Source organism: Dasypus novemcinctus, chromosome 21, assembly GCF_030445035.2.
Source record: "Dasypus novemcinctus isolate mDasNov1 chromosome 21, mDasNov1.1.hap2, whole genome shotgun sequence".
NCBI classification, from domain to species: Eukaryota; Metazoa; Chordata; class Mammalia; order Cingulata; family Dasypodidae; genus Dasypus; species Dasypus novemcinctus.
Window position 1 is genome coordinate 71,442,554 of NC_080693.1, and position 1,153,433 is coordinate 72,595,986.

At 41.9% G+C, this 1,153,433-nt stretch overlaps 5 protein-coding genes, 1 non-coding gene and 2 pseudogenes across 14 annotated transcripts; 3 read left to right on the forward strand and 5 right to left on the reverse strand.

The window, feature by feature from the left end:
- The first annotated feature begins 55,542 nt into the window (after positions 1-55,542).
- APOH (apolipoprotein H) lies at positions 55,543-66,915 on the forward strand. The gene is made up of 8 exons (XM_058284586.2): positions 55,543-55,648; positions 56,429-56,605; positions 57,768-57,864; positions 59,384-59,460; positions 61,197-61,385; positions 63,859-64,038; positions 65,238-65,435; positions 66,760-66,915. Exons 1-8 carry the CDS (start codon positions 55,585-55,587, stop codon positions 66,813-66,815), a joined length of 1,038 nt encoding a protein of 345 aa, XP_058140569.1. The 5' UTR covers positions 55,543-55,584; the 3' UTR covers positions 66,816-66,915.
- Positions 66,916-86,619: 19,704 nt separating this feature from the next.
- CEP112 (centrosomal protein 112) lies at positions 86,620-661,626 on the forward strand. Of its 4 annotated transcripts, none has more exons than XM_058284590.1 (27): positions 86,620-86,832; positions 101,119-101,232; positions 103,843-104,033; positions 106,100-106,275; positions 131,615-131,708; positions 133,496-133,573; positions 161,793-161,840; positions 162,094-162,171; positions 204,323-204,409; positions 207,104-207,203; positions 216,052-216,170; positions 218,903-219,046; positions 251,729-251,883; positions 252,693-252,822; positions 253,686-253,778; positions 254,499-254,558; positions 265,145-265,224; positions 337,494-337,629; positions 365,141-365,248; positions 403,833-404,015; positions 465,347-465,577; positions 544,135-544,197; positions 550,723-550,872; positions 602,747-602,836; positions 657,281-657,382; positions 660,303-660,367; positions 661,181-661,626. In XM_058284590.1, the coding sequence occupies exons 2-27, from the start codon at positions 101,127-101,129 to the stop codon at positions 661,182-661,184; spliced, it is 2,871 nt and encodes a 956-aa protein (XP_058140573.1). In that variant the 5' UTR covers positions 86,620-86,832; positions 101,119-101,126; the 3' UTR covers positions 661,185-661,626. The 4 variants fall into 4 exon arrangements, with proteins under 4 accessions (XP_058140573.1, XP_071066858.1, XP_058140570.1 ...); XM_071210757.1 differs by having other exon boundaries at positions 86,671-86,832; positions 265,160-265,224; positions 661,181-661,344; XM_058284587.2 differs by having other exon boundaries at positions 86,722-86,819.
- On the reverse strand, positions 262,536-263,502 carry LOC101412045 (etoposide-induced protein 2.4 homolog pseudogene; annotated as a pseudogene).
- On the reverse strand, positions 277,915-278,021 carry LOC111764395 (U6 spliceosomal RNA). The gene has a single exon (XR_002797016.2). It is a non-coding gene; the product is annotated as a U6 spliceosomal RNA (small nuclear RNA).
- A 63,365-nt stretch (positions 661,627-724,991) lies between the features above and the next one.
- Positions 724,992-754,689, forward strand: AXIN2 (axin 2). 4 transcript variants are annotated; one of them, XM_058284592.1, is made up of 11 exons: positions 724,992-725,125; positions 727,642-728,567; positions 736,843-736,983; positions 743,679-743,781; positions 745,926-746,066; positions 746,604-747,103; positions 747,348-747,542; positions 747,861-748,094; positions 748,597-748,692; positions 749,781-749,948; positions 753,243-754,689. In XM_058284592.1, exons 2-11 carry the CDS (start codon positions 727,753-727,755, stop codon positions 753,367-753,369), a joined length of 2,520 nt encoding a protein of 839 aa, XP_058140575.1. In that variant the 5' UTR covers positions 724,992-725,125; positions 727,642-727,752; the 3' UTR covers positions 753,370-754,689. The 4 variants fall into 4 exon arrangements, with proteins under 4 accessions (XP_058140575.1, XP_004459524.1, XP_004459523.1 ...); XM_004459467.5 differs by lacking the exon at positions 724,992-725,125 and adding an exon at positions 726,248-726,503; XM_004459466.5 differs by lacking the exon at positions 724,992-725,125 and adding an exon at positions 726,713-726,853.
- Positions 754,690-781,290: 26,601 nt separating this feature from the next.
- LOC101427859 (UBX domain-containing protein 2A pseudogene) lies at positions 781,291-812,237 on the reverse strand (annotated as a pseudogene).
- A 188,847-nt stretch (positions 812,238-1,001,084) lies between these two features.
- On the reverse strand, positions 1,001,085-1,001,944 carry LOC101413498 (small ribosomal subunit protein uS2-like). The gene has a single exon (XM_058283249.1). It carries the CDS (start codon positions 1,001,892-1,001,894, stop codon positions 1,001,085-1,001,087), a length of 810 nt encoding a protein of 269 aa, XP_058139232.1. The 5' UTR covers positions 1,001,895-1,001,944.
- A 70,628-nt stretch (positions 1,001,945-1,072,572) lies between these two features.
- On the reverse strand, positions 1,072,573-1,143,170 carry RGS9 (regulator of G protein signaling 9). Of its 3 annotated transcripts, XM_023589066.3 has the most exons (20): positions 1,142,976-1,143,064; positions 1,140,450-1,140,474; positions 1,132,148-1,132,244; positions 1,128,134-1,128,184; positions 1,126,542-1,126,648; positions 1,126,325-1,126,376; positions 1,125,998-1,126,056; positions 1,124,235-1,124,311; positions 1,119,264-1,119,345; positions 1,111,718-1,111,789; positions 1,104,025-1,104,054; positions 1,102,711-1,102,772; positions 1,100,769-1,100,882; positions 1,098,236-1,098,351; positions 1,094,713-1,094,800; positions 1,092,835-1,092,973; positions 1,088,657-1,088,742; positions 1,086,340-1,086,457; positions 1,074,519-1,074,976; positions 1,072,573-1,073,001 (listed from the first exon to the last, which is right to left on the reverse strand). In XM_023589066.3, the coding sequence occupies exons 3-20, from the start codon at positions 1,132,221-1,132,223 to the stop codon at positions 1,072,848-1,072,850; spliced, it is 1,941 nt and encodes a 646-aa protein (XP_023444834.1). In that variant the 5' UTR covers positions 1,132,224-1,132,244; positions 1,140,450-1,140,474; positions 1,142,976-1,143,064; the 3' UTR covers positions 1,072,573-1,072,847. The 3 variants fall into 3 exon arrangements, with proteins under 3 accessions (XP_023444834.1, XP_004459526.1, XP_004459527.1); XM_004459469.5 differs by lacking the exon at positions 1,140,450-1,140,474 and having other exon boundaries at positions 1,142,976-1,143,170; XM_004459470.5 differs by lacking the exon at positions 1,140,450-1,140,474 and having other exon boundaries at positions 1,111,727-1,111,789; positions 1,142,976-1,143,119.
- Positions 1,143,171-1,153,433: the final 10,263 nt, after the last annotated feature.

A 1,153,433-nucleotide genomic window follows, 5' to 3' on the forward strand; every position in this document is an offset into this window, starting at 1 on the left:
ATCCTTAGGCACAAAAAAACTCTTGTTGACATTATTTGTGGGTAATTGTCATAGACCACATCATGTAGAGATTTTTCCTGCCCTTTATCATAAATTAAAAAAAAAAAAAATTGGCCTACCAAATAGTTCAATTCCCCTAGAAAAATTTTCAGTGGAGTTTCAAGAGAGCACACACCGTGAATGACAGAAAGCATTCTTTTTGATCAGAGCAGTACTCAGATGGAAATTACGGTATCCAGTAAGGTTTGCTGAGGCATAGATGGATAATGGTATTATTCTCTTGCCTGTGCAGACCAATGAAATATATTTTTAAAATATATAAACATTGTCTCTACTAAATACCTTTCATTGAAACTAGGTTACATAATTCTCTATAGCTGACCCAAACTGACTTAACAACATATACAAATTTAACAAGAGAGAAACAATTTAAAAAAACTTAATATTTATTGAACACTTAACTATGTCCCAGGAATCATTTTCAGCACTTTATAGGCTTGAACTCATTTAATCCTCACATCATATGTGGTGGATGCTAATATCATCCCAATTTAAACTATGAAGAAACTGAGACACAAGGAGTTTCCATAACATCTCCAAGACCACACAACCTGCAGTAACCAGCAAAGGTGAGATTTGAACCCTGGCAGCCTGACGCACAGTGCAACATGCTAAACCCTTCCACTAACCAGGTCGTCATTCATACCCAGCACCATTTTTCCTGTAGAACCTTGGTTGGCTTGACAAGAAGAATTCTCCCAATTTGATCCTCTCAGGGGTAGAGTAGGATTATCTTTTTCAGTTGAGGAGATCTTTTGGTGAGGAAATAAAGCAACGGCTGACAAATGTAAATATTGAAAGAGTCGGACAGAAGCCAAGTCTTCCATCTAGTGGTGCGAGTGTGACTCGTGGTAATTGAAGGACAAGCTTCCGTCTGTAGCTGGAAGTAGGAACCAAAAAGCCAAACAAATAATTCAGTGTATCTGCCTGAGTCACATCTGTTTGCTGGGATGTCTTTCTTTAACACACTGTATAATTTACCTCAGAGGACTTGGGCTAGGCAAAAATAATATAAATGAACACAAGCTCCACGACTTGGTAATTTGTTATTCCACAACTATGTACATTTTAACTTGGGATCCCTCTAAACAGCAAGGGATTGTTTGTGAACAATTCCTTCTGTTCAAGTTGACTACTGGAGACATTTATAAGCTTTTGTGATTGTGAAATACCTGTGTTCAGTCCTATCCCATGTTCTTTGTTATGCACCCAGGAGGATTTTTCTTTTAATTTCAATAATTTAATTTATAGATAAAAAGCGATAAAAAATAAATAAAAGTGATATTTCAGATACTGCCAAAGTTTGAACGGTACCAAGTGGCAAGTTTGCTTTATTTATGATTTTTATTGTTTTTTTTTTCCTACACAGTTCTTTTTCTTAATTTTTTTTATTAGAGTGGTTGCAGGTTTATAGACACATCATGCAAGAAGTACAAAGCGCCCATATCCCCCCACCCCGCAGTTTTCCTATTATCAACATTTTGCGTTAGTGCGATAACTTTGCTACAATTCATGAAACAATATTATTATAATTACATGTGTTTGAACAGTTCTAGGGGTTTATGAGTGTGTGTGCCTACACAGTTTCTTAAACACAGACTAACAAATTTACTCACACTGATAAATCTGTCTTAAACACAACAGAATCTCCAGTCTGTAAATGAGATTATAGAAAAACTTAAGCCAGACACACATTTTTATGCCTTGGATGAAATCTTGCTAGTGACTTGATAAATGAAGTCTATTCTTATTTCTTCCTGGGGGGGTAGGTTTCTGACCACCAAGACAAAAATACCTCTGCACACAGCTTCTGCTGGTCTTTGCAGAGATTAAAGGTAACCAGGCAGGCTTTGGGATGACCAACAGTTTATGTACCTTCTTCCCAAACCAGTAGTAGCAGCAGAACCTTCCCTTTGCTCTCAGGTGCTTCTACCTTTCTGTGCTCTAGCTTCTTTCTCTTTGCTCCCCAGCATTCCAAGCTTCTTTCCAAAACATTCCAGAAATTACCTTTTTCTATTTAGTCTCGGCATCCACAACCTTTGTGAAATCCTGTCTTTGTACCTCCCCACCATTCCAGGCAGAAGTGTGTGCTTGCCTTTTAAAGAAAAATATATATGCTGCACAACACAGTGTCTCGATGCAAGTTTTTAAAAAGTGAAAGACAAAAGGGTTCACATCAGCTCACCTGGCCATCATGACCATGCCTATGCCCACTGCAATGGGTTGCACCCAATGTTCAGAATTACAAGATTCAGAGCTATCATAGCTTAGGGTATCTTTTCTCTAATCACACTGAAGAATTTCTTTTTTTGTTTATTCAGCCTCAGAAGGGGTCAATAAAGGCTGGTTGGTCGAAGAGCTTGTATTGGACTTGGTTGATTAAAGGGCCTTTTAACAGAAAAATAACCAAGAAGCCATCAATTTTGGCATTCCTTATCACGTAAAACACCTGAGATATGTCCCCCACTCCCCCCAAAAAAACCCTCATATCTAATGATCAGAAATTTAACATGGACTGGAGAGAAAGACTGGGACTAGCTCTTGGAGCAGCCCCAACTGGGGCTTCCAGATGTTTTATTACTCTGATAATCCTAGTGCAGGCCAAAACCTCCTTTTATTTTATTTTTTTTACAAAAAATGCTTAGAACAATGATAATAGAAAATGTCCATGTATATTAAAAACTCAATTTGTTATGGAAGTTGCTACTCTTGTCTCCGATTCCGTAAGCGGAGGCCTGCAGTCGCTGGTGCTGCTCATCATCCTGCTTGCCAAGAGCTTGAGTGCCCCTGGGGTGGGGCTGGCTGAGGAGCCCAAGTCTTGCTTGCTCATTTAGGTTCACAGAAAACCTAGACTGACAGCAAAAGACTGGGGTTCCTCACACTCTTTCCCAGGAGGGTTTCTCTTAGCAGATCAGTGGCACTCGATGGAAAGACGAATCCCGAATCTGTAAAAAGTATGTCAGGAATTCCATGTCTGTTACGAGAACTTGTTCTCAGGTAAATACATTTTTGCGGCTTTCTGATAGTACTTCCCGGAACTTCAGGGAAATAATGGAAAGAATATGGGTTTTGGAGTCAAGTAGATCTATATGTGATTCTTGGCAGCTCTCCTTATTAGCTGTGTGACTTCAATAGATTATTTCACCTCTCTGAGCCTCAACTTCCTCTTCTGTAAAATGGAGATAATTATGTACAGTCCCCTGCAAAAAGGCTGCAGGGGGAATTGAGTGAGATGTATGTGAGGCCCCTGCTTAGTAATCTGGCACATAGTAGGTACTCAATAAATGTAAGTTCCCTCCCTAAGACATATATATTAGCAATGGAAGGGAGAAAGGATCATTATGAAAGAAGAAAAAGAGGAGAAAAAAGGAATGAGCAAGGACCTCAGCAAAAGTAGGTGTAAGAACTTGATAAAAGCGTTTTGTCTTGGAGAAAACCCTCGGTGCTCAGAGTGCAGATGTACATGTTCCAGGGCTGTTTCGCTGCTTCTCCTTCCCACCGTTCAGACTCTGGCCATTTCGTTCCTCATTAGCACCTTCCCTAGGAAGAGTAAGAGAGAGCAGCGCAGGTCAGTCAGTTTTGCTGTTAACACTCTCGTCAAGATGGAGCTGGGAGAAGAAAAGTCATCAAAATAAAGGTGAGGAATAATGTGCACATTTCCCTTCTCTCCCTCTGCCTCCCCTTCATATCTCTTTACTCAAACATCTCTACTTCCTCATCCACTCATTGCTTAATCCTTATCAATTGTCCTCTACCACACCCCATCCTAAGCCACACGTCTACTGAATTTGCCTTTTCAAAGGTCGTTAGTGACTTCTTGGTTGTCAAATCCTGCGACCTTTACTAGTCTGTGCGATAGTGACATGGCTGACCTTCAAACTCCTGGTTCTTCCTGTTGCTAGTTACTCCTGTAGCTTCTGAGAATGCTAGTTGCCTCCCCAGCCTCCATTTGTCACTACTTCCTTACTATTCTATTCTGGAGGTCATGTGCCCAGCTAAAATCTATATTCCCAGACCCCTTTGTGGCTAGATGTGGCCTGTGAGACGTGAGCAGGGTCCTGAACGTGGAGGGCAGCCTAGGAGATGGATCATCAGCCAAGCCTCTTGTGGCTTGACCCTGGCTGGAGCCTTCTTTCCCTCTCAGCAGGCCTTTGGAGACTTGAGGGCATTAGGGTCAAATTTCCCCAGGACTTAGAAAAATACAGACCAAATGAAATTCTCCCTTTTCCCCAACATAGGCATGAAACAAGAGTACCGGAGTGGGGGAGTCCCTGAGATGGGAAATGGAAAATCCATTTTGAAAAAAGAGGGTTTCTGTGTGAAGCATGGGAATGACTCTTGTTTGTCCTTACCAGTGGGGCCGCGTGACCTATCCAGAGATTGTAGAGCTGCAGGTGGCGGTGGGGGAGCTTGAAGTGGAGGGACCCAGCACTGAGTATCACAGGAGCCAGCCTGGAAGTTGGGGGTGCGGGTAGGGTGGGGACAGGTTCTCTTAGCTAAGGCAGGATGGAAATGCCAAGTTCCTGCTTGTGTCCCAAGAGACTGAGAAGGGCCTGTGGGGCAGGGGGCAGCAAGGGAATGACTGTGCGGCATGCGGAAGAGCCAAGTAGCAAAGGCTCAGTAAGGTGTGTAATTGTCACTGGGGAATGCTCACAGAATGTGGGACCTTGGGTTTGCTGAGTCACGGTGGTACAATGCATAACCCTGCTGCCTTCCCTTCCTTAGTGACGCATCTCCCTGATACCACTGTGTTCGCTGAACTGGCTAGTCTGGAAGTTTGTGCCAGCTTAGTCAGCCACCTGCTGGGAAGACTGTCTGACACATCTGGGTGGGAAGTCGATAGACGAGGAGTACCTTTAAAAGGTACTGTAGGGAAGTCTAGACGTCAGGCAAATCCCTGTGACTTTGGGAAAATGATATAACTCCTCTGACCCTCAGTTTCCCCTAGAGTAAACTGGAAATAGAAAAGCATACATACCTCCCTGTTTTGTTGTAAGGAGTAAATGAGGTTATGTATTTAAAGCAGTGGTTCTCAAATTTCAGCCACCTGGAGGGCTTGGTGAAATACAGATTGCAGGGCCCAACCCCCAGAGTTTGTTTCAATAGCTTTGGGCGGGGCCTGTGAATCTGCATTTTGAACAGGTTCGTGGGAGATGCTGCTACTGCTAATCCTGGGACCACACTTTGAGAACCACTGCATCCAGGTGCTTTCTGAGGCCGATACATGATTTTAGTGAATTACTTCCTTCTTCCTGTTCATGCAATCAGTAGATGTCTCTGACACACATTTAGACTTTCAAATGGTTTTTATGCAGATACTATTAATGATTGCTCCATACTTCAAATTTCAACCTGGTTTGCAAAAAAGGAGCAGTGTCTTTGTTTATAGAGATAATAGTAACAAAGTTAATATTTGTGTAATACTTTCACAGGTATAATTTCATTTGATCTTCACCAAAACTTTTTTTGTGGACGAGGACACTGAGGTTCAGAGAAGTGACTTGGCCAAACTCACACGGGTGGAAAGGCTTAGAACCTCAGCTGCAACTCAGGCCATCTGACCCTTAAACTGGTGTTCTCCCCATCTTCGTTGTTGTTGTTGGTTTGTTGGTTTGCTGGTTTGCAGTACTGGTTAATCCTTCATGATTTATTAGCTGTACAGCAGTAAATCTCTTCCCCAGCATCCAACCCCATTACACATTTTATTACAGGTCTCCTGTTGGCATCCTAAAACAATGAAAAATACAAGTACAGCTAAGTACGAAATGCATCAACCTAGAGTCTGATAGCTAACTGATGGTTCTCTTAAAAGCAATACATGGAAGTAAAAAGGGTTTGAAATCAGCAAGACTAAGGCTCTCTAAAAAACACGTTTTAAACATGTGGCAGTTCATGTGCAAGGATCATTTTTAGCTGGTTTTGCTTCACATTATTATGTATTTTATTTATTTACTTTTTGTTATTGGCATCTAATAAGAAAGGGTTGTTCTGTTTTCATATAGCTCAAGGGCCATCAATGTGTGTGTGTGTGATTCTCGGTCAAGTCCATGAATTGAGTGACTTTATCACACCCAGCCACCAGGGGCAGCCACAAGTCACAGGTAGGGATATTTTTCCCGTGTTCCTCCTTGAGTCTCAATTTAAAACCAAAGAATAAGCAGAAGTAGCTCATTACACAAAGAATGCTGCCGCATCTTGGACTTCCCTCCTCCACCGGGATGAACTCTGCCCTGAGGGGGACTGAACTGGAGATGATGTGTCAAGGATGAAAGTGTTTAGAACCGTGTTCAATTGATAAGATTGCTGAAAAGCAAAATGTAAATTAAGTTTTATCCAGGGAGAAAGAGCTGACCAGAAATGGGGAGTTCCCAGGAATGAAAACGCACTATCTGGCTTCATTTGCAGTAGGATCTGGAGCCAAAAAGGAACTTTCACTTCCATGCAATTACCCACTTACCAGTCTGCTGGAAGTGGTGCTGTGGGGAGGGCAGGCTGAGGGGAAGAGGACTGCCTTTGGAACCAGGCCAGTGGCTGCCATCCAGTCTCCACACTTCCTGGACAGCCCAGGCAAATTTCCAAACCTCTCTGATGGCACCTACCTCTTGGGGCTGCTGTGAGGATTGGTTAGCCCATGCATTAGAGTCCCTGTTAGCATAGAAGGCACCTAACATCTAGTCCTCCTCCATCTGCTGCAGTCACTGTGTAATGGGCTTTGGCCCTTTGTGGTTGTTATTTCATTATTATTGTTACTGTACCTTACATCAGAACACCCCTTTTATTTGGGGATGAGTCCCGGCAGCAGCCGGCCTTGTCTCCCTTTGTGGGAAGTGAAGGGGCCACATGTTCCCTCTCTTTGGCAACTGGAGAACAGGTTCATGACTTCGTGTGACCAGGCACAGGCTCTCCTGTCTTCTTTTGTGCTTTCTGAAAGCAGAGCCAGTGACAAGGACTTGGGCACAGGCAGTTTCCTTTGGAGGTGATCCCAGGAAACAAGTCTGCAGGAGTGGGAAAAACGAGATGAAGAAGGGACTGCCTAGAGCTTGGGCACCTGGGGCCCCATCCCATCTGCGGAAGAGGATAGGACACTCTCAGCTGTCCCTTGACCATAGAAGCATGGGGCCCTGCTCAGAACAGCCCCTGGAGCCAGGTGGCTGGCTCACCTCTTCTGGGCTGCGGCTGGAGGGCTGAGCCAGCGCCTGTAGGTTCAGGCAGATCGGTGAGCGCTTTAGGTGGGAGAGCCAGTGTCTGCCCCAGCTGCAGCCACGAGGGCTGGGCCACGGGTGGAGTGGTGAAGAGCACCCAGAACGTTTGTTCCTCTTCCCCCTGGGATGCTGGATCTCAAAAGAGGGCCATAAAGATGTAGGGAGTCATGCCATGGCCCGCGTCTGGGCTTCCTGCTGCCTCCTCTCTCCGGGTTCTGCCTTTTCCAAGTCAGGTTCTCCAGTCTTCCCAAACCATCTATGAGCTCCCTGGTGGCCTTCCAGTAGCTTTCCCCTGTGCTCATGTTTATCAGAGTGACCTTCTGTTACTTGCAGCCCAGAACCCTGACTCATACACATCTGGAATAGAACCAGCCAAGCAGAAGTTTCAGACTGTTTTCTCCTGTGCCCATTTATTAACACAAAACCTAGGGCCAAACTTAATATGTGATGTGACTGGGTGGTTTTTTTAGGCAAGACCAGGCCTTTCTTATCAGCAAAATTAAACTGGTCCAAAAGATGATTTGGGACAAATAAATATGATCTGAGAAATGGTGGGGGTGAGATGGAAGAGTGCGTCCCCTCCATTTGCCATCTAGATAGTGCAATCACTACCGCCCAGGGAGGTCTCAGCTATCCCCTGTGGGCAAATCTCTTTTCTCCCAGTATGCTGAGAGGGTAATAAAGAGGGGAGGGAGCCATTTGAACCCCCCCGCCCCCCAACCCTGGGCTTTACAACAGAACTAGGGCTAATTACTAAGGGAACAAACAGGTCTTCCACTAGGGTTCTCCATTCCCCACTCGCTCCCATTCCAGGAAGGAAAGGCCAGCATGATGTGACCAAAGACTTGTTGCAGGGGGGCCTGTGGATGTAACCAGATGGGAGCAGCCAGAAGGGAGTGTGGGAGGCAGGAACTGCCCAGAGAGGAAGTGACCTCTTCCTCCAAGAGGGTGCTGGAGAGCCCCCTTGCATGCAGCACCTTCAGGTCCATGAAGAGGAGCTGGGGAAGGTGGAGGTGGGGGAACCCTGTAGTCTGTAATTGTGTAGTCAAATCAGGTGTACAATTATTTTTATTGCAGAAACAATTTCAGAAAGCAGATGATGTACAGCAGAGCTCTGTTTCATGCTTTATATCTAATGGAGTGCACTCTGCACTTGACAATGGTTTTAAAGCCGTGGGCTCTCTCCTACACTCTCCTGTTGTCATCTTTCTGGTTGCTCAGGACCACTTCGCGTTATCCAACCTTCAACCAACTGCCACTCCCGGGTTAGGGCTGCCCTCTCTTTCTCAGCTCCTTGATTGCCTTCTGGGACCTTAGCACCATCTCCCAGACCTCAGATCAAAACTCCTCCTTTACAGCTACTTCAATGACTTGGGCAATCAACACCAGCGAGAATCCCCCAGCCCACAGTCCTCAAACCTGGTAGCACATCAAATCCCTTGGGGAAATATTTTTTAAAATTATTTTTATTCTGGTAATTGATATGCAACATTAAATTTCCCATTTTAACCACTTTCAGATCCACAATTCAGTGGTATTAATCACATTCACAGTGTTGTTCTACCAACACCGCTGTTTATTACCAAAACATTTCCATGACCCCAAAAGGAAACTCTGTACCCATTAAGCATTAATTTTCTTTTCCCTGTACCTGCCCCCTGGCCCCTGATGATATGTAATCTACTTTCCATGTCTGTGAGCTTGCATATTCTAGTTATTTCACATAAGTGAGATTATACACTATTTGTAATTTTGTGTCTGGCTTCTTTTTCTTTTTTTAGAGAAGTTGTACGATTACAGAAAAAACATGCAGAAAATACAGTGTTCCTGTATACCACCTATTATTAACACCTTGTAGTAGTGTGACATCATTTTTACAATGGATAAAAGAATATTTTTATAATTGTACTCATAACTATAGCCCCATGGCTTACATTAGGGTTCGTTGTTTGTGTTGTACAATCCTATGGTTATTTAAAAAAATTTTATGCTAGCAACTGATATACCAACTAAAAGTTTACCTTCTACCCACATTCAAATATATCATTCAGTGCTGTCAATTACAGTCACAGTCGTGTGCTACTATCACCACCATCCATTACCAAAACTTTTCCTCCACCCCAAACAGAAACCCTGTACAAGTTAAGCCTTGCCTCCCCATTTCCTACCCCATATACCAGCCCCTAGTAACCTATATAGTCTCTGACCATATGAATCCCCTTGTTCAAATTGTTTCATATTATTGCTATCACACAGTATTTGTCCTTTTGTGTCTGGCATATTTCACTCAACAAGATGTATCAGAACTTCATTCCTTCTAATGGCAGAATAATGTTCCATTATACATATATTGCATTTTGTTTATCCATTCATTCATTGATGGATGCTTGGGTTGTTTCCACCTTTTAGTTATTGTGAATAATAGTGCTCTGAACATTAAATGATATGGAAAAAGCCCTGGAAACCCCCCAGAGCCAAAAAAAAATCTGCTCCCCACTTACTTTTTGAACTCCCTCTTGATAACTTTTGAAATTTGAAATCCCCTCTAAGGTAGCTGACCTATATAATCAATCAAGTCCCAGGTTTACTACATTTGACCCAAAACAAAATAAAGCTCACCTGTCATAAACCCACCCCTCAAAGGACAGATCCTTGTCCAATCAGGAGGAGTCAGGCTAAATTCTAATTTTTTTTTTTTTTAAGATACCAGGGGCCAGGGGTTGAACCCAGGACCTCGTATGTAGGAAACCATAGCTCAACCACTGAGCCACATTGGTTCCCCTGAGTTGGTTTTCTCATTTGTTTTGCTTGTTGTTTGTTTTTTTTAGGAGGTACAAGGAACTGAACCCCAGACTTCCCATGTGGGAAGCAGGTACTCAATGGTGCTCAACTGCTTGAGCCACATCCACTCCCTCTAACCTCCTTTTTATGTCTATAAACATCGTTTGCCACCCCTAGAACCCAGAAGATATTTCCATTCTTGCAAGTCATCTGGCTACCTTTGCTGCAGCAAAACTTTGGTGTCCTGAATAAAAGGTAGTAGTCTGTAAACTCCACTCCAGTTTGGCTTTCCACACCCTTGGGGGGACTTAAAAAATACGTCCAGATCCTGAACTGATGCCCAACTGAATCGGAGGCTCCAGGGGTGGGGCCAGGGGTCTATGTGTGTAATAATCTCCCGAGGCAGTTCTGAAGCACAGCCAGGTTTCAAACCACTGTCTTGACTAGAGCTGCTCAAACGGTGAGCTTCCTAACGACAGAGAAGTGCAGCTGGCAGGAGCCTGGGTTCACAGTTCAACCACCCATTAAAAGCTGAAATGCCTATGAAGTCCAGTGTTTTGTCTTAAAACTCATTTGTATTCTGATTTCCTACAGTGTCAGTTCTGCCCTCTTTGGCTAACTGCTCGATTTGACTTGATCACAGTGCTAATACCACCAGCTATTACAACTGCACCCAAATTTCCCATCACTCATCACATAAAAGCACTTCTACTCCCTAAATTTGCCTGGAAAGATAAATATGATGCTGGCTGCTTTATTTAACTAAAGCATTCTGACCCTCACAACAACTTGCACAGTAGATATTATTCCCGTTTTATAAATGAGGAAACTGTAACACAGAGAAATGACACAGTAAAAATGGCACAGCTGAAATTGGAGTACAGTTCTAAGAGATTTCAAAACCCATGCTCTTTCCACTTACCATTTAGCTTCCAAATACTGGAAAAGCCAGGAGGTGGAAGAGAGAGTAGATTAATATTGTTAGGTCATGGAGCATAGAAATGAGATAATCAATGGAAGTTTCAAAGATACAAATTTTGTCTTCAGAAATGGGAAAAATCTTATCATTGGAGCCAACCCCAAATAAAATGGGACCATCTCACTAGACAATGAGTTGCCTGCCCCTGGAGGTAACCAAACACAGCTTTATAGCCAATTGCCAAGGAAGCCGATTTCTCTTAGTCCCCAGTAATTTCAGTTGGGTGAGGGGAGAGCTAGACTAGAAATAACTGTTTTCATTTGTTAGTTCTGAGATTAGGCCAGAATCACCTGGAAAGCTTTATAAAACAAAACAAAACAAAACCTGAATTCCTGAGCCCCACTGCAGAGACTGATTCATTGACTCTGGAGAGGACTCAAGGGATGTGTTTTGGAAAGTTCACTGGACTAGTGATATCTAACCCCCTACCTCCACTCCATCATGAAATCTCTTGAATTCTAGGGCTGGGTGATTCTTAGCCAGTAAATTTAAGTTCCAATTCACTTACTAAAGGGACAAGGTCTGTAATGAATGAGCTCTAAAGACTGTTAAAAATCTCTGAATCACAGAGGTCAGGGGTAAGAGGTTGTGTTTTGCTAATAAAAATTCAAGCACTGAAGAGAAATATTAGAATGGTGAGCACTCAAGTCCATTAGCATCAGGAAACACTGCCAGGCTCCTGAAGAGATAATAAAAGTCGTTTTCATGCCTGGGGAAGTGACCAAGGCAGGCTCTGCATCCCTTCTACTGCCAGCCTCGCCCTCTGGCTGAACATCTGCTCCCACCCCGACACCCATCTCCATCACTCCCTGGTCCCCACCTGTCCCCAGCACTCAGCACCAGGGCATGAATGTGGACTGGGAGTAGGAGGGGAGGGAGGCAGGCACAGGGCAGGCTAGCTCCTCTCCAGATTTAGTAAGCATATGAATTTCCAAATCACCAGGGATCTTGTTAAAATGCAGATTGTCATGAGGGGTAAGAGGCTGGAGCGCCTGCTTTTCGATCAAGTTCCCAGGAGATGGTGTGATGGTTAAGCTATTGTGTCAACTCGGTCAGGTGATTGTGCCCAGTTGTTTGGTCAAGCAAGCAGTGGGCTAACTGTAATACAGGGCATTTATGGACTTTAGTCACCATTGACTTTACTGCAGTGGTAAATCATAGCTAGCTGATTACAATTACATCAATCAGGGAGATTGCTGTCAGCAATGAGTGACGCTTAACCCAATCAGTTGAACGCCTTAAAAGGGGAAGTGATTCCAGCATTGAGAATTTCCCAGCTCTTCTTTGGATAGCCAACACCTCCCAGAACTCATCAAGAACCTTCACTGGACTTTCATTGCAGCCCCTGGTTGCAGCCTGCCTGCGGAACCTGGACTGGTGCATCCCCACAGCTGCATGAGAGACTCTTACAGAATCCCATACTATTGACAGATATCTCTTGTTGATTCTGTTTCCCTAGAGAACCCTGGCTAATACAGATGGCAATCCTTACCCCTGCTGATGTCGCTGCTGCAGGGACCACATTTTGTATAGCAAGGGTGAGGTGGTTCAGAGGGCAGATTCTGGATTTAGAATGCCTGAGTCTGAATCCCAGCTTTACCTCATACTAGTATAACCTTGGGCAAGATACTTAACCTCTGTACAGGGAAGTATTAAGTGTGCAAGGAGCATGATACATACAACCTACTCTCAAATGTTTAGAAAATAGATGGATGGATGGGTGGATGGATAACAGATAGATAATAGATAGGTAGGTGGATAGACAGAATGATATGGCAAATGCAGCAAAATGTTAAAAGTTGGTAGATCTGATTATCTGGGTGGGGTGTAATTTGGAGTTCTCTGAATGGATTTTGTATTATTTTTGCAAATCTCTTGTTTGCAATTATTTCAAAATAAAGCATTCATTTACCAAAAAAAGATATTTAGCCTGAATTTCTGTATCGGATAAAGGGGGAAATAATACTACCACTATCATCAAATTGTGAGGATTACATAAAATACCATATGGAAAGAGTTTAGCCCTTTAAGCCAATGCTCATAAACAGATTGGAAAAGAAGAGTTCTGGTGGAAGAAGAGCTGAGAGGTAAGGCAGAGTGACTTCTGAAACCCTAGCCAAGCTGGGCTCTGTGCACAGCTGTCTCTCCTGCTAGCATCTTCCCCACGTTAGCATCACCCCACGTTAGCACAACCCCCGAGGTATGCAACCACTTATGAGAGCTCATGGAGCACGCTGCTGCTTTATGATCTGCACTTTCTCTGGCGCTTGCTCACATGGTGCTGGTGTGCCAGATTTCGTTTAGGTTCTTGACTATGTTGCAGAAATGAATTTCAAGAGCATGCCCGGTGAGTTAGGCCAGTAATTTATTCAAGCAGGGAGGGATGAGAAATGGAAGAAAGGAAGGGACTGAAAAGGGATAAAGAGGGCTAGTTTACAAACTACGTTTCCCCATTATAGGTTATAAATGCCCAGGTTTTACTTGTGTGGCCACATGGTAGAGGAAAAACGGCAAGAGCAGGGCACAGAGGACAGGAACGGGGGTCCACAGGCGAGAGAGCACACACTCAGGCTTCGCGTCTGCTTTTTTTTTTTTTTTAACTTTTATTTGCATTTATTGTATGCTGAAGTTATTCCCGAGCCATAAGTTTTTGTTTCTTCAGTTTCTTCTGGGATATCTTTTTCTTCTGTGCCCCCTCCTCTTCTGGTTTAGGAACAATTTGTTCTTTTGCAGTAAGAATCATGTCAGTGTGGCAGGGGGAGCTCACGTACGGGTTAATCTGCCCTTGAGCTCTGTAAGCGCGCCATGCATCGTGGGGGCTTTGGTTACCTGGATGTGCTCAATGACCAGAGACTCTACAGCTAAACCCTGAAGCTCAGCATTCCTCTCTGCATTTTTAAGCACGTGCAACAAAAATCTAGCACTCTTTTTGGGCCACCGACCCTGTGTCCAGCCCCACTGTTTGGCCTGGGCACACCTACCAACACCACCATTGCAACGACGGAACGGCACACATTGCTTCTGTAAAGTGACATCTTTCAGATACTGAGTGGCTTTTCAAATATGCATACCCTTGATGGCCTGGGCAGTTTCTCGGGAGTTCTTAAAGTGAACACGAAGATTTGAACCTCTTGATTTGCGTGATATTGTGGGGTTTTCTGGGTCAAGGGAAGAGCGAACCATTTTCAGAGATCACCTCAGGCGACTTACGGGAAGAGGACTGCGTCTGCTTTTTGCACTGTTCATTATTCCACCCCTTTGCTAACGGCCTAGGAGGAGTCCCAGCTGTTTGCTGTTTTGATTGATTACCCCACCCATCAATTCCCAGTGAGGATCCAATAATAAAAGTCCTCCCGGGAATATCCGGGGCTTCTCCTGGCTTCCAGAGGAACCTTGGGGCGGGTCTTCCAGCAGCCATCTTGGGGGCTATTGATGTCCACGTGGATTTCTTGCCAGGTTCCAGATCCATCCACTGATTCCCTATCTTACGAGCCAGCTTCACTGGCATAAAGGCTGAAGCCCATGTGGCTGATGGGAACACTTAAGGCTTGTTTCCTGTGAACTTAGTGCCAGTGCGTCTGCTCAGTGTCTGTGCCTTGCCGTGCTTTAGATCGGCCACGGCTATCCCTAAATTGCTATCCTGCTGCTTCAGTCCAAGTACAGAGAAGCCAGTAATGAGTCCAACCTGACGAGGGCTTGGGGAAGGAACATTCTTTTCTTTCCCCTGGTGAGACGTCATTGACTACCTAGAGGGAGCTCTAAATTGTTGTCATCTTGCCAGCAGCCCTGGCTTACCACTGGCTGGATACTTGCAGCCTGTGCAGAAGGATGCTCGGGGTGCAGAATTCTCCTGCAGGCGCACTGGCCTGCTCTTTTAGCCGATTCTCTGAATTGTCTGAACACCTCTTAGTCTTACTTTTTCTGGACATTCAAGACTCTGATATGTGATCTCTTGGCTCATCTTTTATTTGTAGCATCAAAGCCTGGTATAACTCAGTGAGCAAAAGAATCCGTGTTAGGAATGTTGTGAAAAAGAAAATCTTTTCTGGTAATGACCAGTCTCAAGGTAGCAACAGTGGCTTAGAAGATGGTTTCAGGTCTCTCCTAGAGCAGTCTCCCGGGCTGTTTTTATTGTATCAGAAGGGTGAGTCATGAGTCTGCTCCTCCAGGATTCTTACCTGTTGCGTCAGGAGCCTTATTGACTTAAGCAGAGCTTCAGGCCTTTTCTATGTAATTGGATCTGGGGCAGGACCATAGTCTCTCTGTTCTCTACCTTTGAGCTGAGGAGGGTGAGTTCTAGAGCTGTATGCAGTGTGGGTCCTTTCACATTAAAAATGGGACAAGAGGAAAGGCAGATTCACAGGGTCAAGGCCAATCTGCGTTGAGGGAATGCAATCCACTGCATGCAAGAATTATGCTTGTATCTGTACCTTTATACAAAATAGTCCCAGATCATAAACTTTTTTATTTATTTATTTATTTATATTTATTTCTCTCCCCTTCCCCGCCGCCCCCCCCCCATTGTCTGCTCTCTGTGTCCATTCGCTGTGTGTTCTGTGTCCACACGTATTCTTGTCAGTGGCACCAGGAATCTGTGTCTCTTTTTGTTGCATCATCTTGCTGTGTCAGCTCTCCATATGTGTGACACCACTCCTGGGCAGGCTGCACTTTTTTTTTTTTGCGCTGGGCGGCTCTCCTTACGGGGGTGCACTTCTTGCGCATGGGGCTCCCTTATGTGGGGGACACCCCTGCATGGCACAGTACTCCTTGTGCGCATCAGCACTGTGCAAGGGCCAGCTCATCACATGGGTCAGGAGGCCCTGGGTTTGAACCTTGGACCTCCCATGTGGTAGGCGGACACCCTATCCTTTGGGCCAAATCCACTTCCCAGATCATAAACTTTTAATGTAACTACACTTTATGCTTTTTCTAATGGTGATATGATTTTTGATAATTGTTATTCACTTTTAAATACTTTTCCTATGTGCTCCCAGACTGCTACCCGCCATATGTTACTTTTGGCACCCTTTAATATGTTTCTAGCAACATCCACCTTAGGTTTGGTTTCCTCAGCATAAAATCAAGATAATAACACCTAACTTACAGGGCTGGTTCCCTCTCCCATGCATCACCATGTGTGGAAGGAAAACGTTCTGGACAGTGGTTATCAGACTAGAGGATGCATTTAAATACAGATTGCTGGGACCCACCCCTGAATTCCTGAATCAGTAGGCATAGATTAGAGTCTGAGAATTTGCATTTTGAATAAATTCCCAGGTGATGCTGCTGCTTCTGGCCTAGGAACCCCACGTGGAGAACGACTGTTCTAGGAGATAGTCTTGGGCCTAACTCCCTGCCTGGGCACTCAGTACTTGTGCTGATTTGCCAGTCCTTTAATTTCGCTGAGCCTTAATTTTCTCACCTAAAGCATGAACATCAGAGCTTCTGCCTCAAAAAGTGCTACTACATGTTTATGTTAATGAGGTGGCAATTGAAAAAGGTCTGGCATTTCATAGGTCTTCCTCCATCATTTTTCCCTCTTTGAGGCAGAGTGCTTCCTGATCAGCTTAAAGACCCTTTAGTCACGCAAGGAACTGCAGCAACATGATTTTGTCCCTCTTACTAATTATTATGTACTTATTTTTTTTCTTTTTCTTTTTTAACTATCTTTTTTAAAAGTTAATAGATCACACAAAATGTTACATTAAAAAACATAAGAGGGAAGTGGATTTGGCTCACCTGATAAAGCATCCGCCTACCACATGGGAGGTCCAAGGTTCAAACCCAGGGCTTCCTGACCCGTGTGATGAGCAGGCTCACGCGCAGTGCCGATGCATGCAAGGAGTGCCATGCCACACAGGGGTGTCCCCTGCCTAGGGGAGCCCCACGCATAAGTTGCGTACCCCATAAGGAGAGCTGCCCCGCGCAAAAAAAGGACAGCCTGCCCAGAAATGGTGCCACACACACGGAGAGCTGACACAGCAAGATGATACAACAAAAAAGAGACACAGTTTTCCAGTGCCACTGACAAGAATACAAGCAGACACAAGAACACACAGCAAATGGACACAGAGAGCAGATAATTGGTGGGGGTGGGGGAACAGGAGAGAAATAAATAAAATAAATAAATAAATCTTTTAGAAAACAAAAAACAAAAACATACGAGGTTCCCATATACCACACTCTCCACCCTCCACCCCATCATTTTTTAATTGTATTTTTTTGAAGATACATAGATCACAAAAAATGTTGCATTAAAATATATAAGAGGTTCCCATATACCCCTACCCCACTCCTCCCACATCAACAACCTCTTTCATCATTGTGGCACATTCATTGCATTTGGGGAATACATTTTGGAGCACTGCTGCATCACATGGGTAATAGTTTACATTGTGGTTTACACTCTCCCCCAGTACATTCAGTGAGTTATGGCAGGGTATATAATGTCCAGCATCTGTCCCTGCAATATCATTTGGGAAAAATCCAAGTCCCAAAAATGCCTCCACATCACATTTTTTCTTCCTCTCCCCACCCTCAGCAACTACCATGGCCACTTTCTCCACATCAGTGCTACAGTTTCTTCCATTACAAGTCACAATAGTTCTATAGTAGAATATTAGTAAGTCCACTCTAATCCATATATATATATATATTTAAGATTTATTTTTTATTTATTTTTCTCCCCTCCCCCCCCAGTTGTCTATTCTCTGTGTCCATTCACTGTGTGTTCTTCTGTGACCACTTCTATCCTTATCAGCGGTACCAGGAATCTGTGTTTCTTTTTGTTGCATCGTCTTGTTGTGTCAGCTCTCCATGTGTGTGGCGCCGTTCTTGAGCAGGCTGCACTTTCTTTTGCACTGAGCGGCTCTTCTTCCAGGGCGCACTCCTTGCGCATGGGGCTCCCCTACACGGGGGACACCCCTGCGTGGCATGGCACTCCTTGTGTGCATCAGCACTGCACATGGGCCAGCTCCACACGATTCAAAGAAGCCTGGGGTTTGAACCTCAGACCTCCCATGTGGTCGGCAGACACCCTATCCATTGGGCCAAGTCTGCTTCCCTCTAATCCATATTTTATTCCTCCATCCTGTTGATCCTGGGATGGTGATGTTCACTCCACCTCTATATCAAGAGGAGGCTTAAATCCCACATGGATGATGGATGCAATTCTCCTGCTTATAGTTGTAGGCACTCTCGGTTCCCTGGTGTGGTAGTCAACCATCTTCACCTCCTTGTTAGCTGACCTGGGTAAGTCAAATGAACCAGAGAGTAGGAGTTGCCATTCTGCTGAGGCTCAGGGCCTAGCTGGCACATGGACAGCCCAGGGATTCAAATCTCCTGAGTATACACCAACCCTGGTGCCAACCACAGGTTCAGTAAAAGTGACAGAAAAGGCATGTGTAGAAAGGTCACATCTGAGTCCAATTCCATCATACTCAGAAACACAAACTCAGCATGTAAATGCATTACCTTCCTCCCAGCATGGGACATGACTCCTGGGGATGAGCCTCCCTGGTGCTGAAGGATTACTACCAATCACTAACTGGGGATGCAACTAGAAAGAGACCTTGAATAAAAGGGTCAACTCAGACCAACAGAATATCTCAGCCTACATGGAGGATCATGTGTTAAAAACTGCTTTTTGACCTTGAATAAAAGGGGGAAAAGGCAAAGACAAATGAGTTTATATGGCTAAGAGTCTTCAAAAAAGAGTCAGGAGGTCATTAAAGGGGTCATGCTTATGCCCACTTCAGCTGGATCCCAGAGACAGCCAAAGTAGATACAACCCCAGGTACTAGTGCTCCTGAAGGCTACAGAGACACAGAGGTTCTATGGTCATGGCAGATGGCTCTGGAGTTCAGTGCCATATCAGTGGGCCCTAATTATTATGTACTTATAGTCTTAGAGACTCTCTATATTTATATTTATAGAGTCTGCCATTGCAGGAAGAGCAATGATAGACTCTGCAAGGGTTGGTAAATATTGATTCTGTATAGGTAGCTCAGGAGACCAATTTCATTAACTTCCCACCTGTTTACCTTCTGGGGAAAGGATGGCTTCATTAGAAAATATTCTCCCCTGCAGACTAGAAAAGGTTTTACAGGTGAGCACAGACAGGTCAACAGATACCTTCTCCATTGGGTATATGTGGGATGTGGGATATGGGTGTGGGGGCAGCCATTTAAAATCAAATTGAAATGTATCCTTGTACATTGTAAAGCAGGTGCAACTCTAATTGGATTTATTCTATTCAAATGACACACTTTCTAGGAATAAATAATGCTTTTCTGCTGTGAAATTGGTTTGCTGGTATTCTGCCAAATAGAAGCGTTATCATAGTAAACACATCAGCTTTAATTATTCATTTCTATACACTCGAAGAAATATTCTTCTGTGACATACATATGTTCATATATTTCCTTGTTGCACAAACATGAACTAAATAAACCACTTTCACACATAAATGCAGCTCCAAGAGTTATTATCGCTAACTTGTGTGCTCTATACCATTTACACATTTTCCATTCAGCTGGAGAAAAGGTAGTGTTTGGGTAATGGGGAAGAATTACAGAGTGAAAGATGAGAATCTTGTTAGGGTTCTTCCAAGGAAAGGGAAAAAACTCTATCTATAGGGACTCATTAATGTACAACTGGTTAAGCAACTTCATCTACTGAACCAAATATGAGGCTTTTCATATTTGAAATGAGGCTTTTCATTTCTTTTTGGCTCCTCCGCAGTCACCCGTGCCACATGCATTAGGCTCTAGTTGCACCATCTGGTGTTCATTGAAGGAAACGTCCACTGAGACGTGAGTTAAATAGCCAGTGTTTTTCTTATACGTTATTGGTGGGTCTGAAATTGTTGCAATCTCAGTGGAAGGCAATTTAAAAATATCTTCCAAATTCTTATCAAAGGCAGTTTAAGACTATCTGACAAAATGAAAAAAAACGCACATCTCCTTAGTCTAGCAATTCCACACCTATAAATTCACCCTTATGAATCTACTTATACACATGCACCAAAAAAAAATGTGTATAAGGTTATTCCTAGAAGCACTGTTTATAGTAGCAGAAGACTGGGAACAAACTAAGTGTCCATCAATATGGATGGTACTGGTAAAATAAATTATGGTACACCCATGCAATGGTATACCATACAGATTTTTACAACTAAGGCAAATTCTTCTCCACAGAAATGGAATTCTCACCAACAGGTATTGCTAAGTGAAATAAAAAAGATCTAGAACCATGTGTATAATATATTGACACTGGTGTAAAAATGTTCATATATGCAGAGACTATTTCTGGAAGGCTCCCTAGAATGGGGTGCCATTGATTGACTTTGAGGAGGAGAGCCACAGTGGTCAGAGATGAGAAGGAAATTTACCACTTACTGTTTACATTTTGTACTGTGGGAATCCTTTTTAACATGGGTAACCTAATAAATATTTTTAAAATACAAGTGTCTGCTGTAGTTCTAGACTGCAATGACTCTACAACAGTCTTTTTTTTTTTTTGTCTTTGTCTTTTTCTTTTTTTAGGAGGTACCAGGGGCCTCGTACATGGGAAGCAGGCACCACTAAGCTATATTGGCTCCCCTCTAAAATAGTCTTTTAACAGTCACTATGAAGGAACAAACATCTCAACCTCTTTGGAAATTCCCTGAATACAGCTTTCTACTATGGGAAACTTCACACGGACAATGGAGAAGAAAGATGTGTAGATGAATCTCTCCTTTTTCACCTCCTTTTCTTTTTTCTTATTGCTACCAACTAGGAGAGAGAATGGAGATAGGTCAGAGAGACACAGGGCTGAACCAGAGAGGCTGGATTGAACTGAAAGAGAACATTCTAACCTGAATGAAAACTTTGCAGAACTCTGAAGTCCTTCCACAGCAGTTTGGTCAGGCTTGGGGGATTTATGTTCTAGATTTGGGCGATTCGTGTTCTAGGATGGGTTACATTACAATGGAAGTAAGGCAGGTCACATACGAAGGCAAAACAGCCCAAGAGTGTAGCCACTGAAGGTGATTTCTCTCCTTTCCCCGTTTTTCACTGTCATAGGACAGAAAAACACCCCAGCAAGCAAGCCAGTGCCAAGCTTATACTGATAGCATGTGACCAAAATTGAAAATTTGTGTATTTCAAGATGAATTTTTCCCCTCCCATTCCATTGCTTTGATCTGCTTTTGGTCATGGTATTTTGTTCAAATAACATTAGATGAGCGCATAAGACTTTTATTTTTATCAAAAAGCTTGAGTGTGAAATAACTTATGAAACACTCGTTAGTGGCAACCTTGGTCTTGATCTTTTAACTCAACTGTAGCCCACAGCTGCAGCTGGGGTCTCAAGACAAGTGGCAAGGAGGAAAAATTGGCCTTGGCCACTCTCTTTTCTGTAATGTTCTGGTGTCTGCCCTCTCTCTCCTTTGGCCGGTCCATTTGCCCATTCTACACTCTGGCTGTTTTGTTCTGGGTACCACCTAGGCTTACCTACTCCCCTCTTTCAAGTGCTCCTCCATTTCAACCAGAATACTTATTTCTTGAAAGAGGTTTTTTCTGCTGTATATAAAATCTGACCAAGTTAACTTTTGTTACAGTATGAAAGAGGCTTCACTTTCCCAGGAAGCATTTGCATTTTCCAAAGATAAGCTTATTAGCAGAAGGAAATCTCCTGGTGGTGGCTGTCACCAGGAAGAGGGCTTTGAGCAAGCCCTGTTATCTTACTCCTTGGCTTCTCCGATTGGTCACTTGACAGATATTTATGGAGCATTTACTGGTTGTCAGGCACTGTTCTAGGTATTGGGGATACAACAAGGAAAGACAGATTCTGAACCCTGGGGATCTGCACTCCAGGTGAGAAGGCTGGCAGTAAATACATAAACAAAGTAATAAAGATTATTTCAGGTGCTGGTAAGTGTGATGGAGGAGCTGAAACAAGGTGATGTGGTACCAAGTAAATGGGGTCATGATGTTGTTTTTGCCAGGGTTGTGGCAGGTGCCTCTGAACCCCAAGTGGTAAGAGAGAGGCCACACAGATAGCTGGGGGAAGAGCTTTCTGAGCAGAGGGACCAAGTGCAAAGACACTGGCATATTTCAGGGAAAGAAGCAAGACTGTGGATTAAAAACCCATCTGTATACTCCCAGATTCATCTCCTCAGCCTATACCTCTCAAACTCCAGATTCTTATTTCCAACCTAGCTCTAACAGGTATCCCAAATCAAGCTGATACAACACAAATTTTGGTTCCATGCACCACCCCAAAGTCTACCCCTTCCTGAATTTTCTGTCACTATTTCTTCAATTGCTAAAGTCTAAAAGTTGGGACATACTGACTTTCCTTGTATCCTTTAGTATCTCACATCAGCAAATCACAATGACTCATTCTTCCAAATGAATATAAATCTGCTCACTTCTCAATAGTTAGGTACAAAGTAAGTGCTGTAACAAAAATACGGTTCTAGCTAAGATGCAGAACTAAAAATACAGCAGTTCAAGTATGATAGCTATTTATTTCTTTTGCACGTAATTGTCCAGCGGAAGAAGACTCTCTGTTGTGAGATCATCCAGGAAGCCAGATTCCTTCTATCTAGTAGCTTTCTTCTATCTAGCTTCTCCATCATTCCTTAAGATAGTGTCCTTTTCCATATGGTTGAAACAGATTCACCACTACTCCTCCTGCATTCCAGCCCACTTCTAGGGAGAGAAAAAGAGAAGTATGTATATGGGGTTGGGGCAGGGGAGAGGGGGACTTCATTTCTACTCCCATCCCATTGGTTAGAACTTAGACACATGGCCATACCTAGCTGCAAAGGAGGCTAGTAAGTATAGCATGTAACTGGGCAGCCATGGGTCCCAATAAAACTGGGGGTGTTCTTAGGCTAAAATGAGTAAGGTAGAAATGCCAGAAGTCTCTGGCAGCACCTTCATGGTGGTCATAGAGATGAGTCACCCTGATCCCCTTCAGAGAAGGACTTGCTACCCAGGAGCCAGCACAAAGCATTCCGGAAGTCAGCCCCTCTAGGCTCTGCTGCAGCTGTTCAGAGCATGCCCTTCCCAGAGTAGCCTGCCTCCCACGACTGCCCCATGAGGGAACAAACAGGGTCCCCCAGCCATTTCAGAACACCCTGACGAGGACTACTCTCTCTGGAGCTCCCCGCCAGGTTGCCTAAGATTTTGTTGGGCCTGCACTGCAGTTCAACATCTTCCTCGATCCAGTCCAGCTTCCTCACCATTCTCATCACAAGTGCTGGTTCCTAAGGAGCCTCTGGCACCCTGTGGTTTGGAGCTATGTACCCAGAAAAACATGTCCTCAATCTTAAGCCATTCCTGTGAGTGTGAACCCATTATAAATGGGAAATTCGATGAGGCGTGGCCCAGCCACAGTAAAAGGATGGTCTTAATCCTCTTACTGGATCTTTTAGAGAGGGCAGCAGAGGAGAAAGCACAGGGAGAAGCAAGAAGCCAGGAAACCTGCCTAGTGCATTGTTGTGTGACAGACGGGCCAAGGACCAAGGAGCACCCACAGCCAGCCTCAGAACAGCAGTCTTCAGGGAGAACACTGTCTTGCTGACACCTTGAGTTTGGCCTTCTAGCCTCAAAACCCAGAGCCAATACATTTCCATTGTTTAAACCAACCCATTCGATGGTATTTGTTTTAGCAGCTTGGCAACAAAAAAACTCTGTCTCAGCAACTGCTTCTGAGAACCCCACCACTAGGGGTGCTACCTTGTCCACCTACAGAATATTCCCCACACAGCAGCTGGGATGGGCCTTTTAAAACACCGTCAGATTCTGTCACTCCTTTTCTCTAAACCTTTGGTGATTTCCCACATCCCTCAGTAAAATTCACATCCTGGCCATGGCGGACAAAGTCCCACACCACCTGCTTCCCCTACCTGGCCGTTCCCACTCTAACCTCATCTGGGGCCTTGCTCACTCCTCACTCACTCCCCTTCCGCCACCCTGGCCTCTTCCTTGGACACACCCACCACTCTGCACACCTGGGCTTTGCCCTGGGTGCTTCCTCAGCCTGAGCAATCCATCCCAGGGATCCCCAGGATTAGCTCTTTTTCTTCCAGCAGATGTCCCCTCTTACGCACCTTCTCAGAGAGGTCTGCCCCGATTGCCTGTTTAAACAGCACCCTCCTTCCATCACTCACCATTCTTTCTACGCTGCTTGTTTTTCCTCATAATACCACTGTATACTTCCTGTATCTGTTTATTTATTTATTTATTTAGTTTGTCTTTCTTCCCCCACAAGAATGTCAACTTCTTCAGGGCAGAGTTTGTATCTGCTTTGTTCACAGGTGTCCTGGTCCAGCTGTCCTGGCTTGGTTGTAGATTGAATGAATAGATGGATGAAAGAGCAGGAAAGCAGAGGGATGTTTAATGCAGTTCAGCAGCGGCCAGATCATGGACGGTTCTGTAGACCATGGAGGAGTTCATATATTTCATTCTGATTTTAATGGGGCATCATAGAGTGTCTAAGCAGAGAGTAGCCTGATCTAATTTATTCATTTCCATGATCACTTTGGCTGCTTTAGAGGATAGAGGGTAGGGGAGCAGAAAGACAAGCAGAAAGTCCTGGGGATAAGATGCAACTGGATTTAAGACATATTATGGGGAAGTGGACTTGGCCCAGTGATAGGGCATCCATCTGCCACATGGGAGGTCTGTGGTTCAAACCCCGGGCCTCCTTGACACGTGTGGAGCTGGCCCATGTGCAGTGCTGATGCTCGCAAGGAGCACCGTGCCATGCAGGGGTGTCCCCCGCGTAGGGAAGCCCCACGTGCAAGGACTGTGCCCCATAAGGAGAGCTGCCCAGCACAAAAGCAAGTGCAACCTGCCCAAGAATGGTACCGCACACAAGGAAAGTTGACGCAGCAAAGATGATGCAATGAAAGGAAACACAAATTCCTGTGCCACTGACAACAACAGAAGCGGACAAAAAGAAGGACACGCAGCAAATGGACAAAGAGAACAGACAACTGGGGCGGGGAGGGGGGTGGGAAGGAGAGAGAAATAAAAATAAAAAGACATATTATGGTGGTCGAGCTACTGATGGATTGGATTGGATGTGAGGACAGAAAGAACTCAGTGATGATCTGCAGTGTTTGGTCTGAGCTACTGGGATGGTTGGCAGAGATCTGGGGCGGGATGGAAAATGGGGAAAAAGTAATTCTGCTTTGGTCATGTTAACTATGTGATGCCAAATGAAAATGTCAATTAAGCAATTGGATCCATGAGAAAGAGCTAAAAAATGTGAGAGTCCTGGCACGGAAGTTTCCAACTTTGGCTGACGCACAGGCTCCAAACCCAGATATTCTGATTTAATTGTCTTGGGTGGAACCTGGGATGTTATTTTTTAAAGAGTCTTCAAAGTGATTCTAATGTGCAGCCAGGCTTCAAAAACACTACACAAGCATAGAGAAGGCATTTAAAAGGGCCATGGATGGAACTGTAGACAGACAAAAAGGGAGGGGAGTAAAGACAGACCAAGGGCTTCCCAGCACACAGAGATCAGAGAACGAGACTGTTTGCCACTTCTTGAAGAAAACTATTTCAGTGCTGGAAATCTTTAATTATTAAACATTTATTTGATACATCAGCTCCTTTTTCCCCATAGCTGGTACCCATTAGTCCAAGTTCTGCACTCAAGAGCAACTCGAAACAAATTTAAAACTTCTTCCACATGATGGTTCTTGAAATATTTGGAGGTAGCTCTCTTTCAGTCTTCTCGTCTCTGGGATCAACATTCATGATTCTGTTGATTTTATCCTATTATTTGACTCTACTCTTCATTGTCTTTCAGAGAGGTGTGGCTTTTCAAAGTGCTCCTTAGGAAGTACCAACTTTGTTCTGACCCAGCACAGAGTACAAAGAAATAACTGTCCAATATTGGGGCTGTGCATGTCTATGAATGCAAGCTGTCTGAGTTTGCTAAAAGCCACTGGAGCAAAATATCAGAAATAGGTTGGCTTTTATAATGGGAATTTAGTAGGTTAAAAGCTTTACAGTTCTGGGGCTGTGAAAATGTCCAAATCAGAGCATCATCATAGATACTGTCACCCTGAAGGTCAGGTGGATCCTGGACTCCTGCCACGTAGCAAGACACGATGCTGGTTCTGCCAGTCTAGGTCTGCCTCCTCCTCCAGGCTTGCTTCTTCCCTGAGCTCAGCTGTGGGGGGTCAGACATGTGACTCCACTCTGCCCTCTCCTCTAGGCATTGTCTCGTCCAGCCTCTTGGGATTTCTCCGTCTCTGCCGTTTTTTCTCTGTGTGTCTCTGCTTTCAGTCCTCTGTTTATAAAGAACTCCAGCAAAAAGATCAAGACCCACCCTGGGTCATGCCTCACTGGAGCAATCCAATCAAAGGCCCCCAATAAATCCAGTCCACTCATTGGAATGGATCAGGTCCAAGAACGTGATCTTCCCTGGGGTTCACAGAAAGCTTCAAACTGTCACAGCAGCCTAATTAATGACACTTCAGCCATGTGGCTACTGGGTCAGGATAAACTTGTGGTCAATGGAAACATCTGGAACTTCTGCAAGCTGGAACTGCTTCATCCTCTACTTTCAAGCAATCTACATGCTGAGATTTACATTGATCTCGTGAAACTTATCCTGTGGTTTCTGGCTGATATTTTGAACTTTTTGAGAGCAACTCTGTACACATTCTCTCAGCCGTGCAACATCTGAAAATCTGTAGAATTATCTTCGTAGTTTTCACCTAAGTTGTTGAAAATATTGAATAGAATAGGACTGGGGACAGAGTTCTATCATTTCCTGCTTGAATGTTTTTCTAAATCATCAGGTTTTCAACTAATGGACTGAGTAGAAAGAGGGGCAGGGCAAATAGATGAAGGGGGCATGCAATGCTGAAGAAAATTAATAAGAGAACATGTAGAAACAAGGAGAAAGTTGTGAATATCCTTGACAGGTTAAATTACAAGTTGGATTAATTTTGATTTAGGGGGCAAGGACAGTCATTTATAAACGTCCTTGATGGATGTGTGTTTGTTCATATGTCTAGATATTTTAGTGCTTCTTAAATCCATGAGTTTCTTGAGGGGGTCAGTATAAATCAACATTGTTTAATGTCTATGCTCACATCCCCAGATTTAAAACAAAAGCCAGTAGATCATAATCCTTGGAGACTGCACAGTTTTCCTGTGCCCTCTTAAAATTAGTGAACTATTTTCTAAACCGTCCTTTGCTTTCATATAGTCTGAACCTTTTAGTGCTAATAAAAACCCAAGAGTTTTATTGTTTCATATTATAGGTACTGAGCAGAACTTTTCATATTCAGTTTGTATAAGCAGCTTTCAATTCAATTATTAGTACTATATTCTAGTCTGCGTTTCAGCAGTTTACTTCCAAGGAGTATCAAGGGATAATACATCAAATGCTTTGCTAAAATGGAGATACACATTATAACTAAAGTATTTATCTTTATCTTCCGACCTACTAATTGTGTCAAAATAAGGAATCAGATTTAGTTTGTTGTAATATGTTCAAAGAAAACCCATTTTCTTGGTCATTTCACATTCATCTAAATGCTCATAAACCATTTGCTTAACAATTCATACAATTGGGCTGTGGATTTATGTCAAATGTACTGATGTTTGGCAGTCAGAATCTGTTGTTTTTCCTTTTGTGTCTTCAGGTATCTTTCCTGTTTATCATTAAAAAAGACCTTTTTTCCCTCCAATGTAAAGTAATAAAAATACATCAAATAAAATTTGGGAAGGAAAATATAAAAATCTCCTCAACTTAAGAACAGAACTCTTAATAATTTGGTACATTTTTTTTCTTACAGCATTTAAATATATATATATATATATATATATAATTATAACAGTATAATAATCAGGTTGAACATACATGTTTTAAAAATAAATTTTTATGTTAAATTGTGTTCCTTACCATTCTATATTGTAAAGATTGCTGACAGTGATATTGAGGTCACAATTCAAGTTCTTACAACTTAGGATACATTTTCATTGGCTTATAGTCCTAAATGCATTTAGAACAGCTGGTTTCTCATATTATTTTCCAACTGGGCTCCAATTCCCTTTTCATGATGTTCCTTTTACCTTTTTCAGCATAGGTATAATTTCCTTTGCTAGTAAGCCAGAAGAAAAGTGAAAATTAAATAATTGGGTTCTCTTCTTGTCATCTGTTATATTATTACTATCTTTAGAAACTTTATACATTGTACAGTAGGAACATAAATTGGGATAATCATTCTGGAGGGCAACTAAGCAATAGGTATCAAAATCCTTTAATACATTTTTACCTTTTTCCATGTAATTCCACATCTAGGACTCTATCCCAAGGAACTAATTTATTCAAAGATTTTGTAAAAGTATGTTAACGTTAGTGTTTTTCATAATGGTGAAAGATAGCCACTAAATGTCCAAAAGTAGGGAAAACGTTAAAATACAGATATCCACATGATGGAACCTTAGGTAGTCACCAAAGAAACATGTTTTTAAAGAATAAATAGGGGAAACGGACTTTGGCCCAGTGGTTAGGGCGTCCGTCTACCATATGGGAGGTCCGCGGTTCAAGCCCCGGGCCTCCTTGACCTGTGTGGAGCTGGCCCATGCGCAGTGCTGATGCATGCAAGGAGTGCCGTGCCATGCAAGGGTGTCCCCCGGGTGGGGGAGCCCCACACGCAAGGAGTGCGCCCGTGAGGAAAGCCGCCCAGCGTGAAAAAGAAAGAGCAGCCTGCCCGGGAATGGCGCCGCCCACACTTTCCGTGCCGCTGACGACAACAGAAGCGGACAAAGAAACAAGACGCAGCAAATAGACACCAAGAACAGACAACCAGGGGAGGGGGGGAAATTAAATAAATAAATCTTTAAAAAAAAAAAAAAAAGAATAAATAATGATCTGGGAAAGTGCTTATGAAATGAAAATAAAACACAAAGTTGTATACTGAATTTATTTCCAGTTCTTATTTTGTGAATAAAAATGATGAAAATAAATAACTCTAGGTGGTGATATTATAAGATTTCAATTTATTTTATATTTCTTTTCCAGATTGATTAAAATGATATTGTTTGTATAATGAGAAAAAGAAACATATAATACTCTGTGTATGAATCATTGTACTCATGAAGTGAAACATCTCTTCTTCCTCTTTGCTGTCTTTGCATTTTTTGGAGTCTGCATATCATTCTGGACTTAGTTTACTCAGTGTCTTAGTTTCCCAGCTGCTAAAAGAGATGTCATACCATGGGTTAGCTTAAACAATGAGAATTTATTGGCTCACAGTTTTCAGGCCAGAAGTCCAAAACTGAGGTGCCAGCAAAGCTATGCTTTCTCCCTGAAGTCTGAGGCATTCTGGGGTTGGCTGCTGGTGGTCCTTGGGTTCTTGGTTTTTCCATCACATGGCAATGCACATGGCAGCATCTTCTCTTTTCTCTTCTGGGTTCCCTTGACTTCCAGCTTCCACTCCTCCCTATGGCTTTCTCTCTGTGTGGCTGAACCTCATTCTGTTTATAAAGGACTCCAGTACTCTAGATAAAAAGCCCAGCCTGATTCGGTTGGCCACATCTTAACTAAAAATAACATCTTCAAAAGGTCCTCTTTACAGTGGGCTCATACCACAGGAATGAGAATAAGATTAAGAAGATTGTCTGGGGTACATAATTCAACCTACCACCGTCAGCTTAGTTCCTGATACTATGTTGACTTTGCCCATGGTGCATTTTGAATTTATTCAATGCAATATTACCCTTCTTCTGTCCCTTATTTACATGGTCTTTTTATATCTGAGCTCATCGGAGATTTCTTGGGAACTGATATTAATTTCTCTGGCTGCCTCCTCATTTTCTTCTACTGTCAGCATTTTATTCTCAGGTCCTCCATCTTTTAAGTCTCATTTCCTTTCAGAATCTCTAGTGATGAGATTGTACCTATCCTTCCTTTGGATTTCTTTTTTTTTTTTAAGATTAATTTAATTTTATTTATTTCTCTCCCCTTCCCTCTGTTCTCCCCCTCCCCCCACCTCCGTTGTCTGCTCTCTTGTATCCATTCGCTGTGTGTTCTGTGTCTGCTTGCATTCTCGGCAACACTGGGAATCTGTGTCTCTTTTTTGTTGTGTCATCTTGCTGTGTCAGCTCTCCGTGTGTGCAGCGCCACTCCTGGGTGGGCTGTGCTTTTCATGTAGGGTGTCTCTCCTTGCCGGGCGCACTCCATGCACGTGGGGCTCCCTTACACAGGGGACGCCCCTGTGTGGCACGCCACAACTTGCATGTGGCAGCACTGTGCATGGGCCAGCTCACAACATGGGCAGGAGGCCCTGGATTTGAACCCTGGACCTCCTATGTGGTAGGCAGACACTCTATCAGTTGAGCCACATCTGCTTCCCCCTTTGGATTTCTTAACACCCATTTTTCTAAACCGTTCATGGCATCTGTGAGAAAGATCCCAGGGTCTTGTTTGTGTACCAAGTACCATGGCCTCTGTTACGAAGTATGTCCTTCCCACAAGACATGTTCAAGTGCTAACCCCCAGTTCCAGAAATATGGCCTTTTGGGAAACAAGGTCTTTGAAGATATGACTAGTTATGATGAGACCAACTGGATTAGGATAGGTGCTCATCCAATATGACTGACATCCATCGAAGGAGAGGAAATTTAGACACAGAGACAGGGGAATGCCATGTGAAGATGGCAGCAGAGATGGAAGTGCTGTAGCCAGGATGGCTGGCAAACAGCAGAAGCTAGAGCGGCAGGGAAGGATGCTCCCTTTCAGGTTTCAGAGGGAATACGGCCCCACGGACATCTTGATTTTGGACTTCCAGCCTCCAGAACTGAGACAAGAAATTTCTGTTGAAGCCACCAAGTTTGTGGCATTTTGTTAAAGTGGCCCTAGAAAACTGACAGCCTTTTGGACCCAAACTTGCCTAACTTGGGACTTCATGTGAAGCAGGTAACGAAAGAGGGTTGGGACCAACACTAGGACTGGACAGAGGGCTGAGGAAATTAAGTCATCGAGAGGTTGACTCTGGAGTAATGGGCTGGGATTTCTAGTGATGACTGGATGTTAGTTGGGCGACTTCTGACACCAACTGCTTATACTACAGCAACTCAATTCAATTCTGACTTTAACTACCCGGAGTTATGTTAGGCTCCATAGGTTAAGGGCAATCACTTCAGGCACCAGTGGCAAGTTTGAGGCCTAGGCCACCCACACTTCTGACCATCTGGTTACAAATCTGAGGGTTCTGACCCCCCACTCCCAGGTTCAGTAATTCACTAGAATGACTCTCAGTGCTCACTGAAAGCTCTGTATTTATGATTATAGCTTTATTATAGTAAAAGGATACAGATAATAAGCTAAAAGAAGAAACACATAGGGTGAGGTTTGGAAGTGTCTCAAATGCAAGTTTCTGTGTCCTCTGCACGTGGAGTCAGAGCATGTCACCCTCCTGGCATGGAGATGTGTCTTCCCAATCTTGGTAGTTCTCTCAAGCTTTGAGTGTCTCAAATTTGTATAGGGTCTCATTACATAGGCAAGCCTGATGGAATCAATGCACACATGGTTGAACTCAATCTCCAGCCCCTCCTCTCCCACAGGTTGGGAGGTGGGTTGATATGGGCCAGTGTGGGCTGACATGAGCTGATGTGACTCGGCTCAGAGCCCCAACCCCCTAATCACCTGGTTGGTCAGTCTCCCACCCTAGGGCTGTAGGTGTGACCAGCCCCACTCTGTAACTATCGGGTGTGGTTCTGGGCCCACCATGAAGAACAAAAGACTCTCCTCTCATGGGAAATTTCAAAGATTCAGAGCTTCTCCAGGAACTGGGAACAAAGACCAGTCAAGTTTTTCATTATCCTGCAATAATGTAATGAACCTACTAAGTCCCAGGGAAACATGCATAGTGTTTTCTACAAAAAGATTAATTTCTGGGGTGGGGGAATCCTATGATGGTGCTACCCATGGGGAGGAAGGCCAGATCAGCAGTACTGTCACAGAATGCTCATCTCACAGGCGTGACCTACATGCCCCCTTCTGTGTTTGTGGATTTCCATGCAGGCATATCTTATCTGCCGCCGCTCCCCACTCCCCAAAGGTAGGAATAGTTTTCTGTCTTATTTATTGACAATATAAAAAAGGCAGCAATTAACTAATTAATTAATCTGAAAATGTAAAAAAAAAGGAAAGTAAAATACCCATATTCTACCCAATAACTACTGCTAACACTTTGCAGTAGACTATGAAAATGCACAATGCATTTTGTTCATTTGTGTCTTGCCAATTCACAGAATTTCATCTTAGATTATGTGATTTTGTGTAAAAATTTCCAGTACTTTGGTGTAAGATATCTGAAAATTTGGATTAATGATAAGAAAGAATGCTAAAGAGAACCTTACTTCATCAAGAACTCGCTATAAGAGTTCTTATGAACTAAAAACTCTGCATGCATTCTAATTTAATCCTGACAATGCCCTGTGAAGACTTAATTAATTAACTAAATTTTAATCCACATAAGTGTATATATTTAAAAAAATGTATTGAGGTCTATCATTCATACATGATATACACAAACAATAAATGTATAAAAGTTGTGAACTTACAAAACAAACATACATAACAACATATGGGGTCCTATACATCACCTCGCCAACAACACTTTGCATTGTTGTGAAACATTTGTTACAAATTATGAAAGAATATTATCAAAATATTACTGCTAATTATAGTCCATTTCTTACATCTGGTGTATTTTTCCCTGAACCCACCCTCTTATTATTTTTTAATATATTTTTATTACAGAAGTTGTGAACTTACAAAACAGTCATGCACATGTGTAGAATTCCCATGCAACACCCCTTTACCAACACACCACACCATGGTGGAATGTTTGGTACAGATTATGAGATAATATCATCATACTGTTATCACCAACCATGGTCCATAGTGTACATTTGGCACACTTTTTCCATACCTCCCCCCTCCATTATCAACACAGTACTTCTCTAGCTTTCTTTCAATTGACATTTACTTCTCTAGACTATCCTTTTCAGCCACAATCCCATTTATAAAACAGCTGCTATGGACATATGTATTACCATCAACTCTATCCATTTCCACACTTTTACAGTCATGTTAATTAAAACTTCTACATCATCAATAGAAGTTCTAAACATCAACAGTCCTTTGTAGCCCTCCTCTTATTTCCTAATAACCTATACTCTAGGTGTTTGTTCTTAGTATTTAGTTCATATTGTGAGCATGAAATATTTGTCCTTTTCTGTCTGGTTTACTTCACTTAGAATAACATCTTCAAGATTCATCCATGTTATCATATATGTCTCAATTTCATTTCTTCTTACTACAGTATAGTGTTCTATCATATGTATATACCACATTTTGTTTATCCCTTCATTGGTTGATGGACAGTTGGGTTGTTTCCATCTTTTGGTACTTGTGAATAATGCCGATATGAATATCGGTGTGCAGATGTCTGGTCATGTCACAGAGTTCCTCTGGATATATTCCTAGTAGGGGAATTGCTGAATTATATGGCAGCTCTATATTTAGCTTCCTGAGGAACTACCAAACTGTCTTCCACAGAGGTTGCACCATTTTACAATCCTACCAAAAGTGAAGGATTGTTCCTATTTCTCCACATTGTCTCCAGCGCTTATTGTTTCCAGTTTTTTAAAAAATGGCCATTCTATGCAGTGTGAGATGATATCTCATTGTCATTTTGATTTGTATTTCCCTAATAGCTAGTGATGTGGAGTATTTTTTCATGTGCTTTTTGTCCATTTGTATTTCCTCTTTGGAGAAATGTCTATTTAAATCTTTGGCTCATTTTTTAATTGAATCACTTGCTCTTTTATTGTTCAGTTGTATGATCTTTTTATATAGAATGGAAAGCAAATCCTTAACAGATATGTGGTTTCCAAATATTTTCTCCCATCGGGTATGTTGCTTTTTACCTTCTTGAGAAAGTCCTTTGAATAACAAAAGTGTTTAAGTTTGAGGATTTCCCATTTATCCATGTTTTCTTTCGTTGCTCATGATTTTGGTGTAAGGTTTAAGAATCTGCCACTTACCACCAGGTCTTAAAGATGTTTTCCTACATTTTATTCTAGTAGCTTTATGGCTCTTGCTTTTAGGTTTAGGTCTTTGATCCATTTTGAGTTAATTTCTGTGTAAGGTATGAGATAGTTGTCCTCTTTCTTTCTTTTGGATATGGATATGGATTCAGTTCTCCCAACACCATTTGTTGAATAAAGTATTCTGCCCCAGCTGGGTGGATTTGACAGTCTTGTGAAAAATCACTTGACCATAGATGTGAGGGTCTGTTTTTGAACCATGAATTCAATTCCTTGGTCTATGTGTCTATCTTTATGCCAGTACCATGCTGTTTTTCCATTGTAGCTAGGTGATATGATTTAAAGTTTCGGAAATGAGAGTCCTCCAATTTTGCTTTTCCTTTTTAAGTTGATTCTGGCTATTTGGGGCCCCTTACCCTTCCATATAAACCTGATAATTGTGTTTTCTATTTGTTTAAAAAATCCTGGTGGAATTTTTATTGGGATTGCATTGAATTTTTATACCAATTTGGGTAAATTGACATGTTAGTGATATTTAGTTTTCCAATCCATGAATATGGAATGTTCTTCCAATTATTTCATTTTTTAAAATTTTCTTTTATCAGTGAGTTGTAGCTTTCTGAATACAGGTGCTTTACATCCTTGATTAAGTTTATTCCCAAATATTTGATTCCTTTAGTCACCATTGCAAGTGGAAATTTCTCCCTGACTTCCTCCTCAGATTGTGCATTGCTAGTGTGTAGAAATACCACTGCTTTTTGCATATTAATCTTGTGTCCTGACACTACTGAAATCATTTATTAGCTCTAGCAGCTTTTTTATAGATTTTTCGGGACTTTCTAGGTATAGGATCATATCAACTATGAATAACATAAGCTTTACTTCTTCCTTTCCAATTTGGATGCCTTTTATTTATTTATTTATTTTTCTTGCTTGGTTGCTCTAGTCAGAACCTCTAGCACCTATATTGAACAACAGTGGTAACAGTGGGCATCCTTATCTTGTTCCTTATCTCAATGGAAAAGTTTTCAATCTTTCACCATTGAGTACAATATTAGCTGTGGATTTTTCATATATTGCCTTTATCATTTGAGAAAGTTTACTTCAATTCCTATTGTTTGTAGTATTTTTATCAAGAAAGGATACTGTATTTTGTCAAATGCCTTTTCTGTATCAATTGATAGGATTGTGTGATTTTTCTTCTTTGATTTATTAATGTGGTATATTATGCTGATGGATTTTCTTGTGCTGTATGCCTAGTATAAAACCCACTTGATCGTGATGAATTATTCTTTTTTTTAAAGATTGATTTATTTTTCCCCCTTCCCCCTCCCCTGCCCTGCTATTTTTTGCTGTCTGTGTCCATTCACTGTGTGATCTTCTGTATTTATCTCTCTTATTGGTCTTCTCTTCTCATTTTTTCTGCTCTAGGACTCACCAGAATTCAATCCTGGGGAACTCTGATGTGGAGAGAGGTTTCCTGTTAGTTGCACCACCTCAGTTCCTGGTTACTGCTGTGCTTCGCATTGACTCTCCCCTTTGTCTCTCTTTTTCTTGTGTCATCATTTTGCTGCATGACTTACTTGCATGGGTACTGGCTCATTGTGCGGCACTTGGCTCATGGCATGGGCACTGGCTTGGTGCGTGGGCCCTGGCTCTCTATGCAGACACTGGTTCAGTACACAGGCACTGGCTCACCACATAGGCACTGGCTCACTGTGCAGGCATGCTTTCTCTTTTTTTTCACCAAGAGTCCTCCCATATGGTAGGTGGAAGGCCTATCACTTGAGCCACATCTGTTTCCCAATGAATAATTCTTTTAATGTGTTGTTGAATTTGCTTAGCAAGCATTTTGTTGAGGATTTTTGCATCCATATTCATTAGAGAAATGAGTCTGTAATTTTCTTTCTTTTTTTTCCATAATATCTTTACCTGGCTTTGGCATTAGGGTAATATTGGCTGCATAGAATGAATTAGGTAGAATTCATTCTTGTTCAGTTTTTTGGAAGAGCTTGAGTAAGATAGGTGTTAAATCTTTGAATTGGTAGAACTCACCCGTGAAACTATCTGGTTCTGGTTTTTCATTTTGGGGAATTGTTTGATGACTATTTCAATCTCTTTACATGTGTGACAGATTTGTTGAGGTCTTCTATTTCTTCTAGGGTTGGTGTAGATTGTTTGTACATTCCTAGGAATTTTTCCATTTTATCTACTTTGTTTAGTTTTTTAGTATACGGTTTTCATAGTATCATTTTATGAGCTCTTTTATTTCTGTAGGGTCAGTGGTAATGTCCTAATTTCATTTTTTATTTCATTTATTTGCAACTTCTCTCCTTTTTTTTTTTGTCAATCTAGCTAAGTGCTTGTCGATTTTGTTAATCTTCTTAAAAAGCCAATGTTTGGTTTTGTCAATTCTCTCAATTTTAAAAAAATTCTCAATTTCATTTATTTCTGCTCTGATCTTTGTTATTTCATTCCTTCTATTTGCTTTGGTATTAGTTTGCTATTCTTTTTCTAGTTCCTCCAGCTGTGTAGTTAGGTCATTGGTTTTAGCACTTTCTTCTTTTTTAATGTAAACATTGAGGGTTCTAAATTTCCCTCTCAGCACTGCCTTTGCTGCATCCCATAGGTCCTGATATGCTGTGTTCTCATTTTCATTCACCTCGAGATATTTATTGATTTCTCTTGAAATTTCTTCTTTGATCCACTTATTTAAGAGTGTGTTGTTTAATCACCACATATTTGTGAATATTCCTTTTATCTGCCTCTTGTTGATTTCCAACTTTATTCTATTATGATCAGAGAAAGTGGTTTGTATAATTTCAATCTTGATGAATTTATTGAGATCTTCTTTGTAACCCAACATATGGTCTATACTAGAGAATGATCCATGATCACTTGAAAAGAATGTATAACCTGCTGTTTGGGGGTGCAATGTTCTCTATATATCTATTAGGTCTAGACCAGTTATCATATCATTTAAGCTCTCTGTATCTTTATTGATCCTGTGCCCAGATGTTCTAACCAATGCTGATAGTGGTGTATTGAAGTCTCCAACTATTATTGTAGAAATATCTATTTCTCCCTTCAGTTTTGCCAGTGTTTGCCTCATGCATCTTGGGGCATCTGGTTAGGTGCACATATATTTATGAATGTTATTTCTTTCTGGTGAATTGCCCTTTTTATTATATATTAAAGCTTATTAATATATAATGTCCTTCCTTCCTTGTCTCTAATCACAGTTTTGCTTTTAAATTATATTTAATCCAATAAAGTATAGCTACTCCAGTTTGTTTGTTTGTTTGTTTGTTTGTTTTGTTACTGCAGTCACGGGGTATCTTTTTCTAATCTTCCACTTTCAATCTATTGTATCCTTGGGTCTAAGGTGAATCTCTTGTAGACAGCATTCAAGGGCTCATATTTTCTTTTTTTTTTTTTTTTAAAGATTTATTTATTTATTTAATTTCCCCCCCTCCCCTGGTTGTCTGTTCTTGGTGTCTATTTGCTGCGTCTTGTTTCTTTGTCCGCTTCTGTTGTCGTCAGCGGCACGGGAAGTGTGGGCGGCGCCATTCCTGGGCAGGCTGCTCTTTCTTTTTCACGCTGGGCGGCTTTCCTCACGGGCGCACTCCTTGCGCGTGGGGCTTCCCCACGCGGGGGACACCCTTGCGTGGCACGGCACTCCTTGCGCGCATCAGCGCTGCGCATGGCCAGCTCCACACGGGTCAAGGAGGCCCGGGGTTTGAACCGCGGACCTCCCATATGGTAGACGGACGCCCTAACCACTGGGCCAAAGTCCGTTTCCCATCATATTTTCTTATCCATTCAGCCAGTCTGTGTCTTTTGATTGGGGAGCTTAATCCATTAATGTTCAAGTTCTGTTATTGTAAAGGCAGTTTTTATTTCACTCATTTTGACCTTTGGGTTTTATCTGTCATTTTTTATTTTCATCACACTTTTGACACTTTTAGTTTTGTTTACTGATACAATCTTAATTTTTAGACTCCTTTCCAAGCCTCTTTCTCCTTTCTTTTCTTTTCAGTCTGTAGCACTCCCTTTATTATTTCCTGTAAAGCTGGCCTCTTTGTCATAAACTCACTCAGTGTCTGTTTATCTGTGGATATTCTAAACTCACCCTCATTTTTGAAAGACAATCTTCCTGGATGTAAGATTCTTGGCTGGCATTTTTTCTCTTGCAGTACCTTAAATATATCATTCCAATGTCTTCATGCCTCCATGATGAGAAATTGGTGTTTAATCTTATCGGGTATCCCTTATATGTTATGCATTGCTTTTCTCTTGCTGCTCTTAGAATTCTCTCTTTGTCTTTGGCATTTGACATTCTGATTAGTATGTGTCTCAGAGTTAGTCTACTCAGATTTATTTGAATGGAAGTATGTTGTGCTTCTTAGATATAGAAATATGTGTCCTTCAATAGGGTTGGGAAATTTTCTACCATTATTTCTTCAAATATTCCTTCTGCCCCTTTTCATTTCTCTTCTTCTTCTGGGTCTCCCATAACAAGTATACTTGCATATCTAACTTAGACATTTAGTTCCCTGAGATCCTGTTCAATTTTTTCCTTTCTTTTCTTCATCTGTTTTTTTTTTTTTTTGTATGTTTACTTTCAGAGGTTGTGTCGTCAAGCTCACTGATCCTTTCCTCTGCCTCCTCAAATCTACTGTTATAGGCCTCCAGTGTATTTTTAATTTCATTTATTGTGATTTTCATTCCCAGAAGTTCTGCTATTTTTCTATGTATTCTTTCAAATTCTTCTTTGTGCTCACCCAATTCTCCTTAATATCTTTAATCTTTTGATTCATCTTATTGAATTTCTTAAGGAGATTTGTTTGAACATTTATGATTAGTTGTCTCAAGTCCATGATGTCATCTGGAGGCTTATCTTGTTCCATAAACTGGGTCATATTTTCCTGTTTCTTGGTATGGATTGTAATTTTTTGTTGGTGTTTTGGCATCTGGTTTACTAGATGTAGTTATTCTGGGTGCAGTTTCTCTCTTTAGTTTAGGACTTTCTTGCCTTTTCTCTCTTGCTGGTTGTGTAGTAGGAGTTGAGGATGTAGTTGGTGCTGTAAGCTGTGAAAACTGAAGCTGCCTGTGTTGCCACAGGAATTGATGAAGCTTCTTCCATCTCTGTCCTCTGCCAGGGGTAGGGACAGAGCCACAGCTGTGTGTAATAATCCAAGTTGTGCAGGCCAAGACCATCTGTAGTGACTCAGAGAGACTGATGAAGCTTCATGCCCCTTCCTCCCCTGCCTGGGGTGGTGATGGAGCTGCGGGTGTGGGCAGCAATCTATACCATGTGGATCCAAATGACCACAGTTGTCCAGGTAGACTGACATAGCACTGACTCCCCTCCTCCTTGCCAGGTGTGGGGATGGACCATCTGGAATGCCTAACAATCTAATCCATGTGAGCTGAATGCACCTGCTGTTTCCCTGAAAGGATGAGGGAGTACTGTCCCTTCTGTTCTTTAGGGGGTAGGAATGAAACCACCAATGTCCAACAGTCAGTCCATATAGGCTGAAAATGCCTGCTGTTGCCTGGAGAGGCTGAGGAAACACCACGCCTCTCCTATACTATTGGATGGTGGTGATGGATCCTCAGGTGCCCAACAGTTCAGTCCTTGTAGGCCAAGAGTACCTGTCATTGCCTGGAGAGGTTGAGGAAACACCAGTCCCCTCTCATCCTGTTAGGGGGTGGGGGTGGATTCACAAGTACCCAACAGTCCAGTCTGTACTGGCCATAAGTACTTGTTGTTGCCTGGAAATTCTGGGGAAACACAGCTCCCCTTAAATCCTTCTTTGGGTGGGGATGGAGCTATACAAGTCTGACTATTTGGTCTGTGTGGGCCGAAAGCACCTGCAGCTACCCAGAAAGACTGGGGTTCACAATCCCTCTCTTGTCCTTTTGGAGGTGATGGTGGAGCCGCAGGCACCCAAGAGTTGATTTTGTGCAGGCCAAAAGTGCCTGCAGTAGCCCTGAGAGGCTGAGGAAACACCAGTCTCCTCTAATCCCAAGGGGGGTGGGCAGAGGTTGAGATGGAATCAAAGGCACTCAACAAACCAGTTTGAATGGGCCAAAAGTGCCTGCAGTTGCCTGGAGAGGCTGCAGAAACACAGATCCTCTTTTATCCTATTGGGGAGCAGGGATGGAGCCCCAGGTGTCTGACTTTTCAATATGTGCTAGCTGAAAACTCCTGCAGTTACCCAGAAAGGCTGGTGCAGGTCCCTCCAGCTTCCTCCCTGCTGGAGATGGGACTGGAGTTTAGATTAGAGCTGCCATCCAATTTGGGTGAAAGAAGCCAGTCCCTACCAGCACTGTGATTTTCAGTCAGCCCTGCTTCCCCTCGTGCTGCGGGCAGAGTCAAAATGGCAGCTACCACCCTCTTTCTGACTTGGACAGTTTCAAACTTAAGCTGTTCTTAGGATTATACTTTGGTCAGCTGAATTTAGTAATCAGTAGGTGAAGTCGGTACCCAACCATCTCTTCCTCCCCTGTTTTTGGGAAATGGAGCTTCCAACTCCAGCCATGGAATAGCTCCCAAGGTGGCTTGCACTTCAGGCAGTGGCCTCCATGGCATGGAGTGCTCTACTCATGAATCTTCTCTGCAGATGAGCAGTCTCCTTCTTTCATACTTTCAAGGATATTGCAGGATATTCTTCTGGTCTCCTGGGGTCCCCAAACAGTTGCTTTAGATAGCTCTAAGCTGATTTAGGATGAACTGAATCGTGGAGCTCCTTACTCTGACACCATCTTGCCCTCTCTCAGCTTTATTTATTTTATATTTTATTTTTTGAATGCCATCATATTTAGACTTAAGGAATTAACAGGTGGAGGAGGGGTAACTAAGGCAGGCCCAGGGCTTTTTGACTCCTGGGGTCAGGCCAAGCTACAACAAACACAGAGGTAAATAAAGTAGGGAGCGATTAGTAAATTTTGCCTAGAAATTTGAGGGTGGGGAAGCGATAATCCTTGGGGATTAGGAATGGAGAGCAACAGGATCAAAGTTGTGTCTGAGGAGGGCCAGGGAGGGCCCAGTAGGGCAGCCCTCTAGCCCTGGGACTCAGTTGGAATGGAAGGGAAACAAGACCCCTCCCTCAGCAATGAGGAAAAGGCATTTGGCTCAGTCTCCTCCTGCCCCTCTTACTGTGTACCCAGAAGAGATGGGGCCCTCATTCCTTTACCGGTTGGGCCTCGGGAATAAGCTTTAGCGGAACCTGTAAGTGCTGATCATGATGGCACAGGAGGGGGCAGCCTTGATCCTCAGGAGAAAGCCAGCAGCAGGAGGGGGAGGCTGGGTCAGGGGTCAGGTCCCAGGGCCCTAACCCCGGTCAGGGTACCCACACAGGCACAAACACATATGAAAAATCCCCTACTACCAGACCTAGCCGAGATCCTGCTTAGGAGCAGGCAGGAGACCTCGGCATGTGGAGCCCGCACTCCTGCAGCCCCCACCGCTTCCAGCGTAGCCTGGTATTGAGTCTTCATGGCATGAACGGGCAGAGTTGGAATGGCTGCTACCGTTCTGAAAATGTTGCTGGCCACAAAACTGATGCTCACGATGATTCTTTGTCCCCGGTCCACTCAGGCAGCACTTCACCAGCTTGCAGTTGAACCTTGTGGCAAACTCTGTGAGTACCAGCCGCCCTGAGCCACCGTGGCCCAGACACAGGTGCCCAGCTCGCATGCTGAACTCACACGTGCTGAGCCTGCAGCCCTGTCCACTCCGGTGCCCAAGCGGGCCAGCGCGCAGCCACCATGGGTGTGTAGAGGCCAGAGGTCACTCTGGCCACCCAGGACGGCCTTGGGTTGGTTGCAGGCAGCGAAGTCCATGGTGGTGGCTGGCACGGTCATCATTAGGGTGGCTGGGAGGCCGCCACAGGGTCCTAGTGCCCTGGTGCCTCACAATCTTCACTAAGGCATCCATAGTGCTAGGGAAGCGGGTGGGGTCTGAGACCAGCTGGCACAGTGGGCCCCTTTTGGGCATAGGAACAGGGGCTCCAGGACATTACAGAACAGGAAGCACTTCCCTGTGGCACAGGAGAGGCTCCAGATCTGGGTGGAGGCATCAATTCACGGGCTACCACAGGGCGCGGAGACTGCAGTGCTCCTTCACCACATCGAGGGGTGGCATGAAGTGACCCCAGCTCCTGAGGCTGCAGAGTCCCAGTCAGTCATCTCGTAGTTTCCATCCAGGCTCAAGGCACGACACCCGGGACCAGGCAGGCCCACAGCAGCTCTGCTGCCGGTGTGGTGACCGCAGGTGATCGAATTAGGTTTTATTTTCACTCCAATTTTACAATTAAAAACTTGGCCATAGACTGCTAGGTACTTGCCCAGGATGAAACAGTAGGAAACAGAGCGAGGACTCAGACTCAGTGCACCTTGACTCCAAAAACTCTGGGCAGTGCCGACATAGGACTCACAGGGGCCGGGACTCATCTCTGTATAGGAAATACTCTGTCTTTCTCCAAGGTTTAGTAGGGTCATTATGTCACCCAGCTAACATCCAGTGCCCCAGACACCACTTAACCAGGGCACCAACCTTCCTCTGTGGTATTGGGCCTGCCCTCCTTCCCAGACGAAGTCATCCTATGAAGGGCCAGATGTGTCGCTCTCCTTTTCTATTTGGTTCACATCCTCCTCCATAGATGTGGTATCTGGGCACTTTTTGTCACATCTAGTTAAAAACCTAAACAGAAATCTGCCAAGCAAAATTCCTTCCAATTTCTGAGTAACGTCCTTAGCCCTTTCTAGGACTCCATTCTTGTGACGACTTCAGTCATAGTTGGTTTCATTGCTCATTTCATATAAATGTCTCCCACTCTTGGTTTGGAGAGTGGGAATGGAGGGTGAGTTCCAATCTCTTTCTTTTCCCATCTTCTACACTGCTGTCAATATGCTTTCCAAAATAGGCACCTGACCTTGCTCCTCACCTTCGCTGCCTTCAGGAAAGTTCAAAGTCCTCAACACGACATGCAAGAGCAATTGCCACCTATCCCCTTTCCAGACTCTTATACCACCATCCTTTACCTGAAATATTCTGTTCCAACAGTGTTGGCCTGTTTACAGCTCTTGGGATACATTGTGCTGTTTTAGACCTCCTCACTTTTGCTACTACCTGGAATATCCTCATCCTTTCCCCATTTCTCACTCCCTCAGAATTGTTCAGTGTTCTTTAAGATAAAATCCAGATGCTTTGAAGGAGAATCAGTACCTTGTACTTTCTTCTATTATTTTATCTGTAGCATTATATCTCAGTTTAGTAAACTGTGGTCTCTTTAAAGGCAACAGTCAAGTCTATTTTTTTTTAAGATTTATTTTATTTATTTCTCTCCCCTTCTCCCCCATTGTCTGCTCTCTGTGTCCATTCGCTGTGTGTTCTTCTGCATCTGCTTGCATTATCCGGCAGCACTGGCAAACTGTGTCTCCTTTTTGTTGCGTCATCTTGCTGTGTCAGGTCTCTGTGTGTCCGGAGCCATTCCTTGGCGGGCTGCGCTTTTTTCACGTGGGGCGGCTCTCCTTGGTGGGACGTACTCCTTGTGCATGGGGCACCCCATGCAGGGGCACCCCTGTGTGGCATGGCATTCCTTGCATGTGGCAGCGCTGCGCGTGGGCCAGCTCACCACATGGATCAGGAGGCCCTGGGGATCAAACCCTGGACCCTACATATGGTAGACGGACACTCTATCTGTTGAGCCACATCCACTTCCCTGGTCAAGTCTAATTTATCTCTGATTTTCTAATATCAACCACAAAACACAATTCAGAAGGGGATTAGCATATGTTTGTAAAAGAATGAATGAATGAACAGAAACTAGGTTATATTTCATAAGAGATCGGGAGTTGTGGGATAAAGAAAGCATAGAAAGTCGTCTCCCTTTGGCAAGAGAAAAAAGGGTATCAGTTGAACTCGACCTAGGTAAACATGGACCTGCTGGATCAGTGGGTGTTAACCCTCATAATTACCAGGGCACTTTTAATAATGATTAACATCAAGGCCCTACCCTCAGAAATTCTGTCTCAATAGACTAGATACTCCATATTGATATTTTTACATTTTTTTGGGAGGCACCTGGGATTGAAACTGGGACCTCATACATGCATGGCACTCAACCATTGAGCTACACTCACTTCATCCAAATGCTGATATTTTTAGTAAACACTTTGGGATATTCTGATGTGCAGCCAAGGTTAAGAATCTTCCCTCTAGGTAAAGACAGAAATTATAGTATACAAAGTTACCAGCTTTTTCAAGGTAAACATAATTTATATGTAGGGGACCCTAATATTCATAGAAAGATGTCTCAGTACCTTCTTTGGCTGACTACATATTTCTGGACAAATTTAATCATGCTGTTAAGCCTTGTGACATGTTTTCTGAACCCCTCTGCAAATATGTACGTAGTTCCTGATGGATTTTGCTATTTATAGGAACAAAGGCAGTTGCGTCTTTCCACTGGGATATAGTGGATATTGGCCAGGATCACAACCCAGAAAGATAATATTAAATCAGTTTTCTTTTCTTTTCTTTTTTAAACATCTAAACTGTTGCTAAATGTTTAACGTTGTGGTCAAAGTCTATGCTTGTGAAGTAAATAAGAGAGTTTTTGAACATGTGATGAAATGTTGTTCCAGGATACAAAACCCTGGACTTTGAGTTAAGGTCTCTATAACTTAATTTCCAAATTACGGTAGGAAAGGATTTAAAGCGATTAAGAATTTCATGCACAAGGTTTGGTGTTTCTTTTGAAAAAAATATGGTCATGTATTCTTGAAACTAAGGGTCTGTGTATTCCTGTTCATGATTAATAAAACATAACCTACTAAAATGAAACATTAATTCCAACAGTTAGCTAATCTTTAGTGGTGAGTATAGAACCTAACAATACAAGTAGAAAACAACCACTTGATTTGCCAAAATTCCTTGGATTTTGTCTTAATGGTTTTTCCACTTGCTTTGCCAAATTAAGCCTCACTAGTAAGTTTAAATATGTCTTTAGAACATCATTTAACATTGATATCTGCCAGCTCCTCTGGTTATTATCATAGATCAGTTGTTGAAGTATAAGTTGAACGATATGGAGAGGAAAATAGGTCAGAGGACAGATCAGCCACATAGTGCTAACATTAAACAGAGCAATGAATCACCAACTGGATGATGAAAATAGTTGAAGTTACAATTGCATCTCATCTCACCAAAAGGCTTTTCAGTAGACCCATTTGTGTTTTTGAAAGAGTTCTTGGAACATCTTGTGGTTCTCAGACATGTTCAAGTGGTAAAGCCCTCAGGGCTAGTAAGAATTATAAATTTACTGATTGTACAGATTCACATCCATTATATAAACAAGGAGAAATTTTACTAGCAAAAAAATGGTAACCACAAGCATGTGTGACTCTCCCAAAAAAGCTGTCAAATTGATTTTGATTGAGTCGTTTCTTCATTTCTCTGTTACTATAATTTTACATCATTTTCCAAAATTCCATAGCAGCAAATAAGAGCTAGGTGTTAATGATTCAGGGGGAAAAAAATTGGGGAGACAAACTTAAAATCGAGAAAATTCTATCCACTACACTAATTTTCAGGAGGTGACTAAAATAAAAGTTGGGCCCTCATATGGTAGCTTAAGAACAGTATCTCATTAAAAATCCTCTCCAAGAAATCGCAAAGATGGTGTTTTTTAAGTTATATTTTGAAACAATTTCAAATAAACAAAAAAGTTACAAAAATAGAACAGAAAACTCCCATCTATCCTTTATCAAGCAAGACTCATTCAAATTTCACCAAACATCCCCTCAGGCTCTTACAGCAAAAAGGAATCAGCCGGGATGACCTTGGGTACCCACTTGTCACGCCGCCCTCAAGTCTCTCGGTCCTTCTTTTTCATTCAAGGCCTTCCCCTTTTGGAAGATTATTACATGCAGTCATTTTGCACCATGTCCCTTACAAAGGCATCATTGGTGTGTACCATGCTTCCTCACGGCATGACCCAGGTGATTACATTTGGGGGCAGGAATATGGCAGAAGATACTGGGTTCTTCTCATTGCATCTTATTGGGGTGTATGGTAACTGGCAATGTTAACATTTTTTTGGTTTTATTGTTATTGTTTTTAAAACTTTTTATTGTGATAACATACATACAAATAAAATTTCCCATTTAACCTCTTTCAACTATGCAATTCAGTGATATTAAATGCATTTACAATGTTTTGCTGCCATCACCACCATCGATTACCAAAACTTTCTCATCAACTCAGACAGAAATTCTGTATCCATTAAGCAATAGCTCCCCACTCCCCACTCCCCACCTCCACCCCGGGTAACCTGTAATCTACTTTCTGTCTCTATGAACTTGCATAGTTTAATTATTTCATCTAAGCGAGATCACATACTATTTCTCCTTTTGAGTGTGGCTTATTTCACTTAACACAATGTCTTCAAGGTCCATCCATGTCCCATGTTTCAGAACTTCATTCCTTTTTATAGCTCAATAATATTCCACTGTACATATATACCATATTTTGTTTATCTGTTCATCTGCTGATGGACACCTGGGTTGCTTCCACCTTTTTGCTATTGTGAATAATATTGCTATTAATATTGGTGTACTAATACCTGTTAAAGTCTCTGCTTGCAATTCTTTTGGGCATACACCTAGAAGTGGTATAGCCAGGTCATATGGTTTTTGAGGCACTGCCAAATTTGGTGGTATTAATTTTGATTGCTTGATTAAGGTGGTGTCTTCCAGGTTCCTCCACTACGAATTATTCTTTATTTCTCTTTCTAACAATTAAGTCTTTTATCTGGAGAACTTTATATAAAATAAATTTTTATTGAAGTATATCATTCATACATGAACATACATAAACAATAAGTGTATAGTAAAAGTTGTGAACTTACAAAACAGACACACATATCATCATACAAGGCTCCCATGCATCACTCCACCACCAACACCTTGCATTGCTGAGAAACATTTGTTACAAACTGTGAAAGAGCATCATCAAAATACTACTACTGGGAAGTGGCTGTGGCTCAATCGATTGGGCTCCTGTCTACCATATGGGGGGTCCTGGGTTCACATCCCAGGGCCTCCTTGTGAAGGCAAACTGGCCTGCACCTGTGGAGAGCTGATAGCCTGTACCCATGGAGAGCTGACAGCCCACGCCAGTGGGATCTGATGGCCCTGCACCTGCAGAGAGCTGGTGCAGCAAGATGCTGCAACAAAGGGAGACAAGCAAACACAGAAGAACACACAGCAAATGGACACAGAGAGCAGACAGCAAGCAAGTAGCAAAGGGGGGGGGGTGGCGTTAAATAAAATAAAAATAAAAAATGTATATATGTATTACTTCTAACTATAGTCCATATCTTATATTTGATGTATTTTTCCCCCAACCCATCCAATTATTGACACCCTATATTAGTATTATGTATTTGTTAATGTTCAGGAGAAAACATGTTCATATTTGTCCTGTTAACCACAATCCATCATCCACTACTGAATTCCCTGTAATATATAATCATATGCTTTGTCCAATTCATTCAAAGTGTATACTCAGTAGTTCTCATTTTCATCACAGAGTTGCGCTGTCATCACCTCAGTCAATTTTAGAATGTTTTCATTACTCCAAAAGGAAAAATCTCATACCGCTTTGTAGCAGTTTGATGTAGTTATGAATTCCAAAAATAGATATTGGATTATGTTTGTACTCTATTCTGTACCTGGGCATGATTAAGTTATGGTTAGGGCTTTGATTGGGCCATGTCATTAGGGGGACTCACAGAAAAAAGACATGGCAAAGGACAGAGTTGGGGGTTTTTGTTGTTGAAGTTTTGATGTTGGAGTTTGATGCTGAACCTTTAAGCTGGAGCCTCGGGAAGTAAGCTCACAGAGGAAACAGAAGTAAGCCCCAGGAAGAGAGGAACCCTGAACCCTGAACCCAGAAAGAAGCAAGAACCTGGAAGAGAGGAACCAAGGAAGCCTGAACCTTCGCAGACATTGGCAAACCTCTTGCTCCAATGTGTGAAAATAGACTTTGGTGAGGGAAGTAACTTATGCTTTATGGCCTGGTATCTGTAAGCTCCTACCCCAAATAAATACCCTTTATAAAAACCAACCGATTTCTGGTATTTTGCATCAGCACTCCTTTGTCTGACTAATATAGAATTGGTACCGAAGAGTGGGGAAGTAGTTTTGCAATTACCGAAATGCTGGAACAGTTTTATAAATGGGTAAGGAGTATTTTTTGGAGGGTTGTGAGATGCTTGGAAGAAAAGACCTACAGTACTTTGAAGAGACTGTTGATAGCAATATGAATGCTAAAGAGACTTTTTATGATGCCTTAGAAGTAAATGATGAAACTATTATTGGAAACTGGAGGAAAAATGATCTGTGTTTTAAAGTTGCAGAGAATTTAGCAAGATTAACTCCTGGTGTTTTATGGAAGACAGAATTTGAAAATGGCAAGCCTGGGCATATAGCTGAAAAAATTTCCAAAGTAAACCCAGAGAATGAGGTTTAGCTTCTGCTTGCAGCTTATAGCAAAATGTAGAGAGATACACTGAGGACTGAACTGTTAGGCATAAAGAAAACACAAACTAATTCTGGAAATTCCAAGCCTCTGGAAATCAATAACCCAGGTGAAAGTGTCCCATTGGAGAACTTGACTAAACTTGGAACTTGGAAATCAAGATTGAAGATGCAGTTATCTAGGAAAATCTTGTGAAAAGTCTTACTGTCTGATGACTTGGATCCTTGCTTCTTGCATGCTAAACCAACAAGGTTTTTTGAGAGAGCTATATGAACAAAACCACTGTCAGCTGGGACTAAAAGGGACAGGGAAAGGAGAGATTGAAGGAAAAAAGCTTTAAAAGGAAAACCATGGAAGCTGAGGTCTGGAATTAAGACATCACCTTGGGCCAAGAGAGGAACCCCACCCATGTGTACAGAGAGGGTGAGTTTGCCCCAGCAGTTGAAGAGGGTGGATGTTCCCACCCAATGTTCTGGGAGAGTTTTGCCACCTCAGGGTACAGAGAGGGTGAAGCACATTCCCCATGAATTATGGCAGTTAAGGTCAGCACTCCACAGGTCTGAGAGGGGTGGACCTGTCCCCCATGGACCTGTCCCCCATGGAAGGCCAGGTGGTCAACTTGTTGCTGTGAGAGGGTTGAACCTGTATGTCAAAAGTTAGGAGGAATGTTGTCTTCACGTCACTGTACTAGGGGGGTTAAGACTCTAACCCAGAGATTGGTTAAGGTGTGGCAACCACCCCAACACTCTTGGAAGGTGAGGTCTGGAGGTTGGTTGACACCCACATGATTGGTGAGGGTGGAACCAAGAAAATGGCCATTGGGCAAGCACGTGGAGAAGAAACCATCATCTTAAGAATGACTCTCAGACTGAAATCGAATGGAGGATACCCTGCATGTTTACTGAACTGTAGAGGACCCATGACTCATGTTTCCCTCCCAATTTCCCCTTATTGTAATGAAAAGGTTTATCCTTTGTCTGTCCATTTGTGTATTGGAAACAGATAAATTGTTTTGTAAGTTTCAGAAGTCTAGAGCAGACAGGACTTTGCCCCAAGACAAACTATTTCTTTAAATTGATTGTGATATAATTTAGTACTTGCATTGTTACTGATTTAAGCTTTTTTCAAATGTTGTCATGTCTTTTCAGAACCCAGAGGGTGGAGTGTAGCAGTTTGATATAGTTATGAATTCCAAAAATAGATATTGGATTATATTTGTAATCTACTCTGTACCTGGGCATGACTAAGTTATGATTAGGGCTTTGATTGGGCCAGGTCATTAGGGCATTGAGTCCCCACTGACCCAGGGGGTGGGGACTCACAGATAAAATACATGGCAAAGGACAGAGTTGGGGTTTTTTTTTTTTTTTTTTTAAATTTTTTTATTTTTTATTGACTTTGTAATAATATTACATTAAAAATATATATGTGAGGTCCCATTCAACCCCACCCCCCCACCCCCTCTCTCCCCCCCCCCAACAACACTCGTTCCCATCATCATGACACATCCATTGGATTTGGTAAGTACATCTTTGGGCACCTCTGCACCTCATATACATTGGTTCACATCATGGCCCATACTCTCCTCTATTCCATCATGTAGGCCCTGTGAGGATTTACAATGTCCGGTGATTACCTCTGAAGCACCATCCAGGGCAGCTCCATGTCCCGAAGACGCCTCCACCTCTCATCTCTTCCTGCCTTTCCCCATACCCTTTGTCCATTATGTCCACTTTTCCCAATCCAATGCCACCTCTTCTATGTGGACACTGGATTGGTTGTGTCCATTGCACCTTTATGTCAAGAGGAGGCTCAGATTCCACCTGGATGCTGGATGCAATCCTCCCATTTTCAGTTGTAATCACTCTAGGCTCCATGGTGTGGTGGTTGTCCTTCTTCACCTCCATCTTAGCTGAGTGTGGTAAGTCCAATAAATCAGATTGTAGGTGCTGGAGTCTGTTGAGGCTCAGGATCTGGCTATCACATTGTCAGTCCAGAGATTCAAATCCCCTAAATATATCTTAAACCCCAACATTAACTGCACCTCCAGCACATTAGCATGAAAGTCTTATGAAGGGAGATCCCATCTGAGTCCAGATTCATCACACATAAACACCATTTCCAAAGAGGGGCCATCTGCCCTGGTAGTTAACCCCATCGGCCATGACCATAACTCCCATGGGTCTCTTTAGCCCTCAAAGGAACCAATATCTGGGGGTTGTATCTGCTTTATCTGTCTCTCTGACTCTGCTCAGTTGTGCATGAGGGCAAACCTTCTGCCAGCCTCCAGACTCTTTTTTAGAAACTCGTAGCCATATAAACTCATTTCTCCTTTCCATTTCCCCCTTACTTTAGGTCAAACAGCATTTTAAAGTCATGGTATTTTATGTAGACATGGATATTCTGCTGATCCGCATTGAACCTTCCGTATAAGGTCATTTTCCAGTTGCATCATCAGTTGGTAGTTGATAGTGGTCCCTCGTTGCCAGGGAGGCTCATCCCCGGGTGTCATGTCCCACGCTGGGGGGAAGGCATTGCATTTACATGCTGAGTTTGGCTTCGAGACTGGCCACATTTGAGTAACATGAAGGCTGACAGAAGGAAATTCCCAGGCACAAAGTTGCTCTAGGCCTTGTTATTATTTTGGGTTTATCAGCTCACAAGCATAGTCATTAGTATCAGGGGCTCACTGTTGAACCCTCACTCCCTCCCGGTCCCCACCACTGTACCTGGGAGACTGTCGCTGCTCCCCTAGGGACCATGACAGAGCACCACTGGCCAGGAACCCAGTACCCCCCCTACTGTGGTTTTTAATTGTTGCCACTATGAGTATATCCAAACATTACCATGCACCCTGGACATATGTTCTGTACAGCTCCCTGTCAGTCATATATCACCTGTCATTGGTATCCCATACCAGTATCCCTCCATTGCCATTGTTGAAACACTCTGTGATGAGTTGGGGGTTTTTGATGTTAGAGTTTTGATGTTGGAGTTTGATGCTGAAGCCTTAATCTGGAGCCCCGGGAAGTAAGCTCACAGAGGAAAAAGAAGTAAGCCCCAAGAAGAGAGGAACCCTGAACCCAGAGAGAAGCAAGACCATGAAAGAGAGGAACCGAGGAAGCCTGAACCTTTGCAGACATTGGCAAACCTCTTGTTCCAATGAAGTAACTTATGCTTTATGGCCTGGTATCTGTAAGCTCCTATCCCAAATAAATAGCCTTTATGTAAACCAACCAATTTCTGGTATTTTACATCAGCACCCCTTTGGCTGACTAATACACCCTTGATATCCCCCTATTGTTGTCCCTTAGATTGAAAAAAAAAACCTTCCTGCCATTGCTGCAAAATATTACAATATTACTGCTAACTATCACCCATAAATGAACATTAGTTGTAATTTTCCTGTTATCATCATATCCTTAGTACTCTGTAAAGGAAGAGCCTTCTTATATTTATACTACAATCACAATCTTCACCCACCATGGAAATTGCTGTGTTATACATTCCCTATTTATTCTCTAGTTTCCTTTCAATTGCCATTTACTTACCTGAAGATACTTTTAAAACTATGTGACTATCTCATTTCTCATCCTAACTTGCAACCATAATTTTAGCATCATTTGATATTGTTTTCTAGGATTAAATATTACTAAAATATTGTCAAACTCTGATTTTCTTACTCCAGTATTTCTTCTATATTTATTAGGTGGCATTCTATTGGAAGGAAGAAATGTCTCATTTCTCCACGTATTTATCAATCTGTTTATTGCTATCAGTGTGGACTCATTGATTTCTGTTTTATTCAATGAATTAAAGCCTGTGTTGTGGCTTGAATTGTGTCCCCCCAAAATGATATATTCAAGTCCTAACCCCTGGTCCCATGAAAGTGACCCTATTTGGAAACAGGATCTTTGAAGATGTATTAGTTAAATTGAGGCCAAACTGGTTGGGGGTGGGCCCTAATCCAATAAAACTGGTGTCCTTATAAGAAGAAGAAATTGGACACAACCAGAGATACAGAGGGGAGAACCCCATGTGAGAACAGAGGCAGAGAACGTCAGGACTGCTGGCAAGCCACCATCAAAAACAAGGAGAGAGGCATGGACTAGAATCTTCCCTACAGACTTTGAAGGAAGCATGCCCTTAGTGACACCTTCACTTTAGACTTCAGGACTCCAGAACTGTGAAATAATCAATTTCTTTTGTTTTAAGCCACCTGTTTATGCTGTATTTTGTAAGAGCAACCCTGAAAAACAAAGACAACCTGTTACTATCAGGACTTATTTTGATACTGAACTTGTCCACATTTGACCAATGAGAGCCTCTTCAAATGGCTTCTGGGTCCTTTTGACATCTCTCTATCCTTCTATAAGCACTTCCTTTACAACACGAAGTTCCAGGCTCATCTTGGACTTTCCCGCCCCAGTCCTGGAATCAGACAATTTTCTAAGGAGCTCTGTTTTCTTTCAGTGGAGAAGAGTATTTAGAAGCCAATATTTAGGCACTAGATGTGCTCATTGCTACTGGGTATGTCACTGTTCCCAGGCTATCCTAGGGGATGGAAGGAATTATATGTATGTACATGTATACATACACACACACACTCTCATAGCTGTATTTATTTCTCTATCAATCTACCTATTTGCAAAATTTGTACTATCTCCAGTTCCAACCCAACACCTCGGGATTCATTTGAGCCTTCCCCTTTTTTATACTGCTGTCTCATGTCTGCATCAGAGAGAAACATGAATCCCATTATCCCCAATACATTTACTTGTTTGGGCAATCCCTTGTATGTAGCCAATTTTGTGACACCGAGGGGCTGCTGTCCTCACACAGATCTCCATGACTTTCTCACTAATACCTGCACCATGACTTCTGGACTGAAATAGAAGGGAGGGAGGGAGGGAGGGAGGGAGGAAAGACATGATACATTTCTTCATTGTTTTAAATCGAGATATAATTAGCTAACATACAATAAAATGCACTGATCTTATTTGTAAACTGATCAAATTTGATGGGTTTTAATAATTGTATGCACCCAAATAACCACTACCTAAAATAATGTATAGAATATTTACATCCTTCCAGAAAGTTCCCTGATGTGAGGAAGTACATTCATTCACAAACATCATTTTAAAAATCCCTCTCCCTTCACTGATCCTCTCAATATCTATCAGTTTGTAACTGCTGACAAGTACATTCTCAGTTCCTCTCTTCCCAGATTTCCTTTATCTTATGCCCAGCCTGTTTGGTTTCTTGTTCTTTCTCCATCAATCTCAGATACTCATTATATAGAACAACTTGGTCCCTCTGATTTTATTAGTTTTCTTTGTTCTCCACCCATGGAAGTGATTCTCCACAATGAATAGGAGCCTAGACGTGAAGCAGGGAACAAGAATTCTTCCACCTAGAAGGGGTGATTGTGGGTATAAAGATTGTGATTCAATCATAAAAAACAGAAGAACCACCATTGTTTTATTTTAGTGGAATTACAGTCTGCTTACTGTGGAACACAATATTCACCAGGAGCCTTATTTAAGAACTCCTGCCTGATGCCAAATTTCTCTAACTATTGTGTTTCAAGGAAGGTTCGAACAAGCGGTGTATAAGAACTAAGGAGTCATGGATGATCCCTTCTGAACCATTCCTAGCAACATCATCAGTGTTGGCCTGTTTTCTCCTCCTACTCAACCTCTTTTTCTCCTTTGAGGCCTAACTTGTAATTTCATATTATTTTCCAATCCCTGACACAGACCTAGAGATCTGTCTAGACGTTTCTAAGAAATATTAAGAATGGATGAACAGGACTGTGTTGATTTCACATGAGAGAAGACTGAAGATTCAAGGATCATTCTATGGTCATAACTGGACCTTCCAGGCAGGAGGATCTTGTCACTAACTTCAGGTGAAAGGAGAATTGGGAGGGAGTTGTCATTTTATGTGGGAAGATGATGAGCTCAATTTTGGGGACATTAAAGTTTTAGGTGTTGTATTAGTCAGGGTTCTCTAGGGAAACAGAACCTACAGGAGATATCTGTAAATATTATGAGCTATTATAAAATTGTCTCACACGACTGTGGGGATGCACAAGTTCAAATTCTGTAGGGTAGGCTGTAAGCCAGGGACACCGATGAAGGTTTTTGGTGAATTCCCCAGGAGATGACAAGCTAAAATTAGAGATGGAAATTCTTCTGGCTGCTGAAATCTCACTTCTCCTTTAAAGGTCTTCAACTGGATGAGATGTTTCTCATTGTTGAATGCAGTCTCCTTGACTGATTATAGATGTAAACAGTCATAGATGCAATCACCTTACTGATGATTTAAGTGCATAAAATGTCTCCACAGTAACAATTAGGCCAGTACTTGCTTGGCAAAACAACTGGGCACCATTACCTGGTCGAATTGACACATGAAAGTGACCATCACAGATGCCTAAGTGAAGATGTTCTTTAGAATCATGGATCTGAAAACTGGAACATCAATTCAGAGGTTCAGAGACTGAGACACAGATTAAGTGACTGTTATGCCAAGGCTGTGGGTGAATCAGGGGCTCCTCCCCATTGGAGTACCATCCACTACATACCCAACACATAAAAGGACAGATCTAGGCTAGAGACCGGGCAATCTGGAAATCATCACGATTCTGTCAGAGGTAGGAATATTCTGTGCCATGGACTTAAATATCATGGAGACAGAGAAAACCAACTAGCAACAATTTCACAATAGACCCATAGAAATGGAAAGTAAATGATTAAAGAATGTAAGTCTTGGATTCCCTTTCAAATCGTGGTACATTATCTTCTATTTACAGAGATCAAAGTAAACAAAAATGGTTAATGTTTAAGTGTTCTTGTATTTATATTTCTTTTTCGTTGAGGAAAGTCACTTTGTTAGTGCCAGTGAGAATCATCCACAATGATTTCTCTGGGGCTCATCTTGTTCTCAAGTTTTCTTTGCCATGTTGCTATTGCAGGACGAAGTAAGTACTTTTGCTTTTGGAAAAATAATTTATATCCAACTCCCTACTACATATCAGGGATTATCTTAATTTGCCAGAGCTGTTGGCTTAAACAACAGAAATTTATTGTTTCACAATTCCTGAGGCTAAAAGTTTGAAATATCAAGGTATTGGCAGGGCCATGCTTCCTCTGAAATCTGTAGGGTCCTCGGGGTGGCTTGCCGGCCATCCATAACTCAGTTTCTGTCTCCATCATATAGTTGTCTCTTTCTCTGTCTTACAAATTGTGTCCAGATTTCCTCTGCTTATAGTGATGCAAGTAATATTGGATTATATGTCCACCCTAATCCAGTTGGGCCTCATTTTAGTTAATAATATCTTCAAAGATCCTATTTACAATTATGTTCACATTCATGGGATCAAGGGTAGGACTCAAACGTGTCCTTCTGGGGGACACAATTCAATTCATAACAGTGATCAATAGTGATCACTTTAAATTCCCTTTGGGATGGAATCCTGGGAGACTGGATTGATGCTTAGTCTCTCATCTTGCCACGTGTAGAGCTCCTGCACATTCTTAGCCAATGTAAGGCTCACTGTTTTCACCTGTAAATGTAGATAATAGTACCTACTTCAAAGGATTGTTGAGGGGATTCCATGATATGTTGTATATAAAGTATTTAGTATAGAACTTGGCATACTTACTAGTTGCATTAACTATTGATTTTTCATTTGTGTGCTAACTAAGCTTTTAAAATGCAAATATAAATTTCTTAACTACTGCTTTGTCCTCTATTTCAGCCTGTCCCAAGCCAGAGGAGCAACCATTTGCCACAGTTGTTCCATTGAAATCATTCTATGACCCAGGAGAGGAGATTGTGTTCTCTTGCAAGCCCGGCTATGTGTCCCGAGGAGGGATGAGACGGTTTATCTGCCCTCTCAGCGGGACATGGCCCCTCAATACTCTGAAATGTTTGCGTAAGTCTTCTTTTGAGTTCTCTTCCCTCGTATTTTGGGGATAACTTACCTTGTCATGCTAAGGGTAAGGTTGCAGAATGCTAAGAAACAGAGGATCTTGGGGTTCTCCTTGGGAGAAGGGAGTAAAGATAATAACCAGTATTTGGAGAAGAGGAGAAGATTATAGCGTGGAACTAGGGGAGGGTTAAAAACAGAGTCCTGGCTACTGTATGATAAAAGGAGAGGGAAACACTATAGAAATGAAAAGAGGAGATAACGTGCAATTTAAGCTGATGCGAAAGAAACACTTGGAAACATAATACTTGGGGAATTGTTATATCTTTGGGTTTTGCCTCAAAACAGAAGCAGATTTAATAATTACTGAAATGAATAGGAAAGTCATCTAAATTATAAGGATAGATGGATAGATAGAAAGATATTGCTTTATTGCAGAGGGTTGTTTTTATTCATTCCCCAGACCATGGTTCTTTGATATGTTGCTAGCATTATTTATTAGTTAAGTATTGAGCAATCAAAAAGATCAAATTTCTGGCAATTATATTTAGTAGTTAAGCAGTAAATGAATTGATGAACTTATCTGAGCTCTGGTTATTTTGGTTACATAGACATGAACTTTGTCAAAATTATACATGTTCATGCAAGTGAAATTGATATGCCTCTGATGTTAAAAAGTTAGATATAATATTTAATGAAAAACCAATATAACATCATTAAGGAAAATTTTTCTTTAAATTAGCTATAATTCTGGAACACTAATGATTTCATTTGTTCAAGTTATTTTTCTATGTGTATACTTTTACCTCATTGCATAGGGTATGTACTATTTTGTATTTTTCTATTTTAATATAGCATTTCATAAAAATGGACTCTGTATAGTCTTCATAATTCATATTTTATTGGCTGCATAATAGTTCAACTGTTGATATGCTATGATTAATTAAAACAATCCTCTGATTTTAACATTTAGATTGTCCCATTTTTCATTAGAGGTAACAGTGTAATAGACATCATAGTACATATATCATTCGATTCATTCTTAATTATTTTCTTAGAATAGTTACTAGTAGAGTTATTGGATCAAAGAGAGGAAATGAGTTTATATATTTCCATTTTAATGGAAAATTCTATAAATAGAAATTTACTCTCTGTCTTTAAATCACAGCCAGGGTATGCCCTTTTGCTGGAATCTTGGAAAATGGAGCTGTACGCTATACAACTTTTGAATATCCCAACATGATCAGCTTTACTTGTAACCCTGGGTAAGGACTTCAGGACGATGGAGTAGCTAACATATACAGCACATCTGTGCTCTTAAGCTAAACATCAAGGCTGGCCTTTAGGTTGGATATAAATCAAATTTAGATATGCTTTTAATATAAACCACAGGTGTTGCGAGTGGGGACAAGGTGAGGAGGATAACAACTAATGACTATAAGTTACAGCTACAACTAAGTGTTCTGTTCCTGATTACATACCTACCTGAGGAGGTACACTGAAATGACTAAAACTGGATGATAATTTCTTATAATCTTTGGGCCATATCTTGGCATAAGAGTTGTAATACTTTAGCAATAAGGCTTCGGCTTTAATTACAAGACCAACTGACTGACCTAGTAGTCTCTAGAAGAGAATTCTGTTGGGAGGGTTGGGAGTGCAATGACAGAGACATGGGGGTCTTAGTCCTCACCAAATGCAATATGGCATCCCCAGGACAAAAGCACTTACAGCTGCTCATACAGCCCATCTGTCCTGTGAGCAAAGACACCACTGTGACATTGTCAAGAGCACATTGGCTGCACATTAGGACACGTTTTTACTGAGGATCTTCATTTAGAATTGGAGATTAAGAAATACTATATGAGGGGGCGGCAGACTTGGCCCAGTGATAAGGGCGTCCGTCTACCACATGGAAGGTCCATGGTTCAAACCCCGGGCTTTCTTGACCTGTGTAGAGCTGGCCCATGTGCAGTGCTGATGTACGCAAGGAGTGCCATGCCACACAGGGGTGTCACCCGCGTAGGGGAGCCCCACGCGCAAGGAGTGTGCCCCGTAAGGAGAACTGCCCAGAGTGAAAGAAAGTGCAGCCTGCCCAGGAATGGCGCCTCACACATGGAGAGCTGACACAACAAGATGACGCAACAAAAAGAAACACAGATTCCCGTGCCGTTCACAACAACAGAAGCAGACAAAGAAGACGACGCAGCAAATAGACACAGAGAACAGACAACTGGGTTGGGGGGAAGGGGAGAGAAATAAATAAATCTTTAAAAAAAAAAAATACTATATGAAAGAGAAAGACAGTTTATTCATATGAAAGAGCAGTTTCCTGGTGGGTCTGATTTGGCTTCAATGGCAGAATGTTACATTTTCAATGGAAATACACTGAGTTGTCTTTATACGCTCTCATTAGCAGGCTTCTCAGAAAATGAATAGTTGAGATGACTCAGTTTAATTTACTTTGGGGATCCTGAAAAAGAAATGGTGCTTTGATTTCTGAGATCATGTAAGAAGCAGTTAACTTGGCCTGCTGGATGGAGGTGAGGGATTTGAGGGTTTGGCTTCTCCCACCCACCTGCTATAAAACCCGCCCATTCTTTAGTGATTTACCTTCTGTGTTGGACTGGGAGACTCAATTAGCCCCACAAGGAGCCTCAGGAAGACAGCATTCTGAGCTGGGGAAGAAGTCAGTGGTGTTAACATGAAACGATGCTCGGTGGGGAAGACATCCGAAATGCCATCAATAGAGTAAGCATGATGTGCTGAATTTTCCTTTTGCAGGTTTTATCTGAATGGAACTAATTCTGTTAAATGCACCCAGGAAGGGAAATGGAGTCAGAAGCTTCCTGTCTGTGCTCGTGAGTCTGTGGGCCCCAATTATGGAGGAGGGTGAGCAACTTGTCCCATTTAACCTAGGACTTCCTGGTTTTAGTACCAAAAGGCCTAGGAAACTCCTCCGACCCAGCCAATGAGACTGGTGACCCTCTGAGGGCTGTTCTTTGTACCTCATGTCCACCTCTTATGTATCTTGTCAACTCCAACAACTCCCACAGTGTTTGGGCGGGGGCTTGGAAATATATGGTATTAGTCGTTCAGGATTGGGCACAATCTGACATGAGTAACTTCTGGAAAAAGTCGGATGACATACCTTCGTGCCCTGGAAATTGGTTCACATTCATTTATTCAATAAACATGTATTGAGTGTGTACTATGTGCCAGATCCTGTTCTCAGCACTAAGGCTACAAGACCAAAGGACACGTGAGTTGGCCCTCAGGGAGCAAGTCAAGTGATGAAGGAGACAAGGAAATCAATCTTCACAGTAGCCTGGAACCCATCAAAGCATTTCTCATCCTAGAAGCTCATTGGAATTCCTCTAGAAGGCATTGACAGTTTATTCAATAATGCTCAGCCAAGCATCTTAGAGTCAAGTCCGGACTTAGCTTAGAATAGTGAGGAACATTCTTAGGTTCCCTAATTTATGATTTATACAAGTCCACACTTGGACGAGGATGCCCAGGACCTGCAATAATTGTTATGGTTTTTTATATTTCAGCCAAGTCCATCCTAGTAAAAGCAAGTGGAAAATAAAGCAATTTCAAATGAATACTGGTTTAAGAAAAATTGCATTACCAAAAAAAAAAGTTTGAAGGATAAACTAAGTAGAGTTTTTCACTCAGCAGTAGGAACTACCATGATTCCTATAAATAGATTCCCTTTTAAGCTGATTTATATCAAATATGTAAAACCATTTTTTATTTTAAGTTACAAGCAGAAAGGCTACTTTAGCTTTAGTCATCTAAATGAGAATGTCTCAGACTTTAATGAATCACCTGGGGAGCTTGCTAAACTACAGCCTGATTCAGCAGGTCTGTGGTGGGCTCTGCACATCCGCATTTCTAACAAGCCCGCGTTGCTAATCCATGGACCACATGTGGGGTAGCAAGGCTCTAGATAATTCAAGCTAAATTACATTTTGGTCTGCATTATCTTCCATTGTTAGCATAATGTTCTCTGAACTTGTTGAACTTCATTTTGGTGAGGTCAGGATGATAACCCACTACCACGTTTCCATGTCTCTGAACCTAATGCTAATGTAAGCTCCATTTATACAGAGCCCCAATTCAGGAGATATTCAACAGGAATAAATAAACCTGAACTAGCAGTGAAATTCAGAGGTCACAAATAACTTTGCACTAAGTTGCTCTCCCAGTAATTATTGCAGGATGGTACTTGAGCAATGTCCTTCTGACTTCTAGAAATGTGCTTCCGACGTCTAGAAACATTTTCCAAGGTAGCATTTGGACCAAAGGCTTTGTGGGAACCTAACCACTGCATTATTGTAAAAAGCAAATGAGCAATGACAAGATTTACATTTACTCCATTTTTGTGGTTTTTTGACTGGTTCAGATATTTGATTTTTAGATCATATTTACTTATTTGGCACCCGTAATTGGCAGTTTTTCCCCTGGCATTAAATCCAAATTTGCATTTTCTCAAGTTTAACTTTGGTCGTTTTTTTCTTTCTTTCTGGAAAGAGTATGTTTGTAAGGCCCGATTATTTTTTATAGAAATGATAATTCTTTCTTTCTCCAGCTGTAACCTGCACCCCACCACCTGTACCAAAGTTTGGAAGACTTAAAGTTTACAAGCCATCATCTGGGAACAACTCCATCTATGGGGACACAGCAGGCTTTGAATGTTGGCCAAACCATGCGATGTTTGGAAATGACACAATTACCTGCACAGTACATGGAAATTGGACCGAACTACCAGAATGCAGGGGTGAGTGCAATAAAAAGACAAAATCATTAATTTAATCCAGACTCCCATTTTTTTAATATCATTGAAAATTCTACTATAATGAACTATTTCAAGTTACCTCATTCAACCACTATTCTTTGAGCATCCCCATGTTTCAGGCAGTGTTTTCTAGGCACTGAGGATACCAGATGAACGAGACCTGGTTTCTGACCTCAGGAGAATTATGTAGAATTCAATTAACTTCTGGAACCACCTAGGAAAGCTTTGAAACCCTTTTTAAACTGGGCCTTAGAAGAGTGGAGAATGGGGGAAGGGCATGCTGGAGGAGGGCAGAGCAAGTTTAAAGTCAGGGAGGGAGGAAAGGACAGGATGTCTGTCCATGGACAACTGAATGCTTCAATGAGGCTGGTGAAGAGAAGCCTGGTTTTAATGGGGAGTGAAAAACTAGGTTGCAGCTAGATCGTGATAAGTCTTTACGATCTTTACCTAAATTTAAGAACTATAGAAATGTTGGATTTTTTTGAAAGATCATGAAAATTCTCCCTCTTTTGAGGTGAACTGTCATTACTGTCTTTGGTTGATGTCAGCTGCATAACACACAGACAAATTATAGAATTTACTTTTTGCACAGGCCTTATACTAAGGATCATCAGCTTCTGTTTTGGTATATACTAAAGACCTCTATTGAGTGATTCAAAACATAAGTGATTTCCAGCATGTGGGGACTTCCAAAAATAACAGTAGCTAGCATATTTTTGGGCACTCAGCTATGGGTCAGGCACCAATCTAGTGTTACATATGTGTTAGCTCATTTGTTTCTCCCAAGTTCTAAGAAGTAGGTTCTATATTTTAATTTTTTTAAGCATTCACATAGCTGCATCAACTGTTAACATGTTGTGACACCTGCTTTCTCTCTCTCCCCACTGAGAGATACTTTTTTTCCCCTGAGCCATCTGAAAATAAGTGTAGACCTTATAATGCTTAACCCATATATACTTCAGCAAAAATCTCCTAAGAACAAGGGCATTCTTTTATATTATCACAGTATCTGAGACTGTTAACAAATTTTCGATTATTAACAATAATAATTTAAGCAATTATAAGAATACAAACAATTAACAATAATATCATATAACATATATATTATGTGAAAACTTTCCTAATTGGCCCAGAAATATCCTTTATTCATGTGTTTTATTTTATATATGATCTAATCAAGAACCACGCATTGTACTTAGTTGTCATATCCCTTTAGTGTCCTTTCATCAAGAATGATCCCCTGCCTCTTTTGTTCTCTTTCATTGACATTTTTTAAGAGTACAGGCCAGTGGTCTTATAGAATGTTCCACAATCTGAATTTGGTTGGTTAGATTCAAGTTAAATATTTTTGTTAAGAATACTATATAGGTGCTATTGTGTCCATCATATTCCACCACATCAAGAGGCACTTAGTATCTAGTAAGTCTCATCAGTGGTAACACCAAGTTTGATTTCTTGGTCAACTGGTGTGTGCCAGAGCTCCCCTTGGAAAAACCATCTCTTTCTCTTTGGAAATAGTAAGGAACTTGTAGCAGATTGTAGGTGCCACTTTGAGACTGTATCTGTTCTGTTCTCTAGAAATTTTCTAGCAATCTGTTCTCTAACAATTGTTTTTAGTATCCATTATTGAACATTAATGGTATCAATTATGATATTGGTGGTTGCAAAATGGTAACTTTCCAGTTCTATCATTTCCTCTACATTTATTAGTTAGCAGTCTTCTGTGAAGAAGAGTTTTCTTTCTACTCACTTTTTTTTTAATATTATTATGGCCTCATGGACTCTTTATTCAATGAGCCAAAACCAAGCCAAGCAGTTTGAATATGAAGTTTGCTTTCATAATCACCACATTTAAAGTGTCCAAGGGTCCTGTTTGTGACTTCAGCTTTAATTTCCTATACTGGAGTAAATAGGGATATGGGTTTAGGATTCTACTATTAGAGGACCTTAAGGAAGACAGAGATCAGCACCATTTTTCTCATATGTTTCATGTCAACTTCTTGCATATTCTGAAAATAATGATAAGATTTAGGTTTAATATTTTAAAACCAAATGATGGTGTGCTTTTGTGTATGGGGGTAGTCTTTGTATTTCAGTTTCATGATTTGTCCACTAAAAAAGGCAGGCTATTTTTTTTTCTCCTTTCCAATATATCATCTTCAACTGCTTGGATGTGAAATTTGCAGTAAATAATACCTTGTGTTTATATGAAAGCCCAAAGAACTTGGCAGAGTACCATTGCTTTCAAAGTTTTGTTTGTTTTTTAATGCTCAGTGGTCCATGAGTATAATAAAAGGGGAATAAGATTAAGCACCAATGTCCCTAGAAATTATATGACAATACTAGGAACACCTAATGATTCAATGGTGTAAAGGAGCCTAGAATGTAACTATTCCATAATCACTGGAAACACTGTATATTTATTACTAACCCATCTTATTAAATAAACTTTTAGAAGTAAAGTGTCCGTTCCCATCAAGACCAGAAAATGGATTTGTGAACTATCCTGCAAAACGAATACTTTATTACAAGGATAAAGCCACATATGGTTGCCATGATACATATGTACTAGATGGCCCAGAAGAAGTAGAATGTAGCAAACTGGGAAACTGGTCTGCACAGCCAAGTTGTAAAGGTATGGAAATATGGGTGAGATCTTACATCGTCTGAGTTTCTGCAATAGATCAGCTTTACCTGCCATTTGCATGTTCCAATAATTTCCAATTGTTGTGAAGACTTTCTTCACCACTATCAGCATGTGAGAGGCTGAGATTTTGTGCATGAGGGAAACCTCATGATTAGGACTCTTACTTGAGATTAAATTGCATTAAATAAACAGATTCTTTGTAAGTCTTGATAATACGATGGAAGCTCACGTGGACCTTCCATAACTGTTTTCAAAGTACTTGCCTATGAGGGTCTATTTTGCTTGGCTCTCATCAAAACCAACCACACATGTAAGATAGTTTCAAGAAAAGGAGGTTTATTGTAAAAAAGGCAGCAGGCAAGGAAATGAAGTGCAACTGGTCCTCCTGGGGATTTAAACTGAAATTCAGAACCTATTGCTGCTCTGTCCATATCTCAATGGCCTCATGACTGCTCATGTTGCTGTAGGCTGGGCACTTTAAGTAGAAAGGGGAAATTGGGTACAATAAAATGACAAATGACTAGGGTCTTAGGCTGGGGTACCTAGAAGAAGAATCTAAGATGGGGATTCAAGTGTAGTTGGCTTATTAAGTGAGTATCTCAAAAGAAAGAGAGAGCAGTAAATGAGAGTGGGTAGCACTGGTTCTCAAAAGTTAGTATGCATCAGAATTACCTGGAAGGATTGTTTAAACACAGATTACTGTTCTCCAACTTCAGAGTTTCTGATTCAGTAGGTCTGGGATAGGACCTGAGAGTTTGCATTTCTCACTAGTTCTTCAGGTGATGATGATACTGCTAATGCAGGGACAATGTTTTGAGCAAGAACATTGTTTCAGCTAGAATCTAGTAGCTTCAGCATGACCCTGCAAGGAGCTCTGGAGCATGAATTGTACTCACATGCGTGATGATCTGACCAAGAGGCAAGGGGTCCTGCTTGCTTCTGCTCTGACCTTGCATGGCTTCCGTAGGGGAATAAAAGACCATCTTAAGTAGCAGCATATGTTTCCATTGATAAAGAGCTGTTATTAGCAATAATATTGACATTACTCACTATGTACATTTTTGGAATCTTCCTCTCTTGACCAGTTAGCATCAGGTATACTCATCTGCCTGGTTCAAATGCTATATTCTCTTTAAGAAAGAGTCACTGAACTCTGAAGTCTTGGCTACAAATATTCTTTCTTTCAGCATCTTGTAAATTATCTGTTAAGAAAGCCACTGTGCTGTACAAAGGAGAGAGAGTAAAACTTCAAGAACAATTTAAGAATGGGATGCTGCATGGTGAAAAAGTTTCTTTCTTCTGCAAAAATAAGGAAAAAAAGTGCAGCTATACAGAGGAAACCCAGTGTATAGATGGCACCATTGAAATTCCCCCATGCTTCAAGGGTAAGTCTAAGTTTGCAACTTCTAACCAGGACTTCTACTTGACCCTCATTATAATCAGCTCTTTTGTTATATAATGACTATAAAAGGCTATTTGGCCACCTTTTAAAAAAGGTGGGGTGGGGGAGAACAGGAAAAAACAATCAGGTGAAGCAGTGAGTTGCATAGAGTATGCATAAACATCTTCCTTTCCAATTCTTTCCCTTAAAACCCAGCACTGTGGTCTAGTCAATGAATGTGGAGGCGAATTATACCCTCTTATGTAATTCCAAATTAAGCTTGAATAATATTTGAGATTCTCACCTTTTGTCACCAAATTATGAAGAACTCACCTCAAATTACAAAGCAGTGTGACTGGTAATTGGTCTCTAGATCTAACAGCTTGTTCTTTCAGCAATCCATGGAGTTTAGACAAGTATGCATTGGAGCAAAGCATTTGTTAGAGCAAAATATTTTAAGGAAAGATGATATGTTTGTGTGAGCTAAAGGAAACGTCTAATGGCCAGTAGTTAGAGCTACTGACCTTTTAAGGTTTCAGGTTGGGATAGATATCTTTGTTGCGAGGAAGGAATAACCAGTCAGAGGCTGAAGCTGCTGTTGGCTCTGGGTTTAGAAATGCTCCAGGAACACTGACAACTCCATATCCTCAGGTGGGGAGAGGACAGAGCTGGGAACAGATGGAAATAACAGAGGGGTCTGAGGAGTGGACAGCCAGAGGGAGTGGAGGGAATGATGATCACTTGATAATACCTGCCTTACAGGGTTGATTACTGGAAATAATATGCATGACATGGAGTAAATGCTCAACAAATGACAGTTATTAGAACTAGTATAATTACGAATAACTAGAAAGACATTGAATACATTATTATTGTTCAACAATAGCAGGATCCTGCTGAGATGTTTGTTAAACACTAAACCTGATAAAGTGCAATAAACCTAGTAGAAATCAGTAGAAAAAATAATAAGAGGATAATGAAAAAAATCAGAGCCCTGTTGATGTATTTCTTTGGCTATCCCTTGTACTCTTCAGACAGATACAGCACTGTCAATGCATTGGAAAGTAAATAAAGGGTTGATACAGGTTTTTTTCCCTCTTAATCTTGACTGCCAGAATTATATAGAACTTATTATTTTCTCTCTTGGAAATATGTGCCTTAACATTTGCCTGATGTTTTCTTATGTCACTTAAACCCCACATTAAATGGTTTCATTCATATAATTTGGTCTACACATTCATAAAATGTATTTAATTTGGCTTAGTTATTTAACAAATTTCAGAAATTGTTGGTCTTAAAGTGTTTATCTTTTTTTCTCCCCCTTACAGAACACAGTTCTTTGGCTTTCTGGAAAACAGATGCATCCGATGTAAAGCCGTGCTGAAGTGGTTTTCAAATTCAAAATTAAATATCATACTTGCATCTGTTTGTCTAAAGAAACTAATGGAAGTGGAAAAAATAAATTTGCTGAATTAATGACTTCAGCCATTACAGTGTTACTTCTCATGGTAGTTTACGTCTAATTATGTTACCTGGTTAAGAAATCCAAATATTTGGAACACTATTATTTCATGACTGTGAGATGGAAAGTGTAAGCAATTATCTGGAACCCAGTTCTACTCCTAAGTGTTTTCACCTAAAACACCAACAGTGCAGTGTCTTTCACAGGATGACCCGCAGACCCCACATGGGTATCATCTGGGTGCTTATTACAGAGGCAAAATGCTGCATGTATGACAAAATCCCAGGATAATTCTTGTTCATCCCACATTTGAGTATCATGGCCGTAAAGGAATGAACACAAGCTTTCAGGACAGTAGAACTGGACTTGACTCTTTGATACTTAGTTTACATAGTGACTAAAACATCCTTCCTTACCCACTAAGATGCCATGACCCATCACTGACACAACTCCTGTGCATATATCTAACTCCTTTGCCCTTTTCTCTTTTTCTAACATATGCTGACCAAACCCAAACCTGGTTGCGTCTTTCTTTCTTGTGGGTGCATCGGAGCGGCTGAATGTTGTTGGAAAACAAAAACAAACAAAAACTCACAATCAGGTCGATAGGTCTCACTTTAGAGTCTTAGTCACTACCTCTCAGTGAACTGAGCAACCCTCCTGCATTTTTGTAGTTTACTTACTCTGCTGCTCTAAAACGTGAGTTTCACACCTTGTCCTCTCTTCTTCAGCCTTCTCATACCGTCTCCCTCTCCTCACTCTCACCTGATGCTCCATGTTTCACTGAGGAAAGAGAAATACCCGGTGTTCATCCTTCCACTACCACATCCATTATCCTACCATTACCTGGGTACTCTGCCCACCCTCTTGTACAGTGAGTGAATGCTAGACAGCCATCTAAAGACAAACCCTCTCCATATGCACTGGTTCTCATCTTCTCTCTCCTAATTAAGGATTTTGTTTCTGCAATTAAAGGATGTTCATTTTTAATTTTTATCCTTTCTTTTGAAGCATACAATTATACTGCATGACCACCCATTTTAAAAACCTGCCCATTTCCTCACATCTTTTCTCCACACCTCCCCATCTCTTTATTCCCTGTTTTCCCAAGAATCTGTAAAAGAGGTTGTTTATCTTGTCATTTAGGAAGTATACACTACTCATCTTGCTCTTAAGAATCTTTCTCCCTATACTTATTTCCTCACCAATCTTCTTCATCAAGACCTGCCCTGCTTCCTCGTTGTGGGGCCAGATCTCTTCCCCAAGAGGCTTCTTTGCGCCTCCTCCCCCTTCTACAGGAACCAGGCTCCCCCTCCCATGCTATCACTCAAAAACTCCAGATTCCCATTACTTACTCTTAGAAAACAGTTTAGCTTTTGCTACCTCAGCCCATTCCTTCAAGACCTGGTGTGTGTGATACACATACAATGTGTGTGTTGGATGTGGGACCTGAGAGTGTGGAGCTTCCCCATTCTAAACCAAAAAACCCTGTTTAGGTATATTGCTAGACAAAAGAGTCATCCACTCTGGAAATCTCCGTAGCACAAAGCATTGAATCATTGTTTTCTTTCTCCCTCCCCCCCCCCCCCCCCCCCCCCCGACACACATACCTAACTGCTCTGGGAATCGTAAGAGAGCAGTGAAAAAATTTTAGCATCTTCCTCTGCTCCAGACATGATCAATGTGAAATTTTCTGGAAAAGTGGGGACTATATGTGACTCTCATTCCCCCTTCACTGCAAATTCATCATAATTAAATTTATTATTTTTGAATTTGAACATATTAGACACCTTTTTTTTAAAAAAAGATTTATTTTAATTATTTCTCTACCCTTCCCCCTCATTGTCTGCTCTCTGAGTCCATTCACTGTGTGTTCTGCGTCTGCTTGCATTATCCGGAGGCACTGGGAAACTGTATCTCTCTTTTTTTTTTAAGATTTATTTATTTATTCTTCCCTTCCCGTTGTGTGTTCTCTGTGTCTATTTGCTGCGTCTTCTTTCTTTGTCCACTTCTGTTGTTGTCAGTGGCACAAGAATCTGTGTTTCTTTTTGTTGCGTCATCTTGTTGTGTCAGCTCTCTGTGTGTGCGGCGCCATTCCTGGGTAGGCTACACTTTCTTTCGTGCTGGGCGGCTCTCCTTATGGGGTGCACTCCTTGCGCATGGGGCTCCCCTATGCGGGGGACACCCCTGCGTGGCAGGGCACTCCTTGCGCGCATTAGCACCATGGGTGGGCCAACTCCACACGGGTCAAGGAGGCTCGGGGTTTGAACCGCAGGGACCTCCCATGTGGTAGACAGATGCCCTAACCACTGGGCCAAGTCCCCTTCCCTGTGTCTATTTTTTGTTACGTCATCTTACTGCATCAGCTCTCCCTGTATGCAGCGCCACTCCTGGGTGGGCTGTGCTTTTTTCACATCGGTCAGCTCTCTTTGTGGGGTGCACTCCTTGTGTGTGGGGCACAGCATTCCTTGCGTGGGGCAGCACTGCGCATGGACCAGCTTACTGCATAGGTCAGGAGGCCCTAGGGATGGAACCCTGGACCCTCTATATGGTAGACAGACACTCTTATCAGTTGATCCATGTCCGCTTCCCTAGACAACTTTTTAAGTTGCTCATTATGTCTTAGCTCACTTGGAATAAGATCGACAGGGCTGTCAGAAAGCAGAACTCTTTGGCATGTTGAGTAGACAGTTATTCCGGGCTCTCTACTATAGACTGAGCTCCAAGCTTGTTTCTCAGTGTCTAAGGGCTTCTCCGTGAAAACTCTCAAGGATGGCTGGCTATTCTCTTCTTTCACAATAACCACCCCTACTTGATCAACTAAACCATATTAATCTGGAATTTTTGAAGTCCTGTAACCCAGCTGTAGGAATATACTGGATGAGTGATTACTTATTTATATATTTATTATTTAAGATCTATCACTGGAGTAAAACCCATACAGCTTTGGTACTGACCAACCAGAATATATGGCAGCCCAGGGGCTGGGGAGGGGGCACAGAAATGGATAGGAGATGTTACAGGGTGGGGTGGGGGGAGCCAGAAGCCCTTGATACATCTGGCATTAGCCTTTTGTTGCTAGACTTTGGGAATGTTGGTGAGGGGTCCTAGGGGAGGAGGCTGGTGGCTGGTGGTTGGGGTCAGAGGACTTAGGCAATAGCTGTCTACCAACTGGTGGAGAAGCTTTTCAATATTTTTAAAACCCATAGCGGGAAACGGACTTTGGCCCAGTGGTTAGGGCGTCCGTCTACCATATGGGAGGTCTGCGGTTCAAACCCCGGGCCTCCTTGACCTGTGTGGAGCTGGCCCATGCGCAGTGCTGATGCGCGCAAGGAGTGCCGTGCCACGCAAGGGTGTCCCCCGCGTGGGGGAGCCCCCACGCGCAAGGAGTGCGCCCGTGAGGAAAGCCGCCCAGCATGAAAAGAAAGTGCAGCCTGCCCAGGAATGGCACCGCCCACACTTCCCGTGCCGCTGACGACAACAGAAGCGGACAAAGAAACAAAAAAGCAGACAAAGAAACAAGACGCAACAAATAGACACCAAGAACAGACAACCAGGGGAGGGGGGGAAATTAAAAAAAATAAATAAATCTTTAAAAACAAAACAAAACAAAACAAAAACCCATAGCATCTCATTGGCATGCCCTTCCATGCCTGCATTCAGGAAGGATTTGAGACAGCTTAACAATGTTGAAAGGACATATATGATGTAAAAATAAAACACACGTACAAAACAAAAAACACAACCCCAAAAGATACTGTATTTTTATAAAAACCAAATTAGAAAATCTGAGCAAGAGAAAGAAAGATGTACCCAGCACCTAGAATAAATTAATTCTTTTTTTGTTTGTTTGTTTTTATTTTCTTTTTAAAAAATTTTTTGTCTTTATTTGATTTTTTAATGTTACATTCAAAAAATATGAGGTCCCCATATACCCCCTACCCCCCAAGTTAATTATTTTAATTGGGCTCTGTTTAGCTGTGAGCTTTTATGCATTGAATGAATGGTTTTAAATTTATGAAAGGGGCAAATATGGGAGTCCCACTGTGCCTCATAATGAATTCTGGATTTTAGGTGAATCTTTATTAAATAAGAAGAGGTATTGGGCAACCTACTGAACATGTTACTTTTGCTTCTGCAAAAGAAACAGAAAGATTCCATAAATGAAGGTTCATGATATCAACATTAAGTTTATAATTTAATCAGTGCATTTCATCAGGGAATCCTTTCCATGACACATTTTCGGCTTTGAGTGATTGATCAAATATTTAATAAAAGATTGAGTTAGATAATTTCAGAAGAAAATAGGAATCTAAGCATTAAATATATATACATAAACAGTAAAACTGAGTGAAATAAGTCACTTAGTAATCAATGGAAATGTGTGCTTCTTTGACACTCCTTGCAGAAATCATACTGTGAGTGACAAAGTGTCCAAGCATTGGCTTTGTTGGCAGATCCTAAAATCTACTGTTGAGTACGATTGGGCTTTGAACTTGATTAGTTTATATTCTTATACCCAAGTGTTTTTCTTTGTTTTTTAGGAGGCACCGGGGATTGAACCTTGGACCTCGGACGTGGGAAGCAGGTGCTCAATCAGCCGAGCTACACCCCTCCCCGCATCCAGGCTTTTTTGGAGGTATTGATGTACTGCTTTTTCAGCTGTTTCCCCCCCCCCCTTTCCTCAGGCTTGATGGATCTAAGATGTAGAACGGTCAGTGTGTTATTTATCTGTTGCCGTGTGACATGATTCCCAAAATACAGCCACTTAAAACGGCACACATTTGTGACCACACAGTTTCTGTGGTCAGCCGTCTGGAGGTGACTTGGGCTGGGCACCTCCTGCTCCAGACCCGTCGTGAGTTTGCAGTCGGGTGCTGGCGAGGGCAGGGTCATCTAAGGCTTGACGAGGGGAGCAAGCGCGTCTAAGCTCGCTCGGGTGCTGGCTCTCGGACTGGCCGCCTCGCTCCCTGCTGGCTCTTTACCAGGGGCTCCCCTCAGTTCTTTGCCATTGGGGGGATATATCCTTCAGGCCTAGAGGGAAAACCTGGGTGGCACAGCCTAGTATTCACGACAGAAAACCCTCTGCATTGCTCGGATCTACTTCTTCATGTGTGCTCTAAGAACAGCTCCTCCAGGACTCTGGTGGGCCTCTTTTCCTGAGTGAAACTGAGCCGAACAAGGCTAGGGATGACCTAAAACCCACGCCGTGGCAGCTGCTCTTGGGACTGTGCCTGACAGCCACCTTCCCCCTCACTGCTCTCCATTCCGTATTCCGCCTCCCGTGGCCGGCACCTCTGCTCACCTCGGTGGCTCTGTGTGTGCATGCATGTATCTTGGTATGGTTTTAACCTGCGTTTCTCTTACTATGAGTGAGATGGAACAGACTTTAATATATTGAAGCACTGCTTCTATATCTTTTGTTGTCTGTAAATTGACTGTTCGTCTCTTTTGCCCATATTAAAATTGGAATTTTGGTCTTATTTCCCTCAGTTTTTAAAGAGTTCTTTATATTTTCTTACATATTAGGGCTATTGAGCCTTTTCTTGTAATATGTTCTCTCCCAATTTCTTAGTTGTATTTTGACTCTTTAATGGATATTTTTGTCATGAAACAGTATTTTGTTATTTTTAGGCTACCAAATTGATCAATATTTTCTTTCCTTGCCTTTGGATTTTACATCTCAGAAAGTCTGTCTTAAAATTCAGTTAAAGAGGAAAAGAGGAATTTACTTGTGTTTTTTCTAACATTTATATGATTTTATTTTATTTAATATTTAGATCTTTGATCTCATTGGTGTTTATACTTGAGATTGGTGAGACATGTGAATTTAATTTTATCTTTTTCCAAATGACTATTTAGTAGATACAGCATCATTTATTAAAATATTGATCCTTTCTTCTGGATTTTTAATATTGGTTTCTATTTTAATTCTATTGCAGTCAGAGAACATACTTTGTAGGGTTTCAGAAATTTAGATTTTATTAAGACTTGTTTTATTATCTTTCTTAGCAAATGTTCAATATGCTGTGGGAAAAAATGTATTTCTGCCATTGCTGGGCAAAATATTTTGTAAATGTCAGTTATGTCAACTTGGTTAATAGTACTTTTCAAATCTTTCATATGTTGACTGATTTTACATCTATTCAATCATTTACTGAGAAAAGAATGTTTTGATCTTCAGCTATAATTATAAATTATTCCATTTCTGTTTTCAATTCTGCCAGGTCTTGCTTCATCTATTTTGAAGCTGTTAATTTGCCCATACACATTTGAAATGGTTATGTGGAAGTTTGCTTTCTAACTGTTGGGCAGGGGTGGTTGGAAGATTGTTTTTTTACTATTTTTTATTATTTATTTTATTTCTTTCTTTCCCCTCCCTCCCCCACCCCCGTTGTCTGTTCTCTGTGTCTATTTGCTGTGTCTTTTTTGTCTGCTTCTGTTGTTGTCAACAGCACAGGACTCTGTGTTTCTTTTTGTTGCGTCATCTTGTGTCAGTTCTCCGTGTGTGCGGCACCATTCCTGGGCAGGCTGCACTTTCTTTCACGCTGGGTGGCTCTCCTTACAGGGGCACACTCCTTGCGCGTGGGGCTCCCCTACGCTGGGGACACCCCTGAGTGGCAGGGCACTCCTTGCGTGCATCAGCACTGTGCATGGGCCAGCTCCACATGGGTCAAGGAGGCCCAGGGTTTGAACTGCAGACCTCCCATGTGGTAGACGGGTGCCCTAACCACTGGGCCAAGTCCGTCATAAGATTGTTTCTTGCATGGAATAAAATATCCATTATCATGTAGCTTACATCAGCTGGTCAGTGCTTTCTGTGGTGCCACAGATCGAGTTGCTACCCTCTCTATACACTGAGTGTTGTTGGCATCCTGGGAAAAGCATGATATGCAGAGCTGGAAAGTCCTGTGTTAGATCCTGACTCCATTCTCATAAATTTCTAATCACATCTCCTCATTTATAAAATGACAAAATGGAACCTTTGTTTCTGGGTTTCCTGGGGAAATTAAGACAAAATACTTATCAAAATGTCCAAAATAGAAAGGCACTCAATAAATGGGAGGCATTGTGCTCTTTTATTAGTATTTAGTATTTATTGAGAATTGACTTTATGCCAAACATGTGGTAAGCACTTTACATGGATTATTCATTAAATCTGACAATCACCACATGAAGTAGAGACTGATATGAAGTAGAGGCTGATATGACATCTCTTCTATAATTATAGACCTCTCTTCTCCAGTTTCAGAAGCTTCAAGTCCTTCTACCTTTGCTTATATGAGACTGTTGACCAGCCTCTTTCATTGTTATAATGGTGTGGAACTCATATTATAAATTATCTAGACTTTCAATGAGTACTCACAGGATATAACAGCCCTACAGTCATTGACATTGGGTAAGGACCATAAAAAGTTCAGTTCTCAGCAGGAAGGGGAGGTAGATGGAAGAGTCCACTCTTGGAAAGTCTTTAAGCATAATGCACCAGGCCTCATTTTTAATGAAAAAGATCTATGATCAGTCTTTGGGAATCTATCATACTTCAATTTATCTATTACTCGTTGGATTCATTCCTAATCAGGATTGCTACCAGAACGTCTTAAAAGTGGTGTAGCAGTCAATCTCTAAGATAGTCCTCAATGATTCTTGCCTTCAGGAGTTCACACCCTTGGATAGCCTCCTCCCACAATGAAAAGGGCTGCCCTGTGAAATCACAGGATACTGCCTAAATGATGGAGAGTACTTCCAAGGCTAAGCAATGAAAGATACTACATCTTTTGTTCTCTCTTGGATCACTAGCTCTGGAGGAAGCCAGCTTGAATGTCATGAAAACATTCAAGCAGCCCTATGGAGTGGTCCATCTGTTGAGGAATGAAAGCTTCCTACCAATAGCTAGAACCAATTTGCCAGCCAGGTGAGTGAGCCACCTTGGAAAGTAGATTCTTTAGACCCAATCAAGCCTTTAGATGAGAGCAGCTCTGGCAACATCTTCAGTGCCATCTCATGAGAGACCTTGAGTCAGAATCACCAAGCTAATGTATATCCAAATTCTTGATACACAGAATTTGTGTGAGATAATAAGTTTTGGGGTAATTAGTTAACAGCAATAGCTAAGTAATATAAATAGGTCCTTTCCAACTGCTTTTTTAATTATAAGAACTAACAGGAAGTTGGCAGGGATAGGAATTATATTCTCTTACTTCTTTTTTTTTTTAATGGGTTAGTTTTGGAGGAACAGTTTTTTAAAATGTAGAAAAGCACCATGCATAAGTTATCTCACATCCAGATCCCTACCACTCAAAGCTAACAGTTGCTAAAATTTAGGATGCATCACTCTAAACATACATAAGGAATAAAATAAAAGAGCTTTTTATGATTTTTGTTTGGTTTTATTCCCACATACAATAAATAGTTATGTCATTGGTAGCATTAGGTATTCAGAATGCCAAAGACTCACAAACTCAGGACTCATATTCAGAGCTACACTACCTCCTCCTGTCCCCCTAGCCTGTTCCACAAAGAAGCTCCTAGAAATAATCATGTCTGCTGGGCATGGCTTTTTGCATTGTTTTGTTCACTGGAAGGCATTTCAAGCTGCTGAATAATAGGCTTGGACCCCTGAAAAAAAATCAGAGTAGATTTTAGAGCTTAGGCCATAACACTGATTCCCCTAATTTAATGATATTTTCACAGAATGAAAAAAAAAAACAGCTATTTTTGCAATTTGAAGAGGCACTTTGGATTAGAGGAGCCCATTTTCTAATTTCAGCCCCTCTATTAAATTATTATGTCATCCATTTGGTCCCACAAGTAGATTCCCCTTTCAAAATGTTTTCTTCGTAAATGTTTAGATCACTAGGTTGCCTGCCATCAGAGTTTAGCACCACCCCCTAGCCACAGTGTGCAGTGAGCTCCCTACAGGCTGATGGTTCAGGAAGTACTACTCCCCATAGACAGCCCAGTGAAAAAACATCAAGCTACAGTGACAGATAGCTGGCTTTACCCTTGAATTTAGCACAGTTGAACTCAGTTTCCCATTTTATGTAGTAGTACTTAACTAGCAACTACAGCCCCCAAGAACCCTGTGAACTGCATATGGTCAATGAAGGACAAACAGGTTTAGAGCATAGATAATGATTTTCCTCATTTCTAAAACATTGACAAATCTTTCAATACATAGGGTCTCTTTCCTGAGTCCCTAAACTCATTAATGAGTATTGGTACATGACATTTCCCAACTACTATTCACCTTAATCCCCAATCCTTAAATCTGTCTAACAGCTCACTAAATCCCTAAATAAAATATTTTAAAAACAAATTAAAGAAAGAAAAAGAAAGAAAATAGTTTAGGGACTGTGCATGGGTGTGTGAATATATCTGTGTGTGTGCGTGTGAGATGTGTGTGGTTGGTGCGTATGTATGTGAGCATGTTTGTTCATGTGTGAGTATTTTAGTATATGTGTGGTGTTCGTGCTTGTGTATGTGAGTGTATGTGGGAGAGTGTGTGTGGTCCTTGTGCATGTCTGTGAGTGTCTGGATGGTGTGTGTGTTTGTGTGTGTTTCCATGTAGCATAACTAGTTGTTTGTGTGCTAATGCTGCCTCCTAGTGGTATCTATTGCTTTTCAGAGTCCTCACAAAACTGGGACTGGGAAGAGTTGGTATCGAAGTCACTGCCTGTGTCAAGCACTGTGTTAGTTTCTCCGTGTGTCTCACCTCCTTTAATTCAATCTTTCTGATCGTCTCATAGGGAAGATAAAGAAATTGGAGCTCAGGCAGTTCATGTGACTTTAGTTACCCAGGTCACAGCACTAATAAATGACAGTGCCAGCTCTTTAAATTTCAGAACAAAGTCGTTTCAGCCATTCTTACATGGGTAGCTGATCTATGCATTTTCACAGTGGCTTCCTGGAGATAACTGAACTCTGAAGTTGGAATTTTACAACAAAGGACAAGTGCTGAAACAGGCTGGTGGGAGACATTTTTGAACAGGTGAGATTATAAGGTGATCTAGTAGGTGGTTGGTAGCTTGTATGGACCCTGGCTAGGGCGAGATGTATATTATTGAAAGGAAGGAGTGAAGAATAGCCAGTTTATTTGTTAGCCTCCAGCATGGCTTGCCCAAAGGCAGGATAGGATAAGTGCAGAGCAGGCATGGAATGCTGAAGGATGCTTAGTTCTGGCACAAGAAAGGATCCAGAACCACTGTGTTAAAGGCAGTGAGGGGCTCCTTTTTAATTGTGAAGGAAAGAAAATATGCCTCATAATCCTCAGATTCCACTCTCTCCATATTGCATCTATTTGTGGTATAATTTATACAGACTTTGTGGTCTGTAAATAGAAAGTTCTGAGTCATTTCCTATCCAATTTAAGGAATTTGCTGGCTAGAGGATTACTCTGATATTTATCTTTAATGTGTTTACATAATGATAATTATTGGAATTTATAAAATGCTTTCCATCTAGATTGCTAAGAGTCTTTCATGTATTTCATTCTAATGGCACAGAGTTTCTTAATAATACAAAATGCTGAATCACTAGCTGAAACTTGGTTATTATCACCTTATGCATAAGTAATGTGTTCAGAGTCATTGCTAGTTTTGAAACAATAAATTAGAAATCTGGAAAATATGTGTATTATATCAGATCCCAGAAAAATGGGCAAAGAATAAAAGTAGTTTGAAGAATAATAAAAAGAAAGGACTAATACAGATATTTAAATATCTATATTTCTAATAGTAGAAAATGCAAATTAAAAGGAGATGCTGTTTTAATACATACAATGAGCACAAAGAAACACAATTGTTAATGAGACAGTTACTCTCATCACTGTTGACTGAGATTGCAAATTTACAAACACTTCTAGAAAGGGATTTGGCAGTACTATACTAGCAAAGCCTTAATGCCTTTTTTATACCCAGAGCACTCTCTTTTATGGAGATTGCTGAAACTTAAACTGAGATATATGTATCCAAAGATATTTACTGTAGTATTATTTATAAGAGCAAGACATTGCTTACTTACGTTTCCAACCACAAGAGAATTATTAAGAAAATTATGTTATATCCAAATGATGGAATAGTAAGTAGATGTTAAAAGTTGTTCTCCTCACTGTTTCTGTCTCCCCCAAACTTCCTTCCCTTTTTTTTTTGACACTGATCCATTTATTTTTCTTACACATAAAGGAAGCCCGGGCTTAGGTAATCAAGGCCAGGGATGAGGGTTCCACAAAGCCATTAGGGACTCATACTTCTCTGGCTCATTTCTCCTCCATTCTCAAGGCCAAGATGGCTGTGAGAGCTTCAGCCAGGCAACAGGATGGAGGAAGGCTTGCTCCTTGTTGAGACTTCCTAGCAGTTCTGCACCACAATTTCACTTATAGCTTATTGGTCGGGATTTAGTCACAGTGCTACACCTGGCTAGGAGGCTAGCCAAGGTAGTCTTTTAGCTGGGTGGTCACATGCTTTGGTCCCTTCTTCTTATAAGGACAGCAATCATACTGCATTAGAGGCTTGCCCTACTCCAGTAGGAACTCATCTTAATTTAACCAATTACAATTGCAGCTACTCTATTTCCAAATACGGGCACAATCTGACGTACTGGGGGGCAGAGGGGTAAAGACTTCAATGTATCTTTTGGGAGGACACAATTCATCCCATAAAAGTGGTTATGCCTGGATGATAGGATTACACAGAATTTTATTTTAAACTTTTCAGTGTTTTTCAATTTCCCTATAATAAAGTAAAATTTATAATCTGAAAAGAAAACACATGTCCTGGAAGTAAGTAGTTGTTTCTCTTTACAGTTAATTTGTACTTTTAAAAACTTTTAAAATTATCTTTTTTTTAAAAGATACATAGATCTCACAAAATGCTACATTAAAAAATATAAGAGGGGAAACGGATGTAGCTCAGGCAGTTGGGCTCCCGTTTACCACATAGGAGGTCCAGGATTCGATGCCAGGGCCTCCTGATGAAGGCAAGCTGGCCCGCTCAGTGAGCTGGCCCATGTGGAGTGCCGGCCCACGTGGGAGTGCTGTCCTGTGGCTTGAATGCCGCCTGGCGCAGGAGTGACGCCCTACACACGAGTGCTGGCCGACACAGAGAGCTGGCACAGCAAGATGATGCAACAAGAGACGCAGAGGAGAGATGGTGGGAGACATAGCGGAAAAGGGAGCTGAGGTGGTGCAAGAGAATGATCACCTCTCTCCCACTCCAGAAGGTTCTGGGATTGGTTGCTAGAGTCACCTAATGTGAATACAAACAGACACAGAAGAACACACAGCAAATGGACACAGAGAGCAGACGATAGGATGGGGGGAGAGAAATAAATAAATAAATCTTTTTTAAAAAATCAAGCACTTAGGTTTAAAATATATATATATATATATATATATATATGATGTGCCCATATACCCCACTCCCCACACCCCCCACTCTTCCCACATCAACATCATGTTAAATTTTGTTTTTTTTAAGATTTATTTATTTATTTAATTCCCCCCCTCCCCTGGTTGTCTGTTCTCTGTGTCTATTTGCTGCGTCTTGTTTCTTTGTCCGCTTCTGTTGTCAGCGGCACAGGAAGTGTGGGCGGTGCCATTCCTGGGCAGGCTGCACTTTCTTCTGCACCGGGTGGCTCTCCTTACAGGGCGCACTCCTTGTGCGTGGGGCTCCCCTACGCGGGGACACCCATGCGTGGCAGGGCACTCCTTGCGCGCATCAGCACTACAGGTGGGCCAGCTGCACTCGGGTCAAGGAGGCCCGGGGTTTGAACCGCGGACCTCCCATGTGGTAGACGGACGCCCTAACCACTGGGCCAAGTCCGTTTTCCCCATCATGTTAATTTTTGATGAGTGGAAATAATTGCCTGATAATCCACCAAAAGTGATCCAAAGGTCACTTAAATTCGTTCTTGTATCTTATATTTACATTAAAAAATGTTTTTATTATTCACAATCCTTCAAATTACCAGATAAATTCACATTGAAGTTTTTGAAACTTTGACTTCAAAGGGTTTTAGAGAAGAGAAATACGGTGATTTTCATAATTTGGTGTCTAAGATAATGTTTTCCACAATAGAGTAATTTTTGTAGATATTTGCTGATATTTAAAAAGTAAAGTTGACAGGACCTAAACTTTCCTTAATTTCCTTGTCTAGAGAATCATTATTCATATCCAATTCATATTCTTGTAATTTTTTTTCCCTTCTGTGTGTGTGTACGCCTATGTACACATTTTTATGGTAGGTTTCTAAAATGGGATAAATATAAATTATTTTGTAACTCACTTCATGCATTTATTAGTATATTTATTAGGTATTGATCTTCAGGGAAGTTAAGGCATCAAAAGAATGCCTTTAGGACATATAAAAATGATATATATATATTGAAAATTAAGTTACTGTATCAGTTAAGACTTTTTTCAGTCCCTTTTTTTTCTTTATTGGAGAAATTATATGTTTACAGAACAATCATATATAAAATACAGGATTCCCATATACTACCCTATTTTTAACACCTTGCATTGCTGTGGAACATTACTTACAATTGATGATAGCACATTTTTATAATTGTACTATAGTCCATAGTTTAACTTAGGGTTTACTATTTGAGCAATGTAGGTCCATAGATTAAAAACATTTAAAAAATTCTCTTATCTATGTTTTTTTTTTAAGATTTTATTTTTTATTTATTTCTCTCCCCTTCTCCGCCCCCCACCACCATTGTCTGCTCTCTGTGTCCATTTGCTGTGTGTTCTTCTGTGTCCGCTTGCATTCTTGTCAGTGGCACCAGGAATCTGTGTCTCTTTTTGTTGCGTCATCTTGCTGCGTCAGCTCTCTGTGTGTGTGGTGCCACTCTTGGGCAGGCTGCGCTTTATTTACATGGGGTGGCTCTCCTTGCAGGGTGCACTCCTTGTACGTGAGGCTCCCCTACACGGGGGACACCCCTGCGTGGCACAGCACTCCTTGTGCGCATCAGCACTGCACGTGGTACAGCTCACCTCATGGGTCAGGAGGCCCTGGGTTTGAGCCCTGGACGTCCCACATGGTAGGTGGATGCTCTATCAGTTGATCTAAATCTGCTTCCCAACATTTCTCCTTTTAATCACATTCAGATATATATTTAAGTGCTGTTAATTATGTTCTCAATGTTGGACTACTATCATCATCATCCATCACCAAAGCATTTCCACCATTCCAAATAGTAACTCTGTACATTTTAAGCCTTAACTTCCAATTCCCTAATTCCTCTGTAGCCTATATTCTAGATTCTGACCCTATGAAATTGCTTATTCTAGCTGTTTCAAATCAGTGAGATCATACAATATGTGTCCTTTTGAGTCTCGCTTATTTCACTCAACAGGATGTCTTTGAGGTACATTCATGTTGTCACATATATGAGGATTTCATTCCTTTTTACAGCTGAATAATATTCCATTGTATGGATATACCACATTTTATTTATCCATTCATCAGTTGATGGACACTTGAGATGCTTCCATCTTTTGGCAATTGTGAATAATGCCACTATGAATACCTATGTACAAATATCTATTTGAGATCCTGCTTTCAATTCTTTTAGGTGTTTACTTAGTAGAGGGATTGTCAGGTCATATGGTATTTCTATACTTAGCTTTCTGAGGAACCACCAAACTGTCTTCCACAGTGACTGTACCATTTTACATTGTCACCAGCAATGAATGAGTCGTTCCCAAATCTCTGCATTCTCTCCAACACTTGAAATGTTCTTTTTTTTTTTTAATAGCAGCCATTCTAATAGGTGTGAAATGGTAATTTTTTTTTTTTTTAATCTTCCCCCTTGCGGCTTTTTGTGTGCTGTCTGCTCTCTGTGTCCATTCCCTACACATTCTTCTGTGTCTGTATTTTATTTAATTCCTCCCTGCCCCCCTTGTGGCTTGCTTGCTGTCTGTTGTGTCCATTTGCTGCAGGCTCTTCTGTGTTTTCGCTTGCTCCCTTCTTTTCGTTGTGTCACCTTGCTGAGTCAGCTTCTCCATGGTGTCTCCTGGCTGGGCAGTGCTCTGCAGCATGTGGACAAACTTGCCTTCACAAGGAGACCCTGGACGTGAAACAAGGGCCTCCCAATATGGTAGACAGGAGCTCATCTGATTGAGCCACAGTCGCTTCCCTCAATGTGGTTTTGATTCCTTGATGGTTAATGATTTTGAACATTTTTACATGTGCTTTCTGCCCATTTGTATATCATCTTTGAAGAGATGTCTATTCAAGTCTTTTGCACATTTTAAAAAATTGGGTTGTGTTTTCATTTTAAGTCAAATGATTTCTTTATATATTCAGGATATTAAACCCTTATTGGATACATGGTTTGCAAATATTTTCTCCCATTGTGTAGGTCATTGTTCTACCTTCATGATAAAGTCCTATGAGGCACAAAAGTTTTAAATTTTGATGAGGTCCCATTTATCTATTTTAAATTTTGTTGTCAGCCCCATTTTAGCAGGCACTTCCAGGAGTAGGTGGTGCCATCCTGATATTTAGTTTTTCTGGAATCTTGTGTTGTAAACTGAACTGCTTCTTGACTTTGGTTTCAATTTTCTTCAGTCTTATCTCTATGCCCACTACTAGCAGATCATGGAGTGAAGTGTCATCATCTAATCCTTATGTATTAACATCTGCTCCAGATGCTATAAGTATTTTAGCAACATCATAATATCCAACAATGCAAGCCTCATGGAGTGGTATCCAACCTGCAAAATCTTTTGCATTCATTTTTGCCCCTAAACTTATTCATTCTTTGATTTGTTTCACATCTCCTCAAATAGCTGCCAGTTTCACTGTGTTCATTTATTAACTTTATGTTTTTGTTGGGATGAGGAAGTAGGAGTTGGGGGATTTCGTATGGTATTTGGACTGTTGTCTCAAAGCTGTCATCTGCATGAAGTGCTACCTGCTTTCGCTTGGAAAGAATGTTAACTGGTGTGGATTTCTTATTTCCAGTTTCCTTTTTTGTTTTCTTCTTTTCTGGACCTTCTTTCTCTGTCTAGGCATCTACTTCTTGGGAAAGCCCTGGTTCTTTAGAAAGAGTTGAAATTTAAAGATCCAAGTTTGAGGGAAGTAGATTTAGCTCAACTGATAGAGTGTCTGCCTACCATATAGGAGGTCCAGGGTTCAAACCAGGGGCCTCCTGACCTGTGGTGAGCTGGCCCACGTGCAGTGCTGATGTGCGCAAAGAGTGCTTTGCCATGTAGGGGCACCCCTCCATGTAGGGGAGCCCCACGTGCAAGGAGTTAGGAAGTATGTTTCAATTCCACAAACTTTTATTCTTTTTATTAAAGATAAGGTCCAGTATATATTTTCATACTGACTTTGTAATTGCAGCCTAGTGTTTTCTTTCTCTCTCTATTTCCATAACATTATTCATGTACCATTTAAGCCAGGTTGCATAATCTGATTCCAAATATGGTTATTTGTTGTTTATCTTATTACCTCTTAGTATACTGAAACTTTTGGAGGGCAAAGACCCACCATTGTGGTCTTCACCACTCCTAAATGAAGCTGGTACCATCGAGGAAACTCCTCAGTTCCCTTCTCTTAGAAAGGAACCGCACAACTCCTGTTCCCTAAGCCAAGGGTGAGCTAATGAAGTCAAGTGTATACAAGGGATGCCCAAACCTGACTCTACCAGATTGAACTAGTGTCCTCACCTGATTCAAATTAGACCAATCAGATTTAGTGTCCTCCAAGAAGCTGGATTCAGAAAAGCTAAGTTTTCCTGGCCTCTTGGGCTGAAACTTTGTAAACTAGGAAATAATTGGGTGGCCAGACTTCTCCCTGTGAGCAGACAGAAACATAGAGGGCCAATATGTAGTTATCATTTGACTGAACAAACATTTATGGATCATCTCTACATGCTAGGTAATATGCAGGGGGCTGGGTAAACCATAGTGAACCTAACATATATGGTGCTTGCATTAAGGAGCCTACAGACATTTAAAAATGATCACACTGGGAAGCGGACTTGGCCCAATGGATAGGGCGTCTGCCTACCACATGGGAGGTCCGTGGTTCAAACCCCATGACCCGCGTGGAGCTGGCCCACGCGCAGTGCTGATGTGCGCAAGGAGTGCCCTGCCACGCAGGCATGTCCCCCGCATAGGGGAGCCCCATACGCAAGGAGTGCACCCCGTAAGGAGAGCCACCCAGCGCGAAAGAAAGTGCAGCCTGCCCAAGAATGGCACCGCACACATGGAGAGCTGACACAACAAGATGACGTAACAAAAAGAAACACAGATTCCTGGTGCCTCCGATAAGGATAGAAGCAGTCACAGAAGAACACACAGCGAATGGACAGAGAGAACAGACAACTGGGGGGGTGGTAGAAGGGGAGAAAAATAAATAAAAATCTTAAAAAAAAGAGATCACACTAGTAAATATTTAATTCTAAACTTGATTCAATGCAATAAAAAAAAAGAACAGAGGACTTTGAAACAGAATAATGGGTGGACATGATTAGGATCAGGGTAAATCAGTGAAGGCCTCAGAGGATGTGACATTTCAGCTGGGGTGAAAAGCAGGGTGTGAGAGTGTTCCTGCCAAAAGAAACATTCCCTTAAGATACCTGCACACATCAGATGTTTAATATGCATATATCGAGTTGAAAAAATTGTTATCCTTTATAAAAGAATCAGAAACAGAACTCATCTGGCTTTACCCTTGGGGTTCCTGAACTGACTGTGATTCAAGCCATTTCTTCCCAAATATTTCTGGAGGTCCCCAGAGTGGATCCAAGGGTGCACTGCATCCTACTAAACTACCATATGATGTGTTTCATTGTTTTCTCTCTCAATTAGTGTGGCTGTGAGGACATTCTTCTTCCTCTCAGTTCTTGCTTGGGATGCTTGATGAAGCATCCCTGCTGCTGCTACTTTTCAGTAGTGTCTGCCCTGAGGTTGCTGGAGCCCAGTGCTGAGTTTATAATATCTGTACCCCCAGAATTGCTGCTTATAACTTTTATCTTCAATACTTAAATGGATATAAATTGCATATGTGTGTATATGTTTGTATATATGTATATTTCTTAAATGAAGCAAGGTGGCAAGCTGCAAGTTCTTGAAAGTGAGAAGGAAGATTTCTTCATCATACTTTCTCCTAATTAGATGAAATAGAAAGGATATGTGTAAATTGCAGCAAGGGGCAAGGCCAGGGAAATTTTTATATTTTTATTTATCAGTAGTCTTAAGAAAGTTTTTACTTTATTTTTTCTGCAGCATGTATTTCCTCTGAGATGAACTTGACCTTGTTACATTTTCCCTTTCATTTTTCTCATCTTCCATTGCTTTTTTTTCTTGTTCATTTTGACAACATTTGCCAATTGATTTCATATTCCTCCAGCAATGTGGTTGGTTATGTATGTTGTACTTCTTCATTGACTGGTCAGATTCTTGCAATTACTTACAAGGGTTTGGCTTTCCTTGTTCTCAGTACAAATGATCCAAATTGAAGATGTTCAAATATGTATCTGAAAACTAAACATTCTTAAAAGCATTCCGAACCTTTTCTTTTCCTTAGTCTTCTTGATTTATCTCTGAGACAATGAAGAACTTTTGGTGAGTTTACTTCCGGTGGGATGGATCTGAAAAAGTACCTTGAAAAGAATGATTTACCTCTGGAAGCTTGAAAGTAACTGGATACAAACTCTTTTCTTTGTGGAAAACTGAAAAGATGCTTCAAGCTGTCCTTGTATTAGATTTAGCATCACAGCGAGTGTACTGCAAAGATACTGAGGAAGGAATCCTGTTGTGAAATTAGATGAAAAAAACAGTGGTAAACTTATTTTCATTTAGGTGAGGGTTTTTATTATTTAAATTTTGCTTTTGACTTGTACTTTTAAAAATATTGTTCAGAGCTTTTCCTGAAGTGTAATAGAAGCTCAAAGGATACCAAATAGCAATACAGACATAGAGACTGCCCTGAGGTGGATGAAACTGACTGGATAAAAACAATTCCTGGGAGCAGCAAAAACCCATTTTCCTCTCGAGGTTGCTATTTTCCACAGAACTGGTAAACACAAAGTCTTTTTATTTCAGGAGCCTTGGGAATTTTGGGTCAGCTTTTTCAGACCTTGAAAAGTTTCACATGAAATGAAAGGGGTGTGGATGTGGCTCATGCAGTTGAGCGCCTGCTTCACATGGGAGGTCTCTAATTCAGTTCCGTTCCCGATGTCTCCCAAAAACCAAAAATAACAGCCCCCCCCAAAACAACAGGAAAACATAATAAAAAATCAACCAACTCAGGGGAGCACATGTGGCGGATCAATCCGCGGCCCCAGCACCTCAAAAACAAACAAAAAGTTTTATTAACTTTTTGGTATTGCTCATTTCCCCCTTAATTCAACCTCACTCATCCTTGGGTTCTCACTTCTTTAGGCTCCTTCATCTCCCAATGTCTATCCAAATAATTGGCACAATCATCTGTGAACATCCACTAGCAACCCCATTTTCTTAGTCCTGTACTTGCTCTTTCCTCAGAGCCGCTAAAGTGTTCACAAGCTTCTCTCCGCACCGGGTGCCGGAGCAGCCGCGTCCAGATCACTTGCGGGCGTCTTATCCAGGAAGTCCCGGCGTTCCTCGCGCCCAGGAGCCGTCCGGCAGGAACCCGGGACCGGAGGCCCCACGGCTGGCCTGACGGTCGCCATGGTAACGGCGCCGGGCGCGCTTCTCGGCCCGGAGGGCGGGGAAATGCGAGAGTGGAAGTCCTTGCCTCCCGCCTGCTGGGCGGTGGTAGCCTCGCCCGGGCTGTCGCCATGGCAACCGGCCGCGGCTGGGGGGGGGCGGGGAAAGGCGAGAGAGGAAGTCCCCGCCCCCGGCCTGCTGGGTGGTGGCGGCTGTGGTGGCCCGCAAGGATTTGAAACCGTTCGGCGGCGGCGGTAGCGGGCGAGCGGAGAGCTTGCTAGTAGGGACGCCAGGTTCTTGTTTTTCATAATTTCCCTCCCCAACTCCTACTCCCAGGTTCTCGAGTGGAATTTTGCGCGGGGTGGCGGTCGCCCCGCCCGTGCGGGCCCGTTGGGGGGAGGGGCCTCGCCCCGCAGGCCCCGGGTGGGTTCTACAGGCCTGTGGGGCACGCGCGGATTTGGCGGGCCTCCTCGCCATCCAGAGCCCCCGCTCGAGCTCGGCGCAGGCTGCGGGGTTCAGTTTGCACGGTGAAATTCAATCTGGGGACAGATGGGAAAAGCTCTCAATAAAGTTTGATAAGCTGATGGAACTGGTCAACGGGAAATCTGACCAAAGGGGCTGCCGCTCGCGAGAAGAAATCTGTGTCCTGGACCAGGTAGGAAGGCGGACCCGGGGCAGCCGGCCTCGCCGGCCGCCCGGCAAAGGAATTAACTTCTAAGAACCATGCAGCTTGAGATTTCAAGTTCTTCCGAGGTCCGAATCAATCCTCTGGATTTAGGGGAGAAACAGTACGCTGCTTCCTTTGTAGAAACTGACAATGGTAACAACAGTCCGCTTTGGGAAGGGCCCCAGGCCGTTATCACGGCACGTTGGACGCTCCGGATGTTTCTGAGTTTTAGTTTTAAGGGTTGAAGAGAACAACATGAGCTGAACAGCTTTTATTCCGATCACTGTGCAGCTGTTATTATTATTTGTCCTTAATGTTTAAGGATGGTTACAAATCATGGAAAAGGCCAGTAAGGAGACAGCGGTCAGGCTGTGGCACCATGCAGGATAATCTGCACGGTGTTCAGGCCAGCTGTCACTTTCTCTTGGGCCCCAGCTCACTTTCTTAACCCCGTTGAGACTCAGTTTCCTGCTCTGTGAAGTGGCTCTCAAAGTCGTGGCCAGCTTATGAGGTGATGTTGAGGACTTACTGGGATTCGTTTTGTAAAGCGTCCGGCATGGCGCCTCGTGCAGTCCGGGAGGGCTCAGTCTTTGCTCTGTTAACTGCCGACACTCCAGATGTGTAAGCAAGCTGAAACAGGCACCTGCAAAACTTTTTGATTTTCTAAAGGGCCTATTGTATGTTTACTTTAATGACCCACAATGTATTTAAAGTATGGTTTGATTATTAATTGATTTTACACAATTTGGAGGGATACGTTTATTGTGTTTAGCTAAGGGGTGGTATGTGTGAAGTGTATTCTTGTTCAGCAGTAGTGGCTGCTTTTTTTAAAAAAATACCTTTTAACGTTTGTGATTTGCTTATACCTTGCTGACTCCTATGGCAGCTAACCCTTAAGAAGGTCTTAGCCTATTTTATAATTAGCCACAAAGAAGTTAAAAAAAAAGATGATGCCAGTGAGTTTAATAAAAGACATGATCCAAATCTGCATTATAGATATAAGCGAAAATCACTCAGTTTACTTCTTTTTTACTTTTGAAGTAATTTGTATAACTAGCACACCTTAAGAATTTTAAGCTTAAGCCAGGAATATAGCTTTGCTTATTTTTCAATTCTGATAATTTAAATCTGCAACTCTAATAAATGGTAGTCGAACTTTCTGATTAGCTGGAACTAAATAAATTTAATTTGTAAGATATAATTTGTGTAGCAAGAATTCCTTGAAGATTTGAAATGTTAATTTTTTTCTTGATTTTGACATTGGTTTTATTGGAGAATAAGTTTGGGATAAAGAGAAGCAGAGTTTTAGCTTTTACCAAGTATCACTTTGACTCTTCATCTTGTGTTTTGAAAAAAATGTTGTAGCAGTTTGATATAGTTACGTATTCCAAAAATAGACATTGGATCAAGTCTGTAAACTGGTCTGTACCTGGGTGTGATTAAATTACGATTAGGGCTTTGGTTGGGCCACGGTTACTAGGGCGTTGAGTCCCTGCTGCTTTGTGGGGGGGACTCACAGATAAAAGGCATGGCAAAGGACAGAGTTGGAGGGTTTTAATGTTGGAGTTTGATGCTGAAGTCTTAAACTGGAGCCCTGGGAAGTAAGGAACCCTGAGCCTGGAGAGAAGCAAGACCTGGGAAGAGAGGAAGCCAGGAAGCCTGAACCTGGACTGACATTGGCAGCCATCTTGCTCCAACATGTGGAAATAGACTTTGGTGAGGGACGTAACCTAGGCTTTATGGCCTGGTAACTGTAAGCTCCTACCCCAAATAAATACCCAAAAGGCTTTGTATTTTGCATCAGCACCCCTTTGGCTGACTAATACAAATGTATATTCCATTATTGCATGTCATCATAGCAATTCAAATTGACTCTCTACTTTTCAGAACACTTCTATATTAGTTGGAGATATTACTGACTTATCTATAAAATGGCCAAGTGGTCAGCTATAATGGATCTGAGAGCTAGGGATTTCAGAATTTTAATCTGAGCATTGTCTTAATTTCATGATTTTGAGTGAGTTATTTAGCTGTTGAGTTTTAGTTTCCTTGAACATTAAACATTAACATCTTCTGCCCGTGTCAAAAGGATTTATTGAGAATTAGTGATTATAAGGAATCTTTTTGCTTTAGCCCTAGCTGTGGGTGCTCTCAGGTAGGATTTGTTGTTTATACCAGGGTGTACACTTCTAGGCCGGAGATGTGCTTAAAATTCTGGGTTTATGAGTTTCCATTTGTTTGTCCATTTGAATAGTTGCTTTTCAACTCTGTAATCTAATATTCAGCAGTGGTATCACATAGCCTTTGTTGACCAAGTGTGTAGCTGATGGAATACACATTGTAGAAATGTAAAACAAAACAAAACCAACTGATCAAACCAAACAAAAAAAAAATCCATACCAACCAGCCCACCAATCAACCAGAAGACACATTTAAATAAAATTTATTTTGACCACTGTTTGAAAATATGTTTCTTGTTATATAGAAGGTTGAATGACTGGCTTTTGTAAATAGGATTAGGGGGAAACGGACTTTGGCCCAGTGGTTAGGGCGTCCGTCTACCATATGGGAGGTCCGCGGTTCAAACCCTGGGCCTCCTTGACCCGTGTGGAGCTGGCCATGCGCAGTGCTGATGCGCGCAAGGAGTGCCGTGCCACGCAAGGGTGTCCCCCGCGTGGGGGAGCCCCACGCGCAAGGAGTGCGCCCATAAGGAGAGCCGCCCAGCGTGAAAAGAAAGTGCAGCCTGCCCAGGAATGGCACCGCCCACACTTCCCGTACCGCTGACCACAACAGAAGCGGACAAAGAAACAAGATGCAGCAAACAGACACCAAGAACAGACAACCAGGGGAGGGGGGAAATTAAATAAATAAATAAATCTTAAAAAAAAAAAAAAAAAAAGTAAATAGGGTTAGGGGCATATAGTATTCCTAATCTGGAAGATCCGTTTGGTACTCAGAACAGAAGCATTTAAAAAAATACTGTTGATTGTGTAGACATGGGACACGGATCCATTAATTTAGCACTTATTTAGCAGTTTTTCAACTTCTAATGTGGTAATTACATTAAGTAATATTCTGGGCAGCTCAGCTTTTCAACTTCTAATGTGGTAGTTACATTAAGTAGTATTCTGGGCACCTACTAAGATGGGTAAATCAAGGACCTTACCTTCCAGGAGTGTTTCACATGTAGTGGAAGAGACAGGCATATAAATAAATAATACAGCATGTTAAGTACTGCTATTCATATGTGAGCAGTGGGCACTGAGAATGGAGCATCAATGAGTTTAGGGTAAGCAGGGCCAGTTTTACTCAGGAGGTAACATTTGAGCTGTATTTACCTGGTGCCAAGTAGAGGTAGCAGCCTGTGCAAAAGTGTGCAGAGATATATAAGGGCATGGAATGTCTGAAGAACAGTGCGGGGAAGCAGATTTGGCTCACTGGATAGGGCATCCGTCTACCACATGGGAGGTTTGCGGTTCAAACCCCGGGCCTTCTTGACCCGTGTGGACCTGGCCCATGCGTGGTGCTGACGCGCACAAGAAGTGCCGTGCCACGCAAGGGTGTCCCCCGCGTAGGGGAGCCCCACGCGCAAGGAGTGCACCCCGTAAGGAGAGCTGCCTAGCGTGAAAGAAATTGCAGCCTGCCCAGGAATGGCGCCGCACACACGGAGAGCTTACACAACAAGATGATGCAACAAAAAGAAACACAGATTCCTGGTGCCGCTGAAGGATAGAAGCAGTCACAGAAGAACACACAGTGAATAGACACAGAAAGCAGACAATGGGGGGCGGGGAAGGGAGAGAAATAAAAAATAAATCTTTAATAAAAAATGGTGTGAAGGTCATTGTGGCAAGAAAAGTGTTCGTTGGCTGGTTGGTATTGTCAGGCAGGGATATATGTGTGTGGGGGGTTGTGGTGAGAGATGGGTACAGAATGAGGCATGTGTATGCCTCACTTTTGATTTGGATAGTATCCTTTTGTAGTAAGTAGCCAAGAGAGATTTTTAAACTGAGAGTGATATACTTACATTTGAAATTAGGAAACTCACCAGTACCAGAGGGGAAAATGGATTGATGGAGCGATCATTGGCAGTAGGGAGACAAGTTATGAGACTTAACAGTAGACTAAGTGGGTGGTGAAAAGGGCTGTATCTGAGATAGTGGCAGTGAGAATAGAGAAGTAGGCAGATTTTGAGATATTCAGAATATTTGTTGACAAATTGTATATTTTTCCCCAGGGGAAGGGGTGCTAGTTATCAATGTGAATGGCTGATAACGTTTGAATTTCTAGCTTGGGAAATGAAGTAGATGGTGATGCTGTCAAGCAGAGTATAACATGGAGTAGTATAACATGGGGGAGAAAATGCTAAAGACTTTTCTTTCAGGACATAAGATTTTAAGTAATAAGCAGGACTTTAGTGAATAGGTCCAGGAAGCTGTTGTACATATGAATCTGGAGTTGCAAAGAGAGGCTGAAGAAGGAAATAAGTAAGTGTCAATGGCATAAGAATAATAGTTTAAGTGATGGTACTGAATCTGATCACCCAGGGATGGTGTGGAAAGTCAGAATCTAAGGAAACTAAGGAGGGAGCAGTGGGGAATCCGAATATAATATTGGGCAGGGGAGGAAAAACCATTGAGGGTCTCTGAGAGGACTGATCTAAGAGGGAGTCAGGGATCCAGGAACCACTGGAACTGCTGAAGTCAAGGCAGAAGAGTGTTTAGGAGTAGGGAGTTGTCAGAAGTGGAAGATTCTGTGGAGCTGTCAAACAGGATGCCACCTGAAAAGATCCCTTTGGATTTGGCAATTGATAAACTTTGGAAGACACATTTTGATAGTCTGATAGAGATGGAAGCCATAGTGAACACCAGTAGAGGTTTGAATGGGAGGTGATGAAGTGAAGCACGTCAGAGTGGACTGGTGAATGGAAGGCTTGAGGAAGGCTGACTAGGCATCTGCTTGGAGGGATAGGGGAAGAAGTCAGTGGTGGTGGAAAGTTTGGAAATAGCAAAGAGGTAATTGATGAATGATGAGCAGAGGTATTGGCATTAGAGAGAAGAATTAAGGTAAGACTGTTCTGTAAGAGGTAAGGTAAGTTGAGAGGTAGAAGGAAAAGCAATTTGGGATGTTACCACCTGAATTAATTTTTCTGTGAAACCAGAGATAAGAGTTTCTTACATTGAGAGTGAGGGGAGGCTGGAGTGGTTAAGGGGATTTTAGATAGCTGGTAAAAGTTTTCAGTGCTGATTGGTGGAATAGGAAATGGTAAAAGACTCCTAAAGGTTCGGGTAAGATTGGAAGCTCTCTAACTTGAAGCACACCCTTCATTAGGGGACAAAGAAGGGTGTCAAGGGATTGATAGTCTTGCTCAGTATAGGGAAAAGGTCTAGTGGAAGAAGAAGTAAAGAGAAGGGTTTAAGAGGGCTATGAGGATGAGAACAGATAGAGTTTCTTTGGAAGATGACAGTGTTGAGAATGGGGAGTACAAGGCAGAGTCAGTTGTTCAGAGCCTTTTCAGAGGGGACATTTTGGGTCGAAGTGGAAGAGCAGTAGTTTGGAATGGAAGTAGAATATGGATCTTAGTAAGTCTTTTCCTTCCAAGGATCCCTGGACAAGGTTGGGTGGAGAGAGTGAAAGTCTACAGGGAAGGAGTATGCATGAGAGAGGTTGAAAGACCTTGCTCCTCCACCCAGAAGGTGAGGAAAGTGATACCTGCCAGTGAATCAGAGTTTCCTCCTAGGGACACAGTAGAGAGAACTTTCTATGAAGAGATTGTTGGTAACAGAGTGGAGTTTCAAAAGATACTCTGATAAATATTAGAAACTTTGTTAACAGGGTAGGGCAGTATGTCCAGCAAGTCCAGCAAATCAGCTTACAAAGCAAAACAGCTTTTCCCTGAAGACATAATTTGTAAATGCAACAAATGTCAAATTGGACACTATAGAAAGTGTAAAGTAGTTTCTATCCCTGCCAAGACATTTCACAGCTTAAAGGAACATGTAAAATGTGGCTTTTTTGTCTATGTCTAGGTTTTGGATTTTGTAGATTCATCTCCTTTATGTTTAGTGCTTTTTCTTGCTAATTGGAAAGAAATAGGAGGACTGCTATCTCCAGTTTTTTGAGGGTGATTCCATTTTTAAAATTTGCATGTACTTAAATTCACTTTTTTGGTATATGGTTATGTGAGATTTTACACATGCATAGATTCTTTTTTTTTTTAAAGGTTTATTTTTTTATTTCTCTCAACTCCCACCTCCCTCTCCCCCCAGTTGTCTGCTCTCTGTGTCCATGTGCTGTATGTTCTTCTGTGACCAATTCTATCCTTATCAGTGGCACCGGGAATCTGTGTTTCTTTTTGTTGCGTCATCTTGTTGTGTCAGCTCTCTGCGTGTGTGGTGCCATTCTTGGGCAGGCTGCACTTTCTTTTGCACTGGGCGGCTCTCCTTACAGGGCGCACTCTTTGCGCTTGGGGCTCCCCTTTGGGGGACATCCCTGTGTGGCACAGCACTCGTTGTGTGCATCAGCACTGGACCAGCTCCACACGGGTCAAGGAAGCCCAGGGTTTGAACCGTGGACCTCCCATGTAGTAGGTGAATGCCCTATCCATTGGGCCAAGTCCACTTCCCATGCATAGATTCTTGTAACCTCCCTCACAGGCAGATACAGAACAATGTGAACACCAAATGATTTCCCTCTTCCCATACCTCCTGCCAACCCTGATTTGTTCTCTGTGCCTGTATGTTTTGCATTTTCTAGAATGCCATGTATGTGGAATCATACAGCATATAGCCTTTTAAAAAAAACTTATTGAAGTATATCACTCATACATAAACATACATAAACAATAAGTGTATAATAATAGTTGTGAACTTACAAAACAATCATATAACATCATATGGGACTCTTGTAACTCACCCTACCACCAATAACTTGCATTGTTGTTAAACCTTTTTAACTAATGATTAAAGAGCATAGTCAAATATTACTACTAGGGAAGTGGACTTGGCCCAGTGGTTAGGGCATCTGTCTACCACATGGGAGGTCTGCGGTTCAAGCCCTGGGCCTCCTTGACCCGTGTGGAGCTGGCCCATGCGCAGTGCTGATGTGTACAAAGAGTGCCCTGCCACGCAGGGGTGTCCCTGTGTAGGGGAGCCCCACACACAAGGAGTGCGCCCCATAAGGAGAGCTGCCCAGCACGAAAAAAAGTGCAGCCTGCCTAAGAATGGGGCCGCCCACACTGAGAGCTGACACAACAAGATGATGCAACAAAAAGAAACTTAGATTTCTGTGCCGCTGACGACAACAAGCATACAAAGAAGAAGACGCAGCAAATAGACACAGAGAATAGACAACCTGGTCGGGTGGGGGGGGAGGGGAGATAAATAAATAAATAAATAAATCTTAAAAAAAAATTACTATTAAACAAAGTATTTTTCCCCCAACCAATCCTATTATTATTATCTTTATATCATTTATATATGAACATACATAAACAAGTGTATAGTAAAAGTTGTGAACTTACAAAGCAAATATGCATAACATCATACTGGGGTCCCATATATCAACCCTCCACCAACCCACCAACACCTTGCATTGTCATGAGATGTTTGCTAAAAATTATGAAAGAATATTGTCAAAATCTTACTACTAATCATAGCCCTTATCTTACGTTTGGTGTTTTTCCCCCAACCCACCCTATTATTATTTTTTCAATATGTGTTTTATGACAGAAGTTGTAAACTTATAAAATAAATCATGCACATGTGCAGAATTCCCAAACAACACCCCTCCATCAACACACCACACTGTGGTGTGTCATTTGCTACAGATAAAATAATATCATCTGATTATTGCCATGTCCATAGTGTACATTTGGCTCACATTTTCCATACTACTTCAGTATCAACACAGTACATCTTTCACATAGATGCAAGAATATTATATTATTACTACTAACCACAGTCTGTAGGTCACTCAAGCTGTATTTTTCCCATGCTTCTCTACATTCCCAACACCCTGCAGTAGTGATATACATTTGTTCTAGCTAACAAAGGACACTCTTGCATCTGTACTATCAACCACAATTCTCACCCACCTCTTGGTTCACTGTGCTGTCCGGTTCTTAGATTATTCTCTAGCATTGTCAATTGGCATTTACATACCTAGACTACCATTTTCAGTTACATCCCCATTATTAACTAGCTGTTACTCACTGTGTGTTACCATCTACTCTATACATTTCCACGCTTTTACAGTAAAGCTAATTAAAACTTCTACGTACATTAAACATCAGTAGTCCACTCAGTCCTTCTCTTATCTCCTTTAAGACTCCACTACTTACCACCAGGTCTTGAAGATGTTTCCAATAATTTCTTCTAGAAATTTTATGGTTCTTGCTTTTATTTTTAGTTTTTTTGATCTAGTTTGAGTTAGTTTTTAGATAAGGTGTGAGATAGGGATCCTCTTTCCTTCTTTCAGCTATGGATGTCCAATTCTTTCAGCACCATTAGTTGAATGGATTGTTCTGCCTGAGCTGTGTGAGTTTGACAGGGTAGTCAAAAATCACTTGACCATACCTGTGAGGGTCTGTTTCTGAACCATAAATTTGGTTCCATTGGTCTATTGTATCTGTCTTTAGGCCAGTACCATGCTGTTTCCACCACTATAGGTAGGTATTATGATTTAAAGTCTGGAGATGAAGGTTCACTTTTCCTTTTTATGATGTTTCTGGCTATTCAGGACTCCTTACCCTTCCAAATAAATTTAATGATCGTGTTTTCAATTTTTTCTTTAATGCTGGTGAATTTTTATCGGGATTGCATTAAATCTGTATTTCAATTTGAGCAGAATTGACATCTTAATTATATTTAGTCTTCCAATCCATGAGCATGGAATGTTCTTCCAGTTATTTAGGGCTTTTTCGATTTGTTTTAACATTAAGTTGCAGTTTTCTGAATACAAGTGCTTTACATCATTGGCTAAGTTTATTCCTGACTATTTGAGTTTTATCTGTCATATTTTATTTTCACCACTCTTTTGACACTTTTAGTTACTTTTATTGTTATAATCTTTATTTCTAGACTCTCTTCCAGGCCCCTCTCTCCTGTCTTTTCTTTTCGAGTTCTAGCACACCCTTCAGTATTTCCTGAAAATCTGTTCTCTTGCTTAGAAATTCCCTCAGTTTCTGTTTATCTGTGAATATTCTAATCTCACCTGCATTTTAAAAAAAATTTATTTATTCTCCCTCTTGTGGCTTGTTCCATTTTTTGCTGTCTCTTCTCTGTGTCCATTCGCTGTGTATTTTTTCTGTATCTGCTTGTCTCCCTTTGCTGCATCATCTTGCTATGCCAGCTGTCTGCGGTACACAGGCTGTCAGCTCTCTGAGGCACACGGGGCAGCTAGCCTGCACAAGGAGGCCCTGGGACACGAACCCAAGGCCTCTCATATGGTAGACGGGAGTCACAGCTGCTTCCTCACCTTTATTTTTGAAAAACAGTCTTGCTCGATGTAAGATTCTTGACTGAAAGCTTTTTTGTTATAATATCTTAAATATATCAGACCACTATCTTCTTACCTCCATGGTTTCTGGTGAGAAATCAGCACTTAATCTTATTGGATATCCCTTTTGTGTTATGCATTGCTTTTCTCTTGCTGCTCTCAGAATTCTCTCTTTGTCTTTGGCATTTGACATTCTTATGAGTATGTGTCTTGGAGTTGGTCTATTTGGATTTTTTCAGATGGGAGTACGTTGTGCTTCTTGGACAGGGATAGCTATGTCACTCAAGAGGGTTGGGAAATTTTCTACCATTATTTCTTCAAATATTCCTTCTGCCCTTTTTCCCTTCTCTTCTCCTTCTGGGATACCCATGACACATATGTTTGCATGCCTTTTGCTGTCATTTAGGTCCCTGAGACCTTGTTCAATTTTTTTCCATTCTTTTTTTCATCTGTTCTTTTGTATGTTCACTTTGAGAGGCCATTTCTTCAAGCTCACCAATCCTTTCTTCTGCTTCCTCAAATCTCCTATTAATAGGATTCCAATGTTTTTAAAATTTCATTTATTGCACCTTTCATTCCCATAAGATCTGCTATTTTTCTATGTATGCTTTCAAATTCTTCTTTGTGCTGGTCCAATGTCTTTTTAATATCCTTAATCTCTTTAGCCATCTCGTTGAATTTATTAAGGAGATTTGTTTGAACATCTGTGATTAGTTGTCTCAACTCCTTTGTGTCATCTGGAGGCTTATCTTGTTCCTTTAACTAGGCCATAGCTTCCCGTTTCTTGGTGTGGATTGTAATTTTTTGTTGGTGTCTTCGCATCTGGTTTACCAAAGTATTTTTTCTGGGTGCAGTTTTTCTCTTTAGTTTAGGGCTCCCTATCCTTTCTCCCTTGCTGGTTGTGCAGTACGAGCCAAGCATGTAGTTGGTGCTGTAAGCTGTGGAGGCTCAAGCTGTCCTCATTGTGCCAGGGACTAATGAAGCTTCTCCCAATGTTCTCCTTTGCCAGGGGTAGGGACAGAGTCACAGCTTTGTGGAATAATCCACTTGTAGGCCTAGACTGTAGTTGCCCAGACAGACTGATGAAGCTTCACATCCCTTTCTCCCCTGCCTGGGGCAGGGATGGAGCTGCAGGTGTGGGCAGCAATCTGTGCAGTGCAGGTCCAAGATGACTGCAGTTGCCCTGGTAGACTTCTGATTTTCAATCTATGCCAGCTAAAGTTCCCTGCAGTTACCTTATAGGCTAGTGCAGGACTCCTCAGCCTCCTCCCTGCCAGAGGCAGGGCTGAAGCCTAGGCTAGGGCTGCAGGCTGATCTGTGTGAAAGAAACTGTCAGCCGAGCTTCCCCTCAGGCTGGGGGCACAGTCAGAATGGCGGCTACTGGCCTCTTTCTGACTTGGGCTGGTTCACATCCCCCCTGTTCCCAGGGTTATCTCTTAGCCAGCCAAGTCTACCAATCAGTGGCTGAAATTGGCAGCCAACCATCTCCTCCTCCCCTGTTTCTGGGAAATGGAGCTTCCAATTCCAGCCATAGACTTGCTCCTGCGGCGGCTTGTGCCGCGAGAGTAGGATAATCACCGGCCTCTGCAGATTGGCCCGTAATTTCTCAGACAGGCTGGCAAGGTCCCCACAGCTTTCTCCCTGCTGGAGGTGGCACTGGGGCCTAGGCTAGACTTGCAATATGATCTGGTTTGGAAGAAGCCAGTCTCCACCAGCACTGGGATTTCCGGTCCACCCCGCTTCCCCTCATGCGAGGCGCGGAGTTAAAATGGAGGCTCCCGGCCTCTTTTCTGACTTGGACAGGCTCAAACTTTAGCTGTTCTCAGGATTATACTGTAGCCCACTGAATTTACTCATTAGTAGCTGAAATTGGTGCCCAACTGTCTCTTCCTCCCCCGTTTTTGGGAAGTGGAGCTTTCAAGTCCAGCCGCGGAACAGCTCCTGAGGCGGCTTGTGCCTCCAGTGGTGGGTGGACACCGGCCTCCGGGGCGTGGAGCCTCTACTTACGAGTCTTCTTGGCAGATAGGCAGCCTCCTTCTTCCATTCCTTCAGGGATGTTGCAGGATGCTCTTCTGGTCCTCTGGAGCCCCCAAACAGGTGCTTCAGGTGGCTCCAGAGAGCTCTGGGAGTTTGCTAATTGCCCTGTAGCAGGAGCTCACTCTAGGAGCTCCTTACTCTGCCTCCATCTTGCTGGTTGTCTGCATGTAGCCTTTTTTTTTTTTTTTAAAGATTTATTTTTATTTATTTAATTTCCCTCCTCTCCCCCCGGTTGTCTGTTTTCTGTGTCTTTTTGCTGCGTCTTGTTTCTTTGTCCGCTTCTGTTGTCGTCAGCGGCAGGGGAAGTGTGGGCGGCGCCATTCCTCGGCAGGCTGCTCCCTCCTTCGCGATGGGCGCCTCTCCTTATGGGTGCACTCCTTGCGCGTGGGGCTCCCCTACGCGGGGGACACCCCTGTGTGGCACGGCACTCCTTGCGCGCATAGCACTGCGCATGGGCCAGCTCCACACGGGTCAAGGAAGCCCGGGGCTTGAACCGCAGACCTCCCATGTGGTAGCCTTTTGAGATTGGCTTCTTTCCTTTTCCGTAATTCACTTGAATCTATCCTTGCAGTGTGTGTTATCATTAAATAGTCCATTGCTTTCTATTGCTGAGTTCTGGTATATTCTGTGGCTATACCATAATTTGCTTATCCATTTCCCAGTTGCGGAATAGTTAGATTCTTCCCAGGGTTTGGTGATTAAAAAAAACCAAAAAGCTATGATAGACTTCACAGAGAAGTTTTTGTGTGATTGTAGCTTTTCATTTCATTTGGGTAAATGTATGTTTTTGCCAGGTCAAATGGCAAGTGTATGTTTAGCTTTGTAAGAAACTGCCAAACTGTTTTACAGAGTGGCTGCATCCTTTTGCATTCCTACTTGGTATTGTTTGCATTTTTTATTTTAGCTGTCCTAAGAGGTGTTTATTGGTACATTGTGCTTTTAATTTACAATTCTCTAATATCTAATGATGTTGAACATTTTTTCCTGTGCTTATTTGATTTCTATATATGTTCTTTGGTGAAGGGACTTACTCTTCTGCTGATTTTTAAAAAAATTGGTTGTTTTCTTATGTTTGACCTTTGAGAGTTCTTTATGTATTCTTTTTTTTGGTAAAGATTTATTTTTTATTTATTTCTCTCTCCTTCCCTTCCTCCCCATTGTCTGCTTTCTGTGTCCATTTGCTGTGTGTTCTTCTGTGTCCACTTGTATTCTTGTCAGCAGCAGCAGGAATCTGTCTCTTTTTGTTGCATCATCTTGCTGTGTCAGCTCTCTGTGTGTGTGGCACCACTGCTGGGCAGGCTGCACTTTTTTTTGCAGGGGGCGGCTCTATTTGGGGGGTGCACTCCTTGCACATGGGGCTCCCCTACGTGGGGGACACCCTTGCATGGCATGGCACTCCTTGTGCACATCAGCATTGCGTGTGGGCCAGCTTACCACATGGGTCAGGAGGCCCTGGGTTTGAACCCTGGGCCTCCCATTTGGTAGACGGAAGCTCTATCCATTGAGCCAAATCTGCTTGCCTCTTTATGCGTTCTTGATACAAGCCCTTTATGAGATACATTATTTGAAAACCTTTTCTCCTAGTCTGTGGCTTATCTTTTCATTCTAATAAGAGTGTTTTTTGTAGAGCTGAAGATTTTTATTTCAATGAAGTCCAATAGGCCAATATTTTCTTTTATCAATAGTGCTGCTAATGTCATATTTAAAAAATCTTTGCCTAACCCAAAGGCTGTGAAGATTTTCCCCTATGTTTTCTTCTAAGAGTTTTATATTTTTACATTTTACATTTAGATCTATGATTCATTTTGAGTTAATTTTTGTGTATATAGTTTAAGGCTTAGGTTGAGTTGTTTTTTTGTTTTTTGTTTTGTTTTTGCATATGGATAGCCATTGTTAAAAACTATTCTTTTTCCATGAATTGCACTTTTCTCGAAAATTAGTAGTACTGATTGTTTTGGTCAATTTCTAGACTCTCTGTTCTATTCCATTGGTTTATTTGTCTATATTTTCACCAATACTACACTGTCTTGACTACTTTAGTTTTATAGTACATCTTAAAATTGGGTAATATGAGTCCTCCACCTTTGTTCTTCTTTTTCAAAATTGTTTTGGCTATTGTAGTTCCTTTACCTTCCCATATAAATTTTAGAATCAGCTTGTCTATATCTACTAAGAATATTGCTGGGATTTTGATTGAAATTGCATTAATTCTATAGATCAGTTTGGGGGAGAATCAATATCTTAACTCTAATGAGCCTACTAATTCATGGATATGGTATGTTTCTCTATTTTAGGCCTTCTTTTATTTCTTTCAATAGTGTTTTGTAGTTTTCAGCATATGGATCCTTAATATTTTAATTTAAATCTTTTTTTGCAGCCTGGATTATGGAAATGGAAAGTGAAGAAGAAAAATGGGAGAAACTGGATGCAGAATTTGATCATTTTGTGGTAGATATGAAGCCCTTTGTTCTAAAATTACCCCATAGATCAGGTAAGATTAGTTAAAGAATTAGATTCTAAAGATTATTATTTTTCCTTTATTCAGTTTATTTAAACCAGCAAACAATCAAAATGGAAGGAAAGGGAAATTGCTTTAGTAACAATTTTCATCTTAAATCTGATGGAGGATTGTTTACTTTGAACTGTTCAAGGGTAAATAGAATATAATGACAATGCCCTTCTAAGCTGCAGAAAGATCTTACTGTGATACCACTTCTCATATGGCATGAGCTTATGGCATGGACCTCTATTCTTGGCTTACTTTCTTCCTGAATCCTTTTTTTTCCTCCTTTGTGGAAGTGCTGCTGCTTCTTTCAGGAGCATGTTGTCCTCCTACTCGCTGACTTTTTTTTTTTTAATCAAATTAGAAAATTATCTATTGGGCCCTTACCCTGTATAAAATCAAGTGTACCTGAGTTTTATTGCTGTCTCATCTCTAATTCTTGACTTTTAAGTCTCTTATCTCTAATTTTGGAATCAGAGTCTTTGTTTCCAGTTAAAGAATTTTGAGATAATTTAAGGCAACAAAGAGCAGTTGGAGAGAATTTGGGTGGCCAGGAAGATTCTCCAAATTATACTCAGCATAAGGCTAGCTGCAAAGGTAAAACTGGTTTGGGAGCTTTTGAGTGGGCGTTTTGGAGTAGGGCAGAGAAACTATGGCTTGTACCCCTTCCAAAGGCCCATTTTCCCTGAGGTGTTGAGCAGACACTATATTCAAAGGGAGGAACAGACTCAATATTGGACATTTATTCCAGGGAGTTGTGCTGGGAAAAGGAATGTAGTGTATGAATTATGTGTTCTTTGCTCACCCACTTTTTCCAGGGCCTGCAGTCATTCGTACTCCAGGGTGATCTGGCCTGATCTTCTCTTAAAGCCCCTAACCCTATCTACTTCACTTACCTTGTCAGACCTTGACCTCTTCTTTTTGCCTCTGCTCCTCTTCAAAATGAGTATTTCCTGCCTTATGACTTATTTAAGATTATTTGAATTTGTATTTAATGATATTTTTATACTATGTCTTCTGATGATATTCATTACCTTTTATATGCCTTTTGTTGTAGATCTGCTGATTTGGAAAAATTTGTATTAAAATCATCAATTATAAATGTATTTTAAATCAAACTATCCTCCTATTTCATCTTCCTTTAATTTATATTAATCAAACTATTTAAATCAAACTATCCTCATATTTCATCTTTCTTTAAAATGGAATTGGATTATTATCTATGTATGACATATGGTCATTATTGGTTAGTCCGTAACTTTCTTTTATTTATTTACTTCATAATGATCACTTGGGAATTCACAATCCAATCAGGACATAGAACATTCATAATATCTTATATCTTGTAGATAAATTCTGCTTTTGATAATGTGTTTTCCTCATAATTTTAAGTTGAGAGGTATATTCATCTCATTAACCAAGTTGTTTTACTAAATTCTGGGCTTTAGAATGTTGTGTACATTTCAGTTTGCTGCAGGTCGTGGAAAATACATAGGCTGAAAAACTGTTTATCAGTTTCACTTTTGTATTTTGCACAAAATCTGCTTAATATTTTATGAAGGTTGCTTTGTAATTCTATACTTTCCAAAGCTGAAAATATAAAAGTTCTTTAGGGGGATAACTTTCATACTTGTAGGGGTATTTGTAAAGGGATAAATCTGGCTCCAGTAATTTTTGTAGGTAAAACATTAAGTGAATGTGACCTTGGTAAACTAAGAGATTAAAGCAGATTTATGATTTGGGTTAGATACAGAATCCCCAAATTGAGCTAGACTGTTAAAAGATTAATGTCAAAAGACCTTAAATAATTTTGTATCATGCCAAGGTAATATAATCAATAGATCATTTTATGTGCACTAAATAGTGCTATATTTTTAAGGTAAATTTTTAAATGAATAATTGTTTTATGAAATTAAATATAAGTAGCAGTCAGTTATTTTTAGAAATGTTAAAATCCTTAAAAAATCAGTTACAAATTCCTGGAAATTATTGGCTTTAATAAATAAAACATTTGCGATTTCATTTTAGCGTAAACTTAAAATGCTTAAATAAATTAGTGATTGCATTTTATCTCTCTCTAGGTTTTATAGTTAGAATTATTGAAAGACTTTTCAATATAGCAAAAATTATTTTCGAGTTGAAAAATAAAATTTTTGGCAAGACTTTATTTCAGAAATTTGCTTGATAGTAATCTAGAGATTTTATATTGTGAACATATTTCTTTGCATTTGTCTTACCTTATCGCCAGGTAACTAATAAAGTTAAATTTAAGGCCAGGGACCAGGAAAATATGGCCCATAGGTTAAACCCAGCTCCCTGCCTTTTTTGCAAATAAAGTTTTATTGGAACACAGCCAATACCATTTGTTTACATTTTGATGATGACTGCTTTTGTTCTATAACAGCAGTTGAGTAGTTGCAATAGAGATCATATGTTGTGTAAAGCCTAAAATATTTACCATCTGGCCCTTTACAGAAAAAATTTGCTGACCCATGTTCTAGGCAAAAGCAGATACTGTTAGTATACTTTGTTATTAAGTTTTTTTTGTTTTTAGTTTCCTGAAAAATCAAGTCTCTAGTAATTCTTATACATTTATAGAACGGCAGAGGTGTGCACTTTGGATTAGAAAACTGTGTGAGCCTTCAGGAACAGGTACTGGAATAATGGGCAGGAAGAATCGGAACCTGTATGCAAAACTGTTGCTGCATATGCTTAAGCGAGGAGTGCTCGAAGGCCCTTTTACACATCGACCTGAACCAGGGACGTTAAAGACTCTTCCTTCATACATGGTAGGTGTCATTGACAAATATGTATTGATTTCATTTCTGTAAAAGTTAGTGTCTATTATCCCTTTTGGGAGTAGATTGATTTATTAAAGTTGATTTCAATTTTTTCTACCTTGAACAGAAAACAGGTGTTGGCTTCTAAGGGGACTATCCTTACTGATTTAGTCATCCCATAGTGTTCAAAAATATTTCTGAAAAACTAAAAGCGAATTCTTTTTTCATATTTGAACCTTAATTTCCCACTAACTTTTACTGGATTATAATAGTATTTTATATATATAGGTCAGTAAGTTTTAGTTTATAAAACTTTCATATACATGATTTCAGATTTCATGGGAAGTTGTATTAGCTGATCTCTAAATTTCCTTTCTACTCTAATAAAATGACACCTGTAAATTGGGGTTTAGAAGTTATACTTCATTTAAATTCATTATCAAAATCCACCTTCTTACAAAGGCAGTTATCATAATCATCGCGTGGTTATGTAATACATGCTTGGTTGGTGAATTGTTATTGCCCTGGTTCTTAGAACCATGAACTGTGCTTTGGTTTGTCTGATATTTCAGTACCTATGAAACTTGACTGGAGTACTAGGTACTAGTAGCTGCTGTTATGTTCTTTATGAACTGCAAAATTCCTGTGTCATTTATTTTAAGTTTTGTCTGTATTTTATCAGTTTACTTAAAAGTGAAATTCAGCCTGTTGGCGTGCTGTACAGAATGCCAAAGTTTTAATGCTGGTATCAATTATATGTTAAAGTAGAGCCATACATTTTGCTTTCAGTTAGATTAAGTGGCCTTTAGTATTTGGGATAGTAGTTATTTGACTTGATATGTGATTAGAAATTGCAATGATGGTCTCATTTAAAAAGAAACTGCTCTGTAAATCTGATTTGGGAAGGAGGGTCGTGCGTAACTCCTCTCTAGAGAAGGGTTTTCTTCAGAAATATATCATGAAGCCCAGCTCATTTAAAGAGAATAAACAGACTAATGTCATTCTTCTTGACGAATAAACAGTAGAAGTTTTCTGAAACACATTCAGACATTAAGATATGAATATATTGAATCATATTTTTCCATTCACACCCAATTTCATTGAATCATCAGGAAGGGCTTTATTTTACAGATAATAATAAGGTTTAGAGCCCTGTGTTGGGTTTCCCAGCTAGTGAATGGCATGGTCAGAACTATAATAAATCTTTGGTCTGTCATTCTTTTTTTTTTTTTAAGATTTATTTAGTTCTCTCCCCTTCCCCCCCCCCCACCCTGGTTGTCTGTTCTCTGTGTCTATTTGCTGCGTCTTCTTCTTGGTCCGCTTCTTTTGTTGTCAGCGGCATGGGAATCTGTGTTTCTTTTGTTGTGTCATCTTGTTGTGTCAGCTCTCAGTGTGTGCGGCACCATTCCTGAGCAGGTTGCACTTTCTTTCGCTCTGGGCGGCTCTCCTTACAGGGCGCACTCCTTGCGCATGGGGCTCCCCTACGCGGGGGACACCCCTGCCGTGTCCTTGCGTGCATCAGCACTGCACATGCGCCACACGGGTCAAGGAGGTCTGGGGTTTGAACCGCGGACCTCCCATGTGGTAGACAGACGCCCTAACCACTGGACCAAGTCTGCTGCCTGGTCTGTCATTCTTAACTGTTGTTCCCACCTTATTCAAGGGAATCTTAATTTTAATTTCTGATTTGTATTGATTGTGGTTTATCTGCCACTGATTTTGTATGTGTGTGTGCAGAGAAGTTAATGATAATAGAAGGAAACAGGGAAGCACATGATTTTTAAAAATCTTTCTGTTTAGTCTTTATTTAGTTTGCATAATTATTATCAGGTTTATTTGTTCTGTGACTCACTATCAAATTTTCTTTTAGAGTATGGCACAACTAAAATATGAATGATCAATTTATGTATATTAATGTTTCATAATATGTTATGTGTTGAATGATACATTTTTATATATTTAAATTTAAGTTGATCATTTGAAAGACTTATCAAACTTAAAACTTTGATGGAAATTTTAATTTTTTCTTATATACATTTTGAAAGAACAATTTTTCTAATTTTTTAAAAAAACAGTCCATCTATTTTGATGAACCAAATTCAGCACAAACAAAAGGATCAAACCCGGAGGGATTACCAGCTTGGGTGATGGGTGAACTGGTGACAAGTGAACACAAATTAAATGAATCATGGAAACTTTCTTCTGGAGAAGCTAGCACTTTGATGCAGTCACCAACGGATGATATTCACAGGTATGCTATGGAAATGGGATTTTGATTGTTTTACCATTTATCCTGTCCCTGGAACTGGGTCATGGATTCCATTTTCCTTTTTTCTTATGGTGAGTTAGGGTTCACTTTATACTTTTGTTAAAGTTGAGGGCCGTGAATGGACTTCAGGCAGGTAAAATAACAGTTGTACTTTTCCACCTACAATATATTTAAGATTGTTTTACCTTTTAAGCCACTTTTATGAGTATCTCTTAACCCCATATATATATTCCATTGCTTGGAAAGTAATGCATGAGTATTTTAAACAACACTGTTGTTTAAAATGACAAGCATTAATTAAGAACACTACCAGTGATTTCAGCAAAACAACATTCTGCATATCCATCTTGAAGCTTAGGCTTGAATTTCTCTTTCATTTTTCCCCTCATTGAACAATAGTTCTTTCCATTTAATAAAATAATGGAAGTAAAATTATACCCCATTAAACTTTGCTTTTTTACTATAGTACCAAGCCTAAATAGGATTTTAAGTTCAAAATAGTAAACTTATAAGTTTTGAAATATACAAAAAAAGCATTATTATGTAGTATAATTTTTGGCTTTTAGGAGGAATAAATTTAAATTTGGACCTTTACCAAATTTTGGTTTTCACCTTTGGCATTGTTTCCTGAAATGTTAAGTGTATGTCGAGTGACACGTACCATTCTTCATGTTTCATTCCTCAGTATTCTCTTGGAAATTTTACATTTAGGAATTATTTATATTTTATATAAATTTATTTTATTTAACAATGTAATCTTTCTTGTCCACTATAATTTTTGGGGCTTATTCCTTAATCAGATATGGTAACATTACTAATAATTTGAATTGTCTCCATTTTGATGGTGTTTGGTTATGTGTTTTTCAGACCTGACATATTATAGTGGAAAAGAACAGATGAGCACAAAGCAAGAGTTCCAGTCCTTATGAATTTTATTATTAGAAAGGGGAAACAAATTTAAATGGAGAGGCAAAAAAGGAAGCGGTGCTATGATCAAGGGCACACTCATAAAAATACAAAGAAGTGAATAGAGGGATCCAAAGGAGATGGTATTAAATACTTATTTTGTATTCATAGGAGAATTAAATTTAGAAGAGGTATAATTGTTAGCCTTATGACTTTTTTTAGCCTTAGATGTAGGTAAATGGAGGTAAAGAGATTGTGCAAAGAAAAATATAATTCTTTGGCTGCAAAATCCAGAACATTTGTTGAGTTTCTAAAATACTTGCCAAAACATTTGTTGAGTATCCAGGTAAATGCTGGGTGTAATGAATATGGAAGTTACAGTATAAAGGTGAACCACAGTACTTTGCCTGTATCTTGGAGCTTACATCAGAGGTATAAATTGGTGGTTTCCTGGAATAAGGGAATTGTGGGTAGATTTGTTTTGTTTCACTTACACAGTGTCTTTAAAGATTTTTGGATGAGTTATCAAAATTAACAATTGGAGAATTTCAAACATAAACCCAATTTTCTGGCTTTTCCTAAAAAATGAAAGATCTGGCAATCTTTCTAGAAGACAGCCATCAAGTTGGAGCTAAGTGATTCTTGGTTTCCCTCTTAGTGTAGTATAGTACCTTTACTACTTCCTGAGCTTTATTTTAAAAAAAAAAAGATTTAAGAAATCTAAGTATTTTTTTCCCATTTCTTATATTCTGTGAAAAAAGGGGGGGGGGGGGAGAGACAAAGAGGGATCATTTAATTCAAGAAGGGGAGAAAGACTGTCTTTGTAGAAGCGAAGAATATTATATCCTGCCAGTGTAATCACTCATCTGTTACCTCTTTCAGTCCTATGGGCATGTAATTCATAACCATTGTTATAGATGAATGGAGGAGAGAGAGAAGTACATGGGTAATTTCAGTACAGTGGTTATGTGTAGTTAGGGAACTATTTGCAAAGATTGAGGTAGGTGTGGGAGGGAGTAGGAAGGGTTCAGGATAGGAAATAGACTTGAGTTCTCCAGGAAGTCCAGGTGATTGGGCTTTGTCCTTCCTTGTAAAATGGGATAAAGTTTAAGAAACTTCAGTGAGAGTATATTCTTTAAATATTAGTTTCTTTTCTGGAAAATGAAACTATAGTAAAATCCCACAATTGTAACAAATAACTTATATCTCTTTGCCATGATTGAGTGACATTTTTAATGCAAAATAATTACTTGAGTATGGGCATCAGTTATCAATTATATAATAAGTAATTAAGGGGAAAAACAGGCAGTCCTGCGGCCCAGCTCTGTCTACTCATTCTTCAGATCTTAACTGAAAGGTCCCATCTTCAAAGAAACCTTACTTGACATACCAGTCCAGTTTAGGTGACCCTGTTATACACTTGTATACTACCCTGTTTTTCTTTGTTGCACTCATCACATGTGTAAAGCTTCACTATCTGTCCTTTGTGCCGGACTGTAACTTTTGTGAGGGCAGGGACTGTGATTTCCTCGTCAGCACTATATTTCTAGTGCCTTCCACTGGAGCTCCCTAAGTATTTATATTTAGGGAGTATGTTTTTGAATGAATGAAAAGATTGTTAGGTGCTGTTGTATATTCAGTATCATCTGTGCAAAAACCTTTGAGACAGGTGCATTGTAGATTTTAAAAAAACTTTTAGGAAAAGTTGAAGGAAGTATGAATTTTGGAAAACATTAAGGGACACTTGGATATAGGCTATAGAGATGTCTTTCACATACTGTAAGGAATATAAAGACAGTGAAGGCACTGGAAAAGGCATATCTTTCTGGTCAAGTGTGTCAGAGTATCACTAAAGCTAAAGGCCATTTAGGGCTGCAAAACTAAACTTTGCAGGCACTCTTTTTTATATGTTTTTCTTAATTTAATTTTATTTGATTTAGTAAACAATTTTAATTAAAAATTTAATCCACATGCACATTAATTAACAAATAATTATAATTTTGCCTAATATGAAGGCATTTAAAAAAATAAAACTAACATTTCTCTTAGCTAAAGCCAACAAAGTTGATTTAAGCCCAAATATCTAATATGTGATATTGGGTTCAGATAGGAGTGTGATTCAATGGTTCATTTTTTGTATTTCTTCTCTAAAGCTGCTGCTTTACTCTGAGTGGTCATACCGTGCTAATGAAAAGTTAGTGTCTGCTAACATTGACCTAAAACGTCTAATCAATTCTTCAAGAAATTGTTTTAAAAAGTTTATGAGGCTTATAATATTCGACACATGTATGTTTTTATAGTGAATAATTTATTGTTACTTAGAACCTAAGTTTAATGCTGCTTCATAAATTTTACAACCACTCCAACTTGTCCTTTCAAAAACCTCTTTAATCTTAAAAGATTTTCCCCCTTAGTGTTTCTTTTTTGATCACTTTATAAAATCCTGCTTTACTTAGACCTTTTTGTATGTGAAGTATTTCTAATGGCATTTTAGATTATGCTGTTTGTATCTTAGCCTTTTTATATCATTAAAGATGCAGAGTCCTTTTGAAGCCTGTTTGTTAGGACTCCCTATTCAGTAGAGATGGCACCTTTTCTTTACCTTTATCCTTTATTCTTCCTGTAGGATGTGCTATGCAGCCTGTTTCCAAACACATGTTAGAAGGATTATGAGGTTATATTCTATCTGGCTTATTATCATGATTTCTTTTTTCCACCTAATATATGTTATACACTGGTAAAATTTAGCATTTTACCCCAAATAGCTTCAACATGTAGCTTGTCCTGTCTGGGTTCTATTCTTAGCTTTTCTTCTTCCTATTTCTTGGCTTAAGGCCAAATTATTAGCTGTTTTTGTTTCTTAGTTTCTAAAACAGATACCATACCATGGATTGGCTTAAATAATGGGAATTTATTGACCCACAGTTTTGAGGCTAGAAGTCCCAAATTAAGGCATCAGCAAAGTGATACATTCTCTCCCAACTGACATTCTAGGGTTGGCTGCCAGAGATCCTTAGTCCCTGGCTTTTCCGTTACATGGCAGTGTCTTCTCCTTTCTCTCCTTGTTCAGTTGATTTCTAACTTTTGACTGCTCCCCATGGCTTTGTCTCTTTCTCTCTGTCTGAATTTCATTCTCTTTATAAAGGACTTAATCTAGTAATTAATAATAATTTAATTTACTTAATCTAGGTTAATGCCCAACCTGATTCATTTGGGCCACACCTTAACTGAAGTGACATCTTGAAGAGATCCTAGTTATAATGGGGCCACACCCCCCATTCTGGGGCCACACCAGAATGTGGACCAAGACCAAGAGCATGTCCAAACTGGGGTATCCAATTCAATCTACAATATTAGCCATATTTTATATTAGAAAAACCATTGGGGAGGAGTGTGGGGGAGTGGGGAGTGGGGTATATGGGAACCTCTTATATTTTTTAATGCAACATTTTGTGTGATCTATATATCTTTTAAAAAAAAGACAATAAAAAATTTCATTAAAAAAATGAATGCATAGAAGCACCAAGACCTTTTCCTGATTAAAACAACAACGACAACAACAACAAAAACCCCACTGTTCTAAGTTGCTTTGCCATTTTGTTAGAGATCTTTCATTGTATTTTTTATGTTAAATATCTGGCTGTTTTCATGGTAATAAAATATTTTAGTTATGTTTGGGTTTGTATAGTTTTAAAAAATGCTACTAAGGAGACCATTTAGATTTAGATTTCATCCCTGAATAGTTTAACTTCATTTAATTCTACAATCATGGGCTATATCCATGTATATTACCTTTCTGTCATCCTTCAGATGCTTACCTTTGAGATCTGATAAAGACCTTAATTGTCTTCGTGGTAGATAGACTTTAAGGTGACCCCCATAATTCCCCATCTGGTGTTGACACCTTGTATAATCTCTTTTCCTGGAGTGTGGGCAGGTTCTGTGACTTGCTTCTAACCAAAAGATTATGGCAATGGTAATGGGTGATTACCTTACATTATATAAGACATATCTTGCTAGCAGACTCACTCTAGAGTCTTGCTTCCTTTCCCTTGCCGGCTTTGAAGAAGCAAGCTGTCATGAGTCTTATGACCATTTTGAATGCTACTGACACCTGTTCAGGTGGGGAAGTGGATCGGATCCTTTTCTACTTGATGAAAAAATTACACATGAGCTTATACTGTATGTACAGTTCTCAGACTTGTTCTCTTTTCACTTAACTATTCTTAAACCTTGTGTTTTATAGTCTGTGTAATCTTTTTAATTGCAAATAATATTTCATACTGTGGAAGTCTTTGTAGTCTCTGCTGCTTCCAATTCTTTATCGTAAAAAATGCCTTAGTTAACATTTTAGTACTTATATCATTATGTGCTTGCATATTATCATTACATACCTGCATATTACAAATTTCTAGAAGAGGAATTGATTTTTCAAAAACTGGACATATTAACAAATGTAATGGACAAATAATTGGTGGGATTATTTGTTGGTTCAACATATTGGGCAATGGTAAAAAGCTCTGTATGTGCCAGTATGGAAAAATCTCTGAAATATATAAAGTTAAAAGAAATACATAACAGTGTAGTAAACTTTCATTTGTGTGTGTATATGTGTGGTTTAAAGACAATATGTGGATTCCTATGTGTTCATGTGCATGGAATATTTCTGGGTGTCACAAAAGAGACTTTAGGTGGTTACCTTTAGAGAGTGGTACTGGTTTGGAGTAGGGTTAAAAACATTTTTTGTCCATGTGTCTGTTATTTTTTAATAATCATAAATTTATTTTTATAGATATTCTCAGAATGCCCTCCAAAATGCCATCCTGAAAAATATTCAGGGATGTATACTGTTAGCACAGTGATACAAATTAATAAATTTAACTATACAACAAGAATATACAAATTTAAATGTAACAATGAAAATTTCTCAATACCTCCTCTAAATATTTGTGGATTCTACTCATTTTAATTATTTGTTGAAAAAACAGAAGCCAAGTGAAGCTTGTCCTATTACTTATAGTTCTATTCTAGAAACGTTTTATAAGTTATCTGATTTAATCCTCTTTACAATCCTGCAAGGTCATCATTGCCCAGTTGTCAGTTGTATTTATAGTTGAGGCAACAGCTTCAGGAAGGTCAGGGCACTTGCCCAGTGATAGATCCAGTATTGCAATCCAGATCTTTATTTTTCCAGGCCCTATGATCTTTCTAGTTATACCATTTATGCCATAAGTATCTTGTGCAGTAAATGGGGAAACTTCATTTTTATCCCTTTTTTCCCCCCTTGTGTTGCATCAGCAACCCAGGATTGCTATGTCTTTGTTCTCAGTGATTTCCAGGGGCAGGGGCGGAGCTGAAACGAAACAGTTTGCTTGTGTTTAAATCCATCTTCTGACACTTGGCAAGCATGTGTCCTCAGGCAACTTAATTCCTCTAAGCCTCGGTTCCTTGTTTATGTGGCGGTGGTAGTAGTACTGGCCTCTGAATTGGGAGGAGGAAGTGAAATAATGCAGAGAAGTCTTTGACACAGGGCCTGCTCAGTGTTGGCTGCTGCTACTCCTCATCATTGTTAAAATATTTCATCCAGGTGCTTGCTTGTTAGATTGTTGAACCGCTCTTGCTTTTCTAATGATGTAACCCTCCCACAGGGTATTATCTTAAAATCCATTGGTTATTAATTATTTTTGGTTACTAAAGGTATTATTTGTGTTCCTGAGAAAAAGAAATGAATGTCTATGCATAAATTTTCTGATTGTAAGTATGAATCCTACACAATCTCAGAATAGATAGAGTGGTAATAGTAGTTTGAAAGAGGCTATTTAGTTAACTCAGCAAGTACCTTTTTCTATAATAGAAGGAACACAGAGTGGTTAGCCCCGTATTTTCATTTTGTCACCCTCTGTATTTGAAGCCACCCAGGTAAAAGACTGCAGTTTGTCATTTCTGTGTCTCGTTTTTTTTTCCTGGTTTATATCAAAGACAGTGCAGAGGTAATTGGTTGTATTCTTATCTTACAATTCCATGAAAAATGTTTTAAAGGTTCTTTTTAATGGGCTTGTAATTATTTTTATGACATTTCAATGAAACACAAGGCTGTCTAATAGCATATAATCAAATTGCAGTTAGATTCTGGGATAGGGAACAATGAAAATGAATGATTTTAATAGCATTTATTATTTTTATGTGAAACTTTGGTTATAAGTTAGGAATTAGGAGATGGGATGGTGAAGAGGAGTAATGCTGGATCAAACCCGATGTTTAAACACTGCTTTGCAGTGAAAGAAACACGTTACTTCTGTTTATTTTAAAGGGATTTATTGATGAAAAAGAGGGCAGTAGTTTAGACATCTTTAGATACCTTTTTTATAAAGAGTCACCATTCACATTGCTTAACAATTCTGAGAATGTGCAAACAGAATTATTAATTGTATAATATTTTTACTGTATCAGATTTAGGCTAACTTTATATATATTGGAGTTGTATCTTTTAATTTACCTTGGGTCCTATTAAGTAATAAATGTGTTCATGCCTATAAGAAAGGATTGGAGAATAACTATCCTATTTTAAATCATTATAGAGGACTATAGTTTCTGCGTCTTTGCTTTAATAAGATTTTCCATGGGTTATTTGGTACTGTATTTTAGTTTAGAATGAAGAGTATAATTATAGTCTTCCTCTTATGGAAAATATGACTTTCTTTACAATGATCCTCTTTATGATGTGGTTTTCTATGAATGCATTATGGCAAAAAGCTGGGACTCTTATATGGCCTTTTAAAATGCTTCCAAATATAGCTACTATTTCATTTGTTTGTGCAGTTTAATAAAATGGCCAGCAGAGGGTGATCAAGTATAATGAAAATGTACTTATGGTTGTGTATGTTGATCTATGTGAAAACATGTTCCACATTAAAAATATTGATTTTATTTTTTTAGTCTGTATACTCCCAAAAATCTATAGCTAGAAGCTCATTAGTAATGTCTTTATTCTTTGTTAGGCTCCACTTTTTTTGTAGTAAATGACACTAGCACTTTTAAATAGCACCTGCCCATGAAATTACTGGATGGATTTGTGGAGGGGGCAATCAATACCATTCTTTCCTAGGTATTCTTTATGTCTTTTGGCATAGATATGAATAAGATTACACATAGTAAAAGTCCTTAAATATTATTCATACACAAAAAAACCACATTCATTTTATTTAAGAATAGCCCTGCTGTTGGGTGCAGAGCAGCCCTGCCCAATAGAACTTTCTTGTGATGTAAATGTTCTATAGCTGTGTTGTCTAATACAGTAGCCATGAGTCATGTATGACTGTTGAGCACTTGCAGTTAGGCTATTGACTGAATGCCTGAGTTTTAAGTTTTAGTGAATATAAATAGCCATATGGGGCTAGTATTGGACAATGCAGTTCTAGACCACAGATCTTCTAGCTGGGCCATTGGAAAATCTGCCCTACTAGATGGTGATCTGCTGACCTGTTCTCTTTCTAGGTCAGAAAGGCAACTAGGGGTTGGACATTGGTACGTATAGACTGGCATGGCCACAAGGAACATGTTTCTTCTGTGTTCTGTCCCCTCTTAAGCTATGATCACCTATGGTCAGTGTCCGATTGCTCTTCTCTCGGTCATTCTCAGATTTCAGGAGAGCAGATGAGTTCTCCTCAACAAAAAAGAAACCGTTAAGCATTTTTGTCACTTAGCTTGGCAGAACAATGAGTGTGGAATAAATTTGAGTAATTTGATAATTTTCATATCATGGACAACTGTTAGATAGATGCTTAACCTTGAGCTCTAGAAATAAGGCTACTACATAAATGAAGAATGAAACCTGTTTCTTAAGGTGCTCAATAAAATATAATCTCACACACTCATAAAGCCACTTAGCTACTCATTAATTCCTAATAGTTAGTATGCTAATTAAATATCATTCGTAGGTATTTACCAAGGCAAGGCCAAGTGGCAACAATTTTTAAGTAAGACAGAATAGCTTTGAAAATAATAATGACCCTGCATTTCTTTTTAGGCTCCCCCCTGCCCCCTCTGCCCCGGGAAATTGGAGTTTTGACAGATTTAGTCACAATTTTTTCTTTTTCTTTTCCTTTGTCTTTTTAATGAGTGAGGCTTTGTAATAGCATTTTTAAAAATTTATTTCTCTCCCCTTCCCCCTTCTCCCCCAGTTGTCTGCTCTCTGTGTCCATTTGCTGTGTGTTCTTCTGTGACTGCTTCTATCCTAATCAGCAGCCCTGGGTATCTGTGCTTCTTTTTGTTGTGTCATCTTGTTGTGTCAGCTCTCCGTGTGTGTGGCGCCATTCCTGGGCAGGCTGCACTTTCTTTCGTGCTGGGCGGCTCTCCTTACGGGGTGCACTCCTTGCGCATGGGGCTCCCCTATGTGGGGGAAACCCCTGTGTGGCATGCCACTCCTTGTGTGCATCAGCACTGCACATGGGCCAGCTCCACACGGGTCAAGGAGGCCTAGGGTTTGAACCGTGGACTTCCCATGTGGTAGGCGGATGCCCTATGCATTGGACCAAGTCCGCTTCCCTGTAATAGCATTTTAAAAAATTTCACAAGCAAGTTTCTTTTTCTCAGATCGTAGTATTGAAGTTTGCTTGTCTTTTTAATAAACAAGAAAAAATGACAGTAAACTTAAAAGTGTATTGTAAAAATACTCTTAGTGTTTTAGTATTAAATTAGAGATATGTATTTATGAACATTGTTGGTTTAAAATGTGACTTTGAAAGAAGGTTTTTATTTTTAATTTTAAAAACCAAGTGTATTATTTTAAAGGCAATGGGAAAGAATAAGAAGTCTTAAAGTGTTTATAGATCTCTGATCATTTTTCAGTTTTGCTAAGCTTCTCATTTTTTTCATCTAATTTTGCTTTTCTTTTTGTACCTAATAAAATTCCCTTTGAAAAATCAAAATAAATTTTGTGAGTCATAGGAAGTTTTCATTTTTCTTATTTTTACCGTTTGATATTTATATTTGCTACATTATTAATTGTTGCTATTTATTTTTGTGTTTAATTAACATTGACAATACCCAAAGAAGAGTATTCTTCACATGGTAGAAAACAATATGTGCTGCTCAGATGAATGCAAAGCTATGAAATCTAAATTCGTTCTCATTTTGATTTTTAATTATAGTGCAGTAGTTGTATTACTTTTAAAATGTATTACAACTGTAAAATATTGCTTATATGAAAATTCACAGGTATAGTTTAAAGAACAATTATAACACTCACATTCCTATACTTCCCACCCAGCCAAAAAATAGTATATCACAAAACTCCAGGATACCTCTTGAGTGCCTTTACCTCTCCTGAGAGGAAGCCACTATCCTAAATTTTGTGTTAATCCTTTCTTTACTTCTTTTTTCCTCTCTAATTTCATATAAGTGTAATCACACTATATATATTCTTTTGAGACTTGTGTCTCTCACCGAACATATTTTTCAGATTCATCCATTATAAGGAATGTAGCTTCATTTCATTTGCTGTTATGTGGTAAACTTAAAAAAAAAAAAATTCATGGAAGGACATTCCTGTATTTGTACTATTAACCACAGTCATCATCCACAACAGGATTCACTGTGTTATACAGTCCCCATGATTTATCCTCTAGCTTTCCTTCTAGTAACACACATGACCCAAAACTTCCCCTTTGAACCACATTCACATATGTAATTCAGCGCCATTAATTATGCTCACCGTAATGAGCTGTCATCCCCTCTGTCCATTTTCAAACATTTGCAATCAACCTAATTAGAAATTCTGCACAAACTAAGCATCAACTCCCCAATTTCTCACCCCATTTTATCTCTTGATAATCTGTATTCTAGATATTAACTTCATGAGCTTGCTCGTAATAATTAATATTAGTAAGCTCATACAATATTTGTTCTTTTTTGTCCGGTTTATTTCACTCAATTTTTTTTTTTTTTATATTAGAAATTGAGACTTTTTTTTTAATTGACTTTGTAATAATATTACATTAAAAATATATATGTGAGGTCCCATTCAACCCCACCCCCCCACCCCCCCTCTCCCCCCCCAACAACACTCGTTCCCATCATCATGACACATCCATTGGATTTGGTAAGTACATCTTTGGGCACCTCTGCACCTCATAGACAATGGTCCACATCATGGCCCATACTCTCCTCCATTCCATCCAGTGGGCCCTGTGAGGATCCACGATGTCCGGTGATCACCCCCGAGGCGCCATCCAGGGCAGCTCCACGTCCCAAATACGCCCCCACCTCTCATCTCTTCCTGCCCTTCCCCATACCCATCGTCCACCATGTCCACTTTTCCCAATCCAATGCCACCTCTTCTATGTGGACATTGGATTGGTTGTATTTCACTCAATTTAATGTCGTCATGGTTCATCCATGTTGCTGCATGCATTAGGACTTCATTTCTTCTTTTAGCTGAATAATATTCCGTTGTATGTATATACCACATTTTGCTTATCCATTCATCTTCCATCTTTTGGCAATTGTGACTAATGCTGCTATGAACATTGGTGTGCAAATGTCTGTTCATGTTCCTGCTTTCAGTTCTTCTGAGTATATACCTAGTAGTGGGATTGCTGGACCATCTGGCAATTCTGTAATTAGCTTCCTGAGGAATCACCAAACTGTCTTCCACAGTGGCTCTACCATTTTACATTCAGCAGTGAATAAATGTTCCTATTTTTCCACGTCCTCCCCAACTAGTTGTTTTCTGTTTGTTTTTTTATAAATCAGTGGCCATACTAGTAGGTGTGAAATGATATTTCATCGTGGGTTTGATTTGTATTTCCATAATAGCTAGTGATGTTTGAACATCTTTTCATGTGCTTTTTGGCCATTTGTATTTCCTCTTTGGAAAAATGTCTATTCAGGTATTTTGCACATATTTTAATTGGGTTTTCTTTTTTTTTTTAGGAGGTACTGGGGATTGAGTCCTGGATCTTGTACATGGGAGGCAGGTGCTCAACCACTGAGCTACATCCATGCCCCTGTTTGTCTTTTTATTGCTAAGTTGTATGATATCTTTATATATTTTGCATATTAAACCCTTACCAGATACTTGATTTCCAAATATTTTCTCCCTTGCGTAGGCTGTCTTTTCACCTTGACAAAGTCCTTTGAAGCACAAAAGCATTCAATTTTGATGAGGTCTTATTTATCTATTTTTCTTTCATTGCTTGTGCTTTGGGTATAAAGTCTAACAAACTACTACCTACCACAAGATCTTTGAAGATGCTTCCCTATATTTTCTTCTGTGAGTTTTATGGTCCTGGCTCTTTTATTTAGGCCTTTGATCTATTTTGAGTTAATTTTTGTATAAGGTGTGAAATGAGGTTCTTTTTCATTCTTTTGAATATAGATATCAAGTTCTCCCCACACCGTTTGTTGAAGAGCATATTCTGTCCCAGTTGAGTGAGCTTGGCAGCCTTGTCAAAAATCAATTGACCGTAGATGTGAGGGTCTACTCTCAAGTCGATTCCATTGGTCAATATATCTATCTTTATGTCAGTATCATGCTGTTTTGACCTCTGTAGCTTTGTAATATGCTTTATGTACTTTTTATTTGTTTTATTTTTAAAAGGAACTACTGGGAATTGAACCCAGGGCCTTATATGTAGGAAACAGGCGCCCAGTCACTTGAGCTACACCCACTCCCTGTAAAATGCTTTAAAGTTAGGAAGTGTGAGTTCCCTACCTTCATTCTTCTTTTTCAAGATGTTTTTTGGCTATTTGGGGCCCCTTACCCTTCTTTATAAGTTTGAGTGATTGGCTTTTACATTTCTGCAAAGTAGGTTGTGATTGGGATTATATTAAATTTATAAATCAATTTGGGTAGAATTCACAAATTAATGATATTTAGTCTTCCAGTGCATGAACTCTGAATGTTCATCCATTTATTTAGGTCTTCTTTGATTTCTTTAAGCAATGTTCTGCAGTTTTCTGTTTAAAGGTCTTTTACATCCTTGACTAAATTTATTCCTAGATGTTTGATTCTTTTAGTTGCTAATGTAAGTGGAAATTTTTTCCTTGATTTCCTCCTTAGATTGCTTATTCCTAGTATATAGAAATATTTCTGATTTTTTCGTGTTGCCCTTGTACCCCGCCAAGTTCAGCAAAGGCTGAACTCGTTTTGCCTAGTAGCTTTGTTGTAGATTTTTTGGAGACTTTCTATATCTAGGATCATGCCATCTGCAAATAGTGAAGGTTTTACATCTTCCTTTCCCATTTTGTTGCCTTTTATTTCTTTTTCTTGCCTAACTGCTCTACATAGAACTTCTAGTACAATACTGAATAACAGTGGTTTAACAGTGACATCCTCATCTTGTTCCAGATCTTAGAGGGAAGCTGTTAGTCTTTCATCACTGAGTACGATGTTAGCTGTGGGTATTTCATATATGGATCTGAGCTACTGCCTCTGAGCAACTCTCCAGGCTGCATTGGACCAAATGAGGGAGAGGGAGTGGAATAGTGAGTTTGGGGTGGAAATTTCCTACCTTGTATTTTTCTCTTTCTTTGATTCAGGATTTGTGGAGTCCTCCTCCAGTCTCTACTGTCCTCCAGCGTTCTAAGCAAGTGACAGTTGTCTTTTTACTCACTGAGTCTCTGGGCATGTTTTTTAGTGGATGACTTTCATCACCATGTTGATGATGTCACTCTCAACACTGATTTTTTAAAAAGATAAATGAAACTAATAAATTATGGTTAGACTGATGAAGCAAAAAGAGAGAAGTCATAAATTAGCCATCTCAAGAATGAGAGAGGAAGCTTTGCCACAGATCCTACAGAAATTAAGGAGATAAAATATATTATAAATACTTCATAACAGTGACAACATTGATAAAAGGGACAAATTCCTTGAAAAATACAAAATACCAATACTGACTCAAGGAAAAACTAGAAATAACTGTAGCCCAAATCTAATGAATAAATTCAGTTTATAATTCCCATAAAGAAATGTTGGGGAAGCGGATGTGGCTCAAGTGATAAGGCCTCCATCTACCATAGGAGGACCTGGGTTCAATCCCTGCGACCTCCTGGTAAAAAAGAGGAAGAGAAAGCATGCCTATGTGGCAAGCCAGTGCCCATGTGGCGAGCCAAGTGCCTGCGTGGTGAACCAAGTGCCCATGCACTGAGCCTAGTGCCCATGTGGTGAGCCCAGTGCTCATGTGAGTGCCTGTGTGGCAAGCTGAGTGCCCACGTGAGTGCCTGCAAGGTGAGCCAGTACCTGCGTGTTGAGCTGAGGGCCTGTGTGAGTGCCCATGTGGTGAGCCAGTGCCTGCATGGTGAGCCAGTGCCTGTGTGGCAAGCCGAGTGCCTGCTCAGCAAGCCGAGTGCCCGAACAGTGAGCCAGCGCCCACACAAGTGAGTCTGACAGCAAGATGATGATGCAACAAAAGAGAGATGAAGGGGAGAGTCAAGGTGAAGCACAGCAGAGACCAGGAACTGAGGTGGTGCAATTGACAGGGAACCTCTTTCCGTATCAGAGGTCCCCAGGATTGAATCCTGGTGAATCCTGGAGGAGAAAGATGAGAAGAGAAGACAAAAAGAGAAATAGATACAGAAGATCACATAGCGAATGGACACAGCAAAAAAACAAAACAAAAAAACCCAAGCAGGGTGGGGAAGGGGGAGGGGAAGGGAGAAAAAAAGAAATGTTGACACCTAGATGACTGTACTAGTGAATTCTATCACACTTTTGTGAAAGGAATTATATCAATTCTAGCAGAATTTTCTTTCAGGAACTCATTTTGTTACATCTTCATTGCTCTTTTTCCAAAAGCAAAGATATTACAAGAATAGGAAACTATAAACCAGTAATCCCTTAATAACATAGATTGAAAATTTTTAATTAGCAAATTGTTTACAGCAATATATAAAAAATATAGTATCTCATGAGTCAGTGGGTTCAGTGGTATATGAGGTTTCTTAACATTTGCAAATCAACATATTCCACCATAGAAATAAGTTTAAGATGGAAGAAACGTGATCTTCTCAGTAGATGCAGAAAAAGCATTTGATAAAATAATAACCAACTGTGATAAATTTCTCAATAAATTAGAAATAGAAGGGAACTTCCTCAGATTGATCAATGTTATACATGAAAAACCATAGCAATTATAAAAAAGGAAAGAAAGTTAGGGAACTTACCTTCCTTGATTTTTAGATTTAATAAAGAGCTGCAGTAATGAAGGTAACAGTTGTTGTAAAAGGTTAGACAGATAGATCGATAGAATATCCTAGAAATAGATCCACACATATTAGTATGGTCAATTGATTTTCCACAAAGATGGCAAGGGAATTAGGCAATTAAGTCATGTTGGAACAACTGGATATCCACTTGGGGAAAAATGATATGGATTAAAGATCTAAATGCAAATACTAAAACTATAGAAATTCTAGAAGAAAACAGAAAGTTATTGGTACCTTAGAGTAGGCAGGTCATAATATAATAGGACAAAAACACAATAAATGAAAATATAACTTAGACTTTATTAAAAAATTAAAACTTTTTTTGTTTGAAAGACACCATTAGGAAAATTACATGGCAAATGTGGTAGTTTGAAGCTTTAATCCTGCCCACCCCAATTATGTTCATAAAGTTCATCCATTCCTGTGGGTATAAACCTTTTATAGTTGGGACCTTTTTATTAGGTTACTTCAGTAGGGTGTAACCCAGGGTGGATCCTGATCCTCTTACTGGAGTCTTTTGTAAACAGGACTAATATGTAAAGAGACGAAGAAAAAAGCTGCTGGAGCTGAGAGAAGCCCACAGAAGCACAGAAAGGCACAGGAACAGAGAGAAAGCCAGAGGAAGCCAGAAGCTGAAAGCAACAAAACTCAGAAGAGAAGGGAAAGACTAGCAGACACTACAATTTGCCTTGCCATATGAGAGACAAATTCAAGATCTCCAGCATCTGGTCTTTGGGAAGAAAGCATTGCCTGATGATGCCTTGATTTGGACATTTTTCTCAGCCTTGAAACTAAGCTTACAACTTAGTAAATCCCCATTATAAAAGTATTGCATTTTGGCAGCCTTATAGACTAAAACAGCAAGGCACAGAATTAGATAATATATTTATAGTACATGTATCTGACAAAGTATTTGATCTAGAATATGTAAATAACTGTTACAACTCAAGAAAAGGAAAACAATTAAACAATGTCAAAAGATTTTACAGACTTTTCACAAAAGAAAATATGTAAATGACCAGTAAGCACCCATGAAAATATGCTCAACATCATTTGTCATCAGGGAAACAAATTATTACCCATAGTGTGATACCACTACACACCCATTAGAATGGCTAAAATTATAAAGACTGACAAAACCAAGTACTGTGATAGTGTGATGAGACTGGAAGTCTTATACACTGCTTATGGGAATATAAAATGGCACAACCACTTTGGAAAACAGTGTGGCAATTTCTTATAAAACTTATAAGAAATTCTGTTTCTAGGTATTTATCCAAGAGATGAAAACATATGTCTATGCGAACGCTTGAAGTTGAATGTACAAAACAGCCTTATTTCATAATAGCCAAAATGTGGAAACAATTTGTGTTTATCATTTAGAATAGATAAATTATGGCTTATCCATATAATGAATATTACTAAGCAATAGAAAGAAATGAACTTTTGACATATGAAACAACATGAATGAATCTCTAAAACATTTTCAGTGAGAAGCCAGACATAAAAGACTACATACTGTTTGAGTCCATGTGTAAGAGATTTCGTAAAATGCAGGTTTCCTGGCATTAGAGGAGGGTATAGAACAACTCCAAAGGGGCTCAAAAGAACTTTTGTGTGTGATAGAAATGTGTATTTTAATAGTGGCTGTTACACAAGTGTATACATTTGTCAAAACTCAGAAAACTCTGCATTTTCAATGAGTGCATTTTTATTGTACATAAGTTAACTCAGTAAAGATCTAACTGTGGCTGAGACTTCCGTGGTATGCCTTCTTTCAATCTGAAGACTGTTAATCAAAGAGATTAGGTCATCTTCTCCCATATATTCACTTGCAGAGCAAGTAAACAGTGGTGAAAGAGTGACTGGAGAACTATGATAAATATTGTCCCTCAAAAAGCAGGGGGAAAAAAGATGGCTAGCAATATATATTCTATAGTAAATCTGAAATCCAGCCAAATATATATTGCCGGTTTCTTGGTTAGGACTTAGTGCTGTTTCTTAAAGGTGGTTTTTAATGGTTCTTTGCTTCACCTTCTGAGGGCTTGGCTTTTTCCTCTGACTTATCTTTGTTTCCTATGTGCAATGACTTGTGTTTTTAGCTGAGTAGTTTTCTCAGCCTGTTTCCTGTTTGTAGGAATCTGGGGACCCAAATGCATCTTTTCATTTTAAATCAAGGCACTATAATTCCTTTAAAAACTTTGTGGGCTTCCAGTGTATCAAATTATGATCCATTCCATTAGATAAAGTGTACATTCTCAAATTGATTTGAGATAAATTTTGGTCTGAAATTCAAGGTGCCATGGTACAGCAACCTTATGATTCTTAGATGCCTTCTTTTCTACAGAGAGATTCTAAGAAGTACACCATTGAGATTTTTAGAAGCCTTTTTGTTTTGCTTAGAGGGTCTTTGAGGCACTGCCCCAAATCATTCTGAGGTTTTAACAAATTGTCTTTCAGTTGCAACCTTGACTTTTTTTTTTTTTTAAGTAAACTTTGTTTCAACTTCAAAACTAAAATAACAGACAAAACACAGCTTAACAAATTATGGAAGCATTATTTTAAAAATTTCTGCCAAGGCACATTTGTCCCATTTAATCCTAAAAACAAACTCAGTTGTTTCACCAACGTTCAGAAAGATATATGAATGAATACAGATTGGTTAAATGACATGGCCAAGATCTCCTTGTTAATGAAGAAGAAGGAAAAAAAAGTTCTTGAGCATATTGATATCTCTTAAAACTAACCCCTCCCCTTTTTTTACTATTAGCATTGATGTTGTACCCTCTTTGCCTTTACTATCATTGAACTTTTGACCCTGAGTTCATGTCCGTGTTTTATCTAGAAAAACTTCTAATTTGATCTTAGCCTTGGGATTATTTCTTTTTTTGAGTCTTTTGCTGACTCAAGAAGCTGAGAATGAAAAATGGTTTAGTTTTTAACCATATAAGTCCTGGGTAGGAAATATTCTCTCTAGATTTTTATTTAAAAATTGAATCTTTCCTTATTTAGTTCCTTTCTCTCTATTTTTATCTTTTCATACATAGCTGAAATAGACCTTTTGGCACTTTCAGCATTTTACCTGGAAATCTCTTCAACAAAATCAACAAATTCATCAAGTATAGTTTCTTTTTTTTTTTTCCATGTTACCACAGGTAACAATGTTGCCAAACTTTGTCTCTGCAAAATTTGGGTTGCATTATTTTCAGCTTCCAGTAACATTTTCCTACCCTACCTTCCATCCTTTACAGTATCCTTGAGGGTCTGCCAGCTTCTGTTGCCTGTTCTTAAAGCTGATGCTAGATGCTACGTGTTTTAGGTTTTTGTTATGCAGCATCCAATTTCTAGGAACCAGTTGATGTTTTGTTTATTTTTTTTAACAAACCATCTTAGTGACTAAAATGACAGTGATTTTATTATTTTCGTTATCTCTTGTCTCATCTGAGCAGCTCTTCTGAGCCATGTCATTTTGTTTGGGCCTGCACTCATTTGAAAACAACTGTTCTGGAACATTGAAGATAGCTCACTCATGTGACTGGCACTTTGGTGACAGGGATGGCTGGCAGGCTGGGCTCTCTCTCTCCATGTGGCCTTTCCACTCCATGTGATCTCTCCAGCAGGGAAGCTGGACTTCTTATATAATTGTTCGACACTGGTGGAAGAGAAAGCTGTCAAGTCATCTTAAGGCTTTGGCCCAGATTTTGCAGAGTGTCATTTCTGCTGTATTCTATTGGTTAAAGCATCATAGGCCCTTTCCAGATTCAGTGTGGAAGGGGACTGTGTAAGCATTGGAGCCCATCTTTGGAGACTAGTTACTACATGCTCCTAGTGGATAATGAAGACGTTATGAATTGGTTACCAAGCCAGCATAAACTTGATTCAGGCCGTGGTTTTGAGGCTGTATCTGTGGCCTTTGCTTTTTCTAGGCATGCAGCTTATAAGCCATAACTTTCAGAAGTGTTTACCAGTACTGTTTCTCAACTTCCTTTCAAGATCAGGGTAACTCCAACCCATCCTGTGGTTTCTAGTGGTGAGATTAAGTTTGTTCGCCTCCTTAAGGTAGGGAACTTTTATTATCTCTTCTCAAAAGTCACCCTTCCTGCTGTCTCTAGTTGTTTCTGGAACTAGAGACTGACCCACTTTCAGTTTCCATCCTTTCACTGCATTGCATTTTTGTTCTGGCCAAAAGTGGTGTCATAAGGTCATTCTTTGAGGTTCTTTGCTGGTACAATCTTGATTGTCATTGTCACTGTTATTTCTTTAATTATTGTTTCCCCAGTTTCTGGTTTATTCCCTTCGTCTGGAGTTCATATTATCTCTGTTAGAGATTTTGAGTCTATCTTCATTATATCTTGCATTTCCATTTAATATAGTCATCCTTTACTTTTTTCCTTTGTGCTTTTGGAAAATTTCTCAAGCTGGTTTTCTAATTCACTGATGTGGTTTTCTGTTACATTTAATCTGCTATTGTTTTCTTCCCTTGTGGTTTAAAAATTTGGCCATCATATTTTTCATTTCTAAGCAGATTTTTGTGATTGCAGATTTTTATTCCTTTTTGCATATGAAATGTCCATTTGAACCACATTTAGAATACAAATTGGGTATGTATTTTAAAGGTCTCTTTTTTTTTTTGCATTGTGTTTCTTTTGTAGGAGGATATGTGATTGTTTTCCTTCAGGTTTTTAATCTTACTTTTTGTCTCATTGCTTATCTCTGTTCATCCTAAAGGGGTAAGTCTATTTCTCTAGTATGTGGAATCAAGGTAGATATGTAAGAATGTTTCTGGATTTCTGTTGAAACATTTTAGTGTTAGGAAAAAGTAAAACTCCTTAAGAGAAGGAAAGAGGCATGTCAGGAAACTTTACTCATGTATTGAAACTTTTCTCTGTTAGTTTTGGCACCCTGAAATTAATTGAGCCACAGTCCCCCTTTTCTAATTGGCTCAGGTGCTGTAATCATGATTTCACTGTGGTTGTAACTCCTTGTACCAACTGTGGGCTGTCTTTATGAGCACCGCAGCTTGCTGTTCTGTATGGCAGCCAGCACATGCTACCCTTTATAAAGAGGTTTATAGGATTGAGCTTTGCCTCCCATTCTCTGTCTCATTGTTCACCTTGACCTCCAGCCCTTCACCTAGAAAACCTAGGTGTTTGTACCTTCTAGGTGTTCCAGTTAATTATTTTCCCAGCTGGAGATGGTCTCATGGCAAGAAATGAAATTTGTGTGCCTAAGGTCCTACGTTTCTTGTGCCACCCAGATTTTAGTAAAGATACTGACCTTCTTCTTTAGTTGGCTCGACTACCTTCACAAGGAGCTGGCTTCAGCAATGCCTCTGCTTTACTTGGCCTGGATTGGATGGAACATGGTTGAGGGGCAACATAGTGAGTTTAGTTTTGGACATGTTGAATTGGAGGTAGGGCTGTTCAATTTGTATTTATAATGGGTTTGGAGGCCAAGAGAATAATTTGGGCTGGAGATGTAGATTTGGCAATCAAAGCTTCTCATTTTTATTTTTATTTGAAAATCTAGTGGTATGTTAGATCATCCAGGGGAAGCATGTACAATGAAAATAAATAAGGACAGAAGCAGAGCCCTGGAGTTACACTCTGTGGGATGGGCAGAAAAAAGCTAGTGAAGGTTACTGTGAAGGAGACTTCTGAAGGACAGGATGAGCCCTAGCGAAGATGATGTGGGACCAAGAAATGCGACATCTATAAAACACTGTGCCTAATATTTTAGGAAGATTATGTAGGTAAGTCCAGATTACAGCTCATTTGCTTGAGCAACTAGGAGTTGTTGATGACCTTCCTTACAGTAGTTTCACGATGAGTGGAAGTTAGACTGTAGTTGACTGAAATATAGATGGCAGGATAGGACGTGAACCTAAAACTTTTTTTGAAAATTTATTATGAAGGGAAAGAAGTTGATTGGTTACAGAGGAACTGCTACAAGTGTATTAAAAGGGTATGTTGTTTTATGTATGCCCTTTGTGTAATAGTTAAATGTTTCAGGCATCTTTTTTTAAATTAGTGTTTTCTATGAGAAGAATTGCTTTTAATATTTAAGCATTTTTCAATATTCAGGTATAGCTCTTTTTATGATTATTTAATCTATTCTTAAAGAAGCGTGGGCCCCTGCTTAGTGTGATATCAGGTTGCCTTCTTCCAAGTACCGAGTTTTAATGTTTATATCAGCTCAAGCATATTGGCTGATGAAATTATTTGCAAAATATTACTTTGCCTATTTTTTGTACTTGCTTTTTACTATTTGGAAATCTGGGGTGCTGAGTAGGAGTATAAAAAAATCAATATCTTTTAAAATGTAAAATAGCAATTTCAGGCATTCTAAATTATTTAGTAACTAGCCTAGAATGTTATACCATCAGTGTTACTGCCAAAAAACATATTCGTTTTAATCTTTCTTTTTGAAATAATGTTCTGTCTTTGGGAATACTTAGTATGACCCATAATTTGTGAGGGAAACCCTGATGTGGTTTGTGGTTGAAAATTAATGACTTTAATTCATTATATAGTGGTTAGTTTTCATTTTTTGTATCTTGAAGTCAGAATGGCAGCTTTTCAGAGAAGAGGTATTTATAATCATTGAACTTTCACTGAAGTAGCTTGAATAAAAATATATACGAGAAACTCCAGGCTAAAGCAGGATGTTTGAGAATGGTATTTTTTAAAAAAAACTGCAAACAACAACATGTATTTATTGCAAGTTTGTTACATGGCAATAGTTTCATACTCTATATCTCTTTATTCTCACAATAGCCCTAGGCGGCAGTATTATTATTTGCATTTTATAGATGAAGAAACTGAGCCTGTGAGGGGAAGTATCTCATTCAAGGTCACAGAGCTTGACTTGAGACTTCAGTGCCAGGCCCCTCAAGGCTGTATTGGTTCTTACACTGGGGCTGGCATATCCCCTGGGTACATGTCTCCACAGGTGCATGATGAATCTTGGAGTATAAATTTTACCAAGGTTATTATTCTTTTTTTCTTTTAATTTTTTTTTTTAATTAGAGAAGAATTAGGTTTTCAGAAAAATCGTGTAAAAAAATACAGCATTCCCACATACCCTCTATTGTTGACACTTTGCATTAGTGTGATACCCTTGATACATTTGGTGAAAGAATATTAAAATTGTGCTATTAACTATAGGTCATAGTTTACATTAGGTGTATTTCCCCCAAATACTACTCTATTATTAACACCTTGTATTTGTGGGCACATTTGTTAAAATTCTTGAAAGAACATTTTTATAATTGGACTGTTAATTATAGTCCTTTGTTTATAATAGGCTTCACTGTGTTTTACAGCCCTATGTTTGATCTTTTAATTTTTATTCTAGTAACATGTATACAACTGAAACTGTACATTGCTGAAAGAAATCAAAGAAGACCTAAATAAATGGAAGCACATTCTGTGTTCATCATTAGAAGACTAAAGATTGTGAAGGTATCAATTCTACCCACATTGATTTACAAATTCAATGAAATTCCAATCAAAATTCCAACAGCCTAATTTGCAGAAATGGAAAAGCCAATTATCAAATTTATTTGGAAGGTTGTTGGGCCTTGAATAGCCAAAAACATCTTACAAAAGAAGAACAAGTTTGGAGGACTCACACTTCCCGACTTTAGAGTATATTACAACATGGCCAACAGACAATGTGGGTGTGAGATCTACCCGGAAACCTCCTGAGGAGAAGACTGTCACTAAAGAACAAAACTGGAAAGACCCCTTGAGACCCTGGCCACAAGGTCTCATTTGGAACTCTTTCCAGGGTCAAAGGGAAGATAACTCCAGAACAACAGGCCTCCCCATTGGGCCCCTGAGAACTAACTGGTGGAACAACCAATCAGAACAACAAACAGCTGAGACCCCTCCCCAGCATTAGGAAAGGGGAGGAGTAAAGATCTTAGAAAGGCCTAACCTGGGGCCTCACCCTGTAGCACAACCCACGAACCATGCCTTGGATTGTGTACTTCTTTTCTTTTCTTGTTTCTTAGTAAACTATTTACTCTCTTGCCAAATAAATAAATAAAGTATGTTACGAAGCTGCAGTGGTCCAAACAGCAGGGTACTAGCCTAATGATAGCTATATTGACCAATGGAATCAAACTGAGAGTTCAGAAATAGACCCTCACATCTCTTGCCAATTGATTTTTGGATAAGGCTGCCAAGTCCATTGTGGTTTTGATTTTCATTTCCCTTATAGCTAGTGATGTTGAGCATATTTTTATATGATTTTTGGTCATTTGTGTTTCCTCTTTGGTGAAATGTCTAGTCAAGTCTTTTGCCTACTTTTTCATTCAGTTCTTTGTCTTGTTGAGTTGTAGGGTTTTTAAAATGTATTCTGGATATTGAACCCTAATCAGATATGTGGTTCCCAAGTATTTTCTCCCATGGAGTAGGTTTTCTCATCCTTTGATGCACAAAAGTTTTAAAATTTGATGTGGTCTCATTTATCTATTTTTTCTTTTGTTGCTTGTGCTTTGGGTGTAAAGTCTAAGAAACCCATTGCCTAACACAAGACCTTGAAAATGCTTCCCTACATTTTCTTCTAGAAGAAGGTGCATTTTGCGTTAATTTTTTTATATGGTGTGAGATAGGGGTCCTTCTTCATTCTTTGGTATGTGGATATCCAGTTCTCCCAGGAACATCTGTTGAAGAGACTATTCTTTCCCAATTGAGTTGAGTTGGCAGCCTTGTTCAAAAACCAATTGACCATAGATATAAGGGTCTATTTCTGAACTCTTGATTTGATTCCATTGGTCAGTATGTCTATCCTTGTGCCAATACTGTGATGTTGGATCACTGAAGCTTTGTAATATGCTTTAAAGTCAGGTAGTGTGAGTCTTTCAAGTTTGTTCTTTCGTAAGATATTTTTAACTATTCAAGGCCCCTTACGCTTCCAAATAAATTTGATAATTGGCTTTTCCATTTCTGCAAGTTAGGCTGTTAGAATTTTGGTTGGGATTGCATTGAATCTGTAAATCAGTTTGGGTAGAATTGATGTCTTCACAATTTTCAGTCTTTCAATTCATGAGCATGGAATGTTCTTCGATTATTTAGGTCTTCTTTGATTTCTTTAAGCAACATTTTGTAGTTTTTTGTGGACAGTACTTTACATCATGGCTATTATTATTCCTGATTGTAGTGGTAGTGGGTAAGTTATGTTATTTAAGCATCATATACATATTAAACATTGTATTAAAACATCATCTTCATATTGGAATAAACATATGGAGTAGAGCACAGAATTTGCATGAATCTTTTGAGTTAAAATGAGATGCTCATGAAATTTTGCATTGATGGTAAATGTTTATATCTAGAGCCTTAGGGATATGAGCACTGAAAAATATGCATTCTTTTTTAAAATTTTATTGTGGTAACATATATACAACACATAATGTCCCGTTTTAACCACTTCCATGTGTATCATTCAATAGCAATTACATTCACATTATTGTGCTACCATCACTTTAGTTCATTACCAAACTTTTTCATCACCCCAAACAGAAACTCTGTACTTATGAAGCAATAATTGAGAATGGTATTTTTACACTACATTTTGTATTGGAGAAGAGTGGAGTTTTTTTTTCACTGTTGCTGTTCAAATCCACTTGTAAGCTTAAACTAGTTTCATATGCTATACTTATCACATTTTACCTAAACTAGTATGGTGTTCTTTTTAATTGAGGATGTTAACATAGCTTTGATTTCTGACATAGTTTCTAATTAGTTCACACTTTAAATTACATATAAGTTTTGTTCTTTTTTTATATTTTAAGATTTCATCTTGATGTGGAATGTGAGTCCAACAAAACTGGCTTTTTAGAAATAATTATCGTCCCTAAGAATATATGCTTCATTTTCTCTCTTTTTACACTTATGAAAGGGGCAAAGAAGGAGAAGAGATTTAAATACATTGCCCCACTTAAAAATGTCTTTTGTTTGTGAGCAAATATGTGGCATTGAGGTGATATTTCTTATAGTTTCATCCAAGTGAAAGAAAATGTGAGAAATACAAATGGTTATCATTTAATTTCTTTTTTCTTGGCTAGTGATACATTGCTGTTAATATAAGCAATTCAGTCAATTCATTTACAAAAGAAAAACTTGGTAATCCTGGATTTGTATAACCTTGTGTCCCCTGAATCCCCCAAATTCTGATTGTTAATATTTTGGTTTGTTAGTAGGGAACAATACCCTGGGCAGCTCCGAATGAGATCACATTCTATGAGTCCTACCTACAGAGAAGATGGACAAAATATTACCCCAAAGATTTGTGTAAGATCAGATTTTATTTTTGCTTGTTTTTTTTGTTCATTGTTTTAAAATAATTCCTCAAAGTTTAGTTTCTTTGCCAAGGTTCTGAGGATTGCTTATGGACAGTGAATAAAAGTGGAAGATTTTGGTTACCATCCTGATGTCAAGGAAAGTGGTGTGCTTGGTATATTCCCCAGGAATCCTTCTGCGCTTTCAAATGATTCTGAGGCATCATGCTAATCAGGCTATTGTTTCTTTGCGCATTGAAGAATAACTTTGAAAAGCTTTGTTTTTTAGTTGCTTTCCTTTTCCCTTTTACTCGAAGTATAAAATGATTAGCTAAAATGATCGTAAAACTTGAGAAGCAGTCAAATTAACTTGTAGTGAAGAAGGTAATGCTCCTTTCTGATGAAGGTGAACTATTTATAGCTTGAACTGTGCCTCTGCTTAACATAGGTTTGATTTGAACAAGGTGCGATTGTGCATTCCCTGTAGCTTTGTAGAAAGAAGAACTTTGCTTGCTCACTTCAGCCTTTATTGCCTGACTGACACGTCTTGGGTTACTTAGAGCTTTTAGCTACGAGAGAGAAAGTGTGATGCATAAATGGTTTAGCGCATATTGCTCTAAGTGTTACTTATTTCGCTTTCTCCAGTGGTTGTTTGGTACTTAAAAAAAAATTAGTAAAAGGGCAGTATGTTTTCAGCAGTTGTGAGTTTACTGTCAATCATTATATTTACTCAAAATAAAACCAAGGTAGGTACATTTTATTACTTAAGAAGTTCTTGTTTACAAAGAAAAACATACAAAAGGCAGAGGAACACCAGAAGAAGCAATGATGAATCTTAGCATCATATGTAAGTAATGAAATTCAACATTTTATTAAATAGAAATTTGGAAACTCAGTAAATTATGCATAACATTTTAGTGCATTTTTCATCACTTCAGATAATTTAAAGGCCTCAAGTTTCTTTACTAACAATGAAGTTTTCTAAAAGGATGAAATAAATATATCAACAAATTTGATTTCAAAATAGATTTTTGGGGCTGTAGCATAATCATTATTGTTTGACAGATTTACCTTTCTAAACCTTTAGAGCTTTTTGAAGACCGTCTCTTTCTGGGTATAGATCCTTGGCTGTCCTCAGCTAATTAGTTTTAACTTTGTCTTATAAATGTTTAATATAATAAATTATATGAGATACAAAGCATGATTTTTTTTTGGTTTTTAAGAAGTAAAGAAATCAACGTAATTGTATTTTTATGATGTGAATCCAAAGCTTATTTCTCTTCATATTTGGTGTATGAATGAGAATTTAAGAGCAAAGAGCTTCTTGGACTTCAACAGAAAAATTCCCTGTTAAATAATTTTACTGAGAGTAAATAACATATCTTTTCAAGTATTCCTTCCCCCGCTCCCCTCTTTAAAGCTACCATGGTATACCACAATTAAAATTTTTTTGTAAAAGAACTTAAAGAGCTGAGTTTGGATTAATTTTTAAAATATTCTTTTGATTTTTTTTTAAATAGTTGCTGTGTGAATATATTGCGAAGGTATCTCATAGCCCTACACAGCTATAATAAACAGAATTGCCACCTCTAACTCAGTTGTAATATAATCCTTTCCTCTGAGGGCAATATAGCATTACCAAAAAAAAGCTCACAAAACTCAGATTGTGCCGAATGACATGCGCTTTGTCCTAATTTCTTTTTTTCTTCCTTTCCTTCTTTTCTCTTTTCTTCCATTTCTCCATTCCTTCTTCCTCCTTCCCTCCCCTTTCCTTCTCTTTCTCTTACTTTTGTATTTCAGGAAGTTCATTCGAAAAAAACTGCTCTTTCTTTGGATGACAGTGACATTGAAGTGCGCCTTAATAGTTGGAATCTTGGGGTAAAAAATTATTTGTTTTATTTTATATATATGTTAATGTGGTAGAATCATACTGTATTTGGATAATATCTGAACTAATTTAATCCTATTCTGTGACTATTATTTGACATTAGACAATTAGTACTGTGTTAGCACTGAGAAGGTCTTTGGGTAACAGAAGGAAGAATCACATTACAAAGAAGCACAAAGTAGTCCCTGCCCTTGATGAGCTAACTTTCTTGGTGAAATAAGAAATATATTCATAAAATAGTTAAAAAGAGATTTAAGACAATTTATGATGAAATACCAAAATGTGTACAGAAAGTAGGGAATTTAGGGGCAGGGAGGAAAGGGTAGGTTCAGGGAAACAAGGCCATTTGGGTTAAAGAAAACCTCCCAGAGATTTCATGGATAAGCAGGAGGATTATGTACAAAGGCTGAGGGGCATGGAGGTATTGGGTAGGTGGAAAGGGGGGTAGGTAGGAGTTCAAGGCAGGAGTAGACCTGGAGAAAGGTGTGGTGGGGTAAGAGAACTGTCAGGACTGGTTCTTTGGGATTTATGTAGGGGATTAGTGGGCAGTGTTGTCAGGCTGGGCTGTACTATAGCTTGGAATGCTAGATGGAGGAATTCAGCTTTTATATTTTAGGCAATAGTGAGTCCTGAAGGTTTTTTTCTTTCTTGCCCATATTCCATTTTTCATATATGCAGCTTAAATGCTTTGATGAAAAGTGGTTTAAACCAATGTCATTGTTCTTTAGTACAGAAATAATTTGTAATTTTCGAGTTTGAGAAATAAAAAAAGCAGAGAAGGGAAATATTTCAAAATCTTAGCACTTAGAGTGCTAACATTTTATTATATATCTTGCTGCATGTGCTTGTAAAATTGAACACAGTTTAAACCAAATTTGGATCATAGTATTGATATTGTTTTATGATGTGCTATTTTAAACTTGGTATAAGTCAACTAAAGTTCAATAAACATTTTACTGGTAACATTAACTGTTCTTTTGGATGACTATCCCATAATGTTTTTTAAGTATTCTGCAATTTTTAGGTTCTTAAGTTGTTCTCATTTTGTTGCTAATACAAGTGATACTGCAGTAACATTCCTTACAAGAATCTTTTTATATATATTTAGTTGGTTTCTTAGGGAACATTACAGCTTTGGTACATTGCCCTCTGAAAGGTTTGTACCAATTAATTCTTCAACCAGCAGTACATAAGATTGTCCTTTTCCGACTTCTTCACTGACATTAGGGATTTTTGTTTTTGAAAACCCAAAACCTTCCTACTAATAATGGTCTTTAATGAAAGCAGTGCTTTAGGAAAATTGACTTGGTGACATTTTGAAGGTTATATTAGATGAGGGTAGAAATGGAGGAAGGGAATCAATTAGAAGGTGTTTGTAGTAGATCCCATGTTAGTGATTTCTGTGAAGATGGAAAGGATAGAAGGGACAAACATTTCAAAGAGAGTTTTAAAATGCTGAGTGACTGATTGTAGGGCTTAAAAGAAGAGCACCTAAAGGTTTGGTCTGGAAAAGGGGAATGTTGGCTCACTGGTAGTTAATTGGCTGTCAGATAGGGGAACCCATATTAGAGGTTTAAAAGTTTTATTTTAGACCGGCTGAGTTTGAAGGGATGGTTAGATTTATAGGGGAGTTCGAGGCTAGGAGCTTCACGAAACTCTAGGGCTGGAGGCATTATTTCAGAGTCACACTTCAGAGGTGGTAGTTGTAGCTGAAGGCTGGAACACTTCTCGTCTTCTGAGAGTACAGAGAGCGAGGAGGGCTGATGAAGAGAGGCTGGCGACAGCCATACTTCTTCGAAGTTGGGAAAGTGGCTAGGACATGAAAGCAATGTTTGGCTCTTGTTCATGTTGGTAGAATGCTAATGAAAGAAGAGAGAAATAATATCAGTAACAAGAGGAGAAGAGTAAGTCAAAGGGAAAACATTTTCAAGTTTGAAGGCCTAAGAGAAGTTGCAAGTGGAGGGAAGTCCTGAGTTAGTGATGCGGGAGAAGAGCACAGGTGATCCCTCAGAAAGACAAATTCCTTTTGCCAGAGAGTACTATCAAAGTAAAAATAAAATTCTGGAGCTATCCTTTTAAATTTGCCTTTGCCCTTAGCCATTTGAAACTTCTGATGTTCATTTCCTAGCACAGAGAGTGCATCTTAGAATTACTTAACTGTTAGAAGATTAAACCCTTCATTCATGTGATACAGTTAAAACAAAACATCTAAAATATTTTGAGGTAATGCCATCACACTAGGCCTCCCTGGGGTTTGGTTTCACATTTTTATTGTTCAGAGAGTATACAACCAGTGTAAAATGTAGAAGTCTTTGATTTGTATATATTTATAATATATATGCAGTTATCAGACTGAACTATATCTCTTGATTACAGTAGAATAAATGTCCAGTATATGAGAAAGCTTAGTTTTTTGTTTTGATTTTAGTTTTGCGTGAGGGTGAATCATTGGCCTTCTTTTTTCCTCTGGTTGATTGGTTAATAGTGAGAGTTAGTTATTTGTCTTCTATACTAAGTGTTCGTTTTTTATAGTGCTAGCATCATTATTAGCACCTTCATTCTGACTGATGCTTTAGATGTTCTAGAATTTGAATTTTCTAGTTGTTTTTTTAAATGCATTTTTTTTCCCAAATATGTCCTTCCCACTCCCATAGAATGTTAGTATTTATTCTAGGAATACATAATTCAAGCAGAGACGTATTTATAAAACCCAGCAATTAAATTTCCCTCCTGTATTATTTTTTTTCTTAATCTTTATATTTCTCAAACTATATTTTTCAAACTAGTTTTGAGGGATCTTTCTTGCTTTGTTAATATATTTTGTATATAGATATATATTTTTTTCATTCCTAACTCCCTAGACCACAGACATGACTTTCTGGACTGTAGTGCTGTTGGTTGCTAGCTATTTTTAACCTAATTTCAGTGATTACATGCTTGGAGGGTTTGATATAGTCTGCCTTTATTCATTGATTCATGTATCATAGTGAAAACATTTATGTGCATCCATTTGAGCAAATCTTTAAAAATTGTATTTTATTTGTTTCTCTTTTCTATCTTTTACTTAACACAGGATTATTCATGTCTTCATTTATTTTTTAAATTGCTACAATTTTAAGACTGTAGGAAAAAGTCATAAGTATGTTTATCTTGCTGTCTAAAATGTGCTTGTGAATTTCCTTTCAGAAATAGAATATATAACATTAATATTCAACAAAAATCACAGTCATGACATGCATTAAGCAGGTATTTGTATGCTTTTCCCCTTTTTATAGATATACAAAGAGATGGGAAAAAATAAGTTTGCTGACACAATTGAAAGCATCCATTGCATGAAGTTTTTGCGTTGTAGCATTAAAAATGATGTTCAGTGCTGACTGATGGCTTAATAGAAAAATGACCATATATAGAAAGACCAATTTTCACTTAAAAAAATTGTTATTGTTATGATGTAATTGAATTGATACTATTAAATATTTATTTTAAGATCTTAATTTTGTTGTCTCTTTTCTTTCCCTTTCATCCTTTTCTCTTTTCTTTTCTCTTGTCTTTCTCTTCTCTTTTCTTCTTGTTCTTTATGAGTCCCTATTGTAATTTCACTGTAAGTACTGGCAAGGAAGATGTGTGTTGCATTCATTAGTGCTTTGAGATGAGATTAGTTGGGATAATTCTCATTAAATCATTTGAGCTGTTTTATACAGTGTATTTTAGGCAATTTCGTGCTCTGGGTAGGAGAGAAACCTATTTTCATACTGTGTGGTGATCTTAGAAACAGAACTGAACATTTTGATATTCTTAATCTTAACTTTTTGGCTATACTTTTCCTAAAATGATTAAATGTGTCAGATTCTGTGGATTAGGCAAATTTTCCTAAGGGAAAAAGAGCTATAGTTGTGGCTTATGTAAAGAATTAACATTTCGAGAAGAAAAAAATTCTTGCTCTCTCTTCCGTAGTAAATTTCTGGAAATATATACTCAAAATGTGAACATAATTTGTGTAAGGTAGAATATGAAATCTTCTTTAATGTTTTCTAATTTTTAAAATACTGTTTATTCATATAAAAAATCAACAAAGCCATAAAACATTGATAGCATTTTCCCAAAGTTTGCATTTGGGGACTGAACTATGATTTAAACTACTGCCCTAGTCCCAGATGATACTCTGAATGGTGCATGTGAGGGGCAGACCCAAGAGACATAGTAAGGGCTTTGAACATGGAACTGACTTTGGATCTGTTTTCGTAGAAGTAAAGACAGAACATGTGTTCTGAACCAAACTGAATTTATTACCTGGGAAAACAAACAAACATCAACATTTTACAGTCTCACAATGTAATATATTCTCCAATCTTGAGGAAATTAAATGAGTTCAATAGAACAGAACTTATTAGGAAAACCCACAAATTTTTAGAAATTAAACAAATGTACTTCTAAATAATCCATGGGTGAAAGAGGAAGAAAAATTTGTAAAAATTTTTAAATGAATGAAAATGAAAATGCAACATAGCAAAATTTGTGGGGTACAGGTAAAGCAGGACTTAGAAATTTACAGCATTAAATACCTGTGGTAGAAATGAAGAAGGGGAGTTCCATTTCTAGGATGGCATCATTGGGAATGCTTACAGATTTACTCTCTGGTGAAACAAGCATAACTGGTGAAAACTATAAAACCACAATCACTTAAAGTCTCTGTAAATTGTACTAAGGATTACTGCAAATAAAGAAACATTCATTCCAGAAGATCTACTGAAAACTCAGTAAGAGCAGCAAAAGTCTATGGCATTTGAGGCTTGACTCCTACCTCCATCCTCTCCAGGTCAGCTTCCAGCCCAGTTCCATTATAGATGGGTGTGGCCAAGAAAATGAGGTTCTGTTTCCCCTCTGCTTCCAGGCAAAGGATGGAGAATTTTACTGGGAGAGCCATGCTGCCAGCATTTATCCCCTCTAAGACTGAGTTGAAGAGGCTGAATTCCTGGTGAGTGCAGCTGAGAGGTTGGAGATTCCCTCCAAGCAGCTCCCACTCACTCATAAGGGGAAATACTGAGGCCTTGATTTCCCTCATCCCAGCTTGCTCATATGGCTGAAACTAATAGCAGGAGAGGCAAACCATGAAGACAAGAGGGTACTGTCCTTGCACAATATTCAGAGTAGTGGCTTAAGGATTTTCACAGGGAGAGAAGCAGTCCTTAAGAAAAGAGCTATCAGAAACTCTTTCCAGAGAAACAAAATATGGGGAAGCCCATATTTTGAAAACAATGGAGATTTTGGAGGTAAGTAAATAGAAAAAGAGCCTGGCCCCTCCTCTTAATTAGGCATAATAAGCCAAATCATAGCCCAGCGAGTTCACCAGAGGGAGTTAGGGGAAGAGACAGTTAAGAGCCCTTGAGGGTTAGAACAGTCCTTAAAGACTGGTCTCAGAAAACTACCCTACCTGAATTTAATTGAGTTAGTCTGTGGAGCAATTTATGCCCAAAGGCGTTGTTAAAACAATAGAGCCATCAGTCTGCAATTAGTGGAGCCTGACATCTGTGTGTGATACCAAATTTGACCAACAGTTTAATAGATCAGGTAAAGGAACAATCAAAGGGAGCCCTGCTAAAAGCACTGTCATCCCAGGGGCATTGCCATTGTGTGTATGCCCAAGGCTACTCCCTCTGGGGAGTGGCACCAAGGACTTCACAGTGTGGGGTAAGCTGACTTCACTAAGTTAGTATGACCAACCACTAGAGAAATAAACCAGCAAACAACAGCAAAAATTAGCTCTAGGCAGGGGTTGAGGGTGGGATCAGTATCCATAATTGCTACAGCATATCTCCAAAAATGTCTAGTTTTCAGCAAAAAAAATTATAACGCATGTGATGAAACATGAAAATATGACCCATACCGAAGAAGAAAAAAAAATCAGGCAAGAGAAACTGTCTATTAGAGGGCCTAGATGTCAGATTCCACAAAAACTTCAAAGCAGCCATCATAAACATGCTAAAAAAAGCTAAGGGAAACAAAACTTAAAGAAGTAAATGAAGCTATGATGACAATGTCTTATCAAAGAGTATTAAAACAGAAATGGTTAAAAGAACCAAATGGTCATTGTGGAGTTGATAAGTACAATAACTGTAGTGAAAATTTTACTAGAGGTGTTCAATAGCTTATTTGAACAGAAGAAAGAATCCGTTAATTTGAAGACAGATTGATAGAGGTTACGCATTTTGAAGAACAGAGATAAAAAGAATGAAGAGAACTGAACATGCCTCAGAGAAATTTGGGACATGACAACATTAAGCACATCATTATATGTATAATGGGAGTATCAGAAAGAGAGGAGAGATAAAGGAGTAGAAAAATATTTGAAGAAATATTTCACAGCAAACTTTCAAAATTTGAAGAAAACCATGGATCTCTACATCTAAGAAGTTCAATGATTTCCCATTTAGGATAAACACAAAGGGACCCACACTTAGACACATTATAGTAAAAATTCTGAAAGACAAAGAAAATCTTGAAAGTGGCAAGAGAGAAAAGAATAAATCTCCTTAATCATTAATCTAAGACCCATCTAAAGAAACTAGCCAGAGAACAGCAAGTTAAGCCCAAAGCACCAGAGGAAGGAAATTATAAAGATAAGAATAGCAATCAGTGAAACTGAAAACAGAAAAGTAGTAAAGAAAATCAATGAAAGCAAAAGCTCTATCTTTGAAATGGTGTTGATGAATAAAACTGGTCAACTTTTAGTCATATTGACTAAAAATAAAAGGGAGAACAAATCACAAATGAAAGGTGGACTATCACAAATGAAAGGTGGAATATCACTACAGACTCTACAGGTATTCAAAGTCTTATAAGGGATTACCGCAAACAACTCTGTGGTTAAATATTTGACAATTTAGATGAAAGGGACAAATTCCTTGGAAGATGCCAACAATCAAAACTTAGTCAAGAAGTAATATATAACTGGAATGGCTCTTTATCAGGTAAAGAAATTGAAATTGTAGTTAAAAACTTTCTAACAAAGAAAACTCAAGGCCTGGATGGTTTCACTGACAAATTCGGTGAAACCTTTAAAAAAAAAGTAGTACCAGTTCTTCACAATATCTTCCAGAAGATAGAAGAGGAAATTCATTTTATGAGGCCTCTTACCTTGAGACCAAAACTAGAGATGAGGAAATATTTTCAGATCATCTGTCTAACAAAAGACTTTTATTCATAATATGTAAAGAATCTCAAAACTCAGTCATAAGAAAACAACCCTATAAAATGATGAGCAGAATATACCATAATGAGATATTACTACGCATCTACTAGAATGGCACAAACAAAAATCTGACAGTGGCAACTTCTAGTGAAGATGAAGAGCAACTGGAACTTTTGTCTCTTGCTGGTGGGAATGCAAAATGTACAGGCATTTTGGAAAACAGCTTGGTAGTTTTTTAAAAAGTTAAACATATATTTAATCTATGACCCAAATATCTCACCCCTCAGTATCTGTCTAGGGGAAATGAAGGCCTATATTCACACAAAAACATGTTTTTTGGGTAATTGCCCCAAACTGCAAACAGCCAAATACTCCTCATCTGGAGAATGGATAAACAAAGTATGGTACATCCATACAATGGAATACTTGCCTGTAATGAAAAGTATTGAGCTATCAATTCACTTAATAAAATGGATGAATTTCACATGCATCATGCTAAGTGAAGGAAGTCAGACCAAAAAAGAAAATAGCCACGTGCTGTTTGATTGCATTTACATGATATTTTGGAAATGATAAAACTATAAGGATGAAGAGCAGATCAGTAGTTTCTAAGTGGTTAGGGTTAAGGTTAGGGTAGAATTGGATGAGAAGGGTGTAAGGAGCACCAGGGAATATTTTTTTATGTTCGATGGAACTGTTCTCTATTTTGATTGTATTTTGGTCGTCACAGCATTATGCATTTATCAAAGCTCACAAAACTATATATTAAAAAGGGTGAATTTTAATTTAAGGAATTTAACAAATGATTGTATTCTACTGCTACACATGAGGAGTCAGCCATGAAGCAATATATTATCCTCTTGTGTAAATGGTTTTATTTACCATTGTAAGGGAAAAGGAAGGAAGCAGTTTTTTTCCTGACCTGCAGGAGGAATATATTTTTCATTTATAACTGTAGCTTAAGATGAGTGAACTATCTAGAAGCTTAGCAGAGCAACTTTATTTTCTATATGTAGTTTGTCCTGCCTTAAATTTATTATTCACCTTAAATTACTTTTTTGAAAAAGCTGAAAAAATGCTTTTGAAAAAGCTGAAAAAGCTGAAAAAAAGGGGAAATTGCTCTTGTTGATGTTTGATTTTTGAAATGATAGTCTGGCAGTTTCTAAAAGTGAGAGGGAGAAAAGGACTTGGCCCAGTGGTTAGGGCGTCCATCTACAACATGGGAGGTCCACGGTTCAAACCCCGGGCCTCCTTGACCCATGTGGAGCTGGCCCATGTGCAGTGCTGATGCGTGCAAGGAGTGCCGTGCCACGCAGGGCTGTTCCCCGCGTAGGGGAGCCCCACACGCAAGGAGTACGCTCCATAAGGAGAGCCGCCCAGGGTGAAAGAAAGTGCAGCCTGCCTAAGAATGGCACCACCCACATGGAGAGCTGACACAACAAGATGATGCAACAAAAAGAGACCCAGATTCCCATGCTGCTGACAACAGAAGTGGACAAAGAAACAAGACGCAGCAAATAGACACAGAGAACAGACAACTGGGGTGGGGGGGAGGGGAGAGAAATAAATAGATAAATAAATCTTTTAAAAAAATGAAAGTGAAAGGATGCATTGTTAGAGAAGAGAGACCAAGACAAAGAATGGAATATGAATATATATTTTTTTCACACACGCATGGGATATTTATAGCTGATCTAATTAGGGCATATAGAAATTCTCACTAAATGCCTCCCTTTTAATAAAACTAGAAATTAACATAAAAAGAATAGTTCTCCCTCTGTGTTTTTAACTGAAATTAAAAACAAAATATAAAAACACTTTTTCTGAATAGCTGTGTGTATGAAAGGTAATTAAAATGGAGTGTGGACTGTTTAGCAATGGACATTGGTAAACTTTGATTAAAAATTCTGTGTTGTGGCCAAAGTAATGCTGAAGAGAATACCTATAGTCTTAAAAAAGATTTTAATGAAATAAACCAGACCAGGTCAAAGCAAATGAATGAAACAAACAAAAATACATCTCCATCCCCCCCAAACCAGTAAAGTGGATCAATGAAATAGAAGCCGGATTTTTTCAAACAGTAAAATAGAGAACTCTTTTGCCTTCATTGTGATCTAGAAACCAGAGGCAGGACAAAAACAATGTTAAGAGTTGAAAAGAGATCATGATAACAGATGTGGAGATTAAACAGTTATAGACAAATACTATATTTGGTGTCCTATTAAAGGACCAAATATAAGGAACATTACAATTGTAAGGAACATTATAATTTTCAAGGAATTGTTGGTAACTACTTTTTAATCATTCACCCTTCCTTTGTCTTCTTGCAGCTGGGTGAAAATTTTTTTAGTGCTCTGTTCTCTTTGTGAGGAATGTGGAAAACCTGGCTATTCTACTAACTCTGGCCTTCTCATTAAGGCCCGTTGAAAGCTTTTTTTAATCAGTCATCCAGGGGTAGCTTTCATGCTGGTATAGCAGAAACTTAAGTCTAGATGAGATTCATTGTCCTAGGAGAGCCCAGCCCACATTGCCAACCTACAGAATTATGAGCTAAATAACCTGGTTGTAGTTTTAAGCCATGAAGTTTTTGGGATGGTTTGTTATGTAGCAAAAGCTAACTGATACATTAGATACTGCCAAACTGTTTTCCAAAGTGGTTGTGCCAATTTGCATTTTCACCGGCAGTGTGCGCCAGTTCCATCCCTTTACATCCTCTCCAACATTTGATATTGTCAGTTAATTAAAAAAAAAAGATTTATTTATTTATTTCTCTCCCCTTCCCCCCCCCCCCACCCCGGTTGTCTGTTCTCTGTGTCTATTTGCTGTGTCGTCTTTGTCCTCTTCTGTTGTTGTCAGCAGCATGGGAATCTGTGTTCCTTTTTGTTGCATCATCTTGTTGTGTCAGCTCTCCGTGTGTGCGGCACCATTCCTGAGCAGGCTGCACTTCCTTTCGCACTGGGCGGCTCTCCTTATGGGGCGCACATCTTGCACATGGGGCTCCCCTACATGGGGGACACCCCTGCATGGCACGGCACTCCTTGCGCACATCAGCACTGTGCATGGGCCAGCTCCATACGGGTCAAGGAGGTCCGGGGTTTGAACCGCGGACCTCCCATGTGGTAGACGGATGCCCTAACCACTGGGCCAAGTCCACTTCCCAGTTAATTTTTTTAATTAAAAAAATTTTAGCTAGTCTTGAGAGTGGATAGTGGTATTTCAGTGTATGTGTTTTTTTTTCATTGTGACTTTTTTTAATGATCTTTTTTTAAATTAATAGATCACACAAAATGTTACATTAAAAAACATAAGAGGTTCCCATATACCCCACTTCCCACCCCCACCCCCATTATTTTTTAATTGTATTTTTTTGAAGATACATAGATCACAAAAAATGTTACATTAAAAAGGTATAGAGGTTCCCATGTATTTTTTTTATGAAGTAAGCAGAGATTTTATTTCCAGGCTCTTCAGAGATTATTACAGACACATCATGTATCCTTTAAAAAGTGTCCTAACTTAATATGAAGGCACATCATCAGACTGTAACATTAAGAATTCTTTGAGGCTATAATATTTTCACATTACTTTGTTCTTAACCACTTAAATGATCTGTAGGACACATTTTAAACATTTATTAATGACATTAAATAAGGTAGTATTTTTTTAAAGCACAAATATAAAAGAGAGGAACTTAAGACAAAAATCATATCTGCTTCATACACAGGATGGAGCAACCTTGTATATAGTACAATCTTAATCTTCCCCCCAAAAGCTTGCTAGAAATAGCTCCATGTTTAATGTTTGGTATTCCAAGTATAGAAACACTGGTAATTCACTTATGAAAGAGAGATATTTTGGTTTATTTGGTGGTAGGAGTTTTGTTTGAGTATAAAGCACTTTGTCAAAAGAACCAGGCCATTATTATTTAAAAGATTTACTCTTTCACCCAGTTTTCTTATTTGAGTAGAAATGCATCAATTCTGTAGAATTTTGGCTGTGAGACCATGCCACAGGAAAGGTCTCAAATATCTAAAAGTTTATTGACTAGAGAAAAGTGCTTTTTTGAAACTTGGAGGCAGCCCTTCATCACTTTGTTCTTGAAGGCATTCCTTAATGAACTTCTTCCCTACAATCTTCAGAGTCAAGCTCAGGATCTGGGCTCCCAGAGGGGGTTGCTTGGGTTGGGAACACCAACCAGCAGGGCCTCCTTCCAGGCCTTCTGCACGCAGTGCTAATGGAGCTCTGCAGCCATTCGAGAGACCTTGACCCTCTACTCCCTGGCCTCCAGCTTGAGCTGCTCCCCAGGTACTGAAGGCCTTTCACACTGGCCCCGAAGACAAGGCGGCTGCTGCGCTGGACTCCCGGCGTGCTGCAGTGTATGGTTTTAATATATTTTCCTGATGACTAATAAAGTTGAATGCCTTTGCATATGGTTTATTGGCAGTTTGGATAGCCTGTAAGAGTGAAGTGCCTCTTTAAGGCTTTTCTGATTTTTCCATTGGGTTGTTTGCCTTTTTCTTATGAATATGCAAGAGCTTTTGATCTGGGTATAAGTCCTTTTGGAATATAGTATCATAAATATTTTCTTCCATTTTATTGCTTTTCTTCATTCTCTTTTCAGTGTCTTTTGAGGAACAAAAGGTTTTTTATTTTTTATTTTAATGCAGTTCATTTTATCATTTTTCCCCTTTATGCTATTTTGAGTCTTGTTTTTAAGAAAGCATTGACTTAAGTATATGTCCTGAAGACGTTCTCCTGTGTTTTCTTCTAGAAGCTATATTATTTTACCTTTCCCAATTAGATCTATAGATCATCTGGAGGTGATTTTTGTGTATGTTGTGAAGTAGGGAGTTAAGGTGTACTTTTTGTTTCTTGTATATTCCTGGTTGACACTGCCGTTTATTGAAAAGACCATTCTTTTCCCTCTGCACCACAGTGTTATTTTCTCATAAATCAGGCAAAAGTACATGTCTGTTTCTATTCTGTTCCTTTGGCTTGTTTTTCCTGTACCAGTGGACTGTGTTTTATATCTGTATTTTATTTATATTCATTAAATGTTTGTTGAAAGGTTGTGGATAAATTAATGAATGAGACTCTATTTGCAGTATTATTTTTGTGGAAAAACTTTTTCCAGGTTCCAATATATTGACTTGAAAACATTCTCTTAGAGAATAATCAATTTGATGTTGAGGATTGAATTTATTTTATGGTACGGAGAGAGATTTGGCAGTTCTCCTGACTGATGCTGCGAAAACATTTATTTTAATTGTGTTGTTGGTAATATATTGCTTGATGATGTCTGTATTAGTCAGGGCTCTCTAGGGAAAGTGAACTGACAGGAGATATCTGTAAATAGTATGGGATTTTATAAAATTGTCTCATGTGACTGTGGGGAAGCATGAGCCCAAATTCCATAGCGCAGGCTGCAAGCCAGGGACTCTGATGGAGGTCCTCCATGAGTTCTCCAGGAGAGGATGTTTGCAGTAGAGATGGCAATTCTCTCCCTGAATACTGAAATTGCTTTTTTTAAGGCCTTCAACTGATTGAATGAGACTGTTTCTGAAGGAATCCTAAGGTGATTTTAGATGTAATCAGCCATAGATGCAATCAACCCACTGATGATTAAAGTGCATGAAATGTCCTTGCAGTACAATTAGTCCAGTGATTGCTTGACCAAACAGCTGGGCACCATTACCTGGCCAAGTTGACACATCAACCCAACCATTACAATGTCCTTTCCTTTAAGATGGCTAAAATATCAGATAAAATGCCTTTTTATTTTTCTGGAAACATAGCACTTTGTTATTTGATCATTATTAGTCTTTAAGGGGTATTTGCTTATGTTAGTTTGACCAAATCCTGAATAATTTGAAAAAATGAATAAGCAAACAATTTTTTACAACTAAATAAGTAAACCTGCTAAAGAAAATATCAAAAGTCAGTTTTCATCAGTGTGCATTTGCATTCAGATACCTATATTCATGTCTACTTTATATTATTATATGTTTTATTATTGTGAGTCTGTTGCTTTTTTTTTTTTTTAAAGATTTATTTCTCTCCCCTCCACCCCCCGCCCTGGTTGTCTGTTCTCTGAGTCCATTTGCTGCGTGTACTTGTCTGCTTCTGTTGTTGTCAGTGGCATGGGAATCTGTGTCTCTTTTTTTTTTTTACGTCATCTTGCTGCACCACCTCTCCATGTGTGTGGTGCCATTCCTGGGCAGGCTGCGCTTTCTTTTGTGCTGGGTGGCTCTCCTTATGGGGCGCACTCCTTGCGTGTGGGGCTCCCCTACGTGGGGGCACTCCTGCATGGCAGGGCACTCCTTGCCCGCATCAGCACTGTGCGTGGGCCAGCTCCACACGGGTCAAGGAGGCCCAGGGTTTGATCCGCAGACCTCCCATGTGGTAGACGGACGCCCTAACCACTGGGCCAAGTCCGCTTCCCTCTGTTGCTTCTTAAACAGATGTTCAGTTGGGTGATTTATTTGTGTTATTTGAACTTAATTATTTTTGGTTTTACTTCATATATAATACTTTATTAGCCTTTCATGCTTTGTATAAGTCCTTTTTCATCCTCCATTTTGGACATTCTTTATTGTGGTATTCTTTCTTGCGGTATTATGAGAGAACAAGGAGTTTTCTAAAAGAACATGAAAAAAGTAAATGTCAAGACTGCTTACAGATTGCTTCAAATCCATGTCACTTGTGGATTACAAAGTAGGAACATTTTACTTCAAAGCACATCTGGCTGCTGTAACAAAATCAGAAGAAAGATTGTTTATTTCCCTCAGACAGACTCAGGAACATGCTTTACTCTGAATAAGTCGCATTATATATTAAAAGTGGTTATTATACAAACTCAATGTGCCATAAATGAATAACCATGGAAGATTGATAGTTGTTTACAGTGTTCATTGCTGCTTTCAAAAATTAGAATAGATTTGTTTCAGAAATTTTTGGTTAACTTGAAAAAGGAAATTTATAATAATAGAATGAGTTGTTAATTTTACTTAATGAATTTTAAAGGTGAAAAGGATGAAATAGCAGTTATTTCTGTATAGTTATTTTGGAATGCTACATTGTAAGTAGGTAAAACAATATTTTACACCCTATTTATAAATGTAGAGCTGGGTAAAAATATTTTTCAGGTTTAAATTTTTAACATAATTAGAATTTGATCATCTTTAAGAATCTTATTTCCTCATCCTTTATTTTTTTTCCCTTATAATTAATTCTGCTTCATGAGTTAGAATTTTATATATTTGCAGATTTGCATGTCTTTTAAGAATTTACTATTTATGTTGTTTTCCCTCATCCAAAAGTAGAGAATATTTACTTACTTTTTATATAAATACCTTTAGACAATATATGTTTGAATGCACCTTGCTGTCTACAGGATTACTTTTCAAAGATATGTGTATAAGCAGTACTCTGTTATTTACTAAAGAATATCCCTCTTTCTCTGGTAAGATATTTAAGTGGATTTTATTTTTATATTTGCTTAGTAAACGTTTTCTAAAGCAGATGTACCAATTTATACTCCCACCAGCAACATCTTGCATCTTGAAGTCTTGAATTGCCAGATTTTTAATGTATGCTAATCTGATGGCTATAAAATGTCCTCTCTATGTGTTATTACTTTTTATTTTTCATATTTCCAAAGAGATGAGCATATTTTCATGTGTTTATTAACCATTTATATTTCCTCATTAGTGAAGTGTGCAAGTTTTCCCCCATCTTTTCTAATGAATCATTAATCTTTTTCTCTTTGATTTTTTTAACAAATTAAATTTACTGACACATATTAATAGAGCATTAAATCCATCCAAAATATACAATCATTAGTATTTAGTATAATCACATAATTGTACATTCATCACCCCAATCACTACTAGAGAACTTTTCTTATTCCAATAATAAACAAATAACCAAAAAAAAAAACAAAACAAACCCCACCTTGTCACTTCTCAGTCTCTCTGTGCTTCCCCTGGTATACATAGCTGCTATTCTGTTTACATCTCTCTAGTTTATTTGTTTTTACATTTTGCATACTTATGTATTTATTATCACCCATACTCGTATTTCACATGAGGTTTCACTATGCTGTGCAGTTCTGTGTTACATTCTTTAGCTTTCCCTCTAGCAGTATATATGTCCTTAGACTCTCTCTTTCAACCACTGTCATACCCATATAATAGCTAGTTACAAACTCTATGATGTACTTTCACCATTTCTATTCATTTCCAAAGATTTACAATCTTTTTATCAATTCTGCACAAATTAAACCTCAGCTTTCCATTCTCTACCCTCATTCTATTTTCTTGTGACCTATATTCTGTTAACTCCATGAGTTTACACAATGTATTTAGTTCATAATAGTGCAGTCATACAGTATTTGTCCTGTTTCTGGCTTGCTTCACTCATAATGTCCTCCAGGTTCATCCATGTTGTCATATGTGTCACAACTTTATTTCTTCTTATAGCTGCATAATATTCTGTCATGTGTATATGCCACAATTTGTTTATTCACTCATCAGTTGATGGACACTTGGCTTGTTTCCATCTTTTGGCAATCATGAATAACTCCACTGTGAACATTGGCGTGCAGATGTCTGTTCGTGTCACTGCTCTCAGTTCTTTTGGGTATATACCTAGTACTAATGTTGCCAGGACATGTGGCAAGTCTATATTCAACTTCCTTAGGAACTGCCAAACAGTGCTCCAAATAGTTCTCCACAGTAGTTGTACCTTTCTACATTCCCACCAACAGTGAGTAAGCATTCCTGTCTCTCTACATCCTCTGCAATGCTTGTAGTTTTCTGACTTTAATAGTTGCCATTCTAATAGGTGTGAAGTGGTATCTCATTGTAGTTTTGATTTGCATTTCCCTAATCACTAGTTTTCAAGTGTTTTTTCACCATTTGTTTTTCTTCCTTGGACAAATGTCTCTTCATGTCTTTTGCCCATTTATTTTTTTATTTTTATTTTTTTTAGGAGGTGCCAGGGATTGAACCTGGGACCTCGTACATATGTAGCAGGCACTCAACCACTGAATTACACCTGCTTTGCTAATTTTTTAATTGGGTAGTGAGTCTTTTTATTGCTGAGTTGTAGTATCTCTTTATATATCATGGATATTAAATGCTTATCAGATATGTGATTTTCAAATATTGTCACCCATTGAGTTGGCTGCTTTTTCACCCTTTTGACAAAGTCCTTTGAGATGCAGAAGTATCTAATTTTGAGAAGGTCCCATTTATCTGTTTTTTTTTTTTTCTTTTTTTCTTTTTCTTTTTTAGGAAGTACTGGGATTGAACCTAGGACCTCATACATGGGAAACAGGCACTCAACCACTTGAGCTACATCCACTCCCCTTCTGTTTTTTCTTTTGTTGCTTGTACTTTGCATGTAAGGTTTAAGAAACTACCTCCTACCACAAGATCTTGAAGATATTTTCCTACATTTTCTTCTAAGAGTTTCATGGTTGTCGCTTTTATATTTAGGTCCTTGAACCATTTTGAGCTAATTTTGGTATGAGGTGTGAAATAGGGGTCTTCTTTATTTCTTTTGGATATGGCTATCCAGTTCTTCCAGTACCATTTGTTGAATAGACTGTTCTGGACAGCTGGGAAGGCTTGACAGCTTGTTTAAAATCACTTGAATGTAGATGTGAGGGTCTATTTCTGATTATTGATTTGGTTCCATTGGTCAATCTATCTTTATTCCATTACCATGCTGTTTTTAGCACTGTAGCTAAGTAATATGCTTTCAAATAGGAAGTGAGAGTCCTCCAACTTTGTTTTAGTTTATTAAAAATTTTTGGCTATTTGGGACCTTTCACTCTTTCAAATAAGTTTGATAATTGACTTTTCCATTTCTGCAGAAAAGACTATTGGGGTTTTCATTGGGATTGCATTGAATCTGTAAATCAGTTTGGATAGAATTAAACATTTTAGCGATAGTGTACCGGTCCATGACATTGGAATGTCCTTCTTTTATTTAAGTCTTCTTCAGATTTCTTTTAGCAATGTTTTATAGCTGAGTATAGGTTCTTTATGTCCTTGTTTAAGTTCCTAAATAGTTGGTTCTTTTAGTTGCTATTATAAATGGAATTTTTCTCCCTGATTTTCTCCTCAGATTGCTCATGAGTAGTGTATAGAAATGCTATTGATTTTTGCATATTAATCTTGTATCCCAACACTTTGCTGAACTTGTCTGTTAGTTCTAGTAGCTTTTTTGTGAATTTTCCAGTATTTTCTAGATATCATATCATCAGCAAATAGTGAAAGTTTTACTTCTTCCTTTACTATTTGGGTACCTTTTATTTCTTTATCTAGCCTAATTGCTCTGGCTAGAATTTCTAGCACAATATTGAATAACAGTGGTGACAGTGGACATCCTTGTCTTGTTCCTGATCTCAGTGGGAAAGTTTTCAGTCTTTCACAGTTGAGTACAATGCTAGCTGTAGGTTTTTCATTTATGCACTTTACCATATTGAGAAAACTTCCTTCTATTCCTATCTTTTGGAGTGTTTTTATCAAGGTATTTTGTCAAATGCCTTTTCTGCACCACTTGAAGAGGGTCTTGTGATTTTTCTTCTTCAATATTTTTTTCTTTAAGATTTATTTATTTATTTATTTTTCTCCCCTTCCCCCGACCCTGGTTGTCTGATCTCTGTGTCTATTTGCTGTGTCTTCTTTGTCTGCTTCTGTTGTTGTCAGCGGCATGGGAATCTGTGTTTCTTTCTGTTGTGTGTGTATCATCTTGTTGTGTCAGCTCTCCGTGTGGGCAGCACCATTCTTAGGCAGGCTGCACTTTCTTTCGCGCTGGGCGGCTCTCCTTACAGGGTACACTTCTTGTGCGTGGGGCTCCCCTACGCGGGGGACACCCCTGCGTGGCACAGTACTCCTTGCGCGCATCAGCACTGTGCATGGGCCAGCGGCACACGGGTCAGGGAGGCCTGGGGTTTGAACCGCGGACCTCCCATGTGGTAGATGGATGCCCTAACCACTGGGCCAAGTCCGCTTCTCTTCTTCAATATTTTAATGTGGCTTATTACTCTAATCGATTTTCTTATGTTGAACCACACTTGCATACTTTGGATAAAACCCACTTGATCATGGTATATAATTCTTTTAATGTGCTCTTTTCATTCAGTTTGCAAGTATTTTGTTGAGGATTTTTGCATCTATATTCATTGGACATATTTGATCGTAATTTTCTTTTTTTGCAGTATCTTTATCTGGTTTTGGTATTTGGGTGATATTGACTTCATGGAATGAGATTGATAGTGTTCTTTCCTCTTCAAATTTTTGGAAGAGCTTAAGTAAGATTGCTATTAGATCATCTTTGAATGATTGGTAGAATTCATCTATGAAGCCATCTGGTTTGGGCTTTTCATCTTTGGGAGATTTTTGATGACTCTTTCAATCTCTTCACTTTTTTTTTTTTATTATTATTTCTCTCCCATTTCCCCACCCCCCCACCCCCCAGTTGTCTGCTCTCTGTGTCCTTTCGCTGTATGTTCTTCTGTGACCACTTCTATCCTTATCAGTGGCACCGGGAATCTGTGTTTCTTTTTGTTGTGTCATCTTGCTGTGTCAGCTCTCCATGCGTGTGGTGCCATTCTTGGGCAGGCTGCACTTTCTTTCGTGCTGGGCAGCTCTCCTTATGGGGTGCACTCCTTGTGCGTGGGGCTCCCCTACGTGGGGGACACCCCTGTATGGCAGGGCACTCCTTGCGCGCATCAGCACTGCACATGGGCCAGCTGCACATGGGTCAAGGAGGCCCGGGGTTTGAACTGCGGATCTCCCATGTGTAGGCGGATGCCGTATCCATTGGGCCTAGTCCGTTTCCCCTCTTCACTTTTGATTGGTTTGTTGAGGTCTTCTATTTCTTCTAGGGTCAGTGTATGTTCTTGGTGTGTTTCTAGGCATTTGTCCATCTCATCTACGTTGTCTAGTTTTTTGGTGTATACTTGTTCATAGTATTCTCTTATGATCTTATTTCTCTGGGGTCAGTGATAATGTCCCGCCTCTCATTTCTGATTTTATTTATTTTCATCTTCTCTTTTTTTGTCAGTCTAGCTAAGGGTTTGTTGGTTTTGTTGATATTCTCAGAAGGAGAACTAACTTTTGGTTTTGTTGATTTTCCTTTCTTCCTTTCTTCCTCCCTTCCCCCTTTCCTTCCCTCCCTCCTTCTTTCCTTCCTTCCTTCCATCCATCTTGATTTCATTTATTTCTGCTCTGATCTTTATTATTTCTTTCCTTCAATATGGTTTGCAGTTAGTTTGCTGTTCTTTTTCTAGTTTCTCCAGGTGTGCAGTTACATCTTCAATTTTGGCTCTTTCTTCTTTTTTATTGTAAAACATTGAGGGCTATAAATTTCCCGCTCAGCACTGCCTTTGTGGTGCCCCATAAGTTGTTGATATGTTGTATTTTCATTTTCTTTGTCTCTAGATATTTACTGAATTCTCTTGCAGTTTCTTTTTTGACCCACTAATTATTTAAGAGTGTATTGTTTAATTGCCATATATTTATGAATTTTCCATTTTTTATCCATTATCGATTTCCAACTTTATTCCTTTATAATCAGAGAAAGTGTTTTGCATAATTTTAATCTTTTAAATTTATTGAGACCTGTCTTGTGACCCAACATACAGTCTATCCTGGTGAAGGATCCATGAGTGCTTGAAAAGAATGTATTTCCTGCTGTCTGGGAGTGTAATGCTCTATAAATGTCTGTTAGGTCCAGTTCATTTGTTGTTTAATTCACAGTCTCTGTTTCTTTGTCCTCTGTCCGTATGTTCTCTCCAAAACTGAGAGTGGTATACTGAAGTCTCCAACTATTATTGTAGAGACATCTAATTCTCCCTTCAGTTTTGCCTGTGCATGCCTCATTTATATTAAGGCATCCAGATTAAGTGCATAAATGTTTAGTATAGCTTTTTCTTCTTGGTGATTTACCTTATTCATCCCTTATAACAGTTTTACATTTAAAATATATATTGTCTGATATTAGTATTACTACTCCAGCTCTTTTTTGGTTACTGTTTGCATGGAATATCTTTTTCCAACCTTTCACTTTCAACCTGGTTGTATCTGAGGTAAGTCTCTTGTGGACAGCTAATAGATGGCTCATATTTTTGTATCCAGTCTATCAGTCTTTGTCTTTCGATTGTGAGTTCAAGCCATTAACATTGATTGTTTTTTGTTTTTTTTTTTAAAGATTTATTTATTTATTTATTTAATTCCCCCCCCCCCCCCCCGGTTGTCTGTTCTCTGTGTCTATTTGCTGCGTCTTGTTTTTTTGTCCGCTTCTGTTGTCGTCAGCAGCACGGGGAGTGTGGGCGGTGCCATTCCTGGGCAGGCTGCACTTTCTTTCACCCTGGGCGGCTCTCCTTACGGAGTGCACTCCTTGCGCATGGGGCTCCCCTACGCGGGGGACACCCCTGTGTGGCGCGGCACTCCTTGTGCGCATCAGCACTGTGCATGGGCCAACTCCACATGGGTCAAGGAGGCCCGGGGTTTGAACCGCGGACCTCCCATGTGGTAGATGGACGCCCTAACCACTGGGCCAAGTCCGTTTCCCAACATTGATTGTTATTACTGTAAAGGCTTTAATTACTTTGTCTGTTTTGTCTTCTGGCTTTTCATTGTCATATCTTTCTATTGTCTGTCTTTTTACCCTTTAATTTACCTTCCCTAATAATCTTCATTTCTACACTTTTCTACAAATCTTTTGCCCTTGTTTTTTCCTTTCAGGCTGCAGCACCCCTTTTAGTATCTCTTGTAATTCTGGTCTTTGGTAACCCACTTTCTCACTTTTTGTTTATCCGTGAAGACTTTAAACTCACTCTAATTTTTGAAGGATAGTTTTGCCAGATATAGAATTCTTGGCTGGCAGTTTTTCACTTTCAGTACCTTAAATGCATCATACCACTTTCTTCTCTCCTCCATGGTTTCTGATAAGAGGTTGTCACTTAATTTTATTGAGGCTCCCTGTATGTGATGCTTTGCTTTTCTCTTGCTGCTTTCAGAAACCTCTCTTTATCTTTGATATTTGTCATTCTGAATAGTAGGTGTCTCAGAGTATGACTATTTGGATTTATTCTGTTTGGGGTGCATTGTCCTCCTTGGATAGTCATATTTATGTTTTTCTTATGTGTTGGATGTTTTTTGTCATTGTTTCCTCAAATATTTTTTCTGCCCCTTACCCATTCTCTTCTCCTTCTGGGACACCAATAATGCAAGTGTTTGTACGTTTTGTGCTGCCATTCAATTCCCTGAGACCCTGTTCATTTATTTCTCCTATTCTTTTCTCTTCCCTTCTCTTCTCCAGGTCAGATGTTCTGTCCTCATAATCACTAATTCTGTCTTTGAACAATTCAGATCTGCTCTTATGTGTTTCTAATGTAATTTTCATCTCATCCATTGTGTCTTTCATTCTCATGAGCTGTTACTTTTCTTTGTAAACTTTCAACTTGTTGTTTATGCTCATTTAGTGTCTTCTTCATATCTTTTATATCTTTAGTTATATTTTCCTTCAATTCTTTGAATTGATGTAGGAGATTTGTGTAATTATCATTGATTAGTTGTCTTAATCCTGTATCTTGTCACGATATTTGGTTTGTTTCTTTGGTTGGGCCATCTCTTCCTGTTTCCTAATATGGCTTGTAATTTTTCGCTGATGTCTAGGCTTCTGAATATGTTGGTGAATTTACTCAGATCATCAATTTCTCTCTCTTGCATATTATTTTTTTTTCAAAGCTCTTTTTCATTTTTGTTCTCCAATGACCCCTCCCTCTTCCCTTGTAATATCTGACAGGAAGAGTGATGTCTGTTTTCCTCTTAGCTGCAGTGAGCCAGGGTGGGTTGGGGCCCTTCTCAGCTCCCATGGGGGTTTAATAGCTCATGTTTGTTGTTTCGGGTTCTTTGTCTCTCTGTCCCTTGCCCTCCTGGAGGTTGCACAGTACTGTCCTTATCTACTGACCCCCAAAGCAGTTCCCTTGGACAACTTTTGGCCCTTTCTACATTGTTTTTGTGAGAGGCTTGAGCCCTGCCTCTCTACTCTGACATCATCTTTCAGGAACTCCCTCTCTTGATTTTTCAATTTTCTTTCTCTCCTCTCCTTCTGGTACTCCCACTGTGTGTAAATTGCTATACTTAATGGTATGGCTTTTCTCTGAGACTCTGTTCTCTTTGTTCTTTTTTCTCTCTATTTTTCAGATTGCATGATCTCTGATCTGTCTTCAAGTTTGCTAATTCTTTCTTCTGCTAGTTCAAATCTACAGTTGAGCCCCTCTGGGTGATTTAAGATACATAAGTTTATAAAAAATATATATATATTCATTTATTGTACTTTTCACTCCAGAATTCATATTTGGCTCTTTTTAAAATTTCTCTCTTTATTAATATTCTCTATTTGATGCAACATTGTCATCATACCTTCCTTTTTTTCTTTAATCAACCTTTCCTTTAGTTCTGTAAACACATGTATGATGGCTACTTTGAACTCTTTTCCTGTTAAATCAGAATCTGGTTGCTCTCATAGGCAGTTTCTGTTGCCTATTCTTTTTTGCTGGTGTATAGGTCATACTTCCTCTTCATTTGCATCTCTTGTAATTTTTAATTGGAGTGTGGACATTTAGATAATATATTATAGAAATTCTGGGTACTGGTCCTCCCGTCCTGGGCTTGCTATTTTATTTATTTTTAGTGAATGGCCAGATTATTTTATTGAAGTCTTGTCCTCCCTGTTCTCTATCCCCCTATTTCTCCGCCCCTCCCCCACCCCAATACAGTGTTAAGCCCCTCATGATGCTCCTTAGAGAGGTACAGCTTGGATATGCCTACACTTACTCTGGGATGACAGTGGTACTAGGTAGGGCTCTTTTTCACTTTCCCTGACCATACCCAGCTGTTAAATTCCACTAACTACTCTCTGATTTCTCTATTTATAACAATGTCTTGGGGCACAAATTCCTCTACAACCAAGTCTAATCAAATTGTGTTTCCTTATAGTACATAGTTTCTGAGGTCAGTGTTTATTATTTTTCTGACCCAAGGAGAGCTCCTCTCAGCTTATTTCCCAAGTCCTCTCCTGCCACCTAACTGCCTTTCAGTCTAGGCTATATTTTCATTAACTCCGGGAATCTTCTCTTACTTCCCTTCACCACAACTTCCACTATTGTTGAGAGGGTTCTTAGGTTTAAACTTTAACCTCTGTTGCAGATGAAATCAGTTCCTTAGGGAAGAGATTAGGAGCTATCAGTTTTATGGTCTGCTTTGTACCAGGGTTGTGAAAGTGCTGTTGGAGAAAAGTAGCCCTGGGATCCTCTTGGCTTGCCTCTCCTGGCATGGAGCCACCACCTCTTGAGCCAGGAGAAGGACTGTTGGAGTGCTAGTAGTCTCAGCATTTGATATCCAAGGTAGAGCCAATGCCCCAGTAATTGGGATTGGACAGATTAAGGGGGCCCCCACCTCTTCATTCTACTTGCCCAGGACATAGTCTCAGCAGCAGACTGTGCAGTTGGGGCAGGATTAGAAATGCTGAAGTCCTTTTCCTCCTGAGAAGAAAGCCTTTCACTGGGATGTGAAAGGACACCTATGTATATGGCTACAGCAGTTTGTAGTGGAGTTTCCCCATTGCTTCAGTGGGTTGTCTTGGTTCAAATACCACAGACTTGCTTTCTTAATGATTTTCATAGAAACTATTTGGGCCTGGTGCCAACTGTTCTGGAAGGTTAGTAATTGTTGATTCAATTTATTTAGTAGATAAGAGCCTATTCAGATGACTTATTTTCTTGTGTGAATTTTGGAAGATCCTTTCTTTCAAGAATTAATTCACTTTCATCTAAGTTACCTTATTTGTGGCTATAGAGTTGTTCATAATATTCCTTTATTATCCTTTTCATGTCCTTGTGGTCAGTTGTGATGATCCTTTTTTTCATTTCTGATATTAGTATTTTGTGTCTTTTTTTTCTTTCTTGGTTAGCCTGGCTAGAGGTTTATATATTTTATTGATCTTTTCAAAGAATCAGCTTTAGTTTCATTGATTTTTCTCTATTGTTTTCTTGTTTCCAATTTCACTGATTTCTGTTCTAATTTTTATATCTTCTGCTTATTTTGCATATAATTTGCTCTTATTTTTATATTTTCTAAGATAGAGGTGTTGATTATTGATATATAAGACAATTACCAATTTGGTTCATAGAAGATCATTAAAGAAAACCATTTTTTCAATTTTTATTACAAAACTATTCAAGTAGAAAAAGAATGGCACAGTAATAACCTCTGTACCCACCACCTTTTGTACATTTTGGAAGTTTTTAAAATCTGAACCATTTGAAAGTAACTTAAGATGTTTTAATACTTAGGAAATACTTTACCTCTGCTGGTCCTTCAGTTGAACTTTCCTTGATGATTTCTTAGCTAAGAGAAAATGTTCATCTATTAGTGGATTCCACTGGATGGACCTTGTAATACCATTTTTTTTTCTGAGTTCTTGCATTTGAAATGATGCTTCATGGCCTTGATTCTTTAAGGGACCTAGATTGGATGTAAAATACTTGGTTCACATTTTCTTTCCCTAAGTTTCTTGAATATATTGTTCCCCTGCTGTTGTGCTTTGTACGTTGTATATTATAGTTAAAAAGGGTGATTCTACCTGACTTTTTTGTTCACTTGTAAGTATCTTGTTCTTTTTGAATGGAAGTCCTCAAAATTTATTTTCTAATCACTGGCCTGATAGCTACCGTGAGAGTATTTTATAGATGGACTTAAATCATTAGTGAACTGACTGTATCTATGGGTGATTACATCTACAGTCAACAAAGGAGATTACTTTCAATGATGAGAAGACTTATGGAAGTCTTTAAGGGGAGAACTAAGGATTTCAGCAGCCAGAAACAAGAATTTCTATCTCTACTTCAGCCAGCCAACCTCTCCTAGGGAATTCATTAAAATCTTCATTAGAGTTGCCATTTTATGGCCTGCCCCCACAGAATTCATATTTTTCAATCCCCGTGGTTGCATGAGCCAATTCCTATAATAAATCTCATAATATTTACACTCACACAAACACACAAATACACATTCTTTCAGTTCTGTTTCTCTGGAGAACTCTGACTAATACACTGTAATTAATCATTTCCCCCACCAAAGACATGTTCATGTCTCAACTTCTCATCCTGTGAGTATGAACCTATTTGTAAATAGGATGTTTAAATATGTTATTACTTGACAAACTGAATGAGAGTGGCCTTAATCCAGTATGGTGGAAGTCCTTTTAAGCAATGGAAATTGGACACAAAAGGAAGAAATCACAGGGAGCAGCCAGAAGCTGGAAGTCAGTGGAATCTAGAAGAGAAAAGAGAAGATATCACCATGTGCATTGCCATGTGCTAGGACGGTCAGGCACCCCAAAGATTGTTGGCCAGCCAGAAGTTTGGGAGGAAGCAAGACTGCTAGCGTCTAAAACTGTGAGCCAATAAATTCCTGTTCTTTAGCAGACCTATTGTATGACTTTTGTTTTAGCAGCTGGGAAGACTTAAAACACTCTGTATTACTGGTTCCTCTATTTCAGGACATTTTGAAACAAGGGTTTTCATTTGCTGACAGATTTTGATTTTGATTTTCTACTTTTTTTATACAGTGATTTTTATAATGGATATTGGATTCTCTTTTCTGTTCATGATTATTTGTTTGATTTTTTAAAATAACCAAAAGCTGATGATTATATGGGAGGTGGTAGTTTCGGTAACTTACTTGCTTTCGCAGTTCAAGAAGCCCCTCTTCTGCTACACTGAATTTCTGTTTCCTTTAATAAATGGTACCCTTTGTTGTCATTTTTGTCTGTCATATTCTGATTCTTCTATTATATTTTGTTTCTGTAGGGCCTTTTTCTCTTTGGCCACTTTTTCTTCCCCTTCATCATGGTCAGCCTCCCTCCCAAGTTGCTCCTTTCTACCTCAGTAGTGATTCCTTCCTAAAACTGTCTTTTCTGTCAAAATTTCCAAGCCCTTTCTTTAGACTCCTCTCTGTCCCTCACTCTGATCCAATAGATGGTTTGTGCTTCCATTTAAGTGGCCTGCTCTCCATCTGCAAGCTCAGTATTTGATAGTTATTTATGTTCTACAACCATTAGGACCCTGGGGTACTACCTTTTGCCACCCTATCCCATGCTATGACCTTGGTTTGGCTCAGAAGCTAACTCTTCTGGTTTAGAATCCATATGTGGCGACTTACATGTTAATTGAGGTTTTAAATATTCTCCTTCTTCAAGTTAGGATGTAGGCATGGATGGGCATTATTTTATTTGCCATTTTTGTTGATTTATTTTGGTTTTTTGCAAGATGGGGAGAGAAATTTAATCCAGGCAGTTGCCATTATCTTATGGGAACCAGCGTATGGATGAAAGAAAATATTTTGTAGGTTTGTTAAAAAATAGTTATTCTTCAGATGTGTCTGTTGTTATAAGAAGGTCTTTTAAAAAAAATCAGTAGGTTTTATTTTTTATTTCATTGCTCCTACATTCTAATTGATTGTTTATGCATCTTTGTCTTTATTGTCAGATTGAATGTGGATTGTGCGTAATCCATGATTATTAACCATAATAGTCGGGGGGCTTTTTGAAAACACAAGTGGAATTTTGTAAGAGTGAAGCTAGTAATATATATTTGAAAGTGTTTTTCAGTTTGTCCTAATGGTGTATTCCAGGGTAATGGTTAGTATTATATTTATATTCTTGTACACTGTGAGATTATCCATGTAGCAATTTGTATGTTTATGGTGGTGCTGGGATTTGTTTATCCTGGATTTTTAAGATCAGTGTTACTTACCTGCTTTAAGAAATTAAACTTCCAAGATAATGACTTTCAATTATTGCTTCATTTGTAAATGAAATAGTTGGTATAGCAATCAGTGCTGTGGATTTATCATATAGTATATTAATTCAACAAATATTTCATTGAAAGGTGACAATCTGTTCTTGTGCTAGAGAGCAGGGATACAATATTGAGAAGACAGCACCCTTGCATTCATTGTTCTCAAAGGCAGATGTGGAGACATAATAGTAAACAGTTCAAATACTGTTTAAGGGCAATGAGAGAGTGGAGAACAGTATACTTGTGGAACTGATAGGAGGGTGGGATCAAGTATAGTTCCTCCCTCTTCTATTCATCCACCCACCCACCCATCCATCTATCCATAAATCTTTATTGAGCACTGCTACATACCAGGCTCTGTGGTGAATGCTGAGGATAGAGCAGTAAACAAGGCAGTCATGGTTTCTGTTTTCAGAGGCTGTAGTCTAGTGGAGAAGAGGGATGTTAGCTTATAAAAGGGACATCCACAGTGCTCCTGGATGGATGTCCCGTAGTGGGAACTCAACTAAATTTCCCAGGGGAGATCATTCCTGGACTGAGTCTTGAATAAGTTAACCACATAAAGAAGTTGGCAGAATGATTTCACAGGTTTCAAAGACTCAGATATGAGAGAATGCAGTGCTTTAAGGGTAAGACAAGTTGTTTAATATCATTTGAATTTAGGGTATGATGGGAGGTAGGAAGGCTGAAAAAGTGGGAGATACTCTGAAGGGGTTTTGCATACTAGTTGCTATTATGTAGATAACTTTAAGGTTTCATCCCTCAAATATGCCTGGGAGTATAGTGATGAAATTGAGACTTGAAGGGGCAGAGGGGTGGACAGAGTAATGCACAGGGGCAGAGAAGCCTCTATTCTGGTGATAGAAGTCATTCAGGATTCTGGGAGTATAAAACATGAGGTAAGGAGAAATGGATGATAAGGTTGTACATCTAGGCAGTGGTAAGATCATAAAGGTGCATTTATGCTTTCAAACATGTTTATGATTCATGTTTTGTCAGGGACACTGAAAAAGAACTAGATAATACCCTTTCTAAAAGCCAAACTAAATATCAAGACATATAGAAAATGTTTTTATGTGCCAAGTAATTATTAAAACTTCAAAATTAATAAGACCTTATTTTATTTTTAAATTTTCAGATAGAAAATCCCCGGTACCTGAGACAGAAGCCTCTCCCGATTTCTCTGGTAGGTGAAAATTCCATTGGACCTTAGAAAAAGTCAGTTATTTTTCAATAAAGTAACCAGTGGCTTATTTAAGGAAACAGTATAGTTCCACATTATGAGGCATGATGTTTTCTTAATCTTAGTCTCTTGGAACTGATTGAATTGCTTTTTTTCTCAGTGTTTTTATTATTCTGGTATTGACTTCATGCATTTAGAAGTTTACTTTTGGGCTGGGGATAAAACATTATTTAATAACTTTTACTCATTCTGACAGATGACTCCCAAATTTGGCCTAAGAAAATCCAGCAGTCTTCATGATGATCATTTACTGTCTCGAATGCATGAGAAAGAGGTAGGACTGAGATATTTCTGATGTTTGAAATTATGAGCAGAATTTTAATGTTTTTGCATGCTAAGAGTTTTCAGTTCCTAGTTAAAATAATGATGCAGGGGAGGCAGAATTTGTCTTTCTCATTTTTAATTCCTGTTTCCCATTTTGTGGGCCCCAGCTCCTCTTCTGATAGACAGGGATCCTGACCCATGGCTCCTGACCCATAGTTCCTGATACCAGGGCTGAGGGGAAGTGGCCATTTTTTAGAGGCAGTATTCTGGCATCATTGAATCCCACCACCTTTCCTTTATCTCAACTTATTTGTAATGTATTTTTTTAGAGTCACTATTCTTACTACTCAGATTTTCACTAGTCTTACTTTTTATATTAATCTGCTAAATTAAACAATATGGTAACTGATAAATGATATAATATACTGCCCCTCTTTGTCATTTTAAAGTGGAATTATTAAAGAGGCACTGTTGCTTATTGGTTAAGAGCTTAGGCCATGGGGTCAGATCAACCTAGGTTTAAATCCAGATTTTTCTACTTATTAGCTGTGTTGAATATGGGCAGAGATTTAACCTCTCTGAATCTCAGTGTCCTCATTTAAATTGTTCTGGAAGATTGCAAAATTATTTTTAATTTTCCTTATGACACCTTTGAAAACCTTTGGTCATATGCGTGGTATGATGGAAGCCTATTAGATTAGGAATCTGAAAAACTGTGTTTTTAATTGAGCTTTACCATTCTATAGTGATGACCCAGGAAAGTCAAGAATATTAGTTTTTGTTTTTAGAGGGACTAATTCAATCTTACAGGATTGTTACAAAATCAAATATTAATAATGAACACTGTATGAAACTTGCAAATTGTAATGACCATTTAAATGTGCAAAATGTGCAAAATGTTATTGTTGGATTTAGATTAATGTTTAATTTAATAAACTTATTTAAATAATTTTATCTTTGATTTTTCTCTTATTTTAATGAGGAGGGGGTCTAAGAATTTCTGAATTCAAAATGGTTTTTCAGCATGTTAAGGTTTTCTTACTACCCTATTTCTAAAATATCACAAAAAGACCTTGATTTTTTTTTCCCTTTGATTTCCAAGCAGCATCGTGAACAACACCAGCACTTTTTTTGTTGTTGCTGTTGCTGGTAATGGAGGAAGGGCTATTTTTTTAATTTATATTTCAATCTGATAGAATTGTTGCTGCTGATCTCAGTAACATTCCACCCAGAATTTTCTTTCTTACTTACTGCAGTCCTGGTATTTAAAAAACTATTGAAATAAAAATGAAATATATTGAAAAATTCTTGTTTTGGGGTAATGCATCTTCTACTTAGGCACACTTTCTTTTGATCTCGTGATTGTGATTTCTTTCCTTTTTAAAAATTTTCTTTAGTTGTTTTTATAAGTCTTTTCAAGTCATCCCCAAGTGCTTTTCCTTAAAAATTTTTTTTTTACTAGTTCCTACTGCTCAGACCACTTACCATAAAATAATTAAAAGAATTGAAAGGAAACATTGGCTTTTGAACTTTTTTCTTTTTTCTTCATGTATTAATTCAGATCCTTACTTCTTTTGATGACAACTTGGGTCAGGAGTAAACATAGCAGCACTATCCACATATGTGGAAAGAAAAAATATTTAAAGCTATTATGTATTGCATATGATATTCATTTTAAAATAGGTGTGGCTTTATTTTTTTCAACACCCTTAGGTTTTTTTTCCTTTTTGGCATACTCTAAAAACATTTGTTCCATTCTTAAGAAGTTTGCATATAAACATCAACTTACTTCATGTCTTAAAATGTATCTAGTGAACATTTGGGCAGAAATAACTTTGTGCAATTACATCGTCTTTCCTGACTTTTTTTTTGTTGTTGTAGTTGAAGTTTTTTGATCATATTTTTTCTCTGCCGTAAGATATTTAGAAATATATACTGAGTTGCCCTAATGTGAGAACTGTCTTAGTTTCTTCTTCCTTCTAAAGTAGCATTTCTGGTTATAAAATAATCTATTTATATTTTTATTGAAGAAGTTTTAGAAAATATAGATATGTGTAAAAAGGAAAGAGAATCACTTTTAAAAATAACCATTGTATAGCTTTCAGTCCTTTCTCTATGTATCATATAAACACATGGTTTCTCTTGGAAAATTGAGATGATATTATATATATTTCTTTGTATATCTTGAGTATTTTCCATGCTATTAAGTATCATTCCTGAGCATCTAATTTTAATGGTTGTATTGCATTTCATATTATGGAAGTGTCCTCTGTTAATTTAACTGACCCCTATTATGGGATATCAAGATTATTCACAGTTTCCATTAAGATAAGTAATTATGGAAAGTATATCTTTATCTGCATCTCCAAATATTTCATTGGGGTAAAGAATTATATCTTTTAATGATAAGATTGAAACAATGGACTTTTATATGCTTAGTATTATAAACATTTTCTTGAATAAAAATGAATTCTCGGATGTGGAAGCCTTTTGAAAATTGTATATTATTATAGGACACAAGTAAGGAGTTTTTTATTTGCAAAAATGAGAATGAAAATAAAAAATCAAAGGTAATCAAGAGTCATTTGAAAGCAGAGCAAAGTACCAGTTAGATTGCTTTTGTAAACATAAAACTACTAATTATGTTTTTAATTAAAACAAGAATTTTTCTTTAAAATATTTTCAGTTCCAGAACAAATGACTTTTGAAATAAAAAATAGCAGTCATATTACTTTGTTACTTTTCTCTCTTTTCTATAGATTCTTTTCTAGCTGGCTTTTCTTCCTAAATTTAAATGCTTACTTATGAAAGGCAGAGCTATCCTTTAAAAGGATAATCTTATGTCTACTTGCTTAAGTCAGTTTTCTTAAACTTTTTTTGTGGTCATGGGGATGAATGTTTTCCTGTCTTGAAGTTCAGTAGAGCCTTGCATGTCCACATAAAAGAACCCTGATGTGTCTTAGGCACGTTCTCCTCCAAAAATGCTTTTGTTGTTGCTGGGTGGTGGTTTTAAAACAATAAATAGCATTGTTTCAGTGAGTCTACTTTATTTTTAAGTGGAATATTAAATAGTGAATTGGATATTTAATCTTCATCCTCTTAACCTCTACTCTTTATTCTTCAGAAGTAATCATTGCTAAATATTTAGGATCTATCCTCAAAACTTTCCAGGAATATTTCTTTTTTGTATATATCATAGATCATACTGTATATACTGTTTTGCATCCTGCTGATCTTTCCCTATGGGCAATATAGCTTCATTCTTTTTAATGGTTTCATCATATTTGATTTTACTGATGTACCACATTGTAGATAAAGCTTCCTAAATATTATAAATAACCTATGTTAGTTGATATTGGTTATTTAAACTCTTTTACTGTAACAAATGTTTCAACAGCATCACTGTGAATATCTATGTATAATTTATGTTTATTTCTTATAGAATACATTCTCAGAAATGGAATTGTTCAGTTATTACAGACTTGTACATTTAAATTTTGATTGACATCATCAAATTTCCCTTAAAATAAGGTTATGTCTGCTTAGGACTGCACGCTTGCTAGAGAATGGGGAATGATGGGTATGGGATTTCTTTTGGGGATGATTTAAAAATTAGATCATGTTGATAGCTGCACAACTAGTATTTAAAAACCTTTGAATTGTATACATCAAATGGGTGAATGTTATGTTATACAAATTTTATCTAACTGAAACTGTTAAAATAAAAAAGAAAGGTTATCCCTATTTACACTTGCCCCAATGGTATATGGAAATGTCTGCTGTCCCACTCTGTCATCAACACTAGATTATAGACTTTTTTGATTTTTATCTGTGAGATGAGAAATAGGAACTTGTTGTTATATTTACATTTCTTTCTTATAAGTCAGAACAATCATATTTTTGGTTTGTTTATTGTTTTCTTTTTTTTCAGCTTTCTTGTCCTTTTCCATATCTTCACTGAAATGTTTGTCTGCATAGTGATTTCTAAGGGCAATTTATGTGTTAAATAATTCAGGTCTCCGTCATATATCATTATTTATCATTTATACATGTATTTTTGTTAACTTTTATTTTGAAATATTTTCAAACTTGCAGGAAAGCTATAAAATAATACAATCCCCATACAGAGAACTTCAAAATGTATCTATCTTCAGATACCCAGATCCACCAATTTTAACAAGTTTGCCCTCCCTCCTCTCTTTCTCCCTTCCTTCCTCCCTCCCTCCCTTCCATCCTTCCTTCTTTCCCTTCTTCCCTCCTTTTTACCTTCCTTCCTTCCCTCCCTCCCTTCCTTTATGCATTGATCTTTCACTATCAACATATCAGTCATTCGTTTATCCATCTTAGGCAGTTTTCTGAAGACTTGAGTGTAGGTTGTACACATCATGCGTAACACTTAAAACTGCCACATACATTTCCCAAGAATAAGGATATCCACTTATGTAATTACCTTAAGTTCCTTTATCAAGTTCAAGAAATTTAATATTGGCATAAAGCTTACAGTCTATATTCCAATTTTTCATATACCCCAATAATGTCCTTTTGAGCCTCTCCTTGCTTTTTAGATCCCATCCAAGATCAAGTATTGCACTTAATTATTATTGTCACTTTAGTTGATCTTTCCTTAATTTTTTAAATTGTAGGACATATATACAACATAAACGTTCCCATCTCAACCACTCCCAAGCATATCTTTCAGTGGAATTAGTTACACTAACAATGTTGTGGTACCCTTAACACCTTCCATAACTGGAGCTTTCCCATCTTGCTTGATATGGAATCCTTTCTTGGTGATTTTTCTTTAAATATGTCTTCCCACTGTCATTTGGTCTCCACGGTTTCTGGTGAGGAATTGGCATTTAACTTATTGAGGCTCCCTTGTGATATGTTGCTTTTCTCTTGCAGCTTGCAGAATTCTGTCTTTATCTTTGGCATTTGACAGTTTAATTATAATATGGCCCAATGTGGTCTTGTTTGGGTTTATCCTGTTTGGAGTTCATTGAGCATCTTGGCTGTATATATTCATGTCTTCTGTAAATTTGGGACTTTACAGCCATTATTTACTTGAGTATTCCTTGTGGCCTTTTCTATCTTTATTTTCCTTCTGGTCCTCCCACAGTGTATATATTGGTACTTTTGATGGTATTCATGGGTTCCTCAGGCTCTCTTCATTTTCCTTCATTCTTCTTTCTGCCTCTCAGAGTGAATGATTTCAATTGTCTTATCTTCAAGTTCACTGATTCCTTCTTCTTCCATCTCCATTCCACTGTTGAACTCCTCTAGGGAGTTTAAAATTTCTATTACTGTGGTCTTCTGCTCTATTTGGTTCCTTTTTGTAATTTCCATTATCCTATTGGTAGTCCATTTGTGCTTATCTGTCATTCTCTGATTTCCTTTAGTTCTTTGTTCATGCTTTCCTGTAGCTCTATTAGCATATTAGGATCATTTTTTTAACCTCAGTGGTGGTTTCTAATGCTTTAATATTTTCCTTTTCCTGAGACATCACTTCCTGTTTCTTTGTGTGTTTTGGAATCTTTTGTTGAAACCTTGACATTTTGATAATTTAATATGTTATTGCTGGAATTTAGACTCTGAGGTGTCTGTTCCTTAAGTTTTTTTTTTTCTGCCCAGATATTTTTATGACAGGGCTTTCCTTGATGCCAGGAATTAGCGGGGGGGGGGGGGGGGGGGGGGGGAAGGAGGGGATATCACCCCAGTTTCTTTTTAATCATCCCCCCATGGCTTTTTGTGTGCCGTCTGCTCTCTGTGTCCATTTGCTGTGAGTTCTTCTGTGCCTGTATTTACTTATTTTTTATTTCCCCTCCCCCCTTGCGGCTTGCTTGCTGTCTGCTCTCTGTGTCTTTTTGCTGCACGCTCTTCTGTGCTTCTGCTTGTCTCCCTTTTTTTGTTGTTGTTGTGTCACCTTGCTGAGTTGGCTCTCTGCAGTGCTTGTGGGCTGGCAGCTCTCCGCGGTGTGCGAGTGAGCCTACCTTCACAAGGAGGCCCTGAGATGCGAACCCAGGGCCTCCCATATGGTAGATGGGAGCCCAACTGATTAGCCACAGCTGCTTCCCTCACCTCAGTTTTTGCAGATTAATTTCTCCAAGTGTTCTCCTTCAGAGCTTGCCCAGTGAGAGAACAGCTTGAGGCCTAAGTGTCAGGGGGCCTTTCTGCACCTGCCCCTTGTCTTGGACATGTGCTTCTGGCCCTAGGGATTCCCTCCGTTTACACAGATACAAAGATCCTTATGGTCCTGGGCATTGCACGCTCTGGCTTATAGCCAGCAATCTTTTGCTCCAGGCAGCACAACTTGACTGCTTTACCACAGTGTTCTGGAGCTTTCTGAGAACCACCTTCTTCACATAGGGCAAGTTCTGGGATGGAAGTTCCTCAGGTCCCCACCAGACAGATCAGGCCAGACATATGTGCTCCTAGTATATGCCCAGGGTTTCCCCTGCTTCCTCCACACTGGAACCAGGGATCCACATGGGGAGCACAGGCTGGCTCAGTGGCAAGATGGTAATGGGTGGGTAAGGGGCCAACCAGGGCACCAGGAGATCCTACTGCTTTTTTTTTGAGGTACCAGGTCTGGGGATTGAACCTGGGACCTTGTATGTGGGAAGCCGGTGCTCACCCTCTGAGCTACATCGTCTCCCCTGAGGTTTTTGTTTGTTTGTTTGTTGTTTGTTTTGTTTTTAGGAGTTACTGGGGATCGAACCCAGGACCTCATATGTGAGAAGCAGGTGTTCAACCACTTGAGCCATATCTGCTCCCTCCTACTGCTATTAAGTAGCCTCTTTCTGGTTTCAGCCCTCGCCCTTTTACTTTGGTCTTTTAACTGTTTTCTGGGGCTTTGAGAAAGATATTTCAGCCAGTTCTTGCTAATTATTCAAAGCTTCTGTGTGGGGATGGACCTATGAAGCTTCTTACTCCACCATCTTGATCAGCGTGGGTCTTATGTACTTTCTAATGCATACAAGTTTTATGTTAAAGAATTGAATCTCACAATATTTTCTCTATGGCTTTTTGATTTTATATCATGTTTAGAAAAGCCTCTTTTACTCCAAGATTATGCAAAAATTCACCCATGATTTAGTTTTTCTTTTTAAATCTTTTATATTTAAATTTCACATCCATTTCAAGGATTTTTACTATAAGTAGTGATGGTAGTCTAGGTTAGTCAATTTTTTTTTTAAGATTTATTTATTTATTTCTCTCCCCACCCCCCCAACCCAGTTGATTGTTCTCTGTGTCTATTTTGCTGCATGTTTTTTGTCCGCTTCTGTTGTTGTCAGCAGAATCTGTCTCTTTTTGTTGCATCATCTTGTTGTGTCAACTCTCCGTGTGTGCGGCACCATTCCTGGGCAGGCTGCACTTTCTTTCGCGCTGGGCGGCTCTCCTTACAGGGTGCACTCCTTGTGCGTGGGGCTCCCCTACGTGGGGTACACCCCTGCGTGGCACGGCACTCCTTGCACGCATCAGCACTGCGCATGGGCCAGCTCCACGTGGGTCAAGGAGGCCCGGGGTTTGAACCGTGGACCTCCCATGTGGTAGATGGATGCCCTAACCACTGGGCCAAGTCTGCCGCCGTCAATTCTTAATTAATGATATAAAATCAAAGTTTTTAGAGATTGTAATGCTTATGTTAAAGAATGTAAGAAGTGTGGAGTGAATGGGTAATAGGAAATTTTGTACAGATTACAGAGTTCCTGTCTTTCATGAATCATTTAACTAAAGTATTTAATTCTGTTGAATATTTGGAGAGTACTAAAATATTTAATTAGCTGTTATAAATCAAACTTCATAAAGTACAACTTCTATTTAAAATTTTCAATTGTGTGAAAAATATCTTTGAAGTGAAATGTGTAATATTTACAATCTTATTTTATTAAAGTTAAAGAATTATAGTCGTTTTCCTTTGGTCACTAAAAATACACTTATAAAATATTTTAAGATGTTCTTTAGAATTTTCAGTTTATTTTGGGTGTAATAGGAGAACACGTGTTCAGTGACAGTGATACTTTATGTTAACGTTAGCCTATTATTCACAAATATCCTTGGATTTGTTTGCCTTGTAATTGCTAACACATTTCCTCTGATATCAACATCACAGAATTGTGTGGCACTCAGCATCATCAAGCAGTAATTTTTTGTACTCTTAAAAAGTTTCTGACATGGATTAAGACATTTAGAAAACTGTTGTCACTGAGAGTGAAAGAAGAGAAAACACAAGGAGAGATCAATTTTCAGAGAACAGATGGTAGAAATTGCTCTTTTTGTGAAATAGAAAATTTCCTTTGAACTACACCTCTACCCACACTGAGTTTTCCCACCCTTTGCCTAAAAAGGTATGCTGCTTTTTTTTTTTTTTTACATGAAATGCCAATTAGGCTATTTTTATTTCTGTTCATATGCTGGTTAGATGTAAAATTTAAATAAATTCAAGATAAAGGAATTAATAATCACCGATAAATGGAAGAATGGACATTTAAAAATGTTTCTTATTATGAAATGTAGCATGTAGCTAACACACAACCTCACAAAATTGAACAAATAAGTATACAAAGGGATACTATTATAAATACCACTCAGGCAAGAATTAGATCATTGCCAGTATCTCAGAAGCCTGCTCTCTGATTCATCCATTGTAATCTCTTTTATCTTTCCTATAAGAAACTATGATCCTAATTTTTAAAAAAATTCATTTTGAAATAAGTTACACCTTACAGGACAGTTGCAAAATAATACAAACCCCATACAGAAAACATCAACATATCTCCACTCCCCAGATACCCAGATCTACTCCTTTAAAAATTTAGCCAAGTTTGCTATTTCTTTTCCTCCTTCCTTTACTCTGTCCTTCCCACCCTTCCTTCCTACCCTTGAGAGCAGGCTGCACACATCATACTCTTTGAACAAATAATATTGTATATTCATTTCCTACAAACTAGGATATTCACTTATGTAATCACCTTAGGTGCAGTTATCAAATTTAAGAAATTTAACATTGATATAAAGCTTACATTCTGTATTTTAATTTTTTCTTATGTCTCAATTATGTCTTTTTGTGCCTTTTCTCCTCCATTCTTTGATCACATCTGGTATTATGTATTCCATTTAATTGTTATTATCTCTTTAGTTTTTCTTTCTGTCTTTTTAAATTCCCAACTCTTCTCCAGCATAACGTTCAGTGAAATTAATCAGATTCCCTGTGTTGCTGTGTTGCAGTATCCTAACCACCAAATGGAACTTTCCCTTCACCCCAAACAGAAACCTTACACTCATTTTCTGTTAACTCCCCATTGCCCTTTCCCCCAGCCCCTGGCAACCTATACCCTGCTTCCTGTTTCTATGAGTTTGTATATCTCTGATATTTTCTTTGTGGTTACCATGGGGCTTAAATTGAACATCCTTAATCTATAACAATCCCATTTGGTTTTATACCTACTTAACCTCAAAAGCATACATAAAGTACATTCTTGTAACCTGCTGTCCCTCCATCTTTATGTATTTCTTGTTACAGATTGCTTATTTATACATTTTAAGTCCAAACCACTAATTTGTCATTACATTTTATGCATTTGCCTTTATTATCTATAGGAAGTAAAAAAATGTAATTAAAAATAAAAATCCAGTAGGACTGGCAATTATTTTTACCCATGTCTTTATCTTTATTGAAGATCTTTATTTCTCTATGTGTCTTTGATCTGTTTTCTATTGTCCTTTCCCCTTTGACCTGCAGAACTCTCTTAATTTCACTTAATCTTACTGAAACTCCCTTGTGTGTGATTGATTCTTTCTTGAGGCTTCCAGAATTCTCTCTTTATCTTTGGCATTTGACATTTTGACTATAACATGGTATGGTGTGGATCTATTTGTGTTTATCCTATTTGGAGTTTGTTGAGCACCTTGGCATCTTATTTGTATCTTGTAAATCTGGGATGTTTTCAGCCAGTTGTCTTTGAATCTCCTCTTTGCCCTCTTCTCTCTTTCTTCTTTTGCGACTCCCTCAATGTGTATATTGGTACGCTTGATGGTGTACCACAGGTCCCTCAGGCTCTCTTCACTTTTCTTCACTTTCTTTTTTCTGCTCCTCAGTGAATATTTTAATGGTCTTATCTTCAAGTTCATTGATTCTTTCTTCTGCCTTCTCCAGTCTGCTGCTGAACCCCTCTCAGGAATTTTAAATTTCTGTTACTGTGGTCTTCAGCTCTGTTTGGTTCCTTTTCATAATTTCCATTATCCTATTGATTACTCTGTGATATTTTATCATTCTCTGATTTAAGTTCTTTGTCCATGTTTTCCTGTAGGTCTTTGAAGATATTTAGGAATTTTTTTTTACAGTCTTTTTCTAGAATGTCCTAGTTCTAAATCTCCTCATTGATGGTTTCTAATGCTTTAATTTCCCCTTTTCCTGGGCTATCGCTTCCTGTTTCTTTGTATGTTTTGGAATCTTTTGTTGAACTAACGTTTTGATAATTTGATATGTTATTGCTAGAATTTAGACTCTGAAGTGTCTGTTCTTTAAGTTCATATTAGCTAGTGTTGTGACAGAGCTTTCCTTTATTTTACAGAGCTAACAAAAAAAAAAAAAGAAGATTAAAAAAGAAAACAGCTTTTACTCTTTTTTCATATATATATATGTTTTTTTCTCTGTGAGTGCTCTCCTGTAGAGTGTAACCATATGAGTTTAGAGCATATTTTCAGGCCAAAGCATAGAAGCCTCCCTGATCCTTTTGGTACACAAAACAGCATTTGTTTTGTTTTGGGCATATACATGTAACCTGGAAATTCCCCTATTTATATGTGTATGAATCTGCCCTGTTTCTTAATAAGCAGTTTCCTCACATCCCTGGGCATTGTGCTATATGTCCATAATGCCCTATAGTCCTTCAGCCAGGGATCTCTTTATTGCTTGGAATCCACTGAATATAACTTGACTGCTGTCTCAAGTGTTCTATAGTAGAGGTTGGTGAGCCACCTTCTATACACAGGGCAAGTTCTGGAATGGTTAAGTCCATCAGGCTACTACCAGAAAAATTTGGTCAGACATACATTTTCCCAGTATGTGCACAAAGGTTACTTTGTTCTTTCCAGAAATGAGACACTGGGATTTGTGGCCAGTTCCCCATTGAGCTGGTAAAGGGATCAGGGAAGGGGCCAGCCAGGATGCCAGGTGATGTTATCAATTTTAAGTAGCCTTTTCCTTGATTTGGTGCTTACTCTATTAAGGTAGCTCTTTATTTCTTTTCTGGAATTTTAAGAGGTTTCTGCCAGCTCATGCTGGTTGTTCAAAGTTTCTCTGGGTGATGGAGCCTTGGAGCCTGAAGTTTCTTTTATCCTGATTTTTGTGATGAACATTCCCCCTGCCCCACCTTTTTTTTTTAGGAATTATTGAACCCAGCACCTCATACATGGGAAGCAGGTGCTCAGCCACTGAGCTACATTACTACATTTACATTTACCAACCAGTGAGAGTTGGTTTTTTCAGTTGCTTGTTTTGTTTTTTTTTAGGAGGTACTAGGGATTGAATCCATGACCTCATATATGAGAAGCAGGTGCTGAACGACTTGAGCTACATCCTCTCCCCCCATTTTTAAAAATTGATATATCACCAATTCCTGCATTATTAAAAATAAAATACTTGTATATTATAATTTGGACTTCATATAAATAGAAATAATGTACATATTCTTCTGGGTCTTGCTTCTTTGACTCAATAGTATGTTGTTGACAATTATTCATGTTGTGGCATATAGCTATATTGGTTCATTTGCTTTCTTATAAATGAATCTGTCACAATATCTTCCCATTCTGTGGATGAATCTATTCTAATTTTTGGCTTTTAGGAACAGAAATCTTATGACCAATCTTGAACATGTATCCTGATTCATATTTGGAAGTGTTGGTTTAGTGTGATGGGTCTGTAGGTGTGGTCTCTAAATCTGAGTCGCTGAGACTCTTTTGTGAAGTCTGTGTTGTCAAAATTATTTTCATGATAATATTTAAATATTATTTCCAGTTTTTACTTTGTTGACATTTGTACTAATGGTGCAGAAGCAATGCTGGGACAAACTATTTGTTAGCACTAATCAAGTCATTGGCACCAAATTGTACTGGTAGTGATTATATTCTTCATTCCCACACATTTGCAGGAAAAAAGTACCAGTTCTTAGAATGCCCTTGATGGCGTTAAGTAGTAAGAAAGTATTAATTTTGTTAAATCTTGTACACTTAATACACTTCTTTTTGATATATGAGTGATTAAATAGAAATATACATAAAGAACTGCTGCTTATCAAAGTATAGTGACTGCCTACATGAAAACAATCATGTGTTTCTTTGAGCTAAGAGCTGTAATAGCTGCTATTTTTGTGGGACGTTGTTTTTATTTGACAGAATGACTTACTGACAAACTATGGTTATTTGTCTAGGATATTTGTCAGCACTTTCTCAAATAGGAAAAGAAAATGAGCCTGTTACTTCAAGTGAAACGACTGACAGTATTTGTTGCTAATGAAAAGTTTAAACTTGTAATGAAAGCTAGAATTTTGGAAAACTTGTACCAGTCTTTGTGAGCTTAACACCTTTCCATACTAAGATTTTTCTGATGAGATTGGTTGGTGGTGACATAAAGAAATGTAAAATTTTGATATAATGCAATGAAATTTTCAATATTTGGAATCTGTATATCTCATCGAACTTACGTTTTCCAAATGAGTAATAAATGTTATAAAATCACATAATTATAAAACATCCATTCAAGTGCAAGATAGACCAATAGATTTTTTTCATTAAAAAAATTTTTATTGAACTATATCACTCACATATAAACATACATGAACAATAAGTATATAGTAATAGTTGTGAACTTATAAAACAAACATACGTAGCATCATACAGGACTGTTATAACTCACCCTACCACCAATACATTGCATTGTTATTAAACATTTTAATGATTAAAGAGCATTGTCAAAATATTTCTACTAACCAAAGTATCTTCCCCCAACCCACCCTATTATTATTATTATCTTTATATCATTTATATATGAACATACATAAATAACTAAGTGTATAGTAAAAATTGTGGACTTATAAAGCAAACATGCATAACATCATACAGGAATCCCATACATCAACCTTCCACCAACATCTTGCATTGTCATGAGACATTTGTTATAGATTATGAAAGAATATTGTCAAGATCTTACTACTTATTATAGTTCTTATCTTACATTTGGTGTATTTTTCTCCCTATTATTATTTTTTAAATATATTTTTTATGGCAGAAATTGTAAACTAATGAAACAGTCCTGCACATGTGCAGAATTTCCATCCATTTATCAACACACCACACTGTGGTGGAACATTTGTGTTACAGATAAAACAGTATCTTCTGATCCTTACCATGTCCATCGTGTACATTTGGCACACATTCTCCTTACTGCCCCATTATCAATGCAGATATTTGGCATAGATGCAAATATTATATTATTACTGCTAACCACAGTCCATAGGTCACTCCAGTTGTATTTTTCCCATGCTTCTCCACATTCCCACTGCCCTGCAGTAGTGATGTACATTTGCTCTGACTCACAAAGAACACTCTTGCATCTGTACCATCAACCACAATTCTCATCCACGTCTTGGTTTACTGTGCTATTCAGTTCCTAGATTATTCTCTAGCATTCTATCAATCAGCATTTACATCCCTAGACTACCATTTTCAGCCACATCCTCATTTATAAACTAGCTGTTACTCACTGTGTTACCATCCACTCTATACATTTCCACTCTTCATTAAAGCTAAATAAAATTTCTATATACATTAAACATCAGTAGTCCATCTCAGTCCTCCTCTAATCTCCTTTAAGAATCCACTACTTACCACCAGGTCTTCAAGATATTTTCCTACAATTTCTTCTAGATGCTTTATGGTTCTTGCTTTTATATTTAGGTTTTTGATCCATTTTGAGTTAATTTTTGGATAAGGTGTGAAATAGGGGTCCTCTTTCCTTCTTTTGGCTATGGAACTCCAGTTCTTTCAACACCATTTATTGAATGGACTATTCTGCCCAAGCTGTGTGGGTTTGAAAGGCTAGTCAAAAATCACTTGACTATACATGTGAGGGTCTGTTTCTGAACCATCAATTTGTTTCTATTGGTCTATGTATCTATCCTTATACCAGTACTATGCTGTTTTACCACTATAGCTAGATAATATAATTTAAAGTCTGGAGATGAGAGTTTGCTTTTCCTTTTTATGATGTTTCTGGCTATTCAGAAAATATGATAATCATGTTTTCAATGAAAAAAAACTGCTGGTGGAATTTTTGTTGGAATTGCATTGAATCTGTATATTAATCTGAGTTGAACTGATGTCTTTCTTATATTTAATCTTCCAGTTCATGAGCATGGAATGTTTTTCCATTTATGTAGGCCTGTTTTGCTTTCTTTTAACATGAGTTGCAGTTTTCTGAATACAAGAGCTTTACATTATTGGTTAATTTTATTCCTATTCGAGTTTTATCTGCCATATTTTATTTTCCCCATTATTGGCACTTTTGGTTACTTTTATTGATATAATCTTAATTTCTAGACTCTCTTCCAGGCCTCTCTCTCCTGTCTTTTCTTTTCAGGCTCTAGCACACCCTTTAGCATTTCCTGAAAATCTGGTCTCTTGGTTAGAAATTCTCACAGTTTCTGTTTATCTGTGAATATTCTAATCTTGCCCTCATTTTTGAAAGAGAATCTTGCTGGATATAAGATTCTTGGCTGGAAGTTTTTCTCTTGTAATATTTTAATGTATCATACCACTGTCTTCTTGACTCCGTGGTTTCTGGTGAGAAATCAGCACTTAATCTTATTGGTTAGCCAATAAGATTATATGTTATGCATTACTTTTCTCTTGCTGTTCTCAGAATTCTCTTTTTGTCTTTGGCATTTGACATTCTGATAAGTATGTGTCTTGGAGTTGGTCTATTCAGATTTTTTTGGATGGGAGTACATTGTGCTTCTTGGACAATGCATATCTATTTCCTTCAATAGGGTTGGGAAATTTTCTACATTATTTCTTCAAATATTCCTTCTGCCCTTTTTCCCTTTTCTACTCCTTCTGGGACACCTATGACATGTATGTTTACACATCTTTTGCTGTCTTTAAGTTCCCTGGGACCTTGTTCAATTTTTTCCATTCTTTTCTTCATCTGTTCTTTTGTGTGTTCACTTTCAGAGGCCATTTCTTCAAGCTCACCGATTCTTTCTTCTGCCTCCTCAAACTGCTATTATATGATTCCAATTTTTAAAAAAAATTCGTTTATTGTGCCTTTCATTCCCATAAGATCTGCTATTTTTATATGTATGCTTTCAAATTCTTTGTGCTCATCCAGTGTCTTCTTAGTATCCATAATCTCTTTAGACATCTCATTGAATTTATTAAGGAGATTTGTTTGAACATCTGTGATTAGTTTCCTCAACTCCTTTATGTTATCTGGAGGCTAATCTTGTTCCTTTAACTGGGCCATAGCTTCCTGTTTCTTGGTGTACATTGTAATTTTTTTGTTGGTGTCTTTGCATCTGGATTGCTAGAGTATTTATTCTGGGTGCAGTTTCTCTGGTTAGTTTCAGGCTTCCTGCCCTTTCTCCCTTGCTGGTTGTCCAGTAGGAGCCAAAGATGTAGTTGGTGCTATAAGCTGTGGAGGTTCAAGCTACCCTCATTGTCGCAGGGACTGATGAAGCTTCTTCCAACTTTCTCCTTTGTCAAGGGTAGGACAGAGTAACAGCTGTGTGGAATAATCCAAGTTGTGCAGGCCTAGACTATAGTTGTCTAGAGAGACTAATGAAGCTTCATGCCCCATTCTCCCCTGCCTGGGGAAGGGATAGAGCTCTAGGTGTGGGCAGCAATCTATGCAGTGCGGGTCCAAGATGACCGCAGTTGTCTTGGTAGACTTCCAATTGTTCAGTTTGTGCCAGTCAGAGGTACCTGCAGTTACCTGGATAGGCTGGTGCAGAGCCCACCAGCCTCCTCCCTGCCAGAGGTGGGGCTGAAGCCTAGGCTAGGGCTGCAGGCCGATCTGGGTGAAAGAAACCAGTTCCTACCATCACTGTGATTTCAGTCCTAGCTTCCCCTCAGGCTGGGGCAGAGTCAAAATGGTGGCTGCTGGCCTCTTTCCAACTTGGACAGATTTACACCCTAGCTGTTCCCAGGATTATTCCTTAGCTTGCCGAGTCTACTGATCAGTAGCCAAAATCATTGGCTAACAGTCTCCTCCTCCCCTCTTTTTGGGAAATGGAGCTTCCAATTCCAGCCACAGAATAGCTCCTGGGGCAGCTTATGCTGCCAAAGTAGGACAATCACAGGCCTCCATGGCTTGGCTGGTAATTTCCTGGAGAGACTGGCTCAGGTCTCCCAGCTTCCTTCCTTCCAGAGGTGGGTCTGGGGCTTAGGCTAGAACTGCAATCTGATCTGGATGGAAAGAAGCCAGTCCCCACCAGCACTGTGATTTTCATCCCGCCCTACTTCCCCTCATACCAGGTGCAGAGTTAAGATGACGGCTCCCGGCCTCTTTCTTACTTGGACAAGCTCAAACTCCAGCTGTTCTCAGGATTATACTTTAGCTTGCTGAAATTACTCCTCAGTAGCTGACGTTGGTGCCCAACTGTCTCTTCCTCCCCCATTTTTTGGGAAGTGGAGCTTTCAATATCTGCTGCAGAATAGCTTCCTAGGTACCTTATGCCTCCAGTGGAGTATGGGCACTGGCCTCCGGGGCGTCAGGTGCTCTACTTATGAGTCTTCTCTGCAGGTGGGCAGTCTCCTCCTTCCATTCCTTCAGGGATGTGGCAGGATGCTCTTCTGTCCTCCTGAAGCCTCCAAACAGGTGCTTCAGCTAGCTCCCTAGAGCTCTGGATGTTTGCGAACTGCCCTGTAGCAGGAGCTGACTCTAGGAGCTCCTTACTCTGCCACCATCTTGCTGGTTCAACCTAGACCAACAGACTATAATTTGACAGTGTACAAAAGTTTTAGATTCCATTTTGCATCTTACTTAAAAAAGCAACAACTAACATTTGTAAGTATTGGTGTACTAAAGAACAATATCCTCATTTATCCAAAAATGCTACCAACTATTCCTTCCAACTGTACATTTATGTGAGGTTACTTTTAAGGAAGAACTAATTTCAATATTAGGCAAATTATTGGAGAATGTGGAGGAGAAAGGAATACTTATTAACTCATTTTATGAGGCAGGCAGAACCTAGACACTGAAACCCAGAAGGACAGTATAAGAAAAAAAAAACAACTAAGTACCTGTAAAACTAAAAAATTAATACCAAATTTGCACTATGAATTCACTGAGAAAAAAAACTGAATTATTTAATAAACAATGTTAGCACACTTGTCATTTTTCTGGAAGAAAGTACAGTTGGGTCCTTATCCTGTAATATCACAAGCAAAAATAAATCCTGCCTGGGTTAAAAACATAAAAAAGCCAAATCAATAAATCTCTGTGGCAATATGATATTATTCCTGTATTCCAAAAAGAAATAGAGATTATGTTTGTAAACTGGTCTGTTCCTCTGGGCCTGATAACCCTTTGATTGTATAAGATTCAGTTGAGACATCTGATTAAATTATATTAAGATTAAGGCTTTTCTTCAACCATTAGTTGAATTAGCTATTAGAGTGCGACTCAGTGTTGAGTGCCTTCCCCCTTGGTGGGCTGATAAAACAGACTTTCACTCAGAAGAACACAGAGGAATAGAGACAGCTCATTAGACAAGGCAGAGGCTCAGGGAAGAGAGATGAGCATGATAGTCTGGAGGATCCTTAAGAGGAAGAAGGAAGGCTGAACCCTCACAGACATTGCCTGCCATCTTGTGTCAACACATGGCAACAGACTTTGGGTGAGAAAGTACCTCTTATGGTACCTTGAGTTGGTACCAAGCCAGGGGTACCAACTCAAGGTACTTTAAGGCCTTGTGACTATAAGCTTCTACCCCTAATAAATACCTTTTATAAAAGCCAACAGAGTTCTGGTACTTTGCATCAGCACCCTTTTTGACTGACTTATATACTCTCCAAACAACAAAAATCTTGCAAAAAATATTTAGGAATTGGTTGATCTTTCTAACCACTCCAAATCCAGAAACTATAAATGAAATGATATAAATATTTGGTGAAAGTGAAATTAAAAGACTTTGTATGGCAAACATACCATAAACAAGGTCCATAGAAAAATAATAGATTCAGCAAAAAATTCAGGACAAACTGAATGTTTAGTGTGAACTGTATACCACGAAATCTTACTGATTGTCAGGAAGCTGGATCGAGATCATGAAAGGGCATTTCACACACAAAAAACAAATTTATGTGGTCCCAAATGTCTCAAATTCAGGTAAGAACTAGTAGTTTTCAGGGATATGCAAATTAGTGTAGCAATGAGATGTCTATTCTTCTGATGGCAATGTCCATTAATAGAGGGCAAAATGTATTAAGAAAAATTTATCTGCCCATTGATTCATTAGCTTGTCTTCTGGGAATCCATTCTGTAGAATACAAGCTTTATTTTGTAAGAGGTATGTGTGAGAATTTTTTTTGTGGCAATGTTTGTAGTAGAAAAAACACTGCAAACAAAGTGAATGTGCATTATGGGATTGGCTGAACAAACTTATTAAGGAATATTAGGCAGGAATTTTAAAAGCTGAATAAAAGCTATAGCAGACGACTTTAGAAGGATTTCCATGAGGTATTGTTGAGAGAAAATGGCAAGATGGAGAATTTTTTTTTTCTTTTATTGTGAAACATATTAGTCAAAAATCCTGTGTTCCTAAGGATATAGCAACTTAAAAAAGAGACTTGAGTTAGCTCTCACTGAAATCTGGAGTATATAGGGAGTGCTTTGCTCTGAGATGTCATTGGGGACCCAGGCTGGTATGGAGGCTCTGCCATCCTCAGCATATGGCTTCAGTGTCTGGGTCTGGGGTGGCAGTTGCTGCATTTATCTGAGTCTTCAGGGTAGATTGTTCAGCAGTACCTTATCTTTTAGTACCATCCTTTAAAAAGAGCTTGGAGAGAGAGCCACTTTATTTTTAAGGATCTCAAGTCAAAGTTGCCTGCATCATTTGTTGCCCCATAATTCCTCTTGGGCCATAACCTAGTCACTTAAATATAGCCTGTGCATGAATTAAAAATTATCTAATTCTGTATCCAAGTGTACCTAGTTTCTAGAAAGCCAATTAAGTAATATAGGCTATAGGCTTTAAATATTCAGAAAGGATGTAGACTGAATGTGTATTCAAAGTTACATCCAGAGGGAATGTGGGCGATATGTTAATTCAAGCTTACCTTGGAGGGTAGGCAATATGTTAATTCTAGCTTACCTAGAATGTGGGTGATATGTTTTTTAAAGCTTACCTGTAATGTGGGGGATATGTTAATTCAAAATCTATCTGGTACTCAAACAAACACTTAAAACACTAAGAAATTAGCAAAGAAAAGTCCTTTTTTCTTAAAAGCATCATTTGATTCCCCGCTCCTATATCCTCTGTATAAAAGGAACCCAGAAATCCTTTTCAGGGCTCCGTTTTTTTGGACAGGAGTCCGCTGGGCCTGGCCGGTCGTAATAAATCTTCCTTCTCTGAATATTCCTGAGTCCTAGCCTTCAATATACGATCACTGAATCCTTTCTGCTTCCACAAAAACTTGGCCACATGTAGCTACATGTGATGCAGCCACATGCCCTGCATGCACTTGGTGGTGGTAGCAGGGACCCAAAGGAAAAAGTAGAGAAGAGGTATTTGGAGACAAAAGCAGTTTTTGCCACAAGACTGCTTCTGACTCACTTAAAATAAATGTATTTTGTAACTCAGCAAATAAATCTATTCAAGTTGATGTTGCTGCTTATACTTGGAAATAACTGGGCAGTACAGATGGTTTACATCAGTAATATTTTAGACCTTTCAGGCCTTCCAATTTAATTGCTACTTAGGCACAATAAATAAAGACACTCAAAAAAAAATTATATGGCAGTAATATTATGCTGGCTACATTTTATACTTAGTTGAAAGCTTATATACCTTGTAAAGCTATTTTCTACATCAAAATAAATCTTGTTCTTTTTTTTGTACATTTTCTTCCATTTGACCAGATCAAGATAGTCTATCAGTATTTAAACTTTTTATATAACATTTAAGGGAATTCCTCTCTATTTTAAAATGTGTGGATGGTACCTATCTAAATAACTTTTATGTATTTTTTTCCTTACAAAGCCATTAATGATTATTGTGTTTTTTTGGTTTGGTGTTCTGCAAAGTTCAGTATCAAACGTGCAACACAATTTGCATATATAAAACTACTAATGGTAAAAGGTAGCATTTTGAATACAAAATCTGCTCTTCTATAGAAGTGAATGTTGAATAGCTGAGTAAATAGATAGGTATGTTCCTTTAAAAAAAATCCAAATATCTTAATTCAAAGTTTGTAAATACTCAGTTGAATAAAAGGAACAAATGACATTGGTAATTGTTCTAAAATTTAAACTACTTATATAGTTAAGTAGGATATTTTTACACCAAGGGAAATACTTTCATACTAAATAAATGAGCATATTAATCAGCTTTATTCATTTGGTAGTAATGCCCAACCTCAAAGTACTTCTTCGACATAAATACTTTAGAAAAAATGGGGCCCACTTACGTTGTAAATGTATTGTCTTAACATCTTTTTTTTTTAAAGATTTATTTCATTTATTTCTCTCCGCTTCCCCCCACCCCTGCCAGTTGTCTGCTCTCTGTGTGCATTTGCTGTGTGTTCCCCCACATCCGCTTCTTTTCTTGTCATCGGCACTGAGAAACTGCATCTCTTTTTTGTTGCATCATCCTACTGCATCAGTTCTCCGTGTGTGTGGCATCACTCCTGAGTAGGCCGCACTTTTTTCGTGCTGGGGGCTCTCCTTATGGGGCACAGTCCTTGCACATGGGGCTCCCCTATGCAGGGGACACCCCTGCATGGCGCGGCACTCCTTGCTTGTATCAGCACTGTGTGTGGGCCAGCTCACCACACAGGTCAGGAGGCCCTGGGTTTGAACCCTGGACCTCCCATGTGGTAGGTGGATGTTCTGTCAGGTGAGCCAAATCCGCTTCCCTGTCTTAACCTCTTTGTAAACAATTATAGGAATTTCACGAATTCTCTTACTAGCTTGTTAGAATGCCTCTAGAAAGAAGAACCATACACTTTTAATCACTTTGCTTTAGCAACAAGTTATCCATAGAATGACTTGGACTACACTCTTATTCTTGTGCAGCTAGTCTCAATCTCTTGATGATTCTCTGTTTCTTCTAGATGATTCTCTGCTTTTGTTACTCTAGCCCTGGGATGGTGCAAATGTTGTCTGAGGGGATCTTCTGGTCAGATTGCCCGGGGACTTGGTTGTATGAAGTAAAGCTTTCCACTTTCCACTTACCAATTTATTCCCACCATAAAATATTTTTGATGGGATTCAGTGGTCTAAAAGGGGTATTTTCAGTTGCAAACTAAACCTCTTTACCATTAGAGGATCAACAGATGAGAACAAGGCAAACATTGGCTGATTTTAGTAATGGAATAAGTGAGCACTCACTTGTCTTATGCACAGCTTCTTTGTTTCATTTTTTCAGTTGAAAGTTTTATTCACACACCATATAGTCCATCCAAAGTGTCTGTTCAGTGGCTTTCAGTAATATTACTGAGTTGTACAATCATCACCACAATCAATTTTAGAACATTTTCATTGCTTCAAACATAAGAAACAAAACAAAAAGAAAAACCCCTTCCCTTTATGTGCCCCTCTTATTGACACTTATCATTGGTATAGTATCTTTGTTACAACTGAATAAAAAATATTACAGTATTACTGTTAGCCATAGTCAATAATTTGCATTAGTTGTACTTTTCCCCATACCACCCTATTATTAACACCTTATAATAGTGACATACATTTGTTACAGTTCATGAAAGAACATTCTTATATTTGTACTCTTAACCTCAGACCTCATCCGTAACACAGTACACTTTGTTATACAGTCCCATGTTTTATCCTCAAACTTTCCTTCTAGTGACATCCATCCATAACGAGTACGCACAATTCAGCACTGTTAATTACCCTCACAATGTGCTCCCATCATCTCTATCCATTTTCAAACCTTTACTATCAGCCTTATTGTAAATTCTCTAGGCAGTGTTTTAAGATTGGCTTCCCTGCTCATACTCCTTAGTGGCTCCACTGCCTTAGCCTGACATTGAAGACTTTATAATTTAGGTTAATTATTTACTTGTTTAATTTTAAAACTTAATTTTTAATATAGATATACACATATATGTATAACAAAGGAGATATAAGGAATACAAATGTGACTGCAATGGTAAGTTACTTGATTCAACAAACACTCATGAGAGAGTCCCTAAAAGTTACATTTGGTTTCAGGAGAGAGTATAGTGTAAACCAATTTTATGGTAATATAGAATAAGAAGTGTTGTGAGGTATATTGAGGAAAGAAAAATTGCTTTTGCCTGAGGAGCTTGAGGAAAATGTCATGGAGAACTAGGCAGTTAAGCCAGGATTTAGATCACATGTGGAATTTTAATGGCAGAGAAGATAAAGGAGTAGAGTGCTTGTTTAACTGGAGCTTATAGACCACTTGGCCAGGGTATAGGGAGAAGAAAAGGAAGAGACTGTGATAAAAACCAGAAGTGTATGTTACTGCCAAGCCAAGGCAGAGGCTTGACCAGGAGAATTATAAATGACTGCTTTCAGAAATTAAGTTGTCAGTAGTGTCTCAGATGGATAGGTGGGGTGGAAGTTTGGGTGTTCTGTAGAGGCTGTTCTAATAGACCAGGTATTGGTAGTAGGGAGAGGTATGAGAGTCCGGTATTATGTTACATATGCTTGTTTTATAAGTTCACAATGATTACTATACACTTATTGTTTATGTATGTTTATATATGAGTGATACACTTCAATAAATTAAATAAAGAATAAACTTGCAAAAAAAAAAAATGAAACCCTACCAGAATGGCAATAGTGGGACTAGGAAGGAAGCATTGCTTGTTGGGTAGGTAAATGGGTAGAGCTTAGTGACTGATTAGATGTTGAAGGTGAAGGGAAAGAATTAGTGCATAGTACAGGTATGCCTCTTTTTCTTGTATTCACTTTATTACTGCATTTTTTTTACAAAGTGAAGATTTGAGGCAACTTTGTATCAAGCAAGTAGACTGTTGCCATTTTCCAACAGCATGTGCTCACTTCATGTCTGTCACATTTTAGTAATTCTTATGATACTTCAATGTTTTTGATTTTATTATGTTATGGTGCTCTTTGATCAGTGATCTTTGATGTTACTATTGTCATTGTTTTGTGGTGCCATAAAACTGCCCCATATAAGTCAGCAGACTTTATTGATAAATGTTGTATGTGTTCTGACTGCTCCACCACTGGCCACTCCCTTGAATCTCTTCCTCTCCTTAGGCCTCCCTATTTCCTAAGACATAACAATATTGAAATGAGGCCAATTGATAACCTCTTAAGTATTCAAATGAAAGGAAATCTAAAGCTAGAAATGATTAAGTTTAGTGAAGATGTGTTAAAAGCTATGATAGACCAGAAGCTAGGCCTTGTGCCAAACAGCTGAATTCTGAATACAAAGGAAACTCTTGAAGGAAATTAAAAGTGCTACTCCTGTGAACATACAAATGATAAAGTGAAACAACCTTATTGCTGGTATGAAAAGGTTGTAGTAGTCTGGATAGAAAATCAAACTGGCCACAACATTCCCTAAAATCAGAACAAGACCCTAACTCTCTTCAGTTCTGTGAACTTCTGTGAAGGCTGAGAGAGGTGAGGAAACTGCAGAAGAAAAGTGTAAAGCTAAAAGAGTTTGGTTCATGAGGTTTAAGGAAAGAAGCTGTCTCTATAACATGAAAGTGCAAGATGGGGGAATTGTGGGAACACGGCATTGGATTAGGCAGACAAGTCTCATCTCACAAAAACGGTGGGGAAAGAGCCAAAAGCTGCCTGAGAGATCTGCTTTGAGGGTCAGCAGGAGAGGACAGTGCTTCACAACTCTCGGAGAGATGAAAAATCTGAAACAATAAACTGTGAGTTGCTAAACCTCCCGGCTACCAGCAGGAAGCACTCCCTTCCCCCACCTCTGAGATATTAAGTGAGGGTAAAACCCCGGCTCATTGAAGCAGACAGAAAGGGGAGCAGATGTCTTCCGCCCTGTCAACTGTTACAAGGAACAGGTTGGGGACATAAGGGGAATTATCTTTAGTGAATTTGACCAGTGGAGCCAGTTTTGAATCTTGGCTCCTGCCAGACCAAAACAGAGGAAAATGGAGAGATACACCTCCGTGGAAAGGTATGTCAATGAGTGCTGTCTGCTGGCCAGTCTGGAAATTGCATGGGCATAAAATGCTTTTTGAGCTCTCTACCCAATCCCTGGAGGAAATCTGTGCCCCATTAGTGAAACTGTGGCACAATTTTGATAACTTAAGCTGGGCTTGGCATAAGTTGAACCAAATATCAAAGAAGACATGTGAAAAAATAATAATAGGCAAGAGAAGAAATTGGCCATCAGAGTAAAGTCACCACCTTATTCAAATACCTAGCCATCATAAAAAAAATTGTGAGCCCTACTAGGAAACAGGAAGAGATGGCTCAGCCAAAGGAGCAAAACAAATATCCTGAAGAGATACATTAATCAATGATAATCACAAAGCTCTCCTAAATCAATTTAAACAATTGAAAGAAAATATGACTACAGAGATGAAGGATATTAAAAAGACACTAAGTGAACATAAAGAATAATTTGAAAGTCTGCAAAGAAGACTAATAGACCCTATGGAAATGAAAGGCACAATGGATGAGATTAAAAATACATTAGAGGCACATAAGAATAGATTTGAATTGCTTGAAGACAGAATTAGTCATTTCAAAGACAGAACATCTGATCTGGAAAAGATAGGAGAACAGAAAGAGAAGAGAATGGGAACAATGGAACAGGGTCTCAGGGAATTGAATAACAATGTAAAATGCAAAAACATATGTAATATTGGTGTCCCAGAAGAAGAAGAAAAAGGAAAAGGGGCAGAAAGAATATTTGAGGAAATAATGAATGAAAACTTGCCTACCTTTCTGAAAGACATAAATATCAATACCCAAGAAGGACAACACATCCCCAAAAGAATAAATCTGAATAGACCTACCCTGAGACACCTACTATTCAGAATGACAAACAACAGAGATAAGGAGAAGATTTTGAAAGCAGCAAGAGAAAAGTAAAGCATCACATTCAAGGGAAACTCAATAAGATTAAGTGTTGACCCCTTATCAGAAAACATGAAAGAGGGAAGTGGATGTGGCTCAACTGTCTACCATATAGGAGATCCAGGGTTAGAACCCAGGGCCTCCTGACCTATGTGGTGAGCTGGCCCAAGCGCAGTGCTGCTACGTGCAAGGAGTGCCATGCCATGCAGGGGTGTCCCCCACGTAGGGGAGCCCCATGCATAAAGAATGTGCCCTGCAAGGAGAGCCATCCCATGCAAAGAAAGCACAGCCTGCCCAGGAGTGATGCTGCACACATGGTGAGCTAATGCAGCAAGATGATGCAACAAAAAGAAATTCCCGGTCCCACTGACAAGAATGCAAGTGGATACAGAAGAACACACAGCAAATGGACACAAGAGAGCAGGTAATGGTGGGGGTGGTTGGGAGGGGAGAGAAATAAATAAAATAATCTTAAAAAAAAACCAAAAAACCATGGAGGAGAGAAGAAAGTGATATGATGTATATTCAAGGTATTGAAAAAAAACTGCCAGGCAAGAATTCTGTATCTGGCAAAGCTGCCCTTCAAAAATGAAGGGGAGTTAAAAATCTTCACAGACAAACACAAACTGAGAGAATATGTTATACCAAAAGACCAGAATTGCAAGAGATACTAAAGGGAGTGCTGCAGCCTTAAAGGAAAAAAGGGCAAGAGATTTGGAGAAGAATGTAGAAACGAAGATTTTTAGCATGGGTAAATTATAGGGTAAAAAGACAGACAATAGTGTGATATGACAACAGAAAGCCAAAGGTCAAAATGGATGAAGTAAGTAATGCCTTTACAGTAATAATATTGAATGTTAATGACTTGAACTCTCCAATCAAAAAACATAGATTGATGGAGAGGATTGAAAAATACGTGCCATCTGTATGCTGTTTATGATAGACTCACCTCAGACATAAGGACACAACCAGCTTAAAAGTGAAAGATTGGGAAAAGATATTCCATGCAAATAGTAACCAAAAAAAGAGCCGAAGTAGTGTTACTAGTATCTTACAAAACAGATTTTAGATGCAAAACTGTTGTAAGGGATGAAGAAGGTCATTATATATTAGTAAAAGGGGAAATTCAACAAGAAGAAACTCTACTAAATATTTATGCACCTAACTTTAGTGCCCCAAGATATGTGAGATACACACTGGCAAAACTGAAGGAAGAAATAGATGTCTCTACAGTAATAGTTGGAGACTTCAATAAACTACTCTCAGTGTTGGATAGAACAAATGGATGGAGAATAAGTAAAGAAACAGAGAACTTGAATAATATGGTAAATGAACTTAACCTAGCAGATAACTATAGAGCATTGCACCCCAAAACAGCAGGCTATACATTATTTTCAAGTGCTTATGGATCCTTCTCCAAGATACACCCTATGTTGGGACACAAGACAAGTCTCAATAAACTTAAAAGATTGAAATTATACTTTTGTGATCATAACAGAATGAAGCTAGATGTCAATGATGGATGGAAAATGGGAAATTCATAAATAATGGAGATTAAACAAATAATCAGTGGGTCAAAGAAGAAACTGCAAGAGAATTCAGCAAATATCTTTTTTTAAAAGAAGATTTATTTATTTATTTCTCTCCCCTCCCCCTCCCCCCCAGTTGTCTGTTCTCTGTGTCTATTCGCTGCATGTTTTTCTTTGTCTGCTTCTGTTGTTGTCAGTGGCATGGGAATCTGTATTTCTTTTTTGTTGCGTCATCTTGTTGTGTCAGCTCTCAGTGTGTGTGGTGCCATTCCTGGGCAGGCTGAACTTCCTTTCATGCTGGGCAGCTCTCCTTATGGGGCGCACTCTTTGCATGTGGGGCTCCTCTACGCGGGGACACCCGTGCATGGCACGGCACTCCTTGCGTGCATCAGCACTGCGCGTGGGCCAGCTCCACACGGGTCATGTGGTAGACAGATTCCCTAACCACTGGGCGAAGTCCACTTCCCGTCAGCAAATATCTTGAGGTAAGTGAAAATGAGAACTCAACATATCAAAACCTGTGGGACACTGCAAAGGCAGTGCTGACAGAGAAATTTGTAGCCCTCAATACATACATTAAAAAAGGAAGAAAGAGCTTAAATTAAAGATCTAACTGCACATCTGCAAGAACTAGAAAAAGAACAGCAACCTAATCCCAAACCAAGCCAAAGGAAAGAAATAGTAAGATCAGAGCAGAGTCCCTAAAGTGCAATGGCAAAGACCAAAAAAGAAGGATGGTCCAGCAATGAACCCTTGATACTAATGACTATGCTTGTGAACCTGTGCACCTGAAATAAGAACTAGGCCTAGAGCTGCAGGATGCCTAAGAGTTACCTCCTGAGAACCTCCATGTTGCTCAAATGTGGCCAGTCTCAAAGCCAAACTCAGCATGTAAATGCATTGCCTTCCCCCCAGCATGGGACATGGCTCCCGGGGATGAGTCTCCCTGGCACTGAGGGATTACTACCAAGTACCAGCTGATGATGTAACTAGAAAATGACCTTGAATAAAAAGGTCAACTCAGACCAGCAGAATATCTCAGCCTACATGTAATATCAGGAGTTAAAAATGATTTTTGACCTTGAATAAAAGGGGGAAATGGAAAGGACAAATGAGTTTATACGGCTATGAGTCTCCAAAAAAGAGCCGGGAGGTCATCAGAGGGGTCACCCTTTTGCACACCTCAGCAGAGTCCCAGAGACAGCTAACGTAGATACAACCCCAGGTATTGGTTCTTCTGAGGGCTACAGAGACCCACAGGTTCTATGGTCATGCAGATGGAGTTCAGTGCCATGTCAGTTGGCCCTACTTTGGAGTTTGTGTTCCTGAGTGTGATGGAGTTGGACTCAGATGTGATCTTTGTTCACAAGCCTCTCCTGTTATTTTACCAGACCTGTGGTTGGTGCTGGGGTTTAGTGTATACTTGGGGGACCTGAATCTCTGGACTGTCCATGTGATCACCATGCCCTGAGCCTCAACAGAGCAGCAACTCCTACACTCTGGTTTATTGGACTTACCCCATCCAGCTAACAGGGAGGTGAAGAAGGTCAGTCGCTACACCAGGGATCCAAGAGTGCTTACAACTGAAAGCAGAAGAATTTCATCTAGCATCCATGTGGAATCTAAGCACCCTTTTGATATAGATGTGGAGTGGACATAACCATTCCAGGGTCCACAGGATGGAGGAATAGAGTATGGATTAGAGTGTACTTAATGATATTCTATTCATGAACTGTTGTGATTAGTAATCAAAGAAAATGTAGCATTGATGTGGAGAAAGTGGCCATGGTAGCTGCTGAGGGTAGGGAGTGGGAAGAAGAGATGTGATGTGGGGGCATTTTCAGGACTTTGAGTTGTCCTGGGTGGTACTGCAGGGACAGTTACTGGACATTGTATGTCCTCCCATTGCCCACTGGGTGGACTGGGGGAGAGTGTGAACTATAATGTGGACCACTGACCATGTGGTGCAGCAGTGCTCAGAGATGTATTCACCAAGTGCAGTGAATGTCCCATAATGATGGAGGAGGTTGTTGTAACATAATGTAACATTAAAACAAAATAAAGACAAAAATAAAAAAAATAAAAGTTATATGAAATGCAAAAAAACAAAAACAAAAACAAAAGCAAAAGTAATAAAGGAAATCAAGAAGAAAAAAATACAATAGAGAGAATCAACAAAACCAGAAGTTGATTCTTTGAGAAGATTAACAAAATCAACAAACCCTTAACTATACTGACAAAGAAAAAAAGAAGACACAAATAAATAAAATCTGAAATGAGAGGGGAGAGATTACCACTCACCCTGTAGAAATAAAAGAGATCATAGGAGGATGCTATGAGCAACTTTATGCCAAAAAACTAGAAAATGTAGATAAGATGGACAAATTCCTAGAAACCATGAACCACCACACTGACCTGAGAAGATATAGAAGACCTCAACAAACCCATTACATGTAAGGAGATTGACACAGTCATAAAAATATCCCAAAGATGAGAAGCCTAGGACCAGATGGCTTCACAGGTGAGTTCTACCAATCATTCAAAGATGACCTAATACTGATCTTGCTCAAGCTCTTCCAAAAAAATTGAAAAGGAAAGAATGCTACTGAACTCATTTTATGAAGCCTACATCACCTTAGGAGCAAAACCAGATAGATACTAAAGAAAAAAAAAAAAAGAAAATTACAGACCAATATCCCTAATGAATATAGATGCAAAAATCCTCAACAAAATACTTAAAAATCAAATCCAAAAGCACATTAACAGTATTAAATACCATGATCAAGTGGGTTTTATCCAAGGTATGCAGGGTGGTTCAACAGGAGAAAATCAATTAGTGTAAGAAATCACATTAATAAATTGAAGAAGAAAAACCACATGATCCTCTCAATTGATGCAGAAAAGGCATTTGACAAAGTACAGCATACTTTCTTGATAAAAACACTTCAAAAGATAGGAATAGAAGGAAGCTTTCTCAATATGATAAAGTGCATAAATGAAAAACCTACAGCTAGTATCGTACTGAATGGTGAAAGACTGAAAGCTTGCTGAGATCAGGAACAAAACGGGGGTGCCCACTATCACCATTATTATTCAAAATTGTGCAGGAAGATCTAGCTAGAGCAATTAGACTAGACAAAGAAATCAAAGGCACCCAAAGAGGAAAGGAAGAAGTAAAACTTTCACTATTGATCCTATATTTAGAAAATCCTGAACTATCCGCAACAAAGTTACTAGAACTAACAGATGAGTTCAGCAAATGTCAGGATACAAGATTAATACACAAAAATCATTACTGTTTCTATACACTACTGACGTGCAATCTGAGGAGGAAATCAGAAAAAAGATCTGTTCATAATAGCAACAAAAGCAATAAAATATTTAGGAATAAACTTAACCAAGGACATAAAGAAATACTACAAAACATTGCTAAAAGAAAGCGAGGAAGACTTAAATAAATGAAAGGACATTCCATGTTCATGGATTGAAAGACAAATACTGTTAAAATGTCACTTCTACCCAAACAGATTTATGGAATCAATGCAATCTCAATAAAATTCCCAACAACCATTTTTCCAGCAATTGAAAAGCCAATAATCAAATTTATTTGGAAGGGTAAGGGGCCCTGAATAGCCAAAAATATCTTTAAAAAGAATGATGTTGGAAGACTCTTCACTTCCTGACTTTAAAACATATTACTTAGTTACAGTGGTAAACACAGCATGGTACTGGCATAAGGAGAGGCAGAATGACCAGTGGAACCAAATCGAGAACTCAGAAGTTGACTCTCACATCTATAATTAAGTGATTTTTGACAAGGCTGTTAAGCCCATCCAGCTGGGCTGGAACAAGACTAAAAAGTGGTGCTGGGAGAACTGGATAGTCATATCCAAAAGAAAGAAAGAAGACCCCTATCTCACACCTTATACAAATATTAACTTAAAATGGATCAAGGACCTAAATATAAAAACAACAACCAAAAAAATCATAGCAAAAAATGTAGGAAAACATTTTCAAGATCTTGTGGTAGGTAGTAGTTTCTTAAACCTTACACCCAAAGCATGAGCAACAAAGAAAAAATAAATAAATGAGTCCTCCTAAAAACCCAACACTTTTGCACCTCAAAGGACTTTGTCAAAAATGTGAGGCAGGCAACTCAATGGGAGAAAATATTTGGCAGTCACATATCTGACAAGGGTTTAATATACTTGATACATAAGGAGATCATATAGTTCAACAATGAAATGACCAACTATCAGATTAAAAAATGGGCAAAAGACTTGAAAAGACAATAGTCCAAAGAAGAAATACATATGGTGAAGAAATACATGAAAAAGTATTGAACATCCCTAGCAATTAGGGAAATGAAAATTAAAACTACAGTGAGATGTCATTTCACACCTATTAAGCTGGCCACTATTAAAAAGCTGGAAAACTGTAAATGTTGGAGAGGATGTGTAGAGATAGGAATACTTATTCACTGTTGGTGGAAATGTAGAATGGTACAGCCATGGTTGAGGACTGTTTGGCAGTTCCTCAGGAAGTTGAATATAGACTTGCCATGGGACTAGGCAATACCATTGCTAGGTATATATCCAGAAGAACTGAGAGCTGTGACACAAATAGACATCTGCACACCAATGTTCATGGCAGCGTTATTCACGATAGCCAGACATTGGAAACAACCCAGGTGTCCAACAACTGATGAATGGATAAACAAAATGTGGAATATACATATGATGGAATTTTCTGCAGTGGTAAGAAGAAATGAAGTCATGAATCCTATGACAACATGGATGAACTTGGAGAAAATTATGTTGAGTGAAGCAAGCCAGACATAAAAGGACAAATACTGTATGATTGCCCTATTATGAACTAAATATTATGAGAAATATAAATATATTATGTGAAATATGAGTATGGTTAGAATTGCATATACAAGACCATTCTTCTTTGAAACTGAACAAATGCAATTTAATACTATAAAATGTTAATATCAGACCAAGAAAAACCACACAACATTTTGCTAAGTGAAGGAGACCAGACACAGAGTATTACGTATTGAATGATTCCATTTATATAAAATATAAATATAAATCAATTTATAAAGATGAATTTAGATTAGTAGTTTATGTAGGTCTGAGGAAGAAATGCTACAGGGGTGTGGAATCTTTCTTTTTGGGGTAATGACATTGTTCTAAAATTTTTGAGATGATGAATGTGTACAACATTGCGACTATACTAAAAGCCATCAATCATACACTTTGGATAGATCATATGGTATGTAAATATAGCTTAATAAAACTTCGTATTGAACCAATGAAAAAAAGAACTACAAGATGAAGCAGCAAGTACTGATGTAGAAGCTGCAGCAAAATATCCAGAAGATCTAGTAAGATGGTTGATAATTTTCATTGTAGATGAAACAGCCTTCTCTGGAAGAAGATGCCATCTAGGATTTTCATATCTAGAGAGAAGTCAGTGCTTGGCTTTAAAGCTTCAAAGGATAAGCTGACTCTCTTGCTAGGGACTAATGCAGCTGATGACTTGAAGTTGAAGCAATGCTCATTTACCATTCTGAAAATCCTAAGGCCCTTAAGAATTATGCTAAATATATTCTGCATGTGCTCTGTAAATAGAACCACAAAGCCTGGATGGGAGCACATTTGTTTATAACATGGTTTACTGAGTATTTTAATGCCACTGTTGGGACCTCCTGTTCAGAAGAAAAGATTCCTTTCAAAAATTTACTTCTTATTGACAATGTACCTTATCATCCAAGAGCTCTTAGGAAGATACACAACGAAATTCATGTTGTTTTCGTAACTGCTACCACAACATCCATTCTGCAGCCCATGGATCAAGGAGTCATTTCAGACTTTCAGGTCTTAATTTTTTAAGAAATACATTTTGTAAGAGTGTAGCTGTCATAGGTAGTGATTCCTTTGATAGATCTGGGTAAAGTAAATTGAAAACCTTCTGGAAAGGATTCACCATTCTAGATGCTGTTAAAACATTTGTGAATCATGGGGGGTCAAAATATCAACATTAATAGGAATTTGAAAGAAATTGATTCTGACCCCCATGGATTACTTTATGGGGTTCAAGACTTCAGTGGAAGAAATAACTGCAAATGTGGTAGAAATAGCAAGAAAACTAGTGTTAGAAATTGAGCCTGAAGTTGTGACTAAATTGCTACAATCTCATGATGAATCTTTAATGAATGAAAAGTTGTTCTTATGGATGAGCAATGAAAGTGTTTTCTTGAGATGGAATCTGCCCTTGGTGAAGATGCTGTGAACATTGTTGAAATGACAACAAAGGATTTAGGGTATATATACCCTTAGTTGATAAAGCAGCTTCAGGGTTTGAGAGGATTGACTCCAGTTTGAAATAAATTCTATGGATAAAATGCTATCAAACTGCATCACATGCTACAGAGAAATCTTTTGTGAAAGGAAGAGTCAGTGCAGCAAACTTCATTGTTGTCTTTTTTTTAATTGAGATTTTAAAAAATATTTGTAAAGAAGCTTTAGATTATATAAATGTTATATCTAAAATATAGGAGATTCCCATATACTTCACCCCCTTCCCCTCCCACACTTTTCCCCATTAACAACATCTTTCATTAGTATGGTACATCTGTTACAATTGATGAATACATATTGAAGATTTAGGCATACTAATCATGGTCTACAGTTTACATTTGGTTTACAGTTTGTGCTGCACAATTTTATAGGTTTTGACAAAATGTATAATGGTTTGTATCCATCATTTCAATGTCATGTAGAGCAATTCCAGTGCCCCAAAAATGCCCCATGTTACACCTATTCCCTCTCCCTCCCCTCAGAACCTCTGTCTTTATATCAATGTTATAGGTTCTTCCATTATTAGAATAATAATGTCTTCTTTAGTCCAACTTGCAGTCCCCCTTATGTTTGTTCATTCTTCAATCTTGAGGATTTGGGCATGGTAATGCCCACTCTGCTTTCAGTTGAGAGGGGGCTTAGATCCCATAGGACAGATGGGTGGAACTATCTTGCTTGCAGGTATAGATACTCAGTTTTTTGGGATGCTCATTGTCCATCATCATCCTTTTGTTAGTTGTCCTGGGTGAATCAAATGAATTGGAGGATAAGTGTTGACTGCAACTTTGCTGGGATTCAAGTCTCAACCAGCATATGAATAGCCAGAAGATTTAAATCTCTGGGACACTTATTTAACAGGTATAGTGTTAATTATAGGTTCATATAAAAAGGGCAAAAGAATGTGTGTAGGAAAATTATAAATGAGAACAACTCTGATACACTGGGTGGGAGAGATAGGATATCTTATATTCCAAGGTAAGACCCACTAACAGGGTGCTGAATTCCTGGGGTTGTCTGCCTTGCCTGTGGTGTCCAGATGTCTCTAGAGCCCTCAGGGCTCCCCCCCGCATCAGCACTGTTTATTGCGGCAGTCAGTGAGATCCTTCTAAGACATGTATAAGTGTATCCTCTGGAATGACCTGGCTTCCTAGCTAAAATATGCATACTTAATTTATTAAAATCTATTTAATGCCAATATTGTACCTTTTCACACTTCACTCTAGACCTTTCCCACTTTTTTTGTTTTGTTTTTTATTTATTAGACCTTACCTATTTTCTGTTTCCCACTTCACAAATGAAATCTTAACAACAGTAAAATTCAATTTAATCACACCCCCCATCTTTTATGCTATTGTTATAGTTCAATATACATTATAAACCATACCTTTCAGTGTTGTAATTTTAGCTTTAAATAATCAGTTTTCTTTTGAGGAAATTACAAGAAGGAAAAATGTTTTAAATTTTTATCTACTTATTTACTATTTCTGATACTCTTCTTTCCTTCATAAATCTGAGTTTATATCTAGTATAATTTTCTTTCAGACTCAAGAACACCCTTCAGTATTTCTTGTAGTGCACTAATTTTGTCAGCTTTTCTTTCCTTTAAAATGTTTTTCTTTTCTTTCAGCACTTCTAAGATATTCCTTTGTCCTCTCATTTCCATTGTTTCTGATAAGGAGCAAACACTCATTCTTACTATGGTTCCCCTGTAGGTGATGTGTCTTTTCCTCTGGCTGCTTTTAAGATTTTCTTTTTGTCTTTGGTTTTTTGTTTGACTGTAATGTGCCTGGGTTTTTTATTTCTTTGTATTTATCCTGCTTAGGGTTCACTGAGCATCTTGGATCTGTAAGTCTGTATTTTTATTTTTATTAAATTTGGAAAATATGTTGCCTTTATTTCTTTTTTTTAAAAATTTCTCTCCCCTTCCCCCCGCCCCCAGTTGTCTGCTCTCTGTGTCCATTTGCTGCGTGTTTTTTTTTGTCCGCTTTTGTTGTCAGCGGCACAGGAATCTATGTTTCTTTTTGTTGCGTCATCTTGTTGTGTCAGTTCTCCATGTGTGCGGCACCATTCCTGGGCAGGCTGAACTTTCTTTCGCCCTGGGCGGCTCTCCTTATGGGGCGCACTCCTTGTGCGGGGGCTCCCCTACATGGGGGACACCCCTGCACGGCACGGCACTCCTTGAGCGCATCAGCACTGCACATGGGCCAGCTCCACACGGGTCAAGGAGGCCCGGGGTTTGAACCGCAGACCTCCCATGTGGTAGACGGACGCCCTAACCACTGGGCCAAGTCCGCTTCCCGCTTTTATTTCTTTAAAGAGTTTTTGTTCTCTATTCTCCCTCTCTTCTTTAAGTACTCCAATAACTTTGATTTTGTTTCTCTGGTTCCTGAAGCTTGGCTTATTTTCCTCAATTCTCAATCTTTTTTTTTTTTTTTTTCTTAATTTGGGTGAGATCATTTCTATTGTTCTGTCATCAAGCTTATAGACCCTTTTTCTGCCATCTCCAATCTTCTTTTAAGCCCATGCAGTGAATTTTTTCCTTCTAGTTACTTTAATTTTCCATTCCAGAATTTCTATTTGTTTCCTTTTTATAGTTTCCATTTCTTTGCTGAGATTCCCTGTCCTCTCAGTAAAATAAAAATTTCCTTTTTCTTTGAATTTATTTTCTTTAGTTATTGAAGATACTTATATTAACTGCTTTAATTTCTTTTATACTAAACTTATTTATTTACTTTGTTCTCATGGACAACAATATTTTTTTTTCATATTTATCAACTTTTGTGTAAAAGGCATTGTGATTGTACCTTGTAGAGACTTTAGCTTTTGTTATTTTCCTCTGAAGAATATTGATTATTTTTTGTTTTTGTAGGCTGTTCATTTACTGGTTGATTATCTTTAATTTGTGTAGATTTGGTTTTACATTCTTTCAAGGCAAATCTGTGGAAAGACAAAGATATTTTTCAAATCCCTCCATCTTGACACAATCCTGCCTATGAATTCTCCTCTGAGGATCTCATGAAGGCTTGTTTCTAGGCTTTTTTGGGTCACACACCTAGCTACAGTAGGCCTAGGATGTGACTTATGTTGTATTTCAGGTGGAGTTTTCAAAGGCTGCTAGGAGGGTCTCTCAATTCTGACCTGGCTGTACTTTAAACTTTCCCTAGCACTTCTTAATCTGTAGTATCTATTATATTCTCTACCTCATAGCAGCCAAACTCTGTTATTTATTCATTGTCAGTCTCACCTAGTGCTTGTATAGCCCATCCCATAGTCAAGGATTAGTGGAGGACATTGCTGGGCAGCTTCCACTTTGGTACCCTGTATTTCACATTCCAGTGTCTTCAGCTGCCTTGAACTCTGATTTCTGCCTTCTCTGCCTGTTGGGCCCATGGTACTCTGCCTGACTCCAGTTGTGCAGCAGCCGGATAATTGTTCCCAGACAGAGAACTGAACAATTGTGGGGCTCAGCCTATGAGCTTCCCTTTTCTCATGGGTGACGGTACTGCACTGCCTTTTATCCAATGCCTGAAAATAGTTACCTTCTGTCTTGTATCCAGTTTTATGGTTAACAGTGGGAGGTTAGTTTAGTACCAGTTTCTCCATCATTGCCTAAAGTAGATTTTCAGGTTTCTTAAATCTGAGGTCAATAGCATGTATACCAGGCCAGAAAAAGAAAACTTAAATGTTGTTTGGAATCAGGGCTATTGGGAGAGCAAACAAATTAGAAGTATTAAAGTTATTTTTCAGTTTCAGTCTTTTGTGTCCAATTAAATAATGTTCAATGTCTTTTTGTATACAATATATGTATATATAAATACATTATGTATGTATGTGTGTATATGTATATATACTTACATAATTACACAGTCAATTCCCATTATTCACAGTAGTTATGTTCTATAAAGTCACATGAACATTGAATTAGCAAATACTGAACCATTGCTTTTAGAGAATTTCAGGGTCAGGTACCTGTGAGTCTCTGGTCACAACATTCTCATCAGCTGAGAAATATATAACCTTGTTAAATGTATGTTTCTGGTTAAAGATACTTAATATATATTATTGATCATTTACATTGATCTCATGGCAGATGACACTATAATTCATGCTTGAATGAAGCTTATCTAACATACGTATTTTCTCCTAAGGTACATCATGGCCTTCTTGCACTTAGGAACACTAGATAGTATTTCAACACTACACTTAAAAGCCATTTTAAACAGTGAAATCACAAACAAAAAGTGCAAAAGTGTGGGATAAATGTACCCATGAGAAAGACACTGCTTATAGTATGAGAGTTAAAACAAGAAGACCAAAAGTCACCTTGTACATCCTCAGCTGTGATTGTGTGCATTGGGCAACTCAAATTTTTCACCTTTCTGTGCTTGTCTGTGAATGACTGTGAAGGTGCCACATGCATTGATTTTGGGTATATTATACTAGTTAGATATAGTTTTTATATTCTAATCCTTTTATTTATTTTTAAAGATTTATGTTTTATTTCTCTCCCCTCCCCCCCATCTGCTCTCTGTGTCCATTCACTGTGTGTTCTTCTGTGTCCGCTTGCATTGTTGTCAGCAGCACCGGGGATCTGTGTCTCTTTTTCTTGCATCAGCTCTCCGTGTGTGCGGCACCACTCCTGGGCAGGCTGCGTTTTTATGTGTGGGCGGCTCTCCTTGCAGGGGTGCACTTCTTGTGCATGGGGCTCCCCTACACGGGAGACATTCCTGCATGGCACAGCACTCCTTGTGCACATCAGCACTGTGCATGGGCCAGCTCACCACATGGATCAGGAGGCCCTGGGTTTGAACCCTGGGACTCCTGTATGGTAGGCGGATGCTCTATCAGTTGAGCCAAATCTGCTTCCCTCTTTTAATTCTTTTTTATTTATTTAATTTTATTTATTTATTTTTTTGTCTTTATTTTTAAAATATTACATTCAAAAAATATGAGGTCCCCATATAACCCCCACTCCCCTCACCTCACTCCTCCCCCCATAACAACAATCTCCTCCATCATAATGAGACATTCATTGCATTTGGTGAATACGTCTCAGAGCACCGCTGTACCTCATGGTCAATGGTCCACATCATAGTCCACACTCTACCACATTCCACCCAGTGGGCCATGGGAGGAAATACAATGTCTGGTAACTGTCCCTACAGGATCACCCAGGACAACTCCAAGTCCTGAGAACGCCTCCACATCTCATCTCTTCCTCCCATTCCCTACCCCCAGCAACCACTATGGCCACTTTCTCCACACCAATGCCACATTTTCTTCGATTACTAATCACAATAGTTCATGAATAGAATATCAATAAGTCCACTCTAATCCATACTCTATTCTTTCATCCTGTGGACCTTGGAATGGTTGTGTCCACTCCACATCTGTAACGAGGGGGCTTAGATTCCACATGGATGCTGGATGCAGTCCTCCTGCTTTCAGTTATAGGCACTCTTGGCTCCATGGTGTAGTGGCTAACCTTCTTCAACTCCATGTTCGCTGAGTGGGGTAAGTCCAATAAACCAGAGTGTAGGAGCTGAAGTCTGTTGAGGCTCAGGGCCTGGCTATCACATGGTCAGTCCAGAGATTCGGATCCCCTGAGTATATATTAAACCCCAGCACCAACTACAGTTCCGGTAAAAGTAACAGGAGAGGCTTGTGAACAAAGATCACATCTGAGTCCAGCTCCATCTCACAGAAACACAAACTCCAAAGTAGGGTCAACTGAGTAGATATAACCCCGGGTATTGGTTCTTCTGAAGGCTACAGAGACCCATAGGTTCTATAGTCATGGCAGATGGAGTTCAGTGCTTCTTTTAATTCTCATGATTGATCATGATTCATGCTTTAGAGTACAGGGCAGCAATGTAGAGCTCTTCTGCGACATTAAGTTAGGAGTTTCAGGAGACGAGAAACTCCTTTATCTCTTTTTTAAAGAATAGCAATAGTGGAATGCTCATCTTATACTGTCCTCATAGTCTCCTGGTGTTCACCACCTTAGCCAGGTTATCAGATTTCCCATACTGGGACAAACTGATATCCTGTGCCTCCCAAAAAGATGCAATGGAAAATATACACCACCACTTTAGTGGTACTCCTGCCAAAATCAAATAAATCTAATCACAAGGAAACATTAAACAAATCCAAATTAAGACATTCAATAACTGGCTATACTTTTCAAAAATGTCCGAGTCGGGAAACACAAAGGCTGAAGAACTGTTGTAGGTTAAAGGAAATTTAGTTGATATGACATCTAAAAGCAATGCATGGTCCTGGAATGAATCCTGGACCAAGGAAAAATTGCTATGAAAGGCATTATTATGATAATTGATTAAACTTGATTATAGACTGCATAGTGGGTAATATTACTGTGTTTAGATTACATTGCCTGATTTTGATAACTTTGCTGTGGGTTTGAAAGATTGTGTACTTGTTCTTATGAAATATACACTGAAGTTGTTACAGGTAAAGAGGCACAATGTCTCTAACTTACAAATGATTCAGAAATCATATGATGATATATATATATATGTTATATATATGTGACATAATATATGTGGGGAAAAAGGTAACGAAATGGTGAATCTGAGTAAAGGACATATGAAAGCTCCTTTTGCCATCACTGCAACTTTTCTTTAAGTTTAATATTATATCATAGCAAGGTAAATAGTTACAGAAAAAGAATTTAGATAAATTTCTTTGGTTACAAAGAACAGATATCCACCAGGCTGCCTTACATACAAAGGGACACTGAAATCCTTTGGTGTTGAAATATAAACTGGTGTTACAAAGACCACTGGAGCCTATGTGTATTTCCTATTGCAGATGCCACGCCATTTCTAGTCTTTGCTTTGCCTTCCTCTGCATACTGGATTCATTCATGTACTCTTGTTTGCTGCCCCTCTAGAATTTGGGTTTAACCCCCAACTAGCTAACTTGCGATCTAAATTCAGATTTTTGAGAGAGAAAATTTGAATGATTACTTGCTAGCCCAATGGATTGTTTATGCCGGTGTCAGTGTTTATTCCTAATATGACCAGCCAAGACTGATCAGAGGGTATGACAAGTGGGAGGTGGTGGGTGGGATATAGGGGCATACTTACATGGTAAGTAGAGCTGACCCTCACATGTTCTCTAGAAGCTATTATGGAAAGATCGAGCATTGCATCTTTTCTCATACATCTGGCCAGATCCTTTTTTTTACTTTTTTTTTTTGGGGGGGTATCAGGACCAGGGATTAAACCCGGGACCTCTTATCTGAGAAGCCAGTGCTCAACCACTGAGTCACATCAGCTTCCCTGAGTTGGTTTCTTCATTTGATTGCTTGTTGTTTGTTTTTGTTTCTAGGAGGACCTGGGGACCGAACCCGGGACCTCCCATGTGGGAAGCAGGTGCTCAACCATCGAGCCACATCCACTCCCTGGCCAGATGTTTTTTGAGTTGATTCTTTTTTTAACAGATTCCCAAAATGCTTCTGTCAGAGGTCTTCTTATGGACTTAGATTATCCAAGCCCATGTATGTTAAAATAAGGAAGTAATATGTGATTTTGAAGCAAGAGAATGAAAACATTCAGATTTTTTTCCCATTTGCGTAGTAAACAGATAACTGTCTCCTTTCTTCCATTCATGACATTTAAAAATCATGAATCTGTTATGTTAAATTTATTTGTAAAAATTTAAAATTTCTATTTTATTTGCTGATTTGATGATTCATGTTTTCTTAAGTTCAAATTCATTCTTTTTGTATTTGAAATAGGAGTTGAAAATTACAATGTGTAATTCAAAAATGTTAAAGAAAAATGTTATGACGATGCATGTCTAATATCTTTTAAGAAAATTTTCCTGGAAGTTGTGGTCTAATATTTTTTGTATACCTACTTTGTGCCAAGCATTGAAATGTGTATGGTCTCTTAAATTTTTCATTGAATGTAACACGACACATTGAGGTTATTAGCAGAAGAGATAAGAGAGGCTCAAAGTGGTACTTTGCCTAAACTCTGAATAGTTTATATGTGGTGGGATCAGAATTAAAACTAGAAATGGGGTTTGTTAGTCTCCAATGCACATATTCTTTTAAATGGTAAGGAATCCATGTGGCCAAATACTTTTGTATTTGAGGTAATAAATTCTTATTTCTTCTTAAACCTGTCACATAGTACTATTAGAATTTTTTCCACCATATGCATATTATTATCAAAAGTGTTGGTTACAATCTTACTATGCTCAGAACACTGCTGCATGTGGTGTTGCTCTGAGGAATAGAGGAGTTGTTAATGTAATCTCAAAAGTACATCCTTGAGGAGGGATGAACTCCTCCAGCTCAGGGGTTGAGTGCCTGCTTTGCATGTATGAGGTCCCAGGTTCAATCCCCAGTACCTCCTTAAAAAAAAAAATTAACAATCATTCATTTGACTGGATGGAGCTTGGGGTCTAAGAGTCTGGAGGAGAGAACTGGAAAACATTTTGAGAAAGATAGGGATTTATCAATAATTTGCCATGTTTACAGGCCTTCGTTCATACATACTTTAGTATGTAGGTAAATATTTACGAGTATTTTAAAGTAAATACATAGATGTGAGAAAAGGAAAAAGTACATGGTTGAAGTAGAGACTTAAATTAAAAATAATAAAGGTTAGAATGCTGTGTAGATTTAAAATTAAAAGCTAAAGATTTAAAGTGACTTTGTTGGGGGGGTAGGGGGTAGATAATTGATGATTTTACTTACTGTGAGTTTGCTTTAAAAGCAAAATTTATTTTGAAGACTTTTAAGTAGCTTGGAAATTAATTGACAGAATGTAACTAACATATTGGTATATGTAATGTGATTGCTAGCACCTGTGGCTACAAAACAAAAGTGAATGATGCTGTTTTCTTTGATATAGAGAGTTATTTTAATTTGTGTGTTTTTGCCAAAAGAATATGTAAATTAATAACATCTTAAAAATATTTTCCTTGAAGTTGGACATGAAAACAAAAATGATGGAAGCTAAATTTCATGAAGAGAAGCTTAAACTGCAACAGAAACATGATACTGATGTTCAGAAGGTAGGGATATCACTTATTCTCTTATTTATATTGAATATTAAAACATCATAGGTTTCTGATCTAGTTACCCACTTATCCATTTCTGTTCTTTATGATAGTATGTTATAAACGAAATTTGCTAAAATAATATCTCAGCAAAAGTCTATTCTTAAATGTTATTTGCTAAACATAGTATTTTTTTATTTGTTTTTATTTTGCTCCCCTTCCTGCCCCTCCCCGCCATTGTCTACTCTCTGTGTCCATTTGCTGTGTGTTCTTCTGTGTCCGCTTGTATTCTTGTCAGTGGCACTGGGAATCTGTATCTCTTTTTGTTGTATCATCTTGCTGTGCCAGCTCTCTGTGTGTGTGGCACCACTCCTGGATAGGCTGCACTTTCTTTCGCCCTGGGCGGCTCTTCTTACGGGGCGCACTCCTGGCGTGTGGGGCTTCCCTATGCGGGGAACACCCGTGTGGCACGGTACTCCTTGTGTGCATCAGCACTGCTCATGGGCCAGTTTATCACATGAGTCAGGAGGCCCTGGGTTTGAACCCTGGACCTCCCATGTGGTAGGCGGACACTCTATCCATTAAGCCAAATCTGCTTCCCTAGTCTTTCTTAATGTAAAGGAATATAAAAGATATATTTGAAAAAATCATGGTAATAGAGTTTGATACAGCTTTTTAGTATGTCTGTTACAAAAACCTATGCTAAGAAAAATATTTAACAGTAAAATCCTTTGCAGGAAGTTCTCTTTTTAAGTAAATTCTATGTGAAAAAAGGAAGCAATGTAGATAGTTTGAAGTGCCAGGTAAAAATAAATAAAATCCTGGACCAGATATCAGATTTGGAAAGTACATTAATAAATTTGTTGCTTATATGGCATTTTCTAAATGTCAAGAATTGGAGAGAAACAAAATTAGAATATCTTGTCTACTTGCATACATTATTTTCATTTTTGCTTCTTTTTGGATTGCAAGGTCAAATTAGTCCCTTTTCTTTTTCTTCTTTTTTTTTTTAAAGATTTATTTATTTATTTTGTTTCCCCCCCTTCCTCCTCCTACCCTGCTGTTTTTGCTGTCTGTGTTGTATTCTCTTCTCATTTTCTCTACACTAGGATTCACTGGGATTCGATCCTGGAGACCTCTGATGGGGAGAGAGGTTCCCTGTCAATTGTGCCACCTCGTTCCTAGTTTCTGCTGCACTTCACCTTGACTCTCCCCTTGTGTTTCTTTTGATGCATCATTATCTTGCTGTGCAAGCACTGGCTCACCATGCAAGCACTTGCATGGGCACTGGTTCACCACGCGGGTACTCAAGTGGGCACTATCTGGGTCCTCCCATATGGTAGGCGGAAGCTCTATCACTTGAGCCACATCTGCTTCCCAGTCCCTTTTCTTATTTACCAAACAATGTTATATGTAGGACTAAAACAATGAAAGATAAAGTAAAATGCTGGATAAAAGCATTAAGAAAAGTTAGACATTGGTGAACAACTGTTTTTATTTTTAACTGACTTCAGCTGTAGGAAGTACATTCCAATCAGAAGAAAAGTTTTTTTTTTCAAAGATTTATTTTTTTATTTATTTCTCTCCCCGTCCCCCTCCCCCCCCCCCCAGTTGTCTGCTCTCTGTGTCCATTCGCTGTGTGTTCTTCTGTGACTGCTTCTGTCTTTATCAGCGGCACCAGGAATCTGTTTCCTTTTGTTGTGTCATCTTGTTGTGTCAGCTCTCCGTGTGTGCGGCGCCATTCTTGGGCAGTTTCTTTTCTTTTGTGCTGGGCAGCTCTCCTTACAGGGTGCACTCCTTGCATGTGGGGCTCCCCTATGCAGGGGACACCCCTGCGTGGCAGGGCACTCCTTGTGTGCATCAACACTGTGCATGGGCCAGCTCCACATGGGTCAAGGAGGCCCAGGGTTTGAACTGTAGACCTCCCATGTGGTAGGCGGATGCCCTATCCATTGGGCCAAGACTGCTTCCCCAGAAGAAAAGTTTATATTCATACCTCTGCATCAGCCTGGTTTTCTTTTTTTCCTTGATTAGCACATTTCCTGTTTGCTTTCTTACCTTTTGATAATTTCTTGAGGTTTATTGATTATATATGTATCTAGAAGAATAAATTATGCTTAAATTTTATTAAAATGATTAAATTTAAAACCATTGACACAGTATGAATTAACTTAAAATGCTCAACAATTTTTGACACATTTTGAGCTGGCTTTTTTGATCCACAATAGCAGAACTAGATATCAAGGAAGTCTATTATGTGTCATTTTTCCATATATCTGGGATTTCTTATTATCATGCATTAAAATGATGGGAGGATTCAGAGAAATGCTCACCTGAAAAAATGTTCTATTCCAATGCATTGTGCAGATGAACTTTACTATCCCAACATGTCAAGTTTCTGATGACTTCTTTCTGCTACTTTATGACAGTTCAGTCTCTGAATTATATTTTGGAGAATTACCTAATTTATTACTTATAGTCCCTTTAAAAATTTATATATGAAAATTCAAAACAGCTAACATTTCTTCTGGGTAATAAAATTTATTTTATATTTAATAATTTTCTCAATGTACTTTGTATCTTTGGGGAAACCATTTATGGGAATTAGCCAAGATAGACTTATAAAAAATATGGTGCTCTTTTTTTAAAAAAATGTGTTCAATATTTAAAACAATGTAGTATACTAAAACATTTTAAATTTATTTGCAGATTTTAGAAAGAAAGAATAATGAAATAGAAGAATTGAAAACTTTATACAGAAAAAAGCAAAATGAAACTGAGGAGACTATTAGAAAGCTTGAAAAGAAAGGTGATGTTGGGTTGTTACATAAACTTTTTTTTTAAAGGTTTATTTATTCATTTATTTCTCTCCCCCTACCCCCTCCCCGGTTGTCTGAACTCTGTGTCTATTTGCTGCATCTTCTTTATCCACTTCTGTTGTCAGCGGCACAGGAACCTGTGTTTCTTTTTGTTGTGTCATCTTGTTGTGTCAGCTCTCCCTGTGTGCGGCACCACTCCTGGGCAGGCTGCACTTTCTATTGCGCTGGGCGGCTCTCCTTACGGGGTACACTTCTTGTGTGTGGGGCTCCCCTACCCCTGCGTGGCATGGCACTCCTTGCGCCCATCAGCCCTGCGCATGGGCCAGCTCCACACGGGTCAAGGAGGCCCGGGGTTTGAACCGCGGACCTCCCATGTGGTAGACGGACGCCCTAACCACTGGGCCAAGTCCGCCGCCACATAAACTTTTAATTAGATTTTCATTTTATTTTAGTGGTTGTAGAAGGTAAAACTCGATTTCTGATTGTTAGTAGTATAAGATAGGAATGTTACATGAGCTTCTATCAGTGAATGAGTTTATATAGGTTTCGTACTTTCAGTGAATGATTGGGGAAAAACTGTGTGTGTGTTTAAGTGTATGTGTGTGTGCATGTCTCTTAGTGGTGGTTAGTTTGATTAAGGAATTGGAAGATCCTGTCACTCTTACTTTCTCTCCCTTCTCCTTGGGCTAGAACTGCCGTAGATCAGTTGAGGGTAGTCATGGAGTTAGGGCCATAGGTCAGTTGAGGACAGTCATGAAATTAGGGCCATAGGTCAGTTGAGGGCAGTCATGAAATTAGGGTTCACTGGCTTTCACAAGGAAGTCTGTGGAAATTACTCCTATTTTTTCTAGTGTAATTCATTGCATGAAGTACCTACTTTATGCCTAATAATATATGCTAGTATTGTGATTGATGGAAAAACCATTGTAAATATATTCCCTATTTACACTCACATTAAGAGGGGAAAAAAAGTATGTAATTAAGCATTAAATCAATTAGAATCATGGGCCAGAATATCTAAATGGAAAATGTGGTTATGAGAGAGAGATTTGAAATAAAAATATTTTTGGGAAATAGAACCTTAAAAGATTTGTAGGATTTGAATATCTGGAGGGGAGAATTCCAGATACTGAGATAGGAAGGCTGACCATGGTTAAGTTTTGGGAAGGATGCTGCAAAACCATTTAGCTAGAGTGAATATCCTACATAATAACAATAGATTTAAAAAGATTAAGATAGGTAACTTTAGGGTAGGTTAACCGTGAACTTGAATTTCAGGTTTAGAAGTTTGAATTTTACCCTGTGTATTGGCAGGGGATGGGGGTGAGGATGTGGGGAGGAACAAGGAAGATATGTGGGGAGAGCCAGAGAAGATTTTTAAGAGCTGAGCTTTAGGACCTTGTGTTTTAGAAGTAGCCTAGTAATGGTGGGTGTCTTAAATGTGGTGAGACCAGTTCCATAGTGAGCAGCAGAACGGAGTGAGAGCGAGCGCTTTCCACTTAGAAAAGATAGGCTCTAATCCCATCAGGGAGTCTGTGGGCCTTAGCTTACTCATTATAGAATGGCGAGGTTGAAATAAACAATATAGAGTCCCTTCCAATTCTAAAATATTATGCTTCTGTGCTTCTGTAATTTTGTGTGTAAGCTGATAAGGACCCAGAGTATCTGAGTGATGGCAGTGAGAGTAGTTAGAATGGAACTGAAGACATTTTGAAGAATGAATCAATAGGATTTGGTGAATAATAAGATATAAGTGATGACTGAGAAGGGGAGAGGAAAGTTGTCATTTAGGGTTTTCCATATAGGGCTCAAAGACTTTCCTCCAGATGACCAAATATGAGTATATCTGAGTGAATGATGGTGGTTACATATATAAGTTAACTAATGAAGTAGATACTTTTATATATTTTTCCAGCCTTAAATGTTGGTGAAAATAATTACCAATTGTTTAGGTTCTTTCACCAGATATTATCAGTGGTTATAAAAATTTTTTAAATTTATTTCCAGGTTTTCTTTTCTTACCGTGATTCAAACCAGGCAATTCAAACAAGCTTAAGATTTAAAAATAATGTTTACTAAGGCTTTTTGAATTGCTAACAGATCTTTTAGTTTAATTTTAGAGCTGTAAAGTGAAATGTGTTGTAGATACTAAAGACTAATATTGGGTTAACATGTTGTCTTCTCCTTATTTGTTGAATAGTTGAAATACAAGAGTGAAAGAAATTTCTATGGAAATGTTCATGAAAATTTTGCTGTCTCAAGCAAACATACGGCTGAATTTATGTTATCATCCAGATGACCTGAACATGTTAGACTAATTTTCACTTAAATCAGAAACAGTAATGAATTTTAGAAAAAGAGAGATATTTAAATGATTTATAAGCAAAATATTTTTGCAATTTTAAACATATTTCATTTAAGTAATATAAACTTTGGGAGTGATTTTAAAGTACCTAGGAATAATAATATATTGAATTAATGTGCTCCTTTATTCATTTTATACATATATTTTAAAAAATTAATTTATTGAAGTATATCACTCATACATAAACATACATAAACAATAAGTGTATAATAATAGTTGTGAATTTACAAAACAATATATATATATCATACAGGACTCTCATAACTCATACTACCACCAATAACTTGCATTGTTGTTAAACCTTTTTAACTAATGATTAAAGAACATTGTCAAAATAGTACTACTAACCAAAGTATTTTTCCACCAACCAACCCTATTATTATTACCTTTGTATCATTTATATATGAACATAAATAAACAATTAAGTATATAGTAAAAGTTGTGAACTTACAAAGCAAACATGCATAACATCATACAGGTGTCCCATACATCAACCCTCCACCAACACCTTGCATTGTCATGAGACATTTGTTACAAATTATGAAAGAATATCATCAAAATGTTATTACTAATCATAGTCCTTATCTTACATTTGGTGTGTTTTTTTTCCCCCAACCCACCCTATTATTTTTAAAATATATTTTTTATGACAGAAGTTGTAAAATTATAAAACAATCATGCATGTGTACAGAATTCCCAAACAACACCTTTCCATTAATATACCACAGTGTGGTGGAACATTTGCTACAGATAAGAAAATATCATCTGATTGTTACCATGTCCATAGTGTACATTGGCTCACATTTTCCATGCTGCCTCATTATCAACACAGTACATCTTTGGCATAGATGCAAAAATATTATATTATTACTGCTAACCACAGTCCATAGGTCACTCCTGCTGTATTCTTCCCATGCTTCTCCACATTCCCAATACCCTGTGTAGTGATGTACATTTGCTCTAGCTCACAAAGGATACTCTTGCATCTGTACCATCAACCACAATTATCATCCACCTCTTGGTTTACTGTGCAATTTAGTTCCTAGATTATTCTCTAGCATTCTATCAATCAGCATTTACATCCCTAGACTACCATTTTCAGCCACATCCTCATTTATAAACTAGCTGTTACTCACTGTGTTACTACCCACTCTATACATTTCCACTCTTACATTAAAACTAAATAAAATTTCTATATACATTAAACATCAGTAGTCCATCTCAGTCCTCCTCTAATCTCCTTTAAGAATCCACTACCTACCACCAGGTCTTGAAGATATTTTCCTACAATTTCTTCTAGAAGTCTTATGGTTCTTTTATTTTTAGTTTTTGATCCATTTTGAGTAAATTTTTGTATAAGGTGTGAGATAGGGGTCCTCTTTGCTTCTTTCGGCTATGAATATCCAATTCTTTAAGCATCATTTGTTGAATGGATTGTTCTGCCCAAGCTCTGTGGGTTTGACAGGCTAGTCAAAAATCACTTAATACATGTGAGGGTCTGTTTATGAACCATCAATTTGGTTCCATTGGTCTCTGTGTCTTTATGCCAATACCATGCTGTTCTTACTACCATAGCTAGGTAATATGATTAAAGTCTGGAGATGAGGGTTCGCTTTTCCTTTTTATGATGTTTCTGGCCATTCAAGACCCCTTATCCTTCCAAATAAATTTGATGATTGTGTTTTCAATTTTTTTTTTTAATACTGGTGGAATTTTTATTGGGATTACATTGAATCTGTATATCGATTTGAGTGAATTGACATCTTGATGATATTTAGTCTTCCAAACCATGAGCGTGGAATATCCTTCCAGTTTTTAGGACTTTCTTGATTTAACATTGAGTTTCAGTTTTCTGAATACAAGTGCTTTATGTTTTTGGTTAACTTTATTCCTATTTGAGTTTTATCTGTCATATTTTATTTTCACCACTCTTTTGACACTTTTAGTTACATTTATTGATATAATCTTCATTTCTAGATTCTCTTCCAGGCCTCTCTCTCCTGTCTTTTCTTTTCAGGCTCTAGCACACCCTTTAGCATTTCCTGAAAATCTGGTCTCTTGGTTAGAAATTCTCAGTTTCTGTTTATCTGTGAATATTCTAATCTTGCCCTCATTTTTGAAAGAGAATCTTGCTGGATATAAGATTCTTGGCTGGAAGTTTTTCTCTTGTGGTATCTTAAATATATCAGACCACTGTCTTCTTGCCTCCATGGTTTCTGGTGAGAAATCAGCACTTAATCTTATTGGGTAGCCAGTAAGATTATATGTTATGCATTGCTTTTCTCTTGTTGTTCTCAGAATTCTCTCTGTCTTTGGCATTTGACATTCTGATGAGTATGTGTCTCAGAGTTGTTCTATTCGGATTTTTTTCGGATGGAGTATGTTGTACTTCTTGGACATGGGTATCTATGTCCTTCAGTAGGGTTGGGAAATTTTCTACCATTATTTCTTCAAATATTCCTTCTGCCCTTTTTTCCTCCTCGTCTCCTCCTGGGGCACCCATGACACGTATGTTTGCATGCCTTTTGCTGTCATTTAGTTCTCTGAGAACTCGTTCAATTTTTTCCATTCTTTCATGTTTTTTTTTTATAGATTTATTTTTTTAAATTTATTTCTCACCCCTTCCCCGCCCTCCCCCCTCAGTAGTCTTCTCTCTGTGTCCATTCGCTGTGTGTTCTTCTGTATCCGCTTATATTCTTGTCAGCAGCACTGGGAATCTGTGTCTTTTTTTTTTCTTTTTTTAATTTCTCTCCCCTTCACCACCCCTCCCCAAATGTCTGCTCTCTGTGTCCATTTGCTGTGTGTTCTTCTGTTACCACTTCTGTCCTTATCAGCGGCACTGGGGATCTGTGTTTCTTTTTGTTGAGTCATCTTGTGTCAGCTCTCTCTGTGTATGGCGCCATTCTTTGGCAGGCTGTACTTTCTTTTGCGCTGGGCGGCTCTCCTTATGGGGCTCACTCCTTGCATGTGGGGCTCCTCTATGCGGGGGACACTCCTGATGTGGCACGGCACTCCTTGCGCGCATCAGCACTGCGCATAGGCCAGCTCCACATGGGTCTAGGAGGCCTGGGGTTTGAACCACAGACCTCCCATGTGGTAGGCGGACACCCTATACATTGGGCCAAATCTTCTTCCCATCTGTGTCTCTTTTTGTTGCATCATCTTGCTGCATCAGCTCTCTGTGTGTGCAGCGCCACTCCTGGGCAGGCTCCACTTTTTTCATGCTGGGTGGCTCTCCTTACGGGGCGCAATCCTTGCACGTGGGGCTCCCCTATGCAGGGGACACACCTGTGTGGCATGGCACTCCTTGCGTGCATCAGCACTGCATGTGAGCCAGCTCATCACATGGGTCAGGAGGTCCTGGTTTTGAACCCTGGACCTCCCATGTGGTAATCAGACACTCTATCCATTGAGCCAAATCCGCTTCCCCATCTGTTCTTTTGTGTGTTCACTTTCAGAGGCCATTTCTTCAAGCTCACCAATCTTTTCTTCTGCCTCCTCAAATCTGCTATTATATGATGCCAATGTTTTTAAAATTTCATTTATTGTACCTTTCATTGCCATAGATCTGCTATTTTTCTATGTATGCTTTCAAATTCTTCTTTGTGCTCATCCAGTGTCGTCTTAATATCTCTAATCTCTTTAGACATCTCATTGAATTTAATAAGTAGATTTGTTCGAACATCTGCGATTAGTTGTCTTAACTCCTTTATTGTCATCTAGAGGCTTATCTTGTTCCTTTAATTGGGCCATAGCATTCTGTTTCTTGGTGTGGATTGTAATTTTTTGTTGGTGTCTTAGCATCTGGCTTATTAGAGTATTTATTCTGTGTGCAGATTTTCTCTTTAGTTTAGGGCTTCCTGCCCTTTCTCCCTTGCTAGTTGTGCAGTAGGAGCTAAGGTTGTAATTGGTGCTATAAGCTGTGGAGGCTCAAGCTGCCCTCACTGCACCAGGGACCAATGAACCTTCCCCCAACTTTTTCCTTTGGCAGGGGTCACAGGACAGAGTCACAGCTGTGTGGAATAATCCAAGTTGTGCAGGCCTAGACTGTAGTTGCCCAGAGAAACTGATGAAGCTTCCCACCCCTTTTCCCCCTGCCTATGGTGGGATGGAGCTGCAGTGTGGGCAGCAATTTATGCAGTGTAGGTCCAAGATGACAGCAGTTGCCCTGGTAGACTTCTGATTTTCAGTCTGTGCCAGCCAAAGGTACCTGCAGGTACCTAGATAGGCTGGTACAGGGCCTGACGGTCTCCTACCTACCAAAGGTGGGGCTGAAGCCCAATGTAGGGCTTCAGGCTGATCTGAGGAAAGAAATTGGTTCCTCCCATCACTGTGATTTATAGTCAGCCTGGCTTCCCCTCAGGCTGGGTGGCCACTGGCCTCTTTCTGACTTGGGCAGATTCACACCCTAGTTTTTCCCAGGGTTATATCTTAGCCAGCTGGGTCTACCAATCAGTAGCCGAAATCGGTAGCCAACCATCTCTTACTCCTCTGTTTTTAGGAAATGTAGCTTCCAATTTCAGCCACAGAATAGCTCCTGGAGGGCTTGTGCCACCAGAGTAAGATAACCACCAGACTTGCGGCTTGGCCGGTAATTTCCCAGAGAGACTGGCGCAGGTCCCTGCAGCTTCCTCCCTGCTGGAGGTGGCACTGGGGCCTAGTCTAGACCTGCAGTCTGATCTGGACGGAAAGAAGCCAGTCCCCACCAGCACTGTGATTTTCAGTCTGCCCCGCTTTCTCTTGTGCCAGGCACAGAGTTAAGATGGCAGCTACTGACCTTTTTCTGACTTGGACAGGCTCAGACTTTAGCTGTTCTCAGGATTATACTTTAGCCTGCTAAATTTACTCATCAGTAGCTGAAGTTGGTACCCAACAGTCTCTTCCTACTCTGTTTTTGGGAAGTGGAGCTTTCAATTCCTGCTGTGCAACAGCTCCTGAGGTGACTTGCGCCTCCAGTGGAGGATGGGCAATGGCCTCCATGGTGTGGGACACTCTACTTATGAGTCTCCTCTGCAGATGGGCAGTCTCCTCCTTCTAGTCCTTCAAGGATGTTGCAGGATGCTCTTCTGGCCTCCTGAAGCCTCCAAACAGTTGCTTCAGCTAGCTCCAGAAAGCTCTGGGTGTTTACCAACTGCTCTGTAGCAGGAGCTGACTCTAGGACCTCCTTACTCCACTGCCATCTTGCTGGTTGTCCTATACCTATCTTTTTTGGGCACTTTCTGTAAGCTACTCTTATACCCTGTGAATAAAATTTTAAAGTATTTTTCCCCCCATGAAATATAGTTTATAGAAGAAATAGGCAAGTAAGCAGATGTAATGCATAATATAATAAATGGCTTAATGGAGAAAGAGATGAGGGTCTATGGAGAGGAGAGTTTCTGCCCAGGGAAAGGGAGGAATTGGGTTGGTAAATGGGTCATAAAGAAGATGAATCTTAAATTGACAGACCAAGTATGAATAGGAATTTCTTAACAAGGGATGGAAGGGCATTCCAGAAAGATAACTGAATTTAGACAGTGTTCCATGAAAGAATATATCCTCAGCAATCCCCAGATGGGTTTGTATGTTTGCAATACAGATATAAGATATGGAAGTATCAAGAGATACAACCAGAGAAGAGCCAGATCATGAGGAACTATTGTCCATGTTAAAGACTTTTGGTCTTTCTGTTTTAGGTAAGGGAACTATAGGGTGAATTTAAGCCAGTAGTAACATTACTGGACTGTATTATAGGATGGCCTCTTTATTTTTTTTTTTTATTTTTTAATTTTTTTTTACCAGCCTCCTGATTATCGTTTATTAATGCATTGGCAAATTGTTACAGTGGAGGAGACATGCAAATCATAGCTTCATACTAGTGAACCCTTTATGTTGGAATTTTTTTTTTTTATTCATTTTTTAAAAAAATATTACATTCAAAAAATATGAGGTCCCATTCAACCCCACCGCCCCCACCCCCCACTCCCCCCACAGCAACACTCTCTCCCATCGTCATGACACATCCATTGCACCTGGTAAGTACATCTCTGGGCATCGCTGCACCCCATAGTCAATGGTCCACATCATAGCCCACACTCTCCCACGTTCCATCCAGTGGGCCCTGGGGGGATCTACAATATCCCGTAGTTGTCCGTGAAGCACCACCCAGGACAACTCCAAGTCCCGAAAATGCCTCCCCATCTCAGGATGGCCTCTTTAAAGCAACAGAGAACCGATTGGAAGGGGATGGTACTTTTGAGGATAGCACACTGTTAAAATTGTCTGGGGAAGGCATAATGGTGAATTCAGCCATGACTGAGGTGGTTGGAATGGCAAAATAAAAAGAGAGGAAAGAATAAGATGTTTTAGAAGAGATAATTGTGATGTTTGGTGAAAAATTGAATTATTGTTTAACTAGTACACTGATTTTATACAATCAAGCTCTAATGTGCTATCTAGAATTGGTTTAACTGTGTTTTCATAATTTTTGACAGTTCAGACCCTTATACGTGACTGTCAAGTTATTAGAGAGACGAAAGAAAACCAGATTGCAGAACTAAAAAAGATATGTGAACAAAGTACAGAATCTCTGAATAATGATTGGGAAAAGAAGGTAAGCTTATAGAAAATATAAAAACTAGTGTTTCAAAGTAAAATTTTAAATTATAGAAGTAATGGATTTTTGCAGTAGGAAATACAGAAAAAGTATGGACCAAAATAAAATAAAAATAAAAATACTATCTTCTAGAAATAGCTACATGTTTTTATTTTGTTACATTTTCTTCTAAAATTGTAATACTCTATAAAATGGTTTTCCTTAAGAGAACTGACATTTGACTAATTTTTGGATTAAATTAATGTTCTGAATTTTTTTTTCATAGCCAGTAGATTTTTTTTTAGTTTTTTAAAAAATTTATTGAAATATATCACGCCAATAGATTTTTGAGCAAAATAGCAGTAGGACAATTTTTTTAGAAATTAAACATTTAAAATTTTGGATTTAGACCGGTTGATGATTTCTTTCCTGAAATTTCAGGAAATATCATCCAGACTTTTGAATTTATTGTATGAACTTGTTTTTTTTTTTTATTTTTAATTTTGACGTAATTTCAGATGTACAGAAAAATGTCAGGACGAGTACGAAGAATTCCCATGTACCTTTCACCCAGATTCTCCACATGTTAATATTTTACTACATTTGCTTTTTTCCCTTTCATTCTCTTTCTATATGTCCATATATATATTTTTTTACAATTTGAATGTGAGTTGCCAACATGGTACCCTTACCCTTAAGTTCTCAAGTTAGTATAAACTTCATTCTGATGAAAACAAAATCAGTAATGGATACGTCATTCTTGGGGGAGCATTTAATTTAGCAGTGCCAAGATTAGTGTAATAAAAATACTCATTATGAATGGGTCATTATATTAGTCAGCTAGTGGGGTACTGATGCAAAATACCAGAAGTCCATTGGCTTTTATAAGGGTATTTATTTGGGGTAGGCGCTTACTGATCCCAGGCCATAAAGTGTAAGTTACTTCCCTCACCAAAGTCTGTTTTCACACTTTGGAGCAAGATGGTTGCTGACGTCTGCGAGGGTTCAGTCTTCCTGGCTTCCTCTCTTCCTGGGTCTTGCTTCTTTCCGGGCTCAGGGTTCCTCTCTTCCTAGGGCTTGATTCTCTTTCCTCTGTATGCTTACGTCCTGGGGCTCCAGCTTAAGACTTCAGCATCAAACTCCAACATTAAAAACCTTCAGCATCAAAAAGCTCCAACTCTGTCCTTTGCCATGCCTTTTATCTGTGAGTCCCCACCCACCAAGGAGCAGAGACTCAACACCCTACTGATGTGGCCCAGTCAAAGCCCTAAACATAACTTAGTCATGCCCAGGCACAGACCAGTTTATAAACATAATCCAATAGCTATTTTTGAAATTTGTAACTCTATCAAACTGCTACAGTCATCTACAGTCATTCAAGTTGCATTTTCATTTAGGAGCTCTTAGAGCTCTTAGCCATTATTTCAAATTATAATATGTACTTAAAAGAAATTAAATGTTATTCCTTTTGAAGTAGTCTGTCATAAGGATCTTCAGTTAACTCATACTGATATACTCTCAGTCTGGGTTGAAAATATTCACTTAAATTTATACATGCTTTCCCAAGCAGACTCTTTTGGTCTGAAATATGTCCTGGGGGTGGTGGCATCAGGTTCAATATGGGAAGAGCACTGACAATGTGTTATTAAGCTGGGAAGAATAATCTCTTCTCTAGGGAATTTGGAGATCACTTTTAAATAGTCAAAACTGCACATTGGGCAGGGTCCCAGTAATTACGTAATAATTGCCTGCATTCTGCTTCCACCTGCCACCATCTCTCAGTCTTCCTTGTTCCTCTGATCTCTTCCTAGCCAAATTTGCCTCTTTCCTTTATTCATGGATGGGGAATCAAATATATCGTGTAGACTATTTTGGATGCCTGCTCTCCCTACTCATTGAGCCATACTGTAGTTGGATGCAGGGGACAGAAGTTATACTCAGAATTCTACTCCCATTAAGATAAGTGAGAGAAAGCTTACAATCCTGAGGGCATAGATTTTCAGACCCCTTTGGAAGCTGTCCATTGAACTTTGCACCTCCCATACTTGCCTCTTTGTTTTCTTTACCTTAGTTTACACATACATTTTAAAAGGTCATTCATTTAAGTAGTGTGTAATCATAATAATCTTTATAAGTAAAGGTCTTTGGGCATGAGGACATATACTATACAGTTCTCCTTAGTTATCCTGCTTATTCTCTATTGGATTTATAATGTGATTTTTGCTTCTGTATAGATTGTAGGATGGCTAAAAATTATTTTTTGTTGGGGTTTAGGGTAGGGTAGAAAGCATTTTTTTTAACATTCTCTTGTGCAAAATTTCATGCAAGTAAAGTGGATAACATAGACAGGGAGATAATATTCCTAATCAATAACAAATTACACATACTTCTGTTTTCTGATTTAAGACTTATGCTAGTGTTGTTTAGCAGAGGCATTATATTATCTGATTTATTTACTATTTTACTTATTTTTTGTATTTTTTAGTGTTTCTACTGGAACACAGATAATCCCTTTAATATTTTTCCATCCTTCAAAATTTTCAATTCAAGAAAGTAAAAAAAAAATTAAGTATTTCTTAAATCATGCTTTTAATATGATATCTTTACTTTGCTTGTTTGTAGATTTTATGTTTTTGTTGTTCATGCCACCATATAAATAGAGGAATGTGGGAAAGCATCTTTGTTTTCTGTATAGCCAAGTCGTTTATTCTATAGTAGTGAAAGTGTCAATTCTTTATTTCCCTGTGTAGCTGCACAGTGCGGTAGCAGAGATGGAAAAGGAAAAGTTTGATCTTCAGAAGAGACACACTGAAAATATTCAAGAATTGCTTGAGGACACAAATGTACGTCTGAATAAAATGGAAGGTGAATACATGGCACAAACACAGTCCATAGTAAGTCCCTCTTTTCTTGCCATTTTTAGAAATTATGCTCTTAATTTTTATGTCCCCATGCCTGACTGATGTGCATGAATAAGTGTGCTCTAGAATTAAAAAAAACCTTCACCTTCCTACATGATACTGATTTATAAGTAGAAAAGGACAGTCCCTTGATGTTTGCTAAAGGATTTGACTCAAGATTGTTTGATGCCACTTTTTTTTCATTTCTTTTTTTTTCCCTCCAGAGGCCTGTATAAATCTTGTTTTTTTCATTCCAGAGATAATTCTTTTCTTTTTTTCTGTTTCTTTTTCCTTCTTCTTCATTCTTTTAAAACTGAAGGCTTGGTGGTTTTTCTGAAAATGTTTAATGCTAACGTGAAGAAAATCAAGTGGGGAGATGAAGGATAGTATGACTACTATAAGACAGGTTTTCTTAGTCAATTCATCTTGACTGCAGCACCTACCACAGACATCACATGGGTAAACCTCTAAAATGCCCTTAACTGAAAGGATGCAGAAGGAGCTCAGTATAGTCAGGTTTCATAGCAGAGAGAGCAATAACGTACTCCAGTGAGAGATGGAGGATCCCCCAAAAGAGCCTCTTCGGTGAGGTCATAATTGCAAAGGATAGGTCTGAATGAGAGAATGTCAGCTGACTTCCTAAAATTCATACACCTGGAGCTGTCATGCAGGTAAGCTAATCTGCATGGAGGCCAGGGCTCATCACAGCCAAGGCACGTGCACCCCCACCATCTTACCAATTTGTAATATGACCTGATGGGATGGAGGAGTGTTGTTCCTTAGGCATGAACCCAGTTCTCATTTACCACTCACAGCTTCCCAGGCCAGTACTTCCTTGAATTTAAAGCTGTGGAATTTCAACAAGAGTCAGTTGCCCAGAAATATCTTAGAGACCCATAGAAGAAGCTCTAGGACATTTCACAGAAATGGGAGGCAGTATGCACAGTGGTTTGGAGCCTGAACTTTGGGGTCAAATGGTCTTGGTCAAATCCCAGCTCCTTAATAGTTTAATTGTCATTAAGCTCTCTAAGTTTTAATTTTTCTCATCTGTAACATAGGATAACAGTAGTACAATGGAATATGTCTTGTTGGAAATATTAAATATATTAATAAACAATCAGCTAAGTTATATAAACACTCAATAGATAGTTGTTATTAACATAAAACAATGTAATATACAAGAACAATAATCAAGAGAGAAATACAAGTGAGAAAAGAAAGGCCTACTTTAAGAAGTGAACTATTTTTTTTTTTAAGGAGATCAGGGGGATTGAACCTAGGACCTTGTACAGGCTCTCAACCAATGAGCTACATCTGCTCCCCCAGGGAGAGTTGGTTTTTTCATTTGTTTGTTTTTAGGCAGTACTGGGGATTGAGCCCAGGACCTTGTATATGGGGAGTAGGCACTCAACCACTTGAGCTGTATCTGCTCCCCAAGAAGTGAACTTTTGATTGAAGGTAGCAGTTGAATACAATATTGGCTTCGTTCACTCCCACAAAAAATGATAGTAAGTGGATAAAGAAAAAGACATAAACCCAGAAAGACAAAGAGAATGAGGATACAGTAACGGTTTTGCATTTGGAAAGGAAACACGTGAGTTGAAACTGACCTAGACTGTCAAGAAGGCAGAACTCTCAACCAGCAGTGAAGATAGCTGGAAGCAAGATGAATGACACCATGGAACCTCTAAAGGCTCAGGACTTGTCCACACCAGGCACCTCTGCAAGAGGGGGTGCAAGTGAGGCTTCAACAGATAGATTGCCAAAAGGTCTGTTTAAAAGGCAGTTAGATTTTGAACCTGGATGATGGTTAAAAAGAGATTTATTATCCTATTCCTTCTACTTTTATATATATTTGAAATTTTCCGCCATAAAACTTTTTTTTTTTTTTTTTTTTTTAGTGTTTAAAAAACACCAAAAAACAACCAGATCTTTATATTCTCTTCCCCACTTCTTGAAGCCTGGGACTGCCTCTTTCCCACCTCAGCAGAAGAGACAAACTTATTTTCTAAAGAGAATGAAAGGGTCTCTGGACTGGAAGATAACAGACACAGTTGAGATTTCTTATCACAGCAGTTTTCAAAGTTTGGTGAACTGATGTTTGGGAGGTGTAACCAGATTCCTCTTCTCTCCCCCACCAAAAGAAAACAACAACAGCAAAAATCAACTCACCTATAGGGGCAAAAATATATTAAGCCCATTTTAGATTTTTTCATTTCAATATTCAGTACTAAAAGGCAATGGGACAACACCTAAAAAATACATATTGGAAAAAGTGCCATCCAAAATGAGTTTTGAATGTGTTTACCAAGTGTGATGAGTGTGCCACAATGATGGGGGAGGTTGCTGGTGTGGGAGGAGTGGGGTGGGGAGTTGTGGGGTATATGGGAACCTCTTACATTTTTTAATGTAACATTTTTTGAGATGTGTACATCTTCAAAAAAATACAATTTACAAAAATGATGGGGGTGGAGAGGTGGGGAGTGAGTTATATGGGAACCGCTTATGTTTTTTAATGTACCATTCTTTGTTATCTATTAACTTTAATTAAAAAAAAACAAAAAAAGAGTTTTGAGTTTAAAGGATACAGACAGTTTTGAACATCAGCAAATATTTTTGACTTTTATATTTGTTAAATGTCATATAATATCTCTGGGTATGGGGTTTTGGTGGGCATTATTTGAGTGCTTTAAATCTGAGGTTTTTCAACTTTTTTTAGTTCTGGGAAATTTATTTACATTATTTCATCAACTTGTTCTTTCTGCCCCTTCAGTCATCTTTTTCTAAATTTTATTTCTTTTATTACATAACTTGTGGATTTACAAAGAAACTATGCATAAAATATAGAGTTAGCATATACCATCCTGTTATTAACACCTAGCATTGGTGTGGTACATTTGTTAAAATTTATGAAAGCACATGTTATATAGTACTATTAATTATATAGTTAAAATAGTCCATGGTTTAACTTAAGCTTACTGTTTGTCGTAATAGTCATCTTTTAAACTTTCCATCTTCTTATATTTGCTTCCTATCTTCTGCTTCTAGGATTGTTCCTCATTTTGATCTTACCTCTTACCAATTCATTTTATATTAGATTTCCTTCCGCATATTAGACCTATTGCACTTTTTGTTTTAACTAATTTTGTTTTCATACCCATTATTTTAATTTGGTTCTTTTTTTTCTTTTTTAAAAAATTGAATCCTTGTTGTTTTACATTGTTAATATTATTCTTTATCTTCTTTAATATATTTATTAGGCTTATTTAAATTTTAGTCCATCTATTCTCATAATTCAGCTTTATAATATTGTATACATTACATGTCATCTTATACATTATAATATTATGTTTTAAATACACTTATTGCTGGCTTTCTTTCATAGTATTATAGTTTTCTGCAGGTGTCTACTGTTTGAACTGAGAGCTCATGTCTCTTGGATTATCACTTATTCCAATATGTGTTGGGGTAAAGCTGGAATACCAGGTCCTTATGTGGGTCAATTATAGTTGGTTCACTTTGAGAGGAAGGTTGAGCCTCAGAGAGCACAGGACTACCGTTGAAATTCCACTAGCAACCTTGGAGAGAGGCATTCTGCCTAGATTGTAATTCATCAGCCTCCAGGGTGGATGAAAGAAGTTCATATTTTAACTTTGCCAAATTTTTATCATTCTTTTATAATTAGTGCTCATAGTCTTGTTAAACTGACCTTTATCTGTTACTAATACAGAAAAGTTCACCTAATTATTCTACTAAATGCTCTAAAGTTTTGCTTTTAAATATTCATCTTTATTGTCTGGAGTTATTTTTTTTCATGATTGGTGTGTGGTAGGGATCTAATTTCATTATTTTCTATATGCATGATCATTTTTTCCTAGCCCTACTTTTGAATAATTCCTCCTTTTCTCATTGATCTGCCATACCACCTCTTATAAATCAAATTTGATTATTTGTGAAGGTCTGTATTTAGTTGATTGACTAATTGTTCTGCCTCTCCTAGTATCATACTGTCCTCATTATTATGCCTTCATAATTACTCTTGATTTTTGATAGGGAAGTCCTCTTTCTTTGTCCATCAGGCTAGGTTTGAGCCCTTTCCTTTTCTATGTATGTGTATATATGTGTGTGTGTATATATATACACACACACACCCACAATATATGTACATACACATTTAGAATCAGCTTACCAAGTTAAATAAGAAAATAAAACCCTGGTGTGCTTTCAGATATCTTTTGTAACATTTATTTCTAAGTTTTTTATATTTTTGTTTTTGTTGTAATACATCTTATACATTTTAACCCCTTATATATGTAGCAGGTATTTCATTATAATTTATTTACATTAAATAGAACTTATAGAAAATATTAAATAATGTTGATGCTTGTGCCTTTAAAAATAAATTTCTTTAGTATTGTAAAAGATGTATGTGCTTACTATTAAAAATTTACAAAAGAGATATTGTCAATGGAAAAAACATTGTCTACGTAATAAATTACTCTCTTGTTGGAAGCATATAAGAGTGCCCATTCTTCCACATTTTCAGGCCAATGCCAACTGTTTTAATTAAAAACAACACAAACCTTTGCCAATCTGATAGGTTAGAAAAGTTATTTTATTTTTGTTTTAATGGTGTATCCCTTTTTAAAATGAAAATTTTGACATTGGATTTAAAAAGAAAGACTTACTATACACATACTAGATTCTTGTAAATAATCATGTTTTCTACTTAGTTTTAGGATGTTCAGAGTCAAATTTGGGTTCTATCTTTAATAGTTAAACCAATATGACACATGCTTTTGAATGTCAGTCTCATCCCTGCAATCATTTTGTTTTAACTTTTCCCTTTTCAGAATTTCTTCATCCATTACTAAATTTTACACTTTAACAAAAATGTTTACTGTACAAAAATGAAAAACCCTAAGTAGTTTTTTGATTATGCAAGTTAAAAATATTTTAAAATTACATTTATTCATATACAGTAAACATTTCCTAAGTACCTAGCATGTGCCCAAGTACTATTCTAGATGATAAGGATGTAGGGACATAGCAGTGAACAAAAAGTCCCTGTCCACAAATGCTCACATTTTAGTGGGTGTTTTAGTTTGCCAAATGGGTTCTGATGCAAAGTACCAGAAATCTGTATGGGGATTTATTTGGGGGTAAAAACTTACAGGTCCAAGGCCATAAAATGTCCAAATCGAGGCATCAGCAGATATGCATTCTCACTACCGACAGGTACTGTTGATCCTGGTCTGTTGCCCCATGTGAAGCAAGATGGCTGCCAATCTCAGTTGAGGTTTCAGCCTTCCCCTTTGGGCTCACTGTCTCTTCTTGTGCTGCTCCTTGGCCCCAGCAAGGGGGTGGGGACTCAACCTGAGTCACGCGTCACTGATGTATTCTAATCCCAAACCCTAAATTTTTCATAAAAGGCAATCTAATCAAAGTCCCCTGAATTGAATTTAATGCAGTCAAAGGGTATTACACCCAGAGGAATCGATTAGTTTACAAACATAATCTTTCTTTTTTTGGGATTCATAAAATAATCTCACATTACCCCAGTGGGAATGACAGCCAGTAAACAAGTACAAATATCTGGCAGTGATAAGTGCAATGATGAATAAGAAGTCCTTGTACGACATGCATTGTCACTGGGGGTGATATCACCCTAAAGCAGTACAAATTGGTCCTTGGGGTCGAAATATGGGTATTACAGTGGTTTGTGGCCCTCCAAAGGGCACAGCATATAAACAGATAAAAAGTGTATCTGTGGTATTAAAATTTTATGAGGGAGCAATTAGAAGAAAAAATATATATAAATCCTCCTTAAGTAGGCAATAATAAGAAAAAAGATTGTGCAACACTGGAGTAAGGAAATAGAACTACCCTAAAGAAAGCCAATGTGAAGAAAGATGAGGCATTAAGATGGAGACCTGCAGAAGTAAGGGAGGAAGAGCCTTTTAGGGAGAGGAAATAGCCAGTGCAAAGACCTCAAATTCGGATATTCTGGGAAAATTCAAGGAGGCAGTGTGGCTGGATCACTGTGAGCAAAAGGGCAAGTGATAGAAAATGTAATCAGGGCAAAAATCAGATAAAGCCTTATAGGTCATTGCATTTTAGTCTTTAAAAAACAACAGCAGCAGCTTTATTGAGGTATACTTTTCATGCCATAAAGTTTCCCCATTTTAAAGTGTCCAATTCAGTGATATTTAGTACATTTGTATTTAATTCTTATTGGGTTGAGAGCATGGAAATGCTGCCATCTGGCTATTATTTTAAGAGAGTGTCTCTCTGACTCCATAAGGAAATCAAATTGTAGGGGTCCAAAATTGTGAGTAGGAGACCCATTAGGAGGCTATCCTGGGAGTCCAGGCAGGAGGCTGGCTTGGACTTGTGTGTCAATCTCCAGGTGAGAATTAGGTGGATAATGGTGTTATTTAATGAGATGGAGATGTCTGGAAGTGGATCAAACTTATAAGGGAAAATTAAGAATGTATTATGCAGATAATCAGCCTAATAATAATATTCAAAGTCATGGAAAAAAAACAAATTTAAGTCTGAAATATATTTTTATCATCTCAACCTTTCTAGTGTCCACAAAATGAATTAAATAAGTAATTTTAAAGTTAAAATTTGTGAAACGTATTGATTGCCTAAAATGATTCCTGCATTGGTATGTTTATTAATTAAATAATATTAAGAGAGAAATATACTTCACAGTAGAAATTCAGTTTTTAAAAAATTTGTGATATAAAGGAAAATGATAGTTTGGAGCCAAAAGGTTGCTGTCAGAGAAACTTTATTCTATTTTTAATGAAAGTTGAATTTAAAAATTAGTATTCAGACCTTGTCATGGATAATAGTAAATATAGAGAAAAATGGACAGAGTCTGTCAGCAGGATGAATTTAAGAACCATCAAAATCAGACAGATCTTGCCGAGCAGCTCCTGATTTAATAATTAAACAAGGTAGAGTTCAAGGCATGGCTTAAGATGAAAGATGAGACTGTCACTGAGAATTAGTTTCTCTATTTTGTTCTTCTTTCAGTTTTTTTTCTGTTTTGTTTCTGTTGAGTCTTGTTTTGTTTCCATGCCATTTATCGTAGGCAGGCACTTGTATAGATTATCAGACTTTTGTCTTCTGATATTGGACTCATAGTTAAAACATAAGTGATGCCTTTTAAAGTAAATATTAAAAGTTTAATATATAAAGTTATGGTAAACTTATTATGTGCTTGGAGAGGTGGGGCTGTAAAATGATAGGTCTTTATTCATATGAGATTTTAGGTACTCTGAAAGTCTGTGGGTGGCTTTGTGGAGAATCTAGGCTTTATTAGTAGGGTTCTTAACCCTTTTTGTGCCATGGACCCCTTTGGCAATCTGGTGAAGCCTGTGTACTCTTTAAAATATTAGTTTTTAATTTAATAAAAGATATAAGATTATAAAATATTAATAAATAAAAATCATGATAAAGTAATATATTTGCTTTGTTAGCCATACAATAAATATCAAGATTTAGTACTGGGTCTAATAATTACCATATTTGCTGAATAATGGTGAGAGTATACAGTGTTTAGTGATTGTTCAATGCTGTGATGTTCTATAAAAACTCCTCACTTTGTTAGTAGCAGATTTTCCTAGGTCTACCTAATTTGTTGACTATATTCAGAGTTACAGAGAAAAGCTAGAGTTTAGCTACATTAGTGAAAATAAAGATGACATTTTTTCCTATTCAAACTCACTGATACTCTGAATTCCATGCATGGACCTGTATGCAGCTTAAGATCCCCTACCTTAAAGAGTATCAAAAGACTCACACACCTGAGTTATTTTGTTAAATATTATTAGTAGTGAGGTATAATAATTGATAGGTAGAATAATTTATACAATAATATGATAGAATGATCATAAAAGATAAACCTTAAAATAGTACGAGTTCATAATTTTTAATAAGATGACCATTAAAAATAGATTTTATTTTTTAGAACAGTTTTAGTTTTACAAAAAACTAAAGGACAGTTCCTATAAACTCCACACCCCATGTCCCCTATTATTAACACTTTACATTTGCATGGTACATTTGTTACAGTTAATGAACCATTACTGATACATTATTATTAACTAAAATCCATTGTTTATTCATATTTCCATAGATTTTACCTAAGCTTCTTTTCTTTTCCAGTATCCTACCATCCAGGATCACATATTGTATTTATTTTCACGTCTCAGTCTCCTCTTGGCTGTGACCGTTTCTCAGACTTTGTTTTTCAGGACCTTGACAGTTTTAAGGAGTTCTGGTCAAGCATATTATAGGATGCTCCTTTATTGGAATTTATGTAATTTTTTCTCATGATTGGGCTGGGATTATGGTTTGGGGAGGATGATCACAGAGGTAAAGTACCATTTTTGTCACATTATATCAAGTTTATATACTATCCATGTGATTTATCATTGATGTGATTTATCATTGATGTTGACCTTGATCATCTGGCTGAGGTAGGATTTGTTATGGTTCATTAGGTTTTTCTACTCTAAAATTAGTCTGTACATAAACTCTCCACACCCCCTTTGCATACTGTACTCATTGGAAGGAAATTGCTATATGCAGACCACATTTAAGGAATAGGGAGTTATTCTTAGGTTACTGATTTTATATCTCCTTTTCTAAGGTATGCCTTTTATGCTATAAATTTCCCTCTAAGCATTTCTTTAGCTAGCATCTCACTAATTTTGATAAGTTGTATTTTTATTTTCATTTAGTTCAGAATATTTTAAAATTTCTTTTTGAGACTGCTTTGACTCCATAGATTATTTAGTGGCCTGTGGTTTAATCCTCAAATATTTTAGCATTTTCCAGCTGTATTTCTGTTATTGATTTCTAGTTTAATTCCATTGTAGACTGAGAACATATTTTGTATGGTTTCTCTCCTAGTCTTCTAAATTTGTTAAGGTATGTTTTATGATCCAGAACGTAGTATGTGTTGGTGAATGTTCATTCTACGGAGAATGTATATTCTGCTGTTGTTGGATGGAGTAATCTATAAATGTCATTAGATCAAGTTGATTGAAGGTACTGTTCAGATCATCTCTATCCTTACTGATTTTCTTTCTGCTTTGTCTATTTACTGAAAGATGGGTGTTGAAATCTTTATCTGTAATGGTTGATTTGTCTATTTCTCCTAGCACTTTCATTAGTTTTTGCCTCACATATTTTGTTGCTCTGTTGTTAGAGCCATACATGTAAATATTGTGTTTTCTTCAAGAATTGGCCCCCTTTATCTCATTATGTAATACTCCACTTTATCCTTGATAATTTTTCTTATTCTGAAGCCTACTTTGTTTGTAATTAATATAGCTTTGTTTTAATTGATGTTAGTATGATGTAACTTTCTGCATCCCTTTACTTTTAATCTATGTCTGTCTTTATATTTAAAGTAGGCTTTTTTATTAACTGCTTATAATTGGGTATTTTTTTAATCCATTCTAAGTATGTCTTTTAATTGGTGTGTTTATAGTATTAACATATAAAGTGATTATTGATGTAGTTGGATTAATATCTACCATGTTTGTAACTGTTTATTATTAGCTGCCTTTGTTCTTTGCTCCTTCTTTCCTTCCCTTTTTAAAATTCTTTTGTCATAATTGAATATTATATATGAGTCCATTTTCTCTCCTCTCTTTGGATATCAATATCCTTTCTTTAAAAATTTTTAAAATTGTTTTCCTAGAGTTCACAGCCTACATTTACAACTAATACAACTAATCTAAGTCTACTTTCAAATAACACAATACTGGAAAGTGAATGTGGCTTAAGTAATTGAGCTCCCCTCTACCACATGGGAGGTCCCAGGTTTTGGTTTCTGGTGCCTCCTAAAGAAGATGTGGAAAGACAGCAAGCTGATGCAATGGGCATGTGTGGCAAGCTGCTGCAACAAGATTATGCAACAAGAGACATGAGGAAAACCTATTGAGAGACACAACAGGGCAGGGAGCAGAGGTGACTCCGGCAATTAGGTGCCTCCCTCCTCCATCAGAGATCCTGGTTTTAGTTTCTGGTGAAGACCAGCACACACCTAACAGACACAGCAAATGCAAGCAACAAGAGGGTGTGGAGAAATAAATAAATAAAATAAATCTTCAAATAACACTATACTTCCTCTCTGGTAGTGCAGGTATCTTATAACAGAGCATTCCCAATATTGATGTCTTTCATTTCAATTACTCTATATTCACCCAAAACAATGTCACTATTATTCTTTGAACAAACTTAATTATGTATCAATTAAAAATAAAAAAAATAACAAAGTTAGCTGGAAAATCCCAAAATATTTGGAGATTATTCCATCATTGATGTGTTTCTTTTCTTTGTGTAGATCCAGGTTTCAGACCTATATAATTTTCCTTCTACCTGAAGAAATTCTTTTAACATTTCTTGCAGGGCAAGGATAATTTAGCTGCATGTAGAATTCTAGGTTGAGTGTTTTTCTATCAGCACTTTAAATATTTCACCACATTCTCTTTTTTTCTTGCTTTCTAACAAGGTCCGATGTTGTTCTTATCTTCTTCCTCTATAAGACAGGTATTTTTATTCTCTGGCTTCTTTTAAGAATCTCTTTTTGTCTTCTGCTTTGAATAAGCTTTGTCTAGGTGTAGATGGAATTTATCCTACTAGGTGCTTTCTGAGCTTCCTGGATCTGTGGTTTGGTATGTGTCATTAATTTTAGGAAATTCTCAGCCATTATTACCTCAAATATATCTTCTATTCCCTGTTCTCTTCTTTTCCTGGTATTCCAGTTATACATATGTTTGACCTTTTGAAATTCTCCCACATTATTTGGATTTTCTGTTCTGTTTTTTTCATTCTTTTTTTTTTTTTTCTTTGTATTTCAGTTTTGGAAGTTTCTACTGAAATATCTTCAGTCTCGCTGAAGACACATGGCTTTGTCACATCTAATGATGAGCCTGTTTAAGGCCTTTCTTCATTTCTATTATAACATTTTTGATTGTAGCATTTCTTGGAGCTTCCATCTCTCTGCTTACATTACCATCTGTTCTTGCATGCTGTTTACTTTTTCCATTACAGATCATAACATATTAATCATAGTTATGTTAAATTTCTCTCATAATTCCAAAATCTATGTCATGTCTGAGTCTGATTCTGAAGCTTGTTTTGAATCTTAATGGTGTTTTTTCTTACCTTTTAGCATGTCATGTATTTTTTTGCTGAAAGCTGGACATGATGTATCAGATAATAGGAACTGAAGTAAATAGGTTGTTAGTATGAGATTTTTGTGTTAATAGTGTTAATCTAGGTAGGGTTGGCTATGTTTAATATTTGCTGTAGCTGAATGCACCAGAGGCTTCAGTTTCCTCTAGTGTTCTTGTTTTTGTTGTTTGTCCTCTGTTGGTTTTGGATTTCCCTAAGAATTCTTTTTTAAATAGTATGTGCTTTACAGCTGTTTCAGTTTGTAATCCATTGTTATAATCTAAAACTCTGCTGGTCTGCTTGTTAAGTATGGAGGAAAGGATGTATTCTATAATCTTATGATTTAATTTCTGTCTTTTGGTGGGCCTGTGTCCTTGGGCCTTCACAAATGTTTCTTACCTTTATTTTTCTCTCCTTAGGTGAGACAGTAGGGATAAGGGGAGTGGAGGTGGGTAATTGCCCTTCCCCCAGGTAAGATAAAGTTATGGTACCATCTTTTCCTCTGCAGCATAGGTCTTTGTTATGGAGAGTGTTCTTTGTGTATTCAAAATACTTACTTTTCCCCATAAGTGGGTATTTTCCAGCCAGAAACATTCAGGAATTTTTCTTGGCTCTTCACCGTGAGAACTTGGTGGTGTTTCTGGAGGAAGAACCCACAAAAGTGTGTGGGGCCACCCTAGACTGTGGTCCCCGGGGTTTCTCCCTCTGAAGCTAGTCCATATTCAGTCTCCAGCAATTCATCAAAAATACCATTTAAGTCTTCCTGCCAGTTTATGTCTCCAGTGACTTCTGCTCCAGATACACTGATCTTGGCTATAATTCTCTGTATTCATCTGTCTCTCTAAATTTTGGTATACAATTTGCCCTGTGGCCTCAATTATTATTTTTTCTTTATTTTTAAAGGCACTTTAGATTACATAAGTGTTATGTTGAAAATATAGGGGATTCCCATATCCCCCTCCCCTTTTCCCTCCCACACTTTTCCCCATTAACGACATCTTTCATTAGTGTGGTACATCTGTTACAGTTGATGAACACATATTGAAGCATTTCTACTAAGCATGGTCTAAAGTTTACATTATGGTTTACACTTTGCACTGCACAGTTTTATAGGTTTTTGACAAAATGTATAATGGCTTGTATCTATCATTTCAGTGTCATGCAGAACAATTCCAACACCCCGAAAATGCTCAATGTTACACCTATTCTTCCCTCTCCCTCCCCTCAGAACCTCTGGTGACCCACTGTCTTTATATCAATGTTACAAGTTCTTCCATTACTAGAATAAGTCTACTTTAGTCCATAGTTGCATTCCACCCTTATGTTTGTTTGTTCCTCAATCTTGAGGGTTTTGGGATGGTAATGCCTACTCTGCTTTTGATTGAGAGGGGGCTTAGATCCCATGGAGCAGATGGATGGAATTGTCTTGGTTGCAGTTATAGATACTCTGTTTTTTGGGATGGGTGTTGCCTATCATCATCCTTTTAGTGGTTGTCCTGTGTGAGTCTGATGAATTGGAGGATAGTTGTTGGCTGCAACTTTGCCGAGATTCAGGGCTCACCTGGCATTTGAACAGCTGGAAGAGTTAAGTCTCTGGGACATATATTTAATGGGTATAGTGCTAATTATAGGTTCAAATAAAAGGGGCATGTGTAGGAAAATTATAAATGAATCTCTGATACATTGGGGACATAGGTTATTAGGTTATCTTATATTCCAAGGTAAGGCCCACCGATGGGATGCCAATTTCCTGGGATTGTCTGTCCTGCCTATAGTGTCTAGATGCCTCTAGAGCTCTCAGGAGCACCCCTACTTGAGGCACTGTTTACTGTGGCAGTCAGTGAGATCCTCCTTAGTTGTGCATAAGTGTAAATCTCTTAGCTGTAAAAACTCATTTGTATTTAATATTTCCCCCTTTTGGTCTAAGTCTTTTTCCAAATGCATTGCTAGGTGGTGCTTGGTAATAATCCCTTGGTGCCAGGGAAGCTCATCCCTGGGAGTCGTGTCACATGCTGAGGGGAAGGTGGTGAGTTTATTTGCTGAGCGTGGCTTAGAGAGAGGCCTATGGCCTCAGTTCTTAAGAAAAGTTGATTTTCAGTTAGATCAGCTTCCTTCTTGCTGTAAAGATGGGAATGATGACCTCTAAGTTCTACATATTGGAGCTAAAACTGGAAGTCATGTGACCATTTATAATTGCACAATTTATATGCACACACACACACATAGCCTGGTTGAAATGTGAATAATGCCTGTAGAGACCTCAGGCCTCTCCATTTAAATCTAGTAGTCTGCCAGAGACAATCACAGCCATTCATTAAGTATTTATCTTTCTAGACCTGTATCTATGCATTTAACTTATGTATAGTTTGATTTGGTATACATGTACATGATTTCTTTTAATAAAAATTATATCATGTATATGTATTGTTTTGCAATTTTTTATTTTCCATGTACAATATCTTGGAGATTTTTGCATATTAGAGCAAATAGACCTACTTCATTATTTTAAGTGTCTGCAAAGGTGCAAAGGAATATGATATGGTAGGTTGATTTGCAGTCCTCTGAAAATGTCTGTGCCCTCATCCTCAAAACCTGTGAATATGTTAACTTTCATGGTAAAAGGGACTTTGCACATATGATTAAGTTAAGGGATTTGGAGATTACCTTGGATTTTATGGGTGGGCCCAATATAATCATAAAAGGCCCTATAAGAAAGAGCTAGGAAGGTCAGAGTCAGAAAAAGATGATGAGAATGGAAGCAGAGAATATAATTGGAAAACTCTACATTGATGGTTTTGAAGATGAAGGATGGAGCCATAAATCAAGGAATGCAGGTGACCTATAGAAACTAGAAACCGATTCTCCCTTAGAGCCTCAGAAGGTACTCAGCCCTGTCATTTCATTTTGAACTTCTGATCTCCACAACTGTAAGATAATAAATTTGTGTTATTTTAAGCTAGTCACTAAGTGTGTGGTAATTTGTTACAGCAAAAATTGGAAACTAAGTTTTCCACAAAGACAGTAAGCCAGAAGCAGTTGATTTTAGTAGAGCCTAAGGTAGTGGTGGCAGTAACATCCATTTTCCAGGGACAGCAGTGTCTAGTATGCTTATGGTGGCAGCAGGACATATTGAGGTATATAGTGCTCAGAGATGGCATCAGCAATGTCCTCCCTGGATAGTTTTGTGATGTGATTTTGTCAATGCTTCAGGTTTCCTAGCCTTCCTTGCACTTACCTCATTTTTTTTTAGTCTGATTTTCCCACTTACGAAGAGATTCTGTAAGCTATTTGGTATCCTTCCTTTTATTTTTTAATTCAGTATTTAATTTGTAAATAGCTCAATCATCCAGAAAAGAACAGAAAACAATAGCATCTATAGTGTTTGAATCAAATTTGTATGTAAAACTCCAATATCTATATCTCTAGTCTTGCTTTCTTATATTTCTATAGGGTTTATAACCAATTGCCCATAGGATATTTATATTACCTAAGAATGAACTTCTTGAAAATCATGTCTGTGATATTAGCCTTAACCAAACTTTCTCATAATTCGCATTTGGCATCATCATTCTCTTGGCACACTAGATTTTGAAACTGGAAGATTTTTATCTTTGCCAATTCTCATCTCCCTAATTGAGTATTTTATTGAATCATACCATTTACTTCTCTGAAAATTTTTTTGGATCTGCTTTTTTCTCCTCTGTTTCCACAGCTACCAGTTGAGTTCAGGCCATTGTTGCCTCATTCCTGGACTCCTCCAGTGACCTGCTAGGTGTTGTTCTTTTCTCCTCTTGCTCCATAGACCACAAATGAAAATTGTCCCATTTCCCCATGATCAAGAACTTGAATTCCTAATCCAATGCCTATTACACTTCTGCTTACAAGTCATGTCCATTCAAGAACTCCAACTTAGTCTTTCGACTGCCATCTCTGAGTTCCCAGTGTGTCCTTGCCTCTGTGTCCAAGGTAATCTGCCTATTGTTGCCTATATGATCCCATTGTTCTGTATCACTCAATTCCCTTTTACACTGTTACAACCAGGAAAACATGATTTTATACCAACATCTATTTCCTAAATAATTTCTTTACCCCATTTTGAGGCCTCCACTGTTTTGTATTGCTTCAGCTTTTTGTATTCACTTAAAAAAGTTCTTTTGGCTAAATATTGTTTTTAAGGTATTTCATATATGTCTATAGTCTTTCCAATATGCTTTAAGTTTCTTTTATTTACTCTGTGCCTAAAAGTGTGTGTAAAACAGTGTGTTTAGAGAATGTTTTGGCGGCAGACTTGGCCCAGTGGATAGGGCAACCGTCTACTACATGGGAGGTCTGCAGTTCAAACCCCAGGTCTCCTTGATCCGTGTGGAGCTGGCCCATGCGCAGTGCTGATGCGTGCAAGGAGTGCCCTGCCATGCAGGGGTGTCCCCCGTGTAGGGGAGTCCCATGTGCAAGGAGTGCACCCTGTAAGGAGAGCTGCCCAGCGCGAAAGAAAGTGCAGCCTGCCCAGGAATGATGCCACACACACGGAGAGCTGACATAGCAAGATGATGCAACAAAAAGAAACACAGATTCCCGTGCTGCTGACAACAACAGAAGCGGACAAAGAAGACGCAGTAAATAGACACAGAGAACAGACAACAGAGGTGGGGGGGAGGGGAGAGAAATAAATAAATCTTTTAAAAAAATATTTTAATATAATAAAATGAATGACAGCATGCTTTGCTTCTTGAATCAGAAAGTTAGTATCATTATATACAAAAGTATTTGTTCAATAAATATGTTTTAATTGCAGAAACTATTTTTTGTCTTATATACTACATATCTGCACACTAGGTCCACCTTTAATATTATCTTTTTTACAAGAAAGTATTCCAGCTTCTAAGAACAGATTAGTCTTGGCGGGTGTTCAGTGCTTGCGGAAGTAGTATCTGAATCTTTTTTTTTTTTTACCTACTCATGTCTTAACCATTTTCTTCTGCTGATACCCCCACCCCTCTTTTATCTAGTTCTTTCAATTTGATTACCATTCTCTTTTTCTACTTCTGAATCCTTTTCTTGACTGACAGTCTTTCTCTTTCCTCTGGTGACTTCTGTTTGGCACAATCCCACGAATTCCTAATCATGTACCCATTTCTTACAGACAGTATCACAGGACTGTCTTTGCCCATTTCAGGGCCTCAGATATACAATAATCAATACCATATATGTATCTGCTTTATATATGAAACCTGCATCATGTATGTGCATTCTTTGAAATTCTTGGTAAGGGAGTCTTTCAGAAATAGCTTTTGGCAATCTAGTCAAATTTAGACTTAGGTATATTGTAGTTGGAATGGATATTGTATGTAAAACTCATTTTCAAAAGTAGTGTGAACCTGCAGGAATGTGTGTTGCGTAGAGCACTGAAGGGACTAGCTCAGTGGCCTATTCTTTTCATTTCTAGTATTGAAATAATTGGGAGTATACTTATCATCTTGTATGGCTAGATTATGAATTGTTGATACATAAAAAGGTAAGCATAATTTTATTGAGTTGGAAAAATCCTATGAAAATCATTATAAAATTTAGGAGGGACAGTTTAATTTGTTCAAATAGGAGAAAGACTATACATAAATATTGTAGAAAGAAGTGGATTAATCATTAGTTACTACTATATGACTGATTCAGAAATGAAAAATAAAACAAGGAAGAGATGAGAATTATTCATTGGAGCTTGAAATACAAGAGCCAGAAGATAATCTTATATACTCCTAAGTCACAGGGGCTTAGAAAGAAAGATGGTGGTGGTAGATATTGAAGTTTTATTTTTAGAGCATTTAAGTTCTATATATGAAAACTGATTTTTTAAAGATTATTTTTGCTGTACCTTAAATCCTAATGATGTCTTTATACTTCATTAATCAAAGTAATTAAGGTATATATATAGGAAATCATGGGCAATGAACCAACTTTATTTCAATAGGCTATTTTGGAGACAATTTCATGTTAACAGATTGTTATATCTATCATTGTATTCCCTTTCAGATCATACAATATCTTTTTTTTGTGAGAGTCTCATTTCTCTTGCATTGATTGTAATACTACTAAAGGGGATGAGGAACATATAGGCTTTCACTTTGACTTCCCTTATTGTCATAACTGATTCTAGCTAGGAAACAATATAACCTACAAATTACAGAATTTTGAAAAAAGTCTTATCTTGGGTATAGGTAATAATAGCAACAATCATTTAGAGACTAAGAAAGAAACCTGAAATATTCCATTGTTACATTTTAGCTTTTCTATGTCCCTTATGTTTTGAAATGATATGGCTTCTGAGGTATAAGAATGATGAAGTCTTGGAGAGAATATAATGTGGTGAAATAGGCTTTCGGTCAGGGAGGTCTTGAATCAAATTCTGTTCTGCTGTCTGCCAGCTTACCAACTGGTTAAGTGTGATCGGATTAATAAATTTTGATAAGTGTCAGTTTTCCCCTACTTAAAATGATGGTAGTAATACTTGCCTCAAAGATTTGGGGAAGATTAAATGGTCTAATGTTTATAAAGCACTTGGCATAGCGCCTGGTCTATATTAAACACTCAGTGCTGGCTATTATCATTATCTTCTTCAAAATATATTGGTTGTCCATAAAGCTTTGGGGATTGAAGTATAGAGGAATTTTACATGTATTCTCATGTAACTTCGTGTTTAGTTATGTTCATTGTTTTTGACCTTCAAGATTTTTTTTTGTGGCATACTTTGGTTTCCAAATTTTTTGTCTTTAAATTTTTTATTTTGAAATACTTTCAAACTTACAGGACATTAAAAAATAATATAAATCCCATATAGAGAATGCAAGCATACCTGTAACTCCCCAGTACATAGATCCATCACTTTTAATATTTTACCATATTTTCAATATCATTTTATCCATCAGCCATCAATCCATCTATCCATCTATCAATCTGCTTTCAAGCACTTGAGAGTACATTGTATACATCGTGCCTCTTGAACACTTAATACTTCATATACATTTACTAAGAACAAGGGTATTCAGTTATGTAGCCATCTTAAGTGCCTTTATCAAGTTCAACAAATTTAATATTGCCATGAAGCTTACTGTCTATATTTCAGTTTTTTCATATGTCTTGATAATGGTCTTTTGAGCCTTTTCTCCTCCCTTCCTTGCTAGATCCTGTCCAGTATCATATATTGCATTTACTTGTTATTGTCTCTTTAGTTCTTCATTCTTTTTTTAAATTGTTAGAGCATATATACAATGTAAATATTCCCATCTTGGCCACTCCTAAGCATAGTAATTTAGTGAGATTACTCATATTTACAATGTTGTAGTACTCTCACCACCTTCCCCTACTAAAAATTTCCACTATCCAAATGGAATCCCTACGCCCATTGGGCATTAACTCCCCATTTTCTCTACTCCCTCTCTGGCAACCTGTACTATAATCTCTGTCTTGATGAACTTGCGTATTATCTGATTTTTTTTTTATATTTACCATGGGCCTAAAATTTAAAATACTCTAAAAACACTCTCTTTTGCTTAGAAACAAGTTTAACTTCCATTCCCTTACCTTTATGTAATTCTTGTCACAAATTTCATGTTTATACATTATGAGTACAAAACCTCTTATTTATATTTACAATTTTATGCATTTGCCTTTTAGATGCTATAGGAAATAAAAAGTGGAAATATAAACAAAAAAATATATAGTAATACTAGCATTTATACTTACCCATGTTATTACACTTACCAGAAATTCTTCTTCCTTCAGCTTTGATCTATTGTCTAGTGTCCTTTTCTTTCAGTCTGCAGAACTCTCTTCAGCATTTCTTATAAAGCAAGTCTAGTGGTGATGAACTCCTTTAGCTTTTGTTTATCTGATAATGTCTTAATTTTCCTTCATTTTTAAATGATAGTTTTGCCAGATATAGAAATCTTGGTTGGGACATTATTGCTTTCAGCAATTTAAATATGTCATCCTACTGCCTTCTTGCACCATGGTATCTGATGAGAAATCAGCACTTAATTTTATTGAGGCTCCCTTTTTGTGTGTGACAAATTGCTTTTCTCTTGGGGCTTCCAGAACTCTCTCTTTATCTTTGACATTTGACAGTTTGATTATAACATGAAATGGTGGGGTCTATTTGGGTTTATCCTGTTCCAAGTTCATTGAACATCTTGGATGTGTATATTCATGACTTTCATTAAATTTGGGAAGTTTTTAGGCATTACTTCTTTGATTATTCTCTCTGCCCCTTTCTCTCTTCTCTTTCTGGGACTCCCACAATGTGTATGTTGGTGCACTTGACAGTGTCCCACAGGTTCCTCAGGTTCTGTTCACTTTTTTTCTGCCTTCAGACTGGATAGTTTTAGTTGTCTTATCTTCAGATTCACTGATTCTTTCTTCTGTCTGCTCCAGTCTACTGTTAGACCCCTTTAGGGAATTTATAAATTTCTTTTACTGTGGTTATTTCTGTACCCTAGGCTGCTCAAAGAAAATACCGTGAAATGGGTTGGGTTAAACAATGGGAATTCATTTGTTCATGGTTTTGGGACTGGGAAAATGTCCCAATCAAGACATCATTAAGGCAGTGCTTTCCTGAAGATCAGCTGCTGGTGATCCTTGGCTCCGCTGTCACATGGAAAGACACATGACAGCATCTGCTGGTCTCTCCTTTCTCTTCTTTTAGTTAATTAGAGCTTCTTGCTTCTGTGCCTTTCTCTCTCTCTCTGAATTTCATTCTCTTATAAAGGACTTCAGTAATAAGATTAAGACCCATCTTGATTGAGGTCAATCACACCTTACCTGAAGCAACCTCATCAAAAGGTCCTACTTAGAATGGGTTTACTCTCACAGGAATGGATTAAACTTAAGAACATGTTTTTCTTGGATACATACAGCTTCAAATGATCAGAGTGGTCTTCATCTCTGTTTGGTTTGTCTTCATAATTTCCATCTATTTATTTATTTTCTCTTTGTATTCATCTGGTTTCCTTTAGTTCTTTGCCCATACTTAGGAGCATTAAAAAAAAAAACTTTGTCTGGAATGTCCCAGGTCTGATCCTCCTAATTGATGGCTTTAATCTTTTCCTTTGTCTGGACCACTGCCTCCTGTTTCTTTGTATGTTTTGTAACCTTTTGTTGAGACATGGACATTTTGATAATCTAATGTAATATTGCTGGACTTTAGACTCTGAGGCATCTTTTCCTTAGGCTTGTATCCAGCTAGTGTTAGAACAGAGCTTTCCTTAAATGTCAGGAACTAACAAATAAAGAAAGAAAAAACAAAAAAAGAAAATACCTTTCCCAGTCTTTACAGATTGACTTGACCTCATGTTCTCCTTCAAGTCTTATCCATGCAGTGAGTTTAGGGAGTAAGTTCAGTTCAAGTGTAGGGAAGGTTTTCTGCATGTGTCTCTTGCCTTGAGCATGTGCTTGTGGCCCTAGGGATTCTTACCCCCACCCCTGTTTATAGGGATACGAATGTCCCCTCTTCCTTAGGAAACAGTTTTCTCATAGTCCTGTGCTATTCTGTATGTTCTACAGTCAGCAATCCTTTGCTCTGTAGGATTGACTTCTCTCCCACAGTGTTCTGTAAGAGAGCTCTGTGAGCCACCTTCTACATGTAGGTCAAATATTGGTATAGGGAGTCCCTCAGGCCACCACCAGACGAATTGGGCCAGGCATACATGCTCGCAGGATGTGCACGAGGGTCACTCTGCTCCCTCTGGAACTGGGACCAGGGACACACACTGGGAGGATGGACCCACTCTAGGAACAGCAGGGGAGGGGGAAGGGCCACCACGGGGCGTGAGTTCCAGCGGCTCTTAAGCAGCCCTTTTCTTGATTTCTTATAGTGCTTACCCTATTACTGCAGTCCTTTAACGGTTTTTTTGGAGCTTTGAGAAAGATGTTTCTGCCATTTCTTGCTGGTTATTTAAAGCTTCTTTGGGGGGATGGAGCCCTGAAATGTCTCACTCCACCATCTTGATCATGGCCTGTCTTTTCTATTTTGACTTTTTTGAATCTCTTAAAATTTTGATCAGATGTTATTAGTTCCTCCATTCACATAATTATTTAAAAACTTTCATAGCATAGAGGTAGATCTTTAACCCTATATTATACTTTACCTAGCTCTCTCCAAGTGACAGCAATACATTAATTAATATCTTTTTTTTTTTTTGGTTATTAGTTCCCTGATTAAGGGGTCATCCAGCCTATATTTCTCCATCTAGTTCACTGAAAAATCTTATAAAATAAGAGAAACCTTATAAAATAAATGCCTTTTAGAACATTTATAAATCTACATAAATTCATCTTATCCCCTCACCCTTATTATATACAAATTTATATACCCTTTCAAAAATAAGAAATTGTTTTAATTCATTGTAACTTTTATAACTGAATTTATGCTGGCTTAATTGATCAGACTTCCTAATCATCCTTTTAATAATTCAATTTAGAACATAGTTATCACTGTCATTAACCTGGTTAGTCTTTGTCACATGAAGTCTACCTTCTTTCTCTTTTTGGAAATTAAAATTTTGTCTATTTTGAGTCATTAGGATATATCCTGTGATTAGTTATTCCTCAGTGACCTCTGATTCAGTGATCTAACTGGTTAGTATTTCCATTATCACCTATAGGATGTACTTAAGTTGGGTTCTGATACTTTAACTTACATTAGGTAGATGTGTTTTTTTCCTCTTAACTGTCAGGACCTCTCTATTTTTTTGCTTCCAGCACCTTCTTACAAACTGTATCATTTCCAACTTACAGGCACCCGTTTTTCCTCAGGTTTTGAAACCATTCCTCCTGTTTTTCAAAGGAAATTTTGATAGCATCTGTTGTATATATGGGTGATTCTAATCAAATTATCTTTATTACTATGTTCTGTTTTGTTTTGTTTTGTTTTTTTTAATGTCCTGAGCTTCTTTCTGTATACTCTTTTATGACTTTGGGAAACAAGAAGGCCAGTGTGGCTGGAGTGTGTGTGTGAGGGGTGGGTAGAGGAAGATGAGATCAGAAAGGCCGTGGGATTCACTTTGAATTTTGACTGTGTTGAGCAGGAGAACAATATGTTTCATTAATGTTATAAAAGGATCTTTTTTTTGAAATCTTATAACTTTACCATATGCCTTGCCATCACTCATTCTGTGTCAGTTTTATAGTATGCCCTTGTATGATCTTGTATTTTGTTTTGTTTTGTTTTATTTAAACTTTGTTTCAACTTCAAAAAATCAAAGGCGGTTTAACAAATTATGGAAGCATTACTCTAACAAATTCTGCCCAGGCACATTTATCTCATTTAATCCTCAAAACATACTCAATTATTTCTCTAGTGTTCAAAAAGATACATGAATGAGCACAGATTGGTTAAATAACCTGACCAAGGTCTCCTTGTTAATGAAGGAAATGAAGGAAAAATTGCTTAATCATATTCATATCTCATAAAATTAAATCCCATATTCTTTTTTTTGACCTTTAGCATTAATATAGTACCTTCTTGCCTTTGCTGCAAAAATACTACGTTAATACTGTTACTATAGTCTATAAGTTACATTAGTTGTATTTTTCCAATATATCACCATATTCTTAACACCCTGTAAGAGGTACCTTGTAGTAGAAGAACATTCTTGTATTTATTTTATTAAACACAATCCTCATCTACCACGAAAATCACTGTTATACAGTCCCTCGATTATCTTCCAGCTGTCTTTCGATTAATATTAACCTCCCTGGACTATCCTTTTCAGCCTCCCTCACTTTTATAAATTAGCAGTTAGTTATAGTCATTATAATGTGTTACCATCAACTCTGTTTTCATGTATTTACCATCTCCCTTATTAACCTTTCTACATACATTCAACATCAGTTCTCCCTTCTCAACCCACATTCTGTCTCGTACTAACTTATACTCTATACTTTAATTCCCTAAGTTTACTCATCATATTTAGTTCACATCAGTGAGACCATACACTATTTGTCCTTCTGTGTCTGGCTTATTTCACTCAACATGATGTCCTCACATTTCGTCCATGCTGTCATTTGCTTCCCTGCTTCATTCCTTCTAACAGCTGAATAGTATTCCATCATATGTGTATAAAACGTTTTGTTTATCCATTTATTGTTTGATGGGCACCTAAGTTGTTTTCATCTTTTAGCAATTGTGAATAATGCCGCTGTAAACATAAGTGTGCAAATATCTGTTCGTATACTTGCTTTTCAGTTCCTCTGAATATATTTTCTAGTAGTGGAATTGCTGGATCACATTGCATTCTATATTTAGCTTCCTGAGGAACCCCCAAACTTTTTTTCCACAAAGGCTGCACCATTTTACACCCCTACCAACAGTAAAGGAGTGTATTTCTCTACATCCTCTCCAGCACTTGTATTTTTCTGTTTTTTTAAAATAATGGTCATTCTGTAAGGCATGAAATGATATCTCATTCTAGTTTTGATCCACATTTCCCTAATAGCTAGTGATGTTGAGCATCTTCTCATGTACTTTGTGGCCATTTGTAATTCCTTTTTGGAAAAAATGTCTATTCAAGTCTTTTGCCCATATTTTAATTGGTTTGCTTGTCTTGTGTTGTTGAGTTATGTGATCTCTTTATATAATGTGGAAATCAAACCCTTGTTGGGTATGTAGTTTCTGAAGATTTTCTCCCATATATTTTTTTGTTGTACAATTTTCTTGTAATATGACTTTTAATATTTTTTCCTGCGTCACCATCTTAGTTCTGTTCTTCAGGTACACTAATATGTATATATTAGGCTCCTTTCTTTCTTTTCTATAGCTGCTGTTTGCTCTTTTTATTATTTTTGCTTATTCACTTTTTATCTTGCTGGCTTTCCATAAGACTTATTTCTTTATGTTTCTTACTGCTTTTCCCCATATATACTATATTCTTTGAGCTGTTTTCATGGTTGCTTTTATTTTCATGATGCTTCTTTTCCCTTTTGTCTTTTTCCTGAGATCTGTGTGCTCATGTTTTATTGCCTTCTATACCTATAGCATAATTGAATTCTTATATATATATTTTTAATGTAATTATCTTTTTTATTGTTTATTTTTTATTTGATAAATTGTGAGATAACAAAACAATTGTGCATACCATACAGGTTTCCTAAACATTGCCCAACCACCATCAACTTACATTATTGTGATATATTTGTTACAAATGATGAAAGAACTTAGTCTTAATATTACTGATATTGGGGGAAGTGTAGAGAGATCTAGGGGTGTAGAATTTTCTTCTTGGTTTATTTTTTGTTTATTATTGTTGAAATAATGAAAATGCTGTAATGGTGACTGAGGTGATGAATGCACAACTACGTGATTATACCAAATACCATTGATTATACACTTTGGATGAATTGTATGCTTTATTAATATGTGTCAATAAAATTCATTGGTTAAAAATATTACTGCTATTTATAGTCCATAGCTTATATTTGGTGTATGTTCCCCACAAACCATCCTATTATTAATACTGTGTATTAGTATTATATTTTTTTATAGTTCATGAGAGAACTATTCTCCTAACTTGTACTGTTATCCATAGTCCATCACTTACCACGGGGTTTGCTGTGTAATACAGTCCCTGTATTACATCCATCTAAAGTGTACACTTAGTGCCTCTCATTTTCATCACAGAGTTGTGCTGTTATCAGTTCAATCTATTTCAGAAGGTTTTCGTTACTCCAAAAGGAAGGCTCCCATACCACCTTATACCCCCATTATTGACCCTTAGCATTAACATAGTACCTTCTTTTCCATTGCTATAAAAAATACTACAATATTATGTTAACTATAATCTATACATTATATTAGTTATATTTTCCAGATGAATCTCCTTATTCTTAATACTTTTTAATCGAGGAACATTCTTGTATTTGTACTATTTACCACACTTATCATCTACAACAGAGTTCACTATGTTACAGAGTCCATAGATTATCATCTAGCTTTCTTTCAACTGGCATTAACCTCCCTAGACTAAACCCCTTAGCCACAATCACATTCATAAATCAGCAGTATTGATTATACTCACTAAAGTGTGCCACCAAGTCCAGCAGTCTCCCCACTTTATAGTCCACCCTGTTGAACATTATACATGCCATCAGCATCACTCCCCTTTTTCAACCCACATTCCGTTTCCTAGTAAGGTACACTTTATAGTTCAACTCTAATGGTCTACTCATTGTATTTGGTCATATTAGTAAGACCACACTGTATTTGTCCTTTTGTGTTTAGCTCATTTCACTCAACATAAAATCCTCATGGTTCATCCATTTTGTCATATGCATCCTAAGTTCATTTCTTCTTACACCTGAATAGTATTCCATCGTATGTATATACCACATTTTGTTTATCCATTTATCAGTTGTTGAATACCTAGGTCTTTTCCATTTTTTAATCAATTGTGAATAATGCCACTATGAACATCAGGGTGCAAATATCTATTCACATCCTTGCTTTCATTTCTGCTATTTGCCAGATCATATGGAAGTTCTATATTTAACTTCTTGAGGAACCACCAAAATGTCCTGCACAGAGGCTGCTCCATATTACATTCCAAACAACAGTAAAGGAATCTCCACATCCTTTTCAGCAGTTTTAGTTTTCCACCTTTTTAATAATGGCCATTCTGTAAAGCATGAAAAGGTGTCTCATTCTAGTTTTGATCTGAATTTCCCTAATAGCTACTGATGTTGAGCATATTTTAGTGTGCATTTTGGCCATTCGTATTTCTTCTTTGGAACAATTTCTGTTCAAGTCTTTTGCCCATATTTTAATGGGGTTGCTTGTCTTTTTAATTGTTGAGTTATATAATCTCTTTATATAATATGGAGAACAAAGCCTTATCGGATATGTGGTTTCTGAAAAATTTCTCCCAATGAATAGCTGTATTTTCACCTTCTTAACAAAGTCATTTGAAGTACAAAAGTCTTTAATTTTGAGTAGATCCCATTTAATATTTTTCTTTTATTGTTCCTGTTTTGGGTGTAAGGTTTAAAAAACTACCATCTGCCACAAGATCTTATAGATGTTTCCCTACATTTTCTTCTGGGACTTCTATACTTCTAGCTTTTGTATTTAGATCCTTGATCCAACTGGAGTTAATTTTTTGTATTAGAAGTGAGATAGGGGTCCTCCTTTTAGCTATGGATATCCAGTTCTCCCTGCAGCATTTGTTGAATAGACTTATGACCCAGCTGTGTGGGTTTGTTAGCCTTGTCAAAAATCACTTGATTGTAAATGTGAATATCTATTTCTGGATTCTCAATTCAATTTCATTGGTCTGTATGTCTGTCTTTATGCCAGCACCATGCTGTTTTTACCACTGTGGCTAAGTATTATGCTTAAAAGCCAGGAAACTAGAGTCTTCCAACTCTCTTTTTAAAAGACATTGTGGTTATTTTGGGCCCCTTAGCCTTCTGAATGAATTTGATAATTAACTTCCATTTCCATAAAAAATGCTGTTGGTTGGGGGTGTGTATGTAACTCAGTGGTTGAGTGCCTGCCTCCCTTGTCTAAGGTCCCAGGTTCAATCTCCAGTACTGCCTAAAAAAAAACAAACAAAAAACACTTTTGGAATTTTTATTGGGATTGCACTGACTCTGTAAATCCGTTTATGTAGAATAGACATTTTAACGATATTTAGTCTTCCAGTCCATGAACACAAAATGTCCTTTCATTTGTTTAGGTCTTCTTTGGTTTATTTTAGCAATGTTTTGTAATTTTCTGAATACCAGTCCTTTTATGTCCTTGGTTAAGTTTATTCCTAAATTTTTAATTCTTTTAGTTGCTATTGTAAATGGAAATTTTTTTCCCCAACTTCCTTCTTAGATTGCTCATTAGTAGTGTATAAAACTGCTATTGATTTTTGCATATTTGTCTTGTATTCCATCATTTTGTTGAACTCATCTATGAGTTCTGGTAGGTTTGTTGTGAATATTTTGGGCTTTTCTTGGTATAGAATTATATCAACAAATAGCAAAAATTTTACTTTTTCTTGTCCTATTAGGGTGCGTTTTATTAATTTTTCTTGCCTAACTGCTCTAGCTAGAAACTCTAGCACAATATTAATAATACTGTTGACAGTGGGCATCTTGTCTTATTCTCAATCTCAGCAGGAAAGCTTTCAGTCTTTTACTCTCCAGTATAATATTATACAAAAATATTTCTTGCTCTCATACTCATACTTGATACCATGATTTAGAAGATACAGGTGTTACTGCCTAAATATTATTCTGTACATTTCCAGTGGTGTTCAGGAAAACACTTTATGTTTGCTACTTCATTTGCACCATAATTACTATGTTACAACTTTAGCCCATTGGCAGTTTGGAAGCAATATTTTTGAAAGCTGCGAATGTCCCTCATATCCTTTTTTAAACTGGATCCCATTCAGAGACTTTCTTGGCAGTTTGCACACCTCCATCTCCAACTGCACCAGGTTTTCTGCATGCCCTTTGCCATGCACACAGAAGAATTCAAGTTAATTTTTCCCTAAATTCAAACTATCACAGAATTTTTCTGGATTAGCACTTAAAACCAAATAACAATTAAGAGATTATACTGAATTCCTAATTTATTCTACTCCCAGGTATCTGTTTGAAAGACCAGGGTTCACACCCAGATTAATGGCGGTGGATATGCCTTCCCTGCAGATATGTTGCAAAGATAACATTTCTTGTTTTCTAAAACCAAATTCCTTGCCTGCAACAAATGAAGAAACAATTAATTGCTAGTTTAACATTAGGGAAATGAAAATGTTGAAAAGTCCCACATGGTTGTATGATTGTTTCAAATATGGCACTTATCTTGGAAAGAATTCAAATTAAGGAAAATTTTAGGCAGTAGACAATTTTATATGACATTGGAATTGGAAAATATATTAAAGATTGAAATATAAGAAATATTTTTAAAAGGTTAGTAGGTTGGGAAGTTAAAGACAGGGAAATGGGAATAATGACCAGACCTGTAGAAAATTTTCTCAATATCGACACCTACATTCCAGAAAAATTAACTCACATAAGGAAATCTTAAGGTGATATTTTCAAGAACCTCCTCGCTCACTGACCAGGCTTTTTGTCCTGAAGCACAGCTTCCTAGAGCTCCTGTAAATTCTGATTTTGGAAAAATACTGTTTCTCCTCTCCACAGTTCCTCTCCTTTTCCCAGCTGGGAATGTATATCTGATTTGCAGACCTGACATCCCACTGAAACCAGGTGGCTAATACTCTCCAGTATCACATCTCTGAACAGCTTTCTCTGGGATGTGGCCAGCAGGACCTACTCTTCCATGGTGAAATCTATAACTACATCTTTCAAGTTCACTAACTCCAGTGGTTACATTGTCAGTAGTGCAGCTAACAACTGTCTCTCTCTGGGTTTTCACTCACAACCAGATAAGCATGTGGATATGGCCCAAGATGTCCCAGAGCCGCAGGCGCCACCTCCGTGGGTCCCACACGGACAAAGCTGTGTCATCACTTGTGGAGGTCACCCTTATATACTTTTCAACCAATTTTTAAAATAGAGGAGAAATTTGTTAAGTTTGCATGTATGTAATACTTTTTAATAGCATCGATTCTTATTATTCACAGGTGTTATATTCTATAAAGTTACCACAAATACCGAATTCCTGTGGAAAATAGATTTAGGTTCCCGTGAGCCTCTGCTCACATCGTTTTCACCAACCAATAAATATATAACCTGGTTTTATATGTGTTTTTTTGTGTAAAGACACTGTATTTAATGTAAATTATTGATTCATCAACATGGAACTCACAGCCAACACTATAACTCATGCCTGGACAAATATTAGCTAATTGTACACGGATTTTCTGCACGAGGCATATCACAGCCTCCTTGTATTTAGGAATGCTAAATAGCACTTCAACACTGTTCTTGGGGTCACTTTAAACAGTGAAATCACCAAGAAAAAGGACAAGACAAAAATTATGAAACTAAGTGTATTGCAAAAAGACCACTTTACAGTGTAAGACTGAAAGGAGAAGATAGAGTGTCGGCTTATTTGATCTTGGCTTGGAATGTGTGTGTTGGGTGACTAAAATTTTTCATCGATCTGTGCATGTTTGTGAATTACTATGAAAATGCTTTGAGTATTGATTTTGGGGTTACAAATCTCACATATGGATCCATGAATAATGAGGATCAACTGTATTTTAAAGCATTTTCTTTATGATACATTACATATGGTTTTTAATCTGTCACATATTAAGTTTTTTTGTGTTGGTAAATGTTCTTTATTTGCATTTTGCTTTTTCTTCATCTCCTCCCATTTCCTCACTGTATATTTGTATAGATTCTATGTTGTCCTTTTTAAAAATTATTATTACTCATCTTTCAACATATTTTTCTTTCTGGACCAGTTATTCAAAGAAAAGTTTCTGGGTATGTAGGCCCAAGGCCAGGTTTCATGTTAGCAGGAAATCTCATGCCATGCAGGATTTTATGCAAACTATTTTCGCATTTATTACTCTATAGCCCACCAGTATAGACCACAGCAAGACTGCTCATACTATAGTCTCTTTCCTTTCATCTACATCAGTCATAGACTACTTCCTGCAAATATGGTTTGTGTGAGTTTTCATTGAGCTTTGCCTTTCCTGCTCCTTCATGCAAGATGGGTTTCTGTTCACATAGATCCAAACAAAGGATTGTTTGCCTGTTAGTTTGGAGAATTGTTCTGATTATATATATATATATATATATATTTTTTTTAAAGATTTATTTATTTATTTAATTCCCCCCCCCCCCCGGTTGTCTGTTCTCTGTGTCTATTTGCTGCGTCTTGTTTCTTTGTCAGCTTCTGTAGTCGTCAGTGGCACGGGAAGTATGGGTGGCGCCATTCCTGGGCAGGCTGCACTTTCTTTCGCGCTGGGCGGCTCTCCTTACAGGGCGCAAGGTGGGGCTCCCCTACGCCGGGGACACCCCTGCGTGGCAGGGCACTCCTTGCGCGCATCAGCGCTGCGCATGGGCCAGCTCCACACGGGTCAGGGAGGCCCAGGGTTTGAACCGCGAACCTCCCATGTGGTAGATGGACGCCCTAACCAGTGGGCCAAGTCCATTTCCCTGACTATATTTTTTTAAGATCTACATATGGGTTATCTCCTCTCCTGTCTTGGAGTATTCCTGCATTTATATTTTATTGTCATTGAATTTTGCAGGCCTTCCTAATACACTGTGGGTCAGGATAACAAATGTCATAGGTTTTAAAGTTTCAGTATCTGGTCTATCTGTTTATCTATCTTGACTTTCTTTTTTTTTTTTTTTTTCCTGATTCTATTTCTTGGTATGCCTTTGTTTTCTGACTGTGTGTCAGACATTATATTTGAAAATAATAAAGGCTCTAGATGATGTTATCTTCCTCCAGAGAGCATCTGCCTTAACCTCTGCAAGGCAGCTAGTATGGGGACAGATTATTTTACCAGTTGGGAACTGAAGTGACTCAGGGCTAGGTTTTAGTCTTTTAAGTCTTGGTGTACATCTTGTTCACCATCTTTCCTTGTAGCCCATAGCGCAAGCCCCACAAAATAGCCTGCAATATTGCTAGGGGCCCACCTCCTGGGGCATCTCCAATTTTTGACTCTTAAGTAAAGTAATACTGCTGAAAACCACTGTGCTTTTCAGTTTTTTCCCACCTTGATTTCTTGACCCCTGTCCTGATGTATGTAAACATGTTGAGAAAATTGCCTGCATGGAGCTCACTTCTCCAGGCCATTCTCTCCAGAGTCTTGGTTCTGCAAGTCCTGGATGACTTGGCCACCCTCTGCTTTGACTTCTCTGTCCCACTCTCATCTTCTAAGATTTGGAAAATGCCTCAAGAGTAAAGGCAGCTGCCATAATGTTGAATCCTCTTTCTGAGGTTTCTTCCTCTGACTCCCTTACGTGCTGTTCCTTAAGTCCTGGCTGTCTTGGAAGCTCTCCATTGCCTTTAAACTGCTGGGGGTTTTTTTGTACCTTTTAGTTGTTCTTGGTGGGAGTGTGGTCTCTTGTAAGCTACTGCATCATAGCCAGAGGTAAAAGTTCCTCTCTTAGGGCTTAAGATGGAATTTGCATTCTACTTTCTAATACTTCTTGGCTCTTTTAAGTTATTTCCAAGAGAAGAAGGGGATACAAATCTTCTTTACTCCACCATTTAAAAATGGAAGGCAGGAGATGTATTTTTCTCTTTGTTTCTTCCAGTCAATTAATATTCAGGAAACCAGGAGTTTAGAATTTATATTAGAAAATTCATTCTGTCCTCTGAAAGGAACTCCTAAAGCACAGGATCATTAATAAAGAAAAAAAGTGAAAAGGATGCAGGGAGAAGAAATCTGAGCATCAGAAAGGCTCTGAGCCAGGAATTATATATATTTTAAACAGTGAATCTATATACCATGCTTTAAGTTCGATATAATTATCTCATTTTACAGATTTTGAAGCTGTTGTAGCAAAATTTAAATTATATGCCTATGCCTACTTCCTATTTTAATGAAAAAAAGAATGAAATGGAAGAAAGGATATCAGGCTTGTAATATTATTTTCTGTTTAAATCTTATTTTTAGAGTTTATTGTCGTAAGAGTGGAAAAGGACGGTTGACTGGAACATTTTACTAATCTTTTCTCATTATTCATACTTACTGATGTCTAATTATTTAGAGCGAAAATCAAGTTTTGTCTCTGTAGCTAATACTTACTTACCCTAATTTTAGATAAAGTACCTAAAATGTCATAAATACCTTTATCCAAAATTTGAGTTGCAGTCCTGTAAAGGTGAAAAAGCCAAAATAACAAATATCAGCTAATAGTGAAAATGATTTAGTAAAGTGATAATTTTGAAGTCTGGAAAAATAGAGACATGCTTCTTAAAAAATAGTAAGAGGGTAAAAGCAGGAATGAAAATTTTATAAACTAACTCTGCAACTATGCAATAAAATATTCCTATGTACTTTTGTGATAATATTCTGTTAAAATATTAGTGTTATGGATTTCCTTTTAAAAATATTATTGCATTCTTTTTATAGTTAAAAAAATGTTTATAAAACTTCAAATGAAGAGCATAGAACACTGCTGAGTACTCACCTAACAAATCTAAATTTCAAAAGAGACATGAATAGAATGTAACCTTCTTGAAGATAGGGACTTTATGTCTCTAATTTATTGCTATGTCCCTAAATCCTGGAATAGTACCAGACTCAGTAAATATCTGAGTTGAATGACTGAGTGACTGAAAGTATATGACCATAATGGTCTTACTTTCATGATAGAAAATTTTTATTTTTTTAAGACTTGGTTAATTTAGAAAGTTTGTTTAATTTTTACTGGTGTCATTTGTGTTTTTTTCATTTCTATTTCTAGGAGGCCATATATTTTCTTCAGGCTACTTAATGATATACAAGTGTTGTAAAGTCAGTTGGAGGCTTTCTTAACAATGACCTGTTCTTTTAGAACCAGATGGTCAAAGAACTGGAGGCCCGCGTCCAGCAGCTGACTGGAGAAGCAGAGAACAGTAATCTACAGAGGCAGAAATTAATTCAAGAAAAATTGGAACTTGAGAGATGTTACCAGATAACATGTAGTGAATTACAAGAAGTAAAGGCAAGGTATTGTCTGATGTCAGATATCTCTCAGGTGTGGCTATCAAGTACTGATATTGACCCTATAAATTATGTTAAAATTAATCACATTTGGAAAGCAGACGTGGCTCAACCAATTGGGCTCCCATCTACTATATGGGAGGGCCTGGGCCTCCTTATGAAGGCAAACTGGCCCGCACCCATGGACAGCTGATGGCCCACGCCTGTGGAGAGCTGGTGCAGCAAGATGATGCAACAAAGGGAGGCAAGCAAACACAGAAGAACGCACAGCGAATGGACACAGAGAGCAGACAGCAAGCAAGCAGCGGGGGAAGGGGGGGATAAATAAATAAAAATGCATTTCAAAAAAATTAATCACACTTTGTGCATTCAACTTTGGGAGATTTCCAACTAAGTAATGCTATTAAAACTTTTTTTATTGTTTTTTTTAAGATACATGGATCACACAAAAAAATGTTACATTAAAAAATAAGAGGTTCCCATATACTCCACACCCTATCACCCCACTCCACCCACATCAACAACTTCTTTCATCATTGTGGCACATTCATTTGGTGAATACATTTGAAGCACTGCTGCACCACATGGATTATAGTTTACATTGTAGTATATGCTCTCCCCCACTACTTTCAGTAGGTTATGGTCCTTTTTAACGTATGAAACATATAGTGCTTTTAAAAAGTTGACCAACGTGTGGATACTTATTTGATATGCTGAAAGAGAATGAATTTGGATTTGGTTGATTTTTAAAAATTCTATTTTAGAGATTGATTCTAAAAATAATGGAAGTCTATTTTATTTTTTATTGCTCTTAGGCGCAACACTCTGCATAAAGAGAAAGATTATCTAGTAAATGATTATGAGCAAAAGATGAAACTATTTCAGACCAAATATGATGCTGATATAAACCTTCTGAAACAAGAACATGCTCTTTCAGCTTCTAAGGTATTATATATACTAGTAGATAAAGCTGCAGAAAATAATTTCTTACTTGGCAGATAGCCATAGAGAGCCAGGTAAGGACTAACTATTTGGGATCGGAAATTAGTCTCTCCATTGCTTTATTCTTGAAATAACTGTATCCTCAAGAAATTTTATTGGCATTTAAAATATTAAAAATGCTATCAAATGTATAGCAGTATAAATATATATGCTATCAAATATATAGCAGTGTAATTATTTAATTAAACTAAATTCTATAATATGCAAAACATGTTTAAAAAAGTAATCTTTTCTTAAAGGAGGAAACAAAAATCTGAGACAATTTAATGAGCACATTGTCACATTTAATGTGCTCAGTTGTGTTAATTATACACTTTGTAGAGTAACTATATATATTATTGCTTTGAAATCTTGGTTTTGCCTTAGTTTTGGTGTTGTCACATGCACATCTGCGAGCTCCTTTGCACTCTTTTCTGCACCCACAGTTTTGTGTCAGGTAATTGAAACTTTCTGCTAAGAGAATCCTATGCCTCCAATTCCAAGGTAGTCAATTACTTGATAGTTCATGAATTAAATGTTTTAGTGGATTTGGTTTTAAAATTAAAAGTTAAGAGTTTTCTGTAAATTTAGTATTTTACATCAGTGTTATATTTTCATAACATTAAATATTATGCAAAATTTATTTGTTTTTGCTTTAATAGGTTAATTTTGTACTTTCTTTTAAAACATTTTTCATTCAGATTTATAGGTAATTTTAATTCTGATTGAACTTTCAGGGGAAAAAAAAGTAAATTTATTCTGCCAGGAGTTAGGGATGGTACAAAAATCACTATTCTGCTTCTTAATTTTCCTTATAATCCTTCTAGGCATCTGGTATGATTGAAGAATTAGAACAGAGCATCTGTCAATTAAAACAGCAGTTGCAGGAATCAGAACATCAAAGAAAGCAACAACTAAAGGTAAGTCCTATATTTTTACGTGGAAAACCAATGATGAAAACTCCCCTCTTCTTTCATTGATTTACAAGCATAAATGAATCACTTAACAAGAAACAACTCAGAAATATAGCTATTTTTTATTCTTTTATTGTATTTTATCATTTTTCATTTTTAATTTTAAAAAGTGGGTACTGAAGTATATATGGAGACAATAAAGAACAATAATTTTAATTTGAATAATCTTTTTTGAGGTTAGTTTAAAATATGAACCTTATAAATCTATTATTATTTTAGAATAATTTTCCCCCTTTTAAATGATTGTTTGCCCATTTTCATAACTTCTCTCTTTCTTTTGGATCTTTTAAATCTTTCCTTTCCTCATGTGGTCAAAAAGTACTAGGGAGTGGGATAAAATACAACTTCAGATTTATCATTACCATATTGATTCAGTTGGCCATTTTAAAGTAATCTTTTCATCCTAAAGATGAGAAAGCATCTCTTCTCCTGGTACTTTTGAGTTTAGTAACATCTTCATATAAGTAAGGTTTTCTGCCCTCTGGTATAAAGCTACTCAACTTTCTCCTTGTGGGTTAGACAATTGGGCAGGTAGGGCTCTTTCAATAAATGCAAAATTATGGAATAAAATTTGTAGTGAAACTAACTGATTGCATTATATTACCAATTTTATTGACCCTAGTTCTAATTTGACATATAATAAAAACAACCATTTGTCATTCACAGGATCAAGAAAATAAGTTTCAAATGGAGAAAAGCCATTTAAAACGCACTTATGAAAAAAAGGTAATATGTTTCATGGGAAGCTATCAAACATTTAAGATAGCAATTAATAATGGGTGCTGAATTTTATAAGTCTGTACATTCTAGTCTTTAAAGAATAATTCATTTCTAAGTTTATTTCAGCTAGCTTTTTGTGTCTTTATTTTTCATGTTTGCAAATAGTTTCTTCAGTTTGATTATTAACTATATCAACAACAACCACTTAATGCTACATTTAATTAGTGAGGAGTATTATTTTGTTAACTTCTGATTATATCACTTTGAAATTATATTTTCATTCTACCAGTTTAAAGATATGATACTATAGATGGGAATTATTTTATATTCTTTTATATCATATGTGCAATAAAAACTCTAAATATTTAACCAGAGTACATAAAACAAGGAAATAATTGACTTTTAAAAATTGATTAGTGTTTCTTGTCATTTAGGAAAATGAGTAATTCTACTGATGTGTGGGTACCCCTCTTTCAGCACTGACTTGGGCTTTGTGGGCATACTGCTAACTCCTTAGGCAGTAAAGTGCAGGGATCTGTGGATTTATTATTACAAAACTTCAGTTTTGAAATTGTTTGCCATAAGACATACAGAAAGTAAAATATTAATTGAAAGAGAAAAAATGTTGTAACTGCTTTTGTAATTATTTGCTATTCTAACATTTACAAACTTAATTTACTCATAAAATACACTTATAATGGAAAATGAGACCAAGCTTAACTCTTTTAACAATCAAAGTTATAAGTTAAAATTACAGCTCCTACCACAAAATTCCTAAAACACGTAAAAAATTTATTTATTTATTTATTTCTCTCCACCTCCCCCCCCCCAACCCTCTCATTGTCTGCTCTCTGTGTTTTCTTCTGTGACCGCTTTTGTCCTTATCAGCGGCACCAGGAATCTGTGTTTCTTTTTGTTGCGTCATCTTGCTGTGGCAGCTCTCCGTGTGTGTGGCGCCATTCTTGGGCAGGCTGCACTTTCTTTCGTGCTGGGCAGCTCTCCTTATGGGGCGCACTCCTTGCGCGTGGGGCTCCCCTACTCGGGGGACACCCCTGCGTGGCACGGCACTCCTTGTGCGCATCAGCACTGCGCGTGGGCCACCTCCACACGGGTCAAGGAGGCCTGGGGTTTGAACCATGGACTTCCCATGTGGTAGGCGGATGCCCTATCCGTTGGGCCAAGTGCACTTCCCTTAAAACACTTTCTAATATCACATTTTATCTATCCAAATAGTCATTCACCAGATATTCATTAAATGCCTACATTGAGCCAAGGTATCATACTGTATATGGGAAGGGGTGGGTGTGAGGATGGATGGGACATGGATGCTGCCCTCTAGGGGCTTAATGTCTAGGAAGAAGAATGTTTCTAATCATTTAGAAAAGCATGTATTTCTACTGAAATACATGTGTTGACTTGTGTATGTGCTCATTAAAACTGTAAAAGATTTTCTTATTGCCGCAGTTTTAATACAGCTCAGTGTAAGATATGAAATGTATGTCATGTCCACAAAATGATATCCAAACAGGAGGGGAAATGTGGTTTCATTGAAAAAAAGTATAAATATTTTATTTACTGAAAGATAAACATGCATTTTATTTATTTTTTTAAAGATTTTTTATTTATTTCTCTCCCCTTCCCCCCCCCCAGTTGTCTGCTTTCTGTGTCCATTCGCTGTGTGTTCTTCTGTGACTGCTTCTATCCTTATCAGTGGTACCGAGAATCTGCGTTTCTTTTTGTTGAGTCATCTTGTTGTGTCACCTCTCTGTGTGTGCAGCGCCTTTCTTGGGCAGGCTGCACTTTCTTTCACGCTGGGCAACTCTCCTTATGGGGCACACTCCTTGTGCATGGGGCTCCCCTACACACGGGACATCCCTGTGTGGCATGGCACTACTTGCGTGTATCAGCACTGTGTGTGGGCCAGCTCCACACCAGTCAAGGAGGCCTGGGGTGTGAACCACGGACCTCCCATGTGGTAGGCAGACGCCCTAACCACTGGGCCCAGTCCGCTTCCCTGAATATGCATTTTATAAGCCTTGCTTCCCACTGTGTAATGCATCTAGGTCCTCTGGGTGTACTCTTAGTCCATTGTTCATTTGGGGGGCAGATCTCTAGTATTCCATCCAGAATATACACCTTCCTAGTCTCCTGCTCCATTACACTCTGTGGTCAGCGCTCTTCCTGAGAGATAGTGTTTGTGTACCTTAAGACAGAGGGAGAGGGGACAAGGAGGAAAGCTCACATTAGCTAGTTATGGAAGAATGCATTCCCATCCCAAACTTAACTCCTACTGAAGACTGTTACATAGAGAGGGAGAACTAAAAAGTCTTTCTCCTACCAATGTTTGCTTGAGTCATTAGCTGCTAAGTAAATGCAGTTTCCCAGTATCTGACACTTTCCCTTCCAGAAGTCTAGAAGAAAGAGATATTAGAGCTCAGGTCATCTTTATCTAGAATAGGCCATCCCTATCTGTTTTACTTGGGGAGCAAACCTAATTCCTGTTCGTTAGGCTTTCTAACCAAAGCTTTATCCTTGAGGAGTCAATTGGCCTAGCTTTTTAATAAAGTTCCTAAAGTGTGTTAATTGTTTTGAATGTAAATAAGAATTGTCTAAAATAACAGCAATCTTTAAAAGAAAAATAAGTGTATTTGTGCATATTGCATATGTTCCTAACATTATTTATATTAGGAGAAAATGTTGCTCAGTGTGTCTTTTGTTTAACAATTAATTCCATAATCTCCCACTTTTAAATTGACATCTGTCTTCTTCCTTTATTAAACCTGCTGTGATCTCAAGCCTTGAAGATTTGATGTCTTGTACCCCCCTTAGGGAATATCCTTTTTGACTACTCAAAGAGCTGACATAAATCTTACATGGCTCTGGACTGTGTAACTGGATAGCTAAGTGGGATGTATAGAGCTTTTGTTTGTTACACAGTGTTACAGGTGTGCACATTCAATAACTTTTGGTATAAAACTTAGTTCTGAATATCTGTTCAAGAGGAGGAAATGCCATCTGAATGACATTATTTCCTCAAGCCTATAAGAAAGCAGCAGCATGGGAGCATAACATTCTAGCTTGTCTTTGAGGTAAGAGAGACAGCCTCAGATGCTGTCCCTAATTTAAGCACACACATTATCTAATGGTCTTTATTGATCTACAGTGGCTATTGCCTGATCTTAAGAGCTTTGAACATCAAACAAATAATAGGTAGTAAAACTAAATGGCATTGTTTGATGAAGTGTCCTAATCTGTTAAATCAGGAAATGGTTAGGCTAAATGATTTTACTAGCAAGGAAACACCTGCCTCCTACAAATAACCTATTGCTTGTTTCCCAAACAGGCACTGGAGAGTAAAAGCTGGTGCTGTTTACCTAGAGAGAAGTTCATGAAACAGATGTTAAGCATGTTTATTCTAAAATGTGCTAGAATTGAAATATCTACTTTAAATCATTCTGATGTAACCTTTAACAAATGAGATAAGAAGTCTGATGGAGTTCCAAACCATGCAAATATAGTTATTCCAGTGTTTAGCCTTCATATGTAATTCTTTTAATTAGGTTAAAATAATAAATAATTTCCACAGCTTTACAAATAGTATATTGGGTAAAATTTTTCAGCGTAACTCATGAAGTGGCTTATATTTTTCCTACTGGCATGATTTTTTAAAAGGACATATGCTTTAATGATACTTTAAAAAAAGACATTGTACAGTGCAAAGATTTTAGAAGTCATGTTGCCTAATCCCCCATATTTTTCATACTGGGGAGCAAAGGGTTAAAGAGGTTAAATGACATAGAGTCATTCAGCTAGTTGATGTTTCCATCAGCACCAGTTCAGTTCTTGTTTCTGTGCCGTAAATTCTGCCCCACTTTATGAATTTCCAAATATATAACTGAGTCTCTTTTCTAATTTACATTGGTGCCCCTCTCTTGATTGCTTAACTTCCTGAGGTGCAAGGAATTAAATTATATATTTAATAGAGTTCAGTAATTGTGCTTTGCTATTAAAATGGGTTATTTACAGCAAACTCTCATATTTGAAAATATATACTGTGTCTTTGACTAGCTGGTTTGTATTTTCATTATTTAATACTTTAAAATTCTTTTTTAGTATTAACAGTACATACTGGAAAAAGAATTACAAGAAAATCAATTCAAGTCTCTTCCCCTTATCATTAGTATATTAAAAGGGAAAAGTTGACACTAAAATTCTGAGTTGTTATTTAATTTTACATGAAAATAAATAGGGATTTTCTTTAACATAGTAGGAGTCTTAAATATCTAGCCTCATTTTTTGAGATCAGTATGCAGTAATTTCTCATTTACCTGGTCTGATGTTCAAATATTTATCACCTACAACTATCTGGAATATTGGTAAAAACCAAAAATGTCATCCCAAATGTCCCTTAAACATACAAAACACATATACTCAATTAAAAAAAAAAACCAATAAGCCTGAACAGCATATACGGATGAGCCTAGCTTGGGCCAGTTAGTATACTAGGTCCTGAATATAAAAATAAATGAGAAACAGCTTATAATTTTAAGCTTACAAGTCTGTATGCTGACACATGCATGCTTTGCCCAGAGGGAAGTCTGTCATTCTCCTACCCAGATAGTTCCATTTAGAAGTGGTTCTAATAATTTTATAAGTGAAAATTAGCTCAAGTTGCTTGAGTTAGCACACTGACCAGCACCAAAAGGAGGCAGTTGAAAACTTGACAGAAGTTAATATTGACTAGTAAGTGATAAAAAACACAAGAACTCAAAATGGTTAGCATTCGGGGGCCATTTTCTGACCAGGGCCAATAGTCTGTCTAAGGGAGTTATTTTATTGTGGCGCATTATGATTTTAGCTGTGCATAATGGTCATGCGTTATCAAGAAACTCTTTGAATAGGAAATATTTGATCTGGGCAGGTAATAGTAATAATTTTTATCCTCCCAATATTGTTCTAAGAGCTTTCCATAGAGTAACTTAATTCTTCACAATTCTTTGATGTACTTACTGTTTTTATACCTATTTCTCAGAGGAGGCAACCAGGGCACAAAGTTTTAAGTAACTTGTGATGGAGTAAGGATATGAACCCATGGAGTTTGACTCCAGAGTTTGTACTTACAATCAACATATAATTTTAGATAGAATTTTTTTCAAAATGGTTAATTCTTTTGAAAATTTCTCCTTAAAGTTGTAAATTTCAATCTGAAAATTCACTTCTACAGAACTTGTTGCATTGCTTGAATTTAAATAAAAATTATTTTATTTAATTACCTATATCTATGGTAATTTCTGCATATATGTGTATTTATGTAGTGAGAATAAAAGACATGTCAAAATATTAAAATATATTTGCAATGAAGTTCTTCTAAGGTTTTGAGTATACTTACTGGATACAAGCTGAAAGAAGATGTTTTGGAGTATAAATTCCAGTGATAACACATTAAAATATCAAAATGTCTTGGTTTCAATAAAAGATTACCAAAAGAAAAAAAAAAAAAGGAGGATGTAATGGTTCAGGAAAAGGAGAAGATTAAAACATTAGAAACCATCAGTGAGGAGGCTTAGACCTGGTATATACCAGGAAAAAAATATTTTTAAAAAGTGGTTTTAAATATGCTCAAAGAGCTAAAGGAAAACATGGACAAAGAACTAAACGAAACCAGGAAAATGATATACCAACACAATATCAATGGAGAGATGGAAATTATGAAATGAACCAAAAAAAGCTGAAGACCACAGTAACAGAAATTAAAAATTCCCTAGAGGGGTTCAACAGCAGATAGGAGCAGACAGAAGAAAGAATGGGTGAATTTGATAATAGGACAATTGAAATTGTTCAGTCAGAGGAGCAGAAAGAATAAAGAATGAAGAAAGGTGAACAGACTCTGAGGAATCTGTGGTATACCATGAAGTGTATCAATACATGCATTATAGTTGTACCAGTAGAAGAAAGAGAGAAGAGAATATTCACAGAATTAATGGCTGAAAACTTCCCATATTTAACAAAAGATATGAATATATGCATCCAAGATGCTCAGTGAATGCCAGTAAACCCAAATAGTCTCACACCATGGCATATTATAATTAAACTGTCAAATGTTAAAGAGAATTTGAAAGCTGCAAGAGAAAAGCAGTATGTCACATACAAAGGAGACTTAATAAGATTAAGTGCCAATTTCTCATCCAGTACCATGAAGGCAAGAAGGCAACGGAATGGCATATTTCAAGTGCTGAAAGCAAAAAAGTGCCAACTGGGAGTGGATGTTGCTCAAGTGTTTGAGCACTTGCTTCCCACGTATGAGGTCCCATAAAACAAAAACAAACAAAACAAAGACACCAACTCAGGGGAGCTGGTGTAGCTTGGTGGTTGAGCACTGGCTTCCCACCTACAAGGTCTGATGTTCAATCCGGGGCCCCAAAAAAAAGTGCCAAAAAAGAATTCTATATCCATCAAAACCATATTTCAGGGAAGCGGACTTGGCCCAATGGATAGGGCATCCGCCTACCACATGGGAGGTCCGCGGTTCAAACCCCAGGCCTCCTTGACCTGTGTGGAGCTGGCCCATATGCAGTGCTGATGCGCGCAAGGAGTGCCCTGCCATGCAGGGGTGTCCCCTACATAGGGGAACCCCATGCACAAAGAGTGTGCCCCATAAAGATAGCCACCCAGCACGAAAGAAAGTGCAGCCAAGAATGGCGCCACACACACGGAGAGCTGACACAAGATGATGCAACAAAAAGAAACACAGATAAGGATAGAAGTGGTCACAGAAGAACACACAGCTAATGGACAGAGAGAGCAGACAACTGGAGGGGGGAGGGGAGATAAATAAAAAAATAAATCTTCTAAAAAAAACAAAAAAAGTATTTCGAAAATGAGAGTAGGATTAAGACATTCCCAGATAAACAAAAGTTGAGGGAGTTTGTTGCCATTAGACCAGCCCTACAAGAGATGCTAAAGAGATTTCTGTAGGTTGAAGGAAAGGACAATAGCTGCAGTGGTTTCAGCCACATGAAGAAATAAAGATCTCTAGTGAGGGTAATGAGTAAATATAAATCCCAGTGCTATTATGTTTTTTTATTTGTAACTCCACTTATTACTTCCTACATGATCTGAAAGGTAAATGCATAAATGTAATGATAAATCAGTGGTTTTGGATTCATAATGTAAAAACATGTACTTTGTGACAAGAATTACATACATAAAGTGGGGGATGGAGGGGCATAGTAATATAGTTTGTATATACTATTGAAGTTAAGTTGGTAGCAAAGGAAATGAGGTTATTATAGATATAAGATGTGAAATTTAAGCCCCATGTTAACTACTAAGAAGATATCAGAGAATATGTAAGCTCATAGAGACAGAAATTTGAGTATAGGTTACCAGGAGTGCGGGGCAGGGGAAATGGAGAAATAATGCATAATGGGCATAGGGTTTCTGTTTGGGGAGATGAGGAAGTTTTAGTAGTGGTAGGGGTGAGGGTATGGCAACATTGTGAATGTGATAAATCCCACTGAATGGTCTCCTTGAGAGTGGTCTAAATGGGAATGTTCCCACGAATAAGAAAAAAAGAGCAACTAAAGAGACAATGACAATTAAATGCAATACGTGATTCTGGATGGGTTTTACTAAAGGAGGAGAAAAGGCTCAAAGGACATTTGGGACATATGAAAAAACTGGACTCTAACCTTTATATCAACTTTAAATTTCTTGAATTTGGTAACTGCACTTAAGGTGATTACATAAGTGAATATCCCTTTTCTTAGGAAATGTACATGGCAGTCTTAAGTGTTCAATAGGCATGAGGAATACAGTAGATAGGTAGATAGGTAGATGGAGATTTAGTTCCTTGGAAAGAAGGGAATATATAGAGGGCCCTTGGCAGAGTGGGTCCTGCCTTCCCTGGGTAAGGGAAGGTGAACAGGAAGGTGATCTGCCCAGCCTTCCAATTCCACCCACCCCCTTCAGATGGCAGGAGATTCAGTGGCCTGCAGCAGTCGTTAGTTTGGCAGGGATAGATGTGGTGAAGAGAACTTCTCTGTGAGGTTGAGCTACTCAGGGCAGACTGCAGGTAGACTGCAGGTAGAGTCCATTGTTTAAGACCACCACCAAGGAGAAGAGGTGCAATTGGAAAAGGTAGGCTTTGCCAGGGGCCTCTGCCTCATTGGCTCTGATAATGAATAAAGGAAAGAAGATAGAGAAGAGGCAGCGGCTCATAATGTATGAGGACTGCATTGCTGTGAGCAAAGCCAAGGGCAAACCAGATCCAGAGTAGTAAGGTCAGTTCCTTTCTATATTTGACAGCTGCTGGTGCATTTCCATTCCTTTATTGAACCAGTGATATTTGAAGCAGTAGAGTGAGTAGAGAAGGGACATATGCAAGAGACTAACCAGCTGACCAACGGTATAGATAGGAAGGAGATTCACAGACATCCCATGGATAGGAAAAGCGCCTGCAGTAAAAGGTGGAAGAACTTGTTGGCAGTTATTTTGCTGACACTAGGGAACGGGTGAGGCTTCCTGATACCTCAAATGCCAGATCAGATATATCTTGAAACCACACTGCATTGACAGGTTTGCTAAGCACCAACGGTGGGAATTGACAAGTTCCAGCCACTACCAAACATCCCCACATCGAGATGGATCACCAATAATCTTTGTGCTGTTACAGACTAAACACTCAATAAAACAAGATGAGCCTGAACCTGAATATTCTGCCATTCCAAGCGTAGCACTGAAAAATTCAACTAATGACACGTGGTTTGCTCTCCTTCAGCTCATGCTCTGGGCTCTCTGCTGGACTAAGGCTCTACATGCTCTTCTCAGATGCTGCTCTTCTCTTGGGCTAGATTCACTCATCTAGTTTTGAGATGGTACAAATACCCCAGATGGAGTCTTTAATTCCCCTGCCAAGGTCCTGGAGAAAGGTTTTAACACTGTCAGCCATCTCTTTACCACGCAAACTATCAACTTCATAGAGGAGAGAGAAGCACCCCCAAATCTCTCATCATGAAGGTCCCAGCCACAGGTTCCCACCGGGGCTCTCCCAGGGAAGGCCCCTGGGCCGCACGGGGCATGCCTGGGCCACAGCTGGAAAGTCTGCTTGAGTAGTGTTTTTACTCCAATTCAATGTGCCTTCTTTCTGCCAAGCACTGTGATATGTACTAGAGATTTGAGATTAAGAAGACAGCAATTTCGATCTTGAACCTGGTAAAATTTTGAACAACAGGCTTTTCATTCCTTTTCCAAGTAAAGTAAAATAAATGTTGTGGCAAAAATTTTCAAGGTAAGTTGTTCCTTTTCTTATTGCAAAAATAGTCTCCATGAAATATTTCCAATTTATTATTTAAAATATGGGGAAGAGGGGAACTCTCGTCTCCTAATTCTGATATTCCACCCTCCCCAACCACCCTGCACTTTCCTCTCTGCCTTTATCAGTATTTCCCCCCCCCCAACTTTGGTGATTGTTATCAAGCAACCAGTAGAAGCTTTGTGATAGTCTAGTGGAAAGCTCCCTCCTTTTAGTTTACAAGCAACTTTTGATTTTAATTTACTTAAAAAATCTAAGACATCAAGGGGAAAAAAATAAAAGAGAATTATAAAAGGAAAAGGTCAAAGAATATAGGGTTTATATATCTATATAGTTAAATAGGTCCCCTCCAAATAATATAAATAAGCAACTATAGGTATTTTGGGATAGCACTCCTTTAGTGTTTGATATAATGTGTTACAGTGTGTGTGTGTGTTGTCATTGTTGTTTTATTCACTCCTGCCCCCATTCTCTACTCCTCCAGTTGCACCTTGAGCATCATCTGGGTTACCAATAGGTCTGTGGCTTGATATTCTTACCCCACTCAGTAACTTGAGCCTTCTTACCCACCAGCTAGGTCTGCATCGAGTTGCCATGTATATGGAACCATGGTTGCTGTTTTTCTCCTCCTTTTCTTCTTCAGCAATACCAAAGCTTCCTTTTCCTATTTGAAATCCTTATAACAACCATGTTAGATATTCTCACCTGTATTTGCATATGAATTGCTTCCTGTGAAAAGAAAATTTCATTTAGTTCTCATTATACATGCTGCCATCCCACCTACTCAAAGGATGACACATTTAAGACATTGATACTCTTGCAGGGAGATTTTTCTCCCAAACTCTATAAACATTTGTTTATACATCTTATTCCCAGCATTGGAAGAGAGAACTAATTCATTAAAATCCAAATGTGTTTGGGGAATACAGAAACATGATTTATCATATGCTCTTGAATTCCTTGGCTCGTGTGTTAAATTTTTTCAAATGTGATTGCTCCCTTCTTTAGTTTCTTACATGTCAGTTTCTTTTATAAAGAATTCTCATGCAGGTAGATTCAAGGTATAATTAACTTTGGTCAGAAAATCAGTATTGGAAATATAGTACTGAATTTATTCTATGGTGAAGAATGATTATGGGTAACCAAGTACCTATCTTGAAATACCTAAATCTAATTTTATACAAAAATGGATTTAAGATTACTGTTTTCATTGTTCATATTCTCCTTTGAGTATATTTTACTTGTCTTTCAGTAAGTTTTACATGTCTTTGACATACAGGTTCATGACTTACAGAATGAACTTGATAAAGAAAAAGAAGATGCTCAAAAGAAAATCCATAAGTTTGAGGAGGCTTTGAAGTGAGTAAAACTGTGATATGTTTAAATTTTTTTGGAGTACTTGTACAATAATCTGAGCCAAATTAAGTACTAGAATATAAACTTCATATTTTTATAAGAGCCTTGCTATGGTTTAGTTTGAGTCAGTTTTCCACCATGAGTCTCTATTTTCAGAACTTTATTACTAGCCAGTAAATGTTTTTAAAAAAGGGAAAAATCAGTTCAGCTGTTTTTAAGTGATAGGAATGTAAGAAAATAGAACTTAGTGGTTTCAGATGCTTTCTTTCTCTTAAGTGAAAACAGATTTTTTAAATATTTGAGATTTAGGTCTTAGGAAATTTAGAAGTCCCTCTGCAGATTTTGTTGAGAAATTTGGGTAATGAAATGTGCCAGTTGTTATATTTGAAAATGGCCTACTAAAGGCATTATTTTGGAAGGATTTTATCTTAGGCTATAAAACTTCAATGTACATAGGAGCATTAGGTTTATTTGTCTTTTCCTTTTTTTTACCAAGTTAATTTGGCCCTTCTTATAACCAGGTTTTATGTTACAGTTTTTAGCTAGAAAACACTGATTAATTCAGTAAATATTGAATTCCCGCTATGTGCCAGGCAATATGTAGTCCTTTCCCAAGGAAGTTACAGATGGTTGGAAAGATATTAAAGCCATTTGACAATCACAGTTCAGGGCAATAGGAGCTTTATTAGGATGAGGGTCAACAGGGTTCCCACCCCAAGAAAGTGATTAAGGAAGGAAAGTTTCCTTGAGCTTTACACAACTAGCTAACTCCCAGAGACTCAGCTAACTAAGCAAAGGGAGGAAGAGGGAATGGTTATGCAATCTTCCCCAGGCAAAATTTGATACTAAGCTTGTTTGATTCTGGGTTTTCATTTTGGCCTATTTGTAAGTTATTTCTATTTGGAGGTTTGGGGAAGCAAGAAAAGTGGTATTGAATTAAACACTGTTTGTACAATGTATTGGCTTAGTTGCTGAATAGAACATCATAAAAGAATATGTTCTATGCCATCACAAACTATTAAACTTTTATCTACACGAGGACTTACTGCCTATTTGTTCATATCACCATGAAGACGTTAGAGGAAATCAAAAGAGAAATTCAATAGCCAATAACTTTCAGGTCAAATAATTCTATCTTATCATCCAACTTTATTAATGACAAAAGTAGGGCATTCTTGCTTACTTTATGATGATGTATTAGTCCGGGTAATCCAGAGAAACAAAACTAATAGGCGATATGTCTGAGTGTAGATAGATAGATAGATTGATTGGTTATAGGAATTGGCTCTTGCAACCATGGGGATTGGTAAGTCTGAATTCCATAGGGTAGGCTGCACACTGGGAACTCAGTGACATTGAATTCCCCTGGAGAAGCCACAAGTTGGGAACTCTTATGCAAATGACCCTGAATTCCCCTAAGAAGCTGGCTGGCTGAGGTAGAGATAGAAATTATTTCTGACTGCTGAAATCCTCAGTTCTTGCTTTAAGGCTGCCACCTGACTGGATGAGTAAGCTCCTTTGTTGATTTTACTGTAATCAGCTGTAGATAACAATCAACTGATTAATGGTTTAAATCCATTTACAAAATACCCTCACAGTAACAATCAGCCCAGTGCTTGACTGACCAAACAACTAGCCAAGTTCTAACCATCACAGATATATGCCCTTCTTTTATTCTTCATTAATTCATTTTTCCTCTTTAAAATATTCTTTCTTCTTCTATTCAATTTACCACGGTTTCTTCTTTCTTTTGTTTTTTTTGCCTCTGTTCTTGTAATTTCTTTATATTCTTCTTATTGGCTTGTTGATTTTTATTTTGTGTTCCTAAAGGAAGGGATAACAACTTTAAATAATAATCAGTTACTTGTTTAGAACCTACAGTGTAAATACTCAGAAGTATCATACTGAAAGAAATAAAAAGTTTATAAGACATAGTGCTTCCCTTAATGATTTTACAGTCTAGTTTAACCACTTGTAATACTTAGAGTAACTAGGTATTAAGTTGCTGACAATTAGTGCAATTAGAATTCAGAAAGTTTTTTTGGTAGAATATTAGTTTATTTGTAAAACAATATATCTTTTAGTGTTCAATGATAGTGAAAGAATCCCGAACCCTCCATAGTTTTCTATACAGATTGAACATAAGCATTTTCTGAGCCAACTTTAGGGACTTCAAAGGTCTTTGCCAAATAGCGAATTTTCACTAAAATTCTTTTGTAGATTTATTTCTCCCATTCCCTGTGGAAGTTCTGTCTTCATTTTGACTCAATATCTGGATGATCTTAACAGTATAACATCCAGAACAGCAAAAGTAATAATATGGTCTGAAAGTAACAGAGTGACTTCTTGTGAGCTCTGATCCTTCAAAAGAGCACTATTTTCCCAAAGGAAAATATTCTGGGGGCTACTACTTTTGAATCTAAGAATAGTGTTAGGCCCAGTTGGCCCAGAGATAATTCCATTTGTTAAAATACAGTTATATAGAATTTTTTCTTGACTATTAGCAAAAAGTTTTCATCAGTACATATGCACAAAGGTGAAGAAAAATCTCACCTGTAGAATGCGATATTATTCATGTAGTAATTTTTTCTTTCATTCACTCAATAAAGGTTTATTCTGTGAATGTTAATAGAGTATTCAAAAGAAATAAAAATATATACACATAAGCTCATATATATACGAATGCATAATAAATGTGATTATCAGATTTTTAAAAGCATGTAATAAAGGAATAATTGGTGAGGTAGATTAGTAATGAGAAGTTTCTTAGGAAAAAAAAGGTTTTAACTGAGTTTTTAAGGAAGAGTAGGAATATTTGTTTAAGAAAAGATAAATAAACTAACCTTGTTTCTTGGTCCCATCCTTTTCTTGCCAGACATGCCAAACTCTGAAGTTTCTTCTCTCTTGCGTTCCTGTTATCAGGCCTTCTCCTTTGTCAACTTGGTCCCCTTGTTACATTACCATGTTAGCTCCTTCCATATACTAGCCTTCCTTTCTTCCTAATTCACCTCAAAGCTACCAATTTCTGTCTTACGTATCATCACTGGACCTCTTGAAAGAGGAATCTGGACTTGTTGCCTCTGCTTTCTCACTGTCCATCCCTCTGATTTTGTTGTTTTTTTATGAAGCCTTCTCTCCAGGTTAGAATCAATATAGATTTCAAAAATCCATTTTCACCAAAGATTGAAGAGTGAAGTAAGTTTAGAGTCAGAAAACCCAGCTTTGAGTCCTGGCCCTGCTACTTATTTGCTATATGGTTTGGGGCAAGTTTCTTAAAATCTCCAAACTTAAGGCTTCTCATCTTTGAAATGGGGACAATAATAACTTTGCTTATAGGGTTGCTATATAGATTATGTGAGTGTGTGTATGTGCATGAGTTCTGTGTATGTCTGCCTAAAGAACTTTAGCACATCAATATTCTATTATTATGCTACCTGGAGGATAAACTAATAGCCTAAAAATGATCATACTCAACAACAAACTAGGCATTATTTCATTGAGATACAGTAACCATTTTGATGGTTTCTTGTAGTTAAGGAGTTTGTCTCAGTTATCTGGAAAAGTGCTATTTGGTTTTCCTTCAAATATTTTATTACATTATCTAAATAGAAATATTTGTAAAGGTTATCTGTCGAGTAATTAATTAAGAGTAGAAATTTATCCTCTTAAGGACAGTAGGGCTATTTTCCCTTACCCTAAAGGGCCTCATAAATGCAGGATAGAGGTTTATTTTTTACCCCCTCTCTTGCAGTAAGTCAGAGTACTAAGATCTGATTGCTCTGCTGGTATCAAATACTTTCATATATTCTAATACTTTGCAGGCTCGGAAGTCAGATCCTGAAACTTAATTAACTAGATATAAATTAAGCTATTTCATTTATATCATCTCTTGCCCTCTGTTTTAGTTTATTAAAGGGCTGCCAATGCAAAGTACCAGAATGGGTTGGCTTTTAGAAAGGGGATTTATTTGGGGTAAAGACTTACAGTTCCAAGGCCATGAAAAGTCCAAATCAAGGCACTTGAAGAGGGACTTTCTCACCAAAGTCAGCTGCTGCGTGTTGAAGCTGAGGTTTGAACTCAGCTGAGGGCAACCAGGCATAGGGCTAGTCTCTTTCCCAAGCCTCTGTCCGTCTCAGCTGCCCCTCATTTTTCTAGAGTTCAGCTGCAAGCTATCAGGCATATAGCAGGGTTGTCTCCTCTTGAGCTGCTCCATGGGCCCAGCCTCTTGGGGAAATTGTAGTTAAGCGATCCTTTAGTCCCCTCTCACTTGGCAGGGTCAAAAATGGCAGCCCCCTTTTCCTCTCTGTGACTCTGTTTTTATCAGACCCAGCAAGAGGGCAATAACTCAACATGAACCACACCCAATTGATAGTCCAATCCCAAACCCTAAAATCGATCTTATCATGTAATCTAATCAAAGGCCCCTCAACTGAATTTAATGCAATAACCCACAGGAATAGATTAAAAACATAATCTTTCTCTTTTGGGGTTCATAAAATAATTTCAAACTGCCACACCCTCACCTATATCATTTGAAGTTAGGCAGGGGCCTTTTTTATTAGGATCATTTTTCAGATGAGGAAATTGAGGCACAAGGTGGTTGACAACAGAAATATATCATGATGGGAAAGGACCTAGAATGTAGGTTATCTGGCTTCCAAGTCTCAGGTTCTTTGACTCACTCAGATCATAGAATTTTGCACCTGTGTGGAGACATTCTTGTGAAATGGGATGATATGTGTTGTGTTTGAGATGGCAATGGAAAGAAGTTGGGTAACCCACATCTGACAAAATAGTTGTATCAAAAACTGAGAATGGCTGGGAATTTTTCTGTCAGAGTATGATGCATTTGATATTTATACTTTTTCCACACAATTGAAACTGTCAAGTCAATCTTTGACTTAAAGCTTCAGTTGATCTTTTAGAATCTATTGCTACTTAAGAGGGATATTTTAGTTTGCAGTCAGCATTAAATGCTGACTTTAAATGCTAATTCTTTGAAGCTAATTTGCCTGTTGCTGTTTTTTCTCAGAAATAAAACTGGTTTAACTTTGCTGCTTTAATATTATTTCCTTTTTTTTTTTTTTTTTTTTTATTTCTCTCCCCTTCCTCACCCCCAGGTGTCTGCTCTCTGTGTCCATTCGCTGTGTGTTCTTCTGTGTCTGCTTGTATTCTTGTCAGCAGCACTGGCAATCTGTGTCTTTTTTTGTTGTTGTGTCATCTTGCTGCATCAGCTTTTCATGTGCATGGTGCCACTTCTGGGCAGGCTGCACTTTTTTTGCACTGGGCGTCTCTCCTTACAGGGCGCACTCCTTGCATGTGGGGCTCCCTATGCAGGGAACACCACTGCGTGGCACAGCACTCCTTGCATGGATCAGCACTGAGCATGAGCCAGCTCATCATATGGGTCAGTAGGCCCTGGGTTTGAACCCTGGACCTCCCATGTGGTAGGCAGACACTCTATCTGTTGAGCCAAATCCTCTTCCCTTAATATTATTTCAATTCTTGTTTTATATACATTAAATTTTTTGCTTCCTATTTCATTTTTATTATAGAAAATTATTTTAATAATTTCCAGTACCTGTGAGTTATCTGAAATTAACTGTAAACATGGTATGAGTTGTATGAATTCATTTTTCAAATGTGGGTAATTAATTATATCCTAAACTTAGTAGACTGAGGGATGGAAAAAATGAATATCCATATATAATAAAATTATGTGATGTAGCTGTCTGAAAGAATAACACTGAAAAAATATATTGCCTTTTGGTCAAGTTAAAGTCTATCCACAATATATGTAAATAGTACAAGTTTGGTTTATTCTTATTTTCATATATTTTTAGCCAAATGGATTTCTAAGTTTTATATGCTAAGATAAAATAAAACTTTGTTCTGAGATATTGTGTGTGTGTGTATGTATATGTATCAAATATTCAATTAAACATTTCAAACTCATCTATTTGGATTGAAAAACTTTTTCAAACCTCTGTTTTTCAGCAAAATATAAAAATACCTTGAAACAGATTCTGATTCAAACTTCTTTCACTTGTCTCAAATAGTAGAAAACGTAAATATTTTAACCCTGAAACTAATTTATGCAAACTTTGTTTTTAAGTTAATATTGATGATATGTAGTAATAGTTTCTCTAGACCATATAATATAGGTCTTTAGATGATATAATTATCAATGTCCCTACAGGAAGCATGTCCTTATTTAACCAAAACAAATTGTTTTGATTGTAGCTTGCTACATATACTTAGACACATTTGTGTGTATGTGTCTGTGTATAAGTGTATATACAATAAATAAAACTTTTACTGGATTTTTAAAAAAATTCAGAGAAAAAAAAATTTCAAATCTGGTCCAGCCTCTCTGGCCAGAGACCTCTTCACACCACTAAAACAAACTTTAATCATATATTTGGTTAAGAAGAAGCAAGCGGCTCGTGAATACTGGATATTCCATTAGTCTTCTTTTTATATCATTATCTTGACTTTTCTCTCAATTAATTAATTAATTTATTTTTTTTAACAGAAATATATAATTTATTTACAATCGACTCATAATTCTTACTTTCTTGGTATAGCTGCTTTTAAATCCTCTGTTATATAGCATATCATAGATTATACCCTTCAAGATTTCTTCTGGACTTCATGTTGCCTGTAATATGAAAGCTTGTGCTTGGAAACATTTTTATTAGTTATCAGCAATTAGTTAAAATAACTTGAGCAGCATAAATGTAGTTTTCATTTTGCAGTTTAAACAGACTATTAACACACATTTTTGGATTATTACTATAAGATTAAACTGAGACTTGAAGTTCTGGAGAAAACTATTGATTTAAAACTGGAAACTTCCTTTAGACCTTGATAAAAACTTGGTACCAATTCTATTATCTTGGTTAAGCAAGCCTAATCAGAACTAGAATGGAAACAAAACAAAACATAAATGTTGCCACATTTCTCTCTCTTTACAGTGGATTAACTATATTAGCCTTCACTAGCCCAGAGCTACATTGTCATGTAGACAGCAGGGAGTTTGAAAAGTTGTGAAAGGGGCTAGCTTTCGCTGGGACAAAGTTGATTGCCTCATAAGCTTGTTTGGATTTTGGGGCTTGTGGCTGGCTTTGTCTCCCACTTCCCTGACGGGAAGCAGGGACAGCGCCTCACTCTTCGTGGTGGCGCGGATTCTGGCGGACTTCAATCAGCAGGCGCCCACGCCTGCGCCCGCTGAGCGCAGGGAGGGCACCATGGCCCAGAAGGCTCGGGCCATGTGCCGCCTGCCACCTGCCGCGCTGCCCACACCCGCGCCCGTGCCCGAGGTGGGGCCGGGGCCTCTTTTTTTTTTTTTTTTAATAATTTTTTTTTAATTGATTTTGTAAAAATATTACATTAAAAAAGTATATATGAGGACCCATTCAACCCCACCACCCCCACCCCCCCACTCCCCCCCCAGCAACACTCATTCCCATCATCATGACACATCCATTGCATTTGGTAAGTACATCTCTGGGTACCTCTGCACCTCATGGTCCATGGTCCACATCATGGCCCATACTCTCCCCCATTCCATCCAGTGGGCCCTGTGAGGATTTACAATGTCCGGTGATTGCCCCTGAAGCACCATCCAGGGCAGCTCCAAGTCCCAAAGACGCCTCCACATCTCGTCTCTTCCTGCCATTCCCCATACCTATTAGCCACAATGTCCACTTTTCCCACTCCAATGCCACCTTTTCTCTGTGGACATTGGATTGGTTGTGTCCATTGCACCTCTATGTCAAGAGGAGGCTCAGATTCCACATGGATACTGGATGCAATCCTCCCACTTTCAGTTGTAGGCACTCTAGGCTCCATGGTGTGGTGGTTGTCCTTCTTCAACTCCATCTTAGTTGAGTGAGGTGAGTCCAATAAATCAGATTGTAGGTGCTGGAGTCTGTTGAGGCTCAGGGCCTGGCTATCACATTGTCAGTCCAGAGATTCAGATCCCCTAAATATATCTTAAACCCCAACACCAACTACAACTCCAGCACAGTAGCATGAAAGTCTTATGAAGAGAGATCCCATCTGAGTCCAGATTCATCACACATAAACACCAGCTGCAAAGAAGGGCCATCTGACATGGCAGTTAACCCCATCTGCCATGACCATAGCACCCATGGATCTCTTTAGCCCTCAAAGGAACCAATACCTGAGGGTTGTATCTACTTTATCTGTCTCTTAGACTCTGCTCAGTTGTGCATAAGGGCAATCCTTCTGACAGCCTCCAGACTCTTTTTTAGAGACTCGTAGCCATATAAACTCATTTCTCCTTTCCATTTCCTCCTTACATTAGGTCAAACAGCATTTTAAAGTCATGTTATTTTACGTAGACAGGGATATTCTGCTGATCCGCATTGAACCTTCCATTCAAGGTCATTTTCCAGTTGCATCATCAGTTGGTAGTTGATAGTGATCCCTCAGTGCCAGGGAGGCTCATCCCCAGGTGTCATGTCCCACGCTGGGGGGAAGGCATTGCATTTACATGCTGAGTTTGGCTTCGAGACTGGCCACATTTGAGTAACATGAAGGCTGTCAGGAGGAAATTCCTAGGCACAATGCTGCTCTAGGCCTTGTTCTTATTTCAGGCATATCAGCTCACAAGCATAGTCATTAGCGTCAGGGGCTCACTGTTGGACCCTCATTCCTTCGCGGTCCTTGCCGCTGCACCTGGGAGACTGTCGCTGCTCCCCTAGGGACCACAACAGAGCACCACCGGCCAGGAACCCAGTACCCCCCAGCTGTAGTTTTTAATTGTTGCCAGTATGAGTATATCCAAACTTTTCAATTAATTTAAAATGTGGAAACATAATATGTTTAGCTGACTTTTTGCAAAGTTATATAATATATAAAAGTTAGATATGTGTTTGATTGTATGACTGTTTGGCACATCTGTTAAGTTTTGCAATTGCTTGGACTTAGCTATAAATAAATATCCTGTAAGTAAAAATGAAACTGGTTAATTATACAATTTTTTAGTGATTTTTTTTTAAGCTGGATAATAAGATTCTTATGGTTTATAATCTGAAAGATACATAAAGGGTATATGGGGAAAACTCCCCTTCCATAGGAGCCCCCTAGCTGTGCATTTCCCTCCCTGGAAGAAGGATAAAGATCAAATATGTAAGCATAAATATTTTCCCCCGTCGTATTTTCCACTCAAATCATAGCACCATATTCGTATATTCTGACCTTACTTTTTTATTCATCAATATATACTGAAGATTGTTCCATATAAGGACATAAAATACTTCTTCTTTCGATTTTATATATGGGATTTACTATAATTTATTTAACCATTTCTCTATTGATGAACACATGGGATTGTTTGAATCTTTTTAATAGTCTGTGATAGGACTTGAAAATATTTTTTGGGAAACTGTTGTTTGGTAATTACTTTGGTTCTGGGGAATTTATGCTGGAATTTAAAAATTTTTAGAAAGTTAAATTTACCAGGTTTTTAAAATTGCTTTAGATTTTGTGCCATCCTTAGAAAGTACTTTCTGACTCTTAATTTCTACTTCTAAAATTCTGCTTTATTTCTTGTACTTGTATGACTTAATTTTTTATATTTAAATCTGTGATCCATTAGGAACTTATTCAGTATAGGTTGTAAATTTGCTTTTTGTCAAATGGCTATCTAAATAATCAACTTTGTTTATTTAATAATTTAGGCTTGCCCTTGCTAGAACATCTACTATAGTACCTTTTTATTGGACTTATTTCTAGATATTCTATTCTGCTTCTGAGTTCTGGATATATTTGGATATACTTGGATATTCTGGATATACAGTCCCATACTCTTTTAATTACTACAGTTAAAAATAACATGTTAATATCTAGTAGGACTTTTTATTCTTGCCACAGTATTCCTTTTCAGAATGATTTTTTTGGCTTGTTTGTATTTTTCTATTTAATCTTTATAATTGGTTTGTCTAATTAAAAAACAACAACAAACCTAGTAGTGTTTTTGTTGAGGTTGCTGTACATGTATAGTTCAACAAAAAAAGAATTGGACACCTTCTAATGTTTTACTTTTTTATTCAAGTACATGATAAGCCTTTCCATATGCTCAGGTCTTCTTTTGTGCCATTCTACAACTATATCCTTTTATGAAACAGACTTTTTTTCACAGGAGTCTATATTACTTAAATATCACAAGTGAATTTATTTTATATGAAATAGTCTAGTGTTTTGACTATTAGGACATGGGATGGAAAATTAAAATATGTAGGGAGCTGAACATTGTAGGTTTGAAGTTTCATACTGAATTAGAAATAAGAATTTTTAATTTCCATACTGGTGAATATACCACAGGTGTTCATGTGTAAGAATGTAAATGCTTGAGGGCATACGTTGTTTATTTAACTTGTCTTTTAGCCATTCAATGCCTAATAAGGATTTCAGTCACCCCCAAATATATATATTTCTAGGAACATTATTGGTTTAGATATAAAGTGCTGAACAAAACAGACACGGTCTCTCTGTGACCACTGAACAGGGCTGCACAGGTTAGGTTTCATATACCTATGGGAGCTATAGGGGGCACTCAGTTGCTAGAATAATAGCTCGCTGATCATCTTGAGGCACAGTTGGCTTGCTTTCCCTTTGCTCGTCACCACTGATTACCTTGGCAACGCTTATCTTTATTGGAAAATGCTCAAACTGCATTATGTTCCTTCATTATGTACTTTTTTTTCTCTGCTCATGTATGCAGAATGAAAAATTTGTTTTCCTTCCAATAGCAGACCTACTGAAACTTCCCTAAAGCTTCCCAACTCTTCTTTTGGAGAAAAGAAACCTTAGGGATTTGAATATTATCTAAAACTCTTTAGGGTGCTGCTGATTTTTTTTTTTCCAGTGCTCATCCAGACAGTACTGTGACTTTGAAATGCATTCAGGATTATATAGTTTAAACAGTGGGTGAATACAGGAAAAGTTAATATTTTAGTAATTCCTCTAAGAGTTCATTTTCAGCAAGTAAATAGTTCCTGTGTTTATAATACATTGATAGAATAAACTTACTTCAAGCAGGGATGAGTAAAATGTCTGTCTTTTTTTCTAAACCAGATGTAAGTGACTTATAATATAAACACAAATTTTCATGTAATTGAAATGAAAATATAAATTTAGAGAAAGGTAGATATTATTGTACCAGAAATAAATTATTTCTCTACTTAAATACTGAATTCATTCTGACCTGAATGCTTTCAGGTGGTTTGGGGAGCCTTTTGAGTTTAGTGTGGGTTAAGAGCATGGCCTCTGGAGCCAGCTGTCTTGGGTTCAAATTCCAGCTCAAAGTACTAACTGTGTGAACTTAGTCATGATACTTCTGTGTGATTCAGACCTTCCATCTGTAAATGAGGATCATAATGAGATTCTCCTCCTAAGATTGTTGGGAGACTTAAAGCAGTTAATGTACAGCATTTAGAATTGTATCTGTTATATATGTGTATTAATTAACTCATTATTTCATTTCTCATTGCCTTATAAAAGGATACAGGCAGGCTTTTCAGGAGAAGAAATCTATTCCAGGCACCAGTTTTTCTTTTTTTAACAGCTTTTTTCTTGTGGTGTAATTTTTATTCCATAAAATTTGCTTGTTTCAAGTGTATATATTTCAATTATTTTTAGTAAATTTACTGAGCTGTGCAACCACCACCAAAATTAAATTTTAAAAGAATACTTACATCACCCTTGTAATGTGATGATTCCTTCTGGCATCAAATTTTAGAAGCAATTATGATTTTTTTCTTGACCGAAAGGAATTACGTGATAAGAGACAAGATCCTGATTAGTTGTTATGTAGAAAATACAAACTGACCACTTCTTCTTTTGATCTGCATTAAAAGCTGAAGTCATAATATTAAGAGGTCCTTTGAGGTAGGCATTTTATGAAGACCTAAGCTAAACTAATTCTGTGTGTGTGTGTGTGTGTGTGTGTTTGTGTGTGAATGCAATGAAATATGCTAAAGTGTTTGGAGTAAGGGGAAAGGGATCTTCATGTTTCTCTCTATATATTTGTGTATAGTTTGACTCTTTTACAAATAAGAAAATTTGCATGTTATTTTTGTAAATAGCAAAGACAAAAGAAATCAATTAATGTTTTGAAAGGGAGAATTATAAAACATTAATAGTAGTTACCCCTAGGACTGAGCATATGGGATTTAAATTTTTTTTCTTTACATTTTCTAAATATTCTAAAATAAATCTGTGCAGAAAATCCTGAAACACTTTAGGGAGGTTTATGAGAGCCAAACTATTTCCATAATAATGCAAGTTATTATTTGCCTTTTTTACTAATTTCTTCCTAAGAGACTACAAGAAGTATAATATGGAAAAAGCTTGACTACAGAAGTAGATGAGATTCTAGCTGTCTTCTATTAAGCCATACATTAAAGAGATTTACAAAAACGTAAAATAATGACACTTTTCTACCCCATTTTTTTTTTTTGGAAAATGTAGATATTTTCCATAAAATGTTATTTTACTAGTTAATAGATTTATTGTTACTTTAAAATTAATTATGTTTAAAAATTTGAATTTTTAAAATAAAACTTATTTTTTATTTATCCCCCCTCCTTTGTTTGCACTCACTATGTACATTTGTTTTCCTTGTTTCTTTTTTTTTGTCTTTATTTATTTTTTTAATGTTACAAAAATATGGATCGCTTCACGAATTTGCATGTCATCTTTGCTCAGGGGCCATGCTAATCTGCTCTGTATCGTCCCAATTTTAGTATATGTACTGCCGAAGCGAGCACTGTTTGAATTTTTAGTATAGGAAACAATGATAGATATATCCCACATAGACAAAAGTTCTTTGTGGTCCTCAATGATTTTTTTCTTTTTTTTTTTTAATTATTTTTTCTTAATTAGAACTTTAGGTTTACATAACATCATGCATAAAATAGAGGATTCTCATATACCTCACCACCAAAACCTTGCATTGGTATAGAACAGTTGTTACAGTTGATGATAGCACATTTAAAAATATATATATTTTTATTAGAGAATTTGTGAACTTACAAAACAATCATGCACATGTGTGAAATTTCCATACAACACTCCTCCACCAACATACTGCATTGTTGTAGAACATTTGTTACAAATTATTAGATAATATCATCAGGCTATTACCACTAACTATGGTCTGTAGCGTACTTTTGGTATATTTTTCCATACCCTCCTATTATTAACACAGTACGTCTTTGGTATTGGTGCAATAATATTACAGTACTGCTGTTGACTATAGTCTATAGGTTACATTAATGGTTTTTTCCACATGCTTCTTCATATTCTTACCACCTTGTAATAGATACATCCATTTGTTCTAATTCATAGAAGGACATGCTTGTACTTACACTGTTAACCACAACTCTTATCTATGTCTGGGCTCACTATGTTACTCAGTCCCTAAATTATTCTCTAGCATTTTTTCAAATAACTTTTATATCCCTAAACTACCCTTTTCAGCCACAATCCCATTTATAAACCAACTGTGTTAGTTCTACTTACTCTAATGTGTTACCATAAACTTTATCCATCTCTTCACATTTACAGTCAAGTTAATTAAAACTTCTACATACATTAAGCATCAGTGCCCCTTCTCAGCCCTCCTCTTATTTCCTAAAAGTCTGTACTCCTGAGAAATGGGTGTAGCTCAGTGGTTAAACATCTGTTTCCCATGTATAAGTCCTGGGTTCAATCCCTCTTACCTCCTAAAGAATAAAAATAAAAAAATCAGTGCTCTAGTTTTTAACTTGATGCATTTATACTTCATATTTAGTTCATGTGAATGAGACCATGCAATATTTGACCTTTTGTGTCTGGCTTATTTCACTTAGCTTGATGTCTTCAGAGTTCATCCGTGTTATCATGTGTCCTAGTTTCATTTCTTCTTATAGCAATAAAGTATTCCATCGTATGCATAACACCTCATTTTGTTTACCCATTTATCAGTTTATGGACACTTGGGTTGTTTCCATCTTTTGACAATTGTGAATAATGCCACCATAATCATCAGTGTGAAAATGTCTCTTTGTATCACAGTTTTTAATTCCTCTGTATATATTCCTAGTAGAGGAATTGCTGGATCATATGGCAGTTCTATTTTTAGCCTCCTGAGGAAACTGTCAAACTGTCTTCCACAGACATCATTTATAGTCCCACTAACAATGAGTATTCCTATTTTTCCACATCCTCTCCAGAACTTACTATATTCTGTTTTTTTTTTTAAATTGGCCATTCTATGCAGTGTGGGATGATATCTCGTTATCATTTTGATTTGCATTTCCCTAATAGCTAGTAATATGGAGCATTTTTTTCATGTTTTTGGCCATTTATATTTCCTCTTTAGAGAAGTGTCTTTTTAATTCTTTTGTCCAATTTTTAATTGGATTGCTTGCTCTTTTATTGTTGAGTTGTATGGTCTCTTTATATAGAATGGAAATCAAATCCTTATCAGATAGGTGATTTCCAAATACTTTCTCCCATTGGGTGAGCTGCCTTTTCACCTTCTTGATGAAGTCCTTTGAATCAAAAAAGTGTTTTAAGTCCCATTTATCCATGTTTTCTTTCATTACTCATGGTTTTGGTGTAATGTTTAAGAATCTACCACCTACTACCAGGTCTTGAAGATGTTTTCTACATTTTCTTCTAGGAGATTTATGGTTCTAGCTTTTATATTTAGGTTTTTATCCATTTTGAGTTAATTTTTGTGTAAGGTGTGAGATAGAGGTCCTCTTTCTTGCTTTTGACTATGGACATCTAGTTTTCTCAGCACCATTGTTGAATACACTGTTCTGGCACACCTGGATGGGTTTGAGAGGCTTGTCAAAAATCACTGGACCATGGATGTGTGGGTCTGTTTCTATACCAGCCATTCACTTCCACTGGTCTATGTGTTTATCTTTATGCTAGTACCATGCTGTTTTACCACAGTAGCTATATAATATGATTTAGAATCTGGAAGTGAGAGTCCTCCAACTTTGTTCTTCATTTTTAAGATGTTTCTGGCTATTTGGGGTCCCTTACCCTTCCAAATAAATTTGATAATTGGGTTTTCCATTTCTTTAAAAAGTGATGGTGGAATTTTTATTGGGATTGTGTTGGATCTGTATATCAGTTTGGGTGCAATTTACATCTTAAAGCTATTAACTCTTCCAACCCAGGAGCATTGAATATTCATTTATTTAGGTCTTTTAAATTTTCTTTTAACAATGCATTGTAGTTTTCTGAATACAAGTGCTTTAAGTCCTTGGTTAGGTTTAGTCCTAAATATTTGATTCTTTTAGTTGTTTTTGTAAATAGAATTTTTCCCCCTGAATTTCTCCTCAGATTGCACATTATTAGTGTATAGAAACACTACTGATTTTGTGTATTTATCTTGTATTCAGCCACTCTGCTGAAATCATTTATTAGCTCTAGCAACTTTGTTGTAGATTTTTCGGGACTTTCTAGGTATAGGGTCATATCATCTGTGAATAGCGAAAGTTTTACTTCTTCCTTTCTGATTTAGATGCCTTTTATTTCTTTTTCGTGCCTGATTGCTCTAGCTAGACTCTCTAGCACTATAATGAACATCAGTAGTGATCTCATTGGGAAAGCTTTCAGTCTTTCACCATTGAGTACATTGTTATCTGTGAGTTTTTCATGTATGGCCTTTATCATGTTGAAAAAATTTCCTTCGTTTTCTCTTTCATAGTGTTTTTATCAAGAAACTATGCTGTATTTTGTCAAATGCCTTTTCCATGTCAGTTGATAGGATCCTGTGATTTTTCTTCTTTGATGTATTTACAAATTTTTAAAATAATTTTTAAAAAGATATTTACATTACATAAATGTTACTTAAAAAATATAGGGGATTCCCATATGTCCTGCTCCCCACACCACCCACATTTACCTACATTAACAACATCCTTCATTACTGTGGTGTTCATTGCCCCACTATTTGGGGGTAGTGTCTAATTTGGCAGTCAGTCACATCCTGCTGAGACGTGCATAAGCATAACCTCTGGAATGACCTCCCGACTCACTTTGAAGTCTCTTAGCCATATAAACTCATTTGTCTTTACCTTTCCCCCCTGTTGGTCAAGGTCTTTTTCCAGTTTCATTGCTAGTTGGTGCTTGGAAGTAATCCCTCAGTGCCAGAGAGGCTCATCCCTGGGAGTCATGTCCCACCCTCGAGGGAATTTATTGCATTTATGTGCTCAGTTCAGCTTAGAGAGAGGCCATGTTTGAGCAACAAGGAGGCTCTCAGGAAGTAATGCTTAGGCACCCTATTATACTAGGCTGAATTTCAGTTTCAAGAGTAAAGGTTCATAAGCACAGTCATCAATATTAAGGGCCTGTCAAGGGCCCATCAATAGACTATCCTCCTTCACTATCCATTGCCTCTGTACTTGGGGGAATATTGTTGTTCCATTAGAGAATGTGGCAGAGCAACCCCAGGATGGGAATTCAATATTTTTTCAGTTATTCTGTGAATCTCTACCCACTATAACAATGCCCCATGAACATTTGAACACATTTATATGTCTTATATGTATGCCCAGATGAACTTCCTCTCATGTATTCCCCATCACTGACACCCCACACAAATTGTCCTCCTGTGCCACAGTTGTACCTAATTTGTGATCCAAAACTTCTTAAAAAATGAAGCCAATAAGAAGCCAAATACAATTAATAAGAAAATGAAATAATGATTGTTTTAAAAATAATACAAAAAAGATAAAAATAAATAAATTTGGGATAATAAAAAAATAAAGAAAAAATATTGAAAAAATTTTGACATTTTGCCTTTCATCACTCTAAGATCTGTTGTCCTATGTATACAGTGCCATTTCCTTCCATTTATTCCCCCAATGTCTTACTTTTTTCTTTTTGTCTTCAAAGAAGCTTTAGGGCACACCAAAGTCACATACAGAATATAGGGGACTCCTTATATAAAACATCCCCCCGTAGCAGTTTGATATTATTAATTAATTCCAAAAAGAAATATTGGATTATGTTTGTAAACTGTTCTTTTCCTCTGGGCATATTAGAGTGTATTAGATTCAGAGGTTTTACTTTAACTTGATTAAAAAATGGTTACGGCTTTGATTGGGCCATGTCAGTAGGGTGTTGAGTCCCTGTCCCTTGGTGGATGAAGACTCACAGATAAAAGACATGGCAAAGGACAGAGTTGGAGTTTTTGATGTTGGAGTTTTGAAGTTAGAGTTTTAATGCTGGAGTCTTGAGCTGGAGCCCTGGGAAGTAAGCATGCAGAGGAGCTTGGTTGTGAGGAAAGAGAAGCAAGCTCCAGGAAGAGAAGAACCTGAACCCAGACAGAAGCAAGCCCTGGAAAGAGAGGAACCCAGGAAGCCTGAACCCTGGCAGACACCGACAGCCATCTTGCTCCAAAATGAGGCAAAAGACTTTGGTGAGGGAAGTAACTTACACTTAATGGCCTGGTAACTGTAGCTTCTACCCCAAATAAATACTCTTTATAAAAACCAACTGAATTCTAGTATTTTGCATCAGCACCCCTTTGGCTGACTAAATACACTCCCCACTTTCCCTCTTCCCTTACTAATAACATTTTATATCTGGATGGTACATTTGTTCCAACTGATACAAATATTGACACTAAGCTACCATGGTCAATGGTTTACATTATGGTTTACATTTTGGATCATATACTTTTATAAATTTTGATGAAACTGAACATGGCCTATATCCATCATTCCAAGATCACGTTGACCGCTTCTATTGTCCTCAACGTGCCACCTGTTCCATCTATTTTATTCCTCTCTCTCTCTCCCCTCAGGATTCATGGCAGCCACCAGGCTTCACTCTTTCTAGGACCAGATTCATAATTACTTGCAACAACATTGGGGACTTGACCACAGTGGTCTGTCCTCCCCTATTAAAGTATTATCAGTCATACATAAACATATATAAACAATAAGTGTATAGTAATAGTTGTGAACTTACAAAACAAACATACATAACATCATACAGGACTCTCATACCTCACGCTACCACCAATACCTTGCATTGTTGTAAAACATTTTTAACTAATGATTAAAGAACGTCCTCAAAATGTTACTACTAATCAAAGTATTTTTCCCCAACCCACCCAATTATTATTATTATTATTATTATTATCATTTATACATGAACATACATAAACAATACATATATAGTAAAAGTTGTGAACTTACAAAGCAAACATGCTTAACAGCATACAGGGGGCCCATACATCAACCTACCACCAACACCTTGCATTGTTGTCAGACATTTGTTACAAATTATGAAAAAACGTAGTCAAAATTATACTACTAACTATAGTCCTTCTCTTACATTTGGTGTATTTCCCCCCCAACCCACCCTATTATTGTTTTTTAAATGTATTTTTATGACAGAAGTTGTAAACTTACAAAACAATCATGTACATGTGTAGAATTCCCAAGCAACACCCCTCTATCAACACACCACACCGTGGTGGAACATTTGTTACAGATTATGAAGTAGTATCATCCAATTATTACCAGTTCCATAGGGGAAATTTGGCACACGTTCTCCATACTGCCCCATTATCAACACAGTACATCTTTGGCATAGATGCATGAATATTACAGTATTGCTGTTAATTACAGTCCATAGGTCACTTCAGTTGTATTTTTCCCATGCTTCTCAACATTCCCACCAATGTGCAATAGCGGCATACACCTGCTCTAGCTTACAAAGGACACTTGCGTCTGTACTGTCAACCGTAATTCTCAACCACCTCTGGGTTTACTGTGCTATTCAGTCCCAAGATTATTCTCTAGCATTCTGTCAGTTGGCATTTACATCCCTAGACTGCCATTTTCAACCACATTCCAATTTATAAACCAGCTGTTAATCACTATAATGTGTTACCAGCAACTCTGTACATTTCAACACTTTTATAGCAAAGTTAATTAAAACTTCTACATACAGTAAGCATCAGTAGTCCATCTCAGTCCTCCTCTTATCTCCTTTAAGAATCCACCACCTACAACCAGGCCTTGAAGATATTTTCCTATATTTTCTTCTAGATGCTTTATGGTTCTTGCTTTTATATTTAGTTTTTTGATCCATTTTGAATTAATTATTGTATAAGGTATGAGGTAGGAATCCTCTTTCCTTCCTTTTGCCTATGGATGTCTAGTTCTTTCAGCACCATTTGTTGAATGAACTGTTCTTCCCAGGCTGGATGGGTTTGACAGGCTAGTAAAAAATCACTTGACCATGCATGCAAGAATCTGTTTCTGAACCATCAATTTGATTCCATTGGTCTGTATGTCTGTCTGTATGCCAGTACCATGCTGTTTTTACCACTGTAGCTAGGTAATATGATTTAAAGTTTGGAAATGAGAGTCCTCCAACTTCACCTTTCCTTGTTAAGATATTTCTGGCTATTTGTGGCCCCTAACCCTTCCAAATAAATTTGGTAATCACATTTTCCATTTACTTAAAAAATGCTGGTGGAATATTTATTGGGATTGCATTGAATCTGTATATCAATTTGAGTAGAGTTGACATCTTAATGGTATTTGGTCATGAAATGCTCTTCCAATTATTTAGGCTTTTTAAATTTATTTTAACAATGAGTTTTAGTTTTCTTAGTACAAGTGCTTTACATCATTGGTTAAGTTTATTCCTAATATTTGGGTTTTATCTATCATATTTTATCTCCACCACTCTTTTGACACTTTTAGTTACTTTTATTGATATAATCTTCATTTCTAGACTCTTTTCCAGTCTTCCCTTTCCTGTTTTTCTTTTCATGCTGTAACACATGCTTTGGTATTTACTGCAAAGCTGATCTCTTGGTTACAAACTCTCTCAGTTTCTGTTTATCTGTGAATATTCTAAACTTGCCCTCATTTTTGAAAGACAGTCTTGCCAGATATAAGATTCTTGATTGGAAGTTTTTCTCTTGCTATATCTTAAATATATCATACCACTGCCTTCTTGCCTCTATGGTTTCTGATGACAAATTGGCACTTAACCTTATTGGGTATCCCTTATAAATGATGCATTTCTTTTCTCTTGCTGCTTTCAGAATCCTCTCTTTGTCTTTGGCATTTGACATTCTGATAAACATGTGTCTCAGAATTGGTTCATTTGGATTTATTCAGATGGGAGTACATTGTGCTTCTTGGACACAGATATCTATGTCCTTCAATAGGGTTGGGGAATTTTCTACCATTATTTCTTCAAATATTCCTTTTGCCCCTTTTCCTGTCTCTTCTTCTGGGACACCCATGACATGTATATTTGCATGCCTATTGCTGTCATTTATTTCCCTGAGACCTTGTTTAACTTTTTCCATTCTTTTCTTCATCTGTTCTTTTGTGTGTTCACTTTCAGAGGCCATTTCTTTGAGCTCACCAGTCCTTTCTTCTTGCTCCTCAAATCTGCTATTATATGATTCCAGTGTATTTTAAATTTCATTTATTGAGCCTTTCATAACCATTAGATCTGCTGTTTCTCTGTGTATGCTTTCAAATTCTTCTTTGTCTTCATCCAATTTCTTTTTTTAAATTTATTTTATTTCTTTCCCTTTCCCCCTCCCCCCCCCCGTTGTTTGTTCTCTGTGTCCATTTGCTGCATGTTCTTCTTTGTCCACTTCTGTTGTTATCAGCGGCATGGGAATCTGTGTTTCTTTTTGTTGCATCATCTTGCTGTATCAGCTCTCCATGTGTGCGGCGCCATTCCTGGGCAGGCTGCACTTTCTTTCGCACTGGACGGCTCTCCTTATGGGGCGCACTCCTTGCATGTGGGGCTCCCCTACGTGGGGGGCACACCCGTGTGGCACAGCACTCCTTGAGTGCATCAGCACTGCACGTGGGCCAGCTCCATACGGGCCAAGGAGGCCCGGGGTTTGAACCGTGGACCTCCCATGTGGTAGACGGACGCCCTATTCACTGGGCCAAGTCCGCTTCCCCAATTTCTTCTTAATATCCTTAATCTCCTGAGCCATCTCATTGAATTTATTATGATTTGTTTGGACATCTATGATTAGTTGTCTCAACTCCTTTATGTCATCTGGAGGCTTATCTTGTTGTTGTAACTGGGCCATATCTTCCTACTTCTTGGTATGGATTGTAATTTATATTGGTTTTTGGCATCTGGCTTACTAGAGTATTTATTCTGGGTACAGATTTTCTCTTTAGTTTAGGGCTTTCTGCCCCTTCTCCCTTGCTGGTTGTGCAGTAGGAGACAAGGATGTAGTTGATGCTGTAAGCTGTGGAGGCTCAAGCTGCCCTCATTGCTCCAGGGACTGATGAAACTTCTTCCAAATTTCTCCTTTACCAGGGATCAAGGTAGAGCCACAGGTGTGTGTAATAATCCAAGTTGTGCAGGCCTAGAATGTAGTTGCCTAGAGAGACTGACAAAGCTTCTTGCCCCTTCCTCCCCTACCTGGGACGGGGATGGAGCTGTAGGTGTGGACAGCAATCTATGCCATGCACGTCCAAATGACCACAGTTGCTGTGGTAGACTTCCCTCTATTCAGTTTGTGCCAGCTGAATGTACCTTCAGTTACCCAGAGGGGCTGGTACAGCGCCCACCAGCTTCCTTCCTGCTAGAGGTAAGCCTGAAACCTAGACCAGGGCTATAGGCCAGTCTGGGTGAAAGAAACCATTCCATACAGTCACTGTGATTTTTAGTCAGCTGGGCTTCTCATGCTGGGAGCAGCGTCGAAATGGTAACTATCAGCCTTTTTCTGACTTGGACAGGTTTCAACTTTACCTGTTCTTAGGGTTATACTTCAGCCAGCCAAATTTGCTAATCAGTAGCTGAAATCAGTGACCAAAGTTATCTCTTGCTCCCCTGATTTTGGGAAATGGAGCTTCCAATTCAAGCCATAGAGTAGCTCCCCAGGTGGCTTGTGCTGCCAAAGGAGGATGATCACCAGCTTCTGCTGGGTGGTCTGTATTTTCCCTGAGAGGCTGGCCCAGCTCCCCCCCAGCTTCCTCCCTGCCGGAAGGGGACTGGGGCTTAGGCTAGAACTGCAGTCCTGTGTGGTAGAAAGAAGCTGGTCCCTACCAGCACTGTGATTTTCATTCTGCCTCGCTTCCCCTCTTGCCAGGGGTGGAGTTAAAATGGCAGCTCACGGCCTCTTTCTGACTTGGGCAGGTGCAAACTTTAGCTGTTCTTAGGATTATACTTTAGCCTGATGAATTTACTAATCATTTGCTGAAGTTGGTACCCAACCATCTCTTCCTCCTTTGTTTTTGGAAAGTAGAGCCTCTAATTCCAGCCACGGAATAGCTCCGGAGGCGGCTTGTGCCACCAGTGGAGCATGGGCACTGGCCTTGGAGGTGTGGAGTGTTCTACTCATGAATCTTCTCCGTAGTTGGGCAGTCTGCTTCTTCCACTCCCCCAGGAATGTTGCAGGATGCTCCTCTGGTCTCCTGAAGCCCCCAAATAGGTGCTTTCGATAGCTCTAGGTGATTACTAACTGTCATGAAACACAAGCTGACTCTAGGAACTCCTTACTCTGCCCCCATCTTGCTGGTTGTCTCCAAACTAGTTATGTTTTAAACTATGTTATGTACCCTGAAGAGGGAAACATAATAGTAAAAAATTCTTATTACTTATAGTTACAAAAGAAAAATGATTATGGGAAGCAAATGATGTATTTGAAAATGCCAAGATACTAGCAATATTTTGGCCAATTTTTATGAAATAAAAAATATTGGTAAATATATCTTTCCACAGTAGAATTTATTTCTTGATATAAAAGATCCTTTAGTGATGATGCTGGATTTTCTTCTGTTTTTGTTCTTTTAATGAAGGCACTCTTCTGTTTGTGTAAAAAAAAACTTGCAATAAATCACAGAAGCACTTCTTCAGGATTAGAAATACATGTATTTTTATTATATCATTCTGTAGTTTACTGTAATTTTTAACTTTTTCTACCTCTGTAATTTTTTTTTAAGATTTGTTTTATTTCTCTCCCCTTTTCCCCGCCCCCCACCCTGTTGCCTGCTTTCTGTGTTCATTTGCTGTGTGTTCTTCTGTGTCTGCTTGCATTCTTGTCAGGTGGCCCTGGGAATCTGTGTCTCTTTTTGTTGTGTCATCTTGCTGTGTCAGCTCTCTCTGTGTGTGGTGCCACTCTTGGGTGGGCTGTGCTTTTCGTGTGGGTCCGCTCTCCTTGCAGGGCATACTCTTGGGCATGGGGCACCCCATGCAGGGGGCGCCTCTGTGTGGCATAGCATTACTTGTGCGCATCAGCACTGCACATAGGCCTGCTTACCACATGGGCCAGGAGGCCCTGTGTATTGAACCCTGGACCTTCTATATGGTAGGCGGATGCTCTGTCAGTTGAGCCACATCTGCTTCCCTGTGATTTATTTTCTAAATAAGATTTTATTGAAGTAGATAATACATACATGAATATACATAAACAAGTATATAGTAAAAGTTATGAATTTACAAAACAAGCATGCATTTCCTCATACACAGCTCCCATACATCTCCCACCACCAACACTCTGCATTGTTTTGAAACATTTGTTACAAACTGTGAAGGAGCATCTTCAAATTATTACTACTAACTATAGCCCATATCTTATATTTGCTGTATTTTTCCCCCCAACCTATGTGATAATTAACACCCTATATTAGTATTATGTATTTGTTGTTGTTCAGGAGAAAACCTTATTATATTTGTCCTGTTAACCACAGTCCATCATCCGCCCCTGGATTCCCTGTGTTATATAGTCCTATGATTTGTACAGTCCATTCAAAGTGTACACTCGGTGGCTCTCATTTTCATCATAGAGTTGTGCTGTCATCACCTCAGTCAATTTTAGAATGTTTTCATTACTCCCAAATGAAAAATCCCAACTATTGTCCATAAGTTATATTAGTTGTAATTTTCCTCTGTATCACTGTATTTTCAGCACTTTGTAAAAGAAGAACATTCTTATATTTATGCTATTAACCACAATCTTCAACCACCACTGAAATCACTATGTGTACATTCCCTAAATTATTTTCTAGTTTGCTTTCAATTGAAATTTACTTCCACAGATGACTACCTCTTTCAGCCATATTCACATTTTTAAAAATAAAACTTAAAAAACTATTTTTATGTATTAAAATGAATAGTGAACTTTATGTTATATAATCTTGATTTTAGTCAAATATTTTGAAAAACGAGTTGGTTTTTTATTTTTATTTTTTGCTGAATTTGTTGTTATTGAACCTGTACACTATCTTACCTACATCTGAAAATAGCATATTTTCTATTATAGAAATTTGCTAAGAAAAACAATTCTATTTGAATTGTTAAATATATCCCAAAATGTTTTTTTTAATAGATTATGCACACAGATCAAATTTTTTAGGAAGCAGTCACTTGGATGCACATTATCATTGTAAAACTTTGATTCAGTTCTTTTAAAGTTGAGTATTATAAATATATCAAAACTGAAACATTGAAATTTTAATGATAGATTGATATTTATGGCCAATCATGTGCCATGATCTTTACAATTAAGTTATTTTTGTCCATTTTCATTAATTCAATTATTGCCGGTATAATTGTGCATATTCCCACAATTGGCATTAGTCCACACTGGCAGAAGATACAACCTTTAAAAATGGTTACTTTCCTCATATTTTTTGAATGTTACATTAAAAAAATAAAGACAAAAATTGTTACTTTGTAAAGAGATGTAGGTGAAATTAAATCTAAGAAGTATCAGGTAATTTAAGTAAAATGAGAATATATATTACACTGATGTGAAGATATCATATACCATAAAAATACGACTTAGGGAAACTGAGATCACCTAATTTTGAGAAAAGATCAAAAGCAGAGAAATGTGAATGACTAACACCAAAATAACATTCTTCAATCCTTTGGAAATTTGAAGGAGAAATAGCACATTCATGAAGGCATTCACCTTGAAGATTTTTTACTTTCTTCTTTTTGATGTCAGAACTGCAATCCATAACTAAAAGATAGAGATGAAGAAAAAAAGAGGAAATGAAGCCCTACTAACATCACATAGGGAAAATGGAAAATTGAAAGAATTTCTTCCCCAACAATATTGCTTTGCTCTTTTCTCCTGCAGGTCATATTTTATTACTACAAAATCTTAGGAACTGTTCAAAATCTTTTGTTGGTGGTGGATATTTTTGTCATTGATATTGTTTTTATTAAGTAGATTATTCTCTAGAGATTGAATATACTTATTTGTTGCCATTAATTTTTTTATGCCTTCCTTTCTCCATATGCCTTTCTGTTCTCTTAATCCAAATCCAGGTTGCTGACCACCTAAGTAATATCTCTGGCAAGAAACTGATTAGTGAAAAGTGTTTTTACTTTAACTAAAACACTACCACTACTGGTACATCTATACACATCTCCTTGAGGTGTGTTTTTGTTTAAAGGATGCATTGTTTAAAATATGTTGTTGATTTATTGATGTTGACTCACAGCCAACAGCATTGTAACTCATTCCTGAATGAAGCTGAATGTCTGCTGAAAGCCTTGCTGATCATGAACTGCATGTCTTCTGCTCATAGTGTATCTAATACTGACCTATAATACCCTTGTTCTGTCTCCACCCAGTTTTTCTCATGAACAGAACTTTATTGAGAGTGTTCTTCATTATGTAGTCCTATAATTTTTATGACTTTTTTTTGCAGTATAGCATATATACTAAAAATATTGTAAACTGAACACACCCTTGTAACTGGCTCCTGGACCAAGAAACTGGATGTTACCAGTACTCTAGAACCCTGCTCCTAAATGTTCTCCATGCCATCCCTAAGATAGCTGCTATCCTTACTTCTAACTCTGTATATTGGTTGTATATGGTTTTGAACTACATGTAAGTAGACTCATAGATAATGAACTTTATTGGTGCCTGACTTCTTTAGCTCAATATTTAACTCCTCCAAATGGTTGCTTATTATTGTAGTTTATTCCTTCTCATTCATTAAATAGTATTTCAAAATGAATATGCCCCAGTATATTTATTCATTCTTTTGTCAATAACCATTTGAGCTGTTTTCAGTTTGGGGATATTACTATAATATGTGTCTTTTGATAAACACATAGACACATTTTTCTCAGCTGTATCCCTCCATCCAGTTTTTATGCTGTGCCCAGTTAGACCCATTTCTAAGTAGGATATACCTATTTGCAGTCCACAAAACAAGCAGAACTTCAGGCTCTTCAGTGGCATGATCAAAGGCCCACTTGAAGTTATTGGGGACTCAAATTGGTTTTGGATGAACAGTTATCAAAGTCAACTTTAAGAGGATCTAAGACACAAGTGATTTGAATCACAGAGCTGCAAGTTGGTGAATGACTGATTATAAGCTAATTGAACAAGTATTACAAATAAGGAAAAAAGGTGGGAAATTATTTTTTTTAAGATTTATTTTTTATTTATTTCTCTCCCCTTCCCCCATCCTCCAGTTGTCTGCTCTCTGTGTCCATTTGCTGTATGTTCTTCTATAACTGCTTCTATCCTTATCTGAAGCACCGGGAATCTGTGTTTCTTTTTGTTGTGTCATCCTGTTGTGTCAGCTCTCTGTGTGTGCGGTGCCATTCTTGGGCAGGCTGCACTTTCTTTTGCGCTGGGCAGCTCTTCTTATGGGGTGCACTCCTTGCCATGGCTCCCCTATGCGGGGGACACCCCTGCGTGGCAGGGCACTCCTTGTGTGCATCAGCACTGTGCATGGGCCAGCTCCACACGGGTCAAGGAGATGTGGGGTTTGAACCGCGGACCTCCCATGTGGTAGGTGGATGCCCTATCCATTGGGCCAAGTCCACTTCCCGGTGGGAAACTTTTAAGGACTTCTTTTACCATGTTCTAGACTTTTTAAAAAAACATTTTTCCCTCCATTGAAGATTTCTGTTATTGGTAGCTGTTTTTGTGAAAATGTGTATCATATATTAATATACCATTCCCTTTCAGGCACAATTTCATTTGTGCATAAAATTATTAGAAAAAAATTCTTGATGTTTTCTAAAGTAATTCAGAATATTTTTGAATTATATCTTTGTTTGATCTGTTTTGCAGCCTCTCTCAATGCTGCTGATGTTCAACAAATGTTTACCATCTGGTTTATTGAAAGTCATTCTTTAAAATTATTTAAACAGAAATTAGTAGCACTTCTTCTTTTCCTGCCTTTTTCTATAGTTTTGTTTAAAATGAGGAAATTCATGAAATGGTTTTGGGTTGTTATTTTTCTGAGAAACTGACACATTGCCTTTCAAAACACCATCTATTCTTGATAAATATGCATAGTATTTATAATCTCCTATTTCACTGATTATTTACTCCTAAAGTTATATTTTAAAAGAAGTTATATTTTTAAAGATTAGTGGAACAGCTTTCCCATTAGGCTCTTTTAAATCTCCTTCAGTTATCTTTGGTTACTTATTTGTTGTTATAAATCAACATTTATAGTATCAGTAGGAACAGGGATTAATCTTCAAATAGAATGCCTTTGAGTAAAGATAATAAAACTGCAAAGTTATAATAATGGTGTTTCTGTACTTTTATTTACTAGACAGTAATCTTGAAAGAAGACTTAAATGGAATACTAAACAATCGTGTGATTATTCAAAGAGGGAGTGTACTTAAATTCGATTAATTTTTTTTTAATGAAATTTACCTGCTGAAAAATTTTTGATGAAATTGTATTAAAAGCAGATATCCTTCCAGTTTACCCAGGAGCTTGAATTTTGAATTTTGATAGAAAGGGAAAGCCATGTAAATCAGCCTTCTGGAAGACTTTTAAAGTATAGCTGAATCAGAAAGTTTATTTATTTTTTAAAGATTTATTTATTTATTTCTCTCCCCTTCCCCTCCCCCCGCCCCGCCCCGGTTGCCTGTTCTCTGTGTCTATTTGCTGCGTCGTCTTCTTTCGTCCACTTCTGTTGTTGTCAGCGGCACTGGAATCTGTGTTTCTTTTTGTTGCGTCATCTTGTTGAGTCAGCTCTCCGTGTGTGATGCGCCATTCCTGGGCAGGCTTCACTTTCTTTGACGCTGGGCAGCTCTCCTTACGGGACACACTCATTGTGCGTGGGGCTCCCCTACGCAGGGGACACCCCTGCGTGGCACGGCACTACTTGTGCGCATCAGCACTGCGCATGGGCCAGCTCCACATGGGCCAAGGAGGCCCGGGGTTTGAACCGTGGACCTCCCATGTGGTAGACGGATGCCCTAACCACTGGGCCAAGTCCGCCTCCCTAAAGTTAATTTAGTATTAACTATTGCCAAAGTGAGGAACCATAGCTTGGTCATTTTGTTTCTAAGGTTTGTTAAAAATATCTGAGGGATTTACTAGTAATATGTACTTTAAAATAGAAAAGATGGAATTAAGGCACAATGCAGAAAGGAGCTAATAAAAGGAAGCCTGCAGACTTGAATAGTCAATATAAAGATTTCTGTACCTAGTAAGTAGATGAAAACATCTTTATAGGGTCACCTTGATAATACATTTTCTGTTTGGAAAAAATTGTTTGTTTTAAAAGTTCTCTTGTATGATTAATTATAAAATTATTTTACAATGTATAAAATTATTTGTAATTTATGATACTTATGAAAAAAGATGTAGTTCTGTGCTTACTGATATTTTATGATTTCGAAGGTAAGTTGATTTGTAAATTTTCAATGTAATTTTTTATATTACCATCATTATTAAAGTTAGGAGCAGATATATAATTTATATGGTATCACTCAACCAAAATATGTCACATTTCCACATCAGTCTATAAAGTAACCTCTAACAACATGGATATTATATGTTGGAGAGCAAGAAGGAAATATTTGAAATGTATGAAATAATTTTGGATTTTATTTAACTAGAAATAGATGAATTATATCAAAGTAGATTAAATGTAAACAGAAATTGGTGAATTTATATTGATTTTTAAAGAAGTTTATTCTTTGTCACTGCCATTCACATTCTAGGCTAATCCAAGAGAGAATTGCTTATTCATCCCATTGATAAAAAGGGCTTGTGGGAAAATGAACCTATCCGGAGTCCTTGGATAGTGAATTCTGGGTGCCTACATTGTCCGCATAAGAAAACTTCAACATATTAGTTTTCTGTTCCATTTTTATCACAAAACTTGTACATGTTTGCTAAAGAATATTTGAAAATGACAGAAGAGCACAAATACAGAATTGAAATTGCTTATGATCATACCAAGTATAGCTGTCTACTGTTATACCATTTTAATTATTGACTACATATTAAATCTTGAGCTCTTTTAGAGCGAGAACCCACCCCTTCCCTCAGCTATTCTTCATCTTCAAATTTTTCTTAGCTATTCTTGGCCATTCACACTTTTGTTTGAATTTTAGAACCAGTTTTTACTAAAATTTTGTTGGAATTTTTATTATATTTGCATTATTCTTCTAAATTAATCACAGTAGAAATAACATTTTTGCTATATTGGTTCCTCTTCTGTAAAAAATAGTATCTACCGCTACTGAGTCTATTTGAATGTCTTCTATGAACTTTTAGAAATTTCTTGACCGGTGGCGGACTTGGCCCAGTGGTTGGGGCGTCCGTCTACCACATGGGAGGTCCGCGGTTCAAACCCCGGGCCTCCTTAACCCGTGTGAAGTTGGCCCATGGGCAGTGCTGATGCGCGCAAGGAGTGCCCTGCCACACAGGAGTGTCCCCCGCGTAAGGGAGCCCCATGCACAAGGAGTGCGCCCTGTAAGGAGAGCCGCCCAGCGCCAAAGAAGGTGCAGCCTGCCCAGGAATGGTGCTGCACACACGGAGAGCTGACACAACAAGATGACGCAACAAAAATAAACACAGATTCCCGTGCCACTGACAACAACAGAAGCAGACAAAGAAGATGCAGCAAATAGACAAAGAGAACAGACAACCGGGATGGGGACGGCGGTGGCGAGAAATAAATAAATAAATCTTTAAAAGAAAAAAGAAATTTCTCATACATATCTTACATCTTTTGTTAGATTCATTCCTATATACCTGATAGTTTATGGTACCATTTTATAGTTCATCTCTTTATTAACATTATATTTTCTAATTGATGGACCTGTTTAACTGAAATAAAAATTTTTTTAAAATTGAATTCCTGCATCTAACAACTTTCATGATTTTTTGCTTAAATTTGTAAATTAGCATGAATTTGCTCTGTGGACAATGATAATCATATAATCAGTAAATAATTACAACTTTTTCAATTTTTTCAATCTCTTTTCAATCTTTATGTTTTCTCTCTCTTTCATCCTCACTTTTATGCAGTGATTAGAGCTTCCAATACAATATTAATGATAAGTGGTGAGTGTGGGCATCTTTATTCATTGCGAATACTTTGATTGTCATGTTTAATTTTGGCTGGCAGTTTTGGGGAGACATATCAAATTATAGAAATTCCCTTCCATTCCTAATTTTTAAGAATTCTTTATATTTTTAAAAATTGTGGAGAGATGTTATAGTTTGTTAAACATTTTCTCCATTTCTGTTGAGATGACCATAGAGCTTTTTTTTCTTTAACCTCTTAATGTGATAAAACACAATGATAAGAGTTTTTGATGTTACATAATTTTACATTTCTGGAATAAATCATAGTTGTCATAGTGCATATTTCTAATATATTGCTGGATTCAATTTGCTAAAAAGTCTATTCAGGATTTATGCCTCTATAATTGCGTGTCAAATTCCTTATAATTGGAGTTCTTTTTCTTCTTCCTGGACCTCTTCTCTATGCTGCCATGATATTGGACACTTCCAGTGCTTTTCTACCTGACTCCTTTTCACTCTCCTTTTCTGGGTTCTCATTTTCCTGTCAGCCTTCTATATTTTAGAGTTCCCAAGTTCAGCCCCTACCAATCTTTTCTTCTATAAAAATCATGATCTCATTAAGCCCCCTGGCCTCAAGTACCATATATTGAGTAAATCTCACATCTTTATATCTGCCCAGATCTTCCTGTTGCATTCCAGAATTCTTTATTCAAAATCTTTTTTATTTTATTGAATTGGTTTTTATTATAATTTAATTTTGAGAGTTTTAAATAATATATATTCTGGATATAAGTCTTTTATCAAATATCTGATTTTTCAAATATTTTCTCCCAATCTGTAGCTTGTCTTTTCATTCTTTTTCAAAGAGCAGAATTTGTTAATTTTTATGCAGTCCAATTTATTACTTTTTTTTTAAAAGAGAGTCCTGTGGGACTTTTAAATTTTTATTTTATTAATTTATCTCCCCTTCCCCCCCCCCCCCCACACACACTGTCTGCTTTCTTGTGTCCATTCGCTGAGTGTTCTTCTGTGTCCGCTTGCATTCTTGTGGCACTGGGAATCTGTGTCTCTTTTTTTTTTTATTGCATTACCTTGCTGCGTCAGCTCTCCGTGTGTGCGGGGTCACTCCTGGACGGGCTATGCTTTTTTCGCATGGGGTCGCCCTCCTTGTGGGGTGCACTCTTTGCACATGGGGCTCCCCTATGTGAGGGACACCCTTGCATGGCATAGCACTCCTTGCACGCAGCAGCACTGCCCATGGGGCAGCCTACCACATGGGCCAGGAGGTCCTGGGTTCAAACTCTGGACCTCCTATGTGGTAGACAGACTATCAGTTGAGCCGCATCCCCTTTGAAATTTATTACATTTTTACTTTTATAGATCATGATTTTTAGTTTCATATCTATGAAATCTTTCCCTAACTCCAGTCACAAAGATTCTCTCTTATGTTTTCTTCTAGAAGTTCTAGTTTTGGTTTTACATTTAGGTCTAAGATCCCTTTTGAGGTGTTTTGTTGTTTTTTTTTTTAATATGTTAAAAGGTGCCAGCTTGATTTTCATTTTGGGGTAATTTTTTTTCTGTTGAGATGTTAAAGGGACTCTATCTTTATAATTGAAAATTCTTCTTATGATACTAGATGTAATTCTTTTTTATATATTTATTCTAGGATGCAGTAAAACAGCAAAATCTTTCATTTAAAAAATTATTCAGCTTAGTAAGGTTTCTTTCAAATATTTCTTTTATTATTGGATTATAGGTTTCTATTTCTCTTAGTCTTATCTTTCCAGATCTTTTTGTATCTTCTTTTATATTTATAATTTTCTTTCTCATTCTTTTTATCTGTGTTCTTTTTGTTTTCTAAATATATATGTAAGATGGTTTACAATTTCACTGACTTGATTTTCTGCATTTGAATTTCTGCTCTTTGCCACTTCCATTACGAATTTTATTCTGCTTTGCAGTTTTGTTTCTTCTTTATCTTAATCATCCCCCCATTTTAAATCTTTCTCTTCTCTCTTTTTTTTTTTTAAAGATTTATTTTTATTTATTTAATTCCCCTTCCTCCCCTGGTTGTCGGTTCTCTGTGTCTTTTTGCTGCGTCTTATTTCTTTGTCTGCTTCTGTTGTCTTCAGCGGCACAGGAAGTGTGGACAGCGCCATTCCTCGGCAGGCTGCTCCCTCCTTCTCGCTGGGCGGCTCTCCTTATGGGTGCAATCCTTGCGCGCATCAGCACTGCGCATGGGCTAGCTTCACACCGGTCAAGGAGGCCCGGGGCTTGAACTGCGGACCTCCCATGTGGTAGACGGATGCCCTAACCACTGGGCCAAAGTCCGTTTCCCTCTCTTCTCTTTTTATCTTAGCTAATTCTTTCTTTAAAACTTTACTCCTATTTTATAGAGACTGTTTTCATATACCTCAGATTTTTCCTGATATTTTCCTCTGGATATTACATTAAATCAATTGAAGGAGGACTTTTATTCTGTGTGTCTTGGATGTTTCCTTTCTCGGGTTCTGCAGTAGCTTTCAGAATTCCCTTAAAGCCCAATCTTAAAGAAGACAAATTTTGTCTGTTCTTGATGTTTTATTTTTTAACAAACACTCATTGAGCTCCTCTCAAAAGTATGCATACTTTTCTAGGGACTCTCTAGACATTAGTGTGTCATGTATTTTGGGTATGGATTGTCCTGTATCTGCTACGTGTCAACTTGCTGACGATCATGTTCTCTTGAAGGTCCACACTGATTAAAAAAATTTACTTGTCAGCTGACAGTGATGTTCCAAGTTTCTTGGACAATATTGCCTATAAGAACTATGATTTGCTAGTGGGATACCTTTTCATAACCCATATTCCAAGTCTTTTATTTTATGGACAACCATGAATCTAATGTTCTCTGTAGATTTTAAAATCAGATTCCCCCCCCTATTTTTGTATCCATCTTTATTACTTTTGTTGTAGAGATTACACCTCCTGGTGTATAGTGCACCACATCATTCCTTTTTACTTTCAGTCCAGATGTTTTCTGGGACTTGCTGGCTTTGAATGAATGTATATAAAGGAGGTTGGAGGTAAATACAATAGATCATACTCAGGTAAAAGCATCGTCATGTGGAAGAATCACAGCTACCAAAATTTTTGACTGATTGATATACAGTCTTTGACCTGATGACTGTACAAAGTGTCTTCTAACTTATTTTTCTCAGGTTCTGTTTCTTGATCTAATTTTCATTTGCTTTCAGTTGGACATGTTTAGGGTGTTTTTTTTTTTGTTTTTGTTTTTTCCCTATTCACATCATATTTACTTAACGTGATGTACAGAGTCTGAGACATTAGCTTTCTAACAAGGTGACATCTGTGCTTACATTATGGTGCATACTTTAGGATACACAGTTCTTTACATTCTTAGTTATCCTATGTTTTACATTATGGTTTACATTATCAGTCTGTCATCTCCTATATGTTATGGTGTAATATTACATGTTTTATATCCATCCTTGTGTACTCTCAAGAAACTCCTCTCTTACCCCCCATTTACCTTGGTTCCACACATTTAACGTCCATTTTCCCTTCCACCTTGGTGCCCACAGTGACAGCCAACCTCCGTTTCCTGAGGAGCCACTTCCAGAGATAGATGGAATAGTGTTCAGGGCCTAACTTGCTCAACTGCCCCAATGCCCTGGGAGCCACCCTTTCTCTCGAGGGATACAGTTCCCTCTATTTGATGGCATTAGTCCTCCCCAGGATGTGGGTCCAACCCCACTCTCACTACTTGGGTTTCTACCCCATGGTGTCACCCACTCTGGCAGAATGAGCATTTAGACATTCCCCAGGAGCCCGTTCTGCATCAGACCCTCCCCTCTGAGCATTCTAAACAGGTAACCCTCTTTATTATATTTTGATATGATTTTCTCGGCATTTTACTCTCCACCAACACCTGACCCTCTCCTGTGTTCATATGCTACCCCTCCCTCCCCCCACTTTTGGGCAATGTTACCCATCCGTCCCTCCCCAGCCACCCTCAAACCCGCAAAGCCCCAACCAAAGGCAACCCCTTGCCCCCCTTTTATCTCTTCTTTGTGTTCATACTTACCACCATCTCGTCTTAAATTCCACCCCTGCAGACATCGGCTCATATCCTTCCTCCACCCTCCGATTTCCTGTAAGCCTATTGTTCAGTCTCTTGCTATCTAGGGCAGCTTGTCTATTTCATATCATTGAGGTCATGTAGTATTTGTCCTTCAATGTCTGGGTTGCTTCACTCAACATAAGGTTCTCAAGATTCATCCATGTTATCACATGTGTTTGTAGTGTGTTTGTTCTTACAGCCGAGTAGTATTCCATTGTGTGTATATATCACATTTTATTGATCCACTCATCTGTTGATGGGCATTTGGGTTGATTCCAACTTTTGGCAATAGTGAACAATGCTGCTATGAACATTGGTGTACATATATCGGTTTGTGTCCTTGTTTTCAGTTCTGATGCGTATATACCCAGCAGTGGTATTGCTGGGTCATATGGCAAATCTATGGCTAGTTTTTTGAGAAACTGCCATACTGTCCTCCAGAATGGTTGGATCCTTCTGCATTCCCACCAGCAGTGGATGAGTGTTCCCCTTCCTTCACATCCTCTCCAGCACTTGTATTCTTCTGTTTTTTTCATAGCTGCCAATCTTATGGGTGTAAGATGGTATCTCATTGTAGTTTTGATTTGCATTTCCCTGATAGCTAGAGATTTGGAACATTTTTTCATGTGCTTTTTTGCCATTTGTATTTCTTCTTCGGAGAAGTGTCTGTTTAAGTCTTTTTCCCATTTTTTAAATGGGTTGTTTATCTTTTTATTTTCAAGATATAGGAGTTCTTTATATATGCAAGTTATAAGTTTCTTATCAGATATATGATTGCCAAATATTTTCTCCCACTGTGTGGGCTCCCTTTTTACTTTCTTGACAAACTCCTTTGAGGTGCAGAAGGCTTTAATTTTGAGGAAGTCCCATTTATCTATTAGTTCTTTTGCTGCTCGTGCTTTTGGTGAGATATTCATAAATCCATTTCCTATTACAAGGTCCTGTAGATGTTTCCCTACACTGCTTTCTAAGGTTTTTATGTTCTTGGCTCTTATATTTAGGTCTTTGATCCATCTTGAGTTGATCTTTGTATAAGGTGTGAGATGGTAATCCTCTTTCATTCTTCTACATATGGCTATCCAGTTCTCCAGACACCATTTGTTGAATAGGCCACTCTCTCCCAGTTGAGAGGGTTTGGTGGCTTTATCGAATATTATGTGCTGTATATGTGAGGTTCTATATCAGAGCTTTCAATTTGATTCCATTGGTCTATGTGTCTCTCCTTATGCCAATACCATGCTGTTTTCACCACCGTAGCTTTGTAGTATGTTTTGAAGTCAGGTAGTGTGATTCCTCCTATTTCGTTTTTCTTTTTCAGTATGTCTTTGGCTATTCGGGGTCTCTTTCCTTTCCAAATAAATTTCATAGTTAGTTTTTCTAGTTCCTTAAAGAAGGCTGCGTTGATTTTTATTGGGATTGCATTGAATGTGTAGATCAGTTTTGGTAGGATAGACATCTTAATAATGTTCAGTCTTCCTATCCTTGAACAAGGAATAGTCTTCCATTTATTCAGGTCTTCTTTGATTTCCTTGAACAATCTTGTATAGTTCTCGGTGTATAAGTTCTTTACCTCTTTAGTTAAATTTATTCCTAAGTATTTGATTTTTTTATTTACTATTGTGAATGGTATTTGTTTCTTGATTTCCTCCTGATCTTGCTCATTATTGGTGTACAGAAATGCTACTGATTTTTGCTCATTGATCTTATAACCTGCGACTTTACTAAACTCATTTATGAGTTCTAGAATCTTCGTTGTAGATCTCTCAGGGTTTTCTATGTATAGGATCATGTCATCTGCAAATAATGAAATTTTGACTTCTTCCTTTCCAATTTGAATGCCTTTTATTTCTGGTTCTTGCCTCAGTGCTCGAGAAAGTACTTCTAAGACAATGTTAAATAGGAGTGGAGACAGTGGGCATCCTTGTCTTGTTCCTGAGTTTAGAGGGAAGGAGTCTAGGATTTCTCCATTGTAAACAATATTGGCTTTAGGTTTTTCATATATACTCTTTATCATGTTCAAAAAATTTCCTTGTATTCCAATCTTTTGGAGTGTTTTTTCAAGAAAGTGTGCTGTATTTTGTCAAATGCTTTTTCTGCATCAATAGATATAATCATGTGATTTTTTTCCTTCAATCTGTTTATATGGTGTATTACGTTGATTGATTTTCTTATGTTGAACCATCCTTGCATACCTGGGATGAATCCCACTTGGTCGTGTTGTATAATTCGTTTAATGTGTTGTTGAATACGATTAGCAGCAAGTATTTTGTTAAGTATTTTTGCGTCTAGGTTCATTAGAGAAATTGGTCTGTAATTTTCCTTTCTTGTGATGTCTTTGTTTGGCTTTGGTACTAGGGTAATGTTGGCGTCATAGAAGGAGTTGGGTAATGTTCTTTCTGTTTCGATTTTTTGGAATAGTTTCAGCAGGATTGGTGTCAGTTCTTTCTGGAATGTTTTGTAGAATTCACCTGTGAAGCCATCTGGCCCTGGGCTCTTCTTAGTTGGGAGATTTTTAATAACTGATTCTATCTCTCTGCTTGTGATTGGTTTGTTAAGATCATCAATTTCTTCTTTCGTCAATACGGGCTGCTTATGTGTTTCTAGGAATTTGTCCATTTCCTCTAGATTGTCATTTTTGTTGGAATATAGTTTTTCAAAATATCCTCTTATGATAGTCTTTATTTCTGTGGGGTCAGTGGTGATATCGCCTTTCTCATTTCTTATTTTGTGTATTTGCATCTTCTCTCTTTTTTTCTTTGTTAGTGTTGCTAAAGGTTTGTCAATTTTGTTAATCTTCTCAAAAAACCAGCTCTTGGTCTTGTTTATCTGTTCAAGTGCTTTCTTATTTTCTATTTCATTTAGTTCTGCTCTTATCTTTGTTATTTCCTTCCTTCTTCTTCCTGTTGGGTTACTTTGTTGTTGTTTTTCTAATTCCTTCAAATGTGCAGTTAGTTCTTCAATTTTTGCTCTTTCTTCTTTTTTGATATATGAATGTATGGCTATAAACTTCCCTCTCAGTACTGCTTTTGCTGCATCCCATAAATTTTGGTATGTTGTGTTATCATTATCATTTGTTTCAAGGTAGTCGTTGATTTCTTTTGAGATTTCCTCTTTGACCCACTGTTTTTCTAAGAGTGTGCTGTTTAATTTCCAAATCGTGGTGTGAAATCTGGGCTTCTGTCCCTTGCAAATCTCCAGCTTGACTTCACTGTGGTCAGAGATAATGTTTTGTATGATTTCAATCTTTCTGAATTCTTTCAGCCTTTCTTTGTGGCCTAGCATATGATCTATCTTGGAGAATGATCCATGTGCGCTTGAGAAAAATGTATATCCTACTGTGTTTGGGTGTAGCGATCTATATATGTCTATTAGATCCAGCTCCTCTAATATACTATTCAGATGTTTTGTTTCTTTGGTGATTCTCTTTTGAGATGTTCTGTCCAGAGTTGATAGTGGTGTATTAAAATCCCCCACTATAATTGTAGATGTATCTATTCTTTCACTTAGTTTTTCCAGAGTTTGCCTGACGTATTTAGAGGCACCCTTGTTAGGGTCATAGATATTTATGATTGTTCGATCTTCTTGACAGATTTTCCCTTTCACTAAAATGTAGTATCCTTCTTTGTCTCTCACAATTGTTTCACATTTAAAGTCTATTTTGTCTGATATTAATATAGCTACTCCTGCCTTTTTTTGGTTATTGTTAGCTTGTATGATTGTTTTCCAGCCATTCACTTTCAATCTCCATGCGTCTCTGGGTCTAAGATGCGTCTCTTGTAGACAGCATATGGATGGGTCATATTTCCTTATCCAATGTCCCAGTCTGAATCTTTTGATAGGTGAGTTTAATCCGTTGACATTCAGTGTTATTACTATCAAGGAATTATTTGTGTTAGCCATATTTTGATTGGATTTGTGTTTGTCATATTTTGTTTGTATATATATTTTTTGTCTTTTTTGTTGTTGTTGTTGGTCTTATACTCTCCTCCAACTCTGCCTTTCCTGTTTTTTCTTTCTTCCTGCAGAACTCCCTTTAGAATTTCTTGAAGGGGAGGTTTCTTGTTGGTATACTCTTTCAGTTTCTGTTTATCTGCGAATATTTTGAACTCTCCATCATGTTTGAATGCTAGTTTAGCTGGATAGAGTATTCTTGGTTGGAAATTTTTTTCCTTTAGTACCTTGACTATATCATACCACTGCCTTCTTGCCTCCATGGTTTCAGAAGGAAATCAGCACTTAATCTAATTGAGCTTCCCTTGTATGTGATGGTTTTCTTTTCTCTTGCTGCTTTTAGGATTTTCTCTTTGTCTTGAGCATTGGATAATTTGACAAGTATATGTCTTGGGGTGGGCCTGTTGGGGTTTATGACTTGTGGAGTGCGCTGTGCTTCTTGGATATGTACATCTGTCTCTTTCAGTAGATTTGGGAAGTTTTCAGCCATTATTTCCTGCAACACTCCTTCTGACCCCTTTCCCTTCTCTTCACCTTCTGGAATGCCTATAATACGTATGTTTGAGCGTTTTGCATTGTCATTCAGGTCCCTAAATCCTAATTGGATTTTTTCTATCTTCTTATTGACCCCTTCTACTATCTGTTTGATTTCTGATGTACTGTCTTCCACATCACTAATTCTCTGCTCTGTCTCTTCTAGTCTGCTCATATTTGCTGCAAGTGTATTTTTGATTTCTTGAACTGTGGTGTTCATTCCCATCATATCTGTTATGTTTTTGCATATGTCTGCAATTTCCCCTCCAAGTGATGTCTTCATGTTGTTAACCTCTTTCATTACTTTGTCAAATTTGTCGGTGATAAATGTTCTGAGATCTTTCATTGCTTGTGCCAAGTTTTGCTCCCCTTCGTGATTATTGGTTTGTTGATTGGATTCAGCCATGTTTTCCTGATTACTGGTTTGGTTTGTAGATTTTTGTTGCTTTCTGGTCATCTCTTTATTTTGACGGATTTAATCAGTTCCTTAGCTTCTTTGTCTGCTCTTGGAGGTTAATTAGCTGTTATTTTTGCATAGGTGTTATATCTTCTCTTTGTCACTTTTTTCTTCTTATTCTAGTTACTTGTTGTTGGTTATGTTCACAAAGTTTGTTGCCATGGATTGGAGCAAGATGGCTGCAGGTCTCTGCGAGGGTTCAGCCTTCCTCCTCCTGTTAAGGCTCCGTGATCATGGCTTCTTTTGACCTCAGCTGTAGGCTGGCATAAGGCTCACCTGTCTTCCTGGGGCTTGTCTCTTTCTGAGCTCAACTGCTCTGCTCACTCCACAAGGCCAGCTGTAAAATATCAGGTGAATGACTTGGCTCTCTCCCAGGAGCTCCAGCATCAAAACTCCAGGGTTTGTTTTTATTTATTTTTTAATTAGTTCACCTCTATTTGTTCTGTAGTTATTGGAGATTCCTCCCAGATTCTGCCACTGGGTTGTCTCTTCATCTCAATTCTTATTACTGGGATGTTTTGATTTTATTTTTCCCCTTTGTCTTTACAGGAATTTTGGTGAGCACTTAGTAGAGACTGGGTGGTACTTGCCAGATGTCATTTTATATGAGGTCTATTCTTAACTGTTTTTTAAAGACAGAAATCTTTCCAAAATGTAATATATATACTCCCATTATTTTTATCATTGTATAATGAGCACAGTAATTCAGCCTCATCATTTTTGCAATCAATTAATGTGATTTGATATAGATTTGATTATAGTTGAGTTTGTAGAACTAAAAGATAAATCTACATCGACCTTTCCATGACCTTGAAACTTGATTTCTTAAAAAAAGCCCTTGATCTCAGCTTGCTTTGTGGTCTTTTTGCCTCTTTTTCAGGAGGGTAGAGCAAGGCATGTAGAGCTGTATGACCTCCTGGGCAGTGTACATGGCTAGCTTCCTGCAAAATTAATAAGTGAATCAAAGTCTGACTTGAGAGCTCCCAAATGTTTTTTTTTTTTTTTACTTCAGAAAATCATCATATTCTCTGTTGCCATGAGTGTTCTTTGGTTTTTCACACCCCTGAATATATGCTTTATTAATATAATAGACCACAGGCAATTTCTCCTGAACTTTTATCCCTATTTCGTTATTCCTGGCACTACTTGTTCGTGAGGTGTATAGAGAAGTCTTTGTTGTCACTTTTAGACTGACAAATGGTCCTCCTTCAGCTCTCTAATTATCTGTCACTAATCACATGGAAGTAGGTACTCTTTCTACTTTTGCGGCTCCAGGCCAAAATATTGTTTCTAATTTCATTAATATCCTTGAGAACCCTCACCTTCTTGTCTTCTGTTAATTTATAAGGTGTGTCTCTCATAAGGATTCTCCCACAAATTCTTTGCCTCCAATCACAGTTATTGCATCTTTCTCCATTTTGCAGTCTAATTCAAGATCCTTGTGGTATCTCTCAATTGCATTGGCCTTTTTAACATTTAACCATGTGTAAGTATCCATCCTAAAAAACCTTTCCTTAGCCTCATACATCCCTTTCATATGAGATCCTCTCTCCTTTGCCTTTACAATCAACTTTCTTTAAAGAGTTATTTTACTTATTTACTTACTCCATTTCCTCACTTACCATTCAACAGTCCAAGCCAGTCTTGTGTCTTTCCTCAGGTAACCAAACTGCTCCTCCCACTGTTACCAATGATCTCCAATATGGATTTTTTTTCAATCTCTCTTCCTTAGAACACTCACTTCTTGGATTTCTGTGATACACATTCTCCCAATTTTTTTCCTTCCACTCTGTCTTCTTTGCATGTTCTTCCTACTCCTTTCTAAATTCTCTCCTTAGATAATCCAATCTGAGACTACAGTTTTAGTGACCATCATTCTATACCATCCTTACAGCACTGATTTAAAAATATATATCTTTAACACAGACAATTCATTTGCTTAATTTTCTTTATAGTCTTGCTATCATATGATATTTTAATATTTACTTGTCTTTGTACTTTCTATTTCATCTTACTCCATGAAAACAGAAACCTTATCACAGCAGAATCCTCATCACGTAAAATAAGCCTGGCACATAGAGGTCCTCCACAAAAGTATTTCTCAAATGAAGGAATAAATTTGCTGGACTTTCATCTGCTCCCATATGTTTCCTTTTAGTTGTCTCAAAGGCACTTAGTACTCAACATGCCCAAGACAATAGTCATGATCTTTCCCCATTAACTCTTCTTTTACAGTATTCCTAATCTCAATACCCGTCTTTAGCCTGTCAGTCGATCAAGAAACCTAGGAGTCATCCTTAACACTTACCTCTTCTTCATGTGCTCACATCTAGTCATCACAATATAGTATTTATTTTGCCTTATAGATGTTTCTTGAATCTGTTTGCCTCTAATGACACTGCCACAATACAAATCTAAGCTATAGTTATTTTTGCCTGATCTACTGTAATAACATGTTAATTGTTCTCCCTATATATAATCTGGTACTTTTTTCATTCTTGAAACTGGCATTTTGTGTCTTCTACTTTTTATTTTCTTTATCAGGGTAGCTACAATTTTATTAACTTTATTGCTGTCTTTAAAGAACTAGCTTTTGGTTTCATTGATTTTTCTCTGCTCATTCTTTATTTCGATTTTTATTCTCTTTTTTCCCTTTGTTTTATTTACTTTGGATTTAATTTGTGCTTTCTCTTGCTTTTAAAGAGAGAAGATTTTGTCATTAGTTTTCTTCTTTTATAATATAAGCATGTAAAGCTGTATGCTAAGCGCTGCTTTTTCTCTATTCCACAAACTGGGATATGTTTTGCTTTCATTTTCATTCATTTGAAGATATTTTCTAATTTTCTTTCTAATTCCTTCTTTGACTGATTTGTTATTTAGTAATATGTTGTTTGATTTCCTAATATTTAGGGATTTTCCAGAGCTATTATTAACTTCTAGTTTAATTCTGTTCTGGTCAGAGAACATACTTTGTATGATTTCAAGCATATTAAAATTTGTTGAGGCTAGTTTTATAGCCTAGCCTGTGGTCTATGTCAGTTATGGCAACTGGGTTAGTAATGTTTTTTAAGTCATCTATATTCCTACTAATTTCCTGTCAACTGTACTGAGAGAAGAGTGTTGAAGTCTCTAATTGCATTGTGGATTTTTCTGTTTCATTTTTTAGTTCTGTTTTTGATTTATGTATTTTGAAGCTCTTTTTGGCATGTGCATACACATGTGGGGTCTTCTTTATGATTTCACCCCTTCATTATTATGAAATGTCCCTCTTTATCCTTGGTATTCCTTGTTGTAAACTCTTCTTTGTCTAATTTTATTACAGCCACTTTACCTTTTTGAGATTCTTATTTGCAAGGTAAATCTTCATACTTTTACTTTTAACCTGTTATGTTTCATAGGTAAGTTTCTTATAGATGGCATATATTTAAAGCTTGCCATTTTTATCCAGTCTGACAGTCATTGCCTTTTAATTGGAATGTTTAGACTGTTTAATTTGTTGTCATTGTTAATGTGGTTTGGTTTAAATCTACACTTTTTTTTTTGAGGATCACAGGTCTGCAGTTTATATTGATGTGACTTGATATGGTTTTCTTTGCTATTTTCTTTGTGCTTATCATGTGTTGGGTTTGTCATGTGTTTGGGAGTTCATTTCCTTACATTTTTTTCCCCCCAATTTCTTTTACCCTTGTCTCTCTTCTGGGATCTTCTTCATGATCCAATTTACTAAACCTTTTGAAGCAGTCCCACAGGTCTCTAAGGCTCTGTGTTTTGTGTTTTTTTTCTTTTTTTTCTTCAATATTTTTATTCTGTACATCATTTGGACTAATTTGTTTTCCTATTCTTTTTGTATTCTTCAAGTTGACTTATATTTTCTTCAGTAGTGTCTAACATGTTCTTACTCCAATCCAGTGGATTTTTATTTCAACTTAAATTTTTTTCAGATGTTTCTTTTGGTTCTTTTTTATATCTTCCATTTCTGTTCTCTTTTTTTTTTTCCATGTTTTCTTTTTAAACCTTGAACATATTCATATTATGTATCCTAGTCATTTGCTGGTCCTTTTTGCTTATTCTATTTTTGTTATTTGTAGTTATCCATTAGTTGGTTAATTATCTTCCTGGCTTTTCATACCAACTTTCAAATGTTCTGAATGTCAAGTTGCTGAGTGTGTTGAAGTGTCTTATTTTACAGAACATGGAATTTGTTTAGTAGGCAGTATAGTCATTTGTAGATCAAGTTGGTTCTTTTAGGCTTGTTTTTAAACTTTGGTAGGATGGATTGACAGTAGCCTGAGGCTAGGCCTAATTTAACCCTATTACTATGGTAAGGTTCTTCTCAGATTCTATTCCTCATCCCCAGATTCAGGGAGGTGTTTCTGTTCCAACCAGCTGGAATTCACATGCCTCCCAGTTTGTGTGAGCTCTATGAATACTTCACCATTTAGCTTCCCAGAAGTTATTCTTTGCCTAGCCTATGGTGTTTCACCCAAGGTGACTACCATGCAGATTTCTGGAGTTGTTTTCTTTTTTTTTCATAGTATCTTCCTTTAGTCTAGTAGTCTGTATCGCTAATTCCAGTTTCTTCCACCTCCATGAAATCATATATCTGAATCCTAGTAAACTCATTAAGACATCTGTGCTTTGTGGACTAGAAACAAAGGAAAAACCCAAGCCTTGAGTAATGCAGAACGTGTGGGGCCATTGTGATCTATGGCCAGAAATAGGACGTATTGGGAGTGGATCCAAACAAGCTCACATGATGTGAAGGACCTGAGCCCGGGTTTGGGTTTTCTCCTGCTTCTTCCAAGTTTGTGAACAGTTGAAAAATAGTTAGTGCGGCGGCTTGCTCGGTCGGTAGAGGTGGGGTCTGGCTGCGGACGAGGGGTCGGTCCAGCTCTGGATGAGGGGTCGGTCCCACTTGGGACGAGGGGTCGGTCCGGCAGCAGACGAGGGGTCGGTCCGGCAGCAGACGAGGGATCGGTCTCACAAGGGGTTGCGCGGTTCGGCTGACGGGGTCGCCCGGCGAAGCCGGCGACGAAGGGGTCGCCCGGAGAAGCAGGCGACGAACTGGGGACAAGGGAGGCCAGGCCCTTGTCGGGGGCTCTCAGGACTGGAGGGCGCACGGCAGAAGAACTACCGCGGAGACAAGGTAAACACGCAAGTCCACTTTACTGAGGGAGAGGCAACAGTTTTATAGGGGCTGGGGAAGGCTGATTGGTCGAAGCCACACCCTGTTCTGATTGGTTGCCGGCGAAAGGTCAGTGGGCGGTACGGTACTGGACGGGGGAGGGGTGGTGGTTAGGGATTGGCTGTCGCTGTTGCTGGGGGAAGGGGCAGGGTTTAGGGATTGGTGGCTGCTGTTGCTGGGGTGGAGGGCAGACTTGAGTTTCCCGCCCACGCCTGGCTGTTGCTGCTGTCGGGGGAGGGGAAAAGGGCGGGCTGGATTTTTCCGCCCACGCCTGGCTATTGCTGCTGTCGGGGGAGGGGAAAAGGGCGGGCTGGATTTTTCCGCCCACACCTGGCTGTTGCTGCTGTCGGGGGAGGGGAAAAGGGCAGACTGGAATTTTCCGCCCTGCGCCTGCGCAGGGAGAAAGAAGAAGAAGGGTGCTGCCCCACAGGCATCGGGTGGCGCCATCCGGGAGGAGGGGCGGCCGCGGAAGCATGGCTGCCGAGAAGGGGCACTCTGCGCCCATGCCGAGCTTCCTTCAGGGGTGGCGGTGAGTCCGACCAGCCACCCTATTATGGGGGCAGCGGCTTGGCCTGCCGCGGCTGCTCCCCCGCCAGGCCAGCAAACCACACTTCAGCCCGAGGGGTGACCGCAGTTAGTCCACCTGCTTCCAGGGGCAATGGTTTTAAGCAAGCTGTGAGGCTAGGGAAGTCAGAGGACAAAGATGTAGCCTTACACCCAGGAACTGAGTCAAACTAAGATGTCCCTATTATTACTAACAAAAAGGAGCTATGTTGGTTATAGTTTTAGTGGAATATCCCAGAGAATTTCACTTTTATATTCATTTTTTTGAGAGCTCTAGAATGTTAGATGAATTCTTTCCTTTCTTTTCTCCTACATGTTGCTCTTCTTTGCTTTCTTTTTTTTTTCTACTTTCTAGAAGAGGCTACAAATTTCTGGGCTGCAGGATGAATCATTGTGTACATGTGTGCAGGTTTTCTTGAACAATATTTTGAAATTAATTATTTACCAACACTATAAAATGATCAGGAGATTTCACATAAAATTTGGATTTCTAGCTTCTCTTGGAAAATTGCAAGATCTGGCAACATGCAGCTATCTTGATTACTGAAACTGATTGGATGTTGTTTGGATTAGGTTATAAAGGAAGTCACAGTGCTTTTCAAAGACTCATCATAAAGACTATATTCTCTGTTCTCAGTGCAGTTAAATTAGAAATCAATATTATGAAGCCAATTGAAAAACTCACAGAAACTTAAAATTTTACTTTTATAAAAACCAAGGATTAAAGTGAAAATCACAATAAAATTGCCAAGTATTTAACACTGAAAGGCAATAAAAGTATTACTCATCAGATATTGTGGAGTACCTCTAACCTGGTAACTGGACTGAAACGAGCTAAGACTTCACCTCATGAAGTGAGATAATGAGCAACCAAGTAAACATGAAGAAATTATAAGCAACAATGCTAAGAGCTGAAATCAAGGAAATTGAAACATAATACAGAAAATCAACAAAATCACAACTGGTTCTTTGTAAAAAGAAAGTAATAAGTTAGTTCTCTTTAGATTGGTTGAGAAAAGAGGAGAAAAGGCATAAATAAAACAAAGGTGAAGAAACAGGAATATAACCTCCTACAGGTCTTGTCATCTTTGACCCAATCTTCTCATTTCCCTTACCTGGCCCCTCTAGGTGTTTGAATTTGGATGCATACTCTGATAGTTTCAGCTACTTGTTCTGGCACTTGTCTTCTATCATTGGTCTTCAAAATCATGCTCTATCAGGTGATACACATATTTCCTTTTTTCCCTGGTTGCAACTACAGCTATAGCCCACAAAAGGAGAACTGTCATTTAGCATCGTGTAAGAGGTTTCCAAGCAATAGTAGATTGAGCTTTCACTGTGCTCTTAGTTCTTTAGTTTCACATCCCCTTAGTGTGTATTCATCTTGTTACAGCTAGCTGTTAAAAGAGATAAATGTCACCAGAGATTTGCCTTTCCATAAATTACATTTAATCAATTCGTGCAGAGTTAATCAGGTTCTGGGAATGGATTCACATTAAAGAAATTTTTAAGACAGATTTAGAAAGACCATGCCATTAAGTAATTTACAGTGTGAGCTATACATAGTAAGGTGACTAGTACTGGTCATTTGATAAGAATATTCTTTTCTGGTGGACTATTCAGTAAACTCAAACCATAGATTAGAGTATTATTTGGTAACCATTGAATTATAACTAAGAGAGTTGGGTGCTCTTAAATGGTATGTCTATTAATCTCAGGTAAGCAGATAAGTTGGGCAAGTTGTCCTCTACTTTAGAGATATTTTACTTGTATCCCTTCTGCCAGGCCTTATAAACAGAATTCCTTTCCGCTGATCTGGGCTAAAAATACTCTAACATGTTTTTACCTTCCATGTCATCCAGGCATAGTCATCACCATAAAAAATAATAAATCAAAAACACAATCAGCTTAAGCCAGGACAGTTACAATAGAATTGCTAGGTTATTCTATCTGCAAGCCACTGGTGCAGTGTGTCAGTGTTGCCACCTTTTCCTGCAGGAGCTCATTTATACAGTCTTTTTTTGATATTTTGTTGTGGTTTTGCAAATCAGAAAAATTATGCTAATACTAATGCTAGGAAATCAAATCTTAGAAACAAAACATAGCTGAGGAAGATAAACATCATCAGACATGCTGAAAGCAGTGCTGCTTTAACCTCAAGTTCACGTTGGACTTAAGCCTATGTGTTAAGTTGTAGAGGAAGAGAGCAAAACTAAATAATATCTGAAATACTAGAAAGACATTGTCAACAGTTATACTAGCTATTAGCTATCAGATACTCTGGTTTCTCAGTAGAGACTCAGAAAATAAGTTTTGCCAGTAGTGAATGTATATAAGCTAACTCTTAGTGTGGTATTAATTTTAATTGTACATCTCTTTCACTTGGTGTCCCCAAGTTATATTTTGGACATAATGGCTTAAATACTTGAGAGGTTTCTTCTTACATACAGTAAAAGTCATCCAGGAAGTAGGAGGAGCCTGAACTAATATGTTGAGATGGAGAGTGCGGGGACTGTCTGAAGAAAACTGAAAAGGTGGGCCCAGCTGGAACACAAAGGACAGGGTTCTGCTGGTCCAGATAGAGGAGGACCCTAAATTCTGCAAAAGGTGGGAAATAGAGACATATTTTTTTCTTATAGAGAACAAGGAATGGTTACAGAGTGGTGTATGATGAGAGTGGCATTAGAGGAAGACTTACTCTCCTAAATATTTCTTCACAGTAAGCTAAGTTTTGAAGGAAGTACGAAAAATGAAGAGAAGAGAAGAGGGAATTTTTCCTACGAGGGAATAAAATGTTTCAAGGACATGAATCTGATGCATGTGGATGTCCGAGGCTGAGGTTTTGGATAGAGCAAACAAACCTGATTTTCTGGAAGAAAGATTTTGTCAGACCATAATAATGCTAAACAATAGAGGGACAAGGCATTTCTATCCTTAAGACATATGCATTTTTATTTCCTTAGTGGATTGCCTTTATTCTTTCCTAAATTGTAATCTCTGATGTTTTATGCCATGAAATTTAACGGAATATTTTAATCAGTGACAATGTTAAAATTTGAATCCTTTTGGACATCACTTGATATAAAATTTATTGAGTTTAGGTGTGGAATACCCAAATGTCAAGGAACTTTGAAGAAGGTTTCAGTAATTTGAACCATATATCTCCATTCTTAGTGAAAAATGAAAATTCCCCAAAGGAGGTTTTATGTGGACAAAACTTGGTCTGGAAATGTTCTCTATTGAGGGACCTAATGGCCTTTTGATGTCTGATTCTTTGATTTGGTCATTTATTTTTAAAGGGTGCTATGTGATTATAATTAGAAACATTTCAAGCTCTTTACTTGGAAAGTTAATTGTTCCTTAGCTTGTGTGATTAAACATGTAGTTTTGAATGGTAGTAGTGTATGAAATTATTACTAAGGAGACTCACTATGTTTAGTAGAGAATATTGCAATTTATGTGAAAGTTTGATCATGTCCATCCTGTACATGCATTCCTTTTGCAGTTTGTGGCTATGATGTGAATGTATATTTATTATATAAAGATATGTTTTGTTTTCATAATTTTCTAAATAATTACTGGGAATATAGTAAGTCACCTTTCTTGAAACTATTACCATTATATTTTAAATTGAAAATGATTGCTGAATTGTTAGAAGGCACTGCTAAGAATTTATATTTCTGTTCATCACCGTTTTTGGTAGATTGAAAAAATACTCAGTTTTACATTTGTGTTATCTTGAGAAAAGTTATCACAATTTAGAAAGTGCTGGAAAACCCTGAATATAATTTCCTTCTTAAAGATACCTTTCTTATGTACAAATGAGGGGGGAAAGCCCAGCTGTTCTCTTTTCTGCAGTCTGCTTGAGCATCTGAAACCTTTTTGGATCCACAACAAAGTTTCTAGGTTATTGTAAACATTCCTTAGGTCCAGTGAACATGCTGACTTCACCCTACTAAGAAGCACAATGTAAAGTTTGAAAGGAAGACAGAAATATGTGGTGATCTTGTTTCAAGTTGAAGGGAGAATGTCTAGTTTATTAAATATTGTAAGTATTTCTCTTTAGACGTGTCTTCATAGAATGCTGCATTTCCTCTCATGAAAAAACATTGTTTTAAATGAGTGCCACTATATGATGGCAAAGAGGCCTATTATTGACAGACATTTGTGATACAATTTCATACAGTAGATTTAATTTGTACCATGACACTTTTAAGTTTATTGGATGTTTTCTTTAGGAATTGAGTTTGCAAAACCTGTTGTTTTTTTTAGCAGTTTATATTTTTATCTTCTTGAATTTTAATATAATCAAAATTTACTTTGGCAATAAAATATAATTCTGGTGGGAAACTGAATAAGCTAATAAAGTACAGTAATACTCAAATGTTTTATAGTTAATCAAATTATTTTAATCTATATTTTCTGAATTTATCCTTGAAAGAATCTCATGTGATAGTTTATTATCTGCATTTAGAATTGTGTCTGTTATATTATGTATATATGTTGACTTTTTGTGTCACCATGTCCTTTTGTGTTTTTTTTTGATGACTTTGATCCAAATGGCTCATAGATGGCAACATATGTCTGGTTATGTCATTACTTATTCTTCCCTTTACCCCAAATGGGAGAATCTGCCCTGCCCATACTCCTGGTGACTGCCCACTGTGTTCTCTGCTGTGGGACCCCTCCCCTTCCCTGCCATACTTATTAGATCTGGAGTGGATATCTGATCCTAAGGCAGCCTAACCATTTTACTCTGAGGGACAAAGAGGTTAAGGTTGCACCTCTGATAAGTGGAGCTGCCAGGATTTGAAATGATGTTTAACTCTAGAGCCCCTCTTCTTAATCTTTATGCTATAGTGCGTTGCCCTTGTTCTCTGATCCTGGGAATTTGGAACTGAAAAACCAAGAGACTAACCCTATTAGTAATCAATGCAGAAGCTGGAAAAATGGAAAATTACTATGATGGAGATTTTGCTAGGTAGCCACTGTGGGCCACATACAAGCTAGAGTTGTGAGTAATTAGGTTGGTGCCAAAAGGAAAATGGAGAAGATGCACAGAGATGAGGAGTGACGCCTTAAGAAATGCAGCTCATGAAGTAGGAGAGCTTATCTATTCCAATTCCATTTCAAGAGAGACACTTCTCCTAAGAGCACACATCTTCATAATAAACTATTTAGCTAGTGTGAAATGTAAAGTATTTAAAATTTTTATTTAAGAAGTTATATATGTTTATTTTAAAATATTTTAACATGGCATATGTAATATTACCAAATGTATTTGTTTTTAAAAAGACATTTATCTTAGAACAAATTGAAACGTTGAAACTTTAATGCACCCTTCCCATCAAAAGTTATCACAAACTCTAACTAGCAAAGTCTGATTTAGTAGGAAAATGGCATGCTTTTTATAGTTTTCTTAGGAATTTTGAAGGTTATTTATGAAAAAGCAGCAATGACATTAATATTATTATTAGGACACCTAGGCCAATAAATAACACCCAGTTTCCCTCAAACTTAGAACCAATTTGAAAAAAAAAATCAAAGGATCAGATAGATGGAGTTGTGATGTCGATGTGTGACCAACATGAGGCTTGGGAAGGCTCCGCCCTGGGATAAATGTATCCACCCAGTTACAGCTAGAGTTGCTGTCACAGTTAACACAAAGTTCTTGAGACAGGCATTCCAGAAGAGAGAGGGAAAGGAACTCAATGGTGTGTTCACAATTGCTTCTCCCAAAGCCAACGATTTTTAGTGGGTGTAGGAGAAAGCAAGGAGAAAGAGCAGTTCTCTTCTTGTCGGAAGTGCGGGAGTGCTTACTCTATGAGCCAAGTCAGGGAAGCTAGGAGGAGGGTGTAACAGAACCGGCACAGATGTATGCATTTAACAGATGGTAACATTTTATAATATGTACTTTTGTACTTTCCATCCTTTTTGCTTAAAGAAAGAAAATGATACAGGTATGAGTTTTCTGTCTCTCTTTCCCCAGAGATAACCACATCTTTCTTGTCTATATTTTATGCTTTTACCATGTCTTTTCAAGACTGTATTACTGCCTTGAAAAGATACCTGATTTTCCTAAGGATGAATTCTCTTCAAGGAGAGTTGTCTGCCCCTTATGCAAATAGGCTTTTGATAGTCATGCCTGAGCAATGTATTACTCAAGCCAGGAGACACACGACTCCACAGCTGAAATCACCAATTAGTCCCTAAGTAGGACTTCTACTCTCTGTGCTCTAAGGAAAACATCATATTCCAAAAAAGATTTTCAATTACTTTTCCTATTCTAGTTTATGCACTTGAGGTTTTAAATTGTTTTATGGAATGCTTAGCTTAACTTGTAGCCCACAAGTTTTTATATGTAGTGTTTTCCTTGTAGTTTCATTCCAAGTATCACAGTTCATTATTTTCAATATAATTTCTTCGTAGGCACATAGAAATGACCTAAAAGTGTTTTTTTTCCTTTCTGAAGAAATTGCTTTTAGTCTCTCTCAAGAGGCAGAGCCAGGAATTATATTAGTGTATTTTTATATAGAGAGGCATGTGTATGTTTACATGTGTGCCTTTGTGTATTCATATATGCTTCTTGCATAAATCTGCTCTGTTTTTCTATCTAGAAAAATGTATGAAAACCTGAGATCATACTAATTCTAATTCCAACCCAATACCACAGGTTTATTCTATTCTTTTCCCTTCCCTTATTTGTCATTCCCTTCTCTGACAGGGAGAAACCTGACTTCCATTATTTATTTAGTTATTTGCTCCAACCTAGGAATATTAGAAAATAGTTTTTGAATTTCTAAACTGTATCTCTATGAAAAAGAAACCCAAACTAGAAAGTTAACACTTTGGATTTCATTGTTTGTTTGTTTGCCTGAGAGTATATGATCTAAATACTGTGTTCAAAGGTTAATTTGGTTATTTCTTCTTTCCTTTGGAGTGATTATATATTTAATCATTTGACATACAGTTGGATTCCTTTGTTTCTGTCTGCGTTTCATTTTGGGATTTTCTTCTCCATCCTTGTTTATTTTATTCTTTATTTTTTTAGTAAATTGTATGGTAACAGGCTTCCAAAAGTCATTTTTATACCAAAGGAGAGTTCAGTGAAGGGCCACTCCACCCGTGTTCCTTCTGTCCTTTCTACTTTGCACCCAGCCTCCACTGTGGATATAAAGTCTTTGCCTGATCCTGTGTTTACTTTTGCACAAATGAGCAGATTCATGGTTATCTCATTATTTCCTCTTTTTTCTTACCTCAAAGGTATGGATACCCCTTTACACTTGTATTTTTTTCATTTAATATATCCTAGAAGTCACTTCCATTGCTGTCAAAAGAGATCTTCCACATTCTTCTTTACACCAGCATAGTATACCCATGTGTGGTTGAACCACAGTTTATGCAACCACTGTCCTATGTATGGGCATACAGGTTGTTTCCAATATTTGTAATTAGAAATGATGCTGTAATGGATAACCTAATAGATGTATATTTTTGTATTGTATAAAAATATATACTCAGGGTAACTTTTTAGGAGTGGGAATGTTGAATCAAGAGGTAAATATATATGCAGTTTTGTTAGGTATTGCTAAGTTCTTCTCCATGAAGGTTATTCCTGTGAATTTCCACTAATTTATGAATGCCTTTTTACCTATAGTTCCCCACTAGACTGTGTTGCTATATATGTATTTTTAAATTTAAAATCTCATCAGCAAAAAATAAAATGTAAGGGTCATTATGTTGAGTTATTGAGCTTTTTTGAGTTATAATTGACTTACAATAAGTTGCATATATTTAAAATATATAATTTCATAGTTTTGACATCCATATACACCCATGTTCCAATGTATACAAAACAGCTATGTATTGGAACACGGGCATCGCTTTCCAAAGTTTCTTCAAGCCCCCTGTGTAATCCCTCCTACCTTCCCTTCCCACCTTTCCCATATCCAGGCAACCACACTGATTTCCTTTCTCTCACTATATTTTAATTTCTACATTTTAACTTAATGGAAAGTATACAGTATATAGTAGTTGGATATTATTTTATGAATCTCCAAAAGACAATAATTATGTTTGTAAACTAATCTATCCCTCTGGGTGTGATACCCTTTGATTGCATTAAATTTAGCTGAAGGACCTTTGATTAGATTAACTGTTAAGACTGATTTAGAGCTTTTTAGTTGAGTACAGTGGGTGTGACTCAGGTTGAGTCCTTGCCCCGTTGCTGGTTCTGATATAAATGGATACTCACACTGACAGATACAGGAAGAAAGAGCTCTGTCATTTTTGATCCTGCCATGTGACAGAAAGGAGAAGGCTCAAACAGCTGAGGCCCTGGGGAGAGGTGAGCCATTTGCCTGATAGCTTACAGTTGAGATTGGGAAGAGAACAGACTGATATAGGAGACCCAGAAAGAAACAAGCCCTATGCCTGGAGAGAGAGGACTACAGGATCACTTAAGCACGAAGCCTCAAGAGGTTGAGCCCATGGAGCTCATCAGGAAAGGGTGAGCCTGGAGGGGAGGGCAGAGACCATCTACAGATCAGTGGCCATCTTGCTTCAACACGTGGCAACTGACTTTGGTGAGAAAACCCCTTATGGTGCCTTGAGTTGGGCTTTTTATAGCCTTGGAAGGTAAGCTTTTACCCCCAAATAAACCCTCTTTATAAAAGCCAACATATTTCTGATACTTTGCATCAGCACCCTTTTGGCAAGCTGATAAGAAGTATGTATACTTTTTGGCCTCACGTCTTTCACTTGGCATAATCATTTGGGATTCTTCCATGGTATATAATGTATCAGCAGTGCAGTAGTTCATTCTTTTTTATTTTTGAGTGTTAGGCCATTGGATGAATATACCTTATGTGTTAATCGATATACTTATTGATGGACATTTGGGCTATTACAAATAAAGCTGCTGTGAACATTAGTGTACAAGTTTTTGTGTGGACATTTGCGATCAGTATTCTGATTTTTAAAAATCTAGAAATAAAATGGTAAGTATATGTTTAACTTCTTAAGAAACCACCAAACTGCTCTCCAAAGTGGTTGTGCCGTTTTATATTCCCATCAGCAGTGTACGAGTTTCAGATCTTCCATATCCTTGCCAAAATGTGATATGGTCAGTGTTTTTAATTTTTAGCAATTCTAAGAAGTGTATAATAGTATCTCATTGTGGCTTTAATTTGCATTTCCCTAATGACTAACGATGAAAATCTTTTCATGTACTTGCAGCCATACATGCATCTTCTTTGATGAATGCCTGTTTAAATGTAAGCCCATCTTATAAATTTATTTGATTGTTTGAGTACTGAGTTTTGAGGGTTTTAAATCTATATTATTGATACAAGTTCTTTATCAGATAGATGATTTGTAAAATTTTTTCCAAGTCAATGGCTTGTCTTTTCATTCTTTTAACAGTGTCTTTCAAAGAGCAGATGTTCATAAGTTTGATGAAGGCCAATTTATTTCTTTTTTTCTAGATTGTGCTTTTGGTGTTCTGAGAAATCTTTCTATAACCCAAGGTTACAGGTTTTTCCCTATGTTTTCTTCTAGAGATTTTATAATTTTTTCTCTTCTGTTTTCTTCTCTCTCTCTCTCCCTTCCCCCTTTCCTTTCTTTTTTGCACATGGATGTCCAATTGTTCAGACACCATTTGTTGAAAAGGCTATCCTTTCTCCACTTTGCACTTCTGTAGAAAATAGTGTTTATTTCTGGATCTGTTCCTGGACTCTGTCTTCTATTTCATTGATTTGTTTGCTTATCTTTAAGCCAATACCATACTGTCTTAAAGTAAGTCCTCCAACTTTGTATCTAGTCTAGTTCTTTACCTTTCCATGTGAATTTTAGAATGATTTGTTAATTTCCACAAAAAAAAATGCTGCTGGGATTTTGACTGGGATTGAATTTAATCTATAGCTCAATATGAGGAGAGGAACATCTTCACAGTTTTTTAAATCATTCTTCTCATGAAATTGGTGTATCTTTCCATTTACTTAGTCCTTTAAATTCACTCAGCAATGTTTCCTAGGTTTCAATGCAGGAACCTTCTGCATTTTTGTCAGAGTTCTTTAAATGTTTTATGTTTTGATTTTATTATAGATTTTTAAAATTTAAATTTCTGATTTTTAATAGTAAATAGAGATGTTGATTTTCATATGTTGATGTCATATCCTACAACCTTGCTAAACTCACCTATTAGTTCTGATGGCTTTTTTGTAGATTCCATTGGATATTCTATAAACATTATCATGTAGGCTGCTAATAAAGACAGTTTTCTCTTTTCCCTTTTATATCTTTTGCTTGCCTTATTGCATTTATTGCAGTCCATATAACGATCAGTACAAGAGGTGAGAGGAAACATGCTTGTCTAGTCTCTGATCTTAGGGAGAAAGCATTCAGTCTCTCATCATTAAATATGACGTTACCTGTTGTTTTTTCATAGATGCTTATCAGGTTAAGGAAGTCCTCTTCTGTTTCTGCTTTGTTGTTATTGTTAATCAGAAATGGATGTCAAGTGATTTTTCCTTATTAGTTTGTTAATATAGTGAATTATATTGATTAATTTTCAAACAATTTGCAGTCCTAAGATAAACCTCACTTGTTTATGGTGTATTGTTCCTTTTATATATTGGTTTCCATGCTTATGTCTATGTTCATGTGGCTCTGTACCTTTATTTTCTTGTGATGCATTTATCTGGTTGATTATCACAGTAATTCTGGTCTCATAGAATTAGCTGGGAATTACCCTCATTTTGAATTTTCTGAAAGATTTTGTATAAAATTGGCATTATTTCTTCCATAAATGTTTAATAGAATTCAACAGTGAATCACCATGGCCTGGAGTTATTTTCATGGAAATGATTTTAACTACAAATTCAATTTATTTTATAGACATTGGGCTATAGAGGTTATTTATTTATCCTAAAATGATGAGCTGTGGTAGTTGTGTCTTACAAGGAGTCTGTCCATTTCATGTAAGTTGCTTAATTTATTAGGTTAAAGCTTGTAATACTCCCTTCTTGGCCTTTTAACAACTATAGAATCTGTAGTGCTGTCTCCTATCTCATTTGCAGTATGGATAGAGGTGTGGATAGAGATTTATCAATTTTATTGATCTTTTCAAAGAACCAGCTTTTGGTTTCATTGAGTTTTGACTGTTTTTCTGTTTTGTATTTTATTGATTTATGTTGATTTTCATTATTTTCCTTCTGCTTATTTTATGTTTAATTCGCTCCTTTTCTAGTGTCTTAGAGTAAGAGCTAATGCCATTGATTTGAAATATGTATAGTATTTTCTAATATAGGTGTTCAATGCTAAAAATTCCCCCCTAAGTACTGCTTTAGCAGCATCTCTCACATTTTGATAGGTTTTGTTTTCATTTTCATTAAATCCAAATTACAGTTTTTCATTTTAATTCTTTTTTGACCAATGGGTTATTTAAAGGGGAACAAATTAGTTTCTAAATATTTGCAGATTTACTTGAGATATTTCTTGACTTAATTTAATTCCACTGTGATCAGAGAATATATATTGTATGATTTGAGTTCTTTTGACTGTATTGAGATTTGTTTTATGTTCCAAAATGTGATCTATCTTGGTAAATGTTTCATATACCTTTGATGAGAATATGTATTATGCTATGGTTGGGTAAAGTGATCTATAAGTGTCATTTATGTCAAGTTGGTTGATGGTGTTATTTATATCTTGTTTACCCTTCTGAGAGTCCAGATATTCTATCCATTATTGAGAGGGATATTGAAATCCCGAACTACGCATGTGTCTCTTCTTCCTGCAGGTCTAGAAGTTTTTGCTTCCTGTATTTAGAAGCTCTGTGTACTGTTGATAAATTGACTCCTTAATGTGAAATGTCCTTTATTTTTGGTAGAATTCTCTGCTCTGAAATCGCCATTGTCTAATCTTAATAGTGCCACTTTGCCAGGTTTCTTTTGATTAGTTTTGGCAAGATTTATAATTTTTTACCCTTTACTTTTAATCTATTTGTATCTTTATTTTAAAATTATGTTTCTTCCTGGTAGCATGTGGTTGGTGTTGCCCTTTTAACCAGTCTGACAATCTCTCCTTTTCATTTGGGATATTTAGACCATTTGCAATTGTATCATTAATGCTATGTTTAGTTGTAAATTTATCATCATGCTATTTGTTTATATTTTTTTCTATCTAGCCACTGTTCCATTTTTCATTTGTTTCTGCCTTCTATTGGATGGAGAATTTTTAATGATTCTTTGTTTAGTTATTTTAATTGTTGCTTTAGGGTTTATAGTATACATTTTAAACTTACCACAGTGTAACCTTAAGTGATACTATGCCAATATTGTATAATATCTTACTGGGATTTCTCCCTTCCTGACAATTGTGCTATTCTTACCATGCATTTTAATGTTTTATATCTTATAAACACAAATTTTTTAAGTGTGAATTATTTTTTCAGAGATATAAAAATATGAAGAAAATCATCTTTTTATCCATGTAGCTACCATTTCTAGTCATCTGTCGTTCTTTGTGCATATCCATATTTCTATCTGATATCATTTTCCTTCAGCCTTAAGTACTTTCTTTTACAATTTTTGTATTGTGAAGTGAATCTCCTGGTAATGAATTCTTTCAGTGTTGTATGTCTGAAAGGTCTTTATTTTGCCTTTGTTTCTGAAAGATATTTTTTGCCAGTTATGAAATTCTAGGTTGACAGTTTTTCTTTCAGGATTTAAAAATACAGCTTCACTGTCTTGTCACTTGCATTGTTTCCATGAAGAAACCTGCTGCTATCCTTATTCTTGTTCCTTTGTGTCACATGTTCTTTTCTAGCTGTTTTTACAAGATTCTTTTTGTTTAATCACTGGTGTCAAGCAATTTGATTATGATGTGCCTTAATGTAGTTTCCTTTGTGCTTCTTGTGTTTGGAGTTCCTTGAGTTGTCCCATCTGTAGAGTTATCATTCTATTTTTTATTTATTTATGTTTAAATGATTTATTTTCTTTATTTCTCTCCCCTCCACACCCCGTGTCTGCTCTCTGTGTCCATTCGCTGTGTGTTCTTCTGTGTCTGCTTGTATTCTCAGCAGCACTGGGAACCTGTGTCTCTTTTTGTTGTGTAATCTTGCTGCGTCAGTTCTCTGTATGTGCAGCACCACTCCTGGGAAGGCTGCACTTTTTTTGGATGGGGCGGCTCAATGTGGGGCTCATTCCTTGTGCATGGGGCTCCCCTATGCAGGGAACACCCCTGCATGGCATGGCACTCCTTGTGCGCGGCAGCACTATGCATGGGCCAGCTCACCGTATGGGCCAGGAAACCCTGTGTTTGAACCCTGGACCTCCCATATGATATGTGGACACTCTATCAGTTGAGCCACGTCTGCTTTCCTATCATTCTTTTTAAATTTGAAAAGCTTTTGGCCATTATTTCTTCAAACATTTTTTCTATCCCATCCTCTCATTTCCTTTGGGCCTCCAGTTATATATATATTAAGTTGCTGAAAGTTGTCTCTGATACTCTGTTCCTTTTTTTATAATTCCTTCTTTCTGTGTTTTATTTCGGATAGTTTCTAAGGCTGTGTCTTTAAGTTTGCTAATCTCTTCTTCAGTTATGCATATTTACCTTTAATCCCATCTGTTGTATTTTTAATTTCACACAGTGTAGTTTCCATCTCTAATTTCAGTTTAGGTTCTTTTTGTATCGTTTATGTCTCTAATACCTTTTATTGCATATGGATTACAGTTACAGAAATTGTTTCAATGTCTCTTGGTTCATTCTTTTGGCTTTTTTTTTTAAAGATTTATTTTTTATTTATTTCTGTCTTCTTCTCCCCCTCCCCCCAGTTGTCTGCTCTCTGTGTCCATTCACAGTGTGTGTGTTCATCTGTGACCACTTCTATCCTTATCAGCAACACTGGGAATCTGTGTTTCTTTTTGTTGTGTCATCTTGTTGTGTCAGCTCTCAGTGTGTGCGGTGCCATTCCTGGGCAGGCTGCACTTTCTTTCGTGCTGGGCAGCTCTCCTTATGGGGCGCACTACTTCCACATGGGGCTCCCCTACATGGGGGACACCCCTGCGTGGCACAGCACTCCCTGCGCATATCAGCACTGCACATGGGCCAGCTCCACATGGGTCAAGGAGGCCTGGGGTTTGAACCGCGGACCTCCCATGTGGTAGGCAGACGCCCTATCCATTGGGCCAAGTCCAATTCCCCCTTTTGACTTTAGAATTATAACCCAAATTCTTAATGGTGCTGTAAGGCCTGCTTGAGGTGATTTCCTGCCTACCTTTGCAGCCTCACCTGAAACAAACCCCCTTTTCACTCTTCTTTATACTTCAGTCAACAGGCCCTGTTCTCTTCCTGAATGAAGGGTAGTCTTTCATTTTCATGATTTTCTCCTCTGTTTTCCCTTATGCTATAATGCCCTTACCCTGTGTTTTCTTTTACCTAATTCTTCTCATCCTTCAGTTATCAGCTTTAACCTCATTTTCTCGCATCCTAGTTCCTGGGTGAGGTTTTGTCCCTCTGTTATACAAACCTTTAATACCCTTTATTATTTTTTTCCCATATGGTAAACTTTATTTATAGGGAAGTTTTAGATTGCATAAATGTTATATTGAAAGTGTAGGAGATTCCCATGTATCCCATCCTCTTCCCCTCCCTCATTTTCCTGTATAAATAACATCTTAGATCATTGTGGTACATTTGTTACACTAGGATCCTAGATGAACAAATATTGAAGCATTGGTACTAACCAAGGTCTACAGTTTACGTTATGGTTTATACTTTTGACTGCACAGTTTTATAGGATTTGAAAAAATGTATAATGTCCCATATCCATCATTACAATATCATACAGAACAATTCCAATGCCCTAAAAATGCCCTGTGTTCTACCTATTCTTTTCTCTCCCTCCTCACAGAACTTCTGGTAACCAACTCTCTTTATATCAATGTTACAAGTTCTTTCGTTAATAGTAATAATGAACTGTAGAGTAGGTGTTGGCAGCAACTCTGCTGAGATTGAGGGTTCAACTGTCATATGAACAGAAGAAAGATTTGAGTCTCTGGAATATATATTTAATGGGTGTAGTGCTAATTATAGGTTCAAATAAAAAGGTTAGAAGAATCATGTGTAGGGAATTCATAAATGAGTCTAATTCTGTTACATTGGGAAATAGAAGATCATATATTCCAAGGTAAGGCCCGCCAATGGGATGCTGATTTCATGGGCTTGTGTGCCTTGCCCATAGTGCCCAGATGTCTCTAGAGCCCTCAGGAGCCACCCTCTTTTGGTTTTGTTTGCTGTGGAAGTTAGTGAGATCTACCTGAGACATACATAAGCATAATCTCCAAAACACCCTCTCAGCTCACTTTGAAATCTTCCTTTATTTCTTCTTTGTTCAAGAAATTGAACATTTAAATATTATTCTTATTAATATTAATTCAGGGTCTTTTTTCCTTGCTAGTTTGAAAAATTCCTTAATACAAGTGACAAGGCCTGACTAGTTCATTGATGTTTTCTCAATATATAGAACCATGCCTGATAACAAAGTGGGTACTCAACATGTTACTGGTAAATGAATTCTTAAATCCCACGTGGGAGCAGATTAACACATGACTGAATTTTTTGTTAAGCACGTGCAAGTCAATCATTGGAGACCTTGGAAAATTATTAGGTGGTAATAAAGTCAGTGAAATTGCATGTATTGACAAACAAAGATTGGTATCTTAAAACCAACAGAAATTCAGGGAATATAGGCTTTCATGCAAATATCAGTAGGGTAGACGCTTTGATAGTAAAAATTTTGCGTATTTTATTTATCTCAGAGAAACTGTTTATTCTGCATTGAGAAATCCTTTGCCCCTACCATATTCATTTTCCTCTTGAAATAAATATATTTTGATGAAGATTTTCATTTTTTCATGGAAAGTATAAAGGTCAGGAGTAAATATTTTATAAAATTATTCTAAAATATAGAACATCATATTGAAGTGAATATGTAAAGTGTGTATATATGTATATGTATGTGTATATATACACACACATATTATGTATGTATATATGAAACTGCTGAATATTCTCAGTTATGACCTTACCAAAAATGCCAGGTCCTTTTTGAAGCTTTCCTATTTTGTGCTAGGAATGACAAATTCTTATGGTTCTTGCATGTTCTTAGGACTGTGTTCATATCCTGTCTAGCTTTTATCAAACTGAAAATATTATCAAGTTTATTTTCTTTCCCATATTGAAAGCAGAGACATCTTAATCGCTTTTACGTTTCTAACACCTAGAAATATAAAACAGATCCTGGCATTCAATAGGTATTAAGTAATTGTATGAACATTTCTATTTTCATTATCTTTCTAAAAATGATTTGATATGCAAGTTTTAAGTTTATGTAAGAAAAAAGTACAATAAGGATTTAGGTATAAGTTGAATTAATTAGCATCAGTGATTTAGTAAAAACAAATAAAAATTTATTTATAAATTTAAAGAAAAGCATGATGTGATGTAACAAGTTTGGACTTTGAAATCAGAGTGGCTGGTTTACTTTCTAGTTCTGCCATTTACTATGTGAATCTGGGAAAATCACTTAACTCTTCTAAACTTTAGTATTTTCATAATGAAAAGAAGATGTAAATAATAACTATATCTAGGATAGTTATAAAATAAAATTAAATAGGATATGAACTGCTCTAAATGAGCGTAGTAGATAGTCAGATGTTGACTCTGTTTTATCAATTGCAAAGATATTTGAAAATTATAGTTACACTGTGAATGTTGCAAATCATAGCACCATCACTCACCAAAAGTGCTGAAAAATCTAGTGCGACTTTAAAATGCATTTCACATCATTTTGAAATTATTTATAATAAGGAAAACAAATTATCTTGTGTTGGTGGGGGAAATGTATATGTGCTCTGTATTTTCTGCATGATTTTCCTGTAAACCTACCAATTTCTTTAATAAAAAATTTTTTTAAAAAGACTTTCCTCCCATCATAACTATTACATTAATATTTGGAAAATAAAGAGAAAATTTGCCTCCTTAAATTTTGATGTACTTGTGCATAGTGATGAATATAAGTGAGAATATTTTCAAGCTACTTTGAAATATTGAAATGCCCAGGGACAAGGCATGGATGATGTTTTGAAGGAAATAAATATTTCAGCTTCACATTTCAGCCTTTCTTCTTTATTCCTTTGATCTGGCTTTGGTTTACTTATCATTCTGCTTGAATGACTTCACACTATCTTTTTTCTTCTCCCTAGTAACAAGAAGTGGTCTGGTATCTATTTCACAATATTTAGGCTTTGCCATTTTATGGGATGAGCATATATTTCCTTCTTTTTTTTTTTTTTTTTTTTAATTTTTTTATTTTTTATTGACTTTGTAATAATATTACATTAAAAATATATATGTGAGGTCCCATTCAACCCCACCCCCCCACCCCCCCTCTCCCCCCCCCCAACAACACTCGTTCCCATCATCATGACACATCCATTGGATTTGGTAAGTACATCTTTGGGCACCTCTGCACCTCATATACATTGGTTCACATCATGGCCCATACTCTCCTCTATTCCATCATGTAGGCCCTGTGAGGATTTACAATGTCCGGTGATTACCTCTGAAGCACCATCCAGGGCAGCTCCATGTCCCGAAGACGCCTCCACCTCTCATCTCTTCCTGCCTTTCCCCATACCCTTTGTCCATTATGTCCACTTTTCCCAATCCAATGCCACCTCTTCTATGTGGACACTGGATTGGTTGTGTCCATTGCACCTTTATGTCAAGAGGAGGCTCAGATTCCACCTGGATGCTGGATGCAATCCTCCCATTTTCAGTTGTAATCACTCTAGGCTCCATGGTGTGGTGGTTGTCCTTCTTCACCTCCATCTTAGCTGAGTGTGGTAAGTCCAATAAATCAGAATGTAGGTGCTGGAGTCTGTTGAGGCTCAGGATCTGGCTATCACATTGTCAGTCCAGAGATTCAAATCCCCTAAATATATCTTAAACCCCAACATTAACTGCACCTCCAGCACATTAGCATGAAAGTCTTATGAAGGGAGATCCCATCTGAGTCCAGATTCATCACACATAAACACCATTTCCAAAGAGGGGCCATCTGCCCTGGTAGTTAACCCCATCGGCCATGACCATAACTCCCATGGGTCTCTTTAGCCCTCAAAGGAACCAATATCTGGGGGTTGTATCTGCTTTATCTGTCTCTCTGACTCTGCTCAGTTGTGCATGAGGGCAAACCTTCTGCCAGCCTCCAGACTCTTTTTTAGAAACTCGTAGCCATATAAACTCATTTCTCCTTTCCATTTCCCCCTTACTTTAGGTCAAACAGCATTTTAAAGTCATGGTATTTTATGTAGACATGGATATTCTGCTGATCCGCATTGAACCTTCCGTATAAGGTCATTTTCCAGTTGCATCATCAGTTGGTAGTTGATAGTGGTCCCTCGTTGCCAGGGAGGCTCATCCCCGGGTGTATTTCCTTCTTATTTACTGATATAATGCTGCCTATAAAATAAGATGTTTTGGTGAGTATATATGGAAACTTTGCATAAATGATGTATAATTTATGTAAGAAAGCTTTAATCAATAGTTTCTCAAATATAGGAGACATAAAAGGAAGCAGAATTGGATTTGGAATTTATTTTGAAGTTTAGTCATTTAAAGATTTTAAAGGAATTTTTCTTTTATATTTATAACGGCAGTTTTATCTTCAAGGATTATTTTTTCAAGGTTTTATTATTTTACCATAGCAATATTAATTGCTTTTATAGCTTTCCTGTTTGCTGAGATAGAGTTCTTTTGATTTAGTTATGACCCATATTATAGTTGTTACTTTAGTACAAAATTATTATGTAAAATTTAAACTGTTAATATTTAAACCTCATTAAGTTTACCTATAAATTTATTTTTGACTTTATATACAAATCCTCTTATCTCCTGAGATTAGTTTCTTTATCTGACTTTCACTGCCTCTTTCCATTCTTTGTGTTCCTAAAACACTTAAAATTTGTTGCAAAATTTAGTATATTTAATATTGTACTTTTAAATTTTTTTCCTTGCATTTTGTCTTTCTCCTTAGTCAGATTGTAGTTTCTCCAAGATAGGAACCATTTCTTATACTTAAGTTTTCAACAGTATTTGAAGAGTAGATCTCAGAATTTCCTGCCAGTACCCATACCTCAGCTTTAAGAGTATGACTACATTACTAAGAATGAAGGCTAGAAGGTTGATGCCAGAGTCAAATTTTTAAATTATAATTATCCACTTAGAATATAAATCCAGTGGACTTTAAAGGATTTATGTTCCTCCTAGCTGAAATCCATATCTTAAGAGGTTTTTGGATAGTCAAAAAAGAGTCCTTATTCCTGTTCCTAACTAACTTGCTTTAACCGATCATGGTTCTTTAAAGCTGGAGTGTGAGACGCGGATGTGGCTCAGGCAATTGGGCTCCCATCTACTATATCCTGGGTTTGGTTCCCTGGACTTCCTGGTGAAAGTGAGCTGGCCAGCAACGTGGTGAGCTGGCCCTGTGCCAAGAACTGACGCAACAAAAAAGAGACACAGAGGAAAGACAGTGAGAGACAAAACAAACCAGGGAGCTGAGGTGGCTCAAGCAATTGACTGCCTCTCTCTCATGTCAGAAGGTCCCAGGATTGGTTCCTAGAGCCTCTTAAAGAGAAGACGAAAAGAGAAGAGAAGTAGCGAATGGACACAGAGAGCAGACAATGAGAGAAAGCAGCAAGGGGGAGGGGTGAATAAATAAAAATAAAATAAATCTTTAAAAACAAAACAAAACTGGAGTATGAACTTAGAGACAAGGCTCTCTGGGTGATTCTAAATTGTTGACAATGAAATGTTCTTGTCCAAAGAGAGTTCCATCAAAGGAACACTTTGGCACTTCACTCTTACTAGGACGTCTACAATAAAAAACATAACAGATAGTAACAGTGTTCTTTCTTTTGTTTTCTCTTTATCTTGCTTGGGTTTTGCTGAGCTTCTTGAATCATATGATTATATATTAAATAAAAATTGGGGAATATTCGGGTGTTATTTATTGAAATATTTTTTTCTGTTCTATGTTCTCTCCCCTCTGTTTCCATGAGTCCAATGAAACATATAAATTTTATTATTGTCCCATAGGTCCCTTTGTCTTTGCTCATTCATTTTCTAATCTATTCATCTATCTTCAAATTCAATGCAGTTGATTTTGTTATATCAATTTTGTACCCTGCAACCTTGTTGAATCTGTTTATGAGTACTAATATGTTGCCTGTGTATGTGTGTATATATTCCTTGGGATTTTCTATGTATAAGATTATGTAACATTTCAAATAAAGATAGTTTTATTTCTTATTAATCTTCATACCTTTGATTTCATTTTCCTGCCTAATACCCTGGCTAGAACCTCTAGTATGATGTCGAACGGAAGTGGTGAGAGTGGACATCCTTGTCTTGTTCCTGCCGTTAGAGGGAAGCTTCCCTTCATCAGGTTGAGGAAGTTCCTTTTCTATTCCTTGTTTGTTGAACATTTATATCATAAAAGGCTTTTAGATTTTGTCAGGTGCTTTTTCTGCATAGTTGAGATAACCTGTGGTTTTCATTCTTTGTTTTGTTAATAAGGTGTGTTACACTGATGATTTTTTAATATTAAATCAAATTTGCATTCCCGCTGGGCCATGGTGCCTAATTCTTACGAGTTGCTAGATTTGGTTTGCTACTATTTTGTTGAGGATTTTTGTGGCTATATTAAATCAGAGATATTAGTCTGTTATTCTTTTGTGTCTGCCTGTATTCTCATTAGGCTGCTCTGGGAACTGATCCTGGGACCTTCTGGAGTGGGAGAGAGGCAATTATTCTCTTGAGCCACCTCAGCTCCCTGATCTGCTGCATCCCTTATTATCTCTCCTGTGTCTCTTCTTGTTGTGTCATCTTGCTGCATCAGCTCTCTACATGGGCCAGCACTGCTGCACTGGACAGCACTTTGTGCAGGCCAGGACTCTGGGTGGTCCAGCTTGCCACATGGGCCAGCTTGCTTCTCCAGGAAGCCCTGGGCATCGAACCCTGGACCTCCTCAATTGCTTGAGCCACATCCGCTTCCCTGCAGTTATTCTGAAGAGTTTTTAAAGGTTTAGAATTAATCCTTCCTTAAATATTTGGCAAGAAGGACATTTTATAATAAAGGGGTCAATACCTCTCTGAGAGTTAAAAATTATAAGTATATCTGCACTTAAAATATGAGGCAAAAATGGACAGAATTAAAGTGAGAGAAAACAATTCCAGAATCATAGATATAGATAGTAAGCTTCCTTCTCAACAGTTTATAGAACAACTTGGTTAGTCAAATACATGTCAATACAATCCAGAAAGTTTCACTATATTACTAAATAGTTCTAATATTGATCCGGAATCATGTAGACAATATGAAATTATGTGTAATATATTTAATTTAAGAAGAGGTATATCATAAAATTATTGGGAAATTGTCATGAAAATTGTGTGTGTGTGTGTTTTAAATTGTGCACTGAAATTTGAAGGTAGTTTTTCAGTTGTGAAAATTTACTTCCATGGAACTTTTCATTCCCCCAATGATTACAAAATAGTTAATCATATTTTCTTTTTTTAAAGATTTATTCATTTCTCTCCTCTTCCCCACCCACACTCCCTCCCCCCCCCCCAGGTGTATGCTTTCTGTGTCCATTCACTCTGTGTTTTTCTGTGTCCACCTGTATTCTTGTCAGCGGCACCTGGAATCTGTGTCTCTTTTTGTTGCGTCATCTTGCCGCGTTAGCTCTCCATGTGTGTGGCGCCATTCCTGGGCAGGCTTCACTTTTTTCACGCTGGGCTGCTCTCCTTATGGGGTGCACTCCTTGCGCATGGGGCTCCCCTGTGCGGGGGACACCCCTGCATGGCTTACGCGCATCAGCACTGCTGATCACGTGGGCCAGGAGGCCCTGGGCTTGAACCTTGGACCTCCCATGTGGTAGGCAGATGCCCTATCCGTTGGGCCAAATCTGCTTCCCTCAACCATATTTAGATTTGATGTGGATGATCAATTCAGATAAGTGTTCTGACTGTAGGAATTTTTCCAAATAGATGAAATGTATACAATTAGGATTCCTCATTTTAAGAAATATGATTTAATTTTCCCACCAGATTTCTATAAAAGAGTAAATTCGAATTTTTTTCTGCATGTAAATCTGTGTAAATCTGTCTTAATGTTGAAATACAGACTAATACTAATTCCCATTTTATTGTGTGTTCCTTTTGACCCATGAAGCCACACATATTTAGATGCCCACAGTGTTTGCCATTTTTGACAAGAATTTAGTAGAGATCATAGTCTTAGCAGTCAAATGAGTAAGACACCAAATTATTCTACTCTTTTATCATATTTAGTGAAAAACGCTATTTTTAGTGCCCTTTAAATCATGCCCAGAGATGTACTCACCAGATGCAATGGATGTGTCATGATGATGGGGGAGAGAGTTACTGTGGGGGGACTGGTGAGGTGGGGGCGGTGGGGGTGAATGGGGACCTCATATTTTTTTAATGTAATATTTTTTAAAAAAGAATAAATAAAATTTTTTTAAAAACTTAAAAAAAATAAATCATGGTTGTTTCTTAATGTTTTTGACTGACTCAATTTAATCATTTCAAGTACCAACTTGCCACTATGAATATAGGTGATATTGCTGCTTGAAAATCTGCAGACTCTTTTTGCTATTTTTCAGACTTGATTTTTTTTTGTTTTTTTCTTGGAATTTCTAATGGAGGTGCCAAGCTGGCAGCAAATGAAGTATACTGTAACGTGAAACCTTATAAATATATGTTGGATCAGTGCCGTCCTTTATCAAAAGTGCTGGTACAGAAATGTGCATGAGGAAGATTGTCAAATTAAGGGAGACCTGTACATATAAATGTTAGCTTGTAAAACTCAAGAAATACTGAATTTTGTAATACTCATTAGTCTCCTACATTTTATTGCCTTTTTGGAATAATCATGTACTTCATAACTCCTTTAATATGAACTAACTTGTGGCTATGTAAAAATACAGTTCTTTTTTCTTTATCCCTTATATACTCAGATGAGGAAAATTGACTACATTTTATAAAGAAATTAGATCTAAGAAGCAAATTCTCTTTCTACCCGTTTTAGTTTCCTGGATGCTAAAGCAAATATCATGCAGTACAGGAATTTATTGCCCCACAGTTTTGAGGTTAGAATTCCACAATCAAGGCATCATCAAGGTGATGCTTTCTTCCAGAAAACAGTTGTGTTCGGAGACTGACAGCCCTCTGTCATAGGATTAAGACCCATCCTGATGCACTTGGGCCACACTGAAGTTCACACCCACAGGAATGGATTAAGATTAAGAACGTATTTTTCTGGTATACATACCTCCAAGTCACCACACCACCTGTTTTTAATCTTTATGGAGGCCCAGCTCAAAGGCATTTAAGTGATGCATTTGTGCACTCAACACCACAATTGGTTCCACTGAAAAGAATCATCTTCAAAGTCAGATTTTTGCATGTGTATGTGCTTCTTATGTGGCGCACTATTAGGAATCATGGTAAAAAGGTACACTGCTTTGTTTCAAGCCCTCAAAGTTATCACTTCTGCTTCAATACCTTGTGAAATTAATACGGGTTCCTCATTAAACTGATTATTACCTCTTAAAAAGATATATTTAATTTAAAAGAGAAGATTCATACATATTGTGGAGCTCAATTTATTTTGTCACAGTTTATTGGACAAGAGCATTCATTTTCATTGATCGAAGCCTCTTTTTATATTCATCTTTACTACCAGATTACCTCAGTAGGTTTTGTGGGAATGGAAACTAGTTAGGAGATTGGAAATTAGTTAAGAGATTACTCACATTTTCCTGAGCTTCTTATTTAATATAAAACAATGTTTGAAATTTGTAAATTAGGAGAGAAATTGTCAAGTAAAAGCAAAGTGCTTTTTGACAATATTTTTAATATGGTCTTCAATACATAGCTAAAGTTTATAGGTTAATTATAAAGTAAATGAGCTAAATTGGTAACAAGAATGAGAAGCTATAATGAAGAAGATTTGTTCTATTAAATTGTAAGTGTTTATATTGACTAGCTCATATTGATTATTGGACAACAAATATAAAGAACTTTCAATATGCCTAAAACAAAGTTGATAGTTCAGCCATAGGTCATGTATTAGTATAAAATATGTTAGCAAAATTTCCTTTTGGCTAATTAATGGTACATATTTTTCATTTTTATGGTACATAAACTTTTATTAAAGTTTTTTAGTGTAGTCCAATGTACTCTTTTCTCTTTGTATAGATAAAGAAACCAAGCAAAGGTAAACTTTAGATAAATTGTAGTAATTATGAAATAGAATTGTTATGAAATAGAAGGGACTCAAAATTTAAAGACTAACATAGAATTAAATAGTCTTTGTAGTCCCTGAATGGCAGAGAGACTAATGTTAGGATGGAAATTATCAAGTAAAAGCAAGGTACTTTTTTGGTAACACTTGACTAATCCCAAACCTCTGTAGAGAAGACGATGAATGAATCATTCCTCAGCCATAGCAGCCTTTCACTCTGAGCCTCATCTCAGATTCTTTTATATACAGTGCTCCAAGCAGCAACTACCAATCAGTTGAGAATATCATATCAGAGAGCATCCATTTGTCAACCTAGGTCTAGACTAAGGTATCTGATAAAATTTGTATGACTTTCTATTTTTCCCTTATGCTATTTTAATATTCAACTCTTGAAAATTCAAAGAAAACATTCAATGTTTGTATGTAACCTTACATATAACCCGATGCTTCCTGCTTGGGCAGTATTATATAGGAAGGGTGAAAATACACCTTACCAAATTAGAATTCTCTATAGCCATTGGAGTACTCAGTCTTTTTTTATTTAGCATTGTCCCTTGAATCAGTCTTCAGTATGATGTCCACTTATTAATCACTATGGTCTGTGAACTGATCTTGACTTCAAGTGGCAAAATCAGAGCTAAAAATCTTGCCATTGTATCACCTTGGAATTTAGCAACCACTTAATAAAGACCTGCTATAACAACATGTAAGAGAAATGGAGGACAACAAGACATTCAGGTTCCTGTTAAACAGTCACCTAAAGTGGATATTTAAAGAAAAGCTTGTAGAAAGTTGCAGAAGAAACCTGTACCACATTGCTGCAAAATGCAGTAACCAGGAGTTACATCTGGCAGATATCATGATCTGGAATGGCTAAGCTCTCAGTGCAGGGCATCACACACCTTGGGGCCATGTACTAGATGTTGTAGGTCAAAAATGGTGGCTATGCCTATGAAACAGACACAGAGAAGAAAAAGGGATTTCACTGGGAAATTGCTTTCTTATCATGGGAATATAGTAATTACTGTCATCTTCAGGTAGAAGGATGTGTGTTAGATATAAAGAGATAAATAGACACAGGTGGTACTTAAAATGACAATTAAGGAAACAGGAACATACAATGTGAAAGCTTCTTATTTGCAGATAAGACATGTCCAAACACAGTGGGGAAACCCTAATCTATATTTATATTGCTATATCTGTTTACAAAAGAACACAAAAGTCCTGATGAAATGGAAAGTAGGTGGCACAACCTTTTTACCATTTAAGCTTCTAGAAAGATTTTCAGTTCTTTGGAGAAAGTTTGGTATTTTTATATATATTTTTATATGTATATATATATATTCTTATTGGAAACCTAGACATTATTAAGTATCTGAGAGAATTTTTTAAACTCAAATCTGAGTAACTCCAAAAAACTGTTTCTTTTTTTCTTTTCCTGGGTTTCAAAAACAGTGGCATCTTGGCTTGAGAAATGTCTTTTCTCTCTATTACGATATTTATATAAAATTACCCCTTCCTCCAGCATTCTTCGATAGTACAGTTAATAATAAATAAGATAATGCTTTCTGTATGTGCAAACTTTCCTGCTAAGTGGAGGTGAGCCAAGTTAATCTTACTTACAGAATCTTGAAAATCAGGAAAGCCATATAATATGATAGCCAAAAGCATGAGCTCTAGAAGCAGACTGCTGGGACTGGCTGGCTTGACCTCTTACTAGGTGTGTGACTTTGGAAATATTATCTATGCCCCATTTCTTGTTACATAAACTTAAGGATATAATAATACTGTTAATATAGAGTTACGAGTTACTGTGAGCATAAATGAGAGTATATAAAAATACTGTGCACAGTGCCTAGCATCTAGTCAGAACTCAAAATTAGCTGGTATTTAACTTTCATGGATTTCTCAACTAAAACCTATAGTTTTTGTTCTGTCTGTCTGCAAAGATTTCTCTTGTTTTGTTGAACTCTTCTGACTATGCTTTCAGTTTGAGCTTTCAGCCTCCATGGTGCACTGTTGGCATCTACTGTTCTGCAGGTCAGCTGTTGAAAGGACATACATTTGAGAGATTTCTATTGACATATGGAGTGTTTTTTATTGAGATGTAGTTCACATATCATAAATTCATCCTTTTAAATGTATGTTTCCATGGTTTTTAATATATCTACAAGGTTGTGTAATCATCACTACGGTCTAATTCCAGAATACTTCCATCATACCCCCAAAAAAGTCCTGTGCCCATTAGCAGTCACTCCCTATTTTCCTCTTGTCCCAGCCCCTGACAACCACTAATCTACTTTCTATGTCTATGGATTTGCCTTTTTGGGATATTTCATATAAATGGACTCACAGAATTTGTGCTCTTTTGTGTCTGGTTTCTTTCATTTAGCATAATGTTTTCAAGGTACATGTTGTGACATGTATTAGTAGTTCATTAGTTTTTATGGCCTACTAAAATTCCATTGTATGGATATACCACACTGTACTCATCAGTTGGTGATAGTACATGATTTGGAACAGTTTTGTTTTTAGGGAAATCTTTTGAAACGGTGCTTTCATCATAGTGTATTTTTTTCACTCTCAGGACAAAATACTATCAATTTTTTAAAGGGAAGTTTTGCAGGAACTGGATTAAAAATTGAAATCTGAATTTTGCTTTAGAGAGGGCTAAGTTGTCTTTTATTCAAGCTTAATTCTTTTCTTTTATATTTGAATTCTGAAGTTTTTCTGAACTTTTCTAGGGAAAAAGACGAACAGCTAAATCGTGTGACTGAAATTCAAAGGTTGCAGGCCCAGCAGGCAGACGCTGCCCTGGAAGAGTTTAAGCGACAGGTAGAAATGAACTCCGAGAAAGTCTATGCTGAAATGAAAGAGCAGGTAAGAAGACCTTCCATCCTTTTGGAAAGTCATTCTCTCTGTAGGAAGGTATATTCAATCTTAAATATGCCAGAAATATATGACACTTTTTAAAAAGCCTAATCAAAATTAGTCACATATTAGGGTCAGAGATTCAAAATGAGAAAGGGATATTACCCCCTTGATTTAGCCTTAAAGCAATGCCAGAATGATCATTTTAAAGTTCCATTTACAAATACAGTAATGGCAAGAATGTGTGTGTCTCATGTCGGGAAGATGGATCAACCTACAGATAAGACCCATGACCGTTCAGTTTTTGTAAAGCCAGGGCTCAAGTTAATGTGTGTGTTGTTCATGTTCCATAAATTGTGTTTTATCAATAAGTTATAGAAATTATTTTCAACTGGCAGTTCAGGATGACAGGTGCTCACTCCAATTCTTATACAGATTAAGTAATAATCTTTTAATTTTGAGAGGCAATAATTTAAAAAATTAATAAAGTGAATTATTGCAAACACCTTGGTACTCATCTTGAAGAGTCAATGATTGTTAATGCTTTATTTCCACTAAAGATGTTATAGGTGAGGTTTGCTTTGTTATTTATGTACAATTCCATTATTTTCTCCCCTACCTCTGAGAAAACCACTATAATTAATGTAGTGTATATTCCTTCAGTCTTTTCTATTTTTATAGACAATATATATTATGGTTTGGGGCTCCTGTTTTTTAAAAAGATAATTAAATATGAAGAGATTTTATGTATTAGTCAGATTTGCATTTTGATGCTTCTTTTCCCTAACAATGTTGATTTAGTGCATTCCTTTTAAGGCTGAATATATTTCACCATGTAAATATTTCATCAGATCCCCTTATTCAAAGGTATTTAGTTTATTTCAGTTTTTTCTGATTATACAGAATGTTGTAATATTTGTTTGTGGTATGTTTTCTGCTGGAGTTAGCTTCTTCAGGAGTCCCCAGTGTACACTGGAGGGTAGAGACATCCTAAGGAAGGTTTCATGTTTGAACCCAGCTGAGCCCTGTAGGGTTTACTACTTTGAAACTGTGTTTTGTTGTTGTTTTCTTGACTCTGATTTCCCCTCATTGTGAATTTGGGCTTTAAGAGTGGGGCTCAAGATTCCATTTCCTCATTGCTTAGGTACTGGAGGGTGGTGACTTTCAAATCCCTGTTACAGTGGATGTACACCTCTTGAAGGTGCATCCTTCTAGTACCTAAGAGTATATTTGGTCCAAATATGCAAAGGAGTAGCACAGGAAGCTCTCTTATAGGCTTAAAGTATAAAGAAATCTAGGATATATTGGTGGAACAACTCCAAGGCAAGAATTTTTAAGGAAATTGCTAAGAAGGCTAAAAACTAAGTATTTGAAAATGCTGAACTGACATTACAATTTTGAGATAAGCTGAGAATATGACAGGCACCTTTGGTACTTCTTGGGGCTGATGATATAATATTAACAAATCACAGAATTCATGGGTAAGTAAGGAGAAGTAAACAAACAGCTCAGGACCTGTGAAAACATTTTGTAGAACAAGGAAAAGGTATCAGCCTTCAGCAGCCACAGGACAAAAGCAGACTTCTGAAAAGTATACTATAAAATACAGAAAAATTTTTTTAGAAAGATGGAGCTTTTCTATGAAGACATCATCTATGTGAAAGAGGCTACTTATTAAACAAAAATAAATGCAGGGAAGTGGACTTGGCCTAGTGGTTAGGGCATCTGTCTACCACATGGGAGGTCCATGGTTCAAACCCCGGGCCTCCTTGACCCGTGTGGAGCTGGCTGATGCGTGCAAGGAGCACCATGCCACGCAGGGGTGTCCCCTGCATAGGGAAGACCCACGCGCAAGGAGTGCGCCCTGTAAGAAAGTGCAGCCTGCCCAAGAATGGCACCACACATGCAAAGAGAGCTGACACAACAAGATGACACAACAAAAAGAAACACAGATTCCCGTGCCACTGACAACAACAGAAACGGACAAAGAACATGCAGCAAAATAGACACAGAGAATAGACAACTGGGGCGGGGAGGAGAAGGGGAAGTAAATAAATATTTCTTTAAAAATAAATAAATAAATGCAGTGACATTTTGATACATCCTGGGAAAATAATTGAATCTCAAGAATAAACTGAAAGTCCTTCAAATTTCTAGGCAGGATGAAAATGGCAAGCAAATTAGAAAAATAATGCATGTATGAGTTTTAAAGGAGAAAGGTTGTGACTCAATTTTATACACAAACAAAAAGTTTTTCACTTGTGAAATCCACAGAAAAATATTTTCTTATATGTAACAGCTTAGAAAATATATACCACTTATTCGTCTTCTGGAAAAAATTACATGAACACTTCAACCAATCCAAAGTTGAGGCAAAAAAAGCTCAAACATAGGGAAATCATGTGGAAGGATGAGTAGAGAACATTGGAATCCAACAAAATAGAAACAGATTTTAATAATTGTTACAAATCTGGTTATAAAATAGAGTGCTAATGTTAGTTGATTCTTGAAAAAAACATTATATAAAGGTGAAAATACTAATTTTATATCAGCATCTTCAGTCTAAATGCCTAGATTATATTAACATAGATCAAGAAGTAGTGGTATAAGAGTGTGGGTGGAACAAAGTATGTAAAACTCTTCCCCTTGAATAGGTGAGACTCAGAAGATTCTTACAATTAGGGAACTGAGGTTAAAATGGTTTTTAAATGTATAAACATAGGCATTAATAAAATTAAGATTCTGCAGTCTCACAATTCTTGAGACGATAATAGAAAAACTTGAGAGGAGATATTGCAAACGAAGCAGAGGCAGGAACAAAATGATCAAGAGTATATCAGTGACTGAAATCCAAGTGTTTATGAAAGACATTACTAAAATAAAGTTATGCAAATAATTACATTAAATGGATGTTGAAGTATATCCCTTACATTCAGACAAAAAATGGAATGTAGTAGTATCAATAAAATGGACAAATGAATATATTTTTGCATTCTAAAGTAAGAATATTTGAATAATCCAAAAAGGAGAAAGTATTAGGAATACCTGGAAAAACTGACATAAACAGCCGTGAGATGCTTTAGTACACTTTCTCCATCTTCGACAGATCAGGGAGGCAAAAGATAAACAAATAAAAGGTCTAAAGAACAGTTTATTTAATAGTTGTATTTCTATTTTCAACAACACATTATTTCAGCACACTATATTTTGACAACACATTAAATTCCTGCCCTCATGGAACAGTTATAAAACTCAGTAGACCATGAAGAAACCCTTGATATATTTCTGAAAGTTGACATCATAGAGAACAAATATTTTTACCACAATGCTGTAAAACTAGAAATTAAATTTCAATTAAAATTGCTACATTGGATTTCATTGAAATTAAAAACATTTGCTCTTTGAAAGACATCATTAGGAAACAACAGAAGAAAGTAAGGCAAGCCAGAGAATGGGAGAAAAGATTCACAAAACTTTTATTTCAAAAAACTTGTGGCTAAAATATAAAAGAACTTTTACAATTCATAAGAAGACAAACAAACTAATAAAAAATGAGCAAAATATTTGAACACACACCTTACACAATAATATATGCTCAATATCATCATCATTAAGGTTTACAAATTAAAGCCAAACTGAAATGCTTCTACATAGTCATTAGAATGATTAAAATGATAAGATTAGCCTACAATAACAAGTGTTGGTGAAGCTGTGGAGTGGCTGGAGCTCTTAAACACTGTGCATGGGTATGTAAAATTGTATAGCCACTTTGGAAAATTGCCAGTTTCTTAAAAAGTTAAACATACAATGACTGTACTAATTAGCCATTCCATTCCTAGGTATTTAAGCAAGAGAAATGAAGCCATATGTCCAGACAAAGACTTATATACTATACAAATGATCACAGCAGCTTTATTCCCAAAAGTCCCAAATTAGAAATGACCCACATGTTCCTCAAAAAATGAAAGGAGGGGAGTGGGTGTAGCTCAGTGGTTCAGCTCCTGTTTCCCATATATGAATTCTTGGGTTCAAATCCCAGTACCTCCTAAAAATAAAAAATAATGAATATAAAAAGATGAAAAGAGAAATAAAAGGCTTATAGAATATACAATAGAATCCTACTAGTAATGAAAGGAACAAACTGATACCATCACAATATAGATGAATCTCAAAATTATGCTGAGTGAAAGAAGCTGATCACCAAACTGTAGAAACTGTATGTTGTGTATCTTCTAAGTCCTGTTAGAATCCGAATCCCCTGTATAATGTTGAGTTTCTTGTTTCAGCAGATTTAAACCCAACTGATTTCAGAGCACAGATCTTGTCTCATCTTCGTGGATAAGTTCCAATTTCAGTTACGTTTTCATGTCTTTCTGTGCTGCCTTGGGTCTGTCTGTGCACGTGCCACTCAGAGGTTAGTCTGAGACTTGGGTTGTGATTTAACTCACTCTACCCAATAGCTGCAAGAATTGATGGAACATTCTTCAGGGTAGACCAATATGCATACTCACAAGATGAGTCTCAAATGTAAAAGAATTAAAATCCTATGAAGTATGTTCTTTGACCCCAGTGATAATAAATTAGAAATAAACAACAAAACCAAACCTTGAAAATACCCAAATATTTGGAAATTAACATACATTTAACTCACTCATAGGTCAAAGAAGAAATCACAAGGGAAATTAGAAAATATTTGACCTGAATTAAAACAGAAATATGGCATATCAGAATTTATGGGATGCAGCTAAAGCGGGACTTAGAGAAGAGTTTGTAGTTTTAAACACCTATATCCAAAAAGCAAGTTCTCAAATCAGTAAACTAAACTTCTTCCTTAAAAAAATAGAAAAGGAAAAGCAAGCTTCTGTACAAGAAAGCTGAAGAAAGGAAAATATAAAGACCATAGCAGAAAGCAAAGAAATAGAAAACAAAAAAATAGAGAAAGTCAATGAAGTCAAATGTTGTTCTTTAAGGAAATCTGTACAACTGAAACTTTAGTTTAACTGACCAAAAGAAGAGAGAGGGAGGGAGGAAAGGAGGGAGGGAGAAAGGAAGAGAGAGCATGCAGATACAAATTACCAAAGTTAGAAATGAAAGAGGGGGCATCACTATTAATCATATAAAAAATAAACAGGTTATAAGGTGATATTATTCAAAACTTTAGTGAAAAAAATTATGCAATTTAGATGAAATGGGCGAACTCCTAGAAAGGCAAAAATTACCAACACTGTCTAAAGAAGAGAGAAAATTTGAATACACCTGTAACAAGTAAGGAAATTTAATTGGCAATCAAAAATATTCCCACAAAGAAAAGTCCAGAACTAGATGATTTCACTGGTGAATGCTATAAAATATTTAAAGAAGTAATGCCAATCCTTTGAAAACTCAGAAAATTGAGGAGGAAGGAGTATTTCCCAGTTCACGCTACGAGACCAGGCAGAAAAAAGATATAGCAACAGAAAGAAACTAAAGACCAATCTCTGTCATAAACAGAAACCCTTAACAATGTCTTAGTAAACAGAATCTGGCAACGTGTAAAAATAATTATACACCATGACCATATAAGATTTATGTTTCTACATCCAAAAATCAGTGTTATACAGCATACTAATAACATAAAGGACAAAAATCATATGATCTTCTCAACAGAGGCAGAAAAGCATTTGAAAAAAATCTAGTACCCATTCATGGTAAAAACAAAACAAAACTTCTCAGCAAATAGGACTATCAGGGAGCTCCTGGCCTAATGAAGGATATCTATGAAAAACCCATAGCTAATATACTTAACTTTGAAAGACTGGATGTTTTCCTTCCTAAGAACAAGGCAAGGCTGTTCACTTTTGCCACTTCTACTTAACTTTGTATTGGAGGTTCTAGCCAGTGCACAAAGGTTAAAAAAACAAAACAAAACAAAACATACAGACTGGAATAGAGGTACACCTGTCTTCTATGAAGTGATCCTGAATGCTGAATATCTACAAAATCTATGAAAGAAATATTAAAACCAACAAATGTCTTAAGTTTGCATAATACAAGATCTGTGTACAGAAGTCAATTGTATTTCTATATACTGGCAATGAAATACTGAAAATTAAATACAATTCTATTCATAATAGCATCAAAAAGAATAAAATGTTTATGATAAATGAAACAAGTTCAAGACTCATGCAGTGAAAACTATAAAATATTGCTGAGAGAAATTTTCAAAGATCTAGATAAATTAAGATATATTGCATGTTCATGGATTGGAAAACTCAGTTCTCCAATCCACGAACTCCAAGATGACAGTTCTCCCCAAATTGATCTATAAATACAGTGCAATATGTCAAAATCCCAACACTTTTCTGTAGAAGTTGGTAAGGTGATTCTAAAATGTATATGAATATGCTTAAAAGATCTAGAATAGCTGAAACAATTTTGAGAAAGAAAAACAAAGTTGGAGGAATTACATAACTCTGGCACAGGCTCAAGGATAGATATGCTGATAAACAGAATAAAATTTAGAGTCCAGAAATAAATCCTTACATTTATGACCAATTGATTTTTAACAAAATACCAAGGCAGTTCAGTGGGGAAAGGATATTCTTTTCAGCAAATGGTGCTGAAACAATTGGATATCCACATGTAAATAAATGAACTTAGATCCTAGCCTCACATCATAAAAATGAACTCAAAATGGATCATATACTTAAATGTGCAGTAAAATTATAATACTTCTAGATTTTAGAAAACAAAGGAGAAAATATTTGTGACCTGGGTTGGCAAAATCTTCTTAAATATGACAGACAAACAATGGCATGATTTTTTCCCCCATGCCTTTTGCTAAGATTGTGAAGTGTTCTGTATTTCTTTGAGCATTCTTTCTTCCCCTTTCTTTCTTCTCCTTCTGGTACTCCCATAATGCATATTTTGGTTTGCTTCATGGTGTCCCAGAGGTCTCATTTTCAACTCCAATAGTTTTGTTGGGTTCCTTTTGAAAATTTCTCTTTTTTGACATTCTCATATTGTTTATTCATTGTTTTCCTCAAGTCCTTTAGTTTTTTTCTCTGTATTTTCATTCTTCTCCTTGATCATTTCTTTAAAGCCTGTTTTCTGGAATTTTACCCTTTTTCTTTGGATGCTCCACCATTTCCAGTTTCTTTGTCTTGTACTCTTTTGTTGCATACTGCACATTTCATTATATTTAAGATGTTAACTCAGGGATTTATTCACTGAGATGTCTGTTTCTTGAGTTTGTCCCTGTAATATGAGAAAGATTTTCTTGAGTGTCAGTAACTAATAATACCAAGCACTTTTAAGCAGAAAACACCTTTCACAATAGTTTCAAAAAGACTTTGCATTGGCTGGTGCCAGACCATTCACCTCAGTGGTTTCTTACTCTGCTTTCATTGTCTCCATCTGCTTTTGCCTGGAGGGCAAACTGGGGGTAGGGGTGGGTGTGGCATGCTGAAGAGCAGTTTCCCAAATCAGTCTTTGCCAGCCGGAGCAAGACCAGGGACCCATAGATAGAACACTGCTGGCTGCTAACTCCCTGGAGAGGGGTTAAGAGGGGCCAGGAAGGGTGCCAGGAGCTACTTCCACAGTGCCCCAAAGTTGCACTTTCTTGACACAGCTCCTGAGCAGCAAATGCAACCCTTCTACTGTTCCCCGAGCTCTCAGGGAGCATACCTTCTTCAAGTCTCTAATGCCACCTTTGTCCAGGGCAGGTTGGAACAATGGCCACCTTCAGAGCCAGGCCCCAGCAATCCAAAGTAGCTAATCAAAAGCAGTGACAAGTGATCAGCCTGCACTGCCCCTGGATCTTGAGGAGGTTGACTTTTTTGTCCCTCTCTGGCACCAGCAAGCTGTGCCTGGGGCTGAACCCCACTGCTTCCTGCTGTGAGATTAGGGGCTGGGTGATTTAACCACTTTGCAGAGAGCACGATTTACTGGTATTTACTGTCGTTTACCAGGCTTTTTTTCCCAGTCCTCCCCATGATACTATACAGTATTCTCCTGGACTCTGGAGTTTTGGAATAGCTGATTCAGACAGTTTCTCCCTGTTTATTAGTTGTTCTGACTGGGGGATTGATTCTGGAGCTTCCTAATCCTCCATCTTCCCACAATCCTCTCCACTTTCAGAAATCTTTTGTTTAAAAGCAGCAGAGCTTTGGGGCATCTTTTTCCATTTGGAAACTGCTACAGATAAGACAGTGGGATTTTGAACAAAAAAAAGAAAGCTTTAATTTGTTTTTGAAAGAGAAGTACTATTTCATAAATGAGATCCATGACAGAAAATGGAACAGGTTCATACTTTTTAACAAATTGCTTCACACAGTTTCTTTCACTTTGAAGCACTTTTTATCTTATTTAAGATCGCTTATGTAATAACATATTAATCTAATTTTTATTCTGATGGAGAAATAAGCATTCGCTGTCAGCAGTTAGATTTGTAAAATGTACATATCTTAATTGTGAAAATTCATTACTCTGTTGGAAGTCTTTCTTCCTCTCTCTCTCTCTGTAGTCATATTTTTAAAAGAAATGGTTCTGTATTTACCTATTCTCTGTGAAACAAATAAATGACTGAAAAAGACAGCTTTGTGTTTTGAAGTATTGGCAGCAATTCCATTTAAAGTGAAAGTTTTTAATCTTGTAAGCTGACTGTAGGAATGTCAGCTAACTAGTTCCTCCTGGAGCTTCTTCTAGCCATTGACTTTTCTAATTTATTTTCTCCTTTAGAAGATACATCCTCATTAAATGATATTTGCTGCTAAATAGTATCCTCTGGCTTTAAATTCTGTTCCTTTTTTCTTCACAATCATCAGCTATGTGGTATTAAAAATTTTATGTCTGGAAAACTCACTGGTTTGCCATGAAAACAAAATTCTGAAAACCCCTGCTGTTGAATCATGGTGTATTTGTGGCTCTCAGCACAACTGGAGATGCTTAGCTAGTTTTGTGCATTCCAGGTGATTATACATTTAGTTCATCTTCCTATTATTGTTGGTAATTAATGAACAAACCTGAAAAGTGACAAGGCAGGAAGAAGGCCTTCTGGATACATTTGTGTCATTATGTGTAGATGGATAACACATAGACTTGAAGATTAAAAATCATTATGAAATCCATTCATTGTCACTTACACCTTTGTCCTCTTGTCTTTCAAGGAGTGTGCCGGCTAGTGTAATGATGAATGATATTTTTAAACCAGTGTTAAGATAATGAAAAGACCAATATAAAGAGATGCATGTTTTCTTAGTTGTCTTTTAGTGATATTGGAGAACTGTCCCTATACTTTTAATATTTAGTGTTGTAGTAAGATAAGGTAGCAAAGATAAAAGAGTAGAAATTATATTTAAATGGTTCAGATGCTTTTGATAATTAATCAGTTCCAAATGGCAATGCCCAAAGAATGTGTTTAAGTATTTGGCATTGAAATACAAAACACAACAACAAACAAATAATTAAAAGAAATCGAGAGTGGATGTGGCTCAAGTGGGTGAGTGCCTACCTCCTACATGGGAAGTCCTGGGTTCAGTTCCTGGTGCCTCCTGAAAAAACAAAAACAAACACAAGCAAAACAAATGAAAAAACAAGTTAAGGGAAGCCTGTATGGCTCAGTGGTTGAGTACTGGCTTCCCACATATGAGGTCCTGGGTTAATCCCTGGCCCCCAGGACCTCAAAAGGAAAAAAAAAGAAATCTTAATTTACACTCTTAAATACTTCATGATATAGTAAGTGAAGCTTTTTTATGATAAAATGATCAATAATTAATATCTTTTGCAAAAGCAAAGTAAGCAAATATATATATTTATATATATCTAATAAAATGATCAATAATTAATTAATATCTTTTGCAAAAGCAAAGTAAGCAAATATATATATATATATATATATATATATATATATATATATATATATCTCCCAGGAACTTTGGACTAGAAAACACAACATTCTGCATTTGTCTTACTTGAAGCCTTCATAATTGTGAAAATAGTAAAAGTATTGTTTTTTTTGAATACTATTTTATTGATTTAATGGCCAGTAGAAGGACTTAAACAGACTTGATCTCTTCTTTCATTCATTTATAAAAATTTATAAGTACCCAATCTATATGAGCTGCTATTCTGGATTCTGGAAATACAAAGATTATTAAGGCGTGTTTGTGGCTTGTGTGATAGACCTTGGAATAGATGTGTCATAAAGTTATTATAGTAAGTACTATAACTAGTGAGTAAATAGCTTTTTAAGAAGACATAGAGAAGATATATCTAAGATATCCTAATGGTTTATGCATTTATCTACAGTTATGGCATCTTTGTGTAACTTTAGATTTCTCACATATTTACTTGTTAAAATGTTATTGGTAATGAATATTCCAAGGCCACTAAATATAAAGTTACAATTATATAAATTAATTTTATTTCTATATGCCAAGAACAAATAGAAAAGTTTTAAAAGATATCATTTATACTGAGAAAGAGTGTAAACTCAATGTAAACTATCATCCATGCTGTGTAGCAGTGCTCCAAAATGTATTCATCAAATGCAATGAATGTTCCACACTAATGAAAGAAGTTGTTGATATGGGGAAAGTGGGGGATGTGGAAGTGGGGCATATGGGAACCTCGTATATTTTTTAATGTAACATTTATGTGATCTATGTATCTTTTAAAAATAAATTTTAAAAATATTTTTTAAAATGATGTCATTTATAAAAGCACCAAAACCCATCACATATCTTAAGAATAAATCTATTAAAACATGTGTAAGACTTCTGTTCTGAAAACTAGAAATGAGAAAAATGAAAGTGTATCTACATAAGTAGAGGAATGTCTCGTGTATGGATTTGAAATCACTTAATATTATGGAAAGGTCAGTTCTCAATTCTAAAAATCAAAATGTAAGCAGTATTATTTGGCTGGGGTGTGGTGTAGGGAAACTGACAAGCGAATTCTAAAATTAAAAGGCAAAGGACTGAGAATAACTAAGGCAGTCTTGAAGAAGAGCACATCTAGAGATCCTTCACTACCAGATATCAAGACCAGTATTAAGCTATATTCATTAATACAGTGTGGTAATGGTATACTGGGACAGAAGGAACAGACTAAAAACAGAATCACACATATATGACCAATCCAGTTTATGTCAAAGGAGGTACTGCTGTGCAGTTGGGAAAGAATGATCATTTCAAACAATGGTGTTGGGTCAAGTGAATGCTTATGTGCAACAATAACAACAAAATCTTGTCTCTTACTTTACCTTACTCATGAAAGAAAGCTATAAGAGCTATAAGAGAAAGGTAAAACAAAACTTTTAGAAGAAAACATAGACATATTTTCAATAGTTTGGAATACGCTAAGATTTTTCACAAAAATGGTAAACATAAAAATCAAAATATTGTTAAATAGGAGAATATTAAAATTAGGAACTTTTGCTCATCAAAAGAGACTAATAAAGTGAAAAGATAACCTTAGAGTGGGAGAAGATATTTGCAATTTAGATATCAAACAAGACTAGTATCTACAATAGATAAAGAGATATAAATCAATAATAAAAAAGACAGCAAATAGAAAAGTGGGCAAAATGCTTGAAAAAAATTGATCTCAAAATGGCTGATTAACATATAAAAATATGCTGAACTTCTTTAGTCATCAGGGAAGTACAAAAATGAAACCACAATGCAACCCTGCTACACATCCACCAGAATAGGATGTGTATAGAATTGGTATCCAGAAAGAGGATACCAAGTGTGGGCAAGGATGTGGAGCAATGGAACTCATGTAAACTACTGATGGGGGTGTAAATTGGTACTACCACTTTGGAAACAATTTGAAAATATCTACTAAAACAGAATATGTGCATGCCCAGCTATCCCAATACTAAGTATATACCCTTCATAAATGCATATATAGTTAACAAAAGATATATACTAGAATACTCATAGCAGCATTATTCATAATAATTCCCCAAAATTGGAAACTACCCAAACCATCACAGTAGAATGGATAAATAAACGGTGAAATATTCACACAGTGGAATGTTATACAACTGGAATGAAGAGTTAACTATACCTGACATCTTGGATGAATCTCACAAATGTAATGTTTAGTGAAAGAAACCAGCAACAAAGATCACAAAGCATTCTTACTATTTGATTACATTTAAATAAAGAACAAAACCAAGGCAAGTTAGCAAGTTACCCTTGGGTGAGGAGGTGGTGACTGCTAAGGAAATATTTATTGGTCTGGGTGCTGATTACAGGGAAGTGTTCAGTTTAAGAAAATTCATCTATGCTGACTTTTCTGTGTGCATATTGTATTTCAATAAAAAGTTAAAATGTAGCTAGTGATACTTGCCCCAAAGGAATTTACCATTTCAATATATATGAAAGTATTTTAATTTCTTTGTGTGGTTCTGAAATGTTGATGATATTGCAAAAAGGATGATATGTAAAAAACAGCTTTAATAATTGAATTAATGTCATTCCTTTTCTTATTGTAATAAGGAAATATTTCCCCTTAAGAAATATGAAAGTTGAATGAACTAGAAGTTGTCAAATGGAATAAGGAAGTAAGGGATTATGTTCTTAAGAGAAGAATGAATTCATTACTGGATTTGTTAAGTCTATTTTGTTTATTTTAGGTAAACTATGTTAGTAAATTATAATATATTTACATTTTAGAAATATTTCTACATTTCATATCTCTTCCATTTCATACCTATCATTTCCCATACTATCATTTACAAAACAGTGTCTAAAATCAATTAGTTTATCTCTCACGAAAGAAACACAGATATAAGCAATTAATGTGCTAATTAATTTTCTCTGGTAAGGACATTATTCCTACGGGTCTTTAGCCACTCACAAAATATTTATATCTCTTTCTGCCATTTATTTCTATCTGCCTCACTGTCTGTTTATCTTACATCTATCTATTCATCCATCTCTGATCCATCTATCATCTGTCAAACTATCTACATTGTTCTTTGATACTCCAAGATAAACATTATGTTATATACATCTGAAAATATTTGATGGGTAATTTTGTATACTTACTGAACCATGTATTAAATACAATAAAATATATTTTGAATTATATATGTTAAATTACTCAGGATATATCAAAACATTAGTACTTTACTGTTTATCTAGAGGAAAAGTAATGACTTTTATGGCCTTATTTGGCAGACAGCCATGTGTTCACCCAATAACCAGGTCTGTTTTCTTCCTTACTAATAGAACCCTGATTTTATTTAGGGCATGATTAGACCCAATTTTAAAACTATACTTTCTTTACTTACAGGTGGTGCTGGCCATTTAAGATAGTTCTAGAGAATGAAATGCAAATAGCATAACTGATTTGCTGTTGACTAGAACTTACAGGAAAGCTCCTTAAAAGAGAGTTCTACTTGGCTAACACATATTCCTTGCCTTTACACCTTTACTCTTCATCCTTTATCCTTCTTTTCCCTCTTTCCAGATGTTCAGGGCTGCAGAAGCCATTTTGTAACCATTAGGAGAATGTTGAAATGAGAGAGCTTGATCCTGACATCTTTGAGCTGCTATGTAGCACCTACTTCTTAACTTACATGAGAAAAAAAGGAAGGACCTATGTTGTTTAGGCTATGGGTGCTTGGGTATTCTCCTACAAGTAGCTACAGGTAATGCCTTAGACACCATGTAGGGAAAATCCAACACCCTTCTTCCCCTATCTTTTTGTTTCTTTAAAGACTGTCACAAATATACCCAAGCCCTTTCTGTTCCTAATTTGGCCACAATGTTTACTTTTAGATTCTTTTGAATTCAGAGTTACACAATAAAGGAAATTTCTTTTAAAAATTAAAGTTGAATGGAACATAGAATGAAGCAGAATAGTAGGTATCTATGGCAACTGCAAACCTTGTGTTTTTCTACAAATGAACTGTTTTACAAGACTCATTTTTTATTTTTTTTATTAAATTGTGGAAGAAGAATGGAGTGGGGTCTGGCATTTTCGGTCAGTGTAATCTAATATAACATGTATTTCATTTTCTAATAGTATCAGTTATTCTTTACCTTGAGTTTTTCTTAATATGTACATATAAAAAGTCTTTTCATGTGTTTTAAATGGTTGATGATTTTCCATTTTTGTTATAGAAACTGTTTCTACTTCAAAATCTACTTTGAACATATAGAGTGCTTAATTTTTATTTTTAATATTTAATATTTTAAGATTTAATATTTATCTTTAATATTTCATCCTATGCTGATGCTAAATTAGAACCCTGCCTTAAAAGTTCTTAATTCATCTTTTCTTTCTTCTTCCCCTTTCTCTTTCTCCTACCCTTCTGTTCATCCTGTATTTAATACATTTTTATTCTGTGTACCACAACAATTAATTATTTAAAATACAAAGGAAGAAAATTATATCATGGTTCCTTTTATTTAGGAGCTTATGATCTAGATGAATGAACAGAGCTTTCACATTTGAAACACTTCCATACCATAGAGAAAAACACTCCATGCCAGGAAAATAAAGGCATTAACTCCTAGAGCATAGAGAGAAGGAAAACATTTACATCGTTTGGTGGGATTAAAGAACACCTCAGAGAGAACAGGAGACTGGAATCAGCCTTACAGTTTGACTGTTTGGCTGAGGGGGGAAAAAAAGAAGGGGCTTTCTAGGAGGTGTGAAGAGCAAAAGCTATAGAGTCAAGAAAAGCCGTGGCTTGTTTGGGAACTGTCAAGCATATTGGTGTGTAGGGAGATGCGGCTAGAATGCTGAGGACTGATTAAAAAGCCTCCTGCTTAGGTCTAATGTGAAAAGCCTCGAAGGGGAGCTCTTGAATGTAGCTAACACTTTACAATGAAACTTTTCCTATGGTGTGGTAGCACAAATAAAGAGATATTTTTAAGAGACATTTTAGAGGAATTGATGTGACATGGTCATTGAATTGGTGTTAACTATAGAAAAAAATGAAGATAATAATGTCAAGATTTCAAATCCAGGTAGCTGGGATGGTAGGGGAGCCATTACAGAAACAGGGAGGTGGGGGAGAGGGGTAAAGAAGTTGAAGCAGGTGTGATGGTGGAGGTGTGTGCAGAGGTGGGTGAAGGAGAGCCCTCCTGCTGCTAAGGACCTGAGCGTTCCCCAAGATGGTGGAAATTGGAAGACAGGAGCTCAAGTCAGAGGTTATAACTGTAGACTGATGTGAGAGTTGCCAGCAGAATTCCTGCCTCAGTATTAGGCCTTAAGAGGGAATTTTTTAAATGTTTTGTTAATTATGGTCCCAAGGTACTGAGATTCTGTATAATATTTTTCAGGTAATTTCTCTTTGTTAATTTTTTTTTTTTTGCTTGCTATGGTAAAGTCTTTACCTCGCATTTTTTTCCCAAAGGGGGAAAACACAACTAATTTTTAATAGAGAAACATAATCAGGAAGCGGCTATGGCTCAATCGTTTGGGCTCCCATCTATCATACGGGAGGCTCTGGGTTCACGTCCCAGGGCCTCCCTGTGACAGCAGGCTTGCCTGCACGCTGAGGAGAGTCACCTGGCCCTCAAGCGCCATGGAGTGCTGCCCAGCCTGCAAACACTGCAGAGAGGCAACTCAGCAAGGTAACGCAACAAAAAGGGGAGACAAGCAAAAAATGCAGAAGGGCGCAGCAATGCACACAGAGAGCAGACAGGAAGCAAGCCGCAAGGGGGGGAGGGGAAATAAATAACATAAATACACAGAAGAACGCACAGTGAACTGGCACAGAGGGCAGACAGCACACAAAAAGCTGTGGGGGGGGGTTAAAAAAAAAGAAACATAGTCACCCTCATTGGAAGGCTAAGTCTTGAGTTAGAAATAAAAGAAAAAATGTAGACTTTGTAGACTTTACTGTGCTTCCTTTAATATTTTATTAACATATTTGTTCTTGACCACAATATTGATTGTTGATGGATCAATAATCTTAGAACTCTGATCATTGACTTTGGAAGCTGATGATTTATTTTAAGGGTTATTTACAAAGAAATATTTAGGCGCTAAAATAGATATTGTGCCATAATCTAGATACTTCAGACATGAGTGTTAAGAATCAGAAACTGGAATGTGTTCTTGGACAGCCATAGTGGGTGATAATGTGCACTTTGTTCTTATCCAGTGAAACTGGCTGCTTTTCACTGATTATCTTTGCTCCTAGAATCTTAAAGTGTAATCATGTTTGAATAAATGCATTTGAATATTTGTTTTCAATTTCAACATGAAAAAAACTGTGAAGATAGTACTTTTCGTGGTTCATTTCCCCTAAAATTCATGTTTTAACTAATCTTAGCAGTTATAGGAAGGTAACCTGAGAGAGGGCATTGCTACAAGTTGAAAAGAAGAAATACTTCAACATCTCAGTGAAGCAGAATAATAAGTAATGTAAGGTAGCCAGTTATAGGATGGTTGTCACATTAACTGACAATTGCATCAGAAAAAAACATTTTCTTAAATTATGCTAAAATGTACAATCTGTGGGGTAGAAAGACAAATGAAATACTGCATTGAATAAAGGTGCCATTTTCATGTTACTGATATGGCGAGCTTTTTCAATATTTTATCTAAGAACATATTTTTTCTGTCACATGTAAAGAGCATCTGATGAGAGCAAGGGCAAGACTATATCATCTAATTTTCTAGGTGGTAGAAAAAGTTAGATTCAATTAATTTTCTTCTATATGAGTTTTAAAGAAAATAGCATTATTACATATCAAAAGTTGTTCATTCGCCAAGTCATCGATCCAGTTGGGTACATGATGTCTTCTAGTTTTTTCATTTAGTGTTTATTGAGCCCCTCCTACGTGCCAGGCACTGTTTTAAATGATTGGGATTGAACATGAACATGGGGTTACACTCCATTGGGGAATACAGGCATTAAACACTAATGACCAAGTAAATTGTATGGTGTACCTGATGGTAATATGTGCTATGGGAAAATGGAAGAATAAAGCAGGCAAAAGGGTGTGAAAGGACAAGGGGTGGGCTGCAATTTAAAACAGGGTGGCCAGGGAGGAGGCCTCAGTACAAAGGTGGCATTTAAGCAAAACCTTGAGACTTTGGGAAGACAATGTGAACATCTGAGGGGAAGGACTTCTGGCATATTTTAGGTTCAGCAAGCAGGCAGGTGGGCTAGAATGGTGGTGGTTGGTGGCTTGAGTAGTAGAGATGAACTGAGAGAGAGAAAAATGATCGGATCACATGAGGCCTATATGTATTGACTTACAATTCACATACTCTACAATTCACTCATTTCAAGCACACAATTCAATGGTTTTTTAGCTTATTTAGAGAGCTGTGCAGCTATCACCACAATCAATCTTCATTTATTTTTTTCACCTTAAAAAGAAGCCCCATATCCTTTAGCAGTCACCACTCCCACTTCCTCCGAAGTCCTCCCACCCTAGGCCACTGCTAATCTATTTTCTGTCTCTATAGATTTGCTTATTCGGAACATATCATATAAATAGAAACATATAATATGTGGCCTTTGCGACTGGTTTCTTTCACTTAGCATAATGTTTTCAAGGTTCACCCATGTGGTAACATGTAGTAGTACTTTCTGTTGCCAAATAATATTCTCTTGTATGGATATACCACGTCTTTTTTTTTCATGTTTCATAGTTTGTTTATTTATTTATTTATTTAATTTTTAATGTTACATTAAAAAAATACGAGGTCCCCATATACCCCCTCACCCTACTCCTCCCATAACCACAACCTCCTCCATCATCATGGGACATTCATTGCACTTGGTGAATATATCTCTGAGCACTGCTGCACCATATGGTCAATGGTCCACATTACAGTTTACACTCTCCCCCAGTCCACCCAGTGGACCATGGGAGGACATAAAATGTCCAGTAACTGTCCCTGGAAGTACCACTCAGGACAACTCTAAGTCCTGAAAATGCCCCCACATCACATCTCTTCTTCCCGTTCCCACCCTCAGCAGCTATCATGTCCACTTTCTCCATCTCAGTGTTACATTTACTTCCACTACTAATCACATTAGTTCCAGAATAGAGTATCAGTAAGTCCACTCTAATCCATACTCTATTCCTCCATTCTGTGGACCCTGGGATGGCTATGTCCACTCCACCCCTCTATTGAGAGGGTGCCTCAACTCCACTTGGACAATGGTGTAATTCTCCTGTTTGTAGTTGTAGGCACTCTTGGCTCCCTGGTGTGGTGGTTGACCTTCTTCACCTCCCTGTTAGCTGGCTGGGGTAAGTCCAATAGACCAGAGTGTAGGAGTTGCAAGTCTTTTGAGGCTCAGGGCCTGGCTATCACATGGACAGTCCAGAGATTCAGGTCCCCCAAGTATACACTAAACCCCAGCACCAACCACAGGTCTGGTAAAAGTGACAGGAGAGGCTGGTGAACAAAGATCACACCTGAGTCCAACTCCATCACACTCAGGACCACAAACTCCAAATTAGGGCCAACTGACATGGCACTGAAGTCCATCTGCCATGACCGAAGAACCTGTGGGTCTCTGTAGCCCTCAGAAGAACCAATACCTGGGGTTATATCTACTTTAGCAGTCTCTGGGACTCTGCTGAGGTGTGCATAAGGGCAACCCCTCTGATGACCTCCCAGCTCTTTTTTGGAGACTCATAGCCATATAATCTCATTTGTCCTTTCCATTTTCCCCTTTTATTCAGGGTCAAAAAGCATTTTTAACTCCTAATATTACATGTAGGCTGAGATATTCTGCTGGTCTGAGTTGACCCTTTTATTCAAGGTCATTCTCCAGCCACATCATCAGCTGATACTTGGTAGTAATCCCTCAGTGCCAGGGAGGCTCATCCCCAGGAGTCATGACCCACACGGGGGGGGGGGGGGGGAGGGGATTTACATGTTGAGTTTGGCTTCGAGACTGGCCACATTTGAGCAACATGGAGGCTCTCAGGAGGTAACTCTTAGGCACCCTGCAGCTCTAGGCCTAGTTTTTATTTCAAGCACACAGGCCCACAAGCATAGTCATTAGCATCAAGGGCTCATTGTTGGACCATCCTTCCTTATTGGTCTTAGCCATTGCACTCAAAGGATTGTTGCTGTTCCATTGGGGAATGCAACAGAGCTTCCCCAGCCAGGAACTCAGCACTCCCCTAGCCATCATTCCCAACTGTAACCATTATGAAAATATCCATACATTTTTTATGCACCCTGCACATATGCCCTGGAGAACTCCCTCCCAACCATTCAGCCCCCACCAATAACACCCCACACCAGTATTCCTCTCCCACCACCATTGAACCCCTCTGTGGTCCAAAACCTCCCTGAAAATAAAGCCCAATATATTTCCAGGTTCTGTTAATAGTAAAATGGGATATAGTGATGGGTTTAGAGGTTAGATATAAAATACATACTAATTTAGAAAAATTAAAGTAAAAATAAATTGGGGTATCAAAAAATGAAAAAATGAAAAAGGTTTGTTTTTGATGTTTTGCCTTCCATCACTGCAATAAGTGTTGCCCTGTATGCACACTGGCAAGGCAACTTCTTCCATCTCTTCCTCAGGGTCTATGTCCTTTCTTTTTCTTTTTCTAATTATTAAGCTTGTCTTCACAAAAGTTTTAGACCACAGTAATTCATATGTACAATATACAGTACTCCCACATATTCAACATCAGACACTTTGTCTCTTGCCCAGCAATAATCTTTTTACATGTTCAAAGTATATTTACTGCAACTGATGTACAAATATTGAGACAATAGCTTTCAAACAAGGTTACATTTGGGTTTCCATTGTGGTCTATATTTTAGACTATACAACTTTATAAATTTTTAGTTATCTTATGTTTTACATTATGATTTACGTTTTAGCCTATAGGCCCGTATACATTTTTGGGTGTAATTTAACATGTCCTATATCCATCCTTGCATAATCTTGTGGAACACTTCCATTGCCCCACAGTTACACTGATTCCACCTATTCAATACCTCTTTCCCCCTCCCCTCAGGGCCCACAGTGACAATCATTCTTCCTTTCTTGAAAGGCCATGTTCAGAGATACTTGCAACAATGTTGAGGGCTTGACATTCTCAACTGCCCTAATGCATTGGGAGCCACCATTTCTCTCAAGAGATACAATTCCCTCTATTTGAGAACATCAGTCTTCCCCAGGATGTGGGTATACCTTCACTCTCATTGTATGGGTTTCCATCCAATGATATAACCCACTGTAACAAAATGAGCACTCGCACACTCCCTAGAAGCCTGTCCTGTGTCACATTCTCCCCTTTAAGCATCTTAAACAGGTAACCTTCCTTATTATATTTTTGAAAAAGTTTTCTCAACAATATACTCTCAACCACATACCTGACAATCTCCTATGTTCATATGTCCCCCCACCCTCCCCACAATTTCTTGGGACATATTACCCTTCCTCCCATCCCTAGCCCCCCTCAAGCCCACAAAGCCCCACCCAAAGGTATCCCTATGCCCTCATTTTATCCCTTCCCTGTACAAATACTTACCTCCAGCTTGACATAGATTTCACCCAGGTAGGTGTCAGCTCACGACCTTCCTCTACCCTCCAAATTCCTTTAAGCCTATCATCCAGTCTCTAGCTTTCTGAGGCAGCTTGGTTTACTTATATCATATCATTGAGGTCATGTAGTATTTGTACTTCAATGCCTGGGTTGCTTCACTCAACATAAGGTGCTCAAGGTTCATCCATGTTATCACATGTGTTTGTAGAGTATTCATTCTTAAAGCTGAGTAGTATTCCATTGTATGTGTATACCACATTTTATTTATCCATTCATCTGTTGATGGGCATTTAGGTTGATTCCAACTTTTGGCAATAGTGAACAATGCTACTATGAACATTGATGTACATATATCAGTTTGTGTCCTTGTTTTCAGTTCTACTGGGTATATACCTAGTAGTGGAATTGCTGGGTCATATGGCAAATCTATGGCTATTTTTGTGAGAAACTGCCAAATTGTCCTCCAGAATGTCCTCACCAAAATGTCCATCCACTGCTGCATTCCCACCAGCAGTGGATGAGTGTTCCCATTCCTCCAAATCCTCTCCAGCACTTGTAGTCTTTTGTTTTTTTCATAGTTGCCAATCTTATGGGTGTAAGATGGTATCTCATTGTAGTTTTGATTTGCATTTCCCTAATAACTAGAGATTTGGAGCATTTTTTCATGTGCTTTTTAGCCATTTGTATTTCTTCTTTGGAGAAGCGTCTGTTTAAATCTTTTTCCCACTTTTTAAATGGGTTGTTCATCTTTTTATTTTCAAGATATAGGAGTTCTTTATATATGCAGGATATAAGTCTCCTATCAGATATATGGTTACCAAATATTTTCTCCCATTGTGTAGGTTCTCTTTTCACTTTCTTGACAAACTCCTTTGAGGTGCAGAAGGCTTTAATTTGAGGAAGTCCCATTTATCTATTTGTTCTTCTGCTGCTCGTGCTTTGGGTGTGAAGTTCATGAAGCCATTTCCTATTACAAGGTCCTGTAGATGGTTCCCAACATTGCTTTCCAAAGTCTTTATGGTCTTAGTTCTTATATTTAGGTCTCTGATCCATCTTGAATTGATTTTTGTATAAGGTGTGAACTGGTAATCCTCTTTCATTCTTTTACATATGGATATCCAGTTCTCCAGGCACCATTTGTTGAATAGGCCATTCTCTCCCAGTTGAGAGGGTTTGGTGGCCTTATCAAATATTATATGACTGTATATATGAGGATCTATATCAGAACTCTCAATTCAGTTCCATTGGTCCATGGGTCTATCCTTGTGCCAATACCATGCTGTTTTCACTACTGTAGCTTTGTAATACATTTTGAAGTCAGGTAGTGTGATTCCTCCAATTTCATTTTTCTTTTTCAATATGTCTTTGGCTATTTGGGGCCTCTTTCCTTTCCAAATAAATTTCATAGCTAGTTTTTCTAGTTTGTTAAAGAATGCTGTGTTGATTTTTATTAGAATTACATTGAATGTGTGTATCAGTTTTGGTAGGATAGACATCTTAATAATATTTAGTCTTCTATCCATGAACAGGGAATGTACTTCCATTTATTTAGGTCTTCTTTGATTTTCTTGAACAGTGTTGTGTAGTTCTCTGTGTATGAGTTTTTCACATTTTTAGTTAAATTTATTCCTAGGTATTTGATTTTTTTATTTACTATTGTAAATGGTATTTGTTTCGTGATTTCTTCCTCAGCTTGCTCATTATTGGTGTACAGAAATGCACATTGATTTTTGCACATTGATCTCATACCCTGAGACTATACTGAACTCATTTATGAGTTCTAGAAGCTTTATTGAAGACTTCTCAGGATTTTCTATGTATAGGATCATGTCACCTGCAAATAATGAAATTTTGACTTCTTCCTTTCCAATTTGGATGCCTTTTATATCTGGTTCTTGCCTCAGTGCTCGAGCAAGTACTTCTAAGACAATGTTAAATAGAAGGGGTGATAGCGGGCATACTTGTCTTGTTCCTCATCTTAGAGGGAAAGATTTTAGGATTTCACCATTGTAAATGATGTTGACTGTGGGTTTTTCATACATACCCTTTATCATGTTCAGAAAAATTCCTTGTATTCCAATCTTTTGCAGTATTTTTTATCAAGAAAGGGTGCTGTATTTTGTTGTTTTTATTACCAATTCCTCGAAGTGTGCATTTAGTTCTTCAATTTTAGCTCTTTCTTCTTTTTTGATATATGAATTTATGGCTATAAATTTCCCTCTCAGTAATGCTTTTGCTGCTTCACATAAGTTTTGGTATATTGTGTTATCATTTTCATTAGTTTCAAGGTAGTTATTAATTTCTTGAGATTTCTGCCTTGACCCACAGTTTTTCTAAGAGTGTGCTGTTTAATTTCCATACCTTGGTGTGAAATCTGGGCCTCTGGCCCTTGCAGATTTCCAGCTTTACTCCACTATGGTCAGAGAAATTATTTTGTATGATTTCAATATTTCTGAATTCATTGAGTGTTTCTTTGTGGCCTAGCATATGGTCTATCTTGGAGAATGATCCATGTGCACTTGAGCAAAATGTATATCCTGCTGTATTTGGGTGTAATGTTCTGTTTATGTCTATTAGGTCCAGCTCCTCTAATATACTGTTCAAAGTTTTTGTTTCTTTATTGATTCTCTTTTGAGATGTTCTGTCCAAAGTTGATAGTGGTGTATTAAAGTCCCCTACTATAATTGTAGAGGCATCTGTTCCTTCACTTAGTTTTTCCAGTGTTTGACTCATGTATTTGGAGGCGCCCTTGTTAGGAGCATAAATATTTATGATTGTTCATTCTTCTTGAAAGATTATTCCTTTCACTAATATGTAGTGTCCATCTTTGTCTCTCACAATTGTTTTGCATTTAAAGTCTATTTTGTCTGATGTTAATATAGCTACTCCTGCCCTTTTTTTGGTTATTATTTGTTTGTAAGATTGTTTTCCAGCCATTCACTTTCAACCTCCTTGAATCCCTGGGTCTAAGATGAGTTTCTTGTAGACAACATATAGATGGGTCATATTTCCTTATCCAGTCTTCCAATTTGTGTCTCTTAACAGGTGAGTTTAATCCATTGACATTTAGTGTTATTACTTTCAAGGAATTACTTATATTAGCCATGTTTTCTTTGGGTTTGTGTTTGTCTTATGTTGTTTGCTTTGGTTTTTTTTTTTTGTAGCTTTAGTTGTTCTTACACTCTCCTCCTACTCTGTCTCTCCTGATTGTTTCTTTCCTCCTGCAGAACTCCCTTTAGTTTTTCTTGAAGGGCAGTTTTCTTGTTGGCATACTCTCTTAGTGTCTGTTTATCTGTGAATGTTTTGAACTCTCCATCATTTTTGAATGCTAGTTTTGCTGGGTCTTTTAGTACCTTGACTATGTCATACCACTGCCTTCTTGCCTCTATGGTTTCAGATGAGAGATAAACACTTAATCTTATGGAGCCTCCCTTTTATGTGATGGTTCTCTTTTCTCTTGCTGCTTTTAGTATTTCCTCTTTGTCTTGTGCATTCAATAATTTAACAAGTATGTCTTAGGGTAGGCCTGTTCGGATTAATGCTGTTCGTGGTGTGCTGTGCTTCCTGGACATGAGCATCCATCTCCCTCAATAGGTTTGGAAAGTTTTCAGCTATTATTTCCTCCAAACCCCCCTCTGTCCCCTTTCCCTTCTCTTCTCCTTCTGGGATGCCTATAATACGTATGTTTGTGTGTTTTGCATTGTCATTCAGGTCCCCAAGCCCCTGCTGAATTTTTTCTATCTTTTTATCAATTAATTCTACTATCTGTTTGATTTCAGATGTACTGTCTTCCACATCACTAATTCTTTCCTCTGTCTCTTCAAATCTGCTGTTATTCGCTAAGAGTGTATTTTTTATTTCTTGGATTGTGCTATTGATCCCCATCATCTCTGTGATCTTTTTGTGCATGACCACAATTTCTTCTGTATGCTCTCCAAGTGTTTTCTTAATATGCTTAATCTCTTCCTTCACTTCATTGAATTGGTCCATGATACATGTTTTGAGAGCTTTAATTATTTGTTCAGTGTTCCACTTCTCTTCCTGGTTTTTAGTTTGTTCATTGTATTGGGCCATGTTTTCCTGATTATTGGTATGGTCTGTAATTTTTTGTTGCTGTCTGGTCATCATTTTATCTTATTGGGTTTATTCTGTTGATTATCTTCTTATCCTAGCCTTGGGGTTTAATTAGTTGTTGTTTTTTTGTGTGTATTAAGTCTTCTCTTTGTCACTTTTTTCTTCTTATTCTACTTCCTTGTTGTTGGCTAAGTTCCCTTGAGGGAAAATATTAGGTCCAGAGAAAGCAAAAGGGGTAAGAAAAGAAAAATATAATAATAATATTGATAGTGAATGTTAGCAGAAGAACCATATGAGATCTAGGAGAATGGATATAGAACTCATGGAAGCTGTGTATAGTTATAACCATAAAAAAGTGGAGTACCTATAATGAGATATTAAACTGAATATGGAGAGGAATATACTATGAATTAAAAGGTAGTGTGATCAGGAGAGAGGGAAAAAGAAAAGAGAGGACAATAACATAAAGAGTGAATAAATGATAGAGAACAGATTAGAGGTATTAGAGATAAAAAGTCAGAAATATTGGGGGTTAAACAGAGAGAGGTAGAATGTAAGAGAAACAATAAATGGTGGGGGAGAGTATGATGTAAAGGAAAGGGAATAGCGTTGGAAGCCAAAATCAGTACACCCAGCAGAGAGAAAATTGAGGATGAGGAAGCACAGCAAATAAGAAATGTTGCCTGCATCACTAATATAAAAAAAAAAAGAAAAGAGGGAAGGAGAAAGAAAGAGAGAAGAAAAAAAAGACAGAGAGAGGGGAGAAAAAAGAAAAAGGAAAAAAAAGGGGGCAGTGGGGGGGGGGGGAAGGGGATAAAGAGGAAGGAAAACAAGAAAACAGACCAACAGAAAAGACCAGACAAGGCCTCAGGCAAGGAATCCTCTTTGCAATTGAATAAACTGCTTAGGAGTCTGACCTTCCCTCTTTCTCCCTTCCTCACTTCCTTCTCTCCCAAGGCAGCAGGAAGGCTGTGTGAGGGCTCCTGTAGGAAATTCAAATGGGTCCCTGGTGAACCAACTCACCTGAGGAAATAATGTCTCTTAATTTCTCAAGAGAGCTCCTGCCCCTTGCCAGAGACCCTCAATATGCTATTGGAAGCCTGTAAAGCTCGTTCTACTGTCCCTCTCCCTTAGGTGTGCTACAAGGGGGCTGGTTAATTTTCTGACTCCACCTCCTCCCAGACCAAGTTTCCTATCCCAGGGCATTTAGGTAAATTGGGTTCTCTCACCAGATTCTCCTCTTCTCTATTAGGCTCTCCCCAAATCAGCTAATATCTCCTCCAAACTCAATAAAAAAGGGGGGAACCAGAAAATTGAACCTGCACTCCTTGGCTTCTCTGCACCTCCCACCTAAACTCTCCCACTTCCAGAGTTAGTCCGCATCTGGAGAGGTAGGGCAATGCTGGATTTCTGGGAGTGCTGGGCTCGGGAAACAGCGGCCTGGGAGAATGTGGACTCGGGGTATTTAGCGTGGACCACAGGGGCTCAGGGGACACAGGTTGGGGTTCACGCGTTTGGGGGCACAGGGCTTGGAGACTCCACCCCACGACCAGCAGTTCTCAGTGAACACTGCGGCTCTTAGCCCTAGCGGGGGAGGGATTTACCTTCCCAGGGCTTCAGTGTTCAGTGTTAGAAACCCACAGTTCTACTTTGAGCAAACACCAATTCTGCTGCAGTCTCTCCAGATCGGTGTCCAGACACCTCCCGCCCTGCAGGTTTCTGAAACAGCCTGCTCTGGTAGGACTCCATCACCACACAGCCGGTCTTTTGTAAGAGAGATGATGACAGTGTACTTACTCAGACGCCATCTTGCCTCACCTCCCTCTACCACGTCTTGTTTATCCATTCATCAGCTGTTGGACATTGGGTTGTTTCTTCCTTTGAGAGTAATGTTGCTGTGAAAATTCTTGTACAGGTTTTTGTGTGGACATACATTTTCATTTCTCACCTAGGAATGGAATTACTAGGTCACATGGTAACTCTAGTTAACCTTTTGAGGAAATGCCAAGCTATTTTCCATAGTGGCTATATTGTTTTACATTCCCACCAACAATGTATGAAGGTTCTGATTTCTCTACATTCTCAGCAGCACTTATGATCTGTGTTGTTAGTCCTAGCCATCCTACTGAGTGTGAAATGGTAATCTCATTGTGGCTTTGAATTGCATTTTCATGATGACTAATGATGTTACCTTTTCATATGCTTTTTGGCCTTTTGTATATCTTCTTTCATGAAAGCTGTGGAAGGGGTATGGGAGGACATCTCTATATATCTGTTTATCTATTTACATCCTTTGCCTATTTTATACTTGGGTTTGGTTTAATTGTTCATTTAGTATTGAGTTGTAAGAGTTCTTTATGTGTTCTAGATACAAGTTCCTTATCAGAATTATCATTTGCAAATACTGCCTCCCATTTAGCACAGTGTCATGTACACTCCAAGGATTTAATAAAATGTTGTGGAGTAAATATTTAAATATAAATGAATTAGACTTCTACCACATTATAATTATACAATTAGAATTTAGTCAGTTTATGAATTTAATTTACCTGCCTTTAATTATTAACAATATAAAAAATACATTGATATAATATTCATTATGTTACCATCTTTAAATTTACCATTAAGATTGTTGAGATAAACTGTAATTCATGCTGTGTAGCAGTGCTCCAAAATGTATTCATCAAATGCAATAAATGTACCACACTAATGAAAGAAGTTGTTGATGTGGGAAAAGTGCGGGGTGTGGGGAGTGGGGCATATGGGAACCTTCTATATTTTTTAATGTAACATTTTATGTGATCTATGTATCTTTTAAAAATAAATTTAAAAATATATTTAAAAAAAAAGATTGTTGAGGTGTTCAAAATCTGTCATTCTGATGAATTATCAAACCCACAAAAACATGGAATTTTTTGTTTAAAAATTTCGTATTTGCCCTTTAAATTTTATAGATGGAAAAAGTAGAAGCAGATCTAACTAGATCCAAGTCTCTTCGTGAGAAACAATCAAAGGAGTTTTTATGGCAACTGGAAGATGTCAAACAAAGATACGAACAGCAGGTTGGTCTTTCATTTTGATGGTTCCACTTAATTTTTTTAAAAATTTATTTTATTTATTTCTCTCCCCTTCCCTACTCGTGTGCCCTCCACCCCCCCTCCCCCCCGTTGTCTGCTCTCTTGTGTCCATTTGCTGTGTGTTCTTGTGTGTTTGCTTGCATTCTCAGCGGCACTGGGAATCTGTGTCTCTTTTGATTGCATCATCTTGCTGCTTTAGCTCTCCATGTATGCAGTGCCACTTCTGAGCAGGCTGTGCTTTTTTTGCGCGGGGCAGCTGTCCTTGCAGGGCACATTCCTGCATGTGGGCCTCCCCAATGCATGGGACACCCCTGCGTGGTATGGCATGCAGCACTGCACATGGGGCAGCTCACCACGTGGGCCAGGAGGCCCTGGGTTTGAACCCTGGACTTCCTATATAGTAAGCAGATGCTCTATCAGTTGAGCCACATCTGCTTCCCTCCATTTAATTTTTAAACTTTTCTTTTTGACATATTTTAATTCAGAATTACAAATTGTTTAATAAAGGCAAACATAGAAACTTTGATATTAATTAATATTTAGTGTTTTTGAGTCCATATATATTCTGCTTCCCTCCATTTAATTTTTTTTTTTTTTTAAAGATTTATTTATTTATTTAATTTCCCCCCCTCCCCTGGTTGTCTGTTCTTGGTGTCTATTCACTGCGTCTTGTTTCTTTGTCCGCTTCTGTTGTCATCAGCGGCACGGGAAGTGTGGGCGGCGCCATTCCTGGGCAGGCTGCTCTTTCTTTTCACGCTGGGCGGCTCTCCTCACGGGCACACTCCTTGCGCGTGGGGCTCCCCCACGCGGGGGACACCCTTGCGTGGCACGGCACTCCTTGCGCGCATCGGCACTGCGCATGGCCAGCTCCACACGGGTCAAGGAGGCCCGGGGTTTGAACCGCGGACCTCCCATATGGTAGACGGACGCCCTAACCACTGGGCCAAAGTCCGTTTCCCCCATTTAATTTTTAAACTTTTCTTTTTGACATATTTTAATTCAGAATTACAAATTGTTTAATAAAGGTAAACATAGAAACTTTGATATTAATTAATATTTAGTGTTTTTGAGTCCATATATATTCACTAACTTAGCTATTTCTACAGTATCCAGTACATTTTTCAAATGTACATATATTTTTTTCCTTATTAGAGAAGCTGTGGGCTTATAGAAAAATCATGCATAAAATACAGAATTCCCATACACCATTCTACCACAAACACCTTGCATTGGTGTGGAACATTTGTTAGAATTGATGGTGCACATTTTCATAATTGTACTATTAACTGAAGTTCATGGTTTAACATAGGGTTCACTGCATGTGTAAGATGGTTCCATGGATTTTTTTTTCCATTTTTTATTTTAGTACCATTTATACAATCTAACATTTCCCCTTTTAATCACATTTTTCAAACTTTTCCCATTTTAATCACATTCAGATATATATGATGTTCTGCTACCATCACTGCCATCCATTACCAAAACATTTCCATCATTCCAAATAGGAACCCTGTACATTTTAAACCTTAACTTCCCATTCCCTATGTCCATGCTGTCCCTTGATAACCTTTATCCTAAATTCTGATTCTAAGAGTTTTGCTTATTGTAATTGTTTCAAATCAGTGAGATCATACAATATTTGTCTTTTTGTGACTGGCTTATTTCATTCAACGTGATTTCTTCAAGGTTCATCCATGTTGTCACATATGTCAGTACTTCATTCCCTTTCACAGCTGAATAATCTTCCATTGTATGTATATACCAGATTTTGTTTATCTATTCCTTGGTTGATGGACACTTTTGGTTGCTTCCATCTTTTGGCAATTGTGAATAATGGTGCCATGAATATTGCTGTGTAAATACTCTTTTGAGTCCCTGCTTTCACTTCTTTTGGGTATCAACTGAGTAGTGAGATTGCCCAGCCATATGGTAGTTCTATATTTACCTTTTTGAGGGACTGCCAAACTGTCTTCTACAGCGGATGCATCATTTTACATTGCCACAAGCAATGAATAAGTGTTAGTTTTTCTGCATCCTCTCCTGAAATTGTTATTTTCTGTTTTCTTAACGGCAGCTATCCTAATGGGTGTGAAATTGTATCTCATTGTGGTTTTTATTTGCATTTCCCTAATAGTTAATGATCTTGAGCATCTTTTCATGTGCATTCTGGCCATTTGTATATTTTCCTTGGAGAAATGTCTATTCAACTTTTTGCCCATTTTTTGATTGGATAGTTGCCTTTTTGTTAAGTTGAAAGATTTCCTTATAGATTCTGAATATTAAATTTTTATCAGCTATGTGATTTCAAAATATTTTCTCCTATTGTTTAGATTGTCATTTTACTTTCATGATAAAGTCCTTTGAAGCAAAAAAGCTTTTCATTTTGATGAAGTTCCATTAATCTATTTTTTTCTTCTCTTGCTTGTGCTTTGAGTATAAAGTCTAAGAAACCACTGCATAACACAAGGTCTTGAAGATGCTTTCCCTTATCATTTTCTTCTAGGAGTTTGATAGTTGTAAATCTTATATTTAGGTCTTTGATCCATTTTGAGTTGATTTTTGTATTAATATATGGTTAGGTGGTTCTCTTTTTTTGGCAGATGGAGATCCAGTTTTGCCAGCACCATTTCCTGAAAATACTATTCTTCCCAATTGAGTGGTCATTGTCCCTTTATCAAAAATCAGTTGGACATATTATGAGGGTTGATTTCTGAGCTCTAAATTCTATTCCATTGGTCTACATGTCTGTCCTTATGGTAGTACTTTTACTGTGGTTTCGTAGAAAGTTTTAAGATCAAGGAGTGTGAGACTTCCAACTTCCATCTTCTTTTCAAGAAAGCTTTAGCCATTTGGGAGTCCCTTATTCTTCCATATAAATTTGATGATTGGCTTTTCCATTTCTGCAAAGAAGGTTGTTGGAATTTTGACTGGGGTTGCATTAAATCTATAAATTGCTTTGGGTAAAATTGACATCTTAACAATATTTAGTCTCCCAATTCATGAACACAGAATATCCTTCCATTTATTTAAGGCTTCTTTTATTTCTGTTACTAGTATTTTGTAGTTTTCTGTGTATAAGTCCTTTACATCATTGGTTAGACTTATTCCTAGATATTTGATTCTTTTAGTTATTATTGTGAGTGGAAATTTTTTCTTGATTTTTTTTTTTTATTGTTCCTTTCTTTTTATAGAAAAACTACTGATTTGGGGTATTGATCTTGTAACCTGCCAACTTGCTGATTATTAGTTCGAGGAACTTTATTGTGGATTTTTCAGGATTTTCTGTATATAGGATCATATCATCTGCAAATAAAGTTTTATTCTTCCTTTCCAATTTGGATGCCTTTTATTCCTTTTTCTTGCCAAATTGCTCTGGCCAGAACTTCCAGGAGAATGCTGGATAACGGTGGTGACAGTGGGCATCCTTGTCTTGTTTCTGATCTTAGAGGGAAAGCTTTCAGTCTATCATCATTAATTAGGATGTTACTTGTGGGCTTTTCATATATGCCCTTTAACATGTTAAGGAAGTTTCCTTCTATTCCTAGTGTTCTAATTGTTTTTATCAAGAAGGGGTAGGGGTTTTTTTAATGCCTTTTCTGCCTCAATTGAGATGATAATGTGTTTTATTCCTTCATTCTGTTAATGTGATGTGTTATATTATGTACTTTCTTATATTGAACCAACCACGCATACCAGGGATTAATCTCTTTTGTTCATGGTATATAATTCTTTTAATATGCAGTTGGATTTGTTTTGCTAGTATTTTGTTGAGGATTTTTGAATCTATATTCATAAGAGAGTCTGGTCTGTAGTTTTCTTTTCTTGTGGCATCTTTATCAGGCTTAGGTATAAGGGTTATGTGGGTCTTATAGAATGAATTAGGGAGTGTTCTCTCCTCTTCAGTTTTGTGGAAGAGTTTAGCAGAATTGGGCTAAGTCTTCTCAGAATGTTTAGTAGAATTTTTCTATGAAACTCTCTGGTCCTGGGCTTTTCTCTATTGGGAAGTTTTTGATTATGGATTCAATCTCTTTACTAGTAATTGGTTTGTTTTGATCTTCTATTTCTTTATGAGTCAATGTTCACAGTTTGTGTATTTCTAAAAAATTTTCCATTTCATCTAGGTTATCTAATTTATTGGTGTACAATTATTTGTACTATCCTCTTATAATCCTTTTTATTTCAGTGGGGTTGCTGGTAATGTCCCCCTTTTCATTACTGATTTTCATTTATGTGTATCCTCCCTTTTTTTTCCATTGTCAGTTTAGCTAAAAGTTCGTCTATTTTATTGATATCTTCAAAGAACCAACTTTAGGTTTTGTTGATTCACTCTATTGTTTTATTGTTTTCAATTTCATTTATGTCTCTTCTAATCTTTGCTGTTTCCTTCCTTCCGCTCGCCTTGGCTTTAGTTTGCTCTTCCTTTTCCAGTTCTTCCAATTTTTAGGTTAGCTCTCTGAGTTGAAGTCTTTTTTCTTTTTTAATGTAATATTTAAATCTATAAATTTCCCTCTCAGCACTGCCTTCACTGTATCCCATAAGTTATGTATTTTTCATTTTCATTCATCTCAGTATATTTCCTAATTTCACTCGTGATTTCCTCTTTAACCCATTAGTTGTTTAAAAGTATGCTATTTAATTTCCACATGTTTGTGAATTTTCTATTTCTTCCTCTGTTGTTGATTTCTAGCTTCATTCCATTGTGGTTGGAGTTTATACATTGGATGATTTCAATATTTCTGTATTTATTGACACTTGTTCTATGACCTAACTATATGATTAATCCTGGAGAATGATCCATGTGAGCTTGAGGAGATTGTATATTCTGTTTTTGTTGGGTGTTCTATATATGTCTGTTAGGTCTAGGTCATTTAGAGTATCAAGGAAAAGAAAAAAAGGGGCAGAAGGAAAGTCAAAGAAATGACAGAAAACTTCCCCACTTAGAAGATGTGAATACACACATCCAAGAAGCCCATAGAACACCAAACAGGATAAACATGAAGAAAAATACTCTGTCATATAGCGATCATACTATGAAATATAAAGGACGTTCAAGGGAGTCCCAATTAGATTCTTCTCCTTCTGGGACTCCCATATGTATGGATTGGTGTACTTGATGGTGTCCCAGAGGCTGTTTTTGCTTTTAGTAATTCCTTTTTCTTTCTGTCCCCTAGCCTGACTCATTTCAAGTGTCTTGTCTTTGAGTTCCCCGATTCTTTCCCCTGCCAGGTCCAGTCTGCTGTTGAAGTCCTCCTGGGAATTTTTCATTTTAGTTATTGTGGTCTTTAACTCCAGTAGTCTGTTTGGTTCCTTTTTAAAATGACTAAATCTTTAAGACTGCTCACATGTTTTCCTAATATCCTTAATTCTTTCTCTGTATTTTCCTTCCCCTCCTTGAACATTTTTAAGATCATTTTTTTTAAAGGTTTTGTTCAGTATGTCTATATTTTCATCTTCTTCTTTGGTATTTTCTGGATTTTTATCCTTTTGGATGGGCCATCCTTTCCTGCTTCATTGTTTGTCTTGTATTCTTTTGTTGCATACTGTACATTTTAATATTTTAAAATGTCAACTCTGGAATTTATTCCCTGAGATGTCTCTTTCTTGATTTTGTAACTAGTTGGTGATAAGACAGAGGTTTTCTTGAACTTCAGCTCTCCTTTTAGGATGGTCTGCCTAAGGCAGATGCAGTGTGCTGGGTTTTCCCTGTGTTTCTGGACCTTCATTTTGTTCCCGGCTTTTGCTTGTTAGTTGTTTTGGAGCTCTCCTATTTGATTGCCTCCCCCTGTTTCCCAGGAAACAGATCTCCCTTTCTCAGATGTTTGAGACCAGCAAGCTTTTATCCCAGACTGTCCATCTATCTCTATGTTTAATAGTCCTTTCATTGTCTCAAGCTGCTTTTGCTTGGAGGGTAAATTCTTAGAGGAAAGGTATACCGGAGAGGACTTTCCCAAGTCAGTCTTTCACAGGTGGGCCAGGGACCTGAGGGTTTGCAGACTGGCTCCAAAGTACCCTGGGGTAGAGGGGATCAGGAAGAGCTTCTCCAATGGCTTCCCAAGTCTGAGCTTTCTTGGACTGCTCAGCAAATGCAGCCCTTCAACTAACTGCCCCTGCAGCCCAGAAGAAGTGCAGCATCTGTAAGTCTCTATTCCATCACTACCACCCCAGTTCAGGGAGAGTTGAAATAATGGTTGCCGCTGCCTTTTTCCAGGTGAGTTGTCCTCAGAGCAACACCCCAGTGATCTGAATTCACTAATCAAAAAACATGATCAGTGATCAACTATGTCCACCCCTGTTCTTGGGGGAGAGAATTTTTATATCCCTTTCTGTCACTAGTCAGCTAACCAGGGGCTGGACTTCACAGCCACCTGCTAAGTGAGTGGGGGAATGGGCACTGGTAGCCACCACACAGAGACAGCAATTTACTGGTCTTTACCATATTTTCCAGCCTCTTCCTCCCTCTCTTCCCTTGATTTGTAAAGTGTTCTTTTTGCTTCTGGAGTTTCCATATAGTAGGTTCAGACAGTTCCTGCCTGTTTAAAAGTTGTTTTGCTAGAAGGACTGAGTCCTGGAGCTCCCTACTTTGCCATCTCCCCACAATCCTTTTACCATTTAATTTTTAAATATATGTATAATTTCTCCTTTAAAAATTTCTTATATCACAAAATCTCTTCAAAATGAAATTATTTCTCAGAAACTTTTAATACCAGTGTATTTGAAATATTTTAAATAATATTTTGCTTAAATAAAATACAGAAACAGTCTTTTATCCATCTAATGAAGTTTATTCCAGCAGTTAATCTGAGTGTTTAGTTGAAAGTATCTGATTTGGATCTTGAGTTCCATTCCATTTATTGTAGATCTAGAACACTAATTTGATTTATTTATTCATTTATTTAAGAAATAGGTTTCAAGCATCTCCTTTTTGCCAGGTCAAATTTTCCACCCTGGGGAGAGCAGTAAGTAGTACAGACAAGCTTCCTTCTCTCATGGAACTTAACATTTCAGCGGGCATCCAGGCCTTAAGAAACAAATGAAGTAATTTCGAAGAATGACTTAGGAAGACTAAGAGGGCAGGTCATAGACTTTGCAGGGTAGAGGATGAGAAGGGGATTGTGAGCATTTTATGAGCCGTCAGGGAAGCCCCCAAGAGGGGACATTTGTGAGTCCTGAAAAATGGGAAGGAGCCAACTGTGCAATCTCCTGAGAATCCGTAATCCAGGGAGCAGCAATTTCAAATGTCCTGATATGAGAGCAAGCTGGGAGTATTTCAGAAATAAAAATGACAATGACAGATTTAAGCCAGAGGCTAAGGAGGAGAGTTCCAGTGGTAGAAGATGAGGGGGCAGAGGTAGGCTAGGACTGCAACTTTCAAGGCCTCAAAGAGTTTAGATTTCACTGTAAGAGATGTGCCTTTTATTTAGTTATAAAAAAAAAGCTTAGTTTTAAAACTACCTTTAAAAAACATATCCCTGCTTATATTTGTAGTAGTTAAGGGAGCTACTAAATACTTACTTGTTTGTCTAATTTGCTTGCCTCTTAACATCTGGAAAAAAGTTAATTACCTTTGTTTTTCATGTTAAGAAATTTTTTTTCTCCTAAATGTAATATTTGAGCTTTTCAGTCTGGAAACCTGAATGATTTTCTTTTCATTCTTACATTCTTAATCCCCTATTAAGTAGGTACTACATTAAAAACTAATTAATCAAGTATGATTTCTGAATCGTATTCTCTCTCCAAAGTGATAATTTGTGATTCATTTCATTCCAGTGAAAAGAAATTCTGATATGATATGTGTTCTTAAGATTGTTACTGTGTTCTTGTTATTGTTTTAATCTTAAAATATTGGGTAAAAAAATACCTACCTGAGTTACTTTCATATGGATGGTGTAAAGAAACTATAATTAAAAGGATAAAAGACTTTGAATTGGCCCTTGTTGGCAATTTTCATTATTTGGACTGTCTTGCTCTATTTTGTCTATGCAAATCATGCCTTTCCTTCAAGACCTCTGGAGTTCCAACTCTTTCATCAAATGTTATATGACCTTTTCAGCCCATGCCAATTGCTTCTTTTTCTCATTTACAGCATTTATCATCTCATTATTTTGTGCACTTAATCAGTTCTTGTATGATATTACAATGAATCACGTGGAATTGTTAGCCAGAGAGGAGTGTATAATACATAAGAGAGCAGAAACTTTCCCTTCTATTTCTTTTATCTTCAATTACATTACTCTTCTCAGTTTGATTTCATAATATAAACACAATTCATTGTTGCTGAATTGAGTTTTGATCAATATATGTCTGTTTACTATATATTAGAAGGTAGGAATGTCAGTGTCCTTAATATGCTATCAATCTTCAGTGAAACATCACCAGTTATCACTTAAGTGTATGTATATCTATTTTATTTCTCAAAAAAATAGCTTATGTGACTATGTATTATTAATCCTACGTGGTGAAATGACTTTCCCAAGGTCATAAGCTAAATGTTTTAGAGGCCCTTTGTCCAAGTTTCTGATTCCTCAATCCATTATTATTTATCTTGTAGTTGAAAGGTTTTTAGTAGTCATAAAACAACTGTACATGTAAAGGTACATCCAGTTTTTAGAACTGTTGCTTGGTACTACCTTAAAATTACTTTATTATATAGTAAATATGAAGGTTGCATATCACAAAGGAAATAAGAAAATATTTTAAATTGAATAGAAATGAAAACATATCAAAATTTATGGGATGGGGAGAACCAGTAAGATGGTGGTGGATTAAGGAGCTCTTAGAGTCAACTCCTGTTACAGGGCAGTTAGCAAACACCCAGAGCTCTCTGGAGCTAGCTGAAGCACCTGTTTGGGAACTCCAGGAGGCTAGAAGAGCATCCTGCAACATCCTTGGGGGAGTGGAAGGAGGAGACTGCCCATCTGCCAAGAAGACTCGTAAGCAGAGCACTCCACGCCACAGAGGCTGGTGCCCATCCTCCACTGGAGGCCCCAGCCATCTTGGGAGCTATTCTGCAGCTGGACTTGAAAGTTCCACTTCCCAAAAACGGGGGAGAAAAAGATGGTTGGGCGCCCATTTCAGCTATGATGAGGAAATTCAGCAGGCTACATTATGATCCTGAGAACAACTAAGGTTTGAGCCTGTCCAGGTTAGAAAGAGGCTGGCAGCCGCCATTTTAACTCTGCATCTGGCACGAGGGGAAGCCGGGTGGAGTGAGGATCCCAGTGCTGGTGGGGACCAGCTTCCTTCCTTCCAGATCAGATTGCAGCTCTAGCGTAGGACCCAACTGCGGGGACCTGCACCAGCCTCTCCGGGAAATTACTGGCCAAGCTGCGGAGGCCGGTGATTTATCCTACTCTTGTGGCACAAGCCGTCCCAGGATCTAGTCTATACCTGGATTTGGAAGCTCCATTTCCCAGAAATGGGAGGAGATAGTGTGCTGCCAATTTTGGCTACTGGTTGGTGGACTTGGCTGCCTGAGATATAACCCTGGGAACAGCTGGGGTGTGAGCCGGCCCAGGTCAGAAAGAGGCCAGTAGCTGCCATTCTGACTCCACCTCCAGCCTAAGGGGAAGCTGGGCTGACTGAAACTCTCAGTGTCAGGAACCAGTTTCTTTCATGCAGATCAGCCTGCAGCCCTAGCCTAGGCTTCAGCCCTGCCTCTGGCAAGGAGGAGGCTGAGGAGTCCTGCACCAGCCTATACAGGTAACTGCAGGTAACTTTAGCTGGCGTAGACTGAAAATCAGAAGTCTACCAGGGCAACTGTGGTCATCTTGGACCCGCACTACATAGATAGCTGCTCACACTTACAGCTCCATCCCCACCCCAGGCAGGGGAGAAAGGAATGTGAAGCTTCATCAGTCTCTCAGGGTTACTACAGTCTAGGCCTGCACTTGAATTATTCCACACAGCTGTTGACTCTGTCCCTACCTCTGGCAAAGGAGAATGTTGGGAGAAGCTTCATTGGTCCCTGGTGCAATGAGTGCAGCTTGAGCCTCCACAGCTTACAGCACCAACTACATGCTTGGCTCCAACTGTATAACCAGCAAGGGAAAAATTATAGAAAGCCCTAAACTAAAGAGAAAAACTGCACCCAGAAAAAAATACTCTAGTAAGCCAGTTGTGAAGACACCAACAAAAAATTACAATCCACACCAAGAAAGAGGAAACTATGGCCCAATTAAAGGAACAAGATAAACCTCCACATGACAGAAAGGAACTGAGACAACTAATTATAGATGTTCAAACAAATCTCCTTAATAAATTCAATGAGATGGTTAAAGATATTAAAGATATTAAGAAGACATTGGATGAGCACAAAGAAGAATTTGAAAACATACATAGAAAAATAGCAGATCTTATGGGAATGAAAGGTGCAAACAATGAATTTAAAAAAACATTGGAATCATAGCAGATTTGAGGAGGCAGAAGAAAGGATTAGTGAACTTGAAGAAATGGCCTCTGAAAGTGAACATACAAAAGAACAGATGAAGAAAAGAATGGAAAAAATTAAACAAGGTCTCAGGGAACTAAATGACAGCAAAAGTCATGCAAACATACATGTCATGGGGGTCCCAGAAGGATAAGAGAAGGGAAAAGGGCAGAAGGAATATTTAAAGAAATAATGGTACAACATTTTCCAACCCTATTGAAGGACATAGATATCCCTGTCCAAGAAGCACAATGTACTCCCATCCAAAACAATCCAAATAGAACAGCTCCAAGACACATACTCATAAGAATGTCAGACCCAAAGACAGAGAATTCTGAGAGCAACAAGAGAAAAGCAATGCATAACATAAAAGGGATATCCAATAAGATTAAATGCTGTTTCTCACCAGAAACAATGGAGATAAGAAGACAGTGGCCTGATATATTTAAGATACAGCAAGAGAAAAACTTCCAGCCAAGATTCTTATATCCAGCAATACTGTCTTTCAAAAATGAGGGTGAGATTAGAATATTCACAGATAAACAGAAACTGAGAGAATTTCTAAGCAAGAGACCAGAATTTCAGGAAATACTAAAGGGTGTGCTAGAGCCTGAAAAGAAAAGACAGGAGAGGGGCCTGGAAGAGAGTCTAGAAATGAAGATTATATCAATGAAAGTAACTAAAAGTGTCAAAAGAGTGGTGAAAATAAAATATGACAGATAAAACTCAAATAGTCAGGAATAAACTGACAAGTAAAGCACTTGTGTTCAGAAAACTGCAGCTCAATGTTAAAACAAATCAAAAAAAGTCCTAAATAACTGGAAGAACATTCCATGCTCGTGGACTGAAAGACTAAATATAATTAAGATGTCAATTCTACTCAAATTGATATACAGATTTAATGCAATCCCGATAAAAATTCACCAGCATTAAAGAAAAATTGAAAACACGATCATTAAATTTATTTGGAAGGGTAAGGAGTCCTGAATAACCAGAAACATCATAAAAAGGAAAAGTGAGCCTTCATCTCCAGACTTTAAATCATAATACCTACCTATAGTGGTGGAAACAGCATGGTACTGGCCTAAAGACAGACACAATAGACCAATGGAACCAAATTTATGGTTCAGAAACAGACCCTCACAGGTATGGTCAAGTGATTTTTGACTACCCTGTCAAACTCACACAGCTCAGGCAGAACAATCCATTCAACAAATGGTGCTGAAAGAATTGGACATCCATAGCTGAAAGAAGGAAAGAGAACCCCTATCTCACACCTTATCCAAAAACTAACTCAAACTGGATCAAAAAACTAAAAATAAAAGCAAGAACCATAAAACTTCTACAAGAAATTGTAGGAAAATATCTTCAAGACCTGGTGGTAGGTGGTGGAGTCTTAAAGGAGACAAGAGAAGGACTGAGTGGACTACTGATGTTTAATGTATGTAGAAGTTTTAATTAGCTTTACTGTAAAAGCATGGAAATGTATAGAGAAGATGGTAACACACAGTGAGTAACAGTTAGTTTATAAATGGAGATGTGATTGAAAATGGTAGTCTAGGTATGTAAATGTCAATTGACAGGATGCTTGAGAATAATCTAGGAACTGGATAGCACAGTGAACCAAGAGGTGGGTGAGAATTGTGGTTGATGGTACAGATGCAAGAGTGTCCTTTGTTAGCTAGAGCAAATGTATATCACTGCTGCAGGGTGTTGGGAATGTAGAGAAGCATAGGAAAAATACAGCTTGAGTGACCTATGTACTGTGGTTAGTAGTAATAATATAATATTCTTGCATCTATGCCAAAGATGTACTGTGTTGATACTGAGGCAATATAGAAAATGTGAGCCAAATGTACACTATGGACATGGCAATAATCAGATGCTGTTATTTTATCTGTAGCAAATGACACACCACAGTGTGGTGTGTTGATGGAGGGGTGTTGATTGGGAATTCTGCACATATGCATGATTGTTTTATAAGTTTACAACTTCTGTCATAAAAAAATATATTTAAAAAATAATAATAGGGTGGGTTGGGGGAAAAACACACCAAATGTAAGATAAGAACTATGATTAGTAGTAAGATTTTGACAGTGTTCTTTCATAGTTTGTAACAAATGTCTAATGACAATGCAAGATGTTGGTGGAAGGCTGATGTACGGGACCCCTGTATGATGTTATGCAGGTTTGCTTTGTAAGTGCACAACTTTTACTATATACTTGTTTATGTATGTTCATATATAAATTATATAAAGATGATAATAATCAGATTGGTTAGGGGAAAAATACTTTGTTTAGTAGTAATATTTTGACAATGCTCTTTAATCATTAGTTTAAAAAGTTTAAAAACAATGCAAGTTATTGGTGGTAGGGTTAAATGTTATATATGTTTGATGTTATATATGTTTGTTTTGTAAGTTCACAACTATTATACATTTATTGTTTATGTATGTGTATGTATGAGTGATATATTTCAATAAATTTTTAAAAATCGCCAAAATTTATGGGATGGAAAAAGTATGAAGTGAAAGGCTTTTAGAGAAATTTATAGCATTGTATTCTAATATTAGAAAAGAAGGAAGATTCCAAATCAATGGTTTGAGCTTCTATCTTAGGAAGCTAGAAAAAGATGAGCAAATTAAATAACAAACCAAAAGAAAGAAAATAATCACTGTAAGAGGAAGTATAAATGAAATAGAAAACAGAAAAGCAATAGAGGTAGGTACTATTATTTTATCCATTTAACATTTGAGGACTCTGAGGTACAGAGGCATATGTGCCCCCCAAATCACACCCGTGAATGGAAGAGCCATGTTTCCATCCCAAGCTTTCTTGATCTCAGTCCTCTGCTCATAACTGCTCTGCTACACTGCCTTTTAGCCTCATCAGAAGTAAAGGTGATCATCCCAGAAACCTCAGGATTGGGGAATGAACTGTGGGCTAGAGTGGACTTACTGGTATTCTTTTTTTTTTTTTTTTTTTTTTTTTTTATTGACTTTGTAATAATATTACATCAAAAATATATATGTGAGGTCCCATTCAACCCCGCTCCCCCACCCCCCCTCTCCCCCCCCCAACAACACTCGTTCCCATCATCATGACACATCCATTGGATTTGGTAAGTACATCTTTGGGCACCTCTGCACCTCATAGTCAATGGTCCACATCATGGCCCATACTCTCCCCCATTCCATCCAGTGGGCCCTGTGAGGATTTACAATGTCCGGTGATTGCCTCTGAAGCACCATCCAGGGCAGCTCCATGTCCCAAAGACACCTCCACCTCTCATCTCTTCCTGCCTTTCCCCATACCCATCGTCCACCATGTCCACTTTTCTCAATCCAATACCACCTCTTCTATGTGGACATTGGATTGGTTGTGTCCATTGCACCTCTATGTCAAGAGGAGGCTCAAATTCCACATGGATGCTGGATGCAATCCTCCCATTTTCAGTTGTAATCACTCTAGGCTCCATGGTGTGGTGATTGTCCTTCTTCAACTCCATCTTAGCTGAGTGTGGTAAGTCCAATAAATCAGATTGTAGGTGCTGGAGTCTGTTGAGGTTCAGGACCTGGCTATCACATTGTCAGTCCAGAGATTCAAATCCCCTAAATATATCTTAAATCCCAACGTTAACTGCACCTCCAGCACATTAGCATGAAAGTCTTATGAAGGGAGATCCCATCTGAGTCCAGATTCATCACACATAAACACCATTTCCAAAGAGGGGCCATCTGCACTGGTAGTTAACCCCATCGGCCATGGCCATAACTCTCATGGGTCTCTTTAGCCTTCAAAGGAACCAATATCTGGGGGTTGTATCTGCTTTATCTGTCTCTCTGACTCTGCTCAGTTGTGCATGAGGGCAATCCTTCTGCCAGCCTCCAGACTCTTTTTTAGAAACTCGTAGCCATATAAACTCATTTCTCCTTTCCATTTCCCCCTTACTTTAGGTCAAACAGCATTTTAAAGTCATGTTATTTTATGTAGACATGGATATTCTGCTGATCCACATTGAACCTTCCGTATAAGGTCCTTTTCCAGTTGCATCATCAGTTGGTATTTGATAGTGGTCCCTCGTTGCCAGGGAGGCTCGTCCCCGGGTGTCATGTCCCACGCTGGAGGGAAGGCATTGCATTTACATGCTGAGTTTGGCTTCGAGACTGGCCACATTTGAGTAACATGAAGGCTGACAGGAGGATATTCCCAGGCACAATGTTGCTCTAGGCCTTGTTCTTATTTTAGGTTTATCAGCTCACAAGCATAGTCATTAGCATTAGGGGCTCACTGTTGAACCCTCACTCCCTCCAGGTCCCCGCCGCTGTACCTGGGAGACTGTCGCTGCTCCCCTAGGGACCGCGGCAGAGCACCACTGGCCAGGAACCCAGTACCCCCCCGCTGTGGTTTTTAATTGTTGCCATTATGAGTATATCCAATCATTACCATGCCCCCTGGACATATGTTCTGTACAGCTCCCTGTCAGCCATATATCACCTGTCATTTGTATCCCATACCAGTATCCCTCCATTGCCATTGTTGAAACACTCTGTGGTCCAGAACTCCCCGAAATTTGAAGCCCAATATAATGTCATGGTCCCTTACTAGGGAATGGTATATAGCGATGGGTTTAAAGGATGGATAAAAAACTTGGATAAAGTTAGATAAAGAACTTAGATAAAGAATGTTGACTTGAAAAAAATTCCACATCCTATCCTTTTTTTTCCCCCCCACCCCCCTAATTATTCAGCATTTCTTCACTGGAGTACTAGACCACAGCAATGCATATATATAATATACAGCACTCCCATACATCCACCACAAAACCTTTTTCCTTCCACAGCTATACTCTTACATCCTTTTCACATCATATTTACTTAAGGTGATGTACAGAGTCTGAGATATTAGCTTTCTAACAAGGTAATATCTGTGCTTACATTATGGTGCATACTTTAGGATACACAGTTCTTTACATTTTTAGTTATCCTATGTTTTACATTATGGTTTACATTATCAGTCTGTCATCTCCTATATGTTATGGTGTAATATTACATGTTTTATATCCATCCTTGTGTACTCTCAAAAAACTCCTCTCTTGCCCCCCTTTTACTTTGGTTCCACACATTTAACGTCCATTTTCCCTTCCACCTTGGTGCCCACAGTGACAGCCAACCTCCGTTACCTGAGGGGCCACTTCCAGAAATAGATGGAATAGTGTTCAGGGCCTAACTTGCTCAACTGCCCCAATGCCCTGGGAGCCACCCTTTCTCTCGAGGGATACAGTTCCCTCTATTTGGTGGCATTAGTCCTCCCCAGGATGTGGGTCCACCCCCACTCTCACTACTTGGGATTTTACCCCATGGTGTCACCCACTCTGGCAGAATGAGCATTTAGGCATTCCCCAGGAGCCCGTCCTGCATCAGACCCTCCCCTCTGAGCATTCTAAACAGGTAACCCTCTTTATTATATTTTGATATGATTTTCTCGGCATTTTACTCTCCACCACCTCCTGACCCTCTCCTGTGTTCGTATGCTCCCCCTCCCTCCCCCCACTTTTGGGCAACGTTACCCAACCATCCCTCCCCAGCCACCCTCAAACCCGTAAACTTACTGGTATTCTACTGTAGACTTATTGTGATTCTTATATCATTGATGTGGAGGCAGTGGCCACAGAGGTTCCGAGGCCATGGAGAGGGAAAACAGGTGTAATATGGGGGCATTTTTGGACCTTGGGAATTATCCTGAATGACATTGCAATGACAGATACAGGCCATTATATATCTTGCCATAACCTACAGAATTGTGTGGGAGAGAGTGTTAACTACAATGTAAACTGTAATCCATGCTTAGTAGCAGTGCTCCAAAATGTGTTAATCAATTGCAATGAATGTACCACACTAAGGAGGGAGGTTGTTAATAGGGGTAAATGTGGGCAGTGTGGGGAATAAGGCATATAGGAATCCCCTATATATTTTTTCCTTTCCCTTCCCCTCCCATGCCCTGCTGTTTTTGCTGTGTCCATTTGCTGTGCAATCTTCTGTATCTATTTCTCTTTTTATCTTCTCTTCTCGTCTTTCTTCTCTAGGATTCACCAGGTTTCGTTCCTGGGGACCTATGATGTGGGGAGAGGTTCCCTGTCAATTGTGCTTCCTCAGTTCCTGGTCTCTGCTGTGCTTCATCTTGAGTCTCCCCTTTGTCTCTCTTCCGTGGTGTCATCATCTTGCTGTGTGACTCCCTTGCACGGGCACTGGCTCACCGTGTAGTCACTCGGCTTGCTGCGCAGGCATCTGGATCATCATGTGGGTACTGGCTTACTGGGCACACACTCAGGTGGGCACTTGGCTCGCTACACTGGCACTTGCACCAGCACTTGGCTCACTGCACAGGCACTCAGCTTAACATGCAGGCACTTGGTTTGCCATGTAGGCACTCGGCTCACCATGTGGGCTCTTGGCTTGTCACGCGGGCACTCGGCTCACTGCACGGGCACTCAGCTCGACACGTGGGCACTGGCTCACTGTGCAGGAATGCTTTCTAATCTTCTTTTTCACCAGGAGGCCCCAGGGATCAAACCCGGGTCCTCCCATATGGTAGGTGGAGGCCTTATCACTTGAGCCGAATCTGCGTTCCCCCTATATTTTTTATATAACATTTATGTAATCTAAATACCTTCTTAAAAAATTAAAAATAAAAAAATATAAAATAAAGATTAGGAACTCTCCCACATAACAGTACAAAAAGGAACAGAGACAGAATAGGTGAGAAGCTAATGAATCAACCAGGGAGGGTAAAATACCTGTCTAGTAAAAGTTCAAGAGAACAAAGAAATAAGCATAAAGGAAATGATTAAGGAAATAACACAAGAGATTTTCCCAGAGGTGAAGAAGATACCAAATAACTTTACCACTGTAAAATTTTGGACCACTGAGAATAAAGGAAAAATCCTAAATGAAAAGGTAGCAAACTGGCTGATTATAGATGAGATTAAGCTCTCCAGCAGTTTCTGAAATCAATTTTTGAATGAGTTGTCACCATTTAAAATATACATGATTTTATATTAAAATTTCAGGCTTCTCTTGAGATATTAGTAAATCTGGCAACTGTAACCCATATTTTCCAAGGGCAACAATCAACTAGAGTTGAGAGATAAATACTTTCTTTATGTGGGGCTTGTACTCAATTTTCTGTAAACCTTTTTACTTTCCATTGTGTTATAAACACCACTTCATACAACCATGTTTTTGGCCTGCTCCTTGTTGCCATGAGTTTGAAATCCCTACTAAAATTGCAGAGCGAAAAACAGATCACAAAGGAATATGATTCAAACTAATGTCAGATTTTTAATTAGTAAAGTTGTGTGCTCAAAGAGCAAGGCCTTTAAATTCAGATGGCAAATGATTTTACCCTATTAAATTAGCAACCACGTGGGCAGTATAAAGACATTCCCAGACATAGACACAGACAAAGTGTCTTCCCATGTGTGCTTTCTTAGGAAGTTATTTAAGGATGTTCTCTAGGGAAACAAGGCCATTAGAAGAGCAATAGAGGCAAGTTGCAGGATGATAGCTGTTTAGAGACCTACGTAACAATCTGTTTATCTTGAATTAGGAGAACAGTAGCTTCTGAGAGTGAAGTCTTACGGAGAATTGACTATATAATATATAGATAGGTTGGTTTTGCTCTGGTAAATGTGACTCCAAATCTCAAAGACTTAGAACAATGAAGGTTTATTTCTCACTCATGCCACATGTCCTTTGAGGGTCAGTTGCAGCTTTGGTCTGTTATGTCACCTTGAGTGCAGTTCCCAGACAAGTGAAGCAATTTCCATCTGTAACATTCTATGGCAAGTGAAAAAGAGACCATGTTGAAACACGTCCTGGTTCTTAAGGCTTACTCACATTCCACTGAACAAAGCAAGTCACATGACCTTGAAAGGAGCATCACACAGAAAATCATCAAATAGGGGTGAGCATAAAGCAATTTACCACACATACCCTGAATGTAAAGCGCAACAAATGTAAAAAAGGGAGAAAACATTGGATCTTTTTTTTTAAAGATTTATTTATTTTATTTTATTTATTTCTCTCCCCTTCTCACCCCCTGCCCCAGTTGTCTGTTCTCTGTGTCTATTTGCTGTGTGTTCTTCTTTGTCCACTTCTGTTGTTGTCAGCAGCACGGGAATATGTGCCTCTTTTTGCTGCATCATCTTGTTGTGTCAGCTCTCTGTGTGTGCAGCACCATTCAGGGCAGGCTGCACTTTCTTTTGTGCTGGGCAGCTCTCCTTACAGGGCACACTCCTTGCACGTGGGGCTCCCCTTCGCAAGGACATCCCTGCATGGCACAGCACTCCTTGCGCGCATCATCACTGCGCATGGGCAAGCTCCACATGGGTCAAGGAGGCCCAGGGTTTGAACTGTGGACCTCCCATGTGGTAGGCGGTCGCCCTAACCACTGGGCCAAGTCCGCTACCCAACATTGGATCTTGATGCTTGAAACAGTCTCCATTATGTAGCATAGATGGTAAAAGAGGTAATATATTTGTAGCAAATTAAGGCTCTTCAGTGAATGTTGTATGCATGGTCATAATAATTAGGTGCCATTTATTGGCATTCAACTTTCATACCAATTTATGATTATAGACTTGAGCATAAATGTTTTCATCCTTGCTATTGCGACAATAAAGGCAGAGGTGACATAGATATGGAAGCAGAAGAAAGGGAAGGGGAGAAGGGGGGAAGCATAGGACTACTGAGATGGGGATTTGAGATGCTGGCCATGTAATGAAATAAGACCTGGAGATTTCAGTTTAGTCTGTAAAGTTACAGGGTTGATAGTGGAATAGAATTTATTGAGAGGAGTGGAAGAGCAAGAAAGCTGGTGAGAGTAAATGGGCTAAGTTCATATTCATCATAGGAGCCTATAAACAATGTATAGATCTGATAAATTAAGAAAGCTATATAGCTTATTATGTAGAACAATTAGGGCATAGTATGGAAGCAACCACCAGGAAATAAAAACTCTGGTTAAAAATAGTTAACTATAATACAAGAGCAGGGAGGCAAGGGCCTGTTACTTTTCATTATAAGATCAACTTTACAATTTTAGTTTTTAAAGTCTTGTATATGTATTGTGTTGATTTAAAAGTTTAATTCATATAATTGTTAATCCAAAAGCTCCATTTCATGGAACCTATTTTATAGAAATATTTACACATGTGCACAAAAAGATGCATGTGGAGGATTTTTTGGATTATGGAAAAAAGTCAAAAATACAGTGAGTGATTAAATAAATTAGGCTTAATCCATACTATAGAATACTATGTGCTTATTAAAAAGATTTCTATAAATCTATATGTGCCAGCATACATAAATTTCTGACATACTGTTAAGGGAATAAAGCATGTCTCCAAATAATTTGTACATTCTCCCACTTACATAAAATAAAATATATGTGTGTATCTTATGATTAGATATGTAAATTCAGTAAAGAATTCTGGAAGATTATATGACTATGGAAAGGCCATGGAATTATGCATTAGGGGTATGAAAAACTTTCATTTTATGCTCTTAATAACATTCTCTATTTGAAATTTCAAAATGAGCACATATTAAGGCATTACTTGGATAAGTTAATAAACTTATGAATGATAAGAATAGAACAGAATAATATTATAGGACATTAACATTACATTATATAGCAATTTAAGTGGATAATAAATTTGACTTAGCAAAATAGAAAATAAAGTCAGGCAATTTATACAGTATAAAACTAACCAAGAAATGAAAAGCCTAAAAGAGAAGAAAACAGACATAGAAGATAGAACATGTAGGTGAAAATTACACATACTGGAATTCATGAGTAAGAATAAAAGAACAAATGAAACATCTTAAAAGTGAAATTAATCTAGATATCAGGAAGATACTGCATCCAAAGTTATATTAATAAAACAAAATTAATCTTATTTGTAGAGAAATTAAGCTTTCAAAGAACAAATATTTTTAAAGATACCAAAATATGGATAACTGCAGGCTTTCTAACTACAAAAGCCAATACAATAGAGCTGTTTCCTCAGATCCTTAAAGAAAAATTGTGTGATGTAAAAATGAGTAAGCTTATTTCTGATTAATATATGAATAGCAATTGAAAGTCATTTTGAGACATACCCACTAAAAAAGTGTATGTATTTCTACTTAAATATACTTGCTCTAAAGAGACACAGAAGATGTTTTCGGTACTGGAAGGAAGTTGCTTGAGAAAGTAGCTTTAGAAACTAGGTATAGAAAATTATATCAAGGAGTAGACCCCAGGATTGGGATTTGGGGGAGGAAGTAAGGAGGAAACAGAAGTAATAATTAATCAAATATAAATAAAAATATTAAAGAAGGACAAGGAATATTGCTTATTTTTACTCTATAGTTGAAAGGTATAACTGAGGTTATTGTTAGATTAATAGTAATAGTACAAGACTAAAAACCAACAAAGTCAAGTCCGTTCCTCAGATTAACCTGATGAAGGAACATGAGAGAGAGGAAAACCAACAAGTTAAAACTCTTTATGTAACAAAATACTAATCAGAATTATTTGTATTACAAAGTGAGTATAGGGAGTTGAAGAGTTTCTCTATGAGAATTTTTTTTGTTATATTTTCATTTTGATGATAATCATGCGGATGGCAAATTTATAAACGGGTGTAGCCAAGTGATTTCAGTGCTTGATTTGCATTTATTTTGTGATTGTTTTGGCACGACTCTGACATTTTTAAGTGGGAAGCTATACAGAAATCACTGAAGAAATTTAGAGAATTTGACTAAATAAAAATTATTGTAAGTTAAAAAAAATTGAAGAAGAGATAATATTTGCAGCAAATATGGTAGGCAAAGAATGACTCGTTATTAAATTAATAATTAGCACAAATCATAAGAAAATCATTAAGATTCCAATAAATGACCTGGCAAAGGAAAGAACAGATAACAATCAAGTAATAACCATGTGGAAACATCTTCATCTTTGATGTTAATACAAATGCCAGTTAGAATTAAAAATGATGTACCATCTGAAGTTGGCTAAAATTTAGTGAAACTGGTACTTTCAAATATTGTTAGAGGCATTATAAATTACTGAAACCTTTTGGAAAGGATTTTGGCATTATCTACCAAGACTCATAAAACTGTTTACACCCTTTTGTCCAGTTATCCTTATCCTTGAAATACACTGAATGCCCAAAAATCATTTTCCCAGAGCTCTACAAATCAGAGAATGATCATTACCCTGTGGAATATTATACAGTCCTTTACAATTATTACTTGAGAGACTAAGGAAGACATCACAGCAAAGCATTGCGAAATATCCAAATTAGGGTGTTAACATACATGAATATGAAATCAGACAGAAATACTGAAACAATAATGGTATTTTTCAGGTGATGGAATCATGACTGATTCTTTTCCTAAACCTCTTACCTTCCAGAAGGTAATAGTTTCACTTTTTTTTAATGTAAAAAATACCCTCACATAAATTCATTTGGAAGTATGTTAAACTTTAGAGACTTTTTTCAGAATGACAGATTTTTAAATTACTAATTTTTTGTTTTTATATAGTCTTTGTCAAAAATACTTAACAAAATAAGGGAAACTGATTAATCATTTATAGAGTTTTTACTATTAATAGAAACCATACATTATTGTATCAATTTTTCTGTATTTTCATGAAAAAGAGGCAGATTATATAAATCTAGCTTTTAACAGGAATTTTAAAAACACCCCAGGATCTCTCAGGTCAGTACAGAGTTCACTCATTTTCTTTCTTCCAGTATCCACAGACCTGTTCATTGAAATCAGTGTTGAGAACAAAGACCCCAGACAGTGAGTCACCAGGGAAAGATGAAAGCAGGACTATGAGTTAATACATTTTCCAGGAATATTTATCGATGTGATGACATAAAAGCTTTTTTTTTAGTTAACTGATTTTCAACAGAAAGTTCTGTTAACTGGAACAGTATTCCCCCTGACCACGCCAGATTGTTACAGTTTTTACTGTGAAAGCTTATCATGAGAAATAATATGAAGACAGTAGCAATTAAGCCAATTAAACTAAACCCATTTTCTTTTTTGGATGGGGTATCTAGACCGGTAGATAAGGAAAGAAGAGAGGTGTAGGTATCTGGACTTTACTGAGGACTCTGAAAAGGTCCTTCATGAGGGCAGTTTAGAAAAATGTGGTTTGAGATACTGCTACATTTATATGGTGAAGTGATAGTTCAAAGGACAATCCCTGAGTGATTCATGTCAACCTGAAGCAAGATTTCTAAGTGTCTGCCAGGCACTGGATGACATAGATGTTAAGTTTCCCACTTGGTTTGAGTTCAGAGGAATTGTTACTATGTCGGATAAGGGAATCAATTTCTGAAGCTTAAACAGGCTAGGATTAGGGTAATGACAAACCAAAATTAAGATGATTAAATTTATTAAGGTCAAATACAAAATTCCATGCTTTGGGTTAGAAAATCATCTACAAAAGTATGAGAGGGTCTGGAGGTGGGGGGAGAAGGACAAGGAAGACAGAAAGAAAGAAACATTGAGAAATGAGGAGGCCAGTGCCTGGGACAAGGGGAGAAGAGTGTAATAGACATTATCCCAGCACATTGTTTACTTATCAGGACACACAAGGATTAACTTAGTTCGTAACGACCACATTTTAAATAGGACACTAATAGACTTGAACGTGTTTAAAGGAGAGTTTCCAGAATACAGAAAGATCTGAAACAGTGTCACTCCGGGAATATTTAAGGGAATTTTGCCAGAACAAGACTAAGGGGAATTGCATATCTATTTATTTTTCAGTTCAAGGGCCTGTCAAACAGGAAATATTTCCCTTGGTCCGTGTGATAATAATCAAAGTGGCCACAGTTTTAGGGCCTGCTCCAGACAAGGTGCTATTCTACATACTTTACATGTATCCATTTACTTCCCACCTTGGGCTCCAGGCACCATTATTTATCATTCCCATTTTCTAGTTGTAGAGCTTGAACCACATACAAAATAATAACTGGCCTGAGGGCCCCCCAGTTTAGAGGCAGTAGAACCAGAACCTGAGCCGTGCTCTTAACCTCCACTCTAAACTGCCTCCCTGTGGCGTTCCAGAGAGCAGCCACTGGACCTGCGTGGAGGTGGGACAGCGAGGAATCTCCTAAGTCATTTCAAGGTAGGGCTTTCGTAGGGAACTGTTCACATGTGGAATGGTTTGTCTTATGAGAAAATAAGGTTCCCCACATGAGAGGGATGAAGTGCCTGTCAGGACGGTAGTGGAGGGATGCTGTGCATTTGGTGCTCAGGTCCCTTCCAAATCCCTGGTTCTGTGGCCTTCTGTTTGTTTGCCTGATCCGACCCTAAGCTCACCTGCATGTCTTTGAACCATTGTAGATTTCCCGGTTCTGCCACTGACTCACTTACGTACACATCCCTCTAGCTGGATTTCTTCCTTTCTGGGCTTCTGCGTACCTTTCCAGCCACCAGCCAAGTGCAAGTGTAACACTTTTTCTCTTATTTTGCCTGCCTTTTCTCTAGATTGTAAAATTTGAGATGCTATGATGGTAGCAGTTAACACTGGCAGGGGATTTAGATGCTGATCACCTAAGCCTTTGCTTCTCAAACGGGGGTCGGCTGTCCCTGGGGTGGTGAGCAAGGGCCAGGGTGCATGTGAAGCTACAGCTGTATTCCTGCACTGTGTTGGATTTATTTGTTGTGGGAAAGCAAAGTAATTTTACTTTTGAGTTAACATTTACATTAAAACAAACACAGACTTCACCATTTTTGTAAAATGCAAAGTTCTCGTGAATTTTTACAATAAAACAGAACATTTCAAAGGAACTTCCAGCTTGCAGAAACTGCTTTAGGCTACACTCCTAGATCGCCCAGGGTAGTGCTATTCATTTCATGCTGCTAGGGGTACTTTGGTGGAAAAGTTTTAGAAGCACTTATCCAGTCCAGGCCTCACATTTTATAATGAAGGGCTTGATATCTAGAGAATATGAATTACTTGTGCCTTCTGGGCCTCAGTTTCCTTATTCAGTTCTAATGTTGTAGCCCCTCCCATATAGAAAGCATGGTGCCAAGAACTGTATTAAACTGAAAAAAGCAAACTGGCATTTTAAAATATCTGAGTCAGAAAGCAGGCATAAAGTGTGCAGATGTGAAAAGAAAAACATCAAACACATGGGATAAATACTCACACAAATATCCTGTAAAACCCAAGCTTTCATCATGATTTCCTGTTTCTTTTCTGTATAACCCATTGGAACAAAAAGACAATCCTAATTGTCCTTTCACAAACCTCATTCAAGTTGGAAACAAACAACAAAGCAGGCATGCTAGGATTTCCTGAAATATGGAGGTATTTTTCATTTTGTTTTGTTTTTGCTATCTCTTCATATCATTCTTTAATTTTATATCTTCTATTTTCACTACAAAGCCTTTAATGTGCACTATAGTTTACATGAGCAAGTGGCCAAATTCTCCAGAAAGAATAAATTACTATGAGTAATGATTATAATAAAAACTGACGGGTCAGTCTCTTAAAAGATACCATTATTTGAAACTTAAAATATTTTGGTAGGGAAAACAATAGCAAAGATAAGATAGAAATTATATAAGATATAAACAAGTATAGATTATTTTAGCTTAAGAGCCAAGATTTAAAAACACAGATAGCATGCAACTCACAATACCTTCCTTTATAAATGTTTTAGTTTTTAATTAGATTTTTTTAGATAATACAGCTGAAAACTTAGGCCTCTTTTAAGTTAGACTGTTTCGCCTACAGTGGAAAAGGATCCAGTAGAAAGCAAGAGATGGAGGAAACAGGAGTTACTTACTTGGGCAGGTGTCCTGGGCAAGTGGAGGTGTGTAGGCAGGGCCCGCAGCACAGGTGGAGATGCTGGCCTCAGAGAGGAGGGCCAGGCGTCTCCTGGGACTGGTAAGAAGAGAAGGGAAATACAGATGCCCAGGGGTTTATAGATTTGTGATAGGGAGATGAGGATGCTTTTATTACTGGAGTGCTTTCTTAGTGAGATTGAAGGCAAGATCATTTGCTGTGACAAAAGCAAGTACATGGCCTGAAGAGCTGGTAACAGTGGGAATTGTTTGAAATTACTTTGATGGCTGCATCAGTGATCTGAGTAGAAAAACTGGATGTAAAATTTCTCGTTAGTGTTGAGGTCCCAGACGAGGTTAATGACTATGAATTTATGAGTCCCCCTGAAGTCTCTTTGGGATGAATTTTTGTATAATTTGTTCATTTCTAAACACATATGTATTTTATTCTACATCTTTTGAAGTCTTCTTTGACCCCATCCCAATCAAGGTGGTGGACTGACATGCTTCAGGGCTCCTTCCCCTAACCCGAGCTTTGAGCGACTAGCAAAATTGGCAGAAACATCTTTTTCAAAGCTCCAGGAAACAGTTAAAGGCTTGCAGTAACAGAACAATCTCTAAATCAAGAAAAAGGCTACTTAAAAGCTATATGATCTCTTGGCACCCTGGTTAGACTGTCCCACATCCCCTCACTGGCTTGATCCAGAGCCAGCCTGTGCTACCTCCCAGTGGAGCTCCCTGGTCCCAACCTGGAAAGAACAGAGTAACCCATGTGCGCATACTGGCAGCAGGTGTGTCTGACCCAGTCTGACTGGTGATGGTCTGAGGGACTCCCTGTCCCTGACATGCCCTGCATGTGGAAGGAGGCACACAGAACTCTCCTACAGAATTCTTGGTAGAGCGGTCAAGTTGTGCTGCCTGGGGCTAGGAATTGCTGGCTGTAGGACATACAGTGCAGTGCCCAGGACCATGAGGAAACTAATGTTTCCTAGGAAAGAGGGACATTTGTATCCATGTAGATGGGGGAATTCCTAGGACACAAGGTAAGAGGCCTGTGCAGAAAGGATCAGGGAGGCCCCTATGCTTTGGCCTGGAGCTATTGTCCAAACTCATTGTGTGGATAAGGCCTGAAGTAGAGCACTTGCAGAGATCAATATGCAAAAACCAGGAAAGGGGCTTTCTTTTTTTGTTGTTGTTAGCTCCTGGCATTCAAGGAAGTTCTGTCATTATACTAGGTAGATACAAGCTTAAGGAACAGATGGCTTAGAGTCTAAATTCCAAAGATAAAACACTAAAATATCAAAATGTCAAGATTTCAACGAAAGGTTACAAATATACAAAGAAACAGGAAGTGATGGGCCAGGCAAAGGAGAGGATAGAGAGGATTAAAGCATTAAAAACCATCAATGAGGATCAGATCTGGGACCTTTCAGGCAAAGACTTTTTTAAAAAAATGGTCCTAAATATGCTCTAAGTGTTAAAGGAAAATAAACTAAAGGTAATCAGGAAAACCAGAGAGGAACACAAAGGTAATATCAATAGAGACATGGAAATCTAGAAATTAAACATTCTCCAGACGGGTTCAACAGCAAATTGGAGTTTGGCAAAAGAAAGAACCCATGAACTTGAAGATAAGGCCATTGAAATCATCCAGTCTGAGGAGCAGAAAGAATAAAGAAAAGTGAACAGAACCTGAGGAACCAGAGGGGCACCATCAAATGTACCAATATTTGCATTGTGGGAGTCCTAGGAGAAGAAAGAGAGAAAGAAGCAGAGAGAGTGTTCAAAGAAATAATGGCTGAAAAATTCCCAAATTCATGAAAAACATGAATATGGACATCTGTGATGCCCAATGAACCACAAAGAGGATAAACCCAAATAGACCCACACTGTTCCATGTTATAATCAAATTGTCAAATGCCAGAGCTAAAGAGAGAATTCTGAAAGGCACAAGAGAAGCAACATGTCACATACAAAGGACCGTGATAATAAGTGCTGATTTCTCATTGGAAACAATGGAGGCAAGAAGGCAGTGGGAAATCATATCTAAAGTGCTGAAAGCAAAAAAATTACTAACCAACACTTCTATATCTGACAAAACTGTCTTTAAAAAATGAGGTGGGGAAGTGGATGTGGCTCAAGCAGTTGGGCACCAACCTACCACAGGAAGGCCCCAGATTTGATTCCCAGTGCCACCTAAAGAAGATAGTGAGCTGTTGCAACAGCTCACTGCTCGTGCAGTGAGCTTACATAACAAGATGATGCAATGAGATGACGCAGTGGGGAACCACAATGAGAGGTAAAACATGCAGGGAATGGAGGGCACTCAAATGATTAGGCATCTCCTTCCCACATGGGAGGTAGTGGGTTCAGTTCCCAGTTGCTTCTAAAAAGAAGATGAGCTCACAAGAAGAGAGACAGAGAGCAGACAGTGAGTACAAACAATGGGGCAGGGCGGGCGGGGGAGGGGACAGAGAAATAAAAGAATAAAGTAAATCTTTTAAAAAAATGAGTGTGGGATTAAGATTTTTTAAAAAGCTGAAGGACTTCATCACCAGTAGACTGGCTGTACACGAATGCTGAAAGGAGTTCTGCAGGTTGAAAGGAAAGGACACTAGATAATTGACTGAAGCCATATGAAGAAATAAAGATCTCTGGTAAAGATAATGACATGGGTAAATAAAAATACCAGTACTATTATATTTTTTATTTGTAACTCCATTCTTTACTTCCTATAGGATCTAAAAAGCAAATGTGTAAATGTAATGATAAATTTCAGTGGTTTTGGTCTCTTAATGTATATAGATGTAATTTTTTTAGATGAACTGCATCAAAGTGGGGAATCAGAGGGGTGTAGGAGCAAAATTTATGCATATAAGATAAGTTGGTATCAAAGCAAATGTTTCTGTTGTTGTCAGTGGCACAGGAATCTGTGTTTCTTTTTGTTGCATCATCTTGCTGTGTCAGCTCTCCATGTGTGTGGTGCCATTCCTGGGCAGGCTGCACTTTCTTTCGCGCTGGGTGGCTTTCCTTACAGGGCACACAGCTTGCGCGTGGGGCTCCCCTATGCAGGGGGCACCCCTGTGTGGCACGGCACTCCTTGAGGGCATCAGCACTGCACGTGGGCCAGCTCCAAACGGATCAAGGAGGCTGGGGGTTTGAACCGTGGACCTCCCATGTGGTAGACGGATGCCCTGTCCATTGGGCCAAGTCCACTTCCCCAAATTGTATATTTTGTGCATTTACTGTATTTAAGTTATAACTCAATGGAGCTGTTATAAATTTTTTTAAAAATTTTGCTTGGCTTTCCTTTTACAGTTAGAAGTAAATGATTTTTAGACCCTGACTAGGTATCAGCCATTCTGCTATTCAGTGGTGGTCAAGGGAAATCCACTGCCTGATCCAGTGATGCTCCCAGCCTTTTCAGTTCTTTATTCCCACAGCTGCCTAATCCAGGGACTACAGCTATGCAGCGATCCACAGATAGGTCCCACAGATAGCAGGCCAAGTGCCTGACTCCTAGCTGTTAGACTACCAGAGTCAGGGACCTAGGCTGTGAGCTACAGAACCTGGGTTTCATTGGCATGGATACTTAGTGAAAGGCCATTGGCCATTGAGGCAGGCCTTCCTCTTTTTTTTGCCTTGATTTTTCTCATTTAGTTGAAGACAAGTGGCACCCTTATCTAGAATGGGAATTCGAAGGGCAAAGATGAAGGCAGTTCTTTTCAGTAACTGCAATATGAAGTGTAAATGTTTAGCTTTAGGGATAGGAATTTTTAAAAAATGTTTCCTGCATAGCGATATGGCTAACTCATTGTTCCCATTCTCTAGATACATTAAAATCTAAAATGGAAATAACCTCTACTCAATCATTCATTATTTAGCCCATGCTTATGGAGTCACCACTTTGTGCTAAGGCAGTGTTCCAGGTGCTTAAGAAATGGTGGCAAACAAAATAGGCCAAGTCCCTGCCCTTATGGTAGAGGAGACAAGCAGCACCACATGCGCGCACGCACTGTAGTATAAGGTAATGATAACTGTAAGAAAGAAAATTCCAGCAGAATAAAGTGTTTCCAAGTGAGGGGGCTATTCTTTATTCAGTTATTTCAGATAAGATGTTATTTTAGATGAAGTTGTCAGTGAAGGAATCTAGAGAATCAACATTCAAATTAGGACCTGAGGGTGGAGAAGAAAACATACAAAACCCTGAGGTGAGGAAAAAGCTCTGCATGGCAGAGGGAGGAGCAGGTGCAGTGGTGGGGTAGGAATGGGTTTGTACTTGGCTAGAATGGTCTGAGCCAGGGAGAAAGTGGCAGGAGCCAAGATAAAGCAGAAGACAGATTTTTTAAGGTCTGGAAACCATGGTGGGGAGTTTAGTTTTATTCTGAATTTGATAAGAAGCCATTGGAGCACTTTAGCAAGATCTGGTTTTGATTTTAAGGTCTCTCTAATTGCTGCATGGAGCATTGATTGTAGTGGAGGAGGGAGAGGGAGCAGGGAGGCTCGTTAGGAGACCATTGCTGCAGTCTGGTAAGAGATTGGCATGGACTAGGCTGCTAGTGGTGGGGGTGATGGCAAGTGGTCATATTCAGGATATATTTGCAGGGTAGGCTTATAAATGCATATGAAATGGAGTGCAAAGGAAAGAGGGAACTCAAACATGGTTCATAAATTTTCAACCTGAGCAACAGGGGAATGTTGACAACAAACACTGAGAAGTGAGTAAAGAGAGAAAAGAGATTAAGTCTTAGGATCGAGTCCAGGGGCAGGCCAACAATTAGAGATGGGGAAGAGGTGGTAGAAGCAGTAAAGGAAACTGAGAAGGAGCAGCCATGAGGTAGAAGGGAAAACCAGGAAGTGTGGTTTCCCAGAAGCCATGTGATGTAAGTGTTTCAGGAAGGAGGGTGTGAGTAAGCGATTGTTTCATGTTCTGCCAAGAAGGGAAGTGAGATGGGAATGGAGATTTGGCAAGAAGGTCATTAGCTGCTTCAAGAAGACCGGTTTCAGAAGAACATAGGAACAAAAACCCGAATGACTTGGGTGGAAGAGAGAATGGGGCGGGAACAAACCTGCTGAAGAATTTTGAAAGAAATGGGATGTAGCTGAGAGAAATGTGGGGTGAGGTAAAGTTTAAAAATGGGGTAGAGTGAAAATGTTTGTTGATGAGAATGATCCAGTGGAGAAGAAAATATTGACAATACAGAGACCAATGGGATAATGTGAGAGCAGCATGCTTGATTTGGCAAGAGGCAGTCCAGTGCACAGATGGAAGAATGTGCCTTTGGTGGCAGCAAGGACAGTTCATCCATTCAAGCAATAAAAAAGTCTTAGGCCAGCAGGTGGACAAGTCATTTTGGTCATGAGGAAGATGGAGTTGTTTTCTTCTGGCTATTTATACTTTTTAAAATAGTTCCTGAATGGCACATTGTTTCACTCAAAATGATTTGCAGATAATTGTTAAATACTGTGATTTGTGTCTTTTTACTAAAAAAAGACAGTAAAGACAAGGCCCATATATTGAAGGAGTTAGTTTATAACCTGGTCAATCTGTTTGTCCCTCTAAATTCTAAAGCTGACAAACTTCGGTGATTTTTATATTCCTCATACCTGCAACAGCAGTGATGTGCTATATTAAGAAAAATGCAAATATTCTTTGAGAACAGAACGCATTTTAGAGAAACAGACGTAAGGTAAAATAAACTAAAGTTAAAATATACAGTTAAGGTATGTTTTTTGCAAGAATTTTGAACTGCACATAAGAGGGTGAAATCTTAGATTAATGAAATTTCTCAATTTCCATACCTTGAGCTGACCATCATTAAACGTGTGATGAAAAGCTCTTCTTGATGTATTTAACTATCTGAATCCTTCCTAACTTTTAATTGAGATCTGGCAGATAAAAATACAAGAATAATGGCTAATCTTTTCGAAAGGGTTTAAAGCTCCTGGTAATTATTGCCACTCATCGCTTAGAGGGGCCAGGTAAGTATTTTGAAATGTTAATGGGAAAGAAACGTGCAAAGGATCATCGTGCTTGCTTCCAGCACATGCATCGTTGATCAGCTTTCTAGCATTGTCCTTGCTGTGCTTCCAGCCTGCAGATCTTAGTGTATCATGAACCTGGGGAGTGGCAGCACGTATTTGTCCCTAGCTACTGCTGGTTGACTAGAGAGGAAAAAAATGAAGCAGCATTATATGCTGGCAGGCCCTGTACTGTCTCTAATAGCAGTTAGCACTGTAATATTAAATGTTTAAATAGAGAACTAAACTGTAGATTGACAGATCATGGATGCCTATTTTATTGTAACAAATCTCTAATCCTGGAGCCACATGGCCACCCACAGATGACACATGACACAGTCTATCTCTGTTTTTGACACACAGCCTAGTTTTTTGCTTTTTTTTTTTGGTGCCTGTTTCAAGAAAGATGTTGTTCAGTCAGGCAGACCATACTGCAGTATTTTCCATGCTAAAATCTATTATTATTCTAACTCCCAAGATTCTGAGCAGATTGCATGCTCCTTTAAGTTTATCTTTAAGGATTTTTATTTCTTATTTAATGGAGTGTCCTGTAGCACATTTTACATCATATAACTGCATTTTTTCCATGAGTCAATAGCTTTTAGTAAGGACACAAAAGAGTCTAGGGAAACTGCTAACTTGGCAATATTTTCTGTCCTAGTGAAACTAAATTTTAGAGCCCTGGAGTCATGGAAAGCAAAGCTAGAGGGCCAGTCAAGATGTCTTACCCTTCCAGGATCTGTGGTGATAGAGAATAGAGCAGGGTGTTCTGAGTCATAAAATGGACAGAGAGACAGCCAGGGTGCTACTTGACTTGTACAACATCAACAAAAATGTCAAGAGCTAGAGAGTGAAATTTGGACAGTTTTGCACCTCAGTGGAAAAAGCCATGGTCCTTCACCAAGTTTCCATGTGTAAGTCAGTTCCCAGACCCAGAGGAGAGACCAGGTCCATTGATGAAGGATCTTGCAGTGCTACTACAAGGAAAAATTCCTAAAGCAAGCTATTGACATTTTTCATAGCATCTACACATGAAGAAAGGAAAAATTCTACTAAAATCTTATCTTCCTGAAATGACCATTGTTAATCTTAGGAGAGCATCATTCCAGAAATTTCTATAAGAGATAGATAAATAGAAAGATAGAAGGATAAGTAAATATATAAATCAAAATATTTTTTAGAAACAGGGTCATGTGATATTAGCCACTTTTTATTAAAACATTATAGTTAATTTTCTGTGAAATTAGTTAAAGAAAAGAAACAAAGCAAATGGAAGAAATTTCTGAAATTTAGAAAGTTGCTTCTTCACCATATGATAAATTATTTCTTAGGATGTTAAAAATGTACAGATTAAAAACACATTAAGGTCAAAGTCATTTTTAAATCTCATGGTTCAACTTTGAAAGGGTTAGTTTACTCCCTACTATAAAAAAGGAAGGAAATTAATCTCCCTTCTACTCATTCCTACCACTCTTATTTTATCAACTGTGCTAGTATTTTTACATTGTTGGCATTTATAACATGTACTATATTCTCTTCTATAACCATAATTCTCCCAGTTATATAGATTTAGTTTTGTATTTAAGTAGTTTATATCCTTACCACCAGGACTTAGAGCACAACTTTTCCATATCTGAGTCCATTATTTTGATTCATCTCTTAGCTGGTGAAATTTCATTATTAAGTGGTTGTTTTCCAGAAGGGTTTACAGTTGCATTCATTGCATTTTTGCATGCTGAGAATTACTGTGTATTCCCTTATTTCTGAAGGTTGGGCATAAAATTTTTTGGTCATCCTTTCTTTCCCAGAAGCTTTATACACATTGTTCCACTATCTTTGGCATTAAGTGTTACTCAGCACAGCTTCGCTCGTCATCTCCTGGTTGCCTGAATTTTATTCTCAATGGTTTTTTAAATCAAAGATAGTTCAGATCTAGGTATATACCCAAAGAAAATGAAAACAGATTCTTGTACACCAGTGTTAATAGCAGCATTATTTGCAATAGCCAAGAGGGTGAAAACAAAACAAAACCTGGCATCCTTCCACAAATGAATGGATAAAGAAAATATGGTATGTACCCACAATGGAATACTATTTGGCAATGAGAATGAATGAAGTTCTGAGACATGCAGCATGGAAGAACCTTGAAATCTTTATGCTCTGTTTAAAAAAGCAATATACATAAGCACCACTATTGTATGATGTTGCTTACAAGAGATGATTAGAAATAGCAAATCTGCAGAGATGGAAAGTATAATAATTAGAGGTTACCAGGAGATGAGGGAAGTGGGGAAGAAGGAGTGTATGTTTGTTGGATATGGAGTGTGTGTAAAAAGGAAAAAGGAGCATAATATTCTTGAGTCATTCTTTTCCTCAGTCTGAATCTATTTTTCTTGATATACAGTGTCCCTTTTTGATATATGCATTCAAATACTTCATTCATTTTAGGGGAATTTTCTGATAACATGTCTGTAAATCATACCATAGATTTATTTTATCTATTTTCTCTGTCTCCTTCCTAAGCCTTTACTATGATTTACTAAAGCCTTTTGTCTGTCATTTATTCAGTGTTCCGCCATGTTTATTCAGCTCATTGTTGTTTGTAATTTAGACTTAATTTTGTGAGGGAGTCCTTTTGGCCCTCAGTTAATTTTTTCACCTTTGTGATCTCCTTTTTCAACTCATTCGATATTGTTTTATTTTCTTGTCTTTGAGTTTTCTTTCATTGTACTTATGTTCTTATTAAGTTCCAGAACTCTAATCATTTATTTTTTAAGACTTTCCAAAATGAGTCAGCCTTCCTTCCTTCTTTCCTTCTTTCCGCCCTCTCTCCCCTTCTTTCCTTTCTTTCTTCTTCTTTTTTTCTTTTTGGCTAAGCTCATCTGTTATTTTTATAGTTGTCCATGCTCTTTTTTACTCTCCTCTCATTTGGGTTCAAAGTAGGGAGCTCTGTCTAAACTTACTATTTGTTGTGAAATAATATGTATGAATCTCTTTGACTCCTTTTCTACCTTTATTTTCAGCCAACATTTCTTCTTCTGAGTTTCCGTTTGAGGGCATAGGTGTTTTGTTGCATTTACTTTCCTATACTCCGAGATTATGACAGGATGGAGGAAGAGGGTTTAGTTGGTGTTTTGAGCAGCCTTGTTAGAGAAACTATCTGCTTTTTCTTCTAATGTCTTATGAATGTCCTGCACCAGACTTTGCTATATGTATTAGAGGGTGTTTTCTTTTTTTATGGGAGCTCTGATTCTCTTCTATCAGGGAGAATCAGTCACAATTGCTCACTTTTCTTCTTTCCATTTTATTCATCCCAATGCCCATTTTCATTCCATGCAATTACCCTTCTCTTTCCTCATGTGGCAGAAGAGGGGAAAAGTAATGAGAGATCTTTGGTCCTTTTCTCTCCAAAATCGGAGTATTTGCAAAAATTCCTCAGCATTATTTCAAGGCACCAGTTCTACTTTTCAGGGGTGGAAAAAGTTGGTCTTGTGGAACCATTTCAGAATCTTCCCTCTTTCTTTGACTACCACTTGTTGAAAATTATGGTCATAATGGTATTCCCCTCTCCTTATTTGGTTGCTGTCTCTTGTTTAGTTTTTGACATTTTTATTCTTAATTGTAGCCCTTGTCATTGACTTGTGGGACAGGTGTATCAGGGGCTTCCTGCCTGTAGATCCCTGGTCTCCTTCTCCCCTACCAGAGGAAAGGGAAGGCCTCCCTTCTTACGTTCTATAGGCTTAACCCATTCTTGTACCAAGGTTCATAGAATATTGATTCTGTAATTTTGTTCCATTTGAGTTATTTTAGTTAGTATTTTGTATCATAATTTATCCTTTTTAATGCCTTGCAGTGCATCCTATCACTTATATTATTTATGTTTCTGGTAGTGGAGCCTCAGTTAGAATGAGGACATCATGGTCCTACTATGAAATGACTTCATCTACATTAGAGGTTTGCTGCTTTCGGGGCCTAATTAACTTCACTCTGAAGTTTCAGTTTCAGAGTGAAGCAAGGGGCGGGATGAAGGGTGGGATGGGATATGGAAAAGGACCCTTATGCAGCTCCTGCTTTGACCTACAAAAAATGACAATTTCACGTGTGTCCATTTATAATACTTCTTAGGCACTAATGTTGTTTTCTCATCCAAACTCCCAACTATCAAACCATCAAGCCTAGTATCTCAGAGGACTACTAGATGCTACCAGGTGATTTCACAGGTGGCTTAATCACTTCCATTGTCCCTGGATGACATGCCAGTATGCTTCAATATGTATAGAGTAGGTACACAGTATAGGCTGTGGCCCATAGCTTGGTGCGTTAGGTGTTAGGGATCTTGAAGGTTTCCCTCTTTTGTTTCAGGGAACTCTCTAGCCAGCCTGAATTAAGCTGGGTCATTTGTGATGGTGAATCCTGTTCCTCCCTGTAGCATACATTGTAGGTGCTGGACCACCCCGACTTAGAAACCTCATTGGCCACTCAGTATTCACCTTTTTGGATACTGCCTGTTTTCACATTCATCATGTCTTCCATGATTTACCACCTGCAAGTAACCATTAGTTCTATTAGACATTATTATTGGTCAGACAAAAGTATCTAGTATCCAAGGTAGAGAGGATATACTACTTCATGATTACCACTGAGATGTGCCCACAACTAAAGCACCAAACTGAAAAGTCCAAAGAGCTCTTTTAACATTTACTTACATGGAAGGGGCTAGGGACCAGTAAGTCCTTCGGTTCTCATCCAGACGCCCTGCATCATGCCTTCATAGTCATCAAGGCATCAAGGTGCCCTTAGAATACAGGGTTTTTCTACACCTCTGCCCTAAAGTGAAGAAACCTGGGCAAAGACCAGAAAGGGCCCAGAACATCCAGAAGTTGGCCAACATCTGGAAGTTGGCCAAAGGCCACAGAAGCTTATTATCAAGCAAACTTGAGATTTGGTCCTTAACTAGCAACACTGAGCAACAGACCCTGGCAAAATAACAAACTAATAATTTATAAACAGCTATCTTTAGCCTTGCAACTCCATTATCACTATATCACTTTTTTCCTAATTTCAAAAATGAACTGGCATTTGGACATGGGCAGGGTCCTTAATCTATCAGAACATTTCAAATCACTCAGAAGAAGTTACTGTGGAAGTGCATTTTTACTTGAGCTTAGAGCAAGTCGGCATCATTACCGATGATCATACAGGTTGTCTCGTCATGTAACTTTTCTTGGGAGAGAAAATTCTGTAATTTCCCCCCCCCCCCCCCCCCCCAGTTATAGGCCAATTCATTACTTTTCTTTCAGAGCATTCTAAAATACTTTGCTTTCTATCAATCTTAGATCACGTGTATCCTCACACTTTTTCTGAGGCTTTTGAGATCTCAAGAGAACTTTCTACATCCTTTTCCTTTCTTTCAGTGTCTTACATGATTTTAACTAAAATGTGTGATTTTATTATAATGATGCTTGTTAGTGTAACATTGAGTAGAAATAAGAATATATTCAAGAAATAAAAATCTTCCAACTCAATAATTCATGTACTCAGCTGCCTGAAGAAAAATGCCATGATGTCAATAACATTTTAAGTTCTCTCTTTTGTTGGTATTGGCATTGTAGCTGTATGGATCACCCACTAAAACATGCACTTGAATTTGAAGATTTCCCTCCTTTATTTCAGGGAACTCTCTAGACAGCCTGAATTAAGCAGGTCTTTTATGATGAAGCATCCTATTCCTCCCTGTAGCACACATTATAGGTTTTATTTGAAGAATTTTTTTTTTATTATTTGGTATTGTATTTTAGGAGAAAATTTTTATACTTATTTTGTTTCCATTTATTACCAAGGTTAGAATAATATGGGGGAGGGATGCTAAATTTTATTAAAGAAACATCTCTGTTCTCAGATGCAAAATATATTTTTCCTTATCATTTTATACATTATTTTGTTCAGAGAAGTGTATATATTGAAAAGTGAGTATACTTTGCATCTAAACTGTAACAAATTTGTGAGAAGTGAGAAATTTATTTTTGATTTCCCAATTCTCTAAGAAAAATCACAATAAGAAACCTCTTGAAACATCTCAAAACCTATGTTTCAGAGCAAATTTAATTGGCATTTTATGATTCTTGTTTTGCAATGAGGACACAAGAATTCCAAATTTAAAAAGAAAATAGCATCTGAAATGTAGTGCAGCATGCACGCCGGCAGAAATGAATGCTATAGCTTTAAGATAAGGTAGTCTAGTGATTCATTGCACGAAACAGGATCGATTTGGAGCAGGCGCCTACTGTTAGCTTTTTTGAAGATGGATTCTCACACCGAAAATAACACAACATATTCTAGATAACAGCAGTTTTTCCCCCTGAAATCCACCAAAACTGAAGAAAAATCCAAGTGACTGTTCTTAGCAGCTGTGTGGCCTGGAGTTCACTGGGGAAGCTGGCTTCCTGCAGTCCCCTATTCATCACCTGCTTCAAAGACAGCCTGGCTGGCTATAGTTTGCAGGCCAGGTAGGGTGCCATTGTGCACAGTCTGGGAGGATTAGTATCAAAGCTGCAGCCACCAGGCCCTTGGTCTCGCGCTGCCATTCAGTCTAGCAGGGAGAGGCTAAGACTGGCCAAGGTCACAGTCTCCAGTGTGGAGTGGACTGGGAAAGGATCCTGAGAATAGAATGCTTTTTATGAAATCATGGCGCAAGCTTGCAGCACAGCAGGTGCCCTTCTGGAACACATAACATCTGTTTATGTTGGTATACCGTAGCTGACAACGAGATAATAGAGCTTTGAAATTTATCATTTTATTTTTAAAAAGACAACTGTATATACAATAATCCAGATGCGTATTTAGCTCAGCTCTTTTATTTGAAAATCATAAAGAAAAATCACCGATTTAATTGCTTTTAGAGCAAAAAGCAAAGGGTACAGATTATTAACCATTTATAGCTAGCCATTGCTGATCAGTAATACTCAGATTCTTGGGGAAGAAATACCAAGCATACAACATAATTTTTTTCCAATGTTCAGACATTTGTGTCAACAGATTGCAGAAGGATTTAACAAATATGCCCAACTTCCTTGAATATTAAGAGGCTTGGATAAAATCCCCCACCCCAAAGGACAGTCTTTCAAGGGTGAGGTAATAATGACGCAAAAATAAAATTTCCAACTTGGACAAATTAGAGAAAAATTAATCTGTACATGAGTTGTCATGACGACAAGGATGTTCTGTTGATGAACTGTCCTCCTCATTGTCCAATCAGATAGTAGAGCTGAAGCTGGAGCACGAACAGGAGAAGACGCACCTATTACAGCAGCATAACGCGCAGAAGGATAGCCTGGTCCGAGACCATGAACGGGAAATTGAGAAACTGGAGAAACAGCTTCGCACTGCCAATATGGAGCACGAAAATCAAATTCAAGAGTTCAAGAAACGAGATGCACAGGTAATTATCAATAATATTTGATAAAGCGGGTATTTTCAAAAAGTCATCAGCGTTTAATGTTTTCTCATTATTCTTGTTGATGCACGCTGTTTGATCATTTGCAAAACTGACATATAAATGTGATTTTTTTTTGGTTTTGTTTTCTCTCCCCTCCCCGTTTTGGGGATGAATAAGGCTTTCACTACAGAAACCACAGGTAGCCAGATTAAAAATCCCATGGCGCGCTATAACTTGGCCTCTTTTTTATAATCTTGTCTCCGTTCCTTTCATGATGGATTTTTTTTTTAAGGTATCTGCCCCTCACCCCTCCCCTCGGCCTTAGCAAATCCCTATGAAATATATTAGGGCTCACTCCCTGCGTTTTGTTTTAATCTCTGTAGGTAATAAAGCTTTTGTTTTAGTATTTGCTTGTCCCTCATAGTGTTGCTTTTTTTCCCCTTTAGACTCTGTATTTGATTAGATCACTCAGATGGTAATTGATAAAAATGACTTCAGAGAAAGGCTATTTCCCACCAGGTCTGTTGTTTTTCCTATATACACATACACATGCCTCCTAGCCTCCATCTCTGTAGTCCCTGTTGGAAGCCATTTGGCAGAATAACCCCCAGCTGTGGTAGCATTTGACTCTTCAAACTTATGGATGAAATGTGCACTGTCAGCATGGAAAATTATCTTTATAAATTTCAGATGAAAAAAATCTTATTAGGTGTCTATCTTTGTGGTACAATGCATTCTTTAGGGTATATATAATCAAAGGCCTTTAGTGTATCCTCTTGAGGAGATTACTGTGAAATTTTATTAGAAAAAAATTTAAGAGCAATTGATAACAATAAAAAGATAATTTTCTTTCCTACTAAAACCATATCATATACTGGGTCTAAGCACCTCTTTTGCCATTGAAATCAGCCGTACTATCCACACCATATATAAGCTTCTTCCCCCAGTTATCCTTCTTCCACAAATAGTATAATTTTCAAGCAACGAAATTAACCTTTGGTTTATTATGATATGTGTTTAAACCATTTAACAATGATCTAAACGTAAAATTACTACTAATTAAAGAAGATGTTAATTTCTTGAGTGGAAGGAGGGAGGCGGTAAGGGAAAGAAGAGGAAGTATGGGTTATTTTTAATCTGACCTTGAGTTGTCTTTCACTTTCTGAGAATAACTGAAGCAATATAAATAGGCTCAGTACACATGTTTTATCCACAGTATATTTTTACAGGAGAATTATTTCCGCTCTGTCTTATGGTGGTTTTCTAACTAAAAAGGTAGTCATTTTAGTAGCCTTGGTATGGAGTAGTCAGGTGGTCCCTGTTTAAGCACTATGCATTATACCTTAGCCATCAACCTCCTTAGAGCCTTTGTGAAATATGTGGAGCTCTTTTGATTTTTAACCATACGGTTTATTGAGAATGTTTTCAAACTTACCCTTCCCTCAGTCGTGATGTTAAACCTTACCATTGTCCTCTGTGCCAAGGGAATTTGGGTTCTGAATATATGTGTAGGGTCTGTTTGCATAGAAGAATTCACTAATTGATACACTAAAATACATTAATTAATATAATTTCCTACTATTTTGTTGGTGATATAGAAAACCAACACAAGTGGAGGCCAAATTTAGAGGAAATCTTTGTGACTTTGCACATGTCGTATCTGCCATATAGGGTGCGGTTCCTTCAATGGTAACAAAAGGGAAAATTTCAGAACTATTAACGTGTAATTAAGGCACAGGGATAGCATAGTAAGGTTACGGATTGAAGTTTTTTCTACTGAAATGTTAAGTATGAGGACTATATAGCCTCTTCAGATCTATATCTTAGGATTATATTTCTTATATTTTGTGCCTTTCCTGGAATGTTTTGCTAATCGGCTATGGCTGTCGTGGGAATGCCAGTAAGCAATGGAAACTTAGGCTAAATTTAGTCTTGATCAAAACCAAAATAATTTTCTGTATGTTATACTTAGTTGTTTTCAGAGAATATATTTTAAAAATAATTTGAGCAATATGTACCAAAATGCTAATAAATTATATTTGTTTTTCGTTATTCATTGAGGATATTAACTCAAAATTTCTTTCAGGTAAGTCCTAAATTTTCCAAGTATATCTCTTCATGATTATGCTCAAGATAATCTAACATATAATACCTTTTAAGTCCTGAATTCCTTTCACGAATTTCAAAAAGACAGAGTAGGTGTATGTTTTTAAAAATAGAAGATCTTTGTTCAAATCACTGTGTTGTGGTGTAATGCAGAACAAATATATTTATCTTAAATATTAGTTTTTATAATTTTTAAATTTTTGTCTCAGAGAGGCATCTGCTTTTTCATTTAACATTTGGCTGCTCCAGTTTAGCAATGGAGGCCATTTTGTAGAAAGGGCTACTTGAAATTTTTTACCAAAGCACGACCATTGAAATATATATTTTGGACACTCTGGCTTTGTTTGCTGCTTTTCTCCTGTCACATTTTTGAATGAAGACAATATCCTAAAAGTCTACTTTTGGCATCTTCCAAATATATGGTATATTTTACAGTGATAAGGAAATCATTAAAGTACAGTTAGTTTCCTTAAGGTGACTCATACAGCTAAGAGCTCCCTTTTACTGACTATGCTAAGTAATTATTGTAAATTAGATGTTATTCAAATTTCTGCTTTTTTAATAGAAATAAGATATGGACAATTAACCCTTTAGTGACTTTAGCTAATCTATTCATGTATTATATTTTTGTCATAATGCCTTTGTTTTCAATGGCAGGATGTTTATTTTATGTTGTGATGCTTAGGTTTGCCAAAGTGCACATTAAACTTTACTGCCCTCACGCAAGATGCTCATGTCTATCATCTACCTAATGTCATACACAATGTTTAGAGAAAAAACATCCAGCTCAGTAGGAGTCAAGACATCAGAAATTCATAACCTCGTTGTCAAATATTTCTCATTTACCCAGGTCCCTCTTATTGAAATTGTTTTGGAGAGTGATTTGATTGTTTTTTTAATGTAAAGGAAATTTATAAAGATCATCTTCGGAAAGCTTCTAATGTGACAGTTCTATACGTAATTCTTGCTTTGCTTTTGAACTGCAATATAATGAAAGAATTTCTGCAGTTTATCCCGTTGAATTAGAAGAAAAATGGAACATAGGTTCCTTGATCCCTTCCTTGTTCTTTTAGGACCCTGAACCATTTAGAGATTATTTGATCTTTTATGTCGCTGAAGTGAGTGGCATGTATGAATACTGTAGAGACTGTTACATAGGACCTTTGTGATGCACCCCACAGATGCTGTCACCATCTTAGGGCTGCTCTCCATGTGACCTGTTGAGGTACAGACAGATTGAGGGCTCAGGGTAACCACAACAGCCACTGTGAGCGACCGTTAGCCTAACTGCAAATTACATGCAGCGTACCTGGAGCAGGTTGTCAGAGATATGGGGAAAGATATTAACCTAGCATTTGTGTAGAGTAAAATGGGTCTTGCATGACATTGGCATGTAAATGCCCATCTTGGTTACCTAAACTGAGAATCATGATTCTAATGTTAGCGATTTTTGCATAAAAAATGGACCGATGGTCTTGATTTTGCCATATTGAGTCACATCATGAGGCTGAATCTCTCACTGATTCTAAAACATGGAATTTGCAGAATTTCTCTTCTTGTGCTCATCAGTGAAAAAAAATTTTCCTAAAAATATTTATAGGGCCATTTTAATTTTTAAAAATCTCATCTAAAAAAGTATTGCTTATTTTCCATGAATTTGGGAATCTGGGCACAAGATAAAGTCTCCATTTATAAACTGGGTGTGCTTATACATGTAGTGAATGAAGCCTTGGCTTTTGTTCTTCAAAAATTACTCAGAGGGGAGAAGATGTGGCTCAAACAGTTGAGCGCCTGCTTCCCACGTGGGAGGTCCTGGGTTCAGTTCCCAGTGCCTCCTAAAAAAGCAAAACAAACAAGCAGAACAAATGATAAAATGAACTCAAGGAAGCCATTGTGGCTGAGTGGCTGAATGCCATCTTCCCACTTATGAGGTATGGGGTCCTGGGTTCAATCCCTGGCCCCCGGTACCCAAAAAAAAAAAAAAAATTACTCAGAGAGTGAATTTGACAATATGTATAGCCTGAACATCATTCTTAAACCCTATGTTTATGGTCTTTGGGCTTTGGTAACATTTTTCTATTGGTAACATTTGATTTTAATTTATTTGTATTCCAACTACTTTCAAAAAGGATTTGAGGCAGCATTTCATGTTGAACACACACTGGAATAATAACTGAAAATTATAATTAGGCAATAAATGATATTTAACCAGATCAGAGAATTTATGCTGAAAAAAAAAAAACAACATAACTGCTACAGTTAAGTACAAGATTAAATCTGAGCTTGCCAAGAAGCCACAGCAAAGAGGGAAACATGGATTGTGTAACTTTCATTATCTAAGGAAAGAAATTATACTATTTTTTTAGTAAAGGACATTGATAATGTTCTCTATATGTTAAAACATTTGGAAATAAAATCTGGTGTGAAAGCCTTAGATTCTTTAAGTACTTTCATAAAATGTAATTAGTAGATTTTATTTTAATGTGCTAAATTAAAGTTCATTTTTATTTTGAGGATACCATTATTCTCAAATCAAAAAACCAATCTGCTTTGAGGAACCCAATTTCATAAATATTACGATTGAAAAGAAAGCATATTTTAAGTCATGGGCCTAGAAAATTCCAGTTCTGTCATTATATTGTTGTTTCAGCAACTCTTACAAAATGTCTTTTCTTTAGGAAGTGAAAAATCAGGAACTTGGTTGGGATTAGAATAGTTTAGAATTTAATGCTCTAATATTGAATTCCAACTGTGTTACTCTCTTTCTTATATCTGGTTCTCTTGTCCCCTGAATTTGTAATGTAAAAAACTGTAAGAAATATTAAAATCCAGTAGTAACTCTGTCCAGTAGTATAAGATACATGTACCTCCACTAAAATGGTTCATATCCTACCTCTGTAACCAAAATAATATTTCGCCATCAACATTTATTCATTAATATTGTTTGCTTCGTTCTGAGACAGTAAGTATTTTTATTTCTTTGGGTCAAATCGGACTTATTGCTTAGAAAATGTGAACTATATAAATGGTATTTTTTCTTCAATTTATTGAGGCTCCCACTGTTAATGTAACCTTGCGTTTTGTTCTCCACTTCTTCCTGGTGACACACATCGTCCATTGGAGTGGATGCCTGGTGCTCCAGCTGTGTACACACAGCACTTTGATTCTTATCCCCCCATGGCCCCAGCTAGTTCTACTAGGGGAGGCAAGAGAGGAATTAAGTGTGTTTTAAGTATTAACTGGGTTTTGCTGCAAAGTTGTACAAAGCTTAATGTCAAACATTAGAAGAGTTAGTGGAAAACATTTTTAACATTTCACTTTATTATTTTGCCAGAAGAAAACAAGACCTTTTCAGTGCTCTTGTGGTACAACCACACTTTACAATTTTCAATTTATGCTCTTTAGATGATCTTTTATAGTATTACCTAAGTGCTATTTAAAAATCGTCCAAGAACTTTCTGTATACATTTAAAACATAATTAGAGGTTTTCCTAACTAGGCCATTTTTAAAAGCCTGTGGGGAAATACTCTTTTTTTCTGACATTGAAGGCCTAGGTCATACTGAATTTTCCAAATAACGAAGGTGAAAATCCTTCTCATATTTCAATGAGAAGATCTTCTTTTATTAGTTTCCAATAGTGGTATGTCTAATAATATTATATATGAATCTAATATGTTTATATCATTTATACTATAGATATATATATATTTATGTATAAGAACACTATTTCTTATGAACTTAATTAGGAAAAAATATGTGTAAATGCCCTTTCAAGTAAAGCTTACATTTTTGCAAGTCACCAGCCCTCTTTCTCCATTATTTTTCTAAGATTCTATTATTTTCATTTTACAAGCAAGCATGGAATTAACATGTATACTTGTAATTAAGCTATCATAAATGATTCATCTCAGTCCTCATTGTGGAGAAAAATATGTTAAGTTTAAAATACATAAATACAGGCTGAGACAAGGAAATTGATTTCTCTGTAAAAATGATTCATTTGTAGAAGCATTATACCGTGTATCTTCACTCCTGGAAGTTGCCATGGAAACTACATTCTATGGTATGTAGTCCACTTTTAGATAAAGAGTATTCCTTTTAAAGACAAACCTTCTAAATAACTTTAAATGTTCCATTTGAATTAGCAACTTAGTGTCAATTAATGATTGTTTTAAAAATCTGTCTTTTGTCCTCATATATATAATGGATTTCTTTAGAATTATTAAGATTGTTCTTGAAGAAGCATTAATTAAATGCTGCAGATATTTTAAATAGGGAGTATAATGTGATCACTCCAGTGGAAAAAATTGGGAAGATTCCACGGAAACACAAGTCTATGCATACAGTGTGTTTTGCCAGACACAAAGCTTTTAGTCATAACACGTGTATAAATATCCAGGAATGCTATAGTAAGATTAAGTAAACTAAAGAGATAAGCAAATAGATTTTTTTTTCCAATTTACAGATAAGGAACCTGTGCAGTTCAAGGGCATTGTCTTTCCCTAGGTCACAGAACAAAAACCATGGCTTCTTAATTTTAATTCCATGCCCTTTCTTTATATAGCACATCCTCCTCCAAAAAAGATTTTAGATTCTTGGAGAGACTTGGATGAGGCAAAAAAGCACAGGTTTATATGTGAGTCTTTGCCTGGCATAGGAGAAAGGCATTGGTACTCTTTGTTCTGCTTGCTGAGGTTCTCATAGCAATTTGCATTTCTTTCAGTGAATTGCCATACTCAATGTTGCTGGAAAACCATAATTGAATAATGCTGTTTCGAATTCCAGCTTTAATAACCAGTAACTCCTACAACAACACTGACTTTTCACACTTACATGTGTTTAACAGCAGCAGCAACAACGACAAATATTTATTGTGTGCTTACCATGTGCCAAGCACTCTTTACATTGCATTTTCTCATTCAAGCCTTAAAAGACCCTCTGGGGATTAAATTTCCTATTTGGAAACTCTTTTTGACCTTCTTACCTGGGTCAGAAAAAGGCTGTGTGTATTTCCATTTTGTTGATGAGAAAAGATTCAGAAAGCATAAGTAAATTGCCCAAGGTTCCATAACTAATAAGTAGCCGGAACTCACAGCCAAGTCCCCTGCCCCTGTGCCTACTTATATATGAGCTCACTGTCTCTGAATTTCATTTATAAAATTTATAAATATTCTGCATAAAGCCATAAATTTAAAATACTGTTACCCATAACTCAGATCATGTAAATCCAAATCTAGTCTTACCAAGTAGTTTCAATTTTTCTTTAAGACCACAAGCCATCTCTGTGTCTCTGTTCTGAGATAAATTAAACTCTGAATAAATAAGCACATCTTAGTATCACCTTTGGGGTATAGTTCCCACAAACTTCAGAATTGTATACTAGAAAAATAAATACATTTTTGAGATGGGTTCACTTTTGGTTTCCACATTATTACTGAAATAAGAAGGTATGCACAGAGTAAGAATCCAGTAAACTTTTCAGTCAATGTGCTCTACCAATCTCTACCCAAACTGTTTAGGAAGTTACATTTAGTACTGAAAGTTACCTTTATAGTTATTGTGAATGATTTACTATAGATGATGTCTATTATATTCACATGTTAGAATATTACATATGATATCCATTCATTTTATGGAATGAATTTTTAAATCTCAAAGCGTTCGATGTCTGTTATTTTTTTCCCTAAAGGAACCCAAATAAGGATTTTCTGTTTTAAGTGCTCCTGTTATATGACAAGAGCTAGTTGAAACCTTTTTATAAATGAGGTCAAGATGGTTAAGTTCAAACCTGAAGACTTTCTTTTTAGAAATACAAGGTATAATTAGAGAATATAATTTGTTTTAGAATCCTCAAAAAATTTTCTGTCAATTCAGTTTGATTTAATTCCAGAGTATTTTGATCAAAATTAAAAGTTTTAAGATGACTTTTTAAAATATAAAATCTCCAGAGATACATTATTCCACATGCTGAATGTCATTTTCATTGACTGGAGGGAAAAGTGCCTTCGGTTATTTTTAGCATACTTCTCTTCTTTTTCCCCTTCACCTCTGCCTCAAATGAAATTACTAAGAATGTTGGCAGAAATTATCTTTGGGAAACATTGGATGAGTGACTCTTCTTCCTTGATATCTTGGAGAAGTCATTTTTGGATTTCTGATTCAGCCAGTCCTGTAAAGGACATCCCTGATATCTTCATTTGTATATTTGAGGTAATTTTTTATAGCAGAGAGGTCAAAGCCAAAGTGCAAGAAATGATTGGCAAAATGATGATATCATCAAGTGTTCAAAGAGTTGGCAAATTGAAGCTTATTAAACTGTCATTTTGTCTTCATTCAGGACTAATTGGAATCATGCCTTGTTGCAGGATCTGAAAGATATTTAACACCTGAGCATTTTCATGACAAAAATGTCAGAAATTGATGTCAAGGAGGCCTTAAACTCCTATTTGCGGAGGACAGCAAGGCTTTACATGGAAATAGTCTATTTTCAAGTTACTTGAATATTTATGTATAGAAAATACTAGGAAAATGTTGCCATTAGGTAGAATCTTTTAGATAATAAAAATTGACCTAATAATGGCTATTACATTTTAAGGTTTAAAAATTTTTTTATTGTGCCTGGAAAGCATTGAAATTGACAGGTTGAGTGAAACTTGAGCTAATGGTTTCAGTTGAAAATAGTAATAAAATTCAGTTATAAATTTCTTTTTACTTGTTTTAACACGTTCTTTTACATTGTTACCTGCCTCTTGAGCACTTTCAGGTGTTTGTATAGGTTTTAGTTAACTTTGGCTGCTCAAGCAATGGGTCAGCTTAAACAATGGGAATTTGTTAGCTCACAGTTTTGAGGCTAAAAGAAAAGCCAAATCAAGTCATCATCAAGGCAGTGCTTTCTTCCCAAAGATGGCTGTTCTGGGGCTGGCCACCCCTGATCCTTGGTCCTTAGCTTGTCATGTGGCAGGACACATGATGGCATTTCCTGGTCTCTCCCTTCTCCTCCAGGTTCTATTGATCTTTAGCTTCTGGCTGCTCACTCTGTGGCTCTCTCTCTTTCTCTCTCCCTGAATTTCATTCCACTTTTAAAGGACTCCAGTAATAGGATTAAGACCCATCCTGATTGAAGTGGGCCCCAACTTAACTGAAGTAACCTTATCCAAGGTCCTACTTAATCAGTGGGCTCACATGCAGGAATGGATTAAGTTTAGGAACATGTTTTTCTGGGGGTACATACAGCTCCAAACCCTCCCAGTATACTAGAAATTTGGGAAATATAATAAGAAATCAGAAAAAAAAATACACAGTAAGACTTCCAGGGTTTGAAAATATGTGTTATTTTTCCAGTTTACTTTTCTTTTGCTTAGTTTGAAGATAAGACCTGAAAGAGTATCAGTAAAATTTTTAAATGAGTAAATAGTATCCTCAGAGAATGAAGTTTGCTGAGCCATGTGGCCTGAATCTGAGGTCTCTCCTCTTTTTGTAGGAACAGTTTCAGTGCAGCATTAGTCTTGAGGGGTGTGTGGGCATGGCTCCCTCTCACTGATGCCATGCTCAGAGGATCTTTCAGTAAACAGGGAACCAACAGTCTGGCCAGGCCCAGTAGCTCAGAAGAGGGAATATTCTACTGGAAAGACTTGAATGGTGCAGATCTTTAAAAAGGTTAAAATTAAACTTGCAATTCTTTCTTTGTAAGTTTGCTACTTAATTCAGTATTTGTTATTGAAACAAATCTCAGATCCCTAGGGTCAAGTGGGACCTTGTTTATTTTGTATTTGCAAAGAAGTCATTTAATGTCTAGAAAATGTTAGCTGAAAAGCTAATTTTTAAAATGTAAATGTTATCCCTGCACATGGGGCAAATTGTATAATAACTCCAGATCTAGTGATGTTGGCATGTGCAACAAGAGAAGTGCAGTCTCTCCTGTTACTTTTACCAGATCTGTAGTTGGTGCTGGGGTTTAGTGTACCCAGGGGGCCTGAATCTCTGGACTGACCATGTGATAGCCAGGCCCTGAGCCTCAACAGACTTGCAACTCCTACACTCTGGTTTATTGGGCTTACCCCACTTAGCTAACATGGAAGTGAAGAAGTTCAACCACCACACTAGGGAGCCAAGAGTGCCTACAAGTGAAAGCAGGAGAATTGCATTCAGCATCCATGTGGAATCTAAGCCCCCTCTTGATATAGATGTGGAGTGGACACAACCATTCTAAGGTCCACAAGATGGAGGAATAGAGTATGGATTAGAGTGGACTTACTGATATTCTATTCATGAACTATTGTGATTAGTAATCAAAGAAAATGTGGCATTGGTGTGGAGAAAGCAGCCATGGTGGCTGCTGGGGGTAGGGAGTGGGAGGAAGAGATGTGATTTGGGGGTGTTTTCGGGACTTGGAGTTGTCCTGGGTGGTGCTGCAGGGACAGTTACTGGACATTGTATGTCCTCCCATGGCCCACTGGGTGGACTGTGGGAGAGTGTGGGCTATGGTGTAGACCATTGACCATGAGGTGCAGCGGTGCTCAGAGATGTATTCACCAAATGCAATGAATGTCTCATGATGATGGAGGAGGTTGTTGTTAGGGGGGGAGGAGTGGGGTGAGGGAGGTGGGGGTTATATGGGGACCTCATATTTTTTTAATGTAATATTAAAAAAATAAAGACAAAAAGAGAAGCGCAGTGAGGGTTGGAAACTTTTTATCTTTCAGTTATTCAAAAATTACGACCAAAGCTATCCTTAGATGAAAGCCATGAATTCGAGAAGAACAGTGTGTTCCCTGCTCCTTAGTAAAACCTGACTGTGCATATGATGGTTCAGACTTCAGGTGAAACATGAAAATGCACTCTTGAACTTTCACCTCTCTAACCATTTCTAGTGACATACAATAAAAATCACCATCTAGTGCCATAAAGTTGGTGCTGCTTAAAAATAAAAATCATTCAATTCAGGAAGAAGAGTAGTAGAAGAAACCTTCTTTCATGAAATTCATAATTATTGTTAACTGTTCTGATTGTTCTTTGAAATCTCACTGTCCCAGACTGATGGGCAAAATGGAACTGTATGACCAGAAAATTTTAAATTGTAACTCTTCAGATTATATATAAAAGAAATTTATTTCCATTTAAGGTTCCTTATCTGTAAAAAGCCAGCAGAATTATGAGTGTACTTATTTCATCCTGATTCCCTCATTCAGTGAATCCTTTTGAGACATAGCTCTAGGAGGTGCCCTAACTTCCAGGTGTATGTGCTCAGTACCCCCGAGTTGTATAGAGCGCAGCCTCCATGGTCACCTGGCTTCCTGGGCCAGGGACAGCAAAGAACACAGGCCCATACTCTGCTCTAAAGGAGCTGACTTTGAGTGGGGGGAGACAGATGATGATACACAGAAAACCAGTTAACAAGGAGAGCATCAGATAGCTATCACTTGCGGGTTGTGATATAGTGGCCAAGTGACTGTTAGCTGGCCTTCAGGGAAGGCCTCTCCAAGGAAGAGACATCTAAGCCGAGGTCTGCTTGAGGAGAGGAGAAGCCTACAAAACTGAGCAAGCAGCTGGTGTGGAGCTCTGAGGGAAAATAAGCTTAATGTGCTCAAGAAGTGAGAAAGGAGGCGAGTGTAACAGGAGCAGGGCGGGTATGGACAGGTGGTAGGCAATGGGGTTAGAAAGCAGGTGCAGGGCTTTTTCCACTCCAGGGAAGGTTTGGATTCCATTTTAAATATGATAAGACAATTAGAAGCTTTTAATTAGTACTGTGACATGATTTGATTCGTGGTTTTAAAGATGCTGCTAGTTGTTGTGTACCACCCTAAATATGTTTGTATAACAGGCACTGGAGTCAACAGAACTTTTGATGGATTCGGTGGAGAAGTGAGGGAAAGGAGAATTAAGGGTAACTCCTGGAGTTTTGGTTTGTTGTGACTGGATAGATGATATCAAAGATGAGGAAGACTGGGAGAGAACAAAATCAAAAGCAAGAATTCTGTTGCCAAGCTAAGTCTCACCTACATCTTAAGTGTTCAGATGGAGATAAGTCAGGGAGTTGAGTGTACAGGTCGAGATTCCTGAGATAGAAATCTGGGCATCATTGACGTATAAGTAATAATTAAAGCAGGGTCCTGGATGCAACGGTCAATTTCTTATTAAGCATGAAGACAGAGATGCTAGTTCATAGTGTTCTGCCACTTACTAGCTCTATAAACCTGGGTAAGTCACTTAATATCGCTGATCATCTTACATATCTGTAATATTCATTTATTTGGTGGTATTTATTAAGCTCCTCCTATGTGTCAGGCACTGGGCAAAGACCTGGGAATATTCAAAATGGGATGGTCCCTGCCCTCCAGGTTATTATCTGTGTGGGAAACAGGCATTATGCATCTGACATAAAAGAATGGCAATATGATTCATACCAATAGATACAAACAGACTGATTTCCTTTAACACAGGCAAAGGCTGCATCTTAACACACAGCGAAGGCTGCATAGAGTAGGAGATGCAGTAACACCCCTGGTCACCCCTGGTCAGAAGGACAAGCTCTCCAGGCCCTCAGAGTTCCTGCTGAAGGCACCCTTCTGCTCTTGAGGCCACCTAATTGGTGTGATGATTTCCTCAGCCCTTTAAGAAACTTTCTTTACCATTTTGTGGGATGGGAGAAATTAATACTTTGCCCCCTCTCTACTTTCTGGAAAGTCTTGCTCCATACCTTTTGCCCGCCAGGTATGTAAGTAACTAGTAGTGATATCAGCATCTCTCTGAGAACGACAGAGGGTCTGTGGAAATTGAAGGTTATATTCTGTGGTCCCCTCTAGCTGGCCTAGCCTTCAGGCCCTTCAGGGTTACCAATATATTCACAGCAAAGTACAATTAAGTGGAAAAGGTGCTTTGATCCCAAGTAAAGAAGACATGGTCATCATGGGGTATAGGGTCAAGGGAGGTGATCAGAAAAAGTTGCATAAAGGAGATGTCATATGCATTGAGTTTTAACAACAAGTAGCAATTCAATATGCAGATTAGTGTGAGCAAAGCATTCTAGCAGAATCAGTATCTGGAGAACATATTGTACTATTTTGAAGAGTCAGGCTGGATCCTGTGGACCAGTAGTCTCCAAGGTGAGGGTTGTACTGCCTCTATTTCTGTAATGTATCTTTCATCTCTCCACTGCATTATCCTACATTTAGCTTTTTTATTTTTATTTTTTACCCTCTTTGGTAATTATTTAGAACCATATTCTCCACAGTGGTATACATTAAGGTATAGAAGAAAAAAATTAGAATTTCTGTTTATGTTTGTTCTAATTTCACCTTTTACAAATACCTATTTTGTGCAGTATTTGTAATGTACATAATGTATTAGTATAGTCCTATATTACAAATTATAGTAGTATATTACGAATTTATACATATACACACTGGGTTGCATGCCCCAACTTTGTAGTATAGGAGTATCCAATTTAAAAGTTTAGAGACCATAGCTCTCAACAATCAGAAGTCACTGAAGACTCTTAAACAGAGGTTTAAGTATTAGAGGGGAGTGAGATTGGAGGAAGGATGACTAGTTAAGAGTCATCTTTGGGAAAGATGCTGAGGGCCTCAACTAAACATTGGCAGTGGAGAAAGTTGATGTGGCAGTGAGGGATAGAGAGGAGTTGCGGTGTTAGGCCTTGATGTACTACAGATATTTAGGTGTAGATGCCACTTAAGCAAGTGCAGATACAGGGCTAGAGTTCAAAAAAGATCTCTCCACTGGAAATAAAGATTTGGAGTCAGCAGCATGGATGGTGTTGGATGACAGGGGTGAAGATAAGATCTTCTGAGAAGGGGGCATAGAATGAGAATCAAAGACACTCTGTGCCTACAGTGCCTACAGGGGGGATAGAATGAGAATTGAAGACACTCGTTGCCTACAGGGAAGATGGAAGAAACAGTTGGATAAGACTGAGAACAGTGACTGAGTGTAGAGTCCAGAGAGATAGGAAGGGAATCAAGAGAAAGTGTTATTGAAAGAGGCAGGAGAAGAAGAAGAAAGCAGTAATATCTAACTCCTGGAATTTTCAAATAGGCATATAGTTTTCAATAGCTCTGTAAATGTGAGTTTAATTTTTTCAAGTTGTGAACTGTGGCCATACAACATAAATGGCCAGTTGTACCAACTGAAGAACAGTCCTATGAAGACTGATTCTCCATAGCATAATTCTGTGTTTGCATTTGGACTTTGAGATCAGGAGTCCATTTCAGAGGCAGGAAGCATGAGGCCCAGATGAATGAAGTTACTCAAGTGGGTTATTGGCAGCATCAGCCATGCCTTGTGGGCTGCACTAAGCCAGGTTTCCTTAGTGATGTGAGGAGGATCAGTTGCACACCCATCAGCATCTTCAGTCTCACAGTTGCTCGTGAAAGTGGTTAGATTTCAGGTCTACAGAGCGCTTTCTCAGGTTGGGTACTAAGAACGCGTCATACTTCACCTGGAGAAGCAAGGCACAACTCAATTCTGGGAGAAGATAGGAGCAGGTTTTACCTGGGTCCATGCAAGAGCCAAGTGTCTGAGGAGCTGAGAGAGGCTAAAGTTAGATAAGGAGATCCAGGAGATCCACAAGCTGCTCAAAAGCCCCTAGAATATGCCCAGATGCTCAGACAGAGTCACATGGCTGTGAGAAAGCACTTACTCCAGAATATTCTTCTAACTGCCTGGAATCTATCAGTTACATTGCTTGAAATATCTCTAGGATTTGTCTGAGCTGGCTAATGTTCTCTCTCTTGCTTGCCAATTTTCTTTATTTTAATTTAATGCATTTGTCTTGAATAGGTAACACATGCTTGCATTTAAAAATTAAAAATGGATAGAGATACAGTAAAGGTTTGAATATGTAATTTATAAGCACTTGAAAATTAAAATGAGTAGATATTTGGTAAAAAGAACATATGATCTCTTTTAAGGTGAAAATATATCTCCAAAGAATTCTGTATTTATCTCTTTTTCATTCATTATTTACTGAATACCTGCATGAAACAGTTATTGTGTAAAGAGGATACCAAACAAATAAGACCTAGCCTTTCCCTGAAAGAGTTCATGGTCTTGCCAGGCAATTTAGCAAGTGGAGAAAGGATTGCAAATTAGATAATTGCTGTTATCTAGTTACCTGCCTGGCACTGGGGAACCAAAAGACTGAACATGCCTGAAGGATGCAGGAAGCCTTCACCTAAAGGAAGATCTGAACAAAATTGAGCTAAAGAGGAAAATGGCTGTAATAGACACCTTAAAACGAAATGATATTATTCTCATCCAGCTGCAATGGGAGTTTTGGTGATGGAAAGAATATAAAAAACAGGTGGAAGAGGCATGTTACAGAAAGCTACCTTTCTGGGGGGGATGCCATAGGGGTGTGCTCTTCAGACTTGGACTTCTGGAGGTGAGGGTGCACATGGCAAGGGAAAGAGTTGGGGAGGCAGACAAGGAAGTAGGAGGGTGCTGGAGACCACCCTCACCTGCCAACACTGTAATCGCCTAGAGGGAAAGCCTCTCCCTTAGAAAAATACATCCCCCGATGCCTCCGTCCTCACAGAAAACCTCGGCAGTCCCAGTGAGAAGATTGCAAGTCTGCTGCGTCAGGGTCAGGTGGCCGGCCTCCCGCCTACACCTCCAGGGAGACCTGCTCTTGGGATTGGAAGACTGCCTCCTCCTGCTCTTCCCAGGCCTGTTGCCTGAGCCTGCTGGAGAATGTTATTCCCTCTCCTGCGCCCCAGGCCCACCCTAGTACCCCATCTGCCGAGCTGCTCCCAGATGCCCTTGTAAGACTGGGCTAAAGGGTAGATGTCAGAAGCAAACAAGGTATATACTTCAGAGTTCTGGGGCAGTAAGATTACAGCGTTAAGTAAAGAAGGGAGCAGTAATTACAAACGCTTTGGACATGGAACAGTGGGAAATTTTAGCATCCATTTTCATTTAAAATGGTCATTTTCATTAAAATATGGTTTTGTTGTATACAGAACTATGAGCATGTTCAACTAGAAATGGCCTAATTTTAATTGTTCCATGTATTATCTAGTCTGCAGAAAAGAATCAAGCACAATTATTATGTGCTAGGCACTTTCACAGGCTTTCTGGGAGGAAGTATATATTATCGCAGTTTTTACAGCGCAGATGCAAGCTATGCAGCTCGTAAGAGAACGCAGGTCTGTCTCTGCAAAGCTGGGGACCTCTCCCTCCCGCATATCACCAAGGCCATGGGCTACAGGCATACCCATTGGTGGGAAAAACCTCTTTTTGCTACCACCCACTAGACTTGTGGTTAACATTCTTGAAGGTTGTGAGGTAATTTCACAGAACAAATCAAAGTGACATGTCAGAACCATTTAGAAGGGCAAATCGTTTGGGGATACTCCAAGCCCTTCCCCCAAATCTTAGCAAAGTGTTCTCCAGCATTTTACACGCAGTATTACAGCTCATTCGTGTTGAGTAGGCATTAACGTCATACTGTAGTTATGGCTGCAATTTTTTCCCTAAGCAACTCTTTCTCATCTGAACTCTGTGGCAGCCTATGGTGTTGTAGGTTGAGCCCCAGAATGTTTTTAAACATTAATTTGGTTTGACATGACTTGGTGCACAAATTAATTATTCAGGCACATATTGTTCCATGTACATGAAAAGAATGAAACTGCTGTGAATTGCATTCTAACTACCACATGTGATTGTAATGTTACTAGCAATCAGACTACTAAAGAATAAAAGCTAGCAACATATAGTAACTCGGAATTTGGTCAGTCCCACAAAATTAGCATAAATATGTAAAGCAATCAGAATAGTTTTGGGCTTCCTAGGAAAGTGTCCCTATTCTTATCTAGTTCTAAAGGAATGTGGAATAAACTATTCATTTAACCAAGTATAAAAATATGTCTGCTATGCAGTTATAATCATGTGTCATTAATCAGAAAATACTGCAGAAACTCTGACAAATTAAAAACACAAGGATGTGTCTGCAAGGGTTTTTTCAGCCATTAAAAAGCTGCTTCACCTCTCAGGAAAGCTCTTTTACGGCAACTTTTTACTCAGTGTACTGACATCTTCAAAGGCTCTGACATCTGTCGGCCTTTGAACTACCATTAAAAAATATTATCCCATTTCCATTCTTTTATGCCCATTTTTTTAATTATAGCCTTTCTTTCAAGTTGGGAACATGGTTGGTTTAAATGATGCTGTCCTTTCGTTTTCAGCCACCCAGCTGCGGTTTGAATAAATTGATGTAGAATCAAAGGCGGGACTTTAAAGGAAAAAGGTTTGATGGACTTGGACTCCGAACCAGATGAGGTTTTATGATGAAAAGGGTTTAATCCCAGCACAGGCATTGCTTCTATCAGTTGAGCTGTACAAAGCAATTCATATATATAGGTTCACGCGAAATGATCTTTTTTTTTTTTTTAACAGCACAGATCTCTTCAGGACTTGCAAATGTGGCATTAGCTAATATTCAGAGAGCTGATTTCCTTTCATCCACCAGAAGCTTATGATTATAGTACAGTTCTCGAATTGGAAATGAGAGCTGCAACACAGATTTAAAGCTGTGCTGTCTGATTTGTATTCAATATACATGTCACTGCGGGACAGGCTAGTCTGGGCCAAGCTGGTTCAATACAAGGAAAAACAGTTTCATCATCTGAGATTCTTGGTAAAAAATATCACCAGCTAATTAAAACAGCAGTCTCATGACTATTATCGAGGTGTTTGGTTGATTGGTATCTCTTAAAGTTTGACAAGAGGGCTGTGAAGATTCATTCTCTCTTTTATTACATATTCTTCATGCAGTGTTCAAGTGCACTGCAGGGTAATGAAGTATAATCCATTTACTCAGGCTAATTTTTTAAAAAGAAAAGCAGCTTAATTTTAAAGCAGTTGTTTACTTTGCATTAAAATAGTTATCTTTATCTGATCATTGATCTGGAAAAAAATCATTTATGAAAGCTGATTTCAACATTGTATTTGCTCTGTATGTTACTGAATGATAAATATTACCTTGAACCAAATACTTAAGTAACTGAATAAGGAGTTTAGGATAATTTAAACCTAGAACGTAGATCTAAGGCCACTTGAAATAGAAAGTGACTATTTTTTAATGTTCTAATAGTAATTCAGGATAAATAATAATCTCAATCTGTTAGGAATTTTTCTCAGGATAATGTGCACCTGCTTTATATCAGAAGTGTGCTATTTTTCAGGATAAAAATGGTTCTTCCATTTACTTGGAAGGTTTGGTACCCTATAATTATACGGAGTTGAAGATTCTGGACCCTTGTTTTACATGTACTCCAGATAGAATCCATTTGAAACTATAGATTAATATCTAACACATTGATAGAAGAAATTCTGAATATATGTATTTAAATGAGCAAAGCATAAACTGTTTGGAAGAACTTCTGTAGACAACAGTAGAGGAGCAAATACTTTAATTCTTTAGCTATGGTCTATGGTCTTCCTCGTAATCTAGAATATTTTATTTTCTGTTCTTTTTTTCTTCCCCGTGGAAGGAAACAGGATTAAAACACTTTCATACAGAATTTTACCAGGAAATACACTGTGCCTACTCCTTACATATTTTTGTAGATACATAAGAGTTTACTGAGTTACTCTGAAGAAGCTGGATTTCTCTTGATAAAATCACTGTTTTTCACTCCAAGTCCTATTTTAGCTTCACCTATTTTTTATTACACTGTGACTAACCAGTCTTTCACTGCTTTTAACCATCCAGGTTTTCATCACCGAATATATCCTTTTCACTTTATCCTGTTGCATTCTGTCTATATCTTCTCAATCCTAGATTCCCCCTACTTCTCTGACTTCTCCAGCTCAAGTTCTTTTATCTGCACCAGTTCTTCTACTTTACACTGAATACTAGAGTCTGCCTCCCCTTATCTTCTTTGAGGTCACCTGCATTTCAGTGGCCTTAAATATCAACTATATGCTAGCTAGTAATTATAAAGTTCCCTCACTGAGCTCTGGACTCAACTATCCAGCTACTTCTTGGTATCTTCTCTTAGCCAGCTCACAAATATCTCCAATTTCACACATCCAGAACTGAACCCCCCCCACCCCCCAACTTCCCTATGTCTCTAAATAGCATTACTATACACTCATTGTTCAGGCCAGTACTTGGAAGCCACCCTTAATTTTTCTCTTTGTCTTAATCTATCAGTAAATATTATACTGTAGATTTTGCCCCCCAAATAGGCCTCCAATCCATTCATTTCTTTCCATACTTGATTCACTTTTACCCACTACCCTAATCCAGGGCACCACCCTTTCATTTATACTTCTAGAATAGTCTACTAACTGATCTTACTTTTTCTCTTGTTCCTTTAACCAGCTATAATTACCTTTTTTTAAATGTCCGTTTACATATTAGAAAACTCCCCTACTTAAAATCCTTCATTAACCTTTCTTAAGAATAAAATCGAAGCTTCTTAGCCAGGACTGCAGTCCCCACATAATCTGGCCTCCCCAACTTCTTCTCCATCTACTGTCCCTTTTTAACTATACTTGAGCTAACCTGTCCTTTCCTCCATCCTGTTGTTTCTTACCTTCAAATCTCCCGGGAATTGGAGCTTTTGTTCTAGGTCCGGTGTACTTGGTTAGGCTCTGGTAGTTTCCCCTGAGGGCAGTTTTTTGTTAAGAAGAACAGGCCCTTCAGGGTATTTCAAAATGACTGCTTTCCCCTTCCCTTTTCTGGAAGCACCAGGGGATTTTCTGCAGTCTTCTCTTTAAAAACCTGGAGGTAAAATTTGGGAAAGAGCTGAGCCCTCCCTACAGCTGGGCCCCTTGCAGTCTTTGACTTTCAAGCCATTCTACCCTGAGCGCAGCAACTGATCAGAGTTCAACCATTCCTACCTGTACTGGCTCCAGCAAAGAATTTCTGTTCCTGGGCTACTTCTCCAGACAAGTTGTGGCGCTCTCTGTCTCTGTCTCTCTCTGTCTCTGTCTGTCTGTCTGTCTGTCTGTCTGTCTCTCTCCTGTCGTTTTATGCTTGGCTTCTCATTGTTTAAGTCTGAGCCTGATGGTCAGCTCCAGATAGACCTTCCCTAATGACTATTTAGAAGGTTTACCCCTACTGGTCTCTCCGTCAGAGTACCTTGTTGGTTACCTTCATGGCACTTTTCTCAAGTTATAATTACATATGTATTACTTTTTCATCTAGTCCCCCAAATAGACTGCAAAGAGAGATCTTATTCATTTCCTCACTTGTATACCCTACACATAAAGAAGTTCCTGGTGCATATATTTGCAAACATCTGTATTAGTCAAGGCAGATTCACTGATCAAGAAGAGCCACAGGAAAGCCAGGTTAGGCCCTGCCTGAGCAGTCCCATGTGGCTCGAGGCTTGGTCTGGATAACGGAAAAGGGGTTGGCTTGATGCTGGGCTCTCACAGGACCCTCAATGTCCTTTTAAAGTTTGCTGGTTTCATTTGTTCTTTGGTGTATGGCATCACCAGGGTATTTATCATTCCCATCTCTTTAAGCTTTTGCAAAATTTCTGGTATATAATAACAAATTATACGTCTGGGGTAAGTCCATAATTACAGTGTCATTAGTATTTACCTGGTTGTGTCGTCCAGAGGAGAAACTATATCTTATTTGTCTCGTATCCCCAGTACCCTTAGCAGAGGGCTTAGCATAAGTGCTGATGCTTAATCAGTGAATGAATGGGTACAAATAAATAAACTGAACTATTCTGCAGATATTGGCCCTGGTCTGGGCTGTACTCATTCCCCTATCATATTTTTAAAACTTGACTTCTAAAATATGCAGAGCATATTCATGAACTCTCAAAATAATGATGGCTTCAGAGAACTGGTAACCGTTTTGGTAATATGATTAGAATTAAAGAATATTCATCCAACATGTACTCAGTTTCCAGTACTTTGCTAGCTGTTGAAGATATAAAAATGAATGTTACACAAGGGGTAAAAGACAAAGAATCGTAATTTTAAATTAATGTGCTAAGTCAGTGTTAGAAGCATGATGAAGCATTTTGGGCCATGAAGAAGGAGACCCAGGCCATTCTGGAAGGTCCATGGGAGGGGTGGAAGTTGAGTCCTTCTGCCATGCACACATCCTACTCTGCTTCTGTGGTGGTTTCTCCCACTGGAGAGAGTACGGTTTTCTTCCCTTATGATTTCTTTTTATGTTTTAATTTTTTTTCTCTCCCCTTCCCCTCCCTCCCTCTGCCCCAATTGTCTATTCTCTGTGTCTGTTTTGCTGCGTGTTCTTCTATGTCCGCTTCTGTTGTTGTTAGCGGCACAGGAATCTGTGTCTCTTTTTGTTGCGTCATGTTGTTGTGTGAGCTCTTCGTGTGTGCGGTGCCATTCCTGGGCTGGCTGAACTTTCTTTTGTGCTGGGCAGCTCTCCTTTCGGGGCGCACTCCTTACGCGTGGGGCTCCCCTATGCAGGGGACACCCCTGCATGGCACGGCACTCCTTGCACGCATCAGCACTGTGCGTGGGCCAGCCGCACACAGGTCAAGGATACCCGTGGCTCAAACCGCGGACCCCCCATGTGGCAGACGGACGCCCTAACCACTGGGCTAAGTCCGCTTCCCAATTTTATTTTTTTTAAATCAAATACAAAATTATTTTGTCTGTAAATAATCCTCCGCTTCCCAAAATATCCATAACCAGCAACAGGAACACAGTCAACAAAAATCATTTTTTAAGTTCATTGCTAAAAGTCACCACAGTCAGCCAAGGAATGAATTATACTTCTCAGTCCCTGATGTCAGAACAGTATCTCTATCGAGTTTGCTGCTCCTCCTCATAATTTACATTAAATTCATCAAAAAGTGGGGGTTAATATACAGAATATCTTTAATTTTGTGGTCTTCTGGTAATGATCATTTAGATTGATGGGGTTTTGATCTTAGAGACTTTCCAGGTGCTTCTCTGGCATATAAACTAAATTCAATATGTGGAAATCCACTCTTATACCATGGAAGAGTTACTACTGTGAGGACAAATGCGGGCCTGTGTCATGGTGCACTGTTGTACCACAGAGCCACCACTTGTTCTTTTTATCCACGTCCAATGGGTATGATGTTATAATTAAGGACGGTTATTTGGCAAAGGGAACATAGTCTGAGATCATCTTCAGGAACGTCTTTAGCTCCTTTCCAGGCAATAAATCAACTTTTAAGGGGTAAAATAATAAGATGGTTGTTTGAAGCTATGTTTAATAGCCAAGGCGAAAACACACACGCACACACAGCCTTTCAGTCTCTGAAATCAGTGTGTAAAGTTGGCTACATCTGTTCTCATAAAAATGACACAAAGGGGAAAATACATCAGTTCTAGTACAGAGAGAACCATTGCTGTATATCCCAGAGGGCATTTGACTTCCTTTTACTTTCAGCCTATTCCTATTTTTTGTTTTCATCATAATCAGAAACTTTATCATCTGACATTGAGAGTTTGCTTTGGAAGCGATGAGTGTTGCTCCTTAATTAGGCAAAGATTCTGAGGTTGAACAATCAGGGGAGGGTTTTATCCCTTGAATAAAAAAAGTTATGATGGTTATTAGCAGGCATCAAGCACTTGGCCACAGGTTACTTCCTTACTGAAGTCAGAGGCAGGACACAGCCCAGTTCTCTGAGTACTTCTTCACTCTTCAAAATTACAAACTTGTTAATTGGCTCTACAGAGTATGCTTAACCGTAAATCAAGGACTTCAGAAAGCATGCAAGTCGAGCTTCCTCAGAAGAGACCACCAGTCTAACTTAGAAAGGTCTTTGACGGTGACTTTTTTCACATTACCCACATTTCCCATGGCTTGCACCGTAGGCTGAATAACTTGAAACTGCCTTCAGAAATTCATCTGCCTCCATGAGGTAGTCCCTTTTTTTAAAAATTGAATTTTGTTTTTTACATATGATCTATTTTTTTTTAGGAGGTACCAGGGACTGAACCAGGACACTGTACAAGGGAAGCAGGCACTCAACCACTGAGCTACATCCACTCCCCAAGGAGAGTTGGTTTTTTTTCATTTGTTTGTTTTGTTTTTAGGAGATATTGGGGATTGAATCCTGAACCTTGTACATGGGAAGCAGGCGTTCAACCATTTGAGCTGCATCTGCTCCCTGATCTATTTTTAATATTTATTTTCTTCAAAATAGCATAGGTACCTAGGAACAAATACTATGTTAGAGTTTATGAAAAAAAAAGTCAGTAGTCTAGTCCCATCCCAATCTCCAAAAGAGACCTCTTTTAACCATTTTTTGTTTTACATCTTGTATTGGTTGCTTCCTTAATGGAACAGTATGCTCACATCTCTGTATCTGGATTTGTTGAATTTAGATATTTATTGACCCTTTGATACAAAAGGAGTCAATAATTACCACATACTATCCTTTTCTTCCCCCCTTGTTTTCCTGTATTGAATAATGATTATTTATAGTTCTTCTCTTTAACGTTAATAATTTTAAATAATGTACTTTTAAGTCATTTTCTTCTTCCATTAACTTTGGTCAGTCCTTGACTTTTTTCTATCTAAGTGAAAGATATGAGGCCCTTGCCTTATTTCTCTCGCCTTCCCTTTTCCTCCCTCCTTTTGCCAGATACGCATTTACTTTCAACATTAAGTCTGTATTAGTCAGGGTTCTCTAGGGAAATAGAATCAACAGGAGATATTTGTTAATTGTATGTGATTTTATAAGTCTCTCACCTGACCCAGGGGATGCACAAGTCCAGGTTCCGCAAGTAGTCTGCAACCAGGGGCTCCAATGAAAGTTTAATAAAGGTTCTTGATGAGTTCTGGGAGACGTTGGCTGTCCAAAGATGAGCTGGGAAATTCTCACTCAATGCTGGAATCACTTCCCCTTTTAAGGCATTCAACTGATTGGCTAAAGCATCACTCATTGCTGATGGCAGTCTCCCTGATTGATGTAATTGTAATCAGCTATCTATGTTTTACCACTGCAGTAAAGTCAGTGGTGACTAAAGTCCATAAATGCCCTTGTGTTACAGTTAGCCCAGTGCTAACAACTAGGCAGTTACAACTGGGCACTATTACCTAGCCAAGGTGACACATTAGCCTAACCATCACAGTCTGTCAATATTTACATTTCATTTTGTGGTTACAACCAAGTCATGACTGATTTTGAAAGGTGAAAAATAACATGATATTATTTTATGATTTTAAAAAATGTACCAAACCATCATTTCCTTTTCTAAGAACTTGGTGTATGACTTCCAGGCCATTCTTAAGAGAAAATTCTAACATCAAGGGCATGAGATGCTGTGACCTTGTACCTATTTTGATTTTTATTGAATTTCTAATTGCCTCTTTCTCATAGCTAATATATCTGCATCACATTCTCAGGGTTTCTCATTCTTGCCATTATTGCATTTGGGAATAGAATCTCTTGGTTGGTTTTTGACTGGAGCTCACTCTCCACTCTCACACTTCATATGGGCAGGTTGCCCTGTAGGACTGCTGCATAGCTGTTGCCCTCAGACTTTCTTTCACTGCTCTCCTGATTTGTTTTCTCATTTTGCTAGAATGGTTTTTTAAAAAATAATACCTCAGTAAGAAGTGGTTGGAGGTGAACTTTTTGAGTCTTTCATTAGTGGGAAAGTTCATTATTTTGCCCTCATATCTTCCAAGGGTATAAAATTCTAGGTTAAAAGAATCATGTCTGAACTTCTACTTGTAGCTGTATTATGAATTAAGATAGTCTGAAAGGACCTCTCATTCTACATTCTAGCTAAAGCATACTTTTGATGCATTTGTGGGTTCATAGGAAGGAAGGGAAAACGTTAAAGACCATCTCTCCCCACTCCTAAGCTCTCCCAAAATAAAGACAAACTGAATTGGTGAACAAAACATAGACTGGAAAGCTGGGGTTGCCCCAAGAGCAATATTAGTGGACCAATCTGGAGATTGAGCTTTTAGGCCCATTACAAGGCAGGGAAGCTGGATTTGGTATTTTCACTCTAAGCCTGGGATCCTCTAAGGAGGCACAAAATGGGCCTCACTGGTATTGTTCCCTCACTCCTTGTTAAAAGCAAATAAAAATTCCCTTTGGTGGAAGCCTTCCCAACTGAGGCCCACGGGTATCCCACAAGTTGAGAAGAAAGAAAATACTAGTTTGTAAAATGCACAAATGTGAGAAAACAAATGAACATGAGTGAGATCAGCAGAAATAACCAATAGATTTTTACTTCAAAGGACATCATATAATTTCTAATACATAATATGTGTGAAATGTTTAAAGAAGTAAAATATGAATCATAACTATGTGAATGCAAGCAGAGACTATCAAAAATTTCCAAGTAGGATGAAAAAAAACCCAAATAGTACTTTTTAAAATCAAAGATATAATTGAAATAAATAAATATGTGGTCTTCTGAAATTTCATAATTGATGTGACTTGGCACATGTCCTTTTCCAGCTTTGGAAAATTCTTTTGTATTGTTTTGTTGATAATTGTCTCGTTTTTGTTGTTATCTTTACAGGGAGCTCCTGTTGTACATTGAATATCCTGGATTAGTCTTCATGACTCATTTTTTTCTCATGTTTTCCTTCATTTTTGTCATTTCACTCAATGCTTTTGTAGATTTGCTTCCTTTCTTCTCAAGGATCATATTTTAAGGCTCTAAGAGATCATTTTGTACTTCTATTTATTTTTCAGGGCATCTTGTTCTCATTTGATAAATGTAATAAATTTTCCTTTCTCCAAGTTTCATGAATTAGAATCATTTTTTAAAAGTTCTGTTCCCTGAATTATCTCTTTCCTCGGAGCTGGTTTTTCTATTTATCTTGATATTTGTCTTTTAAATTTATTTGTCTTGGCTTTTCTTAAGTGCTTGGTGATTCTTGCTTTCTCTTCATTTTTATAAGAGAGGAATAGTGTATTAATTTCCTATTGCTGCTGTAGCAAATTACCACACACTTTGTAGCTTTAAACAATAAAAATTTATTATCTTACAGCTCTGGAGGTTGAGATCTGAAATGAGCCTTATGGGACTAAAATCAAGGTGTCAAAATACTGGTTCCTTTGGAAGACTCCAAGGGCAAATCAGTTTCCTTGCATTTTCTAGTTTCTGTCAGACTCATGGGGTTACTGGGACCAGAAGGCATGTTGGAATTCAGGCCTTTTAAAGGCTAGTATGAGGAGGGCCTTAGTCTGGAATTCTAGAATCCACCTTGGAAGGTGTCATTTCTTTTTTACCAAGACTGCCTGCAATCTGCAGGTTGGGAGGGTCCCACCTCATCTGTGCACAGACCTTCAGTGGCCTGTTTTCATTCTCATGTCTCACTTATGCCTTCACCTTCGCCCAGAGCCTCTCAAGAGGGTTTTGTGAGGTAGACTGGCTCCCAGCTCTGCAGAAGTCTTCTCATTATCTCTGGCTTTCACAGCCTGTTTCATCCTTTGACATCTCAATATACTCCTATCTGGTTGCTATCATCCAAAAATTAGTTGAAAGCTCTTCTCAATTGATGAATGTGTCCCAGACATTCTCTTTGTATATATGGTTGGCTTCCTTTTTGTACATCTCTACTTTTACTTTATTCAAGGTTACTTGTAAGCAATTCACTAAATTGGTTAGCAGAATTGTTGTTACATAATATTAACTTAAAGATATCAAAATACCTGTGCTTATAATGACTGCAATACTGTATTCAATGTTTGAATTCTTCGTTAAAGCTCTTTATAAATTTATCTCATATCACAATAACTTTTGCATATTAATTTTTAAACTAACGGCATTGGAATTGACTGTAATGAAGGATAAACTGGACGTTTAAGAAAAATCCTGGCTGCCATTTCCTTTGCAATTTTACATCATTTTACAAAGCACTTTATGAAGAGCTTAATTGTGCCTGGTATTGTCTTGGTTTGGGTTACCCTGAAAACTGAGGCTGAGGAGAATTTGAATACAGGTGGTTTACTGAGGAGGAATATGAAGTGAGGTGATGGGGAGGGTGAGACGGGAATGGGAGACTGGCCAAAGTGGAGTCCCTTACTGAACTGGTTACTACTGAGAGCAAGGGGACTCAGCCTGCTGAGGGCCCCCCCAGATTATCTTCTAGATTGCACCGCAAAATTGTCCCAACAGTTCATGGGAGACAGGAGCATTTCCCCATGCCATTCCGTCTCCTTTGGTTGAGGGTGCTCTGTTCAGGAGCATCTGTTCCTTGAACTTCCTGGCTGTGCTGGCCCTTGGGCAGAATGGCCTTCCCTAGTTTAGAGAAGGCCCAAGGTGGAAAAATTGAGCCCTACCAGCTGGAATCATGTTTCAGCTTCCCACTTCAGCTGGGCTGCAATCAGACCGGCCAAGGAGATGTGGCCCAGGACATCTAGAATTGAATAAAATGAAAACCATTAAATTAGAACAGAAATATAAATGCATCTTTCTGTGCACAGTAGAGTCCTCCCTATATAACTGCAATACAAAAATAATAATTATAATTATAGGGAAAACTGTGTGGGAGGGTGACAGTATATGGGAACTCTCTGATTTCTCCATGATTCTTCTGTAAACCTATGACTGCTTTTATAAAAAACAAAAATAGAAAAAAAAACTTCAGAGATTAGCATCATGTTCATTTAAAGCACACACACAGAAACCCCAGACAATGGGATTGCATTAATTTATTTCCTGTCCCTCACTAGGTCTCTTTAAAATAATGATAATTGTTTAAAAGGCATAAACCCACCACAACAAAGAAAACGTGAGTGGCCATCAGCAGACAAAACTCTTGAACTCGTTTCTGGAAGCAGTGCTGAGAAAGCCACTCTGGCTCTAGGAAGAAGACTGCAGCTTAGGAAGGACCCCCTCAGAGATGCCAGGTCGGGAGAGGGGCGGAAGGGAGAGGGAAGGAGTCAGGGAAAGTCAGTACACAGAGCAGGTGGGGACTCTACCACAAGCCAAGAATTGCCAGCAGCTGGGCACTTATTCCCCAGGCCAGGAAAAGGAATGAACTGTCCGGGAAGAACTACAAGGCCGCTGCTGTGGAGCCTGGCACCTCTGAGAAAGCCCTTGCCTTATGGCATTTTAGGGGTCTTCACAATACCTCTTCACCACTGCTCACCCTAAAGCACAGTGAGCCCCTTTCCACACAAACACCAGTCACACACGCATACGGAGAGTCCAGCCTGTGTTTTATTCCCTCCATCTTGGAGAAAACAGACAACCAGGGATAGCTGACATTTGAGGCGCACAAAAGAGAAAGACCGAACTAAACAAACAGATGACCCCAGAGGAAATGAGTTACTTCAGGGAGCAAAAGCAAACTTAGAGAAAGCAAAACTCCTATTAGTATTACAGCTTTTAGATGGTATTATATTTATCAAAGAAGAATAGGCCAGTGTGAATACATAACAGTAATTAAAAAATGAATGACTTAGAAATTTTAAAAAATTAAATGTTTGCCAAATTAATGTCAAGAAGATCTCCCATAAAGGAAAACAAAAAGCAGAGAGATAAAAATATGAGTATAAAAACATATTTTTAAAAAGATGATACAGATGATTAATTCAGGAAGTTCAACATTTAACTTATGTTCAAAAAACAGAAAACTGAGTGGAGGAATTGTCAAGGTAATAATACTAATGATGTTTACAGGGCTGAAGGACATGAGCCTTTAGATTGAAGAGGCTAATAAGTACTGAGCATAATGAATGAAAAAGACCCATATCCACATGCATCATTGTTAAATTTCAAAGCAGATGGAATAAAAGGGAGATTCTAAAACCTTCCAGTGAAAAAATTAGGGCTGCTACATAGAAACAAAGACAGATTGCCTTCAGATGTCCAGTAATCAATGGTAAAATATAATAAAACTGCCAAAGAGAAATTATTCATTAGAACTACCAAAGAGAAATTATTTTTTCAAACCAGATTTCTATACTGATGTCAACTTGCAGTCAATCATGAAGTTAAAGACAACGCAAAGATTTGGCAAATTTATCTCACTATTCTTTGGACATTTCTTGCAGATGCTCTTCAATAAAATAAAGGCGTAAACATAAAGAAAGATAAAGGATTCAGGAAATAGTGGGAGGAGTAAGGAGGAGAGGGGAAAAGGGAGTCCTAGAGGATAGCTGGGCAATGAGTCTAGGGAACATCTAGTCTAGATTGGATAGTGGAGAGAAAGAATCTAGGTACTACCCATGAGAATCCTTAGTAATGTGAGGAGGCAATAAAAACAAAATGCAAAGGAAAAACAACAAAAAAGAAAGAATTAAAGGCCTATGGGGGGGTGGGGGTGGGAAACTACCAGAAGTAAATATAGTTGTGTAATGGAATACCTGCTTGTGTTTTGAACAGTAAGTAATCTCTATGTATTAAGTTTATCCCATTTGGAATTAATTTATTTCTAACACATAGGAAGTGCATGTATGGTTCCAGACAACATAAGTGTTACCAACCTTGATAAAGCAAACGTGCAGGTAACAGAAGTAAAACTCAGATAATAGAGATTGTGAGAGTGAGTCAGCCAGGTGAAGATTAGGTATATGCTCATTAAGTGAACTGAATAATTTAAAAATACTATCTAACAGAGTGGATGTGGCTTGTGGTTGAGGGCCTGCTTCACACGTACAAGGTCCTGGATTCTATCCCCAGTAGCTCCAAAAAAAAAAAAAAAAAAAGGCAGTTAGTAGATTTCTCCTTGCAGTTAATTTTGCTGGAAAAAGTGAAGTTTAATTGTTTCACTGAAAGTTATAAAGATAACCAATAAAGGAACTAAAAATGGTGAAGCGAATATATTTTGAAGCTAGAGGAAGGGTACAAGTAAGCTGAATATTTCTCTTTCAAAGCAGGAAGTTAGTAGGTAGTGAATAAAATTAATAATTTATAAAAAATGTAAAAATATGAAGATAATTATCAGCAAAGCTAAAAACAGACAACTGAAAGAGTTAAATGTGGCTACTTTTGGGGAGTGAATTGGAGACAGCAAGTCACCAGCAGAAGGTATGGTTACTTTCCTTTAAGAGTCCTTTTACCATTTGGTTTGTTTGGTTATGTGGTATTATTATAAAAATTTGTTTAAAACACTTGAGTGAATACTTTTCATAAACAATGCTTTTGTCAATACAATGGCCTAAATTTTCTTGCTTTTTCTATTTTCATCTACTCTAATCTTTGTTTTCTGAGATATTCCTTAAAAATGGATTCATGAAAGGTTTGGACAAATTCCTGACTAGTTTAATTCATAATTCTTTTTTTTTTCCAGAGGAATTTGGAGATACTCAGATGTGAATCAGTTTAGTTGGGTTTTAGATTTGGGTCCAGGTGCAGGTCAGATGGGACTCAATGGCAGAGGAGAGGACAATGCATGAGAAAAGGTAGTTTTGCCCTCCCAGGTTCCCAGCGATAGAAGAGCGCAGCAAGGAGTGGATGGAAAATGAGATAGGCTGGGGGAACCCAACCAGCGGGTGGGGAGCACATATGAGCCTCAAACCAGAGACAGAGTCAAAATGGCGGCTAACAGTCCCCTCCGATCTGCATAGGCCCAAACCCCAGCTGTTCCTAGGGTTATACTCCAGCCAGGCAAACCCACCAATCAGCTCAATTCGGGGGCCCGCTGTCTCTCCCTCCCCTGTTTTTGGGAAATGAAGCCTCCGACTCCAGCCACAGAACAGCTCCCAAGGCAGCTTGTGCCTCCAGAGTAGAATGATCACCAGCCTCTGTGGCGTGGCCTGTATTTTCCCAGAGAGGCAGGTACAGTTTCACCAGGTTCCTCCCTGCTGGAGGTGGGGCTGGGGCTTAGGCTAGAGCTGCAATCTGATCTGGATGGAAAGAAGTCGGTCCCTACCAGCACTGTGATTTTCAATCAACCTCGCTTCCTCTTGTGCTGGGGGTGGAGTTAAAATGATGGCTACATGCCTCTTTCTGACTTGGACACATTCAAACTTTAGCTGTTCTTAGTAGTTTAGTCAGCCAAGGCTACTAATCAGTAGCTGAAGTTGGTACCCAACCATCTCCTCCTCCCCTGTTTTTGGGAAGTGGCACTTCCAATTCCAGCCACAGAATAGCTCCCAAGGCAGCTTGTGCCTCTAGTGCAGGATGGGCACTGGCTTCTGTGGCGTGGAGTGCTCTACTTATGAATCTTCTCTGCAGAGGGGCAATCTCCTCCTTCCATTCTTTCAAGGATGTTGCAGGATGCTTTTCTGGTCTTGTGGAGCCCCCAAACAAGTGCTTTAGATAGCTCTGGGTGATTACTAATTGTCCTGCAGCATGAGCTGACTAGAGGAGCTCCTTATTCCCCTGCCATCCTGCTGGTTGTTATGCATAGCATTTTAATTAACAGCCTTCTTTTTATTATGTGCATTCAGTTGTAATCACACAGGTGTGGAAAAATGTTTCTTTCCTTTTGGTAGAGGAAATTGGTATATGGCTTTGACAGTTTCAAGTGATTTTATGAGTCCCAAAAAGAGGAAGATTAGGGAAGTGGATGTGGCCCAACTGATAGTGTCCGCCTACCATATAGGAGGTCCAGGGTTTGAACCCAGGGCCTCCTGGCCCATGTGATGAGCTGGCCCACACGCAGTGCTGATGCGTGCAAGGAGTGCCATGCCACACAGGGGTGTCCCCTGTGTAGGGGAGCCCCACACACAAGGAGTATGCCAGGCAAGGAAAGCCTCCCCATGCAAAAAAAGCACAGCCCGCCCAGGAATGGTGCCACACATATGGAGAGCTGACACAGCAAGATGATGCAACAAAAAGAGGCACAGATTTCTGGTGCCGCCGAGAATGTAAGTGGACACAGAAGAACACACAGTGAATGGACACAAGAGAGCAGACAACGGGATGGTCAGGAAAGGGGAGAGAAATAAAATAAACCTTTAAAAAAAAAAAAAAGGAAGATCATGTTCTTGAACTAATCCTTTCCTGTGGATGTGGGCCCTTTTGATTGGACTGCACCAGTGAGGTGTGACTCAGGTTGCATCTCTGCCGTCTTACTGGAGCTCTGTACAAGCGGAGACACAGAGAGAAAGGTACACAGAGAAAGCAAGCCACCATATTGATCCTGCCATGTGAGAGAGAGGACTGCAGGAAAAGAGAGAAGCCCCAAGAGGATAACAAAGGTCCCAGAGTCTGGAATCAGCAGAGCACAGAGGCACAGAAAGTGGCATTGAGGGGCTGGGCCCACAGGACAGCTGAAGGCTGAGGAGATAAGCCCTGCCACATGCCTGATAGCCCAGAGCTGAAATTGGAAAGAAAGCAAAGCAACCGAGGCTGAGAAAGGAGGCCTGAAAGAGAAGCCCTATGCCTGGTCACCTTCAGCTGGGCTCTGGGAGACTGTGAACTCAGAGGGAAAGGCAGGAATCTCAGCAGAGATCAGCTGCCATCTTGCTTGACCTCAGGAACAGCAGTAGCTAACTTTGGTAACAAAACATTTCTCTGATGCCTTGATTTGGACATTGCACTGCCTAAATAAAATTCCCATTTAAAAACGAACCTATTTCTGGTACTTTGCATCAGCAGCCATTTGGCAAACTAAGACAATGGCTTATATGCACATTCAAGGCATCACTTGCTGAACGAAACAAGCAAAAAACCCCTCATGCAATTTTCTGCTTATAAAAGAATGATCACATTCTTAGTTAAATTTCTGCCTTCTTATTGGCTACTTCTTTGCTTAGGAACAGCATAGGATAAAGATAAGGTCATAAACAGAGTTCTGTATCCATAGCAACATACATTTCTGTCTCAACATTTTCCAGGTATTTATTTTCATTCTAATACTTTCTTGGGGTTGGCTGGTTTAATGGCTCAGTCAGGCAAGCGAGCCTGTCAGGACTATGACCACAGCCTATCTTAGAGGCAAGACCTGTTTGGCTAGAGCCTTCCTGGGTGTGTCCTTCCTTAGCTGGGAATGCTCCAGTGAGTGGATGGGTGAGTGCAAGCTTGGGCTTGAGGTTAAATGGGGGGAGAGAAGATGAAAGAAGTTTCTGAACCTTTAGCTTAACGAAAAGGAAAATAATCTCATAAATTATCTGTGTCATATATTGTCAGGTGACTTTGTTCTGTGAATTGGGTAAGTTTACCAGGCAATATGTAGGCTACCTATAGTTTAACAGATATTGGAAACTTGTTAATACTGAATAGTGGAAATTATAAGGAGTTGTGTGAACAGAACTTTTAAAATTCAGAATGGTTTTAGAATAGTTCTGCATTAAATTGCGTGAAACAGGGGGGGTGACTTGGCCCAGTGGTTAGGGCGTCTGTCTACCACATGGGAGGTCCGCGGTTTAAAACCCCAGGCCTCCTTGACCCATGTGGAGCTGGCCCAAGTGCAGTGCTGATGCACACAAGGAGTGCCGTGCCACACAGGGGTGTCCCTTGCGTAGGGGAGCCCCATGCGCAAGGAGTACGCCCCGTAAGGAGAGCTGCTCAGTGCGAAAGAAAGTGCAGCCTGCCCAGGAATGGTGTCACACACACAGAGAACTGACACAACAAGATGATGCAACAAAAAAGAAACACAGAGTCCCGTGCCACCAACAGAAGCGAACAAAGAAGACTCAGCAGACAGACACAGAGAACAGATGACCGGGGTATGGGGGGAAGGGGAGATAAATAAATAAATAAATCTTTTAAAAATCAATCAATAAATAAATTGTGTGAAACATTCTTATTACAGATGTCAATATTAAATAGATTTAGTGGTTAATGAAAAACTCACTTCATCTATTTATCAAAAAATGTTAAGCCAATTTTTATTTTTGTACCTAAGTTTATTTATCCACATTTTGTACTGGTTCGGAAATCTGTTAGTATACATGATTTTGACCTAGGTATGACCTTCTTTAGTTTGTATTATAATTAGAATCAGTTTATCTGTAGCTAGTGTTTGAATCACTAAGATGTCAAATGCTAATTAAATTTTATAGCTGTCTAGTTTTAACAGGTACACAAGTATAATGTCAAAAAGTCTAACATAAAATTTAATAAGATGAATTCTTAAAAGTCTTAACTCCTTGTATAAAACCATTATTTTATATTATTTTATTGGTTATAAATCATGTTTTTAATAACTCAGTTTTTATTATATGACTATACCTTTTGAATATACACTTGAATTGAGAAATATATTAAGAATAATCTTTTTTATGCTTTTATAGAGCCTTGGGTAAAAATATACAAAAATATTAATTGAAAGTAATTTTGAAGTGAAAAGGCTAAATTATTAAAAATTTAACAATTATGTAGTCAATATTTATAAGCAGAGGCAAATAAAATAGCCATGAATTTAGTCAGTTCATTTTTTTCTAGTATTTGCATTCGCTGTGCCTAGTCAATTTCTATATATATTAGGTGGATCCATTAAGTAGAGAAACAAAAGCAGAAAGTATTAAGATTATGTATGAACGTATAAATTATTATAACAAATTAAGCTATTGTTCCACTCATTTCATTGGATTGTTGTGTTAATGTATAAGTCATCCAGATGCTTTCACAAGTGGGGTTGAATGAAAGCATTTCTCTTTTGATTTTATATCCTATGCATAGTACAAGATCTTCTGACATGTAAGATATTTTAGGTAGGCTCATTTGGTCAGTAAAGTTGTTCTTGAGGACAAGTTGACTGGTGAGGAGACTTTGCTATTGTACTGGGGATATTCATAATCAATGTCTTAGTTGCTCCAAGGTATATATCCTTTAGTCTGGATACTTATTTTGAGCATCATTCAAAGTTCCTAAAAGTAACATGACTCCCAGGGATGAGCCTCCCTGGCACCAAGGGACTTTTATCAAGTGACAACTAGTGAAACATTTGCAAAAAGATCTTGACCAAAAGGGGGAAAAATTAAATACAAGAGTTTTTATGACTGAGAGCTTTCAAAGTTAGTTGGAAAGTTATTCCAGAGGTTACGCTTATATACTTCTCAGCAGATCTCACTAACTGCAACAGTAAACAAAGCCTCAAACAGGAGTGTTCCCAAGGCTCTAAAGGCATCTGGACACTATAGGCAAAACACACAACCCCATGAAATTAGCACCGTGTCAGTGGGCCTTACCTTGGACTATATGATAACCTGTTTGCCCAGTGTGACCGAGTTAGACTCATTTATAATTTCCCTATACATGATTCTTCTACCCCTTTTATTTGAACATATAATTAGCACTATACCCATTAAATATATGTCCCAGAGACTTAAATCTTTGGTCTGTTCATATACTGGTTGAACAACAGAATTGTGACCAACACCTACTCCCCAGTTCATTGGACTTGCCCAGTGAACTGGACAGCTAACAAAATGATGGTGGGCAACTGTCATCCCAAAAAGCAAAGAGTATCTACAAGAGCAAGCAAAGCTGTTCCTTCCTTCTGCCCATAAGATCTAAGTCCCCTCTCAATCTGAACCAGAGTGGGCTCCACATAAGGGGGGAATGCATCATGGACCAAAGTAGACTTACTATTGTAGTAATGGAAGAACTTGTAACATGCATATAAAGATATTAGTTACCAGAGGTTTTGACAGGAGAGGGATGAAAGAATAGGTCGAACATAGGGTATTTTTAGGGCATTAGAATTATTCTGCATCGTATTGCAATGACAGATACAGACCATTTTACATTTTGTCAAAACCTATGAAATTGTACTGTGCAAAGTGTAAGCCATAATGTAAACTATAGACCATGATTAATAGCAATGCTTCAATAATCGTTGATCAATTATAACACATGTACACACTAATGAAAGATGTTATTAATGGGGAAAATGTGAAAAGGAGAGGGGGTGGGGTATATCGGAATCCCCTATATTTTTGACATAATTTTTCTATAAACTTCTTTTAAAATAAAGTTTAAAATTCCTAAAAGTAGATCTACCCAGAATTAGAGTATTTTATAAAATTAATAAAAGGCAGGAATATTACAAATGAGATCTCCTCATTTATAATCAGGTGCTTTAAAAATAAAAGGCTGAAGTAATATTCATTTTTCAGATTTCCTTTAGGTTAAATTATATGTTTTTGGTTACACACTTAAAAGGGCATTTCTGGTTTTTACATAGTACTGACTTAAAGCATCTCATGATCCCTTGTGTTTGCTTCTGCATATATTTAAAGAATTAGTTGCATGAAGTATACACAATGCACAAAAAAAGTCAACTTCAACTTTCATAGGCATTTGGATTCTCCCCCCTTTCGATTCTTTACTAAATATTCAGCCTTTCATGCTTCAACATGTTCTAGATTTTCTTATATTTGATTGAGCAACCAACATTTCAGAATACTTGTTTTAGTAAAGTCTTTTAATTGTTCACATAGAAGTTAGTGTTTTCTGAATGGTACTACTAGAATGTGTTAGCATTTGTGACCTCTGTGCACAGAATTGGCTAAAGTAGCTAATATAGAACTGGCAGAAAACCTAGGTTAAGACTTTGCTTTCTCTGGAAAGGAGAAGTGTAGTAAGTAGACAGAGTGTTGAAAATCTGCTTTCCAATGACTTGACTGCCATTTTTTAATAGAAAAAAATTTCTAGTGAAGAAGGAATTCAGCCTGAATTTTATTCTTCCAAGGCCAAATAGGTTACCTGTCACTCCTAGAAACACTGTCAAGAAACTAGCTCTAAGTTTTTTTAAGTGCTGCAAAAACATCTTCACAACATACTGTCCTACTGTTCATTAGCTTTGACGTTGCACTAGAGTAAGTTATGGATAATACAGCTATGTTGGCTCATTTTCAAGATGAGATTATTAAAAGTGCTATTTGGGGAAGCGGACGTGGCTCAACTGATAGAGCGTCCGCCTACCATATGGAGAGTCCAGGGTTTGATACCCGGGGCCTCCTGACCCATGTGGTAAGCTGGCCCATGTGCAGTGCTGCTGTGTCAAGGAGTGCTGTGCCACACAGGGGCGCCCCTGCATAAGGGTGCCCCACACACAAGGAGTGTGCCCTGCAAGGAGAGCCACCCACATGAAAAAAGTGCAGCCCGCCCAAGAGTGGCAGTGCACACACAGAGAGCTGACACAGCAAGATGACACAACAAAAAGAGACGCAGTTTCCTGGTGCCACCTGATAATGCAGGCGAACCCAGAGGAACACATAGTGAATGGATACAGAGAGCAGACAATGGGGCGGGGGGAGGGAGAGGAAATAAATAAATAAATAAATAAAAGTGCTATTTGGAGATAGTTTCTTTTTTGTGCCATCTTTCTTAGGTGAAATAGTTCCACGTTTATAATTCCATTCGAATCTAGAAAAAAATAGACACATATTCTTTGCTGTTATTTGTATAATTTAATTTAATAAAATAAATGTTCATACAGCACTATTTTAAGTGCAGTAGATATTTCATTTGCAGATTTCCAAAACAGGCTGATGTGACATGACCCTTCCCTTTCTCTTTTAGCTTGAACTAAAACAAATTACTGTGGGTTTTTTCGTCACTTTCCTCAAAACCTATTTTCAATTTAGATGACTTGGATGGTTCCTTTAGAAAAGGAATTACATTTTAACATGGGTTATGAATTTTTAGCAGTATTAATAGTCTTTGCTCACACACCAAAAAACAAATCCAGGCAAAATATTTTCTAGTTAATGTGGCTCATTACATGTTTTACCTCTTATGAAGTTTTTTTTTTTCCCCCAAAAGATGGACATGTATACTAATGAGTGTATTTCTCTTGTATCTTCACTCTATTTCTTCATTTTATTCTCTACCTAGGATGCTCTTTTCTTTGCAGGTAAAAATATATTTTCTTTCTTTGACATGGGCCCTTTATAGTATGTTCTAAAGCTTAGTATTAATAGTTCTAGGCCCCTCTTTGGAAATGGTGTTTATGTGTGAAGGCCCCTCTTTGGAAATGGTGTTTATGTGTGATGAATCTGGACTCAGATGGGATCTCCCTTCATAAGACTTTCATGCTAATGTGCTGGAGGTGCAGTTAATGTTGGGGTTTAAGATATATTTAGGGGATTTGAATCTCTGGACTGACAATGTGATAGCCAGGTCCTGAGCCTCAACAGACTCCAGCACCTACAATCTGATTTATTGGACTTACCACACTCAGCTAAGATGGAGTTGAAGAAGGACAACCACCACACCATGGAGCCTAGAGTGATTACAACTGAAAATGGGAGGATTGCATCCAGCATCCATGTGGAATCTGAGCCTCCTCTTGACATAGAGGTGCAATGGACACAACCAATCCAATGTCCACATAGAAGAGGTGGCATTGGATTGGGAAAAGTGGACATGGTGGACGATGGGTATGGGGAAAGGCAGGAAGAGATGAGAGGTGGAGGTGTCTTTGGGACATGGAGCTGCCCTGGATGGTGCCTCAGAGGTAATCACTGGACATTGTAAATCCTCACAGGGCCCACTGGATGGAATGGAGGAGAGTATGGGCCATGATGTGGACCATTGTCTATGAGGTGCAGAGGTGCCCAAAGATGTACTTACCAAATCCAATGGATGTGTCATGATGATGGGAACGAGTGTTGTTGGGGGGGAAGAGGGGGGGTGGGGGGGTGGGGTTGAATGGGACCTCACATATATATTTTTAATGTAATATTATTACAAAGTCAATAAAAACAAAATTAAAAACATCAAAAAAATAAAAATAAAAAATAAAATGAAAAAAAAATAGTTCTAAAATTTTTAACCAATTAACATTTTTCTTACCTTTCCTTTCTGTTAAGCTCTATCCTCTCTCTTTTTTTTATTTCTCTCCCCAACCCCCCACCCACCTCGTTTGTCTGTTCTCTGTGCCTATTTGCTGCGTCTTCTTTGTCCGCTCCTGTTGTTGACAGCGGCTCGGGAATCTATGTTTCTTTTTGTTGCGTCATCTTGTGTCAGCTCTCCGTGTGGGCAGCGCCATTCCTGGGCAGGCTGCACTTTCTTTGGCTCTGTGCGGCTCTCCTTATTGGGCCCACTCCTTGCGCGTGGGGCTCCCCTATGCCAGGGACATCCCTGCATGGCAGGGCACTCCTTGTGCGCATCAGCAGTGCACATGGGCCAGCTCCACACGGGTCAAGGAGGCCCGGGGTTTGAACCGCGGACCTCCCATGTGGTAGGCAGACACCCTAACCACTGGGCCAAGTCCGCTGCCTCTGTCCTCTCTTTTATCGTGTAATTTAGTAGTGTCATCATGAACAACAGAACCACATTTTAACTTTGGGTATAGAATTCCTTCCAGAGTTAGGCTGTGCTTTTGGGATTTGGAGGAATTTAAGCCGCTTCCTCATCTTTACAACTTGCAGAGGAAATATTTCCATTGGATCACAAGATGAGCTAAGATTTTATTTTTAATAACTAGGTTTAATATAACTGCTGAATAAGAATCTAAAACCAAACACAAATGCACTTCAAATATACCAAATGTGCCCATTGGATCTCAGTGCAATTGTTAAATTACTTTAAAGGCATATCTTCTGGCTCTTAGTTCAAAATCCTTCTCAGTCATTTAAGGGATTTTAAAAATACTTTCCAACTGAAAGCACAGTTACTTTGAGTAAAGAAAATTGTGTGCAGCAGGGTAAAAGCAGAAAAGATGCTTCACTAGGATTCTGAAGACCTGGTTTCTTGTCCAGATTCTTTACTGTGACTTTATCTGTACCCCTTAGGATTTCTCTTCTCTAGTTATATCAACTCTCTGTCTTTCCCATGATATATGGGAGCATACTTCAAAGCTTTAGCCGTATACAAATACTATACAAATTAAAAACTTATTTAAAAACGCGTAGCAAATGTAAACAATGGACTATAGTTAATAATGTAATTATAGTAATAATGTTTCATCAGTTTTAACAAAGGTACCATACTAATGCAAAATGTTAATAATAGGGAACACTATGTGTGTGGAGAGGTTATATGGGAACTCTGTACTTTGTACATGATTTTTCTGTAAACCTACAACTACTCTAATAAAAGTTTTTTAAAAAAGAAGCCAGTGACCAAAGAGTACATATTGTATGATTCCATTTATATGAATTGTCTAGAAGAGGCAAATCTATAGAGACAAACGGTAGTTTAGTGTTGCTGGGGCTGGGGGTGTGGGAAGGAAACTATAGGACTGCTAATGGGTATGGGTTTTATTTTTGGAGTAATAAAAATATTCTAAAATTGATTGTGATAATGGTTACACAATTCTGAATACTATTTAAAAATTCACAATAAAAATTACCTCACATATAAAATGATTTTATAACATTTCATATGATTCAAAATCATTAAATGTTAGAAGATAAATGTAGGATATAATCATACAGTAAAATATGCTTTTTATTTTAACTGTTTAGATGAATTTCAGTTTTTAAATTATAATAAACAATATGCAGTTTTACACATGTATTAATATAATGTATATAAAGTACATTGACATGTTAAACTTATCCAAATACCTTTACTGATACAACAATACTTTCTTAATATAACCTAATATACATATATACACTGTCCTTTAAAATCTGTATATCCACTTTGACATTTGTTATGTATATTTAATGAAACCTTAAAAACCCATATCTCATTAAATGTATTCCTTTCATTAAACAAATAAAATGAAGTGTTATGTTGGTGGAGGGAAGGTTCTGGAATAGGAGTCTGAAGTTTTGCTTTATTAATGACTTTGACATAAGGAGTGCTCAAACAACCAAATGAACAGAAAGAAAATTTTTTACTCTATAGTGGATTTCAATTAAAAATATATTAGTTAATACAAATATAAAATAATACAAACTAGTAATCATTTTTATATATTTACATTATATATCATAAACAACAGAAATCCATATTTTCTCAAACTCATCAATCAAGGTTTTTTCCTTCCAGATCTATTGAAAAGAAAACAGTCACAGGTTTTTTTCCCTTTTCCTTCACAAGCTAGCAACTCTACTAATATTTATCTCCCAATTATTTTCCCTTGACAGGGATCCCAGTGATATTTTAGGGAATACAACTGAAAACTAAATGATTACCTAAAAACACATTTTAAAAATAGGATAAATAACATATGGTAATAAAGCTAAAGTTATTATATAATAAACTCCCACTTACCTAGAATCTAAAGCAGAAGGAAGATTAAGTTAAGGTGAATTTAAATTTTATGTTCTCCATGAAAGTAAATAGCAGATAACAATGGTTTTTTTGTTATCGGATATTCGTGTGGTCACCATAGATTAACTCAATCCCTTAAACCTTATTTATTTATAATGGTAATTGCTATTTATAATAATGATCTTGAATTATTTTATGATCCTGGAATATTTTCAAAATCTTCAAAGAAATATTAAAGTGCATATGCAGCAACTTGCCCTGTACACTCTAAGACACCTCACTTTTTGCTGTATGTGATACTTATGAGTAATTATCTCACTAACATACAACCCTTGCAGACCATATGCACTAGTTCTTCCTTTGTTAGGTAAAATAAAAGGACTAAATGAATAAAAGGTGAAAAAACCTCGAAAAAAACCTTTAATTGCAGGGACGGATATAGGAGTCCTCCTACCTTTTCTACATGACATAACCAGCCAAGAAATGAGATGATCTGTTCTCTAAACCTCTAGCCACCTGTGAGATTTTCAATCTCATGCCATTTTGGTGTGACTTCCTTGAAATGAAGATGCAGACATTGTTTTACTGTCCTTTCCTACACTTCACAGGGACAAGCAGGCATACCTCAACCTTCAGGCTCTGTATCACCCCTAATCCATAGAACTAATACAGGTGTGTTTGAGTTCTTAATGAAGCTGGGATGAGGGGTTATAATCCCTGACCAAACCTTATGCAGTTCCATCCTGTGCTAGCTACTGATTATGACATCTTGTGGCAGCCAAAAAATGTTTAAGGAAGGGAGGGAAGGGTTTCAGTGCCCCTGTTGTTAAGGTCCTTGCCCTTTCACTGTGGGAAGAAATTTCCAGTGAGGAGGAACTCAGGAGTTTGGACCACTTCTCTTGAAATTCAATCCCAAACCGTTTCCCCTGAGGATGCTGCCTCCTTGCTAAACTTCATGTATAAACAAAGAACACAACCCTGCAGAAATGGACAGTGAGGGATCATTAATAGATACAGAAAATCTGCTTCCTTGAAATAGGATTAGGTGAGCTGACAGGTGCTCAGATAGATTGGACTATCAAGGACTGATACATCTGACCAGATAGATTCATATCAGAAGTCTTGAAAGACCTGAGACCTATGTGCAAGCAGCAGTTCACCTGGAAGAGCTTACCGTCCTGTGAGCATCTCTGCCTCAGACCGTTCTGACTTCAAACCTCCTGATTGGGCCCTTTACCATTTTGTTTCTTTTTTTATAATCATACCTACCCACATTGTCTGACCCTACTATTGCCTGAACCACAGTGTTCATTATATTCTACTTTCCTCATCAAACAGAAGTGATTAGTATTTGTCTAATCTATTTGTTAGAAACAAATTATCTATCTTCATTTCTGGTACCAATGTTTTCTATGAGACAAAAATAATTTTTTCCTGCAATGGTAAATGCTCTCCTATGCTAAAGTTCCTATGGGAGCTGTTTATTAAAAAAAGAGAATTCTATTGTGTATGATATTTATAAGATAATTTTAGAAGACTAAAGAACTCTAAATTTGAATAGTGTGCTCTCTGTGTTTTTAAGCTTAAATCTCAGTATATGTTTTGTGTCTAGTATAATGAAAATAGGGAAATCATTTTGAGAAATCGTAAATAATTTAAAATAACAAACATAGTGGCCTTAATATTAGCAATAAGTAATTAATGTTACTAGACCTACTACTATGTTCTAAAAATAAGTTACTTTTAGTAACTTTTATTACATGATAATCAAAAGTAAAAAAGACTGATTGAAATCAAGGGTATCTTATGAAATACCTCCTACAAAAAGAAAAATTGTCATAGAATTTCCTTAATAAATAGGAAGGCAGTATATTAAAAAGAATCATTAAAATTTAAGAAATTGTTACTTTTCACAAGCATTCTTCTGGTCACCTGAACTTAAAGCCTCAGCACCATATTTCTTAAAAAAGTTTCCTTGGGAAGTGGATGTGGCTCAAGCAGTTGGGCTCCCACCTACCATATAGGAAGTCCAGGGTTCAATGCCCAGGGCCTTCTGGTGAAGGCAAGCTGGCCCATGCGGTAAGCTGGCCCACACGGAGTGCCAGCCCACATGGAAATGCCACCCTGCGTGGGAAGTGTCGCCCTGCACAAGAGTGCCACCCTGCGCAGGAGTACCAGCTGATGCAGAGAGCTGGTGCAGCAAGATGACGCAACAAAAAGAGACACAGAGGAGAGATAATAAGAGATGTAGTAGAACAGGGAGCTGAGGTGGCACAAGAGAATGATCACCTCTCTCCTGCTTTGGAAGGTCCCAGGATCAGTTCCCTGAGCTGCTTAATGAGAATACAAGCAGACACAGAAGAACACACAGTGAATTACACAGAGAGCAGATAATGGGGGGGGGGGGGGGGGGGGGTTGGGAAGTGGATAAATAAATCTTTGAAAAAAATAATTTCCTTATTGTGAAATGTCTGCTACATTCAAAGAATATATGTCAAAAATTTAAACACTAATGCACACAAAATGAACATCATGAACTGATACATTAAGATTTAGAGCTTTATTAAACTGGCACCTCTACCTGTATATCCCTTCTTTTCCCATACTCCTAGTTTCCCTGTGCCTGAGGTAACCTTTACCCTTGATTTTGTGTTGATAGTAATTAACTTATTTTATTTAGCTCTATAACATATGTCTCTAAATAGTGTACTGTTTAGTTTTTTTATTGTTTAGTCTTTTTTAACTTGACAATGTTCTCATACTGTTGTGATTTGTATTTTTCTTACATTTGTGATTTGCATTTTTCATTCAATAATTTTTCTAATTTATTTTCCCTTTTAATTTTTTATTTTTTATTAGAGAAGTTGTAGGCTTACAGAAGAGTCATGCAGAAAATTCAGAGTTCCCATATCCCCCCCCACAGACATGCAATTTTCCCTATCATTAACATTTTTCTGATTATTAATAGAGTTAAGTATCTTTTCATATGTAAGATTTGCCTCTTTTGAGGTACCCAGTTCTATCTTTTACTCATTTTTCTATTAGGTTGCTTACGTTTTGTTTGCTTGCTTTAGAAATTCTGGATACTCTTTGTTAATTATATATGTTGCAAATCTCACCTTCTGGTTTGTGATTTATTTTTTAATTATCTTTATGTTGGTGTCTTTTGATATTATTTTCAAGTTAGTGACTTATAAGTTACGTTTAAGAATCCTTTTCCTCACCTTGCAGTCTTAAAGCTGCCCCCCCTCCCCACATATTTTTAATTTTGCCTTACATATTTGATCTCTAATCCACAGGAAATTGACTTTTTGAAATAACAGCTTTATTGAGATATAATTCCCGTTCCATACAATTCACCCATTTAAAGCATACAATTCAGTGGCTTTTAGTATATTCACAGAGCTGTTCAACTGTCACCACAATCATTTATAGGACATTTTCATCAGTCCCTCAAAGAATCTCATATTCATTAGCAGTCACTCCTTATTTCTTCCTACCAAATTCTCAGCCCTATGCAATTACTAATATAAATTCCGTCTGTATATTTGCCTTTCTGGACATTGTATGTGAATGGAATCATACAATATGTAATATTTTTGTGACTGCCTTGTTGCACTTATTATGCTTTCACTATTCATCCATGTTGTAGCGTGTATTTAGTACTCCATTCCTTTTTATTTCCAAATAATATCCCATTGTATGGATATACCACATTTTATTTTTCTATTTATATTTTATTTCTTTAGAAATGAGAAGTAGGGAAACGGACTTTGGCCCAGTGGTTAGGGCGTCCGTCTACCACATGGGAGGCCCGCGGTTCAAGCCCCGGGCCTCCTTGAACCGTGTGGAGCTGGCCATGCGCAGTGCTGATGCGCGCAAGGAGTGCCGTGCCACGCAAGGGTGTCCCCCGTGTGGGGGAGTCCCACGCGCAAGGAGTGCGCCCGTGAGGAGAGCCGCCCAGCGTGAAAAAGAAAGAGCAGCCTGCCCAGGAATGGCGCCGCCCACACTTCCCGTGCCGCTGACGACAACAGAAGCGGACAAAGAAACAAGACGCAGCAAATAGACACCAAGAACAGACAACCAGGGGAGGGGGGGAAATTAAATAAATAAATAAATAAATCTTTAAAAAAAAAAAAAAGAAATGAGAAGTGTAGAGTAAAAATAATTCTGAGTATTATGAATTGAGTTGAATGAAGAGTCTTGTACAAGCTTTTTGTGAATGTGTTTTTACCTCTCATCAATAGAAAGCTAGGAAAGGAGAGAATTTTCATCTATTGTGTATGTTGGGATCCAGTTTGTTTTTTCCATATGGACAATTTCTTGTCCCAGCACAACTTTTAACTCCTTTCCTCCCCTTTAAACTACAATGCTCAATTCTGTTCCATCAGTAATTTTTTCTATTCTTTATAATACTATACTATCTTAGTCAGCATATTACTTTAGGTCTTGCTATGTGCTAGGACATGCCACAGTGCAGTTCTTCAACAGTATTGTGCTACTGTGTTCATTCCACCACATTTTAGAATCAACTTGTCAAATTACTTGAAAGATTTGTTGAAATTTTAATTGGACTTACATTGATGGTGTAGATCAAGTTGAGTAGAACTAATGGGTAGACGTTCCATCACCAGGACATCTCTCTCAGTCATCTAAGTCTTCTTTAATATCTTTCAAAAAGACATACTATTTTCCTTAGAGTTCTACACATCTTTTGAGAACATTATTTGTTGATATAGTTATATGTTGCATTTTATAATGAATTAATATAAATATAATTTTTATATAATGGTATATAAAAATTGCTTTTGACATTTTGAACATTTATCTTTTATTCAGCCACCTTTCTAAACATTTATTTTTAGTAATTTGTAAATTAATATTGCATTTTCTATATTGACAATTATAACATCTGTGATTAAAACGTTTTGTTTTCATTTTCTTTTTCCTTCTTGCCATACTCTTGAGAATACAAGTAGTGGTATACTTATGGCACTGTTTTCTTCTTCCTGGTTTTAAAAGGAATATTTTAAAATGTCACCATAAAGAATGGAATTTGCTGTGAGTTTTTGATAAATACCTTTTATCTGGTTAAGAATATTCTTTTCTATTCCTATTTTGCTAAGAGTTTCAGTCATTGAATTTTATCAAAATACTTTTCCATCTATTGAGATAATCATAAAGCTTTTCTCTTTTTAATATATTAATGGAATAAATTATATTGAAGAGTATTTTCTCACATTGGACTAACATTATGTTCCATCTAATTTTGTCATGATTTATTATCCCTGGATTCAGTTTGCTGATAATTTGCTAATAATTGTGAAAAGATACTTACCTGAGATTTTCTACTCTTGGACTGTCTTTGCCATGTGTTTTGTTTTGTTTTGTTTTTTTAAAGATTTATTTTATTTATTTCTCTCCCTTCCCCCCCCCACCCAGTTGTCTGTTCTCTGTGTTCATTCAATGTGTGTTCTTCTTTGTCCGCTTCTGTTGTTGTCAGCGGCACAGGAATCTGTGTCTCTTTTTGTTATGTCATCTTGCTGCGTCAGCTTTCCGTGTGTGTGGTGCCATTCCTGGGCAGGCTGCACTTTCTTTCGCGCTGGCGGTTCTCCTTACGGGGCTCACTTCTTGTGCGTGGGGCTCCCCTATGTGGGGGACACCCTTGCGTGGCACGGCACTCCTTGTGCGCATCAGCACTGTGCATGGGCCAGCTCCACACAGGTCAAGGAGGCCTGGGGTTTGAACCGCGGACCTCCCATGTGGTAGATGGACGCCCTAACCACTGAGCCAAGTACGCCTCCTGCCATGTGTTTTTAATTAATGTTATAAATCAATTTGCTGAATCATCCTTCTTTTTCTATTCTCTGAAATAATTTGAATAAGAGTGAGTTATTTGTTTCTTACATATTGGTGGAACTGGCCCCTAGAGCCATCTGGGCTTGATATTTCCTTTCTGGAAAGATTTTTGACTACTATTTCAGTTTTTTCTAATGCTTGTAGAATGATTCAAGTTTTCCAGTTTTTCTGAAGTCAGTTTGGGTAAATTTTTTTAGTTTTAAAATTTTTGTGTGCAACTTGGTGACTGGGTAATTAAGTTTGTATACACTGCTGAACTCTGCTTACTAGTAATTAATTTAGGAATTTTACATCTGTGTTCATGAGTGCACTGGCCTGTAACTTTTCTTTCTCTTCCTATCCCTGTCATCTTTTGGGATCAATGTTATAAGGACTTCTAAATTAATTTGAGGGTATTCCTCCCTTTCTTTATTTTCTGGAAAACTTTATAAAAGGCTGGAAATATCTATTCCTTGGGAGCTATTTTTGAAACTCACCTGTAAAATTATCTGAGCATAGTGATTTTTTTGTGGAAAGATTTTTACCTATTCTTTCAATTTAATTTTATTAAATTGTTTAGTCTTGCAATTTCTTCTTCTAGCATTTTATGTTTTCCTAGGAATTTGTCTCTTTCACTTAGGTTCTCCAATTAAAGGCATATATTTTTATAGTATTCCCTTATTTTCTTTCATCTCTGATGGTTCTGAAGTTAGGCCCTTTCTGAAATGTCAATATTAGTTGTTTTTTTATTTAAAGATTTATTTATTTCTGCCCCCCCCCCACACACATACCCGTTGTCTGCTCTCTGTGTCCATTGGCTGTGTGTTCTTCTGTGTCTGTTTGTGTTCTCATTAGGTTGCTCCAGGAACTGATCCTCAGACCTTCAGGAGTGGGAGAGAGGCGATCATTCTCTTGCACCACCTCAGCTCCCTGTTCTGCTACGTCTGTTTTTGTCTCTCCTCTGTGTCTCTTATTGCATCATCATGCTGCACCAGCTCTCCGTGTCAGCCAACACATCTGTGCAGGGCGACCCTCCTGTGCGGGGCAGCACTCCTGTGTTGGCTGGCACTCCACGTGGGCCAGCTTGCCACACAGGCCAGCTTGTCCTCACCAGGAGGCCTTGGGCATCAAGCCCTGGAGCTCCTAGATGGTAAACGGGAGCCTATGTGCTTGAGCCATGTCCGTTTCCCAATATTAGTTTTTATATCTGTTTTCTAGATAATATCACCATAGATTTTTCACCTCAATGTTGTTTGTGTGTACCTTCTTCTTTCCTTGATCAGGCTTGCCCCAAGTTTTTCTTTCTTGATAACTGCTTACATTGGTTGCCTATTTCATTAATTGTCAGACTTATAAAAATAAAAAATGTGTAAAGCTTATGCATTTCCTTCACTTTAGCTGCATGCCTCAGTATTTGATCATCTCTTCATTATCATTTCTAAGTATTTTCATTTATATGTTAGGAATTTATTTTTTGAATAGGAAATATGTTTACCTAGACCAGAATCTGAAAGTCACAAAACAGAAATAGTAAAATATCTCACCTCAACCCCTCTGAACACCTCCCTACCTGATTCTCATTAAAGCAGTATGAATGTAAAATGTGGTTTGTGTCTCCTGCCAGAGACCTGTTTCAAGGACTTTTCATTTTTGTCTTAATTTCATCTTGATCTGGGAATTAAAGTATGTATTTTTAATGTCCAAGTGTGGAAGGTGTTATTGGTTCTTAACTAAATTGCAATATTGTCAAAGAATGTAGACTCTTGGATATCAGTTTCTTGCAATGTGTTGATACTTGCTTGTATGATCTCTAATTAGTGAGATAATTAATGTTTTTCAAACGGTATTTTTATACCATTTATTTGATTCTTTGACCTAATAATAACAAAAAAAGAGGCATGAGTAAAATTTGTCAGAATGGTAGATTTGTCCATTTCCTATTAAATTTGTTTTTTGTATGTTGAAATTGTTTTAGCAGATGTGTGCAGGTTTAGATATATGTCTTCATCGTAAATGAAATTTTTATCATCATTTTTAGTGATAGTCTATTTTAGAGGGTGTTTTTTGGTTAATATTTGCCTGGTATAACTTTTCCTGTCTCCTTAGTTTCAAAGTACTCATATTTTCTATGTGTCTCTTATAAAACTAGATGAATTTTGATTTTTCACAAATCTAAACTAACCATCCCACTCTTTTAATTAGTAATTTTAGTCCATTTACATTACTGTGATTATTGATAGAGTTAGACTTGGTTCAACGATCATAATTTTTCATCTTTCCCAATTTTTTCTATGCTTCATTCTTTCCCCTATTGTTTTTTAAGTACACTATTTCTTAGAACAGTTTTAGATTTACAGAAAAATTGGGAAGGTAGTATTTAGAGCTCCCATAACCCCACACCCATCAACATCTTACATTAGTATGGTATATTGCTTACAATTATATATGTATTATTATTATTATTTTGAGGTACTGGGTCTGGGGACTGAACCCAGGACCTTATATGTGGGAAGCCAGCACACAACCACTGAGCCACATCAGCTCCCCATTGCTTACAATTAATGAGCCAATATTGGCACATTATCATTAACTGAAGTTCATATCTTATTCGGATTTCCTTTGTTTTTATTTTGGTTTTTTGTCTTTATTTTTTTAATGTTATATTAAAAAAATATGAGATCCTCTATACCCCCCACCCCCCTTACCCCACTTCTCCCCCCGTAACAACAACCTCCTCCATTATCATGAGACATTCATTGTACTTGGTGAATACATCTCTGAGCACCACTGCACCTCATGGTCAATGGTCCATATCATAGCCCACACTCTCCCACAGTCCACCCAGTGGGCCATGGGAGGACATACAATGTCCGGTAACTGTCCCTGCAGCACCACCCAGGACAACTCCAACCCTTGAAAATGCCCCCACATCACATCTCTTCCTCCCACTCCTTACCCCCAGCAGCCACCATGGCCACGTTCTCCACACCAATGCCACATTTTCTTTGATTGCTAATCATAATAGTTCATGAATAGAATATCAGTAATTCCACTCTAATCCATACTCTATTCCTCCATCCTGTGGATCTTAGAATGGTTGTGTCCACTCCACATCTATATCAAGAGGGGGCTTAGATTCCACATGGATGCTGGATGCAGTTCTCCTGCATTCAGTTGTTGGCACGTTTTTACCTAATGTCCTTCTATTTCAAGATAGCATTGAGGATACCACATTATATTTAGTTGTCATGTCTCCTCTTGGCTGTGATAGTTTCTCATATTTTCCTTAATTTTGATGATCTTGGACCTTTTGAGGAGAATTTATCAGGTATTTGTAGAATGTCCTTCTAGTACAATTTGGAATTCTTCTGCAAGGGAGATTTGACTCTTTCCCCCCATTTGTATATATCTTTAATCATTTATTTATATCAGTATGTACTCATGGATATTTATTTTATACTTTGGATTATGATCCAATACTATTTTATTTTCTTGCTCAAATTGTTCCAGCTTTGGGACATTGCCCTGTGTGATCCTTTGACGTACCCCCAGTAGCATAGTTTTTTTTCATAATTTTAATAACATCCAACTTATTTATATTTTCTTGCATGGATTGTATCAAAAACATATTTCCAACCCAAGGTAACCTAGATTTTGTCCTGTTTTCTCATACATGTTTTACAGGTTTGCATTTTCAGTTATGTTTTGTGAAAAGGGTAACAATTGATAAATTAGAATATGGAAATTCAGAGAGAGAAAGTAGATGACAGGTGTGGGGTGGGGAGGAGGAGTTAATTCTTAATAGGTACAGAGTTTCTGTTTGGAGTGATGGAAGAGTTTGTTCATGGAAAGGAGTGATTGCGATGACTATCACTGAATTGGGGGAAGGTTTCTGTTTTGTTTTCATTTTCCCATTGGATGTTTCTCTTAGTTCCTGTGAGCAATGAAACTGAAAAAAAAAATTATACTTGATCTAGTTTTTTCATCTAATGAAGTGAAATAAAAGTCTTAAATCACCAGTATTCCTCACCTTCCCTTGCCTAGAGCATGCAGTTAGTTGTTTAGCCCTTTCAATGCTACTTCTAAAAATGTGTTCCCATCTATGCTGCTTTTTCCCTTTGCTGTTGGCCTTCCTATCTCCAGAGTGTGTCTAATACATTTTATAACCTGCCTACAGAATAATTTGTCTGAAATAGTGAGCACTTGGTTTACTCTCCTGACAGAAGCCTCACCCTCTCCAGCATCCAACTCAGGTGTCTTCATTGGTTGGCAAGTGCTGACAAATGAAATCCAACCCCTGTAGCTTAACATTTCAAGATCCTTCAATACCTGTTCTAAATGCCTCTTTTCTGTTTCCCGTATTCCTCCTTGATGCTCATTCTCTCTGCCTGAAATGGCCTATATCTTTCCCCATCCCCAAATGGTAATCATTGCCTAAGGCCCATCTTAGATGCGTTCAGTTTTCCAGAATCTTTCCTAGTATTAAATACCTGCTCCCTCTTCTGAACTCTGATGGCATTTTACTTATCTTTTTTTTACAGCTTTATGTGTGTGTTTGTGTGTGTGTAGCTTATGTGTTATGACTAAATTCTTTAGGGACTTTTTCCTCCTGATGCCACCTGATAGTGGCTACCACATCAAGTATCCCATTAAGTATGTGTTAATGAATAGTGCATTCAACATAATTTGAAATTTAAAAAGTGACACATGGGAAATGTTTCAGCTTCTGATGGTGATTGCTCATAAAGCTTCTCTGTACAAAGATGACATATCAGTAAGTTGTTTACTTTCTTCTAAGTGTGCCTATATAATAATTTTTCAGTTTTGAAAATAATCCAAATTGTTGTTTTTTAGCCGTGAACATGTCCTTAAATTAGATTAATTTTGCTTTCATGAAGTACCTGATTAATTTTGTTTGGGACTGGTTTGATGGTGGCAATCCATAATAATCTTTGGGATGTTTAGTCTCCCATTTCTTTTGCCAGAACTTGTCAAATTCAAAGTGTTTTAGGGTCATTAGTTTTCTAAGGAAACTGGTCTATCTGTTTTTAACTATTAAATAAAAGTGAGCTTGATTAAAAGTTGGCCAAGTTCTCATAGACACAACCTTTATTAATTTGTGAAATGCTTTTATAATCCAGTTCTTTTATTTTGGTCATATAGATTGTTTTATATCTCTCCATTTATAAAATTAAAGAAAATGGAGCTCATCCATTTCAGATTGATCTTGGTACTTTCTTCACCCTAGTTATCAAAACATACTAATCATTGAAATTTTAAGAACATTAAGTTCTTCCATCTAATGTTTATTTCTTCCGTGGTTAGTTGATGCATTTTTTTTTGTTATAATTTTTCTGTTTGAAAAGCACCACTGAATTAGCTAGCACATAGTGTTGCTGTAATAAAAAATGTGCTCCTCCAAGTTGCCATCACATGCGTAGTCAGCTAATAGAAAGGTACAAATCAGACAGAACTTGAATACAGTCTTTCCCTATCTCTTTTTCTCAAACTCAGGTATTATCACTTCTGTCCTCCACAAATCCTAACTTTTATAGTTTTCTCATTATCTTTTCCTGCTATCTTCTGGGAGAGTTCTTCAAATTTACTAATCTGTTCTTTGGCTGTCTCCAATCTGTTCTTTATCTCATCATATCCACTTTTTTCTTCTTTTATGACTTCATATTCCCACTTCATGACTCTAATTTCTTCATCTTTTTCAGTATTTTTATTGTGGTTTTTAAAAAAATTCTTGATCTACCTGTTCTAATTATGATGCTTCACATAATACGTGTTATTTAAGTGGTCTTTTTTTAAATTAATTTTACTTCTGGGATATATTTAGCCCATATGCCCATATTCCGCTGAGAGTACATTAGTCTAACTGGGAATGTCTTCTGTTTTGTTTTTTGTTTTTTGTGGGGTTTTTTTTGTGGTAATGTCTTCTGAAGACGAGCAAAAGGACAGATTGTATACAAAAACTGTTGGATTTGCTTATGAAAAAGAGAGGTATGGGCCTTAAGAAAGAGGGCTCCACTGCTGAACAACTCCTGTTCACAGCCACACTAGCAGCTATTCTGGATTTTACTTTTAATCTCTTGGAAATAAATGGAATTGGGAGGAGGCATTCTTTAAGGTTATAAGTTATCAGCTCTGGGAATTTGGAAGGAGGAGAGAGGAAAAGTAGATGCCCAAGAAGTTCTGATTAGTCTGTACCTGTTTTTTAACTTCCATCCCAACAAGGCTTTTGCTAGTCTTGAAATTACCTGGCTCATACCAACGGTGTGTTGGGCTCTTGCTTCCAAACTGGTGATGGGACAGATAAGATTTCCCCATGGCAACAAAAGGGAGAGGCAAGACCAAAAAGTAAAGCATTCTTCCAAACCAATCTCTCAGCAGTCTCCTGGTGTCCTCGCCCTTCAGCCGTTGCCCCATCTCGTCCACACACAACCACTCTCCAGGTCAGAATAACTTTTAGTTTCCCAGGAGTTCTCAGAGTTTCATTGTTCTTGCTATTGTTTTTCTTCTTCTTATCATAATTAATATCTTAATTCATGCTGCTTCCTATTGTTTCTCCAGGTTGATTTTGGGGAAAGGAGTCAGCAACCCATGCTTTTTTAAAAGAAGGTTTTATCTCCTTAGAAACATAATGGTTGTCACTGTTTATCACAATGGTTGCCTATCCGCTCTTAGAAGATTTCTCATCACTTTCAGAGCTTGATTAAATTGACCACCTCTTCTTTTTACGCCAATGTATTGAGTTTAAAAAGGAGAGATTTAAAAAAAAAAAAAAGCAGAGTGCAAGAAACTTTATTGTAAAGGACTTGCTCTATGACTCTATGTGTCAGTGTATCTATGAAACAAAGAAGCTGATAAACTTTAAAACACGGCATACATTTTCTGAGAAAAAATGACTCATCGTATTTCAGGTTTACTAAATAGGCCTTTTTTGTCCTCTTGCATATTCTTTTAGGACTATCTCTGTCAAATCAGCATTTTTAGAGAGGCAGGATAAACATGGGGCTGTGCATCACCTCTAGCCCTCAGGGACTCAGATTTGTTAGTATCAAGTCCTTTGCCCTCCTCCAACGAAATTTTTTGCCCAGGTATTTGCAATACCTTTCTATTCCAGTCTATACACGGAACAAGGCTAATAGTTGAGAAACAGTCTTTAATGTGTACTGATCACAATCCAAAATAAATGAAAAAACTTAGTATGTCAGTAATATATTTTAGGGGGTTGTTGCAAAGATTTAGTAAAATAATCTATACAAGATGTTGGGTGCAAAGTAATCACTCAAAATGCAAGCAATTATTTATCACATAGAAATTGTTAAATTGTCAAAATTCAAAATAGGATGAGTACAAGATTTCTTTATCAATCATGAATAACTCATTTAGCTTTGTATTGCTATTACCAGCATCCTTATGTTATTTTTGCCGTTAATTGCCATGTTTAGATTTTCTGGTTTCCAGTGAGATAGATCTCAGCTTAATCAGTGCTTGTTGAACGCACATGATTCATAAAGCTATTACTGTGTTTTAGAAAATGTTGTCTGCCATTGTACAGCTAATGTATGGGTAATAATAACACGAAGATCCCTTAAATTGAACTTAATTATCTTGTAGTGTGACAGACTAGGTTCCTAATCAACCTTCCCTCTAAAACAACTAAAAAGGCTAGATGCAGTTTAAAAACAAAACATCTTTTTTTAGTATATACATGAGTTAGTTAGGATACTCAGAGACCAAAACTAAATGAAGGGAACCAGAGATGGAAACAGAGCAATGAAGGCAGCTCTCACTTTCACGACCTTTTCCAAACTAAGTTAATTTGAACTTCAGGGATTTTTTTTTTACCCTCATGAGGCAAAGGAGACAAAAAAATAAAATCGAGAGCCTGCTTAAGGTAGAGAATCTCATGGGATACCACCATGCGTAAGGGTTGGACACCAAAAGGCCATAACTGCAGTGGATGGGTGAATTAGAAACCAATAAATGAGAAACAAGAAAGTACCTTCTCAAATGTTGGCACTGAGTAGGGGCTCACCCCTTTAAATTCAGCCCTCAGGAGAATTTACTGCCTGAATTGATGTTGTCATTTTGAAAAACCTGAGGCTGAAACTTGAAAGTTATTCAGAGAAGCTGATATCACCAGCTGTCTGTCAGAATCGCATGATTACTAGAGAACCCATTTTGAATTCTAGCAGATAAAGCTCCTAGAAATATGATTTCAAACATAAAAACAACAATTCAAAGCAACATAAGAGGGAAGCGGACTTGGCCCAGTGGTTAGGGCGTCCGTCTACCACATGGGAGGTTCGCAGTTCAAACCCTGGGCCTCCTTCACCCATGTGGAGCTGGCCCATGTGCAGTGCTGATGCGCGCAAGGAGTGCCGTGCCACGCAGGGGTGTCCCCATGTAGAGGAGCTTCATGCGCAAGGAGTGCGCCCCATAAGGAGAGGCACCCAGCGTGAAAGAAAGTTCAGCCTGCCCAGGAATGGCACCGCACACACGGAGAGCTGACACACAAGATGATGCAACAAAAAAAAAAAGGAAACAGATTCCTGTGCCACTGACAACAGAAGCAAACAAAAGAAGAACATGCAGCAAATAGACACAGAGAAGAGACAACGGGGGTGGGGGTGGGAGTGGGGGTGGGGGGGAGAGAAATAAATAAATCTTTAAAAAAAAGCATAAGAAATCTAAGTACCATGAAAAAGAGCTTTCAGAAATGATGATTGGCAGAATCAGACCTGCAATGACTTTAAATAATGAAATTATCTGCCATAGAACAGAATATAGTCATATTGAATATATATTTTTAAAATAATTACAACGGGTTTAAAATAGTAAAAAGCAAGGAACATAAAGTTTACTGAACATATTTGAAAAATAATAAACTTGTAAAAATAAAAACAAAACAATTAACAACTTGGATGGATGTGGCAGCAGATTAGACAAAAGAAAATTTCCAGAATGTAGCAGAGAAAGGAAAAGAGATGAAAAATCTGACAGAGAAGTTAAGGGAAATGAAGGGTAGATTGGGAAGGTCTAACATCTAAGTAAGTTTTGCATATGGAGTGGACAGAGAATAGAATTAAGATACTACATAAATAGGCTATGGCAAAATTTTGCAGTACTCTTAAAGACATTCAAAAGATTATTATGTCCCAATGAGGATAAATAAATATGTGTAACCTAGAGAAAGCTTAAAGAAAATGAAGAACACAAAAGACAAAGTGACAATCTTAAAAGCAGCCAGAGGGATAAAAACAAATTCACTTCAAAGGAATAACAGCTGACTTTTCAACAACAACAGTCTTTAAGATATTTCCAGACCAATTAAAAACTGAGAATGTTTATCACTAAATTGCATTAAAAGAACTTAAAATACTTGAGGTTAAAAGAAAGTGGTTGCTGTAAGGTTAGGTTTGCAAGAAGGAATAATGAAACAAGGCAGTGGCAAAAATATGGGTCTATCTAAGCAGCTACTGACAGAATAAAATACAATAATACTGAGTTGAGAAAAGCAAGATAGATTTAAAATAACAGCTGTAACATGTAAATCAAGAAAGGGACAAGGACTTAAAATATCCTGATTTATACCAAAAATAATTTTAAAATTTGTTAAGTGAAGCATGGGTGCTCAATTCTGTTGCTGTTACCAATTAGAAGAAAATAAAATGTATAACTCTCAAACCAGGAAAGAGAAGAAAATGAAGGATAAAAATCGTATTCATATAAAGAAAGGTAAAAAAGGTGGAAAAAAGAAACAGAAAATATAGGGAAGATAGCCAACATAAGAGAAAAATAAAGACAAATAAGTTAGCACATACAAACTAATTGGGCTAAATGCTTCATTTAAAAGGCAAAAGTTGATTAGATTTTTAAAGTACAATAAAAAATCTTTATGCTGTTTACAAGGTACATGTCTTAAATCAGAGGATAAATCAAAGTTTAAAGTAAAAGGATGGATAAAAATATATCAAGCAATTACTACTCCCTGCACACCAAAAAAGAAAACTACTCTTAAATTCTTAGTCTCAGACAAAAATGAGTTTAAAACAAAAATCTATATTAGAGGAAAACCATTTAATAACAAAAATCCAGTTAACTACCACAGTACAGAACTTATATGGACCTTTTAGTATAACATCAAAATATATAAAGGAAAATTTAACAAAGCTACAAAGAAAAATAGACAAATCTATTATATTAATATAATATATATTAATATAATGGAGATTTTTATATATATCTTTAATTGTAGCAGATTGATATTATTTATGAATTCCCCCAAAAAAGATATTGAAATTATGTTTGTAAATTAGTCTGTTCCTCTGGGTGTGATACCCTTTGACTGCATTAAATTAAAAGGTTTTATGTTTACTTGGTTAAATCAGAAGAAAAGAAAACTTGGTCAGTTTTTTATTCTGGAGCCCCAGGGAGAGATGAGCCATTTGGCTAATAGTTTAGTTCTATTTTTTTTAAAAAATTTTTTAAAGATTTATTTATTTATTTATTTATTTATTTCTCTCCCCTCCCCCCCCCCAACCCCAGTTGTCTGTTTTCTGTGTCTATTTGCTGTGTCTTGTTTTTTTGTCTGCTTCTGTTGTTGTCAGAGGCACGGGAATCTGTGTCTCTTTTTGTTGCATCATCTTGCTGTGTCAGCTCTCCATGTGGGTGGCACCATTCCTGGGCAGGCTGCACTTTCTTTAGCGCTGGGCAGCTCTCCTTACGGGGCACACTCCTTGCACGTGGGGCTCCCCTACACGGGGGACACCCCTGCGTGGCACGGCACTCCTTGCGCACATCAGCACTGCGCATGGGCCAGCTCCACACGGGTCAAGGAGGCCCGGGGTTTGAACCGCGGACCTCCCATGTGGTAGACGGATGCCCTAACCGCTGGGCCAAGTCCGTTTCCTGGCTGATAGTTTAGAGCTGACCTTGTGAAGAAAACAAAGCAGCTGAGAAGACCTGAGAGACAAGCCCTATGCCAGCCTACAGCTGAGATCAGAAGAAGCTGGGCCTATGGAGTCTTAAGAGGAGGAAGGAAAGAGACCAGGAGAGATCACCCGCCATCTTGCTTCACCACATGACAACTGACTTTACTGCAAAACCAACCTTGAGTTGGACTCTTTAGGGCCTTGTAACTGAAAGCTTTTAGCCCAAATAAATATCCTTTATAAAAGCCAACAGATTTTTGGTACTTTGCATCACTACCCCTTTGGCTGAATACAGTAATCAATAGCTCAAATTTTAAAATCCTCAAAAAAATATATGCATGCAAATGTTTATAAGAGCTTTATTCAGAATTTGCTGAAAATTAGAAGCAATCAATATGTCCTTCAGCAAGTGAATGGACCAACTGTAGTACATCCATGCAAGAGAATATTATATGGCAATAAGAAGAAATGAGGTACCAAGCCACAGAAAGACATGGAGGAAACTTAAATGCATATTGCTCTGAAAGAAGCCAGTTTGAATAGGCTACATACTGTATGATTTAAACTGTAAGACATTCTGGAAAAGGTAAAACTAGAGAAACAGTAAGAGATCAGTGGTTCAGTGACTGCCGGGAATTCAGAGGGAAGGAGCAAGGGTGGGATAAATAAGTGGAGCAAGTGGGATTTTTAGAGTTATGAGATGGTTTTGTATGATACTGCAATGGTAGATTTAAGACACTATTTGTTAAAACCCATAGAACTGTACAACCCTATTTTTGTTTGTTAAAGTCTACTGTATTAGTCAGCCAAAGGGGTGCAGATGCAAAGTACCCAAAATCTCTTGGCTTTTATAAAGTGTATTTATTTGGGGTAAAAGCTTATAGTTACAAGGACCTGAAGTGTCCAACTCAAGGTACCACGAGAGGGTACTTTCTCATCCAGGTCAGTTGCCATGTGTTGAAGCAAGATGGCAGGCGATCTCTGTGAGGGTTCAGCCTTCCTCTCTCTCAGCTACAGGCTAGCATAGGGCTTGTTTCTTTCTGGGCTCAGCTGCAAACTATCAAGTGAATGACTCATCGCTCTTCCTGGGGCCACAGGATCAAAGTTCTCTCCTCTGCCATGTCTATGGAGCTCGAGCTCTCTCTTCCTGAGTATCTTCTTCTGTGTCTTCTTGAGTGAGTGCCTATTTATATCAGCCTATCAAGGGGGCGGGGACTTAACCTGAGTTATACTCTATTGACATGGTTGAATCAAAGCCCTAATCTTGACATAATTTAATCAAAGACATCTCAGCTGAATTTAATACCAAGGGTTTCATGCCCAGAGAAACAGACCAGTTCACACACATAATCCTTATCTTTTTGTGGATTCATAAATAATCTCAAACTGCCATACTACCAGTGCAAAAATTACCAGAAATGGGTTGGCTTTTATAATGGGGATTTATTAGGGTAAAAACTTAGTTCCAAGGCTGTGAAAATGTCCAAAACAAGGCATCATCAGAGATGCCCTTTCACTAAATGTTGGCTGCTGGCAGATCCTGTGGTCCTGCCACATAGCAAAGCAAAATGGTGGCTCTCTGCCTTCTCCTCCAGGCTGCTTTCTCCTCAAGCTCTGCTGTGGGCGATCAAGCACATTGCATGGCTTGTCTCTTCAGCCTTGAGCTGCTCTGTGGTCTAGCCTCTCAGGGACCTCTTTCCATGCCTCCATGCTATGCTGTTTCCAGCATCCAGCCTCTCTCTAAGCTTCTCAAAGTTTCTCTCGGCCCTTCTCTCAGTTGTAACTGATCCTGGAGTCCTCTTTCACATGGCAGTGTAAAAATGGCTGCTTTCAGTTCTCAGTTTATATAAAATCCCAGCAAGAGGGTGGAGACCCAACCTGGGTCACGCCTCACTGACGCAGTCCAGTCAAGGGACCCCACATCCACAGGAATGGATTATTTCTAAGAACATGATCTTCTGGGATTCAAAATGTCACAGACACAAAGAGTGAATCCTGATTATGGACTCTAGTTAACGGTAAGGTATCAGCACTGATTCTTCAGTTTTAACAAATGAACTGCTGTAGTGCAAGCTGTTAATAAAGGGGAAACTGGGATGGGTGGGTGGAGGAAGTATACAGAGGGAACTCTGTCCTTTCTGTGCAGTTTTTCTGTAAACTTAAAACTATTCTATAAAATAGTCTATTAATTTAAAAAGCAAGATATAGATTTCATAGCACAACAAACAAGTTTGGTCCAGTGGGGGTATATATGGACGACAACATCCAATAACTGCAATATATACAAAACACACATTCTCAACAAGGACCTGTGAAACTTTAAAAAAATTGCTTATAATTTACCATCAAGCAAACCGCAACAGTTTTCAAAGGAATAGTGTAATATAGACTCTATCTTCTGGCCACAATGCAATTAGCAGTCAATAACAGAAAAGACAACCATCAAACTTATGTGTTTGGGAATTGAGACATGCTTTTTTTTTTTTTAAGATTTATTTATTTCTCTCCTCTTCCCCTCTGCCCCGGTTGTCTGTTCTCTGTGTTTATTTGCTGCATCTTCTTCTTTGTCCACTTCTGTTGTCAGAGGCACGGGAATCTGTGTTTCTTTTTGTTGCGTCATCTTGTTTATCAGCTCTCCATGTGGGTGGCACCATTCCTGGGCAGGCTGCACTTTCTTTCGCGCTGGGCAGCTCTCCTTAAGAGGTGCACTCCTTGCACTTGAGGCTCCCCTACACGGGGACACCCCTGTGTGGCATGGCACTCCTCGCGCGTATCAGCACTGTGTGTGGGCCAGCTGCACATGAGTCAAGGAGGCTCCAGGTTTGAACCATGGACCTCCCATGTGGTAGACGGATGCCCTAACCACTGGCCAAGTCCACTTCCCAGAGACATACTTTTAAGTTGCTCATAAGTCAAAGAAGAAAGTATAATGGAAGTTTTAAAATGTTTTGAACTAAATGACAATGAAATTACATTTCTAAACGTAAGAAATGGAGCTAAAGCAATATTAGACATTTATAATTTTGAGCTTATAAATCAGAGGAAAAAAACAATAAAAATGAGTAAATTAAGCATCCAAAATAAGTTAAAATAAGGAATACAAAATAAACCCAAAGTAAGCAGAAAATAAGGATGTAAAAATAAGATGAGAAATCAATGAATAATAAACAAAAACACAATAGAGTGCACTGGAAGATTCTCAGGAATAACTGAATTGCAGAAGAATATAATTTCCATTTCATAGGTAGTAAAAACAAGTAAAACTAAACAATATATTGTTTAAAGATACAGGTATATGGTAAAAATATTCCAGGTTGTATTTACCTCTGAGCTGGGATTGGAGAAGGAGGGAAGAGAGGGAGGGGGGAGGGAGGAACATTTTTCATGTTTATTGCCTTTTGCGTTTCTTCTTTTATGACCTATACATGTCCTCTTTCCATTTTTCCATTTTTAAAAACAAGATTATTGTTGACATGGAGGCCCAAGTTCACAAGTTGAAAGAAGAGCTAATTAATGTGAACTCACAGCGGAAACAACAGCTTGTAGAACTTGGTCTTCTTCGTGAAGAGGAAAAGCAGAGGGCTGCAAGGGACCACGAAACTGCTGTCAACAAACTGAAGGCTGAATCAGAAAAGATGAAAATGGAACTGAAAAAAACTCATGCTGCAGAGACAGAGATGACATTGGAAAAGGTAAAATACCAATTGTATTTTTATAGATAGTTGAAATCTGGATTTAAAATCCACTGCCACCACCCTAATATTTAATCTCTTAAAAACTGGTGGCCATTGAATTACTCTTCAAGTTTATAAACTCTTCACATGAACAATTTGAGTATCTTGCCCTGGGCACCACAGAAATAAGTTAGGGAATATCCTACCTTTTCCTTTGACTTTCATGGAAGGAGTTCTGTAGAATATTCTGTTCTGTAGTAATTAAATATACATTATGATAAAACAATATTATAATATTCTCAAATAGTATACTGAATCAAAATATTTGGGCTGTAGCCTTAAATTTTCTTAGGTTAAGACTTGATAGGTTTCAGGTCTTTTCTAACTTGTCTAATAATCATTTCTGTATTTTAGAGGTTTTTTAAAAAACATTATAAATGATGACCTATTTTCTGAGATTTTTGTTTCAGTAGGAATAAGAAAAGTTCCTTTAGAATTACATATCATTGAAATGAATGGCAAAACAATGCTTATACATACATTTTAGTGTGACACATTCAAGGTGCAAATCCATAAATTCTTTCTTTTTTAAAAAAAAGATTTATTTTATTTATTCCTTTCCCCTTCCTTCTTTCCCCCTGTTGTCTGCTGTGTCCATTCGCTGTGTGTCCACTTGCATTATCCTGTGGCACTGGGAAACTGTGTCTCTTTTTTGATGCATCATCTTGATGCTTCAACTCTCCATGTGTGTGGCACCACTACTGGGTGGGCTGTACTTTTTTTCACACGGGCAGCTCTGCATGTGGGGGACCCTACATGGGGATGCCCCGGCATGGCATGGCACTCCTTGCACACAACAGCAGCACTGCACGTGGACCAGGTTACCACACGGGTCAGGAGGCCCTGGGAATCGAACTCTGGACCCTCGATACGGTAGACAGATGCTCTTATCAGTTGAGCCACGTCCACGTCCCCATAAATTCTTTCTTTTGATATTCTATTAAAATGTAACTATTTTAATCAGGTAGTAAATGTGAATTTTTATTAATTATAACAACTATAAATTGCCCCTTGAGTTTCTTCAGAGAAGTCAGTATCTTGGGATCAAGAAACTTGAAAAAAGTAATTTTAGATTCTTTTCTTTACCTTTCTACTTCCTTCTCTTTGTTTTTAAAAAATGCTGAGCCTTTATAGCATATACATCACCATTCCTAGGCACTGCTCCATTGATTTTATGTGGACCCTGACCCTGAGGTTTTCACTTTATAGTACCTTAAGTTGTCTGAAGGTCAAAATTCAGAGGACTTGGTCCTTGGCAACATGGCTCTGATCCCAGAAATAAATTGGGAAAGGGCTCTGAAGAGACAGAGGTGAGCCCTACTTCTTAGAAGAACAGCAGGGAAGCCAGTGTGGCTGGAAATGAGTGACAGAGGAGGGCAGAAGGTGATGAGGTCAGAGAAGAAACCTCAGGGGATGGCCCACATCCTGAAGGTGTGTAGGAGGCCAGAGAAAGGCCTTGGCATTGACTCTGTGTGAGTTAGGGAAGCCTTGTCAGGTTTTGAGCAGAGGAGTGATATGATCTGGCTCCCATTTGAATAGAGCCCGTCTGACTGCTGTGCTGAGACCAGACTGAATTGGAGGCACTAGTGGAGGTAGGGAGACCAGTTAAAAGACAATTACAGTAATGCAGACAAGAGACAACAGAGTCTTGGGCCAAGGTGAGAGCAATGAATGTGAGACGATAAGACTTTGGGATATGTTCTGGAAGTAGAACTGACAGGATTTGCTCCTGGTTCAGATGTGGGGCATGAGATGAGAGAAGAGTCAAGGATGGCTCCTAGGTTGCTCTGTTAAGTCAGAGGGTGAATGCAGTTCCTCTTTGTTGAGAGGAGGGAGCTGCAAGAGCAACAGGTAGGGCAGGAGTTCCATTCGGGATGTGCTTGGGTTAAGATGCCTCTTCTGCTTCTAAGTGGGGAGATTAATGATAATTCCATGAAAGCAGGACAAAGTAATCATTGTTTAATGTGAAAATATATTGAAGTTTTAGGACTTGGGGAAATTTAGTTATACGGAATAGTCTTAGACCTCTGACAATCGCAGATAAGAGATGGCGGAGAGTGAAAGTAGTAGCATTGTCATTTACCTTTTGTGTTAGCGCCTTACACATGTTTCACCTTGGCTTCAATGACCTTTCCAGAAAGTTCAGAGTATTTCTATGCAAATGTTCTAAAATGACACAAATAGCAGTGTACCTCCATTTAAGAATATTGGACATATTGAAGCCAGACCTGTAAAACATGTAATTTAGGCCTTAATTTTCTTGCATTGTATAGTGACATTTCAAATGTTTCTTTTTAGTAGAAGATGAACTTTTTAAAGTGAAGGTTTTTATGCATTACGAACTAGACAGGTTACAGGTTATAAAAATCAGTATTGGAAACCATTGGCAATTCATTAGCAAACCATTTTGGAAGAGTTTCTAAATCCAGAAAGGCTCATCCTGGGCACAGTGGGGACTCAAAAAACAAAACAAAAAAACCATGGACACTGACCTCAAGAAGATTATAAAATAACAGTGAATTCAAGACACACACACATACACCTACACAAATAACTATAATGTGAGGTAGAGAATAAATTAGGGGAGAATTATTTTTTGCTGAGAAAATTCAGGAAAATCAATGGGAGGAGATATAATTTGAACTGGACTTAATATATAGGATTTTGACCAGTAGATATGGAAGATGGCATTCTGAGCAAAAGGAATAACAAAAGCAAGAGCAAACAAAATAGTTTACATGGCATATAGGTTAGATTGATTAGTGATTAGGCTTAAAGATAATTTAGGGATTATGGAAAGTCTTCAAAGCCATGATAAGTATTTTAGCTTCATTGGGTTGAAAGAAGCTACTGAAGGTTTTTGAGCATTGAAGAGTCAACATTCAAGTGATTATTAGGGAAAACATTCTGTCTGTGTTGGCAAATATCCTAGCAGTAGAAGTAATTGGTGGGGCCTGGATCAGTCCAGGTGAGAGGTGCTTGAGAGTTTAGAGATTCGTGAGAGGTAGTAAGGGTACAGCCATCACAAGAGGATTGAGGAGACAAGTTTTGGATTCCTCACAGGGATGGAATTGATTATACTAAAATATAATTTCAACCCTTAAATTGAGAAATTAAGGAGATATTCCTTGTATGGGGAGAAAGATGAATTTAGTTAGGAAAAGAGGGTCTGAAGGGTTCACTACATCCAGCTGTGTGTTCACCAGCTCATATGTTGACGGAACACTTCTGCAGGTCACACCAAAAGGCATGTCTGGGAGCAAACAGCTGTAGGAATCACCCACCAAAAGGGCATGGCCTGTGGTCTTGGGAATGAGTGAGACTGATAAAGAGAGGGATATAGAAAGAAAAAACAAACAGTTGTGAAGGAAGAAAGGAAGGGCACAAATACATTTAGAAAGTTGAGGAGGAAACAAAGAAAGGTCATCAAGGTAAGAGAAATGTCTGAATATATTTTCATGGAAGTACAGGAAAAGTACATTTTGAAAAGAATAGTCATGAATGTTACAGAAAATTTGAAAGGACGAGAGTTGAGGAAAGGTCAATGTCTGAAGTCAGTGGTGATCTTGGACAGAACACTGAAAATGATAGCGTGGACAGAAACATAGTTGCAAAAGGTAAATGAGAGAGAAGTGAGGATGTGGAGATAAGTGGATGGTCCACTGTTTTGGAAAATTCGCTTTTGTAAAAGGAAGGTCAGTTCCAAAGAGCAGCAGGAGTTAAGGGAAGTATTTTTTTAGGCTGAAAAATTCTTGACCATTTTGAAGTCTGTGAAAGGGGACTAAGGGAGTAAAAGAGCTTAATAATGCCAAGAATCAGATAATTGATGGCTTGAGATCTGAAAGATGAAGCCCACCCATGCCCTTTGGCACGTAGGCTCCAGCCACAGAAGACATCTCTCTGTTACTGCAACATGCTATGCTCATTCCTGCCTCCAGGCCTTTCCACCTGCCACTCCCTCTGCCTGGAATATTCTTCCCCAATACTTCCTTATGACCATCTTCTCATCATTCTACATTCTTCAGAGAGTTCTTCTCTGACCTCTTCCTCTAAAGTCCTGCCTATTCTACCACTTTACTTTGTCCCATTGTCTTCATAGTGCATCTCATGATCTGAAATAATCTTTTAAAATTATTCTTGTTTTCTCTTCTTCCCATCAGAATGTAAGCTCCATTAGCAAAAACTTGTCTCCCTTGTTCATTTCTCTCTACCACCTATGCCTAGAAAACGTCTAGGATGAATTAAGTGAATGAATAAAAGGAAGCATGACTTTAGCTGGGAGGAAGGAAGAAGAAAATTGGCAAAGATACAGAGAAGGTCTCTGACAAGACTTGAGAAGAACTTATATCTAATACCATCTATATTCTTAGTGAAGAATCACAATAGTTGGCTCAGAGTGAGGAGTTTCAAGAATCCAGGCTTCAGACTGAGCAGAGGAATGGAATGACACCAAAAGGAAGAGGATGTAAGAGAATTTGCTCAGGTAGAATTGGAGTTCTTCATGTAGAGGGGTAACATAGGCAGTAGGAGCCTGGAAAAGCAAAATGTGACTGAACTGAATTGAGAACAAAAGTATACAAGAAGATAGAAATGGGGTTTTGGCATAGCGATTTTAGCTGACATGAATAAATATTCCAAGGAGGTAAACCAGAATTCAGGAACTTTGTTGACAAAGATGGAGAATCTAGAGAAAGGGAAGACAGCTATATGAGCTAGAGTTACATGTGTTGAGTTTGATTTTTGTTGAGTTGATGGACATCCACAACCCCAAAGTTAATTTGGTAAAATACAAGTATTGGGCTCTTATTATGATAAGTAATTTATATTTCTGATAGATAAATGGTTTTTACTTCACTAGTAAAAGGAGTTTGGCACTTCCAGATTCAGTGAAAACATTTTCATTTCTCTAGTGCCATGCATTGTACCTCATGCCAAATAGGCATTCATTAAATGTTGCATGAGTGAGTGAAAGAATGGTGATCAACTGAGCTAAACAGTGTAGCCCCACTGAAGAATACATAATGAGAATAAATATTCACATATACATGGTACTGATTTTACCAAATCATATTTTAACCCATTATAAATACTCAGGTAGGACAAGATGCAGCTTATATTCAAATATTCATTCATGTTATTTTAGTGTTGTAATGTCCTCCATACTACTTAATAAGACAAACACATAGCATAAATATTTTTACTCATATTAATTAGTTAATATAGTTTTAATTTTTCTATATAAATTAGTAAATATTTGAGTTTTTACTACAAAAGTTTGAATTAATGCTACTAATAAGCTGGCAATTCTGTTGCTAGCCTGTTGTGTCATTGTGCAAGTTACTTGAATACTCCCTGTTCTAATAAAAAACATCTTTAAATCAATCTGAATGTTAGAATATTTGCTAGCAGTTCAAAATCCAGCCACAATTGAGGGGTTTAGAAGTTAATTTTCTATTACTGAGTATAAAATTGAAGTTCAAAGAGGAGAGAAAAATAACACCAGAATAATAAATAATCTAAATGTAACATTACATGGGGCCTGGACTGTATCAGTAGCACTTACAATGTTATGGTTATAAAAGAATTCTTAAGTCAGATCCTACCTGAATTTCTGTCAGCAGTGATTTAGACCTGGAGGAACTCTTCAATGGCTTCAAGTTAAGAGAAACATGAAATTCCTCCATAAGGTCAAAATTCTTGAACTAGTGAATCCAAGAGAGGAAATGATTGGCATTTGTAAAGTAAAAGCTGCTTTTCAAACCAAATGGAAACAAAGTCCCTAAAATATGAATTTCTGAAAATTTTAAAAACAGTACTAAGAGATGATAGTGCATAATTTTCAAATGATTAAAACTCTGATTTTTAAAATTTGCTGTTGTTTCAGAAGTCTATTCAGCTATTTAAAAAATAAATTTATTAAAATAGAGGATATTTTAGAAAATTCAGAAAATAGAGAAGTATGACTTTCTGTTATTTTCACCGCCCAGAGATACCAATAGCAATAATTTAGTGTGTATGTAAGATAGCTAACTGAGATCATCGTGAATAAACAGTTCTGTCTCTTGCATTTTTAAAAAATTTATGACAAAAATATTCCAGTGTCTTTTGAAACTCTTTGAAAATACACTTTTCATTGTTTCATGAGATTCTGTTTTATGGTTATAGCATAATTTATTGTTTTTTGTTTGTTTTTTTTTTAAAGATTTTATTTTTATTTATCTCCCCTTCCCCCTTCCCCGACTGCCCCTGTTGTCTGTTCTCTGTGTCCATTTGCTGCCTGTTCTTCTTTTTGTCCGCTTCTGTTGTTGTCAGTGGCACGAGAATCTGTTTCTTTTCTTGTTGCGTCATCTTGCTGCATCAACTCTCCGTGTGTGCAGTGCCATTCCTGGGCAGGCTGCACTTTCTTTCGCGCTGGGCGGCTCTCCTTATGGGGCGCACTCCTTGCGTGTGGGGCTCCCCAATGCAGGGATACCCCTATGTGGCACAACACTCCTTGCACGCATCAGCACTGCCCGTGGGCCAGCTCCACATGGATCAAGGAGACCCAGGGTTTGAACTGCCGACCTCCCGTGTGGTAGATGGACGCCCTCTCCACTGGGCCAAGTCCGCTTCCCCATAATGTATTGTTGTACTCCTTTATTTTTTACAAAAAAGATATTAGGTTTTTTAAAAAAGAATGTTTAAATTACATCATTGTAAACGTGATTAGCAGCACTAATATTTATATCTGAATGTGATTAAAAGGGGAAATGTTAGATTGTATATATGGTAACAGAATAAAATATTTTTTGAAAAATCCATGTAACTATATTACACAAACAGTGACCCTTAAGTTAAACCATGGATTTTAATTAACAATACTGTCATCAGTTGTAACAAATGATCCACACCAATGCAAGGTGTTAGTGGTGGGGCAGTATATGAGAATCCTGTATTTTATGCATGATTGTTCTGTAAATCCACAACTACTCTAATAAAAGCAAAAAAAAAAAAAGTTTAAATTAATACTGAGATTAATATCTATTTATATGTTAATCTTTACCAACATTCCCAATTTTTTTCCCCTTAGGCTGAAATCCCTGTAGGATTTCTCAGGGCAAATTGGTTTTCAGAAAGGTTCTACTAATTTATATTTCCCCAAGAGTATCAGTCTTATTCTGGCCAGAACTTCGTGCCAATAATATTTTTCTTTAATTTTTGGTGTTTTTGTGCAAAGGCTGCTGTTTTAAATTTTTGCATTTTTTAAAAGTTGAGAGTGTATATTTAAAATACATATGTTGGGGTCTCGAAGCCAAACTCAGCATGTAAATGCAATGCCTTCCCTCCAGCGTGGGACATGACACCCGGGGATGAGCCTCCCTGGCAACGAGGGACCACTATCAAATACCAACTGATGATGCAACTGGAAAAGGACCTTATATGGAAGGTTCAATGCGGATCAGCAGAATATCCATGTCTACATAAAACAACCTGACTTTAAAATGCTGTTTGACCTAAAGTAAGGGGGAAATGGAAAGGAGAAATGAGTTTATATGGCTACGAGTTTCTAAAAAAGAGTCTGGAGGCTGGCAGAAGGATTGCCCTCATGCACAACTGAGCAGAGTCAGAGAGACAGATAAAGCAGATACAACCCCCAGATATTGGTTCCTATGAAGGCTAAAGAGACCCATGAGAGTTATGGTCATGGCCGATGGGGTTTACTACCAGGGCAGATGGCCCCTCTCTGGAAATGGTGTTTATGTGTGATGAATCTGGACTCAGATGGGATCTCCCTTCATAAGACTTTCATACTAATCTGCTGGAGGTGCAGTTAACGTTGGGGTTTAAGATATAGTTAGGGGATTTGAATATCTGGACTGATAATGTGATAGCCAGGTCCTGAGCCTCAACAGACTCCAGCACCTACAATCTGATTTATTGGACTTACCACACTCAGCTAAGATGGAGTTGAAGAAGGACAATCACCACACCATGGAGCCTAGAGTGATTACAACTGAAAATGGGAGGATGGCAGCCAGCATCCATGTGGAATCTGAGCCTCCTCTCGACATAGAGGTGCAATGGACACAACCAATCCAATGTCCACATAGAAGAGATGGCATTGGATTGGGAAAAGTGGACATGGTGGACGATGGGTATGGGGAAGGGCAGGAAGAGATGAGAGGTGGGGGCGTATTTGGGACGTGGAGCTGCCCTGGATGGCGCCTCGGGGGTGATCACCGGACATTGTGGATCCTCACAGGGCCCACTGGATGGAATGGAGGAGAGTATGGGCCATGATGTGGACCATTGTCTATGAGGTGCAGAGGTGCCCAAAGATGTACTTACCAAATCCAATGGATGTGTCATGATGATGGGAACGAGTGTTGTTGGTGGGGGAGAGGGGGGGTGGGGGGGTGGGGTTGAATGGGACCTCACATATATATTTTTAATGTAATATTATTACAAAGTCAATAAAAAAAAATACATGAGGCAAAAAAATAAAATAAAATAAAATAAAATACATATGTTGGGAAACGGACTTTGGCCCAGTGGTTAGGGCGTCCGTCTACCATATGGGAGGTCCGCGGTTCAAACCCCGGGCCTCCATGACCCGTGTGGAGCTGGCCATGCGCAGCGCTGATGCGCGCAAGGAGTGCCCTGCCACGCAAGGGTGTCCCCCGCGTGGGGGAGCCCCACACGCAAGGAGTGCGCCCGTGAGGAAAGCCGCCCAGCGTGAAAAGAAAGAGCAGCCTGCCCAGGAATGGCGCCGCCCACACTTCCCGTGCCGCTGACGACAACAGAAGCGGATAAAGAAACAAGACGCAGCAAATAGACACCAAGAACAGACAACCAGGGGAGGTGGGGGGAGATTAAATAAATAAATAAATCTTTAAAAAAATAAATAAATAAAATAAAATACATATGTTACTGTATTTTATTTTCTGTTAATTGTTCATATCTTTTGCCACAGTTTCTCTTCTTTTAGGGTGTTAATGTTTTTATCACCAACTTATAAAAACCCCTTTCATACTTAGGATGCTAAAACCCTTCTCATCTCTGTGGCAAATAATTTTGATATTTGCCTTTTAACTTTATGGTCTTTATGATATTCAGAATATTTTGATTTGTAATCAAATCTATTAATCTTCTCGTTTGCAATTTCTCTATTATAAATAGTTGTTTTAACCTGCACATATGATATTTTTAAAAATCAAACAATGTAGCAGACATTTTCTACAATGTACTCCACTAAGTAAAAAGTTTTTGTGAAATTAACATAGCTTTTACCAGCTTGGGGTTCATGGTCTATAATTTTAAATAGTGTCTGAAAGATTATCCTGGAATTCTGCCAGCCTGAAGTCATTTAAAGGCTTTGAGCAACAATTCAGCATCTTTTTCAAATTGAAGAAAAGCTCCATATGGCATAATTATTCAAAGCTAAGGTCATAGAAACTACTTAAACCTTTGAAATTTATAATTAAAGGATTAATATTAACTTATGAAGACATTGTCATTTTGGCTTAAAATGGTTTTCTAATCTCAATTCTGTTCTTTTACTTTGATCTTTTCCCTGACTTTTTCCTTTACTAAAAATGTGAAGTTTCGTATGCTTAAACTTTAAATATTATCCTCAAACAGTTAAGACTTATAAAAATTGACTGACAAACAGCATCCAGTTTAATTTTTATTATATCCCACAAATCTTGCTGAATTAAGGTTGTCATTTTCCTCTGGGTATTTAAGTCACACAGCTGAATGTAATGGAATATAATGGCATCTTTAAACATAACAATTAATACCTTAATTTACAAAAGAAAAACACACAAATGGCAACGTAGAAAACTCAGGGTGTGTACATAATTTAAATGTGACGAACTGTGTTCACACATATTAAGGTTTAGGAGTGTCTCCAAATGATCTCAATCGTATACCTTCTGTGTGTGGTGAAAGGGGTTCTATCTTATCTTATACAAAGACTAAGGCATTTGTTGTCATTTGACAAAATACACAAATCAAATATGTTCTTTGTATAAATGTATACATCTCCTAATATAACAAGGGGAAATTGTATGTTCCTTAGACTTTTTCTTTTATACTCCAGCTCCCGTTTCTCTCCTATTATCTGGTTCTCATATGAGGCACCTGCTTCACAGTGATTCCACTAAATAAATACTGCAGTGATGTCTGGAGTGTTTGTTTAGTAAACAGAAGGAGCAAGATGTCTGTCACGGTTCATGTTTGAATATTTGCATTGATAAAGGTTCTACCATCCCTAACTAAGGGGGACTGCAAAGCTCATTGCCAAGAAAACATGAAATAAAAAATAAAATAAAATAAAATAAAAGCTCATTGCCAGTGTGGAGTCATGGATATAGATGGAAGTGGGCTATTACCTTACGAACGGCTTTTACTGTTTCCCAGAGAGCCTTGCTGCTTCCCCTCTGCCTCTCTGCTGCATGTTAAAAAGCACTCCTGTTTTCTAGCAATGTCAGAGAGCAAATCAATAACCTAACTTCAAAGTCTAGTTTTCCTAGGCTAGAGAACAGTGTTTTACATGGAGAAAATTAAAAAACAAAATATAATTACATTAAGATTATTGTAAATGAAAACTAGACTTATAAATGACTTGTTTGTTTTTAAAATAAGCATTTAAATTTCATAGGATTTATTCTCCCTTAGTCCCTTGTTTTCTAATATTCTAATAACATCATTAAAAATGGGAGTTCTGCCATTCACCAGAAGTTGTTGGTTTTGTCCTTTGGAGTCTTATTAAGTGAAAAACATCCTTATCTTGAATAAACTAAAATCTCTTAGGTCAGTGCAGGGAAAGAGTGATTTGAATTGAGAATTTGTGAAAATAGAACAGCTTATTTGCTATGTTTGGGGTTTGATATCCATCCATCCTGAGTAAAATGAGTAGATATCTTTGCATATAGGCCTTTTTTGTTTGTTTGTCCATTTTTTTCTAGGTTTGTTGTTTTGTATTATGCATGTGTGCAGGTGTGTGTTAAGATAATGGTTAATAATTGTATGATCCATTTAATCTATTCAACTTCATACCTAACACTGCAGCTTTTTTATTTTTCATAAAATCAAAGAAAATGAGATTAAAATATTATGTGCATAGCATGTATACATACTCTGCACATATGTGTACATGTAATACAAATATATGATTAGCATTGTCAATAATGAAATGATTATAAATAGGCACAGATATAATAATCTATGGCAGTACATTCCAATTTGACCAGGAAAATCCCAGGTTACACCTATTGTCCCAGCATCCTGTATCATTTAGCATTTACCACACCTCCTTTCACCCTTAAAAGTACCCCAGGGAAGTGGCTGTACCTCAAGCCATTGAGCTCCTCCTCCACCATGGGAGGTCCCAGGTTCGGTTCCTGGTGCCTCTGAAAAAACAAAAATGAACAAGCAAAACAAATGAGAAAACCAACTCAGGGAAGCCACTGTGCCTAAGTGGTCAAGTGCCTGCTTCCCACATAGGAGATCCCAGGTTCAATCCCTGGCCCCAGTACCTCAAAAGAAAAAGAGACAAAACAAAACAGAACACCAGCTCTATTGCCCTATACTTATAATAATAAAGTGTAGACATTATAAAAATTTTTTTAAAAGTATCCCAGCTTGCTGCTCACTTAAAGTGTCACCCTAATCATGATGGTATATTTATTTTACATAAAGAATATATATATTCTTTTGTCTCCTGTGACTTAGTTATTAAACACTATATTACTCAATGCATATATTTTAAATAAATGAGTTAATGCCTTTCTGACAGTAATACTGAACCTAAGTTATAGATAACTGATTATTTTAATATTCCAACCAGTCATTACTGATGGTTTTTCCACACTATACAACAATTAAATAGTATTTTATGTATTTAGAACAAAAAATATTAGGAGCAGATGTATCTCAAGCTGTTTAGTGCCTGCTTCCCACATGGGAGTTCCGGGGTTCGGTCCCTAGTGCCTCCTGAGAACAAAACACAACAATAAGCAAATGAAAAAGCCAATTCAGGGGAGCCAGTGTGGCTCAGTGGCTGAACGCCAGCTTTCCACATAAGAGGTCCCGGCTTCAGTCCCTGGCTGAAGGAAAACTAAGCCCTGGGGAGTAGGGAAGACATGGTGAAATGTATTATCAATTCAGAAAATCTGGATAATTCTTACACAATTTTCCACTAATGTAGAAACATTTATATACAGGAGTGGTTCTTTAAGTGGCATATATAATAGTAAGAACAATTGGAAGCAACATAAATGCCCAGTATGGGAAATTTTAAATGTTATATTTTTAAAAGCATTTATTGTGTTTCAGAAGACTATTTATAACATGAGAAAATATAGTAAAATGCTGAAAGGAAAAAAGAATAGCATAACAGTTTACCTGATTTGATATATCTTTAGTAAGCCATAAATAAGTTTATACTCTGAAAAACAAGATGGACAGAGAGATATGACAGTAGATTATTCTGTGGGATGGGATTACATGTGATATTTGGGTTTAAAATATATTTTTCCAGTATTTGCTGAAGGTTCTGTATTGTATTTTGTAAGTTGAATAGTGCTCCACAGAGGTTACCATCTAGCACCTTCTAGCGGTATTGTTGTCCTACCCCTAATTCCTAGGGCATTTTCGGCCTGATTTGTCTTTTCTGCCCCTTTCTGCCTCAGAGGCATTAGAGTCACAGAGAAAAGGATGTGCTAGTCCTTCAGCCCTGGCATCACATTAGGTTAACTCAGCAGTCTCTTGTGATATCACTAGCCCCTCCTCATGCCTGCCTGACAAACTGGGGTCTCCAGTCCCCTAAGCCCAGGCCCAAGTCATCTCTGTCAGGGCAGGAACCTATACCATCATTTACATAAAAAATAAGAAGCACAAGCATTGCCCTCCTGCAGCCCGCTCTTGGAGCTTTCATCATTGTTTCTGGGATCTTCATGGGAGCCAAAGGAGATGTGGGCCTCTAGGACTTTCAACTGCCAATGTCTCCAGGAAATCCAGGCCCTGGGACTGATAGGGAAGGACAAAGAGCATGGCCTCAAGAGTGAGCAGACTGGGAGTCTGAGAACCCTAAGGGACATTGGACCATCTGGCCTCAGAGAGAACATGGTAAGGCTGAGATACCCTCAGAGTTCTTGAACAAAGGGATCGTTCTAGAAACTAAATCTCATTGCTTGGTTGGATTAAGCACTGGCAATGTAAATACAGTCTCTCCCCCCAAGAGACTGATGTAGAAGGGGTAGAGGTAGTGGAACAAATGATGCTGTGATTGCATTTAACTGAAACCAGGGCCTTTGTCTAGACAAGTTGGACAGGGTGCCCTGAGAAACACCCAGGAAAGTGTCTAGAAGTCCAGGGGTTGGGATGGGTAGAATCATCAGAACACTCTGGAGGAGGTAGAATATAAGCGAATGTAAGCTAGTGTCATTTCCCTCCCTTGATTAAAACTTACCATTGCCCACGCCAAAGTCAAGTTGCCAGAGCTCCTTCACTTTCCTGTCAAGAACTTGCATAATCCCATCTCTGCTTTTCTCCCTTGACTGTCTCCCCCAGTACAGAAACAATCTGTGCTGTGTCCATACCAGACAACCTTCTGTTCCACCAATAGGCTGGAAACTTTCTACCTTTATAACTTCTTCCCTCTGCCTGGACAACTTGATGAAATCGGCATCCTCATTCAAGGGTATCATCTGTCCCTATCTCCCTCCTCCCCACCCCAAGAAGAAATGAGGCTCTTCCCTGTGCTCCTGTGCTTCATTCATTCCTCTTTGTTTTAAAATGTCAAGATACAATTTACATTCAAGAAAATCCGACCTTTTTGTGCACAATTCTGCAAGTTTTGACAAACACATGGAGTCTTGAATAACCACAGTCAAGATAAAGAACAGATTCATGGCCTCAAATATTCCCCCAGACTGTCGTCAAACTACCCCCCCACCCCCACCCCATCCCTCAACTCCTGGCAACCATTGTGACTATAGGTTTGCCTTTTCTGGAATGTCATGTAAATGAACCATTCAGTATGTAGCCTTTTGAGTCTCACTTCTTAGCATAATGCACTTGAGATTCACCCATGTTGCATGTAGCAGTAGTCTATTCCTTTTTATTGCTTAGTGGCATTCCATTGTATGCATGTGTCAAAGTTTGTTTAACCATTCTCCACTGAGAAGTATTTGGGTTGTTACATATCAACATGAAGGTTTTGTGTGAACATGTTTTAATTTCACTTGGGTAAATAGTGAGGAGTAAGTTCACTGGATTGTGTGTTAAGCTTATTTTTAACTTTATTAGAAACTGCCAAACTTTTCCAAAGTGGCTGTACCATTTTGCATTTCCACCCACAAAGTTTAAGAGTTACAGTTGCTCTGCATTCTTACCAGCACTTGGTATCATCAGTTTTTAAATTTAGTTATTTTAGCCATTCAAATAGGTGTATCTCATTGAATATATATTCCATTAATGACTAATAAAGATGAGGATCTTTCCATGTGTGTATTTGTCGCCTGCATCTTTTCCTTGGTGAAGTGTCTATATAAAAATCTTTTATCAGTTTTACATTTGCTTAATTTTCTTGTTATTGAATTTTGAGAGTTCTTTATATATTCTGGATGCAAGTCCTTATAAAATATGTGGTTTGCTAATACTTTTCCCAATGTAAAGACAATGGCTTGACTTTACATTCTTTTAACAGTGTCTTTCAAAGAGCAGATGTTAATTCTTATGAAGCCCAAGTTTATTAGTTTGTCTTTTATGGGACCATACTTTTGGTGTTTATCTAAAAAATCTTTGCCTAACCTAAGGTCACAAAGATTTTCTCCTATGTTTTCTTGTAGAAATTTCATAGCTTAGGTTTTATACTTAGGTTTGTGGTCCATTTCGAGTCAATTTTTGAGCATAGTACAAGGTTCATTTTCTTGCTTATGAATAGCCACTTGTTTTTGCACCATTTGTTAAAAAGACTATTCTTTCTTCTCTGAATTGCCTTCGCACCTTTGTTGAAAATCAATTCACCATATGTGTATGGGGCTACTTCTGGACCCTCTATTTCTGTTCCTTTGATCTGTCTATCTGTCCTTTCTCCAACACCACACTCTCCTGATTACTGTAGCTTTTGTTGTCTAAATCTTGTAAACAGTATGAATCACCCAACTTTGTTCTTTTTCAAATCATTTTGCCTGTGATAGTTTCTTTGCCTTTCTTAGAACTAGCATGATGCATTTGAAACAGAATCTTGCTGGGATTGTTTTTAATTGCATTGCTTCAGTATTTCAATTTGGAGAAAATTGAAATCTTAATGATATTGAGTCTTCCAGTCCATGGACAAGGAATAGCTTGCCATTTATTTGGGTCTTTTTAAAATTTTTCTTTCATTAGTGTTTGTAGTTTTCAGCATGCAGATGTTACATATATTTTGTTAGATTTATATCTAATAATTTCATATTTTTACCTTCAATTGCCAGTTGTTCATTCACTAATATATTAGAAATATAATAGATTTTTATATAATGACCTTGTATCCTATAACTTTATGAACTCGTTTACTTTGCCAGGGATGCCATCACAAATACCACAAACTGGTTTTGGCTTACACAACAGGATTTTGTTGGCTCATGGTTCTGAAGTTGAAAGAAGTCCAAATTCAAGATACCAGCCAGGCTTGCTTCTTCCCCAAAGACTATTGCTTTTTGGTGTGCCTGCTGGCAATTGTTAGGGTGCCTTGGCTTGTATCTCTGCTTCCTGTCACATGGTGCTGTCTTCTCCTTTCTGTCTTCTGTGACTCTGGGGTTCTCTCTTTATGACTGCCAGGAATCTGGATTAAGATCCACCCTCATTCAGTTGGGCCTCACCATAACTGAAAACAACATCTTCAAGAGGTGCTACTTACAATGGGTTCTCCCCCACAGGCATGTAGATTAAGATTATGCAGCAGTGCACCAAATGTATTCACCAGGTGCAGTGAATGTGCCACGATGATGGAAGAGGATGTTGATGTGGGAGGAGTGGGATGGGGGTGGTATATGGGGACCTCATGTTTTTTGAATGTAACATTTAAAAGAAAATACAGAAGGGGAAAAAATATATTCACGGAAAAAAAGAACAGGTTTTCTTCTGGGGCCCATAGTTCAGTCTACCACATTCACTTATTTTGTAAGGGTAAGGCCACTTTGGGAAAATAGGAATAGCACTACATTAAGAAATAGGAATTGCAAGTGCCTTCAGATAAATAAACAACTTAGGGCTGCTCGTAAAAAGAGTGTAAATAACTTAGGGCTTAGGGCTGCACCCAAGAAAAGTGCCAATAAGTAACTTAGGGCTGCACACAAGAAAGAGCTTTTGAAAAGAAAAAATAGATACACTATCTTCAGCTAACTGCAGTGTTTTGCTTCTGTGCCTGCTTGCTTGCTAGACCCGCCCCCCACCCCTTTCCTAAAAGCTATAAACCACCCCTTCCCTTAGACTCGGTGCTGCGCTCTCCTCTGTGTAGGATGAGGCAGTTGCCGCACAGCTAATAAAGCTCTCAACTGGAACTTTATTCAAAGCCTGAGTCTGGTCAATATCGCTGGTCTATAACAATTTTATTCACTTTTTTTGTAGATTTTTTGGGATTTTCTAAGATAATTAGGTCAGTACCTGTTATTTGTTTTCCCTATGAGAGATTAATTTTATTTTAATGAAGCAATGTCTATCAACACATTTTATTTCTCACAGTTACACATTTTATTACTAAACTGGTGAAGTTTGGAAAATAAATTCTCAAAGCCTACCTAACATACAGAGAATCAAATGAGAATCATACCAACTGGGGAAAATTCATGTAGGATATGGAAGGAGGAGCATTTGTCATTTTCCAGTTTACTTTATGGTGTCCAATGACAGATATGTATATGATTTTTTAAAATAACAGCATTATATACATAAACATTATAGACAAATATAGGCTATTTTAAAGTACCTATTTTTATTTTATTTTTTTTAAACATTTATTCTTTCTCTCCCCTTTCCCCTCCACCCCCCCCCCCATTGTCTGCTCTCTGTGTCCGTTTGCTGTGTGTTCTTCTGTGACCACTTCTATCCTTATCAGTGGCACCAGGAATCTGTGTTTCTTTTTGTTGCATCATCTTGCTATGTCAGCTCTCCATGTGTACGGCACCATTCCTGAGCAGGCTGCACTTTCTTTCGTGCTGGGTGGCTCTCCTTACGGGGTGCACTCCTTGTGCATAGGGCTCCCCTTCGCAGGGGGCACCCCTGTATGGTACGGCACTCCTTGCATGCATCAGCACTGTACATGGGCCAGCTGCACACCAGTCAGGAGGCCCAGGGTTTGAACTGCAGACCTCCCATGTAGTAGGCAGATGCCCTATCTATTGGACCAAGTCCACTTCCCTAAAATACCTATTTTTAACAGTTTATTCTTGTTCTTGACTTTCCATAGTCATCATTCTTTTTTAAAAATCAAAATGATCTAAAAATTGTAAAATATACTTTCAAGAGTATATTATAAATATTCCATTGGATTAGAGCAGGGGTTCTTAACCAGGGGTCCATGGGTCCCCAAGTGGTCTGTGGAAAGATTTCAGAGGTTCCATGAACTTAAATTGAAAACTACCAACTTATTATCTTTATTTTCTCTTACCTCTAACTTAAATCTAGCATTTTGTTCACTTATGAATGTATGCAATAAGTTACAGTAGTGTTCTGTGGTTTTCACCTGACTGGCAAAGGGGTCTGTGGAACAAAAAAGGTTAAAACCCCCTGGATTAGAGCCTCTGCTATTTAATTATTACAGAATTTTTGGAAATATATTTTGGCCCTGATTTCTATATTGTGTATTACTCCACACATTTTAAACTTTTTTTAAAAACGTGAACATTGTAAAATCTGTGAAATAATCTTTTATAGGTTTTAAAAACATTATTAGTCAACTAGTGAAGGCTTTTTTACATATCAAAATCCCTAGATTGCTTAGAAGATGTCTCTTTAACTACCATGTTTTAATTATATTCCCCTCGGAAAACATTTTTTTTTTCCCACTTTTAATTGCTTAGTTCCATCATTAGAGTGTGTTTTGAACTTTATATTTGGAGTCACACCCAACTGTATATAATTAAGCTTGACATATATGCCAAAATGTTGCAAATACACATATACACACTTATGTACAAAAATCTGTGATTTAGAGTATACTAACAATTCCAATAACAATATAGGTTGAATCAGCTGCACTTGTGGCTAAAACACAAGTTAACCAGCCAGGTGTAGAAGACTGTACAACATTTTTGTATTTTTCAGAATGTATTACAATTTACTATTGAAAAAAGAAAAGCTACATTTTTAAGTGTGTCCAGATGTGACTTTTGGCTAACAGAACTGTTTTTAATATTCATCTATGGTATTTTCTTGGCAAAGAAAATGGACATTTGTTCCTACTGCATGACTTTAACAGATCAGTAGACATCCTAGGAACACTCTAAGGAAGCAACACTGGGTCATGGAAAATATCTCATAAAATGTTGGTATCTTTGAATCTTATTTGTGAAAGTTGCTTGCGTAATTATAAACTCCATTTATTACTGAGTGAGGAATTTTAACAGATTTTTAAGTGAGCTTTTAAAGGTTTATAATTTAGGCTTATATTTCTATTGATTATTGTAGTTCCTTTTCTCTAATACAGGTGTTTATTCAACCCAGAGTACTTTATTAAATTGAAGGAAGTAGCGTACATTTTAGAGACTTCCTAATAAAAATAAATGATCAGAATTGCCATACTTAGATCATAACTAATGATCCAGTCAGTCCTATATTTGTTGTCTAATAGCATAAAGAGTCAATAAATGGATAATGGGAACTTCCAAACCTCTAGTTTCCTTAATAATCTAAGGGTGAATTAGTCAACATATACAACAAGCATTTGCTGTCTACTAAACTCCGTGTTCGGGTAGATTGCAAAAAGGTGTATATCTTTTATTATTGTTGTGATAATGAGAAATACAAACATAAAACAACTAAAAATCTGCATAATCTTAGGTAATAAAATTCTAGGTTAGTGTATAATGCTGGAAATTACTCTAAGAAAGTCTTTAGTAATCAGATGGGGGAGGTTGTCCTTGAAGTACAATATTTGAATTGGCAGTAAATATGAAGAGTTTTTTGAGGCCATTAAAAGTTATAAAATGGGAAGCTATGAGCTTAGGACAATTTGGAAGGATGTCAGGCAGTAATTGTTTATGAAAACCTCACTTATTCAAAAAAATGATTGAAGGTGACTTTTTCAGCTTTTTATTTTATACTTATTGAGAAGTTACAAAAATAGTACAAAGAATTCCTATACACCCTTCACCAAGTTTCCCCTAATGTTAACATCTTATTTATTCATAATTCAATTATTAAAACCAGAGAGTTGACATTGGTATAATACTATTAAATAACTACGAACTTTATTTCCCCAGTTTTTACACTAATACACCTTTTTGTTGTGCCAGGATCTTGCATTGCATTTTGCTGTCCTACCTCCTTCGTCTTCTGCCATTTGACAGGTCCTGGGTGTTCCTTATCTTTCATTTCCTCAACAACTTTGAAGAGTACTAGCCAATTCTTTTGTAAAGTGCCTCTTACTTTATATTTGTCTCATTTTTTTCATGATTAAAATGAAGTTATGCATTTTGGGCAAGAATACAAAAGTGATATTGTCCCCTTCTCAAAGCACTACACCAAGGGGTACATGATAGCAATATATCTTATTGGTGCCGTTATCATTGATTGCTTGGTTAAGGAGGTTCCACTGTAAAATTGTACTTTTCCTTTTGTAACTAATAAATATCTTGGGGGTAATACAAATATCCTGTTTCTCCTTAGACTGCACTAATTTTAGCACCCATCAATGAATTTTGTCTGCAACAAATCTTTTTTTTTTTTTAAACTCATGGTTACTTTTGAAGTTTTAGTATTCTCTAGCCTCAGGTTATTCTTAGGGTGTGGTTTTTGTGTAGAAGTTTTCCGTTTTTGTTGTTTCATATCATTAGGAGAGAAAATACTGGAAGCTGAAGGTAACTTTTTTAAAGTAAGGAATCAGATCTAAGGGAAAATAAAGGAGAAAAAATTAAGCTGAAACTAGGAGTCAGGTTCATGAAGAAATGCATACTACCAAGGTTTGTATACCTCCTAGAAAGGAGCCTAAATCTGGCTCTAAATTTTCTTGTAGCAAAGGTAAAGAGAGCATCACAATTAGAACAAGATCCAGTGCAATAAAATTTTAAAAGTCATTAGTTCAAATTCCGGAAACAAAATCTTCAGAGAGAACTTTCCTAGGGGTTCTCACAAAGAAGATATTGTATATTGCAGTTAACATCCTCAACAATATCCCCACGGAACATCAAGTTTTTTAGGGCATTTTCTTAGAATGGGGAGGTATCATTTTGACTTTAACTTTTCTAAAAATAGAGTGTTAGAGTGAGATTTAATATGTTGGAAGTCAGTCTGAACTCCAGAAGTCTATGAACTCAGAAACTGTTAAAAGGTTTGTGAAATTATTTTAGAATTTTTAAAAATTAAGGCCAGATATTATTTACTTCAACAAATATTGGTTCCCTGCTATTCAGCTGCTACTGTGCTAAGTGACCAAAACCTGATTATAACTATTTTCTCTGAAGTGGAAATCAGCTGTCTCTAACCATTTTAATAGGAATGCTCCAAAAGAAACTTGCTACAAGGTAGCCCCAGAACATTAACCTTGAGGAGAAAGTTATGACAAAATTGAGATTTGCCAACCCTCTGTCTTTTTTGTTGTCGTTCTTGAGAGATTTTTTGGCTTGAGGTTTTGCTTCTGATGATAATTATATCTGCTGGAACTGAATACTGAAAAAGGATGTTAGAGAAGTGGTAAGGAAGAGAAAGAGGTTATCTCTTGTGAATTTTCTATTTCTAAAAAGCTAAAAATATTTAGGATTTTGACATTATCTTAAAATATGTGACTTTCGATATTTTGCAACGAAGGCATTGCTATTTTTAACAGAAAGTTAAAAAAAATTTACATGGTTTTAAAAATGAATGGCTGCCTAACTGAATTTTGGCAAAGTAAATGTATTTGTACATTTGGAACCACTTTTAATGAAGGAGAAAGAACGGTTTAATTACTTCTTTCATTGTATATCACACTGATGCCTGACTCTCTGGATTACTTTGTAAATTGCCGCAATACCAGTTGAATTCAGTTAAACTTCATAATAATGTTAAGAAGCATTTATTGTACCTATGCTATGAGCTAGGCAATGTGTTAAGTACTGAAGACACAAAAAAGGAAACACACCCTCATTGATCAGGACCTAAAGGATCAAAATGTATTTTCACATGGATTTTTAAAAGTTACAGATTAGTTACTTTCCTGTAAAATATAGCCAAGAATAAAATAGCCCCAACATAGTATCAGCTTTTTCAGATTAAAGGCTCACCCAGAGATAAGTGAGATACAATTGGCTGTGTTTTAGACCCTGAGGGTCTGTAGAATTTCCATGGTACCTGCATTTGTTAAGTTATAAGTTGAAAATAAAATACTCTAAAATTTGCATGAAATTGTCAACAGTACCATTTGCCAGTTAGAGTGTTGTTCTGGCATTACTTTTAACTGCCCTGCACCATCTTTTTACAATGTACCTTATATGGCCAAGAAATTAAATAGCATTTTGTTCAAAAACGCACATGTGCAGATTGATATTTGTTCTTGAAATGCCCTGTGAGACCTCAGGAATAGAACCAAGTCAAAATTGTCCAAAGTTATAAATCCAATCTTGACTGTTCAGAAGCTAGAAATAGCACAGTTTTTCATGGTCAATTCTTGGAGAAGTCTTACATTTTAAAAAAATCAAATCAGCAGGGGCTCTAATTGAAAGGCGTCTGATTTTTGTTTTGATCAGCTCTTTGAAGGGAAGCAGAAACTTACTTAGGAAAGCATTTTGCAGTCTGGTTCAGTTAAATAACTACTGGTTGTTTTAGCTTCATGCATCTTTACCGCAAGTATTTCAGCCACTATTTTGTAATATTTTTAATTAAATAATATTTCAGTTTTGTTCTCATAACTTAGGTGATTTCATTAACCCCCTAATTAAATGAACAGTATTAGTCAATATGCTGAATATTCCCAGGTTATTATTAATATGCAATAATCTCTCTTTACTTGTGTTTGTAAAATGGCCTTTATATTATATGCAAAATTAATTAAATATTATATATTGGCTGTTCATGCACAATAAAATATAATTTAAGTGAGGTAAGAAAATAACAAAGACAATGTTAATATTTTATTTTTGACTTTCACAAACACTTATCTGGCAGTGTCTACATACAAGTAACTGTGCTATCATTCCCTAGAGGAAACAATCATAAACAACTGCTTCCACAATTGCATTATAGAATTAGATTAGGAATAATGAATGATTAAGTAGATTAACAAGTACATTTTAAGTGAAATGGCTACGTTGGTAAATTATACCAAACATTTAAGGAATAATACCAATTCAACACAAACTCTCTCAGAAAATAGGAGAACATCTTCCCAACTCACCTTAGGAATTTAGTATTACCCTGATACCAAAACTGGACAAAGATATTATAAGAAAAGAAAACTATAGACTATAGACATAAAAATCCTTAGCAGGGAAACAGATGTAGCTCAATTGATAGAGCATCCACCACCATATGGAGGGTCCAGGGTTCGATACCCAGGTCCTCCGACCCATGTGGTGAGCTGGCTCACGCGCAGTGCTGCTGCATGCAAGGAGTGCTGTGCCATGCAGGGGTGCCCCCTCATAGGGGAGCCCCATACACAAGGAGTGCGCCCCATAAGGAGAGCCACCCAGCACAAATAAAGTGCAGCCCGCCCAGGAGTGGCACCACACACAGAGAGCTGACACAGAAAGCTGATGCAACAAAAAATTAGATGCAGTTTCCCAGTACTGCCTAATAATACAAGCAGACGCAAAAGAACACACAGCAAATGGACACAGAGAGCAGAGAAGGGGCGGGAAGGGGAGAGAAATAAATAAAAATGAATCTTAAAAAAAAAAATCCTTAGCAAAATATTAGCCAGTCAAACCTAGCAAAAGTAGAACATATTATGATTTATAGTGGGGTTTATCCCAGGAATACAGTGGGGCTTACTCCAGGAATGCAAGGTATGTGCAAATCGGTACACTGACAACAAAAACCATTGCTGACATTAAGAAGACCTAAATAAATAGAAATACTAGATTCATGGGTGGAAGGACTCAATATTATTAGATTATCAGTTCTTCCCAAATTAAACTATAGATGAAGTGCAGTCCCGTTCAAAATCTCAACAGCTGTTTGTAATGTGATTGACAAATTGTTTCTAAATTTCATTAAACAATAGAAAGGACCTAGAATAGCCAAAACAGTTTTGAAGAACAAAGTTAGAGGACTTACATTTCCTGGTTTCATGACTAACTGTAAAGCCATAGAAATCAAGAGTGTGTGGTATTTGGTGGAAAGACAGACTTATAGATCATTGGAACAAAATTAATAGTCCTGAAATGTTTATTTTTTATTAAAAAAATGACAAGGTAATAAATAGGGAAAAATTGTTCCTCCATAATTGGTTGTAGAACAATTTGGATATCCATATGGGAATTTTTTTTCTTTTACCTTTACCTCACATACAAAAGTTAACATGAATGTACCATAGACTTTTGGGGTTGAACCATGACACCACCCCCCAGCCCCCGGCAAAAAGCATATTAAAGTCCCAACCCCTGGTTGTGTGGCTGTGAACCAACTTGTAAATAGGACCTTTGAAGATGTTACTAGTTAGGATGTGCCCAAACTGAATGAGGGTGGGCCTTAATCTAATAAAAGCAAATGACACTGGACATAATAAAGAAGCCCTGGAGAGCAGTTAGAAGCTGGAAGTCAACAGAACTGGAAAGAGAAAGGAGAAGATACCTCCATGTGCATTGCCACATGATGGAAAAGCCAAGGGACCCCAAAGATTGCCAGCCAGACAGAAAATACCAATTTGGGGAGGAAGCCAGCCTTTAGCCTCTGAAATGATAAGACAATAAATTCCCATTGTTTGAGCCAGCCCTTTGTATGGTGTTTATTTTGGCAGCTGGGAAACTAGTACTTAGATCTCAATATAAAGGCTAAAACCATATAACCCTATGAGAAAGAATAGGAGAAAATCTTTGTGATTTGGGTTAGACAAAAGTTTCTTAGATTGGACTCAAAAAGCATGAACCATGAAAGAAAGAACTAATAAATTGGACTTCATCAAAATTAAAACTTTCTCTCTTCAAAAGTCACTGTGTGGGAGTGGATGTGACTCAAGTAATTGGGCTCCTGCTTACCACATAAGAGGTCCCTGGTTCAGTCCCAGTGCTCCTAAAGAAGACAGCAAGCTGGCATGACAGACAGGCATGGTGAGCTGATGCAACAAGATGACGTAACAAGAGACACAAGGGGGCGGCGGACTTGGCCCAGTGGTTAGGGCATCCGTCTACCACATGGGAGATCCATGGTTCAAACCCCGGGCCTCCTTGACCCGTGTGGAGCTGACCCATGCGCAGTGCTGATGCGCACAAGGAGTGCCCTGCCACGCAGGGGTGTCCCCCGCGTAAGGAAGCCCCACGTGCAAGAAGTGCACCCATAAGGAGAGCCGCCCAGCGCGAAAGAAAGTGCAGCCTGCCCAGGAATGGCGCCACCCACACGGAGAGCTGACACAAGAAGATGACGCAACCAAAAAAAAGAAACACAGATTCCTGTGCCGCTGATGACAACAGAAGCAGACAAAGAAGACGCAGCAGACAGACACAGAGAACAGACAACCGAGGTGGGGGCGAGGGGGAAGGGGAGAGAAATAAATAAAAAATAAAAAATAAATGTTCATCAACATTTAGATAAATTATTTAAAAAAAAGAGAGAGACACAAGAAAAACATAATGAGAGACACAATAAAGCAGGGAGTGGAGGTGGCTCAAGCGATTAGGTGCCTCCCTCCCACATAAGAGGTTCTGACTTCAGTTCCCAGTGCCTCCTAAGGAAGCAAGGAACAAATACAGCAAGAGCAAATAATGAGTGGGTGAGGAGAAATAAAAAATATAAAATCTTTTTTAAGAAAGTTACTGTGAAGAAAACAAAAAGGCAAGTACAGCTGGGAGAAAATATTTGCAAAATATGTGCCTAATAAGGGATTTTTATCCAGCACATATAAAGAACTTAACTCAATGATACAAGTAACACACTTAAAAAATCAGGAAACAATGTAACAGACTCTTCACCATAAGAAATATACCATGGTAGCTGAAAGTTAAACTGTGTTGTTGGGGCACTGTTGTTATTTAACCTAAAACTTGACAACTGACATTCATGCAAATTGGAACTGTGGAAAGCCAGGACTGCCTCTATTTAAGAAATGAAATGATATTGATTTTTGAAGTTTGTTAATTTTTTAGATGATTTTACTACTCAGTGTCCAATAAGGGGCACATCCTTGGTTATTTTTTTAGGAGTACCACACTGTGCTGTGTGTCAGATATCTGGTATTAAACGTAAGGTAAATACTTCTTGCCCTAATTCCCCTTATTGACTATTAATAAAAATGGCCAACATTTATTGCACAAAGGGTCAAGCATTGTTTTAAATCTTATCTTATTTTCTCTACACCACATCCTTATAAGTAAGTGCTATTATCCTCTTTGTTGAGGCAAACGTAGGTTCAGTATTTTGGAGAGGCAAGAGTCCAACTCAGACAATGTGACTTCAGAATCTGTGCTCTTAACTACCCTTTTTTTTTTTTTTTAAAGATTTATCCATTTATTTATTTCCCCCCTTCCCCCTTTCTCCTCCTCTCCCTGTCTGTGTCCATTCTTTATGTGATCTTCTGTATCTATTTCTCTTTTTGTCTTCTCTTCTCATTTTTTCTCCTCTAGGATTCAGCAGGATTCCTTCCTGGGGACCTCTGACGTAGAGAGAGGTTCCCTGTTAGCTGTGCCACCTCAGTTCCTGGTTTCTGCTGCACTTCACCTTGACTCTCGCCTTGGTCTCTCTTTTGTTAGGTCATCATCTTGCTGCGTGACTCCCTTGTTCAGGCACTGGCTCGCCACCTGGGCACTCAGCTCATGGTGTGGGCACTGGCTTGGCGTGCGGGCACTGGCTCAGTACGCAGGCACTGGCTCACTGCACAAGCACGCTTTCTCTTCTTTTTTTACCAGGAGGTCTCAGGGACCAAACCCAGGTCTTCCCATATGGTAGGCGGAAGACTTATCCCTTGAGCCACATCCGCTTCCCTTAACTACCCTTTTATACACATGGTAGCAATATCTTTGATGCCTTGTTACGAAGGGAAAGGCAGCTATAAGAATATAACAGAGCAGACAAGTTAGTCTAGAGATAAAGGCCTCCCTGAAGAAATGTTGCTTAAGCTCCTCCTTTGATAAGAAAGAATATTTGACATACAGTGAAAAGCCTGGGGTTCTAGCAAAGTCTGTCAAAAACCAGCTCAACAAGAGGGGGTCCTCAACAAGTAACCCCTCTGAGCATGATTCTGTCCCTTTCTTTCTTGGAGACTGTCTTTTCAAGCTTTATCTTTTCATGCTTCTCATCTCTTTTCTCTTATGAGGAAAGGGCATCTTTACTAGATAAAGAGATTTATTATCTGAGTTTAACTATATTTGGAAATAATTATTCTTACTTTATTTACTACCCTTTTTTCCATTCTCATTTCCACCCCACCAACTTGACAAAAAATGCCAGATTTTTTCCACAGAAGTGTTCTTATTAGAAAGTTGATATTGTCAATGTCATGAAACAAATTAACAGTCTTGCCTGTATTTTTCCACAGTCAAATAACACAGAACCTCAGTTCCCCATGTCCTTGTACTAAATATATTCTTGAAAATAATTGGTAAGTAAAACAACTGATATATGCCAGGTACTTTCATGTACCTTATCTGCTTTAACTTACCTTAGAATAGTTGGAGATATTGAGGCCTAGAGAAATTAAACTGCTCGCTCTGAGTTACACAGCTACAAATTGCAGAACCAAGATTGTAATTCCAATCTTTCTTCAAATCCTGTGTCAGAAATTGCTTGCTTCCCCTCCCATTAACCAGCTAAGCTAGCCATCTCTTGATGAGCAAAAGCTGTGGAAGCCCCTGCCTCCCAAGTACTAGGCTTCATGAACCAATCTACACCTTGTTCCCAACTAGACTGATTTGGGTTCCTGACCCCTTGTAACCCACACCTCTGTTCACAAGCCCTCTCTTCTGTGTTTCTGCCTTGGTAGGTATTCTTAAATGCTTGGTCTTTAATTGATACTTCAACTCTTATTTGATCTCTTTGGACTTGTCTCAGATCCGTCCAACCTCTTAATGGTCTTGGTGACCGTACAAACACCACACCTGTCCTGCTAAAGCCCTATCATATCGTCGGAAGCATAATCCTCCTGTAAAGTCCTGCTCTCTACCTGGGTTTTGTGCCCATCCATGCATTCTCTATTATTTGAGGTTTGTGTTCTAGATTTGCACCTTTAATTGCACATATATGCTTTAATTTGCATGCTAGATGTTTACTTCTATTGAAGAGTTCTTTTTGTCCAAAAATAGCTTTAGAAAAGTGATGTCTGCTCTTGTTTTCAAACTTACAAATTTTTTTAAAAAAGCAAGCCTTTTTTTCCTGTGTAAATTCTAAAGTTTTCAGCCTTCATTTTTAGAAGTATTAGTTCTTTTTTAAAAAAATTTACATTGACGTCTTAAAATTTTTCTGTCAGTTTAAACAGCAATGCTTGAAAGTCACTTTGACTTTGAAGCTGCCAGATTGCCTTATCACTGTCTTTGAGAGATTAGGGATGCTTGTTTGGAAGGTTGCCTTTTTTTCTAAATAAAAGTTTTGTTGTTCCATTGTAGTATTTTGTTTTAATCTGGTTGAGTCTTGTGGAGATAATATATAACAGGAACCAAAAATAGTTCAATAAAAAACATTCAATTATAAATGAGTTGACTATTGTTTGATTGCTGTAGATGTCCTTGTCAGCTGCATCAGACTCTGCTACTTTTGATAGATTTGGAAAAGTTTTCTCTGGGTTCTAGGGCCTATGTTGGAGCAAAGGCGTGGAGACCAATTTTATTTAAGGACTGTGAATCAGCTATAAGCGGGGGAAATTATTTCCTATGTAAATACCCTGGAAAGTGTTTAATAAAAATTGAGGGAGAATAAAATATTTTCACCTAGGAAAAAAATGCTTTTAATAAATAGGATTATGATTAGAAAACAGCGATGGCAAAAAAATTATGTATTAACAATGGAGAGAAAATAAGGATAAACTTACATGTATTCTAGTAATAAAGTGCCATTTCAATTTAGAGTGACCATTCTACACATGCCTCTTCTGTCACTTTTGCTGAACCTCTGGTTGGTCCTGGGGTTGGTGTATTCTCAGGAGACTTGAATCTCTGGATTAACCATGTGCCAGCTGGGCTCAGAGTCTCAGCAGAGTTGCAGCACCTACTCTCCAATTCGTTGGACTTACCCAGGTCAGCTAACCGGGAGGTGAAAATGGACAGGGTTAATTCCAATGATTTTTTCACAAAGCCCTGTTTAGATGAATTGGAAAGAGGTGGCTTAAGGACAAATTACAGGAAGTACAGGAATACCTCATTTATTTGGAATTTGTGCTCCTGAGTGTGATGGAGTTGGACTCAGATGTGATCTTTCTACACATGCCTCTTCGGGCACTTTTACTGAACCTGTGGTTGGCGCTGGGGTTGGTGTATACCCTTTCTCTTATTTCAGCATTTTTTCTCTCTGCTGTATTATTTCAAAAAGCTTAAAATTTTTTCGACAACCCATGCCAAATTTTGCTAAGTTATACTGAGGTAACAAACTGAGCCCCAAATCTCAGTGACTTAACTCACCAAAGAAATTGCAGCATTTATACACCTAAGCCAATTAATAATCAATACTTTTCCAGATTTTAAGGCCAACGTTGGCTGACAAAGAGTCTCCACTATCTGCAACATCACTAGTCACCCACAGCTGTGGAAGAGTGGGCAAGAAGACATCACACCCAAACCTAGGAAATATGGGGGAGAGCAAATGGTTATTCAATGAGCAGTAAATGCCTGTGCTACAATCCATACCCCCTCGGTCCACCCCGCTATTTCTGTTTTCTTTATCATCATACTCCTCAAAATGGTTGTCTACTTCTCTACTTTCTCATATCCTTTCTTCTCTCCTATCCATGCCAGTGGGAATCTTAGCACCTCCAGTCCACTGAAATACTCCTGCCCAGTCAATAGTTAATCTCTTCATTAAAGGCAGTGTTTGATCCTCAGTCTTCATTTCAATTGACCTCCCAGCAATTTTTGACACTGTTGACTGCTCCCACCTTAATAAACTTTAATCACATTATCAGTTAGGAGGAGTATCACACTCTCCAGTCTTCTCCTTATTGTCTAGCTGCTCCTACTCTCTCTCCTGTACTGGCCCCACCTTATCTTTACACCCCTTTAATGTGGGTGGCTTGGTCTCTCTGTCCTCTTTCATTACTCAATCCCTAACTCAACTGGTCCAGTCCAGCTTTAAATACTCACTACATGCTGATGACTTCCAGAATCATATCTAGTCCTAATCTCTCTGAGCCCAAGCCTTATATATTCAACTGCTTGCTAGACATCTGCCCTAAAATTCTAAGAAGCCTTTCATACTTATTAGAGTATTCCGTATCACTTTCTGTCATTGTATAGTACCCCTTTCCTTCCTACCACTTATCACTTCTTATGATTTTATTATTATTATTATTATTTGCTGTTATTTCTCCTGTGCCTGGAACATAAATGGTTGGCAGATAGTAGTCATCCAATAAAATGTTTTTTAATGGATAGATCTTCAATGGATGTTTTTTTTCCCCAACTATAGCACCCCAGTTGAGACTGGAAATACTTTATAAGGAATAATTCTTGGCTCTTGATTTTACTAACCAGTAAATGTGACATAGATACTTCTAACTCTTTGGAAATAATATAGAACAAAACAATAAAACATTTTTCTGCTTCTGTATAAAATATGATTTGACTGTATCCATTACGCAGCTTAAAGTTCTGAAAGCAATACAGAACTGGTAAACATTTGAAACTGAATAACTAAAATGATAAGGGAATGAAGCGTTTATAAGATTTTTTTAAAGTCTCCATTTCGGGCAGGAAATTGAGAGTTTTATGATCATATTCTCTAATAGTATGGACAGGGTTAATTCCAATGATTTTTTCAACAAAGACCTGTTTAGATGAATTTGAAAGAGGTGGTTTAAGGACAAATTACAGGAAGTACAGGAATACCTCATTTATCAGCTATTGTCCAGGAATAAAATGTAATCCTTGTTTATGTACCAAAACTGACCATTTTGAAGGCCATTTCCCTAGTATGCTCTATATACTCCCCTGTTCTCTTAAACAAAACATCAACAACCCTTCTTAACAAATCAGTCAACATTTTGATATCACATAAGAAATCCCCTGCTAGAAGAGCCCACATTGTCATTCTAGTTCTTTTTATAATTCTAACTTCTCCCTCTGCTTTTAGTTGTTACTTTGTTCTGATGGCAACTGCTTTCAATTTATTGACTGATTTTCTATGCTCAATAGCATGGGTAAGGGGTAAGGGCTAAGGGCTGCACCTAAATAATGTACTTGACTATGTTGCTAGGACTTTGACCTCAGGACAAGTGAGGTGTGGCCATGACAGTAGAAATAGTAGTGAAATAATTTTATAAAACACATTAAAATTATAACATTCACAGGGAGCTTTCTGACCCTTGATGGCACTATAATGATTACTTTGACAGTATCTGTCTTTGGCTAGATGGACTATGGACTTTACCTAGAATAGTGATGTTTAATATTATTCTTATAACAGCATATTGAAGTGATGATTCATATTTAGGGTGACCAAAAGTCCCAGTTTCCATTCCTCTATTTTCTTAGTGTAATTCTTAACACCCCATTCACTCTCAAAAGTGACCCAGTTTGGGGGAGCTGATGTTGATCAGTGGTTTGAGCGCCTGCTTCCCATGTACGAGCAACCAGGTTCAGTCCCTGGTACCTCCTAAAAAAAAAAGTGACCCAGTTTTGACAATAACTTATACATTCATCTTATATAAAATGCATTTTAAATAACTCACAAAGTATCACTAACTCATTCAGCTCAGAATGTAACTGCCTGAAATTAGGAATTAAAATAAAACTCAAAGAATTTTTTTAAATGATGGCATCAGAAATATAGCTATTGAAGAATTATGCACAAAGCATTAAGCAAAATGAAGTGTGATTTGGGAAAATTTTTCCTAATATTTCACTGTAAACTATTTATCTCTAATAGGGGAAATTTTGGCAATCAAAATAGTACTCCAGACATGTTCAGGAAATAATTAGATTTATTCAACTTTGATTTGAAGTGGAAAAATATCTGATTTTTTAAAAATTATGCTTTATAGGCTTAGAATATAAAGGTGTCATGAGTATATATTACAAATCCAATTTTAATAACTCAGAGAAAATTTCTATTTATGAATTAAAATCTGTTTAGGATTTCACCACAGAAAGCATGAGGGTGGAGCTTAATCCAATATGGCTGAAGTTTTTATAAGCATAGGAAATTGAACACAAAGGAAGCCATGGGGAGCAGACAGGAAACTAAAACAAAACACAAAGCTTTACTTGTGTTTACTTAACATTTCTTTTGGCTTAAATAAGAGGTGTTCTCAAACACCTTTTGAGAAATTATAGAGAGTTTATAGGCAATTAATCCCAACTTCTTTAAAACATGCTGAGAAGTTATTGAAAGATGGGAAATTCTTGTGGATGAGGGTTTGTTTAATGTTGAATTTCTTCTATCTGTGTAAACATCTGTTCTAAAGAAATTAAATTTCAAGATATTAACAACAATTAGCTTCAGGTTAACGTGTTAAAAACAGAATCGTTTCTGTCAATGTAGATTTGTCAACATCTAGGATATATTAAATGATCTATGATTACAAACTTTTAAAATTAAGTATCACTAAATATGAGAAAATTCATATTTAACTGAATTACTCAGTGACTCATAAAATGATTATTTTGATTAGGAAATTTAAAAACATGTTAAGACATTTAATTTAACAAAACTTTACCTAAGAAGTCAATGCACAGAATATGATATACTTAAATATTGCAATGCTAGATACTTGTATCTGGATGATCTAGAAGTTACTTTATGAAATTCTCTATTTGTGGGAAGTGGAAGACAAAGATTTTACCTTTTAAGATAGCATGTAATGCTTGGCTTAATGGTGTAATAAATTATATTTTGAGAAAACAATTCATCCATGAAGGTTTTCTGCAAAAGACTTGCTTTCTAGACATATTTCACTTTGAAACCACATTAATTGCATCCTGAAATGTTTTGACACAAATATGAGATACCTCTGTTTTAATCACATATTTGCCACTTTTTTCCATTTAAAAATAATGTGTGGTAGGGAAAAGAAAGGTAATATTATACAAACACCAAGATTCTTCTCTGTTATAATCATCATACTTTTATTTATTGATTGTTTCAGTTACTAAATGGTGTGTAACAAAATATAGTGGCTTGAAACAACATTCATTTTCTCTTATTATTTCTGTGGGGAGAAATTTGGAAGCTGATTAACTGGTTCTGCTTCAGAGCCTTGCACTGTGGTTGTAATCAAACGTTAACTGGGGCTGAGGTCATCTCAAAGGCTTCTTCCCTCATATGTCTGGTTCTTAGACAGGGAAGACTCAAACAGCTGGGGCTTCTCTGTCATATATCTCTATCCCTATGAGGTCTCTCCATGTGATCTCCCTACATGGCAGCTTCAGTGAGCTAGACTTATCACATGTTGGCTCAGGACTCACAAGGCTCATGTCCTGAGACTGCCAGCCAGATGGAATCCATATCACCTTTTGACCTAGTCTTAGAAGTAAACCAGTGTCATTTCCAACACATTATTTTGATCCAAAGAGTTACAAAGTTCTTTCCAGGTTCAAGAGGAGAGACCATAGGCCTCAGCCCTTGTTGGAGGAGTTTCAGCATTATATTGTAAGGAGAGCATGTGGGAAAGAATATATATTTGTGTGGCCATCTTTGGATAATAGTGTGCCACACATACAGTATTTGCTTATTATGTGCTAGGCACTGTGATAAATAAAAAGATAAATTACACAATTTCTGCTCCCCAAGAGCTACTGATCTAGTTATAGGAACATCTCTGTAAATAAATATTATACAAGGGCATAAAGGTTACAAGATAAGAGAATTATTAGCTTTAGGAAGAAAAGGATGACAAAGTTTGACAGAAGAGATATTTTCATGAAGAATGAAGAGAAAGGAAATGGAGTGGTCTGGGATGCCTCCTAGATTGCTAGTTTGAGTGACCAAGTGGATAAGTGGTTTAAGACTTGTTGAGCTGGAGACACCTGTAAGATATCCACACAGAACTGTCCAGTGGTCATTTGAAAATAAAGTTGCCAGGGAAAATGTTTTTGTATTAAAGATGTAGATTTGGGAATTAATGATTTTGGGGTAGAATTTGAAGGCCCAGACATGGATGATATTACCCAGGGAAGTTTCATAGAATGAGAGGCAAAAAAAGGAAAGAATGGAACCCTGTAGAAAACAACATTTAAAGAGTGGGGTGGGGCAAGAGGTTAGGGAAAACAGTGAGTAAAGACCTTTGAAAATACCTCCCTTCATAAAAGCAATGCAAAAACTATCAAGAATCAAAATTTTCAGAACTCTGGAAAGTAACCACAGGCTTTCACCAATCTGGGAAGTTTTTATTCAATAAAAATGGTGAGAGAAGTGGATTTGGCCCAACGGATAGGGCATCCACCTACCACATGGGAGGTCCAAGGTTCAAACCCAGGTCCTCCTGACCCATGTGATGAGCTGGCCCACGTGCAGTGCTGATGCGCGCAAGGAGTGCCGTGCCATGCAGGGGTGTCCCCCACGTAGGGGAGCCCCACATGCAAAGAGTGCACCCCATAAGGAAAGCCTCCCAGTGCGAAAAAGTGCAACCTGCCCAGGAATGGCGCCCCACACACGGAGAGCTAACACAGCAAGATGACACACACACACAAAAAAAAGAGACACAGATTCCTACATAAAAACAGACAGTGAATGGACACAGAGAGCAGACAACTGGTGGGAGGGTGGGGAAGGGAAGAGAAAGAAATAAAAAATAAATCTTTTAAAAATAAATAAATAAATAAATATTGTGAATCTTAGTAAAAATAGCAGCATTGTGGCATTTCAACTTGCCCTATTCCTGTGCCCCCTTTCTATCTCTGCAGTAGCCTGGAAAACAATCAGCAATCACAGTAAAAACCAGTGTCTGGGTGGCCACCAACAGGAAAAGAACAGGACTGGAGCCCCTTCAAAGACCTATTTCCAGAGAATTGTCATTATTTCATCTGTCTGGTGGTTCCCAGGAAGGCCCCCACTCACAAGGTTTTATTTCACCTGACTCAGAACTTTCCTGAAGTGTAACTCTTTTCCCTAAGAGTAGTTATTGAAAACAATTAGAAGCAACTTTTAAGACCATGGCTGTCCAAGGTGGGGTGGATAGCAATTAGGGAAAATAATAGGCTAATCCAAAAGCTTACAAGGAAAAGTGCGGAAATAAGATTGCCATGGGAGCCTTGGTAATCTCTGATATATTCCTAGAAATCTAGAATGCCATGCGCATGCCCAGGCTTGTGTGCATGTTCAGGAAAGACCTGAGAAAGTCCTAAGCACTTACCTCATGCTAACCTTCAGGGTCTGCACAAGTAGGGACTGAAGGCTAAGGTATAGTTGTAATTGGCCTGAGTGTTGAAGGCATATCCAAAATGCACAGACAGACCCTCAGTGAAGACTGGGAGACTTTTTGGTTCCAGGCATTTAGGAAAATCTCTCTCTAGTCATTAGGTGACCATTCAGCTAACCAAGAAGAAACTCAAGTGGCTACACACAGCAAAGAATATAGACTTCACAGAATTAGTTCATAGAAGTCACTAAACAAACAACAACAAAGCAACAACAAAAGGGCTGAAGGGGGAGAGGCTCTGATTTCCAGAGATGCCATATTATATTACTTAAAATGTCCAGTTTGCAACAACAAAAAAAAATATGAAATATGCAGAGAATCAAGAAAATATGGCCCATACACAGGAAAAAAGCAACTGATAGAAACTGTCCCTGAGAAATCCCAGATGTTGGACTTACTAGACAAAATTTAAATTGACTATTTTAAATATGTTCAAAGAACTAAAGGAAAACACATTTAAAGAACTAAAGTTAAGTATGAGAATGATGTCACACCAAAAAGAAAATATCAGTAGATGGAAATGTTTTGTTTTGCTTTGTTTTTTTTAAGAAAGAAGCAAATGGAAATTTTGGAGTTGAAAGGTGCAGTCATTGAAATGAAAAGTATACAAAAGGGACTCAGCATCTGGTTGAGCAAGTAGAGAACTAATCAGTGAACTTAGAAAGTTGGCCAAATATGTTTATCCAGTCAGAGGAATAAGAGAAAAAGATTGGGAATAAAAACTAAGAATATGAGATCTATAGGATGACATCATCAAGTATATTTATAAGGAGAGAAGAAAGGAGCGGAAGGTTTATTTAAAGAGAGCTTTTGGAAACATCACAAGATTAAAGAAAAACATTCTGCACATCCAGGAAGTTTGATGGACTGCCAAGTATGATGAACTCAGAGACCCACACCTAGACACATCATAATCAAACAGTTGAAAATCAAAAACAATGAGAATCTTAAAAGCAGCAAGAAAAAGATGTATCATGTACAAGTGAGTCTTAATAAGATTAACAGCTGATTTCTCATCAGAAACTATGCAGGGAAAGTGGATGTGGCTCAAGCAATTGAGCTCCTGCCTACCACATGGGAAGTCCCAGGTTCAGTTCTTGGTGCCTCCTGGAGAAGACCAGCAAGACAGCAAGCTGGTGTGACAGGCTGGCTTGGCAAGTTGATGCAACAAGATGACACAACAAGGAGACACAAAGAGGGAACACAATGAGTGAGAGAGACAACAAAGCAGGGAGCAGAGGTTGCTCAAGCGATTGAATGCCTCTCTCCCACATGAGAGTCTCAGGTTCGGTTCCCAGTGCCTCCTAAAGAGAAGATGAGCAGACACAGAGCAGACAGCAAGCACAAACTTCAGGGGTTAGGGGGGATAAATAAAATAAATCTTTAAAAAGAAATGAAAAGAAACTAAGCAAGCCCAGGAGGAAGTGGAGTAAAATATTCAATGTACTGAAAGAAAAAAAACAAAAAAAGACAAAAAAAAAAAAACCCTGTCAACCAAGAATTCTAAATTCAGAAAAATCATCCTCGTAAAATGAAGAAATTAACATTTTCAGCAAAACAAAACTGAGAAAATTGCAATAACAACCATGTCTTATAAGAAATATTAAAGGATGTCCTTCAGACTTAAATAAAAGGACATTAGACAGTAAAAATAAAAAATCCATTTTGAGAAATAAAGAACACCAATAAAAGATAGCTTTATATCTTTTATATATAATTATACTTTTGTAATTTTTCCCTATCTTATTTAAAATACAACTTTGTAAAAGTGATGATTATAAATCAGAGTCGATGAGCACACGATGTATAAAGATGTCATTTGCATGACAATAATAGAGAAAAGGTGTGGGGAGGGAATGGAGATATTTAGGAGCAATACTTTATATACTATTGAAATCCAGAGTAGAGTGTTATAAATAAAGATTTTAATTCCAATACCCAGGAAGAACAAAATTCCAAAAATATATTATCAAACAAATGGCAAGAGAATACAAATAGTACACTAGAAAATAACTAACAAAAGAAGGCCACAACGCAGGAACAGAGGAACAAAAAGACATAAGACGTATGGAAAACAGCACGATGACAGATGTAAATCCTACCTTACCAGTAATTATATTTGAATAGAATAAATACTCCAGTTAAAAGGCTGAGATTGGCAGAATGGATTTAAAAAGAAAACAAACAGGATGTAACTAGATGCTCTTATGTTAGTTTCCTATTGCTGCTGAAACAAATTATTCCACACTTTGGGATTTAAAACAACACAAATTCATTATCTTAAAGTTGTGGAGGTCAGAGTCTGAGATGTGTCTCACTGAGCTAAAATCAAGCTGTTGGCAGTGCTGCATTCCTTCTGGAGGCTCTGAGGAGAATGTTTCCTTGACTTTTCTTTTTTTTTTTTTTTTTAAAGATTTATTTTTATTTATTTAATTCCCCTTCCCTCCCCCGGTTGTCTGTTTTCTGTGTCTTTTTGCTGCGTCTTGTTTCTCTGTCCGCTTCTGTTGTCGTCAGCGGCACGGGAAGTGTGGGCGGCGCCATTCCTCGGCAGGCTGCTCCCTCCTTTGCGCTGGGCGGCTCTCCATATGGGTGCACTCCTTGCGCGTGGGGCTCCCCTACGCGGGGGACACCCCTGTGTGGCACAGCACTCCTTGTGCGCATCGGCACTGCGCATGGGCCAGCTCCACACGGGTCAAGGAGGCCCGGGGCTTGAACCGTGGACCTCCCATGTGGTAGACGGACGCCCTAACCACTGGGCCAAAGTCCGTTTCCCTCCTTGACTTTTCTACCTTCTACAGGCCACCAACATTCCTTGACTTAGGACCCTTTGTCTCTATTTTCAAACCCAGCAACATTGGGTTGAGTCTCACATTGTCATCTCTCTGGTTCTCTCTCTTCCTTGCTCTTTCACTTATAATTGTGATTACATTGGCTCAGCCAAATGATTCAGGATAATCTCCCCATTTCAAGGTCAGTTAACTATAAACCTTATAAACCTTTTTTTTTTTTTTTGTAACCTGACTTAATTATAGGTCCTAGGTATTAGGTAACCTCTTTGGGAGCCATTATTCTGCCTACCACAACTGTTTACAAGAGACATGCTTAAGCTTCAAAGAAACAAATAGGTTGAAAGTAAAAGGAATATAATGTGCAAATAATAACCAAAGGAGAGCTGGAGTGGCTATACTAATATCACACAAAATAGAATTTAGACAAAAAATTGTTACGGGAGAAACAAGACATTTGTAATGATAAAAGGGTCAGTCCATCAAGAAGATGTAAAAATTATAAACACACAAAAATGATGCCCTAAATTATATGAAGCAAAAACTGACAAAATTAAAGAGAAAAATAGACAATTCAGCAATACTAGTTGAAGACTTCAGTACTACCCTTTCAATAATGGACAGAACTAGACAGAAGATTAATAAAGAGATAGAAGACTTGAACATTACAAACCATTTACACCTAACAGACACATTTAGAACACTCCACCCCAAAACAGAAAAATGCACACTCTACTTTATTGCATTTAGAAAATTCTCTAGGAGAAACAGCTCTGTGCTTTTTGCTTGATTTTTCTGTAAAACTACAACTGTTCTAATAAAAAACAAATTTTGAAACTCTGAAGCAAAAAAAACACACACATGGTGTAACTGATAGAAAGTGATGCCTTTCAAGATAAGAAAATCAAATGGATTTTCACTTTCTAGAATTAATAGTTGCACATATCAGTTTCCACTTAGCTATTGTTACTATAGTTTTGGAAAGGGAAAGAACCTGAACATTTAATTACAACCAACAGATAACAGAGAATTATATAGAGATTGATTATAAATTAAAAGAAATGTTTAGTTAACATTTTCTACTCACGTTTGTTGCCTTGTATATAAGCACTACATTGCATTTTATTTTTAAAAACAAAAAAAAACTCTCCTAAAAAAAATGCATCAGAGACCTAAATGTAAGAACCTCAGAAGTAAACATAGGCATGTTGTGACTTTGGATTAGACAATGATTTCTAAGATAGAACACCCAAAGCAAGAACAACAAAAGAGAAAATAGATATGGTAAAATTCATCAAAATTTAAAATTTTTGTTCTTCAATAAACATCATAAAGAACTTAAGATGACAATCCACAGAATGGAAGAAAATATTGTCTGTCTTATATCTGATAGGGTCTAGTATCCATAAAGAACTTTTGCAACTCAACAATTAAAAAAATTTTTTTGAATAAGCAAAGAATTTTTGTAGGCATTTCTCCAAAGAAGAACCACATACAATGAGCACATGAAAAGATGCTCAATGTCATTAATCTTTAGGGAAATGGAAATCAAAACTACTTTGAGATACGACTTCACATTAAAAAAAACCCCAGCAAATGTTGACAAGGATGTGAAGAAAATGGAAATCTCATACATTGATGGTGGTGTTGTAAATGATGCAGCCTTTTTGAAAAGCTGTCTATAGCAAGTCCTTAAAAAGTTAAACATAGGGAGTGGATGTGGCTCAAGCAGTTGACTGCCTGTCTCCCATATGGGAGGTCCCAGGTTAGGTTCCCGGAGTCTCCTAAAAAAAACAGAAAAACGAACAACAACAACAACAACAACAACAAAAAACAATGCAGGGGAGCCAATGTGACTCAGTGGTTGAGTGCTGGCTTCCCATATATGAGGTCCTGGGTTCAATCCCTAGCTCCAGTTCCTAAAAATAAAAATAAAAAGTTTTAGCATAGAGTTTACCATATTACTACAATTCCACTCCTAGTACTGAAAAGGAGTGAAAACAGGTGATGAAACAAAAACTTGCACACAACTATGCATAGCAACACCATTCACAAAAGCCAAAATGTGGAAACAAACCAAATGCCATCAATTAATGAATGCGTAAATAAATATACATGCACTGGAACATTATTCAGAATAAAAAATAAGCCAAAGTACTGATGCTACAACATGTATGAATTTGAAAATATTATGCAAATAAAAGAAGCCAAGGAACTTACAGTTTACTAAGATGGAGGTGGTCCAAGGTGCCATTCTCAAACAGAATCTTTGAAAAACTAGCAAAAACTGGTAGAACCGTTTTCCTTAAAACTTCAGAAACTAGGTAAAGGGTTGTAATAACTGGAGAAATAACAAATTTTTAAATGCAGTTTTTTAAAAAGATTTCTTTATCCCCCCCTCATTGTTTGCTCTCTATTTGCGGTATGTTTTCTTTTTTCTTTTTCTTTTTTTAATCTCCCCCCTCCCCCAGTTGTCTGTTCTCTGTGTCTATTTTGCTGCGTGTTCTTCTTTGTCTGCTTCTGTTGTTGTCAGCGGCACGGGAATCTGTGTTTCTTTTTGTTGCGTCATCTTGCTGTGCCAGCTCTCCGTGTGTGCAGCACCATTCTTGGGCAGGCTGCACTTTCTTTCACACTGGGGGGCTCTCCTTACAGGGTGCACTCCTTGCACATGGGGCTCCCCTACACGGGGACACCCCTGCATGGCACGGCACTCCTTGCGCACACCAGCACTGCCCGTGGGCCAGCTCCACATGGGTCAGGGAGGCCCGGGGTTTGAACCGCAGACCTCCCATGTGGTAGACAGATGCCCAAACCACTGGGCCAAGTCTGCTTCCCTGTATGTTTTTCTGTGTCTGCTTGTATTCTTATTAGGCAGCTCTGGGAACTGATCCTGGGACCTTCTGGAGTGGGAGAGAGGTGCTCATTCTCTTGTGCCACCTCAGCTCCCTGATCTGCTACATCTCTTATTCTCTCTCCTCTGTGTCTCTTTTTGTTGCATCATCTTCCTGTGCCAGCTCTCCACATGAGCCAGCACTCCTGTGCAGGGCAGCACTCCGTACAGGCCAGCACTCTGTGTGGGCCAGCACTCTGCATGGGCCAGCTCAAAATGCAGCCCTAAAGATGGTAAAAGAAGTTTGTGGCATCCTTGCTGGCCCCTGCTTACCCCCTTCCTTGTACCATGTGAGGTCAGCCTGTGCTCCCTTGTAGGTCCCTGGGACCCTACAAGAGGGAGCAAAGTAATCTCTATGCACATACTTTATGTCATATGCCTTTATGTCAGTGCTAATATCTCAGGTGGCAGCCTGAAAGTCTGAAGCAGGAAACTGCTCTCTGACTTGCCCTCCCTGAACTTGTCCTCAGGCAGAAGCCACTTAAGGGCGACTAAAGCAATGTAAGTCAAAGCAACCTGGGGAAGTGGTTTATTGGCTTTAAGACTTAAAATAGAGCACCCAAGGTTGGGGTAGGGGTAGAGTATATTTCATAGGAATATAGGAGACACTCAGATTCCTATAAATGGGGGAATTCCTTGTGCCACAAGTGAGGACAAGACTCATACTCAGAAAAGATAGGCCCCTACACTCACTTTTGCCTTGGGCTGATCGTCTTGAAAGATGGCCTAAACTGTAAAGGAGAGCAACAGCCAAACCAGAAAAGATTATTGCTTTTCCATCTCTGCAAAGAAGGCTGTTGGGATTTTGATTAGGATAGTGTTTTATCTGTAAATTGTTTTGGTAGACTTGACATCTTAACGATAATTTGTCTTCCGATCCATGAGCACAGAATGACCTTCCATTTATGTAGGTTGTCTTTGATTTGTTTTACCAATGTTTTGCAGTTTTTCAAGAATAAATCCTTTAAATCCTTAAAGTAATTCCTAGATATTTAATCATTTCAGTTGCTATTGTAAATGGATTTTTCTTGATTTCCTCTTCAGATTGTTCATTACTGGTATATACAAACACTTGATTTTTGCATGTTGACCTTGAATCCTGCAACTTTGCTGAATTCATTAATTGGCTCTAGTAGCTTTGCTGTTGGTTTTTCAGGATATTTTATGTATGGGATAATATTTTCTGCAAATAGGGAAAGTTTTACTTCTTCCTTTCCAATTTGGATGCCTTTTATTCCTTTTATTGCCTGACAGCTTTGGTTAGAACTTTCAATGCAATGTTGAATAACAGTGGTGAGAATAAGTATCTTTTCTTGTTCCTGACCTTACAGGGAAAGCTTTTAGTTTTTCACATTGAGTTTGATGCTAGCTATTGGTTTTTCCATATATGTCCTTTGTCATATGACCTGGTAATCACACTTCTAAGTATTTTCCCAAAACAGTTGAAAGGAAGGACTACAATGGATAATTGCACAGTGATGTTCATAGCAACATTATTCACAATTGCCAAAAGATGGAAACAACACATGTGTCCATCAGCAGGTGAATGGATAGACAAAATGTGGTGTATACATACAATGGAATATTATTCAGCCATAAAAAGGAGTAAGTTCTGATCCATTAAACAATATGGATGAATCGTGAAGATACTATATTGAGTGAAATAAGCCAGACCTAAAAGGACAAATATAGTATAATCTCACTGATAAGAAATAATTAAAATATTCAATTCCATAAAATAGAAACCAGAATATAAGTTAGCAAGGACTGGGGTAGGGGTAGGGAATAGGGAGTTAAAACTTAAACAGTATATGGCTTGTTTTGGGTGATGGAAAAATTTTGGTAATGGATGGTATTGATGGTAGTACAATATTGTGAATGTAATTAATACCCCTGAATTATATATTTAATGTAATTAAAAGCAGAAAGTTTAGGTTGTAAATGCTACTGCAATAAAAGAAAAAATTTTAAACCATAGCACTGTACAAGGCACATAGTGACCTCTAATGTAAACTGTGGTGTATGGTATAATCATAGTATAATCATAATATTGTTTCATGAGTTGTAACAAAGGTACCCTACTAATACAAAGTATGGAAATAGGGAATATTGCATGTGGAGAGGGAGCGGCATATGGAAACTATTTTCTGTATGAGATTTCTGTAAACCTACAACTTCTTTAATAAAAATTCAAAAATATAAATTGCAAAAAAGAAGCCAGATATAAAAGACCACATATCTTATGATTCTAGTTATATGAAATATCCAGAATTTGCAAATCTGTAGAAACAGAAATTAGACTAGTGTTTGCCAGGAGTTGGGGGGAAGGAATAATGTAGAGTGACTGCTAAATTGATATGGGTTTTCTTTTTGGGGTGGTGAAAATAATCTGGAATTGTAGTATTTTCTAATATTCTAACTTTGTGAATTCCTAAACTCACTGCATTGTTCTCTTTAAATGGATGAATTTGATGATAAATAAATTATATGTCAATTTAAAAATAAGAGGGGGAAGCAGATGTGGCTCAAGTGATTGGGCTTCCACCTACCATATGGGAGGACCTGGGTTCGATCCCTGAGGCCTTGTGGTAAAAAAAAACAAACATGCCCACACAGTAAGCCAGTGCCCACAAGTGAGTCACTCAGCAAGATGATGATGCAGTAAAAGAGAGATGAAGGGGAGAGTCAAGGGGAGGCACGACAGAAACCAGGAATGAGGTGGTGCAAGTGACAGGGAACTTCTTTCCACATCAGAAGTCCCCGGGATCAAATCCTGGTGAATCCTAGAGGAGAAAAACAAGAAGAGAAGACAAAAAGAGAGTTAAATAGATACAGAAGATCACACAGTGAATGGACATAGACAGCAAAACAGCGGGAGGAGGGAAGGGGAAAAAAGTCAACTGTTTAAAAATAAAATAAAGGTTATTACATAAAAAAATAATAGTAAGTGGACTGTGAAAGTAGAGGCTGTCAAAAATATTGAGGAGTGGCTAAAGAGGTAGAAGAGCTTGTGAGAGACTGGTTTCATATTCAGGAGAGGGCAAGTTTTTTACCCAAACTCTGAGGTCTTATGTATGATTCACCCATAGTTATCTAGATCTTAGTACAATTCCTTTCATTTGTTCTAGTTTCACTCTGAATAATAATACCAAATCTTTAAACAAGGAAGACCATAAAAAATCCATTTGTGAATGTGCCAGTTTGTGAGTGTCAGTGTGTTTATGATAGAAATGTAGGTGATGTATAACAGGTTCAAAATGCACTTATTTCCTTCTTCTAAAGTTTCTTATTTGTGCTAATGTGGCTTTCTTCTTCCAGAGGTGCAAGTCTAGGATAGCCCCATTTCACCTCTTAGTTCTCCTCTATTACTGTAGTTGCATTAGGACTTTAAACAAAGTCCCTTACCATTGACAGCGGTTCTCTGTGATGTATTGCCACAGTTATCTGCTTTGCAATTCTGGTTCCTTCTCCATACTGTCATGGGAATCATCTTCCCAACCATATCTCTAATCATGTCACTCCCTGATCATAACCCTATATTAGACCTCCAGTGTATCCAGGATAAAATCCAAATTCCTTGGCCTGAGGCTCTTTGATTTGACCCAAACTCAGAATTTTTGGCCCTCAAAGGACCTGAGTGGGAGACAGACAAGAGAATAGATAAATGTATGTCTGGGTAAAGTAGAGGGATTAGTGCCAGCTTATACTCTTATCTCCCTACCCTGATATTGGGAGCTTGTTGTTTAAGATAAGAAGGATAAAATGTTTTCTATAGATAGATATTCCTAAGGCTCTTCTGTTGGCAACCACAGATTTTGTTTCAAAAATGGGAGTGAGGTGGGAAAGAAAACAAGCCTATTGAATTGTGCATAGAAAACATTTGCTCTTTGATTCACTTAAGAATAAGTGAAGGAGCACTGAGTAATTATATACTACACTATCTTAAATGTAATCTTTGTAAACCAAGTGGAAAAAACATCTCTTGAGTCTATTTTGTGATAAAATATTTGTATTAAACCTTTGACCAATCAAGGAAAGTCAAACATTCATCTGTTGCCTGTTTGGCTAGTAAATTATTTAGTTCTCATCTTTTGTTTATTGTATTTAAATATTCTGAAGGCTTGTAGTCATTAATAAAGATTAAGATTTCATTTAAACCCTAGAGGACCGATTCTTGTTCATAATTTGCATGTAGAATTTTATTTGATCTTTCTTTTTTGGTGAGTTGAAAACCATAATCATGTACTTTATCAGAAAAGCAGTTCAAGGATTTTAGTAGCTTTAGATTTTAAAGCAATTAACAATAACCTTTTCAAATAAGAGACAGTAAAAGTTCTTGGAATTTTTCCAAGTTCTTCTGAGATTACAGTGCTAGAGATGAGTGCTTATGGCAAATGACAGGTATTAAGTATGTCAAGAGGCTGGTTTAGAATGTGAGCAAGGTTATGTGTAAATCTAGATGTAATTTAATAATAGGTAAAGCATAGGATAATAGTGAGTGCCCTCAACAACCTAGGTCTACTAGGGGTTTACCCTGTGTGAGTTAGTCTTTTCAAATAGCCCACACAGTGGAACGGGCAATATTAAGTTTCTGGACCTGCAAAGATAGGGATCAGTGTGATACATGATGGCTTCAACAAGCTAGATGCCCCCTCCTGGATGGCAACACAAAAAGAGCTTGAGTATTCTTTAGAAACCAGGAGGCAAGCCAACCTTTCCCAGCAACACACTAACCTAAATAAAATCTTTCATTCAAATGTCAATAAGAAGACATTAAGTTTTAAAATTTTTATTGAAGCTATAAATATATAATTTGTATCTTAAAACAAGATATCCTGGGGAGATGGTAAAGACGTGACTTTCCATTGATTGGGGTCATAGGCCAACCACTTTCTAAAGATCTGGGGATAGGAGATAGGGAGCATTATTTAGAGACCCACAGTGCTGGAAAACTAGTGAGATTCCAGAGGGGATCTGGAGACTCTCAGACCCACACCCGTATTGCTGAAGATTCACATTCAAACTTCACCTGATCATCTCCAGGAATGCAGAGAGGAGTGATATAAATATCGTCCACTTTGGCCAGGAGCATGAGAGGCTTCAGCCCAACTGCAGCCTCCTCTCATCACCAGAATCACCATGACCGTCTTCAACAGAGGTCATTCTTCTAGCCTCTCAGGGTTCAGAACAAGATTGATTTCAATTTGATCATCAGGCAAAAGATCTTTACAATTGGATATAAAAGGCTACTAATATGCGTCCTGGAACCAGCTTTTTACTGAGCTAATAAGACAGTCCTCTTCAACCTCATTAGCTGGATTCAGTGAAGGTTAGAGACTGGAAACATGACCAGGTCGACACTATGATCACAAATGTTATGCTGCTCCAGCAGAACCAGTCACTCAAGATGGAAGGCAAGCAAGAGGAACATGAAACGATCACTGGAATCATCAGGCAATACTCATTCCAGATGAGGAACATGAAATGATGACTGGAATTATCAGGCATAATATCCAGATGAGTATTATGGTGCAATTCCAAGGCCTGACTACCATGAGATTATCAAAATGGTGACCAAGAGGCTGGTATTAAAGATCTATACATTCTTTGTTCTTGTACTTTAACTGGTATTTTCAAATTATGTAAAGTTTGGGTTTTTTTTTTTCTGATTTCTATGTGGGAAAAAATTTAAATATCAATGTTTCTAAAGTATCTGCTAATTTTTATAGTAATGATGAATGGTTGCATACTTTTAAAAATCTAATATCTAGTATTGGTGTATTATCCTACCTGCAGTAGATAAGTTTCTGAGTTATTCTCTCAGCTCAGCTCAGCAAACAACCGTGCCTACTTTTGCACAAAAATCAAAGGATTATCCTTCCCAGCAAAACTTTTCTAGAACTCCTGTTTTTCTGTGGAACAATTCTGAGAACTTAAGAATATAGTAACAAAAATGGAGGGTAGAAATTTATCTCAATTTTAATCCCAGTTCCATGAATGGTGTTCTTACTGTGAGGAAACAGGAAAATGTGTCTACATTTCAAAATATTAGCAAATCAAATTCAGATGAGTTTGCTACCTGTTGCCCAAAGACAAAAAACAAAGGAAAGAAACAAACAACAACAAAAGAATGAATGAATATATGAATTAGAGTGTAAGTTCTTGCAAGAGTTGAAGGAACTCATAAAAAGTCACCTGGGGTACAAAATTCATGATAAAGCTAAAAATTGTATTTTTCTGCCTATTTAGTACAGAATGCATGAAGTACGAATATCACTGATATTTTTTTTTAAGATTTTTTTTAAAAATTTTTTTTAGATTTATTTTTTTCTCTCCCCTTCCCCCCCAACCCTGGTTGTCTGTTCTCTGTGTCTGTTTGCTGCGTGTTCTTCTTTGTCCGCTTCTGTTGTTGTCAGCGGCATGGGAATCTGTGTTCCTTTTTGCTGCGTCATCTTGTTGTGTCAGCTCTCCGTGTGTGTGGTACCATCCCTGGGCAGGCTCCACTTCCTTTGCACTGGGGGGCTCTCCTTACAGGGCACACTCCTTGTGCTTGGAGCTCCCCTACACGGGGGACACCCCTGCGTGGCACGGCACTCCTTGCGCGCATCAGCACTGCGCGTGGGCCAGCTGCACATGGGTCAAGGAGGCCCGGGGTTTGAACCACGGACCTTCCATGTGGTAGACGAATGTCCTAACCACTAGACCAAGTCCGCCGCCCTATCATTGATATTAATTTCTGTTGCCAACACCTGTCTACTCTAAAGGACTTAAATGTATAGTAAAACTAGCAACAAATGTTGAACAGTATTTTAGAACAGAGCTTCCAAAACCTAAGCATCAAAATCACCTGAGGAGATTATTTAAACAGGAACAAAAGGTCCCAAGCCCAGACATGCTGAATAGGGGATGGGGAATTCTAATGCGTAAGTAGGTTTGGAAGCCACTGATCTAAAGTTTGTAGTGGGGGTTCAATTAATGTATATATTTATTAATATTTATTAACTTCTACTTGAAATTTATATATCAGTTTTTCATGAAATAAAAGCAGATAAAGGGACTCAGATGTGGCTTAAGCTACTGAGCTCCTGCCTACCACATGGGAGGTCCAGGTTCGGTTCCCAGTGCCTCCTGGAGAAGATGAGCTAGACAGCAAGCTCGCACAATGAGCTGATGCAACAAGATGACACAACAAAGAAACACAAAGAGGAAAGACAGAGATACAACAAAGCAGGGAGCTGAGGTGGCTCAAGCAATTGAGCACCTCTCTCCCACATGGGAGGTCCCGGTACAGTTCCCAGTGCCTTCTAAAGAGAAGACAAGAAGACACAGCACACAGCCAGTGGATGGAAAGAGCAGACAGCAAACGCAAAAACAACAGGGGGGAGGGAATAAATAAAAATAAGTCTTTTTAAAAAGCAGATAGAATTTGGGACTAAATGCAATACAGTTTTGAAAATTTTCGTTCTGGCTCCTAATATAAAAACCATAGACTTTAATTAACAGTATTATAATAATGTGCTGTCATCAATTGTGACAAATGCTCCACACCAATGCAAGGTGCTGGTGGTGGGTAGTGTATGGGAATCCTGTATTTTATGCATGATTGTTCTGTAAGTCAGTTATTTTCTAATTATGTGTTTTCTAGACTTAGATTGAATTTAAGGACTTTCTTCTGTATACTTTGGATCAGCCACAGACATTAAATTACCCTTTTTTATTAAGAAGAAAACAACTAAAATTCAAAGGTGGTAGAAATTTCATGTTGAAAGAGACCTGAAGGGACATCTGGTCTGATATTTCCTGCCATGAAAGCAAACTCATGTTCAGGAAAAGGGAATTTTAGAGAAACTTCAGCTTTAGCAATTCCAAAAATAGGTTTTGATTCCACCTGATTTTCATCATTATATCTTTTTATTTATCAGAACCAAATGTAAATTTACTTTTTTTAGAGTCTCCTGAGATTCCTATGTTTGGCATTTGTTTATTTGAAATTAAGTTGAGAAATTTACTTTTCTTTGAGAAAGGAACCATGGATAAGTGACTAGTCCCATGTTGTTTTAATGAGAACAAAAAAACAAAGTGTTCTAAAATATTTGCTTGTAGCTACAAAGCATGTTTCAGGAATAAAAATCTCCTACATTAAATGCTTGAGGAAAAAAGAATTGTTTTGAAGTTCTTATGATCAACTTGTATAGGCTTCATTGTAAACTGATACTAAAGGGCCCCCATTATGATCTGTATATTTTGGTGCCAGAAGGTTTTTTTCTTATGCTAAATTAGTAAATTCTGTCAGCTGCTGGGCTGTCATATAGAGATATAGTAAATCACATTATATTTTGTCATGGATTACACAGAGCAATCAATTTGGGAATAAAGATCAAAGCAATTTAGCAGTCACATCTGAGTATAGGAGGGATGTTTAACTTGTAGAAAAACTGATTTGGGTGAAGCTGTTGCAGTTCTTATGTGAATTTGAAATGAATTTGGATATTTGACTGAAAATGAATGAGAAGCAAATCCCAAAATGAGTTTCCATTTTCAAATTAGTAAAGAGAAGTTAAGTCTAACATCTAGCTCTATGAATCGAATTAAGTAACTAAATGGTGAGAATGGTAGGCTTTGTTAAAATTTTATTACTGCCCTTTAATTATTCTCATGATTAAACAATGTATTCCATTCTACTTTTAGATGGACTTTTTTGGGAACATGTAATTAGTTAAATGCTCTTGTAGTAATGCTCTCTGACTCCTTGGAGCTGAACTGTTTGCTTTTACTGCATTTAAAACCATTAAAAGTAAGCCAGTTTAAGCTCACTAAGAACCCAGGATTCTTCAGACCTTGGTGGTTATTATCTTTGTTCTGTGTTGCCATAGAAACTCTTGGGGTAATCAAAGTTGATGATATTCATTTATTTAGAAAAACAAATCTCAACTTGTTGGGCTCTTATCAAAAGAAAATCAGTGTAGAAGAAAGATAATATAGCAGAAGTGGCTAGCAGAAATCATGTGTTTTACATAAATTACTTTCCTAATACTTTTATTTAAGAAAGTGTCCTCTGTCAGATGGCTAGAGCAATGGTTCCCAAACTTGGCAAATTATTAGAAGCACCTGGGGAGCTTTTAATCTAGATTCCTGGCCACATGATCCTAGTGATTCTGATTTCACAGGTTTAGAAATAGCATTTTTCTTCTTTCACTGTGGTCTAATTTCACCTACTTTCTTCCTCCATTCTAATCCTGTTTGGGAAAATATTTTTAAAGCTATAGCATGTTAGCAGACATTTAAGCTTTGCAAAACTTGATACCAAGCAAAAGCAGGTTATTTCCTCCCAATGCACTTTATTTTTTTATATATATTTTTTTTAAGATTTGTTTATTTATTTATTCCTCTCCCCTCCCCCCCAGTTGTCTGCTCTCTGTGTCCATTCACTGTGTGTTCTTCTGTGACTGCTTCTATCCTTATCAGCGGCACCAGGAATCTGTGTCTCTTTTTGTTGTATCATCTTGCTGTGTCAGCTCTCCGTGTGTGCGGTGCCATTCTTGAGCAGGCTGCACTTTCTTTCACGCTGGGCGGCTCTCCTTATGCCGCACTCCTGTGCGTGGGGCTCCCCTACACGGGGGACACCCCTGTGTGGTGCACTCCTTGCGCGCATCAGCACTGCGAATGGGCCAGCTCCACGTGGGTCAAGGAGGCCCGGGGTTTGAACCGCGGACCTCCCATGTGGTAGGTGGACACCCTATCCATTGGGTCAAGTCTGCTTCCCCCAATGCACTTTAAATAACCAATTTCTGAGACACTGGGATTTCAACAAAAGAAAGAGTTTATTTGCTTGAGCAATAGCGAAAGAGGATAGTGGCCTAATGGCCCAAAAACTGCCTCCCAGAACTGCAGTAATCCTGATATCCAGGATGCCAAAGAGGAATTGGGGTGGGGCTGGCTCAGGTTCCTTCATTAATAAACATTAAGGGGCTGAACAGGATGGGGGCTGGGTACAAAACTGGGGTGAGTCACCAAGTTATTACAATCACAGGACAATCATTATTGGAAAGCAAGGCATCTTGGGATAGAAGGGTACAGAACAAGGGTCAGGTACAAGGTTTTTCTTATGGATTTCAAACAGAGGAGGGTGGAGTGCTTATCACTTCAACAGAAATGCTCATATACAAAGGGAGGGTCAATCTGGATAAATCACCACAATCGTAAGTTTTTAGTTGGAAACAATTCAGTAATCATTATTTTTTAATTCTTAACCCTAAGTTACAAATTTTTCTCAAGATTTGGGCTCCTTTTATTTTTAGTCTCCTAGTATCATCCTTTTATTGATATCATTTCCTCTCATGAAATGTAGATTTACCCTAATGCTGTAATAAGTCAGTCTGACATTAGACATTATAACAAATGACTCTCCTCCAAAAAACATATGAAGATTAAGAGCCCATCCCTGCATTCTGAATGAGATCAGAATAACGCTTAATCAGGATAGAGATGTGATGGCCCACAGAGCTGAATTTGTTTTGAAAGGAAGTAAAGGCCAGCTTGGGTGGGGAGGTGAGGAGGCGGGTTATGACATGGACTTGGAACCCAAGGATATACTTAAATTCAGTTCCTTCAAAAGAAGTAAATTTATTGCATCCTGCTATGTGTAGGGTACTGGGAGTTAAGATATATGGTAAATTGTCCCTTAAGAAGTTGTCAATTTAGCTGTAGATCTATGCTGATAAATATATGATATCAATATAATTTACAAGCAATAAAATGGCTGTGAGCACAGACTAATACACAGGTGTGATTTGATACAAATTTATGTCTTAGGGAAGACTTCCTGGAGGAGATGATGCCCAAATGAGTTATTTTTTTTTTGTTTTACATTAGGATTAAGTGTGTGTGGTATGCAGTCCTATGCTTTTGGTTTTTAAAAGAAATTATGCTAATAACATACATACAACCTAAAATTTCCCCTTTTAACCATCATATATAATTATTTATTATATCAAATATATAATCAGTGGTGTTACAGTCATAATGTCGTACTACCATCACCACCATCCATTACTAAAGCTTTTCCATCATCCCAAATAGAAAATTGTACCAATTAAGCTTAATTCCCTATTCCCTACCCCCACCCTGGTTCCTAGTAACTTGTGTTCTAGTTTCAACTCTGTGAAATTGAATATTCTCATTATTTCATATCAGTGAGATCGTATAATATTTGTTCTTTTGTGTCTGGCTTATTTCACTTAATATGTTATCTTCAAGAATCAACCCTGTTGCATCAGAATGTCATTCCTTTTTATGGCTGAATAATAGTTCATTGTGTGTATATTTTATTTATCCATTCATCTGTTGATGGACCCTTGGGTTGGTTCCATCTTTTGTCGATTGTGAATAATGCTGCTGTGAGCATAGTGTACAGATATGTATGAGTCCCTGCTTTCTATTCTTTGTGGCATATACCACTTCTAGGTATTGCTGGGTGATATAGTAATTCTATACCTAATTTTCTGAGGAACCACCAAATTGTCATCCACAACAGCTGTATTATTTTACATCCCACCAAAAAAAAAGTGTCCCTGTTTCTCCTCATCCTCTCTAGCACTTATTTTCCATTTTTTAAAAAGTAGCCATTCTAGAGAGTGAAATGATATCTCATTGTGGTTTTGATTTACATTTCCCTAATGGCTAATAATGTGGAACATTTTTTCCCCAGCGAGTCTTGAGAAATAATTAAGATCCCATCAGAGGAAGGAAAGATATTTATGAATAAAATAGTTTGGACAAAAATTTTAGGTTGACAGTATATTGAGGGAACCACAGAAAATGTGAAACGTAAAGGGTGGTATGCAGCATGGAGAAACTGAGGCTGGAGAGATAGAGGACTTACGGTGAATGGCATTGTGAATGAGGCTATTAAGGAGCTTGGACTTGATTCAGTATTGGCTAAGAAGCAATGAAGGGCTTTGAATTACAGAATGACAGGGTCAGAATTACATTTTAGATAGATCACCAGTTGAAAGGTGGTGGGTAGATCCATGTCAGACAGCAAAAATAAAGTAGCTAGGAAGAACAGGCCAACCCGTTTAGGAGGCTTTTCTAAAAATTCAGGAGAAAAAAAGTAAGGGCCTGTAGCAGTTTTATATAGTTATGAATTAAAAAAAATAGATATTGGATTATGTTTGTAAACTGGTCTATACCTGGGCATGATAAAATTATGATTAGGGCTTTGATTGGGCCACGTCAGTAGGGTGTTGAGTCCCCGCCCCTTGGTGGGTGAGGACTCACAGGTGAAAAGGCATGGCTAATGACAGAGTTGGAGGCTTTTTGATGCTGGAGATTTTGATATTGGACTTTTGATTTGGAGTTTGAAGCTGCAGTCTTGAGCTGGAGCCCTGGGAAGTAAGCACACAGAGGAAAGAGAAGCAAGCCCCAGGAAGAGAGAACCTGAGCCAGGAGAACACAGAGGAGTAGAGACGGCTCCTTAAACACAGCAGAAACCCTGGGGAAAGAAAAAGAGCCATTTGCCTGATAGTCTACAGCTGACCTTGTGGAGAGAGACAAAGCCTAGAGAGCCTCATAGTCTACGGCTGACCTTGTGGAGGAAACAGGGGACCTGAACCCGGAGAAGAGCAAGATCTGAGAAGAGAGGAACCCAAGAAGCCTGAACCCTCACAGACATCAGCAGCTGTCTTGCTCTAACACGTGAAAATAGACTTTGGTGAGGGAAGAAACTTATGCTTTATGGCCTGGTATCTGTAAGCTCCTACCCCAAATAAATAACCTTTATGAGAGCCAACAGATTTCTGGTATTTTGCATGAGCACCCATTTGGCTGACTAATACAGGGCCTAAAGGTAAAAATTGGCAGGATTGTCAAGGGTGAGGGAGAAGGATTCTTAGTTTTTTATGTGAGTGACTAAATGAATATGCTTTACATTAAGAGGAGGAGGAATAGATTCAGGAAAGAAATGATTGCATTCAGTTTGGGACAGGTGAGCCTTAATCTGTGGAATATCTCAGAGAAGGCCTGTCCAGCCTGCAGCTGGGTGTGAGTCTGGATCTGGGTAGAAGGGTCATAGAGGCTAGAGACAGAATTGGAAGTCATGTCAACAAAGAAAGATGATTGAAAATCATGAGTGAATTTAAAAAAAAACAATAGGTATATAGAGAGAAGAGCTGATGTCATTTAAAATGAGCTAGAGATCAATACGTAACTGTCAGAGGGGTACATGGAGAACCAGGAGAGAATAATGTCATGGATGCCAAGGGAGTAGAGAGTTTTAATAAAATTCAACTACAGTAAAATTTGATGCTTTGAAAAAACTAATAGAACACACACTTTCTGGACAATTGCTCAGAAAGATAGGGAGGAGAAACCAAGGGTCAATATTAGAGGTAAAATGGGGGAAATGAGTACTGAGCCAGCATTTTTTAGAAAGATGATAAGATAATATGGTGAACACTTTTATGCCTTAAATGGACAAATTTATTTGTATAATCAACAAATCTCAAGAGAATTGTGCCCAAAGAAATTAAAAACTCCAGTGGTTATATAGATACTAAATAGAATAATTAAAGTACTTCCTCAAAGAAAACATCAGGCCCAATGATTTTACAGGCAAATTCTACCAAACATTCAAGGAGCAGACCCCTCCAATAGTATATTAAATCTATCAGAGGGGAAAATAGAGATAATATCCCCCAGTACATTCTAAGAAACACTGAGATCAGACAGTGACAATACAAAAAAAATTACAAAACCCACCTCACATTTAATTTTGGGTATAAAATTCCTAACAAAAAGTTAAAAGCAGAATCTAGCAGTATAAAAAATGATTATAGGTAGGACGCGGCCTTGGCCCAGTAGTTAGGGCGTCCATCTACCACATGGGAGGTCTGCAGTTCAAACCCCAGGCCTCCTTGACCTGTGTGGAGCTGGCCCATTTGCAGTGCTGATGTGCGCAAGGAGTGCCCTGCCATGCAGGGGTGTCCCACATAGGGGAGCCCCATGCTCAAGGAGTGCACCCCGTAAGGAGAGCCGCCCAGCGTGAAAGAAAGTTCAGCCTGCCCAGGAATGGCACTGCACACACAGAGAGCTGACACAAGATGACGCAACAAAAAGAAACACAGATTCCCATGCCGCTGACAACAACAGAAGCGGACAAAGAAGAACATGCAGCAAATAGACACAGAGAACAGACAACTGGGGTGGGGGAAGGGGAGAGAAATAAATAAATAAATAAATCTTTAAAAAAAAAGAAATGATTATGCATTGTGACCAAGCTGGCTTAATGCAGGATTGCAAGAGTAATTTAACGTTAAAAATCCATGAATAAAATTCACCACATTGGATGAACTTTGAAAATTTTATGCAAGTCAAAGAAGCCAGACACAAAAGGCCACATATTATATGATTCCATTTATACAAAATAGGCAAATCCATAGAGACAGAAAGTAGATTGGTGGTTGCCAGGGGCTCAGGGCAGGGAAGATTGGGGAGTGACTGTTAATGGGTATAAGGTTTCTTTTAGGGGTGATAAAAATATTCTGGAATGTGATCATGGTGATGGGTGTACATGCTATGAATATACTAAAAAACACTGAATTGTACACTTTAAAAGGGTGAGCTTTACAGTTGGGTGAATTTTATCTAACTAAAGCTGCTATTAAAAAAAAAACCAGAAAGTTTGAAAATGCTAATTGTGGTTGAAGATGTGAAACAGAAAGAGCTTATATACTGCTGGTGAGAATGTATAGTGTTGCTTTGGAAAACAATCTGGCATTATCCTATAAAGTTAAACATATGATTTATGAACCATCAATCCAACTCCTTAGTTATATGCCCTGGAAACTCACATATGGGCACCAGAAAACATGTACGAGAATATTCATAGCAGCATGGCTCATGAAAGAAAAAACTGGAAAAATTCCAGATGTCCATTAACAGAAGAACAAATGATTTTTATCTCATCACTCTATAGAATAATATAAAGCAGTGAAAATGATTGGAATACAGCTTTAAAAGAAACATCATAAATTAATCTTAAATATAATGTTACATGAAAAGCAACAAATTCCAGCAAACTACAGAGAGCACAATAATATTTGTAGAAAGCTCAAAAATAGTAAAACTAAATAATATATTAGTGATATGATATGCCATATGATAAGTTTTACCCATATGATATTTTTTAAGCAAGGCAATAAATAAAATTCATGAGAGTAGTCCTCTCAGGAGGTTTAGGGGATGAACTGGGGGAGGGAGACAAGCACACAGGTAAATACAGTGGTATTTGTAAGGCTAGATATTCAATTGTGCAGTCATTTTAGGAATGTTCTTTAGCACCTTTCAGAAATTTACAAAACGTTATGTTCCTTTGTATGTATCAATTATTACATAACTTAAACATTTACAAATAAAAAGTAAATGATCAGCAATGTGAAAGGCAGTAGAGCATTCCACTTTTGCGGATGTGCCAGGAAAAAAAATGCCTCCCCAGTAAAGAAGATGAGGTAAATAGTTCTATTCAAGGACATGGAGTGAGTGGAAAAATGCACAAGAAAGATAACTAGGATTGACCATGGAAGACTAATTTTGATAGCTGACTTTTCTAATACCATGGCCTTACAATTTCTTAACCTCAGCTATACCAAAATAACTTCTCTCTTCTTTCTACTTAATCTATCAAAAAAAAATGCAACCATGGGGAGCAGATGTGGCTCAAGTGGTTGAGCTCCCACTTACCACATGAGAGGGCCTGTGTTTGGGTCCAGGTACCTCCTGAATAAAGAAAAACAAACAAGCAAAACAAATGAAAAAGCCAACTCAGGGAGGCCCATGTGGCTCAGTCATTGAGCACCAGTTTCCCGTATACAAGATCCCAGGTTCAATTCCCGATCCTGGTACCTAAAAAAAAAATGTAGCCATGCCTTGGACTGCAGTCTCATGCAGTTAGTTCACCTCCCAGATGTCAAACTACCAAATCCCCACTTCATCACTCTTGCCTTGCCTTCTACTTCTCGTGTTTCCTCACACATGCATCTGGTCTTTGTCTCACTCCAATGCTTCCTCACTACTCTCCAATCCCTGGCCATCTTGAACTTCCACCGTTCCTGCATTGCTGAACCTCAATCCTCTTTATTTTTTATGTCTACTTTATCTGCAGATTATAAAATAATGCTTAAGAGAGTTATATATATTACAAAGTCAATAAAAAAAATAAATAAATAAATAAAGCAAAAAAAAAAAAAAAAGAGAGTTATATAATCTACCCATGCTCATACCTCCCAGGTCAGTTTACGTTCAAAGCCAGGCTCTTAACGCCATCTTCTACTGCTTACCATTCACAACCACCGCTGGAGTTGGCCAGTCAAAGCAACTTGAGTTGAAAATGATGGTTGGAGCAGCTCTGAGGATCTGGGTGACGGGAGATTCACTTAGACAGCAACCAAAGGAAATGGAGGCCTTTGTTTGCAGACTACAGGGATGGGTTATTTTTTGTACAGGCATCATACTCATTGCTGACAAACTTTTAATTTATATTTTTCAAGGCATTGATAGGATAATTATGTCTCAATATATATGATCTTGGAAAACTAGAAAAGCTCCAGATCATTTTAAAATTAGGAATAGCTAATGAGTAAATTTCAAGAATGCCCTCTCAAAACCTCTTCCAAACTTCCAAATTATCCAGTAGAAGATATAGAGCTTTTATAATGTATTGTAATCACTGCTTTATATTGAACTGCCTATAAATCTAATGTAGTAACTTCCTGTAAATATATTATTATTTCATAAACTTTCCATTTAATATTTATTACAGTCTTTTTTCCTATACAAATGAGCCAAAAGGTAGAAAATTTGCCAAGACAGGTAAAATATTAATGGGATTTATGAGCATGCCAGATTGCAATATCTAACTTCTAGATTCAGAGCTTATCTTCTTAAAGTAATTTATTACCTGATAATTCAATTAATGTCATTTGATCATTGAACAATGTCAATGTTCTTTGATCTCTGAAATCATATATTTGAGATGGAGTTTGAGTATGTTTCAAAAAAGTATAGAATGTGCCATTCATATGAAAATATATTAAAAATTTTAAATGTATATATATTAAAATTTGTTGAATACAGTAGTCCTTTTCCTTTTATATTTGTCAAATCATGCAACATTACATTTTGGTGTAAAGCATAGCAATGTCAAAGACTTATAAAAAGTCTTACCAAAGGTGGAATTTCCTTAAAAAATTAATTGGCCCCATTTACACTGAGTCTTTGATAATGAATTCTTTTTTATGCATCAGAGAATAGTTGCTTCTTTCCTAGAGCAAATTGAAGTGTTTTTTCCCCCCTCATTATCTTAAAGTTTGTTTTTCTGCCCAACTAGTAAATGAGTTTCAGTTTCTGTGGCCATTTAGAGAGCTTCTCTGAGGGTGAGCTTTTGAAATGTGATTAGATCTTAATTCTTTTAACTATTTCCATAAGCTTGTTTCATAGTTCGCTTTCTTATTCAGTAAGTGGGGTAGAAAATACATGTAAATCTTAGGTGTTCATTTATGGGTGTTAGCCATGTAAATATATGTTGCAATAGTGAGAAAATTGTCCTGCTGAATTACAGTGAGAAAAGAAAAGTCCCAGTGTTATTCTTTAGTTTACTTGCCAATAAATAAATACTCATTATCATCGTCTGCAGTATTGACCACAGCTACTGACTCCGTGTGGGCAGAAAATCTATACAGAAATAGGGCCAAATTCAGGAATATGGGCACTTTTTCTGAGAATGCACCCATCAATATTTATTATTGTTACTCAGTAAATAGTGATGTTGATAATGATACCACAGCCCTTTTCAGAAACTGTCTAATATCTTCTTTAATAAAGGATGTGGATTTTCTGTGGCAGTGACAAAAGCTAACACTTGGAGTTTCTAATTATTAGCTTCTGAGCTTGTGTAAAGCAACTATCTAAGATAATTAAATCAGTTTTCTAGAAACTAATTAAAACTGAGGAGCCACTATTAAATATACTTGCAGATGTTTTGCTATTTAGTTTGCTGTTTTCTCAAACTCATGTATGGGATTTATATGTCATGATGAAAAATGAAAATAATTCTTTAAAGTAACCTTTATTGCAACAGTTTTTTGAACAGAGAACTCTTACTCAAAGTAAGAGTCAAAAGTTTTAGAACTCTACCTTATTCACATCTGTATCCTCATCTGGCACATAATAGTTATTCAACAAATATTTGTTCACTTCTTGCCACTCTTCTTTCCTGATTGTTTTAAGAAGGGGCTTCAAAATTAGAAATGTGATTTTCCAAAGTCTTGTAAATGACATTCTTCCTACTAATCCTCAATTAAGTAGTTGATCATGCAGAATGTTATAAACAAACTAGTATGATCAAGTCATGGATGAATTAAACCTTTTCTCTACATTTAGCTCAACAAACAGTGTGTCTGATGAATGCAAAGCACTAGAATAAGTCATTAAATGAACAATAAATAAAACCTTTTATTTATTCCATTAATTTTTAATCTATTCTGCAAGATAAAGGAAATAGAAGCGAAATAAAGTTCTTTAAAATCATTGATCTGTTTGAGTAAGCATTGTAACCTGCAAGACATAATGATTATATACATATCTAACGTAGTTTTTGTGTTTTTAACTAAATCTGTAAAACTTTATCATTAAGTAAAATGTCTGGAAAAACTAAATGATAACTGCAATTGAAAAGGTAAATTTTTCCACTGAAGTAATATTAAAATAAATCTTGAAAAAGTTATTTTTCTCATAATCAACTTCCTTGAAATATTTGAATTATCTAAAAATGTCTTAAAATAGTTATAGCATACAAAACAAATGATATTTACCAAGAACAAAGGTAATATGGATGTCTTCTCTCATAAATGCTTATAAATCCCAATTTATATTTTCCCCCCAAATATCTTTAATGTTATCCTAGATTAGGTACTGAAGTATGGCAAATCATAATTTTTAAGTGTTCATAAACCTTTCTACTTCTACTCCCCTCTCTACCTCACCTTTCCTATCTTTTGCTCAGAAAGCTAGCAAAAATCTTAGCAATTCACCCATATTTACTTTTTAAGTTTATTCATTAAATCACATTTTCCAAGCAACTACTAAAGACAAAACAATGATGCCAAATCTACACACTCTGTTCAATCTCTGCTTTCAAGGAGTTCATAAGCTTTTAGGAAAGAAAGATAAGGCAAGTTTTCAAAAGACTATAGAGCAGTCATAAATATTACCAGGACTATGGAAGACTAAAAGGAAGAAAGACAAATCACTTCTAAGGGATACGAGCAAAGAAAACAATGTTAGGATTTGAACTGGTTTTGAAGAATGGGTCGGCTTTAGGGGATAGCATTGTGGCAGAAGGATGGTAACTGCAAAGCAAAAAAAAAAGGGTCTAGAAAATCCTATTAAGCCATTTTAGAAAAATTTTATTCAGTTACCGATTAGTTATTGATTGAGCACTTTTGTGCTAGTCATAGGATATATCAGTGAACAGGAAAGACAAAGATTCCTGTCTTCAAGAAGCTTATATCCTAAATGGATAAAATGAATATTTGGGGGGTGTTGAAACGGAAAAGAGATGTGGACTCTTGAAGCAGAAAAGAGACTGAGGACCTTGAATACCAGGCCAAGGCCCTTGGACTTACTAAGCAAGATTCCTGAGCATGGAAGTTATCAATAGGGATTCGGGACCCGTTAGAGAGGGGCTAAATATGGAGGCTTGGAGCCGAGTCAGGGGAGTATTGTTGAAACGAGGCTGAGAAAGACCTGAACTGGGTAAAGCAGCAGAAATGTTCAGGAGCAATTGACTAAAGAAAAAGTGGTTCTAAGCCCATGGGTGGGGCAGAAGGGTGTAAACATAGTGAAACACAGTGATGCCACAGGGACTGCTTTTTGGGGCCATATGCTCCTTTGAAAATCTGTTGCAATATTTGGATCCCCTTCCAGAAAAGTACAGTACATCTAAAACCTTGCATAAAATTTGAGGTGGTTCATGGACTCTTAAAGCCTAGCTGTGGCCCCAGAATAAGAATTAGCATGACAGGAAGAAATACTTCAATCCCTAAATACTTATTGAATGCCTACTATTTAAAAGACACTTGACATTGGCCTTGAGGTCAGGTGGAGTGGGGGGACAGTAAAGACTACAGCACAGCGCCTACCCTCAAAGTACATAGAATCACAGATGTGTTCGATTTTGAGGTTGCCACTGGGACACATTAGATGGAAATAGCTGATAGGAAGTTAGAAAATCAGGGCAGAAACTCAGGAAATATGGCCAAAAGTAGAAGTACTTTTGTTAGTATTAGAAATGTCGGTGAGTGACAGAAACCCCAAATAATAGTGGCTTAAACGAGGTGGTTTTTTTCTCTCATACATAAAAGACCGGCTTGGCAGTTCAGGTCATGGCCAGGCTGACCTGTGTGACCCTCATCCTTGTGTCCCAAGGTGGACCCAAGGCCGAGACTGTAGGATGGGAAACAGAAGAATCAATGGTCACATACATACTGTCTCTTAGGGAAGCGTCCCCGAAGCTGCCACGCAACACTCCCAACTTACATGCCACACTTGGTCATGTAGCCAAACACACCTGCAAAGGAGGCTGGAAAACATAGGGTCTATTCTGGGAAGCAGGTGCCCAGTCAAAAGAAACTTTCATTACTATGGATTAATGGGGAGAATAGATATTATGGAAACAACTAGCATATTTCATTCTCCCAAATGAAGTAAAAATTAAAATAAACTATTTTGCTTATTACAAGGCAAATTTTTTTGGTTTGTTTTTGTTTGTTTGTTTTTAGGATGTACCAGGGATTGAACCTGGGACCACATACATGGGAAGCAGGCTCTCAGCCACTGAGCTACACCTACTCCCTGGCAAAGATTGTTTTTTGTTTGTTTTTCCCTCCCTCTCCCCCACCCTGCTGTTTTTGCTGTCTGTGTCCATTCGCTCTGTGATCTTCTGTATCTGTTTCTCTTTTTGCCTTCTCATCTTCCTCCTCTAGGATTCACTGGGATTCAATCCTGCAGACCTCTGAGGTGGAGAGAGGTTCCCTGTCAATTGTGCCCCCTTAGTTCCTGGTCTCGCTGTGCTTCACCTTGACTGTCCCTTCATCTCTCTTTTGTTGCGTCATCATTTTGCTGTGTGACTCACTTGTGTGGGCATTGGCTCTCTGCACAGACACTCGACTCGCCGCACAGGCACTGGTTTGTCGCATGGGCATTCACACGGGCCCTCAGCTTGCCATGTAGGCACTCAGCTCACCGCGCAGGCACTCGGCTCACTGCATGGGCACTGGCTTGTCACACGGACACTGGCTCGCTGTGCAGGCATGCTTTCTCTTTTTCTTTATTTTTTACCAGGAAGCCCCAGGGATTGAACCCAGGTCCTCCCATATGGTAGTCGGAAGCCCTCTCACTTGACCATATCCACTTCCCCAAATACTGTTTTAAAATAAAAATATTTAATACCTTACAAGCATGTAATGGGTACATCGAACTCCGATTTTGAGAAGAAATTGATAAGACCTTTCTGGAAAGCAATTCACTATGAAGAGTTTTAGAATTGTTTCTATACTTTGACTTAGTAATTCCATTTCTAGAAATTTATCTTAAAAATATAATTAGTGCTGCAGTGAAACATTTAGGTATGGGGATACATAGTACAGCATTATTTATAACTGTAAAGTATTGGAAACAATCTAAATATTCAGCAATAGAGAAATGGTTCAACAAGTCATGCTAGATGCTGTCAAAGGATGACAAGTCTTCCACTCAGAATCTGAAATAAAATGACAAAGCTGAAGTTATTGCTTACTAGAGTATGGGACAGCTCTCCTGGTCAGGGGCAGTGTCTCTGAGCAAAGCCAACTGTTAATCTTATGTAAAGTTTGGGGACTGAGTAGAGGTCAGGGATTGGGGACTTTTTGTAGACGTAAGGTGACTTGGGGTAAACTCTTGCTTCTTGATTGGCTCTCAGTGCTGTGCTAGAGTGAGTTTGTCTCATGACTTTCAGAAGTGAGGGACTGTCACACACTAGTTGGCTGCAGAAATGGTTGACGGAAGCAAGTTGTCATTGATCATTTGAACAGGTTTAAAACCCTTTCTGATGGCTACTTGTAGCCATGGCTACAGAATAAATCAGTCCTTTCCTAAATTGATGGGAATGTGTTTTATTCTCAGTCCATACGATGGAATAATTAGGTTTGGAAATAATTTTAATTACATGGAAAAATGCTTAGGATATAGTGCGAAGTGACCCAATACTGTGAAAGAAAGTGTTTTCTATTCTGCCCATCCCTATTCCTGCCCCACTTACTCCTCATTCGGAAGAAATGTGGGGTATGCTTGCTGGGGACCAGGATCCCTGCGTGGCATTCGTGCATGGCTCTGTCTTCTTCTGCTCCCCACCCCCGTGCCAGGAGGAGTAGAGGTGGAAATGAGGGGCCCGCAGCCTGCCCAGGCCTGGCCCCGCCATCTTACTTTCTCTCCTGTGCTTTAGCAGGCCTGCTGGTTCTTCAGGTACCTGCACCTTATGGCTGGTCAGAGGATGGTTAAATGGTCATTCAGCCTTGGGAAGAAAGAGTACAGAACCCAGGAAGCTCAGAGGCTCAGCCCCTGCTCCAGCCCCGTCCCCACAGCGCAGCATCGAGGTACTCGCCCCAGACCCAGCTGCTGATAAAGCAGCACAGGGGACTCCTGATTGCTGCCATCCCTTTCATGTGCTTTTGCTTCAAGAGGAGAGGAGAGCAAGCCAGGATCTGAGCCCAGTACCCTGAAATCTCACTCTAACCCTTCATAGTAAGAAGCCAGAAGGGATACAAATCTCAGGCCATAGGCTCAGATGTGGGTATTTTCCTATAACCTCCATTTCTGAGGCCCCATTTGGCTGCATGGCAGAACTTGATACTTGACTTTGGTCACCTCAGACCTCAGTCACTCCCCCACTTCCCCAGGACTGCACTGAAGCCCCAGGGGCTATATCGTGCCATGGAGTGGACCCTCTGCTCCTCAGGTACCACCTATCCACCCAGCATCCACTGAGCCAGTGGCCATCCCAGCTGATTTTGTTTTTATTTGGTACCCATCATTTCTCTACCATCCCTTCCTCCTCTTTGAAACCCTCTTTTTTTTTTTTTAAGATTTTTAAAATTTTTTATTTCTTCTCCCCCACCCCGCTGTCTGCACTCTGTGTCCATTCGCTGTGTGTTCTTCTGTGTCTGCTTCTATTCTCATTAGGCTGCTCTGGGAACCGATCCTGGGACCTTGCTGGAGTGAGAGAGAGGCAACTACTCCCTTGTGCCACCTCACCTCCCTGTTCTGCTATGTCTTCTTATTTTTCTCTTCTCTGTATCTCTCGTTGAGTCATCTTACTGCACCAGCTCTCCATGTTGGCCGGCACGCCTGTGCAGGGCAGCTTTCTTGTGTGGGACAGCATTCCCACTCAGGGTGGCACTCCTGCATGGGGCTGCTCTCCTGCATGGGCCAGCACTCCACGTGGCCGGTTCACCACATGGGCCAGCTCGCCCTCACCAGGAGGCCCTGGGCATCAAACCCTGGACCTCCTGTATGGTAGACGGGAGCCACTTGGTTGAGCCACATCCATTTCCCTGAAACCTTCTTCAGACCTGGCTCTTCTCTACCTTGTCCATGCTCCTCTCAGGCACCTAGGATGTTTCTACTCTTCCTGTCCATGGTCAGGGACAGTGATGAGCCCCTAGGGAACTAACCGGGTGCAGCTGTCTTGCTGGCCTGTTTAAACACTCATACCAAGCAAGTTCACTTCAGCTTGTGGCTCCAGTTACAGACTGGTGTGGCTCCAAACTCTGGGTCTTATAGCCTCTGGCCTCCATCTGGCACAGGAGGGTAGATCCCCTCTGCTCTTAGAATAGCCTCACCTACATGCAGTTTCTAGTCTTCCCCATCACCCAGGCTTGAGCCTTTTCTTAGGGACAGACCAGCAGATTAAGCATTTTCTGCTTCACTTCATACTGTTTCCCAAACCCCGCCTGGAGATGCTTCTTTAGTCTGGGAATAGGAAGGGAGTGAGGGATGCAAGTAGAGTAAAACTGTCTTGGACTGACAGACTTTTTTTTAAGACGAGAATATGACATTTTATTTTCACTTATGGATTATAGTAAATGAATTTAGAAATAAAATCATTGTAGGGTTCTGAAATATTAATACCCTAAGGTCTGCCATGCCAAAGAGCCCATTCACTGCAAAGCAGACACATTAGCTGTTCTGATTTGGTCTTTGCTGGAATTGTGGAAATAAGTTCTTCGTGCAAAATGACCAGTACCATTTGAATAATGTATTGCAATAGACATGAACTAAGTTTCAATATTCCAGGTATCTTTAGAACAAATTATACTTATTTACATATTAAGAATAGGTAGCTCTATTTTCTTACCTATTGTGAGTTTTAACAACTGATTTTAAGCCACAGAGGCTTTTCCAGCTATTATTTCCTTTTAGAGTTTCTAAATGCAACAACTTTTTTTTTTTAAGATTTATTTTTATTTATTTATCTCCCCTTCCCCTGTCCCCCCCAGTTGTTTGCTCTCTGTGTCCATTCCCTGTGTGTTCTTTTGTGCTTGCTTGTATTCTTGTCAGTGGCACTGGGAATCTGTATCTCTTTTTGTTGAGTCATCTTGCTGTGTGAACTCTCCGTGTGTGTGGCACCACTCCTGGGCAGGCTGCACTTTTTTTGCACTGGGCGGCTCTCTGTATGGGATGCATTCCTTACGCGCGGGGCTCCCCTATGCAGGAGACACCCCTGCGTGGTACGGCACTCCTTGCGCACATCAGCACTGCACGTGGGCCAGCCCACCATATGGGTCAGGAGGCCCTGGGTTTGAAACTTGGACCTCCCATGTGGTAGGTAGATGCCCTATCCATTGGGCCAAATCCACTTCCCTGCAACAACTCTTAATAATGTTTTTTAAAAGTATTGTTGAAAAAAGGTAATACTGAAATAAAGGCACTTTTAGGAATATTTAAGGACAACCAACATAAGGCATTACTATTGGAAAAAGCTGTACATATTTTCAAGCACAACAATACAATATTGTAGCAGTGTTTAATGGAATTGTTTTAAAATAGTGGCAATTATACTACCTTACATACTTTTCTCATATTTAAACCTAATAATTATAATTGGAATATGCAGTCCGACTTATCATTAGAAGTGTGCACAGCTTCTAAAGCATGTTTTGGGGGCTTGTTTTTGCCTTTAAGTTGGTCCTTGATTAGGAGAATTGTAAATACCTGGAAGCACTAAATTTGAAACATACTTATTGATAGCCAACAAAAATCTTTATAGAGCAAAAAGCACCAATAGTAGCATGTGTGAAGAGAGCTGCTGCTTCCAAATGTAATATCCAGTCTAATATATAAGACCCTCTCGTGGGCCTGCATGTCTCGACTAGTGATCCCCAAAGAAACCAAAATGTGCAGGAAGAAGTTAGCTGCCCAGCCAAGGGTATTTTCCACCCTGGGACAATCCTTAAAATAGAGGAGTCTTTGGTCATTTGGCATTAGGGATAGATTTTACGTTCTTTGATTTCATTTACACCTTTTTAAAAAGATACAATCTATCTGAACTCTTTCAGCACCACTTAAACTGCTGGCCCAATTGCAGCAGTTCAAGCTGACTGAACTCATTAGGCAGCTAATCCAAAACTTCCAAAGAATACCAGACCCCAATCTTCCCTTCTCTTCCATGAAGGAGTGGTATATGTATATGTACATATTCTTTTTTATTGCTTCACTTTTCTGCAATGAGCATGTATTTATTTTTTACCAGCTTTATTGAGGAATAATTTACATACCATAAAATTGATCTATTTTAAGTGTACAGTTCAATGATTTGTAATAAATTTACAGAATTGTGCCCCCATCACCACAGTCTTGATTTACTTTCATTATAATAAAACAATAAATGTTATAAAAGATGGCCTCTTATGGCAGTAAGAATGGCATTGGTGAGTTGAATAGAGGAGACAAGGGGTCAAATTTCAGGTCATTAAGGAAAGAAAGAGTAGTTACCAAGGAGTTCAGTAAGTATTCTTGAATTAAAGAGTAAAAGAAAATGGAAGCAAAGGGTAGAGATTACCTTTTCAAGAAATGTGGCTGTGAAGAAAGACAAGAAAGCATGGTTCCTCAAATATACCATGATCCTTCACCTGAAATTTCCTTCTCTGTCTTTTTCAATTGCTTGAATCCTACTCATTCCTAGCCGTATAACCCAGACCATGTTATTTAACCTGTGTTTCAGTTTCATTATCTGTAAAATGAGGATAAAAGTAGTGCCTACCTCACAGAGTTTTTGAGAAAGTTAGATATGTTAAAATGTTTAAACACTTGAAAGTATTTAAATAATATGTGTCAATAGAGTAAGAACAAAATATTTGTTGTCGCTGTTATCATCATCATCATCATCATCATTATCCTTTAATATTCACCTCATTGCAGAAGCTTCTTTGAAGTAGGTATCTCATATTTTCCCCTAATAACTCCTTGTGCATATCTCTTTCAAAACACATGCTCTATTTTATTAATTCATTAATCTGTCTCCTTCCCAACTGATTAAAACTTTTGCCTCTGAAAACTCACAGTGCCCAACACAGAGAAGGTCTTCAAAGTAAGTTTTATGAAGCCAACATAGTGATCAGGGGAGTATCAAGATTTTTTTTTTTAAGATTTGTTTTATTTATTTCTCTCCCCTTTCCCCCTGCTGTCTGCTCTCTGCGTCCATTCACCGTGTGTTCTGCTTCCGCTTGCATTATCCTGCGGCACTGGGAAACTGCGTCTCTTTTTTGTTGCGTCATCTTGCTGTGTCAGCTCTCTGTGTATTCAGCACCACTCCTGGGCAGGCTGTGCTTTTTTTCACGCAGGGTGGCTCTCCTTGCAGGGCACACTCCTCGCGTGTGGGGCACCCCTACATGGGGACACCCTGTGTGGCATGACACTCCTTGCACATGGCAGCACTGCGTGTGGGCCAGCTTACCATACAGGTCAGGAGACCCTGGGGATCAAACCCTGGACCTTCCATATGGTAGACGGACACTATATCAGTTGAACCACGTCCACTTCCAGTATCAAGATTTTTAAGGGAGAGAAAAATGAGCCTTTTTATAATTACATGAAAATGAATCAATATAGAAAATGTTGGTGGTGTGTAATGAAGGGAGACTGGGAAGAACTAATGGTGCAAGACTTTCAGTAGTGGTAAGAGAATGTAGAATCTGTGTTTTGGTGGAGGAACATTGCTTCTTTTTAACCAGTTATCACAATGTAATTTCTGCCTACTCTATTTCCTGAAAGAACTTATGTGGAGTTGGTATTATTTCTTCTTTAGAAATTTTATGGAAATTACTAGTGGGATTCCTTGGGCCTTGAGGTAAGAAGTAGGTTGGTGTGTGCAGGAGTGTGTATACACGCATGTGTATGTGTGTAGGATTTTAATTAGAAATTCAAGTTCTTCAATAAATATAGGGTTCATTGAGTTGTCTGTTTCTTCTTGAGCCAATTTTGGTAATTTGTATCTTCCAAGAAATTTATCCATTTCGTTCAAGTTTTCAGAAATTTTTGAAGTATGTTGTTTGTAATATTCCCTTATTATTCTATTCATGTCTGTGAAATCTGATAGTGTTATGTACTTTCATTCCTTCCTAATTTTGGTAATTTTAGTCTTTTCTCTTTTTTTCTAATGAGTCTCTCTAGAGGTTTATCAATTTCATTGACTTCAAAGAATCAGCTTTTGATTTTATAATTCTCTCTACTTGCTTTCTATTTAATTGATTTCTGTTCTTACATTTATTATTTTCTTTGACTGACTTTGTTTTTAATTTGCTATTCTTTTTCAATATTCTTCAGGTGAAAGCTTGTATCATTTATTTTAGGCTTTCCTTCATTGGTAATAAAAGAATTCAAAGCTAAAATTTTCTTCTATGCACTCATCTAGCTCCATTTCACAAATATTGGAATGAATATTAATTAATTTTAAAATATTTCCTAATTTTCCTCATTATTTCTTCCTTGATTCATAGATTATTAGAGTATATTTTTTTATTTTCTTAATATTTTGAGAATATTGGATATATTTTTCTTATGAACTTCTAATTTTATTCCTCTGTGGTCAGACCACATACTCTGTATGATTTCATTCCTTTTTAAAATTATCAGAATTTGTTTTATGACCCAGATTATGTTCTATCTTGATTAACAATTAAGTTAGTTGAAAGTATTTTTCAAATCATCTGTATCCTCAATGGTTTTCTGTCTATTTGTTCTATTAATTCCTACAAGAAAAGTATTGAAATATCCTCAAGTATACTTTGTGGGATTTACCTACTTCTTTCAGTTCTGTAATCCTCACTTATATATTATGATGCTCTGAAATTAGGTACATACACATTTAAGATTGCTATATCATTTTTATGAATAATTTTTATCATGATCGAATGTCCCTTTTATCTGTATTAAGCTTATTTGTGCTGAAATCTTCTTTGACAGCCACTTAGATGATAACTTTTACATTTTTTTCTTGAAAATAATGTATGTTAAATCTTGTTTTTTTAAAAATCTGATCTGAGAATCTTTGTTGTTTAAGTGGAATTTTTAGGTCATTTATATCTAATGTAGTTATTGATGTTGTTTGATTTTAATCTACTGTTTTGCTATTCGTTTCTATTTCCCATCTTTTCTTTTTTCCATTTTCCTCTTTTCCTGCCTTTGTCAGATTTATTGTATTTTATATCCCATTTTATTTCTCTATTGACTTATTAGATATACCTCTTTTTTTGTTATTGATCTAGGTTTTACAATATGTATCTTTATTACAGTCTCCATTTACATTCCATTATATCAGTTTACATAAAATAGAAGTAATTTAACAACAGTATGCCTTCCTTTCCCCCCTTCTTATCCTACATTTCTACATAATTATAAGCCCCACAATATACTTTTATTATTTTTGTATTTAGCAGTCAGGTATTTTTTGAAGAAATTTGAAATCAAGAACAAAAAATAATTTATATTTTATATGCATATTTTCTTTTTCCAGTGCTCTTTATTTCTTAAAGTTGATTCAGTTTTCTCTTTGGTATCATTTTCCTTCTTCCTGAAAAACTTCTTTTAACTTTTTTTGTAGTGTACATCTGCTGGCAACAAATTTTCTCAGATTTTTGTTCAAAGATGTCTTTATTTCACCTTCAGTTTTGAAGATTATTTTTACTGGATATGCAATTCTACATTGACCTATTTTTTTTTCCAGCACTTTAAAGATTCATTATGTTGTCTTCTGCCTTGCAGTTGCAGATGAAAATTCTCCAATCATTCTTGTCTTTCTTCCTTCTGTATGTAACGTGTCTTTTTTCTGGCTGCTTTTAAGATTTCATCTTTATTTCCATTTTTTGCAATGAGGGCTTTCCTCATTTGCTTCCCTTCTCTTAGGGATCACAATCCTCTGCTACCTGTTGCCCAATAAACGAAAGCCATTTTGCCTGTATTTTGTCCAGTCTTCTAAGTTTTTCACTGTAGAAAATTAAGTCTGGTCCCAGTTACTCAATCAAGGACAGAATAGAAGTCATTAATTTTATTTAAGCTTCACGAAATCGTACCTTTGTTTTAAGGTGTATCATAGAGAGTTTTAAGTTCAAACTTTCTTTAAATATCTTTAAATTAACTAAAAGTAAAACTAAATCAGTATTTGTTATGAATTCTCTGAATATTTCTGTTGTTAGGATGGTGTACAGTTATAAACATCTAGCACCAGAATTGGCCACAATTGTATTTATAATGCAACAAGAAGCTTCAAATGAATGACTCTAAAGCTTTTGAGTAGAAAATACTGCATAATAACCTGAGCTTTCTTTAAGGATCTGAGAACATCTTTGTTTGTCTGCCTTTTGCCTAAGACCAAATAGTTTATTCAAAAACTTATGCTCTAATATTTTAAAGAAGTAGTTCTTTATAAAAGCTGGACTTCTCTTACACATAAGTGCTTTAGAGAAGCCTCCTAATTTTATTCTCTCCTGATCACCTTCAGGAAACCATGAATACCTGAACTTTCACTAATGTTAAGAAGAGGAATGTAAAGGATTGAAGGACTTTTTTGAGTTAAAAACATAGGGTAAAGTACCCTGCAAGAAGAGGGTAGCACATTAAGATTACCAGCTGTTGACATCTTTGTGAAAATTGGCTGATTTGTTCCTTCTCATTAGGGTTTTTTTGCTTCATTTTAAGATTTATTTTATTTATTTATTTTTAAATTTCTCTCCACTTCCCCCCCGGCACCCCAGTTGTCTGTTCCCTGTGTCCATTCACTGTGTGTTCTTCTGTGTCTGCTTGTATTCTTGTCAGCAGCCAGGAATCTGTGTCTCCTTTTGTTGCATCATCTTGCTGTATCAGCTCTCTGAGCATGCGGTGCCACTCCTGAGCAGGATGGACTTTTTTCACACCACATGGCTCTCCTTATGGGGCATACTCCTTGCATGTGGGGCTCCCCTACATGGGAGACACCCCTGTGTGGCACGGCACTCCTTGCACGGATCAGCACTGTGCGTGGGCCAGCTCACCACACAGGTCAGGGGGCCCTGGATTTGAACCCTAGACCTCCAATGTTGTAGGCAGGCGCTCCATCCACTGAACCAAATCCACTTCTTCATTACGGTTTTGTTTTTGTTTTTGTTTTTGTTTTTGTTTTGTTTTGTTTTTGAGCTAAAGGGGTTGCTTTTATTTCTTCTACTATTTAAAATTGATAGCTTTATTTTTAATTGACTTTGTAATAATATTACATTAAAAATATATATGTGAGGTCCCATTCAACCCCACCCCCCCACCCCCCTCTCCCCCCTCCAACAACACTCGTTCCCATCATCATGACACATCCATTGGATTTGGTAAGTACATCTTTGGGCACCTCTGCACCTCATAGACAATGGTCCACATCATGGCCCATACTCTCCTCCATTCCATCCAGTGGGCCCTGTGAGGATTTACAATGTCCAGTGATTACCTCTGAGGCACCATCCAGGGCAGCTCCATGTCCCAAAGACGCCTCCACCTCTCATCTCTTCCTGCCTTTCCCCATACCCATCATCCCCCATGTCCACTTTTCCCAATCCAATGCCACCTCTTCTATGTGGACATTGGATTGGTTGTGTCCATTGCACCTCTATGTCAAGAGGAGGCTCAGATTCCACATGGATGCTGGATGCAATCCTCCCATTTTCAGTTGTAATCACTCTAGGCTCCATGGTGTGGTGGTTGTCTTTCTTCAACTCCATCTTAGCTGAGTGTGGTGAGTCCAATAAATCAGATTGTAGGTGCTGGAGTCTGTTGAGGCTCAGGACCTGGCTATCACATTGTCAGTCCAGAGATTCAAATCCCCTAAATATATCTTAAACCCCAACATTAACTGCACCTCCAGCACATTAGCATGAAAGTCTTATCTTCATTACGGTTTTAACCCAAGATTTCAATAGGAATTGCAGAGTAGACCAATACACCTTGCTTTTTAACAAGGAGGAAGACCTGAGGAAGAAGCTCTAGAAAGACCTAGAGGAACTGTGTGCTTGGTGGAGGAGTGGAGGGCATGACCAAGCATAAATGGGAATAATGAGAAGAAGACAGATGGGAAAAAAAACTATACTCGCTTCAAAATTGTGATTTTCTCAGTCTTATTATTCTACTTCTGCTCCAGCCATGTTGCAGGTGATTGTTTGCCAGTTGTATTTCTATATTGAAATGAGAGCTATAAAAATAAGCCTAACTTAATTTTTATGGATGGAAATGGAATGTACAGTCATTGCTATCCTGAGAGTAAAACAATTTAAAAAATGTTTTAGGGACAGTTTGCATGATAAATAGCTTTTTAGATTTATTGGAGGCATTCAGAAATTTAGGCAACTGTGATTTAGGTTCAAATAAATAGTAAAATCCTTGAAGTTGATAATTTTATTTCTTCAGTTATTCTTACTTTCCTCCCAAGTACTGATTCTGTTCCATTTAGCTATTAGCAAATTCTAGAGGTGTTTCTGTATTACAAACTGGTCTCACTTTAAATTCACCTTGGTAATTGCAAGTGGGCCTTAATGACTTCTGGAATCCTTGGAATCATATTACATTCCTTATTTTTCCGCTTGCCTAGATGACTATTTCAGACCTTCTCTCACCCCTCTTCTACCATCCTTATGCTCAGCTGATGAATTTTTGCTCCTACTTCATGGAGAAAACAGAAGCAATCTGAAATTTCCACCATTGCACCTATGGGTCGTTTGTCTGCATTCCTATTAAAGCCCAGTTCCTCCCTTTGTGCTCTAGGGAGCCCACCCACTCTCCTTTACTGGAGGACAGCTCTCCAGTGAATCACCTGCACCATCTACTTTTACCCCTCTGCTGACAGTCTGTTACTCCCATCAGCCCACAAACATGCAATTAGTTCTCCCATCTTTCAAAAGAAAACAAATCACCCATTTGCCCTGCAGCCTTCACCCCATTTCTCTCCTTCCCTTTGTATTAAATTGTCTGTCTTCTGCCCCAAACGCTCTCCTCTCCTTGAGCAGACTCTAATCCCTACCACTATACCAGAACTGCTCTTATCCATATCACCAGTGACCTCCACATTGCTAGACCCATGTGGTCACTTCTTAGTTCTCTTCCTAATGACCCATCTATAGCATCTGACCCAGTTAACTAGTCCTTGAAACACTTCCTTACTTGACTTCCAGGATTCTATATTATGCTGATTACCTTATCTCTCTGGCCATTACTTCTCAGTCTGCTTTTCTGCCTATCTCCCCAGCCTCTTAACATTTGCAGACTAATGGCTCAGTATACCTAGACCTCTTCCCTTTTTGTATATACTTGAGACCTCATCCAATATCAGGGTTTTATACATTATGTATATACTCGTGACTTCTGAATTTAAACTGTTCATCTAGACCTCTCCCGTGAACTCAAGACTTACATATCCAAATATTCAACTTAGCATTGGATGTCTACTAGGCACCTTCTAAGCTCAGTATGTCCCAAACTGATCTCTTGATCTTTGCCTAAAACCTGTGCCATCCACAGTTGTTCCTATGCCAGGTAATTATTGGGATTCCGGGTCTAGGTTCTTGGCTTCATGATGAGAAAGAGTTCAAGGACGAGCCACAAATTAATTAGGCAGGCTGAGAATTTATTGGGGAGTAAAGCAAGAGAACAAGTATACCCTTCAGGCATGGGGGCAGACATTCTCAAGGGAGAGAAATGTGAAGTTGTCCTGGGGTCCCCTCTTTTATGGGGGTACAGGACTCCAGGTTTGCTGGTCGGCATATTTGAGACTTAGCAATCTACTGGGTGGTTTGATTTGCTTAGGCTGGTGGGTGTTGCTGTCCGGTGGTGATTGGCTTCTGGCTCCTGTCCATGAGCTCTGCAGGATGTGTTGGCCAGCAGTGACTGGCCTCTGGTCACTGTCCACTAGACATGAGGTAACCTGAAAGTGAGTGGGGGGTAGTGGTAGAGCCCCTCCTGTGCCTTCCCTCTCTCTCGCCATGTAATGATGTTGCCCGCTGCCTTCTGATAAGGCAGCCCTTGGGTGTGCGTGCAAGTTCCTAACTTGCTTGTGTGAGTCAGCACGCTGACCTAAGTTAGCAGCCATTGCCTCAGTTTCTGTTTGTGTGGCTTGTTAGTTTTTCTGCCTCCTTCCTCCTCAGGCCCCTATTCAATTCTGCCTCATAATGACAGCACCATTCTTCCAGTTGCTTGGGATGGACCCTTGAAGTCATCCTTGGCTCGTCTCTTTCTGTCATGCAGCATATCCATCAGTTCTACTTCTTGTCACCTCCCTCTTCTGTTACCATCCTGGACTATTTGCAATAGCCTTCCAACTGGTTTCTGTGCTTGATTCTTGCCCCCAAACTAGATTTTCTTGTGAATACCTACTTCAAATCCCATCGCTCCTCTAGTGAAACTCCTTCAGTGGTTCGCCATTTCACTCATATTAGAAGCCAAATTCCTCACAGTTACATACAAGCCATGGACTATCAGCCCCTTTTTATCTCTTGGTCCTTGTCGTCTTGTCTGAGGAAGATGTGCTTAATGACCCAACCACACTGGCTTCCCTGGACCTTGGACAAGCCAGACATGCCTCTTCCTCAGGGCTTTTTTATGGACTCTTCCCTCTGCCTGGAACATTCCTTCCCTGGAGTTCACCCTGGCCCCTTCTCTCCTACAGGTCTTGGCTCACATACCACCCTCTCACTCAGGCCTTCCCTGACTTCTGTTTTGTTAAAGTCGTAAATCATCCACTAGCCTTTAATGCATCCCATCTTCCTTTCCTGCTTTATCATTTTTGGTAACACTTGGCATCATTTTTATTTATTTCTCTCTACCACCCGCCTCGTTGTTTGTGCTCACTGTATGCTCACTACATCCATTTGTTGTACTCTCTCTATGTCTGATCTTCGTCTCTTTAGGAGGCACCAGGAACCAAACCCAGGACCTCCCATGTGGGAGAGAGGCACCCAATCACTTGAGCCACCTCCACTCCCTGCTTTGCTGTATCTCTCATTGTGTTTCCTCTTTGTCTCCTTGTTGCATCATCTTGTGTCAGCTTGTTGCGCCAGCTCATTGTCCTGTGTGCCTTCTCTAGGAGGCACTGGTACCTGTACCTGGGACCTCCAGTGTGGTAGGCAGGTGCCCGAGTGCTTGAGCCACATCTGCTTCCCCCATTTAAACTATTATATAACTTGTATTAGTTATTTTGTTTACTCTCTTGTTGAATAAAACTTCCATGGAGGGTGGGAGGGATTTTTGTCTTTTTTTTTCACTGCTACATTCTAGATTGCCTAGAATGAATGAATGAACTAGCTGTTTAGTTACATAGACGTTTACTTGGGATTGTGAGGATCTAGGACTGGATATGTGAGTCCTTTATCTGCTGGCTCAGGCAGAGTGACTGCAACGGAGACACGGGCGTCCCTGCACTAACCAGCATCTCTGACTCAGCTTTTTTAGAGAACAATAACTTAATCTTTATGACACTATAATAAAGTTTTAGATTTTTCTAGTGGATAAATACTTTTAAAGTACTAAAAATAGTGCCTAGCACATGGTAAAAGCTAGATAAGTGCTTATTGAATACACGACGAATACTTTATCAAGCATTTTATGATAAATAACATTGGCAGAAGCAAGACAAATAAACCTCAAGAGGTTCTGAGTGGCTTTAATTTTATAATGGAAATTGGCTTTATTAATTATAGAGCTGGAACAATCTGATGGCTTACTGGAAAAATAGCAGTATTCACATACACTCTCTGCTCTGGGGGAAAAAATTACCTGTGTACTTGAAGGGATTATAGATGCAAAGAATTTTGTGGAATAAATTCTAAAGAATGCTTTTGAATCTAGGCCATAAAACATATGATCATGACAGGATAATGTCAGAGGGAAGGGCTGAGCTTATAGAAGAGGAAAAGGGCTTGTATGGCATCCATTCGTTCATTGGGTAAACATTTATGTGCCAAGCCCTGTGTTTGGCACTAGGACCTGCCATCTAGATCTCACAGTCTAGTGGGAGAGAAAGACAAGGCTAGTTCACCCTTAGTGTTACAACGGAGGTGTGTCCAGACTGGGCTGAGAGCAAAAGTGCTTCCTAGTCCCATTTGCGATGATCAAAATAAAGAAACCATTTACTACTAGTTAAATATGTGGACAAAGCTTACCTCTTTATCTCTACCCCCTTAGGAAACCCCTTCAAAATGAAAGGAGTGAAATTGAAAAATGCATGAACCAGTGATTTGGCCTGAAGAGATTTTTTAAAATCCTAGTGCCCGGGCTGTGCCCACAACCAATTAAATCAAAACCTCTGGGCAATTCAATATTTTTATACTAAAATTTTGCAAAGTAAACAAAGAGGGGAGACAACAATAGACCTAAGAAATCAACAGCATTTTAGAATCTCAGAAGGGGCTAGACAAGTGAAATGGGGCCGGGGGCCAGGGGCATGCTGATTAGAAGCAGCAAGCTCTTTTCTAAAGGCTCAGGACAGGGTCAGGCAGAGAAGAGGATTGGCTGAAAGTGTTTACAAGGTCAGTCAGATGACTCATACCAGAGGACCCGGATGTTATCCCAAGCCTGCTCCTGCCTCCTGCCCTATTTATTCTCCTGAGAGGTGGAGTAAGAGTGAGACCAAGTACTGTAGAGGGCAAAGAAGAACAGGGGATTGTGCAAGACCTGTATCCTGAACACCTAGGCACCCTTCCGAGCACAGTGGCAGCCAGGTCTATGCTGCCACGTGGTCAACTGGAGGGCGCAGCTCCGGGCTGACTGGTCTCAGAGGAAAGTCCTTAAGATGCTGGCACGGGAGAGTCCAGGTTCCTTTCTAAGCGCCTGTGATGACATCCGCCCATACACACCTGCCTGTAAACAGTTCAGTTTTGGGGGGCCTCTTTTTAAGAAGGAAAGAACCCCAAAGGTCAGACCTTTGAAGGAAGTATCTAAAGTGAAAGACTGAAACCAAAACAGGTTGGTAAAATACTTAAAGAGGAACTCAGGGAAAACCCTGCTGGAAGAAGTAGGAAAAAATGTTAAGTGTGTATGGGGGTGCGTGACCATGGCAAGACTAGGGAATATAGTGCGAGGCCTTATGCAGTGTGCTCTTGCTGGTGACACTTCCGTGCTCTCTCTGCAGCCACACTGCGTGGGATTGAGTCCTGGTGCCATCACTTACTAGCTGTTTGATGCTGGGCAAGTTACTTAGCCTCTTCGTGCCCCTGTTTCCTTATCTGTAAAAAGGGGTTAATGATGATGATGGTCAGAGAATAAGAAATCTTGGAAATTATAAATATGATGACAGAATGTTTTAAAAATTCAACAGAAAATTTTTTTAAAGGATAAAGAAATAAAAAATAGAAACAATAAGAAAGAGAGATGCTAAATCTGAGAGGTCCAACAATCAGAGCTGCAGGAAGAGGGAGAAAGAAAGAGAGAGACAACCAGGGAAAATAAAGAGGGAGAAAATCATCAGAGTAATGACCAAAATCTTTCCCAGAAATGAAGGACCCAGGCTCAGAATGGGAGGGTCTATTTAGTGCCCCCACAATGGATGAATAAAAGGTCCAGTCTAGGGCATGCCACTGTGACATTTCCAAATGCTAAAGATAGAGCAAAGTTCCCAAACACTTTCAGAGAGGGAGAAAGAAGGTCACATACAAAGGATCATAATTTAAATGGCAAAGGAGATAATCAAGTAATAAGTAATGTGAAATTATTCTGGAAAGGCCACTATAGTTCCAGGACATAAAAATTGTTTGATTTAAATGTATTTGTCACTTAAAAAAATGCCTATGTGTTGGACCGAGTAGGGGCTCGGTAACCCTTTCTCAGTGAATCTAAAAAATCTCCTATCTGCTTTTGTCTTGGGGCAGCTATTTTTTATTTTTAAGGAGAAAAGTATTTAACTTATCTTCCCCAATTCCTTCTCCCCTCTACCTTTTCCTTCTCCTGTTTCTTCTCTCATCCCTTTACTTTGTCTTCTGAGTCTTCACACTCTAGCTGCATCTAATTCTCCCTTTCTCCCTTTCTCAATCCACAGATGTCTTCTGTTTGTCTAATAATTAGTAGGAGCTATCCCTTCCTCCCTCCCTCCCTCCCTCTCTCCCTCTCTCCCCCTCCCTCTTTCCCTCCCTTACCCCTCCCTTCCTGTCTTCCTCCCTCCCTCCCTCCCATCTCCCTTTCCCTCTCTCTTTCTTTTTCTTTTTCCTTTTTGCTTTTTAAGTGATGAATAGTTGGCATTAGATCAAAGACAAGCCCTGTGGTTTTCTGGCTGCCCCAAAAGGGCGGTGCAGCTGGCAACCATCCCAGCTGCCTGGTGACAGGCATGTGGAAGAGATACCAAGCTCACAGGTCACTGTGTGTGTTATGTGTGTGTGTTTTTCAGGCCAACAGCAGACTGAAGCAGATTGAGAAGGAATATGTTCAGAAGCTTGCCAAATCTTCGCAGGTAAGCAACGTTAAACCAAAACACAAACAAAAAACCCACACATAAAAGCTTTTGTATTTTGAGTTAAACTTATTCAATTTTTCATGGCTGAACATCACATTTTTGATGGGCTTATAAATAAAGAAAATATGCTTTTAATATTTCTGTCTTATGAAAAACCAAGAAAAATTGGGCATATTGAACCATTTGAATCAGCGCACATGCACACACGCATGCACACACTCTCTCTCACTCAGATCTTGTAAAACCAGCCCGTGCACTTGAACAAGCCCTGCCTGAAACATAGTCCACAAGGGTTGGCAATATACACCTAAATCTATGATGTAAGCAGTTTGACATCATCTGTGCTATGTTGCATTTGCAGTACTCCATTTTGTTGCACCTAGAGGCTGCTTATCAACAAATTTCAAAATGACAATTCTACGTAAAGTCAGCAGCTCAAGTGTTGCCTTCTTTTAGGAAATAGAATTATAAGTCCCTCCATGCATGTCCTGCTGTTTATTGTTACTATAGTAGTTTTAATAGAAGAAAGGCCAATAATTGAGTGCTTGTCTCCACCTGAAATATGGTGCTGAAATACTTTTTCTGCAAAATTGTTCTAATGGCATGCCGTTGCATCTTTTAGGGAATCCCAAGCATTCCTTAGCTGTCTGAATATTTCTAAAATAAATATTACTTGACTTCCTTTTACAGCTGGATAAATTAAGCAATGAGTCTTATGGACATTATATCTAATGATTTTTTAAATCAACTTTTCCTAATTTTTTGCATGTATAAAGCCAATGAGTCTTATGGACATTATATCTAATGATTTTTTAAATCAACTTTTCCTAATTTTTTGCATGTATATAGTGATATGTAGTAGTAAATCAAAATTTATGTCCCATTTTGTCAGTTAACACCTAATACTAGTAAGAACAATGCAAAAACAAAAGAATATCTAACGCTATGGGACGCTTAGCATATTGCCTCTTTCAGTCTTCATTCACAATACTTCTGGGATTAGAACCTCTATTATTGGCCCTATTTTTCCAGCTGCAAAAATGGTAGCTCAGAGCTTAGCAAGTGAGCAAGGTAGGTTCGAACCTGGATCTGACTCCACAGTGGAAGTGCTCATCCTTGGCACCAGCTTAGCCCAATCCCTTACCCCAGCAAAACAGTGATAGATACTATGAAATTTCTTAGATTCTATATTTCTTTCTAAAATATACATTTATGCTGTATAATATACATTTCATTAGAAAAGCAGTATGTTTTTGTCTAAATGATGAATCATTTATATTACTTAAAGATGATGATTTTGTCTTGATTGCCATTTTTCCAGCCCTTCCTTGAGGGAGGATCATAGGGAAATATCCTTTTTAATCCAGAGAAGAAATATCCTTATAATCAAAAGAAATCTTGTTAATCCAAAAATTAGTTTAAATGAAAACACAAAAAATCCTCAGCTGGTCTGCCCTTAGATCCTGCATACTTTTGTTTTTTGTTAAATGGGGGAGGCAGACCGGGAGTGAGCTATAAGATAGCAAGTGAAAATGCTTAAATGCTTAATGAAACTAAACAGGAGTGTTTAAGCTTATCTAAAGGAATGTATGAGGAAGCCTGATTAGTCAACATTAAAGCAAATTACATGTAAATTAGTGTGGAAGAAGGCCTGAGCTTTGGAGTCTCTCAGACATGAATTTGAATACCAGCCCTACCATTTACATGACCTTCAACAAGTTACCTGTGCTCTTTGGAATTCAGTTTCCTCACTTGAAAAATGGGGGTGTAGTACTTACCTCATAAGGTTGTTTAAGTATGAAATCAAACAATGCCAAAAATGCTTAGTACAGTCCCTAATACATAATAAAACATTTAATAACTCTTAGCTATTATAGTAACAGTATTAAAAGTATAATAAAGAGAGAGAAGATGTGGCTCAAGCAGTTGAGTGCCTGCTTCCCACATGGGAGGTCCCAGGTATGGTGCTGGGTGCCTCCTAAAACAAAACAAAAAACAAACAAACAACAAGCAAACAAATGAGAAAAACAACTCAGGGGAGCCAGAATGGCTCAGTGGTTGAATACCAGCTTCCCACATACAAGGTCCTGGGTTCAATCCCTGACCCTGGTACCCTAAAAAAAAATTATAATAACAAAAGGAAAGGAGGGAGGGAAGAATGAGGTTTGGAAGGAGGCAAAACGTATTTATCCAGACATTGTATATTTCCCATAATTATTTAATTTAGTCCTCAACAACCACTTGGGTAGTTATTATTATTCCCTTATTATGGATGAGAAAACTAAGGCTCATCAGCAGTGGCAATTTCCCCCTACATCAGAAAGTTAAGTTGCGGAACAAGACTCAAACCCACGCTTTCCAACTCCAAGCACAGTTTCTTTTCTTTATACATCTCTGGCAAAATTATTCATCCATTGTTTTTTTTCAAAGTCACAACTGTGACTTTTTTTTTGAAAGATTTATTTTATTTAATTCTCTCCCTTTCCCCCCCGTTGTCTGCTCTCTGTGTCCATTTGCTGTGTGTTCTTCTGTGTCTGCTTGCATTCTTGTCATGCGGCACCAGGAAACTGTGTCCTTTTTGTTGTGTGATCTTGCTGCGTCAGCTCTCCGGCCACTCTTGGACGGGGCTGCACTTTTTTTGCACAGGGCAGCTCTCCTTGTGGGGCCCACTCCTTGCACTTGGGACCCACTCCTTAGCTGCCCTTCCAAATTTATCTTATGTATCAGTCTATCAACCAAGCTACTTGTCTATCCAAGTTGTTTCACCTGTAGAGTTTTGACATTCTCTCCTTTATCACTTTTGTAATTTTTAAAATAACTTTCCACAGATGATCTCATTCTCCCAAAGGAATCTCATTATTTCCCCAAAGAATGCAAGGTTTCATATTCCACATAAAAGCAAGCATGCCCTTCTCAGAACTTCCTGGACTTTGCTCATCATCTTTTCCAAAACCAGCATTTATCTCTTTTTGATGTACTCTTGTCATAAATTTGAAAATGAGAGGTGTCCCTTTTTCATGCCCTGGAGCCAGCTGAAGTGCCCAAACATATTTTTATCATCAGTATTTGGTCAGTTAAAAGCTGTTCTAATTCTTATTGTTAAAAAAAAACAGCAAAATTACTTCGTGCTTTAAAAATGTATGACAAGTGGTGGATACACAATAAACAGATGAGATAAAATTGCACATATTATAAAAGTAAACCCACCACTCCTGCCACGTTGTCATTTACTCAAGTTGAAATACTGAAATAGTATAGCTGTTTTGACTGTTTGGCCCCATGTTCTTATAAAATACCAATCTTAAGTCTCTTATTGGGCCAAGGAAATCTGGCTCTTTCTTTTTTTTTTTTTTCTTTTTTTTTAAAGATCTATTTATTTATTTATTTCTCTTACCCCACCCCCCCCACCCCCCCACCCCAGTTGTCTGTTCTCTGTGTCCATTGGCAGCATCTTCTTTGTCGGCTTCTGTTGTTGTCAGGAAGCACCAGGAATCTGTGTTTCTTTTCTTGTTGCGTCCTCTTGTTGTGTCAGCTCTCCGTGTGTGTGGCATCATTCCTGGGCAGGCTGCACTTTCTTTCATGCTGGGCAGCTCTCCTTATGGGGTGCACTCCTTGTGCATGGGGCTCCCCTATGTGGGGATACCCCGCATGGCAGGGCACTCCCTGCACTCACCAGCACTGCACATGGGCCAGCTCCACACGGGTCAAGGAGGCCCAGGGTTTGAACCGCGGACCTCCCATGTAGTAGACAGATGCCCTAACCACTGGGCCAAGTCCACCGCCAGAGTATATATTCTTTTTTTTTTTTTTTTTTTTTATTGACTTTGTAATAATATTACATCAAAAATATATATGTGAGGTCCCATTCAACCCCGCTCCCCCACCCCCCCTCTCCCCCCCCAACAACACTCGTTCCCATCATCATGACACATCCATTGGATTTGGTAAGTACATCTTTGGGCACCTCTGCACCTCATAGTTAATGGTCCACATCATGGCCCATACTCTCCTCCATTCCATCCAGTGGGCCCTGTGAGGATTTACAATGTCCGGTGATTGCCTCTGAAGCACCATCCAGGGCAGCTCCATGTCCCAAAGACACCTCCACCTCTCATCTCTTCCTGCCTTTCCCCATACCCATCGTCCACCATGTCCACTTTTCTCAATCCAATACCACCTCTTCTATGTGGACATTGGATTGGTTGTGTCCATTGTACCTCTATGTCAAGAGGAGGCTCAAATTCCACATGGATGCTGGATGCAATCCTCCCATTTTCAGTTGTAATCACTCTAGGCTCCATGGTGTGGTGATTGTCCTTCTTCAACTCCATCTTAGCTGAGTGTGGTAAGTCCAATAAATCAGATTGTAGGTGCTGGAGTCTGTTGAGGCTCAGGACCTGGCTATCACATTGTCAGTCCAGAGATTCAAATCCCCTAAATATATCTTAAATCCCAACGTTAACTGCACCTCCAGCACATTAGCATGAAAGTCTTATGAAGGGAGATCCCATCTGAGTCCAGATTCATCACACATAAACACCATTTCCAAAGAGGGGCCATCTGCCCTGGTAGTTAACCCCATCGGCCATGGCCATAACTCTCATGGGTCTCTTTAGCCTTCAAAGGAACCAATATCTGGGGGTTGTATCTGCTTTATCTGTCTCTCTGACTCTGCTCTGTTGTGCATGAGGGCAATCCTTCTGCCAGCCTCCAGACTCTTTTTTAGAAACTCGTAGCCATATAAACTCATTTCTCCTTTCCATTTCCCCCTTACTTTAGGTCAAACAGCATTTTAAAGTCATGTTATTTTATGTAGACATGGATATTCTGCTGATCCGCATTGAACCTTCCGTATAAGGTCCTTTTCCAGTTGCATCATCAGTTGGCTCTTTCTTATCTCTGGCTCCTCTTACTCTGTAACTGTGAGTCCATCATTATGTGGCTCAGTTCTTTACACACACTACAGGAATTTAACCTTCCCTGTTTCACAGCAGTGCTATGAGAATTAATTGAATGGATGCCAAAATGGAAACAACATTTAATCAAAATTCAGAAAACAGATGAAGACCTCATTCTCAGTAAATGAATTCTTCTACTCATGGCAGAAGGTTCAAGCTTGCATTTCATAATGTTAATATACTTCTGCTTTGCATTTTATCACTTCTTTCACAATCACCTTAATATTTGATTAGTTACAAATTTTAAATGGTAAATTTTTTTACAGTGAATTTACTCGCTTTTAGAAGTAAAAATACTCCATGTTTTTTTGTAAAGACTCTATTATTTAATGTCAGTAGTAACAACTAGATTTCTATAGGACTTGGCATCTGGGGCACTCCAGACAGTTCCTATTTATTGCCTTATAATGCTGTAATCTAGTCGTTTTGTCATCAAATAATAGTTGGGAAAACTGAGCTTCAAGGAAAATAACTAACTTGTCCAGTGTTTCTTGCCAACCCGCCCCCACATTGAACCAACAGAATTATATTCTAACCCAGGACCAATCTTGTTTCTTTTATTAGAAGAAACAACCACTTCCTGCTTTTAAAAAAGCCATCACCATTGAATTTGAAAGGAAATGAATACATCCAGTCCCAGGCCGGGCAATGCTCTCATCAAGCCCAGGTCCTTCCATTAAATGTAAAAAGTTCTCATCAGATGGTTACTTTGAGAACTGAGAGGGAGCCTTGATATGAATCCACTTCTCTAATATAGAGACAGAGACAGGAGTTTCTGAAATGCATACTTTGAACCAAAGTAAACTTTAGTGGATATGTATGATTTAGGGAGAAAACAACCTATTTAGAAGTACATTAAAATAAACGTTTTTCCAATACCAAAACCTTGTTTAAAAGAAAAACAATAGGCTAGTTGGAAGAACTGCAGCGATTGATCTGACTGCATGGTACAAACCTGCCGATCTCCTAAATTGGATGTCATCGTCAACAGTTTCACATCCAACCTCTTCCTGTGCCTCTGTTTCCTTGCTATAAAAAGTGGACAGTAGTAATGCTTGTCTCACAGTAGTAAATGGCATAAAGATTTAAAGTTCTTAGCACAATATAATGATAATTAATAAATACTCTAAAATTGTTGCGTAGAACTACGTGACTATAACTATGAAGAATGAACTCTTCATTATTTTCTTTGGTTATTGCAATTCAAAGTATTATTAAAGGCAGAACATCTCTTCTCATTCAAGTATTTTTTCAGGAAAATAAAATCTGATGCTCTTTGTATTTTTAAGATCACAGATGTTCTTTCTTCTGATGCGTAAATATTGTGGAATGTTATAGTGGAAATGTCTTCCAAATATATTTGGTTCAGCAGTTCACCATTCACAGTTTTATAATCTTTTATTGCATGGAATTTCATGCACTATAGTGTGTGATATGTTAATTGAAAATATTTAGTTTGTGAAGTAGAGTTTTTGTTAAATTCATTCTTTAGTCAAGCATCAATCTATAAAATAAATGCCTCTCATTGAAGATTTGAAGTTATAGCATGCTGTTTTCATTTTAGATCATAGCTGAACTTCAGACAACCATTTCCTCTCTGAAAGAGGAGAACAGCCGGCAGCAGCTTGTTGCAGAAAGGCGGCTCCAGGATGTTATACAAAAGTTTGAAGAAGAGAAGCAGCAGCTGATTAGAGATAATGACCAAGCAATCAAGGTAATCTGAAGACTTCGGTAACCAGTGGTACCAGCTGCTTTCATGTAATTAAAAGGAGGGCTGAAATCCCAGCAGTGGGCAGAAGAGTGCAGATATCTGGCTTGTTCACACAGCCTGCAGTAATTCCATTCACTGGACTCTACCTTTGATGTATCCAGTGACTCAGGCTGATTTCCCTCTAAGAGAGCACATGCCAGCATAAAAACTCATTTTTGGCAAGTCCAATCCATTCACACTGAACAAATATTTGAAAATACCCTGTCCTTTCTCTTGAGAACCCCTTTGGAATTGTCTGTTGAAATTAAAATGACTATATTAGCCTGGTACTGCTGTCTAATAAATTCAAAAGTCAGCTTCCAGTTTACATGCTATTCTTTACCCACATCCTTTCATTATGTATTCACATAATGAGAAATAACCTGTTCAAGGCTTGGAATGCCAACCATTTGATGTGTGTTGACCTAGTACAGGGTAGATGTGTTGCTGCTGAGAAGCTAGGTTGTTTCCAAGTGACTTCAGACAATCACACCTTTAATAGCAACAAAAAACACCCTGGATTCTGATTCTTTAGGTGAGAGGCAGTTAAATCTCAAAGTAGTTTCTCCTTGGCTTCACAGCCATATTATTTTAAGTGTCTACATCATGCTGCGTTTAATCTGTGAGGATAAGCATCTGGAAACCTTTATAAATAAGGTTTAAAAAGAACAAAACCTTTTTTTTTAAAGAATTCTCAGCGAAAGATTATTTTTTCTATGATTTTACTCTGTTAAAACATGTAGCGTAATCATACAAAACAAAGCAAAAGAAAAGAAACATTTGGGTTTTATCACTCTGCTTTTCTACCTGACCTCCTCATAAGTTGCGTTTTTATGTACACCCTTTAAGCTGGGAAAACACTGAATGGAATAAAAAACCTTCCGCGATGGACAAAACCTTAGAGGCCATTACATCCAACCTTCTCAGTTTTGAACTAAAGACAGACTTTTTTGTTCTTAATGACATTTTCCCTAATTAATTCCTGCTGTGAGCTTCATTTCCCTACATATGCAATGAAAAGAAAATAGGTACTTCTTTTTCATATTCTGGTCTTTTTTTTAGCTTTCAAGGCTTTTTTATTTACAAATTCACAAAGTATCCATTGACATGTATAACAGTTTTGTCTTGCATGAACTAAGTGGTACTTTGTTTAAATTGCTTTTGTTATATACAAAGCATTGTAAATGAATTTCTTTTCCAGCTTATGTCTAAATATGGTACATAGTGGTAATTTTCAAAATTTTAAATAAATAATTGAACCCTTATAAGGAAAAAGGGAAAACATCAATTAAGTTACTTCATGCTAACAATATAGTTCTAGTATCATTTCTTGGAAATTAAAAAATAATCTTGAGGTGAAAGAATTATAATTAGTATAACTGCCTGTTTTTGATCATTTGTTTTTTCAGTTTAACCCATTTACCTGTTAATAGGGAAAAACATTCTGATCCTTATTTCCAACAGTGTCCAATCATAAGGACTGAATTCAAAAGATGGCGGCTTATATGTGTATGTTACATTTGTGACCTCCAAAACATTGCTAACAAAAACATTATCATCCAAAACTAACATTAATTAATGTTAGTACTTGAAAATTATTAAAATTACAACATAGATAGGATATATAGTTCAGTTTTTTATTTTTATTTTATTTTTTATTTTTATTTATTCCCCCCTTGCGGCTTCCAGCTCTCTGTGTCCATTCACTGCGCATTCTTCTGTGTCTGCTTGTCTCCCTTTTGTTACATCATCTTGCTGCATCAGCTCTTCGCAGACGCGGGCCTTCAGCTCTCCACAGGCCGGGCCACCCTCCCTTCACAAGGAGGCCCTGGGGCGTGAACCCAGGACCTTCCATATGGTAGACGGGAACCCAATCAGTTGAGCCATAGCAGCTTCCCTCTAGTTCAGTTTTGATTCACTCTTTTAGATTATGTATAAAGGGAAGAACATTTTTTGCTAAGTTAAAGTTAAAATAATTGATTCATTTACACTCAATGCCTTGGATCTTTTTTTTTAGGCTATATAACAAGAATAATAAGAACTATAGCTGATATTTGTTCAACATGTACTATGTGCCAGGCTCTGCTCAAACATTTTCATTCACCTCATGCTCCATTGTCTCATTTAGGCCTTACAGTAATCTCTATGGGGAAGGTATTTCTATCTTCTGCATCTTACAAATGTGGAAACTGAGGCTCCAGGGTTAAATAACCAGCCCAACGTCATACTGCTAAACAACCAGCAGAGCCAGGTTCAAGTCAGTCTAAGAGCCTCAGCCATTAACTGTTACACCACACCTGCATCTCCTACATTCTGTATACCAAAGTCAGTCCATGACCAAGTGCATAAAGGAACCTGAATATCCTCACTCTCATCTTCTCCCCTTCTCTGGATGTTGCAGCCTTTTTGCAACAGTTATTTAATTGAGACATTCTAATCATATTTGAGTGTTTTATACATACAGATATATATAGAGAGAGAGAAGCACAGTCACCATGAGACTTGGTTTTCTGAAATCAAATGTGTTTATCGGCTGGCACATTAAATACTGCTCTTTAAAAAGTGTGAATGCTAATTGTGAAATGCACTTCACCCTGTTTCTCAGATTGTTGATGAGTTGAACTCCCTCATGTTGGTGATCAAGAATGGAGATGAAAAGTAAAGCTAGTACTTACACTGCCAGGGCTTATAATAATATTTCTTTGGGTAAATAGCACCTTTCATTAAAGTAATTCTTTAGAGGATAGCTTGAGGTATAAACTAATATACTAAGGTCCATTTAAAGGACTACCAGTCTGGTACAGTATAACTTGACAAAAATTTCTGGAGGATAATTTGATAATACATATCATTATTAAATTGCCTGAGAAACATACTTGACCTTTGACACATTTTCAGAATTTACTCTAAGGGGACAATTGTCTAAGGGGACAATTAAAGAGTTGCCCTAAGATTTACTTGCCAAAAGGAAGCTCATTATAGTATTAATTCATTTATTCCATAATTATTTATTGAGGTCATATTATGTGTCAGACGGGCCCAACCCTGGCAGTCTCTATTTCCTTTCCATACTTTATTTTTCATTATAACATATAAACTGAAAATTATGTGGCATTGAAAAATTATAAAGGAGAAGAATAATTAAGGATATTAAAAATGTTCACAAAATATTTTTAAATGAAAATGCAGGTACAAAACACGGTAAGTTAAGGCTTAAAATGTACAGGGTTCCTATTTGGAATGATGGAAATGTAGTGGTGATGGCAGCATAACATTGTAAACACAATTAACAGCACTGAAATCTTCATCTGAATATGATTAAAACAGGAAATGTTAGTTATTTTATATAACAGAATAAAATTTTTTTCAAGCAATGAAACTGTACTACACAGTGTACCCTAAGTTAAACCATGGCCTTTAATTAATAGTACAATTATAAAAATGTGCTTTCATCAATTGTAACAAATCCAAGGTGTTGTTGGTAGGGTAGTATATGGGAATTCAGTATTTTAGGAATGATTGTTCTGTAAATCCACAGCTTCTCTAATAAAGGGGAAAAAATTAAAAATGCAAAGGAAAAGCAAAAGTAAAACCCTTTAAAGTCATCCCAAATTCCATCACCCAGAAAGAATAAGTATAGCATTAAGTGAACATCATTCCAACTATCCCACTATGTATAAGGAAAAAGAAGGAAGGAAAGCCAAACAGATTCATAAAATGGGACATTTCTCCAGATGCTATATTTTTGTTTTGAAAAAGCTTGGTTTTAATTCCACTTAAATTCAACGTAAGAAAAAACCTATGGGAAATGGACTTGGCCCAGTGGTTAGGGCGTCCGTCTACCACATGGGAGGTCCACGGTTCAAACCCCGGGCCTCCTTGACCCGTGTGGAGCTGGCCTATGCTCAGTGCTGATGCACGCAAGGAGTGCCGTGCCACGCAGGGGTGTCCCCTGCGTAGGGGAGCCCCACGTGCAAGGAGTGCGCCCGTAAGGAGAGCTACCCAGCACGAAAGAAAGTGCAGCCTGCCCAGGAATGGCGCCGCCCACACTTCCCGTGCAGCTGACGACAACAGAAGCGGACAAAGAAACAAGATGCAGCAAATAGACACAGAAAACAGACAACTGGGGGAGGGGGGAATTAAATAAATAAATAAAATCTTTAAAAAAAAGAAAAAAGAAAAAACCTAGCATAAAAGGAAGGAATTATGGAACTTTTAGATAGAAAGTATTGATTTTTCTGCTGAAAGATAAGTCCATTAGCACCCTACCCCTTCCTCTGATCATCCATCCTTACCATCACCTGCTTTGGGTGATATTTTTCTTTTCACATTTTCCAGGTTTATGATAGTCACAATTTGTTTTTAACCATATCCTTTAGTTTAATACCCATTCTGTATTTTCATGACGCAGTGATCACCACAAGTCCTTTTTTACCACAGCATATCCATTCCCAAAATTTTTTCTTTGATTCCATTCTTCATTGGCTGGGATTTCATGGTCAAGTAGCTCCTTCCAGACTCATGGGTGCTCTCTCCTGACTTTTCATGTTTAAGAATGGCTGCTGGCTAACCTTTCTGTTTGAGTGACACCTTGGATAGGCACAATATTCTTATTCACATTTTCTTCCCATGAGAATTTTGTAGACATTGCTCACTTAGCATTTAACATTGCTGTAAAGAAGGTTGGACAACCTGAGTTTCCCACCATGTCGGGGATTTGCTTTTCCTTAGGGTCTCCTGAAGAAGACTGTCTTACCCATTTAAGTTTAGTAGATGAGCCAGGATAGATTCAGTAGTTAACCAGATTACATCTAGATATTATGTATTCAATATGATAATTTTCTGAAGCATAGTGATTCTCTTCTCTCTGTAACTAATATTTATTTGCAGTGTCTGTTTTTAGTTTCCTAGATGCCAAAACAAATACCTTTGGATTGCCTTAAATAATGGGAATATATTGGCTTGCAGTTTTGAGGTGAAGAGAAGTTAAACTCAAGATGTCATCAAGGTGATGCTTTCTCCCAAAAGACTGTGGTGGTCTGGGGCTGGCTTCTGGCAATCCTTGGTCCTTGGATTTTCAGTCACATGGCAATACATATGGTGGCTTCTCCTGGATCTCTAAGTTCTGTTGGCTTCTGGTTTTTCCCCATGGCTCTCTATGTGTCTGAATTTCATTCTGCTTATAAAGACTCCAGTAATGGGAATAAGACACATCCTGATTCAGTTGGGTCATACCTTAACTGAAGTCATCTCTTCTAAAGGTCCTATTTACGATGGATTCACACACACAGGAATAGATTAAGATTAAGATGATGTTTTTCTGGGTATATAACTCCACACCACCACAGTATCTCTCCATTTTCTCTAGCCTGAAAGAAGGAAGGGAAGGGAAAGTAAAAGCTGGCATAGAGGCATTCAGACAGTCTTGTTAGGCTGACTATTCTGTCTTTGAGATTTTGTTAAACGTTTTTCAAGGCTCACACTACCTAAATGGTGAGGAGGAGCATCTTCTGTCCCCCTGGGTTTTGAATTGTTATCCGAGTTTGGTATGTAGTCCTGAAGTCTGACGTTGTCCTTCACTTCCCTCAGAGATAGACAGTCCTGATATTTGCGTGTTTCTCCATCACACTACCCTGCGTGAAAGAGGGACATGGTGATGAGGCTAGCTACACAGTTTACTTTTTTCCAAATTTGGTGATATTGATGAGAAGTCTCAAACTTTTGTTCACTAATAACAAAATAATGGGAACAATGGCAGGTTTTAAAGTTGAGCTACCATGCAACTCTCCAGTACTCCAGAACTCTGTTTTTTTCCTTGGACCCAGGTTTTTGAGGGTTTTTAAATTATATCTGCCTTTTTTCCTTATTTGGTTGCTACTACTGCATTTTTTGCTAGTTTTTATTCTTATTATCTACTCATGCCATTAGCTGTTAGGGGAAGAAAGTTCAATTTACTATCTGATCCTAGAAGCCTGTTAACCCTTTCTATAGCATTTAACAAGAAGCATGTGTTATTCAGCTACTGCAGCAATAATGCTGCTTAACAAACAATCCCCCAAACTCAGTAGCTTTTAATAACAAATATTTTTCTTGTCATATATCTGTGGGTACATGGGTTGCTCTGAATCAGGCTTTGGATTATGTGGGTTTGACTCTAGGCATTAGACTGGGTTCAGGCCAGCTTTACATGTCTCCACATTCTCCTTGGAGTAGAAGTTGCCTGGAGTGTCCTTCTCATGGTGGATCACTGAAATGTAAGATAAGGAGCTAAAAAAAAAATCCATCCTTGAGGCCTCAACTACATTTCCTTCTGTGTCGATGTGGCAGGGAAATGTATACCCACTTTAGTAGGTGTATTAGTCAGTCAAAGGGGTACTGATGCAAAATACCAGAAATTGATTGGTTTTTATAAAGGGTGTTTATTTGGGGTAGGAGCTTACAGATACCAGGCCATAAAGCCTAAGTTACTTCCCTCACCAAAGTCCCTTTGGAGCAAGATGGCTGACAACGTCTATGAGGGTTCAGGCATCCTGGGTTCCTACGTTTCTGGGGCTTGCTTTTCTCTGGGTTCAAGGTTCCTTCCTTCCTGATGCTGGCTTCTTTGTCCTCTGGGTGCTGACTTCCTGGGTCTTCAATATCAAACTCCAACATCAGAAATTTCTGCATCAAAAGCTCCAACTCTGTCCTTTGCCATGTCTGTTACCCCTTGGTGGGTGGGGACTCAACACCCTAATAACATGACCTAATCAAAGCCCTAATCATAACTCAATCATGCCCAGATACAGATCAGATTATAAACATAATCCAGTATTTCTTTTTGGAATTCATCAATTATATCAAACTGCTACAGTAGGAAATCATGAAAAACTATGAACAATGATTAATCTACCTCAAAAAGAGTCATTAAAAACTCCTTTAGCTCCATGGCAACACTTTCCCAATTCATCTGCCATTCCACACTCTCTCTCTCATTCCCATTCCTTGTCTCCCTTTACTCTTTTCTTCACATAAATATTGGTTTAACTCAGGGTCTCTTCCATGTTCTCTGTGAAAACTATCATTGGAAATCTCCTCCCTTAATGAAAGCTCCCATGCAAATGAGTTTTAAATTTTCACATCCACCCAGACCTCTGTCCTGAGCTCTCAGTCTACATTTCTAACCATCATTAGATGTTTTCACTGGGATGCCCCATAGGCCCCTCCTCAAAGTTGACCTGCCATAAACCAAATTTATCATCTTCTCATTTCTCCCCTACCATCAACCTCCTCTTCTTGTATTGATTATTGGAGTTAAAGTACTACCTTGTCACTCAAGTCAGATTCCTCAAAGTCCCTTTAAAGAAATTTTGAAAACTTTGTTTCCACCACTGAAAGCAAGACAGTTTTCCAATTCTCAAAGACTTTTCTAATGAGATCATTGGTGATATTAATGATGTGATAATGGGTGGGGATGTGTAATGAAGTATGTTTGGATGATTTGTGTAACTTGCTGAGCCAGTATTTTCCAAATGACCAAATGCATGATGTGACAGAATCATGCCTGGATAAAAGATCCATTCAAAATAGAAGGAGAGGTCAATGGATTTTAATGCACCAGTACAGAGAGTTCACTAAGTTACAGATTCCATGTTGCATTTAACCTTTAAAAAACTACCACTTGTCAAGTTTTGTGTAGTAACAAAGAACACCCACAATCATATAATAGGCTATTAAAATACTCCTCCCTATTCCAACTACTTATCTTCCTATACTTCAGCCAAAACAAAACTTTGCAAGAGATTGAATACAGAAGCAGATATGAGAATCCAACTGTCTTCTATTAGGCCAGACAATAAAAATATTTGCAGGGGAGTGGATGTAGCTCAAGGGGTTAAGTGCCTGTATCCCACCTACAAGGTCCTGGGTTCAGTCTCCAGTACCTCCTGAAAACAAAAACAAACAACAAAAGAAAGAACCAACTCAGGGAAGACAATGTAGTTCATGGTTGAGCGCTGGCTTCCCACATACGAGGTCCCACGTTCAATCCCCCACCCCGGTACCTCAAAAAAAAAAAAAAAAAATGCAAATATTTAAAACAGTGTCTCTTTTCTCACTAATTTTTCCCCTTTGGAAAATAGTTATTTTTCATTTTAAAACTATTTTAACACATAAGGGGTTTATTACTATCATTTAAAAATGAATTAGTAAATGAACATTTGAAGTATTTCTTAGTTTTAATATGGTAAATGTCAGTAGATGTAACCCACATAAACAAGACTTCTTTGGGGTTCTCCATTCTTAAGAGTGTTAAGGGGTCCCAAGATCAGAAGATTTGAGAACTGCTTTTCTAGATGTTGCCCTCCTCCCCATTTCATCATCTCCAGTCCTTGGCATAGATGCCATGCTCTCTATCATCCTATGCCTCTGTGTGAAATGTCCATGATCTCTTTGTAAACATCCTTTCCCTTTAAGATTTAAATGACATATTTTTTTATGATCTGTAAGAGTGAGAATCTCATAACAGCCTTATCTCTCCAGTGAAATGTTTGTTGCATTATAATTTCTGATCCACAATTCCTTATCCAAAATTATGAGGCTGGCTGTGTTTTACAAATCGGAATCTGCAGAGTCTAGGAAGGTAATATGGTGCTTACACTGTATCCCCAGCAGGGTTCAGAGCAGCACACTGTACATAAATGTGCATAGAAACTTATGAGTATCCCCAATAAATGGGACAAATAAGATTATAAATAGCCTGACAACATCAGTCAGGTTGTGTTGCCAAACAGATAACTGCAGGTGCTCAAAAGGAACTTGTGGTTTTCAGAAGACTTTTGGATTTCTGGATTGCAAATTGGAGATGTGAACCTGTATTTTGATTAATTCTCTTTCTCACCAACTAGACTCTAAACTTCTTGAAAACAAGCTCTCAATAAAATGCCATGGTTACATGGAAGTGATGCATATATGCTGCATAAGTGAATATTGTCACAACATAAACCAAAACTCTAATGACTAATGATGTCACTTTAATCTCATTTTATTGACAGCAGCAAGTTTGTAAATATTTTTGTGATGGTATAGCAGTTATTGGAAATTCATAGCTTCTATAATAGTAATATATTTTGCCAGAGTGGGCAGAATCTGATAAAATAACCTACTTTATATATATTAACAGAGAGCATAAATTTGTATACTCTAGGGAAAGGGCCCTCAAAAAGTTGTATACCACAGCCAAGTTACGTGAATGCTAGTCAGCAAGCACTATCTACTGAACACAGAACTTGACTTGGGGAAACTGTTTGAAATAGTTCTGTAGAAAGACTGCGGAACATTCTTCTGGCATCACTGCACCACCAGTGCTGAGTCCTTTCTTTGAAGCTCGTGTATTGAAAGTCCCTCACTGTGAAGCCAGATGTCCAAGCAGAGATTTCATATCAAGGAGAAATGCTGTAAATTTTTTGCTTGTAGGCATAGAAAAGAGATTTTAAAGCATTGATGCTTCTCTCCCTTGGCCACTGACTTGAGTTCACGAGAAAAGGTCGGCTGCCAGTAGGATATCTAGAAATCTGGTCTGTGTTACCAGGAGGACTTGAGAGGAGAAAAAAGAATATTTCATAGACTCAGGCAATTCTCACTGTGCTAAAAGCTTACAGGAATCCATTTTCCAAAGAATAAAATTACAAACCTCATTGTGGGGTTTTAGTAGCATTGAGCAACGGAAAGAAATCTCAGTGCCTAGCATCAAATGCCTTTGTTTGGGACCTGTTCATTATTTAATTCTTGTCTCCCCTGCATGCACAACCTAAGGGCACAGAGGAAAGTAGCATTTTCTTTGTGCCCTCCTGAATTAGAATTTAATAATGCTAAGAATAGGTATGTATTTTCCATCCCACCCAAGAAGGCTTGCCTGCTTTCTCAGAAAGGAAGACAGAGCCATTCAGTCATAGCAGCATAAAATGTAAGTGCCATTTTCCAGGAAGAATGCTCTGAAAGATAAGCTGGGCTACAGTGTGGCAGTGAATTATGACCTTGCTTCCTAGAGCAAGGAAAAGCAATGACAATGAACAAGCAGAGAAGAAATGAATACTTCAAATGTATTTCCCCCCATCGCTTCCTTCTATTTTTAGTCTCTGGCAAATTTTAAATTTTATTTTAAAACTAATTGAAGGAGATTCTTTGTTTGGTCAACAAAATGCTTCAAGTACTATGAAAAATATTTTTAGCCCCTGGAACATTGACTTGTATATACCAAGTAATCAATTAAGGTTTGATGAGTGAATGCATGAATGCCGGAGAGAGTAAAATACATGTAAAAATATATTCTCTTTTAACAATGGCTAGGTAGATTTAACTCTTTGGAAGTCATTGCTTTGTTGAAAAATGAATTAGTTTGGTTAACCAGCTGTTAGAATATATATGGATTATTTAAATATTTTAAACTCTTTGGAAATTTTTATTAGAGAAATTATGGGTTTTCAGAACAATCATGCATAAAATACAGCATTTCCATTAACCATCCTATTATTAACACCTTGTATAGGTATGGTACATTTGTTACAATTGATGAGAGCACATTTTTATAATTGTACTATTAACTATAGTCCTTGGTTTAATTTAGGATTCACTGTTTATATTGTACAGTTCCATGCATTTTAAAAAAATTTTTATTCTAGTGCCATAAATATGAACTAACCCCTTCTAACCACACTCAAATATACAATTCACTGCTGTTAATTATGTTCACAATGTTGTGTTACCATCAGCACCATCCATTACCAAAAGTTTTTCATCACCCCAAATAAAAACTCTGTACATGTTAAGCCTTACCTCCCTATTCCTTACCTCTCCCCAATCTCCTGGAAATTTCTATTCTAGATTCTGACTCTATGAGTTTGTTTATTCTAATTATTTCATAAGAAATATCATACAATATTTGTCCTTTTGTGTCTGGCTTATTTCATTCAACATCATATTATCACATGAATCAGAACTTCATTCCTTTTTGTGGCTGAATGATATTCCATTGTGGTATATACCATATTTTGTGTATCTCTTCATTAGTTGATGGACACATGGATTGCTTCCACCTTTTGTCTGTTGTGAATAACGCCACTATGAACACCAGTGTGCAGATCTGTTTGAGTCCTGGCTTTCAATTCTTTGGGGTATATGCCTAGAGCTGGAATCTCTGAGTCCTAATTCTATAGTTAACTTTCTGAGAAACTGCCAAACTGACTTCCACAGCAGCTGCACCCATTTTACATTGCCACCAGAAATGAATGAGCATTCTTATTTCTCCGCGTCTTCCCCAACATTTGTAATTTTCCTTTTTTTTTTTTTAGTAGTTGCCATTCAAGTGGGTATGAAACAGTATCTCATTGTGGTTTTGATTTGCATTTCCCTAATGGCTAATGATACTGAGCATCTTTTCACATGCTTTCTGGCATTTGTATATCCTCTCTGGAGAAATGCCAATTCAAATCTTTTGCCTGTTTTTTCAATTGGATTTTCTTTTAATTTTTGAGTAGAAGGATTTCTTTATAAGGTCTGGATATTAAACTCTTAGCAGATATGTGGTTTCCAAATATTTCTTCCATTGTATAGGTTGTCATTTTACTTTCATAATAAAGTCCTTTTATACACAGAAGTTTTTTAATTTTGATGAGGTCCTATTTATTTTTCTTCTGTTGCTTGTGCTTTGGGTATAAAGTCTTAAGAAACTGTTACCTAACACAAGGTCCTGAAGATGCTTCCCTACAATTTCTTCTAGAAATTTTGTAGTTCTAGCTCTTACATTTAGGCATTTGATCTGTTTTGAGCTGATTTTTGTATATGGTATGAGGTAGGGGTCCACCTTCTTTCTTTTGCAAATGGAGATTCAGTTTTCCCAGTACCATTTGTTGAAAAGAATTCTCTTTCCCAATTGAGTGATATTTGCCACCTTGTCAAAAGTCAGTTGGCCATAAATGTGAAGGTTGATTTCTGAGCTCTCAAATCAATTCCATTGGTTTCTATGTCTGCCCTTGTGCCAGTACCATGCTGTTTTGATCATTGCAGCTTTGAAATAAATTTTGAGATTGGAAAGTGTGAGTCCTCCAATTTTTTTCCTACTTTTTTCTAGATGTCTTTAGCTATTCAGGACCCCTTACTCTTCCATAAAAATTTAATGATTGGCTTTTCCATTTCGGCAAAGAAGGTTGTTGGATTGCATTGAATCTGTAAATAGCTTTGGTCAGAGTTGACATGTTAACAATATTTAGTCATCCAATCCATGAACATTGAATGTCTTTCCATTTATTTAGGTCTTTGATTTTTTTAGCAATGTTTTTTAGTTATCTGTATACATGTCTTTACATCCTTGGTTAGATTTACCCCTAGATATTTTATTCTTTTTGTTGCTCTTGTAAATGGAATTTTTTTCTTGATATCATTTTCTGATTGTTCATTGCAAGTGTATAGAAACGCTACTGATTTTTGAGTGTTCTCCTTGTACTCTACCACATTGCTGAATTCATTTATGAGCTCTAAGAGCTTTACTGTGGATTTTTTCAGGATTTTCTGTATATCAGATGATGTCATCTGCAAGTAGGGAAAGTTTCTTCTTCCTTTCCAATTTTTGGTTTTGTTAATTTTCTTGTGTCTTTTATTCTCTGTTTCATTTATTTCTCCTTTCATTTTCCTTATTTCCTTTCTTCTGCTCACTTCAAGTTTAGTTTGCTCTTCTTTTTCTAGTTCTTCTGGTTTTGAGGTTAGGACTCTGATTTTAAGTCTTTCCTCTTTTTTTTTTTTTAATCCCCCTTCCCCCCCCCCCCCATGGCTTGCTTACTGTCTGTTCACTGTGTCCATTCACTGTGTGTTCTTCTGTGTGTCTGTATTTATTTTTATTTATTCCCCCCACTTTGTGGCTTGATTGTTGTCTGCTCTCTGTGTCCATTTGCTATGCTCTTCTGTGTTTTTTTACTTGTCTCCCTTTTTGTTGCATCACCTTGCTGAGTTGGCTCTCCGCGGTGCTTGCAAGTTGGGCAGCACTCCACAGTGTTTGCAGCTGGGTGGCACTCCGCATGCTTGTGGGCTGGGCGGGTGAGCCTGCCTTCACAAGGAGGCCCCAGGATACGAACCCAGGGCCTTCCATATGGTAGACAGGAACCCAGTTGATTGAGCCACAGCCGCTTCCCTCTTTCCTTTTTTTTAATGTAAGCATTTAGAGCTATAAATTTCTCTCTCAGCACTGCCTTCATTGCATCCCATACATTTTGGTAGGTTGTATTTTCATTTTCAATTGTCTCAAAATATTTCCTAATTTCTCTTGTGATTTGCTACTTAAACCATATCTTCTGCTAAGTACGAGAAATTTAAGTATTCCTTCTTTCCCTTTCTCTCTTTTTCTCCTTCTAGAACCCCTGTAATGTATATATTGGTATGTTGGTGGTATCCTAGAGGTCTCTTAGGCTAGTTTTCCTTTTTATAAATCTTTTTTCTTTCTGCTCCTCAGCCTGATGCATTTCATTTGTCTTGTCTTCAAGTGTGCTTATTCTTTTTTTTTTTTTTTTTTTTTTTTGCCAGTTCAAATCTTGTGTTGAAACCTCCTAGGAGTTTTTCATTTCTGTTATGTGGTCTTCAACTCCATTAGTTCTGTTTGATTCCTTTTTAAAATTTCTCTCTCTTTATTCAGATTTTCATATTGTTCATTCATTGTTTTCCTGCTATCCTTTAGTTCTTTCTCTTTATTTTCCTTCATTTCCTTGAGCATTGAAGATTTTTTTCTTTTTTAGGTCTTTGGTATATCCACAATCTGGTCTTCTTCATTAGTGTTTTCTGGATTTTTATGCTCTTCCCTTGGATGTGCCATCATTTCCTGTTTCTTTGTTTGTCTTGTGTATTTTATTGCACATTTGTACATTTTACTATTTTTAAATGTTGACTCTTGGATTTATTCCCTGAGATGTCTGTTTCTTAAGTTTGTAACCAGTTGGTAATATGGCAGAGATTTTCTTGAGTGTCAACCCAATCAGGAAGGTCCACCCAATGTTAATGCAAAGTGCAAGGTCTTCCCTGTCTTTTCTGGGCCTTGTCTTTTCCTGGGACTGTGCTTGCTAGTGACTTAGGAGTTCCCCTGTTTACAGGAATATGAATGTACCCTCTACTAACCAGGAAATAGACCTTCTCACTTTCCAAGGTGTTTCACTGCCAGACTATTAGCAGGTAAGCCTTTGCCCCAGGCCATCAATTGTTTCTTATATTGCTTTCCTTGTCTCAAGATGCTTTTTGCCTGGACGGCAAATTCTGGGAGCAGGTGCATGCTGGAGAGGAGTTTCCCAAATCAGTCTTTCTCATGAGAACATGGCCAGGGACCCACAAAGGAAATGTGCTGACTGGCTCCAGATTGCCCTGGAGAGAGGATGAGGGAGGGACCAGGAAAGACACAAAGAGATTCTTCCATGGTTCTCCACAGCTGCATTTTGTTGACCTGCTCAAGCACCCCTTTGACTGCCCTCCGAAGCTCTGAGGAAGTGTACCATCTTTAAGTCTCCTCCATTGCCTTTTTCTGGGGCAGGTTGGAACACTTGCCCAACCTGATCAAAAGCCCTGATCAACAATAGGCTCACGCCCTGCCCTCCCTGCTGAATTTTGGGTAAGTGAATTTTTTATGTCCCTCCCTGATACCAGAAAACTATACCAGGGACCAAACCCCACTCCTGGCTGCTGCAAGAGGGGGTCTAGGCAACAGTAAGTACCACAATGAGGGAGTAATTTATTGGTATTTACTGTAATTTACCAGCCTATTCCTCCAGCTCTTCCTCGGATGCTGTACAGTGTTCTAATGGACTCCAGAATTTCAAAATAGTTACGACAGTTCCTGCCAACTTAATAGTTGTTGTGGTGGAGGGACTGATTCCTAGAGCTTCCTACTCTGCCATCTTCCTACCCATTTTCCTCTGAAAATATTTAATCTTTAATAATTCTGATCCATTTCAGAGACTCTTTCAAAGTCAGTGTGATAAGTATAATAATATTAAGATATATAAATCAAAAATCAAAGTTATAGAATAAATATTATGTATGTACATATGTATATTCACATAAATGTGTATATTTACATGCATTTATACAACAGTGCTGGGTTATATAGAATTCTAGTTAATAGAAGACTTGATTAAACATATTAAATTATTTTTTAAATACTTTCATGAATTCCTTGATTTAATTGGCCATGACCTGAATGAAGGTGACCTTAATTAATATTTAAGTTTATGGCTCATCCCTATATTAATATTTATCGCTTGAGCTTATGTTTCCCTATACCCATCTCCTACTTCATCATTAGTAACATCAACGCCCAGGTTTACTCCTATAATCAGTGATAGTCTGGATCCAGCTATAGGGACTTGCTTGCAGCTTAGGCAGTTGTTACATGGTCAAGAATTCTGTGAGCTAGATGTTAAACCATTGGGAACATAAAACTTGGAAACTGGTATGCACTGCTGTAAAGCAGGGTTCCTTTCTTGTGGGTGTGAGCCAGTTATTAAACATTAATCAGTGTACCACTGCCTGCAGATGATCCCTTTCTCCACTTTCTTGATTTCATGGACTTCCAGTCCCCATGGACATGGTGAAACTTAGCCTTCTCATCACAAGGGAGTAGATGGACAGCTTTGCACTGTCCCTCTTGCTATTCCTTCTAATATTGAGCAATCTCTTGCTCTGCCTTTGCTGATATATATATACATGATTCCATTCTTCCATCCATTCCCCTAAAGGCCTTTCTCTAATCCCAACATAATATTAAATGTTTACTTACAAACTAACCTATTACCTCTTCTCCAAATTCAATAGCTTTTTATACTTCTAATCGCCCTCTAACTCCATGAAGCATTTGACTATATAGACCACCAATTTTCCTTCTGGCACAGGGGTTGGAAAACTTTATCTGTAAAGGGCCAAGTAGTAAATATTTTAGGCTTTAAAAGCCATATTTTCTCTGTCACAACTACTCAGCTATTGCAATTGTGATATGAAAGCAGCCATCGACATCTTTCAACAAGTAAGTATGGCTATATTCCAGTAAAACTTTACCAAGAAAGGGTGAGCTGCCAGATTTGGCCTCCTGACCATAGTTTGCCAACCTTGCTCTAGAAACTTACTCTTTTCTTGCCTTATATGCTACTCTTTTCGTTTGTCTCCTTTACTGGGGTCTCTTCCCCTTGGTGGGTGTTCCTCAAGGCTATGTCCTAAGCTTATGCTTCTCCTTTTTCCCTTCCATGGTGAGCTCATCTCCTCTGTGACTTCAGCTGTCACTTCTGTAGAGATGATTCCCAGAAGCCCAGGCCTGATTTCTGGTTTGGTCCTATATCTCACATTGCCCGTAAATCAAATTCTTTTGGAGGATACACTATTATTTCAAACTAAGTAACTACAACATTGAATTATGATCTTCCCTTCCAAATTGGCTCTTCTTTCCAGTCTATCAGGGTTACCCCCCAGTCTTTCTGTTTCCTGTTAGAAACATTGAGTTCATCTTTCTCCTCTTTTTTCTTTATCCCAACTTATCTCAAGTCTATCACCAGAGTCCTTGAATATATTTCTTATTTCTCTCGTATGACCCCATTCAGAGCCCTTCTCATCTTGCAATTGATTTAAAACAGCCTCCTCTCAGCTGATGTCCCTGCCAAAAGTCTCTCAGTTCCAGTCCAGTATGAAAAACAGTGCCAGGGAAATCTTAGATCACCATGATTTCCCTGCCTTACGAAGAGTGCTTAGAAATCATTAGGAAAAGGCTAACAACACAGTAGACTGAAAGAGCAAAGGAGGTGAACACAAAGACAAAAAAATTAATATCCAGTAAACATAGGAAAAAATATTCATTCTCATTCATAATTAGAGAAATGTAAATCAGAACTACAAAGGTGACACCTTTAGAAGACCTGGCTGCCCCCTGATTAGAAAAAATTTTGAATTTGAAAAAATACCCGGGTATGGGGAAGGTTTGGGGAAACAGGTTGTCTTATGTACCATCGCTGGGAGTATAAATTGGTGCAACTCTTTGGAGGTCAGTGTGGCAGTATCTGCCAACGTTTTTTTTTATAGATTTATTTTATTTATTTCTCTCCTCTTCTCCCCCCACCCCCCACCCCAGTTGTCTGTTCTCTGTGCCCATTTGCTGCATATTCTTCTTTTAGTCCACTTCTGTTGTTGTCAGCGGCACAGGAATTTGTGTTTCTTTTTGTTGCGTCATCTCGTGTCAGCTCTCCGTATGCGCGGCACCATTCCTGGGCAGGCTGCACTTTCTTTCGCACTGGGCGACTCTCCTTACGGGGTGCACTCCTTGCGCATGGGGCTCCCCTATGTGGGGGACACCCCTGCGTGGCAGGGCACTCCTTGCGCGCATCAGCACTGTGTGTGGGCCAGCTCCACACGGGTCAAGGAGGCCCAGGGTTTGAACGCGGATCTCTCGTGTGGTAAATGGATGCCCTATCCACTTGGCCAAGACTGCTTCCCTCTACCTACATTTTAAATGTACATAACCTTTAACTGAGCGTTTCACTGATAGGAATTATCCCAAGGATGTTCTTGAAAGGATATACAATATATTTGCATCGTTATTTTAGCAAAAAGCTAGGAAAAATAACTAAATTATGGTGTATCCATAAAATGAAGCATTATGCAGTCATTTTCAAAGAATGAAAAATGAGGAAAGATATGCCAAATGTAGTAAGTAAAAAGAGTGCAGAGTACTGAATACATTTCAATTTTCCTGGAAGCAATTTCAGAAATAGGTCAGTGGTTGTTTGAGGGGAATGGGATTTTTTTTTTCATTTTCTTTCCATGATATTTTAATTTCTTACAACATCATATTACTAAATGATTAAGTTCATTGAGAAGTTTGCTTATAGCATCAAGATCAAAGCCCATCCAGATTCCTCACTACTTTTCAACCTGCACTCTCTGTTCTAGTCAAGCTCTTCGTCTCACTGTCCACAAGTACCATCCTGGTCCTACATCCTGCCTTTGCCCATACCATATATCTTCCTGCCTGCCACTGCCTTTTCTCCACTCCTCAAACTTCCCTGGTATTAACAAGTCCCTCCCAAGAATGCTGCCAATCTCCTCCATGAAGCTTTCATGACTTGCTTTTCAGCACATCATACCAACCTTTCAGTTGGAAGATTAGGGATCCCCCCCCCCCACCAACACCAAAAAACAAAACAAAACAAAGCAATCTAAGCCTTTGGGTTAGCAAACTTCTATTGAAATACTGACCTCCCTTGACATCTTAGCATATTAAACCACTTGAAGTAATTCACAGTCTAATGTGAAATTGTTTAATCAGAGACTGAGTTAGATGAGTACATCTCACCTGAAGGCCCAGGAAGTATATTCGGAGGGGAAAGCGGGGAGGACAGCTAGAGGATGGTTTAGAAACCAGAGGAAAGAGCTTGAGGGTGTCTTCAGGGAGTGGGTGGGCAGCCTCGAGGACAGAAGCAGAGGCCTTACAGTGAATATGCGGAAGGGGCTAGAGAGACAGGGGTGGAGAGCCCCTGGTCAGGCTGGGCTGGGCACCAGCCTATCTAGGGGCATGGTTTCAGATCATCTTTGTTACTCCAGAAGTTTAACACCTGTCTTCATAAGAACCTCTAACTCTGTTTTACATGATTCTATGCTTACATTCTTATTTAGGTTGAGATATATGTATAATTTTGAAAGAAGAAACAGAATGTATGTGCATGTGCAGTTTTCCAAAGAGGATAGAATGAATATATATATCCACATTCATAGTTTATACTATGGTTATACTTTCTTAGAAAAAAAATGAAGCTATGAATAAACAGTTGTATTAATGTAACTGGTTCTGCATAAATGTGCCGTATGTATCAAGGAAAAATTTTAAAACAATTCTAGCTCATTCTTTTGTACATTTATATTATGCTGTTATTTTTAGGGGATTTGTAGCTTAATGAAATATATAAAATAGGAAGTTAACTTACATAGCTTTACACAGCAGTTCTAAGGAACTGAATAACAATCAATAAATTAAGCAAAATAAATATGGTTTTATAAGTGTATTGTGTCTTCCAAATGCATATATTTGGAAAAATAAATGCAATGCTACCATGCCATAAGAACAGACCAACATGTTATGTCTAGGGTTGTCAATAGGAGGCTATTGCTATCATAACAGCAGTAGTAGCAGCTGAAATGAAAGATTTGGAGTGAAAGAGCTGGGTGGTTGGTGGGCTGTAGGAATGCTTTAATGTTGGAAGCACAGAGGAAAAAGTGGAATTAAAAACAAAGAAACTGCCCCTATTTTTTTCTGAGAGGCAGAACCCTTTTGCTTTTATGTCTGTCACTTGCTCCAGGATTCTTCATAAAATCTTGTAACCACCCAAATAAATATTCATACGACTGCTCAAAATCTCATTAATAAAACAAGATTTGGTGGTAAAATATTTCAGGGTAGCATAAGATTTGCATCTCACCCTTGTTTAACTTTAAATTCCTAGCAATTAATAAATTAGACTCTAGAGCTTTTAAAGAAGTAACATCTTACATGCACCACAAATTGCCTTATTTTTATGTGTAAATAATGATGAAAGGGAAGAGTGTTTCTTTGATGTCTATAAACTACACTGTGAAATATGCAGAAACATTCTTGAGTTTTAGTTGAAGCCAAAACAAATAGACTAGTTCATAAAACAAAGCAGCAGCATTCTTAGAAACAAGCATTATTTTTTTCTTTTCTTCCCAATTACACTTTTTCCATATTTTATGTTCTTACCATTCCTAGTGACAGATTCAGTCCACATTCAAAACTATGTTAGCCTATATTTCTTCATCTGGAGAACTGGGCTTTTCTCCGGTTCCTCCCAATAAGCTTAGTTTCCTGTACAACTCTTACCAGACCTCAAAAGGTCTGCCAGTTTTTATGCAGTGAATCATTTTTATCAGTAATATTTCATTGTTGCTTAAAAATTATTTCAGATTTTGGGAAATACTGGTACTTCTCAGAGAGATGTATTTACTTTCTCTTCTGTTTTCCAAGCTGCTTTATTTTACTTCATTTTGTTTTTAAAAAGTGTCAGCAAATTTTTGTTCCCAAAGGCTTTGAGTTTGGCCTAATATTTTTTCTTTGGCATAATTAATAAGCAGCACCTCATTGTACATTACATCTACCATGGGAAGTATACAGAAACACGTTGGAACTCTTGTTAGAATACAGAGTGCATTATAAAATCACAAGATGGCATACATTCTGCATCTGCCTGCACAGGTATTCCTTTTTGAACACATTGTATATTAGTAGATTAAATACTGTCTAGATAAGCTAACTTGGAGAAGCCAAAGATTTGTGCTCGACCCAAAATCCTTCCCACCCTAGTCGGTGGATATTCTGCCTTGAACATGTGTGGTGGCCCCTGTTTTAGGCTTGCTGCTAACGAGTCTTATCAGTTTACTTCTTGGCCACCTGCTTTTTCATTAAAACTGATCCTGAGCTCTGATCTCTTCAGATGTCACCCTTGTCAGATCCTATGTCACATTTCCTATAGCTGGTTCTTATTCCAACTTCTCTTCTTGCTGGTGATTTTCCACTTGCGCACACCATCTCTGTTCTTAAACATCACATTGCCATACTTAATAAAGTTTAATGAGTAGAGTATTAAATATAGTGGATTCATATGAATTCTATTTCCTTTTATACTGGTTGAAATCGTAGTCCCATATTATTTTATTGATTAGTAGGATTTTAAAACTGAATGGGTGGCATGCACATAACTCGGTGTTTGAGTACACACTTTACATAGACAAGGTCTCAGGTCAATACCTGGGTACCTCCTAAATATTTTTTTTTCATTTAAAAAATAAAAAGCTGAAAGAAGTCTTAGAGAACTGGCCCCAGTGATCTCCCACTCTCTTCCTCCTCCTCTCCCTGCCTATTTCACAAATAAAATTCTTAAGCACTTGAAGAGAAGTGCCTGGTCCTTTTCATGTAGCTAATTGGCAATACCAGGCCTCAAACCCAGGACTTCCAAGCCTTTCTCTCATATTCTTTCTCTTTCCCTCATAATGCCATTGATTTGAATACACATGAAAATTGGAATACTATTTTTACTTTAAAATACATGTGAATTTCCAAAATGAATGGAACATCTTTCTCACAATCCACTATGGTTCCTTGTAACTCAAGGAGAACTTCCCCTTGGCTTTTTGAAATGGGCTTAGCAAAGCCATTTCTCATTTGGACTATCTTAAGAACTGTTCCCTCAGTAGTTGGCTTTGTTGCTTGCTGTGATCTAGTATTTGTTTGTTTTCTGTTTTTAGTGCTTTTTTAAAAATTCTCATTAGTTGTCCTTAGACACGTGTTCAAAGGCCAATTTAGAAAAGGGGCCATGATTTTATAAGACAAGTTTCTCATCACTTTACGTGACTTCAAGAGCATTCCGAAGGAAGGAAATGCTGAAGAATAATGATCTTTTGCAGCCTTATAGCAAAGACACTTATACCTGGATTGATTTGCAGGAAGCCTTAGGAATTTGTTTTCCAGAAGAAAGTCAATTATGTCAAATAAATAAATGACTTATTTCCCTGATGTCAAATGATCAATGACTAAATAAAGGGGTCAATACGGCAACATTTTTTCTCTTCAAAAGGATGCTAGCACAGTGGAATGAAGATGGTAGGCACTGTATTGACTCATTTTTCAAACTTTGCCAAACTCAAGTGTTCCATGAAACCTGATATTTTTACTCTTGCCCTTTTTCATTTTTTTTGAAACTTAAAGTATCCTCTTAGCTTATCTTGCACGCGTTGCTTTAAAGAGAGGTATAGAGCTTTAAAACGCATTCTGGAGCCAGACTGCCTGGGTTTAAATCCTGGCTCCATTATTTAGAAACCATGTGACCTCAAGCAAATTACTTAATCTCTCTGTGCCTCAGTTTCCTCACTTCTAAAATGGGAGTAATAATAATATTGACATAGGAATTGTGAGAGTTCGGCGAATTAATACTTGAAAAGCATTTAGAACAGGGCTTGTAACTTAAGTCCAACATACATGTAATTGTTGAATTACCAAAAAAGGAGGGGGGATCTGGTCCAGTAAGAGTTGAGATATGTTCAAATATAACCCACATTAAAGAAATCTCTCTTGATTCCATTCCCCCGCTAGCTACTGTCTTTTCAGTTTGCTATATTCCATTCCTGCTCATTTCTTATTACCTTACAATCTGGCTTCTGTCCCCATCACTACAGAGTCTGCTTTTTGGGTTGCCAGTGCATTCTTATTGCTCAATCCACTGGACATTCTGTATTTATCTGCTTGACCGCTCCCTCCCCACCTCCCAAAGCCTATGACACAGTGGAACATTCTCTCCTTCCTCTTGTCTCTGTCAGCTCCCTCCTAGTCTCCTTTATGCCCCAACTCTTCTCTCTCTTTCCCTCAAACGCTGTTGTACCCGAAGAGAATGCTTTCACCTTCCTTTTGTCCTTGTGCTCTATGATCTCTAGGCAATCTTATCTACTACCATCTATATTCTGACCACAGGCAACTTTCTATCTCTAGCCAGAACTCTCAGCTCTTACTCCCTTCTATACCTTTTTGGAAGCTTCCTGGGTATCTACATAGATCTCAACATGTCCTACAGGAACCTGAAACTCACCATATCCAAAGCTGAAGTTATTATCAGAATTCCCTCAAATTTGCTGCTCCTGTGTTCCCAAAGGGAGTTAATGGGACCTTTCACCCATTTGACCCAACCAGAATCCTAAGCCTCCCCCATCCGTCCTTTCTTCCTTTCTCTCATTTCCCACCTGCAGTCCTCTAATTCTCACTTCACTTCTTCTCTGTGTACACCTACACCACCCTTCTGCTATTTCCAAGAAGCACCATCGCTCTCCTGATTCTGAACAGACTCCTACCCCCAGGCTCTTCTCCACACCACAGCCAGAGTGATCTTTCCCTTCATGGTTAGGATACAATCCAGATACTCTAACTGGGTTTACAGAGCTCCTCCAGATTACCTTGTATGTCTCAGCCACCTCTGGCCTCTTCCTCCCTTGCAGCTCATGTCCCACCATTATGGATCTCTTAATTCTTCAAATATCATAACGGCTTTCTCATCTCCAGCTTTTGGCACATCTTGCTTCTTCTCCCTTTTATCCTTTCTTTCTCTAACTCCTACTCATCCTACAGGGCCTTTTTTAGATGTCACGGTCTCCAGAAAGATTTCTTTGACCATTACAGTCTCCTGAGACTGGCTTATGAGCAAAACTTTAAGCTCAACTTGTGACTTCCAATTTTCCACCTGTAGCACCAACCTGGCACAACGGAGTGATAGCTGCTCCTTTTGTGTACCTCCCTCTGGCCTGGAAGCTCTGCAGGAGCAGGACCAAGAGCAGAATCATTTGTGGCTGAGCCCCTCCGAGCACAGTGCCCCAGACGAGGTGGTCACTCAGCGTTGCATTCATTTGTTGGCTCACCTGATGATTCTGACATAACAACCCAGGTGCAGTGTCTCCTGTTGTACGAAATGTAGAGAGCACTCAAAATATGGCTTTTTTGGAAACACGCTTTTTAAAAAATGATCTGGTAATACATATGCAAAAGCAAACAGACAAAAAAAACAAAACTTGTTTACCTCCTTAAGCACTGTTTAGTTTCCTAGGCAGATCCCATGAAATGTGTTAGCTTAAACAATGGGAATTTATTAGATTACAGTTTAAGGCTGTGAAAAATCAAGTCCAAATCAAGACATCATCAAGGTGACCCTCTCTTACCGAAGACTGGTTGCCAGTGATCTTTGGCTTCTCTGCCACATGGCAAGGCACATGGCAGCATCTGTTGGTCTCTCCCTTCTCTTCCAGATTTTGTTGATTTCAGCTTCTTGCTTCTGTGGCTTTCTCTTGCTCTCTCTGTGTTTAGAAAGGACCCAAGCAAGAGAACTAAGACCCACCCTGGGCCACACCTTACCTGAAGTAACCTCATGAAAAGGTTATACTTACAATAGGTTCACACACCCAGGAATGGATTAGCTTTAAGAACATGGTTTTCTGGGGTACATACAGTTCCAAACCACCACAAGCGCCCCTAAATCCTTGTAGCTTCCATGACCTGTTTTGGAGTGAGTCCTCAGACATAACTTCCCACTTCCCCTTTCTTTCCCTTTTGCTCTACTGCTCTTTGAGACAGGCTGTTACAGAGTGTTTCTCTGAACTTTTCACGTGTGAACACTTGACAAAGTTTTTAGGGCTAAGAGGAAAATCATACCTTACAGGCTCTACCCCAAGATAAGAACATTGTCTGGTCTGCCTCCTCTCAGTTGTCAGTTCCTAAACTGTCCAAGAGCTCTGAAAAGTTGAATTTCCCTTTCCTTTCTTCTTACGATGTTTGTACAAGTTTTTATTTCATCAAGTTGAGGTTATGGTATTTCATGACATAAAAATTCCTTTCATTTCATCAAGAGCACATTAAATATGTCACAAAACAAAATAAAAGAAACCTAAGCTGAATCCCCCCAGAATAAGATCAGTACAATTTAAGACTAGTCAAGTAGACACTAAAATTAAGGGTCCCATGAAAAGAGGATATCTTCCCATTGGGAAGTTGAAGGGGGCACTTTGTAAAAATTTAGTCATTGATTATATTGTATGGAAAAATACAGTAAATATTTGACTGAAGTTAAAAATACTGAGTGCAACTTTTAGTTAAAACATAGCAAAATATCACATTTACACCCCAGCAGTTTTGCTTAGTCAACTATGGATAGTTGCAGGGCCAAGCCAAATTTTCTATTAATAGAGAAAAGTTATCAGAAAAAAATGTTAACAGGCAAAAAAAAAAAACACAAAAACTTTTTTGCTCCCTTTAGTTCTTAAAGAATGAGATTGCTAAGAATGCTTCCCCCAGGACAAACCTTAAATCGAACTGTCTCTGAGGCCTGCTTCCCAGTTTTGATTTCTTTTATTTCTTGCTAGTCAGGGATCCTTTTAAACATTTTCACCTGCAGCCACACATGCCTTTACCTAGACACAAACTCTCTAGCTTCTAGCTTTCCAAGAAAATAGTGTGGAGGAAAATTAAAACTCAAAAGCTAGAAGAGTCTGGGATAAAAAGGATTTGAGAAAGAAATTATTTCAAAGGAATGCTTTGATTTATTCTATACCATTTATAAAATATACCTATATGCTGGGGGAAACTAAATTAGAATATTTACTTTCCAGTACCTGTCTTTAAGTCCTGGAACCAAGTGGAAGGACAGGATTCAATAGCTAGATAGGAAAAATGCTAATCAAAAAAAAAGATAAAAATTAAATATAGTTGTCATATGTGGTGCTTCTGAAAATCATCAAATAAGTTTCAAAACCTTATTTTAGTTCTATGTCTAGTATCTTTTTTTTCAGTTCTTCTTTCTCTCCTGAGACTACCTTTTTCAGTGTCTGAAATCATTATGGATTCAAGTTAGTGTGCATGAGTTGTATACTGCCCAGCCAGCCATTTGCCTGAGGTACATGACATCCTTAAAAAGGCTGCTTCAGAGGACATGATGAGGTACTAACTTCATAGTAAAGGCTTTTAAGTCTGATGTAGTGACAAATCCTAAAATATACAGTTATTTAGCTTAGCAAATTTATATTTCCCAATGAGAGCCCAGTCATAAGGATTAGCATTTTTCTTGGAATTGAATAAAGTAGAATGTGTAAATATAATCTCCTTTGCAGCCAAGAGTGTCTTCAGGCTTGACTTTTTAGGTTCAAAATGCAATTTTTATTTAAAGGTTATAGCAGCAATAAATAATTTCTAGAACCCAGACATTGCAATCATAGCGTATGATCCCCGGTCTTCCATTTCCTATAACTTTCCTGCCCTCACATTCCCAGAAAAGCCCTCAGACTCACCTCATCTCCTGAAATGCCCCTTGGTGGCATCATGCTCTCTCTTATTTCCCCCCTCATAGTCTCATAATTCCTTCCTTTGTATTTATCATTACCCCCCATAATTTGAATCCATTGCACTGCAAAGGCTATTGCAGGGAAAGCTGTTCTTGGCATTCCAAATGGAAACTCTGATCACATTTTCCAGTGAAAACATTATTATAAATGGTGGTTGTGTCTCACAATATGAATAGTGTGATAGAATATTAATACTTCAGACACATAGTGTTAACTAATTTTTTTTGGATTCAGCTCTTCCCCTAAACACATAGTTTGAATTGACTCTTACTAGCATCCCCCACTTAGATAACATTCCTGTCTCAAACTTTCTTGACCACCACATTCTTAAGAGTAGTCTATGCCTGTTTCTTCTGCTTTCTTACAATGCATTCATTTCTTGTGCTTTGCATTATAGCCAATGCCCAATTCAATATTTGGCAAATAGTAAGCACCCAACATATTTTTGTTGAATGAAGAAATGAATTTAGCTTTTATATCTACCAGCCAATCAAATCACATTCTTAGAAGGTGTTAATGACCCCCTACTTGTTTTTAGTATTAGCAGTAGTAGTAGTAGTAAGAGAGTAGTTATAGTAGTGGTAGTTATAGTTGTAGGAGTGGAGGTGGTGATAATAGGAATAGGTAGTAAAAATACTATAAGTGGTAGTAGAAATAATAGTAGTCGTGGTTGTAATAATAGTGATAGTAGTAGTAGTACTCCTACAATTTCTAATCACTGTAGAAGTACCACAGCTTTGAGCCCATGACCCTAGTTTCCTATCTAGTTCCAGCCTGAATAAACATCTCTGTATCGGTGATCTATTGGCATTTAGAACTCCATATATTCCACATCCCCCCCCACCCCCACTGTCACTACTCCTGACTTAAGTTAAACTAGAGTCGCTTGCTTCTCTACCTTTAATCCTTTCCTTTCCATTGCCATTGTCTCAATCCACTTTATGCTCTTTACTCCTCTCTTGGACTCCTCCCAGGTATCCTTGGTCCCTTTCACCCATCTCCTTCTTGTATTACTAATGTTGACAATCAGCCATATGTTTATACAACCCTAAGCAGCTTGTTCCTCTAATCAAAAGCTTTCAATATTTCCCCACTGCCCAGTGAAATGTAAAAAAAGCAGCTCAACTAGCCTTGCCCTCATCTTCCATTGTACCCTTACATGTACCCTAAGTAACACTCAGTAAACTATTTTTATTCCCTAAATATACCCACTATTTTCTTAATAGTAGTCTTTACTGATGCTGTTCCTCTTACCAAGTCAGTGTATGGGATTGCTTAATTTAAGTTTTCAAGCATTCACCAATTCCAAGTAATAATAGCATACAAGATATGGCAGTAGAATGGATTGCTAAAATGTAGGTGAAGTTAAGGTTTTCAGATGAGAGGAAGTGGAGGGAAAAAGAAGATGGCTAAGGAGATGGATGGCTGATGAATGCAAATATCAAGGTCATGTAATTGTAGGATTTGGGAAGAGGGAGTAGGCTAGGCCTGGGCTCACATTCTAAATTGACACAGATAAGAGGGTAAACCAAAAGATGTATATACTCTTAGGCAATGCTCATCTTCATCTAAATGACCAATACTTATCAAGTCAGTGATAAAAATTTGGCATCATTTAGACCAAACTGGAATACTGATTAAAATATAAAATAACTGATTTGTTAACTTTTTCACAATTTGATCATTTGGATATCACAACCCAAAATGAATTTTAGAATTAACAAAAAATGACACACATTTACATTGTGTGAAAGACGATAGAGGGAGGGAGGAAGGGAGGGAGGGAGGGAGGAAGGAAGGAAGGAATTGATTATGTTTAGAGATCAAGGGAACATATTCTCTTAGAAAACTTCAAATTCTTTTTGAAGAGGAGAATGTAGAGGAATCTTGCATAAATTAGGTAAGGGGCATATTCAAGGTTGTGGTGGGTTGAAGCTGTATGTACCCCCAGAAAATCATGTTCTTAAACCTAATCCATTCCTGTGGGTATAAACCATTTTAAGAAGGATCTTTTGATGAAGCTACTTCAGTTAAAGTGTAACCCCCTCATTCGGGATGGAAGTTAATCTTATTACTGGAGTCCTTTAAAAATTGGATGAAGAGAGAGAGAGAAAGCCATGGAAGCAAGAAGCCGAAATCAAAGAGACCCAGAGAAGGGAGAGATCAGTTGATGCTGCCATGTGCCTTGCCATGTGAGAGGACCAAGAATCAGCAGCAGCCAGTCTTGGGGAAAAAAAGATCACCTTCATGATGCCTTGATTTGGACATTTTCTAGGCCTCAAATTGTAAGCTAATAAATTCTCATTGTTTAAGCCAACACATTTCATGATTCCTGCTTTCAACAGCCTACGAAACTAAAACAAAGATTTTGGGAACTTTAACCTTGACATTAAAAAGCCACTTTAGAATAACAGCTCAGAAGCTGGTATGCACAAATGAAGAGGGACAGAATTAGAGAGAAAAGATAATTTGGGTATTCTTCAGCTCCTGGAAAGGAATTATAGAAGAAGGAAAGTAAGTTGACTTGATATAGAAGGAAATAATAGCTATTAAAGAATTTGAAGGATGGAAACAGGTAATATTGGTGGAATATTTAAATTTTTGCCATCACCAATATGTAGCACAACACTTTGGTATAGCTTGTTAAAATAATGTCTAAATTGTTCTTTAGATAGTATAGACTTTCACTAAATAGCTATATTTAAACTTTCTTTTGTTTTTGTTTCTAAAGTTAAAATAATTTATATTCTTTGCAGATTTGTATTTGCAGATTCCCAAAATAAAAACAGCAGTTTCAGAAGGCTATATAATAGTTTGAATTACATCAGCACATTCTACTTGTCTACATACCTAGTAACACCCTAGACCACTACTACCTGCTAGAAAGCCATACGCAGCTCACATTTATATTATGTATTTCCGTAAAACTACTAGAATACTTGATTGCCATATATTATCTACTTACCTTACTATAAAACTCAGAAACCAGAAAAACCCACAGGAAAAGTGGGAATGATTGATGTATGGCAATTATATGGTTGTTGGGTTGTCATTGTTAACAGTACTATACTTTGAATGTGTCCCCTGCTTATTTTGTGCCTTGCGTTGGTCTTTCATATTTTTATGCCCAGTTTTTAGCTCCTTCCTAACCCAGCATTAGCTAACTCTTCTTGGCATAGATGATTTTTGGCATGTGCGCAAGCTTCATTGTAGTTCTGTGCCGTCAATAGCACTGTTTCTGTACCCCATCCAGTCCTTTGCTTTTAATGTCACCCAGAGCACCTACCTACACAGAGGACAAACTTCCTCACATCTCCTCATCAAAAGGGAAAATTAGAGCTGACCCAGACAATCCTAACCCAGCTGACTTTCTAGTACTATTTTGGTCACTATTTACATTTACTGGTGAGAAAGCAGAAGGTTTTTTTTTGTTGCTCAAAACCCTTTTGAGAGCTCCACAGCACAGCAGAAATTATATGTTTGTGCTTTGCCGGTTGGATGGAGAGGGTGGTAACTACAATGAGGGATAGTGATGTGGATGACCTTGTCCTCGTTTATGTTATTCTTGCCAGCATTTTTAATAGGCCACATTTCAAAAGCATTTGGAATTATTCATGCCTGAGTTATAAGCAGTGTTAGACATCATTTTCTCCAGGCTTCTTTCCACCTGACATATAAATACAGAGTACTTCAGGTTCCTCAGAGCTCTGAAAGAAGTGGGTAAGAAGGTCTTTGTTTGTTGTCCTACTATTCATCTTATGTATGCAGTGTATATCCACACATTCTGGAAAACATGTCGTAATTACCTCGTGAGGTAATCTAGGAGGGCCAGAACCATTCACTTGGCACCCTTATTTTCCTCATGCTTAATACATATGTGTTAAGGGAGCTCAGGGTGATAGCAAGTCGCCCTTATAGGGCACAGACTCGCAGCTCTTGGTGCGAGAGTGGCTTTGTCTATGTGAAGGGGCAGGGACAGTCCACAGGGCACATGGCACTAAACAGTGATTCTCTAGTGCAAGTGAACTGAGCGATAGGTGTCTCTGGGCTAGGGAGGTGGGGGAAGTGGTAGGGGTATTTTATTTTTGTCTTATTTCCACTTTTGTATTTGCCAAACTTTGTTCAGTGAGCACATATTAATTACTTTGGTACTCTAGGGCAAAAGATCAGAAATGAATTCCCAGCCCCCTTCTAATACTTCATTAACCACTGGTCTCTTATTTTGACTGTTTCACTACCAATGCCTTAGAGGGGAAAGTAGGAAATTAAAGTTTATGTTGAAAAATGCTAACCATTATTGTTATTATATCACAATTATGCAATAAGAAATGGTAGACGGTGTTTACCAATATGATTTTATAATTCATTTTGGGTAAAGCTTTTGTAATTATTTTTCTTACGGGCATTCTGTGTACAGCTGTCTTATTGTAATCACTCTGACCAAACTAAGACTCACAAGCTTTCTGGATATTCAACAGGGTTTTATTCAAATATCTGAGGGAGTTTTGTGAAGAAAAAACATTTTACATGGAGTTCTTATATCTGTACTGTGGATCGTGCTTTTGTGTATTAATTTAATTAATCCCCACAACATCCATATGACATGGGTACTATCATCCCTCTGTTTATAAATGAGGAAACTGGTACAGAGAAATTTTAGTAACTTCCAGGTCATATAACTTGTGAGAGGTAGAGCAGACGTTCAAACCCAGGCAGCCATACTTGAAGACTTGAATGCTTTCCTCATTTCACCATTCATTTAAGTGCTTCCCCACGAGACTAAACTGCCTCTCTCTTGTTAGAAACCCCAGTTTAGTACCTAGCAATTGGATTTAGATCTGGAAGATGACATGAACATTTTTCCAACTGTCTCGCTGTTACGTAGATAGAAACACAAGTTCAAGAGGCATACTGCTAGTGAGTGCTAAAGCAGGGCCCGGAGTCCCCCATTCTTGCTGTCTCATGCTAATACCATTACAAGCCGGTGAGCTTCATTAAAGGAATCCTTTTGTTTTGTTTTATGTTTCAACAGAAATTAATTAAATTTTAGACAGAAGACCTCAGTTTTCACTTTTTAATAAAGCCTGTTGCTTTGGAACCCTGCTTATGATGGAGAAGAGCAGGAAGCATTAAGTTCTCATTCAGGAAAGAGTAGGAACACAGAGTAAAGAGAACGGAATAGCCAACACAGTTCTGAAGTTGTAGCAAAGCATAGACTTCACACTATGACATCTACCTGCTGTAAGCCTTATCCCAAATCCTCTCTTGCCCCAAATCTTCAGTTCCTCTTGCACAGAATTTTCTATGGAAATATACTTCCATAGATGGAAATATCTTACTCTGGACTTCTGCAGAAACAGTTTAGATTGGGAGAAGGCAAAACTGAAATTAAAGTACCATCAGGGACCAGGCAAGCCCCAGCCCTGGGAGGAGAGCCATCCTTGCAAATGCCAAGGCAATGCATAATTTTTTGCCTTCACTACTTGCTGACTTACACATATACAGATATCATAGGTACATACCCCACCTTGTTCCAAAAAGCCTTTCAGGTGACTTATGGGCCTGCATATGGTACAACAGGATAAGGTTTAAGTAATAAGAAAAGCAGGGTAAAGAAAAGAAAAGGTAAATAAGATGAAAACAAAAGTAGGATTAGTAAACAAAATGCATTTGATAAAGTCCAATAAAACTGTTAGAGTTGCACGTTTGGTCTGAGCTCTGTAACAGCTCAAGAAAAAGGTGGCAGCTGAAGTTCAATAGTGTCCTTGATAGAAATCAAATCATATGCTGAGGAGAAGGCACAGCTTCTCCCAGCACTGAGACCAGAGAGGAACTTCAGCTGTGAGACCCTCACTGAGATGTGCTTCTCACACTGGAATACACCTGCAGGTCACCTGGAGGTTTTAGTAAAACGGAGGCTCTGGGGGAGGGCCTGAGATCCCGCAGTTCTAACAAGTATCCAGTGATGCCAAAGTTGTTGCATCTATGCCAGGTTAGGGAGTATGGAATTATTCTGCAGGTAGTGAAGAACTACCTTCATTTCTTGTTTTTCAGCAGAGGAGGGACAAGGTCAGATTTGTATTTTGGAAAGATCATTGGCAGCAGGGTAGAAGACCGACTGGAAAACAGAGTAAGATGGGCAGAAGAGCAGCAATAAGTAGCTGATTGTGTTCTCACAACGTTCTCACAAGAAAATCAGCAGCTGGTTTCTCAGGGCCATTTCCTATAACCCTCCTCCTCTTGGGCTGATGGCTCACACCCAAAGCCTCCACTTCTACAAGGGATCAGAATGGTGGATTTACCCATGAATTAAAGTGGAAACATCCAGGAATCATTGTTGTGTCGATCTTTAGGCAAATCTTTAAGAATAGCGAGGGCCAAGCTTGCATGTAGGGTCTGCGGGAGTGCCCTCAGAGTGGCCTCAAGAGAGGCTGTGGCGGCTGGAGCCCAGACGGCCTTGCCATGGCAGAAGAAGAGCTGGAGGTTCTGAGGAAGCAGAGGTTGGCTCAGCTGCCAGCGGAAATGGGGGTCCCAGCGACACAGCACAACGGAAGCAAAGCACAGGGAAGCAGAAATGAGAAACAGTATCCTAGCCCAAGTTCTGGATCAGTCAGCCTGGGCCAGGTTAAGTAATTTAGCACTTGTGAAGCCAGAAAAAACGAAAGCAGTAGAGAATTACCTTATACAGATGGCAAGATATGGACAACTAAGTGGGAAGGTACCAGAACAAGGTTTAATAGAAATACTTGAAAAAGGAAGCCAACAAACAGAAAAGAAAACAACAGTTAAATCCAACAGAAGAAAAGTAGTGGACTCTGATGAAGAAGATGATTATTGAAATAAAAATGTTTAGAGACTGAAATCTCATGGAACAATTCTAGAACAGATAATACCTTGCAGAAGTTAAGATCTGATTAAATGTTTACTTTGTTTATTGTCTATATGCCTTTAAAAAAAACTCATTTTGCAAAATTAAATAAATAAAAATAGTACTAGTTCATTAAAGTCATCTTTTGATAAGAATTAAGCTGCGGAGGATTCGAGATGTTTTACTCTCTAGCAAGAACCAGGAGTTCAGACATTTCATGTTCCCTATTAAGGGGAGATTCATCTGAGGTGGGAGAGGAAAGTTGAGAGGACCATCCCAGCCTGCAGTCAAAGAGCAAAGTACAAAGAGGATGCAAAGAGCTGAAGCCCAGGCACACAGTGTGACAACAAACGTAGAGGGGTATTCCCAAAGAATAAGACAAAATCAGGAGTGCAAGACAAGGTGACACCCAAGCATCCATTCTCATCTCAGTCATCACTGGTCATGTTGGAGTGGGAGTGCTGGCAGTCTGACCACCAGCTAGTGTTCAGATCCCTGACTCAAAGATGAACAGGAAGGAAAAGCACCTTAATACATCACAGAGTGGTGCTCTGGAGTCCCTTAAGTATGTCCTGCCTAAGCTTAAATCGCTTCTAGGAACAATGTAAATTTATATCGAGAGTGATCTAAATGGATTTAGACTATGTATGCAATTTAAAGTGACAGTAGGAAAATGGATGTGACTCAACCAATTGGGATCCCATCTACCATATAGGAGGTCCAGGGTTTGTTGCCCAGGGCCTCCTGGTGAGGGCAAGCTGGCCCGTGTGGCGAGCTGGCCCATGTGGAGTGCCAGCCCATGCGGGAAAGCTGCCCTGCACAGGAGTGCCGGCCATCGCAGAGAGCTGGCAGAGCAAAATGACACAACAGGAGACATAGAGGAGAGAAAATAAGAAGACGTAGCAGAACAGGGGAGCTGAGGTGGTGCAAAAGAGTAATCGCCTCTCTCCCACTCCAGAAGTCCCTGGATCAGTTCCCAGAGCTGCCTAATGAGAATACGAGCAGACATAGAAGAACATACAGCGAATAGACAGAGAGAGCAGACAATGGGGTGGGGGTGGGGGGAAACGGTGGGGAGGGGAGAAATAAATAAGTCTTTAAAGATAAAAAAAAATAAAGTGACTGTAGGGCTAGAGTGACCTGAAAAATTAAGGCACCTGCCAAGGGGCAGGAGAATTGCTCCCACTAAGCAGAATTATAAGCACAGTAGTAGGGGGGTAAGAAAGAGAGCTGCCTTTATTATTACCTGCAGGGAGACCTACAAGTTCAACATGCCAGTCCAGAGAAGTGGACTTGGCCCAGTGGTTAGGGCGTCCATCTACCACATGGGAGGGCCACAGTTCAAACCCCGGGCCTCCTTGACCTGTGTGGAGTTGGCCCATGCACAGTGCTGATGTGTACAAGGACTGCCGTGCCACGCAGGAGTGTCCCCCACGTAGGGGAGCCCCGCGCGCAAGGAGTGCACCCCGTAAGGAGAGCCGCCCAGCGCGAAAGGAAGTGCAGCCTGCCTAAGAATGGCACTGCCCACACGGATTGCTGACACAACAAGATGACACAACAAAAAGAAACACAGATTCCCGTGCCGCTGACAACAACAGAAGCAGACAAAGAAGACACAGCAAATAGACACAGAGAACAGACAACCGGGATGGGGGGGGGCGGGGGAAGGGGAGGGAAATAAATAAATAAATAAATAAATCTTTAATAATAAAAAAAATGCCAGTCCATACACTTAATAGCAGTCTTTTTTTTTTAAAGAAGCTTTAGATTACATTAATGTTACACGAAAAATATAGGGTATTCCCATATGCCCCACTCCTTTCCCCTCCCACACTTTCCCACATTAACAACATCCTTCATTAGTGTGGTACATTGTTACAATTGATGAGCCCACATTAAAGCATTGCTACTAACCATGGATTACAGTTTACATTGTATTTTACACTCTGTCCTGCACAGTTTTTTAAGTTATGACAAAATATACAATGGCCTGTATCCATCACTGCAGTGTCATTCAGGACAACTCCAATGTCCTGAAAATGCCCCCATATACCTATTCTTCCCTTTCCCATCCCTCAGAACCTCTGGTGACCACTGCCTTTACATCAATGATAAGAGTTCTTCCATTACTGGAATAATGGTAAGTCTATAGTAGAGATTGCAAAAGTTTTACTTCTTTCTGTGTTCCTGTTTTTCTTCACTGGCCACAGTGAACTGGAATGGGAAGATCGATGAGTGTGGTCACCACCCAGATGAGAGACAAGCGCAGTGGCAGTAGGGCTGGTGGGGAGAAATATTTAGAAGACAGATAAATGATTTGCTGGGAGGCTAAGGATAAGGGAAAACTCAGGATTCCTGATTTGGATAACTGGTTGTATTAGGGTTCTCTAGGGAAACAGAGCCAACAGGAAGTAGATAGACATATTAGGGAAGTATGATGAAGTTTATTATAGAAATTGGCCACACAGCTGTGGGGATTGGCAAGTCCAAATTCTGTAGGGCAGGCCACAAGCTGAAAACTCCAGTGATGGTTTCAATGAATTCCCTGGGAGAAACTGAATGACCGAAGTAGAGATAGAAATTCTTCTTTCTGACTGCTGAAATAATCAGATCTCCCTTTACAGCCTTTGACAGATTGAATAAGAGTGTTCTCCTTCCTAAAATCAGTCTCCTTTGTGATTGGAGATGAAATCAGCCACAGGTGCATTCAGACGGTTGATGATTTAAATCCACCAAATACTCTCATAAGTAACAATCAGGCCTGGGCTTGCTTGACCAAACTGGACACCATAACCTAGCCAAGGTGACACATGAACTTAACCATCACACTGGTGAAAAAGAGTTGCGTTAATCTCGATCTGAATATATCAGAGGTGAAATAGGTTTAGGCGAAAGGTTGCATAGGAGGATGGGGGAAGAAAGGGGGAGAGCTGATGATATACCCACTTTGGAACCTATTAAACCTGGGACATGTGGTAGTTGTATAGGAAGCAGTGGTGTGTACCTTTCCTGAGTTTAGGCGTTGTACAAAAGCCCCTCTCTTCACCAGATGAAGTGTAAACTGCCTGGCATTCGAGGCCTCCGTGCTCCGACCCCACCTCCCCTTCACTTACTCCAGGAGCTACCCAACTGGACTGTGCTGTCTTTCCTGAGCACACCCCCATTTTCCTCTTATTTACTTTTACAAATGCTTATTTTCTGCCAGGCAGTTCTTCCCATCTCCCACCTTCTGCCTGTCAAAATTGTAGCTATTATTCAAGACTTTTGGGTGATGTACCCTGTGAATTCCAGAGTGCCTCTCAGAAAATATGAACGTTGTCTTATATATAGCCACAATGTCTTTATCACTATTACTGTTAAATCTGTGTCAGACTGGAACTTATACAGTTATCAACAGTTGTTTTTTTGTTATTGTTTTGAGGTCCTGGAGATTGAAACAGGGACCTTATATGTGGGAAGCCTGCGCTCAACCACTGAGCCACATCACCTTCCCTGAATTGGTGTTTTCATTTGTTTTGCTTGTTATTTGTTTTTGTTTTTTCAGGAGGTACCAGTAACCGAACCTAGGCCTCCCATGTGGCAGGTAGGCGCCCAATCACTTGAGCCATATCTGCTCCCCAACAGTTACTTTTCAGTGTCGTCTACTACCTGATTCATAATTAGATTTCCTTAAATGACTCAAAAATGCCATTTTATAGTTTGAATGAGGAGCCAAACAAGGTCAGATCATTACATTTCATTGTTATATCCCTTATGTCTTTTTTAATCCATGGCAGACATTTCCTCACATTTTTTCTCATGCCACTGACTTCTGGCAGAGACCAGGTCAGTTGTACTGTAGAATGTCCCAACATTCCAGATTTATCTGTTTGCTTCTTTTTGGTGTCATTGAACTTCTTCCTCTGTCCTTCCCGTTTCTTTTTGTTCTCTCAAGTGAATGCTTAAGACACTTACTGTGTTCTGCTGTTTGTCCTTATCACATACCTTCTAGTACAGTGTAATCTCCTTAAAAAGTGAGACTGTGTCTTACCCAACTTTGTGCTTTCTGTATGACTAATATATGCACTCAAAAAATGCTATTCAGCTGAACTAGCTAGGAAGAGTTTTGGTTCATCTTTCAAAATATGATCCAGAACTTATTCTCACTCTAAAGATATTTATATTAGCAGATAAGTTGCCAGGAAGTCCTTGATAATGTTGGTCACTCTTTCCTAATTTGCACTGAAAGAATTACAGTCTTACCTTAAAGGGGCACATGTTTAATATCTGAGGAGTCCTACAGTTGGGGACATTGTAAAACACTATAAATGAAATTTCCAAGTCCCCTACATTCTCTCTAGGTCCATATAGAAATGATTTCAGAAATCAGCTGTGTTGTGCATTCAGCATGAAAACCAATTTGCTAATCATTTTTCTGATCAGAATTTAATTTCACTTAGTACCTAGGAATAAAACTGGAAGACTGAGTATAAAAACACCATCATGTGTATGCTTTGTTGTTGATAACTAACTGCACTCCAAGCTTTAATAACCAGAAGGGAGTGGAAAAAAACTTCAAACGGTTGCATGATAAATGTTTGTGACAATGTGTCAGCTGAACATTAAACAGGATCTTTGTAAATCCTCTCATTCTAAGTGGTTTAAATGGAAAGTTTTAAACTTCTTCCTCATAAGTATTAGCTCCAGATACCACAGTATCCTAAGGTTAAAAAAAAAAACAAAAAACTTTATCTGGCATACAAGATTTTCATCCGCCACATGAATGTGGGCTGCAGGAAAAAGCCTCACCTAAGAATCACTATCTCTACCTCTTCTCCATTTTCTCTTTCATCATCTAGGGATGCTCCATCATTCTTTTGAAATTGCTTCCTTTATAACCTGAAATGACTCTGTACATACCATTATAGAAATACAGATGTAATAATAGTAATATTCCCCTAATGCCACTTTCCAGATTGCCTCATAATGAGAATACTGTTGGTCCTTACATGAATTTAAAAAGGTCTACTAGAACTGGCTAGTATGAAAGGAGTGTGTGTTTGTGTGTGTGTTTTAGTGTTTCAGGAATGAAACCCTTCTTTTTTTGGCACCATACTCTAATAGGCAAGCCATTGACATCACTAGTACTGTTAAATTTGTATCAGACAAAAACTTATTTTTCCTCCTGCTTTTCATGCTTTCTCATCCATTAAATGAAGGACTTAATATCTTAATACCAAACCCAGAGCATTTGGGATCACTGGAGACTTGAAGGAAGGCAGCGTCAACTTAGCATCCCAGACACAGACACAATGAAGGAAAAAAACAGTGACCCACAGTAGCAAAAAGTGGAGGTATAGAGGCAGGAGCAGTGGTGCTCAAGCTGGCCTGGGGTCCTTTCCACCCTGACTTTGCAGCTGGGCAGCCTCAAGCAAACTCGGGGAGCTTCCCCCCTCTTAAAATGAGGCTCCAGCTCCGGGGTTTGCTGTGAAACAAGGTGGAGTATTGAAAGCCCTGAGCACAATGCCTGGCACATGGATAGTAACCTGTTAGCTTTAAGCTGAGCAGTAAGAAAGAGGTCCAAATGGATAGATGAGGAAGCTGATGAATGGAGTCATAGGAAGGTGGAGGAATTTTAGCCTTGAGGTGGTAAGAGATGGTCTGGGGAGATGGAGAATGGCATCATAAAAAGGCAATCTTTATGAAAATTTTGTCTTTACTGGTATACAGACTTTGGAAAAGTCTGGAATCTAGGTGTGCATAATCCTGATGTGAAGAAATGGAGAAGAACCTAGATAAGAGTCATTTCAAAGAGAAATTGAAGGAACTCAGGCCAGCTCACTAGAAGTGAGACCTGCAAGGGGGCTCACAGATGGCTTTGGGGTTGGAAGCCAGGTGACTGTGTCATTGATGGGCAGGAAGGACAGTTAGGAGGGGAGCTGGTGAGTAGGGGGCAGAATCAGAGTTTTGTTTTGGTATTGATGATTTTGAAATGATGATGAGGCAACATTTGCACACGTAAGAGACAAATTAGAGGACCTGTGAGCTAATGAGTTTGGAGGTGAGCTTTAGAAGTCATCGGCAGGAAAGTGCAAGTTAGAACTAGTGTTTGCCTTGACTGTTGGACAAGGGAAGCTGGTTGTCATAATACATGTTCAGACTCAATGGCTCTAAACTGAACTCATGGTCTTTCTGCCCCAAAACTGTTTGCTCCATTATTGCCTTTTTAGCAGTACACTCTAGTCAAAGTGATTGACATTATTATAACTGTTGAATCTGTGTCACCTGGAAACTTATTTTTCCTCTTCCTTCCCATACATTGTAATTCTACTGTGTTGCTTGCCTTGGTTAATGACTGGACCCAGCTCACCATGAGAGAAACCTTGTAGTTGTCCTTGAACCTCCTTCTCTCAGAGCTAGTGCATTCATTCCTCCCACTGCCACGCCCCATGGCGCCAGTGTGGCCCATGTGTGTATCGTCTTGGACCCTTCCCTTCTCATCATCTCTAGCCCATCCCTCATCTCTCATGGGCCTACTGCAGTAGCCTCCTACCAGCTCTCTAGCATGGCTGAGTGAACTCATGAAGCAGATTCTCCTATATATCTTATGTTACTACACAGAGCTGTAAAGTTGTGATTTTTTTTTAGAAATTATTTTTATTTCTTTAGTGTTTCCAAATCATGTCTCGCTCACTTGGCATTTAATGGGTTTTGTACTTTTATCCTGCCTCATTCTGTGTTCCCAGGCTTAGCAAAATGCTTGTGTGCCTTGCCTTTTCCCATATGCTCATGAGGTTCACAGGTACATTTTTCTGAGCCTGGTTTTCTACCATACGTTGAGAGGGAAGAGTGTAAACAGATCCTTTCCTCTGTCTCGTCCCATGGATTTGCCATGAGTCTTGCGAAGACTCTTAATAGCCTCCAGCAGGTCTTACTGCCACCATTCTCCACATTGCCACCTGAATATTCTTCCTGTGATATAAATTTGATCCCCTTAGGCCCTTTTGTGGTCTCCCATGACTACAGAACAAATTCTAGTGTCCTCCTGACCCACAAGGCCAGGTAACCCCAGCCAGCCTTTCCAAGTCCAGTGCTCATCCTCTGTCCACCAGGCCTTCTGGCCAGCCAACACATCTGGCCATTTCGTACTGCCATGCCTTTTCCTTTGTGGTTGGATTGCGTGGACCATGCTTCTTCTTTCTTCTCTTGGCAGACATTCTCCAGCTCCCACATTATCTCCTCTAGAAAGCCTTCTCTGTCTAAACGCCCCCAGCACATGCTGCTTTCCTCCTGTTTCCAGTCTCAATGCTTAACAAGACTTCTCTTTAGCCTTGTTTACACTATATTGCAGTTATTCTTTTACAAGTCTGTCATAATATTAGATGCTTTTTTGAGGGTAATATTTAATACAGTGCCTAGCAGATAGTATGTGCCCAGATTATAGAAATATTTTTTTAAGTTATAGAATTAAGTACTTAATTGTCCGAAGAAGACAGTATATAGAAAGGAGAGATAAGAACCAAGTTTAGAAAATTTCTAGAACTGAAAGAGGAGAAGGGGGGAAGGAGAGAGAGGTATGCTATAAGAGGGAGGAGGATAACCAGGATTTTTTGGTATCAAAGGGAAAAATTTCTAGGAGAATTTTCTTATAGTGTTCAGTGCAACAGAGAGGTCAAGGAGAATAAAGATATGAAAAAGACCATTAGGTTGACAATAAAAGGGTCGTTGTTCCCTTACAGAGAAAACATTTAATAAAGCAAGAGAATCCAAAATCAAGATACAGATGAGAAAGGAGTTGGCTGAGGAGGAGAAATATGAGTATGTAGTAAAACACTTGTTTAAGAAATGTGACCATCACCGAATGAAAGAATGTCAGGGTTGAAGAGACTATAGAGGCAACTCAACAAATCCTCCTCTACAAGAGAAATGCAAGGAGACCAGGTTCTAGAGAGGCAGCAGGGTAAAGACAAATGTGCAGGTTTCTATGCTGAGAGGGAATCAGCAAAAAGGTAGATCAACAGTTGTGACTGACCCCTTAGAATTTGGAAAGAGACAAGACATTGAGGCAGCAGACTGGTAAAGCTGTTTTATCTAGGGACAGAGGAAGAGGAGTGTAATGTAGTTTGAGAGGGCAAAAAAAAAAAACAATCTGGGAAAAGTTTGGTGAGAAAACCCTGTTTTAAGTGAAAGGCAATGTGATCTTTATATAATTGGCTAATGCTCCCAATAAATACTTAGTACCATGGTATAAGTAACCCTTTAAACATTTCAGAGATCACTTGAAAAGCATGGGGAAAAAGTCATTGCTCCTTTTGGGATTCATAATTTAAAAGGAGAGGAAAAAAATAGATGAATTCATAATACAAAGAGATAGATAAATATGTTCTCATATAGGGGACAAAATGACTTATTGAGAAATAGGGTTGTCTCCAATCTAGGTTTGAAATGTTTCATGGAAGAAATGAATCTTGACTTCAGTTTTAATAGAGGAGAAATTCATGGCTTGTTGGAGAGGAATTGGAATGATGCTGCAGATTCGGGGGATCACATATGTGAATGATTAGCATTACAAGAAAATCAAAATATAAATGAAGTGATTTATGGGTCTTCCCTTTTCTCTGGGCTTGCTCAGAAGAAGGGGTGGTCTGTCAGGATTTAACAGTTTACAGTCGGTTCTGCAGAAAATGGACTGAGGTTTGAATGGTTATCACACTGGCCAAACGAGGAAATTCCTCTGTGATCCTTGAACTTGATCCCAAACTTCAACCATCTAAGATAAGAACTTGTCCACAAGTCAGGTTGTCTGGAGTAACAGAGGGGGAAAACTGTGCTTTGAATTTCCTGAGTAGAATTATACAGGCTACTTTAAGATAAATGGGTAAGGCCCGGATGGTCCTTGGTGTGACTTGGCAAACACGGTTGAGGTGTGTAGGAGATCAGCACAGTTTTGGAATGACGTGATTTTTTCCCCGGAATATCTCTTGAGGCCAGGAAAGACTAACTTCTTTTAAAAATGCTCTTTTAGGACATTTATGGGAAGTTTTTTTAGGAATTTTAAAGGATTGAAAACTCTTTTTTTTTTTTTGAAGAAAACATTTCTTTTGTTTTGAGGATGACAACAAGATTTTTGCCTTTTGTGTTGTATCAGTGGCCTATTAAGTACAATAACAATAGCTCACATCAATAGGCAATTTCTCATATATGTGTTTTGTTGCAACAACTAAAAAGTTTCCACCTGAAAGGAATTTTGCTTTATGTGAAAAATAGCATATATATTGAGCCAAAACCCCCAAAGATATCATTTTCCTCATGGTAATATTCCAGGAGAGAGAGAGATTGAATTATGAAGTTAAAAAAAAAAGTGCTTGCTTGGAATATTAAAAACTTAAATGTGGGCCATAAAGTACACACACACACACACACATTATTGTGTTGTGAATACATTAGTGGTTTCTGTGGTAACTTTTTCTGGTTTTCTGTAGAGTTGTATTATGAACACATCCTTCATTATCATAGCATCACTAATGAAGCCTTTTTTATGGTTTGCTACTCATCCTGGGTAGGTCTAAAAGGACAAATCACATTGAAAGGAATCTTGCATGGCATTCCAGTTGAAGAAGACTTGTTACTTTTGTTTGTAGATTTGGCCTTTTTTTAAAAAAATAAAATAGGAGCTCCAGAGGTCTCTATAAATAGCCGGTGAGACCACCCAGTAAAAATATCACTCCCAATCTTCAGTAGTTCCAGATTTTTGTATCCTGTTATGTGGATGACAGGGCTTGGCCTTCTTGTTTTGTCCCCGTCATTTAAGCTGTGTTAAAAAAAAAAAAAATCTGTGGGGAAGCGGATATGGCTCAAGCGATTGGACTCCCACCTACCACATGGGAGGTCCCAGGTTCAGTTCCCAGCGCCTTCTAAAGAAGACAGTGTGGAAATGGTTGTGGCTCAACTGACAGAGTATCCACCTATCATATAGAGGGTCCAGGGTTCTATACCAGGGCTTCCTGATGCATGTGGTGAGCTGGCCCATGCACAGTACTGATGCACGCAAGGAGTGCCGTGCCACACAGGGGTGTCCCCCATGTAAGGGAGCCCCACGCACAAGGAGTGTACCCCATAAGGATAGTCACCCTGTGTGAAAAAAGCACAGCCTGCCTGGGAGTGGCACTGCACAAACGGAGAACTGATGCAGCAAGATGATGCAACAAAAAGGCAACAGTTTCCTGGTCCCTCATGACAAGAACTCAAGCAGACACAGAAGAACACACAACGAATGGACACAAAGGGCAGACAATGGGGCGGGGGGGTGGGAAGAGGAGAGAAATAAGTAAAATAAATCTAAGAAAGAAAGAGAGCGGGAGGGAGGAAGGAAGGGAGGGAGGGAAGGAGGAAGGAAAGAAGAGAGAGAGAGAGAGAAAGAAAGAAGACAGTAAGCTGGCCCTCATGACAAGAACTCAAGCAGACACAGAAGAACGTACAAGGAATGGACACAAAGAGCAGACAATGGGGGGAGGGGAGGGGAGAGAAATAAAATAAATCTAAAAAGGAAGGAAGGGAAAGGAAGAGAAAGAAGACAGCAAGCTGGCATAATGGGCAGGCATGGCAAGCTGATGCAACAAGACACACAAGAAAGAAAATTTAATGAGAGACACAACAAAGCAGGGAGTGGAGGTTCTTGGTGCATCCTAAAGAAGACAAGGAAGATAGCAAGCTGCCACAACAGGCAGGTTCAGCGAACTGACACAGCAAGATGATGCAACGAGAGACACAAAAGAAGATAAATATAATGAGAGACAACAAAAGAGGGAGTGGAGGTGACCCAAGCAATTAGGTGCCTCCCTCCCACATCTGAGGTCCCGGGTTCAGTACCCAGTGCCTCCCAAAGAAACAAGGAAGATGAACATACACAGCAAGTACAAACAACGAGGAGTGGGGAAAAATTAATTAAATAAATAAAAATCTCTTTTTAAAAAAATCTGTAGATCTGAGGTGAAATATATTGATATTTTACTGCTTTTATTTGTATTTTATCTTAGCTTCCAGTTAGCAATAGTAGAAAGGAAAACCTTTACTCTCTATTGATTTAGTGTCAAAGAATACCTACTCAGAAATATTGTCAGCACCATTTGTAGACTGAATTGGAGTAACGCTACTTAAACAAATGTGGGCTTTACTAAAAAGATAATTAAGGTTTAAATTAGAGTCACCCTTGTTTTGCCTTTAAAATTAGTGCCTCTTCACTGTAGTCACAGGTCAGGGCTCATTTCTGTTTAATGTACAAACCAACCAGTAGAAGATTTGCCAAGATTTTATCATCTTATTGTTATTACAACAAGAATTTTTAAATCAAATTACATGTTTTAGATGCAATTTTTAAAATTACATGTTTTAAAAACAATTCATTACTATTAACAAATAAACCTTGACTTTTACTCTATATAAATTCTACCTCAACGAAACTATAAATAAACTTTCCCTTTCCAGTTATCTTCACTTAAGCTCAAAATATGAACATCCCACGCCCTGCTTCCTTCACTTTTTGTCTAGAATATAGATGGGGAATTCTCTTAGAGCACACCCTACCTATTGAATCATCTGTTTTCTCCTGAGTAAGACAGTAAATTTGAAACTTATGAAAAGAAGACAATGGTGACTTCATTATTTTAAGTGGGAAAGCTTTTTTAAACAACATGTTATTGGAAGCTTTCAAACATATACAAAAGTAGGGGAGAAGAATAATCAGAACCCCCATGTCCCTATCAGCCAGTTTCAACAATTTTCAACCACTGGCCTGGGTGACTTTTTTCTGGCAGTTTCTTTTAATACAAATACTGTGGTTTTTTGGTTTTTTCCTTTTTTTTTTTTTTAAGATTTAATTTTATTTATTTCTCTCCTCTCCCGGCCATTGTCTGCTCTCTGTGTGTTCTTCCGCATCCACTTTGCATTATTCGGCAGCACTGGGAAACTGCATCTCTTTTTTGTTGCATCATCTTGCTGCATCAGCTTTCCGTGTGTGCGACGCCACTCCTGGGCGGCTCTCCTTGCAGGGTGCATTCCTTGTGTGTGGGGCACCCCTACCCCCACATAGCATGGCAGTGCCTGCGTGTGGCAGCACTGTGCATGGGCCAGCTTACCACACAGGTCAGGAGGCCCTGGGTATTGAACCCTGGACCCTCCATGTTGTAGACAGTTTCTCTATCAGTTGAGCCACATCCATTTCCCTCCTTTTCCTTTTAAACTTTCAGTCATGCAGAGTATGAGGCTAACAAGACCCAGTCAGAATTCATCCAGCAGAGGCTTGTCTGCTTCCCTCTGTTTCATGACCTCACTAAGCCCTCAAAAAACACGACTTTGGGAAGTGGACATTGCTCAACTGATAGAGCGTCCGTCTACCATATGGAGGGTCCAGGGTTTGATCCCATGGCCTCCTGACCTTTGTGATGAACTGGCTCATGTACAGCACTGCCACATGCAAGGAGTGCCATGCCACTCAGGGGCACCCCTGCGTAGGGGTGCCACATGCACGAGGAGTGCACCACACAAGGAGAGCCACCCTGAATGAAAAAAGTACAGCCCACACATATGGAGAGCTGACGCAGCAAGATGATGCAACAAAAAAGAGACACGGTTTCTCAGTGCCACCGATAATGCAAGTGGATGCAGAAAAACACAGCAAATGGACACAGAGAGCAGACAATGGCGGGGGGTGGGGGGAGAAATAAATAAAATAAATCTTTTAAAAAAACCACAACTTTGCTGACCCCCTATTTTATATTTATATAGGGCAGAATTTAAAGCCACAACTGTGTTTGCTTACATAGGGTTTAATCCAGGCTCTTTAACACTATCACATATAGAATGCTAGCATTCAAAGTTTCTGCTTCACCGAGGCTCTGTGAGCAGATCTATGGAACAGAACAGAGGAGAGGATCCAATCTGTCTACACTCTGCCCTCTCAATATATAGCAGAAAATCAGACCCAGAAAAAGTGTGCCTCTAAGCCTCATGGCCGTTTGTGAAAATGCCAGGGATAAGCATTTTGCCAGGACTCGGGAATACAGAATGCAGGGGAAGGCAGCAGAATTTAAGTACAAGTCACTTTAAATTTCAAGGCAGTGAGAACTGGTTTGAGAACTTTTTTTTTTTTTAAGAAAAAAAGGCACGTTTTACAGCCTGTGTAACACAGTATTGGAGAATCTGCTTCCAGAGTTCACTGTGCCATTGCAAAGTTTCCACAACAACTGATTCAGGAGAAGAGTGGCCTTTCTGCTGTGGATGATTCTGTTTTGATTTGGAAGTGGACTTTTCCTAATTTCTTGCAACTGAGAGTTTGATAAAGTTGGGGAAGTAGAGAGTTTAAGATTGTATTCACTGGGAGAACCTGGAGTTATGGGTATTCTGGGTTATGAACTGACAACAAATTGGTGTGTGTAGACAGCTTGCTGTGTAAAGGGTAGTGAGGTCACAGCTCCCACACACGGGAATGGATGCCCCACCACCACCCTCTAGCCTCACCCAGACCGTGGCCAAGCAGTGGGCCAAAGGCAAAGTCAGAAATCTCTAGGAAGACTTCTCTGCTAATTCCCTGTCATATGCTAATTCTCTGTCATATGCCTTGTACACTGGGAAAATTTTGATTATACCTTTATCATCATAGAAACACAATATTTCTCCCTACCAATGAAGATTTTCTTTATTAAATAACTTTTTACCCACTGCATACCTGGAATGAACTTTTGTTTCATTTATTCATTATCAAAGTACATGTTTCTGCCTCACTTCATACTTGTTTAATTGATTTAGAATTATGAAAGAAAACTGGTTTCTAATAAGTTTTAATAAGTTTTAAGTTCTATACATAATTCCTTAAAGCATGGTTTTACATGTTAAATAGTGGCATGCTTTGAATTTTGTTTATAAATTTTATACTCTTTCTTTTTTCAAACCAACAGAAAAGCCCTAATTCTGTTACAGGTGGCACTCAGTTATGCATGAGCTTCCAGGGTCTTCCGCTAACTCCAGAGAGTCCATTAACATGTAAAATCTCTTGTACTTTAATTAACTCTAATTATTACCATTTTTTAAACAAATGAAAATATGCTGTAACCTTCTCCCTTTTTAAGAGTGTGGTGTACCCTCATTGTTCCTGTAAAGCTCATTATGTCATTTATATTTTTCTTTTGGAAAGTGACTTCTTTGTTCCCCACCAACGCAAAGCACTCAAAGTCAAGGACAGTGTAGCTTCCTACAGCAAAATGACTTACATGGTATTTGAAGGCAAATTTAATTAGGAGAAAAGGACTGTCTTTTCAGTAATGATGCAAGTTAACACAACAGAGCCGAGAGACAAGGAATAATTTTGCAGAATAAACAGTTTAACTGTTCATGTTGGGCTTTGTTTTATATTTTTGATCCAGTGTTGGTCATTCAATTCCATTCTTTAATTATCTTGGGCTTTTCTCAGGAATAAACTAAAGGTTGTGATTTTTCTTTTTCTGCCAAGTGTCAAATTAGAATAATTTGAATAAGGAAGCCACATCTGAAAAGAAAGTTCTCCGTTGTCCTTACTGAGTAATCATGGTTATTTCACATAGCCCTTGTGTCTAATAGCCTAATAATTTTTTAGACTGTAAGACTGGGAACAGCTGCCAACATAAACTGTCATTTTTCTTTCATCTAGTGCATTTTAACTTTTTTGAAAGTAGACTATTATTTGCTTACTTTTCAATTTTAACTGATTTTTTGGTAGATAATAAAAGTAATTTTTAGACATAACAGCTTTCTCTGATTAGCCTTAGATCATGTTTTACATCCTCAGTTAAATTATGAGCAAATTTTAAAAGTGATACCTTTTGAAAGTGAGACATAATTTGAATTTTTTCTTGGTTTTGTTGATAAAATAGGGTAGACCTAAGGAGCAGATGTAGCTCAGTGGTTGAGCACCTACCTCCCCTATGCACAAGGTCCTGGATTCAATCTCTGGCACTTCCTTAAAAAAAAAAAACGGTAGACCTAATAGTCTTTTTCCCATGTTAAGAAGCAAGAAGGGATCATGTCCATAATACTAACTTCTTCAGTAGCCTCGTACCGCCTGAATTCTCATTAACTTTCGTGACCTCCTCATGCCTGCTCGTAATTGTGGGAATCATGCCAAGGTCTGGTTTTAGAACCTCTTCTCCTTTTACTTGCTTCCCTAGGAAGTTTCCCTGTCTGCACTTCTGTCTGGGACCTCTGTCCATTCAGACCCGTCTTCATCCTGGAAGTCCCACCAGCACTTCAGACTCCACATGTCAAAAGCCATACTGCCCCACCGCTTCTGACTTGCTCCTCATCCCGTCATCAGTTCCCAGTGTTACTATCCTTTGGTCATTCACTGTCAAAGCTTTGTGTTAACCTTAAGCCCCTCCTTTGCCAGATCTCACTGCATCCATTCCCTTCTCCACACCTGCTGCTCTCTTGTTGCGCCTGACCTTCACTTGGCAGCAGCCCCCAGACTTTAGCTCTTGACTTCACACTGAAGAACCATTTTCTCGAAAATCTAGGGGGATAAACCTTCAGGGCATGAGCAGAACCAAATGCTGCCATGAAATGAGGAAGAAAATAGGTTTCTAACTTTGCACTTGGGAGGTAATGAGTGGCCAGGGTGAAAACAGACTTAGTGCTATAGCAGGGCTGAGGTTAGATTATAACAAGGTGCAGAGAAAATGAGAGGGGGGGCTCAGGACCCTGTGTGTGGGCCACTCCCATAAGTTTGCTGGTGAAGCAGAGGAGGGAGATGGTGGAGAAGGAGGGAACAACTTTTGTTTAGGATGAGGGAGATGCTTATGTCCTTTATTTTATTTCAGTAAAATAATGAAAACTGAAAAAAAAAGGAGTATTTTTTTTTAATTGCGGCAGAAAACAGACAATATATTATTACAAAAAGTAATATGTGTGTGTGGATATATAGCTGTATAGATATTTGGAAGATACGTTTATATATTCTGTATCTCAAGGACCATAATAACCCTTAGTTAAATGTACCATATTAAGGACAGTAGGAAACCCTGGTGACTAGAGTAAATTCCCCCAGGGAGTATAATTCAAATATTTATTAGTTCCTTCCACAGACACAAGTTCAGTGGCAACTGTGTGCCAAGCACTGAGCTGGCTAGGTGCTAGGCTTGCAAAGGTAAAGAGGGGAGAGCCCCGAGCCTCAGTGGCTCTCAGAGTTATGCAGCCATGAAAAGTAATCCTCTCCAAGACTAGATGGGAGAAGCAGATGTGGCTCAGGTGACTGAGCTCCTACCTACCACATGAGAGGTTGGGGTTTGGATCCTGGTGCCTCCTGGGGAAAATACACAAGACACAGCAAGCTGACATGACAAGATGACACAGTGAGATGACGCAACCAAGATACAGCGAGGAAACACAATGAGAGCAGGAACAAAGCAGGGAGCAGAGGTGGTTCAGGCCATTAGCGCCTCCCTCCCACAAGGGAGGTCCCCCAGTTCAGTTCCCAGTGCCTCCTAGAAGGAGAAGACCAGCACACAATAAACGGACACAGCAAATGCAAACAATGAGGGGACAAGAAGAAATAAATAAATCTTTGAAAAAAAAAAAAAGATAGTATAAAAGCCCAGAAGAGTCCATGCTTAGCTCTGTGTTAGCTCTGTGAGTAGGTTAGCAAGATTGCCCCATTGAGCAGAGCGGGTAAGACAGGGGCTTCTAGGCAAAGGAAAAAAAGGAAAGTACAGAGCAAAAAAGAGGCAGCATGGAGTAGTTCAAAGTATGGAATTTGAAGTTAGACAAATATGCCTTCAAAATCCAATCCCTTCAATAAATTTAAAAAGTAAAAACAAAAAAAAATTCCAATCCAGTGTCTTCCTGCTGGCCACATGGACTCGAGCAATAATCACTCTGAGTCTCACATCCTCTCTAACATGGATGAAATAATACCTGCCACACAGGAATGTAGCGAAGCTGAAAAATAAACCTCTCGGTTTACTGTTATTGATGGTAACAACATCAACCCGACACACAGAGGTTTTACACAGTTCTCCTTGGCCAGAGCACAAGCCAGATGATGAAGGTCCTTGTACTCCATCCAAGGCATTCAAACTGCATCTCAGGGATGAGGGAGCACTATTTAAACCTACATTTAAGTGGGGGATGACAGAATTAGACTCAGGTTCATGAAGATCCTCTAATAGCAATATGAAGATGGATCAAAGAGCATGAAAGACTAAGAGCTTAAAGACACATAACTCTTCTAATACAGTGATCATTGCTCTCCTCTTTTATGCCACAAGAGAAATGGATAATATCCTCTTTATTGGTAGTTATCAAAAGGAAAAAAATGCTGCTTCATCAACAAGCATAGGAACAATTGCATTCCCTAATCATTTTGGAAACAGACCATAAGAATAGAATTATAAAAAGTAAGGGATGGGAGCATTGCCATCTCATTCTCAGATTTGGTTGAATTGTAGATTTACAATCGATAGAATATCAAGGACACTAAAGCTGTTAACCTTCTTCTCAAACCATCTTATCTTTTAAATTAGCTTCTTTGTCTGGGGCCATCCATGGGACATGAACAACCTATGGACTACCTAAAATCAGAGGTTAGATTATAAGAATATGCTATTTTCCTTCTAGAGAATGGCCACATCATTTTCAACAGGTTCTCATAACTCCCAAAAAGAACCCTGCCTAGATCTGTAGTTGGAAAATATTGGATGACACTGAAAGAGTTTTGAATGGACACTAACTCAGACCTTTCCTAACCCTGTTATATCCAGCTGCTGCCGGTATCTCCACTTGGACGTGGATGGGCATTTCCAGTTTAACGTGTCCCAGGTTGAGCTCCAGATCTTCTCACCCAACGTCTGCCCCACCCTCAGTCTTCTCCACATCTTCTAGTGGCCCAGACCAAAGTTCTCATGGTCGTCCTCATTGATGCCTCTTTTTTTTTTTGCTTTTTTTTTTCACTGATGTCTCACTTTTTCTCACACTCTGCATCTTCTCTGTCAGGATTTTCATCTCTACCTTCAGAATACATTCAGAATGTAGACATCCCTCCCTACCTGAGCCATCTGTACCATGGTGCCAAGGCCAGAACTTGAACCCAGGATCTTATATGTGGGAAGCCAGTGCTCAACCACTGAGCCACATTAGCGTCCCTGAGTTGGTTTTATTGTTTGTTTTGCTTGTTGTTTGTTTTTTCAGGAGGCACCAGGAACTGAAACCAGGACCTCCTATGTGGGAGGTGGGGGCTCAACTGATTGAGCCACATCCGCTCCCTGAATGAATTTTGTTTTGAGAATTTGTTAGTCTTCTTTGCTTTTGCCCTACCATGTGTTCTGCTCACTGTAGCTTTCCACCTATTACACCTGTATTACATTGGCTTCTTTGAATGGATCCCGTTTCTTCTCCAGTTAAGCTCTACTTAAAATAGTGGCTGGTACAATGATAATTACTGAACTTTGTGGTTTCTGTGTTCTACCTATAAACCTGAATACTACCACCAGCAGCTACTTGGCAACTGAAAGAGTTTATCTCTGTTCACCTTTTACAAGTTCCTCAAACTCCACATTATCCCCTCTGACTTAATACAGTAAAGGAGTTCACTTATTATTACTAAAATTTGCTCAAATTACCATTATGTAGTTTTTTAAATATTTCAGGTTGGTCCGATATTACAATTCCTTTATGTCACAACACTTTTCAGAGAATCAGTTACCTTGCAGGTATCTTGACGGAACTCTTTTAATTAAAAATAGCTTTATGCCTTAGTATATGCTTGTGGTCCCATGCTGGGAATCTGAGACATTTTAATAAAATGATCTGACACCCATCTAATTTATCCATTTTTTAAATCTGGAAGGTTTTTTTTATGATAGATATGTTTAAAACAGAAAACATCTGGGTCTGACATATAAAAGTCTGTTTTTGTTTGCCAGAACTCTTTAGAATCAACAATAATAGTCTAGAAATTTGAGGCCTTTTTAATGACAGCTCATTTAGTAAAACTTTTTTTTCAAGCAAACTAATTGTTAATGGTTATGTGTTTATTTTGCACTGTTTCAGGTGTTACAAGATGAACTAGACAACTGCTTGAATCAGGTGCGAAATGCAGACAAAAAATTACAGCACAGAGAATTGGAGGCACAGGAACAGGTACACTCTCCTTTCCTGCTAGACTTGTTGGTTGGTTTACTTTCTCTAGGTCAAGGAGCTTATGAATTACCTATTTCAGCTAGAGTGCTTTGGTTTCAAGTGACAGAGCTTCACTTCTAGTTGGCATAAGCAGTAAAGGAGTCTATTAGCTCATAAAATAAGAATTGCATAGTTAGGGCATTTTAGGGCTCGGGCCCTGCTTCTCTGACATCCTCAAGGCACTGCCTCCTGCATTGCCTTCATCCTAAAGACGCTTCCAAGATGGCTGCAGCAATTCCAGACATCCCATCCAGACCTGAATATATCCAGAGGTAGGAAGGGACTGTCCGTTTCTGGGGTCTCCTTTTGAAGAGTAAGGACAGTTTCCCAGAAGCACCTCCCCCACCAACTCCCTTCACATCTCATTGGCCAGGCCAGACTTGCCTGACAAGTCCCAGGCAAGAGGACTAAGGGTACCAAAATTAGCCAAGACCAATTACGATCTTCCTGTTGGTGATGGACTTAGGAGAAGGATAACTTGAAGAAGGAAGAGGGGACGTGGACATTGGGTATACAGCCAACAGTATCTGTTCTGTTATCCTTTAAAAATAAGTGGACATTGTTTTACTTGGAGATGTAAGTTTGTGTTTTCTTTTGAAATTTTTTTAAAGATTTATTTATTTATTTATTTATTTCTCTCCCCTTCTCCCCCCCACCCCGGTTGTCTGTTCTCTGTGTCTCTTTGCTATGTCTTCTTTGTCCACTTCTGTTGTTGTCAGTGGCCCTGGAATCTGTGTTTCTTTTTGTTGCACCATCTTGTTGTGTCAGCTCTCCATGTGTGCGGCACCATTCCTGGGCAGGCTACACTTTCTTTTGCTCTGGGCGGCTCTCCTTACAGGGCGCACTCCTTGTGTGTGGGGCTCCCCTACGTGGGGGACACGCCTGCGTGGCATGGCATTCCTTGCGCTCATCAGCACTGCACATGGGCCAGCTCCACACGGGTCAAGGAGGTCCGGGGTTTGAACCACGGACCTCCCATGTGGTAGACGGACGCCCTAACCACTGGGCCAAGTCCGCCGCCTCTTTTGAATTTGGTTATCCTCTTGTTTCCCATTATCTTAATAAGGTAAACCTAATATAAACCAGAAGTATCTGACTATGACAATAGTTAATGACATTTTATTTTCAAATGACAGGATTATTTTCTTCTAGTTCTTCCAGTTTTAATGAATTATTCTTACTGGTAATTGTGACAATTTAAAGTAAAAAATCAGTGATGTAGCAATAAAGATCATGAGTCTTAATGAGACCTTTTATAAATGCGTTGTCCACAGCCATTGGGTATAGTATTGCTAAGATTCTTCTAAGGGCCACTAATCTGCTAGGTACAGAAACTTCTATAGTCATAAGAGACTTTTATACTTGAAGAGTCTCCTAGTAAAACTCAGGACAGGAATATTAGACTTTGTAGAAAGAGTAAACACTGAAGTAAGGCTGGTAGGGAAGCTTTTCTAATCTCTGGAGATTTTTACAAATAGAGTATGAGACAGGGTATTACATGGAATGACAAACTAAGCACCTAATAATTGGCACGTATTACTACCTACTGAATTGAATTGACCTCCTATAATGATCCCCTCCTACTCTCTAATACATATACCCTGTCTGATATGTATATATTAATATCATGTATGTATGAATATGTATATATCTCATGTATATATGTTATGCATGTCTATGTATACATGCATATGTACAGGGATAGATATGTATAGCTATCATACATGGTCTGTATCATGGAGGCAATAATACTAGGATAAAAACTAGTATGAAATACTTGATAAAAAAATTAATAACTACAATTTATCAAGGGTCTACAAAGACAGGTCCTGTACAAGAAACATCATGCACATTAGTTCCTTTCATCCTCACAATAACCATGTAAGGTCAGTATTATTGTACCCATTTTGCAGAGAGCATTCTGAAACCCAAAGAAGTTTATTAACTTGTCAAAGATCACAGACCTAGTAAGTAGTAGAAGTTCATTCACACTCAGGCTTATTGAAATTCCAAACCTTTACTCCTTTCATGATAATTTTTTTAAAGATTTATTTATTTATTTCTCTCCCCTCCCCCCCCCACCCCAGTTATCTGTTCTCTGTGTCTGTTTGCTGCATCTTCTTTGTCCGCGTCTGTTGTTGTCAGCAGCACAGGAATCTGTGTTTCTTTTTGTTGCATCATCTTGTTGTGTCAGCTCTCCCTGTGTGCGGCACCATTCCTGGGCAGGCTGCACTTTCTTTTCGCGTTGGGTGGCTCTCCTTACAGGGCACACTCCTTGCGCGTGGGGCTCCCCTACGCGGGGGACACCCCTGTGTGGCAGGGCACTCCTTGCGCGCATCAGCACTCCACATGGGCCAGTTCCACATCAGTCAAGGAAGCCCGGAGTTTGAATCGCAGACCTCCCATGTGGTAGACGGATGCCCTAACTACTGGGCCAAGTCCGCCGCCCATGATAATTTTTTTATTGTCTTTTTTTTTGAAAGGTACCTAGAACACAAAAAATGCTACATTAAAAAATATGAGGTTCCCATATAACCCACCCCCATTCCTCCCACATCAACAACCTCTTTCACCATTGTGGCACATTTACTGTATTTGGGGAATACATTTTGGAGCACTGCTACACCGCATGGATTATAGTTTATATTGTAGTATACACTCTCCCCAGTCCATTCAGTGGGTTATGGCAGGATATATAATGTCCTGCATCTGTCCCTGCAATATCATTCAGGACAATTCCAAGTTCTGAAAATGCCCCCACATCACACCTCTTATTCCCTCTCCCTGCCCTCAGCAACTCCTGTGGCCACTGTCTCCATATCAATGATAAAATTTCTTCCATTGCTAGAGTCACGATAGTTCTATAGTAGAATACCAGTAAGTCCACTCTAATCCATATTTTATTCCTCCATCCTATGGACCCTGGGATAGTGATATCCATTCCACCTCTAAATCAAGATGGAGCTTAGATGCCACAGGGCTGATGGATGTAATTCTCCTGCTTGCAGTTATAGACACTCTCAGTTCCCTGATGTGGTGGTTGACCATCTTCTCCTTCCTGTTAGCTGACCTGGGCACATCCAACAAACCAGAGAGTAGGTGCTGCAACTATTCTGAGGCTCAGGGCCCAGCTGGCACATGGACAATCCAGAGATTCAAGTCTCCTGAGTATACACCAACACTAGCACCAAGCACAGGTTCGGCAAAAGTGACAGAAGAGGAATGTGTAGAATGGTCACATCTGAGTTCAACTCCATTACACTCAGGAGCACAAATTCCAGAGTAGGACCCACTGGCAAGGCACTAAACTCCAGAGCCATCAGGCATGACTATAGAACCTGTGTGTCTCCATAGCCCTCAGGAGTACCAGTACCTGGGGTTGTATCTACTTTGCTTGTCTCTGGGATCCTGCTGAGACGTACATAAGCATGACCCCTCTGATGACCTCTCAACTCATTTTGAAGTCTCTTACCAGATAAACTCATTTGTCTTTACCATTTCCCCCTTTTATTCAAGGTCTTTTTCTAGTTGCATCACCAGCTGGTGATTGTTAGTAATCCCTCGACACCAGGGAGTCGCATCCCCAGAATTCATGTCCCATGCTGGGGGGAAGGTAATGCATTTACATGCTGAGTTTGGCTTACAGAGTGGCCACTTTTGAGCAACATGGAGGCTCTCAGGAGGTAACTCTTAGGTACCCTGCAGCTCTAGGCCTAGTTGGAATTTCAAGCACACAGGCTCATAAGCATAGTCATCAGTATCAAGGGCCCATCATTATCAAGAACCCCGGCTAGGAGTGCTGAGATCTTAACCAGAGGAGCTCTGTCACATTCCCCAATGGAACAGCAACAATCCCCCAAGTGCAAGGGCAAAGATCAGTGAAGAAGAATGGTCCAATGATGGGCCCATGACAATTTTTAAAGTACACCATTTCAAGTTCATGGAAAAAAAAGCTCGGCGGCGGACTTGGCCCAGTGGTTAGGGCGTCCATCTACCACATGGGAGGTCCACGGTTCAAACCCCGGGCCTCCTTGACCCGTGTGGAGCTGGTCCATGCGCAGTGCTGGTGCACGCAAGGAGTGCCGTGCGACACAGGGGTGTCCCCCACATAGGGGAGCCCCACGCGCAAGGAGTGCGCCCCTGTAAGGAGAGCCACCCATTGCGAAAGAAAGTACAGCCTGCCCAGGAATGGCACCACACACACGGAGAGCTGACACAACAAGATGATCAACAAAAAAAGAAACATGGATTCCCGTGCCGCTGACAACAGAAACAGACAAAGAAGACCCAGCAAATAGACACAGAGAACAGACAGCCGGGGTAGGGGGGAAGGGAGATAAATATATAAATAAATAAATCTTAAAAAAAAAAATCTTGATAGCACTAATAGCAAACATATCTTCATTTTGATTATAAGCAGATTGGATTGAATTGAACTGGATTTTATTGAGGATGGCAGGAAAACAAACATACTGTTGCAGATACCTGGTACAGTAGCAAAAGGCTGTTAACCCTCCATGGGCAGGGAAAAAGCAAAGAGGAGAGGAACCAAAAACATGGCAGATTTGGCCAGCTTGGATGGGTTGTGGTGTTCAAGTCTAATCAATGTAGGTACAACTGTCACGGAGGGTCAGCTGAACCTCCATCCTCTGTCTAGGACTCTTGTAACTAGAAGGAGAAAAGACAAGCTTCTAACAAGCAGGAAATGGTGCTCCAGGGAGAATTGGGGCTTCTCCAATTTGTGATAAAATATGACTTAAGGTAAAACTTTGTTGACATCACTCTAATTCATGGCAAAACTTCACACAGAAAATTCCATAATATATTGAGAGTAGGGAAATTAAGAAATCCCAAATGAACAATAGGCAAGAATTCAGGAACTACTTTCAGTCTTTTTTATTGACTTCTTTTTGATCATCAAAGTTGCTTTCATCTTTGTAGTGACAATAGCTTTTTAGAATATTTCTTACAGGATTCCTGATATCTTCTACTAGCCTGCAGTTTACCAAAGAAATGTCAGGAAATACCCATGGGTAAAGCTGAATGTTTCATAATCTTTGCAGCCATGAGATGTTAGGTTCTTTCCCCAGGGTCCTAGGGTGTAACCAGAAAAAATGCCACTCGTTTAAACAAAACTAAAGAGCAAATAATTCCTCTATTTTTAATTTAATGTAATCTGTTACTCTATCCAAATTTGACCTATTTCCTTCTTTCAATTTGTGATGCTAATAGAAGTAATCAAATCATTCCAATTGTTGTCATGTGTATTTTTTAGGGTCTACTTATATGTGCACTTAGGATATGTAAAATGTCGAAATTGTTGTCTTATGAATTTCTTTTTGCTGTCAAAGTAACTACAATAACAGTAGCTAACCTCACATCAGCCAATCAAATAACTGAAATGTGCACAAAATAGCTACTTGGAACTTTCTTCTCTTTCTTTTCAACCAAATATTATTATCTTGATACTAGTTACATAAAGATCAAAATTAAAACTGGCAGAATTACAAAGGACAATTTTTGGGGCTTCTTTTTTTAACTTGCTTTCTTAAAAAAAGTTTAAACTCTTTCTGCTTTTCATTTAGGAAAAATTCCTGTTTTGATTCTATAAAAACAAAAAAATGAATGAGGTATTTTTAAAGATGTGTTTTTAATTAAAAACCAAAAGCTGCTTCTCATCAGGCCTTGATGGGTGGTATCCCAGCTGCCTGCCCCTTGCCTTGGTGCCATCAGCTCTCCTCCAACTCCTTACTCCCAGCAGACCAGTGAGCAAGAATCCCTGGAGAGGGCTTGTTCATCACTCATTACAAAGGGTTAATTTGCAAACTGTGCACATTCAAGATAAATAACACAAAATTAGAAAAACTTAATTTTCTATCTAAGTCAGTCTTAGAGAAATCTACTTTTCCTCTAATCCATACCTTTTAAAGGAATTGAAAATCACCGTTATTTTTATCCATACCAGGAGGAAATGATTTCTAATTCTAGATAAGACCCAAGCAAGACTCCCATAATTTCTGCAAAGGAGGAGAGACCAGAGCTCTAATCAGACTTCCTCAGTGTGCTGGGAAACTGAGTCATCAGGAAAGAATATGGATTCTCAGATGTCCTACGACACAGTAGTGATGACCCAGAACAGAGCAGGACAGTACATAGCTCCTTACTCCCAGGAGGTTATTTTCCCTTCCTTTAAACCCTCCTTAAATGCTACGTGCACTTATCACTAGGGTCAGCAACAGATGAAAACAGAATGAGTAAAATTAAACTCTACTTTCATGAGGTGTTTTCATTACTCACAATTAGACTAAGTAATTTACTGGCCCTTGCAAGATAATTTGGTCTGATAAATGATGGGGAAAAAGGGAAGAAATGGTTCAAAAATTTACTTGGTATCCTTAGTAAAGGCATTAAACAATGTCAGTTCCTAATTCAATATGATGGAGATATTAACAAACTTGTTTTTTAAAAAAACTCTGCTTCGAATTGGATATCTCAAATTTTGAAAATATGAATTGCTTTGATTACACTGGTCCCTCAGTTTCCAAAAATATTATATTAAATAAATTAGTGGGGGAAAAAAGTACTTCCAAAATCTCCTAATAAATAAAATACAATGCTGAGCATTTCACTGGAGTGTCAGTCATTTTTTTTTACTCACCATTTCATTCTTTTGTCAGGCATATTGTGCTAGACACTGCCAGGTACTGAAAAGAAACAAAAATGAATGTTATAGTTCCTGCCCTCAAGGAGTTTACTACAGTCTGGTAGAGCAGAGGAGACATGTACAAGGTATAGACTCCAGGCATGGAATTAAAAATAGGTTCCTTTCCTTCTAAATGGCTGGACCTCTACAGAGGTCAGAATCATAAGATGTAGAAAGAACACAAGCGTTTGTACTGCCATCCATCTTCCCCCATCCCTGTGGGGGAAAAAGGGGAGGAATCTTTATCTGGTTAAAAGGTTAGGGTCCCACCACCCCAGATTGAGTTGTTTAAAGAGCCCATGGGCCCTAAAGGGAAGAGGGTCCTTCTGCAGATGGTCAAAGGAAGGGGCAGTGCGTCCAGCCTTCTCCGAGAAATGCCAAGGCCCCCCTCCTAGTCTCATTGCCTTGGGCTGCCCCTAGGGACCCTCTCTGGTTTTGTGGCCAGAGGTTTTTCCCAGCCAGCTGGTTTCGTTTGGAGTCTCATCTCATGAAAGGTCTGGGCTGCCCAGGCCCAAGCCACCTATACGTTATTTTAAAATATGTACCTAAAAAAACCAGTCCCACTTTAACATTTCAGTCACAGCTTCGCAGCAACCAACTTCCTATATAAGGCCTAGACACATCAGTGAATTTAGGAGAGAAGCTGGTGACCAGAAAGACAGTCACAAGTGTCAGTTGTTGCGGGGGGAGGGGTTGTCCCAGAGACCCTTCCAAGGGACACATGAGGGAAAACAGAGGCTTCACGGTCTAGCCTCATGCAGTGGGAAGAGCACTGCTGGCTCTAACGCCACCTCTCTCACTCTTAGTTGTATGATTTGGGACAAGCCACTTAACCTCTCTGGACCTCAGGTTCCTAATCAGTAAATGTTGAGTAATACTACTTTCCCATGGGGTTGTTGTGAACATCAAAATGAAATCATGTGTGCAAAAATACTTCAAAACTAAAAACACTATGCAGCTGCAATGTGTTGTTTTAATTATTTGTAGGGAGAAGGAGAAGGCATGTGAGCTAGGAGTCAGCAGAGAGGAAGGACTTTCTAGATAGGGAAATGAACAAGGAAGACATGAAGGAAAACGGGCTTAGGAGTGTTCAGGGAATAGTGAGTAATATCTTGGCCAGAGGGTAATGAGTGAAGAGGAAATTAAGACCAGAAAATTAGCTTCATTCGTTTCATCCAGTTTTTAAAAGCGGGGGAGGGGGACACTTTTGTTATTATTTCTCTGCATCAACACTGGGCTTTGTGTTAGGACCATTGGTGATAGTTTTGCATGTGATACTAAGAAGTTGGGCAGAAAACAGTTGACAGCCATTGAGGACTTTTTTTCTTTAAACTGGGTAATAGTACATGATTGTGATTTTACTTTAGAAAGATTATTCTGGCTGTAGTAGATAAGATGAACAGGAGATGAAAAGAGACCAGTTCAGAAGTTACACCACTATCATTCACATAATCCCAGTCAGAAGAGAACTATTTGAGGACTTGAACTGGATATTTTCAAAGGGAATGGAAAGGAAAGCGTAGATGTGAAGACTCTCTTAAAAGGAAAAAAATCAGAGAACATAGAGATTTAGTGGGCAAGACAAAGGAGTATGTCCAAGACAGTAAACAGTTTTGAACTGATACGATGGTGTATAGAGGACAGTGATACTGTCATCTTTTAGTTGTTGAGTTTGAGACGCTAGCAGCCGGACATTAATTGGGTAATTGGGAGGCATAGAGTTGAAACTCTGAAACTAAAAATCAAAAAAGAACCCTAGGGAAGTAGATGTGGCTCAAGTGATAAGGCCTCCACCTACCATATGGGAGGACCCAGGTTCGATCCCTGGGGCCTCCTGGTGAAAAAGAAGAGAAAGTGTGCCTGAGCAGCAAGCCAGTGCCTGCATGACGAGCTGAGTGCCCACATGGAGAGCCAAATGCCCACGCAGCGAGCCAAGTGCCTATGTGAGTGCCCATGTGGCGAGCTGAGTGCCCACGTGTTGAGTCTAGTGCCCATGCAAGTGCCCGTGTGGTGAGCCGAGTGCCCGTGTGAGGGCCTGTGTGGTGAGCCAGTGCCTGCACAGTGAGCCAGTGCCCACGTGGTGAGCCAAGTGCCTGCACAAGTGCCTGTGTGGCAAGCCAAGTGCCCATGAGGTGAGCCGAGTGCCCGCATAGCAAGCAGGTGCCCATGTGGTGAGCCAGTGCCTGCTTAAGTGAGTCACGCAGCAAGATGATGGCACAACAAGAGAGAGATGAAGGGGAGAGTCAAGGTGAAGCACAGCAGAGACCAGGAACTGAGGTGGCGCAATTGACAGGGAAACTCTCTCCACATCAGAGGTCTCCATGATCAAATCCCAGAGAATCCTAGAGGAGAAATATGAGAAGAGACGACAAAAGAAGACAAAAAGAGAAATACATACAGAAGATCGCACAGCAAATGGACACAGACAGCAAATACAGTGGGGAAAGGAGAGGGAAAGAAAGAAAAAAAAGTAAAAAAAAACCACAAAACCCTTAAAAAGGAAATATGTCAGAATCACATTTCATAGGGGGATAGCAAGGTCCACAAGGTGCGAATGATATTAATAGGGGCAACAACAGAGGGAGGCAAGAGGGCCATGGGCAGACTCATTGGCATGACCAAATTCAAGTGGCCAGAGATAGTAGGGAAAGATACAAAGAGAACTGAAAAGGAATACTCAGAAAGATAAGAGCAGAACCAGGAGACTGATGTCTCGAAGAGCAAAGTAAGAGAGAGTTTCCTACTAGACTTAAAGTTCCATCTGGGAAAGACCCTCTCTGTCATCTTCGGGCATCCACCAGGGCTTGTTGATGAATTGTATTGCTCTGTAAAACCCTTGCTGCCCTGAGTCCCATCCTCAAAGCCACCTTGCTCATCCCACATCCCTCTGTGGTCTGTGTCCTTGTAGCATTTTTTATGGGCCTTCATTATAGTTTTTCCCATCAGGCTGCCCCAGCAGGCAGTATACCCTTGGAAGATGAGACTCTGAGCCAGGACTGTGTCATATTTATCCTTACAGCTCAGTATTTAACCCAGTGCCTTGACAACATGGTGCTCAGTGAATATATGGAGGAAAGAAGGGAAGGAATGGGAGAGAGAGAGAGGAAAAAAGAGTCACAGCATCAAAAAGTCAATTTGAAGATGAAGAGTTCCAAAACACCACTGATTTTAGTGGTTCTGAGTCCTTGGTCCTAGGCTTCCTCAACATAGTCTTCTGAGACTATGTTGTGAGAATTTCTTCATATTCTTGTGAGAATTTTGCTTAAGTATATACCATAAATAATCTTTCATAATTTTCTCTTGGGGTAGGTAGGATCATTGAGGCTTCTCATAGATTATCTGTGACCCTCAACTTTTAATCAGACAGTACAGTACCAAAAGCGAAAACTAAGAGAAGGAAGAAGGCAGGTGCCCTGCCCAGGCAGCCCGCCTTTCTGCTCTCCTTTAACAGGGCAGATTTTCCTTCCAAATCTCCTCCTCAAGGTGCCATCAGAGGCCAATGCAGAAATGACACCAAAAAAGTCCTTTCTCTTCTCTACATTTAATAAAATTGACCTTCTGCTGATTTTCTTAGATTCCTGGGTTTGAAGAATGAAATTTGGTTCCCTTAGTATAAGTAGCTTTCGGATAATGGTAGACATCTCTGGAAGTGCCTGTTACACCATTACAGCTACCATCATTTGTATTCCCAAAGAGTTCAGTTGCCTCCAACAATGCCCGGTATTCTATCGGAGAGGAGCGTGGATATTAGGAGAACTAAAATCAATAAGTTTAAAGCATTCACTGTACAGCACTGCTTATCTTTAAGCCATCTCAGTCATCATCAGGGGTAACCAACAAATCACAGCCTTACAGAAGAAGATGCTATGGAGATAGAAAATCAATTAAGCAATAATCGTGACAATTGTTAAAAGCCAGAATTGGTCTTTTACAGATTTCCAAGCCTTTAATTTCCATTTCCCATCATGGATTTTAAAACTTAACAGTCGTGCCTGCTGTTGGCTAACTCATCTGTACTGAAATCTATTTAAAAGTACTAACACAAAACTATGCTTTATCCCAAAGCACATTATAGAATCAGGAATAATAGTTGCAACAGAAATAGAATTCAAAGCCTTTTATTGACTTTTCATGTTTAATGGCTATTATTCTGGCTTGTTTCAAGTAATTTTAATAACCACAGTTTATTTACAAAATTCGGGTGAAGTCTTTTGTTCCTATGCCAACAAAATACATTTGTTCCCAGACAGCTGGTATGATGCATCATTCAAAAACTTGCGTTATGAGGGATAGAAACACATTTAATTTTGGCCACATCTTGTTCTCAATAAGAGTTTGAACATTTGCCTCTGTTTTCCGGGAGGAAAAAAAAAAACAAAGCACTTGAAGCCCAATGTCAGGGACATGAGTATTTTTATTAAAACATACATCTCATCAAAATGTTCCTTATAAATCAGTCATTCTAATAGATTTTAGTAGTGAACCCAAACCCTCACTTTAAACTACCCATGATGATCCCAACGCCATTTTTTTTTCCTTAAATAACTTAAAGCTGCTCTTCTGGTGGGAATGTGCTCCGAGTTTTGTTGCGGCTTTCTTGAAATTCCCTTTGTTTTTAACCTCACTGGGCTTATTGTGCTAGGAAGGAGAGAGGAGGCGGGATCCCTGACGTGCCTGCTCCGTATTTGTAATCCTGTGCTTTGCTGACATATCAAATGCAACTGTCAGCAAAGCACCCACTGCATCACTGCAGCTGTTTTTCCATAAAGCATTTTCTACATCATTGAAGCAGGTCTTCGTCCACACAGTGAGCACTGGGGGACTGTGAGGACCTGGGCGAGAGCCACGGGCTGACACAGGGCTCTGACCCGGGTTTGCTGGCCTCTGGAGCCTGGCAGTGCCTGCCTAGGGCTGGGTCTCAGCTTTCATTCCTGTAATGAAGTAATGGGATAATATATTCTCATTTCTTCTAGGTGGTTTAGTCTTTGTGTGTGTGTGCTTAAATTAAATCAGTAAATCATGGAGTATATTTAAGGCAAAAAAGCAGAAACAGAAATTTAAAGCTAAGTTGTATTTTATGCCATAGCCCTTCAAAATGGGTAGGCAGGAATCACCAAGCATTAGTGTGGGTAATCGAATATAGTCTCACAGGAGTTAAATGAGATTATACCCTGAGTGGTAGCCTATGTAGGCTTATTTTTTTGGCACTAAGCTCTGAACTCATAGAACTGAGTAACAGCTGGAAAGAGGAAGTAAAAGAAGAGAAAAACACAAGCGTACAAGAGGGTGGGAGTCAGTGTGGTTACCCGGAAGAAATGTTTGATGACTGTGTATTGTGCTTGTCACGTTCAGAAAAGTATCAAATATTCTAAGATGTCACATACTTGCAATTTCTTTTATACTACAGTTCAGCCACAAAAGAACTCCTTTTCCTGTGGAGAGAGGGCTATTTTGAGACAGAATCAATCTAAATTGTTTATTGTCAAACAAATGACAAAGCAGAGTTATTTTAGAGGCCCCACATGTAATATCAGTTTAAACTAGCAATAAGGAAAGCAAAGTGAATTTTTCATACCAGGGAAAATTCAGAAGTGAAAACGCCTATTTGAGTATATTTTCCAGGTAAATATCCTATGGGAATTCTATACAGAATTAAAGAATATGGTTCCAGTAGGGAAAAAAAAATTATGAACTGTTCAAATGGAAAGAATGACTTACTGAATCAAATGAAAACCTTAAGATCTAGTGAAAAAGATAACATAATTGACCTTATTAAAATTTTATGGTGCAAAAGGCCTACTTTGAATCAGTCAACCTAGTACTTCCTCAGCTATCAATGGATAGACATGATGTGGAAAACTTGGTTGTCCTCTAGGAGCTTCTGTTATTATAATAAATGAGAAGAGATAGTTTGAAGACCCATTTTTGGTTTTGTAAGTGACGTTTGCCCTCAGACTTTTTCAGAAGGAGTAAGAAGTAGGAGGTAGAAGACACTCTGGCAAAAGGTTTTATAATTTGTGATGTTAAGAAAGGAATTTGCAGCTGTTGGTGTTGGCACTGACATACGTACATGGGTGATTCTTCCCTACTCAGGTATGGTAGCAGGGCATGGTGGGAAGTGCACAGACATCAACAGGCTCAGATGCTTGCCCTGGTTCATTTTTCTCAGTTACATTTTATTGTTTTCTGTGATGATATCTTTTTTTTTAAGATTTATTTTTTATTTATTTCTCTCCCCTTCATTCCCCCCCCCCAGTTGTCTGCTCTCTGTGTCCATTCGCTGTGTGTTCTTCTGTGACCCCTTCTATCCTTATCAGCGGTACCGGGAATCTGTGTTTCTTTTTGCTGCATCATCTCATTGTGTCAGCTCTTCTTGTGTGTGGCGCCATTCTTGGGCAGACTGCACCTTCTTTCGCACTGGGCGGCTCTCCTTACGGGGGGTACTCCTAGAGCGTCTGCGTGGCATGGCACTCCTTGTGCGCATCAGCACTGCACATGGGTCAAGGAGGCCCGGGGTTTGAACCTTGGACCTCCCATGTGGTAGGCGGACACCCTATCCATTGGACCAAGTCCACTTCCCTCTTTAACTTTTTAAAAAGTACTTTTCCTTCTACTACTTTGGGTTTCATTTACTGTTATTTTTCTAACTACTTCTTAGCTCATTGATTTTCATTCTTTTATCCTAATATATGCACTGAAGGCTACAAATTAACCTCTAAGCACAGCTTAGCTGCATCCCAAAAGTTGGTAAATGTGGTGTTTTCATTATCATTCAGTTAAATACATTGCGTAATTTTGAGTGTGAATTCATTTTTTAATTATGAGGTATTTAGAAATGTAGTTTTTAGTTGCCAAACATATGGAGATTTTCTAATAAGTTTTTCTTACTAACTTCTAGCTTAATTGCAATTTGGTCGAAGCATATTTTTTTTATTACTCCCACCTTTGAAATTTGTTTATGCTTGCCTTATGACCGAATAGATTGTCAAATTTTTAAATGTTCTATGTATACTTAAATTATGAAAATATTCAATTGTTGGGTATAGCTTTCTGTATAAATTTATCAGGGCCACATGTTAGTCATGCACTTCAATTCTTCTATATTCTTCCTATCATCGTATCAATTTCTGTTAGAAGTATGTTAAAAGTTTCTTTATAATTTTGAATATGTCTGTTTCTCCTTTTAGTTCTGTCAATTTTTGTTTCATTTTCTTTAAATCTGTTACTAAAGGAATGCAAATTTAGAAAAGTTAATGGCCAATGAGTTGAAATATTTATCAATACAGTGTTCCTCTTTATTTCTGTTATTGTTTTTTGCTGAAATATTCTGATATTAAAAGTCATACCAGGGAGGTGGATTTAGTTCAAAAGATAGAGCATCTGCCTACCATATGGGAGGCCCAGGATTCAAACCCAGGGCCTCCTGACCTGTGTGGTGAGCTGGCCCACACGCAGTGCTAATGCGCATGAGGAGTGCTATGCCACTCAGGTGTCACCCACATATAGGAACCCCATGTGCAAGGAGTGCACCCCCGCAAGGAGAGCCGCCTGGCACAAAAAAAGCGCAGGAGTGACACTGCACACATGGAAAACTGACGCAGCAAGATGACACAACAAAAAAAGAGACACAGATTCCCAATGCCACTGACAAAAAATGCAAGCAGACACAGAAAAACATACAATGAATGGACACAGAGAACAGACAATGGGGGGGAAAGGGAGAGAAATAAAATAAAATAAATCTTAAAAAAAAGAAGTTATACCAGCATTCTTTTGGTTAGTGTGAACATGGTATGTATTTTCCATCATTTTACTTTGAACATTTTTGTTATAATTTGTGTCTTTCTATTTTCATTGTATCTTTTCTAATCTTCACATTAGTTAGGTTTTGTTTTTTATCAGTCTGACATTCTTTTTTCCTTTAATTGGAGCATTTACATTTAATGTAGCTACTAATATATTTGAGATTCAGTGTATCAGCTCATTATTTATCTTCTATTTGTCCTCTCTATTCTGTTATTTTTTCTTTCCTTTCTTGCCTTCTTTTCAATTTATTTTCTATTATTCTATTAGCTTAGTTATACACTATTTTACTGTTCTTTTAGGGATTATCCAAGAAATTACAGCATGCTTTCTTGACTTATCAAAGACTAATATAAGTAAGTATTTTTACCCCTTTGACCAATGCAAGAAACTTAGAACACGCTAACTCTGTTTACCTCCTCCAACTTATTTAACATTTATGATATTATCAGTGTATATTTAATTCCGTCTTCATGTGAATCATTTTTACTGTTTTTTACAAACAATATTCACTTAGCTATACTGTGTATTTTCATTCTTTTTCATTTCTTCCTGCATCTTTGAGCCTTCATCTGAGACTATTTTCCTTCTACTTGATGAATACCTTATAATGTTTTCTTCAGTGCAAATCTCTTGGCCACAAATTCCCTCACCTCTCAGTTTTTGTTCATCAAAATATGTCTTCAAGCAACTAAAGAGACAGTGACAGTAAAATGCAGCACATGATCCTGGACATGATCTAGTTATGGAGGAGAAAATTTTCAAAAGGATATTATTTTATTGAGATATGTAAAATCAGAGTATAAACTGTAAGCTTTATCTCATTGTTAAATTACTTGAACTTGATAACTGCACTTAAAATGGTCAATAGTGACTTTCCTTGTTCTTAGGAAATGTACATGGAGATAGTAAGTGTTCAAAGAGCATAATGTATGCAATCTACTCTCAGAAAATTGACAGACAATGGAGAGAGAGATGTAGACAGATCATGGAAGGAGGGAGGGAGAGAGAGAGAGAGATGAATGATAGAATGATCTGGCAAATGTGGTGAAATGTTTAAATTGGTGGATCTTGGTATCTGGTGGGAGATGGTTTAAGGGTATGTTGGAGCTCTTGGTATGGCGTTTGGATTATATTTGCAACTGTCCTGTAAGTTTAGAATTATTTCAAAATTAAAAGTTAAAGAAAATGCCTTTATATCGCTTTAATTCTTAAGGAATACAAAGAGCATTTAAAAGAAGTGTAAAATTCTAAGTTACCATTTTTCTTTTCATAATTTTGAAGCTGTCAGTCTTCAAGTGTTGTTTTCTGGCTTCCTTTATCTCTTTTAAGAAGCCAATTTTCAGTCTAGCTGTTGCCCCTTCTGAAGGTACTCTTTTATTCTGTGGCACTTTTTAAAGTTTTCTCTTTGTCTTCGGTTTTTAGCCCTTTTACTGTGAGATATCTAAGATCTATTTTTCCTTTATTCTGCATGGGGTTCTTGGTGCTTTCCTAAATCTGTGACTTGATGTATTTTGTTAGTTTTAGAAAATTATCAGCCGTTTTCTCTTCAGTATTTACTACTGCCTAATCCCTTTTCTCTCTCCTCTTAAGGCTATAACCATATGTATATTAGACCTTCTGTGTTCCCTATGCCTCTGTATTTTTCTGGATATCTTCCTTTCATCCAGTTTCCAGTTCTCTCATTCTCTGTTTGCTGTGTGTAATCTGCTTTTAATCCTACTTTTATATTGGTTATTATATTTTCCAGAGATAGAATTTCTATAGTTAATTCTTCTTTATAATTTCCTATTCTAGGCCAATATACACAATCATTTTCCTCATTTTGTTGAGCATGTTTATTTCAGTTCTTTTAAATCTATGTCTGATAGTCATTATCTGGAGCTTGCATAGGTCTTAGTTCATTGTCTTTTGTTTCTCTTGGCTTTGGTCATATTGTCTTGCCTTCTTGTGAGCCTGGCTATTTTTGATTGAATGCCAAATATTATATATGAAAATTTCTAGAAATGATTTCAGATCTAAGGTGATGTTAATTTCTTCAGACAGAATTTACATTTCCTGCTGGGTAGACAGCCAGTAGCACTAGCAATCTTGGATAACCTTAATCCATTTTCAGGAACTGAGATGATATGGAGAGCTGGTCTTTTTCCACTTCTACTCCTAAGGTATAGCCCTTTAGAATCTATCCAAAGCTTAAAGACTTTAGCAGACTCTTCCTCTTAGTGAGGCTAGGACTGCAATTTGTTTCTCCTTGACTCTATGGTGAGACTGTCAAAAGATCTGTTTAGCTTCTCAGTCCCTTGCCTACCACTTCTGGAATTGGCAAGGACTTCTAGGTAAAAATGGCCACATTTGCCAGACTCACAAACTCTCCCAGTTTCTATCATCTCCAGGACCTTGGCCCTGTAATGTTTCCCTGCCTTGTTAGCTCCCTAATACTTCAAAGCAGACAGGGGAGAAAATTGTCTAAATTCCCATCGCTAGGAATGGAAATTGGGCATTTTCGTTTTTGTGAATTGCTTGATCATATTCATTGCTAATTTTTCTATTGGTTTTTCTAAATTGTTCTATAGAATATATTTTTGTATATCATATAATAATGGTCTGTTAAATCAGTTGCAGATATTTCCTCCCAGTTGCATATCTTTTCATTTTTTTATTCAATATTTTAGTTTTTTGAGAATGTTACCTTCCATCTTTTTCTTATGGTTTCTAAGCTTGCTTAGGAAGGTCCTCCTTACCCTAAGTTTATAAAGCCTATTCTCTTTTATTTTCTTACAGTACTTTTAAGAGTTTTGCCTTATACATTTAACACCTTAATCCACTTCAAATTTATTGTTTTATACTGTGTTAGATAAGGATCATGGTAGTTAGAATGGCCCCCAAAACCCCCTGGAACCTTTGAATATTGTTATAAAGCAAGAGACACTGCCTAGGTAATTGAGGCTACTGCTCAGTGACTTTAAAATGGGAAGATAAGCTGTGTTATCCAAGTGGTAGGCCCAGTCTACCACTTTCTCCAGCTGGAGGGGGAAGAGATGTGGCAGAAGGGAGAGATCAGAGAAATTCCAAGTGTGAGGACTCACCCCACTACAGCTGGTTTGAACATGGAGGGGCCAAGTGCTAAGGAATGCAGCTGCCCTTCAGGAGCTGTGAAGGGCTCCCGGCCCACAATCAGCATGGAAACAGGGACCTCGGCCCTACACTGCAAGGAACTAGAGTCACCAACAATCTCAATGAGCTTAGATGTGGACTTTCCCCTGGAACCTCCAGCCAGAGCCCAGACTGGCCAGTACCTTGATTTTGGCCTTGTGACACTTAGAGGCGAGCAACCAGCTGGGTACCCTAGGACTTCAGACCTGCAAAACTGTGACATAATTAACTTGCGTGGTTTAAACCTTCTAAGTTTGTGGCAATTTGTTACAGCAACAATGAAAAACTAATACAGGGATCTTGTTTATTTGGGTTTTTTTCCCAAATAAGTAGCCAGTAATTGACACCATCTAGTAACTATGATATACTTTCCCCAGTTTATTTGAAATGCCACCTTTGTCAAATCTTTCATAGATACCCTGAATATACATGAATCTGTTTGGACCTGACAAGAATAGTGGGACCTAGTCTTACCTCCTCATCCGTTTTCTGTGCCAGTGCCAGCCATTTGGTGTGACGGTGAAGAGCATGAACTCTGGAGCCATGTTGCTTGGGGTCAGAGCCCAACTCGGCCATATCCACTTACTTGCTGTGGGACCTGGGGCAAGTTACTTTACTTATCCCTGTCTTTAAAATGGGTTAACAGGGAAATGGATTTGGCTCAACAGATAGAGCATATGCCTACCACATGGGAGGTCCAAGTTTCAAACCCAGGGCCTCTAACCAGTGTGATGAGCTGGCTCACACGCAGGGCTGATGCATGCAAGGAGTGCTGTGCCATACAGGGGTGTTCCCCACATAGGGGAGCCCCACAAACAAGGAATGTGCCCTGTAGGGAGAGCTGCCTAGTGTGAAAAAAGTGCAGCCTGCCCAGGAGTGGCACAGCACACACGGAGAGCTGACGCAGCAAGATCATGCAACAAAAAGAGACACAGATTCCCAGTGCCGCTGACAAGAATACAAGTGAACACAGAAGAACACACAGTGAATGGACACAGAGAGCAGACCTTGGAGTGGGGGCGGGGGGAGAGAAATACATAAAAAATAAATCTTTAGAAAATAAAATAAAATGGGTTAACAGGGAAGCGGATTTGGCTTAGTGGATAAAGCGTGTCCGCTTACCCCATGGGAGGTCTAGGGTTCAAACCCCGGACCTCCTAACCCATGTGGTGAAGCTGTCCCATGCGCAGTGCTGATGCGTGCAAGGAGTGCCTTGCCACGCAGGGGTGTCCCCTGCATAGGGGAGCCCCACACCAAAGGAGTGTGCCCCAAAAGGAGAGCCGTCCTGCACAAAAAAGTGCAGCCTGCCCAGGAATGGCGCCTCATAAATGGAGAACTGATGAAGCAAGATGACACAACAAAAAGAGACACAGACTCCCAGTGCCACTGACAAGAATAAAAGCAGACACAGAAGAACACACAGCAAATGGACACAGAGAGCAGACAACTGGGGGGGAGGGGGAGGCGAAGGGGAGAGAGATTTTTAAAATAATAATAATAAAATAAATAAGTAAAATAAAAATAAAATGGGTTAACATTAGTACTGCCTCACAAGGTTGACTTGAGTATTAAATTAATTATTACAAGTAAAGCCTTTAGAAGAGTACTAGTACATAGTAAATATCTGCAGGGGAAAAGCACCTCTTATCTTCTTTTTCTAGGATTGTCTTAGTTATCCTTAAGCATTTTCTCTATTATAGGAATCTTAGAATAAGTGCCTCCAGTTCCATTTTCTAAAAATCCCATTTAATTTCTGGTCAGAGAATTGCATTGAATTTATGAATTAGTTTGGGGAGAACTGACATCTTTGCAATATTCAGTGGCCCCAGTCTGGAACTTGGCATGTCTCCCCATTTAATTAGGTCTTCTTTTGCATTCCTTCAGTACAATTGAAAGTTATCTTTGTATCTTTATGTGGATGTTGCACATTTCTAAAGTTGATTCCCAGATGTATTATGGCACTTTTTTCTTTTCGTGGATTTTCGCCTTATATATGTATTGTTTTGAGTATTTTATTTTGTTTATTTCTCTCCCCACCCCAACCTACCCCAGCCCATTGCTTGTGCTCGCTATCTGCTCATCGTCTTTTTCATGGGAACGGGGAACAGAACCCGAGACCTCCCATGTAGGAGGGAGGTACCTAATCACATGAGTCACATCCACTTCCTCATTATATTTTTTTCAGTTATTGCTGGTATTTAAAGAAAGCATTCATATTTTTAACATATATACACCCATCCAGTGCTATTACCAATATTAGTTCTAATGGTTTTTCAGTTGATTTCCTAAATTTTCTAAGGAGGCCACTATATCATTCCTAAATAGCAATGATTTTTGTGTCCTCTTTTCTGCCTTACCTCTCTTGTTTATCTTCCTGCCCAAGCAAGGACATTAGTTCAGTATTGAGTAGTAGCAAGGACTGCAGGTGTCCTTGTCTTTTACTCATCTTTAATGAAAATGCCTTATGCTTTACTTGTGTTTTGCTTTCTGTTGGTCTCTAATAGCTACCCGTTGTTGAGTTTAGACGCATCATCTTTATTATAATTACTTATATACTTGTCTTATCATACCCACTAGACTAAGGCTCGTTGAAGGCAGAGAATATATTATGGTAGAAATATATATGTGCCCACAGTCAGCTTCCACCACATAGAGGGTGAACACATTTTATCTCTAGTTGGAACAGGGAAGACACAGTCTCAGAGTCCCCTTGTACAGGCAAGAGAGAAGCACCGTTTTCTTCTGACCTGTCCCTTTATCGGTCACCGTGTGACTTCTTGGCCCACTCCTGGGTCACTCCATCATGGCATCTCTTAGACACTGTATAGGATCCTCATCTCCAAGGTATAGACTTCCATCCACCTAGGGGACTGGAGGATGTCTGTCCCTTTACCGCATATAGTCGCACTCCCTCCCAGTTTCCTCTTCTGGAGCTCTTAGACTCCAGTCAGGGTCTCTTTTCTGTATTGTCCTTCTCTGGTCTGACCACGAGATTCTCTGCTCCCAGACCACTGTTTTTCCTTTGCCTCCTGCTCCAAGTATTTCCATTTTCAACCAGCTGCATACTATTTGTTTTACCTACCCCCTCCGCAGCTGAACAACCCAACAGAAAGCCTTTGAAATAATAGACTGATCTTTCTGAGACAGCAGTGTGAGCTGATTCCCTCCATCATTTGCATTTAGCTTAAACTTGATGTCCTCCCACAGCCACAGCATCCACACAGTGCTTTGCACAGAATAGGAATTTGACTATTTGATCAGTAAATGCACATTTGATCAGTAAATACACGAATAATAAATTCCATACGGTGTTGGATCCTGAATGGGCTGACGCTCAGATTTATAATTCTGTAGTGCCTACTTAGTCTTCATTAGTTTTTAAACAGCTAAATTTTTGCTTATGCAGGTGCCGATCTTTTCAGTGAAGCTTGCCAACAATTGATTGTAGTGTATGTGAAAAGTAGGTTAATTATTGCTGATATCACTTCTTTGTAAGCTGTGGCATTTAGAAGTATCTGAATCTGAGGGAAGGCTGAGTTAGGTTGAAGCTTGAACACATGATCTGTTTTAAAGTTGATGTCTTTTGGTACTTTGTTTTTAAACAGGTGTCAAAAAATGATAAAAGAAGTGTTTGCATTTGTGTATACACAGATATTGCCAACAAATAGAAAACTTCCTGAGAATTTCAAGAAGTTTTCTATTTGAAATTATGAGTTTTCCTAAAACTTCCAACTGAGGATAACACTATACAGACTGTAGCAGGACCCAAACAGTGAGTTGAAATCCTACTTGTTAGGAAATCCTAGCTATAATGTAAGTATTAGGTTGGTGCAAAATGAATTGCGGTTTCGGACCATAAACTTTAAATCATTATAATTAGGCTCAAACACATCTTTATTAATCAAAATAGAAACCGTTACAATCAATACATTTTTGCCAACAAGAAATATGTTTGTTTATTCTGGTAGCGTAAAAATCCATGCTTCAGGATTCTACGAACTCTTGGAAAGCATTTTCTGCATCCTTGCTGGTTGTGGAAGCATTTTCCCTGCAAAGTTGTCAAAATGCTTGAGGAAGTGATAGTCGGTTGGCAAGAGGTCAGGTGAATATGGCAGATGAGGCAAAACTTCATAGCCCAATTTGTTCAATTTTTGAAGCCTTGGTTGTGCAGCGGTCAGTCATTGTTGTGGAGAAGAAACTGGGCCCTTTCTGTTGACCATTGCCGGCTGCAAGTTTTGCAGTTTTCAGTACATCTAATTGATTTGCTGAGCATACTTCTCAGATGTAATGGTTTCTCCAGGATTCAGAAGGCTGTAGTGGATCAGAACAGTACCAGACCAACAATAGTGACCATGACCTTTTTTTGGTGCAAGTTTGGCTTTGGGAAGTGCCTTGGAGCTTCTCGGTCCAGCCACTGAGCTGATCATAACCAGTTGTCGTATAAAATCCACTTTCATCCCACATCACAACCCTATCAAGAAATGGTTCATTATTTTTGCATAGAATAAGAAAAGACGACATTTCAAAACGACAGTTTTTTCCTTTCCAGTCAGCTCATGAGGCACCCACTTATGGAGCTTTTTGACCTTTCCAATTTGCTTCAAATGCCGAACAACCGTAGAATGGTCAACGTTGAGTTCTTTGGCAACTTCTCGTGTAGCTTAGGAGGGTCAGCTCTGATGATTGCTTTCAGTTGGTCATTGTCAACTTCTGATGGCCGGCCACTACATTCCTCATCTTCAAGGCTCTCATCTCCTTTGCAAAACTTCCTGAACCATCACTGTACTGTATGCTCTTTAGCATTTCCTAGCCAAATGTATTGTTGATGTTGTGAGTTGTTTCCACTGTTTACGACCCATTTTGGACTCAAATAAAATCACTCAAATTTGCTTTTTGTCTAAAATTTCCGTAGTCTAAAATAAATATAAAATAAACAGAAAGTAATAAGTCATTAGCAAAAAAACATAAAGTGAGACATGCACATTAAAATTATGTATAACATAACCACATTTATTTAAGAATGTATTCCAAGATCAAGTAGAAATTTCAACAATGCAAAACCACAATTACTTTTGCACCAACCTAATACAATATTAGAGTTTATTTTGAAAATGACAAAATGCAAGTTTTCAACTTTTTTTTTTCTGGTGAGTAAGTAGGGAAGTCAAGGAGAGGAAGGGCTAGGAGCGGGGTAAAGAGCCCCATCAGAGGGAAGCGGACTTGGCCCAGTGGTTAGGGCATCCACCTACCACATAGGAGGTCCGTGGTTCAAACCCCAGGCCTCCTTGACCCATGTGAAGTTGGCCTATGTGCAGTGCTGATGTGCACAAGGAGTGCCATGCCATGCAGGGGTGTCCCCCACGCAGGGGAGCCCCACGTGCAAGGAGTGCACCCCATAAGGAGAGCTGCCCAGTGCAAAAGAAAGTGCAACCTGCCCAAGAATGGTGCCACACACACGAGAGCTGACACAACAAGATGACATAACAAAAAGAGACACAGATTCCCGTGCCGCTGATAAGGACAGAAGTGGTCTCAGAAGAACACACAGCAAATGGACACAGAGAGCAGACAACGGGGGTGGGCGGGGCAGGGGAAGGGGAGAGCAATAAATAAAAAATAAATCTTAAAAAAAAAAGGCCATCATGAAAAGGCTCAACCCACCCCAGCCCACCGCATCCAGTTGCTGCTGAGGACACTAGAGAAGGAGCCCTTCCTGTGTGGAGCTAACTATGGTGCAGGAGGACACCAAGGCTAAGAGCAGTATTCAGCAGAGCTAGATTTGGCTTCAAAATCAAGTTACTCTGTCAGAAAAATCATGTTGATGCCGGGAGCCCCACACCATAGGGGAGGCTGAGAGTTAGCAGGTCTCAAAGCAGTGCAGAGGTTAGATGTCATGGTCAACCCTCTTTTAATCATCAGTAAGCCTCAGAGAAGATATGCCTCACTGAAGGACGAAACATCTTGTTTTTGACAAAAGTCACTATTCATTTACTGAATACCTACTGCGTGGCAGGCAACGTTAGCCCTAGAGTATATGAAGAGTGAGACAGTCCCTGCCCTGGAGGAGCTCATAGCTTCGTGGGAAAGATTCAACCTGTGTTGGCTTCTTGACCAACATAATCCTTTTTTCCTCCCTTTTTTTTAGACCCCTCCTTCCCAGTCTCCTTTCCTGACTTCTCGTCTTTGGCCTTTCCCCTTACTGTAGGTAACCTCTGTTTTCTGGTCTTCATTCCCTACTTCTTCCAGCTATCCATTTTCTCCTCTTCGATGATATCATCTATTCCCATCAGCATCTGCTCTCACTTCCTTGCAACAATTCCCAAATTTCTACTCCCAGGCCATACCTCTTTCTCATAGATAAGTCCCGCGTTTATACCTGTGTGGCAACAAGGGCATCTCCATCTGGCACTTCTGCCTCAAGAGTTGAAACCCAAAGAGTCTCTAGAAAGAATTCTGAGCCATTAAATCCAGATTTTATAGTTGATCTTACATTTGGGGCTCAGTTTTATAGCGTCTTTTGATAAGGAAGAGAAATGAGCCTGTGCTAATCAGCGATAATAAGAGCATTCGTCTTAACTTCAGGGAGAGCCAAACTGGCAGTGTGATTCTAGTGAAAAGACAAGGCTGGGGTTGGGGGGCAAGATTCCATAAGTGGAGAAAGGAACAGAGAGAGGAGAGACCAGAGGTAGGAGAAAAGCGTCACTTGACTATCTTGCCTAGTGCTGACCTGGGAAGTGCAAAACTACCATCCATACCTGTCCTTGGCCAAAAGGGCACATCCATCTCTTTCAGGGAATCACTAATGCCAAGTGGAGGATATGGGAACTGGGTGACTTTTAAGAAAAATTAAGAGGAAAGACAGCTTCCTTATTCCACCCCAGGAAAGGAGGGTCAGTCAGTCTAATTTTATGTTATGGTTAGAGAGCACTTTTATTCCTTTTCAGTCTCACAGGGATGCTATTCCCCAAAAGCCACAGGTGGTCAGGTGGTGTTAGCGTTTTCTCTTTCTCGGTGGGGGTTCTAACTTAAGAAAAGAGAAATGAAGTTCCTGGCTCAGAACCAAAGAGTTAACATGGACATAGTAATCAGCTCAGTGTAACTGGAGGACCCTGGAGATAAAAAAAAAAAAAAAAAACAAGGCAAAGGTTCTGGATATGTGAATTGTTTACAAGTTAAAAATTAAAAATTAGGGAAAGTAGATGTGGCTCAACCAGTAGGGTGCCTGTCTACCACGTGGAAGGTCCTGGGTTCAGGTTCCGGTGCCTCCTAAAGAAGATAGGCAGACACCGCACCCACCACAACAAGCAGACAACTAAATGAGCAGATGCCACAAGCCAGCACACACTGCAGCCCGCACGCAGGGAGTGGATGTGGTTCAGGCCGTTGGGTAGTAGCCTCCCATATGCAGGCCCCAGTTTGGTTCCCAGTGCCTCCTGGAGACAGCAAGCAAACAATGAGCAGACAGATGAGAGAACCATCTGGGGGAGGGGTGGGGTAAAAAAAAAAACTTGGCCCTGTCACCAGCTTTAGGTTTTTGAATTCCCCTAAGAATAGTGCATATGAGAGGGTCACTCTGCAGGACAGGGGCAGCTGTTGCACAGTGCACCTTCCCTGCCAGGGAAGACACTGGCCACATTAGCCCCTGGGAGTCCATGGATGCTGTGCTGGCTACATGATTGTGTATTTTGTTTTTCATGATTCTGCAAGTTAAGGGTATCCTCCGTATTCAAATATTATAAACTGATCTAAATATGTTTCCATTTTTGTCTAACTAAATGTGAGAAATTTAAAACATACCAGTATCTGAAAATTAATTACCCTCCTAAAATACCATGTTACTGCTAAGTTTTCGCCTCTGTGAGACTCCTTTCCACAAGCATTTTTTTAAAACATGGAAATAGGAAGGTTTTTCAAAGCTCATCTCTTTAATATAATAAATTATGGCAGTAATAGAAGATTTTATTCCTTTTTTTTGTTTTTCTCTTCCTAGTACATCAGAGTGGAGCCACAGTTTTAGTCTCTTCTTTAACAGCTACCATCTCAGGAAATGTCATTTTAGACTTCCCCTCCATTGCCCAGAAGCTGTGATGCTTCTCTGTGATTCACTGGGCTTCTCCTTTGGTTCTCTGGACACTTCCCCAAGCTTGATGAACCATTAGCCTCTGGACTTCTGGGTTTAAGTCAGATCAGGTTGAAATCATGTGTTAAGGCTTGGTGGGGCCATCATTGTCCTCAACTTAAGAAGCATTATAGGGGTCACAACATTGCTACAAAGGTGGCCCTGATCCCTTGCTTTATAAGAGGGAGTGCTGTGGTGTGCATGACACCAGTGGCACCAGCACACCAGCTCTGAGAGCCAGCAGTGTGCTCATTTCCTCTGCTCTTGCTGTGGGATTCTGAGAGGAGGAGTACAAAACCAGGTGTAAACTATTTTTCAAATACTCCTCTGACTGAGCATTAAATTTCCCCAAGACCAGATGCCATTGTTTAAATAATATCCTGAAGGGATCCAAAGAGAAGGAATTACTCATCATGTTTCATTCATATAAATTTTAAATAAAGGGGGGGAAAGTATAAAGAAACAAAAGTACCTTGAACATGCCTTGCCAAACTATAATAATTTCAACAGAATCTTGCCTCAGTTCAGAGGTGAAGTGCTCTTTTTCTTTAATTATCAGTTGAAGTTCCCATTATTTGTTTTTAGTGCTTTTTAGTCAAAAACAAAGTCAAACCATTATAATTTCTCTTGCCAAGTAGTTTGGTTATGTTTTTAGGAGATTGTGCAACACTTGCCTTAAAGTGGCTCTCTCCTTTAATCACTTCCATTTGCTTATTTTATTGATTTATACCTTGCCTTTTGTGATGTCTTTGATGGCCTGCATCTAATGAAGACAGCAAATAAGTAAACCCCTTGTCTTTACGTTATTTTCTGTGCTGTTCCCCAGGTATTGCCAAAAGCTCACCCAACGCAGGTGCCATTGGCATCAGGGCCAGTCATTGGCAGGATCATCAGCAATATTGACTGCTAGGTGACTAGGTCTCCCATAAGATAGAAGTTGTATGAAAACGGCCTCCACCTGATGTGATAATAGAGACCAACCAAAGGTTTCCCTGCAGTGGAGAAGGTCCATTAGGATTAAAATAGCAGGAATTTGTAGTTGCCCCTGTCAAAAATGATTGTGTGTGTGTTGTTGTTGTTCTCAGCAGCATAAGGTAGGGTAGGGATAAAGAAAGCAAGTGGTGGGAAGTACTGAGAGCTGGGGTTTGGCCCAGGGAAAGTCTTTAGAAAGTCAAGCAAAAATAAGATTTTAGTGTTTAAAGTCTAGGTTAAAGTCTAGCAAGAGAGTACATGAAGGAACTAATCCATTAATTTGGAAATGGGGACTCTTCGTGTGACCAGATAAGTAGTGAAGAGGTAGGAGAGGTCAAAGGAGAGAAAACTCATACTTTGAGATGTTGAAGTTGATTTGATGGTTGGGACAGTTGTCAATACCTGAAGCAATCCAGTCCAGTCAGTAGGGTATGGCATAGTTTAAATCAATATATCACTGGGTGATTGGTAGGGCCCGCTCATAGGGTGCAAAATCTCAGCCTTGGCCAACTAATCTATTAGAAATAATGGTTTGAACTCAAACTGGTTTAAACAATGAAGAGAATTTTTTGGTTCATGAAACTAAGAACTAGTAGTGGTTTCAAGGTAGGCTTAATCCAATAGTTCTAATTATGTGATGAAAAGTGAGTTTTTCTCTCCCCACTTTTTTAGCTTATTTCCGTGGTGTTGACTTCATTCTTTACAAGTTAACCCCTTCGTGGTTTCAAGACCATATTGAACCTATGTTTCCAGGTTCAAATCAGCAGAAAAGAGTTTCCTTCCACAACTACTCCCACAGAAGTCCCCAGTGCATGTCTTGTCCCAGAACTCTAATTCTAGAAGGAAACCTGCAGTGGTAAGCAGGAGGAAAGGTAGCAATTCATTCATCTGAATGGGGTTAACAAAGAAAGCCTATGCAGGGTCCTGAGGCCATGAGATAATACCACTGGTCTACTCCCTTTGTGAGACAGAGGCTGTTAATATCCTGCTGCCCTAATCTGCGTTGTCTCAGCACCTTGGCAGCTGGGCATGCAGATGAAAAAAAAGCCAATAGACACAAGCAGAGTTGGTGGTGAAAAGTCTAGAGTGTGGAAATGAAAGACATTAAAATGAGGTGGGAACCACGAAGCCAAGACAGATCACCAGTGAAGACATTGAGCCCTTGACAGTGTTTGCTGGATTGAGAGGACGACTCTTCTGGAAACCTTGGCATTGTCTTGGACTCTCCCCTCCCCAACAGTCACACTTTATAACCATTTCATTGCCAAGTCACGTCACCTCAGTTCTATTCATCTTCTCCATTCCCTCTACTTGCCATCTTTGCTTTGATCTTGATCACCTCGCTTTTGGATGATGTGATCTCTTCCTAGCTAGTAGGAAGAGATTCCTGCCTCTCATCTCTGCATAAGCACCTGAAAATACCACCTTCATCATGGTATTCCCCTGCTCAAAAAACTACCAGCTCCCAGTCCCTCGTCCGACTTCTCTGCCAGATATTTAAGGTTCGCTGCAGCCTGGACTAATCGACTGCCCAGTGTTATTTCTAAGCATTGTCTGGCATCCCCAGTCAGGCCCTCAGGTTCCATCCCAGACATGCTCATTTCTGCTCTGGATCATGCTTTTTCCTTCACTTGGAATGTCTTTTCACCTACCTTTTACCCGCCCAAGTGCTGCTCACCTTTAGGAGTGCAGCTCATCTCACCACCAGTTCAGATTCTATTATCCTTACCCTCTGTTCTCCATAGTTGAATGTATGATGTTTGCAGGGTATATCTGTTTCCTGAAAAAATTTCAATGCTTTGAAAACAGACTTTTATTCTTCTTTTATGTTCCCCACAGAGGATAAATGACTGGAAGACGACTAGGGTTTCAGCAAACACTCATGAATTGATTAGGAAAGGTAAAGAGGAAGACACTGATGCAGAATGTATGTCCTGTGTGTACTGTGGGCTTGGCTTCTTGAAGTAGCTCCACCAGTCCCAGCAGTTTCCCACCTAACCACCCGTCAGTCTTGGACTAGTTTAAATTAAGAAGTAAAGGATTCTCCAAAAGTCCTAAGATGGTTGTTTAAAGGCCTCTAGGCTTAAGACAAGCCTGCCAATTACACCTAGCACCTAATTCTTAGTAGTACTGCTAGCCAACCCCCTTGCTTCCTCGGCCTTCTTACAGTCACCATATGTGATTCAGAAATGAAGTTGAGCTACACCATGTGTAGACTAAATTAAAAAAAATTTAGGTGAGTCTTCTCAAAGTTCCCATTCCACCAAATATTTACTTTGTCTTATGGGACGTTTACAGCATATGTAATCCTAAAGTCACAATATGACACCAGGTACATCCCCAAGGTCACTATACATGTCAAAGATCATAGAACCTGCACTCACCTATCTTACTATGAAAAAATCTAACCAACGTCAGAAAGAAACCAAAATTAATTGAGCTTACTTATCAAAATGAAAGAGAAAGGACAACCAGCAAGATAGCAGCAGAGTAAGGAGCTCCTAAAGTCAGCTCCTGCTACAGGGCAGTTAGTAAACACCCAGAGCTCTCTGGAGCCCGCTGAAGCATCTGTTTGGGGACTCCAGGAGACCAGAAGAGCATCCTGCAATATCCTTCAAGGAGTGGAAGGAGGAGACTGCCCATCTGCAGAGAAGATTCATAAGTAGAGCACTCCATGCCACAGAGGCCAGTGCCCATCCTCCACTAGAGGCACAGGCTGTCTCAGGAGCTGTTCCGCGGCTCTTACTGAAAGCTCCACTTCCCAAAAACGGGGGAGGAAGAGACAGTTGGGCACCACCTTTAGCTACTGATGAGTAAATTCAGCAGGCGAAAGTATAATCCTGAGAACGGCTAAAGTTTGAGCCTATCCAAGAGCTCAAAAGAGCTGAAAAGAGGCTGGTAGCCACCATCTTAATTCTGCGCCTGGCAAGAGGGGAAGCAGGGCAGACTGAAAATACAGTGCTGCTAGGGACTGGCTTCTTTCCATCCAGATCAGATTGCAGCTCTATCCTAAGCCCCAGCCCCACCTCTGAGAGGGAGGAAGCTGGGGGATGTGTGCCAGCCTCTCCAGGAAATTACCGGCCAAGCTGCGTAAACTGGTGATTGTCCTACTCTGGTGGCACAAGCTGCCCCAGGAGCTATTCTGTGGCTGGAATTGGAAGCTCCATTTCCCAAAAACAGGGTAGAAGGAGATGGTTGGCCACTGATTTTGGCTACTAATTGGTGGACTTGGCCGGCTGGGGTGTAACCCTAGGAACAGCTAGGGTGTGAATGTGTCCAAGTTGGAAAGAGGCAGGTGATCGCCATTTTTACTCCCCCTGCAGCTTGAGGGGAAGCCAGGACCGAAAATCACAGTGACAGTAGGAACTGATTTCTTTCGCCCAGATCAGCCTACAGCCTTAACGTGGGCTTCAGCCCCACCTCTGGCAGGGAGGAGGCTGGCAGGCCCTGCACCAGGTAACTACTTGTACCTTTGTCTGGCACAGACTGAATAATGGAAGTCTACCAGGGCAACTGTGGTCATCTTGGACCTGCACTGCATAGACTGCTGCCCACACCTGCAGCTCCATCCTTGCCCCAAGCAGGGGAGAATGGGGCATGAAGCCTCATCAGTCTCTCTGGGCAACTACAATCTAGGCCTTCACAACTTGGATTATTCCACACAGCTGTGACTCTGTCCTACCCCTGGCAAAGGAGAAAGTTGGGAGAATCTTAATCAGTCCCTGGAGCAATGAGGACAGCTTGAACCTCCACAGCTTATAGTATCAACTACATCCTTGGCTCCTACTGCACAACCAGCAAGGGAGAAGGGGCAGGGCGCCCTAAACTAAAGAGAAGAACTGTACCCAGAATAAATACTCTAGTAAGCCAGATGTCAAGACACCAACAAAAAATTACAATCCATACCAAGAAACAGAAAGCTATGGCCTAGTTAAAGGAACAAGATAAGCCTCCAGATGACATAAAGGAGTTGAGACAACTAATCATAGATGTTCAAACAAATGTCCTTAATAAATTCAATGAGATGGCTACAGAGATTAAGGATATTAAGAAGACATTGGATGAGCACAAGGAAGAATTTGAAAGCATACATAGAAAAATAGCAGATCTTATGGGAATGAAAGGCACAATTAATGAAATTTTAAAAACATTGGAATCATATAATAGCAGATTTGAGGAGGCAGAAGAGAGAATTGGTGAGCTTGAAGAAATGGCCTCTGCAAGTGAACACACAAAAGAACAGATGAAAAAAAGAATGGAAAAAATTGAACAAGGTCTCAGGGAACTTAAAGACAGCAAAAGATGTGCAAACATACATGTCATGGGTATCCCAGAAGGGGAAGAGAAGGGAAAAGGGGCAGAAAGAATATTTGAGGAAATAAAGGTAGAAAATTTCCCAACCCTCTTGAAGGATAAAGATATCCCTGTCCAAGAAGTACAACGTACTCCCATCCGAAAAAAATCCGAATAGACCAACTCTGAGACACATACTCATCAGAATGTCATATGCCAACAACAAAGAGAGAATTCTGAGAACAGCAAAAGAAAAGCAATGCATAACATATAAGGGATACCCAATAAGATTAAATGCTGATTTCTCTCCAAAAACTGTGGAGGCAAGAAGACAGTGGTATGATATATTTAAGATCCTACAAGAGAAAAATTTCCAACCAAGAATCTTACATCCGGCAAGACTGTCTTTCAAAAATGAGGGCAAGGTTAGAATATTCACAGATAAACAGAAACTGAGAGAATGACAGATAAAACTCAAACAGGAATAAACTTAACCAACAATGTAAAGCAATTGTATTAAGAAAACTGCAACTCAGTGTTAAAAGAAATCAAAACAGGCCTAAATAACTGGAAGAACATTCCATGCTCATGGGTTGTGTATTAGCCAAAGGGGTGCTGATGCAAAGTACAAGAAATGGATTGGCTTTTATAAAGGGTATTTATTTGGGGTAGGAGCTTACAGATACCAGGCCATAAAGCATAAGTTACTACCCTCACCAAAGTCTGTTTTTACATGTTGGAGCAAGATGACTGCCAGCATCTGTGAGGGTTCAGGTTTTCTGGGTTCCTCTGAGCTCAACTCCTCTGTTTACTCCACAAGGTCAGTTGTAGTCTATGAGGCTCACTAGGCTTTGCCTCGCTCCACAAGGTCAGCTGTAGACTATCAGGCAAATGTCTCTGTTTCTCTCCCTGGGGCTCCAGCTTCAGCATCAGACTCCAACATCAAAACTCCAACATTGACAGACCCCGTCTCTGTTCTTTGCCATGCCTTTTATCTGTGAGTTCCCACCCACCAAGGGGTGGGGACTCAATGCCCTAATCATAACTCAATCATGCCCAGGTACAGATTAGATTACAAGCATAATCCAATATTTCTTTTTTGAATTCATCAATTATATCAAACTGCTACAGATTGGAAGACCAAATATCATAAAGACATCAATTCTACTCAAATTGATATACAGATTCAATACAATCCCAATAAAAATTCCACTAGAATTCTTTTTTTTTAGTTGAAAACATGATTATCAAATTTATTTGAAAGGGTAAGGGATCCTGAATAGCCAGAAACATCTTAAAAAGGAAAAGAGAACTCTCATCAGACTTTAAATTATATTACCTAGCTATAGTGGTAAAAACAGCATGGCACGGGCATAATGATGGACGCATAAACCAATGGAACCAAATTGGTGGTTCAGAAACAGACCCTCACATGTATGGTCAAGTAATTTTTGACTAGACTGTCAAACCCACGTAGCTCGGGCAGAACAGTCCATTCAACAAACATTACTGAAAGAACTGGATATTGATAGTCAAAAGAAGGAAAGAGGACCCCTATCTTACACCTTATCCAAAAATTAACTCAAAATGGATCAAAAACGTAAATATAAAAGCAAGGTTTTTATATTTAGCTTCTAGAAGAAATTGTAGAAAAATATCTTCAAGCCCTGGTGGTAGGTGGTGAATTCTTAAAGGAGATGAGAGGAGGACTGAGATGGACTACTGATGTTTAATGTATGTAGAAGTTTTAATTAGTTTTAATGTAAAAATGTGGAACTATATGGAGTGGATGGTAACAAATAGTAGCAGCTAGTTTATAAATGAGGAGTGGCTGAAAAACGGTAGTCTAGGGATGTAAATGCAATTGACCGAATATTAGAGAATAATATAGGAACTGAATAGCAGAGTAAATCAAGAGGTGGATGAGAATTGTGGTTGATGGTACAGATGCAAGAGTGTCTTTAGTGAGCTAGAGCAAATGTACATCACTACTGCAGGGTGGTGGGAATATGAAGCATAGGAAAAATACAATTGGAGTGACCTATGGACTATAGTTAGCAGTAATAATGTAATAAGCTTGCATCTATGCCAAAGATGTACTGTGTTGATAATGGGGTAATATGGAGAATGTGTGCCAAATGTACACTATGGATGTGGTAACAATCAGATGATATCATTTTATCTGTAACAAATGTTCCACCACAGTGTGGTGTGTTGATAGATGAGTGGTGTTTGGGAATTCTACACATGTGCATGATTGTTTTATAAGTTTACAACTTCTGTCATAAAAAATATATTTAAAAAATAATAATAGGGTGGGTTGGGGGGAAAATACACCAAATGTAAGATAAGAACTATAATTAGTAGTAAGATTTTGACAATATTCTTTTATAATCTAACAAATGTCTCATGACAATGCAAGGTGTTGGTGGCGGGTTGATGTATGGCACCCCAGTATAATGTTATGCATGTTTGCTTTGTAAGTCCACAACTTTTACTATACACTTATTGTTTATATGTGTTCATATATAAACGATACAAAGATAATAATAATAGGGTTGGTTGGGGGAAAATAGTAGTAATATTTTGACAATGCTCTTTAATCATTAGTTTAAAATGTTTAACAACAATGCAAGGTATTGGTGGTAGGGTAAGTTATGAGAGTCCTGTATGATGCTATGTATGTTTGTTTTATAAGTTCACAACTATTACTATGTGCTTATTGTTTATGTGTGAGTGATATACTTCAATAAATTTTTTTTTTAATGAAAAAAAAATAAAGGGAAAAAACTTTTTTCAAAGCTTGGAAAATAAGTTAGCATTAGGCAAGATAAAATAGAATCCTTATCCCAAAAATCTTAGCCTTTCTGCTGCCAATGTCACTTGTAAATACATGTGCAAGATCAAAAGCAGGAAAGATATTGCTATGGAGTCCTAAGTAGCCAACTCAGGCACTCTAGCAACAGAGAAAGAACTTTCTGCTAACAGCCTCCTGTGGTTGGAAATACAGCAAAAACAAACCCTCCAGAATTCCATCTGATAAGAAAAGACACCCTTTGTGTTTGTTTTCACTTATAAATGAGGTAGTTGAGATTTTCATCATAATCTGTTTTATCTTCTATACCAATAAACATGAAGAAGGACCTTAGTCATAATATCAGCACACAATGTTTAGGATTTTACTCTCTAATTTTAAATAATGGATTTTCTCTGCCATTGAAGTTAAGAAAAAAGCCACCCAGATGAGTATCACACAGCCCTTCAGCCACCATTGACTGTTTATAGCTTTTTTCTTTGTCTTTTTACTCTCTACCATGAATTCTTTTCAGACATCATCATAATATGTTGCTAGATTTTAGTACATTTTTAATATTAAAGAAACGCCTTCAAGTAAAAGAACAAAATCTTCCTGCTCTTTTTCTGACCTTTGTTGGTTTGATGTATTTTTAAAAAGATCTGGGCACCAGTTTTATAAAGAATGCACCAAGACATTCCTGGAAGAGCACACTGGTGAAAAATAATAATGAAAAAAAGATTAGAAGACAAAGCCTGTTGCTCAGTCCAACAGCCATTGCTCTCCCCACCTAGTTGCTTAAGAAGATGGCCTTGGTTTTATCTATGTCAGGAATGAAGGACTTCCTTTTTTAAAGATGATCCTTTAATGTGCCTGTTTCTAATAGAAATTTTACTTCCAGGGATGTCTAGATGGACCAAACCAAGTTAATATTCATTACCAACTTATCTGTTCTGTGAAAATATAAGCCCCATCTCTCTTAAAACCTGACCTGTTTTACCTATAGCTGCTTGATAATGCTGATTAAGTGAGCCCAGATCTACATAGGTGTGTATGTTCTACTTCAAGCACACTCTAGCCTGTGTAAGAGGTTGTCAAAAATGCATTTACCTTGGCAAAAACAATTATATAATGTTTTCAAAACTTCAAAGAAGTAACAATTTAATCTTATTTACTTTTTAAATAGCATTGATCTCTAGTAAAACACAGACCCTACCTTCAGAGAACTCACCATCTAATAGGAAAAATATTATGTAAATAGATCATTATAATATTTATGATAAATGAAATAAAAGCGGAAGCTTTAGGGCAAGGAAGACCTACATGTGAGTTCTAGCTCAGCTATTGATTAGCTGAGTGACCGTAGATATTAACCCCTCAAAACCCATTTTTTCATATGTAAATAGCCATAAAAGAATCTGCCACATAAGAGTCATGAGATTTTTTTTAAAGATTTATTTATTTATTTATTTATTTCTCTCCCCTTCCCACCCCCACCCCCGTTGTCTGTTCTCTGTGTCTATTTGCTGCGTGTTGTTGTCTTTGTCTGCTTCTCTTGTCAGAGGCACAGGAATCTGTGTTTCTTTCTCTTCCGTCATCTTTTGTGTCAGCTCTCCTTGTGTGCGGCGCCATTCCTGGGCAGGCTGCACTTTCTTTCACGCTGGGCGGCTCTCCTTACGGGGCACACTCCTTGCGTGTGGGGCTCCCTACGCGGGGGACACCCCTACGTGGCAGACACCCCTACGTGGCACGGCACTCCTTGCGCACGTCAGCACTGCGCATGAGCCAGCTGCACACAGGTCAAGGAGGCCCGGGGTTTGAACCGTGGACCTCCCATGTGGTAGACGGACGCCGTAACCACTGGGCCAAGTCCGCTTCCCTCGTGAGGAGAGTAAATGAAGTAATAGATGCAAAGGAGGGCAATATGGTGCCTGGTACATAACAAACGCTCTGTAGATGGTAGTCATTGGTGTGGTGGTGATTGTAACAATTATAAGTGGCTAGATGCACAAGACACTGAGGCACCTTGGAAGGGGAACCGTGTCATGGAAAAGCACCTCGTGGGAGGGATGAATAGGAGAGTTCTCCAGCCTTGAAGGGCCCAGAACTGGAAGTGCAAAGGCATGAGGCTCCAAATGGCATGGGCTGTTGTGGGAAATGCCAAGTCATTTCTGAAGTCCAAGGTCTTGGCAAGTTAGGCTAAGATCAGATGAGAAAGCTCCTAGGCGATCCGTGCCAAGGAGTTTGTCTTTAATCTATGAGTAAAATCAGTCACTGCAGTGTCTCTATGTGGGGGCAGAGTTGGTGGGGGGGAGCACTAAATGATCGGATCTGCATTTTAGAGAAATAGGCAGCAGCGTGGAGAATCAATTGAACGAACAAGAAGCAGGATGGCTACATAAGGAGGTTTCTCTTCCTTTAATGAAAGTCAGGATATATTAGTCTCCGCTTAGAAACCCTGAGTTTTTCCATTGTCTTCTGAATAAAGCCCTTACCATACAGTCTCCCCCTGTCTCTCTCGTGCCCTGCCCACCTCAGAACTCCACCCTCACCCATCACTTGATAGTCCCTAAGCCAGCCACACACATTCACAACCGCCCGCCCCCACCCCATGCCTCCTGTGCTCCCCTCAGTCAGCTATTTCTTTTCCCTCTCATCCATCTTGAAAGTCCTACTCATTCTTCCAGGTCCAAGTCAAATACCATGGCCTCTGTAAAGACTTCCTTATCCTATTTAGAAGTAATCACTCCTGTTCCCTTCCTTGGCCTCAGTTCTACTCAGTTATGCATTTAGGTAGCACCCCTTCACTTCTAGTATAAAAGGTGTAAGCCCCTCGGGAGCAAGAACCACCTCGTCCTCCCTGTGCTGCTTCATGCAGAGTTGTGTGCAGTCGTCACTCATAAATGTTGGCTGGATACAGATCTGACCTCTTCTCTTTCAGAACTTCACATTCCCTGACTGTTAATTGAATGAAAATTCCTTTTATCTGTGCTGTGGAGAGGTGACCAACAGATGGATTTAGTTGGTGATTGTTTTGAAATTTTCCGCGATGAGGTTGTGGGGTCTCTGTTCCCATGAGTCAAGAGGTAAGAAAGTTCACTGGAACTGCCTCAGTAAATCTCCAGTGGGACAATAACTACCTTTGGACTCCTATGTGGTGTTTTGTATCGAAAGCCATATCTGGCAAGACAAGTCTTCTCAAACATAAGAAGATAATTGATACTTTGAGGGAGAGATTTAACTTATTTATAATTGTCAAGAGTTTAAATATGCAAAAAAAGAACAAGTGATCTTAGCTTTCCTCTTTTGAAAAACTGCCCTCAAGCGGAGTCAAAAACCTCTGAAACAAATCAGATGTTTCGAATGATATTTAACCAAAGATTAGATGTAGACATGTCTCTCGTCATTTTTGCTTTAAAATAGGAAAGAACATATTATCTGAAAACTAATTCCATCTTAAACTCCCTTTCTTTATTACCAGTCTGTTCACCAAAAATCTCTTAAGACTAATATGCTAATCTAGATTGTTCTATTTCATATATGGTGAATATATGAGAGGCAAAGGAAAGAAATGGTCATTTCTTTGCATTCATTTTCCTGGACCTCTCTGCAGCATCTGGCACCTAACTGCTCCCCGTCCTTTGTGAAATCCAAGACTGCCCTTCCCGCACTCCTGACTTACAACCCACATCTCTGGCCATTCCTGTCCTTTTCCTGGTTCCACTTCCCTGTCCTGCCTATGAAGTATCAGGGCCCATTTGGATGAATCTTTGTCCTTGGGTAATCTCCATTCTCCCCTTTCCCTTTCCCAAAGCTTCAGCTTCCTCTTTGGACCCATGATTCTTCGGTCTCCAGTTCCAGCTTTTCTCAAAAACTCCACTCCTTCCTTTCCACATGAATGGGGAAATGAATATTTCCCCATCACCTCAAACTAAATAAATATAAACCCAATTGTGTCTCCTCTCCTGCAACACCCAGACCAACTCCCTCTCCCCATTGCCTTGTCTGGTAGTAACCTCATCCTTCTTGCAGGCATATGGCTACAGGCATAAATTCTTTTTTTTTTTTTTTAACTCATCTCTTGCCTTGATTGTACAAAGCCAGTTAAATTGTCAGCTTCTATTGTGTGATCTTACATCTTGCACCTGCGAACAAGAACTCCTCACTCTCCTAGATCACTCTGGCTACTGGTTAATGACCTCCTGACTCCCAGGCCGTTTCCTCTCCTGGCTTTCCTTCGCAACATTTCCAGATAAATCCTGCCCCCCTTTCCCTACTGCCCCAGTAATAAGTGGACACAGTATGGGTTTGGATATCAGGTTTTAATCCTGGTTCTGGTAGTTACTCACTGTGAGCTTGCTTCCTCATCTATAAAATAGGTGTGATAATATCTACTCCCAAATTTTTTGTAAGGATTCAGTAGAATCTCAGAATACGTAGACGATTATATATGAATTACTTAACAGTAGCTGGCATATTTCAGTTGTTCAGAAGCATCAATTTCTCTTTACTTCCTGATTTTCTACCACATTAAATCCAAACATGTTGGCATGACTTACTGCCCTTTATAATTTCAAGGTCCCACCTACCTATATAATCATAACTTTGTTCAGTCATTTACTCATTTAAAAAATGTTTGCTGAGCATTTACTCTGTGCCAGGTGCTCCGGCCTCACTTTGATGTACAAAAGGCAAATCTCAAATAGACTCTAACACCCCCTCTATAAATCCTCTAGAGTCTTTTATTAACAAAATCAGTCAAAAATCTTAGGAGTCCTTTTATTCTTCCCCCTTGGCTGGGACTTTTGGTTCTCCCATTGTTGAAAACTACCTTTCAGAAAATCTAGCCCCAACCAAAAAGGACTAGTCCATTCTCTTCTGAAAGGAAGGCCAGGCAGTGAAAATGTAAATAGGAGCAAAAATCACCCTGTCCTTCTGTGTTAGTTTCTATGTCTGCCATAGCAAATGACCACAAACTGGGTGGCTTAAAATAGTAGAAATGGATTCTTTTGCATTATGAAGGCCAGAAGTTTGAAATCAAGGTGTTGGCAGGGTTGGTACCTTCTGGAAGCTCTCAGTGATATCCATTTCATGCCTCTCTCCTAGCTGCTGGTCCTCCTTGGCATCTCTTGGCATGTAAATACATCACTCCAACCCCTGCCTCCATCTTCATATGACTTTCTCCTCTGTGTATCTTCTTCCCATCTCTTTTCTTCTAAGGAGTGCTTGTCATTGGATTGAGGGCCAACCCTGATCCAGGATGATCTCATCTTGAGATCTTCAACTTAATCACATCTAAAAAAGACCTTTTTTTTTCCAAATAAGGTGAGCTTATCTTTTGAGAAGCCACCATTCAACCCACTATACCCTCCCTTGGGTTTTATTTTCTCTAAATCCTTTCAGAGATGGACCTGGCAAAGAGGTCACTTTCCTCTAATTCATGATTACTTGGCCCTCCAAATGTCCCTGATCTTCAACATGTACCTTTCCATTTGCAGTCAGCCTTTCTCATTCCATGTTTCCTGTCGCTGTACTGATTATAATCATAATAAAACATAAGATCTCTATCGATCTTTCTTTGAAGAAAAGGAGTGTTCATAGTATATATCAACCTAAGTGAGAAAAATATTAATAACATTATTAAGAAGAAAAACATTAGAAAAGAGAAAAAAAATATGTATTCTAGGGAGAAAGGAGCTGGCATTTAATTTCAGAAGAAAGAGAAGCATGAGTCATTTAATTTTGCAGCCCTATAAAAATCTGATAATGAGTAAAGGGGAAGAAACTTAGAGGAGGGATCAGAGCATGGATGAAACAAGCTCCCCTCCTTTGGGATGACTCTCTAGGATCCTGTTTGATCTCAGCAGCCCCGTAGGCCCTGGTGTTTGCCTGTGACTTTCTCAGCTTTGAAGCTAGGCCTACTTATTAATAGCCCTGGCACTGATTAAAAACTGCAATACTATGATGACAATCTGCTCTTTGTATTTAGGACAAGGTTTTTGTGATTAGTTTACCCTAGACATTCTGAGGCCCTGTCATCTTAAGACAAAGACAGATTTAACACCAACCATTATTTGTTCATTCATTCACTCAGCAAATATTTATTGAGCTGCTATCACATGCCAGGTACCTGGCTAAATGCTGGGGCTGCACAAGTGAGCAAAACTAATACCTCCTTACCTCAGGGAGCCCACTATCTAGCGTAGAGGTTGGCCACCTTTTTCTGTAAAGAGCCAGATAGCAAATGTCTTAGGCTCTGCTGGCTCTAAGATCTCTATTGCGACGTTCAGCTCTACTGATGTCATGCCAAAGAAGCTATAGATGATATGCAAACAAATGAGCATGGCTATGTTCCAATAAAACTTTATTTACAATAAAACAGGCATCAGTACTGTGGAAAAAGTTTGATAGTTCCTCAGAAAATTAAACATAGAATTATCATATGACTCAGCAATTCCACTTCTTGATATATAGCCAAAATAATTGAAAAGAGAGATTCGAACAGATATTCATGACCAATGTTCATCACAGCATTATTCACAATAGCTGAAAGGTGGAAGCACCCAAGTGTCCAGGTGAAAGGATAAACAAAAAGTGATATATACATGCAATGGAATATTATTCAGCCATAAAAAGAAGTGACTTTCTGATACATGCTACGAAATAGATGAAACTTGAAGGCATCATGTTGAATGAAATAAACCAGACACGAAGGACAAATATTGTGTGGTTTCACTAATATGAAATGTAAGCAAATTCGTAGAGACAAAGAATCAATTGCAGTTTACCAGAGGTGGAGGGAGGAAGGAGAGCATGGAGAATTTTGATTTAATGGATGCAGCGTTTCTACTGAGATGAAAATGTTTTGTTTTGCGTAGTGGTTAGGGGGGCACAAAATTGTGACTGTAGTTAAGATCAAAGATCACTGAATTGTACATATGAAAGTGGTTAAAAAAAGGGAAAGTTTGCATTGTATATATGTTACCACAATAAAAATTTGGAAAGAGCCATACAAAACAGGCAGCAGCCAGATTTGGTCTACTGGTTGAAGTTGGCTCACCCCGGATGTAAAAGATGTAACAGACATAAATTCAAGATAATATTTTGAGGAAATTGATGTGGTTCAACCAATTGGGCTCCCATCTACCATATAGGAGGTCCAGGATTTGATACCCAGGGCCTCCTGGTGAGGGCAAGCTGGCCCATGTGAAGTGCCGGCCCACAAGCAAATGTTGCCCTTTGCAGGAGTGCCACCCTGCATGGGAATGCCACCCAGCTCAGGAAAGCTGCCCCATGCAGGAGTGCCGGCTGGCGCAGAGAGCTGGTGCAGCAAGATGACACAACAAAAGACACAGAGGAGAGAAAATGAGAATATGTAGCAGAATGGGGAGTTGAGGTGGCACAAGAGGGTAATTGCTTCTCTCCCACTCCAAAAGTTCCCAGGATCACATTCCAGAGCTGCCTAATGAGAATACAAGCAGACACAGAAGAACACACAGTGAATGGACACAGAGAGCAGACAACAGGGGGAATGGGGGGGAGGGGAGGAATAAATAAAATAAATCTTTAGAAAAAAAGATAATATTTTGCTTATTCTGCATTTTTTGGTTTAGGATTCCTTTGGTTGTGACAGAAAATCCAACCCAAACTGAAAAATGGAATGCAGCTTGATAAAGGGCCCAGTTCCTATCTCTCCATTTCTCAGCTCTGCTTCTTTTGGATTGGCTCTCCTCTCGCTCAGGCTTGTTTTACTTTGTGGTACCATGATGATTGTGACAACTCCAGAAATGGCACCCCAGGGGTGAAATCCAGTGAATGAGGTTATATGTCCTTGACTCTCAGTGACTCAGGTTAACTGGACTTGAATCAATAACCCAGGCACGAGGAAATGTGATGTGAGGATTAGCTTGGGCCCCTGTCGTGCACTCCACCCCCGACCCTTGGTGGGACAGAGAGGTAGTACTAGTGGTTTCCATTACCAGGAGACCATGAGTGAAAGTAGAAGGGAAAGCCCACAACTTCCCGCTATGTGTATCTCGTGAAGTTCTGAACAAGTATCTCTAAGGCCCCTTTTTCCTGTGTGTAATATAATTTCAGCTTCTTCATCTCCAATAGCAGGTAAAACATACAGATTATATGCAAAATACTGTCCAAAATTTTAATATTCATGTGTTTCTTTTACGTCACAATTTCAATCATGTTAGATATTTAAATCTTTGACTCATGAAAAGATGTGGGCAGGTTTGGGTAATTTTCTGGCTTATAACTGTCTCACACATTTCCCACCTTTCCTCTGTGTGTTCATCCTTGTGAGTAGAGACAAGATTTCCTTTGTGTGTCAGGAAATCTTGTGAACTTCAGGGAGCTGGATTTAGAGCATCCAGCCCTACTTAAAGTGCTTGGCCCATACCATTCTCTTCATTCTGATGCCACCATTTCTCACAGTCCTATAAACTGTTTCCTCTTCCTGAAAATATTACCTTTTCCAGAAAACCGGTTTATGCTACCCTTCAAGCCTTAGAGATCTGCCGCTGCTTCCTGAATCAGCCTTCCCCTTTCCTTGGAGGCCCAAGCCCACTGAGTAGCAGTCTGACCCTCCTCGTGGGGGAAGCTGGTCCCTGTGGAGAGCAGAGGACTCCTGTTGAACTGCATACTCAGTTTGAGAGGACACTAGTTAGACTATAGAACCATAAGATAAAAAGCATGTTGAAGAAAAGGGGAGAAATGGGTATTTGAAAGGTTCTTAAGAAAATTATGGCTATTTTTATATTTTCACTTTGTGTTTTAGAATCAAAGAACACAAGCGATGCTACCGAGCACCTTTCTTATAACAGATCTTTTTCGGCAGTTGCTGTGGCAACACATAGTTCCTTAACCCTGTAAAAATGGAATTTCTTAGAAGAATGGAGTGCATTTTTTCTCAACTGCACTAGAGTATTTGTGTTTGTGCCATCTTTTGCTACTACTTCTTTGATTCTAACTCTTCAAACCACATTGGGATTCTGTATGAAACATAAGTTTTAAATACTTGATTCCCTCAAAAGCCCACGCAAAAACTTTTCACTGCAGGGACTCATCCCTGGGAAACACTCTCTACACTGCTGTTTGCATTAGTCACATCTGCTCCCTCCTAGACAACTGCCCTTTCTGCCCTGTTCCCCTCCGCCCCTAGCCTGCTCTTCACCACCCTTCAGATGCCCTCTATTTACTCCAGACCCCTTCCCCATTCACCCTCAGGTAAACACCATGCTCTAAGATTGCCTCTTGCTCTTCCTCCACCCCGTCCAATGTACCCTCCATCAGATGCCCTGCTTTATAGCATACTGCCCAGCCAAGTGTGGAAAGGACAGGCTTCTGAATGAACTCACCCACAATGAGCAGAAGTATCTGCCATGTATTTCTAATGGGTAGAAATCCAGGCTGGATAGGGAGATAGTTTTGAGCTGAGAGCTTTCCTTTAAGCTAAATCATTGAGCAGGGAGCAATGCTTCCCCACCTGTGAGTCAGAATTCTGGGGAAGAGTCTGAGAAGATCCTTATGTACACCCACCATTGTCTGCAGCCTGGATAAATAATATGGCTCAGCCAAAGGTACTACTGTTTTTCAAATATATTTAGATTCTGTTTCAATTATAAAAATCAAAATTCATTTAAAAATGATTCTGAATTCACGGAAGTTTTTTTTTTTAATTTATTTATTTCTCTCCCCTTTCCCCCACCCACTCACCCTGGTTGTCTGTTCTCTGTGTCTGTTTGCTGCGTCTTCTTTGTCTGCTTCTGTTGTTGTCAGCGGCACCGGAATCTGTGTTTCTTTTAGTTGTATCATCTTGTATCAGCTCTCCGTGTGGGCGGCACCATTCTTAGGCAGGCTGCACTTTCTTTCGCGCTGGGCGGTTCTCCTTTCGGGGCACACTCCTTGCACGTGGGGCTCCCCTACACAGGGGACACCCCTGCATGGCACGGCACTCCTTGCACGCATCAGCACTGCGCATGGGCCAGCTCCACACGGGTCGAGGAGGCTCGGGGTTTGAACCGCGGACCTCCCATGTGGTAGACAGACACCCTAACCACTGGGCCAAGTCCGCCTCCTTTTTTCATTTCATACTTTCTTAATCACCAATAATAAAAATATTTTAAATGTTTAAAGGAGTCCTCAAATTAATCATGAATATTTACGAATAATTTGCTGTAAGGATTTGTAGTGTTGCAAATAATTAGAAACAGTGTAAATGTCTAATGATCAAGGATTGACTAACTGAAATATATATGTGTATGTGTGTATATATATATAAAACCTCGGGAAGCGGACTTGGCCCAGTGGTTAGGGCATCCGTCTACCACATGGGAGGTCCGAGGTTCAAACCCCGAGCCTCCTCGACCCATGTGGAGCTGGCCCATGCGCAGTGCTGATGCGCGCAAGGAGTGCCCTGCCACACAGGGGTGTCCCCCGCGTAGGGGAGCCCCACGCACAAGGAGTGCACCCATAGGGAGAGCCACCCAGCGCGAAAAAGTGCAGCCTGAGCAGGAATGGCGCCGTCCACACTTCCCGTGCTGCTGACAACAACAGAAGCGGACAAAGAAACAAGACGCAGCAGATAGACACAGAGAACAGACAACCAGGGGAGGGGGGAATTAAATAAATAAATAAATCTTTAAAAAATAATAATAAATAAATAAAAATAAAACCTATATAAATATACATATATATTTTTATGTTTTAGAAGGTATGTATATAATCTCCATTACAAATGGTGTAATGATAACCAACATTTATTGAACATTATTTGCCAGGCAGTCTTCTAAATACTTTACATGTATTGAATCATTTAATCCTCAAAACAGCCATGAGAAGTTATTTCCATTTTCCTGATAAGGAAACTGGGGAACACAGAATTTACCCTTCCCAGGGCACACAGTTACTTTAGGGGTACAGCCCAGGTTCAGTTCCACATATTCTAGCTCCAGAGTCTGGGCTTTTAACCCCCCTACACTTCATTATATTAAGTTAGAAGACAGATTATAAAAATCTGTCCTTTGGTACAAAATGCCTCTATAAATTCATGCTATGAAGCACCCCCAAAACTCTGCTTCACTCAACTGTGGTTTTTAAAATATAAAAAGAGAAAATTGGTATCAAAAGTAAGATGAGCATTTCTGGCCAAGAAATAGAACAGAAACCCAAAGTGGTGAGTGAGACTGAAGCTACAAGCTTACTGGGTCCTGAGTCCAGCCGTAGGCAGAGAGCTGGTAGAAAAGTTCCTTTGAGTTAACAGAGATAAACATGCTAAAAGTGCTCCTTGCTGGGTAAGTGACATGAGACTAGATCACAGCTTCAAACCAAGGGCTGGTGTCAGCCTTCTTTTCTTGAAAGGAGGCTGATGAAAGTTGTCTCCACAACTAAGGGCTGTGGGTTATCTGAAGTTGGGAAGCAGATTACCTCAGACATAGCGTCATCATCAGGGTCTGCCAAAGCTCCCTCCAGCTGGGAACCCAGATCTGCAGCAACCCCAATACCAATGCAAAACAGAGTTCTCAAACCTCAGAACATCAAGCATGAGAGCAGGGCTTCTCAAACATCAGAAGTTCAGGTGGAGATAATGGCAAATCCATGGGTAGAAAGGGATAATCAGGGAAAAACAAAGAAAAAGAGAACTCGCTCTCTCACTCAAAATGAACATGCATACCAAAATTCCAAAACACATGAAGAAATCTAATGTCAAGAAAGACAGACCGAAAAAAATCATCATTGGAAGATGAATTCATTCCAGATGATGTTAAAATAGTAGACCATACTATAAAATTTTTAAATTCATATGGTTAAAACCCTCATAGGGATAAATGAAGAAATAACATGCAAAAATTGAGCAACTGTGAAACAAAATTAGGCAGAAATTAAACAAAATTTGGATATGTAAAATATTCTTCATCTTGGAAATAAAAAAATATATAAAACTCCATACATGGGATAAAATATAGTCTGATTTAGTAAAAGAATTAATGAATTGGAAAATAATACTGAGAGAATGACTCAAAATGCAGCACTAAAAGGCAGGGTAAATTATACCAAAGAGCAGTGTGGTAGGCTGAGTTGTGGTCCCTAAAAAGCTATGTCCATGTCCTAAATCTCAGAACCTGTGAATATGATCTTTGGAAAAAGGGTCTTTGCAAATGTAATTAAGTTAAGGATCTTGACATGAGAAGATCATCCTGGAATATGCGAATTGGCCCTCAACCCGATGACAAGGGTCCTTACAAAAGAAAAGCGGAGAGATTTGAGACAGCCAGGAACAGAGAACACAGGAGAAGAGGAGGAAGCAATGTGACCCCTGAGGCAGAGGCTGGAGGGATATGCCTCCAGTCCAGGAATGGGGGCAGCCAGGAGAAGCTGGAAAAGGCATAGAATAACCCTCCCCTTGAGCCTCGAGAGGGAGTGCAGCCCTGCTGACAGGTTGATTTCTGGCCTCCAGAACTGTGATAGAATACATTTCTGTTGTTTTAAGCCACAACATTTGTGGTAATTTGTTAGAGCAGCCTCAGGAAACTAATACAAGCAGCTGAGACAACTAAGAGATTTAGAAGAAGAAAACCAAGGAAATGGGAAAGAAGCATAGTCTCAAAATATACAAAGTAAAAATTGATAGAATCCCAAAGAAAAACATTGACAGACAAAGCCCACCTCAAAATGGGACATTTTTAACACATCTCAATATCAGAAATTGACAGATCAAACAGATAACAAAAATTAGTAAGGATGTAGAAGACCAGAAAAACAAAATAAACAAGTTAATTTAATACGATTATAGAGGACCCTGCTACCAGGAAATAGAAATGCAAATTCTTCTGAAGTATACTTGGAATATTTTCAAAAACTGATTACATATTAGGTCACAAAGGAAGCCTCAACAAATTTCAAAGAATCTATTTCAAACTATGTCCTCTGTCCAAAACAAATTAATTAGAGCTCAACAATCATACACTATTTTCATAAGTTAAAAAAGAAATTGTAATGGAGCTTATAAAATATTTAGAACTGAACAACAATGCAAATAAGTATATCAAAACCTTAAAAAAATAAGGAAAATTGCACAAGTGTACAAGATGTTAATAATAGGATGGTAGGTATATAAGAACTCTGCATTTTATGAATCATTTTTTCTATAAACCACAGCTTCTCTAACTGAAAAAATGAAAATAAATGAGTTAAATTTTAATACAGGAAGGTTTAAAGCCTAAAATAGAAGGGAATAATAAAGACTTTCAAAATAGAAAACAAAGAAACGATATGAAGACAAATTCAAAAGCTGCTTCATTGAAAATGCCTAGGAAGAGAGACAAAAGAGAAATGGCACAAGGATCAGAGAAAAAAGAGAAATGGCACAAGGAAAAAATATTAGATACAAAACAAGGATCAGAGAAAAAAGAGAAATGGCACAAAGAAACAATATTAGATAAAAAGCAAGACATGAAAATAGGATAAAGCATTTAAAAAGTACAAAAGTATATACACTAAAAACGTTTTCTAGTCAATTTGAAATTTTAGATTAAATGAAAATTCCCTAGAAAAAGATAAATTGCAAAATTTGACTCAATTGTAAATAGAAAACTTAATAACCACTAACAAAATTGAATTAATAATCAAATGTATCAGTCTGTCCTCAAAGGATGCCATACCCAAACAATTTTGTGGGTTTATTTTCAAACCTTCATGGAACAGATAATCCCTATCTTATATAAACTCCCCAGAAAAGAGAAAAGGAAGGAATGTTACTCAACTCATTTTACAAGACTATTATCCTTTTGATAGTAAAATCAGATATGGGCAATACAAGAAATAAAATTATAGGCAAAATGTACTTATGAAAAAAGGAAGTCTAATGATGTTGGCCTACTCCAGGTCTTTGTGAGAAATTGGAGGGGGAAAAAAAAAGTGGGTCAGAATTGAATAGGTGCTTTTGAACTATTAATTCTTCAAATGGGTTAAAATAGGGGGCAGGCTATCCCAGAAATCTTCTTTCCTTGGCAAAAGTCAGCACCCAGGCATTCATGCTAACTCAGCCAGGAACTGGAGATCCAATCAAAAGCACAAACAGATGTGGTCTCACCTCTCAGGCTAGAGAGACAAATGCTAATCACGGAACCCCACAAATAAATGTACTGTGTGAACCGTAAGAAATTACCACTTTAAGGTTAAAAAAAAAAGCGCCAAATATTGACAATGTCATGGACCTAATATAATATCTGACTGAGGTATGTGCTCTAACAGAGAGGAACACCTTGCTGTAGAGAGTATAACAAATGTGTCACCAGGGTGTATCAGAAATATAGAAACATCTAAAAACACCTAGATGGCACAGGGAGTTGGCAGCAAGCTCTCAGCACGGCTGCGCAGGTGCCCAGCAGCTGAACATTAGCCCTGAGGAAGGGATGGGCAAGCTGGGAACTTAAGGATGGACAGGCCTTAACTAGGCTCAGGAATTACCCCAGGGAGGTGGCAGAGGGGAGTGTTAGGAAGAGATTTTAGCACCTGTGGTGAGAAAAAGCACGGGGCATTTAGTGAACAAATGGAAAGAAAGGGAAATGTCTGGTCTTCCAGAAGCCAGGGGAATCTTTTGGGGTGGCAGGAGGGTGGGAGGTAAATAGAGGCTGGGTATGCCAGATCTCATTGGCCACATAAAGGATTTTTATTTTGGTTTTAAAGGTTGAGGGGGTGGGGGAAGTTTGCTTTGAAAATCAAAACCAATATACCATTACTGCCATAGTCCAGGGCAGGGTGAGGATGGTATTTTGGACTGGGGTGGTACCAGTGACTATGGAGAGAACTGGAGAGAGTGGAGAGATGAAAACATCAGTAGGATTCTAACTTAGGTCCCTTTTTCCTCTGCTGAACTCACCCAAAGGTGCTTGGTTGGACTTTGTAAAGTAATATTGGGTACACTCGTTTTCCTGAATTGCTTCACCCTTACCTCAAAATACAGTTGATCCTCATTATTCATGGATCCCATATTCGTGAATTTGCCTACTCACTAAAATATTTTTGTAACCCCCAACTCAATATTTGAGGTGCTTTTATGATCATTTCCAGGGATGCACAGAGCAGCACAATATTTGAACCAGCTGACACTTTTGTTCCCAGCTGAGATTGAACACGGTGATGCCTGCCTTCTGGTTTCAGCTCTCATACTATACACAAGTATATCTCCATGGTATATTTAGCACCACAGTTGACATGTGTTTGTACTTTCCGTTGGTGATTTCACTGTTTGAAATGGCCCCCAAACGTAGTGCTGAAGTACTGTCCAGTGTTCCTAAGTACAAGAAGACTGATGTGCTTTATGGAGACTACAAGTTTTAGAGAAGCTTCTTTCAAGCATGAGTTCAAGTGCTGTTTGCCATGAGTTCATTGTTAATGAATCAATACCTTACTTAATGAGTTCTAATCACCTGCCCCTGCCCCCATGCAACCCATGATTAAGCTTGCTTGAATTTATTTATGTTCAGAGGCTTTGTTTAAATATTGTTCTAAAATGTTTGGGAGATTCTGGTACTGTTTCTAGATTATGTTAAATGGGGTCAGCCTTTAAAAGGCTGTTGAAAGAACTTCCTAGAGAATCACTGTATGTGAATTTAAGGAGAAAACAAAAGATGCTGTCTTTAAACAAGGCACACAGAAAACTAGGTTATGTACTGATGGGTTGAGGAAGTGCTACTCTGTATTTCCCCTAGGGGCAGTGGTTCAGTGTTCACTCATTTAGCTTTCATAATGACTTTATAGAACATAACTACTACGAATAATGAGAATCAACTGTACAATAATAAAAGACTATGCAGAGAACTGTAAAAACCACCACAGGATGGACCAATGGCAGTTCTATAAGTGGCCTCCCCTTGTCTTCATTCTTCAAAAGTGAATTCAGTGTTAGGTACATTGAAGCTTGCAATGTGATAACTTGTGTTTGAGTCCCTATCCTTTAAGCTGTTTGTACAAAGCTGCACATTTTCATCTTGATTTTTTTATTATACAACAGGAGGTTGACAGACTGAAATAGTTTGACAATGTTGACGTGACTCATTGACATAGTTACAGTATTTGCAAATACAAACATCACTATATGTATTTCAGTTCTCTGATATTTTTAATGAAATTATAAATTTCCAAGGTTCACTTTTTTCAATATCAACTTAAATTTTTATCTCTAGAGACCCTCCTGGCTCAAGTCAATGATGCATTCTGTACATTTTGTAGATACCTATATATGCAAATGAAAGAATTATGTGGTTTCTTATTATGTTTTACTTAATTGTAACACTAACCTCCAGTTATAGATGCTCTGGGTCTTCATGGTTGTTTTTTTTTAATTAGAGGACAGATTGCTAGTGTCATGCCTTTGAGGGAAAGGTGTGGATAGTCTGTTGCCATGAAGCAGAACACAGCTCTCTAGCCTTCTGCCTTGGATGAAGTCTTGACTTTTAACTCATGGATACCATATTATAAGTATACTGTTTCCACGCAGCTTAAGGGGTCTTGGTACGTTATAAAAACGTCATTGTTTATTATGATGTCTTGGGTTTCCTAATTCCACTTTGCTAAAGAAATAAAGACGAAGGAAAGTAGAGAGAAGTGGTAAGCAGGTAGAAAGAGGGTGGCTTTTTTCCTTGGTGTGATGTGTTTGAGGATTCTGGAAGAGCAGATAATTATACACAAGTGGGTTTGTTTGTTTGGTTTTTTTAAAGGGTGATGGGAATGGAAAGGTGGGATAGGATATGAGTCAGCTGTGCCCCAGAAACTCCTTTCCAGAAGTACTCTAGCCAGAACATCTTTTGAATACTTTTGCATTTAAAAAACACAAATCACTGATATAATAGGACACTATATGCTAATGAAATTTAATGTTCGACTCTAATAATAAAATAGATCTATGTATATACATTCTGCATCTTTCTGCATAATAAAGGAACTATATGTCATTAAACCCTTTGCTTAGATCAATTTAGCTTCCTCTTGTTTTTTCTTGGTCTGTTGTGAGGCCAGATTATTTCATAATCAACCACTAGGGAAATGTGGGAAGGCAGGAAGAGGAAGAAGGCAGAAGTGGCAGATCGAGCATAGTTTGTAGTTAGCCTATAGATACATGTTATCACTCCCTCATTATTTCCCCTCAAATACATCAGTCAGAAGTGGGACATCCTGAGTCAGTGGTGGGATAGAAAAGAGCAGCAGAAGTCAAAAATAACATGAATATAAACTTATTCTCTCCTTCCCCTTTATCATCTTTCCATGTAACAAATTGAATATATCCTTCAATTGTAAAAATTTAAGATGGGAGCTTATTTGCAGAATTTGTGGAACCCTTATTTTAGATCAGTGTGTGTGCATTGAATTTGGATAGATTTTTTAAATTTAATTTATTAAATCCTTAATAAAGTAAAAATTTTAAACCTGAGAGAGTGGGTGTAGCTCAAGTGGTTGAGTGCCTGTGTACCACATACAAGGTCCCAGGTTCAATCCCCAGTACCTCCTTAAAAAAAAAAAAAAAAATTTAAAGCAGTGGGAAATATTGAAAATCCTCTGGAACCAGTTGTCATTGTCATTGTTGCTATTATCATTTTTAAAAGAACAGAGCACAGGCTGATGTTTAGAAGCATAGTAGAGCACCCTCTCCCCCTTTCCTGTCCCCTCTTTTGCCAGGGAGACCACTAGAATGTGGTGGACAAAACTGCTCTAACAGTTGGGTCTGTGAGAACCTTTTCCTTTTGGGTTTAAAAACTATTACAACATTTGGAAGGATTTTTTGAGGAACAGTGGAATATAGTGGATATGAATAAGTGAATAAGAAGCCTACTTGAATTCAAATCATGGCTCACCTCTCTGTACTTACCTCTCTCAGTTTCTTTACCTGTAAAGGGCAGGTAATAAGAGCACCTTTGTCACTGGGTCATTGGAATGATTAAATCCCTGTTTTAAAAAAACTAAGAGAATTGTATCTGACATTTAGGAAGTGCTCAATAAATGATTGCAATTATTAACTTCGTATATAGAGTAAAAGATATTGGTTAACATTTTCCATTACTTTATTAAAGTAACAGGAATCTCTTTTGTAAAATGATTTTTAAATTCAGGATTTGAATTTAAGGATTCAGGATGGTATTATTTTCTAGTCTTACTCATTGGTGAGGTGATTTCCAATTTGTCAAGGGCTTATTTTAAGCTTACTCAAGATTCACTGAAATCATAAAAACAAAGAAGGAGCAGACATGAAGTAGAACTGCAAGGCTCCTCAATGCAAGTTGAATAATGTAGCATACTGAGTAGAAGTGACAGAAGGGATAATGGTGATCAAACAACAACCTTGCTCACACACCATTTTCTTGTGTCTGTGGCCCAGCCTCCCAGTCCAGGGAGAACGTCAGAGGTGAGGAGTAGAGGTGGAGGCGAGAGGATCCTAGAGAAGCCATTGAATTTAGGTGCTCAGACATCAACTCCAAGGTTCTTGAAAATTAAGGGGGAAGATGGGCCCCCAGAACAAATGAAATAATAGATTTGGCCAAAGGATGTTGATGTCAACAAAACCAAGTCATAGCTGTAGCCTGCTCCAGCTTGCTGTCCCCAACAAATAACTGGTTCCTTTAAAAATGAAGTTTAATTTTTAAAAAAGGAGCTAGCATAAGAACTTTGCCAGATTAAGAGAGAATGAAAGAAAGAGAGAAAAAGGAAATGTAAGCAAATAAAGAACATATGTCAAATGAGAAATTACCCAAGAAACAGGAAAAGTTCAGATAAAAACATATAGTTCTCCACAATGTCAAAGCATTTACAAAGCATAATGATATATCTCTTGCCTTTCTTGCAAGGAAAAAAGGGAGTATAAAGAAGAAGAAAAAAGAGGAGATGTGTTTAAAGATGATATGTCTACAGAGATGAAAAACGATCTCTCAGGAAAAATTGCAGACAAAAATGAAAAGATTGCAGAAATTGAAACCATGTTAGAAGAACAAAAATAGAAAAATCAAAACTGAGAAAATCCAAGAAAATATGTTATCAGTCTAGAGGAAATACACAAAATGAAATGAAAGATATAAAATAGACATGAAATAAGAAAACAAAAATAATAATAGAGAAAACTATAGTTATAGAAGATTATAAAAGAGCCAAAACATGCTTTACATTCCAAAAAAATAAGTTTAAAATCATATTTAAAACATACAAGAAAGCTTGATCACTGAGCCAAAATATAAATAAATAAATAAATAAAATACAATAATATAAATATTCCTTCCAACAGAAGAAATTTTTTTAAAAGACTTGAATTAAAGATGAAAATGGCACACACAGTGTGTCAAAAATTGATATAGAATAATTTGATATTAACATCAACACATATCCCAGTAAAGTTATTTAATCAAGGAAAAAGAAAATCATGCAAGGGAAGTAGATGTGGCTCAAGCAATTGAACTCCTGCCTACCACATGGGAGGGTTCAGTTCCCAGTGCCTACTAAAGAAGATGAGCAAGACAGCAAGCTGGCACAATGGGCAGGTACAGTGGGCTTATGCAGCAATATGACACAACAAGGAGGCACAAAGAGGAAAGGCAATGAGAGACACAACAAAGCAGGTAGCTAAGGTGGCTCAAGTAATTGAGTGCCTCTTTCCAACATGGAAGGTCCCAGGTTCAGTTCCTGGTGCCTCCTAAACAGAAGGTGAACATACAGTGACTGGACACAGAATCAAGCAGACAGCGAGCACAAACATTGGGGGTAGGTGGGGCTAATAAATAAAATAGTCTTTTAAAAATAATCAAAACCATGCAAGCATCTAAGCAGAAAAAGTCACATTCAAATTGGAAAAAAATCAGACCAGCTTCAGACTTCCCCCTCCTCAGTTACTTCTACTTTTAGTTTTTAAAGAGACAAATGCAGTGATGTACCAATCCTTCCTTTGGTAGCCCAGTAACCGTCAATTACCTGAGCACAAACCTGATCCCGTTCTGGAGGCAGAGGGAAACCCATGAACAGGGAGGCTGTCTATGATGGACATTCACATCTACCTTTGTTGGGAAGGCTTGGAGACAGATTTGCAGCTTCTTCTGCATTCATATCTCCATAATCACATGGAGATACTGAATGCCTCAGGTACCTAACCAGTTTCAGGACGTGTTTTAATCAGTCCAAAGACCTGCCATGAATTGTCCTCAAACCACAGCCTAGAATGATCATAGTCCATAGCCTGATGGAGAAAAGGAAACAGGGTTAGCATAGTGCTGTACATGATGAGTGGAGAGAAGAGAACATGTATTTTACTTATTTATCAGGGCCGAAAATTGTGTTAACAAGGATCTTAAAGAAGTAAAGTGATCTCACAGGGACTGTCCCTCCCAGAGTCACAAGGTCACGCCAGGAGGCTTTTTCATTTGAAACTCTGTTTCCTCTTATTTCATCTTTGTCATCTGGTTTCTGACCACATGTAACAAATTTATCTTGGTGATTAATAGGTATTTTGGGGGGTTTCTTAAATTCTGAGCATTTATTTCCATGGTAGGAAAAATAAGCTTTAATTTTTTTTTTCCATTTTAGATAACTTACGTACGACAGGAATATGAAACTAAATTGAAAGGGTTGATGCCAGCATCGCTAAGACAAGAACTTGAAGACACCATATCCTCCCTAAAATCACAGGTAATTTCTAAAGTCGGGCATTTTCCAAGGATTTAGATGATGTGCATGTCCTGAAAAGGAGGCTTGAAAGTAAGTTTGATTCTGAACTGAGGCCAGAAATCAATGCAGCATTGCCCATTACCCAGGGTGAACTTTCTCCTTTTAGAATTATTTTTTCTTACTGGTTTAAGAATTCTGATCCTTGATAAGATTTCCTTAAAAACACCTATGAAATCGAAAAATTCAGCATAGTAACTTTTTCCTTTTACCGTCCACATTCCAGTACAGCCTCACCCTTTTATTCTTGGTACCAGGCCCAAAATGCCATTGCTGAGCACATTGCTAATTCCTCACTGCATTAAAGCACAAAGAAGTCAAAAACACAGTTGTTAGAAGCATTTGATTCTCGTGTTCGTGATAGCAAAACATATTTTAAGTAAAAGAAAAATAATGTCACAATATTCAGTTAGTTTAAATATTTCTTGCCAAAATCTAGAATCCTTAGTATTGTTCTTAAATATAATGTAAGAAATAAAAATATTTCAAATTTAGGTACTTATTTTTTAAACTCTGACATAGGTTTTCTGATATATACTTTGGTATTGTTTGACTGTTTCTGTTTTACTGGTCTAACAAGTTTTTTAGCTCCAACATGAGAAAGGGTTCACTTATTCCCATTTCTAATACCCTTAAAAATTTAAAACATCCTTTTTTCTGGATAATTTCCACAAAGGAAAGGATTTCCTTACTTTCTAGAATAGAGTCTGGCCCATAGTAGGTGCTCAATAAATATATTTACAACTAAAATAAATAATATAGTTTGAGGATACTCACAGGAACTGCTTATAATGTGTAAGATGAAATGTGGAGCAGATTTTAGGTGTTTTTTGTATGTTTTCCTCAGTGAAAAGTGTCTTACCCAAAAATGAACTGTACATGATGTCAATCCATATGTAACTGTTAGTGCTTTTGTAGGCTAAGAAGTTTTGCTGTGCTCTTTGGTGCATATGAAAATAAGTACTGGAGGAGAGTGTTAACATAGAAAGGGTTAAGTCATCTTTACTTACATGAAAAGCTCTCCTTGAGGTATGTTTTACCCATTAACTTTGTAGGAAAGCTTCCATAGGGTCAGCTATATAGAATCTGGCACCTTCAGTGGAGGTTTTATGTGTGTGTGTATGTGTGTGCTTTGTGTGGGGGTTTTTTTGTTTTGTTTTGTTTTTTTGGAAAAAAGTGGAAATCTGATATCCACCTGCAGGGCTCCTGTTACCATTCATATCATTTCCCTGTAAGAAAAGCCACTTCAGCCCCCTCAAACTGGATGTTGACCCAGAAAGAGAGTGCTGCCAGCTGCGTCAGTCCTCAGACGGGGCAGCTGCATAGACTACTCACAGGCCATCTAGGGAGCAAATTTAGTTTGAAAGCACAGGTGTTTGGGTTTTTTGAAAATTGTTGGAATTCCTATTGCAAAGCATGGTGGGGGGAAGGAAGGTTCAATCAGTGTAATCCTTGCATTGTCAAAATTATTGATTTTCCTGTGGGTCATTTGAGCAATTGAACAAAATTAAGACCGGGGTGATATTACAAGTAAGCAAAACCAAGACCATTTTGATATGCACCCACTTAGAAAGAGTGTGCTTTCTTCTCTCTCAAGCACATTTTATATTCTGCAGGCTGTACTCTCTTGCATAACTACGTTTCAGAATCAACCGTTGCCATGGTTTCAGTTCAGACCAAAGAGGCAAGAGTAAACAGTTCTGAAACGATCAAATACCACTGACTCTTGATTACATTAAGCCCTAGTATGCATTAGCCAAAAACCAGTCTTATTTGGTGTGTAAGGTGCCTTTGAATTTATGCCTGATGTAGGTAGCCTTAATACTATGGAAATTTAATTTTCAAAATAAGCCAACCACGTTGTTAAAGGTTTGATTTGGGTAACTAGACTAAGCAACCCAGTATCCTCTATCCCGCAGCGCCCCACAAATGGGGATGCAGGAACTATGCCTGCTCTGAGCTCAGCATTAGGCAGTTTCTCTCAGTCATTCATGTCATCCCCCTAATCTTGGGAAGCAGCTCTCACTGACCCCATTTCACAGATGCAGCATCAAGAGTTTAATTAACTTTGCTGGAGCAATAAAAGCCAAGACAGGAACTGCACCCAGAATGACCTGTCTCCAGACAAAGCTCAGACTCGTTCCACTAGGGAATCCCCAGGATAGATTGTGGTTTCCAGAAAGCAGGAATTTTGTCTTTACTCATTCGTTCATTCAGTATCTAGTGACTATGAGCTATATGCCCAGCCCTGTAAATGGCACTGGGGGACACAAAGACAAATAAACAGCATCCCTGCCCAGAGGTGCTCTCAGGTTTGGGGGAGAAATAGAAAACCTGCAAAGCAGTGCGGGCAGTGCTAGTAACTGAGAACAAGAATACAGAGGAGGGAGCCACTGACTTTACCTAGGGCAATAGGCGATGAGCAGTAAGGGGGAGGCAAAGACTTCTGTAGAGAAGAGGTGCCGCTTGAACTGAATGTTGGAGGATGAATAGCAGTTAGTGAGCCAAACATTGCAAACAGAGAAGATAGCATGAGCCAAGGGGCAACAGACGGATGAAAGACTTGTTGTGGGGTGGCGAGGGTCAGAAGGGGGTGGCGAGACGAAGCTGCCAAGGCAGGCTGGAGCCAGATCAAACTCACCTCATAACAAGGAGCTTGAACTTTATTCTTTAGTCTCTGATGGACTTTCAGTAGGGATGGGGCATGATCAAATGTTAAAACAAACAACAACAACAACAACAAAAACCAACAATGACATTCAACAGATCCTCTGGAACTTATCTAGGAAATTATCCAGATTTAAATAAAATCCTACCAGATTATTTGCGCAATATTGACATCTAAGCCACATTCACCTCTTCTAAAACAAGGCATCCTTTCTAGGTTAACTTTCTGCAGAAGAGAGCAGCCATCCTTCAAGAAGAACTGACGACATACCAAGGCAGAAGGTACGTCTTATGATCAGGGGTACCTTCTGATGCGTTGGTATTGTTTGCACCTGCGAGTCCCCTGGCTTGCAGTTGAAGTTTTTATTAAAATGCTCAGACACAGTGTCAGTGTTGGGGAGGGAAAGGTTATTTTAGTAAATGGTCATTTTTGACAAGCCGCCCACCTCTTTTACTCACCATGCTTAGTCAGCGCCATTAGAACAAGATGAGAGACCCTGAGGTGCTTGGCGAGTCCAGGCCTCACCTCAATAGTCATCACAAGACATCATCTGGAAGCCCAGGAGATACTGTCTTCCTTTAAGATAGGAAGGCAGTGCAGTTCTTAACATTATAGGGCACCTCTTCAAAGTCCTATAGCCCCAGGAGGTTCCACACTGTTGCAGATGTTTTCAAGAACAGATTAGAATAGATAAACGGCTCAGCTGTGTGGCAGCACTCTGGGTCTTTAGTGTGGCCTTCTTGGGAAGCACCAACTTTTGTAGCCTAAAAGTGTGTGGTGACATCACTGCCACAGATTGTATTTATCTGCTGCTTGAGAGCAGTCAATTTGTTTAATTCAAACAACTTTCCTGTTGTCTGAACCACTTGCTTAGTGTCAAAAATAAAGAGCTTGTGCATCTTTCATTTTTTCCAAAAAATTCTCTTAGCTTGGTGTGGATCTGATTTGATCTCTTATTGGCATAAATGATGAAATTTTGGTAGCAAACATTATGTTCAACCTCAATCCAACTTCTAATTGGAATTGGCAGCCTATTTAACCAAGAAAAGATATAACTGAGGTATTTGTTTTCTTTTGTTCTGTTTTGTTTTCAGGTAACTACACATAAGAGTGCAATGGATGCCATTGTCCAGGCTGCATTGTGGACTTCTTCCAGCAGGTTTGAAGATTTGGATATTGTAAAGTAAACTGTGAGATCAATGACATTTTTAATACTTAAAAAGTATGTAATTAAGATCATAAAAACAAGTGTCATTCACATACTAGTGAGATGGTTTTCTTTGTGTGTGCTTAAGTTATTTTTTTAACATTCCTTTATTTCTTACCTCCACATTTATGTGCATCTGAGTGTGTGCTGAGAATTGCTTATTTGGGGAAAAGAAATGATTTCTTACAACAAGCCTTGTTAATGACTTTGCATAGAATTTTACCAGTTGCATATGATCAAAATCACGTTTTTGTAGTATCATATCAAAAATTTTAACATGTTTACATCGTTTTCATGTTCATATATTATTAAAAGATTATTTTGTACATTTAAGTATTATTTCTTACTCTTTATTGCACCTCATTTGCTAAAATAACTGTGACACATGCATGGTATTTTCCCCTAGAAAATACTGACGATGTCCTTTGGCACTGTTGGAGAAAATACCATATGTCATGTTGATGATCAAATCCATAATTAGTGCATGAAGTTGCTGTTTAGAATGAAATCACTGGGTCATCTCATATCAGTCTAAGTACCTGTCATGTTGTTCTCCAATCAGATTCTGGGACTCTAGATACAGACTAGTATAAGAATTTCCTACAACAGCTATGCTTCTATTGTGACTTGCTTAATGTTTTCTTTTAATGGTTGTTTTAATTATAATATCAGTCGATACTTTTTAAGAAACCTAAAAATGTAGAGAGATGTGTTGTAAGGACACTCACCACATTGACAAGTGATTGCAAAAATGCTGTCGTTTGTCCAGTTTTCAGGAGGGTACCTCCTACTTGAGAGAATCTGAGGTAGCTCCCAAAATGGGTGTTTTTAAGTCTGGGTCCCTCTCCCTCCTGAGTGCCAATAAGCGGTTCTGTATTGATTGGTCGACCCTGATTTGGCAAGGAAATGTTGAATTGCCGTAAATGGACCAGCAACCAGGAAACAACTGATGCTCCAGATTCTTTTGCCTGCTTTGTGGTGCGTGCCATGGGCCCTTTGAGACACTCAGAAAATCTGGCCCATGGGAGGGGCTGGAGATCATCTGGTTTACTGAAAAAGTACAAGGGCAGAAAGTTTCTATACACTTTTTCAAAATTCTTTTCTCTTTCCCACGCCCATCTATGTTGTTTGCCGCACTTGGATTAATTACCTCTTTTTGTCCTGTAACTAAGACATGGAGATGATAAGGAAGTAACAGATTTTCAGGCCACTTCCAGCGCCAGGGCCAGGACGGGCATAAACGCAGCTCTGCAACCAGCCATCGAGGAGGCCTGGGGTTCTCACCCTAAGTCCGCTCCACCGGGTCCACTCACTTTCCTGGACCCCTGCTCCAGGAATATAAGTTTCTGTCTTTAAAGATGGGGCTTTTCTTGTATATACAATTGATTATAGCACCGGCTTATTAAAGAATATTCAGAAAAAAGCAAAGTTGTAGCAGATGCTGTCAAAACCAGCTAACAAATGAGTACAGTTTATTCCCAGACTCTAATTTAGTACTCAAAAGGGAAAGACTAAGGCTACTTCTGCACAGACCATGAAAAACAGGTTAAAGCTAAACAGATTTCATTAGTAGGGTTATTAGCTGCTTGATGTGAAAATGCTTTAGTTAATTGTATCGTGTGCTGGGGTTGGAACTCCCACTCAAGAGTATTTGTTTTTCATGAGTAAATATCAGTAGGTGTTTTGGAAAGTTGCCTGCTATTCTTTCTTTTCCTTATTTTGAGGGTTATGAAATTACAAACACTGGTGAACCTTTGACATTACCCAGATCCTGTTTCCCTTTGGCAGCATGTCATTTATTTCTGAGAGTGAACGAATGAAACTTGAGGTCAGTTTGACTGTACATGATAGGAATAGGTGGCTGACACTAATGTTTTTGTGAAAGCTCTCTGATAAAGAAAGAGAAAGAAAAATTGCATTTGGCATGTTTGAAATTCCTTACTGAATTGAGTACTGAGTAGATAAATGGCTACTGGGAGAAGAAGCAAGTGCTTGGGCAATAAATTATAAATATATTGTGCCTTATTATAAAATCATCTAAGATGTCATCCTTTCTTTCATCTGGTAGAAGATTAGTTGTTCATCCCAAGTACCTAATTTAGTTCATCTCAAGTTATTATTATTGGCTGCCATACCTGCCTCAGCCACCTGTGCCTTTCACATTTCAACATAAAATTGTCAACAGGTAGTGGCTGAAGAAACATTTGGAACAAGCTGAGCAGAAGAGATGCTCTGGGATCCCAGTGCTTTCGGTGTGTGTTATTAGCCAGTTTTGGGGTCAGGGAGGAGCAGGGGTTAACATGAAAGTTAACTGTTCAGTCATCTGCATGTGTCATGGTTTTGTCTGAGACCACCATTTCTGCAACACCCAGAGTACACCCTTCTGGGGTCTGACCTCTGAGTTTGGAACCTCCCCCTCAAAATGAACTCCTAAGAGAGCAGCCATCAAGGGGACAGAAGGGAGAAGAAATGAAGACTGAGAGAGAGGGAACAGAGAACGGATGGACTGGCTTCAGAGTTTGTAGAAAAATTGACTGCAACCCAAGGGAAATAGCTCAGATTCAAACATTATTCTGTAATGTCACATATGAACAGTGATTTCTTCAGAAACAGGCATATGTTCAAAATGGTGAGGAACCTCATTAAAGAAATCTGCAGAGAAAGTGCAGAAAGAAGAAACTGTGTGTTTGAATTAACAATTAACATCTCTCTTCTTGAAGTGCCTTGCCATCCACAGAAGGCAGTGAGTGGTGTCTCAGCTTTCTAAGAGTAAAAAGGAAAGGTAAAACATCAAAAATGGTGGGAGAAAAGTTTCAGAACACAAGGTCATTTTAATTCATAGTTTCCTTAAAAGAACTATCTCTTTTCAGCTTTTATGTTTTGTTCAGGAAGGTCATTTCTTTTAAGCCTTGTCATTAAAGAAGGTTTGGTCTTTAAAGTGAATTATGAAAGGGTGTAGAAATTGCAAGTTACTGAAACTAAAATGCATGATCAATTTTAAGCCTGCTAACGAAAGCCTACTTAAAACTGGATGCGCTTTTGTCCAGGCAGCTCCTTTGATATAACCAGAAAAAAAAAATACATGATTGGTCAATTCAAAGTGGGAAAAGAAGATAATTAGATGACACTTTTTTCAACAATTGAAGTGGTTGTGGATTCAGAGACTTGATTAGGAAGCTGTGGCTTAGGCTCTAATGGTATCAGGATAGTAAAAATGGAATGTCCCAGATTTGGTACCTGTTCAGTATTAACATTCTTTATTATATTGTCTTTAAAACTGGAAGAAAAAAAAAACACTTCAGATTATATTATGTGCCTCTCACATAGAGGAAGAGAAATGAAATGTGTAACATAAGCCTGAAGGAATTTTAAAATCTGGACCCCTCAATAATATCTAGTTTAGTTGAAAATTCATTCTTCCAGACATTTCAGTTGTGAGCAAGGATTTCCATCAGGCAAGTGTCTTAAAAGCAAAGGCCCAAGAAGTTACAGTCGATTCTGGTGCTTTCAGAACTGAAGCTTCGTCTAGATTTCGGGTAATAAATACTCTTATGTCCTCGTTAAGAGGCTACCATTTTAGAAAGGGTCTCATGGAAAACAGCTTGACACACAGACCTTATCTTGGAATAGAAAGAGGACTGCCCAGTCAGAAGCCTGTTGTATTTAATTAGCTAACATGCAGTTATGTGAGTGAAACCATTTTGTCCATGGCCCTTCACCTTCGCTAGAAAAAGAAATTAGTTCATAGATAGAGTCTACTAATTAATATTGTTTCCTTAGGCAATTCTCCTCATCTGTCTGGCCTTGCTTTTCTAATCTATAACATAAAGGAGTACAACTAGACCAATATTCCCGAACAGCACCATTTTAATCACCTAACTGAATGCTTCTCAAGCTGGTATTCTATCAAGCCCTGTTCTGTATGAATTGCCGTGAAATGCTCAGGTGTCAAAAGCATTTTTTTTTAAAGATTTATTTATTTTATTTATTTCTCTCCCCTCCCACCCCTAGTTGTCTGCTCTCTGTGTCCATTCACTATGTGTTCTTCTGTGACCGCTTCTATCCTTATCGGCAGCACTGGGGATCTGTGTTTCTTTTTGTTGCGTCATCTTGTGTCAGCTCTCTGTGTGTGCGGCGCCATTCCTGGGCAGGCTGCACTTTTCTTTCGCACTGGGCGGCTCTCCTTATGGGGTGCACTCCTTGCGCGTGGGGCTCCCCTACTCCGGGGACACCCCTGCATGGCACGGCACTCATTGTGCACTCCTTGTGTGCGTGGGCCAGCTCCACACGGGTCAAGGAGGCCCAGGGTTTGAACTGCAGACCTCCCATGTGGTAGGCGGACGCCTTATCCATTGGGCCAAGTCCACTTCCCTCTAATACATTTAGAAAAAATGCCATGCTATACCCCCCTCTTGAAGATTCACATTTATATCACTCATTCGTTCAAGTATTAAAAATACTTATTTGGTTACCTACTGTGTGCTAGACAGCACATTAACAACCCCAAACCTTACTGACTTAAGAATTTACCAGTGCTGTGGATTGGCCAGGCTCAGCCATGCCTGTTCTCAGATTCCTGCAGGGGCAGTCAGATGCTGGTGGGAGTCACTGGAGGCTCCGTGGGCTCAAGCCCCCAGTGGCTCGATTATGTGCAGCCATTGGCTGGGACATGGTGGCTCAAGAGCGAGCCCAGCAAGAGGTGGAAGCCACCAGTCCCATAAGCACTGGGCCCAGAAAGTGCCCTTATCTTTGGGCATATTCTGTGTATCAGAGCAGTGCCAGAGGCTGCCCCGAGTCCAGGGGAGAGGGCACCTAGACCCCAGGAATGTCAAACGGTTTGTGTCTGTCTTTAATCTGCTGCACTCTTTGGTAAAGAAGCCACAACTTCCTTTAGAATCTCCTGAAAGGATTTGACCATTGAATAATTTGTGGGGATTTGGGCCTTTTCTGTGGCCCACTGACTGTATTGTACAGACCTCTGTGAAACCCTAGTTCGAGGAGCCCGAATCTAGGTGAACACTCAAAAGTTCCTTCCTGTTCAAAAATTCTGTTAGTCCTGTTGTATTTCTACATCCGCAGGTTGAATTAGGGATTGGGAAACATTGCTTGGGGGGCCCTGAGTTAGTAGGAAGGTTCAGCGAGGCTGTGTCTTCCTGTGTGATTCTTTCAAAAGGGAGCAACCATAACTGAATTCTTCTTTCATCTCTTCCCTGCTTGGAGCTTGGGATGCATCGTTTATCATAGTTATCTTCGCAAGTGTGTTATTATAAAGTCCACCAAAACCCACATCCTGCACTTACGATGGCTTTTCCTTCCTTCTTGGAAGGTTGAGGCACCTGGGAGAATGTGGACTTGAGCCGGTGAGGGAACACTTAAAAAACGACTCAACTAAGTTGAGCATAATCATCTACGTAAATGAATCTGCCTCCCTAATTGCCCCATCAGCTTTCTTCCCAAGGTGGAGCTGACTTATCTCTGTTTATCCCTTTTATCCCATCTCCTGAATCTCTCTCCTCTTGGCCTGTCTCGAGCCTGGGTCAGGGAGTGAAAGGGAGTAAACTGAAGCCAAGGAGAAGAGCTAGGCTGCCATTGCGCCGGCTCTAACTGTCTGCATCTCACTGCGCAGTGCCGGTCGCTGGACAGTTGATTCAGCCTAGCGATCAGCATGTGCTTTGAAAACCTGGAAATGATTAGCTGGTTCAGGGTTCAGATGTTCAAAAAGCAGAGCCTGAGAGTTTAAGGATGAAAGGCAAATAGAAAAGACATCACTGCCTTAGGAAGAGGAAACCTTTTCCTAACTAGTTGGTGGAGGGTCCTGAGAATCTTGTGGTTTTTGCAGAACTATCTTGACATCACCTGAGGTTTCTCTAAAGCTGGTCTGCATTTCCCAGTTTTGCCAGCTGGAAGTTGACTGAAGCTGTCATTTACCTGACCTTGACCCTGACATTGCTCTTCAGGTATGTGTGAACTTGAGTTCTAGTCCTGTTTCCCTGGAACATTTTGGTGTTTCCCCAGTGTCACAATCCTGTGTGAAATCCTTTTCAGAACTGATAATTTGGCCCATTCCATATCATTCTGTTTGTAATAAAAACATTTACCCAAGCCCTGCTGCGGTGGTTACTACTTAAAGCTGGGGTGTTATTGCCTCGTCATGTCTCCACCTGCTCCTTCGGAGAGTTAAGGGTCTGATAGCAGTTTTCTGCCTGGAGTGATCTTTCTTACAGTCTTAGGGAACCTTTCTCTGACTGAGTTCCCACTTGTGTTATCTGATTTTGTTCTTCAGCATTTTTATTTATGCATTTGGGCATGTGAATTTGGAAGCTGCTGGAATGCAAAGTGGGTGAATTAAGGGGGATTTTTTTCCTTTAAAATCCTTTCTACAATCTTATTTGGAGTATGTGTGTGTATAATGGTAAATCTATACACTTTCAAAAGGTAAATCTATACATCTTCTCTTAGAGTGCTGAAAATTTTAATTTTTTAAAATAGGCTAATTAGTGTGGCAAACCTAAGGAGACTCAAACCTCCTACTGCTGGCCCCTACTTTTAGGTACTTTGACTAAAACTATATAAAGTTCACTCTCTTCCTTTTTTATTGGTAGAGGAGAAAGATTAGTTGGCTCCATCTCAAATTATAATTGTTCTCTGTGACAGCACTGCTAACATATGAGGAGCATTTCCACTTCATGCAAACTGTAGATTGAGCCCAATTCTTCAAAACTTGACTACATTTGCTCAGAAAGAGCTAGGATTTTTTGTTCATTAAATATTCTGCAGACCTTTGCTGTGTGTCTCATCTGACCAAGGGACAAGCTGGGGGTTATGAGGCATGCAAAGATGAACACGACCTGCTCCTTGCCTTTAAAGAGCTTCTGGTCCAGGAGGGAAGATAAGACATAGGAAAAAAAAACAAATGTGATATTTGTAAAAGAAATGCCAAATATTATGGGGATTCCAAGGAATCAGAAACACTTTGAAATAAAGTCTTAGAGGAAGAGTTGACATTTAAGCTGCACACTGGCATAGGAGAAGGATTTCGGTAGGTAGAAACCTGGGGAAGGGCATTGTGGATAGAGTCATAGCCAGACTGAGTAGCTCAGGTGGACTATATCAGACAGTGTTGGCAGGAGATGTAGTATGAGATAAGGTTTTTTTTTTAAAGGTTTATTTTTTATGTATTTCCCCCCTCCCACCCCCCACCCCCCACCCCTGCCCCATTCCCCCCGTTGTCTGCTCTCTCTGTCCATTCACTGTGTGCTCTTCTGTGTCCACTTGTATTCTCATTAGACAGCTCTGGGAACATATCCTGGGACCTTCCAGAGTGGGAGAGAGGTGATTACTCTCTTGCACCACCTCAGCTCCCCTGTTCTGCTACGTCTTCTTATTTTCTCTCCTCTGTGTCTCTTGATGCGTCATCTTGCTGTACTAGCTCTCCGCATCAGCCGGCACACCTATGCAGGGTGGCTTTCCTGTGCAGGGCGACATTCCCACGCAGGGCAGCACTCCTGCGTGGGGCCACATTCCCATGTGGGCCAGCTCACTGTGTGGTCCAGCTTGCCCTTACCAGGAGGCCTTAGGGATCAAACCCTGGACCTCCGATATGGTAGACAGGAACCCAATTGGTTGAACCACATCCGTTTCCCAAGATAAGATTTTAAAGGTGTGTTGAAGTTGGATTATGGAAGTCAAAGGGAACAACATTTGCTGAGTCCCTACAGCGTGTGGCAAGTCAGGCTCCACCTCAGCACACATTGATTAAGGGCTTTGGAGTCTGACAGATCTGGATTTGGGCAGGTTGCTTGGTTTCTCAGAGTCTTGGTTTCCTTATCTTAGGAAAGGGAGGAAATAGTAGAGCTTGCCTAGGAACATTAAATGAGCTGGTGCGTTAAAAAGGTCTAAGGTCCAATACACATTCAATAAATGAAAGGCTATTTTTATTTCATGACAACCTCAATAATTTCTCGAGATAAGTATTATTTATAGTTGAGGAAGCTGAAGCAAAGAAGTTTGGAAACTGGTCTTGGGCCACATAGCTGATATGTGGTGAAAGCAGAAATTGAAACTAGTGTTTCTCTGACTCATTCATTTTTACTCTTTCCATTCTATTCCATTACCTCCATGGAAGAGGAGCAGTTTAAACATTATTTTTATTTTTTATGCAACAAGAAGCAATTAAGGAATTTTGAGCAGGGGAATGACACCATCAGAAATTTCTATATGGGCATTTGTCTGGCAGCAGCAAGAGACGGGATTCGATTAGGGGAGACCAGAGGCTGAAGGCAGAGAAAAACTGAGGAAATTGGTGTCTTATTCCCACAAGTTGGACCAAGTTCCCAATGAGAGAAGCACCTCTTTGTGAGTCAAAGTAGGTCACGGATTCAGTAGCCACTGTGGCACCTGAATGAATGAGATGTTTTTGAAAGAGGAAGACACAAATGTGGGGGCAAGATTTCTAGCCTAAAAAGATGCATGGCACGGATTTGGGAGGTGATGGATAATGAATTTGGGATTAGACATCATGAGCTTCATCAGGTAACTGGAAACCTGAGTCAGGGTCCAGAGATTTGTGAATTGTAAGCATCTAAATGAGAGTTGATGCTGTGAGAGCTGGTGATCCCACCAGGAAGGGAAAGGCAAACAGAAAAGAGGTGGAGGGACAGGAGGAAGGGGCAGGGGTGCACCTTTAGAGAAACCAAGGAAAAGAAGTTTATAAGAGAGAAGTAGAGTCAAGGAGGACGGAGACCCCAGATTGGCCCTTGAGGAAGGCATGCAGAGAGCGATGAATTAAAGAAGGATCTGAACTAAAGGATGGGGTATCCTCCAGATACCCACTGTCGTGGTGAGATAAGTGTAGAGAGCCAGGAGTCAACATTTTGAGAGCTTCTTAGGGACTTTTATTCTAAATAACAGTCTGTAGTCAGTTATCATTTCACCTGACGCAAAAAACACAAACTGGGACTCACTTGGGCCCTGCCAGGTGAGTTGGTCCCGGATTCTTTATGAAAGTTCAAGGAAAGGTTTTTGAAAATTCAACTCTTCTTTCATCATTCAAGCCTGCACCAAGTTGTAAATGTTAGTAGAGAGAGAGCAGATGTGGCTCAAGAGGTTGAGCGCTTGCTTCCCACATGGAAGGTCCTGGGTTCAGTCTCTGGTCCCTCCTAAAAACAAAACAAAAAAACAACAAGGAAAAAAACAAAACAAAACAATAAAACAACTCAGAAGCCGATGTGGCTCAGTAACAAAAAGAAGTTAGCCATTTTGCAAACTTGGGATAAATCATGATCCTAAAACTTATCCTCAGTGAGGGAAGTCTCCCCACATCCAGTCAACTGGTTTGCATCTGATCCTCATGAAATACTGGAATGATCACTGATTTCTGGGCATTTTTATTCTTACAACAACAATAAAGAGTCCACTTTAATCTCATTTGATATTTAGGTAGAACTTACCTTGAGTTAGTATACTTGATCACAACATTTAAAACCTTTTTTAACATCTACCTCTTCCAAAAACAGTAATTAAAGATTTTCTGTTGGGGTGATGGAAAAGTTTTAGTAATGGATGGTGGTGATGATAGCACAACTTTGTGAATTTAATTAGTGCTGCTGAATTATATATTTGAATGTGGTTAAAGGGAAAATTTTTGGTTGTATATATGTTACTATAATTTAAAAAAATTTCGAACTTAGGACTATACAACACAAACAGGGAACTGTAATGTAAACCATGGACTATAGTTAATAATACAATTATAATAATATTCTTCCATCATTTGTAACAAATGTGCCACACTAATGCCAGGTGTTAATAATGAGGGGGGATATATAAGAACTCTGTTTTCTGCATGATTTTTCTGTAAACCTATACCTCATATTGAAAAAAGAAAAAAGGAAAAGAAAGAAAACTAGGTGAATGGTTATGAACACATTTTGTGGGCAGAGAAGATTGCCCTAAAAACAGCGATGTAAGGGCCTATAAAAAGGCACTAGTAGTCAACATCAGAAGATGAAACAACTTTTTAAAAAGGGAAATTAAACTTAAAATCCTGGAACTATCAGTAAGACTTCCTACTACTTAAAAGCATTTTGATACCCTAAATGTCTTTCATGGATTTTGTAAGTGCTTACCACAATGTCTGGAAGCCATAAATGTCTTCCTGTCCTTACTTTTTTTGTTGGTTGGTTTTTTTGGTTTTTTTTTTACAGTTTGGCATCAAAATTTCTTTCATCTAACACTACAAGTTATTAATAGAGAGTTAGAAAGAAAATAAGGTAAGACATTATAACTCTATTAAAATAGCTTAGATTATGGTCTCATTTTAGTGAGAGAGAAAGAAAAAAAACTTTTTTTCTGCTAAGGAAAATAGAGAACAGGACAGTTGGGTCCTTTATAGTCTCCAGCCTGGCAGGGATTGTATGTAGATGCTTTAAGTTTGCTGGCTGTCTTCCAAAGAAGTGACAAAAGAAACCCAACTTTGCCAGGTGACCTTGAACTGTTGGGAGAATTCAGTCAAGTCAAGCTGGCCAGACCTTGGCTTCCCAGGTGTGCAGAGGGTAGGGGTCCCCAGTGGGACTGTCCATAGTGATGACTGTTATGATAAATGTGCCAGGAACGGAAGGGCTGGGCCACTGCCAATCTAACTCCGGGCTTCTCTTTCCAGTAATAGAATGTGCCCCTCAGAGCAGCAAAAAGAGAAGTTGGGACTCAGGCGCATTTTAAAGCATGTCAATACTTAGTTTGGCCATTGCAGTATAAACATTGAGAAGGAAGGTTTTTAAACACTGGCTAGGATTTTTCTGCTGCTGGTATCCTAGAAACAGTGCCCATCTTCTGCCAGATGGCATCATCTACAAGCAAGCTAAGAAATGCCACAGGTAATTATGAGCTTGATTTAACAACTCTTCCCACTCTTTTCATCCAAGCACTTCAGGAACAAATGCAGAGAATCCCAATCAAGAAAACTGTAGTATTGTGAAGAAATCCTGAGTGGTGTTCCTAGAAATGTAGGTAAAAGTGGAAATAGCCTTTATCTTCATCGGAAAGGAGCGTTTGGACCAGTTTTAGTTTGCAAAGGCTGCTGGGAGCAATGTACCTGAAGTGTGTTGACTTGTATAATGGGAATTAATTAAGTTAAAAGCGTACAGGTTCCGAGACTGTGACGATGTCCAAATCAAGGCATCATCAGAGATGCTGCCTCACCGATGGTCCGCTGTGGCGATCCTGGACTTCTTCCTCAAGGCAAGGCACACGGAGGTCTCTGCTGCTCTTCCGGGTCTCGTTGCTTCAGCTACTGGCTGCTCTGACTGTGGCTGCCTCTCGCCCTGGCTCCCTTCTGAGCTCCTGGGCTCCTTCTCACCATCTCTATGGCTTTTGCTCTGTTTCTGCCCTCTGTCCTCCATTTATAAAGGACTCCAGCAAGAGGACCAAGATCCACCCTGGTTCACTGAAGCAGTGCAGTCAAAGCCCTTCCCCAACTGAATCCAGTCCAAACAAAGGGTCCTACACCCACAGGAATGGGTTAGCTTCAAGAACATGATCTTTTCTGTGATCCACAAAAAGCTTAAATTGTCACAGGGCCCAAAACAAGTGGAGTCTTATTTTGCATTCACTTCACCATAATAAAATTTATGTAGTTCAATTTTGTGTGCCTTGATTATACTATAACTCATACTTGGTGCTAATGGTTTTATCTGTATTAATAAAGTAATTATGCCCCTAAGGGTAGCTGAATTTTACATTATACCGTCTGACTATGAGAAGAGAAAAGTGTAATTCATAATTCTGCCATATGTCCGGGCAAGATGGTAGATATTTTATTGTGAAAGTATAGTTCCCAACAGTTTATTTAAGCCAAGGGCTTTTATTGATAGCCAAATTCCATTTCTAACACTTTGGTTAAATTGGCCTTTAGACTAGCCATTTAAACACTATACGCCTTAGGTTTGCCATCCAAATAAATAAACAAGAAATAATGACTATAGGACTATGAAATTAGTGATGTGTTTAAGATACAGAAGTCACAATGTGGAAATCACTTGGGCCCTCTTGAAGGGGAAGTGCCACCTGCAGCTGATAACAACTATATACAACTCTTGACATTAAACAGTTTACCTTGCCACTTCTTCCCTGGTTTAAGGCTTTTCCTAACCTGAGTAAGAGCCCTACTAACCCCCAAAAAGTGTTTTCCATGGCTTGTATCAGCTGGATATGCAGGCTACCATTCAAGGTCAAGGTTAGTCATGATTCATCTGACTCCATCTTCCATCTATAGCTTAGAAAAAGATTAAATCTTTTTTGCAATGATTCGTTTTTTTAAAATTCTTCAAATATTGAGACCATTTCTTTTATCTAAGAAAAGAAAATATAATACACAGATTCTTGAATCAATGAAAGGATGAAAAAAAGGCCTTAATTTTGTAAATAAAGCATTTAGTCAAAAGGAAGGCATCTTCTTTAATTGTGAGCACAATTTTGAATAAGGACACAAATGAAGGATGTAAAGAGCCAATTCCTTGCCTATAAGAGAATGTGGTAGGCTCAATTAGGAGGTGGAAATTTTTTTGATAGCATAATAGGAACTTAAACAGGTGCAATGAATACATATGCCCCAGAATCAAGCAGAAATTTAGGTAAAACACACAAGAACAGGAAGACATTTTCGACACCAGCCAAGAAGTGTTTCCTCACTTCTGGGAATGAACTTGTTGATTTAATGTGAAACTACAGGGGACAGCTGTAAGAACCTGTTTGAAAGCATGAACGAATTCCCTAGAAACATCGATGAAATGGAGCAAGAAGGACCTTCTTTCCTCAGCACTTACCACGCAATCAGTTTCTAGAACATCCATGCATATCAAATCCACAGTAACTATTTTCTAGAAATGACCCTAATTTTGAACAGTTACAAGCCTTTTGGAACAAGGAAAAATATGAAAGGGTGCCATTTTCTGTCCAATGTCATTGGACTCATATTTTAAGAAAACTGAGCCAGCCCAGCCCAGAAAAAAGCTTTCAAAAAGGAACATTTATGACCTCATTTTTATGTTGATTGTTGGTTTTCCATATTTGGCAAGTGTTTATGTAAGAAAATATTTGCTTTTTAATTTATTTTTGGGACTGCCTTTGGCATTTCCAATGTTATGAAACAGATTCTTACAAATGGGATCTCAGTTTATAATGGGGTGCCTGTGATAAAGAAGAATAATTCAACATGTTACCAGCTTGGTGACCATTCGGTTATGGAGGCCTCTTTCTTCAGTTAGTGAAAGTGGGGCCAAGAATTGTCACAGGTACTTCATCTAGCTTTTCTAAAGACCATCCTAACCCAAATTCAGAGATGAGCTGTGGAGGAGGCAGAGTAATTAGCTTTTTTTTTTTTTTAATCTTTTTTTAAGATACATCTCAAAAAAATGTTACATTAAAAAATATGAGGTTCCCATATACGCCACTCCCCACACCCCCCACTCCTTCCACATCAACAACTTCTTTCATTAGTGTGGTGCATTTATTGCATTCGTTGAGTACATTTTGGAGCATTGCTGCACAGTATGAATTATAGTTTATATTGCAGTTTACACTCTCTCCCAGTCCATTCAGTGGGTTATGGCAGGACATATAATGTCCTACATCTGTCCCTGCAATATCTTTTTTTTTTTCTTTTTTGAAATGTTCCTTTCCTAAAGGTTAGCATTTTGAATGACACTCTTGTCTGCTTCTTGGCTTTCCAGGGTGAAGAATGATCAGTTTCAGGTGGCTTGTTTGAGTATCACTTAAATTGCCCTAAAACAGGGGTTCTTAACCTTTTTTGTTCCACGGACCCCTTACTAAGTCCACACTATACTACCTATTATTTAATAAATATATCACACTCGCACCAACACGTCCCCAGAAGAATGTTTTTCTGAATTTCAATTCAAGCTCACGGACCCCTCATTAAGAACGCAAGCCCTAAAACATCAAAGGCTAGGAAGGACTGTTAGCCATCCCCGGCAGCAGGAAAGCTAAATATTTGAACTTTTAGAAGACATAGCACCACCACAACGCACACCTCATGACCAAGGAGAGGCCTGACCCCCATCATATCTGGTCCCCAGCACCCCTCCCGGAGAGAGCCACCTAAGAAGTAACGTGGACTCTCTAAAAGTCAGGTGACGCCGACAGGGCCACCACCACCCGAAGAGCACAGTCGCCTTCCTCAGTCAGCCTGAGAGCCGACCCTCCCTCCACTTTCCACTGCTTGCTTTTTTCCAGCGGCGCAGGCCCTCAGCAGTTCTTGGTCTCTTTCACCAACTCAGGGAACATTTTCCAGCCTGCATATGTTCAGGCTCTTGTTCCCTTCCTTGGCCCTGTAAGAATGCCTACCCCATTTAATTTTTCATCCAAAAGGTCATCCTGCAGACGGGTGGATATAGAGACTGTGTTGAGTGTTGCCAAATTGGCCAGTCACAAATTGGGCCCAGTCATAATCATCAAATGGAAAGGGTTTCTCTCTCCCAGCTCCCCTGTGGAATGAGTGACTCTTGTTGGAATGAGGCCATTTTTTCCCTTTGGTACAGCCTAACCAGGCAGCCACACTTAGCAGGAGTCACTGATTCATTCTATATATATTCAAGACATACCCACTATGTGTCAGGTACTGGGCTAGACTACAAATGACTCAGATGAATCAGGCACACATTCCATGCCCAAGGAGGTCACAGTCTAGCAGAGCAAATAAGGCAGGTACTTAAATACCTGTAATCTAGAGTATTGGGTAGTCTGTTCCCTGTGGGAGCTCTAAATGAAAGATCTAAATAAGAGCCCAGCACAGTGGTCTCTCCCAGCCAAGACAGTGTAGGGACAGACAGCAGGAAGCCCCCAGTTTTGGGGGTAAAAGGGCACTTGAACCTTTCATGTGTGTTCTGTTGGGGAAACTGGACGTAGGCAAGGTCGGCTGCTCCCACCTTCCAGCCACAGCATGAATGCAGCACAGTTTGAATAGCTGCAGGTTTGGGTTCATTTTCTCATGTACAAGGGAGCATGGACGTGAGTGGGGATCTGATGGGAATAAACGAAGGCCACCTTCTGCTAAAGCAGCTGATCTGAATGTCACACTCGGGTCAGAGGGACAATGCCTTGCTGCTTGTATACATACCCAGGAAACCCGTGGCTGAGCAAACTAACTTTTAGGTTACACTGAAGGGCAAACCCATGACACTCTGCAAGAACTTTTACCCACTTCACTGTTAGCCACCGACTACAAGAGGGGAAGAAGTATTCTTTGAATTCTGAGAGAACACCATTCCATCAAGTCTAGGTGGGCTACAAAGCCCCTTCATCTGGAGAAGGCTGCCAGGCTCCTTTGGCTACTTCCAGTGTTTCCACTAGAGGAGTGTGCAGGCTTTGCCCAAGCTGGCTTTGGGTTTGTAACCCAGCCTGGACCTAGGAGAATCTGCACCTGTAGCTGAGTCTGTTAAACCAAGTAGTCCCTACTTGACTCTTTATTTTCCTTATGTAAATTCAAACTCCTTAGATTTATACCAAATCTAAGATAAACTAGAGAAACCTCAATTAATAGTAAAGCTTTGGAAATGTGAAACCATTTTCAAAAAATGTGTTCAATCATTCTCTCTCGTGGATGTAGAGCTGGGGTCAACAAACTTTCTATAAAGAGCCACCTAGTATTTTCAGCTTCAGTCCATACAGTCTTTGTTGCAACTACTCTGGTCTGCCCTTTTAGTGAGAATGCAGCCATAGAATGGATACAATAACCTTTATTTGCAAAAACTGGTGGCAGGGGGAGCACATGTGGCTCAAGCAATTGAGCTCCTACCTACCACATGGGAGGTCCCCAGTTCAGTTCCCAGTGCCTCCTGGAGAAGATGAGCAAGACAGTGAGCTGGAGCAAAGGGCTGGTGCAGCAATCTGACACAAGATAACGCAACCAGGAGACATAAGGAGGAAACACAATGAGAGACACAACAAAGCAGGGAGCAGAGGTGGCTTAAGGGATTTAGCACCTCTCTCCCACATAGGAGGTCCCAGCTTCGGTTCCTGGTGCCTCCTAAAGAGAAGACAAGAGAGCACACAGCAAATGGATACAGAGAGCCAACAGCAAGCACAAAAGAATGAGGGGGAGGGAGGACAAGAATAAATAAATAAAATAAACCTTAAAAACAGACAGGTAGCAAGCTGGATTTGGCCCACAGTTAAGAGTTTGCAGCATATTGATATCCCTCTTTGCATGCTCTTAATTAGAAACATTTTAGACTTAAGGAATCTCTAGGTTGCCCCAGTCCTTAAAGTTCATTTCTGGCTCATCCTTTTTGGAATAAAGTCAAATGGATGGATGGATGGATGGATGGATGGATGGATGGATGGATGGATGGATGGGTGGATGGTTGGATGAGGGCATCCTAGTCCAACTTCCTGTAGGTGATTCCCCTGTATTGCCATGTGCTGGTCTTGACTCAGCTAAATACTTGTGATGAAAACATACATTTTTTATCTCCCAAGGCAATCCATGTCATTGTAGGAAGCTCTCCTTATTTGAAGCTGTTTTTTATATTGACTCAAATTTGTCCTTCCTGTAACTTCTGCCCATTAGTCCTAATTCTGATCTTTAGGTTCTACCCAGAGCAAAATTAATTATTCTCCCTTATAACAGACAATTCGATATTAGAAGATGGCTGCCAGGTACCCCCTCAACCTTCACTTCTTGGGAAAAATCCTGTTCTTCTAGCAGTTCCTACATGACATGGTTTCAGGACCCTTCATCAACCTGCTGGGACTCCTTGGGGTTCACTTCAGTTGATTGATCATCCTCTTAAATACAACCTCCAGGATATGGTCTTGGGTGCTCTCCTTCCCTTCAACCAAACTTTTCAAAATAGTGGTCTGCACCCATGTCTCCACTTGCTCCGCCTCTCTTTTACTCCTCAACCAACTACACACTATTTTCCAATGCCAATAACTGCACTGAGACTGCTCTGGGCAGGGTTATAAATTCGTCAAGTCCATAATTTTGCCCCACTTCCCTCTCATCCACATCCGACTCTGTTAGCCACTCTACTTTCTTAATCTCCATTAGCTGGTGTACCATCTACCTCTCTGCCATTTGTGGTCTCCTTTATGGGCTTCTTTTCTATGTTTCTCAAATGTTTGTATTTCCAGACCTTAAGAACTATATGATTATTTCCACATCCACCCATAAACTTGTTCTATCTACCCAGTCCTCTCTCCAGAACTTCAGCCCATCAAGCCCAACTATTGGATGTCTCTACCTTCATGTCAAATCAGCAGCCAAAATTCAGAATGTCCAGGACTGAACTTGCCATCTATCCCCACCACCCAATCAGAAGCTAGGTACACTCCTGAATCCTTTCTTCCTCAAGACATACATCAAATTCATCACCCACTTCTGCGAATTCTCCTTTCTAACTAGCTTTCCAGTTTGCCACCTTTTCTGCGTCATCACTGTCGCTTCTACAGCTCAAGCCTTTGTTATTTTTCAACTATTGCAATGGCTTAACTAACCTCACCACTCTGCTGTCCATTTCCCCCACTACCTCCAACCTGCCCTCTGGAAGCCCACCTCTGACCCTGTTATTGCCCTGCCTGCACTCCTTAATTTCAGTCTAAAGGTAGAGACCACTCTCCCTTTCTTAGCATTCACTGCCCTTTGCAATCTGGAGCCCTCTCCTAAGTGAGCCCATAGCAACAGATAACACATCCCTCATCTACAGTTTTGCCATTGCCTTGATGTCTCCCCTAGTAGACTGTAAACTCCCTAAGGGCAGGGAATGTGATATTTTCATCCTTATATTCAGAGACTGGTACCTAGTAGTTCTAATTTAAGCATTTCTTGGGTGAAGGAATCTGGCCCCACTTGCACATGCTGCCCAGTCATACTAAATGACTTGCAGTTTTCGGGTTGAGCCATGTGACTTCGAGCCTCCTGGCACTGTCAAACACCATTCCCCCTCTCTGGAACACCCTTCTCTCGGCCACCTCCTAGCTAATACCTACCCATTCCTCACCACTCAGCTTGTGTCAACCCTTCTGACCTTTGTCACCTTAACCAGGCTAAGGTGCCTCTGTTCTGCATTCCTATAATGCTGGGTCCGCATCTCTCTCACAGCTCATAGCACTGGATAACAATTGGTCTATTTTTACCTCTTGCTGGAGTATGAGCTTTTTGAAAGCAAGGAAACAGAATTTGAATTGGCTTATAGTAGACTTTCAATAAATGTTTTTTGAGGAATGAATGAATGGATGAGTGGGTATTATCTCCCTTGATCTGGATGCTATATACATATTGCTGCAGCTTATGGCTGTGTATATTTTTATGGTGAGTTGTATCATGTCAAATCTCAAAATACATGCCACAGTTGAAGTTCCCTTTTGAGAGGACCTGCCCTCCCAGACAGAACCTGCTCCAACCACTGCAACCCCACCCAGCCTTCTTCCTAGATGATTGGTCAGTGATCTCTGGCCTGACCCAAGAAGATGCCCTTTAGCAGGAGCTGGAACTAGGAACTACCAAGAGAATAAGGCTACTAGCAGTGGGAGCTGACAGCACAAGAGAGCTAGAAGACAGAGGAAGGACCAGGAGATGCGTTGGGAAGTGGGGGTTATGAGGAAGGAAAAGCTCAGTGACCAGAGATACAGCAAGAAGAAACATGGCAATGTGCTGAAAGTGGGAGCGAAAGATGTCCTCAAGCCTCCTTCATCACCACATGTCCCACCAGTCCACCACCCCTCCTTGCCTTGAGCTGACAGGAGCCCAGGTAGTCTCAGCTGTGTCATTGTCTTGACTTCTACTGACCTTTGGCTAACCAGAAGTATTTTCCTCCCAAATGTAGGACACCAGTTTTATCCCTTTAAGAAAATTTAGCTTATTACTTTGGCCCAAGTTTCTCTAGGATTGGGCCCTAATGTCTCATTGTTATAAGTGATTTCTTGGTGCCTTAAGGATAAGAAAAACACACAACCTCCCCTTTCCGTTGACTATTATTTACCCTTTATAAAACTGTTGTTCCATCCATTAACTCAATTGATTTTCCAGTGGTGTGAATAAATCCTCATAGTTGCTATTTTTCACCCTTTTTTTTTCTTTTGTTAGAACAACTCAGCAAAATAAAATCCTGGTTTATTGTTGGACAACATTGTTTCACATATACATCAAACCAGCCAAAAAAATAAATAAATAAACAGCAACTTCACAGACAATAAAAAGGAGGAAAAGGAAACCTTTATCTTTGGTCTTTTTTAACCATCTCATACAAACCAACTACTTATAGTACAGCTAAGTACATACACAAAAAAAGTTACTGGAATGCTCAGAATAAGATTGTATTTTGTTGTTGTTGTTGTTTTTGCTTTTTTTAACAAGGTTTTTTTTCTCCTTTGAGATTATAATATACATGGTCACGCCACAAGTAAAGTCAGAAGTAGGACAGAGAACGCTCCAAATGGCTGACCCCTAACAATACGTACAAAAATATAAAATGTAAATAAAAAATACAAACAAATTTTCCTTTTTAAAGTACTTTTAAGAAAAAAAGCAGGGCCTTGGAAGTTTTGGTTCTTTTCTCCTCCCCTGTTGCAAATTCATGTTGTAGTTTCGGTGGGGTGGTGGCGAGCATGTGTCATCTGTGGGTATTCACCCATTTTTTAACAGATGAGACTGAGAATCACTAAGGTAAACTTACTTTTTTGAGATTAAAGATCAGCTACCTAGTGGCAAATTAGGCCTAGAACCCAAGTTTTTTTGTTTCAAAGCCCATACTCTTTCCCCTATTGCCTGTTCCCTCCCTCAGCACACCCAATCTTATGTTGGGATGAGCCAAGTTTTTTTTCCTTTTTGAACAATGGCCACCTTGGGCCAGTGTCCATTTAATGATTTCTTCACCTCTCTATGTATCCTGTGATCTAGAAAGACCAAAACATCTAGCCCTCAGCAACCCTGGGAACAGTGTCTATTTGGAAATGTGCGGTAGACAACAAAGCTTAATTTCATCAACCATCTGATAAGGCGTTTTGTAGGAGAACAACACTTGGCTAGAGGCTCAAAGAGTGGCCTGTGTAAGAGTCTGCCCCCTTGGGCAAGAGTTGGAGAAATGGAGTGGGAATTGCCTGGGGTGGGGGAGGGGGTCTGCTTCCAAATGGGTTTTCTCTCTGGCAGCGAATAGCACCTCTTCCATTCCTGGCATCTTGGTGTCCTCTCTGTTTGCCACAGAGCTGTACTCCTGGGCAGAGGGGAAAGGGTCCACAAGGAAGCTATTGCCTTCCAATATCAGCCACTGCTGGAATGGAAGAAGGACATTTTTCTTTGAAATTTCCTTTCTTTTCAAGTTACTTGCAAAATTAAGGTAACCATCCAAGGTAGGTCTTTCCTTGAAGGGCCTCATTCCTGCAGGTCTCCAAGCAGTGGTGTCAGGAAACTCTAGGAAGATGAGTGATTGCATCATGTAAGCCCTTTTTCTCAATCCCTCAGGTCCTTTGTGACTCCAGGGTCCTATGACAAAATCTTAGGATGCACATAAATAGCTAGTTTTGGACAATGGGAGGGAAAAGCATGAAGCAATCAGATCCTTGATATTCAGCCAGATGTCCTCACCCAGGGACATTATTACAACTGGACGCCTTCAGAAGCCTTAAACACACGAGGGTTTGGCTTTTCCATCGCTGATGCCTCTGATTTTCTGTATGGGGCTGATAGAAAAACAACTAAGAGACATGAATGGAAAAGTTGTTGGTTCCCGTGACAAGTCGGAGATGAAACTTGAGAAGGAGAGAAGCAAAGCCTCCAGTTTTCCAAGTTCGATTCTTCCTGTCACTGAAAACATATTCAAAATGTTACATTTCATCTTTGCTTAAAATATTGCTCCAAGATGGCCTCGTGAGCAAATCAGATCTTGGGGGCCAACGGCGTCTGGATCCTTCACAAGTTACTAGGAGGCAGGGTTCCTTCAAAAGCCTGGAGTTCCCACCTCTTCCACAGTTTGCCCATAGGAGAAAAATAAGGGGTACAAACAGTTTTTTTGGGTAACCAGAATTAATCAGTGGCTGTGTTTACCCTTAAACATCTAAAACCTGTAAACTTTGAACTAAAAACTAGCTTTCACAGGTGATCAGTGCTGATGAGGAATAACACATTTCTAAGGGCAAGCCACTTTTACAGTCATTTCTCCCTCAACCCTCCCATCCAGTCAGTGCGGTGGTTGCATCAGCTTACTTGCCAGATGAAGAAATGAGGCCAGGGGGTTATTTCTCAAGGAGACAGCAGGGATTTGAACCCAGGTCTGTATGAGCAAAGCCCTCTCCACTAACCTAGTGGTGGTGAGCAGAGATTCTCACCTTTGACTGCTTTGAGCTTTTAAGACATAACCAGGCCTAGTTCCCATCCCAGTCCAATTAAATAAAAAGCTCTGGGGATGGGGCCTGGGCCTGGATATGTTTTAAAAGCTGCAGGATAATTCTAATGTGCAGATGAAACAAGAACTTCTGCTAGAACTTCCAATTCCAGACTTGATAGAGCTTTACAAGAATTTCCTCTGAAGCAGGGGTTCTTAACCAGGGGCCCATAAAAAGATTTCAGGGGGTCCCTGAGCTTGAACAGAAATTTCCGGAAAAAAGCCACATTATTCTTGTGGGGCTGTGTTCGTACAGGTGTGATATATTTATTAAATAATACACAGTATAGTGTGGACTTAGTATGATTTTTATTTTGATGTAGCTTGTTCTGAGTGTGATAGAGTGCTGCCTGCAAAAAGGTTGGTAAGGATGGCAGAGGTGCTTTTATGACGGCACGGGAAAATCTGAATTTCTAAATGTTTGCTGAAAATGACTGTTTGAACAGATATTGAACCGTGTTGAATTATGGGAAAGTTGTAAAACATAATTTTGAATAATCCTAAAATTTAAAGACATGCTGATGTTGAGTGTCATAAAACCCTCTGCTGCTACATTCTGAGATGGGGTCCATGGTTTTCACCTAACTGGCAAAGGGGTCCACGGAACAAAAAAGGTTAGAAGCCTGCTCTGAAGTCCAGAGAAGGAGCTCTCCTGGAAGGAGAACTTCCATCCCAGATGCAGCAACTCTGGCAGCTAAAGGAAGGTTTGGTTAGCCCTTGGAAGCGTTTTGTGTTGGACGGAAGTGGGCGCAATGCACATTTGGAATGAAGTTTCTATGAACTGAAAGAGGCACATCTGTCTCAGCTATTGATATTTGGGGAAATCTGTGAAGGTAGGAGGTGCCCTTTGCTCAGCTTGGTGATTTTGCTGCCTGTGGCTGAGAAGTAGTGGTGGGGGCCTGGACCCCTTCGAAGTCCAGGTGCCAGCCAGAGGGGGCGGCTGGGCGCTGCAGGCTTCCTGGCAGACGCTTTACTGCTCTCATTCCCACTCCCACTGGGAGTGAGTGAAACACGCCCCTACCCCTGCCTCTCCCAGCTGAGCTGACGCTTCCCCTGATGTCCAGCTCTCACAACCACCTGTGCAGTCATCTGCCAGTTGAGAAAAAAGGCATTGTCCTCAGACCCTCTTCTTCTCAGCCTCACCTCCTCTGTGGGTACTGAAAACCTGCCTCGTTGCTGTTAAATGCAGGAATGCATGTCCCGTGCTGAGCCAGGGCCTGACACTGCAAAGCACTCAATGGGAATGATTCTGAGGAGGGGGAGGTGGGGAATGGGGGGGCTGCCGCAGCCCGGGGTTTGAACCGCGGACCTCCCGTGTGGTAGACGGACGCCCTAACCACTGGGCCAAGTCCGTTTCCCCAAAAGTCATATTTTATCATCCCAGATCCCAGGGGCCATTGTAGACATGAAATTATTTAAATAAAGACCCCATTATACCAATTCTTTGTCTTTGTACTTCACTAAAGGAGACAAAAGTTTCCATTTTTATCATTGGTAATCAATGGGACTTATCAAACTTCATTTTAAAGTTCTGTTTTGAGAAAGCAGTGAATGTTGCTTTAAATCTGCAACACCTGTAGCCATTTCAAATGCCTCCCCTTCAGGGGCATCAACTCTCAAGGATGACCTAAGCACACTGGCAGTTCCCCAGTAATAAATGGTCTTTTTCCGTAGGGAGTTGGCCAGTGGCTGGCAGAAGAGAGGAGGAGCTGGGAGTCAGGTACCCTCCAGCCCGCTGGCTATGAGATTTTTTTTTATGATTTATTTTATTAATTTCTCCTCACCCTCTCTTTGTGAGCATTTGCTGTGTCTGTTTATTGTATACTGGTTTTCTTTTTAGGAGGCACCAGGGACCGAACCCAGGATCTCTGATGTGGGAGGGAAGTACCTGACCATTGGAATCACCTCCACTCCCTGCTTTGTATCTCTCATGTTTTCCTTCTGTCTCTTGTTGCATCAGCTCACTGAACCTGCCCATCACATTGTCTTCTTTAGGAGGCACTGGGAATCAAACCTGGGACCTCCCATGTGGTAGGCAGGAGCTCAATCACTTGAGCCACATCCACTTCCCTGACTAGGAGATTTAAACTCCATCTCTTGGCCCTGGATCTCAGGGTAAGCCCTTGGGAAATGAGACACTGCTCCCCAAATACCATAGAGACAGGGGTTTGAGGAATTTCATCCTAAGAGACTATGAAATACCAGCATCCCTGAGCTCTTGTGTTTTTGCAAGGAGAGTTGGGTGAGAAGATTTGCCGTTAGAAGCATAGCAAAGATGGAGGTATATTGGGACATCCTATGGCTAAGCCAGGTGGGATGGATGGGGTAAGGCAGCCCTAGAAAACTGGCCAGCAGCTTCTACAGAAAAATGCACACTTTGTTTGAACTTTATGAAGGAGTATTCTGCCCAAGTTCACAAAACTAGAAGGTTGACGAGCTGGGTCTTCTCCGACCTGGAGCCATGCTCTTGCAGATTCGTCTGATCAGTGGGAACAGCAGACAACTAAAAGGCTTTTCCTTTCATCTGTTAAACACAAAGGGAAATGAATACACCACTCTTGTTTTAAGGGGACTGACTGGGACGCTTGGAAGTGCAGTGCAGGCACAGCCCCCTGAGAGATCAAATCAGATGGGATGGGATGGGATTTCTTGATGGGACCGATGTGGGGTGTGAGAGGGAGAACGCAAGGATGACTCCAAAGGCCTGAGCAGCCCAAAGGATGTAGCTGCCATTGAGTGGGCTGGAAAGACTGCAGGCGGGGCAGATGGAAGGGAAAGATCGGGAGCTCAGTTTTGATCATCGTTTTGAGGTGAGATGTCTATTTGGTTTTCTCTCGCGCCCACCGTGTTTGTAAAGTGCCTAGCACAGCCCAGGAGGTCATCAATAGGTCACTGCTACTGTTTCCTTCATCGTTATCACTAAGGCGGCTACTCCACCTTGAACCCTGCAGGGATTAGAACTTCCAGAAAGATAAAACAGATTCCGCTGGCCCCCTCCTCACTCTTACCACAGTGATGGGCTGTTTCTCCTCAGGAATATGCATCAGACAAGCCCTGGCTCCTGAACCCCCATCAGGCGCCCCTCTTGGGGGATGTCCAGCCCGGGCTGACCAGCAGCTGCCCACCTGGAAGCTTTCCTCTGCCAGGTGCCTTCTGTGAGAGGGAACTGCCTCAGGCCAAGGTCACCCTGCAGCTTCGCACTTCAATTCAGGGCCCCACAGTAGAGATGTCAGCGAGGACCCCTGTGCTCTCGGTGAACCACGGGCATGTCCTTTCTCCTCACAGAGCCCGAGCTAATGACTGCAGAACGGGATCCTGACCATCTGTCTCAGCCCTCTTGAGGAGACTGAGCCCAAATTAGAGGGACTTACCAAGGTCACATAGTTAGTGATGGATCTGAAATAAGATGGAAAGTTTTCAAAGTCCAGTCTATTCTACTGCACAGCTGTTTTTACCTGGGGCTGAATCATTTGCCAAAGGTTGTTCTGTTCCTGGGTGAAATGTCTTTGTTGTTTTATGAGCGTGCGGTCTATCTGGCGCAAGGTACAGCTCTTGAAAGTATAGCTCTTACAGTTCAATTTAGTTTAGGTCAACATTTGCTGCCCTTGATTTTGTGCAAGGTGCTTTCTTAGCCTTGGTGCCTCCAAGTATAAATGGTGTGGTCTCTACCCTGAGGGATCTTCAGTGCTTGGCCCACTGCCCTGCTCAGTAAAATTTCAAATCAGAATGTACCCAGCCATTCTCTCTGCCATTGTCCCCCACTGCACGTACACAGAAACACATACATACTCCAGATGTTCTAGGATATGGGTCACCTTCAGGTTACTGTATAAAATGTTAGGATATAGACTATCAACACTGTGTTGAGTTCCAGTTCCACTAGTGACATGGATTGAGCTAACCCCTTGGTAGATAATAATTATAAACTGTTGACTAAATGGTTTTCAAAAAGTGTTTAGAGGGAAGCAGATGTGGCTCAACCGATAGAGCATCCACCTACCGTATGGAGGGTCCAGGGTTCAAACCCAGGGCCTCCTGACCCATGTGGTGAGCTGGCCCACACACAGTGCTGCCACGTGCAAGGAGTGCCATGCCATGCAGGGGTACCCCCACATAGGGGAGCCCCACGCACAAGGAGGGCCACCCTGCCCCACGTGAAAAAAGTGCAGCCCACTCAGGAGTGGCACTGCACACACGGAGAGCTGATGCAGCAAGATGACACAACAACAACAAAAAGACGCAGTTTCCCAGTGCAGCCTGATAAGACAAGCGGACACAGAAGAATACACAGTGAATGGACACAGAGAGCAGACACTGGGGGGTGGGGGAGCAGGGGAGAGAAATAAATAAAAATAAATCTTTAAGAAAAAGTATTTAGAGCACTGGAGAGTGGTAAAAAAAAAAAAAAAACAGCCATAAACTGGAGGGTATTCAGTCTTTGAAAGAAGACAACTTTATATACTGAGATGAACAATTATATAGTTTTTTTCTCCTGAGGGCACTCTCTGGTCTGCATGTCATGGGGAAACTAGAACTCAGATAGAAAGCTACAGTCTTACTGCTTTAATATGTCAGAAGACAGAGTTGGGAGCTGCCAGTGTGGCTAGAAATTGAGGGGTGAAATCCAGGAAAGAAGAGAGCCAGATGGGGTAACAAAAATTCTTCTTATGAACTTCCCTCAAATCCTTGGCTGACCCTTGAACTGTGACTGTGCTGGAGAGACCCCAAAAGATCACAGAAAGCAATAGGTGGAAGGTTGAAAGAGCAGAGCAGACATTTCAGCTGCTGCTACCACAGAGGAAATGGAGTTAAGAGTTTGAGTCCCATCAAGTTAATGTCTGTTTTAAAATATCTGCATACAGATCATTATACATTTTGCCAAAAGCTTTAAAATTGTGTGAGGCAAAGTGTAAATGATAATGTAAACTATAGTCCCTGGTTAGTAGCAATGCTTCAATATGTATCCATCAATTGTAACGAATGTACCACACTAATGAAAGATGTTAATGTGGCAAAGTGTGGGAGGGTGAGAGGTGGAGTATATGGGAATCCTTTATATTTTTGAAGTAACATTTAGGTAATCTAAAGCATCTTTAATAAATAAATAGATTTTTAAAAATTTATATTTTAAAAAGAGTCGGTATTCTTCAAAGAAAGATAAAATCCACCATCTACACATTTAAAGCCCAATGACCATTTTACAATTTAAAAAGTTACTGGAAGGAAATGGATGTGACTCAAGTGATTGGACTCTTGCCTACCACATGGAAGGTCCCTCATTTAGTTCCTGGTGCCTCCTAAAGAAGACAGCGAGCTGGCACAATGGGCAGGTGCAGCAAGCTGATGCAACAAGCTGACATAACAAGATGATGCAGCAAGAGACACAAGAAGAAAAACATAATGAGAGACACAATAAAGCAGGGAACGGAGGTGGCTCAAGCTATTAAGCACCTCTCTCCCACATCAGAGGTCCTGAGATTGGTTCCTGGTGCCTCCGAAAGAAACAAGGAAGATGAACAGACACAACAAGTGCAAACAACAAGGGGGTGGGGAGAAATAAATTAAAAAAGAAATCTTAAAAAAGAAAAAGTTGGGGAAGCAGATGTCGCTCAAGCAATTGGGCTCCTGTCTACCATATGAGAGGCCCCGGGTTCAATTCCCAGGGCTTCCTGGTGAAGGCAAACTGGCTTGCACCATGGAGAGCTGATGGCCCACACCATGGAGAGCTGGCACAGCAAGATGGCACAACAAAAGGAAAGACAGTGAAACACACAGCAGACCAGGAAGATGATGTGGCTCAAGCAATTGAGTGCCTCCCACACCAGACGTCCTGGGATCAGTTCCTGGTTCCTCCTAAAGAGAAAGATGAGAAGAAAAGACAAGCAGACATGGAAAGAACACACAATGAATGGACACAGAGCAGACAACAAGCACAAACAACAACAAGGGAGCAGGGGAGGGATTTCTATAAATAAAAAAATAAAGCATATTACTTAGGAAAAGAAAAAGTTACCGGACATGCAAAGAAACAGATCCATAGTAAAGAGGGGAAAAAAAATGCAATCAAGAGAAATAGACACTAATATGACTAAGATGTTGGAATTGGCAAACAAGGACTTTAAGGCAGCTTATATAAATATGTTCAAAGACTTAAAGGAAAATATGGTCATAATGAGTAAAATAGAGATTCTGAGAAGAGATTAAAATCTTTAAAAGGAAACAAATTCTAGAACTGAAAAGTATATCTGAAATTAAAAATTTACTAATTGAGCTTGGCAGCAGGTTGGAGATAGTGAAGAAAGATCAGTAAACTTGAAAATAGATCAATAGCATCCAATTTGAAGAAAAGACAAAAAAAGATTGCAAAAAAACAAACTCTGTGATTTCTGGAGCAATAACATTGGGCCTAATATATACATAATTAGAATCCCAGAAAGACAGACAAAAGATAATAGGAAAAAATATATATTTGAGGGAAAATGGTTGAAAATTTTCTGAATTTGTTGAAATCGATCAACATGGATCAAAAAAGTTCAGTGAACCCCGAGTAGAATAAATACAAAGAAAACCACACTTAAGTATATCATAAACTACTGACAACCAACTATTAAGAGAAAATCTTAATAGCTGCTATAGAAAAAAAGACATTATATCCAGGATAACTAGGTTAAGAATTAATGCTGTCAGCAGATATGGCTCAAGCAGTTTTAAGTGTCTGCTTTCCATATGGGATGTCCTGGGTTCAGTCCCCAGTGGAGGCTAAAAACACAAAAACAACAAGCAAACAAACGACAAAATCAAATCAGGGGAACTGATGTGGCTCAGTGGTTGAGTGCCACTGGCTTCCCACATGGGAGGTCCAGGGTTCAATCCCTCCCCAGTACCTCAAAAAACAAAAACACAAAACAAAACAAAAAGAATGCTGACATCTCATCAAAAACAATGGAGGCCAGAAGACAATGGATTGACATCTATAAAATGCTGGGGGAAATTGTCAGTGTATTTTTATATTCTTTCAAAACCATTTTATCCCAAACTCCTTCCCTGCCTCGATATCTTAGCTGCTCAGAGTACTTTGTGTGTGTGTGTTCGGGTTTATTTTATGTTTTACTAATATATAGTTATTAGTAGAATACATGGTTTTGTGTTTTGAACAAGTTAGTCTGGTTAAGAAGACCAAGGATACAAGTGAGAAAAGTTAAAATACATGTTTAGGAAATTTTGTTTTGTTAGCTTTTCCTACTGAAGCATAATTCATAGGCACTAAAGTGCACAAATTTTAAGTGTACAGCTTAATGGATTTTTTTTAAGTATATATACTTATGTAATCATCACCTACTTAAGATGTAGACTATTCCATCTCCCAGTAGATTTTCTTGTGCCCACAACCAGAAGCAACCATTAATCTGACTTCAATCACCGAAGTTAATTCTGCCTATTCTTATACTTCATATAAATGGAACCATGTATTTTGTCCTCTTGTGCCTAGATTCTTTCATTCAAAATAATACCTGTGAATTTTATCTACATTTCTATTTATAAGTTCATTCCTTTTACTGTTGTGTAGTGTTCCATTTTGTAAATATCCCACAGGTTATCTATCCAGTCACCCAGTGGCAGACATTTGGGTTGTTTCCAATGTTTGGGGCTATTATGAATAAAGCTGCTACGAATATTCTTGTACATTTCCTTTGGTAGTCGTGTGAAGTCATTTGCTCTAGATATATATTAGAAGTAGATTTACTGGGCCATAGGATAGACATATGTTTAGATTTATTATATATTGCTAAACATTTTCCAAAGTGATTTGAACCAGTTTTTGCTATTTATGAGAGTGCCCATAGTTTCATATCTTTTGCCAATGCTTAGTATTAACTACCTTTTTAATTTTAGCCATTCTAGTGGATGTAAAGTTAGCTCACTGTGATTTTAATTTTCCTTCCCCTGATGAATGATGATCTTGTGCATGCTGTGTCATCCCAGCACTTGGCACGGTCTGACGCATGTGACAGATACTCCATGTTTGTTGGCTTAAATTGGGTCAGCCCACTCCCTGTGCATCTCTTTGCCAACCTCCACTCTACCTCAGTTTTGCAGAGAGACTATGGCGCAGACTTTTCCAGGAGTCAGAATAGGAAATTAAAGGGAGATATAACCACTTACCACCCTCAATACTAAGGCTCTGTGTTTGAAATAGGGACAGTATGTCTCTCTTCTAAGGGACCTAGGATTGAGCATTATCCTAGAATTCTTCACACCTTCCCTGTACAGAAAGCAGAAGTTACTCATAACATCCCTGTTAAAATGGCTCTGAGAAGGAATGTGGCTGTTCCAGATCATTACAGCAAGATGGTAGCACTAGTCAGATGAGAACTCGGGTCACTGGGCTAAATCCAAACCCGTGGCTGATTCCCTATGATACTGAGACCAGGACAACAATCTACATTCTGATACCTTCAAGAGACCACCAGTTCTGGGACCACGGAGTTCTAGGACAGTAGCCTATGGCCAGGTGCCAGAGTCATGGAAAGCAGCTGTCTGTGCCTTGGACCTTGGGTTGAAACAACTGCTTTTCCTCCCCACCTAGATAGTAATCACTTTGCAAACTGCCAGCCTGTTGCCAGCTGCATTCCTTGACGACCCACGTTTTAATAAGGCCTGAGCGCTCTGGCAGGCTGGAGTACAATGTGAGGATTCACCAGACAGGATTACAGAAGGGGCTTTTCTTTGCTGCGCTGGGCTGGGAGTTTGTATGCATTTCTGCCCTGACACAGCATCTCCAAGGAGGCTTTCACTTTCTAAGAAGGATGCTACCCACTGAGCTATTCAGAGTGGGTAAATGAGAAAATGGGTTAATAAAATACATGCTAGAGAAAAAGAAAACAAGATTAGGGGGCTGATATTTGGGCTGAGCGTGCTTTGCTGGGCCCCAGGAAAAATAGAACAAGATGATTATTTTTTTCAACCCCAAGGACATTATGCCCAGAATACCATCAATAATGCAGTTTTCCTGTTCTAGCAAGTATTTTATCAACACCTTTTTTAAAAAAATTCCATTCTTATACTGCCTAGCCACTAGCTCCATTTTACAGATATATTTTCAATTTCTTTGGCAGAAATGGACTCTACGGCACTCATTTTTGCCCGGTCAGAGGTAGTGGGGTATTAGGTTTGATGCCATGTTTCTACTATAGGCATAATTTGGGGGCTTCTCACTTTTAATTGCCCAAGAACCTATGAGTACTTGCTTTAAAAGACACATTGGGACTTGATTAGAGTCATTCAGGCAGTGTGGACGTTAAAAGTCAGCAGTCGGCTTGGAACGCTTAGCCCTTTCCCAACCTGATTAGTTACCCTTGTTTGATGAACAGGCAGGAACGATTTTTCTCTTTAACCAAAGGAGGGGGAAGGGAAGACACAGGGAAGCTAGGAACTGAGGGTTGCATCAGTTAAGACTCTTTCCCAAACGTTCAAGCTGGAAAGGTTTTTGAAGAGTTTCAAGCATGTTTTTGCAAGACGTTAAAAAAGAAGAAAGGTTAAATATAAAAATTGAAGTTTGGCAGGCAGTATTCCCTGAACTCAATGCATTGCTTGTGGTATTTTGAAAAAAGAAAAGAATTTTGCTTTGAAAATATCATACTCCAAAGTTCTAAGTTATTTCTAGGAGAGTTGACTCCTATTTAGCTGAATGGATGATTTGACTGTTCCTTTAAAGAAAGTTCAAACTGTTCCAAACAGTCTCTCTTTTTTGAACACCTGAAGAGCTGCCCTACACAACATTCCAGTAAAACAGGGTAGGAGGGTAGATATTTCCATTTCGATGGAGAAATAATAATTGCAAAAATTTTAAGACTCATACCTGATAATCTTCTCAAAAGATGAGGGAGTGGTTGTGGCTCAAGCAGTTGAGCACCTGTTTCCCAATGGGAGGTCCCAGGTTCCATTCCCTGTGCCTCCTAAAAACAAAAACAACCACCAAGCAAGCGGAAAAAACTCATTCAGGGGAGCCGATGTGGCGCAGTGGTTGAGCACTGACTTCCCACAATGCAAGGTCCCAGGTTCCATCTCTGGCCCTGGTATCTTAAAACAAACAACAAACAGGGAAACGGACTTTGGCCCAGTGGTTAGGGCGTCCGTCTACCATATGGGAGGTCCGCGGTTCAAACCCCGGGCCTCCTTGACCCGTGTGGAGCTGGCCATGCGCAGCGCTGATGCGCGCAAGGAGTGCCTTGCCACGCAAGGGTGTCCCCCGCGTGGGGGAGCCCCATGCGCAAGGAGTGCGCCCGTGAGGAAAGCCGCCCAGCGTGAAAAGAAAGAGCAGCCTGCCCAGGAATGGCGCCGCCCACACTTCCCGTGCCGCTGACGACAACAGAAGCGGACAAAGAAACAAGACGCAGCAAATAGACACCAAGAACAGACAACCAGGGGAGGGGGGGAAATTAAATAAATAAATAAATCTTTAAAAAAAAAAAAAAAAACAACAAACAAAATAAAAATACACCATTCAGCCTGTCCCAGAAAACTGTTAAGCAATTTATCAGGGGACTATCAGAAGCCCTGCAAAGGGGAGGAACTTCGGAGAAGGTTGCCACTGTGCTGTCAACATGACTATTCTAGAAAAAGAGCTCTGCCTCTCTTTATTCTTCCCCCTCAAATGGCCCACCTTCCGCCATCCCTTCAAGGAGGTACCTGGGAAGAGTGGAGGAGCACTCCTGTCTCCCACTTGCTTCCGACAGGGGTTAGCATGGATGACATCAAGGCCCTAGTGTTGTGGCAGTTCTGATAAGAAGCCTGCCAGATATAGATGGCACCAGCACTGGCGAGGCAGTGGCGCGACCTTTTGATAGGGGGAAAAACCCAAAACATCTCAGTGCATGAAGGGAGATGATGTGGCAGAGCATGATGGTGACAGACAGTGAGAACATTTATTTCCAGCCTTTAGCAACACTTTGTTTATACAGACTGATGGCAGTTACCTGTTCTTTTCCACATGAATCATGGTTCTTAGAATATTTTTGCTGAAAGAGATGTTGGAGATGATCTAGTCCAAACCCCTCACTTTACAGAAGGAACTGAAAGAGAGCAATTCAAAGGCCTTAGCTGAGACCACACATCTAGCCAGTGAGAAGTATTGCTGAACTGTTCAAATAGCCCTGACACAAAGTGAGCACTGAATGGATGTCATCTGGAATGCCTCCTTTGATCTACTCTAGTAGGCCTTCAGTCCTTAGCCTAACATCCAGCACATAGTAGGTGCTCAGTGAAGATTAGCGAAAACAAGTAGTGGACAACCTTATCAGATTATCTGCACAACCATTCCTCCGAGAGTAAAGGCTAAGGCAAGTGCAAGAAATGAATTTGGGTTCCAACAAAGATCAGTATAAAGTGAATCCTATTTTCCTCTTGACTTCTATTGCAAGATCAGAGTTACACTGTCTCCTGGTAGGGGAGAGAAACTTTTCTGATTGATTGATCCAGTCTGTTAGCAATGTTGGGGATTGATTTATGTACATATTCTCTTTTTTTTAATTTAAGATTTATTTTATTTATTTCTTTCCCCTTCTTCCCCATTGTCTGTTCTCTGTGTCCATTCGCTGTGTGTTCTTCTGCATCCGCTTGTATTATCAGGTGGCACTGGGAAACTGCATCTCTTTTTTGTTACATCATCTTGCTGCATTAGTTCTCCGTGTGTGTAGAACCACTCCTGGGCAGGCTGTGCTTTTTCCATGCGGGGCGGCTCTCCTTATGGGCGCACTCCTTCGTGTGGGGCTCCCCTACATGGGAGACACCCCTGCATGGCACAGAACTCCTTGCGCACAGCAGTACTACACGTGGGCCAGCTCACCACACAGGTCAGGAGACCCTGGGCATAGAACCCTGGACCCTCCATATGGTAGGCAGACGCTCTTATCAGTTGAGCCACACCCACTTTCCTATGTACATATTCTTAATCTTGGTCAGCATTCTGGTGGATGTGGGCACATTATGAAAAGGATCTCTTGAAGATGTTACTTCAGATAAGGGGTAGCCCAGCTGAATCAGGTTAGGCTTTAATCTAGATTACCAGAGTCCTTTATAAGCAGAATGAAATTCAGACAGAGAGCAAAGACACTGGGAGCAGCAGAAGCTGGAAACCAATGGAAACAAAGAAAAAGGAGAAAATGCTACCATATGGATTGCCATGTGATGGAAAAGTTAAGGAACCCCCAAGATTGCCCCCCAGCCAGAAGATAGCAACCCCAGAAGAAAGCAAACCTTGTAACCTCTGAAACTGTGAGCCAATAAATTTCTGTTGTATGGTATTTTTTAGCAAATAGGAAGTTAAGACAAGTACCCACATCAAGACCATGGATTTGATCCCCTATTGGCCCATCCCATTTTCCAGTGTAAATTACACCCTAGTCAGATACTTTATGTTTGTGATGGGTCATGAAGCCCTGACAAGACAGATTCATCACAACTGCTGGACAAGCAGAGTCACCCTCTAGTATCAGATTCTCATGGGATAGGAAGGTCTGCTGCATATTGAGTGTGCTAAGCCTCCTAGGCGTGGTAGCATTTCAATTCTTCCTAAGTTAAGAGTGTCCCCTTCACCTTTATCTCCTCTTCTTTTGACTTTAAGACCAAGGATCCCCCATACCTGAATGCCCTTCTCTTCCTCTTTCTTTGGGCTAGTTGCTGACAATGTCTAATAGAATTGGGTTGCATTTCCAAGCTTTACCAGTAGGTGTCACTGTTTAATTCATGATGGACTCCAACTTGTATCTGAATTTTGATGCTTCCGTTCAATAAAACTAAACCCTGTCTGATTTTAACAATCCTTTTGTAAAACAAAGGCTACAGTAGCTCTCCTTATTCCCCCACCGTCTCCTGACCAGCAGCAATTCTTTAACTGTGATTTACAGCAACCACGACCATGTACTGGTGCCCATCATGGTCCAAGTAGCACACTAGGACCTGAAGATGCAAAGTGAGACATGCTCCTACTTTCAAGGAGCTTATAGTCTAGGGGGCTAGGTGGACTCTGTTCCTATCTGTTGGCATGCACACAGAAAGATTATTGGGAAAATAGTCATAAGAATGCACTCAGCACCTGCTTCACTGTGCCAAAGACCCTGCACCGCCTCTAATACAGCAATTCCATGAGGCGGGAATTCCCCCCCCATCTCACTGGCAGGAAACTTGTGTTCAGCCAATATGTGGCAGAGCGAGGTAGTGACTCAGGACAGCTAAACCTGTGCCCTTCCTCCTTGCCCCAAGCCTGTGCCAAGATGCCTGGGCTGTCGAGGCAGTAGGTGTGGGTCTGAGGTTCATTCTTTACTTCCAGAGTGAAAACCATTCTGGAGTGTCCCAGCTGCATATTGAATCTCTCTCTTTTTCTCACACATACACACACACACACACACACACACACACACACAGGGACAGAGATTCCACTCCACCCCCTATTCTCTCTCTCTCTCTCTCTCTCTCTCTCTCTCTCTCTCTCTCACACACACACACACACACACACACTGCCTCTCCCTTCTCTCTCTCCTGCCCCGCCCCATCTCCCCTTCAGTGGGGCACAGGGGAAAACCGTGGAACACAGCACTCACTCATCCTTTTAGTGCTGACCTGCTGTAAAAATGTTTGCCGCGTTAAAAAAAAAATAGATGTGAGGAAGGAATATGGACATACCCCACACAAATAAGTGGTGCCAAAAAATCAAGCCAACTCCTGGCCCCAACTTCCCTAAAGCTGTCAAGGGGGCCAAGCAGGACTCCCAGGGTCACTGGGCCAGCCCAGAGCCCTCTCCCCGCACGCCTGCCTCCCCAGCTACATTCAGCAGCATTGTATATCAGAAGCTGGGATTAGAGTTTACCCCAAACCAATCATTAAAAATAACATTTCATGTCACATCTTCCTTTAGTGAAGAGAAAATATGAAAAGACACGTTTTCAAAAGTATTTTAGAATCATCCAAGTCATTTTAAAGCTCTTGAAAAACTCCAGACCCTCTGTAAGTTCCTCCTCCCGTCCTTCTATAAACATCCCTGAGCATCTTACTTTCCAATGTGCAAAGATTTAGAAGATCGCTATAAAATGGCAAATCCTGCAATGAGGAGGAGAGTTTACGATTATATCCTAATGGGGGCCGATTTATGATAATAGTGCCTTTTAAATCTTTTATTTCTTCACAGTAGAAATGTTTGAGCAGTTGAAGTTCTGGCAAAAAATGCAAATGAAACCCTCCAATTCAAGTAGAAGTTCCTCCAGGGTCTGCATAAATTATATTATAAAGCAGCTTTTATGTATCTAGAATAATTACACTTGATTCGGAGGAGTTTGTTTTTTGTTAAGCTGACTTTCGCATTGACTTTAATTGGGAGCAGATGAATCTGTAGCATCCCCGACTGTTCAGCACCTTTTGCTCACGTGTAAATACCTGTGTTTCTATATACGTGTATTAGATCGGAGATAATCACTCACTCCCTAGGACATCAGCCACCGCTCAGAGTTACTCACGCGATCCGAAATTCCTGTGGCTTTTCATTGGCTGGTCCGGGGTCACGTGCCCCTCTCCAACGCAGTGTCACTGCTCCTGCCCCATCCTACCCTCATCCCAAAGCCGCAGCAGCGAGGCCCAAGCCCCGTGGCTCATTTTGAGTGACGTGCCCACATGGGTGACCCCTCCGGTTCCTTTAAATCTCAAAACTGGAAGAATGACCTGCAAGAAATGAGGGCTGAGTCTTTAAAGGATTACTCTCTCAGAGAAGAAGTCCAATCCCTGGGAGAGAAGAGCCTTAGGCCTTTGGAGAAAGTATGAGAAACATCTTGATCTTTTCACATAAACCACTCTACTTTCCAAAACCTGCTTGCCTTTTTTTTTTTTTCTCCCAGAGTGCTAGCTGAGTGTGTGTATAAAATAAGAGAGAAGAAATAAAAACCCAAGACAGGCTCATTTCAAATCCAATCACCCACACAAACGCCAGGGTCTCAGAGCCGTTGGTCCCTCTTCCCAGCGTCGGCAGTGGGGTGACTCAGGTTATTCCCAGGAACACGAGGCCCGCAGCCATCATGTCCTATCTGGAAAGACTGGGGGGGCCACCAGCTGCCTCCCTTAAACGCGAAGCCCCACGACGCAGCCCAGGCCCCAGGCCCCAGGCCCGACAGCCAGCAGGCCCAGGGCAGCCGTGTTTGTGTGACCCCCCTGCCAGGCCTTCCTGGGGCGGGGCTCCCCAGGGGCTCCCCGGCCCCCAGCTCCAAGACCGCTGCAGGAGGAGCCTTGGCTCTGTGGTTGTACACTGTCAGGGCCTAGCAGATGGAGGAGGGAGCTTTCCAGATGTGCACAATAAAGAGTTTTTATTTTCTTTTTTTTTTTTAATGAGGAGAGCGGGGCTTGTAAGGGCGAAATGGGAGCTTTCCCATCGTCGACCGGTGGAGCGCACGCCCGTGTGTGTCAGGCAGGAGGGAGGCATGGGCTGCTTCTCCTTACCAGGCCGCCCCTCGCCATCCAGCGCGACAGGGAACTGCAGAGACCTGCTCTCCCCCTCTGTGTTTTCATCTTCTCTGTGTAGACAAGCATTCCAAATGGGATTAAATGAAAAGGAGAAATGAAACACACATTTCCAGCCTTAGTTAGCGCCCCCACCCACACATTTTCTCTCTCCTCGCCCTCCCTCTCTCGCTCTCTCTTTTAGGTGGCAAAATGATCCTGAAAGAGCCTCTGCCTCTGGGAACCCAGAAAGACTTTGGGAGGGGGGGGGGGGGAGAGTTGCGCTGTGTGTTTTCTTGCCCCTCGTGCTGATGAGGATCCTCGTGGGACTGACTTTCCTCTTTGGTTGGGGAAGCCGGGATGAAAGTTTCCCCTCTCTCCGACAGCCTCTTTGGGGGACAGATCTTTTTAACAAGCCATTTCCTGGCGCATGAATAGTCGGTCCCCTTCCCCCCTTAGCAGTGTCGTGCACCATGTCAGACATCAAAGCCCTAATTAAACCCATTCTTTGTGTCTTTTTGCTTCATTACTTTCTCTTCCCCTTTGATGAGGGCTGCACGTCTCTGATCGCCAACCCTCCTCCCCAAATGATCGCTTTCTCTTCATTTTCTAGAGGATCTGGAAGTTGCTCGCTGGCTTGTTATTGGTGGGATCCCCCCACCCCGCCTTTTTCTTCTGTAAATTGGGGGCCCAGGCCGGCCCCTGCCCCACCCCCCACACTCCCCGAGTGGTCCCGCAGTTAAAGGGATATTCACACCTTTTCCCCTCCCGGCTCTGCTATTCTTATGAAGTTGCCATCGATTCTTGTCCTGAAATTCCTTGGTCCAGTCATAGATAAAAGGATAATGACTTCAAAGGGAAGAGTTAAGAGTTTTAACCCCAAGCTAAGAGAGTGGACAACTAGGTAATTGAGGGTAATAACCCATCACAGAAGTGCTTTCAAAGGCGCGCCTGCTGACCTCTCAGGTGGCTTTAATTTTATTAACATTTGTAGCCGCTCACTCGAGAGGACGGTCTGGAGGCAGGGCGCGCTTCAAAGCGCCAGGTAACCCTGCCGGCCGGGAACCTGCCATCAATTTGGGCCTGGGCGCTCCCCGCTCTCGGGTGGCATCGATTGCTGCTAACCCAAAACTTCTTGGCCAAACCACAGACCCCAGGAACTCTGGGGAGGCGAGAAGATCAAAGGTCCTGCTTGCGCCCACGCTTCACGAAGGCAATGGAGCATAAAACCCGGTGAAGACACGAAGCACGAGAGCGTCCTCCGAGGGCGGGGGAGCCGTCCCTTCTCAGGTCCCAGGGGACCTGCTTTGCTATGTCACCTGAGGATGGGGAGCGCTGGCTGGGGTGGAGGCGGGCAGTCGTCACGGGAGTACTCGAACCCTCAGGGGCCTCTGGGGGTCAGGCCCCTTCTGGGCCCCCCAGCTCCCCTCCCAGCCCTGCCTCTGCTGCTGCTGCCTCCCCAACTCCCAAAGCCCAGAAAGACTTTGCCCCCCCTGTGAGAGGCCTTTGGCACCCGTCAGAGAGAGGCAGGCCTGGCAGCCACGGCAAGTCTTTATTCTATGAATGAGAAGTAAGAGTTTCAGGAAGGTGAGGCGGCTGGCCCCGAAATCAAGTGAATTGGTAGTAGCAGAACCACAACCAGAAGCAGAGTCTCAAGGCCCGCCGAAAAAAGGAGCAGGTGTAGCTCAGTGGTTGAGCACCTGCTTCCCATGAACCGGGTCCCGGGTTCAACCCCCAGCACCTCCAACAAAACAAACCCTGCAGAAAAGGAGAAGGACGTCCACGTTCAACGTGGGAAGGCCGCTGCTTGGTGCAGACACACCGGCCACATCCCTTTCATTTCTTTCCCAAACCTTCCAGGTGCTTTCCTGCTCCGCCCACCTGGGGTCACCCTGCAGTAAATCCCACAGTGGGGGGAGCCGCCTCGGAACCTCGCTACCCCTGCGGAGCCCTCCCCTGATTGACGGCGTCGAGGTAGCAGAGCCCTCCCCTGATTGACAGCGTTGAGTGTCCATTCTCCGGAGTGGACGGAGCTCGATAGCCTTCCAGGTCACTGGAACTGCGGGACGGTGCAAGGCTTCAGGGGGCCTTTTGGCCGTTACAAGTTTAACAAAAGGCCTTTGAAATGGATCGACACTTGAACAGCTGCCAGGGCAGCTAGTGCCTCTCTGGAGGGACCGTGCAGCCTGGCTCCGGCCACATTCCTGGGCCAGTCCTGATGGGGGCGGAGGTGGGGCTGGGACCATGACCAGAACACCTTCCCCAGGGCCACCACTGCCAGCAGGCCTCGCCCCATCGCCCTTCTCCAGCAGGGCTTCTCCAGAGAGCCGCCTGCGCCCCCGTCCCCTGGAGATGTGCTCCTGGCCACCGGGGCCTTTCCCAGGGGACAGGGGCTCTGCCCAGCTCTAGAGGGGCGCGAAGACCACCTGACTGTCCCCTCCACCTTCGGGCCTCACTTCCATTTCTTGCATAACCCCCTTCTCCCGGGAAACATAAATGACTGCCACCCTCGCAAAAGGGTCAGCGGAATCTGGAGCCACAGCCCCAACTCCCAGAGTGGCGTTTCCTACTGGGGCCTCGGGTGGAGGAGTGGCGGAAGGGCAGGAGATGGCTGGGGCACACCTGGCACCCCTGCAGCCGCCCTCCTCTGCTCACCAACCCCGCAGCTGCCAGCCGTTTGCAGGATGACAGTGTTGGGGCGGAGGCTAAGTGAGGGAAGGGAGTGTGGCAGCTGGTCCTTTGGGTGGTTTAGCACCTTTTTTTTTTTTTGTCTTTATTTTTTTAATGTAGCACCTTCTAACACCTGTGATCTAATCAGTTGCATGGACCTTCACTTCCAGCCTTTTTTTTCTTTTGGTTAAGTTCAGGAAAAAAGCTCGTAGAGTAACTGTGCCTGAATTACAAGAGAGCACACAGAGTCCCCTGTATAGAGATGTGTACTCAGACTGAAATAAGAAGGATACTTGGTCACCGATAGATCGCTCGCCCTTTGGATTATGCCATTGAGAGTTGCTTGGTTGGTTCTTTGTATTTGGTTTGTTCTTAGGAAACTATGATGAATTTTCAAAATATCTTGTGCTTAGAAAGATGAAGTTGATGGGGGAAATGAGATGCCTTGTTCCAAAATTCAATCCAAAAATTTTTTAAAACCTCTGCTAGAGGGGGAGGGTACAGGGCATAGGGGAATCCCCTGTATTTTCAAAATAACATGTATGTCATCTAAAGCTCTTTTAAAAATAAAGAAAAAATTAATAAAAACCTCACTAATTTAGATATTATACACAGTGGCACACCTACCCCTGCTGAAGAGGTAACTTGAAGGCGACTGGAAATATGCTTTACACAGCCTGTCCTTCTAGCCGGGGACAAAAGCCTTCATTGCTCTCTTACCCAGACCCCTCATTGGCAAAGATGTGCCTGCAGTCAGTTTCATGACTCCTCAGCTCTGGGACAGAACTAGGCCATGTGGGAACTGGAGGCTGGGAACTTGAGTATGGTCAGCCTTTGATTTTTATAATGTTGTAACCCAGATGAATTAGGTTAGACATGTGTGGTGTATTGGAATGAGCCTATACTTTGAAGTCAGGCAGACGTATTGCAAATCCAGATTCTGCCATTTACTGACCAGCATGGCTTGGGCAAGTCCCATAGCCTCTCAGCTCCTTGGTTTCCCCAGTGGTGTTTGATGAAATACAGTCACTCACTCACTGTCAGTCACCAAGGCCCATACATCTGCCTGACACCTGCCTGGGTGAAGCCAAAGGGAATGTCTCTCATCCTCGACCTTGAAGAGCTTATAGTCTAGAGACAATGGTCAGAGGCACCCTTGACCGCTAGCAGATGGGGCCTTTGATGGAGAGACACACTGTGGGATCCAAGGAGAGCCTGGCTGCCCTGGAGCAGGACAGAGACTCCCTGCCCCGTCACCCTCTGCGATGGTTAGGCTATGGTTAAGCTAATGTGTCGACTCAGCCAGGTAATGGTGCCCAGTTGTTTGGTCAAGCAAGCATGGACCAGCTGTAATACAAGGACATTTCATGGACTTGAATCATCAGTGTGTTGATCACATTGATAAGTGCTTATATCGACAATCAACTGAGGAGATTGCCCTCAGCAATGAGTGATGTCTCATCAATCAGTTGAAGGCCTTTAAAGGGGAAGTGATTTCAGCCTTCAGAGAAAGAGTTCCCATCTCTACTTGGGACAGGCAGCATCTCCTGGGAAACTCATCAAGGACCTTCATTGGAGCCCCTGGTTTGCAGCCTAACCTACGGATATAGGACTTGTGCACCCTTATGGTTGTGTGAGACAATGTTATAAAATCTCATACTACTTACAGATCTCTCCTGTTGGCTCTGTTTTCCTAGAGAACCCTGACTAATACACCCTCGTCCCCTCCTTTAGGGCACCAGCATTCGCACAGTGAGATCAGGCACAAGCCCTTACCTAGTTGCCGACAGAGGTTCTATCAGAATCCCCTGAGAGTTGTTTCACAGCCACAGTTTTCACCTTGTCTTGCAACCATGAGGAACCAGGACAAGCAGATTTTGTAAATGAGTCTGGAACACAGATCCATGTGTCTTAGAGGGAGCCACTCTGCTTGTGGGCCTGCCAGGAGAGGATGCAAAAGGGCTACCAAGAGGATGAAGGGAAAGAGGTGGGGTCCCCGAGGCCACCTCATCCACAGAGAGGGCTTTCCAGAAGAGGTGATGCCTTCCCCACCCCTTTCTGTTATAAAGCAGAAGAGGCTAGCTTTGGGGCTGAATGGCTCTGGACACCATGGCAGGCTGGCCTGCTCCTGGAGGTGGGGGTCAGGACTGGGGATGGACATGGACATGGGCAGGCTGCGTGTACCTGGATGGACCAGGAGGGGGCACAAAGGCCTGTTGAAATCTCATTGATCTCTCTCCTCAAGTCTGAAGCCATAACTTAAATATGCAGTGATTTCTTGCATTTTGCGTGAAGATCACATGCCTCAGTGCTATCTGTGAAGGCAGTGCCAGACCACTGTCTCCGTATCTTGCCTTGAGGGTCCAAGGTCCATTCTGTGCACCTTCTCCTATTTGCATGAAGCTTGCAAGGGCAGCCTCAGCCCAGAGAGGCTGTGCAGCGATCCTTCTTTTCCTCCCTGCTTGCCATACCTAGCATTACTCATCATTTCAGAAGTAAACCTTGTATTTTTGACAGGCCGTGAGCATTCTTGGAGAACCGTTCCCAGGCTGGAATCCCACTGTATCCTTGTAACAACTCTAAGATGGCAGGTGGAGCCATCTTAACTGTGGAGAAGAGGGTCCTGAGTCACAGATGGGGCTTTGAACTTGCCCCACAATCACATAGCCAGTCTGGGACAGCCAGGCCCTGAGCTCCCGCCCAAGAGGCCCGGCCCCAGATTCTTGCTGCAACGCCCAAGAACACAGCCCTTGCTGTGTTCAGGGTTAACATGTGAGGCCAACATGGGGCAGCGTTGCTGTCTGTGCCATCCCTTGCCTCTTCGTAGCTTGGATAAAACTTGCAGAGCCAGATGGTCCCCGTGGAAATGGAGCTGATGTAACCCTGTTCGGGGCCTTGCTGGGCATTTTAGACAGGAGCCAAGAGTTCCCCACGCACTGATTCCTGGTCGATTCTGGCTGAGCCCAAAGTTCCCGGGATGAGCTGGGAGGCCTGGAGCAGTCTCATAACTGGGCAGATGCCCTCAGCCTCCTGCCCTCTGACCCTCACTGCCTCAGAGCTTTCCTTCCCAGCTTTCCCTCCTGCATCTCTTCTGGAGGCTGCGGAGAATCTGCATTGCTTGCAGGCTCAGAGAGCTAGAAGTGTCTAGCTCCATCCCAACCATGCACCCCACCCAGCCCTGACTGGCAGGACCTCGGATGTAAATATCCCAGCTTCCTTGCCCCTGCGCCGGGCCGGCATTGAGGGGTAACTATAACCCCTGCAGGTGCGCTGGGGGTTGACCCAGAGTTACCCTCTGTGGGATGTTGCTTGGTAGCATGCCCTTACTTGGCTTCTTCCCACTTGGCTCCCTTCCCACTTCCCCCACTCCCCTACTAGATTTTTCTAATAATTCACATGAATTCTCATCTCAGGGTCACCTTCTATGGAGCCCAACCTAAGACAACCACTGAAATAAAATGTACATATCTAAACAAACCCGGTCTCTCCATGAGAGTAACACACCCCATCTCCCTGCTTCCTGCATTCTCCCATTGAATGCCACCCCTCAGGAGCCAGCTGCCACACTCCCCGAGGAGGAACTTCCCACAACACAGCAGGGCTTGCCCAGCTTCCCCACCCTGGGTTTTAAGTGATTTACCTACAAAATCAAGGCCATGCTCCAGCATCACAGTGGGTTTCCCCTTGACCTGGCCATGCCAGCTTCCAATCCAGACCTCCTTGCTCCCTGAGAGCTAAAACAGTACAGCTGTGTGGGTAGCTGCCCCCAGCATCGGGGCAGTTGCTGGCTTCTGTTCCTCTGCTCATGCTGTTCCATCTGCCTGGATGCCCTTCTCAGTGTCCTCGGACTGGTTCTGTTGCTTTGTCCCCTCCTCAGGGCAGGCTTAGCGGCCCCCGTGCTTCCCCAGCTCCTGCACACACAGCCCCCCTTGGCTCGCACCATGTCCTCGGGGCAGTAACTGTTCAGAGCTGAGTTCTTGAAAGCGAGGGCTCCGGGAGGACAATGCCTGTGTTGGACCATCTCTGGCCTCTGTCCCCGAGCCTGGCACGGTGCAGGGCATGGGGCAGGATCCTACAGATGTGGGGCCCAGGGACCTGCGCTGCTGCTCCCTGTGGAGGCGTGAGCACAGACACGGTAAGCCCAGGTGTGTGTGCCTCTGCGAGAATACCAAAGCATCTGTGCTGGAATCCAATGATAAGTCCTGACGAAACTTAAAAAACCAAACATGATGGGAGAAGGAGCTGAGGCCTTCATTTTACCAGCACGTAACGGCCATGCTTCCTACTGTCAGTGGATTTTAGGACACCTTGGTCCAGGCTGGTCTAAGAATCAGTGGGCAGGGCGGATGATGCCTCAGCCCGGCCTCATGAGCCTCGGCGGCAGTGCTCTGGAATCTGCTTTTTGGAACCTCGCCCTCTCCCAAGGATGTAGGGAGCAGGAGCAGACCTGAGCGGCTGCCTGGGCAGCCCTGGGCCCTGGAGTCTAAATCCAAGTCTGAGACAGGCCAGGCAAATGCACTCACACGGTGCCTCCAGCAGGTGTATCTGTTCTATTTTCCAATTTCCTGTTAGTTGCTCACGACACATACACGGGGTGACCGGTGAGGGGGCTATTCCTAAAGCCAAACAAAACGCTTTCCTCCAGGGAGACTGGCCCGGAGGAGCTGGTCCAACCGAGGGGCACAGACACGAGCCTCACACTTCCGGGGCCAAAGTCACGGCTCCTCCTGCAATCTCTTGGTGAGAGGGGCCCGAGCGCGCTCTCTTCTGTCCTGGGGGCAGGGATTGGGTAGGCTTTCCCCGGCCTGGCCTGTTCCCATCTGCTCCCCGGCCCAAGCAGCAGTCAGCGCCTCCTCCGCCAGCGGGGCTCCCTGGTGGCGCCGCCCACCCTTCCAGCACCAGTCCGCTGGCCTTGCCATCGCCTCCACTGCCAGCAGCTGGCACTGCCCTTGCCAGAAACTCTTAACTGTGGTCCCACAGCCAGGGCTCTGTAGACGCCTGGTGGAGACAGAGGCTCCAGGGCTTCCTCTTGAGCCACGCCAGGGCCTGCTGGGGCCCCCTTCCCTCCGCGGCCACCGTCTTTTAAGAAACAAAGGAAGTCCTTCTCTGGACTCCCGATCCCTGCCACCGGTTCCCCCAGAACCACGGGGGCAGGTTTGGAGGGGCAGAGATCCAGGTGTGTGGGAAGCTTCCCCAGTCTTCAAGGCCTTTGGAAAGCCTTTGGAACTAGGGCACCAGAAGAGTTAAGTTCTGGGCTGAGGCCTCAGTGTTCAATTTCTTTATTTCCTGTTGATGACACTATTGCCTTCCTACAACCATTGACACATGTTGCTTTCATCTGTTTCGTTTCAAGACATGAGTACACTCGCTGGAAACTATGCTTAATAGCTAAACTCAAAACATTTGGATTTCCTTTCCTTCCGTGACTCTTCGCTGGTATGCAGCATTCTCTGGTGGGTTGGGTTTTTGGGGTGGTGGTGGTGTCTTTTTTTTTTTTTTCCGGCAAAGAGCAGTGGCCAATTGCCTCAGGCCCATCTGCCCCATCTGGAAAGGCCGTTGGCTCACCCAAGCCAGGCCGTGGTGGGGGAACAGCATGTCGGCCCTCTTCCCTTGCGCACCTCCTTCCCCTGCCTGTCAGAGGGAGGCCTGGCCTCGTAGAACCACGGGGTGTGCACCTACCCTTCCTTTCCTTCCCCAGGGTGTGACTCATGGCTTGGACCTACCGAACGGAGCCTCCGGAATAGAGAAGGGAGCTGGACCCGAGGACTCTTGGGAACAAACAAGCCTGGCTGCCTGAGGAGGCCATCTGGGCAAAGCTCCCCTGGCCGGGGTTCTGATGGAAAGCGTCCGCTGGAAGCAGGCCAGTCTCATCTGGTTGGAGATGGGTTGGACACGTGTTTCCAAACCTGCTTGCAGAGCCGTGGCTGCAGACACTTGTCCTTCCCTAGGCCAGCACGGAACGGCCTGTGGACACAGTCTACAAAGGGAGTCGTCAGTCTGCTCATAGAAGAGGTCTTGGGTGTTTTCCTGTAGGGAGGCCAGAGCGGGGAGCGATGGGCAGCTGCAACCTGGTGCCAAGGATGAAGGGAGGCGGCGTTTACTGTATTCTTGGGGCTTCATGTACATTTTCGCATTTCTTCCTCCCCGTGACAGGGAGGTTCATTCCCGTTTCACAGATGACGAAATTGAGGCTCAGGAAGGGCAAACAAAGTTGCCCAAGCTCACACAGCTTCTAAGTGGTGAAATTGGGACATGAGCCCCCATTTCGGGTCTCCAAAGCCAGTATTCTTCTATCCTTTCCCAGCAGCCTGAGGGTGCATACGGGGTGGGGGTGGGGGTGCCAGGTTGCTTTGAGGGAGAGTCCAGAGGGCTTCGCCCTTCCCCCACTTCACCCACCCGGGCCTCCTCAGCAACTCCTTATCTCAAGCAGGTAGGAAGAAGGAACACAAAAGCTAGTGGATAGGGGACGGTTGTCCTGTGGATTTTATCCATGAGGAAAGAACATTTGAAGCCACTCCACCATCCCTTTCAATTCCACAGACCCGCCAAGTGTCTGAGATAGCAGGAAGTGTGGAAAACAAAAACTTCAAGGGGAGAAGCCCGTGTGGGAGTGGAAATGCTAAAGGGATTATAGGGCCAGGAAATTTATCATTCTTGCCTGTTCAGACTCAGTAACGAAAGTCCCCTGGCTGAGGAAATGAGCTTCAGGTTCTCTAAAACTCACTATATATTTTCTTCCCTTTTCTTGCCTGGTATTTCCAAACCTCTGGTTCTTTGGTGTGCATGTGCGTCTGCGTGTGTCTTCTTGAGAGTTTGTGCAAGGCAGTTGGAGACCCATATATAAATGCGGATTCACATACCGTCGTCTAAAAATGTGATCAGCTTGAAACAAGTGCCGCCACCCTGCCTTTCAAAGAAGACATTCCTGAGATGGGCAAAGCCCTGTTGGCCTGTCAGGTTGTCTCCAACAGGCCCTGGTTAGGAGTCTCTGATACTGTAGCCCCCACATGGATATTCTGGGTTTTATGGTATCCAAACTGCCTTGAACTGAGGTTCTTCTGTAGTCCTGGTGAAAAGATGCAAGGCCAAACTTCCTTAAAACATTTGACTGGGGGGAAGTAGATGTGGCTCAAGTCATAGAGCTTCCACCTACCATGTGGGAGGACCCAGGTTTGATCCCTGGAGCCTCCTGGTGAAAAAGAAGAGAAAGTGTGCCCGCGTGGTGAGCCAGTACCTGCGCTAGTGCTCATGTGGCGAGCACAAGTGCCCACGTGGTAAGCCAGTGCACATGCCGAGTGCCTGTGTGGTGAGCCAGTGCCACGCAAATGAGTCACGCAGAAAGATGATAACGCATCAAAAGAGACAAAGGGAGAGTAAAGGTGAAATGCAGCAGAACCCAGGAACTGAGGTGGTGCAACTGACAGGGAACCTCTTTCCACATCAGGGGTGTCCAGGACGGAATCCAGGTGAATTCTAGAGGAGAGAAAATGAGAAGACAATATAGACAGCAAAAAAAAAAAAAAAAGAAAAGAAAACAAAAATTAAAAAAAAAAAACAGCAGGGCGGGAGGAGGGGAAGGGGGAAATAAATAAATAAATACATCTTTAAAAACAAAACATTTGACTGGGTATAAGAAGGCATTTCAAATGGATAGGATCACCTGAGTTTGCTGTGAAGTCCTTCTTTGGTGGTGCTTTCTTAGTCAAATGAAGGCATTACAGAAATTTTGCAAAGCACAAGAAAATATTGTTCAGTTGCACCGAGCAGAGACCCATTCAACTGGCTGTAAGAGGAAATGGGAGTGTGTTGCCAGAATACAAATGGCTTGGAGGGGAGCTGGAAGCCAGGAGGCTGAGGTGGCTGCCCGCTGCTCCTCTCCCTGCCATTGCCTGGCTCTTCCCCTCCGGCCTGTTTTCCACTGCTTGCCTTTGTTCCCTCTTCCCTCATATCTTCAACAAACCCTGGTCCAGGTCAGCCTTTCTTTGTCTGGCCCTTTTCTATGGCTTCGGCTTCCACGAAGCCGAACAATTTTTCCTCTGTTTCTCTGTTCAGATTTTGGAGCTCAAGAGAAAAGTGGAACAAATGAGCTCATCTTCTAGGCCAGACTACTGAAGTCATGTGGTGCTGGCTAGCCTATGATTGGCTGCCCACAAGTCACATGGCCAGACTTAGTCCAATCAGCTGTGCCCAGGGAGAGGGTGGGGTCATATGGTACAGAATATGGATGTCCTAGTCTGCCCATCAGGGAGGTGCTGGAGGTGGGCATAACATGCTAACACAAGTATAAAAAGCCAGAAAAAAAGTATCCATACACCCACCATCTACTAGTCAAATCTTTTTTTTTTTCCTATACATTTTAACTGCATATTTGATACAATTTTGCATCTTGCTTTTGGGAGTTAACATCTCATATCATAAGCATTTCCAACGTCAATCAAAACTCTTATTACCTTTTAAATGACTATATAATATTCTTATGCATTTTTTATGTATTTCTGTGACATAGCCAACCCCCTCAGGACATATATCTCATTTCCAATTTCATACAGTTATAAATAACCCTGAATGCTTGTGATAGACATCCTGGACTCACTGTTAACTGTAGGAGTGCTGGGAAAACCTGGTCTGTTCTTCTGAGGCAGAAGCATGATGGCTCTTTGGAAGGGGCCACAGGGACAGAAGGAAGAAGTGGGTCCCCACCTCTTAGCAGCTGCCAACATCTATGCCATCAGGCTGGAGGTCTATATCAAAGGCCACCAGCCAGCTCCTCTCCTAGTCATCCTCCAGTGAGGTCATGGGGTACGTGGCTCCGCCCCAGGCTGCCAAATGGGAAGAGCCAGAGGGTGAAGGCTGCTGCCTTCTGAAGTCCTTACTTCTCTAACTGAAGCTGGGCCATCTCCCTTGAATGGGATCTGCAGTGAGGAGAAAACCCAGACATAAGAGCCATTAATGGAAGCCTTGCAGTGGCAGAGGTGCTGGTGTCCCAGCTCTCCCAGTGCAGGTGAGGGCCTCCAGCAGCCCCAAGAAGCCTGGGTCACAGAGCTGGTTGGAGTCAGAGCCAGAAATGGAACGCAGGTCTTGAGGCTCAGTCTGGACCCCCCAATTGTGTATCAAATCATAAGAATGCATGACTCTTCATGTAGCCAACTGGAAAGTCAGTGAAACACCTCTTTAGCCTGATGGGTCAGGTCTTCAAAAACAGTGACCAGATGCCTTCAGCTGTCTAGGTCTGTGAGCACTGACTCCTGTCACTTAGAGAGGGGAGCCAATTCGGGAGCAGGTCTCCTGCACAGTTCCCACTGGCTAAAGAGAGGGTCTTCACATCTGTCCTGTGGGGACCTCGGCAGTGGCAGCTCCTTCCAGTTCTGACCGTGCCCACTGGCCCAGAAGGGTGTTGAAACAAGCAGAGGTTGACCTCTTCCAAGTTAGCGGCTCACCTTGACTTCCTTGCCTCCACGGTTTTGAATCCAGCCCCCAGGGAGCAGGGTGAGCTTGCACTGATTACCTCCCTTCTCTGAGCCTTAGCCTTGGCTGGTGGCAGTACCTTATAGAAGGCTGGGGGAGGGGGGAAGGGGTTCCTTCTTCCCCACTACACTGTGTTCACATCCAGCCCCCAACTACCTACTACGCTGTGACCTCTAGGTAGAGCTGCTTCGAGGCGAGTGACCCATGCACAAGGGTTCTCGCTTTTGCTTTCCCCACTGGGCCTTTCAAATGATGCAGCAGGTCCTGCCTCTAGGCCTCAGTTTCCTGTAAAGGGTTGATAATAGTAGAGAAAGGGAAGCGGCTGTGGCTCAATCAGTTGGGCTCCCATCTACCATATGGGAGGCCCTGGGTTCGCGTCCCAGGGCCTCCTTGGCTTGCCTGCACGCTGTGGAGAGTTGGCGCAGCAGGATAACGCAACAAAAGGGAGACAAGCAGACACAGAAGAGAAAAAAACGTGCAGCAAATGGACACAGAGAGCAGACAGCAAAAAACAAGCTGCAAGGGGGGGGGGGGATAAATAAATAAATAAGTCTTTAAAAAAAATAGAGAGAGCTTCAAAGAAGGGGGAGTAAGATGATCCATTAAAGCCCCTTGGAAGAAGCCCCCCATTTTGGTCCTTCTGTTTCGGCCCGAAACCCTTCGGCAGCTGACAATTCCCCCAGGTGGGATGGCCCCCTGTTTTCCCCATCTCCCTGTTTCTCTTCCTGGATCTTCTCCTTTCTGTGGACTCTGAACCCAGGATTTAAATATCTTGGTGGATATCAAAGAAAATCGGAGCAGGTCCTCTGGTGCTCGGAACCCTTGAAGCCCTTATCAGAAAGGAAACTGCTAATGACTCTGTCTCTGGTTTATGGTGGGGCTGGTTTGTTTTATGGCCCTTTTACTGCTCCTTGGCCCTGGGGCGCAGACAGAGCTGTTCTTTGTAAGGGAAGATGGCGCCGGGGCCAGGAGCTACGCTGGTGCTTGTGGCCCCAGCCCCAGATCCTCCTTACCTCTCAGAAACGGGCTTTGGAGACCCTGGGGTCCTTAGCAGGGCCTGTGTCATGACGGAACTTGATCACCTTCCCGGGTCTTCAGGTTCTGCTTTGCAGATCTGAGGATGACAAAAATGATTATAATAGCAGTCACCCGTGTCTCCTTTCTCCCTGCCAGCAACTGTTGAAGGCACTTTGCCTCTATTCTCAGGATACTCACAACTGCCTGGATCTGTGATATGCCAAGGACTGGAGTGTGAGAAACACATAAGAAAGGAGAGCTGATCAGTCACTGCAATTATAAACAACTCTTAAAAAGTCATCACTTACGTTATGGTAGGGACAGATACAAAGGGTCACATAGTCTATGATTCTATTTAGTTGTTGCCTAGAGGTTGGGGTGCAGTGTAAATGGGGAAAGAATGCTTCATGGGCACGAGGTTTCATTCTGCCCTGATGAAATGTTCTGGAACTAGATAGTGCTGATGGTTGCACAACACTGTGAATGTAACAAATGCGGCTGAATTGTACACTGTAAAATGGTTTTAAACGGACAATTTTATTGTATTTTGTCACAATAAAAAAAAAGTAGGTATGTATCCCTAGCTCCATTTCATGGATGAGGAAATTAAGGAGGATATACAACTTACTCAAGGTCACAGCTAATAGGTAGTGGGTCAGAATATGAAACTTGATTTGTTTTTCTGACTCAGAAGTCCAAAGCATGGTGTTGCTTCTCATTCATCAGTTCCTTTGCTTGTTCCTTCTTTACACCATGTTGGATCCAAAAGAAAAGCAAGGCTTGGTCTCAGCAGCTTTGATGCTTTATAGATGCAACACCAGCAGCCCAGCACCAGCTGCCTATAGAGGGGTGGGAGACAAGACTTCTGGGACGCACCAAGCACAGCGTCCTGGCTCTGTGTGGCCCTTCTGTGTCTCCCAGCCTTCTAGCTTTGGATGTTCCCAGATAAGACCCATCTCAAAGAATAATTTTATAGAGGAAATAAATTCTAAATTGAGTGTTGAGGTTTCAGGGGGCTAATAAATAGTAGCCCTTTACCCTGGCTAAGTCTAGAGTAAATTGAAAGCAGACCCAGGAGTCAGGCAAATAGAGAAGAAAATGTCAACTTTGTTGTTGATCAAGTGTTGGAGAAATGGCTTACGTCCATGACAATCATTGCCTTCCTAGAGCTGGATCCCAAATTCTAGGCAGGCTTAGCTACTTTTCACTAGTTTAGAGGGACAACCTTGGATCTTTCCAGCAGGGCCTGGCTTATGAAACTTAGGGTCTGGAGGAGCAGAGAAAAGGAGGACTCCTTGCAGGCCAATCCCAAAGAGGGAGGGAAGGAGCTATACACTCCCTACTTACTCTCCGAAATTCAACAATCAAAATGATCGCTCCTCCTCTTAGAGGTCCCTCCCCGACCTGGATGCTGGGGGGATGGGGGTGGAAGGTAGGATTCCTCCTTCAAGGCAAGTGAATGAGACCACAGGCCCCAGGCCGGCCTTCAAAGGACAGACACGGCCCCCAGCTGACCTCAAAAGATGGAGTAGGTCTGCTTCCATGAAGGGTGGTTGGACTACGCTATCAGCACAGTGTCCTCAGCGCTCCGTCCCATCAGCCCTTGGAGGATAGAAGACTCCATTCACCTTACTGAAGTGGGCAAGGTCAAGCATAGAGAGTCCAACCAGAAAACATGCATCCAGCCCTTGGAAAACAGGACCAGAATCCCTTTGCTTCATCTGCCTAGCAGGGTAATCCAGTCTTCCTCACACACCATCCACCCCCTTCAGAGAGGGAAATGAAATCTGAAATGATGGCTTGCTGGCTTAAGAGGCTTTCTTGAAATATCTGTCAGCCCCTGCAAATACGGACAAACACATGGTCAAGGACGGCCAGAAACTTACCTCTCTGCCTCCTTTCTACCTCCATTCAACACTGAGTGCTGCCTAAGCCAGGCACTGTGCTGGCTTCAAGGACAGGGGGAGACAGCAATGGACCCACATCTTCCTTCCGTCTTGATGAGAATGTGTTGACCCGAGCCAGGCAGTCCCAGCGAGAGGAGAGCCCAGGTAGGGATAAAGGACACAGAAGCTGGAAAGCGAGCAGGGTGTTGAAAGAACATGGAGTCCATAGTCCCATGTGCAGAGGGCAGGAGGGGCCTGGAGAGGCTCCCTCAAGAGCAGGGCTCTGCCGTCGTCTCTGAAACCTCTGATACATCCTGGAGGCTCACTCTGATGCCACCACAAGCACCACCATGACAGTCAGCTGCTCTCCAAACGGTCAGAGAAGCTGGGACGTAGATACTTGCCTACCAATGTGCATAGCGGCACTAGTCACAGTGGCCCAAAGGTAGAAGCAGCCCGAGTATCCATCCACAGTTGGATGGATAAACAAAATGTGATATATCCGCACGATGGACCCCTAGCCGCAAAGAGAAGTGAAGTTATGGTACATACTGAAACACCGATGAACCTCAAAGAATCATGCAGAGCGAAATAAGCCAAACACAAAATGACAACTATTGAATGATTCTACCTTCATGAAATACCTAGAAAGGCAACTCTAGAGAAGCAGAAAGTAGGTGACAGGTTACCAGGGGCCTGAAGTGGGCAATGGGACCCACTGCTTCACCGATGCGGCATTTCTGTTTTGGGTGATGGAAAGCAGATGGTGGTGATGGTAGCACAACCTCACGAACGGGATTAATCTACTGAATAGTGTACCTGAAAGTGATTAAAAATTAAAAAAAATTTTTTTAATCGCTCATAAACCTTGGTCACAAGTGAGACACCACAATCTTCAGGAAACCTGCTGGGAACTCACACTCCTGGTGGGCCATGGAAACTGCACCCTGGATGGGAGGTTTGGACTGTCTATGGCCATCATAATACCCGCCCCGAGGATTCTCTTTGAACAAGCCTTTCTCCAACACAGAACGTGAATGAGTAATGGAATCTGCACTGAAAGAATCAATGAAACACAGCATCTGGCAGGACTTACAAAGGCAGGGAAAAATGGGCAGGAAGAAGACCTCATAAACTTGTAATCACACCTCCGTCGTTTAAAAAATGTTAAAACAAAAGAGAACCCACGTGCTGTGCTGTGCGAGTCCCTGCTCCCCAGGAGGGAAGACGGGGAGGGGAGGGCGCTGCCTGCAGGCTGGAGGGCCAGTGGGGCCCTGGGATGGGAGCCAGCTTCATACCTCACCCAGTGTGCCCATCTCACAGCTTTTTGGGAGAGCAACACGAATTCTAAAACGCACTGGGCAGGGGGAGACTTGGAGGTTGGGAGATGGTGGTGTTGGGGGGAACCAGGGCAGCCTGGGGGCGCCGATACCGTACGAGAGATCAGGGGTCCTAAAAACAAAGAACCGTTGAACACTTGCAAGTCGCTAGGCATCCTCATTGTCCTTGAGGCCAGGCTGGTGGGGGGGAGGAGGTGCTTTCTGAGACTCGCAATGAGGTCAGGCTAGCGGCAGCTCCCCTGCCCGCCGGGGAGGACTGGGAGCAAATAAGCAGAGGATTAAACCTTGACTGGCCTTGGGAGACCCTTTGCATCTGAGAGCTGAGCACTTAACAGCTTTCAGAAGCTAGATTTGCGGGCGAAAACTTTTCCACTCCAGCCACACCTTTAACTCGCTCTTTATCTTATCCCTCTTCCCTCTTTGCCTTAAAGGGAAGAGAGTTTCCTACAGTCTGCCAGACTTGAGAGCATCCCCGGGGAGGGTGCCGGGCCTGGAGCACAGGTTTTTCTTAGTTTTGTGCTAAATCTACTAATCCCTCCCATGCCAGGGGGGTTCTAACCACTTCACACACTTGGCTTTATTTAATCCTCAAAACAACCCCTGCAGGTACTGGCATTCTTCTCATGTTGCAGTTGGGGAAACCGAGGCAGGGAAAATTGGCAGGCTCTCCGTAGCGACTCGGGTCTGGCCTCCATGTTTAACCACTGGGCCACACTCCCCTCACTCGTAACTGTACTTTAGGATAAAGAAAAACCTCCTTCGTGCAGGCCACAAGGCTCTGCCAAGCCTGCCTCAGCCAGTCCCAGGTGTCGTTGTTCCCGCCCCCCCGCCTTTCCACGGGTTTCTGGAAAAGGCAGAGCTTCCTCCAGCCTGGAGCCTTTGCAGTTCCAGTTCCCAGGTGCCCACGGCGCACCCCTAGGCTCAGCCCCCCTTCCAGCACAGGGCAGCGATTGGAGACTCTTCCTCATCTGGGCTTCCCCGGGTCCCGGCAATCAAGATCCCCTCCCTGTGCCGTCTTAGCCGTTCCCTTCTTCTTAGACCTTGGCACCAAAATTATATCAGTAACTACAAGGTTAGGTGAGGTATCCCAGATCGGCGCTGGCTGAGGGCAGGGACCCCGCCTTTCTGGCCCACTTGGGGCCTGGCACGCAGGGGGTCGCGAGGAGCGTGGGGAGTCCACGGCGTTCTGCTGCCCAGTGCTGGGGAAAGCGGGGACCAGCCGCTGCGGAAGCCCGCAGGGCCCTCCGGCCAGCGCACCCCAACCTAGGTGGAGCCTTCTAGTAAGAGCTGCGGCCCCCAGGGCACAGGGACCCTCCGTGGTGTGGGTGGAGCCTGTGGTTGACACCTTTTCACATGGAAATTCAGAGCAGAGGACTCCCTCCGGACGGCTCCAGAGGGGGGAAGGCAGACTACCTCTGCAGAGGTAGCAAGGTCAAAGCCCTAGGACGGGGGATGGGGCGGGGGATGGGGAGGGTCAAGTCAGTTAAGGATGAGCCTAGTGCAGGTGAAACGGCTGCGGGACCCTGCACGAGGGGAGTGGCCGCCAGAGAAAGCAGAAAACAGGACAGAGGCCTCCCTGCCACCCCACGCCCTGCGCCACCTTCCTGGGGCGGGGGTGGGGGGTGGGGAAGGGGGGGAGCTACGCTCCAGGGCGCTTCTCGGTCTGGACTTCTGGAAGCCCTCCTGCAGCTGGGGGCTTCCTGGGGAGCTCTCCCAGCATCCACCCTGAAGGCACTGGCGGGTCCTTCTGGCCCCTCTCCACTGCGCCGTCTCACACCTCCTCTCCCACTTTTCTCTGCAAGTTGTTCGGGTTCTTAAGCCAACTCTCCGATCAAGCAGGTAAGGGGTGGTGGGTGCCCCTGCCTCACTACAGGCTCTTGCTTTTTTTTGAGATATGGAGCCAGGGATTGAGTCCCGGACTTCAAATGGGAAAGCCGCTGTCCAACCACTGAGCCACATCCGCTCCCCTGAGTTGTTTTTTTTGGGGGATTGTTTTCTTGATTTTAGGAGGCAGCTGGGACCGAACCAGTCACCTCCCATTTGAAAGCAGGCGCTCAACTGCTTGAGCCACATCCACTACCTCTTGCTTCTTTAAATCATATTTTCCAGGTCTTGGTCAATTTTTGTGATCTGTAAATTAATTGATTCATATAATATTTTTACAAAGGTAGACAGTTTTAAGGGGATTGAACAAATGGATCTTCTTGAGGAAAAACATAATCAGTTGAGCCAAAAGAAATACTCCACCTAGGGGAAGGGGGCGGACACAAAGGTTTGCCTTCTTGGCCTTGCCACCTTTTGAAGCTGGTGGCATCTCGGTCCAGTCTTCCTTGGTCAGAAGTTGGGCAGGCTCCATAACTGTTCATTCTACTTAAATTTCTTCAAACACCCCTTAAGTGTTTTAAAGAGTCACTGAGACTATCAAGACAGATTTTACAGTTCCACACTATCTTTTTTTCTGCTCAGAAGTTACAGGCAAAAAGTATTTATCAAGAGCCCTAGTACTTGCAAGTAAGGTGCAATCCATAGTTTAACCTATGTTTAGAATAATACTGTTTTTGCAAAAAAAAAATGATTTAAGTATGTTCCACTATATTTGACCTGCAGACAATTTCTCCTTGTCCATTCAGGGGACATTTTTCTGTGCCACCCACCATTTAAACGGTCAGCAAATAACAGAATGGGAAGAGCACTTGCCCAGGAACGCTTTTCCCCTCCATTTCCGCTCACTGACATAGACTCTAAGGCTTGCTCTCCCCAGGACCATCATCACTTAAAGAATAACCTCGACCCCCTGTTATTTGTGGCACCACATCTAAATCATGATACAGTCCTCGGTGTCTTCTTTCCAAGGTCCCCACCACTCCAAAGGGAGGATTAACTTCCCTTTTCCAAATTCCACCATTCCCCTTCAAGGGCTGTTCTTTAATCAAGTGCAGAAAATAGTCGGACCACCCATATGTCTTGAAACTTGCACGTTAGCACTAGCAATATTAGCCGACAGGGCAAAAGTCTTATCGAGTCTGTTTTGGCCACTTGTGTCTTAAAAGGCTGCATCCTAACCGGTGGGTCCAGAATCCAGGCAGGGCTTAGCCAGCTGCCTCTAGCTCAAGGTCTCTTGCAAGGCTGCAGGCAAACCGTTAGCAGGGTCTAATGTCAAGGCTCCAGTGAGCAGGTGGGGACTGGTGCCCCCTTTGGTTGTCAGGCCTTGGTCCCTTGCCACATGGACCTCTCCAAAGGGCTGCCTCCCAAGGGTGCCAGAGAAAGCGCCAGTGTTTGTGTAACCTAATCATGTCTGCATTACTCGATTCCTTGGTGGTAGACACAGTAAGTCCCGCTCAAATGCAAGGGGAGGGCATGAATGCCAGGCGGTGGGGATCACCCCCCTTGGAGCCTGCCGACCACAGCTCCCCAGGACCCAGCAACCACAGGCTTGACTCTGGCAGGGGCCCCGGACCCTGCTGCATGACAGAGACTGCAACTGTTCTGATTGGCCAGTGGTGAAATATTTCAACTGTCACCCTTATCTACAATCCAGTTCGACCATATGGAGTCCCTGCTTCATGCCGGATGTTATAGAAGTGTCATAAAATACGGTCCCCGTACTCAGAGTGTTCATCACGGAGAAGTCAATCAGCCTAAGCGTTTCCTTAGAGGTGAAGCCTGGGTGCTGTGGATGCGTAGAGGAGAGGTCCAGCTGGGACGAGGTGGGTTTCACCTGGGGGGGCGGTGCGGAAGTCACAGGAGTGGGGCTGAGGGAGGCGGCTAGCCAGCCAGGAGACTCTTGAGTACAAAGGCACAGAGGAATGGAATTTGGGAGCCGCCTATGGGACTGCACCTGGCAGGGATATGGGGGTGGCAGCAGGCGAGAGAGCTGGAGACCCATCCGGGGAACAACCTAGTGGTTCACGCTGAGGGCTTTAGGCCTTATCCTGTGCAGCCAGGGAAGGATTTGAAGTAGGGAGGTCCATGGTCAGCCTTGGATTGTGGGGTGCTTGCCATGGCAACCCTGTGTAAGGAGACCAGGGGGTGGCGGGAAGACGTAAGCTGCAGGCCTGAAGAGTAGTTAGAAAGTCTCACTCTTCCTAGAAAGAGATGGTAAGAGCCTGAGCTGCGGTGGTAGTTGTGGAGCTGGTAGAAGAGTGTGATTTTAAGAGACTTTTAGGAGGCAGAATCAGCCGGGCTTGGTGATCGAATGGAGGGGTGGGGGTTGAGGAAGAGGAGTCCAGACACTAACTCTGGGGGCTGGGTATGATGCCACTGCTTCACAGGAGGATGGCTAGTTTCAGTGAGGACTAAATAGGTTCAGTTGTTTTTTTTTTTAAGGAGGTACCGGGGATCGAACCCCAGATCTCATATGTGGGAATAAGGCGTTCAACCACTGAGCTGTCCCCGCTCCCCAGGTTCAGTTTTGTTTTGTTTTCAGTTTTATTTTATTTATTTATTCCCACCCCCCTTGCCGCTTGTGCTCGCTGCCTGCTCTCTCTGTCCATTTGCTGTACCTTCTCCTGTATCTGCTTGACTTCTCTTCTCGTCTTCTGTTTAGGAGACACGGGGAACCCATCCCGGGACCTTCCAATGTGGGGGAGAAGCACTCAATTGCTTGAGCTCCTAACACTCTCCGGTTTGTTGTGCCTCTCATTGTCTTTCCTCTGTGTCTTTTTTTTGTGCATCATTTTGTTGCGTCAGTTCTCGGTGCAGGCCAGCTCTCTGTGTGGGCCAGCTCTCCATGTGGGCCAGCTTGCTTTCACCAGAAGCCCCCAGTAATTGAACCCGGGACCACCTATATGGTAGACGGGAGCCCAGTCACTTGAGCAACATCCGCTTCCCGTAGGTTCCGTTTTAAGGGCGTTAAATTTGGGGTGCCTGTGGACAACCTATCAAAGTGTGGGTATGATGAAGGATGGTTGTTAAAGAGGCCAGGGCTGTGGCTTTGGGAGGGCCTGGTCTCTAGAGAGTGGAGCTTGAAATTATGGGGGTGGGGAGGAGATTGCTCAGAAACAGTTTATGGGGAAGGAACCCAGGAAAGAATAACGTGTGGAATGAGAGGAAGAAGTGTTCTCCCGGAGAGCAGCCAGAGAGGCAAGGCAAAGGGGGACTTGGAGAAGGAGAGAGAACCTCAGATATGCCAAGCCTGTATAGATTAAAACAGACCATCTGACTTCACAATTAGGATGCCTTTTACCTGGCTGAGAATGATTTCCATGGAGTTGTGAGAGAGGAAGAGAGACTATAACAGGTTGAGGGGAGAAAGGGAGGTAAGGGAAAGTCAAGATCAGGTGTAGACTCCTCTTGAAAGAACTTTGCCAGCTACTCTATGCTACCTGACTGTTTTGAGGCCAATCAGGTAAGGGAAGAGGCATTGCTACATCCTTGGCTGGTCAGATGATAAAGCAGAACCTCGAAGACATGATGTATGGAAAATTCTTCAACATGGAGCAAAATCCAGAACCTCTTCAGGTATTCTGTGGGTAGCCTGGGAAGCAACCAGTCAGCATATGGAGATGTTCAAAGCAAATCAAAAGTCAGATTGACATGAAAGAAGAGAGAAACTTATTTCAAACTCAGCATAACTTCACTTTCCAGAAGTTTACAATGAACAAACGGAAACTAGGAGCAGAAGTAATACCTTTGGGGATTTCTCAGGAGTACAGAACTATTTATCAGCAAAGTTCACATGGCACCAGTTGCACTAATGCCTATGGAGATTCCCCCCCCCCCATTTTTCAGTTCTTTTTCTGAAAATGACCTTTGTTGAGTCTGCTTGACACTATGGAGAAGATAATTCCAGGAAAGAGTCTCTTTCTGGACCTGCTTTAATACTCATGGTCTCCTCTGGTTATGTGCTCAGGCCAACTCTCCTAAACTAGTCAAGAGGAAGAAAGGCGAGATTCCAAAATAGCAGTTTGTAGCACCATTTTATAATACATACTAAAAACACTCAAAAGTAAATAAAATTAGGAAGTTTACAATTTTTGTTCAAATTAACTTTTATTTTAAAATTTATTTTTTATTTATTTCTCTCCACCTCCTCCCCTCCCCCCCCCAGTTGTCTGCTCTCTGTGTCCATTTGCTGCGTGTTCTTCTGTGACTGCTTCTATCCTTATCAGTGGCACCGGAAATCTGTGTTTCTTTTTGTTGTGTCATCTTGCTGTGTCAGCTCTCCGTGTGTGCGGCGCCATTCCTGGGCAGGCTGCACTTTCTTTCGTGCTGGGTGGTTCTCCTTATGGGGCGCACTCCTTGGGCGTGGGGCTCCTCTACGTGGGGACATCCCTGCGTGGCAGGGCACTCCTTGCTCGCATCAGCACTGCGCATGGGCCAGCTCCACACGGGTCAAGGAGGCCCTGGGATTGAACCGTGGACCTCCCATGTGGTAGATGGACGCCCTAACCACTGGGCCAAGTCCACTTCCTTAACTGTGTCTTAAAATGCATATATCAAAGATGCTAATTTTACTAGCAAAAGACGTTTTCCCCAACATTTCTATGGGTAGGATTTCTTAGTGAAACTTCACCTTTCCCTTGTGGATTCAAAATTTCCTTGCTGGCATCCCCATCCCTCTGTGCAGAGGAAGTAAGAAGGGAGAGTGGCAGAAGTTGATTCCTACCTTTTGCTCCTCTCAGGCTCTGTTAAAGTCATTCTTCCTCAGCCACTCAAACCTCACTGGGATGTCGGGAGAAACAGCTCCCTCCAGAAAAGACTCTTGCTGGGACCACACAGGTCAACCTGCAGGTAGCCCACTTCCTGAGGGCAAGGTTGGTCAAGGCTGTAGGCAGGGGTTGAATGAAATCTGCTTCAGCGGACGTTGGAAGTTGTGTCTGGATCCCTGTTGTGATACTTTGAGGAAAGCATCCCAAGGCATATTTATTAGCTCTCCCAGGAGAGTCAAAGAACCGAAATGCTTAGCTCCCTTAGCCAACCCTGCCCAGGGTCATCTTACCATGGTGTGGAGGAAAAAGAAGAGCATGGACCAGGAGTCAGGTTCTACCTCAGCTCAGCTCTGAAGTGGGCCAAGTGACCGGGAAAAACCCCTTTACCTTTTTTTTTTTTTGCTTAATTTTCCTCACCTCTTAAACGATGTGGATGGATTAGATAAATCCCCTGGGGCTGGAACATTCTGATATACCTTCTGGGGAACTGGACAGGCATCTCTTGGAAGGAAGACGCAGAGGCACACAGCTCCCTTTGTCTCCCCAGTCCTGGCCCCTCTGGGGGTCCTTCCTGATTGGGTTCCAGGCCCCATCCCGGGGAGTGTGGCTCCTGGCTAGAGGGCGTCTTTGCTTTGAAGAGGGGCAGCTTCTTCCCAGAGCAGGTAACAGGCTTTTGGCAGCATAGAAATCACCACCATGTTTTAAGCACCTACTATGTGTCAAGCCCTGTGCTCAGCCATTACCTCCTGGCTCATTCTCTACCCTGTGGGTGAACCAAGGAGGGACTTGGAGCAGTTAGGTAATTGACAGCCTTAGGAAAGGTTACCTGTGTATCTTCCTACCTCTCTCCCTAAACAAAGGGACATTGTCTAAGGGGGCACTTTTCCAAAGATATAAAGGACAAAGTTACTGAATCTTAGAGAGCAATGTTCTGGGTCTGAGCTCCTCTGAAGTCCCAGCTGGTGTGACTTCCCCTCCAGAGCGGGTTTTCCTGGGGCGGACTAAAGGTCACAGATCTGGCCAGATGCCTCTCAGGGAGCCCTGAGCCCTGGTTTTCTGGGATTCTAGAATTCCAGCCCAGCACGTAATTTCAGAAAAGAATCACTCCCTGCTTTATTAAACTTGTCTGCACTTAGGCAAAGTGGGCTGTTTACACTCTGTAGGGTTTTTCTTTAAAGAGCAAGCTCTGGCTGGGGGTGGGGGGCGGGGGGAGTGAGCATGTGCAGAAATCCATCACCTTGCTTTCCAGTTTCCAGGCAACCGTGCAGGATTACAACCAGTCACATGATAGTGCTGCTGCCAGGGAGAAGGGGAAAATGGAAAACTGTGCTATCTTGAGAAAGGGGCTGGGTATAAGCGAAGGACTTTGGATTTTCCTCTAGAAATATTGTCAACAAGTCGTCAAAGCAACCCAGAGGCTTCAGAGGGCTTCTGGCAGCCCCGCGCTTTGCCCAGCCTCCTGCTGGATGGGGAATGCACCACCAGATAGGAAAGGGGGGAGATAGGGCAGGGGTGAGAAGGGCGGGGTGGGGGGGTCATTGGCCTGAGGTGACCCCGAGCACCTGTTTTAGAAACGAGGCTCACAGAGGGATCATTACCGAGGAGATGCAAATCAAACCCGGCCTTGCTTGGCTTCCCCATCTCCAGATCTTGCTTCCGCTGGTGCAGCCTGAGATGATGACGGAGCCCAAGGGGAGTCCTCTGGTGAAAGCCAATCCTTTGATGCTTAGGGCTGGATGGGGTGGGGAGGGGGGGCAGTAGGGGGTCAGTGGGGACAGCTGGGAGGGGAGGAAAGCCACCCATGAAGACCGAGTTTCCACTTCCTTTTAAAAATCCCCCTTTTTCTGAACATGGTTTATTTGGTTTTGGATGTTTTGATTTTTCACCCCCCTCTCCTCCACTTTGCGTGTGCGCGCGGGCGCTGGTGTTGTTTGTGCCGTAGACGCGACTATGGCAATTCAGTCTCTGCCGTATGTAAGCTTTTGTTCCTGTAATAACACCCTCGGTGACCTCAAGACTCTCTGCAACCACAGGTTCTAACCCCAAGAGACAGCTTTGCCCTTGGCTCTCCTGGGGTGGCCGAATGGGTGTGCCACCGGCCCTGGGCCCGGCCTACCAGCTCAGAGCTCACGTGCACAGGCTGGCAGCTGAAAGGGGCTGTGGGCCACTCACCCTCCAGGACTCCAGGAGGCCGGGCTGCCATAGGGCGTGGGGCTGCCTGCTTCCGGCTTCCACACACCCTGCCTCACACCCTGCCGTCGTCCCAAAGCGAAGATGAGTCACGGGCCATGCTCTTTCTCGGTCTTCCTGGTTGGCCCTGCAGTGGCCGCCCTGTGCCTCGGGAGGTGGGCCTGCAGGGAGGGGCAGATCTCAAGGAGGGCCATACCACCCACCAGGGCACCCAGGAACTGTAGCGTCCAGCAGCCTGGGCTGCAGGAGCTCGGCATATTGCCTTTCTTGGCCGAGGACGGATGGAGCACTGCCCCTTCCTTTGCCCCTTTCCAGCATGTCAGGGGTGCTGTACTTCTCTAGTCTTTTCTCATGGAAACCTGAATGGAGAGAGAGACAAGTTTCTTGCATTCTTTAAGGTTTTGCAGGTCTAATGCCCAGTTAGAGGCACCTCTGCATTTACAAGGGCCCATATGTATTAAGTTCAACATGAAAGTAAGTAGAAGAAAAGTGAGCCGAGCTGGAGAACTAAAGCCTTGTGGGTGCTGATGGTGCTGGCAGTCCTGCCCTGCAGTCCTTGGGGCTCTGGTTCATACCCGTCTATTTCCTAAGAGGGAGAAAAGGAACTCTGACATCATCACATGAGGGATCGTTCTACCGCAAGAGATGACTAAAGAAACAGGGCTCTGCATTTTGTGGCATAGTTTTATTATTTCGAGTTGAAGTGATGTCCCATAAACATTATGGGGAAAATGTGGGGAGAAACTCGAAGGTGGCGGTGGGGTGGAGTTTTTAGTACATTAAAACCGCGTGTCTGGTGGGGAAAAGACACTGTTTAGTATGTACCATATGGGAGGATGGGGGCGCTTGCGAGAGAGTGGAAGGTATGCAGTTGTTCCAGAGAGATGGTCAGAGTGTGCCCAGTGAAGGCACAGATGGGCCAGGCACGGTTAGGAAGGGAGGGTTAAATCTCCAGGGAACTGGTGTCAGAACTCGTCTCCAGCACTCAGGCCTGTAGGAGTCATTCACACCCCCATCTTCACACATCCACAAACGCACCCTGGCCCAGTATTTACCCAAATTCAGCTACGGGCACACAAGCAGCACGCGCCCTCCGTGTCCCTGTCCGCGGGCGCCCTCTGACACTTGGCCAGTCCAGCCCAGAGCTGGAAATCCCTTCCTAAAGCCCTCCGAGCCCAAATTCCCAGGGACATGCTAAAAGAGGTAGAAAGTGTTTGATGATCGGGGAAAAAAATTCTGCCTGCTAGCAGTTCTGGCGGCGGCCTGAACGCTACAATAAACTGTTGCATTCCAGAGCTGGGGAGGGCGAGGGAAGGAGGCGAGAGAGCGAAGAGGCTGGAGAACTTGAAAGAGGAAATCAGAAACTCAGGCTGAGAAAGCCACCGGGGCCGCGGGAGGCTGGCAGGGGGCGGAGGAGGGCGGGGGAAGGGTTAACGCGGGAGCCGAGCGCGCGGCGGGGGCGGGCCGGGCCGGGCCGGGCCGGGGCGGGAGCTGGGCGCTGTCCCTTTAAGGCGGGCGGCGCGGGCCGGCCGAGCGCGCCTGTGATTGGCGCGGCGGGATCACTGGCTCCCGACGCCCGGCCCGGGGGAGTCGGCTGGAGCCGGCTGCGCTTTGATAAGGTCCTGGCAACTCAGTAACAGCCCGAGAGCCTGGAAATAAAAATAACCCCGCAAAGCCGCGGACGTGGGGGCCGCGGGGCGCGCGAGCCTCCCGCCTCCCCCGGCCCGGCCCTGGTGTAAAAGGTGGGGGTGGGCCGGGGCCCCGCAGAGCCGCTTCAAAGCCAGCCCCCCTCGGCCAGGGGGCGAGCGCCCGCCGAGCCCCGGCGCGGGGGGCGGGCGAGGGCCCGGTCGGGCTGAGGCCGAGCCGGGGGCGGGCGGGTTGGCGGGGGACCGGGGCCGGGCGGCTGTAGCGGTGGCGCCGGGGGCGCGGGGGGCGGCGGGCCGCGGCCTGCGCGTACCTCCCTGCCAGGACCTGCGCGCGGCCCGCGCCTTTGAAGTGCACAGTTAAATCCACGGCGCAGTTTTTGTTGGAAGCGCCCGGAGCCGCTTGGGTGCGCGGAGTGCCTGCTGGAAGCGGGACCTGCGCCGCGCGCCGGGCCGGGCGGGGGGCCGGAGGGGCCGGGGGCGGCGGCGGCGGCGGGGGCCGGGCGGGCGGGCCCGGGGCTCGCAAGGGGCGGCGGGGCGCGCCGCCCAGCCCCTCCCTGGCCGCGGGCTGCCGCTCGGGTCCCGAGGCCGCGGGGCTGCCGCCTCCCCCCCACCCCGCCGCGCGGCTCCCCATGTGCCCCGCCGCCGGGGCCGGCCGGGGGGGCCCGGGGCTGCCGCTGCGAGCCGAGCCCGGGGCCGGGCTCGGGGCCCCACGGGGGGAGCCCCGGAGGTGGCGGCGCGGCGCGCGCGCGGCTCCATGGTGAGTGCCGGGCAGCGTCGGCGGGGCGGCCCTTTGAAGTTGCCGGGAGAGCTATTTCGGGGCCCGCGCGGAGGGGAGCCGCGGGCCGGGCGCCGGGCGCTGCGGGGGGCCGCTCCGGAGCCCCCTCCCCAGCGGCGGGGGCGCGGGGAGGGGCCGATGTCCCCCCGGGGGTCGCGGCGCAGGAGTCGGGCGGGCGGCCGGCGAGGGCGCGCGGGAGTGCGCCAGGGAAGGTGGGATGAAAGGGTGGCGCCCCCCGCCCTCCCCGCCCCGGCCCTCCCCCCCCTCCTCTTCTCCCCTCCCAGCTGCGGGGCTGCGCTAAGGGGCCTCGAGCGCCGGCCGCGGCTCAGTCGGCGCGCTGGACCGGCCCGAGCCCGGGGCGCCCGCGTCGCCCGCGCCCTCCGCCCCGCCCGGGCCCCGCGCCCCCGGCCGCCCAGCCGCCGCGGCCCCTGTTGCGGAGCCGCAGAGCCTCCGCGCGCGTCGCCATTTCTGGACTTGGCTCCTGCTTTCTGTGCTTGTCTGCGGGCGCCTGGGCGAGCGGCGGAGCCGGGGGCCGACCCGCGCCTGCCTCCGGACGCTGCCCGCGCCAATCCGGGCGCCCGGCCCGCGTTCGGCGGGTCTTGGGACCCGCTGGGTTGGATCTGGGCGCGGGGTGAGGGCCGGTCCGGAGGGTCTCGACCGAAATGAGAGCCGGTCCCTCGGGCCGCCTGCGTCTTCCAGGTAATGAGGCCGCCCCACCTTGGCACCGCTGGGTGACCGGGTGCTGCCTGGGGGCGCCGCATACCCCCGGCCCGACCCTGCCCTCTTTACTTAGATCCTCCCGGTGCTAAGGAAAGCGGTTTGTTTATTGGCTAGATAAGACTTTTTTTTTTTTTTTCTCTTTGGGGGGGAAAAAGGTAGGCTTGAGACCAGTAGAGTTAGGGGTTCTTGACACATACAGTAGTAGCGTGAGATGGTTTCTGATCCGGTTTTAAAGGACTCTCGGTTCGGGAGGTGGGTTGGGGGCGGGGGGCCAGGTCCCGAGGCTTCTCTGATTTCTCGGAAAGTTTGAAGATCAAAGTGCTGGCCGAGTGAGTTGGTTTTTGGTTTTGGGGGACGGGGGAGACCGAGGTGGAGACGCGGAAACTGAACCGGATTCTTGGCGGGGGCGGCGGCGGGCGGGGGGAGGGGCGCATAGGGAGCATTTACATCTGGGGTGGGGGGCGTCTGCCTGCTGGATCTGGGAGTCAGGAGCTCATTCCGCCTGGTGTTGGGCGGGCTTCTTTCGGGAGAGGATCTGCATTTTTAAGGAGTGGGAAGGGGGAATGCAGAGGAAAGGGGCAGGCTGGGGGGAATGGGAACCAGATGCCGGGGAAGGGCACGTTTGTAGCTCGACTTATCTGTGCGCGGAGCCGGGTTAGGAAATTTCCCGAAATTGGTTTCACCTGCACACCGCCGGGCGGCTCGGTGTGTCTTTGGAGTTGAGGCTACGGGAGGGGCGGCGGGGGTGGCGGCGGAGGGGAGCGGGGAGGCGCGGCGGGGGCCAAAGCGGGTTTTGGAAGGTTCTGTCTTCCACCTCCCCTGTCTCCCTACCCCGCCCCCCCCCCCCGCCCCTCTCATCTTCTTTCTCTTCCACCTCTCTTTCCCGTCCCTTCCCCACTCCCCCCGGAAAAGTGTGCAGGGAGCTCAGATTTCGCCTTTGAAAAAGCAGCGCCTGCTACTTTAGATGAGCACCTCGCAGATAGCTGGGTTGCTTGATTTGAATTTGAGGAGTTGAAAAGCCTGTTTACTTTCTTGCTTTGATGTTGGGTAGATCTGGTTTTGATTAGATCAATACCCTTTTCTCTCTCTCCACCTCCCCTCTTCCTTTTCTCTCCAGAGAGGAGGCTCAGATGAGCTCCTGCTAACTTGAGAGAGACAGACAGACCACGCTGGTTGCGGAGAGGAACTGGAAGAAGAACAACCTAAACTCAGTGAGAACTCTCTCACCATGAGTGGCACCGTGATGGTGACCCGTCTCCCGGACCCCAGCAGCAGCTTCCGCGAGGATGCCCCAAGGCCCCCGGTTCCGGGGGAAGAAGGGGAGACCCCACCGTGCCAGCCCGGGGTGGGCAAGGGCCAGGTGACCACACCCATGCCTGTCTCCTCCAGTGCCAGGCGGAATGAGGGTGGGTTGGGAGAGCCCGAGGGGCGGGCGTCGCCCGACTCCCCTCTCACCAGGTGGACCAAGTCCTTGCATTCCCTGCTGGGCGACCAGGACGGGGCTTATCTCTTCCGGACTTTCCTGGAGAGGGAGAAATGTGTGGATACCCTGGACTTCTGGTTCGCCTGCAATGGGTTCCGGCAGATGAACCTGAAGGACGCCAAAACTTTACGAGTAGCCAAAGCTATCTACAAAAGGTACATCGAGAACAACAGCATTGTCTCCAAGCAGCTGAAACCGGCCACCAAGACCTACTTAAGAGATGGGATCAAGAAGCAGCAGATCGATTCCATCATGTTTGACCAGGCACAGACGGAGATCCAGTCGGTGATGGAGGAAAATGCCTACCAGATGTTTTTGACTTCTGATATATACCTCGAATATGTGAGGAGTGGGGGAGAGAACACGGCTTACATGAGCAACGGGGGACTGGGGAGCCTAAAGGTCGTGTGTGGCTATCTCCCCACCTTGAATGAGGAAGAGGAGTGGACTTGTGCCGACTTCAAATGCAAACTGGCGCCCGCCGTGGTTGGCCTGTCCAGCAAAACTCTGAGGGCTACAGTGAATGTGAGGTCCACGGAGACTGTTGAAAGTGCATACAGGTAAGAGTTTGGTAGGGGTGGGGGGCGGGTTGGAGGACGAGATGGGCTTTGCAGATGTTTGCAGTTAAGTAGGCTTTCTGGATATGCTGCTGAAGCTGAACTTGAGCTAGGACTGTTGGCTGAACACTTTGATCTTGCTTTTCGTTGTTTAAAGGGGAGAGAGGTGATGCACACCGCTAAATACCTGCAGTGCTCCAGCGCTAACTTCAAACAGTGGCAAGCAGTATTCATTAATGTGGGTTACTTATTATCCTGGGCTCGCGTCTTGAAGGGGTTGAGAGAAGCTTTTGATGGTTCTGAGTCACCAGATCCACCGAGCACCGTTTTTGGAAGGGGTCATTTCACCACTAATCAGTAGAGTGGAATTAACATGGCCAGGGAGGCAGCTAGGTGGTGGTGGAGGCGCAGGTGCACCCATTGAACATGGGGGTAAGTGGGGCCTTTTGAACTTTGTGTGAAGAGCCAATGGCTTAACAGCTGGGCTTGTGCTTCTCTTTGTAGAATTAGATATTTACCCAGTCAGAAAAGCTGCTGACCAGGGAGGGACCTGTTACTTTCTCAAATGAAGGGCTCCTTGCCTTGTGTTCTGCTGGTATATTAATCCAGGTTTTGAGTGCTTGTGAGACTTTGCTTGGTTGTTTTGTTGTTTGGTGCTAATGGGGAAGAGAGAAGTCTTGGACTGGGAGGACCGGGACCCTGGAGTACTTAATCTTTTTGAAGCTTCGAAGACAAAAACAGTCCTTCACAGAGTGGCCAAGTCTTGAGATTCTTGGCCTTTGGAGGCAACTTCAGACCTCTGTTAGAGTAAGGTTTTCTGTCCCCCCCTCCCACCTCACCCTTCAGATGTCCAAAAAGAGAATGTGGGGCGGGGGTGTGGGAGGGGCGCTCCATTGCTGTCTGAAGGTCTTGGCTAGCAAACCCTGTAGACTTCTTCATGTGTTGGGGACCTAGGATGAAATGGCAGTTTCCCTGTATAGGGTGTGGCCTCCTCCAGTGCAGGAAAAGGGCGCACCAGGTAGCCAATACTGAACATCCAACATCCTGGGGCAGCCAGCCTCCTCCAGCCTGGCAGGCCAGAGAGTTGTCTGGTCTCTAGGAGAGGAAGGGCTTGCTTTTCAACCACCAGGGGGCGCCCGTACACCCACGCTCAGGCATCTGGTCTACACCTTAGTGCAGACGGAGGTCAAGGGTTGGCCTTCGCAGGGAATCATAGGATCCACGTGAGCACTCGCTTCAGTGTCTTTAAGCGGTGGTTTCAGTTTGGTCTGCTTTGTCCTGTGAACACGTGGGTGGACCTCAGGCCACACCTGGCATCCAGGTGCCAGGATCAGGCTGCTACTTTGGGGCCTTCTCTCGGGGACTCCTAAGGCCCCCAGTGTCAGGGACCAGAGCCACCCCTCTGTAAAGAGCACAGCGAGTGGTTGGGAATGTAAGAGCACCCCGGGCAGGGCCTTGCCGGGGCCTCCTCCCCTCCCGCAGGCTTCAGCGGAGAACCGGGCATTAAACTTGGTGCTCATTCTGGTGATGCATTGAGGTCCTGGAGGCAGGGGCAGAAGAGCCTGCGTGCGCGGTGCTGCCTGCTTGGCTGTGGATCGCGGAGCCGGTACATACACTGACGCCTCCGCGTTTCCACCCAGGACTTGTCTGCTTTCTCCCGCCGATGGGTTGCATTAAAGCATTTCACCTGGATGAGGTGAAGCCCGTATGTCTTCACTCTCTGGGCACTGTCAAAGAGAGGTTAAGACGGAGCCAAATGATCTCATTTCACTTTAATATGAAGCTGTTAAACCGTCACTACAGTGCACTGGAGGGTGTCCTGAGAGTCAAAGGCCTGTTCTCCAGCCCAGTCCACTGGCTACCTCAGTTGATGCCTTTTTTGATCCCAAGTACCATCTGTAAAATGGGTACATCCCTTCTATGTTATAGGGTTATTATAGGATGGAAACATTTTAGACCCATGTAAAACAAATTAGTATGCTTGATAACGTTAATAATGGGCTATGTGAAAGGGGCAACCAGATTGGGATACCACTTTCAAAGAATGACCCTTTGGTTTTAGTCCATATTTCATTGTAAGGTTTTAGAGTATCCTCCCTTCATGCCTCAGTTCTTTCTAGACTTCCACGCGCCTGTCTTTGGAGCCAGACTCCCTGGTTCTTGGAATGTAGGGATCCGGTCTAACTCATGGGTTTAACTTCCCCATCCCCACTCGCACCTCCCACCCCTCCGCTTAGTGCGGAGTACCTGGCGTAGGGGAACTAAGGGCCTTAGTAAGTTAGCGGGATGAATGAAGCAACACCGGAGTCCCGGCGAGGCCCTGTCTGCACCAGCCCTTGCGCGCAGCCCCTGGCAGCTGCGTGCCCGGGGGATTGGCCAGCCTTCCAGCACTGTGTTTACCCTGGGCACTCAATGGAGCCTCGTTTTTAACAACTTGTTTGTGTCCTCACTGGCTTGGTGTCGGGTTTAATATAAATAGTTGAGGCGGAAGAGCAGGAATTATCCTCCGAGGGAAGGACTCTGGTTGGAGAGTGGTTGAGTGGGATGCCTGGGCTTTTGATGGCTTCTATAAATAACTTGGGGCAAAAGTGACCTGCTGGTGGAGGCACGTGCGAAAACCCCGGCGTGTGCGCACACGCGCATGCCCACGGTGTTGTGGTGTGGAGGTGTGTGCTAAGGGGCTCGTGGGATTAGGAGCTCAGCCCAGCATTTCTTTTGGGAAGGAGCATATAGTATGGGGTGCCCAGGGCACTCCCTGTGTCCCTCGGTTGCGTGCTCCTGCTCACATCAGCTCTCCTCTGCCTCCCACTGAGCCCTCTGCTCTGGCCTCACTTAAAATAATTTGGGTCTAGGGGATGGCCCTCTGCTGGCTCAGGTGCTTCCTTTTTGCTAACAGACGCGCTGATGAGACCCGTTTTTGTGCAATGCTATTGGAATCAAGCTTAGCTTCAGTTGTCAAAGAAAATGATGCTGGAGGAAACACGTTGGAAGTAGTGATCTGCAATTAAAGGGCGGTAGCTCTGATGAGCACAGTGTGTGAAAATAAGCGCGTAAGGTGTGCTTGTTTTCAAAAGACCCAGTCCCCCAGTTGCCATTTGTGTCCAGGTGCTTCATTGGTTGTTGCTTGGTCTTGCCTTAGAAACTGCTTGCTGAAGAGTATTTCCTTTTGGGCAGTGACCTTGTGAGTGAATTGTCAGAGGGCCCTTGGAAAAACCCTAAACCACAGCCTAAGAAGCAAATACTTTTTAAGTTGCACTGTTTTTTTTTTTTTTGTGTGTGTGTGTGTGTTTGTTTGGGGGGGGGGGCGCCCAAGAAGAGGTCCCAAAAGGTCAGTTCTTCTGTGCTTTCTGGATGGAGGCTTTCCCCTGCCAGATGTGGAGGGAGCAAGGAACACTGGCATCTCATCAAGATTGGAGATAAGAATAGTCTGGGGGTGGGAGAGCAGCAGACATTTCCCTTCTCTTAAGGTCCCTGGAGCCTTTGCTACCTGACAGCTGAAAACCCTTTGCATACTGAAGTTAGAAACTGGGTCTGGATGCCTGCCCCATACAGAACCTCTGCTCTAGGCCTCCACTTGGTGTAGGAATTTAAAAATCCTTGCAGCAACAGGGAGCACAACAGCACTGAAGAAATAATCAAAGCATCTGGGTACAATTACTTCAGCAGGGTCCAGTTTCTTTCCTTTCTTTTTTTTTTAAGTACTCACAAGAAAACAGCTCTAATCCATTTTCTTAAAATTATTTGGCAATTTTGACAAAGTTAGGGGTTCTTAAAAGTTGAGGTCCTGTCTCCCCTCAACCCTGCCACCAGGTTCTGCTCCTCGTGTTATGAATGTAGGAAATCCAAATACTTCACTGCAGTCAGCTGAGTAAAGAGTGGTTTACTCCGCTTTTAATTCCTGGTCGCACAGTAGTCCTGTATTTTGGATGTGAAGGGAGGTGAGTTTATTTTCGGATCCATGTGTAAGAAAATGAGCACAAAGCTGTGTGAGCCACCCACAGGGTTGGAGTTAGGTGTCTTTTTTGTTGGGGAGGAAGGAATTTCTATTGAGTCACTTTCTCCTTGTAGAGGATGAAACCTAACTCTTGCATTTGGGACTTTGTTGATGTGTTAATATGACAAAGATAGCAAGACCGGGGAATTGAAAGAGTGAATGTGATTTAAGGCTCTCTTTTCTTTGAGCTTTTTTTTTTTTTTTAAAGATTTATTTTTTATTTTACCCCCCCCCCCGCCCCCCCCGCCCCTTGTCTGCTTTCTGTGTCCATTCGCTGTATGTTCTTCTGTGACTGCTTCTATCCTTATCAGTGGTACCAGGAATCTTTTTGTTGCGTCATCTTGTTGTGTCAGCTCTCCATGTTGGCGGCGCCATTCCTGGGCAGGCTGCACTTTCTTTCATGCTGGGCGGCTCTCCTTACGGGGCGCACTCCTTGCGCGTGGGACTCCCCTACGTGGGGGACACCCCTGCATGGCAAGGCAACTCCTTGCGCGCATCAGCACTGCGCATGGGCCAGCTCCACACGGGTGAAGGAGGCCCGGGGTTTGAACCGTGGACCTCCCATGTGGTAGGCGGATGCCCCATCCATTGAACCAAGTCCGCTTCCCTCTGAGTGTTTTTTGATCTTCTGTGACTCTTAAATTTAAAAAACAAAACAAAAAAACAAAAACAAACTCACCACTTTCAGTAACCCACTTGATGGGCCAAGATCTTTTAAGGCAATTAACACAGTTTTGAGCCCCTGCCTCCTGCTACAAACTGCTTTCAGTCCTGGGGATACATCTGCAAAGAAGATAGTCTGGCCCTTGCCCTCGGGGAGCTTACAGTCTATTGCTTAGGCTAGGCATGCAACATGCAAACACACCCGTGAGCTATAATTACAAGTTGTGAATGCACTGAAAGAAATCAGGGCCTTTGGGAGAGCAGTAGCTTTCTGTTTTGGTTGGCAGTTGGGTTTTCAACTTATTACTGGGAGATCCCTCAACATTAGGGTCCTTCAGAACAGGTGAGAGCTTCATGCAGACGGTCATGCTTGAGCTGCTGCTTCTCAGGTAGATGCCCCACGTCCAGTGAGGTTGTGACTCTGCTGTGTCCACCCAGTTCTCGGCCTCTTGACTTCTGGACCCTGTCAAGAGCTTACAGATTTTCTTATTACTGAGTTCTTTTTTTAGATAGGAAGGGACCCTGAAGAAGTCCTCTTGTCCATCTTGCTTTAAGGCGGAGGCCCTGTTAAAGTACCCAGATAGCTGGGAACTTTGGGCTAATGCCTTGCATGATTCTAAAACTTGACCCACCCTCTCTGTGAATCTTTGCAGACCATTTAGAAGTGCTTTCCTCTTTCTGACTTTTTTAGCCTGTTTCTTCTTTTTCTGTCTTAATATTGATGCTGAACCAAGAAGCATCTTCCTTATAAGTTCCTCTCATCAACGAGATTGTGTTTTGACTCATCTCCTCTCCGGAAGAATGGGCTGTCTCTCCTTTGCACTCCTCTATCTTTAATGGCTGAGAATTGTAGCTTGAGGATGGGGGACCAGTTCTCAGTCATGGGAGATCTTACATTCTCATTTAAGCTTTTTGTTTTTCTTTAAAAACAACAACAAAACCTTCATAATAAAGTTTATTATGTGAACTGGCTGGAGAAAGTTCTGATTTAATCTTTACAAAATTCCCACCCTCCGCAGATAGCAGAACAGGAGGCCACATGACTGCGGTGCTCGTGGCTTGCCCCCTCAGTCAGCTCCACATGCACACCGTCCTAAGGTGGGCTTCCCTTCCCGGCCCAGTGCGGTAGAGCAGACTCAAGGTCCCTGCTAAAGCCAGGCTCTTCCATGGGGCGGAGGTGAGGGCACCAGCAGGGTGGGGCGGTGAGGATTAAAGGAGCTGCTGCGGCAGCAGGGACGTGTGGCGCACCTGTCATGTGCAGCACTGTTCTCGGGGCAGCAGTGAAGAAAACAAAGCCCGCGCTCCTTGTAGCTCGCGAGCAGTTGTGGAAGGGGAAGGCTACCAGCGCACAGTGAGTGTTCAGTTGATGGTACCTCTTGGTTTTCATCAACATTTGTAATCTGAGTGTTGGATTAGGTCATTTCTTTTTTTTTTTTTTTTTTTTTTTTTTTAAAGATTTATTTATTTATTTAATTCCCCCCCCTCCCCTGGTTGTCTTTTCTTGGTGTCTATTTGCTGCATCTTGTTTCTTTGTCCGCTTCTGTTGTCGTCAGCGGCACGGGAAGTGTGGGCGGCGCCATTCCTGGGCAGGCTGCTCTTTCTTTTCACGCTGGGCGGCTTTTCCTCACAGGCGCACTCCTTGCGCGTGGGGCTCCCCCACGCGGGGGACACCCTTGCGTGGCACGGCACTCCTTGCGCGCATCAGCACTGCGCATGGCCAGCTCCACACGGGTCAAGGAGGCCCGGTGTTTGAACCGTGGACCTCCCATGTGGTAGACGGACGCCCTAACCACTGGGCCAAAGTCCGTTTCCCCGGATTAGGTCATTTCTAAGGGTCACTCTGGCTCTGACCTTTTATGGCTCTGACTATAACTTCTCGCATTTGTGACTAGTGTGCAAGCTCCTTGAAGACAGTAACTCTCTCTTCCTCCTCAGGCCCCGTGGCTCCCCACGTTGTGGCAGCAGCTTGACCCTGGGCTCCCTGTCCAGTCCCATGCCTCCCTTTTCGGGCCCCGGTAGTTTGCTTGGAACATGCAGGCTGCTGGGAAAACTTTCTCTGGCCCCATTTGCCCCCCATCCTGGGTTAAGGTGAACTCTTTGGCCCTGCTTCCTTGAAAGTCTTCTCCAGGTCTTCCTGACCCGACTTGTTAAAGCCTCTCTTTCCCAATCTGGGAAGGCTTTTCATTGGCGTTCCCTTTCTCCTTCCCCAGTAGTAGGAGGCAGAAAGGTTGAGTGAGAGCCAGATGAATCAACTCCACATCCACCAGCTCCAGCTGTGGGATCCATGGCAGTCTGCCATCCTTTTGGGTCCATTGAGGGCCTCATCTGTAAAATGGGTACACACTCCCCCAGGTGGCTCTAAGTGTTAAATGAGAGGATGTATATGAAGGTATGTCCCTTCAGGGCTGTCCTGAATTCATCATTCTTCCCTCCTGCCCCCTCATCAACCCCCACCCCCACCCCATGCCATGGGTCCTGGGAGACCCGAAGTCCAGAGTCCAGCTCTAGACATGGAGTGAATCGGCGCTCAATGAACAGATGTGAACGACCAGTGGGTGACCTTTCATGGGTGCCTTTCATTTGCCAACCCCAAGGCCATCTTTGTCAAGACCACTGGCAATGGCCTGATAGAAAATGTTCTCTTTTCTGAGCCTCTCCTTCTCTGACTTCTTTACTCTTTTTACTCTTGGCTCAGGCTCGGTGAGCCCAGTGGAGTATGGCCGGGTCTTTCTAAATGAGGCTTCCTGCAACTTCAGGCTTCATCTGGCCGCCTCATGCAGCTCACTGGCCATCGTGGCCCTTCCTTTTAAAGAGGTCACTCCCCCCTTCCCCCTTAAGTCCCTGGCTGGTGAGAAATGCAGCCCAGCAGGAGAGGGGCACCCTGTTCTGGATGGATTTCAAGAGGGTGAAATTAGACAGCCAGGGGGCAGCCTCAACAGAGGGCTGGAGACACTTAGAGAGGAGGCGTCTGGACCTTCCGCTGAACCCGCTGAGCTGCTCACTTAAACCTGCCTGGTGCACGGGCAGTCGTGTTCCTGCGCCCTGGTGGGATGGGGTCCCACACATAGGCTGGAACTTTCAACTCACCTTGGGCCCAGGGCTGAAGTGAGAATGGCACACCAGGCTCTAGTCTGTTTGCATCTCTGAACTAGACTAACAAGCCCCAGGTGGGCAGCAGAGGGGGGTCGTGTTTGGATGCCTCAGGTGTCTTATGGATCTGAAATTGTTTTCATCTAGTGCTGGCTCGGAGAGGGGGGTGGCAAGGGAAAAGACTTAATTCCCACCGATTTCTTGCCCTCTTTCATGCCACAGCCTCCCCATCTAGAGCCGGTGTCCCACTCCTCTGTGTAACTGGGTCTTTAGAATGTTGTGGCATCCCTCAGGTAGCATCTGGGATACTCTGACGGGGGACCAGGCCTGCTTTGTCCCCAGCCTCCACGTGGGTGAGTCAGCAGCTCAACAGGCTTCACTTCAGGGCCCCTGCTCTCCACCCAGGCGAACCCCAGCAGCAGGTTGGCAAGGAGCAGATTGGGTTCATGCACATGGCTGGCCTGGGATCACCTGTTTACCTGGGTTTCTGATTGGGATCGTGACCGCTCTGCCTTTTCATTTGTCATATAGGTCCTTCAAGAGGAGTGAGCCTGTCAATCCATACCACGTGGGCTCCGGCTACGTCTTTGCACCTGCCACCAGCGCCAATGACAGTGAGATATCCAGTGATGCACTGACTGATGATTCCATGTCCATGACGGACAGTAGCGTGTAAGTGTCCTGGTGTCCCTGCCATGTTCGTGCGTGTCCACCAGGCCAGCTGAGCAGAATCCCCAGCCATCTGCGCCTGACTTTGCAAATCCCAGCTGGGCATATTTGTACATTTGTTTGGTGGGAGAGGAGAGCTGCTCTGGTGTGGGCGGTGCTTCAGGTGGGTGACGTGGTAGTCCAGATTGTGTTAGGCTTAGAGCCTTGAAGGTTAGATGATGCCTCAATAGGAGAAAACTAAATTGAAGTAGAAGGTAAAAATGAGTATCTCTAGATTCCTTTGAGTTTATAATGAAACATCTGTAGATTGCCATTTTGCATGGGCAGAATTGCTTGGCTGGTGTTTGAAACCCAGGCATTCTAGCTGTACAGGGTGGTATTAGAAGGTGTTCTAATCAGATGTTTATTGTTTTTGGAGGAAAAGGCATTGATAGTGGGAGTCAGAAGGCCAGAGTGCCCTAAAGGGGTGACAGTGGGACATTACCACATTCAACTGGACGTCATTCAATTCACTGAGCATGTGGGGGACCTACCCAGTGTCAGGTTTTGGTAACTGAAGTAGGGGGTTCCAGCTTACAGACTCACTCATTGCCACACCTCTCCAAAGTGGTGTCTGCTTTTGGACAATTTGCCGATGGATGGGTTTCACTTTTTAAGGCAAACTAAGTCACCGGGGTGGTCTGACAAGGTCCACGGGCCGCCACGTGAGGTCAGCCTCTGAATTTGACGTCACTTGAAGCCACGTTGTGCCCGTCTCCTCGTGGGTGGAGTGCATGGCCCTCTCTGGGTCTCGTAGGGGCACGTGGCGGTGGGCCATCCACCCTCTCTCCTGTCGTCCTTCACGATGCGATTCAGGAGGCAGGTGGGGCCTGGGCATGCACAGAACTCCCCAGGGGCTTCTCGCAGAGCACCCAGTTGAGAACCACTGCTCTAGAAGGGTGCACTGAAGGCTTTTCCACAAATGTTTTGGGCAATTTGTAGTCTTGTTGGAGGAGGAATTTTGCCTCCCAAGGGAACAAATTTGAAAGGCAAAAATGCATAGGACTGATACTCCTATTTAGAGTTCATTCTTTTTACTTTCCTAAAACTGGATCATTTATTCTTCCAGTTTGTTCAAAATGGTCTGGTTTCCATTGGCCTTTGGCCTGTGGCTTAGAACCATAGGAAGGAAATTGAGTGAGGTTAGTTTGGAACTTTACTGTTGATTTTCCTGGTGACTAGTATTGTTATATCAAGTTCCCCTGCTAGTAAAGGGAGCGAGAGCCTTTAGGAGAAAGTTTCAGCTTTAGGAATGTTCTTTTTTTCCTAACATTTGGCATCAGCAAAAACAGAGTAAGAGTCTATACATCTTTACTCTAGGACAGAGAAAGGAGGCTTCTACAGAAGGGAGTTTTCCACACTGACTGAACTCTATTTAAATATCCATACTGGAAAAAAGTTATTCTTTGATGCAGTTATTTCTTAAGAGAGTATGTTTTGCTCTCTGGAGTAGTACTAGACAAGGCATAGTTTTTCTTGATGATCCCAATAACACCGAGATCTTTTTTCATACTGTGTTGTAGAAGGATCTCCCAGGCTGCAAGTAGGAGGCCTAATTACCCTTACATGTATTGCCAGCACCTGTTCTTTTTTTTGTCCCCCAGTAGTTTTTCCTTCTTTTTCTCTGTCAGCTGTTTGCTTCTAACAGCATCACTTTGCTCTTTCAGGTTTTAGTAATTTGCAGATTATGTGGAAGTTTCAGTGTTAGGTATAAACTAAGAGTACATTGGATTTGAATGAGGGCATTGAGTGACTCTCCTAAGTAAGATGTGGTTTTCTTAAGACTCTAAAGCTTCTCTTTAGTTCTCTTAGAGATTATTCTGGCTTGCTTCCTGTCCTTGGCTGCATTTCAGTACCCATCATGAGTTCATGATGAGATAACTTGAGTGTAGACCCCTCTATGTTTTTATTTGATCCTCACAAGACCCAATTAGAAAAGTAGGCAGTCGTGATCTTTACAGACGAGGTAGTGAAGGCTGAGTGGTCCCATAACTCTTTGTGTCATAGACAGATTTCCAAAACTGGGTCCTTAGCATTGGAACCTCAGCCAGACACGGGCTCCTGCCCTTTGCCTGCCGTGCCCTGCGAGCCTGAAAATTTTAGCATGAGGTATAGGACCAGTTGGGAACAAGATCTTGGAGCCACTTTGCATTTCTTTTATTTTTTAAGCTTTTATTTATTTATTTTTAGGAGGTACCCGGGATTGGACCTAGGACCTTGTATGTGGGAAGCAGGTGCTCAACCACTGGGCTACATCTGCTCCCAATGAGAGTTGGTTTTTTAGTTTGGTTTGTTTTGTTCCTAGGAGGTATCAGTGATCAAACCCAGGAACTTGGTACATGGGAAGCAGGCACTCAACCACTGAGCTACATCTGCTTCCTTTCTTTTGTTAATTATTTAATGGGTTAAGAGAAGGGTAGGAGGGAGCAAATTCAAAGTTCTCCCTGACATTCCCCTATTTGCCCCATTTCTATCCCCTTCCCCAGAAGAAGTACTTTCTTAATTTTGTTTAGTGCTGGCTTTATTTAATTTTGAAAGATTTACTTTTTTATTTCTCCCCACCCCCTCATTGTTTTCATTTGCTGTGTCTGTTGTGTCCTGGTCCTCTTTTTTAGGAGGCACTGGGAACTGAACCTGGGACCTCCCAGGTGGTGGGCAGGAGCCCAATCGCTTGAGCCACATCCACTTCCCAGTGCTGACTTTTAAAGCTCCCCTGACCCCTTTAGCTGAAGCCCTTTGTAGACTTACGCATTGGGAAGCCACTTCCTGCGATCAAGAAAAGTCACCTTTGGGCCTAACCTGATCGAGGCAGCCAGGACTGGAGGGTGGGCCAGTGCCTTCCACTTGGATTCCTCACTTGAGGGATCTTTGACTCTTTGGGGCAAAAAGACACCCTCCTTGGCTCCTGACGTGGCAAAAACCTTAGGGTGTTGCAAGCCCCCCCAGGGTGGGGCTGCCTAGGATTGGTGTTGAATGAAACCATGAGGCTCTGGGAAAGTTGGTCCTGACTCTGAGCCACACCGGGTCTTCTGGTGTCAGTGGCGCTGCGCCCTCCTGGCCAGGCAGGACGTGGTGCGCACGCCTGTGCCTGCTTGGCATCTGTTTCTCACCCGTGCGCAGCCATCCTCCATTGGGAGCGGCTCTTCAGATCTGCGGGCCACATGCCGCCTCCCGTGCAGGACTAGAGCCTCGCGCAGGACTAGAGCCTCGCGCGGCAGCCCGTGGGACCGGCTGGGCGTTAGGCTGAGACCTTCCTGCGGGTCTCCAGCCAAGCCGCCCTGGGCCTTGCGCCTGTGGGCCCTCCCCGCCTTCTCGTTGCGGAGACGCTGCGGGTACTAAAAGCACGAGGGTCACACCAGGCACTTTCTAGCCTGCTGGCCTGGGTGTGTGTCATCTGCCCGGTGTCGCAGGGATTGCCTGGGATTCCCAGGGCTGGGATTAGACCCTCTTCCGAGCCCGGCCAACTCAGGCCCTGCACAGATGAGAGCGCCGAGCGGGAAATAAAGTGTGTGGGGGATGAAAAGCCGAACTGAATCGCTTTCAGCCCATTGTTCATCCAGGGAAGCTTAGAAGGGATAAGAGGGTAGCAGGCCCCTTTGAAATTTCCTTGAACAAGTGAATGGGAGCGCCCCATAAAGCGTGAAAAGAGCCCTGGCTGTTGCTCCTCCTGTCACAATGGCCTCACAATGGCCGGCATGGGCTGGGAGGGGCTGGGGAGCCCCGGGAGGGGAGCGGCGGGGGCGGGCTGGAGAGGGGGCTCCTAGGCAGCCTTCAATAGACTCCAGAAGGCCTGAGTTCATTAGACACAAGCCCGGGGAAGCCATCTGGGTGTGCAGAGCGGGCAGGGCCTTCACGAAGGCCTCGTTTCCTTCTCCCCAGCCCACTGCTTCCCCGTTAAGGAGAAGCGCTGTTAAAGGTGGCTGGGGATTTGGGTCTCCACCTTGCAGGCCTCTGAGAGGGCTGCTTTATGAGCCTGTTATTGTGAAACCTGTGTTCTGGAAAGAAATGGCTTTTTAATTCCTTTTTTTAAGTTAACTCCCAGACTCCCAGCAGAGTCCTAAACCCCAGTTCTTGGAGCACTGGGGACAGGAGGTTTGCACGGACCCTTGAGGGCATCAGGCTTAGTTACTAGGGAGGATGGCGCGAGCGGGCCACAGGAGCCGGCTCTCTGCCACCTGGTTCAAGGTGGGCAGGACGTCAAAATCAGACGGCCGGCGTAGAGGCTCCCTCCCCCCTGTGCGGCGCTGCTCTTACAAGCAGGGTCAGCTCGCAGGCTGTCCCCACATCACAAGGTTCATTCCTTGTGTTTCACACAGGTGACACTGGTCATTTTGCTTAGTTTTAGTTCCTTGTGTCTTAGTTACGGGGTTTCTTCGGACACCAGGGACTGCATCTGGGTTGAACTTCAGGTATTAACCTTATCCTCTAAACCAGGCTTCTGCTATTGGTGCGATCAGGGACCTCCCACAGAGCAGTTGCCAAATGCAGATGGCAGCTGCAGCGCGTGCGTGCTGGCCCCTGACTTCAAAGCTGCTGCAAAGCCATGTTCAGGTTAGATGGGGCGACGAGTCAAGAGGCTAAGCTAATTGGCTCGACTTAAATGGCAGCTAACAGGACTCCACACTTGAACACTAGTGCTCCCCAGAAGCAGCTGGGCCGGCCGTGGGCTCGTTAACTAAAATGCTTATAATTAAAGGAGACTGTGAAGGGACCGAAACGCTGGCACCCTTTAGCCCACGGTTTTAAGCAGCCAAGAAACCGATCATAGACTTTTAGAGCTCGACTAAAAGGAGAGAGGCCCCCTCTGGAACGAGGGGCTGTTTTGGAAGGAGACTGTTGGCTTGAGGGAATTAAAGCCACATTTCTTTGAAGGCGTCTTGCAAAGCCTTTTTGTTGAGCCTCTCCAAGGTGCAGACTTACTTTCTCTGCTCCGATCACAAGTTTCCTGCAGCTTGTCCTTTACCTGTCCCAGGTGTAATTGTGTGTGTGTGGGGGAGGGTGCTATAAAATCCTTTTTTCTTCTTACCTTTAACCTGGCAATGACCTGCTTGCTCTGCCCCCAGACCCGTTCTTTTTCCTTCTTCCTTACATGGAGAAAGAAAAAAGTAGATTCAGAAGCTTTAACCATTGATTGCTGGACAGGGGACTCTTCTGAGACTCTTGAAGCCCTGCTTGTTTCACGGTGGGGCCCGCGGGATGTTGCACTTTGGCCTCCCATGGTTGTCAAGAAGAGGCCTGGGAGAAGAGCCCCCCACTCTTGATTAAGGCCCCAGAAGGGGAGCTGGTCAGGAGAGGGGAGACCAGCAGAGGACCAGCAGTCGGTGAGGGACCCCCTCCTCACCCCACCCCACCCCACAAGGGGTTAGAGGAGACTCACGGCGGCCCCATAGCCAGTGTGCCAGGACGCACGGGAAGACTCCCCAGACCCTTTCCCCAAATTTCCTGTTCATCCCTTGAGAGTATCAGGTGACTCCTTGGGGCTGGGGAGATGGTGCCCCGAAGTTCAGACAGCTAGGGAAACCTAGGGAAACCTTTGAAATCGGGGATGTCCTTCATACACTTCTTAGCCGAGGCGGGGCCAGTGTAGTGGGCTCGTGGTGCTGCCATGATCTGCAGTAACCCTGCAGTGTCCCTGCAGTGTCCCTGCGGTGCACAGGGCCTAGGTCAGGCTTCTGGAAAGCGCATCCCTGAGAATCCAGGGCATCACAGGTAGGGGGCCAGGGGTCGTCCTGCTACCCCAGGTTGCCCCCTGGGTATTTCCGGCATTGCTGATTTTCACCCACTGCTGATGAGCCAAAGGAGCTTTCTCCTTCCCTGTCTCCCTACATGTGCCACCCTGGGTTGAACAAACCTAATTTCAATATCTATAATTTCAAAATGTGATTCATTATGGGAGTAATGACCACAATGGCTCTTCGACTCTGACCCTGAGGTTTTGTAACTAAATGGCCTCCAGAAGGGGCATTGATGGGAAAATAGTCACATGACCATTTAACCACTTCCAAGAATGAAATTGTTTAAACAAAATAAAAATACTCTCCCCCGCCCCCAACACCTCCAGGTCGTTTTCAGTGAACACTGGTCGATGTGAAGCCTTTCTCTTACCTCCTCTTGGTAATTTTCCTTCTTTAGAGCAACAAATGGCATAGGGGTCCATGCGTCCTTCAGGTCTTTGTTCAGATGTCACGTCAGTAAGGACCCCGGGACCACCCGGTTTAAAATTGCAGCCCCCGCCCCCTGGCTCTTGTCCCTCGTGCTGTGGCGCATTGCATCACGTCGGTTGCACCTTCAGATGTGCTGGATGTCTTACCCATTTATTCCTGCATGTTGCCTGTGTCGGCTCACAGAAGCTGCGTGAGGGCACGTGGGGGCTCTTCCTCCCTTGGGGCACTGCTCCCTCACCCAGAGCCTAGAACAGGGCCTGGCACGTTCCAGGGGCCCGAAAAACCCTCGAGTGGATGACCAGCCTGACTGTGTGTGGTGAGGGCCTTTCTCTCACAGTCACACCGGGGAAGGTGGGTGAGGGTGGTGGGCCACGGGGCTGAGGGAAGGAGCGAGCCACGGGGAGCCTTGCAGCAACTTCCGAACGGAAGACGCTGGGAAGGGGCCTCTGGGTGCAGCCCTGCAAGCCTGTGGTCCTGTCTTCTCCTTTCCCTCAGAGATGGAATCCCTCCTTACCGCGTGGGGAGTAAGAAACAGCTCCAGAGAGAGATGCATCGCAGCGTGAGGGCCAACGGCCAGGTGTCTCTACCTCACTTCCCGGTGAGTGCTCAGCCAAAGGGAGGAGGGAGGAGGGAGCTGCCCCTTAGGGAGGAGGGAGGAGGGGGCTGTCCCGCAGGGAGGAGGGGGCTGGAGAGCAGGGGCAGCAGGAGGTAGAGGCGTCACCGGGCGGCCGGGTGTGGGCTGAAGGGCGTGTGGTTCTGGTGCCCTAGATGACCCGTTTGAACCTTTATATTTTCTTAATTCAAAAATGAAAATTCTCCATGAGAAAGCAATCAAAGCAGGCGTTTCCCAGAAGCCTGTGGGGAGACGGTCTGTGCTTCTCCCTGCCTAGGTCGGCCCACCCCTGCAGCCCCACCAGGAGGGAAGCCCACCAGGACAGGGCCTTGCATCTGTATCGGCGGAAGCTAGGAGGGTGCCTGACGCCTCCCAGATGCTCAGGAGATAGTGACTGGATGAGTGATGGACGGAGCGCCCAGAGGGGCCTGTCCCCGGGGAAGGACGTCCTGAGGTCACTCACTCACCTGTGGACTTGGCCTCCGTCCTACTGACCTCCGAGGCCTGGGAGGGCAGCTGCTCTGCTCATTTCCAACCTCAGAACTCGGCCTAGTTCCTCCTGCTCAGAGTCCCCTTCCTGTGACGGAGAGGAGGGCAGGCCGGCTGGGTAAAGGACTCTCCCGGGACTTCCCCCTTTACGTCTGTGTCCTTGTGAGCTGGTGGCACGTGGCCGTCGGGACTCGAGGGAGCCTTACCAGCCGCACTGTGTTTCAGGAGCCTTGCTCCTCACAAGTGTGCCCTGAGATGCAGGCTGCGAGACTGCCCAACTGGAGGCCGGCAGCTCTGTCTTCATCCTTCCTGCCAGCTTCAGAGAATCTGATTGGTTCATCCACTTGCATTGCATTTAGAAAATTAACTCATCGAATTGCTAATTCCACGTTGCATTTGTGCATTTGCCGGAACATCCCTAAAAACTCCTTGTACAGACAAGGACTGACTGAACCTTGTCTTAAAATTAGCCTCTAAAAATTGCCTTCCTGGGGATCTCCAGTATCAACCCCCTCCCCATACAAACACTTCCCTGAAATTCAGCAGTATCGACGGCACATTGTTTTCCGTTGACTGCAGTGTGTGAATGTGTTTATAAAGAGAAGTTCTAGCTTCCGAGCTTGTAAATTAGATTATTTTGTCCTGGGGTGTGCAAATCGACTTTCTCCAGAAGGCTGAGCTTTGATCGGGGCCTGAGCCGAGCCAGCCGGGGCGAGGACGGCGGTTGCTGTGGCAGGGCCGCCCGCTCCCCTCCCCGCGCTTCAGCGGTTAAGTGGTTGCTGGGGCCAGGCCGGCTCCTCTGCTGGGGGCAATGTCAGCCTTTGCCAGTCGCCCCCTCCCCGCCCCCCAAAAAGGGCAGAGAGAGGGAAATGAGGACGAAGGCGGTGGAACAGCTGGGGGGGCAGAGATGCCAGGCGAGGGGCGCAGGGCCGGCGGGGGGCGCTCAGCGGGCCGCCTTGGCCAGCGCTCCCGGGGCCTCTTTATATTCTGCGCTCGGCGTGGAGATGCTGCCTTGTCCCCTGGCAGGGCGGCGTGCTGCTACTAGCCTGCAGCGGCTTGCTTCATTTTCTGTACAAAGAGTGGGGAGGAGGGGTGAGGAGGACCAGGGAGATCTAGGATCTAGGACAGTGTCGAGACAACACCCGCCACCTCAGAGGTGCGCAGTGTGCGGCCAGGAAATAAATTACCACTTCTGCTCTGATCCCGCCGCTTGACTTCCCCCCTCCCCCGCCTCCCTTCCCATCTTCCTTTTTTTTTTTAATTTCCCACTCCCTTTCTGTTTAGACTCTACTTTTTATTCCTCGAGTTGGTCCCTCTCGCTGCCCCACCTCGGAGGGCTGCCTTTTTTTTTGATGTTTGACAACAGTCTTTGAAGATTTTCTACTTCAGAGTAGCTACTGATGGGCTGGTTGTACTACAGAGAGAACAAGCAGGGCCTCTCGGAGTGCGACCAACTGCTCCTGCCCACGGCGAGCGCTGGTGGGGACTGCGGCGCTCCATGAGGCCCCGGCGCCCGCGCATAAAAGCCCCGAGCAGCCAGGCCAGCCGCCATGCCCGTCCACCCGGGCGCGGAGAGGCGGCGGCGCGGTCGCACCCGGCCTCCTGAGCCCTCGTCTCCCCTTCCTCCCCGCGCCCCGTAGAGAACCTACCGCCTGCCCAGGGAGATGACGCCCGTGGAGCCCACCGCCTTCGCCGCCGAGCTGATCCTGAGGCTGGAGAAGCTGAAGGTGGAGCTGGAGAGCCGCCACAGCCTGGAGGAGCGGCTGCAGCAGATGCGAGAGGTGGCGCTGGGCAGCCTGGCCCTGCCTCCCCGGGCCTCCTCTCCCCTCCCCCGGGCCTCCTCTCCCCTCCCCCGGGCCTCCTCTCCCCTCCCCCGGGCCTCCTCTCCCCTCCCCCCGCCTCCCCCTGCCCTCCCCCTCCCCTGCTTCCCCTCTTCCCTGCCTTCCCACTGCCCTTCCCCTCCCTTCCCTCTCTTCCCCTGCCCTCCCCCTGTCTTCCCCTGTCCTCCCCCTCCCTACCCCCTGCCCTCCCCTGCCTTCCTGCCTTCGCCCTGCCTTCCTCTCTTCCCTGCTCTCCCCTGCCCTCCCCTGCCCTCCTCTCCTCTCTGCTCTTCCCCTGCCTTCCCCCTCTGACCTGTCCTCTCCGCTTCCTGCCTGCCCTCCGTGGTGCAGGGAAGGGGGTGTGCGGGTGAGGGAGGCTTGAGGAAGCCGGTGTCCACCCACCCCCTTGACCTGCCTGTGGGCTGCCAGGAGAGAAGTGGTCCCTGGGCTCCCTCCCGCTCACTGGGCCTCTGCCCCTTCCTCTACCTTCCTGTCCAGGATGAAGAGAAGGAAGTTTCCGAGCTAGCCCCGAGCTCCCGGGAGGGGCTCCCCCAGCACCCCCTTTCCCTCCTGCCTCCCGGCAGTAGCTACGAGGAGGACCCGCAGACCATTCTCGACGACCACCTGTCGCGGGTCCTCAAGACCCCGGGCTGCCAGTCCCCGGGGCTGGGCCGCTACAGCCCCCGCTCCCGCTCCCCTGACCGCCCGCTCCACCAGCACCACGCCCTCCTGCTGCCGGGGAGCAGGCTGCCCCCCTTGGCGCCCCCGGCCGGCTGCCCCCCGCTCGGGGGCAAGGGCTTCGTGACCAAGCAGACGACGAAGCACGTCCACCACCACTACATCCACCACCACCCCGGCCCCAAGACCACGGAGCAGATCGAGGCGGAGGCCACGCAGAGGGCGCGCTGCTTCTGCCCCGGGGGCGCCGAGTACTCCTGCTACTCCAAGTGCAAGAGCCACCCCAGGGCGCCGGAGCCCGGGCTGGGGGAGCAGCTCGGGTGAGTGTTGGGCAGACCAAGCCGCCGCGGCCCCCGGCTGCTGTCCCCGCTGAGCCCCAGGCGGGTGGGCGGTGGCGCGGCCAGCACAGGCCTTCAGTGGCCAGGCGGGAGGAGAGGGGAGGGCAGGGGCCACGGGCACGGGGCCTTCGGGCCCCTCCCTCCCCCTTGCTGAATCTCTGATTCGCGGCATCCTGGAACTCTGACGCGGGGTCTCTGGTTGGATGTGGCCCTTGGTCGCCCACAGGGCCAGCAGAGGCAGCACCTTGCCCAAGCGGGGCGGGAAAGGCGCCGAGGCGGGCCTGGCACTGCCTGCCAGGGAAGGAGGGGCGCCAGGCGGAGCCGGGCCGCTGCAGCTTCCCAGGGAGGAAGGGGACAGGTCGCACGACGTCTGGCAGTGGATGCTGGAGAGCGAGCGGCAGAGCAAGCCCAAGCCCCTCAGGTGAGCACGCGCCGCCCGCCCGCAGCGCCAGGGAGAGCCGGTGGAGGGGCTGCGTGGAGGGGTTAGGGGATGGCTGTTTTTGCAGTTGGTTGAAAACAAACCCGGACATTTGCTCCTGCCTTCGTAATATTAAACTTCGGACTGAGCAGACCACAAAAACGTCCTGGGCTGGTGGTAGCCCCTATTGGTGTTATAGTAAAGTTATCTTCTCTCTGTCTCTGAGAGCAGAGTAGAGATGCTGCTATTGAAGTTGTCACATTTTCCAGCGTCGCTAACCTAGATTCTTTCCCTCTTTCTCTCTCTTCATTGCCTATTCAGTGCCCAAAGCAGCAAGAAAGCGTACCCCGTGGAGTCGGCCCGCACAGCCCCGGGCGAGCGAGCCGGCCGGCACCACCTGTGGGGGGGCAGCAGTGGGCACCCCCGCACTGCCCCCCGCGCCCACCCTTCCACCCAGGACTCTGCTCTGTCTCCCCTGACCCAACCCAACACGCTGGCGCAGCTGGAGGAGGCCTGCCGCAGGCTGATCGAAGTCTCCAAGCCCCCAAAGCTGCGGTGAGTGGAGGGGGACCTGCAGGCAGAGGGCGGTCGGGCCCGGGGACCCCCACCAGGGTCGCTGCTCCTCCGCCTGGGCCCCGGAGCTTTGCCAGGGAGGTGGAGGTGCTTTTGGCCCCATAGGTTCTCCTCTCCCACCTCTGGAAAGTTCTTTTGGTTGTGTCTGTCCTGCTGTTCTATGAGGCAGGCCTAGAAACAGGAGAATGGATTTCCGTTTCCTTCCTGCCTGGGCCAGTTGTTCCAAGCTGGTTAAGAGAACATAGAAAGCAGCCACAGCCCATGGAGGAGGGGCACCCTCGGCCCTTTGCCTGGCCAGGGTGTGTCCTGCCCTGGCCCCACCCTGGCAGCTTGGGGGCTTAGGATGGCTGTCCCCAGCACGTCCTCCTGGCCTCCTAGACCCAGGGTCCCTGTGGGGACCGAGGTCGGGTCCTTGCCCACCTACCCCCTGATTGCCCGGAGAGTGACGGGTCCCCTAAATCCCTTGCCCTGGCTGTGTCCTCAGGTGCTGTGCGGCCAGTCAGCAGAGGGATAGGAGCCACTTGGCCACTGGCCAGGCCGGAGCCACGCCCTTCTCCAACCCCAGCCTGGCTCCAGAAGAGTGAGTGTCCTTACCTGGCGTGGCTGAGAGCCCCCGGGCGTTGCGTTTTTGAGCCTTTTTTTAATTGCAAAACCAGCTCTTGATTTTAATGCTCAGAGATGCGCGGGCGGTGTCTGCTGCCCTGAGCCACGCATCCCAGCCGTGCCCTCGTTTCCTTCCTGCTGGGCTGGCGGGCTCCGGTGTCCTGGGCACACAGCGGCCAGGGCGACGGGAAGCCACGAGCACATGGGTGGAAGGGCAAGTCGGCCCCACCCGGCTCGCAAGCTGGCAGCCCGGAAACACCTCACACCTGCCCGGAGGGTGATTCCCCTGTCACTGTAGCGATGGCGGGGACGGGCTTTGGTTTTCGTTTGGAGGAGGAGGACTGTTTTCCCTAGTTGTGCCATGTTTCTTTTCGTGGACGTACACTCTTGCAAACTGGACAGGGAAGCCTGGCTTGGTTTAATTACAGAATGGTGCATTTAAAAAGGAATCTGCAGCAGAGATCTAAAATGGCCTGAATAATTAAAGTTTTCTTTCTTAGCCTCTTCATCTTGAGCAATGAGCAATGTTTGAAGTCCTGACTAAGCCACCTCCCTGGACCCTTTCATTTTAATTGGTTGACCTTAAGTCTGCCAGCTGTCCTGGCCAGCAGCTTCCTCTTTTGAAGCCACTGGGGAAATTGAAATGACTGGGCACTCTCCCCCAATGGGCTCCGGCATACAGGGGTCACGTCGCCCCGGGAGGGGCTCTGGGTTCGTCTCCCCAGCAATGCCCCTGTTTGGGGTGGTCGCCTTGGCTTTCTTCACGGGTGAGCACCCTGTTTGTGCTCACCTCAGAGAGGCTGCGCTGTACCCCACCTTGGCGGTCGTGAGGGAGATGGGACGACCAAAGGAAGGGTCCTTCCTGCACACCCCTTGCAGGTCACATGGGGTCTCCCGACGTGTCCCCCCCAGGCGGCTACCTCTGCCTGTGGGGTCCCGCCCGGAGCCGCCGGCCGCAGCCTCAGGTGCTCCTGGAGGCAGGGTTGGTGCGCCCTTCCCCTCGTCAGCGCTTGTCTCCTTGCTGCTGTGAAATGCTGAGCTCTTCGTGTTCCTTCTCGTTTTCAGTGACAAAGAGCCAAAGAAGCTGGCGGGTGTCCACCCACTCCAGGCCAGCGAGCTGGTCGTCACTTACTTTTTCTGTGGAGAAGAAATTCCGTACCGGCGGATGCTGAAGGCCCAGAGTCTGACCCTGGGCCACTTTAAAGAGCAGCTCAGCAAAAAGGGAAATTATAGGTAAGAGTCCTGTGGCTTCTCTCGTCTCCGGAGTTCGCTCAGAACCAAGAACCAGAGTCCGGAGCAGCAGTGCGGGGCTCTGAGGTAGGGGGCTTCGGAAGCATTTTGGAGGCTTCTGGAATGGGCTGCTGGACACGTTGCTCTGCTGCGTGTCCTCTCCCCTCACCTCTGACAGGAATGATACAGCAGCCAGGTGGCTGGGAGGCCCTCCAGGGGCCTGGGACAGGCTTCTCCACCAGGGGAGCAAGACTTTGAGGAGAAAGGGAGCGGGTGGCTTTGTCAGGAGAGCTGGGCTGGGGCCACTTTGGGGAGGCTTGGCCTGAGAGGGAGGGCCATGTGTGGGAAAGAGAGAGAGATGGGCAGCCAGACTGATGCGAAGGCAGGAGCCAAGAGTGCTCTCCCCCGGCCTTGAGTAGTCAGGAGACCCTCTCTCCCCATGTCAGGTGCCGAGAAGGGCAGAGCCTTCCTCGCCAGGCCTGTGCCTGGAGACCTGCCCCGCTCTGCTGAACGGGGCCTCTCAACCTGATCTGCCTCCCCCCGTGCCGGCGCTGGGGAAGGGCGGATGGCAGCACTGAGGAGCGGCCCCGGGCCCCTTCACAGCCTCTCCTGGTAACGAGGGGCTGGCGGTGGCGCCGCCCCGCTCATCCTCCATCCTACTTTCCTGGTGGCTGTCAGCGCGGGGTGCGCGTGGCGCCTGCACTAGCACAGGGCCTGCGCCTGGAAGTGAGCGAGGGCGCCTGGAAGTGAGCGAGGGCGCCTGGAAGTGAGCGAGGGCGCCTGGAAGTGAGCGAGGGCGCCTGGAAGTGAGCGAGGGCGCCTGGAAGTTGTTCCGGGTGCCTCCCTTCCCCCCCCTAGTCCTGACCCTCTTCAGGACCATAGTTACATGCCCAGAAAGTCCGAGCTGGCGTGTCCATGGAGAGCTCCGGACAGGTGGGCAGCGGCCCCCAGGTGCAGGCAGGCCCACCTGCGGGGCCAGGGTGGCCCCTTGCAGCTCTTCCTTCTGGAGCTCATCGGGGATTGACAAGGAGGGTGTGGAGCCGGACTCAGCTCTTTTCCCTTTTTCACCTGGGCAGAGGCCATTCTGCAGTGCATCAAAGGGATGGGGGAGCGGGCCTGCCCGCTGTGCTGCCTTTTTTTTTTTTTTTTTTTAATCTTGAGCAAGCACAAGGTGAAATTAATTACACAAGTGCGCACCTCCAGGGATCCATTTTGATCTCAGCTTTGACTTGGCCGGGCTGGAGGTAGAACTGCAGGTGACCTCCGGGGGGCCGGTGGCCAGGGAGCGCTGAGTGAGGGGCTGCAGGCCAGGCTCCTCCCCCGGCAGCTCCGGCCACATCTGGCTCTGATTTTTTTTTTCCTAAGGCACACTTAATAAGCCTGGCTTTGAAGCCCCGGCCTCCCATTTAATGCACAAAGACTTGCACAAATGGCTGGCTCTTGAATTCTTTACTGATTGGATCAGGCTGTGGCAGGGGCCCTTGGGGCGGCCTTATCTCTGCTCTGGGGGTACCTCCCGGGGGGCGGGGGCACCGGGGTACCCTGCCTTGCCCCTCAGAGCAGGCATGGTACGCAGACATCTTGCTGTGCACAGCCTCTTCCCCCCAGTCAAAATCCCCGCGAGAGGAAGGGGCTGTGGAATGGGGGGTGGGGGCAGCATTGGGTAACCTCAACGCGGCAGCGGTTCAGAACGAGCACAGTCACTGCAGGCGTGCCAGATGCTGCTGGTGCCAGATGTCGGGAGAAAGCAGAGTTTGCCACATCCAGCATGTTGTGTTGTAGTGGAAAAGCCCGTTTCTTGGGGAAAAGAAGGCCGGTGTCTTTGAAGTTTTGGGGGTGGGGCTGGGGAGCGCTGCCTCTGCCCTGAACAAGGAGGTTGCAATTATGTAAAAGGTCATTGAGTGTTTGCTCAGAGATGCTGTAAAAGTCCAAGCTGGTGAACCCCCAGGGAGCTGGGGACCCAGGGCATGACAGGCAGGGCTGGGATTTGAGCCTCTTAGTTGCAAAAGAGCCTGACTCCGCTGGGCCAGATCTCCTGTGCCCTGTTACTCTCTCCTCAGTCTCCCCCAAGTATCTCGAGCCCCTGAATCTGAAATGTTTTCGTCACTTGCCCATTAGAGCTGTGACATTGTTCACTCCCCCCCCCCCCCATTGGTTCGGCTGGGAATGCTAAAAACAAAGTACCTTGACTAAACCCAGCTGTTTTGCTTTATTTAGCCTTATCTCCTATGAAAGTATTTGGCTTGCCTTCATTAAAGTGGAAAACATTCAACTCTAACCAAAGGGAATTAATTTTTTTAAGAGAGAAGTCAAAAACAAAAAACAACTGTAACCCTGAGACACAATTAAATTTTTTAGAGACACTCTGCGCCTCCCCCAGGGGCCTGTGACCTTTCCTCCAAGAGTGGCCTTTATTGGCTGAAAATGACAGCTTGCAGGGGTGAGTCCAGTCCAGCTGAGGGGTCTCCCTTGCTGGGGACTGAGAAGGCAAAGGCTCTCACTTCACCCCTCTGAAGGGGTTTGGGAGTAGGTGTGGCCCGAGAGGCAGCAGTTGTTTCCCAGTTGACTGTCTGGAGGGAGGCTGGTCATTTCCACCTGGGCAGGTCAACAGCCTCAGAAGGAAGAGTGCCGGGGTGAGCCAAAAGAGCTTCACCCACAGGCGTAGTGGAGGGGCCTGTCTTGTGTGGCCCTGGATGGGTAGGATGAGCGAGGAGGGGCTGTCCGGGAGCAGAGGACTAGGCTGGCTGCCTCCAGCAGTGGCCCCGACAGGTAGTGTGTCCCGTTGATGTGTTGTCACTTGGGTTCTAGAGGGTGGGAAGAACGAGGTATCAGCCTCCGGGCCCATGAACTAGCTTCAAGCCTGCTTGCCCTCCTCCCAGCATGGCTGAGCCTGCAGCCAAGCCTGGAGTCTCAGAGGCCCCCTCCCCTTTGGCTGCCACTGCGAGTGACCTAGAAGGATGCTTTGCTCTTCCTTCCCATTCTTCCCGCAGCCCTCCGAAAGAGAACATGATAGCTCCGCTCTGCAGAGTGTGCTTTTCACAATGCGTGTGAAATTCTGGTCTGAAAATCTGCAGCCTTAGAAGTCTTGGTAGGTGAGAGGCCAGGGCTGCGGGCCGCCTCACCTTGCTGTCCTCCTGAGCCCCCAGCCCTCCCTGCTGTGGGCCGTTTGGTCAGCCTGTCAGCGATCATAGGTCAAATGCAGATGTTCCTGCTTGGTCCTCGTTGTTGCCGTACCTTTCTTTAAACCATGCAGAAAATGCAGTTATACCGAGCAGCTCTTTTGGTTTTCTTTGTCAGGTATTACTTCAAAAAAGCCAGCAATGAGTTTGCCTGTGGAGCAGTCTTCGAGGAGATCTGGGACGACGATGCGGTGCTCCCCATGTACGAAGGAAGGATTCTGGGGAAAGTGGAGCGGATCGACTGAACGGGCCTGGCTCTGGTCAGCTGTGGCATCGAGGCCCACTCGACCATTCAGGACACAAGCGACGGTGACAAAACCATTTGAAGGAAAATTAACCCAATGAAGAAGACAGTCGAGAAGACAGGGCCACGGGCCTTGGGGAGGGTCTGGGGGCGGGGAAGATTGGCTTTCATGATTCGCTAGCTGGGTACTGAGAAAAGAAAAGCCTGAACTATTTATTAAAAACATGACCACTCTTGGCTGTTGAAGACGCTGACTGTATTTGAGAGACTTCCATACATAATATATGACTTCCTAGGGGTCTGAAATCCATAAACTAAGGGAAACTGTGTATAGCGTACCTGAACAGGAGTCCTTACTGATATTTATTGAACAGTTCATTCCCCTCATCCCCAGTTTATGGATATGCTGCTTTTAAACACAGAAGGGGGAGGGAGGAGGTTCTAACTGTTCTCCCTAAACTTGGGAGTGGAGCTAGGCGCACGCGGTAATTTCTTCCTGGAAAGAGGAATTGTGCTTTGCACTGCCTTTCTCCGGGGAACGGTGACTCTAAAGTGCTGCCTTACCATGTACACACACAGAACTCGGTGCGTTGTTCTACGCTGCTCTGTTAAAGGTCTTGAGGGTTGGCTACGGCGCCACGCCGCTCGGCACGTTTGGGATAGTGCGTGGGGGGAGGGCTGCTCGTTGCTGGGGACCCACGTGCCCCGTGGCTGAGGCCCTGACTTGCAGCCGCCTCGGGCGCAGTGGCCGGAGCCCGCGCCTCACTGCCTTGTGGTTCGAATGTGCTTCCGTTGAGATGCCAGCTCCTTGCGCTTAAAAAAAAAACAAAAAACAAAAAACCTCGGAACCACAGCCGTTCTGAAGAGTTGTGAGAAGCTCAGCAGCGCCCTGTCCCCCCGACGCCTTCATCTTGATGTTCGGGTTTTTGTGTTAAGTTAATCTGTACATTCTGTTTGCCATCGTTACCCTGTACTATATGTCTGTATATATTGTTCGGCAAAGGATATTAATCCACTATCTCTAGTGCTTGACCTTAAATCAGTACAGTACCTGTACCTGCACGGCCCTCCGTTCCGTGTGTCGCCCTATATTGAGGGCTCCAGCTTTCCCTTGTTTTTTGAAAGGGGTTTATGTATAAATATATTTTATGCCTTTTTATTACAAGTCTTGTACTCAATGACTTTTGCCATGGCATTTTGTTCTACTTATACTGTAAATTATGCATTATAAAGAGTTCATTTAAGGAAAATTACTTGGTACAATAATTATTGTAATTAAGAGATGTAGCCTTTATTAAAATTTTATATTTTTCAAAAAACACACCAGCCTCGTCTTTGAATCCCAGGGGATGAGAGCAAGGCACAGGGACTCTCCCACCTTGCCCAAGCCGGTCTGACTGACCTTGAGCCCTCCTCTGATCTAGGCCTGCCCTGAGTTTCCAGAAATTCAGTCTTCAAAATCACCTTGTTCCTGGCAGGCTCCAGGCACCTAGACAATGTTTGCTTTATGTCATCGTCCCTCTTCCACCCACATGTAATCTTCCCGCCAGGAAAAGGTCCCCAGGCAGGCCAGGCAGGTACCAGGTGATAAGGGCTGAGAGGGGTCCTCCCAGGAGCACTTGCATTTCACAGCAGGTGTCTCAGGTGAACAGCCTCTTGAAAAATGCATTTGTAGACGTGGACTGTCCAGGTGAGCTGCACTGGGGACTCTCCCTTGAGGTCCATGCTAAACAGCCAGCCTCCCTGTCTTGGGGTCTACTTAAACCCCTTCTGGTCTTTTTATTCCAGGGCGAGGGACTGGGCTGGTGAGGTGGGAAACAGGTGGGTCAGGAAGAAGCAAGAAGGGTAGTCCACCCCGTTCAGTGGACAGGTGAGTTCCCTGTGGCCATGGAAGTCGGCAGGTACGTAGAGTACCTCTCGCTTGTCCACTCGGCAGTCGTGCTGAGCGTGGCACTGCCGGTATTCCAGGTCTGAGCTCCCGGGTCTATTTAAAGGAGTTCTGTGATGAAATTAAAAAATGACCTGAGTTCTCATCAAGTGGGGTCTGCATAGCACCTGCCTGGCTTTTTTTTTTTTTAATTTCTGCCTGGTTTTTTGTTCTTGCTGCCAACTGGCTTTCAGGCTGCAGTATAGCGCTGGGTCCTGGCCTGCTCCTGGGAAGGCCCCATCCTGGTGGGCGGGGCTAGAGGTGGACGGGAACTGAGTGGCTTCGCGTGGGGACAGCATTATGAGGTGGGTGTCACGTGGTCTGGTGGCGCTGAGGGAATGCACCACGAGGTGGAGGAAGCCGATTCCTTGATTCCTTGATCATGGTCCAAACGATAGATGCCGCTGCACCCTTCAGGCTGCACTGGGGCTGGAGCAGGGGCATCCTGGACCCGCTGTCAGAACCGAAAGGGTTCTTTCCAAACCAAATGGTGAAGAGCTGCAAATTGTGCGCAGTGGGGGTGGGTTGGTTTTTGGATGGCGTTTAATCTTCTGGCCTTTTGATTCACCCAATGAGAATAGTGACATAAAGGCCAGCCTTGACCTCAGACAAACCTGGGCTGGATCCCAGCACCACCACCTGTGTGACTGTGGCAAGGACCCAGCACCTTCTAAGCTGCATCTGTGCGGCAGAGCAGGCTTAGTTGATCACTGATGCTTCTCTGCTTTCCATTCTAAGAACCAGGGTTTCTCTACTTGGCCGCAGATGGTTCCATTGTTGGCAGGACCATCTGTGCGCGCCTTCCAAGTTGAGGGTTTAGGGTTTTATTAGACTCATCAAGGGATCTCTGCCCCCCAAACCAGCTGAAACCCATGTTCTTGGGATGTCAGCCCCTTTCCTCCCACTCCCCAAATCCTTTAAGATTCAGCTTCTCCAGAAGCTCCTTCCCTTGCTCCTCCACCCCCTGCACCTGTGTTCTGAGGGCCTGAGGCCTCAGCCTCACCTGGGAGCCTGCGGGAGCTGCCTCCGCACCACCGCAGCCCTGGATCGGAGCCCAGGGGACTGTGCACATCAGCGCTGCCTTGCCCTGCTCTCGGCTCTGTGGTCCTCACCCCTTTCCAAGCTCCTCTAAGTTCACATCAGGTTCACGCACGTTATCTAGTCCTCATTTCCTAGGTAGGCAGACCTGGATAGGCAGCTGTGCCACGATGGGGGAAGGCTGAAAGTCCCAAAGCCACAGTTGGCTCATTTATTAAACGGGGCTTTCATAAAGGTGTCCACCTTCTGGAATGGACCTGACCACGAAGGGAGGTGGCCTGGGATCACATCTCATCCCCAGCTCCACACGTAGTTACAGCTACGTCCTCACCACCTGTTATCATCATAGGCTCCTCTGGAAGAAACCCAACCCTTCCACCCTTCCTGCTGCAAACTCGGGGCTCTGCCATCTGGCTTCCTTTGCCCGGCCCAGAACCAGGGAGGACGTGGGCAGATGGGTTCGCAGGGTTTGATTTGGAGCTGAGACTTGCAGCTGGAGCCAACCTTGAGCCCCAAAGCATCTGAATTTTTTTCTTGATCAAGTCCAAAGCCTTACACAGTACTTGTGAATTCTATGTGGACTCTCACTCAGGGTGACTGTGTGGAGAGGAGTTTAGAATGCGGGGTTTTGGAAACTGGATCCTGTTTTGTTCTCCCCCCTACCCCAGAATATGTTGAAATCAGAATCATGCTGTCAAAAAGGCGGTTATTCCAGTCTATTCCAATAGTGGGGTAAGATTGTTTTGTTAAAGAAAAATGTTCCTCTTTTTATACCGTTAGTAAATAATTTTACTAAAGAAACTCCCCAAATCACAAGTGTGATTTTTATCTTCCGCAGCAATTTTTATTTCACTTTATCAACCATATTTTCTGAAAACCATATGTGAGAGTGAGCTTCTACTGTTCTAGACTCATTCTGGGATGTGAGCAGTAGTGACTTGGTTTAAAAAAACACCAAACAACTTGATAAGTGTTGGCTGGTATCAGAGTCATCCCAGGGAGGAGTCAACCTGCTTGACAGCATCTCTGGGCCTAAACAGGTAGAATTTGGGCAGGACCCTGATTAGGGCTGGCATCTTAGGGCAAGCATGCATGTATATTTGGTATTTCTTAAAAAGGGATCTGCCACAGGACTGCCCCTGATCAGGGGCTCCTTCACCTCTCCCAGTGTCCAGTTCTTAAAAGTTAAACCCCTGTGCTCCTGTCCCATTGACCTCCTTTGCTTCCCCCACGTGCTCTGTGTCTCATCTCTGGGCCATTGCATGTGCCACTTCCTCTGCTGGGCCGATCCACTCCCTCTGCCATTTCTTTTCAGTTTCAGATCTCAAGGATCAGGGGTCTTCCTTGACCATCAGATCCAGGTACCTTGGCACCTGATCTTCTCCATCACAGAATTTCCTTCATGGTACGTTCTAATTTGTAACTCTTCAGTATTCATCTAATTGCTTACTTTTTTACCCATGAGGGAGTAAAATATGTCTTTAGTCACCACTGCTCGTGTAAGATCAGCACAGTGCCTGGCACCTAGCAGAAACTTAGGAAATGTGAAATAGGAGCCAAAGAAGAAAATTAAAATAGTCTGTGGTCGCATCACCTAAGATAACTGCTAGGAACACTCGTCAGGGTCCTTTCAGACAAATAATAACGTATATATCCACACGCACATGTACGTAAATGTTTGTGTGGATATATAGGTATGTATAAGTTTCCTAAGGCTGACATAACATATTACAGTAAAGAGGGTGGCCTAAAACGGCAGAAATTCACTGTCTCACAGTTCTGGAGGCCAGGAGCCCAAAACCAGCGGATTGGCAGGGTTGAAGCCTGAAGGTTCGGGAAGGCCCCTTCCTGGCCTCTTCTAAGCTTCCGGTGGCTCCAGGCGTTCCTTGACTTGTAGCTCCAACAAGTCTCCGACTTCATTTTTCCATGGCTCTCCTCCCTGTGTTTCTTTGTGTCCCGGTTTCTTTCTTCTTCCCAAGACACCAGTCACTGGGTTTAGGGCCCACCCTAATCCAGTCTGACCTCAACTTACTTCCTCACTGCATCTGCAAAGACCCTGTTTCCAAATAAGGAGTTGGGACTTGAACAATTTCACCCACGACAATAGATAAATGAATGAAACTAAGGGTCCATGCTATTTTGTAATCTGAATTTTTCACTCAATAATGTCATTGGCCTATTTCCAGTATCAATGCACTGTCTTCTATAATATGACAAACGTATGGCTGAATTGTAATTTATTTAACCAATCATTTATGTATGGGTGTTTATTTATTTATAATTTTGTATGTATAGTTTCAAAATTCTGCAATTATTATAAGCAATGTAAAATTGACATCTTCAGAACTGAACACTCCCTTGATACTCATTACTAAATAATCTTTTCATTGAGATGAAGGATTTTTAATGTAGAATTGCTGGAACAAAGGTCTGTTTTAGGGTGAAGTGGTGTCTTGTGTGTGTCCAGGTCCCCAGCACCGTGCCCATGGTTGACATTCAATCTACATTTGTGGCATCGCTTTAAATCGAAGCATGGACCTTCAAGGTTCTCCTCATTCTCAACCAAACCTGCCTTTCTGGCAGTATTGTTTCCCCATACTAGCTGAGTAGCATTTGACTTCTCTCTACCTCCGTTTCCCTCCTTGTATAATCAGGATAGTCATAGGCATCCTTCACGGAACTGGTGAGGGAGTGCAGGTGTGCACAGGTGTGCCCAGGTCTTAGTAGAGGGTGTGGCCCATCATAAGCACCATGGACATGCCAGCAGCTGTCATGGCCCATTGGTCCCTCTCCATGGTCCACCTCCCTGGCGTGGCTCAGCCCTCTCCCTCCTTTCTTACCTGGGTACTGCAAGGCTGAACTAACCCCACAGGCCTCCCTGCGCCGAGGACCCCTGTGGACTCTGGCCTTTGTCCGAAGCTCAGCCCATGCTCATTTCTACTGCTGTGTTTTTCCTCTTTCTTTTCTCCCCTGAGTTGTAAAGCTCCTTCAAGAACAATGCTTGCCACTCAGATCTTAATATATGAGAGATTGTACAGAGATATAAACTCAACCTGAGTGGTATGAAAAGTGCCAGATGAAATTCATCCACCCTCTTTAACCTGACTTAACACCACTCAACTTTGGCCCAAATGACAATGTAGGGAGCCCTTGTTTGAAAACCTGTTACTGAGCCTCTTCTGCTGTTCGTATCAGACATGGTAGCCGGGATGAAAGTTGGATTCTCCTCTATCCTCACTCAGGGATTCCAACAAGAGAGAACTGAAATACAGGGTGCCCAAATTAAATTTGAGTTTCAGAAAAACAATGAATAATTTTTTTATAGTATAAGTATATCCCATGCAATGGTTGCCAAATATATTGCCAAATATATTGCATAACATACCGTATGATTAAAAAAAAAAGTTATATGTATCCAGGACATTTAATTGAGAAATACGTTTTTATTCAACTGTGTTTTCTCTTTATTTTTAAATGATTGTTTATATTTTCAATTATTAAATGTACAAAATAAAGTTAAAAAACCCTTATCAGAAACAAAAACAAACAAAACATATCTGTTGTTTATCTGAAATTCAGACTGAACTGGGCATCTGGGATTTAATCTGGCAGCCTCGTTGTGTAGATGCTGGGAGTTGCCCACTTGCCCTTCCTCCCTTTCCATCTGTAACGTGCTTTCCTGCACTATAGAAATTAGAAGGCTAAAATTGCATTTTTCAGACTCCCTGTATCTAGATGTGAATTGAATTCCACCATTTAGATCTACTCAATGCAAGGCACAGTCCTCTTCTGCCCCCTTTGGCTCTTGCCTAGGGCAAGCAAGGTCATGGACACACAAGCGAGATTCTCGGGTCTGTTCCCAGCAACCTGGGTGCTGTGGGGCCACAGAGCTGGAGGCGGTGGCCAGTCTCCACAATGGGGGGTCTAGCCACTGGCTTGTGGGGTGCAGTGGCCGTGGCAGCTCTGCAGGCATCTTCACCAAGCCTCGCTGGGCAGGTGAGCTCTGAAGGGTTTAGAGGTCAGTACCGAAGGCTCCACCTGCAGCCTGTTCTTTTAACCCTTTGAAACGTATTTCTAAGCCCCTAAATCCCTGTATTAATTTACTTTCTGCTTAAAATGCCTAGAATGGCATTTATCCTGACTGATAAAATTGAGAAACTTATGATTTTTGGTCCTGATATAAAATGAAAAGCACAAGTCTGCAAAAGACAAACTTGAAGCATCACCGCCAGGAGAAACCTACCATCCCCATGTGCCTGACATTTGAACCCTCCTTGACAACCGTTTAAATAACTCCTGTACCACCCTGCCCACCTCTCTTCACACAACCTAACAGATGAAACTAGTTTTCCTTGGGCACTCCCGATTCTGAATACTACCCACACCTGGAGTTTTCATTTCTACCCGACCTGGGCTAAACCAGAAAATCCTCACTGCCTAAGTCTGTGCCCAACAGACGAGACCTTGAGCCTTTCTGCTTATGGAAGGTAAAACAGGATGCAGAACAGCAGAGGCAGTTGTCTCTCTGAAGTGTCTTGGCTACCAGGATATAAAACACTGAAATAGGCCCTTGGGAGAAATGGAATTTCCATCTGCAAAGATTTCCAGGTAGAGAATATAAAGCAAAGTATCTTCCATGGCTTTTAAACCTCTTCTGGCCTGGAGGCTGCATCTCAGATGAGATGAAATGCCTAAACCTCTTTCTCTCTGGGAGTCTGAGTGCTGCCATATTTTCCCAGGGGAAGGGATCAGCCACCTGGGAGTCTTAATGACTTTGGGGGAGGGATTGTCTCCTGGCAAGGGCATTCATTCATCATCTGAGCCTCGCTCCCCATCCTCAGGAAGGCAACGGCTGCCTGGGTGTCCCTTTCCACTGGGATGAGATCATTTGTGATAATCCGTCGTCTAGATGACTTGTAAATCATTGTGGAGCACTTGGCAGGCTGAGGACAGCGAGAAGCATTTAGTTTTTCTGATCAACACGACTTGTCAACATAAAAGGTTTGGGCTGAAGCAGCCTCCAGATGACACTCGCGTCTTGGCATGGCTAAGATGGCGACAAGGTCTTTGTAGTTGATTCATGCTGCCCGAAGGGGCCCAAGGCAGGACTGAGGGTGGTGGGAAGAGGGGGAGAGAGACAAGTGCGGGGAGGGTCCCAGCTGCCGTACATCTGAGCCCTATTCCCTCACCGGCCAGCCCAGCTCAGTGGGAACTGCAGCCTGGGTTTCCAGACCCCACCTTGCCTTTAAGAAGTGGAGACCCCTCCCCACCTCACATTAGGGGACAACACTGCTTCAGCCACCTGCTTCCCAGTCAGCCAGAAGCCAATTAGCCAGGCTGAAGGATAGCTGGATCCCTGGGGTGAGGGGCAGGGAAATGGTGAGAAAATGAAATAAATGCAAAAATGGATTACAGTGGTGAAAGGTGAGTTTGTAGAGCGTTTGACACGAGCAGGTTAGGGGACTTACCCCTTCCATTTGTTTTTGTTGTTGTTGTTTTTCTGAGCACAAAAATAAATATTCATGGTATAAAATTTGAAAACTATGTGTGAAAAAGAAACCCACCATGAATAGTATTTCAGTGGCTTTACTTCCACCTACCCTGCATACTCTCAATGAAGTGTTCTGAGCAGCTCATAATTCTTAAGGCTAAATTTCCACGTGTGAAGACTTTCTTGGCTTTGAGAAGACTTTGTGCCATTTCTATAAACAGTCTTGGTCCAGACCTGCCTTAATTCTTCCCCTTGTACTTATTTTGCAACAAGAAGCACAGCATAGGGGTATTCTAGGGAGGTTAATGTTAATTGAAAGACAGCTAGAGAATAATCTAGGGGCTGTGTAACAGTGATTTGGGTGGTACATGATACATGTGGTTAATCATACAAATAATACAAATACAAGATGGTTCCTCTATTGCAAGGTGTTAGGAATATGGTGATACATGGGAAAAATACAACTAATGTAACTTATAGACTACAGTTTACAGTAATGTAATATTTTTGTAGCAAAGGCATAGATGGTACTATATCGATGCTAAGGGTCAAAAAAAAAGAATGAGATTTATGAGATGTGAGTACGGTGAAGCATTTTTTTTTCTTTTTTTTTCACTACCATAACTTGGTCATGTCATTTAACCAATTTGTGCTCATTTATTCATCTTTTGGAACACTGGAGAAAATTGAGTTTGTTTTTAGAGTTACATAAGATGAATGTGCCTGGACAGGATTTTTAAAAGTAATCCTTCCATAATTTGTTACACTGTCTTTTGTCTGTTATTTTATTTTTTGAATTTGAAATAAAAAGAAAGAAAGAAAGAAATAATAATAAGAGGCACAGTAGAGCCTTTCCTGCAAGGAGGCAGGAGCAGGCCATGCCTGGGATTGGTCCCGGCTCCCAGGAATCATATAATATTCCTTTGCACAGGACAGGAATTGCCTTGGAGCTCCTGCCTGCCTTGTCCTGCCCCTTATCTGTTGGGAGGTCCTCCTCCTTAATCACCTGTGTGACCTTCAGATCCCCCAACAATGGGAACTTCTGGCGCTTAAGTGCAGCTTGCCTGGCTCCATCGTTCCTAACCTCCCACCTTGGTTCAAGATCTGATGAGATCTTGTTTCTGGTCCTGATTTGCCTTCACCCTTTTGCCTCCAACACACAGTGTCTTCCCAGCCACCTCCCTCTGAGGCTCCCTGCAAATGATACCAGTGAGATTTATTGGTCGCCTGTTGTTTAAGTATGTCCAGCATCCTGTGCTGGTCTCATGGTGAGAGGTCTTGGTTTTCCTGTGGGAAACAGCCTCAGCTACAAAGATGGGCACATGATCTGGCCAAGCAGCATTTTCATTACCTTGGCTACAGTGATGGGCTCTGGGATGGACACGTGATTTAAGTTGGTCCAATGAGAGTCAGCCCTGGGACATATTCCTCAAATTCCCCTTTTCCTGGGGGTTTCTAAAGTGGTAAGAGACAAACCCAGAGCTTCTGGGAGCCATGGTGTTGAGAGAGCCTACCCAAGTCTGACACCAACAAAGAGGAAATCGGAGCCACAAAGTGAAGGAAAAGGGGGTGGGATATAGGGGCAAGAGAAAGATGGACCAAGTCGTGACTGCACTGCTTGAATCGACCACCTGAAGCCCAGCCTGGCGAGCCAATGAATCCCGTCATCCTCTTTTTCTTTCTTAAGCTGGTTTGACTTGGGTTTTTATCATACTCAAAAAAAAATTCTAACTACTAATACAGTTTCAATTCTGAGGGAGGGATCTGGTTGTCAAGGTCAAGTTGGATGTCAGAGAGTTCAAGCTCCTGGAGGTCCCGGGATGCACATTCACATGGTCCAACATGGCCAGCAGGAGGTTCACGAGGAACTGACTGCTTCGAGGACCGGGACGGGGTGTGATGAGGTCACGGAGGATGCCACATTGAGATGCTCCCAACCAGGGGCTTCGGGTTCGTAATGGCCTTTCTTTAAAGTGATTCTTGGGGTCTAAACCTGCTTCGGCTCTTCTCCACAGATTCTTCTCAGCGCCAGCATCACCGGTACCTACTGAGAGCCACCATGTGGCTGTACCGGGAGCAGGGGACGGGGAGAGGATGAGGCCCACCTCCTGCCCCAGAGGAGCACCCGGTTGAGAGATCATAATTCAGTGTGGAGAAGCTGCTTCCATAAAGCTGCTGGAGACTCAGAGGAGGGAGTACCTCTGGGTGCTCCTCAGAGCTGGGTCACTTCTGAGCTGAGACTTACAGGGCCCTAGAGTTGGTCAGGGGAATGGTGGAAGGGTCGTCCTGGAAGGAGGTGAGAGGAGCAGGTGGGGAAGGGTGCCTTGGGCTCTCCAGTTCAGCTCCCGAGTGTGGATACATCAGAGGTGCTTCGACTGGGGAGGCATGTTTGTCCTGGGAGAAGCCAACCCTGGCAGTGGAGTGGCAGATGGGAGAGACCGGACACCCATAGCAGCAGCCACCTGAACAGACCAGCTCCGCGCCCTCCACTTCCCTTCCCCTCACCCCTCTCCCGCCTTTTCCCTCCTCTTCCATACCCTTCCCCCTCCTTTTCTCATTTCTCTCTTACGCCCTCCTCCATCTCCCTTTTTTTAAAAAAAGATTTATTTATTTATTTCTCTCCCCTCCCTCCCCACCCCGGTTGTCTGTTCTCTGTGTCTATTTGCTGAGTCTTCTTTGTCCGCTTCTGTTGTTGTCAGTGGCATGGGAATCTGTGTTTCTTTTCGTTGCGTCATCTTGCTGTGTCAGCTCTCCATGTGTGCAGCGCCATTCCTGGGCAGGCTGCACTTTCTTTCGCACTGGGTGGCTCTCCTTATGGGGCGCACTCCTTGCGCGTGGGGCTCCCCTACGCGGGGGACACCCCTGCGTGGCAGGGCACTCCTTGTGCACATCAGCACTGCACATGGGCCAGCTCCACATGGGTCAAGGAGGCCCGGGGTTTGAACTGTGGACCTCCCATGTGGTAGACGGATGCCCTAACCACTGGGCCAAGTCCGCTGCCCTCCATCTCCCTTTACCTCCTCTGTCTCCTTTACTATCCCTTCAATTCCCTTCCCCTCCCCTCCTCTCCCCTCCTCTCCTGCTTATCCTCTGTTATCCCCCTCCCCTTCCCTCTCTTCTCCCTCCCCTCCTCCTTCCTCGCCCTTTCGCTTCCTTCTCTCCCCCACAACCCCACCTCTTTCTCCTCCTTTTCCTCCCTCCTGTGTCCTCCCCCTTCTGCCGTCCTCATCCCTGCGCCTCACTTGCAGTCACTTCCTCCTCCTCTCTGCTCTCCTTCCCTTTCTCTCCCCTCCCTCCTCACCCTTGCCTCCCCTTCCTGCCTCACTGGGGAGAGGGGCTGAGCCCCGTCCCTGCAGCTACAGCCTCTGACTGGTTTATTTTGGCTGAGAGATGCCTCCTGCCCACAGCCCCCCCCCCCTCCAGGCCTCCAAGAAGGAACCTCTCGGTGGGGATACCCCCACCCCCACCCCTAGGAAGAGAGGTCCTGAGATGGTGGCTCGGGTGGGGGCACGGACGCAGCCAGCGAGAAGGGAACAGGGACGGAGCTGATTTTCCTGTTATTATTTTTCTCCCCTGGGGGCCACGAGCAAAGACTTCTGGGCTTGAAGTCTTTATAGATTCTCACTCCCTTGGCAACGCAGCGCTCCTGTCCAACCTGGAGTGTTTAATTACCAAGAAAAGAATGATTTTTTTTTTCTCCCTGAGAATCTATTTAATTATTTGATTGCACAGTAACCAAAGAGTGTGAGAGGCCTGTAGCCAGAAGGGACTTCAAAGCAATACCTTGATGTTGCTGAGTGAGGCATTAATGGGTTCTGAAGGCAGGAGATTGCTAAAGAGGGGGAAAGTATTCAAAGCCCTCCCGATCCTGCCAGCAGTCTAAAAAAATGCATCAACCCTGGAATGCTCTGCCGAGAGGGAAGGAGAGTTCAAAGGGACTGGGAGAGTTTTCATGTAAAGTTTGGAGTTTAAGGCGTGACTGTTGGCTACGGAGCCCGTGTTTGAACTCTTGTTTATTAAAAACAGTTTTCCAGCCATTCAGCGGGTTCCCAAAGACAACAGAGAAACGCAGACTTGTTGCCGCGCGGAAGGTTTAAAGGCTTCATCGATTTCTACCTAGGGTTTCCTCCTCCCTGCTCTTTTGTGTTTTCTCTTTTCTTTTTTATTATTATTTTTTAATCAAATTTTGAGAACCCCACTCTCAGAGAGTGACAGCTGCAGAGAGAGAGAGGGGTCACTCACTTTTCTCTCTCCCACGAGGGGCTCCGCGGGTCCTCTCAGCAGGACAGGGAGGTGGGGGCTGGACCCGATGAGCCCCGCAGCCCAGGGCCCTGGGTTCTGGGCTCAGCAGCGCCTGCGTGCTCCCCTCGGGGTTCTGTGCTCCCCTCAGGGTTCTCCTTCTGGTCCTCTCTGCTCCTCATTTCCCAGGGTGTTTGGACGAGGCCTGTCGCCAGCATCTGACCTCAAGTGGGGCTCGAAGAGGCCTTCAGCTTTCCAGGCTTGTTTCCAACACCAGGAACACGGGCTAGTATCCTGTTTTTTGTTTTTTTTCTCTCCCCTTCTCTCCCCTTCCCGCGCCTCCCCCCCCCCCCCGCCTGCCGTCTGCTCTCTGTGTCCGTTTGCTGTGTGTTCTTTTGTGTCCACTTGCATTCTTGCCAGCAGCACCAGGAATCTGTGTCTCTTTTTGTTGTGTCATCTTGTTGTGTCATCTCGCTGCGTCAGCTCTCTGTGTGGTGCCTCTCCTGGGCAGGCTGTGCTTTTTTCGCGTGGGGCGGCTCTCCTTGCGGGGCACACTCCTTGCGTGTGGGGCACCCCTGCGTGGCATGGCACTCCTTGCGCATGACAGCGCTGCGCGTGGGCCAGCTCATCACACGGATCAGGAGGCCCTGGGTACTAAGCCCTGGACCTCCTATATGGTAGGCAGACGCTCTATCAGTTGAGTCACGTCTGCTAACCTGGCTAGTATCTTGTAGTGATCCAACACTGTTCCTTGATGAATTGGAAAAATAAAATAAAATTAAAAAAATAAAAATTCCAGGAGAGCCCTTGAGTTGTAGGACTCACTATAGCTCCCACTTTCAAGCCTTCATCAGCCACATGCGGGACATCAGTCCTGGCTCATTGGTGTCCATTTTGGGTGGAAATGAGCATTGCTTCTGGGCCAGGCCTTCCCTCAGAAAGCTAAGAAGAGCAAGGACCCCAGAGGAGGACACAGTCAACTGCAGAGACCCTCACCAGACCTCTGCTCTCTGGAGAGCGTTTCCCCACTGGCCCCGGAAGGGCAGCCGGTGAGTAAGGCACAGAAGGTGCTTCAGCTCCACCTTGAGTGAAGCGGGGAAAGGTCCGTCGGGAGGCCTGGTGTGCAGAGGCTGGAGGCTGGACCTTGGTAAACTAGGGCTTCTCCGGCTTTCCTTTAGCACGTGGATAAAATCTCACCTGTCTCTATACCCCCAGGCAGGTTTATTCCAATACAAAGAACAGGTTTTTAAAATAAACGTTTTTTTGGTTTGTTTAACTAGAAGTCCCCTATGCTACCAATTGGGTTTTTCTTTCAAAACACACGGTAGAACTTATCCAGGCTGTCCCCTCCCTTTCCTTTTATTTTACAGGAAGATGGATCTTCAGTGCAGTTTACAAATGTCTTTAAACATAAGAGGAAAATCATAAATTCCAAAGCACAGTGCTCCTGTTCACACGCATGTGTTCTCTCTTATAAATGAATTCCTTCCTTCCTTCCTTCCTCCCTCCCTCCCTCCCTTCCAACCCTTTCTTTGTGTTTGCTCATCTGCTCGTTGTTTTTGCTCATTGTCTGCAGGTTGTTTGTCTTCTTTAGGAGGCCCTGGGAACCGAACCTGGGACCTCCCATGTGGGAAGCGGGCACTCAACTGCTCGAACCACATCCACTCCCCCTCTTTTCTTTTTGAGTCAAAGGCAGCAAGGTGCTGGCAAATGCTTGACAACCAACTCTCTAAGGAACCAAGTCTTGATGGGTAGTGTTTGCCAATTCCCATGGTATAAATGCTCCGCTGTGGCTGATTTCGAGCCACCAGTCCAAGGTCAGTGAACTGGCATTTGGGATGAGATAGGCACAGTCAGGTTTTACAGGCTGCAGGCGCTGGCTCCAGCATGCCACCGAAAAGGGCTCCAAGATTGCCGAGTTACTGAGGAGATCCTCATGGGCACTGCCTTCTATTCACACTGCCCCCTCTTGAAGCGACTGCGCACGAGCTAAAAGGTTAAAGAGCCTTCTGGTTTTATTAAAACATCAGGGAAGCAGATGTGGCTCAAGTGAGTGGGCTCCTGTCTACCATATAGGGAGGTCCCGTGTTCGCTCTCCGGGGGCTCTTGGTGAAAGTGAGCTGGCCCACGTGGACAGCTGATGCAACAAAAAAGAGACAGAGGAAAGACAATGAGAGACGCAACAAACCAGGTTGCTGAGGTGGCTCAAGTGATTGAGTGCCTCTCTCCACATCAGAAGATCCCAGGATCAGTTCCTGGTGCCTCCTAAAGAAAAGACAAGAAGAGAAGACCAAGCAGACACAGAAGAATGTGTAGTGAATGGACACAGAGAGCAGACAGTGAGGGCAAGTGGCAAGGGGAGGGGGTAATAAACAAAATAAATCTTTCAAAAGAAAAACACCAGTGGATGTAGACATTAAAGCATATAGAACATGGTGTTAGGGGCAAAGTTTACTAACACTTAATTATGTGCTTTCTTTGTGTTTGGCCCCATGGAAATGGCAAATATGCAAATTGCTATGTGTTTGCGTCCATATACACACATATGTATGTGTGTAATAATATGAGATAATACTATTTGTTGACCAGAGGATTTCTTTGTTCTTGCCCACATGCTCCCCTCCTGGTTTCACCTTCCTCAAATTGTAATTAGAAAGTGTGGATTCAGTTTGGTGGGAAGTGAAGGATTTCCAAATTGCTATATTGTAGATCCCATCCAGTGGAGAAAATATCTTTAGTACCTGAGCTTTGCTCAGGGTAATTTACAAGTTAGAACCATGCCTTCTTAGTCATCTGATGGATGGGAATGACAAAAGAGTATTTTGAGGCAACATTTAGGGTCCTTTTTATAAAAATAAATTTTATTGAGGTATAATTTTCATTGTACAAAATGCTTCCTTTTTAAGTGTATAATTCATTGACTTTTGACAAATATGAAACCCGTCTACCCGTGATCACAGTCAGGCCATAACCACTTCTTCACCTTGTCCCCTCTGCAGTTACTCCTCCCACTCCCAACCCAGGCTGAGGCAGTCCCTGACCTGCTTTCTGTCACTGTAGTTCAGCCCAGTGTTTCTCAACTGGCCCCACTGACACTTTGGGCTGGATAATTCTTTGCTCCGGGACTGTCCTGTGCGTTGTAGGAGGTTTAGCAGCATCTCTGGTCTCCATCTGCTGGATGCCGGGAGCACGCCTGCAGTCATAGCAGTCAGCATGGCCCCAGACACTGCCAAATGTCCTGGGTGGCAAATTGTCCCCAGGTGAGAATTCTAGAATTTCATATCTGTGTAATCAGACAGTTTTTTTGTGACTGGTTTGTTTCTCTCAGCATAGGTTTAATTTTTTTTTTTTTATTCCTCCGTTACTGTGTGTCGTCTAGTTTGTCACTTTTGATTGCCGTGTAGTGTTCCATCATATGGATATTCCATAATGAGTTATCCACTCATCTGTTGATAGACATCTTGGGATGATTCCCAATTCAGGGATATTGTGCATAATTCTGCTAGAGTATCCACTTACAAGTCTGTGTGGGCTTATGTTTTCATTTCTCTTTTGTAAGGAATAAAATTGTTAGATGGTATGTAACAGTATATTTAACATTATGTGAAATGGCCAAACTTTTCCAAAGTGATTGTACCATTGATAAGAGTTCCAGCTGCTCTACATTCTCATCAGCACTTTTTATGATCAGTCTTTTTAACTTTAAATATTCTTGTGCCCATGTGGCATACCTTCATCTCTTTTCTCTGGTGGCTGAAGACATTTAAGTATCTTTTAATGTATTTTCTTTTGGGAAGCACCTGAACACATTTTTTGCCTATTTTCAAAATTGGGTTGTTTGTCATATTATTATTGAGTTATAAGACTTCTTCATTTATTCTGGATACAAATCTTTTGTCAGACATTAGTCTTTCAAATGTTTTCTCCCAGCCTGTGGCTCTCCTTTCCGATTCCTTACTGGTGTCTTTGAAGAGCAGATATTGTTAATTTTTATAAAGTCCAGTTTATCAATTTTTAATTTTATTTTATGATAGTACTTTTGTGTCCTATCCAAAAAGAAAATCTTTGCCTATGCCAAGTTTGCAAATATTTTTTCTATTTCTTTACCAAAACTTTTTTACAGTTTCAGCTTTTACAAAGTTTAGTTCTATGATCAGTATTGGGTTGTTTTTTGTCTATGATTTGAGAGCAGATTCCTCATAAGGATGTCCAATTGTTCCAGCACCATTTTTTAACAGGCTATCCTTTCCCCATTGAATTACTTTGTCACTTTGTTGAAGATCAATTGTGACCATATATGTGAGGGTCTATTTCTGGATTCTCTAGTCTATTCCACTGATAAATTTATATATCATATGTAAACATATTTATATATTTATGCCGATACAATAATGTCTTGATTACTGTAGCTTATCATAAATCTTAAAGTCAGATAGTGTAAGTCTTCCAAATTTGTTCTTTTTAAAACATGTTTTGGTCATTTTGGTATTTTGCATTTCCATATAAACTTTATAATTGTCTTTTCAATTAAAAAATTTTTTTTCTGGGATTTTAATTGGAACCAAGTTGACGCTACAGATCATAGATCAATTTGGATAAAATTAATATCTTAAGAACTCTGAGTCTTCCAACCCATGAACACTGCATATCTTACCATTTATTTAGGTCTCCTTTAATTTTTCTCAGTACTGTTTTGTAGTTTTCAGTATATAGATTTTGGATATACTTTGTTAAATTTATCCCTAAGTATTTCATATGTCCATTTATACTATTGTAATTTTTAATTTTTTTATTTTTTAGGAGGCACCAGGGATTGAATCTGGGACCTTGTAAATGGGAAGTAGGTGCTAACCATGTGTGCTACATCGGCTCCTGTAAATGGTATTTTTAAATGCCACTTTCCAATTGTTCTTTGCTAGTATATAAATATATATTGATTGTAATATCGAAACTGTACCATGTGACCTTGCTGAATTGACTTTTTATTTGTTAGTTTTTTTATAGTTTCTTGAAGATTTTCTATGTACATGATCGTTGTCTTTGTTGACTAGGACCTGCTATTAAATGTTAAATAAAAGTAGTGAGATCAGATACCTTTGTTCACTTCTTGTCTTTGGTGGAAAGTGTTGTTACTCACAATTAAGTATGATGGTAGTGGTAGGTTTTTGCAGATACTCTATGTCAGGTAAGAGAGCTTCCCTTCTCTCTCTAGCTGAGAGTTTTATTGTGAATGCATGTTGAAACATTTGCAGTCTTTTTTCTAAATCTATTGAGTTGATCTTGTGAGTTTACTCCTTCATTTGGTTGATATTGTAAAATTGATTTACACGTGTTGTTCTGGGACGAACCCCACTGTGTCGTGAGAGATATCCGTATGCTGTTTTCTTTTCTTATAATGTCTTGGCCTGGTTTTGGTGTCAGGGATGCTGGTCTCTTAGACTAAGTCGAGAAGCGATGTCTTCTCTGAAAGTGGCTCCTTCCTCTCTCTTTGTTTTCTGAAAGAGTTTTAGATAGATTGGCATTATCTCTTCCTTAAACTTTCAGTTGAATTTACCAGTGCAGATACGTGGCTTAAAGTTTCTTTTTGGGGCAGTTTTTTATTTATTTATTTATTTATTTTAAGGCGATCTAGTTAGCTAGCTAGCTAGATATCTATTAGGAGGTACCGGGGATTAAAAATAAAAAGATTTATTTACTTATTTATTTATCCTCCCTCCCTCCATTGGCTGCTCTCTGTGTCCATTCGCTGTGTGTTCTTCTGTGTCTGCTTGTATTCTCATTAGGCAGCTCCAGGAACAGATCCTGGGACCTTCCGGAGTGGGAGAGAGGCAGTCATTCTCTTGTGCCACCTTGGCTCCCTGGTCTGCCATGTCCCTCATCATCTCTCCTCTGTGTCTCTTTTTGTTGCGTCATCTTGCTGTGTCAGCTCTCCTGGGCGGGGCAGCACTACTGTGCAGGACTGCACTCCACATGCCCAGCTCACCACACGGGCCAGCTTGCCTTCACCAGGAGGCCCTGGACCTCCTATATGGTAGACGGGAGCCCAACTGCTTGAGCCACATCTGCTTCCCAGGTACCGGGGATTGAACCCAGGACCTTATACACGCAAAGCACCTGCTCCACCACTGAGCTACACTGGCTTCTATCCATTTATTTTTATTAGAGAAGTTGTAGGTGTGTATGCAGAAAATACAGAGTTCCCCATATACCCACCACACACTCAGTTTTCCTTATTATTAACACTTTGCATTAATGTGATACCTTTGCTACAACGGACGAAGCAATATTCTTATAATTATAATATTAACTACAGTCCATAGTTTACATTAGGGTTCACTGTTGGTGTGGTACCGTCCCATATTTTTAAAAAATTTTAATAATATATATACAACCTAAAGTTTCCCTTTAACCACATTCAAGCATATAATTCAATGGTGATAATTATGTTCACAGTGTTGTGTGACTATCAACACCATCTGTTCCCAAAACTTATCCATCCATCACCACAAACTGAAACTCTACCCTTTTGGCATTAACTCCCCATTCCCTACCCTCACCTGGCTGTTGGTAACTTGTAGTCTACTATGAATTTGCTTATTCTCAGTATTTCATACCGATGAGATCATACAATATTCGTTCTTTTTTTAGCCAACATGATGTTTTTAAGGTTCATCCATGTTGTCATTCCTTTTTATAGCTGAATAATATTCCATTGTATGTATAGACACATTTTGTTTATCCATTCATCTGCTGATGAGTACTTGGGTTGCTTCCATCTTTCGGCAATTGTAAATAATGGCGCTATGAACACCAGTGTGCAAATACCTGTTTGCTTTTTAATTACAAATTCAATTGGATAGATTAGGCTATTCCTGATTTATTATTTAATTTTGCATCACTTTTGGTAATTTTTGTCCTTCAAATAATTTGCCCACTTTAAGTTGTCAAATTTATTGGCATGAAGGTGTCCATAGTATTTCCTTATTATCCTTTTATTACCTATAAGATTTGTAATGCTGCCCCCTCTTTCATTCCTGATAATGAAAATAAAGAATATTCTCTTTTTTTCTTGACTAGTCTAGCTAGAGGTTTACAGTTTTATTGATTTAGTCTAAGAACTAGCTTTCCATTGTTTTTCTACTGTATATATATTTTCTATTTCTTTGACTTCTGCTCTAATTTTTATTATTTCATCCCTTCTACTTACTTTGCATTTGATTTGCTCTTCTTTTATTAGTTGCTTGAGCTGGATTTTTAGATCTTTGTTCTTTTTTTTTTTTTAAAGATTTATTTTATTTCTCTCCCCATCCTCCCTGTTTTCTGCTCTCTGTGTCCATTTGCTCTGTGTTCTTCTGCATCTGCTCACATTATCAGGTGGCACTGGGAAATGGCATCTCTTTTTTGTTGCATCATCTTGCTGCATCAGCTCTCCGAGTGTGCAACGCCACTCCTGGGCTGGTTGCATTTTTTAAATCAGGGGAGCACACTCTTTGTGTGTGGGGCCACCCCTATGTGGGGGCGCCCCTGCATGGCACAGCACTCCTTGAGCATGGCAGCACTGCGCATGGGCCAGCTCACCACATGGGTCAGGAGGTCCTGGGGATCAAACCCTGGACCCTCCATGTGGTAGGCGGGTGCTCTATCAGCTGAACCATGTCCGCTTCCCATGTTCTTTTTTATTTAAGCATTTGAATCTATAAATTTCTCTCCAAATTTTGTTGGATTTTCATTTAAAAATAATTTCTAATTCCCCTTGGAATTTCTTCTTTGATCCATGAGCTATTTAGAAGTATGTTGTTTACTTTCCCAGTATTTCGGGATTTTTCGTAGTTTTTCTATTATTGGTTTTTAATTTAATTCCATTGTGGTAAGTGAATATAATCTATGCATTCAATCCATTTACATGGATTAGATAATTGCTTTATGGTATAGCAAATGGTCTAACTTAATGAATGTTCCTTGTGCACTCAAAAAGAATGTTAATTCTACTGATGACTGGATGGAGTATGCTATTAATGTCAATAGGTCAATTGGGTTGATGGCATTGCTCAAGTCTTCTAAATATTTATTGATTGTACATATTTGTTTTTTATGCTGGCTGTCTGCTCTCTGTGTCTGCTCATCTTCTTTTTAGGAGGTACCAGGAACTGAGCCTGGGACCTCCCATGTGGGAAGGAGGTGGTCAGTTGATCGAGCCGCCTCTGCTCCTTGTTTGGTGTGTCTCTTATTGCATTTCCTCACTGCATTAGTTCACTGCATCATCTCCCTGCATCAGCTTGCTGTCTTGCTCTTCTTTTTTAGGAGGCACCAGGAACTGAACCTGGGATCTCCCATGTAGCAGGTGGGTGCCCCACTGCTTGAGCTATATCTGCTTCCCTTCATGTATTTTTTTAAAGGTTATTTTATTTATTTACTTCACACCCCCCACCTCCCGTTTGCAATTGCTGTCTGTTTCTGTGTCCATTTGCTGTGTGCTCTCTGTGTCTGCTCATCTTCTCTTTAGGAGGTACTAGGAACCAAACCTGGGACCTCCCATGTGGAAGAGAGGTATTCAATCACCTGAGCCACCTCAGCTCCCTGGTTTGTTGTGTCTCTCATTGACTTTCCTCTTTGTGTATCTTTTGTTGTGTCATCTTGTTGCCTGCCTGCCACATCAGCTCACTTTCTCCAGGAGGCACCAGTAATTGAATCCAGGACCTCCCATATTGTAGGTAGAAGCTCAATTTCTTGAGCCACATCCCCTTCCATCTTCACATATTTTATGTCAGCTCTCCACTTAGGCCAGCTTGCCATGTGGGCCAGCACTCCTGCATGGGCCAGCACTCTTGCATGGGCCAGCACTCTTGCATGGACCAGCACTCTGCCTTGGGCCAGCTCTCCTTCACCAGGAGGTCGAGAAATCAAATCCTAGACCTCCTGTATGGTAGACAGGAAGCCAATCACTTGAGCCACATCTGCTTCCCCCACTTCATGTATTTTAAAACTCTACAATGCATACATATTTCATATTGATATGTCTTCTCAATGAACCGACCCTTCCATCATCCCTGATAATATTCTCTGACCTGAAGTTAATTTTGTCTGATATTAATGTCGCTAGATTTCTTAAGCATGTTCTTTTTCTATCTTTTTACCCTATCTGTATCTTTATATTTAAAGTGTATTTCTTATATATACACAGCATAAAGTTGGGTTTTACTCTTTTTTTTTAAACAAGATTCATGATAATCTTTGCTTTTTAATTGATATGTTTAGACTATTTATAATTTCATGTAATTATCAAAATGATTGGGTTGAAGACTACTGTCTTGCTATTTTTTCATTCGCCACACATTCTTTTTTTCCTTTTTTCCTCTTAATTTATCTCTGACTACTTTCAAAGAATTGTAGGGTCTTGTTTTAAAATCTTCACTTTTGCTGGTTTATTCGGAGTGAGGGTGAATGGGAGAGGAGAGATGGTTCTAAGATTTGAGAGCAGTGATGGGAGAATGGCTGACAGGTTTGTGCTGGTCAGGCAGTGCTGAACTGGAGCTGGAACATTTCCTCCCAACTCCATCTTCAGTGATGTCATGTTCGTAGCTTGAAATCAGCCATGCTGGGAGTATTTAGACCATGGAGATTGGCAAACACTATGAATCAGGACTTTCTCTTTAGGAGAGCCAGTTTCCTAGCACTCTACTGTCAGGGGCTTCTGGAAACTCCTAGCACATTGTCTGGCAGCACATGCTTGTTGAGTTCCACCGAATTAAATGGAGAAATAATGAGTTTCTTTTGAGGTTTCAAATTTTAGAAATCAGAAATGCATGGTTAGAAATTCAGAAAGAAGTCAGAGCTGGAGATTTACTTTTGTGCCTCATTTGAACTTGGAGATAGACTTACAATTTGGGGGATGGAATTAAGAACTAAAAGCAAGGGGACAGATCTGAGATGTGGGAAAAAACCAGGACAAGTCAAGGAAAAACTTTCATGCTAAGTACATGGAGTTTGGTCAACTGCCTCTAGTGGGGCAGAAGGTCAAGGAGGAAGAGGATCAAGAAAAGACCAGTAAACAGAATTGTTAGGAAGTTGGCGACTTTTGAAATGCTAGTTCTGAGAGAGAGAGAAAGAGAGAGAGAGCTATCTGAGGCAAAAGCTAATGAGTAGGGTTGTGTGGGAGAGGAATGGTAAGAAAAAGGGGCCAGAAATGGATCCCAATAAAACCTGCCTTTCCTGATTGTGGGATATTAAATGGGATGAGCTCCCCACACTCAGAAAGTGCTCCATAGACCTCAGCAATTGATACTGCAAATACTCCCAGTTGGAGAGAAGAGGTGAAGGAGGTTGGAAAAAGGAAAGAGCCTCAGCGGAGCCAGGAGAGAAGGTTCCCCGGAGACTCTGGAAGTGCCCCTTTCTCCAGCCATGGTAGGGCTGCAGGGCAGTGGGCATAGCCAGTGTGAGGGTTGGGGTTGCAGGGAGGGCTTGCAGGAGAGTCGGAGGTGAGGCTGGTTCTGGTGGAAGAAGGCTGGACTGAACTACCTGGCGGTGGGATCACGGGATCAGGTGAAGGCACTGCTCTACGGAAGACAATCCTCCATCCAGAAGAGCAGAAGAGGCTTTCTGATTAGAATATAACCTGGCAACCCCACTTCTAGGTATATATCCCAAAGAATTGAAAGCAGGTATCTGTAACCCAATGCTCCTAGCAGCATTACTCACAATAGCCAAAAGGTGGAAACAACCTAAACATTCATCAGTAGACGAAGGGACAAACAAAATGTGGTGTATCCATCCAATGGACTATTATTCACCTGGAAGAAGGAATGAAGTTCTGATACACGTGACAACATGGATAAACCTCAGAGACATCATGTTGAGTGAAAGAAGCCAGATGCAAAAGGACAGATACTGTACGATCTCATCTCACTTAGATGAAATAACTAGTATAGGCAAATTCTTAGAGACAGAAGGTAGATTACAGGTTACCAGGAGCAGGGTGAGGGTGGAGAATAGAGAGTTAATGCTTAATGGGTACAGAGTTTCTGTTTAGGGTGATGGAAAAGTTTTGCTAGTGGATGGTGGTGAAGGTTGCACAACACTGCGAATGTGATTAACACTCCTGAAGTGTGTACTTGAAAGTGGTTATAATGGGAACTTTATATTGTGTATATGTGACCACAACAAAAAATTTAAAAACAATGTTTACACATACACGCATCAACAAAACAAACACCCAAAGCAGGCCACATCACTTGGTATGCACTGGAATGCAAATACGTTATTTTAAAAAAAGAAAGAAAAAGCTAAGCGGTTGGAAGGAGTGCACCGCAGGGACCCGCCTCCGTGTTCTTGGCTTCTCCTCTGACACAGCCTGTCCTGAGCCCAGGCTCCCCTCGTTGCCCGCCTCGGCCTCCTCTCCCCACGTTGCCCTCTGATGTTCGTCCTGAGCTCTGGTCCAGGACCCTTGGCCTCTCTTGGCAGTCCCTCCCCGTGTCGTTCCTGCTCCCTGCCCTTCAGCTCCCCAGGCGTGAGGGACCGGACCGGAGGGCAGCCTAGGGGTGCCACAGCACGAGAACGCGGTGGAGACCATCAGCAACCTCGCCTCCACTCCCTCCACGTTTAATTCAAAAGGAAAAAACACTAAGCTGAAAAATAAACAGAAGGGAGTCCAACCATTTCTGAGCTTTTTCCTATTGTAAAACTTTTGGGAAACATTAAGAAAATTATTTTGGGTACTCGTTTTGTTGGTGGCTGTCTAACCACCTGCTGAGATGAACCAGTTGGGATTCCAACAGTGCCGATGCCACACTGCCCCCTCCGCACCAGCTCCCCACCACGGTCAACTTCCTCAATCACAGAAGTAACTGATATATTTGTCTGTCCTGCCCGCCTTCCCCTGGGGGACTTACTTGTTCTGCTTGACTTGATTCTGGTAAGTCAATCACAGGGTCCCGCCTCCCCTGCCAAATGACTGGCCAAGAGATCTAGAGGGAGCAGTCAGCGTACCCCATCCCCTGGGCACACCTTTGGTTCAGGGATGGGCATAGCTTCTTACCCTCCTTGAAGAGTTGTTTTGTTTTTTTTTTAAAGATTTATTTATTTATTTAATTCCCCCCTCCCCTCCCCCAGGTTGTCTGTTCTCTGTGTCTATTTGCTGCGGCTTCTTTCTTTGCCCGCTTCCGTTGTCGTCAGCCACACGGGAAGTGTGGGCAGCGCCATTCCTGGGCAGGCTGCACTTTCTTTCGAGCTGGGTGGCTCTCCTTATGGGGCGCACTCCTTGCGCGTGGGGCTCCCCTATGCGGCATGGCACTCCTTGCGCGCATCAGCACTGCGCATGGGCCAGCACCACACAAGTCAAGGAGGCCCAGGGTTTGAACCGCGGACCTCCCATGTGGTAGACGGGCGCCCTAACCACTGGGCCAAGTCCGTTTCCCTTGTTCTTGTTCTACTTGTTCTTGTTCTCCCCAGTCCCCTCTTTTCCTCCTCCCCTCCTTCTAACCACATTTGTATCCCAGTGCATATAAAATGTTATGGCTTATATTTTTCACTTATTATTTTCTCTGAAAACATGACTTTTGGGGGCTGTATAGCATAGTAGTCTACTATAGCATGCTATACCAAAATGTATTAAACCAGCTCCTATGTTCAAACATTTAGGTTATTCATAATTTTAAAATCATTTTGAAGAACTCTATGATTAATATCCTTATATGCAAATCTTTATTATGTAATTCTAATTATTTTCTTAAGAGACTTTCCAAAAAGTGAGAGTCAATGGATGTAGAGGATTTAATTCATATTGGCAGAGTTTCCCCAGAAACGTTGTATCACTTTATATTTTCACTGGATTTAAAGCAAAGGTCCTGTTCCCCACACCTCTTGCCAACAATGAATGTTTCTTTTTAATAGTTGACAAATGTGAAAAATGGAATCTTACTGTTATTTTAGTCTGCTTTTATTGTATTACTCATGAGGCTATACTTTTTATATTTGTATGTCTTCATTTGTTAATTACCTATTCATATTCATCTAACTTTTTTAAACTTGGATTTCCCTTTTTTTTTTCTTATTGATTGGTAAGTGCTCTTTTTGTATTAAGGGTATTAATATTATCATATATCGCAAACATATTTTTCATTTTAAAAACAATTTATTGAAGTATATCATTCATACACGAACATACATAAACAATAAGTGTAGAGTAAAAGTTATAAACTTACAAAATAAACATGCATCACATCATATAGGGCTCCCATATATCACCACATCATAAATTTCTTGCATTATTGTGAAATATTTGTAACAAATCATGAAAGAGCATCGTCAAAATATTACTACTTTACTATATCTTACATTTGGTATATTTCCCCTTCAATCCACCCTATTTTTTATTGTTGTTGTTCATAAACCATTTAATTGTACAATCAGTGGCATTTGGTATAATCACAGAGCTGTCCATCACTTCAATCAATATTAGAGCATTTTCATTATTCCAAGTTTATTTTCATTTTAAGTACAAATCCTATGATGTGCTCTCACTATTTCTATTCATTTCCAAACACTTACAAATGACTTTTTTTTTTTTACCATTTCTGCACAGATTAAACCTCACCTTTCCCTTTTCTAACTACATTTTATCCTCTGGTGACTTATATTTTGCTTTTAACTCCATGAGTTTGCTCATTATATTTAATTCATAATAGCAAAATCATACAATATTTGTCCTTTTGGGTCTGGCTTGCTTCACTCAACATGATGTCCTCCAGGTTCATCCATGCTGTCATATGCTTCACGACTTCAGTTTCTCTTCCGGCTGAATAATATGCCATTGTGTGTATATACCAGTTTGTTTATCCATTCATCAGCTGATGGACACTGGGTTGTTTCCATCTTTTGACAACTGTGAATAATGTCACTATGAATATCAATGTGCAGATGTCTGTTCGTGTTCCTCTCTCACTTCTTCTGGGTATATACTAGAGTGGTATTGCTGGGTCACATGGTAGATCTATATCCAACTTCCTTAGGAACCGCCAAACAGACTTTCACAGTGGCTGGGCCATTCTGCATTCCCGCCAGCAGTGAATAAGCCTTCCTATCTCTGCATTCTCTCCAACCCTCGAAGTTTTCTTTTCTTTTTCTTTTTAAATTATATTAAACTGTATAATTTTATTCTTAAATGAAAATATCTTAGCTACTCTTGCCAAATTAATATTTGAATATATTCTGTCATTAGGGAATGAAGATTGAGAATACTGTGAAGTTTAGGCATAGCTGGGGTAAAAACAATATCATCCAGCCTTCTGATTGTATCTCTGTTAAGACAATTATATTGATACTTTTAACCTGCAATGTGCAATTTAAACATTTACTGCCATCTTTTTTATCTGAAACAGCTAACATGTTAACAAATCACCACTGTTTGGAAAGGTAATAGATATGGCTTTAAATGAGAAATGTATTTGGTAATGTATACTATATTAAGAAATGTGAATGTATTTGGTAATGTATACTATATTAAGATTCTAAATGATACAGTTATTATATTATACCTTATATTTATTAAGTAATGCTTGAAATTAAGAATGTTTTTCTCTCTGAGCGGCCTTTTGGAAAAAGTACATTGGATGCAGTTTCCAGTCATATAGTACTTTGCTAACTTGTACTTATTTGAGCAATCTCATTGGGAGAGAATTAAATAGTACTTGAATCCAGTTCAATAGTACTTGAATCAGAAGTCCAGTGAATCTGCCTTTTCCTTTCCACCACCTTGGTTTGCATGACTATTTACAACCATCATATCTCTGTAAGTTTTCCACTAAGTCTATCAAATATCAATGCTATAGGGAAGTGGCTGTGGCTCATTCAGTTGGGCTCCCGTCTACCATATGGGAGGCCCTGGGTTCGCGTCCCAGGGCCTCCTTGTGAAGGCAAGCTCCCCCATACACCACGGAGCCCCTGGCCCGCAAGCGCTGCAGAGAGTCGACTCAGCAAGGTGATGCAACAAAAAAAAGGGAGACAAGTAAAAGCACAGAAGAGTGTGCAGTGAATGGACACAGAGAGCAGACAACAAGCAAGCTGCAAGGTGGGGGGGGGGGGAGTAAATAAAAATAAAATACAGACACACAGAAGAACGCACAGGGAATGGACACTGAGCAGACAGCAAGCAAACCACAAGGTGGGGGGGATAAAAAAAAATCATTGCTGTAAAAGGAAACAGACAAAAACAAAAAAGAAGAAAAAAATCAATGCTATGAAAGTCCACTAAAAGGTTCAGCTGTTTTGTGAAGTATGAATGATTATAGCATTCTGTAAATCTGCTGCTTCCAGAGTGAGTGTTTCATCTGGCAATTTGAGGAAAGGAAGAGCTGTGGCCATAAAAAAGAGAGGACTTCTTTGAGATCCTTGGTACTTTTCTTTTTTTTTTTTTTTAAAGATTTATTTATTATTTAATGTCCCCCCCTCCCCTGGTTGTCTGTTCTTGGTGTCTATTTGCTGCGTCTTGTTTGTTTGCCCGCTTCTGTTGTCGTCAGCGGCACGGGAAGTGTGGGCGGCGCCATTCCTGGGCAGGCTGCTCTTTCTTTTCACGCTGGGCAGCTTTCCTCACGGGCGCACTCCTTGCGCATGGGGCTCCCCCACGCGGGGGCACCCCTGTATGGCACGGCACTCCTCGCGCGCATCAGCACTGCGCATGGCCAGCTCCACACGGGTCAAGGAGGCCCGGGGTTTGAACCGCGGACCTCCCATATGGTAGACGGACGCCCTAACCACTGGGCCAAAGTCCGTTTCCCCCTTGGTACTTTTCGATGAAGTCTTTGATGCGGCGTGCCCTGAGAATGCTCAATTTCTGGATGACCCTTTTCCCATTGGCTAACCAGTTCAGTATATTAGTGTTCGGGTCCACGTTGTTTGGTGGGACAGCAGACATTATTTTTATTCTCTATGTCAATACTTTTTGCTTTAGAAATACTTTTTGGCACGGCACTACCTGGTCTGTGACCCTGCCCTGAGGAGGGCTGGAATACAGGCTTTGCTGACAAAAATACTTCATTTCCCTTATCTTCAACTTTAACATCCACCTCTCCCTTATCAAAAATTCCCTGTAATTCTAAAGGTGATTCCCCCTTTTTGATGGACTTCAGAAACTGTTGACTTGCACCATCAGAATAACTTCAGAAATCACCACTGACTGTTAACCCCTTTTTCCATACTTCTATACCAAGGTCTACCTGTTTCTTTTTTTCAGGGGGTGACAAGCCTTGGGCACCAGCCTTCCGCTTCCTCAAACAGACAGTCGACAAAGTATTTACAGTTCATTTGCTGGTTGTCCCTGAGAGGCTGGCGGTCAGATCCTGTTTCACAGACCGATTGCTCTTTCATACTATAGAGGTTGTCTATTGCTTTCCTTTTCTTTTGCCTTACTCCACGCGGCTGCTGGACAGCGGCCCCGCGGTGGCGCCCCCTGCGTCGGTCCTCAATTCCGTCAGGGGCCTGTGGCGCCGGGGTCGGCTGGAGCCACCCAGACCTCAGGCTCTGCCCGGGGGGCTCCAGGGCCAGGTCTGTGTGGGAGCGCTTGCAGGGGCCAATACTTGTTGTCTTCTGTTTTTTAAATAGTGGCCATTCTAGTAGGTGTGAAATAATACCTCGTAGTTTTTTGTTTGTTTGTTTTCTGAGGTACCAGGGCCAGGGATTGAACCCAGAACCTCTATGTGGGAAGCCAGTGCTCAACCACTGAGCTCCATCGGCATCGTCATTGTATCTTTTTTTTAAACAAATCAATTTTATTGCTACATAGTAACAGAGCATCCAAAGAGTACAATCAATGGTTTTTGGTATAATCACATAGTTGTGCATTTATCACTCGAATCTTTATTAGAGCATTTTCATTATTTCAATAATAGTAATGAACAAAAAAGGAAACAAGAAAATTCTTCACCTCAATCTCTGTTTTCCCTGTTGTACAAAACTGCTATTTCCAGCTATTCTTCACAATTATTTATTTATTAAGCAGTTTTGTTGAGACATATTTACATACCAAACAATTTATATAATGTATATAATTAATGGCTTTTAGCATAATCACAATGTTGTGTGTTTATCATCACAAAAAATCTTAGAATTATTTCATTACTCCAAAATATTCAGTTTTAAAAAAAATTTATATTTACATTTTATATAAAAGGAATCATACAATATGCTACACCATATATTGAGTTCATAGTAATGCAATCATACAGTATTTGTCCTTTCTGTCTGACTTGCTACACTCAACATAATGTCCTCCAGGTTCATCCATGTTGTCATATACTTTACAACTTCATTTCTTCTTAGAGCTGCATAATATGCCATCATGTGACTAGACCACAGTTTGTTTATCCATTCGTCAGTTGGTGGGCACCTGGGTTCTTTCCAAATTTTGCCAGTAATGAATAATGTAGCTATGAACATAGGTGCACAGATGTCTGTTCGTGTCACTGCACTCAGTTCTTCTGGGTTTATACCCAGTAGTGGTATTGCAGAGTCATGTGGCAAATCTATATTCAACTTCTTTAGGAACTGCAAACAGTCCTCCACAGTGGCTGTACCATTCAGCATGCCCACCAACAGTGAGTAAGTGTTCCAATCTCTCCACATCCTCTCAAACACTTGTAGTTCTCTGTCTTTTTAATAATGGCCATTGTGATAGGTGCGAAATGAAATCTCATTGTAGTTTTTTGTTTTGTTTTTAAAAAATATTTATTTATTTAATTCCCGCCCCCCCTCCCCGGTTGTCTGTTCTCTGTGTCTATTTGCTGCGTCTTGTTTCTTTGTCCGCGGCACAGGAAGTGCGCCATTCCTGGGCAGGCTGCACTTTCTTTTGTGCTGGCCAGCTCTCCTTACGGGCGTACTCCTTGCGCGTGGAGCTCCCCTACGCGGGGGGACACCCCTTGCACGCATCAGCGCTGTGCATGGGCCAGCTCCACACAGGTCAGGGAGGCCCGGGGTTTGAACCGCGGACCTCCCATGTGGTAGACGGACGCCCTAACCACTGGGCCAAATCCGTTTCCCTCATTGTAGTTTTGATTTACATTTCCTTAATGCCAGTAAAGTTGAATTTTTTTTTTGTTGCCATTTTTATTTCTTCTTTAGACAAATGTCTATTCAAGTCTTTTCCCATTTCTTAATTGGGTTGTTTGTTTTTATATTGTTGAGTTGTAACATCTCTTTATATATCATGGATATTAAACTCTTATTGAACATGTGATTTCCAAACATTTTCTCCCATTGAGTTGGCTGCCTTTTCACCCTTTTGACAAAGTCCTATGAGGTCTAAAAGTGTTCAATTTTGAGGAGTCCCATTTATCTATTTTATCTTTTGTCGCATGTGCTTTGGGTATAAGGTTTAAGAAACTACCACCTATGACAATATCTTGAAGGTGTTTTCCTACATTTTCTCCTAGGAGTTTTACGGTGGTTGCTTTTATATTTAGGTCCTTGATCCATTTTTGAGTTAAATTTTTTTTTTTTAAGATTTATTTTTTATTTATTTCTCTTCCTTTCTCCCCATTGTCTGCTCTCTGTGTCCATTCGCTGTGTGCTCTTCTGTGTCCACTTACATTCCTGTCATGTGGCACCAGGTAATTGTTGCTTTTTTTGTTGCATCATCTTGCTGTGTCCGCTCTCCATGTGTGAGGTGCCACTCCTGGGAAGGTTGCATTTTTTTCATGCAGGGTGCTTCTCCTTGCAGGGTGCACCCCTTGCACATGGGGCACCTCTATGTGAGGGACACCCCTGCATGACACAGCACTCCTTGCATGCAGCAGCACTGCACATGGGCCAGCTCACCACATGGGTCAGGAGGCCCTGGGTATTGAACCCTGGACCCTCCATATGGTAGGTGGACACTCTATCAGTTAAGCCACAACTGCTTCCCTTGAGTTAAATTTTGTAAAGGGAGTTAGATAGGGGTCCTCTTTCATTCTTTCAGTTATAGATATCCAGTTCTCCCAGCACCATTTGTTGAAGAGACTGTTTTGTCCCGTTAACATGGACTTGGTGGGTTTGTCAAAAACCAGTTGACTGTAGAGGGGAGGGTTTATTTCTGGACTCTCAATTCTATTCCACCGATTTTTTTTATGCCAGTACCATGCTGTTTGATCACTCTAGCTTTGTAATATGTTTCAAGGTCAGGCAGTGAAATTCCTCCCATGTTGCTCTTCTTTTCTAGAATGCTTTTGGCTATTTGGGTACACTTTCCTTTCCAAATGAATTTGGTAATTGCCTTTTCTATTTCTGTAAAGTAAGCTGTTGGAATTTTGATTGGTACTGCATTGAATCTATAAATCAGTTTGGGTACGATTGATATCTTCATAATATTTAGTCTTCTAATCCATGAATGCAGAATGCCTTTTAATTTGTTTAGGTCTTTTAAAATTTCTTTTAGCATTGTTTTGTAGTTTTCTGTCAATAGCTCCTGCACTTTTTGGTTAAATTAATTCCTAGGTATATGAGTCTTTTTGCTGCTATTGTAAATGGAATTTCCCCCCTGATTTCCTCCTCAGATTGTTCAATACTAGTGTACAAAAACATTACTGATTTCTTTGTGTTGATTTTGTTTCCTGCCAGTTTGCTGAACTCATTTATTAGCTCAAGCCCCTTTGTTGTAGGCATATCAGAATTTTCTAAATATAGGATCATGTCATCTGCAAATAGTGAGACTTTTACTTCCTCTTTTCCTATGTGGATGCCTTTTATTTCTTTTTCTTGCCTAATTGCTCTAGCTAGCACTTATAGTACAATGTTGAATAGCAGTGGTGGCAGTGGACATCCTTGTCTTTTTCCCAATCTTAGAGGGAAAGCTTTCAGCCACTCCCCATTGAGTGTGATGACGTTGGCTGTGGGATTTTCATATATGCTCTTTATTATGTTGAGGAACTTTCCTTCTAAACCTATCTTTTGAAATGTTTTTATCAGGAAAGGATGCTGGATTTTGTCGAATGCCTTTTCTGCACCAATGGAGATGACCATGTGCTTTTTTCCCCCTTCTATTTGTTAATGTGGTGTATTACATTGGTTAATGTTCTTATGTTGAACCACCTGTGCATGCCAGGAAAAAACCCCACTTAATCAAGGTGTGTAATTCTTTTAATATGCTGTTGGATTCGATTTACAAGTATTTTGTTGAGAAAATTTTTCATCTATGTTCATTAGAGAGATTGGTCTGTAATTTTTTTTCTTGTAGTATCTTTATCTGGTTTTGATATTAGGGTGATATTGACTTCATAAACTGTACATTTTTTTTCTTATTTCTGCCCCTCCCCCCATTCTGTTGTCTGCTCTCTGTGTTCATTCATTGTGTGTTCTTCTGTCTGTTGTATTCTCATTAGGTGGCTCTGGGAACTCATCCTGGGACCTTCCAGGGTGGAGAGAGGCAATCATTCTCTTGTTCTACCTCACCTCTGTAGTTCGCTGTCTCATATTATCTCTTCTCTGTGTCTCTTTTTTGTTGCATCATCTTGCTGTGTCAGCTCTCCGTGTGGGTGGTCCCACTCCTGGGTGGGCTGCTCTCCTGGGTGGGGCTGCCCTCCTTGTGCAGGGGCCACTCCTTGTATGGGGGCCACTCCTTACATAGGGGGGCACCCTGTGTGGGGCAACACTCTTTGTGTGCGGCAGCACTCCACATGGGCCAGGAGGCCCTGGGTATCCAACCCTGGACCTCCTATATGGTAGGTGAAAGCTCTATCTGTTGAGCCATATCTGCTTCCCAATTTGTTTTTAACATAAATTGTACATTTAAAAAATATATTTTTCTACCACATCTTACATTATGTTTATGCTTAGAAATGCTTTCCCTACTTCAGCTCATAACTATTCTCAATTTTTTAAGTTGTTCTTACCAGATTTTTTAAAATTATGCTTTAAGCCACTTCTTCTCTTTCCTTTGTCTGCCTTTCCCAGGTGCCCCGATTTCTCAGTTGGAGTCTGCCTCCAGGGCTATACCATCCTTGAAAGTTAAATAATAGTAGAGATTCCCACTCCTTTGCAAAATGAACCAAACTCTTCAAAGGGAAACAGAAAAGGAATGATTGCCTCCTTATCTGCAGCCACTGGGAAAGCTGGGGCAGCCCAAGTCACTTCTATCTCAAGACCTACTGGTTCAGTTGTGTTTCTTCTATGGAAAGCCGAAGACTGGATTATCTCTCTCTCTTTTTCTCTCCACCACAGGGATGGTGCTCTTTAAAGGCAGCCCAAGAAGGTCAGGGATGGCAGTTTTTATTAGGTCTCAAACCAGTATCTAGAAACAGTTTCTTCCCCTTGAAATCCCCCCTCCCCTCCCTCTCTCTGTCCCTGGCACTCTCCTCCTACTACCCCGAGGCACAGCTGACCCCACAGCACCAGGCTCCCCACTGCACCCTAAGTTCTCTATAGGGGGAGCAGGGTGTGAGAAAGAGAACTCATATTTTTTCCCTCCCCCGCCCTTGCCACCCCACCCCTGCCCTGCCCTGCTGTTTTTGCTGTCTGTGTCCATTCGCTGTGTGATCTTCTGCATGTATTTCTCTTTTTTTGTCTCCTCTTCTTGTCTTTCTCCTCTAGGATTTACTGGGATTTGATCCTGGGGACCTCTGATGTAGAGAGGTTCCCTGTCAATTGTGCCACCTCAGTTGCTGGTCTCTGCTGTGCTTCACCTTAACTCTTTCCTTCTTTTTTGTTGTGTCATCATTTTGCTGGGTAACTCACTTGTGCGAGCACTGACTCAGCACTCCAGCACTGGCTCGCCAGGCGGGCACTTGAGTGGGCGCTCGGCTCACCACGTGGGCACTCGGCTCACCAGGCAGGCACTTGGCTCACCACACGGGCACTCAGCTCACCATGTGGGCACTTGGATCACTATGAGAGCTCTCAGCCTGCCATGCATGTACTGGCTTGATGCGGGGGCACACTTTCTCTTTTTGTTACCAGTAGGCTCCAGGGATCGAACCGGGGTCCTCCCATATGGTAGGTGGAGGCCCTATCACCTGAGCCCATCTGCTTCCAAAACTAAATTTTTTTAAAAAGATTTATTTTAGGGAGTGGAGATGGCTTAAGCCATTGGTCATCTCTCTCCCACATGGGAGGTCCCAGGTTTGGTTCCCAGTGCCTCCTAAAAAAAAGATGAGCATAAAACAAACACAGAATGCAGGCAGCGAGCACACACAACGAGAGGGGAGAATAAATAAATCTTTAAAAAGAAAATTTATTTATTTATTCCCCTCCCCTCATTGTGTGTGCTTGCTGTCTGCTCTCTGTGTCTGTTTTTTGTGTGCTCTCTGTGCAGGTGCTTGAGCCACCTCCACTCCCTGCTTGCTGTGTCTCTCATTGTGTTTCCTTGTTGTGTTTCCTCATTGTGTCATCTCATTGCATCATTTTGTTGCATCTGCTCGCTGTCTTGCTTGTCTTCTTTAGGAGGTACCAGGAACCGAACTGGGACCTCCCATGTGCTAGACAGGTGCCCAACAGCTGGAGCCACATCTGCTCCCCAGAACTAAAATTTTTTGACCTCCACAACTCTGCTACATATCAAATCTACTGAGATGTTGGGAAAGAGGAGTGGAAATACTCATGGAACTTAGGACTAGAAAGTCATCGACAGAACCGTGCTAGTGAGCAGGAGGTGAGGACCTGGAAAGAGGAAGTGGGGTGGGACGAGACGGAGGGTCGAGGCAGGTGGACTCTGAAGACCAGGGGTTCTTAACCGGGGGTCTGTGGCTTGAACTGAAATATAAAAAAACATTCTGCTTGTGGGGCCGTGTGGGTGCAGTATGTATTAAATGGTACACAGTATAGCGTGGGCTTAGGAAGGGGTCACTGGTTCTCACCTAACTGGCAAAGGGGCTCGTGGAACAAAAAACGTGAAGGCATCCTGCTGAAGACAAATGAACGTGCACACAGGCGACGGCTAAGGGTGCAGTAGGTGAGACCCGCTAAAACCGCGAGTGAGAGGGAGAGCCGGCAGTTAGCCTCCTCCCCTGCCACTCCACATCTCCTGCTCGGAGGCCAGGCCGGAGAGAGTACAGAACGTGGAGCAAAACCCCCCATCCGGGAGCGCGCGTAGCTCAGTGCTCGAGCCCCGGCTTCCCACATACAAGGTCCTGGGGCAATCCCAGGCCCCGGTGCCTCAAAAAAACAACAACAAACCCCCATCGCCACGCAGCCTATGGCCCACGTGCGGTTCAAGGACTCCCCGCCCATCCCTCTAACCCCCGGCACAGGGGAGCTCAGCCCTTCAGACACGCCGAGGCTCGCCTGCTTGGGCGGGGGGCTCGGGACGCCTTGGCAGGGACAGCGGGAGGAGTCCGGTGGCTGAGGCTGGTTGCCCCCGGTGAAGAAGGTGAGGTGGAGCGGGTTAGGGCCTGCCCTTCCAGCGCGGCGCCCACCGAGCTGCTGGCTTTTGTTGCCTGCAGGCCCCGCACTTGACCTCCTGCTCCGAGAGCTGGAATGGGGGAGGGTGAGAGGCCCGCCAGCCCGCCAGCCCTGCTCCGCGGCGCTCTGTCCTCCTCGGGGCAGCTCTGCCTCTGGATCTTAGCAGCCTAAGGGCCAGAGAGCTGAGCAGCTTATTGTTAAACCTCAAAGAGTGTTTTGTTCCCCAGCTGAGGACCAAAATTTCTGGGCGGCCTCCTCTTGGCTCTTGATGCCTGCCTGGGTGAGGAGGTGGTTGGGAGAATCCCTCAGTGAGAAAAAATGAAAAAGTAGTTTGGACCGAGATCACAAGGAGAAGCCAGCTCTTTTCTGCTTTCCATTCCTTGCCTGGAGAGAGGCTCGGGCCACTTCCATTTTTGTAAAATGAAGAAACGCAGCTTCAGGCCTGCTTCCAGGGCTCCCAGCAGGACCGTCCTGGGAAGTTTTAAAACACACCGATGCCTGGGCCCCCATCCCCGGAGAGGGGGGTTTCGCTGGGGTGGCACGTAGCTGCGCAGGCTTGCCGTGCTTGCCCGGGGCGGTGATGGTGGCGCCGATGACACCGTTGTCCCTTGGCCCTGTGCACAACCTCATTTGTTGATCAAATGCCTGTATTTGGGGCCCTTGATGGAGGGGGCCAGGAGATAAAGGCCCCTGTGACCCCCGCTGGCCCAGGGCAACTTTTTTCCAGGTACTGGAGCTAACAGGGCCCGAGGGGCAAACCTGCAGTGACAAAGGCGCCTCCGGCCTCTGAGCTGTCCTGGATTTCTCTCCCTGTCCAATCCCAGATTCTGGTGAGAGCTTTCCCAGCTTGCTTCCTCCACGGCGCTCTCTACCCTTTGGGCCTGGACAGTCTTTCTAGGGGGCAGGGTGGACCCTTGATGGCCTCCCCATCTCTCACGTGATACAGGTTCTGTAAACTGTTGGCTTAGCTGATTGTGTGCAGCTGGTTTTGCAGCTGGATGGCCTTGGTCAAGCTCTTTTAGCCTTGGGAGCCCCACTTCTCTCATCTGTAAAACGAGGGTAATAATATTCACTTCGAAGCACTAACACGATGAGTCTGTAAAGCCTACATCAGGCCGTGTTCTAAATGCTCCTTGGCATGAACCCGTTCGGTCCTCAGTCAAGCCTGTGACATGGGGGCTATTCCTTCCCCAAATGTGACAGCCAAGAAACCGAGGAGACACACGGGCAGTGGGAGACGGTCCCAGGGTGGTGGGATTCAGCCAGGGCTGTCTGACCCCAGGCCTGCGCAGGGCCACCCTTGGTTGGTCTGTAGAAGACACGAAACCCGCGTTCCACCCCCGGTGGGAGGTCCCCCAGCACCCCGCCCAGCCCTGCTGGAATTCCCTTTTCTCCTGAGTCAGCCCCTGCAGCTGAGGGGTGCCCTGCTCCGTGGCCTGCTCCTAACTCTTGCTGGCAGTTCCTGCCGAGGCTGCCCTTTCTCCTTGGCCTTATTCTCCCTCTTCTTTCTGTCCCCCAAAGAACCATTGAACAAAAGTTCCTGAAGGTTGGAGTGGTGGAGGATACTCTATAAATTCAACGTCAGGCATCACTGCTCTAGAAACACGCTTGCCAGCCCCCTTCACAGAAGAGCCCCTGGGGGACCCCCTCCCCCCTCGCCCCTCCCTTCTCCCCCCTACCTAGGCCTTAGCCTCATTCCCTGCCTTTCTGGATTATTGCCAAGGGACCTTGATGTTCTCTCCCAAGTAGGCTTGTCACGGCGTATCTAAGTGTTTCCTTAAACAGCTCAGATCAGGGATGAGTTGTCCCCTCCTTCCTCCCTACCTGAAAGACCAAGATGTTTGGGGTTATTGTTGGATTTGAAAACCACTGGCTGCTTTCTTCAAAGCACTGAAGGACCTTGACACAGAGATGATGTCCACTAAGTGCTCAGTTTCCTTCCTTGGGACTTGCACCTGCCTTTGGGAAGGGGTCCAAGTAGTGCCTCCCCTCTGTTCTCTCTCTCCATCCCTCTCTTCCATTCAGAAAGGTTGACTGGGAATGCTTGGTCTGTGGAATGCTGGCTATAAACCTGCCCAGGTGGGCTCACAATGATCCCATGGGATGACCCCACCCAATGTGACAGCAGGGGACAGAATTGCTGCAAAGGCAATGGCTACACACTGGAAATGCAGGGAAGGCTCCACAGAGTGGGCACATTTTGTCGTGGGTTGAATTGTGTCCTCCTTACTCTTCCCCCAAAAAACATGTTTGTCCTAACCCCCATCCTTATTTGGAAATAGGGTCTTTGAAGATGTGATTAGATAAGATGAGACCATACTGGATTAGAGTGGCCCTAACCCAGTGTTTTATAAGTGGAGAACTGGACACTCACAGATAGAAGGGAGAACAGCATGGGTTGCCAGCAAATCATCGTAAGAAGCTAGTGCTAAATAACAATGCACAGGGGCCCGAGTCACTTACACTAACCCCCATGTCAACAAACCAAAATCTCACATAGTTCCTGTTTCTTGTAGCACTGGGGTCTCCCAGAACCCCAAACCTCAGGCCAACCAATCATGGTCCACCAACTCTAGCAGAGCTGGCGTGTCCCAGCCCCTCTGCTTTGGTGTTAGCTAAAGGATACATACCTTGATGCAGGCTATTCCTCGTTGGTTGTGAAAGCCTGTCTATATCCCCCTAGCCTTTCTACCCTCTGTTTCCTGGATGGGATGCTGCCCGAGGCAGGAATCGCTCGATAAAGCCATGAGATCCTAAATTTCATGTCATTAAAAGTTTTTCGTTTTTTCACTAGGAGGAGGCAAGAGAGGATTCTTCTCTACTGATTTCAGACTTCTGCCCTCCACACCTGTAAGACAATAAGTTTCTGATGCTTTAAGTCATCCAGTTGTGGCACTTTGTTATGACAGCCCTAGAGACTAAGACACACTGAAAGGAAAAACAGGCAGACAGAAGAACAGGCATCTGAGCAAAATGTCTGTGCTAAGGCCTGGGGGTGTGGGAGAACGAGAGCCACTCAAGAACAGCCAAGAGTTGGTGCTTAAGACCCAGGAGGAGAGAGGCAAGGGACTGGGCGAGCCACACCTCCATCCTGTGACTGGGATTTCCAAAACGAGGTGCAAAATCCACCCATGAACCATGAAATTAATCTAGAAGGCTGCAGTCGGCATTAACAACGCAATAGGAAACAAGGATGCAGTGCACCTTGGAGCAGTGCGAGCTTGAGGGTTTTGTTTGTTGGTTTTAATAGGGATGTGTATGGGTGTAGACTGAGTCTCCAAGGAAGTGTATTTCCTCCTGAGGGTGTGACGGTTGAGAGGCTGGCATGGGTCACAGCCCTGTGGAGCAAGGGCCCGGGGAACATTCTATGGCTTCTTGGTCCGTCTTGGGACTGCTGCGCCTGGGCCAGGCGGAGGGAGGCCCAGCACGGCCGCACCTGTGGGCTGCTGGCATTTCATGAGGCTGCTGCTTGTTTGAAGGCTTAACTGCAGCCTGCTGCGCAGCGGCTCTTGCTGAGTGCAAAGCATTTTTGAGGGAGTGGGGGTGGGTGTGTGGACTTGCTGCTTAATTAAAACAGGGAGAGGTTGACACGTGGGAACTGTCGGGGTTTTTGATCTCTCTTTCTCTCTGCCTGGCTTTCTAACTTGGGGGTGGGGGCGGGGGGGGGGTGGGAGCTTTCTCCTCCTCTTTCTTCTTCAACCTCTTCTGTCTTCCAGAGACCTGGCAGGTACCATGGGGCGTTTTGCCCGTCCCCCTCTCTCTTGAAAGGGCTGAATTCTGGGTGCAGTGTAGACACAGGGTTTTGTTTGTTGGAGAGATTAACTATCCACCCATTAAATGACGTTAGTCTTGATCTTCCTTGGGCAGGAGGTTTGAAAATAGGCCTGGTTTCTCTACAAAACAACATGAAACTATCTCCTTGCAAACTGGGAGAATCTCTGTGTGACTTAGGACAAATGGAAGAAATATAAGCTTTGGAGCAAGCAGGCCCGAGTTCAAGTCTGAGCCCAGCCAATTACTAGCTGAGTGACCTGGGGAAAGTGAACTTCTCCCAGCCTCTCTCCTCATCCGTAGAACAGGTGGTTGTGAGAGAGGCACAGGGCCGAGGGCAGAGTGAAACTGGGCTCAGACTGTGGTGAGACTGTAGAGATTGTGGTTCGTGTCCTTTGAAAATCGAATGTTTATCAGTGGTCACAGAAAGTTGGAGCCAAGAAGGAGATCATCTATCCAACTCCTTTATTTTACAAGTGGGAAAACTGAGGTCCAGAAGACATTAAGGAATTAGCTGGCGTCAAGTAATGGATGGATCAAATAGATTTTTCCTGTCTTGTGGCCTTGCTGTTGAGTTTGGAAATCCTCTCTCCTGGAAGGTAGCCTTTAGAATATCATCAGATGCCTTCTTCAGGTCGATCCCCTTAACCCTTGGAAACACAGCCATGTGCAGGATCAGCAGACCATGTGCTGATCTGGTAATGCTGGTCTCAGGGCAGAGCCACATGGTTCACAAAGCTTCCGTTTCTACACCTCTTACCTCATCCCATGGAACCAGTGACAGGCAGGGCTGCCAGAGTCAGCTCCATACCCATTTTTCAGAAGGGGAGACTGAGGATCGGAGGATTAAGTGATCAGTGTGGATTCATACAGCTAACGAGTGGTTTCTATGAGAGTCTCATTCCCATGCCCCTCGATAACTACTGATGGGGCAGGTGTCCTACCACAAGAGGCAGCAGCCATCAACCAAATAAGGGGTGCAGCAGTCATTAACTAAACAAGGGGGGCAGCAGCCATCACTGAACCTCAAGTTGAGAACAAAGGTACCAGCAGTGGTACAACCTGGGAAGCTGCTGACGCGCGATTAGTATCCAAGTATCCAAAGGAAAGCTGCACTTGGTCATACAGACCCTCCCTGTACCCCAGTACAAACCACTAAGTACGCAACACCAGTGAGGCACCACCTTGGCTAGAGACCCCTGATTCACAGGTTTTCGCATTCCTTTGGGTCACGAGGAGACTCATCAAGCCGACCTCATCAGTCCCCCCTGTCTAAGGGAGACAAGCTCGGTCCTCAGCAATTCCTTCGCATGCTGGGTGCGTTCAGGGCTTGCTCCCACAGGGGGCTGAGTTTGCACAGTTCAGACGTTCGTTTGAGCCATTCCTTCACACCTGTGGGAATGGGAAGGTGCACAAAGGGCTTACGTCGGTAGATCCTAAAGGAAATCGGGCCCAGGCACTCTGGGTACCTCTCTGTTCTTGGCTGTAGGTCTGGTTTCCAGGGTAACCTATAATCTCTCAGAAGCTGAGCTTGGGTTCCTAAAGTCCTCTCTTGGCAAATACCTCATGTTTATTGAGATGCCTCGCTAAGCGTGATTAGTAAGGGTCTCCTAATTCTCACAGCAACATTATCGACCGCCAGATGACACATGAAGTCCTGAGAGTCGAGGGGTTAAGTTGCTGACGGAGGTGGCTGGGGAGAGCGGCTCTGGCCACCTCCAGCGGACAGGAAAGGCAGGCTCTTATGTTTGATTGGCAGGTGGAAGCTAGGCTGGGGCAACTAAGGGTATGTGGGGGACACCTGTGCAGTGGTCTCCAGATGGGTCTCTGAGGCCCACTGAGTGCTATTCTAGGAAGGACATTTGAAGCCCTGGCTCCTTGTAGACACAAGATCCTGATATTCTAGATTAAACTGTAAAGTCTGGTAAAGATCAAGGCTTGATTTCTAGCCAGGTCTTGGAGACAGGGAGCAACGGGAAGGAGATGTGAATGTGGCAGGGGCGAGGAGGCTTCCGCATCGTGGGTATTGGAAAGCCCGTGGACTATGTATTTGGAAAGATCTGCGTTCCAATCCCAGCCTGGCCTCTGACTAGCTGGTTATGCTTGGGCAAATGACGGACCCTTTTTGAGTCTGAGCTTCTGGGATATGGTGAAGATAAACGTGACCTGGCCCATGGTACACATGCAGTGAACTTAGTCATGCCTGCTCCCCACAGCTTCCCTTCAGGTGGCCCCGCATTCACTGCGCTGGGTGGACGGGAGACCGGAACTCCACAGGCTCCAGGGATCGTTGAGCTGTGTTGTCACCTTCCACCTTCCTCCCTGAGACCCAACTCTTCCCAAATATTGGGCACACTCTTGTCTCATGAACTCTTTTTCAGCCCAAGGACGAATATTGAGCAGGTTGAGCCGAACCCAGTAATCTCTTTCCTTTGTCAATGATTTTTAGACATAGACGGACTTGGTCCAATGGATAGGGCATCCACCTACCACATAGGAGGTCCACGGTTCAAACCCCGGGCCTCCTTGACCCGTGTGGAGCTGGCCCACGCGCAGTGCTGATGCGCGCAAGGAGTGTCCTGCCATGCAGGGGTGTCCCCACGTAGGGGAGCCCTACATGCAAGGAGTGTGTCCCATAAGGAGAGCTGCCCAGCGCAAAAGAAAGTGCAGTCTGCCCAAGAATGGCGCTGCACCCACGGAGAGCTGACACAGCAAGATGATGCAACAAAAAGAAACACAGATTCCCAGTGCTGCTGATAAGGATAGAAGCGGTCACAGAAGAACACGCAGCGAATGAACACAGAGAGCAGACAACTGAGGGGGTGGGGGTGAGGAGAGAAATAAATAAAAAGTAAATCTTTAAAAAAGAAAAAAAAGTAAGTAAATAAATAAAGTTTGCTGAGGGCTTCTAAGATGGTTTTTCTTGCTCTTAAAAAATGTTATACGTTAGGGACCCAAACCTTCCAACCTTTGGGTATGGTTTGTGAAGATGCAATACCTGGAGCTGCAGGAACAGGGTTGTGACAATGAGCGAAAAACCAGAAGAATCACAGAAGAGCTGGCCAGGGAGCCCTAGTCTTGAAGATCTACCACCCTAACTATACTAGTTCCTATTGCTGCAGTAACAAATGACTACCAACTTAGTGGTTTGAAACAACAAATTTATTCTCTTAGTTTTGAAGGTTTTGGTGGTCAGAAGCACAAAATCAGTTTTGCTGGGCTAGAGTCAAAGTGTTAGAAGGGCTGGTTGCCTCTGGAGGTTCTGAGGGGAAAGTCCACCTCCTTCCCTATTTCCGCTTCGAGGGGCTGCCTGCATTCTTTGGCTTGTGGACCCTTCCTCCATCACTAAAGTGCTTCCTCCAATCTCTGCTTCCACCACCACATCTTCTGCTCCTCTGACTCCTCCTGCCTCCCTCTTCTAAGGACAATTCTGATTACATTGGACCCACCCAGGTAGTCCCGGTAAATCTGCAACTCAAGATCCTTAATAACATCTACAAAGTCCCTTTTGCCATTTAAGGTAATATTTTCAGGTCCCAGGTTTGGGGAATCCCTACCATTGACCCTAAAACCTGGGCTTGCTACCTAAGGAACCTCACAAATGAGAGACCAGGGGCAGCTTCAGGAGAATGGAGTGGAGGTCCACCTCCTCACGTCGCCCCTCTCCACCCCCTCTCAAGCCTGACCCTCCATCTGCACCCTTCTCTCCCGCTGTGTATCCTATCATGTTGGCTCTCATCCAAGGAGAGCCTTTGCTGCCCATGGGCTTTTTTTTTTTTTTAAGATTTTATTTTATTTCTTTTTCTCCCCTCTCCCCCCACCCCCATTGTTTGCTGTCTGTGTCCATTTGCTGTGTGTGTGTTTTTTAAAAGATTTATTTATTTTACTTCTTTCCCCTCCCCCCCCACCCAGTTGTCTGTTTTCTGTGTCTATTTGCTGCATGTTCTTCTTTGTCCACTTCTGTTGTTGTCGGTGACACCGGGAATCTGTGTTTCCTTTTGTTGCGTCATCTTGCTGTGTCAGCTCTCTGTGTGTGCGGCGCCATTCTTGGGCAGGCCGCATTTTCTTTTGCGCTGGGCGGCTCTCCTTATGGGGCACACTCCTTGTGTGTGGGGCTCCCCTACGCGGGGACACCCCTGCGTGGCAGGGCACTCCTTGCGCGCATCAGCACTGCGCATGGGCCAGCTCCACACGGGTCAAGGAGGCCCGGGGTTTGAACCGCGGACCTCCCATGTGGTAGACGGACGCCCCAACCACTGGGCCAAGTCCGCTTCCCTGCTGTGTGTTCTTTTGTGTCTGCTTGCCTTCTTGTCAGCAGCACTGGGAATCTGTGTCTCTTTTTTGTTGTGTCATCTTGTTGCGTCAGCTCTCCCTGCGTGCGGTGCCACTCCTGGGCAGGTTGCGCTTTTTTGGTGCGGGGTGGCTCTCCTTACAGGGAGCAGTCCTTGTGCGTGGGGCTCCCCTATGTGGGGGACCCCCCTGCATGGCACGGCCCTCCTTGCGTGCATCAGCACTGTGTGTGGGCCAGCTCACCAAACAGGTCAGGAGGCTCTGGGTTTGAACCCTGGACCTTCCATGTGGTAGGTGGGCGCCCTATCAGTTGAGCCAAATCTCCTCCCCTCCATGGGCTTTTAATACCCATCGACTCCACAGTCAGCCTCACCCAGAGCCGCTCTCTTCTTCCAAATGCCTCCCAGAAGTCTGTCTCATCTTTTCCAGCCATTCCTGATTTCTACTTGCCTTGATCTCCCACTGGAAATAGTAAGTGGCTTTCAAACATTTTTTAGTCACAGATCCCTTTGTTCCAAGGAAATCATACCCAGAAATATACAGAAATCAAACCGATAAGGGTAGAGCTGCTCAGATTAAAGTTAGGGTGGGCAGATGTGCGGTTGGAGCCTCCCCACTCGGGCTTCCTCCTTTCCACACTCTTCCTTGGCCCCTCTCTGCCCCCACCTGCCGTCGAGGGGTTCAGGGGCAGCCCTGGGCCATCAAAACCACTGGCCTGGGTAATGCAATGTAGCAGCTCACGAGCTGTAAGTGCTTCAGTCTTGGCTTCTCTGGAGTTTCCTCTAACCTGTGCTCTTGCCGAGACAGCAAGGGTTCTCCCAGTGAGCTTTCCTCTCATTCCCAGTAAGCCCCCCTGCCTCCATCCTCATGACACGCTCATAGTCTTGGGTTGCTGGGTGCCAGGGAGTATTAACCGCCAATCACTTGCTTTGGAGGGGGCGCAAAGGTAAGGCTGGGGCCAGGCATCGGGAGGCTGGTATTCCAGTCCTGGCTCCATGAGGGCTGGCTGGGGGACTCTGGGCCAGGCCCATAGCCTACAAGGAGAGGCTTCACTGAGTGGTGTTTATAAGCACACACTGTGTTTAGCAAACGTGTCGGGTTCCTGCTGGGTACAAAGCACCATGCTCATTTTACAGTGGGGATGGCAAGGCATGGGTCAGATGAGGTTCTTGCCCCAGAGGAGCTTGTTGGAGAAGAGAAATAGACAAGGGGATGAGCAGGAGGGAAATGGGTGATGCCCTCTGTGCCCAGCATGGGCTGAAGATGGGAGCTGCCAAACTCAAAGATCAAGTGAGAATGTGGACGACACAATGATACGATGGAATACCACAAAATCCCATTTCAAGGGCTGGGTTGATGGTGGAGCCGCATCTAAGTCTGTGGGGGAGAGGGGGAGTGGGTAGGGGGTGGCTAGCTTATCTTACCAACTGTATTGTGAGTCCATGGATGGCAGAAACTCTAATTTTCACTTTTCCTTTCCTTTGCAGCCGCTAACATACAACTGTACTAAATAAGAACAATAATGGCTAATATTTATTAAGTGATTGCTCTCTGCTAAGTGGCTGATATTTGAGGTCTTGCCAGGGTTCCTGGAAAAGGGAAAGTCAAAGCACCTCTTGACATCGCATCCCCCCTCGCTGACTTCCTTGGGTCTCTTTTCCTCCAGCTGTCCGTGAACCAGCCGGATCTCCACACGTGTAAGAAAACTGAGTCTTAACATGGTTAAGTAACTAAACTAAGGTTACACAGGTGTGAGCGGTAGAGTTGGGGTTTGAGCCTCCTGTGTGTTTGATCTTAGAACTCATACTCTAACACAGGGGCTCTTAACAAGTGGTCTGTGAGCTTGGATTGAAATTCAAAATAACAGTATTCGTGTGGGGACCCGCTGGTGCGGGTGTGGAATGTATTATTATAAATGCTGCACAGGGTAGTGTGGACTTAGTAAGAAGTCCATGGATTTCACCTGACTGGCAAAGAGGTCCGTGGAACAAAAAAGGTTAAGAATGCCTGCTCTACCTCCTCTGCTTTACTTGCTAGTAAGTGGATTCATCGAATCAGTGGTTGGTTTAATGGGATAAGGGAAAAGACCTCTTTTTTTAAGATTTATTTATTTTTTGTTTATTTCTCTCCCCTTCCCCCCACCCCCACCAGTTGTCTGCTCTCTGTGTCCATTCGCTGTGTGTTCTTCTGTGTCCACTTGTATTCTCGTCAGTGGCACTGAGAAACTGTGTCTCTTTTTTGTTGCGTCATCTTGCTGCATCAGCTCTCCGTGTGTGTGACGTCATTTCTGGGCGGGCTGCATGTTCTTCACGCTGGGTGGCTCTCCTTGTGGGATGCACTCCTTGTGCGTGGGGCTCCCCTTTGTGGGGGACACCCCTGCATGGCACGGCACTTCTTGCACACATCAGCACTATGCGTGGGTCAGCTTCACCACATAGGTCAGGAGGCCCCGGGTTTGAACCCTGGACCTCCCATGTGGTAGGCGAATGCTCTACCAGGTGAGCCAAATCTGCTTCCCGAAAAGACCTCTTTTTGACCATCATTAATTCCTGGTGAAACCCTGTACTCTGACCTCTCCAGCTCAGTAGAGGTGAGCAAGCCCGATGGGACGGTTTAAGCAGCCACTACCTGACTAAGAATGTGTTCCAACTCAGGGGAGCGCCTAGTACTTATGCATTTCCCACGATAAACCCCAGTCGGTTGTTTGTCATGGGACGGCAAATCCCCTGGACAATCTCCCCATCCTCGTTATCCTAAGGATTATTTATTATCTCTTTATTTCCCTTACACGTGTGGAGATCCAGCCGGTTCACAGACAGCTGGAGGAAAAGAGGCCCAAGGAAGTCAGCGAGGGGGGACGGGATGTCAAGAGGTACTTGGACTTTCCCTTTTCCAGGAACCCTGCAAGACCTCAAACCAGAGGACACAGCTGGTGTTTGCTGCACGCCCCCCCTGTGGCCCGCCCGCTCCACCTGGCCGGCGGGGATATCGCTGCGGGGCTGAGCCTGGGAGGATGGTGGTAAGCGCCCAGTGCTCTGGAAGTGGGAGTGCAGCGGGGTGGGCTCCAGATGGACCCAGCTGGTCAGCGCTAAGGCTCCTGGACCACGTAGGGAGAGCTCACGGAGAAGGTATCCCCTAAACTAAACCTGACTGAGACGGGCGAGTTGACCGTGGGGCTGTCTGGGGAAGAACATTCCAGGCCACGGGAACAGCAGGTCAAAGGCTCCGGGGACTGCTGCTTCCTGAAGGAAGGTAAGTGCCCTGAGGCAGGGACGCCTCGGTTTTCTTCCTCCCGTAAACCTGGGACCTAGTAGGAGCAGGCACGGAAGCGTCTGCTGAGGGAAGGGGCCCTTAGTCTCCTGGAGCAGAAGCCCAAAGTAACCGGCACGGAGAGGGTGTAGTTTAGACCTCACAGTGGCTCCAACTCCACTGGTGAGTTTTATTTATTTTTATTTTTTAATTATCTTTTTAAAAACGTTAATAGATCACACAAAACATTACATTAAAAAAATGTGAGGGGAAACAGACTTGGCCCAGTGGTTAGGGCGTCCGTCTACCACATGGGAGGTCCGCGGTTCAAACCCCAGGCCTCCTTGACCCGTGTGGAGCTGGCCTATGCTCAGTGCTGATGTGCACAGGGAGTGCCCTGCCACGCAGGGGTGTCCCCCGTGTAGGGGAGCCCCACGTGCAAGGAGTGCGCCCCGTAAGGAGAGCCGCCCAGCGCGAAGAAAGTGCAGCCTGCCCAGGAATGGTGCCGCACACACGGAGAGCTGACACATTGAGATGATGGAGCAAAGAGAAACACAGATTCCTGTGCTGCTGACAACAACAGAAGCAGAAAAAGAACACGCAGCAAATAGACACAGAGAACAGACAACTGGGGCGGGAGGGGGGGAACGGGCGAGAAATAAATAAAATAAATCTTTAAAAAAAAAAAACACATGAGGTTCCCATATACTCCACAACCAACCCCCCACCCCCATCATTTTTTATTGTGTTTTTTTTGAAGATACATAGATCACAAAAAATGTTACATTAAAAAATAAAAGAGGTTCCACCCCCTCCCACTCCACTCCTCCCACATCAACAACCTCTTTCATCTTTGTGGCACATTCATTGCATTTGGTGAGGACATTTGGGAGCACTGCTGCTCCACATGGATACTAGTTTACATTGTAGTTTACATTCTCCCCCAGTCCACTCAGTGGGGTATGGCAGGATATATAATGCCCTGCATCTGTCCCTGCAATGTCATTCAGGACAAATCCAAGTCCCAAAAATGCCCCTACATCTCATCTCTTGTTCCCTCTCCCTGCCCTCAGCAACTCCTGTGGCCACTGTCTCCAGATCAAAGCTACAATTTCTTCCATTACTAGTCACACTAGTTCTATAGTAGAGTATTAGTTTTAGAGGTCTGTGTGGCCCTCGCCATGGAAAGCTGCCCTTGAGCTCCGGGAGCCGTTTCTCTACCGCTTGGCTGCCACCTTCCTCTCCACCCCCTTGTCTTCCCTCCATCCCCTTTGTGCCTTCTCCGCCATCTTTCCCAGCCAGCCCTCTACACAGTTCTCCCCACTCCATGGTACCTCCCTCCAGTTTGGAGCCCTTATCACACACCCGCTTTTTGTTGGAGCCAAGCGAAACATATTTAGGGACTGTTGTGTTTTTTCATGTTTCCTCATGAGTCAGTCTCCAGCGTTTCTACCATTTGTCCCCTGTGAAGGGTTGGCGCAGAGCAGGGGCTGGGGTCTCAGACTGAAGACACAATCACCTTCAGCACTCAGGCCCAGGGTGGCCCAGATGGCCTCCCTATCCACCCACCCAGGAGCCCCCGGGGTTCCGGGCTTTCTCCTGGGCCTCTCTACTCATGGGAGATGGGGCTTCTTTCAAGGGGGATTTGCTGAGTTAGGAGTAAACTTAGTCTCAGACAGAGTTTAGAACTGGATACTGCACTGGGTGGAGGCCAGGTAGAATCAGCTCAGGTGAACATTTGTTGAACATCTACTTTGTGCCAGGCATTGCCTAAGGGCTGGGGACTCTGAAGACAGACAGGTGAATATATCATAGTGATTACAGCATTAAAGGTGCTGAGAAGTACTCAGTGGGGACTGCTGAGGAGGGGGCAGTCTTGTCTGTCTGGTCACAAGAAGACTGGGAATGCTTTATGGGGCATGTTAGTGTTGGGCCAAGAGCAAGGAATTTGGAGCCAGATCTGGACTATCTGGGATCAAGTCTTGGCTTTGCTACTTACTAAGGTGTGACCTTAGAAGGTTTACAGAGGCTGGCCAAACCTAATGGTTTTACCTATAAACTGGTCCAATAAGGTTGCTGTGGGGATTGAATATGATGATCTAGTAAGCACAATCTCTCATCACGATGGAAGGAATCATTATTATGCACTGAGCCCCCTGGACTCAAAGTGTGGTCCAGGCACCAGCCGCATTAGCCTTAGCTGAGGTCTTTTAGAAATGCAGCACCTCAGGCCCACCCAGACCCACTGAATCCAAATCTGTTTTTTAACGAGAGAAGCAGATGTGGCTCAAGCTGCTGAGCTCCCATCTACCACGTAAGAGATCCTAGGTTCGGTTCCTGGTAACTCCTAAAGAAGATGAATGCGACAGGAAGCTGACATGATGGGCAGACATGGCAAGCTGATGCAATAAGATGACACAACAAAAGATACAAGGAGGAAAACAGAGACACAAAAAAGCAGGGAGCAGAGGTGGCTCAAGTGATTAGGTGCCTCCCTCCCAAAGCAGAGGTCCTAAGTTCAGTGTCCGGTGCCTCCTAATAAAACAAGGAAAATGAACAGACACAGCAAGTGCAAACGAGGGGGTGGGGAGAAATAAATAAAATCTTTAAAAAAACCAACAAAACCAAAACAAGATCCCTAGGTGATTCGTATGTACTTTGGTTTGAGAAGCCTTGCCCTAGGAGGTTTGGGTGGGGTCCTGGGAGCTTGAGACCCTCTTGAAATTCTGGGTGAAACTGTGGGCTATGTGCCTATGTGCGTTTTTCTGAAGCTGAGGGTTGGCCCCTTTCAAGTGATTACCAAAGGGGCTTCGGGAATGCTCTCGGCAGTTTTGCGTTTTAGATGCAGAGTGAATGGTGGACAGGAATCATTCATGGGGGTCCAGTGGAAGAAGACACATCTAAGGCAGAAATGAGAGGGAGAGGCGGGTAGGCTGCAGGTGTGCGCGTGAGCATACAGGGAGTTGATTGTACGGCTTTTAGAACTGGGCTGAAGGAAGTGAAAGACCAGCAGTTGAGAATGACCCTCAGGTTTTTGGCATGAGCGACTGCTGAACATATGGTTGCACTATTCACCAACATGGAGTGGAATGCAGAGAAAAGGGGTTGTTTGTAAAGAGGGGAATAGGGAGTTCAGGAGATGATGCACTGAGTGGGAATTTTCTGCAGGAACTAGAAGCAACAGATCCCGCTTATGTGGAGCTTACCTTCTGCCTCGCTGAAGTCAGTACTAGACGACACGGTGAGTTATTGATCAGCAACAATAAGGAATTCAGTGTAGAGTGGGTTGAATCTTGTCCCCCCAAATTCATGCCCACCTGAATCCTCAGAATATGGCCTTATGTGGAAATAGGGCTTTTGTAGATGTAACTCATTAAGACGAGGTTATACTGGATTATGGTAGGCTTTATATCCAAGGAATGTACCCTTATGAGAGGGGACATGACAGCTACACAGAGAAAAGAGGGCCATGTGAAGATGGAGCAGAGATGGCTGCATTTATTAGCTGAAGTATGCCAAAGACTGTCAGGAGACACCAGAAACTTAAAAAGGCAAGGAAGGACACTTCCTGAGCCTTCAGAAGGAGCACGGGCTTGTTGGCCCCTTGATTTTGGACTTCTAGCCTTCAGAACTGTTGGACAATTAATTTCTGCTGCCCTAAGCTCCTAATAACCCCCTAGCTTATGAGTGCTTGTGTTTAGTTCCAGTTTCTGCTGAGATGGACTCTCTCGGTCACAATTCCCAGGAGCGGGAGACTGATTTGGCCCACAGTGGGTCTGGTGTCTATTCTTGAACCAATCCACTGAGGCCAGAGTACTTGTCAGGAAGTAGAGAAAAGGTTCGGAACTGCTCTGTGGAGACAGGCAGACATTTTCATGAGTGTCTGCCACAAAGTCTTGTAGCAGTGACCCACGGGCAGGACACGGCAGCAGGCTCTTTGAATGTCATTGACCTACCTAGGATGGCCATTGAATGAGTGATTTGATGTGGCTGAAGCAGCAATGATGGCTTTTTATGAGCAAAGCTTGTGTTATTCTCTGTCTTTGGAAGTTCAAACAGAAAAAAAATAGGCTTAATTGTAATAGAAGAATCTTTGACTAAGATTTTATGGATTTTGATGAAACCGTCTATCTCTCTGCCTTCAGTCAGCTAAAATAGTTATATTTCTAGATGTGAAGTTTGAGGAAGTATAGTTAGCTAGTGACTGAAAAGGGGGACTGAAAACCAGCTCTCTCACCTTTTGATACAATTTCTTATTTACCACGGCCAACTTCCTGCATGTCTGGAGTGGCTAATCGTATAATGCAGGCAACGATAGCAGCTCACTGAGATTGCGAGCTTGTTCTCTGCTAAACACTGTCCCTACTTCATTTATTTTAATCCTCTTATCAGCTCAGTGAAGTAGTTATTATTATTACTCCGTTTTATAGGTGAGGGTTTAAACAACTTGCCCAACGTCACAGTTATGAACGGAGGAGCAACGTCTGGCCTCAGGGCCTGCACGCTTCACTTTGATACAATTGATGCTCTCCAAATCCCCGGCATCTAGAGAGTCTGCCCTGTCCACAGCATCTGCTGAGAGGTCAGACTGGTCATTGTTCTGTCATCACGTGGCTCCTTCCAGCTCAGCGGAGGAAGATATTGGACCCAAGAACGGCCAATTCATTGGCTGGCTGGTAGCTGGCCTGGGATCTTTTCCCAACATGGTTGTGGCGATTAAATTAGGCCCCTCAGATTCTCTTTCTCTGGAAATATGGGAACCGCGAGTCAAAGAGTTAGCAGTGGTGATAGAACCACTTCGATAATCAAGTGCTGCACAGGATGCAAGAGAACTTGTTAGCGGAAGTTGTCCTGGGTCTTGGCTGCCCTTCCGCTCAGTGCACCACGCCCAGTCTCTGGAAAGCCGGGATGTGGGCCTCTTCCAGGGCTCTTGGGAATTCTCCCTGTCATGATTACGTTCCTGGAAATAAGTCCCTCTCATTGGAGGCAGCCCAAGCGAGCCTCAGATCAAAGGCAGCTAGGTATTTGGTATTCACGTAGGAATTATTAACAATGATTGTCAGTGAGAATGAAGACAATGAAGGGAGGGAAAGTATAAGATTTCTGTTCCAGAGAGACTAGGAGGGAGGGAACCATGAGTGCCTGGATGAAAGGGCGAGCTGTTTGCTTGGTTGATGGTGGGAGGCTAAACCACTCGCTCTTAACTACGTCTAGTATTCTGTGACCCACTGACTAGGACTCGTCTGTTAACAGGGTGATTCTGTCCACTTATGGAAGCAAAAATTATCCCATCTGGCTGAGCTTCTGCCCCCACGCAAGCCTGGTGAATTGTTATTAGTTCTACACTCTGTTGGTCACGACCCTTCAGGTTCTATGTGATAGAAACTTAATTCAAACAAAACTAAGCAAAAAAGAAAGAAAGAAATACATTTGGATCTGTTTCAGGCCTGATGTAATTTAAATTACAACTGATAGTACTTTCTATGGTAATGGAACTGTGTCTATGCTCTGCAGGAGAGTTGCTTCTAACCACGTGTGCCTCTTGAACACTTGAAATGTGGCTAGCATGACTGAGGAGCTGGATGTTTAACTTTACTTAATTTTAATTCATTTATGTTTAAATAGTTTCACGTGGCTAGTTGGTGTCGTACTCCTCTGAGCCACGTGAAATGGGTCCCGGTAGGAAAGAGGACCAAAGGGAGAGCAGCTGGGTGGGCCAAGTCTCCCCCCTGCAGTCCAGCCTCACTGGACCACACCCTTACGGCAGGGGAGGCAGGGGTGGGCAGGGAGGAACGAGCTTTCACTCGACAGACCTTGACGGGCACCCTTTGCGCCTGGGGCTGTTAGATGCTGGGGACATTAATAAAGAAATCACTACAAGAGCAAGAGAGAAAGATGGAGCTCCTCCTCAGGAGGGCTTCCCCTTCTGATAGGGGACACTGACTCCTGAAGATGCAGCGCGGGGCGGAGCGGCCCAGCACGAGGCTGGTGAACGCACTGCTCTCAGGAAACGAATGTTGCCTTGATTTAGCAAAAATGCAAGCTCTGATTTTCCTTAGGCGGCAAGCTGCCGAGAGGCTGACGGGTGACCTCTGTATTTCCCCTTCTGAAGGGGGCATTAAGAAATTGTTTCAGTTCTCATTAAAAAAAAAAAAAAGATGGCTTAAAAAAAAATCAGGAAACAAAGTCCAGTCTCGGATATGGGCCAGAGTCTCGCCAACGGCTAGGCATGGGCTGTCTAAAAATAAACAGAGCAGCGGCCTATGAACAAACGTCTTTAAACCCGACCAGACGGGGAGGCTGTAATGAGCCGCCGCCGGGCTCCCCTGGGACTTTGCTCTCCTTAGAGGATTGCTCCAAACCGGTTACGGAAGAGCCTGGCCCGCCTGCCCGCCGCTTGGCTTAGGTAGAGAAGGCACGTCTGCTGTGGGGGGGGCCGCTGGCCTCCAGGCCCTGTGGCCCCCTCCTAGGCCCAGCCCTGCCCGTCAGCGCCCAACAGTGCTGAGCCCTCTCTGGGGCCAGGACATGGAATGCTCCGCAGCCAGCTCCTTCTCTCCCCCTGGACACCTGCCCTGTTAGCTCAGCTCTCTCTGGACTGGACACTCCCTGGCATTGGGATAGCAGAATAATCATTGTGCTTTTGAGGGCTGTTGATTGAATATTATCCCATTTAATCCCCCCAGCAAGCCCAGGCAGTAGCTCCTTAGCAGCTCCATTTACAGATGGGAGATTGGAGCACCAAGATGTTGATAACTTACCCAAGGTCACAGCTCCCGTAAATGGAGAATAGGGATTTGAACTTAGGCAGCTGGTTCCCAAGCCCACATGCTCCACCTCTGCCTTCCTCTGTTTCTGTTGGTCCTAACCTTTTGGGATAGGTACTATCTTGAACCCCATTTTCAGGTGGGGGTGGGAGATGTCTAGCTGGTTTAGAGTAATAAACAGCAAGGTGCTTGGGATGTGGAACCCTGCTCTTGGTCTGGGCTCTGCATCCAACACGCTCTGTGACCTTGGCATTGTCACTCACCCTCTCTGGGCCTGGATTTTTTTTTGTCTAGGAGGCATGGGTAGCATCTTTCCCTGCCTAATCACAATCATTCTTTTTGAGCTTCTGCATGTGCTGGGCTTGCACTAGTCACTCTGCATACTTACCTCTTTTCATCTTCAAACAGAACCCTGAGGTGGAGGGCACAAGGAACTCATGCAGGGTCACCCAGAGGGTTCCAAGTGGTGGCGATGGAATTTGAGCCCGAGTCTATTTGGTTCTGAAGCACCTGCATTTCCCTTTATTTGACAATGTAGTGCTCGCGTGACGCAATGGTTTTAAAAGCACTAGGGGAATGGGAAAATTTGCTTTCTATATGTTACCACAATAATAAAAAAAAAAAAAACCCACAAAAACGACACTCTGGTTGGGGGTTGGGGGATGCTGCATCCTCTACCAGGGGCAGGCGGCTGCATTCTCATGACCAGCTTCAGGGAAGTCTTTTGTGTCTTGGAGGGTGGGCAGCAGGACAGCAATGTAAGCTCTTGGTCCTCCCCCCCAACAATTACTAAGGAATGGGAAGGTCTTCCAGGATGGGAGACGGGAGGTGAGGGGGCGGAGGAGAGCAGGGACAGGCAGACTGCGGTGGCCAAAGGCGAAGGAGCGAAGGCCCGGACGCCTGCTGGGGTCCGCCCCGCTCCACCGCACCTGCCTCTGGCCTCCGGAGTCAGGCGGATCGGCTGGACTGTGACAGCTCCGGCACCCTGCAACCCCATGGAGGCTTATGGCCCCCTCCCTTCCTGGGTGATGGATGGCTGCTTTTGGGTGGGCATCTACCCCCCCCACCCTCCGATTTTCTGTTTGGAAGCTTTCTCAACTGCTGAGAGAATTCACTTTGTCTCTCAAGGACACTAAAACCTGTACAAACAGTGTCTGATAAAAAAGAAATAACAACCCTTCTTTTGTTTGCTTGGGATCAAAAGCTCCCCAGACATTTTCAAAGTGAGCCAGGGTGCTTTGGCTATATTGTGCAGCCTGGGATTCTGAGCGGCACGGGAGAAAGGGAGCTCAGGTGGTTTCTAGGCCCTTCTCGGGGGTGGTAGTACCCTCCTGAGCAGAGGGCAGGTGGAAACAGAGTGGAAAGGGGGTCAAATTCTAGGTTGTGGGGCAGTGAAACTCCTAGAGGGGGCTCCTGGGGGTGGCTTTGCCTGGGAGAAGGTGGCAGGTCCCTGGGGTGGGGCACCCAGAGGGTAGCAGTTTGTCCGCTGGGCAGTTCGCAAGCTTGGAGAGGAAGCTCTGCACACTGAGGGCTGCCATGGCCACTGGCCTGAGTGCGGGCTTCCGGACAGGATGAAGACCCCTTTGCTCCCCACAGGTCCTCAGCAAGCCTGGAGTGAGGTGATCAGCTAGCTGCGACCAGCCTGTGGGGCCCCTCATCTCCACCTGGTTGAAGCTTGATTTGGCTGCAGCATCCAGCCAGGTCTTATGTGCCACCCGTCCTCCCCTCCAGAGGCTGGACTCAGGTTGCAGAGTTCGGGGAGCTTGGGAAGAACCAGGATGCCTCTGCCCCAGGATCCTTCCCCTTCTCGTCCGCTTTGGAAACCGTTCCTGAGCCATGAGTGGAGGTCCGGGCCTGGCCTTTGGAGCCTGGCAGCCCTGGCCCCCATCTTGTTATCCTCAGGGAGGTTGTTCATCCACCGCTTGACTTACCTATTGCGTAACCCATTGCCCCCAAACGTAGTGACTTAAAACAAAAATAAACATTCATTTGGGAGTGGCTCCCGCCGGCCGTTCTGGCTGTGAGTCTCCTGCAGCTGTGGTCAAGCCATCAGCTGGGCTGGGGGTCCACTCCCAGGAGGCTCACGTGCTTGTTGCAAATCCACGCTGGTTCCTGGCGGGAAGCCTCAGTTCTTCATCACACCGACCTCCCCGTGAGGCTGCTTGAGTGTCCTCATGACACAGCAGCCAGCTCTCCCCAAGGTGAGTGAGCTTAGGAGACAGAAGCCGCAGTGTCCTTTATGAGCTCGCCTTTGTGTGCTTTATGAGCAGCCTTCTACGCACCATCCTTTTGGTTGCACAGTTCGGCCCTATTTGATGTGGGCGAGGGCTGCAAGAGGACATGAATTCCAGGAGCTGAGGACCACTGGGGGCCATCTGGGAGGCTGGCGACCATATCCTCTTCTGGTTTCAGTTGCCTCAAGTGTGGGACACTAGATGCCTATTTTGCAGTACTGGACTAAGGAGTAGCTCTGGTATACATAAAACCACCAGGCATGGTGCTTGGCCCAGCGTAGGCACTCAAGAAATTATTATCATCCTTCAATAGCAATATTAGTGAAAATAACATGATTAGCCTTCAGGGCTAGAATAGCCCCTTGGGTATGTTCCGAGCATTATTCTAAGTGCTTTACAGGCAATACTTCATTTGATTTCACAAGAACCCCAAGAGGTAAATACTATTATCATCTCTTTTATAGGTGTGAAAACTGAGGCCACATGTTTTAGTGAATGCAGAGTGAGGATTTGAATCCCAACAGCCTGACTTCCCAGCCTACACTGTGACTAGACCAATCCCAGAGACCTCTCCTCTGAGAAGACTTCCTGGAACATTCTTTATTTTTCAGGCATAGTTAATTGCTTCCTTCTCCCTGCCCTGTAAGTCCTTGTGGTACAATGACCTGGAATCAGGACATCTAACTTACATGGGTCAATATAAATACCAGTACTGTTGTATTTTTGGTTTGTAATTCTACTCTTTACTTCCTACACGATTGAAAAGGCAAATGCATAAAATGTAATGAGAAATTGATGGTTTTGGACTCATAATGTATAAAGATGTAGTTTGTGACAACAACTACATGAAGCTGGGGGGTGTGGGTAGTTTTTGACTACTATAGAAGTTAAGTTGATATCAAAGCAAATGAGATTGTTAAAGATTTAGGATGATAAATTTAAATCCCATGGTAACCACAAAGAAAATATCAGAGAATATGCAAACTCATAGAGACAGAAAATAAAGCGTAAGTTAGCAGGGGCAGGGGGCTGGGACAATAGGGCGTTAATGGAAATGAGTATAGGGTTTTCATTTGGGGTGAAGGGAAAGTTCTAGTACTGGATGGTAGCAAGGGTACTGCAAAACTGTGAATGTGATCAACCCCACTGTTTGGGTTTTGGGACAGAAAGATTTATGATGGAAATGTTTCCACAAATAAAAAAAGAAAGAGAAATCAGGTATAATGACAATTAAATGCAATACATGATACTGGATGGGATCTAAGAAAGGAAGAGAATAGGCTCAAAAGGACATTAATGGGACATAAGAAAAAATCAGAATATAGACTGTAAGCTTATGTCAATGTTAAATTTCTTGACCTTGATAACTGGATTAAAGGTGATTACAAAAGTAAATATCCTTGTTCATAAGAAATGTAAATGGGAGTATTATTTGTTCAAGAAGTATGATATATATAACCTGCTTTCAAATGTTCAGAAAATGGATAGATGGGTGGAGAGAGAGACAGATAGAATGAAGTGGCAAAGGTGGCAAAACATTAAAATTGGTGGGTCTGTGTATGTTGAAGTTCTCTCTATGGGGTTTTGAATTATTTTTGTAACTGTCCAGTAAGTTTGAAATTATTTCAAAATAAAAAGTTAAAAAAAAGAGAACATCTAGCTTGGCCACTTCCTCACTGCATGACTCCAGGTGAGTTCTCATCTTCTGATGCCCTGAGTCCCCATCTATGAAGCAGGATGTGACCCACATCCCAGAGCTATTGAGAGGCTGAAATATAAGAGCCCGTGAAACCACTGGTCAATTGCAGAAGCCCAAGGAGCTCAATCCGTGTTTGTTTGTAATGACTGGACTCTTTCACCACCTTGCCCCTTTCCCAGTAACAAAACCTGCTCTCTGGGGGCCCTGGTGCCTTGTGACATTCAGGGATAGGGATAAGGTGATGACTCAATTCACTCCTAGCTTAGGACCGGCAACTTGACCTTGGGTCAGACTGATAGGCCTGGACAAGTGACTGGCATTGGGGAGGAGAGGGAAGGGAGACCTTGATTCCAAATTTCTAAAAACCTGGGGTGGTCAGTGGATGGTGGTCCCCTACTGAGCTAGAGGACAAGGCAGGGATAGCTGGAGGTGGCTCCTGTAAGCCCCGTGTGGGTCTCGCCTGCTGGGAAGCAACTGCTTCTCCCTGGACTGCGAGCTGGGAACTACCTTGTTGGAGTCCCTCTTAGCACTCACACAGGGTGGACACGGGTCATGAGAATGGACTCTGGCATCAGAATGGGTGATCTAGGGAATGGTCTCTAACCTCAGTCACCTGACAGCTGAGTGAAGATATCAAGGTGGTCTCACCTGACACAGTATTGTTGAGAGGGTTCAGTGAGACATTTCCAGTAAGGGGCTCTCTCAGGACAGTGCTGGGGGCTAAACAGCACTCGGTAGATGCTAATAACAGTGATGGTAACGATGGTGGATATTACTGAATGAGCAACTGGATTCGGCTCGTTGTCCGCCATGTTGGTCAGCAAGAAGCAGCTGGCACCCTCAGGCTAGCCCACCCTCCTTCTCCCTCTTCTGCTCCAGAATCTTGAACACAAGTGTCCCTTTCCTCAAGTAGAGAGCCAGTTGCTCCAGGCCTCAGCTAGGGCAGCCAGGCCCCAAACCTCCCAGCAGGAATCCCCCTAGTAGACAAGGCCTTGCTGTGACCTTTCACCTTAGGCCTCTGGATGAAGGACCATTGGCCAAACTGCTTTCCCCAGGCTTTTGTGGAGGAGACCCTTTGCCCAACTGTCCTCCAAATAGAAAGCATGTGGAGTGATGCCTTCCCTCCCCAGGTTGCTTCTGAGCACAGTGCTGCCATCCTTGCTTGGCCAGCCCCTTATAACTGATAAAATTCTGCCACGTGTGTGATCTCATTGGGCTTTAGAGACGTTATTTTTTCTTGCCCAAGGTCACCCAGCCAGCAAGTGGCTGAGACAGGACTGGCTCCAACTCCTGTCATTGTATTCTATCAGACTCCTGTGCAAGCAACGGGAAGGGCTGGGGTTGAATTTGTCCCCCCCAAAGGTATATTCAAGTCCTAACCCCTGGTACCTGCGAATGTGGCCTTATTTGGAAATCCAGTCTTTGCAAGTGTAATCAAGTAAAGATGAGATCATACCGGGTTAGTGTGGGCCCTAAAGAAAATGACTGATGTCTTTACAAGAGGATGGTTTAGACACAGAGACACAGACACAGGGGAGAAGGCCACATGAAGAGAGAGGGACTGTGCTACCAGCCAAGGAACTCCCGAGCCCACCAGGAGCTGGGGAGAGGCCAGGAAGGAGCCGCCTCCAGAGCCTTCCAAGGGAGTGTGGCCCTGCCGACACCTTGATTTTGAACTTCAGGTCTCCAGAACTGTGAGACAATACATTTCTGTTGTTTTAAGCTGCCCGGTTTGTGGTTCTTTGTCACGACAAACCTAGGAAATGAATACAAATTTGTCCCACTTCTGTCACCACATTCCTTACCAGGCAGAAGTTCTAGATAAAACCTAGGAGAGCATTACTATTTATATTTATTGCACTCCTTCTCTTGCCAGATGCTTTATGTAAGTCTTCACGTTGGTTCCAATTTAGTCCTCGTGGGAAACTCTTGAGATGGGTGTTTTACTCAGATTACAAAGAGCTGAGTATTGAGAGGCTGGGGAGGGTCCCCAAGGTGACAGAACTGCAGAGTGGGGAGCAGGACTCTTACCTCAACCTGCCTGACTTTCTGTAGCCCATCCTATTGTTACCGGATTTTGTCTAGGTTCTTGACTAAACTGCAAGATACACATTTCAAGAGCAAGCCTAATTACTGATTAGGCCAGGAATTTATTAAGGTAGAGAGGGTAGAGAAATGAGAGAAAATCCCAGGTAGAGAGAAAGAGGCTGAAGAGTGATGAAGAGGGCTGATTTATAGAATACAATTCCCCATTATAGATGATAATCTCCAGGGGAAGCGAGAAATAACAAAAGACCTTTGCACTTGCTTTTTAAACCATTAATTATTCCTCCCCTTTGCTAATGGCAGGGAGGAGTTCCAGCTGTTTGCTGCTTTGATTGATTGCTCCACCCATCAATCCCCCTGGAGGGCCCAATGATAAAGTCCTTGGGGAATATCTGGGGCTGCTTCTGGCTTCTAGAGGAAATCTCCTTCCGAATGGGAGAATCTCACAGGTTCTTCCAGCAGCCATCTTGGGGGTATTGATGTCCATGTGGACTTTTTCCCAGGTTCCAGATCCATCTATTGATTCCCTACCTAGCCTGCTTCATTATTTCTAGCACCACATGTGCCAAGGATTGAGAGGGCTCCTGCACGCATGGCAACTCTGAGTAATTTGAGTGTAGGCCTAGGATTGCACAGTTACTTCAACAACAAGGTGAAGTCAGGTCTTGGGGGAACAGATGTGTTTGGGGAAGACTCAGGCTTTGGAACCTGGCAGGCTTGGAGTCAGCTATGGCTCGAGGGCTCAAGAGCTGTGAGTCTTGGGCAAACCACGTAACACCATCTGCTGAATGGGAGCAGTGCTCGCTGGCTTGCAGGATTGCTAATTGTGTATATAAACTGAGTTCAAGCAATAGCAGCCTATTATTTCTGGGAGATTGGGAGAGGAAGGAGAATGATCAGGAGCTCAGGGAACTGCTTTGTGTTTTCTCTACCCCTGCCCTCCAGACCACTCACCTACGCTCAAGGTGTTACAAGTAGAACAAACTGCCTCCAAGGTCTTCAGCAACACATCCCTTGTGCTCTGGGGAAACAATGGCTTTTATTCTGAGTCACAGGCTTGCCACACACAGTTGCCTGCACAGTGACGTGGGTCCAAGGAAGGAGTGCCAGCTCCTCTGCCACCTGCCAGCAGAACACTTAACCCTGGAAGCTGGGATGGGTCTAACACAGCACGTGACTGTCAATGCCTCAGGATGCCCAGGGACATGACAGACATAGTTCGATTCAGCAAACGTAATGATCAATTTACTGAGTTAGGGAAGGAACCCAACTGTATCTGTTAGGATAAAGTTCAGCTACGAGTAATAGAGACGTCAAGTAACAATGGTTTGAATAAGAATCCAGTTTATTTCTCTCTCCCTTAAAATTCCAGAGGCAGGTGGTCCAGGGCTGATAAGGGGGCTCTGCTCTAGGAAGTCTGGATGGACGTGGGCTCCTTCCATCTTGCAGGTCCACCATACATGGTTTCCATTCCCAATGTTAACCTCGTGGTCTAACATGGCAGCTCCGGCTCCAGCCATCGGGTCCACTACCAGCAGGAAGGTGGAATGGTTGGAGAAGAATGGCAAAGAGCACATACCAACTTTCTCTTAAGGAGGATTCCTGGAAGATACTACCTGATTCTTATGTTTAGATCCCATTTCAGAACTTGGTCATATGACCACCCTTAGCTGCAAGGGGAAGTTGGGTAGCCACATGGACAGCTAAAAATTGGGGCCTTTATTACTCTAAAAAAGCACTGCTATGTTTATGCTTTTATTATGGACTAGGTACTATATCTTACCTTCTTTGTCTCAACAATTCTGCTAGTTGATTACTTTCATTCCCATTACATAAATGAGAAAACTGATCATCAGAGAGTTTAAATAACAAGTTCTAGATCACCCAGTCAAGGCAAGGCCGGTCTGACTCCCAATCCTATGCTGCCACCTTTCTTGGCAGGCCTGTGCTAGGGGCACAGATACCCAGGATGACTAGCATGCATTCTCTCCCCAGCATTAGTTAAGAAATGATACAGCTGCTAATCTCTGGTTTTTCAGGGTCTAAGGAGGTAACTGCCCTAGGTATTGATGTAATGTGCTATCAACTGCTTTGCCATGGAATCTATTTCAGACTCGTGTGGAGATGTGCCAGGGTCTCAGCAAGGGGGTGCCTTGACTTCCCTTGGCAAATAAAGGAAGAGTAGTCGCTTTCCTGTGGGATGTTCCCAGAATCCACTCAGGGCCACCAAGTTCAAAGCAACTTTTATTGAACCCCTTCTCAGGTTTCAGGCACTATGCTGGATGCACAGCCCAAAGAAATCAGCCTAGACCTAGAAGAAATCAGGGTGTTACAGAACACAAAAGGAGGCCTTGATCTTGGCACTGGGCCCTCTCCCTCTCAGCACCAGACATTTCTGGTCATCGGCTTCTCGTTGCCTTGGCACTGTGTAGGGTGAGACGGGCAGGGCCCAGTTTGTTCGGCTTCTGTGCTGCCGCGAACGCAGGACAGGGGCCGGTGTGCCAAGTCCAGGTCTCCTGCTGGTGGGGGACAGGCCATATCGCCTTGGTATTGGGGGTGCTTCATCTGTGCCACTCCCCTCAGGTTGGAGCAGGCTGAGCTCACCCCGATGTGCTGTGGGCAGGTTCCCTTCAGAGTGTGGCCCGCTCCACCAACACAACTGCTCTCCAGGCAAGTCTGTGCACTGCTGCGGCACTGCCTCGCCTCGTGCGCATCGCCCCAACTCAGTCCTCCTTGCCTGGAGGGTGTGTGCGCATGTGTGTGATGGGAGAGCACAGAGAGAGCTTTCTCTTCTTAAGAACAGCTGATGTCAATACCTGCCACTTATTGGCTGCTTACTGTATTTCAGTGCCTGGGAGCCATTTAACACATATTAGTGCCCCTGCCACATTCTAATGGAAGTGGAAACAGGCTTTGAGGGGTGGTCATTTGCCTTGTCCCTTGGCTATCAGAAAGTAACTGGATTTAAGCTCAGTGCCCGCCACCCCACTGTACAGCCTCCTGGCTCTTGTGGGGTGTCTCTGACATTGCCTTGAACCCATTAGACACCTGTCTGCTTCAACCCCTGGGGTCGGGAGAGACCACGATAAACCGGAGCTCGCCAGGCCGCCTGGTCAACACCGTGTCTGTAGGAGGCGCTCACAGGTGCCAAAGTATAATGTTCCAAAAGTTAAAAACTCGAGCCAGACAAACACAGCGAGCCCAGATCCAGGTTGGGGCTCGTTGAAACAAAGGGGCCTCCCAAAATGCCCCTCTTGCTTCCTCTGGTACCTGCTGGGCATGGGCCAAAGATTCATTGATTCAGGGATGAGGGAACCAGGGGGTTGCTAAAGCTGGTTCACTGGAGTATACCAGAGAGAAAGAGTGCTAACGCAGAACTAGCTAACATGCCACAGGGCAATACAACTGTAAACTCGAGGCTCTCTTTTCACCCAGACAGGAATCAGTTGGCACCTCTACTGAGCAAAAATCATTCGTAACTTATCAATTTTCTCTAAGTTACATCTAGCCTCACAGGGTCAATGGAAGACAAGAAGTCAGCTACCTGCCCTGGTAGCAAATGACTTTCAGGTAAAACTGCCTCCAGCTGCTGGGAATCGCAGCGGCTGATGGCTCACAGTTCTCACTAGGAATTACCTGAGGTTCAAGGGAAATTCCCCCCACGCCCGTAAAGTTACACCCCACCACCCGGGGGTGGCCCACGCGTTCTTCTCGGGAGCCCAGGTCTTGCTCCTCGCCTCCTTACAGGTGCGCCTCCTGAGGGCGCCTCTCATCCCAGCCCCCGCCCCCCGCCCCCTCCCAATGTTTGGCTTGCAACTCTCTGTCTAGAAGCGCCTTTCCAGGGAGCTCAATGCAAGATGCTCTAGGGCAAGGGGATCTCAACCAGGGGTCGGCGAACTGGAATTGAAAATTCCCAAAATCCTTATTCTTGTGGGGACGTGTTGGTGCGGGTGTGCTATAGCTATGAAATAACACGCAGTGCAGTGTGGACTCAGTCGGGGTCCGTGGTTTCACCTGCCTGGTCAAGGGGTCTGTGGAACAAAAAAGGTTAAGAACCCCTGCTCTAGGAGGACCTGGCGAGCGCCCGAAGTCATCTTTTGTCTTATTTCTAAGTTTTCGGATAATTTTTCTGAACAGAGGTTCGTAAAAAGCTGTGGAATGAATAGACAAGAGGGGGTGGAAAGGCTCAGTGGAAACCCTCCCTCCTGCGAAAACAGGTCCCGGGCTGCTGCCTGGGCCAGGCCCGCCCGCGGCCCGAGGGGTGGGGACTCCGAGGGGCTGCTCCCAGGCCGGCGGGAGCTGACCACGGGCAGCGGGCGCCGAGGTCACACGAGCGTGTCCCCCTCGGGCCGGGAGCCCGGGAGGGCGCTGAAGCCCTCCGCGGCTCATTCCCAGTGGAAGAAACTGACAAGGACACGGCAGGGCTCGGGGCGAAGCCGCAGGATCCGAGCCCGCTGCCCCGGCCACAGCCTCTGTCCGCTGGACAGGGGATGGGAAGGCCCTTCCTCTGCCTTCCTGAGGCAGAAAGAAGGTTCTGGAAGGTGCAGCTGAAAACTAGAGCTTTTAGAAATCAAAGATGCCTCTTGAACAAGAATGTCGCGAAAGCATGAAATGTGAACTAGGTTCCAATCTGGATTCTACTTTGGAGTATTTGGCCATAATTGAAAAAGAAATTCCCTACAAAAGGCATTTTTCAATGACAGGGGAACAAGAAAGGTGAGTGGGGATCAATGCCAAGTAACTTCTCTGCCGCGGAAAAAACTAGTTTTAAGTTTTAGGTACTAATCTAAGGTATTTTGGAGAATAAGCCTGCGTATTGAATGGATTTAGCTATTAAAAAAAAAAAGGCAAAAAGCCACCACGGAACAAAGCCTGGAAAGCAGAGGCTCAAATGAGATGTAAATGACCTCCAGGAAAAACCTAATGAGCTCTAATTAGCCACCCAGGGCTTTTTTTTTCTTTTTAAATAGAATTATTGTGGGACTGGGGTGGGTGTGGAGGGAGTGGGGGGCCTGGCGGTTCTGTCTGTGGGTGTCCCTTTAGGCCTGGCTCTTCTCTAGGGGTCCCCCTCTTGGAATGAACAGACTGGCTTCCCATCAACTTCACCTGCGAACAAATCCAAGTTGATAAAAGTAGCAATTTCTGGACAGTCTCTCCACTCCCATCTGGTAACCATCCCCCCCCCCTTTTTTTTTCTTCGCAGGTCATTTTACCACACTGACTAGCAAGGGGCTGGGGGCTTCTCTTTCCCTTTTCCAGGGCACTTGGCAGTGGATCAAGAGTGTAAGTTAAAGCTCGAGGCTCACGACCTCTTCTGCAGGAGTCCCTGAACCCCTGTGTCCCCTCAGCGTCCTTCCTCAGCTCTGCAGGGCTGCTTGGGCATCCTTTCCATCCGTGTCCTCTTCAGGTGGGGCCGGGGGCCAATTTCGGGGCTATGTGGCCTCCCAGTGGGTCCAAGCTTTCCACCTCTAGAAATGGATCTGGAGGCGTAGATTTGAGCAGAGGCACAGACATATACACAGGGCTCCTCTCCACCCCACCCCACCCCACCCCCCACTCCAGGCAGGAGGAAGTCAATGCCCAAACAGGTTCAAGCGCTAAGGAGTCACAGTGGTCATCGGGTTTACCTCAGGTCGTTTTGAGTGATGGTGTTAACTGCTATTGTCATCCACTGGGGTGCTTTGAAAGATGGGAAAGAACGCTAGGTCACTAAGGTTCCAGGCCAGTGGGCTTTCTTTCCTGGTGGAGAGAGACCCAGGGGTGGGGCACCGCCTAGGTGGAAGGAGTGTGTGTGAGCCAGCTGGGCGCGCACAAGGTGACAGGTGACCCTGGCACAGGTCAGGGAGCAAGGGCCTGTGCTGGCAGCTAGGGTTGGGCAGGGCTGCCACACATTTAGGGTCTGGATCCAATACTGCCACTGTCAGGTCCCAAGAAGCCAGGAAAGAGTGTGGCAGGAGCCGGGCATGGCAGGAGCCGTCCCCAGCTGGGGTGCCATCCTGTGAAAGCCAGGGAGCAGGAGCTTGCCTTGAATGGAGTTGGGGGCATGGCAGGGACGGGTCTCAGACTCCCACTTTGTCAATCCCTTGGGAACAAGGACTCATCCTGGCAGGCGGGCTCTACTGCAGCCAGGAGTCTTAGTAGATTCCAACCTCTCAGGTAGGGTCCCCAACTCATCCTGGCTGGTTCAGGACTCTCCAGGGTTTAGCACTGAAAGCCGTGCCTCCCAGGAACCCCCGGAGTCCTGGGCAAATGCCACCTGCTGTCGGGCACCCCCCACCTCCCCTCCCACCCCCAACCGCCAAGCAGCACGTGGGAGGCAGATCTGCCACAGAGGAGACTTAGAAGAACCGGTGCCAACATCTCCACGCAAGGAGAGTTGGCCATTTTACAGCAGGACCCAGGCCTACCAGATTCTCACTACTCAGTTAAACCTTTTTTTTTAAGGGACGGAATTTTTTTTTCAGTTAACAGAAGAAAAAAAAAAGAAAGAAAATATCCAATTGGTCTTGGAGGCCAGTACCCAGTTTCCAATCTTAGGCATGCACACGCAGCCCCAGGCTCCCGTGCAGGGTGAGGGTGCTGGCTTTGCTCTTTCACACCTGCCAGCGTTACTGGGCGGTGCTAGCCATGGTGCCTGCCAGTCGGGCCTCAGCCCTTAAACAGGGGCCTTTGGTGCGTTAGCCCAGGGAGCTTTCCAGACAGCACCGTGGGATGCATGCGCTGATGAGCCCCTGTCCCAGCTGTGGAAACCCAGGCTGAGAGAGGTCCAGAAACCCACCTGGTAGCGAGGGCCGCAGCAGCCTGTCCTTTGGTTGGCTTGGTAAGACCCCAAGGGCAATGGCCGGTGGGGGACCAAGAGGCACAGGTTGTAAGTACATCTCAGTGAGACCAGGGTCCTCTGAGGGGCCAAGGGAACGAGTCAGGAAGGCTGGGCCGGGTGGAGGGACAGTTTCTTTGATTTAACAAAGACTTCTATATAGCACTTACCCGCCGGCGCTGTTCTGAGAGTAAGGATAATGAGCTCCCTGGCCCTCGCCTCCAGCCCTGGGATACTCTAAGAGGCCATGAGCAAGGGCTTCTCAAGGGGAGGCAGTTTTGCCCCCTGGGAGAAAGGTCTGAAGACAGTTTTGGAAGGTCACGGGGTGTGGGTGGAGGGGGTGGAGTTGGGGCTTGGTGCTCCTGGCATCTCAGGAATGCTAACCATCCTGCAATCCCCAGGGCAGCCCCCAGGACAGAATTATCTACTCCCAAATGCCAACAGTGCCAAGCTGCAGAAGCCCACTGTGAGTGACGGGAGTGGGGGGCCTTGGCAGGCACAGCCTGAAAAGGTGGCCTCCGTTGGCCCTCCTGACCTTCAGATAAGGCGAGGGCAGCGTGTCCTTTGGTTGGCTTCTCCCCGTCTTTTCTAGAGCTCGTCCACTTCCTATGCGCCGTGAAGGCAGCTGCGTGCCTCTGGCAACACCAATGCTTTGTTCTGCTTTGCTAAGACAGTGAACTGGATTTTGTGGTTATTGCCCTTGGAAGCCCCGTAAACGGTGTGCTCGGCCATTAGCAGGGCCGGGGATTGCCAGAGCAGTAGGTTTAACTTCACGGGGTGGCTAGCATTCAAATGCCCTCGAGGGTTCATCCAGATGCTCAGTTGCCCAAGCCTCTGCCTGGCTGTGGAAATTTTGGCCGAGGACGAAACCAGAGTTCAAACGGCGTGGGGTAGTTCCCGAGGAGCACCTCGAGCCTGTGCTGGCCAGCTCCTCGCTGCAGGCCGGTGCCTGCTCCGAGCAGGGCTGAGCAGCTAATGAGGCGGCTCAGGACCCAGGCTCCAGCCCCCGCTCGTTACCTGCTGTTAGTCTTAACTCCAGCGGATTTGAGCCTGCTGGGGTTAATTCCAGAACGTTCTCCTCAGGGGCTCCGAAGCTTAGCTACCAAGGACCAGAAGGCGTTTCAGAGGCCACACCATCTCTCTCTGATGCCCAACACGACCCTCCCGTGCAGAACCAGCTTCTTAAGTGCAGTGCCCCTTATGAAAAAACTGTTAAGAGTTTCAAGACGGCGAGAGCGGAGCTTTAAACCCAGCACAGGGCCCTCTGAGCGCTGCCTCTGTGTGCCTGCACAGCTCCCACGCCCGTGAAGCTGGCCCTGCTCCCAAGTCCCCCTGTGGTCCACGACCAGGTGAACGCGTGCCTGGGTTTGCCCGGGACAGCCCTGCTTTACGCCTGTTGGTTGGTGCAGCGTAATTATCATCAGTTCCCTTTCACTCTCAGCACTGTCCTGGCTGGACAAAAAATGATATGATCACTTTATAATTACATGATAACATCCAGGTAGTTGTTCTCTCATCTTATTTATGTTGAGATGTCAAATGATGTCTAGCCAATGCATACTTTTATTTTTGAGATGAACTAATAATAACACCCCCCTATCATTGTATTGACTGTCATGGTTTATTAAGCACATGTTCATACGCTATCCTTATTTAATCCTCTTCACAACTAGATCTGCAAAATAGGGAGTATCCTGCCCCCCCCCATGGCTCTCTTGTCTGCCTGCTCATTGTCTCTGCTTGTTGTGTCTGCTCATTGTGTCCACTTATTGTCTGCTCATCATCTTTAGGAGGCACTGAGAACCAAACCCAGGACCTCCCATGTGGAAGGTGAGCATCCAACCACTTGAGTCACAACCACTCCCAGTATTATTTAGCAGCTGACCTAAGCCAGGCTTAGAGAAGGTAAATAGTTCTCTTGAGGGCGCCCAGGCAAACAGGAAGTAGCGTATCCAGCATCCAAACCAGGATAGTCTGATCTGCAGTTAGGGTGACCATGTGTCCCATTAGATCTGGGACTGGAGAGCTTCCCAGGACATGGGTCTTTCAGTTTTAAAACAGGGAAAGTCCTGGACAAGCCAGAACAAGTTGGTCGCCCTGTTCCCATTCTACCGTATCACACAGGCTTCATGAACAGTTTTTGAATGTATAATTTTACATTGAATATTTTATGACCATCCTTTCTGGGCTGGCCCTCCCTTCAAGAGTAAAGTGTGTTTTGTCTTTACTGGTGGGTAAGATATGAAGACAAGGAGTTCAACCAAGAGTGACTCAAAGATTACATTTCCCTGTATATCCTTCCAGATCTTTTCTATGTATATGTACGTACATGAACATATAATACATTTTTGGAATCCTCCTTGGTAACATATGTATTTTTCATTTTTAGCAGGGTTCAGCAAGCTTTTCCCATAAAGAGCCCTGGGGACCGTGGCAGTTGGCATCTTCACTTGGATGGCCATGGGCGTCTCAGCTCAGCCAGTCCCTAATGGAACTACATGATTCTCCCCGAGAGCACCCTCCCCACCGTGGGCCCCACTGACTCATTAAAAAAATTATTTAGTGACAACTTTATTTCAAATTCACAAAAATCAACAGAAAAAGGCAGCTCAACAAGTTATGGAAACATTCCTCTTAAAAAGTTCTTTTTCAGGCACTTTTATCTCATCTAATTCCCATCTCAAACTCAGTTGTCCCTCTAGTGTTCAGAAAGATACACAGATGAACACAGATTAGTTAAATGATATAGTTAAGGTCTCCTGATGAATGAAAAAACAATGCAGAAGAGAAAAAAAATGCTTAATTGTATTCATATCTCACAAAACCAAATCCCATATTCTTTGTTTTTACCTTTAGAATTAATATAATGCCAACTTCACTTTTACTACAAAAACATTATAATGTTGTCATTAACTATAGTCCATAGATTACATTAGTTTTATTTTTCCCATGTAACACCACGTTCTTTACACCCTGTAGTAGAACATTTTTGTATTTAATTTATTAACCACTGTCCTCGTCTACTTCCAAAATCATTGTTATACATTCCTTATATTATCCTCCAGCTGTCTTCCAACTAACATTAATCTTCCTAGCCTACTTGTTTCAGTCATAATCACATCCATAAATCAACAGTGTTTGCTACATTTATTGTAATGTATTACCATCAGTCCAACCATTACCACATATTTACATTTGACCCTATTAAACATTTTACATACATCCAGCATCTTCTCCCCCTCTCATCTACAGTCCATCTCCCACCAACCTACACTTCATAGGCCAACTTCATAAGTCTACTCATTGTATTAGTTCATATCAGAGAGTCATGCAACATTCACCCTTTTGTGTCTGGCTTATTTCTCTCAACATAGTATCTTAAAAGTTCCTCCATGTTGTCATGTGCTTCCCCAGTTGATTTCTTCTTACAGCTGAATAATTTTCCATGGTATAAATATACCACATCTTGTTTATCTATTCATTGGTTGACAGACACTTAGCTTGTTTCCATCTTTTACCAATTGTGAAGAATGCCCCTATGCACATCTGTGTGCAAATATCTGCTCAAGTACCTGCTTTCAATTTTTTGAGTATATACCTAGTAGAGGGATTTTGGGATCACCAGGCTGCCTGACTTTAATTATTATTGTTATTTTAATTAAAGCAGTTGTGGGTTATAGAACAATCATGCATAAAATACAGGATCCCCATTTACCACCTTATTATTAATGTCTTGCTTTAGTATAAAACATTTGTTACAATTGACGAAAGCACATTTTTGTAATTGTACTGTAAACTGTGGTCCATAGTTTAATTTAGGGTTCCCTGCTTGCTTTTGTTGTGTGGTTATATGATTTTTAAAAAATTTGTTTATTCTAGTATCATACATACAACCTAAAATTTCCCCCTAGCATTGACATTTTTTAGGGTTTATTTTTATTTATTTATGTCTTCCCCCACCCCCTTGTTGCTTATACTCCCTGTCCTCTGTTCATCTTCTTTTTAGAAGGCACTGGGAACCGAACCCAGAACCTTCCATGTGGGAGGGAGGCACCCAAGTACTTGAGCCACCTCCGCTCCCAGCATTAATTTTTAAAAATGTAAAATTTCATAAAATTTTAAAATGTGTATTTTTACCAATTCCCATCACCTAGTTTGAATTACGGAAAATCATCAACCAGGGTACATTTGGGCAGGTTTTACTTTCAAGGAATTTTAGTAAAGCAATCCAATCTAAGGGTTGTCAAGTAGAAATTCTGCAGACCTACCTCAGTGAACGGATCAGTGTCTCTTTCTATAATCCCATCACTCTGCAGACAGGTCCTGCTAAAACGCCTTGAAAAGTTTGTTCCCTAGAGTGGATTAAACATTTATCCTTCAATGTTATTTTATTGTCTTTATGGGTTCAGCTAACTCTTTCCTCATAATTAAAATATTTCAGGCCAGCCCCTGTTGGCCTTTCCATGAATTCCAAGTCAGAAGAGCCGAAATCCTAGGGTGGGGCGGCTCCGGCTCCCTAGAACCTTCCAGCCTCCAGACTCAGTGGCCCAGCCCTGCTCAGCCCCCTCCTCCTTTCCCAGGCAGCACTGCTCAGAATCGTCCTGCTGTCCTCAAGGCCGGCCCGGCCCCCCCCAGGCCTGGCCCCTTACTCTTGGCAGACACTCCTGCCTCCTAGTTCTTTAAGAAAATCCAGGTTATCTGGTTGACCTTTCAACTTCTTGCCTTCAATCTAAATCTTGACTCTCCCTCCTCTTTTTTCCTCCAGCCTCAGAGGAAGAAGCTAATCCTATCCACCCGGATGCTGAATCTCTCCCTGCCCACCTGCCGAGGGTCCCCAGGTATCACATAAACATACTTCGACTTTTTACAGTCTTAAAATAACAACGACCTAACCCCCCAGCCCCAAACCCTCTCTCCACCCTGTGGCCCTCTCCCTCTCCGTCCCTCCCTGCCAAGCTTCTTGAAAGAGCTGTCCCCAGTCGCTGTGGCCATGTCGTCACCTCCCGCTCACCTCTCCTGCACACTGGCTGCTGGGCCGCTTTGCGCTTGAGTGCTCACCAAGGAGGCCAAGGGCTTCTGTGCTGAGAGGTCCAATAAACACTTCAGCCCGTCTCTCGCCACATCTCTCTGCAACTTCTGGCTAATAACCTCTCCTTAAAAACCATTCCTCGCTCCTAGTCCATTCAGTGGGTTCTGGCTATAACCCATGCTGTGCAGCAGTGCTCCAAAATGTACTCATCAAATGCAATGAATGTACCACACCAATGAAAGAAGTTTTTGATGAGAGGAGTGGAGGGTATGGGGAGTGGGGAATATGGAAACCTCTTTTATTTTTATTTTTTAAGATTTATTTTTCATTTATTTCTCTCCCCTTCCTCCCATTGTCTGCTCTCTGTCAACTTGCTGTATGTTCTTTGGTGCCTGCTTGCACCCTCGGTGGCAGTGGGAATCTGTGTCTCTTTTTTGTTGTTGTTGCATCGTCTTGCTGCATCAGCTGTCCGTTTGCATAGCGCCACTCCTGGGCGAGCTGTGCTTTTTTCATGCAGGGAGACTCTCCTTGCGGGGCACACTCCTTGTGCATGGGGCACCCCTACATGGGGCACACCCCTCCGTGGCACGGTACTCCTTGTGCTCAGCAGCACTGCGCGTTGGGCCAGCTCACCACATGGGTCAGGAGGTCCTGAATTTGAACCCTGAACCTCCCATGTGGTAGGCAGATGCTCTATCACCTGAGCCACGTCCACTTCCCATCTCTTCTATTTTTTTATTTTATATTTTTATTTTTCATTTTTTTCTTTATTTTCTTTTAAATGTTACATTAAAAAAATACGAGGTCCCCATATAACTCCCACCCTACCCATGCCACCCTCTTCTATTTTTTAATGTAACATTTTGTGTGATCCATGTATCTTTAAAAAAAAAACAATAAAATACAAACAAACAAAAAAACCGTTCCCTCCTTGGGCTCCCTTGCCCCTCTTCTCCTCGTTCTCTTCGTGCCCCTTCCAGGTTGTGTTCTCGTAGTTTATCCTTGGCCTAGTTTTCCCTCGGCACGCTCCCCCTGGGCGAAGCTCCTGCTTCACCACCTGAGCCCCTCTCCAATCCAAGGGTTTCTCTCCATCCCCCCAGCACCTTAGCTGGGGCAGCCTCCTCTTCTCTCCCCTGGAGGACTTCAGCGGCTTCGCAACAGCCCTCTCTACTTGCCCGCGTGCACGCATCCAATCCTACGCTGCCACCAGGTGGGACTGAAAACAAAAACGTCTCTGTCGCCTTTAGGGCACCTCACCCCCACGCCCGCCCAGCCCTCGTGGCCCCTTTGGTTCAGTGGGCCCAGCTCCTTTGCATTCATTCCAGGAGGGTACCGTCTGATGCCCCCAGCTTTGCGTCTCCTGCTCCCCTCCTTGCTCGCCACTTCTCGGTCACCTGAACACTCATCCCACCCTGACACCTGGCAGACCCCACCTTCTCTGACCTGGGCCTCCTTTTCCTGAAAGCCTTCCAGGCTGCGCAGGTGGCTACCTGCCTGAGCAGGTGTGCACCTCTTAACCACAACAGTTATTCTCTTCCTTATTCCTTAGTAATCTCAGCATTTAACCCAGGGCCTAAAAAAAAAAAGCTGTGAATCGAATGAATTCAAGTGTTTGAAGGTTTACAGTTTTATACACGTAGCTTAGTAGGATGGAACATGAGCTAACAGCATGGGCCTCAAATAGTTTCTGGGCTCTTCTCTCTGGGGGAAAACCTCTTAGATTTCTGTCTTCCTCTATATCCAGCATGAGCCACAAAGTTTTTGACTTCTGGCAGTTTCATGTGGTTCAGTGTGGGGATGAAGAGGGGAGCAGTCTTTGAGGTTTGAGTATAATCACCTCTTTTACGAAATTAAATTTTTTAATTTTTTAATTTTTTTAATTTCTTTTTTTGGGGGGGGGGATGTATAATCACATCTTCACTGTGTGACCTCAGGGAAGTCACTCATCCTCTCTGAGCTTTTTTGCTTCCTTATCCATAGAATGCTGATAAAAATAGTGTCAAACTCCTGGGGATATTGGGAATCTCAGACACAAAAATAAATGTAAAAATGTGTTGTCAACTGTCAAGCTATTGGTTACAATTTGGGGGAAGGGATGGGGCCAGATCAGGTCACATCCCAAGAGGCTTAACTAAAGAACCAAGAAGTTTTATGAGAAACTTCAGATTTATGGTTTTCAAATGGATTATTTATTTTGTAATAATGTGGGAATATTTTCTTCATTTTATCACATCTCTAGTAGTAAAAAAGCCTTTCCCAATTGCCTGCCTGCCCTTTACTAGAGTGTGGGATTCTCAGAGAAAGGCACCAGGTCTTGTAATGACCTTTGTATCTCCCAGAGCCTAGAACATTGTGTGGTCAGGATAGCATGGGTGGGTTCTTGAGTGGATGATACATGACACCGATATTTAGGGACCAGGTAAAAATGTGGTTCCTTCCTATTTTGTTGTCTGGGGAGGAAATGGCAAAGAAGAGTCAGTCAGGGGACAGGGCTGGGGTGGGAAATAGTGGACACCCAGTATTTTCTCCTCCAGGCTTCATTTACCTTCTCCTATTGGTGGGACCCCCCTTTTTCTCAGGGGGACCACCTTCTACTCTCAGTTCGCAACCTGAGATGGTATTGACTTTCTTGCTAATTCTAGGCCCAGGCATGTAACCATACTCCTCTGGCTACTGGGATGGGCATTGGACTGAGTAGAGCCAATGAGCCTTGAGGAGTCTCTGGCTAGGTCTTTTGGGAGAGAGGTACAGCACCCCCCTTTTTTTGTACTCAGACCTAGGAGTTTTTTGAAATTTGCTACCTTGCTACCTTTTGGAGATCGAAATAAAGCGAATGTGGAGTGGAACAGAGAGACTGAGACCTGACTACATCATTTGAGCTCCTGGATCAAACCATATCTGAAGCTAGTCACCTTTAGCTTTTTAGTTATCTGAGTCAATACATCCGCTCTTTTGCTTAGGTCAGTGTAAGTTGGGTTTTCCATTATCTGAACTGTGAGGGTTTTGACACGTGGAGCAACGAGAGTCCTCTGGGACTGACCGGGGGATTGTAACACCTTCAGTCCCTCTTGTGTTGTCCTGACTTCCCTGGTGCTTGTGGAGGAACTGGATAGGAGAGGCTCTGTGCAGGTCCAGGCACTGAGCATCCTGAGCCTGCTAAGGGAGGGGTGAGCCTAAGAGGCCCTTGGGGAGCTCTTTTAACCCTGAGGTTCCGGAAGTCTACAAAAGTGCCCAAGGAGGGGAACTTCATACTTCCAGTAAGGCTGCAAAACTCTCATCTGGACGTGGCTCACCCTCCAGCCAAACCTTCAACACTGGCTCCTCTTTGGTGTCAAATTGTAATTCTCTTTCATCTTCCCCTGCAGTTCCTTCTGTTTTTCATTTCTCCTGATTTCTTTCTTTGCGCTTTTGATCTGTTTTCTATTGTTATCATTCAGGCATTTCATGCTGGAACTTTCCAAGGCCATGTAATCCAACCATAACAACATCTGGAATCTGTGGTCGTGTATTAACGTTCGCTCCTCTTGATGCATCGGGACTGGGTGCTTTGTCAAATTATTTTATACCTTTGTTCCGGGAAGCGGACTTTTCCCCAAGCCTCAGACCCAGCATTCTCTAAGGAACAGTGGTGGCCAGGAAGTAAGGAGACCTCCAGGGAATTTGCTCTGTGATCTTGGATTGCTTATTGGCCTCCACTGGTGACCTTCACACCCCTTTGCCTGTTACAACTGGCTCCTTGGGGTTCTGCTTCCAGACCCTGCAGTGTCCCCAGGACACCCAGGCATGGGAGTGGCTCAGCCAGCCCGGGCTCTGTTCCTGAGCAGATGTTTAATCCTGGGCAAGTCACCTAACCTCTCTGAATTCTCTTGAGTAAAGAGGAATGATAATACCTAAAGTATGGGATCATCGTGGGGATCACATGGAATTCAACAATATAATTTATGTAAAACAGCCGGCATAATATAACAACAACCACAGTTTGTCAGATCCTGCTGTGTATCAGGAAATCATATTAGGCAGGATGCTTCCAGGACCACCCTACAATGGAGATGTACTTATTCCCCTTTTACAGATGTGTAAACTGAGGCTCGAGGAGTTCAATGCTAAAGCTTGCCTCTCTTCTCTCTTCCATGCTGCCTGGCAGAGAGCCGAATCTTTCCGCTTCCTCCTCACCAAACTTTCTGTGGCTTTTTAGACTGTGGTGTCACCACCTGGCACTAGGAAATAGCAGGTGCTCACTAAGTCCGAGGACCACATTTCAAACTATTTTGCCAAAACTCTTTTGTTGCGAGGGACGAAACCAAATTCAAACGAGAATTTTTTTTGAAAAGCAGAAAAGCAAAGAGAAAGATGATTTGCCCGCAGCAAGTGAAAGATTCAGGGGTAGATCTGGCCAGAGGCTCAGTTGATCCCCCGAATCCCCTCTCCCCCCGTCTCCACCCCCAGGCCCTTTGTGCCTCTGTCTTGGCTTTGCCCTTTCCAGGTGGTGGCAAGCTGGTGCCCACAGTGCCAGGCTTTCCCAGGGAGGTCGGAGATCACAGCGGCGAGCCTCAGCCTCAAGTCCACCTGTGCGGGAGAACGGAGCCACCCCCACCCCAACCCACCGACTCAAGTCCAAGAGGGAGCACTTGAGAGCTCTCCCCTTTTCAGCTTGTGATTCTGACTTTCCTTATCCCAGTTCCAAACCACCATGCTCACATTAGTCTCATCCCAAGCAACGACTGCAGTAATATCACAGGTTCAGGGCATTTCATGGAAATGAATGAATGAATTCATAAATAAAAAACATTTTTTCAGATATACATGAAAACAAATAGGTAACTATTAAAAAACCTTTATTCACATATTACCTAAAATAATCTTTCATGCCACTAGTGGTTGCATCAAACTTTGGGAAACATCGATCTAATCCAACTTTGTCCTTTGCAGGTGAGGACATTGGGGCTTAGGGCAGCTGAGCAATCTGCACAAGGGCAAAATGAAAGTGACAGAGATTAGAAACCTGATTCCAGATGTTTACCTCCTTTTTTTTAAAGATTTATTTATTTTTTTATTTACCCCCCCCCCCCAGTTGTCTGCTCTCTGTGTCCATTCACCGCATGTTCTTCTGTGACCGTTTTTATCCTTATCAGCGGCACCGGGAATCTGTGCTTCTTTTTGTTGTGTCATCTTGTTGTGTCAGTTCTCCATGTGTGCGGCGCCATTCCTGGGCAGGCTGCGCTTTCTTTCGTGCTGGGTGGCTCTCCTTACGAGGCGCACTCCTTGCGCGTGGGGCTCCCCATACGCAGGGGGCACCCCTGCGTGGCAGGGCACTCCTTGCGCGCATCAGCACTGCGCATGGACCAGCTCCACACGGGTCAAGGAGGCCCGGGGTTTGAACTGCGGACCTCCCATGTGGTAGACAGATGCCCTATCCATTGGGCCAAGTCCACTTTCCTACCTATTTATTTTTAATTCTCCACAGCAATGTGGTGTAGTGGCTCTGCCCCTCACCAGCTGTGTGTGTCCTTAGCTAAGTTACTTAACTTCTCTGGGCCTCTCTGTTACCATCTGTAAAATGGAGGCAATGAATTGTTAAGAGGATGAAATGAATTAATATTTATGAAGCACATAGAGGAGCCTGGTAGATAGTAAGCATCATCAGTGTTTGTTAAATTAAATAAGAGGGGCGTAACTTGCAGGAAGGGGAAATGTAAGCTGATGGTCCATATTCCAAACTCCCTGGATCTGAATTCAGATTCTTCCAGCTTGTGTGGCATGTCTACCCCTGAACCAATCAACTGTGGCCAGAGGGGCAGGGTCCCGTGATTGGAACATGGCTCCTCCCACTGCAGCCCGGGGAGTGGGGCTGGGCAGGCCCCGGGAGGGAGGCAGGAGGTGGAGGACTGGCTCACTGCAAATTCAGGCTTGAATTCATACTCGGAATCCCCGGGAGTGTTCTCTTTGCTGCTAATTTGTAAGCTTCAATTTTCGGGTGCTTGAAGGCATTTGGTAATAACCCTGTTACATGTCTTATTCTTTCCCTTTTTTTTTTTTTTTAAGATTTATTTGTTTCTCTCCCCTGCCCCGCCCCTCACCCTGGTTGTCTGTTCTCTGTCTATTTGCTGCGTCTTCTTGTTTGTCCGAATCTGTTGTTGTCAGCGGCACCGGGAATCTATGTTTCTTTTTGTTGTGTCATCTTGTTGTGGCAGCTCTCCGTGTGTATGGCGCCATTCCTGGGCAGGCTGCACTTTCATTTGCGCTGGGCAGCTCTCCTTAGGGGGCGCACTCCTTGCACGTGGGGCTCCCCTACGCGGGGGACGCCCCTGTGTGGCACAGCACTCCTTACATGCATCAGCACTGCACATGGGCCAGCTCCACACATGTCAAGGAGGCCCGGGGCTTGAACCGTGGACCTCCCATGTGGTAGACGGACGCCCTAACCACTGGGCCAAGTCCACTTCCCTCTTTCCCTTTTTGGAAAGAGGAGTTACCCCTGGAGTGGAGCAAATTCTGTTGGGTGGGAAGAATGTCAAGGCAAGAGAGTAAAGATAGGAGGCTTCTCTCATTCTGTCGCCGGGAAGAAGTCTGAACCGAGATAGAGGGGCAAGGATCTGGAGAAACTCGGACTCTGCTTTGGAGTTTGGGCAGTGTACAGGAGGTGGCATATCCCTGGAGAAGCTGGGAGGTGCAAGATGTCACCAAAGCCGGGATGGGATGTCAGACGAGAGCCCGCAGCTTGGGCCTGAGCAGCTTCCAGTGAGCCGTCGGCTCCTGCAGAGTGTGGGGAGACTCTCCGCCCAGCCATGGGTCTCTCCCCAAATCCGACTCAAAACCCACCTCTTCCAGGAAGTCTCCTTTGATTTGCTCCCTCTTTGTAGGATTGCAGTGCTCTGCGACATCAAGTTGAGTAGAGTCCGCATGTTGCTTTATTTGTGTTCTGCCCTTGGTTAAAAAGGCCTGGCTCTGTTTCTCCAGACACATCCTGGGCACCTGGAACACGGATGCCCCACTCTTTGCTCTTTTATTGTTACAGTTCAGTGTTCAGCTCAGGACTAGTCAACCCTGATTGGGCAAATCTGTGAAATGAGCAGAAACATAATCTTGAAGATGTTTTAAGAAACGTCATCCCTTGTTTCTGACCCTCATTTTCACTGATGGGTGTGGGTGAAACAATTAGGGTAGATACTTTACACACAATTGGCTTACATAAGAATTTCAGAAACACTTCCTTCATTTCTGATTAATCTTTGAAAGCTTTCCAGCAGCTCAGACAGTCTGTCAAATTAATGACACCAAACGCAACTGGCAAAGGGGGTTGGTCTCAAGGAGCCGTGGGATGAGGCTCTTTCTAGCAGATCTGTTGGTCTGTAAGTCTGTGGGCACGCCTGCCCACACAGGGCCGTTTTAAACGCAGGGGCGGGCAGGACGTGCCCCGTGGCCAGCCATGGCAGCTGGTGCACTGCCCTCTCCAGGGGTTAGTGTACTAGAAACTGTCTTTCTAGAAGTTCCAGCAGAAAGCACAGCAATATCCCCCTCCTTAAGATCTGTCTCTTTACCAGAAGCGATGGTCTGTGTGGGAGCTGGGTTGGATTTTTCTTTGGATTAGCCAACATCCTCCTCCCCAACCTCTCCTTCTCTCTGAATCAAAGGGGGGCGGGGGCTGGTTCTCCCAAGGGGCCATTTGGCAATGCCTGGAGACAGTTTTTTGGTTTTCCCAATTGAAGGAGTGCTGCTGGCATCTAGTGGGGCCAGGGATGCTGCTAGACGCCCCACGATACACATCAACAAAGAAAAATCCAGCACCAAGTGTCAACAGTGCCAGGGTTGAGAAACACTGTCCTAAATCGGCAAAGTGTAAGAAGAGGCAAAGCAGCATATTTATTTATTTACTTACTTACTTTTATTTAAGTAAACTTTATTTCAACATCAAAAAAATAAAACAACAGGCAAAAGGCAACTTAACAAGTTACGGGAGCATTACATTAAAAAAAAATTCTGTCCAGGCACATTTATTTCATTTCATCCTAAACACAAAGCACAATAGTTAAAACTACTTTTCCATTTCCAAATGCCCTCAGGAATTTACGTGGACCTGCTGGCATACAAGTGATATGCCGAAAACACATCATTTTTCCTGTATTCCTTAAACCAGATTCTTTACTAGTCTAGCCTGGGCTGGCCTGGTTTGATTGACCTTTGGACTTGAAAGTGATGAGTGCATTTCTTAAGAAACTGCTGTTTATAATGATATCTTCTTTTCGCTAATTCGCCCTGGCCTTTCCTCCCCCGCTTCCTCTGTAAGTGGGATTCGCCTGTCTTCTCATGGACGCAGAGGACCCCTGCCAAGAGGGGAAAGGCTAAGAGCGATCGCTGAGGTTCTGAGTTACCCAGCTGCAAACTCCTTTGAGTCCAGTGCCAGTCTTGGCAAAAGCCACTGTCCCCTGAACAAATGCTGTTTAAAAGTCTGAAGGCAGCTGCTTGGGAACGCCGTCCAAGGTGGCAGAGAGGGACAACAGAGCTCCTGCTGGCTTTCCGCCCACGGAGTTTTGATCAGCCAAAGCCTCGATTCTCCATCCCTGGAGCGTGGAGCCAGATGAAAGCCCGGCTGGGCCAGGGCCTGGCCGGCGATGGAGTGGGGGATGGAGTGGCGGCCACGCACAGGGCAGCCCTGCGGCGAGCACCGCCCTCGCCTCCAGCAGATGGACAGATGGGCGAATCCAGCACAGCGCCGCAGGGACCTGCGGTCAGGATGCTGCCACAGTTTAGCATAGTGTGTCACTGAAGGGGCCAAGGAGGGGAGAAAAGAGAAGAATGAAGAAGTGGAAAAGAGAAGGAAGTGGGCCAGGCCGGGCCGGGCGGGATGGCCGAGGGGGCTCAGCCGGCAGCGGACGGGCTGCCTCCAGGCGGGAGGCCAGGCTCGATGCGGCGGGGGTCTGCGTCCCATTGCTGGGAGTGTCGGCGCGTCTCTAGCCCCTGCCCGCCTTCCCCTGGGCTCCTGAGCCGGGTTCCTCACCTGCTAGGAGGCCTCGTTGGGTCTCTGCTGGCTGTTTGGACCCTGGACAAGTTTCTGTCCTCAAGGGAGGGGTCAGAGCCCCCCGCCTGACCCTGGGAAAACGATGGCCTCGGGCTGCGCTGGATGATCCTGGACCCAGGGCTCCCATAAGACGAACAAGGCATTGACCCCCGTGGTGACCCTACTAACACGATGGCGGCCTCAGGGGCTCCTGCCAGCTGTCCCTGACGCAGGGCCACCGCGCCCTGCCTGGGGAGCTGGCCCGCTCTCCTAGGTGCAGTGACGAGCAGCCAGAAGCTGCCCTTGCACGGGTCTGGGGCTAGAGCCCGCGCCCCACAGTCACACCCCCTCGCTTCATGGGATGCTTCAAGGGGGCTTTAAAACATTTTCCTGCAGCTCGAAAGCATCATGGGAGCCATGTCCATAATCCTGCTAATCAGCCATATACATTGTTTACATTTCTCCATGAGCTCTTCCATTTTTCATCTGTAAAAATATACGCTTTTCTGTATTGGTAATGGTGGAGCATATATATTTCATTCAGCCTTTTTCTCGGTATATTTTTCCAAGGTTCTACCTGGTAGCTGTATTTATTATTTTTGCAACTGCCTCATATGCCATTGAGCTCTTTACACGGAAACTTTTACTTCACTATTGCATTGTGATTCAACATTTCTTTTGCTTTTAGATTCTTGCTACTATGGAGAGGTAATAAATATCTGTATATAGCTAGCTTTTAATCCCCCCTGCCCCTCGAGACAGTCCCCTCAAGCAGTCTGTCTGCTTGCTGTGTCTGCTCACTTGCTCACTGTATGTGCTCTCTGTGTCTGCTCGTTGTCTGCTTGTCTTCTTTAGGAAGCACCGGAAACCGAACCCGGGACCTCCTGCGTGGGAGGCAAGTGCCCTTAAGCCACATGCACTCCCACTAGCTTTTTTTTTTTTTTTTTTCCCTTCCTTCAATAAATTCATAGTTGTGGGATCATTGGGTCAAAGGGGATGAACATTTTTATGACTCTTGATGTATACAGCTAAATTATTTTTCCAAAATATTGTATCAATTTTCATGACCACAAGAGATGTAGGAGTATGTTTCAATGGGGCTTGGGGGGAGCAAGACTTAAATTTTTCCAAACAGAGCTTATTAGTGTGTGGAGCTTTTTTGGTTTCTCTCCTGCCTGTAATGGGGAATTTTAAATTTGTGGCAATCCTCGGGCTATACCTCAAGTGTTTTTCTTTTACAAATACCATCTTGACATCTCTAATGCTCTCTTAGTGGTTTCTTTAAATTCCTCTAGTCTGTTATTAGAAGAGCCAAACCGAGGCATCAGAGTGGAAGAGGGGGCACCCGCTTGAGTGATAATGGAATTAGTATGCAACGGATTTGGTGACTGAAAGGCCATGGGTGGTGCCGGGTGCCTGGGTGGTGGTGCCTTATGCAAGAGGAGGAACTGGCTGGGGAAGAGGTAGGGCGTCCCAGCAATTGTACCTGTAATCATGGCCGCAAAGACCTTGTGCTTTGGAAAGATATGGGTTCAAATCCCAGCTCTGCCACTTAGAAGCTGCATGAGCTTGGCACATCTCTGGTTCTCTGATATTCAGCTTCCTTGTCTGAAAACTGGGGTAAAAATATGTACCTCTTAGGGAGCCAATGTGGCTCAGTGGTTGAGCATTGGCTTCCCACATACAAGGTCCCAGGTTCAATCCCTGGCCCTGGTATTTCAAAAAAAAAAAGGATCTCTTAGAGTTGTTGTGAGGATGAGATGCGATGATGTCTGTAAAAAGCTTCCCTCCATGCCTGTCATTTAGCCAGTGCCCAAATATGGCAAATACATTGTTACGCTTATGAATATGTTGCATTAAATAACAATATGTTTTACTCTTAGTGCTTTTCCAAGACGTGAAGTGTACACTGGAGAATGAACTTGTTCTGTTGAAAATGCTGACTATTATTTGCCGCTAAGATAGAAATGCTGCCTTCATTCCTGACTCAATCTACCACAGCAGACCAACCTAAATAAGGGGCGAGATGGCTGTTATTTTAAGGAAAGGTTTATTTTCAAGGTCTGGGCAAGGCAAACATTCTAGAATCATATGTCAGCTGATGTGATCATTGGAATCTCCAATACTGGCAACTTGATTAACCACAAGGCAGGGTGGGCAGGTGCTTGACAGTATGGTCTGGGGCAGGGGGTTGTGGTCAGACAGACTGGGTTAAGGTCTTGGCTCCGCTCCTCACTGGCTGCTCATTTAGCCTCTCTGCATCTCAGTTTTCTCATCTATAAAATGGGAACCTTCTTCACCGGGTTGTTATAAGAATTAAATGGGGAAGCAGATTTGGCTCAATTGATAGCGCGTCCACCTACCACATGGGAGGTCCAGGGTTCAAACCAAGGGCCTCCTGACCCGTGTGATGAGCTGGCCCACATGCAGTGCTGATGTGAGCAAGGACTGCTCTGCCACACAGGGGTGTCCCCCGCGTAGTGCAACCCCACACGCAAGGAGTGTGCCCCATAGAGAGAGCCGCCCCACGTGAAATAAGTGCAGCCTGCCCAGGAGTGGTGCCACACACATGGAGAGCTGACACAGCAAGATGATGCAACAAAAAGAGACTCAGATTCCCGGTGCCACTGACAGGAATACAGGACACAGAAGAACACACAGCAAATGGACACAGAGAGCAGACAACTGGGGGGGGGGGGGAGGGTGAAGGGGAGAGAAAGAAATAAAAAATAAATCTTAAAAAAAAAAGACTTAAATGGCATACCATATGTAAAGCATATCGTTTGATGCCTCAATTAGTAGAGCTAAGCTAGGTCTAGTTATTAATATAATTATTGCTACTATCATTAAAGAGGCAGTGAAAAAAAAACAGGAATAAATTATGGTTTAAAATGTGTTTCTAAAGCCTTTTTTAGGATTGATTCCCCTTTACCTGGCTATATTTGAATTAGGTGAGCACTAACGTCATTTTGTATTCCCGGAATCCACTTCCAACAGATTGCGGAAGTTGCTTCTGTGAGCATTTATCTTCAACTGCAATGACTGGGGTAGGATGAATATTATTGGCTAGTTTCACAACTTCCTGCTCTTTAAATTGGCATGCATATAGGACTCAAGAAAGCAGCCTGCAAGGTTCTGGTCTCTCCTGTTTAACACAGAGCATCGCTTCTTATGCTCAGCACTAGACTTATGTAGCCACTGATTTTGTTTACCAGGACCCCACCCCGGTGGCTTTTCCCCAGAGGTTTCCACCTGCTTTGCTACAGGTCACTGCCAGTCAGGTTTGGGACAAGGAGGCCCCAACCAGGCTGGTGGGTGGAGGGAGAATGCAAACCCACTGGAATATCTGTTTGAAGAGGAAGATAATAGGAGAGTCAGTCTAAGCGGATATAAAGTGTTTTTGCTTCTTTACCTGCCACTATATTTCCAACTCTTTATTTCTCCCAATCTCCCAATAAGAACAGATTTACTGGCCCTAGGCCAGTGAGAATTCCAGGAGAATGCTTAACAGGATGGTGCCACCACCATTCGTTTCTCCCCTGGATGGGACTGATACTGGGGCTGGAAGATTTTGCCAGGGAAAGGCTCCTGCGAAGGCGTGTGCAGCCATTGTAATGCTATTAGCCACACTCCTAATTAATCCCTCGGATTCTCAGGCATATTGCCTTCTGTCCTCGGCTCAGTTCAAGGTGCATTAACCACTCTGGGCCTCCGAGTTCCTCAATGAGCCCCACACCCTCTGCCAGCCCTCCTACAACTTTATCGGAATGGGACCCATTCTCTTTGATCTCCTCTGGCTCTTAAATCCAGCGGTTGTGTGTTCGAACATCAATAGAAATGGGGTTTCAAACTTCCTCTTTCATTATCTTTCTCGAAGATTAAAAAAAAAAAAGAGCAAAAGGGGGAGAAAATGTCCTGAGCTTTGTAGATGAGACAATATTTTTACAGTAATTTCTTTATGATTTCATCCTGTTTACCAAAGTTGTTGTTTGGAAATATGTGTCCACGTACCCCATTTGAAAGGTGGCTTTCTTCAAAATAAATAAAATGACAGCACCCTGACCTCCCCCTACTTCCAAATGAGGGGCCTCCTGCTTATTTCCCATTGTTGTGGGTGGGAGGAGGGGTCTGTGGTGTCTCAAGCTTTGGATGCCTTGAGGTGCATGTAGGAGCCACGTGGTTCACGAGCAAGAGGCAGCCCTTCCAATGCACTACCCTGCTTTTCAAAACGGAACTTTCTGTTCTTGGCAGTGGGGGGAGAACAGCCTTCTAGATTAGAATAATTAAGGATCTGACCCACGACTTTCCAAATGCTTGTGGCTTCTCGGGCTTTGATGTGGCTCGCTGACTGCCGGACGGAAAAGTACAGCTTCTTCTCCAGCCTCAGCATTTGGGAGTGAGGAAGACCAAGGCTGAAGAAATCCAGGGCCTCTGGCTTTAGAACAATCGGACAGGACCCTGCTGGAGGATCTGGCCAGGGAGATTGGGGGCCGGGATGGATCCTGGAGGCACAGCGCCTTCCCTTGGCCAAGACACGGCGCGCGCGGTCTAGCCTCCGCCAACCTCCGCAGCCTTATCTTGAACCTGCTGCCTCCCGCTCCGGCCCCCCTCACCGGCCTTTTCCAATCCCTCCTTCTGGCCCTTCTCCCTCCGGTCACAAAGACTTGGCAATGTGCTACTCTCTATGTATTTAACTCCTATTCATTCTTCAGCTCTTTTGCTCAACTGTGTATTCTTTAGGGTAGGACAGGCGAAGTGGCAGCAAATAAAAGACCCTTGGAATCTCAGTGGCTTAACACGATGGAAGTCTATTTCCCACTAACAGTGAGGTCTGGTGTGGGTCTGTCATCTCCCTGGCAGCTCCTGGAGGTGAGGACTCAGCAGCCAGCAGCTTTCCACTGCATGGCTCTGCCATCTTGGCGTTGGGGAAATGAGGCTGTAGAAGATTGCCTGGGAGATGCCTGATGGCCTGGAAGTGTCACACCTCATCCCTGCCTTTATTTCATTGGCCAAAGCTTGGTAGCATGAACCCACCTGGATGCTGGGTGAGCTGGCAAGATAGTTCTTATAAATGTCCAGAAGGAAAATGAAACTTTGATGGCACAGAGCATTGCTCCCACCGCAAGTGTCACTTTCTCCCTCAAGTCGGGCTTCCATCACCTCCCTGACAGGGTCTCATCTCCGCCAAATACGCTCTCCTCCAGAGCGTAGTTGTACATTCATCTATGCAATTATAGGTTAATGTCTGTCCCCCGGACTCCACCGTGAGCCCCACGAGGCGGGGTCATGTGTGATTTTATTCATTGTGGTGCACTGCCTAGAACAGAGCTGGTACTCAATTAATTCTTTTGAACAAAGGAACAAGTTTCCAAAGCCTCCAAGTTCAGAGGCTTCCCTGGACAAGACCAGGACAGGAGGGGAGAGGAGAGCCTGGGAGAAGTCTCTGTCTCTTTGCTATGAGACTTGTGATAAGGAGGCAGCATGACTGTGGGATGCTGGGGGTGCTGTATTAGCTATTATGTTTGTTAGAGGTCATAACTGCAAACAAAAGAACTTGCTCTAGAGAGTTTAAACAGAAATGGAACTTACTACTAAAGGATATATATTTTTTAAAAATTTATTTTATGTATTTCTCCCCCGTGCTCCCTGTTCCCCCCATTGTCTGCTCTCTGTTTCCATCCGCTGTGTGTTCTTCTGTGTCTGCTTGTATTCTCATTAGGCAGTTCCAGGAACTGATCCTGGGACTTTCTGGAGTGGGAGAGAGGCAATTACTCTCTCGAGCCACCTCGACTCCCTGTTCTGCTACATCTTCTTATTTTCTCTCCTCGGTGTCTCTCGTTGCGTCACCTTGCTGCACCAGGTCTCCGTGTCAGCTGGCACTCCTGCATGGGGTGGCTTTCCCACACTGGGTGGCATTCCCGTGCAGGGTGGTACTCCACATGGGCCAGCTTGCCCTCACCAGGAGGCCCTGGGCATTGAACTCTGGACCTCCCATATGGTAGACGGGAGCCCAGTTGGTTGAGCCACCTTCATTTCCCGCTACTAAAGGGTGTTAATAAAAACTGATGCAGTTCAAAGTACCAGGCTGGGAGGCTCTGCAGCCTGAAACAATTCTCAAATGACCCCCCAGCACTGCTCCAGAGGACAAGGCCAGGCCGAGCCCAGGGCCCCCCTGCGGCCACAGCCTCTGCCTCTGGAAGCTGGATGTCTACACTGGAAGCCTGATGTTTACCGTCATCCCTTACCAGCGGATTCTGTGCCATGCCTGAGTCCCAGTGTTGTTCTTCAAGGGATGGTCCGTGAAAGGGTTCTGATTGGTTGAGCCTAGGTCACGTGACATGCCCTTACCACAGCAAAGGATGGGAAAGTGAGTTTCTGGCTTCTGTCTCGAGGAGCTATGGACCATTAAAGGGGAAATAACCCAAATGTAAACAGTGTGCTCAAGGCTGGTGGCTGGCTGAAAAGAAAAGCTGTTGTCCATGCAGGAAGCTTCGGGTCTGTCTGTCAGGGAGAGGCTGAGAGTGACACCAAGGACCCTGAAAGCATGCCATCACTGTTCATGGCTCTCTTCTTCAAAGTCGAAGGAAAAACATAGGACTAGAAGGCTAACAATGTTGAAAATACGCACTTTTTGGCGGTGGAGGGTCAGACTCTAAATATAAATTACTTCACTCCTTCCCTTTTTAAAAACCAATTTGTTTAGTTTCTCCTCTTATTTAAAAAAAATCAGACAACAGAAACCCAAGGAACAGATGGCAGGGTGAGGGTGGGGGGCCTGGGGTAGCTCTAGGGCGCCCTTGCCATCCGTTCTCATATCCCAGCTGCTTCTGCCAGGACTCGGGCTCTCTGCTTCCATCAGGCCAGACAGTGGTCTGAGCCAGCGCCTTTGGTCATTGGTGGGATGCTGGAACCCGGCAGCAAGTCCCTCCTTCTTCCTGTCTGGCAGGATATTTCAGAAATGCCTTGAGTGCTGGCTCCCGTTGGCCCGGGGCATCTTCCAAAGGATGCTGAGGAAGTAGGTGATGGGGGAAACACTGCGTGAACTGTATTGACAAAGCCTTGGCACCTTCACCAACCTGCGGAGGACAGGGTATGTGGCTGGGCAGGCGCCATTCGGATCCAGAGTTGGGGTAAGTGAGAAAAGGGAGTTGAAAGAATCTCAGTCTTGCATCTGGTGTTAGGCTGTTGGAGCAAAGTGACCCTTCAGACAAGATCATCGTGAGAGGGAAAAGATCTGGCAGAAACACGATTAAAGTAAAGGGATGGGAGCGATGCATGAGAGCAGGGCCCAAATTCACATAGCTATGCCTGCAAACTCTGGAAGAGAACCCTGAAGAGGCTTTTGATAAGAAAGTCATAAAGCTCATAGCGACCAGAGAATGGTACAAAGTATTGACTTTTCCCAAGTAGTCTCATTTTGGCCGATTCAGAATGCTCCTTGGAGAGAGGCTGAGGTGTTCCTTCTTCTCTCGTCTCCTGTTTCAGGAGGGATAGGCTAGCTTATGTTGCAGTAACAAATATCCCCTCAGAGCTCAGTGGCTTACAAAAGCAAATGTTGGTATCTCATTCGCACTCCATTCCATCATGGATTGGTGGGTGTCCCGCCCCAGGCTGATACGGCAGCTGCCTTCACAAATATGACCAGTTGCTATGCCAGAGGAAAGGGGGAGCCCTCCAGGATTTCTCCCTAGCACTTATTTTTTTTTTTTTAAGATTTATTTCACTTATTTATTTCTCCCCACCCCCTTGTTGCTTGTACTTTCTGTGTCTGTTCATTTTCATTGTTTCTTTAGGAGGCCCCAGGAACTGAACCTGGGACCTCTGCTGTGGGAAGGAGGCATCTAATTGCTTGAGCCACCTCTGATTCCTGCTTTGTTGTATCTTTCATTGTGTTTTTCTTCCTGTATCTTCTTTTGCGTCATCTTGTTGTGTCAGCTTGCCATGCCTGCCCATTACATCAGCTTGCTGTCTTGTTCATCTTCTTTAGAAGGCACTGGGAACTGACTCACAGACCTCCATGTGGTAGGCGGGAGCTCAATCACTTGAGCCACATCGCTTTCCTCTCCCTGCTAGCTCCCTTGTCCCACTCGACCACAAGGAGCCAGGAAATGCAACCGTACATGTTCGAGAAGAAATAGTGCATACAAAGCACTCAAGACTACATAATATCCCTTCCTCTTCTCCTCTCCTCCCTTTTGGGCCCTCTGACCACTGCGTGGGGTCCCACTTCAAGGATAGGCTCAGGGTCAGATCCTTTTGGCTTTGGGCATATCTCTTGTCTTTGACTCTAAGCATTAGTGGAAGCATTGCTTTTTTCAGAGTGAAGCATCCCCAAATTAAATACTTCCTTCTTTTGCTAATATCGATATCCTCTCATAGGGTACCTTTGGTAGGTTATTATGCCGATGAAGTCTGGTTTCTTTTACACTGTCTTACTGAAAACCTCCAGGGAGAGAAGTGGGTTAGGGATAAAGAAAATCTCTTCCTGCTGCATAAACAAAGGAGGATTTCTTTTAGAATTAAAGACGTAATACTTTTAAGTCATTCCAGTTCTCTGACCTTGGTTAAGGAATATCATCATTACTCTTCATGACAAGCTGTATTTTGAGATAGAAGTTTACAGGCAGATTTCCCAATAGCCTCAAGGTGGGTCCCTGGACCAGCAGTATTAGCAGCACCTGGGAATTTGTTAGAGATGTATGTTTCTGGACTCCACTGCCAGAGTTTTTGTAACTCTGGGGTCTGGGTCCAACAATCTGTGTTTAAGAAGTCCTCAAGCAGGTGATTCTGAGTACCACTGAGGTTTTGTTTTTGTTTTGTTTTTGCTTTATTTTTAGGTAGTGGGACCAAGGATTGAACCCGGGACCTCATATGTACGAAGCCGGTGCTCAACCACTGAGCCACATTGTCTCCCTTGAGTTGGTTGTTTTGTTTTGTTTGCTTGTCTGTTTTTTAGGAGGCACCAGAAATCGAACCTGGTACCCCCAAGAGGGAAGCAGGCGCTTAACCACTTGAGCCACATCTGCTCCCACCACTGAAGTTTGAGTACCCCTAGTATACACCATCATGTTCTATGTTTCCTTGGGCAAGTATATGAACTTTTAATGAGCCACGGTTTCTTCACCTGAAAAGTCAGAACAGGGATGCCCATGTGGAAAGGCCAGTGGAGTTTTGGTAGAGTGTCTATGTGTTCTCTCTGTTCTCCCTTTATTTCCTCCCTGAGGCAAATTGATTCCAAGAATAGCCACAGCAGTATTTCCCATCCCATGGGCTCTTCACATACTGTGCAACTCCTCCTGCTGAGGGCTGGTGTCCATCCATGTCCCTTCCCTTAACCTGGGCAGAACTTGTTTCTGCTTCAACCAAGAGAGTATGACAGAAGTGACTCTACGTGGATTCCAAGGTTAGAGCATAAAAATGTCATGGACGTCCCCCTTGCTCTCTTGGGACTCTCATTCTATGGGCTTTTGAGACCCAGCTGCCATGCTGTGAGGCAGCCAGACTAGCCCACATGGAGAGGCCACACGTGTAGGCAACAGCCCAGCAGAGGTCCTAGCCGACAGCTGGTATCAGCCATCAGACACGTGAGTGGGACACCTCCAGATGATTCCAGGCCCCAGCGGTCAATCACCCCTAGCTTTCAAGTCCTCCCAACTGAGGCATCAGACATCCTGGAACAGAGACAAGCTGTCCTCGCTGTGCCATGTCCAAATCATTGTCAGCATAATATAAGAGCTGTTCTAAGTGAGGAAGTTTTAGGATTGCACCAGTAGAAAATTGATATGCTCCTCACATGGTGACCTGGGAATTCCACCATGCTGGCCTTGGCATCCAAAGTGAAGGGGCAGAAGGTGGCGGCAGTGGGATGGACATAGGAGCGAAAGGCACTGCTCCCTCTGCAGGAGGCAGGAGGCACTAGAACCCCAAAGAGTAAACAGTAAGGGGCAGAGACGGAAAGGCAAGTTGAGCTGCTGTTCACCATCAGGTCCACTTCTAACATTTGCAGGGCTTTGGTCAAGAGTACAAATAGAGGCCCACGTACCACGGGTCTAAATAGTTATAAGTCATAACTCAAGTGGTCATACTGTTAAATATATTCCATCCCCCAAGCTTGACATGCATAACTTCAGAACGACCTGGAAAAGGGCAGGCTCAAATTCTTGGACTCCTCGGAATTCCTAGCAGGAATGTGGTGACATACAGAGGTCAGGCCCCTTTTCTTCCCAGCCCCCGCTCCATCCACCTCTGTCTTGGTGTCCTCACTTGTAAAAGGAAGCGAAGGCTGTTATCTCCTTCTTAGCGTGTGCTGAGGATTAAGAGGGATAAAACATGTGCTGGCATGTAGTAATTGCTCGATAAATGGGAATACGACTACTACTAGTAGTATTTTGACTTTAAATATTTCAAGTGCTATGATGTGCAAGACTTTGATTTATTTTATGTAGCTTCAGGGCATATAATGAAGATTAGTTATAGCAAAGCAGATTTTGATTCAACCTAGAAAGACCTTTTTATAATACTCTGAAATTGGGTTGACATCCTTTGGGAAGGAGAGATGTTGCAGAGGTGTTTCAAGTGTCAGATGGGAGCTGGATTAGGTAGCCTTGAAAATTCACCTCTAATTCTGATTCTGTATGAAATTATCTTTTGACTTTGGGTTTGTACTTGTTTTTTGTCCACTTATCTGTCTCAGTCTACAGGTATCTATCTCCCTCTTCTATGTCTTAGATAGTTAACCTCTGGTTTCAGGAATTGTGTGCCCAATTTATTTACATAACACCAGGCATTTAGGTAGAAACCCTATATAGTTTTTTGAAAGAATCAGCTCAGCATCCCAGGTAGTCATAAAATAGTTATGGCAGTTCTAACTCAATTTACTGAAGCCCAGCCAGCTTAGCAAAGTGGAGACTTTACTGGCAGTATACTGCGGAATAGTATGGAATCCAAAGAAGAGCTGAATTCCAAGTGGCCGGGGGGAAGGAAGGAAAGCAGAGGCTCAGGCTTTCCCTGGAACCAGAAACTAAAGCAAAAACTTTGTTATCGGCTGAATTGTGCTCTGCCAAAATGATATGTTCACGTGCTGACCCCAGTCCTGTGAATGTGACCCTCTTTGCAAATGGGGTCTTTGAAATTGTGATTAGTTAAGATGAGGCCAAACTGGATTGACGTAGGACCTGATGCAATATGCTAGTGTCCTTATAGGAGCGAGGAGAAGGGAGATTTGACACAGACAGAAGTAAGAATGCCATGTGATTCTGGAGGCAGAGATTGAAATGCTGCAGCTGCTGCCAGAGAACGTCACGGACGGTCACCCATTTCCAGAGAGGGGCTGGGAGGAGGCAAAGGAACGATTCTTCCCTACAGGTTTCGGGGGGAGCGCTGCTCTGCCGACACCTTGATTTTGAACTTCTAGCCTCCAGAATTGTAAGGCAACTCACTTCTGTTGGTTTAAGCCACGCGGTTTGGGGTCCTTTGTTACGCAGCCCTGGGAAATAAGGAAACCGTCAAGACGCCCTTTACCTGAATCTTTCTGCCTTGGCTCCATCCACCTGTCTCTTCCCTGATTGACTTTATCCGCTTGGTGGACCACATGCAGCGGGGTCACCCCGGCTTCAGCCACCAGAGCGCCTGGCTCTCTTTCTCAGTCACAGGCGCATGTTTTCCAACCTGGACTCAGGTGCCTGCCTTAGACCCATCACATGTGGCCAGGGAGACAGCCTGGTTATGTTGTACAACAGTTTCTGTGATAATCAGGTGAATTGGGGGGAAAGGCAGCGATGGGGAAGTGAGGGTGACAGTGTGGGGAAGCAGGGCTGGGCAGACAAATATTGTCCAGTCCACAGATATTGGGCCATTCTGGGGGTGGGGTGGGAGGAGCCATGCTTAGCTCTTGGCTCTTTGTGGGGACTGGGGAATGTGCTCCTGGGTCTGGGATGGACCTTCGCTCCTTATCTGGGAACTCTTTGGTCAGAGCAAAATGTTCTCCTAAATAGGAAAACCATCTGGGATGAAAGCGGCTTCTGGAGCATTCGTTAATGCTCTGACTGGCCTGTCTTCCAACCAGTGAGCTGGTGTCTGAGTGTCAGACAGACCCGGGATGGACTAAATCGCCCCAGCATCCCAGTTGGCCAGTAGACCACGCTGTCACCCAGACATATGGGTTGAAATGGTTGAAGGGTTGTAGTGAGGCTCCAGGAGGGGAGCCAGACGGAGGGAAGTTATCTGGGGCACTGCTTGCTTGCATGAGTCAGGGCTGGTGTTTTGTTTCTTGGCTACTAAAGCAAATATCATATAATGGGTTTGCTTAAGAATAGGAATTTATTGGCTCATGGTTTTGAGGCTAGGAGGTTCAAAACTGAGGTGTCAGCAAGGCAAGGCTTTCTCCCCAACACTGCGGTGCTGCAGGGCTGGCTGCTGGCGGTTCTTGGTCCGTGGATTTCCCGTCACAGCAGTGTACTTGGTGGTGTCACAGCAATGCACTTGGTGGCATCGGCTCCTTTCTCTTCAGGGTTCTGTTGACTTTAGCTTCTGGCTGCACCCTTTGGCTTCTCTCTCTCTCTCTGAATTTCATCTTTTTGCAAAGGATCCCAGTAATCTGGATTGAAGCCCAACCTCGTTCAGCCGGGCCACACCTTAACCCAAGTGACATCTTCAAGAGATCCTGTTTCCAATGGGCTCACACCACAGGACCAGGGCTGGGACCCGAGCCAGCCTTTTCTGGGAGACACGATTCAATCCCCGACAGCTAGGCGCAGGATTTTCCTGATAGAGCAGGGCTTTCTTCTCATGGGATAGTGTAAATCCCACCCCTTCACTTTGAAGGCTCAAAGTTCCCTGGAAAATCTTCGGAAATAAGTCTTGGGTGAGTCAGGCCTCAGCTGAGCTTGCTGGGGATGTGAGGTTGTGCTCACACCCTTGCACACTGGAATCTGTCTGGGATGTTCTTAAACACACACACGCATAGTATACAACCACACCCCAATAAATACACACACATATGTATTGAAGTATGCACACACATACACACTAATACGTGTGTGCTTAAATTCTCATTGTTCTTTTCATACTTCTGTTGCCCTCCCCTGCTGGCCTGCAAATCTTATATTTCCACAGGTCAACCTGCTTTCCTGATGGTGGATTACAGCGAACACGGGGCCAAAGCAAGAGACTGGGGTTGGGGAGTGAGGGGTGAGGGTACGGGGGTGGTGGGGAGGGCCACCAGGCTGTTTCCAGGCCCGGGGATGCTTTTGCAGGGGAGCACGTCCGGCATCTGACCTTCCTCCCAGCCAGCCCTGGGGCCTCCTGCGCCGGCAGCCTCCATGGCCACCCTGCCTGGGATTGCCGGGCCCCTGACCAGACAGACGTACAGACCAGGTCCTCCGCCTCCAGGGAGGGTTGTGGAATAGAAGGAGATGGAGGAGAAAGGATGAGGGGAGATAGTGGAGACACAGGGGAGCAGCCGCCTTCGTTTACTCTCCCTCTGTCCCTGTTTAGTTCTCCCCCTCCTCCACATTCTGGGAGGTGGCACCTTCTCCAGGAAGTCTCCTTGGGGAGAGCTTCCTCCTGGAGCTCACTACCCCACGAGGGGGCCCTCCCAGTTTTGTGTGGCTTCAAGTCTCTACAATTTTGGGACCCTGCTTTAAGAAAAAGAATCTAAAAATTACAAATATAAAGTTAGGTATGCAACTGAATATTTATTTAGAAGGCTTGAATAAATTGCAACTAATTAAATTTTATTTTCATTTTTTATTTGTAATTATACATTTTTAAAAGCAGACAAATACCAAAAATTTTTAAATTAATTAGTTTCCCAACTCATCAATAATGTTTTCTTCTCTCCATTTTTTTTTAAACTTATTTATCTGTCCCCCACCCCGCCATTGTGTTTTTGCGCTCGCTCTCTGCTCCCTGTGTCCATTCTTCATACGCTCTGTGTCTGCCTATCTTCTCTTTTAGGAGGCACTGGGAGCTGATCCTGGGACCTTCGATGGGGGGAGAGGTGCTCAATCTCTTGTGCCACCTCAGCAACCTGGTCTGTTGTGTCTCCCACTGTCCCTCCTCTGTGTCTCCTTTGTTGCATCATCTTCTTGCGCCAGCTCTCCACATGGGCCAGCTTGTTTTCACCAGGAAGCTCTAGGAATCAAACCTGGGACCTCCTATATGGTAGACAGGAGCCGATCACTTGAGCCATATTCGCTTCCCCTGAGTTGGTTTTTCTGTTTGTTTGCTTGTTGTTTGTTTTTTGGGGGAGGTACTGGGAACCGAACCCGGGACCTCCCATGTGGGAAGCAGGCACTCAACCGCTTGAGCCACATCCACTCCCTCTTCATGTTTTTGACTGCACACTCTTTGATTGCATCTTTATATGACAACAACTTTTTAATTCCCTCTAAGGGAATTATTATTATTTTTTAAAGTTGGCACACACCCAATGTGCAGCTTCACGTGTAGGCACACTTGCTATTCATTCTGCTGCTACACATTTGTGTCCTACAGACACAGGATTCTAACATATTTTATTTTACCCAATTCCCACCCCCAACCCCAAATGTGTGTGCATTTGAAATCATATAGGCTGCATCAAGTAATTCCTAACAGGAAGGGAGAAGGCTGCTGTTTTGATCAGGCTTTGATGAGACTCATGACCTCCATTTAAATTTTACACATCTGATGATGGGGAGAATTTTCTACACGCTGGCTCTGGCTCCAAATATTTCAAACCTTGTTTCTCCTCCACTCTCCACAAGTCCCAGTGCCAGGCACTGTAAGACGAGTTCACCTTGTGCTCAGAGCTCTCTGTTCACTCCGCCGTAAGGCTGGGGGAACTGACCCAGCGGGCAGTGGGGTTATTCCTGGAGGTCATTGCTCCTGGAAGTGGCTAATGTTAACTGAACTCCACCCAGAGGTGACTGTGAAATACAAAAACACATCCCATAGAACCCAAACTAAATGTATCCCCAATTCAAATTCTTGGTTGGACCCCCAGAATGTCAAGGCCGCTCCAACACTAACTTATGAGGAAGTGTAATGAAGGGCAAATTAGAGTGGAAAGAGACTTTGGTCTTAAACTACCATTCAAACGTCTTACTTTGGTTTACAAAACTTTATATTGATCATGTGAACACGGTCCTAGGGCCCCTCCCGGGGCCTTAAAAAAACCTAGGTAGGTGATGGCTCCTTAAGCTTAACTACGCTTGATTAGTCCCACGCTAAAGCTACACTGACCACATCATAGGAGCTACCTGTTTATTTGTCAACTCCCTCAATTCAGGGTATGTGCATTTCCCATCCATTGATCTATCCTGCGGTGTGCTACTAAATGCTCGACAGGCTCTTTGGGGGAATGTATGCATGTAAAAGTATGTAAGTATTGTAAATTGTATTTATATAGTGGAGGTGCAGCATACAATTTACTAAATAAAATATACAATTCTTTTTATTGTAATTCCATAGAGCCAATTGATTCTCATAGAATGCTTTCATTGATTTTTGCCAAACTCTCATATTTGTAGCCAACTGATGATTGCAAACTGAGAACGTGTAGTTCTGACATGAATATTGGCTAATATTTTCATGTATGTAGTGAGATGAAAGTGAAACAGTGAAGACTTACGTTGGAACTTTACTCATTTGTCAACAGTATGAGTGGTTTCTTGGCTGAATTTGAGAACACGTCCTGAATCCTGGAAGACTATCTCCTTGATGTTTTGGTGCAATTCATAATGTAATGGTTATAGACATGATAGTCCTTAAATTTTAACCTGCATTATTAACATTTTCTCTACCCCTTTCTTAAGTTTATATAACCAGGAAAACAATTATTCAAGCTCTGATCTGTAGCATTTGCCATTTTCCATGTGTCAATATTCTCACTGTGGCTAGGGAAGTTGGGACGGAGGCCCAGGAGGACACCATTAGATACTATTTATATCACACAAGCAGGAAGGATGTGAACAACCTCAGAGAATCAATAACAATAAAATGTAGTAAAACAATCAGGAAGTGATGAGGTTTGAGTTTTTATCACCTTTGTTTTTCATATAATTAATTATTTAATGATAAGTTTATAGGATTTAATTTTTTATGTTGACTCTGTTTCACAGTTGGTTTGGAAAACTTCTGGAAATTTAGTCATTGGTCCTTGCAAGCTGGTCAACACACGCTCTCCAAAGAGAGAATGGTGTCTGCGTTGACGCTGACTTCTCCAAGGGCCTGTGCAAATCACGTAGCCTCTCTGTCTCTCCATCTAAGGCAAGGGGCGATTAATGCCTACTTCACAGAGGTGGTGGGAGAGTTAATTAACGTTCGTTAAGTGCTTTGAGATCCACGGATGAAAGGCCCAGCGGGGGAGAACTTTATTATTATTCCCACATATCATCCTTAGAAGTGTGTGGTGATGATACCCGCCTGGCACTTTTCATCTTCAAAGCGTTCTCCAGACATTAGCCAATTAAATGTTACTGTTCCCTACCCAGTCAGTGGGTCTCCTCTAGGGAAAGGACCCCTCAGTGAGTGGGTGACATCTCCCTTCGGCCTCCAGGGAGGGGGAGTTGGAGCCAGGACACCAGCTCAGGCTTGGTTTCCGCCCATCCAGTTCTTGGTCTTCTCTGCTGCGGTGCGTACTGAGGCTGCCTGGCCGCGGGACTTGGAACCCACTTTGCTTCTTTCATAGTGTGCTTGATGCTACTCATGGGAAGGTCATCCCTTGGAAGATGTGTGCTCTTCTTTCACATTCGAACCTCTCTGGTTAGCATGCCTCTCACAACTGATGGAGGGCCGTGGTTCAGTTGGGGATGTGTCATACAATTGTTGTCATATGTCAACAATTGCTGAGTTACGGTATTAGCACTCATTGTATGACTTAGAGCTTTATGGTTTATTTCCTGCTAGCTTTTTGGAACATCTCTCCTCCTCCCCACTGTGACTAGAACAGTAACATATGGTCACTATACTATATGGAAATTGCAGATAATTAAAATGAAGAAACGGCAATAACAAGCCAATTTCTCACAACTCAGAGATCAATGCCAACAGCATATTGCTGTATTTTCTTCCAGGATTTTCTTCTCCTCTGATTATAAAAGTAACATGCCTACTGTAGAAAAATCAGAAAATACAGAAACAGTTGTATCATAAAATACCAGTTATTGATAATCCCAGTGCCCAGAATGTCCACTATTAGAATTATCATAGGAATTATATTTCTATAGTAGACAAGTAAGCCAAGTTTATTACAAGATATAGGTGAAAAAGAAGAAAAATATCTACATTTACATTTCTGATGAGTTTTCTTCAACTACTTGTTTATATTTGTCTTCATTTCTATCTGAAAATGTCTATATACATATTTATATCTTTACACATAAAATTAGAAGTGTACAGGATATACACATTTTTTTCCTTATTTTATAATTTAAATTGTGTGCTGTGCTGTTCAGCAGTATCGACCAGAGCTAATTACACATTTTTTTCTGACCCAGCAATTCTGTTCCTGAGTATGTACCAAAGTGCTTATTTCCAACAAAGATATGTACAAGAACATCCTTAGCAGCTAGATTAATAATAACCAACATTTGGAAATAACACAAATGTCTATCAATAGTATAAAGGATTAAAAAAAAACAGTGTGGCATGTTCCTAGAGTGGAATACTTTATAGTAATAAAAAATGAATGATTGCTACAGGCAACAGCATGAATGAATCTCACAGACATAAAATTGAACAAGAGAAACCAAACACAAGAGTCCATACTGTTTGATTCCATTTATAAGTTCAAGAATAGGCAAACTAAATTTGTGGTGACAGAGGTCAGAATGAATAGGGTTTACCTCTTGGCTGAGTGTTGACTGGGAAAAGGAGCCTGTGGGATTCTGGAAATGTTCTATATTCTAATGTGAGTGGTAGCTGAATGGGACTATATAAATATATATATGTAAAATTTCATTGAACAGTGAAATTAAGATCTGTGTACTTTATGTAAGTTATACCTCAATAAAAAAAGAAAAACAATTACTGTATGCAAATTTCCAAGTGTCACTAAGTGTTTTTCTGGATGCTGTTTATTGGCCGCACAATAGTCCATCTTCGTAATAATAATGGCTAATGCTTATGAACACTTACCACATCCTAGATCTACTCTAAGGATTTGACCTGCTGTAATTCAATGAATCCTCACAAAATCCAATGGTTTTAAATGTACAATACTAATATATGGTGTTAATGATAGGGGGTGTATGGAAAAAATATATTGAATGTATGCCATGGACCACGGTTAGCGGAAACAGTCTGATAATGTTCTTTCATAATCTGTAACGAATGTTCCACGACAACACAAGGTGTTGTTGGAGGTATGATGTGTGGAAAATCTGCACATTATGTGTGACTGTTTTGTAAGCTCACAAATTCTCTAATAAAAAATACATATATATATTTAAAATCCAATAGGTTTTGTAGATAGGGAAAACAAGGCACAGAAAAGCTAACTTCCTGGAAGCAGATGTGGCTCAGGCAAGTGTGTTCCCAGCTACCACATGGGAGGTCCCTGGTTCGGATCCCAGAGCCTCCTAAAGAAGACAGTGAGCTGGTGTGACAGTTAGGTGTGGCAAGCTGACACAACAAGAGACACAAGAAGAAAAAGCATAATGAGAGATGCAACAAAGAAGGAGCAGAGGTGGCTTAAGTGATTAGGCACCTCCCTCCCATATCAGAGGCCCCAGGTTCTGCTCCTGTGCCTCCTAAAGAAACGAGGAAGATGAGTAGACTCAGCAAGTGAAAAACAACAAGGAGGTAGGGAGAAATAAATAAATAAAATAAATATTTGAAAAACAAAAGCTAACTTCCTAAGTAACTAGTAAGTGGCAGAGCTAGAGCTTGAACTGCAGTGATCTGATGGAGAGGCCACATGCTCAACCACTCCACCATACTGCCTTTCTGGTGAGGTCTCTTGACTGCCCTCCAGGCAAATGATTGTGATCAAGCGGATTTAATGAGCTGCCTCCCTGTTGCTGGACATTTAAGTTGGTACCTTATTTTTCTATTAGATACAAAGCAGCAACAAATATTTTTTTGGCATATAAATAGTTCTCTACATTACTTATTCTTTTATTAGTGTAGAGTCCAAGAGATGGTATTATTGTATCAAAACCTTTGAATTTATGAGATGTTTTTGATTCATCTGTTCATTTGTTCTCCTGGTAGACTAAACTAGGTAATATGCATACATTTTTGATATATATAAACTTCCCAATTTTGATATATATAAACACATGAATGCATATCTGTAACATGGGAATGTGTATATATATATGTGCATGTATGTTCATGTAAGTATAACTTTCAAATAGATATTCTAACTCTGTTGAGTTACAGTTCATCATGGAATGAAAGGCTGGAAGAAACAACTCTTTGACTGAGCTCTGCCACAGTTCCTACATGCTCCCACAGATCCTTAGAACTTTTAGTTTGATTCCAAGTGAAGACTGACCTTTAGTCACAGGAGAGAGTGTAATTTCCAAGGGACATATAGGTTTTTTAGGGTGTCTTTTATTTTCTGGCTGCTCACCTTCCTGCCTGTCCTTCAAGACAATGTGGTCTTAGATATTGGCTGGTGAGAAACTGTTCATCTGCTCCCAAGAAACTTCCTTTGCCTAAATATTTGATTAAAGGACATGAAGCAGTAGCTACATCAGGGTTCAAATCACCTACAACAAATGCTTGATATGTAATCAACTAAAGAGGTTATACCTGTCTATTTCTGCACTGCAAAGGTACCAAATTGTTTTCTGGCATTTTGTTGAACCATTTGTTACTGTACTTGACCCACCCTCACCAGTCATCTCCTGACTCCTGGATGGATGCCAGCTCCTGGTGACAGGGGTTTCTTTTCCTGCCTTGCTGGCCCATGGCTCCTGGAACAGGGCTAGGCCCCAGTGAGAAGAAGATGTGCCTGACATTCGAGTGGGAAACATCAAAATCTCCAAACTTGTCACTTTATGTATGTATCAGATAATTCCCCTATGACATCAACGAAAAGAAATAGCTCCCCTGGTGCCTTACCAACAGTTGCTTCAAAGAAATAACACCTTTTTCCCTCTTCCCTGTTCCAGAGAAAGAGAGGGAGGAGTTAATGAGATAAAAGGCTATCAGGGGGAGCAGGTATGGCTCACTACACTATACAAACATACATATATTTTTATATACTTTCCACATGGGAAGCCCTGGGGTCGGTCCCCGGTACCGCCTGAAAAACAGACAAACAACTACAAGCAAGCAAATGATAAAACCAACTCAGGGAGCTGATGTGGCTCAGTGGTTGAGCACTGGACACCCACCCTAGCACTTCAAAAGAAAAAGAAAAGGAATCAGCTTGAGCTTTGTAAGGGCTGGAATCTGGATTGGGAAGCATGGCTTAAGTGTATGCCCAGAACAGGCTTCCTCTTATTTTATCCCTGACCTACACATCCTTTCCTACCCAGACCCTGGCAGCTACAGGCCCTCTGCTGCTGGGGCCAACAGCTTTCCACGAGGCAGAGAAGGGACAGGAACTCACTGCTGCCTTCCTGAAGGGTCTGATCAGGGCAAGTGCAGGTCCTCCTGCCAAACTCTCCTGCTCCCGGGGAGTGGGGAGGGAGAAGCGGGGGGTGGGCGAGTCACCCAGGTTGAGGCTCCCCTGGCAGGCCCGTAGAGCTCCCCGAGGTCACATTTCCTACAAGAGCCAGGAGTCCTGGGCTCAGTCTCAGGTGCGTTGGCAACCCTCCCATGTGTTAGCGTGCCCTCATCCATTGGACGCGCAACTTTAATGCTATGGGGAGCAGTCTCTGAAATTGCTCCGCAAGCCACGTTTTCTTGTTTCCGTAGGTGTGTGAGTGTGTTGCTCCTGTCCACTGCTATCGCCACTGTTCCGTTGTTTATCAAATAGTTTATTGACTTGTAAGAACCTTCACATTCTTAAACCTCTTAATGCCACTTATTTCTTCTTTCCTTTCAGGGCTATTTCCCGCGAAGAGAAGTTGGTGTGGTGGTGGTTGTCGGTGAGGTTGGCGGTATTTTCTTTTCCACCATCTCATGGGTATAGCACATATAGGATGAGATGAGCTGCAGCTGCTGGACTCACTTCCCTTCCTGCGCCCCGGATCTGCCTTACTCAGGCAGGATTCAGATGCATGTCTCAGAAAAGTTACTCAGTACTGCTGCTTGGACCATTGGACTGCTCTTGAGTAGCTGAAACAAGAAAAGTGACATCTGCAAATGTCAAGAGCAGAGGTCAGTGAACTTTTTCTGTAAAGGGTCAGAGAGTAAATATTTTCGGCTCCGCGGCCAGGCAGTCTCCTTCAAAACTACTCAACATGGCCGCTGTAGTGTGAAAGCAGCTATAGACAACACGTAAATGAAGGGATGTGGCTGTGTAAAACTTTATTTGCAAAAAACAAATGGCCCTGACCTTGGCCCATGGGCCACAGTCTGCTGACCCCTGTCTGGGAGCACCGAGTGACTCATTCCTGAGCCTGATTGATCAGAAAAGATAACGGATCACAGCAGCAAGACGGGGTTCCAGTCCCAGCCCTGCTGCTGACCAGCCACGTGACTTTGGGTCAGTCACCAACCCTCCCAGACCAGTTCACTTTACACTTCTGTAAATTCTGGGGTGTCTGCCTCGCAGGTTGCCAACGGACAAGCCAAGGTTGTGTCTGGCCCACAGATGTATGCCATTTGGCCTGTGTAGTATCCAAGACATTTTGAGTTTGTTTCCAACATTTCAGATGGGGAGATTCATATAAAAATCCAGATTTCTGGCAGCTCTTGAAATATCAGAAAATCTAGCACCTCGGGGCCCACATATCCTCTTGGCAGCCCTTGGCAGCCAGGGCTGAGAGCAGGGACTAGTTGTTCTGGCTGGGGAGGTGCCTGGGGACACAGCAGGATCATCCTGGTCTGCTTCACTCATTTGTGCTACTGTCTGACCCCTGAGCATTTTGGTTTGTGACCCCTGTTGGTGACCTCTGGTGCCTCTGAGTTGAAAAATCTAGTGATTTGTGATCAGTCCAGACTGTTGTGTTATCATCGTGCAGAGAATGCCTGTGTCCTCCCATTCCCCCTCTCTCTTCCTCAAAGTCTTTGTTTTCTGTTTGGAAATCCATCTGGATGTGGGGGGACCAAGGCACTACCCTAGGCTGAGCACCCAATCAGCACATTCCAACCCCCTGCGCCCCCATTGGGTCACAGTCAGGCATGGCCGTTCTCTCCCCAGTTGTCTCTATTATTGTGTCCAGATTTCCTCTGCTTATAAAAACCCAGTCCTATTGGAGAAGGCCCACCCTGATTCGGTTTGGGTGCACCTTAACTAATAAGATCTTCAGAGATCCTGTTTATAAATGAGTTCACAGCCACAGGACAGGGGTTTAGGATTTGAACATGTCTTTGTGGGGGAGACACAATTCAATCCGTCACACCTGGCTTCAGGTTCTGCCAGGGCAGGGAGGAGTGACTCAGCTCCTCAGGTTGCAAGGACCTTAGAGAGTCCAGCTCATCTAAACCCCTGCCCCCCTTTTTTTCAAAGACACGTTTTAATTTTTTGCACAATTACCATCCTATGTAAAGCTCAAATTTGTGTTGAATTGAAATAAAGATCTCATAGCACTTAAGGCCAAAAAAAACACAGTGTGTGGTTAGGGCAGATTGTGACCAAAAGGAAGGTAGAAAGGGTGTAGCCGAAGGTGTGGGAGAATAGGGCACTGGAGCCCCAAAGGGGTTAGTTAGATAGAATTCCAGGGTTGCAACATTATACAATGTAAAGAGCATGAAATTTTGAGTTGGAAACCCCAAGTTCTAGAGAGGCTCTGCCACTGGCCATTCCACCTGAGGCAAGCCAACAATCGTCTTGGAGCCTGGGTTTCCTTCCCTGTACATCAGGCGTCTGGTCGGGTTTCTGTGAAAGCATCCTGCGCTCTTCTAGAGGCCATCCGCCTTTGTGACGGTCTCGGCCTGAACGGCGCGGCTGCCTGCCCTGGCGAGGGCGGCCAGCGCTGCCCACCCCTTTTAACGCTGATGCTGGTCTACAGAGGTGACGAGGTTAACCCCGACTTACCAGCACCCCTGTGGTAGGAGCCGGCCTTAGAAGCAGCTGCTTTGTGGTCTTGTCTTTCTCCCGAACAAGCTGCCTCTGGTGAGCAGCTCTGCCTTTCTTTAGCGATCCCAGTCAGGGGCAAACCAGGGTTTTGTGGGGCCTGATGCGTACACAATTTGGTGGTGGTGGTGTCCTCTTAAAGAGAAAGAACACAAAACCATAAAAACAAAATTAGGGACTAAAGTGAAGAAAACTGAGAAAATAAATCATGGTAAATGATTGGGCTTTGGTGATCCCAGACCCTGTCTGTCTAAGGAGACTTCTGTAGGCAATATTATCAGAACCGCTTTTGCTAGAAGACTCTAGAACTCTTAGCCCCTACAAGTACTTAGAGGGGTCTGTACAATGAGAGGCCCTGAAGCTTGAGCTTCATTAGCGTTAGCAAATCCTCCTCTCCCCACAAGAAGAAAAATGGGCGGGGAGGGGGGGTTCCTGCATGTTCCAGAGACCTTGTTCTCCAGCCTTCCAGCCCCCCTTGGAAAGCTTCTACTCTACAGCCCGGCTCCAGCCAAAGGGGACTCAGATGGGAGGCCAGCCTCCCGAGTCTCTCTCACATGTTGCCTTGGTTACCTGGAAACTTTGATCTCCCTGAGAGCGGGCTCTTTACCAGAGAGCTTTTGGTTGATGCACAAAGGATGTCTCTGTAACCTCAGGGGAAAGAATACTGGGGAGAAGGGGCAATGCAGGGCCGGCTGTCCTGAAGACAACATTGGTGCCGGATCTTAGGCTTACCCTAAGTTTCCGTCAGACTAAAAAGATAAGACCAGGAGTCTGTCGGTCTGTCCTCCATACACCAGAGCACCGCCCCACAGGGGCAGGGGATTCTGTCCATTTTGTTAACCACAGAATCCCCAGTGTGATGCCAAACCATGCCCAGCACATTTTCTGTAGCCAATAGATACATGTGAAAAAAGTGAATGTGTTGCCTACTTACTATGCGGCAGGAGCTGTGCTAAGAACTTTATGTGTTAGTATCTCATTTAATCCCTGCAGCATCCTTCCCAAGAGGAGCTGTGATTGTCCTGGTTGGGCAGAAGGGCCACTGGAGGCAGAGGCAATTTTAAGTCATTGTCAGGGTCACAGAGCCAGCAGGTGACAATGGCAGTCCTGGCGCTCTGGACTCTGTGCTTGTAGCTACGTCATTTCTTAAGGGGACATGTGTGACTCCCAGGATGGGGGATGATTTAAATGTAAAGGCATACAGCCTAAATGGTGGTAAATCACACAGCGAGACAGTTACTCCTCCTCTCCTTTTCTTCAGTCCTCCTCATCAAGGGCAAGGAGCAAGCCTCTGCTTTAACCTTTCTCTAACCTGCTCGTGTTCCCCTTTAACCAACAGAGGGTGGCTCAGACCCTCAGCTGAAACCATAGCCAGATAAAATCCAATTTAGCCTGGCTTTGTACCTGTTTATCCTGATTAGTTAAATTCTATGCACCGCAGTTCTGCTTGTTTTCCATTTACGGTGCTAATGTAAAGTTTCCTTTTAAAATAAATGCATTTGAGTAAAATTCACAGGTCTTAGAAATGGCAAAAGTCGTGAGGGGAACACAGTGATGTGTACTGAATCAAGCTTCATTGACTCCTGGAGAGTTCACGAACATTTAAGTTTGGAGCAGGATACCAGGAGAACTCACCCTCTCAGGCCAGCTGCTAGTTTTTCCTGGTTCTCAGGAACCAGTCCACAGGGGCTGTGGGCCAGGGACTGGGTGGAATGGAAGGACTGGGGGAAGAGCAGCAGGAGGTTGGGAAGGATGTGGCCCAGTGGAGTTGTGGGGCTGGAGAAGGGGGAAGAGAAATACGGAGTGGGGGGGTGGATAGTTGGCTATGTGAGGCGAGGGCTAGGAGATGTTCAAGAGGGAGTGGGGCGGGGGACACTGCACGTGTGCTGCTCATTTATGGCTCTAAGCACACTACTGACAATCGGGCTCAACCCAGGTCAGCACTGTTCACCTTTTTCAGCGCATGCCCCAACAGCCACAAAGACACAATCGGACTTGACCCTGACGGGGCTGTCTCAGAATGCAATGTCCTTTTCCCAGTTCTGATATGCAGCCCCTCCCCTCCGTCTTTCTACGTTTGGAGAATTGCTGCCTACGGATCACAAGAATTCCAGGGAAGTGGATGTGGCTCAAGCAATTGGGCTCCCATCTACCATAGAGGAAGTCCAGGGTTCAATGCCCAGGGCCTCCTGGTGAAGGCAAGCTGGGCTGTGTGGCGAGCTGGCCCATGAGAAATGTGGGCCTGCACAGAGCGCTGGTCTGCAGAGTACCACCCCACGCAGGAGTGCTGGCCCACGCAGAGAGCTGGTGCAGCAAGATGACGCAACAAGAGACACAGAGAAGAGATAAGAGACACAGCAGATCAGGGAGTTGAGGTGACACAAGAGAATGATCATCTCTCTCCCACTCCAGAAGGTCCCAGGATCGGTTCCCAGAGCCACCTAATGAGAATACAGACCCAGAAGAACACACAGTGAATGGACACAGAGAGCAGACAACGGGGGGAAGGAATAAAAAAAAAATCATTAAAAAAAAAAAGAATAGATCCCAGCCCTTTCCCTATGCATAGGCACATCCTACTGGAGTATGTGTGAGTGGTCGAGGGTTCCTCAAACACTAAATCGAATGTCAGTGGGAAAAATATTAAAATAAAACTGTCTTGAAAGTTGCAATCAAAACTAACAATTGTACACATGGGTGACATTTACCATACTGCAACACATCAGAGGCCACTAATGTCTTAACTTATTGTCTCTGCACATACATTTGAACTTCCTGTCAATGTGTCATCCATTAGGAGGGCTGCGCTGGGCTGTGTCTAAATCCTGGCTTTGCATCTTGGCTCACAGAAAATTGTGCACCGCAGTCGACTAACAACCAGGCAGCTCTTTCTGGGCATTGCCTTCTTGTCAGTAACACAGTAACAAGCAAAGGTACAACATGTTACAGCCTGGTAGTATTGTGTTGTCATGGTGGTGGTAAACTCTGGGGGATTGAGGGGGTTTCAAATCCTGGCAGTGTTCAAGTTTTTGACCTGGGGGGTGGGTTACATAGTGTCTACATTATAATTATTGGTTAAACTCTGCATTTATGGGCTATGCTTTTTTGTACACATGTAATATTTCACAATGAAAGCCTGTGAAAATATATATAAATGAACATATATAAAAACAACATGGTTGTCAATGATTGTGTGATTAGCAAATGTTATCTATTCGATTTTATAAAATAAATCAACACTAACTGAAAGGACACTTTTGTTTTCTTTGATACGTTGAGGTTCCATGCAAGATTTTATTTGAAAAAATAATCCCACTGCTGAAAATGTTTGACAACTACCGTTTAATCAGCGCTGTCCAATCGAACTGTCTGTGTGTGATGATGGCAAGGCTCTGAGCCCATGCTGTTCACACGTGGCTTGTGGTTACCGTATCGGGCTGCACAGCGTTAGATTCTTTACTTGGTTTTGCACATTATAATTTTATATCTATGCATGTTTGTCTGGGTTCAAAACCCTGCTGTTCCATTAGGTAGCTAACTGTTTGATCTCCGGTAACTTACTTGACCTCTCTGTAGTTTCTTCATCTGTAAAATACAGATCACGATAGTACCTACCTATAGTGTAGTTGAGGAGATTAAATTAGAAAAGTTTATGTGCTGAGTACCCTGCTGGGTCCACAATAAATATTCAGTGGCTCTGTTGTTACAATTATTGGCAATTTCATCCTCATGGCAATCCTAGGAAGTTTATAGAAAAGGAGGTGGCGGCTACCATAGCTAATAAACGGCAGAGCTTGTCCATCCAAGTTCTCACTGGTGACTTGGACTCCCCAAAGAAGCTCACAGGGCAATATTTCCTCGAGCAGTCAGTTGTCATGACAACGCTTCAAGGGGTTGAATATTACATTCATACAAAGCTGGGTGGGTTCTGAACTCTATTAGGTGTCCCTCTCAGCTTGTGTGAAAAGAAACTCCCTCCATAAATACTTTGTTGAATAAATGAAATGAAAAATAATGGTAACAGACAGTTGCCTGGGGTCTCAACCCTCGCAAACTTGCCCATCAGCCAGACTAACTTTCCTTTTGGCAAACAGCTAAGTTACAGGAAAGAAAAACCCTAAACCCTTAACTCCTGCTAGAAGCAAGCCTTTACAAATTGACTTTGACAAGCTTGTTTTTCCTTGAGCTTTTCCCATGGTTTTCACATATAGAAATGACATTTGTCCTGAAGTCCATCCCAGAGTCGCCCCACTATATTTGTACATATATGTGCCTCTGGGGGTTGGAGAGGGAGGCGCCTGGGCTGCCCGTCCTGGGTGCCTTTGATCTATTATCCTGCACGGCTGGCGTGGCTGCCATTGTTTGTGGGAGCGATTGGGTTTTTGTTTTATCAGATTCCTACACACAGTATATAATGGTGGAGAGATTACAGTGCAGGTTTGGAATCCGGATGGGTTGGGTTGCTTATGTTATGGGAATTTGTCAAGCTTGAGCTATTCTAGTGAGGGGGTGGGGTCCGGTCGAGGACGGGGGACACACTCTGTGACCCCCGTGCCATGGACATTCCTCTCACGTAGCCCGGGCCGTGGCCATGTGGCGCGCTTTGGCTGAGCACAGTCAAGCCTCTGTTGGGGGCCGGAGGGCCAGCGAAGAGATGAAAAAGGCAGACTATCTCCCGACAAAGCGCAGCGCGCCCTCCCCAGCTGCTGCAACAATGAGCCGAAGGGGCCTCGGAGCGCGGCTGTCGGGTAGACGTGGCCCCGGGCTGCAGGCCTTGGCATATGGCGTCCCCAGCCCCGGCACTGACCCTCCCTGGCCTGGCCATCGGCGTCTGGATGGCCCCGGTCCTCCGCCACGCACAGGCCTGCCATGGCAACAGTGGGGGCGGGCGGGGTGAGGTGTGGCCCCAGCCCTGCCTGACTAGCGGCTGAGATGGATGGGTTGTGACAGTGTGCCAGAGGCCCCCCCACCTCTCCGCGCCCCTCCCCATGGGGTCTGCAGAGAGCCTGGGGCAAAAACCTGGGGACAAGCAGGAAGGCCGCCCAGGAGGGTCCTAGAGCTGGGAGCCACACGTGCCTGGTGAGGGAGACCAGTCAAAACTGTGGGTGTCCCCCCAGAAACTGTCCTAACCCGCCCCCCCCGAACCCCTCCCAGTCTCTACTCCCTCCTGGAAGCAGAATAAACAGAGAAGCGGGCCATGGGCTACTGCATTTTGTTGGAAATGCCTCCAAGGGAGGAATTAGGCTGGGGAGACTCTTCCACCCCAGCCCAGCCAGGCCCATCGCTGTGCGACTTTAATGGAAATTATCAAATGGCTCTTTCAAACATGCACTCTTTTGTTTGATTAGCCTACTGTAGATAACCTTTATTAAACCTGATCTGAAATTACAGCCATGGCCTGGTGCTTCTTTGATGCCATCTCTCCCTGCCAGCCCCCTCCCCAAGTCAGGTGGAGGGGCAGACTGCTCACAGGTGGCCCAGCTGTCCCCTGGCTCCTCCACAGTCATCAGCTGGGAAGAGCTGAATGGGGATGTTTGACTTGCAAATGAGGGTACGTTTCTCTCCCAACTGGGAAGAGGGGCGAGGAGGAGACAGGGCTAGCCAGGGCGTGGCCGGCCCCACCGTGTCGCCAAGTCAATGGGGTGGGTCTCCGCACAGGACTGACACTGATGATGAAGAGTCCACGGGCTAATACCTTACTCGGGAAGAGCTAGGGCCAGTTTTGGCCCCTACATCAGAACCTCGAATGCTGTACCACTTAGTGATGAGTAGAGGAAGAAGCACTTGTTGCTGCTCCCTAATTCACGCTCTGGTGAAAAGCCATGAGTTGACGCTGACCTCAGCTTCCAACTGGCTCACACTCTGTAAGGCACTGAGTATTTTCACGGGCAGGTAAAGCACGTATAACTCGCCTTTGGCTGCTTGGCTGTGGATCTGAACATAATTTCTGGGGCCTTTCCAGATAACCTTCTCTTGGTGTCTTTTTTTTTTCTCTCTTTTTTGATTTGTTTGTTCATACATACGTATTTTAAAGCAAGGCCTGCATAAAAGGAGGCCAACTTCTGATAAGTTGATCACCTCAAGATTAGAATCACCTAAAAATCAGGACATCAAAACAGCCTCGCAACTGATGAAGGGAACGAGGTTTAGGGATTCAGCAAGAGTCTGAAAACATTGTTGGGATCTCTTTGATAGGGCAACAAATGGAAATTATCAAATGACTCTTTAAAACATGCACTCTTTTGTTTGATTAGCCTACTGTAGATAACCTTTATTAAACCTGATCTGAAATTACAGCCATGGCCTGGTGCTTCTTTGATGCCGTGCCTGTTTCATTTCCTGTTTATACTATGATACACGTTGCACTAGGAGATAAAGCACTTCTGAGGGATATTAAGACATAAAAGTCCCTTGGCTATTTGCTGCCACTGTTTTGATGTTTTCTTGCTCCCTTGAAATTAGCATATCCTTTTCAAAGCCTGCCTCTGATGAGAGTAATCCTTTGCCATGATGTATTTGCTAAAAGTCATCAGTGATAGAGTATTGTGTAAAGAAATGACACATAAAAGGCACGATGCTAGATTATTGATAATGAGGCAACTTGTGTAACGGTTGCTTTTGGCTTTTCTAAAACATATTTTGACAGCATAAATACACTGGGCTTATATTAATGAGAATCTAATGCTTCTGAGATTTTAAAGAAACTTATACAGAACAACTTTTCAAAGGAAATCCCTAGTAGGGGGCAAGTTTAACATTTTTACCAATTTTATCGTTGTGTTCTATCAAACATTTTATTGCCTTTGAAATAAGAAACAATTACAAGCTTTTTGTTTTCCTTTGTTTTCAGAGCATGGAGTTAATGAATAAGTACTAAATACAGCCAATTTGGGAAAAGAGTTTGCCCATATACCCAGAATTGTTTTGGTTTTTGTTGTTGTTGTTGTTGTTTTGTTTTGTTTTGACCAAGTAAGGAAGGGAGGAAAGAGAATGAAAGAAAGAAAATTAGGAAGAAAGGCAAAAGAGTAATAGAAGGAAGCAAAGAGAGACATAAAGAAGGTGAAAAAAATAAAAGGATTAAAAAGGGGAAAAACAGTAAAGAGAAATAAAGAGAAGGAAAGAAAGAATGAGAGAAGGATGAAAGAAGGAAGGAAAGAAGGAAAGAAGAGTTAAAGAAAGGAGGAACACATGAGAGGTAGGAAGCCAAGACAAAGAAAGAAAGATGAAAAGGAAGGGTAAAGGGAAGGGAGCAGAGAAAGAAAGAAAGAAAAGAAGGGAGGCAGGAGGAAAGGGCAGTGAAAGGAAGAAGGGAAAAATAAGTCTAGAGAAAAAGAAGAAAAAGGAAAGAAGGAAAGAAAAGGTAGTTGGGAAAGAAAGAAGGGAGAAAGGGAAGGAAGGAGAAAGGAAAGGAGGAAAAGAAAGAACAAAAGAGAGAATGACAGAATTGTAACAAATATTCCACACCAATGCAAGGTGTTGATGGTGGAGTGGTATATGGGAATCTTGTTGTGTGTGTTTTTTTTTAAGATTTTAATTATTTATTTCTCCCACCTCCCTCCCTTGTCTGCTCTGTGCGTGTTCTTCTGTGTCTGCTTGAATTCTCATTGGATGGCTCCGAGAACCAATCCTGGACTTGCAGAGTAGGAGAGAGGCTATCATTCTCTTGCACCACCTCAGCTCCCTGATTGGCAGTGTGTCTTATTATCTTCCCTCTGTCTCTCTCTTTTGTTGTTGTTGCATCATTTTGCTGCGTGAGCTCTCTGCGTGGGCCACCACTCCAGCACGGGGCAGCACTCCTGTGTGGGGCAGTACTCTGTGCAGGCCAGCACTCTGAGTGGGCCAACTCACCACATGGGCCAGCTTGCCTTCACCAGGAGGCCCTGGGCATTGACTCCTGGACCTCCTCTATGGTAGACGGGAGCCCATTGCTTGAGCCACATCCACTTCCTGGAACCTTGTATTTTATGCATGATTATTCTGTAAACCTACAACTTCTCTAATAAAGAGGGAAAAAATTTTAAGAAAAAAGAGAGTGACACAAAGAACAAATTGTAGAAAGAAAGAGAGGAGGGGAGGGAGTGAGGGAGGGATGGATGGAGCATTTTTGAGACTTGGAGTTGTCCTCAATGATATTGCAGGGACAGATGCAAGACATTATATATCCTGCCTTAACCCACTGAATGGACTGGGAGAGAGTGTAAACTACAACGTAAACCATAACCCATGCTGTGTAGTAATGCTCCAAAATGTACTCATCAAATGCAATGAATTTACCACACTAATGAAAGAAGTTGTGGATGTGGGAGGAGTGGGGGTTGTGGGGAGTGGGATATATAGGAACCTCTTTTATATATATATATATATACACACACACACATATATACATTTTTAAAAGATATATTTATTTATTTCTCTCCCCTCTCCCCCCACTCCAGTTGTCTGTTCTCTGTGTCTATTTGCTGTGTCTTCTTTGTCCGCTTCTGTTGTTGTCAGTGGCACTGGAATCTGTGTTTCTTTTTGTTGCGTCTTCTTGTTGTGTCAGCTCTCCGTGTGTGCGGCACCATTCCTGAGCAGGCTGCACTTTCTTTTGCACTGGGCGGCTCTCCTTACGGGGTGCACTCCTTGCATGTTAGGCTCCCGCGTGACACCCCTGTGTGGCATGGCAGTCCTTGCGCGCATCAGCACTGTGCATGGGCCAGCTCCACACGGGTCAAGGAGGCCCGGGGTTTGAACCGCAGACCTCCCATGTGGTAGATAGATGCCCTAACCACTTTTAATGTAACATTTTGTGTGACTTATGTATCTTTAAAAAAAAGATAATAAAAAACAAAGAAATTATGGATTAGAGTGGAAAAAAAAAGAATTGTTATAAAAATTGATTGATATGATTTACCTTTTACGAAGAAGTAACTAGGCCCATCATGCCTTTTTTTTTACTTAGAGTATTTTTCAGTATCTGAAAGTTGAAGTCATTTCTGTCATAACTGTAAGCAAACTTATCATAAAAGTGTTAAAACATATTCTGCGCACTCTTATTTACATACCTTTTTGGTCTGAAAGTCTGAAGATGAATTCAAACTGGCATGATTTAGAAGAGTCAAGAAGAAAAACAAAATAACTACTTTTAATACCAGCCTTTTGGATTTCCTGAAGATTTTAGTGAGAAATAATAGAACATGCATTAGTACTGACAAAATTTTGGAAGTTCATTTCAATAAAATATAATAGACCATCTAAAAAATTTTCATATATTCTGTTTGAGGTGATGTAAACTTTATTTATTTTTAAAAATATTTATTTTATTTATTTCTCTCCTCTTCCCCCCTGTTGTCTGCTTTCTGTGTCCATTTGCTGTGTGTTCTTTGCTTGCATTATCCGGCGGAACTGGGAAATTACGTCTCTTTTTTGTTTTGTCATCTTGCTGCATAGGTTCTCTGTGTGTGCGGTGCCAGCTGGGCAGGCTGCGCTTTTTTCATGTGAGGTGGCTCTCCTTGCGGGGCACACTCCTTGTGCGTGGGGCACCCCTATGCAGGGGTGCCCCTGCATGGCATGGCACTCCCTGTGTGCAGCAGCACTATGCATGGGCCAGCTCACCACACGGGTCAGGAGGCCCTGGCGATCAAACCCCCCTACCATATGGTAGATAGACGCTCTATCAGTTGAGCCATGTCCACTTCCCTGATGTAAAATTTAGTTGATGTATATTGATGATAGTGCAATACTGTGATTGCATTTTTATGAGTAAATTGTAAAATGCAAACTTTTGAGTGTATTTATGTTTCTACAATAAAAATTAAAATATATATATATAAAAAGAACAAATAATAGAACAAAAGAGAGAGAGGGAGGGAGGAAGGAAGGAAGGGAAGTAAAGAGGGAAAGAGGGAAGAGGGAAAGGAAGGAGGAAGAAAGGGAGGGAGGAAGGAAGCTTCTTCTGGCCTTTATATTGGTAGGTTATTCACAAAAAAAAGGCTCTAGTAAAACTCAACTTCAAAGGACATTTAAGAAAAGCATGTTTAATTACTCATTTCAATCAATCACTAGAGATACCCTTATTTCTGGGAGTTTAACATTTGAAAGAAACTGAGCTACCGCCTTCTGGGCCATCCCCATTTCCAGGCAGAACTATACTCAAACTTAAGCCTGTAAAATAATTCTTGGATTTTGTTTCTTTCATTATGAGTCAATGCTAAGAAATACTTAACTCTTCTTTTGGGATTACTGAAAAGTATTAAGGAACAAAGCAAAGTGTAAGCGCTCTGACTGAGAAATAGTCTTCAGACCATTTTTCTAACTCTGCCATGACTGTCAATTAATATTAAGCAAATATTTAAGATACCCACAGCAGGGACATTTTTAAAAGAAATCTGAATACTTTAAAAAATGAAATGTTTCAAGTGTTCAGTTTTCTTTTGTCTATTTCTCCATGCATATAACATGTGTTGCGCTGTCTAAGGATCAAAATTTTTTTCTTAATTACATACACACCATTCTTGAACTGTGGTTACAATAATTTTTCTCTTGAATACTTGATTCCAGCTTGGTTATTAGAAAACCGGGGTGGGAGGGGCAGAGCTGAGGATCTGGTGCGAGAAGGGGCTGGGAACCATATCTCCAGCCAACAAAAGTTTCTGGAGATCCTTTAGTGGCATGTCCCCTGAATGACCACATTGGCACAAACTCACCTTTATAAACTCTGAAAATTTAAACCTAGGAAGTGGTGGACGAGATCCTAAGGTGAGGATCAGGCAGAACTCTCCCTGGTCCTGGGCTCACCACCACCACGTTCACATCACGTTAAGCACCTCTGATGCTTGCCCTATTGACCAAACCTGTCATATGTGTTTTAGGGTTACTAAATGACAAAAGAACTGACATAATCTTCTCTCCTATCACATATTGTGCCTCAAAAAAAGTCTTGTAAAGGAAGAGGTTTTTGTCTTGCATTAAAAATTCTGGAAGTAGAAAGCTGAGGATCTGGATACAGATGGGGAATGAGAAAGGTTTTTTGGCCATAGGGTTGAATCCATGTAATAGATCCCACTGGGGTTCCATTTACTGATCTGCCAATCTCCAGGGTAAACAACAAAACATCTCCAAACCAATACCAATTCTCTCTCAAATGCCTACTTCCCAGCTTAGAAAGACCTATTTCCCCAAGAGCGCTTTCTAATTAGGAATTCACATTTCCACACTCAACTCTGTCCAGCTGTAAGATGTTTAACTGTCTAGAGGATGAATAGCTGGACTGGCCCAGGACTAACCTGCACTAGAACAGTGCTTCTCCAACTCTCTGTGGAAAAGGACCAGTTCTGGGTTGTGGGATTTTTTTTTAAATTTGGTTTTGTTTGTTTTTGTCTTTTTATTCAAACTTTCAGTTTATCATAGACCAATATGTGATCCTACTGCACATGACTACTATGTTATCATTTGTGATCAACTGGACTCATCACAGAGCTCCAGGATGGTGCAGTGAGACACGTCCACTGATGATGTGCTTGGATGTCATGGCAAATTCAAATCAACATCAGCATTTCTAAATGCTCCCCTCTCAATTGCCTCATCATGAGCAGGAACAACAGTTCATGGACCAACATCAGTTAGACTACACTTTGAGTAGCACTGGTCTAGAGGAGGTATTGTCAGTGGAAGGTTTAAGTGTCACAAGTTACTTTGTTACCTATAATAAAACAGATGCTTAACATTGACGATGGAGGTAGTATTAAAGGTAGGGTACACAGTCGGAGTTCATCATCTTGGATTGGTGGAGAGCCCAGGTTAACTCTATAAAAGTGCTAAGCTAAACATGAACTACTAGTACTGATGTATCCTTGAGAGTTGTGCTCATTGTGAATGATTATAGTGTTTGTGGGTTTATGAATTTTGCACGAATAATTTTTTCACTAGGAAGAATGCAAAGAGAGATGAAGAAAGTGTGAGCAAGAGTGAAGCTATTTGTATTGACATCACATTGAAAATGAATAAATTGTATGTGTTGTTTTAAGCCATAATTATAGGTTTATCTTTGCTCATTCTTCAAAAACACATATTCTTGCCTTACTGAAATTATATGTGGAGTAGAGATATAGGAAGAAAAAAACACACACCCCGCTCATTAAAAAATATTCATTATTGTGAAAAATTACTTTAACCGTCTTAATTCATTTCACCTTGCAAAATGACCAATTTTGATATGTTTTACTTGAGTATTACTTCATTATTTACAGACTTATAAAATATTTCATGAATACCATGCCCACTTCTCAAAAAACTGCCCTATTTCCTTTTCCCCAGCACTGAAAAACAATTATGTTGCACACAGGGATGATAACATTTCAGCATGCCCCCTGGCAGCACGTTGCATGCTATAAATGTCATCTGTCATGTTTTACAGCAAGAACCACCACTGAATTTTTTTGGCAGTCACTTTCCCAACCATCTGTGGCCTGAGAGGGGCTCAAATAGCTTGATAGCTCTTTCTCCTCCTAGTTTATTTCAGACTTATTGAAAATACCTTCTGAGAACTTGGGAGGAACCACTGAATGATCTTGGTCCTTCTTCAGAATGAGTCCTTCCATGGGGACACAGGGTGCTGGAAGCTTGCTGGGCCTGTTTCATGGGTCTGTATGTTAGATACATCCTGGAGGAGATAGTTGCAGAACATCCTACCTGAAAGTAATTGGTATCAGACTCCGAAAGAGGAGTTCACGGTAGGAGTGAAGGAAGAGGGCCCCAGCTGGGTATTTGAATGGTTTGGACAGCTGGCTGGCATTTAACAATCTCATAGTTTCACCTTTCGTGCATCACTGCACCTCTTCATTCATTCTTTTTAACTGGAAGAAGCTCTTTCCCTCCTCCACATATCTACCGGCTCTCTCCTCCATCCATACAACAAGTTTTCAAGGAATGCTGGAAAGAATATTAATGAGTTCAGGATCTATAAAGGATTTAGGGATGCATGGCTGTGAGTACAAAGTACAGGTACTTACCTACCTCGTAGGCTTTCGGAGTGGATGGGTTAATTAATGAACAGGTTTGCCTTGAGAATGGAAAAGCACTACATTATAATAATTGGCGTGCTCTTTTGTGTTTCAGCTTCATCATCTGTGGAATGGGGATATTCACACACATATCTTTGGGGTGCCGGGAAGATCAATGTTAACTCTGACCTGCTTTGCACTTTTTGTATTCAGGAACAATTTTTATAATGCAGCGCAATTGCACATCAAGATGAATCCTGTGGTTCATACTTTTCATTTATACCTTCTTTCACTGTGTAGGCTAAAGTGAAGGTGATATTTTAGCTTAAAAACTGACAAAGGAGAAAGAGGAGTGCCTTTTTGAAATGTTTTTTGTCTTTTTTTGTATTATTATTCTGCAAGAGTGCATCCGTTATTTTTAGCCTCTGGGGAGAGGAGAATCAAAGAAATAGGGCCACAGTTCCAGAAAGCAGCCCCTCTAGATCCACAACAATAGCACCATGTTTAGGATTAGGCTCCAAATAGCAGCAGCTGCTTCAACAAGGGAGGAATTTCATTTCATTTTTCTCAGGCACAGAGCTTGGAGGGTGGCTGTCTCTAAGGGGATAGACTGGTCATTCACTCCACAAATTCCTCCAAGGTTTTGGCACTTTCTTGTTCATCTCTCTGCCATCCCTTGGGGGTCCACAAGATCACAACTATTTTCATATAATATCAAGACACGACTTGATTTTCACCCTCATTCTCTCTAGGGCGAGTGTATAGCAAGTTCTCCAGGGGCTTCAGGAAGTGTGATGATGTCGTTGTGCTGAAGGCTAATGGAGTATATGCTAGAGTATTCTATGGTTGGACATTTTTGTTTAAATTTCTGATATCAATAAACAGAACCTACACAAACTAAAAATTTTGTCAATCCTGAAGAATGTTTAAGAGTACCAAGTTTGAGGACCACTGCCCCAGAGGATGGCCCATGTCTTCATGGGCCAAAACGCTGCTTTAGTTTTGGCCATCATATGCGGTTCCAGTCAGCAGGAAGGCAAAAAAGTGTAAGAGAAGAGCGCATTCCCTTCCTTTAAGGTTGTTCCCAGCCTTGGCACATGGCACTAGTTCATATACCCTTTTGGCTAGTGTTTAGCAAAGGAGGCTGGGAAATGTCACCTTCATTCTAGGCATGCCCAGTTAAAAAGTAGGGAAGAAGGGGGGATGGAGAAGGCTGTCGTCCTGAGGAGGATGTTGAGAAAAGCTATTAGCAGCCTCTGCCATAGAGGAACAATAGTATTTTTGCCTTTAACATGTGGATCCAGAGGACAGATGGCTTTCCTTCCACACCAGGCAGATGACCTTGGGGACTCTTGTGAATCACAAAGCCCTAACCCCACCCCCTTGGCTCCAAATGCTGTTCTAATTTTCATTCACCCCCAAAACTTGGCTTGATCTGTGAGGTAGACTTGAAAGCTGAGTTCAAGGGACCTACCTTCAAGGCTTAATACAGATAGATCCCTTAGTCTCTTCAGCTAAGTAAGAGCTGAAAAGGAGTTATTTTCCAGAAAAGGATCACAATGGATTTTAATGAGAAAGCACTGAAGGTGCAAATTCTTTCACGTAGTAAGAAACCTGGAAGAACTAAAGTGGTGAGTTAACCGGTGTCTGAGCCAGTGAACCAGTGAGAACAGGGTTAGTGAGGCCAAGATCGAAGGGTTGCCTTGACCCAGAAGGACCAAAGAGTTTGGCTCAGACTAAATCTTTAGCTTTTATGGTCCCTCTTGCAAATATCTGCTGCTTATCACAAGAAAAACTGGGCAGAGAAGCTTGGATGTTTCAGTTCAAACCCTCCCCATGTTGGAAAACCCGCCCCCTGTTCTACGTTCTTTTGATGGTGGATCTGTGTTATTATCTTTATCTTTACTATTCCAGCTCACCAGAAAATCCATCTCTAGAGGTCACATGGGGCAACAAAGGATGCTTGTATTAGCTGTCGTGAAATTTTGTACATAGAGTTCTCTTTCTCCAAACCAATTCCTTCAAAACCTTTAGTCCCTTGGCCTGGAAAAATAACCAGGTTTACCCATTTGTTTTCTTTCTTTTGCTAATATTATTTCTTGAGCTTCTCATGAAAAGTACCTAAAATAGGTTTGGTTCCTCACATTATTTATCCCACTTCCCGGCATATTATCAGCACTCAAAGAGTATTTGTGGATATGAGTTCACTGTTTTTACTTTGCAATCCCACCATTTCCCTCCAGTTTCCTTTTACCCAAGATGAATTACCTCCCAGGAAAGAAGGCCATAACCTCTTATCTCTGCTGGGAGACAGTTCTTCTAGGAATGTTCCTCAGGGGTCAAAGGCATTCTTTGCCATGCATCCAGGTAACATGGCTTTCTTCCCACTAACCTGCCTTAGCATTGTTAGGCCCCCTTGGGTGATGTTGAGACACTGCTTTTGCAAGATTGGATGAAGCTTTAGCATCAGTGAAATTTGAAGGTGGCTTGTGTTGAGTTTGACCTTCTAGAGGGAAAAATCATAAGCCCTTTTAGAAAATCCAAATTCAAAGTCAAACTTGCAGAACAGCTGGTATAGACTGTAAGAAACAAAAAGAAAGACAAAAGAAAGAGGTTTCCACTTGGCCTTTGGAAGGAATGGTAACTGTACAACCTCTCCATGCCTTCAACCACACCTTGACAGAGCTGCACTTCTTGCTCAGGTAGCAGACTTTCTCAGTACAAGCCAGCCCCCCACTGGAGTTCTCTAACCTGTTTCAAAACTCTTCTTTTAACTTGGACCATTCAATTCTATCTTTATTCCTCGGCTTTTATCCGTGTAACTGTGGCAGTGCTCTCTGGAGAAGAGAGGAAAATCAATGGCTGACCTGTCTACAAGCCAGACTGGGTTAACCTGGCTTGAAAGGGAAGTGCATATTTCTCTCAGCCTCCTCTTGGCTGTCATGAACACTTTACTTTTCTCCTAAAGAAAACACGCCAGGACTCTGCAGCATGTAGGGGAAACCCTGGGACCCATCTGATAAAAGAACATTCCCAAGAGTCTTAGTTGCTTTCAGAAACATGCTCTCTGGTACAATGTGGAAAATGAGGTCACATTATTTTCTGCATGGTGGAAATCTTCATAGCCATAATGTGGCATCATGCTTGGCAAATGAATCTAAGAGTCGATGGCTAAGTAAGTCCATGCCTGTGGTGTCTTTCAAGCAAGTGATAGCTCTTAGAAATAGTATAACATAGTGGTTAGGGATGGGGGTTTTACATTCAGATGGCCTGGTTCAATTTCCAGCTTCACTATTCTGTAGTCACGTGACTAGGGACAAATACTTTAACTTCACAAAGCCTTAGTTTACCCATTTGTAGAAGGGAATATTGTTGTTGTTGTTGTTTTAATATTTTATTTTCTTTTTCTCCCTGTCCCCGCTGTTGCCTGCTCTCTGTGTCCATTCGCTGTGTGTTCTTCTGTGTCCGCTTGCATTATCTGGCCTCACTGGGAAACTGCATCTCTTTTTTGTTGAGTCACCTTGCTGCGTCAGCTCTCTGTGTGTGCAGTGCCACTCCGGGTGGGCTGCCCTTTTTTCACGTGGTGCGGCTTTCATTATGGGACACAAACCTTGCACATGGGGCACCCCTACATGGGAGTGCCCCTTTGTGACTAGGCACCCTTGCGCGTGGCAGCACTGTGCATAGGGCAGTTTACCACACAGATCAGGAGGCCCTGGGGATTGAACCCTGGACCCTCAACATGGTAGGTGGACGCTCTATCAGTTGAGCCACGTCTGCTTCCTGTAATATTGTTCTTATATCACCATTTTGCTGTGCTGTGTAAAGTCCTTCATAGTGCCTGGCCCTGACAGGGGCTCGATCAACTCAGTTAGCCAACCAGGTGAGCTGGGTGGGTTAGAGCTTTGGTCTGGCGGCCAGGTGAGAGGGGGAGCATACAGATGTGGTGACTCCTCTTCTTATTTCCCTGTACCGAGATGTCTCCTTGGGAGGTCATAAGTCTGGCCACCACCTTTTCCTTTTTCTATTCACCATTGTAAGTTAAATTTTTTTTTTCTGAACCTTTTTTCTGAAATGCTGACAGCCCTTCTGAGCCCTCCTGAGGTTTCCTTGTCAGGGCAGTGCAAAGCTCTTGACCATTGATCACGCTGCATGCTGCTCACTGCTCACAGGCCTTTCCTCTTCCCCTCCCTCCCCCTCAGCTTCTCCTGCAGTAAATGTCTCAGCCCCCACACCCCACGTCTACTCCCACGGCCTCTATTAAGGCATGCGGTTCTCCTAGGGTGACAGAACTTCCACACGGAGCTCCGGGATACCCATTTCTCCATGGAGCTGCCTGGACTGACCAGAGGAGGCACCTGCCTTCCCTACTTTCCCTTCCCTACAGTTGGGGCTCCCTTTGTCTCCTGTCTGCTCCCCACCCTCTTGGTTCTTGGTTTATGTCTTACTCCCTTGAGCTGCTGCCTTGGTTTCCACCTCTGGCTGTGAACCCGGCCCTCTAACTCTCTGGTTTGATCTTTGAGGATGGTGGTGAGGTGGCATAACCGGCAGGGATGCTTTGCTTTTGATGAGTAAAAATGAAAAGCTCTGTAGTGTGGATCAGCAGGACTTTCCATGCTCCACCCTTATTCCTGTTCTTAGCTGATATGACTCCTGCTCTCTCATTTCTTCCAAATCACACACCCTGCTGCCCAGGCTCGCTGAATTCACCTGCCCCTATACTTGTATATATACCCATTTCCTAAAGCAGGGGCTCTTAACCTTTTTGTTCTGCAGACCCCTTTGCCAGTCAGGTGAAAACCACAGACCCCTTACTAAGTCCACACTATACTGTGTATTAGTTAATAAATAAACCACACTTACACCAACATGTTCCCACAAAGAATAACGTTTTTCTGAATTTCAGTTCAAGCTCAAGGACCCCTGGTTAAGAACCCCTGTCCTAGAGCAAGCACCTGTGACAGAGCCATCTTAATCACCATTCATCTCCAGGTTCACAGCCTGGCTATATAAGAAACCACTCTACCCCTGCATCCTGGGCATGAAGTTCAGTCCCTGACCCTGTGATCAATGCATCTGGACCAAGTGGTTGATAGTCGGCTAGAGAGGCCTGACTTGATGATCTCAAAGAAGCACCAGCCAAATATAGGACATCACAACATGTGCTTTGACACTATTCCTGTCCATTGCCTGGGGCAAAGATGGTGTGGTAGATTAAGTTCTTGGTCACAATTTTTTACCCTTGCCTTGGTCTTAGAGTGGGTGGGGCATACTTCCACCCTTTGATTTTTGGGCATGGTCACATCACTTGCTTTGGTCAATGGTATGTCAGTGGATGTGACATGTGGAGACTGAAAATGTGCCTGTGTGACTGGGCTTGCCCTTTTGTGTCCCTGCTCTCACCATGAGAAGGGTATCCCTTCTGCTCACTCTTCAGCCCAGGCCCCAGAATGGACATGTGCTGAGCAGAGCAGAGTTCAATCCACGGCAAGGAGCCAAGGCCAGCTGGACTGCAGCTTGAATTGGAGCACTACTGGCTGAGTTCAGCCAAACCTCAGCTTCCCCAAAGATGGGAGAACAAGAATAAATGATTCTTGGGTTAGGCCACTGAGTTTTGGATGGTTTGTTAGGCAGCATTCTTGGGGCAATAGCTGAGAGAGATGGCAAATAGGTTTCCTTCTGCGTGCCAAGTTCATTCAATTAGTAGATTGCAGAGAGTATTCCACTGAGTGGAAAGGGATTGTGAGACCAATTTGGGCTCAGTGGGAAAGAATTCAATGATTGATTAGTAATGTCTGGCACAAAAGGAGGGGTGGTTCAAGAGCCATATAGCTACTATCCCCAGCCTCTCCTGATGACTTAACTTGGAGATTCCCAAAGATAGGTCAGAACACAGGATTGTAACCTATTGAAAAAGTGCCTTTGTGTGTGAGGGGGCAGGGCAGTAGAAAGGTACATCTTCCTTTTCCTCCAGGCAGATGCACCTTATACCAGGGTAAGTAGTTTGACAAACATAGTATGGGCTGCATTTCAGTGCTCACTCCCTTGGCTGGACACTTTCATACAGTGCACAAACTAGGCCACTGTACATGGCAGGCCTGTCAGCACAAGTTGAGATGGGGAAAAAAGGAGGAAATAAAATGAAAAGAGAAAAGTCTGCTCTTCTTTGATGTCAGTCCTGACCAACTTTTTTGCTTTGAACTTTGGAATGAATCACTTCAGCGTTAGTTGACCTTGGGCTTCAGGCTCAAAGTGCTTGTGTATTCTGAGCAGTTAGAAGAATGGTTTAATTGAAGGTGGCGAAGCCAACTTCTGGACTGAAATGTTCTGTTCCAAAGGAGGAAACTTCTACTTCACTGAATCTCCAAGCCTGGAAATGATGGAAAGTACTAAGCTAAGAACCAACTCTCTAAAATGTTGTGCCCACTCCTGCTTGTCAGGTACATTGGAAAAGCAAACTGTGCAGTGTAAAAGGATCCTCTTTGTCAAGGTAACTGAAAACCCAAGTGAAGACTGACCCTGAGAATTAGATTGCTTGAGTCTGAAGAGCCAAATAAAAAGGAGTCACATCTGGTTCCATTTTTCTTGTGAAATTATCTCACACTGACCCAGTAGGTCCTTTCCTGAGTATATAAATACAGAAGACACACACATGGTTGTTATCAAACAGTATTGTGCAAAATTAAATTGGCTACTTTATGGTGAAATGGAGAAGAATGGCAGGCATTTCAAACACATGAGTTTCTCCCCATTGGGTCTGGAAGCAATCACTCATGAAGAGAGCTACTTTATCTCCTGGAGTGAGGACCATTCTAAAAGGGGCATCAGGTTGGGTTAAAACCAGTGACAGTGAAGCGGGTGTAGCTCAGCAACAGACCACCTGCTTTGCATGTACATGGTCCTGGGTTCAACACCTGTTATCTCCCAACTGGAAAACAAAACAACAACAACAAAAACCGGTGACATGGTCAAACGTGCAATGGACAGAGGTGCACAAAGCCCTGACTGCTTGATAATTTTGGAAAAGACAGTCTGTCTTAATGACAGGAATCACTCCCACTTCAAGTTCTAAGCTGGGTTTTTGATAAGGTCTCTAATGTGCGGGCCATATGTGAACTCTGGGAGAAAGGAAACGGACTTACGGGGATTTTTAAATGATCTTTTGGTGTCGGAGACCTGCTGCCTTGTAGTTACCTAGTTCCCATCCCCAGACTGTTGCTGGAGAGTGCACAATGTGTGAGAAGCAGAAGCCAAGAGAAGAACCCCAGCCCTGAGCTGTGGAGAACCTTGAAATTTGTCCCCATTGAGCCAGAAGGAGGCAATGTTGAAGGAGGGTGGTAATAGTCTCAGTCAGGTACTTGGTTGAGACTATTCTCATCCAAAAGAATATGAGTCCCTCTCCAGATGAAGTTTCCCGAAGGACCTGTATAAGTGAAAGAATGATGGTGGGAGGTGTAGGGAAGAGTGAGACAATGAACTGTGAAGCAGTAAAAGGTTATGAGGTTGGGAGAAGGAGAGGGGCAATGAAATAGTTTCCCCTAACCACCCTGCTTTGGAATTCCCAGATGTTCTCCTGTTTTAATAGGCTGCTTTGAAGGATAAGAAGCTTGCACTAAATTGAGATCTGTGAATGGCAAGTGAGCCAAACTGGAAGGGCAGTGTGAATTGCCTCAGGGATGAGTGTTTGGTCCTTATCCAGAATTCATTCATCTCTTTACCTGTTTCCAAACTTAATCTCTAGGTGATACCTAGATCTCAAACCGTCCCAATCCAATTCTCCACACAACAAAAACAGCATCAGGCCCTGGCTAATTGTGCTAGTCAGTGAAGACTACCTTTAAGATTGTGGAATTCAGTTGTTGGAAAGGTATTTCTGGCCTATAGGTTCTTTGTAACGTTCAAGAAGACTGCGCCTAAGAGGAAAAATAATTGGAGAGGAGGGTCTTTGCATCTTTTCTCACCCAAAGGATTAAGATGACTAAATAGGGCCCTCTCTTGAAATGGAAGGTAAGAAACAGAAATAAGTCTTCTATAAGCCCTGGGGAAATCATAATGTGTTCCACTCTCCTGTAATTAGGAGGTGTGAAAATTTGATTCATTATATTTTGAACTTCTCTGAAAGGGTGCTGGGGGGGCATTTGAAAGAAATGTTTTATGGGATAGAGTTTTCCATTTCCAAGGGCAAGTGTGGTAGTGGGAACAGAGCGTGTTTCTTTAGGTAAAGAGATGTGAACTTGAAACCTGATAGTGCAGCTCTCTTAGCAAGTTGGTGAGGGGTGATTTGAAAGTAAGCCGCTGAAGAACCTGTAGAGAATTGTGCAATCAGCCAATGTGAACCTATGACTTTGGGTCCCCAGTGGTCCACAGACATTAATAAACATCACTCAGCTTCTAAGTCTTAAACTTTATCACTCAGCAAGGGTTTCCCCTCACATGGGCCAAGAGCATGAGCTTTAGGCCTGGCCCTATTTGTGACTGTTGAGTTCATCATTCTTTTTCCTCATTCATCCTCCACATCTTATTTTAGGGATAACCCTGAGATTCTTTGCATTTGCTTTTGCCCCATCTGAAAAATGGAAATGACAACGCAGATCATGCTTTTCTGAGTGTGAATGAGCACTTAAATGTTTGCTATTTGTCAAGAGCTGCCAGCTCCTCAGCCCCGAATGCCCTGTGCAGAGTTGTGGGCACGCCACAGGTTCTAAAGGAAAAGAAAAGGAGACAGGCAGAGAAGGACGGCAGGACAGACGCAGGGCCTGACAAAACGGCAGGTGTGTGTGTGTGGTGGGGTATGAAGGTGTGGGAAACGGAATGTCTAGTAAAAGAGTTAGTGCTGGCCCCTGGCATTGGCCTTGGCTGGCCCTTCCCAGCCTCAGCAGTGGCACTGGTCCTTATCTTTCTCCCACACTTACCTCCATGAGGTATGTCCAGGGTGGTTGCCCCACACTATCTCAGACCAATGAAGGCAGGCAGCTGTGCCTGACAAGCTTCCAGAACACCTTGAGAACTTGAAGCTACTCCAACAGTGAGAGGAAATAATGTTTGGAAAACCCCAGCAGAAAAAGGAAAAAAGTTAAGTTATTCCTTTTCACTCATCAGCCTCTTCCTGGTATGAACTAGAGAATATTAACTTGGTGGAACTACAGATGTAGAAGAACTTTGATTTTTCTAAACATTTACAGTTCTCTTTTATGCATGCAGTCAAACTGGGCAAGGAAATCGAAAATGTAAATCTTTAAGCAAGCCTCAGTGTCAGGGAGAAAGACGCCAGACTCCCTTCAGAGGAGTAGATTATCAGGAACGAGGTCGAGAGAGGAAAGAACAGAAGACAGAATTTTCAAACAGAGCTGGAGCCTCACGACGGTGGGACTCAGCAGGAAGGGGCGGGCTTATCCTGAGAGCCAATGGGACACTTAGCTGGTGGTGGACCTTGGCGGGAAGGGGTGGGGCTTGCCCCGACAGCCAATGGGATACTCGGCCCTGCCGGGGTACAGATGTGGGGTGTCCCTGAAGAGAGGCCGCAGGGTCCTTTTGCCCTGGGCCTCCTGTTACCTGAGAAACAGTCAATTAGAATGGGAGGGAGACTGTATCTGGTTCTTCGGTTTCTGAAATCTGGAGACCTGTGCCGCTGAACATGTCATCTTGCCCTTAGGCATCGCCGTAAAGAATCGAACCTTCTTTGAAATCTAGGAAGACAGACCTAGGGAAAACTGTATGGTTGATAAGATTTGTCTTTGTCTCTCCATCTCTATTTTTCCTCTCTTTTTACCTTTTATTAAAACACACGAGTACAATCAGGTAGAAAATATAATGAATATAAAAGGAATGTAAGATGGTAGGACTAATTTGAATAAGAACTATGCAGAACTTAAATGAAGAAAGTGCTTACTGTCTACTGAGGGACATCAAGAGGAGGACTCAATGGAGAGCCTGGACAGGCAGATACAGTATTGTTAAGGGGTCCTTTCTCCCTAAATTATTTTGAAAATATTGGAATACTTTGATACAATGGTTCTAAAATTTACCTGAAAGAATAGAAAGGAGAGAGCCAGGAACTCTTTAAAATCGGAAAACAAGGGTGAATTGGCCCTACCAGATAATAAAACATATTATGAAAGCACAGCGAGGGAAGTGGATGTGTCTCAAGGAATAAGGCCTCCACCTACCATACGTTCAGGTTTGGTCCCTGGGACCCCCTGGTGAAAAAGAAGAGAAAGCATGCCTGTGTGGTGAACCAGTGCCCATGCAAGTGAGTCATGCAGCAAGACGATGATGCAACAAAAGGGAAATGAAGGGAAGAGTCAAAGTGAAGTGCAGCAGAGACTAGGAACTGAGGTGGCACAATTTACAGGGAACCTCTCTCCACATCAGAGGTCCCTAGGATCAATCCCTCTGAAGCCTAGAGGAGAAAGATGAGAAGACATAAAAGAGAAATAAATACAGAAGATCACACAGGGAATGGACCCAGACAGCAAAAACAGCAGGATGGGGGCGGGGGAAAATAAAAATCTAAAAAAAAAAAAAGCACAGCGATTTAAATAGTGTCATACTAGCCAAAGAAAAATAGATTGGTGGAACAAATTTGTGTCCAGAAATATACTCATATAAATATGGGAATTCAGTGTATGATAAAGAGCATTTTCAAATGAATGGGGAAAAGGTAGATAATTCAATAAATGCTGTTGGGACAACTGGCTAGCCATTTGGAAATAAAAACACCATCATCTGCCCAAATAAATTCCAGATGCTTTCTATGTAAAAAATAAAGCCGTAAAAATGCTAGAAGAAAGCATGGGTGAATATTTGTATAATCATTGGATGGAAACTTCTAGGCATGGCACAAATTCCATAAGCCATAAAGAAAAAGATTGGAAAATGTGACAACATAAAAATTAAAAACTTCTATACAACAAACACCATAAACAAAGTAAAAAATAAAACACAAATAGGAAAAAATATTTAAGACACATGTCAGGAGGTTAATATCCACAATAAAGAAAAACCTCTTACTAACTAATAAGAAGCCCAAACAACCAATAAAATTGTACATATGTACAGCCTTTACGGTGGAAAAAATGGTGTCAAACTGGGGATGTCAGAGAAAACAATATTTGGGGCATACTTATATAAAAATTCTATTCATTTTTTTATCTAAAATTCAAGTTTAGTTAAGTGTCTGGTATTTTTATTTGCTAAAGCTGACAACCTCATTTCAGACACATGTGCTCACTGCTTCATTTTAATCCTGTAGTCACTTGATAAGGTAGAGAGAGTTAAATTAACCTCTCTATAGCAGTTTCCTCATCTGTCAAGTACAGCACGAGAATTAAATTGAAGATGTAGAACTGAAAACAAGAACACAAACCAATATATGTACACCAATGTTCATAGCAGCATTGTTCACTATTGCCAAAAGTTGGAATCAACCCAAATGCCCATCAACAGACGAGTGGATCAATAAAATGTGGTATATACACACAATGGAATACTACTCGGCTGTAAGAACAAACACACTACAAATACATGTGATAACATGGATGAATCTTGAGAACCTTATGTTGAGTGAAGCAACCCAGACATTGAAGGACAAATACTACATGACCTCAATGATATGAAATAAACAAGCTGCCCTAGATAGCAAGAGACTGAACGATAGGCTTGCAGGAAATCGGAGGGTGGAGGAAGGATATGAGCCGATGTCTGCAGGGGTGGAATTTAAGACGAGATGGTGGTAAGTATGAACACAAAGAAGAGATAAAAGGGGGGCAAGGGGTTGCCTTTGCTTGGGGCTTTGCGGGTTTGAGGGTGGCTGGGGAGGGACGGGTGGGTAACGTTGCCCAAAAGTGGGGGGAGGGAGGGGTAGCATACGAACCAGGAGAGGGTCAGGTGTTGGTGGAGAGTAAAATGCCGAGAAAATCATATCAAAATATAATAAAGAGGGTTACCTGTTTAGAATGCTCGGAGGGGAGGGTCAGATGCAGGACGGGCTCCTGGGGAATGTCTAAATGCTCATTCTGCCAGAGTGGGTGACACCATGGGGTAGAAACCCAAGTAGTGAGAGTGGGGGTGGACCCACATCCTGGGGAGGACTAATGCCATCCAATAGAGGGAACTGTATCCCTCGAGAGAAAGGGTGGCTCCCAGGGCATTGGGGCAGTTGAGCAAGTTAGGCCCTGAACACTATTCCATCTATCTCTGGAAGTGGCTCCTCAGGAAACGGAGGTTGGCTATCACTGAGGGCACCAAGGTGGAAGGGAAAATGGACGTTAAATGTGTGGAACCAAAGTAAATGGGGGGTAAGAGAGGAGCTTCTTGAGAGTACACAAGGATGGATATAAAACATGTAATATTACACCATAACATATAGGAGATGACAGACTGATAATGTAAACCATAATGTAAAACATAGGATAACTAAAAATGTAAAGAACTGTGTATCCTAAAGTATGCACCATAATGTAAGCACAGATGTCACCTTGTTAGAAAGCTAATGTCTCAGACTCTGTACATCACTTTAAGTAAATATGATATGAATAGGGCGTAAGAGTATCACTGTGGAAGGGAAAAGGTTTTCTGGTGGATGTGTGGGAGTGCTGTATATTATATATATACATTGCTGTGGTCTAGGACTCCTGTGAAGAAAAGCTGAATAATTGGGGGGGGGGGGGAAAGAAAAAGATAGGATGTGGAATTTTTTCAAGTCAACATTCTTTATCTAAGTTCTTTATCTAACTTTATCCAAGTTCTTTATCTATCCTTTAAACCCATCGCTATATGCCATTCCCTAGTAAGGGACCATGACATTATATTGGGCTTCAAATTTCGGGGAGTTCTGGATCACAGAGTGTTTCAACAATGGCAATGGAGGGATACTGGTATGGGATACCAATGACAGGTGATATATGACTGACAGGGAGCTGTACAGATCATATGTCCAGGGTGCATGGTAATGTTTGGATATACTCATAGTGGCAACAATTAAAAACCACAGTAGGGGGGGTACTGGGTTCCTGGCCAGTGGTGCTCTGTCGTGGTCCCTAGGGGAGCAGCGACAGTCTCCCAGGTACAGTGGTGGGGACCGGGAGGGAGTGAGGGTTCAACAGTGAGCCCCTGATACTAATGACTATGCTTGTGAGCTGATAAACCCAAAATAAGAACAAGGCCTAGAGCAACTTTGTGCCTGGGAATTTCCTTCTGTCAGCCTTCATGTTACTCAAATGTGGCCAGTCTCGAAGCCAAACTCAGCATGTAAATGCAATGCCTTCCCCCCAGCGTGGGACATGACACCCGGGGATGAGCCTCCCTGGCAACGAGGGACCACTATCAACTACCAACTGATGATGCAACTGGAAAATGACCTTATACGGAAGGTTCAATGCAGATCAGCAGAATATCCATGTCTACATAAAATACCATGACTTTAAAATGCTGTTTGACCTAAAGTAAGGGGGAAATGGAAAGGAGAAATGAGTTTATATGGCTACGAGTTTCTAAAAAAGAGTCTGGAGGCTGGCAGAAGGTTTGCCCTCATGCACAACTGAGCAGAGTCAGAGAGACAGATAAAGCAGATACAACCCCCAGATATTGGTTCCTTTGAGGGCTAAAGAGACCCATGGGAGTTATGGTCATGGCCGATGGGGTTAACTACCAGGGCAGATGGCCCCTATTTGGAAATGGTGTTTATGTGTGATGAATCTGGACTCAGATGGGATCTCCCTTCATAAGACTTCCATGCTAATGTGCTGGAGGTGCAGTTAATGTTGGGGTTTAAGATATATTTAGGGGATTTGAATCTCTGGACTGACAATGTGATAGCCAGATCCTGAGCCTCAACAGACTCCAGCACCTACAATCTGATTTATTGGACTTACCACACTCAGCTAAGATGGAGGTGAAGAAGGACAACCACCACACCATGGAGCCTAGAGTGATTACAACTGAAAATGGGAGGATTGCATCCAGCATCCAGGTGGAATCTGAGCCTCCTCTTGACATAAAGGTGCAATGGACACAACCAATCCAGTGTCCACATAGAAGAGGTGGCATTGGATTGGGAAAAGGGGACATAATGGACAAAGGGTATAGGGAAAGGCAGGAAGAGATGAGAGGTGGAGGCGTCTTCGGGACATGGAGCTGCCCTGGATGGTGCTTCAGAGGTAATCACCGGACATTGTAAATCCTCACAGGGCCTACTTGATGGAATAGAGGAGAGTATGGGCCATGATGTGAACCAATGTATATGAGGTGCAGAGGTGCCCAAAGATGTACTTACCAAATCCAATGGATATGTCATGATGATGGGAACGAGTGTTGTTGGGGGTGGGGGGGTGGGGTTGAATGGGACCTCACATATATATTTTTAATGTAATATTATTACAAAGTCAATAAAAAATAAAAAAATTTAAATTAAAAAAAAAAAAAACGTAAAGGACGGTGAGGTGGGGAGCTTCATTATGGTAGAACAGGTATCTCCAAGAGACTTCATCAACCATATGAATGGATAAATTTCCCACTGTGTCAGAACAATAAAACTATGACCTATGAGATGAGGTTTGTATAACGGATTCCAAGTAATTCTGGTAGGGCCATTATATTTCCAAAGTCCTATACAATGCCCCCTGTGGAAAGTTGGGTGCCACGTGGACCCCCAAACCTCTTGGTGTACCTCCTAGAACCTGAAAATAAGCCCCTAAGCCTCTGGCTCCCAGGCCATCAATGCCACTAATAAAAAAAACAAAAATCAAAAAAAAAAAAAAAAAAAAAAATTGAAGATGTGCATGTAGACCAGAACTTATACGGTGCCTGCTATATAAGGAGTATCTAATACATTTAGTTTCCTTTCCCTTCCTTCTACACAGGGTTCCTTTTACTGAGATTTGGAAAGGGAAAGAGATTGTCTCAAGTTCACCCAGCTGAAAGGATAAAATTAGTCGTTGGTCTCTAGACCACACTCCCTCATTCCCTGCCCACCCTGTGTGTTCATTGCCTTCTGTGGGCTCTCTCAGGTCCCAATGCACCTCTTATTTTCAGTTTGGGTCCTATTGAATCTGATCTCCTTTTCTCTGTACCATGTGCCTGAACTTTGTCCTCTACCTCGTTCTATCAGTGCCCTACCAAGTGACAAGCGTCAACATGAAAAACTAATTTGTGCTGAAGCAATGGTGCCCAACCTTGGCTGTATGTTAGAATCATTTGGGGAGCTTTAAAACTTCCAGATGTTCAGGCTACAACAGACTAATGAAATCAGAACTCTGGCGGGTAGGACCAAGGCATTGGTATTTTTTTCAGACTCCCCAGAAGATTTCATAGTGCTGCCAGGATTGGGTGTACTGATGGCCGATCTTGATGTTGTAAAATGTTTGCAAGTGAAATAATTTGATCCAACCCTCTCATTTTAGAGATGAGAGAAACTGAGGTCCAGAGAGATAAAATGGCTTGGCTTGGGGGACCCAGCCAATTAAAGAGGCAAAATATGAGATTAGAAGCCAGGTCTCATTCCTTGCCTGTTGCTTCTTCTCTTCTGACCTATTCAGTCCATTTTTGGTTACACCTATAACTTTTGTTTCCTGTAGGCACCTTCAGCCACAGAAAGAAACTAGGACTTGGGTTTCAGTAACAAAGGTATTTGGCTGTAGCCCTGGCCTTACAAGTTTTGTTCCTGTGTATTTAATTCCATGGCCCTCCCACCCTCACTTCCTTTTTCCTCAATCCTCAGCTTGATCTCAGATGCCCATTTGGGTTTTCCCCTCAAGTGGGTAGGTGTGTTAGTCAGCCAAAAGGGTGGTGATGCAAAGTACCGGAACTCTATTGGCTTTTATAAAGGGTATTTATTTGGGGTAGACGCTTACAGTCACAAGCCCTAAAGAGTCAAATTCAAGGTACCATAAGAGGTACTTTCTCACCAAACTCTGTTGCCATGTGTTAAGCAAGATGGTGGGTGATGTCTGTAAAGGCCCAGTCTTCCTTCTTCCTCTTAAGTCTCCATAGTCCCAGCTTCTTCTGATCTCAGCTGTAGGCTGGCATAAGGCTCTCTCTCTCCCGGGCTTGTCTCTTTCCAGGCTCAGCTGCTCTGGTGTCTTCACAAGGTCAGCTGTAGACTGTCAGGCTCATCTCTCTTCCCAAGGCCTCTGCTGTGTCTAATGAGCTGTCTCTCTTTCTCTGTGTTCTTTGTGTATCTACTTCCATGGGAGAGTCTGTTTTATCAGCCCACCAACGGGGTGGGACTCAACACTGAGTTGCACTCCAATGATGTGGCTGAATCAAAGCCCTCATCTTGATTTAATAAAGTCAAAGTGAAACCCTTGAATTTAATACAATCAAAGGGGTATCACGCCCAGAGGAACAGACCAGTTTACAAACATAATCATTATTTCTTATTGGAACTCATAAACAGTATCAAACTGCCACAGCAGGCATGGAGCCCACTAGTAGACGCTTCTCTCTTTGCTCTGGCAGCACTTTCCAGGCCTGCTTGCTCTGAGGACAGCCTGCTCCCCTCTGCAGGCTGAGGGCCAAAGCTCCTTTTGTTTCCTGACTCAGTCTCCTCTGCCGACTTCAAGGTCTCTGTCAAAACCGACCTGTTTATACTCAGACCTCTCCTAGGTGACATGAACTAAACTGATAAACTAATTTGCCTTGAGTATTCATCATTGTTCATTGCTGCCTACAGAAGACACGTTCAAGTCCTAACCCCCCGACTTGTGGGCTCAAATATAAAAAGGACCTTTGAAGATGGTATTATTAAGGTGTGAATAGGATCATTTGTGATCCTATTTAGATGAGACCAAATTGAATGAGGGTGGGCCTTAATCCATATGGTTGATGTCCTTGTAAGGAAGGAAATCTAGATAGATGCCCAGATGATTGAGCATGAGCAGTAGAAGCCAGAAGAAAAAGTCATGTGACACAGGCAGGGATGAAAGCCAAGGAAATCCAAGGATTATGGCAAGCCTCACAGAATGCCACAGACTCCAGGAGAAGGCATGGCCTGTCCAGAACCATGAGATAATAAATTCCCATAGTTTTAAGCTAACCCGTTGTGTGATATTTGTCATAGCAGCTGTAGCAAACCAAGACAATTGCTTAGCCTTAGAACGAGAAAATATTTCTGCTGCTTCTTTACTAGTTTTTGTTTTTTTCTACTCCAAAAACCTTTGTGGGTTCTGTCTGAGACCCTGTGACCAGAGACTCAATCAAAGGGTCTATGAACATGGCTAGGGAGAAGATATGTGTTCATTTCCATTAATGATAAAATATTTATTTTTAAAAACTTTAAAATATGTCTTCATTTTCACTAACCTTTAATGGAAATTTAGCACATCCTTCAACTATGAATGGAGGCAACAAAGCACAGTGGAAGGAGCACTATCAGTGACTGTTACCAATAAAATGAATAGATAAATTTATGTCATGTTATCATTACTGCAAATATCTTGAAATGTTATTTATGCTCATTGCTACTTTGAAATTATGGTAGGTACTAAATCTGTCACCAGAATGTCTTAATGGGCTAATAAAAAGTACATATATCATTATGTCTGAGTAAAAATCTATTTTGAAAACTCTATTTTAATGGATTTGGCCTCCTTTGTAATCCTATGTATTTTAGTTTCTGCATCTAAATATATTTAAATCATTTAAAAACATTACTTTGAGTAGGGCTCTATGGCACAAAAGCAGTTCAGAACCCTTGCGTCAGCATCATTGGAGTGAAGGGGTAACACCTGGATGTGGAAAAGGTCTTTCTGAGCCTCTTAGATTACGTCAATGTCTGATACCTGCCTGGGCCCAGTCTGAGTCAGTTGGTTGTGTTAGGTCAGGGCTTTCGAAATTCAGGCCCTTCTGAAAAGTTCACCCTAGAAGATTTGTCATCTTTGGGGCGGCTCCATTAGTTTGAGAGTCCAGCTTCCTTCTACAACCCGACAGCCTTCACAGGGAATTACGCATTAAAGAAGTACAACTGGGAAGCATGAGTCAAAGCTCTCCTGGTAGCAAGGAACAGAAATCTATTCACGCTGGCTCAGAGCAGGGCTTTGGTGCGTTGACCTAGTGATCTCAGGTAAACAAAGCCCAGCCAGGGCCGCCTGGGGTGTAGGAAGGGACCAGAGAATCAGAGGCCCCTGCTTTCTATGTCCTTGAGGACCCATGTGCTTACTGCTTCCTTAGGCACCTCTGCCTCATTTTCTCTTTCCTGACCAGCAGCCTCTGTCTCCTCCTGGGAGCTGCTCTCCCACAACTTCAGCTGTGGCTTGTTCGAATGCCCACTTCAGCCTTGGCACTGCCTGCCCTTGTAGCCCAGCTTCTCACAGCTGACTGGCTGTGAGACGTCGAGTGCTCCATGCACCTGGTTCTCCTCTTCTTCCAGGCCCTTAGGAAGGTGGTACCTTCCTCTAGACTTGCAGTCAGGGCCCATGTGACTTATTCTGGACTTTGAGAGGAAGGGGGCATGTGCCACTTCCCACTCAAAGCTTTCAAAAGCAGTGCGAGCCCCTCCGGAAGTTTCTTTCCCCCCTCTGGGGAACCCTGAAGCCTTGTGTTGACAGTGACATGAAATGGGTGAAGCTCTGTCAGTCTGGAGCCCAAGTGATTATGTGAAGAGAGAAACCACCAACCCACCCACCTCTGACAACCTGCATTGGCATGTAATATGAAGAGGAATAGACTTTTTTCTAATCCACTGGACTTTTAGGGTGGGTCTTTACTGAAGTACAACCTGTCCTTTCCTGACTAATAGACTGTTCCCTATTTAATTTTAAAACATTGTTGGGAAGCATCTGTGGCTCAAGCAATTGAGCTCCCATTTACCAAATGGAGGACCTGGGTTCAATCCCCAGGATCTCCTGATAAAAAAAGAAAAAAGGCGTCCCAGGCCTGCCCGGTGAGGCGCATGTCCCCATGTGGTACAGAGAGGTGAGGCACCAAAAAGAAGATGATGCAACCAGATTGGAGAAAAAAAGAAAACATTGTGAGGAGAATCTGATTGGCCTGGGTTGGGCCAGTCATCCTGCTCTGCTCTGGTAAGTTCTAACTGGGGTGGAGATGAATCGTGATTAAAATCCACCTGCCTTCATCACTTCATGAAAGGCAGTATGTCATGGGAAATCCAACTATCAAGAGAGGAGGCATCTAAGATCTTTAGTGAGAAATGTACTACTTATTAGTAGAAGACAAATATGCTGCCTAGGGGTTCAAGTAGGCCTGGGATGCTTATGATGGGTGTGCAAATTGTATGAACTGTAATCAGCATTTTGCAGCAGCAGCAGCATTGACACTCAGGGCTGAGCGATCGTTCGTCTTTGGGACCCGTCCTGTGCCTTGTAAGATGTTTAGCAGTATCCCCGGCCTCTACCACTAGATGCCAATAGCATACACACATCCCTCTCTGGTCCTGACAATCAAAAATGTCTCCAGACATTGCCAAATGTCCTCTGAGGACCAAAGTTGTCTCCAGCTGAGAGCCATTACTCTGTACGTTCTGGTATGGTCAAATGCAAGGCAGTCCATCCCCCAGCTGCAGTGTCTATTCCTTGTCATAAGACCACTTGTTCCCAGTTTGGGTTCAGAAGTTGCAGTTATGTTTATAATGAGTTTGTTAGCTTTTCTTGGGAATGAGCACCATCAACTCCTTGGTCCCCCTATTTGTGCCCCTTTGCCCTATTCCTTATAAAATTGTCCTAGTTAGTAAAAGGAATGTCCCCTCCTACCTTTTCGTGTTCTTAGCAGCCCCTCTCAGCTGCTTTGGTTGAGTAGGGGGCATGCGTATTTCCAAGCGTACACACAAGTCCACTGAGAGTGCCTGGGTGACTGCGGACAGGTCGGAAATTTTAGTGGTTTTTTTCCCGAAGGTAAGCAACAGGTCGCCCTCGTTCCACATGCCCTCTCTCACTCACTGTTTCCTTTAGATGAATAACAGCAATCAAGTGTAGTTTCTCCATCAGCCCTCTTGCTGTGGAGCCTTGTCAGAGGAAAATGTGCCCTCCCTTCCCCCCTTTCTTTGTTACCCCGTAAATCAAAGATGCCTCCTCTCTGCTCTGCTCAAGGGAGAGAGAAGGAACCCATTGCCACGTGTAAACATAATAGGCAGTATATGAAAACAGTCCCCAGCAAACAAGATCTCTGGAGGGCCTTTGGTGTTTGACCAGTTCAAAACGGCCGCTTGCTGACCGGTAATTAGCTTGAAGTCTGCCGAGCAGATCCGGCTAACTACAAAAGGCAACTTCTGGGAAGAGGCTTCTTTCCTGAAGGACACATGAGAGACCTTTCTAAGAGTTGCTGCCCAAGTCTCTCCTGTGATGTTGCACAGTGGAGCTGAAAAGTGGATTAAGGCAGGAAATAATAAGCTGCGTGTGCTCACACGCAATCACACGCCCCCGCACGGTGCTGCTCATTTATTTTCTGTATTAAAGGGCCTGCTGACCTCGGTGATTTCTTCCCTCTCAATTCAGAAGCAATGAATAGGATGCATTCTGACTTTAAATGCAACGGAGAGCTTTGAAAAGATGGAAAATTAGGAACATCTGGGCCGAGAAATCCAAAGAGACCTGAAAAGGGAAGGAAACGCCTGCAAGAAGTTTCAGATGTTGTTGGGATCCTGGGGCCAGCGTTTGGATCTATGGGTGCCTTCGTGGAGTTAGGAAAGGGAGTCGGGGCCCCCTGCCCTCCTCCTACTTGGATCCCTGTCTAAATCTTTTATTTCTGTTCTGTTCTCCATGCTCTGGCAAACAGGAATGAAACTTCTCCTGCTTGGAAATGGCCCCATTGAATTTTTTGGATGGTCCAATTATTGCTACAAAGAGAAAGGAGACCCATTTCTCAAACCTGTGTCTTTCCCATCTTTTCTTCAACATATAGCAATAGTAACCCTGGATCTTATCCTCCAACTTCTTCCGAAATGGAAGAGACGCAAATAATGTGGTGAGGCTTGTTCCCAATGCCCCTTTCTCAGCCTGGAGGACATGGCAGTTCTCTTTACAAGGCCGGCGTGTTAGTCTGGGCAGCTCCGCCAGCTGCTAGGGCCAGAACCCAGCTCCAGCTAGCCTGGCTTGAAACATTAGGGCTCACGTTACACACCATAGGAATGGCAGAGCTGGCCTCAGGATTCCCTCCCTCGCTAACTTGGCCTCTCGCTTGTTTCGTTTTGCACATTGGCCTGCTGCATGTGAGCTTTCTCCAACAGCAGGAACGTGCCTCCCGGGAGCCTGGATTCTTCTTGTGTTAAGTTAACAATCCCAAAGGAAAGAGACTAGGCTTCTTTTTCATTGCTTCAGTTATACAAAAATCTAGGGAAGGACTCTGATTGGGCCAGCTTGGGTCACAAGTTACCCTTGGACCAATCACTGTGGTTGGAGAATCAGGGTTCTCTGATTTGCCAGATGGCATGTACCTCCCTAGGTCTGGGATTGGAAGGAGCCACTGGAATCACATGCAGGAGGTGGCAGGGGGAGCAGGTCTCTGAAGGCAGGCAGGAATTATAACCTGGGAAAAGGTAAAAGGGGCGCTGGACAGACCTACACAGCAGTGGCCCCTACATTGGCGTTACCAATACCCCATTCTCTAGTGTCTTTGTTTCCCATGGCTGCTGCAACAAACGATCACAAACCAGACGGCTCAAAACCATAGAAATGTGTTCTCTCACAGGCCTGGAAGCCAGAAGCCTGAAATCAACATGTCGCACCCTCCAGACGCTTTAGGGGAAATTCTGTTCCTGGCCTCTTCCAGCTTCTAGCAGCTGGTGGCGTTCCTTGGTGGGTAGTGGCATCCCTCCAGGCTGGGCCTCCATCTTCATGGGCCTTCTCCTCTCTGTGTTTTCTCTTCTTCTGTCTCCTATAAGGACACTTGCCATTGGATTTAGGACCCGCCCAGGTCATCCAGGATGATCTCACCTCCAGGCCCTTAATGCCATCAGCTACGAATGCCCTTTTTCCAAATAAGGTCACTCTCCCAGGTTCTGGGGGCTAGGTTGTGGACACATCTCTTTTGTTGGGAGCGGGGCACCCTTCAGCCTCCTACACCCAAGGTGAAGTGCCCTTCTGAGGGGCAGGGAAGCCTCTGGGCCGGCTTTGCCATCCACGCACTGCGAACGTCCCACAGGTGCCGAAGTCCCCTCGCAAACTTGCCACGCCGCCGGCGGGCTTCTGTGATGCCAGCACAGGCAGGCAGGATGCCCATGGGAGCTCGGAGACAGCTTTATGTCATGTCACCTTTCTGAGGTGTCTCTTGTCTTTCTCTCTCTTCTTTCCCACGATCTGGGCCATTTCCCCTCTACAAGACTGGTGGGGTATCGAGGTGCTTAAGAGACTCTCCTGGTCCCACCTCTTATTGTGTGTGTGGCTTGGGGCCAATCAGTTAAATTCCCTCTTCTGAAAATGGGGATAACAGCAGCACCCACCTCAGAGGGCGATCCTGAGGTTCAAATATGTTAATATAAAAGATAGAGTACCTAGGAGAGTATCCCACACATACAAATGCTCTGAAAAGTTAGCTGTCATTGTAATAGAGACCCAGGTCATAGTTGCCAGCTTTCTTCTTTCCTTATCCTTCCATTTTCCTTACCCTTCTTTCTTTTCCCCTCAGGATTTTTCCTCTCCGGGTGCCTCTTGATTGCGCGCAGAGGCCCAAGTCCTCCTATATGCCGCAGGTGAGGTGGCTGCTCTCCAATGAGTCCTTGATTTACCACATCAGGTTCCTTACCCTCATCTTTCTCATCTTAAAGACGGGGATCCTAAGACATATAGTCAGGGTCCGATGGGAGCTTGCTTATGTCTAAAATATCCTATAAGCAAATGGGCATGATGAAAAGACTAAATATTTCTCAAGCATTTAAGAGTTCTGGAGGCTTCCACATGTATTACCGTACTTCACTCTTTCAATTCTTTTAACTCTTTTGATGGCCAAATAATTCATTGTGTGGCTCTAGCACCATTTTGTTTTTCCATTCTTTCAAAGAGCCTGTAAGGTTGGTGCTTGACTTCCACTTTACAGATGAGGAAAGTGGGGCACTTAGGGTGATTAGGAGGCTTCAGTGAGGTAATATATGTAAAGAACAACGCCCGGCACGTAATGAGGGTTTTTTCTCTTTATTCTAACCCTTGACCTTTTCCTGCTCCATCGCAGCTACCTTCGTGCAAAGGCTGTTTTGTGTGTGGGAGTAACACTGACTCGGGCTCTCCCTCTCTCTAGTGCAAGGGTTCTTAACCAGGGGTCCACAGAAAGAGCCCCTCGGGGGTCCACAGAAAGATTTCAGGGGGCCCAGGAGCTTGAATTGAAAAAAAAATCTATTATCTTTATTTTCTCTGACTTCTAACTAAAACCTAGCATTTCCTTCACTTATGAATGTATACAATAAATTACTGTAGTATTTCTTTCATATCACATTACAGTTGCTGGATATCTAAAAAAATCATTTACACTCACCCATACTTTGAACTTACAGTAGTTGTTAGACCCGACACTAGTTGAGTGTCAAAACGATCTGCTGCTACTCTGAGATGGGGTCCATGGTTTTCTCCTGATTAGCAAAGGGGTCCATGGAACGAAAAAGGTTAAGAACCCCTGCTCTAGTGGAAACTAGAGAATTTCCAGATCAGCTTCTGGCTTGGTGCACAGGGCTTCCTGCCCCTGGCTTACAATTTAGGTCAAGGACTACCATGCCCGAAAGTACAGAGGTCAAAATCCGTAAAGCAAACCACTACCCATCAAGCTCTCCAGGAGACCCGAAGGTCTACGTCAGCAATCCTGGGAGAAGGACACTCGACCAGACCACCAGAAAACTAGGGCACAGAGTGTGATCCCAGAGCAGGCCGCCACTTGGTGAAGCAAGTCCAGGCAAGATGGGGCAGCACAGCTCAGGGGGGCCGAGGTCCTCATGAGAAGAAACTCTAGCCCCAGTTGCAAACCCCAGTTTCTTCTGCACCCTCGCCCTTCCCAGCCCAGTCTGCTCACACCTGACTGGGTGGTTGACACAAGAGGGCAGCCCTGTCTGCTGGCCCAGTGGCCGTGCCCTCCTGGGTGGGCTCTGACTTCTCCGCATGCCTCCCTGGACTCCTGAGCCAGATGTTTACGTTCCGTATGGATTGCAGGCCTGGCTGCTTGGCAGCTGTGCTCAACCTTGAATTCCTCCCTGGCCCCAGGCTCAGAGCTGCTGCACAACCTATGTGTGTGTGTGGGTGATTCATTTATGAATAAAGTAACTAAAGCTTTTTTAAATTGAGATTAACTCAAATACCATACCATTCACTTATTTAAATGTACAATTCAATGGTTTTTTGTATACTCACAGTTGTGCAACACCACCACAATCAACTTTAGAACACTTTCATTACCTTGAAAAGAAACTCCCTGGCCTTGGCCTATCACACCCCACCTATCCTCAGCCGTAAGCAACCGCTAACATACATTTTGTCTCTGTAAATTTCCTTATTCTGGATATTTCCTACTAGTGGACTCATATAATGTATTGTCTTTTGTTTCTGGCTTCTTTCACTTGGCCTGATGCTTTTGAGACTCACTCATGTAGCACGTAGCAGGACTTCATCCCTTTTTATGGCCAAATAATTCACTACCTGGCTATACCACCATTTCGTTTATCCATTCATTAGTTAATGGACATTTGGGTGGTTTCCACTTTTTGGCACATATGAATTATGTTGCTATGAACACTGGTGTACATGTTTTTGTTTGGACATATGTTTTCATTCCTCTTGGGGACACACCTAGGAGTGGAATTGCTGGGTCATCTGGAAACTCTCTGTTTAAAGTAGCTAAAGCTTTGAGTGTGCTAAAGGACGGAGAAGAGCGCTTGTACAGGGCTTTGAAGCTTGAAGCCTCTACTGCATTGATCTGTCCCTGAGCAGGGGCCTCTTGACAGACCCCTTTCCTAGAGAGATTTATTTTTAATGAGGATATTTTATGTTTCGGGAATGGGGACAGACAAGTGAGTCAGCAAAAGACACGGGAGCTCTTGTTCAGGTTTCAAAGTAAAACGTGGGATGCCTGGTCCAGTCTCTATTTTCTCACCATGTAGCTGAGTTGGAGGCTAATGAGATTTGGCTTTCTCCTAGGACCCTGTCTCTGTGAGGGTGGGAGGGAACTAGAAACTCTTTATGGAAGTATTGGAGGAGCCCAAAGCTGGGGTTCTCATGGGAAGTTCTGGGGACCATACAGGAGCCTGCCCTCCATGGAGACAGGGTTTTCCCTCTGGGACCTCTGCCTGGGGGGAGACACCCCACTGTGTTCCTTCTCATTCCAGGGAGGGCAATGCCAATTCACCTGCTTTTTAGTTCTCCAAAAATTGGCTTCATATTTTATTCCTATAAAATTACTCCCTCTGCATTATAGTATGTTTGGAAATTGAAGAAAAGTAGATGGGGAAAAATACTAGGTTTTGTCCCACCAACCTGACAACCAGAGATTGAACCTAGGACCGTGTACATGGAAAGCAGATGCTCAGTCACTGAGCTACACCTGCTCCCCTCCTTTTTCAATTTAATGCATAGTTTATTTTCCCCCTGTATAGGGAAATCCAATGCTTGTGGGGTGACTCCCAGATTTCCACAATGAAGGAAATTAGGGGCATCATTCTGGTGGAAGGGGAAGCTAGAGAATGCCTCGAAGCTATGTTTGCAAACTAAGTTATGCAAGATACGTAAGATAATTTGGGTAGTTTTCTTAGGGAGGAGCTGCTGGAGATGCGGGGAGGTTGCAGTGTTGATTTCACACCTGTCAGCAAAGGTTGCTTATAAACCCCTGGCCCACCTTTCCACTAACAACTTCCAGACCAAGAGCTTGCACCCTGCTTTTCCTTTCCTTCTCAGCTTCACTGCTGTACTCAGGGAGAGTGCTCCTGTCCCCCCAGTTTAACATGACTCACTACTCTGTCTCCAGAACTAAAGTGTTCAGTGAGCAGCTCGTTCCTTGCTCCAGCTTCTTTGGAACCTAATTCAGCCATGGCTGATTAACGACTTAAGCGCCCGCATGGCTAATGGCTACTTGGTCTGGCTTAGCTCAGCCATGGCTGATTAGCTACCTAAGAGCCCCTATGGCGCTGGGTCCGCCCTAATATTAGAAACCAGAAATGGAAGGGGACAGGGAGGCCACACCTTTCTGCTCTCATTTTGTTTTCAACAGGGCTTTTGAAAGTCTTTCTTTTTTTTTTTTTTTAAAGATTTATTTATTATTTATTTAATTTCCCCCCCTCCCCTGGTTGTCTGTTCTTGGTGTCTATTTGCTGCGTCTTGTTTCTTGTCCGCTTCTGTTGTCGTCAGTGGCACGGGAAGTGTGGGCGGCGCCATTCCTGGGCAGGCTGCTCTTTCTTTTCACGCTGGGCGGCTTTCCTCACGGGCGCACTCCTTGCGCGTGGGGCTCCCTCATGCGGGGGACACCCTTGCGTGGCACGGCACTCCTTGCGCGCATCAGCACTGCGCATGGGCCAGATCCACACGGGTCAAGGAGACCCGGGGTTTGAACCGCGGACCTCCCATATGGTAGACGGACGCCCTAACCACTGGGCCAAAGTCCGTTTCCCTTGAAAGTCTTTCTAACCCTGAGGATCTGACCGGCCTGACCAACTCCTTCCCAAGGCTGAGCAGGCAGGGCTGCGAATTACCATCCCCATAAAATAAAAGGCTCGGCCGAGTCCATCCGACCCCCTCGATGCCGTGCAGGTGACGGCATTCTGATTGATCAACTCTGAACAGCGGTGGTGTTACTGAACTAACACCTTTTTCCCCATTTTCTTCTTTTATTAGTTCTCCTGGACAGAACCCATAATCGGCACACGCCACGAGGTCCTGCCCTCTCAGTGGTGGGGATTCTGTCCTTTCCCTTACTGCCACTGTCCTCGCACTCTTTCTTTCCATATCTATCCTTTCCGTCTCCTGGACTGCAGGAGTCCTCCAGCCTCTCATCCTCCCCTCCACAGAGGACCAGGGAGATGGACTTGGGGGCTCTTAGGGGTCGAATTGTGGTGCCCCAGAAAGACGTGCTTGAGAGCTAATTCCCTGCCCTGTGACTGCGCCCTTACCTGTAAATGGGACCTTTAAAGAGGTCATTAATTAAGATGAGGCCAAACTGTATTAAGGTGGGCCCTAATCCGATATGACTGGCGTCCTTGAAAGGAGAGGAAATTTGGGCCCCGGGAGGGACACAGAGAGAGCCACGGGCATGTGACGGAGGCAGAGATTGAGTGATGCTTCCATGAGCCGAGAACGCCAAGGCTGGCTGGCCACCCACCAGAAGTCAGGGGAGAGGCGTGGAATGGTCCCGCCCCCTCCTTCCCGACACCCTGATTTTGCACTTCCAGCCCGTTCCAGTTCCGGTTGGTTAAGCCAACTAGTCTGTGGTACTTTGTTAGAGCCGGAAGACCAACGTCTGCCCAGCCAGCCCAGTCACCCTGCCAGGGCAGAAGAGGAGCGAAGACTCGGGGCGTGAGCATCAGGAGCTCAAATCCACAGCTTGGGTCCCCAGCATCAAGGAGCCTGGGAGCAGAGAGAAGTTCTGGGAAAGGGCAGAGTTGGGGCCAACCCTTCCTAACGTGGACACCACCTTATTCTGTAACTTCAGGAAGCCTCTTCCCTCTCTGGGGCTTGGTTTTCTCGTGAGGGGGTGGGACGTTGATGCACAATGAGGTCCTCTTCAGCTCTAACGTGCTGTGATGTGATTAGTGAAAGGAAATAGGACCGAAAACCCGGCGAGGTTTTTCTGAGGTGGAAATTAAATAGAAAATACCTTTGATTAGGAGGTATTTTCTCAGCCAATGACCTGAGACCAACCTGTACCTCAGTTTCTTTATCCACGAATTGAAAGGAAAAATACTTACCTATGTCCTTCTCAGGTTAGTGAGAAGACACCAATGGCAGGTGGGAAAATGACAGGAAAAGACCACCAAGTTATTCAGAGGTGATGAGGGCCCTGGTGGGGGTGGGGGATGGCCAGGTCCCCTGGAGGGCCTCGGAGGACCACCTTTCGTTCGAGAGAAGGCCTGAACCTATTGGCATGTGCAGGCAGCCCCTAAGCTCAGGCAGGGCAGAAAGGAGCAGAACCCACTTCCTAAGGTCTTGTGCAGTGATCTCTGCACACAGAGAATCCAACCTGAGCAGGGAGCCCTGGAAAGACGATTGCAGCGAGGGAGGTGCATGGGGCACGTTACCTGCATTTAAAATTTTTTAAAAAATTTTTTTAATTTATCCCCCGCCCCCGCAGCTTGCTTGTTGTCTGCTCTCTATGACCATTAACGTTCTTCTGGTTTTTTTAAACTTGTCTCCCTTTTTGTTGTCACCTTGCTGAGTCTGCTCTCCGCAGTGCTTATGGGCTGGCGGCACTCTGCGGTGCTCGCAGGTGAGACTGCCTTCACAAGGAGGCCCTGGACGCGAACCCAGTGCCTCCCATGTGGTAGGCGGGAGCCCAACTGATGGAGCCACAGCCGCTTCCCTACCTGCATTGTTTTAAACCCAGGCCAGGGAGGGAGTGTAAGAAAGAAAATGCTGTCGTTTCCTAGAGTTGCAAGAAACGAAAGGAGAAAACCAGGCCACCAGTCAGGCTGTCTTAGAAGAGTAATCTTTAAGAAAACACGTGGGTCAGACCACAAACTACAGAGCACGAGTGGCCACCAGGGCTGCCTGGCTGACCAAGGAGGATGCCTGCCCACCTGGCACCAGGCCAGGAAAAGGGAGGGACTTGAAACCTCGGGGCTCCCGTGACTTGGCCGGTGCAGGTTCAGCTTCACAGACAGTCATTGTTCTTGACACCCCTTTGTTGTCCTTTCCCAGGCGCCAGGCGGGTGGAAACTGGGGAGGCATGGGTTACCCTGAGATAAGGTCTTTTTATGAGCTTCCTGATTTAGCCGAGAGAGGAACTCAGCCAACTGGCACAGATGATAGACAGTCCCCCCTACGTGAGACACTGGTTTATCCGGTAAGGGCACACGCAGCTCTTCCCAGTTCGGGCGGGAGGACACTGACACCCTCTGGGGAGGCTCATGCTGGGATGCATGACTCCGAGGTCCATTCCAGCAGGACATCAGGAAGGAAGAGCAGAAAGCTTCTGTTCGTCCTGCTGTGATCAGACCAACATTTCAGCAAACATGTGCTCGGGATTTGTATGGACTGGGAGACCTTTTCCCAAGATTCTTCTGGAAATTTCTCAACTCCTCCAGGAAAAAGGAAGGTAAAGGACAAAAAAGAATAGCCAAGAAAATGCCTACACGTTTTACTTAAATTTCACATACCCAGGTGATGCTTGGTGGTGAACCCTTGAAACAATTATCAATCAGGTGGCCTCAGGGATGTTAAATGGAAGCAGTTTGAACTACTCATTGTGGGTAATTTAATTAAAATGAAATTTTAGTATAGGTGATACAGGAGCTTGGTGAAATAATACAAATATACAAAAATATACTATGAAAAATTTAGTTTTTGAGCCCCATTCCTCAATTCTTAAGTTCTCCTTGCCAGAGGCAACTACTGTTACCAGTGTCTTGGGTCTCCTTACTGGGTAACTGAAAAAAGTTCTTTCTTACACTTCTGTGTGAGATAAAAGTGCTGGCTATCTGAATATTGTTCTCCTGTAGGGAACCTTCGAAGGATGCTACTCTGTTTAATTCAAATTTTAGGCAACGAAGCTTGTATCGCACTGCGGGGACAGGGGGTAGGGGAGGGAGACCAGCGACAAATGCACACAAACAGATAATTAAAATGTGAAATACGGTTAAGGGCAATGCAGAGAACCAAAATCAAAGATGAGCTGGCGATGACTGGGTGGTCACTTCCAATCTCTCTCTGAGGAGTTGACTGTTAAGGTGAATCACATGACTAACTAGGAAATCTCTTCTTTCTTTGTTAGCTTCCTAGTGCCTCACAGTCCTTAATGCTGAGCATTGCCTTAAGGCCATGTGTGTCTTCGTCTGTCACTTATCCAGGCACGCTCTGACATTCACGGCTTAACAGGCAAAGGGGCAGATGCAGGCTGTCCACCAGCTGGGGTCTCCTATTGTTCCTTCCCACCCCCTTCTTTGTAGGAGAACTAAGACCCCTTGTCGCCTCCCTGATTCTTCCTACAAGTTCACCCTCCACCCCCAGCTGAGGAATTCGTGAGCAGCATGAGGAGTACATAAAGTGTGTGATACAGACTGGAGTTCCTGAAGGTGTGGGAGACCAACCCAAGCGTCCATGACCCTAGACCATCTTCTACATGCTGTTTGTATTTTATACAACAGTGTGTGTGATGGAATCCCTTCTTCTTTTGTTTTTTCAGATAGAGTACTGTGGAAGAAACTGCCAGTTAAGAGAGGATTCTGGTTCATAAACTCTTGGAACCTATCAACCATATATCTAAATATCGAGTAATTGTGCTAATCAAGGAACTCCAAGATCGTAGATTACCTGACCATTCTTTTCTCCAACCCAACACATTACCTCTCTGAGTGTGGTCATGCTAGGAGGACACCACCCCTCCCCCAAAATAAGAACACCCCTCTCTCCATTCCCTCCCTCCTTTCCTGGTGTCTCAGCCTGTCTTTCTTAACCACACTTCAATATACTTGACAACAAAATAAATTTCAATCCACGGATTCAGAATAACTGATAGTGTGGGTAGAAGGGACTCCAAAGTGGTATTTTTAAATCTATGGGCTGTGACCCATCAGTGAGTCATTGAATTAATGGAGGGGACTGTCACTAGATTTTTTAAAAAGGCAATAGAATCATCTGAGTGCATCATACATAATAAAGGTATGAAATTTATGCAAGTTTTTCTTTTCAGTCACATCTGTGTGTGTAAGATGTGTTTCGTACTGTGAATCATGGTAAAAATTTTGAAAAACACTAATGCTTTTTTGAGGGCTATGTATTTCACAGTTATCACCAGTAAAATCTACCCTTTTCAGTGTACAGTTCTTCAAGTTTTGACAAATGCATGCAGTCATCGAACCATCCCCATAATCAAGGTATAAAGTTTTATCACCCCTCCCCCAAATTCCATGTGTCCGTTTGTAGTCAGCTCCTCCCCCAGCCACTGGCAGCCACTGACCTGATTTCTTATTTCCAGGGTTTGAGCTTTGCAAGAATCTTAAATCTTTTGCCCATTTTTAAAGTTGGGCTGTTTGTTTTCTTTTTTTTTAAAGATTTTTCACTTCTCCCCACCCCCCTTCCACATTGTCTGCTCTCTGTATCCATTTGCTGTGTGTTCTTCTGTGTCCGCTTGTATTCTTGTCAGGCAGCGCCGGGAACCTGTGTTTCTTTTTGTTGCGTCATCTTGCTGCGTTAGCTCTCCATGTGTGTGGCACCATTTCTGGGCAGGCTGCACTTTTCTTTCATGTGGGGTGGCTCTCCTCACGGGGCACACTCCTTGCGCATGGGGCTCTCCTACATAGGAGACACCCCTGCGTGGCACAGCACTCCTTGCGTGTGGCAGCACTGCACGTGGGCCAGCTCCACATGGGTCAGGAGGCCCTGGGTTTGAACCCTGGACCTCCCATGTGGTAGGCGGATGCTCTATCAGGGGAGCCATGTCTACTTCCCTGTTTGCTTTCTTATTAATGAGTTTTGAGATGTCTTCATATGAGGCCTTCATCAGATTCATAAATATTTTCTCCCAGTTTTCAATTTGTATTTCCATTCTCTTAAGAGTATCTTTCAAAGAAGTTTGTTATTTTAAACTCTCTTTTCTTGGAAAACATATCAGACATATAAAACACATACCATGTAAATTGTATATGTTATATGAAATTTAAATTCAGAGTAATCATAAAATGAATAGCTATGCACTCTTCCCCCAGCTTAAGAAATAGAATATTACCAGCCTTTAGGAAGCCCTTACTTGCCTTCTCCCTGGAGGAAACCACAAGCTCAAATTTTGTGTCAATCATTCCCGTGCTTCTCTTTATAGTTTCACCACTTATGTATATATCTCCAATCAATACATTGTTTAGTTTTGCCTGGTTTTCCACTTCGTATTAATGAAATCACATTGTGTCTTGTCTTTTGAGATTTGCATGTGTTTGCTCATCCTTTGCTGTTTTGAGATTTATTCATGTTCATGTCCATAGCTGCAGCTCAGTCATTTTCTCTCCTCACTAGCACGATTTTGTATTCAAGTGCCACAATTCGTTTGCCCCTTTTGCTGCTGATGAACATTTACGTAGTTTTCCATGTTATTTCACTATCGTGCAATGAACATTCCTGTCCTTGTCTCCTGGTGCATGTGCAGGATGGTCCTAAGAGATATACCAAGGAGTAGAATTTCTGGTTCAGCTTTATTAGATAAGGCTGAGCTCTTTTCCATAAGAGATTTCATTTCAAGAGAGGATTTGTTAGCTGGGGGTAGGGGAGTTGGGTAGGAGAGGAGCACAGTTGTAGATGAACTCAAAATTTTCTTTTTAAATCATTACAAAGGTAAGGAGCTGTTGTTGTTGCTATTGTTTAAGTAACTGCAATTTTAAGGCATAAGACTCAACATAAATGAATGCACTAGGGCATACATAGAAGGAACCAATGCTGCAGGAGGCATTTATTAATACATGGTGCTTCCCTTATGGCAGAATGCAATGCTCTGAGTAGGATATTTTGCACTGCAAATAATTGCAATGTGTCAGAGATAATGTCAAAAAGAGAATGAGGTGGTCTGCAGTCTAGATAGAGTCAAAGAATAATGACTTGTCATTGGGGCTGCCAATAGCAGTGTCCAAGATGGGGGCCCAGGTCCCCATTTTCAAGATGGCATTATCCCCACGTTTGGACACACTGGCTCCTCAGTCCATGGCTCGTGAATTTGCTTGGGAGACCTTCAGTTCCTCAAACCCTGATCTCCCCTGAGGAAACCGACAAGACCTCACTCTGGAAACCACCACACTAAGACCCACCCATGGGACCCATGGCATGCAGTGGGTGTGGCTCTGTTAGTTCCCCCAGTGTGAGGACCCCGCCCGCCCATTTCCCCTCACCCTTTTATCTGCAGCATGGCCTACCTTGCCAATTTCATCATTTTAATTCAGAGCAATAAAAACAGCATCTCCTGCTGTGATTTTTATCTGTTCTTTGGTTTTGCTCATAAGGCTGTAAATAGGAATACACAGGTTCATCCATATGCACAAAGGAAAACCAAGGTCATTGTTTTTCTCCCAGATGGATTCTACATGCAGCACGGGCCAAAGTGAATGTTAATGGAAGAAATCCTTCTGGGGACCAAAACTGTCACGTGATGCCCATGTGGGCGCTTCCTTCATTCCATTCTTCAGTTTCTCATTGAGTCTCCTAACGCTTGAGAGGTCCTGAAATCTTTCCACCAGCTTTGCTTCAGTCGATGGTCGTAGCCCTGTGGATGAGGAGGAAACAATCCTCTCCAGTTATGTGGGATGAAGCTGCTGTGGCCGCCCCAGGTTTGCCCAGAATCACCCAGCATTGCCCGCCCTTACTCTTCTTCATGCCTCCTGGGCGGGGCCGCCCCCTGTTGATGTCAACATACCCACCTCGGGGGTCCACACGAGACTGCAGCACCTGCCCCATGCTCAGGGCTCCCTCCGGCTCAGAAGCACTGGGCTAGAACCGCGGCTGTGAAGGTCCTCCTGGGGCTTCCCGGCGGCCGCTGCCCCAGCCACAGGAGCGAAGGTCCTTCCGTGACGGAGCCATTAGCCTCATGGCGAGGCAGGAACTGCGGCCAGATTCCTGCCTTGCTCTGATTTTCCAGTCTCTGAGAAAAACCAACCTGACCACAGCTGTCTTTGGCTATTTGTGTACTCTCGGGATAAGGTGAGTTGCCCCAATCATGATACCAATTACATGACCAGCACAGGATATTCATTTGCAAACACATCAGTGGCCCTCCCAGCTTCCTCCTGCGCAGATGAAAATGAAGCCGTTTCCTTATTACGTCCCCAGAACTGTAGTAGTTGTAGTGATTTTATTCCCCTCACCCACCCCCCCCAAATCTAATTTCCAGACAGTGTGCTTCACCACAGCAGGCCCCCGCGCAGCTTAGACAAATAATGCAAAACCTCCTGCCACCCCTACAAAGCACCTGCCCCCACTGCCCGGGCTTCCCTCTTTTATTTTATTTTGATTTACTTTATATTATTTTATTTTTAACCCAAATGATAAATGTTGGCCGCGTTTTGTCTAACACTCCCCCCCGCCCCCAGCTTCAGTTGTGCACAGAGTAATTCTAAACTGTAAGCTACTCCTGACTTAACAACTTATTAAAAACACTAATATGCCTGGCCTCTTTGATGTCTGCCGCACAACAAAGGGAGAGAGTTACTCTGGGCCACTGTAATCCCTGATTTGTCACTAAGTTATGACACCCAGCAGAGACGTGTGACAGTGCAAATCAATCATCCCGCGCGCGCGGCGGGGCCTTCCCTGCCTCCCGCCGAGCCTCTGCAGTTTAATTAGCTTTTTTTCACACTGCGGTAATGTACATCTGCAGCTTCAGCGAGAAAAAGAAGCCAAGGAGGGTTCACTGGAAAGTGGGGGACCAAAAAAAAAAAAAAGCTCATATTGTGAAAAAAAAAAAAGAAAGGAAGTCTGAAGGGAGAAACATCAGAGAACTTTATAGTTTTTACTTCAGAGACATTACGCCGGAGAGACACAAGCCTGTGCCAGTCCATATCGTTAAACGCAGACTTTTTAAAAAGCTCCATGAAACCCTTTCCGGAGTTGATTTCGGCTGGTTTTTCTCTTCTTTTTGGATAGCCCGGGTCTTTTGTTTCTGCTCCCACCCTCCTGTCCCACCCTTAGCCGATCAGGCAGAAATTAGTTGAGCCCACCCCCGCCAGAGCCCACCGAGACGAAGGAGGCAAGTCTTTGATTCTTGCCAAGTTTGGCACAACTTTGGAAGGCTTCTTCCGGGGGGAGGTGTCCCCGAGGGCCAAGCCTGTGACTCTGCTCCTTTTGCAGTGATTAATAACGAGGGCCCCGAGGCAGGGGTACCTGGCAGGGACAGCAGGAGAGCCGGCCCTTCGGGCTCTGGTGTCCACCCAGCGAGACGCTTGCTCTGGCCCCGGAGGGCATTAGACAGAAGCGACCACGCCGTGCCCGTGTAACTTGGGGGCCTGGCTAGAGGACGGCGCTTCCAGGCTCCTGGGCCACGAGCTCAGAGCCGGGGGAAGTGAGTTAAGGGGGGTTGGGGGTTTGATTTTTCTCCTCTCTGAATTCTCTTTCCTAGCCTGGCGGGGGTGGGAAAGAGTGTGGCATGGTGGTGGGGAGGGGTCCCTTTATCACCACCCAGGGTGCCTCACTGAGCCGCAGGCTTGCGCAGGACCTGCGGAGAGGAGAGAGCTGTATCCGGCCAGGCCTGGAGCCAAGGAAAGGGCCTCCCAGCAGCTCCTCCTCCCCGTTTGGGGTTGGGGTCCTCGCAGGGGCTTTAGCAGCAGTCTGGACTCCCCTTTCTTCCACCCCTGTCCCTCACACCTGACCACATCTGCTGATGAAGACCTTCCCCCGCTGAGACTGAGAAGACATGTACTGGGGGGGTGGGGAGGGGGGCTCCTCATAAAGGAGGGGCCAAGCTGCAGGATCTTCTGCGCCATATCAAACGGTCACAGGGACAAAAGCCTCGGAAGCAGGTGGCAGAGGCGAGGGGAGCCAAGGGAGCCTTCCCCTGTCCTTGGTGATGTTTATTTTGTGGTTAATTGCACACACGCCCCTCCCTGTGATGTTTGTCTCGTAGTTAATCGCCAGGGGGCACTTGATGAAACCTGGGGCTCCCTGCCAAACTTCCCTTCCTTCACAGGCCAGCTTGCCCCTGACCTTGCGTCAAGCACCTAATCGCCTGTCACCAGCCAAGCTGTTCAATGCCCAGGCTGGATTTTCAGAGCCGCAGCCCCGGTCCTGTCCTGGATCCTTGCATTGGGGCAGGCTGCTGAGAAGCCGCCCGCTTTCAGGAGCCTGAGCCCTGTTTGCAGGACTGTGTCACTTTATTAGGTCTCGTCACCTCCCCGTGCCTCAGTTTTTCCATCTGCCAGCCTCTCCCTACGTGAGCCAGATGAATGTCGTGGCCTCTAAAATGGCAACACTCATCCTATGCAGCCTCTGCCCAGGAGGAGCAAGGATTGAAGCATCCGGGGAGGGGCCTGTCCCGTGTGGCTATCGCGCCGTGGTCTGCTGCGCTCCCCTGCTGCCGTTTTGGCCCAGAGGGGGCTCGTGCGTTCTTCCCAGGCAAGGGCAAGGGCGCTGTCGATTGTGACCTCCTCAAACTTTAGCGGGCCCCGGAACCACCCAGGATCTCGTCCACCTGGCCCAGGGTGGGGGTGCAGGTCCCGTGTCTCTAACCGGCACTGGGTCCCTGGGCCAGCGGTGGGCGGCGGGGCCGCGGGCCCTTCGGTGACTCACGGGAGCAGGCGGTGCTCAGCGCTCAGGCCTCCGGGCTCACTGCGGTTCAACTGCAGACCAGGAGCTGCCGGTCTCCCCGCACCCCTCCCCGCCCCCACCGAGGACTCAGGCCCCCCTGTGCGGCTGACACTGGACTTCCAGCTGCTCGGCAGCCCAGCCTCCCGGCCGCTTCAAAGACTTTCCACCGAGGAACTGGGGCGTCCAGCGACTCCCTCACAGGGCCGGGGCAGGCTTCACAGACGCAGGGCGGCTGGGGCCGGCCCCCTTCAGAGGGGCCTTGTCACTTTGGGGGAGGATTCCCCTCAGGAAGGTCTTTTTCCTCATCCCAGAGGGGAGGGCTGTCCCCTTTGAAGGACAGGCCGAGTTTCCTACCCCCCACTCCCCCCTGCCCTGAGCCCCAGCTCCATGCCCCCCCACCCCAATCACGTGTGCATTTCATCTGGCCCTGGGAAGAGCAAGGACGATGGGCTGGGAACAGGCGAGGGAGCTGTTTGGGCCAAGCCCTGCCTGGTTCACCTGCCTCCCCCCCAAGTCTGTTCCTGCTTCACCTTGAGGAGGCTGGCCAGGTGGGTAGACTCACTAGAAACGGCTTTTGCATCACTATCTTGGGGCTGCTTTAGCTTTGTTTAAGGAGTTAATGTCACGGGCCCCTGCTTTTATGCCCAGGTAGACCTGCAGACCTGTTCTAGAAGTAGAAGGATAAACAAAGCAAGGGAAATAGGAACTGTTCTCTGGACATCTCTCTCTCTCTTAGACACTAGGGGACTCTCAGCCAATGATGTTGTTTTTAGGAAATGATTCGCATCCTGAATGTGAGTTTTGCCTCCATTGTCTGAAAATTGCATTGCGTCCTTGGAAGGCAGGTGTCTTCCAGGATATACCCACAGAAGACGGGAGCCTGCAGGAGGAGCAAGGCGGCAGAGCTGCCGGGCACGGGTGGCAAGACTTTGGAAGTGACCGTAGTGGGAGCACCAACACTCTCCATGGATCGCCCCCCATGGATCCCCCCACGGTATGACCCCAGCCTGCGGAACTCAGACGACTGGGCTGCTTGTCCCAGGGGCAGCGCCGGTGGGTGTGCCACAGTCAAACACTTGGGGTGGGAGGAAAAGGTTTTCCTAAGGAGGCCAGAGGTGAAAGCCTCCAGGAAGCGGCTGTCGGCGGGAGAGGCGGGGAAGCAGCTAGAAGGGCTTACCTACCCTATTTCTCTTTTCTCCATCCCCTTCAGTTCTGGAAACATTCGTGTTCTGTGTTCAGCTCAAAAATGCCCTTTCCCACATTAATCCCCCCCCCCGCCCCATTTATCCCCAGGCCGTGGCTCCGTCTGTGGCTCAGTCCGTGGCTGGCGCGTGAGCTGGGGGACCAAGGAACCTGCGGAGGGGAGGCGGGTCCTCCTCCCAGCGGCACCTCCAAGCCCAGGGTGCTCCCAGGGCCAGGTGACCACCCGTGGCCACACCAGCAAGGCCTGGCCCTCACCCACCCCCCGCAGCGGTGTATTGGGGAAGAGGCTCTTTGAAGACGGGGAGATGCTTGAGCTCCGCTGGCTGCTGATGCCGAAATAGCTCCGCGGGGGAACGTTCCTGGGAAATGAGGGTGGGAGGCCCTGGCAGGGTGAGGGTGAGGCAGCTGAGGTGTCAGGCAAGCCCACGGTCCCACCCTGTCTTCAATGAAATTTTTTTTCATGATTTTTTGGCAGCAATTTTGAGTTTTTAAAATCTTGCCCTAAAATTGTATTTATCATTACAGGTTTTTAGGTGCCCCCTTAAATTTTTTTTTTTAGGAGGTACCAGGGATTGAACCCAGGGCCTTGTACATAGGAAGCAGGTGCTCAGTCACTGAGTTACTTCTGCTCCCCAAGAATCTTTAAATTTTATGCCCAAGGTACATGCCTCCCTTGCTTCACCCTAGTCCTAACCTTATACCACATGCATACACACAGGTGCACATGCATATACACTAGCACACACAAATACACACACACATGCACATATACACCACACACACACCTGGCACTCTACACCCCATCTCTACAAAACACGTCACAGTGCTTTGAACATGCCTCCGTGCTTGGCATCAAGTGCTCCCCTCTGCCATTTTCTCTTTCTCCCTCGTTTGTCAAACTCCTAAATTACATTTCAAGACCTTATTCTCATTATTAATGACTTCCCCAGAAAGAAATAATCACCACTTCCCCTACTTTATTCCCTCACCCTGTATATAAATATACTGTATATGTACTCACTGGATTTTAATTACTGGTCCATGTGCCATCTCCCCCAAACGAGTGAGTAGTCTTTCAAGGAAGGCATCTTATCTTCTTGATATCTATTTCCACCAGCTGACCCACAGTAGCTGCTCAAGAAAGCATGTGTTGAATGCTGAATAGAAACAAGACGTGGAAGTGGATGTGGCTCGAGTGATAGGACTTCCGCCTACCATATAGGAGGTCCAGGGTTCAAACCCAGGGCCTCCTGGCCTGTGTGGTGAGCTGGCCCACACGCAGTGCTGCTGCGTGCAAGGAGTGCTGTGCCAAGCGGGGATGGCCCCTGCGTAGGGATGCCCCATGCACAAGAAGTGCTCCCAGCAGTGAGCCACCCTGTGTGAAATGCACAGCCCGCCCAGGAGTGGGGCCACACACATGGAGAGCTGACACAGCATGATGACACAACAAAAAAGAGATGCAGATTTCCAGTGTCTCCGAGAATGCAAGCAGTTACAGAACACACAGCGAATGGACACAAAAGAGCAGATAATGGGGATGGGGAAGGGGAGAGGGAAAAAAAAATCTTAAAAAAAAAAAAAGAGAGACAAGGGGAGAGTCAAGGGGAAGTGCAGAAGAGACCAGGAACTGAGGTGGCACAATTGACAAAGAACCTCTCTTCACATCAGGTGTCTCCAGGATGGAATCCCAGTGAATCCTAGAGGAGAGAAAATGAGAAGAGAAGACAACACAGACAGCAAAAACAGCAGGGCAGGAGGAGGGGAAGGAGGAGGAAATAAATAAATAAATCTTAAAAAAAAGACAAGACGGACGTTGTTCCCATTTTACAGAAGAGGGAAGTAAAGCTGGGAGAGGGTGGCTGGCTTGTTCAAGGTCACCCTGCTGGTGAGGGACAGCGAGTGTTGGAACCAGGTCTTCTGAGCTGCTTGCACTACTCAGAACAGGCAGCACCCCTTGTCGAGGGCAGCCCCATGAGCCTGACGGCCAGCGCCCCCGGGACCCCAGCAGTCCCTGCTCGGAGCTCTCCTGGCCCACCGTGGCGGCTCCCCCTCCGAGGAGCCTGACCCATCCGCGTCCCCAGTGAGACCCCTGGGCTGTGGGCCTTGGAGCTGATTGCTGTATCACAGTTTGCTGAGCTAAAAGGCATCTCCGCATTTCTAGAACGGAGAGTGGAGCGTGGCGGGGGGGGGGGGGGGTCCTGGGAGCCCGAGGTACCCCCTGGCGCTGCCCTCACAGCAAGAATTTCCTGCAGGTGAAGATCTCTTCCTCACAGAATATTTTTCTGGAAAGCCTCAGGTCCTGAAAGGGAGCCGCTTAGCAGTCAGAAAGAAGGTTGCCCCCCCCTTTTCTTTTCTACTCTTCTCTTTCCGACTCGGCTGATCTGTGCCTCTCTCTCACCCTTGGAGCTCTCCTTTCAACACTGGTCATTGGTGGAGTCGGCGCTGCCCTCTCCGCCTGGTACTGGTGGGAGAGCAGCGCCGCCTCCCTCTAATGAGGGGCCCCCCAGGCCCCACTGCCCTCGTTTTTGATACCTGGGGAGAGGATGCGCAGGCGAGGGGCAATTGGATCAGACAGGCCCCACTGAAGAGACATCACAGCCGAGCTCAAAGAGCACAGGAAGTGGAACAAAGAACCAAACATTTACAGAAGTGCTCAGTGTAAGGGGAAAAAAAAGGACTAGCAACTTGAGCAGGGTCAATGGTGAGGGAAAAAAATACATCTTCTTTTTTTTTTTGAAAGGATTTGCTGAGGGGAACAAAAAAAAAAAAAAAGGAGAAACCTCAAAAAGGGGCCGAGGACTCAGTGTAGGGCCTGCTGGTTGGCTCCTGGAACATTTTCCTTGATATCTTCCTGTGAAGCGCTATTTCTACAAGACTTCAATACATCGGAAAAGTTTATGCAACTGGTGAGGAGGAGGTTTAGAAGTTGTGAGTCACCCTCATGAGCTCTGTGTTTGCTTTCAACACAGGCTTCCTGTGGGACCACATCAATGGAGCCTTTTAGGTTCTTTGGCATGTGCTGGGGCGGGAGGGGGGCGCCCGGCCAGCCTATTTTAAGGGAGTGTGGAGTGCTGGGCCTCTGCGGTGACAGAGCAGAAACGGACTGACCCCGTCTGGTGCTTAGGGCCCGACGTCAAAGGCCAGCAGGAGGGAGGCCGAGCTGTGTGCCTGGGGCAAGCTGCTTAGGCATGCTGAGCCTCAGTCCCTTTACCTCTAAAATGGGTGTCATAAAAGCACCTTTGCAGGATCGTTCTGAGGACAACGGTGCTGGGCCTGTTTGCTGAAGGGACACCATCAGTAGTTTGGGTTTTTTTTCCTTATAATTATTTAAAACCAGTAATTGCAATTTTAAAAATAGAGCTTGCCAACTCATGGACTTGCGAGCTAACGGAATGAACTCTTATAAAACCTGGTTCCCAGGAGATTCTCTCTTTCTCTCTGCCTTACCTTACTTTTTGTTTTTATTATAGAAGTTGTAGGTTTACAGAAAATTGGTGCATAAAATACTGAACTCCCACATACTCATTATTATTATTTTTATTTCTCTCCCCTTCCCCCGCCCCCCGTTGTCTGCTCTCTGTGTCCATTCGCTGTGTGTTCTTCTGTGACTGTTTCTATCCTTATCAGCGGCACTGAAATCTGTGTTTCTTTTTGTTGTGTCATCTTGTTGTGTCAGCTCTCCGTGTGTGCGGCGCCATTCCTGGGCAGGCTGCACTTTCTTTCACGCTGGGCAGCTCTCCTTACGGGTCACACTCCTTGCGTGTGGGGCTCCTCTACACGGGGGACACCCCTGCGTGGCACGGTACCCCTTGCATGCATCAGCACTGCGCATGGGCAGCACTGTGCGTGGGCCAGCTCCACACAGGTCAAGAAGGCCCCGGGGTTTGAACTGTGGACCTCCCATGTGACAGGCGGATGCCCTATCCACTGGGCCAAGTCCACTTCCCACCCCCCATTATTAACACCTTGCCTTGGTGTGGTACATTTGTTACAAGTGATGAAAACACACTTTAAAAAAAAAGATTTATTTGTTTAATTATCCGTGCCCCCCCCCCCATTGTTTGGGGCTTGCTGTCTGCTCTCTGTGTTCATTCACTATGCGTTCTTCTGTGTCTGCTTGTCTTCTCTTTAGCTGGCACTGGGAACTGATCCTGGGACCTTCCGTAGTAGGAGAGAGGTGCTCAATCTCTTGTGCCACCTCAGCTCCCTAGTCTACTGCATCTCTTTCTGTCTCTCCTCTGTGTCTTTTTTGTTGTATCACCTTGCTGTGCCAGCTCTCCTGTGTGGGCCAGTATCCTGCATGGGCCAGCTTGCCTTCACCAGGAGGCCCTGGGAATTGAACCCTGGACCTCCTCTATGGTAGATGGGAGCCCAATTGCTTGAGCCACATCCACTTCCCAAAGCACCTTTTTATACTTGTACCATTAACTATACTCCGTGGCTTACATTAGGGTTCGCTGATGGTTGTCTAGGAGATTTTTATGGGACAGGCAAGCATGGGTCTTGGCTGTGCTGCTCAAGTCCACTTCCTCATTGTGCGGATCACCTGCAGCGAAGATTTGAATCTTGCTCTGACTTCTCCTTGTGACCCAGTGAGCTTTAGGGCAAGTTCTCCATGCTCTTGGCTTATGCATATCATGATTAATGCACGTTCTGTGAACATTATCCCAACAACACTATCAGACGGTGGGGCCACTATATGCGTGATTATAAAAAGGGAAGGAGAGCGCCTAATCCGTACCTACCTGGTGGCTGCCTTTCCCAGGCTATAGCGCAACTGAAGATCTAACCTTGCAGCACCTGCCCCTGCCAGTCCCCTCCTTCCCTCACCCTGCTCTCTTATTCACAGCTTTTATTTTCTTCAAACCTACCATGTAATTTACTTATTTATTTACTGTTGGCTGTCCCTGCACCAAATATAAGTCTGTGAGGGCAGGATACTTTTTTAAATAAACTTTTTATTTTAGAAAAGTTTTGGATTTACGGAAAAGTTGCCAAGATACTAGAAGTTCCTGTACACCACAGCCAGTTTTCCCTAGTGTTAACTAACATCATGCATTTCTGTAGTAGATTTGTTACAACTAAGGAACAAACCTTGGCACATTACTATTAATTAAGCTCCATATGCTTCATTCAGATTCCACTCGTTTCAACCTTTTTTTGGTATCCCTTTTCTGTTCCAGGATCCAGCTTACATTTATTATTACTTTTTTCCTTTAGGAGGTACCGGGGACTGAACCTGGGACCTCATATACGGCAAGCAGGCACTCAACTACTGAGCTACCCTACTCCCCCCCGGCTTACATTTAGTCACAGACTTTCCTTGCTTTTGACGACCTTGACTGTGTGGAGGAGGTATTTTGTAGAACATTAGAACCCTCATTATGGCTTTGCCTGGTGATTAGACTGGAGTTATGGGTTTGGGGGAGGAAGACCCCAGAGGTGAAGTGCTACCCTCATCATCACGTCAAGGGAACATGGTGTTAGGGATCGACTCGTGTCCTGGTCCTGTGGCTGAGAGCCCATCCGTAAGGACTGGGAAGATGTCGTTAGTTCAGGTGGACCCGGGGTGGGCCTTCACCCAAGATGGCTGAAATCCTTATAAGCAAAGGAACTTGGACATGGAGATGGAAGCCACAGGGAGCAGCCAGCAGCTGGAAGTCAGAAACATGGAAGAGAAAGGAGAAGACGCCTCCGTGTGCACTGCCGCGTGAAGGAGAAGCTGAGGACCAAGGGCCTGCAGCAACCAGCCCCCGAACGCCATAGTCTTCAGCGAGAAAACATTACCTTGCTGGCGCCTTGATTTTGGACTTCTAGCTTCAATACTGTGGGTCAGTAAATTCCCATCCTTTATGCCAACCCATTATATGGTATTTGTTTTAGCAGTCAAGCCACGGGGTATCCACATGACTATCACTTTTGATATTGAACTTGATCACCTGGCCCAGGTAGTGTTTTCCAGGCGTCTCCACCATAAAGTTGCTTTTTCCCCCCTCCTTTCCATACTCTACCCTTGGAAGCAAGCCACTAGGAATAGCCCTCACTCCCTGAGGGTGGAGTCGCTATATAAATTGTTTGGAATTATTTTGTATAGGGATTTTGTCTCTTCTCCCTCATTCAGTTAGTTATTCAACCACTTTTTATATCAGGACAGACTCATGATATTTATTTTACACTTCTGATTATAATCAAATACTTTTTTAAATTTGGTGCTCAGGTTATTCTACCTTTGGCCACTGTGAGCTTTTTCAGTTTGGCTCTTATATCCCTTGACACATCCCTATCATTTTCCTTTTTCAAGCATTCCTTATTTTTTGGCATTTTAAGATGCTCTAGGCTCATTTGTTTATTCTCTGCCCAAACCTTAGAAACTTCCTTTTCTCCAAGGAGCCATGTTTCCTTTTAGTGGAGAATGGTATTCAAAACCAAGATCTACGTGCTGGGTAAGCTCATTGCTATGGGGTGTCATTGAATTTGGATCCCATGAAGGCAGGATTTTTGTTTGGTTTCTTCACTGATGGATCCCAGGCTCATAGCAGATGCTCAATAAGTGCTTGTTGAATGAACTGAGTGAATAATTTTCAGAACAACTTTGCACAATTGTTATTATTATTATTTAACTAAAGTAACAGAGACAGGGAGATTAAGAAATTTGCTAAAGTCTTATTGTTAGAAAATAACAAAGCAGGATTCAAACTTTGTCTGACTCCAAGTTCACTGATTTTTTATTATCTGCCATTTTGAATTACCTGTCTCATTTCTCTTTGTTTAGTATGGCAGTCTGAAGACCTTTAAAAACAGTGAAACTCTTCATCTCTTTAGAGCAATGCTGCCCAGCAGGATGAAAAGAGCCTGGATGATTCATTGCTGTGGAACCTTGGGCAAATTGACTTATCCTCTCTGTGCCTCAGTTTATTTAACTCTAATATGTAGATAATAATATCAGTTCCTGCCTTATAAAATTGTTGTGAATATGAAAATCTGAAGACTCTGCCTCTCCCCACCTGATGCATTTGCCACTCACTATACACCTCTTCTAAGAGATAAGCATTGTGACTTCCCAAAGTCTAAAGAAAGCTTTTGCTTTTCCACTTCTGGATGCAAAGAAAGAAGGCACACTCTGCTGCAAGAAAAAATGTTACAGACTAAAATGCCTGGTAGAGCTAATTACAAAGGCTATAATAATCTATGGCAGTAGATCCCACCTTGTTAGCTAACTGTGGGATGGTGGAATTATTTCAATATCTGAAAATTTACATGAGCTCTATGCACTTTGAATAGGCTGAATAAATATGGTATCTTGTACCTATATATTCCTACTACTAATGGACACAGATATTAAAAATAGCAAGTGTAGAATTTTTGGTATAGTACACTTTTAATAAACAGAGCTGCTATTATTACTATTTTTATTTTAGTAAGTGGCAGATAAATTTACTAAAATTATTTTTTGGAGTCCCTCTTAGTTCTGGAAGCTTGATTCTGGCTTAGGATACAACTTCTACCTGAATAATTCACATATTCAGCAACTTTTAAAAATTCTCTTAATAATTCAAATAGTTTTCCTGTAATGTCTTTGAGACTTTTCTACGAGGGCAATCATACACTTGCCAATTAACTGTTTATTTTCTTCCAAATTTTACTTCTCATTTTATATCTCTTGTCATATTCCATTCGTAAGTTTTGCCTAAGTAATATTGGTGAGATACATGAAGCAAAGATAAGGATCATCTTTACATTATTTCTGACCTTAAAGGAAACGCTTGTAACACTTCTACATTAGTATGAAGGTTGTTGAGGTTATTAGATGAGGAAGTTCATTTATATTACTGGTTTGTTAAGGTGCTTAATTTGCTGAATATTTTTTTCTGCATATACCAAGATGATAATATTCTTATCCTTTATAAAGATGTTAAGGTATCTAAACATATGCCTTGGTTTCCTAATGTTAATTAAAAACATATTCCTAGGAGATTCACTATGCCAAGTAAGTTTTACTACTTTTAAGAAAATGTATTGAAGGAAACGGACATGGCTTAACTGATAGAGTGTCCGTCTACCATACAGAGGGCCCAGGGTTCGATCCCCAGGGCCTCCTGACCCTGTGGTAAGCTGGCCCATGTGCAATGCTACCACGTGCAAGAAGTGCCATGCCACGCAGGGTGCCCCCACGTAGGGATTTCCCATGTGCAAGAAGCTCTCCATTCCACAAGGAGAGTCTCCCCATGAGAAAAAAGCGCAGCCTGCCCCTAAGTGGTGCTGCACACATGGAGAGCTGATGCAGCAAGATGACACAACAAAAAAAAGATGCAGTTTCCCAGTGCCACCTGATAATGCAAGCAGACGCAGAAGAACACACAGTGAATGGACATGGTGGTGGGGGGGGGGGCGGTTTAAGGGGAGAGAAATAAATAAAAATCTTTTTAAAAAGGTGTTGATAGATTTGATATTCTAATAATTTTTGACTATCCATAGAAAGTATTCTTTTTTATTATAATAAAAGATGTGATAAAAACTTTCTTTAACAGACTTGTTGAGGTATAATAGTACCATAATAAGTTGTATATATTTAAAGTGTAAAATTATTAAGTTTTGAAATAATGTGTATACCGATAAAACCATCAGCACAATCAGGATAGTAAACATATTCATCACCCCCAAGGGTCTTCTTGTGCCCCTTTGTATTTTCTCCTTCCCCCCTCTGTCTTCAGGTGATCACTGATATGCTTTCTGTCACTATGTATTAGTTTGCATTTCAAAAATTTTAGATATATGAGATCATGCAATATGTACTCTCTCTCTCTCATTTAATCTGGCTTCTTTCACTCCAGAATTATTTTGATATTCTATGTTGTAAGGTAGTGTATCTAGTCCATTCATTTTTATTGTTGACTAGTATTCCATTTTATGTATACACCACATCTGATGGGCCCTTTTGATGGGGTTATTACAAATAAAGCAGCTATGAACATTCATGTCTTTGTATGGGCATTTGTATGCTGTCATTTCTCTTTGGTAAATACATAGGCATGGAATGACTAGGTGATATGGGAAGTATATGTTTAAATTTATGTGAAACAACCAACTGATTTCCAAAGCAATTGTACCATCTTACATTCTCACCAGTAGAATCTGGGAGTCCCAATTCATCCACATCCTTGCCAATGCTTGGTATCATCAGTCTTAAATTTTAGCCATTTTAATAGGTGTGTAGCTGTATCTCATTATGGTTTTAATTTGTATCTCTCTAATATCTAATGATATTAAACATCTTATGTGCTTATTTGTCATCCATATATCTTCTTTTATCAAATCTTTTGTCTGTTTTTTAATAGGTTATTTGTTTTCTTATTATTATGTTCTTTATCTATATACCAAATACAAGTCCTTTGTCAAATATAGGCTTTGTAAATATTTTATCCTAGTCTGTGGCTTATTTTCATTCTCAACATTGCCTTTTGAAGAGCAAAATTTTAAATTCTGATGAAGTACAATTTAATAATTTGTCCTTTTATGGTTTCTGGAAGGAGGAAGGGAAAATAAGAGAAAACTGCCAGAGAATATTAGTTTTCTCCAATATCTGGTATATCATTTCTTCTACACTAGTAGGATCCCACAATTTTTAGTTGTGTACATGACTGTTCAGGATGAAAACCATATTTCCCTGCCTCTCTTGCAGCTGAATGAGGTCATGTGAATAAATTCTGGCCAATAAATATGGGTGCAACTTCCAGGAAGTGTCTTTACAGAGAGAGGATGTGCATTTCACCTTCTCCTTTTGGCTTTCTGTTGGTTGAATGTGGACAATGATTGCTGAAATTAAATAGCCATCTTAGCCAGAAGGTAAAAATTGTATGTTGAGAATGGTGGAACAGCAAGATAGAAGAAACCTGGGTCCTTGATCGTCTTGTAACCACCAGACCAGCTTTGGACCTCCTAGCCAGACCTTTACTTGAGATAAACTCCTATTTCATTTAACTCCCTGTTATTGTGGGTCTCTCTACACAGCTGGACCTAATACTAACTCACATGAACTGTGAGCACAAAATCCCCATAATGAGGGAGCCACGCACATACAAGGAACTGAAAGGGCTCAGCATGACTCAAGTGCAGAGTCTTGATGCTTCCTCTTCCATTTTACAGACAAAGCAATCAAGAGCCAGAGAAATTAAGTTGAGCTGAGACCAGGATCCTGCTAACTGGTATCCAACCAAAGCCACCATTATCAAGTGCCTACACTATACCTGGCACTGTGCTGTGTGCTTGATGGTTGTTATCTCCTTGAATCCTCCCAACAACTCTGGATATAAATAGTGTCCCTTTCAACAAATAAGAATACAGTGGCTCAGGGAGGTTAATAGTCTTACCCAAAGTCACACAACTGGTTGGTGGCTGAGCAGGGATTTCTTTTTTTTTAATTAAAGATTTATTATTATTTATTTCTCTCCCCTTCCCCCCCACCCTGTTGTTTGCTCTCTGTGTCCATTCGCTGCATATTCTTCTGTGTCCACATGCATTCTTGTCATGTGGAACTGGGAAACTGCGTCGCTTTTTTGTTGTTGTTGTTGCGTCCTCTTGCTGCATCAGCTCTCCGTGTGCAGTGCCACTCCTGGGCGGGCTGCGCTATTTTTGCCTGGGGCAGCTCTCCTTGAGGGGCTCACTCCTTGCGTGTGGGGCACCCCTACGTGGGGGACACCCATGCGTGGCATGGCACTCCTTGCGTGCGGCAGCACTGCGCATGGGCCAGCTCACCACACGGGTCAGGAGGCCCTGGGGATCGAACCCTGGACCCTCCGTATGGTAGGCGGATGCTCTATCATTTGAGCCACAATCGCTTTCCTGACCAGGGATTCTGAACCTAGGTCTGTTTAATTGCAAAGCTCCTTCCTTTTCTGTTATCCTAAGTTCAGGGGACTTTACAGTCCTCTGCAAGTTCTCAGGATAAACCCAGACCCTTGTGTTTAGTGAGTCTCAGAGGGAAAAAGAGAGTATGAAAGCTGATTACTCTCAGTTTTTATTATTTACCAATCCAACCCTTAAGAGCAGCAATAGATAAGGGCAGCAATTTTTTTTCTTTTGTTATCTGGATTTCTTTCTTAAAATGGTTTTTAATGATATGCATTTGAAAACAAGATACCAGCCTCCTGGATCTAAATGGATACATCTTTGGTACATAGGTGTGTTGGGGAGGGGAAGTTGGGGTAATAATTCAAATAATGGATTTCCGTGTGTGATAAACACACAAGAAGGACAGTGTTGGGGACAGCTAACCATGAGCAAAGATTTGCCCCTGCTTGCAGTTCTGCCCTGCCTGGAACAATGTCAGAATGTCAGAGTGACCTGCGCTTGCTGGGACAAGCTGCTCTGAACAAGCAAAGCCAGGCAGGCCCAAGGGTCTGGGCCGCTGAGGCCTGCTTGTGGGGGAGGCAAGCAGTTTATCCCCTTCCTGGGGTTATTCCCTCCTGCACTCACTCACGGTAGAGAGAACTCGGATACCAGCCGAGGTCCTCTGCTGGAGTAAGAAGCATCTCAACATTTTTTTCTTTTTATCCTGGGGACACATTGGGGGGGGGGGTGGGAATGTAGGCACATCTCCCAGGCACTAGACCCCGGGCCACTTCCCAGAGTGTCATAGGGGTGTGGCTGGGATACACACGGGACAGGCTGCCTGGGGGCTACGAACCATTGCTCCATCCTCACTCTCGGGTCAGGTGGTCCCACAGACATGGGCTGCCACACCTGTCTGTGCAGACGCACTCAGATGACGCCAGGTATGCACCCAGGATTCCCCAGATGGAAGCACGTCAGCAGTCACATCAAAAGGCCATCTAGCAAGGACAGCTCTGCACCCCTCGCAGTGCCATGTTGGGCACCCCGGGTGGGAAGGGAGGGCTGGTCCTCCCATGGCCGTTCCATGTGGGTGGTCAGCAAATTTTTCAAAATTATTGTCAATTTTATTTTTAAATTCCAAAATTTACAGACACTATATAACCACCAAGAAACAACACCCCTCCCCTTGGAAATCTATCATTTATTTGCTGTCTCTGAGAATTTGCTATTCCTAGATACTTTGTATAAGAGACAGCGGATACTATGTGTTATTATACGTGTGGCTTATTTCACTTAGCAGGTTTGCAAGGCATGTCTCAGACCATCATTCCTTCTTATGGCTGAATAATATTCCATTGGTGTACACACCATACTTTGTTTATCCCTTTATCTGTTGATGGGCACTTGGGTTGCTCTCACCTTTTGGCTACTGTGAATAATTCTGCTGTGAACATTGGTGTGCAAGTCTCTGTTCAAGGCCCTGCTTTCAGTTCTTTGGGGTATGTGTCTAGTTGTGGGACTGCTGGGGCATAGGGTTATTCTATATGCAACTTTTTGAGGAACCACCACACTGTTTTCCACAGTGGTTGCACCATTTTACGTTTCCATCCGCAATGCATGAGGCTTCCAGTTTCTCCCCATGGGTCTCAACTTTTGAGGAGCTGATGGGCTGTAAAGCACTTCACTACAATGTAGGGTGGTGAGGACACTGATGGCAGCTCAGGGCCAGTGGAAACTCTCAGGAAAAGAGGTCTGCAAGCTGGCAGGGTTGGGGGCTTCTGCTGGAGGCTGGATTAGAGCAGCAGGTTTAGAGGCTTCTCTTGAAGGCCTTCCTGCTGGCCACTCCTCGGCCTGCTTGGTCAAGGGACTGCTGAAGTGTGTGCCTCGACCATCTGTGCTGAGGTGAAGGGAGCAGAGTCTGCTATGCTCACCTCTCTCCTGCTGGCCACTTCACCCCTGGTTGAGTCTAGATGGAATGTTCTAGAAGATAGCAGCAGAAACCATCTCTGGCTTGGAAACTGGGCAGGGATTGAGGTCACTCCTGCACTGACATTAGGGGAGGTGACGCAGGAAGCAGTAAGACACACCTATGAAAATGCTTCTGCTGGAATGAATTTGCTCCAACCTTTCTGTCTTTAGGCCACTTCGCTCAAGATCACATCCTGGGAAGCAGATATGGCTCAACTGGTAGAGTGTCTGCCTACCATATAGGAGGTTCAGGGTTCAAACCCAGAGCCTCCTGGCCATCTGGTGGGCCAGCCCATGCACAGTGTCACCATGTGCAAGGAGTGCCGTGCCATGCAGGGGTGCCCCCATGTAGGGGAGCCCCAAACACAAGGAGTGTGCCCTGCAAGGAGAGTCACCCCACATGAAAAAAGCACAGTCCACCCAGGAGTGGCGCCACACACATGGAGAGCTGACGCAGCAAGGTGATGCAACAAAAAGAAATGCAGTTTCCCGGTGCCGCCCAACAATGCGACCGGATGCAGAAGAACACACAGCAAAAGGACAAAGAGAGCAGACAACGGGGTGGGGGAAGGGGAAGGAGAGTGTAGCAGTTTGATATGGTTATGAATTCCAAAAATAGGTATTGGATTATGTTTGTAATCTGAACTGTACCTGGGTATGACTGAGTCAAGATTAGGGCTTTGATTGGGTCACATCATTAGGGCATTGAGTCCCTGCTCCTTGGAGGGTGGGGACTTACAGATAAAAGGTGTGACAAAGGACAGAGGTGAGGATTTTTGATATTGGAGTTTTGATGTTGGAGTTTGATTCTGAAGCCTTAAGCTGGAACCCCGGGAAGTAAGCTCACAGAGGAAAGAGAAGCCAGCCCCAGGAAGAAAGGAACCTTGAACCCAGAGAGAAGCAAGACCCTGGAAGAGAGGAACTCAGGAAGCCTGAACCCTCGCAGACGTCGGCAGCCATCTTGCTCCAACACGTGAAAATAGACTTTGGTGAGGGAAGTAACTTAAGCTTTATGGCCCAGCATCTATAAGCTCCTACCCCAAATAAATACCCTTTATAAAAACCAACTGATTTCTGGTATATTGCATCAGCACCCCTTTTGGCTGACTAATACAGGAAGAGAAATAAAAAAATAAATCATGAATCTTAAAAAAAAAAAAAATCACATGCCATGATTGGCCTGGGTTGTGTCACCCAACCCCACCTTCACCTCCTTGGGGGAACACACAATGGAGAAAAACCGTCTGCCTCAAAGATCCTGGTGTGCACCCTCAAAAGCATGGGGCAAAGATTCTGGGCAGCTCAAGCAATAGAGGTTCACTGTATCAGTCACTAACCAGGAGACCTTGGGTTAGTCACTTAACTTCCCTTCCTCAGTTTCCCATCCATATAATAAGAACAATGATGCCACTTATCCCCCGAGGTGGTAGAAAGATTAAAGGAAAAAACATGTGTGACAAGCTATAGACAATCTTGACATATACTAATAAGTGTATATGTCAAAACTAATAAGTGTATTTGTTTTCTATTGCTGCTATAACAAATTCCCACAAACTTACTGGCTTCAAACAACATAAGTTTATTACTTATTGTTCTGGAGGGGTCTGAAGTCCTAAAAATCAAGTTGTCAGCACCCTGAGCTCCTCCTGGAGGCACTAAGGGAGAAATAGTTTTCTTGCTTTTTCCAGCTTCTAGACTCCTCCCATATTCCTGGGCTCATGACCCCTTTGCATCACTCTGACCTCTGCTTCCGCTATCATGTCACCTCCTCTGATTCTGACCTTCCCGTCCCCCTCCTATAGGGACCCTTATGAGTACATTGCGTCTGTTGGATCATCCTGGATTGCCTCCCCATCTCAAGATCCTTAACGTAATCACATCTGCAAAGTTCGCCATGTGCGGACCATTCACAGGTTCCAGGGATTTGTGTGTAGACCTGTTTGAGGGGGCATTATTCTGTCTAGCACACCCAGTGCTCAATAAAGGCCAAAACTATAGGGAATTGTTTTCTTTTTCAGATGGATGCAAAGTACAAGCCTAGGAGCGGCTCTTCCAGAAACTTCTCTGGAGCAAGAGTCACGGAAGTTTCCAAAGGCTTCTCTGTGGAAAGCAGGCAGGATGGCACATACGAGTCATACCGAATTTTGACCATCAGTAAAGCAAGTAATTCAGCTAATGGTGCATGTTGGACGGCAATAAAATTCGAAGGTAAAATGTGTTGCAGTCAAAACAACCGAATTGAACTAATGTTTAAAGAAAAGCAGGGCTGAGGGAAAAAGGCAATCCAGGTGGAGAGTTCAGCAAGTGCAAAGGTAGGGTTCCAGGTGTGGGGTGTGGGGTCCTTGAGAGCTCCGTGTGGCCAGGCAGCAGAGGTGGGGGGCGCGGGGGCTGGCAGCCAACTGCAGAACTGTGGGGAGGGGGAGGGGGAATGTGGGCGCTGGAGGGTTCACTGGGTCCTTTCCCGCCGTGCAGTTCTAAGATTCTGACTGTGTCAGCCAGCGGTGGGCCGAGGATGTCACAGTAACTCGGTCCTCTTCCCAGAGTCAGCCCTTCCCATTCCCACCCCAGGATCAAAGCAAGCCTCCCGCTCACAGGAACCCTTTATTTATTTCCTTGATTTCCTGGTGACCTAGTTTCGTGGCCTTGCTCTTTACTCCCCTTCTCCCAGCAACTCTTCCATCCCGTTCCTGCTGTGTTGGAAGGAAAAGACTCTGACCTTTCAGCTGAGATGGTGGCCCCAGGGCCACTCCCAGTTCCTCACGCGGGTGGGAGCCTGGCCAGTCCTGAGCGCGCCGCCGGCCTTGTCTCGGGCTCCGGGAGGTCTCTGCAAGACCAGTGGGCACTGGGGCCTCTTTGTTGTTCCAGTCCCCAAGAGCAGGGTCTCTCCCAGAACTGGAGAGATCAGCCCTGAGAAAGGTGGGCCCTCTCACCTTCTCCTTTTAAAATAAATCATTTGTTTCAAGTTATAAACAATGTACACATGCTCAGTGTAGAAATCTGGATAATACAGGACTTTAAAAAGTTAAATAAAAAATCACCTGTAGTACCCCATCCAAGTAGGTGAACGCTTAGCATTTACGTATGTTCTCTTCTCTCTCTGATTTGTTTATATACTATTTTATTATTCATATATTTATGTATACAACTATGTAATATTTATCATTAATAATAATACACGCAATACTTATTACATAATATAAAACTTACTCAAATGTGCATGCTATTTTGTAAACTGCTTTCCTTTTTCAGTTCACAGTATATTATGAAAATCTCTCCTTGCTGTGAATTGCTCTTCTACAACACGCCTTTCAATGTCTTTATAATATTCCATTCTCATTGACATTCCATTATTCAGAGTTTGTAAAATTGTGGTCCGTAATCCACTAAAGCTTCACAAGAATCCATACATTCTCTCTGAGAATTTTTAATTTTTGTTTTCATTGTATGAGAATGTTTAAAAAATGTCTATAACATCATACTTTGCATCATCTGGATCTGCTCTGTGATTTAAAGACTCATGTTTATGTTCATGTTCATAATCCCATAGGCCCTAATATGATTCATTGTTTGAGGTCTAAATGGAAAAGAAAAAACATTGACTTGCTACTTTCAAGCAAAGGCCAAATGCGAGAACAGCTCTATATGAATGAAAGTTTCTTGAGAGTAGTTCAAATGGAGGGAAATGGTGGGAAACTTGACTCACCCTGTTGCATCCTATCCAGGTATGCCCACCTCAAAAGAACAGGGATTTTAGCAGTTAAAACCAGTTCATGTTGTGAATAGCAATTTACTTTCAACCAAACTAAATCAAAGCTTCAGGTGGACCAAGATGGCAGCACAAAACACTACAAGGTGCCATTCCCCCAAAGAATCTTTGAACAACTAGCAAATCCTAGCAGATGCATCTTCCTCAACTCTCTGGAAAACAGTTAATGGGTTGCTGTAAATGTGTGAGTACCAAATCAAGACATGACTTTAAAAATGGTAGGAAAATCTCATGATGCCCTTGCAGGCCCTTCCCTGACCCCTTCTCAGAGTAGCCTGCTCTCCTGTTGTGAGTCCCTGGCCAGTTCCAGACAAAGCAGAGTGAACCCGATGTGCATGCTAGGAGGCATGTATTTTGATGCCAATTTATTGGGTGGCAGCCTGAAAGATTGATACAGGAAATTTGTTTCAGGCTCACCATTCCAGAATTTGCTCTGTAGGCAGAAGCAACTTGCAGACAACTAAAGCAGAGTAAGAAACAATTAATTCAAAGCAACCTGGGTCAAAGGATCACCTGCTTTAAGTCATACAATAGACACCCAGGAGGGGGAGAAAGTCTATCACATAGGAAGTGGAAGGGGCATTCAAATTCCTGTAAATGGGGGAATTCCTAAGGCCACAAGCAATCATAACCCCAGAACAAGACTCAGGCTCAAAAGGGACTTGGACTTCACATGAACCTCCATCAGATCTTCTCAATAGGAAGGCTAAATTCTGAAGGAGAACACAGTCAATGCATAGCCAATTTGCAAAACCTGTGAAAGGTGATTTTGCATTGGTTGGTATGTTTTTATTAGCTCTTGACAATCAAGGAAATACCTGTCATATCAACAGCTGTATATTAAAAACTTAAGGGAAAAAGATGTCAGGGACTAAATGCCAGAGTTAACATTTTAAAATATTAAAATGTCCAGTGTGTACCAAAAGATTACAAGACAAATAAAGAAACAGGATAAAAATCCAGAAATCAACAATGAAAGCCATACTCTGGACATACAGGACAAAGACTTTAAGGAAATGATCCTCATTATGCTTGGGGAGATAAAGAAAAACACAGAGAAAGAACTAAAGGAGATCAGAACAATGCATAACCAATAAAGAGATTTTTTGGAAAAGGAACCAAACAGAAAATACTGGAGTTGAAGACCACAATAATTGAAACAAAAAAATTCCCTAAAGGTTTTAACAGCAGATTGGAGTGTCTGGAAGATATAATCAGTGAACCTGAAGACAAGACAATTGGAATAATTCAGCCTGAGAAGCTGAAATAAAAAAGAATGGGAGGGTGGGGAAGCAAACAGAGCCTAAGAGACATGGGACATCATCAAGCATACCAATATATGTATTATGAGAGTCCCAGAAAGAGAAGAAAGAGAGAGAGGGGCAGAAGGAATATCCAAAGAAATAATGGTAGAAAACTTTTTAAAAATGAATGAAAGACAAATATGCACATTCAGGAATCCCAGCAAACCTCAAAAAGGATAAATTCACAGAGAACCATGCCCAAACACACAGTAAATTGTCAAATGCCAAGGACAAGAAATGTTCTGAAAGCTATAAAAGAAAACCAATGTATTATATACAAAGAAGTTCCAATAAAATTAAGTGCCTATTTTTCAAAAGAAATTATAGAAGCAAGAAGGCAGTGGCATAAAATATTTAAAGTGCTGAAAGAGAAAAATTAACAACCAAGAATTTTATTTCCAGCTACCAAGTCTTTCAAAATGAGGGAGAGGATAAGACATTCCCATATTTAAAAAAAAAAAAAAAGCTGAGGGAATTGTTCATCACCAGTAGACCTGCCTTACAAGCAATGCTAAAGGGAGTTCTTTAGACTGGAAGGAAAGGACACTAAACAGTGGATCGATACAGTATAAAGAAATAAAATTAAAAAATTAAAAAATAAATAAAAAATAAATAAAAAATAAAGAAATAAAGACTTCTGGTAAATGTAACTACATGGATAATTATAAATGCCAATACTATTGTATTTTGGGATCTGTAACTCCACTTTTTACTTCTTACAGGTTCTAAAATTCAAATGCATAAAATAATGATAAATCTATATTTTGTACATACACTGCATAGAGATATAATTTGTAACAAGTAGAATAAAAAGATGGGGGATGGAGAGGTATAGGAACAGTGTATGTGTTCCTAATGAAGTTAAACTGGTATCAAATGTGATTGTTATAGATTTAGGATGTTAAATATAAGTCCCATGGTCAAGATAAAATAAAATACCTGAAAAATACATGTAGGAAGAAATGAGAAAGGGACTCAAAATGGCAAACAATTTTAAAAAAATAAGGAAAGTAGGCATTTACAGAAGAATCAAAGGTCAAAAAAGGTATAAAATTAAAAAGACCAAAAAGCAAAATGGCAAAAGAAAGTCTTGCATTACCAGCAGTTACTTTCAATGTAAATGGATTAAATTCTCGAGTCAAGAGGCAAAAAAATTGACAGAATCAATTGAAAAAGTACAATCCAACTATTTGCTGTTTACAAGAGACTCATCTTGAATTCAAAGACACAAGTAGGTTGAAAGTGAAAGACTGGAAAAAATATACCATGCGAGTAGTAACCAAAAAGAGAGCTGAGGTAGTTATGTCAATATCAGGTAAAAATAGACTAAGTAAAAAATGGTCAATATATACTGATAAAGGGATCAATGCAAAAAGACAAAACAACAATAAAAATATATATGTACCTAATGGCAGAGCCCCAAAATATATGAAGCAAATATTGACAGATCTGAAAGGAGAAATATGCAATTCTATCTTAATAGTAGGAAACTTCAAAGTACCACTTTTAATAACGGATATAGGGGAGCAGATGTAGCTCAAGTGGTTGAGTGCCTGCTTCCCATGTGTGAGGTCTCAGGTTCAATCCCCAAAACCTCCTAAAAAAATAGATAGAATATCTGGAAAGAAAATCAATAAGGAAATAGAAGACTTGAATGATACTCTAAACCAACTAGACTTAACAGACATACATAAAACACTTAACCCAATAGCAGCAGAATACACATAGAGCTCTAGTGCACATGGGGCATTCTCCAGGAGAGATTATATATTAGGTCACAAAACAAGTCTCAATAAATTAAAAGAAGATGCTGAAATTATGCAATTTTTTTTTTTTTTTTTGAGGTACTGGGGCTGGGGATTGAACCTGGGACCTTGTTTGTGGGAAGGTGGCACTCAACCACTGAGCTACATTGACTCCCCTGAATTGTCTTTTTTATTTGTTTGTTTGTTATTGGGTTGGTTGTTGTTGTTGTGTTTTTTTTCATTTTTTATTATATATTTTTAAAAAGATGCATAGATTACACAAAATGTTACATTAAAAAATATAAGAGGTTCCCATATACTCCATTCCCCACATCCTCCATTCCTCCCATATCAACAACTTCTTTCATTAGTGTAGTAGGTTTTTTGTTTTTAGGAGGCATCAGGAGGCAAACCCAGGACCTCCGATGTGGGAAGCAGATGCTTAACCGTTTGAGCCACATTCACTCCCCAGAGCAATACACTCTTAAACAACCAATGGGTCAAAGAAGAAATCACAAGGGAAATTAGGAAAAATCTGGAGGCAAATGAAAAGAAAAACACAACATACCAAAATTTACATGATGCAGCAAAAGCAGTATTGAGAGGGAAATTTATAACTCTAAATGTTTACATTAAAAAAAAGAGAGTCTTCAGTCAAACACCTAACCTCATAACTGGAGGATCTAGAAAAAGAAGAGCAAACTAAACCCCAAATAAGCAGATGGAAGGAAATAACAAAGATTAAAGCTGAGATAAAATAAATAGAGAATTTAAAAAACACAAACAATAGAGAGAATCAATGAAACCAAAAGGTGGTTCTTTGAATAGATCAATAAAACTGGCAAACCTTTAGCTAGATTGAGCAAAAAAAAAAAAAAAAAAAAAAAGGAAGAGAGAGAGACAAATAACTAAAATTAGAAATGGAAGGGGAGACCTTACTATTGACCCTGCAGAAATAAAAAGGATTACAAATAGAGAACTTAGATGAAATGGACCTGTTCCTAAAAACACACAAACTACCTAACTGACTCAAGAAGAATTAGAAGATCTCACCAGACCAATAACATGTAAAGAGAATGAATCAGCAATTAAAAACCTCCCAACAATATACTCATAGTGGTAACAATTAAAAACCACAGCAGGGTGGGTACTGGGTTCCTGGCCAGTGGTGCTCTGTCGTGGTCCCTAGGGGAGCAGCGACAGTCTCCCAGGTGCAGCGGCGGGGACCGGGAGGGAGTGAGGGTTCAACAGTGAGCCCCTGATGCTAATGACTATGCTTGTGAGCTGATAAGCCTAAAATAAGAACAAGGCCTAGAGCAACATTGTGCCTGGGAATTTCCTCCTGTCAGCCTTCGTGTTACTCAAATGTGGCCAGTCTCGAAGCCAAACTCAGCATGTAAATGCAATGCCTTCCCCCCAGCGTGGGACGTGACACCCGGGGATGAGCCTCCCTGGCACCGAGGGACCACTATCAACTACCAACTGATGATGCAACTGGAAAATGACCTTACACGGAAGGTTCAGTGCGGATCAGCAGAATATCCCTGTCTACATAAAATAACATGACTTTAAAATGCTGTTTGACCTAAAGTAAGGGGGAAATGGAAAGGAGAAATGAGTTTATATGGCTACGAGTTTCTAAAAAAGAGTCTGGAGGCTGGCAGAAGGATTGCCCTTATGCACAACTGAACAGAGTCAGAGAGACAGATAAAGCAGATATAACCCCCAGATATTGGTTCCTTTGAGGGCTAAAGAGACCCATGGGAGTTATGGTCATGGCCGATGGGGTTAGCTACCAGGTCAGATGGCCCCTCTTTGGAAATGGTGTTTATGTGTGATGAATCTGGACTCAGATGGGATCTCCCTCCATAAGACTTTCATGCTAATGTGCTGGAGGTGCAGTTAATGTTGGGGTTTAAGATATATTTAGGGGATTTGAATCTCTGGACTGACAATGTGATAGCCAGGTCCTGAGCCTCAACAGACTCCAGCACCTACAATCTGTTTTATTGGACTTACCACACTCAGCTAAGATGGAATTGAAGAAGGACAACCACCACACCATGGAGCCTAGAGTGATTATGACTGAAAGTGGGAGGATTGCATCCAGCATCCATGTGGAATCTGAGCCTCCTCTTTTTTTTTTTTTTTTTTTTTTTTTTTTTTTAAATTTTTTTTTTAATTGAATTTGTAATAATATTACATTAAAAATATATATGTGAGGTCCCATTCAACCCCACCCCCCCACCCCCCCTCTCCCCCCCCCCCCAACAACACTCGTTCCCATCATCATGACACATCCATTGGATTTGGTAAGTACATCTTTGGGCACCTCTGCACCTCATATACATTGGTTCACATCATGGCCCATACTCTCCTCTATTCCATCATGTAGGCCCTGTGAGGATTTACAATGTCCGGTGATTACCTCTGAAGCACCATCCAGGGCAGCTCCATGTCCCTAAGACGCCTCCACCTCTCATCTCTTCCTGCCTTTCCCCATACCCTTTGTCCATTATGTCCACTTTTCCCAATCCAATGCCACCTCTTCTATGTGGACACTGGATTGGTTGTGTCCATTGCACCTTTATGTCAAGAGGAGGCTCAGATTCCACCTGGATGCTGGATGCAATCCTCCCATTTTCAGTTGTAATCACTCTAGGCTCCATGGTGTGGTGGTTGTCCTTCTTCACCTCCATCTTAGCTGAGTGTGGTAAGTCCAATAAATCAGATTGTAGGTGCTGGAGTCTGTTGAGGCTCAGGATCTGGCTATCACATTGTCAGTCCAGAGATTCAAATCCCCTAAATATATCTTAAACCCCAACATTAACTGCACCTCCAGCACATTAGCATGAAAGTCTTATGAAGGGAGATCCCATCTGAGTCCAGATTCATCACACATAAACACCATTTCCAAAGAGGGGCCATCTGCCCTGGTAGTTAACCCCATCGGCCATGACCATAACTCCCATGGGTCTCTTTAGCCCTCAAAGGAACCAATATCTGGGGGTTGTATCTGCTTTATCTGTCTCTCTGACTCTGCTCAGTTGTGCATGAGGGCAAACCTTCTGCCAGCCTCCAGACTCTTTTTTAGAAACTCGTAGCCATATAAACTCATTTCTCCTTTCCATTTCCCCCTTACTTTAGGTCAAACAGCATTTTAAAGTCATGGTATTTTATGTAGACATGGATATTCTGCTGATCCGCATTGAACCTTCCATATAAGGTCATTTTCCAGTTGCATCATCAGTTGGTAGTTGATAGTGGTCCCTCGTTGCCAGGGAGGCTCATCCCCGGGTGTCATGTCCCACGCTGGGGGGAAGGCATTGCATTTACATGCTGAGTTTGGCTTCGAGACTGCTGAGCCTCCTCTTGACATAGAGGTGCAATGGACACAACCAATCCAATGTCCACATAGAAGAGGTGGCATTGGATTGGGAAAAGTGGACATGGTGGCTGATGGGTATGGGGAAAGGCAGGGAGAGATGAGAGGTGGAGGCGTCTTTGGGACATGGAGCTGCCCTGGATGGTGCTTCAGAGGCAATCACCGGTCATTGTATATCCTCACAGGGCCCACTGGATGGAATGGGGGAGCGTATGGGCCATGATGTGGACCATTGACTATGAGGTGCAGAGGTGCCCAAAGATGTACTTACCAAATCCAATGGATGTGTCATGATGATGGGAGGGAGTTTTGCTGGGGGGGGGGGGGGGGGGGAGAGGTGGGGTGGGGGGGTGGGGATGAATGGGACCTCACATATATATTTTTAATGTAATATTATTACAAAGTCAATAAAATAAAAAAAAAACAAAAAACAAAAAAAAACCTCCCAACATAGAAAAGCCCAGGACCTGATGGCTTCAGAGGGGAATTTTGCTAAACATTCTGAGAAGACTTAATGCCAATTCTGCTCAGTCTTTCAAAAATTGAAGAGGAAGAAACACTTCCTTATTCATTCTATAAGACCAACATCTCCCTAATACCATAGCCAGATAAAAATGCCACAAGACAAGAAAATTACAGGCTACTATTACTTATGGCTATAGAAATAAAACTCCTCAACAAAATACTAGCAAACCAAATCCAACAGCATTTTAAAAGAATTATATACCATAATCAAGAGGGATTTATCCAAGGTATGCAAGGGTGGTTCAACATAAGGAAGTCAATTAATACACCACATTAATATCATGAAGGGAAAAAATACATGGTCATCTTAATTCATGCAGGAAAGATGTTTGACATAATCTAGCAATTCGTCTTAATAAAAACACTTAGAGAGCTAGGAACAGAAGGAAACTCCCTCAACATAATAAAGGGCAAATATGAAATACCCACAACTAACATCATAATCAATGGTGAAAGACTGAAAACTTTCCCTCTGGGATCAAGAACAAGACAAGAATGCCCACTGTCACCACTATTACTCAATAGTGTAATAGGAGTTCTACCCAAGAGCAATTAGGCAAGAAAAACAAATAAAAGGTATCCAAATTGGAAATGAAAATATCCTCCTCATTTGCATATGACATGATCCTATAATACATATAGAAAATCCTGAAAAATCCAAAACAAAGCCATGAGAGTAAATAAGTGAATTCAACAAAGTGGCAGAGTACAAGATCAATATGCAAAAATCAGTAGTGTTTTAATACAGTAATAATGAACAATACGAAGAAGAAATCAAGAAAAAAATCCATTTATAACAATAACTAAAAGAATCCAATATCTAGGGAAAAGTTTAATCAGAGTTGTAATGGACTTAAACCTGGAAATCTACAAAACATTGTTAAATGAAATTATAGAAGACCTATATCAATGGAAGGACATTCCATGTTCATGGATGGGAAGACTAAATACTTATTAAGATGTCACTTCTACCCAAAGCAATTTACAGATTCAACACAATTCCAATAAAAATTCCAACAGCCTTCTTTGCAGAAATGGAAATGCCAAACATCAAATCTATATGGAATGGTAAGGGGATCAAATAGGCAAAACCACCTTGAAAAAGAACAAAGTTGGAGGACTCACAGTTCCCATTTTTAAAACTTTATGAACAAAGCTATAGTAATCAAAATATCATGGTATTGGCGCAAGGACAGATACACAGACCAATGTAACTGAATTAAGAGTTCAGAAATAAAACCTCGTATCTATGGTCAGTTGATTTTTGACAAGGGTGCCAATTCCACTCAATGGGGAAAGGATAGTGTCTTCAACAAATGGTGCTGGGAAAACTGGATATTCATATGCAATATAAGGAATATTGACCCCTACTTCATGCCATATACAAAAATTAACTCAAAATAGAAATACCTGTATGTAAGAACCAAAACTACAGAATTCCTAGAGGAAGAGGGAAGCATCTTTCGGATTGTGTTTAGGCAATGGTTTCTTAGACGAAAAGCATGAGCAACAAAAGAAAAAAATAGATAAATGGGATATCATCAAAATTTTAAAAGTTTGTGCATCACAGGACTTCATCATGAAAGTAAACAGACAACCTACAGATTGGAAACTATTTAGAAACATATTTGAATACAGAATATTTAAAGAAATCCTACAACTCAACAATACAAGACAAACAGCCCAGTTAAAAATGGGCAAAAGATTTGAATAGACATTTCTCCAAAGAAGATATTCGAATGGCCAAAAAACAAATGAAAAGATATTCCACATGATTAGCCACTAGGGAAATGGAAGTCAAAACCACAACAAGATGTCATTTCACATCCACTCATATGGATACTGTTAAAAAAATGGAAAAAATAAACAAGTGTTGGAGAGAATATGGAGTAATAAGAACACTCACTCTCTCCTGGTGGCAATGTAAAATGGTGCAGTGGCCATGAAAAAGTTTGACAGTTCCTCAAACTTAAGTATAGAATTACCACTTGATCAGCCAAATGTACTTCTAGGTATATGTCCCGCAAAATTGAAAGCGGACACTCAAACAGATAATTGCACACCAATATTTGCAGCAGCATTCTTCACAATTGCCAAAAGATGGAAGTAACCCAAGTGTCTATCAATCAATGAATGGATAAATAAAATGTGGTATATACATACAATGGAATATTATTCAGCCTGATACATGTGACATATGGGTGAACCTGGAAGACATCATGTTGAGAGATATAAGCCAGACACAAAATGACAAATATTGTATGATCTCACTGATTTGAAACAATTAGAATAAGCAAACTCATGGAGTTAGAATCTAGAATATAGGTTACCAGAGGACAGAGTAGAGATAGGAAATGGGAAGTTAAAGCTTAAAAGGTACAGGGTTCTTATCTGGAATAATGGAAATGTTTTGGTAATAGATGGTGGTGATGGTAGCACAACATTGTGAATGCAATTAACAGCCCTGAAATATATATCTAAATATGATTAAAAGGGGAAATGTTATGGTAATAGAAGGAAAAGTTTTAAAAAATCCATGTAACTACACTACATAAACAGTGAGCCCTAGTACCTCAATTAATAGTACAATTATTAAAATGTGGTATCATCAATTGCAACAAATGTTCCACACCAACGCAAGATGTTGGTGGTGGGGTGGTGTATGGGAATCCCGTATTTTATGCATGATTGTTCTGTAAAACCACAACTTATCTAATAAAGAAAAAAAAGCAATGAAGTCCCTCACTGATAGGAAATAATTAGAAAAGCAAATTTAGAAACTAGAGTACAGTTTACCAGGAGCCAGGGTGTGGATAGGGAATAGGGAATTAATGCTTAATTGGTACAGAATTTCTGTGGGGTGATGGAAAATTTTGGTTAATATATGATAGTGATAGTAGCACAACATTATGCATGTAATTAACACAACTGAATTATATGTTTGAATGTGGTTAAAAAGGTATAAGGATATATACGTTACTAGAATAATTTAAAAAAATTTAAAAAAAACGAAAACAAAACATAGAGCTGTATCACACAATAGTGAGCCCTATTGGATTTTAGTTAATAGTGCAATTATAATAACATTATTTCCTCAATTGTAACAAAGTTACCACAGTAATGAAAAGTGTTAAGAGAACAGAAAATTGTGTGTGTTTGGGATGGAGAGAAGGGTATATGAGAAATCTGTATTTTCTGCATGATTTTTCTATAAATCTACAACTTCTCTAATTAAAAAAGAATTATTCAAAAAATTCCAGTCTAGGGAAGCAGCTGTGGCTCAAGTGATTGAGCCCCTGACTACCACATGGGAGGTCCCTGGTTTGGTTCCCAGTGCCCCCTAAAGAAGAGAGCATGCACAATGGGCAGATACAACAGGCTGACACAACAAGAGACACAAGAAGAAAAACATGAGAGACACAACAAAGCAGGAATGGAGGTGGCTCCTGTGATTAGGCACCTCCCTCCCACATCCAAGATCCTGGGTTTGGTTCCCGGTGCCTCCTAAAGAAACGAGGAAGAACAGACATAGCAAGTGCAAAGAGGGGGTGGGGAGAAATAAATGAATGAAATAAATCATTAAAAAAAATTCCAGTCTATCAATACAACAAAGAAAAACTAAACAAAATCAAAGGTCACACTAATTTATGTTGTTGGTTTGAATTTCATTGGTTTTGGTATTCTTTTTATTTTACACATTTCTTTGATGCTCTGGTTGCATAAGAGATTATAAGGTGTTTCTATCTGGCTTTATATTTGTTCATCCTTAAGTAATATCAAGCAAAAATAGTTTAAGTCAATCTGGGGCTATATGAGATTTGTTTTTTCATTTTAGAAAGAAGGGTTTGTGAGGCATTGACCTAATTCATTTAACCAATATTCTATTGGCAGACATTTAGATTGTTTCCAGTATTTTAACACAATGTTTATCATTATCTATTGTTGTGTAAGATATTTCCCCCAAACTTGGTGGCTTAAAACAGCCATAAACATTTTTTTAAAAGATTTATTTATTTATTTCTGCCCCCCTCCCTCATCTGCTCTCTGTGGCCATCGGCTATGTGTTCTTCTGTGTCTGCTTGTATCCTCACTGGGCGGCTCCAGGAACTGATCCTGGGACCTTGTGGAGTGGGAGAGAGGCGATCATTCTCTTGCGCCGGCTCAACTCCCTGCTTTTTGCTAATTCTCTTATGGTCTCTCTTCTGTGTCTTTTTTTGTTGCTTCATCTTGCTGCGTCAGCTCTCTCCATTGGCCGGCACTCCTGCGTGGGGCAGCACTTCTGCACAGGGTGGCATCCCATGTGGGCTGGTACTCCGCCTGGGCCAGCTCACTGTGTGGGCCAGCTTGCCTTCACCAGGATGCCCTGGGTATCAAACCCTGGACCTCCTATATGGCAGATGGGAGCCCAATTGCTTGAGCCACATCCACTTCCCATAAAAAATTTTTATCTCACAGTTTCTGTGTGTAAGGAATTCAGAAGCAGCTCAGTGGGTGCCCCCGGCTCAGGGGCTCTTGTGAGGTTGCAGTCAGAATGTCAGTAGGGACCGCACATGGAGGGTCTGGTTCCAACATGACTTGCTTCCATGACTGGTAAATTGGTGATGGTTTTTGGCAGGAGGCCTTAGTTTCTTGTCATGAGGATCTTTCCATAGGGCTACTTGAGTGTCTTCATGATATGACAGCTAGCTTTCTCCTGAGTGAATGACCACAGAGCGAAGCGGAAGTGGCAGTGTCTTGGCCTCAGAAATCATATACCATCATTTCTGCAATATCCTATTGGCCAGACAGGTGAGCCCTGTTTGATATGGGAGGGAATGACACATGCGGACCTGAGGCAACAGAAGGTGGAGACTGCCGAGGACCATTTTGGAAGATGGGTACCCCACAAGACTTTTGTGGAAAAGGCTTAGAGAGAAGTTGTTTTATCCATGCATGATGATTTCCTTATGAGAAAGTTCTAGAAGTAGTATTACTGGGTTAAAAGGATAAGCATTTTAAGGGTTTTATTATATATATATATATATAATATGTATATCCAGTTTTTTTCCTCCAAATATATGACAAGAGCAACCATGATTTTCCTTCACATCCTAACTAGATATAACATGGAGGCCATGGATCCCTATTGAATATCCCTTCCATTGGATTCCATAAACTTGCAATCCTAATAGCCAGATTCATTTTCACCATCAAACTTCACCATCACTTGTCACTCCTCCCCCCTCATCCCCACCAGGATAAGCCTGGCTTCAATGTCTGGGTTTTTTTTAACTAGATATTCCAACCATGCATTCTCAAATTCATCAGCTATTTTCCCATGATCAACCTTGATATTCTTAAGCTCTATCGCTCAACAATAGAAAAACTCACACCTTCCAGGTGGCAGCCTCTGATCTTAGAGATGGCAGCAAAGATCACTCACATTTAATGTGTCCAGTGTCTCTTTGTTAGAGTAGGCTTCTCTGGCTAGTCCTTGTTTTATATGGTCTTTATTAGAGCTGGTGACAAGCAGGTGTAGGCACGCTAATGCTATCAAGACACCACGAAGGATCTGTTTCAATGATGGCTCATTCATTCCAATGTTGGCAGGTAGCCAACCCTGTCATGTAAACCTCTCCATAGAGTTGCTTGAGGGCCCTCACAGCATGGCAACTAGCTTCCCCTAGAGTGAGCGATCTTTAAAAAAGCAAAGAGGGGGAAGCGGACCTGGCCCAATGGATAGGGCATCCACCTACCACATGGGAGGTCCATGGTTCAAACCCTGGGCCTCCTTGACCCGTGTGAAGCTGGCCCATGCGCAAAGCTGATACACGCAAGGAGTGTCCTGTCACGCAGGGGTGTCCCCCGCATAGGGGAGTCCCACGTGCAAGGAGTGAACCCTATAAGGAGAGCTGCGTAGTGTGAAAGAAAGTGCAGCCTGCCCAAGAATGGCACTGCACACACAGGGAGCTGACACAACAAGATAATGCAACAAAAAGAAACACAAATTCCCAGTGCCACTGATAAGGATAGAAGCAGTCACAGAAGAACACACAGTGAATGGACACAGAGAGCAGACAACTGCGGGGAGGGAAAGGGGAGAGAAATAAATAAAAAATAAATCTTTAAAAATAAATAAATAAAAAATAAAAAAGCAAAGAGGGAACTGCAATGTCTTTTTGACCTAGTCTTAGTAGTCACACTTTGTCATTTCTGCAATGTGCTATTAACCAATAGGTCAGTCCAATTCAATGGGGGAGGGAACCACGCACAGGCATGAATACAGAAGGCAAGTACAACAGGGGTCATCTTGGATACTGGCTGTCATAGTGTGATGAATCAGGCCAATTGTTAAGGACAGTGATTTGAATTAAATGTTCTTACATCTAGGAAAATTACTATACTGTGGTTGACACCCAAGCTCTGGTTGAAGATCACTTTAAAGTTTGACCAGTGGAGATGGGTCCCAGACTGGAGACACCCTCTGCTCACTGTAAGCCAGCATCACTAACTGCTATTCAAGGCTGTCCCTCAACGGGCAGAACCAAGATTCAGACTGATGGGCCATAGCAAGTCAGTCCTTGGTGGAACATCCATGTATCCTACCCATAGGACAGTTGACGGGAAGAGATACAAAGCAGCAGAAAACAAGAAGATTGGTCTCTAGCTCAGGTTCTCCACCTCATCTAGCAGCCACCTCACATCTCACTCTGGTAGGGGCTTGTAATACTTACTAGAGCTTTCTTAGACATAGGGGAGAAAGAGAATGACTCTGGGACCCAGGGATTCTTTCCCCCCTTCGGCAACAATGAAAGGTTGATCCCTCATGTTTGTTTGCTTGCCTCTTTGCCATAGGCTTGCCTAGTGTCCCCAAAGACCTAAGGTTCAGACCAAACCTGTTCTGGAGGAAGTAGACTACCTATATCCTGGAACTTGGGAATGAAAAGTGTTCTTCTCTTAAGAACATATTGAGAAAATCACAACTACCGAAGTGTGAAGTCACTGAGCCACAGCAAGACAGAAGCAACTGAGGAAAATGGGGCCTGAGCTAATGTGCTAGAAGCACCCTGGGCAGACCAGTTACTTGAAGACAGTTCAGCTCTGCGCTCAGGAAGCCTCACCTCAGGAGAAAAACAGCTGAAGCCCCAAGAGAAAGGTTTTATTTGGTGGATCTTGGTTTGATGACATATGGACTCTCCAAAGGGACATTGCTTCATCACCTTCTGTGGCCACTGGTGGGCAGAAACTGAAGGGAAAGTGAGTGAACATATACCACAGGAAGTTCACCTCTGTGTCTCTCACTCAGTAGGCAGCTCAGAGGTGTTTTTGAGAAGATCAGGTAACATAATTGGCTCAGTGATGAATTCAGAGTCTGTGCCGGTGGAATGTGTTCAAGCCCAATCTGGTGGACGGGCCTTGGCATCCCCCTTCCACCTCATCAAGTCAGCTGGACTTCTGAGAAGGGGAAGGAATGTGAAGGGGATCTGGGAATTGACCACCACAGATGGACTGTGAAGACTCCCAAGGGGATCTGATTTTGGCAAAAGGATGTCAAAGGAATCAGAAATAGGAGACATCTATGATACAGAAAAAATATGATGGGCCATAATCTCAGAACCAACCTCCTTGAGGAGAAAATAAATGAGAATAGAATGGTTGTGCCCCCAAACTCGTCTCTCGGGCTCTTGAAGACTCTGAGTCTTGAGTCTGTTACAGTTACTACCACAACTAAACTATTTCTTAAGCCACCAAAATGGGGGTGATTGTGAGGATCAAGGTGATATTTCTGGGGCTAAATTTTCTGTGGAGTATCCAAACTTTGGCAGGGTGACTTGGAAACAACCTGGTCCAGTTCCAATTCTGTCATTTACCAGCTATGTGACCTTAGACAAGTCACTTCCCCTTTCTGAGATTCAATTTTCCAATCTGTAAAACAAAAGCACTAGCTTATCCATGAGAGTTCTGGCTTAAGAATTCAATGAGACTATTCTAGAAGGGAGCTCAACTGGTGATACACCATACTCATCAAGAAAGGAACCTCGGTTTTCAACCACTACAAAAAACTCTCCCTAACATTCAGTCCCTTTATCTCCCTACAGGACTGATAAACCATCTTCAACCAACACCACCTGCCCGGATTTATCCTTTTGAAACATCACTTGTAATGACTCTGGATACTTTAATTTCTCATTAATCACCTCCCCCTCCCCATTGGTATGTTACTTCCTGCCATCCCCACCTGTCAGAGGTTTATGGAGAGGCTGTCTATTTTTAGCAATGTTAGGAAAACCCTGTACTGCCACCCTCCCCCTTCCCTTCCTCCCCCCCCCCCCCCAACAAGTTCTCATTCTTCTTAGGCACGCCCATGCCTGTTCTAACCCAGCCAACATGTAACCATTGAAGTCTCTCCACACCATCCCTGTCCAGGGTTGCCTACACTTTGCTTTCACATTTCCATCTTTAGGGTTGGAGTGTGGGTGGGGGAGGATGTGTGCAGCTAACTTTTTCTTGGTAGCCCTTCCCCTACTCAGAGACATGTTTGAAAGTTGTTTGGATGTTGAACTGAACTCTGACTTCCTATGCCCATTACTTCTCTTCACTAGTCTGGCCTTGAGGGACGCCATAAGGAAAAAGGCTAATTCCTCATCCATATGACAACTCCCCCAATGTTTGAACCCAGCAGTTAGATATCCCCAAGTCTCCCCTTCTCTAAGCCAAATAGCCCTAACATCTTCAGCCACTCCTCATTTGAATAGTTTCCAATCCTTTCACTGTCCCTGTTGACATTCTCCAAATGTGCTCCAGTTTCTCCACGTCCCTCCTCTGGTGTTTCCCAGAACTGAGGGCAAAGCTCCAGACGTGCTCAAATGGAGCAGTGTAGGATTTGTTTCTTTTGATGCAGTCTAAGAGTGCCTTTGCTTTTTTGGCAACCACATCACACTGTTGCGTTGTACTGATTTGCAGGCGAGTAAAACCTCTACGGTTTCTTTCTTTCTTTTTCTCTTTTTTCTTAGTATATGCTTTTATTAAGCCATTCTGTACTTATGCGGCTAGGTTTTTTGGACCCAAGTACATGATTTTACCAGTTGTCTTTCCAAAAGCTCCTTCTTGTGTGGTTCAGCCCTTGTCCCAGCCTGTTGAGGCTATCCATAATCTCTACTTGGTTGTCCAGCTTTCCCTCTGGTTTTGTGTCAACAGCCAATTTGATCCGCATGCCTTATAGAGTTTAATCCAAGTCATTGATAAAAATGATGAATAGAATGGACCAATGGCACAGCCATCTGCTACTAGAAATCTTCCTTTGGGTCAGAGGTTATACGGACAATTCAATTACTAAAAGCTTGTTTGGCCAGCACAATGGGTTTTTGTTTTCTGTTTTCTTCTCTCTGTTTTTTTTTAAACTTTGAATTAGTGGTCAACATCAGCATTTCTATGTTCTCCTGAAAGACTGAAGATGTCTCAACACTGGATCTGCAATCTAACCTGGCAACTAGCAGTTGGTGCAGCCAGAGCAGCTGTGTGTGGTTGTGTAGATTGTGCACTGCACATTGCTTGTGGCCGTGGGTAGGGATCCCAGGTTCTGCCCCACTTGACAAGATATGGGCTCTCCATTTTGCCCCTGTCCCTGCCAGTACCTAATGTCAAACCCCTGGCCCAAACTTACTCACTGATACCTCACCCCGAAGGCATTGAACTAGCAGCTCGCATCCCCTGTTTATTTATTGGCACCCTTTGGGCATGATCTGTCGGCAAGTCAAAAACCTTAATTGTACCATCTCCCAGGCCAAATCCCCTGGATTTTATGAGACATCTTGCCAAATGCATTGTAAAAGCCATTAAGGTTCACTGTATCTCCTAGATGATTATTCCTCTGCAAAATGAAGTTGCAATTAGCCTGACCTGTCAGGAAGCTGTGCTGACACCTGACCACTATTTATCTCCTTTAGAGTGCCAAACTGTTTTTTTAAAACAACACTTCTAGGCCTTTACCTGAGATTAGTAGTAAATACATAAAGCAGTCCCTCTTGATGACACTTCTTCTGCTTAATGACAATTAGGAGTGCATCTTTAGTTTTCTGGTGTTTTTTACTATCACCTATGATGTCTGACTCGGCATCATTTTCACAAGTCGCCTTGTGATCTCTGGAGTAGAACCATCCATACCTGCCAAGCCACTTACAAAGAGATTAGGTCACATTTTTCTTTATTCCATCACTCAACATATATTTATTTAGCGCCTACTGTGTGCCACAGACTGTGCCAGCCACAAGGGGGGGATATAATGCTAAGCAAAAGAAATACCATGTTCCAAATAATCCTGTAGATAGGCAGGGCTCGTATTTTTCTTTCCATTCGCAAGACAGGCCAACCAAGATTGCAGAGGTAAACATCTTACTGTCACAACAACTCAATCATTGGCAGAGAAGGGCTAGGGCACAGGTTTCCTGACTCAGGGTGGAAGTTCCACGGCGGTGACAATGGATGGTCCACACTTGAGTTTGTTTTTACGTTTCTTGGTCATTTGTGCAAATGGGTCCAAGTCCATAGGCCTGATCTCAGAAAGAAATTACATTTGGGGGAAGAAGAACTTTAGTAAGTATTGGAAGCACAGGTCTTGTCCCTTGACACTGTTTGAGGTTGTTAGGACGCTGACACTCCTCTCTTCCCTGCTCCAGGGTGGTGGAAAGTGAGTGGGACCTGGGGATTCCCTCCCGGCCGCCCACGTGGCAATGGCACCTCATAGGTTGGCCCCAAAGCTCAGGCTGTTCCAGTCTGGTGAATTTCTCCTCCCAGGCATTCACGCTGTGGATTCACAGGCGTCCCTCTGAACAAAGCCCCAAACATTTGGTTTGGGCTTTGTTTCTCAAATTACCACCTTCTCTAATGTGCTTTGGTTCTGCTTCTAAGTAACACAGCTGCAAAAAGGAGCTCTGTCTACGAAGGTCCCCCCCCTGCCAGGTTCCGCCCGGCCCAACAATGCCGGCTGCACCCAGGGCCTGCTTGAGAGCCAGCCAGGTGAGATGTGGTGATCTGGAACCTTCTCAGGCTGCTCCAGGGCAGAGAGAGGCTGAGCTAATGTTTCCACGGAAAATAACCTCTAGGTGTGGAGGGATTGTGTGAACTGGTTTTGTAGCAGCGAGGCCTCCTCTGGGTAGAATGCAGTAAAAAGTATCAAAAGTCTGAAGTTTATAAAACACTTTTTAAAAAAATCTTGTTACACCAAGTAACTTCTGTTTATTATAGAAATTTTTGAAAAGAAAAGAAGTAAAAATCACTTTTATCATCACTTAGCTATAATTACTCTCAGTGTTTGGTCTCTGTACTATTCTTGTTATAGGAATGTTTGCTTTGATTTGCTAAAATATGAAATCTTATTACACATATTTCTGGGTAAGTCGTTTTTTCATCTTATTGATAAAGTATGAATAGCATCCTATGTTATAACTATTCTTTCACACGTCATGTGTAACGGTTGTACCATGTTTAGTATAGAGTATTCTTTGGTGAGGGGCTCTGCTAAAAATTATTTATTTAAGCAATACTATATTTTTTGGACATTCAGATGATTTCAAAATTTTCACTTTTATAAACAGTGCTACAAGGAACATACTTATAGCTAAATCTCTGTGTGTGCATATTTTTCTTTTTGGATAACTTTTTAGGCATATCAAACAGTGCACCTTTTTTTCTTGTCCTTTTTTTTTTTTTTTTTTAAGATACATAGATCACACAAAAATTGTGTGCACCTTTTTAAGGCTCTTCACATGTTTGAGTTGCCCTACAGGCAGGTGGTACCAATTTACACTCCCATCTCCAGGGCAGGAGAACGTGACTATTTCCCCACACCTGTGCCCACTCTTATCTTTTCAAAATCAGGCTGAAGAATGTACACAGGTGCTTCTCTCCTCATGTGTTCGTCTGCCCTAGGAGTGCTACAGCCAGGGCTTGCTCCTTCCTGCTACCCATGCAATGACTTAGTCCATCTCCTGGACAGTGGTTTCAACTTCTGAGTCACTGTGGATTCTTTCCTCACAAATATATCCTGCTGCCCTTACTCAGGGCATCTCTGGAGGCTTTCTGGAACATTCTTCTGTACCCTCACCAGCCATGGCCTCCCTCTAAAGTTCTAGGTTTCCCTGCAAAGGACTGCCTGGAGGTGAACTGTCAGTTTTGGGAGGTCCTTTTCAAATTGCTGGTAAGGTCTTTGGAAAGGTATCTAAGGTGGATTCATGGTGTTCTGGAAGGTTATTTATAATGCAGCTCTAGGACATTTATATCCTGGCTTGGCCATTTACTAAGTATGACCTCAACCACATTACCCAATCATTCTGAGCCTCAATTTCCCCATTAGAATAATAGCAAAACCTCACGCAGTTTGTGTGAGAATTAAATGCATGAATATATATAAGGTGCTTAGAACAGTACCTGGCACACAAAAAAATCACTTGGTAAGGGAAGCGGATGTGGCTCAACTGATTGGGCTCCCATCTACCATATAGGAGGCCCTGGGTTCACGTCCCAGGCCTCCTTGTGAAGGTAAGCTGGCCCATGCCCGCAGATAGCTGACGGCCTGTGCCCGCGGAAAGCCAAAAACAGCAAGATGATGCAAAAAAGGGAGACAAGCAGACACAGAAGAACACACAGCAAATGGACACGGAGAGCAGACAGCAAGCAAGCAGCAAGCAGTGGGGAGGGGAATAAATAAATAAAATAAATCTTTTTAAAAAGAGCACTTGGTAAATGGAGGCTAATGTTGTTATTATTATTATTATAAAAACATATATACTATGTCTTTCTAGGTGTTGCATAAAAATAATTGGAGTCTTTGGCAAATAAATATTAGCTACCAAGGGAAATTAAAATAAAAAAGCAACATACAAGAAGAAATATTGCCTTGGTTTCCAGTTTGACAATGAAGCATTGAAATATGACAACATTTGTAGGGAGTTAAAAATATAAGGTGTCTAAGCACTAAATAGTTGTTTGTTGGGCATAAAGGAATTTATAAACTGTTATGATCCTATAGCTCTAAATAGCGAGTAGCCTGATGATGTCATTCAGCCTTTATACCCAAAGGTAAGGAGCAATCCCCTGTCTTGGGCAGTCTGCCCGGTGTAGAGCTGGTTTGCACTGAGGATTTATCTCATCTCACTTCCTATCTCTGGCCATCTCCATTGGCCAGGGCTGGTGTGGCGCTGGGGAGAGGAGTCTCTTTCATGAGCCTGGAACAGAACTAAGTTAATTGTAGCTCCCCAAACTCTAGGCTTTGCAGCCGAGTCAGCCCCCCGGCCTTGCTCAAGGAGAATGCCACCCCTCTGCTTTGAAGGGTATGGGCCCCAGCAGTCTGACTGCCTAGATTCAAATCCTGGTTCTGCAACATGTTACCTCTGAGCCTCAGCTTCTTCACCTCCAAAATGGAGTCATTCTTTGTGTTAATACCTGCAAAGCACATCGAGCAAAGATCAGCCTAGAATCAATGCCCAATAGGTATGGAGTGGATTAAATGCTATCTCAAGGTCGAGGGATGGATGTCGTGGACTCCCACAGTCCTTTGACCTGGGGCACCTGCGCTATGTCTTCTATGGGAGGGTTGTAGCAACATCTCTTCCGAGCCTGGTAAGTGCAGCTCTCACTCATCCCCTCTGGAAGCATCGGCACGGAGGAGCTGATACCCTGGGACCACACTGACAACCATGGACTTGAGCTCAGCCAGCACCTCTGCCCTGCTGTGTTCTCAACCAAATATTAGATTCTTGGGGAGGAGGAGGAAAAAACAAACTGAACTGTGGTTTGGGTCAGCAGAACCCAGGGCGCTGAGCAAATGTGTGCTTCCTTTCCCACAGACCCCAATGGGAGAGGCTGGGATCCCAGTTAAGCTCTCTTTGCCCCTCTGTTACTAATGGGAGCCCTGTCTCTGCCGAAAGAGAGGAAGAGGGGGCGGGGGGAGAAAGGAGACCAGTGGCCTCACTCCCTCAAAGAGAAAAGAATTCAGATTTCAAAACACCCAGACTTATTTCTCTTTCAATAGGCAACTTCAGAAACCTGTCTTCACCCCCACCAAGGAGCCAGGCTGTTGGAAGCCACCCCATTCCCAAGGCTACCTGCTGATTATTCAGGAGGATATTATATTGACATGACTCTTTTGAGTCTAAAGACTTCACAGTGTTTGGGTGCAACCCAGTGACCGTCTTGCACCCACACATGATTAAAAATTTAGGTGGCTAACTTTGAAACAATCAAACGCATTAGAAGCTTCCTAATGAGCCGCTATCTGAACTAAAGCACGGCAAACTTCAGAAAAGTGCCTCTGTGGAAATTCCACTGTCTTTGATCCCATAAAGTCACGGCGGGGTGGATTTATTTCAAGTTTATTTTTTGGCATACTGGTCCTCCCGAAATATTGGGAGCTATCTTTCTTAGCAAGATGTGGGAGAAAACAATGGTGCCGTCTCTTTCATTTATCTGCAATTTGACAGGAGTGCAGTTTATTAACTTGAAAAGTGGCAGAGACATTATCTGGAGCCCGGAGACTCTAGTGGGAATCGCCTCCCTTTTGTACCAGTGGGAGTTGGCGACATTTTGAACCTGCTCACCATTAAATGTCTTCCTGAGTGGTGGAAGAGGCTTTAACAAAGAGAGCCGACGCATTTATGATGTAAATTCGTTATTCTGACAGTCTTTGAAATCTGTCATATTCACATCCAGTTTAATGCTTTGCAAAAAAAAAAAAATCCTTTTTCTTTTAAAAACACTTTTAAGATTTTCAAAGCCATTTTCATGTAGCAAACTATTGTTATACCTAATATATCCTGAAAGTATTTTAGCAAAGGAACTTACAGGATTCTGTTTTAAGTCATGTCGAGTTTTCAGACATGGCCGTCTTCAAATAAGCTTTGACCAGGATATCTCTTTTTGATTAGTTAAAAGCTGTTCTTGATTTCCATGTACACAATTAGCCAGCACAGATGCACTTATCAGTTTAGGCAATCGTTTAGAAGTTGGCCTTAGGAGCCTCTGCATCTGTTGTGTATTCTGGACAACCGAATCTTCTAGACCACGGAATAGAGAGGCCTCCTATCGGCCACCTCAGCTATAGGGAGCGTAGCTGAACCCTTAGAGCAGCGGTTCTCGACCGGGACCACTTTGTCCCTCAGGGGAAAGGTAGGAATGTCTGGAGACGTTTTGGTTTTCGAAACTGGGTGCGGGGAAAGGACGGTGTTGGGGCACCAGAGGTCAGAGGTCAGGGGCACTGCTAACACCCTCCCAGGCACAGGCCAGCCTCTCAGAACAAAGAAGTCTCTCTTCCAAAATATCAACAGGGAAGCGAATGTGGCTCGACTGATAGCACATCCGTCTACCATAGGTTCGATCCCCAGGGCCTCCTGACCTGTGTGGTGAGCTGGCCCATGCATGTCAGGAGCACAAGGAGTGCACCCCATAAGGAGAGCCACCCCACGTGAAAAAAATGCTGCATGCCCAGGAGTGGCGCCATACATATGGAGAGCTGATGCAGCAAGATGACGCAACAAAAAAGAGATGCAGTTTCCCAGTGCCACCGGATAATGCGAGCAGACACAGAAGAACACACAGCAAATGGACACAGAGAGCAGACAACGGGGGGGAAGGGGAGAGAGATAAATAAAATAAATCTTCAAAAAAAAAAAAAATCCACAAAATGTCAACAGTGCTGTGGTCGAGAAGCCTGCCCCAGAGGTTCTCTAAAGGCCTGTAAAATGTATCCCCTGACTCCGCGCTAGGCTAGTGGTTACCTGACGTGTAGCCTGATACCCATCTGGGCTGCTTTGGACAGCTAGAGTGTCTCAGGCCCACTCCAGACCTACCCCAACAGGGCTCCAGAGAGTGAGCTGTGGAACTCTGCATTGTTCACATGTTACCCAGTAATTCTGACATAGTAAATCCACAAATGAGCATTTGGGAACTATTGCACTAAATGATAGGCCTGGGACTTTTAGAAAAGAGTCTCTGCCTTGGCTCAGAATTATTAACTTTTCTTTGTACACAAGTCTACTAAGCCTGCCTATCACTTTCCTAGTTCAGGACATTAATAGTAGGGTGGCTGGCAAAGATAGGAGCCCTGAGTACAGCAAAAAGTGACAATGGACAGTTAAATTAAAAGGAAGGAGTTGAGAAAGCTGTAATAAGCTTAGAGAAATTCCCAAAGCAGGGCACTTGGGGGGCTAACATTCTCATTAGAGAGCTTTAGGTAGATGGACAATGAATAAACAAATAAACAAATGAGTAAAACATTCATTAGTGGTAAGTATTATGCAGAGAACTAAAATAGGGTGATAGAGAGTGACTGGGTGGCTGCTTTGGCTTGCAAGATCAGGAAAGACCTGTTTAAACTGAGATGTGAACGACAAAAAGCCAGCCGTGGGGAACCAGCCTTTTAGGCTAACAGAACATCTAGTGCAAAGGCCCTGAGGTAGGACTGAGCGGGCCATGTTCCGAGGACTGGGAGGAAAGCCTGAGAGGCTGGGCTGTGGTGGGCGAGAGGGAGAGTGGTGTGAAGTGAGGTTGGGGCTTTGTAGGCCATGGTGAGGAATTTGGGGCTCATTCTGAGTATGGGAGGAAACTTTGGAGAGTTGTAAGCAGGACGCTGCCATGATCTGCTTATGTTTTAATAAGACTATTTTGACAGCAGGTGGAAAATGATTGCAAGAGGGCAAGTGAGAGAAGGGTGGGCATTAAGGTAGCCAGGAGATGATGGTGGACTTGGTGGTAGTGGCAGAGGTGGAACCAAGAAGATGGATTCTGGATAGACTGGCAGAACTTTCTGATACATGGGATGTAGGTGGTAAGGAAAAGAGAGGAATCAAGGATAAATTCTGTAAAGAGCTGTAACCACAGATTGGTAGCCATGGACATTTAGATGGTATACTAAGCTGAACTGGATCCCCAACACCCAAAATATATGTTCAAGTCCTAACCAGGTACCTGTGAGTGTGACATTGTTTGGAAATGGGATCTTTGCAAATGTAATCAATTTAAGATGTCATACTGGATTAGGGTGGGCACTAAAGCCAATGGCTGGTGTCCTGATAAAAAGAGGGAAATTTGGTCACAGAGACACACGGGGAGATAGCCCTGAGATGGTGGAGGCAGGCACTGGCCTGATGCAGCTGCAAGCCAAGGATTGCCGGCAAACCGCCAGAAGCCAGGAGAGGCACCACGGAGCAGCGTCTCGCTTGGGGCCTCCAGAAGGAACCAACTTTGTCAACACCTTGACTTTGGACTTCTAGCCTCCAGAACTGTGAGACAATAGAGTTCTGTTGCTTCAAGGCACCCAGTTTGCAGTACTGTTATGGCAGCCCTAGGAAATGGATGCAGATGGTACTTAAATTATCATTTAGGGTGTGTGTGGCTGGGGAAGAGAAGGGACCCAGGGCAGAGAACCTACATGGAGTGATGGAACAAAGCAAGGGGAAGAACAAAGGGCAGGAGCAGACAGAGGTCAGGGATAGGAGGACCAGGAAAGGGTGCTGCAAGAAGGAGAGAGTGGTTAACGAGGTCCTGATGTGGCCAATCAAGAGCAACTGAGCACTGGGCATGTTCCTTCCTGCCATATGATGTGTGCGTAGGGGGATAGTGAAGACACAGTGCTTGATAAGACACGGTCTATCAGAGCAGACCCCCGGTCTTAGTGTTCTTTAGTGTCTGGGTGGTAGGGAAGTCCAGGAGGCCCTGGGAGTGGGGGGTCAGGTGCAGCTGGGGCAGCAGGTGGCACTCAGAGGGCAGTTGGGTTGTTTAACAACCACTGTCTGAGCATTTCAATATTTTCACCACTAATCCTTGTACATCCCACCCCACCACAGCCATGCATATGTGGTATTGGCCGCTCGCCGCTGGTTCTAGAACAGCACTTCTAAAAGTCTGGTCTTCATCATCTGCACTCGTGGCCCCTGGGGTCTTACTAAAACTCCAGTTGATTGGGTCCCACCTTAGACTATTCCAAGGAAGGCACTGGCAGTGGAACTCCAGAATCTGTGCTTGAACCGGCTCTTCGGGTGAATTGTTCACTTGACAGCACTGGAGACCCACAATGTAGAGGACGAGTTCCACGAGTTGTTTCTGGAGTGGAAGGACTTTCTGGATCTGAAGGTGGGTGCACACCCAGTGTCCAGCTGAGCACCCCAGTCTGTGGGAAGAAGCGGGAAGAGTCACATTTGGGTTCATTTAGATTGACTCCAAACCTCATATTTTTAAGCTCAATCTTCAATCCAAACAAACCTTCTCAGGTTCCCTAATCCCTATTACCCAGTGGATTTTAGCTGGATCCGCACTTCTTTATCAGTGTGCAAGACATTTTCATCTCGAACGGAGGTCTTCCTGCAGCTCGACTTCAAAGTGGCAAACCCAAGAAAGCTGGGGCAAGAGTTTCAGAGTGTTTATAGATGCCTTATCGCTTTGAGGGCAGGGAGGGAGAGGCGGGGACCGGATGGTGTCGGGTAAAGGAACAAATTTCTCCAAAGCGGTTCAGAACTAGCCTAATCTGTTGAGGCAGTCAAACAGTAGCTTAAAAGATGTCTCCTACAAAGAGGGAAATTAAGTTTTCTGGCTCATCATTCACCCAGGATCTAGGCCGGTGTTTTCTAATACATAGATTTGTCCTTTATGGGGTGCTAATTATAGACCTCTGGAAGCAGAGGGGTGAGGTGTGCAAACACACACATACATATCTCCTGTGTGTGTATTTATGTCTGTGTGTAGGTGTACCTATAATTAGGGGAGTGAACTGTCGTTTCCTCTCACTGAACTGGGGCGGGAAAACGGGCACTTGGGCAACCATTATCTCTATTTCTGAGTTGAATTGGGTGCAAGCAGGGGGCAAGGGGAGGGCAGAGGTCTGGTTTCACCAGCCACCCTCTCTGACCTCGAATTCCCTGCCACGGTCAAGGGCTGCCCCTGTCTTCCTTTCCTTCCTCACCGAGGACCCCTCCCCTCTTCCCAAGGCTCCTTCCTGGAGCAGGGCAAGTGAATGTCCCCGGGACCCAGAAGGCTCCCTGTGGGGCCACCACTACTTAGAGGCAGAGAGAACTGGGGTGCACCTTCAGCGCTCTCCTCCCTGGGCCCTGAGCTGTGAGCTGAAGCAGTGACCGCCCTTCCACTGGGCGGGAGTGAGGCTGGGGCTGCTGGAAGCAAAGAGCTTGGAACGTGGTCTGGGAGACCTGGACCCGGTTCAGAGCCTAGCATGCCACCCGAGCCCCCGCAACAGCACTTGGGAGAGAGAGGGTGCCCCACGTCTGGCTAAAGTGGGGGAGTCCCCTTGTAGAGAGCATAGTTGATCGGGTATTAAGTACAGGCTTGTCGCAGTGGGGGGCCGTCACCGCCACCGTCCGTTTCCCATAGAGGACTTGGCTCTCCCAGGGTCAGCTGTGGAGCACCAGGGGCTCCACTGGGGGAGGGGTTGCAGAGCAGCCCTTCCCCTCCCCACAGGGGCGCAGGTGCAGACCCGTGCCCGCCAGGGGCGTTTCTCTCCATCACGGGGCCCTTGGTTTCTGTCCCTGAACTGCACCGTGCAGTGGCTCAGGGCGTGCATCCTTGCCTTCTGTCTCTGAGGTCTTTTCATTTTCTGATCAACTGACTTTTCTGGGTGGATCACCCCCTGGGCTCCTGTTAAAGAGAAGGCCTGGGCGGCTGTCACCTGCCATCGAGATGTAGCGCCTTAAGGCTGGGTGGGCTCTCGGCCCTTCGTGGAAGCATTTTGAGGGGGCAGGATGGGGTAGTGGCTAAGAGCATGAGCTCCACAGCCAGGCACCGTGGGGGGTTTGAATCCTAACTGGACCCCTGAGTCCCTCTGTGACCTTGGGGAAGTTTCCCAACCACTCTGTGCCTCAGTTTCCTCATTGTAGAGTAGGGATGATGACTGCACACACCTTACCGGGCTGTTGGGGGCTGAAACGAGAGCGGACAAGCGGGAAGGGCCAAGAGGTGACCGTTGTCACTGTGCCCCTGGGGCGGTGTCCCCGAGAACTCGCATGAGGGGAGGGGGTTGGATCATCTTCTGAACTCACCTGTCACGCATGTCACAGCCGGCAGGAGCTGCCCAAGGGCCTCTGCCCCAGGGGCCCAAGTGGGGGTTGGAGGAGGCGCAGCCACTCTGTGACCACTGGCAGGAGGAGGTGCCATTTGGGAATTTGTCTGCCGGGGAGGAGGGTGCCCCTTTGTATTTATCCAATGGTGCCTAGTGTGCCGAGGGGGGGAGGGTCTCCTGGAGGTGACTCTGGGATGGGCAATGTCTGTGCTGACCCCTTTGGATGGCGCCTCTAATGGGCACCATTGTGATATATTCAAGGAGAAGGAGTAATTTAAATGTCTTGGGCCTCAGAGGCCACATCCGTGAAATGGGCACAATGACTGACTACCTTAAATGGTAGGGGAGGAAGAGCAGGGCACCTGGCCTGGAACCAGTGCTCTGAAAATGGTAATTGCTCTGGTGGCCACTGTCCCTGGTGTTGTTTTGGGGTTGGGGTAGAGGGACAATCCGCTGTATACACACCCCTCAGCCCTCTTCCCAAATGCCAATCGCCATTCACTTGCCCCTTTCCATACGTCCACAAGGTCTGAATTAAGTGCAAACATTTTCCCTGGAAGTCATGACAAAGGCACCCGTTTGGCTCTGTCAGTTCATTCTATGTTAGTTTGTAGACTGAGGGCAAATGGGCTCCAAAGAAAGTAAATACAAACTTATTTCAGAGTAGGAGAGGTTCAGGGTGATGAAGATTTTTGGAAATAGAAAGTAGTAGTGGTTGCATAACATTGTGAATGTCATCCATGCCACTGCATTGTACCCATAAAATAAAATTGCTTAAAATGATAAATCTTATGCTATAGATCTTTTTTACTAAAATTAAAATGAAAAAAAGAAAAAACTAGCAAGAAAAATCTAAAAGAGTAAGAGAAGTATGGCACTGCCCAGATGGGCCACCTCCTGAAGGCCAGACGCCCTCTCTCCCCAGGGATGTCAAAGTATGCTCAGGTGCGCCCAGGCGCCAGGTGGTAGGATGGAACTTGAGCCTGGCATCTGACCCCACAATTCTGTGCCTCCTGGTGGAGGGCCTGGGAGCTGTGAGAGCAGCACGGGGACCCGGGACAAGACAGGTGAGGAAAGGGTGGGCCAGGAGGGGGGGTTCCAGGTGAAGAGCCTGCGGCTGGCACTCCCCTCTGGCTGAAGAGTCCAGGGAGCTCCCGTGGGCCCCACAGCTCAGCTTCCCAGGGCCCCCACCTGACCCCAAAGCCCTGCTGCCACCCGGCCTCCCCTCCGGGGGAGCAGCCTGAAGGACAGGGTCGCAGGCTAAATCCCCTTGTTTTGCCAGGGCTTGATTTCTCTCGCTCCTAGGCTAATCACTGTCATCATCTGCTGCATCACAGAGTTATTGCGGGGATTAAAGAGCTCGGGTTTGAAAAGCACTTTGAACTGTGTGAATGAAAGGGTTGGAAGAAGAGGGTTGGAAAAGAGCAAAATAGTGGACTCTGGGCCTAAAGTGCCACTCCTGGGCATTGCCAGTAAAGTCACTTTCCGTCCCTGAATGCATACCATGTTTTTTTCTCAGTCTCTCCATTTGCATTGAATGTTCACTCCTCCACTGGCTCCCCACACCTGGGAATTCCTTTGGATGCAATAAGCCAGGTTCATAACTCATTGAATCAAAGAGCATCCTATTGTTCCCCTGGCAAGCAGAAAAGGGCAGGATGTTTGTTGGAGGGCAGACGTCAATGGGAACAGGAAGGTGAACCAACAAGAAGGTCACCGAGGCTTTGCAGAGGACAGTGGCAGCTCGCTAAATTCCACTTGCTGGGCATAACCCAAAGTCCTTTCGACATGGCTTGAACCAGCCCAGAAGGCACTGGGGTGTGGGCGCTGTGGTCTGAGGACAGTTTGAGGGGCACTGGCCAGAATGGAAGGTTCTGCCAGGTGGCCTGGGAACCAGGGCCAGCAAATACCCCCACCTTCTTAGGGAGCCTGTTTCCTGGGTTTGTAGCTTCAATACCTTAGCAATAAAAGCAGAGTGGGGAGATGGAAAGTCTGGAGGCCCATGCTTGAATTTTCTTGAACAATTACTGCTTGGAGCTCACCATTCTCTTCTAGAACTTGCCAGCCAAGTCCCCTTGAATGGGGTGGGAAGCCAGGTGTGTGAGAGAGGAGAGCAGGCGCTGAGCTGAAAGTGACTTCCGGCCAAGCAAAGGCTGCCGCTGAGCCAATGGAAAGCGCTCATTTCCGACTCTAGAAAGTCCACGAGTACCCTTGCTGGCAGCAGTCTCTTGCCCTTGTTCCGAAGCCCAAAGTGGTTGGATTGCAAGTGACAAGAAGTCAGGGCAGGGAGACAAACGTGGAGGTGTTTCTCCAGGGGACTAATAAAAGCCTCCAAGAGAAAATGTTTAAAAGCTTAAACACTCACTGGTGACCTGGATGGGGATTTTTATATCTACACCAATGCCAGAGGCAAATGAGGACCGTGCCTAATTATCTGAAAGCAATTATTCCCGGAATCCCTCCAACACTTAGTCTTCTTTTAGCATGGGGGGAGGGTTAGAGTCCTAGGGGAGGAGGGCAGCAAGAAGAGGGAGAGCCGAAGGCAAGATGAAGAAGGTGGTTCTTGAGCTTCCCTTTCAAAAGGCATCCACTGTCACTAGAACTGCCAAACTCACTTGCACACACAAGTGCTTTCATTTTTCAGGTATGTGATTATAATCCTTCTGCTTTCCCTATTCTCTTTCTCTCTTTATGTATCGATAGATATAGATGTAGATAGATAGATAGATAGATAGATGATAGATAGATAGATAGATAGATAGATAGATAGATAGATAGATAGATAGATAGATAGATGGATGATAGATAGATTTCTCTCTCTCCTGGACCATGTGGGAGTAGGTTGCATATATCATACCCCTGTACCCTTAAATATTTTCACATGCATTTCCTAAAGGCAAAGACATTCTTTTACACAACTACAGGAAATTATCAAAATCAGGAAATTTCCATTGAGACAATGCTTTTATCTAATCAACGGCCCATATTCCCATTTCAATTGTCCCTAAACACTCCTTTATAGAAATTTCTTTTTCTGGTTTATAATCCACCTAGAATTGCATGTTGTAAGGATGCTTTTTAGGCTTTCATGGAGTCCCATTAATATCCATATTGTTTTGATGATCTATTCACTGTAGGTATCAGGGAGACTTTAAAATAGCATGGGAAGGAAATGGATTTGGCTCAACTGATAGAGCGTCCGCCTACCATATAGGAGGTCTGCGGTTCAAACCCAGAGCCTCCTGACCCGTGTGATGAGCTGGCCCAAACGCAGTGCTGATGTGCACAAGGAGTGCTGTGCCACACAGCAGTGTCCCCCGCCTAGGGGAGCCCCACACGCAACGAGTGCACCCTATCAGGAGAGCCGCCCTGCGTGAAGAAAGTGCAGCCTGCCCAAGAGTGGTGCCACACACATGAAGCGCTGACGCAGCAAGAAGACGGAACAAAAGGAGATGCTGATTCCCAGTGCCGTTTATAAGAAAGCAAGTGGACACAGAAGAACACGCAGCAAATGGACACAGAGAGCAGACAGCTTGGGGCGGGGAGAGAAATAAATAAAAATAAATTAAAAAAAAATAGCATGGGAAAAATGCACAAATATATAATAAGATGAAACACAAATAAGAATTGGCAAAGAAGGAAATGTAACAGAGGGAATATTAGAGTAAGAAAGAAAATCTAAAGCTGGGGGGTGAAGTTACATCACAAAGACACACCCTGAAGTCCTTCATGTTTGCTGCTAGAGGCAAACCACATATGCTTCTGACACTGAGCTTTCTGGTGACCAATGCAGAGAAAGAAACAAGATCAAAGTGACATGGGGCCTCTGTCTTGAGAGGTAGCTTTTTTTAGTATGTTGTCTTGGTTTGCCAGGGCTGCTGTAACAAAGTGCCCCAGATGAGTTGATTGAAACAACAAAAATGTCTAATGGGACTTGAGATTAGAAGTCTGAAATCAGGGGGTCGGCAGGGCGAGGTTTCGCCTGAAATCTGTAAGGTTTTGGTGGTGGCAGGTACTCCACCGTGTTCCTAGGTTTGGGGGCATAACGCAGTCTCTGCTCTGTCACAGACCCTCTCTCTGTGAGTCAAAATCTCCCGTGCTTACAGGAGCAACCGTCATAGTCAATGGAGGGACCAGACTCATCAAAGACCCTGTCTCCAAATGGGGGTCAGGGCTTGCACATGTCTTCTTAGAGGATACAATTTAATCCTTAACAAATAGTAATGTGCATAGTTCGTGGTTGGGTAACATACTCTCTTTCTAGCTTCTTCTCCAGACACAGGCCTCCCTGGGCACTGGGTGAAGGGAGACAGAGGCTGGAAGTTTTCCATGGCCCCGACCAGACCACTAACCTGATCCTCTCTGTGTGGCCCTTACCATGCTTTGCTCTTTTCTCTCATAGCACCGTCAGTTTGTGCTTTTGCATTGGTTCATTTAAGTTAATGTTAGCTTACACATCCTTGTGTGTCTGCCTAGTTCCTCTCTCCCAACTGGAGTATAAGCCCCCGGAGGGCAGGAGTGTCATCTGTTTTGTTCCCCTGTACTTCTCTAGGGCTAGAGCAATCCCAAGCATCTTCAGAGGGCTCAACATGTTCCTCTGAAGGAATGAGTGTCCCCAGGGATGGCCATTCCTCCTCCGTACACATCTGGAATCATTGGTCTCTACACATTGCATGTCAGCCTTTTCTCCCCCTGGAGTCTACACACCCCGAAGAAACCAGGAAACTGCTCTAACGTGGAATCCAAACTCCCTGAGGACAGCCGTGCAGCTGGTGGACACTTGCTAGCGCTTGTTGCCTGATGGCCAGTTGGACTAGCCGAGCTGGCCGGGGCTGGGGACCGGTGCTGGCCGGGGGGTGAGGACACCCGCCTGCCTCCGCTGTGTGTTGCAGCTGCACCAAGGAGCCATCTGGACCGCACCCGGCTGGAAGGGGGACCCAGTGGCGCCAGCGTTCCTTGTAAGCACTGGGCAACCCTCTGCCTGGCCCCACCACCCTCCACCCCCGCGGTGCTCCGAGCGCGGAGAGGCGCCACGTGGCATTAGGGCTCCGGCCCCTAGCCAAACTCCAGACTCCCCAGGGCGCTCCGGCAGGCACCCTCGCAGTCCTCTGGCACTGGGGGAGTGGATGGCTCCGCCCCACGTGCCTGGCCTTTGTCTGCCACCACCTCGCCCTGTGCTGTCCTTCCTCCTCTTCCTCTCCCTCCCCTCCCCCCCACCCCACGCGCAAGGCTGACCCTGGTTCCTCGGGATTCAGTTAGAGCCTCCAACACATCTTTCATTAATATTAATTCTTTAAAAAAAATTTTTTTTTCAGTGCTATTTACCATCTGTTTTTTCCCTTGGCTGAAAATAATTGGAGATGAAAAGCCTGCTGCTCCAGTCCCCTGCATAGTCTCAGAAGGAACAATGGAGACAGACAGTGACTGCCCTTTATTCCCCAAGCAAAACCAGCTCCAATCAACTCTCCTTGCTGGGCCACAGAAGTTGCACTAAATCAAATGGATCTCGTAGCCCACATTTCTTATCATCTCCATCCTCAGAGGCCTGTGCATCTTGGGTCCAGAAAGCCTCCTCCGGAGGCTCTTTGGTTTCTATTAGCCAAGTTCACTGATTTCCCTTCATCCGAACGACATCTGGCTCATTCGATGTTCCACTCAAGTTTGCACCATCTGTAAATATAAATAGCCCGATCTTGATTCTATTAGAGGCCCATGAATGGAACAAAAATATTCCAAACTGACTCTGCCATGAGGACCTGGCCTGACAGGATGGGGCTCCTGCTTTGGGGAAAGCAAGGAGGTTCTGTGTGGTGTCCTCCTTCAGACGGCCCAGACCCCGCGGCTTCCTCTAAGCGACCCTGGAGTCCTTACAGGACGTGGCTGGGGTGTGGTGCACAGCTTCAGGACTGGGGAAGCGCACGCCCAGAGGGCGGCAGAGGCTGGGCCGACCCTCACCAGGGGAGGCTCCTGGGGCTGCCCTCCCCAAGCGGAGCCCAGGGCCAGAGGTCCCTGGGGGTTCTGCAGCCCCCGTGTCGTCGGCTCCTCGCCTACGCCACTCGAGCCCTCATCCTGCCCACCTGGCCCAGCTCCTCGGCCCTTGGGCCCCCCTGTTGGGTCAAGGGCATAACGTTTGCAGAAGAGGGGCCTGTCGTCACTGCCCCAGCGTGGCTCCGGCTGGCGGCTGGGCCCGGCTTCCTCCAGGCCCCCACTGGTTTTGCCTTCTGCCCACTGCCTTCTCTGCTTCCTCCACGGATGTCTGCAGCTCACACCTCTAGTCAGGTCATTCTGTGCCTACCCTGGGGCCAGGCTGAGCTAGCGTATGCTATCTCTCTCCCTCTCTCCTCTCAATTTCCAGAAAAAAATCAATGAGGACCCTTTTCCACCTGGACCTCTCAGCTCCAGGGGGAATTGCCCTCGCCCGTTACCGGCATGCCCTAAGGCTGCCCCTGCCCCTGCCAGCGTTCTTCCAGCTGAGTCCAGCCTTACAGCCACTGTGTCCCCACCCACCAGGGCTCCTGCTGCCTGGAGCTCATGGAGTTTCCTCTCTAAACCCCAAACTCAGTCACGGTTCCACCTATACTTCCTCCACTGAGGAACTTTCCAAAACCTGTCGCCGTGGGAACTCACCTCCATGGCGCAGGTATCTGTGGGCCCTTGTCAGACAGCATTAATAGACACCAGCCTTTCTGCAAGTGTGTCTCCCAGAAGGCCATGCTGTGGGGGTGCCCCCCTAAAGGGAGCCTGGTCTGAGATACTGGGTTAGACCAAGTCAATAGGGTTCAATACATCAGTCACGCATTTGCTCACTCATTTGATCGATAGATATTTGCCAAGCACCTAGTGGGGTCAGGTTCTGGGCTGGGTGCCTGGGAACCATGGAAACAGCGGCATCCTCTGTGCTTTTACAGACTAATGTGCCTCGGGGTTCTCCAACAGGGGGCCGTGTATGCATGGTTTCCCCCATCCGACCACAGAACCCTTCTTCCAGGAGTAGTGCATCACAGCAGACACTTGGAGAAATGCTGAATTATATTTGGGTCTGCTGGAGAGATGGATTCTTTGGTTTGGGTTTTACCACAGCTTTTATTTGATCCTGCAGGATTGGGCATCCCTAATGGGCACAGACAGCCAGGGAAGGTCGGAAGGGAAAGGGAAAGCAGGGAGTTAGGAGAAAGCACCAAGAATTGGAGAGTCTGGGGGCTATTGAAGATGGCAGACCTGGGTTCAAGGCTTGGGTTCGCCACTCACAAGCTGTGTGGCCTCTGGTTCATTATTTGACCTCTCTGTGCTTCTGTTTCTTCCCACGTATAATAAGGATATCTTGAGATGTTGTGGAGACTCAAAAATAATATCGATATATTGCACATTATATTGATAACTGGCATGTCATACATAGGCTGTGCCCTCGGTGGGCAGGAATTGGAGGCTGTGGCAGCTTCCCTTGCCCAGGATCCAATAGCAAACTTCACCACTCCCTCCTGATGCCGCTTCCCCATCCAGCAACCAGCTTCTTCCCTGGGAAGCCAGATCCTAATTGTCTTGGGGGTGCCCCTCAGAGTCCCTGGCACTGTGGGCCACTCTTTCCTGCAAGAGCCCTCTCCCAACTTGGCCCCAGGAGCCAGAGATGGGGCTCCATGGCTCTTAATCCTCTTTTCCTACTAATTCAGTGGTAATCACTCCCCTTCGCTAAAGCAGAGGGCTAATTACAAAGGCCTAATTCCACATTTTCCCTGGCATGAGGATATCCAACATGTTCTTCTTTGATCTGCAAGAATTTTACTATAGTTCAAGATGGGCTGGATTTGTGTTTCCACACTCTGATCCGTTTTATTATCCCCCTGAGGAACTGGTTAAGCTTTTTCAGACTTGCATTTTAAGAGCAACTTGCCAGACCCTTCTGCCCCTGCTTCTTTGCTGTCAACAGGGCATCCTGCCCCACGTCTTGCTTTGCTATTAAAACTCTTTGCATCTCCATGTTAGAGGGTGGGAAGGCCTGTACTTGCTGAGATGTGGGATAAAAATACAGCCTTTTTCAGTCAGGATTTGACCTCCCAGATTTATAGTATCCAGGAGTTATGGTTTTTCTTTCTCTCCAATGTGTTTCTGGGGGTATTAGAAAGAGAACTGGGTTAGACTGGGTCACAAGAAAGAGATTCGAATCTATTTCTATCACAATTCTGTGCGATGGCAGGTGAAATAGTAAAAGCCCTCCAACTCTGTCTGCTCTTCTAAAAAAAGGGTTACTAACAGGTAGTTATGTTGAGGAGCACACAATGTAATGTAGGGGAAATTGATTCTTTTATGTCGTGTAAGGGACACAATTGAGACCGAGTCCAGTGGCAGTTTAAGGCTTTCAGTCACTTAATGAGCTTGTGCTATTGACAGTGGACCACGAGTTTCACACTCTACCGCGCGAAGACTGGGTGCTGCTTTGAAGGCGACCAGGAGGGACTACTTCCTGCTGGAAAGACACTGGAAATACCTCTGGGTCAGACCCAGGGTCCTCCATTCCCTAGAGGGGTGAGCCTGGCAGGTCACTGAACCTCTGCCCAGTCCCAGCTTCCTCGCCTGAACGGTAGGCACGGTCTCACGAGGCGGAGATGAGACAACCCAGGCACAGCTCTTAGCAACAGTCTGGCGTGGAGTAACTGCCCAATACAGGTGAGCGATGAGTTATTACTTCTGGTTGCCCCTTTGGGTGAAAGCTGTGGACGGGCAGTAAGTCCACTCAAGGGAGCTTGGTGCGGTTCATGTTTGAATTTCGGTTATTCAGACTCTCCCTGGCTTTTTCCAGGCAAGATAGTTCCAATTCCTTTCCCCGTTCTTCTCAGGGCCTAGTTTCCAGCCCTTTGATCATTTCTGTGGCTCTTGCCTGGACACCCTCCAGCCTCCCAAGCCCTTCGGAGTGTGGTGACACAAGCTCGACTCAGCAGTCTAATGAGAAGCTGACTAATGCGCAGCCCGAGAGGGGATGACTGCGGGGCTGTGGCACGTCACAGGCCTTTAATGTGTGCAGAGTTAAGTTGGCTTTGAAGAAGGCAAGGCGCTCTGCTGACTACGAGCAGATGCCCGGGATTTTCCAGGGTGGGCTGTTCAGAGATGGCTCCGATTTCAAATATTCTATTTGATTGTCCCCAGAAACCAGTAAAATGTCCCAGAAGTTCTAACTCTTTTCGCCTCCACTCTGCAGGCCCCAGGGTGCCTCTTCCACATGGACGTGACACCGAAATGTTCCCATAGCCTGGCAGAGGACAGATGGCATCCTGATGTGGAGCAGGCATGCCACGCAATCCTGGGTTTAAAGGGTTGTCCCAATTTCAAATACCCTTCCCTTTTGTGAACCAGGAGTCATATCTCATGTCAGACCAACATGGTAGGATTCTGTGTTCACAACATACGAACCCAGGACCATCTTGCTCTTTGTCCTCAGCCTGTGGACATCACCGGGTCTTTTTCTCCTAAACCTGCATCTGTCCCCAACCCTAAGACCATGGCCACAACACCCAAGAGGGACTCACCTGATAGCTGCTGATGCTTTGGAAACTAGTCCTGTCTTCCTTCCAAACAGGGTGGTTACTTTTGCCCAAAATAGATGACCTTATGATTGTCCTATTGACTTTCATCCAGTTTTTATATGGCCATGTTTTCAATTTGTCATGGTTGTTTTGAATTGTATTCTTGGCTCTCTGAGTGTGAACCACCCCCTCAAATTTAGTCTCATGTGAAGATTTGATGAGCACAACTTCCATCCTTTTGTTTATTAGCAGAGATCGGCCCTGGAGCTAATCCCCTGAGGAGCAGCATTCTTTCAAGTAGATGCCACATCACTGATGAGGCATCAAAGAATGACTTTTCTTCTTGGCCATAGAAATATAGGTTCATTGAAGAACACTTACTAAGTATAGATAAGCATAAAGAAGGAAATAAAAATAACTAAAATAACTCGAAACCCCACCCCGCAGATGTAAGTGCTGTCATTTGGCGCAGATCCTTCTTGTTAAATAAATACACATTAATCAACATGGATTAAGCCATGTGCATGGCACCATGACGTATTGGTTTGTGGACTTGACAATATAGCATGACTGGAGAGGTGATGATTCACACTCAACTCTCTCGCAGACATTCCCAAATCAAAAGCTTTTATATATAATGTATATACCAGTAGTCCACATTATATTTTGTGAACACTCACCCCATGAGAAGAAAACAAGCATAGCATGGTGCATTTCTTTGAGAAATGCTTTACGCTGCACTGGCCTCTTGGAGAGTCACAATGTACATAGATAGATTAAAAGACTCTGAGAAGTCCTGCAGCAAAAAATCCCATGTGATTTTCTCTTGCCCAGTGCTCCCCAAATTCAAATTACCCCTAAGATCCTGTTTCTAGAAGCACCTATTATTATTTGTGGAGACATGCTGTTATAGATTATATTTTGATATCAGGATGAAGAATAATTTTTTAAAAAGATTTATTTCTCCCCACTCCCATTATTTGCACTTTCTGTATCTGTTCATTGTGTGCTCATCTTCTTTTTGGAGCCACTGGAACTGAACCTGGTACCTCCCATGTGGGAGGAAGGCACCCAATCACTTAAGCCACCTCCGTTCCCTGCTTTCTTGTGTCTCTTATTGTGTTTTTCCTCCTTGTGTCTCTTTTTGTTGCATCATACTGTTGCATCAGCTTGCTTCACCAGCCTGCTGTCTTGCTCCTCTTCTTTAGGAGGCACCAGGAACGGAACCTGGGACCTCCCATGTGGTAGATAGGAGTTCAATTGCTGGAGCCACATCTGCTTCCCAAGAATAATTTTTTAAAGCACTTGACCCAACATGACCAGTTTCCTCCTTTTCCTTGATGAGCATAAGACCTTGGATTACTGACTTGTCTGGGTCTTGGTGGAGCAAAATGGTTGGCTAAGTCCCCTATAGCCCCAACTTGCCATGTTCTCCCCTTAAAGTGAAGATTAATTAAAACTAAATTGGTCTGGACAATGTATGCTTGACATTATCCTTTACACCGGTGAGTTCCTTCTGTCACATTCGGAATCGTTATTTATTTAGCACTTCACATGTAGGAACTCACCGGATCCTTACAACCTCCTCCTCGTGGGGGCGGCAGGCACTGAAGGGGTTAAAGCCCCTTGCCCTGCAGGCCCCACAACCAGTGAGTGAGAGCATCAAGCAGCCCGCTGGCCTGCTCTCAGCCACTCAGCTACCTCCCCTGGGCGCCCCTGGGGCTTGATGACCCCTTCTAGCGTCTTCCCAGGAAAGGCCAAGCCTGCGGCTGGTCTTTGGGTGGCCAGGCTGCTTTGCTGCTTATTCCTTCTTTGGGGTGATCCATCATTTACCACTTCCCATTGCCTCTAAAATAACAGCTGCGATGGTCATCCCGACAAGGCCCTGGGGGGTGCTAGTCCCCAAATCCTACCGGTTTGAATAGACCTGTCTTCCAGGTTCCCCAACTCCTCTTTCCTCTTCTGGGTGGACTTGGTCTCATCAATGCTGATGGGCCAAAGGGACGGACTTTCCTGTCCCCTGTCCTATTCTATTGGCTTCCCCTTTCTGCTTTGAGTGGGGGCGGGGGCCTCTCTGGGTCCCACCCACTGCACCTGCCTGCCTAGGCTTCTTAATAAGAAACCAGCTAAGCTCCACTGAGCGCTTACTATGTGGCAGGCGCTGTTCATCTGCACTGCCCGTTAAATATCCCAACAGCCCTAGGAGGTATTGCCTGCAATTCACAGAGGAATACAGGGAAACAGAGAAATTGAGCTGCTGGCCTAAAGCTAGGACTTGAGAGGTAAAGGGTAGGAAGCAAATCCTGCCCCAGCCTTCCTCCAGAAGCTGTGCACTTATTAACTCCTCTGAAACACTCCCTCTCACCCCCACTCCCACCCCCAGCCAGCCTCCTCTTCCTCAGCCTCTCCAGCTCTTCATCCCTTCTGCACTGACCTGGGCTCTCTTCCCTCCGTCCCTTCACACGTTGTCTCACTTGCTGGCGTTCTCTCGCGACCCCCCCCATGCCTCCTCCTGCGGCCTCCCCTGAAGGCAGGACCCGGGGAGGAACCCCAGGGGCGACCTGGCTACCGAGGGGAGGAGGCCTTCTGCCACTGTTTTCTGGAGCGAGAACCGAGGCAAGGAGTTCCGAGGGGGACGAGAACGGTGTGCAACAGGGACATCTACTGGCCGCTCTGACCACAGGGCCCCGGAAAGGCCTGGAGCACCCCGGAAAGCCGCCGGCCCTGCTGCGGGCCTGGGCCCTTGGGGGCCAGGGGGACACAGCTCTGGGGGGGGGGTACTCCCGGGCAGGAGGGGCTGGTCCCCGAGGAAGCCTGGGAAGACCCATGGCTTCTGCTGCTGCCTGCCCTGCTCTGGGGACAAAAGCCAAAGGGAAGGGGCAATTCTGTTCGCAAAGCAGGAGCCTGAGGCTGATCAGAGCTGGCGAGGCTGCGAGGCTGCGGGCGGGCCAGGTGGAGAGCCATTTGCAGCCAAGTAAACCAGGGTGGCTTTTCTGTGATGCAAATGGGGGGGAAAGAGTAGCTTTTCCGAGCTGATGTGATGGGGGGGTGCTCTTTGGGGAGGCCCCCTTGGCCAGCTGCCTCCCTTCCTCACTTTGAGTTGGGTTTACAGCCCCTCAAGAAGGGCCCTGCACTATTTGATGCAGAGAAGTGCAGCTCACCATCCCGGCTGATTGCCGTAATTTGCCAATGCAAATATTGCGTTATAAGGTGGATGAAGAGGTGAGGATAGCCTCTTCCTAGGAAATCAGTAATCTAGAAACAGCCAGAAGACTGTTCCTCAGAGGTTCTGCCAAAAGTGGGGGTGGGGGCAGAAGGCACTGCCAGCAGTTTCCCAGCACCTCCTGCCCCCTCTCAGAGAAGGACACGGGGAGCCAGGGGAGCTAATTCACAGGTATGGTTCCCATCTGTTCCCCGAACCAAGTCCCACAAACCAGGTGGCTTAAAAAAACAACAGAAATGTATTCCCGCACCATGCTAGAGACTAGAAGCCTGAAATCAAGGTGTCGGCTGGGCCGTGCTCCCTCTGGAGGCTCTTCCAGCTTTCGGTGGCCCCAGACGGTCTGCGGCTTGTGGCTGTCTCGCTCCGGTCCGCCCTCACCCTCACATGGCCGCCTTTTCTCCTCTTCTTCTAAGGACACCAGTCATTGGATTTTGCGCCCACCCTAAATCCAGGATGATTTCACCTCAAGCTCCTTAACTAATCACATCTGCGAAGACCTGATTTTCAAATAAGGTCACATTCTGAACTTCCAGCTTGACCTGAATTGGGGCATCAGCCCATGGCACAAGGCTTACCCAAACCGCGTCCTGCTCTGCCTAAACCACCCCCTGTTTGAGTCAGTCTTCAGATTCAGGGCCTCCTCCACTACACCAATCTGTGGACATTCAGGGATACCAAGGTGTGACATGTGTAAGTGCTGGAGCTTAGGAAACACCGCGAGGCGCAGGTAGGATCACCATCTGCCTGAGATCTGGGAGGGAGAACCCTAATTTTAAAATACCTTGCCTCATTATTCTCATGAGTATATTCACAAAAGGCAAGTCAAAGGAATTTAAAACTCAATGAGTAAAGAAGAAATAAATACATGAAAAACTAAGGAATGACACAAGAGGTGAAGACTAGTTTGGCACCAGTTTCTTCAAGACCCTCACATGATTAGTCCCAGGTAATTGGTGCAGACACCTCCTCCCCTTCCCCCACCCTGCTGGGTTTTTTTGCTGGCTGTGTCCATTCGCTGTGTGATTTTCTGTATCTATTTCTCTTTTTCTCTTCTCGCCTTTCTCCTCTATATTCACCATGATTCTAGGGACCTCTGATGTGGAGAGAGGTTCCCTGTTAATTGTGCCAGTTCAGCTCCTCAACTGACTCATCTACCTTATAAACTGGTCAACCGAGGTTTCACAGGCCAAGAATGGCAAGGAATACCCCCATGCCCAGTTGTCCAAGATCTCCTATGATTTACTGGATCTGAAGGTGTCAGGCCTACTTCCAGCTATTGCTCAGATGGAGAATTGGAGAGACATCCAGGCACCGAGGCTGCTTCTGCCCCTTCTGCTCCGGTCGAACCGTGCAGCCTAGAGGTCACCACTTCACTGGTGATCTTCTTGCCGATCTTGACAGGTTCTAGACATGCCCCTTCTTGGGCCCCAAAGACACGTCAAATAAAAAAAAAAATCTGGAATAGAAAAAATTTGTCTCTGTTTTGTTGCATTATCATCTTGCTGCGTGACTTGCTTGTGCAGGCGCTGGCTCACCACGTGGACACTCACGTGGGCACTTGGCTTACCACACGGGCACCTTTCTCTTCTTTTTTACCAGGAGGCCCCAGGGATCAAACCCAGTTCCTCTCATATGGTAGGCGGGGTTCTTATCACTTGAGTCATCCCTAGGAGGAATAGGTTTTGACAGGCAGAAATGAAGTGGTGAGAATGCCAACTGAAGTGAACAGGGCAAGGAAATTATCCAGTTGATTGGAACAGAAAGGAAAGCTGGTAACCATAAGGACCCCCCCAAAATGGGTTGTGAGCAGTTTGCAATGGTTTTGAATGCCCAGCTCAGGAGTCTGGGCTTCCTCTGATTGTCAAGAGGATGCCATTGAAGTTTCTTGCATGGGGGATTAATAGGGTCCCAATAATGTGTTTGGAAGATTGTGGAAGGAAGAGATGAAAGTCAGGGACAAGGGCTAAGAAACTGATGGAGTGGTTCCAGCAACAGGACTACGTGACAAAAGCAGATGCCCAGGGAAGCAGGTGTCCCAGCACGACCAGTTTGTAGGAGACAGCAGGTTCATTGGATCCTTCGCTCCTGGTGTTTTTGATAGGGCGAAGTCGCGAGTGTGGGACCTTTTAAAGGGGCAGACCTGAGAGTGATCTTTGGGTGTCGAGGGGCAATTGAAGTTTCCTTGGGAGGGTAGGGGAGTGAGAGTGGGGGTCTGGACCCAGCCAAGCAAGCTAACTTCACAGTGTTGCCTAAAGGAATGAGTGCAAACAGGGACAGTGGGAATACAGGGTTGGCCGATAGAAATACCATGTGAAACACATGTGCAATTTTAGCTTTCTTATGGCCATGTAGAAAAAGTAAAAAGAAACAGGTGAACTTAACGCTATAATCTATTTTACTTGGCCCGGTATACTCCAAATGTTATCATTTCCACATGTAATCAAAAAACTTATCAAGATATTTTACTTTTTTTTTCTTACTGATGTTTCAAATCTGGTGGGTATGTTACACTTACCGACAACCTCAGTTTGGATCAACCACATTTACCTCCAATGCTCAAGAGCCACTGTGGCTAGTGGCTACCAGCCTAGAGGGCACAGCCTTAATCCCCAGAGCAGGGGTTCTCAACCAGGGGTGAGTCACCCCCAGGGGACACGTGGCAAAGACTGGAGAAGTTTCTGGTTGGTTAGCATGACTGGCATCAGGGAGCTAATGGTATCTCATGGGTAGAGGCTGAGGATGCCACGAGCAACACACCCTACAAGCACGGGACAGCCCACCCACCCCCAACAAAGAACATGCAGAGGTGGGGAGCCATGCTCTAAAGATATGTCAGGGGTGTTCTCCGAGCTGCAGACCATGCTGGGAGGAAGTGGGTGCTCAGTGCCACATTGTCAGGGAGATGTCCCTGCAGACACTCCCGCCTCTCCCCAGACAGGGCAGGTTTCCAGGCGCCAGTGTCAGAACTTCCTGGTGCTTTGTGATATGGCACGGGCTCCACCCTGAGCCATACAGATAAGCCAGATTGTGTTCGTAATGATTATGGTCCTGCAATTACCCTCGCCCTGCCCCATCCAAACCGCAGTGTTGTGATGGCTGTGCAGTGCGGTTCCCATGCAGGGCCACTGCAGTGGCTGATGATGGGAACGGCACACCCTGTAGTTGTGCAGTGTACAACCTGTGCCCCTGCGCAGAGCAGCTCCACTCCCAGGAGGTAGAGACCACATGTCATCATCACAGCAACCTCTTCTAGTGTTTTTCCCAGCCATCCCCTGGTTTGGAAACCACAAAGAGGTAAAGCAATTGATGACCATGCATATATTTGAAGACGTTTCTTCCTTTCTACTTGGGAGCCAGAAACAGGAACTGAAAGCTCCACTGACTTTCTGTCCAGTTTGCTGCTCTTGAGACGGAGTTCCTGGTCTTTTAATAAGGACAAGCTTTCCCTTTTTCCCTCCTTTCTTTGTGACAAATATTTGCTGTAGTGCAACGTTGTGAGCTAATAGGGGGCCTGTGCTCAGTCTCTGAGCACACGAGGGCACAAAGATCACTGCTGTATCCATTGCCATTTCTGTGGGAAATCAAGGCAACCTGACAGCAAATGGTTTTCAGTGGAACCAGTTCAATTGATGTTTTTTCCCAAAGATTTATTTATTTATTTATTTCTCTCCCCTTCCCCCACCCACCATGGTTGCCTGTTCTCTGTGTCTATTTGCTGCATTTTCTTTGTCCGCTTCTGTTGTCAGCGGCACGGGAATCTGTGTTTCTTTTTGTTGTGTCAGCTCTCCATGTGTGCAGCACCATTCCTGGGCAGGCTGCACTTTCTTTCGCGCTGGGCGGCTCTCCTTACGGGGCGCACTCCTTGCACGTGGGGCTCCCCTACGCGGGGGACACACCTGCGTGACAGGGCACTCCTTGCGTGCATCAGCACTGCGCATGGGCCAGCTCCACACGGGTCAAGGAGGCCCGGGGTTTGAACCACGGACCTCCTATGTGGTAGACGGTCGCCCTAACTGCTGGGCCAAGTCCGTCGCCCTCAATTGATGTTAACAAATGACATGATTTAAAAAGCTCCATCTCACCAATCCAATGTCCACATAGAAGAGGTGGCATTGGATTGGGAAAAGTGGACATGGTGGACGATGGGTATGGGGAAAGGCAGGAAGAGATGAGAGGTGGAGGCGTCTTTGGGACATGGAGCTGCCCTGGATGGTGCTTCAGAGGTAATCACCGGACATTGTAAATCCTCACAGGGCCCACTGGATGGAATGGAGGAGAGTATGGGCCATGATGTGAACCATTGTCTATGAGGTGCAGAGGTGCCCAAAGATGTACTTACCAAATCCAATGGATGTGTCATGATGATGGAAACGAGTGTTGTTGGGGGGGGAGAGGAGGGGTGGGGGGGTGGGGTTGAATGGGACCTCACATATATATTTTTAATGTAATATTATTACAAAGTCAATAAAAAAAAAAAAAAAAAAAAAAAAAAAAGCTCCATCTCCAGAGAAGTAAGGGCGGTTCTGAGTTAGAGCAGAGGGTATGTATAGCATGGTGGTAATGAGCACACACTTTGGAGTGAGACTATCTGGATAAGAAGCCAAGCTTTTGTACTTGCTGTGTTAACTTAGCCTTTTTAACTTAATGCTCTGTGCCTCAGTTTCCCTGTTTGTAAAATGGGATAATAATATCTACTCAGAGGACAGTAGTGGGGATTTTAGCAAGTTACATCTGTGTTTCGCACCTAGTAAGCAGTCAGTAAAGGTTAGCTTGTGTGTTGAACAGGTTTCTTTATGGTGGGACTTCTCAGAGCCTTTAACATGCTTCTGAGTCGTGGGGTAAAGTATGTACTTCTTCCTAATCTACTTTGATCACTGTTTTGACCCTTTAGAAAGCAGATCCTGAAGTAAAGATTAAAGTGCTGACGCTTTACTTGTGAGGTGCAAGCCCAGGGCAGTAAGAGTAAGAAACAGGGGAAGGTGGCACGGAGGTGCGCAAAGCAATGCCGCAGTGACGCCTCAGTGTGCTGGCTCCTGCTTTACAGTGGGACCTGGCATGTGGCTCAGCAGATCTGTCTGCTAGGAGTACAGGATTTCTCCTATCAGGAAGAGCTATACCTCGGAGCAGTCCCCCAGAGAGAGAGAAGGATAATTTAGCTGCCTAGCCCCCTCCCTTCTCCCACAACCCCGTTTCTCTCCAGGAGGAGCCAGCTCTGCCAGTTGTCTCATCTGGCCCCTTGGCTACCACCCAGGAAGCCAGATTCCATACCTGAAGGGGCAAGGTCCCTTCTAAGGCTGAGAGAGGACGAGTGACCCTGCCAGGGTGGGACACCAACTCAGAGGGAGGAAGAAGCTCAAGGGGATCTGGAAAGGCACTCAGGCTCAGGTCATACACAATCCCAAATCCACTCAGAGCAGACGCCCTGAAACACTCTGCTTAGATCTACCAGGAATGGCTTAGAGAGCCTCACCCTGAATGCTCACCCTCCAGGAACCCGAGTTTGGGGAGTGGAGTAGGGAGACACAAATCAACAGTAAATTGCTACAACACGAATAAATATGCTGTTTTGGGAGAACCCAACATGGTTTGGGGAGGCCAACAAGGGATGTCTGATGGGGTGAGGGTGAGGATAGGTAGGGGGTGGGAGGTCAAAGGAAGACGGAGTGGACTCGGGATGGGGGAGTGGAGGCAGTGCCCCTGGCAGGGCGAATTGGAAGAGTAAAGTGAAGTCTGACTCAGGAAGAGAGTCAGAGTGGCTCGAGTGGCTCTTGAGCTTTGAAAGCCACTGGCGTGTCCTGCAGGGGTGCACAATCACCAGGTTTGCCCTCTAGAGAGAACCCCCACCCCACCCAGCTTCTGCATGGAGTCTGGCTTGGAGAGATTTGGGTAGGGCAGGTTAACCTGAAAAGGCTTTAGAGTGGATTCAAGACCCGAGCGAGGTCTTGAGCGGGCTGTGGACTGTTGGAGAAAGTGAGATTGACATGGCAGGTGGGCCCAAACCTGTGTGCAGAGGGCCCAGAGCCAGGAACAGTCGTCGTTAGGATCCTCAAACACTTCTGACTTGGTTCTAGTGGAGACAACACGGGGGAGTAGGGAGCCATTCAGCGTGGCCTGGGAGCTGCAGGGGCTTGGGGGTCCACTCTCTGAGCACGGACCCACCCGCAGTGGAGAGGTGACTGATCCCCTCTGCTGGCCTGGGCAGTGGGCTAGTTGTCTCTGACGCTGGACCTAGTACGTGTTGAGCCACAGTCCATGGCTCCTGACCCCTTGAAGGACTCCTGCCTCTCCTGGCCAACCCTGGAAGCTTTCCTGGAGATGGACTTTCTGAGACAAAGCTGCTGACCCTCATCCCCAGGAGAGTGTTTCTGCTTCTTCTCCAAATGCTCAACACAGCTCAGAGGTGGGAATGCAGAAGAAAGCTCTGCTGGAGGACTCTGGGGTCAGGAATTCCCAGAAAGAATGTCAAATATGAGGCAAACATTATTTATGATGTGGGTGGTTAGAAGCTGCAGGGGATTTTAGATTAAAAGCGTTTAGGAAGACACTTCTCCAGGGTCAGTGACAGGGGGATCCGAGCACATTTCATGCCTCTGGCCAAGAATTCCAGAGGGCAGGCCCCTCTTCTGAGAGCTGAGGTCTGAGAGTTTCCCGCGGAGTCCCCCGATGGGGGGCTCTTCCATCTTTACTGCATTTTTCTCCTTGAGACTCCCATGCTGAAGGAAATTCCAGCTTGGTGTGGTAGAAAACAGTGGCTCTGAGACAGGCAGACACAGGTTGAATCCTCCTTCCCGCCTTACTGTGTGACCTTGGGCAACTTACTGAAACTTTCTGAGGCTGTTTGCTCACCTGCAAGAGTAGATGTGAAGGTTAAAGAAGGCACGGAGTACAGTGCCCAGCAAAGCCGCTCGTCCTTACGTTCCACTGACCACCTGTTGAGCCACCTCTTCAGAAACTGGCTTATGGGGCAGGACCATAGACGTGGACCTCTACCAATGAGGTCGGACCAGTCGATTCCATTCATTCGTTCATTCATTTGTTCACTCATACAACCAGTAGTTATTGAGTACGACTGCTGGTCACTGTCCTGGGTACCAGGGTTTCAGAGTCCCTGCTCCCCCAGAGCTTGCAGACAGCATGCTGCAGGGAGACAGAAATAAATGTGCGGAGAAGTAAATATAGAATATGCTAACCGGTGATAAGTGTTAAGGAAAAATAAAGTGCTGGGGAAAAAATAAAGCAGCGCACGGAGGCAGCAGTGCTGGGAGGATGGGGGTGGCATTTTAAACAGGGCTGTCAGGGGCGGCCTCCAATCAGACGGCCTTTAAGGAAGGCCAGATCAAAGTGAGCAGCGAGCCGGGCGGCGGAGACGAGGGGAGAACAGGGCAGGCAGAAAGAACTGGGAACTGCCAGGGCGGAGGCCTGAGCGCGGGGGCTGTGCTCCAGCAGCGAACGCCATGAGGTCAGGGAGCCGAAACGCCGAGGAGAGAGGGAAGAGAGTTCGGGGGTGAGAGCACAAAGCCTTGGGCCCTTTTCACAGAGGGTCTTATGGACAGGGCATGGGCTTTGGATTTTATTCATAGTGAGACGGGAACCATCTTTGCAATCTTTTTTTTTTTCATGATCAGTGGTATTAACTGGACTCTTACCAGGTACCAGGCATGGAACCAAACACTCTACATACCTTTAACCCTTCCAAGAACCCCATCGGGCACATACCATTATGACCCCCATTTTACCCACAGAAAGGCTGAGTGATCAGCTCAGGCCTCAGCCCAGGAGTCCCTTTCTCCAAAGCCTCTTTCCTCTTTGGCAAGGTGCCTCCAAGTCTCTGACTTATTTCAGTGTTTCCAGAAGAGTGGTTGGAGGAAAAGGACCAGGCCTGGATTTGAAGTCTGATGGCTGGATTTGGGCCCTCGCTCTGCCTCCTCTGAGCCTGCCTTCCCCCCAGCTCTGCTCCCTTCCCCCAGCCCTCCGTAGCTCCCCCTGTCGAATGGGCACAAAGTCACCTAGCCCCCGGGGTAGTGGGGGAACCGGTTGCATTTTGAGACCACAGAAGAAAGCACCTGTCCAAGGTGGCAGAACACCTAGCCCATGGAGGGTGGGCTTGGGGGGATGCAAGGATGAGCTGGAGTTCCTATTGCTCAGGACAGGGTTGGAGTAGCAGCTCCTGGGCATTTGCTGCCAGCATGCTGTCTGCAAAGTGGCTGCTTCCTGACATCACCTCCTGAGCAGGAGAGTCCGGCTCCCAGGCCAGGCAGAGGTAACAGTTTGGAGAATGAGTCAAGGAGCCCTGGCACTTGAATATTCAGTCATTACTTCCTGCCAGGATCTGGGGGGGAGGGGGGAGTGGGAGAGTAGGGGGGCAGGGGAACCCCTGTGTCAGGGGGGGAGTCCTTGGGCTTCAAAGCCAAAGAAAAGGCCACTACGTTTACGGTGGACTTATCAGAAAACTGTAAAGCTAGGACATTGCTCCTGTACAGGAGATCCTTTTAGCACCACCCCAGAAGACACTGAATAGCCTGAGCCCCAGTTCCAACTGAACTGTCTCTTAAAAATAAATTTAGAGTCTATGTGAGGTCACCATGACCTCCCTGTCACTCCTGTGTCTCCAGGTTAGGGAGTGGGCTTGGTGATAGACCAAAATGTTCCAGGTCCTGGACCTCTGCTCCAACCTCAGCCCTACCTCCCCACCTTGGACTTGATTTCCGTGAAGCCCTTCCCCTTGGAGAACTTGAGGAGGAAACTGGAGATGGTGCTTCCACAGCCAGTCAGAGTGGATCAGGCACAAGCGTGACTTGGCCTCTCACAGTGGATTGAACTCACCCAGGCCCTAATGATCTTAATGGGTGAGGTTAAGTTTAAGCAACCAAAATGTTGCCGTGAGGGCCATGGACCAGGAATAAACAAAATCATTTCATCATGACAAAAGGATCAAATAATCAAGAGGACATAATCTTAGGCATTTATGCTCCTAACAGAGCTTCAGAATACATGAAGCAAAATCTGATAGAAATGCAAGGAGAAATAGACAAATGTACAGTTGTAGTCAGAGAGTTCAATACCCCTCTTTCAATAACTGATAAGTTATGTAGACAGAAAAACAGCAAAGGTAGAGTCAACTATCCAACCAACTTGACCTACTTAACTGGAAATAACCCAGAGGCCCATCCATCAACTTGTGGATGGGTAAACCAATTGTGGTATATGCATAAATGGAATACTACTCAACATAAAATAAAAATGAACTATTGATCATGCAAGGATATGGGTGAAACTCTGACTGTGAGTAATGAAAGAAGATAAAAAGTACATACTAAATGAATCCATTTATGTAAAACTTGAGAAAATACAAACTAATCTTTAGTGACCCAAAGCAGATAAGTGGTTACCTGGGGAGGAGAATGAGGGGAAGAGCAAGAGGGAGGGATTACCAAGGGGTTCCAGGTAAGCATCTCCGGGAGCCAGAATAAACTGCTGAGCGTCTGGGTGAAAATCCCTTTCCAGGAACCATAAAGATTTGGCTGGGGGAGAGAGTGACATACGGATCGCGCTTGAGCCAGGGCTGGGCTCCAGGGATTCCTGGCACCTGGAGTTGCAACACCCCATTCTCTTCACATTTATTTCCACTGGGGTCTCTGTAAGGACTGAGGACCTTGGGGTGGGGCAGAGGAAGCTTCCTGAACGCCGTTACCCTTCAGTCATTCGCAGACATGCTTGGAAGACTTCGGATGATGTTGCTGATGGGGTCAGTTGCAGGGAAGGGTCATTGGGTCACCCAAGAGAGAGTCAGTTATGTTGGAAGGAGTTTGTCCGGAGTCTACCGGACTCGGCCACAGGAGTTGAATGTCAGGGGTGAGAGTAGTTCTGGGTGGAGCATGCCAGCTTGGATTTGACCCTGGTGCACATGTGAGCTCTAATAAGAAAAAGGTTTTTTTGCGTGTGAACTGAACCATCCCATTCAACCCTTGCTTTCCCCAAAGTCTATGCTCTTAATGATACACCACATTGATTCCTCAGATCAAGGGTCAGTCAACTGCTGACACCAGACCAAATCAGCCCACTGCCTATTTTGGTAAATAAAGTTTTTTTGGAACACAGCCGCATCCATTCATTTATATATGTATTGTCTAGGGCTGCTTTTGTGCTACAACAGAGTTAAGTAGCTGAGTAATTGCAACAGAAGCTGTGTAGCCGGGGAAGCCTAAAATATTTCTATCTGGCCCTTTAAGTAAAAGTTTGCCAAAACCCTGCCCTACATGTCAGGCCTTAATATAGTGTGAATAATCCGTTTACTAGTAAGTAATTTAAAAAAATTTATGTTAAAAGAAACAGATATGGGCTGGGAATGTAATTTTTCCTTCTTTTTTTTTTCTTTCTTTTTTTGAGTAAGTATAACACTTCAAAAAATTTTCAGACCTCTTCACTCTCCTCTGCTAAGGACAGAGATGTGGAAGCTGTTGAGAAGCACTGCGATCTAGCACCAGTAGCCTTTCTAGTTTTTTCGACTCATTCAATCACCTTCCCCTTCCCCTTTGGTGCAGATGAGTCACATCGGTTCACAGTGCAAATAAAGCCCATTAAGCCCAGTGGGTTCTGAGGAGATGGAGGCCCCCACAGCCCTGGGAGCAGGCTGCCAGACACCGCGTGGAAGGGACCTCTGGGGGCGAGGCCAGCAGGCAGGAGAGAGCAGCCGCAGGTCTAACATGTCCCCCAACCCCTGCAGCAAAGATCTGTCAGGAGAAGCAAGCAAAATGGCAGAAGTCGACACAAAAGGACTTTTAAAAGTTTGAAGCATGTGATGGTGGTCGGATATTTCTTCAGCCTCTGAAGAAAGGTGTCGTGGTGCCAGCATGGGCTGAGGGCTTGGAAAGCCTCCACTCAGGCCCAACTCTGTGACCCCTGGTCTTGTAACCTTTGGCAAAGCGCTTCATTGATCTGAGTTGGATTTCTCATGTGTGGGTATCATTTGGGGTTCCCCAGAGAAACTGAACAAATAGGAGATGTGCATCCACAAATACATATCTCCATGGTGTGTGTATTTGTATACACATACCTATCTATACATGGACTGATAGATGATGATGGTTGGATGGATGGGAAGGAAGGAAGGAAGGAAGGGAGGGAGGGAGGGAGGGAGGGAGGGAGGGAGATGAATTGGTAGATTTCAAGGAATTGGCTTCTGGAGTTGGGGGGAGGGCGTGGCTGGCAAGGCCAAAGTCCACAGGGCAGACTGACAGGTTAGAAATTCTCAGGCCGGAGTTGATACTGTAATCTTAAGGCAGAATTACTTCTTCCTCGGGGAAACCTCATTTGCATTTAAGGCCTTCCAACTGATTGAATGAGGCCCACCCACACGATCAAAAATAATCTCCTTTACCTAAAGTCAATTGACTATAAAAGTGAACCACATCTACAAAATACCTTCACAGCAAAACCTAGACTGGTGCTTGACTGAACCACTAGGCACACTGGCCTGGTCAGCACGACACATGAGGTGAGTCACTCCGTGGGTGGCCGTGAAGAATCAATCAAGTGCTGGCCAGCCTGGCCCCCAAGGCCGCAGGGGTCCACTCAGCCTCAGGCCCCAGCACGTGGGCACCAAGCCCGTAGTGGAATCCCCACTGAGGGCCGCCCCAAAGACTGGCCTGGCATACCCCCAACCCACGGGGGCTCTTTTCCGAGGGGGTGGTCCGAGTGAGGTCAGCAGACACCTGCTAAGAGGGCCAGAAACCCAGCACCTGTGTCAACCTGCCACCGGCCTGGGCCCAGGCCCAGGCCTGCTGAGGTGCTGAAAGGAGCTGTAGCAAGAAACCCCACCTTCCAGCCCCTTCTAAGTACCAGCGCTGGGTGGCAAGGCCCCTGGGGGCACTGCGTCCTGTGACCAGCTGAGCCGCGGGGAGGCCGCCTCACGTTTGTCAAGACGGAGCCTTCCAGGCCTGAGGGGGGGAAGGAATGAGAGACCCGGGACCCAGGTCCATACATGGCACTTTCGAAGCGCAAGACAGCCTCCTCCTGGCCTGCCCCGGGACTGCGCCTGTCCCAGCCGCCTCTGGGCTCCCCTCCAGGACAGGCTTGTCTGTCCTGCCAGTCGCCAGCCCATGGCTGCGAGGGCGTGTTCGGAACACAGCTTCCCCATTGCTGGGGGCAGCCGTCGAAAGAGCAGAAGCCCTGAATTCTTGCAGGAAGTTGCCCTCAGACAAAATCTAGGCCTGGGCCAGTCGGCTGTGGGGTGAGGGCTCGAGGAGAGGCACTGGGTGGGGTGTGGAGCTGGAGAGGGGCTGCGAGGGCCACCGGCCGCGAGGCTTTTGTGCTAGGTGGCGAAGGCCCCTTGTCTTTTTTTTTTTTTTAAAGATTTATTTATTTATTCATTTCTCTCCCCCCTCCCCCCACCCTGGTTGTCTGTTTTCTGTGTTTATTTTGCTGCGTCGTCTTTGTCCGATTCTGTTGTTGTCAGCGGCAGGGGAATCTGTGTCTCTTTTTGTTGCGTCATCTTGCTGTGTCAGCTCTCCATGTGGGCGGCGTCATTCCTGGGCAGGCTGCACTTTCTTTCGTGCTGGGCAGCTCTCCTTATGGGGCGCACTCCTTGCACGTGGGGCTCCCCTACGTGGGGTCACCCCTGCGAGGCTCGGCACTCCTTGCACGCATCAGCACTGTGCATGGGCCAGCTCCACACGGGTCAAGGAGGCCCGGGGTTTGAACCGCAGACCTCCCATGTGGTAGGCGGACGCCCTAACCACTGGGCCAAGTCCGATTCCTCCCCCTTGTCTTTTTAAGAAGGCTCCTTTTGGTCCTCTGAACCAAAACAGAAGTTAAAACCTAGAAATGAAAACAATAGCGTTTCTGTGGAGATTGAAAAATTAAATAAAGGATGTGCAAGCAAAAGATGGAATAAAGTAGATAGCTCTGGGCTACGTCTTCTCAGGTTGACTCTCAATTCAGGCTGCATGTATGTACGTGAAAGGACACTGACTTTTCTCCTCTGTCTGAGTGTGGCTGAATTGTCAGGTGACACTGTTGAAAATATTAAAACCTAGAGGTCATGCCAAACCCAGCTTGAAAGCAAGAAGATGTTCTTTCGTCTTGGTAAAAGTGCATATTTGAAATTGTAAATGCAAATTCTTTGGAGACAGCCTTGCCTTCCTGGCTGGCAAGTACAGACAGAACATTTGAAAGTAGGTCTCACTTTAATTTTTGACAAGTGTTAGGAAGAGATCCTCTTCGCAGTGAGAGAGAGAGGAGAGAGAATGAAAGCCAGCTTGTGGGTCAGAGCGTTGGAGGGAGGGGGAAGAGAGGTTTCTGGAAGAACTACCTGACTCAGTTTCCACTTCGGCTGAGGCTTCTCTGGTTTATCAGAGAGGGAATGACAGGGAGGTCACTTTAGGGGAAGCCAAGTGATATCTTGGCAGCCAGTGCGGTGGCACAGGTACCTAGGAGCCTGGCAAGCAATCTGAATTTTTCTAGGGGAGAAGAGGAAGCTATGGAGGTTTGGATATCTGAAAAACACATTGGTTTGGGAAATTCATCCAGGTCTGAATTTTTAGGGTTCTGCTGAATTCTTGAGGTGTTAATGGGAAGTAGCACACAGACAAAATCTAGACCTGGGGGATTTCGCTATGGCAGTGGCCCTTCCTGATGGAGTAGAGGTAAGGTGTGGGGGCGCAGCCAAGCGTCCCCTCCTCATGCTCTCTCACCCAGAAACAGTAGCTCTGAGCTCTCACCCTGTCAGCATGACAAGAAGGGACAAGCAAGGCATCAGCACTGACCCAGCATGCACCATGTGTCTGAAACTCTTAATCTACCCCCCAAATTCATCCCCACGGCCCTTTTTTAAATATATATATATATTCATATTATATTTACTGAAACTGATGTACAGATATTGAGACAATAGCTTTCAAATAAGGTAACATTTGGGTTTACATTGTGGTCTATATTTTAGACTAAACAATTTTCTAAATTTTTAGTTATCTTATGTTTTACATTATGATTTACATTTTAGCCTATCAGCCCCTATACCCATGGCCTTTTAAAAATAATTGAGATATAATTCAAATACCAAAATTCACTCTGTTCTAGTGTACAATTCAGTGGTTTCTAGTATAGTATACAGAGTTCCACAGTATTTTCATCACCCCTAAAAGAAACACATACCCATTAGCATTCATTCCCTACTCCCTGCCTTGATTCCCAGCCTCTTGGAAACCATGAATCTATTTTCAGTCTCTGTGGGTTTGCTTCTTTGGGACATAGCATATAAATGGAACCATATGATATGTGGCCTTTTGCATTTGGCTTCTTTCATAAAGTTTTCAAGGTTCCTTCACATTGTACTATGTTATCAGCACTTCATTCCTTTTTATGGCTGAATAATGGTTCATTTTATGGATATACCACATTTTATTTATCCAGTCATCAGTTGATGGACATTTGGGTTGTTTCAATTTTTTGACCATTATAAATATGTAGATATACGTTTTCAATTCTCTTGAATCTATGCCAGGATTGAAATTGCTGGGTCATCTGGTAACTCTATGTTTAACTTTTTGAGGAACTGCCACATCATTTTCTAAAAAAGCTGCATCATTTTACATTCCCACCAGCAATGTATGAGGGTTCCCAAGTCTCCACATCCTTGTCAGCACTTGTTATTGCCTGTCTTTTTGAGCATAGCCATCCAGCTGAATGTGAACTTGTATTTCATTGTAGATTTGATTTGCATTTCCCTAATGACTCATGATGTTGAGTATCCTGTCATGTGCTTATTGGCTATTTGCATGTCTTCTTTGGAGAAATGTCTATTCAAATCCTTTGCCCATTTTTAAATTGGGTTGTTTGTCTTTTTACTGTTGAGTTATAAGTGTTCTTATATATGCTGGATACTGCTTCCTTTCAGATACATTTTTTCCCATTCTGTGGGTTATCTTTTCATTTACTTGAGAGTGCCCTTTGAAGCACAAAAGGTTTTAGTCTTGATGAAGTCCAATTTATCTATATGTTTCTCTTGTTACTTTTGCTTTAGATACCATATGTAAGAAACCACTGCTCAATCGAAGGTCATGAAGATTTACTCCCATGTTTTCTTTTAAGAGTTTAACAGTTTTCGCTCTTACCTTTAAGTCTTCCATCTATTTTAACTAATTTTTGTATATGGTATAAGGTAGGAGTCCAATTTCGTTCTTTTGCATATGTGATGGTTAGGCTAATGTGTCAACTCAGCCAGGTAATTGCACCCAGTTGTTTAGTCAATCAAGCATGTGGCTAATTGTAATACAAGGACATTTATGGACTTTAGTCTCCAGGGACTTTACTGCATAGATAGCTGATTATATCTACATCAATCAGGGAGATAGCAGTCAGCAATGAGTGATGATTATCCAATCAGATAAATGCCTTAGCAGGGGAAGTGATTACAGCATACAGAGAGAATTTGCCAGCTCTGATTTGGACAGCCAACTTCCTCTGGAAACTCATCATCAGAGCCCTTGGTTTGCAGCCTGCCTGTGGAACCTGGGCTTGGTGTGAATTGGCAAGAGATATGCAAAACACCATCACTGGATTCCCCTACTTCCTTGCTTATAAGAAGTAAGGATCTGGGTGAGAGTGTTTTCAATACTTTAGAGTTTTGTGGCATCAAAAGATATAATGAGGGAAACGGACTTTGGCCCAGTGGTTAGGGCGTCCGTCTACCACATGGGAGGCCCGCGGTTCAAGCCCTGGGCCTCCTTGACCTGTGTGGAGCTGGCCCATGCGCAGTGTTGATGTGCACAAGGAGTGCCCTGCCACGCAGGGGTGTCCCCCGCGTAGGGGAGCCCCACGCGCAAGGAGTGCGCCCCATAAGGAGAGCCGCCCAGCGCGAATGAGGGAGCAGCCTGCCGAGGAATGGCACCGCCCACAATTCCCGTGCCGCTGACGACAACAGAAGCGGACAAAGAAACAAGACGCAGCAAAAAGACACAGAAAACAGACAACTGGGGGAGGGGAGGGGAATTAAATAAATAAAAATAAATCTTTAAAAAAAAAAAAAAAAGATATAATGATGGCTCCTTCTAGATACTCTGGATACAGTTACAAAAGAAAGAGATGAGCTAAAGGCTTCAAATTTGCAACTTAAATGCTGCCCGAATGATGTGAAAGTCTCTATGTGTGTTCTGAAAGAAAACCTTGTCTCCTGTAGCCACACGCCTGAGATATCTAAGAACCAAACTCAGACTCTCATTGTATGAGTAGCAGAGTTACAAATGAAACTAAAATCTCAATCCTGCAGGGTTTCTGCACTTAAAGTGATGGTATTGATGGGAAAGTAGTGGAACCCACAGGATTGGGATGGAGACATATGGGATGATAATATTGGTGGGGACATTGGAACTCTAAATTCTGCTGAGACTTGACCAGATAAGCCTGGGATGGCCTGCCCTGTCCAGACCACACCTTGTCAACCTTGTATGACCCAGCCTCCAGCCTGCCCCAGGGAGTGCAGACCTCCTTCCTGTGCTGGTGGGTGCCAGCCAAACTGAGGCCTGCACTGCCCAGTCTCTGGCCTGCCCCAGGAAGTCTGGACCTCCTCCCAGCCCTGAGGCAGGTACCCTCCAAACTCCAGCAAGTACTCCCAGCCTCTAGCCTGCCCTGAGGAATCTGCCTTCTAACCCCTGCCTGAAGAGATTAATCCTGTCTCACCAGAAAATGCAAAGGAATGCCCTGAGGTCAGTAACTTGCAAGGTATTTCTAATCCTTCTCCTTACCCACCCCCACCACCCCTCTTGTCTTGAGATCTATTACCAGACCAAAATCACAACAAGCTCCCACAGGTGGAATACAAATTGTGACCCATGAGGAAAGTACCCTATAATCTGAAAGAACTGCATGAGTTTTCCAATTTATATAGGTAGAAATCCTGGGAATATGTGTGGGAATGGATACTAAGGGTATGGGATAATGGTGGAAGGAATATAAAGTTGGATCAGGCTGAATTTGTTGATATGGGCCCACTAAGCAGAAATTCTGGATTCAGTGCTGTAGCTTGGGGGGTTAGAAAGGGCTCTAACAGTTTGTTTGTGTGGCTGATTGAAACATGGACCAAAAGATGGCCTAGCATGTCTGAGGTTGAGAAGCCTGATTTGCCCTGGTATACACAGTAGAAGGCGGAATTCAAATCTGTGTTTCTTTTTGTTGCGTCATCTTGCTACATCAGCTCTCCGTGTGTGCGGCACCATTCTTGGGCAGGCTGAACTTGCTTTCACACTGGGCGGCTCTCCTTACGAGGTGCACTTCTTGTGCATGGGGCTCCCCTACGCGGGGGACACCCCTGCAAGGCACGGCACTTGGTGGCAAAACTTTGCGGGACTGGGGCAATGTTCTCCAGGAGGCTGTGTTTGCTCTAAATCAGCATCCCCTCTATGCTGCTGTTTCTCCCATAACCAGGATTCAAGGGTCCAGAAATCGAGGGGTGGAAATGGGAGTGGCACCACTATTACCCCTAGTGACCCACTAGGAAAGTTTTTGCTTCCTGTCCCTGCAACCTTAAGCTCTGCTGGTCTACAGGTTTTAGTCCAAAAAGGCTGAGTGCTGCCACCCAAGAACAAACAATGATTTCATTGAACTGGAAGTTAAGGCTGACACCTGGCCAATTTGGGCTCCTCTTACCTCTGAATCAATAGGAAAAGAAGAGAATTACTGTACTGGCTGGGGTGATTGACCCTGACTATCAAAGGGAAATAGGACTGCATCCATATAATGGGTACTCCTGGAATACAGGAGATCCCTAGAGTGTCTCCTAGTACTGCCAAGCCCTGTGATTAAAGTCAATGGAAAATTGCAACAACCCAATCCAAGCAGGACTAACAATGGCCCAGAATCTTTAGGAATGAAATTTTGGGTCACCCACCAGGCAAGGAACCATGGCCAGCTGAAGTGCTTGCTGATGGTAAAGGGAACACGGAATGGGTAGTGGAAGAAGGTAGTGATGAATATGAACTTCAACCACATGACCAGTTACAGAAACGAGGACTGTAATGGTCATGAATCTTTCTTCCTTGTTTCGTTATGAGTATGACTGCATATGTACACAAAATGAATTTTTTTGTTTTCTTCCCCAACACTTTTCCTTATCATATGACAAGTTGCACTACTTTCATGTCATACTATTTGAGGCTATCAAGTGTAAGAGTGAATAATGTCCAACGACTCATACCCTATTCTATAGGGAATTAATGAATTTCCGATTGTACGCAGGATAGTTGAACATTGTTAGGCAGAACTATACATATATGCATGTCTGTTATTGTTTTTACTTAAAGACTAAGTATGATTTAAGGTAATCGGTATGGTGCCGAGTTGACAGGGGGTGGACTGTGATGGTTAGGCTAATGTCTCAACTCAGCTAGATAACTGTGCCCATTTGTTTTGTCAAGCACACACTGGGCTAGTTGTAACACAAGGACATTTATGGACTTTAGTCACCTGTAACTTTATTGCATAGATAGCTGATTACATGACATCATTCAGGGAGATTGCAGTAGGCAATGAGTGATGTTTATCCAATCATTTGAATGCCTTAAAAGGGGAAGTAATTTCAGCATTCAGAGAGAATTTCCCAGCTCATCTTTGGACAGCCACCGTCTCCCAGAAACTAATAAAAGACCTTCATCAGACTTTCATCAGAGTCCCTGGTTTGCAGCCTGCCTACAGAACCTGGACTTGTGCATCCCCATGGTCATGTGAGAGACTCTTGTAAAACCTTGTCCTGTTGACAGTTATGGCCTGTTGTTTCTGTTTCCCTAGAAAATCTTGACTGATATGGCATGTGAATATCCAGTTTTTCTGGAACCAATTGATAAAGACATTATTCTTTCCCCACTGAATTGTCTTGGCACCATTTTTGAAAATCAATTGACCATAAATGTAAGGGTTGATTCCTGAATGCTTGATTTTATTTCATTGATCTATATAGCTCTCCTTATGCCAACACCATACAGTCTTGAGGAAAGTAGCTTTATAATTGGAAAGTGTGAATCTTCCAACTTTGTTCTTTTTCAACAAGATTGTTTTAGTTATTCTGATGCCTTGCATTTCCATATGAATTTTAGGATAAGCTTGTCAAATTCTGCAAAAAACTCAGCTGGGATTTTGAATGCATGGTCTTTTATCTTTGAAAAAGAAAGGGAAGAAAAGCTGTGGGTAGGTGAGGGAACATCCTTGGCCCACTGATAATGGGAACAAGATGTCTGTCCACCTGGATAATGAAAGTTGGGGTGGGCCATCACTCCATGATAGTGGAATGCCATGGGATTTCTACCCAAGTTAGTGTCAGGGAGGAGCATTTTACTCTATCCGTTATTTTGTCTATCCATTATTCCATGGTCACATTCAAAGGAACTAATGGATTTTTACCAGTTTAATCTATGACTAAGAGTGTTAGGTTGCATGGTAAGTTTGATTTGGAGTCCAACACACCTTCTTGAAACTAAATGGCATATCTTCGTCCTCCCTCCCTCCCTCTATTCCTTCCTTCCTTCCTCCCTCCCTCCCTTCCTTCCTTCCTTTTAGAGGTACCAGGGATTGAACCCAGGACCTCGTACATGGGAAGTAGGTGCTCAAACTGCTGAGCTACACCCACTCCCTCCCTCTTCTATGATTTTTAACCAAAGTCACTGAATCTTAACCAAAATTATGGAAGCATGATTGTATCAAATTAGATTACTGATTAATGCAATAATTATGTTTGAGTACTCTTTGATCTGGGCCTCAGTTTTCTCATCTGTAAACTGGGATGATTCTTGGGTGTCTTTCAGTTTCAAAGTTCTATGGTTTCAGTAACTGACTATGGTACAGTGAGTGGCTCCTTCATATCTTGGTTCTTTCTTAGCATAGAGCTATCACTTCTGTTGGTTTTCTTCATTAAGGGGACTCCTCAATGCTACTTCTTTGCTAAATCCAGTGACAAAAGGGGATGGGATGTATCCTGTTTGAGTGTACTGTGTTGCTTATGAGGTATTCTAAGCCAAGAGAGCAAATGTCTTCAAGAGTGGGGAGACCTCACATTAGTGACTCTTGGGCTGCTCTTCTCAAATATCTTAATAACTTTAGTTCAGGGAAAGGTGTATGTTGTAGGGTCACTAATATTGAGCTTTCCCAGGATTTCATGAGTCCATCTGCATGGAGGACTGGTCACTCACCAGCCTGATTAAACTAGGCCCATGTGAATCTTTTCCAGGTTCTAGAGGCCTTTCATTGTTGTCCTTAGGTTCAGAATAGCAGCAAGCAAGCAGCTTCTGACTCCTAACCTCTAGAAACTTACAGTCTATACCAGAGTAGGAAATGAGTTTATCTCATATGCCAACACCCATAGATTGGTAGTAGTTTCTTCAAGTACTGTGCTAAGAAGTATTCTGAGGCTGAATTTCAGGCTAGCAGGAAAAAGGTGGCATGATGGAGTAGGCCCAGGAGATGAGTCTGCACATACTTGTCATCGGTTTCCCAGTCTGTGGACTTTGGGGTAATCATAAAGACTATAGTAATTTGTCTTTAAATTGAGCATTATTTCTAGAATGAATGGCACCTTGTACATAAATCTGGAATAATTCTTCATGTACAAGTAGATGCAGTAATAAAATGCAAGATCATTTCAAAGAATGATTATATTCAGAGTAGATTTTTTCATGATGTATTTTCTCTGTTCACAGATAAGGAAAGTCCAATGACTGTTAGGGGGGGTGGTGGTGAAGGTACAAGAACTTTTTGATATTTAAAAGGTGTCCTCATCCTGAGAAACATGGGGGACCAGACCACTGCTTTATAATTTCCCCAAGGGCAAAGGCTGAAGTATAAATAGGCGCAAAGTCATCAACTATAAAGACGTGAATCAAATATGCTGAAGGAGTTGCTTATACTGCATCCTCCACCAACATGGCTTTTCCAGTAGTAGTTATGGCTACTGTCTAGAGAAGAGAGCTTCTGATGCAGCAAATTAAGTCTATCCCATGCCAACATGTCTCTAGGGATGAAGGATGACCCCATGCCAATCTCTCCCCCATTTTTGTTCTGATGGAATGTTAAAACCAAGGGTCCTTCAGGATTGTCTACTCCAGTGGTTCTCCAACAGTGTTGCCAGTAGCAGATTTTTTTTGCACCATAAGATTTTATACAAAATTACAAGATATAAAACAGATAAAAGAGCAGCTGTTATGCTTGAAAGGAGGACAAGGTACCCCGATACCCCGATCTCTCCCTGTTGAGCATCCCCAGGGTAGACCCTGGGTGTGTTTGCAGACACCCAGAACTTGATACCAACAGCATCAAACCCCCAACCTCCTGGCTGCCTTCGCCACTTGGGGTGAGGAAACAGACCCACATCCTCAGCTCCAAACCTCAAACCAAATCTTAACTAACTGCCTCGACAATGCACAGGCAAGCTAGATATGGTTGTCCTTTTCCAAACTGCTAGGCTTAACACAGCTGCTGTGTGCTGCGTTCATGCTGGAATTGTCATGACTCCAATGAGGGCGCCAGGCAAAGTCTTGAAGCATCCCCACTTCTTCTGATCCTAAATACTTCCGTGTTTTGAAACATTTAATGTTTAATAATAATACTTTTTAAAAATCTGATGCCAAAATGCAGGTGTCCTGTATCTTATTTATATCTTGTATCTTGTAAAAAAGGAACTGTCCAGAAAATCTGTCTCCACCGCTTTTCCCACCTTCCTCTTCCCCACCCCCCTTTCCCACCATTTTATTTGAGCTGGCCTTGAGTTCCCTAGCCTTGTCCTGCCCCTCTGGTCTCTGGTCTACAGAAGCCTGCAGAGCAGTGCAGCCGGATTCCATTCCACACCACCCCCTGGGCCGTTCCTTGGCAGAGGTTGGAAACGTTTCTATTTAAATGACATTTGAACAAACGCACGGAGGGGTTCAGTTGCACTTCAATCAAATTCCGAGGGATCCAGTTGGGAGCCGGGTCCCTGTGGACAGTGCTCCTGAGTTCCCTCTGTTTTCTGATTTGAATTGCTTTGTTCTCATTCCAGGAAGGGGGAAAGAGGGGGATACATTTGGCCTAAAATGAAACATTTCTCTTTTAAGTAAAAAACTTGAACATGGCTTGGAGGAGAGAGTTTAAGCTCCATAATCCTCAATCCTGAGCAAAGCAGGAACATACCTGCAGTTTCCTTTTTGGAGAAGTTGGGGAAACAGCTACTGGGCAGAACAGCCAGGCGCCTGAGTGTTTCATGTGCTCCTGGGCTCAGCTCAGAAACCATGTCCTGCAAGGCAGCTGGGGCCTGTTTCCTTTCTCAGTCAATGCAGATATGCACTGTTTGATTGTTGGAAGGAGAAATAACCCATAGGCGCAGACTTCTGGGACTCTCAGCACTCTGCTCCACTTTGTCATCACTGCACCAGCCACTCTGGTTCTTAACTGGCTCTGCTGCCCCATAACTTGGGTGTTTCAACCACAGTGTCTCTTCTCTACTCACCCACCAGCCATCTGGGTGTAGAATCAGCATCGAAAAGAGATGGAGTCACCAGGGGATGAAGTGCACATAAGGCTTTTGCACAAATCACTTTCTCCTAACCCCCCAACCCAAGTTTTGGTTTCCTCATCCCAGACATGAGAAATTTGAGCCAGACATATTCTAATTAATCATCCATTTTGAAAAAAATTATTTGCATCATCAAGCATTAGAGTTTGAAGAGATGTGAGCAAGTATCTAGTTAGATTTTCACATTTTGCACATGAAAAAGAGGGCATCTAGTAGGGCTCCAGCTTCCAGGAAGGGTAACAGCCTGCTAATTTTACCTTGACCTAAGACTTCAAACCTTCTCTTTCAGAAAGCCCTGTCCCTAGCACAGTTATTTAATTTCAATGGATATTTGTCTAATTAATGTGCAAACATGGGGATGGATGGATGGATGGATGGATGGATGGATGGAAACTTCATCAGACTAATAATGTTTTCTATCCTGTTCAGAGCTCCATATCACTAGAGTATTGGGTGTCAGAAACACATCACAACCAATGCAATTCGATACAATTCTCTGTCATAGATTCCGTTCTTTCAGAAGCAACCTTGATTCTAGCCTGGCCCTTCTGCAGGAGGAGGAGATATTTTACATGGTGATTTCATGTCCTTGGAACCTTGAATCTTTTTCCAAGGAGAATATTGCAAACTTCTGATTCAATTTCTCCATGCTAATATTTATGTAGGAAGCTCACCATATTAATCAGAACACTTTTGATTGCAAGTGCCAGAAATTCAATTCAATCTGGCTTAAACCCCAAAGGGAATTTATTGGTTTATATAAACCAAAAAGCCCAGGGGTAGATTTGCCTCTGGGTATAGCTGAAACCAGGTCTGCAAACAATGTGGTCAGAAATCTTTCTCTGTCTTCATCTCTCAGTCTTGACCTCATTCTCAGGCATGCTCTGACACATGGTTAAAAAGATGCCCCACACCAAGTAGTTCCAAGCTTACTAGTCCCTAGAGACAGTGACCACAGGAGAAAGTGGAACTCTTTCCCAGAAGTTCCAGCTCAAGTTCCAGGGCTGACTCTTACAGGTCTCGCTTGGATCACGGTCCATTCCTAAACCAGCTGGATGACTAGGTACATGGAATGTTTTGATGGGTCAGGCCAAGTTTGTGGTGGTGGCTGAATGAATATGAGCAAGGGATGGTTCCAAAATAGCAGGGAGAGCTTTATGTTCAGAAGAAGAGAAATGAAGGCCTCATTCATCCCATCACAGCTGCTTCATCTCTAAATGTCACGCCCATACACAGCCATTCTCAAGCCAGGAAGAAGGTGCCAGATCTCTCCCCAGAAGGCTTCCCCTAATGCCTCATTGGGTCACATGCCCATCCCTAAACCATTCCCTAGAAGTGGGTTATGGGATGACTATTCTTGATTTGCACCAATCATGGCTTATCCCTTGGGACCGGGGAAGGGCCATCTGCCCTGAGCATGTGGTCACCTAAAAAAACCTCAAGATTCTGTAAACAAAGATATAATGGGTAACAGTTGTTGAGTATGCAAGCAACAGATTCTTTTATTTGTTGTAAATATGATTGTTAATTGTGTTTAGGATTGTAATCCTAGCTGGACTGAGTTTTTCAAGGAGAGGAACTATATTTTATTTATCCCTGTGTTCACAGCATCAATCCAGAACCTGACACTTTGAAGGAATCAGTGAATATAGCCCAAATGGAAACAATTTTGTTTTGCAGTCTTCCCATGCCCTTCTTTTCCAACAAACCCCTTATGAGTCCAATCCCCCTTACTTTCTTCTGGCGACTCAGGGGTTCCCCTCTGAGATAGTTGAGTAACTACAGTTTTTGTCATCTCAGAATTGTTTCCTGCTACCCCCACTTCCCCTTTCTGGTAAAGGACCACAAATTCCTGATTTGCTGAGGTGGAAACATTTTCTAGAATGGTTCACGCATGAAGCTTCATCCCACAGTAAGCACTGGATCCCAGAGCTGGAAGCCATGTTTTCTGCCTGAGAGAAGGGAGCTAACATGCAGAGAGAAGCAGAGATGGGAGCCAGAGTGAGCTTGGGCTTCTGACTCTCAGAGTCACCTTGTTACTTGTTCAGTAATCATTCTTTAATGACCCCTTCCACTTAAGCTAGTTTTAGTTGGGTTCAGTCACTTGCAGCTAAGAATCCTAAAACTGCTCCTTGCCTAGGTTTGAACTTGTCAGCTGGGTTCTTTGAAAGCCTGTAAGTCTATTTTGTTCACTGAGGTATACTAAATGCCTGGACAGTGTCTGAAACATTGTAAGCATTGTAAGCATTCAATAAATATTTATAGAATGAATGAATGAATATGACATAGGTGGGTCCAAATCCCAGCTTCACCATTTACAGGATTAAATGACTAGAGCCACTGAAATATTCTGGTATTAAAGATCCCCTTCTATAAAAAGAAAAAGCGCATTCTCTGTTTCCCTTTTATGATTATTAGAAATGAGATAAATGTTTGTGGAATTTATAAAATTGTCTCACTTGATCATGAGGATGCACAAGTTCAAATTTTGTAGGGCACGCAGCAAGCCAGGGACTCTGATGAAGGTCTTCAGTGAGTTCCCCAGAAGCTGGCTGTCTGAAGTAGGGTCGGCAATTCTCTCCATTCTCTCCCTGCCTGCTGGTATCACTTCTCCTTTTAAGGCCTTCAGCTAATTGGATGAGACTATTGCTGAAGGCAATCTTCTCAAACTATTGTAGATGTAATCAGCCGTAGATGCAATCAACCTACTGGTGATTAAAGTGCATGAAATGTCCTTGCAGTACAATTAGCCTAGTGCTTGCTTGACTAAACAACTGGGCACCATTTCCTGGGCAAGATGACACATTAGCCTAACCATCACGATGGTTAAAATGGAATTTTAGTTTGTAGATATGTTACTTACAATTTTTTGAAAATTTTTGAAAGGCAATAGGGGGAAGCAGACTTGGCCCAATGGATAGGGTATCCGCCTACCACATGGGAGGTCCACGGTTCAAACCCCGGGCCTCCTAGGCCCGTGTGGAGCTGGCCCATGCGCAGTGCTGATGCGTGCAAGGAGTGCCCTACCACGCAGGGGTGTCCCTGAGCAGGGGAGCCCCACGCGCAAGGAGTGCGCCCTGTAAGGAAAGCCACCCAGTGCGAAAGAAAGTGCAGCCTGCCCAGGAATGGCGCCGCGCACACAGAGAGCTGACACAGCAAGATGACGCAACAAAAAGAAACACAGATTCCCAGTGCTGCTGATAAGGATAGAAGTGGTCACGGAAGAACACACAGTGAATGGACACAGAGAGCAGACAACTGGGGGCAGGGGCGGGAGCAGAGAGAAATAAATAAAAAATAATTCTTAAAAAAAAAAAAGGCAATAGGATATATAGTTAAAGTCCTGGGAAATTTTTTAACAAAAATTTTTATGTCTGGCAAACCTATCAAGGAGAAATTAAGACATCCCCAAATAAACAAAAGCTGAAGGAGTTCATCACTAGCAGACCTGCTCTACGAGAATGGTAAGGGAGTCTTAGAGTACACTAGACATAACTCAAAGCCATTCAAAGAAATAAAGAACACCTATAAAGATCACAGGTGAATATAAAAGTCAGGATTTTTGTATTTTCCTCTTTTTTATTCTTAGGATTTAAAAGACAAAAGCATAAAATAATAATTATAAATGTATTTTAATGGGCATACAATATATAAAGATGTAATTGTGACAACAGCAACATAAGAAGGGGTGCACAGCTGTGTAGGAGTGGAGCTTTTGTATATAATATTGAGGCTAAGATGGTATTAATTCAAACTGGATTGTTATAAATCTAGGATGTTAATTGTAATCCTCTGGGTAACCACTAAAGTTAAAACTAATGCAAGATATTAGAAGTCAGGATAGGAGTAATCCTTATGGAGGAAGAGGTACTAAGGGGCCTTCTGGGGTTCTTGAAATGCCTCTTTCTTGATCTGGGAGCTGGGGACATGGGCAGGTTCGTTTTGTGAAAATTCATCAAGCTGTATTCTGGTTTGCTGTGTGCTTTCTCCATTTGTGTCAAACTTCAAATAAAAAATAAATACTTCTTAGGTTAGACACTGCACTGAGTATAATGGGTCAACGTTGCTGCAATTCATGTGCCTTTGTCTTTTAGTTCAATCCTTTAAAAAATGATTCTTTCATGGTTGCGTTGATATAATTCACCCTGGCGAGTTTTCTTTTCTTTCACACTCTACGTACACAGCTGTGGTCCTCAGGCACACACTGGCCCCCTTTGTCACGGACTCTTCCGTCTACGGGCAAGGCCAGCTCTACTCAGCATTTGGAGTCTCTAACTTCATTCCTCGATGCTTTGGCAAAACTTGGGTTTAGCAGAAGGATATCCCCTGATAACAAGGGGGGTAGGTGCAAAGGCATAGGATTTGGGATCAGATACACCTAGTCTATTATCACATTTCTACCTTCTCTGAGCCTCAAATTTCTGATCTGTAAAATGTACTGATGTGCCAATCTCATAGGGAAAGTGTAAGGAATGAATGGGATACCATAGAGTGGCCAGCCCAATGTCCAGCATATTAAATTTCCTTAATAAATGTAAGCTAGCATCGTCATCGCTGCTGGGGCACAGGAGGATTTTTAAATAACTTCTTCCCTCTAATTTCAAAATTTATAAATATTATCTTGCAAAAACCCTGAAAAACACAGGAAAGCACCAAGAAGGAAACAGAAATCATTCAGGGAAAACCACTGAATCATAATTTGTGGTATGTCCTTTTACTCTCTTCTTGTGCAAAAGTAGTGGGCATAAATCCGAGTCCACAACTGCAGATGGGCAAGAAATAGATCTGTATTTCCTCTAGCTCAAATTAGTTTCTGTCGTGAGGCCACGTTCCACTCAGGCAGGAACTCAATCTCATCAGCTCACTCTGCCTTCTTTCCTGGGGTTGTGTCCAAATTTGCCTGGACGTGGAGAAGAATGGAAGAAGAGGGAGGGGGCGCCCATTGTGATCCAGGCTTCCCTCTAAACGCTTTGCTACCTGCTTATCTGCAGCCCTTCGGGTTCAGAGACTCTGCCTCACGGGTGTCCCTGGAGCACAGGGGAACATTCCAATGCTTCTCCCCAAGTGGGCTGTGCCGCAGAAGCCGTCTGAGAGAAAAGCCCCTCCACACAGCACGCCTTCTCTTGGGTCAAAGGCCCCTGAGGAAATGGCCCAAGATTTCGACCTGGAGCCTTTGTGATGCCCTCTCCATGTCTGCACACACCCCCACCTCTGCACATGGGCTTGAACACACACACACACACACAGCATCAGCCAAGTGCCAGACAGGGCCGAGTTTTCCTCAGGAACCCTTCAGCATCTGAGCTCTCAGCCCAGCCCCCCAGCCCCATCCCCACCCCAACCTAACTCACCCCCCCCCAACCCCAGTGCATCTTTATCCACCCAGGGTGGGATCAAGGAAGTGTTTGCCCATCACGTCCTCACCCAAATCTGTTGTCTCAGCCCTGAGACCTTTCTGTTTGTAAGCCTCAAACCCCAAACTTGTTCCTTTCCCACTGCTTTGTACTCCATATCCCTTCCCTGAGGCACTAAGCACCAAAGAGCTGAACTTTAATACAAAGGATAGAAGACAAGGAAGAGACTCCACTGTGAGGAAGGAAATCCAGGAACAAATAGACCCTTTGATGTTTTAAAAATATTGTCCGCACATGCACACACACACCCACTATACAGCAGCTTTGTAGCCTAATTTTTCCACTTAGCAATGGGTTATGGACCCATACCTTTAGCATTATATCATTATCATTGCCCACACACTAGACCAATATGTAGAGGTACCGTAATTTACCTTACTCTAAGCAGCGTTGCATAAGTAGGTTATTTCCACATCTTTACTACTGTCAACAGGCTGTGGGAACTCAGCAAGGGTCTTAACCTCTCTGAGCCTCAGTTTCTTGATTTATAAAACATCTACACCTCACAGAATTGTTGAAAGAATATGCAAAGTCCTCAGCAAGTACGCGTTCAACAAACGATGATGAAGATGAAGAGGAGGATGACAACGACAATACAATTTCTTACAGATCCACGATATTTTCCTCAGGAAAAAAGCCGAAAATTAAAACTACTGGGTTAAGCGATGTACACATCTTCTAATGTCTCCAGATACATAAAAAACGGCTCCCAGAGCCCCTCTGCCGGCTGGTGCACCTACCTCCCAGGGTAACGAGTGGCGATTGTAAAAGGCTCACAGCTGCACCTCCCCCGGAGAATTGCCCTTGGCCTATGGGAGCCGCCTGGCATGGAAGCGCCTGGAAAGCTAGCCTGCGTCCCAGAGGCAGCCCGCAGCCAAGGGCACCGAGGCCAGCCTCAAGGTGGGACACACCTACTGAAGTCAGGGGAACGATGGATTCCTCAAGGTCCTGGGCTGTTACATAAAAGAATTTAAGAACATGCCATAGGGTAGGCCAGTAATTTACTGAGAAATGGGAGAAAAGAACAGTTTATTGAGAAATGGGGGGAGAGAACAAAATTCCACACCCCCGTGTAGGTGCGGGGTCCTCTACACTGCGAGGGCATTTGGACATGCGGGGTACCCTTGCTGAGCCATTATTCACTCCTCCCCTTTCTCGTGTTGGGGGAGGGGCCCCAGCTGCTTGCTGTTCTGATTGGTTACCCCACTTGTCAGTTCTCAGGGAGCCAATGAGGCCTTTTGAAGGTATCCAGGGCTTCCCCTTGGCCTGGGCGGGACCTCGCGGTGGGTCTCACAGGACTTTGCTTGCGGCTATCACCTCCGGAGGTTTCCCCGCGGGGTTCATAGCCTCTGGGTCTCACTGCCACGTTCTCTGCGCTTCTCTTCCTTTCCTCTAAACTATCCTGCCTCACAGTGAACCATTCATACTCCAGAGCTCCTCTAAGCCCAGACCTGAACTAAGCCGCATCTCAGCTGGCTTCTTCCTCTCAGCTCTCCTGCCTCCTTTACTTCCATACAGGTTTTCCTCCCGCAATGAATCACTTGCCTGAGAATCCCTGCTTCTAGCGAACCCACTCTAAGACACCCTCCCAATAACAACGAGGGAAAGTGGCCAGGGGCACGTCTTCTGTGCCTTAGGTAGCGGCACTCTATCAGAGCCGCTAGCCTGACATGTTAGGTATAAGTGATGCGGAGTAGATTTTCCACCACACAATCCGCTCAAGGTATTTGCAGCTCCCCGAACACATGGGCAAGATGGCCTCCCCAGCAAGCCCCCCGAGTCCCAGAGGCAAAACGGGGCGGTTGAGCTGTGCCAGGGCCATTGAGTCGGTGCTGAGAGAGGGACGTGAGGAAGCTCTTGCCCTTCACAGAAGGAGGCAGAGGAAACCAGGAAAACAGAACCAGGGGAGAACAGGGGTGGCAAGAGGAGTGGGCAGGCTGAAGGAAGCCTGGTTACAGCAGAATTCAGAATGGGGCTAAGGTGAAAAGTGAATGGGCCGACCCGGTTTCTGAATCTCCATCGAGCAAGGACCCTCATTGATAAGCAAACCACCTGATGCTTGCATAGTAGGAAAAAAAAAGAATAAAACACCTGGTATTGCCTTTAGGTTGATAAGCCAATATCTTTCATCTTTCTCTTTCTTTCTGCCTCCTTTTCCTTGATGACTGAAGTACCCACTCTGTGCGGCCTTCTGCTCAATCCATGCTGGTGATAGTGACAAGACTTTGATGTCCCCCTCATTCAACAGAATGTTGTTTAGTTCAAAGTGAAGAACAGAGGCAATTTTTTGCTTTTAAATTATTAGCTCCCTAAGTCTTCTGTAATGATATAGTTTGACTGAAGTGTGCAGTTTATTAACTACATAAAGACGACATTATCAGAGCAGAGAAAGGCCGCTGCGATTTTTGCCTTTCAGCCTAGCAGCAGGGGTTCCTGATACTTTGATCTCAATCAATGCTAAATGTCTTTGTGAGATAGAGGGAGAACTGAAATTATCTTTGGCATGGCGGCAACATCAATTATTCAGGCCCTTTTCCTTATGAATTAAAGGGTTCTTCATTTTCTACCCCACTTGTGTGGGGTTGTTTTTTTTTTTTTTTTTGTCTTTTATTTTGTTTTTCCAGTCAGGAAAGGCACTTGGAATAAATCACTAAGCGTTTGCTAATCTTACTCTGGCTGACCTTTGAATATCCACATCCACTTCTCCTCTTCCTCCTCCTCCTTTCTAATTGCTCTCCCCACACTCACTCCCATCACTGGTCTTCTCTGACCTAACCCAAATAATTATTTGGTGAAAAGGGGGGCATTGTTTCCACTTGGCTCCCTGCAAGAATGGTCAGCAGAAGCCAATAAAGTAACCCATTGACAAAAGTGTCAGTTTGAAACCCAACGGGATGGCGGCCTCCATGGGGTGTCAGAAACCTTCCTAGCTGCCCTGCTGCTGTCTGTGCCTCCCAAGGAGCATTTCCACGATCAAATTGCCTTACGGTCGAGACCCAGTTCCCCTAGTGTCCTGCCCTCCAGGATGTTTTTCATACCACTCATGAGTGGGTCATCAAATCAATTGAGTGGGTCATGACCAGCAGACTAGAATAGAAAAGAAAATATCAGAGTGCATTTGATGTATTAAGGGTAAATGATTCGTAAGACTTTTGTTTCAGATACAAATGCACTGGTCACTATGTCCTCATCACTCTCTTATCCCCAAACAGACCCTAAGATGAAGATTTGAGAGCAAGTAGCTTATTTGGGGTGATTTCAGAGAGTGCCATGAGAAAGTGGGGGACAGGAGACAAAAAAGGGACCAGAGCCAGTGAAGCCTGTGTTCATGACTGGACTACCACCATAAGCCACTGGAGCTCAGTCCTACAGGCACCCTTTAAGAGGCTATGTGGAACATTCCCCAGAGTTGTCCCTCCAAAGGTGGGGAGTCTGAAGTGTGTGTCCACAAACACCCACCTTCCATTGGTTAGTTCTCTTCCATTGGCACTTGCTCTCTGGTGCTTCCAAGATGCCCCTCACGGACTAGGTATGCCCCCTTGGCCAGAAAACGTGAGAGTTGGGGCAGCTGTCAGTGTGCTGAGGAACTGTCTGTGGCATCTTGGGGCAGACCAAGAGGTATGGATGGAGGGCCAGCAGTGTCTGGTCCACCATGTAAAATGTGTTTTTACCCCAGGTGGCAATGAAAAGAGTTTGAAAGTCACTGCCTGAGCAGATAAAAATTGGAGAGGTGCCACCCACACTGCTACAATCTTTTTCTTTTTACAGTATTCTTTAAGCCATCTAGACTTTTCTTGAAAACCCCTTATTAACTATCTGTCTTAACTTATTGCATTTGGTTTATTAGTTCGAAGTGTTGGGCTATGGAGGCACAGATTGCCTACTCAACTAAACGTTAGTGGAATTTGAAGCCACAGTTTATGAGTCGCAGGTGATCTGGAGCACCTATTGTGGGCTTAACACTATTTTGGTGCTGTGAAGAATAAAGTTCTTGAGGTGCTGATGATCTGGTTGGGAGACAAAGCTAAGTGAAAAGTGCCAGCTCAAAAGTCAGCATGCAGTCAATCATCAAGTCAGAAACCAGAACTTATCCTCAAGTCTTCCTTTTCACTCTCCCCGCACCCCATAGCAACTTGGTCACAAAGTCCATTGATTTCACCTCTTTAATATCTCTGGAATGGATCCCTCTTTTCCCATCCACACCATCTTCTTGCCTGAATCGTTGCATTAGACACATAGGTGGATTTCTGTTCTCTCTCTCTCGTAGTTACTGCTTTAGTGGCCCATTGAAACACAGTCCTGGTCATGTTAATCTCCTGCTTAAAAGCCTTCAGTGTTTCCACACTTACTACAGTATAGAGTCCAAACTCCTTGGGGTGACATCCAAGACTCTTCTTGAGCTGGTTCTTGCCCAGCGCTCCAAATTTCTCTATTCCTACATCTCTCTCACCATCTATCCTCTATATAGGGAACACACACTTGCCTGCATTCCCTGAGCTCATCATGCTACTTCCTTCTTCCAGAACTTTTCTCATGTTATTCTCCATTCTGTCTGACTGACAAATATGCATTTTTTTTCAAGACTCACTTCAAGCATTACATTGGCTAGGTAGACTTTTCGAACCCCTTCTCCCTCTTCCCCTGCCTTCTCTCTGGCCTATCTGCTTATTCCTTTGTGCCCAATCCTTGAGGTCAACTTAATCAATGTCAAGTTCTTATTCTCCAGTTCTCCACCATTTAAGGATATTCTTCCATATAAGATTTGTGAATTTCATTGTATATATATTTTACCTTAAAAGAAAAAAGGAACCATTAACCAATAGTGAAGTCTAGTGAATGATATGAAGGCTGAATTATCAGTGGGAACTGTCCTAATGTCTGCACCCATTTCACTTGCTCTAGGTATTACAGTTTTTAAAATGAATTCTCTTTAACCCCACTGCCATGATCTTTGTCTAAATCTTCATCAGTACTGGCCAAGCCTGTAGCACCTCCTCTCCTGTCTGGGTTGCTTGTCCCCAGTCCTGGGCGGTCCAACCCATTTCCTCACTGCTTCTCATGTGTTATGTTAAGTATAGATTCTAGGTGATGGGTGCATGGTTGTTTATTGTATATTCTTTCAACCTTTATGTTTGAAATTTTTCATAGTAAAATGTTGGAAAATTGTTCCTGATGTCATCAGAATTGGTTCTTCATCTTTAAAATAAAGGGGGCAGATGTTTATGTATCAAATGATCTCTAAGGTCCTTTTCCATTCCAACATTTTATGATATAAGAATTCTATCATGAAAATACTACTTCTTGATGAATACTCTTCAAGATAAGAGTTTATTTCACAGTTGTGATTTTGTAGGCTGTCACTTCCCGGTAACACTTTAAACTCATACCAGCTCATAGGTTCAGCAGCGGAGTAATTACTTCATTCATTGATTAAGAGCTATAGTGTAAATGACAGGTGAGAGAGTAGATTCTGAGTCACACATAGCTGAGTTTGAGTGCTGTCTAGCTCTTTTATTTACAAGTTATGCAATCTTGAACAAGTTGTTTGATTTCCTTTATTGCAAAAATGAGAATATGCCAGCATCTGACACATACAGTCATTTTAAGGAGGAGGTGTTTCCAGGTAAAGTACTGAGCACATGTCAGCACTAGGTCCAAGTCAACTAGTCAACAACTGTTTCTCTGTGCTGGACACTGTGAATTCAGTAATTAACAAACTAGACTTAGTCCTTTCTTAGAGTTTCTAAGAAACTCTGATGGATGAAGCAATTAGATCAATTAGAGTAATATGTGTGGAGGGTTACAGGAGAGGAAATAGAGGATGTCCTTGGGATAGTAAAGCAGGGATATTCCTAACCTGGCCTAGGGGGTCAGATGAAAAGGTGTTTAAATGGAAACCTGATGGAAGCTGAAGGGAGAGGAGGATGAACAGAGCATTCCAGGCCTAAGAAGGAATCAAAAGTATAGTCATGGCTTGAAGGGGAGAGATGACGCTGAAGATGTTTTTGGACCAGATTGTGGAAGTCCTTGTAATTATAATAATATGTTTATGGAGTCGTTACTGTGGGCTGAGCTTGGTGCTAAGCACTTTATTATCATTTAACTCATATAATACCCGCAATGGCTCTATGCAATGGGTAATATTATTATCACAATTCACAGCCAGAGAAACTGCATTGTACAGAGGGTAAGTAATGAGCCAAAGGTAATACCAATAGTGAGTGGCAGAAGCAAGGCTGTAAGTCAAGTCTACTCAACTCTAGAGCTGGTATTTTGGCTGCCACACTGCGCTACCATCTTAAGGAATTGGAAATTTAGCTTAGGGGGAGTAGAGATCCACTGAATTTTCAAAGCAAAAGATGAGAAGCTCAGGTCTATCTTTTAATAATCCACACTGGAAGCAGTGAAGAGATAGGTTGCAAGGAGCAGAACAGGGTGCAGGAAGACCAGAGAGGAGGTTTGGCCAGAGATGTCGATGGTTTAGACAAAGATTATGGCTATGGGGTTAAAGAGACGGCATTTTAAACAACTGTAATACCTAGATTGGGTGAAATGGGTGATGTCATATTCTGCTGGTATAAGTGTTCACTGCTACAACCATTCTGGATGACAAAAGATCAAACATTATCAAAAGCCTTAAAATTTTTCCTTCCATTTGACTGAACAATTCTACTTCTAAGGACTTTTCCTAAGGCTATACCTATAAAGGTTAAAAGGAAAAATATCTCAAACAGTCAACAAAAAATGAGATTGGTTAAATAAATTATGGTATATCCATACAATTGAATTAAAAATGAAGTTGAAAAACTATCTCTTGGCATGGAGAGGGTTCATTACCAGTTTAGTGAAAAAGGCAGGTATTAAACTGGTATATATAGGAACTCTTTGTCTTATCTTTGCAACATTTCTATAAATCCCAAACTATTCTAAAATTTAAAAGTTTATTTAAAAATCACATATTTACAGTACTATCTCCTTTTTATTTGACATGCATATACACCTGGAAGACCATACCTGTTGTGGGAAACTGGCTTACCTGTTCCCTACTTGTTGCACTTGTCCCCAATTATTGTAAACATTGCTGTGCTGATGAGGAACAGCTGCTTTGGAGTTCCTAATAAATATGATGTGGAAACTAGGGTCGAGGCTCTCAGTTCCAGAAGCTGTGAGCCCCCTGGTTCCATCCTTTGTTTCTCTCTCATGTTTCTCTTTGTCCGTTATTTCTGTAAGTCCTGTGTCATCTTCCCTTTGAGCAAACCTATTGCTGAGCTGGTTCTCAGCAACTGGTGCCCAAATGTGGGGCCCAAAGGGAAGAAGGCTCGCAGCAACTGGCACCCAATGTGGGGCCTGAAGGGAAGAAGGATTGCCTCAAGCGAAATTAAAGTGATTGTGATGGCACAGAGCTGCGAGCGGTTTGGAAAGCCTTTGAAGTCCTCGAGGGTTTGCTTGTATTTCCCCAGGAGACGGAGAATGTCCTGTGTGGGTACCAGCTCGTCGGATAAAGCCATACCATGAACACCAAAGAGGACAAAAGTTCCTATTGAACCCAGAACCTCCGGCCATGCAGATGGGTAGATGGAAGCTGGAAATTGCACGGCTGAGTCTCATCCCAAAGTCTAGAATGGCTTTACATCAAAGTATCTAAACTACACAACTTGTTCAAGCATGGCATCATAAAGCAAGTATGACTTGGGGACAGAAAGAGATTAAGAAATTGAGAGGAGTGAAACTGGAAAAGAAATGTTGAAGTATAAAAGGAAGCAATGAAGAAATTCTAGATTAATAGATTTGGAACTGCTTTTGTGTTTGCTCAATGTCAGTGTGTGTGTTGTAATTGTTTCAGTGTGTGATTGTTTAAAAAAAGAAAAAGAGAAAGGTAGGAAAAAAAAAAGAAAAAGAGAAAAAAGGAAGGAAAAAAGAAAAAGAGAAAAAGGAAGGAAAAAGAAAAGAGAAAAAGGAAGAAAAAGAGGAAAAGGGAAAGAGAAGAGGGAAAAGAGAAAAAGAGGAAAAGAGAGAAAGGTAAGAGAGAAAAAAATGGAAAAGAGAGAAAAAGGAAGAGAGAGAAAGGAAGGATAAAACAAAAGATGTAAATTTAAGCAAATATTGAAAAAGGTAAAAAGTTTGTGGGAATGCTAACTGAAATGTTATAGAGTGTATTTTGTCCTAAAATAAAAAGAGTTTTATAAAATCAGAAATGGAGATATGTGGGACAGAACTAGTATATAGCAAGTTGTAAAAGTATTGTGATAGTATTCAGTAAGAAAATGTGTTTTGTAAAAGTAAAACAAAAGTGAATGAACACAAAAAGTGCAAAAACTGTGTGAAAAGGTCAACAGTGGACTGTTGCAGTTCTTCAAGGCTTTCTGCCCTGGCCTGATGGCAATGAATCTGGCTGCATAGAAGAAACCTGTGGCAGTAACCCTACTAAGAAACATCAGATACCATGATATTTTAAGGGCCTGGAATAGGCAAACAGCTGGGGACAAGTGCAACGAACAGGGAACAGGTAAGCCAGTTTCCCATGACACATACCCCATGGTGTTCACAGAGGCTCTCTCTGTGTTTTTGTTTTCTATTTTTTACTTATCTGTATTTTCCCTCCTTTCTATGATGACTGTGTTGTTTTTGTAATAAGAAAAAAAAATACAATTTATCTTAAATTTTAGGAACTTAACCAAGAAGGGAAGAAGAAAGAATAGCAGCTAAAGGAAGATTCAAGGCCAACAAATGGTTTTTGTTTTGTTTTGTTTTTATAGAACCCATGTTTATTTTCCGGCACCTTCACTTCCACTTCCTGTGGGAGCCTGTGGCAGAACAGCTCAGGACCACTTGGTGGTGGTTCCCACCCACCCGGTGGCCTGAGCGGTGGGAGCTGCAGACCAGTCTTCAGGTGCAGGCTAAGCGCTCCAGTCTTCAGGAGGGAACTGCTGAATAGGCGCGGAGGGCACCTGCACGCCTTCAGAGCAGTCTGCGACCTCGGGCTGAGCAGCAGTGAATTCAGGAGCAGGGGCGGTCCTTTCACCCTGAAACTCCTCCTTGGTCACAGCCTTCTCAGCAGTGGCCTGCTCTTCCTTTTCAATCTCTTCGGGATCCCTGTAGAAGTAGAGGTCAGGCATGACCTCCCACGGGTGCTCACGGGAGATGGTACCACGCATGCACAGGGCTTCCCGGGCCAGCATCCACCACATCAGACCCATCGAGTGAGCGCCCTTGTTGTTACACGGGAAGGCGATGTGCACGTAGCGCAGAGGAGAGTCTGTATTACACAGGGCAATGGTGGGCAGGTTGACATAGGACGCCTCTGTGAGAGGCTGGTGGTCAGCCCTGGGATCGGTCACCACCAGGAGACGTGGCTCTCGGAATGCTGCCAGGATCTGGTTGGTGAAGGTTCCAGGAGTGAAGCGCCCAGCAGTAGGGGTAGCTCCAGTGGCGGCAGCAAACTTCAGCACAGCCCGCTGGCAAGTATTCCTAGAGGATATGACGCTGACGTCTGCAGGGTTTTCAATGGCAACGATGGCGCGAACGGCCAGCAGAAGCTTCTCCCAGGTCCTCTTCAGGTTTATGATGTAGATGCCATCACTTTTCCTTTTGAAGATGTACTGTTCCATTTGGAAGTCAAGGTTGGTGCCACCTAAGTGGGTTCCTGCTGCAAGGAATTTGAGGCGATCCTCCTCCTTCATTTGCAGGACATCAAGGGCTCCGGACATTGTTTAAGTTTCCCTTTAAGTTACTACGGGAACCCAGGACAAAGCCGTACGGACCCTCTGTGGGTAGCGCCGAAAGGAGCCAACAAATGTTTAAACATTTTGCTTAGTCATTATTCTGTTTGTAAAATCATATTTCCAATAATGTAGAAAAGATGAACAATGAAAATGTATAAAAGGTATAATGATCATATATAATTTTACTTCTTAGAAATAGTCACAGTTCCCTCTGTCCCCTTTTGCTTTTTCTGGAGCCTCTCCATAGTTTTGCTTCTAGTCACCATCACCTGTGACTCTCTTTGACGTCTGTCCTCAGCTTCTGGAGCTGTGTTGCCTAAATGTGCAGTGAGCTAGAAGTGGCTGCACAGTTTTGCAGGAGGAGAATGAAACTCTGTGAGGCGTAACTGACACTGCAGGGAGCCTGAAGCTACTCTCCGTGGTCCTTTCCCCCATTTTAATGGGTAATTTGTCTTTTATTATTGAATTGTAGGGGCTCCTTATACATTCTGGAAGCAAGTCCTTTGTTAGATAATGGGTTGCAAGTATTTTTTCAAATGTATGGCTCACCTGTTTATTTTCTGGATAGTATTTTATGATGAGCTGAAGTTTTAAATTTTGCTGGAGTTCACTTTATCATTTTTGTCTTTTTTTTAGCATTTTTTTCTTATTTTTTTTGAAGATACATTGATTACAAAAAAATGTTACATTAAAAATATAAGAGATTTCCACATACCCCACACCCCACCACCCCCACTCCTCCCACATCAACAACCTCCTTCATCATTGCAGCACATCCATTGTATTTGGTGAGGTCTGTGTTTTCTAAAGTCTTATGAAATCTTCATCTACTTCAAGCTCATGAAGATAATCTTCTTTATCTCTGGTAGCTTTATTGTTTTTGCTTTTATGTTTGAGTCTATGATCCATATTGAATTGATTTCATGTATGGTGTGAGGTAGGAATTAAGAGGGCTTTCCCTCCATATAAATAACCATTGTTCTGGCACTATTTATCTTACATAAATTTTTTTTTTTTAAGATTTATTTTTTTCATTGTTTCTCTCCCCTTCCCCCCAGTTGTCTGCTCTCTCTGTCCATTTGCTTTGTATTCTTCTGCATCTGCTTGCATTATCCAGCAGCACTGGGAAACTGCATCTCTTTTTTGTTGTGTCATCTTGCTGTATCAGCTCTCTGTATGTGTGGCACCACTCCTGGGCGGGCTATGCTTTTTTCACACAGGGTGGCTCTCCTTGCAGGGCGCACTCCTTGCATTTGGGGCTTCCCCTACGTGGGGGCGCCCCTGCATGGCATGGCACTCCTTGCACGCTGCAGCATTGCATGTGGGCCAGTTTATCACATGTGTCAGGAGGGCCTGGGGATTGAACCTGGACCCTCCATATGGTAGATGGAAACTCTATCAGTTGAGCCATATCCTCTTCCCTATATTACATAATTTTAACCATAAAATGTTCTTTCCCATCCTGAGATTTTTTAAAAAATTGTTTTATTCCATTTTATTATGATTTATTGAACTCCTTAATTAATCTGGAATTTAATCTGCTATTTAATGTGAGATGAATAAGAAATTTTTCCAAATGGAATTGATTATATTCGCACCATTTGTTGAATAAACATCCTTCTCTGATATTTGGTAAATAATTCTATTATATATTAAATTCTTACCTATTCTAGTAGCTATGTTTTATCTATTTATTATGTCATTCTATTTGTATAAGTACTGAGGTATTTTTAACATTGTAACTTTACAGTATGTTTTAATATCTGGAAGTGCAAACTCCTCCCCACTGCTATTCCTTCCTTTCAAAATATTTTAACCATCCTTATATATTTATTCTTATCCCAAAAGTTTAAAACATTTGGTTACTATGCATTAAACATAAAAAAAATAACTTTGGAAAAATTAATAGTCACATTTAGTGTTCTTTCCATCTAGAAATACAATATAGCTTTCAAATTATACGAGTCTAATATCTCAGTGAAGTTTGATGTGGTGGCATTTTCTCTTTTAGTAAAATGTACTTTTAAAAAAAAAGATTTATTTATTTATTTCTACTCTCTCCCCCCACCCCGTTCCCCCCATTGTCTGCTCTCTGTGTACATTTGCTGTGTGTTCTTCTGTGTCTGCTTGTATTCTCATTAAGCAGCTCCAGGAACCTATCCTGGGACCTTCTGGAGAGGGAGAGAGGCAATCATTCTCTTGTGCCACTTCAGCTCCCTGGTCTGCTGCATCTCTTATTATCTCTTCTCTGTGTCTCTTTTTGTTGCATCATCTTGCTGCAGCAGCTCTCCACATGGGCCAGCACTCCATATGGGCCAGCTCACCACACAGGCTAGTTTGCCTTCACCAGGAGGCCCTGGGTATGGAACCCTGGACCTCCTATATGGTAGATGGGAGCCCAATTGCTTGAGCCACATCCACTTCCCTCAAATGTACTCTTTATTGTAGTTATTCCTAAGAATTGGGGTTGCAGAGCATTTATAAATGTGATTTGTTCTTTTATTATGTTTTCTAATTGCTTATTGCTTGTTGTATTAGGCAGTTATTTTGTTTTGATTATTTTGCACAACAAAAAAGTCTCTAAAAATCATAATGATTTGCAACAGTAAACATTTATTTCACTCTCCAAAAATCTTGTCTAGGATTAGCTGAGTTAGGTTGGACTCTAGGTTGAGTTCAGGTCTATTCCATGTCTTACGTCCTGGACATTGTCTGAAAGTGCAGTGGTTACCAGAAATATACTCTTCTCACAATGAAGGGCAGAAGTTCCAAGAGAGCTTGCTGGAAACTAGCGTGCCTCTTAAGGTGTCACCTGGGAATCGGTGCATTGTCACTTTCTCCCGCTGACCAAAACAAGTCACAAGGCCCACAGAGTGGGAAGTATGTTGTCTTCAGCAAAGCCATAGCCACGATGGCAAAGGATTTTAGGCAAGTAATAAATCTACCACTGGTAAACCAGAAAGCTACTGAATATTGAGTATTTGCCTCTTCTTTAATCCTTTCACCAAATTCTCTAAGTAATTTAAAACATTATTTTAGGTAATTCTCTTAGGTATTCTTTATTTACAATTACATCTACAAATAATTTTTTCTTCACTTTATCCAATGAATGTCTAAATTCTTAATACAATGTTCAGAAGCTTCAAGACAGTAAAATTATAAACATGATAGTAATGTTAGTTATAATAAATAAAATATAGTATTTGTGGGGATTTAAATCTGTATGTACTCTAGAAAAACATGTTCTTAACTTGAATCCATTCCAGTGGGTGTGAACCCATTGTAAGCAGGAATTTTTCTTTTAAAGATTAGTAAACTCCATTTCAACTTCAAAAAACAAAATAGGTGAAAGTCAGCTTAGCAAATTATGGAAACATTACTTTAAAAAAAAAATCCTCTCCAGGCACATTTATCTTATTTAACCGTAAAAACAAATTCAGTTGTTTCTTCAGTATTCAGAAAGGTGAATAAATGAGCAAAGATTGCTTAAATGACATGACCAAAGCCTCCTTGTTAATGAAGAAAATGAAAAAATAAAAAAGCTTGATCATATCTCATAAAACTAAATCCCATATTCTGATTTTTTCTTTTGTCTGTTACCATTGATCTAGTGCCTTCTTTGTCTTTGCTACAAAAGTATTACAATATTATTGTTAACTATAGTCTATAAATTACATTAGTTGTAATTTTTCCATTTATCACCATATTCTTAACACCCTGTATAGAGAAAGATACTTGTATTTTTCTAATTAGCCACAATCCTCATCTACCAACAAAATCACTGTTATAAAATGCCTAGATTATCTTCTAGCTGTCTTTCAATTAACATTATCCTCCCTAGACTACCCCTTTCATCCACAATCACATTTATAAATCAGTAGTATTAGTTACATCATTATAATGTGTTAACATCAACTCCATTTCCAAATATTTACAATTAACCTTATTAAACATTCTACATATATTCAGCATCAGCTTCCCCTTCTCAACCCACATTCTGTCTTCTACTAACCTATACTCCTTTAGTTTAACTCCATAAGTTTACACCTCGTATTTTGTTCATATCAGTGAAGCCATACAACATTCATCCTTTTGTGTCTGGCTTATTTCACTCAACATACTTTCCTCAACGTACATCCATGTTTTCATATGCGTGCCAAGTTCATTTCTTCTTACAGCTGAATAGTATTCCACTGTATGTACGTACCACATTTTGTTTATTCTTTCTTCGGTTGGTGGGCACTTAGGTTGTTTCCACCTTTTGGCAATTGTGAATAATACCGCTATGAACATCGATGTGCAAATATCTCTTTATGTCCTTGCTTTCAGTACTTCTGAATATATTCCTAGTAATGGGATTTCCGGATCATACTGCAGTTCTATATTTAGCTTCCTGCGGAACCACAAGACTGTCTTCCACGGAAGCTGTGAGTGTTCCTATTGCTCCACATCCTCTCCAGCACTTACTGTTTTCTGTTTTTTAAATAATGGCCATTCTATATGGTGTGAGATGATATCACATTGTCATTTTGACTTGCATTTCCCTAATAGCTAGTGATATGAAACACTTTTTCATGTGCTTTTTGGCCATTTGTATTTCCTCTTTGGAGAAATGTCTATTTAAGTCTTTTGCCCATTTTTAAATTGGATTGCATGCTCTTTTATTGTTGAGCTGTATAATTTCTTAATATAGAATGGAAATCACACCCTTTTCAGATATGTGATTCAAATATTTTCTCCCATTGAGAGGGCAACCTTTTCACCTTTTTGACGAAGTCCTTAGAATCACAAAATGTTTAATTTAAGAGATCCCATTTATCCATGTTCTCTTTTGTTGCTTGTGCTTTCAGTATAAAGTTTAAGAATGTACCACCTACCACCAGGTCTTGAAGATGTTTTCCTACATTTTCTTCTAGAAGCTTTTATATTTATTCATTCTTGCTTTTATATTTATTTCTTTGGTTCATTTTGAGTTAATTTTTTAAAAGGTGTGAGATAAGTTCCTCTTTCCTTCTTTTGGATATTGATATCCAGTTCTCCCAGCACCATTTGTTGAATAGACCGTTCTGCCCCAGCTGGGTGGGTTTGACAGGCTTGTCAAAAAATAACTTGAGGGAAGCGGACTTGGCCCAATGGAGAGGGCATCCGCCTACCACATGGGAGGTCCGTGGTTCAAACCCCGGGCCTCCTTGACCTGTGTGGAGCTGGCCCACACACAGCACTAATGCACGCAAGGAGTGCCATGCCACGCAGGGGTGTCCCCCGCGTAGGGGAGCCCCACGCGCAAGGAGTGCACCCCATAAGGAGAGCCGCCCAGCTTGAAAGAAAGTTCAGCCTGCCCAAGAATGGCGCCACACACACTGAGAACTGATGCAGCAAGATCACGCAACAAAAAGAGACACAGATTCCTGTGCTGCTGACAACAACAGAAGTGGGCAAAGAAGAACATGCAGCAAATGGACACAGAGAACAGAAAACTGAGGGGGGAAGGGGAGAGAAATAAATAAAAATAAATCTTAAAAAAAAAAAAAAACTTGACCATAGATGTAAGAGTCTGTTTCTGAACCATCACTTTGGTTCTATTGGTCTATATGTCTTTCTTTATGCCAATACCATGTTGTTTTTACCACTGTTGCTAGGCAACATGATTTAAAGTCCAGGAGGGAGAGAGAACTCCAATTTTGATTCTCCTTTTTAAGATGTTTCTGCTATTCAGGGTCCCTTACCCTTCCAAATAAATGTGATAATTGTGTTTTCCATTTGTTTAAAAAATACTGGTGGAGGGAAGCGGCTGTGGCTCAACTGATAGAGTGTCCACTTACCATATGGAGGGTCCAGGGTTTGATCCCCAGGGTCTCCTGACCCATGTGATGAGCTGGCCCATGCTCAGTGCTGCTATGCGCAAGGAGTGCCATGCCACACAGCAGTGTCTTCCGCATAGGGGTATCCCACATGCAAGGAGTGCACCTTGCAAGGAGAGTCACTCCATATGAAAAAAAAAGTGCATCCTACCCAGGAGTGGTGCTGCACACACAGAGAGCTGATGCAGCAAGATGACGCAACAAAAAAAGCGACACGGTTTCCCAGTGCCGCATGACAAGAATGTAAGCGGACACAGAAGAACACACAACAAATGGACACAGATAGCAGACAAAAACGGGGCAGAAGGGGAGAGAAATAAATAAAATATATCTTAAAAAAATTTTTTTAAATGCTGGTGGAATTTTTATTGGGATTGCATTGACTCTATATATCAATTTGGGTAGAACCGACATTCTAATGATATTTAGTCTTCCAGTCATGAACATGGAAGGTTTTTCCAATTATTTAAGTCTTTTTATATTTCTTTTAACAATGCATTGTAGTTTTCTGAATACAAGTATTTTACATCTTCAGTTAAATTTATTCCCAAATATTTGATTCTTTTAGTCACTATTGTAAATGGAATTTTTTTCCTGATTTCCTCCTTAATTCAGGCATTATGATCGTATAGAAACACCACTGATTTTTGCATATTGATCCTATTTCCTGACACTTTACTGAAATTATTTATTAGCTCTAGCAGCTTTATTGTAGTTTCTTGAGACTTTCTAGATATAGGATCATGTCTACAAAGAGTGAAAGTTTTACTTCTTCCTTTCCAATTTGGATGCCTTTTATTTCTTTTTATTGCCTGACTGCTCTAACTAGAACCTCTAGCATTATATTGAACAACAGTGGTGACAATGGGCAAACTTGCTTTGTTCTGATCTTAATGGGAAGGTTTTCAGTCCTTCACCATTGAGTATTATGTTAACTGTGGGTTTTTTGTATATGGCCTTTATCATGTTGAAAAAGTTTTCTTCAATTCCTATCTTTTGTAGTATTTTTATCAAGAAAAGATGCTGTATTTTCTCAAATGCCTTTTCTGCATCAATCAATAAGATCATATGATTTTTCTTCTTTGATTTATTAATGTGGTGCTTTATGCTGATGGATTTTCTTGCATTGAACTACTCTTACATGCCTGGTTTAAAGCCTACTCGATCATGATGAATAATTCCTTTAATGTGTTGTTCGATACAATTAGCAAGTATTTTGTTGAGGATTTTTGCATCCATATTCATTAGGAAAATGGGTCTGTAATTTTCTTTTTTTTTTTTTGTAATATCTTTATCTGGCTTTGGTATTAGGGTGACACTGACTTCATAGAATGAGTTTGTTAGCATTCCTTCTTGTTCAACTTTTGGAAGAGCTTGAGTAAGATTGGTGTTTAAAAAAAGATTGGTATAAAATATTCTTTGAATGCTTGGTAGAACTTACCTGTGAAACCATCTGGTATTGGGCATTTCATTTTGGGTACTTGTATAATGACTGCTTCAATCTCTACTTGTGTTTGGTTTGTTGAGGTCTTCTATTTCTTCTAGAGTCGGTATAGGTTGTACATCCTTGGGAATTTTCCCATTTCATCTACCTTGTCTAGTTTTTTGGTGTACAGTTGTTCATAGTATCCTCTTATGATCTCTTTTATTCCTGTGGGATCAGTAGTAATGTTCCCATTCTCATTTTTTATTTCATTTATTTGCATTTTTCTTTTTTTCTTAGTCAGTTTAGCTAAGGGTTTGTTGATTTTGTCTTCTCAAAGAGTCAACTTTTGGTTTTGTTAATTCTCTGTATTGTTTTTTATTGTACTCAATTTCATTTATTTATGCTCTGATCTCCGTTATTTCATTCCTTCAGCTTGCTTTGGGATTAGTTTTCTGTTCTTTTTCTAGTTCCTCCAGCTGGGTAGTTAGGGCCTTGATTTTAGCTCTTTCTTATTTTTTAGTAAGCATTGAGGGCTATAAATTTCCCTCTCAGCACTGCCTTCACTGCATCCCATAGGTTCTGATATGTTGTATTCTCATTTTCATTTTTCTCAAGATATTTATTTATTTCTCTCAAAATTTCTTCTTTGACCTACAGATTACTTAAGAATGTGTTGTTTAATCTCCATATATATGTGAATTTTATCTTTTTCTGCCACTCCAACTTTATTCCATTATGATCGGATAAAGTGCTTTGTATAATTTTGATCTTGTTGAATTTATTGAGATCTGCTTTGTGACCCAAGATATGGTCTATTCTAGAGAAAGATCCATGAGCATTTAAAAAGAATGTATAGCCTGCTGTTTTGGTGTGCAATGTTCTGTATATGTCAGGTTTAGTCCATTTATCATATTATTCAAGCTCTCGTTTTTTTATTGACCCTCTGCCCAGGTGTCCTATCCAATTGTTCTATCCAATGAGTGGTGTATTGAATTCTCCAACTATTTTTGTAGAGAGATCTATTTCTCCCTTCAGTTTTACCAGTGTTTGCTCATGTACTTTTGTCATCTTGGTTATGTACACATACATTTATGATTTCTTCCTCATGAACAGCCCATTTATTAATATATAATGTCCTTCCTTGTCTCTAATAACAGTTTTGCTTTTAAAGTCTGTTTCTTCTGATATAAGTATAACTATTCCAGCTTTTTTTTTAATATGTTACTGCGTAGTTCCAGCTTTTTACCTTCCATCTATTGATATCCTGGGTCTAAGGTGAGTCTCTTGCAGACAACATATAGATGGTTCATTGTCGCAGGTTGACACTGCTACCATTTTCCACTGGACTGAGGTGTCCCCCAGGCCGGTGGGCTCGAACTAGTTGGCCCCAGGGGAGTGAGGACAGATACGGAGACTATGTACACTCCAGAGACAGGGTTCTGGACCAAGTCTAACTTTATTATGTAGGAACAGCAATTTATAGTTCAGGGCAATAGGGAAGGGGGGCGAGGTGGTATTTGATTGGCGGGGCTGAATATATGCCCAAACAAGGAGAGGTCTAAGCTATGGGGGATGGTTATGTTGATCATGTAGGCTGAGTTTTTTCACGCCATACTGCTTGATTGGTGGGGATTAAACAAAGGGAGAGGGGCTCGGAGAGGAGGAAGAAGACATTGTATAGCTGGGCAGGGCTTGGTTGCCATTCTGTCTGACTTCGTGGTCAGTGGCCATTTTGTTTAGCTGTGTGGTTGCCTTACAGACAGCATGTTGGCAACTGATAAGCTATGCCTTGTCAGCTGTGCACAGGGTGCTCTTGGGTGCTTTTATTTCTCCTACAGTTCATATTTCTTATCCATTCTGCCAGTCTGTGCCTTTTAATTGGGGAGTTTCATCCATTAGCATTCATTGTTATTACTGTAAAGGCAGTTCTTATTTCATCCACTTGACCTTTGGGTTTTATCTGTCATATATTATTTTCAAACTTTTTTGACACATTTAGTTACTTTTACTGAGAAAATCTTCATTTCCAGACTCTCTTCCAAGTCTCTCCCTGTCTTTTCTTCTAGGCTGTAGCACTCCATTTAGTATTTCCTGCAAAGCTGGTCTCTTTGTTATAAACTCTCTCAGTTTCTGTTTATCTGTGAATATTTTTAAACTCACCCTAATATTCTTTAAAGATTTCTTTTTATTTATTTCTCTCCCCTTCCCCCCAATTGTCTGTTCTGTGTCCATTCACTGTGTGTTCTTCTGTGACCACTTCTATCCTTATCAGTGGCACCAGGAATCTGTGTTTCTTTTTGTTGTGTCATCTTGTTGTGTCAGCTCTCCATGTGTGCAGCCCCATTCTTGGGCAGGCTACACTTTCTTTCACACTAGGCTGCTCTCCTTACAGGGTGCACTCCTTGCACATGGGGCTCCCCTATGCGGGGGGACACCCCTGCACAGCAGGGCACTCCTTGTGCACATCAGCACTGCACATGGGCCGGCTCCACATGAGTCAAGGAGGCCCGGGGTTTGAACTGTGGACCTCCCATGTGGGAAGCAGATGCCCTATCTATTGGGCCAAGTTCACTTCCCTAACCCTAAATTTTGAAAGACAATCTTGCAAGATAAAAAATTCTTCACTGGCAGTTTTTCTTTTGCAGTATCTTAAATATATCATAACACTGCCTTCTTGCCTCACTGGTTTCTGATGAGAAATCAGCACTTAATTTTATTGGGTATCTCTTACATGTTGTATTAGTGAGCCAAAAGGGTGCTGATGCAAAATACCAGAAATCTGTTGATTTTTATAAAGGATATTTATTTGGGGTAAAAGCTTACAGTTACAAGGCCCTAAAAAGTCCAACTCAAGGTTGATTTCTCACCCAAAGTCAGTTGCCACATGTTGAAGCAAAGATGGTGTACCTGGCTTCTCCTTCCTTTGCTGCTCAGCTGCTCTTTTCTCTTCAGTGGCAAGTTATCAGGTGAATGGCTCATCTCTCCCTGGGGCCTCAGGATCTAAATCCTCTTCCAGGTCTATGGAGCTCTTTTCCTTGTGTATCTTCTCTTTTCTTGGTTGAGAATCCATTTATATAACCCACAAAGGGGGATGGGGATGCAAACTGAGTCTCCCTAATGATGTGGTTGAATCAAAACCTTAATCTTGATTTAATCAAATAAATGTGAAGCCTTTGAATTTAAATCAGTCAAATGGTATCATGCCCAGAGGAACAGACCAGTCTACAAACATTATCAATATCTCTTTTTGGAATTCATAAATAATATCAAACTACCACATGTATTTTGCATTGTTTTTCTCTTGCAGTTCTCAGAATTCTTTCTTTGTCTTTGGTATTTGACATTCTGATTAGTCTGTGTCTCAGAGTTGGTCTATTCAGATTTATTTGGATGGTAGCACATTGTTTTCTGGACACAGATATCTATGTCCTTCAATAGGGTTGGGAAATTTTCCACCACTACTTCTTAAAATATTCCTTCTTCCCCTTTTCCCTTCTCTTCTTCTCCTGGAACTCCCATGACATGTACATTTGCACATCTCTAGCTGTCATTTAGTTCTCTGAGACCCTGCTCAATTTTTTCCATTCTTTTCTTCATCTGTTCTTGTTTGTTCACTTTTGGAGACCATGTCTTCAAGCTCACTGACCCTTTCTTCTCCCTCCACAAATCTGCTGTACATGCCTCCACTATATATTTTTATTTCATTTATTGAGATTTTCATTCCCAAAATATCTGCTATTTTTCTATTTATGTTTTCAAATTCTTCTTTGTTTTCTTCCAGTGCTTTCTTAATATCCTTGGCCTCTTTAGCCATATCATTGAATTTATTAAGGAAATTTCTTTTAATATGTATGATTAGCTGTCTCAACTCCTTTGTGTCATCTGGAGGTTTATCTTGTTCCTTTAACTGGCCCAAATCTTTCTGTTCCATAGTATGGATTGTAACTCTTTGTTGTTGTCTTGGCACCTGGTTTTAGATGTATTTATTCAGGATGCAGTTTCTCTCTTTAGTTCAGGGCATTCTTGCATTTTCTCCCTTGCTGGTTGTACATTAGGTGAGGATATAGTTGGTGCTGTAAGGTGTGAAGGCTGAAGCTTCTCCCACTCTTCTCTTCTGCCAGGGGTAGATACAGGAATAATAATCCAAGTCACACAGGTCAAGACTGTCTGTAGTTGCTCCATCCCTACCTCTTCTGCCTGGGGAGGGGATGGAGCTGCAGATCTGGGCAGCAATCTATGCTGTGTGGGCCCAAAATGACCACAGTTGACCATGTAAACTGACATAGCACTGGCCCTATTGTCCCTGCCAGGGATGGGGATGGACCTCTGGAGTGCCCAAAAATCTAATCCATGTGGGTCAAATATGCCTGCAGGTGCCCTGAGAGGCTGAGGAAATACTGTCCTTTCTCCCCTTTAGGGGGTGGGAATAAAACTATTAACACCTATACTGTGTAGGCCAGAAGTTTCTGCTGTTGCTCGGAGAGGCTGAGGAACACCAGCTCCCTCCTATCCTATTGGGTGGGGGGGGGGGGGTGAACCCACAGGTGCCAAACAGTCCAGGTCACTCAGGCCTAAAGTGCCTGTCATTGCCTGGAAAGGCTGAAGAAACCCAGCTCCTTCCTATCTTACTTGGGGGAGGGGATGGAGCTACAGGTGTCTGACTATTCAGTCTGTGCCAGCTGAAAGCATTTGCAGTTACACTGAGAGGCTGGAGAAACATAGCCATTCTCTTGTCCTGTTGGGGGTGGGGGTGGAGATACAGGTGCCCAACAGTCAAGTTTGTGCAGGTCAGAAGCACCTGTAGTTGTCCTAAGAGACTGAGAGACACCCCTCCTATCCTATGGGCAGGGTGCACAGAAGTGGAGATGGAATTTCAGGTGCTCAACAAACCAGTTTGTGTGGGTCAAAAGTGCCTGCAGTTGCTCAGAGAAATTGAGGAAACACAGCTCCCCTCTTATCTTAGTTGGGGTGTGGGAATGGAATACGGGTGTCCAACTATTCAGTCTGTGCCATCTGAAAGTGTCTGCAGTTACCTAGAGAGGCTGGTGCAGGGTAGAATGGGCACCAGCTTCTGTGGCATGGCTTGCAGTTTCCTAGAGAGATGGTGCAGGTCCCCCCAGCTTCCTCCCTGCTGGAGGTGGGGTTGGGGTCTAATCTAGAGCTACAATCCAATCTGGGTGGAAAGAAGCCAGTCCCTACCAGCACTGTGATTTTCAATCAGCCCTGCTTCCTCTCATGCTGAGGGCAGAGTTAAAATGTTGGCTACTGGCCTCTTTTCAACTTAGACAGGTTTATACTTTAGCTGTTCTTAGGATTATATTTTAGCCAGACAAATTTACTAATCAGCAGCTGAAGTCAGTGCCCACCATCTCTTCCTAACCTGTTTTTGGGAAATGGAGTTTCCAATTCCAGCCATGGAAAAACTCCCAAGGTGGCTTGTGCCACAGGAACCAGCTTCTGTGGCATGGAGGGCTCTACTCATGAATCTTCTCTGCAGATGGGTAGTCTCTTCCTTCTATAGTTTCAGGATGTTGCAGGATGCTCTTCTGGTATCCTGCAGGCCCCAAACAGGTGCTCTAGATATCTCTGGGTGATTATTAAGTTCTCTGTTTGATGAGCTGACTCTTGGAGCTCCTTACTCCACTGCCATCCTGCCCCCACACATACAACTTTCGGTTTTTTTCAGTCTCTCTCTTTTTTTTATTCTCCATTTTTCACTTATTTTGGCTCTAATTTTTGTTATTTCTTTCCTTCTGCTTGCTTTGGAATTAGTTCACTGTTCTTTGTCTAGTTCCTCAAGGTGTGCAGTTAGGTCTTTGATTTTAGCTCTTCTTTTTTTAATAGATACATTTTTAGAAGGTACCAGGGATTGAACCCAGGACCTTGTCTATGGGAAGCAGGTACTGAATACTGAGCTACATCCATTCCCCAATGAAAGTTGATTTTTTTCTTTCTTTTTTTTTTTAGGCGGTACCAGGGATCAAGCACAGGACCTCATACATGGGAAGTAGGTGCTCAACCACTGAGCTACATCTACTCCTTTCTTCTTTTGATTTTTTTAAAATATATTTTTTCTTCACTTTATTTTTAAAGAAGCTTTAGGTTACATAAATACATCAAAAATATAGGGGAATTCCCATATACACCACCTTCTACCCCTCTCACACTTTCCCCCATTAACAGCATCTTTGATTAATGTGGTACATTTGTTACAATTGATGAACACATATTGAAGCATTGTTACTAACCATGATCAATAGTTTACATTATAGTTACACCTGGCACTGCATGTTTTCATAGATTTTGACAAAATGTATCCATATGTATCCATATGTATCCATATTCTTTTTTCTTATAGCTTTTAATATCCTGTTCTTTATCTATTAACACTTTTTAAAATTAAAGTTAATAGATCACAAAGAATGTTACATTAAAAAACATAAGAGGTTCCCATATAACCCATTCCCCACCACACCATTTTTGTAAATTGTATTTTTTGAAGATATATACATCTCAAAAAAGTTACAATAAAAAACATGAGGTTCCTGTATAACCCCCACCTCCCCACCCCACTCCTCCCACACCAACAACCTCACCCATCATTGTGGTACACTCATTGCATTTGGCGAACATATTTTGGAGCACTGCTGCACCACATGGATAATAGTTTACCCTGTAGTTCACACTCTCCCCCAGTACACTCAGTGGGTCATGGCAGGATATATAAAGTCCAGCATCTGACACTGCAATATCATTTGGACAACTCAAAGTCCAAAAAATGCGCCGACATCATATCTCTTCTTCCCTCTCCCTGCTCTCAGCAACTATTGTGGCCACTTTCTCCACCTCAATGCTACAATTTCTTCTATTACTAGTCACAATAGTTTTATAATAGAATAGCAGTAAATCCACTCTAGTCCATATTTTATTCCTCCATTCTGTGGACCCTGGGATGGTGATGTCCACTCTGCCTCTAGATCAAGAGGGGGTTTAGATTCCACATGGATGATGAATGCAATTCTTCTGCTTGCAGTTGTAGGCACACTTGACTTCCTGGTATGGTGGTTGACCATCTTCACTTCCCTGTTAGCTGACCTGGGTAAGTCCAATGAACCAGAGAGTAGGAGTTGCAACTCTGCTGAGGCTCAGGGCCCAGCTGGCACATGGGCAGTCCAGAGATTCAATTCCCCTGAGTATACACGATCCCTAGCACCAACCACAGATCCAGTAAAAGTGACAGAAGAAGGAAGCAGACTTGGCCCAGTGGTTAGGGCACCCATCTACCACATGGGAGGTCCACACTTCAAATCCTGGACCTCCTTGACGTGTGGAGCTGGCCCACACGCAGTGCTGATGCATGCAAGCAGTGCTGGGCCACGCAGGAGTGTCCCTGCATAGGGGAATCCCACGCACAAGGAGTGCACCCCGTAAGAAGAGTCACCCAGCGGGAAAGAAAGTCCAGCCTGCCCAGGAATGGCACCACACACACAGAGAGTTGACACAACAAGATGACTCAACAAAAAGAAACATAGATTCCCATGCCGCTGACAACAACAGAAGTGGACAAAGAAGAACACACAGCAAATAGACACAGAGAACATACAACTGTGGGGGGGAGGGGAAGGGGAGAGAAAAAAAAGTGACAGAAGAGGCATGTGTAGAAAGGTCACATCTGAGTCTAGCTCCATCACACTCAGGAGCACAAATTCCAAAGTAGGGCCCTCTGACATGGCACAGAACTCCAAATTCTTCTTTTTAAATGTAAGCATTGGAGGTTATAAATTTCCCTCTCAGCACTGCCTTTACTGTCTTCCATAAGTTTTGATATGTGGTGTTCTCATTTTCATTCATCTCAAGATATTTACTGATTTCTCTTGCAATTTCTTCTTTGACCCCCTGATTATTTAAGAGTGTTTTGTTTAATTTCCATATATTTGCAAAATTTCCCCTTTTCCACATGTTATTGATTTCTAGCTTCATTCCAGTATGACCAGAGAAATTTCTTTGTATAGTTTCAAACTTTTAAAATGTATTAAGGCGGTGGACTTGGTCCAGGGGTTAGGGCATCCGTTTACCACATGGGCTCAAACCCCGGGGCTCCTTGACCCATATGGAGCTGGCCCTTGTGCAGTGCTGATGCATGCAAGGAGTGCCGTGCCATGCAGGGGTGTCCCCCACATAGGGGAACCCCACGCTCAAGGAGTGCACCCCTAAGGAGAGCCGCCCAGCACAAAAGAAAGTGCAGCCTGCCCAGGAATGGTGCCGCACACATGCAGAGCTGATGCAACAAAAAGAAATACAGATTCCCATGCTGCTGACAACAACAGAAGCAGACAAAAGAAGCAGCAAACAGACACAGAGAACAGACAACCGGGGTAGGGTGGGGGAGGAAGGGGCAAGAAGTAAATAAATAAATCTTTTTAAAAAATTAAAAAATTAAATGTATTAAGATCTGCCTTATGACCCAACAAATGGTCTATCCTGGAGAAGGATCCATGAGAACTTGAGAAGAAGGTATATCCTGCTCTTTTGCTCATTCTATAAATATCTATTAGGTCTAGTTCATTTATCATATTATTTAAGCTCTCTGTTTCCTTATATATCCTCTGTCCAGATGTTCTATCTAATGCTGAGAATGGTGTATTGAGATTGTTATTATAGAGACATCTATTTCCCTCTTCAGTTTTGCCAGTGTGCACCCATGTATTTTGGGGCACCTAGGTTGGGTGCATAAATATTTATTATTGTTATTTCTTGGTGGTTTTTCTCCTTTATTACTATATAGTGACCTTCTTCATCTCTTATAACAGTTTTGCATTTAAAATTTACTTTATCTGATATTAATATCACTACTCCAAAGAAACAGAGCAAAACAAAAAAGAAAAAGAAAAAAAAAATCACCATTCCAGATTTTTTTTATTACTATGAGCATAGGATATCTTTTTCCAAACTTTTACTTTCAGCCTGATTGTGTCCTTGCATCTAAGGTGAGTCTTTTTTGTTGTTCTTGGTGATAAAATAGTCCTGCTTTATTTTTTAAAATTATTATTATTTTTATAGAAGCTTTAGATTACATAAATGTTACATTAAAAATATAGAGGCTTTCCATATACCTCATCCCCTCCCCTTCCACACTTTCCACCACTAACAACATCTTTCATTAGTCTGGTACATTTGTTACAATTGATGAACACATGTTGAAGCACTGATACTAACCATGATCTATAGTTTACATTACAGTTAAACTTTGCACCACAAAGTTGTACAGGTTTTGACAAAATGTATAATGGCCTCTATCCATCATTGCAGTGTCATGCAGAACAATTCCAATGTCCCAAAATGCCCCACATAACATCTCTTCTTCCCTACCCCTCTCTTCAGAAAATCTAAAACAAAGCTGATAAATGAGTTCAGTAAAGTGTCAGGATATAAGATCAACACCAAAAAAATCAGTAATGTTTCTATATACCAATAATGAGCAATCTGAGGAGGAAATCAAGAAAAAAATTCCACTTACAATAGCAACTAAAAGAATCAAATATCTAGGAATAAAATTAACTAAAGGCGTAAAGGACTTGTACACAAAAAACTGCACAACAATGATAAAGGAAATCAAAGAAGACCTAAATAATTGGAAGAATACTCCATGTTCATGGATTAGAAGACTAAACATCATTAAGATGTCTGTCCTACCCAAATTAATTTACAGATTTAACAAAATCCCAATAAAAATTACAACAGCATTTTTTACTGAATTGGAAAAGCTAATTATGAAATTTATTTGGAAGGGCAAGGGCCCCAAATAGCCAAACACATATTGAAAAAGAAAAACAAAATTTAAGGAAGCATGATACCTGACTTTAAAGCACGCCACAAAGCTACAGTAGTCAAAACTTCATGGTATTTGCATAAGGATAGACATACTGACCAATGGAACCAAATTGAAAATTCTTATATAGATCCTCACATATATGGTCAACTGATATTCAACAAAGCCACCAACCCCTCTCAACTGGGATGGAATGGGTTCTTCAACAAATGGTATTTGGAGAACTGGATATCCATATCCAAAAGAATGAGAATTACCATCTCTGCCCTATACAAAAATTAACTCAAGTTTGATCAAAGATCTAAATATAAGCAAACACCATAAAGTTCCTAGAAGATAATATAGGGAAGCATCTATGAGATCTCATAATAGGAAATGGTTTCATAAACATTACATTCAAAGCATGAGCAGTGAAAGAAAAAATATAGAAGTGGAACCTCCTCAATATTAAGAACTTTTGTGCTTCAAAGGAGTTTGTCAAGGAAATGAAAAGGCAGCCTACTCAATGGGAGAAATTATCTGATAAGGGCCTAATATTTAGCATATATAAAGAAATCCTACATCTCAAAAATTAAAAAGACAAACAGCTCACTTAAAATATGGGCAAGAACTCTCTCTCACCTTGGGACCCTGATTCTGGCTTGCTTCTCTCCCCAATTATACACAAGTAAAACCTGGGCATTTACAATCTATAATGGGGAACTATAGTCTGTAAATCAGCCTGCTTTATCACTTTTCAACCTCTTTCTCTCTACCTGGGATCCATGATCTGTTATTTTCTCCCATTTCTCATCTACCTGAATAAATTACTGGCCTAACTCACCTGACATACTCTTGAAATTCACTTCTGCAGCATAGTCAAGAACCTAGACAAAACCTAGTAATGTATTTGGCTATCCACAGCCATGAGGTTATTGAATAATGGGCACAGCCTCTAGCATACCAGCAAATTCCCCAAAGGAGTGTCTTCTCAAGAATCAAGAAATTTGCCTACTACTGGTACACATGGCCACAGTAGAGCCAAGAGCAGCCTCTGTATGAAACCCTGAATTCCAGTTAAGCCAGTGTAAGAAAAGAGGACAGATAGATCTGAGGCCCAGAAATCTCATGTTGTGTCACCTTGAAGAAATGAGGAACTACACCTCAAACTTCCATTAGTTTAAACTTAATTGTGTCAATAATAGGTGTGACTAGAGATCAAGATCCAAACCAGTTACTAAACCTCTCCTGGAAAATAAGAACTCTCATGTGCCATCAATTAAAATCAAAGAGTTCCTAGAAATGCTAAGGGTATAAAATTCTCTCTTCTGCTTTAATCTGTGCTTAACTTTGTGTTCAGCTTTAAAATCTGTATTGCTTGTGCCTAAGAAATCAAATTTGGGGTTCACCTGTTACAAACTGAATAACAGTGAAAGGTAATGTAAAAATTAGTCTTTAAATGTCAATACTGTCTTGTAAGTGGATTTAATGTATAAATCACAAGCAGAATTGACTCAACAGCTAGAAAAGCAGAGAATCTTCACAAAGTTGTTCCTAATAAAATTATTGTGGCTTAGTTAATAAAGGTACCCAATTTGCCTTAAAGTAAAAACTTATTAGAAACTGTAGTTAAGAGTTAAGATCATTTATAGAAGCCTTTATATTATAAAACAACAGAAAGATAATAACTGAAATTATAACTAGGTAGATTTAACTAAACCTACTGTTGTAAGTATAAATTTTAAACTAACCTTACCTTCATTTATGGTCACTTCAAGCCTAGCCTCACTCCTTGCTTATGGTTATTTCATAACAGCTTCTGCCCCTATGGCTCAGGGGAAAGCAAACTTGAAACATCCCTGTCTCCTGTCCTACTGGTATTAGTGCTTATGCAAAACTACATGGTCACAGTGCAAATTAGAGTAATTAAGGAAAGCCTTCAAAAACCTTCATAGCAAGGAAATGTGTCTAGAATCATCTCAATCTGCATATTCAAGTGGTAATAATGAAAAATTGTCTTGATTGCATTGGGAATCTTCAGTTTTCATTTTTTAAAATGGAAGAAGTAGTTTTTCCTCTACTGCTAAAGTAAAATACCTGGTAATTAATGTCTTCATAGTAAAAGTGTAAAAGTAAAAAGTGAAGTACTAAAAAGTTCATTTGATATGTAACAGTGCATTGGAAGTGTTTAAAAAGTGTATAAAAATCAAGAAATAGATTTCAGTATTGTCAAATTCTCTTGTGCATTCAAACCAGGCCTTCAATACACTGCAGGTTGCCTCTCCATATGAGTTATTGGCTAGGTTAGTCACTGACCTCTAAAACAATAAAGGTATCTACTACAACTCTGGTTATGCTCCTGAAGTTGGTGGAAACTACATTGCAGTTTCAAACTCCTGCAGCAGTCAATGATGGCTTGATATAGCGAGATGTACAATAGACATTGCCTACAGACTGACACTGTTTCATAGTCAAAGTGCTATGCACCAGGTTGGTGTAATATTGGAACCTACCTAGCTTCTCTCTAGGGTCACCTGCACTGCAGCTTGTTGGCTGTGTGAAGGACATACCAAGTGGAGCAATGAGTACCAGAGTACTGTAAGTAAAACTTAAACACAATTGGTATCTTGTCCTACTCCCATGGAGAGATAACATGTAAGGTATTGCAAACCTGGAACTTGAATCTATTAATTGCAGCTCAAAGAGAAACTTGTGCATTGGGTAGTACATTAATTACTACTAAGTACTGTGCCTATATCCTATTCTAGATATATGCCTGATGATTATGGTGATATCTTTCCTATTCTAGACCATGTGCAGAAAAACAATGAACATGTATTTTCTAAGTAGTTAATGAATGTGCTTATAAGATAAAGGAATGGCCACTTTGCCTGGGAGCAGTGGGAGCAACAGCCCCTTTAATTAAAAAAAAAACACCAAATTAACTTGGGGGTGACCTCTCCACTTTCACCCCATACCAGGTGGAAGACATGGTTAGCACAGGTCTCCCTCCTAGCCCTTATTCCAGAACCTGTCCCTCTCATACCCTGGGGAGGACTGTCAGATTCACATGCCATCCTACCAGGGCTAAGCATTTCCCACCAGAAGGGAAATGTCAAATGAGGTGGCTAAGACCCACTCCAGCTTAGCCCCTTTGACATGGTCCAGTCAACCTTTTCTCACCCACAAACCAGGTTCTGATAAAAACTTGGCAAGGAAACAAGCCTCATTCTCAATTACATCCAAAGTGGAAGGAACTTTACTCTGTAGTTCTGATCACTCCAACTGCTATTAAAGGAATTTCCAGCTTGGTGCACTAATCCTGAGTGAGCCCAGCTGCTCAAGGAAGTACAAGCTTACCAGAAGCACCTGACAGGATGCACAAATGCCAGTCATTGGACAATCTGAAATACCTCTTCAAGAGAAAAAGCTAAGTAGTATCTATGTCAAAGTCAGCAGTTCCCTCTGACTCTAATCCAGATGCCTATTGCTAGGGGATGGGCAAACCAGACACCCCTTAAGAAATCTGGTCTGTTTTCACTTCCTGTAATTTCTCCCTGTAGCAGTTTGATATTATTGATGAATTCCAAAAACAGAAATATTGGATTATGTTTGTAAACTGGTCTTTTCCTCTGGGCATATTAGATTATATTGGATTCAGGGTTTACTTGATTAAGTAATCAGTAAACCTCTTGTGCCAGTAGGGCATTGAGCCCCCACTCTTGGTTGGTGGGGACCCATAGATAAAAGACATGGCAAAGAACAGAGTTGTGCATTTTTGATGTTGAAGTTTTGATGTTGGAGTTTGATGCTGGAGCCCTGGGAAGTAAGCTCACAGAGGAAAAAGAAGCAAGACCCTGGAAGGGAGGAACACAGGAAGCCTGAACTCTTACAGCTGTCAGCAGCCATCTTGCTCCAACAAGTGAAAATAGACTTTGAATCAACATCTTGTTAGCCATAGGGGGACTTCATCCAGCTTCACCCAGGATGTCAGATCCATCTTCCTCCAAACAAGACAGAACAGCAGGAGGGTTTTACACCTTGTCAAGTAGGGTCTGCTGTCCCTAACCAGCAGGAAGTAGCTACAGAAGAATGATCATCTCCCTTCAGCACCTCTTTAAGAATAAAGGTGTAAACTCTCTGAGGGGGGAATGAAGACAGCTAGTAAGATAGGGAATCAATAGATTAGTCTAGAACCTGGCAAGAAGTCCAAGTGGACATCAAAAACTCCAAGATGGCTGCTGGAAGACCCTCCCCAAGATTCTGCCATTCAGAACAAGATTTCCTCTGGAAGCCAGGAGAAGCCCCGGATATTCCCCAAGGACTTTATCATTGGGTTCTCATGGGGAATTGATGGGTGGGGTAATCAATCAAAACAGCAAATAGCTGGAACTCTTCCCCTGCCATTAGCAAAGGGGTGGAATAATTAATGGTTCAAAAAGCAGATGCAAGACCTGAACTTTCTCTAACCTTGAGACCCTGATTCTGGCTGCCTTCTCTCCCAGGCATTTATAATCTATAATGGGGAACTGTAGTCTGTAAATCAGCCTACTTTATCACGTTTCAGCCCTTTCCTCTCTACCTCAGACCCATGATCTGTTATTTTCTCCCATTTCTCTTCCCTCCCTACCTGAATAAATTACTGGCCTAATGCAAAAAAAAAAAAAAAAAAAAAAAAAGGGCAAGAGATTTGAATTGACACTTTTTAAAGAGGAAATACAAATGGCTAGGGTGAGTCTTTTGTAGATGGCATATAGAAGGCTTATATTTTTTTAATCCATTCTGTCAGTCTATATCTTTTGATTGGGGTGTTCAGTCCATTAACATTCAGTGTTATTACTTATTTCATCCATTTTATCCATCACTATTGCCTGTCTTTTAATCCTTTTAGTTGTCTTTACTTACATTCTTAATTTCTACATGTTTCCAGGACTCTCACCCTTGTCTTTTTCTTTCAGGCTGCAGCACACACTTTAGTGTCTCTTGTAAATCCAGTCTCTTGGTGACAAAGTCTCTCAGTTTTGTTTGTCTGTGAAAACTTTAAACTCACCCTCATTTTTAAAGAATAGTTTTGCCAGATAAAGAATTCTTGGCTGGCAATTTTTCTCTTTCAGTACCTTAAATATATCATACCACTGTCTTCTCCCTGACATGGTTTCTGAAGAGGGACTGGCACTTAGCCTTATTGAGGCTCCCATGCAAGTGATACATCGTTTTTCTCTTGCTGCTTTCAGAATCCTCTTTATCTTTGGCATTCAACATTCTGAATAGTAGGTGTCTCAGATTTATTGTGTTTAGTGTGTATTGTCCTTCTTGAATATTGACAGTCATATCTTTCATAAAGTTTGGGAAGTTTTTGGTCATTATTTCCTCAAATACTGTTTCTGCTCCTTTTCTGTTCTCTTCTTCTGGGACATCTATAATGTGTAAGTTTGAGTGTTTTTCACTGTCATTCAATTTCCTGAGACCTTGTTCAATTTTTTCCATTCTTTTCTCTTTCTGTTCTTCTGTCTTTCCAAATTCAGATGCTCTGTCCTCCCATTCACTTATTCTGACATCAGTCAATTTATATCTGGTACTATATGCCTCCAATGTATTTTTTTTTAAACAAATCAATTTTATTTATACATATTAATAAAACATACAATTCATCAAAAGTGAATAATCAATGGTATCTGGTATAATCACATAGTTGTGCATTCATCACTTCAATCATTATTAGAGCATTTTCATTATTTCAGCAATAATAATAATAAACAAATAAAAAAAGAAGGAAATTCTTTACCTCTCAGTCTCTCTATACTTCCCCTGATATGCATAGCTGCTATTTCTGGCTATTTTTATGCTATTATTTATTTGTTTAGTAAGCAGTTTTATTGAGATATATTCATACACCATACTATCTATCCAAAGTGTACAATCAATGGCTTTTAGTATAATCACAAAGTTGTGCATTCATCACTGCAAAAAATTTTAGAGGGAAACGGACTTGGTCCAGTGGTTAGGGCATCCGTCTACCACATGGGAGGTAGGCTGTTCAAACCCCGGGCCTCCTTGGTTCATGTGGAGCTGGCCCATGCGCAGTGCTGATGCGCACAAGGAGTGCCCTGCCACACAGGGGTGTCCCCCGCATAGGGGAGCCCCACGCGCAAGGAGTGTGCCCATAAGGAGAGCCGCCCAGCGCGAAAGAAAGTGCAGCCTGCCCAGGAATGGCGCCGCCCACACTTCCCGTGCTGCTGATGACAACAGAAGCGGACAAAGAAACAAGACGCAGCAAATAGACACAGAGAACAGACAACGGGGGGCGGGGGAGGGGATTAAATAAATAAATAAATCTTTAAAATAAAAAATAAATAAATAAAAATAAAAATAATTTTAAAAAATTTTAGAGTAATTTCATTACTCCAAAAACAATAACTCCACACCCCTTAGCAGTCCTTTTCCAGCCCTACATAGGCACTAATCTAATTTCATCTTTATAAAGTGATTTATACTTACATTTTATATAAATAGAATCATACAATGTATAGTACTTTGTGTCTGCTTTCTTTCACTTAGTATAAATTTTTTTATCTGATATTAACATCTTGTAGTATTAATATACTTTTTTATTCAATTTCAAAGAAAGACATTCTTATATATGCAATTTTACCCATATTCATATTTCACATGTGCTTTTACTATGCTATAGTGTCATGTTACATATTTTAGCTTTCCTTTTAGTAATATACATGACCTTAGACTTTCCTTTTAAACTACTTTCATACCCACAAAATATTACTGCTAGTTAGAAACATTATGTTGAGTTTCCACCCTTTCTATTTATTTTCAAAGATTAACACACATCCTTTTTACCAATTATGCACAAGTTAACCCTCAGCTTTCCATCCTCTAACCTTGTTCTATTTTCTGGTGACCCATATTCAACCATACTCAAGTCATTAATTCCAGGAGATTACACCATATATTGAGTTCATAGTAATGCAATCATACAGTATTTGTCCTTTTGTGTCTGGCTTGCTTCACTCAACATAATGTCCTCCAGGTTCATCCATGTTGTTGTATGCTTTATGAATTTGTTTATTCTTACAACTGCATAATATCCCATCGTGTGAATACACCAAAATTTGTTTATCCATTCATCAGTTGATGGACATCTGGGCTATTTCCAACTTTTGGCAGTAAAGAATAATGCTGCTATGAGCATCAGTGTGAAATGTCTCTGCTTTCAGTTCTGGGTATATATCCAGTAGTGGTATTGCTGGGTCATGTGGCAAATCTATATTCAACTTCTTTAGGAACTGCCATACAGTTCTCCACAAGGGCTGTACCATTCTACATTCCCACCAATAGTGAATAAGTGTTCCTATCTCTCCACGTCCTCTCCAACACTTGCAGTTCTCTGTCTTTTTAATAGCGGCCATTCTAATAGCTGTGAAATGATATCTCATTGCAGTTTTGATTTGCAGTTTCCTAATCGCTAGTGAAGTAGAACATTTTTTTTCATGTGTTCTTTCCCCATTTGTATATCTTCTTTGGACAAATATCTATTCAAGCCTTTTGTCCATTTTTAAATGGGGCTGTTTATCTTTTTATTTTTGAGTTGTAGCATCTCTTTATATATCATGGGTATTAAACCCTTATTGGATATGTGATTTCCAAATATTTTCTCCCATTGAGTCAATGGCCTTTTCACCATTTTAACAAAGTCTTTTGACTTTGTTAATTTTGAGGTGGTCCCATTTTTGTTGTTGTTAGTGGTGGTGGTTTTTTGTTGTTGTTGTTGCTGTTGTTTTTAGATTTTTATTTTTATTTATTTACCCCCACACACACTGCTTGCACTCATGTCAGCCCTCTGTGCCCATTCATTGCACATTCTTCTGTGTCTGCTTGTCTTTTCTTCTCCTCTTCTCTTTAGGAGGTACTGGGAGCCAATCCCAGGATTTTCTCAAGAGGGAGAGAGGAACTCAATCATTTGAACCACCTTAGTTCCCTGGTTTGTTGTGTTTCTCACCGTCTCTCCTCTGTGTCTCTTTTTTGTTGCATCATCTTGCATCAGCTATCTTTGCAGGCCAGCTCACCACATGGGCCACCTTGCCTTCACCAGGAGGCCCCAGGAACCAAACCTGGGACCCACCATATGGTAGATGTAAGCCCAAACACTTAAGCCATATCTGTTTCCCTGTTGTTTTTGCTCATGCTTGAGGTGTAAGGTTTAAGGAACCGCCACCTACCACAAGGTCTTAAAGTTGTTTCCCTACATTTTCTTCTAGCAGTTTTATGGTCCTGGCTTTTATATTTAGATCTTTGATCCATTTTGAGTTGATTCTTATATAGGGAGTAAGATAGGGGTCCTCTTTCATTCTCTTGGTTATGGATATCCAGTTCTCCCAGTATCATTTGTTGAAGAGACTGTTTTGTCCTGTTAGCATGGCTTTGGTAGGTTTGTCAAAAACAAGTTAACCATAGAGGTGAGGGTTTATTTCTGGACTCTCAATTCTATTCCACTGATTGATGTGTCTATCTTTATGTCAATTCCATGCTGTTTGGCCACTGTAAATTTGTAATATATTTCAAGATCAGGAAGTGAAATTCATATCACATTGTTTTTCTTTTTTAGAATGCTTTAGGCTATTTGGGTGCACTTTCCCTTTCAAATGAATTTGGTAATTGCCTTTTCTATTTTTGTAGAGTAGGCTATTGGAATTTTGATTGGTATTTCATTAATCTATAAATCAGTTTGGGCAAGATTGGCATCCTCATGATATTTTGTCCTCCATGAACACAGAATGTTTCTCCATTTGTTTAGGTCTTCATTGATTTCTTTTAGCATCGTTTTGTAGTTTTCTGAATATAGGTCCTATACTTCTTTGATACCTAGTTATTTGAGACCTAGTTTTTTAGGCTTTTTTTTTTTTTTTTTTGCTATGGTAAATGGAATTTTTTTCCCTAATTTCTTCCTCAAATTGTTTAATATTAGTGTAGAGAAACATTACTGATTTTTGCAAGTTGATCTTGTGTTCTGCCACTTTCCTGAATATGTTTATTAGCTCAAGTAACTTTGTCATAGACATTTCAAGATTTTCTAAATATAGGATCATGTCATCTGCAAATAATGAGCGTTTTACTTCCTCTTTTCCAATTTGGATACCTTTTATTTCTTTTTCTTGCTAATTGGGCTAGCTAGAATATTTTTTTTAAGATTTATTTACTTCTCTCCCTCCCCCTCCCTCCAGTTGTCTGCTCTCTGTGTCCATTTGTGTGTTCTTCTGTGACCACTTCTATCCTTATCAGTGGCACCTGGAATCTGTGTTTCTTTTTGTTGCATCATCTTGCTGTGTCAGCTCTCTGTGTGTGCGGCCCCATTCTTGGGCAGGCTGCACTTTCTTTCACGCTAGGCTGCTCTCCTTACAGGGTGCACTCCTTGCGCGTGGGGCTCCCCTATGTGGGGGGACACCCCTATGTGGCAGGGCACTCCTTGTGCGCATCAACACTGCACATGGGCCAGCTCCCCATGGGTCAAGGAGGCCCAGGGTTTGAACCACAGACCTCCCATGTGGTAGGCGGATGCCCTATCCAATGGGCCAAGTCCACTTCCCTAGAACAATGTTCAATAACGGTGGTGATAGCAGGCATCCTTGTTTTGCTCCTGATCTTAAAGGGAAAGCTTTCAATTGTTCCACATTGAGTATGATGATGGCTGTGGGTTTTCCATATATGCCTTTTATTATATTGAGGAATTTTCTTTCCATTCCTATCTTTTGAAGTGTTTTTATAAAGAAAGGACGTTAGATTTTGTCAAATGCCTTTTCTGCATTGATCAAGATGATCACGTGTTTTTTCCCCTTCAATTTGTTAATGTGGTGATCACGTTGATTGTTTTTCTTATGTTGAATCACCCATGCATATCAGGAATAAATCCCACTTGGTCGTGATGTATAAGTTTTTTGATATGTTGTTGGATTCTATTTGTGAGTATTTTGTTGAGAATTTTTACATCTATGTTCATTAGAGAGATTGTTCTGTAATTTTCTTTTCTTCTAGTATCTTTATCTGGCTTTGATATTAGGCTGATGTTGGTTTCATAAAACGTGTTGGGTACTTTTCCCTTCTTTTCAGTTTTTTGGAAGAGTTTAAACAGGATTTATGTTAATTCTTCTCAAAATGCTTAGTAGAATTCACCTGTGAAACCATTTGGTCCTGGACTTTTCTTTGTTGGGAGGTTTTTTATGACTGACTCAATCTCTTTAAATATGATTGTTTTATTAATTTCTTGTATTTCTTATAGTGTCAGTGTAGGTTTGTGCATTTCTAGGAATTTGTCCATTTCCCTTAGGTTGTCTAATTTGTTGGTGTACAGTTTCTTATAATATCCTCTTATGAGTCTTCTTATTTCTGTGGGGTCAGTCATAACTTCACCCAATAAATTTATTATTTTATTTATTTCCATTTTCTCTCTTTTTTCTTTGTTATTTTAGCTAGGGGGTTGTCAATTTTATTGATCTTCCTAAGGAACCAGCTTTCAGTTGTTGATTTTCTCCATTGTTGTTGTTGTTGTTCTCAATTTCATTTATTTCTGCTCTAGTTTTTATTATTTCTTTCTTTCTAATTGCTTTTGGAATGGTTTGCTGTTCTTTTTCTAGTTTCTCCAGTTATTCAGTTAGATCTTTGATTTTAGCTCTTTCTTCTTTTTAAATAGAGGTATTTAGGTCTATTGAATTCCCTATCAGGACTACCTTCACTGTATCCCATAAGTTTTGTTAACTTGTGTTCTCATTTTAATTCATTTCAACATATTTACCAATTCCACTTACAATTTCTTCTTTCACCCACTGATTATTTACGAGTGTGTTATTCAGCCTCCACACATTTGTGAATTTACCTCTTTCTTGTGTATTACTGATTTCCAGTTTCATTCCATTATGATCTGAGAAGGTGCTTTATCTAATTTCAATCTTTTTATCTTTATTGAGACTGGACTTGTGACCTAACATGTGGTCTATCCTAGAGAAAGATCTACGAGCACTTGAGAAAAATGTATAACCCTCTGAGTTTGGGTGCAACATTCTGAATGTCTGTTAGGTCTAGCTCATTTATCGTACTGTTAAAATTCTCTGTTTCCTTGTTGATCTTCTGTCTAGTTGTTCTATCTTATGATGTGAGTAATGTGTTGAAGACCCTAACTTTTATTGTAGTGTTGTCTATTTCTCCCTTCAGTTTTGCCAGTTTGTCTCATGTATTTTGGGGCACCCTGGTAGGTGCATAGATATTTATGACTGTTATTTCTTCTTGGTGGATTGTCCCATTTATTAATATATAATGGTTTTCTTTATCTCTTACAAAGTTTTTGCATTTAAAGTCTGTTTTGTCTGATATTAGTATAGCTACCCCTGCTCTTTTTCGTTTACTGTTTGTATGGAGTATCTTTTCTAACCTTTCAGTTTCAGTGTTTTGTATCTCTAGGTCTAAGGTAAGAAGTCTCTTGTAGGCAACATATGAATGGCTCATTTTTTTTTTTTAATCCATTCTGTCAGCTTAAATCTTTTGATTGGGATGTTTAATCAACATTCAATGATATTACTGTAAATGCATTATTTACTCCCACCATTTTATTCTTTGGTTTCCATATGCCACATCTTATTTTCATCTGTCTTTTTACTCTTTTGGTTGTCCTTTCTGCTATTCTTTCTTCTGTACTCTCCTCCAAGTCTCTCTCTCCTGTCTTTTTCTTTCAGACTCTAAGGCTTCCTTTAATATTTCTTACAAAGGTGGATTTTTTTTTTTTACAAACTCTCTTAGTTTCTGTTTTTTGTGTGTGAATATTTTAAAATCACCTCCATATTTCAAGGACAATTTTGCTGAATAAAGAATTCTCAGCTGGCAGTTTTTCTCTTTCAGTATTCTGATTGTATTACACCAGTGTTTTCTCATCTTCATGGTTTCTTATGAGAACTCTGCAGTAAGTTTTACTGGGCATCCTTTGTATGTGATGGTTTTCTTCTCCCCTTGCTGCTTTCAGAATTTTCTTTTTATCTTTGACGTTTGACATTCTGAGTAGTATGTGTCTTGGAGTAGATCTATTTGCATTTATTCTGATTGGGATATGCTGAGTTTCTTGGACATGTAAGTTCATTTCTTTCTTGTGGGTTGGGAAATTTTCAGCTATTATTTCCTCAAATATTCTCTCTGCCCCTTTTCCCTTCTCTTTTCCTTCTGGAACTCCTATGATCTGTATGTTGTTAAGTTTCACGTTATCATCCAACTCCCTGAGCCCCTGCTCAATTTTTTCCATTCTTTTCTCTGTCTGTTATTTTCTTTCTTTTATTTCAGCTGTTCTGTCTTCAGTCACTTATTCTTCCTTCTTTCATTTTGAGCCTGCTGTTGTATGCCTCTAATGTGTTTTTTTTTTTTTTTTGTTTGTTTGTTTTTTAATCTCACCTATCATGTCTTTCACTCCCATGAGCTCTGTTTCTTTTCTATTCAGGTTTTCAAAGTCTTTGTGTGTACTCAGCATCTTCTTGATGTTATTTATCTCTTTAGCCATATTTGATTTTGGAAATTTGTGTGCATCTCATTGATTAGTTGTCTCAAATCTTGTGTCTCTCCTGGTGCTTTGATATATTCCTTTGCTTGGGTCATTTCTTCCATTTTCTTAATATGACCTACAATTTTTTGCTGATATCTAGACATATGATTAGGATGGTGAGATTACTCAGATGCTCAATATCCCTCTCTTTCATAGGGATTTAGTGTGGGAGGCTGTGTGTAACTGCTGTTCTTTGACCCTTGGTTCAACCTGTTCTAGAGGGAGATTGAGAGGGATGTATCTCTTTGGTCCCTTGCCTGCTCCCTAGGTAAACAATGGTGTGCCCACCCCACTCCACCCCTGAAAGGCAAACCAAATTTGTGGGCCAAAAGTTGAGTCAGCCTCAGGCTGTGCCTCCCTCTCTCCCCTTTCCCGGGAAAGGGGATTCCTAGGGCCCCTTTTGTCTGAAGCCACCAGCCCCAAGGCTTGAGAATTCAGAAGTGTCTATAAAGTAGGGGAGGATGCCAGCAGTTCCAGCTGCTTTATTAACTCAGTTTTGCCATTATGATTCTTTTCCTTTGCCCCTCTCTTCTGCGTGGTGTCCAGCCTTCCCCTGGTATCCTAAAGCCTAGAAGATTTTTTTTCCATCCCTTTCTCATAAACTCTGTTACTTTTCTTTGCAGGCTTTAAAATGGTCTTTATGCTCACAATGTCTTCTTAATATCCTTTATCTCTTTAGTCATGTTTTCCATTAACCCCTTGAGAATTTATTTAGGAGATTTGTGTGAACATCATTGACTAGTTGTCTTAAATCCTGTGTCTCATCAGGATTCTTGGTTTGTTTGGACCATATCTGGTCCATATCTTCCTGTTTCTTAGTATGGTTTGTAAATTTTTGCTGTTATCTAGGCATCTAATTATGTTGGTAATTTTACTCTGTTGGTCAATCTCTCTCTTGCCTAATGCTTTTGTTCCACAGCTCTTCTTTGATTTACGGTTCTTTTTTTTTTTTTTTGATTTCTAAAACTTTATGATTGTTCAGTTTAAGTTATCAAAACCGGTCCAGGTACCCACTAAAGGGCCACAGACCAAATCAAAAGGGTCTGGGAAAGGAAGCAGAGACAAGCCTTGTCTTCCTTCACTTTCCAGGCTAGCCAGCAGATGGCACCCTTCAGAAAACTCCTTCATGGAGATGAATCTTCCAATCTCCACTGACTGGATTTTCTGAGCCAGTGGTTCAGAGCCAAGCTATGTTGTTTAAACTCACTGAAGAGAAACCACACTCAGCCCTTGGCCATACTGGCCCTCTTCCCAGAGAGGAATATGTCCTTTTCTATCTCTGTTGGCAGTACAGACACAGGTTTAATGGAGGCTGTTCACCTCAAGGATGAGGGATGGGTGGTAATCTCAGCCACAGGAGCCAGTAACTCATGGTTTTCATTTTGGTCTCTTCATCTCTCTGTCCCAAACCCTCCTAGATGATGCATCAGCACTCTCCTGGTCTGCAGACCCCCAAAGCAGCTCTCTCAGACAACTTCTGCCCCTTCTCTCCCATCTTGCAAGAGAGTGGCACCCTGCCTGACCTACTCCTACATCCTCTACCCAGAACTCGTATGTAGGACCTTTTTTTTTTTTAAATTTCTCTCTCCTTCCCCCCACCCCACCCCAGTTGTCTGTTCTCTGTGTCCATTTTGCTGCGTGTTCTTCTTTTTTGTCTGCTTCTGTTGTTGTCAGTGGCATGGGAATCTGTGTTTCCTTTTTTGTTGCATCATCTTGTTGCATCAGCTCTCTGTGTGTGCAGTGCCATTCCTGGGCAGGCTGCACTTTCTTTCGCACTGGGCGGCTCTCCTTATGGGGTGCACTCCCTGCATGTGGGGCTTTCCTATGCTGGGGGCACCCCCGCATGGCACAGCACTCCTTGTGCACAACAGCACTGTGCATGGGCCAGCTCCACACAGGTCAAGGAGGACCAGGGTTTGAACCTCAGACTTCCCATGTGGTAGATGGACACCCTATCCACTGGGCCAAGTCCGCTTCCCTTGTACGACCTTTTGATGAGGCTACTTCAGTTAAGATGTGAATCACCTCATTCAGAAAGGGTCTTAATCCTATTATTGGAGTCTTTATAAATGGAATGATGAGAGAGAGAACCACAGAAGCAACAACTGAAATCAATGAAACCTGAGAAGAGAAGGGAGAAATGAGGAGATGCCACTGTGCCTTTCCATGGGGCAGAGGAGCCAATGATCACTGGCAGCCAGTCTTCAGGAAGAAAACGCCTCGATAATGCCTTGATTTGGACATTTTCCTGGACTCTAACCATAAGCAAATAAATTCTCATTGTTTAAACCAAATCAGTTCATGATAGTTTGCTTAGAGTAGCCAAGGAAAATAAAACAGCATTGTTATAAGGACAGAAAGATCTAGTAAAATTTTGAGAAAGTCTTGTATAGGTGGCAAATATAGCTTGAAGGAAATATATTGAAATAAACTTTATATATACTTTTATTATAGTGGACTATATTGGCATTTATTTATTTACACATTATGGATTGAATCGTTCCCTCCAAAAATATACATTTGAGTCCTAACCTTATGCAACTTCATTTGGAAATAGAATCTTTGATGATGTTACTAGTGAAGATGAGCCCAAACTGGATTACTGTGGGCCCTTTATCCAATATGACTGGTGTCCTTATAAGCAAGGAGAATTTGGACACAGTCATTAAGAGAGGAACAAAGAGATGAGAGGTAAGAGAGACAGAGATCGAATTATATAGCCACAAGCAAGGAACACCATGGATGGATGCCACTCAGCAGAAGCCAGGAGAGAGGATTGGAACAGACTTTCTCCTTATAAGAGAAAGAATGGCCCTGCTGACACCTGGATTTTGAACTTCTAGCCTCCAGAGATAGTCAGATCCTCAAGAGAAGGGACAGTTCTTTTTTTTTTTCCTAAAGATTTATTTATTTATTTAATTCCCCCCTCCCCCGGTTGTCTGTTCTCTGTGTCTATTTGCTGCGTCTTGTTTCTTTGTCCGCTTCTGTTGTCTGCGGCTCGGGAAGTGTGGGTGGCGCCATTCCTGGCCAGGCTGCATTTTCTTTCGCGCTGGGCAGCTCTCCTTACGGGTGCACTCCTTGCGCATGGGGCTCCCCTACGCGGGGGACACCCCTGCGTGGGGCGGCACTCCTTGCGCGCATCAGCACTGCGCATGGGCCAGCTCCACACGGGTCAAGGAGGCCTGGGGTTTGAACCGCGGACCTCCCATGTGGTAGACGGATGCCCTAACCACTGGGCCAAGTCCGTTTCCCAAGGGGCAGTTCTTTTAATCTATCTAGGTTTCATTCAATGTTTATGGCATTGATATGAAAGTGAATATATGAATGAATTGATGCCCTACCTTATCAATTTCCCTGCAGACATGTATTCCTTTGGTCATCTCGTGCTACCCACCCCCTGTTCCTTCTTTGGAATCAGTCATTGGTATGACCTTATTTTGCTACATTCTAGACCTGAATTTGTCCTTGCCCACTTATCCTTTACCTTCACTCTCTTATATCCAAATGATCCCCAAGCTCTGTTATTTCTATCACCTATGTATCTCTCAAATCTGTCTGCTTCTTTCCAACTTCACTGTCACTTGCTTGGTTCAGCCAGTCCATTTTCCATTCTGTTTCCAGAGAGAGTTTTCAAACATATAGATCATATTATGTCCTTCCTTGTTTGAAATCTTTTGGTAGCTTTTCACTACATTCATAGAAAAATCTAATATTTAGCATGGTACTCATAATCCAGCTTATCCCTCTAGCTTTATCCATGGCCCCTCCCATCCTAACACCAGGCTCCGTACATATGAATGGTCTTGCAGCATCCTGAAAAATATCAGAAGAGCTAAGGCTTTTTGAAAGCTATGTAATTTTTAATTAACAAAATAGGAAAACATAAAAATGCCAAATAAACTCCATTTTTTAGTTCATTTTTAAACCTGGTATCATGGAATGGAATGGAATGGAATGGAATGGTATAAAAAGAAGTTGGTGGTGGTGTCAAGTTTAGGAACCACTGAGATCAAGATGAAAACATAAACAATCATGAATATGTATTACAGAAGAGAAAATAATATTTATTACTTTTATGCTCCTCATCATACATGGTGGGCTAGGGAAGGTGAGGAGTAAACTGAAAGAAAAAATTGTTAAAAAGAGTTTTACTATATATTGCATAAGAGTGATGTTGGGAGGGAATTTCAACTCTACCTTGGGAAGAGGAAAAAGGATTGAAGGTCACCAAAAATACAACTGGGAGTGCAAATATTTAGACACAACCTGCATGAAGCATGGACTGAAGGATGTATATTTGGACGTATAAGTTAGGAGTGGGGCATAGGCACTTGCCTATGAAAACTGTTGTGACACCAAGCAGTCATACAGCACACAACCTCTCTGAGCAACCTCAATGTAATCTCATGCTCTCTAGCCACAAGTTAGTCCTCAGTGCTGCTGGGAACCCTTCACAATCTCCTTACCTATTTCCAATCCCACTGGCCTCCATGACTCTTTCACATCTTCTCTCTCCCAAACTTCCAGTAACTCCACCACCCCCACTCTCACTGGGAAAATGGAGGCCATGCTCCATGGCCACATCCACCACCACCCCCACATCTGTCCCTGTGAGCTCTGCCTTCTCCCCTGTTAGGACCAGTGAACTGTCTGTCCTCCCAACAGAAGTTTAAGCTTGTCCTTCTTCTTGGACTTTATATCTCATTACCTGCACCCACTTAATATCACTCCAAAATCTCAACTTCTTTCTTCTGTATCTTCACTTCCCCCTCACTATTGGATCTTTTCTATCAACCTACAAGCATGCTAGATTATCTCTCTTATCTTCCAGCTGCTGTCCTAGTTTTCTTCCTTCCCTTTACAGGAGATCTTCTTGAAAGAGAGATTTCATTACTACTGTCTCCTAGTTCTCTCTTTACCCACTCTCTTGAACCCAAAAGTCTATAGGGCATTAGACCTTCTGCTCCACTGAAACTGCTCTTATCAAGGTCACCAAAGTTCTCTAAGTTACTAAAGTTATGGTGAATAAGTCTGTACCTTATTTGACTTATCAGCAGCATTTGACACAGCTGTTCACTCCTTTCTTCCTGAAACACTTTCTTCCCTTGCTTCCAGGACATGAGGCTCACCTGGTTTTCTTCCTCGTTGATTGCACCTTCTCATTATTCTTTGTTGCTTCTTTCTCACCAACCTGGCCTCCAAGTGTAAAGAGCCTCAGGACCATCTTTGGACCTTTTCTCTTTTCCATTAACACACACTCTTTTAATGATCTCATCTATATGTTGAAGTCTCCCAGATGTATAACCATATCTCAGAATGTTCTCCTGGGTTCTGGACTTACATATTAACTTCCTATCATGTGCACTTGGATGTCTAGTGGATACCCACACTCAACATGTCCAAAAGTCACCCCTTGATCTTTGCCCCAGAGTACCTGCTTCTCTTGAAGCTTTCCATATCCCAAAAAGGCCATGTCATCCTCCTAGTTTCTGAGACCAAAAAATCTGGAGTCAGCCTTGACCCTCCCTTTTGCCTACATCCCATGTCCAATCCATTAGGGAATCCCATCACCTTTACCTTCAGAATATATCTAGAAACCCACCCCTTATCACCACGTCCACTGCCACCACTCTGTTCTTACACACGATCACCTCTCACTCTGGTGCCTGTGAAAGTCCCTTGAATGGTCCCCATGAATGCTTCTTCTCTTGCCCTGACAATCTGTCCTCAGCCCAGCAGCAGGTTACATTAGTCAGGTTACATCCCTCCCACTGGCTTCTCTCCCCTCTCATTGGAAGCCAAAGTTCTCATCATGGCCAAGAAGGTCCTTCATGATCTGGACCCTTCACCTCTTGGACTTCACCTCTTACTATGTTTCCCATCTCCCCCTGCTCAGACCACCTGCCCCATGCACCTCTGGGAGCACATCAGACAGCCATGCTTCAAAGTGTGTCTTGGCTATCCCCTCTGTCTGGGACACTCTCCCCTGGACACCTGCATGGTGTCCCCTTGGGTCTGAACATCTTCACTCAACTGTCATATTCTTGAGGATGCCTTCCCTGACCCCTGACTCAAATGGCACCCCTTCCCCTCCACTCCCTGTCTCTCTTCCTGCCTTTATTTTATTACTCCAAACTTGCCAAGATTTGATTTGTGTGTATATGCTTGAGTGTGTGTGCATGTGAACAAGTGTATATGAGTGTGACTGTGTACATGAGTTGTGAGAGAGTGTACGTGAGTTGTGTATGAGAATGCAAGTGTATGAGAGCGTGTGTGTGTGTATGTGTGTGCTTTTCAGAGCACTTTCACAGGCTATCTGATGGGATCCTCAAAGACCTTTGTCATTAATAATACTGGCATATTATGCAGCCATTTATACAATTGTAGCCTTTTCCTACCACCATAACTCTAGCCTGCAGTCCATGAGCATGATGTTGATGAGGTATTGGCATTTTGCACTCTTCCCTTTTACTGCCTTTAAGTGTGTTGCATCTTCTTATGAGCAGGTTCCTAGTCCCAAAACTCTAACAGGGCTCGTGGCACCTCACCCACCTTGTCAGTTAGCTTCCTCTCCCCCTCTCTGAACCCCTGCTAGCCCTTTCAATGCCTTTGTGCAAATTGAAAAAAAGCGCGCACACACACACACACAGACAATCCCCGGCTCAACAAGCAAGTATCTCCTTTCTGCCAGTTACAAAAGGTGCCATTTTTTCTACTACTTGGCTTGTGCAGCTGGGGACCCAATTTCCCACTGTCCCTCTTCTCTCTCGAGGACAGATTCTGCATTTTCACTCAATATTGTGAATCTCTGTCTTCCTCCCGGCTTCCTGGCTCATCAAATTTCCCCGTTGCACCTTTCTCTGATGCAGCAAATTTCCCATTCTCTGCCACCTTGAACTTCAGCTCTCTCTTCACCCGCTTGGGCTTCCCTGATGTCCTGTCCCAGGTCCTGTTTACCCGCTTCTGACTGTTCGTTCCTGTCCAACCCCCATTGCTGTCATCCTGTGGCTTCCCCTTACTCCTCAGTTCAGACATTTCCAAAACTTTCTCCCCTGTCCCCTGTCACCACTCAGTCCATCCTACACACTACCCAGATTGACTTTTCTAAAGCACGGCTCTGATGCACTCCCGGGCTCAAAAAGCCTCCCGTGGACCCCCACTGCCTGTGAAATGCAGCCTCAGCTCCTCGACTCAGCTCTGAGGTCAGCCTACCTTTAAAATCCGATCTCCTACTCCCCCTTGGTAAGCTGGACCCTTGTTTGTGGAATACGTCCTCTCTAGCCTCTGGTCAGTGCCCTCTGCTTGGAATGCGTTCCTTTGCATCTTCCCATCATTTAAGCTTCAACAGGCATCATTTAAGCACCAGGGGGGCGCTTTCCAGGCTGAAACGTCCTGTTCTTGAGGGGATAACTCTGCGTTGTTCTCACGCGGCCTGGGGTCCCCTGACAGCCTGGGAATCCTAGAGGCTGAAACCCAGTCACCATCCTGGTAGCCCTCCGCGCACACAATATGCCCTCAGCAGACATGTGCCGCATGGATGTTAAATGATTAGCCTTGCCGAGCCCTGCTGAGCTGGACTGCACCTATTTACAAACCGCCCTGCTTCCCCAGCTCTGCTCCAAAACGCACACACCAACCGTTTCTCTCGCTCTTTCCTCCAGGTCAAAGAGGGCAAACGCGGCTTCCTGTGGCATAGCCAGCCCACCCCTGGCTCTTCAGGCCCCAGAGCTCTTGCCCTGAGGGTTTCGAGCCAACTCCTTCAGGCTAGAACCGCGTTTCTCCAGGCTCAGCCGACTTCTAAGGGTCTTGTTCCCTGTCGTCCTGTCCCCAGCTTTCTGCTTCTGGGACAATCCTCAGGCCCAGGAGCAAAGCCAACGCTTGATCCCTCGCAGTACCCCCTCAGAACCGGCTAAAGAGCAAAAGAAACCCCGCCTTCCCCAAGATCAAAGCTTTGTGCGCAGGATCACCCGTGGCCTAATGCCACGCTGCTATGGCAACCTGAATTTTAAGCAGAACCTGCCTCTTCTATTTCAACAATCCTGGAGCCGGGGTCTCCAGGGTGGGACCCCCCACCACAAGGGAATGGGGAGTGCCTGGGAGGCCTGAGTTATTTTCTGGGGTCAGGGTGGCCAACCTGGCAGGTGACATCCTGAGGCCTGATTCGGGCCTGGGGAGATCACACTTAGGTCTCTGCGGAAACAGATGGCCCTGCTGGGCAAGAGGCGGGGGTCCCAGCAGCCTCCAGGAGGCTGAAAACAACTTCCCTCTCCCCTCCAGGAACTCAGGCACTTTTGTATCCAAGGCATGCACTAACTGGGCCCACTGATGATGGTGGCACCAATCAAATACAAACACCAGGCTGGGTCACCTTTGCCAGGCTGGGATGCCCCAAGGGACAGGCAGGAAGGCACGTGCCCAGTGTCTCTGCCATCATGCCCACTGCCCTCATGCTCCCAGGGGACCTGAGCCCCAGACTATGTGGTCTCGTATCCTGGCCTCTAGGGGAATGCTCCCAGTCCCAGGGGGCCTCGCTGTTGGAGTAAACAGTAACAAGGAAAAAAGCCAATATGTTAATATCAGTCTGCCTGGGATGTTAGAAAACAATTAAGTTACTCTCAGGCCTTTATGGCTGCTAGCCATCTAAATCAGTGAGGCCTTTTTAAAGGGCCCATTTGGCTGGCTGCATTAGGTCAGTGCCCACCCTGCACAGATGCTTGTACATGTGCTCAGAGAAGAAAGTAGAAGGATGTACATTAACTTTATTGTTTGTTGTGGGAAAAAAATTAAAACATTGTAACATTTATCTATAAGGGAATAATAGAAAACATGCCATGGAATACTGTGCAGATAAAAAGAATAAGGTGGTCCTAGTCATACCAACATGATCCTTAAGATGTGTTAATGTGAAAAAAAGCAAATTGCAGAACAATACATAACGTAAGAGGTTTTTAAAAAAATTCCACACAACAATGTATTCCCTTATGTAGAGATATTTGTAAATTAATTGCATTTAAAGAAAAACCAGAGCAAAAAAAATTTCAATTATGTAGATCTCTTGCTTAAACTCCCAAATAACTTCCCAGGCAACTGCAGAATCAAGTTCAAACTCCCTAGTAAGGCACAGGAGTTCCTTCACATCCCTGCCATGTCTTCCACTCCTGTCTGATTTTCTACTGCTCTCCACAACCCACTCTACATTCCAGGCCCATCGAACTACTTACATTTCTTGAAAACCTTACACCCTTTAGTGCCTCTGTACCAGCGTTTCCCAAACCATTATCCATGGAACACTAGTTTAGCAAGATATTAGCAGATGTTCTGGCCCAGGCAGTTCTGTAGAGAAACAGTTTGGGAAATGTTGGGCTACAGAGAATTAAGTGTGTTTCTTCATCTCCGGACATGGCACAATCTTTGTGGATTAATTGTGCAACTCCAAGAGGTGGAAATAGAGGACAGAATTTGCCAAAGTTTCCTGGCCTTTGATGTAACCATGCATCGTTTGATTCCAAAGGTATCTGGTTTCATACTTATCGTCACTATTGTTGATGAAGATTCTGGAGTGTAGAAATCTTTTTCACTATATCTGAATGTAAAGTATAAGCCCCATTGCTACTGGTGGTATGTGTAATTTAAGAACCAGTCACTAAAGGACAGATATTGCATGATCTCCTGGTATGAACTAAGGATACAGAACAGACTCACAGAGACAGAGTCTGGAACATAGGTTCCCAAGGGAATGGAGAGTGGTGAGCTGATGCTCAGCCTGCGCAGAATCTATGATAAGGTGGATGGGGGCTTGGCAGTTGATGGGGGTGATGGGGGTGCAGTGTTACAAATGGGGTTGACAGTGCTGAGTGGAGTGTGAGCAGGGATGGGGGAGTCAGTTAGGCTATCCATAGAGCTGGAGAGAGGGCTGGAGGAAGGAATAGGTGAACTCTGGGGAGGTTGAGGACTATGGTTGAAAATACAATTGTGGGAGTGTTCTTTTGCCATATTTATGACGGGGGAGGGGGGTCACTGGTGCAGGGAGTCAGTAGTGAGGAGATGTATGAGGAGGGGTGCACCTGGGGCAAGTCTCTATGGAATATCAATGTATTCATGTGCTCATAGGATGTTATGTCAGTGGTGGAGACCCATGCAATAACTAACAAAATATTAAATTCCCATCCTAGGGAGTCCTGCTACATTCTCTAATAGAGTGGCAAAATCTTAAAGTACATAGGCAGTGCCTAATAAAAGAAAACAGACTAGGGAAGCAGATGTGGCTCAACTGATAGAGTGCCTACCTACCAAATAGGAGGTCCAGGGTTCAAACCCAGGGCCTCCTGGCCGGTGTGGTGAGCTGGCCCACATGCAGTGCTGCCGTGCACAAAGAGTGCCATGCTACGCAGGGGTGTCCCCATGTAGGGGAGCCCCACACACAAGGAGTGCACCCCGCAAGGAGAGCAGCCCTGCACAGTAAAAGCACAGCCTGCCCAGGAGTGGTGCTGCACACACAGAGAGCTGATGCAGCAAGATGACACAACAAAAAAGAGACACAGATTCCCAGTGCCGCCAAGAATGCAAGTGGACACAGAAGAAAACACAGCGAATAGACACAGAGAGCAGACAACTGGCAGGGGGAGGGAGGGGAGGCGCAGAGAGGGGAGAGAAATAAATAAAATAAATCTTTTTAAAAAATTAAAATTTTAAAATTTTAAAAATTTAAAAAAAGAAAACAGACTAACATACCAAGCCCTCGACATTAATTGCTTGTACTTATTCTTATAAAATTGAAACTTAGCTTAATAATATCTACTGCCTAAGAGTTACCCCCTGAAAAACTTCCATGTTACTCAAATGTGGCCTCTCTTTAAGCCAAACTCAGCAAAGAAAACTCACTACCTTCTCCCTGGCATGAGACATGACTCCAGGGATGAACCTCCCTGGTACTGAGGGATTAATACCTCGTGCCAGTCAGCAAGGCATTTAGAAAGAGATCTTGACCAAGAGGGGGAAACGTTAAAACAAGAGTTTTTCTGGCCAAGAAATTTCAAATTGAGTTGGTAGATCATTCTAGATATTACACTTATGCATGTCTCAGGCTGATCTCACTAACTGCACCAGTAAACAAAGCCTCAAACAAGGGCGCTCCCAAGGGATCTACAGACATCTGGATACTATAGGCAAAGCACACAACCCCATGAAATCAGCACCTGTCTGTCAGTGGGCCTTATCTTGGAATGTATGATAGCTTATTTCCCCAATGTAACAGTATTAGACACATTTATAATTTCCCTACACATGATTCTTCTACCCCTATTATTTGAACCCATAATTAATACAATACCTGTTACATGCATGTCCCAGAGACTTAAATCTTCAGTCTGTTCATATGACAGTTGAGCCCTAAATCTCAGCAGAGTTGCAGCCAAGACCTATTCTCCAGTTCATCAAACTCACCCAGGACAACTAACAAAATGATGATGATGGACAGCCCGCATCCCAAAAAGCAAAAAGTATCTATAACTGCAAGCAAAACCATTCCTTCCATCTGCCCCAAAGGCCTAAGCCCCCTCTCAATGTGAAGCAGAGTAGGCATAACCATTCCCAAAACCTCAAGATTGAGGAATGAACAAACATAAGCAGGGAATGTGACCATGGACCAAAGCAGAATTATTATGTTGTAGTAATGGAAGAACTTCTAATAATAATGATATAAAGATAGTGGTCACTAGAGGTTCTGAGGGGAGGGGAGGGGAGGGAAGAAATAGGTGGAACACAGGGCATTTTTAGGGCACTGGAATTGTTTTGCATGATATTGCAAAGATGGATAGAGGCCATTATACTTATTGTTGAAATCTATAAAATTGTAAGTGTAAAGTGTAAACCATAATGTTACTTATATACCATTGTTAATAGCAATACTTCAATATTTGTCCATCCATTGTAACAAATGTACCAATTAATGTAAAATATTATTAATAGGGAAAAGTGTGAGAGGGGAATGGGGTGGGATATGTAGGAATCCCCTATATATTTTTTTAAAACATATTTTTTTATTGAAATATATCATTCATAAATGAACATGCATAAACAGTAATTGTATAGTAAAGATTCTGAACTTACAAAATAAATATGCATAATATCATACAGGAGTCTCATATATCACCCCTCCACCAACACTTTGCAATCTTGTTAAACATTTGTTACAAACTATGCAAGAGCATCATCAAAATATTACTACTAACTGTAGTTCTTATCTTACATTTGGTGTATTTCCCCCCCAATCCACTCTATTTTTTAAAAATATATTTTTATTACATAGGTTGTGAACTTACAAAACAATTCTACATGTGTGTAGAATTCCCATACAACACCCCTTCACCAACACATCACACTGTGGTGGAACACTTGTTACAGATTGTGAGATAATATTATCAGACTCTTACCACTAACCATGGTCCAAAACATACATTTGGCATACTTTTTCCATACACCTCCATTATCAGCACAGTACATCTTTGGCATTGAAGCAAAAATATTATAGTATTGCTGTTAACCACAGTCTATAGGTCACAACAATTGTAGTTTTCCCATGCTTCTCTACATTTTCACCACCCTGCAATAGTGATATACATGTGCTCTAGCTCACAGACGGACACTCTTGCATTTGTACCCTCAACCACAATTCTCATCCACCTCAGGGTTCACTGTGTTATTCAGTCCCTAGATTATTCTTTAACTTTCTTTCAATTGACATTTACTTCCCCAGACTACCCTTTTCAGCCACAATCCCATTTATAAACCAGCTGCTACTCATCATAATGTGTTACCATCAACTCTATCCATTTCCATACTTTTACAGTCAAGTTAATTAAAACTTCTATATACGTTAAGCATCAGTAGCTATTCTCAACCTTCATATTATATCCTAATAACCTAGACTCTAGGTTTGTCTCTTTTTTTAAGATTTATTTAGGCGGCGGACTTGGCGCAATGATTAGGGCATCCATCTACCACATGGGAGGTCCACGGTTCAAACCCTGGGCCTCCTTGACCTGTGTAGATTTATTTATTTATTTCTCTCCCTTCCCCCACCCCCACCCCGGTTGTCTGTTCTCTGTGTCTATTTGCTGCGTCTTCTTTGTCTACTTCTGTTGTTGTCAGCAGCATGGGAATCTGTGTTTCTTTTGGTTGTGTCATCTTCTGTCAGCTCTCCATGTGTGCGGCACCATTCTTGGGCAGGCTGCACTTTCTTTCGCGCTGGGCGGCTCTCCTTATAGGGCACACTCCTTGCGCATGGGGCTCCCCTACACAGGGGACACCCCTGCGTGGCATGGCACTCCTTGCGTGCATCAGCACTGCACATGGGCCAGCTCCACCCGGGTCAAGGAGGCCCAGGGTTTGAACTGCAGACCTCCCATGTGGTAGATGGATGCCCTAACCTCTGGGCCAAGTCCGCCGCCCTAGACTCTAAGTTTTAACTCCATGTATTTATTCTTTGTATTTAGTTCATATTAATGAGACCATGAAATATTTGTCCTTTTGTGTCTGGCGTACTTCACTTAGTATAATGCCTTCAAGATTCATCCATGTTATCACATGTGTCCCAATTTCCTTTTTTCATTGCAGCATAATATTCCATCATATTTATATAACACATTTTGTTTATCCATTCATTGGTTGATGGACACTTGGGTTGTTTCCATCTTTGGGCAATTGTGAATAATGCCACTATGGACTTCGGTGTGCAGATGTCCATTCATGTCATAGCTTTTAGTCCTTCTGAATATATTCCTAGTAGGGGAATTGCTGGATCATATGGCAGTTTTATATTTAGCTTCCTGAGGAACCACTGAACTATCTTCCATAGAGGCTGCGCCATTTTCCAATCCCACTAACAGTGAAGGTGTGTTTCTATTTCTCCACATCCTCTCCAATACTTATTGCTATCTGTTTTTTTTAATTATGGCCATTCTATGTGGTATCAGATGATATCTCATTGTTGTTTTGATTTACATTTCCCTAATAACTAGTGATATGAAACATTTTTTCGTGTGCTTTTTGGCCATTTGTATTTTCTCTTTGGAGAAATATCTATTTAAATCTTTTGCCCATTTTTTAATTGGATTGCATGTTCTTTTATTGTTGAGTTGTATGATATCTTTATATAGAATGGAAATCAAACCTTTTATCAGATATGTGGTTTCCAAATATTTTCTCCCTTTGAGTAGGCTGCCTTTTCATCCTCTTGATGAAGTCCTTAGAATCACAAAAGTTTTTGTTTGAGGAGGTCCCATTTATCCATGTTTTCTTTTGTTGCTCATGCTTTTGGTGTAAGGTTTAAGAATGTACCACCTACCACCAGGTCCTGAAGATGTTTCCCTACATTTTCTTCTAGGGGCCTGTAGCAGTTTGATATAGTTATGAATTCTGAAAACAGATATTGGATTGTTTGTAAAGTGGTCTGTACCTGGGTATGATTAAATTATGATTAGGGCTTTGATTGGGCCATGTCAGTAGGGTGTTGAGTCTCCACCCACCAAGGGTGGCAAAGGACAAAGTTGGAGATTATGATGTTGGAGCTTTGATGCTGGAGTCTTGAGCTAGAGCCCTGGGAAGTAAGCACACAGAGGAACTTGGTCATGAGGAAAGAGAGAAGGCCCTGGGAAGAGAAACAGCCATTTGCCTAACAGTCTACAGCTGGCCTTGTGGAGAAACCACAGCAGTTGAGGTCAGAGAGAAATAGAGCCCCAGAAAGAAAGGAATCCAAGAAGCCTGAACTCTTGGCAGATGTTGGCAGCCATTTTGCCCCAACATGTGGCAATAGACTTTGGTGAGGGAAGTAACTTATGCTTTATGACCTGGTAACTGTAAGCTTTCTACCCCAAATAAATACCCTTTATAAAAACCAGCAGATTTCTGGTATTTTGCATCAGCATCCCTTTGGCTCACTAATACAGGGCCTTATGGTACTTGCTTTTATATTTAGGTCTTTGATTCATTTTGAGTTAATTTTTGTATAAGGTGTGAGATAAGGGTGTTCTTTCTTTCTTTTGGATATCGGTATCCAGTTCTCCCAGCACCTTTTGTTGAATAGACTGTTCTGTCCCAGTTGGGTGGGTTCAACAGGCTTGTCAAAAATCACTTATCATAGATGTGAGGGTCTATTTCTGAACCATTAATTTGGTTCCATTTTTTGTGTGTGTATGTCTTTATGCCAGTGCCGTGCTGTTTTTAACTCTGTAGCTAGGTAATATGATTTAAAGTCCAAGAGTGGGAGTCCTCCAATTTCACTTTTCCTTATTAAGATGTTTCTGGTTATTTGGGGCCTCTTACCCTACCAGATAAATTTGAAAATTGTTTTCCATTTGTTTAAAAAATGCTGGTGGAACTTTTAATGAGATTACATTAAATCTATATATCTTTGGGTAGAGTTGACATCTTAATGATATAATCTTCCAATCCATGATCATGGACTGTTCTTCCAATTATTTAGATATTTTAAATTTTCTTTTAGCAATACATTGTAGTTTTCTGAATATAAGTGCTTTACATCCTTGGTTAAGTTTATTCCTAAATATTTGATTATTTTAGTTGCTATTGTAAATGGAATTTTTTTCCTGACTTCTTCCTCAGATTGAGCATTACAATTGTATAAAAACACCACTGCAAGGGGCAGGGCAAGATGGCATCTGAGTAAGTACACCATCGTCATCTCTCTTACAAAAGACCGGTTGTATGGTGACGGAGTCCTACCGGAGCAGGCTGTTTCAGGAATCTACAGGGTGGGAGGTGTCTGGACATTGATCTGGTGAGACTGCGGCAGAATTGGTGATTGCTCATAGTAGAACTGCGGGTTTCTAACACTGAACTCGGAAGATGTGGGAAGGTAAATCCCTCCCCCTGCAGGGCTAAGAGTTGCAGTGTTCACTGAGAACTGCTAGTTGTGGGGCGGAGTTTCCAAGCCCGGATTCCCCAAATGCGTGAACCCCAAGCCTGTGTCCCCTGAACCCCCGCAGCCCACATTTCACAGACCTACAAACCCTGAGTCCACATTCTCCCGGGCCTCTGCTTCCCAAGCCCAGCACTCCTGGAAATCCAGCATTGCCTTACCCCTCCGGTCACAGACTAACTCTGGGAGTGGGAGAGTTTAGGTGGGAGGTGCAGAGGGGCCAAGGAGTGCAGGTTCAATTTTCTGGTCCCCCCCTCTTTTATAGAGTTTGGAGGAGCATATCAGCTGACTTGGGGAGAGCCTAAGAAGAGAGAAGAGGCGAATCTGGTGAGAGAGCACAATTTACCTAAACGCCCTGGGATAGGAAATTTGGTCTGGGAGAAGATGGAGTCAGAAAATTAGCCAGGCCCCTTTTGGCACACCTAAGGGAGAGGGACAATAGGACGTGCTTTACAGACTTCCAATAGCATATTTAGGGTTCCTGGCAAGGGGTGGGTGCTCTCTCAAAAAATTAAGAGTCATTATTTTCTCAGGTGAGTTGGTTCACCAGGGACCCATTTGAATTTCCTACAGGAGCCTTCACACAACCTTCCTGCTGCCTTGGGAGAGAAGGAAATGAGGAAGGGAGAAAGGGAGAAGGTCAGACTCCTAAGCAGTTTATTCAATTGCAAAGAGGATTCTTTGCCTGAGGCCTTGTCTGGTATTTTTTGTTGGTTTGTTTTCTTGTTTTTTCTTCCTCTTTATCCCCCACCACCACCATTTTTTTTTCTTTTTCTTTTTTCTCCCCTCTCTTTTTCTTGCTCTGCCTTTTTCTTCTTTTTTCTTTTTTTATATTAGTGCTGCAGGCAACATTTCTTATTTGCTGTGCTTCCTCATCTTCAGTTTTCTGTTTTCTGTGTGTACTGATTTTGGCAACAATGCTATCCCCTTTCCATTACATCATTCTCTCCTCCATCATTTATTGTTTCTCTTACATTCCACCTCTCTCTGTTTAGCTCCCAATATTTCTGACTTTTTATCTCTAATACTTCTAATCTGTTTTCTGTCATTTATTCATTCTTTATGTTATTGTCCTCTCTTTTCTTTTCACCTTTCCCCTGACCACACTGACCTTTTAATTCATAGTATATTGCTCCCCATATTCAGTTAATATCTCATTATAGGTACTCCACTTTTTTAAGGTTATAACTATACACAGCTTCCATGAGTTCTATATCCATTCTCCTAGATCTCACATGGTTCTTCTGCTAACACTCACTGTCAATACTATTATATTTTTCTTTTCTTACACCTTTTGCTTTCTCTGGACCTAATATTTTCCTTCAAGGGAACTTAGCTAACAACAAGGAAATAGAATAAGAAGAAAAAAGTGGCAAAAAGAAGACTTAATACACACACAAAAACAACTAATTGAATCCCAAGACTAGAATAAGAAGATAATCAACAAAATAAACCCAACAAGATAAAATGATGACCAGACAGCAAAAAAAACTATAGACCATACCAATAATCAGGAAAATATGGCCCAATACAATGAACAAACTAAAAACCAGAAGGAGAAGTGGAACATCGAACAAGTAATTAAAGCTCTCAAAACATGTATCATGGACCAATTCAATGAAGTGAAGGAAGAGATTAAGCATATTAAGAAAACACTTGGAGAGCATACAGAAGAAACTGTGATCATGCATAAAAAGATTATGGAATGATGGGGATCAATAGCACAATCCAAGAAATCAAAAATACACTCTCAGCAAATAACAGCAGATTTGAAGAGACAGAGGAAAGAATTAGTGATGTGGAAGACAGTACATCTGAAATCAAACAGATAGTAGAATTAATCAATAAAAAGATAGAAAAAAATCCAGCAGGACTTAGGGACCCAAATGACAATGCAAAACGCACAAACATACACATTATAGGCCTCCCAGAAGGAGAAGAGAAGGGAAAGGGACAGAAGGAGTGTTGGAGGAAATAATGGCTGAAAACTTCCCAAACCTATTGAGGGAGATGGATGTACATGGCCAGGAAGCACAACGCACCCCGAACAGCATAAATCCCAATAGGCCGACCCCAAGACATATACTTGTCAAATTATCCAATGCACAAGACAAAGAGAAAATACTAAAAGCAGCAAGAAAAAAGAAAACCATCACATACAAGGGAGGTTCCATAAGATTAAGTGCTGATCTCTCATCTGAAACCATGGAGGCAAGAAGGCAATGGTATGATATAGTCAAGGTACTAAAAGAAAAGAATTTCCAGCCAAGAATACTCTATCCAGCAAAGCTAGCATTAAAAAATGATGGAAAGTTCAAAATATACACAGATAAACAGAAATTAAGAGAGTATGCCAACAAGAAACCTGCCCTTCAAGAAATACTAAAGAGAGTTCTGCAGGAGGAAAGAAAAAAATAGGAGAGACAGCACTGGAGGAGAATGTAAGAACAACTAAAACTACAAAAAGAGAAAAAAAAAATCAAACAACACAAGACAAACACAAATCCAAAGAAAATACGGCTGATATAAGTAATTCCTTGAAAATAATAACACTAAATGTCAATGGATTAAACTCACCTGTTAAGAGACACAGATTGGAAGATTGGATAAGGAAATATGACCCATCTATATGTTGTCTACAAGAAACTCATCTTAGACCCAGGGATTCAAGGAGATTGAAAGTGAATGGCTGGAAAACAATCTTATAGGCAAACAATAACCAAAAAAGGGACGTGTTGCTATATTAATATCAGACAAAATAGACTTTTTTTGTCTTTATTTTTAAAAATATTACATTAAAAAATATGAGGTCCCCATATACTCCCCACCCCCCTCACCCCACTCCTCCCCCCATAGCAACAATCTTGTCCATCATCATGAGACATTCATTGCATTTGGTGAATACATCTCTGAGCATAGCTGCACCTCGTGGTCAGTGGTCCATATCATAGCCCACACTCTCCCACATTCCACCCAGTGGGTCATGGGAGGACATACAATGTCCGGTAACTCTCTGTAGCATCACCCAGGACAACTCTAAGTCCCAAAAACACCTCCACATTCTCATCTCTTCCTCCCATTCCCCACACCCAGCAGCCACCATGGCCACTTTCTCCACACCAATGCCACATTTTCTTCTATTACTAATCATTATAGTTCATGAATAGAATATCAGTAAGTCCACTCTAATCCATACTCTATTCCTCCATCCTGTGGACCTTAGAATGGTTGTGTCCACTCCACATCTATATCAAGAGGGGGCTTAGATTCCACATGGATGCTGGATGCAATCCTCCTGCTTTCAGTTGTAGGCACTCTTGGCACCATGGTGTGGTGGTTGACCTTCTTCAACTCCATGTTAGCTGAGTGGGGTAAGTCCAATAAACCAGAGTGTAGGAGCTGAAGGTTGTTGAGGCTCAGGACCTGGATATCATATGGTCAGTCCAGAGATTCAGATCACCGGGGTATATATGAAACCCCAGCACCAACTACAGTTCTGGTAAAAGTAACAGGAGAGGCTTGTGAACAAAGATCACATTTGAGTCCAGTTCCATCACACAGAAACACAAACTCCAAAGAAGGGCCAACTGACATGGCACTGAACTCGATCTGCTATGACCATAGAACCTGTGGGTTTCTGTAGCCCTCAGAAGAACCAATACCCGGGGTTGTATCTACTTTATCTGTCTCTGGAACTCTGCTGAGGTGTGCATAAGGGCAACCCCTCTGATAACCTCCCGGCTCTTTTTGGAGACTCATAGCCATATAAACTCATTTGTCCTTTCCATTTCCCCCTTGATTCAGATCAAAAAGCATTTTTAACTCCTGGTATTATATGTAGACTGAGATATTCTGCTGGTCCAAGTTGACCCTTTTATTCAAGGTCATTTTCTATTTACATCATCAATTGGTACTTGGTAGTAATTCCTCAGCACCAGGGAGGCTCATCCCCGGGAGTCATGTCCCATGCTGGGGGGAAGGCAACACATTTACATGCTGAGTTTGGCTTCAAGACTAGCCACATTTGAGCAACACAGAGGTTCTCAGGAGGTAACTGTTAGGCACCCTGCAGCTCTAGGCCTTGTTCTTATTTCAGGTGCACAGGCTCACAAGCATAGTCATTAGTATCAAGGGCTCATTGTTGGACCTTCCTTCTTTTTTGGTCTTTGCCGTTGCACTTGGGGGATTGTTGCTGTTCCTTTAGGGACTGTGATAGAGCTCCCCTGGCTAGGAACTCAGCACTCCCTCAGTTGTTGTTTTTAATTGTAGCCACTATGAAAATACCCAAACATATTTATGTACCCTGGATATATGTCCTGTAGAACTCCTTGCCAACCATGTGTCGCCTGTCAATAACATCCCACACCAGTATTCCTCCGCTGCCATTGTTGAACCTCTCTGTGATCCAAAACTTCCTGAAAAGTGAAGCCCAATATATTGCCAGGTTTCATTAATAGTAAAATGGAATATAGTGATGAGTTTAAAGGTTAGATATAGAATACATTTTAATTTGGAAAAATTACGGTAAAAATAAATTGGAGTATCAAAAAATTTAAATATGCAAGAGCTTTGTTTTTGATGTTTTGCCTTCCATTACTGCAATAAGTGTTGCCCTGTATGCAAATTGAAAAGGCAACTACTTCCGTCTTTTCCTCAGTGTCTACGTCTTATCTTTTTCTTTTCTTTTTTCTAATTATTAAACTTATCTTCACAGGAGTTTTAGATCACAGTAATTCATATATACAATATACAGTAGTCCCACATATCCAACATAAAACCTTTTCCCTTCCACAGCAATAATCTTTTTACATATTCATACTATATTTACTGAAACTGATGTACAGATATTGAAGCAATAGCTTTCAAACAAGGTAACATTTGTGTTTACATTGTGGTTTATATTTTAGACTATACAATTTTCTAAATTTTTAGTTATCTTATGCTTTACAGTATGATTTACATTTTAGCCTTTCAGCCCCTATATATTTTTGGTGTAATTTTACATGTCTTATATCCATCCTTGCATACTCTTGTGGAACAGACAAAATAGACTTTAAATGCAAAACTGTTGTGAAAGACAAAGATGGACACTACATCTTAGTGAAAACCATAATCTTTCAAGAAGAAAGAACAATCATAAACATTTATGACCCTAACAAGGGCACCTCCAATACATGAGGCAAACACTGGAGAAACTAAGTGAAGGAATAGATGCCTCTACAATTATAGTGGGGGACTTTAACATACCACTATCACCATTGGACAGAACATCTCAAAAGAGAATCAATAAAGAAACAAAGACTTTAAGCAATATATTAGAGGATGGACCTAATAAATATATACAGAACATTACACCCAAATACAGCAGGATATACATTTTTCTCAAGTGCATATGGATCATTCTCCAAGATAGACCACATGCTAGACCACAAAGAAAGTCTAAATGAATTCAGAAAGATCAAAATCATACTAAATAATTTCTCTGACCACAGTGGAGTGAAGTTGGAAATCTGCAAGGGCTAGAGGCCCAGATTTGGCACCAAGATATGGAAGTTAAACAACACACTCTTAGAAAAACAGTGGGTCAAGGAGGAATTTTCAAAAGAAATCAATAACTACCTTGAAACTAATGAAAATGATAACACAACATATCAAAACTTATGAGATGCAGCAAAAGCTGTACTGAGAGGGAAATTCATAGCCATAAATTCATACATCAAAAAAGAAGGAAGAGTTAAAATTGAAGAACTAACTAAACAATTGGAGGGATTAGTAAAAAAAAAAACAGCAAACTAACCCCAAAGAAAGAAGAAAGAAAGAAATAACAAAGATCAGAGCAGAACTAAATGAAATAGAAAATAGGAAAGCCCTTGAAAAAATAAACAAAACAAAGCTGGTTCTTTGAGAAGATAAATAAAATTGACAAACCCTTAGCTGACTAACAAAGAAAAAAAGAGAGAAGATGCAAATAAACAAAATAAGGAATGAGAAGGGTGATATCACCACTGACCCCACTGAAATAAAGACTATCATAAAAGGATACTTTGAAAAACTGTATTCCAACAAGAAACACTTTTTAGAGGAAATGGACAAATTCCTAGAAACACATAAGCTGCCTACATTGACAAAAGAAGAAATCGATGATCTCAACAAACCAATGACAAGTAAAGAGAGAGAACCGGTCATTAAAAACCTCCCAACTAAGAAGAGCCCTGGGCCAGATGGCTTCACAGGTGAATTCTACCAGACATTCCGGAAAGAACTAACATCAGTTTTGCTTCAACTCTTCCAAAAAATTGAAATAGAAGGAACATTGCCTAATTCATTTTATGATGCCAACATTACCCTAACTCCAAAGGCAAAGAAAGATACCACAAGAAAGGAAAATTACAGACCAATCTCTCTAATGAACCTAGATGTGAAAATCCTCAACAAAATACTTGCTAATCATATTCAACAACACATTAAACAAATTATACACCACAACCAAGTGGGCTTCATTCCTGGTATGCAAGGATGGTTCAACATAAGAAATCAATTAGTGTAATACACCACATAAACAGATTGAAGGAAAAAAATCACATGATCATATTTATAGATGCAGAAAAAGCATTTGACAAAATACAGCACCATTTCTTGATAAAAAACACTGCAAAAGATAGGAATAGAAGGAAACGCTCTGAACATAATAAAGGGTATACATGAAAAATCCACAGCTAGCATCACTTACAATAGTAAAATCCTAAAATCTTTCCCTCTAAGATCAGGAACAAGACAAGGATGTCCACTCTCACCCCTTCTATTTAACATTGTGTTAGAAGTACTAGGTCGAGCACTGAGGCAAGACCCAGGTGTAAAAGGAATCCAAATAGGAAAGGAAGAAGTCAAAATTTCACTATTTGCAGATGACATAATCCTATACATAGAAAGCCCTGGGAAGTCTACAACAAAGCTTCTAGAAGTTATAAATGAGTTCAGTAAAGCCACAGGGTATAAGATCAATGCACAAAAATCAGTAGCTTTTAAAAAAATGAATTTTAAAAAATCAGTAGCATTTCTGTACACCAATGATGAGCAATCTGAGGAGGAAATCAAGAAACAAATACCATTTACAATAGTAAATTTAAAAAATCAAATACCTAGGAATAAATTTAACCAAAGATGTAAAAGACTTATACACAGAAAACTACACAAAACTGTTTAAGGAAATCAAAGAAGACCTAAACAAATGGAAGAATATTCCCTTTTCATGGATAGGAAGACTAAATATTATTAAGATGTCTATCCTACCAAAACTGATCTACAGATTCAAAGCAATCCCAATAAAAATCAACACAGCAATTTTTAATGAACTAGAAAAACTAACTATGAAATTTATTTGGAAAGGAAAGAAGGTCCAAATAGCCAAAGACATTTTGAAAAAGAAAAATGAAACTGGAGGAATCATACTACCAGACTTCAAAACATCCTACAAAGCCATAGTAGTGAAGACTGCATGGTATTGGCACAAGGATAGACACACTGACCAATGGAACCGAATTGAGAGTTCTGATATAGATCCTCATATACACAGTTATCTGATATTCGACAAGGCCACCAAGCCCACTCAACTGGGAGAGAATGGCTTCTTCAACAAATGGTGTCTAGAGAATTGGATATCAATATGCAAAAGAAGGAAAAAGGATTACCCCTCACACCTTATACAAAAATCAACTCAAGATGGATCAAAGACCTAAATGTAAGAGCCAAGACCATAAAGACCTTGGTAAACAATATAGGGAAGCATCTACAGGACCTTGTAATAGGAAATGGCTTCATGAACTTCACACCCAAAGCAGGAGCAGCAAAAGAACAAATAGATAAATGGGACTTCCTCAAAATTAAAGCCTTTTGCACTTCAAAGGAGTTTGTCAAGAAAGTGAAGAGAGAGCCAACACAATGGGAGAAAATATTTGGTAACCATATTATCTGATAGGAGACTTATATCCTGCATATATAAAGAACTCCCATACCTTGAAAATAAAAAGACAAACAACCCATTTAAAAAATGGGAAAAAGATTTAAACAGATGCTTCTCCAAAGAAGAAACAGAAATGGCTAAAATGCACATGAAAAAATGCTCAAAATCACTAGCTATTTGGGAAATGCAAACCAAAACTACAATGAGATACCATCTTACTCCCACAAGACTGGCAGCTATCCAAAAAAATAGAAGACTACAAGTACTGGAGAGGATATGGAGGAATGGGAACACTCACCCACAGCCGGTGGGAATGCAGAAGGATCCAGCCATTCTGGAGGACTGTTTGGCGGTTTCTCAAAAAGTTAGCTATAAATTTGCCATATGATCCAGCAATTCTAGTACTCGGTATATACCCAGAAGATTTGAAAATAAGGACACAAACTGATATATTTATACCAATGTTCATAGCAGCATTATACACTATTGCCAAAAGTTGGAATCAACCCAAATGCCCATCAATGGATGAATGGATAAATAAAATGTGGTATATACATACAATGGAATACTACTCAGCTATAAGAAGGAATACAGTACAAACACATGTGATAACATGGATCAATCTTGAGGACCTTATGTTGAGTGAAGCAAGCCAGGATTGAAGGACAAATACTACATGACCTCTCTGATATGAAACAAGCAAACCAAGCTGTCTCAGAGAGCTAGAGATTGGATGATAGGCTTAAATGAAATTGCAGGGTAGAGGAAGGTTGTGAGCTGACACCTACATGGGTGAAGTCTATGACAAGCTGGAGGTAAGTATTTGTACAGGGAAGGGATAAGATGGAGGCACATGGATACCTTTGGGTGGGGCTTTGTGGGCTTGAGGGGGGCTAGGGTTGGGAGGATGGGTCAGATGACCCAAGGAATTGGGGGGACGGCTGGGGGAACCGTTGAAAATGGGAGAATGTCAGGTATATATTTGAAACTATACTGTTGAGAAAAGTCTTTAGAATATATAATAAGGAAGGATCACATGTTTAAAGTGCTTGAGGGGGGCATCTGGTACAGGGGCAAGCTTCTGGAAGTATGTGAGTGCTCATTTTGCCATAGTGTGTTATATCTTTGGGTGGAAGCCCACACAATGAGTGTGAAGGTACACCCACATCCTGGGGAGACCTGATGTTCCCAAAGAGAGGGAATTGTGTCTCTTGAGAGGATCACTGGCTCCCAATTAGTTAGGGCAGTCTAGCATGTCAAGCCCTCAGCATTGTTGCAGTATCTGTAAATCTGGTTCCTCAAGTAGTGAAGATTCAGTGTCATAGTGTGCCCTGAGGGGAGGGGGAAGAGGTATAGTATGGATGGAAGCAGGGAACTGGGGGTCAATGGAAGTGCTCCACAAGATCATGCAATAATGGACATGTCAACTTACATCTAAAGTGTATAAAAATCTATAAACTAAAATGTAAACTATAATATAAAACATAAGGAAACTAAAAATTTAGAAATTTGTACAGTCTAAAATATAAACAATAATGTAAACCAAAATGGAGCCATGTTTAATAGCTGTTTTAAAAGTTGTACATCAGCTGCAGCAAATATAACATGAACATGTAAAGAGATCATTGCTGGGGAAAGGGGAAAAGGGTTTGATGTTGGATATCTGGAAGTTCCCTATATTGTGTATGTGAATTCCTGTGATCTAAAACTTTTTTGAAGACAAAATTAAAAATTAGGAAAAAAAAAAAAAAAGGATATAGACACTGAGGAAGAAATGAAAGTGCCTTGCCACTGTCATACAGGGCAAAACCTATTACAGTGATGAAAGGCAAAATGTTAGAAACAGCTTTATAAAATTTTTCATTTTATTAGTACACCAATTTATTTTTACTTTATTTTAGTTTTTCTAAATTAGTATGTATTCTATTTCTAAACTTTAAACCCATCACTGTATTTCAATTTCCTATTAATTGAATTTAGCAATATATTAGGATTCATTGATGAAGAAGTTTTGGACCACAGAGAGATTCAACTATGGCAGGGGAGGAACTCTGGTGTGGGGTGTTATTGATGGGGGACACATGGGTGGGGGGGGGGGAGTTCTCCAGAGCATGTATATAAGGAACATAAATATGTTAGGATGTCTGTTGGGTATTTTTATAGTAGTTACAGTTACAAACATCAACTGAGAAGTGCTGAGTTCCCACCCAGGGGAGCTCTGTCACATTCCCCAATGGAACAACAGTAATCCCCCAAATGCAACGGCAAAGATCAACAAGGAAGGATGGTCCAATAATGAGCCCTTGATACTGATGACTATGCTTAGGAGCCTGTGTCCCTGAAATATGAACTAGGTCTAGAGCTGTAGGGTGCCTAAGAGTTACCTCCTGAGAGTCTCCATGTTGCTCAAATGTGGCCACTTTCTAAGCCAAACTCAGTATGTAAATGCATTACCTTCTCCCCAACATGGGACATGACTCCTGGGGATGAGCTTCCCTAGTGCTGAGGGATTACTACCAATCACTAACTGAAGAAGCAACTGGAAAGAGACCTCAAATAAAAGGGTCAACTCAGACCAGCAGAATATCTCAGCCTATATGTTGGATCAAGTGTTAAAAACTGCTCTTTGACCTTGAATAAAAGAGGGAAATGGCAAAGACAAATGAGATTATATGGCTAAGAGTCTTCAAAAGAGAGTCGGGGGGAAACGGACTTTGGCCCAGTGGTTAGGGCGTCCGTCTACCATATGGGAGGTCCGCGGTTCAAACCCTGGGCCTCCTTGACCCGTGTGGAGCTGGCCATGTGCAGCGCTGATGCGCGCAAGGAGTGCCGTGCCACGCAAGGGTGTCCCCCGCGTAAGGGAGCCCCACGCGCAAGGAGTGTGCCCCGTAAGGAGAGCCGCCCAGCGTGAAAAGAAAGAGCAGCCTGCCCAGGAATGGCGCCGCCCACACTTCCCGTGCCGCTGACAACAACAGAAGCGGACAAAGAAACAAGACGCAGCAAATAGACACCAAGAACAGACAACCAGGGGAGGGGGGGAAAATAAATAAATAAATAAATAAATCTTTAAAAAAAAAAAAAAAAAAAAGAGAGTCGGGAGGTCATCAGAGGGGTCGTGCTTATGCACACTTCAGCAGGACTCCAGAAAAAGCCAAAGTAGATACAACCCTAGGTACTGGTTCTCCTGAAGGCTACGGAGATCCACAGGGTATATAGACATGGCAGATGGATTTGGAGCTCTGTGCCATGTAAGAGGGCCCTACTTTGGAATTGTACTCTGAGTGGGATGGAGCTGGACTCAGATGTGACTTTTCTACACATGCCTCTTCTGTCACTTTTACTGGATCTGTGGTTGGTGCCAGGGATGGTGTATACTCAGGGGACTTGAATCTCTGGACTGCCCATGTGCCAGTGGGCCCTGAGCCTCAGCAGAGTGGCAACTCCTATTCTCTGGTTCGTTGGTCTTACCCAGGTCAGCTAACAGGGAGGTGAAGAAGGTCAACCACCACACCAGGGAATCAAGTGTGCCTACAACTGGAAGCAGAGGAATTGCATCCGTCATCCATGTGGAAGTTAATCCCCCTCTTGTTCTACAGGTGGATGGGACATTGCCATCCCAGGGTCCACAGAATAGAGGAATAAAATATGGACTAGAGTAGACTTACTGATATTCTACCATAAAACTATTGTGAAGAGTAATAGAAGAAATTTTAGCATCCAGGTGGAGAAAGTGGCCACAGTAGTTGCTAAGGGTAGGGAGAGAGAAGAAGAGATGTGATGTGGGGGCATTTTTGGGATTTTGAGTTGTCCTTAATGATATTGCAGGGTCAGATGCTGGACCTTATATATCCTGCCATAACCCACTGAATGTACTGGGGAAGAGTGTGAACTACAGGGTAAACTATTATCTGTGTCGTGCAGCAGCGCCCCAAAATGTGTTCACCGAGTGCAATGAATGTGCCACAATGATGAGGGAGGTTGTTGGTGTGGGAGGAGAGGTGGGTGGGGGGTGGGGGGTATACAGGAACCTCTTATATTTTTTAGTGTAACATTTTTGGGGGGATGTATATATCTTCAAAAAAATACAATTTATAAAAATGACGTGGTGGGGGGTGGGGAGTGGGTTATATGGGAACTTCTTATATTTCTTGTTTTTTTATGTTTTTTAATGTAACATTCCTTGTGATCTATTAACTTTAATTTTTAAAAATTAAAAACAAAAACAAAAAAACTCATCCATGTATTGAAAACATACATTTCCAGACCCTACCCCAAGCCTGAGAAAAGAGAATATCTGGCCTTAGGGCCTGGGATTCTATATTTCAATAAGAATTCAGGAGTTTCTTAAGCACACTGAAGTCTGAGATCAATTGAATAGACTTTTTTTAAAATTAACTTATAGTATTATTGTGTTATACTTTGGTGAAGTATATTAAGAGCACTTTTAAGGTAAATTCAACTGTACTCAATTCAACAGATGAAAAAGTTAATCCAATGACTATACTTAATGTCAAATTTGTCATGGTAAAATAAAAAATAAAAAAAGTCAGAGTCCACTGTACTATAAGTTCCTTATGTCTCTCCAAATAATAATACTGTAAAACCAAATAAAGTCAGTGATGTATATACAAAAAAAGGACAAATACTGTATGATTGTGCTGTTATGAACTAAATATATTATGTAAACTCATGAAATTAATAATTAGAATATAGGCCACCAGAAGATAGAATAAGGATATAGAATGGAAAGCTGATGGTTAATATGTGCAGAATTGGTTAAAAGGTTATTTCTGTAAATTTTTGGAAATGAATGGAAGTGTTGATTGAGAGCACATCATGGTGTTTGTGCCTAGCAGAGTTATTATACGGGTTTGATAGTGGTTGAAAGGGAAAGTCTAAGGACTTTTAAATTACTAGAAGGAAAGCTAAAAAAATGTAAAATGGCACTGTATAAGATAAGGAAACCTTACGTAAAATACAAATATGGGTGATATTGCATATATAACACTGTTTTTATGAAATATAAATACAAATAACTAGAGAGAAAAAAACAGAATAGCAGCTATGTATGGCAAGGGAAGCATAGCGAGATTGAGAGGTGAAAAGCTTTGTTTGGTTTTGTTTATTATTATTATTATTATTACTGGAATAATGAAAATGCTCTAAAAATGATTAAAGTGATGAATACACAACTCTGATTATACCAAATACCATTGGATGGATTTATGCTTTATTTATATGTATCAATACAATTGATTTGTAAAAAAAAACAAAACACTGCATTTTTGCATATTGATTTTGTATCCTGACACTCTAATGAAATAGTTTATTAGTGCTAGCAGCTTTATTGTCACTTTTTCAGAATTTTCTAGATATAAGATCATATCATCTGCAAATAGTGAAACCTTTCCAATTTGGATGTTTTTTATTTCTTTTTATTGCCTGATTGCTCTAGCTAGAACCTCTAGCACTATGTGGAACAACAGTAGTGACAATGGGCATCCTTGTCTTGTCCTTGATCTCAATGGGAAAACTTTCAGTCTTTCACCATTGAGTACAATGTTAGCTGTGGATTTTTCATATATGGCTTTTATCATGTTGAGAAAGTTTCCTTCAATTCTTGTATTTTGTAGTATTTTTATCATGAAAAGATGCTGTAGTTTGTTAAATACCTTTTCTGCATCAATTGATAAGATCATGTGATTTTTCTTCCTTGATTTATTAATGTGGTATATTATGCTAATTGATTTTCTTGTGTTGAACCACCCTTGCATGCCTGGTATAAAACCCACTTGATCATGATGAATAATTCTTTTAACATGTTGTTAGATTCAATTAGCAAATATTTTATTGAGGATTTCTGCATCTGTATTCAATAGAGAAATGGGCCTGTAACCTTCTTTTTTCATAATATCTTTATCTGGCTTTGGTATTAGGATGATATTGGCTTCATAGAATGAGTTTGGTAGTGTTCCTTCTTGTTCAATTTTTTGGAAGAACTGGAGTAAGATTGGTATTAAATCTTCTTTGAATGCTTAGTAGAACTCACCTGTGAAAGTGTCTGGTCCTGGGCTTTCATTTTGGGGAGGTATTTGATGACTGTTTCAATCTCTTTACTTGTGATTGGTTTGTTGAGGTCTTCTATTTCTTCTAGGGTCAGTGTAGGTTGTTTGTACATTCCTAGGAATTTTTCCATTTCATCTACTTTGTCTAGTTTTTTGGCATAAAGTTGTTCAGTTATCCTCTTATGATCTCTCTTATTTCTGTGGGGTCAGTAGTAATGTTCCCATTTTCACTTTTTATTTCATTTATTTGCATCTTCTCTCTTTTTTTCTTAGTCAGTCTAGCTAAGGGTTTGCCAATTTTGTAAATCTACTCAAAGAGCCAACTTCTGGTTTTGTTAATTCTGTCTATTTTTTGTTGTTGTTGTTTTCTATTTCATTTATTTCTGCTCTGAACTTTGTTGTTTCATTCTTTCTACTTTCTTTGGGATTAGTTTGCTGTTCTTTTTCTAGTTCCTCCAGCTATGTATTTAGGTCCTTGATTTTAACTCTTTCTTCTTTCTAAAATGTAAGCATTGAGGACTATAAATTTTTCTCTCAACACTGCCTTCATTGCATCCTATAGGTTCTGATATGTTGTGTTCCCTTTGTCATTTATCTTAAGATATTTATTGATTTCTCTTGAAATTTGTTCTTTGATTTGCGGATTATTTAAGAATTTATTGTTTAATCTCCATATATATGTGAATTTTCCCCTGCTTGTTGATTTTCAACTTTATTCCATTATGATCACAGAAAGTGCTTTGTATAATTTCAATTTTGTTGAATTTATTGAGATCTGCTTTGTGACCCAACATGCCATCTATCCTGGAGAAAGATCCATGAGCACTTGAAAAGAATATATATCCTGCTGTTTAGGGGTGCAATGTTCTGTATATGTCTATTAGGTTTAGTCCATTTATCATATTATTCACACTGTTTCTTACTGATCATCTGCCCAGATGTTCTAGCCAATGCTGAGAGTGGTGTATTGAAGTCTCCCACTATTATTGTAGAGATGTCTATTTCTCCATTCAATTTTGCCAGTGTTTGCCTCAGGTGTCTTGGGGCATCCTGGTTAGGTGCTTATACATTTATGATTGTTATTTCTTCCTGTGAATCATCCCTTTTATTAATATGTAATGTCCTTCCTTGTCTCTAACAACAGTTTTGCTTTTAAAGTCTATATCATCTGGTATAAGTATAGCTACCCCTGCTTTTCTCTTTTTGGTTACTGCATGCATGGAATATCTTTTTCCATACTTTCACTTTCAATCTATTGGTTTCCTTGGATCTAAGGTGAGTCTCTTGCAGACAGTATATAGATGGCTCATATTTCCTTATCCATTCTGCTAGTCTGTATCTTTTGATTGGGGAGTTTAATCCATTTAACATTTAATGTTATTACTGTAAAGTCAGTTCTTATTTCATCCACTCTGATCGTTGTGTTTTATCTGTTATTTTATTTTCACCACTCTTTTGGCAGTTTTAGTTACTGTTACTGATACAATCATCCTTTCTAGACTCTCTTCCGTGCCTCTCTCTCCTGTCTTTTCTTTTCGGGCTGTACCACTCTCTTTAGTATTTCCTGCAAAGCCTGTCTTTTTGTTATAACTCTCCATTTCTGTTTATCTGTGAATATCCTAATCTCACCCTCATTTTTGAAAGATAATCTTGTGTGATTTAAATTTCTTGGCTGACAGTTTTTCTCTTGCAGTATCTTAAATATATCATACCACTGACTTCTTGCCTTCCTGGTTTCTGATAAAAAATCAGCACTTAATCTTATTGGGTATCCCTTATATGTTATGCATTGCTTTTCTCTTGATGCTCTCAGAATTCTCTTTGTCTTTGGCATTTGGCATTTGACATTCTGATTAGTATATGTTTAAGAGTTGGTCTATTTGGATGTATTTGGATGGGAGCACATTGTGCTTCTTGGATATGGGTATCTATGTCCTTCAATAGGGTTAGGAAATTTTCCACCATTATTTCTTGAAATATTCCTTCTACCCCTTTTCTCTTCTCATCTCCTTCTGGGACACCCATGATATCTATGTTTGCACATCTCTTGCTGTCATTTAGTTCCCTGAGACCTTGTTCATTTTTTTCCATTCTTGTCTTCATCTGTTCTTTTGTTTGTGCCATGTCTTTGAGCTAACCAATCCTTTCTTGTGCTTCCTCAAATCTGCTATTATATGCCTCCAGTGTATTTTTAATTTCATTTATTGCATGCACCTTTCATTCCCTTAATGTCTGCTATTTTTCTATGTACACTTTCAAATTCTTCTTAGTGCTCCCCCAGTGTCTTCTTAATATCCTTAATCTCTTTAGCCATCTCACAGAATTTATTAAGGAAATTTGTTTGAACATCTATGATTAGTTGTCTCAATTCCTTTATGTCATCTGCAGGCTTATCTTGTTTCTTTAACTGGGCTGTAGCTTTCTGTTTCTTGGTATGGATTGTAATTTTTTGTTGGTGTTTTCGCATCTGGCTTGCTAGATGTATTTATTCTAGGTGCAGTTTCTCCCTTTAGTTTAGGGCTTTCTTGTCTTTTCTCCCTTGCTTGTTGTGTAGTAGGAGTTAAGGGTGTAGTTGGTGCTGTAAGCTGTGGAGGCTGAAGCTGCTTGTGTTGCCCGAGGAACTGATGAAGCTTCTCCCACCTTTCTCCTCTGTCAGGGGTAGGGACAGAGCTGCAGTCACGTAGAATAATCCAAGTTGGGCAGGACAAGACTGTCTGTAGTTGCCTGGAGAAACTGATGAAGCTTCACACCCCTTCCATCTTGGGCGGGGCAGAGCCGCACTTGTGGCCAGCAATCTATGCCATGTGGGTCCAAAATGACCACAGTTGTCCAGGTAAACTGACATAGCACCAGACTCCCTCCCTGCCTGCCCAGGTAAACTGACATAGCACCAGACTCCCTCCCTGCTGGAGGTGAGAATGGGCCCTCTGGAGTGCCCAACAATTCTAATCCATGTGGGCCAGATATGCCTGCAGTTGCCCTGATAGGCTGAGGGAGTACTGTCCCTTCTGCCCTTTAGGGGGTGGGAATGGAACCACCAATGCCCAACAGTTCAGTCCCAGTAGGCTGAAAGTACCTGCCGTTGTCCGGAGAGGTTGTGGAGACACCAGAATCCTCCTATCCTATTGGCGGTGTGGGTGGATCCATAGGCATCCAACAGTCCAGTCCATGAAGACTGAAAGTGTCTGCCATTGCCCAGAAGGGCTGTGGAAACACCAAACCCCTCCTTTCCTACTGGGGCTGAGGGTGGATCCACAAGTACCCACCAGTCCAGGCTGTGTGGGCCTAAATCACCTGCAGTTACCCAGAGAGACTGGGCAATCACAGTCCCTCTCTTGTCCTATGGGGGTGGAGACACAGGTGCCCAATGGTCTGACTTGTGCATGCTCAAAGTACATGCATTTGCCCTGAGAGGCTGAGGGAACACCAGCCCCCTCCTATCCTATGGGGGGGAAGGAGGTGAAGATGAACTCAAAGGCACTCAACAAACAAGTTCATGTGGGCTGAAAACTCCTGCCATGGCCTGGAGAGGCCAAGGAAACCCAGCTCTTCTCCTATCCCATTGGAATACAGGGAGGCAGCCCCAGATGTCCGATTATCCGGCCCCTGTCAGGGGAGAGCACTTGCAGTTGCCTGGAGAGCCTGGTGCAAGTCCTGCCAGCTACCTCTCTGCTGGAGGTGGGGCTGGAGCCTAGGCTAGGAAAGAAGCCCGTCCCTAACGTCACTGGATTTCAGTCAGCCCGGCTCCCCCTCATTCTGGGAGTGAAGTCAAATGGCAGCTACCAGACTCTTTTCAACTTGGACAGCCCCAAACCTTAGCTGTTTCTAGAATTACACTTTAGCCCACCAAGTCCACTAATCAGTAGCTGAGGTCGGTGGACAACCGTCTCTTCCTCCAGTGTTTATGGGAAATGGAGCTTCCGATTCCAGCCACGGAATAGCTCCTGAGGCGGCCTGCGCTGCTGGAGTAGGATGGGCACCAGCTTCCGCAGCGTGGCCTGGAGTTTCCCAGGGAGGTGGTGCAGGTCCCCCCAGCTTCCTCCCTGCCAGAGGCGGGGCTGGGGTTTAGGCTAGAGCTGCAATCCAACCTGGGTGGAAAGAAGCCAGTCCCTACCAGCACTGTGATCTTTAATCAGCCCTGCTTCCCCTCAAGCCAGGCGAGAGTCAAAATGGCAGCCACCGGTCTCCATCTGACCTGGACAGGCTCAGAGTTTAGCTGTTCCTAGCATTGTACTTTAGCCAGCCATATTACTAATCAGTAGCTGAAGTCGGTGCCACACTTTCTGGGAAATGGAATTTCCAACTCCAGCCACGGAATAGCTCCTGAGGAGGCTTGCGTCACAGGCACTGACCTCCGCAGTGTGGAGCGTTCTACTCAAGAACCCTCTCTGCAGATGGGCAGTCCTCCTCCTTCCATACTTTCAAGGATGTTGCAGGATGCTCTTCTGCTCTCCTGGGGCCCCCAAACAGGTGCTTTAGATAGCGCTGGCTGATTATTACCTGCCCTACAGCATGAGCTGACTCCAGGAGTTCCTTACTCTGCTGCCATCTTGGTTTCCCCCTCCCCTATATTTTTTATGTAACTTTTCTGCAATCTAAAATTTCTCTAAAACTAAAGTTTTTTAAAAAGAACTAGGCTGAGCAGTTAAAACAAAGAAAACCCCAAATAGAGTGACTTAAAGAGACATTTATTCCTCTCTCGTGAAACAGTCCAGAAGTAAGCTATTTAGGAGTGGCAAGATGGCTCTGCTGTCATCAACAGGTGATTTTGCAGCTCTAGGGCTGTTGTCAGGAAGGCAGAGAGTGGTGGGAGAGGAAAGCCAGGCAAGCAGTCTCCTGTTAAGGACATGTTCTAAGCACTGGATATATTCTCCTTCTCTCATCGGCAAACTGGGGAGAGGAACTGTACCAGTCAGAACAAGCTACAGTATGCCTCAGTAACAAAACAACTCCAAAATTTCAGAAGGTTACAACCCTAGAAGTGTATTTCTTGCTCATACCACACATTCATCTTGGGTGGGCTGTGGCTTTGTTCTCTCCAGAGCCTCTATCTGGAACACCAAATAATATATAAACTCAGATTCTGCACAGGGCCAAGTCTATGCTCAATTGTAGAATCCTTGTTCATTTGATTTTTAATATTCCAGGTAACTAATGCTCTACATGATACAGTTTGGAAAGCACGGCTCTTAACCTTTGCAGGGTGTTTCTTTGCTTGGACTGTCCTGGTCAATTGTTACTCATCTTTCAAAGTGCAGTTCAAGTGTAAACTCTAGGGTCAAGTTTCCCTGACTTCTTCTCAAGCAGAATGAATGCATCCTTCATTTGCCCCAGGCTGTTAGTGCTTATTTCCATGGTAACACCTGCATTGTACACTTGCTCCTGTAACTGGCTCCTTCTAGATCTTAGATGTCCAAAGCAATAGTCCCTAGCCACATGCAGCCATTTAAACTTTGATTAGTTAAAATCAAATAAATTTAAAATTCATTCCTCAGTCATTCAGCCACCTTACAAGGACTCAGTGTCACACGTGCAGAGTGGCTGGCGTATTGGACAGTCCCAGGCAGGAAAGAGGGACTCAGAGACATTCTGGGATCAGGAAGACACAGGTGTCCTTCCTAAACATGAGTTTCTCAAGGACATGCCCTGGTGATGGTTTCCCGCGTGCATCACCCCAAGTTACCGTTGTATTGGAGTGTGCGTGGCTCCCCAGGCCCAAATCCACAGCCATCCATGTGTGCACCACACAGACACACCACACACGCAGGCCAGTGTGCACACGCAGTCCTGGGTGCTTGCACCTGCACGCGCACACACAGACCTCTGCACGCGGGCAGGCTCCCACCCCTCCTCAGACACCTGCTGCAGGGGGTGCCCACCCCAAGCCAGCTGTTCCTAAGATACTCCTGCCTGCAGGGGCCTTTGATCCGGCTCATTCCACACGCACATCGCCCCACCTCTGCCCACCCGCGCATGCCCAGCCCACAAGTCTCACCGCCTCACTAGAGAAGCTGAGAAATCACTCGCGCTGAGGAGGGAAAGGTGAAGGGTGGGGTTCCAGGGGCAGCGGACAGCAGGAGGGGAGCACCTTCCTTCCACCAGGAGCTTTTCCGCAGAGCCTCAGCCCTTACCTTTGCCTCAAGCCCCAGGAACAGTGCCGCCCGCCGCTAGGGAGCGCACAGCCGAGGGCAGCGCGGAGGGAGCGCCGAGGGGACAAGGGGACTCGGCTCACCGCTTGCCACCTCGGCCAGCTCGGAGGCTTTGGGGCCGCGGACAGAGCCCGCAGGGGAGGCGCAGTCCCCGAGCCCCGCTCCCTCTCCCCGCTGCCTTTCAGTAAGGAAAGTACCTCGTTTCCCGACCCTCTCCCTTCTTCTCCAACACGGGTCGCCAAAGGCTTCCCAGAAGCGTCTCTCTGGGGATCCGTGGGCCTCAGACTCCCTCTTCTGGCAGCCCCCAGCGGAGGAGAGCTGGGCTTCTGAGCGGAGTGAGGAAGCAGCATGCCTTCTGAGCACCTCTGAGTAACGGGCTCGTACAGACTGAGCGACCCTTCTTCTTTTCTTTCCTGACAAGCAAAGAGAAGCAACTCCCTCCTCGCAGGCTCAATGAATTCACCTCCTTAAATGGGCCACGAGTGTCCCCTCGCCAAAGGGCAGAGGGGCACCGGCCGTGGGGCTGGAGAGTCTTGCTCTGTGTATATACATTCAAGAGAAGGAAACCATCCGGGTTCCTGGAGCTTGGAAAAGTGTAACAGGATGTTCAACGGTATTCTTTCTGCTTCCATTTCTGCAATGGCCCCAAAGTCTGGGAATAAAGAGTAAACAGCAGGTGCCAACCACTTGCCCCATTCCAAATGAGGTGCTAGAGCAGGGGTTCTTAACCAGGGGTCCATAAACTCTTTGGGGTCTCTGAGCTTGAACTGAAAAAACTCAACCTGATTAAATGTCCAACATGATATGCATGTTGCCTTGTCAAATGCTGCACCACAGTTTAATATTCTTATTCCAGATAAACAACAATCTGCACATTGACATGTCTTTAAAAAATAAAATTTAACTTTCCTATATTTTTGATGTGTTGGATTATTATTTAATGGGTTAAGAAAGAAGTACATATATATAGTATTATATGCTTTTTATTTTAGTAACTGTATTTCAATATATGTAACTGATTTATTTCCTTTGTAATTTTATTTTATGCATTTAAAAACATTATTCTTGTGAAGATGTGTCGGTACATGTGTGATATATTTATTAAATAATACACAGTACAGTGTGGACTCAGTATGATTCTTATTTTGATGTAGCACATTCTGAGTGCAGTGGAGAACTACCTGCAAAAGGGTTGGTAAGGGTGGCGGAGATGGTTTTATGATGCCGTGGAAAAAGCCAAATTTCTAAATGTTTGCCGAAAATCACTGTTTGACCAGATGTTGAACCGTGTTAGGTTATTAGATATCGAAATTATGGGAAAGTTGTAAAACGTAATTTTGAGTAATCCTAAAACTTAATTTAATGACACGCTGATGTTGAGTGTCATAAAACTGTCTGCCGCTACATTCTGAGAAGATGTCCATGGTTTTCACCTGACTGGCAAAGGGGTCCGTGGAACAAAAAAGGTTAAGAACCCCATATGTTAGAGCTTGTGAGCAGGATAGCAAAGGTGATGGTTGGAAAGCTGTTTGTAAAAGCCCACCTGTCTTAGTTTGCCAGGGCTGCTATAACAAATACCACAGACTCGTTGGCTTAAGCAGTAGGAATTTGTTTTACAATTCTACAGGCTAGAAGTCCAGAATCAAGGAGCCAGCAGGCCATGCTTTCTCCAAGTTTGTGTCATTGTGCCATCCCTCATGCAATCCCTGCCCCCGCCCTGTGGCCATCTGTCTCCCTCTGTCTCCTACTACCTGTTTCCAGATCTCCTCTGCCCACAGGGCCTCCTACTGGATGAAGGCCCACCCTCATTCAGTTTGGCCTCACCTTCACTGACAACATCTTCAAAGGTCCTGCTTACAAATGGGCTCACAGCCCCCGGACCAGCAGTGAGGGCTTGAACAGGATTCAGTTCATAACATCGCCCACTGGGCAAGGGGATTGTGTTCCCCTCCCTTAAGCTAAGTGAGGGAGCTCCATGGGGTCATCCAGAGAGCTTGGCTTGTTCTCCCAAAGTGTAAGAATGAAAGACCTTGGAGGCAAGGCTGAGGCCAGGAGGGACCACGCGGCAGAGGGGAGCGAGAGCTGCCTGGGCTCAGCTGCCTGCCCTGGGCTGGTGGGGCGGGGACGCTGGCATCGGATGGGGCCACAGGACATGAACACAACCAAGGTGTGGAGCCCGGGATGCTCAGGGGCTCAGCCAGCCGGGGGCGGGGGAGTCACGGGCCCTTCTGACAAGGGGGCTGAGGGCAGAAGGACCCACGATTCCAGCTTAGAGCTGTCAAGGGCACCCCAGAAAGCCCCCTCATGGACGGTTTCTGAGACATCAAATAGGAACTTTCTTTTCCTCCCACTTCCACCCCTCCAGGAGCCAGAGCTACAAAAGGATTGGGCAAGGAAGAAAAGAAAAGCAAGGCAGGAAAAGAGAGAAAAGGCCGCCTTTCCTCTCCCCACCCACATCGCCTGGAGCAGCCCCCACCGCAGGAGGGAAGAGGCTTTACCTTCCCTTGAAGCCCCCAGCTCTGCTGGCTTCCCTGACAGTCGGCCTGCACACACGGCTGGAATGAGCCTGGCAGGGCCCAGAGGATCTTCTCTTATTTGCAAGTGACCAGAAAAGTTATGGGGCTTGGCAGAGCCTTCATCTAGGGTTAGGAGAAGAAGTTGTTCACAGCGTAGGGGTAAAGGGAGACTTGTGGGAAAAAATAAACCTGCTTTCTTCTTGCATCCTACAAAGTTCTGTGCAGGCATTAAACAGTTGCATATGTAACATCTCATTTTATATATCTCCAAATAACCCTGAGAGGAGGATGCAAGTCCATCCCCAGTTCACAGATGAGGAAAGGGGCTTTGTCCCAAGCTGAGCGGGGCGAGGTGGGACTTTCCCATCTGCAGCCATGCTCTCCACGGGAGAGTCATCCCGCTGGCTTTGGAGCACTAGCTGGTCCATCAGAGCCAGCTCCTTTGCCAGCTTCACTCCCTGTTAGTTTGGAGCTTAGTACATGGCAGGTATTAGTCTGATGAAGGAGAAGCCATCCAACCTTGGAATAGATTTCATTTTATAGGTAGTTACCAAATATTTGGCCAAATAGAAAACCTCTTGCCCCACCGCCTACACTCTCGGGATGTGAGTGGAAATGACACGTGCTACTTCCAGGTTAAGAACTTAGAACAAAGCTGCCTTCCTCGCTCTTCCTCTTTGCCCTGTTCCCTGGGCACGTTCATGCCTGTGGGAGTGAACCAGCTTCAGGCCTTGCCAAGAGCAGCGCAGACATTGAACTCACCAGGAGGGACTCCAAATAGCCTGAGGCCTGGACGCCTTCCCCAGAGATGCTGCAGTGACCAGAATGGGGTGTGGCCTGTGCATGGGGAGACTTTCAATGTTCCCAGTGGATTCTAACCTCAAGACAAGATAGAGAGTCATCATACCAGGTCCTCGTAGCTAGGGGATAGATGGAGCAACAAGGGGAAAAAATCAGTCTCTGACTTTCCTCTATTCCTTTGGCTCCATCAACCTGGACTGCCCTCTTACCTTTGGACAATTACATGAAAGAGAAGGAATTTCCCTTCAAGTTTGAACCACTTCCTTTTTTCTGGGATCTCTTTATTATTCCACTTTCACCTCTTTAGCCTGTACCTTAACGAACCCAACCAGTGAAGCCTGAAGCCTTCTGTCAGTGATGCTGGGGCTCCACAGGGACTGAGTTCCTCTTTAGAACCTTGTGTGTTTAGTAGTGGAGTCTCAAATGCCAGTATCCAAGTTCAGGGTTGAGATTCTAATTCATTCACATACCAGCTGGTACTGAGCTAAGGTATGGATTTCTTCACCTTAATTTCATTTTAGACCAGCTTTGCCACACACAAAAAAGATATCACATGAATCAACCCACTCACGTATTAGGAAAGACCCCATCTATTTCACTTACTCCATGGGAGAAAGGTTTTCTTATCCTTAGATGACTCTTGTGAGCCAGTGGAGTAGATTCTGCAGAATTTCAATGAGTGGCTCTATTTAGGCATTGCAGTGTCTGCTTTCCCTGCACTCCATCTAAGTCTCTCCCCACCCAATTCTCCTCCCCATGATCTGAAGGGTCTCCCCACTTCTCAGGCCCTTCTCCTTCACAGGTGTTTCCTCCAATACATTCCCTGCCCCTTCTAATTTCATCTTGACATCTGCCTCTCAGAGGATTTGCACCAACACACCTGGTATTGCCCATAGGGGGTTGAATAGTGACACCCAAAGAGATATGTCCATGTCCTAACCTCCAGAATCTGTGAATGTGAACTTTCTGGGAAAAGAGTCTTTGCAAATGTAATTAAGTTAAGGATCTCAAGAAGAGATCACCTGGATTATCCAGATGGGCCCTAAATCCACTGACAAATGTCCTTGTAAGGGACAAAAGAAGAGAAGGCACAGGCAGAGAGGAGAAGGCTTGTGAAGATGGAGGCAGAGCCTGGTGTGAGGTGGCCACCAGCCAAGGACCCCATGGGGCCTCCGGCACGTGAAGCGGCCAGGACAGATCTCCTCTAGAGCCTTCAGAGGGAGCATGGCTCTGCAGACACCTTGATTTCAGGCTCTGGCCTTCAGGTCTGTGAGAGGATAAATTTTGTCTGTTTTTGTCTATTTTAAGCCAAGTTTGTGATCATTTATTATGGCAGCCTGAGGCTAAGGAGACTTCTCCCAGGGCTACCCCTCACCGGCCCCCTTCTTGTGAGGTGCCAGAGGTGAGATTCTGCTTGGGCAGCTCAGATGATAAAAGCATTATACACACACCCACTTAGAGAGAGAGGGTGTTCTTGGAGTTGACCCAATGTCCCTTTTACCCAGAACACTTAATAAAAGCAGACACACATTAACATTCCAATGAAAGAGGCTCTCACACGTTAACCTTTTATCGGTCTTAAGGCAGCAAGGAAAGTCTTCTGGTCCACATGCCTTTCTTCTGCCCAAGGGAGGGAGGTCAGGAGGGAGGGACAGAGTTGGCCATTGAGAGCCCAAGCTGGAGCATGCGTCCCCATAATGCACCCCATCTTGTCCCCCCAGCCCCAGATATGATTGTAATGCACTTTGGTTCAAGAGCAAGCATGTCCCGTGGCCCCACCCAGCCTCTGTGGAGCTGGAATCTGCAGGAAGCATCTTCCTGGTCCTGGCTCAGCCAGCTTTCCCCAAGGCCAGACTTTCCCAGGGGCAGATGACCTCCTTGTCTGCGGCCCGGTCGCCTGGCTCTCCAGTCCTGGTGTCCTCCTCTGAGTCCATCAAGCAGGCCCCATTCTCCATAGGCACATCCATTCTGATCTGGAAAAAGCTTCAGGTACAAGAAGAAAGCAAGTAGGGTAGGGCAAGGAAGACCACAAATCCCCAGCCTTACCCTTACGTCCCTGGAGAAGATTTGCGCACCAGGTGCGTTTACCAAGAGTTTCCCCTGCAACAATTTACCAAAAGTTGTGTGTGCCGTGATTGGTTCAGCGGATCCCTTTCAGAGAGGGACTGGGGTGATGAGTATTTTCCTGCTGAATTAATGATAATTCCAAAGATGCCTTATTTTCACATTCAAAGGGCTTGAATTTTTATGGTTTTGATAAATTCAGGATGTCCTTGTAGGACATGCCAGTTCTTAATCCTTATTCCCTTTAAATACTTTTCAGGGAAATGTGGACCCCCGAGAGAAGGCCTGTGCAAGGCCCAGAGAAGGTCACAAAGCTGGAACATTCCTTCAGCAAGGTCAGTTGGGAAGTCAATTGACTTGTTTCACACTGGATCCTGACTCTCTCCTGCAGCCACCAGAGTCACTCTCCCACTCCCCAACGGACAACACAGGAAGGGGTAAAGACCTCTGCACAGCAGAGGCCCCTGTCCTCAGGTATCCATGGCAACCAAAGGCCTCTGCCTGGAGTCTTCCTTCTCCCAGCTCTCTCAGGACCAAACAGGAGCATTTTGCAGGGGTGCCCCTGACTGCCTCCCCCCAACCAAATGCGGGTGGGGCTAAGCCTAAGTTTGGCATCTTCTGCAACTTTTCTTTCTGCCACTGGGCCAGAGACAATGACGCGCCCATCAAAGCCACTGTGCTCTGCACCCAGGGAGTTCCTCAGGGCACTTGAGGTCCTCAGATATTAGGCTCACAGGACCACCCAAAATAGAGTTGGAGGGGTCCTCTCAGGCAGAGCCAGGCACTTCCCCTTTCACAGAAGCTCCTGATCTTCTGCAGGATCGCTGCAAGCTCTTCTAAGAGACTGTGTGTGTGCATGCAGATGCAAAAGGAGGTGGGCAGTTCTCCTTGGGGGAGGGGCCAGGGCGCCTAAGGTGGGGAAGGGGCGCTGGAGGCCCTGGCCCCCGGCCCTGTGCAACTAATCGTTTACAGTTCCCTCTGCTGTCACTGATCTTTCCTGCCCTTTAAAAAGTCAATGAGTTTATTGAACTAACATTCTTAGGAAGGGGTGGGGGGTGGGGTGGAAGAGCACAGAAGGGGGAAAAAAGAGGGAAAAGAAACACATCTGCTCCCTCTCCTCAGGGAGAAGGGGGAAGGAAACACCTGAGTTTCTGGGAACTTTCCTGGGGCCAAGTGATCTGAACAGCCTGTTTGTGGAATCTGCTCGTTCCTTGCCCCCTGCCCCCAGCTTGAAGCCGTGGTCACATGACAGGGCCTCGCTGCACACGCATATCCATGCAGACACCCATTCATACTCACAGACACACAGAGACACTTGCATGCACACACGCCACCCCGCACACAGACACGCACACACACGCATCCACTCACAGACACCCCCCCCCCCATTCCCTCACACACTCCCATTCCCTCACACAGCCCCCTCGGGGTCTTACTTGGGTACTCTCCTGGATTTCAGCCGTGGCAGCTGCTGGCCCCCATCCCCCAGGGGCTGCACCTTCCCGTGGGGCACAGGGGGGCACTTGGGGGAGAGCCTGGCAAAGAGGGGCGAGCTCAGACAGCCGCGTCTCAGGAACCTGCCGAAGGCCAGAGCCGCGCGGGCCTTGGCAGGGGCCCTGGGCCGGGCGAGGGGCAGGGGGCACCCCAGGCTCAGCTCCGAGTCGACGGCGGCTCCGCAGGGCGCCCCTGGCGGCGAGCCCGAGGGGCCCTCCAAGGCCGCCCTGCTGGGCGACGGGCAGACGGCGCTGCTGGGCCGCCGGATGAAGCGGCCGGGCGAGGGGAAGGGCCTCCGCGGGGAGCGGCAGGACGAGGGGAAGGGGCTGGACGGCGACGGCGGCACGCAGGTCCCGGTGTACACGGTCAGGTGCGGGCTGGGGGCGGCGTGCTGGCCCCGCTGTGAGGAAGGAAAGCAGAGAGCGCGGTGGTGAGCGGTGGGGCCCCGGCGACCCCGGCGACAGCGCCGCCCCCTTCCTGCGCTCGGGGCACACGCCTTCTACGGCTGCCTCTGGGGAGCTGAAAAAGGCACCCAAAGCCCTCCAAGCCCTGGCCGTGGTCCCCAGCCCTGGGCAGGGCCCCGGGGCATAAACGGATCTTCTAGGCCCAGAGTGTAGCCAAACTGAAATTCCCAATCAGCCCCTCATCAACCGTGCCCACGTGATCCATGCGCAGCACGCAGTACCCATCACGCCTCTCCAGCCTTGGTCCCCCAGCGTAAGGACTGGAGTCCACCTAACGCTTTTCACGGAGCACGGAGTGGGGCAGAAGAAGCCCCAGCTCATGCCTTGGTGCTCCGCAGACATGCGACCCCCACCTTGACCTGACCCCCCACCTCCGGAACCACTGGTGCCAGCACCTTCCATGGCCTCTCCCGGGGCAGAGCAGGGTGGCCAGGGAGAAAGGCTGAGCCCGGAAGCTGGGAGAGCTGGGAAAAAGGAAATGAGGACTGCAGGGCAAGGAGGGGACCCCCATGGAAAAGGGCAAGGTATGTAAACACCCCCCATCCCGGGCCATCGTGCCCCAGCACGCAGCAGAAGTGGTGAATCTGGAATGCTTTCAGCTGCCGGAGCCGGGGACAGCTTTGTCCTCGCTGAGAGGAGAAAGCGAGGCGTTCACAGGGAGGCCCTCTGCTGTCCACCTCTTGCCCCTTTGCAGAACACACAGGTCCACCACCCTGTGTTTGCCACATCCCCTCCTGGAAGCCTGCTGCGGTCACATGCCACATCAAAGGCCAGCGTGGACAGAGCGGGAGGCCTGCTCTGATCCCGGGTGGGGAAGGGGGCAGGTGGTGGTGCTCTGGGACCACTGGATCAACGCTGCCTCCAAGAGAGAATTGGAAAGTGTTCAGTGAAGAACAACGTCTTTGAAACTGCCATCGCCATCCCACATCCCGCTCAGAGTGACCTGCGTGCCCCTGGATGCAGGCACTGCCAGCCCAGAGCACAAGCAGGAAGTTGGCTTCTGCAGGGCATGGCCTGATTGTGGGTCACCCGAGGGTGCTGGCCCCAACCTGGAGTGGGAAGGGCAGATGCACCTAAAACTGCTTTTGGAGGAAGAGAAAGACAGGGAGGCTGCAGAGGGCTGGGCCTGGGGTATCTGCAGCAGCCCCCAGCAGCATCCTGAACTTCAAGCAAGATCCTGTTCTGCAGCAGCACCTCAGAGCCACTGCTCAGAAGCTCACAGGCAGGAAAGCCAGAGCTAAGGCCACGGCCTGGACCACTGGGTTACTACTGTGGTAACTCTCATTATTGTTAACCCCAGTGAGAACTTAGCAAATGTCATGCCCTGGATGAGCACGTTACCTGGATTATTCCTCTATTCCTCAGAGCCACTTGGTGAGGCAGCTAACTATTATTATCCCCATTTTCGAGAGGGGTTCTAATGCTTCAAGAGGCCAAGTGACTCCCCAACTGACTGTGGCTGGGGATGATGGGCAGGTTTGGAACTGGGCTCGCCAACTCATAACTGCTAGCTGGATTTCTCAGTGTGGCCTGCAGATCACCCACATCAGAACCATGGGGTGCTCCTTACCAATGCAGATTCCAGCTCCACCCCAGACCTGCTGAAGGAGATTGATGGGCTGAGACTCAAGGAAAGCATTTTCTAACCAATGCCCAATGTCATTACTACCTGCAGTAAGTTTGAGCCATTCTGCCCTATGCTTTTAGCCACTTCCTCTTCTATAGGGAAGTGCTGTGGGTTGAATTGTGTCCCCCCAAAAGATATGTTGAAGTCCTAACCCCCAGTACCTCAGAATGTGGTCTTATTTGGAAATGGGGTTGTTACAGATGGAATTAGGCAAGTTCAAATGAGATTCTGCTGGAGTAGGCTGGACCCTAATCCTATGTGGCTGAAGAGGAGAAGCAGCACAGAGCTGACGGGAGAAAGGCACGTGCCAACTGAGGCAGAGAATGCTGAGGACTCCCCAGAAGCTCCCACTGCAAGCCAGGAGAGAGGCCCGAGACAGACCCTGCCCCACAGACTCTGGGGGGAGTGGGGCTCTGCCAACACTTTGAGTTCAGACTTCTGGCTTCAGAACCGTGTGCCAATGAATTTTTGTTGTTTGAAGTCGTCCAGTTTGTGATATTGGTTACTGTCAAGTGAATAAGTATGACACTAGAATTTAGTAAGCATCTCGGAGGTGCTAGACCCCCTGAGAATCCTCACAACCACCCCAGATGAGAGAAGATGGAACCGAGGCCAAGAGGGCTCATTACCCTTCCCAGTTCTCAAGACTAGTGAGTGACTGGGGTAGGCAGAACTCTATGGCGACCCCCAGGACTCCTTGCCCCTTCCCCTGAGTGTGGGCCTGAACTGTGACTGCAATGGGATAGTTACTCCCTCAATCGGGCTATGCAATAAGGCGGAGCTGACTTTGAAAGCCTGACCTCATAAGCCCTTTAAATCTGGGTCTAGAAAACAGCGAGAGAAGTTCAGAGAAATTTGAAGCAAGAGAGGGATTTGGCAATGGAGAGATCCTTTATTGCTGGCTTTGAAGATGAGGGGAGCCACATGGCAAAGAATGTGGACAACTTCTAGGAGCTGAGACCAGCCCCCAGCTAATGGCCAGCAAGGAAACAGGACCCTCAGTCCTACAACCACAAGGAACTTAATCCCACCAACAAGGTGAATGAACTTGGAAGTGGATTCTTCTCAAGAGCCTCCAGATAAGAACATAGACAGCCAGGCCAATGCCTTGAGCATGAGACCTTGAGCAAAGAACCCAGCCAAGTCACACCGGACAGCTGCGAAAAATCTGTTGTGCAGCAACGGACAACTAATACAGTGACTGAACAGGAACCCTAGCCCAGGTCTGTACAACCGAAAACCTCTGCTTCTTCTACTGACCCACATTGCCATTCCACTGTGTTTGTGGTTGGGACAGGACTTGGGGTCCAGGAGACTGAATCAGAATATCAAAATTGGGAAATGAGGTTTGTCAAGAGAGGAAGGGCAGGCTTTGATGTTTCCCTACTCCAGCAAATTGGCTAATGAGCCCTCTGGCTCATTAAATTGATTTCCACTTATTCAGAATTTGTGATAAACTTCTCTTATAGTCCCCAATTTGCAGATAATAAAGGCAAAGCTCATGGAAATGATGCAACTTACTCAATATCATACAGCTAGTGACTGGACAAGCTATTCCACATACCACACTCCCAAATTCTGTGCCCTCCTCCACCTTTTTGTCTCTCCTTGTCTCTTCTCCCCACCGACTTCTCCACCAGCATAATCTCTTTTCCAGACTGACATTTGGGGAATGAATGACATGCAAGGAAGGTGGTCACTATACTGCTTCACTTACCTGGACTGAGATGATTCTTTCTTCTGGGCAAACAGCCATTAGCCCAACTGGCCCTGGAGGTTATAACCACTCTCACTGGGGAAGCATGAATCCCCTCCTTGGCCTCTCTCACAGGGGCCTCTCCCTTGCGCTTGGAGACCCAGCCCATTGTGAAGCAGTAAAGCAGTGGCATACAAGACACGTGGCAAAGAAATGCAACACAACAGAGACACAGTGAAGAAAGGCTTGGTTTTTGTGCATGCTGCTTTTTTATTGTGCAAGGGAATCAAAAGAGGGGGAAAGGAGCATGAAATGGAGAAGGTGTATTGGCTTGATAACACAATCACAGCCTTTTTAATAGAAGGCAAAGCAGATGGGCATAGAGATGTGATTCCTTTTCTGTGTCCTCAGAAACCAGCTATGAATTTGGAAAAGACCTTGTGGCCATCTGAAGTCCTACTTCCTGGGAGCAGGAAGGTGAGGAGAGGGCCACATTCAGGTTTGGCATGCAGTGTACACGGTCCCCTCTTCTAGTTATTTCCCACTACTTTTCCCCCACCCCGTCTGAAAGCAAAGTAATAAGGTTGGCCCCATGAGGATAAACCCATGAGTGAACACTTGGTTTCTTCTATCACCAAGACCATTTGACACAGTTCAGAACAAGACCTTCCCAATTAGAAATGACCTGACTTCATTCATGAAATTCAGGACCATGGGACTGATGAGTTACTACCCTGTTGCTGGTTAGCCCTCTCCTAGGAGCTGCACACAAAGGATATGACATCAACTTCCACCCCACACCCCTCAAATATACCCTAACATTCCCTGGAAATCTTGGAGGGCCACACTACAAGATTCTGAGAGGACAGAGAATTAAGATGGTTTGGGGGTAACAATGTTTTAAACACACCCAAGAAATGCCTTAAATAATAACGAGTCACTATATTGGGTAACACTGACAGATAGAAAAAAGCACATGCTACTCTACAACTATGAAGTTAGCAGGGATAATAATGGTGTTGGTGGTGGTAGGGATGATAGTGATAATTGTGATGAAGATGATAATACTGATGGGGAAGGTGATGATGATGATGATCACAGTGGTGGTAATGATGGTGGTGGTAGTGGTGATGATGACGATGATGTTGATAATGATTATAATGGCAGATAGCATTTATTGAGCACTTACCATATGCCAGGCATGGTTCTAACTTCTTTTCTTGTATTTTCTCACTTAACCCTCACAGCAAAATCAATATATTTTTTTTTTCCTAAAAGTTAAGATGGAAAATTCTACAAAGGATATCCTGGTATCTTATAGAGTAATTTTTATTCTAGAGTAGTTACATGGACCACATGGGTAGAGGATTTTATTAAGTTGTATAAATGATGGCATAAAGGACTTAAATTAAAATGGTGCCCAAAGGCATGGCACAATAGAGACTACTACAGAGATTTCTTCATTCAGGGACACTTAAGGACCTACCCGGTGCTGCTGCTGGTCTGAATAAGAGGTGATAGGAAGTGGGTTTCTTAAAGTTCATCATCAAAAGCTGTCAGTGATATCTGGGGGTCAACCCTTCTCTTATTCTTGCATTTCCAGTGACAAAGTTGCTGGGAATTCCAAAGATTTCCCAGAAATGTTGCCTGGAATGTAGATCACTCTGTATCCCACCCTCAAACATACAGAAGGTTCTGGATAAAGAAATGGGACCCTTCTTCCCTCTCACAACTCAACAACTTTCCACTCATTCTACATGGCTCACCAGCACGTCTTCACTGCCTCACAGCAATGTCAAGAATATTTCTCCTGCCATCACCCACTTTCCATGCTCTAAGAAAAAGTCTCAAATTCTACTTTACTATGAAGATTGGCTCCATTCCAACCAAGCACTTTTAGGTTCCCTTCTTGCCACCTCAAAATCTCTCTGAGTTGCAACATCAGAGAATGAACTCTTTTGCCCCCTTCCACCTTGTTCTTGGTATGACCCCCTCCAAATTCCTCCAATCCTTCCCTATCAAGTCTGTCTTTTCTCACCTCCTTATCTCCTCAGGATCATCCTCTCATTCAGCAAACATATCTGTGTTGCTTTGTCCTTTAAAAATGCTTCCTCTGGATCCTCCATCTTCTATTACGCCTTCATCCCAGAACTTCCTAAAATGGTCATTTGCACTCACTGCCTCCCCTCTTTGAGGCCAACATATTCTCCCCTATCCTCATGAAATCTGGCTTCTATCCTCACTATTCCATGGAAATCACCCACTCAAATGTTTCCCATGATTTTCTAATTGCTCAATCCAATGGCCACTCCTTCATCCTCAACGTACTCAACTCTTCAGACTCTGACACTTAAGTAGTCAGGACAGAATGGGCTATACTGCAATAACTCCAATCTCTCAGGGACTTCATATAATAAAGGTCCATTCTTTGTTCACATAAAGTCCAACATAGGCCAGGTGGCCTCCTGTGTCTCCTGGCTGTGCTATGTGAAAGACAATGATGTGGACTTCAAGGTCTCCATGGCACTGAGAAGAGAGATGGAGGTGGAATACCAGCTCTTAGCCTCAGTACAGTCCATTGGCCAGAACGAGTCACATGACCCTAACCTAACTGCACAAGAGGCTGGGAAATGGAAGGGTGCACTTGGAATATTTAGTGAGCACTAACTGTCTCTGCCACAACACTGTTGACCTCTTGCTCATGCCAACCCTTTACCTCCTCAGTGATTCATTCTAACTACTCTCTCTCCCCATACGCAGTTCTCTTTCTTCTCTTGCACATTTAAAAAGTGTCCTTCCTCAAATTCTCTCTTAGCCTTCTCGCCCTGTCCCCTCTCTCTCCCTTGAGGTCTCATCCACTCTCGAAGCATCAACACTGACTTCCATGTGGGTGAATCCATCTAAAGTAACTCCTCTTCCATAATTCAGAATCCTTCTAACCTGCTTTATTTGCAAAGCACTTATTATCTATTTCTGTAATCCCTCCTTTAGAAGATGAAATTAGAACTCCATGAAAGGGGATCTTTTGTCTGTTTTATGCAGTTCTTCATCATCCATGCCTAGAACAGAAATGGTTTAGAAATCTCTCTTTCCAAAATCACACTGTCAGTTTCCTGTAGGGGATGAGAGTGGGTGGAAGGATGTAGGTCACGAAGAACTTGAATGCTTTGTTTCACCTCACAACAGAATTCTAAAACCAATCTGTTTCACTTTTGCTTGGTAGTTGCTAGAAAGCTTAGAACAAAATTTAATGTTAAAAAAAAAAATTTAACTTTCAGTTTCAACACCCCATTTATCCTAGTATATTGTATATAGCACTACTTTTTAAAACTGTTTCTTTTTCATCTATTTGGAGGTTCCATCATATAGTATTTTAATATTATATGCTACTTCAAATCCTTTATGGAAGTAGAGAGACTATAAATAATAATCACAACTGCATGCCTTCCACCTGGCAACCTCTATTCCATCTTTAAGGTCCAGTGTGCCCAGTGCCTCCCAACTGGTTGACCGCTCCTCAACACTCTCCTTCCACATTGTTTGTACCTCTAGGGGAGCACTGATAACCACTAGAATATATGTTTGCCTTGTTTCTAGGCTGGAGCTCCTTGAGGGTCCTTGCAACCTAGCAATGTCTGGCACATAAAAAGATCTCAGCAAATGTTTATTACATGAATGGTGTATACGTTTTCAACTCGATGCTCAAAACCTTCCTCGTGCAATCCCCACCACTACCACAAAATACAGTCCTCTTTCTATATTCCATATTTTTCACCACTACCACAAAGCACAGTCTTCTTTCTATATTCCATACTTTTCTTACCTTAACCTCAGGGTCCTCTTCAAGGCCACCTCCCACAGCACCCTATTGGTGGTCAGGTCCTATCCATTCTGCCTCTAGCATCTCTCCTTTTCTCTCTGCACCCACTCTTCTAATTCAGACCCTCCTCTTCATAGAGACCAGAGACCCAGTCTTCATGGCTAGACTCCTCACCTTTCAGTCTGCTGAAGCCCATCAAAGATTGCAAGTACCAACCACATGTGCACACTGCATCTGACCCTCAGGGCTCACAGCCTTCCTTTTTTAGGAGTCTTACAGTCCAGTGGGAAAAAAAGACACAAAGGATGATTGTTTTAATAGACAGAGGCATGAGCAGGGTGCAAGGAAAGCCAGAGAAGGTATGTCTAAACCAATCGGGGACGAGGTGGGAAAAAGTACTTAAGGAATATGATGCTGGCAGGACCCACTTCCCAAGGCTCAACTGTGGTTTCAAGTCCAAGGTCCTTTTCACCTCCTGTAGCCTACAGAAAATAGTCCATGTTCCATGTATGGCCTTCCATGATGCAATTCCAACCCACCCTTCCTGCTTTGCCTCTCACTCACCCTTTCCATGGGCCCTGTGCTCAGAGCACCAAACACTTGTGCAAGCAGTGCCCTATTCAGGGGCACCAGGCTGAGGGGCACCTGGGCTTGGACTCCTATCAGGTGCCACAGGGCTGGCTGTCTGGAGAGGTACCTTTTCTAGCCCCCACAGGGTTTGTATAGGCTAGCTCCATCAGACATGGCCAGGGCCAGTCCCCAGTCTGTCTGTAGAAACCCTCCTCTCCTTCAAGACCTACCTCGAGCATGCCTCCTCCCCAAAGCTTACTTGAGCCCTTGGCAAAACAGTTCTCCCCATCTCTGCACTCCTCAAGCATGTTGTAAACCTCACAGCCTTGATCACATTCTGCCTCATGCTACAGCCATCCTTGTCATTCCTTTGGGGGCAGCAACAGTCTTGTTCATTTTCACATCCACCATAGCACCCACCACTCATTCTTACACAAAACACGTATTTAAAATACTTCCGTGGTACTTGACTACTGCCCTCCAAGAATGAAGTCACTTATCATCTTCCTCCCTATAGATGTCTAATGTTGACAGGCTCATTTAGACATTCATCCAATAAAAAATGATCCCCTTCTTTGTTGGCGTGCTAGTGTCTCTCATCAGAATGTGGGCCCCTTGTGTGTCTGTTACTGAGTGGGTGTGCCATCAGTGCTTGTGGAATATCTATGATGTGTGTGGCCCAAAGCTAAGAAGCTTTGGAGAGTGGGATGGTGGATGGGTGAGCCAAAGATGAACAAGACAGTCTGTGCCCTGAAGGATTCAGGATGTTTTTGACACCCCCTACCACCTCACCACCATTTTTCCAGGTGTATAATCCTAATTCTTACAAGGTAACTAGAAGGGAGAGCAAATATTCTCTGGCTCTGTGCTTCTCAAACTTACCCACCAAACTAGGCCAAACAGCAGGAGAGCTGAGTAAACATTCTCCCCAAGAGTCTGAGGGCAAAGCCTGAATCCGCCTCAGCCAAGCATGAAATGTCTTTGATGTCTCCAATTTTATCTTAAAAAATTCATGTACATTTTGCATTCTATTTCATAATATATTCATGATTATTTTAATATGAAATTTTAAAAAAATACCTAACTTTCCTCCCATTCCAAATCTTCAAACAAAGTGGATGCCCCAGGCTGGGTACCCCTGGAGTCTACAAAGTCCGTTTTGAGAATGTGGATCTGGTCCCAACACCTCATTTCACAAATGAAGAAACAGAGGGGTTAAGTGACTTGCTGAAGACCACACAACTGGAGGGAGATCCAGGACAAGAGCCCAGGAGGCCTTCTCCAAACTCAAGACTCATTCATTCATTCACTCTCTCATCATGTGATATATGCTTATGGAGAGCCTGCTACGTCTTATGCATTGGGTTCCAAGTGGTAAATGAGATGGATATGACTCCTCTCCTTATGTCACTCAGTTTACAGTGGATCGTTATCTGAAATTTCTGCTTGGGGTACGCTCCCAGAGTTGGGGAATGCCAACCTTGTTCAAAAGAGGGATGAACAAAGCATATCTCTTGGTGTTTTTCCCAGTGTAAACTAGTCTCTAGACTGCAGTAAAAGTGAAGAGAGTAAGCTTCCTTATTTGGGGCTGGAATAATTTAACTAACATGAAACCAATGACCATAAACTTCTTACAATGGCCTTCTAGGTCCTCAATGACCAGGACCCTCCACCTCTCTCTAATCTCATCTTGTTCCTCTTCCTCTTCATCCACCACACTCCATTTAGTTCATTCCAAGCCTTTTCCCATGCAGTCCCCTCTGCCTTGAAAGCTCTCCCTGTCTAGCTCACATTCTTTCTATGATCAGCTCTTTGTCATTCTCTGCTCATCTGTCTTAATCTACACATCCCCATCTCACCTATCACAGCACCTTATCTAGTACCTTATAACTCATTCTACAGGTTTTTATCATGTATATATTTGTGTCATTGATGCAATGATGGCCTCAGTTCTTCACCTCTCCTTGTATCCATGTCCTTTGCTATGAGACTTTGCAATTTCTCTCACTGAAGAACTGGAGTCCATTTCACCCACTCATTGAGTCTAGGCTGGCTTTGTAACTTGCTTTGGCCAATAAAATGAGACTGTGTGCTTTGGCCAAATAAAATGAGACTTTGGCCAATAAAATGAGACTACTACGCCTTAATAAGTCTTATGTGTTTTTTCCACTCACTCCCTTGCAATTATACCATCACCAAGGGATCATGCCCAGGCTAGCCTGTTTCAGGATGAGAGACATGCAAATCAGAGCAGAATCACCCCACTCATGCCAGCCTAGGCCACACTAGATCAACCAGCAGGAGCCAACCTCATGTGAGTGAGGAGTGAGCCTAGCCAAGATCAACAGAGCCACCTAGATGACCTTATAGGAATGAGCAATAAACATTACTGTTGTACGCCACTGGCGTTTCATGATTGATTGTTATACAGCAACAGCTAACTGATACTGTTTATTTACTGTCAGTCTTAGACTATAAGCTCCAAAAGGACAGGGACCTGTTTTACTCACCAATGCCTGGCACACTGGTAGGTGCTTGATAAAAGTGTTGAATAAATGAGTTTTCCTGCTGCTCAAGGCTGGTCTTAAGCTCACCTGCTTGTTCTATCTCTTTGGATTCTTACACAAGTGTTTGGGATAAGCCTAACTTTGAGAATGATCTTCTAGGACACCCAAGGTCAGACTTTTAACTCTCTTCTCCCTCCACCCTGACCCTAGAGTACAGCAGTAGAGGAAGGAAGCACCATTATCTAGAAACCAACCCAGCGAGCCATTATCTTCTCTTCGACCCTGAGACATCTTAAAAATTTCACAGATATCTACCAACCCTCTAAACCATGAAGGAAGACAAGAGCACCTTTGTTTTTAGCCTAACAGGTGCCATTTCACATTGACTGCTCTGGAGTCTGCAGGCCTGAGTCCTTCATTTCTACAAGCTACTTATTCTCCCAGCATGTATAAGGGAATGGAGAGAAAAAAGGGAAGGAGAGAGCTCACCAACTATCAAGAAACTGTACCTAAGAAGAAGCTCAACAAGAGAAATGTCTTAGCAGGTGTAACAGAGGAGTCCAAGGGAAGTACAACTAAAGGATAACTCTATAGCTTGCCCCTTGGCAAGTTCTCAAACGCTGCTTTAGAAGCAGGTTCAAAATTGGAGAGACAGATGAAGAGCTTCATAAATTAATATACCTAAAAGAATTATGCCTCAGGAATGAGGGGAATGCCTTCTTTTTAAATTTTCCAAATCACATGGTGGTACATAAACAAACCTGTTTCCTTTCCTAAGGTAAGGTAGGTTGTCACACAGAAACCCAGTCAGGTGACCTGCCTGTCACCAACTCAACCCTGGAGCTTAGTAAGGTGGAGTGAGAGAACCAGCTCTAGTTGCTCTGGTAGTGGAGGTCAGAGGAATATGGGATGAACCTGACTACATCACTGCCACAGGGAATGGAATACCCTAAGACCCTGAGCTCTTGCTTCTTTCTTTGCTCCTCTCAAGTGCATGCCCCCAACCCCTGGGAAGTGTAGCTCTATTTAGGAGGCAGCTCCCTTTTGAGTTGGCTCCTACGGTCCAGCTTGCTCATGACCTGTGTGATGTCCACAGAGTTGGCTGCTTCTCGAGCTTTGGCTTCTTCCTCCAGCTGCCTCAGGATGACAGGGCTCGGGCTGGAGCGGAGGTGACGCCGCATAAACGGGAGACTCGAGCTGGAAGCAAGGACAGGATTGGCATTGGCAGAAGTCATACTACTTGCCCAAAAATGATGTTGTAACACCTGAGGGGAGGTGGGGCTGAAAGGCCAGAAGCTGGAGCTGTTCTTCTCATTCTCCTGGTGAACTTCACGTGGGGTCCTCAGAAGGCATATCCAACCTTAGTTCTTTTCCTCCTTGGAAAAGGGGAAGCTTTTAGGTTGGGCATAAGGAAGACACTTCTGACAATACAGGTATACCTTCCACAGTGTTCAGAAACCAATGTGTTATCTTAACTTCCTGTGGGCTCTTCAGGAAAGAAGAAGGTAAGGAGGGCTGATACTGGAAGCCTACCATTCCTTCCTCAGGGGAGAGTTGGAGTTTTTGTTTTCAAAAGCCAAGACTTCAGGAAGGAAGGAAAGAGCTAGACCATCTAAGAGTGCTCCGTCCCCAAGGCAGAAAAGAGGGAAGTAGCCTGAAGAGGAGGGAGTGGTCACTGTGCTTGGACCTGCTCCAGCACTGAACCCTTGGAGGTGGCAACGCCTCCTCTGAGAGCCCAACATGGATTCCTGGGACCGGCTCTTTCTACCACAACCTCGGGCACCAGGGCGAGGCTCTAGGTATCCAAGCGATGCCCAAGACTCCGGGTGGCTGGTCACCCACCCATAAGGGCCCCCACAGGCTCAGGAAAAAGCATCTCAGCAACAGGAGTAGACAGGAGACCTAAGGCTCACCCCCAGATTTCCAGACTCCTAAGCCTCCTAGAACTCTTACATCTACCCTAAGGAAGAGGTGGACTCCTCCACCAGTATTAGCTGGTATTGGGTCTCTTGCCAGCCCTGCCAAGGGGGAGGCTTGGAGCTTGATTTAACATTTCCTAAATAATAATAATAATAAGTTTTAAACATTTTCTTTCATCTGAGGGCCATGGAACAATTCACACCCACTGCGGTCCCCACACACATGCCTGCCAAGCTTCACACTTTGCAAATGTACTGGTGCAGGTTTTCTCCCTCCCAGTAGCACTCACAGCTTTACCAGACTGCAAGAGCCTGTGCCAGACTCGGCCGGTGGCCTAACGCCATCCCGGACACTCGGCGTACCCGGCGTGCCACAGGAAAGATCCCAGTTGAATCCTCACGTCTGTCCCAACTTGAAAAATATCTGGAGAGAGAAGTATGAGCCTCCTTCCCGGCAGAATATCTGGAGCGATTAGGGCCCTTTCTTGTGGCTTCAAGGAGAAGCTTTCAAGTCCCCAGGGACACTGAACTCCCTTCGTCACGGGAACCTAGTGGAAAGCCTCACAAAGGTCTCCTTTCTCCTCTTTTCATAACAGGGCCATTATCCTCAAGAATGGAACCAAGTGGAGTTTCTCTTTTTTAAAGCTCCTTTGATAGACTCTGGCCCAACCCCCCCCCCCCCCCCCCCCCCCGTTTTGAATTGACTGAAGATGCTGGAAAAGAGCCCAGTGAGGGCCCAAGCAGGCAAACAGGGGAACATTCACTAACCTTGGGGGTAGGGGACACGCGGCTGGCACCCAGGAAGCCTCTGCCAAAGTTCCATGTCTTTGTTCAAACTGTCACTTGGTTACTCTTTTGAATCCTCAACCCCTGTAGAGGTTTTCCCCCCACCCCCAAAAAGAGTTCAAACTACCCCTCAGAGCGTTATTTCATCCCTTGTCCCAATGCCTCTGGGAGATGAGATGATCCATATCTCCAAAGAGGAGAATGAGACAGAAGTGAACAGACTTGCTAAAAGGCAGTCCCCGGAGGGAGCAACAGGGTTTACTGTTCATTTTCCCTCACAGTCTAGCATCTTCTCTTGAGGTGCAATCTGCTATCTGCTCTAAGGTCATGGGACATTGCAAGGATACACGAATGAAGCTAAATCAATTTCCATGCATTGGTTTGGAAGTGGAGAGGGTGGCAATTGAAAATCCAATAAGAGGCTTCTAATTGTGATGAGCATAATCATCAGGCTGACAATGATAATCAAAAGTCTTTTGCACTGCATTAGGGAAACAAAACTTTCTGGTGGTAATTACAAGGAGTGATTTCAGGGCACTGTGAAGAAAATGAAGCAATCATTCTTTAAGTAATATTTTCAGACCCCAATATTTTCATCAAATATCTCAATAATGGTCATTTGGCTGACAGAGACCCTCACTTCTCTGTCAACTAAACAGCAAGCAGCCAGCAATTAAACAATTCTACTTGCCTTCTCTTGGTGGTTTCCTGAGGCTCAACAGCTTTGGCCAGCATTTCCTTATAGATTGGAGATTTTAAATAGCGCGCATAGGAATCCTAGTAGCAAAAAGAAAAAAACAGTAATTATGAGAAAGAAAGTGTCAAAGCAAACGAATCCGCTTGCATTTTCAAGCCCTCCCTCACAGTAAGATGGCCCGAGAATTTGTCTCCTTATTCAAAAGGCATTTAGGTGGGCGTCTAGAGCCGGGTTCTCAATGCGGTTCCTACTCCAGCAGTGTCTGCTTTGCCAGGGAACTTGTAAGGTGGTCCCCACCCAGATCTACTGAATCAGAACCTCTGGGAGTGGGTCCCAGCAGACCAGGTCCTAGCAAGTCTCCATAGGATTCGGCTGCACTGTCAAACTGGGAAATCTACCCGGTAGGTCTTTGGCGAAGCAAGCATGAGACACGCGGAGACCTGCTTCCAACCTCTCCTGCCCAACACCTCTTCCAAGAACAGTGACAGAAGCATGCATGGATCTCCTAAGCTCCCCGGCATCCCTCTCTGCCTTGTGTTTTGGGTAGAGAGGCTGGAGAGTATGAAATATAGATCAAAGCTCAGACTCCTCTTGTGTGGATGTCTCCTGCAACCCTGAGCAGGTTCAGTGAAGCTGCTTCATGAGTACTTCCCACTTCCAAGCCAGCTGAAAACTCTGGTCATAGCAAACGTGGGACAAGCCCATTGTGACAACCCAGGGATTGAGAATTTCTTTTTTTTTTATTGTTCTAACATCACTACTCTAAATCCTACGTGTTAGCAGAGAAAGTTATTTCAGAAATTTTTAAAAACTAGGATAAGGCTTGGTTCTAGGGATTATCCAGCTCCTGGGTCATGTTGAGTTTATTGTCAAAGGACATGGCCCATGGCAACGTAGAGTCCAATCTAGATATACCATTCTTTTTCCAAGTTCCCCATAACTCTGCTTTCTTCAGGCTAGTAGCTCAACTGCCTCTGCATTTCCCTAAAAAGTTGTATGAAAACTACAATTCAAGGAACCAAAACCAATTTTTAAGTGCAGTAAGGAATGGTATTATTAAAGAAAACTGGTATGAATCCTCTTGCAAGGTAAACACAGGAAATCTGATGAAAAATAGTGAAAAATGGCTAATCTGGCATGGTGAAAATTTTGAATTATTCCATGTTTTAAACATAATACACAATGCAGTGAACCTAACTTAACCATGGACTAGAGTTACTAGGACAATTATAAAAATCTGCCTTCATCAATTTTAACAAATGTAACACACCAATGCAAGGTATTTTATTAATAAGGAGTATATGGGAATCCTGTATTTTATGAATGATGGTTTTGTAAACCCACTTCTCCAATGAAAAAAAATTTTTAAATAAATAAATGTATTTCTTTATATCACAACACACATAAGAGACTTAATAAGACACATCCTTAGTCATTAGGGAAATGCAAACCAAACCCACAATAAGGTACCACTTCACACCCACTAGAGTGGCTATAATGAAACAAACAAACAAAAAAAAACCAAAAAAACAGAAAATAACAAATGTTGGCAAGGATGTAGAGAAATAGAACCCCTGTACATTGCTAGCAGGAATGTAAAATGGTTGAGCCATTGTGAAAAACAGTTTGCTGGTTCCTCAAAAAACTGAACATAGTATTACCAGATGACCCTGTAATTCCACCCCTAGGTACGTACACAAAATAACTGAAAACAGGTATTCAAACAAGTACACATGTTTGCATACCTGTTCATGGCAGCACTATTCACAATAGCCAAAAGGTGGAAACAGTCCAAATGTCTGGCAGCTGATGAATGGATAAACAAATTGTGGTATATCCATGCAGCAGAATATTATTCAGTCATAAAAACCAAGTAATGATCAGTGTTACAACATGCAAACCAGTGAAAGAAGCCAGACACCAAAGGCCACATAGAGTAAGATTCCCTTTATATGAACTACCCAGAATAGGTAAATCCATAGAGACTGAAAGCATGGGGTGGAAGTCAGGGGCTGAGGGGAGGACAGGATGGGGAGAAACTGCTTAGTTCATCAGGGGTTTTACTTACAGTGATGGAAATGTTTTGGAACTAGATAGAAGCAGTGGTTGCACAACACTGTGAATATACCAAATGCCACTGAATTGTTCATTTTTGAATGGTTGATTTTACATTATGGGAATTTCATTTCAAAAAATTATTTTTTAAAAGACCAGGTATGATAGTTAGACTAATGTGTCAACTTGGCCAGATTATTGTGCCCAGTTGTTTGATCAAGCAAGCACTGGGCTAATTGAAATACAAGAGCATTTCATGGGCTTTAATCACCAGTGGGTTGATATTAGAGATGTCTGGTTACATCTACAATAAACTAAGGAGATTGCCATCAGCAATGAGTGATGTCTCAGCCCATCAGCTGAAGACCTTAAAAGGGGAAGTGATTTCAGCATTCAGAGAGAGGATTCCGATCTCTACTTCAGACAGGCAGCATCTCCTGGGAACTCATCAAGGACCTTCATCGGAGCCCCTGGTTTGCCGCCTGCCCTGCAGAATGTGGACTTGTGCATCCCCACGGTTGCATGAGACAATTTTATAAAATCTCATACTACTTATAGATATGTCCTGTCGGCTCTGTTTCTCCAGAGAACCCTGACTAATACAGTGAGTAAAACAAATATGAATAAGGGAAGGTATTAAAAATTCACCATTCACACCAACCTACATCCTATAGCAAAGTATATAGAGCTATTTTGTCATAAATGGAGCAATTGCTGTACTGAAAATGTCAAAGTGCCTAAAGAGCTTGTAAAGGAGGGCACCAAAATAGGAACCCAACTGGACAATGTCTCCAAAGCTAACTCTGAATCCCAAATTCTGATTTCTTAAGAACCTGGCTGACTTTCTCTTGGTTTCCCTTATTTCTTAACAACTCCTTGAAAATCCCCACCATTTCAACCTTTTATTTTTATTATTATTATTTTTTGAGATACCAGGGCCAGGGATTAAAACTGGGACCTCCTATGTGGGAAGCTGGCACTCAACCACTGAGCCCCATTGGCTTCCCTGAGTTTTTGTTTATGGTTTTTTTGTTTTTTCAGGAGGCACTGGGAACTGAACCCAGGACCTCCCATGTGGGAGGCAGGAGCTCAGCTGCTTGAGCCACATCCACTCCCTCAACTTTTTTTTTTAAAGATTTATTTATTTCTCCCCCCTCCCTCCATTGTCTGCTCTCTGTATCCATTGGCTGTGTGTTCTTGTGTGTCTGAGTATTCTCATTAGGCGGCTCTGAGAACCAATCCTGGGACCTTCCAGCGTGGGAGAGAGGTGATCATTCTCTTGCGTCACTTCAGCTCCCTGGTCCACTGCATCTCTTTCAGTCTCTCCTCTTATGTCTCTTTTTGTTTCATCATCTTGCTATAGTATCAGCTCTCCACGAGGGTCAGCACTCCTGCGTGGGGCAGCACTCTGTGTGAGCCAGCTCACCACACAGGCCAGCTTGCCTTCATCAGGAGGCCCTGAGTATCGAACCCTGGACCTCCCCTATGGTAGACGGGAGCTCAACCACTTGAGCCACATCTGCTCCCTCAACTTTTTATTAATAATCCAGAAGGCTCTCTGAGTTTTCCTGAGGTTTTATTCCAATAACACCTGATCTGTCTGTTTTAAACACTAAACCTTCTGCATGTGATGTTGGCTTAGAACTTGGGCCCCCAGAACTTCTCAACACTCCACAGTGGAGACTGACTGCTCGGTCTTCAGACCCAGGCAGCCATGAGTTTGAATCCCTGCTAAAGCAATGCCTACCTAGCCTGTTGTCCTTGGGTCCAGAGGTCCAGGCTTAGCACAGAAGCAGCGTCTCATAAGCCCTCAATAAACAGCAGCTGTTGTCACAACCCTCCGTTATTAGGGCCAGCCTTCCTACCCTCACCATTGCCATAGGGTGAGAGGTACCAGCTACCCCAGGGGGTCCTCCCTGGCCAGGAGCTCCAGGAGGCTACTGCCCCATGGGTAGGTGGACAAGACAATTCTGTATCCCACCACAGGCAAAGCCATGGCCAGATGTCCCCACCCTTTTTTTTTTTTTTTTGCATGTGTGCAAACCTAAAGGGCCCCCCGGGTCCCTGGGAAGGAAGAGGGCGCGGGCACACGCGTGTCCTCGGCAGACGCCACCTACCTTCTTCATGAGCATGTAAATGTGAGTCTGGGCGGCGTCCAGCACGTAGCGGTGTGGCTGCCTCAGCCCCTTGACCGTGATGTCCATGGTTTTGCCATCAATGTTTATCCACCGTCTCGCCCCAGGGGCCAGGAAGAGCCTGAGGTGGGGAGCAAAACGTGAGCCACGGTGGGCAAAACCCAGGCCATCCACGCACAGCTCGGGAGGGAGAGGCAGAGGGTCCTTGGTAGGCGACACTGACGATTTTAAACAGGGTGTCAAACAGCTTTTCTTAGAAGCAAGAAGCCAGCGCTGGGGACGCGACTATTTAACAGTGACGCTCCCCACCTCTAGCAGGAGGGCGGGCAGGGCCAGGCCAGGGCCAGCCTCCGGGCGGCCAGTGCCGTCGGCCTCCTTCCTCGCGGGACCCCGGGGCCCCACCTGGGTGCTCCAGCGGCCTCTGCTCTCCCTTGGGTCCAGTCCAAACATGTTGGGTGCCAATCTCCAGGGCAGAGCTGGGACGGCAGCTCAGGACCCGGCACCCCGTGATCTGGTGGTGTGGGCATCGGCCAGCACCACTGTCCCCGAGTCCTGAGGCTCTGGCTGTCACTTGAGGGACTCAGAGCCCTCCCGATGTCCCACTGGAGTCGTGTGGGGACAGAAATACTCACAGAGCTACTTCCCCACCCTGCAAGGATGTATGGCACAGATTTTTGGAATTCGGAGTCGTGTGTACATCCGTGGGCGAGCTGGTCAGGCTCGCGCGGTTCTGGGGAAGGACGTGGTGGGACCTTCCTGATGGACCACCTGCGGGTGTGTTTCTCTTGGGGTGCAGAGCCCTTCCCCGTGAGAGGAGGTGGGCAAATTTGCAAGGGAGTGCAGGAGGGTGAGGGGGGGCCCTTCCACGGCCCTAGCGCCTCTCTGCAGGTCAGGATGGCCCAGCCTGCGGCCTTCTCCACCTTAAGAGTCAGAGAGGGTTTGTCCCCAGGAGGGGCGGGGCTGCAGCAGGGCTGGTCCCAGTCGGGCGTGGTGGGTGGGCTTGGGGGACCACCGCTGAGCACGAGTGTGAACCTAAACTGCCGGGCTGGAGGCCAAGCCCAGGTGCCCCCCCATGGCCCGTGCAGAGAGGAGGGCCAGCAGAGCATGGCCCCTGCAGGACAGGGGCGCCAGCCGGGGACAGGGCGCACCAGCAGCCAGGTGGCCTCGGCACTGTGCCCATTCTGCCAGAGGCTGGACTGACCCCTGCGAACTGGAGCCCTTGGGTTCTTGGGTAATTTGAAGGAGAAGCAGGCTGGAGAGGGCAGACTTCCTGCTCAGCTGGGCTGGAGCCGCTAACTGGGAAACGAGAGCGGCCCACACCCGTACCCCAGACACGCAGGGGCCTCCTGCCCTCGGCCTCAGCCTACTCCAAGCCCGTCTGCAGAAAGGTCTTCCCCACCTCAGGGCTCACCACTTCCTTTCCTCTCCTTCTCTGTCTCACTCTCTGTCAACCTCTCCTCTCCTTCCCTCAACTGCTTTCAAGAGCTCTCCTTTCTCTTTCTCTCTCTCGCACACACACACCCACACACCCACTCACACCCACCCACACACACGTTTGCATCTCTCTCAGGCACTCTCAGGGTTTAGTCGAGGACAAAGCACTTGGCGCTGTGAGTCAGGGCAGCTTGCTTTTTAACTCCCAGAGGAGCAGGGAAATAGCATGCGCCTCAGCTTTCTTTGGAGGACCCCAAAACCTCGTGGGGCAGTGCGGAGGTGTCTATAGCCCAGAGGGAGTGGCCCTGGCAGAGCTCAGTCAGCCACTCGAGGTGTGGCACCCTGTTCTATCTCCGAGCCCAGGTACCACCACGGTGGCTAGTGGGGGGGTACAGGGAGCTTTCCCAGCCATCTGCTAGTCCTCACTTGTAAATCTCCTCCGCTTTCTCCTTGACCTTGGACTGATCTCCATACTTCAGATCCTCGCAGGCTTCCCAGAATCCCAGGTTCTCCCCTGCACAGGGACGAGTGGTCCACACAGATGAAAGCCCAGCAGGAAACAAGGGGGAAGAAAAGAGGAAAGAAAAGAAACCGGTCAGCTGGGGGTGGAGGCAGTTCCCTGGCCTGGCCCTTCCTTCTGCACAGCAGCCCACCCTGTGTGGTGAGGCTGGACAGAACCTTCCTTGAGGGAAGGAGGTGGGCCTGGCTTCCAAGGCCTGGCACAGCATCGTGAAGCCAGAGGGGCACTGGCTCATGTTTGCAGCAATACATTTCCACTTGGGCCCTGCTTTTTCATCCAACAATATACAGGTCAGATCTCATCATAAACTGCAGGGGCTGTCACATTCTTTTTTGGTACAGGAATTTGGCTCTAGCAGAGACTGAACAAGTAAGCATACGATGAAGCTTGTAAACACATATTGCTACACTATCTGGATTGGCTCTGTAAAGACCCTTGTTTCACTTTGCTCATGTCCCGATGGGTGCAGGCCCTTTGACTGTGCATAGACACCCTGACCTTTGGTGGTTCCTCACAAGGCACATTGCAGCCCAAAGGTCCTTCCTTACTCAGTGGCTGCCCCAGCTGCAATGCTGGCAGATGCACTCTCAGGGAAGGCCCGGCCCTCCAAGGGGAGTTATCTGAAGGTCATCTGAGCCAGAAAGACTCGCTCCTCTGGGCCCAAAAGACAAAGCCAGACTCCTCGCTAAGTTCTCCAGCCAGGTCTCCACCACGCCCAGAAGGAGGTGAATGTGTTGGTGCAGAGACATCCCAGGGGTCCATTTTAGCCTAGAAGAATGAAGATGATCACACCAATGGGACATGTGTGTGTGTGTGTGTGTGTGTATCATGGGTGCAGGAGTATGCGGAAATGGCCAGGACAGAATCTTCTCCTCTCCTTCCACAGTAGAGCTCTCAATCTCAGGGTTCTCAGACTGGAAAAGGCTGGCCAGTCACTTCTAAGCCAGGAGGGCCCCTTAGCTCCACAGAGGCCTCATTCCTCAGGGTGAACTCAGGGTGTTCTTAGGACTGAGCTTACCGGCACGAGAAGCAGACCAGCCATGCTTTTAAGTGCAGCCTACCGATCTTACATCAAGTTCAATGTTGCCGTTTCGTCCATAGCAAAAGACAGTTAATTGCTTAGGGTGAAAATTAAATGAGGACACAAAAGCATGTAAATGAACGCTCATGGCAGAATTATTCATAATAGCCAAGAAAGTGGAGACAACCAAATGTCCATCAATAGATGAATGGATTAATAAACTGTGGTATAGCCATGCAATGGAATATTATTCAGCCATGAGAAGGAATGATGTACTGATACATGCTACAACACAAATGAACCTTAAAAACATATTAAGTGAAATAAGGCATATACCAAAGACCACATATTGTATGATTCCTTTTTTATGAAATTTCCATAATAGAGACAGAAAGTGTATTAGTGGTTGCCTGGAGCTGGAGGGGGCCGGGGGGGGCGGTGAGGGCAGACTGGGGAATGATGTAGTGATTGATAATAGGTACATAGCTTCTTTGGGGGGGGATGATGAAAATGTTCTGGAATTAGATAATGGTGATGATTGCACAATTTTGCAAATATACTACAAACCACTAAATTGTACACTTCGAAAGGATGAATTTTATGGTCAATTCTTTTTTTTACACAAATCTATTGATGCTATTAACAAAGCATACAAGTCATCCAAAGTTTACAGTCGTGGTATCTGGTATAATCACAGTGATGAATGCACAACTGTCTCAATTCTTTTAAATGTTTTATTAAATTAGCCAGCTAGCTAATGATTCATCTGCCCTGTTCACCCTTGATGATTCAGGATTCTCGTGAAAAGTCTCCAATAAGGGAAACGGACTTTGGCCCAGTGGTTAGGGCGTCCGTCTACCACATGGGAGGTCCGCGGTTCAAGCCCCGGGCCTCCTTGACCCGTGTGGAGCTGGCCATGTGCAGTGCTGATGCGCAAGGAGTGCCGTGACCCGCAGGGGTGTCCCCCGCGTAGGGGAGCCCCACGCGCAAGGAGTGCACCCATAAGGAGAGCCGCCCAGCGCAAAGGAGGGAACAGCCTGCCGAGGAATGGCGCCGCCCACACTTCCTGTGCCGCTGACGACAACAGAAGCGGACAAAGAAACAAGACGCAGCAAAAAGACACAGAAAACAGACAACCGGGGGAGGGGAGGGGAATTAAATAAATAAAAAAATAAAAAATAAATTAAAAAAAATAAAAAAAGAAAAGTCCCCAATAGTATGGGGATGGTATCTTTGGAGTCTCACTGCTATTAAGGAAAGCATTGGTGCTATTTGTCACTGTGCCACTAGGTGGAGCCCTAACCACTTATTTGCCGGTTGTTTCTAGCCCACGCTAAGAGCACTTCCCTTTCTCATCTATCTTTTCTGGGTATTAATAAATCATGGCAATTAGCCTTGATTAGGGACACAGATTTTCAACAATCCATATCACAAAGTAATATTCTGCAACAAGCAGGCAAACAAGCGAATGGCATGTCAAGTAGAATTCGTTTCAGGTGCAATCACACAAATGGGTCTTGGGTTGTGATCAGCTTGAATATCAAGGCTCAAATACGGTGCTCCTCCAAAGTGGGATGCGGTAACAAAGTAAATGCATCCCATGAAAGTAACTATTTCAATGCACAGGCTAATGAAATTGGTTTTACTTTGGCCTCTTGGTTTTCCCAGATGTTTCTCAGTGCTGTATATTTAAGCCACATAGCAGAATTATTCCTAATAGCCATATGATAGGAATCTGGAGACAGGATTTAAAATATGACCCTACCCATTCCATTAAAACGTGCACATTCCCAAGGCCCTGAAGAATTCAGGTTCTCAATCAAGGCTACATATTAGAGTCACTGGAGAGTTTTCAAAGCTTTGACGATCCCACCCTAAACCAATTAAATAAAAACTCTGGGGATGGTATCCAAGCAAATGGGTTTTAAAATATCCCCAGGTGAATCCAATGGGCAGCCAGGTTAGAGAGCCACTGAGCTCAAGAAAATCAGGCTGTGAGACAAAGGGAAGGCTTGCCTTTGCCTCTTCCCTTCCTTTCTAGACTCTTCCATGAGGCTGTACTTATTAGAGGCAGGGTAACAGGAGCCATGAGTGCTCTGTGGCTGGGGATCCAAGGACCAAGCTGATGCAGTGAGGGCAGCAAAGAGGAGATGGCGCCCGTGGGAATGTGAATCGCGCTAATGTGGTTTTGTGAGCAGGTGCAATTTCCCCCAGATGCTGGGCTTCTCTGAACCAAGGGAAAGAATGGGTCCTGGACTCTACGGGATTCTTAAAGCTGCAAAAGGAAGCACCTGTTTAAGAGCACAAGCAAAGCTGTGAAAGCATGTGCTGAGAAACCCCCTGAAGCCCCAAACTAGACATTAAAAGAGTGTTTCTTTAAAAAGCAATTATTAAAGAAAAGGACCCACCACTGAATTCTTTCTTGAGAAAGCACTGAAAGCTCTGCCGGCCCTTGGGGTCTCGGATCAACTCACTGAAGTTGAAGGCCCATCGCTCCACCCGCATCTTGGTTGGGAATTCCACCCTGCAAGGACGGTGCCGGGTGAGTGCAAATGTATCAGACATTCAGGGCAGAGGCAGGGGCTGGTGGGCCAGTGGTGGCCTGGGTGGGAGTGAGGGGCTTGAATCCTGGGGCCCAGGGCTCAACCCCACCCACCTCCCTCCAGCTGCTCCCTAATCATACAATCCCAGGATTCCTTGCTAGGAAAAGGCAGCCTCAGACAGGTCCCTAGGTTTCACATCAGTCCCAAAGGTGAGAAGGTCACGGGCACAGGGGATTCGCCCTCAGGCCCTGCTGCCTTAGCCCTCAGGGCAAAACAACTCAAGGGCCCTCTCCAATGCCTGGGAAGTTCAGCCGAGAGGGTCAGGCTGCCTCCACCAGGAGAAAATTCTAGAGCAGCACCCGTGATGGGCACTGTGCTTGGCGGCATAGCTGCCCCTTCACTGCAGGGACACCCTGGCATCTGGCTGACAGTGCTCAGTGCTGGGCGCCCGAGATGAAAACGGCCTGGGATGCGTGCTCTTGACGCCCTTCCAGGCTTGCTGACACGTCTACCCACATGCCTTCAGGCCGTGCGCCTCCGGATGGACCCTAGTGTCCTCTGCGCTCCCTCGCCAGAGATTTCTCTAGATGCGAGTCTGCCTCACCTCTGTGTTTAGAAAGGTCTCCCTGATCCCAGGTAGGACATTTGAGCCCACCACCTGGCCGAAGTCCAACATTCCAGAGCATCAGGAAAACAGTTGGTTTTCTCTCCTATTCCTTATGGAAATCTCAACCCTGTGCAGCCCCTTTGAAACAATGTTTCCAAATCCATTTTACCATATTTCCCACTGACAACACAACTGGGACTAGGACTAAAGGCAATGCATGCCTGTGGGATCTAAAATAAAGTAAGCCAAGCAAGCTTTCACAGCAAGCACACAAAGGAGAAGAGCATTCCGTCAACGGGTCACCGTGGGTGGGGCGCTGCTTTAAACACGTTTGGTCAAATCCTTAAGAGAACATTGTGGGCTGAATATTACTCTCTCCATCTTATTGCTGTGAAGTCGGAGGATCCGAGCGGGTAAATACCTGCCCAGGCTCGCCGGGTTAGTAAGAAGCAGAGCCAGGATTCCAACAGTGTTTGCAAGCCTTGATGTACCTCAGAAGCCCCTGGAAGGCCCATTAAACCTCAGATTAGGTCCCATCCCCAGGGTTTCTGATCCAGGACGGTGGGTGGGTGGGGCTCAAGAAGGTGCATTTCTAACAAGTTCCTTGGGAATTCTGATGCTGCTGGGCCAGGAGCCACACCTTGGAAATCAGTGCTCTAAATGGGTCTTGTGTCCTGGCTGCTCATTATCATCCTTGCAGAGCTTTTAAAAGTAAAATTACTGGCAACCCAGGCCAGTGAAACGGAGGCGTGGGAGGCAAGGGCTGGTGGGCGTCGGTGTGTTTTAAATAAGTTTCGCAGGTAATTTTAATACCACTCTAAATCCGAGGCCACTGAGAACAAGACTTCCTGCTTTCAACGGAGCATTCCCGTGGCATCTACCCCTGATCAATGGCTCCAACACAAAACACTGCCCTCTGCCCCTCACGCCCGAATCTCTACCTCACCTTTCAGTACTCTGCCCTCCCTTTCCTGTAAAACTCGGCTGCCATCCGTGTGTCCTTTCCAAGCCCTCCTGGGACAACCCTTTTCCCGGTCAGGTCACCCTGCCTTCTCCTCCAGGGAGAACCAAAGTGTGTGTATCCTTTTCCACAGCGTGTTCTGGTTGCCTCCCCCTCATCTGATCCGCTGGGAGAGAGGAAGAGATTCCAGAAAAGCAGCCTGATAACGAGACCCCATGGAGCAAGGTGGCTCTGGGGCCCCTGGCTCTGGGGCCAGCTCAGCTGCCCAGGGCAGGCCCTGCAGAGGAGGTGAAATGGCTGCTCTAAGATTACAATTCAGCCCCACTTCCCAGGCTATGCCTGCCTCTCCTGAGCCGCTGACATGGCTGGATCTGCGTTATCTTTGTTCCTCCCAGCCTTAGGTAACGATGACCGTGGCCTTGACCTAGACTGTGGCGAGGACGGGAAGCTGGCTGGCTGGCCAGCCCTCTCCCTTTCCCATCATCCCATCCTCCTTATATATATACCGACCAGTCTCTCTCGCCTCCCCTCCTCCACACTTCTCTCTGATTTGTCTCTTGCGTCCTTCTCTTCCTTCCTTTCTTATTTTGGACTTTCCTTCGGCATTTCTGCCTTTGCCACCCCCCTTCCGAAGATCTATGCAGGCACACTGAGTGACAATGACAATTCAAAACTGACAAACTGAGCAAAAGAGCTAATGGTACCATTCAGGAAGGCAGGTTTAGGGCTCAGCCCTCCAGTATCTTATTTTTACCCTAATTAGATACCAAACAGGCAAAGCTAAAAAGATGATTTTCCTCTTTCCCAAAAACAATATATTGAATACATACAACTTGGCATTTAAATCCCAGAACTGGGTATCATCCGTTATCCAAGGATTGCTAGGGAGGCAGCCAGACATGATGGCATCACTGGAAGAGAACTGTTCACTGTACTTGACGATCCTGAAAGGCAAATGGAAAACGATTTCCTAGAAGTCCAACACCCAAGAAACTAAATCAATACTCAGGTCAGTTGTCCTCCTTTTCCTTTATTGATTTAGTTATTACTGTCTGTTTAGAAAAATGTTCTAACAGCCCTTGGGTTTGGAGGGTATATGGCAAAATCTGTTCCTATTCTACTTGTGGGGAAAAAAAGTGTTTCCCAATCCAGTCTCTGTAATTTCTCGGCATCAATTTATTAAAACATGGCCTTTTTACATTTTATTATGAGGTTTTAAGATTCAAAGCAGATTCACTTTGCATGGACTCGAACCAAGATGACACAGGCGTCTTGGCACTCATCTTGGAAGCACAGACTCACTGAGTCTCTGCTGCCGTGCTGGGCACTACCCTTTATCAGGTTATCATCTAGGTTTTGTAATTTAGACCAACTATTCAAAATCTATAGTCTAACTATGAATCCCAAACCCATAAATTTGAGCAAGAGCTGATTCCCTCTAGTTGAGTCAGACCTTCTGAGTCAACCCTTATCCTAGCGTCTGGGCACTTTGCAAAAACAAAAACAAAAACAACCTGCTGGGCCTCCACCCCACAGCTGGGGGACTGTACGACAGATTTTGACAGAGCAGGATCCGTGCCTGGAACACACACCAGAGGCCTGGGTTTGCGATTCCGTGCAGAGCCCAAGCCTTCCGTTTTCAATTCTCCCAAGACCCTCTTATTTGTCCATCAGACCTTTATCATTAGAGCAAATGGGAAAAAGACTGGTCACAGGTCCAGTTCCTAAAGATGTCAGAACTATGCCAAACTGGACAGTGGACCTAGGAAGTATCTAGTAGACTTGGTCTCCTTTAATTTCATTTCTGCCTAGTTTCATGGAAACTAAGATGGTTTTGACTTTATCAAAGAACAATGATTATCATTATAACCTCAAGTGAGCCCCCACCAAGGATGCTTTTGTACTCCTGGTCAGGGGTCAGCAGTAGCAGACAGAAGACACTGAAAAATGTGGGTAGGACCAGGGCACATTTTCTCAGGCAGGTAGCATTCTTACAAACTAGGGATTTTGGAAAACGTGAAGATTTTTACAAAAGCCTGACTAGTTGCCATATTGGAAGAAGGTATTAGACAAAACACAACATCTCGAGTCCCAATCAGTACCACATCCATAAGAGATGATTAGTCACACTGTGTTTCCTCAGTAATAAGCCAAGTCCATTTTCATGTGTGAAGAAAAATCCCTGAGTTAGTGAGACAGTCCTAAAATGAAGTTCCCATTCCAGAAGTAGTGCTTTTATTTGGGAGCCACTAAACCCTTTTGTGTCTCCCAAATAATGTCCAGTGGGGGTTGGATCAAGGTAACCTGAAAATTCAATAAATCAAGCATCAATTTCCACCATATCCAAATTGGATTTTAAATCAAAGATTAACAATGGACATTTAGCAGTACAATGAACCAGGAAACATGACCCATATACCCTAATGTAGTTGAATGGTTAGTGATAGAGACACAGGTTTTCTTGGATATATGTAGGGCCCACACCATGGACCTTTCACCGCCTTCCACCTATCCCATCTAATAAAGATGACATGCTTGCATAGAACTTCACTCACCCTTAATTTTGCCTAACCCAAGACGTGAGACCCAGAGACCTATTCTGAGTGAAGAAGTAGGATGCTAAGCCCCCAAGAGACTGGTTTTGCCCCACAGCGTTAATTAAGAACTTAAGTCAGTCAATCCATGATTTCTCAAGTTCATCTTAAAGTAAATGTTCTCCTCTTGCCCACCTATTGCTCAAACCTCAGCATGACCAACAAATTGGGGACATACCCTCCAAGGGAAACTGAAGACTTCACTGTGGACTTCAGTAAGGCCTGTTGGTAATACATGATCTGGAAGAAAAACAGCTGTTAGAAGACATCCACTTCCCCACCCTTGAGGGCTGTTGACACTGATGTTTACACACGGCCTCCAAATTCAGTGGTCAAGTATCCATCCCAGCACCCTATTCCTTGCCCTCAAGCCAGCCACCTTGTGCCAATGTGGCTCAGCCTCCCAGTGGACAGTTGGACCACAAACTCCAAATCGGTGGCCTTAATCCATCATGTGATGGTCTGATTTAAGGCACCAGATGAAAAAAAAAATGTTCTAAGGAGCATTAAACCAAGACATGGGAGCAGATGCTTTGCTTTTCTCTTACAGGTGACAGAAGCAGTGTGAACTCCTCCACAGGAGCAGCCTCAACCTTCCTGGTTCTACAGCTTCAGCACAAGTGAAACATCTATCCCCTCAACCACCTTCTCCCCCAGTCAGATGTCCATGGACATAGCCCACCTCAACGGCTAATACTTTCTGTGGTAGACTGAACTATGCATCCCAACAAACCCAATGTTCTTAATCTTAAGCCCATTGGGTGTGAGCCCAGTGTAAATAGGACCTCTTGAAGATACTGTATTTAGGTGTGCTGTGGCTCAACAGAGTGAGAGTGGGTCTTAATCCAGATTACTGGAGAGTTATAAAGAGAGCCAGAGAACCCGGGAGTACAGAAGCTAGAAAGAGGACATCACCACGTGACAGAAGGCAGAAATACCAGCCAAGGAACCCCAAAGACTGCTGAAAGCCTGCACCAGAACTCCACGATTTTCAGGAGAAAATGAGCCTCGCTGATACCTGGATTTTAGACTTCTAATCTCAAAACCATGAGCCAATAAATGCCTACTGTTTAAACCAACCCACTGTGCGGTGTTTGTGATAGCAGTTCTAACCAACTAAGATCCTTCCTGAAGTTCTATCTTTGGCTCCAGATCCAAGACTTTCCAGAATAGGTCCTTTTCCACCCTGGACAGATTGTGAACAGCCCGTAACTGTAGGTGGGGATGTGAGTGCCCCCACGGTCCCCTCTGGTCATTCCTCAGTGCTAAGCCCTGCAGCAGCATTTCCTATCCCGTGTCTCAGCATCAGCCCCATTCAGCTCTTAAAAAAAATGTCTTGTCATTATGTGCTGTCCATTACTTTGAAAACAATTATTTGCACATTATATGCGTGGTCTTCAATTCATTACTGAATGCAGAGCATAAAGCCAAATATATGTAATTTGTTAGAGGATTTAAAGTCAACATTGCTGGAATTTGGGAGACAAATTACCTCTTTTCTGACAGCAGTGATTGTTTGTTTCTGTAAAACAAAGAAGCAAAAATCATTAAACATATCATTACATCATTACAGTTCAAATACCCATTCAAAATAAACAAATGCTCCCCCATGATAAAAACAGTGCATCTTTTCTTACTTCACAGGTAGGATTCTGCCACAACTCTCACCTTCACCCTATATTACCCAGTGATGGAAGATTTTTACCAACTAAGAGATTTGGTGAAGGAGGGGGTGCCATTTACCACCAAACTTTACCCTGCTCTTGTAAAAGCCAAGATGAATTAAAGATTAAGTTTGGGATCTGTTCCCTTCCTCTGTAGTGCCACCTTCAAGGGAAGGAGAAATGAAGATGGGAACACTAGCGTGGAGCTGGAGTTTTCTCTCCTTTCTCAAAAGGGAAAGATCTGAATGAATGGTTCATTCACTAGGTATTCATAACAACTTGACCAGTATCACAAGTTGGGGCAAAAAAAGCCACATTGCCAAAAAAACAAACCACACAAAACACTCGAGACCAGCATCCGCCGCAAGCAGAGTCCCAGAACTGCGCTGCGATGTGGAAGACCACCTTGGCCCAGCGCCTCACTGAAGCTGCTGAAGCAAGTCCAGGACTTGCTGGGAGGAGCTGCAGGGAGCTCTCTTTCTAGGCCCTTTGAGCTGCGGAAGAGAAAGGATGGTTCCAAGAGGGACTCCAAATTCAGGCCCTTAGACACTCCTGGCAACCATTCAGGCCTATAGCCTACTAAAATGCATACGTCTTCGATAATCCAAGAAGGCCAGGCTTCCTTGGCACCGCCTGTCTGCCCTATGCAGCTCTTCAAGGTCAGGCACAGTGATGAGCCTGGGCTCAGTTTTCCCAGGTTGGGTTGTGTACAGGGGTTACCTGGTCCTGGCTCTTATATTCCAAGCTGAGCATCTTAATTCTTGGCTGCTAATACCCAAGCTGCTTAAAGCAACGAAGTCTTCACCAGGATGAGAGTCAGAAGCCCAAGGAGGGTGCTACTTCTCATAGCCAGTTAAGAAAAGAAGCATTGACTCTTGAGCCCATTGACAAGAAATGGACTGCCCAGTCTGAGATGGCACACACTCGCCTCTCCTCATCCATGTTGGGTTTCTTTTTTTCTCTCTCTCTCATTGGATTGCTTTCATGTCATTGCTTTTCAAAGGAAATCTTTTGCTGGCATGGGGTAGGGGACAGGGAAAGAGCTCAGAAAGGTAAAATTCAGGTAAGTTTCCCTGCTTGGAACTCCCACATTCTGACTTCTTCTTTCTCAGCACTTATCACATATTTATTTGCATGACTCTTTGTTTAATGCATGATCACCCACAAGGCCTCCTCAAGAGTGGGGAGACCCAGCATCTTGCCATATTTCCTAGCATAGGACGTCCTGTAGAGTAGATGCTCAATAAATATTGAATAGATTATGATGGCAATGAGCTTGGAGGCCTGGAAAAAATGGGTACATTTTCCAAGCTTAGTAGAATATTTTTCCACTTAAAAAATGAAAACACTATTCAAATGACCCACGTATTTTGGCAGCCACCCTGGTCATTTGTCCCCATTTTCTGTCAATGAAAGGTACTGCTTTAGCTGACACACATTTCAGGTAAAGAAGGATCCTAGGGTCAGAGGGGATTTGCATTCAATTCTAATATAATCCAATCCTTCTTTTAGAGTTCTGGGGGGTAGATTCTTCAGACTAGCATCTACTGGTCTGTGCCCTCTACTCCAAGAGGAATCTGGACTTTTGCATAATAATAACTGCACAGCAATTAGTGCCAAGAAATTGACCCCCCTTTGAACCCTCACGAGACTTGAAAAAAGGCGTTCTTATTCTGATTTTCGGCTGAGACACGAGTAACTCTCTCAACATCTCCTGTCAGTGACTGGCTGTGCCAGGATTCAAACCCAGTTCTACCCAATGCCAGTGCCCTGGCCTCTGAACCAAGCGGCCCAGTCTCTTCGCAAAGCTGAGGACTGATCGTTGAGAAACATAAAATAACTGAACCATCCACTTTCCCCAACCTAGGCTGCCCTCTTCACCAAATCTGCCCTCTGAAGCTGAGAATGCTGCAGAATGGAGGGATTCTATCCGGTCATTTAACTCCAAATGAAAACAAAGGAGTCCTGAGCCCCAATCACAAGGAGAAACACAAACACGGGAAATACTCTTTAATTACCACTAATGATGGTGAAGATCACAGTCATACCAGGAACATGCTCAGCAGCCCAGACCCAGGACCCAACTTCCTGGTGGCCACTGCTGTTCAGCCTGCATCTGTGCCCAGGTCCTGGGCGGATGAACCCAGATGAGGTGACTGGAAAGTCATGTCTGTCCTGGTGTCATCAGGGTTCCAAGGGGAGCCACAATTGCAAGCCACTGCCTACTCCACTTCTTGTGGTTTTCCTTTGGTCTAACTTGTTTGCGTCACCCCAGGCTGGAGGTAATTTTTTAAAAATTCACTTCATCTGATTTGATTGCCTTTCTAGGGCTTTGCCTGAGGTGTGGCTCGCTTTCTGTGTTCTGAATTAGCAGCTCTCTTCTGGGACCCCAGTGCTCTCTAATAATTGGGTTTGGTTGAGCCTGAGGCTGCCCTACCTCTGTGTCGGATTGGCCACAGGAATTTCAGCTTTCAGTGCTAGCTTCAAATGTAACTGTCCATGGCCTTGGCTTCCTCTGGTTAACATACAGAGGATCTCTATTCCTCTAGGGATGTCTGGCCATGGAAGGAGAGGGTGTGGACTTTTAAAAGACAGAGGACAGTTTGCTCTCAGGGAGGGAGACTGTTTTAGGAAAGGGTCTAAACCAGTGGGGGTAGGGGCAGGCCAAGGTCCAAATCCTGGTTCTGTGCTTTCGGGCCATGTGATCTAGGACAACGTGCTTAGCATCTCAGAGCCTCTGTTTCCTCACTTGTTAAAGGAGAAATTAAAATGAGATAATGGAGGTCAGGTGACTGGCATAGAGCAGAGACTCAGCATACAGTGGCTGTTAATTAGAGCCACTATTCTGCTGCTGAGCACAGGCAGGGGACAGTCAAAGGCCATAAAAACATTATTTTAAAGTAAAGTTATTTTTTTAAAATGCATACACACACAAACCTAAATAATTCAAAGAAAATTACCTAATAATAAAAGAAGAAGAAATAAACATGTTTTTAACCCTGGAATTCACATACATAAAAATGCCCTCCTTTCTCATCAGTTGGCCTTCCTGGAAGTCCTTTTTTTTATTCCTCATCAGTGACACTTTGCTACAGTCTCAATTCTCTGCCTAGGGAGTCTTTGAAAGCTCTGTATTCTTGGAATTCTATCAACTTATTTGTCTTCACTTGCAGAGTTGCCCAAATAAGGACACATCTAGAGCTGGTTTACGCCATGTTATTGGCCCCCAAAACTGGATGGAGGCTGGAAGCTAATGTTGAGATAGAGACGAGAGGTCAGGGTGTCACCCCTGAGTGTCCCTGGGGCCACTGCCAGCGAGGAGGGCGGGAGCCCAGGGAAGACGTAAGCAGCGACACTGACATCAGGCAGTCGGCCATGGAGCAAAACCCAAGATGGGGAGAACCAAAAAGGCAGCACAGGCGCTGAGGGCTGAGAGAGGATCAGAAATCAGAAACTAGGCAATCTAGAAGCAGAAGAGGCTAATGCAATGGAGAACAGGGGGAAAAATGTAGGGGGCACCTGCCCGAAAGACCAGAACGCTGAGGGTACGATCATCTGAAGTATTTGTCCTGCCAGATTCATTATTCGCAGGGCCCAGTGCAAAGTGAAAATGCAGGGCCCCTCTTCAGAAAAGCATGAAGAATTCTGAGGTGGAAACAGCAGAACACTGAAGCAAGCATGGGCCCTTCCAGGCCTGGGGCCAGGGTGACTGCCCAGGTTGACTGTCCATGAAGCCGGCCCTGGGTACAGGACCCAAGGGCTGGAAAATGGTTGTAAGTTGGAAGAGCATGAGCTGTAGGAGTGGAAAGACCCGAGTTTGAATCCTGGCTAGACCACCTTGAGCAAGCTGCTAAAATAAAACTCTCTGCTTTGGTCACATGAAAAACGGAAATGATATTCCCTTTCTTACCAAGTTGCTGTGAGCATGTAGTGAAAATCCACCAAGCTTCTAAAAGTCATGCCATGGACATGGGAACACATTAGGCAGGGACAGAGTAGGCTCCAGCACCCACCACCTGAGGTTCAAATCTTGGCTTTACCATTTCCAAGATGTGGACCCTTGGACGAGGTTATTACTCTGTCTCTTGGAACGTTTCCTCAACTATAAAATAGGGATGCTAGTAAAACTCTTTCTTCACAAGGTTATCATGAGTCTTAGCTGAGTCACTAGACAGGAAGCATTTAGTCCCATGCCTGGCACACAATGAGCTTCAGCTAATGTTAGCCATTGGAGTGTCCCTCCCCCAGACAGCACCAGTCACACAGAGCCACAAGAAGAAAGAGTCTGACTGGTGAGAGTACCTGGGAGTTCACTGAGGCTCCAGGCTAAGGGCTCTGCAGACCACAATATTTTACACTCTGAAGTAATATTTTTGGCTCTTACCCAAAGACCAGTGTGCACACTCAGCACATTGGACTAGGCAGAGAAGTCAAGACTGGTGTGCATCTTCCTCTCCCCACCCCATAACCAGTCTACAAGTATAAGGAGGACTAAGGAAAATGAAGAAATTGGCTAGATACAGCCCCCCCAAAATGAGGACTAGGGCCAAAAGGTCCCCCAGAAGTTAACTCTTCCACAACATAGAGATACTTATAATGATAATAGCTACTGCTTTTGCAGTGTCTATACATTTTAGATGCCATTCTAAGCATTTCACAAAAATGATCTTGTTTGATCCTCTAAGGAAGGGACTTATTATAGATGAGAACACTGAGAAATTGAATAGCTCAAGGGTTGCCCAAGACCCCACAGCAAGTGAGTGGCAGAGCTGGAATTCATTCTGATGCCAAAGCTTTCTTCAATATACCGCCCTGCCCTTCATCTCTAGATGAAAATGATACCCCTTCCTCTAGCAGCCTCCTGCCCCTCCATCTCTTCCTGGGCTCCCCAGGCATGCCACTGCCCCATTCTGGCCAGTGCACAGACTCAACTAGTCTCTTCTCTGCAGAGACAAATTCTCTCTGTAATATAGGGAGGGGCTGTACATGTTTGGCATCCTGAATGTTTCAGTGTTTCAGAAGACATGCTCCCTCGCTGTGGTCCCTGAACTGAGGCTGGTTCCTCCCAGGATGGGGCAGCTCTGCTGACCATCAGCCATCAGCCTAAGGAGGTGGCTCACCCAGTGGCCTAATAGACAATTTTCTTACACTGGGGTGGTATTTATTTCTTTTGGGTTATTTGTCTCCACACAGGCAAAACATATCAAGATTTCACTAATTCTCAGAGATGACCCCTTGCTTCAAACAGGCTCATGTACTGTGACAAAAATCCAAAACCTCTGCACTCCTCAGGACTCATGAGTAATCTTGGCCTTCTTGGTGACCCTCTCCTATTGGCACAGATAATTAGGGAAAAACAGGGGCCACTAAAGCATCAACCCTCAATCAAATGGCAGGAAACATTACAAATGGATGTAACATGGCACCAGCCTCCATTTCTATGGACAGCTGGATCTGACAGGCTGGGGTTGGTTGAGGGGACGCAGCTGGGGTGGGGCTGCTTGCATGAGAATTATGGTTCCTTATTCTTCTTAATACTCCACAGCAGGCAAAGTGCACAGACAGAAGAAAGAGAGCTGGAAGAGAAAGAGACAGAGAAGGTGATAGGTTCACGAAGACAAAGGCACTGCCCCTTTCCAGCATCACCACGGCAAAGACAGCATTCAGTCTTCACACGCAGAATCAGTACATTCTGACCTGGGGCTGAGGTTAGTGCCAGCATCTTGCCAGAACTGGCTTTGGAAGGCCAGAAGACATGCTCCCCACCCTGACAGCCAGTGAGGCTGAAGAGGATTCCTGGGTGAGGAATTTGCTCCTTTGACATTACCCCAGCCACAGCACCCAGGAGGGAGCAGCTCAGCCCCTCCGCGGACCTCCCCAAAAGTTGAATTTAAAGGTCCCCTCACCCTTCCTTCCCCCCTCACTCCCATCCCTCACTCTTCTATAGAAGAAAAACCCTGCGTGGCCTCAGAAGAGGGCTTGGGGCACAGACCTTCTGCCCTTTCATCCCCAAACCGCCCCCACGTCAGAGCCAATGACGTGCATTCCGCCTCCACTCTTCCCCTCCTCCACATGAGACAGGATTTCAGAGGTGCCAGTTATCCATAAAAAAGCAAATCTTCCACCTGGGTTCAGCCTTTTACTCCAGGATTCTGTTTCCATGGCAACCCAGCCTACAAGGCCTTAGCAATTATCTGTTAACTGATAAGGGGAACATGGGAAAGGCTGCCCTGGAAACCACCGGCTGAAGGCAGACAGCACACATGTGTGTCAAAGCCAGGGTCACTTTGAGTGGAGAAGGGACCTCACATCCCCTTTGGGTGATGCCATCTGTAGATTTGACGTCCCTCTCCACCTGGCCTGTATCCCTAATCCCAGGGTCTCTGCTCCACCCACAGGTAGAGGCTCCCCCACCGCCATCTTGAGTTTCAGGTCCCAGTCACCAGTGCAGAGCTGCCCCACCATTCTTCCTGAGGCGTTCTCTTTCCCCTTCAACTTCCTTCTTCCTCCACTTCCTTTTCTAGCACATTCCTCCCAGCCCACGCTTCTGCCTAAGACTTTGCTGAGTCTACCAGATGATAGGATAGGCCGAAGAGGTTACTGACCCCTTTGAGCCCAATGATGACGTTAGACGAAAAGCCATAAAACCATCTAATCCATTTTTTGAGATGATTTATATGGATCACTATTTCTTAACTGAAGCAATGTTGGCCCCCCAGGAGACATTGGGTACTGTCTGGAGACAAATTTGATTGTGAGGCTGCTGGTGGCAGAACGAGCCCAGAGCTGCTGCATCAAGCATGCTGCTAAACATCCCACAACACACAGGACTGCCTCCCCACTGGCAAAGAAGGATCTGGCCCAAAATGTTCACAGTCCCGAGGTGGAGAAACCCTGACCTGGATGTTCACTGTTTCAACAGCTTGTGAAATGCATCTCTTTCAATAAAAAATAATATAGGAAATTGGCCATCCATCTAATAGGAAAGGAGGCCTATTTGGGGAAAGCCTCCTTTAAATCAAAGAGTGGAGAATTTTTGCAAATACAGGTAAGGAATTACCCCAAGGGGATGCCAAAGAAGTGGGACATTCCAGGCCTGCCATGTCAGTTAAGGTTTAAATCCAAAGTTGATTGAGCAGTTTTGAATCTAGGGACTATATATAGGCTTCTGGGGATCAGGGAATGGCTGAAAGGGTGTGCAAAGTGTCTGTCCATGCATTTTGGGGCAGAATGGGCTCATAATTCATCAGATTTCCAAAAGGGGAAGTGATTCAGAAAAGTTTGAAAACCAATGATCTCGATGCCAATTATAATCGCTTTTTACCCAGGACCACTGTCATGGCCTTCCCCTGCCACAGAACCACAGAGCCCACAGCCCTCCTCTCCTAGTCTCAAAGGGGGGACATCATTGACCCCAGAGACATGAATGGCTGTGTAAGCACCTTCCCAGGCTCAGAATCTGACACAGTCCTGCCCAAAGTATGCAGCTTCCACTGAACACCTCCACGTGCAGAGACATACCTGGTTTACCTTCACTTCATTCGGATTGGTGACTCGGTTCAGGCCATAGTCCAGCATGTTGTTCACTCCTGGCTAAATGGAATAAAAGCAACTTAAGGACCACTATAGAGTGAGTCTCCAGTTTCTTCTTGACTTTGGATCTTGGCCAAGCTGCCAGGTGAACTGAAAAGCACTTGGGGCCTGGACCACAGGGAGTTAAGAGGGTGTGTAAGCCCCATCAGGTAAGCTGGTGAGCAATGTGGGGGCTGTTCTGCCACCACAGCATCTCCAGACCTAAAGTAGATGGCTGGCTGGCTGGCTGGCTGGCTGGCTGGCTGGCTGGATGGCTGGATGGATGGATGGATGGATGGATGGATGGATGGATGGAATACGCAGCATCAAACACAGTGGGAAGGAAGGAAGGGGGGGAGGGAGGAAGGGTGAATAACATGCAAGCTCAATAAAGTTCACTGGGATTGGTTCGTGGGACTCTCAACTCCTCCTACAGTACTCCTTCCCTGTGCTATGCTACTTGTGTCTAGACTGGCTGGGAAGCAGAGGACAGAAAAGTAACACTGTGGTGCTTTGGGGGAGTCCCAGCTTCAGTCAGGCACCTCTGGGTTCCAATCCTGGTTCCATTACTTCCGGGCTACGCAAAAGATCTTGGGAAACCACTTCCCTTCTCTGCACTCACTTCCCTTTCTGTGAAATGGAGAGCATCCTCCTACTTGGCAGTTATTGTGAGGATTTGATGAGATGGGGTGAGAGGCTCTCAACAGTGGGAAGCTGTTACTGAGCAAAGCGACCGTATTCATTTGGGATCATGCAAACAGTGGCCTGAAGCTGGGTCTGCCACTTTGGGCAGGCCCCTTCTCCATCAGACCCAACTCCCCAGCCAATTTCATTCTCTCTCAACTCCTTGAGGCCAGAAATTTGGGTCTTTCACTTCCCTCCAGGCTGGTTTGGTGCCAGGTACCCGTCAAGTGCTCAAGACATGTTATAACCAGGCTGGTGACCCTGGAGCAAAGAGTGGAGGAGCAACTTCCCCCCACCAGAGTCAGCCTCATCAATAGGGTCAGCGACCTCTGCAGCTCCCAGGTTGGGTGGCCAGATAAAATGGAGGACACCCAGATAAATCTAAATTTCAGATAAACAAATAATTTATGTACCAATATCTGTGTACTTATTTTATATTCATACCAAAAATTACATCTAAAATACATGTTTTATATAAAATTGTATATTTAAAATTATTCAAAATTCAAATTCAACTGGGCATCCTATATTTTATTTGCTAAATTTGGCAACTCCAGCTTAGCAAGCTACCACTGGGGCATATATTGGGTATACATCTGGGCAAGCAAGAAAGAAGAGAAGGAATAAGAAAGTGGGCAGAGAAAGGAAGGCACTGCCCTTACCCACGCGGACTTCAATCATCAGATATTTATTAGGCACTTACTAGGTGTTAGACACTGTGCCAGGGAATCCGTAATGAATACGGCCGAGATGCCTGCTCTTGAGGCCCTTCCATTCCAGTGGGGGAGGCAGCCATTCAGCAACCAATTGTGCAGATGAATGACAGTTGGGACATGTGCTACGAAGGGGCAATGCAGAGGTCTGTGTGTGTGTGTGTGCACGTGCTGGGTGTGGGTGGGCATCGTGTTAGCCTGGGAATCAGTGCCTTTGTCTAAGAAGGGTTCTAAGAGTTGCTCCCTCCATCTGGCATGGAGACGCCCTCCTCCCAGCGTCATCAAAGCCAGGCGTCACAAACCTACACATGCGCGTGTACACACGCACTCACACATCCTGCTCACAGTACCTCTGCTGCCACTGTCTCGCTGCTCCTCCACACTCCCTGCCTCAGCAGCTTCAAAGTGTGGTCGTGGGCTCCACTTGAATTAACTACCCAGCTCTTTGCTTTGAACTTGCCCCACACTCGGAGAAATCCAGCTGCCCTGGAGCTCGCAGGTGCACAGGCAGAACTGTAATCATAATTAGCACAGGAGGTGCCCTCACCTGCCCAGAGGGAGGGCCATCAGCCTCCCACCGGGTTTTCCTGCTCTACCTGCCCATCCTGCCTCAGTGCCTCCTGCAGCTCTCCTGGACATGATCCTGCCACAGCCCCCAGGTCTCAGGCGCTCCACATCAAGCTGTGGACATTGGAGGTGGCCCCATCCCGGCGCTCCTGCTTTCAGAACTCCCCCGGCCCTGCCTCTGCCTCGGCAGCTTCGTGAGAACCAGGTTCCATTCATTCACTGTCGGGGAGCGTCAAGCCTTTGAGTTCTCTGTGAGAAGCCACCAGGGTCGCTGCTGACGCAGTTTCTGGCACGCAAGAAGGTGCTCGAGGAGATAAGCTGGCGCTGACTCTCAGTTTAGAGGAAATAACGGCAACACACGCACTTCTGCGGGGGCTGCCGGGAGATAAAGAGGTGCCCACACCACGTGCTTTCAGCCCTGGCGCCCACCTAAGAAGCTCTGTGGAGAAGGTTCAGCCTCCCCAGTGAATGCCAGGGTGTGACGGCCCCCAGGACCCTCCCAAGAGCATCAGCCAAAGATGCAATTTGTAAAATGCATCATATTTTCAGTTAGGGAAGGACCCGTGTGCTCCTGTCGATTGTTCGATTCCTGAGGGCATCAGGGCCAGGGTGGGAGCAGGGCGAGGGTGGGAGAAGGACCCTCCTGGTGACTCTCTCCAGGCCACCCCCTGCCCCCCGGCCCTTCTCCTGTATTCATCTTATCTCTCATTGTCACTCTCTTCCCTAAAGCAGGAGTTAAGACCCTTTTGACTCATGGGGCAGGAAACAAATAATAAAATAAAAATACCAAAGAGTTGTAAGAAAAAAATAAAACAGCATAGAGGGAGGCTGAAGCAAAGGAGACTGATTTTAGATAGAGTGGTTAGAGAAGGCTGCTGTTTCAAGCAGAACTCAGCTCCAGGGCCACCCCCACGCACCTGACGCAGGTGCCCTCCGCTTACAAGCTGTCGTGGCATTCTGTACACTTCGCACTTGTTTGTGCAATAATAGTTTGTCTTCATCTCTCCACCAAACTGTAAGCTCCATAAGGGTATGTCCACATCTGTCTCAGCTCACTACCCAAATCCAAATATCCCCCTTGTCTAGAAAGTGCCTAGCATAGAGTGGGCATTTTACAAGATATTTGTTGGCTATGTGAGTTGTTTTTTTTTTTTTAAAAGAAAATTTGGACCATAGAGTAGATGGAATTTTTCATCCTGGTTTTATGGTATAACATTCTGTCAGACCATTTTTCCAGGTCATTAAATGGCCTTTAAAAGAATTAATATTCTTTCAATAACATCATGATACTCCATCACTGTGGAAAGTCAGAGGAATGCACCTGGGAATACTGGATGCGAAAAGCCAGCAGGTACTTTAATTTATTTTGCCTTTCTCTGTTGTTGGACATTTAGCTCAACCTCAACAAGAAATGGAGGCCAGACATCTTCTCTGGTGGAGAGTTTGTGTAGGTGGTTAAAGCATGGGCCATTTACCTTGGCATTCAATCAAGTGACCTCTTAATTTAGAGCATACCCTACCAAAGCAGCCCCTGTCCACACAACCATGCCTGGGCAAGGCGCTACATCATCAGGAGGCACAGAAGCAAAGGTGCATGGACTGCACCAAAGAGGACATTTCTAAAGGAACCATTCCTCTCTCTGCTCATGTACACAACAGACTGACAGTTGTTTGCATCATGCTTGGACCAGTTTCGCTGGGTCCCCTTTGGGTAAGAAACAGGAGAGGAACATCATCTACCTTCATTATGGGATGCTAAATCATGGATAATTCTTGGTCTCAGGACCCCTGGAGAATGGGGTCAGATCACTCAGCCACTGCCACCCACACCTGATCTTGGCCTCTGCCAGTGACAACCTCCCTGATACGGCATCCAGCTCAACTTTCCTTCCCTCCCTTAAATCAATTACCCCATTCCTGTGCCCCCTCAGCACTTGGGTCTTATTGCTGGGAGAGCGTGGTGCACCTATGTGCTGGGATATTGGATTTTGAGCTCTTCAAGGTGAGAGAAACACCATGTGTGGGTCCTCAGCACACAGTGTCAGAATGTCAAGCTTTGGAGTCAGGAGGCCTGGATTCACATCCTAGAACTGAGCAAGTTGCTTAACCTCTCTGTGCCTTGGTTTCTCTGTCTGAATAATGGGAATGATGATACCCCCTACTTCACAGGGTCATTGTCAGGGTTTGAATGAGATAATACACACCAAGAGCTTAACCAATCATGCAGGAAGTGCCCAATAACTTTTAGCTGTGATTTCATTCCCAGCACCTAACTCCTTACCTGGCACAGAGTAGAGCTCAATAAAGGTTTGACAGAACAACGTATAAACAAATGAACAAGTGAATGAATCAATTCAGTAACATATGCTACAACAGTTGGTTAACGTCAGTCCACACATTGGCTGCTTTCCACCCCGCAGTGCCAAATGCTTCGTTTGCGTTGGCTGACTTTTCCCCCACTGAACTGGCAGTTTGTTTGGGTCTCCTGGAGACAGTCTGACAGTTTACAAGCTCCTGGGCTTCTTGGGGTTGTCAATCAGATTGCTCAATTTCTAGGCTGAGATACTCTTCAAACAGATGCTCTCCAAACAGAACACCTTCCACCCCATTCAGGTCAACAAGAGGTTGATAGTGTCTATCAAAAGCCTGGGAGAACAGGGTCCAAATGCACTGTGCCTCATCTCTAACTACTGGCCTTGATTTAGAGGAGCAGCAGCAAGAGATTAGATATGAAGAGCAGTTTCATGTTCTCGGAGTTCTACAACTATTCAGAGTACATCAAAGCCTGATTCTGAACATTAGCCCCAGTGCTATCAAAAGAGGGAGCAACGGACGGCAGATTTGGCCCAGTGGTTAGGGCGTCCATCTGCCACATGGGAGGTCCGCAGTTCAAACCCTGGGCCTCCTTGACCCATGTGCAGCTGGCCCATGTGCAGTGCTGATGCGCGCAAGGGGTGCCAAGCCATGCAGGGGTGTTCCCCACGTGCAAGGAGTGCGCCCTGTAAAGAAAGCCACCCAGTGCAAAAGAAAGTGCAGCCTGCCCAGGAATGGTGCCACACACACGGAGAACTGACACAAGATGACACAACAAAAAGAAACACAGATTCCCATGCCGCTAACAACAACAGAAGCGGACAAAGAAGATGCAGCAAATAGACACAGAGAACAGACAACCGGGGTGGGGGGGTGAGGAGAGAGAAATAAATAAATCTTAAAAAAAAAAAAAAAGAGGGACCAACCACATGTGAACCCACGCAGTGACTTGTGCACTGTGTCAATGACCAAGGAGGTTGCAAAAAGGTCTTAAATGCACTAAGACATCATTTGACATTGTTGCAGGAGATAAAAGAGCACAATGGTCAAGAGGGAGGGTTCTGCAGTATGTGGGTTCAAATCCTATGTTACTTTAGACAAATTTTGTCTAAGTTTGTGAGCTTCAACCTGTTTATCTCTAAAATGGGAATAATAATACTGCCTTTCACACAGGGCTGCAAAGATTAAATAAGATAGTAAATATGAAATGCTTAGCATAGTCCCTGGCACACTGTAAACTCTCAATTAATTTCTCCTGTGATGATGATGATGATGATGATGATGACAGTAACAATAACAATAACAACAGTGGTGGTAGTGGTGGAAGATGGAAGTGGTGGTGGAGGTGAAGGTGAATATGGAGATGGAGGTGGTGAAGGTGGTGGAGGAAGTGGGGGTGGTAGAGGTAGTGGAAGTTGACATTGAGGTGGTGGAGGCAGTGGAAAGGGAGGTGAAGGTGTTGGAGATGGTGGTGGTGATACAAGTGATGGAGGTAAAGGTAAAGGTGGTAGAGGTGATGGAGGTGGAAGTGGTGGAGGTGGTGATGGTGATGATGGAAGTGGTGGAGGTGGTGATGGTTATGATGGAAGTGATGGCAATGGTGGTGGGCTGAGGTGGGGGGGTTATATACTTCCATGTCACCCTACAAAGAGCCATTCAGCCACTTGCCTGGAGTGTGGGCTAAGAGCTTACCCTGGGAGAACAGGGGAGAACTTAGAGGAGATGTTTTTTAATTGGGACTTCTGGTTGCAAAATCGGGGAGGAGGAGAGAACGTTGGATAGAACATTATACAACCAGTATGTAGGGCATTGCACAGAATGCAGTCATATTGGTATTCCCAAATTGCAGAGTCTTTACATGTTTTCTGGAAGCCATTCTTCATCCTCCTTGGTCATGGATGCTACTGGACACCCTGGCATTTGCCAAATGAGTGACTTATCAGCCATTTTCCCTGATCCTTACAAAGGTTCCACTTTTCTAGAATATATGACCTAATTGCTGGCTGACCAATGTGCTGCTCCCTTCTCATAGAAAGATCACCCTACAGAGCCAACAACAGGAAAGCATGTGCATGGCAGTGTTTCTCCAGGACCAGGGGCTCAGTCATCCACACTCCTTCACCCAGCCCCCAGCAACTTGGGTTGGGCATTTTCAAACTGGTGTGCTTAGAGGAGGAGCCATGAAGCAAAGCAAAACCAAACAAGTTGCTTGGAAATCAACCCCAAGAACTTAACCTCAACAACAAGGCTTCCAAACAGATGTCTACACAGATGGAACATCTTGAGAGAATCCATTTTGAATATAGAAAGAAAATAAACAAAAACGGCCAAAATCTGGTGGACTAGAAGTTCAAAAGTCCATAAGCTTTGGCACCATGATTTACCCAATTCGCTTTCTGGTTCTGAGAATTTCAGATACCTAGCAGGCAAGAAAACTAAAGGATGAGGAGAAACATTGGTTTTGAACCAATTCACTTTCTGGAATCCCTTTCACATATCCCACTTCTCATGATCAGTAGGCAGCACATGGGTCTGCCAGAAGGAAACTGAGGCACTAGAGTCAGCCCACAGTGGTAGTTGTCAGTGCCTGATCCTCCATGCTCGGGGATGAGGCTTCCCCTTCCCAGTGATGAACTGTGACAAGCTATACTTAGTTATGTCCAGCTTGTGTCTCTGGGCCATCAGAAGTGCCAAAGCCAGAGGTGCAATGTGCTCCAAACAATGAGAAGTCTAGCACACACTTATTCCTTCTCTCCTCCCCCATCTCAACTCCTCGGGAATGGATCTGGGAAAGGAAAGGAGAGGGAGCAAGAGACATGAAGCATGGTTTTCACTATGCAGAGTTTCAGTTCTCTGCATTTTGTTCTTCTGCCTTGGAGCCTGAGCTATGATTTTCTTTTCTTCTTACGTTCCTTATCTAAGACATGATATCCTGGCCCCCCAAAGAGTTCCAGCCCTCATAATAGAATAACCTATTCAGATACTTCCCTTAGGTAATCCCACTTAACTCCTAATGCCAACATATGGCCATGAGTAAACTCCATCCAAGAGTGTATTTCCTTTTCCAGCCAGGATGCACTTGGATGCTACCCCATCACTGAATACCTCCCCGTGCTGATCCAATCCTAGCCCCAGGAGACAAGCTGGGTTGGTGAACCCAGGGAGGGGAGGGGAGGCACAAGAAGAGATGGGTTAAATCTAGGAAGGATAATACTCACAGGGCATCGATGGACCAGCCAATATGCCTTCTCCTGGCAATCCAGAGCATACCTGTCTGCTTTGTTCCTTTCTTTTCCAGTCCTGAAAAGCCAAGAGCCACATTAAGCTGAGTCAATAATACTCTATATCTTTTGGTCAGAGATGGCTTTCATTCCTGTTCTCATAGACCACTCTCCCCAATCTGCCAGATAATCAATGTTTGCCATAAAAATAATCACAATACGTGCCAGGTACCCTCCCAATTACTTTTACTTATATGAACTCATTTAATCCACTCAGAGACCCTTCTTCATTCATGTTAGGGAACTGAAGCATGATGCTGTAATCAGGTGGCAGAAGTGGGACTTGCAGTCAGGCAGACTGGCCACGTTCTTACTGACAATGCCCTGCTGGAATCCAAACAGACTTCCATGACGAGCCCTAGAATCGAATCAGCGTAACCCCTGTAGTGAGACACAGATGACATTCTGAACTGACATTTGATCGCCTGGCTTCTTCATTTTCCCTGCTCTGGTAAACAACATAATCAACATCTGAACAAGGGGTCAGCAATCCCTGCTGAGCATGCGATGGGGAGAATGTGGCTGGGGAGTCCCTTCTTGTCAGCTCACTCTATCACTCCAAAGAGCTCCTTCCAAGTCAGGGGCCAACTTACTATTATAAAAGGCTATTTTCTCTCTCCTCTCTTAGTGTCCCCCTTTCCCATCAGGGATAAAAACCAAGACCGGTCTTTCCTCCTACAGGAACAAGTAACACAAATTATGGTCCCGTGGGCCCCATTCAGAACCATTTCCACAGCTACCCGACCTCACAGTCAGTCATGACTTGTTTTCCCAGGCAACAAGGGATGACGCACAAGCCCTCTACAAGGCAGAGTCGGTGGATTTATTTCCCAGCTAATGTATTGTGAATTACATCCAGGGAGCCAGATGAGGTGAACAGTGCTATTCTAGTGGGATGTTTTATCAGCCTCCTCTGGAAATTAAATATAAACACTGTTGCCCCCACTTCCCCTTGCCAACCTAACTGGATTTTCTACCAGGTTAACCAACCTATGTGTCCTCAGGAGGATACACCACAGAAGGCCCTAAGCCCCATGGGATTTCCAAAATGCTGGTCAGCCTTATAAACAAAATCATTCACTAAATTACTCCAGTGATCTTTTCTGGCTTTGCTTGTTTGTGATATGTGTTATTAGAGAAGAGTCTTGATAAATGGAATCCAGGAACCAGTAAGCTAGAAAGTACTTTAGATGGCCATATTACAGTTATTTTTTTTAGCAACAGCATTGACTCACTCAATCCATCATCAATCATCTATTTATTGATTTTCCACTATGTCACAGGCACTGAGAACATATTGGTGAGCCAAACAGATGTAGTCCCTGCCCTCAAGTGGCTTTTGATCTAAAAAAGAAATAAATATTGACTTGCAAATTTAATTACACGCTGTAAAGAAATGTTCAAAGTTTTATAATGCAGAATCATTAAAGGAAGACCTCTGTAGAGATTTTAAAATATGACCACGAATTCTTAGACACTTTTTTCATTAAGAGGTGGGTCTATGTCACCTCCCCTCAAAACCTGGTGGACTTTCGTAAATGTTTTGACCAACAGAGTAGGGTGGAAGTGGCACTGTGTGGCTTCTGAGGCTGGGCCATAAAAGGTGGGACTGCAGCCATGCTGCTTACTGGAATGCTTGTCCTTGAAGCCTTCAGCCACCTGTAAGCAATCTGACTATGCCAATGCCACCATGCTGTGAGGAAGCCCAAGCCAGACCACACAGAGAGACATGCAGAGAGACACATGGAGAGACACATGAGAGACATGTGGAAAGACCACTAGGAGAAACACAGAGAGAGTCTTATGGAAAGACCACATGGAGAGACACAGGGAGAGACACCTGGAAAGACCACATGGAGAGATACATGGAGAGATACGTGGAAAGACCACATGGAGAGACAAGCAGAGAGTCCTGAAGTCTACAAGAGGAGAGTGAGAGATACCCAGTCAGCCCCAGCCGCTCCAGGCCCCTGCTCTAGTCATTCGACTGCAACCACTTGAGAGCACTGAGCCAGAACTGCCCTCCTGGCCCCTCCTAATTCCTGACCCACAGAAACTATGAGAGACAATAAATTTAGTGTTGCTGTTTTGAGCAACACTAAAATGGGGGCAAAATGGGAACAGGGAGGCCAGTGGGGAGGACTGCCACAGTCCTGGTGACCGTGAGGTTGACCTGACCAGGTAGAGACAATGAAGACAGGCACAAATGGTCAGATTCAGTGCCAAAAGTGGTTACAGGCCTGGATGACTGATTGGACCCAAGGGCTCCAAGAGGGGGGTCGGTGATGTTTCCTTACACTGATATGGGTAATACTGGAGGAAAAGAAGATTTGGGGACTGAGGGAAACATATGCTCAAATACGGACAAGTTTGAGATGTTCATGGACAGCAACATGAAGAAGTTGAGTACGTAGCTGGAGGCAGAGACTGGAACTCAGAAGAGGGATCTTTGTTGTGGGGCTCAGAAAAACAAAAGGGGAACATCATGGTGTAACCTACATGGTCAGCCTCACTTTGTGGGGGACCCTAAATCTAAAATTAGAGGCCCCTTTTGAGTGTAGAGACACAATGAGTGTAGAATAGTCAGCATCTCGGAAGGAGAAAGGCTTTTAGAAATTGCTCATTCCAAGACACCTGGAAGTGAGTTGGAGGGAATGCGGTGGGAACAGAGCCACAGGGTGGAGGCCAGAGATGAGGAAAAGGAATGCCCATGATGTGAGCAGCACAGAGCCTTGGCCAGGCCGAGGTCAAGGCCTGAGTGGCAGGGCCTCAGGGGCCACTGAGAACAGCTCTGAGCTACAAGAGAAGCCAGAGCAGCCTGGAAGGCATGTAGCCAGGGTCTGTGGTCCTCTGGGTTCCTGGGCTCATCCTGCTCAGAGCAGAGAAGGTGAAGGAGGGAGTGGAGGGCCAGGGTGGGTGGGCACATCTTTTTCATCTCTGTGGCCCCGGGGCCCAGCCCTGTGTGGGGCCCAATAGGAATTCAGAACTATTGCAGTGAATAAGCAATACTAGCCCAAGCTCTGCCACTACCTCACTGATTGACCTTGGTCAAGTAATTTTAACCTCTCTAAGCCTCAGTTTCCCCATTTGTAAAGGTAAAAGGTGTCAGTAATTACTACTCTAACATTCCCCCCATCACCAACAACATAATGAAGCCTATTAAAAAAAATACAAGTGATGACAGATCATGAAGCTACTCCCATGTTGCTTTGTCTCCAACACACCCAGGAAGAATTGCATTCATGGCTAAAAAGCAGTGCCAGCTCTCACTAACACTCTTCTCTTTGAATCTAAGCCATGAGAATATATTTTCCCCAGAGGAGGCAATAAAGCTCTCTCTCATGAGACTTTTCCCAAACCAGCACTCCTGCATAATGGTGCTAGTCACTCCTTCAATCCCAAGGCTGCTTCTCAAGAATAGGGTTTCCACTGTCCAGGCCAACAGGGTACCAGGCAAGTCTAGACATTTTGGGAGCTGAACTGTCCGGGTAAGTGAGTCTGGGTCATCTGCTCTTCACCAGATAGTTCCAGCTCTTCAACTTTTCAGGCACAATGTAGGATTGTATGTCCTCATCTATCCCCCTTTAAAATTGGGTGGAACCGGGAAGTGGATTTGGCTCAACTGATAGAGCATCCGCCCACCATATGGTAGGTACAAGATTCAATGCCCAGGGCCTCCTGACTGGTATGGTGAGATGGCCCATGCACAGTCTGATGCACGCAAGGAGTGCCGTGCCACACAGGGGTGTCCCCTGCATAGGGGACCCCCATGCACAAGGGGTGCAGCCCACAAGGAGAGTCGCCCCGTGCAAAAAAAGTGCAGCCTGCCCAGGAGTGGAGCCACACACACAGAGAGCTGACACAGCAAGATAACACAACAAGAAGAGACACAGATTCCCGGTGCCAGAAGAACACACAGCAAATGGACACAGAGAACAGACAATGCGGGGGAAGGGGGGGGGGCAAGGAGAGAAAGGGAGAAAAATAAATAAATAAATAGATCTTTTAAAAAATTGGGTGTAACCATGCGAACTGCTTTGGCCAATGAACTTTGAGCAGAAGTGACATGAGTCAACTGTGAGCCACATAGGCTCTCTCTCCCTCTGCTTTTGCATGGGGCAAGAAGTGCAGACAACATGGGGTAGAGCCCTGGCTGACCCACAGGGGGCGTGTAATACAACAGAGAAATGAGCCTCATGAGATAGGGGGCTGTTTGTTATGATAGCTTAACCTTGTCCTCCTGACTGATATATACTCACCTTCTCCAACGTTTACATGTGCTTTCACAAAGTAGAGCCCTTGAGGGGACCTCTAGCTCTGGTTCTGATGTAAACAGCAAGCAACTGAGAGTGAGTAGTAGTTTTAACATGCAAATCTGATGACTTCCTACCCTGCTTAATATCTTTCTACAGCTCCCCATGGCCTCATCACAAAGCCCTTTCACAATCTGCTCCTGCGAAAGCTTCCAGCCTCCTACCAGTGCCATGCTCCAAACTCTCTGCTCCGGCAACAAGAACAGTGTGCAGTGGGTACTCTCTTGCCACCAGGCTCTGGTTCTACCTTCTTGGAAAACCTTTTGCCTGACTCCCCCCTCCTCCCCATCACCATCCCTCACCATCACCATCCCTCACCTGGCTTCCTCCTGAGTGGCCGCCAGAACCCAGCCATCAGGTGAGATGGCCTTTCCACAGCTGCCTCTGCAAACCCCTGCCGTGCGGCCCTCATCCCACAGCAGCGGCGTGGCCGGATGACTCATCTGCCTGACCCACTGGGTCTTGTTAGGCTCTAGGCCTTGCCCAGTGTGTTGTGCATCAGTGCCCAATACAGATTTGTTTTCATAAAAGGAAGCAAAAAGGAAGGGAGGGAGGGAGGATGGCTGGAAGAAGACGGTGCCCTCCTTTCGCTCACCTGTACTGCTCTTTGGCCTGCATAATGACAAAGTCCCACTTGTAGTTGATTTTTTTGTTCAAGAAGTTGTAATTTTCCTGGAGAAGGAAAACATAATAAGAACCCAGAGTCCCATGACATATGCTGTGGGCAGCAGGGTAAAGCCCCGAAGTCAACCAGGAAAGGCCTTTCTCTGTGGAACTCCAGAGCCTGCCAAATGATCTACACACACACACACACACACACACACACACACATGCACAGCTTTGCCATGGTGCTCATTCCAGGGGTAGCCGAGAATTTGCAAAAGGCCTTTACAACAAGCCCTACTTGGCTTGGAGTTTAAAAAAAAAAAAATATCCCAGATCTTACTAGGAAGAGAGCACTGGGGAGGGGAAGAACAAGGAAACTCAATATCCAACAGCATAAGATGCTACAAATCTGCAAAGATAAGCCCTAAGATTGATGTGATGTTGGTCTTTCTAAAACCATGTTTGTAAAGAATGAAAACAGCGAGACTGCCATCCTCTGCCCAGAAGTCCTACCCCCTTGAGGGTTAAGATGTGTTCTGTGGGAAATCTGACTCAATCAGCTCAAGTCTGCGGTGTGGTTTTCCTACCACCCACTCAAGCTGGAATCTGCTAACCAAGGGTCGTTGCTTATCATGCTGGTTAATTAAGCAAAAATGTGTGTGAACAGCAAAAGGAAGATGGTAAACAGGGTGCTCAGCAGCCGGTGGGGCAAGGGCTGATGTTACAGCACGAGAGAGGAAGCTAGACGGGAAAGAATTTACTACAGCGAGCCACTTCAAAATAAATCAAGAAAAACCAAGGACAAAGGGCTCTTCTCGGCAAGGAAGGAAAGCTCAGTCACATCAGTCGTGCCAGTTTCAGGTGACTGGCCTTTGAAAGAGGTTGCCTGGGGGATAATGCCGTCTCCTCTAAAGCAGTGGTCCTCAAAGTGTGCTCTGGCCCTGTAGCACCCCAGCTCTACTTAATCGGAGAGTCTGGGGGTAGAGGCCGGCAGTCCATGCTTTACCCAGCCCTACAGGGGAAGCTGATGTGGCCCAAGTGCAGAACCACTGCTTTAGATCACCCATCCCTAAAGCAAAGCAAAGGTTCCCAAGCCTGGCCGAGCTTCAGCATCACCTGGACAGGGCTTTTAAAACACAGTATCCCACTCCCCACCCCCACCCAGACCTGCAGAATCTCCAAGGCCAGAGTCCAAGAATGCAGAGTTTTCAAAAGACTGCCCGGGAGACTCACTAGAAACCAGTAAAGGGTGAGTGTGGAGGCGGGAGAAAACGGGGGCTGGAGGAGAGGGCAGGGGATGGCAGTGCAGAGAAACCATTGCAGCTCCTCTCAAAATGCTTCGGAAGAAAGGACATGGGTGGCCTCTCAGAGCTCAGGCCCACGCTTCGATCACATAGTCCTTGTGTGTCTCTCTTGCTCTCTCCTGCCTCTTTTTCTGGACCAGTGAAACCTTCCTCCCAGACTAGCCCAGTCCTCAGAAGGCCATTTTTGAAGTTGTGTCAGACCCACCTAACCTGAAGGCTGGACAGAGAGGCTGTCAATACACGAAATAGTAGAGAGAAAACACCCTCCTCTTCCCCCAAGCCTCATCGCACCCCACGGAGCCCTGCGGGGGTTGAGCAGTGTAGGAGACTGTGCTGAAAATGAAAAGGGACGGACATAGGAATAAAATAACGGGGGAGGAGGGGAATAAAAGCCCAAGAATATATCCCACTCCATTGTAATACCTGTGCTTTGAAAGCACCTCCATACCTTTTCATATTCTTCTAAAATTCCCTTCTTTTTGATATTTCGCTTGGCCAGATAGATGGCTGGAAGAGAAAAGAAAAAAACAAAATCTGCTATCATCATCGTAACGCAACATCAGGTATACATCTCCATATCTCCATGCATGAGCCTGCCGTGCAGGGGAGAGAATGCTCAATGGACCTGGTCCCTTCCCCCAGGAACATTCCCAATGCAGAGGAGACCTGACGTAAAGGTCATGATGACAGCAAGACAAATGTCACCAAAATGCAGCAAGTTAATAACTAGCATGGTAAGCGCTACCCAAAGCAGGTGTATGGGTGGGGTGTTTACCGTAGTCTGTATCTTCAGCCGGCCACTGCTGGGTGGGCCAGAAATACGGCGTCTACAAAAGAAACCAGGGAAAACAGGCATGGATACTGAGTGATGACTCCATGGACTCCTATGAATGTTTCTAAGGAGCTGATCTGTGAGGATATGAAACCAACCTTTGCTCTTTTCACATAAAAGTAACATGAGAGTAAGCACTGGACCCATGGTCAAGGCTCACCTGAAATCGGTAGAGGCTACTGTCAGGCTTGAGAACCAGATTCTTGGGGTCTTGCAAGGGGTAAATGTAGCCGTACTTGACAATGAAGTTGCCCAAGTTCTGTGCCTCTGGGAAGAAGCAGTTCAGACATGAAGTTAAGAGCAGGGGCCCGACAGCAGAGGCTCATTGTCTGGCTCCCACACAGCATGCCAAACTCTGGGACACGGACGCCCATCCTAACAACACTGCCTCCAGGAACGAGGAGAGGGGTTCCTGAACTTTACCATGGAGAAGTATCAGCTGGGCAGGATGCTAAAAGGAGGATTTCCTAGCCCCACCCCAGGAATGACAGCTCAGGGAGTGTAGAATGCAGCTTGAGACCCAAACTTTAATCAATATCATATGTGATCCTATATCAGTGATTTGGGAATGACGCTCAAGAGTTTCGGTCTGGAGAAGATCACAGGAGTGTGGAGAGAATGCCTCTGGCTGAGGGACACTTCCACACTCAAAGAGAGTAAAGGGAAAGGGGAGCCATTTTTACTGGCAATTTCTATGCCAAGCTCAACTCTGCCTGCATCCCAGACCCAGATTTGTCCACTAATCTCCCTACCTCACTTTAATTTCTACCCTCCTCCAATTGGTAGCCTTGTCTCTGGGTTTGCATCAGTTAAAGGAAAGCCTTCCTGGTTCTTTCTGTGCCCAACACCAATGAAAGCTGGTGTCTTTCCATGCTGGGGAGGGGGCTCAATCCCACCAGTCCTCCAGGCCCACCCTGTCCACTGACCCTACCCCACCTCCTCTCCCATAGCTGAGCTCCCAAGGCTTTGGAAGACTTCCTCTCCAACTCTCCCTCCATCCTAGACCTGATCCTCATCATATTTTTTGCCTCATTAGAACAACAGCCTGTTTTCTAGTGGAAAGTCTGGTCCCCAGATTCTTTCTGCTCCAATCCATCCCTCCAATTACTGCCAAACATCTTAGCTTAAATATGATTATCATACATACTGCCATGCTCAAAATCTCCCATGGCTGCCTATCGCCTCTCCCAGATGGAGCTTGGAATCTGCAAATATTGCCACCCCTCACCCACTCTCCAAACCCAGCTGAAGTTATTACTCCCAATTTCCCCTCACTGCCACTCTATTTCTTGTTCATTCCACTTCTGCATCATTGCTCTTGCTAGTTTTCCATGAATATCCTCTGAGCTCCCCTGCACCAATTCACAAGCATCACTTCTTTCAAGACCTCCCCTATGCACATCCAATCTTTGCTTCTCTTGCGGAACTTATTTTCTGCTCAACAAAAATTTGTCTGTGGAGCATCACCCATCTACTAGAAAGTAAGCACATCGGCAACAACTCTTTCCTGGCTGACTCCTCCCCAGCCACCCCTGACTTTTACCTATTCTCAATGATTTGTATAAAACAACCATTTCGTCCCTAAATTATCATGCCCTGGCCTTTGATTCTGGTTATTTCACACATGAAGGTTTTGTCTTCCCAATTAAAATGTAAATTCCTCGGAGACACAGACTATTCCCTCACTTGACTTCTACCCTCCAAAGATTCTTGCGTGGTGCTGTGCACACGGCAGTGCTGACGAACTCTCACCCAGATGGGAGATCCAAAGCCGCTGGATGATCCACTGCAAAACATCATTTCCTGCAAAATAAGAAATACGAGGCCATTGTCATTGCCTCCAAACACATCTCCCAACCTCCTAACACATCCCCTTGACCCTATCCCTCTCCTACTCAAAATCTTCAGAAACTCCCCATTTCAGTCCATCCAAATTCTGCAGCTTTAATTCAGGGCCATCTGTGATCTGACTCTCACCAGATTTCCAGGTTCATCTCCCAACTCGCACCCATCATTACCTCTTGTGTGGGGCTTCTTTTTTCACCTTATAATAATTTGTGCATGGATTATCTTTAATGAACTAGAAAGTAAACAGACTAAGTCTTAAAACTGAAAAAAAAAAAAAAAAGACAGAAACAGAAAAGAGCCAGCTGTTTGTGGGGCTCTAGGTGGAGCCTGGACATAAGGTAGTAAAATGGAACCCAGAAATTGGCACAGAATTTTTGTTTGGGGTGATGGAAAGATTTTGGTAATGGATGGGGGTGATGGTAACACATCATGGTGAATGTAATTAACACCAGTGAATTATATGCCCAAAAATGGTTAAAGGGGGAAATTTTAGATGGTGTGTATCTGTTAACTAGAAAAAAAAATTTTTAAATCAACCATAGGACTGTACAACACAAACAGTGAACCCTAATGTAAACTGTGGATAATAGCAAAATTATAATGTTCTCTCAGTCGTAACAAAGGTACTATACTAACGCAAAACGTCAATAATGGTGGCAGGTATATGGGCACTCTGTATCTTCTGCATGGGAGAGACAGACAGGGATGGGACTGGAAGAGAACTTGCTTCCCCCTTCTCCCTCCTCAAGGACTCAGATTTGATCCAAGGGCTAATGCAAGCCAAGGTCTGCCAAGTCTAGAGTGGCTGCAGGGGACCATGGAGGCTCTGTGTCTCCTCGGCCTGGGGCCATTGGTCCAAGAAGTGGAACATGCTCCTTGCAGGTGGAAGAAACATCTCAGAAGAAAGATGAGGTCCCCTGGAACCAAGTACCCCAACTCAGAGGCCACCTTGCAAATGCCAATGGCCACTTTTTCTAGCCTGTTTTCCCAGGTTTCCAAGCTGGGTCTCCTGCCTGCACGGGAACCAGCCTACAAAGCACACAATGCGGTGCACTCGGGGGCTGAGACCCCAGTGTCTGTGTCCTTGTGGCTGGACATCACAAATGAGAACTCCCTCCTCACCGGTGGCAGAGGGCCTTTCTCTCCTAGTGCCCTCCAGAGAGGGCCATGGCCCTACACACACTCTCTCTAGAGGTGATGGCTGTGTGTGAGCAACCTGGAACTCTTTCCTTCCTTATTCACGCCCCAGGATACAAATGTCCACCATTCTTCCTGTTACCTCCCACATGGCCACCATGATTGCTTTCATGCCCACCATTATTGCTTTCAACAGGTTCTCCTCCTGATACACTTAACTTTTTTTTAAAGATTTATTTACTTTTTTTCCCTTTATTTATCCCTCTTCCTCCAGGTGGTTTGCTTATCTGTCTGCTCACTGTTTGCTCGCCTTCTCCAGGAGACATCAAGAACAGAACCCAGGACCTCCCACATGAGAGGCAAGTGCCCAACGGCCTGAGCCACATCCATCCCCTGTGGGCTGTGTTGTCTGCTGGTTTGTGGCATCAGCTCATTGCAGCAGGAGGTGGCGTCTGCTCATCTTCTTTTAGGAGGTACCAGGACCCAAATCTGGGACCTCCCATATGGTAGGCAGGCAACTAACTGGTTGAGCCACATCTGCTTCCCTGCACTTAGCTTTAATCACTCTGGGTTGGTTGTTCAAAAGGAAAATTCCTCATCTAAAATATATGTATAATCCCAGAACTGGATGTTTTAGATTTTCTTCTCCAAGTCTTTAAATGCTATTAGTGGTGTGCAGACCAAGGGAGAGACCCAGGCAGACATTAGACTGTTTATCTCTCTCCGCCAAGGAGCTGAGGGTTTTTTCATCCACTTAACTGCTTCCTGAAATAGAGCAAATAAGATTATGGTGCCACCAGCCTCTGCACGCCATGGTCTGTGCTGACAGCACAGCAGGCTGCTCAGGCTCTCTTGGCCCCCGGGAAGCCCTGGGTCTCCTGCCACCTGGGAAGCCAGATGGCCGGTTACCCAATCTGCTTTTATTAGTGTTGACGTAGCAGGGGCTGGGCTTCTGCTTGTGTTCTGCTCCTACAGCAGCTGGAATTCACCTGTGCTCAGAAGGAGGAAGGGAAAGCAGGGCCGGCTGGGCAGCATGGCCCAAATCCAGTAGCCATGTGCTTCCATTGTGCAAGGCAGGATGTCAATGTGTCACGCACATTGACAGTGGAAGAGTGTGTGGAATCTGGAGTCATGCAGCTGGGCTCAAATCCAAGCTTGGTCACCTAGTAGTTTAATGACATGGGCAACTTGCTGAGCCTCTTAGTGTCTCAATTGCTCCCCCTGCAAAAAGGGGACAATCACCTCTATCCCCTAACTTTATTTTGAGTGTTAACAGATATACATGGTAAGTACTAACTATGGCCACCCATTGATCAGCTACCATGGGCTGAGCACTAGCACAATATTCTCATTTACTTTCTGCAATAGTTCTCTTAGGGATTGTGATTCCCACTTTACAGATGAGAAAACTGAGACTGAGGCTACATAGCTAGTAAAAGGCAGGTGAAGAAATCAATCCCAGGGTGCTTGATTCAACATCCAGAGCTCTTTGCACAATGCTAGATCAAGACTGACTCGCACATTCAAGAAATTTTTATTGAACATCCACTATGAATCAGAGTTGTGCTAATATCCCTGTTATGCTAATAATACCCAGATGACCAAGACAAGGTATTTCCCCTAAAGGTTCTCCCCAATGCAATGGAGAATTCTGGCCCAAATGAATGATAACCAGGGGCAGGGAGGGGGCTGGGTCAGGGATGCCCTCAGGAAGAATTGCCACAGCTGAATCTTAAATGATGGGGAGAGCAGAGGCACCCTGCAAAGTCTGTCCATCAGTCTCTGCTCTTTGGGTGCCCAGGGCTACTCTGTTTCCTAACCTTGCACAAGTCTAGCTCGCCAGGGCTTCCTTTACTTTTGTGAGCTGCCCTACAGCATTCCAATCAATTCCTCTTTTGTTTCAACTAGCCAGAGTTGGTCTTCTGTTGCTTGCACTCCAGGAGCTCTAGGGACACCTTGCTGGTGGGGAACTCCCTCTTCCAGGCAGTTAGAAAAGGGAACAGGAGGTCATTAGCCAGGCTGGCTTCTCCCTGCAAAGATATGGGCACCTTGAGTAAAAACTCATGGGGGCAGGGGCAGAGTGAGCGTTCACTAGCATGGCTCAGTGGCAAGTCCCAAAAGTGTGCTTTGAAAAGCTGTCTGCTTCTGCAGGTAATAAGCCTCAGTACAAAACATGCTTTTTACTACAAATCCAAGATCATGAAACATGCAATAGGTTATCAAAATGTGCTCTTATTGTGGCATCTAGCTCCCTCTGCCAATATCTCAAAGGCTGTTGTGCAGGCTCTTCACCTCACACAGAGAGTAATGATGGCGCTGTCCCTGAGGGGCAGTTAGGAAGGGTCTGAATATGAAGTAGAAGGCAGGGAAGGTCGACCAAGACAAAGGCCAATTATTTTTTTCTGACAAATGTTTTCTTTTTCTGCTACCTGACTTCATAAAAACAAAACAAACAAAAAACCAACCTGAGAGAAGTGGCTTCAAGAAAAACCTAGTGAGTCCTTTGTTCCTTCCTCCCTGACCTCTCCCCCGGAAGAAGAACAGAGTCAGCCTAGTTACTCAGTAAAGAGCCAGAGAGTAAATATTTCAGTCTTGTGGGTCATAAGGTCTCTGTCACAACTACTCAGTTCTGCCATCGTAGCGTGAAAGCAGCCATAGACAATATGTATATGAAAGGGTGTGGCTGTGTCTCAATAAAACTTTATTTACCAACACAGACCAGAGTTTGCCAGCCCCCTTGTGGTCTGTTTTGGGCCAAGACTGTGCTGCAGGATACATCACCTGTCATGGCGTGAGGGACGCTGGTGACCAGGACCCTCTGGCTCTGCACTCGGACCCCCGTCTCTGGGTTCTGCATGTCCTTCACCAGTGCTTCAATCTGCAAGGTAGATGGGAACCATTGCAAAAATGAATTACATGAGGCCCTTTGCTTGGGACTGGAGGATCGAAAGACATAAAAATGGGCAGCATCCCTGTTTCCAAGGAGCTTGCATCTTGGAGTAGGAGACAGATATTGAATAAGTATCATACAAGCAGAACTAAATGTGTACTTCATAGACATAAACAACTTCCACCCCTGCTGCATGAGAAAACTCAAAGAGATTAATTCTGACTTGGAGATTCTGGGGAAGCTTCTAATAGAAGATGGGACTTAACGAAAAGGATTTTCCTGGATGGAAAGTAAGAGAACATGAGCAAAGGCATTGGAAGGATGACAGTGCAAGGTGTGTGAAAAGAACAGAAAATAGGGGTGGTTCTGAGGAATGTACCTCAGAAAAACATGCTCTTAAGCTTAATCCATTCCCATGAGTGTGAATTCTTATAAATAAGAACTTTTTTTAGGAGGCACCAGGAACCGAACACAGGACCTCCCATTTAGGAAGCAAGAGCTTAACCGCTTGAGCCACATCCGCTCCCCAAATAGGACATTTTGATGAGGTTACTACAGTTAAGGGGAGGCCCAGATGAATCAGGATGGAGCTTAATCCTATCACTGAAGGTCTTATAGGGAAGGTCACAGAGAAAGAGAGAAAGCCAAAAAGAGTGGCCAGAAGCTGGAAGTCAATGGAACCAAAAAGCCAGGAGAGGCCACCATGGGAACTGCCATGTGACCGAAAAGCTAAAGAACCAAGGATCCCAGCAGTCAGCCCCAGAACACCACAGTCTTCTGGGAGAAAGCACTGCCTTAATGAGGCCTTGACATTGAACTTCTCCTAGCCTCAAAATCTGAGCCAATAAATTCCCGTTGTTTAAGTCATCCTATTGCATGGTAGGAAAACTAAAACAGAGATGAAGTTGGAAAGGCAGTTGGAGGCCAGATCACAATGGACCTCCAATGTCACTTCCAGAGTTTGGATTTTATTCTAGTGGCTATTGCTGGAGAGCAGTCTAACCTGGCCTGTGTTTTAGAAATGGGGCCAATGACAGAGAGAAGAACAAGGAGATGTGAAGACTTTTGCTGATTAGAAGAAAACAGAGATGCGTTCAAAGCTACTGCAATCGTCCAGGCAAGACATGATGGGGCTCCCTGGCTGGCCACCTCAGTCTAGTCTCAAAAGTGCAACCTCAGCAAGCTTTCAATTATTTTAGAATATACCACTCCTCAAACTCAAAATCTTGCATGGGCCAGTTCATTTGGCCTAACTGGCAGAGCTCCCCTCTGGTTGACGCAGTCTGGGGCCCCCATTCTCTCTGCCTCCTCCTAAGGGTCCCCACCTGTCTCTCTCCCGTCTAGCCACACTGACCGCCTTGCCACTCCTCAGCCATGCCAAGTGCACGCCCAGGCTCCTGCCTCAGGGTCTCTGCTCCGGCCATTCCCTCTCCTGGATCACTCTTCCCAGGAGATCTCCTTGGCTCACTCCCTCACCTCCTTTCTCTTCTGATAATCTCACGATGCCTTCCCTGGCTGTCCTACTCAATGCTGCAACCCTGAACTCCACCCTTGAAATTCCTGATCTCCCACACTTTTTAGTTGCCTTCTAACATAAAAAGTAATTTACCTATTTATGACATTGTTTACTGGTTGGGCTGTGTGTGTCCCCCGCTCCTCAGGGGCGGGTATACATCTTCTGTTGTTTGTTGCTGCATTCCAAATGCCTAGAATAGTGCCTGGCACAGAGGTGTGCTCAATAAATTATTGTTGCATGAAACAATAAATAAAGGAAGGGAGCAACGGGGAAGATGGTGTTTAGAGACTTAATGAAGTTGGGATTAACTCTCCTTGCAATGATCGGGTGGTTTGTGAGATGGTAGAGAATAATGCCAAGATTTATAAGCTATAAAAGCAGAGCCACCAGTTACCAAAATACACAGGACAAAAGAAGAAGCACCCTCTGGAAGCAAATGCTACTGCTCTGGAATGCTGAATTTGAAGAGCTGCTGGGATATCCACAGGCAGCGTGTCCAGCATTGGGAATAATGGTCCCAAGCTCAGAAGAGATAAGGGTCTGTGACAGAAATGAACATAGAAGAGTGAGATGAAGCCAAAGAGAATCAGTGAACCGTCCAAGGAATACCAAACACCCACTAGCCAAGGGAAGTCCTGATTGTCTTTAGAGTACTTTAAAAGTTTTATTTTTATTTTTTCAGTCAAACTTCATTTCAAATTCAAAAAATAAAATAACAGACAAATGGGAGCCCGACAAGTTCTAGAAGCATTACTCCAAAAAAGTTCTGTCTGGGCACTTTTATCTAATCTAATTGTAAAAACAAACTCAATTGTTCCTCCAGTGTTCAGAACGATACACAGATTAACGCAGATTGGTTAAATGCTATAATCAGAATCCTTGTTAACGTAGAAAGTGAAGAGAAAAAAATGCTTAATCATATTCGTATCTCATAAAACCAAACCCCAAATTCTTTTTTTTTAACCTTTAGCATTAATGTAGTACCAGCTTAGCTACAAAAGCATTACAATGTTGTTGTTAACTATAGTCCATAAATTACATTAGTTATATTTTCCCATGTATCACCACATTCTTAACACCACCAGGAAGTAGAACATTCTTGTATTTATATTAACCACAATCCTCATCTACTGCCAAAATCATTGTTATACATTCCCTATATTATCCTCTAGCTCTCCTCCAACTAACATTAACCTCCCTAGACGGCGGGTTTCAGCAGTCACACCCATTGATCAACAGTGTTTGTTCCACTCATTTTAATGTGCTACTGTCAACTCCATCCATTACCATATATTTACAATTGACCTTATTAAACATTCTACACACTTCCAGCATCAGCTACTCCTTCTCAACCCACATTCTGCCCCCACCAACCTACACTCCATAATCCAACTCTCCATGTCTATTCATCGGATTCCACCTCAAATCCAAACTGTCCGAAATTCCAGTCGCACACAAACTCAACAGCCCACAGATCCACCTGCTTCCCTCAATGTAACGAACTTGATTACATAATTGTTATTCACCTGTCCTTTACTCAAATACCACTCCCCAACCCTATGCAGTCCTTTACAATCTGCGAAGGCCTTGTACAGCTTGAACGTGTCTGGGGTCCCGAGAAAAAGAACAGCCTTCGTGGGGTTTCCTTTTCCTACTAACTGTGAGGTCTCAGGCAATTCATTTAATGCTTCCAAGGCTCCTTCCTCTACCATCAAATGGGCACAAGGATAAGATGTCTCTGCTAAGCACAGCAACTCCTATTATCTAATTAAACCATTGTGTAAACATGGCTTGATAAAAGAGAGGTGAATGTTAGTGATTATGCATAGAATTATAAATATCCGTGTTCCTACAATTAAGACATCTGAAATCTGCATGCAGGGCTGTGTTTAGATGCCTGAGGATAAAAATCTCAGTGTCTACTGAGCACTGTGGGGGATAGAAAAAGGGAAAAGACAGTCCCAGTCCTCAGGGTGTTAGGGACACAAACTGGAGGACAGAAAGTGAACTAATATAAAAGCTAGGGCTCTGGGTTCAGAAAAAGCTCCATTCAAATCCCTGCTCCAATTTATAAGCCAGAGGCCTTAGGGAAATTACTAAATTGCACTGAAAGTCATTCCTCTGTAAAATAGAGATTATAATAGTACCTACATCATGGCAGGGATGTCATAAAGATTAAATAAGATTAGCATTGAAAGTGCTTAGTGCAGAGCAATGCACAAAGTAAGCAGCTGGAGAGCAATTGCAGACTGAACGATGCACCAGAAAAATTAGGGAAGGTGCTAAAGTCAAGAAGGGTCAGGAGAGGCAGCGGAGGGCTGAGATGATCAAAAGGTGCGCCCAGGAAGTAAGCAGGATTTCCGTGGATGGTGAGGAGGGGGCTGCCCTGCAAAGGGAGGGGTGACATGAGAAGGCCCGGGCCTCTCACGTTAGGAAACTGAAGGGACTGGCCGCCCTGGAGGTGAAGGGTCAGGCGGGGGCGTCCTGGGCTGGAAACTTCCAGCTGCCGCCTCCGCTCAGCCCGCAGGCTCCTGAAGCCGAACGCCCCCCGCCTCCCCAAGCCGGGCAGGAGCAGGGGACAAACTCCTGATTCCCCGCCGAGGGGTGGCATTTGCTGGCTCAGGCCCGGTGGCCAAGCCGGCCTGAGAGCCGGTGCGCTGCGGGCCCGGAGCGGCCGCGTTCCTGGGCGGCGCCGGCTGGACGGCGCTGCGGGCGACGCGGCCCTGCCCGGCGGCCCCGGCTCCTCGGCGCCACCGCGGCGCTCGAGGCACCGACGGCCCCGGACTCAGGCCTGCCCCGGGGCGGCCCCTCTGCGTCTCGGCCGCGCTGGGGGCTGCGGCCCTGGGCCCTCTGCGGAGGAGGAGAGCACGCGCACCCCCAGGAGGGCGGGGAGGGTCCCCTAGGGCGCCGCCGTTCCCAGGAGGGGGCTCAAGCCCCCCATGCACACCTGCTGCCAGGTGCAAGGCCACGGGGGGGGGGGGGGGGGGGGGGGAGACTCAAAGCGCAGGATGGGAAGAGACAACCGTGTTGCCCGAAGGGCCCCTCTATCGGTGGAGAAAAAGCAACCTGTTGGAAACTTGCGTTTCTCCGATAAAAAGTTACCAGATTTAATTCCTTCTCTTGCATGAAAAACATATATACCAACTTATAAAGAGTTTGAAAATAGCCTTCAGAGGAGGAATAATGAGAGTTATTTTAAAAGCACAATGAGGGGAGTCGGGTTTCTTTCTGGCAGGTGTATCATCCTCCACAGAAAGGAAGGACTGGGGGGAGGAGCCCACACCCCGTGTGCATGGGGAACATTTTGGGGGAGCTCGGTCCGTTAGGATTCCGATCATTTTCCTCACGTAAAGAGCTCTGAAGGGGTCTCCCCAGGCTCCCAACAAGCGAAAGGCAGAGTTCTGGCCCCTGACGCTGTTTCTGAGAGCCTCGATCAGAACAACCCCTGCCGTCAGGCTCTGACTTGCTTCCAAGTTCTCCAGGGACACCCTGCCTTGCAGGCCAAACTCTCGTCCCCGGATCCTGAGGGGGTCCCTGGGAAGAGTGACCGCCATCCCCAGCCACCAGTGACCGTACTTCCAGGCTCCTCCCGAGAAGAGAAGAATCAGCCAGATCTCGTTCCCAGGCAACAAACACATGCTGCCTCCCCAGGCCACCGCTGCATGACCCCGCGGGGCGACGGGCCGCGGGCGTCAGCCTCACGTTCCCTCCCTCCGATGCCAACGTGCTGGGCTGTGACCGCGTGTCAGGGAAGCTTGAAGGCTCAGCGCCCCACCCACCCACCACCCCACGCTGTTCCTGCATTAAGGAGCTGTCACTCACTGCTAAGATCTTGGGGCTGAAATTTTCCTTGAAGCCAGAAAAGGCTCCCAGGGGAGCAATAATCATCAGGACTTCTCTGTACAAATGTGGAGAACGTGACCCAGAACCACAGGGTTGTTCACCCAGTAGAGGAGAACGCGCTCCTGCTAACGAGCCTGACCACACCGAGCCAGGGGCCGCCTCCCCACACCCTAATAGGAGCTGAGCCTCTTTCCCCCAGCCCCGACCCGCCCACCCTGGTCAAAAGTCCAGGAGGCATCCAGCTGATCCCACCAAGCAGCGGCCAGCTTCTTTTGGTTCTACGTGTTGTGTGTTTTCATCTAAATTTTACCAACACTCTGTATCCACCAAGCAACAACTCCCCCTCCCTCCACATTCCCCTATGAACTTGCCTTTCTAGACACCTCATGTAAGTGGAATCACACGGCCTTTGTCTTTTTCTGTCTGGCTTATTTCACTCAGCACAACATTCCTGAGGTTCACCACGTAGTAGCATGGATCCGAACTTCACTCCTTTTCTCGGCTGAATAATATTCCGTTGTGTATGTACGCCACATTTTGCTTATCCATTCACCTGCTGCTGGGCGCTGGGGCTGTTCCACCTTTGGGCTATTGTGAACAACGCTACTATGATTATGGGTGTGCAAGTCTCCGTTTGAGTGCCTGCTTTCAACGCCTGTGGGTATATACCTAGGAACAGAACTGCTGGTAATTCTATATTTAACTTTTTGAGGAACTGCTATACTGCTTTCCACAGTGGCTGCACCATTTTCCATTCCCATTTACTTTTGGTTTTCAGCACATCTCTTATCTGCCCCCGGAATCCTGCCTTGGTGGCCGGTTTTCTAATCTCCCTCCTGGACTATCAGATTCTGTTTATCTGGTGCCTGCCTCTCACCAGGCATCTGTCTCAGCCTCCAGGGCATCCTCTGGCCCAAGGGTTCTAGAGGCTACACTATCAACATTTGGGGCTGTGTAGGCCTTTGTTGAGGAAGGCTGTCCTGTGCATTGTAGGAAGTTTCCGGCATCCCTAGCCTTGACACACTAGACACCAGTAGCACCCCGAGTGTGACAACCACAAATGTCTCCAAGTATTGTCTAATGTCCCCAAGGACTTTCGCTTCAGCTGCACTTTCAAATCACCTTTAAAAAGACCAATGCTTGGACCCTGCCCCAAGCCAAGTAAGTCACAAGCTCGAAGAGGTGTGCCTTGATATCCGGATCTTTAAAAATGTGGCCAAGATTGAGAACATCATGCTTTGTAATCAGATTCATCTTTCTAGCATCTAAACCAACTCAATTTGTTCATTCCTGATTTTAAACCTTCCAACAGTTTCTCAATGGACACAGAAAGTGTCAAACGCCTTAGCATGCATAAAAAGCCCCCCGATTCCGGGCCCTGCTTCCCTACCAGCTTTTCTATCACCCCCAATCCATCTGTTGCCCACTCTGGGCCAGCCGTCCATTTGGCTTATGTCCATTTGGCTTATAACACGCTATGTCTGTGCTTTATATTCACCTAAATTGTCACCTTCCCGCCCTCCTGGCAAAAAACAACTAATTTTCCGTACCTCGATCAGTTACAAACCCTTATGAAACGAGTCCTGATTCCTTCCACCCCGGGTAGAATGGAGCACTCCCTCCTTTGCATTTATAAAGCCGCCTGCCACAGGGTACGCCATGCTTTATCATCCTTATTTATATGCCCCCATTTCTCTGCTAGGCTCTAAGCTCTGGGAGGATATGGGCGGCGTTTCAACCCCCTTGTTGTCCCCAGGCCCGGCACAGCCCTCGCATCTAAGTGCTCGATTATGCGCGTGCATTGAGTTCAAGAAGGACACAGTGTAAGGCTCCACAATTGCCCAATCTCCACTGTTTCCGGCTCGGCCCTCCTTTCCCAAGCACAGAGGCCAGAAGCCACACCGGGAAGCGTGTCGCCCAAGGGGAGGCCTCTCCAGGTGGCATCAAGACAATCAGTGCCATGGGGAAGCCCAGGGGCAGCAGCAGCTGGTGACCCGTCATGGAGGAGGTGGGCCAGAACTGGAGAAAGACCCCCCCAGGGCCAGAGCCACCGGGGCTGCCTGCTCAAGCCACGCTCTCCCCTCCGCTGCGCTCTCCCCTCCGCTGCGTGTCCTCCTGGAGCGGGTGCTCCAGCGTTCTCCGCCACCCCCTCAACAAGCCCAGGACCCTCCCAGTGGGGGTGCCCATCAGCAGGCCTGCCACCAGAAACCCGAGGCGGGCGGCAGCCTGGCTGGCCCAGTGCCTCGGGCCAAGCTGGCCTGTGGGTGTGAAAGCTTCGGCCCTGGAAGGAGCTGGCCAGCCCCCTGGCAGCTGCAGGGGTGGGCAGCACGAGAGGACCCTGAGCGAATACTCTTAGCCCAGGCAACAGAAGAAATCCCGGCCCTTCCCCAGCTCCCAAGAGAGTAGCTTTTCTTTTTTTTTTTTTCCAGCAGTTTTACTGAGATATATTCCCATACCATACGATCTATCCCAAGTGAATAAGAAATGGCTTTTTATATAATCATAATGCTGAGTATTCATCGCCACAAAAAAATTTAGAACAATTTCATTTCCCCATAAAGAAAATCCCCACACCCTTAGCAGGCACCTCTCAATGTTGGAGGAGAGGAGGAGAGGCTGGATGGACGAGGGCAGGCTGGAGACCAAAACAACGCACAGGATGCTAAGAGAAAGGAACCAGATACAAAGGACTGCATATTGTATGATTGCACTTACATAAAATGTAAATATAAATCAATCTATAAAGATGAAATTAGATTAGTGCTTAGTTAGGTAAGGCTGGGGAAGGATAGAGGGATTGAGAGGTGACAGTGGCCTTTTAACACAACACTCACCTCCTCCAAAATCCTCAAAGGCTCCCTGTGGGATAAAAATATACCTTCAAAAGGTTGGAAGGGCCTGTTACGGTCCCACCTGGCCCCTGCCCACCTTCCAACCTCCCGCTCCCCTGTACCTCAGACCATCCCCACAGAATGTGTGCTCAAACCCACCAGCTCCCCCGTGCCTCCGTGCCTCGCACATGCCATTCCCTGAGCCTGGAATAGGCATCTCTGGAAGGCACCGCCTGGAACCCCCAGCCACCTTTCAGTGCTCAGGCCTCCAGCCCCCAGGCACCTTTCACTTTCTGCGCGTCCACACTCTGCCCTACATCGTACACAAGTGCACAGGGTTGTACCACCTTGGATGACAGGTGTCGCTAGGCCTGCATTTTTTCCTAGTTCCGCCACTCAGGGCTGTGTGGCCAGGACAAGTCACTTAGCTTCTCTGAGCCTCAGTTTCCTTCTCTGTAAAATGGTGACCATAGCCATTGGCTAACGGACTCAATGAGATAGCGTGTGTGAGTTCAGCTGCATGGGGCCCCACCGAGGACACGCTGCCCATGAAACAATCACCGAACCATTGGGAGGACAGCTGGACCATGTCCTTGTTCTTTTGGTCCAGACCCTTCCCCAGAAGTCTGGGCAGCTGGTTCGGCTAGTTCATCGCAGACCTGTTCTGCAGACCTGGATTCCATCCCCAGCTCCTGCTCTAAGGAGCTCTGGGACCAGCGAGGGACTCGCAAGGCGAAGGGGAGGAAGCTGTGCGGAGGCCGTCGTGCTGGGGTTTTGAGATCTGAGAAGCAGCCTTCCCAGAGGAGGGGACGTCGAGCTGGGCCTAGAAGAAGGAGGGGGAGCTTGGCAGGTGAGAAAGGGAGAAAGGGCACAGGGTTTGCTGAAATGGTGAGGGAGTCACGGAGGCAAGAGCCCCGCTGAGTGCTTGTGACTGGCCCATTTTGTTTCCCTTGGAGGGCAGATGTGAAAGGGGGGTGGGGGTAAAGCCAGGGAGATGGGTCGGGGCAGGACTTTGGCCAAGCTGCGGAGGCTGAACTTTCCCCTGTGAACCATGGGAAGCCCATGGAGGGTTTCAGGTGGAGGAGATCAGCATTGGTTTGGGAAAGGAAACCAGTTTGTGAGTAAAGGATGGAGTGGGGGAAGGGAAGTTGGGGGAGAGGAGGGGAGACTGCATGGAGGAGGGGAGGCTGGAGACCAAGACACCAGTCAGATGGCCAAGGTAAAGAGAGGAAAATAAGAGATGACAGTCATGATGGAAAAGAGTGTCTGAGATTCAGAGAACAAACAGAACGTCTCCAGACAATCACTCTCTGAATCTCCAAGCCAGAGTGGTTCTGCCTGGGAGAAATCCTGAAAGATGACTGATGGCGCCTGCTATCAGGTTGCAACCGTCTCTTCTGCTTTTAGGAACTGGTGTTTGCAGTGTGGATTCTTGGAGTTCTTCCTCATCTTCTTTCCACCTCTCTGTTTTACAGATGTTCCTTGCACCTCTGCAAACCGGGGTGTGAGCACCAGCTTCTCAGAGTAGGTGGGCTCAGGGTGACCAAGCCTCCAAGAAGGGACTGTCCCAGTTTTAATACTAAAAGTCCCACATCCCAGGAAAGCCCTTAGCCCGTGGCTGAGGAGGACAGCTGGTCACCCCCTAGACCAATTTGCTGAGCTCCAGGGGCTCAGGGCAGGTCGGGCTCATCAGGAAGCATTCAGCTAATTCTCCTCAACAAGATAAGCCTGAGAAGATGGACTTTGCTGTGAGAAGTGGCTCTGAATGGGAAGAAGGACAGACAAGGGACCTGAGGCCAAGCCGCTGTAAATCTCTTCAGACACTGCTTATCTCAAAAGCTCTGAACAAAACAAGCCACTCTGTCCCCACACACATCATCCCAAAAGTGCATTCCACCTCCCACACATCTGCGCAAGCCGGACCCCTGTGCCCAGCCATTTGGTCTGAGAAAGCATTTGCAAGTGAAGGGAAAGAGTTCTGTGCCCGGTGCCAGGATGGAGACGCAGATACCCATACTCAGATGGGGGGTCTCAGGGCACGGAAATGGAGCAGCCCTTTACCCCACAAATCACACCCTTGTCATGGCACACACACCTACTTTAAAAGACTACACTTTTGGATCAGAAAAATGACAACAATGTAGGAGCTGATTACACTGATTACATAGGAGCCTGGGAGTCTTATAACCATATCAGGAGATTGCCTCCAACCGGACACAGCCTCGGCTGAACTGAGTAACAGGTTGTTCTCACCCTCCGGCACACCTCCCGAGCGTGGCCTCTGGCTGCAGGTTCTCCACTATAAATAGGTTACATGGAAACCTAATCATTACAGTCTTTAAAAGCACACACACAAAGCAAATAAGTCATTTAATAAAAACCAAACCAACATCACTAACACACCTAGGGATGCCCTTTACTCCCGGCTCCGCGCTCCGCGCTCCGCGCCTCCCCACAATTCCTCGGCCTCGTCCCGGGGTTGGCTCCCTCGCCCACCGCCCAGGGCCCAGGGGATGGGGCCCGGGTTACCTTTTGGAGAAATGCCATCCTCGGCCTGTACTGCTGGCCTTGGTGGCGGATTGTCATCTTGGCCCCTGGATGAATTCAGACCCGGATCACTAATGTGAGCGAGAGCAAAGCCAGCTCGGCTCCCGCGACCCCTCGGCGTCGGAAAGCCGCTGGCGCGCGGGGAGGGCGGCGGGCAGCGCGGGTGCAGCTGGCGGCGCCCCTGCCCCGCACGAGCGGACTTGGGGAGCAGCTGGAGCGCGCGCCCGCCAATCAGCGAGCCGCGCCGCGGGCTCATTAGCATGCGCTGCGCTGGCGCCCACCTGCCACCAGGGGGCGGCGTCCGACCCCGCGGAGCCTCAGGTGGCACCGCGTTTCGGGGACCCGCGAGTAGGAGCATCTGTGGCAGGGATGGCTTTGCCCAAGGGAACAGGTGTGTACTCCCTAAATGAGACAGGGCTACCTCAGGAGAAATATGTGGAGGTAAGACGGGTTTTCCCGTCCCGGCTCTGCCACCAGCCTGTTCAGCCGCAGGTAGCAAGTTCCTTAAAATTTCTAGGGTCTGAATTTCCTTCTATGAAAAAGTCAAATTTTAAAATGGATAACAATATATAACAGAAGGGCTGCTGTGTCATTTAGTCGGGAAATGTGTTACACAGTGCTTGGCCCTCCATAAATGTTTCAAAAAGACATAAGTGGTGATCCATTGTCTGCATAGCAGGGGAACCTGTGAGGTTGATGAAAGAAAGTCAGGGAGAAAGAGGGGATGGCTCTAGTCCCTACTGAGCCAGCTGGGTGGCCTTGGGCGAGTTACAAGTCCCTTCTCGTCTTCTCAGTGTTACCATCTCTTGAAAAATGAGAGGGTGAACCCCCTAAGGAATCATCAAGACCCTTCCAGCTTTGTCCTAAGTATCTTCCTGCTTACCAGGTTGGATGGTTATCCAGAGCAGAAGATAAAATGTTGAAGTGGGAAGAGAACAAAGAGGGGTTTGCCTCAAGAAGGCATAGTTAATTGATGTCCCTTTAAAGCAGTTGTTCCAGTCTCTATTTTTGCCCATATATGCTTGTAAGAATCTGAAGAAAGCTATGGACACTCAGGAAACATGCTTGTGTGTGTGTGCATATGCCCGTATATACCCAACACTGGATCAAGTTTGCAAATAATTTCAAGGGGCTCATGGTCGGGCCCCTCTGGAGCCTTTCCATGGACCCCAATTCAGAGCTTCCACTTTAAAGAATCTGGTTTCCATCCATGACAAGAGCAGAGGTCCTGCCAAGCAGACCAGCACACTGAGAAGAACACTCCTGGTGTGAGCTGAGGCCCGAGGAAGCATGCTGGAATATGCTGCTGTTTTCACAGAGCATCTTTTGGCCTCTTGGTCTACAGAACTGGGTTATCCCAGAGCAGGTAAACTATGGGGACCTCCCAGCGTCTTCATTTCTTGATTCTGTAAACCCAAAGCAGAGAGATAATAAGTGGCTTTCCTAAGACCAAGAACGAGAAACCTTCAAGAGAGAAGAGGGGCAAAAATGCAAGGATCTTTGCTGGGTATTAGGGTAGGAAAGGCCTCTGAAAGCCTCCTCAGCTCTTCTTCTACCAGGCCCTGCTCTCCAAGTAACCACGTTTTGGGGGACCCATCCTTACCATCTGGGACCAGGGATGCTGAGCATGTGATCACATGATGCCAGATGAGTTTGACAGATTATTACCCTCCCAAATGTCAGGTCGAGCCAGACAGAAGGAGAGTCAGAACCAGAAGAAGCTGAGGTCAAATGCAAGCTGAAGTTATGAGGAAGCAAAAACTAAGGGTGAGCAGAGGAAGCTTATCAGAAAGGGGAAGAAAGCAACTAAAGCAGAACGCAGCGGAGGGTCAGGAGGGGGGCGGGCGGGAGGGCGGCTTGTAGCTCTCCAAAGGCACATGCATCTTTATAAATCATCCCACATATCTTGGTCTTTGTTTCTCTTTTTAAATTTTGACTACTCCCCCCCTGCCCTACCCCCCCCCCTTTTTTTTTTTTTTTTTTGGTCTTTGTTTCTTGCAACCAAGAGGACCTGATTAAAGCACAGCTGGGCAGAAGGCTTTACACTTTTGGTATGAGAAGGGAAGCACTGCAGATAAGACTAAATCAGGTGTGAGGAATCTCCAATCTTTATTTCTGGGAAAGTAGTAAGAACCTATCCCAATTAGGCAACTGCAGTGTTAAAATTTTAGTGGTTGTATAAGTCAGGGTTCTCTAGAGAAATATTTATGTTTATGTAAATAGTAAGAGATTTATTACAGGAATTGGCTCACATAACTCTAGGGATTAACAAGTCCAGATTCAGTAGGGTAGGCCACAAGCTTGAAACTCTAATAAAAGTGAAGTTGAATTCCCCAGAAGAAACTGGCTGGCTAAAGTAAAGACAGAAATTCTTCTTTCTGGCTTTAGAAATCCTCAGTTCTGGTTTTAATACCTCCAACTGATTAGATGAGGTGACTCTCCTCATTGTCGGGACAATCACCTTTATTGATTGTGGATGCAATCAGTCATAGATGCAATCAACTGACTATCGATGTAAATCCATCTGTGAAATACCCTTAGAGTAACAATCGGGCCAAAGCTTACTTCATCAAACAACTATGCCATAACCTAGACAAGTTGACACATGAAATTAACCACCACAGGGGCAATGTCCTAAAGAAGAATCATTTAATTCATTATTAAACAACATATTGCATCTAGGCAATGTGGGAAAGGCTGGAATTAAAGACAGAATAGGACTCAGTCCTTGCCTCAAGGAGCTCACAGTTAAATGCGAGAGAAGAATATGTGAACAAAAATGTGATAAAAGAAAATCTATATATAATGGAGATGGAGTCAATGTAATACAGGACTTTGTGTTACACTGTATCCAGGCTGAGCGGAAGAAAAACTCAGGGGAAACTTCCTGGAAGAGGAGTCTCAAAGTAAACTGAGGAGTTAACCAGGTGCAGAGGGGCAAATGCTGGTACATCACAGAGAACAGCTCAAACAACATCACAGAGGTAAGAACCAGCATGGTTTGAGAGTGGCAGCAAGGAGTTAGCAGGACACAAATTTGCAGGAGACTGAGGTGAGGAAGGTGGGCGGGGATAAGATGGGGAGCATCTGCATTAGGCTACAGGTGATGGGGGCCACTGAAATGTTTTAACCCAGATCGCACCGCTTGGCTCTGTTCCCCGTTCTTCTGCTTCCCAGCTTCCTGGAGCTTGCCTGCTCTCTGGCAACTTTGACTTTTACATGGCTTGTCCTGACTCCAGTCCAGGCTCTGGCAGCTTTGCAGCTCAACTCTCCTCAGGCTTCCTCCAGTCTTTCTTTGACCTGATAGAAGATATCTGATTGGACCAGCCTGGCTCTGTCGTATATCCGCAATCCAATCAGCTGTGGCCCCAGAACAGGTCACATGATAGAAACATGGCTGCCCAGTGTACTGGGCAATAGGGGCTTTGGGTAGGGATGAATTCAATAACTAGCACCCCTAGACCAAGTTTGAAGTCACCTTTGGCTCCCTGAGCTTCTTCAACCCCATTCTGAGCAATCACCTTGTCCATTTAGTCCTTTCTGCCCAGCATTTCCTACGTGCATTTGTGTTCATTCCTCTGCCCCACTCAGATTCACACCTTCCATCTCTTCTCTCCTGGATTTTGCAGAAGCCTTCTACCTCATCTCCCGGCCTTCATACCCTCTCTGTGTAAGCCACCCTGTACCAAATAGTTTGTTATACATAGTAAGTGTATTGGTTTCCTATTTTTGCTATAACAAATTACCAAAAACTTAGTGACTTACACATTTAATATCTTACAGTCTGGAGGTCTGAACTAAAATGTGTCAGCAGAGCCACGGCCCTTCTGAAGGCTGTAAGAGAGAATCTGCTGCCTTGCCTTTTCCAGCTTCCAGAGGCCACCTCCATTCCTTGGCTCTTGGTCACTCCTCCATCTTGCACATACAAGGAGTAGATAACCTTTAAACCCTAGGTCTCAAGTCACGTCAGTAAAATGTCCCAGCACCCCAGTCAACTCAACAAGTTAGTTCATTCCAGTCACTGGAATGAAGATCTAATCAATAAAAAGACATTATTCCAGAAGGAAACAAAAGTGTAAAGTTTGGTGACCTTGAGCTAGTGATGGTTTCTTAAATATAGCACCAGAAGCACAAGCAGCAAAAGAAAAAATGGATAAATTTAAAATTCTCTGCATTAAGACATTACCAAGAATGTGAAAGGCAACCCAGAGAAAGGGAAAAAATATCTGCAAATCATATATTGGATAAGATCTATTAATAGAATATATAAACTATTACAACTCAACAACAAAAAACCAAATGACCCAATTTAAAAATGGGCAAAGAAAATATACAAATGACCAACACATGAAGAAGATCTTCAACATCATTAGTTGTTAGGGAAATGCAAATCAAAACCACAATGAGATACCACTTCACTCCTGCTTGGATGTCCATAATTAAAAAAAAAAAAAAAGGAAAATAACCGGTATTGGCAAAGATGTGAAGAAATTGAAATCTTTGTATGCTGTTAGTGGGAATGTAAAATGGTGCAAACTCTGTGGAAAACAGTTTACACCGTTTCCTTTGTGAGGAACCACCTTCGTCAGGCGGTTCCTCACAAAGTTAAACATAGAGTTACCATATGACCCAGCAATTCACTCCTAGTTATATAGCCAAGAAAGTTAAAAACATATTTCCATGCAAAAACTTGCAAATGAATATTCATAGCAACATTATTCGTAATATCCAAAAAAGTGGAAACAACGCAAGTGTCCATCCACTAACAAGATGGATAAACAAAATGTGGTATCTACACACAATGGAATATTATTCAGCCATAAAAAGAAATGCAGTACTGATACATGCAACAACATGGATGAATCCTGAAAATACTATGTTACGCAAAAGAAGGCTGACAAGAAGCGGATGTGGCTCAAGAAGTTGGGTGCCCACTGACCACATGGGAGGTTCCAAGTTCAGTTCCCAGTGCCCCCTAATGAAGACAAGCAAGACGGTGAATTGACATGACGGGCTGGCATGGTGAGCTGACACAAGATGATGCAATGAAGAGACACAATGAGGAAAGCGTAATGAGAGATGTAACAAGCAGGGAGAAGAGGTGGCTCGAGTGATTAGGCACCTCCCTCTCACATGGGAGATCCTGAGTTCGGTTCCCAATGCCTCTTAAAAAGAAGACGAATACACAACGAACAGAAATGGGGGTGGGGGGGGAATAAATAAAATAAATCTTAAAAAAATAAAAAAAGAAACCTGACAAAAAAAGGCCATACCCTATGATTCCATTGATATGAAATGTCCAGAATACAAAAATTCATAGAGTCAAAAAGTAGACTAGTGGTTGTCAAGTGCTGAGGGTTGGGGGGTGGAGTGGGGAGTGACTTCTAATGGGACTTGGGTTTCATTTTGGGGTGATGAAAATGTTCTGGAATTAAACAGTGGTTGAGAATTGCACAACATTGTGAATATACTAAAAATCACTGAATTGTACATTTTAAAACGTAAAAATGGCAAATTTTTTGTTATGCAAATTTTATCTCAATTTAAAAAAAAGAATTGGGCCCTGCACTTGGGCCCCTCTCCCAATCTAGTTGAAGAGAATTTCAACATGGTGGGTGTACCCACCACTCTCAGGCATCGACGTCCATAAAGGGACTTCGGGCAGAGGTGGGGCAGGGTTGAGGGAACACCCAGAGAACAGCTGCTTCTGGCAATATTTTAGAGGGACACAGCTGTGGCCAGAGAGGAAGCCCCTCTCCTCCTGCCCTCCAAGTCCTGCGGTCACCCCTCGGGCTGAAGTGTGGTTTGCTGGCCTGGCGGGGGAGCAGCCGCGGCAGGCCAAGCCGCTGCAGGCCAAGCCGCTGCCCCCATAATAGGGTGGCTGGTTGGACTCACCGCCACCCCTGAAGGGAGCTCGGCATGGGCGCAGAGTGCCCTCGGGTCTCCCCTTCTCGGCAGCCATGCTTCCGCGGCCGCCCCTCCTCCTGGATGGCGCCACACGATGCCTGTGGGGCGGCACCCTTCTTCTTCTTTCTCCCTGCGCAGGCGCAGGGCGGAAAATTCCAGTCTGCCCTTTTCCCTCCCCCCGACAGCAGCAACAGCCAGGCGTGGGCGGGAAACTCAAGTCTGCCCTCTACCCCAGCAACAGCAGCCACCAATAACTAAGCCCTGCCACTTCCCCCAGCAACAGCAACAGCCAATCCCTAATCACCACCCCTCCCCCGTCCAGTACCTCCCACTGACCTTTCGCCGGCAACCAATCAGAACAGGGCGTGGCTTCGACCAATCAGCCTTCCCCAGCCCCTATAAAACTGTTGCCTCTCCCTCAATAAAGTGGACTTGCGTGTTTACCTTGTCTCTGCGGTAGTTCTGCTGCCGTGTGCCCTCCAGTCCTGAGAGCCCCCGACAAGGGCCTGGCCTCCCTTGTCCCCAGTTCATCGCCTGCTTCTCCGGGCGACCCCTTCGTCGCCGGCTTCGCCGGGAGACCCCGTCAGCCAAACCACGCAACCCCTGTGAGACCGACCCCTCGTCTGCTGCCGGACCGACCCCTCGTCCCGAGCGGGACGGACCCCTCGTCCTGAGCTGGACCGACCCCTCGTCCGCAGCCAGACCCCACCTCTACCGACCGAGCAAGCCGCCGCAAAGTCCTGTTGGTGCTTCCCATTGTTCACATCCGACGGGAAGCCAGAGGGCACAGGAGCCTGCGTAACTCAGTCTGATACAGTTTTTAGGGCTCAGCCTCCTGGAACATCAAGCAGGGCAGAGACAGGCAAAGGATTTGGGAGGTGGGGCACAGAGAAGCAAACTGAGAAGCAGCGGCATGATGGGTTAAATGTTTTTAAAAATTTAGTTTTTATTTATTTATCTTCCCCCCCTCCAAGGGGTTAAATGTTTATGGCAGCAGGAGAGGTCTTGGCGCTCATCAGGTGTCCCCAAGCCCTGTCCCCCCACCTGCATGGCTGTCTCCCTGACAAGGACAGGGGTCACGTTGGACTCACCTGACTTCCTACGCTGCTGCCCAAGCCTCCACCCCCTGTTTGCACTCCATATCATCTATCTTATTTGAATTTGTCACAAATGTGTATTACTTCTGCAATTTTAAAAAATTATAGAGAGGGGGGATAAAACCCTAGATGCATGAACATTTCTTCTGATCTCTTGCGGGAGAGGCCATAGCTCATGAAAATATGTTCTGGCAAGGAAACTGGAGAGCCTTCTTTTCCACGCAATGAGTCCTGGGCCAGCTGGATGGGGTCTCCCTGCACATCCTCGCGGGTCAGCTCCAGCTCAACACCAAAGGAAAGGTGGGCTGAGCACGGGCCCTCTTCTCCCTGGACTTTCACCTCCTTCACAAAGAAGCTCTTTTAGATCTCCAGAAGCTGGCCACACCTGATGGCCCTGGGTGTTTGTTTAGGGCGAGAGGAAGAAAAAGAGAGGTTGGGATTTTCTGGAAGGCATTTCTGCTTCTTTCATGGACTATCCAGAAACTATTCGAGCCTGGTAGGGGCAACCAGCTACCACCACAAAGTACAGCCCAATAACATAAGCCTCTCTTATCCTATTTATCCTATATTAAATTCATTGGATGCATCCAGAGAATGCCAAGGATGAACATCGGGAAATAGAACAAAGTCATGCCTCTGCTCTGCCTCCCGCCCTCCTCCCTGCTCCTTCCAGTAGCTTCTGTCTGCCTATAGACTGGGTCGGATTGAACCTGTTGAATGCTGTTTTTGTTTCACAACTGCTAATACAAATACCATAAAAGCCTGCTAGCTTAGTCAACAGGAATTTGTTGGCTCATGGTTTTGAAACTTAGAGAAGCCCAAAATGGAGGCATCAGCAAGGCGATGCTTTCTCCCCAGACTGGTGGCGATCCTTGGTCCTTGGCTTTTCCATCATATGGCCACACACATGGCAGCATCTTCTCCATTCTCTTCCAGGTTCTAATGACTTCCAGGTTCTAATGACTTCCAGCTTCTGGTCCCTCCTGCGCCTTCCTCTCTGTGTCCAATTTCCTTTTCTGATAAGGCTCCAGCCATGTTGGATGAAGGCTCCCCCTCATTCAGCCTGGGCACACCTTAACTAGCAACACCTGCAAAGGTCCTGTTTACAAGTGGGTTCCCACCCACAGGGCCAGGGGCTGGGACCTGAACGTGCCTTTTGTGGGGGGCACGATTCAACCCCCAACACATGACATCCGCTACTTTGTTTTTTAAGAATGTTATCATTTTTCATTACAAAAAAAATTGGAAGCACAGAGTTTAAAAAGTGGTCTTATGGGAAAAGGCATATTTTTTTAGGACCTGAAATAGGCTTTGACTTAAAAAGAGAGAAGAGAGCTGCCGGGTTTAAGGGGAGGTGAGAAGGTCTCAGGGCACAAGGTGTGTGTTCTGGTCCCTTCTACGCCTCTAACTGGATTGATTGGTGACTTTTAAAACCAGTTTTATCGAGGTATAACTGACAGACAATAAACTGCATGTGTATAAAGTGTACAATTTGATAAGTTTTGATACATGCATACCCCTGCGAAACCCCCCCCCCAATCAAGAGTGAACATAGCCATTACCCCCACAGTTCCTCATAGCCTTTTGTGACCTCCCCCTCTTCCCTGCCCCAGCGCTGCCCCCGGCGCTGCCCCCAGGCAACCACTGACCTGCTTTCTGTCACTATAGATTAGCTGGTTGGGTGACTGATGAAGTTACCTAACATCTCTTATCCCCTAGTGTCTCACTAGTAAAAAGAGAGAATCCAACCTGATGAGCTCAGAAGTGCCCTCCAATTATAAAACCATCTGGTTTTGGTGTTCTAAGTAGTATAAAGAACTCACCTAACCCTGAAGGGGGCGCTGTTGGCCGTCGGGGAGGTAGAGAGGGTCTCAGACCAGCCATGCCAAAATGGGCTTCCATGTGGCAGGCATTCAAAAGAGCTGAGCACCGTCACCCACGAGCCCCAACCACTGCTGCTACAAGTGAACAGACGGGGGATACGAGGGACCCAGGTTCTAGAAGAGCCCCTAGGGAACTGTATTTCTCGGTGGACCCCATTCTTACTAGTCTACCAAGGCCACTTTCTTTTGTCAGACATGCCCACACTGCAAAAAATGCTCGACTAGCACGCATGCCGGCTGATGCTGACCCCACAGATATTCCTCGGTGGCTCTGGGGCCACCCTGCACTGACTGTGGTGGGGTGGCTCAGGCACCGCTTGCCCAGATTCCCAGACATTCCTCCCGCTTCTGGCAGCCATTTGGGAGGAGCTGAGTGGGGAGCAGGAAGCAAGTATCTACACTGAAGCTTTTCAAAGCAAGGGATTTTTCCAAAGTTACTGCCCCTTTTGCATTTTTCTCATTGGTTTCCCCAGGAATGACCATGGCTAGAAGGGTGCTGGAAGACGGCGGACACAGGATACACAAAGAAATTAAAAACATTAACCCCTGCAAGAATTGTTCTTAACTTCTCTGACTGTCACCTTATTCAGATGTTGCATTTTAAGAGCCACTTCCCACATGCATATTGCTTTTGTTCCCATGTGGATCTAATATTGTTCTTTTTCTCTCTCTCTTTAGTTACATTGGTTAGACCTTGGAAAAGTTAGTTCTGCTCTTTCCCCTTCTCTTTGTTCTTTGGTGGCTAGCCCTTTGGGGTTCAAAATTTAAACCATCCTGTGTCATGATGATGGAACGAGTGTTGTTGGGGGGGGGGAGAGGAGGGGTGGGGGGGGTGGGGTTGAATGGGACCTCACATATATATTTTTAATGTAATATTATTACTAAGTCAATAAAAAATAAAAAAATTAAATAAAAAAAATAATTAAAAAAAAAAAAATTTAAACCATCCTGCAGGCACCAAACACGGTTTTGTTTTGTTTTTAAGATTTATTTATTTCTCTCCCCTTCCCACCCCCAACCCCGGTTGTCTGTTCTCTGTGTCTATTTGCTGCGTCTTCTTTGTCCGCTTCTGTTGTTGTCAGCGGCACAGGAATCTGTGTCTCTTTCTGTTGCGTCATCTAGTTGTGTCAGCTCTCCACGTGTGTGGCACCACTCCTGGGCAGTCTGCACCTTCCTTCACACTGGGCGGCTCTCCTTATGGGGTGCACTCCTTGCGTGTGGGGCTCCCTTACACGGGGACACCCCTGCGTGGCACGGCACTCCTTGCGCGCATCAGCACTGCGCATGGGCCAGCTCCACATGGGTCAAGGAGGCCCGGGGTTTGAACCACAGACCTCCCATGTGGTAGATGGACGCCCTAACCACTGGGCCATGGTATTTTGTAAAAAGTTTAAACCCTTGGGGGACGAGGGAATGGGAATGACAGTTGGTGATAAAAATATTCTGGAACTGAATAGTAGTAATGACTACACAACCTTGTGAATATACTAAAATCACTGACTACTATATTTCAAAAGGGTGAATTTTCTTGTGTGAATTATATTTCAATTTTT

What these genes read in the sequence shown, in the direction of transcription:
- APOH (XM_058284586.2), top strand. Translation starts at nt 55,585, where the DNA reads ATGATTTCTCTGGGGCTCATCTTGTTCTCAAGTTTTCTTTGCCATGTT. An exon ending in CAATACTCTGAAATGTTTGC is followed by an intron (nt 56,606 to 57,767) that starts GTAAGTCTTCTT and finishes TTTAAATCACAG; the next exon opens with CCAGGGTATGCCCTTTTGCT. An exon ending in AATTCCCCCATGCTTCAAGG is followed by an intron (nt 65,436 to 66,759) that starts GTAAGTCTAAGT and finishes TCCCCCTTACAG; the next exon opens with AACACAGTTCTTTGGCTTTC.
- CEP112 (XM_058284590.1), top strand. Translation starts at nt 101,127, where the DNA reads ATGGAAATGGAAAGTGAAGAAGAAAAATGGGAGAAACTGGATGCAGAA. An exon ending in ATATTACCCCAAAGATTTGT is followed by an intron (nt 131,709 to 133,495) that starts GTAAGATCAGAT and finishes TTTGTATTTCAG; the next exon opens with GAAGTTCATTCGAAAAAAAC. An exon ending in AAGTTTGAGGAGGCTTTGAA is followed by an intron (nt 265,225 to 337,493) that starts GTGAGTAAAACT and finishes GAACTTTTCTAG; the next exon opens with GGAAAAAGACGAACAGCTAA.
- AXIN2 (XM_058284592.1), top strand. Translation starts at nt 727,753, where the DNA reads ATGAGTGGCACCGTGATGGTGACCCGTCTCCCGGACCCCAGCAGCAGC. An exon ending in TCCATGACGGACAGTAGCGT is followed by an intron (nt 736,984 to 743,678) that starts GTAAGTGTCCTG and finishes CCTTTCCCTCAG; the next exon opens with AGATGGAATCCCTCCTTACC. An exon ending in GGGCTGGGGGAGCAGCTCGG is followed by an intron (nt 747,104 to 747,347) that starts GTGAGTGTTGGG and finishes GGTCGCCCACAG; the next exon opens with GGCCAGCAGAGGCAGCACCT.
- LOC101413498 (XM_058283249.1), bottom strand. Translation starts at nt 1,001,894, where the DNA reads ATGTCCGGAGCCCTTGATGTCCTGCAAATGAAGGAGGAGGATCGCCTC.
- RGS9 (XM_004459469.5), bottom strand. Translation starts at nt 1,143,032, where the DNA reads ATGACAATCCGCCACCAAGGCCAGCAGTACAGGCCGAGGATGGCATTT. An exon ending in TCTCAAGAAAGAATTCAGTG is followed by an intron (nt 1,094,801 to 1,098,235) that starts GTGGGTCCTTTT and finishes GTCCCTGTGCAG; the next exon opens with GGGAGAACCTGGGATTCTGG. An exon ending in TTTACATGCTCATGAAGAAG is followed by an intron (nt 1,088,743 to 1,092,834) that starts GTAGGTGGCGTC and finishes TTTTGCTACTAG; the next exon opens with GATTCCTATGCGCGCTATTT.